At 38.6% G+C, this 1,153,433-nt stretch overlaps 5 protein-coding genes across 6 annotated transcripts; 2 read left to right on the plus strand and 3 right to left on the minus strand.

Annotated features, from left to right (window-relative positions):
- Positions 1 to 22,209: 22,209 nt before the first annotated feature.
- On the minus strand, positions 22,210 to 33,295 carry LOC145987834 (uncharacterized). The gene is made up of 2 exons (XM_083122573.1): positions 32,976 to 33,295; positions 22,210 to 22,828 (listed from the first exon to the last, which is right to left on the minus strand). Exons 1-2 carry the CDS (start codon positions 33,202 to 33,204, stop codon positions 22,590 to 22,592), a joined length of 468 nt encoding a protein of 155 aa, XP_082978699.1. The 5' UTR covers positions 33,205 to 33,295; the 3' UTR covers positions 22,210 to 22,589.
- A 131-nt stretch (positions 33,296 to 33,426) lies between these two features.
- On the plus strand, positions 33,427 to 92,088 carry BckdhA (Branched chain keto acid dehydrogenase E1 subunit alpha). Its single transcript, XM_083123262.1, has 9 exons — positions 33,427 to 33,700; positions 49,273 to 49,464; positions 53,608 to 53,803; positions 58,762 to 58,923; positions 60,991 to 61,135; positions 62,001 to 62,204; positions 82,640 to 82,811; positions 89,125 to 89,219; positions 91,160 to 92,088. Exons 1-9 carry the CDS (start codon positions 33,608 to 33,610, stop codon positions 91,236 to 91,238), a joined length of 1,338 nt encoding a protein of 445 aa, XP_082979388.1. The 5' UTR covers positions 33,427 to 33,607; the 3' UTR covers positions 91,239 to 92,088.
- Positions 92,089 to 97,718: 5,630 nt separating this feature from the next.
- Positions 97,719 to 154,592, minus strand: LOC145988037 (thioredoxin domain-containing protein 16-like). The gene is made up of 18 exons (XM_083122874.1): positions 154,436 to 154,592; positions 143,016 to 143,101; positions 140,200 to 140,273; positions 137,730 to 137,804; positions 131,064 to 131,185; positions 128,434 to 128,705; positions 124,126 to 124,286; positions 122,626 to 122,701; positions 121,486 to 121,618; positions 120,739 to 120,864; positions 119,007 to 119,226; positions 118,539 to 118,663; positions 115,641 to 115,719; positions 114,973 to 115,117; positions 108,707 to 108,885; positions 105,845 to 106,023; positions 100,025 to 100,198; positions 97,719 to 97,812 (listed from the first exon to the last, which is right to left on the minus strand). The coding sequence occupies exons 1-18, from the start codon at positions 154,590 to 154,592 to the stop codon at positions 97,781 to 97,783; spliced, it is 2,415 nt and encodes an 804-aa protein (XP_082979000.1). The 3' UTR covers positions 97,719 to 97,780.
- A 16,783-nt stretch (positions 154,593 to 171,375) lies between these two features.
- Positions 171,376 to 255,553, plus strand: LOC145987835 (transmembrane protein 87A). 2 transcript variants are annotated; one of them, XM_083122574.1, is made up of 18 exons: positions 171,376 to 171,553; positions 175,742 to 175,802; positions 177,002 to 177,093; positions 181,223 to 181,330; positions 192,968 to 193,024; positions 194,045 to 194,128; positions 194,721 to 194,786; positions 200,551 to 200,703; positions 203,225 to 203,359; positions 203,634 to 203,782; positions 227,925 to 228,143; positions 229,414 to 229,534; positions 231,124 to 231,227; positions 239,723 to 239,793; positions 248,010 to 248,071; positions 249,370 to 249,422; positions 251,689 to 251,716; positions 254,299 to 255,553. In XM_083122574.1, the coding sequence occupies exons 1-18, from the start codon at positions 171,443 to 171,445 to the stop codon at positions 254,338 to 254,340; spliced, it is 1,716 nt and encodes a 571-aa protein (XP_082978700.1). In that variant the 5' UTR covers positions 171,376 to 171,442; the 3' UTR covers positions 254,341 to 255,553. The 2 variants fall into 2 exon arrangements, with proteins under 2 accessions (XP_082978700.1, XP_082978701.1); XM_083122575.1 differs by lacking the exon at positions 192,968 to 193,024.
- Positions 255,554 to 275,100: 19,547 nt separating this feature from the next.
- On the minus strand, positions 275,101 to 799,348 carry LOC145987836 (uncharacterized). The gene is made up of 6 exons (XM_083122576.1): positions 799,194 to 799,348; positions 500,483 to 500,688; positions 419,089 to 419,224; positions 384,732 to 384,865; positions 294,921 to 295,218; positions 275,101 to 276,092 (listed from the first exon to the last, which is right to left on the minus strand). The coding sequence occupies exons 1-6, from the start codon at positions 799,234 to 799,236 to the stop codon at positions 276,019 to 276,021; spliced, it is 891 nt and encodes a 296-aa protein (XP_082978702.1). The 5' UTR covers positions 799,237 to 799,348; the 3' UTR covers positions 275,101 to 276,018.
- Positions 799,349 to 1,153,433: the final 354,085 nt, after the last annotated feature.

Genomic DNA, 1,153,433 nt, shown 5'->3' on the forward strand with positions numbered 1-1,153,433 from the left:
AACAACCCACCATGTTGCAAATTTATTAAGATGCTTAACAGCTGACAACAATGAAAAGTTATACCAAATGCTCTATTGTATGAGGAAGAATAAATGCCTCTACTACAAACATTCACAGTTGTTACAATTTAGATTGATTGATTTGTTGTTTTTTTAGTCCACTTTATGCACAGTAAGGCTAATTGGGACTGGACCTACAGTTTAAAGTGGGATCCGAACCACTTGTGCCTCCACCAGGTATCGAACCCGGGACCCCTTGATTACAAGGTGACGATGCTACCACTGCACCATCGGGGAGGCCCTGTTACAATTTAGACATTATTAACAGAAACAATAAGGTACCTTGCTTAATACTCAGCGTTGTAATATTTTTTAAATTGAAAAACAAATCATGTTAATGCATAACATTACAAATGGTGTGCCTCATTCATTAAAACTGTTACTCACCTGCTATAAAATCATCACCTTACATCAGCAAAACATTAAAGCACCTAATCTTACCTAAAATATACGTTGAAAGAATTGAAAATGAAACACATGCATGGACAGTAAATCTGAAATGGACGTTAAATTAATGATATGTTTACCTATTAGTTTTACAAATATTATTTAATGAGTACATCATGTTCCTCGTTAAAATAAATATTCTTGCCTATACGTAACATTTAATATTTTAACATTAACAAAATGAACATTATTTCATAAAAACTATTGAAAACTTTTGCTTTTTGACAATTCTGCTTTTTCTGACAAATATTTGAAATATTCAATATATTTTCAAATTAAGCTACAAAAATAAAAGCACGAGAATAATATTTCTAGTTCAAAGCATGTTATTGTATAGTAAAAAGAAGCAGTGAAACAGAAAACTACATTGAACCAGAAGATATAAAAATTTAAGATTTGATTCATTGCGTTCTTCATAATCTTTATTTCAGGTCAGTTTCTAAATTCTTATTTCTGTACATGAAGACTGGTAATTTGCTCCATTAACAAGTCATTCTTAGTTGCAGGGTTGGAATGGAAGGTTTTTGGAAACCCATTAAATGTAGCGTTGTTTTCTCATAAATTAAGTTCAAAAAATAAGAAATTCTTATAGTTGAAAATCTGATATTGGGCACATCTTAAAATGACAAATGCAATGCATAGGTAATTAAGATTATTATTATTTTTATTGTAACATACAGGATTAATAATTTAAAATGCATGGATATCTTCAAAGACTTGAGGATTGATAAAGTAATCTTAATAAGTTCTTCAGTGAGAACTTGAGCCATGACTTTCAAGTTCTGACATCATCACTGGATTCTACATGATCAAAAAGTGCTGGCCCATAAGTAGAGAAATGGTACAATATTTTTTTTTTTTCCCGTTACTGGTAACAACTATATTGATATGTAACACCTGATATTTAGTGTGTGCAAGTGTTTATGGCATGAAGTTAGTAATGTTAGTAATTTAGAATTATCATGGGTTTAACTGATGAATTTATGGAACTGTGTTACATGTGGCAACCTGCTGAAGGTGATTCACATCGAATAGCTGTGACATTTACTTACAAGATGTTCACATACACTGGGGTATTCTCCCTGGAGTAAGGGGATCAAAATAGATGTTGTTCCTTGGTATGTGGCACAATGGTTTACTAACACCATCATCTTGGTTGCCACATGGATATTAACAAAGCACGTTCCTTAAGCTAGTACTATTCTGCCTTATGATTAGTAATTCCTAGCACCCAGGAGGCCCAGTCAAGTAACCGAACATAGGGAACTAAGTGAGCTTCAACCTAATTTAAGTTTTTGAAGTTCAATACACGCACTACTTCATTTTGATGTCAACATACTATGCAGGATAATTAAATGTGAACATGCTTTTCACAAGCAGATGGATTTGGGAAATTTTTTTTGACTTTCAGATGTCCAAAAATACAAATAGTGAAAACATATTTTTGTTTTTAATTTAATTTATTTAACTCAACAATTCAACTGAACATTATATCTCATGGTCTAGTAAATCATAAATGTTAATGTTTGTATTTTTTTTTTGCATATTAGTGCGATGTTTTCATGTTTATGTTCTTATACTTGAGTGCACTATAAAACCAGCAAAGATGTTGCTCATGATGTGGGTGCAGTGAACAATTTATATATTGCACGATGACAATATAACTTGTGGAAAATCAATACAAGGTTTGTTTTTTACAACCATTATCAACTTATTACAATATGTGTGTGTGTTTATGAATTTCTTCTCTTAGTGTTCAAGTTTGAAACCAATCTTGCCTATATAAGAATCGAAATTATAGGCAATATCCTTGCCACCTTACAAAATAAATTCCCTTCAATTACTTCATAAAAAACAGTGTAATGGTTTGTGTCATCTCATGTGTGCCAACTATGTGACATGTATTATAAGTTGAAGGTTACGTATTGTTCATGATGTTATATATAAAGACAATTTATATTCAGAGAATCGTGTATTATTCAACAGACAGCTTTCAGTAAATTGTTGTGTGTTGTATCACAAAAAAATTAAAAAAATCTACAAAAAAAAAATATTCTGTTGAAAATACTGACCCAAATTTTTCATCTAAAATCTCCCTAGGGACTTTAAATTTTGCCAATATGTAGATGGTCCTTGTTGAACTAAGACAATGCTACTTGTATGTATTTAAGTGTCCTGTGATTGTGGACACTTTGTCCATAGTTAATTGTGATATTGCAACATGATCATTTTCACAATGAACAACCAACCTGTGTGTTCTTTCGCAAAATAGTAGAACAAGTAAATGACAAAATCAGTTATTCATAGTTATATAACAATATAATATGTATTAATTATTCACCAATTGTATGTAAAACTGCCAAGATATTCAAACATCTATTTTATCCTTATAATTAAGCTGCCATTGAAAGCTAGGAATACATGTTTCCAAGGAGAAATGCTGTTTTGTTAATTTTTCTTGTTTATCTGAATAACCGCCAAATGAGTTAAAATCTGTATTCTAGGGCAATGTAAATGTCTTATAATGTAACAATCCACCATTCTCAATTCTACTGTTATTCACTGCTTAATTTTCTTTGTGTCTTACATTTGTGCTTGAGTTAATTAGGTGCAAAGAACGAACTTTTATTTATTAAGGAGAACAGTATAAGTAGTAAACTTTCATGATGAGTTGTAATGGTGCAAGATTGTGTATGTTGCAATTTTTTTTTGGAGTGAATGTAAAAATGCTAAATAAAGTTTTCAAAGAATATGAATTTCTCTTTTCCAATTACTGTGTCTAATTTGTACAATGGTGAGTCATAAATTTGTAGCATATCTGAGTACCATGTTCATCACTCCACCACATACGGACACAGTTGGCTATTCTGCAAAGTGCAGCCCATTGGAGTCTATGGCCCTTCACTAAATTCAGTCAGGAATGCAATAGCAGGCAGTTGGCTTTGACGCAAATCTCCAAGGAACCGAAATGACAGCATCTCAGAATATGCAAAAAAAAGTGAAACAAATGGAAATCGGATGATGATAAGTCTGGGTGTACTAGGATGCACTGTCGCACTGCATGTAGATCTTTCAGCTCACCACTGCTGGGTAACACTGGAGCAGAACATATTGAGCAGGGTATATGCGAATGAAGTAAATCACAGCCACAAACATGCAAACACAAGCTACAATGTTTGGCAGAAGTTGCATGTCAGTCTATGTGTGAAATGTGAGTGAGCAGGAGTAGAAGGCTGTAGCAACGCAATGCTGCCAAAAGTAAACTGTTATCGGGAAAGCTGTAACGGAATTGCAAAACAATGTCAGGACAATGGTATCACTTGGAATGATGCATGTGCATAACATCATGGAGTGTTACACAGAAGAAAGGCAAAGGCCAGCACGGAAACATTCACCCACAAAACGTACACAGCAGATGACTCCAGAAAGTGACAATTTCTGTTCTGTTTTTAAAAAAAACTGATTACATGCTCATAGCTGTCTACTTATATAATGGTGGAGGGCGAGGTTACTGTATTTCTTCATAATAGTACATGTAGCTAAATTTCTGACAAATTTTCTCATCGCATCAGCAGAAGTTCCCCACCTAGTGGTTGCATGACCTTGTAGTTGGTGGTGGGGCTTGCATGCTCTGATGATCCCCTAGGCTATACTGGTGGTAGCATAGCTACAGGCAGGCTAGTGAGTGAAGAGCCAGACTAAGAAGCAACCTACCAGTCAACGGCTTCAAAGGCGGAAGAAGATGGATGGTCATCTCAACGGCTGAGGAGGCGGAAGAAAGAAGAGGAGTAAGACGTCTTAAAAAAACCTTGGTCCATCTGGCTCTGGATGGTAGCACCTTGTATGGGCCCCTCGCCAGGGTTACGGTGAAGACCTCAATGGCATCTACAGCAAAGAGGGGATGGTGGAAGAGGAAACCACGGCCTTGTGGAGAGGGGAAGGATCCCCAAAGGCTAGGAGAAGGAAAACTCTGAAGTAAAACCAGGGGCAAAATGGGCTCTGTAGCTGTAGTGAAAGCAGCCAACCTAAGGGACAGAAATCCCGAAATCAAATAACCTGGTCCTCCAGGTTGGGGGTTGAACAAGGGGCTAACAACCCCTCTGTAAAAATTAGCTCGTAAAGAAACCAAGACAAAGAGAAAGCCAGACGGATATTTTGGATAGACCAAAGCAAGGATAAGAGAATTATGGTTAGCTACATGGAATGTACTCAGCTTTTACAGACAAGGTGCCTTCACCAAGTTAAAAGCAGCTCTTACAGAATATAAGATTAATATAGCAGCAATACAAGAAATTAGATGGAAAAAGCTAATATAATGGAATCTGGGGATTTTATGTTATTGCACAGTGGTAGTAACGAATAAAATATGTTTGGAACAGGATTTGTAGTGAGAAAGGAACTGAATCATTAGCCCCTTTTTCTTTGCTGAACAAACTGTAACTTCAATTGTTACCTGGATATGCTGGACCAATTTTTTTTCCACAACTGGAGCATCTCCAGCCAGATATATTTTTCCAACAGGATGGTGCATCACCTCACTGGGCTCTGGAGGTACGCAGATCCTTAGATGAACATTTTCCACCAAGATCACCCGACATCACCCTTTGAATTTCTTTTTATGGGGTTATGTTAAGGATATTGTGTACCGAATGCCAGTTCCCAATATTCAAGTCCTACGACAAAGGATTACTGCAGCCATCACAACAGTTACTGAGGAGGTACTAGAGTGGACATGGCAGGAAATCGAGTATTGCCTTGGTATCCTACGGGCAACAAGTGGGGCACACACAGAGATGCAGTGAGGTGGTAAAGAAAACTTTGAGAGTTTATCTTTTAAATGAAGGCAACGGAACTGAGATACCTCGTTCCATTATTTAGTTATTTAGATTTGAAGTTGTAAAGATAAATTGTGGACACCCGGTATATTCAATAGAATAAAACAATATCTTGCTTATGCAGATGACGTATGTCTAACAAGCAGAACTGAGATGGGAATCAAGGAAAGCTTTGTACAACTAGAGAAGGAAGCAGAAAGAGTGGGTCTCTCAGTCAACAAGGAAAAAACAATGTACATGATAAATGCTTGGGAGAAGAGCAAATATCAAGAAGTGAAAGGTATACAAATAAACAACAAGAAATTTGAAAGATTTGAGAAGTTCAAATATCTAGGGACAATCTTAACAGATACAAATAATATAAGTGCAGAGATAAACAACACAATAGATGCTATTTTTTCCTCTTGAAGTTATTCAGATCAAAGAGCATATCTAAACATATCAAGATAAGGCTCTACAAGACTGCAATAAGACCCACAGTTACATATGAAGCAGAAGCATGGTGTCTGTAACGGCACAAGATGAGAAACACCTACTTGTATGGGAACGAAAAATCCTAAGGAAAATATATTAGGGACCAGTGAATGAAAGGGGACTCTGGCATATAAGAACAAACAAAGAACTCCAGGACCTATATCAGCAGGCAGATATTGTGAATGAAATCAAGAGGATGCAACTAAGTTGGTTAGGACATGTGGAAAAGATGGAGGGAAGGAGGTGTGTGAGAAAATTAGTGTATGAAAGACCAGAGGGAAGAAGAAGGCAAAGGAAGAGGTGGCTGCAGGAGCCTGAGGAAGATCTAAGGAAGCTGGGAGTGAGAGGATGGAGGAAGAAAGCAAGAGATAGACCCATCTGGCTGTCCATTGTGGAGGAGGCTAAAGACCTACAGGGGCTGTAGAACCACATGGTAAGGTAAGTAAGGTCAGCAGGAGTTTTTCCATATATCAGAGACAGACCATCCTAAGGCCTTCACTATGTCATCGATGGTCTTGAAGCAACATTCTTGTAGAGGATCTTGTAGCTTCTGAAACAAGTCAAAGTTGCAAGAACTCATGTCCAGACTATAGGGTTCCTTTAGCACTCCCCGACCCCACCATGCAAGCAGTTGACCCACTGAATTTGCAACATGGCATCTTGAGTTGTGGTGCAGCACAATCAGATGTCTCGCCAGAGACGTTCGTTGTTTCTAATGGATAGTTGGACGAAGGTTATTCTCCAGAAAGTTACTATAATACTCACTGTTCATAGTAACTACCTTCGGTATTGTGTGACAAAGGAAAACAACTTCGTAGTTGCAAGCAAAAGCAACAAGAAGTATAACTTTAATGTTACTGGGTGCTTGTTGGAACTTTCGCAGCCTTGGCGAATCAGTATGGCGAACCACTTAAACACTGTTGGATATTGAAGTGCCTCATAACTAGTCCTCGGATTTTTAGGTTCTAAAAAGGGTGCTATTAGGTTCCTAAAATAGGCTCTAAAAATCCGAAAATAGGTTCTAAAAACCTTAAATTAGGCTCAAAAAAATCCTGAAAAAGGTTGCAAAAAGACTTAATTTGGAACAAAATTCCTGGAAAATACTGATTAGATACAATCGTTAAAAACAAAATTTCACAAGAACCGTAAGAACCAAATATTAATTTTCTAAACAAATTTTCATTTCTTTATATCATTTTCAAAATTATCTACAAATTATTATAATGCTGCACTTGTGCTGTTAGAAAAAGTTACTTGTTGATATGAAAAATGAATTACGTATGTATAATTTGCTGCACAGTATCAGGGTGGCTACTCAATTGGAATTCCCGGAATTACACGTGAATTATTGGCACCGGAAACTATGCGTGAATTATTGCCTCTGGAATTATTCATGAATTTTGGCAAGACATGAAATAAGGTACAAGCTGATGTTTTCTGCACTCCATTTTTTCTTCGTAGACGTGAAAAATTGCAAATTTTATTAATCCATATCCCATTAAATGTATACATGTTTATAAATGTTGAGGCAAGTTTATCTCAGTTTAGCTTTTATTTAATTCATTTGTTTGAGGATGAAAAAAAAAAGATACACAGAAAATAAAACAAAATTTTCTCAATCCGTTTACTTTGTTAGTGTCTTTTACAGAACAATCTATTTGACAAATGGAAGATTATTAAAAATAATATATCTTGAAGTTGATTAGGTAAATTTTTGGTACATTGGAATCATATAAACCCTTTATATTGTTAATATTTTTGTGTGTGGAAAGGGGGGTGAGAGTCGGTAATACGTAAGGTTGGAATAGCGAAAACATCTGCTTGTATCCTTGAATTTTTGGAAAGTTCACCTTGAAAAACAGGAATTATACTTGAATTTTATCATGGTCCTAGTGACCACCATGAATCTTTTTGCAATATCCACACTCAAACTCCACCTTTTGTCTGTGAGGATCATTTCATGTGCTGAAAAGTATCTTTCAACAGAAACATAGTCAGTAGTGCCAATTTGAATGCTGAAATATTACTTCCAAAGGTGAATGCCAAAAAGGACCAAACTGACGCGAAAGTGAGCAAGGCCACACAGATCAGAAGTTTGCACTTGGGACTGTGCAGGCTGTAGAGATGATTGGGTGCCAAAACTGATGAGGGGGAGGGGGCAAGGACAGCTTACGTTATCTTAAAGCTTTGATAAACATCATATACTTGGAGGGAGGGAAATCGACAGAAACCATGTTTCAAACATGCCAGTAATTGAATTATTTCGCCACCAAACCTAGTAAATACCTCTGAGATATAAATATCCTGTAAAACCTAAAAAATATATAAAAACCTAAAAAAAAAAGGTTTAACTTAGGCACATAATCCTAAAATAGGTTCTAACAAGCAAAATAGGTTATTTTAGGCACTATAAAACTTAGTCAGTTGTTTCGTTTTTTTTATGAAACGCCGAAATAACTTGTTATTTCTTATTTACCTGCAAAAGAAAAAATAGGTTAAAAACCTAAAATCTGAGGTCTACTTACACGAGACCTCTGTGACATGTAACAGTATTTCTTTCATGTGCAACTTGAGTTTTGATAAACACTTTTTTTTTTGTGAGATTCAAAGTGGACTACTCAGTATGCCTAGTCAGTGCAGTGCTGCCACAAGTCAATCTGTGGAACTGCAACATGTCACGTGTAGAGGACATTATCTGATTCCATAATTATTTGTTGCTACCAGTAACAAATAGTGGACATATTGTTAAGTATCCTTTTTTTTAAATGATCCTCATATGCACAGGCGGTGCCAGGGGGGCGCGAGGGGGTGCTTGCTCACCCCCTATCCAAAACCTATATTCTACAGAAACTATTACCTCTTGCAGTGTCATATTATGTCATGTCGTTGTCATATTGAGGGCTGAATGTTAGGTACTGAAGTGAGACTGCTGTTATTATTTACAACAGGCAAGCATTGATCCTACTCTCAGATTCACCATTTATTTTCCTGTACTGTAAGATCAGCGGCCCTTGTCTATATTTATTCAGATTTGTTGTTTGTGTCTGTGTTTTTCGATACATGTATATAGCTCAGTCACGCTCAGTGTCAGTTGTATGTTTACCTTTGCACTGTTGATATATGGTTTTATTGTCCGCTTACTTGTTCTTCCTCTTTTCTTCAAGTCGCATTGGAACAAAAATTTCAGTTGATTTGAAGTATCATCAGGTCATTCTCGGGAAATTATTTAACGCGAGTTTTATCGTGACGGTAGTTTCCTTGTTAATTCGTTCCAGTAAACGTACCATTTCATATTTTTTCAAAGACTGTTACGAAGATGCCAAAAATTCGCAAAGAAATGTTTTAGTTTGTTATTGGGGACAGTGAGGTCCAAGGGATTTTAACTAAGAAGGTGCTTTGCACTTATAGTTTTGTCCTGACACCACAGCATCTGGGCAGACGAAAAGAAGGCTATGTATTATGTAAAAACGAAAAGAGGGGTATAGTTGACACGCTAGCTACATTAATGACCGGCTGGCTTTGAAGTGCGCGAAGCATGCCCACCAGCTGCAACAATCACATTCAATGCAAAATGTTGCCACACATCTACTCGGCACATCTACTCTACGCCACTTTGTTCCTTCGCTCACAAGCACCTTCCCACACTCTCCACATTGAAGTTGCAAAGTACGGCAACAGCGTATGTGACTCAGTCTGAGACTCCACGTGGAGTAGACGAGCAGAATGACAGATGCGCCCATTGGCTGAAGGTTGAGTGTGATTGGACGAAAACAACTCGCCTGCTATTTATCCCCACCCACGTTTGTGGCGGCTGATTTCTTTAGTTCTTCGGCATTAACCAAGTAACCGCGTGGACTATTGTCACCTACACAACGTATGCGACACATGAACTTTGTACCTCAATTGATTGTGCCTTGTAATCTAGGGATCCTGGGTTCGATACCCCGTGCAGGCATATAGTGGTTCGGATCCCACTTTAAACTGTAGGGCCAGTCCCGATTAGCCTATACGTGCATAAAGTGAACTTAAACAATGGATGTCAATCTAAAAGTGTACATTTCATGGTCACTTATGTTAATTATTACAAGAGCGTTTCAGGAACATGGGTACTTCAAACTGAAATATTTTTTTAGAGAGAGTGAGCAACACTATTAGGTGGAAAATATACCTCGACCCCTCTCTGTGGAAAATCCCTTGCCTTGCTTGCCTCTCCACAGAAAAAAATCCTCCAGTCGTCCATTGGTCTCCCTTGAACAAGCTGTTCCTTCCAAACTTCCAAACGTCATTGTTGTGCTAAAATCAGGCAAAAATGAAGCAAGTCGCTAGTATTCTTCAGTTTCAACATATTATTACAGATGCCTACTAAAAGTTGATTTAGGGACTAAAATATGCATGCATATTTCATGTTTTCTTTATTTTCAACATCACACCCCCTAAATTTCATCCCGCACCATCTCAGCACCTCACCCCCAGGTGATTAATCCTGGTGCCGCTGCTGCTCATATGCCATATGGTCATCCAAGAAAACCCACCAACATATATCACCAGAGGGTAAAATTGGCCTAATCGGTTGGTAATATCTGTACACTTTATGAGGGTTACGTGGCAGGGGATAAATGATGTTTTGTCGTGACACTGGATCATTCAGACTGTGGTGAAATTCGAGCCATATCATACTGCAATAATGATGAAAAGGGTCATTGTGACTTTGTCCGCCACTGCAAAAGAAAATTTTCCAAAGGGATTGATGGCTGTTCCTGGATTCTGTTGTGAAGGAAAGTTGGTGATCCATAAGGATGCCCACAATGCAACAGTGAATGTTGCATACTTCCAGGTGAACATTTCAACACCTGTTTTTCATGATGATATACCATATTTATATGTACAGGACACACCATACATTCGAATTCACATGCATAAGGAATCAAGTCATACAGTGAAATTCTCCTTTGTGCTTTACCAAGAAATGGAGCAGAAACATCAATTCATATTATACCATTCAGCGATACCAGTGAAGACCACTAATGGATTTTTGAGCATTTGAACTCAACAAACATGCACGACTTCATCACGATCACTTGTATGTCTGCGAAGGGTATAGCACGAATTGATGTTTCCTGCTCGCTGTCATGCCCAAATTGTGACCAGTCTCTGAAAAGCCTGCAGAGTGGAGTGGAACATATTACCCATAGTCCATCTGCAGCAGAGTGGAAGTTGCGATGTATGGTGATTGTCCACAATGCTGGTAGTCCCATCATACACAACTGATCGTGGCCTACATTAAGGTGTATAATGTTTCATTCTTGTTTGCATGTATCCCAATACACCCCACTCACTGCAGCTTACTAGCTTTCAGGTTCCCATTGGCAGAAGCTCCCAGTGGATAGGATACACACCCAACATGTTCTTCTGAAAATGTCCTCCTTGGACCATGGCTTGAGCATCTTCCCCTGGGAAAAGTTATTGGTTTCCATCATCTTCTCATCGCTTATGTTTCTCTGCCAAAGCCTACTGTCATGTGGTGTTTGCAGCAATTCAATATGGGTAGCATTCTGCAGGGGTCAACTCGTGAGAACCATTCAAAGCTTGTCTGGAGTGAAAACCGAGTTGGTGCAGATGACGAATAACAATAATTAATGTACCTCTTCTGCTAATTATCTTCAACAACTTTGAGAAAGGCCTCTGTACTTCCCAATTCTACAATTTTTATTCAGTATTGTAAAGCAACAGATTTTGGCTGAAATTTATCTTAAATATCTTTCTTATTTGAAAAACTCCATCACCAAATATTTACATAATGTTCAACCTTAAGCAATCTTGCTGTGGTGCAAGTTGCAGAGCTTTTCTCCATCACCCATTTGGTTTACAAACTTCTAACATTTTTCTAAAATGTTCCATTTAAGGGAGATTATGTGCATCTCATAGGTTTAATAATTTTTGGATTTTCCTGGTACCGCACAGTAGATATAAGAAATATGCTTTAGCTGTTTTTATCTTATTATGGTTATTTTGGCTCCAAATGAGAAATTCTCAAATTTTTTTATGTCAATAATAAAAATCACCAGGTTCGGTGCTTAGCACAGTATGCTACGATGCCAGAAATCATGGATTCGAATCCTGGTCTGGGCATGGGTGTTCTTTTGAATTTGCATTGAATTACTTGAATTTTATCATGGTCCTAGAGTGGCCACCCTGTATACATAACAATATTTTTTTATGTTATCCACAGTCAAACCTCACCTTTTGTCTGTGAGGATCATGTTATATAATGAAAATGATCTTTCAACAGAAACATAGTCAGTGGTGCAAGTTCAATGCTGAAACATTACTTCGCAAGGTGTGAATGCCACAAAGCACCAAACTGGCGTGAAAGTGAGCAAAATCAGAAGTTTGCACTTTGGCTGTGAAGGTAACAGTAGCAAGAGACATTTTGCTTTGTTTAGAGCTTTGAAACATCATGGACTTGGAGGACACAGTATGTTTCAAACAAGTTAGTGATTGAACTTGTTGTCACTGAACAGACCAAATACCTGTGAGATATAAAATCCTGTAAAACCTTAAAAATACATACGAGGGCAATTCGAAAAAAAACACAAAAAAAAACACTGTTTGGTTATCAATGACAGATACTCGTAGATACAGAACTTTTATTATACACATTAGAAAAGTACAACATTACATTACTTCTCGACATAATCACCATTGAAATTAAGGCACTTGTCATAACGTTTTACAAAATTTGAAAATTCCTTCTGGGTCATTCCATGGGAAATCACCAGAATTGTCCGGAAACGGGTCGCCTCATAGTAACAGATTGTAACAAGCTTTTGTGCACGTTTAGAGTTAGTAAGGAAATATCATTGTGTGAAATATCTCGTTTCAAAACGTAATACATATTGTACAGGGTGCCTCTAAAGAATGTGATCCTTCAAAAAAAAATACAAGACACCGACATTTTCACATAATTGTTAAGAAACAACAAACTAAGATAGAAAGTTTATTTTTGCTTTATTGTACAAAGTAAAGTATACTTAGTTGTAACACAATGTAGATTTTGCCTTTCCTTTATATGTGTATGCCCAGATAGTGGTTGAAATTCACTGTCGTTAAGATGTGCGGCAGAAAATTAGACAAGTTTATTGATTTCCCCCATACCGAGGAAATCAGCCAAAGTCTTTATATTCGTCACAGTATGACTTCTATGTATGGTTCATCAGCACATAACCTCATATTGCTGTTTAATGTTTCTGGTTATAAATTACAGACACTTTTTACAGTATGTTTGGGGAAGAAAGTGCAAAATGAGGCTATTTCAAGAGTTAAAATCTTGTAATGGGAAAGGTGGCAACACTATGCAGGTGGTATAATTGGAAACACCTGAACTTTGGTATTATTTACTGGAAATATGAAAATTGCACTCTGCCTCATTTGGTATCTATTGCGGACATACGAAATACGTGCAGTGCAGAATGTCCGTAATACGGAAGTTTCCAATAATCATATCCCAAGTCAACTGGAAGTTGTGAGTGGAAAGTAATCTCAAGGGATCAATCAGAGTTGCAATGTGGAACATAATTTTACATTGACAGTGATAATTGTCAATTTAGTTAACTGAAAACACTCATTTGTATGTCGCAAATGCAGTGTGAATACGTTGCACAGTTGCTGAATCCAGAGTGTAGGTTCTCCCAGTAAATGTGCCAGGTGGTGAAATCCTGAGCAAAATGTCAGTATGTGGAAGCCAACATGAATCTTCCTTGCTCGGCCATGTAAAACTCTGTGCAGGTCCATGAGGGTGCATAAATTTGACACGATATTCACTGTTGTCATGAGACACTTCTGTAATGATCCCCAACCACCACTCCGAATTGTACACACAAGCAACGTATGATGAACTGTGTAGCATTAGTTTACCTTGTGCTACCGGCACGTTGGAAACTTCTTTAGATATCACACTAACTTCAGTTCTTGTAGTCATGCTGGATATGTGAGATGTAAGCATGCGTGTTTTGGTTAGTGGTATGAAACAATGAAGACTTCTTGTTCCTTCAATGCGAGTTGCTTGAGCAAATCGTGGCTTTAACTTGTCTGTTTGCTGTTCAATTTCCTTAGAGCTGACATAGAAAACCTGAATGTTCTTGATTGTAGATGCAAATTCACATAGTTGCATAGGAGTTACAATATGATTGTTGTATGGTCTTTGTATGCTTGCCCTAGTTGCCAACCGTTTCACTGTGGCACCTACACCATCAGAAGATCCCTTCCCATGACAACTAGCAAAAAAGTGCCACTCTGCTTTCAAACCGAAATCCTCCTCATGATGACAGAGATTTATAAAATTTTTCCTGTTCTTGTATTGTGCAGAAGATCCATCACTGAAATACACAATTTTCCGTATAGCTGGGAATCTGTTTCTGAGAATTGAGAGAACTTCTTGCTGAAAGGAATAAAAGGATGCTGTGTCATGAATCAGGTGATCACTTACAGCACACAGAGAAACTGCACTAACAGATAATTCATTCCGCACATAGGCAACAAAAGGATGAAGTGTGGCTTGAGAATTTTCCCAGTGAAATCCTTGCACAGCGTCTTGGGCTACAAAAGCATAATTCTCTGAGAAATCTACTAGAAGGATGCACTCATCATCTGCAAGCGATGATTTCCTTGTCGACAGAAAGTGGCTTTGTGCAGAGGATATAAAATGGTGTCTGGTTAAGGCTGGAATTCTTTCAAGGAAAGTAGCAATGAATTCTTCTATTGTTTGTACGACTGATGTGAGTGTGCTCCTGTCTGTAGTGACCCACTGTTTGTATGTTATTTCCTCATGTTCTGCACACACATTTTCTAGGTACTCCTGCAGTTCGTAGCTCCCTTAGCAGTTTGTACATTCACCAAACATACACTCCATATTTGATATATCACAAACACATTTTTCCATTATAGTAAGAAGTTTGACATGGGGTTGAACAGAGTGCAGCATGAGCTTCATATTCTGGTGTATGATGCATACACACACACTATGAGTTCCACCTGCTCCTGGAAGAACACACCATTTTGGACGTAATTCGGCAAATTTTGAGAACCCCACTTGCAAGTTTGGATGTTCATTTTTAAACAATGCATACAACTCTTTTAAATTGCACATTACCAGACGCTTTTGTTTATGCACCCTTCCTCCGTCAACCTTCACAGAAATGATATCTTTCTTTCCTGCACATATTCGGCTGTTTTCATCATTCTCATAAAACTTGCGGCAAGCATCAATCGTATCCCCATTCAGAGCAATGCCAGTCTTTGGTGAAGGCAGTGCCAGTATTCCTTTCTCAGCTTTCAGTTTTTTGGCTGTTCGTACCATGTACTCAGTAGTGTTGAAATATTCTTTAACCTTTGTTGTTTGCCAACTATGAGGGGTAAGTGTGAGTATTTGAAGCTGTTCAGCTCTTGAAGACTTGATGAATTTCTGCTGAAGTTCTGACATGAGAAGGTTTAGGTCATGTTCAGCACGAGTTTTTGTAGCCTCAGCAGATTCTTCTGACTCTTCAGGGATATGTAAAACTGCTGCAACATGCTTTGTGACACAAGATTGTATTTGTTTCATTTTTGCTTTTCCATACCTTTTCCTCTTCTCTTTGTTCACATGAGTCAGTGTCTTCATGGGAGATACTTGTATTTCATGCAGACTTGAATTCAGTCTCTTCAATGGACTAGCACTGCTGTCTGGGACATAATCACTGTCATTTACCTCATCAACATTACCCAAATCTTCAGGCTGGTATGGTGTTTCTTTCACGCGTGTCTCACATTTTCCACACATTTTTTGCCCAGGAATCAGTTTACCACCATATATCCTTGCTGTTTCTACAGTAATTGTCCTTAATGACTTCTTACAAGGACCCTTGTGATAGGAAAGTGGGTCGCAACAATGAGAACCAAATATGTGAGAATATTTTTGCAAGTAAACCTTTGCATGATGGAAACAAATGTTATCTACACTACCTACTCTAAATTTCAACAGTTCTTGATCTAAACCTGGCAGGGTGCTTACCAATACAGTTCCTGTTTTTGGTGTGTAGTGATGTAGGTGACAAGCACTGTCTGTCTTCAAGCCTACACTGCACTGCACTGAGGGTTCATGTGGCACACAGCCCTGAGGCAATGCCATGTCTGTGTTTATTTCACTTTGAGTTATCACACACAGAATGAATGTCTTCCTGTCTCTAAGTACAGTTTGTTAACAAGTCTTACTGTTATTCACACTAAATAATTGAAAAACACCACTGCTCTCACCAAAATATTACGATACACCACCAGAAGCCAGCCTCATATCACACAATAGATTTGGCGGGAAAACAAAAAGAGTCCTGAAATTCACATGAAACAAATGAGTATCAAAATGCACAATTGTTTCACAATTAACTTTTTTGTTTTGGAATATACTCTTTTTACAGGTGTGAGTGCATGGGTCGAGGTACAGCAACCTGAAATATTTGAAAGGAAAACTCAATTACGCATTATATGTGAAAGCAGATATTAGCAGAACGGCAGTACACATAATTCAGTATTCTATGAAAATGGTTCAGAGTGCAATCATGAAATTTCTCCTGAGGAGCATGTTGGAATAGTACAATATTTTACTGCCACTCATTTCTTCTTGATATCTTTCCCTCATATGGAACTTTGCACCCAAAAAGAGTGCTTTTTTTAGCTTTTTCATATTTTTAACATACATGACACACTTTTTAAGCAAGAAGGAAATATATTGCAGTCTTCCTTTTTAGTGTGGAGACCCCACACTTTGGGAACTGTTCTTGTGAGAACTATGAAGATTGCACTTTTTTTCCTTCCACTTTAAAATATGACATAGATTTCCACATATATACCACATATATGTGTGGGAAGTTGCTTTTTCAGTTATGAAAAAGACAACCACAAATTAATATAGTTGTCACCAAATTTAACTTTTTTTCATTGTATATATTTATTTTACATAATACAACAACTAGAAATCATATGTCATTTATTTTCTTTACGCTACAAGCATTTATCTTGTACCTTCGCACTGTACGTTACCACGTCACTACACACTGAGACTGTAACTTTAATCAGTCCTGTAGCCCAAACTAATGACCGTAGACATAAATAATTTTACAGTTTTCCATAATACCCTCAGACATACATTTGTGCAAAATTTTATTAAAATTGGAGATGTAGTGGCGACTACCATTTCGGTGATTTGCCATGGAATGACCCTTCTGCAAAAAAATCTCCCGCCTGGGAATGAAGCATCGTGAAGTGCATTGTCATTGTCGAAGCGGTGTGACGCAAGCCACTGTTTCATGTGCCTGAAGAGGTGGTAGTCGCTTGGTGCCAAATCTGGGCTATAGGGAGAATGATCAAAAACGTCCCAACGGAACTGCTCCAAAAGTTCTTGAGTGTGTCCAGCAGTGTGCGGGCAAGCATTATTTTGAACAAACACCACACCGGAAGTCAGCATCCCCAACGCTTGTTCTGGATGGTTCGTCTGAGTTGTCGTAACATTTCACAGTAGACTTCTGAATTGATGGTCGAACCACGCTCCATGAACTTCACTAGCAGTACTTCTTTGGCATCCCAGAAGACTGTTGCCATAACATTTCTGGCAGACAATGTTTGCCGAGCTTTTTTGGGTTTCTTTGGTGAGTGCGTATGACCCCACTCCATTGATTGCTGTTTGATTTCAGAGTTCACGTATGACACCCAGATCTCATCGTCGGTCACAATTATGTTAAAAAATTGTTCTCCTTCCTCGGCATAATGTGAGAGAAAGTCCAAAGCAGAACCCATTCGGTGTTTTTTGGAACCCAACGAGCACAGAACTTGTGGTATCCCAACTTTTCTGTCACCACCTCGTGCAAAACAATCCAAGAAATTTGGAGAAAGCAAACAGAAAGTTCAGATCGTGAACCTACTGAATTCACGGACCGTTTTGTCAATTTCCTGCATGAGTTCATTGCTAACTACAGATTGGCACCCTCTTGTTGCCGCATCGTGCACGTCAGTTCGTCCATCTTTAAACATGCGACACCATTCACTAATGACACCTTCACTCATTACGTTTTGTCCGTAACCATTACACAGTTTGCGATGAATCACAGCTGCCTAAAGTTTTTTCGCACACAAAAATCATATTACTGCATGCACTTCACATTTGGTGGGATTTTCTACTGGAGCGTTCATTTCAATTGTTATAGAGGAAGAGTCAACTGCAACACAATCTTCTCCTTCCACTGCTCACTGCCTACTGCGCACAGTGCCACAGGACTGACGTCGCTATCCCCGGCTATTTTTCACACATGCGCAAACAGAGGTTCTTTTCCGAATTGCCCTCGTATATAAAGATGTTTGATTTTGGTGCATAAACTGCTATAGGCTTTAGGCATTTTGAAATGAAATGCTGATGTAACTTGTTATTTCTTATTTACCTGCAAAGGAAAAATAGGTTAAAAACCTAAAATCTGAAGTCTAATCATCACTCATCCTCATCTTTGCGATTAACCAATAGTGGCAGAATTGCAAAGCAAAATAAACTAAATCAAATCAAACAAAAGAGCCATGGTAGCTCAGTCGCTAGGGCATATGACTACCATGCAAGAGACCCGGGTTCAAGAACTTCCGGCACCCACCCAGCATCATATAAAGTGGGTAACTCTGGGGGATAAAAGCAGCCAGAGGCATCATGCTGATCGTCACCCCCACCTTTGGTCATGATCAAGAAAGTGTGGGGCCCTAACTCCACACCCCCTACATGGCTTCATGGCATGGTGCAAAGCACAGGGGAGCACTTTACTTTTTTACTTCTACAAATCAAACAAAAATTATAAGCTTTCTGTTTGTTTGAAACTTGAAGTGAAGAAAGCTAATTTGCAGTTAGGAGGTCAATGCACAAAGAAGCAATACACAAAATTTTACAAGGGAGTCTCTGAATCTGAGGAAACCCTTTTAAACCTTAATGAAAAGATCAGTAAGTCAGGCATATTTCCCCGACAAGAAATACTGACACCTTAAACTTCTGCTGTGGCATTGAAGATATGAGCAATAACATGAGGAGTTCAATGTAATAATAATACAAAAAATACTGCAAAATTACTGAGAATCGTTTCCCATTTGCATGAAGCCTATCATGAGGAGACTTCTCCTCAAGATGTTGCTTGAGAAGATAGGAATTAACTGAACAATTTGGAAATCTCCAAGCTGAGTGGTTAATTTTGTAATCATTGATTTGATTTTTGTTATTTAGCACCGCTTTTCTATGTAATCACAACAATAAGGGTGAGTGGTGGGTGGGATGATAAAATTGATGAAGGGCACTCACAAAGAACCCCCACAACCTGGCTAAGCCAGAATTGAAACCTGGGACCCCAGGCATCGTAGTGTACTGTTCTAAGCACTACACCACAGAGGTTGGCTGCCTTCATCAAGGCTGTTATGTCAGAAGATCATGTAGTTGCCCCAACATTGGATGCTAGAATACATTGTGCCCAAACTGGAAGTTATATTGTAGGGTAACAGTCCCACTTACATTGAGGATCTAAGAGTGGGATGGCTACATATTTATCAGTATTCTGAGCATGGATATTACAAAGAGTGTAGCAAATTAACATTGCATGGAGGAACCAGTAACTGAAAATTAATACCTTAAGCTTGTAATGCAGTTAAGCTCCATGACAGGCAAGGTTTAAAGCAACTTTTTGCATATAGAATATAGTTCCGCTGAGACGGGTTATACTCCGACATAACTGTATACTTGCAACAAAACAGCTATTTCATTTGTGACATATAGAGACAAAATAATACATACATTAGCAAGTATGGATTTGGTCAGTTCCAATCACTGAGCAGACACACTTGGAACCAACAACTGGGCAGTCGGTTGAATGGAAGGAACACTGAAGCTCAAGAGCGAGTCAAGGGGAACTGGAACACGTTGCAGAGCACATGAAATCAGTGTTGCATATGCCACTATTATAACCCTGTGTTTATTGGTGATTCATTGCTAAACGTGCTATACAGCGGCGAGAATCACTGGTTCGAAGTCTCTTGTTTAGCGTGCGGTCTTCACTGAGCATCATCCAGTCAAGCAAGTTGTTTTAAAAGTATATTCATCCTCAGCGGAAAAAAAAAAAAGAAAAAAAAATGGTTTGTGGTGACAAAAATAATGCCGGTGCTAACAGGTGTTAGCAAACATTCCATTATTATTTTTTTTCTGTAATGTGAAAACCCCAGGCAAGAAGAGACCCCTTGCCGTTCAAGAATGGTTGTGATAATTGTAAGTTGTTATAAATGTTATTGTAATGTTATGACCCAAGTTCGAATCAATTTTCTAAGGTACTTAGAACAGCAAGGTAATAGTTTAGCTGTGGTAGGCAATACTGCACATTTTCTCATTGTCTGCGATATGAACAGCTTGACAGTTGAGGCAAGACTGACACAGAGATGAATACATAAAACCTGTTGCAAACTTAATCTGTCACAGAGCTTAGAGAAATCCAAACTTTTACCCTTAACCTTTTGGGTCCCAAGCATCTCGATCGAGATACCCAAATGTAACCCTCGCAGTCCCAAGCATCTAGATCGAGATGCTGTGTCAAGGTCGTAGTTTTTACGTTATAACTTTTCTATTTTTGGCTAGAATTTCGATTTTTTTATATATATATTGTTCCTAATACATGTATTTAACAGAAATGATTCTTGCACCTTTTTTTTTCTTCATAAAAATGGAGGGAAAAGGCAGGAAAAGGTGCTTCTGTTTTGCATCTCTTTTCAAGGAAAAATTTTTGCCGACAAAGGAAGACGGGTTTTGTTGTTCTAAAGCAATGCTTTTCACTCCCGCCTGGTAAGTGCATTTGAAGGAAGCTTGTTTATCAGTATCCGATGTCAAAATGAAAGTTTTCCGTGAGGGCGCAACCAGGGGGTGGGGGGAGGGAAGACTGGTTGTTGAATCTGCGTTGTGAGAATGGAATTTCGAAGCATGCTGAAGGAAACCTTTGTTTTTTAGCACAAGTGTCCACAAGTTGCAACACAGGTTACCCTGCATTGTCTAAAAATAGAATTTCTGCAAGAATCGGCGCTCATTTTTCATTGCATTCTAGCTTTTCGTCCGTGAAAGTTGGGCACAAAACAACACACCTACGCACAAGTGCGAGGACATTTTTTGAGTGTAGTGACATAATTTTTAAAAATTATTTTTTGGGGGTTTCCTCCCTTCCCCCTCCATATATACGCCGAATTTGCAAAAATTTTGCATTTTGTGCATTTTGATACTTTTTTCGGGGTGGGGGGAAACGGGGAGGAAACATTTTTTTTTAAAGAAAAGTATTTTTGAGGAGATTTCTCCCCTTTCCCCCTCCATATGTACGCCGAATGTGCATAAATTATATATTATATATGTCTGAATCTGTGATTTATTCTGCGTACAACAATATATCTTTCATATCTCTAGGGCATTAAGTCTCTGAGCTATAGTCACTTCAATGTAACTCTGCATTTCACTCTATTCCGAAGCTTGAGACAGTGGCATACAAGCCTTTCGTTTCAGGGATACAACTTGCGTAATATTGGTCATATGACAATGATGAAAATATTTTTCTGTTTCTTACATGCCAGCGATAATTTCTATGTGCATTTTGAACTTTTCATATCCTTTTTTTCAGGAGGCGGGGGGAGAAACCCCTTATTTTCTTTAAAAATATATATATTTCAGGGGATTTCCCCCCTCCATATGCACGCTGAATGTGCATAAATTATATATCGTCTGAATCTGTGATTCATTCTGCGTACAACGGTATATCGTTCATATCTCCAGGGCAAATAGTCTCTGAGCTAAAGTCATTTCAAGGTACCGCTGCATTTTGAAGCTTGAATCAGTGGCATGCCGACCATTCCTTTTGGGGGTACAACTCACGTTACATTGGTCATATGATAATAATGCAAATATTTATGTGTTCCTTACATGTCAGCGATCTTTTCCATGTGCATGTCGACACTGTCATGTATTTTTCTTGGGGGGGGGGAGGGGGGGGACCCCACTTTTCCCCCGAAATTTTGGAATTTTGAGAGTTAAACCCTTCCCACCGCCACATATATGCCAAATTTGCATAAATTTCATATAGCCTGAATCTCTGGTTCATTCCGCGTACAACGGTATATCACTCATCTCTCTAGGGCAATTAGCCTCCGATCTCCACTCATTTAATTGAAACTCTGCATTTTGCTGAAAATCTGCTCGGGACCAAGGGGGTTACATGTGAAAATGGCCTTGGGACTCAAAAGGTTAACACGTAAAAGGTGAAGTCAAGGAATATAGGTGCTAGAAATAACATGTAATATTTGTTAAAAATATTCTATGTATTATACACATTTTTACATACATTTTGCACATGAATTTGAAAATATTTTTACATGTATTTTCTCAACCGCATTTCCAGTATCCTGTAGCAGTTTGGTATGTAAGTTTAACTCATTCCGTATGCAAACTACCAATGTGTAAAAGTTTAATTTCATCAAGGCAGCAACTGGGCACATAGTGCCAATTATTGGGGTAAAGAATATCAAATGTGGAAATATGTAGTATGGCAAATAACATTTTTTACTTACAGGAGTGTACTGTTAAAGCAGATTCATCAATTAAAGAGAATTTAATCCTCCCCAAATAAATGCAAATTCCTGATCTTTTTAACTGATTAACTTGGGTGGTTGATCTGAAATTGTGAAAAAAAACTAAAAAAAAACAACACTTTATTCCTTCACAATGTTGTCTTCGTGGCCAGTATATTTCACTGCATTGTCTCTTTCTGCTGACAAACTGTTTTGCAACTCCACAAAATTAGTTGATATTTGTATTAACATCTTTGTTTCATTTCTTCTTTTCTGTCTTTCATACCTCTGATTTGATACCTTCTGGGGTGTTTTGTAACCGAGGTTAATACAGGGTGCCCAATCTGGATTTGCTTCATCCATATGATATGCTGGTTTCCCTGTAACAGAGAGAGAATATCTATCAGGATAAAGTTATCACTCTAGTGAGTCATGCCAAAAGTTAGCATATAATACAATGTCCTGTACCAATTTTCAAATCTCTTGCCTTTCTCTGTTTTTCTTCCTATTCCCCATACATAAATCCTTTCTCTTGCAATGTGTTCTGAATCCTCACAATCCTTTTGGTTGTCCTCTCTCCTTCCTGGAGGATTTTCATTGATTGATTTTACTTCGATTTTGTGCCACTTTTGGATAATTTGCAAAGATGGGGAAGAGTGATATGATGAGATTGATGAATGGACGCTCACAAACATCCATGCACAGGCCGGGATTCGAACACAGGACCTCTGGCATCACAGCGCGATGTGCTAACCACTCTGCCACAGGAGCCGGCTCTTCCTAGAGGAGCCCAATCTAATATTATATTTGAAAGTCGTATCTTCTGTCATCCTCTTTACATGTCCAAACCATTTCAATTGTTTCTATTCAACAAAATCCCTTATTGAAAGCAACTCTATCTTTCTAATCACAATATTGCCTTTATGAAAGAAAATTCACTACTGAGGGGAAAATCGTGGTGGAATCTAAAGTCCAGACTGCATTTTATGCATAGATCTAAAGTAGTAGAACAAGAATTTGTGTTCAAAACTCTGCATGCCTACCTTTTATAAAGCTCTTTCTATGCAACTTATGGGATTGTATCATCAGTTAACCTATAATTTGACAATACAAACTTTGAAATAAAGTCACATGGTTTATGTAAAGAACGGAAGGGGGGGGGGGAGAATCATCAATGTTGTGCACCAGAAATTTCTGTAGCCAACCTCTGTGCCAGAGTGGTTAGTGCATCATGCCACAATGCCAGGGGTCCTGGGGTCGAATCCCAGCATGGGTGTGTGTCCCTTCATCAATTTCATCACATCATCATTCATCCTTATCTTAGTGATTAGCCAAAAGTGACACAAAAGCGAAGTAAGAGAAACCAAATCAATAACTGCTATAAATTTAGTATGATTTAGCTGAAATTCACTCTGGAGCTACATATCATAAATGACAGGTGAGCAAATTGAGACACTTTCATGAAATTTTTTTCTTGTTTCATGCACCATTCTGTGCTGTAGAATTCTCTTCTAAAGCCCAGTACTCACTCAAATCCTACTCAAAAGCTCTCCAGGAAAAAGAAATATTACAAACTACTAATGAAATTTAAATAACACAGTCCATCACCATATTTGACCAACATTCCTCTAGGTTCAGAAATGTGTGGATTATCCACTACAGTGTTGAGATCTATTTGGCTTCCTATATATATATATATTTAAAAATATCTAGTATTATCATTTAATGTTTGACTTAAATAAAGGTTTGGTTTGGTTTTATAAGTGTCCAAGAACCTATGAAACAAACAGTTCATATCATCTTAGGAGACAACAGAAAAGGTAGACAGAAAGAAATAGTTGGTTATGATTTCAAAAACTTTCTACTTATCATGGGTTGGTAAGACTGCTTATGCTACAGTTTATAGCTGAGTCCCAGACATATAGGAAAGCCAAACATCATGGAGCAAACAATCCTTTGAAGATCAGGGCATACCAAATGGCTTTCCAATGGGTGACGCATTGCCAGTGCATCAAACATAGAGATTCATTTTAATCACAAGCACTTTGCAAACATTATTGGCAGCTTGGTGGACAAGCATGTTATGTAGTCACCTTTGATCTTGCCACCAAAGTTTTCAGTCGTGAGTCTTCGACTAGGCAGGGCTTATCTATGTTGCCTATCTTCTCTTTCATCTATTCATCACTCATCCTCATCATTGTGATTAGCAAAAAGTGGCAGTAAAAGCAACATAAACCCACAAATACAAATATAAAACCTTAAATTGGATTTGAATCGTTATCAATAGCCAAATATCCCATGTGAAGTTTTGAACAAAGCTGTAGTGGAAACTTTTGAATTTGAATTTAAAATTTTGGGTGCGTCAGCACTAAGGCTATTTCGAGCCCATCACATTATTCAGAGTCCAGCCCCTTATCGTTACAAATAACAACTCTAACGTTGCATAACTAAAATCATAAAATATTAAAATCTTCTGACTTTCGTTAAAAGCTGAGGCTGTAAAGGAGCACTCAGCACAAATAAGGACAAAAAACAAGACAACACAAACAAAATTATACTGGCCATGGGGCCAGTTGCCAGAGCCTCGTTAGTCTGGAGTCCGGGGTGTACTATGTGGAAGTGAGGTTGACTATTGGGTGCACTACATGGAAGGAGCACCCCTTACACCCCTGTAGTGGAAACTATTTCAAAGATAGTGACAAGTTACATAATCATTTCTTTTTTCTCTCATATGTAAGAATAAATGTGGGAAAAAGTTCTGTTATTAAATCATAATATTCAGCCTTGGTGATATTCACGATATATACATGAAAATTACTAAATTAACTAATCTTTTAATACACTACAGTCCCGTTTAACCAAATTTGATGGGACCGATGGTGCCTTGGTTGAACGAAAATTCGGTTAAACCGGAATATAGGTTTTCTTGATACACGTACATTTTATTACGTACAGTATTTTGATAAACAGTACATATGTATTTCAGCGTGAAGGCATAAACAAAAAGCTTACAATAATATGTAGTCATTTAACTCAAGAACATGAATTACAGTAACATTAAGGCTCTGGTACAAAAAGCCGTATGAATAAACCTTTGATAACTAACTGTTAGACCAAAACAGAGACAAAAGTGCTTCATCGGTGCTGCCATGTAAAACATGGGCACGCACGAGTAACGGCTATTTTTAGCGATTCGGTTAACCTGGAAATTTTGTTAATCAGGGGTCGATTAAACGGGACTGTAGTGTAATAGATTGACCTACAGTGTAACCTAATGGGTTTCATTCCCAGTTGTAGCTCTACAGTATACAAGAAACAAAATCCAGCTTTCAATGATACGTAGCAACCATGGGTGAACCCAGGAATTTTCTAGGAAGGGAGGTGTTAACCAAATGAAAATTTGTGGTGTTTCCAGGAACATGCTTCTCGTAGAAAAAAAAATTGGTGTTTATCATATTCTCAAGTGAAACTTTAGTGGAGGATGAATTGAAAGTCTTACAAAAGAATGCAACGATTGATGAATATTGCTGTGCCATTCCAAACAGTGATTCATGTTACTGAATATGACACAAGGATAAGAAATTTTCCCTTATAAAAGTAATTTGCTGTACATACAAGATGACAACACAAAGAAAGGGGGTTCTCACCACCATAACCACCCCTCTTCGATGCGACCATGCTAGCAGAGAAACAAGCTAAATGTCATTAACGAAAGTTGTTCGCCCTACTACCCTATACACAACACCTTGCATACCGTTCTACTTACACCTGTGGCTGACAGTACATGCTATTATTGCCCCTCCCGCAACAACAAAAGGTAAGAATGTACAATACAGAGAATTCCAATTTTGTTAATATTTGGTAAAAAAAAAAAAGGTAAAGTGCTCCCCTGTGCTTAGCACCATGCCATATAGGCGTATAGGGGGTGTGGGGGTAACACCCCACACTTTCTTGATACGGTCGTGAGTGGGGGTGATGTGATCAGCATCACGCCCCTGACCACCTTTAGCCCCCCGGGTTTCCCCCAGGTACCCATGTCATTCGACGCTGGGTGGGCACCGGAGTCACTTCCACAGGAACCATGTTTGATGATATAAACAAGTCTACAGCATTGCCACACTGTTGCTTCGTGAGAATGACGAGGTAGAAGAGCATGTTGAATTCCTCACTTTGATTAAAGGTAAGTTTGGCAATGGTGTTCGAGCGTTCTTCTAGAAAAATGGCATCTTGCGCAGTGAGGAAGCTAGTGCTACAAAACTTGGCTCAAGGTCCTTTTGTGTTATTGCAATTTCATCATGCTACGAATGCAATTTTTACATGGTTCGATTTCGAAATATGTCTGCTAACACATACTGCGGGAGCAAAAGTGGCGATAACTGGGGAGTTTTAGCGATTACTTAAGATTTTGTTCAATATATGCTTTCGTGATTAGGTTAGGCAGGTTAGGTTTGGTTCTCTTAGCATTAAAAGTTCCTAAATGCATTTCTAAAGTACAAGAGGTGAGAAAAAAAACTCTCCCACCGGTGTGCTGGGTCGGAAACGTGGCAAGCGCATGCGCGAACTTCCCTTATTGTGCGCACAGGCAGGGTTGCCGAAAGTCATAAATGTTGTGTGAGCGTGAAGAAACAACGTGATCAACTTCCTTGTCTTCATTTAAAGTGTGTGCTTGTTTTGTGTGCAGTGTACTTGCTAGCTTGGAAGCTTGCAGTTCAGAGAAAGCAAGTAAACTCGGTGGATGGAAAGTAATCCACAGCCAAGGGCGAGAAATTGTATATAATGTATATGTATTTATGAACGACGAGGTGGGAGTTCGTATGTCCGAAAAACAGTTGCAAAGGAGGGTGGCTCTCGCATGTGGTCTTTCATTCAGCAGTGTGAGAAGAATTGTAATAGAAAGTAAAGCATGCACTACGTTGAAGAAACACTTTCATACGCCCCATAAAACACGACCTCGCCGAAAAATCAAGAGGAATATAGACGAGTGTGTTGTTAGGCGTGTTGTGCACAAATTTCACTTTACGGATGGGGAAAGGCCAACGTTAGAAGGTATCTGAAGGGTTTTGAAACAAAGAATAAAGTTCCAAGGCAGTGTCTGGTGTGTGCGCAAGATAATACATGACCTAGAGGTTAAGTGGGAAAAAGCGGAAAATAATAGACAATTGCTTATAGAAAAGGACGAAATAAGAAGTTTACATTCATCGTACCTCAAAGCCATAAAAATCTTTCGTTGACAAGGACGACCCATTGTTTACGTTGACGAAACTTATTTTCACAGCTCGACAACAAAGAAAGAAGCTTGGAAGGATGGAAACGCGGTTGCCATCAAAGCACTGGTGTCTAAAGGGCAACGTGTAATTGTTTTACATGCTGGCGGTGAAGAGGGTTTTGTTCCAGGTGTACTGTTAATGTTCAAATCTGGAAAATCTTTTGGCGATTACCACCATGATATGAATGCCCAAAATTTTGGCTACGAGAGAAGTTGATCCCAAATTTGACACCAAACAGTGTGGTTATTGTTGACAATGCCTCATACCGTAACATACAAATAAATCCTGCACCTTCTTCCTCCTCCCGAAAAGATACCATGATTCAGTGGCTCGTTCAAAACAACATCCCCTTTGACGCATACATGCTAATTGGTGAAAATAAACAAACCCCGTTTGAAGATGTTCAAACTTGATTCCATCTTAGCAGAACACGGTCATTCCGCTGTGCATTTACCCCCATACCACCCAGATCTTCTAGCTTACTTTTCTTGTGTTCTCGTTCTGCGTAGACAGTTTGGCCAGTATGCACTGGAAACCCTGCTTCTGTGCGTCTCTCCCCTACGTATCGCTTGGGCGTGAGGCTGCGAGGAGTTTCTTGTCTTCCCTATTCTACTGTACTAAGGTTCCGATTTACTTCTACATTCATTCCCACGCTTCTATGATATTTACTGTTGCTTGTCGACGAAGAATATCTTGTCCATGGGAAGTGCGCATGCTTGCGTAAGGTAATTTTAAAGTTGTTTTTTTCAACATAAATAACTTTTTTTTCAAGTCTTGTTACTTTAAGGACTTGTTACTTTAAGGAAGGTTCAAATTTTGTGTGACAATTATTTCCAAAATTCTATGATAATTAGTCTTTGTGCTAGGACAAATCATAAAACAATCGGAACCATTACCCAAAACTTATATTTTGTTACAATATGTGCTCATTGGCAAAAAAATTGGAAAAAGTTGTCAATCGAAATAACGGATTTCTTCATTTTTACACAAGAAAGTACTTACTGGAATGAGTTTTTCTAGCATTTGGATACTTCGTCAAGATATTTTCTGTCATTGTAGAATCTGCTGGAGCAGTAAATCATGTGTTTTTCACGAAAAATATCTCACCGATGCACAATTGCCGTTGCTGTTCCTTCCTTGGTCTACGTCAGGCATGTCAAACACGCGGTCCGCGGGCCGCATGCGGCCCTCGATATATTTTTGTGCGGCCCCTTTGCTATTACCTGTTTTTAAATAATAGAGCCTTCAGATGTAGTAGTTGCTAAAATATCTGTGTTATTATACAAGACGATGTAAAATTTCACACGTTTTCCTCTTGGACAGGATATACCCTTCGGTAGGTGAAAAAAGGTGGTCGTGTTGCATTATTGGGGTGGTTGACGAATGTAGTGATTACCAGTTGTTCAGAGCCCAAGGCTAAGTCGTCTGCCTACGCAGTTTTTCCTCCGGAATCTAGAATGAGGGAGGGTTGAAGGGAAAGAGAGACAAGCTGCCTTCACCCGAAAACCTACTAAAGTAGCTCAAGAAAGCGAAGCTGCGGTACGCGCAAGCTACGTATTGTCGGAGTTGATAGCTAAACAGTTAAAACCTTTTGCCGAAGGAGTTTATTAAACGGAAATAGTTAATCCCGCAAGTGTAAAAGCTTTTCAAGGCATTTCAGTATCCCGCAACACGGTTGCTGAAAGAGTAACCGAACTGGCCTGTGATTTGAGTGATCAAAGTAAAACAAAAGTGTTAAATTTCATTGCTTATTCCATCGCTTGTGATGAGAGTACAGACATCGGTGGTGTAGCTCACTTAGCTGTGTTTCTTCGTGCTTGTGATGAGGAGCTCTTGGACACTACTACCGGTGAGGATATATTTATTGCTGTTAGTGAACTTTTGCGGAAGTATGATGTACCTCTGTCAAAGTTATCCTGTGTAGCAACGGATGGTGCCCCTTCAATGATGGGGAAAAAACAATGGTTTTGTGACAAAACTGCAAAACGAATTTCGTGAAACCTGCGATAAACACATGTTCCATCATGTGCATTGCATCATTCACCAAGAGGTCTTGTGTTCAAAAGTAATCAACATGGAAAGTGTAATGAAGCCTGTGAAAAAAGCTATCAACTTCATAAGATCCCGTGGCTTAAACCAGCGACGATTTTCTGCTTTCTTACCAGATTTAGAAAACGAATATTCTGGAGTGCCCTACTACACAGAAGTGCACTTGGCTATTGTGTTCTATGGTTCTTGAAAGATTCTGGAACTTCAAAGATGAAATATGCGAACTTTTGGAAATGAAAGAACAAGACACCAGCCTTTTTTCGCAACCAACGTGGTTGCAAGATCTTTCCTTTCTTATTTTCCTGTAGTTTACGGTTATTACAAGCATAAGAAAACAGTTTTTCTTTGTGACGTTTCAGGAGAACACACGCTCCTTTCATCAGACATTTATTTTCATTTTGACTAAAGATACAGTTATAACAATGGTTAGTATCTTTAGTCAAAATGAAAATAAATGTCTGATGAAAGGAGCGTGTGTTCTCCTGAAACGTCACAAAGAAAAACTGTTTTCTTATGCTTGTAATAACCGTAAACTACAGGAAAATAATTCTATAATGCAAGCAATGCGTACATACAAGAAAAACTTTCCTTTCTTGTTGATATAACGAAACACTTGTGAGATTTAAATTTGAAACTGCAAGGAAAAAGATCAAATAATCACCAACATGAACAAGTCAAAACATTCGAGCGTAAGTTATTGCTTTGGGAAAAACAGTTAAGAAACGAAGACTTGACGCACTTTCCAATTTGTTCTAAATACAGATCAAGTTCAAAGGACCCTGTTTTGTACAAAAAGTATGCCGAAAAAATTCAGGTTTTGAATACTGAATTCGGGAAAAGGTTCCACGATGTTCGTTCTTTCGAAGACCAGATCTCCCTGTTTTCAGCCCTGTTTACGACTGACGTAGAAAAAGTAGCAGCACATTTGCAGATGGAAGTAATTGAAATTCAGTGCGACTCAACTTTGAAAGAAAAGTACAGCGAAGTGGGTATCCCTGACTTTTACAAATACTTGCCTGCACGTTTTCCAGAAACCCGCAAATTTGGGTGTGAAATAATTTCCATGTTCGGTAGCACTTACCAGTGTGAAAGGAAACAAGTCACCAACGAGATCCAGATTTTCAGACGTTCATCTTAGCTGTGTTCCGAAAGTAGCTGCTTTGAATAAGATGTCTCCTGATATTGATAAGTTGGTGGCAGAAAAAAGATGCCAGCTGTCAGGCAAGGAGCAATGATCAAGTTTCAATGAATGTTCAATATACTTTATTAAGTGTTATGTTAGTCATTCTTTAAAATAAAGTATTAAAGATAATTTACTTTTTTTCCTTGCGGCCCGGCCTATCTAACACTACTGACTATTTGGCCCAGTTCATATTTTGAGTTTGACATGCCTGGTCTACGTGAACCGGATGATAATGACATAATCTCCTGTCAATGTTTCCAACGATGCAGTTGTTTTGCAAGAAGATGAATAAACGAAAAGTACATTCTCGATATTACTACGACCCAAAATTTTAATGGTTAAATTGAAGATGACGGGAGTGTTCCCCGATTTGTTTGAAATTTTGTATACTTTCTACATGAGGCCTCCTGAACACGAATCTGACATTACAATTTCCCGGTCAAGTCTGTAACTTGAAAATTTCACCTAAGGTTAGGTTTGGCAAACATACTTCAAATAACACTTAGCTTACCTTCAAAGTGTTTACAATCCAACAGTGGATACAGTGAACGCGATTCAGTGGCTACATTCCACAAAACATGGCTTCCTCACTTCTTTCCGGAGAAATATCGCCATTATGAAAAGCAATATATTACACCTTACACACGTAATATCCAAATTTCAAACAGTGACCGGGACATCAGAACCTCTGATACTACTTCCGGAAAACTTATTTGGTTAGTACATTCTCTAGTCAATAAATCGGAGAACACTCCAGTCACCTTCAATTGCTCCATTTTTAACTGTTTGTCTAACCTAACCTAACCGTGAATGGTTTTTGGGGCTATGCATGAATGGTATACCCACTGATACTACTGAAAACACTGTATACCCACTGATACTACTGAAGCTGTACCCACCATATTGTGTCTTAAGGAAGCGAGAAAAGGACGAACAATAATTACTGTTATGGACATTATTTTCGTCAGAAAAGCAAAATGTCACCGTAAAGAATGTTTCGCAATGCATAATAGGTAAGTACGAATATAAAAAGTGACAACATTATACCGTTGTTTCCATTATGTACCTGCAGACGGCGCGAGCATCGAAAGTCATGCGGTCTCGCCAGTGTTTTTTTTTATTTTTTTTTTAACTATGCTTACCTGACCTTGCCGGAAATGGACCTGTGGGGTTATAGTGAATATTTTTTGGGGCTATCTGTCAATGGTTTGTTGGGCTATCGTGAATGTTTTTTTGGGGCTATCCGTCAATAGTTTGTGATGACATAATGAACACGAAAGTAGGTATTTTTCGGTTAAGAAGGTCGAAACACTGCATACCCACTCCAAATCCTCAAAACACAAGCACGACACGCGATGATCCATGATGAGTGCACACCATATTGTGTTACCCAAGCGGAACAAGGAAGACAAATAATGACTCGTAATATGAAAACTTCGCGCTATTTTATGGAAAAAGGAATAACTTCACCTTAAAGAATCTCCCGCAATGCAGAATAGGTATGCATCAATGCTAAAATTAACGAAATAAACGAGTGAGAGGTGTTCGAGCGATATCGCATAATTACCGATATCCCCACAAACAATTTCCGGTAGGGTTAGGGTAAGAAAGTATCTCCAATTTCGTTAATATTTGGTATATTAACTAATTTTGGCCTTCTAATCAGTACATTATGCACGGGTAGCCCCACGAACCTTGCACGGGTAGCCCCACAAACCATTCACGGATAGCCCCACGAACCATTTCCGTTAAGGTTAGGTTAGGTTAGGCAAGCTTAGTTAAAATTTTCTTCGTGAAACAATACCATACAGCTCTAAAAAAAATCCACTTATATCGGATTTTTTCCTGATTTCCACACGTGAGCCCCGCTTTTTAACAACAGATTCGTGATTAGAAGGCCAATTTTAGTTGGTATACCAAATATTAACGAAATTGGAGACATTCTCTATATTGTAAATTCGCTCCCAACAAAAAGAGGATATAAATAAGCCTAAGGCTAATAAGCACAAGAGATGCATGATACGTTACCTGATAGGAAGTGTTCACTGCAAACCCTGTTGTGTTTACTTGATTCATTTATATCGGCACGGTTTATTCTTGCAAGCCAGAGGGCACGTCTCTTAATGGATAATTCTACAGTCCTTTTGCAGCCACTTTCAATAACAGCTGGTATGGTGAAAAATCTTCTTTTTTCCCTGAGACGTCCCGACACACGTGAGCTTCTACTTGGGCATCCGAAAACGGAACAACCAACCATTGTGTACGAAGAATAGTTTCAGCATAGCCCAATGTTTACATTGTAGACCAATGTTTACATTATAGGTTTGGTCTATGGTCTATGGCTCAGCAAGCAATCCACATTATACATACTGTATGTATATAATCTGTGCCTAAAAGTATTTTCTTCCCATGAGAATAGTCTGATGAATTGATAGCTGAACACCATTTTCAAAATTCAATACAGTGATAAATTAAATATAAAGAAATAGGATTTTGAATTAAAAGAAGAAATACCACATTTTTTAACCTATAAGTATTTTACGGCTTCATTAATAATAAAGAGAATCAAGTTCAAGTAAATTCTAAGTTATCTGTTCATTGCATAATGACTTAGTGATCTTAATCTTTTGAATAAACGGAATTGAAGAGAAATTAGTAAAATGCGTACTTTGCTGAAGAGAACATTACATGAATTATTTCGTACGTGTGGAAAACGTATGCATGGACATCAAAAGATATTGAATGTCAAAAGGGTGAGTATTTTTATCTGTACAAAATAGTACCAAGTTGAAATTAGTATTACTAGAACGGGTACCTATTCACGGACAGTGTACTTTTCTCACGATTAACGTATTCAAACTGTGCGGCGCACCTCCCTGGGGGAGGCGCCGATGTTTCGCAGGCTCGAGAAATTCCGAAAAAATATTTCGTCATTTTTAACATTCGTACTTACCTATTCTGCATTGCGAAAGAATCTTCAAGGTGCTATTTTGCTTTTTTCACGAAAAAGAGTTCAATTTTTAACATATAGAGTAATTATTAAACCATTGACGTTAGCCCCCAAAACCATCCACGGGTAGCCCCACGAACCGTCATGGCGAAGAGGTATGCCTATGAGGTTAGGTTAGGTTACATTAACACTCATTTTGTTCAGTTTAGCATATACGGACAACATCGGTTTTTCTCGAAAGAAAATACCAACAAGAACTTCTAAATGCTACAGAAACTCATTTCGGTAAGTAGTTTCATTAAATGTTAAGTATCCCCGAAACGGCTGGAATTCTTCTATTTTCTTCGGTAACACTTTACTAGGTAAAATTTTCGTATCCCCAAAACGTATTTCTTTAATTTTACAGGAGAAAGTACTTACCGAAATGGGTTTATTTATACTTTAGGAAGGTCTTGGAAGTTTGTTTTCACCTCGTTGAAATTTTTTTGCCGATAAATCATGTAATTTTCGACATTAATGTCACTCCGATGCACGAAAGCTGTTCCCTTGATGTCCGTCTACTACGTGAACCAAATATTTGCGAGCGTTTCATGATGTAACAACTGGTCAGTGTTTCCAAATGCGTGGTTTTGTAACTGTGTAACAGTTGTAGAACGTAAATAAACGTGAGTTACTGTTCATCATTTCTGATTACGAACTTGCGACAACATGACGTGCACAGGATCAGTGGCATGCTCAATGTGAGGTTGATGGGGGTTATAACCCCCCCCCCCCTTTCGCCCAGTATCTCTAAGGCTATTTATGAATGGTTCGTGGGGCTATCCGTCAATGGTTCGTGGGGCTATTTATGAATGGTTTGTGGTGCTATCCGTGAATGGTTCGTGGGGCTTTTTATGAATGGTTCGTGGGGCTATCCGTCAATGGTTCGTGGGGCTATTTATGAATGGTTCGTGGGGCTATTTATGAATGGTTTGTGGGGCTATCCGTCAATGGTTTGTGGGGCTATTTATGAATGGTTCGTGGGGCTATATATGAATGGTTCGTGGGGCTATTAGTGAATGGTTCGTAAAAAATTTCTAATTTTGAAAAACAAATTTAACTATCTTTCCTAACCTAACAGAACCTAACCTAACCTTGCTGTGCATGGTTCGTGGGGCTATTTATGAATGGTTCGTGGGGCTATCCGTGAATGGTTCGTGGGGCTATCCGTGAATGGTTCGTGGGGCTATCCGTGAATGGTTCGTGCGGCTATCCGTGAATGGTTTGTGGGGCTATCCGTGAATGGTTCGTGGGGCTATCCGTGAATGGTTTGTGGGGCTATCCGTGAATGGTTCGTGGGGCTATTTATGAATGGTTCGTGGGGTTTTCGAACCCGAAAAAAATAATAATTTTGAAAAACAAATTTAACTATGTTTCCTAACCTAACAGAACCTAACCTAACCTTGCCATGCATGGTTCGTGGGGCTAATTTTTATGAATGGTTTGTGGGTCTATCCGTGCATGGTTCGTGGAGTTTTCGAACCTGGAATAAAATACAAAATCAGTAACACGAAAGTAGGTATTTTTCTATGAAGAAGGTTGCAACACTGCATAACCACTGATCATGGACTACGCTAGTCAAGAGTTCTCCGCCATATCGCGTGTAACGCAAGCGAAAGCGAACAAAATAAAAATACTCGATATTTCGAAAATTGAGATTATTTGCGTGCAAAAAATGAAACGCGAAATAGAAGAATCCTTACGAATGCAGAATATGTAAGTATCAATGTGAAAAATACGAAAATAAGGGAATTAGAGACGTTTGGTGGTTACCGAAATTTTAATCTTTACTATACCGGAGACGGATTTCTTCAAATTTACAGGAAAAAGTACTTATGCAAATCATTTTCTGTAGCGTTGTTGATGTTCGGGAATGTAGTTTTGATCCATTTTAATGCGAATGCATGTGGTTTTCTACGAAAATCTATTTCCGACGTGCTATTGCTGCTGTTACAAGCCGATGTTGTCCGTATATACTAAATTGAACGAAAGGAGTGCTAATGGAACCTAACCTAACAGGCCTAACCTAACCTAGTAGGCATACCTCGTCCCCGAGATGGTTTGTGGGGCTATCGTGAATTTTTGGGCTAACGTCAATGGTTTTTGGGACTACCCATGGATGGTTTGTGGGAAATAAGGAACAACAGTAAGTACTCGTTAATGGAAAAATATACATTATTTTAGTTATAAATTCATTATTTCACCTAAAGAAATGTTCCGCAATGCAGAATAGTACGTTAGCAATGTAAAAAATTGCAAAATAAATCATTGATAGGTGTCTCCGGTATAGTAAAGTAGTACCTTTTCTTCTTTTTCACATTGGTACTTACGTATTCTGCATTCCTAAGGATTCTTAAAGGTGCAAATTCATTTTTTGGTACTACTTTACTATACCGGAGACACCTATCAATGATTTATTTTGCAATTTTTTACATTGCTAACGTACTATTCTAACTAACTAACTCCCTAGCCTTCTTAAACCCGAAGGTTCATGGCTGCAGCAACACAGGCCTTCCATCTGTCCCTATCTTGGGCAAGTTCTATATACTCTTTTCCATCCCTACCGATTTCCCTTAGGTCCATCTCAATGTTTTCCCTCCATCTTCGTCGTGGCCTTCCTACAGGTCTCTTACCATCAGGTTTCCCAACAAGAATCCTATAAACTTCTCTTTCCTCTCCCATTCGTGCCACATGGCCTGCCCACCTAAGTCTTCTTGATTGAATTATTCTAATAATATCTGGACATGAATACAAATTATGTATTTCTAAATTATGTAACCTTCTCCACTCACCTGTCTCCTCATCCCTTTTAGGTCCAAAGATTTTCCTAAGGATCTTATTTTCAAATACTCTCAATTTATGTTCCTCTTTCAATGTAAGGGACCAAGTTTCACATCCATATAATACTACAGGCAAAATTACTGTTTTGTATATTTTAACTTTTATTTGCTTAGATATTAAACCAGAAGACAAAAGTTTATGAAGAGAGAAGTAACATGCATTTCCTGAATTAAGCCTACTTTTTATTTCCTCTTTAATATAATTTTCATTTGTTAATATTACCCCTAAGTATTTGAATTTGGAAACTGGTTCAAACGAGTTGTTATCAATAATTAGATTTTGATTATTACCTAACACTTGGTTTCGGCCTGTAAGCATATATTTAATTTTCTCTTTGTTAACTTCCAAACCTATCTCTTTAGCAGTTTTGAAAAATATTTTAGCATTATTCTTAATTGTATTCACATCATCCCCCAGTAAGTCTACATCATCTGCATATGCTAACAACTGAGTCACACCATTTAATTTTAGTCCTTCTTTAGTTTCTTTTACCTTCCTAACAGCATATTCTAAGGCAAAATTAAAGAGCAATGGAGATAATGCATCTCCTTGTTTTAACCCATCATGAATTGTAAATTTGTCAGACATATTAATACCCAGACGAATTTTACTTTCTGTTTCACTGGTGCATATTTGTGTCATACTAACAAGCTTCTTAGGTATTCCAAACTCTACTAATATATTATATAATTTATCTCTTTTGACCGAATCATATGCTTTTTTGAAATCAATGAATAGCTGATGGACATTTTGATTATATTCCCACTTTTTTAAATCCACATTGATAATCACCTATAATATCATTAGCATATGGTGTTAATCTTGTTAAAATAATGTAAGACAATATTTTATATCTTGTTGAGAGTAGAGAAATTCCATGGTAATTATTGCAGTTCATTTTATCACCTTTTTTAAACACAGGAACAATTATGGATTCTTTCCACTGTTGAGGGATTTCTTCTTTATTCCATATTAAACAAATTAATTTATGAATTTGAAATATTAATGAATTTCCACCATATTTAATTAACTCAGCTGGTATGAAATCAATGCCAGGTGCTTTGTTATTCTTTAGCCTTTTAATAGCATCTTTAACTTCAGTCAAGTTAGGTTCTATAACTAAAGGTTCTGCTGTGTGTACTTCATTTACTTCTGATTTATCTCCTACATGGACATTTAAAAGGTAATTAAAGTAGTTCTTCCATCTATTTAGAATATCGCTTGGGTCAGCTAGAAAATCACCGTCTTTATCTTTTATCAAGTTTACTTTAGGTTGCCACCCCTTTCTAAATTCATTTACACCTTTATATAAATCTCTGATATTTTTATTTTTGCTGTTTGTTTCAATTTCGTTAATTTTGCTTTTCAAGTAATCTCTTTTTTTACTTCTAAACGTGCGGTTAACTTCTCGTTTTATTCTATTATAATTGCTTAGATTTGTATCATCAGAGTTATTTAACCACCTAAGTCTAGCCTGATTTCTTATTTCTATTAGATTATGACATTCATTATCAAACCATGGGTGGAGGCACAAGTGGTTCGGATTCCACTTTAAACTGTAGGTCCAGTCCCGATTAGCCTTACTGTGCATAAAGTGGACTTAAAACCGCAACTCAAACCAACTCAAAGCAATTATCAAACCATGGCTTACTTTTTCTTGGTTTATGGTATCCTATACTTTCTTTAACTGCTGATTCTATTGCATTACGTGTGTGTTCCCAATTCTTATTTACGTCTGTTTCATTTATATTTTCATCATCATTCAAATCCTGCAAAACATCGAATCTATTTGACAGTTTAATTTGGTAATCTTTCTTAATTCTTTCATCAGCAAATTTTCCTGTATTAAATTTTAGAACTTTTAGATTTTGTTGCTTATGATTTATCACTGCGTGTCTTTCTCTTAATTTAGCAATTACTAAATAATTGTCACTGGCACAGTCAGCAACTCTATGTGTACGAACGTCAATTATACTAGTATGCCTTCTCTTATCAATGAGAATATGATATTTCTGATTATGAGTTTTACCATCTGGAGAAGACCAGGTATATTTATGGATATCTTTATGTTTAAAAGTGGTACTTTTCACAATTAGATTCTTTGAGGTTGCAAAAGTAATCAATCTTATACCATTATCATTACTTAATTCATGAAGACTTTCTTTACCAATCGTGGGTTTAAATGTCTCTTCTTTGCCAATCTGTGCATTACAGTCACCTAACAGAATTTTCATATTATACTGAGAAAATTTATCAAAGACCTGTTCTAACTCTGTATAAAATTCATCTTTAGTATTATCATCTTTTTCTTCCGTTGATGCATGTATGTTTATTAAAATAATTTTACACCACCTACCCTGTAAAACTGCATATGATATCCTATAATTAATAAATTCTACGGTACTACTTTACTATACCTGAGACACCTGGGAATGATTTCTTTCGCACTTTTTTACATTGCTAACGTACTATTCTGCACTCCGGAACACTTATTTAGGTGAAATAATGGAATTTGTAACGAAAATAATGTGTATTTCTTACATTTACGAATAGCACTCCTTTCGTTCAATTTAGCATATACGGACAACATCGGCTTGTAGCAGCAGCAATATCGCGTATAGCGCGTCGGAAATAATTTTTTAAAACTTAAAAACACTTTAGGAATTTTAAATTGACTTTTTTACTTACTTACGGGGACGAGGTATGCCTACTAGGTTAGGTTAGGCCGGTTAGGTTAGGTTCCATTAGCACTCCTTTCGTTCAATTTAGCATATACGGACAACATCGGCTTGTAGCAGCAGCAATATCGCGTATAGCGCGTCGGAAATAATTTTTTAAAAATTAAAAACACTTTAGGAATTTTAAATTGACTTTTTTACTTACTTACGGGGACGAGGTATGCCTACTAGGTTAGGTTAGGCCTGTTAGGTTAGGTTCCACTAGCACTCCTTTCGTTCAATTTAGCATATACGGACAACATCGGCTTGTAGCAGCAGCAATATCGCGTATTGTGCTCTCGTGCAGAAAGCAATTGGCGGCAGCAGCAATAGCGCGTCGGAAATAGATTTTCGTATAAAACCACATGGATTCGCATTAAAATGGACCAAAACTACATTTCGGAACATCAACAACACTCCAGAAAGTGAATTCCGTAAGTACTTTCTCCTGTAAATTTGAAGGAATCTGTCTCAGGTATAGTAAAGTGTTACCAATTCTACTGTTTTAAGAGCCGAGATAATTCTGTTATTTATGAAAAAGCCTGTTCCAAAATTATGATTTTCAGTACCACCATAGAAAAAAGTATAATTTTTAGTTTTACAATTCCCTTCTCCTGGCCACCTAACTTCCTGTACAGCTACTACATCTAATTTATACTTAAGTATCTCATTAACTGTACACTGAAATGCCCCAGGCCAGTAAAGGCTCAGAACATTCCAGGTGCCTAATTTAATATCCTTATTCCTAACGTAGATCTTATCCTTAGTCCAGGGACCTCCCAAAGTAGTCCCCACCCGAGATCCGAACGGGGGACTATTTTACCTCCGGAATATTTTACCTTGGGAACATCCATGGCCTTATATTGCTGTTTCTTGACATATTTTTTTTTACAGTGCAGAGTTATCTGCTCTACGCCTAACCCCCAATATGAATGGAGGAAGACAAACACAAACACATTAGACAGCACAACTACTACACAAGACATACACATGCACATCACAACTATAACACATTATAAACACAAACACACCACAACTACTACACAATATAAACATAAACAGACTACACACCACAACTACTACACAAGACAAACACAAACAAATTAGACATCACAACTACTACAAAAGACAAAACAAACATACTAGACATCACAACTACTACACAAACATACTAGACAGCACAACTACAACACAAGACACATACATACACATCACCGATACTACAAACACACAATATCACAAACTCCGTAACACTTTTGTGCACCTATTATCAAAATTTTGAGAGTTGAAACCAATCATTAAAATGAGAGAAGATCTGTACCCAGTAATAAAAAAGATGAATTGCACATAATTAACATAAATCAACAAAAAGGCTCCCCACACGATTGAGTGGCTATTGCTAATGGCTTCAGCACAAACAGGCTCTGGTTCGATCCTCTGTGGAGAAAGACAATTCATGTTGACACAGCATAGCGAGGACAACTGGGGAGTTACCATACTTGAAGAGAATACTTTCCCTGCTCTGAAAGCTCGCCGAATTTGTATGCCAGTTGTTGCAATGTTATATGCGGCATCTTTGTTCTCCCCCCGGGTACTGAAACATCTTCAGAGCCTGGGAACATCGGTATCTGTTTTTCGTCAGCCTGCCTGCTAACACTGCGAGAGTGGAGTTCAAACAAACAGACCGTGATGGCTGAGTGGTGTTGAAAAATGAGAGAATCCTTGAGCTCAAGATCGAGACAAGAAAATGAAATTCCCCACCCTCTGAGCAGTATGAAAATGCCCTTCCTGAATGCTGCCACTTCTTAGTTCAAAAAAGAACAATTTCGATACATAGGAAGTTGAATACAGCTTAACCCCCACTGATACGCGGAGAAGCACGGCAACAGAACTTCTGTTGTCTGCTTCTATGGACATCAAATGGTGTAACGTTCGGAATTTCCATACCAGAGGTCTGCAAGTTATCTTAAATATTATCGTCCACTGAAACGCGAGAAACTGGTCTGTTGCCGCGTTTCTATGTGTCTCAGTGGGCGTCAAGCTTTAGTAAAACTACCTCAGAAACTATTGGATATACAAACAAACTTTTATGGATGAAAAATACTAAATTATTACGACACTATTTCGATTCTTGTTTCAACATGCATCAATTATAAAGCTTGTCGCCCACTGAGAAGCGGGAACATGCGGCAACAGAACTTCACATGGTGTAAAGCCCACTACAGCGAAATGTGTGAAACCGAAGCGTGGAATTTCGGTGCAAGAGGTCTGCAGGTTTCTAGGGTGTAAAATTTTCCGTTGGCTGAGTCTCCAAATGCCCTCTCGTGCAATTCTGCATATCTTCATTTAGCTCCGTCAAACGTCATGCTTGGCCTCGCATGACTCGTACTATTCTGCATTGCAGAACGTTTCTTTAGCTGAAATAATGAATTTCTAATGAAAATAATGTCTATTTCTTACATTAACGAGTACTTACTGTTGTCCCTTATTTCCCACAAACCATCCACGGGTAGCCCCAAAAACCATTGACGTTAGCCCAAAAATTCACGATAGCCCCACGAACCATCATGGGGACGAGGTATGCCTACTAGGTTAGGTTAGGCCTGTTAGGTTAGGTTCCATTAACACTCCTTTCATTCAATTCAGCATATACGGACAATACGAGAGCGTATTGTGATATCGTGCAGAAAGCAAATGGCGGCAACAGCAGTAGTGCATCGGAACTAGATTTTCGTAGAAAACCACATGCATTCGCATTAAAATGGATCAAAACTACATTCCCGAACATCAACAATGCCACAGAAAATGATTTGCATAAGTACTTTCTCCTGTAAATTTGAAGAAATCCATCTCCGGTATAGTAAAGTGTTACCCATTTTTTTTCACACAAATAATCTCAATTTTCGACATATCGAGTAATTCTTGTTTGTTCGTTTTTACTAGCGTTACACACAATATGGCGGAGAAATCTTTACTAGCATTGTCAATGATCAGTGGTTATGCAGTGTTGCAACATTCTTCATAAAAAAATACCTACTTGCGTGTTACTCATTTCGCATTTTTTCCCAGGTTCGAAAACCCCACAAACCATGCACGGATAGCATCACGAACCATTCACGGATAGCCCCATGAACCATTCATAAATAGCTCCACAAACCATTCATAAATAGCCCCACAGCAACTTGCACGTTCGTTTTCGTTATACTACTGTTACACAGTAGGAAAACCGCGTGTTTGGAAACATTGACCAGTTGTTATGTCATCAAGCGCACGCAAAATTTGGTTCACGTAGTAGAAGGACATCAATGGAACAGGTGCATCGGAGAGACATTAATGTTGAAAAATAGATGGTTTTCCGCGAAAATTCATTCAGCGAGGGGAAAAAACACTTCCGAGACCTTCGTAGAGTATACAGAAACTCTTTTTGGTAAGTACTTTCTCCTATAAAATTGAAAAATACTTTTCGGGGATACTTAAATTTTACCGTAGTTTCTTGTGTAAGAAGGAAGAAATCTGTTGGGACAGCATCGAAGTTTTACCAAAAGCTGATGACTTTTTCGCATTGTTTTACGAACAAAATTTTAACTATGCTTGCCTAACCTTACCTTGCCGGAAATGGTTCGTGGGGCTATCCGTGAATGGGTTTTGGAGCTATCTGTCAGTGGCTTGTGGGGCTACCCGTGCATAGTTCCTGGGGCTAACCGTGAATTTTTACACGTCCGCGGCATTTTAACTACAGATTCGTGATTAGAAGGCCAAATTTAGTAAGTAGTAATGTAATAAGAGACATTCTCTATATTCTTCATTCATACCCGGAAATTACTTTCTATAGCATTGCGGGACATTGTGGAAGTGTGTAATGGTTTATTTTTTCTGTTTAGGGTATGTAGCAACACTGACCATTCACGATAGCCCCACAAACCATTCACATAATGTTAGGTTAGGTTTGATTATGTTAGGCAAACAGTAAAAAAAAATTGTTTCTTCTTTATTATTTAGGGTATGTAGCCACACTGACCATTCACGATAGCCCCACAAACCATTCACATAGTGTTAGGTTAGGTTCAATTATGTTAGGCAAACATAGTAAAAAAATGGTAAAGTTTTAATCTCCGAGAAATGTATTTCTTCAAATTTACAGGAGAAAGTACTTACCGAACTGAGTTTCTGTACACTTTTCAAAGGTCGTGGAAATGTTTTTCCCCATCGTTTAATTTATTTGGCCGGTAAATCGTCTATTTTTCAAGATTAATGTCTCTCCGATGCACGACAGCTGTTGCGTCTATGTCCTTCTACTACGTGAACAAAATGTTGCGTGAGTTTGATGACGTAACATCCGGGCAGTGTCTCTAACCATGCAGTTTTGTAACTGTGTAAGCATTGCAGAATTATCTTGAATTTTTCTGATGTTGAACAATTTTAACTATGTTTGCCTAACCTAACCTAAACTTGCCATGCATGGTGTGTGGGGCTATTTATGAATGGTGTGTGGGGCTATCTGTGCATGTTTCGTGGGTTTTCGAACCTGGAAAAAAATACAAAATCAGTAACACGAAAGTAGGTATTTTTCGATGAAGAAGGTTGCAACACTGCATAACCACTGATCATCGACAACGCTAGTCAAGATATTGCATGTAACGCAAGCGAAAACGAACAAACAAGAATTACTCGAATTATGTTGAAAATTGAGATTATTTGCGTGAAAAAAGCCAAATGCCACCTTCACGAATCCTCAGCAATGCAGAATATGTAAGTACCAATGTGAAAAATAAGAAAATAAATGAATTTGAGACGTTTCTCGGAGATTAAAACTGTAATAAAAAAATTCGTTGTTTCTTCTTTATTTAAGTATACATCTTTCAGTGTTTGTAACATTTAAGATAGCCACAATGACTTCAAGAAGTTGTACAATGCTATAGAAAGTATTTTCTGTAAGTAGTTTCTTCTGTAAAGATGAAGAAATGTGTTTGTGCTGGATCGAACATTTATCAATATTTCTTTTTCTGAAAATTTAAAATGTATTAATAAAAACCTTCTTCTGTATTACTCTACAATTCACGTCGGCTCTCCACAGCAATGTCATCTCCCGTGTTTTTGAACTGCACACGTATTAGGGTGACCACACATCCTTTTTTGGCGGGGTCGTTGCCCTACAGTACTCCAAAAAACCAAATATGTCCTATTTTACAATGCCGTCCTCCGAAATGTCCTGCAAAACATCCAGACGAATTGTTTACCTCTGTGAAACTGTTGGTGCCTTATTAATTAATTTAACAAGTAGGTTCCTTGGCCAAATGATACATTAATTTCAGACATTAGTCTAGCCACCATAAGTGGACAAGACTTTTGAAGGTGTTAATTTGTCAAGAATTAAATTTAGTTTCCAATCATTCTGCCCAGCCACTATAAATGGACTAATCTCTCGAAGCTGTTCATGTGCCAAGTATTACATTTTCTTCTCAATCATTCAGTCTAGCCACCCTGAGTGGACAAAACTTTGGAAGGGTCTTTGTCGTTCTGAAGGTAGTAAAAAACTGTTTTTTTCTAAAGCCATATTGGCCTTTTTTATAGTCTGGGTAAACGTCCGTGAACGTGAACCCCATAGCAGTGGAAAATTCCACTGCAATGGTGTTTTGAAAGACAGCTAGCTCCCCCAAACCGGAAAGCTAAAAAAACAGGGGAATCTAATATCCAGCAAAAATCACAATTCATTAAGCACATACACTTACATGCAAAAATAACATAAAAGTACACACATGAAAAACATATTACTTAACCCTACACCTTGTAGCTGGCCAGCAATTAATTAATACAATATACTAAAACCAGTAATGGCCAATCTGACCATTACAAAGCAGATATTGCGTGCAGTCTGTTCATGATATGATATGCAAGATACCAAGTGATAAAAGTATATGAAAATTGAAAATAGTCCAATCCTGGGTATTTCCATGTTTGATGCGTTGATGAGATGATTACTACAGCTGCAGCAAGGGACAAATATATTCTCAGTACTGATTAATATTTTAATATTATTTCACAATATATTAGTGTTTTATGGTAAGAAAGTAAGGAAACACACACAAAAAAATCAGTAAGAACGAGAGAGATAGGAAGGTTTATCTGTAAATTTAGAAAGATAACCAAGAGGAAGAACGAAAATGAAAAGAGAAATGAGAAGGGATTACCTCAGTGGTGGAGTGGTTGAACTCTAGGACACCAGGGGTCCTGGGGTCGAATCCCGGCCTAAGCATGGATGTTCTTTGTGAATGTCCATTCATGAAATTTAATCATATCATCACTCATATTCATTTATGCAATTACCCAAAAGTGAGAGGAAGGCAACGTTAAAAAACAAAAATCAAATCGAGAAGAAAACAGATTAAAGAAAATTGTGTAATATTTTTGGAAACATTTAAGCAGCAAGACTTTTCCTTTGCCAAAAGGGGAGGGGAGAGTGCACTTTGGCCCGTGTCATTTTAGTTAAAGCTGCAATCCCCTCGTACACATCCATGGATGTCCTGCTTTCCATTTCAGAAAATGTGGTCACCCTAACACCTTGCAGAAGGAAACATGCCAATACCAAAATCTTCATAGATAGTTTCTTTGTACAGAATTTGGCATACCTTTCTATTTTCCGTAAATTGAATATTCTGAATGTATCTCTTCAAAGCAAAAGGGAATTGTGCATCTATCAGAGAAGGTGCCAAACTTTGAAAAGAAGTTGCTGCTTTGTAAGACAAAGATTTAAAACCATTGGTGATTGCTTTCAAACATTGAGCAAGCTGTTTGAAGAAACAGGTCTATAATTAAATGAAGAAATCCAGACATTGTTGTATGCCTGTTTTTAACATCTATTATTCGTCATTTCTTACTGTCTTTATGTACCCTCTTTTTTCTCCTGGATATCAAATCGCTGAAACCAGCTAATGTATATTAAAAAAAATTAAGCCACCTGTATCCATCACACACATTATACTCGTATTTTCATTACTTGTATGTGTATCAACTGTAAAAAAAGCATACAAAGAGATTTTGTGTTGTTTGTTGCATGTATTTATCTATTATTATTAGTGAGTGGAGGAGAGCCACGGCAGCAAAAAGTTTGAAAACCCCTGGCATACAGTGTAATTATGTTGAACGTTGAGTACAGTGGGATGCACAAGTATTGCTCGGCAAATTGCCCATTGCTAGGGGCATGCATATTTCGTTTTTGACGAAAAAACGAAATTTGAAAAAACACATTGTAGTGTTAATTTTTCATGTTTTTGAAAGGTGTGAGGTGCATTTTGTGACCATATTTTGTCACAAAATAATGCGAAATGAACTGCAAAAAGCGAAATGAACTCTTAAATACGAAATTCAGGGTTTATTCACCGACGTGACACCTTCCGAGGTCTGAATTATCCTGAGAGTTATGCAATTCCCGGAAAATCGATTAATTCTGCTGTTAATATTGGAGAAGCAAAAATAAACTCCTTTACACAGAAATAAACTTAATACTCTGATAACTACATAAATGTGCTATTAGAAGTGAAATGTTAATTCTGTGGAATAAGTGTAGTTTTTAAATCAAATTTAGGATTATTTTCACAATTTTAAAACCAATATGTCTTTTTATATACCACTTTTTATCAATTTTTTCACCGCTATAACACCGATATTTTATTTTATTTACCGCTTTTGAACCCGAAATTGACCCAGTTTTTGTACCGAAATTTTGCCTTTTTATTTACCAAAAATATGTGCCTCTACCCATTGCTATTTTCATTAATTTTTCCCTTGCATATTATGAGTTTTTAAGGAATAGATTTTTATGTATGCTGGTGGAGAAGGGGTATGGTTGACCACTTGCCAGCCCCATCGACAGGTTGCACACTACATGAACCCGAGCATTGTCGTGCAAAATGACGGATTCAGCAGAAAGTGTTGCCTCTTTTTTTTTTTGCAACGCAGGACGCAGTCAACGCAGATTCCTTCGGATGCCTCATGAAGACCTTCATGACACTGTCATGCTGTACGGTCGCGGCCTCATTCAATCTTTATCCAACTCCGCTGTTTCTGCTTCGAAAGCATTGTTGCGACTATGCAACTTTATGCTTTGAAAGCATTGCTGCGACTACGAACTTTAGACCACCAACTCCAATGATACTCTATTCCTCTCGTCACCGTGCCCAATGTTGGAAGGAAGAATCCATTTACTGGGAGTTAGGTTAGGTATCAAGCGAGAAGCACCAGATCCATATCATGGCATATATACAGCAGCGTTGCCACTATTATCTCCAACCCACGTTAGGATTTGATTATTACTTAACACTTGGTTTTGCGACCTGTAAATATATATTTGAAAATAAGATATTGAGAGAGACATGTGGACCTCAAAAGATTAAACAGCAGCAGAGTGGAGAAGTTTACTAATATAGAACTACATAATCTATATTCATCCCCTGATATTATTGGTTGCAACAGTTGTAAATCAAATGTATGAAATTTTAGACATGTCATCCACTGAGAATGTTGTGTGTCCAATTTTTCATTTTTTCAGGAGAGTTCTTTAAAGTTTGACATGATATATTTTTTGGATCTTTATCACCATTGCATTGAAAGCAAAGGCTGATATATTGAAGCCTCTGTAAAAAGAATAGTTGTTTGCTTTGGTGTTTATGCTGTAATTAATAATTGAAATTTCAGATAGAACAATTCCACGCAACACTGCATTCTGGACACGAGATGGAGATGAAACAATTTCATTATTGATTTGTCATTCGGTAGCAAAGTAAAATAAATAATTTCTATTTTTGGAAATCAACTTCTTTGGTTGCAGCATTATTCAGTGTTGTTTTTTTGTAAGTAAGAATCGAAGAACACTAGGACCACTACTACTGTTAAGCAGCTCCCACAAGTGACTGAAGTTAGAATGCAAGTGGTTTATCTCATACTCGGATGATGCTTCTGGTTGGTTGAGGAAATTGTCGTAAGGCTTCATTGCCTGTTGGAGTTTGCATTCTTGTGGCTGCTTTTAAATTCTGAACTTGGCCCAAAAGGACTCTCAAAATATCAATATTGGTTGTATGTAGACATCAGACGATATCAGGAATGAAACAATTGCATCCTAAATAGACTACATTTACATTCTCAATGGACGATGTGGTTCTGAAAATGATAAATTTTGTTTTGGGGAGGGAAGGGGACAATTTTAGATTACATACTGCAATAAGTACATAAGCATACATAAAGCCAAAGATCAGTTTCTTTTACTTACAGTATGGAAAAAAATTGTTGCAATTTTATCAGTCTTTTTGGAGTCTATTTATGACAAATGTATTGCCTTCAAAGTTTGATTTTATATATATATCCCTGCACAAAAATTGAGCCAGGTCATAAGTTTCAATACATTATCTGACAATGTTCATGCTTTCTTTCTAACAGCCTCTGTGTGACAGAATAGTGATCATCACTCTAGTGCCTCAACACTTTGCAGAACTACCTATGGATCCTGTAGGTTTGTTCCATAAATATGTCATCAAAATTGGAGATGATCTAACAGAGACTTCCAGGCCAGTTCACATGGAATGCCTCAAGAAAGTACTGACTTTATGTGTACACAGGCAAATCATTGTTTATCGAAGCAGTCAGCACCCAAGAAAATGACCATGAAACACACCTAGAAAAAAATTAGTAAGGTTCCATCTGTGCAAAAAATATGTAGGCTCTATTCTTCAAGATCATCTTGTATTTTTTTGCCATTTATTTACAATTGTTCCTCGTTTATTCCCAGGAACTGAGTGATGCTAGATTTGGAGTTGCTGCTAATAATATTGGGAACAAAGATGAGAAAGCCCTATTTCCTGGAGCAAAATGCAAATTTACACATCAACTTTCATTTGTTCAAGCTGATGAAGAAGGACTTCCTGCCTATCAAGTAATGAATACTCAGGGACAGATTTTAGATGAGTCACAAGATCCAAAGGTGAGATAATATAATTTTTGTACTATTGGCTCCGATATACAGTGAGTCCAAGAGTGAATCGTGTTCTATTATGAATATCATATTATCTGGTTGAGTTGTGAAATTTTGATTTGCCATAATGTTGGTGGCTAGCAATACTGAAATAGCCCTGGTGTCTTAGAGTGATGGGTTCTGGATAGGTTGCTTAACTTTCGTAAAAACAGAATTGGTATGAGTTTCAGTATCATTATCAAAAGATAAAGTAGTATCAGATCTCTGTAATTGAAAGCATAATTTTCATACATATAGTGATAGCAAATAGAACATGTACAGTGACGGACACTTCTGGCTTGTAACAATTACATTGAAAGTAAATGAGGTCATTACCACCCAGAAGTGACACAGTTAGTCTGGATCTTTGGCATATCTCAGCAACAACTTTTTCCAAATATATTTCTAGTTTTTGAGGAATAATTTCTGAAATAATATTTCTGTCATGGCAAATTTCAAGATACTATTTTTGCAATTAGTGATTTTTGGATATTTAAACTGAGAAAATGTTATAAATATCCAGACAGCTGAGATTGCCAGTCACTCTAAATTTTTAAACAGAATTCTAAATGTATAATTTTCCATTTTGAGATATCAGTTTGGGTCTTTAATTAAGCTCTAGACTGTAAAAGGCATGGTCAGAAATTTCTCGGGTGAACTACTTCAATGGAGCCTTAATTTACCAGAATTTTACAAACATACTACAAGTCAAACTACAATTGGCTTATAAATAGGGTGCAGATTTATAAGCACTAATAACCTCTCAAATAGGCAGGTAAAAAGGCACCAAAATGATGAAAATAAGCACTTAAAAAGGCACTACAGTAGGCACTTAAAAAGCAACCAAAAATAGAAAATGAAATTAAAATAGGCATTGAATATGAACTTATTTCAACTTTCATCTTCCAATGCACAGTTATAGTCTAGGCATGCCCAAAGGGAGTGTTGGTGGGGGTCATCATCCCCCCTCCTCCCTTTCAAAGGCAGGAAAAGCTGGTAAAATGAGGGTACTACTCCACTCATTATACTGTATTAGCATTACTGTTTATACATAAATTGCGCTAACCATTCACGTTTTCGGGGAATAGTCAGTTAAAGTGATTCTCGCATAAAGAGCCTGTCCCATTGATTGTGCCAATTTGAACAAATGCCCCAGTTTCATGTCTATTGTTTTTAAATGGTGAAAAAATAATGTGCACCCTTTTAACAAAAAAAAATAAATAATAATAACGGATGTTCTAAAGATCTTTTCTACTGTTACGGCAGCCAATCCTAGTGCTGACAAGGGAAGTGGGGATCGGGGAATTAAATGAATTCTATAATTAAAATTTCTCTGAAGAAATAAACTTGTGTTACCCATTGTGCTGATTGCGTAAAAATGTTTCACAAACAATTGACAATAGTTTGAATCAAATTGTCATTTGCAGGAAGGCTAGAATAACACAACCTGGCTAGTTTAAAGCTATTTTTTTTCCACAAGTATGTGAGCTGTTAATCTGCATATGGCATTAAATTTTAGAATGAGTAGCATCGTTTGACTTAGAGTACTTCTCTGTATGAAACACAAGGCCACTACACTAAGTTTTTCGCATAACTTAGCATTGTTGTATTCAGAACTGAGGTAATGTAAGATGACGTCTCGTCACAGTGTTCATTGTTCACCCTTTATCCTTGTTTCCAAATAACGCGAGAGGTAGAAAAACATTTTCAGAAATCACGTCAGCAGCTGAGTTTTGCTTACTTTTCTATCAGTGGGATCAATCTCTGTGGAAGGGTGGTTAGCACAGCATGGCTACAATGCCACAGGTTCTGGGTTCGAATCCCAGCCTGTGGCTGATATTCTTTGTGAGTGTTCCTTCATAAATTTCCTCATATCATCCTAATCGTCGCGATTAGCCAAGAGTAGAAGAAAATCGACGCTAAATAACAAAAATCAAATTTTCGTCTAGTAAAACAAGCTTCTGCATCAATCCATTTTTTAATTAATACACTTCTGGCCGCCTTGTGCTTTGGCATTTTTAAACACAAGAACACGATATCTCCAAAGATAACTGTCTACTTCCTTTCATACACACACAACAAAGCAAATGAATGCTGATTGACTCCTACAAATTTTCAAATGGAAAAGAAAAAAGGGGTGGGTTGGTGTCGGTTTGTCCAAGTATGAGTCACCAACAGGTTGTCCAGTGTGCTTACCCTGATTAAGTGACATTTTGTATTTCCAAAGATCTGACATCTCTTGAGATCTTCAAATCTGGTGAATATCATATTTCAGTCAGTTCATCATCAACAAAGGCTTACCTTCTTCAATATAAGTTTAGCAAAAGGTGCATAAAATATGCTGAACTAAGCAAAAATTGCAGAATAGGCATGATTAGGCTAAATAGACACTAACTTTCAAAATAGGCATTTATAGGTACTATAAAAATGCATTTTTGGACTAGAAACACCTGAAACGAACTTTAAATATTAAAGCCTATGTTTTACTACAAAGGAATAAAATAGGCAAAAATCCACACCCTATTTATAAAGGTAAAGTGCTCCCCTGTGCATAGCACCATGCCATGAAGGCGTATAGGGTGTGGGGGGGTAACGCCCCACACTTTCTTGATCCGGTTGTGAGTGGGGGTGATGTGATCAGCACCACACCCCTGACTGCCTTTACCCCCTAGGGTTTCCCCCAAGTACCCATGTTATTCGACACTGGGTGGGCACCGGGGCCGCTTTCATCGTTAGAAAAGTTCCCGGATTTGAATCGGCCGGGGATCAAACCCGGGACCTTTAGCATGGTAGTCAAACCCGTTACCGACTGATCCACCGCGGCCACCTATTTATAAAAGAGAAAAATATTATGTACAAAACTACATAACCACATTACTTTTCCACATAGTGACTACTAAAATTCAGTCATTTTTTGCACCAATGCATCAGCTATTGCAGTCTCTCATCAATAGAGGCATGCATATTTAGTTTTTGACGAAAATACAAAATGTGAAATAACACATTGTAATGTTAATTTTTCATGTTTCTGAAAGGTGAGAGGTGCATTTTCCTACCCTGTTTTGTCACGAAATGATGCGAAATGAACTGCAAAATGCGAAATAGACTCTTAAAAACGAAATTTACTGTTTATATACAAACACGACACTTTCTGAAGTCTGAAGTATCCTGTGAGTTATGCAATTCACGGAAAATTGATTAATTCTGCTGTAAATATTTGAGAAGCAAAAGTGGACCTCTTTATACAATAATAGACTTAATATTCTGGTAATGATTTAATGTGCTATTAGAAGGGATATGTTTATTTTGTGTAATAGTGCAGTTTTTAAATCAAATTTGGGATTATATTCACATTTTTAAAACCAAAATGTATTTTTATATACTGCTTTTTCACCACTATAACAGCGTAATTTCATTTTATTTTCTGCTTTTGAACCTGAAATTGACTCTATTTTTATACCGAAATTTTGCTTTTTTATTTACCAAAAATATGTGCCTCATCGAAGAACATTACCAAGATCTTGGTGACTTCACTCATGTGCTCCTTGTTGATTTGAAAGTTCTCTTTAGACAGCAAGACCTTCATCTTGCTGAAGAGATGATGATAACCTGGGTACCAAGTCTGGACTCAAAAGTTACTGGTCTAAAATCTCTTGGTTGAACTGCCCGAAGAAAGCTATTGTTTGTGCTGTAGTGTGGGCCATGTGTTGTGATCTGCATCCCCCTCCCCCTTTCCTCCTTGTCATGAGGATGAATGTGCCTATCTCTGATTTTCCTGCATCAGTTCCTCACAGAACTGTCACTCATGATGTTTTCACCTACGCATGACACAATAGACCAGGTATATAGGCAACACACACACTCTGCTTCTGGAATATACCGTGGACCTCAACTGGCAGAAATGGGTATTCTAATCATGCACAACTAATCAAGTTGCACAGTAGTTTTGTGTTCAACAAGATACAACTTTTGTGATTGCTATAGGTAATGTACCATCTTCCTATGTCAACTGCTTTATTTTTACCAACCAATCAAAGGGTGATTATGAAATAGCCTTTGCCTTTGTTGATTTTTTTTTAACCATGCTAACAATTTTAATACTTTTGATTTTAGCTGGATAAGGACACAGTGATTAATATGTACAAAACAATGACTCTTCTAAATACAATGGATGGAATATTGTATGAATCCCAACGTCAGGGAAGGATTTCATTCTACATGACGAATTACGGCGAGGAAGCAACACAGATTGGAAGTGCAGCGGCCTTAGATTCCAAAGACTTAGTTTTCTCTCAATATAGAGAAACAGGTACATGTAAATATTGGGCTGCATGTTCCAAGGGGTGCACATAGCTCTGCTTACACTGCATGTTGCTTGAGGATATGCCTCACTTAAAAGGGATTGGTGCTTTTTGATAGTAAGTATAATTTGTAGATAGTTCAGTATATTGGTGTTATTGTAATCTTTAGTGATAGAAAACCAAAAATAACTGTTCTCTGAGCAGTGTATTAAGCTACTTTTTCTTTTACAAGCATTGGAAAATGTGGTGACGTGTGTTTGTATTTTATTTTTTCTTATTTATGTCACTTTGGTTAATCACAATCAAAAGGGTGAAATTAGATAAGAATGATTAGATGAAGGTGAAGAAACACCCATGCTCAGGCTTGAACTCAAAACCTTTGATTGTGCAATACTCTCAGCTACCAAGGGGGCTTGTGGTGACATACTAATGCATTCAAACATGTATGTTCTCGAGGGATCAGCCAGTTTAAATTGGTGTTTATTTCCAACATGTAGAGCCGAGTAGCCAATAAAATTGATCTGCATTTACACTGAACTCTGATTTTGTGTTATATAAAAAGGTCAAAGTTAACCTGTAAAGTTTCTTCAATCAACAGACTTTGACTGTAGTTCAGCTGTTGTACCATGTTTATAGTAATGAATATTTGCTTTGAAAATGTGTCGCAAGTGAATGTATGTGGCGAGATTCAAAGATGGGACAAATCAGTTCATAAATCCTGTTTCCATAAAGTATTAATAGTCACCTTGTAATCAAGGGGTCCCGGGTTCAATACCCGGTGGAGGCACATAGTAGTTCGGATCCCACTTTAAACTGTAGGTCCAGTCCCGATTAGCCTTGCTGTGCATAAAGTGGACTTAAAACAGCAAATCAATCAATCAGTCATAAAGTATTAATAAAGATGCACCAAGCAAGCAGATCGAGGTGAAGGATAATAAATATTTCTTCCAGTTTTCTTTCTTTCCATATATCATGTGTCGTCGTTATTTACGGTTTGAAATGTCATGTATTTTTGTCTTGAAATTTTCCTTAAATGACTGTTAGAGCATATTGTTTAATTTCTCTGTCACTGATAGGTAAATTGAGAGCGATGAAGTATTGATACAAACAGAAAACATTACCTGCTTACATTTTATTTTGTTAATATTATTGGTAAACTTGTGTTGGGTGAAGAGGGAGTATAAAAATATTACCATTTTGCTTTACTGCATCCAGCCTAGTGTCATTGCAATTTAATTTTGTCCACAGAATGGAACAGAGCATTTAACTTGGGCTGCAATGTATATTTGTACTCTTTTATGAACTGAGCATGTTGCATTTTAGTTGGTAAAGCTTACTCTCCTCCTGATATGTAAACTACACTTGTCTTCTTTTATTTCAAATAGTTATTTGTTTTATCATAATGAAATAAAATTTTGGGCATAATTTACATCCGAGAAGACAAACACCATAGTTGTTTCAATATTTTTTCCATTCGGGAAACTGCCGACACATTTTACATTTGAAAACTTAAGTTATTCAATTAAGTGGAAGGAAAATTCAGTATGTTACTTACAGAAACAAATGGTCCACCTATTACTCGTTATTGTGTAATCACAAAATAAATGCAATAAAGGACATTGTTATATCTCTTTTTAGCATTAAAAAGAAACATTATTTTTAATACACTATTTATGTTAGCATATTTTCTCCCCTTTGGAACCGATTGTTTCTTTCGTTATTAATGACAAATCATCCACGTGGAACTTGCACCAGCAATAAATGGTCATATAGTATCTAATTTACGTGATTTTACTAAATTTGCAGTATATACTAATATTTACTATTCCAGCACCTCAGATTTATTCTTTATTCAAATATTAAATATATACATTTTCCAAAAACAACTTTAAAACATTTGCTGTTCAGTGTTGGACAATTGGTAACAACACAGGCATACTAGCAATATATCTAGATTTATCAATGGTTTGCCACATTGCCAAACCTATTATTTTGACCTAAGATCAGGATTTGATCTAAGATCGACAAATTGACATTAGCTTTATATAACATGATAGAAGCTTGAACTTAATTCATTACCGGCTCGTAGATCAAATCTGATCTCCAGATATTGATGTTTATACAACCAACTCTTAGAGTGCATGTATTACCCTCAACATCAGGTAATGGTGAGGGGTACCTTCCACGTAGGTACCCCAAAGTCTACCTCACTTCCACGTAGTGCACCCTGGACTAAAGACTAACGAGGCTCTGGTGACTGGCACTGTGGCCAGTATAATTTTGAGTGTGTTGTCCTGTTTTTTGTTCTTGTCCTTGTGTGTGCTGAGTGCCCGTTTACAGCCTCAACTTTTAACAGAAGTCAGAAGATTTTAATATTTTTAGTTATGCAATGTTAGAGTTGTTATTTGTAATGGGTAGGGGATGGCCCCCGTATAATGTGACGGGAGCAAAATAGCCTAAGTGCTGACGCTCCCACAATTTTAAATTCAAATAAAAAATTTAAAAAAAAAGGTAATGGTGAGATTCTTTCAATGCACTTGAATTCTGGAAATAAGCACCAACTTAACCTAACTGATATCCTGAGAACACCTGTTTGAATCACGTCACCATGAATGCTTCAATTCTGTAGAAATATATGTATAACACATCTCTCTAATTCAAATGGTCATTCCCACCATCCACCTTGACACGTATTGCTTTACTGCTTGGCATGCTTCCCATGCACCGAGAGCAGCTGATTGTGCTGCCATAGGTAATCCTCCAGCTGGGCTGTCTGCAATCGTGCTCTTGTTTGTTATTGATACTTAATTCATGGGGAAAGTCTATTCATGCCTGCTACATATTTGGTACACACTCTTTTTTTAATTATGTTGTTGTGTCTAATGTGTTGGCTTCTTCCAAGACACTAAAACAGGAACGTGTGAACGTGGCAAGAGTCGTCCTTACACAGTTCACTTCCAAAGAAAGCAACATGTTCTAACCTGCCCCCTTCACTTCAACTTCCTATGGATACCTGTTTTTAACTTTTTAACTTCACCACCTATGCATTACTACAACCTTTTAACTTCCTGTGGGTATCAGATTTATATTTTTTGAACTCTGTCACCTACACATGTAAGTGCTCCTGTTTTAGGATCCCTAAATAAGCGAAACAACCTTTGTGAAATATCGGAACATAACCATTCGATGTGCCAATGTATGAACATATTTCAATATTATGATGTCAAGCTTTAACCAATATTATACAGATTCAATATCAAATTGCAAATGTTCGATGATGAACCTGAAGATTTCATTCATCTCTGTAATTAATGTAAATAACCAGTAACTACAATATGTTTCACCTTAGAAAAAGAGACTGCGTATTTAAACATATACTTTACAGTTATTTTAAAACACCAAAATAGTTGAATTTTGTAGTAAAGTACAGATTAATTACAGAAATATTGGATCATAATATTGGTAATAGTTTAATGATGCCTCGATGGTAAGTAGGCTTATATTTTGATACAAAATACCAGATAATAGGGCATGCAGTTTTTACAGTCTTCCTTCAAAATGAAAAAAAATTTTCCTTCAAAAGGGGAATTTTTAAAAGAGCATGAAGGTAGAGTGATATGTTAAAACTCTGTTTCTCCTGTTAATTGTTTTACCTCTTCCTATGTGCATTAGTTGGGTTTCATACATTTTCCTGGCTTCTTAATCTTTTTGTGCTCTTGTTCATTTAAATAAATTAACGTATTGTGTATAGTGTGATAACTTGCATGATATTATACACAAAGCTGTCATATTGTTACTTCACACGCACACCCACGTGTATTACCATATTTACTCATGTATAATGTGCACTTTTTCCCAAAATTTTTGCTCCCAAAAACTGTATTGCGTATTATGCACGGAATAATTCAGACAGCCAACATGAAACTGTACAGGGTCATTCCATGATTTTCGAACACTTGCATTGATTTTTCATGTTTACAGAACCCTATCATGTTATATATTGTTGTAAAGCTTAAATCATGCAGTTTCTGAATATGGCAACAGTATTCCATTCAAGATAATGACATCAGTGTGCAATGCGGTTGAAATAAGTTCATCACAAAATGATGGAACGTTCTGATTTCTGTGGTACTTTGGATGAAAGAAAGCATAAGGAAAAATAAAAGAATAATTAAAATGTATTACTGGCCAAATAATAATATATATATGGAGTGTGTAAATTCCTTAATGGAAGAAATCTTGTGCTGCTAACTGCTAGTTTAAAGGTCCTGAATGTGCCTCGTATAAATGTTACATTAGTTACGGAAAAAGTATATATTTTGAAGTTCTTTTAGAAAAATTAAAGAAGGAATGAGCAAAACCACGTATAAAAGTTTGAAGGCCATTTCACATATCTCACTTTGTAATGTAATGTTCTGCGACACCAAGAAAAGCAGTGCAACTCTGGCGGAATTCGAGCATGCACCTTCTGCCACATGGGATGCATATCAGCAGTATTTGTTGGGCAAGAAATAATAGATAATAACCTCCTGAGCACTGCAAATCCATAATGTAATTTTGATCTCACTTTCTACTATTACAGAATAAATAAGGTGGTTAAAGATTGAAAGCTTTAGGATGCTAAACACCGTGGCGGGAGAAGGGGAGGTGGCATGGGTTGGAGACTTATTGTTTACACAAGAGGATATTCTCCTCTTGGTCCACATAGCAACAGGTGACTCTTTGAATAGGTATGATGTTATTCACTCTTGATCAGCATAGCAACAGCTTTACGACCCACAACTAAGGAAGCCATTTCTTGAAACTTAATTGTACTGCACATTATATACGAGATATAATTTTTGTAACTTTTACCCATCAAAAACCTGGGTACGCATTATACATGCACATGCACTATAAACACGTAAATACGGTATAGATATTGATTAAGTGACAGTAACTCTAAATTTAAAAAGTTTCTTTGCAGGTGTTTTGATGTGGAGAGGTTTTACGCTTGTGGAATTTATTAATCAATGTCTTGGCAACTGTGAAGATCTAGGAAAAGGTCGCCAAATGCCTGTGCATTATGGTTCCAAAGATTTGCATTTTGTCACAATTTCATCACCTTTGGGAACACAGATTCCTCAGGGTAAGTCTTATAAATGTATATTAATATTCAACATTTAACTTTTTTTTTAAATGTCATAAGAGTTTTTGAAGGGATTGAGAGGTGTTTTTGCTCCAGCAATAACATTTATTTCTCCTTTTATGAAATGACTAAAGTGCTATAAAACTAATGGGTGAATATGTGATAGTGTTTTTTACTGAAAAAGTAAAATAGTTTAGAATTAATTTTAATAACTTTGGTTCTTCAATAACTGAAATTCTTTAATATTCTGTGTTTTGATGTATTTTACATACATCTTTTTCAAAAGCCAGTAATCTAGAATTTCCATAATATAAAATGTTATTTGTGAAAAAAAAATTATGTGTATGTTCATGTAAAAATATATAACACTAAGTCTGCCTGGAAAATTCACAAACTTTGCAAATAAGAAAAAGATTATCTGCTTTATAAGCTATTTGATTTTTTTCAAGTACTTCCTCTACTGTGTACACACCACTGCTCGCATGGCTTCATTGAAATATCTTATATCGATATCATACAAATGATCTCTATATGAGAGCCATTGGGCAAGAAAAGATTAGCTTTCTTATACTTCAATAAAAGACAATCCATTACATTTTTCTGTATGGCAATTAGAAATTAAACTTTGTTATCTTCTTACATGTGGTTATCTTCTCAATTTTAATGAAAACCCTGAATTCTGTAAAAAAGGTCAAGATATTGAAATATTTTCACCACAGCAAAACATTCAGAAATAATAAAGAAAACTGATAAGATAATACTCATGAGTCCAGAGCTATCTATTGTTCACCACAGCAAACCATAGCTTTATATAGCGATTTTTTAAAAAAATCTATTTTGCTTTCAATAATAAGGTAAATTCATGCAATATTGTCAAAAACTGTTCAATTCTTGTTATTACAAACTTTGTAAAAATTTATGTCCACCTGTGGCTATGTCTGCACTTTGTACCTTTCGGACACAGCCACAGGTTAATGTGTGGAAATGTATGTGTAAGAACATTTCCAAATGCAATGTAATTTCTATGGTGAAAAACAAGTGTTTAAAATGTGGGGAAAACAACAAGTACTCACTTTTATCTACTGATCCTATTTGGCGCTACAGTCGAAGTGCAATTCAAAAGACTTTCACTTCCAGTCCACGACTTGAAGATCGCACTGCAAGACCATACTCGGAGGATGCTCGTTTCGAGTGCGGTCTTGCACTTTCGGGCATGGCCTGTGTTTGATTCTGGGAAGAAATAATATCAATAAAGAAGGAATAGAAAGATGTATCATGATCACTATTAAGAAAACACTGTGGAAAGTAAAAATCGGAAAAATTGTGATGACACAAAAAATCACAAAATGGGAAGTTCTACTCTCTAGCACTGCATAAATACTGTGGAAAATGAAGCTGTGGAGAAACTTAATCAACAGGACCCAGCAGATAAGTGGTGAACTGTAATTTTCTAGTGGCGTTTGTCTGGTCATTGTTTTTTATTTTTTTGTTAAAATTTTCTTGCTTAAAAAATCTCTTTAATCTTGGACATCTCAGTGATTAACAACAAATGAATGAACCGTATGTGCCATTAAAGATATAATTTTCGAATTGCAAAAGTTTGTTTTTGTATTGTCTCCATGTAAAAATTGTTATCATCATTATTGGACATAACTGAAAGTTTAATCATTCCTGATCCCAGAACGGCGCGTGCATGATCCGAGGGCATGACACGTGTGAATTGTAGATTTTTGCATTAAGTTCATGAAAAACGTGTCATAATCTGTATTCTGCCTGTTTAAGTATTGTGCAGTAGTGCTGCGGAATTTTCCTTTATTGAGTCAGTTGACTCAAAAGGACAAACTTTTCAACCTCATCTTTGTTTCAGGGAATAAGAAAAAGTGATCATGGGACTAAATACATTTGTGGAATGACTGTGGTGTTTTGTTTTGTATAGAACAAGGAATTATTACAAATACACTGATACAACAAAATTGCCTCATTTGTCCAGTGCTGATAGAGTACCAATTTATATGTCACAGCCTTCACTCTTCTTAATATGTGTAAATTTGTGCATTTTCTTTTCAGCTGCTGGTGCAGCATATGCATATAAGCTTCAAAGAAATGGACAGTGTGTCATAGTGTACTTCGGTGACGGTTCAGCCAGTGAAGGTGATTGTCACGCTGGATTTAATTTTGCTGCAGTGAGAGAGTGTCCACTTGTGTTTTTCTGGTAGGTAAAGATGTAGTTAAGTTGCTAGCAAATTGTGTAGGGATAATGTAAAAGGCACTTGTGATTAAACACTCACATGAAGAAATATGAGCAACTTTGTGTAAAGAGATTCTGTTGCAATGTAATCCAGAAAATTTCCAGCTGAGGGTAATGTTGTTGAAAGCTCAGAAGCATATCTGGAACTGGCCTGCCTGATATGCAAAGAGAATCTCTTCATCATTCACTGCCAGGAAAGCTTCAAGAATTGTATGTGGAGATTTTTACTAGACATGCAAAAATGTGAAGGTTTTATTGGTACTTATAAGATGAATATGGTTGTAATCAAGGGGTCCCAGGTTTGATACCCGGTGGCATATATTGGTTCGGATCCCACTTTAAACTGTAGGCCCAGTCCCTATTAGCCTTTCTGTGCATAAAGTGGTCTTAAACAACAATTCAATCGATCAATATGAAAATGTAAAAGTGAAATAATATTTTTAATACATTTTCTGTAACAAGACTTATAAAATTAATGTTGATGGCCAATAACATATTGACATGGCATGAGAATATGGCAAACTTTTCCTACAGTGGAACTTTGATTATAAATTTTGAGGCGACTATGGATAAAAACTTATAATCTGGGATTTTTTTAGGTTTTGGTTTATAAGGAAGCATGGAATTGTAAGAATCAGTGTTTAACTGTCAATGGTTGCATGATTCTTTCAGATTTTGCCTAAGGAAAAAGATAAATTGAACAAGCTCCACAAATTATGCCTGCATTCGTGTCAGGTTAAGAAATTGGCAGAATTGTACTCAAGTACAGACCATCGAACTATTCAGTCGATTGATTGATATATGTTTGTAACTATTCTTCCTATTTCAGTCGTAACAATGGATATGCAATTTCAACCTCTACAGTGGACCAGTATCGAGGTGATGGGATTGTTGCAAGAGGACCTGCCTTTGGAATATCTTCCATCCGAGTGGATGGGAATGATGTGTTTGCTGTTTACAATGCCACAAAAGTTGCCAGAGATTTAGCTGTGAAAGAGTCAAGGCCCTTTCTTATAGAAGCTATGACATACAGGTAATGCAGTAATTTCGTTTATCTTTCATTTAATGTTTTCTCATGTAAATGAATAACTTTGTCTGGACAAGTGTAAAATCTGAGGATGTGTGTAACATACAAACAGGAATCTTTATAGTATTTTATCAGTGAAACTGTGTTTTTAAGGGGACCACGATGAAAAAGTCATAAAAATTCAGGAAAATACCATTTAAAGAGAACTGTATAACATTTTGCTTTATTGCGACCATGAATACAGTGTATAATGCAGAAAAATGTAAAATCAGTGATTCACTTTACATGGAATGCTGATTGTTACTGTGTATTCGTTAAATAATCATAGATATCAGAATCAGTTAAAAAATTATCAGTAAGTAAATTGGAATCGGTGAATTCCAATTTCCATCACATTACTTTTTTATTCTATTATTCATTAACTCTTCTAACAAAGGGGTCATTCCATGCCATTTCAACGAGGTCATGTCACCCTAAGTCTCCGATGTTCATGAAATTTGGTGTACACCCTTCCCTTATGGTTGAAAGATGCACCCTGAATTTTTTTCACTGTATGTCAAATGGTTTTCATTAAATGTGTGTTTTTCGTCACTCTTGAGACCCTCGGCACAAGATACCCTTGCTTATATTTTATTTTTTCTCTTTAACCAATGATCAGATTTCTTTGAAATTTTACACAAAGCTCAATGAAATAACAAGGATTTCAGAAAAAAATACATCAGCTCTCAAAATATTTTATAAAAACCTCAAAAAAATTAATAACATGCATGTAGCCTAATTTTTGTGGTGGAAAATCTAGGTTATGAAAACCTGAATTTTCAGCATGTGGGCGTGATGGAACCAAAAGTTTTTGATGAAAATTATTGCAAAGACATGCTCTTTCTCTACAAAGAATATTTTTTTTTCTTTTACTCCTTATAACAAAGAATTTACGTTTTTTGGACATTGTGGAAAAAATTGCTGCTGGGTACCCATTTTGTACAATACTCCTGCAGAAAATATATTTTAGAAATTCTAATTGTTTGCTGTTGTAACCCTTATGCAAGGGTAGATCAAAACAGGCATTATTTTTCTAAAACTTGACGTCGTTTCAAAATGACAACAATTTTTGTTTCAAGACTTTGGCCTTTGCAGACCGTTGCGATAATTATTATAAGTCAGCTATGAAAAACGATAGAAAGCTGGGGTAAAAACATTGTTTTCAGTAAATTTCAATCTAAATTTTATGTTCTTTACCTCTTTTCAAAATCTCTTAATGCAAATTCCTTAAATTTAAGGCCAGAACTGATATTCAATTTTGGAGAAAAATCAATGTTTAGAATTTTTTTTAAAGTAGGGAATTAATGTAATATCAGAGCTATACTTTTTTTTTTAGGGGAGACATATGCAGCCAAAGTGAAGTACCACTAGGGGAAAGCTGAAACTACTCCAGTAGCCCCTTGATTGATCTGAATTGTTCTAAGTGCAGTGAATTTCCAAACTAAAGTTTTTGCCAGGACTAACTTTGTAACTTGTTCTGACAAATCTCTGCCTTACGCAACTCCTCATTCATAATAGCTACTAACGGTCATAATAGCTACTAACGGGCTTACTATGTAGGGTGACCATACGTCCCGTTTTGACCAGGACAGTCCCATTTCAGAAGCATGTCCTGGTCGTCCCGTCGATATTATTAAAAACCACTCTTTGTCCCATTTTATAAAAGTCTTGGAGTTATCTTGGAAGTCAAATCTAAATTTGAGAGACATTTCATGCTAAAAGAAAGTTGTAACTTTTAAACTACTGTAAAGGGAACACCGTAGCAAAATAGCTGGACTGCGTTTCATGCCTTCATGGCTTCAGTGACAAGAAGCATATAAGTATTTTCAATACGGAACTGTAATTCTAATTTAAATCCCTTCATCTTGACACAATCTCAAAAGACAAATCTCTCATTGCATGTCCGATTATGGGGAGTTTTATGAACGTTTGGTGAATGAATAAAGATTTTCTCAAGACGATTGGTTCTTGTGATAAATATATGCTTCTGGTACTCCTCAACTTCAGCGTAGGACTAACATCAAAGGTTCACCAGAGTGGATCAAAAACACTATGTAAGTCATACCGAGATTACAATATTTAATACCTTTTGACAACGATAGATTATATATCATTCATTGTTTGTGATGTATCATTTATGTGACCCATACTTTAATAATAACAATAATTTTATAATTAGCCCCAACCGATTTTTCAGGAGAGTTGGGGTAAACGGACCTCCTTGGGATGTCCCGTTTGTGACATTAGTATGATGTAATTAATAATACAATAACTTAATTGCATGATAGTTAATTAAAAGTAATTATTTATTTGTAACTAATAATGTAAATGTACCTGCTTTTGCACAACTTCTCCCTGTTATAACTTTATTCTCCATGAAATATCAATCTCAAAATATTTTTCATAGGCATCTGCAATAGAGTACACTTTATGCTGTACATATCAAATTTTTATTTGGTCTCTCACCAGAGATATTGGTGTCGAAATTTTGAAAAAAAAAAAAAATGAAGAACGAATAGCTATAACTCAAAGCAGAAACCAAGCTCAAATATTTTCTGCTAAAACTTTGAATTTATGTCTCTCCTCTTAAAAAATATAGCTCTGATATTACATTACTTCCCTACTTTAATACAATCCTAAACATTGATTTTTCTCCAAAATTGAATGTCAGATTTGACCTTAAATTTCAACCATTTTGTTGAATTATTTATTAATGAACTAACGAAAATTTCAAACAAAACAAAATAGTAACAAGAAGAAAGCTTTAAATGCATGAAGAACAAAGAAAAAACAGATTTGGCATTGTATGTATGTCACAGCATCTTGCAGTAGAGAAAAAAAAAACAGACTACTGCCTGGTCACAGTTGCCAGCTAATAGTAAATCTTTACAAATAAAGTTACTAAAACAAATATCTTCTATGATCCCCCTCTCGAAATGATATCTTACAAACATCTAATATCATTTCGCACCATTTCCTTAAACAGCATTATGAATAATACAGGGTGAATTTTTCTCCGTAGACGTGAAAAATTGCAACTGTTTATTATTCCAAGTCCCTTTGAATTTATATATTAATATTTATAATATAAATATTAAATATTTATTAATGCCCTGAAGCAAGTTTTTCACAGTTTAGCCATTATTTTTATCGAAAAAAAAAAGAAAAGCAAACTGTGTTGAAAATAAAACCAAATTCTCTCAATTCCTTTACTTTGTTAGTGTCCATTGCAGAACAATCTATCTAACTGACTGAAAATTATTGAAAACTAAGATATCTTGAAGTTGATTAGGTAAATTTCAGTTTGAAATTCTTATACAATTAACAGTTTTTTTTTGTAAATTAATTTATCCCGTAACGTTTGTGACTTGTGTTTGTAGATGTATTTCAAAACGGGGTATGTGAAATGGCAAATCTAAAGTCTGCACCTTAAATTATATATTCTGAAAATATCTGTTTGTGACCTTGGAAAGTTTGCCTTGAAAACTGGGAATTATACTTGAATTTTATCATGGTCCTAGAGTGGCCACCCTGTAATACTCTTACAATGTTTCCTGCGATGCCAAGTGTCCCGGGTTCAAATCCCGCTCGGGCTTGGTGGTTTGTGAATGTCCATTCATCAATTTAATCATTTCATCACTCATCCCCATCTTCACAAATTAGCCAAGAGGCACAAAACGCGAAGTAAAATAAACTAAATCAATCAATCTTACAATGTTTCTCATGCAGATTATGACATAGTGATTTGGTAAATAAGTTTGGTGGATTATTTTCACTTGATACAAATTGCACTTCCACAACTCCTTCCATTACTTTCTCTCTTATGAAGTGATGTTTTATTGCAATATGCTTGTTTCTAACTTATCTACAAAGTTCTTAGTATGTGCAGTGGCTGCTTCACTGTCACTTTTGATCACTGTTTGTTCCACATCTGCATCTCCTAATTTAAGTGAATTTAGCATTTGCTTCATCCAAGTAATTTCACGTGCACAAGATGCTAATGCTACATATTCAGCTTCCATAGTACTTAATGTAATTGTCGTTTGCTTCATGCTTTTTCAAATAATGGGAGCATTTCCAAGAATGACTAAGTAACCAGTGATGCTCTTGCGATCCTCTTCACAGTTAGCTCAGTCAGCATCGCAGTTTACCATCATTGGTTTTCCTACAGGTTGATATGTAATGTCATAATGTTTGATAGTTTTCACATATCAAAAAATTCTTTTTGCTGCCTTACAATGTTTTCTATTAAATTTGGAACAATATTGTGCCAGTTTACCAATGGCAAATGCTATATCTGGTCTGATCCTTTGAGTTAAATATAATAGCCCACCAATAAGCTCTCGATATGGGACATCAACTTCCTGTCCGTCTTCATCTGAGAATTCAGGTCGAATATCCATTGGTGTTTTGACATCCTTGGCACTTGTAATTCAAATCTTTTCACCAGCTGATCAACATAATCTTCCTGTGATAATGTTATCCCACCAATATCTAGATAATTGAATTTCTCCTCTAGCAAATCTGATGCTAATCCCATATATTTTACTTTGAAACATGATTCCAAACATGTCTTCAACCACTGTCTTGCTGCTTCATTTTGTGATATGGCTATTAGTATCAATCTTTCCTGTTTTGAGTCTAAGCTGTAAACACAAGGTTCAACTTTGTTTCTAATAAACCCTTTCTTTGTTAGTGTCTCATTGAAATATCTATTCCAACATCTTCCACTTTGCTTTAAGCCATATATAGACTTTTTAAGTCTGCAATACAGTTTTTCTTCTCCCCTTTTTACATAACCTTCTGGTTGCTTCATATACAGTCTCCCTCAGTTCACTATGTAGGCAAGCATTCTTCACATCATATTAGTCTAGTATCTATCCTTTTTCGACAGCGATTGCAGTGAGTAATCTAGTTGTTTCGAAACTTGGTACAGGAGCATACATCATATTATAATCTATGCCCTTTTTCTGTGTGAAACCTTTAGCTACTAGTCATGCTTTGAGCCACACTTTATTCTATTTTTTTATTTTTATTGAATGCCCATTTGCAATCAACGGGTATGACTCCATATGGTAATTCTGCTAATTCCCAAACACCATGTTTCTTTAGTGATTCTATATCTTCTTGCATGGCTTCAACCCAATGTCCAGCTTCAATAAATCATTGCCTCTTCGAGCGTTGTACGATCTTCAATGTACTCATTTTGGACTGAGCATGACTGTTCATTTATTGTCTGATTACAGCAATGTTCTTTCCGAGTGTGATTCTTTCTTAGTGTCATATGATGTTTTCGGGTTAAATTTTCTTCAGGAGATTTTTCACCCATTTCCTCTTCTTCTTGGGACATATTTTCCAAGTTATATTCAGATTCTGCTTGGTCAACTTCATTGAAGAATATCACTTCTTCCATTAAATTTCCTTTGTCTTGGGAGTTGTCATGCTCTTCAACTTTGTTATCATCTTCTTTGAATACACAATCTCTCGAGACTATAATTTTATTTTCTCTTGGCATCCAAATTCGGTATCCTCGACCACAAATTGCATACCTGACCAGTATACCCTGTTCGGCTCTTGTACTTAATTTTGAAGTATGCTTTTCTCTAGGTGTGTGCGCAGAAACTTCACATCCAATGGCTTTGAGATGTCTCACACTAGGTGTTTTTCCAGTCCACAGTTCATATGGGGTTTTTGCTTTATTATGACTATTTGTTGTATGGTTTTCTAATGTAAGCTGCTGTGTATGTTAGTTCATCCCAAAGTGTCCTTGGTATGTTACTATCACTGAAATCCCTTCTCGCATGATTCATAAGTGTTCGATTCATACGTTCGGCAACCCCATTTTTTTCTGGTGTATATATCATTGTTCTTTCATGTATTATTCCGTGATCCCTACAAAAGTCATCCTATTTCTTCGAACAGAATTCCAACCCATTATCAGTTCGTATTCTCTTCAAACTTTTTTCCACTTTGTTTTCAACTTCCACTTTCCAATCCTTAAATGTCATAAATACATCATTTTTGGATTTAAAAAAATAGTCATATGTATACCTACTTGCATACATATCGAGCACCACCTAAACTTTTCACATCCAAAGGTCTCATGAGATCGGAATGCGCAAGTTCAAGTATTGATGTTTCCCTTTTTGTGTCATAACTACTCGTAAATGGTTGCCTGGTTGAGTTTCCTGTTAGGCAACTATAACATGGCGTTGGCGTATCTAATTTACAATTAAGACCTAACACAGTCTCTGACATTGCCATTTTAAGAATTTGATGCTTTCCTACATGCATAAAATGCCGATGCCACAAATCTAATGATTCATTATGCACTTTTGTGTTGACCAGTACACTTTACACCCTGACTTAATGTATTTACAACATATAATCTACCTTGCTTTTCAACCTGAATCAATTTGTTCCTGTACTCATCATAAATACAACAACCCTTATTGTTAAATACAATTTCCTTACTGTTCTACTGACAAAATTCCATTTTTCAAACCAGGAACCAAACAAGTATTTTTAGATTCAAATTCACCAAGTATATCCTTATTATTTTTGATATTTGCTTCAAGCATGTCCTTTCCAATTATTGGTGTTGTCGTACCATCAGCTGTGGTAATTTTTTCAGCACACTATTGCTTGTCAATTGTTGAAAAATAATTTTCATTTGTAGTCATATGATGCATTGCACCAGAGTCTATTATCCACACATTTTCATTTGTAATAATAGTAGCACGTGAAACATTCATGCTTTTGATGTTAGGAGTTTTCCTTACACTGTCCTTTTTTGCATTGTATTTTGATGTACAGTCCCAGCAAAATGTCCACTCTCTTTACATTTATAACAAATTTTCATATGCTTTTGTTGGGAAGGTGACACATCCATCTGTTTCTTAGTTTTAAGAAAAGGCGTTACTGTCTTTTTCATCACGAACATAGCAGATTGTCTTTTAACTTTTAACAGCCTGTGTCTTCACTTTTTTCGTACAGTTCGCATCAGGTGCCTGGGCCCATAGTCATTGTTGAATTATTTATTAACAAACTAACGAAAATTTCAAACAGTAGAACAAAATAGTAACCAGAAGAAAGCTTTACATGCATGAAGAACAAATAAACAGATTTGGCATTACTTGCCTGACATATACATATGTACATATGTTGCAGCATCTTGCAGTAGAGAAAAAACGAGTACTGCCTTGTCACAGTTGCCAGCTCATAGCAAATCTTTACAAACAAAGTTACTAAAACAAATATCTTCTACACATTTGCATTAGAGATGTTGAAAAAAAAGTAAAGAACATAAAATTTAGATTGAAATGTATTGAAAACAATGTTTTTACCCCAGCTCTCTATAATTTTTTGTAGCTGAATTATAATAATTATCGCAACTTTCTGCAAAGGCCAAAAAGGGTGCCATTTTGAAACAAAGTCAAGTTTTAGAAAAATAATGCCTGTTTTGAACTACCCTTGCATAGGGGTTACAACAAAAGATGAACATATTTAAAATAATTTTCCTGCAGGAGTATTGTACAGAATGGCTACCCAGCAGCTATTTTTTCCACAATGTCCAAAAAACGTAAAATTTTTGTTATAAGGAGTAAAAGAAAAAAAAATCATTCTTCGTAGAGAAAGAGCAGGTCATTGCAATGATTTTCAACATCAAAAACTTTTGGTTCCATCATGCCCACATGCTGAAAATTCAGGTTTTCATAACCTAGATTTTGCATCACAAAAATTAGTCTATATGCATGTTATTAATTTTTTTGAGGTTTTTATAAAATATTTTTAGTGCTGATGTACTTTTTTTCTGAAATCCTCGATATTTCATTGAGTTTTGTGTAAAATTTCAAAGAAATCCAATCATTGGTTAAGGAGAAAAAAATAAAATGTAAGCAAGGGTATCAGGGTCTCAAGAGTGACAGACAACACAGATTTAATCAAATTTCGATGAGGTGTAAAATTAAAACTGTTTGAGATACAGTGAAAAAATTCCAGGGAGCTTCTTTCAACCATAAGGCCAGGGTGTACACCAAGTTTCATGGAAATATGAGATGGTGGATGCCAAAATCCTTGTTTCTTGCGTTGATTTGATGTTGAATGACCCAAAGGTTAAGAAGAGCATGTCTTTTCCACAGTCTCTGAGTAAGATTTTAGTGTATCCTTTTTAATGTCTCATGTTTGATCTGTGCAGGTCCATGTACACAGGAATTCGAAAGAAACGCCCCCCCTTACGGTTATGCAACCTGGAATTTTATATCGTCTAGTTTCGCCTGGTAGAGTAGTTCCCGAGAGGAGCAGTGTTTCCAAACCTATAACCGTAGTGTTTCAACCCCGTATTGGTTGGTTGGTTGTTGATTTGGTGTTTTAAGTCCACAATGCACAGTATGACTAATCGGGACTGGACCTACAGTTTAAAGTGGGATCCGAACCACTTTGTGCCTCCACCGGGACCCCTTGATTACAAGGCGACGACGCTACCACTACGCCATCCAAGCCTCTATTGCTTCGTAGAAGACGAAACCTTCACGTAACTTCTTCATTCGTGATTTGCATTTGGTTTACAGACTCACATTATAGGACACATTGCATGTTTTCTGGAGCATTTATTTTTCCTTCTGTGGAGAAAATTCTGTTATTATTTTACATCTTATTTTTCGCAGCTTCTCTACCATTTATTGGCTAATCGCAACAATGAGGATGAATGATGACTCGATGAAATTGATAAGAGGACAGTCATAAAGGAACCATGGGGAGCTAGATTCATATTTTTATTATTACTAATGTCTTTCTCTTTTTTTACTTTACTTTTGGCTAGTCGCAACGATGAGGATTAGTGTATGATAAAATTCATGAAGGAACACTCATAAACAATCATACCCAGGTCGGGACTCGAACCCGGGAATTTCGGCAGCGAGATCAAAAGCCGACGGCTTACCACGCTCGGGCACAGCGGCGGCCAATTATTATTAGTGATATTGTCTCAAGTAGTGTATTTTTCCACCATATTCTTTCACACAATCATGAAACGGATGAAAATTAAAATGTTAAAATACCTGTCTACGTTGTTTTTTTTAGCTTGCAATATAAAGCCCTACTGCAAGAAGCCAAATTGTGGGAATACGAAACAGAACCAAGTTAACATATCTTGGCCGTGGAAAGTGTTAATAGAAAATCTAGAAAAGAGCCATTTAACAGTTGCCTGATTGCTTTTCCATTTGTTGTATGCTAAGAATTGTCTGAAATGTGTGTGTAGTGGCAGGCAAAAGAGAACACAAAGATCGAATAGAGAGGCAACACTGTCATTGTTCTGCACTGCACAGACCATGCGTCTCGTCGAGTGGGCGGGGCACTGTGGGTGCGAGCGAGCTGCTGTTGCTTCTGCAAAAAGAACACTCACAAACAACTGAATGACGCTCCGCTTAAAATCTAGTCAATCGAGAAAGGATTTGTTAGGGAAGTGAATTGAAATATAAATGCCAGAATTTGGTCCAAGCCTATAATGGTTACTAGCAATAAGAGCTGATCAATTTTTACATGTGGAATTCCGTAATGAACGAGGCAACAGGTCGCACTCCACACCTTTAGTCTGGTAACACTAATAAATCATCTCATTATATGCTTTCGGTTATGCTGATAGTCATGTTTAATATATTACCTTCAAACATAAACAATATCATGGACTCACTCAGAGGCAGAATTCAATTTTAATCTTTACTTTCCTGAAGATATTGTAGCAATATAATCATTCCGCTCTATTTTCGTATTCTCAATTGAACTCGCACTTTTTTTTCCAGAAGTTGAGCCCCCCCCTCCCTTCTCCCACCTTAAAAATTCTTGGGTGAGAGGCTACAAACTATACTAAAACTGAATTACAGACAATACTTTACGACTCAAAGTGACGTGACCTAGAACGTAGTGAAAAATCACTGGTGCAAAATTCAACGTAATGATGATAAAATGAAGGTAGGAAAATGGATGTGCTAGAAAGTTTTACATACATACACACAGTTAGCTCTGTGTAGAAGATATTTCTTCACATTTTTCTCACCTTGGTTTCCTTGAATTCACGAAACTGTAAAGCCATGAACGCGTTAACCCCCTATAATCACGGAGTCCCAGGTTCGATTCCTGTTGGAGACACAACTGCCTAGTGGTTCGGATCCCACTTTCAACTGTAGGTCCCACTTCGGGTAGCCTCTTTGAGCATGAAATGGAATTAAAACAAAATTGGAACACGGTAACCCATCACAACACATGCGCAGAGAGCGTTGAACTTAATGACTGACAACTACATCGAACTTTCAGCGAAGCTGGAATAAGGTCTATTTGCCATGCCACATAGTGTGAATTTTCAGTCTCGTGGTGCTTTCTATACGAAGTGCAAACAAGTTATATAACAAAAATTCAAATGTGAGGGTGAGTCGAGCTATGTTTCATTCAATAAGACTCTTCACTTCAAACATATTTTGCTCTATAGCTGTCGATTTCGAATGGGCATCTAAGACTGGTTGCTTAGCGGACCGGATTTGGAGCAAAATCACGGACTGTCATAGTTCCAATCACACTACAGACATAGAAAAATTGTTCGCCTGAAGATGAGAGAAGAGGTGATCTCTTGAAATGTCTCGAAATATATAGATAGAATATATAGTCAATCAAAAAGAAAAACAATGGATAATGTCCAATTAAGTATAGAAACGCTGTTAGAACCGGTGTTCATTCACAGAGCAGAAGGGTTATTTTGACAAAATTCTGTTTCCCGGCTGGCTGCTTCGGAGAAGAGGGCTTTGTGAAGTTGCTGCTTCTTGCCCAAGCGGTAGACCTAATTCGTTGTTTGGCCACGAGTTCCTTCTTAGGTAAACGTGGCAACAGAGGATCAATGCCATAAAGGTGGTTCCCGCGCCGGCTGAAAGAGCGACGGGAAATTAAAGAACCATTGTCACTAACTTCAGACAGACATCTAATCATTTCCTTAGGTTTCGAAGCTGATCCGAAGGGACAACAAATACCAAAAAAACGACATGAATTAAATGATCGATTGGTCCGTCCTTCTGTTGATGGATGGCAATCCATATTAACAATAATAATCGTAAGCTCATCATTAAAGAGTCAACAATCAAAGCTAATACGCATCTATTGATCAGAAATTACTAGAGGGTTAAAGTTGTTTTTATACCTCTTGTTATTTTAAGTTGCTCTTCTGCCACTTTCGGCTAATGAGGATGAGTGACGATTAGATTAAATTGACACCATGATACCAATACTGAAGCCGTGACTTGAACCCGGAAATTTCGTGGTATCGGAAGTGGACCACTTAACGCGCTTGGCCACCAAAGAGAACCTTCTCTGCGGCCAAGCGTGGTTAGTGATGGACTAACGATCCAGACACCGAATGTTCCGGGTTCGAGTCCCTTCACAATCTAAGACATAACACTGTATCAAAACTTCATTCCCCTCCCCTCCACCTCAAATTTAATACTCAATCTTCCCAACAAAATTTCCATGCCAATTTTAGACTTCCTGTTGATATTGCTCCCTCCAAAAAAGCAATGTAAGACGTAATAGTAATACACAAGAGTTGGGATTCCCTGCCCCCCAAAATAATTATCAATCCAGCTACCTGAAAATCCCACTAACTTCATTAATCGCCCACCATAATTTCCCTATCAATCTAAGGCCTAATATGTAAGAGTTGGATATCGCCCCCCCCCCCCCCCAACCAATATTACTTATTACCCGTAACAATTCCCCTGACAATCTACAAATTACTATTTGTATAACAGCAATGGCTAATTGATAACGTAATTAAACTTGTTCCCTGTTTACTCAGTCAAATTTCCATCACAGTCTGCGCCATAATGCCCCTCCCCCTGGGCACCACTGATTTAGAACTGTGACAACGTGATAGGTGTAATGTAACTAATAGTTAAGTGTTAGGAATGGGTGCATGTGTGCTGCGCATTTGAATTTCATGTGAATCATATCTGTCAATAATGTGAATATTAATATTATAGAATATAATATAATGGTGCAGGTGTGTGAAAAAGTAACCATGAGCACCAAGGTATCAATAAAAAAGAATTGGAAACATAAGTTGCATATGGAGATGTGTGCAATTAGTTTGTTCTGGGATGTAGCAAAGAACATCGGTTAAACCGTGCGGGGTTTCAATACTGTGTCCACCCGCCGTTGGATTCAAGCACTGCATCTAGTCGACGAGGCAAGGATTTCACGAGCAGATGTTTGGTCTTCTCCTTAAACTCTCCCAAACATCAAACACGTGAAAATGTTTTCGATTGGGAGACTTCGCTGGCCAATCTACTCTTGAAATTCCTGGGGGCTGATTAAACCAGGTGGTGTTCGCTTTCGATGTATGGACGCTGCTGTTGTCTTGATCGAAAGTCACGTGCGAAACCTCATCTTCAAGGTGTCTCTCTCGCACGCTGGGAAGCGTGTGGTTTTCCAGCACTGCGATGTATTCCTGCGAATTCATTCTCGAGGACACTTCCACCAATCCACCTACTCCAGACGAACTGATCCATCCCCACACCGCCACGGATATCCTGCCACTCCTAGCATGGGTAGAAATGTTCTCGGGGCCGTAGCGAGTGTTGTTGCGCCTCTAAACATAAACCTGACCATTTTCGTCAGACGAAAATACTTTCTCGTCGCTCAAAATTACGTTCTGCCAAAATTCTTGAGGAGCTGGTAAATATTGTAAAGAAAACTGATCCGTGCTTCGTGATGGAAATGCATCATTGCTTCTTTCTTTGCCGCTCGACGGTGCCGAACTGTTGAAGCATTGCATTCCAGTTTCAACTCTTGGCGAATCTTCGTTGTAGCCATGAAGGGATTGCACTCGCTCATCTCAATGATGCCTGCATCTTCTTCCCTGGTTGCCTTCCTCGGCCGGCCTTTGTTGGGTCTTCACTTCATTCCTTGGTCCCCTTCTTCCTCGTAACACCGAATCCAACGCCTGACGCAAGAATCGTCCACACCAAGGGTCGTAGCAATCTGTAGTGCAGCAGATCCGCAGCAAGAACATGCGGACTATCTTCTCTCTTGTAAATTCCGAAAGTAAGGCATGATGAAATGATATCGTAAAGGAACATTCGGACCGAAGGGACATGCTGCACGTGGCACATGCCTCTTGAAAACACCTTATCATTGGTGCATGTAGAGTTTCACGCCCATTCCGGTGCAGAAAGTTTCATTTTATTGGTTCCGTTGCAAGTGGCATGCTCAAGGCATAGATACGAGTAAAACTGCTGCAAGATCTCGAACGAAGTACCCACCGGGGCTCGAATTAAAGCCAAAGCGTGGTGGCAAAAGGCAACCGTGAAGTTACTGCATCTGAGATTTACGTCAAGCAGGGCCTGCGTGGTGTGTGCAAAGAAACTCACGCTTGCTTTAGGAAATAAGGATACTATTGAATCAATGCAATATAAAAGAGTATATACCGTAAAATATACATTATTATTGACTCATACATTCCCTGAAAAAAATGCATTGTTTTCTCGCACATTTCTGCCCGCAATGAATATAAATGTATAATCTATTAAGCAGGTGCATGCAGATTTAAAAATATTGATAAGATAATTCAATTGAATTGATTTGAATTGTTGTTTTTTAAGTCCACTTTGTGCACAGAAAGGCTAATTGGGACTGGACCTACAGTTTATAGTGGGTTCCGAACCACTATGTTCCTGTACCGGGTATCGAACCCGGGACCCCTTGATTAAAGGTGACGACTACGATTGCGCCATCGGGGAGGCCCTAGTCCTCTTACGGAGATAATTCGTTCGGAGCAATAGAAATGCCCTATCAAAACAATTGGGGAATATTATTTTCAATGTGGATATTCTTCGGAAAATATGTTTCTAACAACAGTTTACCTAAATAGTGGGGACTTGGGGTGAGAGAGAGAGACGGAGTTGGAAGAGAGAGAGAGAGAGGAAAAGCACACAATTTTCTGTTCAGTGCGAACCTTTGGGATTGCTTTTTCCTAGCGCACCAAAAACACAATACGTATAACCCAAATACAACCCAAACCTTCAATGGCAAAATTGTGAGTCAATCACTCAACTGGAATAAAAAGTACGGATTTAAATCTAGGCCAGAAGATAGTTACCATGTGCCATTACAAAAAAAATCCACTTTGCCCGCGAGAATTGTCATGCCTGAGTGACATGTAGTTTACGTTAGTTGTGAGAGTTGCTTCAATTCCATTGCCTGCCAAGAATAATGATAGCGCTGAAAGCATAAAATACAGAAATGTGCATGTTTGGCGAGCTATGAGAAAAGCAGATCCTTGTGTTTTCTTTTCAAAAGTTACTAATTTTATGTCAACTTTTACATATAGCCAATGGCGACAGAGGATGAATGATGCTTCAGGGAAATTGATGAAGATTGAAGAAACAACGAAAAAGAAAAACTCATTATCAGAGGCTAGGACCCAAGAACCCTGGCTACGCAGCATGTTATGATATTTAAGTATATCACGGATTGCTGCTAAATCCATTCCTAGATATTTGTAATGAATGAACCCCCGCCCCCACTACGAGAAAAAGAAATACTATAGGATGTGAAACATTCACAATGTAATTGCATTACTTTACACCGCTCTTGGCTGTATTCCAAATGTAGTAAGAGATCAGCGATAAGTTGGATTTTTGTTTTTTGTGCCAAGGTATAAGTGTATTTGAGCGCAAGGGCTACCTATTTCATCATTTATAAAGAGTTAACTTCGTCGTTACACTAGCACCAGGCACAAATGCATCAATTTCTATTTCGGTTATTTTACATCACTCTTCTGCCTCTTGAGTTAATCACAATAATACGGATGAATTATCAATTTATAAAATTGTGACGGGACAAACTCAGTGATACATTCATGCCTGACCAGAGTTCGAATCTGGAACATATGACCTCGCTTCGCTAGAAAGGCTGGCAGAAATGTATCGGAAAAGTGGAGGAGCACCAAGAACCGGTTTCACCCAGCACAGACAATGAAATCATTTACAGCGACTCGCTGTGGCAGTGTTGCTCGTCACCCCCTCCCCCTCACTCGCAGATAGCATAGCCTTCTCAGCACCCACATGCTGATGGAATAGTGGAACCACAAGCAAAACAACCTGCGCTGACTCACGACTCCAGTGCACTGTACTCCCGCGAGGAGGGGCGGGGGCAGGCCCGTAGCTAGGCAGGGGCCAGGGGGGCTGAGCCCCCCCTGGCATTGTCGTCAGCCCCCCCTGGCGTTGTCGTCAGCCCCCTGGTATTAGGTAAAACTATTGTATAATTTGTTTGCCGTGACAAGTGAAAATGTAGAGTGTGGATATTATTTGCTCATAACTTGATAGAAGGATAAATTCACAGTACATGAAGAGCAGCTATCACATTTGTTCATCTTCTTTATAAACCGAAGTTTAAGTAACGGGAAGTATTTAGAAGGTTCTCCAAATTTCTTCCACAGGGGATCTATGCACCTTCGCTCCCCCTCTTTCAGCTTTCCCTTGTAGCAGGTCCTTTCCATCTGCATCAAAGGTCATCGGCTCCCAAGTTTTGCGAAGGGAAGTTTTATTGCCCAGTCGGGGGTGGAATATAAGGGCTTGCCCATGGCCTGTCGGGGAAAAACATTGACAAAGACACTTTGTTGAGTTCTTCATTCGTGTAAAGAAGGTTTCGCGTTTGCGCGGGTGTTATTGTGTTTCGTATCTTCGTAAAACTGATTCGTGTGATAGTGAGTGGTTTTAGTGACGAATAATATAACCATGTTTCATCCTTGGTGTGTAGTATTGTGATATTTTAACGATTCCCCAGCACCATGGATAAATTTATAATTCGTAAAAAAAACATCTGAATCTTTGACCACGGTGACCACCGTACCTACTCTTTCCCCATCTACGGCTGCCTCCAATCAAGAAGAGGATTTCTTGCCTACAGAAGTAAAGGACATTTCCAAACCAGGTGAGGAAATTAAACAGCTAAAACTCAAACATTACCCCCGAAATGCTGATGGACGGTGTTTTCAAAGTGACTGGTTTAAAAGGTTCAAATGGTTAGAGTATTCACAATTTTTAGATGCAGCATTCTGCTATGCTTGTAGACAATATCGGCCTTTCGGATGCAAAGAAGTGGCCTTTACATCTAAAGGTTTTAAGAACTGGAAGGCAGCTCTCGATAAAACCAAAGCAGGGCTAGTGAAACATGATGCGACACTTACACACATAGAAGCAATGTCAAGGTGGGCAGAAAAGCAAAACCGTTCGTTGGTGGGAAAATTTATTTCTACACTAGTCAATCAGAATGTTCTTGAAAAGAATCAATATTATATCAAGAGCATTGCTGAAGTTATTCAGTTCCTTGCAATAAACGAATTGCCTCTTAGGGGAACGTACCACTTAGAAGAACATGAGGAACGAAGCCTGTTTCGAAATCTTTTCGAGTTCACGCTTCGAAAAGATGAGAAACTGGCAGACTGTTTTAAGCAGGTGCCTAAAAACGCATCTTACTTGTCCCCTGAAATTCAAAATGACATTATTGAAATAATGGCTGACATCGTACGTGAAAACATTGTTAGTGACATTAATAGTGCAGATGTTCCTTTGTATACTTTGCTTGAAGATGGTACACGAGATAAAAACAACAGAAAACGTAGCCATAGGAATCCGCTATGTAAAGAATGGGACAGTCATGGAATCAATTCTGTGCATAGAAACACTGTCAGCCTTTGATGCAGAGTCTTTTGCAGATCTAACACTAAATATTTTTCAGAAATATGGTTTGGATAGTGCGAAATTGCTCAGCCAGTGTTTTGACGGGGCTTCAGTTATGAGTGGGAAGAAAGGGGGTGTGCAAGCTTTAATCCAGCAACGGCTTGGTCGTCTAATTCCTTACGTTCATTGTTTTAACCATCGGTTACATCTGGTAATTGTTAAATGCGTGGATGAAATTTCTCCAATTAAACACTTTTTCGAACAGAGTTCCATGTTGCACAATTTTCTAAAAAAGGGAAAAGTTGCCATTTTATACGAGGGGAGAAGTCTTTCGCGACTTTTAGAACAACGTTGGTCAGGACATTTAAAAATGACGAGAACAATATTTGAAAACTACAGAGATATAATTCATGTTTTGCAGTTGGTGAAAAATGGAAATTTTAACGGGGATGACGTAGCAGCAAGTGTTGGTTTGCTTGTAGTCATTAGCAAACCTCAGTTTCGGTTTTGCTTAGTGTTCATGAAAAAGATCCTTGAAATATTAAGCCCAGTTGATAAAATGCTTCAAGCACGTAATGTTCATTTGGATGCTGGTAGAAAGATGATTGAAGCTGCCACAGAAACATTAAGGAGCATGCATCAGGAAGATGTGTACGAAGGCATTCTGCAAGAAAGTAATGCACTGCTAGAAGAGGATGGAATTCATGACGAGATTGTTGAGCATCCCACAAGAAAGAGAGCCCTCAGAGACTGTCAATGTGCAGCAAGCGCCTGGCAAATCTTGTTTTTCTGGCATTTGAGAAGAAACGAGCATCGAACATAGATATGTCGAGACTGCTTCACAGGTTCAACAACATGAAGAATCGCCGACTCCAACTTTTTTAAGGCAGAGGTATGTACTGTAGTCACTATTATTGAATATTGTGCATTTTTCATATGCTAACTAACTAAGTAACTAACTAACTCTCTATCCTTCTTAAACCCGAAGGTTCATGGCTGCAGCAACACAGGCATTCCATCTTTCCCTATCTTGAGCAAGATCTATATACTCTTTTCCATCCCTACAGATTTCCCTTAGGTCCATCTCAACGTTGTCCCTCCATCTTCGTCTTGGTCTTCCTACAGGTATCTTACCATCAGGTTTCTCCACAAGAATCCTGTAAACTCCTCTTTCCTCTCCCATTCGTGCCACATGGCCTGCCCACCTAAGTCTTCTTGATTTAATTATTCTAATAATATCTGGACATGAATACAAATTATGTAGTTCTAAATTATGTAACCTTCTCCACTCACCTGTCTCCTCATCCCATTTAGGTCCAAAGATTTTCCTAAGGATCTTATTTTCAAATACTCTCAATTTATGTTCCTCTTTCAATGTAAGGGACCAAGTTTCACATCCATATAATACTACAGGCAAAATTACTGTTTTGTATATTTTAACTTTTAGTTTCTTAGATATTAAACGAGAAGACAAAAGTTTATGAAGAGAGAAGTAACATGCATTTTTCATATGGGATACAAATATTTGTGTAATCAAAAGTGTATGAAGTGTTTAGTAAGGAATGAGGTCAGTAGCATTCAATTAACACTTCGAGAGAATACCGTGTTTTAGAAGATATTGAAAAAGAGGGTATTATTTGTATTATATTTCTATTTCTTTAATGTTTTATATTAACTTAATAACCCCCTTAACACACACAAAATAGGTTACCTTTATTTAATGTGAAACGTTTTTTTAAAAAGTCACCTGATAAACCGTGAGCCCCCTGATAAACCCTGAGCCCCCCCTAGAGATCAATTCTAGCTACGGGCCTGGGCGGGGGAGAGTGGACCATGCTTCCTTATGGCCCGAACTGAAGGGAAGAAGGGAGATCTGCGCGGGTACTTTTCGTCCCAAGGATTTTTTTCGTTGTGGTCGATCTATACTTTTCGTTTTAGGCATATTCCGACTGGAAGGTTTCTGGCACCCCTCCGCCCCCCCCCCCCCTTCCCACCATGGTTAATAAATGAGACCCTTGCACTTTCAAAACCCTTATCGCAAGAAAAAGCTGGCATCAATTTTACACCACCATACAATAAGATTTACACGGGAAACATTTCCTAACATATTTTCTTGATTCGGACTAAGGGCAAATTAAAAATAGTCAAAGAATTAAATTACTGAAAATATGGAAAACCGCGATACCGAAATCTGTAATGAGTGCGAAGGGAAAATCGAGAAAAGGAAAAAAAAATAAGTATAAAAGTATTCGAATAACCAGATTAAGAGAGAAAGTTATCACGGCTCGAACAATGCAAATGAAAAAAAAAACGGGAATACGAATTGAAATATACGACAATCGGAAGTAGGCTGAAGGAAGCAAATTTTAATAAACGTGGAAAGAAAACGTAATGAAAGGAGCGCTGGTTCGATTCGCGACGGAAGCTCATATTTGTTGTTCGAATCCCACTCTACACTGTATGTCCAGATGCATTTACACTTAAAACAAACTTCGTGGAACTTTTTCCAAATCAGATGTCGCCAAAAATTTAAGAACAAAAAGAATAACTCTGAAGGAAAAATGCCGAAAGCGTTATTGCAAAATGAAAAAAAAAAATCTTCACATATTCGTTCGGAAGTGGTAAAAGAATAATAAAAAACTCAAGCATAAATGTTAATAACACTTGTTATTATTACCAGAGACATTCTCAAAATAAACTTCTTGTCCGTTAAAATCAAATCAAGAGGAAAGCAAGATCTCCACCCGGTCGCGTGGCTAGATTCAAGAGTTGGAAACACTACGCTTCTCGCGAGGTGCTATTCCTGGCGAAACTAGATGATATAAAATTCCGGGTTGCATAACCGTAAGGGGGGGGGGGCGTTTCATTCGATTTTGAGTGTACAACCTCAAGGAACATCTTACACCCTTGCTTTAACTTTCATGTAAGGATTTTAGATAAGGGGATATTTTCCCGTATACATCGAAGGATGCAAGATATCCAGCATATGTGCTGATGCACTTAAAAATTTAAAAGAATTTAATTCACGATTCTGATTCATTCCCCCAAAACTATTGGCTGTGCTTGCCAAATGCACAGAAGTAAATTATTGTTGTTACAACCTTTCATCATATACTGCCTCTTGATTTTTACCAATACCTGGCTTGTCTGCAAAATAGAAATAGAAATTAAAGGATTTTATGTTTAATGTTTTAATAATTCCTTAACAACGGCAATTTTCTCCTGATTGTATACTTGCAGAATTTATTTATTTATTTATTTACTTTATTTTACTTTGCTTCTTATGCCACTTTTGGCTAATTTGAGAAGATAGGGATGAGTGATGGCATGATGAAATTGATGAATGGACACTCACAAACATCCATGCCCAGGCCGGGATTTGACTCCGGGACCCCTGGCATCGTAGCATGTGCTAACCGCTCTGCCACGGGAGCCGGTACAGAATTGATTGAATGGAAGCCTCTGTTTGGTTTATTTACGTATGAGATTCTCTTTGGTGTCATAGGTTTGTGTGTACTCAGACCCACATGAATGAGTGGCATGCATTCAAGAGCTTACATGTAAAGTCCATTTTTAAATTTATTTTAAAAGAAATCCCTTGTGCACAGTATTTCAAAGTAAATTCATAATCAGCCACATAGATTGTGTAATGTTTTCATACTTCCTCTCTGCTTGTTCCAGAATTGGTCACCATAGTACATCTGATGATAGCAGTGCATACCGTTCGCTAGAGGAGCCGAAGCGGTGGCAAACTGATGGGCATCCTATTTCACGCCTAAAAAGTTACATCACATCTAAAGGCTGGTGGGACGATTCTACAGATACTGAGTGGAAGAAAGAAGCAAGGAACAAGGTACATTACAAAATATTAGAGATGAGGCAGGTTAATCAATACTCTATTGGTATCAGGTAGGGCTGAACTGATACCACCCTTTGCCGATATCGATACCGATACTTGTATAGTTCCAGTTTAAAATGACAAAAGCTATTTACTGTGTCATAACACTCATCATATCACCTTATATTAATGGCATTAAATAACTCCCCAATGATTCTCATGTAGCATTATAACACCTTAAAATATCTTGTGAAATTTTATGTGAACTTCTTTTTACCCCCAGAGGATGCAAAAAGAAGACGTTTTTTTTAAATGTTGCAAGCTTTTTTAAAGTGTCACAGTTACACTGAATAATCTGTGAATTATTATAAGTATCCCTGCTTCATTTTATGATCCCCAATTTCATGTAAACAACATTTTTGTTGTTTGGATTAACCTGGGGAGGGAGGAAAATGGCATAAAAATATATACAAATGCAGATATATTTATTAATGCTCATTTGATCAGCTCTGTATATACCCTGCTGTCCATTATTCTCTATCATTTGCAATAAAAATAAGTCAAAGTCACTGCAATGTCGGTATCAGCCAGTAGACACACTACAGAAGGGTAGAGCACATGAATCAAATCCACAACCCTCCCTCCCACAGTGACATTCGTCCCCTTTTCCAAGAACTCCAGAATGAGCCTAGCATGATAATAATGCTGGTTTTAATAATGTCCACTTTCTTACCCCAGAAGTTTGCTAGCAATAATTGTCTATGAATGGTTTATTTTATTTCCACATAGCGTTGACCATCAGGCAGTTGCATGCCTTCAATGTCAGGTTTTGGCACAGCGCTTTCACTTTAGTCCTGCCTTCGATCTTGTCATCTGCTTCCCAGGAAGGTGTAGCATTTCTCGGAAATGCACACAATGGAAGGGTGAACGAACCTTTGGAAAGGACAAATCTTCACAAATGAGTTGCTACTCTTGGCCACTCTAGCCACTCAAAATCCTTGGTATCGGCCAGTTTGGGTATCTGCTCAGCCCTAGTATCAGCTGATATACACATATTGGAGTATCAGTTTATTGGTAGAATTAAAATGCAGGAAAATGTAGATTTCAGGAATGTAAAATCATTGTTCCACTGTATAAATGTACAATTCATATGCCTTAGTTTTGTAAAGGTCTAAATATGTAGTTATTTTTTAATGCTAAAACCCATGGCAGGGTTACATTGAGGATATTAATGAACCATTCATATGAGGGTTATATTGACCATGGAGCTTCATATGACAGAGCCTTGTTTGCCTGCAAGATTGCTGTTTCCATGGTATGCTGTATGAAACAAAGGATGACATTTTGGTTCCTTCCCTTACACACCACTCTCTTTGCCTTGAATATAGCTGGTTAATGAAACATATGACAAGTTATTAAAGTACAAAATATTAACTTCAATTTACGTCACCATATATAAACACAGCACAACATGGTTTTCTTCCAGGCAGCTCTTGCCTAACAAATATTTCTGTCTTACTTTCGCATGCTGCCAAACTATTGATAATAACTCCCAACTTGACACTATATATTTGGACATTTCGAAAGCCTTTGACAAAATTAATCACAAATTTCTTCTTCATAAATTATCATCCAGATTTAACATCCATGGCAAATTTCTCTCTTTACTGCACGACTACCTCCATGAGCGTGAACAACGTGTTGTTCTTTCAGGTACCTCTTCTAACTTTCTTCCCGTTTTGTCTGGAGTTCCCCAGGGGAGTGTCTTAGGGCCGCTCCTATTCCTTCTGTACATGGATGACCTCCCTGAAAAACTGTCCTCCGTCCCTATCAATATACTTTTGTTTGCGGATGACTGCAAACTCTTTAAGGAGATCTCATCGCATCATGACATGATGATTCTTCAAAATGCTCTCACAGAACTAGTTAAATGGTGTCGTCAGTGGAATTTAGAACTAAATCCTCAGAAATGCTCTTTCCTTACTTATTCCCTAAAAAGGAACAAAGTGCTGTCTACTTATTCTATTGAAAACAATCCAATCCAAAACGTCTCCACCCAAAAGGACCTAGGTATTATCATGGACGAAAAACTCACTCTTAATTATCATATTATAGCTACCACTAAAAAAGCCATGCGTCTTCTCGGTCTTCTATACAGATTTAGCGAAATTCAAAACCCATCATCTCTTGCTTTATTCTATAAATCTTTCATCTCGCCCATCCTCGAATATTGTTCCCCAATTTGGGCAATGGCCTCAAAAACCAATCTCACCAGAATAGATTCTGTTCTCAGTTTCTTTCTTGCAATTGTTCGCCATAGAATACCTTCCTTTCGACATGTATCCAAATCAGACACCATGGCTGCTCTGAATATTCACACTCCATCCTTCCGTCATGATCTAGCTGACATGAAATTTTTATACAAGATAATAAATGGCAAAATCAGAACAGATCTCCTAATCAGTGAATTCACGCTTAGGGTACCCCAAAAGCAAACGCGAAACCTGCAACTCTTCCACAACCCAACCACTAGGCTATCGCTTCTACAACGATCCTTGTTTTACAGGCTCCCAGAAATCTACAACAAACTACCCCTGAATGTAGATATTTTCCTTCCAGAACGAAATTTTTGTATATTACTGACCAAGAACATGTAAATCTATCCCATCTTGTTATTGTTTTTATATTTTGTTATTTTTTGTTTCTACTTATGTTTCAGTGTAAAATGGCCAAATAAGACTGTATCTGAAACTCTGAGTAAATAAATAAATAAATAAATAAACTTTGCCTTCATTGAACATTTATAAAATGGCACTTTATGTCAGACACTACACCATACAAAGCCCAGAAGTAAAAAAATTTAATTCTCAAAATAAACACCTAATAAAAACCACACTTCAACAGATTGTCACTAGTTGAAGAAGGGCCATAACATTTGGCAACAAAAATATTGAACCCTCACCAAATTACATACAAGTAGGTTCCAAAACAAACAAATAAAGGAGAAAAGTTCTTAATAAATCATGAATATTACAGTGTAGGGGCTAACCTACAGCAGCATGCTACAAAGCCAGGGGTCCTGGATTTGAATCCTGACCTGGTCATGGGTGTTCTTTGTAAGTGTCCCTTCATCAATGTCATCATATCATCACTCACTTCCATCTTTGCAATTAGCCAAAAGTGGCAGAAAAGCAAAGTAAAATAAAGGGATAAGACTAATTAATCGCTACTATATCAGTATCAGCCAATATAGACATATCAGTTTATTGGTAAAATTACTGACAAATTTACCAATCTGATAAATAACCTCTTAATTTAGTCAAAAGTCTGCCATTTTAATATTTTTATGGATACAAACATATAACACATTTATTCTAGTTTAGTAAAGTAAATGTCTAAATATGCACTTTCTTTTTCAAAGGCAGTTACAAAAAAAAATTGAGCCCTCGGTTTGCGTGTGTGTAAAATTGTACTCTGATGGAGGAAAAAGTCAACGATACCTCATTGGAAAGCTACAAGTGTCTGCTTTTAGACAAAAGCAAGACAAAGTGATTTTAACTCTGTCTGATTTCCATTCAGACAAAAATGTTCGTAAAAGTGTAGTTTTTTCGGGTGTTTTTTACATAAGTCAAATTCAGTTGTGTGTAGCTTCGTGTAAAATGTCGTAAAAATATGATTTTTTTTTTGGTGATTGAGCCTTGTTTATGTGGAAATATCTCCGCCAAATATAAAGGTACTGTCATCTATGGAACAGTCACAATTATTGATTAATTATGATGTTGCAAGCTCGGTAATTGTCAGCCCAGTGGTCATGAAATGCATATTAAAATGATGGCCGTGGAATGAAAATAAAATTTTCATATTTCATTCTTGCACACTGTGCGAATTGAAAACAACAGAGAGAATTGTTCTTCTTGGCAACCGGTTCCCACGTTATTCACATCGTTGCTAAGAACGCATGTAGAGTGTTGCCAAGCATCTCCACTTGCCCTATAAACTCCGCGTCCAAGCAGCTTTGACATGGGAAATGAGCCGAAACAATGTGTTGCGCAAAGGAAAGCTTTGTAGAGATGCCGAAATTTTCCTTTCCCACTTCTGTGTTTATATTCCTGCCATGAATTATTGCCTGAACTCCCACATAGCCATAATAATTTTTACGTGCACTCTATCCAGGCAGTCGGTCTCTCACAAATTCGCATGTTTGTTCGTATGCACTGTATTGAGTGATGGCGGTTCTGTGAAGTGATTTTTTTGTTGCATGAAAATGGCAAGACGGTAATATCATAGTGGTGCAAAAGAAATTATAGTCAATGCCAAGAGATATTTCGACCAGGGGAAACGAATAGGCGCATCTCACGACATAAACCAAGGTGTCAAGTGCACGGCGAAGTATTTGGGGGTTATGTCAGCACAGTAAAAAAGGTATGTAAAGAAAAAGGGAACAGCAAAAATTTGCATCGACCAAGTATTTTATTGGGCGAGTTTTTCCAAGGTGTGGTGAGAAGAAAGATGCACGACTTTTATTTTAATTATCCAGTTCAACAGATTCCATTATGAAGAGCATTTTATACTTTTATCTTTCACTCATATTTATTGAAAATTTATTAATGTTTTTAGTCCTTTTGTGTCTCTTAATGAACGCACAACTCCTTGCTTATTACAAGAGTTGCAGCTGTGAAACACACCAAAATATAAAAGCAATATTTCAGATGTGTTAAATGCTGAAACCACCACCGCTACCCGATATGATGATTAAGTGAATTTTGTGAGATAAACACAATTTACATGCGTTTTTGCTCGAAATATATTTTACTAAAATGTTAGTTGGCGTGCAGGTTTCAAATGCGCAATTTTATAAATATAATTTCTATGCGTTGCTATCGCTAGTATGCACCTCGCTCTGTTTCCCTTTCTTATGAAATCACTGTACACAGCAGGTGCGTTATTATTGTATACAGAGAAGACTGGATCTCTCATCGACTTCATTCAAATAGTCCTCATCAAACATCGTTTTACTCAATATATCTGTTTAAATGTGCCACATAAAATAATGCTGGGAAAATTGTTCTCTTTAAGTGCACTTTATGCACAGGTAGGCTAATCGGAACTGGACTTACAGTTTAAAGTGGTATCCAAACCACTATGTACCTTCGCCGGGTACCGAAGGAGACGATATTCATATGAAGATAAAAGCTAGAAAAAATGGGGGGGGGGAAAAACCTGCACTACAGTAGTACTCCATTTGCAATATGATAAATATTTCATTCATTATTTTATGCTGCGACAATACTTTGGATCGGCTCGACGGAATGCACTTGCGCGATTCTCGCAGCAAAGCGGCAATGCTGTAGAAGTCGCCTGCTGCCCGCAGAGTCTTGAGATTGGCTGCACTCCGCCATACGTCATGCATCTGTTTACCATATTAGGAGTGCGAAAGAATAATTAATATCTGGAACCATATTTGATGTACACACGCCAAACTTCTGGAATTTCATCAAATGCATTATATCAACAGTTTTTTCCAATTTCATTGAATTTGTAATTATGCATTTCAAGTTTGCACATTTCCATAAAATGTCAATTTTTGAAGTATCTAGTAAAAATATGCATTTGATTTTTTTAACAGAGGTGCAAAAAATAATCAAACTTAAAGTACACAAAATGTCAAGATTATATGTACAGTCGATTATGAACTGTATGGTGTTAAGTTCCCTGTTCGTGAAAATGGGAAGGAAAAATTACACTTTTCAGTGTTTTTTTCATTATAGCAAGAAAACAAAGTTAAGAAAAATTTTCAGATAACGCTTATTAAAAACTAGATACTTGAAGCTTTCCAATGAGGTATATTTGACTTTTTCCTCGCACGGAGTACAATTTTACAAGCGCGTAAACCGAGGGCTCAATATTTTTGTAACGGATAGTAGTCAGCTAATTACATGCATTAATTAAGGAAGTTAATGAACCATTGGTAGACTTTTGGTTATCAGTAATGGTGAATTTTATATTGGTATTTGACCAGTGCCAGGAAAAGTTTTCATAGTTGTCCATCATTATATTGTAAACCATAGAAATTTTGTAATTAATGATACTGTCTCTCTCTTTGTACTGTCAGGAAATTAATCCCTGAACCCTCCAGACATGATTGTAATTGACTTCATGAAATAATAATTCAAATTCCACTTAATTACAAATATGTGATCAAGCTTATTATCAAATGTTAATAGTTATTGTAGAACTGAGATAAAAGAATTATTGATGATAATCATGTATGTCCACATAAATTGTGACAAACATTACAAAGGAATACAATACTTATTTCCTTTTCCAGGTTATTGACACATTCACAAACCAACAAAAGCTGCTGAAGCCTCACTGGAGAGAGATGTTTGCCGATGTGTATGATGAATTGCCTGAACACCTGATGTAAGTACATTATTCTTTGGTGCAAATTGTGGCTTTAGGAAGACCGCATTCTGGTTTAGTGTTTCAAATCGGTGTGTTACATAAAAGTAATTTGCATTCTACATATTATGTTTGTTATGGCTGAGGAGTCACCATACTTTAATACAGTGGTTGGAAGTAGCTTGTACTACTTCCAACCACTGAAACGAAACGCCAAAGCATGGAATGGCATTCTCCTGCATCACCCCGTCGGAAGAAGGTCAAGGCGTAAAAATCACGCATCAAGACGACGCTTATCACTTTCTTTGACAGTGATGGCATGATCCACAAGGAATTCCTGCCGGAGGGAACAACAATTTTTCCGCCTTGGCCTTCTTCCGACGGGGTGATGCAGGAGAACACCATTCCATGCTTTGGCATTTCGTTTCAGGGTCGTACCTCACACACCAGCTCTCATCCTCTGTAGCAATGCATTGCAAGAAATTTGGATCTGAATCCTCCAGATTTCTTTCTCTTCCCACGCCTCAAAATCGCTTTGAAAGGTCAGAGATTTGAGGATATTCCGGACATCCAACAGAACGTGATGAGGGTCTTGAACACCATCCCGAAAGAAGACTTTTCTAAAAGTTTCCAGGACATGTACAGCCGTTCTCAACGGTGCATAGCCATGGGAGGGGACTACTTCGAAGGACAGTAAGGTAGGTTTCATTAAGAATTCGTCTACTTTCGATATTCAGGATCATTCACCGAACTTTATTGTCAGAGGTTGTATATTAAAAACCTGGGTGCACATTATACATGCTTAAATACAACATTTTTATACCGTCAGGAATTTTTTAACATTCCCCATCCTGAAGTAGGCAAATTGCAAATTTTTCCAGCCCAAAGTTCCGACCTTAATCACGCACCGACCAAAAATGTTCTTCCCACACACCTCACTTGTGCAGGAGATTCATAAAGATCAAGCAACACCAGTCTATTTCCAAGGTGTCACTTTAAGGTTTTTTGTGCAAGATGACTGCAAAGTTAATGTATGTGAAGTGATGAAATGATAGTGTTGCAACATACAGATATTAATGACAATGCTATAATGCTCTCGTGACAACTAAACCAGCATAACAGTACTTACTGACCCACAAATAATCAGAATGTTGTTTTGGAGCAAACACTCAGTCAACCAGGGGTTAATGTTTGAGGTGCAATATCATCACATGGTGTGACTGGGCCATACTTCATTGATGACAGCCTCAATGCAGATGAGTACTTGGATTTACTATGGGATTACGTGGTCCCAGAACTCACGATGCATATGGAAAGCTTGGATGAACTGTACTTCCTCACTATCATCAAGATGTTTGTGTGTATATGGTTAAAAACTTGATCCATTGGCATGCCACCACATTCAACAAATCACTCCCGAATGGACTTCTTCCTGTGAGGGATGGTGTATGAGAAGAAATTGCAAACAGTTAAACAGCTGAAGAATTGCATCGAGGATATTTTATTTGTTTTTTGTCAGTGTGTTCTAGACTGACTCCAGCTATGTGTTTATACAGAAGGAAAACATTTTGAACACACAAAAAGTGAAATAATATAAGTCATAATATAATAATAAAAGTAAGATTTTGTAATTTCGAAAGTGTATAGTGACTTTTGCATCACCCTGTATCAAATTGACTTGGTAACACAGTGGAGCATTGACAATGAATGCAAAAGACCAATATTCAATCCCTTATGTCAGTTTTTATTAGTTATCATTTACCAGCTATAGAAGTATAATGGAATTGTATAATATTTAAAAAAAATAATATTTATATATTTCTAATAAATTAGTACACACAGTTATTGAATTCGACTGAAGGAAAAAAATATATATTGCATGCATGCAAATTTACATCTGTCTTATACATAATTACCATCCTTAGTAAATACATATGCTTTGTTTCTTTTGTTGTTTCTAGAGAACAGCAGCAGTACATGGAAGAACATTTGAAAAAGTACAAGGATAGCTATCCACTCAAGGATTATAAGACAGACTGAATTTCTGTCAGAAGTCATTTGGGTATGTGTGCATTTTCATGTACATGGAATCAATGTGTAATATTTAAAGTAAAATATTTCACTTCTTTGCAAGTGTTACAGGTTAAAACATACAGGGCAGATCAGTGTAACTAGTCCAATTTTAATGTAATTAATTGAATTCCTTTTATGTGCAAAAAATTGAAATTGTTGCTGCCAAGGAAAGTGAATATGTATATAGATTGAATTTTATAGAGTTTTTGTTGGAAGGAGGAGGGGGATGAAAATTTTCAAAAATGCAATCACCTTATTATCTTCCATATCATTTTAGTGCATTGTTACATCATAAACATTGATACCACTATACATTGTTAACACTGTCAAGCCTTGTTTCCATGTTAACAAAACATTAAAATGCTGACCGAGGCAAACTTTTATAGCATAAAAAATATACATAAGAACGTAACGTTTCCACCCTCTAACAAGGTCTTCGTCAGACGAAGGTGGAAACCTTACGTTTTTATGTATATTTTTTATGCTATAAAAGTTGGCCTCGGTCAGCATTTTTAAGTTTCACTGCAGATTGTGAAATACAGATATTTTTCATAAGAGACTGAATATTTGAGGCTGTAATGTGTGTGTATCCTGGGATACTGGAACTCAATAACCATATGCACCAAAGATGAATTATTTCAATTAATATTATATTTACTGTGATAGTAAAAGTTAATACTTATAAATGTTTATGAGACTTTTATATTGGTGCCATAGAAAAGTAGATTGGTGGTATCCTTCTGTTTTAAGGGAAATTACTTTTATTACAACAAATATTTTTATATGATTGTGTTCTTATCTTCTTGCAAATATAAATTTTCATGACATGAAATTTTGCATATTTTTAATTTTCTCCCACATATTTCACAGTGGAATGAATGAGGATTTCTTTTAATTAAAGCTCAGCCAGAAATTTCATTGTCTTTAGGTACACAAAGGAAGTGTATTATGAAGAAATTTAAGTGAAAATTGCCCAGGACTTGAATCTTGGTCTCTGGCTAACTGTGTTATTCCTCTACCAACTAAACTACCGAGCCATACTTTTGAGGTCTCTTTTCCATCATCATTGGAAAGTTCAACCCCTTGTTGAGTTCCCACCCTCAATCCCCAGGCCTCATTTGGGAAGATAGAAGTTTCCATTCCATGATTTGAAAGTAAGCCCTCGAGGAGTAGTACTTCAGTGCAGAGGAAGAAAGATGATCAGTTTATGGCCTGGCAAAATTAGTCGATGCGAAATCTTTGCTTTCAAACTTTCCCCACTCTTTAAGGCAAGAAGAGACTCGTTTCTCTTTCAGAATTGAAGACTGAAAGACATCATCACTCTTGGTGAGGTGTAGTGCCATGTGTTTTCTTATTCCCAAGAATCGAGAAGTGATACAGTCATGTTAAAAGAAAATGTCACGTGGAATTTGTCCAACTTCACTCCAAATTATGTTGGCAGTTCTGCAACAAGAAAGTGCTTCAAAAAATTTGATCCTCCAATCGGATGCTTCAGAGGAGCAGCAGGCGTGACTCACAGGAAGTTCAACCAATGCAGGGTTTTCAAACGTTGAGATAATGTCCCCATTGGTTAAATATGGTCTCAATAACTTGAATCAGCAGAAAGAATGCTCAGCAGTTCACATTGTCGCTATAATTGCATCTTTTTGTTTCAAATTCGTATTAAATTGTCCCAATTATCGTTCACGAACTTAATATATGTATTCATGTATGTGTTTCACAATATATATCAGAAACAGAAGTAATATATAACATAATAATATGTAACAGAAACAGTTTTTCATTAATTAATTTAGAGATGCATTTTTTATTAGTTGAGTTAATGATTAGGCTAATTCATTATTTTTTGGGAAAAGAGAGAACCGCAGCTGAAAGAAAATACACAAATTGCATTATTGAGGTCAACAGTTCGTTTTAAAATCATTTTATGTACACGAAGGCTAATCACGACTCAGGATATCATTTACATTAGAATCTGAAACATTATGCAACCTGACTGGAACTCGGAAAAGGACACACTGATTACAAGACGTCAATATTTTACCATTATGCTCTGGCAAACGCCTATAATAATGAGGCTTGCATGATATTTTCTTTATTTCCATCGCAACATTCTAAAATATTGGGTTCACCACACTCATCATCTTAACTCTAAATTTATGTGTTAAATAAAACTAAAGTACATACTTTTTTTGTGAGGGAGAGGGGTGACGGAAGGTAGGGAATAAATAGTAATTTTGACAGTTAGTAGTGTCTGTGTTCAGCTAACAAAAAAAAAGGAAAAAAAAGAGGAGGAGTGGGATTTGAATCCACGACCTTTCATGTTTGATGAAAAATAAGGATACCAGCACCTAACCAACTGCTCTGCACTAACTTACTGACAGTATGCCCTTAAAATACATTCACGTTTATGAAAACGTACACAATTCTGTGTTCCAAGCATATTTTCTCCAATAGTCAAGAAAAAGATAATATTCTGAGAAATTTTCGATATTATACAGGGTATTGTAAAGAAAATTATGCATAAACTCCTCAGAAATCTGATGGCAATTTCCTCCAGGGGGAGAAAAACCTTATTCAGTGTAATTAACTGTGATACACTTACTATTCATTTTTCCGCGAAAGTTTTTTTCAGTGATTGATTTCACCACTCATCTGGTGGCTTCGTCAGGCGTGATCTGTCTTGCTGCGGCTGGCGTGGTTCCTTCTTCTTCCACTTGTGGCTGTGGTAGTTCACGCAGCACTTTTACTTTTTGCCATTCTCGTGCGGGTGTAGAGCTTCCTTCTGTTGCCATGCCTCGGGGTTTTGGTGCTGTACAAGGCGGTTCCAGATCTTGTCGTCTGCTTTCACAGGGCGGTGTTTGCTCGCGTGCGCAGGCGGGCTTTTTTGCGAATGTTTAGGGTCTGTGCTTGGTTTCTTGTCGCAGGGGAGGAGCAGGTTGGGTGGGTGCTTGTTGCTGGAGAAGAGCAGGTTGGGTGGGTGTGCATATTCCTGATGGTGGAAAACCAGATTTTATTGAAGGCCGGTATTGGTGTTGAGGTCAGCAGGCATGGTCACTATTGCTAGGTTTCTTTTGAAAACCTTTCTAGTGTGGATTTTGCTTGCATGATTATTTTAGAGGAACCTATGCTATGGTTTTTGTCTATGAGGTGGCAAGAAAGGCCTGTTCTTCTCCTCCCAAGCCTGTGGTCAGCATCATGCCTTTCATGAAGCCAGCGCTTTGTCATCCCTACATGCTTGCCTCCACATGTGCAGGTGACCATGTAGATGCCACTTCTTGCATTGGGGTCGGTGTAAACATTTGAAATGGGTTAGCTGGGAGGCTATGGAAGCAGGGGGCTGGTCTGCTATCTTGAAATTGTACCTGGAAAGAACTTTTTGGATTTTTATGGTTAGGTCAGGATGTCGGGGGAGGCATCTTTTCTTGCTGGGAGTGTGGCTGGTTCATTTTTCTTGTTTTGGTAGTGTCCAGGAGTTGTTGGAGTTCCTGTCAGCTGTACCCATTGCTGATGCTAAGGGACATGATATGCTCAAATTCAGTTTGCAGGTCTCTGGGTTCCGAGGAGATGTTGATGGCCCTTTGGAAGAAGTTAATCCAGATGTTGTTTTTTTTTTGCCGTGCAGAGTGACCAGAAAGTTTGTGGATGTATTGTGTTCCGGAATTGGATTTTCTGTATATATTGGTCTTGAATTTGCCATTTTTCCTGCCTCCTGGAGAGATCTATGTAGTTTAGTGTGCTGTCTTTTTCTTCCTCTGGTATGAAGTGGATGCTTGGGTGAGCCGAATTAAATAATCGCACAGCGTCAGCATACCACCTGTAGCCAATTCCGGAGAGGATGGGTGAGGACAAGACATTGGTTTCTATTGCATTCATAACTATGTTGGAGAGGATAGCGGATAGAGGGTTTCCCATGGCTAGGCCTTGCTCTTGATAGAAGAATTGGCCTTCGAACTGAAGGGCAGAGGTTTCAAGGCAAGCTTCCAGGAGGGAAATGATTAGTTCAGTTTCATATGGGCTTTTTGTGTTAGATAATAGTTACTTCCTGGTTTCACTTACGGCAAGGCTTCTTGGTATGGATGGGTACATTTCCTGGACGTCTATGCTGGACATTTTTATGGTGTCAGCTCCCATTAATAAAGCTAGGGTTAGAAGCTGGGCTTGTATATTGAAATTTATTGAATTAATTATAATTTGTGCTGCTGTCAGAATTATTGATGATGCATATCATTATTTAATAATAAATTAACCAACCGAATGCTTTTTAGAAGGACAAGTGTTAGAAACAATATGAACAATTATGTGCCCATTTCCTTTATTTCCTGGCTATTTCGGACACAGTACTTCAAACAGTGGCTGTGTTCACTATTCTTCTGTTGTAGCCACCTCATAGATGAAAACCATATTATAGGCACCTCTAAAATAATCATGCAAGCAAAATCCACACTAGAAAGAAACCTACGCAATTGTGACCATACCTGCCAACCTCAACAGCAATACCGGGGCCCTCAATAAAACCTGACTTCCCGCCATCAGGAATATTCACACCCGCCCAACCTGCTCCTCCCCTGTGACAAGAAACCAAGCACAGACTCCAAACGTTCGCAAAAAAACCCGCCTGCGCATGCGAGCAAACACCGCCCTGCGAAAGCAGACGACAAGATCTGGAACCGCCTTGTACAGCACCAAAACCCCGAGGCATGGCAACAGAAGGAAGCTCTACACCCACACGAAAGTGACAAAAAGTGAAAGTGCTGCATCAACTAGCGCCGCCACAAGTGCAAGCGGAAGAAGAAGGAACCATGCCAGCCGCAGCAAGACAGTTCACACCTGACGAAGCCACCAGACGAGTGGCAAAATCGATCGCTGGAAAAAACTTTCGATGAAAAATGAATAGTAAGTGTATCAGAGTTAATTACCTATCTCCGCGTAACTGCCAAACTGATATCTTTAGATGCAATCTTATTCGGTATTTCAAACCTATCTGATTTCAAGTCGAGCATGCAGAATTGTAAAAGTTCTTCAAGATTCTTAATCCAATTTACTATTTCTATTTGAGGTGTATTGTATTAGCGGTTTGTAGTTTCTAACTTGGAAATCTTTCACCTCAGTGTTTTTCTAGTAGCTGGACCAACTCAAAGTTGGCTACTCTCAGCTGGTGCTGAAGTGCAATGTTGCTAAGTTTGCAAATCCAGAACTTAGAAGTATTTTGGGTCAATTAATAATTTGCGAACAGTACGTGTCTGCACTGTCTTAAAGTTGCTTGAAAACATAAATTTTTTTCACAGAGCTTATTGATGACCTTTTGCCAGGATATTCTCTGCCCCTTCTCTCTACTCAACACATGTTTGTAGCGAGTGTTATTTTTAACCCCCCAAAATCACGGAAAACGCAAGAAACAAATACATCTTTGTAACATGATCTGGATTGTAAGAGAGAGGGTAGATGATCAAAACCTTACATTCCTATGCTTATTGCATGATCATTCTTTTCATTTCAAATACTAACTACTTTCTTTTCTGACAAAAACACTCTTATTTTTTTTTGGGGGGGGGGTAGAAGGGGTGATCCCCAAAGTAAAAACCCATATGGTACCATTGTGAGCTCTAAACCTGGGATCACTTTTAGTAGAAACACGTGACATTTCCCATGAATGAGTTATGCATAGCTGGTGCTGACCTTGGACTACCTGCAGCTAGCAGTACAGACAGCCAATCATGGCATCCCATTTGCTACATTCAATTACCTCAAGTGAAAGAGGGTTTATGACTGAAATTCTTTACCTATCCATATATTGTAGATGTATGATAACTTTTAAAATTAAACAATTCATATCTTACTGTTTTATTTTGCCATGATTTACACTATTCATAGAACTTTAGTTACATAAAAAAAAGAAGGAACAAAATTAATTTTCTGGTCATATTTACATCAGGGGATCTACCAGTCTGAAAAACCTGGAAATGCCAGGAAAATTTACTGTTTTCTGGAAAAATCAATATTTTTGTTGAAGTGCGCTAGAAGTAGGTTTTTGAACAAAGAAGAAGAGGAGAAGCAAGAAATTTTAAATTTTTTGTGGACAAACCCTATTTCAGTTTGATATATTGAATATTATCACTAGTTACAATACGCATTGCATATTGTATGCTCTAGGAAAAAGAGGTCATGATTTGAACTATTTTCAAGTAGAAATGTGATATAATCAGTAGCTATTCGCATTTATCACTATTTGTTCTTCCATTTCAGTAATCCTCTACTCTCTTTATTTGTTCCATTTATTTATTTTATGCTGGATACAGTAGCCATTGTTAATCATTCATAGGTGTACTTCCATATATATTTGTTTTAAAAATGAACATTGTTATGGTGGTAAAACTTCCACGAAGTTGGGTCCTGTATATGATACAATTCAAATCAAAATTGAGATTATAAATAAAACACACAAACTATCATATAAGTCATTTCATTGTTCTCTGAAGACATAAGATGTAGGTAGGTAAATCACAGCACTAAAGTTCTGCATGCATCATGGAGTGTGGTTCTGGAAAGAGAAAATATGATACAGATATATTACTAACAGTTATACTTGTACCATTGTTAGAACACAATACAAAGTAAATTTACAACATCCAGTTGTCAGTTCCCAGACCAATTGCATATAGCTAGTTTCAGTAGGTTATATACAGAGTGATCGAGAAGTAGCATGTATGGGCAGAAAATATGTGTGTTACACTAGCTACAGTTCCCCTTTTATACTTGACAATTGACTGTGTATGAACTAACTATAGGAAAGGAAAATCATGTACCAAGTTTTCATTTGTTAATGTTCAATTTATATATTTGCAACATATCAGAAAGCTCGTTCCTAGGAAACCCCATCCAGAATTCAAATGTGGTAGTCAACAGAAAACCCTCAAATCATAACAGAGCCATAGCTGCTGAAGGGTACACCACAGTAGTCGGGAACTCCTCTGACTTCATTGGTGAAGCTTCTTGCTAGCTCTCCAATGCATAAATTTACAAACCCACTATGATCATTGTATCCCCGTCCACCTTAAACAAGACCAAAGGAATTTGTCCCTTCCAGAGGTTTGCCTAAGAATTGGTGATGTTCCACCATCTCAACTATCTCTCATTCGTGACAACCTTGGCACACTTGCCACTTGGCAGACCCAGATTCAGTCGCCAAGATGGGCTGTCCAAAGATTGAGAATTTTTCCAACCGTGTCCCTGCATAAAGTGGCTATGGGGTTAACCCAGCTTCTAATAAATGGGTATCTGGGATATAAAGGTGGTCAGCATGTGATGCTAATTACATCATCTCCTTTGTAAATAATATCAAATAGTTCCATCTTGTACTTATTCTTGTTAATATTTGTTCATTTTTGTGTTATTTTGTATTTTTTTTAAAAATATTTATATTTTTTATTTTTCATGTTCACAATTTCGGTGTAAAATGACGGTCTGTGCTGTATCTGGAATATTGTCAATAAATAAATGGCTGAGATCGAAATCGTGAATACGTGAGGCAACCACAGCCCCCCCCCCCCCCCTCCAACTTTCGACTGAAGTCAATTCTAGGGGAGGCAAGGGGGGCAAACATTGACGTCTAAGAGCACCTGAAGGGATGGCACAGAGGAGCAATTTCCCCTTTCGATTTAAAATTTTATGTCAATAAAAATACATTTTGTAAAATTTTCGCTTTGCTCGCAATGCCTGCTTTTCTCATTTTTGTAGCCAGGGGTTGGCAGGAGTCAGCCATGGGCGCTGAATGATCTAAATGAAAAGAAGTTGTGAGAGAGAAGCAATTGCCCCCTTCGATTTCAAATTTTATACAAATAAAAATACATTCGGTAAAATTTTGTTGCTCGCTTTGCTCGCAATGACTGCTTTTCTCAGTCTTGTCAAGTTCAGAGCCATAGGTAGGGGGCGGTGGGAGTCGGCCATGGGCGCCAAATGATCTAAATGAAAAAAAAAAGTTGTGAAAGAGAGACTGCCTTGGCGTTCAGTGAAATTACTGGCACCCTATTAAATCAATATTGCTTTCAATTGCAAAAGTTGGATCTAAAAATTTTCTTGCAAACAAATGCTTTGACACAGACTTCTTTGACACATATATATATATATATATATATATATGCCATTAATATTTTTGTTATTATTATTGGTACGTTTATCCTGGTACTTGCCCCCCCCCCCTACAAAAATTCGTGGTTGCGCTTCTGACGTGGGGCCCTACCTCCACATCTCTTCAAGGCATGATTCAATGAGCAATGATAAACTTTAATCTTTTTCCCAAATGCGGAACTGAAAATCTTATATCTGGATCGAGGACCAAAATTCAAGTACCCAGAACTGAAAGTTTGGTACCTGGATTCATTATTACCAGGACCTGGATATTTCAGGATGCAGATCTGGTCATCCCTAGTATACAACAATTGTGCCTCCTTCATGGCGTAGTGATAACATCGTCACCTTGTAATCAAGGGGTGCTGGATTTGATACCTGGTGAAGGAACATGGCAAAGTCGATTCCAATTTAAACTGTAGGTCCAGTCGTGATTAGCCTTTCTGTGCTTAAAGGGGAATAAAAACAACAAATCAATCAAACCTAGCATACAACTCTCATAATATCCAAATCCGGAACCTAATTCAGTAATAATTTTGAGTCAATTCCAATACATCAATATCCCAATTATGCTGATGCATCAGTTGATATTCTTCATGTTAGCCCAAGTGTTAATATATGATTACCTTTTGAGTGGAACAACTGCCCAGAGTCCATGGATGGCATTGGATCCGGAACAAAGATTTGATCTTCAGGTTCAAGGAAGAAATCTTCAGCATCTCTCTCCCTGTCTTCTTCCAGTAATCGCAAGTAGTCAAACCCAGGATGAAGTGGATGCCATTCTACATTAGGCAGCTCAGCTACATTGGAATTAGAATTGAATTAGAATGCATGTAGGGAATGCTAGAAGAGCAATATTATCTTTTAACCTTCCCTCTCCATTCATAGCAGGCTTCTCCCTGGTTAATCCCAAAGCCATTTAGACAGTTTTTGGTAGAATTGTCATTATACAGTAGGTATTGAATTAGACAGTGGTCGGAAGTAGCATGCTACTTGTAACGTCGCTACTGTAGCTAGCTATGTAGCTGTAACTGTAGCAGTGCTACGTTTTGAAAATTGTAGCTGTAGCGAAGCTACAAAATTCGCTACAGCTACATTTCTTCTCAGCATTTGAGGCAAATTTTGAATGTGGTAACAGCATCAAAATAATTTGACAATAATGCTTACATTTGCAGAAGGTTCATAAAAATATGCCCTCATACCTAAACAAAAATAATCTTACCACATTTTATTTGTGTATAGTAACACTCTAATTGCAATACTCATATATCAAATTTGAATTGATATGCCACTTACATGGGACATTATTTTCAAACACTATAGTAAAAATAAGTAACTGAAGTAACACTACTATCAAAATTATTGATTGATGGGAATCATGATAATAAATATCAGAATCTATTTTCCAGTAAGTACAACTATCATACTAGGGGCATCTTTTCAATATACATATGGTTGTTTTAAGTGTTTTATGCAGAAGTAGTGCAAAAGTAGAGCACAGAAGTAGCGTAGCGAGCTACATTTTGGTAAATGTAGCTGTAGCATTCTGATCACTGGAATTGGATACAGATGTTCTTTCTAGAATCAATATGACAGTATAAAACTGATTTATTTGACCATCAAACAGCCATGTGGATATCGTAAAACACTGAGTAATCCTGAATAGAAATCTTGTGAATAATTAATAATGCCTGTAATCAGTGTCTTTGTTAATGTCCAGATGTGCAAGGTGGCGCAAAAGGAATGCATGTTTTTGGAATAAGTGTAACGTTGATTTTCAAGATACAACTAACTAACTAACTAACTCTCTAGCCTTCTTAAACCCGAAGGTTCATGGCTGCAGCAACACAGGCCTTCCATCTTTCTCTATCTTGAGCAAGATCTATATACTCTTTTCCATCCATACCGATTTCCCTTAGGTCCATCACAACATTGTCCCTCCATCTTCGTCTTGGCCTTCCTACAGGTCTCTTACCATCAGGTTTCCCAACAAGAATCCTGTTAACTCCTCTTTCCTCTCCCATTCGTGCCACATGGCCCGCCCACCTAAGTCTTCTTGATTTAATCATTCTAATAATATCTGGACATGAATACAAATTATGTAGTTCTAAATTATGTAACCTTCTCCACTCACCTGTCTCCTCATTCCTTTTAGGTCCAAAGATTTTCCTAAGAATCTTATTTTCAAATACTCTCAATTTATGTTCCTCTTTCAATGTAAGGGACCAAGTTTCACATCCATATAATACTACAGGCAAAATTACTGATTTGTATATTTTAACTTTTAGTTTCTTAGATATACCGATTTCCCTTAGGTCAATCACAACATTGTCCCTCCATCTTCGTCTTGGCCTTCCTACAGGTCTCTTACCATCAGGTTTCCCAACAAGAATCCTGTGAACTCCTCTTTCCTCTCCCATTCGTGCCACATGGCCCGCCCACCTAAGTCTTCTTGATTTAATCATTCTAATAATATCTGGACATGAATACAAATTATGTAGTTCTAAATTATGTAACCTTCTCCACTCACCTGTCTCCTCATCCCTTTTAGGTCCAAAGATTTTCCTAAGAATCTTATTTTCAAATACTCTCAATTTATGTTCCTCTTTCAATGTAAGGGACCAAGTTTCACATCCATATAATACTACAGGCAAAATTACTGATTTGTATATTTTAACTTTTTATTTTCTCTTTAATATAATTTTCATTTGTTAATATTACTCCTAAGTATTTGAATTTGGAAACTGGTTCAAACGAGTTGTTATCAATAATTAGATTTTGATTATTACCTAACACTTGGTTCCGGCCTGTAAGCATATATTTAGTTTTGTCCTTGTTAACTTCCAAACCTATCTCTTTAGCGGTTTTGAAAAATATTTTAGCATTATTCTTAATTGTATTCACATCATCCCCCAGTAAGTCTACATCATCTGCATATGCTAACAACTGAGTCACACCATTTAATTTTAGTCCTTCTTTAGTTTCTTTTACCTTCCTAACAGCATATTCTAAGGCAAAATTAAAGAGCAATGGAGATAATGCATCTCCTTGTTTTAACCCATCATGAATTGTAAATTTGTCAGACATATTAATACCTACACGAATTTTACTTTCTGTTTCACTGGTGCAAATTTTTATCATACTAACAAGCTTCTTAGGTATTCCAAACTCTACTAATATATTATATAATTTATCTCTTTTGACCGAATCATATGCTTTTTTGAAATCAATGAATAGCTGATGGACATTTTGATTATATTCCCACTTTTTTTCAAGTGTCTGTCTGATGTGAAAAATTTGATCTGTAGTTGATCTGTTACGTTTAAATCCACATTGATAATCACCTATGATTTCATTAGCATATGGGGTTAGTCTTGTTAAAAGAATGTTAGATAATATTTTATATGTTGTTGAGAGTAGAGAAATTCCATGGTAATTATTGCAGTTAATTTTATCACCTTTCTTAAACACAGGAACAATTATGGATTCTTTCCACTGTTGAGGGATTTCTTCTTTATTCCATATTAAACAAATTAATTTATGAATTTGACATATTAATGAATTTCCACCATATTTAATTAACTCGGCTGGTATTAAATCAATGCCAGGTGCTTTGTTATTCTTTAGCCTTTTAATAGCATCTTTAACTTCAGTCAAGTTAGGTTCTGGAACTAAAGGTTCTGCTGTGTATACTTCATTCATTTCTAATTTATCTCCTACATGAACATTTAAAAGGTCATTGAAGTAGTTCTTCCATCTATTTAGAATATCGCTTGGATCAGCTAGAAAATCACCATCTTTATCTTTTATCAAGTTTACTTTAGGTTGCCATCCCTTTCTAAACTCATTTACACCTTTATATAAATCTCTCATATTTTTATTTTTGCTGTTTGTTTCGATTTCGTTAATTTTGCTTTTCAAGTAATCTCTTTTTTTATTTCTAAATGTGCGGTTTACTTCTCGCTTTATTCTATTATAATTGTTTAGATTTGTATCATCAGAGTTATTTAACCACCTAAGTCTAGCCTGATTTCTTATTTCTATTAGATTATGACATTCATTATCAAACCATGGCTTACTTTTTCTCGGTTTATGGTATCCTATACTTTCTTTAGCTGCTGATTCGATTGCATTACGTATGTGCTCCCAATTCTTATTTACGTCTGTTTCATTTATATTTTCATCATCATTTAAATCCTGCAAAATATCAAATCTATTTGATAGTTTAATTTGGTAATCTTTCTTAATTCTTTCATCAGTAAACTTTCCTGTATCAAATTTTATAACTTTTAGATTTTGTTGCTTATGATTTATCACTGAGAGTCTTTCTCTTAATTTAGCAATTACTAAATAATGGTCACTGGCACAGTCAGCACCTCTATGTGTACGAACGTCAATTATACTAGTATGCCTTCTCTTATCAATGAGAATATGATCTATCTGATTATGAGTTTTACCATCTGGAGAAGACCAGGTATATTTATGGATATCTTTATGTTTAAAAGTGGTACTTTTCACAATTAGATTCTTTGAGGTTGCAAAAGTAATCAATCTTATACCATTATCATTACTTAATTCATGAAGACTTTCTTTACCAATCGTGGGTTTAAATGTCTCTTCTTTGCCAATCTGTGCATTACAGTCACCTAACAGAATTTTCATATCATACTGAGCAAATTTATCAAAGACCTGTTCTAACTCTGTATAAAAATCATCTTTAGTATTATCATCTTTATCTTCCGTTGGTGCATGTATGTTTATTAAAATAATTTTACACCACCTACCCTGTAAAACTGCATATGATATCCTATCATTAATAAATTCTACTGTTTTAAGAGCCGAGATAATTCTATTATTTATGAAAAAGCCTGTTCCAAAATTATGATTTTCAGTACCACCATATAAAAAAGTATAATTTTTAGTTTTACAATTCCCTTCTCCTGGCCACCCAACTTCCTGGACAGCTACTACATCTAATTTATACTTAACTATCTCATTAACTGTACATTGAAATGCCCCAGGCCGGTAAAGGCTCAGAACATTCCAGGTGCCTAATTTAATATCCTTATTCCTAATGTAGATCTTATCCTTAGTCCAGGGACCTCCCAAAGTAGTCCCCACCCGGAGATCCGAACGGGGGACTATTTTACCTCCGGAATATTTTACCTTGGGAACATCCATGGCCTTATATTGCTGATTCTTGACATGGCTTTTTACAGTGCAGAGTTGTCAGCTCTACACCTAACCTCCAATATGAATGGAGGAACTACTACACAAGACAAACACAAACACATTAGACAGCACAACTACTGCACAAGACATACACAAGCACATCACAACTATAACACAATATAAACACAAACACACCACAACTACTACACAATATAAACAAAAAGAAGACTAGAAAATCTAATCTTCGGATGCGACACCTTTTCAAGATACAAACATTTTATTAACACCAAAACCATCGGTAAGAAATGCACTTTGGATAGGTATAGAGTGATGATTTTAAGTATGAAAGATGATGTCAGCTATAAGATACATGCAAATTAAATCACCAGTACTTTGTATGGCAATAGAGAATGATGTAATTTTGTTGTTAATGTTTCGAGGGGAAAGTTTGTGCACGCAATTTATCACTCTTCACTAAATTGTTAGTGAGTCCATTGAAATGATTGACACTAGGAGAGGTTAGACCTTATTAAACCATTACTCAAATGCATCTAGCAATTTGATAATGCTCGTAAGTAAGGATGTTTATGAACCCATGGACTTGTTACCAATCTCTCCTCAACAGAATAACAACTTATGTTGGCCATTCCGATGCACACACTAACGCTGAAGTGGAAGGTCAAAATTATGCATTCACATCTTTACCCTTGGAACAGTACCAAGGAAATTGTACTTGGACAATTGCATCATGTGCCACGTGAAGAATTTAATTGCATTTCAGTTCTTTAAAACATCATCTGTGGAGATAATGTAGGGGTATAGTACAGACTATAATGTAAATAAAGTAGGGATGGGACCGATTAATTGATACTCTATCAGTATCGGCTGATATAGGCATATCGGTTTATCGGTAAAATTACCGATTATTTTACCGATCCGATATGTCGAGAAATATTTTATAATTTAGTGCAAGATTCTGCCATTTTGTTTTAATTTTTATGGATAATCTCGATGCCCTACTTTCTAAAAAAGTAATTGTCTTAATATTCAACTTCTTTTGCACTGTTGTCACCTCGAAACACTTTTATTAAGGAGATCAATGAACATTTCAAGTTCTTCAAGGACCATTTCTAATTTTATATCTGATTGGTAGAATATCGGTTATTGGTATCTGTAAACTTTATATCGGTATCAGCCAAAATTTCATCAGCCCATCCCTAAAATGTAGTAATCAAAGAAAAACAATCAATTGTGTTAGTTGTGCGAATACATACCAGTTGGAGAAAATTCACCAGAGAAAACTCCTTTTAACCATAGAACAACATTTTCTTTGGACCATGTGATACCAGGGAATCTATAACTGCAACCCATCTGTAGATTGAAAACTATTAGAACTGGAAGATCCTCATTTGGTGCATGAACTTTCACTACATTGTGTAGCCATGAAGCATCCCTAAAACAAAAGCATTTCAATTAAATTACACCACTGAATAAACAACAACAAAAATTCCACAATAAGTGAAGTAATTTAAAATTTAAACTATGATATTTCATGCCATGTGTTGCCACCATTCTTTTATACACAGTTATATTAATGTTTGAACCAGAAATCACTGAAGTTTGCTAAGTGATTTTATGTATCTGTACGTTACATAACCTGGATCGGCTAACCTCTAGAGATCCAGGGGCTTCTAATAGCGAACCGATCCCCAAACCACCAACACACTTTACACTCCTATAGTGTACCTATAACATATCAAGGCTAACGAAATGGTGCTTTGTGGAGATAATTTTATGTACAGTTTATTTACATTCTTCTCCCCTGCTCTGTATATACAAGGTTTCAATACAGATTTGATAAAAGCTTCAAGCTACGAGCGCACTATTTATCATAGTGCTAACCTGCTCCCACTGTGTAGCATGCAGGTTTCCCTAAACAAGCAAAACTAGAGACCTCTCCAACTGTAGGCTGCACTCAAGTTCATCTGCAAAAAAAAACACCTCCATCTGTGTGTGTGTGTGTGTGTGTGTGTGTCCCAAATGAGTCAGAACTGGATATGCATACCTCCAAGAAAACTGGCCCACCCCCATCCACTGGGGCAAAGGCCCTTTTGTTAGTTTTAAACCAGAAATCCGTTGAGGTAAAACTAACCATCGAATTCCTCGGCTACGGAGCAAGAAGCAACCTTTACAAGAGCATTTACAAACATTTAAACTTTTATACGAGGCGCATCCAGAAAGTAAGTTCCGAAAGTGCCCCAAGATGGCACGAGTGGTCAGAATGGGACGCGCTTGCGCAGGAGTGGAGGAGGAACACGTAGCCATAACCTGGAGGAAGCGCAGTTGTGTGGAGTCAGTGGTAAGAGAACTGTAGTACGGGAAACATGGCTCCATGCATACAGTCTCCCGCCGAGTGCGAGGTACGTGCGGTAATCAGGTTTCTCCATGCTAAGAAGTGTATGGACAGAATGACATTAGTGAAGGAATTGTCTGAAGATGGTGTAGAAAATGCACATCAGGCTGCACAAATGTCCACGACGAACCCATCGTTCACATAACATGAGAAACTGTGGTCGCTGAGTGACAATCTCATGCAGCAGGGAACGGGAAATCTGCGGAAACTGACATGAGAGTTCGGACATTGTAAACCGCTGGTTCTGCAGCATGGCTTGCTGCACACTTTTCACCAATTCAGGCGTCACCATGCCTGCCGGGGGATCTCTGACGCCGACAGCTTCTTAGCGTGGAGAAACCTGATTACGTTCGTACCTTGCACTCGACGGGAGACTGTATGCACGCAGCCATATTTCTCGTACCACAGTTCTCTCACCACTGACTCCACACAACTGTGCTCGTGCCAGGTTATGGCTACGTGTTCTTCCTCCACTCCTGCATAAGCGCGTCCCGCTCTGAACAATTGTGCCATCTTGGGGCACTTTCAGAACTTACTTTCTGGATGCGCCTCGTACATAGATTTTCCATTTCACAGCTATGTGCATTAAAAGCCTCGCAACAAAATTGAACCGCTACTAATGTCAACACTCTTACTAATTCCTGCTGATACTTGTACCATGAACATTATAAAAATTTAAAGTTGTTCAGAATATTTATAAATATTAATATAAAGCAGGCTTGATCATCTTACTTGCACTTGCAAAAGCATGCAAGTACTCTTGGGGAGTAAGCTTCCCGCCAGCACACTATGCATCAAGGCTAATAAGTGAGAGTGAGAGAGTGGCTCACATTGAGAGGTAAATATAATGGAAGCACCCAAGTAACCATAACCGTTGCGTCAACTGCAGTTTTTACATGGGAAAGGTTTGTTTTACGTTGGTTGGCAAATTGAAGTTTGTCTTACTTTGGACCAACGATTGTTGCCAACATTTGCCCAACCATGGAAAAGTCAAAATCAGTTTTAAAAACTACTTTCTCTTGTTAAGACAACTTTCAAGAGTATGTTGTATACTCTACCGTGTAAAATAAGTGACATGTAACAGGGTTTCTTTTCAAATATTTCAGTAGCAGCAGATACTGGATATATAATATTTTGTTAATGAAAGTAGAAGCTATTCTTAACTTGTAGTCACCAGTCCTTTGTCAGCCTCCATGGATGAATATTGGTCCAATGTAAAACTATACGTTGCCCAGTGTAAAAACCACATGTTGACCCAACATAAAAACCATGTGTTGGGCCAACAGAACCACGGTCAAAATAACAATTGCTCAATGGTATGTTCTTACATTTGGCCAACCATTTTCAGTATGGTTGGCCCAACGTTATGCCAACCACTTTTGGTTACTTGGGAAAGGTGCCATGAGACTGTGGCTGTGAGAGTAATCATGTGGCCACAACTTCATGGTACGGTCAAGTTTTGTTTGTTTACAATTGACTGGCAAATGAAGGGCAAAATAAGTGAAACAAAAAAAAAAAATGCTTCCGTCTTAGTATACCAACGTTTACCATGCTTCATCAAGAAACAGAATGTAACCAACATCCGTGCCTTGAACTTCAGAGATGGTTCAGCTATAGATGTGTCGGTATGTTACAATATTGATAAAATAAGATCTTAGTACAAATACAAAAAAGGTAGACAGAAAATGTCAAACGACTTGTGGTTATAAGAACTAGAACCTACCTGGGAATCCATGTGAACTTTAATTGAGGAAACAATTTCTCTTGTGCAATTTGTAAAGTTATTGCAGATGGATTGCTAGTAGAAGCGTTGTTCTCTGTTGCTGGTCTGTCCCCCAGGAGTATAAGCATTTGTTGCTCTGTAGTTTTAACATCCTGCAGTACTGATGGTGTCAGCTCGGCCTGCAATTCATTAAGCAGAAAATGTTGGGGAGATCTAACACCAAAGCAAACATGTCACAAGAAGACTGACCAATTGAGTGCAGACTTATGAAGTATATGGCATTGCTACTGTTGTTGCTAGTGATTGGTTCATTCTGAAGTGACGTGTCATGCTTGTCACGGTGTGAAATCTCCCTTAGTGTTAAAATTCTGCTTTTAACACTTTCAATAGGACATGTACAGGGTCCGGCGGAATGAATAGCCTGATTTGAGTCACGTAGTACGGCGTCGCTGTTGCGCCTGCGCAACGACGTGTGTGCACGCTGCATTGAGGAAGGACTGCCATTTATAAGTATGGCCTTGTGGAGTTCGGAACATCGAGCATTCGCCGTTGAGGCGTATTTAAAAAATAACGAGTCTCCAATCACCGTGCAGCGGCTCTTTCGTCGCCATTTCCAGGTGGGCCGACATCAGAACGTCCCGTATCATAGGACGATTGTACGGTGGGCGCAACAATTCAGGACTATTGCATCGTGTGCAAAAAAGAAAAGCCCGGGGCGACCAAAGACACAACGGACCCAGGGGCGAGTGGAGGAGGCACGTCAAGCACTGATCCGAAGTCCTCGGCGTTCTGCTGCCAGACATGCCTTGGTGCTAGGAATGTCAGATCGTTCCCTGCGGCGCATCATCCATGAAGACCTCCACTTCCACCCCTACAAAATGCAGGTCGCACAGAAACTAACCGAACAAGATAAACATGCCCGACGAACCTTTGCGTTGCGTTGCTTGGAACTTTTAGCAGCCAAGCCGCAGATGCGAAACAACATACTGATGTCGGATGAGGCTCATTTTGATCTGCACGGTGGTGTCAATAAACAGAATTACAGATACTGGGCGCTATTTAATCCTCGTTGACTGCATGAGCAACCCCTGCACAGTGAACGTGTGACGGTGTGGTGCGGTGTGGCATCGTTTGGCATCATCGGTCCATATATTTTTTTGAGGATCTTCATGGACGTGCGGTAACGGTTAATAGCGATCGCTATGTCAAAATGTTACATGACTTTCTCCTTCCAAGGGTGAACAGAGACATACGGTTCCAACAGGACGGGGCAACAGCCCACACGGCCCGCCGGTCCATGACTGTCTTGCGGCGTCATTTTCCTCGTCGATTGATTTCCCGATTTGGGGACATTCATTGGCCATCACGGTCGCCCGATTTGCCTGCCACTGACTTCTTCTTGTGGGGCTACCTGAAAAGTCAAGTGTACGCTACACGTCCTCATACCGTGGCTGAACTGAAGGCAAGGATACGTACAGCTGTGGAGGCGATCCCATTGGACATGCTGGAGCGGGTGATGCTAGCTTTCGTTCGCCGCCTGGAAGAATGCGCTGAACGTGATGGCGACCATCTGTCGGGCGTTATCTTCAAAACAAAGTAAAATGGCATATATGGTATGTAATGGCATCTATTATTCTTTGTTTTCAATGTGTGTTTCAATAAATTATTCAATTTGTTTCGACGTTCTATCCTTTTTATAGCCTACTATTCATTCTGCCGGACCCTGTACTAACACATTTATATGCAGCTCCACTGCTACCCTAAATGTCTGCAATTTGTAAGATATTCATATTTTTGGTAGCATTTCCTTTCAGTACTAAGCATTGAATTAACAGTTTATATATTTTTGGAATCATTTTGCAGTATGTGGGTCGTTCAATATATAAGTTTCCGTATGCTGTAAAAATTGTTATTTTTAAGATACATTAGAAAACTATACATACATGTGTAGGAGGATCCTTCCTCACTTCTCCACATAATCTCCATAGAGATTCAGGCATTTGTCCCACCGTTGCACCAATTTGTCCATACCCTTTGCAAGAAAATCAGGGCTCTGGCTATTGAGCACTATTCTCACATTACGCTTCACGTCTTCATCTGTTTCGAAATGGTAACCTTGCAATTCAGACTTTAACACCGGAAAAAGATTGAAATCACTCGGTGCTAAATCAGGCCTGTATGGAGGGTGGGGCAGCCGTTCCCACCCCAATTCTTCAATTTTATGTTGTGTTTGCACTGCTGAGTGGGGGTAAGCGTTATCGTCAAGAAGAATGACACCAGCTGACAGGAGACCTGGTCGCTTATGTCGAATTGCGTTTTTCAGTTTATCCAATGTTTGACAATAACGGTCAGCATTAATTGTTCTTCCTTGTTCCAAAATGTCCATAAGCAGAACGCCCTTAGCATCCATGCTTCTGAACTCCTTATGATGCGAGCCCGCGTTTTCCGAACATGCATTTACTTTTCACCCTTGAGCGCATGCGCCTTCACGTCTGATAACGAATCGATTGTTGTTCCTTGTAGACGAAGGATGGCGCTTGTCAACCATGTGCTTCTTTTTAATGGCATTGCTTTATACAATATTTTATAGCACAGGGAAACTTATATATTGAACGTCCTTAGTAGTAAGAAAAGGATCTACTCTATTTTATTAGTTTTTGAAACCTGCTAATTAACTAACTAACTCTCTAGCCTTCTTAAACCTGAAACAGCAGCACAAGCCTTCCATCTGTCCCTATCCTGGGCAAGATCAATCCAATCTTTTCCATTCTTACCAATTTCCTTTAGGTCCATCTCAATGTTATGCCTCTAAGATTCAATATTCATTTCTATTCCAATTAAGGGTATGAAGAAAAACAAATGTTGAAGGCTGAAAAAATTGAAAGTATATCGAAGTACATTTCTAGCTAAGTCCGGAAAGAAAAAAAAATATTTCAACAAGGCTTAAGTCAGTTGCACAGTGCCAACTGTCTTAAAACTTAGTAGATGCACTGTGTACATATACTTCTCGTATAAAATATCAGCTTGGCTCACTTTCATTTGACTTACCTACATGTTCAACAAATATCCATTCCGATTTGTTTTATGTTCTTTGTTATACTTAGAGCCCGGATTTGTATGTAATTACATATTCTATCTTAGTAGAGCTTAGCCGATATGGGTCCTGATAAATCAATGTTAGCCAAAACTAATGGTATCAGTATCGGAAAGTATTGTTTGGAATTTATTAACCAGTACTCACTGATACTTAAGGCCACTCCAATGGCTCTGCGGTGTGTCATAGCCTTGTAATCAGGGGATCCCGGGTTCGATTCCCGGTGGAGGCATATAGTGGTTCAGATTCCACTTTAAACTGTAGGTCCAGTCCCAATTAGCTTTACTGTGGATAAAGTGGACTTAAAACACCAACTCAATCAATCAATCACTGATACTTTTCTGATATTTTTGTCTTTTGAAGAGTTGAAGGCTCATTTTCTTTCCTTTCGCAAGAAAATGCAGAAACTAATTCTGGTTCTGCAGATGCAAAGAGGCAACAACATATGGCACAAACTAGCATCAATCAGTCTAGAGCTTTGACTGTTTTTATGTTGCTAACCCAACAGATACTACAAAGTATCATGTTACCTAGTCTAGCCATAAATACTGTTACTTACTATTTTGTGAATAAGTTGAAGATGGTTTCAGACTTTTTAAATTTCTTTTAGTATATTACACTTATATATATATTACACATAAATACACAGTAATTCAAAAAGAATATACGTATTACAAACCAGTATGCTCATCGGATTACAGTCCAGCGCTTCTGAACGGAAGTTAGCATCGCGTAGTTTCATTCACTTGCCGCTAGATCGCAAGTGCAGCACTTGTGCTCTCATAATCCCGCTCTTTCAGTTCGAGTCGAAATGGCGACGCAGCAGCAAAGGGCATTCTGTGTTGTCAAGTTCGGTAAGTGTAACTCTGCGATTACAGTGCAAAGACATTTCCACTTGCATTACCAAATGAATCCTCCAAGTGAGTGGAACATTCGCAGGTAGTATAGACAGTTCATAAACACTGGTTGCATATGTAAAGGAAAGAGCACTGGGAGGCCGCGTGTGTCAGAAGAAAATGTCGCAAGAATCCAAGTGTCTTTTCAACAAAGCCCTTCCAAATCAACACGTGCAAGTCAGACAACTGTGTGGAGAGTTTTGCGGTGTTGTTTGGTGATGAAGCTATACAAGTTACAGTTTTTACAGGCACTGAAGCATGAGGACAAGGGAAAAAGAGTGGAATTTGCTGGCAAGATACTTGAAGCTGTTGAACAGGATAACAGTTTCACGGGAAGACTTGTATTTAGTAACGAGGCTATTTTCCACCTTTGTGGTAGGGTTAATAAACAGAATGTAAGAATTTGGGGCCTACAAAATCCACATACGTACATTGAACATGAAAGAGATTCACCAAAAATCAATGTCTTTTGTGCAATATCCCGTTCATCTGTGTACGGTCCATACTTCGTCAATGAACAAACAGTTAATGGTGAGAACTATCTTGCTATGTTACAAAATTGGTTGTTTCCAAGGCTGCATGAAGAAGGTTTTGACAACATAATTTTCTAACAAGACCCCTTCCCCCCCTCCCCCTCACTGGCATTGTCAAGTGCATACTTTTCTCAATGAAACTTGTCCAAGACGTTGGATTGGTCATCAGGCAGTTAACAACTTGGCACTTTTCAGCTGGTTTCCAAGGTCACCGGACTTGTCTCTGTGTGACTTCTTCCTCTGGGGCTACATTAAGGAAACCGTTTATGTACTACCACTACCAAATGACCTTTATGAGCAGAAAAATCGAATCAGTGCTGCGGTTGCTTCAGTCAGGAAAGACGTGCTTGCCCGAGTTTTGGACAAATTTGATTTCCGCTGTGATATTGTTCGTGTCGCTGGTGGAGAACATATTGAACATCTGTAGATAAAACTTGTAGTGTTTGTGAATCTATGTACACAGTTTCACACATTTACTATTTACGGTTTCTAAAATATACCTCTTTAAAATACGTATATTCTTTTTGAATCATCCTGTACATAGTACCAATCAGTTTTCAAAATGTCCTCTTTTTGCCCTCACACAGACTCAAAGTCTCCCTGACCAGGCATCTATTCCAGCATGGATGGTCTCGATGGGGAAGTCTGCCACTGCTGCTATCAAGGAGCACTTTTAACTTTCAATTCTAGGGTACCTCTTCTTGCAGACAGTCCCGTCTTGCACTGACCGCAGTTTGTAGTCCAGGGTATTAAGATCAGAGCTATCAGATGGCCGATCAACAGTGGAAATGAAATCAAGTACACTGGTCTCAAGTCACAGTCTCATGATCCTCGCCTTACGAGCTGGGGCAGAATCTTTCTGCAACCTCCAGGATTCATTGCGAAATATTGTTTGGTTCAACGGCATCATCAGGGGGGGACGAGGACACTTTTGCATGGGTTTTTAAGCCCTTTTCAGAAAAATGAGGCCTGGTGGAACTCTCATAGCTCACCCTTCACCAAACCATGACTTAGGAGGGCTGGTGGCATCTCTGACCTTTGGGAACTCTCTCACGAACTTCTCGAGAGCTTGAAGCACACACCCTTTTATTTTGGCGATTAAAACTTTCTTCAGTGGTGATCACTTTCTTGTCAGTGAAGAGAATCCTGCGATGCCCATTGGCGCCGTACTGCTGCAGGAGCCATCTCGATTACTGTTCCCTTTGCTTATTTAGCTGTGGCATCAGGAAATGTCCAGTACTCCGCCTGTAAGCTCCAAGGTCTTCATTGAGTACCCTGTTGTGAAATGTTCAGCTCCCGTGCCATTATCACTTGCTTCTGGGTGGGATTTCGGTAGATGCGAGCCACCACTGCTTTAACAGCCACCGATGTTCATACGGTGTGAAGTCGACCAACTTTTGGGCAATCTTTCACACTACCACTCTCAGTGAATCTCTGGATTTTGTGATACACAAACGTTTTGCTGATCTTCAGTGTTTTTAGGGTCTGGGATATTTCAGTGGGTTACTTTCCAACCATATGCAGAGCAATCACAGCTACTCTGTTTCGTATTTGCCCCACTCCGTGCTAAGCATAAGAAGATACACGCTTACTCTTTCACAGTTGAACACACAATGGCCAGGAGTGAGCTTCAGCACAAGCATGGTTTATGAGCTTGATAACCGCAAGCCAAAAATTTGTAACAGTATTTGTGTCAAGACTAGGTATATATTGAATTATTGTATTCTTTAAAGAGTTACTTACAAAAATTTCCTGTGAAGCATACGTAACAAATTCTTCCAGTCCAGTTACATTGTCTGTTTGACCTTTATGCACAACCTTTGATTCATGAGGATCATTAAACTTGAGAACAGCTAAGCAAGGGATTTTGCACCCCATCAGGTCCGAACTGGAATAAATAAAATGCTGTAAATATCACAAGTCCAACATTTTCAATATTTTTCATATGGACTCTCATTTCATTGTAATTCTGAAGAGACAGTAAATTAAGTGATTTTTGAATATTCATACAGATTCTTGTTTCTAAAGTACAATACTCACTCACTTCTTTTGCAAATACTGTATATAATAATTCTGTGTATTTTGCAAAAGAATATAATTTATGCACCTATCGATTTTGGTGACTGCCATCATTTACAGGTTTTTTTTATTCATATTCTATCCATTCTGTAACAAATTAAGTATGGTAATGTATATGACCAATTTTGCCAATAGTTTTCACTCTGGTTCACTAGATGTCATTTGTTCTTTTGTGTTAGTTTAAAATTTCCTTTAAAATCAGTTGCCAAATTTGTGTTCAGAGCTGGACTATCGAGTAGGATTTCACAAGTTTCCTAATTTCTCAACACACATATCTTTAGGATGGTTTTTAACTATGGTGTTTTGAATTTATACATTATGTTTAAACTTACATGTAGGTTGCTGCATTTTCTTTTCCCAGTAGAAATAGTGACTTATTTTGTTTTCTATGAGCCAATTCAGTTATCAAATCTGAAAATAAATATCACAATGTAAGTTGACAATGTATATTACCTTCCAGAGATCATATTTTTGTCATTTTGAGGTAGCATCTATACTCTAAACTCTGATAGAGTAATGTTGTGTAAAAATTCCTACCAGAAAGCACTTACTGTAAGTTTTTCTTATTTTTTATATAATTAATGGATAAATGCAATGGACATAACACATTCAGGGTTGTAGAAATTATCATGAACCTTTTTTTTAGTACACGTTATAGAGTGATTGGTTAATCGTGACTGAACATACTGTTTAAAGTAAGGTCCAAACTACTGTGTCCTCCAAAAGGAATCGAGCCTCACACCCCTTGATTACAAGGCTTACAATGTTACTGCTATGCCATCAGGGAGGCACTGTCATGATTCTAGACAGGATTTTGTTTTCCAGAGCAAGGTGTCAAGTAATTTTTTTTTCCGAAAAACACTGCTTCAGTTTAAAATGATTGTGTTCTCTCAAACAGTCATACTTGTAATTATCAGACCTTCATGATAATTAATGCAAATTACTGTGACTGAAACGAAATTACATGTGTAAAACCTATAACTTTATACTGGCATTCCCTTCCCAAGGGGCCCAAGGGGATAGTAACCCCTCTTGTTCTCCCACCAGATGTCCATGAATATAGAGGTTAGCTTGTTTTAATAGTTGGATTGATTAATCAATATGTGGACATTTACTAGTATATTCAGGTATTGTCAGGATGAATTGAAACGAAATATTAACTGATATCAATAAAATATAAGAAAATTGTTGTGACTGATAACCAATATTTGACCGATCTAATATAAAATTGAAAATGTTCCATGAAGACCCTGAATGGTTCAGTGACCTCCTTAATTAATCTGATCACTGGAATGGGTGTTGCCTTAAAAAATAAAATGTGTATGTATTTAGAAAGTAACAAACTACCATTACATGAATCACACCCTTTATATGCATAAAACAATAATAATAAAACACAAATACAAATTAAAGACCACCCCTCCCAACACCCATGTCCACGAATATTATACTAATATTCTCCAAGCATGCCCGTTTGATATTTTTCTCAGGGGGCAGAGTAAGATTTCACATCTTGGCCTTCAGTCATAGAAAGTTATATTTTACCATTTATTATTATTATTATTATTATGCATATAAAATTGAAATTGAATTGTGTGACGTTTTTCTGCGCCATTCGTAATAAAAAGTATTACGTTTAAACTACGCGTAGAAAAGCCTCACATTTCCTCCTTCGTCGGTACGCCTTGCGTCTGTCTTGTGGTTTATTGGTTGTGCGAGTTACCGCTAGAGGTCTCTACTGGTCCTTGTTTGAGTGCTGCGATTATGAGCGTGCAAGCTCAGCAGTCCCGATCCAGCTGGCACCCACGTAACCAGCCAGCGAGCCTTACGTTACAATTGAAAATATAAATACTTTGGCAAATAAATATGTTAAATAGTATTGATTAATTTAACTACTTGTGTAGAATGAGAATTCACTTTGGATTGGTGACCTAAGAGATAAAGGAGGGACGGTTTATAGGAGGGGAGGTAGCTTTTTCCTTCCGGTTGAGGTGGGAGCTGCTCACCAGAGTAGGCCTCACAATCAACCTGGGCTCATAACAGCCACTTGAGATCCTTTTTTTAGTTATTTTAATATAAGTGTGTAGTATTTTTACGAAGTTTTTAACGTGCCGAGATTTTTTAAGTTGGAATATGGCAGAGTTTTTGTAAGTGTTTTTATTCTCAAGCCTTAACCAAATCCTCATTCAAAACTTCTTTTACGCGGCACTATGATCTGTGCCTAGAAACATCCACGAACCTGATGAAGGAGGCAGTCTGACCTCCGAAACATTGTCCTAATAAGACTCCATACTCACTCACGTAAGTAGTTAAATTAATCAATACTATTTAACATATGTATTTCCTTTAATAGTGAGTAACATGCACAAACCTACAATATGTTAATACTTGGGCATTACTGACAACTTCAAACTTGAATCCACTATTTAAATAGAAACTGCATTCGCCTTTCTTCTTTTCCAGAAACATCTATAAATTGTTTATTAATAGTTCTTTGCAAAACGCTTTTTTGCAATTCACAGATATCAAATAGAGATCACTCCTTTATGCACCGAGTGATACTGTAAATGAAAAAGTGATTGAAAATGATGACATGTGAATTGTCATGGTCAGATACCAATTTCGGGAAATAATTTCCCGACTTTTTAGGATCCTGAACAGTCGAGAAATTTCAAACGATTGTATTTCATAGTGGTTAATTCTTGGTATTTTCTGCATTATATTCTGATATTCCTTGACGTTAACAGTTTTTATTCCAGAACTGCAAAAACAATCGCTTGAGGGGGAAATAGAGTGTAGAATTGAGATTTTCACCTAGTTGGGAAATAACACCTTTTACCAGTCTCGAATGTCAGGATTATAAAATTTCACTTTCGAATCCCATCTAGCACGCTCATAGTTACAGCAGACAATATGATTCCAATGTCTCTGGTAAAAACATTCTGTCCTTATTTTGTTGAACATGGTAATTACTTACAGTAACTTACAGCCTGTACATCACAGAAAACAATATTATTCGCAATAACATATAGCTACAATTTTTACCTTTCAAATTACATAAACTCTTTCCAGAAATCTCAGGAGGGAGGGGCAAGTCTCCTCTCTGATAACTCCTTGTAGACACCCTTGACTCTAGCAATGTCATTAACTATATTTGCAATCCACTGCTACTTTGCAATGCACTTATAAACTAACACTCATGCAAAAGAAAATAATGCAATGGGGCATACCTTCTTGATCATCAGGGCCCAATGCAGCCAGAACCAGATGTCCAAGTGTGTGATATTTCTCCTCCTTAAGCATCTCCTTTGCAACATCTTCAGAAGTTACAGTAACAGGTGAAGGAGAAACAAATCTAGCACACCAAGAACCAAAAAGACACATAAATTATCACTGTATATAATACTATTCACATATTCATGCAAGACAATAAAATTGTCTTGTATTGAATGTTTTTTTCATAAATAGTGGCTTGTAGCCTTTGTTGACAAATCTGATTTTATATAAATAACCTGTGACTTACTTTCACAATACTAATTTATTAATAATATCATCATGAATATAAAACTGAATTTGTGTATGCTATTTCTCAGGGGTTTACTATAAGTTCAAAGTTCAAATTTCCCTGTTAGTAGCATTATCAACTTAAGTAAGAGCAAACGCTTCTAAGTTTACAATAAAAGGTTGAAGTGAATTACAGTATCGCCGTTTTTATTAGCTCCTCAGCTGCCTGTGGACCAAGTCGTCTGGTTGAGATGGCATTTGAAAATTCCAAAGTCGGGTAGTTCTTTATGAGAGCAATATTGCATTCTTCTGCTGAATGGAAACAGCTTACTTCGTACACTTGAAGATCCAGCTCTGTCAGATTTTTTCTCAGTGAGTGTAGAATCCTCAGGAGAATTTTTGATGGAGGATCCCCTTTGAGGAAAATAATATATTTTTAATATACTTGGCTGAATGTAAATTTATAAAGCATACATATAACTTTCAGTGAGGTTCTTAATTTATCTGTACTTAACAATCAAAGCACTCTTGAATCTTGAATGTACAGTTATATCTTGATTGTTGTTTAGGAAATGGAGGTGATGTGCTAGCTGTGCCTTCTACCACGTCCCTACGTGTCATCTGTAGTTGAAACAAGTATTACTACTTGAAACAAGCCTGTTGGTAGTAATATTGTTCAAAGTAATGTCTATTGTTACAATCATTCTAATGACACAAGTACGAGGAGAAGTCAATATATAAGTCGCAAAATGAAATATCTTCGAATTGCAATGTGAAATTGGTTTATGAATATCAATCGTTGCACTGATCCTTTCCACAAGTGTCGGTGTAGGTGGCAGCACCACCGTGTATCGTATACAGCACTAATAGTCACGTTCTCATGCGGCGGTGAGTCATTCGAGTGCCAAGTTTGTAAGATGGCACTCGAATGATGGTAAGGTCACCCAGTCAGCACGGAAGGTGATGGTCACCATGTTTTGGGACAGTAAAGGCATCCTACTAGTGGAATGTCTGCCCCAGGGTCACACTGTCACTGCAGCCACGTATTGCAGAACCCTGACAAAGTTAAGGTCAGCCATTCGCAGGAAACATCCAGGTGCTTTGAGAGATGGAGTTCTTCTGTTGGATGACAATGCTCGTCCACACAGTGCCAATACCACAGTGGCTCACATACGGTCCCTAGGTTGGGAATGATTGGAACATACAGACTACAGTCCGGATTTGACACCATCCAACTTTCATCTCTTCGGCCCACTGAAGAATCACCTGGGTTGTCGGTTCCGTATGGAGGAGGTCCATCGGGAGGTTACCAGCTGGCTAACCGCAAACCTTCTTCGCTGCTGGCTTCGAGGGACTTGTGAAATGCTGGGACAAGTGCCTAAATGTTCATGGAGATTACATTGACAAATAAACCACATTTCATCAGGTAACTATTTCAACTTTTCTTTCTATTCCATTTTGCGACTTATATATTGACTTACCCTCGTATTACACATATATCCTTCTGTGTGGGTCTGAGGTCTCGAGCACACATAAAGTTCTTGTAGTTGTTCATCACAGTAAGAGACAGTGATAATTAAGATATAAGAATTATATGTAAATATTCATTATGTCAATGATCCTAAATTTTTAAAAATATATTTTTTAAGAACTATATTTTTGTATTTGCTTTACATCACCACATGTTGTTTAAGGGCCATATTATCATCATATTTATAAACAGTCATGTCTGTATTTCTTTACAAACATAAATGTAATTATCCAGAAGTGCTCTGCATGGTCAATATATCAGGTTCTACAAATATGAACTATTAAACACGAAAATAAAGTTTGTTAAAAAAAATCTCACATGCAAGTTATCATGTGACTAGTACAGATAAGAGTAATCCTACCTTAAATATACAGTACTTAATAATGAGTACTTACAGTCTAAATAATAAATAGTTAGTGACTGAACCAGTGGGCTCTTCTGTAACTCTCGTGGACAGGTTTCAGGTTCCTCATAATCTCCTGATGCTGCCTGTGCAACCTCATCATCTTGTCTCAGTTCAGCTGAAACATATGGTTTGTACTTTGAGTGCAGAACTATTTACATATCCAATATTACATTGATATTATGTGTTTACATATCGAAATATATTTATGTTAAAAGACATACAACAATTAAATCCCTGCTATCAATTATTAGAGATTCAACTTTCTTTAAGTGTGTCTGGAACAATAACAAATACTGGTACCATATTTATCTAGTGTAGAACATTTGCTGTTATAATAAGGTAAACTCCATTGAGGAAACCTTACTTTCTTTTCCTCTTGTCTTATTTATTAATAAATTAAAGCTCAATACCTACACACAAAATGTTAAATGGCTGTCTTGATATTTTCTGTGTAAATGCTTCTTTCAATAATCCATTTTGCCAGTGAATATCTTTTATAATATTTATGTACTAAGAATTTCAAACATCCCATTCCATATATGTATATAACCAACTAAAATCTTCCAGAATAAATTATATACTATGATCTGTGAACAATTTACCACAGATTAATTGATTTTCAAGAGATCAACAAGTGTACTAATTTTACCATCCACATTTAAATCAAAATTTACCTGTACATATCTGTCCCATTTTTCTGCATCTTTTCGCAAATAAGAAAAAAAAATGAATTTACCTATGTCACTTAATCCTCCATCAACTGCAAGTGTAGAAACCTCCTCTGTGATCTGATTAACCTCGGCAAATTTGAGTTCATCCAAGACAAAATCAAATGCATCGTAAAACTCGTTAATGACATCAAACTCTTTCTGTTGACAGAAAATGCATGTTATTAAATGTTATAACTGCACACATAGAAAAAAATGTGTTTTATAGTATTATGTTTAGTATTTGTTAGAGATGATATCAAATGCTAGTAGTGACACATATACAGGGCAACATTGTTTTAAATTTATTATATATATATATATTTTTTTTTTTTTACAGGGAACCAGATTTGTAGATTTCTTTAATTTGTGATTATCTTGTGATAGAAGAGAAGTTTTACAATCCGTTTAGCAGCATTAGCTAATTGCTTTAAATGCTAATTTTCTTCTTTCTTTCTCCTCATTTTCATCTGTTCCTATTTTTACTCTCCCGCCTCCCTCCAAAAATTTCTCTACTAACAATACTCAAAATTTCCAGAAACCTATGAACATGGTTCCTTGCAAAGAATGCAAATTATATCATGAATATAAAATCATCCCGTACTAAAAACACATTAATATGAGGCTTGCCTAAAAGGTATATCTGATCTTATTTTTTGCCACGTAAAGTAATGATTATAGAGTGGCAACACTGCACACAGTGGTGTAGGAAAGTTTCATGCATATGACAGAATGTGTGGAGCAAAGTTCTGCCAAAAAGTCAACAAACTTTCAGCAATGAGGTCATGGACGTTAACCAAAAAAAGAATGGCACAACCAGAGGCAAAGTGGCCAGCATTCTAGGAGGCCTTCAACAAGCCACAATGCAGAAGTCGTCAAGACTATGTGCTAATGCTGATAATAGAAGATCATTATTTGGTCAGTGAAATTGCCGACAAGATTTGGTGTTAGTAAAGGTTCTGTGCCTGCAATTGTAAAGAATGGTTTGGCATGACTCAAGCTGGTACTTTGTAGGTTAGCCTCATATAGTGGCCATACGAGGACTGAAGCAAGCGTGAGAGTAAGCAAGCAATTTATACAAGCTTAAACGAAACTGAAATTAAAATAAATTTCACACATAATGGGTCGTAAAGTATATACACACAACACTTGCAACATCTATTTCTCACCTTTCCGTGAGCTCGAAATGCAATACTTGGTGGAAGAATAGTCTCATTAGCAAGTGGTGAAGTTGGAAGTTCCTCCCTAGTGCAAAAAATGTAATGTTTTATTCACTGTATTATGTGCAAGTATGTACTATTTTGTAATTTCTCTTTAGAATGTACAAATTTATTCCAAAGTTCAAGTCAGTAAGTACTTTAGAAAAGCCATTAAGAAATTACTAAACAGATACATATTCCTATGGAGCTGAGTTGATCCCAATGCCAATATATTGGTTGAAAATTATTTGCTGATCCCAACCAATACTTTTGCTGGCATTTTGGCCTTTCGCTGTGTGCTCAAATATGTGACACTTTTGCATCAGTGTTGTGTGAAAAATTGAATTTTTTGCTAACATCATGTATATTTTAATATTCTGATGTAATTCTTGAATATTTTAAATTAAAACTATTGGTATATTGATGCATATAATTGGATTGGAGTTATTACTCACTAATATTAATTAATGTTTTGAACAACTTTTGTTTATTCCTGTTTTCAAGTATCTGTATCAGTATTGGTTGGAATTAGTAAGAGATGCCAATGGCATTGGGTGTCAGTTCAAGTGGTATTGGCTCAGCCCTACTTTATTTGTAATTGAAATCCCCAGTTGCAGTGACGTGTTTATCCCACTGTTTTATAGCATCTAGATACTTGAAGTATAAAAGCCTCTGGTCTGATGTCACTCTCAGCCAACCTCACACCTAACTGGTACTTCATGATATTTCATTTAACTTAAAAATGTAATCATGAAACACATTGTTACTTACATTGTCCGTGCATCTATGCATTTGGTTCTGATGCCTAGACAAAGAGATTAGCACAACTTATAACCCTTCGTGCAGCAGGCCATGAGGGCTACGGCTTACCTACCGACTGCTGGGAAGATCATCCAACCAGTTTCGGGGTGATGTGTGGTCAGCACGACAAGGCCCCAGTCATTGTTGTAGATTTCTGTGACTGGGTTACGCTACTTATTCATAGCTCCCCGGTTTCCTCACAATGGTGGGTTGCCACAGGCCAAAATCTCAGGAAAGTTGTTACGCTTCCCCCAGGAGACTCAAACCTGTGTGCATCCCATAGCCTGAGTCCAAAGCATGACACCTTAGACTGTACAGCCATGGTGCAGGACAGAGATTAGCAAATTTGATACAAATGTAACTGGAGGAGAAAGATATTGACAATTTCGTTACATGTTTTATTAATTCTGTGGGCTCTGCTACAATTTACATTGAAGCATTTCCACTTTTTTAGAGATCTTCTGGTTTGCAAAGTTTTATGTGTGTCATTTTACAATACATAAAAAAAAAATAATAAAGTCATCTTCTTACGGTATACAACAATATGCGTGAAAAATTTAATATTTTTAATGCAATATTTACATCATGATATCATTGAATTTTAACACAACTGCAAGTAAGCTTTCGTTTTCTTGAAATTATTGCAAGATAATTTCAACTCATACTTACTCAGACAAGACAATGACTCCAATTTTGCCACGAAAAGCTCTTCCAAGTGCTGGAGCCACATGTAATATTCTGTGCTTGCAGCTCTTGTCATAAATAAGGAATACCTCATGTAAATTTCCTTCCTGGAAAGCTTTCCACACTTTTTTGTCCTTAGACTCAATCTGGAAATGAATTATTTATGTATTTATTTATTGATCACCTATAGCAGATAGATATAATATTCCCATAGGTTTTTTTTTAGTATTTATTGTATTGTTATATTAATTTTAAATATAGGGCTGAACAAGTTTAGACAACAATTAATTAGTATTAATGATATTGTTGAACATTTGATTAATTTTAATTGCCAATACTGGTTGATTCTGTTCAGAAGTTCTGTGAGGTCACCAAAATACAAAAAAAAAAAAAAATCTCTTTGAGGCTAAGATCTACCAAACAGTTTTGATAAGTGCAATGAGTCCCATCACTGCTATATTTTGGCTTTCTAGACTGGAGTCCAAAACTTTTGTTATCTTCACAATGCAGGGTCAACATTTCTGACCTTCAAATCATACACCCCCCCTGACACCAAAAGCAAGAGCATTAAATATTTGACTATCCGAAATATCAGCTTATACCATTCTGTAGTTTGGATATGTAAATTGCTGGAACATTTATTCTAAAGAAAGTGCATGTCAAAAATTGTCTTGAGTCATTTAAATACTGCATAATCGCATAAGAGAATCTACAGATAGTTCGGGACAAAACTCGGATAGATTGATATGTAGTCAGCATAACTGTCAGTCTATAGCCTGATCTCTGTTTGAGAAGTAGTAAACCAAAAAATAATAAATATAAAAAATATTAAAAATATATAAAAAATAATAAAAAAAACTTTCTTGGTCTCAGTCACAACTAAACATTGAAGAGGGTCCGTACTGAGGCTAGACCTTTTGAGACTTGGCGAGACAAAACTGAGAATGAGACAGATGTCTGTTGCTGTGTCTATCAGTCTAGAAAACCTGGGAATTTAGTTTTCCTGGGAAATGTCAGGTAAAATGTGCGATCACAGTAGACATATTTTTAAAAAAAGACAAACAAGAAATTTTAAATTTGTTGTAGACAAATTATATTTTTAGTTTGACATGCTGAGTATTACCTTCAGTTATAATAGAAAATATATTAAATACTCTAGGAAAAGGCAGTCATGATTCAAACTCTTTATCATGTAGACATTTCCTACACTAAGTATTTGTTGATATTTACCACTTTCTTATTGCAATTTGGGGGCAAGGTTGTTTGGTAGATAGTTATCTGGAGTAATACACTAGTGTATGCAAACAATTTTCTCGGGGGGGGTGGGGGGGTTGGAATTTTAAAACTCGAATTTACATAGCTGCGATCTTGGGAGGGGGATACATTAGAAAATATTTCATTATTTTCATTTTTAACCTTCGTTTCAAAAGTTGTTCAAAGACAAGAATTGCGATCGAGTTTGTATTTTCCACATTGATTTTACCCAAGTTTTTTATGGCTTTCATTGGAAAATTTTCCTTTTCTCAAAATTTTGTGAGGGGCTTTAGCCTCATCAGTTCCTTCCCTGCATACACCAGTGGAGTAATATGTTACTAAAATTTCTATAATTACATATTATTCTCCCAATAATTGTTATGAAGCAATTCTGTTTCTGTTTAGAAAAACATAATTCTTTTTTAATCATTTATCAATTCATTTCAAATATTACATAGGAACTCCCCTATGATACCTACTTGCTTCCCTCACCCTACCCAATAATCAATTACTGTGAAATTTTTCTTCACATCACTACTTTTACATGTGAATCTTCGTTATGTCAAATTCTAAGTGTGAGTGCTTAACTAAAGTAAAGTGACCTTCCAAACATGTTCATATACACTAATTGCCCCAGTACTTCGGTCCCGAAAATTGTGGTTCTTGGTCTGGAAAATTCATGGAATTTTGTTTTTTGATATGCACACTGCTAACAATAGTAGGTTTGTCCTGGCTGTCCAACTTAATATATCATTGTTAAGACATGAATATTGCACACAAACTCTCATCTCGGTAGTTCTACAGCAGGCACGTATCCAAGGGGGGGGGGGGGGGGAAGCTCGAGCCTCCGCCGAAAGTTATCGGTTTACACTGGATAAAATTAGGTTTTTGGTTTCTTGTGGTGTGAAATAAAATAATGTAACGATAATTTAAGGAGAGAAATAATTATCGTGGCAAGACGGAGAATGTTCTGTAACCCTGTATTGATAATAGCACGAATCCCAGGTGGGGATCAGGTGGCTCGAGCCCCACCTCTCAGAAAATTTTTCAGTTTACACTAGATAAAATTAGGTTTTTGACTTCTTGAATAATGTGACGATAATTTAACGAAATAAATAATTATCGAGACAAGACAGAGAGAGTTCGATAACCCTGTTATTGTTAATAGCACGTATCCAAGGTGGGGATCAAGGGGCTCAAACCCCCCTTTGGTTTACATTAGATGAAATCAGTATTCTTGAATAATGTGATGATAATTTGAGAGAAATAATTATCGAGACAAGATGGAGAATGTTCTGTAACCCTGTTATTGTTAAATCCCGTATCCAAGGTGGGGATCAGGTGGCTCGAGCCCCCCCAGAAATTTTTCAGTTTACATTAGGTAAAATTAGGTTCTTGGCTTCTTGAATAATGTGACTATAATTTAAGGAGATAAATAATTATCGAGGCAAGACGGAGAATGTTCTGTAACCCTGTTATTGTTAATAGTACGTACCCAAGGTGGGGATCAGGGGGCTCGAGCCCTCCTTCAGTTTACGCAAGATGAAATTAGGTTCTTGGCTTTTTGAATAATGTGGTGATAATTTGAGAGAAATAATTATCGAGACAAGATGGAGAATGTTCTGTAACCCAGTTCTTGTTAATAGCCCGTATCCAAGGTGGGATCAGGTGGCTCGAGGCCCCCCTCCCCCCAGGAAATGTTTCAGTTTACACTTTACACTAGGTAGAATTAGGTTTTTGGCTTCTTGAATAATGTAACGATAATTTAAGGACATAAATAATTATCGAGGCAAGACAGAGAATGTTCTGTAACCCTGTTATTGTTAATAGTACATACCCAAGGTGAGGATCAGGAGGCTCGAGCCCCCCTTCAGTTTACATGAGATGAAATTAGCTTTTGGCTTCTTGAATAATGTGATGATAATTTGAGAGAAATAATTATGGAGACAAGATGGAGAATGTTCTGTAACCCTGTTCTTGTTAATAGCACGTATGCAAGGTGTGGATCAGGTGGCTCGAACCCCCCCCCCCATGAAATTTTTCCGTTTACATGAGATAAAATTAGGTTTTTTGCATCTTGGACAATGTGATGATAATTTGAGAGAAATAATTATCGAGACAAGATGGAGAATATTCCTTAACACTGTTATTGTTAATAGCACGTATACAAGCTGTAGGTCAGGGGACTCGACCCCCCCCCCTCCCAGGATATTTTTCAGTCTACGCTAGATAAAATTAGTTTCTTGGCTTCTTGAATAATGTGACGATAATTTAAGGAGATAAATTCGTATCAAGGCAAGATGGAGAATGTTCTATAACCCTATTGTTGATAATATTGCACTTAAACTTTTATTGCGCTTTCGGTGTTGTCCCAGCGAACTTGAGCATTATGTAAAGACTTGTCAGCATTTGAAAGCTGTACAACAAAGGTAGCACCACGAGTAGGAAGATTCATTGTAATTTTTTATTTACGGAAGGGTTTTCACTGTGCATTAATTGTTTTGCAATCCAGCTGTATTCTAGAAGACTTTCTTTGTTTCGTGCCGATATATGACAAGATTGCGGAAACTGTGACAGACAATTTTGAACACTTACGCATGTTTAGGCCTGAATATGAACAATTTGGTGGGTTTCGGCATTTATAAGAGCTGCAAACTTGGGAGGACTAGACACATTAGTGGTGTTCAGGCTCGATTCAGAGAGAAATATTCGAGCTGTCTGCAGCCCACAGTTTAAATCTCGCGTTGTCAAGTGGATTCTCTATCCTGTGCATGTGTGACAGCTTCGTAAAAATACTCAAAGACACCATAGATGTCCCCCCCCCCAAAGGAATTCCTGGATATGTGCCTGTTCTACAGGTAGTCAATGTAGAGTATCTAAGTTATGGTTCTGGGGGGAAGTGTTGTGTGAATTTGATAGCATATCTGTTCATAAGAGTACTGACATGGAATGCGAGGATGCTAAGTTTAAATTCTGATCCACTGACTTATCAATTTCTTAATTTTATACCTTATTTATCTGTTAAGAAATTAAGATTACCCATGTAGGCAACTGGAGTGCTTTGATGAATAGGCTTGTATTTGGTAGCAGAAAGGGACCTCTGTATCCACTGTAAATACATGATTCGGACATGCTTTCAAGATGGCTACACTGCAGCAACCACAAGTCAACATTATGTTCAGTGTCTGATTCTCCATCGTCATGGCCTGCGTTGTAACCACTTTGATGAGGCTCAGCAGATTTAGCAGTTGTCATTGTGAACACTTGATGTTCCAAAAACCTCCAAGCCAGTTCCAAAAATATCCTGTGCTCTGCCAAGAAGATAAATGTGAATCAAGACAGTAAAGATGTAATATCTGATAAATTGAAAAAAAATACAGGGTGATTAAAAAAATGTTAACACTATATGAGAAATAGAAAATTTGCCTAAAGGAGGCAAATGTGTTTAATGTGTATAACACTTGTTATACAGAGTACATGAGACAGGTAAACACGTGGAGAGCATGTGAAAACATTGCCATGTAAATTTATTCAATATAATTCAATCAAAGAAGTAAACGTAGATGGTGAGTAGTACATTTTCTATTTCCCATTTGTTGTTAACATTTTTTTGAATCACCCTGTATATTCAAGCTCTCACCAGACCTGTAATGAATTCTTGTATTTCAGAGCAATTTTAAAGAGCCTAGAATTCAAAGATGGCATACAGGGAGGCAGTGTAGCTTGATCAAGAGCATTAACAAAATTCCATGCAGATATGGTCTGCATATTAACATCAACTTTGAATTGTTTTTGGTTTGATACATGATTTTACTATTTAAAACATGCTGATTTAAAAAATAATAACAGTTTTTTCCTTTCACGTAAGAATTTTTTACAAATCGATTGGTAAAATTTACAAATGTGCACTCACATTATGTAATATATGACCCATTATCGGATTTTTTTAAGAAAAAAATAAGAGCTTATTAAACTAAATATTAATATTTATTTTCATATGCAAACACAAAATAAACCTTTAAAAAGACTAGAAGTGCGTAGTCAAATGCAAGAAAATAAAAAAAAAATATTATTTGTTTCATGTTTCTAGTTCTTTTTCATGCACTTCATTCTGTAAGCTTTGGTAAGTTTCTTGTGCTCTTCATCTAACGTTTCTCTGTTTAATGTCCAACAGTAATCTGCTATCATATTTACACTCCAACGTCCCTGGTATCTTTGTTCCATCTCTTTCATATCTTAGTGGAACCTTTCTCCTTGTTCCTCACTCACTTTTCCTAGGTTTTCTGGAAAGTAATCAAGGTGCGAATGTAAAAAGTGCAATTTCAGGTTCATGTTACAACCGAGGTTATGAAATTTTTCCAATATATTTTCAACAATTTCTTCATAGTCTGTGCTCTTTTTGTTTCCCAGAAAATTTTCTACCACACTCCTAAATGCTATCCAAGCTTCTTTCTCAGCTTGAGTTATTGTTGCTTCGAAGGCTCCATTCTTTATTAGCTTTCTGATTTGGGGTCCTACAAAAACACCTTCCTTTATCTTCCCATATGTTAGCGATGGGAATTTACTGCAAATAAATTTGAAACATTGTCCCTCCTTGTCAAGTGTCTTTACAAACTGTTTCATTATCCCTAATTAATGTGAAGAGGGGGAAGTATAAACTTTTTGTGATTTATTAAAGTTACGTGTGCGATATTTTTTGATCTTGGATTTCACGACAGACGTAGTGGCCACCATCTTCTTATCCAATGTTAATTTCTTGCTCTACTGTCCCACTCACACATAAAACATGGCATTTTTGTATATCCAGATTGTTGTCCAAGTTGTCAGGACCATGCAACACAGGTCTGATGGCTGACGGAATATTTGGATAAAATATTTACTTCTTACTTTCAGCACTGTCCTTTAACTTCACACGAACAGAAGAAGCAATCGTCACTATGATTTTTAGGTTCTCTCCATACCATGAGAACTCCAAAAGGCATAGCTTCCAATTTCTTCTTAGTCCAGTTTCGTAAAGATTCCACACAGGAGCGGCATACTTTATGTGGAGTCCATAATTTATCTTGATCGCCAAGTCTAATATGAAAGTACACGTAATAAGCTTTCTTTACAAAATCTGTAATGTTCTGTCTTTGTCTCTTAGGAACAAATTCACCACAAATGTAGCAAAACACATCTGGACTGTTACAACACCCACGAAATGCCATGTTGTTTGTCATGTGGCACTACTACATTACGGGCTTTTATGAATGAAAACGGGGAATCAAAGTTTTCTAAATTAACTACAATAGCATTGTTCGCTATTATGACAATTAACTTTAAGCATCAAGTAACAGGAAATTTGAAAGATTTAAATGAGTTATATACTACAGCTTTTAGCAGATTCATTTGTGAAAGATTTTTTTAAACTATGTAAGCCGAGACATCTAGCGACGAACGTCTGAACTTCTGAAAAACTTAGCTTAGAGTACCTAAGTTCATAAATATTGAATTGTTAGAAAATCTTATGTGATAGGGGGAAACCACTGTCATTTTCAGAATCAGCAAGTTCAAATACATATAAAACACCCAAAATTTGAAAAACAATTTTACCCATGCAGACCAGTGATTATTCTTTTACTATTGATAATGTTTACTTATCCTCAAACTTTAAAAAAATGAGACCTTACCTACTGTTCCAAGAGCATTGTGATATGCAAATACAATATCACAATGACCTTTACATTTGTTTTCCAGCTCACGTCTTTCAGCTTGGGATTGAAGTATTGGAACCATGTGAATCAGAGCTAAGCTGAAATAAAAAAAAAACACATTATTTTATTTGCACATATTATCATAATTATTAAGAAGCCAGAATAGGTCAGAACATCAGCACAACTTACAGCATCCAATGAATGATTAAATAAAGAGTCTTTCTGGTTTTTCCAGGAAGGCTACTACATCAGTACGAGGGTCACTATTTATATTTTGAGCCTAACAATGAAAAAACAGGAATTTGGCATTGAAAACTGCTTTATTGTTTTTCGAAGTATTCTCCTTTATGGTCAATACACTTTTGCATTCGTTCGAGCCATTTGTCAAAGCAGTTTTTCCAATCTTCTTGAGACACCTCCATAATATGGTTTTTGAACGCATCAACGGCGTCTTCCGCCGACAAAAATCGTTGTCCACGCAATTTATTCTTGACATTCGGGAACAAGAAGAAGTCATTGGGTGCCAAATCAGGACTGTACGGCGGATGACCCATCAATTCGATTTTTTGACTGTTCATAAAGTCGGTTGTTAGACGAGATGTGTGACAGCTGGCATTGTCTTATGAAGAATGATCCGACGGCATTTGTTTGTTTTCCGTATTTGACCGAAGACCTCTGGCAAACAAATTGTTGTGTACCATTCAGAGTTGACAGTTCTACGTTCCTCTAAAGGCACAGTTGCCACATGACCAGTTTTCCCGAAAAAACAGGCGACCATTTGTTACGATGTGCTTCGAGCGCGAACAACTTTTGTTGGATTGGGTTCATCTTGAAACACCCATACAGTCGACTGCTGTTTACATTCCGGCTCATATGCATATATCCATGATTCGTCACCTGTTACAATCTTATATACGTCTTTTGAAGCACCACGATTGTATTTATTGAGCATTTGTTTGCACCAATTGACGCGAGCATCTTTTTGAGTTTTTGTCAAATTGTGTGGGATCCAACGAGAACATACCTTTCTCACAGCTAAATGATCATGTAATATTTTATATATGCTGGTGGAACTAATGCCTATGGTTGCCTCAATCTCACAGTATGTCACATGACGATCTTGCAGTATTAAATTTTGCACAGCATCAATGTTTTCTTGAACAACAACTGATTTTGGACGACCTTTGCGAATCTCGTCGGTGAACTAATGGCGACCACGATTAAATTCGTTATACCAGCGTTTCACAGTGGCAAAGGATGGGGCGTCATCGCCAAATGTGGAAGTAAGTTGATCGATGCACTCTTGTCTTGATAATCCACGTCGAAAATCGTAAAAAATCATCGCACGAAAATGTTCACGAGTTAATTCCATTTTATTGTTGCTCCAAAGCAACATAAACAACACAAATGAAGCTATTGACAAAACATTTGAAGGACGTTATGGTCAATAATGCCAGACGATTCCGTGCAAACGTCAAATCGCGCCTAACTTCAATCAGTGTTGCCAAGGCTCAAAATATAAATAGTGACCCTCGTAAACTAAATAACAGAATCAAATGTGATAAAACAAAATAAAGTAATCTAGTTTTGAAATTAATGATCACGACCACCACAATAGAAGTAAATAATGAATATATTAACTACCCACTTTTCGCTCTGTATTTAAAATAAATAATAATTTATAAAGACTAACCAACACATTATACTTAATACTGTTCTGGTTACCTATAATGGATTTATGCTACAAATCAACAACATTTTAATTACATCATTGTATTGTATATCCTGCTTATTTTTTTTTTTAAATAATGTATATTATAATTAATATGAAATGAGAAGAGATAAAAAGCCAGGTGAACCATATAAATTCAGCAGAACTGACGTCCTAGATTATTTAAAGGTACCAGAACATTAAGTGCATACCTCGAAAGTATGAGGGTGAAGGTAGGCTCACTAATGAGGGTCCCCCACCCCACTATTAAAAGTTGTTGCTTTTGTCACGAGCCGGAAATAAAATGCTGTGTAATCAGAAATGCCAGGAGTCAATGGAGGAGTCTTGATCGAGAGAGCGAAGCGCGAAGTTTGTTGCGAGTGACAGTATTAAGTCGGTCTGTCTAAAAGGTTTGGACGATCCCACTGAGGACACCTTCAATAGACCGATACAGTGCCACATCGTGACTCAGCTGAGGAACCACGAAGGAAACCTGGTACAGTGGTGACACTTTGGCTTTATCATTATCAGTGTTTAGATATCTTGCTGGCTCGTGCGTGATCTTCCCCCTCACTTGTGTGAATTCTATTAAACATTGGTAAAGGGCAATGAGCGTAATTTATTCCATTCCTCATGCTCACATACTCTTGCAGCCAGCAGTTTAAGCCAGCGAACGGCCTAAACGAAACACTTTTGAAAGACTAATTTAACTATAAACTAGTATTAAAGAATGATACTGTTTTCTTAGTGAATTACTCCAAATATCTTGATTTATTTATTTATGTAATACAGAGCTTGCTTCTCTATTTACTGCAGAGAAAATAATATAGTAATATTGAAAGGTGAAGTATTACAGTTAAATGAGGGAGTTTCTTATTATTATCATGATAAAAAATAACCACTCCATGTTGCATTTCCAATGCCATTTCAATTGAGCATTATATGTGCTAGATTCCCTGTACAGTGATAAAAATTATCTACTCTTAATTTCTATTTCTATTTTTATTCTTTTACATCACTTTTTATTTATCTGAGTTAATGACAACAATAATGAGTGATGAACTACTGAAATATCCATGCCTTATCAGGATTCAAACTTAGGACCTCGTCTGCATCACAGCACTGTATGCAACCATATTACAATACCACCAAACCCTTAATTAAAAAATTATAAATTTCATACAGTGGCCATGCTTAGAGGGGTGGAGGATGGGGCAGTTGCCCCCACACTATGGTGTCTTAATGCTAAGCCTTGTCTACCAAGAGAAAGTAAACTGTACTTACCCTCAGTTTTGGTGGCCAATTGTTGATACTGATGCCATACATAGCTTTTACATAAAGTTGCAACTCAATCCAGTGCACGAAATTAGTAGATTCGTTACATTATAAATATTATTAGCATATGGAAATTTGCATATTAGTATCTTTATTTGTTTGATGTACTTGGGGTATCAAATTTCACAAACATTGCTCTTTAGATAAAGAAATGTAAGCAGCATATGAAATTTTCACAGATAGCTTTATACATATCTGATAAGTGTGCATAAGTACCACAAATGAGAAAAAATCTGATTTCTCACCTGGAGATTTCTAAAAATTTCGCCTATGATGTGTCAGTTTTGTGCCTCTATCTAGTTATTCATCATTATCATCCTTTACCACACCCACTCTCTGAGTAGGTCAACATCGAGTTCAGGCTAGGGATGGCCAAACGGATCCGGATCCGTTCGGATCCAGATCCAGATCCAAAAGTTACAGATCTGGATCCGGATCCGAAAGTTCCGGATCTGGATCCAGATCCAAGGGTTCCAGATCTGGATCCAGATCCGGGTCCGAAAGTTTCGGATCTGGATTCGGATCTGAGAGTTTCGTATCTCAATCCCATTATAATATTACCACACCTTAAAAGGTATTATGATCTTCGATTACAAAGAAATTTTTCATTAGTGCTACAAGAATTTTTTTCAAGTGTTGTTCCTAAAATACTTTGCTACGCATCGGCTAACACACTCGTGCACAAAAATAATCTTACTTGTTTAACATAAAATGTCAGAGGTGATTTTGTAAATGCCATTGAAACAAATATGTATTCATTCGAATGTATTGGAAATGAAAACACACATAAATGTGAGACATTCCATTCCAGTATGAAACCTTTAACACATATAACAAGATAGAAATGTTATACAAAAATCATATAATTCTTCTACAGTTACAGTTCTTCAAATTAAAATAAAACATTATAATATATGCAGTGTTATATAATTACAAAGTGTAAGACTAACAAGGGAGGTTATCTAAGTGTCCCCCTCCGATTTCCATGAAACTTGGCAGGTGTAGAAGAAATACGTGTTTTTTTGTTTCAGCTAAAAAACTGTTTTAGGGGGCAAAACCCCCTGAAATGTCAAGATGAGGACAAATTGAAGTGAGGATCTGACCCCTGTGTCCACCTCCGATTTCCGTGATACTTGGCAGGTGTGTATAAACGGGCCCAAATGAAGAAATACGTGTTTTTTTGTTTCGGCTAAAAATCTGTTCTAGGGGGCAACCTCCCCTCAAATGTCAAGATGAGGACAAATTGAAGTAAGGATCTGACCCCTGTGTCCCCCTCCGATTTCCATGATACTTGGCAGGTGTGTGTATAAACGGGCCCAAAGAAAGAAATTCGTGTTTTTTTTTGTTTCAGCTAAAAAACTGTTTTAGGGGCAAAACCCCCTCAAATGTCAAGATGAGGACAAATTGAAGTGAGGATCTGACCCCTGTGTCCCCTTCCGATTTCCATGATACTTGGCAGGTGTGTGTATAAAAGGGGCCCAAATGAAGAAATACGTGTTTTTTTTGTTTCGGCTAAAAATCTGTTCTAGGGGGCAACCTCCCCTCAAATGTCAAGATGAGGACAAATTGAAGTGGGGATCTGACCCCTGTGTTCCAGTCCGATTTCCATGAAACGTGGTAGGTGTATAGAGGGGCCCAAAGGAAGAAATACCTGTTTTTTTTGTTTCAGCTAAAAACTGTTTTAGGGGGCAAAATCCCCTCAAATGTCAATTGATTGATTTATTTTTTTATTTTACTTCACGTTTTGTGGCTCTTGGCAAATTTGCGAAGATGGGGATGAGTGATGATATGATGAAAGTGATGAATGGACATTCACAAACAACCATGCCCGAACGGGATTCGAACCCGGGGCCCCTGACGTTGCAGCGCGATGTGCTAACCACTCAGCCACAGGGTCCGGCCCTCAAATGTCAAGATGAGGACAAATTGAAGTAGGGATCTGACCCCTGTGTTCCCCTCCGATTTCCATGAAACGTGGCAGGTGTATAGAGGGGCCCAAAGGTAGAAATACTTGTTTTGATGAGGACAAATTGAAGTGGGCATTTGACCCCTGTCCTCCACTCTGATTTCCATGAAATTTGGCAGGTGTATAGAGGGGCCCAAATGAAGAAATACGTGTTTTTTTTTTGTTTCGGCTAAAAAAACTGTTTTAGGGGGCAAAACCCGCTTCAAATGTCAAGATGAGGACAAATTGACGTGGGGATCATTTGACCCCTGTGTCCCCCTCCGATTCCCATGGAATTTGACAGGTGTATAGAGAGGCCCTATGCCCCCTGTTTCTTCCTATGCCATATTTACGTGATTTCGGGGTCAGATCCCCACTTCAATTTCTCCTCATCTTGACATTTGAGGGGGGGCCTCTATACACCTGCCAAGTTTCATCGAAATCGGAGGGGGAGACTTAGACCTCCCTTGTAAGTGTATTAATTAATTACAAATCACGCACGCGCGCACACACACCATATATATATATATATGTGTGTATGTATGTATATTATATATATTATATGTATATTAGCAGGTAACAATATGTTATAAGCACATTTTTACTTTCCAAAGAAGCGCATGTGGGATGGCAAAACGGATCCGGATCCAAAAGTTTTGGATCCGGATCTGAAAATTCCGGATCCGTGGATCCGGATCCGAAAAATGTGAATATTCGCCACTACCTGTTGTTTCACATGTATCTTGGTCTTTTCTTTGTTCTTTTACTGACTCATTGTATAGTGTAAGCTCACATTGGCAATATTTCTGGCCCCATCCTGTTCATATGTTCAAACTGCCTCAACCATTCCTGATCAATTTTGTACTGCAGCTTTTCACTACTCCCACTCTCTGTCAAATCTAATTCCCCTACTACACTAAAAATTCAACTCCAATGTCTCTACATGATACCTCTGTCGGTCTCTTATTGTCCAAGCCTCTGCTCTATTCATAATTAAAGGTGTGTGTTAGCGTGTTGTGTATTTATTTCATAGGCAAATACTTACACTGTCTTTACACTCTCCCCTTCCCCCCAATAACTTTTCTCTCCTCAGCCTTATTCTTGGTACCTTCCTGACTTAATTTCATTTTCTGAATAACATTTCACTCTCTTCTGTTCTGTGTTTCATTGTTGCTCTCTGGATTCTGCCATTCTAACTATCAATCTGTTTCTGTACTCCCCATTTACTATTTCACTTTGTTAATGCAAGGAACTAAACTAACTAAACCCCATGTGCAACAACCCTCTGAGAGCCATGATCTTTTCCATTGGGTAGAATTTGGTTGTCAAGTTCCATCACTATTGTTTTCTGGCTTTCAAAACTGCAGCCCACTCCACTTCTTTTCAAGTAGTTCCCCCAATGTCCTCACAATGTTTAATCAACACCGAAATTTTGCGAAGTCCCACTGGGAATTAAATCTGGGACCATTCACACCAAAGGCAAGAGTGTTAACCATTTGGCTGGCTATGCAGGAGAACTAATTTTAAGAAAACAAGTAGAGAAATTATGTTCGGTGCTTAGGCCTCTCTGTCAAATGTGCAACAATATCATCTAGATGATGATAATTTTTTGTATTACTTAAATTCTTATGCTTTTAGCCTGAATACTTACTGCAAGGCACTGGCTATAATAGCAGTTTCATCAACCAATGTACTGAGTGGAAGCACCAATCTTTCTCGACCGCCTCTGTAAAAGTTTTTGTAAAAGGTTCAAAGTTAACATTGTAGTAATTTTAACAGAAATAAAACAATCGTACATCTACTAGCAGGTGCTGGAAACTTTGTGGCCCAACCCAAAAGGAAGTCAGTGGGAATGATGAAATTTCACAGTTACTCAACTTACTCCTCTCGAAGCTCAATGCACTTTCTGGCATGATGCTCGAGCTTATGCAGATCACTTTAGGAAAATCTGAATTTTGTTCCTCACACCAACGTTCCATGCCAGTGATCACCTCCTGAATGAGGTGCAAAATGGTGTCTGTACAGGTGTTTTTTGATTTGGGGTAGGAGAAGGTAGTCTGATGGAGCCAGATCGGGGAAATAGGGAGAGTTATCAACACATTGAAAGCCCAAGTTACACAGTTTCAGCTGTGTTTGGCAGGCTCATTGTTGTGGAAGAACAGGGCTCTCTTTTTTGGGCCTTACACGGCATTGCTGCTACAGAATCTCCTTCAGTTGGGTAAGTTATGATGTGTAGTACTTTGCATTAACTGTCTGGCCTTTGCGTAGGTAAACTATAAGTAACACACAGTCCTTATCCCAGGAAAATGAAGTAAAGACATTCCCTGAAGACTTTTGTCCTTTGACTTAAAAACAGGAATGGCTTCAATGAATGGTATGACATTTGGTATTTGAACAGACAAGGATATGAACTTTCAAGACATAATATGACCTTCCTTCAAACCATTTGGGAACATGTTCGGGCCACAAACTTTTCAGCAGCCTTGTACAAAACTGAAATAAAGAACCATTAAAGCAGGGAGGTATATCTGCTCCTTTTTATAAATCAGAATACTGAGAAACCTCGATTTTATGATTTTCAGTGGACCAAGATGTAAACACAAAATGCACGGAAATGTAAAATCTGGGAAAACTTTGCAAAATTTTACTATATAGGGATGAACGTATAATACAGGAAAACATAAAATCCAGGTTCTACTGTATCAATATTTCCCTTAAAGTCCCTTAACTTCCATATTGAAAGTAGGCCCTCTTTCCCTTGCTGGTTATCTCTATAGTTCATTAAATACCAAAATATTATTGATAGCAGTATTTGATTTACGTGTGCAGACAGACAATCCTCTATAATAATTCATAATTTTTAATCTTTGCATTCAAATTCAAAAATGCTCCTTAAATGTGACATATTTTGATGATTTAATTTTAAAGATTACCTTAATTTAAATTTGGCCACTGTAAAAGAGTATGGAAGTATTCCAGTTTTGTAGACAAGTAAAAGACAATTAGTTTGCTTTCATTTCTTCATTATCTGCTAAAGTTATTCGAAATAAAGTTTTAATTGATGTTTCATAAACAACCCATTCTTCATAAGTGGTTTATGTCATGTACCTACTCTTGCACTCCTGAGTCTATTTTTTTCCAAAAATGATTAAATTATTTCACAACATTTTTCAATGAGGAAATAAAATCATTTCATTTTGTCACATTCTTAATGATTTATTCTTAATGATGTAATACTGTTGTTCACAACATTAGTTGTAGTACATATCTTCCCAATTATAATGCAGTTCCATGTTTATATTTCTCGTGTGTGTGTGCATCAAAATCCAACTGGATACTTGTGATTCTAGTGTACTTATTGTGTGTTATATTGCTATGTGTGCCTTTTGAAACTGTAATATTTGTTCTGGTAGTTCGGGAGTTGTTTACCTCCCAAACGTATATGAAGACTGGTAGAGGGGGGAGTGGGGGTGAGAAAGGGCTTCCATTTTACTATTGTTGTGGGAGAGATGTAGTGGCCATCGGACATGTTGTGTAAAAAGATGTGTGTTAGGTGGGAACTGTGCCTTGTTAACGACAAGCTATTTAGGAAATTAGAGCAAGAATTTAGGGTTTTTTCAAAGATTTATCTAATTCATGTGTGTGCGTACAAAGTAACCTCCTAAGGTCTATTATCCATGAGTTATAGCTCACTGTTCTGTTTGGTGGTGAGGATATTGCACATAATTGTTTGTTTGAGTTTGTTTTTACTCCTCAGTAAAGCTAATAAGACCAGATTACAGATGACATTGGGATCAGAACAGCTATGAGCCTCCACCAGTTTTTACACCAAGGACCTCTTGATTACAATGTGACAATGTTATCATATGCCAATGGGAAGGCATTTATTAGTAAATCATTAGAGAATCTTTCAACTTCACAAAATGGAGGATTCCACCAAATTCATATCCATAACTGGAAACTGGAAAAATGCATAAAGGAAACTAAATAAAATCCAGTAGTTTTTTAAAAATTATCCTAATTGTTGAGAAGGGTAGTTTAATAATCTGTTACAGTAACCTATTTATCCCTAGGTTTCTTTTGTTAAGTAATAGAATGATACTTTCATCTCAAGCACTTACCTGAAGCCATATAAGACTCTATCCGTGCGTTCTCGGTGGCAGTAATCAAAAGTTTCAAATCCATCACAGTTCACCTGGAAAATAAAAATTATTGTAAAATATAATAACATTTAATCTCAATTTTATACTACATATATATTTATATTAATGTTATATTACAAATAATTATTATAGTGTGGTTTAATTTCTTGATCTGAAGAAAAGTTGTCAGATTATAGATATCAAAGAAAATTAGACAAGCAAGGGCCAGCAAATGAGTGATAAGGATGTTAAATTATCATTTGTTGAGGTGATGTGATCAGCACCATGCTCCAGCAGCCTGTATACCCCAAGTATCCATTTATTGGCAGTTGGTTGAACCCCAGAGCCACTTCATGCAGGGACATAGCTGGAAAATTTATCACCTGAAATCTACCTCTGGGAATCCGACCTGTCTCTCTACATGGCAATGAGATGCTCTACCAACTGGACCACTGCATCTTGTTTGTTTCTTTACTTTAATTGAATAATCACTGGTGAATAATTTTATTGAAGTGTCTGAAAGTATTAACTATTGCAGAGTATACTGCGTGAGGCACCCAAAAGTACCACCTGAAATAGCGAAGAAACCAGAAACAGTAGCGATGTGAGGTTTGCGGGAAACAATAATATCAAATGGGGCTCGTAAATCGGAGGTATGGGGTGGGTCGAAAAATATTGACAAATGGGGCATCTGGAGCAAAGTCATATTTTTTTTAATGGAACGATATACAATAACATGAATAATATAAAAGAGCACACGCAGAGAAACACAACGCCGTTGGTCTCATGCATCTACTGCACATAGGAACGAAGATATGGCCATGTGAAAATATGTAAACAAACTAACAAGTTACCCACTTGACCGTCAGTACCACGGCATGTAAGACTTCTCAGGTGCCTGACAGAACTGCCTTTACGCAGAGCAAGTTTTGATAGCAGGTCCACGAGATCGTGTTAGTTCATAGCAAGCAGTCGTAGTGGTAAGAGCGAAGATTATGGTGTTCACAAACATAGAAAAAGCGGACATGATCCTGATTTATGGGGAATGCCGAAAGAATGCCTCAGAAGCCTACCGTGTGTACGCAGAGAGATATCCAGAGAGACGACAGCCATCTCGACGTCTGTTTGGTAAGTTATTTATTAAATCAAGAGACACCGGAAGTGTAACACCACGAGCACGTGTGCGGAACAAGCCAACTACAGGTGAGGCAGGTGCAACAAATGTTCTCGCCACTGTTGCTGTGAATCCGCACGTTAGCTCCCGTGAAATTGCCAGGGATGCTGGGATGAGTCAGCGAAGTGTATTGCGCATTCTGCACACACACAAGTTTCACCCATATCATATCTCCCTCCATCAGGAACTTCACGGGAATAATTTTGTGGACCATGTTCGGTTTTGCACATGGTTGTTACGACACGACACACCCGATTTGTCACGTATCCTCTTCACTGACGAGGCAACTTTTACCAATCATGGAAATGTCAACCTAAGGAACATGCACTATTGGTCGGTGACAAATCCACATTGGCTTCTCCAAGTGGAACGCCAGCGCCCATGGAGTGTGAACGTGTGGTGTGGTATAGTGGGTGAACATCTCATTGGCCCTTTTTTTATACAAGGGACACTGAATGCTGACCGATACATACAGTTTTTACAACATGAACTGCCTGTACTATTGGAGGACATACCACTTCAGACAAGGAGGGACATGTGGTACCAACATGACGGGTGCCCAGCTCACAGTGCAAGATGCACTACAGCATGTGTGGAAAATACATTTCCAAATCGTTGGATTGGACGTGGAGGGCCTGTCAAATGGCCGGCTCGTTCCCCAGATTTGACACCGTTAGACTTTTTCCTGTGGGGAAAGCTGAAGGACATTGTCTACCGGGATGTGCCAACAATTCCAGAGGATATGCAACACCGCATTACTGCGGCCTGTAGGGACATTCCCTACGAGATGCTACATTCTGTGCAACGATCTTTGCGTGGGCGCCTCGTTGCCTGTATCGCAGCTGACGGCCACCACTTTGAACACACACTTTGACAGGTTTTCGCTTCTTACACAGTGGTTCTTTGACATACTGTCATAGTCATTTTCATTATGCTGTAACACTGTCAAATACATGGTGCTGACGATGTCTACTGTATTTTTTTTCCTTTAACACGTTCTGTATTCATTTTGTCCAATGGTTTCCGACATCTCATACTTGTACATGCCGTGGTACTGACGGTCAAGTGGGCCACTTGTTAGTTTGTTTACATATTTTCACATGGCCATATCTTCGTTCCTATGTGCAGTAGATGCATGAGACCAACGGCGTTGTGTTTCTCTGCATGTGCTCTTTTATATTATGCATGTTATTGTATATCGTTCCATTAAAAAAAATATGACTTTGCTCCAGATGCCCCATTTGTCGATATTTTTCGACCCACCCCATACCTCTGATTTACGAGCCCCATTTGATATTATTGTTTCCCGCAAACCTCACATCGCTACTGTTTCTGGTTTCTTCGCTATTTCAGGTGGTACTTTTAGGTGCCTCACGCGGTATATGGATTACAAATAGGTCAAATTAATCAATACTCTCTCAGTATCAGCCAATATAGGTATATTGGTATGAATATTTTTTCTTGCCCAGCATATTTTTTATGCATATATAGGTATAATTTATATATGTAGGTATTCATACAACAACAATTATCAGATCAGTGATTATTAATTGATCAAGGCTTTGGACTACAGACAGTCGAGTCATGTAGACAACAAATAACAGGCTGGTAAATAACTAACCTGCCCGATGCTTATGCCGAAGTTTCCCAAGTGTTGTGCAGCTTCTTGCAGTTCTTGTAAAAATCCTTTTACTTTCTGTGCAGTTTCTGAAACAAGATAATGCATAAATACAAAATAAACTCTCAGGAAGACAGACACAAGTGTCCAATGAGCATCTAATTAATGCCAAACTACTGGATGTCCTACAGATATCCAAGAATATCAAGTAGACATCCTTCCAGGAAACGTCCATGGAATATCCAAGATGCATGTCTCATAGATATTTTATGGATCATTTTTTGATATAAGTATTGTGTTGTTATCATAAATGGGATGTCATCTGTATGTGTTTATTTGATTCATATATGTTGTGGATAAGAAAAATATATATTCTGGTCTACAACTGTACATAATCTGGACATTTATTAGGCATCACTTGGATACTATCTGTATGTTTGTCAAACATTTCGAGGCGTTATCTTTAGTGTATAATGTAAGTCTGCTGTAATGAAGTCTGCTACCAATCACTCAAGTAGTTACTGACCCTGCACATAGAAAAGTTTGGTTCCTCTGACCTTCACACTTTATAGCCAAACAGCCCTTGAAGGTTAAGGCACAACTTTTCTCAGAGTGATGCGTGGTCAGCTCATCCAGTCCCATTCCATTTGCTAACTGCCTTTCTAGACCAGCCTGTATGTCTGCAGCACCCACATAATGCTAAACAGAAGAGTTTATTTCAGAACAGCTGATTTTTAAGGGAGAATATTAAAAAAGGCGCTTTTGCATTACTCCCAACCTCTTAACAAAAGTTTGAACACAGGCTTTGGTCATTTTAAACTGAGACATGACAGACATACAAGGGTGTATCAAAAAAGAATGGGACCAACTAATATTGTTTTACCACTATTGGCTCCCTTTACTGAATTTATATTACAAACTTTTAAAATTATCTCCTTCTGCAGCCAACGTTCAAACAAATGTTCAATCCACTTTTCAAAGCAATAATTCAAGCCTTTCTTGACAATCTGTTTAACACATCTGAAACAGCATTGTTCAACTCACTGTCTGATTTAAATGGCTCTTTTCTTCACATTCGGAAACAGGTGGAAGTTGTACAGTGCATGATCTGGTAAATAGGGTGGGCATGCCATCATTTTAATGCCCAGCTCTTTGATTGTATTTTGTGTCACCGACTTGCGGTGAGCGGGAGCATTAACTAGGTGCAGGATTCATCTGCTGTGAGCAAAGTGTGGTCTCTTATAAATCAATTTTCCTCTTCAGTTGTTCTTTAAGATCATCAGAGTATGAACCACATGATCGTAAACAATTATGTTTGTGTCAGAAAGATAAGCCTCATGATTTTTCCAGTCCTTTCACAAACTTCTGCTTTTTTGCACCTTGGGCTGGACTGATGTTTCCATTGTGCACTCTGGGTCGTAATGATGAAACCAGGTCTCATAGAATGTGATGAATCTGTTTAGAAAATCTGGTTCCCTCTGAAGACTGTTGATCCACTGTTGGCATATCATGATCCGGCCCTCATATAACCCGCGATCGGTCGTAGGTGAGCGTGGCACTCACTTTCAAGTTCTAATTAAGTGCCATTTTAACAGTATTTAAAGTATTGGCCTGTAGTGTTCTCTAGCTTCCTTTTAGATGCTCTCGAGTGGCCTGATTCTATTATTATGAGGTGACTCAAGCAACAATATGAGAGAGACCATTGTTGTTGAAAGAGTGCTGTTAGAGTGAGCAGAGCTTTTTTCCTCCTAAATTTGTCAATTATTTAGTGTGTTAGGCCATGTCAGGCCAGTGCCGAGAAGACTGGGACCAAGGATGAGATGAAGTTCGAAGGCTGAGGCCAAAATTGGGATGGAGTTTGGAGGTTAAGGCCGTGTGAGGCCGAGGTCGAAATAGAGTTTGGAGGTTAAGGCCGTGTGAGGTCGAGGTCGAAATAGAGTTTGGAGGAAAAAGTTATAAAGTCATATAACTTTGAGCACACTACTTCAGTCAGAACATTCGAAGTTAATAATCCACTCTGCCAGTCATGATGACTTGTACTTTTTCTTATATGTGCACGATATGCAGGGGAACGTTGCAAAGGCGCTGCAGAGAGGGTCACGGTGGACACTTGCCCCTTGAGATATCTGGAAATACTGCATATACTCGTAATTTAAATTTTGAAACTGTAGCACGGCTGCCTCCCTGAGAAAAAAATCCTGTGGGCCGTCTTGGAATGTTGGGCAAGAGTAGTACCGATGTTTTCTTTTTCAACCACTTGGCGCTATCCATCATCTTTTTTGACGTTAGAATTTGAAATTAGTCGTTGGTTCGACAGCTGCTGACTTCATTCCGAGGCGTTGTTTCATCAGCTCCATGAGTCATGCCCAGTTCTAGAACTGTTTTTTAATATTGCGACTTCAAATTTGCTGTTTCAACTAGAAACGAATGCCTTTCCCGAGTTGTCGTCGGTGTTTTCTTTTTCAAATCACAAATTTTGCATTCACAAGCTATAAATACTGCTTTGGGGTGAGACGGGTGGGACATGACAGGTACTATCCCATCCAAATCTTAAAACGACGGGGAAATACAGCTGTCTTCATCGCCTTACAAAGCACAACTGTTGGAAGAACCAGGACCGGCGGAAGGCGGGGGTGCGAGCCGTGACACTGCCAAGAGCGGCAAATTTTCAGGGCAGCAAAATTTGAAGAGATGAAAAAAATAAGCCTATTGAAAACTTGGAAGTTAGTATATGCAAACCCACCGTTTTGAAGGAACATATCAGTAGTATCACTTTAAAACCACTGAGTGCCACAAATTGGGAAAACAGATTCCACGTAATGTAACATGCAAATGTCTTCAAAACATTAATCTACGATGTGTTAGATGATTTCTTGCAAACATATTAGCGGTTAGAAGAAAGCAGGAGTGATGAAAAATTTCAAAGTTTCTTAGACGCCACTTGGCAGCCTGGTAGGGCCTTCCTCCCTCCACTCGTGGAAACGTCGGTGGGCGGCGGCGACCTGTGAGTCCTGGTTGAAGAGAAAGAATTGGCATCGAATTTAGATATAGATGATCCAAACATAGGAAACCCTGTACAGGGCTGAAATCGAAAGAAGAAGCAGTTGATTTTTTTACATATCCTAAATGATTATTTTAGCTCTAAGAGGAAGATTTGAGCAGCTTAAACATCATAGTGATTTTTTAAATTTCTTAATGATATTAGTAAGCATAAAGACATGCCATCAGATCTTTTGTCTGAAAGGTGTAAAAAACTTGCCGGAATGTTAACATATGAAGGCTACTGAATTAAAAAATAAACAAAAAGTGCTAATAAAACAATTGTACCAAAGGAAACCTTAAACTGATAAAGGGTCATGATTTTGAACCTAATGTGTAGAGCCCGGAAGTTTGGCAAAATGCCTCTTTTTATCTACTGCATATATTGATAAAATTTTTCCGGATATACGTTTCTTATGTTGTTTCGAATGTTTTGGAAGCCTTTTCATTTTGCCTATTTGGGACCCCACTGCCTATTTTTAATTATAATGCCTTTTTTTGCCTTTTTCAATGAAATTTGACATTTTTTTAAAAAAAAATGTGTATATAAATTATTTTTCACCCAAAAAACGTTGTTTGCATTTATTTTTCTTACGTTTATTATGTGAATAATTTTCGCCTTATTTAAGTAATATTGAATTCACGCATGTTTCAACATTGCTGAAGGAGAAAAGTGTGGGAAAAAAGTATTTCATGCTGAGTCAGGATATTGCCTTTCGGTTAACATTTCTCGTGCATGATTGACTGCTGAAGTGAACAGGTTGATTTCGAACACAAAGAAAATATTTCTGAAATCTCCCTCTCGAACCCGAAAATTTCAGGAAGTTGCGATTGAGCTTAGTTTACCTCAGCAACCAGTCTTGATGAGATAGGGAACCTGGATATCAGCAGCTATATATTATGCTAACAACCTTCAAAAAATCAGTGAGGTTATCGATGCTCTTCCAGAAAATGAAGCAGCTTCAATTCGTGAAGTGAAAAAACTCCTGTGCTATTCAAGTTTACTTTTGCACATTATGGTGCATTGCCAGAGACAATTACAATTAAAGCATCCACGAAAATCTTCGAGGAATCTATGCAGCAGATGATGGAAGTGCCAGGAGAAAAGGGGTCAGCTGTTGAGGAAAAGTGCTAACGGGTAGTGAGTGCAAATGAGGACTTGAAACAATTGAAAAGAATTTGTGATATTCTAAAAGGTGAAAATGCTGTTACCAAAATGAGTCCAGCTACATTAGTTTGTTATATGTATGCTCCAATAACTTCTGTCGAAGTAGGAAGATCATTTTCTATTATGAAAAACATTCTCTCTGACAGACGACTATCAATGAATGTTGAGAACTTAAAAAGCACCTTGTAGTTATGTGCAATCAAGACGGAGAAAATTGAAATGCTCTTCCCAATTTAGATTTTAACATTTTGCCAGAAATTATAGATAAAAGTAAGCGACTTCTAAATGTGCCTTTTTTCGGTTTATTTTGCCTTTTTTTCACTTTTAGTGCCTATTTACCACATTATAAATGCCTTTTTGCCTGCCTATTTTAACGAAAATAAATGCCTGAACTTCCGGGCTCTACTAATGTGAGTGTAGAACTTCGAATTTATTAACTTTGTCGGTAACCGTGGCAAGTGGCGAACAAAGTTTATTTGAAAATTAAGGATAATATACTATCTTCGGTCACTCATGTCTGAAACACGCTTGTTTCAATTTTATGCAAAATAGCATTATACGAAAGAGACTGTATTACATTGAAAGGTAAAAGTAAAGTTCCCTGTGCATTTAGCAGCATGTCATGAAGTCACATTTAGGGCATGTGTGTGTGTGGGGGGGGGGGGGGGGTTGGACCACACACAGTCTCTATCTCGGCCATTTTGGAGGTGATGTGATCAGCACCACTCTCCGGCCGCCTATACTTCCCAGGGTTGCCCACAGGTACCTATTAATTTGAGGCTGGGCAGTGGCAGCTCGTGGTTCAGAATGTTGGTGATTGTAGCAAATATATATATATAATATATTGATATAACTTTAATTTGTATGTAATTATATGTATTTATAATTTTATATGTGAGTGACACGTGACACTTTCGAGGAGTACAATTAATAATCATCATACAAAATTTGAAGTTTCCATTTATTGTGTTTTTGTGATTACATAAGAAGTACTTTAATGTTCGGATCCCACTTTAAACTGTAAGTCCAGTCCTGATTAGTCCTTCTGTGGACTAAAAGTTGATAAAGTTGATTTAAAAAGCAAATCAAATCAAATTGTTACAAGTTTCAAGCATAATTTAAATTAGATTAAGATTCTCCCCAAAATAAAATATTTATCTTTGAACATTTTGTCTATTGCGACACAGGACAGTGAGAACTTGGCTGCTGTTCGAACGCTGCTGCTCTCTAACGGTGTATGAAAGAATTAGCAATCAAGCGTATGTTGTTGGTCCGTCCTCTTCTTCCCTCACCCGCCGGGGGATCCGAAACGGGTCGCCTGACTTTGCTGTATTGTAAACCCATTGCAACGACCAAGCCGACTGAAGCAGGGGATTGGAAGAACAGTGTTGAACGTCGCTCCAATACTCCTCGCTGTAGAGATCAGGCCGTTGCTCCGGCTTTGCAACGCGTACACTGTGAAATCGCACAGGTTGCCTCCTTTTTTTAACAGATCATAATGGAATTTGCTTTATCAAGCAACGAAGGGCAAAATGGTTGGTTTATGTTCAATATATTTAATAGGAAAACAAATGAAAATATACTAACAAAAAGTATGAAATGTTGTAAAATATCAGGTCGTTGTGCAACACTGCAACAATATCAGTAACCGCCCCTGGCTGGCTGAACCCCATAGCCGCTTTATGCGGGGACAACGCAGGAAAGATTTCAGACCTTAGACCACCCACGCAGGAGATCCGGGAATATTACATTTTAAAGATCCAATCGTATATCACAGACCTACAACCATATGAAGTCAAGCCTTCACTTCTTTGCTAATACTTGTTAATACATTTAAGAGAGAGAGAGAGAGAGAGAGAGAGAGAGAGAGAGTTCATAAAATATAATAATAATATAAAATTAGTGTCGCAATTTTTTAAAGTATAACTGTGGTCGAGCGAGATATCCTTTTGTGCTGAATAATATTAAAATAGCGTAACAAGTCTCATTAATTATTTTATACTTTGATGTTTTACTTAGGAATATATTGATTTTTCAATTTCCCGTTGCTGGGTAATGACCGGCGGGGGGCGTTCGAAAGGGAGCGGCATCTCCCGCCACCGCGCAGGGCGGCAAAATGACTAACGCCGGCCCTGGGAAGAACAAACTCAGAAGTAAATGAAAGTAGTATCCAAAAGGCAAGCGTGTCGTCCAGGGGAGTAAAGCCAAACTTAACGTTTAACGAGATCAACAAGAAAGATGATAAGAGCTCTACACTTTCTTCTCGTGCGACTCAGGAAGAATCCAGCGACAGCGAATTGATCAAAACGCTGTTCAAGTCTGCAGTATATGTGAGAAATAAGAACATGTGGACGATTTACGAATGTCTTAACTAGCACTAAACATTCCATTCCTTTATTTTGAACTCTCATTATAAAAATTAAATGTTTCGATCGTATTATTGAAAGTTTAGGGCCAAGACCTGCAAAATAAATTTTTTGAAACATTCCTTTCTAAGCCAGTTTTTCATAGCCTACATGTTTTTAGTTTCAATCATGTTTATACGTAAAAAAGGTTTCAGTAAAAATTGTATGGAAAGTATTTTAGTATCTAGTCATTCCATGTTAAATATTAGGTACCCTCTCTTGTCCCACGTATATGGCAACGTCGCCTTGTAATCGAGGGGTACCGGGTTCGATACCCGGTGCAGGTACTTATTGGTTCGGATCCCACTTTAAACTGTAGCTCCAGTCCCGAGTAGTCTATCTATGAATAAAGTAAACTTAAAATTATTTTTTTAAAAAAATGCGTGTGTCTGTGTTAGTTGACTGATTTAATCACGATGTTTATTTATTATTTATACTATGAGATTAACCGCAACGGGGACAAGAGAATGCCATAGGGCTGGACAGAAGAGGTCGAGGAAGTGGGAGTATGGATTGGAACATAACCAGTGAAAAACACATTAATACGGAATCAAAAAAGAACTAGGAGGAGAGTATAGAGGGCATTGGTCGTGCCCACCTTCCCAGCACAAACAATGAATTATGGGGTAAATAAGAAAAATAGTAATGCTCATTAATTCTTTTAATGATTACAAAAACATGAATAGACCTACAACCGGTGTTCAGGTAATTAGGAACAGCTGTGACGTTATTGCCAAATTGGTTGCACGATTGATAACAGGATATTTTGGGCGCTGACGTCACGACTTCCATTTTCCGAAATGAACTTTTTAATAAACATTTTTTAAAAATCGAGAAAATATTATTATGACCATAAAGAAACGCATTTCCGCAGTTTGAAAGCTTTGAAGGAGAAAGGGAAGGGAGATTCCGTATCAACATATTTGTACTTGGCACCGCCAGATCTAAGTTACATCACTGGGCTATTGTTCCAGCAATGAGTAGAAGATATAGTGGTTTCTCTAGGGACACACACAAAATTCGATACAGAATAATTTGTGTATTTGTATGTGTCATGTTATAGCGTTTACTATGGGTGTGCGGGATCCCGAAAAGTCGGGACCGGGATTGGGGAAAAAATTCCCGTCCCGATCCGGACTTCGGGAAATGACTTTTCGGGATCCCGAGCAGTCGGGAAATACCGAATGGTCATTTTAAAAAGGTGTTAATTCTTGACGTTTTATGCATTGTAAATGTCTGGAACTTATCGGAAATCGTTAGTTTTTGCACCAGAAATTAAAAAACGATTCTTAAGGTGAAAATGACGTGTAGAATTCGAGATTTCCAGAGCTTCGGGAAATTTCGAACATTTCGCGTCCCGAAAATTTCCCGACTTAGTCGGGAATGGCGAATTTTTTTCCGTCTCGAATGTCGGGATTTTAAAAAATTTCCCGTCCCGACCCCAAAAATTCTGTCCCGCACACCCCTAGCGTTTACCACCGGTAAATCAACCCCTTTCACAATGTTCATTATATAGGCCTATTATGCAAACTATTAAAACAAGCTTCTGAACCAGAATTTAAGTAAATTATTTAACAATAGAAACTGGTATATGTACTACGTCACTGAACGTTCTCCATCGCACCCTTCTGACGACCGGCTTTCCTCCCTGATCCCGATCGTAGGCGGGGAGACCGAGGGTGCCGAAGCTAGGGATGGCCAAACGGATCCGGATCCGGGTCCGAAAGTTTCGGATCTAGATTCGGATCCGAAAGTTCCGGATCCGAGAGTTTGGTATCTCAATCCCATTATAATATTACCACACCTTAAAAGGTATTATGATCTTCGATTACAAAGATTTTTCATTAGTTAGTCCTTCAAGTTTTTTTTTCAAGTGTTGTTCCTAAAATACTTTGCTACGCATCGGCTAACACACTCGTGCACAAAAATAACCTTACTTGTTGAACATAAAATGTCAGAGGTGATTTTGTAAATGCCATTGAAATGAATATGTATTCATTCGAAAGTATTGGAAATGGAAACACACATAAATGTGAGACATTCAATTCCAGGATGAAACCTTTAACACAATTAACAAGATAGAAATGTTATACAAAAATTATACAATTGTTATACAGTTACAGTTTTAAAAATTAAAATAAAACATTATAATATATGCAGTGTTATATAATTACAAAGTGTAACACTAACAAGGGAGGTTATCTAAGTGTCCCCCCTCCGATTTCCATGAAACTTGGCAGGTGTATAGACGGGCCCAAAGGAAGAAATACGTGTTTTTTTTTTCAGCTAAAAAAACTGTTTTAGGGGGCAAAACCCCTCAAATATCAAGATGAGGACAAATTGAAGTAAGGGTCTGACCCCTGTGTCCCCCTCCGATTTCCATTAAACTTGGCAGGTGTATAAAGGGACCCAAAGGAAGAAATGCGTGTTTTTTGTTTCGACTAAAAAACTGTTTTAGGGGCAAACCCCCTCAAATGTCAAAATGAGGACAAATTTAAGTGGGCATTTGACCCCTGTGTCCCAGTCCGATTTTCATGATAATTCTCAGGTGCATAGAGGGGCCCAAAAGGAAGAAATACGTGTTTGTTTGTTTCAGCTAAAAGAACTGTTTTAGGGGGCAAAACCCGCCTCAAATGTAAAGATGAGGACAAATTGACGTGGGGATCTAACCCCTGTGTCCCCCTCCGATTTCCATGAAATTTGGCATGTGTATAGAGGGGCCCTATGCACCCTGTTTCTTCATATGCCATATTTACGTGGTTTCGGGGTCAGATCCCCACTTCAATTCTCCTCATCTTGACATTTGAGGGGGGTTGCCCCCCCTAAAACCGTTTTTTAGCTGAAACACAAGAACACGTACTTCTTTGGGAACCTCCATACACCTGCTAAATTTCATGGACATCGGAGTGGCACACAGGGTTCAGATCCCCGCGTCAATTTGTCTTGATCTTGACATTTGAGGTTGTTTTTTTTTGCCCCCTAAAACAGTTTTTTTTAGCTGAAACACAAAAACACGTAATTCTTCATTTGGGCCTCTCTATTCACCTGCCAAGTTTCATGGAAATCGGAGGGGGAGACTTAGACCTCCCTTGTAAGTGTATTAATTACAAATCGCGCACGCACACACACACACACTATATATATAGTATATATATTTATATATATACATATATATTTTGTGTGCTCGCGTGTGCATCCCTACCCCGTAGTTGCTTGGAGCTTTCATTGTGTTGAAAATACTTTCTTTTTCCTTACAATGTATATTATATCTATATTAGCAAGTACCAATATGTTATAAACACATTCTTACTTTCCAAAGAAGCGCTCATGTGGGATGGCAAAACGGATCCGGATCCGATGCCGAAAGTTCTGGATCCGGATAGGATCCGGATCTTGCCATCCCTAGCGAAGCGAGTGACTATTTAAAAGCACACGGCCTGTGGGCGTCAATTACACCGTTGGCAGGATAACACTGTTTGTTCCTTTCTGCTTTCTGTGCGGTAGAAGCAGTGTTGCTACATGAAAGGAAATGTCTCTTGGTGCAGGGAGATCTAGGTCCAATTTTAGGTGAAAAGTAAGATTTTATGAAAAATATAGAAATTCCCGAAAATTTGAACTGGACGGAATTCTGTTTTTGGTTTACTTGCATGCCTGCATTGGTGTTTTATTTTTCTTACATCTAATTAATCTATATGGGGTGTACAATAAATGTATACAATAAATAATAATTGTTGCGGTAAACCAGGTAAATTTCGAGAATACGTCACTGGTATGTGTAACAGGCCCGTAGCCGGGCAGGGGCAGGGCCGCCAGCCCCCCCCCCCCCCCCAGCACTGCCGCCAGCCCTCTTGGCAGTAGGTAAAACTACTTTTTATTCTAATTTCTTTGAGGTGATGAGTGAAAATGTAGACAGCATATATTATTTTGTTCACAAGTTCGCGAGGGATAAATTCACAGAACATGAACAGCAGCTATTAGATTTGTTTATCTTGTTTGTGAGCAGAAATCTAAGCACCTCGAAGTGTTTAGAAGATTCTCTAGACTTTAGAAAGTTCTTTCATAGGGGAGCTTCTTTATCTGTAATTTCCCTGCCCCTGTTGCAGCCTCTCGTTTGACAAATATCTGGGACTTTAACGTCATCATCCACATTCCTTCCACACTGCGTCAAATGCCAACAGATTCATGGTTTTGGGAACGAAGAGAAGTTTTATTGCTTCGGCCGGGGCACGGTAGGCACTATGATTGAAGTGAATATTGTACATTTCTACTTGCATCATTTAAATACATGTATCATCAAAAATAGTGGGCCTCCCCGATGGCGCAGCGATAGCCTCGTCGCCTTGTAATCAAGGGCTCCCAGGTTCGATACCCGGTGGAGGCACATGGCACAGTGGCTCGGATCCCACTTTAAACTGTAGGTCCAGTCCCCATTAGCCTTACTGTGCATAAAGTGGACTTAAAACACCAAATCAATCAATAGTATAGTGTGTGTATTAAGGGATGGTGTGAGTAGCAGTCACTTAACACTTCAATAGATGTTTTAGAAGATATAGAAAAAACTGTAATATTTGCATGATATTTCTAAATTTTATGTTTTATAATAACATAATGCCCCCCTCCCATTTACCTTCATTTAGTACTGTTAAACTTTTGAAAACTGGACTTGGTTTACAAGGCGATCAATTCTGGCTACGGACCTGATGTGTAATGCAATAAAATCCCATGCAAGAAACAATAAACATAATTTGCACAATGCTATTTCGCACACTCGTTACTCAAACATTCATCACTTACTCAAGCAGTGTACTTACCCTGGTAACTGAAATACACCAGTCTCACGCGCGAGTTACTCACGAACTGCTGAAAAGTCTCAGGTGTCAAGGGTTTCACGTAACTCGTTTCGATGTCATAGCTGGTGGCGAAGGCTGCATCGCTGATAAGTAACACGCACAAAGCCGCGAGCGCCATTTTGCCGTTGGAAATCAATATCGGATTGTGAACACGTGGTCTCACAGAAAAATTCAATCCACAGGTCGTTCTCCTTAGCGTCGGGAAGTAAATTCTCGTTTCCATGGTAACCATTCGTCTGATGTGGCGGGATGCCGATGCCTCTAGGCCAGATTTTAAAATTAACGCCCTTACCAAGTTATTTTCTGTGAAGTTGTAATCACACGGTAGGAGTCTTTTGTGACCTATCAAAAGCTTTCGATTCTGTAAATCACGAGATATTGCTGTGGAAACTTCAAAAACTTGGTATTCGTGGACTACCACAAAAGTGGTTTCAATCTTATCTTACCAATAGAAAGCAAATTGTAGAAATCGCTCACACCACAGCAAAAGGATACGTAACACATCAACACTCCACCATGAAAAGTGTAACATGTGGGGTGCCTCAGGGAAGTATTCTTGGCCCTCTTTTGTTTCTTATGTACATAAATGATTTACCAAATGTTATACCTGAGGCAAATGCAATATTATATGCTGATGATACAAATATTATAGTAACAGACACTTCCAAAGATGCTCTACAATCTAAGGCTAATAACGTATTAAACAAATTAGATGACTGGTTTTTAAATAATAATCTACTCCTCAACAGCAAAAAAACAAATTACATTACATTTTCTACAATCCAAACCAGAAACCAAATAAGCCTCAATCTAATATCTGGGAATACACAACTAGAGCCTAACAAAAATTCAAAATTTCTGGGTATCATTCTGGATGAACACCTTAGCTATACAGAACACATAAACACGCTACAATCAAAATTAAGTAGTGTGTGCTATGCCCTTCGAGAAATGGTAGACATCTCAAGCACCCAAACTGTAAAGTGCCTTTATATGGCAAACTTTGATGCTTTACTAAGATACGGTATTATGGTTTGGGGTAACAAGGGTCACTCCAATGTCCTTTTTATGCTTCAAAAAAGAGCTATAAGAATCATAGCTGGAGTAAAGAAAACTTATTCATGTAGAACTCTTTTCCGTAAACTTAATGTGTTAACTCTCCCCTGCATATACATTTATGAATGCTTAATTTATGTTAAGCAAAATATTTCCAACTTTGCCACAAATGAGGAGATACATGGCCTAAACACAAGAAATAAAGACAAACTTCACATAAAACACTGCCGCCTCAACTTATGTAAGAAAGGTCCCTTAAACTCTTCCATAGATCTCTACAATAAACTACCACAAGATGTGAGGAAAGAACCAAACTTGATGATATTCAAGCACAAGATAAAATCAATGCTTCTGAAGCATGTTTTTTATTCTATAGCTGAATACATGGAAGCGGCTTTTACATAAGACAAATGTACATAATGTAGTATAATCACATATTATTCTTGTAAAATTAAATGTCAAATGAAAGTGGGTAATTAGTATATCTTCTCATGTTATATTTTTTTGTGATTTTGATATAATAGCAGAGTAAGACCCAATTTTTTACAATTTTTGGCTATATATTTTGTATTTGTAAAATCTATTAATGTACCTGTATTGTAATGTAAGTATTGACATGTCCTATATTACCATGTACTGTAATTTGTACACACCGGTAGTCCTTGGACGCAAATAAACTAAACTAAACTAAACTAAGGGTTAGTGGCAGCGTTCGAACGTGAATATCTGGAACCTTCCCGTTTTATCTCGTATTTTATATTCTTTGTGCATTCCACTTCATTTCCCTTTTCAGCGTGAACTAAATTGTTAATTCTCTTCAATACTATATACTACGATATAACAATCATATAGCTTCCCCTATGCATGAAGAGGTGTTGTTGCTCCGAGGGGATTTAGCCCAGTATGACGGCGTCTATGCTCCGAATCCCATGGAACTGGAAATCCAGTTAGTTGGCGCTGAACTCGCTACCTGCCCGGATATGATGGCTGCCTGCCTGACTGCTTGACTGGTTTGGAGGAATAGGTGCTTGGGGCAGTGTTGTCAGGTCAGACTTGAAAAAATCGGGAGATTGTTCCTTGGGAAAGCAGAAGATCTGCTACAAAATCTGATGATCTAATAGTAGCGGATGAACGACGTTCTCGGGGGCAGCATAGGCGTGCGCACTGGAGGGCAAGGGGACGCCCGCAGATTTTTTCGAGCGAGGGATGAGGGGAAACAATGTATTTTTTCAGGCGGGTAAAGGAGGCATATTACCCCGTAATATTGTTGCCCTCTAAGAAAACGCCACTTGAGTTTGAAATTATCACGTTCCTACATCCCTATTATAATAATGGATGTAAATTACTGTGACTGAAATCAACTCATACGTCTGAAATAATAGGTACTTTTATGTCAACATTCATTTTCCAGAAGAGGAGGGGGTGGCGACCATCCTTGCACTTCCTTCTGGACGTCCATGCCGCTATAATTTTGATGAAAATAGTATTTAAGTATAGAATAGTATATTAAGGATAGAAAATTAAGTATTTTCAAGCCGATGAAAGTGGTAAGGGGTGCATTATTTCCTTTGTAATTGAACTATGCCGCTTCTCTAGCAAATTTCTTGTTATTAACACTGACATGTTTTATTCGTCAGTTATGCTGCCTCTATGTTGTTGCATTTAATATATACAGGGTGTCGCAAAACTCTTTCAACAACGCTTGGGTGCTGGTAGATATAAAAACAAGTAACGTTTCCCTATAAAGTTTACCTCGAAAGCGCTTAGTTTCTGAGCTATAAGAGCTTAAAATCTATCCTGTACGTATGCAACCCAACACAGCAAACGCTTGCTCTGACATAACTACCAGGGGTGCGTGGCAGGGTTGCCACTAGCGTTCCTCGTTAAGAGAGACGACTTGAAAACAACAACTTGGGAGTCTTGCCTGAGCAAAATTAAAAACATTAATGATACTTGCGATGTTGTAAGAAGCATTGACAGTATTTATAAACTGAGTAAGACAAATAATGGGCAGACTGAAATTCAATATTACTCATTCTAAAATATCTCCATAATTGATTGATTGATTTGCTTTATTTTAATTCGCTTTTCTGCCACTTTTGACTAATCGCGAAGATGAAGATGATATGATGAAATAACAAATGACACCAATGTCTAGGCCAGGATTTAAACGTGAGATACCTGGCGCCGTAGCGATCTGTGCTAACCACATCACCACGGAGTGTTTCGTGTATCATGCAATATCAACAATGGCAAGGGACACTCGTGAGATAGGGGAAATCCATGAACGAACAAATGCATTCGGTGCTAAACGATTTGTGTTAGAACAAACTATTTGCAGTCTTTTTTTTAAAAAAAAGTTCAATTTCACATTAACTAATAATGAAAAACAAGCACACAAACTGTATTTTTGAATGGCAGAAAATACATGATAAATGCATTCAGAATATAATTATTTTTGGACATGTAACGTGTATAACTTTCATGTGGCCTACAACATATGTTTCACACAGATGCAAAATGTTAACACTAAATTGTGTACGTATTCAAAGTTTTTTTAAAAATGCATATGCATGGTTATGACTTTTTTGTAACCCCCATGTTCCTTTGTCATAAATCGATGAACTTTTGTTCAGAGGTAATGAAAAAGAAAATATTTTGATTTAATTTTGGAAAAAGGTCACCCCAAAACAGAAAAATCGATTTTACCATATATGCGTAGGCCTATATGTAGTTTATTGTTATAACATAACATAAAAAATTACAAACTTACAAGTAGGAATAGCATAATTATAGCATAATACATAATTATCACGTCTTGTTAGACAAAATAAATCTGAGCTGAAGTTTTTCCTTCATTTTACAGATGTTATTAAGATCTTGAAGACCCTTGATTGCCCGTTCTCAGGCACGTATCCAGAGGGAGGGATTAGGGGGCTCGAGCCCCCCTCCCCCGAAAGTTTTAGGTTTGCACTAGATAAAATGAGGTTTTTGGTTTCTTGTGGTGTGAAATAAAATAATGTGATAATAATTTAAGGAGATAAATAATTATCGAGGCAAGACGGAGAATGTTCCGTAACCCTGTTATTGATAATAGCACGTATCCAAGATGGGGCACAGGGGCTGGACCCTCTCCCCAGAAAATTTTTCACTTTACGTTAGATACAATTAGGTTTTTGGCTTCTTGAATAATGTGAAAATAATTTAAGGAGAGAAATAATTATCGAGGCAAGACTGAGAATGTTTTATACCCCTATTATTGTTAATAGCACGTATCCAAGGTGGGGATGAGATGGCTCGAGCCCCCCCGCCCCTCAGGAAATTTTTCAATTTACACTAGATAAAATTAGATTTTTGGCGTCTTGAATAATGTGAAGATAATAAATTTATTTATTTATTTACTCAGAGTTTCAGATACAGTCTTATTTGGCCATTTTACACTGAAACAACATAAAGTAGAAACAAAATATAACAAAAGATAAAAACAATAACAAGATGGGCTAGATTTACATATTTTTGGTCAGTAATATACAAAAATTACTTTCTGGAAGGAAAATATCTACATTTAGGGGAAGTTTGTTGTAGATTTCTGGGAGCCTGTAAAACAAGGATCTTTGTAAAACGGATAGAATAGTGGTTGGGTTGTGGAAGAGTTGCAGGTTGCGCGTTTGCTTTTGGGGTACCCTAAGTGTGAATTCACTGATTAGGAGATCTGTTCTGATTTTGCCATTTATTATCTTGTATAAAAATTTCATGTCAGCTAGATCACGACGATAGGATGGAGTGTGAATATTCAGAGCATCCATGGTGTCTGATTTGGATACATGTCGAAAGGAAGGTATTCTATGGCGAACAATTGCAAGAAAGAAACTGAGAGCAGAATCTATTCTGGTGAGATTGGTTTTTGAGGCCATTGCCCAAATTGGGGAACAGTATTCAAGGATGGACGAGATGAAAGATTTAAAGAATAAAGCAAGAGATGATGGGTTTTGAATTTCGCTAAATCTGTATAGAAGACCGAGTAGGCGCATGGCTTTTTAGTGGTAGCTAAAATATGATAATTAAAAGTAAGTTTTTCATCCATGATAATACCTAGGTCCATTTGGGTGGAGACGTTTTGGATTGGATTGTTTTCAATAGAATAAGTAGACAGCACTTTGTTCTTTTTTAGGGAATAAGTAAGGAAAGAAAGGGTTTAGTTCTAAATTCCACTGACGACACCATTTAACAAGTTCTGTGTGAGCATTTTGAAGAATCATCATGTCATGATGCGATGAGAACTCCTTAAAGAGTTTGCAGTCATCCGCAAACAAAAGCATATTGATAGGGAGGGAGGACAGTTTTTCAGGGAGGTCATCCATGTACAGAAGGAATAGGAGCGGCCCTAAAACACTCCCCTGGGGAACTCCAGACAAAACGGGAAGAAAGTTAGAAGAGGTACCTGAAAGAACAACACGTTGTTCACGCTCATGGAGGTAGTCCTGGAGTAAAGAGAGAAATTTTCAATGGATGTTAAATCTGGATGATAATTTATAAAGAAGAAATTTATGATTAATTTTGTCAAAGGCTTTCGAAATGTCCAAATATATAGTGTCAAGTTGGGAGTTATTATCAATAGCTTCGAAAGTATGACATGCGAAAGTAAGACAGAAATATTTGTTAGGCAAGATCTACCTGGAAGAAAACCATGTTGTGCTGTGTTGATATATGGTGACGTAAACTGAAGTAACCTGTTTTTGATGATTTTTTCACAAATAATTGATAGTGGGGATAGAAGTGAGATTGGTCTATAGGATTTTACACATTTTTTATCTCCAGTTTTGTGAATGGGCACAATGTTGGCCCGTTTGAAGTTTTTCGGAAACACACCCTTAGAGAAACATTTGTTGAGTAAGGCAGACAGAGGAAGAGCCAAGGAGTCGGCAGTTTTACGTAGGAATATTGTGGGGATTTCATCTGAACCTAGGGACCGATGGAGGGGCAATGAAGCGAGAAGGTATTTTACTTCCTCGGGGGATGTTTTGATTGAAGATAGTGTGTGAGGACAGACAGCATTTAAGTGGGGGAGAGGGTCGGAAACTGAGAGAGGTGAGAAGTTCTGATGAAAAAAAAAAACATTGAAAAGTTCGGCTCTTTCTTCTCCACTAGCAATATCAGTATTGTGAACAATTTCTTTGGGTATACGTGGGCTTTGTTTTCTTGAATTTGAATCTCTTAGGGTTTGTAGTACATTCGGTTGTTATGTTATTTATGTGTTCACTATATTTTTTTCTGAGTAGGTATTTTGAATGACATCTGATGTCACAATAGGTACCGTGAGTGTGAACATTAGGGTGCTGCTTCCATAGGTACCAAGCCTGTTTTTTTATTTTTTAACACAAAGAGAACTTCTCTGTCGAACCAAACGGGGTATTTCGTAGATCTCGGTCTCGCATTGGACACGAAGTCTTTAATCGTGGCATGCAGAATTTCAACAAAGTTCTCAACGGCTTCGTTCACTTCCTCTTCCATCAACAAAAACCAAGGGTAGGCGTTGAGCGCATGCTGGATGACATTCCATGGAGCTTTTCGCCATAGGTGGTGGGGGGGTTGGTTCTGCTTGACGGATTTCTTGTCTTTCTTCATGGTAGGCAGGTGCATTGTGACGTCGAGTGAGTCATGGTCGGAGGTTAGAAGATTTTTTCCTGCAGTTACCTGCATATTAGGCAGGGTTGCCAGTACATAGTCAAGGTTGCTGTCACCACGTGTTTTATGCAAGTTGAATTGGTTTAACCCTATTCCGTGAATAAACGTATCAATAAACCACTGATCATTTTGGCAGTTTATAGTTCCCGTATTTGGGCTTTCCCAATTGATGGACAGGTTGAAATCACCAAATAGCATAATATCACCACTTGTCATTGCTGCTAATACAGAATCCCTGCAGGTTTCGAGGATGGAAATAGGAGAGTTCTTATGTGGGCGATAATACGATCCAATTAGCAGTTTTTTGTTTTTTTGAAAATTGAGTTCTATCCAAATAATTTCACAGTCCTTGATTAGGTCTCTTCGTCTTTTACAATTCCATTTAACATTAACGCAGATCATCACTCCTCCACCACGACGACTTGCACGGTCATTTCTAAATACATTGAAATGCTTTAAAAATGGAAATTCACTATCCATCACCGTGTCGTTTAGCCAAGTTTCGGTGAAAACTAAGCAGTCATATTGCAGTAGCTCGCTTAAGTGAATGTCACAGTCAGAAAGTTTGTTTTTAATACTTTGCACGTTCTGGTAATATACGGAAAAAACAGCATCATTTCCTTGGGAGGGTCCCGGGTTAACATGGATGTCACCGCACAAGAGCACGAGGCACAAGAGGTGAAAGTAACCGAGAGTGGATGGCTTACCTCGCGGTCGTTGGTCCTCGGACGTCCGTAGTCCCATCATGGCTGCGGTCAGGCTAGAAGAAATAAATCTGAGAGAAATAATTATCGAGACAAGACGGAGAGTGTTCTATAACCCTATTATTGTCAATAGCACGTATCCATGGTGGCAATCAGGAGGCTCGAGGCCCCCTTCAGGAAATGTTTCTGTTTACACTTGATAAAATTAGGATTTTGGCTTCTTGAAAAATGTGATGATAATTTGGGAGAAATAATTATCGAGACAAGACGGAGAATGTTCTATAACCCTGTTCTTGTTAATAGCACGTATCCAAGGTGGGGTTGAGGTGGCTCGAGCCCTCCCCCAGATTTTTTTGGTTTTCACTAGATAAAACTAGGTTTTTGGCTTTTTGAATAATGTGACGATGATTTAAGGAGATAGACAATTATCGAGGCAAGACAGAGAATGTTCTATAACCCTGTTGTTGATAATATTGCAACTTTTCTTGCGCTTTCGGTGTTGTCGCAGCGCACTTGAGCACTATGTAGAAACTTGTCAGCATTTGGAAGATGCACAACAAAGGTAGCGCCACACGTAGGGCGATTCGTTGTAATTTCTAATCTCTGGAAGGCGGGAGAGGATACGTTCTTCAATGAGAGAAGGAGTCAACTACTGGCAATATTAACGAATCGTTTTATCTGCGGAACGTTCTAGAATATAATTAGGATATAAATACGCGGATTCAATTTTTCGGTTCATCTCTACAAAGAATCGATTAATGATAGTGATTTGAAAATTAAGACATTGACGACAGTAGAACTTCCGGGGCCTCAATGTAGTGCTAGTTCGGGTCGAGAGCCGAAGAGATCAAGGCGCCTCTCTCTCTCTCTCTCTCTCTCTCTCTCTCTCTCTCTCTAAAGTGAATATTTCAGCATTACCGGATATTGGAGTAGTTTATTAAAACAGAAATAAGCTGCATAGATCAACTGAAAATCAAAGTTTTGAGTGATGATTTAGTTTTGCCAGAACTAAATTTCGCATATGCAGTCCGAGGATTTCATGGTATAAAAAAATACTTTTGTTTAAGCCTACTGGGTTCAAAATACATTCAAACACTTAACTACCATAAAGAGACAGCCAAAAATTTTATGAATGTCGAGAAGAGAAAGCAAGAAGATGTTCCATATGTAGACATTTTAGGCGGAAATTGCAGCCTCTACCAAGACCCTGTCGAGAAGAGAAAGCAAGAAGATGTTCCATATGTAGACATTTTAGGCGGAAATTGCAGGCTCTACCAGGACCCGAATCATAGCTCTACCAACTGAGCCACCTAGCCATCCTTCACTTCAACCGATTTCTCGTTAAAATGTCTACATAGTACATGTCCTGCGTATATCAAATCGTAAGGTGTTGCCTGTATAGTGAACAAGCACAGAAAATATAGGAGAGAGAAGAAAACTGAGGAGCATTCCCACCGATTGAGGAGACTTTTTTTTCTTCTGTGGTCTGAGGTGACAATGACAGTGGCCTAATAAGGGAGATTTCACACCGTGTCGCCTGAGGATTTCACAATTCGAAATTAGGTTTGTGCGGCCTTTTGTGTCACTACGATGTGAAACGTTGCTGTTGATTGGCCCATTCCAATCGACGTGTATCGCGTGTTCCTTTCGGTCTGAAACCTTCCTAAGTCTTGAAAATCCAAGTCACAAGGATGGAAAATTAGGACCTTGTTAAGGTTAGGTGCGAAGGCAGGTAGACGACAGCACCCTAAAGGATAATATCCAAACCTGTAGGAAGAACGCATCTTACTTCAATCTCCAATACGGAATGATGAAAACTTCTGGTGAGTTGATTTTTAAAAAATGTGTCCGAGATAAAGAGTGGCGTGCCCAGGATTTTCGGAAGGGAGGGGGGTTACGCATACTATTTTTGGTGGCCAGTCCTGATTTTGCCATTTTTATCCTGTCTTTGACGTTCTTCTTTTTTTTTTTAAAAAAAAAGGAATACTGGGTCAAATGGGGTTATGACCTCACCAACCCTGCCTTGGGCACGTCACTGAAGATAAATGAATAAGCATTTGATCATACTGGGAGACGAAACATTAGATGTGTTGGGAACGGAAGGGTTTTCATTGTGCATTAATTGTTTCATGATCCAGCTATATTCGAGAAGACTTCCTTTGTTTCGTGTCGATATATGACAAGACTCCGGAAGCTGTGACAGGCATTTTTGAACACTTGTGAGTGCTAAGGCCTGAATCTGAACAATTTGGTGGGTTTCGGCATTTATAAGAGCTGCTAACATGGGAGGACAAGACACGTTAGTGGTGTTCAGGCTCGAATCAGAGATACATATTCGAGAGCTGTCTGCGTCCAGTTGGCAGCCCACAATTTGAATCTCGCGTTGTCGAGTGTATTGTCCATCCCGTGCATGTGTAACAGCTTCGTAAAAACACTCAAGGACACCATAGATGTTTTTATGCTTGATGAGAAGAAATGGACAAACACACATACTGAGATGGTTCCGGCACATAATGTTAATGCATGGAAACAGAGGAGTCGAGTGGTAAAAAATGTTCCGATTTCACGTTCTGATTAAAATGACAGCCTTACAGTGGCGACGATTTAAGGGATAGTTGCTCCCCATTTTCTTGCCTCAACATTATGGCCTCTTAATGTTAAGCCTTGTTTACCAAGAGAAAGGAAACTTTCCTTGCACCGCCCCCAGTCCCCCCCTTTCCTATTGGAACCCAATTGCCACCACTGGTCTTAAACATACAATTGTGAGGATCTTACTATACCCCTTAAAAAATGGTGTTGAGCCCCCCGCCCCCCGAAAGGAATTCCTGGATATGTGCCTGCCCGTTCTGCACACTGATTTGTTCTGGAAATTCCCAGTCTTGATGGTTCTTGATTCCAAAACTTTTTCACAGTTTAATGGTTTTTCATGAACCTGCAATCTGCTACATAGCGTCTGATAATCATCTGCATTGTAAATTTGGTCAGTAAACCAATGGTCAGCCCATCTGTAAGAGATGAATCTGCAAATTTTGCGTAGTGAGTCTCTTCTCTCTGGTAGAATAATAAATGCCAAAAGTGCTAGTATTGCTCGGGAATTCCATCTTGCATTACATAAATTAGGTATTTTCTGAAACTTCACTTCAGAAAATCCTCCAGTTAAATGAAATAGAAATTTCATATCACGCCATCCTGCTGTTTCAGTAATCTCTTCTTTACCATTCTCGAAATTAATCTTGAGTTGCTCGTAGTCCGGGATAAATGGATATTCGATATTGGGCGATGTGTTGTTTCCTCCAAGTTCGTCATCTATTATTATGTGAAGCACTTGGTCAAGAACATGATGTTGACAACCAATGAATTATAGTTCTTCCAATTTCTTTTGAGCAAACAGTCTTTGTAACTGAATTAAAATCCCATTCTTTCTTCCAGTGTTCACATTCGTAGTGTCCGCAACAACACCATCTTTATAGTCTTCTATAAATTATATTCATCGAGCTGTTATTCCTTTGACAACAGTATCCGCTTTTCCGTCTGGTAAATTTAGGGCTTCTAACTTAACTTCTCTTCGCTCATTCTTCAACACTAGCACTTGATATTCTTGTTCATTATTACGTTCAGCACTTGAATTGATAAGATTGGTATAATGCAACGACAAGTTTTCTAAGTTTAGTGTTTCTTCATTTCGTCGTTACGTTTAACAGCTTCTTCAATTGTGGACTTGTAAATACCAGATTGTGAAGGTGTTTCATGTCGAACACCTACGATGAATGTGTAAAATGAGGAAAATATAATCAATTGAATGAAGTTGGATACATATCTGGGATACGCGACACCACAAGGCAAGAAGAGCAGGTTCTTCTTCGGAAGAATCACATAGGAAACGAAGAATTGTTCTACTAGAAGATCAATCACTGGAAAACTACAGCAGGATACCACTCAAAATCTGCAACCAAATTAGTAACATCTTCAAAGTTATCAAACAGCAAAGAAGCAAGCAGCTATTTGCCGACAGTTATATCAAGATGGGATCGACATTCTACAAGGACAAAGAAGAAGTATAACAGAATCCAAACAGTTGGTCGATCTGTTCCTTGGAGCATCCATGAAAGGAAGGAAAGACCGTGTAAAGAAAATCGCAAAAGAAGTAACAAGTTTATGCTGCGGGGCGTCCCCGCTTTATTCTCAGATGTCCTGCTATTTATTGCCGCGCTCCAACGTACGCGCCAGCACTGCCTATCAGCATATTCCAATACTACATTAAGACGACACTGACTTGTCTGTCAGCAAGAGCGTGTTATTAATCGGAACAGAGATCTTTCAGAAAATAAATTACCGCTGCTCAATCGGGAAGCTTATACAGGTATACTCTAAAACAATGATTGTTCCAGAAAGTTCAAGAAACTTCTACTAAGTTCTAGAAAGTTTCATAAAGTTCTAGAAGACTCGTTCCCTTTCCTCCAAACAATAATTGTTCATGCATTTAAGACAAAATCAATTAAGAGAAGTCTTACTTCTCTCTGTGGTAATTTACAATGCATTACAGAAAATAATTTTAAATATATAATATATATACATTAGGGTGTATCGAAAAAAACTTTTTTTCGAAATGTTAAGATGGCTAGTGCGGAAAAGTGGCCATTTGTGACCAAAAAGACGTCTGGTTTTTTTCAGATTTTTTGGAGGTCGTTTAGGTGGCGCGCATCGACCTTCAAGTTTTGATAGTGATTTGGTTATGCAACACGCACAACAATTTCACAAAAATGTCATTAATTGGCTATTTCATGTCTTTTTCTCTGCATTATGGTCGTTCATTGTTTTGTTTGTGGCAAATATCCTACATTCATGCCTCAGGGGTTGTTTCCTATGCTGTTTACGTATGCTTTTGGTAAAAATTTGTCAATTTGAAGCTAAAAATTCATTTTTTTCTATTGAGGTTTCCAATTGGTTTCGACTTTGTGTTTTATTCGAAAGTTTTCCGATATAAAAGACTAAATAAAATATTTTGGCTTTCTAATTGCTAACAGTTTCTCAATTACTGTACAGCGCTTCGCTTATTTTCATAGCTTATTATGCTTTGAAAATAACCCAGAGCTCACAAATATATTTCTTTTCTAAAATATTAATTCACGCACACATTTATATTAGGTATATAAAAACATGAAAATGCATACATGTAATTTGAATCAATGTAAAAACTGATACGAAAGGTTAAGACAACAGAGAAACTGTAAAAAATTATATATTATAATTATATATGAAAACAGACTGTTATTACAAAAATTACGATATTGACAAATTATCATTAGCAGTCCTCTGCATTTTTTCATGGAAGCAAATTCTTGTTTGCTAGTTTTCGAGCTCGATCACTCTCACTCCTGACATTGTGCTTCTCAAGGAATTTTTGATGAATTTTAGCTGGGGAAATCATTTCGTCGAGGAAGATTTTTTTTTTAACTTCTCTTTTCCGTTTGGTAAAAATTGTAAGTAGGGTGAAAATGTGTTCTCTTGCCTGTCGTAAACCATTCAGCTAATGAAGTTTTGTTTTTCTAATCTGGTAACCCACTTTCTACTTGTGATTAACATTTTCTGTTTGCAGTTAGGGGTATAAAATATAATACGTTCGGTTGAAAATATATTTTAACGCCGAAAGTGAACCTTTTGTGAACTATCGGTCTTTCTTAGTTTATCATTCTTACTGCGCCCGAAGCTCGTGCGCCCCAACCACCTCGGGGGTGTTATTTACGCCACTGCATTTATCACATGTTCAATCTTTCGTTCAATAGTCCTTAATGCACACAGCGATATGCATAACTCCGAAAAGGGGTGAATTTCCAAGAAGCTGGAAGATAAGCTTCTAGGGGAGGGATTTCTTTCGTGTTGCTGTCAGTTTGCCATTGTCAGTTGTGTTGTGTTCCTGTGATAAAATAACGTAATTGTTTCAACGTGATTTTTTTATCTCAATTCCTCATAATCTATAAATGGGAGTAAAATATTTTCGGTTAGAAATCGCTTATTTACGAGTGACGATTATTCAGAATTTCTGGAAATTCAAGAACATAATATATTTTGGAAAGTGACATTCGTTTAAGATGTAAATGCGAATCTAATTTCCTGAAATAACAGGCGTGATACACCTTGAGTTTACACATTTACTTTGGATGCAATAATAATAATTATAATACGGTGGAGGCACATAGTGGTTCGGATTACAATTTAAACTATAGGTCCAGTACCGATTAGCCTTCCTGTGCATAAACTGGACTTAAAACACCAAATCAACCAATCAATAATAATATACCATTGTTATCTTCATATGCATTTATTATTGTTGTTGATATTAGTAGTAGAAGTACTCGTCCCTGTTCATTTGTGTTTGCTGTTTCGGATACTGACTGAAATCACTTTAGACACTCCCCATATTACTACTACTACTATTAAAATATGCCAATGGCTTGGCTACCCCTACAAGAATTTCTTTCGACGTCTATGACTATGTACTACACATATGCATTCTTCCGATCGAGAAAATGCATTGTAGTTTTTGGAATACCCATTAGTGCAAAGGCACGAAATATGCCTAATGTGCACAATGATTGTAATCATACGCATAGCAATAAGACTTATCTGACCACAGGCAAAAAACCATCGACTTACGTTCATTTACCAGTCAACAAGCCTGTGTAGCGGAAACCGAAGAAATCGTAAGTTGCCGGTCACTTTCATGGAAAGTGCCTGCTTTTGTTCTTCCATTTCTTCTTTAACTTGTCACCTGTAAGCAACCTGTATTTTATGTACGTATTCTTCTGAATCTAATCATTACAATGGTGTAAGATACATATTACCATTTTCGTTGAAAAACCCTGTCACTAAGAACAAAAGGTATCCCTTGCGGTCCGTTTCCAATACTAACTGCATGGGGAAAGTACGGACAGCGCGTTGTATATTGCCAGGTATACCGTTGCTATGGCAACGCGCCGGAAGTGACGTTCACTAGACCAGCGTATCGACTTGCTTTCTTTAAAAAATTCCGGCCGCCAGGCGAGTATACACTTGCGCATGCGCCTTCCTCGCAAAATTCGTGGAAAGGAGAGGGAATAATGGAATAATAGTTGCTTGGCGGGCGGAGGAGTCGTGGCACACATACGACTCTTTGAACGTGTCGTTCAATTCTGGTGAACGAGTCGTTCACCGCTCACAAGAGAGAGTCGTTACTTTTGAACGACTCGTTCACGAACGACCCATCACTAGTTACCAGCCTAACTGGAAGTTGCGAGGCAACATGGAAGCCTCGTGCAGCTATCGAAGTTCCACACTCGCAACTTCACTGTCAGATTAAACAAGATATGATTCATAAAATTTTTAAATTGGTATAGAAAAAGACTTGTTTTGTTTGGCAGAGCTTACCAACGTCCATGCAAATATGGAAATTAAACAGCGTAGTTGCTAGAATTCGCTTCGTAAGGTTGTGTTAGAGAATTTGTGGCCAGGATATCCGGTCTACTAGGCGGGACAATCTCCAATCGGTAATTTGGTGTAGTGGTTAGCGGCACCACCTTTCAGCAGTGTTGCCAACAGCAGGAGAGAAAAACGGGCTAAATCGCACCCAAAATGGAGCTAAAATTCACATCCAAGGGGCTAGATTTACAAAGGTGCTGCTGTGTACTAAAAAAAAATCTGGTTCTTAATTTTTGGGAGTTTGGTGCAAAATTTCTGAAACTCAAGCACGCACGAACCTCACTGTTAAGAACGATTCGTCGATTCCGAACCACATTTCTGTGAACTTTCAAGGATCAGATGCAATGCAACTGAACAAAGATTCGCATTTCCTGGAATCGACGCTATCCGTATTCGCCTCGGTCTACACAGCATACCAAAAGCAGAAACAAGGGGATAAAGTGACAATGTGCACTTGCTACCTGCTCCCCAGGAGGGGTCGCAGGACAAGCTTGCAGGTGCAGAGGAGGGTCGGTTAAGTGAATTCTTGTTTGCAGTGTTGCGATGGTTCTTAGTAAGCTGAAAATATGAGTTTACTTTACTGAAAATACCAAAAAACATTTCATTACTAAAAGGGCTAGATTTGTAGCAAGATTTATCTCTGTAGGGCTAAAAAGCCCCTTGGGGCTTTTGCTGAATTTTGGAGCTGAGTACGTACTCAAAAGGGCCAGTTCTGGCCCCAAAAGGGCCAACTTGGCAACACTGCCTTTCAGAGCGTGTTGTGTTTTGTAATACGAGTTCGAGTCCTGGTCAAGGGTAATTTTTTTTCTTGTCAATTATTTATTACGTATGTTGCATTTAATTCACGCTTTATTGTTGAATGATCTCGTCGGATAAATATTAGAGTAAATTTTAAAATTATTTTTACTCGTACCTTCATATTTTTTTAAGTTTAGAAAGCATGCTTACTATTAACATCATGTTTTTTCGCTTAACAACATGCATAGAGATGTACAAAGCATGCAGTCAAATGTACAATATTTACATATTAATAATAATAATAATAGTGTTTGTATCAACAAAGAGGTATTATTAATGATTCGACTTTCGAATTCTTCACGCTTCTTCTACAAGAAAGTATCTGCGCTTGCGCCTCATAACATAATTTCCCCCACGTGTAATTGGCCTTTATTAGAAGAAAACCAAATTTGTAGTGCTGTCTTTCGTTAATTTATTTCGTAGGCATACAAAATGGATGCGCAGCCATTGTTCCTATCGTTTCAAAATGCAATAACGTGCTTTCGAACGCGGCGTGCTTGTAGTTCTATATTTAAACGCCAGGCTGTGTGCCAGTCGACGCGGTTTGGAACTATACTAACAGATGGCGCGCAGATCGATTTCCTGTAATTTCCGTGCGTCAGAATTGCCAACACACTGTTTCGGAGAACGAACCATGGTTTAGTTAATTGGCAGTTACTTTCACATTGAAAAACCCGGTGCTGGTTAAGACTAGCTGTTATCTCCAACTGGCAATTAGTTAACAGAAAGATTAACAGGACATTGAAAAACTGGCCCTAATCCACGTAGTGCAGCCATAGAATATGCAGCGTAGCGTCGAAAATGTTACCGAGGGCACAGATGGTAGGCACATCAGAAGTGGAGACAGGTCATCTTGAACAGGTGAAAAATTCCCGGTTCTCTCCCGCTGGAGTCTCTCGCATGGTCATCAGACAGATTCCCTAACGACTGAGCTACCGCGGCTGTCTGTTATCTCTTTATCACCAAATATGTTTTTTTCGGGATCCAGATACTTTGAATTAAGCTATGGTAATATTGTCTAGAAGCAACTTGCTTGTAGACAGTACTGAATAATGATTTTTAAGGAGATTGTTTTTCAAATCTTGCAGCTCTTCTCTTGTATAACTGGCTAAAGTACAAAACTAATTTTATGGTGAAAAGAAAACGAAGAAGGTGACGACTATGAAAATGTGAGATCACATGACAGTAAGTAGTATAATCTGTGGTATACTTACGTATTTCCTGTGATGTTTCCTTCTCCGACTTTGTGTATTTCTGGAAATGATTACTGATGTTGAATATGTCGATCTTTGTTCCGTTATTAATAACTTCCCTGATTTTCTTTGCTTCGCTTGTTTTTGCTTTTCCCGATCAAGGAAAATGGGATTTTATCATTAATGATGTATGTATATTTTGCTACACGCTTATTTATCAATGTCGTTCCAAAAAATTATCGTGTTTTATAGAATTGTTGATGTTTATAGACGCACATGACAGAAAATGTGCGTCTCAAAGTTCTGTATTTAGTGTGAAATTTAATAAGGTGTGTGTGTGTAATTTACACGTTGCCGTACGGGGGAGGGGCCCATGTATAAGATTTCGACACGTCTGTTGCACAAACCGATAACACACCTTTACATTCTCGAAATATAATGTAAGCTACACTAAATGATCTCAGTATTGTTCCAAGTACAAACATTGTTTAAGAATTACAACATAAATTAGTAACAAATTTATTTTCTCATAAGTAGAAACATAAATGATAGGATGAGATGAGAAGTGTTCAAGCGAAGCTGTTAGTCTTGTTGTCAAGTTAAAAGTGTCTTCTCTCATCTCTACACAGAAATAATTATTTAAAATGTGGTGTATTGTCAATACATATTTACCCAAATTTTGATTAAGGGGTAGCACTTCCGTATAGTGGAGACGAATTTCTTACTTTTTACAGAAGAAAGTACTTATGGAAATCATTTTCTGTTTTCTTCATCTCTCCGACATGGAATTGCTGTTGCTTTCTGCACTTTAACACGATGTTCACATGTTTTAAATGACGTAACCCCCAAGAAGTGTTGCAAACCACACCGTGTTTTCACAAGAAAATGACGTGACTAGGATGCATTGTGAAGTTTTTTTTAACTATGTTTGCCTAACCTAACCTTACCGGAAATTCTTTGTGGGGCTAATGAGGTATTTGCATAATTTCCAATCCAGCCACAAAATTAGGTATTTTTTAGTGAATAAGGTTGAAACTGCATTCACACTCCAAATCGATAAAGCACTGCCACTTCGCGTGAGAAACCAGTACACTATCGCCATATTGCATGTTAGAGAAGCGAGAAAAGGAAGAACAGTAAGTACTCGTAAATGTAAGAAATAGACATTACTTCCGTTAGAAATTCATTAGTATACGTAAAGAAATGTTCCGCAATGCAGAATTGTACGTTAGCAATATAAAAAAGTGCGAAATAAATTATTTCTAGGTGTCTCCACTATACAGAAGTGTTACCGATTAAGGTTTTTGGGTAAAACTTCGATATGGTCCCAACAGATTTCTTCATTTTTACACAAGAAACTGCTTACGGAAATGAGTTTCTGTAGCATTTAGAAGTTCGTGGAGGTATTTTCTTTCATCGTGGAATCTATTTCACTGGGAAATCATGTATTTTTGAACAGAAATATCTCTGACACACAATTTTTGTTCCTTTCATGGATGATGTAACTCCCTGTCAGTGTTTCCAACTACGCCGTTTTTTCCAAGATGATGACAATTTTAACTATGTTTATTTAACGTAACCTAACCTTGCCATGCATGGTTTGTGGGGCTAAGTGTGCATGGTTCGTGGGGATTTTTCGGTTTCTGGGGCTATCTGTGCATGGTTCATGGGGTTGTTCATGAATTGGGGCTATCCGTGAATGGTTTGTGGGGATTTTTTGGTTGACAAGGTTGGAAACACTGCATACCCAATGATGATGTACCACGCTAGTCAAGCTGTCTCGCCATATTGTGTCTTACGGAAGCGAAATAAGGATCAACAATAATTACTCCTCATGTCACAAATTGAAATTATTTTCATGAAAAAAGCAACTTGAAGAATCTTTCGTAATGCAGAATAAATAAGTATGAATGTTAAAAATGACTAAAGAAACGAGTGAGAAGTGTTGGGACCATACTGCTTTACCGGTTTTTGTTAAGGACTGTGTGAATTCAGCATTTGCACAAAACTTCAAGCACAGTAGCTATAGCACCTGACAATATTTCCGATTGTTGAATGATTTTTGCATGTTTTATAAGCACATTAGTAAGTCTTGTACTAATGGAAATTAACGTTGAAGTTAGACCCATTGTACTCCCTCGAGAATTATGTTGAATTATTTTTTAATAGACAGATTTCGATGTTTTACGTAATATAAAATTGTTTATAGTGTCTGGGAAAGAAAAATAACATATTTGTTCCCAAAATATAAACCTGCCATCTCAGAGTACTTTTGCGCATTTTGTTAGTAAAAACCGGTTCTATGCACACTCAAATAGCGAAAGAACCCATGTAAAAGATATCACTATGAAACTTAGCACTCCTAACTTATCCCTCCATAACATGCACAGTGGCACTGGTGCCGCATTTTTTTATATTTTTTTGATTATTTCCCTTACCCGCGCAATAATGGTTGAGGAAAGGAGTAGGTAACCTAATCTACAGTATTCACACAAAAACATAGAGGCGTTTGTTCAGGCACATTTTATTGGCTTTATGTGTGTCCATACAGTGATATTTCATTTGAAAAGCAAAAGAAACGGCCAATAACGTTTGCCAAGGGGAGGTGGGGCAAGTGCTGCTTGCATAGATTTTTTCCGAAGTTTTCATAGAATATTTCATGTATTTGATTTTTTCTGCATGTAAACTGCTCGCCATTAAAAATGCAACACCCAGAAGGAGTAATCGGAATTGGACGAAATGTGCACAGTGTGTAGAGGAGAGGTGCAGAAGGAAATGATTAGGTGTTCAAGGCTGTCATATGTCATGTGTGCCTGCCACGCCATCTGGTAAGTGGCACCTGTAGCAGGTCAGATAGGTGCAGAAGAGCAGTGAAACTGCAGGGTCGTGAGTGTAGTGTGTTAAAATCGGTCAGCAATGCCACGTTGTCGAATACGGCAGTGATTCCAGCAGGTTTCCCAGTTCGATCGCGGCCGAATTGTTGCATACTGTGAATGCGGATTATCCTACCGTGAGATCGGTGCCCGTGTAGGACGGAATGCATCCACTGTGATCCGTGTATGGAACCAGTGGGTCCAGGAAGGCACTGTAGAGCAACGTAGAGGTTCACTGTTGCGGATTCCTCTGACGCTAGAGCATAGGCGTTTGTGTCTGAGATGGTGCCAAGACTGTCGTGCATGGATGGCGGAGTGGAATGCTGTAGTGTTCTCTGATGAATCCCGCTTCTGTATACAACATCATGATGGACGTACACACGTGTGGTGGCACTAGGCTTCATGACGCCTGCATCATGCATCATCACACAGGGCCTTCATTTGGTATCATGGTATGGGGTGCCATCGCCATAGGTGTTTGTTTGCATCTCGTATGCATTCAAGGGACATTGAACAGCCAACGCTACATCACACAGGTTCTCACCCCTGTTGCTGTCCCATTAATCCATGCACTGCATAATGCCACTTTTCAACAGGATAACGTGCGCCCCCATGTTGCAGGGAATGTCCTCGCATTTATGGAAGCTAACCACGTGCCCCTGCTTCCTTGGCCAGCACGTTCGCCGGATATGTCGCCAATTGAACATGTCTGGTCCATGGTGGGTCGCCGGCTGGCCCAACTCAGGTTTCCGACACGTAATGTTGAAGACCTCTGGCACTGTGTGGAAGCCGCTTGGGACGCCATACCGCAAGCAGACATCGATAAGACTCATTCTGTCCAAGCCTCGCCGTGTTGCAGCAGTTATTGCCACCCGTGGAGGCTGTACACGTTACTAGCTCCAAGTTTCGTGTTTCTATCTCATTTCCTTCTTGGTGTTGCAATTTTAATGGCGAGCAGTGTACTATGGAAAAGGTAAATGTTTTCAAAATCTGAAGGCACGATTCTACTTCAGTCAGAATGTTTTCATGTTTCCTTTTAAACTACTACTACTCCACCAAAGAAAGAAAAGCGATTGATTCTCTGACCTAACCCTCATGGACTTATATCGTTTTTTCATGTTTTGCCTGTTAAGTTGAGACAAGGCTCTGGCTAGCCGAAACATAACCAAGGAACCACTTTTGCCTTCCTAAGTAAGTGTTAACCTACAAATATGCTTATATTTAGATCCTACCGGTCCGGATCATCGTATATTTTTGGTCAGGTTCCGCATTCATTTTTGGTCCTCTACGGACCGGATTCATCGTTCACACATCTTGAAATGAATTTTACATTATGTAAAACATTGAGCTACGTCGATTCTTATACTTCACATACACACTTCAATGTCTCAGTTTTGCTTCAACACCCTAGTAAATGAAAATCTCATATAACCCTATATGTATACCTGCTTTTAACAATTCTTGATCAATTCATTGTCTAATGTTTTTCTTTCGTCTTTTAAGGTTGATCCCATTATTGCAGTCCCAAAGAGTTTATTTAAAGATTCAAACATCTGCATAGAAAGTAAGTCCATCAATTTTACATTTAGTATTAATAAACATTTCTCACTTTCATATTGTCTTGCATGGAATTTAATTTGTTATTAGACTATGAACTCACTTGATGCTTGAAGAGTATTAATATTTACGGTATATTAATGAATACTGTTATAGTAATTTACACGTATAACACCCATTAAGCCTTGTTTCCATGATATGAAAAACTAAATATGCTAACCTAGGCAGTAATTTATTTTATTATATAAACTAAACGTAACCTTTCAACCTTCTAGCAAGGTCTTCTTCAGACTCTGTATCAAGTACAAATGTAACAAGATACAAAAACAGGGCATTATATATACACAAACATTACTCCCTCCAGACTATTAGAAAGTTGTTCTGGAACTTTCTAGCAGGTGGCTTTCCCTTGTCAACTGTACTTTCACCTAAAAGGCTAAACATATTTACTTCCATATAGAATGTGGTTGGACTTTTTATCTCACGCTCTTTTTCCTGCATTTTTCTTCCTTCTCCTCTCCTCTTTCTCTCTTGTCCTTTCCACTCTTTCTAACAGAGAACACGTAGTGCAATAATTAATGTGTTTCACATGTAATAAATGTTACTGGCTAAGTATTTTCTTCCGTAATTTGTTGTTACTAGAATTAAAAGAAACATCTGCAAACAAATATACTAGAAAGCTGCAGTCACTACCACTGATGCACACATGTTACAAAATGTGTGGCAGGGACTAGATTACAGGATTGAAATCAAGTGCATCTGCATGGGAGAATATAGCAACATCTGTGATGTTCTACAAAAGCTTGGAGAGTTTCCATTTCTAGTGATATGCTTCAAGAGCATGCATTTACAGTTTATTGTTGTAGCAATACATTTATTTTAAAATATTTGTACATAGTATAGTATACTTTTTATGTTTGCACAAAATATCAGAAAATATAATTAACATGCTGATATATATACTTAGCATATTTAACAGAAAGTGTGTATTCTTTTCTAAATTTAAAGAAAATCAATCTTTTTGTCCATTGAACGCCAGGGAATATAACAATGTTAATTGGTTAAAAAAGGAAATATATACCAGAAGTATATATAAAAAACACACAGTATGTGTTCTTCAGCAATAGAAGTGATTGCATAAGATTATTGCTTTGCATTAATATAGATTTATATTGTACTGCAGTATTTATTTCCATCTCTTTTCAGTAAATTGCAAAAGCCATGGAGAAACAAATATTTCAGTGGAGTGGCAACTGCATGAGTCACCATGCTGGGAAAAATATTTGGGTTTGGAAGGTGTAAGTATTAACACTTGGAAGCACATCTTTAACCAATTATTATCTTATGATGTATAACTGTACTAGACCACGTACCATTATAATCTAATAATTTATATAGCTTGACACTCTATTTTGAGCTGACATAATTCTTCTGTAAAAATGAAACTTACATTTTAAGACTTTCTAAAATAGTATTAACTCGGAGTACACTTCTGTACTTCAAGTGCATTGAAACATTTAAGATTGGGGATGTAATTTTAGTTGAAATTGATCAATGCAGTACTTACGGTAATATCGATACGAGCATAAAAACTTCATTGAGTTTAGATTCTATAGGTTTTTGGTGCTTATGTGGTTACACACTCGTATTGCATGTGCTTTGTGATTATATTCTATCAAAATTAAGTTGTTTTTATCTCAAAATCACATTAAAATTCACAATTCTAGATTAAAAGCACCTACATGGTAATCCCATGAAAGTAAAACTGATCATTGTTGCCAACTCATGCTGAGGGAAAAGTCTATTTCACATGGGAAAAACCCTTTTTTCCGCTAAAGATGAGAAACTTATAAAATACTTTATGGTGCATAATATATTATACAACAAAATTCAAATTAGTAGAAGGTACAATATAATACGAGGGTGGTTTGAAAAGTTCTCAGAATGGAATAGAAAGAAACGACTTACAACAGTGATTTTTTTTATTTTTCAATGTAGTCTCCCTGTACACTAATGAACTTGGTCCAGCGATGTTCCAATGCCTTGATCCCATCTCGAAAATTAGATTCCTCCAGGCCTGTGAAATACGTGTCAACTTCGGCTATTAGTTCTCCCTTTGAAGAGAATCTCCGTCCACCGAGGAAACTTTTGAGTTTGGGGAAAAGATAGAAGTCTGAGGGAGCCAAATCAGGCGAATAAGGTGGATGTGGCAACAATTCGTAACCAAGTTCATGAATTTTTGCCATGGCAACGACACTTGTGTGAGGGCGTGCATTGTCCTGATGCAAGATGATTTTCTTTCTTTCCAAACCTGGCCTCTTTTCCCGTATCTTATGCTTTAGTTGGTCGAGGAGATTAGCGTAGTATTGTCCCGTAATTGTTTGACAAGTGGGAAGATAATCGATCAACTGAATCCCTTTCGCATCCCAAAACACTGACGCCATTACCTTTCCGGCCGACCGTATTGCCTTTGCTTTCTTTGGTGGTGGTGAATCAACATGTTTCCACTGCTTTGTTGTTTTGTCTCTGGGGTATAGTAGTGGACCCATGTTTCATCTGTCATCACAAACCGGCGCAAAAAATCTGTTTGGTTTCTCTTAAAACGAGTCAAACATTGTTCGGAAATGTCCTCTCTGATGTGTTTATGGTCCTGTGTTAAAAGTCGCGGCACCCATCTTGCAGATAATTTTCTCATGTCCAATTCAACTGTTAAAATGTGATATGCCCGTTCGGATGACATTCCTATAGCTTCAGCAATTTCACGCACTTTCAGTCGGTGATCCTCCATGACCAATTTATGCACTTTTTCAATAATTTCTGGGGTAGTAGCACATTTTGGGCGACCACTACGTGGATCATCTTCTAAGCTGTCCCGACCAAAATTTAAACTTGTTTGTCCACTTTGCAACAGTTGAATATGAAGGAGCAGAGTCCCCCAGTGTGTTCAGAAAATCGGCATGAATTTCCTTTGCTTTCATATCTTTCTTTACGAAGTACTTAATCACCGCTGAAATCTCGATTTTTTCCATCTTCACAAAGCACTGCACGGGAACAACTACAAAGTGACGTCTGCACCACAGATCTCTACCCAGAACACTGACGCTCCACGTGTTTATTAATAAAGGATGGCCTATTACTATGCGGGAACCTCGTTGTCCTAGCACTGACATCTGGTGGTGCTTCCGAGAACTTTTCAAACCACCCTCGTATTTCTCACATGAAAAATGTTTACAAGTTTGTATTCTGTGAAAATGGTGATAAGTGTAAAAGTTGAAAACACTGCTATCTTTAAGATGGAAGTGGCTGTATGGTGACGTGGTACAATTTTGTGCAGATTAAATCTGTCTACATCTTGTTATAAACGAGATGAATCTGTTGTTATTATGTCACATTTAATCTGTAATATCCATATTGAATAAATGTTGACGTATGCCCGCGTTAGTAAGTTGGAATTGCAGAATTCTAAAATTGAAAATACGTGACATGAAGAAGATCTAAACTGAATTTTCATTGCATGTGAAAATGGACAGATAAGTATGGTTTGATTGACAAACGTGGTAAATTGAATCCTACAGTAGATTGAAAGGATTTATTTTCAATATTTATTCTGACAAGTGAACTTAGTGAAAACTAATAAGCATATGGATCGTCATATTATTTGATCTAATATTTCTTGAACTTAAGTTGGATGAAAGCATGTTTTTACATCCTACAATGTGATTTAGTGAACGTACTTCTATCGTTCGTGGCATTGCAATTTGCCAAATCCTATTTGACAAACATAATATGTAAATATTATTGATATTGTAAAGCAATTGACAACATCGCATAGCGTGTTATGCAATATATGTAAATGTTCATTTCTTATGTAGCATCGCTAATAATATATTTATGACATGAGTCTGATGTCGATGTAATATAATTTTTAATTATTGTTTTCTTTCAAAGGATGTGTCACCAGTTAACAGGTTCATAATAATAGTTTATCGATTGTCACAAGTATAGACTTAAAAAGTGTAGATTGTTTTTCCTATGAAGTTTTCTATGAACAGCATCTCAATATGAGTAGACATAGTGCTGTAATCTTACCTTACTAACATATAAATAATTAAACAGGTATGATATTGTTTATATATGGGTTTCATAATATTGTTCCCCTCTGCATTATTGAAGGTCTAATTATATGATTGAAGTGACTGAGTTAGTCTCGTCGTAGATGGTACATTAGTTTATGCAAATAGTCAATTCTCAAAATGGTGACTTTATCCTCTTTATTGTAGAATATGAGTATTTTCATTGACTAACTTGGACAAAGACATTCTTTGTTGTTTCTCTTTTAACTAATTCTTAGATCAAATAGATTTGTCATTCTCCATGACAGAGTGATCAGCATAATATGCTTGAAGCCAGAGGTTCAAACCCTGATTTGGACATGGTGTTTGTCCCATTATCTTTTTCATCAGTTTGTCATTCACCTTCATTATTGCAATTGGTAATCACAGGTTTTATCAGAGTATTTAGAAGTCTTGGAGAATACTGGAAAAGATTGTGAAAGTAAGTTTGAAGCTTTAAGTAATAAGTGTAGTTTAGAGTTTCACAAAGTTCATTTATCAGATAATAATTAGTGACTATAGTGTCTTTATACCAAATAATATAATATCTTTAGACTAGATGTGATGTGATCAGCTGTTGGAAGCATTTTGGGGTGTTATTTTTATTCTAACAGCCCTAGACCAGGCTCACCTAACCTAACAACAAAAGCATTTAGCAACATTATTTCAGTGCTAAATTACGAAAATTATGTGGTAATGTAATGGAAGCAACGCAATAGCTCATTATGTAGTAACAGGCCCAAAGCAGAGTACCTCTTCATGCCTCACGTGAAGTGGGTGACAATGGCAAGCTGATAGAAATTGAACCATGGTAAAAATTTGTGTGTTTGTGTACAACGATTATTTCAGAATTAAACAGGGCAATTAACGCAAAGGTAGAAAAATGAAGCAAAGTAACTGAAATAGGAGTAAAGAAAGAAAGAAATATTATCAATTTAAAATATCCAATCTGTAGACATTCTAATACACTACTAATTGTCTTATTTTCAATAATTTTTGTAGTTGTTTTCTTGGTTAAGCACAGACTCAGGCTAGACTCATTATCTCGCCACTGACAAACCCAACTCCTGGCATGCCCCCCCACCCCCCCCCCCCCCCGCACATACACACCTTTCATCAGTTTCTCATCCAAGCATCATTCATCCTCATGATCACAGTTAGTGTAAAGAGGCAGAGAACTGACAATTAGAAAATAATAAGAATGCAGTATAATTATGTGCCAAGCTTAGTTGTGTTAACTTGCATAATCATTGTTTCATTTTTTTTAATGGTGTATCCATAATTTTGTTGAGTGATGGATTTATTTTCATTCCAGAGCTCATCAGATGAGTTGAAGAGGTACTTTTTCACCGACGAGTATGCAAACGAAAGTGTATACAAACATCCTGTGGAGTACTTCCCTTGTAAACAGATGATCTTTCTTGTAAGTACTCAGACCATACCTAGCTTTATCATTTCCTTGTTAGTGGTTGTTGCATTTTATAATTAAACACTGGATGACTAATTACACTATCTAATTTACACTAACACTGGATTACATTGGATTGGAGTGGAGTCGACCACCCTGTAGCAATGTGTCTCGCTGTTCTCTCATTCAGTGCGGGTATTTCGCAATATGTACCTTGCCTTGAACATTCTCCGAAGAAGAGAGTCTGCATAGTCCTACCACCTGGTGGCAACAACCTAAATGAACATTTAAAATATACAAATTCTCACACATTCATAACACAAATGATAATACATACACTAATCTATCCCAAACATAGTCCCCCCTCATCTGGCCCAGATTACCATAAAATGTTGTGTTTTGTAATTAAACACTGGATGACTTTTTACACTATTTAATGTACACTAACACTGGACTACATTGGAGTGGAGTCGACCACCGTAGAGCCGGCCCCCATGGCAGAGTGGTTAGCACATCATGCTACGACGCCAGGGGGATTCGATGGGATTCGAACCCAGCCTGGGCATGGATGTTTGTGAGTGTCATCACTCATCCTCATCCCAATCTTCGCAAATTATTCAAAAGTGGTTGAGAAAGCTAAGTAAAATAAAACAAATCAATTAATCAATCAACCACCATATAGCAATGTCCCTCGCTGTTATCTCATTCAGTGCAGGTATTTCCCGATACTTACCATGCCCTGAACAGTTTCCAAGGAAGAGATTCTGCATTCTCCTACCACCTGGTGGCGACAACTTAACTCTTTCGCTGTGGTCGTCGCATTTATGCACAGTACGCCAGGTGCCTTGCTCCGCGGAAGTCGCATTATTGCGAGTTCATACTTCCACTCACTGCGGGTGTCGCATTTCCGCAGTACGTCGCTTTGAGTAGCCTTCTGACATTTGTTGATAGTATTTGGAACTATTTGAACTTGTATGATGTCGCTAATTACGCCTCCGTTTAGAATTTTCTGACATACGAGCGTTGAGTGCTCTGACATGTCAGTTTCAAATGCATGTTCGAATGTAAACAACATGGCTTCCTCAAGTCGTCAACACTTGTCTGATAATGATGTTACTCAACTGTTATTTGCCGACTCAGAATCAGAAGGTGAATTAAGTTGTGACGATAATAGCAACAGTTTTTATGAGGCTTCAAGTGGTGACAGTGATTGTGTAGTGTCTGATGAAGAAGTTGTACCGCCGTCCGTAACATCATGGAGCAGATGTTTTTTGTTTTGCTTTTTTTCAAAATTTCAATTTTTTTCAAAATATCATACCACCAGGGACTACAGAATGGTTTGCCAGTGCAAGGAATGACTTTTGTAATATGACGGTATCAGAATGAGTACCATCATAATGTGAAAAATAAAATAATTTTATTACTTGAAATTTACGATTTGAGGTCGTATTTGGTGCTTTACATTAGTGGAAAATTAGTTTACCTTATTTTGGCTTTGTTATAACTGAGATACTATGTAAACTTCATACATATAAAACATTTTAATAAATCAGCGATGTAATTTGGGTTAGTGAAGTATCACGAAAATTGCTAAATTATGCATAAACACAAATATGTTTGGTTTCAATGGCTTTTATTTGCTCTTTCATTAGTATATGGGCGCAAACATGTATTTAAAATGTATTATTAGCATGTACTAACCATTTAAAATTAATTTTGGTTGATTTTCGATAAAAACTTACGATTTGCTAAAAAGTAGCGCCATGAAGAGTAATCCTAAACTTGGAAGTAATCCTAAACTTGTGAAATATAGCCAACTCAGAGAAAGGGAAAAATCTAAGTTGCGCATAAATAACCTTTTTCCCACCGAAATTGTAAAACTAAAAATAACTGAAAAAGGTGAAAATAAAATACATAATCATGTAATAGAATATTGTAACGTCTATTGTATTGTATTTAAATTATTTTACAAGCATTTTTATGCATGATATTTGTACAATTCAAAATTTGTAACTTGAAATGTATCCGCGAGTTTGTATTCTGTGAAAAAAGTGGTAACAGTGAGAGTTTGCATACACTGTTTCATCTTTAAGATCATCTTGGACTGACGAGACGTCACAAAATGTTTCGGAAAGTGAAATTTGAAGAATTTGATTAAAAAGGAAGATCCGTCGATATTTTAAAGCATATCAGCGCAGATAAGTATTATGTTTACTTTTAAAAGTTGAACTTCATCGCTAAAGGCGTAAAAGGTCCAAAGGACATATATTTGGTGACCGGCTGGAATCACATAAAATGGCAGCCATCTTCATTTTATAAGGAATCTACGAATAAATATTATACATGCATGTAGATACTTTAAATGAAAGGCCTATATCGTAAATGTACAAAAAGTGCTTAATTGGGATGTGGAAAGTGAATTGAACATATTATTTACATAATTCGTCTTGGTTTTCGCCGATTGATTATCGAACATTTCTTGCCGAATTACGACGTACAAATCTGCGAAAGATCGGAAGCAATTCTTCTTAGAAACAATTTGACTTGAAGTAATAAAAGTTAAGATAAACCTGAAATATGCCAAAAGGTTGATGTAAAGCAATATTTATGCTTTATTGTACAAATATTTACCAAAGAATGTACAGAATTTGTGTGAACTTGTCTAATTGATTGTTCAATTTTGTTTAAATATATTGTGCATTAATACTCGATTTTTGGTAATTTTCCTTGAGTACTAAAGGTGAATACATATTTGTGCCAGTAATTTTGCAACATAGAAAATTTAAAACTTGAATTTCTCGTATTTTGTCATGTAAAATTATGAAACCATTTTCTTTATTTCTTTTAAATGTGAATTTCATCTCGACCGTATAGTTCAAAAAGCCGAGGTAAAAAGGTCGTGGTAGATAGATTATGAGACTCAAGTTTAGTCTCAGTTACTATTAAAATAACTGAAGCTCATATTGTTTCTTGACTAATAAGGAGTCAATTATTTAAGTTGTAGATTTCTGTATTTGTTTTGTTAATTAGTTTAAACACATTAACAATGACTGAAACTGTTGAGAGTAATATCACACTGGCGGACATTGTGGGGTTAATTAATGCACAAAATAAAGTGCAAGCAGAACAAAATAGTAAATTAGACACTGCTTTGCAGTTACAAAATAGTAAACTTGACACCCAAAATAGTGATATTAAGACTGCTTTGCAGGTGCAAGCAGATCAAAACAAAAAGGTGGACGCAGCTTTGCATGCATTAACAGAAGCAAACAAAGCTCATACCAAGGAGTTCAAAGATCTTAAAATTGACATAGGTCAATTTAGAAACGAATGCATGCTTAGGTATGAAAAAGTAGAGAAAGATTTGCATACGCTTGACACAAAAGTAAACGTTGAATTGGTATCGTTAACGGAAGATGTTGATAATAAAATCGAGAGTGTGATAGACGATCTGACAAGACAATTTGACAAGAAGCTAGAGAAATGTTACCAAGCTTGTGAAGAGAATGCAATGTCTTTGTGTAAAGTTAGTAAAAATTTAGGTCAGGTTCATAGTGCAATAGATCAATTACAGTTCAAAAAACCGTTAATGAATATGACAGTTAAGGGTGATCGCTATGACAAGTGTGATGTTGATTACGAATCAGATGTCGTGAAACACGTCAGTCAGTCATCCAAACTTACACCTGACGTAAATAATGATAGTGAAGAAGGTAAAAATGTACAATATGTTAAGTTTGCTCCAAAAAGTGACATGGTAAACGATGGTGCAGTTACTCATTTAAATGTCAACATTAGAAAGGCTATGTCTCTGATTGAGTCAAGTTTAACAACCATGGTCAATGATGTACTGACTCCTGTTACGGTTAGAACAAATTTGACATCGAAGAATGAAAATGTGAATTTAAAGCAAGATGTTTTTCGTGAGCTTAATGATAGGCAGGCATGACTTTGAAACTGGAAAAATGTGAGTTTTGTAGACCGGAAATTAAATTTTTGGGTCACATTATTGCTTCGCAGGGGTATAAGAAAGATCCTAAGTATGTTAATTCCATAATGAATTTGCCTGTGCCCAATTCAGTTAAGCAACTGCAAAAAATCTTAGGTTGTTTTAATTGGTTGAGCAAATACATAAAAAATTATGCCATCATAGCACAACCTATGTATGACTTGTTGAAGGCCGGTAAGAAATGGCAATGGAATGACCAAGCTTCTACAGCTTTTAAAACATTAAAAGATAAAGTTAGTGAACAAGTACTTTTATCTTTTCCTAACTTTTTACACACTTTTTATGTACAAACTGATGCATCAATAATAGGTGTTGCAGGATACTGCTATCAGCTGATTGATGGTAACATCAAACCTCTCGGTTTCGTGAGCAGATTGCTCAGAAGTTATGAAAAATCATACACTTCTACAGAATTAGAGGTTTTAGCCATATTGTTTACTATTGATAAGTTCTGTTCTCTGTTAAAAGGCAGACATTTCATTATTATAACTGACCATAAAGCACTTACCTGGTTAGAAACGGCGCACACCTGGAATGCACGTTTAACTCGTTGGTTTGTACAATTACAACAGTATTCATTCCAAGTACAATACTGTAAAGGGTCAGAAAATATAATTGCTGATGTTCTAAGTAGGACATTTCCGATGCAAGAAGACCTCTTGTATCATGTAAATTCTTTGCAATTTAAGGAAATAGTAGAACCTTTCATTGACATTGATGATTTGATTGTAGCACAAGGAAAAGATGATGAATTGAAAGAAATTAGGCAATATATTTTGCACTCTTCAATTCTCAATGATAATCCAAGATGTAGGACTTGGAGTCAACGTTATCTTCTTAGAGACAATATTTTGTGTGTTAGAGACTTTCATAACGTTCAAAAAGTTAGAATTTGTGTTCCAACTACATTAGTAGGTTCAATTTTGAATAAATTTCATGACTTATCGGGACACTTTGGTGCTAGTCGTACACTTTCTCAGATATATAGATACTTCCAATGGAAAGGTATGAAGAAAGATGTACAACAATATGTAGCAGACTGTGATTTATGCATTCGTACTAAACCGAACAAGCATCCGTCTAAACATTTAGCCAAAGTACACATAACCGACAAGCCTGGGAAAATATTGTTCATTGATTTACAAGGTCCATTCACCATGGGTCCTAAACGTGAACGCTTCTTATTTACCATATTGGATGCAGCATCCAGGTATTTAGTGGCATATCCAGTGACAAACAGTAATGCTGTCACGGTACTGAACAAATTGTGTCATGTATATTTTGTACATCTGGGTATTCCAGAAAAAATAATTTCGGATAATGGACCACAGTTTCGTTCATGTCTTTTTAATACTAAAATGAAAGAATATGGTGTCAAACTTATGTTTACTCCACCTTACCACCCTTCATCCAACATGGTTGAACGGTATCATTCGGAACTTAACCGTTTAATGAGAGTATTGTGCATCGATAACCATGCTAAATGGCCCCAGCAAGTATCCATGGCTTTGCATTGGTTAAACAATGCTATCTCTTCACAAACTGGTTTCGCTCCAATAGAATTAAGGTTAAATAAAGAACCTAACCTACAAGTAGGAAATGTCATGTATGATGATAGTACACCTCAGTCATGGAATGACAAACTGCTTATGGCTCAAATTAAAAGTCATGCAGCTAGATCTAATAAGTTAAACAAGTTGAATTGTAAGCAACTAGATAAAATATCAATTTCTTCTGGAAATCTTGTTTTTATTCGAAATAGACAAAGAGATATGGATGATAATCCAATTAAAAAATATTGTTATCTGTATGAAGGTCCATACTTATGTATAAAAAACTTTGGTGACTCTCGTATATCTGCCCTACGTTGCAGTGATGGGATTCTTCAGGAAAACATTGCTATTGAACATGTAAAATTGTGGAAATGTTCCAAGGACAAGAAAATTTCTTGGTTGAACACTTTGCTAGATGCAGGTAGCACACATAAAGATGTGGTACAACATATACTTGATCAAACAATGCAAGAAAAAAGTGATTTTTCTTCATCTGTCATTACAGATGTGTGCACAGTTTGTTCTTGAAACAAACTTACCATTAATGAGGTTGGCCTAAAATTGGTAGTACACCTCGTATAAAATATTAATGTGTTAAGTAACTCTTATAGTTATTCCATATTTTTTTTTAATGGTTGGCCTATAAATGGTCGTACTTTAAATACATTTTTATTAGAGTAATAATTTTGAATTTGTTGTTAGGGTTTACCTCATGGACAGTGAGATACTTATTAAAATGTAAGACAATTAAGTGCATCAATGTCACATTTTAGTAATAATTGTTGGTTGAACTATCTTGGAATACAGTTTCACATATTTTTGTCCAAAGAACAAGTTAATCAGGTTTTGGTTTATAATACCCAGGGAATGATACCAAAAATCCAAATGCTAATTTTAATGTGAATTATTTTGAGTATTTTAATTCCATAAAATGAATCAAATACTCACTGTGTGTTGCAAAAAGTAAGCCAAGAGATCCATGAGTTGATTCGAGCTCGTTGCACATGCGGTTATGCCATAGAGCATAAAAACTTGGGGTAGGTTCACGTAAAAGGCAATAAGTAAGTCCTATAGTGCCACTCAAGAAACTGAATATGAAAAATGTTATTAATATTTTTTGTCAATATTATTGAGTATTAACCATTTTATTCTAAATGGCGAAGGTTGACAAAAAACTTAATGTGAAAAGTGAGATAATGTGAATTTTATGAATGTGAATATGTTTTATTAGCATAGAATTTTGGATGGTACGTTTTCTTCACAAGATGAAACCTTACTAAAGCAATATCTTTTTGTATGGTTGGGGTAGTTGAGTAACACATTATTGGTACTGGGCAAACGAGTAGTATTGATACGTTAAGATTGAATCCAAGATATTTTTCTGATACTTGATAGTTCCTGGCTCTTTGATGTGTTGATTGCTTAAATTAGTAACATTCACATCTGGCAAATGGTGAAGTTCCTTCACATAGTAGTGCATACAGTTTTAACATTAAGTATACTCTAAAATACTGGTTTAAAATTTCAATTGAAAGTTTTCTCATGTCCACAGCAGTGTGAATTTCCTCTCAACAATGTTTTCATTCATAATAACAAAGATGATAAATGAAACACATATGTTGGTAGTGTTGAGTCAAATATAATTTAAATATTTAGTGTACATGTATGTTACATAGTAAACAAGTAAACTTGTGATATGATAACTTTGCAAGTTGTTTATTTTAATATTGTGTCTTTTGTTTGTTAATATGTAATGAGCAGTAACCATGTTGTAAATGGTGAAGTTTGTGAGTATTGTCACAAATAAACAATAGCTTATAATAATTTTATGTTTTGCATTCATCTAACTAAAGTGTATATGTATAATTTTTGTAGCTCACTCTACTAGCAATCATGTAGCTACAAATGTGATAACGTATTAATCTTTGCTTTTGTTTGTCATTTGACATTTAATATTCGTCATGTTATTAAACTTCACCTTACATTTGAAGTTTGTGCTTCATATTTAAAATGCATTAATATAACATTATAATTATCGCAACACAACAATACACACACTATGAGATAATTTTGTTTCTTACCAAATGTTGAATTGTCTTGTATGGTTACTATGTTCTTTTACCAATTTTTTGTATTTTCTTGGTAATAACAGATCTTACCTTGATCTCGTATGATGTTATAAGTTTAGAAAATTGTAATTTATAGTTTGGCGTGGGTAAGCCCATTGGGCGCCAGTATGACGGTATCAGAATGAGTACCATCATAATGTGAAAAATAAAATAATTTTATTACTTGAAATTTACGATTTGAGGTCGTATTTGGTGCTTTACATTAGTGGAAAATTAGTTTACCTTATTTTGGCTTTGTTATAACTGAGATACTATGTAAACTTCATACATATAAAACATTTTAATAAATCAGCGATGTAATTTGGGTTAGTGAAGTATCACGAAAATTGCTAAATTATGCATAAACACAAATATGTTTGGTTTCAATGGCTTTTATTTGCTCTTTCATTAGTATATGGGCGCAAACATGTATTTAAAATGTATTATTAGCATGTACTAACCATTTAAAATTAATTTTGGTTGATTTTCGATAAAAACTTACGATTTGCTAAAAAGTAGCGCCATGAAGAGTAATCCTAAACTTGGAAGTAATCCTAAACTTGTGAAATATAGCCAACTCAGAGAAAGGGAAAAATCTAAGTTGCGCATAAATAACCTTTTTCCCACCGAAATTGTAAAACTAAAAATAACTGAAAAAGGTGAAAATAAAATACATAATCATGTAATAGAATATTGTAACGTCTATTGTATTGTATTTAAATTATTTTACAAGCATTTTTATGCATGATATTTGTACAATTCAAAATTTGTAACTTGAAATGTATCCGCGAGTTTGTATTCTGTGAAAAAAGTGGTAACAGTGAGAGTTTGCATACACTGTTTCATCTTTAAGATCATCTTGGACTGACGAGACGTCACAAAATGTTTCGGAAAGTGAAATTTGAAGAATTTGATTAAAAAGGAAGATCCGTCGATATTTTAAAGCATATCAGCGCAGATAAGTATTATGTTTACTTTTAAAAGTTGAACTTCATCGCTAAAGGCGTAAAAGGTCCAAAGGACATATATTTGGTGACCGGCTGGAATCACATAAAATGGCAGCCATCTTCATTTTATAAGGAATCTACGAATAAATATTATACATGCATGTAGATACTTTAAATGAAAGGCCTATATCGTAAATGTACAAAAAGTGCTTAATTGGGATGTGGAAAGTGAATTGAACATATTATTTACATAATTCGTCTTGGTTTTCGCCGATTGATTATCGAACATTTCTTGCCGAATTACGACGTACAAATCTGCGAAAGATCGGAAGCAATTCTTCTTAGAAACAATTTGACTTGAAGTAATAAAAGTTAAGATAAACCTGAAATATGCCAAAAGGTTGATGTAAAGCAATATTTATGCTTTATTGTACAAATATTTACCAAAGAATGTACAGAATTTGTGTGAACTTGTCTAATTGATTGTTCAATTTTGTTTAAATATATTGTGCATTAATACTCGATTTTTGGTAATTTTCCTTAAGTACTAAAGGTGAATACATATTTGTGCCAGTAATTTTGCAACATAGAAAATTTAAAACTTGAATTTCTCGTATTTTGTCATGTAAAATTATGAAACCATTTTCTTTATTTCTTTTAAATGTGAATTTCATCTCGACCGTATAGTTCAAAAAGCCGAGGTAAAAAGGTCGTGGTAGTAAGTTCTCTCTCATATATAATGCAATGTAATTGTGTAAAATTATTGTTTCTAAAAAAATGTTTTTTTTTTCAAAATTTCAAACTTTTTCAAAATATCATACCACCAGGGACTACAGAATGGTTTTCAAGTGCAAGGAATGACTTTTGTAAGTTCTCTCTCATATATAATGCAATGTAATTGTGAAAAATATTTGTTTATAAAAAAATATATTTTCAAATTTAATTACACAGCCAAGGGATATTGTGTGCCAGAGAATTCCACAGCGAAAGAGTTAAATGTACACTCAAAATATACCAATTCTCATACATTCATAACACAAATGATAATACATAAGCAAATCTATCCGAAACAGGGGTAAAAATTAGTGATGTACCAATATGAATATTTTGCCAATGCCAATATAAGTCCTGATATATAATTTACTGATACCGATGGCAGATATTTTATCAATTTGATATAAAATTAGAAACGTTGCAAAAAAATAGTAAATTCACTTTGTTAATTAATGTATAACTACAATAGATTTTACCTTACAAAAAGATGCTTGGTGGTTGAACACATTAAGTGGTTGACTTTTGATCTCAGCAATAACTTTTTCATGTTCTTGGGCATGGGTGCTCTTTGTGAGTGTACTTGCATCACTTTTTATCTAATCTCATCCTCATTGTCATAATTAGCTCAAAGTGACAGAGAAGTAATGTAAAATAACATACAAACAAATAACTTAGAAAAAGAAATTGTCCATTGAGACATTTGCTTTACAAAATCACTGTACATGAATATTCATTAAAATTATTAGTAAATGGTAGATTTTGAACTAAATTGCAAGCATTTACAAAAAAAGAAGAAAAAAATATAATAGTTAAAATTGTCAGTAAGTGACTGATAAAAAGATATGCCTATATCAGCCAATACATATAGTAAAGTAAGTGCAGTTATGTTACCCCATGTTCATTGCACCATGCCATGAAGGCACATAGAAGGGATATGAAGGTAAGGTCCCATAACCTCCACGATCTTTGCATCAGCTTTAGTCCCAGGTAAATATTTATTTGAGCCTCTACAAAATCAGGTTATGAGAATTATAACTTCATATACAAAAACAATTACAATGCGGCAAAATTTCTCACTTATGCTCTATTTATAGAAATATTGGACCAGCCAACTTTCTTAAAATTGATATTCTGGTATGGTTTGTCTGCCAGTGTCGATAAAATATCAATCAATGTGTCAAATTTATTTTATATGTGTATAATCACCATTGTTTTGACCACATGTAGCTGGGGCTTCACTGAAGTCATATGACATATTCAGTTTCTGCAAACAAGTTTGGGGGACAGGGTAGAAAGTCTGCGGAAACTGAATATGTACCATATGATTTTGTTAAGTCCTCCAGGAAACAATGCATGCCTTGTTTTGATGCAGTGCTCTTGTATCTTTTCCAAAGCAAAATGATGAAGTTTCAGAGTATAGTATGACAATGCTAATTCGATAATGATGATTCCACATGTAGGAAGGGATTTTTTTAGTTTTGGTACAATGTACACAAGTATTCCCATGTGTAAGTAGTTCAAATCTATACTCTGTCCTGGTTATCTCTGCAGCAAGGCTGCTCATAGCGACAGAGAACAAGGTAAATTCTTTCAGTCACCCTTTCCTTTCCATTTGTGTTTATGGTCGTCATTGCACTTGGGAATTGCAATAAAGACCCTAGTCCTGCCTCTGTAAGTTCGATGTTGATTGTTCAGCTGGTAATATGAGTTTTTGAAGGAAGAAATGTGATGTTTGTAAACAAATAGGTATGTGACAAAACAATAACACAAATTAAGTGTAAGATAAGTTTATCTTTTATTTTTAACTAAATTTTATTGTTTTCTCCATGATTATTTAACTTTAAAACTGTGTTCAATGTATATTATATTAATAGTTATTTTTATATTAGGACATGATAAAAATGTAAAGAACTTGGAGGAGGCATTTATTCATTACTAATTATGGAAACTCAGTGGAGATCTAGATTATTTTATAAATATTTACTATTGCACTTGCAAACAGACATTTTATATTGTTTTTCCAAAGGAAGTAAAACATGTAAAATGAAGACCAAAAGGAAATTGATAATGTTGAGGTGAAAGTTTGAAATAAAAGAATGGGAGCTTTTATATTGGACAAATGAAAATTATAATTTTCTGCAATTTATGAGCAAAAAGATTTTTGCCCTGTATCTGAATTTGTATGTTATAACTAGCAATGATATGGTTAATGGTGACTGTATTGTCTAACATACATTTACACCACATTATTCTTAAACTAGGAAAAAGTGGAGGAACTTCAAACTTCACAGTTTACGAAGTCAATTTCTATTTTGGAGGTGAGTGTAGTTTAACTTGAGGAACTTTCACTTCAAGGCACTGTAGAACCAGTTGTTTTTTAAGCATCTGTAGAACTCTCATACTAAAACACAGCTTATACTTATTTTTATTTTGTATTTTGCATGACTTAATTGTTCATCATGCATGTTTGCTGCATGCAAATGTACATGTGTTAGTTACTTTCTGAAATAAGTTCAACATTGAACTAGAGAAAGTCAAATGATTTGTCAACTACAAAGCGGAACATTTGTTTTATTAGAGCCCCACAACTTGCTTGCCATAAAATATTCTTTGCGAGGTAAACTGGTGAGAATAATAAAATATGAAGAGAAAAGGGTGTGATTGGGAAAGCATGTTGACCAAAAAAAAGAGCTGGATGTAATTTTATTTTTAATTTCTCAAATTATTTGCTTTTAAAGTGAATTTTTCTCTACCCGAGAAGCAAGTCTGCAAATTATGTTAGATTTTCCATTATGCAAACCCAGTGTACCAACAGAGCTCAAATTGTGCTAGGGTTGGCATCGTTTATGCCTCTACTGATACCAATACATTGCTAATTCATGTGCTCTATGCCTGCCTGATATCTATTTCATTCACTTAAAATATCACTAATATTTGTGTTTTTATATATACAATATTGAATAAATAAATAAATACCTATTCAATATTGTATTTATATTTAAAATTATACAATAAAATCATAGTAAAAGTAAAGTAAAGTAAGAAGGCGTATTGGGGGTGTGGAGTTAGATCACTTTCTTGATCATGGCCGAAGGTGGGGCTGATGTGATCAGCACCATGCCCATATCCACCTTTACCTGCCAGTGTGTCCTCCAGGTACCAACTTTATACACTTTATACAATGCTGGGTGGGTGCCAGAGCAGCTTAAACAGGTGGAAAAAATCCTGGTTCTCCCCAGACAGGGATCAAACCCAGGTCTCTCACATGGTAGTCAGATGCCATAACGACTGAGCTACCGCAGCTAATATGATAGTAAAGTTGTTTTTTTTTTTTTCAGAATAATGACATTATTGGCATACCTGGCTTGGCAGATCCAGTTCCAAAAAATGCATCTGTACGAAAGAGAGCAGCTACAGGAGATGTAAGTAGATGCTGTTCAAAATTTCTGTGAATGTATGGTCCCATTTAGTATAGAGAGATTTCTAGGAAAATTAATATATTCCTAGGATTCACACTGTTTCAATACAACTATCTTCATATTTTTGTGATTATCATTATTATTACTTTTATTATTACTATTATTAATATTACTTTTGTGTTATTGTACGGAGTCTTTTTCTTCCTCTCAACCATGTACATAAATTTGTAATGAATACATTATACACTGTGTGTGTGTGTGTGTTTCTCACATGCCAAATAGCAGGTCATTACACAGGTTGTGTGTGCTTAAGGAGGGGAAAGAAAAAACAGTAAAAAACTTTTTATGTGACGTGCTGGCAACCTAAATGTTAAAAGCAACAAAAAACTCACAAACAGCACCATAAAAGACACTTGAGGAGTTTGTCCAAACTTTCAATAAAATAAAATAAACTTTTGCAACCTGTAATTTGTTCAAGACATGCTTATGGACTGGACCTTTGTCACAATTGCTTTCATTGTTGGATGTTCTTTACACGTTTTGAGTTTATTTTCAATGAAAGTACTTAAAAAAATATTTACTTCTTTTATTGCAGGAAGATGCCACAAAGAAGGGTACAGCAAAGGAAACTGCTGTTGCTGCTGGAATTCATAGTAGTCTGGTATGTACCAGTATGAGAAATAGTCAATTATTGGCAAAATTTACGTATAATAATTACAAATAAATACGGAGAAACTAGTACTCACTTTTATCCGCGAAGCTGTTTTTTCTTCTTTTTCGATTAATTTCAGTGGCCACTGCCACCATCCTCGTTGGAACTTGCTGCGCTGTTGCTTGGCGTGCGTCTTTTGTTCGTAGTTCTCTGGCTGCCGTTAGGTGCGCTGTGCGTCTTGGTGCGTCGTCTGCTATTTCCGGGCGATAACTGCTGCAGTAGTGGAATCCAAGTGTGGTGCGCTTGCCCGCTATCGATGTTTAGTTCGTGCGGGAAGTGCATTATGGCGTGCGTTTCCTTGATTTTGGTCTACATCCACCGTCTACAGAAAACCGGATGCAGGCAACCAGTACATACATACTCTCTCTAGCCATCCCCCAAAACAAAAAGCCAATGTGTGGCTAAACTTTTATCGAAGAGCCTTCTCCTACTGTGGCAAAGAAGAGGATCTGCGAGAGGAGATAGCCACCATCACAGAAATAGCCCTGAAACATGGCTACACTGAATCACAACTTTCCACTTGGTGCAGTAAGGCGGAAATACAGGTCAGACACCCTAACCTACCACAATCAACCCATCCCCAAGCAACCCAGCCACAACCAACCCCCAGCGACCAATATAAATGGTTTGCCTTCCCCTACCATCCCACCACTTCCAACCGCATAGCCAAAGCCCTTCTCCCATTTGGCATCAAAGTAGCGCACAAACCCAACTCCAAAATAACTGATAAACTGAACAAGCACAAACGATACTTCCTCTCCCCCCTTGACAACCCAGGTGTATACGATGCAGAGTGTGAATGCAAGGCTCATTACATCGGCAGGTCCATCAGATCTGTAAATGAAAGAATCCAACAGCACCTAGCAGATGCGAAAAAAGCCCAACCCACTACTGGTCTTGCTAGACATATCAAATACAATAGCCATAAAATTCAAAAGGTTCGAGTCAAACACACTGCCCACACGCTCATAGACACCAAAATCAAGGAAACGCACGCCATAATGCACTTCCCGCACGAACTAAACATCGATAGCGGGCAAGCGCACCACTCTTGGATTCCACTACTGCAGCAGTTATCGCCCGGAAATAGCAGACGACGCACCAAGACGCACAGCGCACCTAACGGCAGCCAGAGAACTACGAACAAAAGACGCACGCCAAGCAACAGCGCAGCAAGTTCCAACGAGGATGGTGGCAGTGGCCACTGAAATTAATCGAAAAAGAAGAAAAAACAGCTTCGCGGATAAAAGTGAGTACTAGTTTCTCCGTATTTATATACTACCGCGTCTCTCCTTTCCCAATCATGAATAATAATTACATTACCCTGAAAGTTCTGTACTGCAAGGATATGAATCTGTTCACAGAAACCGAATAGGAACTTTGGACAATATTCAAACTACTAATTACTTACATTATTTACTCTCTTATATATGCACGTAACCAGTAAATATAAAAGAAGTAAAACCCACGAGTGTGGCCACTTTTTTCACAAACCTCTTCCACGTAGCTTTCACTACATCACTTGTCTTCATCAACAGGCTATACAAAATTTGAACTTAAAACCATGTTAAAAGGTTCAAATGATGAAGAGGAAGAGTATGGAGCATGACAGGAAAACGACTTTCTTGTTTTCAACTTTACCAGAAATTACTTTCTTTTTTTTACATTTTAAGATGTTTTAAGTTCAAATCTTGCCCTGCCTTCTGGTGAGGCCACATGATGAGAGAAAATGTAAGAGGTACATGCAAAAAGGGGTTGTGTGAAATGGTTGACATGTGGCAGAAAAATGATTCAAAATAAGAGATATCCAAATACACATTTGTGCAGATATTATAATACAGTCAACTCTCGATTCAACGACCTTTCACAGTTCCCGGGAAAAGGGTCGTTATTTCGAAGGGGTCATTATTGGAATTTGCACCAATTTTCAGCTTAAAGGGAGCTCAAACGGACACAAAGATGCCTAGGAGATGGTAACACCATTTATCCTGGTAGTTATACAACCTGTTATGCACAGGATGCATGTTGTGAGAAGGAAAATAGAACATGAAAAAGTTTTCACAAAAGAGAATTTAAAATAATGTTACTTTGTTTCAATTGTGCACAGTCGTTGCTTTTCCAGGAAATTCTTACGTTTCTAGTTCATGAGAAACCCGTTTCCACTGAGACCTATGGAAAGGAAAACAATCTCTCCCTTATTGCAAGCGAAACTCGAAGAATCTTGACACCAGTCAGACTGGTGCCAGCAAAAGTCGGGAGATAATCGGGCAGAATGAATGTTGGATTTCATATGGGTTTATTGGAGCATTGTCTGTTACAAGATTAACTGGTAAGATTAGATCTCTTGGGAGAAACAACACAACCTCTCTAGGTACCAGACAAAAAAAAATAAAGGCAGGGCTGTAATTTTCGTTCTGGTTCGACTGTGTAAAATACATCGTAAAAAAAAGTCACTTTTCTTTGCTTCAACCAACTTCATTCACCCTCCTTCCCCATTCAAGGGAACAGTCCAAACACCTTCCTTGACTTGCATTGTAATCCAGCGTGAAAAAGGAAATGCGCAACTTGCGATCTATTTTCACCCAATGCGTATTGTAGGACAGGTCATTAAACAACGTGGCAGTTGATAATCATTCGGGTTTGGAATTGAATTTCACTTTAAACTATATTTAGTCCCGATTAGCCCATCAGCATAAAATGAACTGAAAACAAGCTTTATGAAACGGCCCATTTTCACATATCAAAATGGTAGATCGTTATTTACTCGCATTTTATGTTGGATTTAGGAGTATTCTCGATGTCAAACACCCACCCCTCCAAACGCTTTCCCCTTGAATAATGTATTTTTAATCGGTCTCGGCGACCATTCCTACATTGAACACTCTTTTTTTTTCCTCCACATGAATGGTTCTGAAGAAAAGTAAATTAAATTTACGTTTTGCTTATCAGAAGGCGCAGAACATGAAGTTATTTTAACTCTTGTTTTGCTTTCTGGAGATCGAATTTCGTTATCGTCAAATCAAAACAGCTTTGCGAGATTCAAAACAATAACTTTTTTCTTCGCGCTGGATGAGTCATCGCTCTTATCGGCAAGCAAGAGCTTTGCACACGCTAGACAAAACACTGGCGCCAGCTGCATCGTTAAAACAAGGAGACCGGAGACCGGCTGGAAGTTCGAGCAACAGGTGGCCGAAGAGAAAAGTCCCAGCATTTTAAAGAGAACGCAACTGTCGAAGACGGAACTTTTAACAGCAGTGTAAAGAAGAAAGAAATGACCCTTGCTTTACGTTTTACCACGCAACAGACAATAATACGGGCAATATTTCCTATGCAGACAACAGCATTAAAAAAAATATATAATAAATAAATTTTAAAAAACAACTGAATTCTGCAATTATCAACATTGCCGTGCACACCAGTAGCGGAGAATGAGCTGGGGAAAGGGTAGAGGGTCACCTTTTTTTTACTTGTTCTATGGTTCTTGTTCGTTTTCAAGAATATATCCAGAACTGGTTACCCCATTTTAGACGTCAAAGGAAAGGAAGAGGGTGGGTCCTTTTCCACCCTCGCCTGTAATCAGCCCGCATCAGCAAGAAAATCGTGGCTGAAACAATCTGCATCCCCCCCCCCCCCCCCACGTTTGCTGATAGAAAAAGAGGGAGAAGTCAGTCAGCCAACGGAACACTTTTTTGGCAGATATTACGACATCGACACAATTAGGAAAACGTATGAAGTGGGAAACTGGAGTTATGATGATGCACGTAAGAGCGAAGTAAACTTTTGTGGAAACCTGGATGACAACGCATTAAGCGGGTTGACGATCTTTAGTTCACGTATGTGGTTTTGATTATCTCTAACAGTTTCGCTTTTTTATTAAGTGTTGCAGGGAACAAAGAACACGTTTTGAATGAAAGCGGTTACCGGAAGTTGTCGGCTACAAGGCCGAGAGTTGCTCACTCACGGGAACCTGCTGAACTCTAGGTCAGAGCTGGACAGACGGGCCAGACTTCCAGGCGCCACACGTCTGTATTTTCGAACATTCCTGCGATCTTATCTCTCAAGGTGGTGTATTTATCGATGAAAGAGCTTGACCTGCCATACACATTGGCAAAGACTGCAAGTCCAGCAGTCATTTCGGGCTGCTCCCACCCTTCCCCGCGAGTTTTCAGCAGTTCTTAGGACAAGGAAACAAGTCAAGTCGATTTAAAATAACATCCAAGCACATTCGATCTTCTCTTCTGGCGTATCCAAGAGCAAGCGTGACAAAACAAGCCTGGCACGTTGGGTAGCGGCAGTCGGGTGCGGGATAAAATTGGTGCACTTGAGGGAGGGGAGGGCAGAGGTCAAGTGCTATTGGATATCACTCAAGCATGGTGTGGTGGTGTCTATTTTTAGTTCAGACCTAATTGTGAGCGGTAGAGCGCTCGTAAAGGGAATGAGTGGAGGAAAAAACAACGCATTTTTCGGCGACTTCCTTCAATTTTTCAACTTTTTTTTTTCAAATTTTTCTGTCTTTTTCTAAATTTTTCATGGTTCCCAGGAAAAGGGTCGTTACTTCGAGAGGGTCGTTATACCCGGGGTCGTAGAATCGAGAGTTGACTGTATATATATAATATTAACTTACGTTTTGCGAGTATCGAGGTAACTCCTGCGACGTTTCAGGTAGCAACTGCTCCCTTCCTCAGGCTGCTCACGTTTAGGTTATGTGTAAATCATAACCACGTCGAACCATCGGTTCGTATATAACGTGAGCAGCCTGAGGAAGGGAGCAGTTGCTTCCCGAAAAGTTGCAGGAGTTACCTATATACTCACAAAACGTAAGTTAATATTATATATATATTAAACTTGTGATTAATTCGCACAACCTTCATCATGAATTGCAGATATTATATTTTTTAAGAACTGTGTTCTTTTCTGTGCCGTTTTGTCAGATATGGTTAAGACAGTGATACCTCGATTTTACGTTTTTCAGGGGACCGATTTGAAAAAAACTTAAAATTCAGGAAAATGTAGAATCGAGGAAAATTTTGTAGCATTTTGCTATGTTGGGACCATCAGAATTAAATGTATAATGGGGAAAAATGTAAAATCCAGGAACATAAAATTGGGGTTCCACTGTATCTATTGTTGCTCCTTTTTAAAATGAAACACACCCATTGTCATATTTTCTTATATGTAGGGATATTCAGTTTTCATGAAGTGTGAAAATGCAAAATGTGATAAACTGATTTAATTTTTAGGATCATGCAAATAATATAATTGACAGTGCTGAATATGCATAATTTTTTTTTCACAAAGTGTCACAAAATGCTTCTTTTTCACACAAAGTTAACATCTTTTTCCAAATACTACTAAATTAGATCAGAAACTTACAAGACTCCATTTCAGATGTGTAGCTCATTGAATGGGTGAATAGGTGTAAAGTGGCATGTGTAATTAAATTAATCCAAACTATCCACATACACAATTGATGAAGTGTGTATCTATTTACAGCCGTTTTTGTACACCCCAGTTATAATAATAATAAGAATAATAATAATTATTATTATTATTATTATTTTACTGTTGCTATATACTGCTGGTATAGCAACTTTTTACTGCTTTAATGAATGTTTATTTACCATAAATTCATGGCCCTACTTCTAAGCAAGTGTTATTATTAAACAAAGGTATGAGTTTTTTACGTATCTAATGTGCAACTTGCATTTTTCAGCCTGGCAAAGCATGCATAGTTCGTGTTCCTGTTGATGGCATGTATTTATTAATGTTGGTTATAACAGGCAACCAAGGTTTCAATGCTTCTGTTCACATTGAAATGCAAGGAGTATATGGATACCTATCAGCAGCCGATTGGCCACTTTTGCCTGTGAGTATAAACAGAATCCTTACTTTGTATTTTGCCAATAAGTTCATGTGACAATAGACGTAGTAATATATATTTATTTGTGCTTTTGTCAAATATTATTTTTACACAATATTTCAACTTCATCTAACAATTGTTATCAAGTAATTAAACGAGAATTTATCATCACACCTTTTCTAGTAAATTATTTCTGAACAATTATATTTCTTATAGATTTTTTGCAACTTCTTCACTTGGTAGTAATCTTTTTGTTCTATAAACCTTTCTTAACCCTTCGCACATCCGCGTCCTCATTGCAGCACAAATGTCCCACGCACGGCACTCAGTGCTGCCTCATCAAAACCATTGTTATTTACATCAATTGTGGATGCAAATCGAGGTTGAATTACACTAGTACCTACTGGAAATCAGCCGAAATATACATAAACACACACACGCCCATTTCGGACATTTTTATTAAAAGAAAAGTAAAAAAAATATGAAAGTATCTCATAGACTCTTGAAGCAAATGCACCAAAATATTATTCTAAAAGTAATTATAACTTTGCTATATAATGAAGGCACTAAAAAATTAACTCACCATTGACAAAATTATCAAAGTATTTTCCAAAAATGTTAGACATATTTTTCAAAAAGTTTCAAATTAGTTATTCAAACATTTTTAATGTATTTTTTTAATTGAATTGAAATCTTATAACTTTTATGGGCGTAGAAAGGAAGTCTTTGTTCCAAAACTCTCAGTCCAAATCTCAACTACTCGCAGAAAAAGCAATCAAATGTAGAAAACACACCTCGAAGAAACTTACAAAATATTTTTAAGATGTTCAAAACTCAATTTGTTTCCCGTACTCTTATGAGGTATACGTAAGAAAAGACATACTTACTCAAATGAAAGGAATCTAATGTTGTCACTTTTCAATATTGTTATTTTGACAAGTGCGACATTTTGTATGGGTACTGCAATGGTTTCTGCATACAAATAATTTGCATTCCGAACAACGTACCATGGTTTTATTCTTCTTATTTCCCCCAAATTTATGGCCGGCGTACTGTGATTTAAGATATGAAACGTTCCCGCGCGCGGTACTGAGTGCCCCTGTGCCTCCAAAGGGGGACCGTTCACTTCAGAGGCATGTAAGCAACCGAAAGAATGACAGAAAAAAGGTGCCAATGCCTCTATGTTTTCGGAGGAGTAGTGAAGATAAGTTACCTAGAGCATTCCCGACCATTATTTCGCTGGTAAGGAAAATAATTCAAAATTTAAAAAAAGGCAGCACTCTGTGGGTTTTACAGAGGGTTAAAAAGCATTATAGTAATTCTCTGGTGATCTAATCATAGAGCATCTGACTGCCATGCGGTGGGTTTGATTCCTAGGGTTGGTGATCTAAGGTCGGAATTTTTCCGGCCTGTCCCCGCATAAAGTGGCTCTCAGGCTCACTCAACCCCAAATCAATGTGTACCTTGGTGCAACCTTAGGGGTAAAGGTAGCCGGAGCATGATGCTGATCACATCACCTCCAAAATGGCCAAGATCGAGAATATGTGGGCCCCCTTCCCCCCCCACAACCCCCCCCCCCCACAACCCCCAAATGTGTCTTCCAGTGCTATATGCACAGGGAACTTTACCTTACCTCTATTTCTTAAAGTAAGTTTAGTTTTTTTAAATTGATTGATTGATTTTTATGTTTTAAGTTCACTATATACACAGTAAAGCTAATTGAGACTTGACCTACAATTTAAAGTGGTGTCCGAACCACTATATTTTAAATTTATGTTAGATAAGTTGTTTGCATATGTTAGTATAGGATCTAAAATGCATGAAGTCCTGAATTTTATCAACTGATAATGCCTGTTAGGCACAATGAAAATATCATGTGAAATGAAAATATTTGAAGGCATACTTATACAACACCTTTTTTTTTTTTTTGAGAGATTCTGCATTGTTAATGCATGTGCAGAATGATATTCAAGATACATACAGTACCGCATTTACACATTTATAATGTTCACTTTTTTTTTATTTTACCCCCATCCCCTCCCCCCAAAAATAAGTGTCCTGCATACTATACATGGAATAAATTTGACAACTACATGAATCCAAGTGAAATGGTTGTTTCCAACAATTTTCTGTCAGAAAAATCTTGTGGGAAGGGAAAAAAGCTAGAAATAGAAGAAAATTTAAATTTTAATTAAAAAAAAATGCCCCCCTGCAATTAACCAATATAAAAATAATAATAAATGTAGTACTCTTAGTGTGTTCCTACAACTGTGCAAAGTTTTGTTGATAATAGTTCAATGCTCATCTCCAGAAAGAAAGAAGCATGATAGGCCGATAAGTACTACCAGTCTACCAGCAAGCTAGCTAATTATGGTAGGTACCATGCATAATCACATACCTAGGTATATGTCCTACTGTTCTGCACTGTTTACTGCTGTCCCAGATGTCCCTAGTAGGGGAAATTTAATTTTTATGTGGAAAGATGTTTATTAAACTGCCAATACTCCAGAGAATCTTCTCTTTTCAGTTTTATGGTGCCATGTGCCTTGTTTATGTCATATATGGTATGGCATGGCTAATAGTGTCCTTTTGCCAGTGGAGGGATCTTTTACGAATTCAATTTTGGATTGGTGGAGTCATACTTCTGGGTATGTTAGAAAAGGTTTGTATACTTTTTTACATATTTGGTTCATGATTGCTATAAAGTGACTGAACAAGCTTTTAGGAGACATTCTATATAAAAATGTTTTTCTATAGTTTGTGTGTGTTTGTTTTGAACAATTTTAAGTGAAGTTGATTTTTAAAATTCATAACATGCACATGGTTGAATTCACTTCTTACACGTAATCATTTTGTGTGCCTTTGCCTTCCAAGAGTTAAGCATCATCATAGGATAACCTTACTTAGTTATGTGATAATTTTTCTATCTCTTTTAGGCAACATTTTATGCTGAGTACCAGAGTATTAACTCCACAGGCTACTCAGTGAAAGGCGCTGTGCTGCTAGCCGAATTAGTTTCTTGTGGGAAGAGGACATTGGCCAGAATGCTTGTCATCATAGTCAGTTTAGGCTTTGGAATTGTCAAGTAAGAGACACTTTTTTTCCTATTTAGTGGTAAACTAATGCTGCAAAGTTCATAAATACGGACAAAATAAAAACCTTCTTTTGTCCAGTTCTTACTGACTCTATGTAACCACAGCCATTGTGCATGAAAAATAATTATTTATGTACAGTAGAATAGGTAAGACAAGAAACTCCTCGCGGCCTCACGCCCAAGCCATACGTAGGGGAAGGACGCACAGAAGCAGGGTTGGCAGTGCATACGGGTCAAATGTCTACGCAGAACGAGAACACAAGAAAACTAAGCAAGACGATCTGAGTGGTGTGGTGGTAAACATACAACTGAATGACTGCGTTCTGCTAAGATGGAATCAATTTTGAACATCTTCAAACGGGGTTTGTTAATTTTCACCAAGGAATACAATTCTGGTGTGCGTCAAAGGGGGTGTTGTTTTGAACGAGCCACTGAATGAATCATAATGTCTTTTCGGGAGGAGGAAGAAGGCGCAGGATTTATTTGTACGTTATGGCATGAGGCGTTGTCAACAACAACAACACTGTTTCGTGTCAAATTTGTGATAAACTTCTCCCGGACCCTGTGGCTGAGTGGTTAGCACATCGCGCTGCGACGCCAAGGGTCCCGGGTTCGAATTCCGCTCGGTCATGGTTGTTTGTAAATGTCCATTCATCAATTTCATCATTTCATCACTCATCCCCATCTTCGCAAATTAGCCAAGAGGTACAAAACGCGAAGTAAAATAAAATATATCAAATAATAATAATAAAAAAATTGGCATTCATATCATGGTATTAATCGCCAAAAGATTTTCCAGATTTGAACATTAACCGCCAGCATGTACAACAATTACACGTTGCCCTTTAGACACCGGTGCTTTGACGGCAGCCGCGGTTCCATCCACAAAGGGGGTGTTGTTTTGAACGAGCCACTGAATGAATCATAATGTCTTTTCGGGAGGAGGAAGAAGGCGCAGGATTTATTTGTACGTTATGGCATGAGGCGTTGTCAACAACAACAACACTGTTTCGTGTCAAATTTGTGATAAACTTCTCCCGGACCCTGTGGCTGAGTGGTTAGCACATCGCGCTGCGACGCCAAGGGTCCCGGGTTCGAATTCCGCTCGGTCATGGTTGTTTGTAAATGTCCATTCATCAATTTCATCATTTCATCACTCATCCCCATCTTCGCAAATTAGCCAAGAGGTACAACACTGTTTCGTGTCAAATTTGTGATAAACTTCTCCCGGACCCTGTGGCTGAGTGGTTAGCACATCGCGCTGCGACGCCAAGGGTCCCGGGTTCGAATTCCGCTCGGTCATGGTTGTTTGTAAATGTCCATTCATCAATTTCATCATTTCATCACTCATCCCCATCTTCGCAAATTAGCCAAGAGGTACAAAACGCGAAGTAAAATAAAATATATCAAATAATAATAATAAAAAAATTGGCATTCATATCATGGTATTAATCGCCAAAAGATTTTCCAGATTTGAACATTAACCGCCAGCATGTACAACAATTACACGTTGCCCTTTAGACACCGGTGCTTTGACGGCAGCCGCGGTTCCATCCACCCAAGCTTCTTTCTTTGTTGTCGAGCTGTGAAAATAAGTCCGTCAACGTAAACAATGGGTCGTCCTTGTCGACGAAAGATTTTTATGGCTTTGAGGTACGATGAACGTAAACTTCTTATTTCGTCCTTTTCTATAAGCAATTGTCTATTATTTTCTGCTTTTCCCACTTAAACTCTAGGTCACGTATTATCTTGCGCACACACCAGACACTGCCTTGGAACTCTATTCTTTGTTTCAAAACCCTTCGGATACCTTCCCCGTCCGTAAGGTGAAATTCGTGCACAACACGCCTAACAACACACTTATCGAACTCGTCTATATGACTTTTGATTTTGCGGCGAGATCGTGTTCTATGGGGCGTATGAAAGTGTTTCTTCAACGTAGTGCATGCGTTACTTTCTATTAGTACAATTCTTCTCACACTGCTGAATGAAACACCACATGCGCGAGCCACCCTCCTTTGCAACTGGTTTTCGGACATACGAACTCCCACCTGGTCTTTCATAAATGCATTGACATTATATACAATTTCTCGCCCTTGGCTGTGGATTACTTTCCGTCCACCGAGTTTACTTGCTTTCTCTGAAATGCAAGCTTACATGCTACCAAGTACACTGCACACAAAACAAACACACACTTTAAATGAAGACAGGCAAGTCGATCGCATTGTTTCTCGGTGCTCACACAACATTAAGACGTTCGGCAACCCTGCCTGTGTGCACGATAGGGGAAGTTCGCGCATGCGCTTGCCGCGTTTCCCATCCAGCACATCGGTGGGAGAGTTTCTTGTCTCACCTCTTCTACTGTACCTTCTATGGTTTCTGTTTTTGTGACGACATTTCTGTTCTGCAAATGAGTGTCTTCCCAAGGTCTTCAGTTCAGCAGTCCATGTTAGGGTTAATAAAAAGTAAGGTGAAACCGATATGAATGCTGATGTAGTGATATCTGCCAATACTGGAATTGGTATTGCAAAGTATCAGTTGGAATTTCTTTACCGATACCAGATACTTTTCTGTCATTTTTGCCTTTTGCAAGGTCTGGAAAAACGTTGCATGATGCTTCGTGGAGTTTTAATTATCCTGTAAATTATGCAAAATTCACTTGAGAGAATAAGAGTTCCTGTGATTTTGTAACACTTTCAAATCTGTCTTGATAACTTTAGAAGAGATTAAATATCAGCAGTACGGTTGATTCTAAACATTATCAGCAAGATCATTTTAGTTGTACATTTCCTGACAAAAATTTTACATGAAAAATCATCCATAAATTCTGTGATTTCACCATTTCTCATAATAGTTTTGTGCATGTAGTTTTGAACATATAAAACTAAAAGAAGCTAGTTGAAGTAAGGAAGTTGAAAGCCAGACTGCTAAAATCAAAATAGTTAAGTATTGTGCAATATCTTTTCATAAGAAAGAATCCATCAGCATTATTGACTGAATGATCTCTATGACATACTGGTTAATGGACTGTGAATTCCGGTGAAGCCAGGGATCCGAGGTTCAAGTCCTTTCAACTTGCAGTGTACATTTCCACTTATAGAATTCATTATTATTATTTTTTTTTCAATTTTCATCCAAATTAATGTAGTGAGTAGAAAAGTGACAGAAATAATCAAAAAGGCAATAGTATTAATATATAAATTAAGTATTACATTCATGTGCTACACTAAATGTATTATTATTATTTTAGGCTTAATGGATATCACTTTAAAGCAATATTAATTTTGATTCTGTTACTCTTACACTGGTTCCTACTAATACTGGTATTTGAACATCATTGCAATTTATAATTACATATTGGTTTCGTGCGTGTTACTCACTATCTATAAACAAAAATACGTTAGAGTATTCAAATTGGTCTACTTACGCAAGTGAGTATGTATTCTTACGTGGACGACGTTTCGGAAGCTTTACTGCTTCCTTCCTCAGGTTGTCGTTTTCAGCTCGGAATATCAAGCCATGTCAGAGAAGTGTCATGTAAGGATACTATGACGGTATCAGAATGAGTACCATCATAAAGTGAAAAATAAAATAATTTTATTACTTGAAATTTACAATTTGAGGTCGTATTTGGTAGTTTGTATTTGTAGAAAATTAATTTGCATCACTTTGGCTTTGATATAATTGAAGTACGTATGTAAATTGCACGTATTTAAAAATGTTTTATATCTCAACGATGTAATTTGGGTTAGTGAAGTATCACGAAAATTGCCTATTTATGCATAATCACAAATATGTTTGGTTTCAATAGCTTTTATTTGCTCTTTTATTGTTATATGGGCGCAAACATGTATTTAAAATGTATTATTAGCATGTACAAACCATTTAAAATTAATTTTGGTTGATTTTCGACAAAAACTTACGATTTGTTAAAATGAGCGCCTTGAAAAGTAATCCTAAACTTGGAAGTAATCCTAAACTTGTGAAACATAGCCAACTCACATAAAGGGAAAAATCTAAGTTGTGCGTAAATAACCTTTTTCCCACCAAAATTGTAAAACTAAAAATTACTGAAAAAGGTAAAAAGAAAATACATAAACATGTGATAGAATATTGTAATATCTATTTTATTGTATCAAATTTATTTTACATGCATTTTCATGCATAATATCTGTATAATTCAAAAATTGTCATTTGAAAAATATTCGCGAGTTTGTATTCTGTGCTGAAAGTTGTAACAGTGTGGATTCGGAGACACTGCTTCATCTAAAAGATCATCTTGGACTGACGAGAAGTCACAAAAATGTTTCGGAAAGTGAAATTTGAAGAATTTGATTAAAAGGGAAGATCCGTCGATATTTTAAAGCATATCAGCGCAGATAAGTATTATGTTTACTTTTAAAAGTTGAAACTTCATCGCTAAAGGCGTAAAAGGTCCAAAGGACATAAATTTGGTGACCGGCTGGAATCACATAAAATGGCAGCCATCTTCGTTTTATAAGGAATCTACGAATAAATATTATACATGCATGTAGATACTTTAAATGAAAGGCCTATTTCGTAAATGTACAAAAAGTGCTTAATTGGGATGTGGAAAGTGAATTGAACATATTATTTACATATTTCGTCTTGGTTTTCGCCGATTGATTATCGAGCATTTCTTGCCGAATTACGACGTACAAATCTGCGAAAGATCGGAAGTAATTCTTCTTAGAAACAATTTGACTTGAAGTAATAAAAGTAAAGATAAACCTGAAATATGCCAAAAGGTTGATGTAAAGCAATATTTATGCTTCATTGTACAAATTTATACTAAAGAATGTACAGAATTTATGTGTGAACTTGTCTAATTCATTGTTCAATTTTGTTTAAATATATAGTGCATTAATACTCGATTTTGGTAATTTTCCTTAAGTACTCAAATGTGAATACATATTTATGCCAGCAATTTTGCAACATAGAAATTTAAAACTTGAACTTCTCGTATTTTGTCATGTAAAATTATGAAACCATTTTCTTTATTTTTTAATGTGAATTTCATCTCGACCGTATAGTTCACTAAGCCGAGGAAAGAAGGTCGTGATAGATAGATTATGAGACTCATTTTGTCTCTTAGTTGATAAGAGCTAAATTGTCAAAAATTATTTAATGTTGTAAATTTGTGTTTAACTTGCTAGTCTGTTCCAATATTTAAAAATGCCGGAAACAGTTGAGAGTAATATCACACTGGCGGACATAGTAGGATTGATTAATGCACAAAATAAGGTGCAAGCAGAACAAAATAGTAAATTAGTCACTGCTTTGCAAGCACAAAATAGTAAAATTTACTCTGCTTTGCAGGTGCAAGCAGAACAAAATAGAGAAATTAAGACTGCTTTGCAAATACAAGCAGATCAAAATAAAAAGGTAGTCACAACTTTGAATGCATTAACCGAAGCATATAAGACTCATACCAAGGAGTTCAAAGATCTTAAAAGGGAAATAAGTCAATTTAGAAATGAAGGTATAGGTGGAAATGACAAATCGGTAAAAGATTTGCATGCTATTGACTATGAAGTAAATGTGGGTGTCGGAAACTATGAAAGTGAAAGTCAACCTAGAGTTACTCATGTACCACCTAACTACAGTAATAGCACACATGTTTTAGGTGCAAGTACTAATTCAGAAACTGTTGGTGATATCAATTATCATAAGGATGATGCACGCATTGGTGATGTTTGCAAAAGTCATGAGAGTGAATTTTTGAATAATCTACCTAACCTACTTACGCATTGTGCACGTACTGAGTATGTAGAAAATAAGTTAGAATCTAAGATTCCACATGTTAACGTAACTAGGTCACGTGTGAACTTGAGAACTGAAAGTGTTCAGCAAAATGCATGTAACTTTAATTATAGTTATAGTGCAAGGTGCTTAGGTCTCGCATGCATGTTAGTGTACGATGTTACTTGTAACAGTTCAGTTGGTGATCGTTTATGGAATTTTAGTGCAAAACACAATTATGTTCATGATGGTATGGTAAGAATACTCAGATCACATGATGCAGATATGAAACATGGTAGTGATATCTCCATACAGCTTATCAGTAGTATATTTTTAGATTTAGAAGTAAGTAATATGTCTACAGTAAATAAGACCTGTACACCTGATTTGATCTGCACAAGTCTTAGTTTAGTGAACTCTGCTGTTAACTCGCAGAGAGGTCTCTTGTATACATTGAGCTCTCACTCCAATGATGAAAATCTTACGAACAACACTCTTGTAGTTATGAATGAACAAAGTGTAGATTATGGTAATCTCAAACAAAATGTGCTCAGTCACAGCACTAGTTTGAATGCTGACTTTGTACCAAACGACATTAAAACAATGTGCTGTAACAAAAGTACTCATCCTGAAGTGAATAATACTTGTGAATATCTTAAGAATTGTTTGCATGGTAGATTTTGTAAGAGGATGAACAGGGTATTATCTTTTCGTAAATTACCGAAAGTCCTGTTGAGACATAGATTTAAAAGGTGTATTAAGGTAAAACTGAAATTTACAACTAAGTATGTTTTGTCTAACCGCACAGGGGCAAAACGAAAAATAGTAACTCATCCTAAACATGTAAGAAAAAGAAGGTTCAGACCTAAATGTTTGAAATTATGGAGGAGACAAATTTCTCTTGATACATTCTTTGCGTTCTCCTCTCATTCTTGTGCGTTGAGTGTCAAGTCATGCTTGATCATGCATCGTACACATGTACGCAAAAGACGTCGCAATGGTGTCATGAAGTTAAAGTTAACTTCACACTTGTAATGTCGTAGACTTACTTTTAAGCATCGGATAACTTACCTTTAAAGTATCTTAACGAAGGCATTGTTGCAAGGTGCAGTCATGTCTTATTACATTTTACCTGATTGTGACATAAATTTTGGAGGGGTAAACAGAGTAACATGCATAGTGTTTATCGTTTAGGATTAAGTTCAGAATTAAAGAATAATGAACTGAAAATGGTGTACACTCTTAGGGATTGTACATGTTGGTAAAAGGTATGTCATGTAACATACATAATTTTGTTAGTATGTGAATATGAAACATGCAGTTTAGCATAATAGCTTTATTGCGTACATGTAATGTTAGATACTGGTGGTTAACCAGAATACTTTCAATATGACAGTATCGGTACATATCTTAATTTGAGAAATTGTGGATTGTGTAGCTATAAGTTATGTAGCTTGACATGCTAAGTCATGAATACAGTACAGTTTCAATGCTGGAATAAATTAACCACAAAAGCAAACTGTAAAACTGAAAAATATTATCAGTTTGTTCATTCAGTGCTAATGAGGTTGGCCTATAATTGGTAGTATACCTCGTGCACTTCAAAAAATGAATGCATTTCGATAATTCTGTTTATCATACAATGCATTTGAGGTTAGCCCATTGTTGGTAGTATACCTCATACTTCTAAGATGATAATAGGATATATTTGTAATGTTGTTAGTATGACATTGAAGCTTGAAAAATGTGAGTTTTGTAGATCGGAAATTAAATTTTTGGGCCACATTATTACTTCGCAGGGGTATAAAAAAGATCATAAGTATGTAGATTCTATTGTTAATCTGCCTGTGCCCAATTCAGTTAAGCAACTGCAAAAAATCTTAGGTTGTTTTAATTGGTTGAGTAAATACATAAAAAATTATGCCATCATAGCACAACCTATGTATGACTTATTGAAAGCTGGTAAGAAATGGCAATGGAATGACCAAGCTTCTACAGCTTTTAAAACATTAAAAGATAAAGTTAGTGAACAAGTACTTTTATCTTTTCCTAACTTTTTACACACTTTTTATGTACAAACTGATGCATCAATAATAGGTGTTGCAGGATACTGCTATCAGCTGATTGATAGTAACATCAAACCTCTCGGTTTCGTCAGTAGATTGCTCAGAAGTTATGAAAAATCATACACTTCTACAGAATTGGAGGTTTTAGCAATATTATTTACTATTGATAAGTTCTGTTCTCTGTTAAAAGGCAGACATTTTATTATCATAACTGACCATAAGGCACTTACCTGGTTAGAAACGGCGCACACTTGGAATGCACGTTTAACTCGTTGGTTTGTACAATTACAACAGTATTCATTCCAAGTACAATACTGTAAAGGGTCGGAAAATATAATTGCTGATGTTCTAAGTAGGACATTTCCGATGCAAGAAGACCTCTTGTATCATGTAAATTCTTTGCAATTTAAGGAAATAGTAGAACCTTTCATTGATATAGAAGATTTGATATTAGCCCAAGAAAAGGATGATGAATTGAAGGAAATTAGGCAATATATTTTGCACTCTTCAATACTTAATGATAATCCAAGAAGTAGGACTTGGAATGATCGTTATCTACTAAGGGACAATATTTTGTGTGTTAGAGACTTTCATAACGTGCAAAAAATTAGAATTTGTGTTCCAATTACATTAGTAGGTTCAATATTGAATAAATTTCATGACTTATCGGGACACTTTGGTGCTAATCGTACACTTTCTCAGATATATAGATACTTCCAATGGAAAGGTATGAAGAAAGATGTACAACAATATGTAGCAGACTGTGATTTATGCATTCGCACTAAGCCGAATAAGCATCCGTCTAAGCATTTAGCCAAAGTACACATTACCGACAAGCCTGGGAAAATATTGTTCATTGATTTACAAGGTCCATTCACCATGGGTCCTAAACGTGAACGCTTCTTATTTACTATATTGGATGCAGCATCCAGATATTTAGTGGCATATCCAGTGACAAACAGCAACGCTGTTACGGTACTGAACAAATTGTGCCATGTATATTTTGTACATCTAGGTATTCCAGAAAAAATAATTTCGGATAATGGACCACAGTTTCGTTCATGTCTTTTTAATACTAAAATGAAAGAATATGGTGTCAAACTTATGTTTACTCCACCTTACCACCCTTCATCCAACATGGTTGAACGGTATCATTCGGAACTTAACCGTTTAATGAGAGTATTGTGCATCGATAACCATGCTAAATGGCCCCAGCAAGTGTCCATTGCTTTGCATTGGTTAAACAATACTATTTCCTCACAAACTGGTTTCGCTCCGATAGAGTTAAGGTTAAATAAAGAACCTAACCTACAAATAGGAAATGTCATATTTGATGATGGTACACATCAGTTATGGAATGATAAACTGCTTATGGCTCAGATTAAAAGTCATGCAGCTAGATCCAATAAGTTAAACAAATTAAATAGTAAACACCAAAATAAAATATCCATTTCTACTGGAAATCTTGTTTTTATCAGAAATAGACAAAGAGATATGGATGATAATCCAATTAAAAAATATTGTTTTCTGTATGAAGGTCCTTACTTGTGTATAAAAAACTTTGGTGACTCTCGTATATCTGCCTTACGTTGCAGTGATGGGATTCTTCAGGAAAACATTGCTATTGAACATGTAAAACTGTGGAAATGTTCCAAGGACAAGAAAATTTCTTGGTTGAACACTTTGCTAGATGCAGGTAGCACACATAAAAATGTGGTGCAACATATACTTGATCAAACAATGCAAGAAAAAAAATGATATTTCTTCATCTGTCATTACAGATGTGTGCATAGTTTGTTCTTGAAACAAACTTACCATTAATGAGGTTGGCCTAAAGTTGGTAGTATACCTCGTATAAAAATATTAATGTGTTTAGTAACTCTTATAGTTATTCAATATTTTTTTTTGTTGGCCTACAAATGGTCGTACTTTAAATACATTTTTATTAGAAATAATATAAATTTAGTTGTTAGGATTTACCTCATGGACAGTGAGATACTTATTATAATGTAAAACAAATGAGTACACCAATGTCACACTTTATTAGTAGTGTTGGTTGATCTGTCTTAGCATACAGTTTCACTTATATTTGTCCAAGGGACAAGTTACTCAAGTTTTAAACTATGACACCTAGGGAATGGTACCAAAAATCCAAATGCTAATTTTAATGTGAATTATTTTGAGTATTTTGATTTCATAAGCTGAATCAAATACTCACATAATGTAGCAATATGTAAGCATAGTGATCCATGAGTTGATCCGAGCTCGTTGCACATGCGGTTATGCCATAGAGCATAAAAACTTGGGGTAGGTTCACGTAAAAGGCAATAAGTAAGTCCTATAGTGCCACTCAAGAAACTGAATATGAAAAATGTTATTAATATTTTTTGTCAATATTATTGAGTATTAACCATTTTATTCTAAATGGCGAAGGTTGACAAAAAAACTTAATATGAAAAGTGTATAATTTTATTAGCATAGGATATTGAATGGTACATTTTCTTCAAAAGTTGAAACCTTACTCGAGCAGTTTCTTTTTGTATGATTGGATTAAGTGAGTAATAAGACATTATTTGTACTAGGCAGATGGGTAGTATTGGAATATTAGATTGACTCCATGAAAAGTATCAAATACTGAATAGTACCTGGTTTTATGGTGTGTTGATTGCTCAAATTAGTATCATTCGCATCTGATGAATGGTCATGCTACATGAAGATAGCAGTGTATGCAGTGTTGACATTAAGTATACTCCAAAAACACTGACTAAAATTTCAATCAAAAATTTTCTCACGTCCACAGCAGTGTGAATTTCCTCTCAACAATGTTTTCGTTCATAATAATTAATATGATATATGAAACACATATGTTGGTAGTGTTGAGTCAAATGTAATTTAAATATTTTGTGTACATGTATGTTAAATGTTAAACAAGCAAACTGGTAATATGATAACTTTGCAAGTTGTTTATTTCAATATTGTGTCTTTTGTTTGTTAACATATAATGAGTGGTGAAGTTTGTGGGTATTCTCTCATATAAACAATAGGTTATAATAATTTCATGTTTTGCATTCATTTAACCATAGTGTAAATGTATAATTTTTTGTAGCTCACTCTACTAGTAATGATGTAGCTACAAATGTGTCAAGGTATTAATCTTTGCTTTTGTTTGTCATTTGACACTTAATACTTGATATGCTATTGAACTTCACCATAACTTTGAAGTTTGAACTTCATTTTTCATGCAATTTAATATAACATTATACCATGGTCTTTAATAATAGTTCAGCTCAGAAACATATTAAAGTTTCTTAATATATAGGTTATAAGCATGTTGCCATATAATGTTGGCATTGTATTGGTACTTTTTTCACTCTTAGCAATTTTTGTTTTCTTGCAAATAACATATCGTATGTTGATTTCAAAAGTTGTTACAAGTTTAGTAAATTGTAATTTATAGTTTGGCGTGGGTAAGCCCATTGGGCGCCAGTATGACGGTATCAGAATGAGTACCATCATAAAGTGAAAAATAAAATAATTTTATTACTTGAAATTTACAATTTGAGGTCGTATTTGGTAGTTTGTATTTGTAGAAAATTAATTTGCATCACTTTGGCTTTGATATAATTGAAGTACGTATGTAAATTGCACGTATTTAAAAATGTTTTATATCTCAACGATGTAATTTGGGTTAGTGAAGTATCACGAAAATTGCCTATTTATGCATAATCACAAATATATTTGGTTTCAATAGCTTTTATTTGCTCTTTTATTGTTATATGGGCGCAAACATGTATTTAAAATGTATTATTAGCATGTACAAACCATTTAAAATTAATTTTGGTTGATTTTCGACAAAAACTTACGATTTGTTAAAATGAGCGCCTTGAAAAGTAATCCTAAACTTGGAAGTAATCCTAAACTTGTGAAACATAGCCAACTCACATAAAGGGAAAAATCTAAGTTGTGCGTAAATAACCTTTTTCCCACCAAAATTGTAAAACTAAAAATTACTGAAAAAGGTAAAAAGAAAATACATAAACATGTGATAGAATATTGTAATATCTATTTTATTGTATCAAATTTATTTTACATGCATTTTCATGCATAATATCTGTATAATTCAAAAATTGTCATTTGAAAAATATTCGCGAGTTTGTATTCTGTGCTGAAAGTTGTAACAGTGTGGATTCGGAGACACTGCTTCATCTAAAAGATCATCTTGGACTGACGAGAAGTCACAAAAATGTTTCGGAAAGTGAAATTTGAAGAATTTGATTAAAAGGGAAGATCCGTCGATATTTTAAAGCATATCAGCGCAGATAAGTATTATGTTTACTTTTAAAAGTTGAAACTTCATCGCTAAAGGCGTAAAAGGTCCAAAGGACATAAATTTGGTGACCGGCTGGAATCACATAAAATGGCAGCCATCTTCGTTTTATAAGGAATCTACGAATAAATATTATACATGCATGTAGATACTTTAAATGAAAGGCCTATTTCGTAAATGTACAAAAAGTGCTTAATTGGGATGTGGAAAGTGAATTGAACATATTATTTACATATTTCGTCTTGGTTTTCGCCGATTGATTATCGAGCATTTCTTGCCGAATTACGACGTACAAATCTGCGAAAGATCGGAAGTAATTCTTCTTAGAAACAATTTGACTTGAAGTAATAAAAGTAAAGATAAACCTGAAATATGCCAAAAGGTTGATGTAAAGCAATATTTATGCTTCATTGTACAAATTTATACTAAAGAATGTACAGAATTTATGTGTGAACTTGTCTAATTCATTGTTCAATTTTGTTTAAATATATAGTGCATTAATACTCGATTTTGGTAATTTTCCTTAAGTACTCAAATGTGAATACATATTTATGCCAGCAATTTTGCAACATAGAAATTTAAAACTTGAACTTCTCGTATTTTGTCATGTAAAATTATGAAACCATTTTCTTTATTTTTTAATGTGAATTTCATCTCGACCGTATAGTTCACTAAGCCGAGGAAATCCATATATATATATATATACATATATATATATATGGATAAAAGCAAGGAGGGCCAAAAGGGCTAAGTAAAAATCAAATAAGGTAAAAGGAAACACTCACCGGACAGTAGGAAAATTCAAAATTTTCGCTAATTTATAGCATCATCGGTGTGAGAAGAAACAGAAGACGGAACCGGAAGTTGGGGTCCTGCAGAGTTGCCAGGTCCCCATTGAAGAAGAAGCGGTGCGTAGAACGAAAAAAACACTGTTTCGTCACCAGGCTCGTCGTAAACTGTGAGTGTGTAGGATGAGTTGGGAAGGCGGGAGGGTGGGTGAGGGTTGGGCATTACTGGGTGGCCTTGTTCAGGCCAGGTGGAGTGGTTGCACTCATGGCCGATATATAGGCCCTCTCCCATCTTTTGCGAACAGAGGTGTTGGCTGGTTGGGGTAGGAGGTGGATGATCGCTACCCGGAAGCAGTCGTTGAAACTGATGTTGTGGTGGTTGGTGTGGACGGCGACAGTGAAGTCAAGGTTGTGGGTGGAGGAGCGGTGGTTATTGATGCGGAGGTTGAGGGCCGTTGATGTTTCCCCCAGGTAAAAATCACCACAGATGTTGCAGGTGAGGATGTAGATAAGGTTTGAGGCATGGCAGGTCCCTTTGGGATGGAGGGTAAATTTGCCAGTGGCCGTGTGCACCTGGAGGGTGTGAGAAGTGATAAGGATGGGACAGGTCTTGCACCTGGGTCGGTTGCATTTATGGGCAGGGGGGTGTTGGATGTGTGGTGAAGGAGTGTTGTGGACCAGGATGTTTTGGAGGTTAGGGGGGCGTTTGAAAACCACCCTGGGTTTGTCGGGAAATATGTTTTTGGTTTCGGGATCACTGTGGAGGATTGGGAGAAGAGAGTGCAGTGTGTGCCTGATTTTGTTGAGGTGGGGATGATATTGGGTGATGAGTGCAGGTGGGTTGGTGGCAGCAGGTTTCTTGGTGGTAGTGGTATGTGAGGCAGCTCGTGATATTTGCTTGGTGACCAGGATGGAGGGATATCCACGGTTAACCAGGGCCTGGTGTAGGCGGAGGTTATAATTCTGGCGGGAGGTGGGTGAAGTGTTCAGGCGCTGTCCCCTGAGGGCCAGAGAGAATGGAATTGCTTTTTTGGTGTGGAACGGGTGGGAGCTGGAGAAGTGTAGGTATTGCACCCTCCCGCCATTGCCCCCAAATACCATCCTTGCCACCATTGATGTCACTTCCCTCTACACCAACATACCTCACTCCCATGGCCTCCGCTCCATAGAATTCTATCTCAATAGCAGACCCAAACCTCACAACCCCAGCACCAACTTCCTGACCCACCTAGCCCACCTTGTCCTCACTTGTAACAACTTCACCTTCGAAAACCAAAATTTCCTACAGATCCGAGGTACAGCCATGGGTACCAGAATGGCCCCATCCTATGCAAACCTCTTCATGGGCCAACTTGAGCAAGAGTTTTTGGCTACCCAACCCCTCCAACCCCTCCTCTGGCTCCGCTTCATCGACGACATCTTCATGCTCTGGACACATGGAGAACCATCCTTGTCAGCCTTCCTGGACCAACTTAACCACTTCCGTTCCCTAAAATTCACCTGGACACACTCCCCCAACCAGATCACCTTCCTGGATGTGGACGTGCACATCGAGGGAGGACACCTGACTACCTCCATCCACATAAAACCCACCAACCACATGCAATACCTACACTTCTCCAGCTCCCACCCGTTCCACACCAAAAAAGCAATTCCATTCTCTCTGGCCCTCAGGGGACAGCGCCTGAACACTTCACCCACCTCCCGCCAGAATTATAACCTCCGCCTACACCAGGCCCTGGTTAACCGTGGATATCCCTCCATCCTGGTCACCAAGCAAATATCACGAGCTGCCTCACATACCACTACCACCAAGAAACCTGCTGCCACCAACCCACCTGCACTCATCACCCAATATCATCCCCACCTCAACAAAATCAGGCACACACTGCACTCTCTTCTCCCAATCCTCCACAGTGATCCCGAAACCAAAAACATATTTCCCGACAAACCCAGGGTGGTTTTCAAACGCCCCCCTAACCTAAAAAACATCCTGGTCCACAACACTCCTTCACCACACATCCAACACCCCCCTGCCCATAAATGCAACCGACCCAGGTGCAAGACCTGTCCCATCCTTATCACTTCTCACACCCTCCAGGTGCACACGGCCACTGGCAAATTTACCCTCCATCCCAAAGGGACCTGCCATGCCTCAAACCTTATCTACATCCTCACCTGCAACATCTGTGGTGATTTTTACCTGGGGGAAACATCAACGGCCCTCAACCTCCGCATCAATAACCACCGCTCCTCCACCCACAACCTTGACTTCACTGTCGCCGTCCACACCAACCACCACAACATCAGTTTCAACGACTGCTTCCGGGTAGCGATCATCCACCTCCTACCCCAACCAGCCAACACCTCTGTTCGCAAAAGATGGGAGAGGGCCTATATATCGGCCATGAGTGCAACCACTCCACCTGGCCTGAACAAGGCCACCCAGTAATGCCCAACCCTCACCCACCCTCCCGCCCTCCCTCCCAACTCATCCTACACACTCACAGTTTACGACGAGCCTGGTGACGAAACAGTGTTTTTTTCGTTCTACGCACCGCTTCTTCTTCAATGGGGACCTGGCAACTCTGCAGGACCCCAACTTCAGGTTCCGTCTTCTGTTTCTTCTCACACCGATGATGCTATAAATTAGCGAAAATTTTGAATTTTCCTACTGTCCGGTGAGTGTTTCCTTTTACCTTATTTGATTATATATATATATATATATATATATATATATATATATATATATATATATATATATATATATATATATATATATATATATATATATATATATTATTTGGCCAGTAATACATTTTAATTATTATTTTCTTTTTCCTTATCATTTCTTTCATCCGAAGTACCATAAAAATCAGAACGTTCCTTCATTTTGTGATGAAATTATTTCAACCGCATTTCACATTAGTGTCACTATCTTGAATGTAATACTGTTGCCATATTGAGAAACTGCAGGTTATAAGCTTTACAACGATATACACCGTGTTCCAAAATGAATATCGGGGTTTTAATTAAGTGTATATTTTATTACATATACATTACAGAAATGAAACATACCTTAAAAGGAAGGGTAACTCAAACAGTTTTTGTCACAAGTTACAAGTGTTCAATGTGGGATCCCCTTGTGACACGGCACACATCTAGTCTGTAGCAATTTCTTCCCACACTGAAGCTAGCATGTCTGTTGAAACAGACTCCACAGCTGCATCAATCCCGCGTTGCAATTCAGGGAGGTCGGCAGGTAGCGGTGGCACTTATACACTATCCTTTACATACCCCCACAAAAAGAAATCGCAGGGGGTGAGGTCGGGAGATCTGGGGGGCCATTGCAGAAGAGCCACGGCATCCTCACAATAATGACAGATCCATCGTTGGGGAAAAACAGCATTCAACCAATTCCATACTTCACGATGAAAGCGTGGGAGCAGATGCCAGATGATGTTTCTTTTTTGGTAACGATCCAGTTGAGGGTAGAACCATTGCTGGAGCATGTCCAAATACGCAGTACCAGTGATAGTGTTTTCCACAAAGAAGAAAGGTCCATACACTTGTTCTTTGGATAGAGCACAAAAGACGTTCACTTTTGGCGAATCCCTCATGTGCTGCACTGTTTGGTGTGGATTTTCATATTCACTCGTCCACTAAGATGAAATGAGGCTTCATCACTAAAGATCACACTTGTAAGAAAATCATCTTCCATGTCCAGTACATTTTCGCAGAAGTTGGCACGGGTCACATTATCTTCAGGTTTTAGGGCCTGTAACAGATGTAGACGGTACGGCCTCATGTGCAATCTCTTTCGTAACACCCTCCAAACAGTGGTGGACGGCATTGACAGTTCTCGACTCCCCCGCTTTACAGATTTCCTGGGACTCCGACCGAAACTTGCTCTGACCTGTTTCACTTACTCATCTGGTAGACATGGTCTTCCGGAGCTCTTCCCTTTGCACAGGCATCCCGTATTCTTAAATTGGTTGTACCATCTTCGGATGTTGTTATCCGATGGGGGATCACATCCATATTCCCGCCGAAAAGTACGTTGCGCTCCAATTGCTGAGTTACACCTTGCGAATTCCAAGAGACAAAGGCTTTACGCTCAGGAGTCATCTCCATCTTTACTACTAGCGCCGTGCTGCGGCGGAGTTACGAAACATCACCTGCGAAGTAGAAACAAAAACTGTTTGAGTTACCTTTCCTTTTAAGGTATGTTTCATTTCTGTAATGTATATGTAATAGAAGATACACTTCATTGAAACCCCGATATTCATTTCGGAACACCCTGTATAACATGATAGGGTTCCATGAACATGAAAAATCAATGAAAGTGTCACAAAATTATGGAATGATCCTGAATGGTTTCATGTTGGCTGTCCAAATTATTCCATGCATAATACGCACCACAGTTTTTGGGGACAAAAATTTTGGAAAAAAGTGTGCATTGTACATGAGTAAATATGGTAATACTCTATTCACTTTTGTTATACTGGTAATTCAAATTCTGTGTTACTTGCAAATAAGTATATCTACTTTACAGATAAATTTGTTTTCTTGCAAATGCTCTCTTCAAAATCATTTGTTTTAAATAGCTGGGCATGTCTACTATTCAGAATGTCAACACCAATGTTTTCTGTGTAATTTGTAGTTGACAGTTCACAGCATTAAAAGGTATTGAGGTACAGTCTGTGCAAGGTCAACATTGGTATTTCTTGTGGCTTGAATGTCCTTTGTATAAAATACTAGACCTAATAAAACATAATTAAAGACAGCTGTGAATGGGCAGTGAGTCTATAAATTTACATAAGATAATTATGTTTTCATAATTGGAAAAAGAGAGCCGCGGTAGTATATAAATACGGAGAAACTAGTACTCACTTTTATCCGCGAAGCTGTGGCCACTGAAATTAATCGAAAAAGAAGATAAAAGTGAGTACTAGTTTCTCCGTATTTATAATTATGTTTGTTTGCAAGTAACACAGAACTTTTATCATTCTATAGAATGTAGTGAATTTTCAAGCATATTTGTTCCATGAATGTACACTAGTGGCAGAAAGTTTAGACTCACCTGTAAAAATTTGTAATTCACTGAAAGTAAAGTAGACTCACCTGTAAAAATTTGTAATTCACTGAAAGTAAAGTTTAAAATGTGACAACAGGTGACACTATTGTGCTTGAATTTCACTATTGATATTTATAGAATGTTTTTAAAGCTGTTTTGATATGTCTTGGAAATGTTAATCTATTTATTGAATGATGGTCATGTAATATCAGTGTGCAGTCCTCTTCTATAAACTTTTTCCTCTGTTATCGGTATGCTCTTAACAAGTTCTGACTGTCTTTTAATAGATTCTCTCTATGTTAATCTTCAACATTGCAATGATATTACTGATTGTGAGTGGTTGCATCAGCCTACTGACCAGTTATTGTGGGGTCAGTGGTACTTATACCAGAAGTGATTGTGTGTAATTTTAACCTACAGTACCTGCTATTGTCGTGCTATTTGTATTTGAACCTTGTGAAGTATTAGTGCCCAATTGGACATAAAGGTGGGAACAAGTTCGCATTTACCAGCAACTATGGGGAAGAAGGCTAATATAAGCCAAGAAATTAGGGCCAAGGCATGTGCATATAAGGAAATTAAATGGTCAAATCGACAAATAGCAAAACAATTAAACATTTCTGAATGCAGTGTCTGTAGAGCAGTGTCTGTAGAGGAAACTGGTAGTCATGAGGATCGGCCACTCTGTGGGCATCGAAGGAAGACGTCTATCGTCGAGAACAACCACATTGTCATCTTCAGTAAGCGTGACAGAAGGCAATGGACATATGCGCAGAAATAAATAAAACAAGAGAGCAACCAGTGTCTGTTACAACAGTGAAAAATCGTCTGCGTGCGGCTGGATTATTTGGTCGAGTAGCAGTTCGTAAACAATTGTTGAAAGCCGTACACAAGCGTAAAAGGCTGTAGTGTACCAAAGATCATGCTAACTGGACCATCGAACAATGGAAACAAGTACTTTGGACGGATGAATCAAAATATGAAAAATTTGGTTCTAACCGCCACCAATACATTCGTCGCCGCCCTAGAGAAAGAGTTTTGGAAGCTTGTATTATTCCAACAGTAAAGCATGGAGGAGGAAGTGTCATGGTTTGGGGATGTTTTGGTAACAATATGGTTGGTGATTTAGTGAGAGTGCAAGGAACACTGGAACAGAAACAGTATCATCATATTCTTTCATGCAATGCTGTACCATCCGGCACAAGATTAATTGGTCGCGGATTTGTTCTACAACAGGATAATGATCCTAAACACACATCAAAATTGTGTAAGCAATATGTTGCAGGAAAGGAAGCCGAAGGAGCAATGATTTGACCTTCCCAATCACCTGATTTGTCACCAATTGAGCTATTGTGGGAGGAACTTGACAGGAAGGCAAAAGCAAGGACCCCAAGCTCTTTGGAGGAGCTGTGGCAGTGTCTACTGGAAGCCTGGGAAGGTATGAAAATGCAGAGACATTAAAATAACTTGCAGCAAGAATGCCACGTATATGTACAGCTGTCATCAAATCAAGGGGAGGACATATTGATGAACAGGCAGTGTGATGAAAATGCATTTTGATGCCTTTTTTAAAATTTTTAACTTTTTGTGAAAAATTGGTGTCTTCTATACAGTGTTATATGTAAGTTGGTGTGTAACATACCCATACAAGTTCAAATATATGCACTATGATGGTTGGTTTCACTAATAGCATTTTATTTTCATTTAAACAATAAATTTCATAGGTGAGTCTAAACTTTCTGCCGCTAGTGTAAATAATGTTTTATACAGTATAACCTCTATTTAATTTTACGTTTCTTGTTCAGAGGAAGAAAAATGTCATATAATTGTCCTGTGTTGTATATTTTCCTGAAAGACAATTGATATGACAATGTTTATGATTTATGCTTTTATAAGACTTTTATGAATGATTTTCATTAGTTTTATGCATGAAATCTCTGTTACAACATAAGAAGAAACATAGAGAGGCATGATTTTTATAACATTTAAAATTCAAAACTTTCAAAGTTCAATAACATGTGGTGTATGATCTCCACATTTCTACAGAATTCTAATATCAAGCATAAGTGAAAAGTGGAGATAAAAAAATAAAAAAAATATTGGCTTACTCCTGATTTTTATTGGGAAGTAACAATTGAAGAATTTCTAAAATTATTTTACTGTCCTTTTTTGGCTGTGATTCTTTGTTTTAATTATTTATTTAACATAACTTTGAAAAGTGATTCTGAACTTTTCTAAGGTTAATTTTTGGGTCTTGGCTGATGGAATGTTTTACATTTTATAATGGATTTAACTTTTTCTTCACACTGTTAAAAATGTCTTTAAATTCCTCTGTTTAGGAAAAGGAAAAGAAAATGATTTATTATTTTATCAATGTGGAAACTCATGCTTCAAACTGTATATAAAGTGAGAATCATAGAACTTAAGACCTTCTGTAAACAAAAGCACGTGTATCATAACAGTGTTGCCAACTTATGACAATAAAATTATCTACGTAGCCTACAAGATGCAGAGACGTTCTATTTGTCAACGGACGCGTTATAGCAATGTTTCTCTTAAGGAGGCCCTATAACTTGTTGGGAGTTAATTTGATACGTAGCTTAAAAAGAACAATTAAATATACATCTTGGCTGCTCGGTGGCTGAGTGCAAGTAGAGATGATTACCCAAATGTGGAAGATAAAGTCTTAAATGTAAAAAATAAAGAAAAAAATGTATATTTTATCCATGGGCGTCCAGAAGGGGGGCAAGGGGGCTATGGCCCCCCTGGAAAATGAAATTCAACCAAAATTATATATTTTTTACATACAATTTAATTTCAGCCACAATAATGTGTGTTAATTATTGCCCTTGGGGAAAATGTTCCTTGTTTGCCCCCCCTGGAAAAAATACCTTCCTTGCCCCTCCCTGGAAAAAATCCTACTGACGTCCATGATCTTATCCCCTACCGGGTGTGACAGTTCAGTACCAAATGATTCTTCTTCTGTCGTCTTATGCTAAAAATAACCTTTGCTAGGGAATTCGATGACACATTGAGATAAATGACGTTTTTAAAACAGCTGTTTATTGATTAAATTCATTGGGGTTTGAAAGTATGATTTATTATTACTATTGCACATAAGTAAGCTGATAGAGTTAATTTGATTAACTTGAATCGTATTCATCGTCTCGGTAACTAATGACATAAAGTGCGTGTCACAGTGTGGGGGATCTACACCTCAATGTCACACATTACAACATGCTCCAGACTTTTCTTCAACGTCTCTAAAGTTATGCTATCCCAAAACACTCGTATGCCCTTTTCAGCTCTATCTAAAATTCTGGGTTAAGCAGCAAAAATGCCGAGGGAGACTAAAACGGCAAGTCAATGAAGCATTGTCACTGGAAAGAAAAGTGGGGGAAGAGGACGGTAAGAGGCAGTCACATTTTATTGCACCCTACATATAAAATGCATATTTGCAGGTTTTTCTTTTAAAAAAATACCATGTTTTTCTTCTTTCTAGAGCGAAGGTGTTCATTTTCAATCAACCTCCACCCATACCCCTCTCGCGTCTTGCCCTCATCTCAACCTCACGGTCTGCCATTGCCCTCCTCACCCCCACAAGTCTTACAGAGTGTGAGGGTGTTTGTGAGGTCTGCAGTCATGAGGGTCGCAATCGATGGTGCACACCTCTGCTATGGTCAGCCCATCTGTGTTCCTTCACCCCACAGCACCCTCACTGACATCGTGAAATCAAATTATCATGTGCCGACATTTGCCACACCACTTCAGTTTCTTCACCGACTTAGTGCGAAGGTATTGGGGTTGGCAACAACCTAATAGCGGATTTCTTCCGCCGCATATAGTCCGTTTTAAAAAAGCTTGCCAATGCTAGAAAAATATGTAAATTATCCCGGAATATGAATTTTAAAATAGCTTTTCATTAAAGGTTTCTGCTTATAATAATAATACGTGATGATTGAATAAATTACAACTGATCACGTGAGCGGCAAGAAAGTAGCGCCAGTTTCAAATATGGCAGCTTCCATGCGGGCAGGAAGGTCTCCGTGTTCTCCGAGTTTCTTTCAGAAACATCGGCAAGGACAGCCGTTGAGAAGTGGCGAGAAGCAGATTGTTCTGAACGTTTATGCAACATTCTGTCGGTGGCATCCTGAAAGAACAGTGAAGGAGGTGGTGAAGTTGGTGTCCGAGTGCAGTGGTGTGTCAGCGTCTTCTGTTTTCGGTGCTTTGAAAGAACGGAAAACGACCGGTGAAATTGTGACTCCCGGGAAGAAACACAACGTTGTTGCTCGTGTGAACAAGTACACCGATTTTGAAATAAGCACAATACAGCGCAAAGTGCATTCCTATTTTTTTAATCAAGAACTACCCACCGTGCGGAAGGTATTGGCGGATGTTAATAACGATGAGGATCTCCCCGATTTTAGCGCGTCCACGTTAAAGCGCCTCTTGTTGGACGTTGGGTTCGTTTATGGGAAGCGAAGTCGGCAGACAGCACTCATCGACAGGGACGATATTGTTTTTCGGCGCCGAAAATACCTCCGGTCCGTAAGGGAACTGCGAAAGCAAGGTAAGAACATTTATTACTTGGATGAGACGTGGGTAAACGCAGGACACACTGTGAGCAAGGCGTGGCACGATAGCACTGTCACCTCCAGAAAGAAAGCTTTTCTCGAAGGACTATCAACCGTAATGAAGCAACCGTCAGGAAAAGGCAAGAGGCTCATGATTGTTCATGTTGGAAGTGGAAGTGGGTTCGTGGACGGTGCACAGCTAATTTTTGTGTCAAAGACTACAGGTGACTACTACGAAGAAATGAACGGTGATGTTTTTGAGGAGTGCTTTTCATCTGTTCTGCCAAAACTTGAGCCGAACAGTGTTATTGTGCTGGATAATGCTCCCTATCACAGTGTGAAATGTGAAAAGTTGCCAACCACTGCTTGGAAGAAGGCTAACATATTGGCTTGGCTGAGCGAAAAAGGCGTTGTACTTGAAGAGAGCCGGGCACACCGTGTTGCGTCTACCACCTTACCATTGCAACCTGAATCCCATTGAAATGATATGGGCTCAGGTCAAAGGGTACGTTGCGCGCAACAACAAGACCTTCAAGTTGGACGAGGTCAAGAGACTGACTGAGATTGCCATGTCTCAGATTTCGGTGCGTAACTGGGCGGACGCAGTGCGGCATGTCATTGAAACCGAAGAGCGGAAATTGTGGGAAGTGGACAACCTGACAGACAATTTAAATTTGGAAAGATTCATTATCCAAGTTAATGACGGGGAAAGTGAATCGGAAGATAGTTGTGATGAAGATCTGACAGGCATTGAACCTCTCCCATGGAATTAAAGTAAGTAAATATTTTTCCCTTGCATAAATAATGTGAGTTCTTATTGTCGCTTTTTTTCAGTGCTCAAGAAAGAGAAATGAATGGAGATAAACAATCTATTTTTTTATGTTTCGGCTTATGTTTGTCTAGTTTCTGCTAAAACTGGCGGGACATTGTTGGACAAAGGAGAAAAACAATTCTCTGCATGTCAACAATGTTGGGCAATAGCTTGGTGGAAGGGGTAGCAAGGAAAAGAAAATGCTTGAATTTACTGAATCGACTCTCGCTCTCTCAGTTTTACTTTGGCCCCGTCATACTGAGAGAAAAGGGAGGGAGGAGGGACCCGTTAACCCAGTTTAAGATAAATGAATTTTTTGAAGTCGAAAATATGTTCATACCTGTACTTCAAGCTTCAACAAGAACACGTATTTAATCACACTTCGAACATTTATTTTGCTTCAATGTGTAGGGATGTCATAAAACATAGTAATACGTTTTCTTTTCATGTAACGTATTCGGGTGAAATGCGAGTGAACAGCAGCATATGATGACCGCGCCATCCATGAACAGCTGACGCGGAGTGATACGTTACTCGAAGTGAGACGGTTGTTTACAGAGGGTCGGAAGGTTCGTGATTCTTAGTTTAGAAATATTTGATCAGTAAAATAATCAGCAGTGCTACTATTAAACCACCATTGGTTGATTAAATTATTAATCTTTTAAGTCACTAATTTTAATAATAAAGAAAACTGTTTCCTTTAAATCAAGTTGTAATTTTTTTTCAGGCCTCGCCTCGGTCCTATGCTGCACCGTGTAGTCGGAATAGGTGGCCTCTATTTTGTTCTAGCTGCAGTTGAGAGCTACTTAAGAGTCATGCATCATAAAAACGATCCTTCTAATGAAGGTTTAGTAGCTAGCATTCCATTGGCAGTACTTGATTCTGCCATCTGTTGGTGGATATTCACCAGTCTTGTTCAGACTACCAGAACCCTCAGGTTAAGGAGGTAAGTGAACATTTTAATTGTATGGGTTAAGGGAGAGAGTAGTAAGCTTTTCACTTCTCACACAAATATATAATGAGCCAACCTCTGTAGAGGAGGGATTAATACAGAGCGCTAGCATGCCAGGGTCCCAGTTTCGAATTCTGGCCTAGGCATGTGTGTTCTTTGTGAGTGTCCCTTCATCAATTTCATCATATCATCACTCATCCTCATTTTTGCGATTAGCCAAAGGCAGAAGTGCAAAGTAAAATAAATCAAATCAATCAAATCAATCAATCAACAAATATATAATAATTCTCTGTCCCATTGCAAAAAAATTCATTATTCATTCATTTTGGTAAATTTTTAACCAGCACAGGCCCTTTGCACATTCTCTGAAGTAGTATTTTTGTCTCCTTGTGTTGTGTGTGCTCTGTGCAAGTCTCTTTACTACCTTGCAATTTTACATTTCCCCCTATACGCCTTCATGGCGTGGTGCTATGCACAGGGGAACACTTTACTTTTTACTTTTTTAAGGGACTTTTACACCCCTTTTTTAATTTAGATAGGTTTTTTTTTGTAAAATATGAATGTTGGGAAATAGCCATATGTACGAATGCACACATTAAATTCATTAATTCATATTTATTTGTATGTTCTAGTCTATAGATGTCAAGTTCATTTCAAAGAATTAAGTAGATAGTACAGTAGAACTCCTAGTTTACATTCCCAGTTAATATACACATAATATGTGCTTACTTATCTGTGTACCTGTTTATTTTTTGTGAATAATTTTGGTAACCAACAACTGTTATGTGATTAATTTTGGTAACCAACAACTGTCACCATCAACATCGGAACTTGTAGGTCAGATTGAATAAAATAACCAGGTATGCACATACATAAGTATGTTTCATATGTATATTAATATCTTTCTTCGTCTAAAGTCCCATAACATGAATTATTCCCAGATTTTACAGTTGACCATATTTTAAGTGTTTAGCCTCTGAAAAGCCTATAATCAAGGTTCCACCATTGAGGGTGGTTAGCACAGCATGCTACAATGCCAGAGGCTCTGGTCCAAGTCCTGGCCTGGTTCTGTGTGAGTGTCTTTTCATCATATCATCACTCATCCTCATGATTATCCAGAACTGGCTGAAAAGCAAACTAAGATAAGCCGAATCAACCACTGTTGATGTTGCGTGTGGGTCTTTTTTGATTTTTTTAATCTTATAAAAAAAAAAATATTTAAATTTATTAAAAAAAAATTAATAAAAATATTTTTCCTTTTCAGAAATCTAGTCAAACTGTCATTATACAGACACTTCACCAATACCCTTATATTTTCTGTACTGTCTTCCGTAGTCTTCATGCTGTATTCTATAAAAGCACATAGGCTAACGGAGTGTCTGACTGTAAGTATCATGTATTGCATATTAAGTAAAAGAATGCATGTTGAATGATCGTTATAGTGCTAAATGTGACAAATTACTTGTGTTTTGAGCACAATGTTTTAAGTAGAAGAAAATGTGTACTCGGTCAGTATTGACCAATATAATTGCTGTCTCAAAAACTTTAAAAAAAGAATTAGCATGTATTTAGTACAAACTACACTTTTATTTTTTATGAATAAAAAGAATGCATAATTTGCAAGACTTGGTACGGTACAAGTGGTGGCCGCGGTGGCTCAGTCGGTAACGCGTCTGACTACCATGCTATAGGTCCCGGGTTCGATCCCCGGCCGGTTCAAATCCGGGAACTTTTCTAACGGTGAAAGCGGCCCCGGCGCCCACCCAGCGTCGAATAACATGGGTACCTGGGGGAAACCCTGGGGGGTAAAGGTGGTCAGGGGCATGATGCTGATCACATCACCCTCACTCACGACCGGATCAAGAAAGTGTGGGCCGTTACCCCCACACCCCCTATACGCCTTCATGGCGTGGTGCTATGCACAGGGGAACACTTTACTTTTTACTTTTTGGTACGGCAAGTAGTCTCTCCTGCAGTTTCTCACCTGCGAGGCATTCCAGTCATATGTTTTTAATATATTTCTTTTACTGTGCTAAATGCAGAAAAATGTTAAATCGCCAACCCTTTAAATGTAGATAACAATCTCTTCTATGAGCATTATATCTAAGGAAATTAGTTTCGTTGATGTGTTCAGCGATATTATCAATATTTGTAATGGATGATTGATTTCACCACCTTTTACATTGATTTCACCACCTTTTACATTCCATACGAAAAACAAACTATTAGTGGGATTTACCAATGTTTAAGTTCATAGTGTATAAAATTGAGTGGAGATGTTTATTCAATTTTGTCTACTTATCATCAGTAGCTTTTTGTGTGAAAGTGTGCTAATGATATTGCATGCACTCATTGTGGATATTGGCTTGTTTTGAATCCTTGAAGGTAATTATCTCACTACAATGATAATAGTACTGTTAAGTCATTACATTTTGCACGTGACATAGAAATCCAACAGTATTTGGGGAGCTGCAGATGTTATGCACTGTAATTTTCGTACACACCCCCGTAATTTTCCTAGGGCCCAAAAGTTTACATGTGACTAAAGGCAACTGGGACTGGAAGAAACCAGCGGAGATAATTGCCCCGCTCTTCCCTTGACCAAGACTGAGCTATTGTGAATGACGATAATGCGTGAGGTACCACCACTGAAAGCTGGGGACATTCCTTTGTAGAACGCGGGTAGTATGGAACTGTCTGAGCTTGTACTTGGAAGAATTGTGCTCCAAGGGAAGGGTGTATGGATGAAACTGTATGTCGCAGTGTATGTCTCTGCAACCTGGCATAATGTACTTGCATAAATATGCAGTAGATTTATTTCCCGTATTTGCACGTTATTATTTCGGCTGCTTAAGAATGCTCCTGTCTTTTTAATGATTTTATATCCACATCTGCTTTTCCATCCCGATTTATATGGTAATCTTATATGTTTTACAGTTTGTGAATACACTTTTTGTTCTTTTGGTATTTGCAGGATTGGAAGGAATTGTGGGTGGATGAAGCTTATTGGCATCTCCTATTTTCCGTCCTACTTCTAGTTATCATGATCCTTTGGAGGCCTACAAATAATAACCAGAGGTAATATTTTTTCCCCCATTATGTGCTGCATAATCACTCCATATAATAGTAAACACTGATACCATGCCAGAGAAAGATTAGTTTTATCTTATATCTTAATGGACATCAACCATATTGATTTTCAATAAAATAAATCAAATTCCAAATAAGGCCTTGTAAGAAACAAACTTTATTGAGTTATTTTTCTTTTGCTTTGAATAATATACCTCGTTGATTTAGAAAGTAAAATTTCACAACACAGTTTCAATGAAAAGTTGTAACATAGCATCTGCTGATGAGGTAAAACTTCACAATTCCAGTCTTTTAAACATGACAGAAGTTGTAAAAATTCTATGATTTTACTTTAAAGTAAAATCATCTTGAGGCACATATTTTTGGTAAATAAAAAAGCAAAATTTCGGTACAAAAACAGAGGCAATTTCGGGTTCAAAAGCAGCTAATAAAATAAAATAATGGTGTTACAGCAGTGAAAAATCAGATCAAAAGCGGTATGTAAAATAACATTTTGGTTTTAAAATTGTGAATATAATGCTCAATTTGATTTGAAAACTGCACTTATTACATAAAATAAATGTATCCCTTCTAATAGCACATTTAAGTAATTACCAAAGTTTCCACTTTTTTTCTGAAATATTTACAGCAGAATTAATCAATTTTCCTAATTGAGTCTATTTCACATTTTGCAGTTCATTTCGCATTTCGTGACAAAACAGGGTAGGAAATACCTTTCAGAAACATGATAAATAAACAACACAACATGTTATTTTGCATTTTGTGTTTTCATCAAAAACAAAATATGCATGCCTCTATAAATCACATTTGGGTCATTCCATGTCAAATCATCCAGAATTTTGTGAAAATGTCACCCACCATCTCCGATTTTGATGAAATTGAGTATACTTATAGAACTTTTCATGCTGGTTACAAAAATGACAACTTTTTTGAGATTGGTCAAGGGGTTCAGAAATTACGCGTTCTTAAAAATCTCTGTGTACACCACATGCGGCTCTACTTCAAATGACACACATTGGGCTATAAATTATAGTATCTTCTCTCAGGTTTGCCGTAGAAACTTCAAGTTTGATTTCTTTTGCTCAGGATAGTGTACGCTTTCATTTAAATAAGGTTTCTGATCAGTGTATCAATAATCATGTATTTTATGTATAGTTTCATGTATTTTTTTAGAAAATAAATGACTAACTTCAAGAGCGAATTTCGTGCAATGCCCCCCCCCCCCCTTCAATTTCACCCAAATTTTATATACAGGTAGCTGAGAGTGGGTACTAATGCTTGATGGAAAAATTGGGATGGGCGGTTCAGAGACAGGGTGATAAAAAAATAATTTGCATTAAAAGATAATCTTATTAAAAATGCTTATGTATTAGCACAAAGTCTGAAGTACAATATGTTTTGAGGTATAATATTCAAAATTTCTGTTCACTATGTGTGAAGGTAAGCATAGGCGTAACCTGGTGGGGGCAAAGGGAATCATTTTCCCTATCCAAAATTTATAGATTAATTAAAACCTACAAGTTAAATATATTTTGGTAACCTCCTGGCACTTGAGGAACAAACAAAAAAAAGAGTAATTATTGTGATTTTTAAAATGTATTTAGCAAATAATCTTTGACACTATTTTTATGGGACTGAAAACTTTGATTCTCTCAACCAAAGATAGTTCTCAAGTTCCCAAGTTACGCCCATGAAGATAGTACCGAAAAATACTTACTCTATTGTATTCTATGCATTGCCAAAATTTCATGCACTATAAATTGTGCCGTTCACATTTTCTGTTCCCAACTGCAAAAAAAAAATATCTGTACCTTCTCTGGATGCTACGTAAAAAAATTTTCTTGGAATTGCTGGCCTGTCAAGGAAGCTATCCTTTGTTACATGCTAACTTCATCCATGCTTTATGTCAATTCATATCTACTTGTATGTGAAACTTCAGTGTTTTAGGTGGACTGTCGAGCTAGGAAACAGTCATCGTTGAAGAGTGGATCTTTGGATTTTGTTGAACTTGGAATGGAGGAGAAAGAAATAGGTGCAAGTGGAATCAATGACACCATATTCAAAATACCGTGGTCAGCATTCAAATGATTTCTTAATTAAAATCGTTCAAGCAAAGTTGATTCTGTGTTTCATCATTTATTTGCAGTAGTAATGTAGGTATATGAAGACATACGGATTATGTACTAGAAACACAATTTGTAATTTTTACACAAATCAATGATCATTAACTGTAAGTTTCTTTCACAGTAACTGTAAAGTAACTCAGTTACTTTCAAAGTACCAGTAACTGTAAGAGAGTTACTTTTTAAATGAGTAACTGTAACTTGGTTACTTGTAAAAAGTAACTTACTGAACACTGTAAATAACCTAATAACCTATAGCCTAAGTTCAAAACAGTGCATACTTAATCTTCCTGGTGCTGTTGTATAGTACTTTGCAATCGCTGACACATTGTACTGCGGGTTGTTATCATTTCACCTTACGTGATCAATAGGAAATTTATGCCTCTAATACTATTTCTATGGAATTGGTACTTCATTGCTGAACTTGTTACTTGATACTGTTGATGTCTATACAAGTCTTCTAAGTGTTCCAACCACCCAATCACAAGGAGATTTTCTCTGGTATGTGGCAAGAAAAGCTCCATTTGGAAAAACTTCAATCAGCACAAATGTGTATTATTAATTCTTACTTCATATTACGTATCTCCGTGAAGATTATAAAAAAAAAATCCATATTGAGATAAAATGCACAAAAAGAAGAATGTTCTCGAAGAAAATTTGCTAAGCTTGGGAATGCTAATGACTATCATGGTGGTTGCGGTAAACGCGGTTTAAAATTACTTACGTGAAATTTAAAAGATTTCGTAATTCCGCGTTGCACAATTTAATGGTTCAATCCTATTAATTTCGAAGATCCACTGTCTTCATTCACAAAAGGGTAAGGCGTTTGAAGCGGAGATGGTACCGCGTCAGTACATTGTTTGTTCCCGGGCGGCGGTGGTTGCGATTTTTCCCGTTCGGCAGCACTGGCGCGCGCATCTTGGTTTGCGTCGTCTGCTTCCTGTTGTCCGGTGGCGTTGCCAGTTGGGGGTTGGGGGGCTGGGCCGTGTTGCTCGGTAATGTGCCGTTCCTGTTCCCCGCGTGGCTGGAGGGGGGTCGAGTATGTGCATAGCATCTTTTCTTTTTCAGGTCGGGGATCTTTCTGAGGACAGGGTGCCAAGTTGGGTGTGCTTGTCCAATGTCCAGGTTTAGTGTTGGTTTCTGCTGGATGATAGCATGGGTTTCTTTGATGGTGTTTTCTATGACAGAGCCGGTTGGGTGGAGTATGGATATGGAGGAGATGGTGTGGTTAGTGGAGTGGAGGTGTTGGGAGAGGCCTGATTTAGGTGTGTCGTTTTTGGAATCTTTTACATGTTCGTTAATCCGTTCTTGGACGGTGCGGATGGTTCTGCCAATGTAGGTGTTGTGGCATTGGCATGTGGTCTTGTAGACACCGGGGGATGCAAGTTTGGGTAGGTAGTATCTCTTGAAGTTGGGTAGTGCCCTTCCGATTTGGGATATGGGTTTGTGTGCTACTCGGATGTTGAAGGGTTTGAGGGCCTTGGCAAATTTTCCAGATGTGGTGGGGTGGTATGGAAAGGCGATCCATTTGGGTTTAGGATTTTGGTTCGGGTTATCTCTGTTTCTTGGATGTCTGAACTGGGTTTCTGTTTTTGCGCACCACATGGATAGTTGGCGCTCGGTGTAACCGTTGTTTAGGCCTATTTCCGTTACGCACGCTATTTCATCTTGCAGGTCATCTTCTGTGCAGCTGTGTGTGAAGGCTCTTCTGTAAAAGTTCATCCATACTCCAGCTTTCTGTTTTGGTGGGTGGTTGGATTTTGCATGGATATACTGGGTGCCCGAACCTGGTTTCCTGTATACGGATGTGACGAACTTGTCTTGGAGTCGTCGGATGCTGAGGTCGAGAAAGTTGAGGCGGCCATTTTGTTCCCTTTCAACGGTGAAGTTTATGTTGGGATGTATGTTATTGAGGGCAGTTAGGAGAAGGGTTAGGTCCTCTTCCTGTTTGTAAATGACTATGGTGTCATCGGCATATCTTTTGTATCTTATATGAGCAAACTCTGGTTGGGTGAGAATTGACTTCTCGGCCACATGCAGCACTATGTTGGATAGGGGTGCAGAAAGGGGGTTGCCCATCGCTAGGCCCCCTGTCTGGTGGAAGAAACTGTCCTCGAACTGGAAATAGTTGTGGGTGAGGCAGGCTTGTAGAAGGTTGCAGATTTCATCAGTTACAAATGGAGGCGTGTTATTGCTGAGTAGCCAAGTTCTGGTGGAGTCAAGTGCAAGGCTGATCGGGATGGAGGAGTACATGTCCACTACGTCTATGCTGGCTAGTTTGCAGTTGTCGGCTTTGACAAAAGAGGTGACAAATTCTTTTGCCTCGAGGCTGTTTTTTAGGCAGTAGGTGAGTTTGTCATTGTGGGCAGTCAGTTTCTGGAGGAGCCATTTGGTTAGGTGGACACTTGGTTGATTGAAGCCGGCCACTATGATTCTCAAGGGGGTTCCTGGTTTGTGAGTTTTTGGTATGCCATATGCACAGGGAAGGCTGGGGTGGGTGTTCCTTAGTTTCTTCTTTTCACTATCTTGAAGGAGGGCACAGAAGATGACCTGCAAGATGAAATAGCGTGCGTAACGGAAATAGGCCTAAACAACGGTTACACCGAGCGCCAACTATCCATGTGGTGCGCAAAAACAGAAACCCAGTTCAGACATCCAAGATAGATAACTATTTCCAGTTCGAGGACAGTTTCTTCCACCAGACAGGGGGCCTAGCGATGGGCAACCCCCTTTCTGCACCCCTATCCAACATAGTGCTGCATGTGGCCGAGAAGTCAATTCTCACCCAACCAGAGTTTGCTCATATAAGATACAAAAGATATGCCGATGACACCATAGTCATTTACAAACAGGAAGAGGACCTAACCCTTCTCCTAACTGCCCTCAATAACATACATCCCAACATAAACTTCACCGTTGAAAGGGAACAAAATGGCCGCCTCAACTTTCTCGACCTCAGCATCCGACGACTCCAAGACAAGTTCGTCACATCCGTATACAGGAAACCAGGTTCGGGCACCCAGTATATCCATGCAAAATCCAACCACCCACCAAAACAGAAAGCTGGAGTATGGATGAACTTTTACAGAAGAGCCTTCACACACAGCTGCACAGAAGATGACCTGCAAGATGAAATAGCGTGCGTAACGGAAATAGGCCTAAACAACGGTTACACCGAGCGCCAACTATCCATGTGGTGCGCAAAAACAGAAACCCAGTTCAGACATCCAAGAAACAGAGATAACCCGAACCAAAATCCTAAACCCAAATGGATCGCCTTTCCATACCACCCCACCACATCTGGAAAATTTGCCAAGGCCCTCAAACCCTTCAACATCCGAGTAGCACACAAACCCATATCCCAAATCGGAAGGGCACTACCCAACTTCAAGAGATACTACCTACCCAAACTTGCATCCCCCGGTGTCTACAAGACCACATGCCAATGCCACAACACCTACATTGGCAGAACCATCCGCACCGTCCAAGAACGGATTAACGAACATGTAAAAGATTCCAAAAACGACACACCTAAATCAGGCCTCTCCCAACACCTCCACTCCACTAACCACACCATCTCCTCCATATCCATACTCCACCCAACCGGCTCTGTCATAGAAAACACCATCAAAGAAACCCATGCTATCATCCAGCAGAAACCAACACTAAACCTGGACATTGGACAAGCACACCCAACTTGGCACCCTGTCCTCAGAAAGATCCCCGACCTGAAAAAGAAAAGATGCTATGCACATACTCGACCCCCCTCCAGCCACGTGGGGAACAGGAACGGCACATTACCGAGCAACACGGCCCAGCCCCCCAACCCCCAACTGGCAACGCCACCGGACAACAGGAAGCAGACGACGCAAACCAAGATGCGCGCGCCAGTGCTGCCGAACGGGAAAAATCGCAACCACCGCCGCCCGGGAACAAACAATGTACTGACGCGGTACCATCTCCGCTTCAAACGCCTTACCCTTTTGTGAATGAAGACAGTGGATCTTCGAAATTAATAGGATTGAACCATTAAATTGTGCAACGCGGAATTACGAAATCTTTTAAATTTCACGTAAGTAACTAATGACTATGATTATAATTTTTTAAAAAAATTGAAGACAGTTGAAACTAACTTAGATAGAGTGGAACTTCGATTTTACGTTGTTCAGCGGACCAAGCTGAAAGAACTTAGAATGCGAGAAAATGTAAAACCGAGGAAAATTTGCTATGTTGGGACCACCAATATTGAATATAAAATGCAGGGAAATGTAAAATCGAGGAACTTGAAATCGGGGTTCCACTGCAATTATTATTTGTAGGTTTGAATTAATCTATAAATTTTGGATAGGGAAAATTATTCCCTTTGCCCGCACCAAGTTACGCCTATGCTTACCTTCACACATAGTGAACAGAAATTTTGAATATTATACCTCAAAACATATTGTACTTCAGACTTTGTGCTAATACATAAGCATTTTTAATAAGATTATCTTTTAATGCAAATTATTTTTTTATCACCCTGTCTCTGAACCGCCCATCCCAATTTTTCCATCAAGCATTAGTACCCACTCTCAGCTACCTGTATATAAAATTTGGGTGAAATTGAAGGGGGGGGGGCATTGCACGAAATTCGCTCTTGAAGTTAGTCATTTATTTTCTAAAAAAATACATGAAACTATACATAAAATACATGATTATTGATACACTGATCAGAAACCTTATTTAAACGAAAGCGTACACTATCCTGAGCAAAAGAAATCAAACTTGAAGTTTCTACGGCAAACCTGAGAGAAGATACTATAATTTATAGCCTAATGCGTGTCATTCAAAGTGGAGCCGCATGTAGCGTACACAGAGATTTTTAAGAACACGTAATTTCTGAACCCCTTGACCAATCTCAAAAAAGTTGTCATTTTTGTAATTAGCATCAAAAGTTCTATAAGTATACCGAATTTCATCAAAATCGGAGATGGTGGGTGACATGGCCTGGATGATTTGACGTGGAATGACCCATTTATGGTTTTCTTCTTTTTAAGCGTCATCAGTTTTACCTCTTTTTTGTTCATCTTTAGGAACCTAAACTGCAGCTATTTTTTTTTTTTTTTTTTTTTTTAGGAAGGGAAGGGCGGTTGGTTAAACTTAAAATGATTTTCTTTAACATATTCACGCCCAGCTCTGAGAGGGAAATTTAAACAGCCAGCCCAGACATTTTCTGACTCAGTGGGGATAACTGTTCTCTACAACAAGAACATGCATGCAATTTTCAAACTAATTTCCCTATTAGATAGAAGCTTGACCTTCCAAGTAATTCAATTTTGCTAGGAATTCTTCCTCTCTATCTGTTACTCTTCCTTCCTCCACTCCCCCATTTTTTCAAAGCCCGATGAGAATTACATTTCTCGTCTGTGCATTGTTTATATTTTTACTACAGTACTAATACATTAGGCTAATGATTAAGAAGTCATTATTGGGAAGTGTGCATTTCTGTGATTTTGATTAGATTAGAGATTAGGCCTTGTTAATCTTCTGCATAAAGTAGATTTCTATGATGCGAAGGCAGAAAGTGAGGCTCTCGAATTAATATCTAATGCTATGTTTCAAACATTGAACTGCTTCCTGGCTAAGATGAAGTTTAGAATTTGACTAGTAAATGGCAGTGGTTTCTAGTATCAGTTCGTTTGGTTTCTGCTGCACACTTTTCTGCACCCTACAGATTTGTGAACAATGCCCCAGATTGTGCTGTGTGTAAAATGTAACTGTTCTTCCAACTCCTTAAGTGTCACTCTGCAATTAGTCCACATAGTCTTCTCAATTGCAGGAACAAGATCTGATCCAGAAGGATGACCACTTCTTACTTAGTCTCTTACTCATGTGACCACCACTGAATTTCCGTAATCATTGTTGCACATTATGCATGGTCATAACATTTGGTCCATGAACAGTTTGCAGTTCAAAATGAATTTGAATCTGAGCTGTCTCATTTCCGCATAGAAACCAAATATCTAATGCACTCACAATTTTGAATATTTATATTTTTAGGAACTGACACTAAAAAATGCTATCTTCTACCAGTCAAGATCTGAACTTAATCTCATTCAAGAAGCAGCTCAGTATCTGGAATAGAACATTAGATATGAATTAGGGAAGCTTACTTTTTGACTTCTCATCATAAATGAACAAACTTTTTATTTTGTTATAATATAATAATAAAAATGAATGTGTAAACACCCTGCATTTTATTTAGTTGTTACAAGTGTTTTAAGTTTTCATGGGTTTTGTGAACTTCTAGCATGAAGTCGTGGAACCTCTGATCTAAAATAATCAAGTACATGCAATTATATAAATACTTTGTATTTTCAGATACGCATTCACACCCTTGCTGGATAATCCAGAGGATGAGGAAGATGAGGCTTTAATAAATGATGCTTACGGTATGTAGATGAGCATCAAATTATTTGTAGTGCAATAAGTATTTTGAATCTATCTCAGAAGTGACAAAACTTTTGACTGAGTTATTTTGCATCGTCTAGTGCCTCTTTGTGTTAATGGCACAACAACAGGCAGGCAGATGACAAGAGTGCATCTTGGTATTTGACAAACCAAAAAGAACAGGAGAATGCCAAGCAATAGTGCAGCAAGTTTCAATGGTCATTGAAATTTATAGAACAGTAACGAAAACCAGTGTTGCAGAAAAGTGAATACATTAGATCCCTCTATTTTTATGAATGTGAAATTAAAATTTGTTCAAAATATTTATTAGTGGTAGTCCGTGAGGATTTCACTTGAATTATAAGCATCAAGATATTGGTTTAAAATATTCCAGAATTACAACAGAATATCAAAATGCTTTTTATGTAATCACAAAATTTCAATTTATCACACAGTGGAAACTTTGAACTTTGTGTAACATCCAAGATAATTAGACTCCATGAAAAAGTCTCAAAAGACCAAAATGCCAGAAAAGTGTCAGAAGGGTGACCAACTCTCCCGTATTTCCCGTATTAGAGCTATTTTTTTTTATCCTCCCGGCTCCCATATTGACATTCTATTTCTCCCGTATATTTAACTAACAATTCAGATTGCAAAATTTCAATTCATTCCTAGTTTGATAGTTTTTCTTGTATGTACGCATTGCTTGCATTATAGAATTATTTTTCTGTAGTTTACGGTTATTACAAGCATAAGAAAACAGTTTTTCTTTGTGACGTTTCAGGAGAACACATGCTCCTTTCATCAGACATTTATTTTCATTTTGACTAAAGATACAGTTATAAGAATGGTTAGTAATTTTTTAAACAAAAAGATTCTGTTATATAATGGATGTTGTCAATGTTACATTGTTGTAATATAGCAACTTAACTGTGAAAAAAGCAATCTGTTCTATCTTTATTTCAGATTTTTTTTAAAATTATGAATCCCAAATATCATCAGGTAATTCAAATTCATCATTGTTTTCACAAAGTCTCTTGATGTTTTCTGTTATATTAAATTTTAAAGATGGTGGCTTACTCCATTTGTGAAAAAGAAAACTCCATACTGGATCTATGCTACCATTTTCATTATTTAATTTATTCCAGTGTTCTACAGGAAAATAATTCCTAGTTTGGCGAGCCATAAAAATCTTGCACATTTAATCTTTGGTATGCAGAAGTTACGTCATCTCTTGCAGTTGTGGACAAATACATACAGATTTGGACTAAGAAACACACAAATTTGCAAATTTTTATTTTCTATTGTGATCTGTATGTTATATAAAATGTGAATTAATTATTTTGTTTAATAATATAGATTCCATGAACATTTGCTGTAGTGATACCGGGCAACTAGAAATGCACAAAATTTGCTGCTATTAAATCTATCTTAAATTCATTGCCGAAAGTTGGTCACCCTACTCATATGGTACTTTCTAATATTGATCCTACTGATACCAGGTTCAGTATTGGCTCAGCCCTAATTTATACCTATAAAAGTAATAATAAAACAGGATGGCTACTCACCAGAAATTTTTAGAATTCCGGGAATTATGCATGAATTATTGTCTCCTTTGCAGATGAAGTTGATTAGGTAAATTTGAGTTTGAAATTCTTATACAATTGGCAAGTTTTCGTAGATTAGTATTGTAGTGTTAGTCGTGCTAGCCACAGCAAGAGATAAGCGAGGTATACCGGTGTGGGTCGGAGGACGTACTGCCCCAGGCACTGGCATAGTGCAGCTTTGATTGCCTAGGTGGCAGCACCTTACACAACATCCCCCTTCTTTATTGGAGCTATGTTTGTTTGCATATGCTACATAAATCTTACATCTTATTACCAAAACATTTTAAACAAAGTTTCTGACTTAATTCAAATTGAAGATAAGTAATCTTTTAACCAAAACATGAAAATTGTACATTTAACAACTTTATCCATATCCACCATACCCATTAACAAAAACACAAAAAAATTTTTAACCTGCGTAATCCTTCATCCATCCTGGAGGGTTTCTTTCCCTTCGAGGATGCATATACAGCAAACTCTCAGCTTCTAACTTATTTTCTTTATTATTATTATCTCGTCCTGGTGTAGTTGGAGTTACTCTGGGCGGAGCCCTTTCAGGAAATGTAATATCATCCCTGTTCATTACCTGAGGAGCAGGGATGAGGAGCCATCTGTTTCGACGATAAGTACCTGTATTCGTTTGTATTAAGTATGATCTAGGATATTTCAATTTAGTTTTAACTGTACCATATTGTTTTAAATCCTTGACCCACATCCTCTCACCTACCTTTAGGTCTCTTAAATATCTAACTCTGTGCCTTTTGTTGTAATTGTCAGCTTGTTTGTTCTTTAAATTCTTATTCTTGTACAAAATTTGTCTACGATTCAACACTTTAGGTAGTAATTTTACAGGTAACATCGGTAAATCTGATCTTAATTTCTTGTTCAGAAATAATTCTGCAGGACAATAACCACTCGATAATGGAGTATTTCTATAGGCAAGCAAACCTTTATATATGTCATCATTCTTCATTAACAAATTTTTAGCAATTTTTACAGTAGCTTCTACTTGTCCTTGAGACTGATGATATGGCGAACCTGTCTGATGAATAAAGTTATACTCCTTAGCAAAACAGCGAAATTTATACTGAAACTGCGGTCCATTATCAGATCTAATTACATTACAAACACCATATCTAGCAAACATTTGCTTCAATTTTGTGATTATCACATCTTCTGTCATTTGTTTCAATGCAAATATCTCAAAAAACTTTGAGTAGTAATCTGTGGCAATAAGGTACCATACACCTTTACATTTAAACAAATCTACTCCCACCTGTTGCCATGGTCCATCAGGTAAACTTTCCATTAAAAATGGCAACACATTGAGAGCAGTTTTTCACTAAAGCATCAAGTTGTGAACTAAGTCCTATCCACCATACTGACATCTGTGCTCGACGTCTACATTTCGTTATACCCTGATGACCTTGGTGTATGAATTTTAAAACCTCCTCTTGTAGCAAACCTGGTATTACAATACGAGAACCTTTTAACAATACATCATGCATTATTGAGAAATCTAATTTATATTGATAGTAAGGTAACAGTTCAACTGCAATTTTAATTTTCTCAGGCCAACCATTCAAAGTATAGTACTTAAGTTTCTTGCATATGTTATCATTTACTTGACACTGTTTAATTTTGTCTAAGTAATAATCTTTCACAGGACAGTGTTGAATAACAAAATTTACAAAAGCATGAACTTCTTCACCTAATTCCTCTCTCTCCCAGCCATCAATAGGATTTCTGGACAGAAAATCTGCTAATATAAGTTCACGGCGTGGTACATAATTAACTGTATAGTCATACCTCATTAACCTTATTCTAAATCTTTGCAATCTTGGAGTTAACTCATCAATGTTCTTAGAACCCAAAATCTGAATTAATGGTTTATGATCAGTTTCCAAATTCACTTTTAGACCTGAAACATATTCTGAAAATTTTTCCATAGCCCACGTTAAAGCTGAAGCTTCCTTTTCAATCTGTGCATACCTTTGTTCTGTAGGTGTTAATTTTCTAGAAACATAAGCAACAATTTCTCTTTTTGCACCTTTCATTTGAAATAACACAGCACCTACGCCATATGAAGATGAATCTGCACTAACAATGGACTGTTTACTAGGATCAAAATATGTTAAGGTTGGGGTTGTAGTTAGAGCTTGCTGTAGCATTTTGTAACTACATTCTTGTTCCGCACCCCAATTAAATTCTACACCATCTTTAAGCAAACCAGTTAAAGGTGCTAAAATATCTGATTTATTTGGAATAAATTTTCCTGCATAGTTAACCATACCCAAGTATCTTTGAAGCTCTGATTTGCAAGTAGGTCTTTCCATGTTTACAATAGATTTTACCCTCTCCGGGTCTATCGAAATACCTTTCTCAGATAGGATATGACCCAAATACTTAACTTTAGTTACACCAAAAAATACTTTTGCTTTTGTTAATAGTAATACCTTCTGCTTTCAGTTTATTTAAGACTCTTTTAAGAGCTTCATCATGTTTTATAGTACTCCCAAAGCACAATATGTCATCTACATGAAAAATTAAATTTTTTCCACCTTGCAATAACATGGAATTTTGTGTTGTGAAACACTCCGGAGCACAAGAAATCCCAAATTGCATAGGCAAAAATTTAAATCTTCCAAATGGACAAATGAAGGTAGTTAACAGTTGACTGTTTTCATCTAATTTTACTTGATAAAACGAGGCATTTAAATCAATTTTACTGAAATACCTTGCTCCCTTTAATTGTGCAAGAGTTGATTCTACGAGGGTCACTATTTATATTTTGAGCCTAACAATGAAAAAACAGGAATTTGGCATTGAAAACTGCTTTATTGTTTTTCGAAGTATTCTCCTTTATGGTCAATACACTTTTGCATTCGTTCGAACCATTTTTCAAAGCAGTTTTTCCAATCTTCTTGAGACACCTCCATAATATGGTTTTTGAACACATCAACGGCGTCTTCCGCCGACGAAAATCGTTGTCCACGCAATTTATTCTTGACATTCGGGAACAAGAAGAAGTCATTGGGTGCCAAATCAGGACTGTACGGTGGATGACCCATCAATTCGATTTTTTGACTGTTCATAAAGTTGGTTGTTAGACGAGATGTGTGACAGCTGGCATTGTCTTGATGAAGAATGATCCGACGGCGTTTGTTTGTTTTCCGTATTTGACCGAAGACCTCTGGCAAACAAATTGTTGTGTACCATTCAGAGTTGACCGTTCTACGTTCCTCTAAAGGCACAGTTGCCACATGACCAGTTTTCACGAAAAAACAGGCGACCATTTGTTTCGATGTGCTTCGAGCGCGAACAACTTTTGTTGGATTGGGTTCATCTTGAAACACCCATACAGTCGACTGCTGTTTACGTTCCGGCTCATATGCATATATCCATGATTCGTCACCTGTTACAATCTTTGAAGCACCACGATTGTATTTATTGAGCATTTGTTTGCACCAATTGACGCGAGCGTTTTTGTCAAATTGTGTGGGATCCAACGAGAACATACCTTTCTCACAGCTAAATGATCATGTAATATTTTATATATGCTGGTGGAACTAATGCCTATGGTTGCCTCAATCTCACAGTATGTCACATGACGATCTTGCAGTATTAGGTTTTGCACAGCATCAATGTTTTCCTGAACAACAACTGATTTTGGACGATCTTCGCGAATCTCGTCGGTGAGCGAATGGCGGCCACGATTAAATTCGTTATACCAGCGTTTCACAGTGGCAAAGGATGGGGCTTCATCGCCAAATGTGGAAGTAAGTTGATCGATGCACTCTTGTCTTGATAATCCACATCGAAAATCGTAAAAAATCATTGCACGAAAATGTTCACGAGTTAATTCCATTTTATTGTTGTCGCGCAATCTCCAAGGCAACATAAACAACACAAATGAAGCTATTGACAAAACATTTGAAGTACGTTATTGTCAATAATGCTAGACGATTCCGTGCAAACGTCAAATCGTGCCTAACTTCAATCAGTGTTGCCAAGGCTCAAAATATAAATAGTGGCCCTTGTACTTTTGGCATAGGGAAATGTGGCCTTAACACCCACTCATTTAACTTTGTATAATCACAACATAGCCTAACCTCATTACCTTTAGGCACACACACAATAGGAATAACCCAGTCTGTTACATCTTCTACCGGTTCAATTATTTTCATTTTTTTCAAACGGTTAATCTCTACTTCTAGTTTTTTCAACATTGGTATGGGTACTACTCTTGGTACAACCTGTACATATGGTTTTGTATTAGGTTTCATAGTACTAGAAACTGTTTTCTTAAATTCTCCAATGTTTTGAAACAATTTACAATATTCTGGTGAATTAATATCAACTTTTGTGAAAGATTGTAGGTCTTTTTGCAGATTATTTACATTTAGATTTTCAAAGCAGTGACTGCATTTCGACCAAGCAATGGTTTTTGCAACCCTTCTACTACATATACCCTTGTACAAAATTCCTTGCCTTTAAAGCATAATGTAAAATTCGTAGTACCTAACACCTTTAATTGTGTACCATCGGGTCCTTTAAGGCCAGATTGCTTTGCATTTAAATGACTCAACATGTTTGGAAATAACACTTTATCAGGTACACATACACAATCAGCACCTGTATCGATCAAAAAATTAACATTATCGCCAAGTTCCTTAATGAAAATTGAACGATACCAACTGAATTCTGAATTAGAAGTAGATCCTTTAATATTTCCTACAAAATTATCTTCCACACTCGATTTTTCGTTAGTGTTTTGTTCAATCACATTACCAAATTCAAAATGATTGATTGTTTTCGTGTTTCTCTTCCTACAAACTCGAAAAAAAGTCCTACTTTTTTACAGTACCTGCACGCCACTGTTCTAGCTGGGCAATCCTTTAATTTCAGGTGAAATGGTCCTCCACAGAAGGGACAATACTTCGGTTTCTCTAAGTTTGTGTTGTACTTACTCCGAGCTGGTGGTCGAAAATTACCTCCCCTGTACGTTGCACTTCCGGTCTCGGTTCTACTAGCGTAGTCCTTCCTGGTCGTCTGTTCGTGTTCGCGTCGTCTGGTCACTTGTTGTACCTGTCCTTGGTCGGCAATTTCATGTGAATTCTTCTGTTGTTGTTCGTACTGTTTAACCCAATTAACTGCCTCCGCAAGCGTCAATTCTCCCTGCATCTGTAGTTTGTCGGACACCCGTTTATCAGCTACGCTGACGACGATCCTGTCCCGAATCATGTCGTCCTTGAGATTACCAAACTTGCAATGTTCAGCCAGTCTATGCAGATCCGTGATAAACACGTCAGCTGGTTCCCCCACATTTTGCACTCTGGTATTAAACTTATATCGTTCAAAACTTATGCTACGATGTGGCAGAAACACAGAATCTAACTTGTTCATCAAGTCACTCAATGAACGTGGTTCTAGGAAACGCAACAAATATTCATCACTTTGTGAACCCACTGATTTTTTCGCCCTCGGTTTTGTTAACCAAGCCCGAAACACTTAGATAATGTTCGAACCTTTTTCTCCATAATGGCCACAGTTCTGGTCAAACAAAGTCAAATTGTTCAGGAGGATTCACATTCACTAGCGAATGCAAAACGTTGCCGATTACCTATGAATCACTATTGTTAGGCATGTTTAAGACTCACGTACCTTGTTTTCTGTTCTCAAAAAAGTCTAGTAGAGCCACTATATCGGGATCCCATGTTCGCTATTTCACTCTTCTGTTCGACCGAATTTGGATCCCACCGCTGCCACCATGTAGTGTTAGTCGTGCTAGCCGGAGCAAGAGATAAGCGAGGTATACCGGTGTGGGTCGGAGGACGTACTGCCCCAGGCACTGGCATAGTGCAGCTTTGATTGCCTAGGTGGCAGCACCTTACACAACAAGTATATTCCATAATATTTGTGATTTGGGTTTGTAGATGTTTTTCCAGTGAGTATGTGAAATGGCAAATGTAAACTCCGCACTTTAAATTGAATATTTTAAATAGTACATGATATACAGTTTAATTGAATTAGAATTTTTGGAAAGCTTGGAATCACTCGGAACCTTTATATTGTCAATATATTTGTGTGTGTGGTGAGAGGTGCTAATACGTAAGCTTGAAGTAGAGAAAAAATGTGCTTGTAGCTTTGAATTTTTGGAAAGTTCACCTTGAAAACCGGGAATTATACTTTAATTTTATCATGGTCCTAGAGTGGCCACCCTGTAAAAGGAGAATTTTGCACTAGTTTTGGCTATGTATTGATATATGGGATTATTATAATTATCAGTAATTTTATCAATACACCAGTATGGCCATATTAGCTGATACTGATAAGACTATCTGTACCGTTGTTAATATTTTATATCAATTACATTATGACCACACAATATCAATCTGCTATAAGTGTTCTTTAGAAATTTCTTATTCAATAATTATATTTAAAATAACTAATTTTATCATGGAGTAAATTTTTTACGCACAATTGGTGACTAATTATAAACTGACTTTTTCTTTTAATCATATTTTTTGTATCTGAACAGAGTATCACAGTAATATGAAATACTCTCTACAAAAACTCAAATATTCTTAAATTTTTTTCTTCTTCCACAGAGGGTGTTAAAATGAGAGGTTTAAGGAGTAATTCCCCAAAACCTAAGGGCAGTAATAGTGCGGTGAGTATAGTTTTCTTTCTCAGTGAAAATAATCATTATAGAGGGAATATGTAGAATTAATTAAAAAAAGTTATTATTTGTGAAATGGGTTGGATTTATTAAGTTATATGTTCTTTGACAAAATTGACTTCCATCTTCCAAACAAAAGTTTGATATGGGCCGATATGAAATTTTGGCCGATACTGATAAAGTACCGATATAAAATTTACCGATAACCGATATTCTACCGATCCGATATAAAATTAGAAATGGTCCTTGAAGAACCTGAAAGGTTCATTGCCCTCCTTAATAAATGTGTGTTTCAAGGCAACTGCATTGCAAAAGAAGTTGCATATTTACAAATTTACTTTTTTAGAAAGTAGGGCATGGCGATTATCCATAAAAATTACAACAAAATGGCAGAATTTTGCACTAAATTATCAGATATTTATCAATATATCGGATCGGTAAAATAATCTGTAATTATACTGATACACCGATATGCCTATATTGGCCGATACCGATAGAGTACCGATTAATCGGTCCCATCCCTAATATTTTATAATTACATTGTTGAAGATTTTAGTATTATGTTCTGAAGAGTCTTTAAGACACATTTTGTAAGCATTCTTTCCGTTCAGTTCTTTTTTAATACATTTGTATTGAAAAATGTCATTGTGAAGAAGTCGCATATTAGTTGCTTTTTGTATCTGTGTGTTGTATAATGTATAAACTGGGAAGGGCAACTAGTTATCAGCAGATAGTCATTATCAACTTAAAACAGCATTTTATTTCATTTGAAAGTTGCTAGCAATTTTTCAAATCTAACATTTCTATAATGTGAAAATTCCAATTCACCAGCACGTCAGTATGGAAAGGATGAGAGAGGGCCTCCATATTAGCCATGAGTGCAACCAGATCCACTGGCCTGAACAATGTCACTCGGTAACGTTCCCAATCAACCCCATATCCATCTCCCACAATGTTTAAAATCCTGGTGAGAGAACCACATGTTATTGTACAAAGTACATCTTCGATCTGGATGTATCAATTTTGCACACACACACACACACATACAGAGAGATAAAGAGAGAATATATATATATGTGTGTGTTAATGTCACCAATAAATAGTTGGATCTATTTTCAATTGTGGGTAAAATTTATTAAAGACAACAAAATTTCAATATTCCTGACTTTCAGTGTTTTACTATATTAAGTACTTTCCATTATTGATACTCCTGAATATGTATTATCTGTATAAAACTATATATCAAAATGATTGTAAACTTATCTGACACATCTTCATTACTGTTTTAGGAAGAAGACTTGAAGTGGGTTGAAGAGAATATTCTACCTTCTTTGGCAGACACGTAAGTTGATAGTAATAATCAAAACTAGGGCTTAACCAATACCGATGCTTATGTATTGATATTCAATGATCATATCGATTGGTATATGTATATGTATTGTTATTCAGCATAGTATTTGTGCCAGGTTTGGCTTATTGCAACAATGAGTATGAATGTTGATGGGATAAATTCTTGCAAGGATATTCATAAAAAACACCCATGAAACCAGGAACTTTGTTGGCGAGATTGAAAATTGACCCAGTGTTGAGTGCAATAAGCGGAATTTATTCACTGATATCGGCCAATACTTTTGGGTATTTTGCAGACCTACAAAAGTCCCACATAACACTTTTGCAGAGTCTAATTATCTTTTAGGAGCCGCAGTGGTGTCTGAATAAACCAGCTCTGGCTCACCTAGTGTATTAACAAATGGGTATCTGGGAGCATCCCTGAGATGTAAAGGCAGGCGGAGCATGGTACTGATCACATCACATCTTCAAATGTCCGAGATCTTTACCATGTGGGACCCTACCTTCACATCTACTCACAGTTAGATCATTGGTTAACCTTGGTGTACTAATTAAACTAGAAATGTTGCAAAATTCAAAATTTTCATTTATTGTGCACTAGTATTGTGTAAAAAATGGATTTTGTGATTAAATGATTGCTATTTTAATATTCCAATGTAATTTTTGAATATTTTAAAGTAAAACTCTTGTGTGACAATAATAACATGCTCGCAACAGTACTTGAGGGTCAAGGTCTACCTACTGATTGCGTGCCTCAACCAACTGGTAACTACAACCTGCAACTATAGGGTGACATGTGGTCAGCATGATGAACCCCCAGTCATTATTATAGGTTCTCCATGATCAGGTTACATTACTCATTCGTAGCTCCCAGTGGCGAAGCTCCTATGAGGCTTTTGAGGCTTAGCCTACCCAAAAAAATGTTGAAATTAAAATGTTCTTGTACCCTGTAACAATGAAAGTTCGTTAAAACGAATTAAACTATGTAATCCAAACATTTGGTTCTGCCGATCCTTCCAGATGTATTGACAGTCAGGCCAGAAAGAGGAGAGTGCGTTTGGTCCGAACTGTGAGGCTTTTGACGAAAAGGCAGCTACAGCGTGAGCTCTGTGTAGGTGGGAGGGGACTGCCGATTTGCTGGGTGAAAGGGGCTAGCCTCAGAACCAACCTGTTGTGCTTTTAGTCTTCTTGTGCAAAGTGCGCCGTTCACGCGCTGCATTTTTGAATGTTAATTTACTTCAAGTGCATGCGCACGTGTGTTTGTGTGTGTGTGTCACATAGTGTATTTATGTTATAAAAATGGCTGATACTGAGAGAACATTGACGTCATTGTTTGAGGACCAAATGTGCTTACAAAGATAGGCAATGGACACCACATTTAGCTATTAAAGTAGTAGATGGAGGAAGACAAAATAGAAAGTTTCAGTTTTCATGGTATAATAAATATCCTTGGCTAACAGGGTGCTCTAATTATCTCCGTAATTCAATGAAAAATGAAAGATTAAGTTCTCTCAGTACGATAGCCATGGAAAAAAAAACTGGTTTAAGAACTTCCTATTGAGCAAGGCTTCAAGGAAAGAGTAATTGATACTTTTGCAACCAACAAGAATCGACGCATGGACCTGCTGTATAAAAGAATATAAGGTAAGCAGATTTTTCAGCCTACCCAGTATTTACGCCTTAGCTTCGCCACTGGTAGCTCCTCAATGTCCTCATGATGGTGCGTGTGCACCAGTCACATACCCTGGCCGAAATCTCAGGAGAAATCTCAAACCACCGCACATTCCGTATCCCGAGCCCAAAGCCTGATGCATTAGACTGCACTGCCATGGTGCGGGTATAACTCTGGTATAATGATGCATATAATTGGAATGAAATGCATACATATTAATATTAATCAACATATACTTTGAACTTAGAACAACTTTTGATTGTTACAATTTTTGAGCATTGATATTGGTGAGAATTGGAAAGAGTATTGGCATTAGTGTCAGAATCAGTTCAAAGTGGTATCAGGTCAGCCTTAATAAAATCTCACGATAATATGTTATGTTTCTGTACTTCATTGGTTATTTGGTATATAAATTAATGGAAAGTTCATTATGTATCTAGAATGCACCAAATATGATTTCTTTGTCTTTTGCTAAGAGTGCAATGATAATTGATTCTACAATTAGAATAATAAATATGTATTATGTGCTGAACTAAATTAAGTTTTTAAATATTGAAAGCTAATTTTATGTTTTTCTATTTTTTAGTGCTCTTCCCATCTTAGATTCAGATGAGGTAAGAACTTTATAAAATCATAATGTGCATGTGAAATATATCAAAGGTAGTAAAACTACGTAATAGTTAAAGATCAGTAGAACTCATATTTAAGGCATGTGCGACTTACTCACAATAATATAATAAAAGTACTTAAAAAATATTATAAAATGGACTACTTACGATTTGTGAGTATACGTTTTATAAAAACAACATTTCCAGACACCACTGGTCCCTTCTTCAGGTTCACAATCTTGGCGAGTGGAATCACTTCATGGCCACGTCAATGAAAATAAAAGACAAGGAGTAACGTAATGGTAAAAATTATGGATAAAAAGGTATTTTGTAACAACTGGTCCCTGTCCAAATAAAACTTCATATTCCTTTCTTTCCCTTGCAAGAACTTCGAAAATGAACCATAAGAAACTTCCTCACATTAGCATGTTAAAACCCCACATGACCATATGGCGACTGGTTTGGTTTCTCGCTGAATGCCGGAAGTTACCAGACTCCTGCCCCCATCCACTTCCCTCCCGCTCCTATCCCCCACTACTACGTCATTTTAAACTTGAAATACTGGATCTCGCGTGTCGCATTGATTACAGCCGGAGTGACCTGAAAAGCGATACTTTTTCCTTTACTCACGTCCCATCTCTTGAACATCTTGATCCATAATTCATCAACATTTCCATCATCCCTATTCAATTTATTATTCCTGTGTTTGCAAATAAACGCCGCTTCATACACATTTCTACTTATTGGTTTATTTTCAATTCTGACCACCTCCCTGTTCCTAATTTTATACCCTTCCTCAATTACATGTTCAGACAACCCCGTTCTTGGAGCCCCCTCTCTAATATTCTTATCCTTGCGAGATCGCAATAAGGCTATGTAATCACAGAGATGAACCGAGGAAAGAAGGAAAATGGATCATAAAGAGATCGAATTGAGGAGGTTGCGAAGAAAAGCTTGTAAAATTTGCGAGAGGGAAGAAAAGGAAAAGAATAAAGATAGGCTAATAGTGGAAAGTGTTAAGGATGAGGATAGGGAAAGGATAAAGTATAAATACACGGGGATTCCGCATTTCAAAGGAGTTTCGTTCATTTTTAGATTCGAAGTTCTTACAAGGGAAAGAAAGGAATATGAAGTTTTATGTGGACAGGGACCAGTTGTTACGAAATACCTTTTTATCCATAATTTTTTCCATTGACGTGGCCATGAAGTGATTCCACTCGCCAAGATTGTGAACCTGATGAAGGGACCAGTTGTGTCTTGAAACGTTGTTTTTACAAAACGTATACTCACAAATCGTAAGTAGTCAGTCCATTTTATAGTATTTTTTAAGTATGTTTATTAGATCAGTAGAAATCCAGAATTTTGATTTTCCTAATGGTAGGTTGTACTTATATTTTATTAGAAGTGAAATATCCTCTCACTTTTCAAATTTCTAAATGAGTATCATGTCTTTTTTTTAAAAAAGATATTGTATGCATTTATTTCTCTCCAGCATATTGGTAATATGACCAATATGATTTTTTTTTTGCTGATAGTGGCACAACACTAATATAATCTTGCAAATGTTCTTTGGAGAACACAAGAGCAGTTGATTAACATTTTTCATTAATGCATATAACCATTACTCCAATGGTTTTTGCTTTGAAAAAGCACTTTCCTTGTGCTAGTAGTTTACAAAACTTAGAGAATATGAATTGTACAGAGTGGTCACAAAGTGGACACTACGACACTACGATGATTATGTTATTGTTGAATGCTTGATATGGACACCTACCTGGTGCTTTAAGAGTTCAGAACGTAGCACAGCTGAATTCATAACCAACGTAGTATCAAAAATAAAGGGGGTGTACATCCACTTTGTGACCACACTGTATATTTATATCCATAAAAACAATAACAAAATTGTGTATTATTGCACTAGGCAACAGCCATTTATTGATATATTGGATCTGTAATTTTTCCAATATACCAAAATGCTTATTACTTGGGTATGTAAATAGTAAGTAATTGTTAGAGGCATGCATATTTTGTTTTTAACGAAAACACAAAATGTGAAAAAAGCATTGTATTATTAATTTTTCATGTTGCTGAAAGGTGTGAGGTGCATTTTCCTACCCTGTTTTGTCACGAAATGGTGCGAAATTAACTGCAAAATGCAAAATAGACTTAAACACTGAATTTGGAGTTGATTTAGACACGACACTTTCTGAAGTTTGAATTATCCTGTGAGTTAAGCAATTCACAGGAAATTGATTAATCCTGCTGTAAATATTTGAGAAGCAAAAATGTACCCCTTTGTTCAGGAATAAACTTATACTCTGGTAACAACATAAATGTGCTATTGGAAGGGATATCTTTATTTTGTGTAATAAGTGCAGTTTTTGAATCAAATTTAGGATTATTTTCACAATTTTAAAAACAAAGTCATTGTATGTACTGCTTTTGATCCAATTATTCACCGCTATAACACCAAAATTTTATTTTATTTTCCACTTTTGAACCCAAAATTGACTGTTTTTGTACCGAAATTTTGCTTTTTTATTTACCAAAAATATGTGCCTCTAGTAATTTTTTATTGTTGCTTGCAGGAAATTATGACAACGAAGTTTGAAATGTCAAAGATGCAGTGAGAGTTCGTCTCACAACTGTTGATATGAGTAATGAATGTACAGTGTTTGCACCAAGCAAGTGGTCTCGGACTGACATTTTATGTCTTGCAAGGAAGAGATACAGTGATCATTGCCAGTGTAAACAAGAACGAAATGTACGAATCTAATGATTCTTAATCGACTAACGAACTTGATGTAAAAAGCAATCCCTATGCCTTGAATTTGTCTCAAGTAGTAGAAGAAGTTTGTAACAGATACTAGTTGTTTTATACCTTGATAGACATGAATGCCTTACCTATTTCTTTCTTTTTTTTGTAAAGAAAAACTACATTTTTCTTTTCATATTTCCCAATTTTCATTACTGCCTTCAGTATAATTTCAAGTGATTGCTTGTAGTCTCATGAGATACGATAATTTGTTTATATTTTTTTTTTGCCTCTGTGTAGTTGAACTGTAGCTGTACTAATAGCAGTACAAGAGAAACATTTCATATTGTACATATAAATTCTAATTTAATGAAGATATTATCCTTGGAGAATTCAAGGCTATGCATATATGAAGAATAACTATCTGAAGATATATGCATGTCTGAATATGTCTTTAAAACAAAAAAAAAAGTGTTATTTATATAAAATCTTTCTAAATTTCTTTGTCAAGACAGTATTAATAATGTTTGAAGTGCAGCAAACATGATTTTCTACCTTCAATTTATGCAGTTAGCATTTTTAAACGGTTTTTATTATCTTTGCCTTTAAAGTGTGCAAAAATATGTTAAAGTAGGCAAGAATAGGTATAAATTGCAAAAAGATGTAACCTTACATATCTTGCTTTTTTTGTTCCCCTATTTGTGAAGTGCATACTGTAGCTGCATCTTAAATAGAAATAATGTGTAGAAGTGAAATAGAGCACTCAACCGATTTGTGTCTTTCACTTCAGATTACTACTGTGAATGAAATTATCTGTGATTTTCACTATCCCATGTTTTTCATTTTTCTGTTTGTATAAATATTCATGTGTGCATATCATTGTATATATGTGCAAGTTTGTGTATTACTTTAGGCAGTGAGTCAAGTGATAATGTGCTGATTAAGACTAAAGACAATGCTGTGGATATTTTTTTCATATTTACAGCCTTTTTTTTAATATTAAGCTGTTTGTGCACAGAGGAGCAGTTAATTGAATTGAATGTTTCAAATAAAGTAATGTGTCTTATTTAATTTTGAAAAATATTTTATTATGAAGTTCCCAGTTTTATGTTTTTTATATTGTAAAATTTACATTCATAAATATAACACTACATTGTTGTGTAACTATGTTGTCAAAAATTGAATGTGATTTACAACTAACGTAGTAGACAGTATAAAAGTTAAATTCATAAATATAAACTTTAGACTTATTCTTCAGGTGACTGAAATCTTGTCAGATTTTTTTTTTAATATGTGCATTTGCTATATTTGCAGACAAGCATCATAGGTGCACTGAAGAGGGATTATGGGCTGAGTCAGAACCCCCTCCATTTAAACTTAAATTTATTGAAAAAATGTCATTATAATTATTTTCCTTTTCTTAGTAGCATTGAAAATACTTTTTCAGCTGTCTAACTTCCTTTATAAACTTTCTGGTTGCCTTTATGCATACAAGCACATAGGCACAGACACATGAGGAATTTGTTAAGGGAAAAAAACATTCGTTTTCCGTGATGATAAAACATTTGTGGAAAGTGGTTTTGGGTTCTAATTCCAAGTAAGAATGATTTATTTATTAATGGATGTCCCTCATCACTTTCATGAGTTTATTATCAATTTTTATTGTTACAATTACATTTCTGAAAACAGAAAAGTGATGTGAAATTGCAAAAATGCAAATTAGCACAAAGAAAACTGATTGGAGGTTTTGTGTAATTTGTACATTAATGTTTACTTTGCTCCTTTCACTAGAAAATTGTCGCTACAAAGTACAAAATCCTAGCTTCCCTACACTTGTATACATACAGGGAAACCCTGATTTTACATTCCTGGATTTTATTTTTTCACATATTATACATGCAATCTTGATGGTCCCATCATAGCAAAATGTTATAAAGTTTTTCTATATTTTACATTTTCCCGTATTTTAAGATGTAAAATCGAAATTCCACTGTATTTACTATTGTTAATTATCACGATGTATTGATTAGTAGTATTATCTTTTAATATACTAATCTCTTACCTACATTAGCTCTCATACTTGCAGGCAAGAGATTAGTATATTAAAACATAATACTACTAAAATGAAAGAAATAAGTTTTTGTGTGTAGTTTACATAATACGCGTAACTTCCTTACTGGAGAAAAATATTCCAGTAAATTGTCCTCGCAGAATATGCACTTACCATTTAACAAATGATAAATCTTGAAGCTCTAATGTACAGGGTTAGCCTAAAAGAAATAGACACTTTCAAAGTTTTACAGAAAGAAGAGTTTTCATAATTGAGCTGAAATACTTGCATGGTTTGAAGAGTTCGTCCGGAAGTTTACAGTGGTAAGTTTCAAGTGTTCCATGTGTGACCCTTTTGCAAAACTACAGTTACCAATGTGAAGTCCAGTTCTCTCTAAACATGACTTTTCCTCTTGCACAGACAACCAGTTGTTACGTTCCTCGTAAATCTTCTCACTCTTACTCCAGTAGTCGTGGACATCAAGACTCGAATGGTCTTCAATGAAACCCATCTCAAGGTACGTTTAAGGAGTATCCAACCAAGGTTGTATAGTTTATAGATAACTGTTTATTATTTCACTGGGATACTTACAACAGGTAGGTAGGTAACCTGAAAATAGGAACTTTGAGTATGGTTTGTCGTAGATAAAATTAAACTAGCTTGACGATCAACATTAATGTGGCCCACATCTAGGTTTTACAGAAGAGCGGTGTAAACCTGTACACTTCTTCCTAGACATGGAGTTATCACCTGAGATGGCCAATCTAGGTTTTACAGAAGAGCGGCATAAACCTATTTCACTTCTTCCTAGATTGGAACTTTCATCTCATTCGGCCAACTTAGGTTTTACAGAACAGCAGTGTAAACCTATTTTACTTCGTCCTAGACTGGAACTGACCTCTTTTCAAGGCCAAAACAAGGATTATCTACTACAGGATGGGACACTCGTCATTTTCTCCATTGACTTGTGCGAACACTTTTCTAAGGCCTTATAAACCACAGACTATTCATACCCAGTACAAGCAGAGCCATCTGGTGGGGGAAGACACCATGCTCGAACAGTGAGGAACTATCGATTAATATGCATATCGATGTTTGAGCTCGATACTTGGAAAGCAAGTAGACTTTTTTCATTGGAATGGAATAAATTTTAAAAAGTAATAACTAAAATTGTGGATTCTAGTCTTGGATTGTCCAAAGGAAATATCTTGAAAATCTTCTAATTTTTTATACATTTACTAATAAACATATATGATATTGGGTCATTTTCTGTTTTTTGTAAAATTCAAGACAAGAAACAACATTTTAATTCTTACACTAAAAATCTTACTTGGTTCATTATTGTAATTGATTTCAGGATTTTTCTATTATTTACCTTGGAGTTTAATGATTGCAATCCACGTGATATGCAATGAGATGAACAATAATAGAACAGTAATATCTCCCCCTTGCACTAAAATAACAAACTACCAAAGAAGAAATATTATACTGTGGAGTTACAATGAAAATTCATGGTATGCAAATATAGAGGAAGACTTAGCCACATAATGTCAAACTAAGAATTTGTAACGTTGACTATATAAGTTTTTTTTCTTTGATTCGTCAACGTTGACCTTGCACATGTCTTCTTCTTACTGGCATTAATTAAAAATAATTTACTATTCCAAAATGTAAATATGTCTAGTTTCTCCTTTAAAATAATAACTATTCACGTATGCAGACAACACTAATTTGTAAGATACAAGAAATATTTATTACCCAACTAAACTTAAATTTAATTCTACATGAATTTAAATTACACACACATAAAATATGTAGAGTTTCTACCTTTGTTTAGAGCGATCAAACTCAACCTGTGTGCTTCGAGACTTCTTAGAGGATGGTATTTAATCAATACGCATGTAAAAGTTTTGTAATGAGATATCTACGTTAAACACGAATACCCAATTCCTAGCCTATTCTATACTGTAAGTACTACAAGGACAGGCTCATGAAGAAAAGTGTTTAATGTGAATGTGGCTTTTACAACAATAAATTGCTACTTCTCACTGTTGGTGTACTTAATTAAGTTTGTCATAAAAATGTTCTTCACATTCTTTTCCTTGTCCTCTGTAGATGCATGTACACATACTACTGTCATATTGTTGAATTTTCTTTTAACCCTTAATATACAGTCTTTCTTGTATGGCTTCAAAGTTTATTACTAACTGTTTAGATTTCTTATTGACTAAGAAACCTGTACCAAAGGTGTTACTTCCATGCCCACTATAAAGCAGTATAAAGTTATCGGTAATTTCCATTTTCAGTTGCTTTAACTTTTGCTCCCCATGCAAACTTCTCCCATTCCGTGTAGCCAAAACCAAATCTTTTTCCTTTTTCTTGCTGTGTCGTACATCCCTTAAATCAATCACGGTGTTTATCTATTGGCTTCTCAACAATGTCAAATTTTATAGGATGAAGTTGTTAGCCTCGCATCCAACCCCCAACCTGAAGGACCATGCCATTTTATTTTGGAGTTTCCGTCACCTAGATCTGTTACTTCACTACAGCTCCAGAGCCCATCTGGCTTCTGGTTCTACTTCAGGCCTTCTCCTAGCCTTTGAGGATCTCTCTTTTCCTCCACAAGGGAGTGATTTCTTCTTATCCCAAAAGGGTGGGTTGCCCCTTCCACCATCTTTGCCGGTCCAAATGTCTTCCTCTCCACCATTCTCTGCCAAAGCACCCTTTCAAGGTGCTAACATCTGAAGCCAGATGGTCCAAGGTTGTTGTTAGTTTAAGAGGTGTTACTCGTCCTCTGCATTTTCTTTCGCCTTTGGAGCCATTGAACAGTAGGTTGCTTCTTGATCTGAATCGTACTCGCAAGCCTGGCCATCACGGGAGAGCCTACCTGTAGCTATGCTACTGTCAGTATAGCCTAGCAGATAATGAGTACACTAGCCCCACCTCTAACTGCAAGGCCATGCAACCACTAGGTGGAAAGCAATTTTGCTTCATCAAATAGAAGACGACGAACGTTACATAATACTATTTTTTAGGGCTGAGCCAATATGGATGTATCATTATCGATCGATAGTAGTAGAATAGAATAGAATGGTCTTTACTTAAGCAGGCGTGTTTCAGCCTCATGGGCTGTTCTTACAACCAACCCTTGTCAAAGATACAATAAATGAATAAAAACAAAAAGAAATAGAAAAAAACAACACAATGATCATGATAATACAATAAAGATAATATAAAGATTATACAATGATAAAATAATACATTGAATAGATTAGTGTATATATACTGTGGAGTAATAAATCTTCGGTGGTTCAATGTGTGTGTGTGTGGGGGGGGGGGTGTATGTTAGGTATGCATTATATGATTTATAAGTGCAGGTGCATTTGTTAACATATGAAGGTTAATGAAGTTGTTGGGAAATAGTAAGTTCTTCAGATTTTTCTTAAAACTTTGATGGCAAATAATGTTAGTCAATGGTGCAGGCAGTTTGTTCCATTCCCTGATCCCTGTAACAATGAAGGACTTGTTATATGTGGCAGTTTTATGTTTGGGGATTTTTAGATTGTACTTCTTGCGGATATTATGTTCGGCTGATGTTCTACGAGAACAGATCTTATCGGATAAGTATTTTGGGGAGCCATTCTTAAGTATTTTGTGCATCAAGGTGAGTGGTAAGTATTTTCTTCTATTGTTAATGTTTAGCCAAGAAAGTATCTTTAAATAGGGGGATACATGTTCCTTTCTGTTTAGGTTAAATATGAAACGTATACACCAGTTCTGAATTTTTTGAAGTTTATAGTTTAGGCCCTGGGAGATATTACCAGTGGCGTAGCATGGACATTTCGAGTGGGAACGCCAAGTCCGAAGGAAGGGTCGGCCCTTTCTTGCTTAATAATTTACTTATGGTATTAGTCGCCACAGGTATTGTTTATTTGCCTGAAGTCAGCTGGGTTTTCAATAAAACATCATCCATGCATGTTTTAGCTAGAAAATTAAGATGCCTCACTATGCCACAAATGTTTTGAAGTCTGGTGTTTTATACCTTTTATACCTTTCTGCATGACGCAAGTCATTAAGAAACCTACCTGAATCACAAGCGCCTCTGCACAACAGTAGACGTCATTGTTGTGGGCGATCCAACTACTGATTGATTTGGTTTATTTTACTTCGCTTTTCTACCACTTTTGGTTAATTGGAATATGAATAAGAGTGATAATATTGATGAAGGGATACTGACAAAGAACACCCGTGCTCACGCCGGGATTCGAACCAGGGACCTCTTTCATCTTGGCGAACTGTGCAAAGCACTCTGACACGGAGGTGGGTGGATGATCCAAATATTGTACACTCTACTGACGTAACAGTTCCGATTAGTAATTCAGACCACTGTTTATTACATCTTGAGAATGCTGATAAACATTTTAAAATAATTTTGTCCAGAGACAATTCGATGTTAAGAGTTTTCAAATGAATGGTAAACATTTCCATTGACACAATATTAAGCAGTTAGATAATAACGAAAAAATAATAACAATAAAAAAATTATAGTTTTGCGGGTTAAGTGGTAGAGCAGCCACAGGCTGAATTTCTACCACGAGGACTTCACCAACTTATTTGACAAAAACTGTGTTGATCTTTTAGTTTCTAATGCACATCGCTGTTCGTGTGATAAATTATACAATGCAGTGTTCATTAAGAAGCGGTATATTTGAGATTGGTAAAATTACGTCAGTCAATATTGCGTATTGTAGCATAACATAGCACAAGTTGCATGAGCGCGAAGAACCAGGTAGGAATTCTACCGCTGTCGTCTGCTTCAGAAGGCAAGAAGGGTAAAATGAACCAATCACGGTAGACCTTTGCTGCTCCGTACGCTGGCGTTTGAGAGAGCATTTACGCGCGTGCTGTAGACATCGAAGCTTTCCCTCCAGAAAGGCAGCAAGGAATGTAGAGTCTTTTACGCCGAACCTGCTCGGCGTCCGGCCAAGAAAGGCATTGAAAGAAAGATGCTAGAACGAGTGTTGAGAGTGGAGCGTTGCAAGCGGATCGCGAAAAATAGCTATTATAATGCCATGAAGGTCAAACATATATGAAATCAGTCAAGTTTTACTTTATATTCACAGCATTTACGCATTTTTGAAATTTTAAATCTGGGAACGCCGGGCGTACGGGCGTACTATAACACTATGCCACTGGATATTACTGTACACTGGAGCACAATAGTCTAATGTGGATAGGACGAGAGCTTGCATAAGATGATCTTTAACATTAGCGTCCAGAATATGTTTTAAATTATACAAAGATTTAAGTTTCCCCATACAGTTTTTCACAATAAATTTGACTTGTGCGGTGTGCCTCCCAATTTAAGTGTCTATCGAACACAATTCTTAAGTTTTTGCTTGTATCCACTTCGCTAAGCGGTATACTGCCAAAAGTTGGAATAGAAGGTGCGTTTTTGTGAAGTTTCTTAAGGGTACCATGAGTTCCTATGATCATGAAGCAAGATTTTGATGGATTTAATTGAAGGGAGTTTCTCCGTGACCAATTTGTTATAGCATCAAGATCGAATTGAAGTTTGGTCATCGCATTATCGTAGTTTTCTTTATAACACTGAATATAGATTTGTGAATCTTCAGCATACTGATGGTAGTGGCAATATTGGACAGCGCGGTCGAAATCAGCTACGTAAATCATGTATAATAGTGGACCCAATATACTTCCTTGAGGGACGCCTTGGTATTGGTGGTATTGGTAACAGTAAATATCGGTTGAATTTTCTTCACCAATACCAATTATCTTGAGTGGTTAGTAGAGCAGCCAAGAGAAACACGATTTGTCCTTTTCAAAGGTCCATTCACCCTTCCTTGTGACTTGGAGGTCCAACAGAAGAAGGCCCATGTAGATTTCCAAGAAATTCTGAACCCTCCTGGGAAGCAGATGACAAGATCAAAGGCAAGACTAAAGTGCTATATCAAACCAGCTGGTCAAAGCTATGTGTAAATAAGAGTCAATTCATTGCCAATTCTTGCTTGCAAACTGGTGGGGCAAGAAGAAGAACGTGGACGTTAAAAAAAAGAAAAAAAAACGTATGGGCTTCTATATTTTATAAAGAACAATGACATATTTTAGGCCCTTTCATTACTGTTTCTATATTAATGAAATAGTGACATTTTTATAATTATTTGTAAATTGTAATGTATGTACTTTTTAATTACAATGTCACCACTTCAAAATCCAAGAAACTGAACTGAACTGAACATTATGATATGATGAGATAGCCCAGGCTTTGAACCCAGCATAGGCCACTGATGGTCACATTGGAACTTTTACATTGGTGTACAAAGTAGATTTAAATTTATTTTCTGGTTTTATATTTAATAAATACAGAATGTTCAATATACCGGGTGGGGCACGTAAAAGTACAACCGGAAATATTTCGTGAACAACAATAAATATTGAAAAACTGCTTTGCAGATATGTAGGTGTTAGAGGGGCTCATGAAATTAGCGGGCACAATACGTTCAACTACGTAAGGAAATATGGTTTTCAACATAAACTTAGTTTTTTTTAAAAATGGAAACCCCATTTTTTTTAGCTCATTTGAAAGTATGGAAAACTTCATTAAGAATGAAGACTGCGGTTTTGATTTTGAACTGTAAATTAGCTGTTTTACTATTCTCAATTTCTGACGTGTTTCACATTACTTGACATGGTTGTAGAAGACACTTGTAATCCAGCTTTCAATTATTATTTTATAATTAAAGAAAAGTAGCATAGGGGACGAAAGTGGGCTAAAAATTGCAACAATGGCTTCTTTATTTTTTATTTTTTTTCTGTAATTCCGAATTCTTAAAATGTCTATATTTTATGTTATCAAAAGAGCAGAATTTCAACATTATATGTAATCTTTTCTTGAAATTGAAAATTAGTAAGGTGCCAATTGGAGGAAAACTTAACAAAAACACATATAACTACTATGGTACGGTCATCAGACCGCTCATCGAAAATAGAATTCAATAACATTTCGACAGACAAAGGCAAGACCTCATGACCTTGACATCCTGTAGCCAACACCTCAACTGAAAGATATGGAGAAGGGTTCATTTGTAGTTGGAGGGTGTGAGAAATGAAGTAAAAGAGAAATTCAGAGGGGTGTGAGACACTAGGTAATGGTTAACATGTGTCCTGATTAACAATGTTTTATTCCAACTCTGGTGCCCTAGAAATGTTACTTTCCTTTTAACTCATGGTTTCTAGCTGCCAAGAAATTATTCTGATAAAAGAAACAATTTTTAAGACAGAAAATGTTTTAGTTTACAAACATAAGATACAATTAAGCTTATATTATGTTTGAATGTGTATTGCGGGGTCTAGTATCCAAGTATTTTGTTTGAATGAGTGTCCCTTAATCAATTTTATCATTTCATCACTCATCCTCATCTTCACCATTAGCCAAATGTGGATTCCCTGAAAGGATGCACGGTGGTTCAGGTATAACTTTAAATTGAAGGTCCAGTATCATTTGCTCTGTGTGTTAGTGATTTTCATAAGTGATTATTCACTTATGAAAAAGGTGATTACTTCCATCCATTCATAATCTTGTGTAGTAGTAGTTGTGTGTTTTTTTTCTTGTGTAGTGGTTGTTATGTGTTTGTGTGTCTTGTGCAGTAGTTGTGCTGTGTAGTGTTTGTGTTTGTCTTGTGTAGTAGTTCCTCGATTCATATTGGGGGTTAGGCGTAGAGCTGACAACTCTGCACTGTAAAAAAAAAAAAAATGTCAAGAAACAGCAATATAAGGCCATGGATGTTCCCAAGGTAAAATATTCCGGAGGTAAAATAGTCCCCCGTTCGGATCTCCGGGTGGGAACTACTTTGGGAGGTCCCTGGGCTAAGGATAAGATCTACGTTAGGAATAAGGATATTAAATTAGGCACCTGGAATGTTCTGAGCCTTTACCGGCCTGGGGCATTTCAGTGTACAGTTAATGAGATAGTTAAGTATAAATTAGATGTAGTAGCTGTCCAGGAAGTTAGGTGGCCTGGAGAAGGGAATTGTAAAACTAAAAATTATACTTTTTTCTATGGTGGTACTGAAAATCATAATTTTGGAACAGGCTTTTTCATAAATAATAGAATTATCTCGGCTCTTAAAAGAGTAGAATTTATTAATGATAGGATATCATATGCAGTTTTACAGGGTAGGTGGTGTAAAATTATTTTAATAAACATACATGCACCAACGGAAGATAAAGATGATAATACTAAAGATGATTTTTATACAGAGTTAGAACAGGTTTTTGATAAATTTTCTCAGTATGATATGAAAATTCTGTTAGGTGACTGTAATGCACAGATTGGCAAAGAAGAGACATTTAAACCCACGATTGGTAAAGAAAGTCTTCATGAATTAAGTAATGATAATGGTATTAGATTGATTACTTTTGCAACCTCAAAGAATTTAATTGTGAAAAGTACCACTTTTAAACATAAAGATATCCATAAATATACCTGGTCTTTTCCAGATGGTAAAACTCATAATCAGATAGATCATATTCTCATTGATAAGAGAAGGCATACTAGTATAATTGACGTTCGTACACATAGAGGTGCTGACTGTGCCAGTGACCATTATTTAGTAATTGCTAAATTAAGAGAAAGACTCTCAGTGATAAATCATAAGCAACAAAATCTAAAAGTTCTAAAATTTGATACAGGAAAGTTTACTGATGAAAGAATTAAGAAAGATTACCAAATTAAACTGTCAAATAGATTTGATGTTTTGCAGGATTTAAATGATGATGAAAATATAAATGAAACAGACGTAAATAAGAATTGGGAGCACATACATAATGCAATAGAATCAGCAGCTAAAGAAAGTATAGGATACCATAAACCAAGAAAAAGTAAGCCATGGTTTGATAATGAATGTCATAATCTAATAGAAATAAGAAATCAGGCTAGACTTAGGTGGTTAAATAACTCTGATGATACAAATCTAAACAATTATAATAGAATAAAGCGAGAAGTTAACCGCACGTTTAGAAGTAAAAAAAGAGATTACTTGAAAAGCAAAATTAACGAAATTGAAACAAACAGCAAAAATAAAAATATCAGAGATCTATATAAAGGTGTAAATGAGTTTAGAAAGGGGTGGCAACCTAAAGTAAACTTGATAAAAGATAAAGACGGTGATTTTCTAGCTGACCCAAGCGATATTCTAAATAGATGGAAGAACTATTTTAATGACCTTTTAAATGTCCATGTAGGAGATAAATCAGAAGTAAATGAATTCCACACAGCAGAACCTTTAGTTCCAGAACCTAACTTGACTGAAGTTAAAGATGCTATTAAAAGTCTAAAGAATAACAAAGCACCTGGCATTGATTTAATACCAGCTGAGTTAATTAAATATGGTGGAAATTCATTAATATGTCAAATTCATAAATTAATTTGATTAATATGGAATAAAGAAGAAATCCCTCAACAGTGGAAAGAATCCATAATTGTTCCTGTGTTTAAAAAAGGTGATAAAATGAACTGCAATAATTACCGTGGAATTTCTCTACTCTCAACAACATACAAAATATTGTCTAACATTCTTTTAACAAGACTAACCCCATATGCTAATGAAATTATAGGTGATTATCAATGTGGATTTAAACGTAACAGATCAACTACAGATCAAATTTTTCACATCAGACAGACACTTGAAAAAAGTGGGAATATAATCAAAATGTCCATCAGCTATTCATTGATTTCAAAAAAGCATAAGATTCGGTCAAAAGAGATAAATTATATAATATATTAGTAGAGTTTGGAATACCTAAGAAGCTTGTTAGTATGATAAAAATATGCACCAGTGAAACAGAAAGTAAAATTCGTGTGGGTACTAATATGTCTGACAAATTTACAATTCATGATGGGTTAAAACAAGGAGATGCATTATCTCCATTGCTCTTTAATTTTGCCTTAGAATATGCTGTTAGGAAAGTAAAAGAAACTAAAGAAGGACTAAAATTAAATGGTGTGACTCAGTTGTTAGCATATGCAGATGATGTAGACTTACTGGGGGATGAAGTGAATACAATTAAGAATAATGCTAAAATATTTTTCAAAACCGCTAAAGAGATAGGTTTGGAAGTTAACAAAGAGAAAACTAAATATATGCTTACAGGCCGAAACCAAGTGTTAGGTAATAATCAAAATCTAATTATTGATAACAACTCGTTTGACCCAGTTTCCAGATTCAAATACTTAGGAGTAATATTAACAAATGAAAATTATATTAAAGAGGAAATAAAAAGTAGGCTTAATTCAGGAAATGCATGTTACTTTTCTCTTCATAAACTTTTGTCTTCTCGTTTAATATCTAAGAAACTAAAAGTTAAAATATACAAAACAGTAATTTTGCCTGTAGTATTATATGGGTGTAAAACTTGGTCCCTTACATTGAAAGAGGAACATAAATTGAGAGTATTTGAAAATAAGATCCTTAGGAAAATCTTTGGACCTAAAAGGGATGAGGAAACAGGTGAGTGGAGAAGGTTACATAATTTAGAAGTACATAATTTGTATTCATGTCCAGATATTATTAGAATAATTAAATCAAGAAGACTTAGGTGGGCAGGCCATGTGGCACGAATGGGAGAGGAAAGAGGAGTTTACAGGATTCTTGCTGGGAAACCTGATGGTAAGAGACCTGTAGGAAGGCCAAGACAAAGATGGAGGGACAACGTTGAGATGGACCTAAGGGAAATCGGTAGAGATGGAAAAGAGTATATAGAACTTGCATGGGCGTCCGGAAGGGGGGGCAAGGGGGGCCGTGGCCCACCCCTGGAAAATGAAAGTCAACAAAAAATTATGTATTTCACACATATAATTTCATTTTAACCACAATAATATGTGTTAATTATTGCATGAACATCATAAATTCAAATGTAAGCAATGTTTTTTTTAGGGAACAACTCTATTTTTGGAGAAAATGTACCTTGTTTGCCCCCCCTGGAAAAAAATACCTTCCTTGCCCCTCCCTGGAAAAAATCCTGCGGACGTCCATGAGAACTTGCTCAAGATAGGGAAAGATGGAAGGCCTGTGTTGCTGCAGCCATGAACCTTCGGGTTTAAGAAGGCTAGGGAGTTAGTTAGTACACAGCAGGACGAACATCACCATGTAAAAAAATATGAATCGTTACCGGCCATACCCGGAAATCCTCAGCATTTCCCAACTCCCGAAAGCACTATAAATGGGGGTTAACAATCTGCCTCAGAGGGAGAAGCCAACGAGAACGCCAAGGATCAAGATGAGGTCGCGAGAGCGGACGCAGAGAATCGACTACAGGGCTGCCCAGAAGCCATGGGGCCCAAGCCGGGGCCTGTCCAGAGGCGAGACGCCTCAGGCCAGCCAGCGGGACCAGCGTCCAGGCGATCCTGAAATAAGTACCTGCCCTTTTATGGTGCTAATCCTTCCGCCCCTAGCTTCTCCCTTTTAATACTCTACTGGAGTGTTTACTAAATAAAACTCAGTCACTTAACTATTCAATTAGTGTTACGTTAATTACCTGCTCTTCCTCTGACTCGTCGCCCATTGGCCAACGAGTCCTACCCTCAAACACAGAGGGTGAAATCCGGTACGACTAAGGTTTGAACGCCCCCAATTGTGTCTCCAGGAACCAGCCCTGGGACAGAACCTTAGCTCGTAACGAATTTCACCTTAGTTCGTAACGGAATGGTCACATTGAAACCGAGCTACTCTGGCGTGTACTTAAGTATCACTGACAACCGAATAGTGTGACAAGAGTGGACAATGAAAAATTTATTTACTAGGTTTACGAAGGTAAACCATTAGCATGGTTCACATGAATCAAGAACTTTCACAATCGGAACCAGGAAATTGTGGACCAAAATTAGAGGGGAATTGCGCAGCACTAATTACACTTTTTCGTAATGGAAAAAAACTAACAAAAGTTAATTCTGTTTTAGTATGACTTTCGTTCAAGATTTCAGTGCCGACCTGGGCATAGGCGATTTCTCATTCATTTATGTCCTGTAATCGTCGCGATTAACCTAAGTTTTAACCAGTTTTATGAACTGGAAGCGAAGTGTTAAATGTGGATGGTTTTAAAACATTACGAACATTCTGAGGACCACAAAACATAATCTGTAGTACGGGCAAATTATTCTAATAGATCGTTAGTGGCAACGCTAATTAGTGAAAGTAATTCAAAGGTGATTCAAGAAATCCGACATTACATGACACTTGTGGATGCATCGTGGTTTCTTACTATTCAGGGACTTCCTTTTCGAGATGATGATGAGTCTGACGCAAGCCTTAACAGAAGGAATTTCTTGGAAGTCTTGTAGTTCATTTCAAAATGAGGTGATATTAGTCGGAATTGTATTGATCTTGAACCTTAAAATGCAAATTACGCTCACAATTCGACTCAAAACAAATTTATCTGCGTGATGTGCACACTTATTCTCAGCAAAATATGCCAGGAAGTGTAAGAGACGAACCTATTCGCATTGATGGCAGATGAAACGAAATACATTGGGAGGAAGGGACAGGTGTCAATTGTCTGATATTTGTATCGGGGGGCAGGAAAAGAACGCTTTTTATGATTTGCCGCTATTCAATCATTTGATGCAGCTTCGCTCTTTGCACATATCAAAATCAAAGAATGTATGTACAAGAACTCCATAGATGCCTGTAATTGTGTAGCAAAGACATACTTTAAAGTGCACCAGGGTCAGGACATTTCTTGAATTGTGAGAAAACTAACCTTTTTTAGATTTTCGACGTTGCGTTCCTAAAATCGGGAAGTGAATTTCTGAACTGGGCTCGTGACAGGGAATTTTTCCGATCCAGGTACTGAAAGGAATCCTGCGCCCCTCTAATGGGCTAATACGCATGTTTTTTTTGTTTTTTTTTTAAGAATGAAAGAGACAGACTATATTATTTTTAAAAATTACCACTTACTAGAAATTAAGTGATGCTGGTGATACACTTCTTTATGTTATGTTATAGAATTCATAAATTGAAGACTAAAATTGGTAAACGCTGTAAGTGCCACAATAATTCAAACACCGTTTTCCACGTTAAACTGTGAAATGTGCCATGCTTTATATTGTGGTAACCGTGAAATGTGGCTGGTAGCCCTCTAGGTAGTGTAAAGAGGTCACTAGTGTGCACGTTCTTACGGGCTGATGTGCGGAACGATGCGATTTCCCAACACTTTCGCTTTTGGCACTTACAACGTTTACCACTTTTAGTCCTCAATTATTTCATAGTAATTTTAAATAAAACACACTCTCTTTTGAAAAACATATATTATGTATTTATATTTATTGAAATTTAATATTTACACTTAAATATACATTGTCAGCATAGAGATAGTAATATCTTTACTACTTTTCTTTCGTTCAAAAGGAATGTTATGAAAAACATGTAGAACAAATGTACAAAATTGTAAAAAGAATCGGTGGAACACAAAATCCTTCGATGACTGGCACTGAAGTATTACATTTATACAGCATTCCAAAACTCACAGCAGTTGCATTCGCAAGTATAGCATATATTTTTTTAAACACACCATAATAGTAAATAACATAGAAAATGTCACAGTATTTATTGAAGAGAGATTAGTCATTTTTACATGTTGTAATGGGACGGTACATCATTCTTTACAGATCAACATACCCAGACACTCATGGGTTTATTTTACGACATGGCCAATATGGTAGTTACATGTTTACAGCATTAGTAATAAGCAGCATAATTTATTGCAGTTATTTGAAATTTAAGGAATTCTGTGCAGAATAATTGTTATAAAGTAAATCTATAAATTCTGTGCAAAATTATTATATATTTTTACAATTTTTGTCGATATGAAGTTATGATCGTTTAAATTTAAATAAACACCGAAATAAATAAATATATTCAACGTGTCAAGTTAATTAGCTATAATTATTACAATGACGAAATTAAATTTCATGTTGTTCGTGATTAGGTTGTTTTTCCAGCGCATTCCGAATTCTATTCTAACTTACTTGCCTTCTAACACACAAAATAATTTATATACAAACTTTGAAACAGCAATAACTAAATTTGCTTTGTAGTATGAAGCTTTTAAGGCTGGACTCCAACTTTGGCTTCCACCAAAGATATTTTCGAAACTTTCTCTTCTCTCGAAAAATCTCTTCGATATTCTAGATTATGAAAATTTACATCTGTTTAGAATTTTTTTTAGAGTATTCAATTGAATCTTAACGTAGTGTTCTTTCGCTGTATTCTAGACAGTTGTTATACGTGGTGTCTTAATCCTATTTTCTATCACTATATCTATACCAGCAAACCACAGACGATTCATTGGAATACTGTACAATGAATTCAAAACAGATATAATATAGGGTGGTTTCTTTTATAGTTTTGTTTTTCGACGTGGCAACACTGCTGCCCACGACAGCCAAGTGATCAGCTGACAGCGGCATTGTGCTCAGTGTGGATGGCCATTTCACCATGAATAGACTTACGGCAGAACAACGTCTGCAAGTTGTGCAACTGTATTACGAACATCATGGTTCAGTGCGCGCAACGTACCGTGAGCTTCGTCCAATCTACGGAAGACATAAGCGTCCATCCGAGCAAGTTATTCAACGAACCATGGAACGTTTTCGCACCACGCATACTCTAGATACGACGCATCCGCAGAGACGGCTTACAGTGCGCACCGAAGAAGTTGTTGCAGCTGTGGAGCGTAGTGTTCAGGAGGACCCGAATGAGTCTATTCGCCATGGTACACAGCAATCGGAGCTCTGTCCATCTACTGTATGGAATATTTTGCGGAAAGATCTTAGTTTACGAGCGTACATGATCCAGCTCGTGCAAGAATTGAAGTCGCCTGACCACCGTATGAGTGAGTTTCGCCTGGGTCGAAACCGAAATTGTCCGTGATCCTCAGTTTCATCACAAAATTTTATTCAGTGATGAGGCCAATTTTTGGTTGAATGGCTACGTCAACAAGCAAAATTTCCGCATTTGGAGAGGTGAAAATCCACAAGCCATTCTTGAGACGCCTTTACATCCACAAAAAGTGACTGTTTGGTGTGCTTTATGGGCTGGTGGAATCATTGGTCCTTATTTCTTAAAAAATGATGCCGGCCAGAACGTGACAGTCAATGGAGAACGCTATCGATCCATGCTTCAGGACCTTTTCGTTCCCCAATTGACTGGCATCAATGTGGAAGAACTGTGGTTTCAACAGGACGGCGCAACATGCCAGACAGCGCGCACCACAATCACTTTATTGAAGGACACATTCGATGAGCGCATAATTTCGCGTCATGGACCTGTGAATTGGCCTCCAAGATCATGTGACTAAATACCTTTAGATTATTTTCTGTGGGGATATGTGAAGTCGCTCGTCTACGTCGATAAACCTGAGACGATGGACGACTTGGAAGCCAACATTCGCCGCGTGATTGCCGATATACGGTCCCAGCTGCTCGAAAAGGTGGTCGACAATTGGACTTCCAGATTGCGCTTTATTCGCGACAGCCCATATGCCCGAAATCATCTTTAAACAATAATGGCATACAATTCTCTTTCCAATAAAGCCAATACCATGGCCAGTACCACGAGTTTCAGGTGTTTTATTTCATGTTCATGTTCTATCCCTCTAAAAAAAAAAAACACCCCTTATTTTCATACCTTGGAATATAATAGATGTTTTTCGAATGGAGAGAATTTTTTAAAATGATGCAGGCCAAAGATCCAGCATAACATTAACTTGAATAGTGGCTATTGAAAATTGTAAATTAAATTTTCTAAATATTATGCGAAATATCATTAGTCCAAGTATGACAAGATTTCAAGTTTCAAATTATCTACCATATGACTGATTCATATAATAAATTCTGAAATAACAAGCAATATCATCTATGATAGTAGTAGACATAATGTTGACATTTCGTAAACGGGAACAAATTAACCATTTTTATGGTATATACGTACAGCCACAGGCAATAAAAATGAGACACACCTAGATCCTGAAATGCTCGCTTCCCTGGAAAGCGTTACGTGTGTTGCCTAAGGCTACGGTGGTTGTAGAAGTTGTCATCGAAAATTTGCTATTAAAATCAACTTATCGCCCTGGAGTTGGGCAACACACATAACGCTTTGCAAGGAAGTGAGCATTTCAGGTGTCCCATTAACGTAAAAGATTTAGCCACATACTTCTAGTAATCACTCGTTATAGTCCACGCGTTTACTTCGTTAACGTCGAAGAACTGAAGAAAGCCGCCGCCACGAACGTGGGTGGGGATAAATAGCGGGCGAGTTGTTCTCGTCCAATCACACTCAACCTTAAGCCAATGGGCGCAGCTGTCACTCTGCTCGTCTACTCCTCGTGGAGTCTCAGTCACATGACTGCGGATACGCTGTGGCCGTACTTTGCAACTTCAATGTGGAGAGCGTGGGAAGGTGCTTGTGAGCGGAGGGACAAGGTGGCGTAGAGTAGATGTGTGGCAACAATGTGCGTTGAATGTGATTGTTGCAGCTGGTGGGCGCGCTCCGTGGGCATCAAAACCAGCCAGTCGTTAACGTAGCTAGCGCGTCGGATATTCCCTGAATATTGCATAATTAAGAAACATATATAGGGCCACAAAATATCCTTTTTATCCTGGACATGTTTTCAGTGGTATAGTCAGGATTATTTTCCCGCCCAGACCAAACTTTCGATAATTGATTGATTGGTTTGGTTTATTTTACTTCAATTCTTGTGCCACTTTTGGCTAATTTCCGAAGATGGGGATGAGTGACGATATGATGAAATTGATGAATGTACACTCGCAAACATCCAGGCCAGGCGCGATGTGCTAACCACTTCGGCACGGGGGCCGGCGAAAATAAACTTTCGATAAAGACAAAGTTTCAAAATTATTATGGGTAAAATAGTAGAGATCTACAGAAATAAGAACTTGGTTGTACGTACGTGCTACTATGATCACTATGTAAGTATTAATCGATACTACTGTAATCGTAAAACACTACTTTGGACAAAAAATGTTTCTTGAACTGAACAAGTTAGTTGGTCAATCAGGTTGTGATTTTTCCTCATTGCTGCCTAACTGAGGCAGGAAATCCATTATAGAGGGTCGGCACGGCATCGTTGGACCATGGGTACCAAATAGTAATATTGGTACTCTGTAGTTCGATACAACACAGCACAGCACAGACCAGCATCCATCAAAATTAATGGAAGTAACGCGGGTCGAATCAGCATATTTCGGAACGACCGAATGCCTCCCTCCGGCTGTAGGCATTAGTCCCCGTCCCGACCGTCCATTTCAAAAAGTAATTGCAATTGTGTTACATTTCAAGAATTAACTGTAACTGAGTTATATTTTAAATAGTAACTTCAGCTTAGTTGCACTTCAAATAGTAACTGCAAGCGAGTTTCATTTCAAATAGTAACTGCAACTAAGTTACATTTCAAATAGTAACTGCAACTGAGTTACGTTTCAAATAGAAACTGCAACTGAGTTACGTTCCATATAATAACTGCAACTGAGTTACGTTCCAGATAATAACTGCAAGTGAGTTACGTTCCAAATAGTAACGGCAAGTGAGTTACGTTCCAAATAGTAACTGCAAGTGAGTTACGTTCCAAATAGTAACTGCAAGTGAGTTACGTTTCAAATAGTAACTGCAACTGAGTTACGTTTCAGATAATAACTGCAACTGAGTTACGTTTCAAATAGTAACTGCAATTGAGTTACGTTTCAGCTAATAACTGCAACTGAGTTACGTTTCAGATAATAACTGCAACTGAGTTACGTTCTAGATAATAACTGCAACTGAGTTACGTTCCAGTTAATAACTGCAACTGAGTTACGTTTCAAATAGTAACTGCATCTGAGTTACGTTTCATATAGTAACTGCAAGTGAGTTACGTTTCATATAGTAACTGCAACTGACTTACGTTCCAGATAATAACTGCAACTGAGTTACGTTCCAGATAATAACTGCAACTGAGTTACGTTCCAGATAATAACTGCAATTGAGTTACGTTTCAAATAGTAACTGCAACTGAGTTACGTTTCAAATAGTAACTGCAACTGAGTTAGGTTTCAAATAGTAACTGCAACTGAGTTACGTTTCAAGTAGTAACTACAACTTAGTTACAATTCAAATAGTGATTTCATCTGGGTTCGATTTCAAAATAGTAACTGTAACTGAATTCCATTTCAAGAGGTAACTTTAACTGAGTTACATTTCAAATATTAACTGCAATGAATTACATTTCAAAAAATCAACTGCAACTTCGTTACTTTTTGAGCGAAATAACTCAATTGCTTTCCGAAGACTACTTTAAACTAATGAAACCAAGGAGAAACAATTTGTTGTTATTTTTATTAACAGTTGTCCCTTGTGTTGAGCTTTAGATTCATTCCTATCTCACTCTTAGCACTCGAACATCTGCATCAAAATATTAATTTTCGATTGTACGAGATTGAGAGAATCAAATATAAAAAATTGCATGAAACGACAGTCAAGAAGAAGAATGCAGTTAATGACTTTTTATTCTTTACAATTCTCATTTTTATATTTGAGAAAAGAGTGTTGTAGTATTGTCTATGAGGCCGAAACACGCCTGCTGAATAAATAAATTTTAATTCTAACCAACTTTGGAAATTTTGAAACGTGTCATACCTGTACTTTGGAACCATTGAAAAATGATTTTGAATTAATATAATTCCGTGACAAATAGCCTGCAATCTATTTCATAAAGAACGTTTAAGAAAATATTTTTAACTGGTAATCATATGTCTTTCAAATGCAGTATGCTAATAACAACATTTGTAATCATGTTTTGGTATACCCTGGACGAATTATTTTCTCAGATAATTAGATTATGCTTATTTGAGTTCAAACTTTAGAGAATTTCGTTTATACTAACTATGACTTGTTTGTATTCACTGAGATCCTCAGATATCAAACCTGAAATTTATTGATTACCACGCTTAACTGAGTCCATCTCGATATTGAAATCATTATATACAACAGTGGTATATTTTCATGAATGTATTGTCATTCCCAATGGAAGGGAAGATTGAAGAAGGAAAACATGAAGGCAAAATAAGCGCATTGAAAACACATGAGCGAATTGAAGCTTATTAAACATTTTCCACGAGTATAAAGTTTACGAAAGATTTTCATCCCATTGGGAAAAGTAGTAGTAATCCTGGCATAAGTTCATTAATTATACATATTAACAAATACTTGTAAAGATTTCTAATAACACCATTTTCTATAGTTTTTCCACAAAAATATCACCATCTTCTTTTTTAACCACTCAACTTGAATATTAACAACAATGTATTGAATCCATAAACTCTGGTCCCAGTGCAACAGACGTTGGTAACCAATGCATTCGTTCACAGTCACGTTCTTCAGATCTCAACAAGATCACATCACAGGCACCTGCAGTTCCTTGTAGAGTACACACTCATCTCACATTGTACAACAAAACGACTAGGAACATGGATGCCACAGAAGTTGATGAACTTGCCGAAGAATCCACTGAAATGAAAGAACAAGGTACAATTAATAATTGATTGATTGATTGATTTAGTTTATTTTACTTCGCGTTTTGTGCCTCTTGGCTAATTTGCGAAGATGGGGATGAGTGATGAAATGATGAAATTGATGAATGGACATTCACAAACAACCAAGCCCGACCGGGATACGAACCCGGGACCATACAATTAATAAACCAGTGCACGATGAAGGGAAGTGGAGGTTATGACAACATAATTAAATCCATTTCAAGGTACGGCTAATTAACAGAAGCTGGAAAATATACCCTCATGTGAATGTCCTGTCCGTCCATGTCAAATAAAAAAATGAGAGGGGGAAACCTCCGAAAGATTCCCAAAACCTCCATCCGCATACATTCAGCGCCCTGATGTCTTTAAATCAAAACCTGCCTGTATCCTCGGAATTGTGGTTCCTCCGTTTTTCTTGTGTTCTTTTTTTGTTTTATTTCCGGGAGAGATTCAGATATTTGGCTTTGCAACATAAATGTGCTTAGCACATACATAAAAAGAACATATTTATTTAAAAGGATAATATTAGCTACTGCTACTTCACAAATACACAATATATACAGGGTGATTCTAAAGGTATAGTACAAACGAAAACCACAGATACCTCCCATGAAATAGAGACGAAAGTTCCCCTTCCACTTTGCCGAGAGATGCCTCCGTGAGGAGCTAGACAACGCCGAAAACGTGTGAAAATGAACTTCACACCTCTGTACAGCCTGTACCAGTGAAGATAGAAAGGCGGAACAAACGAAGTCAAAAGGAACACCAAAGTCGCCCATCCGAAAAACACTAGGCGGCAGCTGCGCAACGCATGCGCATGGGGTTCCACAAAGGAAATAAGAGTGTCCCGCAAGACAAGTGAAGGGAAAGGGTAGCGATCGACAACGGTAGGGAGAAAAGAAGCTATGAAGCATGAAGTAACAATTGCACAGCGGGAAACAAACACCATGACTGAAGCAGTGCAGTCGAGAAAAGTAGTGCGGGGTTGCAGAACCACGGGAGGACGACGTAGGATGTAAAAACACACCGAGAATGCAAGCAAAGTGGTCCGTGACACTCGACAGGCAACAGACGCGTACATGGTTCGGGGCAGAAATGGCGGCGCTGGCGGTGCAGCGCAAGGGGAGTCCCGAAAACACAGTGGGGAGACACCGCAGCAAGAACAAAGCACGGTGCAACAAAAGAGAAAGAGGACCGGACGGGGAATGGTACCTGTCAAGGAGACAACAAATGCGGGACGAGGGATTCCCCGTAGCAGCACCGAGGGGATGTCACACAGAGGTCGTGCGCCAGCAGGACAAACACAGCAACTACGGGCACAGGAGGTTATTGCTAATGAAAGGTGCGCGTACAGGTAGAACCACGTACCCCGTACTGACGTTGTAACAAACGTCGTGATGGGGCCCAATCAGCCTCTTAGAAATGAAGCCGGAGGCACATCGCTGGGTGGGAGCGGGCGAAAGGCTGCTGGAGTGTCGTACGTACCCCACCACTCCGTACGGTGGACGACACTAATGGACGAGGTCGGAATGTTTCCATCCCGATCACCAGGTCCACCGTTCCCAGACCTGACGCGGCTGCTTGTTTCCGAGCGCAACCCCAGCCGAACAACTCGAGTCCCTCCTCGGCCGCAGCCTTCCGCTTCGAAACCAAGCGTGGCCTCACACCACCGCAGCCGCACACTGCCGCGTTGGTGTGAGACCTGGCCGAGCAAGGCTGGACAGATAAACTGCGTGGGACAATCGTGTAATGAAGCTACGTGGGGGTATGCACGTCTGTTCAACTGCTGGGTTACCCCACATTGGTGTACACAAACACCACACGATCGTTCGTAGTGCTCCCCGTCGGCTCGAGCAAGACGGACGAAGTACGTGTTGTGGGTGAATAGGACAAGAATGAAGGACGCTACATGTGTTCCACGATGACAAGGCCCCAGAGTACATGGCCCCACCTGACGGCAGTGGTCAGGTAGTGAAGAGCTCAGGCACGGGTGGCTCAGGAACGTCAGCTGATTGTACCACAGCGCCGTGCGGACGTGTGGGCTGATTGGAAGTGCAGCGTCAGGGAGCGTGTCAGTGAAAGAGCCGGTGCGGTAGTGGTGTGCTTGACGTACGACAATTGAGTACGTTGTTTCGAAGCCGTTGTGACCAGTGTGTGTGTGTGTGTCACCTGTGCACTGCAGTACAGTATTCCATAATTGGCACTATCCTCACCGTACCATGGAACGCTACACATTTGTAGAACTGAGGGACATGCATTTTGTCTACGGCCTTGCAGATGGCAATGGCCGAGCAGCTGCACGCCTTTATCGCGGACGATATCCGGAGAGGCGACAACCCGACAGCAGGTTGTTTTCGAACGTGCACCGTACCCTTGGTGAATCGGGTGTGTTACGAGCAGGCCATCATGTCGGTCACCCAAGACATGTGCGCACCGCGGCGATCGAGGAGGACGTACTTGCTCGCGTGGACGACACACCGTCCACTAGCACCCGTAGCATTGCACGTGCAGTGGGAGTATCACAGTCGACAGTGTGGCGTGTCCTTCATGATGATCTGCTGTATCCCTATCATCCACAGCGAGTCCACGCGTTGCAGGCTGGGGATTACCCACGACGTGTGGAATTCTGTCAACGACTGTTGCAGTTTTGTACCGACGATCCCCGTTTTTTGCGCCATGTGCTTTTCACGGACGAGGCAACATTCACCCGTGAGGGCATCTTCAATTGCCGAAACAGCCATGTGTGGGATTATGAAAATCCACATGCAGCAGTCGAGGTGCACCATCAGACCCAGTTTGCAGTGAATATCTGGGCAGGTATCATCGATGAACAGATTATCGGTCCATACCTGCTGCCACCACGTTTAAATGGCCGCCTCTATCGCACCTTTCTTGCATCAGTCCTTCCAGAGCTGCTAGAAGATGTAGCCCTCAACGTGCGACATCGTATGTGGTTTCAATTGGATGGAGCGCCTGCACATTTTGATGGCACAGTGCGAACCCTTTTGCACCGTACCTACCCACAGCGCTGGATCGGCAGAGAAGGCCCCGTCCCCTGGCCCGCCCGTTCGCCTGACCTCACACCAATGGATTTCTTCTTGTGGGGCCATGTGAAAACACTCGTCTACGAGACCCCGGTGCCTGACAAGGAAACATTGGTAGCGCGGATACTTGCAGCATCGGCCGAGGTGTACCATGCCAGGGATTTTTGATAGGGTTCGCCAGAATTTCCTGCGACGCTGTAATGCCTGCATTGAATGTGGTGGTCGTCAATTTGAGCAACTTTTGTAACAACGTCAGTCCGGGGTACGACTACGTACTACGTACTATTCCTATCTGTAAGTGCACCCTTGCGTGGCAATAAACCTCCTGTGCCCGTAGTTGCTGTGTTTGTCCTGCTGGCGCACGACCTCTGTGTGACATCCCCTCGGTGCTGCTACGGGGAATCCCTCGTCCCGCATTTGTTGTCTCCTTGACAGGTACCATTCCCCGTCCGGTCCTCTTTCTCTTTTGTTGCACCGTGCTTTGTTCTTGCTGCGGTGTCTCCCCACTGTGTTTGGGGAATCCCCACGCGCTGCATGTGTTTGTTTCCCGCTGTGCAATTGTTACTTCATGCTTCATTGCTTCTTTTGTCCCTACCGTTGTCGATCGCTACCCTTTCCCTTCACTTGTCTTGCGGGACACTCCTATTTCCTTTGTGGAACCCCATGCGCATGCGTTGCGCAGCTGCCGCCTAGTGTTTTTCGGATGGGCGACTTTGGTGTTCCTTTTGACTTCGTTTGTTCCGCCTTTCTATCTTCACTGGTACAGGCTGTACAGAGGTGTGAAGTTCATTTTCACACGTTTTCGGCGTTGTCTAGCTCCTCACGGAGGCATCTCTCGGCAAAGTGGAAGGGGAACTTTCGTCTCTATTTCATGGGAGTTATCTGTGGTCTTCGTTTGTACTATACCTTTAGAATCACCCTGCATATATATATATATATATATATATATATATATTATATATATATATATATATATATATATATATATATATATATATATATATATGAGGTAAAAAGGAAGAAGAATTTTGATATACCTACAAGGATTTGCAGAAAAGTAGGAGTAGGAAATTCAGGAAGTAATAGGTTTCTGGGAACGTCAGGAAAGGAAGATTGTGTAGTTGTAAATGTATTAGAGTTGTATGTATGGAGTGACGTGCGTTTGTTTAATCGGTGTCCGTGTGAACTGTTGATATTTCAGAAACTACAAGGGGTTAAAACCAATATTTAGTGAACTAATAGACCAAGCAAATAGCAGCTCAACACAACAAAAGCCAACTCGATCCGGCCGTGAGAGGCAACAGATTAAACGTGACTTGTCGAATCTCGGAAGCTAGCAAATGTGAAGATCTAAAATTTTCTACAAATAAAGTTCTAGTAAATGCTAGGCCCGTTCGTTTTGTCTATGAGGATCAAGCAATCTAGTCAACAATCGATATATGTATATTTAACCTTTGAAATCTCAGAAGTAAATAAGGTTACAAACATTTACAGTACTTTGCTGCACCAAAATATATGCAAATAAAAACTTAATTCTACAAATTTTAACAGAACGGTCCATCCATCTGTCTGTTCATCTCAAACAATCGAACAAATATGCTGACAGATGCAAACACACAATTTCGTGGACTGAAGAGATACAAGGTGCTTGTGTAAAAGGATATTTAATATATCACTCGAACAGTCTGTCAATGAGAGCCCAAAATCGGAACTATAGCTACCTACCTGTAAAAAAAAAGTACAAGTACAAATATATTTAGTGGGTGTAATGATAATATCATATTTATATAACTAATTAATATGTAAATTATCCTCGTTAGCAGTCTGATAATAGATCTATAACCTCTAAACCGAAGGATATGTCAACTACTGATTAGGTTAGATTATATAGAGCATGTCATTCGTTTGTAGTGGAACCAGAAGCACACCCACGCACAAATCCAGAAATATAAAGTGAGATACAGTGGTGGCCAAAAGTCTGGACAATCATCAAAATTTTCAATTACTCATATTTTTAATTCTCTCACACTTAATACAATTGATGACATTTTACATTTTATTTATAAAATGTATACTATAAGATTACTTGAACAAATATAGATACAAATTATCATAATTTCCATACTCTAGTATCTTGTAGCATATACTTTGTTTTTTAACACTTCCAATATCCGTTTGGGCATAGAGTGCGCCAAGCGTTTACAGTAATCTGGCGTAATTTCAGTGACCCATACTTCCTCAATTTTTGTACCAGGTCATTGTATGACGTTGGGGACTTCTCCGAGACCTTCATCTTCATGATGGACCATGCATTTTATATGATGTTTAGATCTGGTGAACTGCCTGGCCATGGATGGAGCAACTGGTAGTTGCGTGAGGTTAGCCAGGATTTCACTTTCTTAGTTCTGTATCAAGTACACTGATGAATGTCCATAACGGCTGGAAGGTTCTGTTGAAGGATCTGTAGATACACCTCGCCATTTATGGTAGTGTTCCTTGGCATTATTCATAGTGATCCACGTCGTTTCGCGGAAATGCAACCCCATACCATCACTTTTTCTCCTTGCTTCACAGTAGGGACGACATAACGTTGGTCATACCTTTTGTTTTTGAGGCGTCTTGCATGTTTATTATAATGGAAAAACTGAGTAAATTTTGATTCATCGGAAAACATCACTGATTCCCAGTCCTCTGATGTCCAAGCCATGTAACGACGACAAAATTTTATACGATCAGTGATATTTTTTGTACTAGTTTCGGCTTCTTTGCTGGAGTGTAGGATTTCATACCTGCACCAAACAGTCTACGTCTAATGGTTCGGCAACTCGTTTTGTTGATGTCTTCTGGAAGGTTTGCTCTTATTTTAGCAGAAGTAGGTTTGGGAGATTGTTTGCATAATCTAACGATTGCTGTGTCTGTTCGATCAGACGTAACATGTGGCCTGCCATTTCGTGTGCGAGACTTGAATGAACCGATTTCTTGAATTCTATTCAGTGTTTTTGTGACAGTACTTGGAGCTATCTTGAATTGGGCTGCAACTTCGGATTTTGACTTACCCTCTTGATGCAATATGCTGATCTGAGCCCTGGTCTCTGGGCTCAGTTCCGATCCCTTTTTGCTTCTTGCCAACATTATTCCCTGAAACACAGGTGCAGGTGATGAAAATACACACTAGCTCACCCACTAGCACTAGTTTATATTTGTATAATAAACGAGAAGAGTTCAAAAAACAGACACACAAAAAACTAAAAGGAAGTCTCTCCTTCAATTTCAATTTTCAAATCCCACTAACAAGTGTTCAGAATACAGCTGTATTGTACCTTCTCGATTCACATATATCCACTGTTTTGCAACGACAATCACTGGTATTTATCAAGCAACAATGTGCTCACAGTAACAACAAATGAAGCCAAAAATGTTGCAACAGAAACTTCAACAATGCACTCAATAATACCCTTATAATATTGTTCGCTACATCAGAATAAGCTATGAAGTCATTGATAAAATTATACATAGTTCAAATGAGAAACCAACCTTTTCAGAAGAAGAAGAAGAAAAATATAATATTATTTATAGAAACCATTGATATAATATCCTGCCACTTGTATGAATGTATAGGCTAATAGAAAACAAAAGAATAGAAGGACATATAAAATTTATTTGTATGTGAAAGCCAAAAAAGATATTTCTTGAAGCATTCTCCAGACTTTTGGCCACCACTGTAGATGAATGAATGGGCGAGGAGAAAGAAACGAGCAAAAGTTGAAAGCCAGAGAGAATATATAGGAAGAGAGTTGAAGGAGAAGTTCTAGACAGAAAGAGAAAGAGGAAAAGATGGAAAGAGTGAAGACAGAGAAAAAAGTCAACGGCAATGCAAGAGAGAGAGAGAGAGAGAGAGAGGGGGGGAGGGAGAGAGAGAGAGGGAGAAAGAGAGAAAAGAGATTGAAATGTGTAGAGTGCCACACACGTAAATTTGCCGTTGCGTAGAAACGAATTTTCGTTTCGTCTCCCTCTCTCTTAGCATCATGTGTTCTACCCTGCTCGAAAACCTTCGCTATTGTTGCCATATTGTCATTCCATTCCTGGACACACTCGCGCAAACATCATTGAAAACAATTGAATAGCGCTCCAGCTCGCGGTTCCCACCGTTCGGTAGGGACGCTAATGTGGCAATATAGCACGGCGTAGTGCTTGCTTCTTTTATGCAGTGCATGTTCATTGGCTAGCTAGTAACTAGTGTTGCCAACTGTAATAATGAAGCACTATTTCTGTCACGGAAGGGGAAAAGGCAGGTAAAGTGGCGGTGAGTTTTGTTGGATTGGAAGCACCATATTTTTATTTTATACTAAGTATTTGACCGGTTTGACGTTGTGTGCGTGTATTGCGTGTGTGTATGTAAAAGTGTGTGTTTGCTAATGAACGTTAAATTCCATAATGCCTCCAGTTCTGTCGAAGTTGAAATCAAAAACCTTGCATAGCCAAGCTCGGGAAATTCTAAGCAACGTGCACGAGTTCATGAAGGAGGAAGCCAGTCATGGTGTTAGCATCCCAATAAAGCATTTTGGCAAGAGAGCAGCGAACAGCAGCAACAAATTGTTCATATTTCATAATTTTGGAATTATTCAAAATAAATAAATTATGTGGCTCCAACATCATTTCAACTCTGGCTCCGGCACGTGTTCTTGTAGAAATTGCATAGAGGAGGCTGTCATTTTTGCTGCTTAATGCGATACATATTGTTTTCTATGTTAAAATTGCCATGCTTTGATGGGTGACCAAGTTCATAGCAGGGCCGGCGGAAGGGGAGGGCGAACCGTCCCATCGCCCAGAGCGGCAAAATTTGAAGAGAAGAAAAAAAATAAGCCTATTGAAAACTGTGATCGAGCGAGATATTCTTTTGCGCTGAATAGTATTGAAATAGCATAAGAAGTCTCATTATTTATTTTATATTTTGATGTTTTAGTTAGGAATATATTGATTTTCAATTTTCCGTTGCTGCGTAATGACCGGGGGGGGGGGTCGAAATAGAGCGGCATCTGCCGCCACCTCCCAGGGAGGCAAAATGACTAGCGCCGGCCCTGTTTCATAACAAAAGAAAAAGCCGCGCAGCTTATCGTCTAGTGGCAGTATATGTACTTGTTATTGTTGTGGAAGCCGGCATCCTTTGTAAATGTACAACAAAGGCAACCGACTGTCGCCGATCTCAGAGAGGAAATAATAATACTGCTTCAGGAGGAGTGTTATGGTGCAATTGTAGCGGTTTAACACGTTGGCATGTTATTATCTGCCGTTGCAGTTCCATATCAGTGTATACGGGTTTTGGGAGTGAAAAGTTAGAACGCCACCAGTGCATTAATGCAATGAAAAATAATATATATATTTTTTTTATTTTGTTTGAAATCACTCAAATAAGGAATCGTATGAAGAAGTCTTCCTTGCAGCATTTTTGGTAATTTTACTTATGTGTTAGTTCATATTTTGCGAATTTTTAGTCCATATGTATGTAGCTACATACAAAGCCACTTGTTAGTACATATTAATCCTAGTCCTGGTATAATGCATGACGTTTAAAACTCAACGTTAGATAGACCTGAATTCTCTAATTTTATTGTTGTACGTAACAGCTGTGCATCGGCGCACTGCAGCGATTTTTCTATCTGCTCCATTAGCAACACTGCTTCTTTAGTTGTTTCGCGCATCGCACGGCAGAATTATCTGCGCTGGACTCTACAGAGACAGAATGAGATAGGAAGGGGTAAAGAAAGACAAATAGGGGAGGGGAGAAAGACAGAGAAAGGCAAAACATTGGAAGGAAGAGGAGGAAAAGGTAGAGCAAGAATAAGAGAGAAAAAGAGAGAGATAAGGGTATAGAAAGAGAGAGAGAGAGAGAGAGAGAAAAAGTGAAAAACAGAAAGGGAGAGAAATGAGAAAGTAATCTAGAGATAGAGAAATACAGTGGGGGAGTGAGTAAGAGAGAAACAATGTGGAAAAGAAGAGAGAACGAAATAGAATCAGCAATCATGATAGTGTCACCGTTCTTATCTCACTCAAGAAACGCAGCAGAGGCGATGCCAAGAATGGACCAGAGTGGGTTATGGGCCACCCAAAATAAAACTGACCCACCCTGTCAAAATGTAAGAGGCCAATTTCGTGACAAAAATAAAATTAAAGTTTATAGATAAAGCATATGAAGGGAAACTTCCTTGTTTCGATCAGGTAATAACTATGTTAGAATTCTGTAGCGCCCTTTAATCTTTAACAGGCATCCACTGGCTCGCACTAGACTTCACCTGGCGCCGCCACTGAGATGCACGAGTTAGAAAGTTTGTTGCGTGAAAATGTCAGTTATTGGACAGCACAGTTGCGAACTATTGAAGTTCGGGAAATATGTGCAATATAATTGGAAAGAAAGGAAAAAAAACACACATAAAGCAACATGAACGGGAGTGTTTTGTTCTGTAACTTCTTCTTCATTATGAGGTTCGAAGGAGCAGTAACGCCTCCTATTCACTTCACTTCTTTCAAAAGAACAGCTCTCTCATCGTCTAAGTTGTGCAAACTTTACATAAACAAAAGACTGCTACTGACGCTTTCAACGTGAACGTTCTAGAAGTTGCCAGACATGAAGCTCACAAGCGTAGTTAGAGTCGAGCATTGAGTTAAGAGTTTTGGATCGTTACCAGGATTTACAAAGGGGAAAGGGTTAGTACATGATATCTGAGGGGTCTCAATTATCACACTCAATTCAAAAGCATTCTTGGTCAAGTGCCGTATTTTGTCTTCTGACGTCTGGCTAAATACTTTCGTAGTTAGGCTATATGTAGTGTATTAATGCCAAGAGATATAATCCCAACAAGCCTCACCTAACCACGAAAACATCCCACCCTTATGCCAGAAGATGAAATTCAGCACTTGACCAGAATGCTTTTGAGTGCGATGAGTGATACTCAAAATCAATGGGACGCTAATCTTGTAAAACATGGCAATGCAGAGGTTGCACAAATGATGAAAGTGTAAGCCAGGGTTGGTAAAAAGTGTGAAACACCTTTCTAAACTAACAAAACGTTAAAATCCTAAGTCAAAGAAACTTATTTTCTGAGAAGAATTGTTCATAAACAATCTCTGAATCACATCAAATGAAAGACTCTGTTTCTGATTATGTCTTAAACACTTAATTGATTTGTTCAACTGTCTAATATGTGCTACAGACCGCCATTAACGAAGTCCTTGTTAAAATACGATTTTATATTCTCACATTTTACAGCACCAGTAATCCTTGCTTAGCAGTTGTTGAAACCGAATCAAATAAAGACAGTAAGGTTGAAAATTCTAGCAAGTTTTTCCCTCCAAGAACTTCTCACGTACCAGCAGCTCTTTTTCGGACCAGAAATTACACGTCACATTCTGGAATTTCATTAGTGGATGCCTGGACGCCATTTTGTGGTTCAAAAACACGTGAGGCCGTTTTGACGTTCCCTGCAAATGCAGATTATGTCTGTCATACATTCCAGGAGCTATACGCATGATGTGGACAAATGAATGTGTCGTTTGTGACCCAAATGTGAGGGACACAATTCTGAGATGCCCCCGGAATCTTCCTTGAAAAGTTATTTGGTTCTTTGTTATGTGATTCTTTATTGTCAGCGGGTGACATTTGTGAAGTCACGCAACGAGACAAGATGTCAAGGATAACGATCTCAGAAAAATGTTTGAATTAATTTACTTAACAGGTTTGCTAGGAATATGTGTAAATTCGAGAAGGACAAAATGCGATCGAATGTCTGACGATTCATTCCCATTGTTTTCTAAAACTAATCATAACCCTTCAATTGATCTGGGCAATACATACCTATTAAATTCTAAAACTAACCACAAATCTTCAACTACGAAGGGAAAGTAGGGAATTCTTTCCCATTAATATCTAAAACTCACCATAAATCTTAAACCAACAAAGGAATACTAGGCAATCTTTTCGCGTTTATTCTGAAGCTAACAATACATCTTCAATTACCACGAGAATACTTATTCTTATAAGCTCTGGCCTGTTCAAATATATTATTCCATTTATCACTATTCAGTATACTTTCCTCCAACTTTGTGTTTTCGCATGTTTTATGCCATTTATAACATCGTCCATCCATCTGGTCGAATGGCTTTCTTGTGATCTTGAACGTTGGTATAGACTTCTAATATTCTTATATTTTATTCATGAATACCCAACTCTTCATTTGTTTTTATTAGCTATGTACTATTTTTCTTTATGGGGTGTAAGGGGTGAGTGACCCTTCAACTTAGTGCACCCTGAACTGTGTTTTGCAGACTAACGAAGCTCTGACGTTTGAACCTGCAGCCAATATAGTCCTCTGTAGGACATGTGTTGTGTCGTCCGCATATATTTGTGATTGCATCTATCTCATTATCACCAGTATTCCTTTGTTAAATGAAGATTTGTGGTTAGTTTTAGAATATAATTGGAAAGATTTGCGATTTGGCTAATCGCAAGTACTCCTGTTATTGCCATCGTAGCCAAAAGTGGCAGAGAAGCAACGTGAAATAATCCAATTCAATCAATCAAACTGTTTTCCCTTGACATACGTAACTTTCTGAACAACGTAGGATTACTACAATTTTAATCTTCACATCTTTTTTCCCTATGTCTAATATAATTACGTATTTGAGTTTTGTATTTTCCTATAGGGGAAGTCGGTGGAATATTAGCATTGTTAAGGGTTTTCATTAAAAAACTAAAAATCCGTATTTGTTACAGTTTTAAACGCTTCTCCGTTTGATTCCTCAGCTTGTTTTCTACTTTAACCCAAGACAGATAAAATAAGAAGCAGATAGTTTCTTGTAAAGACAATATTTTACAAAATAATGTCAAGTTGCTCATATTACCCCAGACAAGGGATAATATAAGCATAGACCAGGGGTAATATGGGCCACTGCAAATAAAGCTGGATATATCAAAATTTTTACATTTTTCTTACTGTACCTGGTAGTTATTACCATGTATACTCTACAAAAGCACAATCCACCACAAAAGGAATGTCTCCATCATCACCACCCAAAAATCATTTGCAGTTTTCACATACAAAGGTGACTCCATCTTCCTCAATGTTTAGACCGTCCTCATGTAACCACTTGCAGCTATTCTCACACCTTAACCATTTTTCTCCATTGAAGTCATTGTTTCCTCCGAAAACAGGACACATACAAACGTATCAGTTTAAGATTGAATAAATCATTCATTAATGTATTACATTGTTATTTGTTTATTTACTTATTTGTTTATAATATTGTTAATTTACAATCATTCCTTTGATTTAAATGTTCTAAAGACCAGAATAATTCATCTATTAATCTAATTTTGGAATATTGTACAGTCAAAAACAGTTGCTCATATTTCCCCATTTCTGCTCATATTACCCCGAATACCTCTGCTCATATTTCCCCAGACGCAATGATTTGAATTACCATCTCCTGTGCCACAATGCTTACATGGAACGAAACAGTTTCATTCTGAATAGAAAGCCTAATCAGTACGTTTTCAAATGACTATTATGGCATTTTGTCAGACTAACAACTTGTTATTTTAGCCTCTATACAAATATTCCAAAATAAGTATAAGACTACATTTTGACAAAATCTTTTCACAGACTTACATTAAAATGACGCTGACACGACAAAGACTGTCGCTAGGCTCACGACATTTAGTGGGGCACTGGTAGAGGCTTCAACGAAGTGCTGCCAACTGTTGGTCTCCGAAACGCGATTCTCCTCTTGGCGGTATGCGCGATAATGCTTCAACCTGCTCATATTCCCCAACTGCTCATATTCCCCCGACTTCCCCTATTGAAAGAAAATACGTTTCCAATGAACTCAACTGGCACAAACGCTGCACAGTGCTTCTGTTTTCAATTTTTATACACCCGAACAAGGCAGGGGCAGCCAAGGAAGAGCCCTGGTGTTTTTACGATGGAGACTCCCCAAAATCAAAAAAGGAACTTGGAACATTCATCGCAACGAGACTTGAATAAGATTTCAAAAGAGGTCAACATTTGGATGATGGTATGGTTCTCATGACTAATTTCTCTTTGCTACTATTACAACTTCATCTATGCAATCTCCTTTAGTTGCATGAAATATAATAATATAGAGGAGTGGTTTATTCCCTATTTAATCGTCGACGATATAAATGATTGTGAATCCACTTGGTGCAAAGGCGTTGATTCTTTGTACAAGCTTCCCATTTATACATAGCTACATAGCCATTTGCATATTTTCCCTATCGACACCTTTTTTGTAAAAGTAGTGAACTTTGAACTATAACTCTATTGCAGAAGTGAGCGTGTCATCTGTGAAGTGGGTCCTCCGAAGTGCTAGATCAGGTTTGTAGGCTGGATGAGACAGTATCGTAGCGTTCCAACATGAACGCGGGGATCTTAAATAGGGATGTAACTTGCCCCTCTCGATTAGTACTATTGATGGTAGAGACAGCCCCGAACGGGCCAGGTACAAATATCTAACTTAACATTAATATAGACTCATGATTCGGTTTAGACTGAAGTGAGCAATGCGAATGGCAGATAAGGGGTGTAGAATAGCTTACCCTGTTCGGTTTAGAAAATAGACCAATAGCTCCTGCTTCTCCGATGATTCTAAGTAAAAAGACCTCGTGTCGCTCTCATGCGCACCTATTTAAACCATCGCTTGGCCTCTCGTCACCTCTAGCCAAAGGCCAGTGTTCTTACCATTTCCTGTGAAAGGCTTATCCTACACATTTCTGAGCAGGAGCTGACAAGATCTGCCAGGATCAATATTTCTTAACCGAACGGATATGCTACTATACCCCTCTTGCAAGACAATTTCCCAAATTGAAATTGTAATCATTAAAATGTTAAAGTGAACCTTCTGCCATTCACCAAAATTTAAAAGGTATTTTATTACATGAAAAAAGGTTACATAAAATAAAATAATAAAAGTTGGAAACCCTTCACCGAAAAATTAAATTGAACAAAATTATGCTCAAAGTTTGACTAGAAATAACGTCTTTTGTTTTCATTAGCCACACGCTGGAAGAGTCTTTCGTAATGAAAAATGCTGACGTTTGATCAACATACGATAGCAAGTATTGTTCGCAGGCCCGCGGAGTCAGCGGAAAGTTCAACCCACTGGATCGTAACTCGAGACATGCGAATGGCTTCTGCGTTTCGCATAATAACTCGGAGAGATAAGTAATGGCCTCTGAACAAGTTCTAACTAAGCGCCGAACGTAAGCCGTGAGAAACCTTGAAGCCGAATGCTCGCGGTCTTCCGCCTCGTCAGGATGACAGTTCAAGAGGCGAGAGCAAAGAGACCGTGGCAAACACCAATCTCCGCTTGGACTGCTCGTCATTGAAATGGATGCACTGAAGCCAATAAAATAAACAACACACTCAGTATTGGCTACCCACAACCACACGAAGATAATAAAATAGTTGAAGATTATATTTTCACTTGCCATTGACGTTCGTAGCACACTATGTGTGCACACTATGACCTGCGAAATCAGAAGGCAGGGCAATCCAGGCACACGCGAACCCCGGAGGCCGGGAGATGCACGGTCCTTGACCGATCACAATTGCACTGGGGGATCGGGTTCAAATCCCGGTGTGGAGAGTTCAGGAATACAGTTCAGTAGATGAAAACACGTTGGCAGTGGGACGGACGAACACAGGGTAGTCCATGGAGAGCCACTCCAATTAGCGTTTGCAAGCCCCAAACTATGCGTTGTCCGTTTGCGATCGCTGGGGGAGGGGGGGGGGTTATGACAGACCCCCGAAAGTTCAAAGCACATGCCATTCCCTATTTTCAGCACACATCTTATGCCGACACTGGAGAGAGAGAAAATGTTGCTGGTTGCATACGAGAACGGAAGGTGTACCGTGCCGTTGCATACAGTATGCAAGGTGTCCAGGGGTTGTGACGCCTCGGTCATTCCGTTCGGTTAAGAAATACTGACCCTGGCAGATCTTGTCAGCTCCTGCTCAGAAATGTGTAGGATAAGCCTTTCACAGGAAATGGTAAGAACACTGGCCTTTGGCAAGAGGTGACGAGAGGCCAAGCGAGGGTTTAAATAGGTGAGCATGAGAGCGACACGAGGTCTTTTTACTTGGAATCATCGGAGAAGCAGGAGCTATTGGTCTATTTTCTAAACCGAACAGGGTAAGCTATTCTACACCCTTATCTGCCATTCGCATTTCTCACTTCAGTCTAAACCGAATCATGAGTCTATATTAATGTTAAGTTAGATATTTGTACCTGGCCGGTTCAGGGCTGTCTCTACCATCAATAGTACTAATCGGGAGGGGCAAGTTACATCCCTATTTAAGATCCCCGCGTTCATGTTGGAACGCTACGGTATTTCATGGTCACGTGTGCCTGCTTGGCTTTTTGCGTCATACGTGTGAAGCAGGGCTTTCACGTGAGTCTGCTTCACAACTTTGGCCAACATGCCACTCTATCACACGTTCAGTCCTGTGATTGTAAGAGGGCATTTTTGGTCTAAAAGTTCTTCTAACCAACATTTGTATAAACTGTATGTAGTAATACGTGAAAACACGAACCTAGCTAAATTGGGTGATCTAGGGAGTAGGGTGCACTGCGAAATAGGAACTAAATGTTCGAACACATGCTAAATTATGAATGCTTATTATTTTGTTCTATCATTCTCATGTCTTCTCATTGTCGTTCTAAACCAAACAATATACAGGGTGTTTCGTAAGTTCGTTTACAACGCTTGGGAGGTGATTGTACGAGTGAAAATAAGGTGGAAAGTTCATGTAACGAAATTCCGGAAACGGCTTTGTTGCCGAGTTATTGACGTTTGAAAACGTGGGAAAATGATTTTCCGAAGTGAATAATGGCAAAACGGGTGGAGAGAAGTCGTCGGTGTTGGGCGGTCCACTAAGAAATTGGGTACGCTCTTGTCAAAAAATCACGCGGTAATGTTGTGCAATGTCGGCGCAACGGATTCCCCAAAGGACGCGAACGAAGATGTTGACGGGAGTGGGGTGGGTGTGCGTTCTGCGTGAGCTGGTATCGACGAAAATTGGCATGTGTTGAATGGCACCATAAAACAAAGAAAATTTCCTGAGCGAAGGGCACCATGACGTAAAAACGAAAAAAATGAACTGTCATGGGTTGCATACCCTGAAGGGCACACAGTATGCTTAATGGAGATGTGAAGGGAACCTCATCACTGACCGTTTTCAAAGTGTCCACCATGTACTTCCAAGCAGAGGCGACAACGGCGAATCAAGGATTTTCTAGTGCGACCCAACAACCCCGGCGTTTCTGCTATCGATGCTGCAGCTACATTGATACGGGCAACGAGGTCCTCGGCTGACACGACAGGTGTTTCGTAAACGAGGCGTTTCATCTCTCCCCAGAGGAAGAAATCCAGTGGTGTAATATCAGGCGATCGAGGTGGCTATAGCACAGGCCCTCCCCTGTCAATGCACTGGTTGTGGAATACGGTATTGATTAAATGACGCACATTCCGATCGAAATGTGTGGGTGCACCGTCACGTTGAAACCACAGTCTTTGTCTCAGTGCCAAGGGCAAAACCTCACTGAGAAATGCTTGATAAGTGGGTCCACATAGGAGAACAGGGAGAATGTACGGTCCAATCAAATGGTCATGCAGTATCCCGCACCACACATTCACTGCAAATCTGTTCTGATGATGTGCCACTAGCAGTTCATGTGGATTTTCATGTTCCCACACATGACTGTTTTTACTATTGAACACACCAGTTTTCGTGAAGATAGCCTCATCAGTCCACAGTACCGTATTCTGAAAATTGGGGATAGTTTCAATTTGATGAACAAACCATTGGCAAAAGTCCTCACGTGGGCCAAAGTCCCGAGGTAAAAGATCTTGCACTTTCTTCAATTTGTACGGGTGCATTCCCTCTTCTGCCAGGACTCGCCACACATTCACATGGGAGGTGTTTTGTTCGTAGGCTAGTGCGCGCGTACTGATACCTGGATGATCCATCACTGCAGTTAGCACATCTTCCGCAAACCGTCGTGTTCGCACATTTCGCGGTCGTCCAACTTCTCGACGAGGTGGCAACACTGATCCTGTTTCCCGAAGTCAAGTGTCCACAGTTTGAAATAAGGTGTGCGATGGTAACACCCTATTTGGAAAACGTGCCCCATACAGACGCCTTACAGCACGGCTGTTACTTCCAGCCTCCTCATAAATGAGATGCATGTCCGCCAGCTCTTGGGACGTGTATGCAGCTATCCCTTACACCGGGCTATAAGTGTTTATGGCCGTTAACACTAGTACACTTCACAGAACACGATGGGCTGTGGCTAAGAATTAACACGTAACACTGGTAGGTCAAATGTTTGCCCATCACTACTGTCCAAGAACTTCACGTCTTTCCATTCAACCTTGAAACACGAATGGCACAGACACGTGCGCTTCTTCATGAAGAAACCTACAATGTTGGCGCCCCTAGCGGGAAATGTGGTACTTAACGTCAGATCACACGGACAACCATCTGCCCTTCAGGGTATGCAACCCATGACAGTTCATTTTTTTCGTTTTTACGTCATGGTGCCCTTCGCTCAGGAAATTTTCTTTGTTTCTTGGTGCCATTCAACACATACATTTTCGTCGATACCAGCTCACGCAGAACACACGCCCACCCCACTCCCGTCAACATCTTCGTTCGCGTCCTTTGGGGAATCCGTTGCGCCGACATTGCACAACATTGCCGCGTGATTTTTTGACAAGAGCGTACCCAATTTCTTAGTGGACCGCCCAACACCGACGACTTCTCTCCACCCGTTTTGCCATTATTCACTTCGGAAAATCATTTTCCCACGTTTTCAAACGTCAATAACTCGGCAACAAAGCCGTTTCCGGAATTTCGTTACATGAACTTTCCACCTTATTTTTACTCGTACAATCACCTCCCAAGCGTTGTAAACGAACTTACGAAACACCCTGTACATATAATATGACATAACATAGGAATAAATAATAAGCGCTTTTCTGTAGATTCGGGTCGTTTGTGTTAAGTTAATAAATGTTTATAACTATTTTTTACTTATTTATTATTATTTTTATTTGAAATGATGATAATAGCCTCAAGTCTTCAATAGATAATTAGGAACATATACTACTAAAAATAATAATCATAATGGATATTACAAGACTCGCACAATAGATGGATAATGTCTTATTATAATGAAAGCAGGATTTTTTTCAGAGAGGTGCAAGCAAGGTATTTTTTTCCAGGGGGGCAAGGGAGGCATATTTTTCTCCATAATAGTGATAACTCCCATCAAAAACACTGCTTCAGTTTGAAATTAAGTTCCTTCAACACTCTTGTAATAATTAACATAAATTACTGTGACTGAAATGAATTTATGTGTGAAATATACATACTTTTTAGGTGAACCTTTATTTTCCAAGGGGGGAGTCTGCCACCCCCTTGCCTCCTTCCGGACGTCCATGAAGATAACGATATACATAAAATGCTGAGCTACAAATAATGAAATATACATTTAATAAGATGTGTAAGAATTTAGTCTGGGCAGTCAACTCTTGGATCCGCAACTTATTGAACTACCTTCGTATGAAGTAAAATCTGAAATTTCTTCCAGAAAAAAAGAGGATGCTTTACATTCAATGCCTTGAATAAACTAGATACTCCTTTAGGGGTCATCGTACAACTTTTAGAGCTCGCCGTACTCACCAGGTTCAGGCGATTTCTCAGGACGCCCGAATTCCCAACTCGGCAATTCTGTGATCTGCTCCAGAGGCGGAACCGTCGGTCCCCGGGAAGGCTGCGAGTGAGGGTGCTTGGGTCGATCCTCATCTATGCTTTTCTCCGTGCTCTGCAGGTAGATGGGGTCTATCCGTGCCGTGCATCGGATCTTCAGATGGCCGTCGACAAAATGTTCCGGCCGAACTTTGAATTTTAATCCTAGGTAGGAATTCTCTCGGTCACCCTGCTTCACTATCTTGCTGTGGTAGACGAACAGTGGATCCGCCTGGAAGATAATGATAATGCAGTGTAAGTGATATTGTCGAAAGTAGGGATGGCAACACTGAGATGACAATTTAAAAATCGAAGTAAGAACGAGACCAGACCCTTCGAGACGAGTTCGAGAACGAGAGAGGTTTCTGTAAAATCAAAACGAGCGTCCTATTTTCTGACCGCTGTCAGGTGTCGCTACTGACAAATGCTATTGGTTATTTCAATGGCAGCTGTGCAGGAATCTTTCAGGAATATAGTTCATGCCATAAAGTCGACTGAACGAACCTACTATATTGAAGTTGTTAAACTTTATATTATGAGCAGTGGTGGCCATTAAGGGGGGGGAGGGCAGTGGGGGACTTTTTGCAACTTTTACTCCTGCGCAATGGACACTTAATGCTAAGCCTTGTCTACCAAGAAAAAGTAAACAGCCCTTGCCCCCTAGTTTTGACACCCAATAACCAATATTGATTATGACCTCTCGTCGCACAAATGCCGCCCAAAACCATCACAGATGCCGCAAAACGACAGAGGGCAACAACTTTTGCAGCAACGGAATTCTTCTTCAGTAATTGACGGTGGCTTTGACAGTTGTGCACACGTTTCACGATGACAATCTTCTCACAAGTAAAAAATAACTTTTTGAGGACTGTCACATTTGACCAACCGAAGCAAACTACGTGCTTTTTCCAACAGCTTTTGTTTAATTTCATTGGTGAGAAAGTCCACGAGATTACACTTTATAGTCTACAAAAATAACTCAAAACTAGTTCCGAACTTTTTCGCCACTCTGTATACAATATACATATTTATGAGCAAGATAAGACCGAAATTGTTAAATTGGGAAGGAGCTATTTCTGGCACTTTTGGCTAATCGCAAAGATGAGGATGAGTGATGATATGATAAAATTGATGAAGGGGTACTCACAAAGAACACCCGTGCCCAGACTGGAATTCGAACCCAGGGCATCTTCAGTTTTATCTAATTGTTATTCATCTTCATCATCGCCGTTAGCGAAGTAGAAGCGGAGTTCGGTTTTCGCTGGAGGTACATTTCACAGTCGTTCGGTTAAAAATTTAAATTGTACAGTGCGTTCGTTTTGGCTCTGGGGTGAGATACCCCGTGAGATGGCGTGGCATGCTGCAGATGCCGGCATTTTCGTCCCGTAACGTCTCGGTAATTTACGCACATATCTGTAGCATGTAGACAATCATACTTATATTGCATAACGAGTACTAACATGTGTTGTAAGAGTTGTTCAGAGTTGTTCACGCGCTTTCTCGGCCCAGAGCCAAAACGAACGCAGTAGTTCGGATTAGCCTATCTGAGCAGAAAGCGTATTTAAACAAACGTTTTTTGTCTTGCATGCCTTCTGGTGTTAGAGAAGAGTCCAGGTACAAAAAGCCAAGGAATCTAGAATTCGACCTCCGCGGTGGATTGGTCAGCATACGAAGCCAACGGTCTCAGGTTCGAACCCAGATCAGGTAGCATGATTTATCATTGTGTGTGTCCCACGACCAATTCGTCACTTTATCTGCTCAAAGTCTCCAGAGAATGTACGCCTCGAAACAGCAATCAATACAGAAGGAAACATTAGAAGCTCAAGAAGTAATTGAAGGGTAAGTTAAGTCACAAATTATGTAATTTTTGCTATTTCGTAATCAAAGTACGTCGGCATCTCATACAAGATATGGCCAAATTTATTCTTTGTCTGGCAACTTCTATGACTCATGACACAAGAGATGTGTTTGCGCAGTAATCAAGTACGAAATATGGGCTTGAAAATGTGTTTATACTAACACAAAAGTTTTCTGAATTGTACTTGAAATTCATTTTTGCATTTAAAAAAGAGAGCGATTATTTTAACTGGGAGGAGTCCCCAATTGCGTCCATCGACAAAGTTGAATTTTAATTTGACCCGGATCAGCACTTGAGTTGATTTTCCCATCGGCTATATTTGAAGAGGTTTTGAAGGGAACGTTTGGAAATCAATGAATTTCGATTGAGGCTTGATGTTATTATTGCCATTTGCCATACCGTCTGTCCGTGATAAGTAGGGAAAGGATTTTAAGGTGCAAAATTGTGGTCGGGAAAGGTTCTGAAGATGTTTTCAAAAAGGTGAAAAAAAGGTCCTGATAAAATGCATTTATTCAATGCTCTGTTTTTCTGCGCCTTCTGTATATAATGCGCGCGGACCGCGTAGAGAACTGTGGTTCTGCGGAATAGGTTTTGTTGAAGTTTGGGTTTTCTCTCACGTGTTTTGCTACATTATCTTGGGAACTATTTGGGCTGTAATGATTATATTATACCATTTTATAGCTCTCGTTCTGCTCTACAAAATGAGACTATAGGATTTCATGTAGCTGCTCAAGAAGAGTGAAAATAATTTACTTTTCCTTCCAAGTTTTTAACAAAACATGAAAGAAAAGGAAGGAAAAATATGCTGAAGCATCAAAGAGAGGGTAAAAACGGGCCAAATGTGCTAATCTCAAGAAAGGTGCAAGAAAGTGTATTTATTTTACTTGATTTCATGTCCTAAAATACACATCTCAAACGATCGGTATGAAAACAGCTATATTTTTGGAAAGGTGCTGCACCTTAAAATCCCTTCCCTAGTGATAAATTTGTAAAACTGTGTGTTTAACGTACACGTTTTGTTTACATGTAGCTTACGCAAGATCGAGAAAAGTCACAGTGAGGTTTCATTTAATCCTGTACATAGGCAGGAAACCAAAAACACAATCGCGAACAGCCCCATTAGCGTACTTTCAACAAACAAGAGAAACTAGATTAATAAATGTATTTAGCCCAAAATTGTTGATAACAACGAACAAAAATTGTTCTAGCAATCCTCTAGCAGATAGTAAAAGAATAAAACAAGGTTTAACAAAAATACATTAATCGGGACTAGATTTACAAGAGACTTAAATAAGTCGACTCCAGAAATCTAATACAGGGCTTCATGGTTACAATGCAATAATATTAATTGATGTACACAAAGCGAGATAATTCTAAGTCAAATATTCCTCATGTTTGTGACAGGTTCGTCTGAGGAAAATGAGTTCTCAAGGTTATCTCTTTCTTTCTGCTGTGTTAATACGAATAACGTAGAAATATTTCTATTACCTATTAAGGTAATGATATCACCTTATAATCAAAGAGTCCTGGGTTCGTTACCTGGTGGAGTTACAGTGGTTCGGATTCCTCTTTGAAGGTCCAGGCCGAATTAGTTTATCTGACCACAATCCCTGGTAATTACTCTCTCTCTCTCACACACACACGCACACACTCTTTCTCACATGGCCTTTATATATATACCAGGTGGTTATAATTAAAGTGACGGTGTTCAGAGTGGTACAGCACGGGCTGTAATGAGAGTAGCAGTCTGAAACTTCGTAGATATGATAATGAAGCAATGCGCTCGCGAATTATGAAAAAAAAAAAAAAAAAATAGTTCCAATTCTCGCCACCAGGGTAAAAAATGGCGCTGTAAGCAGTCAAAACGTGGAATTTTCCGTAACTCTGACGTCAAAGTCGGTGACATTGCCTAACCATTGTGTGAGCTCCCTGGTTGTTGTTGGCGACGCTTGTTGCTTTTTCCTTTAGTAACGTTCATGTAATTCGAATAGTGAAATTGTAGCGATATTTTATTACAAAGAGTATTGTTTTCTGCGATTTATAGTGTTTTTCCTGTAACTATACCAAGTTTCGACTGCTTACAGCGCCATTTTTTACCCTGGTGGCGAGAATTGGAACTATTTTTTTTTTGCATAATTCGCGAGCGCATTGCTTCATTAGCATATCTACGAAGTTTCAGACTGCTACTCTCATTACAGCCCGTGCTGTACCACTCTGAACACCGTCACTTTAATTATAACCACCTTGTATATTCACCTATGTCTCTGACTACTGGTAATTCCAAGATAATCATGTGTGTTTATTTTGGTATGTTAGTTATATTCAGTTAGATGTAAATAATTATAGTTTACATTTACGCTTAGAAAATTTTAGAATCTGTAAACATAGAAAATGTAGAGTCTGGAAATAAGACGACGTCCAGTGAAGGCTTGCCAGCTTGTATTGTGTAAACCAGCGGCGTCTCGCCATCAACATCAGCAACATCGACTGCGTTAACCATTTAAAAAATAATGAATTTCACAAAAGCCTACATTAGAAGTAGAATATTGTGAAGCATATTTATCTGAGAATAGAGTAACAGACTACAATCAGCTGGTCAAAGGAGTACGATCTCTATCCTCGTCACCAGGCCCTTGGGATGTGTGCAGCTGAGCACTGTACTGGTTGGATGGCAGTCGGGTGAGATCATAGACGGGCCAGAGATGCCCAGGAGACGAGACGGAAGATAACACCTCTTCTGAGACCGTTGGGAAACGACCGAAGAGGAAGGGAACCAAAGACAACTGAGTCTGGAGTTTTTCTTGCCTGTCGATCAACACCGACTCGTAGTGCCAACCCACAGTTTCCACTGTTCAACGGACATCGCTGCGTGCAGTGTTGGCACGTTCAGCTTTACTCCGTCGAATAAAAATCTGTATAAAATCTGTTTCGCAATGTGAATTGACAATGATAATGCCTTTTTAAAAACAGATGCAAAGAGCTTCAAAACAATACCAATATTGTATTTGTAGGTCTACCCAATACTAAGAAAAAGTTATTTCGGAAAATAGAGAAGAACTGTTTTCTTACAAATTTTAAAATTCTGAAAATTTAGAATTGTATTTAAAACCTCTTGCACCATGCTAAAACTTCATCACGATCGGATCACCCGTTTTCTACTTACAGAATTTCAAAGAGAACGATCGTTTGCAAAACTAAAAAAAACGGTTCTTTTTTGTTCTCACGACGATTAAAAATATAACGAATACTAAAAAGAAAATAATGAGCATAGATTAACGCAAAATTGAATAAGCTAAATTTCTATGTAATTCTTTTTTTGTAGGCCTACTGGTTAATTTGCAATTGCAGTCTAAACTCGAGAGTCTATAATTTTCAATCCGAGAGTAGAGACTTTTCTGCAAGTTCTTGTTGAAGAGGTTTTCTAGATCTTCAAAGCCGCAAACAATTTGTTAAAAAATAACAGTGGTCAATGATCCAAAATACATATTCACGTGAATTATACACCACTGCAAGCTTATAAGTAATATTCTCTACATTTTGTTACTAAACCTATTATTGATACCATATTATTAGCAATATGGTAAAATAACATTTTAAAAAAATCAAGTTAACGCACCTAGAAAGAAGAATTTTTGTAGTATACTAAACCACCACTTAACAAGATTAACACCTCTGATAGTAAATCTGTCTCAAGTATTACCACGGATCTGTAAGCACCCAACATCAGTCGCTCACTATCAGAAATGAAATAAGCTGAAGGTCTTGAAGGAATATACGTCTCGATTCGGTGATCAATACAAAGGCAACATCATTATGGAATGGTAATATGAATAGGTAAAGTCACAAATGATGTAATTTTAGGAGTTTCGAGACATAATTTTAAGAGCCACTACAATTCCCCTGCCGGCAACGTTGGTGATTAAGAACTTCAGAAACGTATTTGCACTGTAATCAATGTATTTCTTTCTACCAGTATTGTCCCTCGAGTTTCTCCAGAAAGCTGTTTCGAAACAGTATTTGAAATGACTATCTGAAATCCAAATCAGGCGATTATTTTGAAATTTTGATTTACATAATTGTTGGTCTCCACTTGCCTCTCGGAACAACACATGACCTTGATTTGACTTCGAGAATGATTTGCATTGATTATTGATTTTCCAATCGGAGATGTACTCTAGTTAAACCTCTAATATTGCAAGACAAGGATTTGGAATGGTTTCTTCGCAAATAAGCTTTAATGGGTTTCGATTCGGTCTTCTATTGCCACACTGTAGAGGTTGAGAAATAGCCAATAGTTACCAAGTAGGCTACGCAAAAACGTAAGATGACACATTGTTTTGATTGAGGTTAAAACCCATCCGTGGACCAAATTTCCTCAAGGAAAACTCCAGTCAGGAGGTTTTGTTTGTTTCCTAAGTCCGATTTATTCACAGATAGGCTAATCGGGACTGATTAAAGTAGGATGTGGTTCCACCGAGTATCGAACCCGGGGTTCCTTGATTACAAGCTCTCCCCTATTACGGGCCTCCCAGAGGGCGCAGTGGTAGCGTAGTCGCCTTGTAATCAAGGGGTCCCGAGTTAGATACCCGGTGGAGGCATATAGTGATTCGGATCCCACTTTAAACTGTAGGTCCAGTCCCGGTTAGCCTTACTGTGCATAAAGTGGACTTACGGGTGCGATATATGGTGGAGGCACATCAGGGACGTCGGAACTTAATTTGGAGTGGGAGGGGGGCAGGTATTCAAATCCGTCAACCAGATTTTACAATCTCTTCCCCATTTATAGTGCGTCCATTTCGATCTGCAGCCGAGAGATCGGGAGAAGCGTGGCGGGCGGCACTGACGGAGATGCCGACATTTGCGGCCTGAAATGCCCGCTTAATTTTATGGACATATGCAGACATTTATATAAATATTGCAAAACGAGCACTAACCTGTGTTATAAGAGTATGGTTTTAATTTTAGTAGCTTAGTGACTGTATGTGCCGATGATTTTGACACGCCCACCTCTTGTGAAACACGGCGTAGAGGTTTGTTTGGAGAACGTTCTAACGCTGCACCAATATCATCGAGTTTTGCTTCGGTTAGAATCCGTCGTTTTTGCTTAGGTGTTTTAAAATTTAACGATACAGTTTCTCGTAATTTAAGGACAAGATGTCTAACCGTATCTCTGTGTGGAGTTGAAACGCATGGGAATTTCTGTACAAATTACCTACACACGTCTCGACACGAGTTTGTTTTCACGTAGGTACGTGTCATACATAAAAAAATCTTTGTTCTAACGTGAATCTTGCGGTTGGCATTCCAATCGTCTCACTGACACGTCACACATACACACTACAATAACACAAACAAGTAACTGCAAGTAACCAAGAATAACACTCTTGCGCACAGTACGAAATTAACACGCTCTTGGTTTACATTGCTCGCCACTATATTTACAACTCTGTCTTCATCTAGTCGCGAAGGAACAAAAAACTCGAGCTCGGAGATTTCGGATTGCAAGGAAGCTCACGAACACTATTGACTTTTAACGGTTTCTTCTACAGCGTAATCTCGATACAGTGTTGCACATTCAAAACCTCCAAACGATCCCCATCGGCACAAAACTCTTTCAAGGATATAAACTTAAGCAGGACGTTACTGGTCAAAACTATGATTAAAATGTTTTATTATCTGTGGCTCTTAACATCGTTTCTAAAGCGTATTTTTTTGTGTATATAAGAGCAGAACTTGGATGAATTACAGAAGAACTTTTGCGTGTTATAACACAGGTTAGTGATCCTTTTGCAATATTTATATAAATGTCTGCATATGTCTATAAAAATAAGCGGGCATTACAGGCCGCAAATGTCGGCATCTCCGTCAGCGCCGCCCGCCACGCTTCTCCCGATCTCTCGGCTGCAGATCGAAATGAACGCACTATATGTACATAAGTTATTAAATATGTGAATATCCACAGTGACTCATAACAGATAAGAGGTAGCCTAGAGACCTCTATTACGGATTATCTTATTACTTATAATTCAATTAAACTGTTCTTAATACAACAAAACTGAAATATTATGTCTTACGATACGATAATTACCACAAATTTCCATCCCTGCCTGGTACTCGATCTTCGCATGCAGTTAGGCATGATGGTATTGAGGCATTCCTTTTCTTTTAATGATTACTGACATAACTGAAAACGCGCTACTTTTAAAAGTGGATAAGTGCACGTGCAAACGTATTGAGATCTCATTTACCATTTTATCATTTTATAAATCGTAGAATAATTTTAACAAAATCGTCGCATACTAGAGAAGAATTACATGAATGAAAAAGTTAGAAAGAAATTATAGATTTAGTTTATTTTCTTCACTTTTTTGCCATTCTTAACTAATCACGAAGGCAGTCGATGGTATCTTTTATTTTGTGGGCGCTATATTTTTAAAATTTTAACATATAAAACTTTTCTGCTTCTGAAATGGCGTAAAGAAATGTCGCAAAAAAAACAACAAAAAGAAAACAACAACAATTGTTTCTTCTTTTACTGATTCTCGTATTTACAAATCTCAGACTGCTATTAAGATATTGAGATTAAAAAATGAAACTCTCAGTAATTTTAGAACATTTGCTAGGGTAAAGTGTTCCAACAAAGACTTTCAAATGTAGTGCATGATTAGAGAGGGCTGAGGTATCAAATATGGGTCAAGTCGCCACGCCAAGCCAACAGCTTTAAAATTAGATATTTTGATCTGTAATTATCACAGCATTTGAATGAAATCAGTCTGAACTTTTCAAGACTGGAGGCGTCAGGGGAGATCGTCCCCCTCTCACCCCCCGAGAGGTCTAAAATATCGATCATGTCTCGATCTTGCCACCTAAAATAAACCTACCCCAACGTAAGAATAAATAGGAATAATAAATAAATAATAAGAGGTACCTCTCTATGAGGTCTTAAACTAAGTCATCAGTCCTGAACATGACGTTTAAAACAAATACTAAACTTTTAATAAAAATGTCCAAGGAATGAAAGATCCTCCCTTCCCATGAGAAGAGGTGGTTCATACACTCCAAAGTTCGCAGCGTTAAAACCCGAAAGGGCTGTAACGTCCGCCCTGGATCGTACTTGGTTCGATGGGTCTATTGAGCCTCGGCTTCACACTCAGTATCTCTTCGGGGCTTGAGTCTCCTCGGCTCAAGGTTCGGGTTATTCCGGCTGCTTCAATCCTCGATGTAAGGTCCCTCGTAATTCTAGGTCAAAGGTTCTCAATGTACTTATAGATCTTGACCAAGATTCTATAAGCAATCAACAATCCTTTTTCCCACTAGGTTCTGTCGATATTCAGTTAAGTATCCAACTTCCTTTTCTCTTTTCAGCCTCTGACCAGAGAACTGAAAATTAATCCGTGACCACAATATAAGAAAAGGTGTTCCCTGACCAGGGACACAAACGTTGACTACCAACAGTCTATCGACCGATCCCGAATTCTGGTATATCCTAAGACAATCACAATCCTCTCAATTATATCTCCTGACCAGGAGCATAGACCCGAGAGAACATAAGCCTTCTGACCAGAAGAGCTAAGTAATTGTCCTAAGGTAATCCAGAATAAACTAATTCCTAGTAGCGACGTGGAAGTAAGCGCAGAAATACGGGTGTGAAAAGAAAAGACGGTAATACGAGTTCCGTATCTATCTGGAGTTCGAATACAAAAGGCCACGGGCCACCGAGCTTTGTTGCTTATATAGGATTTCTCGGTGCCGTGAAGGATTTACCAACTTTTATCTTTACCTCAATTTTACATTACAATAAAATACATATTAATAAAATATCAAAGAGGAACATAATTAGCTATATACAGAAATTACTATTTTTACCCTTTTGTGAACATTACATATGCAATATAATTTTAATTGTTACTCTCAGCATTTAATTTGACTAGGGAGTATGGCTTCTTCCAACTCTCTCCCTGCAACGGCCACGCGAAAAGACAACAAAGAAAAGAAATAAAGTTTACAACGTTAAAATGTTAAGCAATTTTTCTTTTAAATACAGGTTTTGTCTTGAGCGGGCATAACTTTCGTTTACCTTAACGTAACTAAATTCTGATTACACCGTCTTGCAGTAAAAGAATCAGGGATTAATATGATATTAATTAAATTATTGTCCGCCAAGGGACACGACAGATATAGCGTGGGGAAGACAGCCTAATCTTTCGTCTTTTCCCCGGTTTCAACGTTTACATAAAGTTGAGTCTGCCTGGCTTCTACACAATAGCGATTGCTGTCTCGCATTGTTGTCACCGATAATGAAATTCCAGCTCAGCTTGCTGGCAGAAAGAAACAAACTCTTTTAACTTATATTTAACATTATGATGTATAGTCTATATACGAGGTGTGTTCCACTTTTCTTGGTAATTAACCATTAACACACAAAAATTTTAAGTACCAAACCAAGAAAAATATTAAGTTTATATGCATATTTGTAACGTGAACACTGCTACACGTTACAGGGCAGATGGTATATCGAAACGATACTTGTCTTTCTCTAGTCTCGTCCATTTCTTGCTGGTAGCTAAAACGTGAGTCCGCGGTCATCTAACATGTGTAAAAATATTTTTCCATTTTCTCAAAACGAAATATAAGTTGGAATAAACAGTGTCTCATAAACACGCGACCGAGGAGCAAAAATACTATCTTGCCCTCGTCGATGATGAGTGGGGGGGGGGCAAGTCGCCCCCTCCCCTGCCCCCCGGTTCCGACGTCCGTGAGGCACATAGTGGTTCAGATCGCACTTTAAACTGTAGGTTCGGTCTCGATTAGCCTATCTGTACATAAAGTGGACTATATATATAAAGAGAGAGAGAGAGCTTATTGCAACTGCCATGGAGGCATATGGGTAGGTAGGGTTCAAGACATTCACAATCACGGCAATTTGCCCCCGGTACCAATGTATTACAGGCTGGGTGAAATCCACAATCGCTCCACGCAGAGACAATTTCCAAGTGAAATCACCCATCTCTGGAATCGAACACATGTGTCCCGTATGACACTCAGACACGATATCGACAAGACACGTGGCGCAATCTTCTCTTATTCCCTCTGCCTGCCGTTCTCCGCGGCGGAGTGGTTAGCACAGCGTGTTAAGACACCAAGCATCTAGTGTTGGAATCAAGGCCTGGCCATGTGTGTTCTTTGTGCGTGACCCTTCATCACCATCACTTATCCTCAGCTTCGCGATTAGCCAAAAGTGGCAGAAAAGCGAAGTAAAAGAGAAACAAATCAATCAATATCCTCCCTCTCTCTACACTCACACACTTTGTATTTATCAAAATTTCACGTATATCGTTGAGTGGAAGTTCTAACTCCGTCAGATAATAATATACATGATTCATAAATGTAAATGAGAGTATGAGGCTAGAGAATACCTCATGGCCCATAGAAGGTAATGAGAATACTCCTCAATCCACATGGAATTTCCTAATACTGTCATCTCTTCCAGTTCTTTCTATAGAACGTTCAATGGAACAAATGTCAACCGGGTTCCTTATCTCATTACTAATGCTCGAATGTTTACTTCTCTCAATATCAGTTTCAATCAGTTGATACAAATTTTACGAATCTTGTTTTTTCTATTTTATAAATCCATGTTTCATTTCAGTTGTACTGTACCTTCCAGGACCATATACTGCATACATACTTTAATTGTATGTACTAGACGGATTTGATATGCAAATCTGAAATGAACACTTGAAGAAAGCATAGAAATATCTATTTGATTGTCACCTCTGAGAATCTGCATTGTTGAAAGGCAAAACTAAAGTGCCAAAAATGCCGGAGTGCTGAAGGATGAGACTGGTTTCTTCCAAGTCTCATTGCTTTACAGGGTCCATCGATTGGTAGACTCGTGGGCAAGGAGTAAAGACTTCTTTCTATTCCCTTCTGGCTGAAGTTTTCTAGTGTGTATCTTTATCATTATACGACTTTCATCATCCATATGCGATCGATCAGTGGCTAGCAGGGAACAGAAGGTCTCTTACGTTCAGGTCCCTCTGGAATACTGGATGCCCATAAAGCCGTTTCATTGGAATTGCCAATATCTTACTTTATCTTGGCGTCCTTTCTCTTTTCATTTCTTCTTCTCCTGGTTGTTTTTTCTCTGTGTGTAATCGTGGATTTCATTCAAATGTTTCTATATTTTTACCATTTCTTCCTTTGACGATGGCAGACTTACTTGTATCCATCCACGGGCGTCGTGAGAAATATTTACAGGGACCAGGCTCTATGTATACAATTGAAATGAAGAAATAATAGGCTAATAATAATAATTATAAGTATATATACTGTATTATGAACTATCATTTAATGCCAACTCATTATTATTATTATTAAGTTGGGATGAACCGTCTACTAGATCCACCAAAGCATGATTATCCAGCATAGCAGCTCTCTTTGCTTTATTTGATTGATTGATTGATTGATTGATTGATTGATATGCTCTATTTTACTTCGCTTTTTGTGCCAATTTTGGCTAATTTGCGAAGATGGGGATGAGTGGTGATATGATGAAATTGATTGATTGATTGATTGATTTAGTTTGTTTTACTTCGCGTTTTGTGCCTCTTGGCTAATTTGCGAAAATGGGGATGAGTGATGAAATGATGAAATTGATGAACGGACATTCACAAACAACCAAGCCCGACCGGGATTCGAACCCGGGACCCTTGGCGTCGCAGCGCTATGTGCTAACCACTCGGCCACAGGGTCGGGCGTGATGAAATTGATGAATGGACACTCGCAAACATCCATGTCTAGGGCAGGATTCGAACCCGGGACCCCTGGCGTCGTAGCGCGATGTGCTAACCACTCCGCCACGGGGGCGGGCTCTCTTTGCTTTATGTTTTACATTTCGTGGTTATTATTCTGAAAAGCATCGCCTTTCCGGAAGAAACATCTTCGAAAGTTTGGGGAAAAATTCAGTCTTAAAGTTTACGCTCTCTGACCTCTCACATAAGGATCTCATTTTTGGAATGTGAAAATTGTGGAATCATTTATTCTTGTTTCGATTAAATTGTACAATATGAAAACATAACCCAGTTACTGCATTTTACAATTGGTTCTTCTATACAATGTATTTTTTACTTTGGTTATTCTGTTTGAATAACTGAACTTTATTTATGTTATTAACTTTAAGCGTAGTTATATTTTTAATTATTTTTTTGTAAAATGAAATGAACGTGGACATTTCCACATGGGTCGTCGGACCGGTTCGATACCTTTCCCCACTGTATCCATCTGGTTTTCGACAGCCCTGCTTTACGATAAAAATTCAACATCAACCTAACACGCTAGAAACAGCAACACTCGATAAGCCACGAGGTTTTATTTTTTTCGGTGGAGTCTAACATTTGTGTATGAAGTGCATTGTTAGGAAGCGGTAAGGGTTAAATAGTACTGCAGTAACAAGTTGTAATATATCTCAGAATTCTTGTCAGACCCAGAGGAAAGACCGTCCATGGACCGTAGCACAAGACCACAGACCGTACTCCGCTCAGTCAAAGATTATCTAGAATTCCGAATACCGGGAGTAGCTATACTGTATTCCCTGTGAATGTGGATCACCATACATTGGACAAACAGGACGGACGATAGAACAGCGACGAAAGGAATAACAAAGCTACACTAGACTGTTCCAACCAGAAAAGCCAGAACTAGCAGAACACAGCATCACCAAGGGCACAGAAGGGTATATCTGTGCCGAGGGTCACAAAATTGTATTTGCTGACACTAAAATCATAGCCAGATATGCCGGTACGGGGAAAAGAGAGTAAAGGAAGCCATAGCTATTGTCCGAGAAGGCATGAACCTCAACAGGGACTGAGACATAACTAATATTAAAGTCTCATCAAGTGATTTATAATTAAGGTTTCTAAAGTCACCGAACTAAGCAATATAAAAGTGAACAAAAGATGGTAGCAATGTCTATCCCAGTAACACAAACTTTTCCACTCCTAACGCAGAATACTAGGATTAATATTCAAATATCTAACTCATCAGAAGATTCGGCACTATAACTAGATCTCGGATTTTAGGTTTTCAACCTACTTTTTCCTTTACAGGTATGTAACAAATGATAACTTATGTCAGCGTTTCGTTAAAAAACGCAACAACTAATGAAGTGCCTAAAAAAAAACATTTTGCTTGTTAGAACCTATTTTAGGTTTAGAGTGCCTAAATCAAGCCTTTTTTTAGGTTTTCATATATTTTTAAAGGTTTTACAGGATTTTTATGTCACACAGAGGCATTTGCTTTTTTTGGTCACGAAAGAATCAATTACCAACATGTTTGAAACGTACTCTCTCTTAATTTCCCTTCCTCCAAGTCCATGGTGATTTTCTAAAGCTCTAAACAACCAAAGTGTTTGGTGCCACTTTTACCTGTACAATACAAAGTGATCTGATTTGTGTGGTCTTGCTCTCTTTCGCGTCACTTCGGTGCTTTGTGGCATTCACGCCTTGCAAACTAACATTTCAGCATTTAAGTTTGCACCACTGACTATGTTTTGGTTGAAACATTATTTTCAGCATATAAAATTGCGGAGTTTGACTGTGGATAACACGAAAAAAGATTGTTACCTAACTATACGGCGAAGAGTGTATTTTAATAGCAAATTTCCAATGGTAAGTTCTGCCATCGGCGTAGGGTTAGGCAACACACATAACGTTATGCGAGATAGTGCGTATTTCAGGATATACGTAGGTGTCCCATTTTCATTGCCTCCTATACCTAATCAGCATTATTCAGGAATTTTGAACTATTTAAAGTTTTTTTTAACTTACTTCAGGATTTTTCGAGCCTAACTTAAGATTTTTAGGACCTATTTTAGGGTTTTTCGAACCTATTTTATGATTTTAGAGTCTATTTTAGGTTCCTAAAAGCACACGTTTCAGAACCTAAAAATCCGAGGTCTACCTATAACCAACACTTAGCTCAGTATTATAATCATCTACTTAAATAAAATAATTCTTCTAGAAACTGCAAAACACTTTTTTAAGGTTCATGATTACACATTAATACAACGTTATACATATAGAACTTTATTTGTTAAATCAACAAGAATTATAAAGAAATAATTTCTTCTTCTTTTTCTGACCCTATCAACTGTTACTATATTTTAGTCATCTTTCTGAATTTTTGGCAAAATATATTTAGTTCACTATGCACTTATTTTCCACAAGAAAGAAAGGGAAAGACGAGAAGATTACTTTCTATATATATATATATATATATATATATATATATATATATATATATATATATATATATAGGTATATGCTTTTTCCTAGATCGTCAAATTACATCTTCTTGCATATAAATATAGAAGCCATATATTGGGAGGAATGGGATCCGTGAGCAGGGCTATTAGAGATGTAGGGAATGGAACTCCATGGCGACGCAAACCATTATATAATTTGTCTCGTTTTCTGTCGAAATTAGGACATTGTAAGAAAAGATGTGTGGCACCATGATTAATTTCTCCACATGTGCAGGCTTGTTTTGTTGTAATATGTAATCGTGATAAATGATCATTAGTGCGAACATGACCTGTACGTAGACGTATTATAAAAATAATAACTGATCTTCGAAGATTAAATGAGTAGCTACCGAGGTTTATTTTGTCAATGTTCTGCAAACCATTTATATGTATTGCCCGCGGATTGAAATTGTTCTATACGCCACTGTTTCCATTTATCTTGAAGTTTATATTTAACTCTTGGGAGTAGGTCCGTGTATGGAAGCCTCGCAAGTGAAATAGATTCCGATGATCGGGCAGCTTTGGCATATTCGTTCACACGTTCATTTCCCGTATTTACATGGTGAGTATATAGAAATAAAAGAAGAAGAAAATGTACATACTGCTCAATTGGCAGTTTCAGCCTATAATTGTGTTTCTTATTACAACACAGTCTTTCAATAGAAAAACAAGATACATATAAACTAAACATAGTAAATTATTTGATAGGATTGGGCTCGTCTCAGAACGTGGGACTCCCACTCAGTCAAGAGAATCATTGGAGAATCGGTTAGTTCATTGGACTATCCAGCCTCCCCGTTGCCTATTTTTGGGGGAGCAGGAAATGGTTTATGTAGTAGAGTGAGATTATTTCCGTAACAGCTCTGGCCGTTCTGCACTTGCACCTTGGGAGCGAGTCATAACTCCCGACACCTCCAATCAAGAAGTGAACCGCTGACGTCATCTCTACTCTGCGCCTATAGCTAACTCTATTGCTCACGCTGTATACTGCTCGTAGGCTCGCTGGCTAGACTCGCGCAGTCAGCTGGAGATGTTAAGAATGCACGCGGATTCTACCCGCCTTGACTCATTTCACCCAGCGGATTGGTAGGTATCAGAGCATGCTTGCTCAGTTGATTCTTTCCCTGTCAAACGGCTTTCTATTGGTCAGCGAATCAATCTCCATCGTTGCTGTTTTGAGGCTTTGGAGACCGAACCGACTCTTTACGTTGGTTACCTATATTTTGTGATTTTGATTACCATCTACACTCACGCTCATAAATTAAGGATAATGCTGAATCTTGTGCAAAGAAATATTTGATGTGCACGTTGCAGCTTGAAATTATGTCCGGGTACTGTATCAAAGAACCTGTGTTGACTATGACCTTGATCCAGTGTATGTTGGCTCTGTAAGCAGAAAATGACTCACAGGAGCGAAACTGCTGACCAGAGTACAGTGCCGATAGGAAGTGTGCAGTTGTGTTCAGTTGTGCTAATGGTGAGTGCGTGTGTGAAATAACTCAACGAGCACATATTGGTGATGTAATGAGGGGAAGGATACCTGGGTGGCTAGAGGCGGGCCAAAGACAGCAGGTCGTGTCACAGGTGCTCTATGTGCACAAAGTGTCATCTCACGATTATGGCAAAGATTACAACAGACTGGAAACGTGTCTCGGCGCTACAGCAGTGGACGTCTACATTGTACAACACCACGAGAAGACAGGTATCTCACCGTAAGTGCCCAGAGACACAGACGGAGTACTGCCGGGGGCCTTGCTCAAGACCTTACAGCTGCCACTGGAACAGTTGTTTCCAGACACACTGTGTACAGACGACTTAACAGGCACGGTTTATTCGCCCGGAGGTCTGCAATTTGCATTCCACTGTCACATGGTCACAGAGTAGCCCGTAACAACTGGTGTAGAGAACACAGGACATGGACAATGGAATAATGCTCTCAGGTACGTCTTCACTGACGAGTCCAGGTATAGTCTCAACAATGATTCTCGTCGTGTAACCATCTGGCGTGAACCAGGAACCAGATACCGACTTGGTAACATCGTCGAAAGGGACCAGTATGGAGGTGGTGGTGTCATGGTGTGGGGTGGCCTTATCCTGGGTTCACGTACACCCTTGCATATCTTCGACAGAGGTACTGTAACAGGTCAGGTGTACCGGGATGTTATTCTGCAAGACTACGTTCGTCTTTTCAGAGGTGCAGTCGGTCCTACGTTTCTCCTGATGGATGACAATGCCAGGCCACACCGAGCTGCTATTGTGGAGGAGTACCTTCAAACAGAAGACAACATACGAATGGAGTGGCCTGCCTATTCCCCCGACCTCAACCCAATAGAACATGCTTGGGATGCTCTAGGCCGACGTATCGCTGCACGTCTTCCACCTCCTCGGACTCTTCAGGAGCTCCGACAGGTACTGATGCAAGAATGGGAGGCCATACCCCAACAGCTGCTCGACAACCTCCTCCAGAGTATGCCAAGCCGTTGTACTGCATGTGTCAATGTACATGGGCATCACATTCCATACTGAAACCTGTGCACATGCTGTATCATATGTGCGCTCTTTGGTTTTTCTCATGTTTTCTGCAATAAACAGGGTTAAACAGGGTATGTGGATGTCTTTCTTGTGTGTTCAACATGTGTCTGTGCTACCAGAACTAGTTTGTTTCAGTGCTGTATCGTGGGGCACCAAAACCTCTATTATCCTTAATTTATGAGCATGAGTGTAGTTTGTAAGTTTCATCAATATACGTATTGTTTGAAATGTTAAATTTCTTTAAAGCTTTCGAAATCGGGTGAAGTTACAGAGGTGGTATCAACTCTGCACATCCCCTTTAAACGCCCAGGCATATCTCTCGGCATATCTCCACAAAATTATCCTCTCAACACTACCACAACCCTCTCCCCCGGGGTAGCAGCTCCCAGGCCTTCTTGAGGGGGTGGAGTCGAGAGTGACATGACCCGTCACCGGATGTGACGTGTACAGCAGAAATCCCCAAGGACCTTGTAGAATGTGGTTAAACTAATAGGGCCATAAAAAGCGACCCAGTCACTCACGTATGAAGGGGGAGTTACCAGAATATAGAGAACACAATACATTAAAGTTGCGATAAAGTAACTTTCAGGAACATTAACAGCCATGAAAGTAATTAAATTGCTTCCATGTTCAACTAGCGAACCTCCAAGATCAAATTGAGAACACACTATGAATATGTAAAGTTGACTTTCACCTATAAATCATTCAATCTATTCTCTATCAACAGTAAGAATAAAGTTAACATAAACACCTGACTTCTGTGAGAAACAGTTAAGTTCCGGTATTACTTTACTATGCTGTTCAAAATATAGCAGCTACTTTGGGTTGTGGGCTACATGTGGGCCTGGGTTTTGATGACCTAATACTCTTTGAAAAATGACCTTTAAAATGACGACAAAAATCCTGTAAAATGACCTAAAATCTTTGAAAAATGACCCAAAAATTTGTACAAAACTCAATCTGCTTATTGAAAATAGTATATAGTATATTCCAAGACAAACCTGCTTCTTCACTTTGGTGTGTTGTACGGACTGTTAATAAGAAACTCGACAATGTTGCATTCGCGATTTTCAGACAGGTTTTGATGCGCTGGTAGTTAAACAGAGGGTAAGTAACGCAAGATAACATTCAGACAAAACCGAAATTGTTGAACTTCTTATGTTTCAGCATGCAATGACATACATTTTTTTTAAAAAAATGACCTAAAAATGACGCAAAATTTTAAAAAAATGACCTAAAAATGAAGCAAAATTTAAAAAATGACCTACAAATGACGCAAAATTTTAAAAAAATGACCGAAAAATAAAAAAAATGGCCAAAATGACCCAAAAAAATTACATTTCTTCAAGCCGAGGAGGGTGTTCAGGATTTCTGTACTAGTTAGCAATGTCTACGTTGCACCAGTTAAAAGATGAAATGTCATCAAAATCCGGGCCCTGCCAGGATGGCCGAACTCGGGACGTTCCAATTCAGGAACTATGCCGAAAGTTCGCAATTCAGGAACTGATATATATTTTGACGTGGATTGTTAGAAGTGGAATGTTCCCAACTCAGGAACCGTTGCCTCGAAAGGGAAATAGAAGAGGTTAGGGCCAGTTTTTTAGAGATAATTATCGTTACTGCACGTTACGTTCCAATACTCCAATATCCAAGTTTCTTCTTTCATCTAATATATTTCGAGCATATTGCAGATCATTTACGTATAGGTTAGATTAGCGGTTACACAGTTGTGCGTAATATCAACTATTTCAAACGCCAATTCATCCTTTCGCGAAGCAATTATATCCTGTCCCGGCTGTCTCTGGAGGAAGAACGAAAAACAAGTCCCTGCGCAAGTAGTGACGCGAGACGGCTCCACCAATGAACACGTGAGATAGAATGGTATTGTGTGTAAGGGGGGAAAGCGACTGCAGATACCAGCCTTCTAGCACTCTATTTCTCCCCTTCTCTTCCGCTATGCGCGGCCTTGCTTCAGAGATAGCCGGGACAGGGTATAGTAGGACGTCCTGAGTTCGGAACACATTTCACTGAAATGTACAACAGTTTTAGACCAGTTTCCATTGGAAATTCCATAGTTCCCGAGTTGGTAAGTTCTGAATCGAGAATATACCCTTATGCACAATATTCCTGCACATCTGACATTGGAAAAACCAATAGGATTTCTCAGAAGCCAAATTTATTTGTCTACAATGACTTGGTTCTTACAGAGGCGGAGAGATAATAGTTCGAAACCAACGAGATGTTTGCATTAAATCAGCCAGTTAATGTTATAAGTTTCCTATGTTTGTTGAAAACTAAATATGATGAAGGACTTCAATTTTGAGGAATAAAAATACCGCAAGATACTTTTTCTGTGTACGTTCTGTGTGCACAAGAAGATGTTGAATTGGATGCTCCTCCCAAATTGACTCTGAATCTTCTTTCTTGGCCACCAAGGTCACCTGATCTCATTCCATGTGATTTCTTCCTGCGGCGTTGCATCACTGGATCGATTGATTGAAGTGCAAGTCTACTTTATGCACAGATAGGCTAATTGGGACTGGAGATACAGTTTGAAGTGTGATCTGAACCATTATGTGCCTCCATCGCACCCGGGACCCTTTGATAGCGATACATCAAGGATCTCCCGTACAGGCTACCTATGCCAAGTGACATCAGTAATCGAACAAAGTATTTTGTGACTGCAGTCGCCACCTCTGACCAACAGAAGTTTCAGCAACTAGATAACCGCATTTGGGTGTGCCTCGCCTGCAAGGGCGAACATATTGAACATCTGTAATGTTCTACAAAAAGTTAGTGATTTCTAATGATATGCTTCTTTCTCCTGTATCTCTTTTAGTCTCTTTTTTCTTAATTCTGTGTGACAGCCGTCTGAATCTCTTCGTCGCTGTGAAAATGTTGACCGGACAGGAACTTTTTCAGGTAGAAGAACAGGTGGTAATCACTGGGAGCGAGACCCTGGCTGTACGATGGATGATCGAACACCTCCCAACCGGACCTGTCCAGAAGGGCTGCAGTAGCCTATCCATATGCGGCTTCGCATCGTCGTGCAGCAAGATCACCCCGGCACTGAGCTTACCGCGTCGCTTACTCTGACTGGCTCGTGGCAATGTCCCCAGTGTTTCACAGTAAGCGGTAGCGTTCACAGTTTCATCTCTGGGCAGAAACTGGTTGAGCAGAATTTCTTGTCCGTCCCAGAACACCGTGTACATCACTTCTCGCGCCGACACAGTGTGTTTCAACTTCGTCCTGCATAGAGATCCACTGTGACGCCAATGAATGGACTGCTGCTTGCTTTCTAGGGTGCTGTATCCAACCCACGATTCATCCCCTGTGATGATCTGGTTGAGAAAATCGTCATCATCATATCAGCGCCATGCCCATGCGTTGTCTTTTGTTTTCGGGCGTCAGTTGTCCCGGCACCCACCGGGCACACAATTTCCGGAACAAGAGGCGTTTGGTAACAATGTCGTGCAACAATGACCGAGAAATCTGTGGGAAATGGCTGCTGAGTTCCATGATCGTGACGCGACGATCCTCCAATATGCGCTGCTGCACCTGCTCCACAAGCTCGTCCACAACGGCCGATGGCCGCTCACTGCGCTCGCCGTCATGCACATTTTGCCGGCCTTCGGTAAATGTCCTGCATCAACGACTCATCATCTGCTTGCTCATGACGTCTGGCCAAAACATCTGGCACAGCGGACGATGAATTTCGATCAGCTGTATATTTTGTGCGTTCAAGAACTTGATCACCGAACGAACCTCGCACGCGGCGGGAGATGGAATAAGAGCCGCCATGTTTCATCGTTGCCGCGACGCTACTGAGGACTTTCGGGAGGCGTCTTCTAGGCAGCGTTGCCAACCCCTCAGCTACGAAAAGTGCTGTTCGAACTGTGAAATTATGCTAGAATGCCACCCAATTGTGCTAGGACAGTATTATTATTATTATTATTAACAATATCTTTTGTTACTTTTTTCAGATGTTATATTTTATCCCACTCTAAGATCTATATATTTGAAGTCCCTTTTTTATTTTTGCCTTAGGGTCCCTGGGAGTAAGTACGACAATGAGGGTGAATGAAGAACTGATGAAATGGTCTATGGACTATGGGATGGAAAAAAACATAATTACATGTCCATACCTTGCCAAGGGTCGAACTAGGGAATGTGGCTCAGTAAATTTGTAAAAATACTTCAAATATTTTTTTCTAGCAAATGGGGAGAGGGAAGATGACATGACACAGTTAAGCGTCGTTACCTTTCAATTACTCGCAGGGTGGGGGGGGGGGGGGTCGGTGTATAATTCACAAATATCTTTCATATACTACAGCATTTTTTTGCGTTATATGGAACCCATTTCCACCTCCAACAACACCTTGCTAGAGACACACACTTTTGTGATAGTTCTTTACAACTTTCAAATGGTCATACAATGCATTTCTATGTAAACTAACAATTTTTTTTTAAAAAAAGTACTCACCAAACGATAAAATAAAAACTGCCTCTTTCCCACTCGTTTCTATATTTCTGTTTTCGGGAGTTTCACAGTTACTTCTTTTGTTATTAGTACCCATTTTTCGAAATTGTTTCAAATGTTTATATTAAAAAAATTAGAAAGCAGGGAAAAAACACTCGCAGATACACTCAAACATACGCTCAAAAATACACTGAAAGACGCACGCACGAAGAATTAAAATCATGGACAGGAACAACACTTTTATCGCCGCGGGAGACGGCTTCCGAAATGGTAAGTTACCCAAGCTGAAGACAAAGATGGTCAAAATTTGCCGACAAGGGAGGGCGCCTCATGAGCTTTATTTGACAATCCAACTTTCTACTAAATATTCCTGGCGAAAATACAGGCACCACAAATGGCTGGCCCCTTGTTCGATGCTGAGAATGGACAAACTTTTGAGGGTGTGCCGTCCCAACCAACTCTCCTTTTCAATTTTATGGCAGGAAGATGCGGAAGAGATAAAAGGCGTTGGTGGGGGACGGGATCACTGGGCCGGTTTACTCTCTTTTGTCGGAAACATGTCCACTCCTGAAATAGAGATGGGCAGTTACTTTTATTTTTACATCTTCAGAGCACTTTCCTTTGAGTTCAAAATCTACCGATCGTTGCACATTATGCTAGATTTGGCTGTTATGCCAAACACAGGGTGCTAGGTGCCAAAGACGGTTCAATTATGCTAGGTTTAGCACCATTATGCTAGGGTTGGCATCGCTGCTTCTAGGGCATTCACTAGCCAGGGCAAGTGCCTCTCACGCATGCGCAAAACCGGTTTCAATACGCACGGCCTGCCATCTGTGGGCGAGTGAGAAACTTACTTTCTGGATGCGCCTAACCTTTTGACAGCTTCCCCCGCCTCTTTTCCTTCAAAGATGAATGCAATTTATCTTTCAATCATCTTCCAATAGTTGAAAATAAGAAAATCCCGTTTCTTTAATTTAAAATTCGCATAGCGTGTTCTTTTATATTAATATCAAAATGCGTGTATTTTGATTTGATTTATTTTACTTCGCTTTTCTGCCACTTTGGGCTAATTGCGAAGATGAGGATGAGTAATAATATGATAGAATTTATCAACGGACAAGACCCCAGGCGTCGACAATGTGTGCGTATGCTCACGATTGGCGAAGGCCCTCACGAAGAGATACGTTCTCATTTTGTGAACACGTTCTAAGCCTTTTAATTCATGAAACGGAGCACGTGTTACAAATAAATAAAAATTAATTTAGAGATACGTTTCTGGCTCTTTCAGGTTCCTTGTTAAAATCGTATTAGCATTATTTTACTTGCAGGAACTTCCTCTCGGTTCTCTTTAGCAGAGCACAAAACTAAGAACGTCGATCTTTCTTTCTTTTCATAAATCTTTTCCTCGTGTGTGAAAAAAAAGGGTAGAAAAAACTGTTGAACTTGGCTGCTGGGAGCACATGTGCCTTATAGAGTTTAGCGTTCCAAATCCATTTTCCTCCCCCAGAATGTCGTTTTCAAGGGAATCAGCAGAGATGCAGTTTTCTTCGGTACATTGAAATGGAAATGGAATATCGAGAAAAAACGTAAGACGTTTTAGATGTGTCACGTTCATTCATTTCTGGAAATGTTTTTCTTCTTAAGTGTTCAACACACTGAAAATGATTTTTCAGGGGTATTTTCTCAGTAAATTTCTCATATTTCATATGCATTCTATTACTTACCGAGACTGATAACGTATTTTTAAGGGAATCTACCAATCTTTAAAATAACTAACTTTAATTCCAGTTGCGTGCTCTGGAAGTTAATGTAATAATCAGCGTTGTAGGCTAGTTACACTAAGTTCGTGAAACCTTAAGTGAAGACCATGTCTCTATTAACTTTGTATTATGTTTCCATTAATTAAATATATGGATGAAGTCAATTAACTTTTGCGGGCCCGGATTTTGATGACATAAAAATCTTTGAAAAATGACCTTTAACATGACAACAAAAATCCTGTAAAATGGCCTAAAATCTTTGAAAAATGACCCAAAAATTCGTACAAAACTCAATCTGCTTATTGAAAATAGTATATATATATATATTCCAAGACATACAATTTAACAATTGCTTCTTCACATTGGTGTGTTGTACGGACTGTGAATAAGAAACTCGACAATGTTGCATTTCGCGATTTTCAGACAGGCTTTGTTGCGCTGGTAGTGAAACACAGAGTAAGTACCGCAAGGTAACATTCAGACAAAACAGATATTGTTGAACTTCTTATGTTTCAGCATGGAATGGCACATTTTTAAAAAAAAAATGACCTAAAAATGACGCAAAATTTTCAAAAATCACCTAAAAATGACGTAAAATTTTAAAAAAAATGACCGAAAATTTTTTAAAAATGGTAAAAAATGGTAAAAAAAAAATGGTAAAAAAAATGGTAAAAAATGACCAAAAAATGACCCAAAAAATTACATTTCTTCAACACGAGGAGGGTGTTCAGTATTTCTGTACTAGTTAGCAATGTCTACGTTGCACCAGTTAAAAGATGAAATGTCATCAAAATCCGAGCCCCAGGACGAATATTGCAATAGAGAAAACATTTTTAAAATAAAGTAAACATTCACGTGTATTTTAATGATTGCATTTAAACATAAAGGCTACAGTAGTATTTTATAGGCTACAGCACAGCATGTTACTGAAGTTTATTTTCTTGTTGATATTCTTTCGTGCATTACACTGGTCTACGTCCATTTTGCTGACTGGAGTCTGATGGTTGTTCTTTAGTAATTCGAGGGTGGTAAATCCAAAACCGAAATCCGTTTTTTTCTATCACGTCAGGTTTCGGAGGAAAAAAGAAAATTATCTAATATTAGGGATGTATATTTAGAGCAATGAAACAACGTAGTCCGTAAAGAGGTCACAAGATGGCAGCACATGGAACATTATAGTGATTATTATTTAAATCAGTTATTCGAACATTGTTAACCTCAAAACAAAGGACAAATATTACTAACTTAGTAAGGAAAGCGTATAGTGCATATTTCGGGATTAAATTGGGTGACCAAGATAAATCCTGGGCACCTCATAAAGTATGCAGGACCTGTGTAGAAAAGAAGGAAAGAAATATGTTAGCGTCTGGAACAACCTTCATGTATCTGGACAGAGATAGGCATGTATTAAGATATTTTCAAAGGGACGAAGAATATGTGTATTGTACAGATGTGAAGGGACTAATTGAAGCTATGGGATGTACGTATAATGCAGAAGAATGGAGGCTTTTTATTGATAGCAAGAGGAGTTTGAAGTGTGTGTTGATACATAATGGCAATAAGTTAGCATCCATTCCTGTTGGCCACTCCGTACATTTGAAGGAAAGCTACGAAACAATGAAAGAACTGCTTCGAAAGAAAAAAAGTATGCAAATGACAGTTGGCTTGTGTGTGAAGATCTCAAGGTCATTTCAATGTTACTTGGTCAACAAGCAGGTTTCACGAAATATCCATGCTTTTTGTATTTATGGGACAGTCGAGCAAGGAACGAACATCGGGTACGAAGACTGTGGCCTGCCAGGAAAAGCTTTGAAGTCGGGGCGAAAAACATCCAGAACAAGCCGCTTGTTGATCCTAAGGAAGTGTTACTTGCTCCACTGCACATTAAGTTGGAATTAATGAAGCAGTATGTAAAAGCTCTGGATAAGAATGGGGCTTGCTTTAAATACATTTGCTCAAAATGTCCTGCATTGACGCATGAGAAAGTAAAAGCAGGTATTTTGATGGTCCTCAGATAAGGATGCTAATGGAAGATGAAGAATTCTTACAAACAATTAACCACACAAAGTAAGATGTATGCTGTGCATTTTCTGATGTCAATACAAACTTTCTTGGAAACTTCAGGGCGCACAACTACGAGGTTCTAGTTGAAAATTTGTTGGTGACGTTTCAAAAGTTAGGAGTAAATATGAGTGTCAGGCTTCACTTCCTGCACAGCCGCTTAGATGTATTTCCGTCCAATCTTGGTGCCGTAAGTGAAGAACAGGGCGAACGCTTCCACCAAGACATAAAAGCCACGGAGCACCGATATCAGAGGAGATGGAATGAAAACATGATGGCCGACTATTGCTGGTGCTTGCAGCGTGACGTTCCTGAGGCCACGTACTCCAGAAAATCAAAGAAACGAATAATTTTGCCTAAGTAGGTATGCATGTTGTGCTATTCTGTGATGTATGTTGAGTTTAGCATAAGAACAGGCATCAGGTGCTGACTGTATGTGCTCGTGAAACAAATTGATCAATTTGCCGGAATTACCTAAACTTTTTGTTCATTAAGAACTCCCTATTGAGAAAATAGAAACGTATGTTTGTTAAACAACGTGACGTGATACTCTGATTGAACATCTGACTACTTCGCATTCTCTTTGCAAGTGCTGTTGGAATGTAGCCGGATATAATTTTCTGAAAATTTTGAAATGTGACTTGTCAAACAATGCAACTTAATACCTGTTATCAGCTCCGCCACCTTATGTATAGTCCTATAATTTCATTATGTGCAGATATCTATATGGAAAATTGTTGGAGTTTAGCCCAGTATTATAATATTGTGAAAATTTTCAAATGTGATTTGTGAAAAATTGTGACGTGATACACTTTTTCTGACTACATATTTGGAATCAGCGACCTCAAATTATATAGAATCAGTTATAATATGTAAGTCAGCAGAAAAAGAAATTTCATTATGTGCAGATGGAAAATTGTTGGAGTTTAGCCCAGTATTATAATATTGTGAAAATTTTCAAATGTGATTTGTGAAAAATTGTGACGTGATACACATTTTCCGACTACATATTTGGAATCAGCGACATCAAATTATATAGAATCAGTTAAAATATCTAAGTCAACAGAAAAAGAAATTTCATTATGTGCAGATATCTATATGAAAAATTGTTGGAGTTTAGCCCAGTATTATAATATTGTGAAAATTTTCAAATGTGATTTGTGAAAAATTGTGACGTGATACACATTTTCTGACTACATATTTGGAATCAGCGACCTCAAATTATATAGAATTAGTTAAAATATCTAAGTCAGCAGAAATCTTTTTTTCATATGTAGACCAGTGTTATCAGTTTTATGCTGTTAACAATTTTAATAATACTGCTAATTACACTAGAAGTGAAAATATTGGGAAAATAGTTGTGCAAAAAAAGTAGGAAAAGCAACAATTCTCTTTTCTTTCCTTCTTTCAGTGTTTCAAACTTAAATATAACTGACCCAAGATGCGTTTGTTTTGGGGAAAAGAAAGAACATTATTTAGAGATATTTCACACCGAAGTGTTATAGAAGTATTTTGTGAAACTATTTAGAGCTGTCTCACAATCATCTTCGAGTAGTTGAAAAAAAGAAAATTCCGTTTCTCTAATTTAAAATTCGCATAGCGTGTTCTTTTATATTACACTAATATTTATATATTTATATTTAATATTTATATTACACTCTCTTGAGGATTATAAGCTCACTGGAGTAATGGCCAAATTACATAAATAAATATTAAGGAGACGAAACTAGAAAGAACAGTAAAACCTCGTTAATCCGAACTAATGGGGGTGGGATAAGTTGACCGGTTTAACGAAAGTCCGGATTAACTGAAATAACCTACCATAACAGTAGAAAGTGCATTAAGACTCAGTCTATAGCATGAAAACACGTTTATTATGGTATATTTAAAGGGCATAGGCCTAAATAGACTATACAGTACAGTACAAAGTCTGCGGGAAACAGAATTTAATCAGTGGTTGACTATCTTTTCATTGGGAAGTTCTCTTGTTGACTTCTAGCCACATTTAAAACCTTGCATTCTGCTGTTTGTGTTTCTTTTACCTGTCCGGATTAAGCGAAGTTCGGGTTCCGGATTAACGAGGTTTTACTGTATATGAATTGTAGCTAACGAGTAAGGTTAAGCAGAGGGTATACTACAGCCCATGTAATAATGATTAGTACAAGGTGATACGAAGAAAGTCTCCGAGAACGAATCCTGGATAAGGTGTGGCCGTGTCACTGTCGTTAGTTAATGTTTATCGCCGCGGTTAGTCTATAGAGACAGAAAATCGACATAACCAAGATAGGACTAACATCATGCACTTCCTTGGCTTTACCAAGAAAAAAAAAACAACAGAAAAACCTTAGTCAAAAACTGTACTGATGTCTTCTGAAATCTCATTTGTAAAAAACGCAAGTCAACTACTCATCCGTATTTTTTATTACAACATTAGTCGTGTAACCAGCGAGAACTAGATCTAGCAATAAATGGCATAGGTTGGCAACCCGTGATGCTCATAAATGGTGGTAAAACACAGGACGGCTTCGTTGCCATGGTTGGTTAATTCCGAAAGTGACGTGCAACGAGGAACGGGAAAAAAAGGCGTCATCCCTCCTCCTGAATAAAGTAAGGCTAAAATCCATGTTGACATAAAAATCCCACACACGGTAAATGCTACAGCACAGATTATAATAACAACAATATATTACATATTTCATGGACCGTAACCTTAACTGCAATAAACACAGAAAATAATTGTGTCAGATTTTTTTTTATTTGGTACAGGTCCAGGTCCATAGCGAGGGATATGTTAGGAGGTCTGAAGCGTAGGGCGTCTTTTTAAAAAAGTCAGAATATGTGAGAGATAAATTTACACTTGGTAGAGGTATATTTTGATAACACCATTGTGGAATGTTCTGTTCCCTAAGGTATTAGTAAGATGTTAGTATGTTTTTAAACATGTTCCTTAGACACTACGACATAATTGAAATATTCTTAAATATGATAAACTTTTCGAAATCAGAAATACAAACTACGAATCTTTAAATGTAACCTTTATTATTTTAAAATGAGGTTTTCTTTGTTTCCTCGTCTCAAAATTTGTAGGATGTAAATATCACAAACCATGGCATAACAAGAAAATATCCTAGGACGCACATAAGATATCATTATTTGGTTGTGCGGGGCGGGGGATGGCGCCAAAATATCTAAATACGGGGCCGATTGAGTAGGTCCTACGTATTTTAAGCCTGAGTGGGACTCATTCTCTGGGAATCCACCACCACTGAGCAAGCCCAGGTACTTGGTGACCCTTTGGGTGAGATGAGATTGCTTAAAATAAGCATATAGCTAGGCTAGGATATATTATTCAATGGGCCTACCGATTATCTGGACTATCCTTGGATTCATTTCTATATTGGTGCAAACATTTCGTTATAGTATATATATGAAATCAATTTTAATATTAAAGAAATAATACATATAGACCCTTCATAGCTTCTGGTGTTAAATGATTTATTTTCCAAGTAAGTAAAAAAAGAGCAGTGTGTTGGTTGTTTTATGCTCATTGTTGTCATATCTTTTGAAACATTGTTTTGTTCTTATTGGATTCTATTGTTGAGTTGGTTTGGTAGTTGAGTTGATAGTTTGCTATCAGTATTTTTAATACTGTGAAAAATGAATGAGTCTTAAGTTTCAGCAATACAAAGTAAAGTTGTCTTTGTTAGTTGAATTGTTCTCTATTATTGACAATACAGGCTTAGATTATCTCTATTGTTTATTACATCATCAATAATATTAAATCAATAAGTCACTATCATAGGCGTAACTAGAACTTTATATTTGGGTGTGTACAAAGAAAAAAATGAGGTCTTGTACCTTTTTAATAGCATATTTTGCAACACAATCACTTGGCTCTTTAACTGCACTGATGTTTGTAAAGGAATATAAATTCACTAAATGACAGTGTTGAAAATTTCTGAATATATGTAGTAGAAAAAAATCAAATTGCATAGATATTACACACACACACAAAATGTTCATAAATGTTACAAACAAATACATCAAAATACACGTCATCTATGACAAGAGACGTCTCTCAAAAGGTACAATGCTCTTAAACTCATCAATAACTTCATTTACATCAATAGACTAAGCTTTTTCCTGTTCCACAAATAGCAAGAGCAGGGCTTCCAATCTATCCTGCTTCTGAGTTTCTCTTAATTTAGTTTTAACTTGGGTAAGCTTGGAGAAAGCTCTCTCACACGTGCAGCTTGTGACAGGTATAGAAGAAAGTCGCTGCAGTACAGAGTAGAATGCAGTAAATATCTTCTTTCTCCAATGACATAAAAAAATCGAAAAACTACAGACACTCGTTTCATCAGTAATGACATTTTCAACTTCGTACAAACTGCCGCTTATTTTCTCTCTTATTGAAATATCTTTATTGAAATGTCTTTAATTCTCTTTGATAAAGCAGCCCATTAGGGTGTGCCTAGGCACACCCGGCACACGCCGTAGCTACGCCTATGGTCACTATACAAAATGATTATTATTGTTTTTTTGTTTTTCTTTCATGGAGTCGAGCTGGACACTCATTGTTAGTTCACCTAGCATTAGGAAAGTTATAGACAGGTTGTGGCAATCATGAGGCCCCACAACGCGCATAGTGAATGATATACACACTTACGCACACAGTAGAACAGACTCTAAAGTTGATAATTACTTAATTTCAAATTTAAGGGGGGCTAAATTTGTTGAAGTTACGTCAGAGCTTCATAGTACGAAATGTTTACATAGTTTCTCACAGCACAATCGTCGGGTACGATTATTACTCTCAATTTTCATCATTATGGTTTCATTTACAAATCGCATTCAATTTCGTTAATTCGACTGATTTTTCTAATAATAATAACAACTGAAATTTACAAAATTACTGCTCGTTCATCATTAACGTTATCTTCAAAGAGAACGTGTTTAACGAGTGGTTACCGGTATGTGTCGCACATTTTGCACTTTCAGCCAGCAAACTTCCGAACAAGAACTTCTTAGTTTTCTCCAAAAATGAGTTTTTGAGTACTTCTTCTTTACTTCGCATGTCTGCAACTTTTAGCTAATTGCGAAGATGAGGGTGAAAGCTGATCAGATGAAATTAGTGAAAGGGCAATCAGAAATATCGTGTTTCATCGCATTATCGTCGCGGATTTAATGCAGCTTTTTTTATTTTTTAAAAAAATGGTGCCGGTATTACCGTACTTACAAATAATTTATTACTAAACTGCATTTGGTGGAAGATAAGGATGTACGAAATACTCGTGAAATACGTTAAAATTGAATAATCCAAATCGATGCACATCATTTCTTCCTGACGGTTTAGCGAACATTTTTTCGGCATGAAGAAAGTTAACATTAGATGTTATTGACTTGTGTATTGTAGTCGAAATATTACATTTGCAAATTGAGAAAATTTACTACAATGTTGCGAATTAAGGATTTACCGAATATAATCCTCTGTGTCTGCAGATTCTGCGCCGATATAATTGGTTTCGTTATCGCCGATTACGCGCCGGCCTCCGTGGCGTAGTGGTTAGCAGAGCGCGTTACGACACCAGAGGTCCCGGGCTCGAAACCCGACGTGGGCATGGGTGTTCCTTGTGAGTGTACTTTCATCAATTTCATCATATCAACACTCATTCTGATTTTGATGGTTTTTTAAGTCCACAGTAAGGAAAATCGGGACTGGACCAACAGTTTAAAGTGGGATCCGAACCACTAGGTGCCTCAACCGGATATCGAAAAACACTCATTGTGATATTCGTGATTAGTTAAAAGTGGATGAAAATCAAAGTAAAATAAACCAAATCACTCAATCAAGCGACGAAAGGTTATAAACTGGACTGAAAAAACAGGATGTGACAATTATGCATGGACAGGGCGCAGCACTAGCCTTACAAAGGATTATACTGTATCTGAGTTCAGGCGCCAGAGCCTCGTTAGTATGCAAAATGTAGTCCAAAGTGTACTATGTGGAAGAAAGGTTGGCATTTGGATGATTTCAGAAAGGTTCACTCCTTACATCCCTGTCAAATAGTGGTATCTCGTAATATCGTAATGCTAACGCAATCGCCTTCTAGTCAAAGGGTTCCGAGCTCGATCACAGGTGGAGGTACATTACTAAGCCCCGGGACAGGTTAAATTTGCAGCAACGTTTCGCATATAATAGACCCAAACGTGCACACAGAATGTAGTCCTGCTGCAATACTGCCGATTGTCTCACTGTCTGTGATATGAACAGCTCGGCAGTTGAGGCAAGACTCGCACGGGAGATGCTGAGCGCCATTCTCGCGTGGTTTAATACATAAAATCTGCTGCAAACTTAACCTGTCCCGGGGCTTAGTGATGGCGTCTGAAAAAAATAAGTGGAGAGACAGTGGTAAAATGAGATTTTTTATGGGGGAGAAGGTATTTGGTAAAGCTTCCCATAAATTCATAGTTTGGCTAAAAAGAACCACTCTGTTTGTTGAGATTTCCTTGTTTGTTGGGTAGCATAGAGGGGGCGCAAAGGTCGACCGTGAGGTCATTGGACCAGCCAGTATTTGCACAGTGTGAAGTTGTTCGGACTTAAAACAAACTTGGTTCAGTTTGTTTTAAGCCCACTTTATGCACAAAAAGGCTAATCGGGAATGGACCTACAGTTTAAATTGGGATACGGACCACCCTTTCATTACAAGGCGACTACTTTACCACTACGAGGAGAAACTTAAAACAAACTTATATAGACACAGGAAGTATTGGCGAAACGCATCATAAACTGTCTCGATCTGACACTCTGTCTGGTAGTGAGATACAATAAACTAAACTTGAACATGTCGCTTGCAATAGTGGACGTCAGCGAGCTATCCGTGCAGTGCGAGCTTCTCGTCTGAACGCTACACATCAAGTTAAGTAAGCAGCAGAGAAAGAGTTGGAAAGCAACTTGCGTTGAGAGATAAATAAAATACCGTTTCGTCTGCAACAATTACAATGCCACACTGCACTGTTAGTCACGAATCAGATGACGAGAGTTTTCCCACTGCACAAACGTGACCGACGAAGCCCCCTGCCTCGCTCATTGCCGCCCTTCCGCCCCTCTTACAACACTAGAGTACAGCTCGTTCTGCAGTCTACACGTGCATACGAGAGCGCTCTTTCGCAAATATGGCGAGTTGGGACGACCAGCAATGATCTATGTTAAGTGACTTTTTAGAAACTCTAGTTACAGTATGAAAATGTAACGAAGTTTTCGATCAAGATAACATTTAATTTAACTCGATTTAAAATATCTTCATTGCTTTTGTGTATACATATTAAATAGAAACAATGAAAAGTCAACAATCGTCGTATTTTTAGCGTTAACACTGACACCATCCGAGATTTAAATATGGAGGCCGTTCAACTGAAATTTGCTTTTACACGTTAGTTCAGCAACTATCGACGATACGGCCAATCAGGTTGGTTTATAGTCACCTACCAGCCAAAGACTGAAGCAAGTCAACACTGGGTTGCGCCAATCTAAATAAGTTTAGTGGAACTCGATCAGCCAGAAAGTTAATGCTCTTCTGGAACTGTAAGCGCTCAATTCCAGAACATTCTGCGCCCAGAGGACCAGCCATCAACAATTCATTCTGTGGTATGCTTTGGAACCACGTGAAACCTGTAATCAAATCACAAATTCCTGGTCCCTCAGATCTGGTGTGTTGTTATACACTTGTATATAACATGATAACTCTTGACTGGACGTGTCTTTCACATCCTGTATATTCAACCGACCTAGCACCGTGTGATTATGCAATTGGATTCCTCAAGGAGACACTCGGTAGCGGTACAAACCATGGAATAAAGGAGTTTGTGCATACGTGGCTGTGCTGACAGAATATTTTTTCCCCTTAGTGGACTCCAAGACTTGCATTGAGAATAAGAACTATTTCCAAAACTGAGAAAGCAATTTCAATCCTATTTGTACAGCCAACGGCAAATCTAATGGTAGGTAAAATGTCCATCACCATGTTCTTATTTCATATTTTGTAATTTTGGTACTTAGCTTCGCTATTCTATCATTTTTGGCTGATCGCGAAGATGATGATTAGGACTCGAATCCGTACACCGAGTTCCGTTTCCGCAACGTGTACCTTAAAAATTGAATGAAGCACGGAGATTCAGAAAACAACTTCTCCTCCAGCACAAGTACAATTCCAGTCGGTAGAAAAGACACAGAATTAAGAAGGAAAAGGACGAAAATAGCGATGGAAAATTTGCCTACTGTCATCTTTGACGTTGTAACTTAATAAAGTAATATTGAATTTACTTTTTGACCATGCCTCGTATATCTGTAAGAACACGTTTATTCTGTTTAGGATATCTACAATACATTCTAACAAGGCTTAAGGTTTTTATGATATGGTACTGAAAGACACATGAATAGAAAATTATATTTACACTTAGAAATCTCAAGTTTGCCTATTGTGTCACCAGATGGTAAAACTCTAAACAAATTATTTTATGTTCCAAGAAGTGTAAAATGTACAATGTAATTGCAGTGTACACACAAATTTATTCGGAGTTATTTGGTTCGAAAAGAATTAAGGAGATATGTATATCTTGTATATATGTATCATACATCTATGCTAATTGTAAATAGAGTTGCGCCGAACTGTAGTTGGTAATCTTGTATCATATCTTGTAGCAAATTAACTAATACACTTGAGAAACGACAAGTCCGATTAAAAACTCTCCAGTCTGATTTTCTCAGTTGATAAATTAGTGTCGAAACATATAGGCTACGTATTTTCAAACCAGAACCATTCAAGAAAGGTCAAAACATTGACATTTTTGCAAGAAATATGAAGTTTAGAGAAGACAGAACATCCTTCCTTAGTGTGGAATTAAAATGGAAGCAAAATTGAGGAAAGAGGATTTACGTTCACTTGGGAGTTAAAGAAATCATTGCAGAGGTCCTGAGGGGCGTATTTAACCCTTCGAATTCAAAATTCAACAGAAACGCCTTAAGTTTCGTGAATTATTAATTAAGAAAAAAGGGGGTATCAGGGTTCCCTTTTCTCTCTAACGCAGCACGAAACGAGGGCGATAAAATTTTAATGAGGAACAAAAGCGAATCGGCACTAAAGGGGGACAAGCTTGCGGATGTATTTCCTAGATGTCGCTGAAACTACAATTAATCAGGTTCTGAAAAGGAACACTTGGAGAAAAACACCTTAAAAAAAACCTTTGAAAAATAAAAGGTTTGAGTGGGGGAGGAAATGAAACGTTTCGCGACTGAGATAACGTGCGAGTCTAGCTCTGCGCAGCGAGCCTATTCCCTTTCCCGCGCTCCAAGCATAAAAGCATTCGCAAGACCTCGGAGGGGAAAGAATTATATGTGGCAGGGACTTCGGAAGGAAATATTCCGGATACAAGAAACCTTTTTCTCGTTTTTCCTCGAAAATCTTCTGAGAAATATCAGGGCTAGGTTCAAATATATTCCCTCAGGTTTTAGCTAGAAAGTCATAAAGTTCAGCTCGGAAATAGTAGTAATAGATAATTGCCTATTAGAGCATTTCTAGAATACGCTAAATGGAGGGAAATAAGTAGTGGTTTAACAGGTGATCCAGGAAGACTGGAGCCCGCCTAAAATGTATGATGAAAATTATGTTTACTCACGTTTTTAATAAAAATAATGTATGATTTTCGTGCACGTACCTTCAGACAATTAGACTAGCGGTTCCCAAACCGTGCTCCGTGAAGATATTTTTAAAAAAAATACCTCAAAGTTGTGTATTTGTGCTATGATGAACTGTGTACAAATAACTATTATATTGGGTATCTGCACAACATCTGGTTTGAATTCTTTTTCCAATATTTTCCTTAGGTCTCTTGTGTTACTGTTTATCACCATGCTCGTTGAATAGCATTGGACTACACCGTTCGCCAACACACCTGGTGTGACCTAGTAGTGGAAGGGAACCATTAGAAAAGATCCCATGTGCCTAGAGTACGTTCATTAATAGACGCTACGAGATTGACTATACAATTTCCAGCTAGCACTAGGCAATCATAAAATTGTTAAATCAATCTTCATATGTATTCCTTGATTAGAATGTTTCATATATGACCAAGTAGTTTTGATTAACCATTTCGGAGAACTATACAGAGTTAGCCTAAAAGAAATAGACAGTTTAAACGCTTTATAAATTGAAATTTGTTTATTACATCAGAAAGCATTTAGTATCTACTGTTGTATGGAGACAGTCTTCAAGTTTACGATCTCCGCTTTTCGTTTGTCCTTGTGACGTCAGCATCACGTGAGCACCCTTGACGTAAGTCGAGCAGTAAGGCCACTAGCCAGGTGGAGAAGGCTTTCTGAGTGATTGAATTTGCAAAAACAAATTCTGTTACTATCGTGCAGCGTCGTTTTAGAACATGGTATAGTAAACAACCACCCACGAGGCAGTCAATCTACGATTGGAGCAAGAAATTTAAGGAAACTTGTTGTCTGTGCACGGGAAAAAGTCCTGGGAGATGTAACATACTCGTTACGAGGTAATATAATGAAAGGATCTGGTACTATCTTGTAAGAGATTGTCTTTTGTTTGATCACGTGACGTTCTCTGCTCGGCGAGAAAAGGCTCCGCCTGTTAGGGAGTTCTTCCTTCCTGAGCAGCCGCAGAGTGCACACTTATATTCTAGGTTGGTTATATGGGTTGTACTTTATTTGTCTGAAAAACTAAATATGCTGACCAAGGCAGTAATTTATTTTATTAAAAACATAAACTAAACGTAACGTTTCAACCTTCTAGCAAGGTCTTCTTCAGACTCTGTATCAAGTACAAAGACTTGATACTTTTGTACTTGATACAGAGTCTGAAGAAGACCTTGCTAGAAGGTTGAAACGTTACGTTTAGTTTATGTTTTTTTAATAAAATAAATTACTGCCTTGGTCAGCATATTTAGTTTTTCATAATCATGGAAACAAGGCTTAATGGTGTTATTTATTTGTCTGTAAGTTAAATGAATACGTTGAGTTGTGTTAAATTATGATGATACATAAGGAATGTAAAACAAATTGTGGCTCAATTATTTAATCATATTTGTAATAAACAGGCAGATATCCAAAATAAAATACATGTTTTAATTAATGACACAACAATACATCTGGTAAAATATTCATGGGTCCACTGCCATACTTTGCTATCTAGTGTAGTTACCATTTGTATCTATCTTTCTTTTGTTTTAAGGTGGTTACAAATAAAGAGAGCATGGTTCTCTCACGTAGATTGTTTCTGATTAAATGCATGTAATAATTTGGTCTGTAACATTGCTAATATGGAACGTTTTAGTAGTACATTGCAGTCCAGGTTTGCTACTCTCGATCAAACTGGTTATTTCGGATTGCCTCTGCCAGTATCACGGGAACAACCTCTTGTTTCCTCGACCGTGTGCAATGCTGAAGGTCGCCAAACTGCTGCTCAGGAATCGACTGATAACAGTTAAGGTGAGAACGAACCAGTTTTTAAACAGTCACGTACACGATTTCCTTGTAAGCCACAATGGGTAGATAAGAAACCAGTAAGAAATCTGATTGATTTTTCTAGTGAATCTAGTGACGACGAAAACCTTGTTCGATCAAATTTGCCAATTTTTAGTGGCCACTGTTTGGATAAATTAAGTAATGTAGTTGCTCAACAAACATTGTCATCATTAATTTCACAAGTCCCTATTGTAAAAGAAGATGATAGTGTATCCATTTTCAATTTTTTGTATGAAGTGGAAAGAATACGAGAAAAGCAACTTTTTCCAATTAAGGAAATTCTATTGTCTGTTTTGCATAAATTGCCTGGTAAGATTTGTACATTTATATTACATCAAATTAGCCGTAACCTTGCTTGGTTAACTATTGTTGAAAATGTCATTAATAACTTTGTTACTACTATTGGCAAGGAAGTTATTGCAAGTAATTGTGTGTTTAGATTGAAATCAGATAAAAAAGATCCGTTACATTTTCTTGAGTCTCGTGAGAGAGCATTTAATTTGTTAAATTTGTTGTGGCCGGAACATGAATTTGTAAAATGTTTAGTTGAAAGAATGTTGCCTCAATATTCTCAACATTTCATGTTAAATGGAATACCAGTCAAAATATCAGATTTTAAGAAAACCTTACAATTAATACAGGCTCATTCACGTATAACAAAAGATTTCCAATTAATGTCTGGTGAAAGAAGTGTAAACGTAGTGCACAAAAGGCCAATTCAGTGTAGATATTGTGGTATTTTTGGTCATGTTCAAAAATTTTGCCCTAAAATGCGTTCAAGAAATTTAATGGCATCGATCAATTATGAAGCTGGTAAAAGTGACAAATTACTTGCAGTGTTTGTGCCCATAACTATTGAAAATATGACAGTTAATGTGTGCATCGATACAGGAAGTACTGTATCTATTATCAGGGAAGACGTATTATCTAAGTTAAATGCTAGAAGAAAATTGAATATAACAGAGTGTAATGAAAAACTTAGTGGGAAAGGGAACCCAGTTGGAACTGAAAAAAAAGGTAGGACTAAATGTGAAGTGTAAGTCGTGCTCGTGGCCTGAGACATTCTTCGTGGCAACAACATTGCCGGTAGATTGTATTCTTGGACTAAAATTTCAAATTAAATCTCGTATGATTATAGACTTCAATAAAAGTGAAGAACCTTTCCTTTTGGTGACGTACGTTTGCCGATAAATTGGAACTGTGACAGTATTGTGATGCACAATGTGTCATTTCAGAAAGAACATATTCATCCAAATACTCAAAAGGTGTTTCCTTCATCACAAGGGAAAGCATGGCAACGAAGAGGACCACAAGCCGATCATCGAGGACGAGGTTGGCCACAACGCACCATCTCAAGGACATTTATTCCTCGGTCATCGCAACAGCAACCAGGAAATGATGAAAACTGGATGCCGTCTTCATCCGAAGGAAGGATTGGAATGGCAGCAACGTGCATTTCATCTGAATATTATCAAAGAAAATTAGGTGAGCTGAAAAATAATTATTCTCATGTTTTAAACAACAATATTGGACAAATTAAGAACTTTGAATACAAAATACCTTTAATAGATAACATTCCTGTCCGTAGTATGCCCTACAACTTGGGACCAACAAAAGAAAAATATTTAGATGTTATTGTTAATGATTTACTATCAAGGGGTATCATTGAACCAACAGAAAGTGCATACGCTTCGCCTAGTTTCATTGTATATGGTAAAAATAATAAAAAGCGAATGGTTATAGATTTTCAGAAAGCCAATGAACATATTTTATGGGACGGATATCCTACTGATAATTTAGAAGATACTTTATGTAGTTTAAGTAAAGGCAAAATATATTCTGTTCTTGATATCAAATCTGCTTATCATCAGATATTATTAAGTGAAGATTCACGTGATGTTACTAGCTTCGTAACAAAACAAGGTCATTTCAGATATCGTTTTTTGCCTTTTGGATTGAAAGTGGGGAGTGCTTGCCTAGCGAAAGCAATGAATATGGTTCTGGGAGACTTAAAAGGAACATTTCTTCATTATTATTGTGACGATGTTCTTATTGTCTCAGAGGATGAAAGCTCTCATTTAGAACACCTAAACATTGTTCTAGAAAGGTTTAGGAATTTTGGAATTACTGTATCTCCTGATAAAATGCAATTAGGAAGGAGGGAAATTAAATTCTTAGGTTTTGTAGTGAAGAATGGTTCATTATTTATGGATCCGTCTAGAATTGAAGCTATTAAGAAGCTATCTAGTCCAAAGAATTTAAAAGGATTAAATAGGTTAATTGGATTAATTAACTACTTCTCGAGATTCGTTCCTGATTTTCAAAAAATAATATCACCTTTGAATGATGCTAAATCAGCAAAGAAGTTTGAATGGAGGGATGCCCAACAAAATGCACTAAATTCAATTAAGCAGGCATTTGAAAAATATGTCATTTTAAAATTACCAGACATGACAAAACCTTTTATTGCTCAAGCCGATGGTTCACTATCAGGTTATGGTGCTATTTTGTTACAAGAAGACGAAAATAAGAACCTTTGTCCTGTTTTCTTCTTTTCTAAAAGAATGAAAGAGAAAGACAAGAATTCGACAATATATCAGGTAGAACTTGATTCACTTATGATGGCATTAGAACGTTTTGATGTATATCTGAAAAGTCAACCATTTTTGTTACAAGTGGACAACATGAGTATTGCATGGCTTATTAGAAGAGCTTCTAAATTTCCTAAGTATGCTAGATATGTGGAGAAACTTTCTGTCTATAATTTCAAAATAGAACACATTCCATCTAAATGTAATGTACTTGCTGATACTTTGTCGAGGATGTTTAACAACAAGGAATATAACACTGAAGAAATTGATGTGGAAGAATTAAAAGGCATTAATTTAGCTATGTGGGCTCATCCTTTGTTATCCGCTTCGATCGGAGATGAACAAAGGAAGGATGATCAATTGAGAGTTATTATTGATAAAATTTCACAAAATGAAAATGTTGCTAATTATAAGCTTATCAAAGGTATCTTGTATTTTAAGACTAAAGCTAATAATGTGCCTTATAGGATAGTTGTGCCAACACATCTTAGAAAGTCTGTTATTGAATATTTTCATAGTAATGTTGTATCTGGTTCACATTGTGGATGGCTTAAAACATTGAAGAAAATTCAAAGGCACTTTACGTGGCTAAAAATGTGTGAAAATATTAAAAATATTGTTCAAAGTTGCATTATTTGTCAGAAGTGTAAGCCTAGTAATGCGCCTATTGTCAATCAGTTGGCGTCAGAAATAGTATCTGTAAGTGGACAACGATATTATATTGACTGTGTTGGTCCTTTAATTAGCTCAAGGGGATATAGATTTGTATTGGTAGTTGTGGATGCCTTTTCACGTTTCGTTGTATACGAACCTTTGAAAAATGTTACGTCAAAAATTGTTACGCAAAAGCTTTTCAATACATTCATGAATTATGGCATTCCTTGTGAGTTGGTTACAGATAACGCTAGCTATTTCTGTTCGCAATATTTCACATCATTTTTGTTTAATCTAGGTATTAAACATATTACTATCAGTCCATATAAGTCAAGCCAATTTGGCCGAGAAATATATTTGTCATCTAAACTTTAGTTTACGTACCTTATTTGCTAAGGATCATACTAAATGGGTTACTGCCTTAAAAGAGATTCAGTATGCACATAATTCTTGTTTTTGTTACTCAACAAAGAATACTCCGGCTCAATTATTTTTGGGTAGAGATCTTAGCGATATTTTGGGAATTAAGTGGGATTTAAATCATGATCCAGATCAATTATCAGATAACCAAAGAAAAGAAGTTCTATCGCAAGCCTTTAAAAACCTGCAAATTGCCTGGAAAAGAAGGGAATCTCTTTACAAAAAGAAGTATTCTGAAATTAACTTTAAGATAGGAGATAAAGTAATGATTCAGAACCAAATCATTTCAAAAAAGGCTGAAAATATAACCAAGAAACTGTGTTATAAGTATTTGGGTCCTTTTGTTATCAAGAAATTTCTCACAGGTTTCTGTCATGGTTCAAGACTGTTCTGATACAAATAAGATAAGACGAACACACCTAACTAAACTTAAGAGGTATTTTGCACCACCCTCCCAACCTGCAGAAACCGGTTCGGTGTACATGGCTCGGGAAGGAAGCCAACAAGCAAGCTAAGTAGCTGCTTGTTGTCATAGGTTAAGTTTGACCTTGATAAAAGGAAGTATGAAAATACAATGTTTACAAAGAAGTTGAATAAATTCAATGGATATTTTTATTATATTATTATTATTTATTATTTTATGATCGATCATAATGTTAATGTTCAAATAGCATAATGCTCAATGATGAGATCTCATGTTTAATATTCAATTACTATAATATGTAATATGCAGAATTGTGTACATAATGTCACGTGCATTTGTTTTCACATTTGTTGTATGTAGAGACTGTTCCAGGTATTTTTATACTTTCAGATCTTGATGGGTTTATGTAAGAAGAGCTCTCAATGTCATCTATATATATATAAACAATGTACCTGTATTTTGGGTTTGTAAGTGGAAATGCTTTGGAAAGTTAACAAAAAAAAGGAGGTGTTTGTAATATTTTGTTTTTGAGATATTGATATTCCCCATAACGAGTATCGTGTATATGTTTTCTCCCTTAGAGGGAGGGGGAATTTTTGTAACATACTCGTTACGAGGTAATATAATGAAAGAATCTGGTACTATCGTGTAAGAGATTGTCTTTTGTTGATCACGTGACGTTCTCTGCTCGGCGAGAAAAGGCTCCGCCTGTTAGGGAGTTCTTCCTTCCTGAGCAGCCGCAGAGTGCACACTTATATTCTAGGTTGGTTATATGGGTTGTACTTTATTTGTCTGTAAGTTAAATGAATACGTTGAGTTGTGTTAAATTATGATGATACATAAGGAATGTAAAACAAATTGTGGCTCAATTATTTAATCATATTTGTAATAAACAGGCAGATATTCCAAAAATTAAATACATGTTTTAATTAATGACACAACAATACATCTGGTAAAATATTCATGGGTCCACTGCCATACTTTGCTATCTAGTGTAGTTACCATTTGTATCTATCTTTCTTTTGTTTTAAGGTGGTTACAGAGAGGAGAACTGGACTGTCACATTAATATCTGTCGTGTTGTTACAAAAGGGTCACACATGGAACTTACCAATGCAAACTTCAGGACGTGCTCTTCAAACCATGTAAGTATTTCAGCCCTATTATTAAAACTCTTCTTTCTGTATTTTTGAAAGTGTCTATTTTTTTAGGCTAACTCTGTATAACATTTTATGAGAACTACGGTAAAATACACAGAGTTATAACAACAATATTATCTTAGTAATATGCAATTATATTAGTATTATCTCATTATACATACTAAGTAACTTCTTACCGACGAAGAAACATAAGTTTTTGTGAGTGAATATGCTAATAACATATGTTTATTTTAATTATGGATACCGAAAGGGATTAAATCACAAAAGTGTGGAAATTTAACCAGACATGTTCCAACTATCCATTGTGTTATTAGTGCGAGTGTAAATGTGCACGGCGTGTTATCCAGAAGCAGAATGGATGAAGGCTTGCCTGCTCATAAATGCTCTGTTCCAATGCTCTAATCACACGGTAGCACTCCATGACGTAACGTGTGTAACTTCAGATTTTATCCACCAGAGTCCGCTGTATATTACATAACAAAATGTAGAGAGAGAGTGGTCTTCACAGTCTTCTCTTCAGGTAGTTTAGAAGACTTTAATTTTCCTTAATTTCATGTAGCAAACAACATTTCAAATGAAGTGAAAAACTTGATTTTTAACATGTCAAATTCTGAATAAAATACATTTTCCATTGTTAATAATACTGCCACATGTATGATGTTCATACTAATTTTATTTAGAAAAACAATATTTAAGTGTGCGTTTCTCAAAAATGTGTGTTTAGATAAAAATGTATGCTCTTTAGAGTTCAAGATACAATTCAGACTTTTGATGCAATAAAATATTGTCAAACAACTTGAAAAATGCAGTTGGCTAGAAACGGTAAATAATGCACATACGAGTTCTTGGCACAAGGGCGACAATACAACTCCAAGAGAAATTTCTCATCTATAAAGTGTTTCGCAACTCAAAAAGTTTGGAAATCAGTCATCTATATACTTTTAGTTGAAGCCGTTCAGTCATTTAATTATTATGATAAATTACTATAAAACGAAATACGTCTAATTTCATTCACTCATTCTTATTTAATGGAAAGGTGTTCCAGACACATTTACACGAAATAAATTACAAAATTAAACAATTGAAGAGCACTCCACAAAAAATTAAATAGTTAGAATTAGAATTAACGGAAGCATAAAACAGTAACAGTACAAAATCTTGCTGAAGAGTTATCCATGGCACAATTAAAAATTGATGATCAACAAAAAATGATGTGAGTGATTTGGTGTGAGGACTCGGTTTTGGGAGACTGTGGGTTCAAATTTGATTGAACAAAATTTTTATCCTTCAAGTTAGTGTTGGTACTTAAATTATAAACTTTGTAATGTAATTCAATACAGTAACATTATTATTATTCTTTATTTGTCTTACTTTCCTTTGACAGGACTCGAACACGGAACCTTTCTCGGATGAAATCATGAGTCGACCTGTCAAGGAGCTCAGCCCCCCAGGTAGCCTTTAAATTTTCTCGTTTCTTATCGGGCAACTTTTGTTTTCTTTTTTCATTTACATGCATGTGGAGGTACGGTATAATTGAATTCCAATGCAATACGAGCATTACAGGTGTATCGATTGCTGTTTTCATAAAGAAATTAATGTCAATTTAAAAGCGCAGAGTATTCATATACAAGGATATATACCAAAAAAAGAAAAAAAGGAAGAAAGAAAGAAATATCGTCAAACGAGAACTGTTTGTCGTAGAGGGTGGATGTTAGATTTATTTCTGGTTAGACCTCAAGTGTTGTCACATGAAGGAAAGTTTTTACTGCCCCCCCCCTCTTCACACAAACACAATTACATTTGTTTGGGCCAATTTGACTGGCCAAAATGAATATATTCGGATAAAATTTCAATTTTCTTCTCTTTCTCGTACCACAAATACAAAGACCGCGCCCAACTCGCGAACTAAAGTGGACAGTCATTTGTTTACTCCCCTTTCAGTCACCAGAAACAAAAATGTTTGTTCCCGAATGCCCCCGTGTTGCCATATTTATAACTTCCTTTCCTTGCTTGGTTTTGGTTTGATTTGGTGTTTTAAGTCCACTTTGTGTACACTAAGGCTAATCGGGACTGGACCTACAGTTTAAAGTGGGATCCGAACCACTATGTGCCTCCATTGCTTGGTTTTCAAAAAATGAAACAACGTTAAATATTACGTCTCTGATTTCGATGTGTACGGTTTTCTCCTTCGTCACTATTCAAACACGTGACACTGAAAAAAAGGTGATGACGATACGTTGAAGAATGCCACACATTTTGGCAACGCAGGGGCAGGATAACATGGCAAGCAGCCGATTTCACCTCCACGTTCCCTCTGCTTGCTTAGGGTTGGAAATTCGACCACAGCGCCAAATACCTTTTCTCTTCTTGGTAGAGTGAGGCATATATCAAAACAGTTAGATAGTAACACTTGCTAACTTACTGAAGCTTTCATGACGCGCTCTTATGCGTCACTGAGCTAAGCCCTGGTGCTAAGTACATTAGCAACACAGCCCTTAGATCCCCGGGTAAGCTAAACTTTCTCAACTTCCTCCAATTGTCCGTAAGGATGCTTACGGGAGACCACCAAAACGTATTGAGTCGAACTTCCTTTATCCCGTGCTGCCGTTTCACACCCTATTGTACATAGCACCTGAGAGCCTATTTCGGTACAAGGCTGGCAACACTTGTTCTCCCTGGGAATGCAGAAATTCACCATCTAACTCAATTTTCTGTCTCTGTGCGCTAGGTTGCCTTGACAAATCCATGAGTTTTTCCGAGGCATTTTATCTTGAAAAAGTCGGCCATCGTTGTCTGCGCACCTCTCTCGGCCCTTCAAATTCATCTGCTTATCTCCAGAGGGTCTATCCTGAACCAGCGGAGAGCTGAAGTAACGGGATGCATTGTGGGAAAGTGGTTAGGTTGCAGCATTAACTAGAGTATCCACTGGGATTATATCCACCGTTTTGCCTTGCCTAATTGACTGTTGAAATCATTAGAGTGTTTCGAAAGGCGGAAAACTATCTCCGGAGCAGGCACGTATCTAGAAATACATTTCGGGGAGGAAGGGGTTCCGACCAAGTGTCTCAATAATAATAATAACACAATTAGAATAATTATATTAAATTAAATAATTAATAATAATTAAATACGTAAATTAATTAATTTGGTATTGCTATTATTTCATGAATAGGTAAAAAGATGGCAAAATAATTATATAAAATTTCTGATTATTTTATCTATCATAAGTAGTAGCGTGCATAAATCTTTGGAACTGTCCTTCAAAGCCGTATTAGCCAAATTCCTTGCCTTCCAATAAGTTCGGCGGCAATAAAAAACCATCGATTTAACAAATGCTAAACAAGTATATTTTGATTATTTAGTTTTAGTACTTGGTAAGTCTTTCGGGGGTAAAAAAGAAAAAAAAAGGTAAAGTGCTCTACTGTGCATAGCACCACGCCATGAAGGCGTATAGGGGGTGTGGGGCTAACGCCCCACACTTTCTTGATCCGGTCGTGAGTGGGGGTGATGTGATCAGCATCACGCCCCTGACCGCCTTTACCCCCTAGGGTTTCCCCCATGTACCCATGTTATTCGACGCCGGGGATCGAACCCGGGATCTTGAGCATGGTAGTCAGACGCGTTACCGACTGAGTCACCGCGGCCAACTTTCGGGGGGTCCCTCTAAATACGTCCTTGCTCCGGAGAGATGATGATACGGTTTGTGTTAATATTAAAAATATTTACATTTACAATTAATCCAGAACGTTTCTTAATATGACTATTCTCCGTCCACTGTAAGAACGAAGTTATTATAAACAAAAACCATGTTTTCTGAGAAATAGTTCCTTTCTTATGCGTTAGTACCGATCTTATTTTGCCCATGAATATATTGGGATGGCTTTATCACAAACACTATATTCCTACGCGAAAGAGTCCTGCACATTTGCCATTCATACAACCAATAGCATTTCACAGAAGTGACTTGTACCTCTTTGTTACATTGACTTCGTTCTTACAGCGGAGGGAAGGAAGTAAAATATTTCCCATTCTATTATAAAAAGAGACATTAAATTATTTCCTTGCTTTTAAAATTCAAAATGCCATTATAATATTAATTTATATTTATGGAAAAATATTAAGTATTTCGTATACAGGCACTTCATGAAAAGCAGGATGCGAAATAACGTGGTGAAACAATGGTAAATCATCCATAATGCGATGATTTTTATTCTCTTAACCATAAAATATTAACATTTGGAACAAACATATTCCCAAAACATATTCATGTTTCTTGTTTTTTCAATATCATTAAGTGTAATCAATGACATTTCATCGATCTGTTGTGAGACTGACTATATGCCCGTCTTATTATTAAAGAAATAATTAACATTATTTCATGTGTTTGCTGATATTTGCTAGAAAGGAGTAAAGTTGTGAATTTAATGGAACGTTTCTCGTTTTGTTATTTAGACATGAACTCTTGCACTAAAGTACGACCGGCATCATTTCCGGCCTCCAATAGTATAATAGGGTGGGAAGATTCCAAGAACATGCTTGTCTAGTTGGCTGTTTCGAGCGCCTGCTGTGACACGTAGAAAGGCAACGCCGCAAGGGACCAATTACATCGCCTACTTCCAACAGTGACGCAACAGCCTAGGCGAAAGGAGAAGGTTCACACCAGAAACTACTTACTATAGTTCTGTCATAGATGGAACTGATGAACTGTGTTCGAAAGTTTTTTTTAAAACAGAACTCGAGTGAATAGTCAAGGAATTTAAATATCAGTTCCATAAAACCATACTGTTCATACTGTTCTTATATAACGACACTTCTAGACTGATAAATTTTCATAATTCAGTACTGGATGAAGTATAGAAGTTCAATAGATTCAATAAAGGAAGTGTGAATGCATGGGGAAAATATCAGTGTGATGAAACAAGTGACTATTATTAAATTTTATCTTAATTGTTAACACTACTACTACACATTTATGTGCCTCTCGAAAAGAGAACAGACTTCCTAGCATCACTCCAAAAGGGGAAATAATTTGCACTCTAATTAAAGTCCAATATATTGGATTAAATTAGCGATTTTATTCTTGGATCCATGGCTATAAATATTTATCAGTATATGTTCTTGAATTATGCAAGGTTACATATTTTTATCTTGAAATCTTTTTCTTTTATTTCTAACTTTTCCACCACAACTAAATGATAGCCAATACCCTCAAGAATGAAACAATTTCTATACCTACAAGGTTAGGTTCTTTAGGTTAGGCTAGGTTACCTTAGGTAATGTGAATTCAGAACTTTATCCGATTGGCTGTTTTCAACGGTTGCTAAACCGGTGGGTGAAAGACAACCTAGTAGCTTAATGAAAAATGTAGTTCTCCAGATTATCTTAATCCACACAATAACATCTCAATATTTGTTTAAAAGATTCTTGTAACAGAACAAGTAACATGCATCATTGTGACAATCATTTCATTAGAGATAACCCAATATTTATTATTTTCAAAAAGTTCTAAATTACAATGGCAGATGGCTGTACATTAACTATGTGCTTGGAGTGTAAAATTTGCCAATCACAACATGGAAATGGTTTTGTGGAATGCACTTTTAGAAAATGTAAATACATAAGTTTAAACCTAGATACTAATAATACCAAAGGATTGTTTGTTGTTATGGCTGTGTCCAACTCCATTTAGAATCAATGAATGCAATTGCAAGAGTTAGAAAAGTATATAGACTGCAATACAATTGATTACGTTTCTGGTATATTACTGTCCATCTCCAATCTTGTACTCAGTGATGAAACTGTCGAATTTACAAATTCTTAAGTAATGTCAGATTTTAAAATGTTGGAGCTGTGTTACCACTAAACAGAACATGGAATAAAATATGCATAGTTCATTCACTTGTAATGAACTTATTATTGAGGATAAGTTCAACGTTATTACGCACTTACTTCTGTTGCTACCATTTGTTTTCTTGTGATTACTACCTCATCTATTATTCCACCTCATTCAATTTTGTTACCCACATATTTGAAAGCTTCCACCACATTCAACTCTTTCCAAAACTTTTATTTTTTTTTGGAGGGGGCTCATAGGCGTAGTTTTGCCTGTCCCCTTGGGGTGGGGGGGGGGGCTAGCTGGGGCTAACTTTATTCATGCTTTTATCCATTACAAAAATCATCACGGGCATCATCATTCTTGGGAGACAGGTGATCCCCATATCATCTTATCCAAAAGAAATGGAATTGTGTTTATGTCGAGTGCCACTTTTGTTAAAGGAAATAAATACGCTATTATAGATGGTTGCAAATTTATAGAATAAAGAATGTATGACTTTAAAATGTAGTTAATAATATTAATATGTAATCCAGTGTTCATGGAAATGCACAAATTATAATGCTGCAAGAAATTTAAAACCACAATCTACATAGGGAAAGGAATAATAAAAAATTAAATTTCCTTAATTTCTGCACAACGAAGCTTTGCATTTTCTTCATTCTCAGTGCACTTCTATTGAAGTTTTAAATAAGGCAAATACGTAATTATTATGTTCAACAGTGCTATGAAAGAAAATTTGTCTTGTCCATGGTAGCCGTGTTTTCATACGTCTCATTGCAGAAAAATACTGTTCAGCTGTAGCCGAAGACACTAGCAGTCTTGTGTAGGTATCTATTAAATTTCTGTCAACTGAAAATGAATACCTACCCAAGGTGCGATTTGTGATTTTATCAGAGGAGCAAGGGGTGGGGGTGAACTAGTGGGATTATTTATTATCTAATAATCTTATAGATGTTTGAAAAGAACTCCCAGAATACCATTTAGTAGGGTCTAATAGATATCCATTCATTTTAATCTTGCATACATATCTGATTTACCTATATAGCTACTATGCATGCCTGTAATTGGACGTTAATTGCTTAATATCTAGTCTAACAGAAATCAACGCCATTCTAAGTTTAGTTGATTCAGATTATAGTCCAGTACCGCCTATTGGCCAATCAGAAACAAAATAAAAACGAACAGCAACATATAAGTTTTGCCAATATCTAATGAGCAGCGACGTATCTTTAAAAAACGCAGAACGAAATAATGTGTATTTTTAAATATATATTTGAGACTGTAACATAAATTACACTAAGCTGGAACTCTATATAAGTATTATGACGCTTTCGGATCTTAAGAAAATGTCTATTGAAGAAGTGAATGGAGGAAACAAATTTTTAGAACATTGCAAGTTATTGAATTATCGCGATAGGTGTACTATCTATGTAGGCTAAAGTTTAAATTAAACCTTTTATTACAAGAATTACTGTTTGCCCTGAGAAGGAGGTCTGAATGAAACAAAATATTAAAAATAACATGCACTAATAAATGATAGCATGAAGGATACAGAAAGTTGCTATTTGTAGGTGTAATATTATTTAATTATACTGAACACTAAACTTTTAAATGATCAAACAATTTTTATATAACACTGGCCAAGTAATTTAAGAACACCAAGTATGACATATGACATATGACACATCCGTGTCTCTTTCCCACGAAGCCAGGCGAACGTTTAATCAACGAACCCACTCTCTGACATGGACACCAGTGTGGTACCACAATGAACTCTAATCTTCAACCAGTTACATTCGCTCCTGTCAGAGTAAAAACTGCATTTGGTCGAAATTGGGAAAGGCAGATGGCCGACAGAAACATGCCGTTACTTCTTCGTTCCGGGACTTTAATTTTAAAATATCTTGACAACTTCAGTGGGATACATCGCTCGCTCTCAGTGTGGACTTGTAAAGACAATGACTCCTTCTGTTCCAGTGATGGGAGCAAACTGGTCCGGCGTAAACAGACCTAAACGGAACAGCAATCTAAGCACGTAGCAAGACCTGGGCCGAAGTCGTAATTTCTGCAGTCGCGCCAGCAAGTCTACATCTCTTGATGCATTGGTGACAGCAGAAAATTGAAAAATTCTGAACCCTGACTTCACTCTAAGATCTGTAGGAAATATGTCTTCGAGTTCAAAAACATTAAGCCACCAGGAAAGTAATTAACTAATCGAAAATTTCAGAAGTGAGATGCTCGCAGCGAAGTTATGAAAAGTTTAAATTGATTCGAACCATACTTTCGCTCTCCTTATCGCCCCCACGAACAGGGGGTTATTGTGTTTTCACCTCCCTGGTGTAAACACGAAGCCACGGGGTGGGGCTATGGCCCATGGACCAATAGGAAGGGAGGACAATTCCCCTGGGGCAGCAAGGATTCTGAAACACGGTGGGTGAAGACAGTGCTCAAACAGTTCTCGTGCAACGATTCAACTCCCTAGTCGGGAAAAGTTCTCTTTCTCGCAAGAGAAACCTTCCGACCGATATGATGAAGACAGTTTATCTTTTTGAACAGTGCTCCGAAGTTAGAATGTAGTATTCTAAAAGTGCTTCGAAGGTAATCAGTACATAGCTGTGAAGACCAGTTCTTCTTGTTTATGTGGCCCTCCACGAGTCGCAACTGGCAGTTGTTTGTAACCAGCGATAACGAATTTCACGCAAGCCGATGCTCGTCTGTCGAGCGAGGGTGAGAGTGTAAAGATGCAGAGTGTTGTAAGTATGTTGGTCTGATAAATTAAATGCCTCCTTTCATAGTACCTTGATTCCTTCATTTGCAACATACAATTTAATCTCCTGGCTTGTGATCGAGGACCAACGAATAAGGAACTTGATTGTCCTTCTCCGTTGGCCGACTTCTGGGTCGTAAACATAACATTGCTTCCCTCCTGTCTTGAATTTGTTGTGGTACATTTATTTTACAGAATTTCCTTTATATCGTTGTAAACATCCATGCCTGGTACGTAATAGATTCGAGAGTCTGTGTCGCTTGCGCCGAGTTATTTGCGCCGAGGTTTCTTATCGGTTCATTTCCACCGCGACTATGTCAAGACCTTCCTTGGTGGGTTTTCCCACAATCGGGAGTGTCATTACCGCCGCGCGCATGTGTGTTTATGACGTTGCCCAGCTCGAGCTGTGTTTATCTTCGATTGAAAAGGAAGGTGATTGGTAAATGAATGTAAGATGAAAGTATATATGAGACATTGGGAAATTAGTATTTATGTAAAACTGAGACTTGAGAGAGACCTACAAGAATTCAAATAACGTTTGTATTGTTGTTGTGCAAGTGTATCGAAATATTGTGTTTATACAGGGTGTCCGGCTTAGACCTGTAACATTAGAAAACAGTATAACTTTAGTTACATTCAACTTCAAATGAAACTTATTGTTTGTATGAGACTGGCAACTGTGGCCATTTGCGAGAATCACCAGTACTTCAAGTTGACGTGACGCGCATGCGCGTGTAACGCATAAATTCCAAGATGGTGGAGTGGACGGTTCAGCAGAAAGTGTTCAGCGTTCTTTCACTGGCAGCAAACAAATCTGTGAACCTTGTTCAACGTGCTCTTCGGCGTGAATTCAATCTTCAGCGTCACGACAATGTTCCTTCCTATTTGAGTATTTCTAAGTGGGATTAACAACTACGAGAAACTGGAAGTGTTGTGTCGGTGCGCGGGAAGAACGCGAAGCGGAAGGTATCAGAGGAAAACATTGAAGTGATTTGCACTGCATTCACAAGAAGACCAAGAAAATCAATAAAACGTGCAAGTTTAGAGCTCAACATTCCTCAGTCTACTATCAATGACGTTGGCCACAAAAGTTACGTCTACGGGCGTACAAGATCCAGTTAGATCAACGAAATTATCCTGATGATAAACCTAAAAGACAGACGTCTTCGGGCAAAATGTTAACCGAAATTGACACCAACAATGCATTTCTGGACAAGGTGTACTTTTCTGATGAAGCTGCATTCCACACGTGTGGCAAAGTTAACAAGCAAAATTGTCGTATTTGGAGAAGTGACAATCCTCATGAGTTTCGTGAAATTATGAGAGACTCGCCAAAAGTTAATGTGTGGTGTGGGTTAATGTAAGAGAAGATAATAGGCCCGTTCTTCTTTGCTGAAGAAACAGTGAGAGGAACGAATTATTTAGACATGCTTCAGCATTACGCTGTGCCTAAAATGCCTCCAGAAACCATTTTCCAACAAGACGGAGCCCCGGCACATTTTGCCATCATTGTACGAGAATTTCTCGATGAGCATTTTCCCAGAAGATGGATAGCAAGAGGATCTAAACCACTTGCTTGGCCTCCGCGCTCGCCGGATCTTTTCCCCCTAGACTTTTTATTTTGGGGGTTCATCAAGGACCAAGTCTACAGTATGCCCGTCGAGAACTTGGAAGATCTGCGTAACAGAATTCGTCAGGCGATTAACAATGTGACCCCTCAAATGCTAGTGAATACCTGGACGGAATTGGAATATCAGTTCGACATCTGCCGTGCCACAGGGAGGGTTCATATCGAGGTTGTGTGAAGTGCTGGTGCTGGGACAAAAAAAAATGTATGAGTTTTTCTACCAAAATGTCAATTTTTGTAATAAAATTGTGTTTCTCTGCAAAATTATGCTCTTTTGTAATGTTAAAGGTCTAAGCCGGACACCCTGTATATACGTAGCTATTACGTATATAATGTTTGCAAAAAATTACACTGTATTTATAATGTTTTTGACGATTTTATGTAGTGTATAATAATTAAGTGTAATAGACTGGCACATTTATGTTGCTTCTGAAGTGTACATTTACGTAGTACTTGTAGAATGCTTTCAATATTTTAACAATACTGTATTTACAATGTTTTTTGACGATTAACGATAAATGATTAATGTATTTTCTGTTGTGAAATAAAATTGATACAAGTAATCCTGTGTAACGTCTTTTGAAATAAGTAAAGAAAAGTCATATTTGCCTCTCTGGATAGTTTAACATTTCGGTGTAAACACAGCTGTGCATCGTCATAAACAAACGTTTGATTTTATGTTTAAAGTCCACTTTATGCACTATGCACCATGTGGTCATAAACACACGTCCGCGCGGCGGTGATGACACTCTGGATTGTGGGAAAACCAGCCGAGGAAGGTCTTGACATATGTCACGGCGGAAATGAACCGATAAGAAGCCTCGGCGCAAACGACACGACACCTAGATTCGACCCCCCCCCCAATTTTATTATAGACATTCAAAACAAGTTTTATATGATCACTTTGCATCTGCTTTCTTCAATTTTCTCTCTCCAATTCAAGTCTAAGCCTGTTTGCTGGACGCCTGATTTTACTATTAATAAACTATGTAATCAAAAGGAATGATCATTCTGTCATCCGTGTGTTAATTTCACAAACAGCAAAGCTTAAAAACTATAATATCCAATCTCTAAAAGATTATTAAGATTTCTTCTTGTTATATATCCAGAGTAAGCACGTACCTTCTAGGATTAAGTGACTGGGGGGGGCGGAGGGGGCGACAAAATATTGTTGGGGGCAGTCACATTAAAACGCACGAAAACACTACAGATATTATATATATATATATATATATATATATATATAATGCTTATATTGATAATAATAATAATTATTATTATTATTAATATTATATTCATGTACGGTGTTTTGTGTTTGTCCTTTATTTAGAGTGGACGTTTACTGCCTAAATTTACTTCTTGATTACGAGTTTATCTCCACATGATTCGCTTTAATAATTTAATTAATTGCTTTTTTATTCGTGGGAACTGCCGCAAGTTGCGTTGTTTCTAGTGGCCTATTTCAGTATTGGAAGACGTTTATAATTTTATAATTCATCGTCTCTCTTGAGATGAAACTACTGATATAAATATTCAAGTTATAAAATAATAATATAAATGACGAAAAAAATGTTTAAAAGTGTTTAATTTTCTTGCAAAATAAACATGACGTTGGAAGAAATTGATCTTCTTAAATATTAGAAACATCGAAGTGCAATTCTACTGTAGGAGAATTCTGATGTATTTATTTATTTATTTTATTTTATTTACGACTTTGTTTACATGGCGAAGTTAAGGCATTAATGCCTTCTCTTCCACTTAACTATTAATTACAGGGATCATTTTTTTCTTTACAGTTAGTTGTATACAATAAAAAAAATTAAAAAAGATAAATGAAAAATAAAGTAATAAAATAAAAATAAAGTAATGAAAGTAAAATAAAAATAAAATGAAAGCAATACAGTTTGAATACGAGCAGTCAAGCCCTGGATTAACCATTAACTACGTACATTGCTCATTATTATTTACTAACATAATGAAATAATATTACTTAGAAGAAATTAAAAAATAAAAGCAATACAATACAGTTTCTACATGGAGACACACACACACACACACACACACACACACACACACACACACACACACACACACACACACACACACACACACACACACACACACACACACACACACACACATATTCACAAACAAATACATATATAGAAATGATATTTCGTGAGCTAAATGTATAACACATTTCTTTCTGGGAATTTAATCTAGGTCCAATTGTTTAGCATGTATAATTTTAATTGTCTTTTGAATGTTACAACTGAGGAAGAGGCTTGGATTTCGGGGGGAAATTTATTCCAGTGTCCTGCAGAGGTAACGATAAACGAATTGGCGTAGAAGTTAGATCTGTGGATAGGGATGGATAACAGAGATTTTTCACGTCTTGCGATGATTACGTAAAAATGTCACGCTTCGCCACTGGCCACACGTCACTTTCTTCATATGAATATGCGATAGCAAATGGTGGGATCATGCTTTCTTTACTACCACACTGTAGTGATAAATTGCAGCCTTTAAATGTTTCTGTGTTCAATCCCCTCAAATCTGCATGCAATGATGCTTGTTATTCATGGATGCGCAAACATCCGTACAAAAAAATTGAATTGAGTGACGTTCCAAAAGTTTCTAAAGTTGCGTTTGAGAAAGTGTGCAGCGTTAAAAATGCCTCATCAGGCTTTGAAAAGCGTATTTTGTCTATGAATCCAGACGTTTTTACAGATGCTGATTTTGCAGACTGAGAAGAATATGGAAGAAGACGTTCATCATGATGCAATGGACTCGACGAAACAAAAATCTAGTGACGTTACTGAATTGGTATTCGCTGGACCATCAAGGGAAGTCACCAACTCCGAAGAATCCTCCGCAATAGTCCCGCTAACAGCAATTTCTCCAATTCCTAGGCAAAAACCATCGTTAAAGAAGAAGAAGGGAAAGCACAAAAGCTCAGAAATCCTAACAGCAACACCTCGTAAGGCTCTTCTGCAAGGAAGAGAGCGCAGAAAGAAGATACGTTTAGTGAATACCTCCACAGGAATGCCTTTAAAGAAGAAAACAAAGTCCGTAGTGGTTCAGAAAAGACTCTTTGACCGCAAACAGAAAACGTTTACATTCTGTGATGACAGTGATAGTGATTTAGACAACTTGGCTGCTTCCTTGCCTGAAACAAATCCTTCCAGTGAAGTTTGCCTGTTTTGTGGAGAATTCGGGAACGATTAGGAACTGTGGTACAGGTGTACGTACGCTATGTTCTGGGTGGGTGCATTCTGAATGCAGTGCAGCTGATACAGCTGCAAATTTCAAATATGATTTCTGTGTTGGTACCTAAAAGCAGTAGTTTCATTTTTAGGTTAGGTTAGCTTTTGTTCGTATCATAAGCAATAATCTTAGCCTATAAGTGATATTTTGGCTATATTTTTATTATTTTGTGAACTTCTGAGAGATGTTAGACCTTCACTCACTTGAAGAAACTTGACTGGATGAATTGGCAATAAACCACATTAATTGTGCTAAGTAGCTTAAGATGAAAAGGGTCATTATAAAATTTTATATTTTTATGTTAAGCGTAGCTACTGAGTTTTTATACAGTTGTAGGCCTATAGCTATATAGGCTTACACATAGGCCAATAAAACTTAATAAGCCTAAATGATTTTTACTTAGTTATATCACTGTGGAAATTTCAGAAACCTAAAATATCGTAATTTGAATTTCTATTCTAGCCTTATGAATGTCTATAAACGTTCATTTATCGTCAGAATTGTTCTTATTTTCAGATGTATGAACAATGTTTTTATCAGGTTCAATCGCATGATTGTTTTTAATGTATATATCAACATATGGAAGATTTTAAAATGAACTAAACTAAGAACTCCACTGTTGCGTGTTATTACCCACAACAGATGGATAATTACACGCATCGCAGTGTTTCAAAAAATGCTTGCCGTCGAGTAATAGTTACGAGTTACACCAAGGTCGAAAAAATCTTATAACAAACATATGTAGGTGTCTTCAGCACTATTCATTAGATTCTTAGCTGCTCTCTTACTCCAGTTATATCCAATTAAAAAAAAAACTGCGTGTCATTACCCCCTTTTCCCCTACAGATGAATTACAAAGGCAACAACCCCCACACGATCCAAATTAGTTAAAATGTGATATTTTTTTAAGAAAAGTATATATATATATATATATATATATATAATAGAGGTTCGTTCGTTGGCCAAGACTATAAGAACTATCTCTATTTAAATATGGTTATCCAATGACCTCTAGCCTCCCAGACTAGCCAAAGCCACTACTAAAAACGCTGTTTCTTTAATATAAAATCAAAACTTGGGTGCAAACGAGATTTTTCGTTGGCCGAGACCATCAGTACTATCTCCATGAAAATGGTTGACCCGTGACCGCTAGCCCTCGAGACTAGCCACAGACACTACCGGGAGATCTTTCCTAGGTCTCTCCTCTTGCCAAAGAAACGAAAAAATGCCAACCCCCGCTACTCAATAGAATCCCTTATATAGGCGATTCGAAAAGAGCCAGCAAACGACTTATTTTTTTCACACCTCCGGGTTTTGAAAGGACAAGTTTATAAACGACCCGCCTTCTGCAAACTGGCTTTCTCACACACGTAGGCCAGCCCTACATCAAGTTATATTGGACAGAATAACAAATATTACCTTCACCAACCCAAAAAAATAATATTAATGAACATATACCAACATCCAATAAAGAAAAGGATCATGTACTGGTTCTACCATTACAACATTCAGGCGACATTCAGGCGTACATCTTTAAATGTCCCCCGCGCACAGATCCGCAGAAACTAACTTCACTTCTTTTCGCTACCAAAATCGCCATTCTGTTCAAGTGCCTACCATGACGGTTTCTCTTTTTCATGTTCAGAAAAACGCAATGAAAGGCTACGTATATGTAAACACGGGATGCAACGCCGCTTTTGTTTCAATGTAACAATGTTGTTTACCTTGCGCTCCAAGTTGAAAGATCAAAAGAATTAACGTTGATATATTTCCTTTGAAATCTTGTTTGGAACATATGGTACCCGTAAAATGCACATGTACTTTAACTTTAATTGTATTCTACATCAAAACATAATTTGATTTGATCTTTTTCCTTGTGTGTGACTGCCACACAAGAGTAATACATGAAAGTTTCATGAACATTTTCTTATTTGTTGCGTGCAATTTAGCTTCCTTAATTATTTTATACATATGTCGCATGCGTTTGGGTGGTGGCTAATGCCTGGTTCTGGGGGAGTCTTAGCCCCCTAGCCTCTACCCAACAACGCGCATGGGGGGGGGGACTACGTTTCTGCTTCCACTCATCGTTCGTAACTAGCACATTTCACATTTGCATGCACAATTTTTCTGTTAGTTTTGTTGTTGGAATTTTCCATAGCAAGAGCATTACTGGCAAGAAACTTAAACTCGACAGCCTACGCCAGTAACGTATAGCACGACCACGCAGGGAAGTCACCTTTATGTTCGTCTGTTCTCTTCTCTCGTTCCTCGTTTTGCTAATTTGTCTTTTGTTGCTTTATTCATATTTTACAGAGCTTCACTTAAGACCTAAGAAGCGAGGAATTATTAACGAGGCTTCTTTTACGTAACGTTGTGTTCCCAGCACTTGGATTCCAGCCAAAGCCATTCTTATACTTTGAGTGGTCTTTACCGAAAACTTAACGTACCTAATTCTTTCGGAAAATGTCTTAAAGTGATCGCAACCATAGTACTTTCCGTTGCGGTGCATCAAATAAACAACACCTGCAGCAGCGTCCGGCGCGCAGAGCCCCCTCTACAATTCGATTACTGAAGTGCTCTCGAAACTCGTCTGTTTCTGCCTGGGCCTACCCTCGTTTCCGACGGAAACTGGAGTTGTAAATTTCTCCGCAATGGCGCTGCATACCGTCCTTAAACTCGTATTAGGTCTGTGTGCTGGTCGTGCTTCCGGGAAGAAGGGAAGTGTTAGGTTACTGCACTTGGACTCCTTTCTTTGTCTTCAGCTTGTACTCTGGTGCCAATTGAGAAAGTTTTCCCTTGAAACGGACACGTGCGTCTTCGTAGGATTATCACGAAAATTGTCTACGCTATGCCAGGCCCGTAGCTAGAATTGATCTCCAGGGGGGGGGGTCCACGGGTGACCAGGGGGGCTTGGTGAACCAAATCCATTTTAAAAAGTTTAACAGTATTAAATGAAGGTAAATTATGTGTGTGTGTGTGGGGGGGGGGGGTGTCGTTAAGTTGTATAAAAATTTAGAAATATTGTACAAATACTATATTTTATCTATATATCTTTTAAATCAAAGCTTGAAGTGTTAATTGACGGCTAATGAAATCATCCCTTACTACACACTCCATACTATTTTTGATGATACAGATATTTACATCACAAAAAATGCACAATATTCAATCATAGTGTCTATAGCAATGAAACTCCCCTTCGTTCCCAAAACTTGAGAGCTGTTGACCTTTGACGCAGATGCGGAGGGACGTCAAAGTCACAGATTTCTGTCTAAACAGGTCACAACTAGGGCAGCGAAGGTACAGATAAAGATGCTTGCCTAGAGAAGATAATTTTCTAAATACTTGCAGCTACTTCTTCTTATACATGTAAATAATATGAATTAATGTATTAGCTGTTGTTCATGTTGTGTGACTTTATCCTTCTCCAAAGTTGTGAGCAAAGTAATATCTGCTGTCTACATTTTTTCACTCTTTCTGCAAACAAATTACAGAAGATAGTTTTACCTAGTGCCAAGGGGGCTGATGGCAGTGCCGGGGGGGGGGGGGCTGACGGCAGTTCCAGGGGGACTCAGTCCCCCGGCCCCATGCCTGGCTACAGGCCTGCGATATGCACTACAATTATAAACTCTATGGTGATTTTCTTTATTATTTCAGAAGTGAAGATATAAGGAATTTCACCTTAAAAGATCCGAATATATTCAAATATTGTTATGATGAATATAACCTGCAAAAAGTAAATTTATCTTCTTGTAGAAAATATTGTGCTATTGAAGTTATAAAACTTTTATAAACACACATAAAAAGTAGCATAATATCAAGTGAAATAATATATACAATTCTCATATATATATATATATATATATATATATATATATATATATATATATATATATATATATATATATATATATGATTGAGTCCGGTCACTGGACCAAAATGAATGTGAATGTTTTGTGTGTGGCCACTGATGAACCAAAATGTGCTTGCCTGTTGGGCCGAGATGGGTCTGTCTAATTTGTACGATGCACGCCAAAGAAAATGATAGTACTTACTGCGTGTCGCTATCACAAACCCATACCTCTGAAGTGGAGGACCATATTGTATTCCATAAGGTGATTCGACTCGGATGATTGCAAATGACACTCACTGATAATAACGAAGATATATTGAATAAAACAAAAGATTACATGTTTGTACAAACTTGGTGCAATGCAACGCGATGGACGGAATGAAACTACCACGCACACTCGGCCATATTGTCTCGCGAACTGACTGAGCGTCACTCTCTCTCTCTGTTCGAGAGTAAACATAAAACAAAACTGAATTTCTCTGACATCTATTGTTAAAAATATCAAACATATCAATTATGACTTGAGACAATATATATATATATATATATTGATTGACTTATTTGGTGTTTTAAGTCCACTTTATGCACAGTAAGGGTAATCGGGACTGGACCTACAGTTTAAAGTGGGATCCAAACCACTATGTGCCTCCTCCAGGTATCGACCCAGGACCCCTTGATTACAAGGCGACGACGCTATCACTGCGCCATCGTGGAGGCCCATACCTGTGTGTATGTATGTATGTATATGTGTATAGTATATATTTATCGGTGCTGCTCTAACTCCTTACGTTATTTTTTTTAAAAAAATCCAAAAATGTACGCACATCGATACGATAATAGACAAGGATTTAAACTGCATTTTCTACCCTGCAAAATAAGCCCTTTGGTTGCAGAAAATCCCTTCAACCCCATTCTTCACCTTCTCTTCCATTACGCAGCTGCAGCAGCGCCTCTGGCGTTCGTCAGAGGAACTTAGGAGAGGAGGAAGTTTCCGAGTCAGCAGCAAAAGACAGCCTAAACGATGTAAGTTGATTAACACGGGCGAAGGACTCCCGAGGCACGCCACAGACTCTTAATGATGCCGTAACGAATTAATGCGGGAATTTGCTTATTCGTTTATCGCTCGCGAATTAGGGGCGTGTTTACGCGGTGAGAAGGGCAGCTATATAGTATTTCGACAGGGGCGGGCTGGAGAATGACTTACAGGACGCTGGGAGTTGCCATTTAGGAAAGGGGGGGGGGGGTCAAAAGATAGGGTTCTACCCAGTAATAAGGGTGCATTTCCTTACTTTTCTCCATGACAGTTGTTTCTAATTTAGAGATCAGCCCACTGGCGTATTGGTAACGACGCTTCCTTGTAACCGACGAGTCCCGGGTTCGATACCCGGTGGAGGCATATAGTAATTCGAATCCTACTTGAAACTTTAGGTCCAGTCCCGATTAGCCTTTTGTGCACAAAGTAAAAACAAAACAAATAAACAAAAAAAAAACTGTTTAACCAAGTTCCAATTGACGCTGAACGAAGCTTAAAAGGCTCTGGCCCCGATGACGTCCCAAGTGAGCTTCTTCGAGCCTTTCGGGTAGCGTAGTGGTAACGTTCGGGTTCGATACCCGGTGGAGGAACATTGCACAGTGGATCGGATCCCACTTTAAACTGTACGTCCAGTCCCGATCATCCTATTCGTGTATAAAGTGGACGTACAAACAAACTCAAAAAAGTTTGTTTTAAGTGCAAATACGCCACCTCTGGCGGGTTTCACATTTAAACGACAAGCGAACAACAGGCCGAGGTAACAGGATACACTGGACTGATAAAACTGCCCAGCGCCAGCAACATGCAAGCGACAAGCAACACGTGCAGTTTGTCCTGTCTCTTCGGTTCGAAAGGTTGCTTTGATTTCAGAGGGTTCACTTGCAAACACATGTCCCTTCGGTCTGAAAGTTCCCTTATTATTTGTAGTACGGGTATGGACTTGCTTTTATTGTATTGTATTGCGCTTTTCTTATTTTTGCGTCGCTTGTATGTTACTTTTGGCTAATCGCGACGACGATGATGCATGATGGTTAGATGAAATTGTTGAAGAGATTACTTTCTACAGTGTAGTGTTGATAGAGCTAAGGAAGTGAATGCAAGTACACGTTTAATGCAACATATTCCAGATTATCAGAAACTTCACTTTTCCAAAAATCGTTGCTATTCCATCAACTGCGGATAAGCGAGTTCGTAGTGTGTATTTTGTGTGTGTGTGTGTGTGTGTGTACAGATTGGACCATTTAAGTTGATAACTGGCAATATCTTACAAACGAAGCTTTTTCGAAAGAAATATTTCAAATAAAGGGGATAGAGAATGCCATTATGAATGTTTTATAAGGCAGCCATTTTGAAGATCATTTGAAGGTCACTCAAACTTGTTGAATAGAAACCTAATTTTAATTTAACATTTCTCTCGAAAACGCTTCGAATTCTGCGATTAAAGTCTTTCAAGTCTTCAAACAATAATAAAATATACATTTGAAGTATAAACCTATCAAAAGATTATTTATGTACACCGTAAGACGTAAAATATATGGAAGAACAGAAATAGGAAAAGAAAGTAATGTAAAGAAACGGATACGAAATTCAGCCATCTGATCCGAACACGAGAATCTAACCCTTTCCTCTCCTCATATCTTTCTGCTAACTCATCCATTCTGATCAATATGGAAGCAGTCCGCTGGGAATGGAGACCGAATTCTAACTTCCCAATGAAGAATATTCCGAGGCCACGGAGCCACCTTAAGAAAGGGTGGGAGTCCCAAAGCATGAAAATCCGGGATGGCAATTCCGGCTGCGAAGTCGTATTCCGGGGACGACATATATAGCTGGATGAGAATCTCCTTATGTCATATCCGCCAAATATTGCAACCTGCTTGCGAAATTGGATTGGATGTAGCAAGCTCCCGAGTTTTTCCCTGTACGGCGACATTGCCATTCTCGGCATTTCGATATTGCAGTCTCTTCTATCCGGGCCATTTACGACCAATTTGCGAAAAAGGCGAAACGTGTCCGCAACTGTTTCATGATTTTTTTTCTAAGGATGTTCAAAATTGCTGTTTCTGAATTTCCCACGTTTCGACTGTGAATAAAGCGAAATATGCAGAAAAAACAGAAGTTTGAAAAAGTATCAACTTTCCTGGAGACAAATGATGAAGATGTAATGTGGAGACGTTGGATTCTGGAGAAGACTCGAAGAGATAACTTCACTCGCATCTTCAGCGACTGAGAATTTCGAGAGCTAACTACTCTCATCTTCATAGAATGAAATTTTCGTGAGACTGTACCACTCTTAAATTCAGAGACTGAGGATTTCATGAGCTGATGTCATTATCAAAACAAGAATTTTGAGACCTAACGCCACTCGCATCTTCAGGGACTTAGTATTTTGGGAGCTAACCATTCTCATCTTCGGAGATTGGGGTTTTCATGTTGTAACTCCAGTGTCATCTTGAGGGACATGATTTGGGGAGCTATCGTTATTCTCCTATCCAAGAAACGAGAATTTCGAGCATTAACGCCACCCGCATCTTTAGTGACTTAGTGTTTCGAGAGTTAACCATTCTCCTCTTTGGAGAATGAGATTTTCATAAACAACCAATCATTTTCCAATCCTATTCCAAGAGTACAACGTAAGCTGCAATATTGCAAAATACTCCACACAAACGATTTCGTGAATTCTTTACAAAGCTACTAGTCAAAATGTCTGTTCAACATCAAATTTTTGGAAATGTCTGCTTCATTGTGACTTTGTATGTTTCTTCTATCAACTGCATTTACACTTCCTAAGGAACGGAAGTGTTTCCCCTGCTCAATCGGGGAATTACCTAACCTCATGTACACTTTTCTGATGCACATTCTCTTCATGTCGTTTTGAGACTTTCAATGTGTGCAAGAGAATATTGAACACAGCCTAAAATAGTGTTATCAGCGGGTGGCACGTGTGAAGTTCAGCAAATATTCAGATGCACAGGACAGAAAGCGCTTTCAATAGCTCTTTTAACAAGTTCGAGTTTTGTGTAAAGAGGCTGAAAGTGAAGGTTTGGTTTTATGCGTCGATTTGTAGCAAGTGCCATTGAACTAAGCATGGAGTCTATTCTACAAGAGACATGTACGGCCACAGAACTTTGCAATTCACTGCCAGTCATGTTGCGTCCGATTGAAACGCAGTGAAAATGTTGAAACTTTAGTAGCTGCTGATCAGCAGAAAACGTATTTATATGTAGCAAAAATGTTCTAAATATGTAGATACATATTTAGTTATTTTCACCAAAATATGGAGTTAAATATGGACTTAAAATTTTAAAAAATTTACTTTTTAATAATATAAGACACTGCACGAGCTACATAAAATACAGTATCGGCATTGCAACTATTACCGCGACTGTCTTGAAGAGAAACCAGAAGTCAATCCCGTACGTGTGCCACAAAATTGTTGCTTCTGGCGCTGCTGTCGGGCTCGCAACTAGTTGCTAGGGTGAAGTTAGTAATGGACTGCTCGACTTGGGAAGTTCTTCCAACGTTGCCAAAATAACGTTTGTAACAAGCAGGAGTCAATTCTTGAGCCCTCATTGTCCACTTGTAAATAATCATGAATTTCAAGTGTTTTAGTGTTTTGCAATAGCAAAAGCAAACAGTTGGGAGAGGTAAGTGTGTGTGTGTGTGTGTGCGTATACAGGGTGATTGGTAATTAGATGTATTCCCTGAAAGGGGTTAAAGTAGAAACAACTTGCAATAAATTTGACCATATGATACCCTGTCCGAAAATTAGTAGTTTTCGAGATAATCGAATTCCTATTGTTTTTTTTTAAAAATGACAATTTTTCACAAAAAAGATGAATTGAGAAAAAAACTACTCATTGTATGGAACTTATTTCAGCGTTTTCTGATAGCTAACAAATAAGTGGTTCGTCGAAAAAAAGTTTTTCCCAAATAACAATCACATGTAAGTAACGGGTGGGTATAAACTTACAGGTGATTATAAAAACATGCACTCTTAGTTTACTTGGCAACGTATTAGTAACAAAAATGGTATGACACGAAGCGTACAAATTACTTTAATTACTTCCTTGTGTCATCTGCTATCCAACAAGGTACAAATGTTGCTAACATTCATATTTGTGTATAAGGGCCTCCCCCATGGCGCAGTGGTAGCGTCATTGCCTTGTAATCAAGGGTTCCCGGGTTCGATACCCGGTGGAGGCACAAGTGGTTCGGATCCCACTTTAAACTGTAGGTCCAGTCCCGATTAGCCTTTCTGTGCATAAAGTGGACTTAAAACACCAACTCATATTTGTGTATAAGAAATAATACTTCATCTTCATGTGAATGGAATCAATGAACAATACAATTAAAGAACATTACACGTCTTGCTCAAAGTGGGCACCTCCGTTACGAATGCAGGCACGCAGGTTTTTACGGACATTTGATCTCGTAACTCGTGATGTGATGGTGTCCTTGATGTGTTGACCAGCTGTTAAGATTCTCTCCCTGAGTTCTTCTGGCGAGTTTACCGGTGTCTTGTAAACTAAGTCTTTCATGTGGCTCCAAATGTAGAAGTCGCAAGGCATCAAATCGGGGCATCGAGCCGGCCAGGCAATCGGGTCGCCTCGTCCAATCAATTTCTTTAGGTAATTTTCATCCAGCCACTGTCGCACGCCCAGGCAGAAGTATGGATGGGCGTCATGAACAATCATTTGATCGAGCCATTTTTCCTGCCCAAAATCTTAAATGGATGAACATTTTTTGAGTAACGGAGGATGTGCCTCTAGCTACAAGACGTGACATGATTTACCAGCATGATGGCTGCCCATCTCGATCCCCCGATCGATTTGACGCCTTGCGACTTTTACATTTGGAGCTACATGAAAGACAGTTTACAAGACACCGGTAAACTCGCAAGAAGAGCTCAGGGAGAGGATCTTAACAGCTGGTCAACACATCAAGGACATCATTACATCACGAGTTACGATACCAAATGTCGGTAAAAACCTGCGTGCCTGCATTCGTAACGGAGGTGCACACTTTGAGCAAGACGTGTAATGTTCTTTAATTGTATTGTTCATTGATTCCATTCACATGAAGATGAATGAAGTATTATTTCTTGTACACAAATATGAATTTTAGCAACCTTTGTACCTTGTTGGATAGCAGATGATACAAGGAAGTAATTAAAGTAATTGTTATTTGGGAAAAACTTTTTTTTTTCAACGAATCACTTATTTGTTAGCTATCAGAAAACGCTGAAATAATTTCCATACAATGAGCAGTTTTTTCTCAATTCATCTTTTATGTGGAAAATTGTCATTTTTTAAAAAAAAACAATAGCAATTCGATTATCTCGAAAACTACTATTTTTCGGACAGGGTATCATATGGTCAAATTTATTGCAAATTGTCTCTACTTTAACCCCTTTCGGGGAATATATCGAATTACGAATCACCCTGCACACACACACATACACACACACACACACACACACACACACACACACACACATACACACACACACACACACACATACACACACACACACACACACACACACACACACACACATACATACATACATACATACAAAAATGGCGTAGGAGACAGCAAACACTTTACCACAATGGCCGCACCCCGTGCCCGACTGGTTAGCCCATCACGCTTCGACGCTAGGGGTCCCGGTTTCGAACCCCGCTCGGGCTTTGTTGTTTGTAGATGTCCATTCATCAAATTTTATCATTTCATCCCTCATCCCCATCTTCGCAAATTAGCCAAGAGGCACAAAACGCGAAGTAAAATAAACTAAATCAATCAACTTATCACAATGGAAGAAAAGTCTTATATTTCGATGTTGAGCCTCATTGTCACGTTAGTAGAAAAGCACGAAGTAAACAAAAGCGTAGAAGCACAGAATACTGACGGTAGCGTGCCGAGGACAATTTCCTGGAACGAGTTGTGGCAGGTGATGAATTTTGGTGCCACCTCTTCCAACCCGAAAGCAAACAATAAAGCCAAAATTAAAGATTTCCGAGCTCTCCACCGCCGAAGTAGTCCAAGATGGTGCAGACTAGTGGCAAAGTGATGCTGACATGTTTTTTTTCGATCATGAAAGACCCCTTCTCCTTGAGTTCCTGGACCATGGTCAAACGATCAACGCTGCTTGTTACTGCACCGTTTGCGCGCAGCAATCAAGGCCAAACGACCCGACCTGTTCTCGTCTGGAGTGGTTTTGCTGCATGATAACGCGCGGCCACATACGTCAGCTGTTACAAAGAACACGTTGGCGAAGTCTGAGTGGACAGTGTTCGAACACCCACCGTATAGCCCTGATCTATGGCAATGCGACTTCCATATCTTTGGTCCGTTGAAAAAAGCATTGAAAGGTCGGCGCATTCACTCGGACAATGACGTCATGGACAATGTTCACAACTGGTTCCGATCTTACCAAAGGAGTTCGACGAGAAGGGTATTCATCGCTTGGTGAAACAGTAGGACAAGTGGTTGTGTAACTTTGGAGATTACATTTGGAATAAACCTTGTTGATTTCATTCTGTGGCCCCTGTTACGTTTTCATTTGATCCATCCTCATCTATCTATCTATCTCACTCGCGTGGTTGTCAGACGCCCAGTGGCGAAGCGTCCTATGAGGCCAGGAGGCCGGGCCTACCCACGCCATTACTCTTTTAAAGTTGTATTTACTTATTTAGTCAAAACACATGTAATGCAATGGAAAAGTTTGGAATTTTCATTTATGATAATTACAAAAAAATTCTAACCCTGTTCAGTATACGAACTTTCCACGGAGTGAGGCACATCTGCTGGGGCCTCTTCTCTTCACATTCTGTCGTACGGTCGTATATGCGGGAAGCCTAATCTTACGAGTACTGTACGTATGCTTATAACGTGCTCCTGAGGCCGGCCTCGCGGTGTTACCCACTAGGACGAACAGAATGTCAGCAACGCTGCATTTCCGCCAGGGTTGGAAATTTGTGGTGTACCAGCATTTTATATAAACATTAGCCTGTGTTCGTGCAGAGAGATTTCTATTTCATTGTACATTTTCCATATTTTGTACGAAACTTAGGTTTTCCTTCCTTTCATCGACGAGAGTAATTGCAATTGAAAATTACGGAGTACTGTAGTTCCGACTTCGTTTTCTGGTCAGAGTGCTGATGGTCTTGTCGATTCACCCAACACCGTAGCGTAAACGGAAAGTCTAAAGAACTTATATTTGTAAAGTAAGTCTTCATACCAAATTATGTAAATTAAAATGCTAGCTACGCCTTATATTTACAAAGTAGTTTTCCTTTCACTGGAAATATAATAATTTATTTTTATCGTGAACGGGGATTTCCCTCGCTTGTTCCCTCTCTGCGAAAACTTGCCTCCTGCTCAGGACGCTACAAGGGAGCGTGACTCGGAGCGCGAGGTTCGTGGCGGTAGAGCTTTGTTTGTGATTCGTGTCGTGTGCAGCGATGAGATTTATGCAAGAAAGTGCTGGACTAAAATGCAAAAGCAACAAGAACAATTGAGTTCTTAATTGAGTGAAGATGTAATCATCGGTAAGGTAGGAGCCACTTTTGGTCTTTCATATTTCCTTCTTCTAAAATGTTTTCAACTCTATTTTCCTTTGCGAGTAGCAGTGGCAAGTGACAGCAAAATTTTAAAAAAATTAAAAGTTGTTGAAACGTTATTTAATGCGTTAACACTGTCGTCGAATAGATATTGCAAGCAGACATTTTTTTATGCAGCCGACACAAGCGAAGAGGTAGGCAGTTTCGTTTACCCTGAAGGGATAACAAGAGAAGAGGGCGGTCAATGAGAGTACAATGTAAGGGAAGACTTTTTTGGGTTTAGGACAAAGAGTGTTATAGGGTTATTGCGGAGGCCATGTCTGTTTCAGGTCTGGCGGAACAGGCCAGTGTTGTCACTTTGGATTGGCAGAAAAGAGCTGAATTGCGCCTAAAAATTGGGATTCTATTCTCCCAAGCAACTACATTTATTATAACCTGTTTATATGTTACATAGTAACCTGTCGTGTTGCCGGGTCCCAAACAAGGATCCTATGTTCTATCATCACGTAAAGATGTCTACTAACACAAGGGGTAGAACAAACTAGGATGCGAAGTATACACACTGAATGAGAGAGGTCACCTTTACTTACGTTTTTTTCTTGAAAGCCCCATAGTGTTCATCCTAACACGTTACGAAGCCAGGTGACCTAATTGTGGTCATGTCAATGTTTCCTGATCATCTTTAATTCATTGTCCATACATTCTCATCGTCACGATTAGCATAGATCAGAACAAATGAGACGAAAATATTCAAAATTTAAATTATGTTTACTTGCACATACAGGTGTCAGAAATTCATTTATCTAGAAAGCCAAGACTGGCATTAACTACAACCATTCCTTTAGGTAGACAACAGATAACAATGGTGTTTTCCTCGGCGCGAGGAAGTCTTGCTAAAAAAAAACTAAGTTGGCAGCAGTAGAACGTACCAAACTAACAGTCGCTGAAAGTGCCGAATTCTGTCGTCTGCTCACGGCACAAACGTCAGACTGACCCGAAAATTATGGGGGTGGGGGGTTCTAGCCCTTTTCACCTCAATTGCAAAATAAATAAATAAATTTAGAAAAAAGCGATGAAGAATTGACAACAGGGCTCGAGCACTATTCGTTGGATTTTCGCGATTTCCCATGATTGGTAGTTCTTTCTGGAGGTGTGTGCATAAATCAGGGGTTGAAAAAATACAAACAAATAAAAAAACGAAATGAACAAAAATCTAGATGGATGACATCTGGTGGGTGGGAGGAGAACGTCTAAGACATAATTATCGTATTGATGGCCGGTAACAACACTTTTGAAAACGTCACGCCACTGGCAAGTAAAGAAGCGGCCTGGAGGGACATTGAACCACTCTCCATTAGTGTTGCCCACGAGACGAGACTTTGGCCTGTCTCGTCTCGTGGAAATGCTGTGAAATGCTGTCTCGTCTCGAAAATATTCGTTTGTCTCGGGACACATGATCAATCTCGTCTCGTCTCGAATTTTTAAAAGCCTGTCCCGTCTCGTCCCGTGGACAACACTACTCTCCATGACATAGCCCCCCTCCTTTTTTTTCTTTTTTACATATTTAAGCAACTAATGGAAATTATCGCACTTTTGTGCCTACCCTGTTAGGAACTCTACGCTTCGCCACTGCAGACGCCCTACCGAATAGACCACCGCGGCTCCTTGCATGAGTTCCAAATTTGATTATTTCAATATACTTTAATATATTTGCTTGCTCCTAGAATTTGCTAAATATCGAATGACTAGAAAGTAATTTCGTTCTATTGCTTCATGAAGATTTCTACTACTTAATAATAGTAGTGGTATTAGTAGTGACATGAGCTGCATTAGTAGTAGTATTAGTATTAATTTAATTAATTAATTAATTATAATTATTATTAATTAAATAAAGTATAATAAAACACTGGAAATGTGAATTTGGCGAAAGTTTTAGAAATTGCTCCTCCCCTTCATGTAATCCTATGTACGCTACTGAGTACCATAGAAGAGTTTTGCCAAATAAATAGATTTATATGCAAACTGTTATTCTTGTTTACTTGTTTGTAGATGCAAATTCGTTTGGTGGGCAAGCATGTTAAGTTGTCGACTTTTGGACTCGTCAGCGAAGTTCCCAGGTTGAGTCCCGGTTTGGACATGGGTGTTCTTTGTGAGAGTCCTTTCATCAATGTCATCATCACTCATTCTTATCATTGCGATTAGTCAAAAGTGGCAGAAGGGCCACGCTAAAATCATCCATGCCCTGAAAACATTGGCGTATTTAAGGGAGGGGCGGGGGTTCGACGGGTCCAAACCCTATCCTTTTGGTTCAGTAAAATTACCAGATTGCCTGTTCTATACGTTTGTTCATAAAAATTTCGTCGGACTTATTTTATTCTCCTAAATTAGAGACGTATAGGACGGGTTACGGATGGGAAGGAAATTACGTAATTCCACAGACCAGATGGAAATGTAGACCAAATGTCTGCAATTTCCTGATAGTTTCGGAATATCTGCGCTAAGAAACTGCATTGCGACCGAAAAATCAGTTATAATTTTGTCCCCTTGAGTCTTCTAAAGTAATTTGGTCTTTTCGAACGCAGTGCAAGAAAACCACGGGAAGTCAGTAACATTCTCAAGTTGTTTGACACAAGATGAACAGATTGATTGATTGATTTACAATGTAGATTTATTTTACTTCGCGTTTTGTGCCTCTTGGCTAATTTGCGAAGACGGAGATGTGTGATGAAATGATGAAATTGATGAATGGACATTCACAAACAACCAAGCCCGAGCAGGATTCGAATCCGGGACCCTTCGCGTCGCAGCGCGATGTGCTAACGTCTTTTTTTATTAATTTTTTATTTCTTTAATTTTTTTTATTGTCTCATTCTGATATAAAAGTTGTGGAATTACATTGTTGTTGACATAAGTGTATTACTGCTATTATAATTTGTATTTCTATCTGGTTGAAACCTTTACATTTTTGTTTGACCTAAATTAAGTATAAAGCACTATTAAGAAATTTGCATACCATTTCTTCCTTGTTTGGAGATGATTTTTTTGTATTGTTCTTCCAAGAAGATACTGAATTGTTTCTGAAAACTGCTCTCGTCATTGTGAAATATATATGATAAGTATTCAGTTATCAACCATTGTACTGCTCGTTGTTTTGTTGGTGAAAAAAAAATGAAATCAGGGAAAACTATATATGTATCCGTGATATACAGTTAGGAGAGTCACTGATTCCATATTGGTATGTCCTATCTCTTGTCACTATAACACGATGGACCACTTTGTACCATATTGATTGGCCAGCTTTTGAAAGGTGTTTGGCGGAGACATTTTCCCATATTTGTGGCCAATTATGTGTATAGAAATCCCTGACTATTCGTGGTACTGTGTTCTTTGAACTATTGATTTCACTATATAACTTTTTAACACATGGTGTAATTGTCTCATGTCGTAATAACTGATAGCATACTTGTATAGCAATGTCCTCATAAAACAAAAACCTTTTTGGGATACTTTGGAAATCGATGGGAGCTTCTAATGGAATGTTCCGTATTATCGTCTGTATACATGCTTGAGTCGTTGACTCGTGCAGTGAGAAAGTTGTTTGAAGGCCAGTCTGTACAAACAATGCTCTTGCCTGTGTGTTCGCGTGTATTAGTGCCAACCCACCTGTCTTATCTGATAACGTGAGCTCATTCATTGCCACGCGGAAAATTGTATCATGCCACATAAAGGAGCCAACAGCTTTGTTGACCTAGCTAAGTGCTGTGGTTTGAAGGGCAAGATTTTTGCTACATACCAAAGTTCAGACAGAGCAAAAACGTTGATAAATCTTACTCGCGCTTTTAAACTCAGAGAACGCAACTTCCTCGCTCTGAGGACGTAGATTGCCCTCTCACACGTGAGTGTACCATTTGCTTCGATCGTTTCATCGATAGTTGCATAGAAGTTTATACCTAAAACTTTTATTTTTTTGTCTACAGGGATCTATGTATAGTTTGTGAAGGGATTCTCCTTGCCAAGGGGTATCAGGAATGACTTTCGACTATTTAGTTTTGCTCCTGATGTGTGCTCAAAAGTATGTATTTGGCTTTGAACACTGGTCAGATCTCTTTCATCCTTGAGAAAAATGGTCACGTCATCCATGAATCTGCCAACTTGTATTGTGGTGGAAGCCATAGAAATGACCTGTAAATTATGCTGGATACTAAACAGAAAGGGGGCTATTGTGAGGACGTACAATGTGCTACTCAAGGGACTACATTGTAGTACACCTCGTCGCATTTTAAAACTTGTTGTCAAGAAATCATTTATTTTGAGTTTTATCAGCGTATGATTATATAAGGTTTTGATCCAATTAAAAAAAGTGTCTCCGAAGCCATATGCTTCTAAGACTTTGTTAAGATATGTAAAACATGATCCAAAATCTAATATATGTGCAAATATGGAAATAAAAACTGATATTTTTTTAGTCTACATGCCATGATGCACAAGGTTTATATAAAATGTAACTGATTTCAGTTTCATACATAAATATGTATTTACATATAAATCCGTTCGTTCCCTGGTGATTTATTAATGGCTACCGCACACTCTGCCCCGTCCTGTTGTCGTGGGCTGAAGAAAAATTCTTCTCTTCAGAAGTTGACATTGCTAAACGACAAACATTTTCGAATATCAATTTTTTAAGATTATACATACATACATACTCTATACATATAATAGAGTTCATGTATTGCACCAACATGGTCGCCAGTATTGTTCCAATTGGTTTTACAGATCAGCCTAATTTCAGATATACTGGAAAAGACTCAATTACTACTTGTTTATTACTGAGGGACGTCGTGAGGGACTAGCAATTACATTGACACATTGCCGCCCAATCGCATTTCGCGCAGATACCCCAACCTGTCTGACAGCGCTTGGTATAATATCCTCTTCAATTACATAGATTTGGTTCCTATTTATGGACAACATGGTTTCAAATTGCTTGATTGTGTGGAGCGACCGAAATACATTAATGCGCCATGTTTGCATAATTTTGTTCGTATGTTGTAATCAATTTCGTGTTCACGGAGGAGGTACTGGTTATATCACTTTATTGGGCCCAAAGCAGAACGCCAGTCTTATTGTAGTTTTACGAAATATATAACTGACCATTGGCGGATTTAACGGGAGGGGTACCTCCCAAAATGGACGAGTTTGAGTTTCTGTTTCCAGTCCACTTTATGCGCAGATAGGCTAATCGTGACTGGATCTGTAGGTTAATGTGGGATCCGAACAACTGTGTGCCTCTACCGGGTATCGAACCAAGCACACGTTGATTACAAGGTGACGACATTACCACTATGCAGTCCGGAATATCCCCAAAATGGACGACTGAACAAAATTGCATTGTATTACAACGAAAAAAATATTCGAATAATGCTTTTACAGATAGTAAAAGAATTGAGGACTAAAAGTGGTAAACGTTGTAAGCGCCAAAAGCAAAAGTGTTGGGAAATCGAATCGTTCCGCACGTCAGCCCGTAAGAACGTTCACACTAGTGACCTCTTTACATGCCCTTTGAACTACTTAGAGGGCTACCAGCCACATTTCGCGTTTACCACATTATAAAGCATGGCACCTTTCACAGTTTAACGTGGAAATTATTGTGGCACTTATAGCGTTTACCAACTTTAGTCTTCAATTTAAAAAAGTCGACCACAAATACATGTAGTATTTGTGGTCGACTTTTTTAAATTGAAGACTAATCGAGACTAGATTTACTACACTTTTTAAGTCGATGCCAGAAATAGAAATCGGGACTTGTTAATTACAAGACAATAACGATTTTCAACTTACAGTCTAAAGTGAGGGTATTGTAGGCAATATATTTCCGATGTTTGCAACAGTTATTCCTGGAAAAATTAATTCTCAAGGTTGTGAATGTCTTTCTCTAATCATTGTTAATAAAAATGACGTGGAGCTACTTCCATTTCGCAAAAGTGTACTAATACCTTCACCTTATAATCAATGGGTCCATGGTTCGTTTTCTGGCGGAGGTACATTGTAGGGTGGTTCGGATTCCACTTTGAAGGTCGAGTCCCGATTATTGTATGTGACTGCGAGTTGGACCTAAAACAGATGCTTGCAATTGCCTTGATATTTGAGGATGTTTTAAATATCTAGAAAAATTCTGCGGATTATATTTCCACTGCTACATCTTATATGCTTATGAGAGACCTGTAAAAGGAGAGCCACTACAATTCTAATAAAATAATTTAGAAAAAGCATTTCCAAGTGGTAGTGGTAATTTTCCTGCTTCAAATTGAAGGGCTACTTTACCATTCCATTTATTAAAAATGATTAAAGCAAGTATATTTTATTTCTATTATAGGTATAGACATCAAACATATAAAGCAACTTTTTCAATTAGTATGTCGCAAAATATTCTAAAACATGTCAAAATAACTTCAGTTCATGGTAACACTCAAGCATACCAAGTGGTCATTTTTTGTTAATAGAACTAGTACAGGCAGTTCCGATTGGTTGAAAGAGTTTCAATCAGTATTCTAGAAAGGTATAACACGGCACGGATAGGTATATCTTGAATATTGAAGCCACATAATTTTTGATTTATAAAAAGTGACAGATTTACATTGATAAGGACATTATATGCGTGCAATAAGAATCAAGATCACCGCAAAATCATAAAAGAATAACACATAAAATAATAAAAGATGTCGCTGTGAATCTATGATAGCAAATTGTGGATGGTAATCTGCTAATAAAAATTGTTATGACTTTCACACCAAGAATGTATGAAAAGAAATTAAGTGAAAAATTACGAACATTTACATAATTCTACAGTTTTAAATTATTATTATTACATTTCATTTAGCTAATGATATTCCACTATAAGTAATGTTTGTTTAACTATGTAAACTACTGCTCCTTCCCCTTCGTGCTGTTAGGCGTCGGTGTCCTTCAGCCATCTGCTAAAACTCTTCCTATCTTGTGCCACTCTCTTAACTTCCATTAGTGCCTTTCCTCTTTTAGTAACCATCTCTGACAGTCCTTCTATATACATAATAGTTAATTACTTGATTATGGAGACCCTTGTGGTGAAAACTCAGCACTACAAACGCATGATATGCACCAACTTGGAAAATGTGAATATTAGTTGCTGAGCAAGATGTCCTTAGTAACGTGCTTGCACCCACACAAACACAGACACTGTGTGTTGCTGTAAAACAACTGAATTTTAAGAGAGAAGAGGACATTCAATAAGGAACCTCAGTAAGGTTTTGTCCGGTAAGGCTTCGAGCCCTCGGAAATGTGACAATTTTTATCCTGCCAGCCGTGCTTCACATTATCGCGGTTGCCACTGTTATTATTATTTACATCGAAAAACAAACTAATAGCGATAGCACGCTCGGAAAGGTAAAGTCCTAGAATTTAACTGCGTTTCTTATCCTGTTTGATGTCATGTAGGCGCCGTGAAAGTTTTTTGGTGTTGTATGGCGACACCCTGTGACACGCCTGCGTGGATTATCAGATCTGTAACGCAGAATTTTCAGCATCGAGCACTCGGGCGAATTGTCCAAAGGTATTACTATGGATTTTGTCGTCGCCTTACAATCAAGAGGTCCCGGGTTCTATACTTGGTGGAGGCACATGGTGGCTTGCTTCGTTCCAACTTTAAAGTCTAGGTTCAGTCTATCTCTTGATGGAGTGAACTTAAAACAGAAATTAAACTCGACTCTAGGCATTGTAGAATTTAATGAGAGTAGGGAGTATTGGGCTAGAATCCATCTTTAAATGTTCTCGAACTATATGCAGGGTGTCCAAAATTATCTTTACATCTTCACATTTTAATAATTCCAATTCTAAGTCACATATTTACATGCTGTTTATTGTACATGATACAGAAATTCATAAATTTTTTTCCCCTTATGTGTGCACCTCAATGTGAGCCTCTTGGTTGCACGGTGTTGTAAAGATAAATCTTGGACACTCTGTATATATATATATATATATATATATATATATATATATATATATATATATATATATATATATAGCATTACTTGTGGACTTAAATATCATTATTTTGTAAACTTTTACCCATAAATTATGGATATCCTAAAGCATAACTCCTATGTAATTACATTTACATTCAAATTTGGACAGCCGAATTGATATTATTATTGATAATAATTATTTAGCCATCAGATATGAAATCGCAAATTTAGCACGGCTTTGGCATTACTTCATTCATAATTTAATACAAATCAATAAAGATATTGGATTGACTTGCTGTTTTAAGTCCACTTTATGCAAAGTAAGGCTAATTGGGACTGGGCTTACAGCTTAAAGTGGGATCCGAAACACCATGTGCCTCCACCGGGAATCGAACCCGGGACCCCTTGATTAGAAGGCGACTACGGTACCACTGTGCCATCGGGGAGGCCACAAATCAATAAAGATATCATTGCTTTTAAGCCTGTATTGAATATTATTATTTGAAGCTTCGAGAAAACGATGCTTGTAAGCACGAAATGTACCGAAAAGCGACTTCCGGATGACCTTTGTCCAAGGAAAAATCCTGCTGTAAGAACACTGGTTAATTTTCTAGAGAGAGGCGAATGGGAAGTTCTAATTCCGACCGAAATGGACACCACCAACTTCATTTACAAAGGAGGACGCTTTTCTTTCTCCAGGTCTCCACCGGGCTTGCGTGGACGGAGATACAAAGATCTGCTTTTATCCTAAAGGGAAGAGACTGTTCCTGGCCTGGACAATGCTCCTTTCATCGTCTTGCTTCGGGAATGCCTTTTTGTGGGACGACGGTCCTGGGGGGAAGCAAACAAGCTCCTTTGTTTGAAGGGAGAAGTGTGTTTATAAACCGGAATAGAGAGGGCAGCACGGTATAGTTATCGCTCTTAAGAAAATTTACAGAACATTCTGTAGTTATGTGGTCTAAAATAGTTTCAATTTGGAACAGTTCATTTCATGAGACAAAGATGTTATCTTACTGTAAATGTAAATAAATTAGGTTCCGAAAGTTATTATCATTGAGAAAAACTTTTACATTTTATGTTTTGAGAACTTCTTTGAAATTATATCAGAAGCAAAGTCCAGCTCAGAAACGGTAAGTTAATATAGAATGTTTCAATGTTTTAGCACAGTAGTTGTAGTTTTTGAGTGGGTTTGCTGCGGAGCACACCCTGCTGATAACAGTCACTAACACTAATTCTTAAGAGGTCTAAACTTGTGGCTCCTAAGCTAACAATTCTTAACCTACAATTCCGCTTAGATGAATTCCTGCGTGTACAATAAACAGCATGTAAATATGTGACTTAGAATTTGAGACATTAAAATTTCAAGTTGTAAAGATAATTCATGGACACCCTGCATATAGTTCGAGAACATTTCAAGATGGATTCTAGCCCAATACTCCCTACTCCCATTAAATTTGCCACTGCTTAGAGTTGAGTATAATTTCTGTTTTAAGTCCACTTTATGAGAGATAGACTGAACCTAGAGTTTAAAGTGGGATCGAAGCCACCATGTGCCTCCATCAAGTATCGAACCCGGGACCTCCTAGGTTTAGAGTTCTTCTTAGCAAATTAGTTTTAGCGACCATGGAAATCGGACAGGGACACAGGGGTCAGATCCCCACTTCAATGTGTCCTCATCTTGACATTTGAGGGGGGGATTTGCCTCCTAGAACAGTTTTTAGCCGAAACAAAAAAACAAAACAAAAAAAAAACACGCATTTCTTCCTTTGGGCCCCTCTATACACCTGCCAAGTTTCATGAAAATCGGAGGGGGACACTTAGATAACCTCCCTTGTAAGTTGTCTGTCGTCCTGGAAGACCTGGCTAACGATCACGTGATTGCTCCATCCACTGACAAGGGCGCTGGAGGCAACGCATGCCTCGGCCAACCCGGGCTCACCGTTTCCTTCGCGAGGGTTTCGTTATCACATTTACAGCGGAGGGGAAGGGAAGGTAAATAAGCACATAGGGAGCAGATATTTCAGATGGTGAAAGAAAATACTCTCTGTAAGGGCGTTGACATCATTTACTTGCTCCACTATGCAACAGCATACTAAGTAGATATAGTTTCAGAAAACGTACGTTTGGCACCAACAGTCTGCAGACAATACACCACTTACAATTGTTAGTGGCAGAACCTTTACCAGGAATATACATTCTGGGCTAATGAAGTGGTGTAATCTCCATGGTGCTGCTGGGTTCGATACACGGTTGAGGCATGCAGTGGTTCGGATCCCACTTTAACCTGTAGGTCTACTCCCGATTATCCTTACTGTGCATAACTCAACCAACCAAATCAATTGTGCTGCGTTTACCGCCGGAAAACCAACTAACACTATTATTTATACATTTAACTATATTATATGAAAAATTGCTCATTATAACGTATGCAAATTATCTTTTTAAAAAAGGCTTTTAAGTCAGAATTTAAGTAAACTATTTAAAGAATTTAAGGACTAGTTTATGTAGGACACTGATCTGTTCTCCAACGCAGGCTGCTGACGACCAGGTTCACTCTCACGGACACTGCCGGCTTGTAACGATTCCATTGAAAGTCAATGTATTCATTACAAGCCGGCAGTGTCCGTGACTGTACACTCACCACAACTCAATTCGACCTCAGGCAGTTTGATTCTTTATACACCATATTTGCAGAAGATATTGTACAATTCAACTTAACAAGTGTATCATTATACGCTGTATAAAACAGACCTTATTACTAAATTCCTTGACCCTGTAGGCGCGGAGGGCGAGAACAGGAAGTCGGCGAGTGACGCTGCAAAATACGTTGGCGGGAGAAAACTGCTTGTTCTTAACTGTTTTCTGTACCGCCCTTGGCAGAGACAGTGTTGTTATAGCCTCTTTTGACTAATCGCGAATCACGAAGATAAGGATGAGCGATGATATGATGAAACTGATGAAGGGACACGAACAAAGAACACTCATGGCTAGGCCGGGGTTCGAACCCGGCCGGCATCTCTGGTGGCGTAGCGCGCTGTGTTAACCACTCCGCGACGGAGGTTGGCTTTTTACTTGCATGCCTGCATTGGTGCTTTATTTATATAATATCTATCATATTTAATCTAAATGGGTGTGCAAAATAAATAAGGGGTGTCCCAGAAATATTTTCGTTTTTAAAACTATTAAATAAATTACTTAATTTTTTTTGTATAAAGTTAAATTTATTACCAAAAGAAAGCTTAAACATAAAATTTCTATTTGTGGAAAAGAGCTTTGGACAAATGGTGACCGTTCATGTTTTCACATTCAATTATTCTTGAACTAAAGTTTTCCATCACTCGCCGAAGCATTGCACGAGGAATAGCATTGATTTCACTAACAGATTCTTGAAGACCTTGGACGTCCCGGCGGTTTACTCTTCATAGTGCTTCCAGTGTTTTCAAACTTTCTCACCCAATATTTAATTAAATTAAATTTGCGCTTGGGACGTCTCTCATTCCTGCCAGGTTATAATGATATCGGTACAAACGACGCACAACAACATAAGTGAATCATTATTTTTATAAATCGCACGAACACAAAAAGCGATCGCTCGACAGTTTCGGTGCCAATGAGAAACGAGGAAAAAATCGTCTGCTGGACAGCGAGGAGCGAATGGAAGGCAGAAGAGAGGCGCTTACGTAGACGCTGTTACCACGTTGCTTATTTTAATTGGCTGCCTGGCTTTGACTTTCCCCAGCACGGAGAAAAGCCAGTGATCAGCTAGCGCGGGAACCGGGACAGGTTGTAACAAACGCGGTATAAATACACGTATTAACAATGTTGCCAAGCGTTTGCGATCTATCTCATTTCTCCGTAATGTGCGAATTGCCCCAGAGGGCGAATTCAAAAACGAAAATATTTCTGAAACACCCTTTACATACGTTAAGCAAGAGTTGCTGTAAACCAGTTCAATATTTCAGAATACACCACTGCACTCCCTCCCTCCTCTCTGTATATACACCCACACTCACCAACACACATACATAGGCCTATTACGGAAGAGGGATTCCGTTCATCAAATTAGAAAAATCATCAGGCTTGTCCCGTCTGGATGCCTTACATCGTCTCTATCAATACGAAGGTCGAGTCTAAATCAACCAGGCAGATGTTACATCTTGCCCGAACCCCTGCCTCGCCCTTTGCCATCCGAACGAAACGAAAACTGACCGCCATATTTTAGCAACAGACAAAGAGCTTCTGGAGCCTCCAGCGATTAATCTTCACTCGGGCGATGCGAAGCTTCCCTCTCCGAAATTGAAAATGTTTTGTTCCAGTCATGAAGATTTTCTCTGGAGTCCCTAATGATGCCGTCGGTTCATGGAGTTACTTGGGTTCAGTGGAGGTAAAAAAAAAAAAAAAGAATGGACCCCAACACGTGGTGGCAACAGGACGATGGTTGATGAATGGTTGGATCCTGGCGACTGATTGTTTTCGTGCTTTCCTGGTTTTCCGGAAAAAGTCAATCCGTTTTGCTGTTCGGCTGTTTTGTTGTAATTTTTTTTTTCTGTAGGTCCTGAGTTTACGTTACAATCATCCATCAAGGTTTTCCTGGGATGGATCCAGCGCTGGGTATTGGATTTTGATGGAGATGTTCTCTTAATCTCTTACCAGGCCGAGTGATGTTTACAAGTATTAATTCGTTCTCGAGCAACAATCGACAATTTCCCATTACTTCTTTTAGGAACCCAAAAGGGACCGACTCGGCGCCGACCTCCGTGGTGTACTGGTTAGAACAGGGCGCTACGGCGCTAGCAAGGACGTATTTAAGGGGGGTCCAGGGGATCCGCTTCGCCCCGAAAGGCTTACCAAGCACCAGTGGCTGCTCATGCTACTTATTTGTAGGAGGGCTGCATTCATAAAGAAAAAAAACTTAGCTACCTTAATTACGTATTTGAAGATGAACTCCAGGCGGCGGGTCTTTCATGGTAGCGAACTCGTCAATCACTCATTTGTACTTGTACGATTTACCATTTAGAACACCAGATTATACAGGGTGTCATTTTAATGGCGCCCACGAACCACAGATTCATGTAGAGGACATCAAAACAAACAACTTTTCTCAGTAACATTTTTCACGTTGGTGCGTCAATTCGACGCTACAGCCGTTCAAAAAAGACCGTTTTGCCGCCTGGATGCTGGCAACCCAACACAACATTTGATCGTATCTGTGACGTCATTTCCTGCGGCGAAACAGCTCACGGTAGGGTTGCAAGGATCACACAAATTTTGTGAAAAATGACAAACTACCAACCACATTATTAGCTGTAAAACGAAGCGAGAAACGCGTCCAGTAAACCGAACATCATAGCCTACCAGCCAGAAGTTCAGCAGTCATCTCAGAAGAAGGGGGAAGTAAACCAACGATATGAGAAATGTTAAAAAACGTATTCAAAATGAAGTGTCATTATCGGATTTTAACTCGGCCTACATGTCAAATATCATCAACAATAAATTGTATTGTACTTGCAACTTACATTTGGCTGTTTACGCCCAGCTACATGTCAATTATATTTGCAAATCTGGTTGCAAGGTTGTTATCTACAGGTTTGTGTCCAGATTCCTTGTGGTACTTTGTGCTGATAACGGAAGTATCTGAGGTTCACGTTGTTACATTACGGCTAAAACACGTACAACCACAGTAACAATCTAATGATGAATCAATAGCGAATATACTGCCCGGTTCAGAGTTGCAAACTATTACATGTGTATTCGGTGCGTAGATAAACACAGTCGTCGGAGAGTTTGTTTTACTACTATTTATATCCCTGTATTCTCAACCATTTTTGTCACTTGCCTCATAATGTCCTGAATATGCATTACATTATGTGTTGCTTACCTTTGGAATTTTGTGTTCTTTCATTTATATTTTGTCATCTGTTCAGTGTGTCACAGACAACTAGTATCAGAAGGACGAAGTGGATAGACTAAATTGTAGATACCAACTTGGTAACTAGATTTGCAAATATTTGATATGTAAGCTAAGACAAAATTCGAAATGACTACTTCCACTTGAAATCTATTTTCTTTCTACCATATTTCGTATCGTTTGTTTACTTCCTGTTAGGTTACAGAACGTGTTTTCTCGTTTTGTTTTACGGTACGTAATGTGGCTGATTGTAGCTATGTCATTTTTCACAGAATATGTGTTTTCCTGGCAACCCTGGAACGCATCGCTTCACGACGGGATATGACGTCACAAATGCAATCAAATGTTGTGTGTGGTTGCCAGCATTCAGGCGGCAAAACGGGCTTTTTCGAACGACTGTAGCGCCGAAATGATGCACCAACGAGAAAAATGTTACTGAGAAAAGTTGTTTGTTTTGATGTCCTCTATACGTTTCCGTGGGCCGTGGGCGCCATTAAAATGACACCCTGTATAACTTACTGCCAGAAAACAAAGAACTCTTTGAATCGATTCGAAAACTCACGCACTTACTTACAAGCGAAACGGACACGTTATATAACCGGACACTGCTTTTCTAGGTAATCGCATGTTTATGCGCGGTGTCGCCGTATCATAGTGTGAGAGCTTTCGATTTCTACCACTTTGCAGCGCCACCGTACATTAGACTGCAGCACTGAACTGAAGTGAATGCAGTCCGCATTTTAGCATTGACAAGGGCCTACTAAATAATGAAAATATACCTACTTGTTTAGCATTAGTTGTTTAACAGATGGTTATTATTACTTTCCTCTGAACTTATTGCAAGGCAAAGATTATATTGGCTTTGAAGGACAGTACTAAAGATTTATGCTTGGATACTACTGTTAATATGCATAAAATATTAATCAGGAACTTTACTTTTCGCCAACTGGATCTAACATCCCTTTTGTTGCGGTATTCAATAAATATTCAATTCTTCACCTATTTGACATTAATTTATTTGTGCCAGGGCACATGTTTTTATGCAAATTATGCCGATCTTAACTACAGGTAAACTAGATAATGAATCCGTGCTCTTATATTCCTATTATTATACAGTATTTTTTACGTATTTGTGTAATAATAACAATAGGCTATATTAGTTTATATATTATAATTAGTATTTATTTGATTTAATATAATTATAATATATTATTATTATTATTGATATTTCCGAGACCCCTCCCGAAATATTTTTCTAGATTCGTGGCTCGCTTGGGGTCCCGGATTCGAACTCCGGCCTGGATGAGTGTTCCTTCATCAATTTCATCACACCATCACACATTTTCATCGTCGAGATTAGCCCAAAGTGACAGAAAAGCGAAGTAAAACCAAATCAACAACAGCCGCAACCTCGATGACCGATCGGTTTGAGTGATGGACTCACGATCACGCTACCAAAAACTTCGGGTTCGAATCCCAGCTTGGGAATGAATCCTCCTTTGTGAGTGAACCTCAACAATTTCATGCAATGATCCTCCTCATTGTCGCATCGCAATTAGTCTCAAGAGCGGTTTCAGTTCGTCTTTCTGTTGAAAGGTGGAACTGATTAATGGGTTACATCCCTGTAACATCATCATTGCAAGTATTCTTGATATTTGTTTTAAGAATTAAGATCATCACATATCGCGATGAAATTTTGAATAATACCTTCATCAAACTGACGAGGTCACGATTATGTCGAAAACCACATAGTCGACACTAATATAAATTAATTAGTGTTCGGTAAGTTGATGTAGTAAATGAAAATATCAAATAATGCTTCTCTAGAAATGTTCTTTCTCAGTGCTCAGGTAAAATTTGAAATTTTTTTGCTCACGGGCTCTCGAGATAATCGTGACCAAATTTACCGTGTAAACTTCCACAGGCTTGATGACGAAATTTTCGTCAGAGTATAAGCACCTTATCCCACGTATTTTATCTTCCGGAAGGCACGAAACCTTGCTAATGCCACTTATGACAAAGGTCGATTCGACTTATTTTTGTAGGGAACTTGTTCTCAGCATATTAATTTAGTTCGTAGACTGTGTTACATAGAGACAAGTTTGGGTTTGGACTCTGGTTAATTGGAGAATTGAATGTGGTATAGTTTTCCTATGAAACTTGATCAGGAACGACTGAATATTCTAAGCTATTAGAAAATGTTGGCTTTAATGTAGCTCACAGAGGTTGGCAGACGGAAGAATTTCGTGTGGATGCGATTCAGTGGAGAAGGGGAAGAAGTTGAGGTCGGAGGGAAAGATTAGAAAGTTGTTGGTGTACTAACCTTTATGTATGAAACTAATGGCGGAACGTTTAAATTTTATACTTGTCAATGTACAAATATTTGTTAACTTAGAAAGATGGATCGGAAACTTTTAGATAATTTGTCAAAACTAAGTTATGCATAAACTACAGATTTTATTGTAATTTGATAAAGTTTTTGTCCTCATAACTAGCTAGACAGGGGTTCGAGATTACAGAAAACGCCGAATTTTCATTTCTGAAGGAAGTTGATTCTTGGCATCTGAGCTTGCGTGTGTCTGTTTACAGACCTAGTGTTGAGTCGCTCACACCCCGCAGGTTTTTATACTGAGTAAAGTTCGTAAGGACGATCTCAGGCGGATATTTAAGAAGTTACCATGTTTATATCTGCAATTACTCGGTTTCTCAGTCTCGCGCTCCTTTCTACCCAGATGTACGACAAACACAAACTGACTTGCCATAACAAAATCAATATAAACCTATATCCGGTGCTACGAATCGTTCTTTCTGCCCACCAGTGGGGACCTTTGAAGTTCCCGTGATTCCGACTACAGGAGCTGAGGGAAATTAACTTCGTTCCTTCATCTGCGTGTGTCTGTTTACAGACACAGTGTCCAGTCGCTCACATCCCGCAGTTGTTGGAACGCAACAACACAGAGCAAGAAGCGTCATATTACATAGGGGAACTAGGGAAAATGGGCACGTGGGGAATATGGGCACAATTAAGGTTATTGCGTCACAGCGTTTGCTGTGTGCGGTGAAAAAAAATCAACTGTAGGTTGACATCATCGGTGGAATCTTGATTGTGACGTCGTACCTGCGTTCCCATCTGAACTGGCGAGAATAAACGTTCTGGGCCTGTTTAAAGGGAAGTACTTCTCGACATGGTTCTTAAAAATACAGCTGATGTTATTTTTGACTACTAGGAGTTAAGATCCGAGCTGAATATTACTTGAGATAACGATAAATGAATATAGTAACAACAAAGCTAGAACAGTGGATCACGTACTATGAATTGCATCATGGTGTTGCAGTTCGTCTAACGCAGTAGTACCAACTCACATAACAAGTTGCAATTCGGGAGAAAATGAGCACAGGAATTAGGTGTAATATGGGCACTTTAGAAAGATAAGCTTCTAAGCCATATACTTTTTTTGAAACCTGAGAAATTGCCAAAACGATGTGTATTACTCATGCCCCTTCACGATTCATATCATATTCACATTGGTATACAGGAAGAATACATTTCATCTTCACTACTTGTAAGGGGGATGAGGAAATTTGAGGACTGCAGGACATGTTTATGATCATCGGCGGGCAAAGATCCTCTGATTAAGGGTGCAAAAGCTTTGATGAAATGTAATCGGAGAATGAGAAACCTTATTCCATGTCATTATTTTATTATAATGATGAGTATGAAACAGGGGCGTATCTAGAGTGTGTCCGGACATACCGAAAATCACTCTATTACAAGAATTTCTGCTTCCAAGGCACAAAAGTTCTCTGTCCTCCCTTCCCCCTTATATTCCTTCTCTGTGCTTTAGACTAATTTACGAGGGTGGATCATTAAGCATCGCACAACATTTTTTTTTTCCGAGATGTTATTGTCGCTGGGACGTTGAAATTTTGCAGACATATAGCTAGTTTGAAGTTCGCGCTAGAGACGTAATTTGTTCGATGAGTTATAACCTCTTGCGGTAGAAGCGTGAACTACTTAGCAAAGATGGCGCGCACGTTATTGTCGTCAACTTGTGAAGAGCAAAGAGCTCTAGTTCGTTTTCGTGAGGGAAAGGACAATACCCTAGTGAAATTCACAGAGAAATGTTGGGCTTGTATCGGGAAGACTGTTTGGACCGTAGCAACATCTCCAGGTGGTGCACATTCTTTCAAGGAGGCCCAATGAAGAAATTCCTAGGTAGCCAACGCTTCAGTTCCGATGAAGAAGTGCAATCGGTTGTGCGCAGATGGCTGTATTCCCAAATGACGGAGTTCTATGAACAGAGTATATTGAACCTAATGCTACGATGGGAAAAATGTGTTGAACGACTTGGCTCTTATGTCGAAAAGTAGCTAAAAGATGTGGTTTCATTGTGTATAATTTATGTTGCCTTACCTATTAAACTTCTTTTTTTAAAAAATGTTGTGAGATACTTATTGTTCCACCCTCGTATATACAAACATGATTTTGTACAGCAGATTCAAAAGGGCCTCCCCGATGGCGCAGTGGTAGCGTCGTCGCCTTGTAGTCAAGGGGTCCCGGGTTCGATACCCGGTGGAGGCACATGGCACATGGTTCGGATCCCACTTTAAACCGTAGGTCCAGTCCCAATTAGCCTTACTGTGCATAAAGTGGACTTAAAACACCAACTCAAACCAAAGCAGATTCAAAACATCTACACATAATTTATTCATTTCCAATGTGTGACCACATAGGTGTAACACAACTAGGCTAACGAATAAAATGAGTGAGTTTTAATAACAAGTAATTTGCTGGAGAACGATGTGAGGTAAGATAGTCCAATTACATATGAAAAAAAAACAGCCGTAGTTGCTTCGAACTCTTGTCGGCTTCAAAATGCTTTATCCTTTAAAGAGAATAATATTGATTAATAATGGTAATAAGATTTCTACACACTAAATTTCTAAGTGAGAGAATTATGAGGGGCAACTGCCCCCTTATCCACGGTGTTTATGATATGCATTCATTCAGTGCTATCCTGTGACTAATTGTTACATGTATATGTCCTTCAATGTATTCATGAAACATAACGTCCCATATTCCCCCACACGGTGCTCATATTACCCCCATTAGTGGGGGTTTTATGGGTTTTGCAGACTTTTGTCTGTGCATTTCTTGTTTCTTAACAGAAAGAGATTTTTACTCATGTGTATTACCAGGTACAGCGCAAAGACTGATCTTCACCTTGCAATATGAAACTTATTTTTATTTCAATAAATCTCTTAATTATTAGCAATTTTGTCTTAGGGTGGTCATATTCCCCCACTTCAAATATGTTTCGCAACAAGAAATGTACACGTTAATATATAATTTGAGGACCTTGACAAGAAGAAACAATTTTCCTTCCAGACAAGAAAGCCTAATTTCATCTTGTTGTCGTTTGGAAACCTCTGTATTATTTTGTGAACGCTTGGAATTATATCGAAATGCTGGCTGGCCTCTTCCATCGGCGCCCATGTGAGCAGCAGCTTGTTCATCTTGTAGTCTTCCTGTTTTCCGAGACTCTTTCTACAATCAACAGCGGGCCGGCCCCCGTGGCGGAGTGGTTAGCACATCGCGCTACGACGCCAGGGGTTCCGGGTTCGAATCCTGGCCTGGGCATGGATGTTTGTGAGTGTCCATTCAGCACATCATCACTCATCCCCATCTTCTGAAATTAGCCAAAAGTGGCCAAAAAGCTTAGTAAATAAACAAAACCAATCAATCAATCAACAGAGTCCTCCGCAAAGGTCTTTTTACTATCTCGTAAACAGTATCATTGGTCAAGCCGTGCGCTGTCTTACATTTGCAGAGTGTTAGAATGGAAGAGAGGAACGTGACACGTAGTAGAGAAATAAAAGAAACGAAGAAGATGACGAGGTGTGAATGAAACTGGAAATTTTGCTGGATAATACTAAGTCTTTACTAAGACCAGATCTGGGCAACTCGCGTTACTTGTGAAAGAACGCTCTCGTAATCACGCACGGTTCGCAGAGCGAGCAGCATTACTGTACCGTTACAAGAGTGGCAAAAAGGAGGAAGTTAGGCAAGAGGTCGTGAGGTGCAGTGTGTAGCTGGGACGCTTGCAGTTGAGGAGGTGATAGTCTTCATCAAGCTGGGCTCCTTCCTTGTACAGACATGTTCCTGACAGAGAGAATACATGATACACCGAATGAACTGTTGCTGACCGTAGGCGTGGATCCATTCACTCAATAGAAAAATCGTGCAAGAGGGAGAGAAGTATTCTATCTAATGTAGTTCCATCATAATTTTTCAGGGCGATGAGGTTTTATCTATTCGGAGAATCCGTACAGGACAAAAAGCACCAGGTGTTAATTTTTACTTCATAATGACTATTCAGTTTAGACTAGGGCTACCATATTTTGAAATGCTAAAAAGAGGACATTTTCTTCGAAAGTCACACACACCATCAATGTATTCACAAACACGAAAACATTACATAAATCACACAATTTATCACCATTAACTAAAATTACTTTATCTTCATGTTCACTGCCAGGTTTCGTGAAAAACTGAGTCAGTTTTGTGGATGAAGCTTCACCTCTGACGGTTCTTTTGTGCTTTTCGCACTCCACGTGTGCTTGCAAGTCTAGCCCTCCTTTGTTTACCACAGACACATATGTACCGGGTTTACAAACCATACACTCGCCTTCAAAATCGTCTCTACCACGTCTAAAACATGAATACTTTTTTTGTAACTCATTAGTAAACTTGCACTTTCATTTAGGCATATTAGTAGCTTACACCGTGTTCGCAAACTCTAACTTCCACTTCGAAACACGAACAAACGAATGACGCGGAAATCACATCGACCGGAACTTGAAACTGTAACAACAAACGACTAACGCTTAGCGCATCGTCCAGTACTGCCAACATCAGACGTTTAATGATTCGAAAAGTTGTAACATCGTGATCTCTGACCTATGATGATTGGATAAAAGTAAAAACCCGCCCGGACGCAAATTTCAGGGTCCGAAAAGAGGACATGTCCGGGGAAACCAGGACGTATGGTAGCCCTACTTCAGACAATAAACATTTTCAAAAGCATGGAGAAAGTGATCTTACCGCATCTCCGTTAATGAACCACGAGAGCTGGGCGGCTGGAGTGGAAGGCGTGGATGAGCAGTTACCTATTAGCCAGTCATTTATCCTATACCGCTGTTTCAAGTTGCTAATGATGGGGTGTTGTGTTGGTAAATCTGAAAGAAAAAAAAATCATACTATAACTTTCGCATTTTGATTCAAATTTAAAATACATTTCTACAATGTTAGGCTTTACGGCACAGTCAACATAAGCTGTAAAACTACTCTGTATGTGTCCGTAGAATAAGTCAGTCCATTCATTGATGCCTCAGGACATGACATATCAATGTGCATCTTCTTTGTACGCACTATAGATTTCCTTCAGATACTTCAGAACTTTTCTTTAATGTTGTAAATGCGGGTCTTTGATTGGTTGGTTGGTTGATTTGGTGTTTTAAGTCCACTTTATGCACAGTAAGGCTAATCAGGACTGGACCTACAGTTTAAAGTGGGATCCGAACCACTATATGCCTCTGCCGGGTATCGAACCCGGAACCCCCTGATTACAAGGCCATGACGCGACCACTGCGCCATGCGGGTTTTTGAGAATCTCAATATAAACATTTGAGGGGAAACGTGAAATGTTATTTTATTTTCAAATCATTATTGCATAAGCTTTTTAATTTAACCAGTTCCAAGTCTGCAGCTGTCAGAGAAGTTAAGAATTCCTATGTGAGAGACATCTAATCACTTTTCCCCATGGGTTGTAAAAAAAATACAATTTCAATTTTATATATGTGTCTCAAACGATCACAGTTTTACATCAAGGTCCAGGCTACTAGTTGATTTGGTTTGCAATGTACCTAAGGAATATGAATGTTTCAAAATTAATCATGAATATATTTTAATTAACAAGGCACAATGCAGGGTGTGATTTGTGATTTTATAAGAGTGTGGATGGATTTAATGGGTTCAGTATCGTAATAATGTTATATATTTTGCCAATAGGCACCAGAAAACTATTAAGGTGTTCATTAATTTAAATACTTGATGTAAGACATCCAAATGTTCACCTCATTTTCATGTAGTACACCCTGCACTGCATTTTGCAGACTAACTAGGCTCTGGCATCTGGACTCACAGCCAATATAATCCTCTGTGACGTTTGCGTTGTTCTCTGCATGTGTGTTTGTGATTGCCCCTTAATTACAAGAAGTATATTTTTATTTTGTATGTTAATGGCTTAAAATCTAATTTTGATATCAAATCAAATACAAATCAATACCAAAGATGCTTAGACTTTATCTATTTTGTTGAAAGTTTTTCTGCATCGATGCAATGCACTGGAGGTTCAGTTATTGTGACAGGGATAGTTAAGCTGAGGGAATGGTACCACCCACTTCTAATGCTAGTATATTCAATGCGTACATTTAAATTGGCCGGTAACAATTTAAAAAGAAAAAAGTAACCTTAAACCGATTATTATGTAACACAACAGCAATAACCACTACACAATCGTAATGGCTCTCACGTCCTTACAAATAAATTGTATTACAGTTTCGAACTTGCGTGTGTATTGTATGATAATGGTAACTGTGAAATGTAATCATATTCAGTCGCTGTCTAACCCCAAATATCACCGCACGCCCCTGACACCAATATACGTAGATATTAACTCATTTTAAAAAAAATCATAGGATACAAGAGAAAAATCAATGACAATAGTCATGGACAACTTGACGAGTAATACTGTGCATCCCACTGTACATCATGGACACTTCTGGATTGTAACAAACCCATTGACTCTGAATGAGATCATTAAAACCCAGAAGTGTCCGTGTCTATAAAGATGACAGAAAGCAAATTATTTTGTGTATTGTTCTTTTCTCTTCTTCATTCTGTATGTGTTTATGGAATGGAATTGTACTTGTCATTGGCGGATTTAGCGATAGGGGCAGGGGGACACGTACCCCTCTCAAAAGGGATGACAAAGTATTGATTGCATTGCATTGCAACGAACAAAAATTATTCGTGCAATCCTTTTCCGAGTGATACAATAATAACAGGGCAAATCAATTTTGACGGGTGTGACATTCAGATAAATGTACATTCATTTTTAAATTATTTTCAAATATGTAACTCTATAAATTCATGTAATTTCATTTTCCTTGATGGAAGTTGTTTAATTTCAGAATGTTTATCCCCTAATTTAATATTCAGCTACAGAAAATACATTTTTTGTAATTCTGACGGGTGTGACAATTCTGACACTTAACTTTAGAACCTTCCTCAGTTTTTCAGAAAACTCTGTGAAACTTATGGGTTTAATGAAACAAGTTCATCTTATTTTCACAAAGTAAACTTTACTCGACATTTCGATACTTTTAGTTTCTTAAAATATTACTAAATACTTTTCTCATAAATATTTTTTGCCTGTGACGGGTGTAACAAATTTTGTGACAGGTGTGATTATGCACATATACGATTATGGAACAATGCAAAGGCTATAAAAATTATCATAAATAGATTCTTCAAAATAAGGTTTGTATAAGAAATAAAGTAGGATTCTTCAGAGCTTAAGATATAGGAATAATATAGAGACAATTGAAACGGAATTAGAAATAATTTAGTTATCTTATGGTATAATACTGTATCATAATGAAGCTAAATTATGTGGAAACATCACAAATAAAATCTCATTTCTACTATGAAACAATATGTTATTTAAAAACCACGAAACTAATGTTTGTATTAATAATTCCAAATTCTGTATAGTTTTTCCTTTAATTTCATTTAAAATAAATGGTACTTTCAATGAAAATAAACTAACCTAACAAAGTTTAGAGCATGTACGTACATTAATCGGGACCAGCTATACTAGACACAAATAATAGATTGACACAGAAAATCAAATCTGGAGTTGCTTGGTTACAAGGCAATAACGTTAAGTGATGGGCACAAAGCGAGAGAATTCTAGATCAAATATTTCCTTTGTGTTTGTGACGGTATCGTCTGAGGAAATTAACCTGATGCTTATCCTTTTCTGTAATAATTGTTAATGGAAATAACGTACAAGTACTACCATTTCACGAAGTCCACTAACGGTTCTGTGTTCGTTTCCTGCTGTAGTTACATTGTACAGTCACAGGCCATACAAATGGGACACCTTCATCCTGAAATACTCGCTTCCCTCCCAGGCGTGATATGTTGCCTAACTCTAGGCGGTGATACAACTTGCCATTGAAAATTTGCTATTAATATCCACCTATCGCCGTACAGTTAGGCAACACACATAACGCCTTGCAAAGAAGCGAGCATTTCAGTTTCTATGTGTCACACTACTTTTATTGCCGGTGAGTGTACAGTGGTTCGGATTCCACTTTGAATGCCCCTTTATCTGAGGACAAAGTGAACAACCCTTGTACTTGAACACGCACACACACACACACCGCACACGTATATATTTAGGCTGTTTTTATTATGTCAAAAAATCTGCACATTATATTAATTCAAGTGTTACATCATATGCTGTGCTTCTCACAGATTAAAATGTACCTTGTTGGGCAAACAACATTTTTGAACATACTGATTGACAATTTGCCTACTACTAAATTTGCCGTTGGCTGTACAAATGCATATATTCATATTGGGTTACGTAACTTCTATTATCCATTGTATAAATTATTCAGGATGTGTGTGCTTCATGAATATGAATGTGCAGTGTCTAAAATTGTATTTGCAGCGATTCGAAATTCACCTGGGGTGTATTCAAATGACCTCAGTACTGATTAGAGACGGTACCAATGAGGGAATGGGGGCAAACACCTAGAGTATTTTCTTAAAAATGAATTTTACACCAAAATATGCGCTTTTACATAAAAAAGCATATGTTGTGGCGAAACTCCGTCTGGTCACGTTTCTTCTCGTCTATGGAGATACCGGAATGAGGCGAGGGAGGCGTAACGGATGAAAGGTTTGTCTTTTATTAATTTTATCTTTATGATCAGATAGGGTAATCAGGACTAGACCTACAGTTTAAAGTTGTAGTCCGGTCCACTGTGCAGTTGTCTTCCATGTTTTTCCACTACCCCCCCCCCCGTAATATGGCCTCTTAATACCAAGCCTCGTTTACCAAATAGAGACCTGCACAAGACCCGGAAAAAAACCCGTCTGCGAGGAGACGCGCCTACAATAATACGCAACACGCACGTCAAGCCCAGACATCACGCAAGGGAGCTTCACGTCACAGTTGTGCACAGGCATCGATGCCTGCCAGGCTTTTCTATTACCCGGGTCTTAAGAAGACCCGTGTGACTCGATGTAGTTCTTGCAAGTAGACGCGAGCACTGCTGTCAGTGTTGCCAACGGCCATTATATTTCACTACGCATGGAAATATTTGAATTTCTGCTAGGAGCAGGTGCTTTGAGGTTGTATAACCATTGGCGTAGCAAGGGGTGGGTGAAGTGGGCGACCACCCTGGGTCTCGCGCATGTAGGGGCCTTGCCTCCCATGAGGTTGATACGAAAAACGTAATAAATGGAAGTGAGAAAGATAGAAAACGCTAATTTTTGTGGGCAATAAAATTAAAACATTTTTTATCTGGCCTTATATTCTAGTTTAACGTTATGATTTGAATAAATACGTCATATCAGAGGCGGGCGGGAACTCTAAGCCTAAGGGGCCCCAAAAAGTCAAAACAATTCTAATTTCTCATGTGAAACATTAACGCAAAAATTGCTTGGACAATTTTATCCAATTATTATTTTCTTGAATAGAAAGCGCTTTGTCTTGGCTTCTCTTCTGTCTCGTGACCTTGCATAGCCTACACGATTTTAATATGTTAATGATAAAGCACCTCAAACTGCCACGGAGCAAAGTATGGGGCATTTAAATGCTTCCGGTGTTTTAAACTGAGGAAGGGTATGGATAATATTAGCAGTTCTTCCTTCGTTCCTACAACTTCAGATGCAGCTATTGTCCTCTGTAACGGGCACGAAGATGATTTATCTTCAGAATATCCTGATAAAGTTTTACGTTTCAGGAATGTGCTTAAATCTGAAATCAAGTGCTTTGCAAAGTTTCTATTCCTTGATAGCTCTAAACTAGTTTCCAGTGTTCTCTGTATCCTGTACCGCCTCCTGTTTGTTTCCTATTCTTCAAGTAACAACCACGAAAAAAGAACTATCTTTCTCAAAATTGAAACTTAGGAAAAACTTCTGGAAGGTAGTGTCGAATGGTATGATTCAGCCCAAATTTACCGGACTCAGTAATCTCACACTTGAACGAGAAAGGGCAAGATCTGATGTAAAAGTGTCATTCGCTGCCCAGAAGTCAGCTTTCTGTTAAGCAAGGTGGTTTGATTTAAATCAAAATTTAAATTGAGGAATTCTATTTTAAAAAATCACTTATTGAAATCACTTTAAAGAAAATTACAGAATAATGTACACAAGAAATTTGTAGATATCAGAATCACTTTTTGTGAAAGTATATTAATCTCGTATTCATTTAATGGTGTTTATTGTGCTCTAAGAAAGGAAATAAAGGAAAAAAATATATGTCCTGATGGGGTGAAGCTCATACGAAAATCAATGTAATATGTCATCTCAAATACATCCAGAATTTATATTTGCACTGTAAGAAACGTTACAGAAATTATAATAGTTTCATTAACACACTTAACAAACATTTTCATATTAGGTTCATTATGTTCAGTTCCAGAAACAGAGAAATGCATATTTACATGTAATTTGTTATTTGCTTTAATCAAACTGTTCAAATATTTTACAGGGCCGTTTATCAGAAAAAAGCCTTTCTATTTAAAAAATATGTCTATGTGTACGATGCCAGAGAAAAGATCGATTTAAATAAAAAAAATAAAAAATAATTTAAAAAGCATTATTTTTATCCAACTAGCTGTTAAGAGGGGCTGGGAAGGGGATAAGTAAGTATTTGTATTTTCTTCTTTTGAATACATAAATGTGAAAGAAAGATATGTTGTAATATGTGAAAATTCAGAGGTAGAGCATCAATTTGTACAATTATTAATGTAAATGTAGCCACAACCAGCCATTCTAAGTAATTACATACATTTCCTGGAAGAATCTGGCTGTACTTGAGGGACCTAAAGTTGTTTCTTGCGGACGCGTACTTTACGATTTTGTTACGGCACTGCGTCAAATATTTAATATTACAAGAACATTAAGACGTAAGAACAAAATGAGATTCACAATTATTATTATCATCTAAGCCCTAAAATTCAAAGTAAACTGGTACAATTAATGTGCAACAAAGGCAAAATTGCTAATTAAAAAAGTCAAATTAGCTGTATCAATTGATTACACCAAAGATTTCACATTTATGGTGCAAATGACTATCGTTTTAAGATTTGTTGATGTTGAAACCGATTGTGTCGAAGACTTTGAAGGTAGATACTTTGGTCACCTAGACAGGATTGTGGTTTAGCGCAGCCCCTTCCCCCCGCTCTATCAAGCACAGACATTTTATGTGCGTACTTCGATATTTTCTACTTAAGCCATGGTTTGTGACATTTACATCCTACAAATTTTGAAACGAGGAAACAAAGATCGACTCATTAAATAATATATAGGTTATATTTAAAGGTTCTTATTTAAGGATATTTCAGTTGTCTTACTGTCTAAAGAACATCTTAAAAAACGTATTAATGAAAATTCCAGCAGCGTGTTAATGTAGCTATGCCAAGTGTAAATGTCTCTGTCGCGTACTATTAAATATAATTTTCGTCAGAAATTAATTATTATTATAGACTATTATATAAATATAATAATTTGCTGACGTTTCCTTGATGACTGTATATCGATTCACATTGATATTTCAAACTTAAAGAACGGATGGAGCCATGCATTCTAATCTCGCCCAGGGCCTCGCGATATGTTGCTACGCCACTGTACCTAAGATTTTTGTAACTTCTCAAATTAGTTTCATTATTATGTCAAACCAACTAAAACACATTTTCCAAATTTGTTTCGAAGGTCTTCAAATTGGTTTGTGTGTCTTGTTCATTTTATGTCAATTTTCTGGTCTTGAAATCGTAAATCTCTTCTCGGTTTCATTTTTACGTTGTTCGTTTGTTGGAATGTGTAAGTAGCATTGCCTGCTATTTGCACCCGTATGAAGATACAAGCTAACAATAATTATATTTTGCATCGTATTACTATCAATGCGGTCTGTAGAACTAGATAACTAGCAACAACATTTTTTTGGTACTTGGTACAGAGTCTAAAGAAAACCTTGCTAGAAGGTTGAAACGTTACGTTTAGTTTATGTTTTAAAATAAAATAAATTTCTGCGTTGGTCAGCATATTGAATTTTTCACATCATAAGAAACAAGGCTAACTGGTGTTATAACAACATGAGCGAACGACGATTTGTTGAAAGAGATGACAATATTCAAAAACCTTTTATAATGCAAATTCTGATTTCATGTTCCATTTTATGGACCATCGTGCCTTAGTGTTCAAGGGGGGGGGGGATCTTGAGCAACTAATTCGGATATTGAATTGGCAAAATTACACCAGAGAGAAAATCTGTTTGATTCATTTATTTGGTCAATTTATGCACAATAAGGCTAATCGGGACTGGACTATAGTTTAAAGTGGGATCCGAATCACCATGTGCCTCCACCTGGTATCGAACCCGGTACCCCTTGATTACAAGGCGACGACTCTACTACTGCGCCCTAGGGGAACACTCCCTCAAAAAAGTATAATGTAGAACAATCACCAGTCACACAAAGTTCTAAAATATTTACGATGGCACTTTTTGCGAAACTAGGTTCGTACTCCTTTACAGGTGTCAGCAGTGGCGGTAATTAAGGGCGGGGCCGAGAAAGTGCAGTTGACCCTCCCCCCGACTTTTTGAAACTTTTGCACCACGCCAACCTCATGTATCAAGGGAAATTAAACTGTCCTTGCACCCCCCCCCCCACTTTTGAACCTTGGCCCCTTAGTTTTGGAACCAAATCGCCGCCACTGGGTGTGAGTGATACAAATGTTTTCTAGCAAGGAATAAATGTCTGCAATTTCAAATTGATAAAAGTGATGAACATTTTAAGTGCGCCTAGAACAGTTTAGAATCTAATAGTTGGCAACGGTGACTGCGTGACTCATGTATCTGGAGACGGTGCAAAACCGGAATGAGCATACGCTGAAGATAAGCGAGCTTCGTCTTGCAAGGCCTTCCAGTTACCCGTGGGCTTTCGATGCTTGACGGGTCAAAACTCAGGTATATAGTTTTACTCGCCCGCCCGACCAGCCAGGCGGGCCTAGTAAGCGATTCTGACCGATATGCAGCCCTCTGAATGTAAACTGTTCTTGCCCCCATCACCCCAGTTTTGACACTCAATCTCCGCTACTGGTTACATGGATGAGTGGTAGCATAGTCCTATCAATGATTTATTCCTATGTAATTGTCACCAACATTTTATACAAATGTTATAATTTTGTTTACAGTTAACTGAATTATGATTCTCACTATATGTATATTTTATTACTCCATACTATGAAACATAGGAGCAGATTTTTGGGGGAGGGCTAGGAGGAGGGCAAGGCACCCTCAAGTTCCTCAAGAAAGGCCTACTGTGAGTGAGTCAATCTGTCTCGCCAAAATTTATTTCAGGTTGACAGTACTGATGAAAATGATTTATTGAAATGACTTGTAAACAATTTGAAGGAACATGTGCTTTACTTTTTATACATCCTTGATTTCGACAGAGTGTATATTACAGCGTTAATTGACAAAATAACATTTATATTTCCAATCAGATTAAAATTGATACATTGAGATCTACATAGACTGCTCTTTCAATTACCGTTGGTTACAAGTTTTTATATCGGATGCAGTGATTATATCACAATATGCTCATACGGCAAGAGCTATTTTCCTGTCCGCCATATTTGTTCGACATAGATATACATTTTTCGTGTTATTCAGGTAGGTCTAAATTTACAAACGTCCAACTTTCCACTATTTTATTTTTCCAAGGTGTAGAGAAACCTAAAGGGACATTCCACGAAAAGTGGTCCTACTCTATGTAAATAACAAAACAAATTAATATGGAAATTATTATTGTTTTAAATTGCATTATGGTTTAGATGTTTGTGAGTGCACATAATTTGCACATTTCGACAATAAAAGTTACCAGCAATGGTGGCGATTGGGTTCCAAAACTAGGGGGGCAAGTGTAAAAAGTGTGTGTGAGGGAGGGGCAAGGAGAGTTCACAAAGTACTTCATAATTCTATAAAATCAGTTCATTGTGAATATCTTAAACCAATCTCATGCCTAGAACCTTAACGTTTATGTGTAAAATGTCAAACGTAACGTTGGACTGACCCTAAAATTCAACTGAACGTTTGGATAATAAACCTTTTCGATTAGGCCTCATCTCCAGGAAAGTATCAACTCGGGGCAAACCCCGGGACATACTAACCTGTTGGGTGAGATGAGTCAAGGCAAATGGATAATAAACCTTTTCCTGCTTCCACAAAAATAGGCAATAGTTAGGCTGGAGAGTTCAATGAACAAACCAATCTCTAACTATGCACTGGTGTTGTTGAACATTATATCTGCACCAAGCATAGAGAATACGAGTAATAGTAAAGGTAAATTACGATCAAACTTTGAAATGGCATTCCACATATTACTAAAAGTCAAGACATACTCGTATATAAAATACATTATTATTACAACTTTCTATCGAATATCAGTAGTACTTTGCAGATACCCATGGTTTTATTTTAGTTGCGAAAATGTTGTTTCTTGTTTCGCGTGCCATCTAGTGAGGTAATTTATGAGAAAACTAAGGCTTGTTTTAAAGATTTAGGTTACATGTAAGAATTTTCATTGTGTGTAAATGCATTCTCAATTAAATTCCTATTAGTTTTCATGTCGCTGTAAAATACTTCATAAATTCATAGTCCGATAGAAGATTCACAACACCATAACAATGAACTGCAATATTTTTCTGCATCAAATTGTCTTAACGGCAAATAACATTCTAAAGCCTGCTTTGTCGCCAACCCAAGCGCTAAAATTGCTTTGAAGAGATAAGTGCTCATAAATATCCAATCCGTACGAGATCCTTTAAGGCTAGTAATTGCTTTGACGCTCGATAGATGGCGCTGAATTGGAGCTATTTGCACATCATATTTCCATCCTTCATCGGATCTTACTAGGACATCGCTACAAAACAGTTATCGACAATCTTCATACGATCTCGTAAAACCGTATGAAAAATGGCCGTTTGTAAGACATAAAAGCAACGAATACCTATTTTGAGCAGGTCCTGTAGATGGTTATGGTTAACGATCACACAATATCATAGAATAATGAAACCAAGGAAGCTGAAATTATGAATTTTGATGAAGACAATATGTTAGCATGGAGTGAAATATTCAACATCGCAAAATCTTAGAACAGTTCATATATTCCGAATGATTCTCTTGTACGATTTGGTTATGTAAAAACAATTCGTTCAGATCATTCGAATTATCGACGATTTTTCGGTCAAATGGAACTTTGCAAGTAGGTTCACCGCAGACACATCGAGACAGATATATTTCTACCGCGCATTTAGTGCACATCGAGGTGAAACTCGATGAACTACAAAAAAAAAACAACTCCAAATGTCAATACTGAAGTCAATTATGAAAGTTATCATGTTTGCAATTTGACCATACACTACGGTATATTTTAAAAGTTTCATTGAAACATTATAGCAAAGCCATAAAATTCCAACATCAATATTTTGTCCGCCATCTTGAAACACGTCTAATTCGGCTTAAATGCAACATCAAACTAGTTCTCAAAGGTTTCTATTCTATTGTATGTCCGCTGTAAGTAAGCAGGCGATGTAAACAAACCATATGGCTTCTAAGAAATATTACCGGTTGTTTCAATGGAACGTGAAACTTGGATGTAGGAATACCTATAGTGCACATGATAAAGCTATATCATTCAACATAATTAGCTGCAACATTAAAGTTGTGGGACCTCATATTTTGAGTTGCACAGGTACAACAAATGTATTCAAGGGCTAAATAACATCAGAACAAACACACAGGAAAGTAATTATTTGTCAGAAGTCAGCAGGTTGATTACGTCGCAAAAGGGTAGACGACAGGCAAGAAAATGCGCTGGCAACTCTGACTTTCACTCCTCCTCACATGTTTCAGTTTTTTTTTTTTGTTTTCCATATCACACCCCCAAAATTTCCGTCCGCACCCCTAGATGATTAATCCTGATGCCGCTGCTGGTGGTGGTGATTTACATGCGTGTGGACAAATACGAGACACTGGTAACAATGGATTGTCTAAAACAGAACTTGTAGATTCTTGCCAAATGCCAAGGAAGTGCAAGTGAACTGTTTGAAGATGACGCCGACTTAAAAACCGAGGCAGACACAACTGCTTGTGAATACCGATATTGGTTTGCACTTACAGAATGAGGTACTATATATACTCTGTAAGGCATAACTTCTTCGGCTTCCCGCGCATCGCTTCCACTAGACTTGAGCGGTGTTGCCAGTGTTAGCGTCGTCTGCTGCGAAAAAAAGCAGAACAGCTAAGCCGCGCGTCAGGCTAAGTTTGCAGCAGGTTTTATGTATCAATCCGCGCGAGAACTGAGCACAGAATCTTCCGTGCCAGTCTTCCCTCAAACGCCAAGCTGCTTTACATCGCAGACACTGAGAAAATCCACAGTATTGTCAACCGCACAACACATCAAAACCCGCATGCATGTCAAGCGGAATATATTTGTGTTTCTTTTTGTCTCCTGAAACATAACATTTTAGAAGTACTTTCGGCGCATAAATTATTTAAAACATGTGTCATTACTTAATATAAATGCGAAATATCTTCGAAACATGAGAGCATGTGCATGGACGTCCGCAGGATTTTTTCCAGGGAGGGGCAAGGAAGGTATTTTTTCCCAGGGGTGCGAACAAGTCACATTTCCCCCCAAAAGAGTGTAGTTCCCTAAAAAACATTGCTTAAATTTGAATTTATGGTGTTAATGCAATAATTAACACATATTATTGTGGCTAAAATGAAATTATATGTGTGAAATATACATAATTTTTGGTTGACTTTCATTTTACAGGGGGGGCACGGCACCCTTGCCCCCCCTTCCGGACGCCCATGAGCATGTGTGTATATTTCGAGCACGCAAAAATAAAAATAAACAAAGATATAAGTAAACAACGACAGGCCCTCTTGAATTTAATGACAAATTATTGTTTTTGGTATATAAAAAAATACATTTATGAAAACCTTTGTTACTGTAAGACACACGCACTTTAAGTTATACCAGCAAAAAAAAAAAAGCGTGATTTGTTATTGGGGATATATACAATCAGGTGCATTGTCTGCTGCTATTACTCTGGTTTCAATTTATGAATCACTTCACTAACCAGGATTCAAATCTTGGTCTGTCCATTTCTTGCTAATCATCCATCCCTTTCTTTGCACGGAACAGTAAATATATGCGCCTTCAACAAAGACGTCATTGCCGCCAGTGGGTGAAACAATAAGCCTCCCCCTTCCCCTCTCCCTTTCTCGTCGGTTTCTTCAGCCCTGGCGGTGGTTTTGCACGGTGGTATATATAAAAAAATCAATATAACGCTCACGCCCCTCCCAGAGTTAAAGCACGTCTGGTCCAAATAATAAACAGGTTTCTTCTCACGGGGCATCTTTTAATACCGGGGACATTCTTTTGTCGTCAAATAACAAACAATCGTTTCCTCTTCCTAAACTCAAACCGCAAATCATTCAACATCCGGGATACAGTTTGTGCTCACATTGACGGCAAATCACCTCACGCCCTGTTTTACTTTGACCTTGTTTCCGTAAGGAGGATTAAGCATTTTAAACAACTTGCTTGATTTGAAGAGTTTTTCCCTTCGGATGAAGCCCACAATAACACTCGCTGAACAGGAGACCTTGATTCAGCCATTCTCGCCGCTGTATAGCACGATTATTAATCACAATAAACATAGGGTTAAAATAGTGGGATGTGCAACACTGATATGACGGATTCCACGCGCTCTGCAACGTATTCAGTCTTGCTCGACTCGCACGTGGGCTTCAGCGATTCTTCAGCGCAATACAAACTCCAGTTGGCGAATCTGCGGATCCAAGTTCGTCTGCACAGTGATTGCATCCGATCAAGTCCACACCTGCTAATGGATGTATTATTTTGTCTGTATTTTACAAATGAAATAACTGTTTTCTTGCAAGTATGCAGTTGTGTCGGAATAGAACCCGTCTCAGTGGAACTATATTCTGCGCGCACGTTTGGATCTACATATGCGAAAACCTGCTGCAAGGTTAACCTGACGCTTGGCTTACACACATGTTTTACAATGAAGTGCAAGTTCCCATCGCTGTTTTTTTAATAATATTATAATATCTAACCGCATGCAAAGTTATTCAATAAATGGGACCAATTTGTACAAGTAAGGAAAGGAAATAAAGAAAATACGTATTACGGAATCTCAAGCGAGCTGGACTCACATAAAGAAATATCAGTTATCCTGATCAACATAAATAACGAAACTGCCTTTGGAACTGAAAGAGGGGGGAGGGGGGTAGTTTGTCACGGAGGTAAGAGGATTTCAACACGTTGTTGGCAAAGATAACGGAAAAGAAGAAATACCTCAACACGCTAGAATTGAAACGTTCGCAAAGGCCAGGACACTTCCTTTACTTAACGATAGAATGGCGGAATTAAGTAACACACATCAGCACCACTGCTAAGAAGAAGGGGCAACAAACAAAACAGAATCATAAATAACTTAACATCATATTTGATTACTTCACATACCTCATGTTTCTTCCAAACGCTGGATTCCTTCCATATCATCTCCACTGCCATCTGATAAAGTTGATACGTCAGGAAACTCCGGTTCGGACTCACAGTCAGACGATAGGGAAATAACAGAGTTTCCGATGACTTCATCCAGCACAATGTCCTTCTCGCGGTAAAAGTTTTCCCTCTCAAGTGTATTAGCACAGGCCTTTCTCCAGTTTTTTTCACTTACATTACCCACTGCTTCTCGGAATAAATTTTTGACGTCAGAAATCCGAACATAACCTTTGACTTGTCCCCAAATAATTTCGATCGGATTGAGGTCGCACATGGACGGAGTAGGGATGGCCAAACGGATCCTGATCCGAAAGTTCCGGTTCCGAAAATCCGGATCCGGATCCTAGAGTTTCGTATCTCAATCCCATTATAATATTACCACACCTTAAAAGGTATTATGATCTTCGATTACAAAGACATTTTTCATTAGTTAAGTCCTACAAGAATTTTTTTCAAGTGTTGTTCCTAAAATACTTTGCTACGCATCGGCTAACACACTCGAGCACAAAAACAATCTTACTTGTTTAACATAAAAAGTCAGAGGTGATTTTGTAAATACCATTGAAACGAATATGTATTCATTCGAATGTATTGGAAATGAAAACACACATAAATGTGAGACATTCCATTCCAGGATGAAACCTTTAACACATATAACAAGATAGAAATGTTATACAAAAATTATACAATTGTTCTACAGTTACAGTTTTACAAATTAAAATAATACATTATAATATATGCAGTGTTATATAATTACAAAGTGTAAGACTAACAAGGGAGGTTATCTAAGTGTCCCCCTCCGATTTCCATGAAACTTGTCATGTGTATAGTGGGGCCCAATGGAAGAAATACGTGTTTTTTTGTTTCAGCTAAAGAACGGTTTTAGGGGGCAAAACTTCCTCAAATGCCAAGATGAGGACAAATTGAAGTGAGGATCTGACCCCTGTGTCGCCCTCCGATTTCCATGATACTTGGCAGGTGTGTGTTAAACGGGACTAAAGGAAGAAATACGTGTTTTTCTTGTTTCGGCTAAAAAACTGTTTTAGGGGGCAACCCCCCTCAAATGTCAATATGAGGACAAATTGAAGTGGGCATTTGACCTATGTGTCCCCCTCCGATTTGCATGAAACTTGGCAGGTGTATAGTGGGGCCCAAAGGAATAAATACGTGTTTTTTTTGTTTCGGCTAAAAAACTGTTTTAGGGGGCAACCCCCCTCAAATGTCAATATGATGACAAATTGAAGTGGGCATTTGACCTATGTGTCCCCCTCCGATTTCCATGAAAATTGGCAGGTGTATAGTGGGGCCCAAAGGAATAAATACGTGTTCTTTTTGTTTCAGCTAAAAAACAGTTTTACGGGGCAAAACCCACTCAAATGTAAAGATGAGGGTAAATTGAAGTGGGGATCTGACTCCTGTGTCCCCCTCCGATTTCCATGAAACTTGGCAGGTGTGTGTATAAACGGGCCCAAATGAAGAAATACGTGTTTTTTTGTTTCGGCTAAAAATCTGTTCTAGGGGGCAACCTCCCCTCAAATGTCAAGATGAGGACAAATTGAAGTGGGGATCTGACCCCTGTGTGATCCCCTCCGATTTCCATGAAACGTGGCAGGTGTATAGAGGGGCCCAAAGGAAGAAATACGTGTTTTTTTGTTTCAGCTGGAAAGGGTTTTAAGGGTCAAAATCCCCTCAAATGTCAAGGTGAGGACAAATTGAAGTAAGGATCTGACCCCTGTGTCCCCCTCCGATTTTCATGAAACTTCGCAGGTGTATAGAGGGGCCCAAAGGAAGAAATACGTGTTTTTTTCGGCTAAAAAAAACTGTTTTAGGGGGCAAAACCCGCCTCAAATGTCAAGATGAGGACAAATTGACGTGGGGATCATCTGACCCCTGTGTCCCCCTCCGATTTCCATGAAATTTGGCAGGTGTATAGAGAGGCCCTATGCCCCCTGTGTCTTCCTATGCCATATTTACGTGGTTTCGGGGTCAGATCCCCACAGCAATTTCTCCTCATCTTGACATTGGGGGGGGGGGGGCTCTATACACCTGCCAAGTTTCATGGAAATCGGAGGGGGAGACTTAGACCTCCCTTGTAAGTATATTAATTAATTATAAATCGCGCACGCGCGCACACACACTATATATATGTGTGTATGTATGTATATTATATATACTGTATATGTATATTAGCAGGTAACAATATGTTATAAACACATTCTTACTTTCCAAAGAAGCGCATGTGGGATGGCAAAACGGATCCGGATCCGGATCCGAAAGTTCTGGATCCGGATCTGAAAATTCCGGATCCGCGGACCCGGATCCAAATCCAGGGTCCGTATCTGGCCATCCCTAGTACGGAGCAAGCCTAACCACACTCTGACCTGCTCTCTCTGCCAACGTATCAATATCGTACTGTTGAAGTCTTTCTTTATGGCCCTTTATAATCTCGTACAACTTTGGCTTCACCATGTCCACTTCGAAATAAATGCGTGCTCTCTTAACCAATTCTGCATTTCCCATTTTTTTGTATTTGATGTTGGTGCTTTGTTCACAAGTCGGGAATGGTATGGAGCATTGTTCATCACTATGGCAGAATTTGGAGGAATGTTCGGCAAGAGCTGAGTTTCAAACCAGAGCTTGAATCTGTCTGCGTCCATTTCCTCGTGATAGTCCTTGGTTGACTTCGATTTAAATATGAGCAGCGCGTTCGGAACGAATCCTTCAGAATTTCCCGCATGAACTATGATTAATCGTTGACCTTTGCCTAACGGCGTCTTTGGAGGTGCACACTTCCCTGTCTCAATCCACATTTTCCCCCTTTGTGTGATTGGCGTTTACCCACGTTTCATCAAGAAAAATGATAGTTAGTCCTTCCCCCCTAATTGTTTTAATTTTACGTAAATAGTCATTGCGCCTATTCGTTCTATTAAGTACTGTCTACCCATATCATTCTTTTTATACACAAATCCAAGCGCCTTAATCACTTTAGCCCAGGTAGAACCTTGGAAAGCAATGACTTCCCTTGCCTTTTTGAACATATCTTGCAGGCTAGGGATACACTGGTCCTTATAAAACCCCAAATGGTTCTTCGTAGAAGATCTCTATCGAAATTGTCCACGTGGGTCTTAGTGGCTGGATTTTTTTCCCGGAAGTTTTCAGCGGAGATCCTCGTGCATCTGCAGCTTCCTTTTGCTTTAGAATTTTTCGAATGGAAACACTTGATAGGCCTGTACCCTTACAAGCTCTGTCCATCACTAAACTCACTGAAATGAATGGTTCATTTCTTCGATACGCGTCAAATTCCTGTCGAAAAAAAATTGTAAACGTTTACAATCATCTCCCTTCCATCTGAATGTAGCGTTCTTCCTTTCCACAAACTACCGAGAATTAGAACATACATCAAAAGCAAAACACATGCAGCGGCACTTAATGCTTCCATATCGCACAAACACATTCAATCCACCGTCTTCCACCCAAGCGAGCGGTTACTGCAATAGCTACTGACCTACTCAAATTCGCGGCAACGTCGCTCACGAATCAGATGGCATGGTTGGCTCTCGCTAACACTCCTACGAATTTCGACCTTATTGACTGGCGCGAAGCCGAAGAAGTTACGCCTTACAGATAATAGCAGATGATGCTAAAGCTTCATTTTTTATCATTCAAAACAAGCAAACCAGAAACATCTTTTCCGAAAGACCAGACGAGTAAAGGCTGGTTTACATTGGTCGAGTGAGCGGGAGAGTTTCTGGAACGAGATACTGGCCTGTCTGCTCGACTCGACCCTTCTATGGCGAGTAGCTGTTTACACACTTTCTACTTGACTCCAGCAAAGTGGGATAGTGGCTGCAGCTGTTTGGTGCTCTTTTCACAGAATGAACCCATCGACGTCGTTGTCGATTTAAAAAAAGAAGTTCTGAAAAGGTTTACACACTTTTTTTTTTACTAGAAATGAATACTATAAACGCACGAGAACATGTTTAGAAAGAAAACTAACTTCCTTGATTTTTCTATTTTCAATCGTTCTTGGTTGTACGTAGAACGTGAATTCTATATTTTCAATTTTACTTCTCCAACGCCAAATACATAAAGTCCCATATCCTGCACTTATGGCCTCACACGCCCGTAGTTTCTTTTCTTTCTTCCTTTAATCCACACAAATTCCGGCACCAGTTCTAAAATATAAAGGAAAAATTAAAAGATACAAGCAAACTCACAACACTACTCAGAATCAGAAAGCGTTTACATCGACCGAGGGGTCTGTCGAGTTTACGCGCGACTGAAAAAATCGATGGAGGAGGAAGCAACTCGGTCGAGTCGCTGTCCTCCTTGGACAGCCACTCGACTGTCCTGACTACTGGAGCGAGTACTGGCTCCAATACTCTCCCCAGTTGTTTACACGAGGAGAGTAGCTCGCTTGACCCTACTTGCTCCAGCTACTCTCCTGTCTACTCGACAAATGTAAACCAGGCATAAGATATCTTTCACCTGCGATTATTATTACGCTAGCACTAGAACCGGACAGAAAATAAGAGATAATTTGGTTAGGTTACTCGTCTACTTTAGACGCTGTTTATTGTGTACCGTGCTGGTTGTTTGCTGAAAGGGCCTATAAAAACTTTAATGATGCGTGGCGTTACAGTTTGTCTGTCGCCTTAACCATTCGTATGAATTTTTACATTGATTCAAATTACATGTATGTAATTTCCAGGACTGAGCCGATACCGATACTCTTACAGATTCCCACCGATACAGATACCGATACTTGAAAATTGCAATAATTAAAATATCTTCAAAATATTGATCAATATTGGTGTGTAAATATTCTTCTCCAATTATATGCATTGATTTACCAAGAAATTTGTTTTAGAATATTTAAGAATTATATCAGGATATTAAAATAGGTATTATGTAATCCCAAAATATAGTTTTTCGTGCAAAATTGCTTCATAATAAACACAAAGTTTGAATTTTGCATAATTTCCAGGATAATTAGGCGCCGCGAAAGTGTCGCGTAACGGGCTCTGTGAAAGCCGTAATAGTAATAGTATCGGCTGGTATCGGTAGATGAATTCCAACCGATATTTTCCGATACCGATACATCGGCTCAGCCCTAGTATTTTCATATTTCTATAGATATACCTAATATAAATGTAGACGTGAATTAATATTTTAGAAAATAAAGCTTTTATTAAACGAGCATGGGTGCGCAACTGAAAGTTAGCGCAGAGGATGTTAGTTTATAGGTGGGTTTCATGTGACGTCAGGATTGGCACCGCCGCCATGTTTGCGGCCAAGTTGTTTGTCGTCTGCAAGGACGCGTTCGTTACACCTGCGCCAACTGTACGTTTGTTAGTACTGTGTAAAATGTCGGTAACATTGCATAAAAATGATCAAATTAATGACAATGTCGTGTCATCAGGAAATAGCGGTAATTTTTCATTTGTTCAAACTCCTTGCGCAGTCGACAGAGAAAGATATGGAGAAAAAGCGAATTGTTTTGCGGTGTAGATCCATATGAACTGGACGATAACGAAATGAAAAGGGGCCTAAACCTTTGACCAACTGTATAGTTCACGTGTGTTTTTATTTTCTTGACCCAGCTACCTGGAATCAATTTGTTTTCGTATTTATTAGTGGTTAGGATTCTGCTTGAAATATTTAAATCCAGTACAGATTAACTGTAAATTCCAAGGATCCGCAATTATCGTCCCCGTTTCCTTTTAAGGTTTGTTCAAGCGCTGTAATTTAAAATGTTGAGGTGCTCGAAAACAGTAATTTCACTCCTTGCTTTAACAATTTGGGATATACCGGCCTCCGTGGCAGGATGGTTAACACAGCGCACTGGGTTCGAATCCCAGCCTGAGCATGGGTGTTTTTTGTGAGTTTCGCTTTATCAGTTTCAACATATCATCACTCAGCCTCGTCTTCACGATTAGCCAAAACTGGTAGAAAATCGAAGTAAAATAAACCAAATCAATCAATCAATTTGGGATACTTTGATAGCAGTATTTTTTGTTCTGACAGTACCCAAAGCCTACTACTGACACCTTTTCTCATGGATCGAATAACAATTAATAACAGTTTGTGTTAGAACGAAATATAATAAATAATCAAGTACAAACGTGCAATTATCAAGATGAATTAAAATTTGAATATTATAATTTTTATCGTCAAATTTATCGGAAGTATCAGAACCTTTCTACCAGAAAGCAAGGAAACACTATTGCAAGTATGATTCAACACCACTTCGAACCATTTGTTCTAAAAGTCATAGAGAAAGGTGACATATGAACTTTCCTAAGAGGAAATGTTCACTGCACACTCTTTAATGTTTTCGCACCTTCTGTTTTTTCTCAGAAAATTAAAGGATAAACGTGAGATTCTGTTAAACAACCGAAAAACTGCACAGTACCATCATAAACAAGGTTGAAATCTCCCGCCCCCCCGCTTGAATTCCGTATATTTACAAGAACCGGCCTCAATCATGGCTGCTCGATCCCACAATGCAACAGTTTGTGACGTAGGTGAAACACACCTTTAGTTACGCTACTGCTGATATCGCACTCGGATAATATTCTCCTATGAGTTCATAATGGATTCATCAACGTTAAGGTTTATGTACAGTTATAGGACAAAACGATATGATTCGAACCATGTCAGCAAATTGGTCACACATTGACAAATCTCTTCGTACTCCTGTTGTAAGGGCCAAGGAATGGCCTGCGGTTGATACGGAATTCTTTCTTTGTCGGGGCTCTGCTACTCAAAATAGATTACATGTGCGACATGGAAGGTTTGTTTGTAGCCGTGTTTGTTGTGCCGTTAGTGCTTGCAGGAGGTTTTCGGCATGCAAGAGCTTTACATTCGGACACGGGGGAGATGTCAAAAGCAAATGGGAAGCAAATAGGAAGAGCACCGTGCGAAGAATTCTTGCAAAGTTGAAAGCGCTTCTGTGGTGAAGCAGGTGGTGTGGTGAGAGTGTATCGGCACGTGACTCAAAGACAACGTGGCGGAAAGACAAGGCAGAGGAAGGCCCGCTTTAGAGGACAGCATTTTCCTTAGCCTTTTCTAAAAACGGTAGTGATGCTGCTACAACTGTTTCAAGCATTGCCATTGGCTGGTAGCTTTTTGGGGTAGTAAATAATCTGTGATGGTTAGGCTAGGCTAGTTCGATTTGGATCAGTTAGAAGAAGAAGAAGACGAAAAAGTGGTTGTAGAAGCAATACCGACCTGTAAAAACATGTATACCATAACCAAAATGCTACCGTGTAAAGTTAAAAATGTTATGGCATTTCTCAAGGATATAATCGACCCTATTTCCATAGCATAACCAATCAGGGACGACCTCCAGGTCACGAGTGCAGATGTAATGGTTGCCGAGTAAGATGTAAAAAAATGCATCACTTGACAGTTTTAAAAACCGTTAACTATTGAACCGAGTGGAATAACGTTTCCTATGAAAAGGTATTAAGTAGAAATCAATGGCGCTGCTTAAATACATAGTTTATAGTGTGTAAAGTACACTTACCTATGGAAGAATAAATTACTTGTTTCAATTGTAAACACCGAACACTGGCTCATCTTGTATGTCTTTTGTGCTGTATATATTATCTAATGTTCTCTGTACGCTTCGCATCAAAATCGCAAATGTTAACAGGAAATCCTTCCATGTAAAGTATTGTCTGCTATAAAATATGCTGCCAGAATTTTGGAAGCATTTATGCTGGCATGTGTTACATACCTAGGTTATACGTATGTTGCCTTATGGGCATTTTACCCTGAACACGGGGTGATTTGCCCAAATTGACGTTCATCTGTTTATTTTTCTATGGTTCTTTTGCTATATGACTTATAGTAATAAAACTTATAGGTAACAATAGCAAAACATGTAGCTTTCATTTGACATCCTTTTTATTGCGACACTCCTTCATTTAGCGAAGCTATAAACCGCCAAAAAAAGTTGGGCGTATTCCCCCGAGTGCTTCTATCCCGGCCGAAGCAAAATATGCCTGAACATATTTCTATCCAACTTGAGCCCACCCGAATGACTTTCTCTGAAGACGTCACTGATGAAACATCACATGAATATGAGAGTAGGAGAAGAAATTACCCTGGGAAGCGAAATCAGATGATGATTCGATAAGGATGTTGCCTATCGCTTACGTCAGTGGCGAGGCCAAAACAATCTAGCTACTGAAAAAGATCTGTGTTCGATTCCCGACCAGTACATTGTTTCTCATCATCTAGAGTAGCCAATAAGTGTACGAAAGAGACTTTTGCTTTCCAAATACAAATAAAACGAAAGGTATTAACAGTGGAAGTAGGTTACAGGATCCTGTCATTCTAAGTTGATCAATATATGTTACAACTAAGAAATCTTTGAATACATGGCAATTTGATCTGGGTGCAAATTGACGGAAAGAGGATCGTGGTGATTTCCCCCACTTCTCCTAAGCGTCCCTGGCAACAACGATAACTAACTATTCATCCCTGCCAGGAATGACCTTGTCCACAATACAATGGTCATATTTAATATTGTAACAAAAATATTTCCATTCCTTTTTTCAATGTTAATTTTGTTACAATATGATTATCGTTTCGTGCTTTCAAGCGTCAATCGATGTCGACATTTATTCTCAAGAAATCCTTAAAGATATTTTAAATATTGTATTTTCGTTCGTGCAAAAAACCAGTAGGCTATATTAATGTCATTAGAAAGTTCATGGATTTGGAAAATGTACACCATTCTCGCATTAAATACTTGCACAAAAAGACGGAGCTAATGAACTATTATTGGAAGTTAATACTCCACCCCCGACATACAACAACACACACACGTGAGCATTGCCGGATCTACAAATCTTGCCCCCCCGCAAAATATTACCAAAGGCCCCCCCGACATACCTATATACACACACAAGTATATATATCAATATGTGTATGTTTGTGTGTTTATGTATATACGTATATATATATACACAGTCTTTGTGTTTAATTCTGGATCTCATGTTGTCAAAGTCACATATAAGGGCCTAGAGCAGTGGTTTATGTGGCAAATTCAATCAATGATATGATTGTTCAAAATATGTTTTTAATTAGTACTATTTACACATAAAACATCTCTAAATTTCAAATATGTGTTAATTTCTTAACTTTAAACAAGCTAAGTAACCACACTAACTGAGCATTGCAAGTGTTAAATAGGCCTGCATTTTGACTTGGGCGCCGAGGAAAAGTCTTGAGACACTAACGGCGCCGTGAAATGAAAACGTTTGGGAATCCCTCACCTAGAGGGTGATTCAAAAGTCCTTTAACACCTCCTATAAAAAGTAAAGGAGTTAGGCTGGGTAGAAACAGGTTAGGCTAAGGGAGAACCACATTGGTATGTTCCACGCGGACGTCCGCCATATTGGTGGCCGTCATATTGAATTCAATTCAAAATTTTTAAATGTGAAAGGGGTTTATGATATATATATATATATGGCACTGTTATCTCACACCTGGGAAAAATATACATTTGTTACAATCATGCAGTCGTAACTTTTTCCTGATTAAAGATAGTTTGAAGAAACATTCACCTCTGCATTTCTCCTGAAATTCTAGCCTGATTTGATTCCAGTCTCACTGCCACGTGGGAAAACCCGGGGTGGGTGATCTGACATCTTTATTTACTCTTATATCCCATATAGAAAGGAAATTTCTATCTTTATCAATATAAAGTCCATTTTTCCGGCTTTGTCCCCGTAAAAAGCGGATGAAGGGCCCATCCAGTCGAAAATCAAATGGTACTACCTCGGGTGTGGGGTTAAAGGAGGCCGAAGCGTGGTGCTGATCACATCACCTCCAAGATGGCCGACATCGAAAATATGTGGGCCCTACCCCCAAAAACTCTAAATATGCCTTCATGGCATATTCATGTATGCACAGGGAACTTGAAGTTTAATTTTACCTGCATATATTGTATTCGTTTCTATACCACTGAGTAAGTACGTTTTTTTTTACATACTCATATACGAACCCTCTACTATGTCAATGCCTGAGGGGCCCCTAAAGGCTTAATTGTCTCCGCCATGAGGGTCTTCTGCCTTATAGATTGGGCACTGACTTTAACTTTACTTGTATGTGTATACATTTCTGTACCCCGGAGTAACTACGTTTATTTTTTTACATATGCATATACGAACCTTCTACTATGCCAATGGCTGAGGGCTCCCCTAAAGGCTTAATTGTGTCAGCCCCCCCCCCCCCCCGCTATGTGGGGTTTTGCGGCTTGTAGATCCGGCACTGCACGTGAGCAATCCGCCCGTGGCTTCCCCAGGTCACGCACAACCACCTGTTGACTTTTGTTTATTAGTAATAGTATTTTCATATTTCTAAATGCATTTCCTCTTTTCCTCTTACATATAACGTACTTTTCCGAACACATGGATTATCTTGGCATCTTGGAGAAAACGCACAAAAATTTTAGTAGAGCCAACAGCGTAACAATCCATTCTCGGGAAAGATGATTCTGTAAAGAAATTAATGTGCAGTTTTTTACATTATTGTAATGTCTTCTACTCATTACAGTCAACAATAATAATGTGCATTTATATCTTTTTACAAAAGAAGTGCAAATGTAGACATTCCATGTATATAAACACCTAGGGCCAGTATTTGATGGTGCTGTCCTCTGTGGTAAAGTTGTCAGCGTAACGTGCTACGAAACGAGACGTTTAGTTCGAACCCTGTGTATGGCATGGATCTATCATTGCTATTTGTCGAAAGGTACGTTTCACAAGTTCATTTTTCATCGCCGAGATTAACGCAAGAGGTAGAAAAGCCACGTAAAATAACCGAAAGAGAAAGAAGTAGTAGACGCTATACGCCACAAATTCATTAGTTTACTTACACCTGTACCACGACGAGCAAAACCCTCTGGCGTTGTCGACGAGTTTTCAAATCTCCGCCAGCGACGGGAGAGTGGGCGGTGCAATCAGATGCTTCCATTGTTTACCAAAGTGTGCGGCGCTGTTGTTGTCGTTGCCTTAGTCTTTCTCTATCCAGTGTAAATACATGTATAAATAAAGCACATGTTTATTACACTTGCATGAAAAATACAGGACAGGCACGAGCTAAGGGGAATGAAGAGGAGAAAACAAATGACTGTCCACTTTAGTTACCGAGTTTGCCGTGGGAGCTTTCTCTTCTTGGTAGAGCCGTAACCTGCACACTGAACGCTAGCAGAAGCCAGTGGCGTAGCGGCCGCCCCCACAACCTCGCAATGCAGGGGGGCCCGAGGTGTAAGGGCCCCGCAATGTTCTCTCTCTGTGTGCTCCTGAAATTGAACATAATCGAAAATATTTAACACACAGTGTCGCTTATTTAAAAAAAAAATATATTTGCGAATCAGAAATCTGGTTCCCATTAACATATCATATGATGACGTCTGCAATAATAAGCAGTGGAGTATTGTCTCAGCCAGAGGGTCCCGGGCAACTTGACATATGGGTGTCATCCGAAATGCAGAATTAACTTACTTCCTCACAGATGGCAATAGATAGGAAAATTCTCTCGTCTCATACCTTTATCGCTACGCAACTTGTCGCTTGAGGATTTCACCAACCGAACGCTGGCCTGTGCTTCCCGTCATGCCGCTACGATGTGAAATGTTGCTCTTGATTTGCTCGTTTCCAAGCAACATGTGTCGCTTCGGTGTGAAAGTTGCCTTGGACCGAAGAACCCGTGTCGCTTTGGTGTGAAATCCTCGTATCGTTTGTTGCGTGTCGCTTTGGTGTAAAATCTCCTTGAGGAAACGGTGCAGTCAGAGCTTCTGTCCCCACGGTTCGAAAGGCTGCATTGATTACGGAAATATCTCTCAGGATACTATTTATATTATAATAACATAGAAAAATAAAACTCTAGTACACAATCTTACACCTGACGTCCGGAATCACTTTGCGATGTTTCTTCTTGTGTTACGCTTGCTATTTATTTATTAATTATATTTTACTTTTCTTTCCAAATTAATGTCATTTCGTGACTGCAAATCACTCCACAAATATAACTGTTTCCATCAATTCACGTACCGCCTTTCAAGACAAACAAATCTACATAATACATATATTCCAAAAACTAACAAAGCCGCATTACTTTCATAACAAAATTAGCACCGACATTGATCGCACTGCCATCTGTGTTTCTCATCCGTCTGGGGAACCAGTTTCTTGGGTCGTTTTCCACACTACGTTATTCAATGCGCTGTAGTTCGAACCCTGTGTAAGGCATGGCTCTATCATTGCTATTTGTCCAAACGTACGTTTCACAAGTTCATTTTTCATCGCCGAGATTAACGCAAGAGGTAGAAAAGCGGCGTAAAATAACCGAAAGAGAAAGAAGTAGTGGACGCTATACGCCACAAACGCATTAGTTTACACCTGTACCACGACGAGCAAAACCCTCTGGCGCTGTCGACGAGTTTTCAAATCTCCGCCAGAGACGGCAGAGTGGGCGGTGCAATCAGATGCTTCCATTGTTTACCTTTGCGTTGCCAAGATGTGCGGCGCTGTTGTTGTCGTTGCCTTAGTCTTTCTCTATCCAGTGTAAATACATGTATAAATAAAGAACATGTTTGTTACACTTGCATGAAAAATACAGGACAGGCACGAGCTTATTGGAAGCAAGAGGAGAAAACAAATGACTGTCCACTTTAGTTACAGAGTTTGCCGTGGGAGCTTTCTCTTCTTGGTAGACCCGTAACCTGCACACTGAACGCTAGCAGAAGCCAGTGGCGTAGCGGACGCCCCTGCAACCCCCGCAATGCAGGGGGCCCGAGTTGTAGGGGCCCCGCAATGTTCTCTCTCTGTGTGCTCCTGAAATTGTACATAATCGAAAATATTCAACACACAGTGTCGCTTATTTAAAAAAAAATATTTGCGAATCAGAAATCTGGTTCCCGTTAACATATCATATGATGACGTCTGCAATAATGAGCAGTGGCGTATTGTCTCAGCCAGAGGGGCCCGGGAACTTGACATAAGGGTGTCATCCGAAATGCAGAATTAACTTACTTCCTCACAGATGGCAATAGATAGGAAAATTTTCTCATCTCATACCTTTTTAGCTACGCAGTTTGTAGTAAACATAGTGCAGTGTAGGACAGTTATGAATCCAGTAGAGAGATTCAGTTGCTCAACCAGTCGATGCCTTATTGCTACACAATACGTAAACAAACTTGATAATCCATGACGTTTTTTTACCAGTAATATTAGTTTTACACATGATATTTAAAATGTAACTTCTCACCAAATATTTTCAGGCCCCAAGCCTCAATATGAAATTGAAATAAGATCTGAGAGAAATTTCCCTCATTGTCCACGCCTGTTACGTTTTACTTCAAAGGGGCCCAAAACCTCAGGAGGTGAAGCCCAGGGACAATTATCCCTTTGCCTTATGTCCAGTTGCCTCTATTTCGCTACGCAGGGTATACAGCGGATACAGTGCACGAAGTGAAAATTCCTAGCGGCGAATTTCCTTGTTCGAGTTAGGGGAAGAGGATACTTATGCAAATTATCCACGTGGGGGGGATGCTTCATGAATTTTTTCTTAGCTGGGGGAATAGCATCCCCCATGTCCCTTATACTCCCCCCGCCACCTCACACACACTCTTCGAGCACTGATGGTCTATTACCAAAATGGTTCTTGTTTCATGAAAAGTCTTTAATAAATATCAGTGGTCTATCGAAAAGAAATGGCATGGTTAAAATTATGAATTGTAATATTGAGGCGCAGTAACACCAATATGAAATAGTGCCCGTGCGACAACAACCTTTTTTCTTTGGGAGGAAAATGGGGGGGGGGTGTCGTCCAGTCTTTCCAATAAGCATTTCAATGGATGACACATTTTCAGTGAATAAAGTCCCATCGCCGCTTTATTATCTATCTCTCAAAACTGGAGTCCGCTGCTATTTCTTCGTAGCAGATTGAAATTTACCTTTGATGATAAGTCACTCTCTATCAACAATCTACAGGTCCAGTTCAACCCCCATGACTGAAATGCTAAGTTTGTTTTAGTATATAACTCACTATAGGTATTATAAGGCTAATGTGAGCGACTCTTACGTTGAATCTTGGCCTGGCGTACCCAGGGGATGGCTTTTGGGGCTGAAGGTGCATCCACCTCAAAGTCCAAAAGAGGAGTGTTTAGTATCCTTTAAACAATTTCCTCGAACAGTATTTTTTAATGTATGTATTATGTAACCTAATTTGTAAAAAATGTTTTGAACAAAGAATGCAAAGGATCACGAACAAAATATTTGGCTGTGTGAAGCCTCCCCACTCCTCCTCCAAAAGAAAAAAAAGAATTCTGGCTGTGCCACTGCGTTGAAGTAAGAGAAAATATTTCTAATTTCTTCTTCCAGTTATTTAACAGAGACTCAGATCATCCATATTTAGTTCTGAGGAACTATAACACTGATATATATCCTGAGTCGATGACACAAAATGGGAATTCAGAGTATTTGCGGTAAAAGTTAATATATTTTACAACTGAGGGGGTTAGCTAACCATTGTGCGTCCGTCCCACTCTGGAATCTTCTCGACATTTTTTTTTCACTAAGGGGCCCCCAATATTTTACTTGCGGGGGGCCCCAGAGAACTGCGCTACGCCACTGGCAGAAGCTTTAGGAACTGCACTTTAAATATGTAACCGTTAAGAACACGAACTGATCAATACGAGAGCTCCTGCCAAGTCATCGCTTTCATCGGGCTGTGCAATTGAGGAGAATTTTACGAGTAGTCCCGCACAGAGCGACACGCCATCATTCAAAGCGAGAAGGGACGTTCGATGGCTGCTCACAAAAGACTGGAAAGGCTATGATCTTTCTCCCCTTCCCCCAACAACCCCCCACTTTCAGCCGTCCGAGTCCATTCGTCGCTGAAGCAGCCCAGAAGGTCATCATAGCCACGGGCTCTCCTCCACTCCTCTCCACTTGTTGTCGTCAGGAGTGATTTATTCGAGTAAGGGAAGTTACTCGAATCGAGACCGAAGTCTTTTCGCTTTTTTGCCTCTTTGTTGTCGTGCTCTCTTTCTTCCCCCTTTTCTCTTTTTCTTCTCCCCCCTTTTTTTTTTACTTCTTTTGGCGATCCTCTTGAAGTGGCCTTAGGATTTCTCGATTTTTCTAATTCCTCCGAAACCTCGCGAGGAACGTTCTGGCGGAATCTGACACTCCCTGCACGAGCTGTTGCAATCATTTTCATGATTTATAGAGAAATTACAGCGCGAAAGTTCAATAGACCTTCAAATAAAACATGAGGCAGAACTTTGGCCTCTCTGTGCCCTTTTCCTAGCCCCGTACGGTTTCCCTTCAAAGAAATTACCAACTTCGGAAAAGCTTCAATGTTTCGTTACCTTCCATTCCCCGTAGCCTGTTTCGTAACAATGGACTGACAGCTAAGAAATTATCCAACTTTCTTTAAAAGTAGCGATTTCTTTTTGAGTGGTAAAGATTTTGTCACGCCTGGCTTAGATTGATTTTTTCCGCACTGTATTTTCCGCTATTGTGGTATCCGATACCCGTACTCTATTTCTTCGTCGATCTCGAGTTACAACAACGGTATCTTCAGCAGTGGCGTCGCGTGAAGTAAATCGTTGGGTGTTCACACCCAGCGTAAATTATGAGAAAAATTTAACCACCCCCCCAGACCGAGATGGGCTACAAACACATAGAAAATCAAGAAAATCAATCGTTGATCACAATCACAGAGAAGAAAACGCTAAATGTGAGAGACGCTGATTAATTGAGCATACAAACAAGATTAACAAATTGTAAAGTACAAGGAAAAAATAATAAAATAAAGTAAAACAAGAAATATGAATATAATAATGCATATTTTATGAAGACTATGAGCCTGGGACCTTTTCATTTATTTCGATTCAGTGGCAGCGATTGAGTTCCAGAACGGGGTGGGGGGAAAAAGTGGGGCAACTGTCCCCTCGCCCTCCAATCGCCACCACTGTTTCAATTTATCGTTTCCGATTAACACCCCCTCTCCCGTCAATACCCTCAAAAACAAGGAAACATTATTTAGGCAAACAATGCATTTTTTCCAGTTTACATTATTGAAATGCCTTCTTCTCTCCTTATTAAGTGTTGGAAATTATTTTACCTATTCCTAAGAATTAACCCTGCCACCATTTCCACTAACCATGATACCGACGAATTATTATAATTTTTTTTTCAATTTAAATAGCTATGTGTAATTTCACAGTAGCTTTCCTATATTTCATTGGTAAGTCTCTGTCAATGCTCAAACTTCATGATGCGAATTGCAATACGCGATACTTAAAATTATTGTTTTAAAGTTTACATGTAGAAGTTTATAATAATTATAATTTCTTTTCAATAGGAATATAATGGATATTTATCCATACTCGATTACATGTGTACCAAGATAAATATTATTTTCTACTAGCAGTGTCTTCGTCTTCTTTCTTTTTGACTCGTCTACATTCTCTAAAGGTTTAAGTAACAAATTTAAAATGTCGATGTACGTGTAAATCTGCCCATTTTGGTGATATAGTGTTTGAAAAAAAAACCTTCGCCATGCAACTGCAAGGCTTTGGGTGCGCGACAACTATTTGCAATGGAGTTGTTGAGGAAGTTTGCGGCCTTAATTTTTGGCGAAATGAATTGGAGAGGAAAGATATTAGGCAAAAGCATCGAAGATCTTAGAAATTACTATAACAATGCAAAGAGTGCTTGCATTATATCTTAAATACTGTTTACTTTTCTCCAATACAAAAGCTAAAGTAATCGAAAAATAAAATACTTATGTATAGCAAAAAAAAAAAAAAAAAATCGTGCCTCCGCAGCTATCCGCACATTCAACAGTTGCTGCCATCTGTTGACAGTTTCTTTCGGAAGGCGCACGTGCTCCGATTTCCAGTTTTCTCCCTTGGTTTCTCTGGGCTTCTTCGGTGGAGTCGCCAGAACACAGGAAGAATACAGCAGAGGTAGTTCATAGCGCCAGATGTACCCCGTGCTCTTGCTGCTTGATCTGGTGAGATTTTCTTGTCAACAGGAAATTGATAAATTTAAAGCATTGTGAAGACTTTATAAACAAAAAAAAGCTGTTATGTAAAATAAGTAGCTTGTTATGTAGTGTTTTATAAAGCAGAGAAGAAAACAAATTGAAGATTTTTCCGTTTTCAGTTGGGGGGTTCTTGTGCTCCGTGAACCTCCTTTAGGCGACGCCTCTGATCTTCAGTAAAGATCATACGCATGCACACAGAACCCAAAACGTGTCCATTGACACATATACTTTGACTCCAATGACACATTAACGTGCATAAACTTCAAATGGTGCCCCTTTTGGTGTATCAAAATACACACAGAAATGCATGAAAGGACACTTTAGTCAGCTGGTGTTCCGTGTGATGCACTAAAAATGCACCAATTGGAAAGATCGGACGAGATAATTTCAACGATAACGAAATTACACATTTAGCTGTGTCAAATGATGCATCAAAAGTCAATTGGTGGAAGAGCGTTGTCATATGAGCGTATGAGCATTAGAGTAGTGGTTATCAACTTTTGTGAGTTTGCGGCTCTGCAACTTCTTGTTCCAGAAGTAGATGCCCCATCCCAATAATTGGTTTTCTATTTTTTATACTTTAAGAAAAATATTTCCTTGAAATTCAGAAATGTATGGAAATATGTAATGGCAAAATTCGTTGTTGATTATGTTGTTGTCTTCGAGTTTGGATTTTAAGTCCAATTCATGCTGATAAATGCTAATCGGGCCTGGACCTACAGTTATAAGTGGGATCCGAACCACTGTGTGCTTCCACCGCGTATCGAACCCGATCCCCTTGATTACAAGGCGACGACGTTACCACTGCACCATCGAGGAGGCCCCAGTAGTTCGATTAAAGCTGGGCTTTAGTTAAGTTATGTTTAAATTAGTTGTCGGCCACTGGATCTAATAGACCTATGTTGTCTCTTCAGGTCAACATCATTAAACTGATTTGGTGAGTGCCGATTTTCATTGGCATATTGCATTCTGAACAATGAAACATTTCAATTAATCAGAATGTTTCCTTAAAAAAAAAAATATTTTCACTGAAAATTATGGGGAAAATACAATGGGAAATTTCAGGAGAACCCCTCAGTGCTCAGTACAATTTACTCCAGTACCCGGTACCTAGCCACGTATAATCAAAGAATGGCAAGCAGGTTCGGATCTTTTGTTTATTTGGCATGGATGTTTGCTTTTTGCTTACATACAACAGACTCGAAAATAAACACACCACCTGACGTGTCGGCCGCGGTGGCTCAGTCGGTAACGCGTCTGACTACTAAAGGTCCCGGGTTCAATCCCCGGCCGGTTCAAATCCGGGAACTTTTCTAACGGTGGAAGCGGCCCCGGCGCCCACCCAGCGTCGAATAACATGGGTACCTGGGGGAAACCCTGGGGGGTAAAGGCGGTCAGGGGCGTGATGCTGATCACATCAACCCACTCACGACCGGATCAAGAAAGTGTGGGGCGTTACCCCCACATCCCCTATACGCCTTCATGGCGTGGTGCTATGCACAGGGAAGGACTTTACCTTTTTACCTGACGTGTACAAGAACTAAATACGTGTGTGTTATGGTTATGTTAACGGCCAGTAATTCGGCCAGCGGAGAAGGCCATTCAAGTCCTTATTCGCTGGTCTTTATTCACAAGCCAAGTTTAGTAACGACAATTATTGTTATCTGTTACAAGAAATTAGGACACTGAGATATATGGAAAGAAATTATTTAATGAGCTGCCCAAATACTTACATCGTCTTATCACACTACATACGTCACCCTGATGGCTGACTGTCGCAAGGAGTCGACAGTCCCATCACGCACTGGGTGGAGACAACAGACGGTCACGAGTCGCGCTAGCGACGTTCTGTACACATAAACACTAATATTGAAGCACTTCCTAATAAACAATAAAGTTTGACTGTAGATCAGAGAGCACACGACTGTTCGCACTGAAGTGAAGAGGAAAGTCCCTTTGGAGTCTTGTGTTGAAGCTTATTATGGGTTCAAGTGATGTACCGAAAACTGTTCTAGCAAAGTTTTTCCCTCCTCGAGGGTTGGAGCGATGTATTGGAACTGTTCTTGATGTAACCTGGTTTCGCCCTTGGTTTTTCGGCTACGCTGCTACCGGGGTGGAAATGCCTTCCTCGCCATTGGTCAGTCTACCATAGCTCCACCCCCACGTGACTTAAAGTTAGTTTGCACTCAAGAACGATAATGGCGTAGCACAGAAACACAATAACACCTTGTTTGAGAGTTAATTTGGAGGACGAGAAGTATCTCGCTCTAATTAATTTTAACTGCTAACAGCTCGGACATTTCGTTAAAGTTACGTGGACAGTTCGTTAAAGTTAGTTAAAGTTATGCGTTCTGTGGCTGTCTAAACTTCACTGAGGCGAAGATATATTTTCGGGCGGGGTTGTAGTTCAAATTTTCATAGCAGTCACATTGACAAGGAAATGTCCAAACTGTAGACTAGCTGGCGCGCTCGCAGAAATTATGTCGTCTGCTAGAGTTTGTTATGTGCTAAACCATTGTTTTGATTCCAGTTGCATACTCCCTTGAGAACAGAGGGTCGTTGTTCAGGACGATGGCGAGAGTCTCGTTGGTTTTTTTAAATTTTAAAATGCCTGAAGTTTCGTGATTAACTGCATCTCACTGTTGGCCTACTGCTTCCCTAAATTCCAACCATCAAGCCGAACATGAATTGATGGTGACGTGAACCGAATGTGGACTGGATGGATATCAGAGTTTATTGTGGGAACGTACTGGCTTCTTTCTCTCGAAGTAGGTGCGGTGATATATGCAGGGCTTTATGGGAAAGAATGCTGGTCCGTTTGAACCGGCTGTCCTTTTCTCAGAGAGCAGAAAAATGAGATCTTGGGGGAGTGCGGAGAACGACCGATGATAATGGTAAATTGTACATTGGTCATACACGGTCCGTCGGTTGAGAACCACTGCTGTAGAGAGAGCATCGGTTCTGGAGTGATGTAAGAGTAGGAGGGGAGAGGGAGGCAGGAGGTTTAGTCGATAGCATTCGTGTGCAGGCATGCAATAAGGCCATCTCCGATGAAATTTTCGAAAAATAAGTTTCGGTATACTATGGATTGTAAATGGCATATTTTAATCCATTGACAGATAGTCTAACTCATTTAACTTTTTGGCATTCAATACCGTATGAAATGTTTCAGTGTGCTCAGCACCACCCTGTATATTGAATGTCGGTACATACCATCAATAATCCAGATCTAAATCGATAATACAATAGTTTTCTTATCGGGAGTCAAACATATCATTTTCAAAATCTTTTGACACTTCCAAAATTCAAGTTAAAATTGCTAACTTGAATTTTCCAAGTACGTTTTTTTAATATACAGAGTAATTCAACTATGCAAAATTAATTTTGAAACAACATATATTATGTAAAAAAAAACAACTTACAGGCCACTTCCATTGATCCAGAAACCAGCTGAGTGTGAAACGAAGGCGCGTCCGCCGACACTTCGCAGCTGTACTGTCCCTTTGCCGAGAGAGTGACATTCTTTAGCGCTACTTGCGTTGCGTTGGATAACAGCGTCTGAAAAGATACAGTAGAACCATAGATTACCAAAATGGTCCACTGAACTCCATACATGGTAACAATTTACAGGTATTTATCATCGTTTTTGAGCGATTATTGTTGAGAACGCCACCTATATTCTTTCATAATTCTTATCAAAATCATCTACATATATACCAGTAACAGAATCGTCCCAAAAAGGGGACAAAGGGAGCGAATGTTCCAGGTCCTGAGATCAGCGGCGCAAGAAAAATAAATGAGATGGTTAATTTATAATGCTGTTTTAATGTTTTATAAAGAAAAAAATAAAAGCGAAGCATGTGATTCTATAAAAATACAAGAGACATGGATTACACACTACAGGGTGGCTCAATAAGTCACTTAACACCCTCAGTACAAGGCCACTGCGGCATGGAATTTGAAATTGGCGATGACCAATCGTTGCCTGGCCAAGGGGGAACCACATTGACGCCACCCACATGGTCGGCGGACATCAAGATGGCCGCCGACCGTGTGGGTGGCGTCAATGTGGTTCCCCCTTGGCCTGATAACGATTGGTCATCACCATTTCCATGTTGCGCGCTGCAGAGGGCCTTGTACTGAGTGTGTTAAGTGACTTATTGAGCCACCCTGTAATAAAAATATTGCAATAAAATGCTCTAAATGCTTCATTATTAATTAAAAATAGTACTTGCGTGCTATTCTGATTTATAAAATGATACAATGATTCCTTTCTTGAGTTGATTTAGTAAGTTCCATTTATGCACAGAAAGGCTAATCGGGGCTGGACCTACAATTTAAAGTGGGATACGTTCACTATGTGCCTACACCGGCTATCGAACCTGACACCCCTTGATTGCAAGGCAACGACGTTATCACTGCGCCATCGAGGAGGTTCTGACCATGATTCGAAAATTCAAGTTTGTAAAACAGAAATGAATATGTAATATAGTTGGTAAAGGTAAATCTATCGCCTACACGTTGTAACATGCCATGAATGCATTTGTGTGTGTGTATGTGTGGGGGGATTGGGGGGAGAAGTTAGGCAAAGCACGAGTATGGACTGAAATATTCCCACCTGAGGTTACCTTTCCCAGGAATCGAAGCCGAAAAAGTGTCACATTTTGTGTATAATTGAAAGAGAAACAACATTTATCAATAACGTTATGTTCGTTCAGATCTCATTTCGACGCTGCTTGATGAAGAGAAAGGCATTTTCCCCCTGTATATATGCAGCCATGTATCACAGATTGAGGGTTGCCACCATCATTTATTTTTTAGGGCTGAGTCGATACCACTTTGAACTGATACCGATACCAATGCCGATATTCTTACCGATTCCCACCGATATCGATACTTGAAAATTTTAATAATTAAAATTCAAAATATTGATCAATATTGGTGTTTAAATATTCTTCTCCAATCATATGGATCAATTTACCAAGAATCTGCTTTAGAATATTCAAGAATTACTTTTTTTTAATTTGAATCAAAATTTTGGGTGCGTCAGCACTTAGGCTATTTTGAACTCGTCACATTATACGGGGGCCCGCCCCTTACCATTACAAATAACAACTCTAACGTTGCATAACTATACTGGCCATACTGCCAGTCGCCAGAGCCTCGTTCGTCTGCAAATTGCAGTCCAGGGTGTACTACGTGGAAGTGAGGTTGACTTTTGGGTGCCTACCTGGAAGGTATTCCTTACACCCCATTCAAGAATTACATCAGAATATCAAAATAGATGTTATGAATCACAAAATACAGTTTCTCGTGCAAAACTGGTGCAAAATAAAAAGAAACTTTGAATTTTGCATTATTAAAGTACAATTAGACTCCGTAAGGACCCCAGGAAAGACCAATATGCCGAGGAAGTATCGGCTGGTATCCAACCGACCTCAATATACAGGGAGAGGGGTGCTTGCATTGACTGTGGAACAATGTGTCCTGGGCATTTTATTATCACACCGGTTTCGGAGGGTCAAATTGAAATAACACGTTTTTTTTCTGACCACATGAATTCACCAGAACAATTATATGCATTAATATGCTCCATGCGCAGCACTCATCTAGTGCCTATCTGCATTGACATCTTGTGTCAACCCCCAGAGAAAATTCTAGATCCGCCCATTATTTCATAAATTTCTTCTTGAGTTGACGAGTTATATCTTTGCGGGTGACCTTGAATGAGAGAAAGTGACAGGTTTCCGTAGTTTCCACCTAGTTGCCGTCTGCGTGGTCGACAGCTCTTAAAAGGCAAGAGGAGAATGACGAGTAGTGGTGAAGGCAGCTTGTAGCTCCTCGCGTTGCTACTGAGCAGGCAGCCTGGTCAGGGTTCACCCGCAAAGACACAGCTCGTTAACTCTAACAGTAGTTGCTATACTTGATTCTTACAGAACTAAATCCTAGTTGGGTTTCATATCTGCAGTTTCCATTACTTAAGGTTTTTACACTTGTTAAAATAACTAACTATAAGAACGACTTCGTTAACATGAACGAGAAATCTAGTAAATGAACTTACATTATTAATAATACATTACTTACACTAAGATTAATACTATACAGGGTGTAATGAAAATACGTGGCAATCAAGTGGTCCCGGATTCGATACCCGTTGGAGGCAAATAGTTGGTCGGATCCGAAATTAAACTGTAGGTCCAGTCCCGATTTGCCTTTCTGTTCATAAAGTGGACATTAAAAATAATGTCAATACGGGGCTATACTTAAGAAATGGATTCCTCATGCTTAGAGAAGAAAAATGTTTATGTCAACATGGGTCCGGAAATGCGTTAATCCGAGTAATAAGACCTGCAAGTTCCAGTAAAGTAAAGTGCTCCCCTGTACTTTGCACCAAGCCATGAAGGTGTATAGGGGGTGTGGAGTTAGGGTCCAACACTTCCTTGATCACAACCCAAGGCGGGGGTGGTGATCACCACCCCCCACCCAGAGTTTCCTCCAGGTACCCACTTTACACTACGCTGGGTGGACGCCGGAGCCGCTTGAACAGGTGGGAAAAACCCGGTTTTCACCCCGCATGGTAGTCAGACGTCCTAACGACTAAGCTACCGCGGCTCCTGCAAGTTCCAAGTAGTTAGAATTAGAGTTCCCGTATTCAGAACCTTCTGGAGTCCATTCGAAGCATATGATTGCGGTGAAACTTTGTATAGAGGATGTGGAGACCATGGGATGAAAAGATAGTTCAATTTCACCACCAGGTGGAAATGTGGCGCTGAATATGATGCACATTGACAAACATTCTGCTGCTGAATCATTGAAAACGCTGTCTTCCAAGGAGCCATTCGCGTTGACGGCGCACACTTCTGTATTGACATGAATTAAAAATAAAGTTTTGCATGTCAGACTTCAGGTTGTTATCTTTCGAAATATCAAGGTAACATAACAGGACTCTACATGAAATGTAGACAGCGGGAGAACAGGGTGGGCGATTTCCTCTGTAGTTTACCCACCCTGAAGTTTACATATGGATACACACGAGTAAATATACTCGACAAAATTGCCCACTGTGTCGCTCACCAACGTCTAGAGTCCTAACTATGGCACATAATGTACCTATTTTGCATTGTATTTATTCTTATAATTGTGTAATTTTTTATTGGTTAAAAACATTTCCTTCACACGGAACAAACAAATAGCAACTCTGATTAATTGACGACTTTTCTCGATTACAGTGTCAACAGTGGTTCATATTAATTTTGATTTTAATTTTCATACAGGGAATTTTACATTTGCACTCTTTACTTCATGGAAATTTTCCTCCCTCCTCATTTGAAAATTTTATATCTTTTAATATTTCAAATTTGACAAAAGGTAAAACAAAGGTTCCTTACCTGTGGCGTCGCAATACAATTTTCAACGGTTTTTCAATTTCTTTCTTTGTCTCTCTTTCTTTCTTCCTTATACTGTTTTTTTATCATTCTCTCTTTCTTTCTTCCTTCAACTGTCTTTCTTTTTCATTATCTCTCTTTTTATACCTTCTACTGTTTTTCTTTGTCTTTTCCATTCTTTATTCAGATGTTTTCTATTTCATTTTCTCTCTCTTTCTTCCTTCCATTGTTTTCTTGTTCATTCATTCTCTCTCCCTATTTCTTCCTTCCATTGTTTACTTTTTCATTCATTCTCTCTCTCTTTCTGTCTTCCATTTTTTTCTTGTTCATTCATTCTCTCTCTCTCTCTTTTCCTTCCATTGTTTTCTTGTTCATTATTTCTCTCTCTCTTTCTTCCTTCCATTGTTTTCTTGTTCATTCATTCTGTTCTTTCTCTCTTTCTTTCTTCCATTACTTTCTTGTTCTATCATTCTCTCTCTCTCTCTTCCTTCCTTCCATTGTTTTCTTGTTCATTCATTCTCTCTCTCTATTTCTTCCTTCCATTGTTTACTTGTTCATTCATTCTCTCTCTCTTTCTTACTTCCATTGTTTTCTTGTTCATTCATTCTCTTCTTTCTCTCTTTCTTTCTTCCATTGTTTTCTTTTTCATTCATTCTCTCTCTCTTCCTTCCTTCCATTGTTTTCTTGTTCATTCATTCTCTCTCTCTATTTCTTCCTTCCATTGTTAACTTTTTCATTCATTCTCTCTCTCTCTTTCTTACTTCCATTGTTTTCTTGTTCATTCATTCTCTCTATATATTTCTTCCTTCCATTGTTTACTTTTCATTCATTCTCTCTCTCTTTTTCTTACTTCCATTGTTTTCTTGTTCATTCATTTTCTCTCTCTCTCTTTCTTCCTTCCATTGTTTTCTTGTTCTATCATTCTCTCTCTCTCTCTTCCTTCCTTCCATTGTTTTCTTGTTCATTCATTTTCTCTCTCTCTGTTTTAATACCTCAATTTTTATGCTATTTCTTTCTCTCTCTCTCGCTTTGTTCTTCTGATTCTCTGTCTTTCCTTCTTCCTCTGCTTTTTTCTTTCTTTCTCTTTCTTTGCTACTCTGTGTGCGAGTCTTGCTGTACTATAAATGATTTTGAAAATTTCAGCCTAAGGACACAGAAGAAAATTGACGTAAAATTAAGACAAAAAATAGCAAGAAACAAAACGAGAACTTAAGGCGACATTTCTCGACGTTTGTATTTTTTTGCTTTGATCTTTCTATGCGATTTCATTTCGACAAATTTCCGACAACGCTTCCTCAGAACAATTGAATTGTTTCAGTTGTTGCTGCTGCAAGCTGGAACAAGGAAATGAAGTTGGTATCATTATTTGGTAAATTTCTGCTTCTATTGCATTCGCCTTCTCAATTTCCGAGTCTTTTCCGAAGTAGATTAGGCAGTTTTTCTTTTGTTTCAACACTCACGCACACACACGCACGGCCGCATGCACATCCTCCCACCACACATACGTACAGGAAGATGCCTGTCTAGAAATTCATAAGCTGGCTAGTTTATCCAGATCCTTAATCGGCACTTACCACAGCGTGGTTTACAAATATTCACATGCTTTGGCGTGGATTACTGTCCTGATTTTGTCCTTATTATCCGTAAACAGAGAATCGAATACTTTTGAAAATTTTATTTATCAGAATTACCTTAGTACGGTGAATGTCGACCATAATTACTATGAGGCAGTGGCGGCCAAAACTGGGGGGGGGGGGTCGAGAACAGTATTTTTCTTGGTATTCAAGGCTTAGCATTAAGAGCTCATAGTGCGGGTGCAGAAAGTTGTGAAAAATGGAGGGGGAGGGTTAACTTCCTTCCTTGCTCCTCTTAATCGTCGCCACTGCTTTGAGGTATGGGATATTTCTTCTCTCTTTTACCGAGACAGGTGGAATGTATCGGCACAGGAAAATTGAATAAGCCCTATGAGTTTGGGCTTACCTCTGGTGAGGTGTATCGAATGGAACTTTTGCCTCCTGAGATTGTTGGTGTAGCGGAATCTGATGATGCTTGTGTTGATAGGGGGTGTATTTTTCTTCTTGTTATTATTGTTGCGAAAAGGGTGATGAAAATGACGAAAGATTTAAAGGAGTAAGTGACAAAATAAAAATACAAATTTTGAAGACACAGTGAAACATTTCTTTAAGCTTTGCTAAAATGGTAGTCTTAAATTTTGGGTAGTTGGTGTAAGAGATTAGTTGGTCTGTTAGTCGGGGCAAGCAATGAACATAGGTCATCTTGACAGATGTTGTGGATGACCACGATAATGTGGATGGCATATCTTGTTGGTAATGCAGATCGTTCCATAAGGTATTCCAGATGTAGCAAGTGTGAATCTCTGTGTAACTGTATAATGCGATCAGTATGATCGTGACATTAATAACCCTTAATTAACCATTCACAATAACCATTTGAATCGTTTTCAAGATTGAACTGTTTATTCGCGAGGTTTGATTGAAGAATTTGTCACTAAAGTTCAAATCACCAACCCTGAGACCTTCTGTAAAGAAAACCACGTGCATGCAGAAAGCATTGCAAACTCATAGAAGTAAAATAATCCTCACGAAAATCCAGCGTTGTTACAGGATTCATTACGTAAGGTAAAACAACGGCCAATTTGTAGTATGGGATACGCTGCCGCAAATGACGTCTCACGTTAAACCCAATGCTCTTTCTTATTGCTTCACCTTTATGGTTAAATCTTTGCACCAGTAATCATTTCCCATAAATTTGGCTTCTTTCTTGCATGCGAATTGAATATATTTTACTTGCATTTTTTTAGACAAAATGATATAACATGGTAATGTATATTTCTAAGGTTTGATATAGATAGGGGTGTAATCTAAATTTGTTTGTAGATTTTATGTAAATTGTATCTTATGTAAATAAAATATCTAATGGGCATAAACAGTCATATGCAATGCTGTAAGTCCAATAAATATATTGATGATGATGATCAAAACAAGACAAAGAAAGCTCGTAAATTTATTGAGGTTGTAAACTTTGACAAGCATCCTAATAACGATTTTTGTTCTGCCAAATATAGTGCACTTCGTAAAATAACTTAGTGACATGGCAATGCAAGATAAGTGTGAACATTTTGTAGGAATATGCATTGTAACTTTCAATGAGCTTAGAGATTTGTGTACATAATGATATTTTATAACATTGGTTATTTTCTAAAAATAATCATGTGAACAGCAAGGAAGTAGTGCCACTTTCGACATGGCGAGTTGTGTGCGTGCGGGAAGGTCTCCTTGTTCAGTGATACATCGAATCGGTGAGACGGTTTGTTTACAGAAGGTCTCGGGGTTGGTGATTTACACTTTACATGCCGCGACACTTACACGTATTATTAGTTATAAGTAGATGACATAATCTGCTATCTGTTGATATATTTGAATAAAAATATTTATGGTTATATTAGTTCCTGTAGAAGCGTGGTGAATACATTTATAATATCCTTTATTTATTCTGTAATTGTTGTAGTTTTGTGCATAATTGTGAAGTGTGTCGTTAGTTTAATGGTGTATTCTGAATGGACGCGAAGTAGTAATTTAATCATGCTGTGCCAGATAATAAATACTCTATCACAGTGATTCTCAAACATTTTTCTCATTGCACCCTTTAGTCTTAACTAAGCGTCTATTGTACCCCCACTAGAGTACTGCATTGGACCACTTTCGCTCGCTCAAACTCGATCAAATCTCCCACACTCGAGCGGAGAGATTTCAATGTGATGATAATCGTACAGTGGGATCCATGAGTATTACCCTGCAAATTGTCCATAACTATGTTCACGCACTTTATTTGACCTAATAAGAGCTTCAAGAATTAAAAGAAAACTCAAAACAAGCTGTTGACAACTTCTGCAACATCATACATAAAAATCCATCGCTTAAAAACATATAGGATGTAAGAGAAATTTTAATGAAAATAGTCATGGACAATTTGCACGATAATACTCATGGATCCCACTGTACAAATATGTGTTAAATTCGTGCTGGCAGTTTCAGCCCATAATCATCTATTCATTTTCATATATTGATATGTATTGGTAAGATAGTCTAAATTACATTTTAACATGGAGATGAAGACTATGTTCAGTTTAGTTTCAATTTCACTGCGCCTTTCTCTTCACGATCCATATTTGAAGGTCCATACCACAGACAAATTACAGTTGTACATGAACTACTGCGCAGTGGCGGTGATTGGGTTCTTAAACCGAGGAAGCAAGGTGCCAAAACTGGGGGGCAAAGACAGTATATTTCCCTTTGTAGATAAGGTTTAGCATAGTGCGGAGGCAAAAAGGGGGGGGGGGTCAACTGCTCCCCCTCGTCACCCCTAATCGCTGCCATTGACTACTGGGCTTCGAGCGTATACCAATCGTTTGAATGTTCGAGCGTTATTCGCTCGAGCGAATCCGTGCGTCAGCGTCATCCGTGAAACCTTCGATGCAGCACTCTAACCCTCACCATTGGTTTTCTCCGATAGTGAGTTTTGGGGAATTTTTTGGCTGACTGATTGGTGAGGCGTTTTTGATGATGGAAGCCCGTATCTGCAATATAGCAAAATTGCATCGGACGGTATGTGGAAAGATGGTAAACAATCATTAACATCGTACGTTTATTATTTTATTGTGTGTTCCTATGTTTACAATCTTTATGATCAGTTATAAAAATAAAAATTTGAAACACACTGTACTAAGAAGTACAGAAAAAAACTAATTTTAATATATTTTTCCAAGAGTTAATGGAAAAAAATTAAACAAAAAATGTTTGTAAACAAAATGTCAAGCACAATTTTGGAGTTTTGTAAATCCTCAGAGTTTCAAGTGAGAAAGATGTGCCTGCGTAGCCTGATACAATTTCTTGATGTCTGTTTGTGCACTTTCAAGCCGAGATTCGGCTCCAAATTATAGATTTCGAACGAGAATGTTATTTCAAAACACATGAAGCAAAGATAAGAATGTCAGTGACAAAATCAGCCATATTTTTTTGTTGAGTGTTAAAGCTATGAAGTCTGAAACAATGAAGTCTGCTGTACACGCCTGCAGCAAATATGTTGTAGTGTGGGTATTCTCGACATTTCTATTCCGAGCTCATCGCGTACTCCTCCTTCAAGTCTTTCATGTTTCCTCAGGGTACAGTCAATGACACTTCTGGGTTGTAATGATCCCATTCAAAGTCAATGGATTTGTTACAACCCAGAAGTGTCCATGACTGTACGTGTACCACAGTTCGAGAACCACTGCTCTCTCAAATACATTTCGGTACCTATTTGTATTTTGCTTATTTTATTTATTTCGTATTTTTTAAATGACGAAGTTAAGGCTGTGGAACCTTCTCTACCACTTAACCATGGTTCTTGTCTACAATGCTTTCATTGAAAGGAGTACGTATAAGAGGGAATAAAAATGTTTTAATTCTTGGTTCATTTGACCACAACAGGCACATGTTTTGTAATTTGAAACGAACAGTTTTTCAATGCAGACTAATGGGATATTTTGTATCTCACAAAAGATGAAACTATTCTTAACAACAATGCTGACGAAAGAAAGCCAACAGCCGATGTTGCCAATAGGAAAGCATGCGGCTTCTCTTTCAGATTGGAATGAATGGCTTGCCTGTTGCAAACATTAATAGCCGCCTCACTTAAATGCCTAACATTCTACGCTCAATGGTGATTAATTTAATTCATTTTAGGTTGCGATTTGTCTATCGCGACTCTACGCTCAACATGACGACATGGTTTTATATAAACCATAATATGGCACTGCAAGAGTTAATACTGATTTAGGTTAAAAATGGGTGTTGACAAAGGGGCGCGGGAGAAGCAAACACTCCTTCGTACTCCCATGGCGCCACCCCGGTGACGGGTTTCACTTCTTTTTTTCTAAACTTGGCATGTATATGCGATTTAAATGGATGGATTGTCACTTGATAAAAAAATATTTACTCGGCTCTGAAAAAATAGATATTGAGGATACTTTGTTTGAGTTCATGTTCTAAGTCCACGTTATACACAGAAGTGAAATCGGGAGTAGACCTAGGGCCTCCCCGATGACGTAGTTGTAAAGTTGTCGCATTGTAATCAAGGGGTTTCAGGTTCCATACACTTTAAGCTGTAGGTCCTACCCGATTAGCCTATCTGTGCATAAATATGACTTAAAACAACAAATCTACAGGACTGGACCTACATTTTAATGTAGGATCCTAACCACTATGTTCCTCCACCAGGTATCGAGCCCGTGACCCCTTGCATACAAAGCGAATATTAAGGATGTGCACCGATTTCGAGAAGTAGTTCGTTCGACAGTCGGGAAGAGAATTAGAACGGAGGAGAAATAAGGAAGAAAGTCACTAAAATAGAATTTGATTTGATTTGAATTTAAAATTTTGGATGCGTCAGCACTTAGGCTATTTTGCACCCGTCACATTATACGGGGTCCAGCCCCTTATCGTTACACATAACTCTAACGTTGCATTAACTAAAATCATAAAATATTAAAATCTTCTGACTTTCGTTAAAAGTTGAAACTGTAAAGGACCACTCAGCACAAATGGGGCCAGTCGCCAGAGCCTCGTTAGTCTGCAGTCCAGGGTGTACTACGTGGAAGTGAGGTTGACTATTGGGTGCATTACGACGTGGAAGGAGCACCCCTTACACCCCCACTAGAATAGAAAACTAATAGATTATAGATAAAGGAGAAAGTGTAAAAAAGAGGATTGGAACTCCACGAGAGTGAGATAGAAGAGGGAGAAAAAGAATGAAGAAAAGAAATACAGAAAAAGGATACAAATAACTGAGATTGTTAGAACATTCCCAGGGGGCAGGTGTGAAAGCCGTTTGATATGTACTCTTTGCCTACGTAGGCATACAGTTAACTACGATATTTCTCTTCGTTCCATTAGAATGTTGTGCGTGCAGAGAGAGAGAAATTGGAGGCAATACACGGAACCTTGACTTTACCTTCCGGGCCTTTTGGACCAACGCCGCTGTTGTCTTCTCTTCGCACGAACAAAGATTAACGATATTAATAATTCAGCATGAGGACAATTAGCAGAAAGTAGCTAATATGGGATGTGGAACGATATGTGAGGGTTCTCAAGCGGCACCCTTTGTGAAGCAGGCACAGTCTAGTCTCCTCGTACAAGGACCGTTTAATTAGTTCGCTAGCATAATTAGATTATGCGAGAGCAGAAGGAAATCGTCTGTGTTCAAATACTCAGCTTTGTAGGTCATCCGCCGTAGAGCAGCAAAGACTTTTTGCTTTACAGTATTTCGTGTGTCCATTGCACGTTATGGTAGAGATTATTTTGTGTGACAATGACTACAGAAGTTTTAGAGCAAGTTATTTCCTTTGTCTCGTTGAGCAACTTTGATGAGAGTCTTCTTCTGACGTAGCAGCGCAGACCCTTTACTCTCGAACTTAAGGCGCATGCGCACAAGAGTACAAGGTCTGCGCACAGATACAACGCATGCGTACAAGTTTAAAACGTATGCGCACAAGGTTGCAACCCATGTGCAAGAGTTTATTGCGCACGTGTACAAGATTACAACGTATGCGCACAAGGTTGCAACCCATGCGCAAGAGTCTATTGCGCATACGATGATCCATTCTTCTCCTCGTAAAGTTCAGGTCTAGGATTGCTGACTAGCACACAGATGTTCCCAACACAACAGAACTTACTTAAACTGTCGGATACATGGATTTCATTAGGGTTGTTTGTGTTAATTTTCATATCTTATTTGTAACCACAGGACGAAGATTAGGCGAAGCGTTGAAAGGGCTACGTAAATTGAGATGAAATCACATGCATCCTGCTGTTTTCGAATGTAATAATTAAGCCTTTTAGTCTAGGAATGTAATACCATATTGGGATTATCCACTAAATGAATTCATGCCTTAGCGAAAGAAAACGTAACGTTTCTGTCTGGCCATTATGAGAGTAGATAATGGGGGGAAGGGGGCAATGGGGTATATGCCAACCTTGCCACCGAAATAAATTAACTGCCCGCATATTCAAAGATGCAGAGTTGTGAAGGCCTTATCACTTGACTGAGGGTTTCTATGCACGAAAAATTAGCAAAATATACTTGTGAATATGCCACAAACTTACAATATTCACTAAATTCTAGGTAAAAGCTACCCTTTGCATATTGCAACATGAAGTGAAGGCATATGGAGATACGTGGCAGTAGGAAGTCAACACATTCACCATCTCGGCCATTTGTGGAGCTGATGTGATCAGCACCATGATCCAGCCTCCTTTACACCGTCTCAGGTAACCATTTCTTAGAGGCTGGGTGAACTCCAGAGCCGCTCGATGCGGAAACATTGCTGGGGAAATTCCCACATGAAATCTCACGCCACGGGAATCGGAACGTGGGTCTCTCATTTGGCAGTCAGACGTCCTGCCGACTGGACAACTTTTCACTAAAAATATTATAAATGAAAATGAACATAAACAGCAAAACTGCAAACAGCAAATAAGAAAACTATTCCACTCCTAAGTACTGAATTCGAAGAGAAAGGGTGCCTCCCCGATGGCGGAGTGGTAACGTAGTCGCCTTATAATCAAGGGGTGAATTGCACATAGTGGTTCGGATCCCACTTTAAACTGTAGGTTCAGTCCCAATTAAACTATCTGTACACAAAAGTGGACTTAAAACAAAAACTCAAGAACTCACAAACTGGAAGAAAAAGTAAACTCTGCTAAAAAAAAAAGAAAACCACAATGTGTTAACCACTTTTACCGAAAATACTGTATCAGAAGTATCTGCAATATTCAATTAATATTTCTCCAAGATTTGTAACAGTCAATCAACTACACTTATTTGTACCAAACGCCCTAGTTTGAGAATGATATTTAGCAAAACATGGGAAAATAGGAGCGAATTTCTATGTTTGGAACGTTAGATATGATTTCCTTATTTCGGCTAGAAGTAAAGTATGTATTCTCATCTGCCTTTAACAAACATGACACATTTTCGTCGATGGCGATGACGCTTTTCCCTAGTGAGGATGTCAGGAGTAAACTGAAGGATTCCACATCCATTATCCCTGTCTGTCAGTCCGTCCTCATTCATGTACCCCTTCCCCCCAGGAGACAAGAAAAACCTTTTAAAATTAACTGTTTCCTCAAATATCACATGCAAAATGCAAACTTAAGTGTAAATTAATGGAATTGACCCCCTCAAAATATTCTCGTCTCCTCTTCCCACTCAACACACCTTCTCTGCCTGCATATAATATACGAGTAATCCACTGTCATATAGTTTAAGACCAAAGATGCTTGCTTGTCTGTCATCATCTTGGAGCTAAAAATAAATATAACAAACAAACAAAAATCTTCTTCCTTCTCTTGCAGGTCTGGGTGAACCGTTTTGCGACTACGAAAATTGAAAATTACATTCGCTATAATATGGTCTTCCTAAATGGATTTTTCCCTTTGGCCTGTAATTAAATAATATTCGAGGCAAACGGCTATTTGGCATCTTCAGAACGTCGATTTCACTTTAACTGATATTTTTGACCATTGCTTCGACCTTCCATTTATTTAGAATTTTTCACTTCTAATTTTGACTCGCAAGGTTACTTTACACAAAGACCGCAACAACAATTTATTCTAGTTTTATCATAGTGACGAGCAGTCCAATATTCGCTACCATATCGAAGAGCCGATTTTGAAATTATGTTATGGTATCTAATTTGAATTTCTTTTCTCATTTGTTTTCCAACATTTCTTTTCAAAATTCCATTTAATCTATTATATTTATTAAATTTTTCTCAACATTTTTTTGGTGTTCGAACTATGAAATATTCCCAAATGTACAAAGTCTTGTTACCTGTTCAATTATTTTTTCGTTTATCACTATTATAACTCGAGGAAGATTTTTTTACCATTAATTTATTCCCATTGAATGTTTCATCATCTGAAATTTTCATGTAATAATTTGTAAGAATTGATTGAAGTTTGAAAACAGACCTTCATAGATCATCTTCACTAGGTGCCATGGTCTCAAATATTACTGTTTGTAGTATTGTATTTCCGTCAATATATATATTCCCATTTCTGAATAATAATAACGGAGAAAGACAACATTCTAGTCTTAGTCCTTGATTTATTTCAAAGACTTCCGTTGTTCTTCCATGATGGGGTGTTAAGGGTTACTCTTTAAGAAGACACCCAAATTTATGACCTAAAATTTTGAAATGTTCTAACAACAATATATATTTTTAATTAATAAATGTAATTTACTCACATAGAGAAGTGTATATCAAATATCAATAACATATGATAATAGCTATTTATCGTGACCAGACCACGGTACTTCTTTTCAAGAAGTTCCCAATCGTACGCATGATGTGAGTCAGTCAACAATGAAATTGTGAAGGTCCCGAGTATCAAATCTGGGACCTCATGTGCTAAGGGCGAGAGGGGCGCTAACCACAACACTAAGCAGGGGTTTTACAATTATTGATTTGGTTTATTTTGGTTAATCGCGAAGATGAAGATATGATGAAATTGATGTAGAGACACTCACAAAGAACATTTAATGCCCGAGCGCTCTGCGATAAACACTTCGCCACCGAGGCCTGTGGTCTTACAGTCACATCCAAGCCATTTAACTGAAGTGCGATCTAGAATTATGATCGTAAATACAGGGTGTCCGAATAGTCTTTCCCTGATTACAAAATTTATTCATATCCGCTATATGCAAGGCAGAGATGTGAAAGTCGTGCCAAAATGTTCGAAAACTAACCATTTTTTTTGTTGCAGGTTTGAGTAACGTGGCTGTGGTGTAGCAGTGTCAGTGCCCAGAAAACCGGAAATGTTCACAAATCAGCAATAAGGTCAGCGTGTCCTCCTGTATCACGAGATCCGGTCACCAATAACAGTGCAGAGGAACTTTGAAATGAACAGAATCCTCTCGTCTAGAATATCTGCCATCAATAAGTTGGTATTTAAAAAATGGAATTTATCTTCATTCCCAAATCCTGTCAAGTCCAAAAACACTGTATGGAAATATGCCACTCGATGTCAAGAGCATTAATTCCGGATTCCTTGCCACTGACACTGCTACACTACAGCCACTTTACTGAAACCTGCAACAAAAAAACTTGGTTAGTTTTCCAACATTTTGGCACCACTTTCACATCTCTACCTTGAATATAGAGGATATGAATAAAGTTTGTAATCAGGGAAAGACTTTTCGGACTCCTATATTTCTCCACAAGTAAAGATGTTTTCGGTCATTATAGCCGACCCGTTATCAACCTCGTTAACCAGATAATTTTAATTATTCTCCTCCACATCGACTCCACCCTCTCGAAGTGAGATTCTTGTCAGAAAACGGAAATTAAAAAGTGTTAATAAGCAGGATCTCATTTCATATTCATTAGTTCTTAATTATTCCCTCAGCTAACAGCTTGCTCGTTATTGCGATCCCTTGCTAAGACGATATTGCTGCCTGCTTAACAGAGGTGAGAGGTTTTCGATGCTGAGAGCAAAGGGTTGTAAGGAGGGAATACTTGTCGCTACGAATTCTGGCTTTATCTTAAACTATACCGTTTTGCAGTTAATGCTTCATCCAAGATACACGCTTTAACAGTGGTGCAAACTGCAAGATTAAAGGGTTAAATCTCTTATTATATTGTGTGAGAGACATCCGAGTAGAACTGTAATACTCACAATCATACTCTGTTCCGGGTTCGAATTCCGAACTGGGTATGGGTGTTCTTTGTCAGTGTCCCTTCATTAATTTCGGGCCGTCCCCGATGGCATAGTGGGTAACGTCGTCGCCTTGTAATGAAGGGATTCCAGGTCCGATACCCGGTGCAGGCACATAGGAGTTCGTATTCCACTTTAAACTGTAGGACCAGTCCCGATTAGACTTCTTGTGCATAAAGTGGACTTATAACAAAACTTCATCACATCATCACTCATATTTATCATTGCGATTAGCCAAAAGTGGCAGAAAAGCTACGTTAAATAAAGCTACCCTGTATGCATTGCAACATGTCATGAAGGCATGTAGGAACAGTAGAGGTGGAGCACCAAATTCACAATTTCGACAATTTGTGAAGGTGATGTGATCAGCACCATGCTCCGGCTGCCTTTACCCCATAGGATTTGCCCACAGATAATTACTCGTATTTATTCGAGGCTGCGTGAATCTCACACACGCTACTTGCAGGGATACACTTTCGGGAAAATTACCACATAACAATACCTAGCGAATGCGCGTCTCTCCCTGGGATTATTACAACCCAGCAGTGTTCGTGACTGTACATGTAAATTTTTATGGGGAACCATATACATCTTAAAAGGTTATCGAGAAATGTTTGGGTTTCCTAGCGAGAGAATCAAGCTGTATAATTCGATTTATTGTGGAAGGACAATTTTGTCTTAGTGAACTTTACCACAGTAAAGAAACAAAGATTTTGTTATTTTTGACACAAAAGTTAAACTATTTTTTTATGGAGGTCTAAGGGGTAGGAGGTTTGATCTTTGCGTACGAATAATAAAAGTGAATATAAAGCAGGAGACGAACAATATTTGCCTAGGTGTTGACGAATTCCGTGCAGGGAGTTCCAAAATCTGTTCTCGACCTGCCCGTTGAAATCTCTAGCTACGATTCTGCTGGTCGTAATTCAATTTTCTATTGAGATTCACACAATGACGATACAAAGCCAATCAAAAGCGCTACAAAAAATTACATCAGCAGTTCAGCATATTAACACATGATCGGAAATTCATGTAGGCTATATTTATTTGTGTACGCATGTAAAATAGTTTTATGCTCTCTAGTGCGCGCGCGCACACACACGCGCACAGACACAAACACAGAGATACAGGTGGAGAGAGAGAATTCGTTTCAACATTGCTCCTTCAAAAAATATTTGAAGTGAACGCCCTTAATCAATCAAAATGTAATATCTCCAAATTAATATGTATTTATATTAATGGGTCGTCCAGTGATAACTAGAGGGCACATACCTGCGTAAATCCATATATTTTGTTTCTCCTCATGAAATGTGCATACTCTAAGTTAGTTTTAGTGTATTTTGATCAATTTAGTAAAATTTCATACCGTGTATGTGTATAGTTTGCAATTTCTTGTTTGTTTCTTTTGATTTTTAAACAATTGGGCGAGTACTATAGACAGACACACAAAACTTTGTTCTATTATAGCCAAAAGCTTCAAAATATCAAAGGTTTCAGTCTGTCATCGACTGTGTTTATACCAACTTCCCATATAAAAAACAATGAAATATTTGCAAATAGCCCACATGCCCCTCTGCCAAATACCGGAGACGACGAATTAATGAGGGCCTACTCAATGGTAACGTAGTTGCCTTGTAATAAAGGGACTCCGAGTTCGATACCCGGTAGAGGCACATATGTGGATACTGTGCATAACTTCAAACGAATTAATGTATCCACGAAAACACACACAATCAAATTTTAAACCAATAGATAGTCACACACGAAAGCATATTTCAAATATTTGCCGTAATGCACTACACAAAGATAAATTATACGTTTCATGAATACGAGAAACTGTGACTCTCTTTGCATTCTCTCGTCTAGTTGGTTACAAAGTGTAACACCGAGCCGTCTACTAGGTCGATTTGGTGTCTCGCAGTGCATTTGGTGTCTGCACCGTTTGCACTACGTTCCGCAGCGGTGTACGGTGTTGTGTATGGTCACATGGTGCGTGCTAACCAATGAATATTTATAAAGCAGCGGAAAGACATTTGTTGAATATAAACCGCTATTCTTGCGTACAGCGCCCAATTGGTTGAACACAATTTCCTTGCACCAGCCTGACACCATGGGGTGCACCTGCACTACACCTAATGTCAAAAAGTGTAGTGATTTAGACGGGGCTAAAGAGCTGCTAGGGACAGCCTTAGCAACTAGGGAAATGCATGGTAGCAGCACCAAACCTGACCTGTTTAACCTATCCACGTAGACAGTGGCACGACTGCAGCCCCCCCAAACAAATTCTATTTTGTTGCCATTAGTGCAAAAATTAAATATTTATACTTCCGCTATCTTACTGCGTCCCGTTGCGCAGTGTGGAGCTTTCAAATTTACTTGGCGCGCAACAAGCGGCAAACTGGTATATGAAGCCGCTTCCCCCTCGGGGACTGCCAGTACATCTCCATGTAAGCACTGCTTCCACTAACGTAAGCGCTGCTTCCACTTCCCTCCCTGCTAGGTCCTTTGTCAATGCTAAAAATCGGACTGCATTAGTCTAATGTGCGGTGGCGCTGCCAAGTGGTATAAATCGAAAGTAGGCGACACCGCGGATAAACCTGCGATTACCGAGAAAAACAGTAGCCGGACGTGTGTAACGAACCTGAGAGTTTAAGGTTTTATATTTGTCAGAAGTTAAGATTTATAAAATGTTTGTTACTTCAAATAATGTGCAAGTTATCACAGACAACTATAGTTAGATTGATACAGTTGTGTTTGGAACTTGTATATATGTTTATATATACGTCATAATCTCTTCGTGTTGACGTCACTTTCTCATCTCAGCAGAGGAAGCGAACCCACCTGAATGTTTTTCACCTGACGACAGACTCAGTTAGAAAACAGGTGAAGGTGAGAGATCAACAGAAACGTGGTAATAAAATGCCCAAATAGTGTAATTGGTACTTACTTTCGTTTCATTCTGGCTATACTCGAAAATAATAATTAAGTACATAAACTTACGTGTATTTACGTTTGCTTTGTCCAACGTTAATTCTATATGCAAGTGTGTTTAGTGATTGTGATGTGATTTAATATGCTATAGAATTGTTCCTCTTCAGGCAGAAACGTAAGCGAATCTGTACCTTGCTTGTAAGTCCACATATTATAGGAAATATAAGTGATTATAAAACTACGTTTAAATTTGAACACTGTGTTGTGCTTCTTTTCTACCCAGCAAGCCCTGATGATTTGCAAAGATTCTCATGTTCCTGACTAAAGGAGTAGCGGACTAACTTTCTGACGACTGGTTTACAACCGGGGGACGTTGCACATGTAACGCGTCCGTTTCGCTTGTCAGTAAGTGCGTGATAGTTTATGTTTTCGAATCGATTCAAAGAATTATTTGTTTTTTGGCATTAAGTTATATAATCTGGTGTTCTGAATGGTAAATCGTACAAGTAAAAATGAATAATTCAGTACAGTATTTAATGTCTGTTGGTTTTAGCCTTTTAACGCTGCAAGAGAAATACGACATAAAAATACGTGGAAGACCACGTATGCAGGTCCCCTAACAATAAGTAGTATGAGCCGCCACTGGCTGTTACCATATACGTATCTCCCAAGTTGCTAAGGCTGTCTCTAGCCGCTGTAGTCGTGCAAGTCAAAATGGCGTCTGCCCAATAGAGCGCACAGGCTGTGTAGTGTCATGCCGAGATGAATTCCGTTGTGCCTGGGTAGCGTAACTTTTCACGTATGTCTAGAAAGGACACGTCATCACGGAGTATGGCATAAGCATAAGGAGAGACGCAAGTAGTTGAGGACTAAAAGTGGTAAACGTTGTAAGTGCCAAAACCGAAAGTGTTGTGAAATCGCAACGTTCCGCACATCAGCCCGTAAGAACGTGCACACTAGTGACCTCTTTGCACGCCCTTTGAACTACTTAGAGGGCTACCAGCCACATTTCACGTTTACCACATTATAAAGCATGGCACATTTCACAGTTTAACGTGGAAAACCGTGTTTGAATTATTGTGGAACTTACAGCGTTTACCAATTTTAGTCTTCAGCTTATGGGCTTAGGTTAGAAATCAAAAGAGGAATTCAGGAAGTAATAACATACAATACAACAATGAGATTTCAGTCTATGGCCAAAATTCATTTCCTCCCTATTTTCTCTCTGTGTATAACTATGTTTCAAAGTATACTCTATAATTGAATCGGACAACAAATACGAAAATCGATATATCGCTTGACGAATTGAACGAAGTCGGGAAAGCAATTAAAAAGCTGAAGACATAAAAGCAGCGAGTGTGGACAATATTTTTCCTATGTGGTCAAAGGGTGCGCTGAACCGCTAATAACGCAAGTGAGCATAATTTTCAATCAAATTTTGGAACGTCACACCTTCCCAACAAAATGGAAAAATCCCTAAAGTTAATCACATCTCGAAAAAAGGCAAATGCAAAAGCCAGTGATTGCTTTAGGGCAGTGGCAATGCTACTAGCTTTCTGCAAAGTAAGCGAACCCACTATATCACCCATGTAAACATGCCTTTATATCACAAAGGTCGATAATTACAAACCTAGCTGGATTTAGGGTACATATTTTGTAGCTTATGAACTAGATTAAAGGAAACAGGTAGATGTTTTCTATGTTGATCTGGCTAAAACGTGTTATTCAGTGAATCTTGACATTTTACTGTCTTAATCTTAATGCTTCCAAAACATAATTTTACTACAAAAATCTTATCTAATGGAACTAAAGCTACCTGCAGGATATCTCGGGATTACCCTATGCCCTTTGGACTTAAGGCTCCAATTGAAGCCAACTTCTTTTTTCTACTTTTTATTAATGCACACCCGAAAAGAATATTAAAAATAAGAAGGAGTGAGAGGGTTGTATGAATACAGAATTAGGGACCTCAAAGTAATTTATGTATGGTAAAGTGTTTGCAATGCACAAACGAGTATGATGTAGTGTTCTTTGGCATAATTTATCTAATAAATAAATAACATGAAGCAATAGAAGAGAAAGTTCCTGTCCGCAGCATGTGTGTTGAAAGCTCATAAAATAAGAGGCAAGCCACGATGGGCAATAACATTAATGGACCATTTTTCTTCGAGTATCCGACGATCACAGGAAATTCGTATCTTCATGTGCTTAGTGCCGCTGTTAATCCATACGCAATCAACTGTTATCTTCCAGTTGAATGGTCCGATCCCTGGGCATTATGCCCTTATTGTTTTCTTCCTCTACAGGTATCAAGAATAGGGTTTATCGTGGTACCAAATCAGAGACCGCAGAGAAAGTGCATACAGATGTCACGCCCCAGATGTTGGGGAACATATGAGATTAATCCGGGTAGGAAAAAGGAACACATGTGGAACGAATTTTACGTACAGCTGTATTGTACGAGCTCGTTTATTAGTAAAACTAGGTGGGTTTATCTTCAAATTGCATACATTAGTTTCCTTGTATTACTTTAATTACTTCATTTATATCCATTCAAAATGAATGCGCAAGTCTCTTTCCGGACACACTGTATGCAGTGGTATATGAGACTTGATTGTTATCGCAGTGGCAAAGTAAGGGAACAATTACCATGTTAATGAAATTAAAAATTGAAAATAACATTTTTTTAGAATTAATAAGTGTTGGAATATAAGTTTATGTAAATATTTTATGAGTTTTACTGTTTTGTGCTTAGTAACCGAGTGAATAAGTGGTCGACTTTCGGGCTCACCACAAAAGTTTTCGGGTTCGAGTCCTGACATGGGCACGAATGCTCACTGTGATTGTTCCAGCATCAATTAATCATCATTTATTGCCATCATCGCGATTAGCCAAAATTGATAGAAAAGTGACATCAAATAACAAAAATTCAAATGAACACCCATGCTATTATTATTCTCTCTTTTTCCTAAAATTTATGTGCACTATTTCGTGTTGTAGATATAAGACACTACAACTGGGTATTTGCCTGTAGTATCAAATGGTGTTTAGTAAATATTTACCCTTTCGGAAATTAAGTGTGTATGTATAAAGTATTAAAAATAAATTCACCTTGTCTTCTGCATTACTTTGCGAAAATAGGTCTGCAGAAAATACAATTTCTTTAGTCTTTTAACCTCTCTATGAATAAAAGGGCCCCACGTTCTATTGTATTTTCAATTTCAAATTTAAGTCATGTTAAACACACCATTCCTTTTTATCCACCACACTATACTCTCTACCCACAGCCACATGCAATAAAAGCTGCTAGAACGAGGAAAACATTCCAATCCAGTTTGAAAGTTGAGTTAGCAATCCTGAACGTTATAGGGACATGTTTATTTATATACATTGAATTGTCCCGCAAAAGTTCGATATCGGCTCCCCTTGGGAGATTTATGGAGAGAAAGTTCCCACAGTCAATGACCCGTGGTGAGACGAGAACCCTTGCATCGCTACCCCTGAAGCTCTGCAAACCCGCGTTACAAATTCCATCATGGTTCCCATTCGAGGACGACTTTGGATTCCAAAACAGACGCCATTCGCGGGTCATGACACCGCAGGCATTATTTCCCCCGGGGGAGGGCTCGAGGGGGGAAGTGGTGTACCGGCAAGCAGGCAGGTTTTGTAATCATCTGCAGCAGATGTTAAAAGGTTTGGAAGTCAAATTTAAATGCTGATCACCCAGCGCCATTAAAAACCATATCAGTCGGTTTCATTTTGCCTGTGCGTGCTTTTAATGTCCCTTCATGGAACTAAATGATTGTTATTGGTTTTTCGGTTCAAAATATCCGGAGTGGATGAGCAAACCTAATTGAAAAATTATCCGCTGTCTATTATCCCTTAAGAGCAGCGGTGATCTGGATCGATACGGTGCCTCGTTTCCACACAGTCAGTTGTCTAGGCTTTGATTTTCGGCGTGGGTGGGAATTGTTCCGACGATGTCATTGCTTAAGCGAGTCTGGGGTTCACGCAGCCTCTCTACAATGTGCACCTTGTAGGGACGGTATCGAGATGAGATGAAATCTCGGGCCTGTCTCCTTGTCGATCTGTAAGTTTGTTTTCAGTTCCCTTTATGCTCACTAAGTCTAGTCGGGACTGGACCTACAATACTATTTTAAGTGGGATCCGACGAGACAATGTGCCTCCACCTCTTACCAAACCCGAGACCTCCTTATTACAAGGCGGCGTCCTTACCACGTTCTCGGTCTCGTCTCGAGCCTCTAAATCCAGGGGTCCCGGGTTCGAATCCCAGCCTGGACATGGACGTTCTTTGTGAGTGTCCCTTCATAAATTTCATCATATCATCACACATCCTCATCTTCGCCAATATCTAAAAGTTGTAGCAAAGTGACGCTAAATAAATCAAATTGAATCTTAAAATATGGAGCAAGATCTACAGCACAATCTTTTACAGCATAAAGTATGACATTTCTTAAGAATGTTTCTCTGTTTGATGTCCCGTTTTGACGCTCACCCTTGAAAGAATGAACATTTATCCTAAATATATACAACCATTTGCCGCCTACCCTGGCCGTGCGGTATAAGGGGTCAGGTTGGGTTCGGGCTATGAGACGCGCGCTTGTTGGAGTCTCCTGAGGGATGCGTAACAACTTTCTCCTGAGATTTCCGTCAGTGTATGAGACCGGTGGCCACCCACCATCATGAGAAAATTGGGGAGCTACGAATGAGTAGCGTAACCCGGCCATGGAAACCTACAACAAAAAACAACACGTCACCCCGTAACTGGATGGATGATCGATCACCAACCTCTGCTGAGGCATGTTGGAGGGAATATGCAGTAGGTAGGTAGTCCTTGGTCCTCACGGGCTGTTGCTCCACGGACTATTATTATTATTACTATTATTATATACAAATATGTAGGGACACAATCACTACTAATAGATTGACTGTGCAACTACTAAACAACATATATGACTTTTCTATCTCTACATAGTCAGGCAAAGCAAAGTAAATAGAGTTTAGGTATTTTTTTCAATATTAAACCAAAGTTTCAAAGGAGACAAACATTTATACCTCCGTTAACGGTAACTGTAGCACGTTATAGTTACCGTTACTTTACTCCAAAAAGTAACGGATTATCGGTATCGTTATCATTTCATACAATTAGGATGTTTAACTATTTCCACAAGATACATCTGTTCTCTTGTATGCATTCTTTCCCAGTATAACTTTACATGCACAAGTTTACATCAATGCAGCGAAGCACCTTTCATCCTATATAATCAAACTTCTTATTCGGAATTTATCAAAATAACACAAGTAAAGTAAGACAATGTAACGAAGTAAGGCATGTAACCAACGTGCTCTGCTGTAAGGCGTGTGACTTGTAAAACGAGTATTATCACAAGACATTGACAGAAATTGTAATGGGTATTTTCACGTTGGATAATAGAAAATGTATATTATCTACTATCCAACGTGAAAATACCCATTCCAATTTCTGTCACTGTCTTGTGATAATACTCGTTTTACAAGTCACACGCCTTACAGCAGAGCACGTTGGTTACATGCCTTAGTTCGTTACATTGTCTTACTTGTGTTATTTTGATAAATTCCGAACAAGAAGTTTGATTATATAGGATGAAAGATGCTTCGCTGCATTGATGTAAACTTGTGTATGTAAAGTTGTACTGGGAAAGGATGCATACGAGAGAACATATGTTCAAGTACAAAGAAAAGTGAGGCCAAATTGTAATGAACGTTTGTGACACTTAGCCCCTTCTTCCATATTTATGGAAGAGCTTAAAGCAGAACATTTTAAACTAAATCCGTTTATATTGTCCCATTTTTTGAGAAAAGATTATCGTATTTGTTGAACTCTGCAGTATAATGAGATATAGAGTTTTGTCTAGTGCGTATGACAGCCATCTATTTAATAAACATAGCAACTAAAAAAAAAGGAGTATAAAATTCTGAGGTAAGACGTCGTTTTGTTAAGTCTAATTGTAGTTCCTTCTTTTCACCAGTAGATTGCTGCTAGGTTAACGGATGTTAATAAAGATGTGGTAGCCTTTTTTAGTATTCGCACTGAATATTGTAACGGAAGGAAAAAACACAGAAATACCGCTGTCAAAATGGAATTTTAATTTTCGACTTTCAGAATAATGTTCATATTTTAGCGAAGTATATGAGCAGCACATTGTATCAACAAAATGTCAGGAATATCATAGGTACGGTTTCACCATCGGGATGAAAACTGCATATCATCTGTGATGTTCTAAACTCAGTCAATTAAAAACGTCCCATGTAGGGAATCATTCCGTAAAAGCTGAATTTTGGTCAGTTATTGGAGCACTACTAATATTGCAAAATCCCAAAAAGTCCCCGCCTTTCCCCTCGGTGTTTTCTCCCCGGCGCCCCCCCCCCCCAATATGAATTTTGCAGACTCTTAGTCATCAACCTATATCTCCGCAACCAATGGTCCAAGACAGTAATAATTTTTAGTCTTAATCCTCATTAGATGCGCTACAAAAAGGATTTTCTTTATTTTTTGCCGTAAAGTTTAGAAAATAATCTCTAAAAAAGTGACATTTTTCGTACCTCATTAAAGTTTTTGCCTTGAAACTTTTGAACAAATTAAATGACAAGAAACTGTTTCCAATAAAAGTTGTAGCCTAATTTATAAGCTTTAAAAATATACAAGAATTAATGTGTTTTAATGAAAGATACGCCATAAAATGTCTCCAAATGGACCATTGGTTAGGGAGACGTCGATAACTGAGAGTCTGCGATATTGATGTCGGGGGGGGGGGGGGGGCAGCGGGAAGGTACCAAAATTCAGCTTTTGCGGAATTATTCCCGACATGAAACCTTTATTGACTGGGCTAATAGGAAAGAAGTTGGCAATGAGGGAAAAGAGAGAGCAATGAATAATATCCAATTAGAATTATATAATAATGTACCATATAGGACGATAAATAACTGGAACAATTTTAGCAGCCTGTAAAAGTGACCGAATGAGATGTTTCAACAACCAAGCTTACGATCATTAAAAAAAAAAAGTGTATACCTCCTGAATGATAAGCACCGACATTTGGGAGAAAGTTTTAGATTCTGTATAAAAATATAATATGAAGAGAACTGATTCTTCTGAAACATGAAGAGTAGAAACCTATCACAACGCAGAGGTGATGGAATAGTGGAAGAGAACGATATGGCAATTAAGACTAGAACACGTGCTCCATCAGCTTCCCTGGAGATATGACTCGATCCCCCATAAAAGCAGAAAAGTTGTAGGATAACCTGCAGAATTTTGGAGATCAGAGGTTAATTCTGGGATGAAAATTAATTAAAGAAAAACAAGAGTGATGAAGTTAATAAAAAAGGTAGATATTAAAGGAGAAAGGATGACAATAGTGAACCTCTATCAATATTTGGACACCACGGTGAGAGACATTTGAAAGTGTTAAAGGGTAATAAAACAAGAAAGGGGCGGTAAAAATGTTAAGAAATTAGAAGGGGAAATATTTAAATAGCAAGCCAGACTTGAAAGCTACCAAATTGCTGACTGTTATTTCTAAGATAGAAATTTATAGTACTAATCAGCAAAATTGAAATTAAGTACCCTTATGTGTGTCTAGGTATACCTCTCCTTTAAGTATACACAGAATCCAAAATGTGTCAATGTTGACACAAATACGTTGATTATACATAGACACTAAAATGAATAAACTGCTAATGAGGCACTTATGATGATTCAAAATACATTCACATAAGTGCATCAAAGGATACTTTTATCGGCTGCTGGGATGCCCTAACAATGCATGAATGAAGAAAATCAGACACGATCGTTTCAAAGAATTTCAATTTATTGTTTTAATTGATGCACCAAGGATTGCATTGATACATTTCAAGTTCTTGGTAAATTTATTAATTAATCAATTGTTAATTAAACAACACAAAATCACAAGTAGACCATAAATGATGTGAATAGTGATTCTGATAATACTTTGAATGACCATTTCTTGGTTACGATTGATAAATGTTCATGACTGAAATTTCATAAAATTCGAAGATACAATATGCCTTCTCCTTAAGGTGACAGTTTCGCATCAGGTGTACATTTATTTCAATATCGTCGGAATGGGCATTGCTACTAAGAAAAACTCCGACTATGTAAGAAAGTATGAATTACTCCCCATGTTGCAAGTGGTAGCGGTTTTCTCAGTTGATTATTAAACAAGACACTATGTTTGAAAAATATGATGAATAAGAATTTACAGAATTCCATGCATTCCTTATGGAGAAAATACGTGACAACTTCAAGTTACGGCCCATGATATGGGAGTTTTCGACATTTTCCTACAACAAATAAAATCTTCAAGGTGTCCTCTTTCCGTTCATGTCTTTTTCTACGCCATCGAAAGTTTGGTATTCCCAAGAGGCTGAGGGATGGGCTGTTAAGAACCTCGCGCCTGTCTTGACATTGAAAATGTTCCTCGTGCCCTTAACATAAACCACCACACCGCAAGAGCTGCCACCTGGCGGCCAAACGTGTAAGCGCATAGAATTAGATATGAAACCAAAACTTGGAAACGTATACCAGAGTGACTTAAATAGTCAAACGCATTACACTGAAGCCCCTTCAGATCGCGAAATCCTGACATCTTTTGCGAAAAAACCTTGTAGATGCATTACGTTCTTGACGAGTATTAAAACATCATCAAGGTTTGACCTAGTGTAAATCCACTTTATGCTCGGATACGCTAACCGAAACTTTACCTACAGTTTTAAGTAAAATCTGGACTAGTGAGCGTGACTCCACATCGCAATCGAACCAGGAACCGCTTAATTACAAAGCGACTTCTCTCAGGGAGGTCTCATGCTTATTTATAGACTATCGTTGTATAAGAATTGTTATGTCGTAGTGCAACTAAAGATGCATACATTTAGAGAACTGAAAGATCTTCCCAGGGTTACAATGCGTCCTCTTTTCCCAAGACATGTCTTCTTTTTAGATAACAACAGGTGCGTCCGGACAGATTTGTGCATCAGAGTAAAAATGGCCGGGCTTTCTATAAATCCTTAACAAAAATAAGTAAACTTAGATAAAACTATATTCAAACATCGTCGATATCGACCAAGTTCTAGATAACTTTACTTACATCATTTGAAGAATATAGAGCTTTTTTCTTAATTTTCCATTTAAAGAAAGACGAAAATAATTTTCTTTATTCGTAGAAGTTGCTTAACGAATTTCCGAGTCGAGAGATGGGTACAGAACTATGATACCTATGACGTAAGCAAGTTTGAAAGCCAATGACCCAAGTTTCGGTTGAAAACATTTGAATTCATATTTGGATAACAACATATTTGGTCCAGATTTCAGTACAGTTATAGTGGATTGTAGGAATGTGTATCGAATCGTCGATATCTATAACTGGTGTTGGAGATTCGTTTCCGATTAGAACTCTTTATTATAGATAAGGCTGTGAAGATTGAAGGTTTGTGATTCAGTTGATTTATTCTCGAATCAGAAACTATGGAAATTACAATGAAAACAGTGCTATTTCAAGAACTGGTCTATACCAGTTGGATATTTCAGTGAAATGTCTTGGAAACTCAGGACGTCCTAATAATAGTCTCCTGGGATGAAGAGTTGGCGTTTGAAATAGTTGAAATTAGGCACACATGTGTGACCGCTAACCTAACCTACAAGCAATAGATCTGCAATATACTCAAATTACATTAGAGGATAGAAGAAACTCCATGTAAAGCACAGTACTTTTTTTCTGCAAATGGATATAGTATTTCAGGGTAACGTGCAGTAACGATAAGAACCTATCAAAGCCGGTGCTTGCCTCTCCCCCTTTCCGTCTCGAGGCTACGGTTCTTGAGTTGGGAATATTCCATGTAAAAATATCAGTTCCTGAATTGAGAACTTTCATCATAGTTCCTGAATTGGGAAATTTCGTCATGGTTCCTGAATTGAGAACTTTCGTCATGGTTCCTGAATTGGAAACTTTCGTCAGAGTTCCTGAATTGGGAACTTTCGTCAGAGTTCCTGAATTGGGAACTTTCGTCAGAGTTCCTGAATTGGAAACTTTCGTCAGAGTTCCTGAATTGGGAACTTTCGTCAGAGTTCCTGAATTGGGAAATTTCGTCATGGTTCCTGAATTGGGAACTTTCGTCAGAGTTCCTGAATTGGGACGTCCTGAGTTGGAACATCACAGATTCGATTTACTGTCCCTATTTTAGTATAAGTATAAGAACTACTCATTTCTAGGCACTGTTATTTTTATGAAACTAGCATACAATGTACACAAGTAAAGCTAGTTATGAAAACAAAGTATTTTAGGGTGATCTCGGTGTCATTATAATCTGAAAGAAGAAAATGAATTCTGGAAAACAACTTTATTAATATTCAGAACTGTCTTCGTTGTAACTAATAGAAAAACTAGTCAATCATATTTCCTAATTAACATTTTACTGTTTCAGCCTTTGTTTTATCTTTTTCGTGTAGAACCAAATGCTAAGGAAGAGAAAACTCTATGACTAATTGGATGGCGAGGAAATTAGAAGATAATCTTTAGAAAAGACAAAAACCTTTGCTTTCTCGCGTTCGTTATTTGAAATAAAAGGTCGGAAGTCAATTGTTTTCCGTAGAAGTCTTTTCAGAGAAACGAGATGCAAATATAAAGTTGCTCTTTTGACTGATGTTTTTAATTGGCAGGAAGTTGCTTTGGAAAGTGAATGAATTGGTTGATTCGTTTTGGCAACAACGAAAACCATATTTACAAGTCACGTGAACAATGAAATCTGTGTTGCCAACTCATGATTTTGTTCTTAGTTTCGTGAACTGTATTTTTATATTCGTGAAACACATCCTGTGGATATTATCATGCATCCGGAAGGAAAATAAAGGTTTACAGATTTTATAAAAGGGAAATTTACACTTTTGGGGGTAACTAGTTTCGATTGTACATTTTTACCCTATGAATGTTAAAAATGAGAGAATACATTTTTGCTGTGAGGCCAGAGGCTCCTGTCTAGAAGAACAATACCTCGGACCAGTCAGAGGACCAGCACCCAGCCGTTCGAGCCGGGAGCCAGAGAGGAACCGACCAGACAAGTAGCGTGCTCTCGTTAGAGTATTCACCCACTCGTTTACATATGTTTCTCTGCCCCCTATATGTACTCACACATACACAAAATATATATACAGGGTGTTGCCGTGACCTTCAATCAAACTGGCAGGATGGAAGGAAACAGACCAACCAATATGAGATAAGGAACCCTTGTCTGAAACGCGTCATTAAACTCGTCCGTTGTGGCTTATTGCTTTTTAAAGACGCGTTTCCTGACCGGAGTTCCTTATCTTGGATCTGTCTCCTTCCACCCTGCCAGTTTGTCTCCTGTATGTATATTACGTCACCTTTTCTACCTTTCTTTGCTGACACCGACGGTGAGGATGAGTGATGATTAAATGAAATTACAGTTAAACGCGCGACTCTAACCCATAAATATATATATATATACACACACTGCTGTTTGTGAAAATTTGAACACCAAGAAGGATACATGTGATTGAAACGAACTTTATACCACAGATTAGGTACATGGCAATACACAAATGATTAGGATTACAGAATTGTACATGATCTCTGACCTTGAGAATTCAGTATGTTGTGAAGCCCCAAGTGCTGCAAACAGAGTCACTACATGTCGTGGCAAGGAATCAAAGAGGGCTTGGATATGTTCCTGAGGAATCTCCCTCCACGCGGTTTGTATGCGAGTCCACAAAGCATCCACAGTGGTTGCTGGAGGACCGTGACGATCAAGTTGCCGACCAATTATATCCCAGACATGTTCAATGGGCGACATGTCAGGCGAACGTGCAGGCCAGGGAAGCAGTTGTACCCGTCGTTCTTCGAAGACGGCATGCACATTCCTCGCCACATGTGGCTGGGCATTGTCCTGCTGAAATATGGCATGTGTAGTTGCCTGAAGGAGGGGCAGTACCTTGGGCTCTAAAAACTCCCTGATGTAGCGGTTGCTGTTCCGATTGTCTTCAATACGTAGGTGGCGAGATCGCATGTCGTATCCAATGGCGCTTCAAACCATCACACTTGGCGTTTGTCCGTTATGCCGCTCAACAATGCAGGCTACCAGACTGCATTCACCAAGGTAGCGTTTAACACGTATGCGGCCATCACTGTAGGACAAGTTGAAGCGGGACTCGTCCGTAAACACTACATTTTACCACTCAGCACGCCAGCGACGGCGTTCACGTGTCCATTGCAGTCTGAGGTTTCTGGACAATGGAAACCGACGCAATGGCATGCGTGCCACCAGTCCAGCCCGCAGCAGCAGGGGTCGAACTGTTGACACAGACAGGTCCACAGCCTTTGCAGTGCTCCAGCGTCGGGCCAACACTGTGGACAAAGTTGTACGGTCCGTTACAGCCATGCGGACAAGATGGCGGTCACCCGGACTGTGGTCACATTGCATGGTCCAGTACCTGCCCTTCGCTGCGCACGACCCTCTTCTATCCACTTGTTCCACACACCCATCACTGTCGTAGCAGCATGCCCTGTACGAGCCGAAGTGTCACGGTATGACAAACCCGCTTCCCGGAGACAGCTTATTCTGCCGCGTTCGAACTCACTCACATGCTGATATTGCACCCAATGACGTCGACGATGCATACCGGCATTTGCTTTCACGTTTCCGCTTCGTTTGATGGCGCTTCACTGACTGAGCTTGGTGTAACACTGACCTTCCCCGTCTCACAAGAGAGCGCGCTGCTGGGCCTACGTGTACGCCATCTCTCTGCAATCCTAACCACTTATTGTTGGTACACTGTTCTACACATCCTCCGAGTTTGGATTCAATCGGGCCATTCTTTCTGGGTGTTGCAATTTTCACAAACAGCAGTGCGTGTGTGTGTGTGTGTGTGTGTGTGTGTGTGTGTATATATATATATATATATATATATATATATATATATATATATATATATATATATATATATATATACGTGCATTCTCCTTGTAGTAAATTCCATAACTAAAATGTAGGGAAAATATTCCTCTTTTAACTTTTCCCCTTCATGATCTCAGTTCTTCTGTAAAGGACTTAACGCTGCCTCTTCCCAATTACATGGAAGCCTTTGAATCCTTTAATCCTAGGATTTGGACAGTAAGAGTCGGTAGAAGTATCTAAGCTGAGCTTAAGCAGGAGTGAGACGTGTTCCAATATATTTTAAGGCCTAGAAAGGATGTTCTGGATAATCATTTATTGCGCCAAGTTGTTCTATAACTAGAATAAGGCTCTTGGTATATTTTGTTTGAAAAATAATGGTTTATTTGTCGATATAAAAGTATTCAAAAGTGTCTACCAGAATTCATGCTCTTTAAGCAATACAGAAAATTTTTAGGTAGCGTCATACACTACAGATATTGTATCAACTTAGACAACAATTGCATTGTTCATGATTCAGTCCGTCAGGAATCTGTATGGATGGGTATGAAAGCCACTTAGAAACTATGAGAAACGTTCACCGACAAATTCTGGAATCTTGCATGGAGACAAAATATTACAAGCCGATTGACCTCAATGGAATCATTTTAGAAACTAAATAGAATGTACGAGGGTTGAGGCATAAGTCATGGCACCTATTTTATTTCACTAGAATCAGGACCAGTACGAAAGTCCGGAATATACAAATGAAAAGGGGCAGTGTATGGTACTGTGGAATGTATGTATGAACAATGCAGATCATATGTACCAGGTATATGATAGGGAAGCGAGGAAACATCCTTAATGTTAGCATCGTGCTTCATGAGTAGTGGGGTTTGTGGTGGGGACAGCGCCGGAAAGTATGAACCCCCCCTCAAGCAGATTTGCTATACTTAAAACAAGCTTAACATGAGCATATGAGCTTTTTGCTCAAGTGTGGAATCTTGTCTAATCCAAGATTTTTGTGAAAATGCCCTCGGGAATTTCTCAGAAAGTATGACCCCCTCAGTTTGATGAGGCTACACTTACAAAAGGCACTTCTGTGAGATTGTTGTCCATAAACCTGTCAAAAATATGCTCTTCTTGTGGCCATACTTAAAACTAAGCCACACACACCTATACACACACACACATACACACACACACACACACACACACACACACACACACACATACATACATATTTATTTCTGGTTTAAGTTCAATTGGATACCAGGCTCAATTTACATATCTAGTATTAAGATAATGTAATTCTTCTAGAATTGCTCCGTGACAACAGGGCCATCTATGTGCAAATGTCTGAACTCGGTGAACACTTGGGAACAAGTCAATTTTTTTTCATTATGTCAATATTTTTAACTCTTTTTGCCAGTAATAGGGATTGGTAGTAAGTGTTAAACAAAGTACTTTGGAGCTGAATATGCCTTTCTTAGACGTCGTATATTACTAAAATATCTTTAATTTACATATTTCTCATACCGCTGTATCTTGTTCTATTAGGCCTCTTCTAGAACATTGCCTATTAGGCCTCTTCAAGAACATTGCCTATTAGTGAAATAATGGGGCAAGCATACAATGATATGGGGATATGTGAATTGTTGGTTTCTTCGATTCAGATAAATGGATTGAATTGAAACTGGGATATTTTGCATTTTCCGTGTAGAGGAGCTGCGCCATGGCCAATTCCTCTACACGGATCAATATTCGGGGGAGTTTCTCAGATTCCCGCGGAGCGGCACTTGAAGCAACAGCACTGCGAGCAGTTCATTTCGAGCCCAGCACCGGCGTGTCGATCAATATTTGGAGCAGCGATCCTTTACAAAATTGATTAGTTCCAGACAATTCCGCTCGCCTCGCTGGGGAGGCGCTGCGGTCTGGATTGCATGTACGCTCAGCAGAAAAAAACGGGATGTGCATTCAGAAGAAAGTACTTCATCAAAATATTAGAGAAGAGCTTATGTTTCTGAATGCACCCCCAACCCATCTCCACACCCACCCACCCACATCCATACATATTTACTTCCCGGTCCACTTCTATTGCATCATGTTGTACAATATTAATTGATTAAATGGTTATGACATAATGTGATTATGTGGCATTTTCTGATTGGTTGCTTATGACATAATGCGATTATATATTACGTTTAAATAAGCAGTGTTTCTATTGGCTCTGTAAATCTATATAAACCAGGGCACAGTGCAGATTCTTCACCATTGCTGGCTCGGCAGTGGAACCCACATCGCGGGGGATAGAACCTGAACAGGCTCCACCAAAGTATAGGAGACTTGAAGCATATAATTTGGCGGAATAACCCAAGTAAGGTCATAGAGACAATATACACTGATACAATAAAAGCCAATTTTTGATTTGAATCCCAAGAAATTGTATATAAATACCAAAGCCAAAAATATTAACACACATACACACCTACACACACATACATACACACAAAGCACAGTGCTGAACCCAACTGATCCAGCATAGAATTTTGATTTGAATCCCAGGAAATTGTATATAAATACCAAAGCCAAAAATATTAAGTGTATACACACATAAATACATACATACCTACACACACACACAAAGCACAGTACCGAACCCAACTGATCCAGCATAGAATTTTGATTTGAATCCCAGGAAATTGTATATAATAAACAACAACAAAAATGCCGAATCAAAAACATTGTAATCAATGCAATAAGAATATATCCAGCCCCAATTGGGCCAAGCATCAAAAGATTTGTAACCCGGACAAATACAGAACTCCCACAAAAATTTGCCCCAAATGCAATAGAAAATACAGCATGCAATACTTCACATATACACATAAAAATACTTGCTCTGTACAGGCATCAACATTGCCCCCTCAACCATCCACATCTGGTCTGAAAAGGAAGCATGAAGTACCTCTTAATGCCAGAGCAGCAAAACAGCCACGCCATGAACCTATCCGTAGCAGTTTTAACGGCCAATTAAGGGATCACAAGTTTGTATCAGAGCCAAGATGTGGCATTGAGAATTTCTTGAACAGTATAAATTCTAATCTGCAGGCAATTCTTAATGCACAAAATGGCTCTTATAAGCTCTCCCTCAAATTGTATACACAATATAAGAAACCAAATGGCACAAAATTTATACATCCCCACTTAACAGAAACTGTACCTGTATATTCAAATTCAAATTCAGACAAAATAATAAGCAGGTTGATGGATCAACTGAACATTAAACACTCTGAATTTGCGGCAAAAGAGTCAGGATGGACCCTATGCGGTTCTCCACACAAGTTATATGTTAATATTTCTGAATTCAGCCCATTACAAGGTTCCACTTATGTGCCATTACCTGCCAATATCAAAAACAAAAGAGCCGTGGTCAATATAAAAAATAATGACCAGAAATGCTTTTTGTGGTGTATATTAGCTGCTTTGTATCCAGTTTCAAGGCATCCTCAGAGAATAACTTATTACAAACAGCATGAACATGATTTTGATGATGTAATGGAGGGTTTAGAATATCCAATATCTGTTCAGAATATTGATAAATTTGAAAAAAAGGCCAGGCACATCAATGGCAAACAATTATCTATTAATGTATTTATTTGTTCCACTGGCAATTGCCCGATAGCACCTCTCAGAATCAGTACAATTGATGATGAATCTGCTATTCCGATTGATCTGCTCTTAATTGAAGGGGATGGCACATATCATTACACTCTGATACATAATCTTGAAGCTTTAGTGAGAACACAACTAGACAAATATAAAAAAATATTTAAGTTGTGCAGAAGATGTTTAACTGTATTTGATGGTCAAAAAATGGTGAAAGGGGTTCGGGAAGAGAGTGCAGAAATTGCTAAAAACAAGTTAATTGAGCATCTGAAATACTGTGGGAACCATAAACCTGTTCATATGGTGATGCCCAATCCAAGTGAAAATTGCAAATTCAAAAAGTTTGAAGCCTTGTTGGAACACCCAGCATATATTGTCTGTGATTTCGAATCGAACCTCAAACCTATTGCATTCTGCAATCCAGATCCTGAAGAATCTGCAATTACACCATACCAGCAACATGAACCTTCTAGCTTTTGTTGTGTGGTTATACAGGATGGTGTTGTTATTAAAGAATATTCATACAAGGGACCAAATGCCATCAAAATATTTGCACATAGAATAGAAAATGTGTGCCGTGACATAGCATCTAACAACTTATTAAAATCAAAACCCATGTTGCCTTTAACAGAGGAACAGATTGAAGATTTCAACAATGCAGAAAAATGCCCGGTATGTGATTGTGAATTTTCAGATACAAATATCAAGGTTCATCACCATTCTCATACAGATGGTAAATTCTTAATGGCCCTGTGTAATAGCTGTAATATTAAGATCAAGAGACCAAGATTTGTCCCCATATTTTGCCATGGAGCATCCAATCATGATTTCCATCATCTGATCAGGTACGAGGGGTTTGAGAAGCAGAATTTAAATATTTTAGCTGAAAATGATGAGAAATATATATCTATTAGCAAGATAATTAAAGTTGATGGTGTTCCTATTCACATAAGATTTCTTGATTCTTACAGATTTTTATCGGCTGGCCTGCCCACACTGGCCACTCAATTATCTGATGATCAATTCAAAATCACACGTGCATTGTTTCCAAATCAGGACCTGAAATTAATTAGGCGGAAGGGTGTATATCCATATGACTATGTTACAGATTTTTCTAAATTTGATGAGTGTTCCCTGCCACCACAACAAGCATTTTATAGCAGAATCAGAGGATCTGGAATCACTGATGAAGATTATCACCATGCTCAGTTGATGTGGAACAATTTAAAATGCAAGACATTTGGTGATTATCACATGGCATATTTAAAACTTGATGTAACCCTCTTAGCTGATATATTGCAAGCATTCAGAAAATCTTCCATGCAAAATTATGGACTGGACCCAGTGTATTTTTTCAGTGCCCCGGGCCTAGCATGGTCTGCAATGTTTTTGAATACTAAAATGCAATTGGATCTAATCCACGATCAAGATATGTATCTGTTTATGGAGAAATGTATAAGAGGGGGGATGGTGCAATGTTCCCAGAGATATGCCAGAGCAAATAACAAGCATATGCCTGATTATGATCCAGCACGGCCATCAAATTATATACTGTATGTAGATGCAAACAGCCTCTATGGTCATGCCATGATGCAAAAACTGCCATATGCAGGGCTTGAATGGGTCGAAGATTTCAATATTGAGAATCTTCAGGACTTTGATGACAGTGAATATGGTCTCTTCTTAGAGGTTGATCTGACAATTCCTGATGATTTGCACAACAAATTTTCTGATCTGCCCCCAATTCCCGAGGTTCAGTGCTCACCTGGCTCTAAACAGAAGAAGCTCATGATGACTCTGGAGCCGAAACAGGGATATGTCACATATTACAAAAACCTCCAGTTCCTGATGAAACATGGTGTTCAAGTGACCAAAGTTGGCAAAGTCTTAAGGTTCAGGCACTCAGAATGGTTGAAACCATACATTGATACAAACACAGAGCTTCGAACATCTGCAAAGAGCCAATTTGATAAGAGCTTGTTTAAATTGATGGTGAATTCAGTGTATGGCAAAACAATTGAAAATGTCAGAAAACATACCGATGTTAAAATAATTACTGACCCCAGCCGGAGCAAAAAATTGGTTGCAAAGCCCAACTTCAATTACAGAAGAATTTATGATGAGCACATGGCACTCTTCAACATGAAAAAAACAAAGATCAAATTTGATAAACCTATTTATGTAGGGGCTGTGATATTGGAATTGTCCAAATTACATATGTTAATATTGTATTATGATGTGTTGAAACCTTTTTATGGTGATCGTGTAAAATTATTGTACATGGACACGGATAGTTTTGTTCTTGATATTAAAACAGAAGATGTTTATCAAGATATGTCACAGCCTGAATTGTTTCAATACTTTGATACCAGTGAACATACAAGAATTCAACACCACCACAACAAAAAGGTGCCTGGCAAGTTAAAAGATGAGACACTTGGTGATGTTATTGTGGAATTTGCTGGGTTAAGTGCCAAGGTGTACAGTTTTAAAACATGTAGTGTTGTTGTCAAAAAGGCCAAGGGCGTTGGCAAAGTAACTGTGGAAAAAGATCTTGAATTTGAAGATTATAAAAATTGCGTCAAATCCCAGAATTCAATCAGAACATCAGAAAATAGAATTCAGAGTGAGAATCACTTGCTGACTAGCAATATTGTAAGAAAAGTGGCTCTGGACCCACATGATGATAAGAGATGCATTTTATCATGTTGCATACATACTTTACCTTGGGGGCATTGTGATTTGAAAAGTGGCAAACAATGCCCAATTACAGAGCATGATTTGAAATAAATAAACATGCCTATGAACTTATTTGGGTTCAAAAAACAGGCTATTATGGACCTGCCGATACCACAAACCTCTTCTGATATGCTGTCTAAACTGAGTGGCTTGTTAATTATTCATCTGAACAGCATATTTACAGATAATGATGATAAAACAGGCAAAACATTGTACATATTTAACAATAATTTAAATCATTACCAATTACCAGTAGGTGGGCAATTGCAATTTATTACAACCCCTGAGGGTGATGTCAAGATTTCAGTAGGGAGAAATATTTATAGAATTAAGCACTCAAACATGATTTCTGGCACTGTATATACTGTTTCTGCTGGTGACTGCTTATATATTGAGGTCCCGGGATCTTATGACAAGCTTATACCCTTTTATATAGAATTAAGAATCAGATACTCTATAATAAATAACCAGTAAAACAAAAATGCCTAATGATATATTTGGCCATACAAGACATGAAGATCACAGTGATGAGATTCTGATGCTTGATGTCAGAGTCAAGAAATTAAGAAGTGATTTACAAGCTTTACAAACCACACTCAATGCCAGTCTTCAATTAGAAATTACAAATTTACAATCACAATGCATGGACCCTCTTCTTAAAATTGATTCTGAACTCAAAGTGCTGCTTCAGAAATATACTGATTTGGCAACATTAGATAATTTTCAAAGTTTAGAAGAAGCTGTAGCAGCTCTTCAAGCCAAATTTAAGACCCAGGCTACCAACTCTGTGCAATTGAAACAGCAATTGGAAGAGCAGATAAATAATGTCCAGGCACAGCTCCAAACAATTGTCAAAAGCATAATATCACAAGAAGATTTTGATCTAGTGATTTCCACTCTAAAGGAACAGATTCAGTCACTCCAAATACCTAATCTGGATCCTCTGCACAATGCCATAGCCGAGGTTAAAGAAAAAATTGAGACACTTGAAAATTTTATGAACAACTTGCCATCTTCTGATGCTTTGAATGCAATAACTCGGAGTGTAGCAAATATTAAGCTGCAACTTGAAACATATGAAGATTTTGGAAAAATTCAAAGTTCCATAACCCATCTTGAAGGTACAATAGCAGCAGTGCAAAGTGATTTGGCAAATGTACAAGAAACTCGCCTGCCCGGGATTGTAGACACACTTGTCAGTGTCCAGCAACAAATCACAAAGCTTGAAAACCTCAACACTGAATCTGAACTATCTCATTTTCATCACTTGATTGATGATATTCAAACAAAACTTGAAATTTTACAACAATCCACACCCTCTCAGGCAGATATAGCCCTGCTCCAAAATGCTATGCAAAATGTGGCTGATGCTTCTGAATTAAACAATGTGAAATTGGCACTTGAATCTTTGCAAAATACAGTATCAAATCTCCCCACATCACAGGAACTTAAAAATATTAAGAGGGCAGTGAATCGCATATTGAAATCAGAAGATATCAAGAATATCCAGACAGAGATCAAACAACTCACTCAGACAGTGGCCACTCTACCAACCAATCAACATATTAATGAACTGCATGCCCTGTTTGAGGATATCAGAAGACAGGTCCATGATCTTACTGCTCAAAATTCAAAATTGGCAGTTGTTGAAAATTTGCAACAAATTGTAGCTAATATCAAGCAACAGCTAGGGACCATGGAATCCAATCAAGCAAATGCTCTGTCTGTTTTTGCCACCCAGCTTCAAGAAATTGTGCAACAATACAAGAAACTTGTTGTGGACATAAAAATCAAGCCAGGCCATGATGATGTTGTTAGGACCATCAATGAGCACCTTGAATCTGTAACAAGCAGATTGCTCACAGCAGAAAAGGAAATAACAGGCATAATCGAGAATCCAAAACATACAGTAATTCTTGAATTGTACAGCGTCCCCAACAAAGAATATGATTCACCATTTACACCAGGTGGCAAAATATATATGCTGTCCCCTGCACAATTTTATTATCAATTTTTTGTTGGGGGCACACTGAGACCAATCAAGATCAAATATTGGCTTCAACCACAGGCACACCACTACCCTACCTTATCAATAACAAATGCTGAGAACAAAGTGAAAATCACCAGTGTAGAGTTAGAGGATTTTACAGATCCCAATACATTGGAAACAGCCTATGCTGAAGATGATGGATCTCTGGAATTTAAAATACAAATAGGGGACAAATTATATTTAGAAAATCCTGCAGTCTCAGCTGCTGAACACCCTATAGTTGCAATATTTTTGTTTACATACTATGTCTAGACAAATTATTGTTGATGAATTACACAGACAGGCCAGACATAATTTTAAGAGACTCCCAGTAGTCACAAAGGGCATAGATGATTTATGGCAGAGCGACTTGATTGAGTTGTCAAGTGGACAGTTGAAAAACTTAGACAAAATCAACAAGGGCTACAAGTATCTACTCACTGTAATAGACACATTTTCAAAATTTGCCTGGGCTCTGCCACTCAAATCCAAGACTGGAAAATGTGTTACAGAAGCCTTCAGGACAATCATCAATCAGAGTGGAAGATCCCCGCGCTATTTGCAAACAGATAATGGCAAAGAATTTTATAATTCAGTGTTTCAACAATTTATTAAAAGCCAGGCAATACAACATTATTCGAGTTACAGTGATCTCAAAGCCTCAATTGTAGAGAGATTCAACAGAACCTTAAAAAATCTTATGTATAAACAATTTACCCTCCAAGGTAATTATAAATGGATTAATATTCTTCCAGAACTTGTACAAAAATATAACAACTCGGTCCATTCCACAATCAACATGAAACCCTCTGAAGTAACTTCATCTGATGAGCAAAAATTGATCAGCACTGTTTATTATCCTAGATACCAGCCAACAACAAGAAGGGCCAAATACAGGGTGGGTGATCAAGTAAGAATCAGCAAATATAAGCACTTATTCAAGAGAGGCTTTACAAGAAACTGGAGTACTGAATTATTTACAGTGGTTCAAGTTAAACCTGGGACCCTTAACACATATATAATAAAAGATCATCGAGGAGAAATTCTCAAAGGCAGATTCTATGAACAAGAGCTCAGCAAAACTAAACAGCCTGACACATATCTCATAGAAAAAATCATCCGCAGAAAAGGCAACAAGTTACTTGTCAAATGGCTGGGTCATCCGGAAAACAGCTGGATCGATGCAAACAAAATAATAATATGAGCACCTGGGATGTTATAAAAAGGCTGCCAGAACCTGAACAACAGAATAGGAGAAATGGCAACTTGCTGCCTGAAAATATTAGGTGTCTTATTGTCGGGCCATCTGCTTGTGGTAAAACTACACTAATGATTGATAATTTTTTATTGGCACCCAACTGGTTAGACTGGAAAAACAGGCACTTGTATGTCTTCTCTAAGAGCTTGGAACAATTAAAATATCAGCAGCTGATGAAGCTATATGATGGATTGGATATTGCCACTTTTGAACCAGATGTTAAGCCACTTGATGAATGTCTCGATAATTCTGTTGTTGTGTTTGATGACATTATACTGGATAATCAAAACAAGGTTAGAAATTTCTTTACACAGGGCCGGCACAAAAACATTGATTGCTTCTACCTGGCACAGACTTTTTCTAAAATACCGAAGCAGCTGATCCGAGACAACAGCAATTTTATATGTGTGTTTCATCAAGATCATACCAACCTCAAACACATACATGATGAATATGTAGGTGGGGACTTGAGCTACAATGATTTTTCTAAATTTTGCAGCAGGTGCTGGAACCAGGACAGTTATGGGTTTGTCACAATTGATATGACAAGAACACCCAATAGTGGCAAATACAGAAATAAAATCAACGATTTTCTAGACGTTGAAACATATATAAATAACCATGAAAAGGCCAATCATTGATGATCTTAAGTTAAGAGATTATCTTGTAAAAAGATTTAAGGGATGGAAATCAGAGAACCGAGGAATTTATGAAAAACACAAACAAACAGAACAGCCTGTAATTGATGCTATTAATAATTTAGGTAAGAATATCAAAACTGTTACAGAGCAAAATCAAGATTTGATCACGGAGCTTGTACCTGTAGCTGCAAGGAACATATTAGATTATCCAATCACCCCACTTTCCAGTATTCATACACCTAGTCCTATTGTTCCTAGAAGAATTGAAGCTACTCAGGATCCTATTGAATTGGGTCTTCTTGCTCAAAAATATTTAAGCACACCTAAAGACAACAAAGATGAGGTCTTTGGCTTATATGCCGACACAGAGCTTGACGGCAGCATCATTCATAGAATTGGCAATTTCAGAGTAACTTTTATGGGGGATGATATAATTGTTTATTCAGAATCTCGTCTCGGAGAAAAAGGTGCTTTTGTTAAGTACACCGGCACACCTGGATTGTGGGAACTGATGACTAGGAAAAGGCCTGGCAGCTATACAGATCAAGATTATGATTATTACAAAGAAATATTAATAAAATCAGATGCTCTGTACCAGAACAATGATCCCACACAAAAAAGAGTCAAGTCTAGCAGTGGAGCAAAATACAACAATTTAATCAAGCCCATATGGTCACAGATCAAGACTGGCAGTGGGATCAAACAATACAACACCCTGCCTAAAGAATTTGTGTGGGTTGATGATGTCAGGAAACTTGTGGATAGGTTATTGGTGATAGCTGGGGAGGAAAATGCAGGGAACCACAATTTTTACAATGAAAAGGTTGGAATTATGGACATGATAAGCACCAAATTGTCTAATTTTATAGTGAATGACACTAAGGGGATTGGATATCTCATAAAAATTATTAATACTCTACCACCTAAATTTTGGAATATTTCTGAGGGTCGGGGGCTTGTTAATGACATCATAAACAAGCTGCCATTTGAACTACACATTCCAGGCTATCAGTATTGTGGTCCAGGTACAAAATTGGACCATAGATTAAACAGAGGGGACCCTGGTGTTAATCCCCTAGATGCTGCTTGTAGAGACCATGACATAGCATACAACACACATACTGATCTTGACAAGAGACATGTTGCAGACAAGAAATTAGAAGAGGCAGCATTTGGTAGATTTGTAAGCAAAGATGCTTCTTTGAGTGAGAGAATATCAGCATTGGGAACCACCATAGCTATGAGCACCAAACAAAAACTGGGGTGGGGGTTGTGAATATGTATATAATAAACCTACAATGAAGGCCAAGGGTGTTATGTATCAAATACCTTATGCAGGTCTTAAATCTCTTAAAACTATTGATAGCCTTTTGACCAAAAAGCAGCGCAAGAAAAAAAGCTCTTGTCTTGCAAAGGGACATGGTATGAAATTGTTGCTTAGTACCCCCCAATTAAAAAAATTACAGCAATCAAGAAAAAAATTGCATACAGGGGGTTTCATATTTACTATCCCTGCCATCTTAGCTGCTCTCGGGGCTGTTGGGAGCTTGGCTGGGGGATCAGCTGCCATAGCAAAAACAGTAATAGATGCCAAGAAAAATAGGGCAGAATTAGATGAGCAGAGGCGCCATAACCTGGCAATGGAGAAAAAAGGCAAAGGTGTTAAGAGATCCATGAATAAGTTTAAAAAAAACAAGAGCCGCTTACAAACCAAGATATTGAAGCTTTGATCAAGCCACTGGGCATCAAAAATTTTAGGGGTGTGTACATGTCTGATTCTTTACCAGAGCAACCACTCAACAAAGAGTGTGGCATTGTTAATTTGGATGAGTACAAAAATCAGGGCACTCACTGGATTTGTTATCTTAAATATTTAAAAAATGAGGCATTTGTGTTTGATTCATTTGGAGGTGTTCCACCTGAAAATTTAGTAAAATATCTAAAATCACCTAATCTTTATTACAATAATGCCCGTGTTCAGAACTTCAAAGATGTTAATTGCGGACATTTGTGTTTATCTGTTCTTAGATATATGTCTCAAATAAATAAACCATCAATTGAAAATTTTCAAAAGGCCTTGTGGTATTTAAAACATCATGGGGGTATTCCATCTCACCAGCCAAAATTCAATATTGAAACTCAAATTGCATGATGACATAGTGTATCCCAAAACAATAGCTCTCAGAGCATTTTACGGCATGTACTTGATCCCTTATATTACACACCACAACAACACAATTGCAGTAGGGGATCAAAAAATTGTCATCACTCCAGGGCAATATAATCTGTCCACTCTAAATGCTCACTTACCCAGAGGTGTGGTGTTAAGTCAAAATTCTGTCACTCACAGAGTAGAGATTGTATCTGCTACAGAAACAGTGCATCTGGGTACTATAGGAGAGCTGTTAGGCTTTGAGAACAACACAAAACTTGAAGCGGCCATCAAACACACTTCTATTAATATACCCAAATTCTTAGCCATAGAGACTCTGAATATTCACTGTAATGTGGCCGAGGGTATGATCACCAAATCAAATGGCATAGGCACTCACAAACAAACCGGCATCATTGCAACATTCAAACCTAATTCCGAATTCATGGAGCCAATCATCTACAATCCATCCCCAACATTATATTTTCCTGTATGCCATAATAGAATAGATTATATTGAATTGATGGTCACTAATGAAAAAGAAGAATTAGTTGATTTTGCTGGAGCCACAACAACTGCTATCATAGAGATTAACATTTAAATAAAAATACATACAATGGAAAATATTGAGAGTTATGAGCTACAATCATTCCCCCCAAACAGGAGGACATTTGCAAATTTAAATCAACCCAACACAGAAATTGAGGTTGATCTTGATGTAGGGGATGGATTTATACACCCCCACAGAGCAGATCTATATATTAAATTTGATGTTGTAAAGCTCGATGGTACAGATTATCCGGCAAATTCAAATATAAGATTGGTGGACAATTTTGTGCCACATCTGTTCTCTGAAATTGAGATCAGAAAGCATGGTGTTGTTATAAACAGAGTGGATTATCCCGGCATTACCTCCACAGCTTTGGCTACATTAAAATTATCCAAAACCGAGGCTTCATACTACAGAATCGGTGGATTTGAAGCTGGTGAGAAAATATTAACCAAGAACCACACAGTGCTGTTCCCCATGAACCTGTTGCCAGGATTCTTCTCAGATTACAAAGATATTATGTGGAAGGGTGGGTTAAGAATTACATTTAGAAGAGCTGCAAATGATAATAATGCTTTGATGAGGTACAGTGCAATAAACCCTACAGGGGAAGCTCTGCCTAATACCCTACCTGATGAAGGCAAGTGCATTATTCAGACTATGGAGTTAAGAATCCCGGTTGTTGAATATGAGGCCAGCTATGCTCTTAAATACAAAGCTGATATAATAAAAAATCCACAGATTCCTCTGCAATTTTATACATATCAATGTGTACAGAAGCCTGCCGCTGGTACATATTATGAATTTGATGCCACAAATTCATTCTCCAGTATTCAATATGACATGCCGGATTTTGGGGTGGTTCTGTTTCAGACTGGAAGACACAATAATCAGGAAAAAAATTCAAGTAAATTTGATAGCTGCAACATCAAGAACATTTATCTTAAAAATGGGAGAAATGAGGTCTTTCCTAGAGAAAATTACAATTTAGACATGTCCAAGGATGATTTTCTTAAATTATATGAAGCATTTTCGGCATTCAAGAGGGTCACCACTGGCAGTACTGACATGTATTACACACCAGATGAATTCAAAACACAGAGACCCATGTTTGTAATCAACACTTCAAAAAGAAAACAAGTTGTGGTGAATGACAGGACAAACATTAAAATTATCTGTGAATTCCATGAGGCATTACCCGATGACACCATATGCAGTGTTATTCTCATAGGAGAAAAATCATATGTTTATGATGTAAGAAATGAGAGAGTCACAGAGCAATTCTAGAAGAATTACATTGTTTTAATATTAGATAAACAAATTGAAGCTGGTATCCAATTGAACTTAAACCAGAAATAAATATGTATGTATGTGTGTGTGTGTGTGTGTGTGTGTGTGTGTATATGTGTGTGTGTGTATAGGTGTGTGTGGCTTAGTTTTAAGTATGGCCACAAGAAGAGCATATTTTTGACAGGTTTATGGACAACAATCTCACAGAAGTGCCTTTTGTAAGTGTAGCCTCATCAAACTGAGGGGGTCATACTTTCTGAGAAATTCCCGAGGGCATTTTCACAAAAATCTTGGATTAGGAAGAGCTCCACACTTGAGCAAAAAGCTCATATGGGCATGTTGAGCTTGTTTTAAGTATAGCAAATCTGCTGGAGGGGGGGTTCATACTTTCCGGCACTGTCCCCACCACAAACCCCACTACTTTCATGTGTTTAAAAGTCGGAAATCATAGAACAATTACAGGAACAAAAGAGACGCATACTACAGTAGCACACTATTCCCCACAGTTTCCACCAGCTTCTATGGCATTCTGACATTTCTCCCCCGAAAGACGGCTGTTTTGTTACACGAACGCTGTTCACACTGTGACACAACAGTTGATTCAACACCAACAATGAATTACCACTGCCATCTGTACGATAATCGTTCATCACACTGCCATCTAGTGACGTGTCACATACTACGGGTGTCAGGGTCTCCGAGATATACGATCATATTGTGATACCACCGTCTAACGTTGTGAAGAAATATAGTATGCCCGAGTCGTCGTATTTGTAAATTAAAATTATTACACTTGTTACAGTTTGTTCTAACTGTACCTCTTTAAAGCATGGAACTTATTTCAGATCCCATCCTATAGTAAAAGCTGTGGTAATATACTCTGGCACCTGAACTTTTATTATTTGGGAGTGTACGAGGTCACATCAAGATGACTCTGAGTCTTATATAATATACTAGCTGATTACCCGGCGTTACCCGGGTATTTGTTTATGCCAATCTTCTATTAGACAGGAAAATAATGAATTCTAACTATAGTGTAAAATGAACTTGGAGTTGAACGGCATTGGGAGTGTCACTATTCATCTTATCGACACCGAAAACTATGGATTCCACACTATTATCGGTCGTTTACGATTATTTTTACAAGTCACCCCTTCCCACCCCCACCCCTAGGGGTGCCAGGGGTGTCTTACCCCCACAGTATTTCTTTCAAGGTTGCAAGTGATACGCGTACCAAGTTTGGTTGAAATCGCTCCAGGCGTTCGAGATTTATGCCGGAACAAACATACATACAGACCCACACACACACACATCCATTTTTATATATTAGATTATATAATATATATATATATATATATATATATATATATATATATATATATACAGGAAGAAAGGAGAGAGAGAGTGGTTAGAAGTAAGGGACCTATAGAAGACAGGGAAAGAAAGAGAGAGAAAAGGAAGAGATATATAAAGCAGGGAGAGGATAAAGGGAAGGAAGAGAGATAGAAGACAGGGAGAGGGATAGAGGGAAGGAAGAGAGATAGTAGACAGGGAGATGTAGAGAGAAAAGGAAGATAGATAGAAGACAGGGAGAAGGATTGTGGGGAGGAAGAGAGATAGAAGACAGGGAGAGAGAGAGAAGGAAGAGAGATGGAAGAGAGGGAAAGGGAGAGAGATAGAAGACAGGGAAAGGGAGAGAGAAAAGGAAGAGACATATAAGACAGGGAGAGGATAGAGGGAAGGAAGAGAGATAGAAAACAGGGAGAGGGATAATGGGACGGAAGAGAGATAGAATACAGGGAGAGGGAGGGAGGGAAGGAAGAGAGATAGAACACAGGGAGATGTAGAGAGACAAGGAAGATAGATAGAAGACAGGGAGAAGGATTGAGGCAAGGAAGAGAGATAGAAGACAGGGAGATGTAGAGAGAGAAAGAAGATAGATAGAAGACAGGGAGAAGGATTGAGGGAAGGAAGAGAGATAGAAGACAGGGAAAGGGAGAGAGAGAGAAGGAAGTGAGATGGAAGACAGGGAAAGGGAGAGAGAAAAGGAAGAGAGATAGAAAACAGGGAGAGGGATAATGGGACGGAAGAGAGATAGAATACAGGGAGAGGGAGGGAGGGAAGGAAGAGAGATAGAAGACAGGGGGATGTAGAGAGAGAAGGAAGATAGATAGAAGACAGGGAGAAGGATTGAGGGAAGGAAGAGAGATAGAAGACAGGGAGGTGTAGAGAGAGAAAGAAGATAGATAGAAGACAGGGAGAAGGATTGAGGGAAGGAAGAGAGATAGAAGACAGGGAGATGGAGAGAGAGAGAAGGAAGTGAGATGGAAGACAGGGAGAGGAATAGAGGCAAGGAAGGGAGATAGAAGACAGGGAGAGGGATTGAGGGAAGGAAGAGAGATAGAAAACAGGGAGAGGGAGAGAGAGAAGGAAAAGAGATAGAAGACAGGGAGAGGGATAGAGGTAAGGAAGAGAGATAGAAGACAGGGAGAGTGATAGAGGGAAGGAAGAGATAGAAGACATGGAGAGGTAGAGAGAGAAGGAAGAGAGATAGAAGAAAGGAAATGAAAGTGAGAAGGAAGGGAGATAGGGAGAGAGACAGAGAAGATAGCGAGAGAGAAGGAAGAGAGAGAAGGAAAATAGGGATAGAAGACAGGTAGTGGGAGAGAGAGGAGGAAGAGAGACGAACGGGAGAATGAAGAGAGATATGAAGAGATAGAGAAGACGGTGGAGAAAGAATTTACAGAAAATATGAAAAAATACATACGCGAGAGAGACAGATGAGAAATGGAGCAAAGTGAAAAAAGAGAACAAGAATGAAGGATTCAAACCACGTATCATACCTAAAATTCACACATGACTCAGAACAAAACTCATTACCTACTTTAAAAACTTAGGCATGTTATTCGTCGATTTTCAAGTATTAGGCGTGCCACTCGCTGAATCTTGACGGGAACGTCTAAGCTGGGCTCTGAGCCACCTCGGCCGAGATTGTCTTGCACAGAATATACGGCCGTCTTTAAACAGTTTGAACCATTCGAATGTTTTACTGGAGCTAAGAGCGCAGTCTGAATTTCACTCGGATTAACGCCCTCATTCACAAGAAATGCCATGACAACCAGCTGTTTCAAGTTTGCCCTCATAGTCTTGGACTCTATCTTATTTCACAAGTGCCTCGCGTTGCCTGCGACGTTAGCGCTCCATGAGGTAATAGTAGACACTTGCCTCTTATAAGTAATGTGCTTATATAGCATGTACGTGTTCGATTCCGGATTATAGTCCAAGCCTCATTGAAAAATGACATTTCACTCCATGTTTGCAATATTTATTAGTATTGTCAATACACTGAACTTTAAAATATATTTAACAATTTATGTTAAAGTAACTTAAGATTCCAAATTGCCATATCCCCTGAACCAATAATTCGATTCGAAAGAAACTTGCTACATTTGAGAAATAAAAACGTCATCCTTATAACGAAAACTTTTTTGCGTTGCCTCCAGTAAAAAGGAACATGATTAATAACAATAACAAATAGAGGAGATATTACGTTAGGAATACAGGTTTAGCAAGGGAACTTTCAAATCCACACCTTCCTACATACTATAGGTCTTTTCTACTCTCACGTTCTCACAGGGGCGGCGCCAGAAAATTTTGACCGGGTGAGCAGGATCCATATACGTATTGATATAGGGTGGGCAGATAGAAAGCATAGATGATTTTCACTAACATGCATTGTCTCTCTTCCTTTCCCTCCCATCTCCCCTAACTTCGTTTGTATTTCATTGCCCATTTTTTTTGCTGGTATACATTTTCTTGTTTATCCTCTGCATGTGTCCCTCCCTTCTCTATCTCTTTAACCCTCGGATGCATGTGTGGGGTCATTTTGACCCCACTGTCTGTTTTTTTCCTGGTATTATAATAAAATCTAAATAAAAATTCTGATTTTCTGTGACATCTTACCATGCTACTTCAGCTATAGGAACATGTATAAATAAATTTCTTACAATTTATTTTTAATTATTTTTTTAACAATACCCTCCTTTCCATGTGTGGAAAACAGCAGCAAAACATTCATAAAGGGAAATTGATCCTAAATATTATGTTCAATTATGCCCAAACTAAACGCAATCATCTCAAGGTCAACTACTCACCCTGCCATGACTCACTGCAAAGTACGCATGCGCAGATGTATTTGGCGCGGATCGAGGAGAAACAAGCCAGCAGTTATTGTGTAACGAAGCGGCGTGTGAGTCGGTCGTTATTTCTACAGTTCGTCGTTTAGATTTCATTGTTGCGTACGAAGAGTTACCGACAGCGTCTGGTAGGTCGTCGCATTGTGTTTGTGACCAGGTACTTTCTTAGTGCTGTTTTGTACCACTCTAAAAGCGTCTGTGTATTATTACATTGAAAGTGACACTGACAGTAATGACCACAAGAGGATTAATTCTGAATAAAATTCACGAGCTGCTAGAAGAAGACGATGATGGTGTTGCCAGTTACACGGACAGCTCTGACGAAGAGGATGGTGTTACAGAAGCGGAAGATGTTCCGATAGAGAGCAGTGATGTTGAAACAGACATAAGCAGTGAAGACCGTGAAGAGGATGATGCAACAGATGACCAAGAACCTTTCGGCATGATCTCAGAGAATGGAATTCAGTGGAAAAGCAAGCCGTCAAGCTCTTATCAGACTGCTGCACACAACATCATACGAGAACCTGCACTTACCAATATCAAGACAAGACAGCCTTGCACATCTCAATTGGCCTTCCATGAAAATGAGATCCGAAGAAAAACAAGAATGTCATTCTACTCAGCACCATGCGTCATGACATACACATTGATGATGATGATTCTAAGAAGAAGCCAGAAATCATAAAGTTTTACAACCAAACAAATAGTGGAGTGGACGCAATGGACAAACTGGTTCAAACATACACCTGCAGAAGACAGACACGTCGATGGCCAATGGACCTGTTCTATAATGTAATCAATGTAGGCGTTCTCAATGCATAGACATGCTACTTGTCACAGCATTCTGATTACCATTCAGGCGTCACTCACAGACGCCATATGTTCCTTATCGAGTTGGCGAATGAGTTGGTTCTTCCTGAAATGCGGGGGAGGTGCCAAAGCGTGAACCTGAAGAAACCAGTAACCGAGGCAATGAAACTTTGCGGCGTAGTAAGGCAGACACAGAGACTGGAGGATAGATCTTCAAAGAAAATAGTAAGATGCCAGGTCTGCACAAGACAAGAGGACAGGAAGACGACGGAACGTTGCAGAAGATGTGGGAAATCTCTGTGCAAGGTCCACAGCAGTGTGATTTTGGTGAGCTCAGAATGCGAGTGAGATGTATTTAATTGCCATGAGAGGCCGGCACATTCTTCTTTTTATTTCTTTTATTATTATTTTTTTATTATTTTTTTTAAATTTATTTTTTCTAGAAAAAAAGAATATTTAGTGCTGTATTGTGTTATCTCTAAAATACTGTTTCTCAGGTCAACTGAAGTTCTGATAATTGCGAGCGAAGTGTAACTACCATTAATATGTAGAACAGTGAATTGTCAATACATTGTTAATTTTTTTTGGGGGGGTAAAATAATAATAATAATAGTGTAATTGTTTTCTATGTTATATTCGGATAAATTATTTATCAATAAACCATATTAGCTGAACTATTTACTCTGTCGTACTTATTTCAATGCATAATTGCATTGGGCTCAAATTGACCCCACATATGTGAAGTTGTAAAAAAAAAAGTGACATCCATCCGAGGGTTAACACACACACGCGCGCGTGCGTATAATATGTGCATAAATTCATCTAATCAAATTTCTCATCTGATTTCTCTCTAATCACTCCACACTAGAGAAAGGTGGCCAAGAAACTCGATGCAGTCACCTATTGAAAAATCACTTGGCAGATCTTGGTCCAGGCCCGTAGCCAGGATTTTATTTAGGGGGGCTCATCCTTAATCAGAAGCCGCCATTTAAAAACGAAGGTGGAAGGTTAGAAGCCCTGAAGAGGAACTATATCACAACTTATTACAGAAAATGTTTAATCCTGCTAAGGAATAAAAATTAATTTCCACTATACACTATTTAAATTAGATATTTCTAGGATTTCAGAAGGGGGCTTCATCCTCCTTAACCCTTCATCTGGCTATGAGCCTGCCTCGACTCCTCAAAGAACTGTTGCTGCTCAGGGTTTTCTCCTATTATTTCTTCTGTCTATCGTGTGTCAGTCTTCCTTGACATATTCTCAGGTCCCCTTTTCTTGCATTGTATCTGACTGACCATGCTTTCAACTGCTCACTGTGTAGTTCGGATATATTGTCTTATTCATTCAGGGTAAAAAAAAAAATTCCACATAACCTACTACTTCATTTGGTGAACGTACAAATTACAGCAGGGTTGTACCACAGATAAGTTAATTTATTAACTTATCTGTGGTCGTACTGTTTAATTCATGCGAAAGTTATGAAACTTTTGGAAGAAATTATTTACAAATGCAAAAGGCAGCGAAAGTTACTAGGTTACAAGAAGTTTATAAATGTGAAACCAGCGCCGTCCCTAGGAGAGGGGGGCCTCCCCTATGGCGCAGTGGTAGCGTGATTGCGTTGTAATCAAGGGGTCCCGGGTTCGATACCCGGTGGAGGCACAAGTGGTTCGGATCCCACTTTAAACTGTAGGTCCAGTCCCGATTAGCCTTACTGTGCATAAAGTGGACTTAAAACACCAACTCAAACCAAACCAAACCTAGGAGAGGGCCAGGGCTTAACGATACACGGAGGGAAGCCTCCTACAGTAGCAAAAATATATGAAACGTAATTTTAGCATAACAGGTGGAGGCACATAGTGGTTCGGATTCCACTTCAGGTCCAGTTCCCAATACTTGAAACAAAAACTCAAATGTAATTTTAGCGTTTTAGATTCGGAAAGCAAGATATACTAAATTCGATTTTTACAGTTAAGCAAGTATCAACTACCCTCTTTTATTTGCCACCACTATTAACGTCCTTTACAAAACGAAATATCTTGTTTCTTCTTTCGATACAAGACCTTATGTGTGCATTGTACACGTATATGAATTTAAGGATGGCGACAGAAGGTATTTAAACAACAGAAAAGATTTGTTTTCTCCAGAATTCAAAACTTTCATCTTGCAGGTCAACGAATCTCTGACGCCTGGAACCACAGCCAAAATAATAATTTGTGGGGGGTTGTATTTTCAGTGTCTGCGTGTATTTGTTTTCGACCTTCGTCACTTTTACCTAATCATCATTGAACCTCATCGTCGCCATTAGCCAAATTAGGAGAAAAGTGATTTCACATAGAACAAATCAGTCGAATCAGCGAAAGTGGAGTTTCATTAGCTCGTACTCCTTTGAAAGTTGACGTGGTAGTTTCAATTTCACATTGTTTCATTCTTGGATCAAGGCAGCTAATCTGTGAACAATAAGGTTGTTTTCCGAAAGTCTCAAATATTTGTCTCTGGCAATACACCCTCTTAAATGTGGTGATAAAATTACACGTTTCCTGTGAGTTCTTTCTGTATATTATTTTCTCCAATGGCATAACGTTGTCGTCTTATAATGAAGAGGTTCTGGCTTCTACTGCCACCTCCCCTGGTGGAAGCACAATGCACACTGGTTCGGACTCCACTTTAAACTGTAGGTTTAGTCCCGATTAGCCTATCTGAGTATATGAAAGTAGATTTAATAACAAACAAACAAAATTTTCGAATGGATACTTCGTGACACCTTTCTTCTTTACTTCATCTTCATGTACAGATGAACCTCTGATGCTTCTAAAGTTTAAACCATTCTCATCGTGATTGATTAGTTCTCTGACGCCCTCAAAACAAAGCGTTCTTACCAACCTACGTAATTTAATCACAAGAAACAACGCATTATTACGTAACTGATAGGCTATTATCAATTCAATAATTCTGTAGCTTTTTCCAAACCCACATAACTGTTACATCAAAACTTATACACCTCGGTATTGTAGTGATTATTGTGATTACTTCTTATTAGTATTTATTAGTAGAACGAATACAAAATTGTTGTTTGTATACCACGTAGATATTTGAAGACGACATGTATGTAAAAATTGTAATGAAATAAAGAAAGAGACACTTCTGGAGTTTCAACGTAGACCTAATTAAAAAGTCGAAAAAGTTTATTGTGTTCCTAGAGGAAGCAACGCTAAGATAGGGTTTTTATTTATTTATTTAGAGATTATTTTAATCATATGCAGGCCGGGATTCCTATATGTGAAGGGCCTGAGCTTACAAAACCAAGACCCCACCCCAATTCCCTCCACAGTTTCAGTTATAACTCTTCTCCAAGTTACATGAGGTTGTTAGTTATACGTATTTCTACATTTTTTCATCACATCCGTAGTACCTTCTTTTTTTCCTTATGCAGTACTTTTCCAAGCAGTTTTCCCCAGTGAAGGCCCAGAGCTGCAGCACTCAAGGTCACCCTAAATTCTGATCTCATCTTGACCATACCCTGCATAATTTTGCACCTCCTAAGCCTACTAGCTGCTTCTAATCATAGAAGTATTCAATTGATGACAGTTTTTTTTTGTTTCAAGTTCTCCAGTAATTCTTTTTGGTTTCTAATGACAAAGTTAAGACAGATTTTTATGGTATGATGATATGTGAACATTTCTAGGATAGATAATATTCATTAGTAGACCTCGGATTTTAGATTTTTATCCTATTTTTTCCTTTGCAGGTAAATAAGAAATAACAAGTTATATCAGCGTTTCATTAAAAAAACGAAACAACTGACGAAGTTTTATAGTGTCTAAAATAACCTATTTTGCTTGTTAGAACCTATTTTAGGTTTATGTGCCTAAATTAAACCTTTTTTTAGTTTTTTTTTAGGTTTTACAGGATTTTTATATCTCACAGAGGTATTTACTAGGTTTGGTAGTGAAATAATTCAATGACTGGCGTGTTTGAAATATGTTTTCTGTCGATTTCCCTCCCTGCAAGTATATGATGTTTATCAAAGCATTAAACAAAACAAAAAAATGTCTGACGTCACTGTTATCTGCAGGTAACTGTGACGTCAGAAAGAGGACAGTTCCCCCATACTTCTTACTCCTGCACTATAGACTCTTAATTCTCAGCCTTGCCTACTAAGATAAAGTAAATTGTCCTTCCCCCCCCCCATTCTCAGTTTTGGCACCGAATCGTCTCTACTGCCTGCACAGTCCCAAGTGCAAACTTCTGACCTGTACGGCCTTGCCCACTCTCGTGTCAGTTTGGTCCTTCTTGGCATTGACGCCCTGCGAAGAAATGTTTCAGCATTTAAATTTGGACTACTGACTATGTTTCTGTTGAAATATAATTTTCAGCACATGGAATGATCCTCACAGAAAAAAGGCGGAGTTTGAGTGTGGATAACGGAAAAAAGTTCATGGTGGTCTATAATTCCTGGTTTTCAAGGCGAACTTTCCAAAACTTCAAGGATACAAGCAGATGTTTTCGCTATTCCAACCTTATGTATTACCGACTCTCACCCTCCCTTCAACACACAAAAATGTGACAATATAAAGGGTTTGTATGATTCCAATGTACCAAAAAGTTTACCTAATCAACCTCAAGATATATTATTTTGTAATAATCTTCCGTCTGTTAGATAGATTATTCTGTAAAAGACACTAACAAAGTAAACGGATTGAGAAAATTTTGATTTTATTTTCCATATAGCTTTCTATAGCTAAACTGAGAGAAACTTGCCTCAGGGCATTTATAAACATGTATACATTTTATGGGATTTGGATTAATAAAAGTTGCAATTTTTCACGTCTACGGAGAAAAAATTGAAATAGAGAAAACATCCGCATGTCCCTTATTTCATGTTTTGCCAAAATTCACGCATAATTTCCGGAGCTAATAATTCACGCATAATTTTCAGAGCCAATAATTCACGTGTAAGTCCCGGAATTCGAGGAATTCCAAGTGAGTACCCACCCTGATATTGTGCAGCAAATTATAGATAGCTACGTAATTCATTTTTCATATCAACAAGTAACATTTTCTAACAGCACAACTGCAGTATTATAATCATGTGTAGATAATTTTGAAAATGATAAAGAAATGAAAATTTGTTTAGAAAATTAATATTTGGTTATTGCGCTCCTTGTGAAATTTTGTTTTTAACGATTGTATCTAATCAGTATTTTTCAGAAATCTTGTACCAAATTAAGTCTTTTTGGAACCTATTTCAGGATTTTTGGAACCTAATTTAAGGTTTTTAGAACCTATTTTAGGATTTTTAGAGCCTATTTTAGAAACCTAAAAGCACACCTTTTAGAACCTAAAAATACGAGGTCTATTTATTAGCAAAATATACGACACATATCCCCAAGTATATGTAATCAGTGAATTTGATTGGGTGGGATATCGGGTGGGCACAGGATTTTTTGGGTGGGTGCTTGCCCACCCGTGCCCACCCCTGTCGCCGTCCCTGCCTCATGCTAACGGGGTAAGTGGGGAGCGGCGATTACGCTGCAGACCAACCAGACAACAACGTACAGTCTGAGAAAAAAATACCTGGGCCACGGGACGTAGAATTTCGTAACGTCTTAAAGCCTGTTGTTTATGCAACCCAAATAACAAAATATTCGCTTAAGTTTGCCTGGTGATTCTGACTTCTCGGGAAGGATTGAGCTTTGATAGCATGAGTCACATGACTCGTGCCCCAGCCACAACAAACAGCTGGGTGCTACGATGCCTCCAGAAGAAAATTTCAGGAACTGGTTTCTTGACAAGAGCTACTCGTAAGGAAATACTATTCTATCAAGTGATATTAGAGTCATTGTCAAGAAGGTTCGCTGAAATGATGGTTCTCATCACAGACCACATGCCACACGTTAATTGTTTAAGTCTAGTTCATGCACTGGACCTACAGATTAAAATGGGATTCGAACCAAAGCCTCTCTACTTGGTATTGAATTCGGAAGCCTTTCATTACATGGCGAAGACGTTACTACTACGACATCAGAGAGGCAATGGAACCCCTTGAGAAAGAGATAAGCGAAAATTGCTACCTGACAAACCATATTTGCCCGTAAATTTTAAATATAAGACAATATTTTGTACTGACAGTTTCGAACCGTGGGAGAGGCATATATTTTTTTGTACCATCGTCCATTTCACGAGTTTATAATTCTTCCTCACCGACACGAGTAACGCGAGTGGTAGAAGAAAAGCGAAGTAAAATAACTGAAACAGAAATAAAAGGAAAAAGCGAAATAAATTTTATTCATAATATTCTGCAGTCACTTGAGTTGTATTCACGGGATGCTATCTTTAAAGAAAGCCGTGGTCTCTTCCTTGTCTCTTTCGCTTTCTTTGTGCTCTTGCTTCCCCCGTCACGATTGGTCTAAAACTAATTAATGCGACGTTAATTAAACTATCCAAACAACGAAACAATGCACAATCAACTGCACAAGACAACATTCCAAATGTTTTCGAATCGGAAAACAATTGAGATGCTGTAAAATGACTTAAGATGCAGTAATAAAGTGGGAATTCGGTACCGTATAGAATTAAATCGGTAGAGATGTTCGATTTGATTGGATGTTTGTTATTTAGATTTGCTATTCTTTCACTTTTGGCAAATAGCGACGATGAAGATGAGTGATGCTATGATGAAATTGATGAAGGGACACTTACCAAGGACACCCACGCCCAAGTCGAGATTCTAACCAGGGACCCATGGCATCGTAGCGCGCTGTGCTAACCACTCCTCCATGGAGTGGACATTATAGCATATTTTGTGTGCTCAATTGGGATCAATCAATGGAATGAATAGGCATATTATATGATTAATAAATTCATATCATAATACCACGTCATATTATTCGGCACGAAGTAACATCAGAGACATTCAATCTTGAATTTTTGCCTTTCAACTAATTCTTTGAATTCAGGTTAATCACAACAATAAGATAAATTATGAAGAAAATGATAGTTAATGTGGGATATTGACAGTTATTACGAATTTCCTGAGAGAAACAACATTAAGCAGGCTCGGTGGTCAAGCTCATTAAGTGATTGACATTCGATATCGTCGCCAAAGTTCCCGGTTTTGAGTACCGTCCTTGTCGGGGGTGTTTGACTATTTCGTCATCAATTTCGTGTAATGGTCACTCGTCCTTATCGTCGCGATCATCGAACAGGGAATAAAAATTATAAAAATAAATACGATGGAAGAGTACTTATTTCATCTCTCACGAAATCTCCTACAAAACCGGAATATATAAAATACATGTATATTCATTCACATACATTTTCGATTTCTATATTTAACTAGTCGAGACCGAGAACGGGAGAGCAATTTTCAATTCGACAAACCGAGAGACGGAGAAACTGTCAAGTCTCGTTTCTTCTTGGCACCTCCGTAATCGAGTTGTTCTGTTTGTCATTGGCTTTGTATTGGCAATTATTGTCATTATTCTTCCCCTGCAGGTAAACCATAACGATGAATTATGATGAAATGAAGCAGATAAAAGGGCAAGAACAAGAAAGTCATGCCTGTTCGGGACTCCAACCCAGAACCTTATGTAACGAGATTTGAAATTCTGGAGAAGGCGTCCGTGTTTCGCTTGGTTTTCTCTTTCCTCTACTTCTCTTATATTATCATACATGTATAATAAAAATGGATCTCATACGATATGTTGCGATTCATAATTGTGCTGGTTAGATGCTACAGATGTGAACTCCAACCTGCAATATATTATTCCCTTTTGTTTCGTATCTGGTTGAACATGAAATTTTCTTACACTGTGACAATTTCTTTCTTAGTTTTGGTTTGGTGCACAGATATGCTAATCTGGACTCGACCTTCAGTTTAAAGTGGGATACTAACCACTATGTGCATCCATCGTGTATTAAACCCGGGATCCACTGATTACAAGGCGACGACGTTATCACTACTCCATCGAGGAGGCCCCATGACAAAATGTTATTCACTCGATCTCTACCATAATTTATTTCAGCATTTACATTTTCGTTTTCTTCTTCTTTTTTCCTTTTGTTAACTACTCTTATACAACTCTTTTTGCGTCTTCGAATTTCTTCTTGTTTCAGGAAAAAATAATACATGCAGGCTCTATAAAAATCCCCCGTTCAAATAGATAAAACGTTCACTCTCGAGAACTAATTTACATGTTTATCACTAACGTAACCATTAGGAAACTATTGAAATGTTAACTGATATAACTGCAGATGAAACAATACTTACAGCCACTAACGAAATATCTATTCTTGTGTAGCCTCACAGACAACAAGTATCTGGTGAGTCATTCACTCTTGCTGACTACGGGCGAAGGTCACTGAACTAAAGGGTGGTGGCAAGCGAGCAGGCTTGTGCTCTACCAAAGACGAGGTCACGTGTTCCAGTTATCAATGGCGTACGAAATAAGGAGGAACACAGCTATCTGACGTATGTTTTGGTCCCGTCATTGCACGTAGACAGTGGCGTATGCTGGTTCTAACGAGTGGGTAATCTCCGACCTTTTGATCCTCAAACTCCAAAAGTTTTCGTGCAATTTATGTCACGCTCCATATTGGATTTAGGAATATTGTGTCGGAATGTTTGTCTTATTGCTACGATCACAATCAATTAATTCTCGTTATTGCAGTTTACTATACGCGTAGAATTTCAAATAATAAAACAAGACAGTATTATAAAGCTATAAAAAAACAGCCTGTGAAATATAAAAATGAAAGACGTGCACTAGTGAAATAAAAACCCGCAATATTAATTTAAGTGCAAAATTCAACTTACTCCAGGACCCGATTACTTGTGCTGTACTACATCCAAAGCACGCTGTTTGTCCAGTTGCACGTCAATACGTGTCTGGGCGAAAGATTGCAGCTTAACAAAGGAAGTTATGTGACTTTTGGATTTTTCATGTTTGGCACAAGTGTTGCAAAGATTACAGTCACGCGTCCATACATTCTTTTCAGCCCCGAAAATTAAGCACGGCGAACAAAAATGCAAAGCTTATTAACACTTATACTTCCTGTCAACCATGGTGTTTTGTCATAATTTGCTTGCGAAAATGCCTCACATATTCCCGATTTTGTCTTTGTGTGTAGAAATAAGTTCAAGCGATGACACTGGCCTACCTGTATTAACAATTTGCAACTTCTCCTGAAAAGATCTTGTTCCAAAAGGTTTCACCAGCAAATCTTGTATCACATCCATTACCCTTTAACACAGCACTATCACGACAAACACTAACACCTAAATAAATAATAAACACGAAGCACAGCACGAAGCCAACGACTACACGCATTCAGTTTCACGCGCCAAAATTCTGTTGTTGTGTTCCTGGCTCAGAATGAAATTCCCTATGAATAATAAAAAAAATCCCTTTCCGAGCTCGAATTGACAGGTTTTTAAAAGTTCGAATCATTGCAGGTCAGAGTCAGAATTTTAATTCGGGATGAGGATCATCCCTTATTATCAGCCGCCACATAAATTTGAAACAGTGGGGTTAGAAGTCCTGAAGATGAATCTCAGATTATTAGAACGTATTAAGCAAAGTGTTTAATCCTGCTAATGAAGTAAAATGAATTACCACTATACACTTTTTAAGTTAGATATTTGTAGGATTTCGGGGAGGGGGGTTTCCCTTTAAAAAAATATTCAGTTCCGTGAGATAAGTATTCTCGCTGCTTTTGAAGATTAGAGAGGAGAAACAATCACTATTTTTGTAAATACAAGGATGGGGGGAGTCAGCAAATAGGTGCTTTAATTGCTTAAGCCTTGAATTTTAATTCAGTTTGCTTCATCTTCAATATTTAAGCTTTTCCCTTTTGATAAATTTATGTTCAAGTAACAGAAATCAGCAAGACAGAAGCAAATGTAAAGTGAAAATTAGCGTAGAATTGGTTTGCCCATGTTATTCAGTTTTCCTGTTCTTCGCACTCTACCGGGTATGTTTTCCCTAGTTGAGCGGAGGGAACGGAAAAAGCTCTCAAGGTTGAGAGTGCGACCGGTGGACTCTTACAAGAAGGAGCTTACCCTGGGCACGGAATCACCGCGCCTGAAAAGCAGTGTTTCCTCCCCCTCTTTCCTTTCTCCTCCCTCCTCGCCAAGGGTTGTAAGGAAAGCGGGAGGAATGACGTCAGGGTGAGATTCCCTGAAGTCATTCCACCGGCTGGAGAAAGGTTCCCGGACATTCGGTGGCAAACGATTGGAAGTATTCGCGCGCTGGAAGCAAGGAAATGTATGCATCGAAATTGGTTTGGAAGAATATTGCGAGGAAATGTATATATATATATATATATATATATATATATATATATATATATATATATATATATTAAAAAAAAGAAATACAGCCGGGTCATCTGCGATTACCTAGATGACCCAGAGTATACGCCGCTGCACGTAGAACACTTTATCGTAGTGGCCTTGAAGTTCCCTCAGGGCACTCCTACGTAAAGGCTTCTGAGCTAGAAGGATATCTTCCCCATTGAGTGGAGGAAAAGTGGGTGCGTATAGAGGTCCCTCAACTTTCGTATTCTGTTTCATTTCAGAACCCGTGCTGTATCGTCGACTTAATCCAATCTATCCGATGTAGGTTTTAGGTTCTGTTTCTGTTCGGTTATTTCATGTTGTCTTCCTGCTTATGTTATTCGCGACGAAGGCTCTGGATTCGATAATCTGGACAATAACGGGATTGTGTTGGTTGCTTGATTTGGTGTCTTAAGTTCACTTTATGTCCTGTTAGGCTAATCGTGAATGGACCTACAGTTTAAAGGGGGATCCGAACCACTATGTTCCTCCACCGAGTATCGAACCCGGGATCCCTTAATTACAAGGCGCCCACGATCCCACTCCGCCATCGGGGATTGTGTTCGCAACGAATGAATCAAATTTGAGTGATATGATATGCAACCATTGGAAGACTATTGAAAGAAAAGCTACGGGAACCTGCCAGTTTTTCTACTGCAGACAGGAAACCATAAACATGCAAGAGAAGCTTATATTCTATGAAACCTGACGCTATGTGCTCGAATACTGGCTATATATAATCCATAGAGGCATAGCAACGTTAAACAACCTCTTATATGATACATATAGGTTTAAAAAGGTCGAAATACAAAGATTGTGTGCGCCTCACTGATCGCGTAGTGGTAAGGCCTTGTAATCAAGGGGTCTCGGGTACGATACCAGGTGATCGCACATAGTGGTTCGGATCCCACTTTAAACTGTATGCATTTCAGATTAGTCTATCTGTGCCGGTGTCTCAGTCGGTAACGCGTCTGACTACCATGCTATAGGCCCCGGGTTCGATCCCCGGCCGGTTCAAGCCCGGGAACTTTTCTAACGTTGGAAGCGGCCCCGGCGCCCACCCAGCGTCGAATGACATGGATACCTGGGGGAAACCCTGGGGGTAAAGGCGGTCAGGGGCGTGATGCTGATCACATCACCCCCCACTCACGAACGAATCAAGAAAGTATGGGGCGGCGTGATGCTGATCACATCACCCCCACTCACGAACGAATCAAGAAAGTGTGGGGCGTTACCCCCACACCCCCTATACGCCTTCATGGCGTAGCGCTAAGCACAGGTGAGAACTTTACCTTTTTTTTTTTGCATAAAGTGGACTTACAACAAAATTTAAAATTGCGATAAAGATTATGATAAAGTATTAAAGAATTGGGTCTAACACATTTTTTTATTGTTTACCAATGACCTTGTTAACGGTGGAAGCGGTCCCGGCGTCTACCCAGCGTCGAATAACATGGGTACCTGGGGGAAACCCTGGGGGGTAAAGGCGGCAGGGGCGTGATGCTGATCACATCACCCCCACTCACGACCGGATCAAGAAAGTGTGGGGCGTTACCCCCACACCCCCTATACGCCTTCATGGCGTGGTGCTATGCACAGGGGAACACTTTACCTTTTTACCTTGTTAACTAATATTCTTAATTTCAGTTTCAAGATGAAATCGGCTACGAAATAAAAGGAGTGGGTTCATATTTCTGTTACGAAATTCCACTTTTGTAGTAGACCTGTGCCACACTAAGATGTGACATAATAAACAAATCTGAGACACTTTCAAAGTATTAAATTGCTATCTACGTATTTGGGAACAATCTTTCAATATAATACTTTTTTTGGACGCGTCAAATCATAGTATTTAATTCCTGTTTTAGCAGCTTTAAGAAACCTGATTTTTTGGGGGGGTTACAAATGCCCTTTCTGCTCCCGTCAAGTTACGCCTATGAAAAAACAGGAATTCAAAGTAAAAGACTGTCCCGACTAAATCGGGAGACACGTCTGATAGATTTACAATTGGGAAAATCATAATTAAGCGTGTAGTTGAAAACAACCTATTTTCATATATTGCATGCAGCTCTACTTTTTCTGCAATGTGGATCAAGAACTGGGGACGTGGAGAAGCACAACACTCCACGTAACCAATAGTCACGTGACCCTCTTTGCTTTCCTGTCATGTTGACCTTCGCGTGGAACACATTTCTCGGTGTTAAGACAGGCAAAATCACCCGATCATCGAAGGGTGCAATATGTGTTGCCTACCCTCCTGCATTACTTGCTCCTATTAAAGCCTTATGGGGAAGAACTTTTTTCCATGACTGTACAGCTACCACCTCGTTCTACAGGCTGCTGTGTTTCTTATCGGGCTGGATTGGTTTCTTCCCCGCTCCGCACTTCCCCTGCAGCATGTAGGACGCCAGCCGTAAGAATAGAAAAGACCTACGCAGGTACTCCTTGTGTACATCCGGCGTTATCGGTGGTAAATCATAGTCTACAAGTTTTAGTATCAACAGTAATGGAACAAATTTTGTACATTCAAAAACGATGCAATATTAATCTTCTTTTATTAAAGAAATGATAAAAAGATTTTTAGTTTTCGGCAAAACAAATTATATCTCTTTCACTTACGCAAATTACAGTAGCAATAAATATAGTGATGTCAATTGGTCTATCTCTTTAGTGATAAAAACCTCATGTTTTGATAAACAAAAGTTTTGAATTTATTAAACTTTCATATGAAAACACAATTCCATTTTAAAGTAATATCTTTATTCCAGCCGCTCGTGATCCTATTCTGGGCAATTTCCCTGATGTGTTTGGCTACACTGGTGAGGTGTGTCGAGTGGAATTCTTGCCTCGTGAGGTTGTTCGATGTCGTGCTGATATAGTGTAGCGATGCTTGTGAAGGTAAGTGATGACACCTTCTTGCTGCTGTCGCGAGAAGTGTAAAATACGTGTACGGTGGATTAGAGGACTGGTAACTATTGCTTACTTGTAAAACAGAAGTACAATGAATGGCGAAAGTCCTTTAGAAGTTGTGATTGTAAGCAGACGAGATCAGCTGATGTGAAGTTTAGATGCTGGTCGAAGTAGGCGATGAACATTGAATCATGAGTCGTCTTGGTGATGTTGTGGACAACTGGATCGGTGTGGGGCCAATTCTTCCATAAGCTCCTCCAGATACGGAAAGTCCAAGCGTTCGTGTATACTCTGTCCCATTTATCTCTGTAGAAAGCAAACGAAAACAAGTGTCTGCCCAATGAAAACGTGAGAGGGAATGGGATTACGTGGAGGGGGAAAAGTGAGTGCCGTTTCCAGCCTTCGCAGCAGCATGTACTGCTTCGCTCTGCCCACTCGACCCCCCTTTCCTGCAGCTATGCGTGGCCTTGCTCCAGAGATAATTGGAACATAGTATAGTTGCATGGTGTGAACTGTGTGTTCGTGTCGACGTATTGTTCTTAGACCCGTTTCTGGATAATCTGTAGTTTGTTTCTTACCACGTGGCGCAGTACCTTCACAATGAACTGGCGTAGGAATGTCTCTTTATTACAGAAATGATATAAAATGTATTAGTTTCTGGGAAGGCATATGGGTGTTATTTGTTTAACTTAGGCCAATTTCAATACAAATAAAATGCGGTGACAAATATAATTTTTTCTAGCATTTCAGTGACAAAGATATTGGTTATTTGCGGATTTATTGCATTTCTGCCATCTATGAATCTTGCATGACAAAATATGAATTCAATTTTTAATTAATGGTAGTTTGAACGTCCTCAACGGCTATTCCCACGACGAACGAGATCGGGGGAAAGACTTAAACTTCAATGGATAAAAAACGTGTACGAAGACCTTACGCGTTAAATGTAAGAAATTGGAAGGAACTAGAAAATGATCAAATAGAGTGGGAAGGAAATGAAAGTAACATTATCGATTTAAAATTCCAAAATTATATCCTAATTTTTAACATTTTGTAGACAGAATAAAACACCAAACAAAAGGTACACGTTGCTCTTCTCCAAAGTAGGATTTTCTTTTTAAAGTTTCATATGTGACAGAAAATAATGTTTAATTTAGTGATTAACGCGAAGGTACATATGCCATTTATATGACATTGAATGCTATATTAAATAATACGATAAATGCTTCCATCTAGCGTTCGGTATTTCTGAAGATGACCCAGTTGTATAGGATGGCTTCCAGGGTGTGCCGTTCCCACGTAAAATGAGTACCAAACGAAAATTACGTTTCTACTAATAATACTCGTATCATGTCAATGGCAATCGTGTAGGGGTCATCACATGAAAAAAGCAAGGGGTAGATTCAGGGCCGGAAATAAAATCAAGGAAACAATTATATTTCGGTGACAAGTTATAGGCAATTGATAAAGATTTAGTGCATGATCTCTGTATATAACATTCATTTAAAGAGATTTTTTCTTGAAAAAAAAATTATGAAAAAAATAAGAAAAAATAAGTTTAATGCCACTTCTGGGAAATACTCTGCCTGCAACAGTGGACAAATTTTAGTGCAAAATAGAAGACCAAATATTTTCTTCGAATCAATAATTTTAACTGTGGCTTACTGATGCAAAAATTTCGAACACTACAATGTGTCCCGGGAATCTGTGGAGAAAGCGAACGAAAACATGCTCGACCAATGAACGCGGTTGAGGGGAAGTGAGTAAATGGAGGGGAAAACGCGGCTGCAGCTACCAACCGTTTGCACTACTTTGCTTCGCCCACTCGCCTTCTCCCCTATATTACCGTCATGCGCGACCTTGCTCCACAACAACACTCTTGTCAACATCAATATAACTGCGGATTGGTTTATCAGACCGACCTCTTTATTTCACCAAAATATCCGGACGATTACATATCTCATTTCTGGCCAAAAGTAGAGTTGCATGCTTCCTGCAGGACTGTCTCCAATTGTTATTCAATTGTTGTTCTTTCATTTTCTCCGTACAGGCTCCCTGGCGTTTGGAGAAAGAAGAAAATGACACGAGTGTCATACTTTCTAACTTTCCAGTTCACAGAAACAAGTTCCACCGCTGAGGAAGAAGCAACTTCGCAATCTCCGCCTCGTTGCCTCAGGTTTCCTCACAAGGGATTCCATTAATCTCCAAGAGCGATGCAATCCAATAAACAAATCCGACCTGTTTTGCGGTAAAGTATTTCCACTTGCTGGGGAAAGGAGGTTGACTTAAGCCGATTTACAGTTTTTTAGGATACTAAACAGCAAACGAAATTGTAACAAAAATATAACATTAATGTTATAGCAATTACATGTACATTAGTTATTAATTATCTTAATAAGAGACTAAGAGGGGACCATAGATGGGCAGGCCATGTGTCACGAATAGGTGAGGAAAGACGAATATACAGGATTCTTGTTAGGAAACCTGATGGTAAGAGACCTGAAGGAAGGTGAAGGCGAGGATGGAAGGATAACGCTGAGATGGACCTAAAGGAAATCGGTCATGGTGGTAAAGATTGGATTGATCTTGCCCAGGACAGGAACAAATGGAAGGCTTGTGTTGCTGCAGCCATAAACCTTCGGGTTTAAGAAGGTAAGATAGTTAGGTCACCATCACACATCAAGGACACCATCACATCACGAGTTAAGAGACCAAATGTCCGTAAAAACCTGCGTGCCTGCATTCGTAACGGAGGTGCCCACTTTGAGCAAGACGTTTAATGTTCTTTAATTGTATATTGTTCATTGATTCCATTCACATGAAGATGAATGAAGTATTATTTCTTGTACACAAATGTGAATGTTAGCAACATTTGTACCTTGTTGGATAGCTGATGACTCAAGGAAGAAATTTAAGTAATTTGTACGCTTCGTGTCATACCATTTTTATTATTAATACGTTGCCTAGTAAACTAAGAGTGTATTTTTTATCCCCACTTGTAAGTTTAGACCCATCCGTTACTTAAATGTGATTGTTATTTGGGATAAACTTCTTTTTAAACGAACCAGTTAATTGTTAACTATCAGAAAACTCTGAAATATGTGCCATACAATGAGCTGATTTTTCTCAATTCATCTTTTCATGTGGAAAATTGTCATTTTTTAAAAAACAAAACAATAGAAATTCGATTATCTCCAAAACTACTAATTTTCGGACGGGGTATCATATGGTCAAATTTATTTCAAATTGTCTCTACTTTAACCCCTTTCAGGGAATACATCTAATTACAAATCACCCTGTATATATATATATATATATATATATATATATATATATATATATATATATATATATATATATATATTGATGAGGGAGACTGAGCAAACGTTAGAATCCATTCTAATACATCTCCTCTCCACACAGTACGTTCACCCAATCGTGCAAGCAATACCTAGCATACCGCTGGCCTAGCACTAACATTCCTCCGTTGCTACTGGGTTTGACTGTTTGGTAGAGGTAATGAACCCGGTAGTAGAGGAATGAAAACCTGCAGGGTCAACGCATTATGCCAAGAGAATAAAACGTCGGTTTTGGGGTGATATTGGGACAGTTATCGCTAATCACGAAACCCGACGGGATAAGCGCCGCGAGCGAGTTGAATCACGGAGGACGCTTCGAGGCGTCGAGACGAGGCAACGACGGCGACGTGGACCCGCAAGTAGCCAGCCGCGATTGTGCAGGTAAGTGTGGAGAGAACTCTGTCTTCTTCATCTTCCCTCTTCACGGCCAAGGCAGGCCGAGTTTCCTTCCAGCTACATCCCTGTGTCTCCAGTGACCCCAATTACTAAGATGGAGGCACACATCAATATATTACATATTAATTAATGGGCATTCTGCTTATTATTATTATGCTATAAACAGCGTAATATTTGCCTCTCCGATGGCGTAGTGGTAACGTCATCGCCTTTTAATCAAGGTGTCCCTGGTTCGATACCCGGTGGGGCACATAGTGGTTCGGATTCCACTTTAAAATGTAGGTCCAGAAAGCGGACTTAAAACACCAACTCAAAACAACGTAATATTTCATATTTCGTATTAAAACTTCCTGGCACCTTTTACTGGATATTTTTTCACACTTTGAAGCCAATTTTGCCATTTTTGATTTGTAGTGTTTTCTACTTTTCCCCTTAAAAGCACAATTATAAGGGAAAATATATGTCAGGATGAGCAAGGTTTGTGTGTGTCTAGTTCTTAGGGATGGATGTGTGATTTATATCATTAGAATAAAGAACATTGCAAAAACATACCAAACTGATGCATTATTATGCAAAAAGGCTGTATAACAGAGAGTTTTAAAAAAGGACTCACCCCTTAAATTATTTCTCTTAACATTGCATAAAAAGCTATATTCTTTAACCACCCTAAGAAAGCCACCGAATGGTAAGGATGAATTCATTTACTCGCTACACTAACTTGTATCAGTGAAGATATTTTTTTTAAAAAATCTTGAGTTATAATTGACGAATTGTATATATGTTTTAAGTTTTTGCTTACATATAATATTAGATAGCGAAAATATTTATAATACATTGAGACAAGTTTTCATTCTGGTTAGATAATTAGATACAAAATAAGATTCATCTACAAATTATAATTTGTTGAAGTATGGATAGAAATTAATTAGTCTAACTGCCAAAAGATGTCAATATGGATCGTGCAATTAAAGATTATATAGACTTGTAAATTTATGTCAGTATTGAAAAATAGTAATTGTCACCATCAGTAAAATTATGAGTTACGTTGAGAGTAATGTGGAATAAATATATAGGCTAGCTAATAATATTTTTAGATATGTAAAATTCACGAAAATATATGTGAAAATTAATTTTATATATAGTATAAAGCGGTGATTGCAATTGTTATATTATATGTTATTTATAAGTTGGTACCCTATCAGATATTGGTAATACAAACCTTGATTATAATCCCCGGAATAACTTTTCGTTTAAAATGTTTTATGCTTACTTATACAGGGTGGCCCAAAAAGGTAATCGAAATATTGAATATATGATTCTTTCGGTTACTATTTTTTTGTCATCCTGCATTTTAAAATAAAAATAGTGCATATAAAGTAATGGAGACATTTCATTCGAAATTGAGTTAGCGTTAAATCCTGTTGCTGCGTAATAGTGAATGAAGCTCATACAATAGCCGGTAATTGACAGAAAAGATAGGTACGACATAAATATGTGGATGCACAAACTTTTCCTTGCGTATATCTCTCTTCCTTGCTTCTTGTGAGCTACCAAACTTTACTCCCCAATCGCTCATTGGAATTATACATGTTACCATAGTTCATTTCGGAAGCTCACCTAGCCACAAAGACATCATGATAAAATATCGTGGCTTTTGCCTTTAAGTACTGCACACGCAGGAACCATGAAAGCATTACATTCGGAAAGTCATATGTCAAGGAGCATTTTGCAAAGGATTTTAGAGCAAACGTAAAACGTGTTCTATTTAATTTCTCCAAATTTCCACCTACATAAATACAAATGCAATTTTCTGGAATTGTCGCCGAAGATAGCGTTGCCTTCAGAGTGGAAAGATTTTAACTACTTTGCATTTCTCGGAAATGTCATCGTCAAGGAAGCCCCTTTTATAGGACCCCCTCCTCGGCGGGAGAGGTTTATGACGCGGCCCTGTCACGGAGACGCTCGTAAAGACAAATGTACGCTAACCGCATTCCTTCGCGCCTCTCGGAATTATGGGACGTCTTAATTATATGCGGGTGGCAGGGGCCTATTTTGTTCTGCTCTGGTTGCGGATGACGACGCACACTTAATTCTGCCGTCTTGATTAACGCAGTGTTTGCAACTAATGCGCCTTCAACTTCTTCACCTTGTGGTTGTTACGTCCTTACCTATCTCTCTCTGTGATTGTTTCTTTCAGCCCCCTCCATTGTTGCTCTTCATTGTTTTGGAGCTTATTGTTTCTGCCTAAATCATTCACTGTCTCTTGTTGTTCATTTGTTTTGTTTATTTTTACGTTTCGCATTGTCTACTCCGCTTCTTTGCGATTATTGTTTCCTTTGTTTCGATTTCTATTTAGGACGAGGTAAGGTTGAAATCGGAGTTAATTGCACAATAATATACTGTATATAAATAATCAAATTTTGCAGAAGACTCAGCACAAAAACAAATAAAAATCCACTAGAATCTGCTAATGCAATGTCCCGGAAAGAACAAAAAACTTAAGAAAGAAAATAAAATTTATATCTCAGTAAGGACCCATTTTACGAAAAAAAAAAAGAGTAGAGAACAATTTACATTATAGACATCCACTTAGATTTTCCTACACTTTACGTAGGTGTATTTTGATGTTTTTTTTTCAAAATGAAAGTATCCCTTTACCAATTGTTTGTTTGATTGATTGATTTGTTGCTTTAAGACCACTTTATGCACAGGAAAAGGGCTAATCTGGACTGGACCTACAGTTTAAAGTGGGATCCGAACCATTGTATGATGTGCCTCCATCGAGTATTGAACCCAGGACCTCTTGATTACAAGGCGACAACGTTATCACTACACCATCGGGGAGGCCCTTTTACCGATTCTTCTGAGTAGTAGGGTTTGTGGTATTATAAACCCGAGAAATGATGAACCCCCCTCAGGCAGATTTGGCTACACTTAAAACAAGCTCAACATGCCCATATGAGCTTTTTGCTCAAGTGTGGAACCCTGTCTAATCCAAGATTTTTGTAAAAATGCCCTCGGGAAGTTCCTGTGAAATGATGAGCCCCCTCAGATTGATTTGTCCACACTTACAAAAGGCACTTCTGTCCGATTGTTGTCCATAAGCTTGTTAAAAATATGCCCCTCTTGATATTTTTTTTTTTGCCCTCACCTAAAACTAAGCTCTTGCATCATAATTTGTTGCATAACATGATGCAAGAGCTTTTGTATTATGCAACAAATTATGATGCAAGAGTTTTTGTATTGTGCAACAAATTATGATGCAAGAGCTTTTGTATTATGCAACAAATTATGATGCAAGAGTTTTTGTATTGTGCAACAAATTATGATGCAAGAGCTTTTGCATTATGTTGTGCAACAAATTATGATGCAAGAGCTTTTTGTATTACATATCAGTTAGTATTGTGAGAGTGGCTGAGGAGTACAGATGTGTTGTTGCAGTGCTCCTCTTATTTTTTTTTAAATATAGCAGATTTGTATAAATTGAATTATAGGTTTGTTTGATTCAATATATAGAATTTTCTAATATATTGAACAAAGGGTTTATATTTGCCTTAGTTTGTTATACAAGATCAATACATGACACATGGTATTAGGTCAATGCCTTTCCATGCACATCACGACATGCCTGTGCAGACATGCAATTGTGAAAGGTCAGTGCTTCAGTGGATCAATACTTATTCTATCTTTGTGCATGTAGGCTATCAGCTTTATACAACCTGTCATAGGTTTATTAAGTATAGAGTTTTGATTTGAACCCCAAGAAATTTTATATAAATACCAAAGCCAAAAATATTAACACACATACACACACACACTAAATATATAAAGCACATTGCTGAACCCAACTGATATTTTTTATTAAGCATAGACTTTTGATTTGAACCCCAGGAAATCTTATATAATAAACAACAACAAAAATGCCAAATCAAAAATATTGTAATCAATGCAATAAGAATATAACCAGCCCCAATTGGGCCAGGCATCAAAGGAATTGTAATCCAGACAAATGCAGAACTCCCACAAAAATATGCCCTAAATGCCATAGAAAATATAGCATGGAATACTTCACATATAAACATAAAGGTACTTGCTCTGCACAGTCATCAACATTGCCCCCTCAACCATCTACATCTGGTCTGAAAAGGAAGCATGAAGCACCTGTTAATGCTGGACCAGCAAAGCAGCCACGCTATGAACCCATCCATAGTAGTTTTAACTTAGGGATTACCGGTTTGTATCACAGCAAAAATGTGACATTAAGAATTTTTTGAACAGTATAAATCCTGATGTGCAGGTAATTCTAAATGCACAAAATGGCTCTTATAAGCTGTCCCTCAAATTGTTTACACAATATAAGAAACCAAATGGCACAAAATTTACACAGCCCCACATAACAGAAACTGTAGCTGTATATTCAAATGCAAATTTAGACAAAATAATAAGCAGTTTGATAGATCAATTGAATATTAAACACTCTGAATTTGCAGCAAAAGAATCAGGATGGAGCCTATGCGGATCTCCACACAAGTTATATGTTAATATTTCTGAATTCAGCCCATTACAAGGATCTACATATCTGCCATTACCTGCCAATATTAAAAACAAAAGAGCCGTGGTTAACATAGAAAATAATGATGAGAAATGCTTTCTGTGGTGTATTTTAGCTGCTTTGTATCCAGTTTCAAGGCATCCTGAGCGAATAAGTTATTATAAACAACATGAAAATGATTTTGATGAAGCAATGGACGGCTTAAAATATCCAATGTCTGTTCAGAATATTGATAAATTTGAAAAAAAAAAGGCCAGGGATATTAATGGTAAACAATTATCTATTAATGTATTTATTTGTTCTACTGGCCGTGGCAATTGCTTGATAGCACCTCTCAGAATCAGTACATTTGATGATGATTCTGCTATTCCGATTGATCTGCTCTTAATTGAAGGGGATGATACACACCATTATACTCTGATACATAATCTTGAAGCTTTAGTCAGAAAACAACTAGACAAATCCAATACAATATTCAAGTTGTGCAGAAGATGTTTAACTGTATTTGATGGTAGAAAAATGGTGAATGGTGTTTGTGAAGAGAATGCAGAAATTGCTAAAAACAAGTTAATTGAGCATCTGAAATACTGTGGCAACCATAAACCTGTTCATATGCTTATGCCTAACCCAAATGAAAATGCCAAATTCAAAAAGTTTGAAGCCTTGTTGGAACACCCAGCATATATAGTGTGTGATTTTGAATCAAACCTCAAACCCCTTGCATTCTGCAGCCCAGATCCTGATGAATCTTCAAGTACATCATACCAGCTACATGAACCTTCTAGTTTTTATTATGTGATTGTACAGGATGGTGTGGTTAGTAAAGAATATTTATACATGGGAGCAGATGCCATCAAAGAATTTGCACAAAGAATAGAAAATGAGTGCCGTTGCATAGCATCTATTGTCTTATTAAAATCAAAACCTATGTTGCCTTTAACAGAGGATCAGATTGAAGATTTCAACAATGCAGAAAAATGCCCGGTATGTGATTCTGAATTTTCAGATACAAATATCAAGGTGAAACACCATTCTCATACAGATGGTAAATTCTTAATGGCCCTGTGTAATAGCTGTAATATTAAGATCCAGAGACCAAAATTTGTCCCTATATTTTGCCATGGTGCATCCAATTATGATTTTCATCATTTGATCAGGTACGAGGGGTTTGACAAGCAGAATTTAAATATTTTAGCTGAAAATAATGAAAAATATATTGCCATTAGCAAAATAATTAAAGTTAATAGTGTTCCTATTCACTTAAGATTTCTTGATTCATACAGAATTCTGTCTGCTAGCCTGGCTACACTGGCCACTCAATTATCTGATGATCAATTCAAAATCACATGTGTTTTGTTTCCAAATCAGGACCTGAAATTAATTAGGCGGAAGGGTGTATATCCATATGATTATGTTACAGATTTTTCTAAATTTGATGAGTGTTCTCTGCCACCACAACAAGAGTTTTACAGCAAAATCAGAGCATCTGGAATCACTGATGATGATTATCACCATGCCCAGTTGATGTGGAACAATTTAAAATGCCAGACATTTGGTGATTATCACAAGGCATATTTAAAACTTGATGTCACTCTCTTAGCTGATATACTTCAGGCATTTAGAAAATCTTCCATGCAAAATTATAAGCTGGATCCAATGTATTTTACAGTGCTCCGGGCCTAGCATGGTCTGCAATGTTTTTAAACACTAAAATGCAATTGGATCTGATCCAGGATCAAGATATGTATCTGTTTATGGAGCAATGCATAAGAGGAGGCATGGTGCAATGTTCTCAGAGATATGCCAGAGCAAATAATAAGTATATTCCTGATTATGATCCAGCACTGCCATCAAATTATATACTGTATGTAGATGCCAACAGCCTCTATGGTTATGCTATGATGGATAAATTGCCATATGCAGGGCTTGAGTGGGTTGAAGATTTCAATATTGAAGATCTTAAGGATTTTGATGACAGTAACTATGGCCTGTTCTTAGAGGTTGATCTGACAATTCCTGATGATTTACACAACACATTTTCTGATCTGCCCCCAATTCCTGAGGTTAAGTGTTCACCTGGCTCTAAACAGAAGAAATTGATGATGACTCTAGAGCCGAAACAGGATTATGTCATATATTACAAAAACCTCCAGTTCCTGATGAATCATGGTGTTCAAGTGACCAAAGTTGGAAAAGTTTTGAGGTTCAGGCATTCAAGATGGTTGAAGCCATATATTGATACAAACACAGAGCTTCGAACATCTGCAATGAGCCAATTTGATAAGACCTTGTTTAAATTGATGGTCAATTCAGTGTATGGCAAAACAATAGAAAATGTCAGAAAACATATTGATGTTAAAATAATTACTGACCCCAGCCGGAGCAAAAAATTGATTGCAAAGCCCAACTTCAATTACAGAAGAATTTATGATGAAAATATGGCACTTTTCAACATGAAAAAAACAAAGATTAAGTTTGATAAACCTATTTATGTAGGGGCTGTGATATTGGAATTGGCCAAATTACACATGTTAAAATTGTATTATGATGTGTTGAAGCCTTTTTATAAGGATCGTGTAAAACTGATGTACATGGACACAGATAGTTTTGTTCTTGATATTCAAACAGAAGATGTTTATCAAGATATAACACAGCCTGAATTGTTTAAATATTTTGATACCACTGAACATTCAAAAATTAAACCCCACAACAAAAAGGTGCCTGACAAGTTAAAAGATGAGACACTTGGTGATGTTATTGTGGCATTTGCTGGGTTAAGGGCCAAGATGTACAGTTTTGAAACATGTAGTGGCGCTATTGCCAAAAAGGCCAAGGGCATTGGCAGAGTGACTGTAGACAAAGAGCTTGAATTTGAAGATTACAAAAATTGCCTCAAATCATGTAGCACAATCAGAACATCAGAATCCAGAATTCAGAGTGTGGATCACTTGTTGACTACAAATGTTGTAAGAAAAGTGGCTCTGGACCCACATGATGATAAGAGATGCATTTTATCATGTGGCATACATACTCTACCATGGGGTCATTGTGATTTGAAAAGTGGTAATCAATGCCCAATTACAGAGCATGATTTGAAATAAATAAACATGCCTATGAACTTATTTGGGTTCAAAAAACAGGCTATTACGGACCTGCCAACACCACAACCCTCTTCTGATATAATATCTAAACTAAGTGCTTTGTTAATTATTCATCTGAACAGCATACTTACAGATGTTGATGATGAAACAGGTAAAACATTGTACATATTTAACAATAATTTATTATTACCAATTACCTGTAGGTGGTCAATTGCAATTTATTACAACCCCTGAGGGTAATGTCAAGATTTCAGTAGGGAGAAATATTTATAGAATTAAGCACTCAAACATGGTTTCTGGCACTGTATATACTGTTTCTGCTGGTGACTGTTTATATATTGAGGTCCCGGGATCCTATGACAAGCTTATACCTTTTTTTATAGAATTAAGAATCAGATATTCAATAATAAATAACCACTAAAACAAAATGCCTAATGATATATTTGGCCATACAAGACATGAAGATCACAGTGATGAGATTCTGATGCTTGATGTCAGAGTCAAGAAATTAAGAAGTGATTTACAAGCTTTACTAACCACACTCAATGCCAGTCTTCAATTAGAAATTACAAATTTACAATCACAATGCATGGACCCTCTTCTTAAAATTGACTCAGAACTTGCCATCTTCTGATGCTTTGAGTGCTATAACTCGGAGTGTTGCCAATATTTTTTTACACAGGGGCGACACAAAAACATTGATTGTTTCTACCTGGCACAGACTTTTTCTAAAATTCCGAAGCAGCTGATCCGAGACAACAGCAATTTTATATGTGTGTTCAGAGGGTCCAGATTAGGTATCTTTGCAAAATACTGTATCAAATCTGCCTACATCACAGGAACTTAAAAATATTAAGAGAGCAGTGAATCGCATATTGAAATCAGAAGATATCAAGAATATCCAGACAGAGATAGGTTATTGGTGATAGCTGGGGAGGAAAATGCTGGCAACCACAATTTTTACAATGAAAAGGTTGGAATTATGGACATGATAAGCACAAAATTGTCTAATTTTATAGTGAATGACACTAAGGGGATTGGATATCTTATAAAAATTATTAATACTCTACCACCTAAATTTTGGAATATCTCTGAGGGTCGGGGGTTGGTTAATGATATTATAAACAAGCTGCCATTTGAACTACACATTCCAGGCTATCAGTATTGTGGTCCAGGCACAAAATTGGAGCATAGATTAAACAGAGGTTATCCTGGTGTTAATCCCCTAGATGCTGCTTGTAGAGACCATGACATAGCATACAACACACATTCTGATCTTGACAAGAGACATGTTGCAGACAAGAAATTAGAAGAGGCTGCATTTGGTAGATTTGTAATCAAAGATGCTTCTTTAAGTGAAAGAATAGCAGCATTGGGAACCACCATAGCTATGAACACCAAACAAAAACTGGGGTGGGGGCTGTGAATATGTATATAATAAACCTACAATGAAGGCCAAGGGTGTTATGTATCAAATACCTTATGCAGGTCTTAAATCTCTTAAAACTATTGATAGTCTTTTAACCAAAAAGCAGCGCAAGAAAAAAAGCTCTTGTCTTGCCAAGGGCCATGGTATGAAATTGTTGCTTAGTACCCCCCAGTTAAAAAAATTACAGCAATCCAGGAAAAAATCACATGTGGGTGGATTTATATTTACTATCCCGGCCATCTTAGCAGCACTTGGGGCTGTTGGGAGCTTGGCTGGGGGATCAGCTGCCATAGCAAAAACAGTAATAGATGCCAAGAAAAATAAGGCAGAATTAGATGAAATAAAGTGCCATAACCTGGCCATGGAGAAACAAGGCAAAGGTGTTAAGAGAGCCATGAATAAGTTTAAAAAAAACAAGAGCCGCTTACAAACCAAGATATTGAAGCTTTAATCAAGCCACTGGGCATCAACAATTTTAGAGGTGTGTACATGTCTGATTCTTTGCCAGAACAACCACTCAACAAAGAGTGTGGCATTGTTAATTTGGATAAGTACAAAAATCAGGGCACTCACTGGATTTGTTATCTTAAATATTTAAAAGATGAGGCATTTGTGTTTGATTCATTTGGAGGTGTTCCACCTGAAAATTTAGTAAAATATCTAAAATCAGCTAATCTTTATTACAATAATGCCCGTGTTCAAAACTTCAAAGATGTTAATTGTGGACATTTGTGTTTATCTGTTCTTAGATATATGTCTCAAATAAATAAACCATCAATTGAAAATTTTCAAAAGGCCCTGTGGTATTTAAAACATCATGGGGGTATTCCATCTCACCAGCCAAAATTCAATATTGAAACTCAAATTACATGATGATATAGTGTATCCCAAAACAATAGCTCTCAGAGCATTTTATGGCATGTACTTGATCCCTGATATTACACACCACAACAACAAAATTGCAGTAGGAGATCAAAAAATTGTCATCACTCCAGGGCAATATAATCTGCCCACTCTAAATGCTCAATTACCCAGAGATATAGTATTAACTCAAAATTCTGTCACTCACAGAGTAGAGATTGTATCTGCTACAGAAACAGTGGATCTGGGTACTATAGGAGAGCTGTTAGGCTTTGAGAACAACACAAAACTTGAACCAGCCATCAAACACACTGCTATTAATATACCTAAATTCTTAGCCATAGAGACTCTGAATATTCACTGTAATGTGGCCGAGGGTATGATCACCAAATCAAATGGCATAGGCACTCACAAACAAACTGGCATCATTGCAACATTCAAACCTAATTCTGAATTTATGGAGCCCATCATCTACACTCCATCCCTAACATTATATTTTCCTGTGTGCCATAATAGAATAGATAACATTGAATTGATGGTCACTAATGAAAAAGAAGAATTAGTTGATTTTGCTGGAGCCACAACAACTGCTATCATAGAGATTAATATTTAAATAAGAATACATACAAAAAAAATGGAAAATATTGAGAGTTATGAGCTACAATCATTCCCCCCAAACAGGAGGTTTTTTTGCAAATTTAAATCAACCCAACACAGAGATTGAGGTTGATCTTGATGTAGGGGATGGCTTTATACACCCCCACAGAGCAGATCTATACATCAAATTTGATGTTGTAAAGCTCGATGGAACAGATTATCCGGCAAATTCAAATATAAGATTGGTAGACAATTTTGTGCCGCATCTGTTCTCTGAAATTGAGATCAGAAAGCATGGTGTTGTTATAAACAGAGTAGATTACCCCGGCATTACCTCCACAGCTTTGGCCACACTAAAATTATCCAAGACCGAGGCTTCTTACTACAAAATAGGTGGATTTGAGGCTGGTGATAAAATTATATCTAAGAGCCACACAGTGCTGTTCCCCATGCGCCTGTTGCCAGGATTCTTCTCAGATTACAAATATATTATGTGGAAGGGTGATTTAAGAATTACATTTAGAAGAGCTGCCAATGATAATAATGCTTTGATGAGGTACAGTACATTAAACTCTACAGGGGAAGCTCTACCTAATACTCTACCTGATGAAGGCAAATGCCTTATTCAGACTATGGAGCTAAGAATCCCAGTTGTTGAATATGAAGCCAGTTATGCTCTTAAATACAAAGCAGATATCCTAAAAAATCCACAGGTGCCTTTACAATTTTATACATATCAATGTGTGCAGAAGCCTGCCACTGGTACCTATTATGAGTTTGATGCTACAAATTCATTCTCCAGTATACAATATGACATGCCAGATTTTGTGGTGGTACTGTTTCAGACTGGAAGAAACAATAATCAGGAAAAAAATTCAAGTAAATTTGATAACTGCAACATCAAGAACATATATCTTAAAAATGGCAGAAATGAGGTATTTCCTAGAGAAAATTATAATTTAGACATGTCCAAGGATGATTTTCTGAAATTATATGAGGCATTTACAGCATACAAAAGGGTCACTACTGGCAATACCGACATGTATTACACACCAGATGAATTCAAAGCACAGAGACCCATGTTTGTCATCAACACTTCAAAAAGGAAACAAGTTGTGGTTAATGACAGGACAAACATTAAAATTATCTGTGAATTCCACGATACACTCCCTGATGACACCATATGTAGTGTTATTCTCATAGGTGAAAAATCATATGTTTATGATGTAAGAAATGAAAGAGTCACAGAGCAATTCTAGAGGGCCTCTGCATATTGCATTGTTTTAATATTAGATAAACAAATTGAACCTGGTGCCCAATTGAACTTAAACCGGAAGTAAATATGGGTGGGTGTGGGTGGGTGTGGGTGAGGGTGGCTTAGTTTTAGGTGTAGCCAAAAAAATATCAAGAGGGGCATATTTTTAACAAGCTTATGGACAACAATCTGACAGAAGTGCCTTTTGTAAGTGTGGACAAATCAATCTGAGGGGGCTCATCATTTCACAGGAACTTCCCGAGGGCATTTTTACAAAAATCTTGGATTAGACAGGGTTCCACACTTGAGCAAAAAGCTCATATGGGCATGTTGAGCTTGTTTTAAGTGTAGCCAAATCTGCCTGAGGGGGGTTCATCATTTCTCGGGTTTATAATACCACAAACCCTACTACTCTTCTGCAAATGTTTAGCTATTTATATATACATCTCCTGTATTGGTATTAATTTCTATTTCGAAATCTTTTCTTTATGTTTCTTTTCGAGTGTCATATTTGCTTTATCTCTTTGTTTCTTTCTGGTTATTCTCCTTCATTTGTGTGTTTAATTTCCTTTTTATTATGATTTATATTTTTACTTTCCTCCTCTCAGAGTAAAATTATACAATAACTTGGCGGCAGTAATGATACACAAGAAAAACTGTCTTGTTTGAATTGAAAAGAAATATTTAAAAAAGCATTTAGCTACATAAACATGATACATGATAACCATAATAGTACAAGTTACAGATTCTCGTATGCACTGAATAAAGAATTGGATTGACTGTTCTGTGACAAAAATGCAAGATTAAACTCTGCTTATTTGAAATTTTCGTTAAACTTCCAAATACGTCAGAGCGACTAAATGTACCAATTCCTACGACATTATGAATGCTTTTAATTCAAACCTCTGACATTTTATAAACCTATTTTTCCAGCACCTGTGTCAACGTATTCCACTCATCGCATCTGGCCTTGCATGGTTGAATACGTTCGTCACTACACGCACGCCCTCTCCCCTTCCTTTCCCGCCCTCCTCTCATTCTGATTTCAATGCTCTGCTCAGAACCGCAAGGGGTGAGAGATATCAAAATTTCCCTTGCTGAGAAAAAAATCCCTCAATTTGCAATGATGCATGGGTTGTTCTCGACTCCGTCACAAGGCAAGGAGTGGAAAGATTGCAACACTACATGACGAAAAGGGAACAGCGCATGTCCGTAGCTACTATGTCACAATTCCTTGTGCGAAGCGAGTCCGAAAGCCCTTGATCCAAGCCATAAGAGCCTTTCTGCTTCCTCTACCCACCGTCGAACATAGCGCCACTTCGGTGTGCAGCTGTGTGCACTTTCCAATTGTGTTCATGATCATTCGACGCGAGTTACTCAGATAGAAAAGCTGACGTAAGGAAGTAAATGGAAGGTGATGTGGCCCGACAACATTTGCTGTTTTGAAGAAATGGCTTTCAATGAATAAATATAATAAAAATTAATTACATTGCACATTTATTTGGGTGTGCACATGCGAGTGTGCGAATAGTGTGTGTGTGCAGCCGCTACTGGTACACACTATAAAGACATGTCTTGAACGCGACAGAATGTAATGACCCTGTACACGAAATAGTTTGTTATTTGTACTTACGTCAACTGATATTCCCTGGAGATGAAAGGTCTTTTTCGACGGAAGCTCTCTCGGTGCGTACCTGTAGAACTCCCGCCTCCCCTTGTACCACTTCACCGCGTACAACATGTCGTTCTCAAGGTCAAACGTACAAAACAAAATGGCGGTTTCCCCGTGTTGTACGGCTGCCGGAATTTTTATCTGCACGTTCCTCAAACCGACACAAACTGCAAACAGAAAAAAAAGTACAAAATATTATGGGAAATTTTTACTATTTGCAACATTAGTATATGCTTCTTTCAATTTCGGTTTACATCACGATGAGGATGAATGATGAACTGATGAAATGGGGACACAATGATACATCTATGCGCTATCTTGGGATCTCGAGGACGAATCCAGACTTTGGAAAAGTGTTCTTCGTGAGTGTCCCTTCATCAATTTCATCATATTATCATTCATCCTCATCTTCGCGATTAGACAAAAGTTGCCAAAAAGAGAACTAAAGTAAACGAAATCAATCAATCAATCAACAATGATTTACCTTGGGTTTGAAGCTGAGACCTCTAGCTTTGAAGATTTCACTGCAACCACTTCGCAACAGAGGCCAATATTAGTGTGCAGGATGATCCAAAAATAAATTGACACTTTCTAAATGTGTTTTCCCTAATCATAATTACTAGGGTTAGGATTTTCATGACTTAGCATATTTTTTTTTTGGTAAGGGTGATGTGTTCCCCAAACATACAGAAATTCATATTATGAAGAAACTAATAAAATTAAGGTGATTTTTAAGGGCATATTTTGACATATTTGGTCATTTCTACGTGATAGACTATATTTTGATGGATTTTCGGTCATATTCAGCATATTGTTTTTTATTTTCAAGAAATATACAGTCATTTTCGAAGTGGATTGGTTCTTACTCTCATATTTACTCGAGAGTTTTTCTTTAACAATTAGAAAGTTACTTCTCTTTTATTCACCCCAATTGCAAACAAAATAGGATAATGTTTATGAAACCAAATATAGAAACATTGTTCCAATTCTCTCTGACCCAAATCTGGGAAGACATTAGCTGTTTTGAGCGATTTGGTGTTTCAGTGCATACATCATCCGCCCTACTTACCAGATCTTGCTTCTTCTGACTATTACCTATATCCTAATCTTAAAAGACACTGATAGAACAGATATTTTGTAAGGATTCAGAGGTGATAGCAAGGAAAGAACAGTTTTTTTTCCAGAGGAGACAAAATAATTATTTTGGAAGGGTTAAAGAAACTTGAGGTACGGTGTGCTCAGTGAATATATGGAATAGCATGAATGTTTGGTGTTTCTATACCTTTTTTGTCTTGGTCGAGCCGAGAGATTTTCAGCTGCCCCTCATAACTAGAGTTGTCTGAAGTATCAGTGCAACCTTTCACCGCACTACTAACTTCCACCAGCATATGACCAGTATAACAGAATGGAAAAATTGTATTTGTGTGTGTTAGGTAAACAATCGGTCACACTTATCTTGGAAACTTCTGCAATTATATAAACTATCATAGGTGGTGTTCTGAAATCTACCAATTGATGTGTAGGGATTAAACAGAAACTATTAAAGTAAAAGAGATAAAATTCGGTGAATATTAAAAACAAAATTTCATCTTAAGAAAAATATTTTATCTGGTTGGCTCATGTCTGTATAAGGGAATACAAAATTCAAAAAAATAAGTAATCATAAGCATATCATAAGCAATCACTAGGGGCTAAAAACTGGAAAATATAAAAAACGTTAGCAATAGCTAATTTGTATTTTAGCGAATACGCATAGACTACTGTAGAAACTAAGTCCACAAAGGAGGGTAGACCGGGGCTGCAACCTGGGTCTCTAGTGATACTACTCCACCAACTAAGGAGCAGGCGTTACTACAGGGAACGTTGAAATGTTATACTCTGTCCCGGCTATCTCTGAAGCAAAGCGGCAGAGAATGGGGAGGGGTCGAGTGGGCAGAGTGAAGCAGTACACGCTGCTGCGATGGCTGGTAACTGCGGTCGCTCCCCCAGGCAATCCTATTCCCTCTCAGGTGTTCATTGGTGGAGCCGTCTCGCGTCACTGCTTGGGGAGAGACTTGTTTTCGTTCGCTTGGTTTAGAGATAGCAGAGACAGTGTATATACGAAATGAAGGCCGCAGATGTTCCTTTCTGTCTCAAATTCACTATCGCATGGAATAGATGCATGTCTCATCCTTTTAGTGTACAACGAGAACGCCTGATTGAACAATATGCGAGGATCGAAACGTAAGGATATCTGAAAATTCAATCCTGATGCGCCTCGTCTCTGCAAGATACAGTAAAGATACATTATCCTTCTCATATCCTGGAAAGCCCAAGGATACTTGAACGCAAGATATGGGGCAGCTTTATTAAACCGTGAAAACGCAAACCACAGTAAACCTAGACGCAAAGAGCATATCCCGGAATCTACCCCTCCTTCCTCCAAGAGCACATTCCGCACATCCCCCAGCACGATGGTCAATTTCACCCAGCTATCCCACAGCGTCATATTGCGTGTGAAATTTTTCACATCCTTCTCGGCTCGTAAACCTCCACCCCCTCACGCACACGCATGCTGTGCATATCCTCCTCCCCCCCAGGTCCCGACGGAGCGACGTCATGCGGCGCTTCTTCTGTCCTGATGCAGAGAGGGTTGCGCTCGTTATTTTGACACGTGACCTCTCGTTTAAGGCCCCCGTCCCTGATAAACAAGGTTATGTTGAAATGCGGCCTTGGTTGGTACGAATGGTATTGGTTGAGAGCGCGGAGAATGACAATCCGATTGGTTAGGAAAAATCGAGACCTCCCGCGAAGAGAAACGAAGATTTATTGCACCCTGTGCGTCTATCAGAGTTGCAGAGACTCGTGATTTATCGAAAGATCTGATCTTCAGCATATTTTGTTGATCTGGTGATAAATTTTGGAAAACCCCCAGGCGCTCTACATCATAAGGAAAGGAGCTGTTTTTGAGGATGAAACGCTTATCCCAAAGTTAAAAGTAAGATTTTCTATTAGCTAGTAGGAAAAGCAAATTTAGCAGATAAAGTAACTCCATTACAATTACTAATTATTTTTAGTTACTTAATAGAAAAGGAGACTCATTTATTGTTAGCAAAGCTCCGTGACAGAGTAGTTAGTACATAGCGCTACGATGCTTGGGGTTCCGGGTTCGAATCCCGGTTTTTTCGTCAATTTCATCATATCATTACTCATCCTTACCTTCGCGATTAGCCAAACAGGGCAGAAATAAGAAGTAAAATAAACAAACTCAATCAATCATTTAACTGTTACTTGGCAGAAAAAATAATCTAACTACCCTTACTGAATAAAAGTAACAGTTACTTGGTTAAAGGTAAATCAGTAATGATTATCTGCTGAAAAGTAACAAAATAACTATTACTTAGTACAAAATTTACATTTATTTGACACATAAATCAGTTACATTTACTTTCACGCTTCCTCTGCGTTGAAATTTAACTATTTAGAAGTGTCAATAAAATATGGAACTCGCATTTGGGGGATCGTGAGTTAAGTTCCATGGACGAACATTCCGATTGATTGTTTTCACTCCTGTGGATGCCAATCCCCTCATGCGAATTACAATTAATCATTTCGAGTAACGTTTACGATGGTGGTGCTTGACGTGTAGATGGGGGAAAATTCCCTTAGGTTTCAGGATCTCCCTCTGGTTGCTAATTTTGAATTTTTTGGAGGGCGGACTACATGTATACTTTATATACTGAAATTTCCTAGTACATACGCTTCTTAAATACCCCACTCTGCACCACGAATATTTTATTCCAAAAACGTAATAGGTGGAATGAATAATATAGCAAATTGCTATACTTTATGAAGCTGGCACTGCAGAGAAAGACCGAGAACTCTCTCAAAGTAGGGTGGTCTACTATCTTACTGAGCAGTACCTGTTCCAATGGTAAGTACGTGCTCACATTTTGATACGAATGAAACGAACACGTTTTCAGAAACTTAACATGAATGTGAACATAACGCTTTATGTATGTTTGTTAGATCATGACAAGTTAATACATCTACGAGAAGTTGCTAGGTCAGAAACTATGCGAAGAAGGACTTTATTTCTGCCAAAATGGACCACTTGCTCATATCTTCACCTCCTACTCGGTTAATTTTATTAATACGACACAAAGCCCTAACCTTCCATTTCCACTTGCTTCATTAGAATACCCTTAAAAACTTGAACTCTATTATAATAATTTAAAAAGGAGCCGCATTGGTCCGATTGCTGTGGCATCTGACTACACATGCTGGGAGGGGCCGAGGTACGATTCTTGTTGTGGATGATTTCGGGCGGGAAATTTTCCGGCAATATTCTTGCATGAACGGGTTGTAGGGTTCACCCAGCTTCAAATACGTGAGTACCTAGCAGGGTGGGGATAAACGCAGCCGGAACGTTGTACTGATCACACCTCCGCGAAGGGACGAGACTGCGAATCCTTCCTTATGCCTTCACGGTATGTTGCAAAGCGAGGTAGGTAACTGTACATGAAATAATAATATCATAGTTCAGCTGACGAGGTTCAGTATATGCGTATATTCTTAATTATTTTATTTTAAACACACACAGAGATGCAAATATATGTAATGTACATTGTGAGTGAAAGTACAAGTAGAACTAAGGCCACACATCAACAATCATTTAAGAAGTAAGAATAGATCAGCAAATGAGTGGTTATAGTACAAAAACTCAATTCAAGGATTGAATAAATAAAATTGAATAAAAGTCTTAACACCAATTCATTGTTGGTTGTAATTTAAATAGTGTGTGCTTTTTTCCTGGTTCTGCTTACATAGGAGAATGCTGTTTGCTTTGGATTTAAAACAGTGTAATGCTGAATGTATAGTTATTGTTGTGTGCAATGTATTCCACGCTGAAACCACGTTCACAATGATCAGTGACAAACCAACAAGCACGTTCTGTATTCGTTTTGTCCAAAAAAGAATAACAGAACGGATTATAACTCAAATGACGTAACGTTAGCTCCAGGAGACGTGTTAAAGCCTGTTTTAAGACAACTGCCGTGCCGTAAGCTTCTTTTTCACAGTTAAATAAATTCCGCATACCGTAGCTACTCAAAGAAGGCAAACAATTTTTTAAAGTCTGGATCCTATCTTCATTTTATTTTATTACACGGAACTAACATTTATGTGCTGATGAAAATATCCTTATAAGTAACCCAATATTACTACAAAATTTAATGACGTTATACTTTCAGTTACTTATAAGTTTGAATTGATGAAAAACGTTATACTGAACTACCTTGCAAGTGACACCTAGTTTTAAGACAATTAAATAAAATTCCAACGAGCAGTAATGCCACAACAATGTAGAGAAAACTGATAGTTGGTAGTATCCCATATGGAAAACGAAATGGAAGGTGATTATTAGTAATGTAGGACAAAAACAACGCAAAGAGAGTCACAGACCACAAATATTTAACTTCATTTCCCCTTACCACAATATTGTTTTTACTAATATTGTAAATACCATACAATTAGACACTACATAAACGTATCTTATTTTCATTATTTCAGGAAATCCTTGAAACACGTATATCATCAAAATTTTAATTTTAACCAGCCTGATATTTTTTGGTTTAAATATGAATTCCTAAAAAAAATTTTCATGATTTTTCTAAACCCGAACTGGCAACACTGCCATGTATTTCGAAATCCCGTTCACAGATGTCGAAAAACTCAATCTTCCCCAATTCAATTCCCTTCGCTCGGTAGAGGATAGGAATATTTCTCTCCTGCAGAAATTTATCGCATGAAACGAAGAAACAATTCTGCACATAACTCAACTGCACTCAAACTTGGATATGAATGCAATAAACCAGTGAATGCAACAGTGCAAGGAAGATTAAAACGGCACATCCCGGCCTTGCGAGGTTTGAATTACACTTACGGGTGTATATATAAATCAACTCATTACTCCACTATGAGATAATAGTTAAAACTTGTACAGTGAGCGTGAAAAGTGACTACAGTTGACCCAAGTTATCAGCAAGGTGTTCTCATGAAATTTTTATTACGTGTATTTGTTATTCCTATTTATAATTTATATTTCTATTGTTGCTAGTTTATGTCACTTTCCCCACTTTTTGGTCAATCACCACGACGAGCATAAGTTTATATAGATTTTTTTTCTGGGAGGGGCACAGAATATGTCGTAAGGATAAAATATGCAACATTGGACATAAGATATACAGATAGATACTTCTAGATATTAAGCACTGCCTCAAGTGCATTCATACATTGCATACACATATCCACATATCATATCCATATCACCCATTTACAAAGGTCAAGTTTGTGGTCATATAAACTAATTAGGAATGGACCTTCAAAGTAGAATCAGAACTACTGTGCAATGTACAGTCACCGGCAATAAAATGGGACATATAGATTCTGAAATACTTCTTCCCTGCAAGGCGTTGTGTTTGTTGCCTAACTCTACGGTTATAAGTGGATTTAAATAGCAAATTTTCAATGGCAACTTCTACCACCGCCGTACAGTTAGGCAACACACATAACGGCTTGTAGGGTAGCGAGTATTTCAGAATCTATATGTCCCATTTTTATTGCTGGTGGCTGTACGTCTACCAGGAAACGAACCCAGGACACTTCGATTACAAGCTGACAGTATTAGTAGATATTTTGTGGAAGACAAGTAGTTGTGAGTATTAACAATGATTACAAAATGAAAGGCATAAATTTGAAAATTCATTTATTCGGAAGCAATTGTCAGAAACATCTGAAATATTGTATCTACAATGCTCCCTTTATGTCACCAATTAACTAGTTAACGTTGTAGTCTTGTCTAATCAACAAATCCAGCATTCAATTTCCAGTGTCGACGGATTTAAGTGTTTAGAAAATACAATTCCCATTAATGTATATATTTGTGCTACAATTTATTTTATTCTTTTACTATCTGGAAAAATATTGATCGTTGTAATATAATGCTATCAATATTTTTTATATCACTCAGTCATCCCTTTTGTGTGTGACACGTGCCCCCACGCCCCTCCCGCTAAATCCGCCAATAACGACGAGTATTGATAAAGTTGAAGATAGACTTACAAGGAACTCGAACCCAGGAATTTCGTTGGCCAGATCGAATGTCGACCACTGGGCCGCCGAACCGACTATTTCAATCTAGAATAATTACTACTGCGAGCAATTGCGATCACTTGACGGAAAATGCCTCTTTAAAAATTACCGGTTGTACAATTGTGACCAAGTTGAGTGACAGTGGGCAGAAAGAAAGTGGAATTTATACCCCGTTCACACAAAAGAGAGAATAATCATCTATATATCTATTGAAAAGGACTTGTGCAAAGCACAAAAACCTCAAGAGACAACAGTAATTATTAAAATACGAGGAACAAGTAAATAGGCGGTAAAAGAGGATAGGACACAAGATGGACAAGAGGATGAAACAATCTTTAACAAATACGAATCTTTAGACTATGTACAGAAACTGGACACAACAATGATTGTCTAAACACTAAAATGCTGACGAGAGATCTTTAATTGCATTTAAAGCTGTTCTTCTAAATTGATATTTCCAACGAAAAAAATTGCTGCAACTTAAGAAATACGACAATGAAATAAATACCGAGTTCTTCCGGTAGAGAACATAACAAATTAATTACCAATCAACAGCAGATACGAAAATGAAGAAATAGCGTTCAAGGAGATTTCGAGAGATGTTCACGTTGCGTACGTAGGGAAGGAATTACCACTTCATGTTCTTGACACTGCGATAGCAATTACGGTGACCTTCCAGACTAAACTGGTTTCTTGGAATATGGTCGCAAATGTGCACCGTCGTAATTGCCCGGATTCTCTTTTATTCTTGCGTCATCTTAATTATAGTCAACTGAAAGGCGTTGAACATTTCGACAGGAGCCGTTAGAGTATAGGGTCTTCCGAAAGTATTGTTACCTTCATGTTTACATAAAGTCGTGCACTTCTGTTTCATAATTAATTTAAAATGGCTAACACAAGCTCCTACATTGTGGAGGAACGGTTAAATTGGTTCATGAAACATATCCGATAGACAGTGACGGCATCTGCTCTTAAACCACCAAAGCGTGGATTTGGAGATTCCAAATACCAAATTCGGATGATCGTACCACCAGTGAATTTTTGAGTGTCCTGAGAAGAAAGGCCGACACTGATGCATATGTTTTTTTTTGTCGTGTGGATGGGTGGACATGTCTTCATTTTGTTATAATTGGTTAAGACTTAAACAACATGGATGTTCCCAAGGTAAAATATTCCAGAGGTAAAATAGTCCCCCGTTCGGATCTCCGGGTGGGGACTACTTTGGGAGGTCCCTGGACTAAAGATAAGATCTACATTAGGAATAAGGATATTAAATTAGGCACCTGGAATGTTCTGAGCCTTTATCGGCCTGGGGCATTTCAGTGTACAGTTAATGAGATAGTTAAGTATAAATTAGATGTAATAGCTGTCCAGGAAGTTAGGTGGCCAGGAGAAGGGAATTGTAAAACTAAAAATTATACTTTTCTCTATGGCGGTACTGAAAATCATAATTTTGGAACAGGCTTTTTCATAAATAATAGAATTATCTCGGCTCTTAAAACAGTAGAATTTATTAATGATAGGATATCATATGCAGTTTTACAGGGTAGGTGGTGTAAAATTATTTTAATAAACATACATGCACCAACGGAAGATAAAGATGATAATACTAAAGATGATTTTTATACAGAGTTAGAACAGGTCTTTGATAAATTTTCTCAGTATGATATGAAATTCTGTTAGGTGACTGTAATGCACAGATTGGCAAAGAAGAGACATTTAAACCCACGATTGGTTAAGAAAGTCTTCATGAATTAAGTAATGATAATGGTATAATATTGATTATTTTTGCAACCTCAAAGAATTTAATTGTGAAAAGTACCACTTTTAAACATAAAGATATCCATAAATATACCTGGTCTTCTCCAGATGGTAAAACTCATAATCAGATAGATCATATTCTCATTGATAAGAGAAGGCATACTAGTATAATTGACGTTAGTACACATAGAGGTGCTGACTGTGCCAGTGACCATTATTTAGTAATTGCTAAATTAAGAGAAAGACTCTCAGTGATAAATCATAAGCAGAAAAATCTAAAAGTTCTAAAATTTAATACAGGAAAATTTGCTGATGAAAGAATTAAGAAAGATTACCAAATTAGATTGTCAAATAGATTTGATGTTTTGCAGGATTTAAATGATGATGAAAATATAAATGAGACAGACGTAAATAAGAATTTGGGAGCACATACGTAATGCAATAGAATCAGCAGCTAAAGAAAGTATAGGATACCATAAACCAAGAAAAAGTAAGCCATGGTTTTATATCGACGGTCATAATCTAATAGAAATAAGAAATCAGACTAGACTTAGGTGGTAAAATAACTCGGATAATACAAATCTAAGCAATTATAATAGATTAAAGCGAGAAGTTAACCGCACGTTTAGAAGTAAAAAAGAGATTACTTGAAAAGCAAAATTAACGAAATTGAAACAAACAGCAAAAACAAAAATATCAGAGATTTATATAAAGATGTAAATGAATTTAGAAAGGGGTGGCAACCTAAAGTAAACTTGATAAAAGATAAAGACGGTGATATTCTAGCTGACCCAAGCGATATTCTAAATAGATGGAAGAACTACTTTAATGACTTTTAAATGTCTATGTAGGAGATAAATCAGAAGTAAATGAAGTACACACAGCAGAACCTTTAGTTCCAGAACCTAACTTGACTGAAGTTAAAGATGCTATTAAAAGGCTAAAGAATAACAAAGCACCTGGCATTGATTTAATACCAGCTGAGTTAATAAAATATGGTGGAAATTCATTAATATGTCAAATTCATAAATTAATTCGTTTAATATGGAATAAAGGAGAAATCTCTCAACAGTGGAAAGAATCCATAATTGTTCCTGTGTTTAAAAAAGGTGATAAAATGAACTGCAATAATTACCGTGGAATTTCTCTACTCTTAACAACATACAAAATATTGTCTAACATTCTTTTAACAAGACTAACACCATATGCTAATGAAATTATAGGTGATTATCAATGTGGATTTAAACGTAACACATCAACTACAGATCAAATTTTTCACATCAGACAGACACTTGAAAAAAAGTGGGAATATAATCAAAATGTCCATCAGCTATTCATTGACTTCAAAAAAGCATATGATTCGGTCAAAAGAGATAAACTATATAATATATTAGTAGAGTTTGGAATATCCAAGAAGCTTGTTAGTATGATAAAAGTATGCACCAGTGAAACACAAAGTAAAATTCGTGTAAGTAAAGTAAAAATGTGTCTGACAAATTTACAATTCATGATGGGTTAAAACAAGGAGATGCATTATCTCCATTGCTCTTTAATTTTGCCTTGGAATATGCTGTTAGGAAGGTAAAATAAACTAAAGAAGGACTAAAATTAAATGGTATGACTCAGTTGTTAGCACATGTAGATGATGTAGACTTATGATGTGAATACAATTAAAAATAATGCTAAAATATTTTTCAAAACTGCTAAAGAGATGGGTTTGGAAGTTAACAAAGAGAAAACTAAATATATGCTTACAGGCCGAAACCAAATAATAACCAAAATCTAATTATCGATAACAACTCGTTTGAACCAGTTTCCAAATTCAAATACTTAGGAGTAATATTAAGAAATAAAAATTATATTAAATAGGAAATAAAAAGTAGGCTTAATTCAGGAAATGCATGTTACTTCTCTCTTCATAAACTTTTGCCTTCTCCTTTAATATCTAAGAAACTAAAAGCTAAAATATACAAAACAGTAATTTTGCCTGTAGTATTATATGGGTGTGAAACTTGGTCTCTTACATTGAAAGAGGAACATAAATTGAGTGTATTTGAAAATAAGATCCTTAGGAAAATCTTTGGACCTAAAAGGGATGAGGAGACAGGTGAGTGGAGAAGGTTACATAATTTAGAACTACATAATTTGTATTCATGTCCAGATATTATTAGAATAATTAAATCAAGAAGACTTAGGTTGGCAGGCCATGTGGCACAAATGGGAGAGGAAAGAGGAGTTTACAGGATTCTTGTTGGGAAACCTGATGGTAAGAGACCTGTAGGAAGGCTAAGACGAAGATGGAGAGACAACGTTGAGATGGACCTAAAGGAAATTGGTAGGGATGGAAAAGAGTATATAGATCTTGCTCAAGATAGGGACAGATGGAAGGCCTGTGTTACTGCAGCCATGAACCTTCAGGTTTAAGAAGGCTAGAGAGTTAGTTAGTTAGCTAGTTAGTTAAACAACTTGTCTTTACACACAAAATATTGTTCGTTTAGGAAGAGCTACTTTGTTACATATTTTTAATGAAATTAATTTGCACATCTTACGAGATCTTTCGACTATTTAGACATTTATGAGCACATGCACACTTGCAATCCCCCATTCTTCTACGCTGTAGCAGCTTGTGTTAGGCATCTTACATGAATGATGAAACAAATAGAAAGCTTCTTATAATTCTATGAGGGGGGACAAGATATTTAAACCACAGATTACCGTAGTAGAAAAGAAGAATCAAGTTAAAAGGCAAGCCACGACATAACAGAAAAGCTTAACCTTCATTCAATTTTTACAAGAATATTCTTACAAAAACACCACGAAGAAAGAAATTCGAAACGTATCTAAGCGTATTTTTAGTTACTTTAATATTAACCTAGTTTTTCTGAGGTTCTTTTTCCGAGAGAAGCAAGCTCGGTGGAACTTAAATTATAATTTTCACCACGAAGCTGAACTCTCCAATTGAAATGATCTGTCTTCTGAATAAGCCTCTTCATCACTTTACCCAGCAATATACATCTCCATGATTCTTGGGAGTTGGTCTGAATCTCAGAACCTCTTGAATAGCTCGCATTCCCCAGGAGGCCGGATAGCAGAGCTACCTTTATCCCAGGAGTCTTAATCCTACGCTTTACACCGCCAGCAATACCGCAGATCAATGCTGGCTGAATAAGAAGCAGGCGTTTCAAACGTAAATGGAGGCGGACCCATTCCCACGTCCTGGTAGCCAAGTTTGCAAATTCATGTAATGCACAGGTATGTAGCTTTTTCTTAAATAAATAAATAAAACAAATAAGAATAAAGACTGTATTTATACAACTTGGAATTGATCCCGGAATATCGTGATTAATAAGTATCATCTCTCCTTCCATCAGGGAGTGTATCGAGAGCTAGGAAGGTGTAGATCATAATTTCAAAGTGAAAACCACTTTTATTAATAGAATCTACATGCTGTAGTAACGGTTACCGACTAGTATGGCCTAGTGGAATAATGTTTCACAGCATAGTTGGTTCATGTGTCAGATGTTCTTGGCTACAACGTTGGATGCTTTTGATAACCATTCCACCAATTCATCTTTGATAGTAACACAAATAAATTAGGTTTGAACGCTAAAAGTTCTCTAGTTGACAAGAAAGCCAATGGGCCTCCCCGGTGGCGCAGTCGAAACATCGTCGTCTTGCAATCAAGGGATGGCGAGTTCGATACCAGGTGGAGGCAAGTGGCACAGGTTCGGATCCCACTTTAAACTGTAGGTTCAGTCCGAATTAGCATTTCTGAGCATAGAGTGTACTTCAAACAACAAATCAATTAATCAAGAAAACCAAGCCGGATCCCGTAATGTAGTGGTTAGCATATTGTTCTAAGAAGCCAGAAATGGAGACTCCAAAACAAACAACGAAAATCAAGTACCTGGATCCGGAGCCAAAAAACTGTACCTGCTTCAGGAACCGATATTCGTGTAATCGGATCCGTCACCGAAGATCTCGTACACGGATCTAGAGCTGAGAATGGTCTGGAACCTAAAATCGGTCATGGGGGCCGGAACCAAGAATCGAGAATCCGTACAAGGAACATAAAATCGGGTAATCGGATTCGAAACTGAAAATACGGTAATGGAACCCAGAACCGAAAATCGGATAATTGAATCTGTAAGAGAGAATGTGGTGGGAACGAAACCAATAACAAAATACCCAGATCTGGTACCAAAAAGCAAGCACCCAGATTCATTTTTAGCAGAGATCCGGATAATTCGAGATCCAGATCTGGCCATGCCTAGAGAAAACAGTTGACAATTGTCATTTAGCTGCCACAATGCAGCCAGAGGATGGAGTAGCCAGGTTCGGAGCCGAGAATCGAAAACACTGATAAGGGATTTGCCAAAAGGGTACTTTTGAAATAAAGATAGTTTTAATAGCATTGGATTCAACCTTTGAAAAAGTTACAACTTAAGTCAAACCATTTTGAAGTGTAACATGGTGTCACATGGATATATATTTCTTCAATCTTTCCTTGCGGCAAATAATGAAGATTCTCTCGGAATATCAGCCAGGTTAGTTTCGGATATGCTTCCGAGTTGTCGATAGCTAACGTCTCTAAACGCTCCTTTTCAGTCGCTAAAGATGGGAGTGAGGTTAGATCTTCAAAAGCTCATAAGCCTATCGCGAACTAACCTGACTGATAACCCGAGAGAATACCTTAATCAAAATTTTAATTTTTGAAAAATTATCCTAAAACCGCAAAAACACTTAGGTGTTTCTGTTCACCAAATTTCATACTGTAGCGTAAAGAGTTTCTAAGATTTCACAACATTAAAATATTTAGACTGTAGACCTTTATATACTTCACTACTGAGTCCAATAAGAAAACAAACGATCGAATCACATTACTTTATTGTCGTATTTTCTAAAGCTTAATACTATATTTGTCAGTACATTGGTCACTTCTGATACACCTAATGGCATGTCAGGTTATATTGTTTGTAGATCGCTGTCAGATTCAGGTAATTAATGTCGAATTTTGCTGTTATTTGCTGTGTCTCTGACTGAACTAAATTTGATCTCTTGTAGGTATGTCCTGTAGTTTTGGAGTGATTTGAAACTACCCAAACATGTGTAAACAATATATAACTTTTCCAATAAATTGTATACGTTCCTAATGCGTGAATACATGCAAAAGTATGTATTGTTTTCCCATTCCTGGCTTCTCAGGGCATTATGATAACCATCACATCACGGAAGGCAAGTGATTTAAGTTATCGACTAATGTTTTCGTAGTTAATTTTAGTTATATTACAACAATGGTCGATATAAAAGCATTTTAAACACAGAACTTCTGCCAACAAAACCTAATGTCATAACCACTATACCATAAAGTGAACTGTAACGTGGTTACTTTATAAATACTTTAAGAGTAACGCACTTACTTTGAAACAGTAACCAACCCCGTGTGAATTGAAATATGATTAATTTAGATACTGAGTTAACGTATTTTAAATTTTTACGATTATAAGGAATGGAATTAAAGGAAAAGACAAACATTTGAAGGTAAACAAGAAATGACTATGAATAGAGAAACAGCCAAGTCATGACATGTCTAGTCTCTCTGTATATATTTTCTCTAGATGTGTAGTCGCAAAATTTCAGCACAAGAGATAAAGAGAGAACGGAAGGGAGGAGGTAAGAAAAGGAGAGTACAGAGAGAAAAACCCACACAAACACACACACACACAGAGAGAGAGAAAGAGAGAGAGAGAGAGAGAGAGAAGGAGGAAGGAAAGAGACCGGAAAAGAGATGACGAAAGCAAGTAGGAAGTAGAGATAGAAGCAAAAAAGAGAAAGAAAAAACGAGAGAGATGGAGAAGACAAGCAGGATAGAAAGAAGGAAGAAGAGAGAGACAGAGAGAGGTAGGGGAGACAGATAGAAAGTGAGGTATATAAAGAAAAAGGATAAACAGAAAAGGAAAGAGAAGTGAAAGTGAGGAAAAGAAGTGCGAGAAATATAGGAAAAAGAAAGAGTGGTAAATATAATAGGAAAGAGAGAAAGAAAGTGGGAGATAGAAGGAAATGTGTGAGAGAGAAATATGGATAACATAACAGAAATAGAAATCATATAGGGAATGAAATATAAATAAATGAGACATTAAGAAGAACGGAGACCGAGAAAAAGGTGGAGAAATGCATAGAAAGTACTACTGTAAAACTGAAAGGGATTAAGGAAGAGGTAGATGCAGACGAACGGTTCGAATGAGTACTAGAGAGGAAGGCAAATAGACACACAGTGAGAGAAACAGTAGAAGAGACAACAAGGAAAAGAGAGAGAGAGAGGGAGAGAATGAAGATGGAAACAATCGCAAGGAGAGACAATCATCAGTTGTTGTCCGCACAATTCGCTCCGTGATCTGGAACATAATACTCACAGTAGGCCTCGGAATGCGGGCAGAAAGGGATCCTCTCCTGAAAACAATACAAGTTTCTCCGCCGCCCGCTTTCCCAAGAGCAGGTGACTTTGTTCCGGAGTGGTGGAGACAGCCTATGAATAAAATATCATGGTCGTTTCTAGACTCGGTCCCGCGTTCCCTGCCTCTGAGGGTAAAACTATTTTCTTCCTCCCCAACTCATGTATGGATGAGAATGGGGGATCTCATAGGGGGAGATGAAACTTCTGACTCGCTACGGTTATGTTTTGCGGAAACCGTCCTCCGAGCCAATTGACATCGTAATCCGCCGCTTCGGCTGCGAGGTCTTTGTTTATCAGAAACCGCCAAAGGTGACATTTGAGGTTCTCTAGCGCTTGATGTGCAGGGAAGCAAGTAAATATACCCATTACACAAAACATCAAGGATTACCATCACACGAGGGCGTGTCGGGAGAGAAGGTTTTAGCGGTGCACCCCGCGAAATATCTAAGATATGGTAATGGTGATGGGATGGAATTGTTATGTGGAGACTTGACACTGTGTTGTGATGAAAGTTTCAAAAACTAAACTACCTCTCTATGCAATACGATTCTGCACTTCAAGTGATGGGAAAAATGCAATTACACATGGTCCCTAAATTTTCCACTAAGATGGAGAACATTTTTACGATTCAGATGATGGTTTTATTAAGTTTATTTTACTTCGCTTTTCTGTCACTTTTGGCTAATCGCAAAGATGATAATGAGTGATGATATTAGAAATTGATGAACACTCACAGACACAAATCCCCCAGGCCGGGATTCAAACGCTGGACTCCTGGCGACATATTACGCTGTACTAATCATTCCGCCACAGAAGTCGGCTTCTATTTTTCAGGTTCATGAACAGTTTGAGAATTTCAAATTTATCTATATTAAGCGCTTAAGTGTCGAATATTACTTGGAAATGTCAATCTTTTATTCCAGAAATGCCACAGCCACCACCTCAAGGAGAACAAAGTACAGGGTGGGTCAAAAGTCGCAATACACCTAAATAAAAGAAGCCACTGTGGGGATAGGTGTCAGTGAGTGTTGGATATGCGTGTTGGGGGTGGGGGAAAACTTTATGATGAGGTTGAGGTCCGCCATCTTGGATTCAACTTCATTTTTTAAATGGGAAGGGGGTAATGTGACACATAATTTTAGGCTAGAATTTTGTCAGGAATTAAATGGTGTTGTCCATCTTGACGTATCTTTATTCGTGTAGGAGTTACAAAGATTTTCTCTTCGTTGCAGGTTGACAGGACAACATGAAACTAAGCGACGCTGAACGGGTTGAGATCATCCTGATATCAGGGGAAAGAAGTTCATAAAGTTTTCCCCCAACCCCAACACGCATATCCAACACTCACTGACACCTATCCCCACAGTGGCTTCTTTTATTTAGTTGTATGGCGACTTTTGACCCACCCTGTACGTACAATTCCAGATTTCTATATAAACGTGCAGTCACGCGCACTTCTGGGTTGTAACGATCCCATTGAAAGTTAATGGTGTCGTTCCAAATCAGAAGCGACCGTGACTGTATATGTGTATGTTAAAAATTGTCAGCACTGAACTAATGATAAAATATAATTTAATGTGGTTTATGGACAAACTATTACCATTTTTTCCCTAGACCTCCCCTTGTTATTACATACGTGGAATTTGCCGCTGTAATATTTCCTATTAGTAATGTGTGGTTGAATTATGTCTGAGTACTTATTTCTATAAATATTTGACAAATAGCTTTGATGAAAAAGTGTGATCAAGACTTTTGTTACTATGGGACTTATGCTTCCTTTTTCATCCTTTCGATGTTATTGTTTTCAGAAAAGCTTTGCAATGGATGGGAATTAGTAGACTTACGCAGTCCCCAGAGAATTGTTTGCACGTTGTATCAAGGATGGATTAAAATTTTCTGCTGTGTCTGTTTACTTCGGTGGTGTTATGCATATTTAAATTCTCTCTGTCTACCTTTCTCTCTGCATCGTTCTCTCTCTTCTTTTTTATATCTGTTTCTATATTGCTTTCGTTTCTAATATTTTGATTCTTCCTCTTTTTCACCTTGTTTCTCTCCTACTTCCCATTCCCTCTTTTGCTCTATTTCGTAATCTGTTCATATATCCCTTTCTCCATTTTTACTCTTTTGCTGCTCTATTTCAGTTCCTGTCCCTTATCCATTCAATCTTCCACTTTATCTTTGTCCTTCCTTATGTGATGCATTCCCTGATTCTGAAAATAGTTTTAAGGGGCACAGTATATTCAAGCATAAAGTTGTATCTTAACTTTTTATACACTACCGACAAAAAGTTTAAGACCACCAGGAAAAAGTGCCAAAAGTCAGTAGAAATATATGTATTTCGTAATTAATGTACAAGAAACAGATGTAAGAATCTGCTTGGCAATGTACAAACATAGGTACATCCACTATACATACTAATGTCACCTCATATTTTGCTTTCATCAATATGTCCGCCATGGGCCTTAATGACAGCAGCGCAAACACGTGGCATGGGCTCCAATAGTTTTTCCAGATAGGATGGTGGTTGAATGTTACGCCAGGCATCGCTGATGAATTCCCATAGCTGTTGAGTGTTGCTGGGTACCTTCTTCCTGATGTTCCTATCGATTTTGTCACGTCATGAGAACTAATGCCCCTTCTGTTGCCTTGCGTTCCAAATACCGCGTGCACAATTTGGATGTATGTTTGGGATCATTATCTTGTTTAAAAATAAACCGATTACCAACACGACGACGACCAGAGGGGATGGCATGGTGCACCAATATCTGATGATACCCTTCTTTTACCAATGTTCCCTGAATTTTATGAAGGTTCCCCGTCTGGTTTCCGGCAAAACATCCCCACACCATTACACTTCCACCCCCATTTTTCACTGTGGGAACAAGACACTCTTCTTTCATTCTCTCGCCGACCTTTCGACGCACAAAGGTTCGCCTCTTGCTGCCAAATAATTCATATTTGGATTCGTCGGTCCAGAGTACCCGTTTCCAGTTATCCACAGTCCAAACTTGGTGCGTTTTAGCCCAGGCCAATCGTTTCGTCTTGTTCACACGTCATAACAATGGCTTTCTAGCAGCTACTCTACCATGCAGCCCTTCTTCACGAAACCTATTCTACACCGTTGACACAAACACAGGCGTCACTCTGCTGTTATTCAGGGAAGCAGCGATGACTGGTGCTGTTAGGCGCCTGTTCCGTTTGCTAGTTACTGTAATATATCTATCGTCAGCTGCAGACGTTACACGAGCTCTTGCACTACGTGCACGGTCAGCATGACTGTTGCTTTTACGGTATCTGTCCAATGCACAATGAACACCAGTCTTGGAAATATTCAGTTTTCTTGCTATTTCGCGTTCCGAATAACCTTAATTTTTCGGTACACATATCACAGCACGCTTTTCAACCAAAATCGCCTGTTCCCCACGATGACGTGCCATTTCACTCAGCTCCACTTACCTTGTACACCTCACACACAATAATGGGCTCGCAATGTCGCCTGCATGAACAGCAACTGACCCTGAGCCACTGATAAGGATGCGCATGAGACTGGCTACCGTACTGACCGGTTTCACGTACACAGCTGCAATGTTGGCAGCTTCAGCAACGTTTTTGTCACTTTTCATTTTGCCAACCACATGCTACATATTCGGGAAAAAAATGGTTTCGCGTCTTGCGAGGTTCAAACTAGACTACATTGTATTTTCCATGTGTATCATCGTCACGTCTTTCTTGGACAGGAACCGTTGGTTCCATACAACACTCCATACTGATTTTTTGGCCGTTTTTCATGGTGGTCTTAAACTTTTTGTCGGTAGTGTACTTTATTGAAAATTAAGTTTAGATATGATTTTAGATTGCCATTCCTTAAAAACAAAAAGAACACTTCGATTGCAGTTCACACATGAAAAAATGATCTTCCAGTTATATATTACGATAATTAAATAACTAAGAGTAACATTCAATTCGTTGAAGGTATGTCTCTACTTAGAGAAACTTATCTAAATGACTAAATTTAAGGGTAGTTATCGTGGTCACAAAATTCATGACTTTTACCTCTTTGTTTCTCTGCCTTCACTAAAGGGTGCACTATATTTCGAAAATTTTATTGTTAAGTTGCTCCAGATATGACGTAAGACTCTGCGAGTTTCGTTCAATAATCAAAAACAAAATATTGTACTAATGGAAGTGTCGAAATACTCCAATGATTTATTTGTACTTGTATTTTTATATTTTACGGTGCTTTTCTTCCACTTTGACTAATCGCGACAATGAGGATGAATGACGAACAAAGAAAAACAAAGCCCAAGTAGGATCGTTGATTTGCTTTATTTTACTTCGCTTTTTGTGCCACTTTTTACTAAATTGCGAAGATGGGGATGAGTGATGACATGATGAAATTGATGAATGGACGCTCACAAACATCCATGCCCAGGCCGGAATTTCGAACCCTAGACCCCTGGCGTCGTAGCGCGAAAACCCGGGTAGGAGTTCGAACTCAGGAACTTCGTTAGCGAGATCGAAAGTCGAGTTTTAGGTCCACTATCTGCACATACAAGCTAAATCGGTACTGGACCTACAGTACAACGTTGAATCCGAATCATTATGTGCTTCCAGTAAGTATCCAACCATGGACTCTTTGATTACATCGCGACATCGTTGTCACTTCTCCGTAGTGGAGGCCATATCTACTTCCACGAATATTCTTTTTCTAAATGACACAACATTTACGGCTGTTATTGTGGTCAGAAAATCCATAAATTTCGTCCTTGTTACCCGTTACCCTGACCATTTTAAAGAACACATATATTCGTGTTCTTCAGGGTGGCCCAAAAGTCACGATCGGATATTGATATTCAATAGTGAATATTACTTGTGTCCACCACTATCTATAATCGGATCATAAAAAGTAGTGCAAATCGGATCACCACAAAATAGCACAATATGTAAACAGAATGTATGATTAGATGTAGGTATGTATGTGTTACATACCCAATAGGACCAAGTAATGTAAATAGTTTGCCAAAGAGGAATAGAGATGGCAGCACCAGGCGGGCAAGATTAAGAATTAACATAATATGTGTGACTAACTTTATAAATAAGATCGAAGCAAATTGGAAAGATGAAAGACAATAGAATCTACTATAAGAAGAGAAAGAATAAATATAAAAGAAATAAATTTTTATATATATATATATTCGATAAATCAAATCAGTGATCATATGTAAGTTAATACGAAAATTAAAGAAGTCAAAGTACTGATACAAGTTTGTGTCTTTGAACAGATATTGCATCTGTCTAATTGATTTACCATTCCCATAGCGGAAATTTTGTTTACATCAGTGGCGGCGCGTTCCAATCGACGCCCCACAGCACTTTTGGTTGCGCGTTTCAGCCATAGCACCTACTTGGATGCGCGTGTCAGTTGTTTGGCACCAAGTATACACTCTGTTGTACCCAGTTAGTGTTGGCCCGTTCCAATCGAAGCCGCAAGGGAGGAGATTAGTATATTTCCCAAAGCTTAAGGGGAAAAAAATATATGAATTCATAAATCGTGAAAAAGCTGAAATAGAAGGAAGTCTAGATCCAGACCATCCATTAAGAAGGAAGTCCAGATCCAGATCTGTCCATTAAGAAGGAAGTCCAGATCCAGACCGTCCATTAAGAAGGAAGCTCACGTAGGAAATCCAAAAGGAAGACCAGACCTGCCCATTAAGAAGGAAGTCCAGATCCAGACAGTCCATTACGAAGGAAGTTCAGATAGAAGAATATACAAATTGAAGAAAATAAATAATAAAAAAACATATTGAGATGAAAATTACCTGTAAATAAGAATTACAGAAGAACGTAGCTTATCATGTAAATATTATTATTCCATGCATCCTGTGTTTAAATAATATATTCGTTTAAACGTCTCCATTGGAAGTCATCCTGTCTGGTTTCGTTGTCTACAATGAACCCTAACCTGTAGATAAGCTAGCTGAGGTTTATGATTAAGATTTATGCTCCTTGCACCAAATAGAGTTAGCAACTGATAGCTCCACCAGTTCTGATGACGAATCGTTAGAGGAAAGTCATGGTAACGACAAGTGTGGATTTTATGAGCGGTTATACTCAGATTTAAATTACAGTTTTACCGGGGATTGGATTTCTTGCATGCGGTGCTCAGCGTGGTACCATGAACAATGTGTTGGAGCACAAGGCAAAAATGCATTCATTTGTGGGAAGTGTGTTGTGTTTTGTGTAGTGAAAGGTGTTGGACAAATATGTTTGTAACTGCAGTTATATTGCAGATACAACCCTATGATCCGCTTTCAAGTACACGTGATCCGGTTTGCAGGGCATTTTTACAAAATGCATATTTTGTAGTTCCTTTAGTTTTCAATATGTAAATTTATTAATATTCAAATGTAAAAAAACAGCGTTTCGGTAACATATGTAGCAATGATGTACCTGTTGGATGCTGTTCAGTTCGTGTCGAAAAGAATGACTACTTTCGATTTTATGTGTGTTTTATTTTAAATTGATCCAATTTTGAGGACTCCACTCTGTAGCATACAGATATTAACGTAATTTATACATGACGTACCTTGGATAGTGTGCCGTTGATTCTTCATTGCAATCAGAGCATGTGTTGAAAGTGTCCGCCGTTTTCAAGAAGGCAAGCCTCCATCCGCGTTTGCATATTCACCTTGACTCGTCGCAGTGTTTCCCCAGTGATGGTCCTGATTTCAGCCGAAATGTTGTCCTTTAAAGCTTGTAAAAAAAAGTTTGTTTGCATACAGCCTGTCCTTCAGTAAACCCCGCAAGAAGAAATCCGGTCTGGTAGGGTCGAGGGATCTTGGAGGCCTGAACCATGGACACTGCAAACACGTTCATATGTGCACCAGAATGTATCTTTAAGCCTTGCAGCAAAAGTGAAGCCACCTGTCAGACCATCTCCATATCAGCACGGCCAACGGTCGTAAATTAATAAAATGTATTCCGGTGTTCCAATTCCAACATGAAGGTATCCACAATAGGATATTTACCAGCGAAAATACACAAAAAACAATGTGAAATCAGTGTTTATCTGTGATAAAATACAGTAAATATGGCAAAACATAGCACGAAGACATTAAGCTTTCCTTAAAACATGATAGATTATTCCAATTATAGAATATTTAATTATTACGCAATGGATTTAAGCTTTGGACCAGCATTGAGTGTGAACCTTTCTCTTCCCTTCAGCAAACAATACAAAGGAAATAATCCTCTTGAGAAGGTTGCGTATTTTAATTGGCCTACTTGAAGAGTAATTTGCACTTCCTTCAACTGGGGTTGATGCCGAGTCTATGAATTCAAACTCCAACGCAAGCCAAAGCGAGAGAGACAAAAGGTGAACACAAAAGCCCTAGATTAGGCATTTAATTAGCAACATTTTCTCAAACGTTAATTAAGGAAAGATGTTGAAATGGAGGGTGTCTTGATTATCCTAACCGTTCCGTAATTGGCGTGTCTTCTTTTGTCTCTTATTGGTTAGAAAGGTTGTCCAATAAGTGCACTTCCTGAAATTATACCAAAGATAATTGGATGGAAGTTTTTGGAATAATATAAAAACAGAATAACAGAGGGAGACTGTTGTTGAAATATACATTCTAGATTACATAGAAGCAGAGTTCTGAAGATATGAATAATTTGTGAAAGATTAAGAAGGAGGTAAACAAATTTGCTATTCTATTTGTAAGGAATAGTTTTGAATGTGCATTTCTGCAATGCTGAACGTGTTACTTTCTTAAGTTTCTAACAGGTAATCCAATTTAATATATCTTTATGTAAAACACTCAATAACTTGCTAGAGAATAAAGTGCTTGCTAATAAGTTCATCTAGTACCTATGTTTTTGGGAGCTTGATATTCGAATATCCAATCCCATATTTCAGATTCGGATAGTCAATTCATGGTTGGATATTGAGAACGTAAATCTATGATTGGATTTTCGGATATCTAGTCCAAGATTTGAGGTTAGCGTAGTGAATGAATGATTGGATATTTGGAGAATGAATCAATGATTTGATATTCGGAAAGTCAATCAGTGATTGAATATTCGAAGAGTGAATCAGTGATTGAATATTCGAAGAGTGAATCAGTGATTGAATATTCGAATAGTGAATCAGTGATTGAATATTCGAAGAGTGAATCAGTGATTGCATATTTGGAGAGTGAATCTGTTATTGGATATTCGTAGCTGAATCAATGATTGGATATTCGGAGAGTGAATCTATGATTGAAAAGTTTGATAGCTAATCGAAGATTACAGATTTTTATAGTGAATTAATGATTGGACGTAAAGATAACGAATTCTGAATTCTAAATTTGGCCAGCAAATCCATAGCCGCAAATGTATATAATTCCACTTGTACGTTGCGAAACCTTCTCCATCTTTTTAAAGTAAATGTCCATCACTGGTAAAAAGATAAAGTGCTCCCCTGTGCATAGCACCACGCCATGAAGGCGTATAGGGGGTGTGGGGGTAACCAGTAATGTCCATCACTGGTCTCTCACAAACACTCGAACACTACGGCAAGGAGCAGTAGCGTAACTAACACGGTCTGCGCCCCTCCCCCCCCCCCACAACTTACAGTTGAGCGCTCATGCTATTTCTTTAAAATATTTTCTAAAATATCAATTCACTCCTGCATTTCTATTAGGTATTTACAAATATAAAAATACATACATGTAATTTGAATCTATATAAAATCTGGTACCAAAGGTTTAAAAAGACAAACGGTAAAAAATATATGATACAATTACAAATGAAAATGAACTGTTATTACAAATACTGAAGACGATATTGTTAAATGCCCATTACCAGTCCTCTGCGTTTTTTGATGAAAGCAAATTCTTGTGCTAGTTTGGTCAAGTCCAGTTTTCGAGCACAATCGCTTTCAATGCTTGACAACATTGTTCTTGTAATTTTTGTTGACACTAAATTCCGAAATGAAACAATTTCTGTAGCTATTGTGCAAAATCTTGTTGTTCATATTTCTCCCAGAAATTTGTAGCAGATTCCACTACAACAAATACAAAAGAAACTTAACAACAGCACAGTTTCACCAAACTTTGTTGAAACGCAGGCTGTAAGTAGGGAAGCGGAGGGATGAAAACGTTTCCAGCACATTGCCTTGCCTGTCATCTACCCTTCGGCGACGTAATCTATGACTTGAACTATTCAGCTAATGAAGGTTTTCTTGTAACCTGGACATTCACTTTCTACTTTTCTAGTGATTAACGCAGTTGTAGGGGCATATAAATATAATATGTTTGATTGAAAATATATTTTATTTAACGCCGAAATGAAAACTTTTGTAAACCATCGGTCTTTCTTATTATTCTTACTTGCCCCCCCCCCCCATATGTCCTGCGCCCCCCGCACCGCGGGAGTTGAGGTTGCGGGGGTGTTATTTACGCCACTGGCAAGGAGTCAGTTTTGGAATCACAAACGTCCTCGTAATCCCCTTGAACAGCCACTATACAAAAGAAAAATACTCAAGGGTTTTAAAACGGATTACATTTAAATGTAGTTTCGCTGACGCTGTTGGAAAGTAGCCACACATAACGACTCACAGAGTAATCCAGACGTGCTTTGTTTTCTTATATTCTCAATGTATTTTATGCCATGTTAGTCATACCATTTGCTTGCTCCCCACATAAAAATTCCGCCGACCACATTTTCCTGTAATAAACGTAAGATCCAACCCTTTAAGTGAAGCGAGAGTAATCTAGTTTCTTTGATACTATAAAAGTGGTTACGATATAATCTGGTTCGTGCGCCTTGTGTGTTCGCAACCTAGATGTACAGAAGAGCCAAGCGCCTTGCGGAATCATCAGTATATGCGGAATGAAATATGAGCATATCACTTGTATATCAGAGATTGCGACAGAAAATATTGAAAAGACGTACCACATATTATGCTGGTCTGATATACCTACTCTCTCTTTCCTTCTCTCATCTCATCCAATTCATTCTTACTCCCTTCTTTCCTCAATGTTCCTTTTTCCTTTTCTTGTCTCTTTTTCTTGCTATTTTTCTGTGTCTGTCACACTCATTATTCGATACGCTGGCATCCCTGACCCACAGGTTCCCTATGTCCAACGGTTCAGTGATGCATCACCTATTTCCTGATTTCCTTCTGGATGTTTTTACTGAATCACCCTGTATAATCATCTGAACAAGAATCTGAGAAAAGCTAGGTTCGAATTCCAAATTAGGATTTTATTAGTTGTGTCTGCAACCCGACGTCGGGATTTTAGAAATGGAATCGCAATACTCGGAATTTCGTTGAAAAAAATCATGGAATCGTGCTTCCAGATTCACAATGTAGGGTTTGTAACAACAAATTTCAAGTCCTGGATTTGAGAATCAAAACTTACAATTACGGTTCTGTTACCAGAGTTTCAATTTCATGAGTAGTTGCTCCAAATATACAATCCAAAATTTATGAATGCGCGGGTGGAGCGTATGGTTATATTTGCGAGTATATATACACGCACAATCATTTTAAATTTTTAGTTTATATTACTGATAATAGATTTCACTATCAATTGATTTTATAATGTGAAGTCTTAAATACGTAATTACCGTATCCAATTCAACATTATGTACCAAATCTAGAATTACTGAATTCTACACCGAATCAAGAATTCAAGATTCAGCAACTTCACCTCCCGTGCCAAAGTGGTTAGCGTCACGGGTCCTCGGTTGGTATCGTGCGTGAAACAGTGCAGAATAATCTTCGTTGCTTCATCTGTTTCATAAATTTACAAATCCACATTGAGAGAGCGTTCCGTACCTTCAAGTCTGTCTATTAATTTAACCTACGCTCCTCATGTCGTGAGCAAAAGACTAACAATAAAGGTTAACGGAATTAACTCTGTGTTTTACCTCAATAAAAGATTTTTCCTTCACAGACAGACTTAACAGCAATTTACAAACTTGAAACCACACATCTGTATTATTCGCGATATTTCCATACTGTAGTTCTCTTGTTATGCTAGTTTTGAGCTTTTTGATATGTCTCTCACTTTGCTAAATTATGTTGCCAAATTGGCATTTTCAGGTTACTCTATATTCCTTCTAACACTAGTTGCCTGTCCTCCCCGATGGCGCAGTGGTAGCGTCGTCGCCTTGTAATCAAGGGGTCTAGGGTTCGATACCCGGTGGAGGCACATAGTGGTTCGGATTCCACTTTAAACTGTAGGCTCAGTCCCGATTAGCCTTACTGTGCACAAAGTGGACTTAAAACCTCAACTCAAACTCAACCCAAACTAGTTGCCTGTGCCATCTTGAACATTTGACAAATTAAAAAGCGAGCAAACACAACATTCCAAATAAATAGAAAAGAACTGAAGTGTAATGTCCAGAACATTACAAGCAATACAGGCCGGCCCAAAAAAGGTAACCGAAATGTAGAACCGTTGTATTATGTGTTCGGTTATCTTTTTTGGGCCACCCTGTATACCATATACTCGTCGCTTTCCACCTCTCTTGTTGTTGTTGAATGGTTGTTTCCCGTGCAAGGTACCACCCCATGACGACACATAGAAAGTCTTGAGGTAGGGCTGCATATATTCTCGATGTCGACCTCAGCAAGGGAAGTGAGAATCAAGGAATACGCAGCAGACCAACCAGTCAACAGCGGTGGCGCCGAGAGTTACGACGTCATGGGGAGGAACTACTACGTGCACCTTGTTCTACATGCTGCTGCGTTTCCTATCGCGCTAGATTGGTCGCTTTTCTGCTCCCCACTTCTCTTGCAAGGATATAGAGCGCCCGCCGTAAGACTGGAGAAGACCTATATTCGCCTTTATCCAACGCGTTGGTGTCGAGGTTACTGATAGGTGGGAGGGTGATTGAACCCTAGAAGCACTTATTCAGGATATCGAGAGAACAATTACCCTCTCACATATGAGTAACCTTTAGTCTCTTCTAGTCTCGAGGTTACTCATAGGTGAGAGGGTGATTGTTCTCTCGATATCTTGAATAAGTGCTTCTAGGGATCAATCACCCTCTCACCTATGAGTAACCTCGAGACTAGAATAACAATGCATTTATGTGAAATGATTTTAGGCACAAATATGCGACAATAACCTAGAATATCTGGCGCCATAGCGGATTTCACAATATTCAAGATTTCATGAAAGGATCTTTAATTCGAAATTTCGTTAACGGCACAAGAAAGCAACATATCGGTAACAGATCTCGAATTCAAGATATTTAGGCATCGAGTCCTAAATCGAAAAAAAATCTTAGAGAACGGATCCTGAATTCGAGATATCGACCACGAAACTTAAACTCGTAATACTGGCAACAATTTTAATATAGAAATACTTGGTTAACGAACACTGAATGTAAGATTTCGTTAATAGACCTTGAATTCGAGATTTCCTTAAAGGATCCTGAACTCAACCTATCGGCAACAGATCTTGAATTCGAGACATTACTGTAAGGAAAATTGATATCGAGATTTCAGTAATGAAACTTGATTTAGAGATACTGGTAACCAATCCTCAACGAGAGGTTGAGGAAATCAATTTAGAATTCAAAATTCAAGTTCAATTTAAAATTCTATACTTGGAATGGGTGTACGGAATAGATAGTCATGGAATTTAAACTCTCGCAATAGAAACTAAATTGCAAATTTTGATTCCTTATACTTGAAATAAATTCGTGTTACAAATTCTTCGTTGTCAATTGGATAGTGATTCCATGATTTCTGACACAAAAGTCTGGTATTGCGTATTCGATTTTAGAAACCCGAAATAGGGTTTCCAACTCAGGTAATAAAACCCTAAATTCGGAATTCCAATCTTTTTTACAGGTTCTTGTTCTGATCAAACCACTCATTTATATTATCAGCGGTGAATATTTACCTTAAAAATGAATGGTGAAGCTATAACCTGCAATTGTATCATAGTTACTTTCTTTGTACAGGATGAGGAAGAAGAAGCGCTTTGAAAGTGCTGATGACACAACAATAAAACTCTTTGAAAGAAAAGTTGCTCTAAAAAAAAGCATGCAACGAGAGGCCTGTCTTTTTATTGGTAATTAGATTCATTTTCGTCTTCTTCTAGAAGATCTTCTGTGTCTCGCGGGAGAACACAGATAAAGGAGCGGAGAGAGAAAGAAAATAAAAAGATCCGAAGTTCTTGGCGAAATTTGCAAAGCTCCGTCCCATGGAAATGCGAGTTTTAGTTCGTGTTGCAAGAGAGCTCTAATTTGATTGCCTTAAATACAAATGGAAATGAGTTGCTAATTTTCACAGGGGGCAGCGGAAACCTCCCCGTTGCCATTTCACTGTTGGGTAGTGGCAAGTTGAATTTTCAGACCCTCCAGGGTCGCGCCACTCTGCATATCGCCCCGGCAATTACGACGTGGAGGAAGAATGGACAAGTGGATGCAAGCAGGAGGTCGTTGGGGATTTTTATTTGTTTACGGATTTCTGCTCGCCTGGCTGCCAGCTCCAGTGCCAGTCACTTTGGAGCATTTGTGTACACTCCCGCGTCGCGCTCTGCACTCGTAAAGAAAAAGTTTGCGAACACCGCTCTAGTTCAGAAGCAGTGCAGTCGCTTAGCAACCAAGTTAGATCAGCAAAAGGAAGTGGTTTCCTTAAAACTAGCTGCAGTTGCTCCGTATTGCTATTAGTGTGCTCTGAAAGAAAGATTTGTGACAGTATTTTTGAAGAATGCAGTCGTGCGTGACCTATTTCCATGAAGAGACAATTGATGTGCAATCGCCTTGTACAGTGACCGGCAATAAAAATGGGTCACCTAGATCCTGAAATACTTGTTTCCCTGCAAGGCTCTACGGCAAAAAGTGGATTTTAATAGCAAATTTTCAATGGGAACTTCTGCCAGCCACCGTACAGTTAGGCAACACACAAAAAACATTGCAGATAAGCTAATATTTCAGGATATAGGTGTCCCATTGTTATTGCCGGTGACTGTACGTCCCGAGGGCCCCCGTTCACCCTTGATCGTGAGAGTCAAAATAGGTACATGCACGAAGTAGGTTCCTTGTCCGATGCCTCACTTTCTCTCTCTCTCTCTCTCTCATGGAATCGCCTATTTTTTCTACAAAGGAGTGACTTTGGAAAGCATCACATTGTGATCTGATTTCTACATTTTTATACTCAGTTTCAGAAGCTAATTCTTAATTAAAATTTTATTAGTTATCTACAATAACAATAAAACCCTTTTGTGCAACAAAATGAATGATGTCAATTTGCAGAGGTGGCCGACATACCCGTTGTCTTAAAATACCAGTCACATCACATCATAAGTCGGTTCTTACTGGAACATTTGGTCCTCCGCAAAACCGGATGAATTACGGTTATCGGTATACGACGGGACTGGTGAAGTGCAGTTTTAGTGAAGTGAAGTGTTACAGGACAGTAATACAGTTACGCTTAATACAGAAAAATGCCGTTTTCCCGCCAATTCAGCCACGCCGTGAGAGGGGAAATTAGAGCGTGGTAGGAGAATCAACGAGCATCACGATCCAGTCACTGAATCATTCGACGCAACGTTGTCAAGAGCAGAGGAATTATCGATGGCTGCAGATTCCGTGTACGTGAGTAAATCCTTTTATTTTCTTTTTCCATACTTGTTTGTTCATATACCTAACCTTGCCTGAGAAAATGCCGGAAGAAAGTAAAATGCTCGCTCGTGAGGCAACGCAGTATAATACAAGGACAATTAACTCGACTTCAGAACTACGTGTCCAATTATGACGAGGCAAATGGTCATGTAAACGAAATTGTAGCCAGGCATAAACAACTCGGCAGTGTGTGGTCAAAACTAGAAGATGTAATGGACAAGATAGCCGAATTATCAGATGAGCAATCTCACGACAAGAAAAGAGCGTCACTTGAGCAAAGTTAGGTCACTTCAGAAGCTAAAATGCTTTCAATAATAGAAAAATGACTCGAGGAGAAAGAATAACAAATGTAAACGTGAAACTAAACCTCCAATCAAGCTCCCAGATGTAACTTTACCAACGTTTGACGGAAACTACACTCAGTTTTCATTGTTTCAAGATATGTTTGTTGCCCTCATAGATAAAAATGAAACATTGTCAGACATACAAAGATTGCAGTATTTACGGCTTTCGTTAAAGGATTGAGAATTTCCATCTCACAGGTGCTAATTACAAGGTCACCTGGGATTTGATTCAGCGCAAGTACAATAATCCCAAGTTAATAGCCGCTACTTACATAAAACACATTTTGAATGTAGCTTCAGTCACTAAGGAAAGTGTAACATAATTAAGAAAGTTCACGACTACGATTAGAAGCTCTATAGAAGCGTTACGAAACATTCAGGGAGACGCGGACTTAATTGATATTTTTCTAGTTCAGTATCTTTCATCCAAATTGGATAAATGTACGAGAAGGGATTTTGAGAAACAATCGAGCAATACAGAATTCAGTACCATAGAAGAATTGCTTATACGAGTATTTTTAGAAACTAAATGCAACTCTCCACAAAAATTCGAAGCAAATGAACCTTCGATATCGACGAAGCAGTTTTCAAGGTCACCAGCTGTTGGTAACGTTAGATCAAGACCGCCACAACATCTAACACTTATTATACTGTATCGAGCCAAAGCTGCATCTACTGCAGAGATGTCTATCCTTTTCATCCTTTATTCAGATGACAGTCATTTTTTAAATTGACGAATAAACAAAAATATAAATTTCTGCACGAGAACCGCATATGCAGTAATTTTCTGCGTTTTGCTAATCACTCAGTGTTAAATTGTAAAGGAGGCTGTTGCAAGTACTGTAAGTTGCGTCATAACACAAGTTTGCACGAAGAGAGGACTAAGGGTACACGCCGTGTACCTCCTCTCCCTCCAGGGATATCAGTTGCGAACGAAGCAAGCAGGGTTTCCAACCCTCAAGTGAGAGAGGGAGACAGTTCATCGTATTCAGTAAAGAATAAAACCCAAAATGTTCTGCTGGCAACTGCTTGTGTTCTGGCAAAGGACAAAGATGGAAAATACTTTCCTTGCCGCATCTTATTGGAACCGGGGTCTCAAGTGAGCCTTATTAGTATGGATACGGTACAACATCTTGGGTTACGAAGGCAGAGACAAAACACGTTGATACAGGGAATAAGTTCCAACACTGTATATTCACCTTATGCTGTAAATGTTGAATTAAAATCAAGGTTCAATGAATTTACTATAGAAGCACAATGTTCTGCTTTAAAAATATTACTGAACGTTTGCCTGCAGAAAAATGGATACTTCATCATGGGAGATACCTACAGATATTAACCAGGCGGATGAAGACTTCAATATTCTTGCTTAGATTGATATTTTAATTTCTGCAAGTATATTTTTTGATATCCTACTGCCAGAATAGATGTCGAAACAAGGATCTTATCCTACGTTACAAAACACACAGTTTGGCTGGATTGTAGTTGGCAACACTCCAGGCACAACGTCACATCCAAACAAATCATTTTTAATACAGGGTGAGCCCTTGGAACGGCAATTACAGCGTTTTTGGACCACTGAGGATTTGTCGGAGAAAATTATTTCGCCTAAAGATAAGAAAATGGAAGCACATTTTCGCCAAACTAGAGAAAGGAATGAAGATGGCACCTACACATTACCTTTGACCGAAGAAAGATCAATATTAGGGGAATCATTGGAACATGTACACTCCAGATTCTTGCAATTAGAACGCCGACTCCAGAGAGAACTGGAATTGAAGGAATAATATGTGGAATTTATGAATGAGTACGAGATATTACACCATATGCAAGCAGTGCAGGAAATAAGAGAGGCGCCAGCAACGGATGAAATCCGATATTTCATCCCTCATCACCCGGTTTGGAACACCGGAAGTTCTACTACGAAACTACAAGTAGTCTTCGATGCTTCAGCTAAAACGACCAGTGGCCGGTCACTCAATTGTCTACAAAGTGCAGGACCGGTTCTACAAGAGGATCTGTTCGGTTTACTGCTTCGCTTTAGGACTCATATAATCGCTCTGAAATCTGATATTGATAAAATGTATAGTATGATTCATATGCACCCTTCTGATAGGAAATTACAGTGCATATTATGAAGAAAATATCAAGACGAACCACTGATGATCTACGAATTGAACACTGTAACCTATGGCTTGACATCTAGCTCATATCTAGCAACTAAATGCTTACAGCAAATAGCAACAGATGAAATGCACAACTTTCCACAAGCTGTTGAAATACTAAAGAGAGATTATTATATGGATGACTTGGTGTCACGGCAAGAAGACGAGAATCAAGCCATTAATCTACGTAAAGAACTGTCAGCATTATTATCGGCAGGAGGATTTAAGCTACGAAAATGGGCATCTAATTGTGCAAGAGTAATGGAAACTATACCTTTAGAGCTACGGGAAGTTAAAGACACAATTCTGTTTAACGACGACAGTACGAAAACTCTAGGTGTCAATTGGAATACTTCCGCCGCCACCTTTTGCATAGTAACGGCCGTAGGTTCAGCGTAAGCGCTAGAACGCAATGCTGAGTTGGCTACACTCACACCGGCGAAGAAACAACATCTTACAACCTCCTCTCTACGCGGGTATCCAGCTGATGTGTGAGAGAGAAGCATTATAACTTCCTTTCAGCGGGATCAAGTACACAAGAAAGAGGATACCAACGCTTGTTATGTAAACAATAATCACACAGTTGTCAACAATCAAAGACACAGTAGGGCTGCTGGCTCTAGCAAACCAACAAAGCACTTCGACAATACGTGTAAAGAAAGAAAACAATTTGGCCTGCTGCGATTTGAGTTTTCACGAAACTGAAACTAAGCTCAGGGTTGCCAGTCAAATCGCGCAACTCTTTGATCCGCTCGGAATTATTGGGCCTGTAATTGCACTGTTTAAACAGTTTCTACAGAAGCTATGGAAACTAAATGTATCCTGGGACGACGAATTAACTTCAGATATATTAAACCAATGGATTGCTTTACAAGCACAAATATGCCACATTTAAGATATTCATGTTCCACGATGTATTTTACCTAAAGGAAATATAATAAATATTCAAATTGACGGGTTTTCTGACGCGTCAGAGAGAATGTACGGCGCGTGCCTTTATGTCAGAACGGTAACCGAAAGCAGTCAAGTTCATTCACGCTTATTGTGCAGCAAGGGTAAAGTTACACCCATTAAGAAAATAACCTTGCCTCGTCCTGAGCTGTGCGCAGCACTTATATTGGCAAAATTAGTTAATGAAGTATTACCTTTATTAAATCTCCGAATAGACAATGTATATTTATATGCAAACTCACAGATTGTTTTGGCATGGATTTCAAAGGACCCAGAGAATTGGTAACCCATTGCGGCAAATAGAGTTGCTCAAATTCAGGAATACACGCAGGTGTGTGATGGGCGGTACGTAAGGTCAAAGGATAATCCTGCTGATATGTTATCGAGAGGTGTCGAACCCCTAAAGCTAAAGGGAAACTCACTTTGGTTACACGGGCCAGTATATTTAAGCCAATCAGATTAAGATACAAATTTGGCCATCAACGAGATCGGCTTTGAAATGAATCCACCTATAGAAGTACCAGAACGTAGAAAGGTGAAGATAACTTCATTGGTAGCTACCCAAAATTCAGATGAAATTCTTACAAGATTCTCTAACATTTTGAGAATGATAAGAGTTATTGCACTTAGTAATATTTTCATTGATAATTGCAAGGGACCCACGAAGAGAAATGTTTGTATTTCGAAACTGAATGCCAAGGAATTGCAACGAGCCACAGATATTTGCATTAAAATATCACTAGTCTTATCCTACGCGAAAGAAATAGAAAACTTGACACACAAGAGAGAAGTTTCTTCGAACAGTGGAATAAAAGATCTGTACCCATTTCTCGACGCCGATTCCATTATTCGCGTGGGCGGACGTTTACAAAACAGCGATCTCGCTTTTGAGGTTAAACATAAGATAATCTTGCCTCCTAAGGCACATCTTACACGGCTGTTAAAAATACGAACATCACAAGTTACTCCATGCTGGAACATAGTTACTACTTTCCTCACTCCGACAAAAATATTGGATCGTCCATGGAAGACAAATAGTTAAGCACATCCATCACTATTGTATTAAATGCCATAGACTCAAATCAGAAGCTAATAAACAACTGATTGGACATCTGCCGGTGCACCGAATCCGAGCAGCTTATCCATTCATGTAGAGTGGTGTAGATTACGAGGGGACCTATAAAGATAAAGACTGGAGCGTCAAGAAGCAAATCGACGAGAAAATGTTTCATTGCACCTTTTGTGTGTTCCTCAGCAAAGGCTGTACACATTGAAATTGTTACAGATTTAACAACCAAAGCATTTTGACCTGCATTGAAAAGATTTATATCCCGGAGAGGAAAATGTGTAACCATTCACAGTGACAACGCCAGTACCTTTCGTGGTGCACACCGAGAACTTCAGGAACTACAAAATATGTTTGAATCTACCCAGTTTCAAGATGTCATTCAAGGCTACGCAGCAAATGAGCACTTTCAATGGAAATTCATACGACCAAGAGCGCCAAATTTCGGTGGACTCTGGGAAGCGGCGATTAAGTCGCTAAAACATCATCTACGTAGAGTGCTGGGGAGCACCATACTAACCTACGAAGAGTTAAGTACTTTACTTTGCCAGATTGAAGACCACTTTGCGTTTTACCCAACGAATCAGATTACTAGATATTAACTCCAGGGAATTTTCTCATTTGCAGACCTATAACAATCTTCCCAGAACCTGACCTCACCCTCATACCTGACAAAAGACTCAGCAGATACCAGCTGATACAGAAGATGAGAAGATCCATTTGGAAGCAGTGGAATAAAGAATATCTACAAGCCCTTCAACAACGCCAGAAGCCTCCACCAGGAACTTAACTCCAGGGACAATTGTACTGCTGAATGAAGACGACGTACCCCCCCTACAGTGGAAACTAGTTAAGTTGGAAGCGGTGCATCCTGGAACGATGGACTAGTGCGTGTAGTAACAGTGAAAACGAAAGATGGAGTGTTTAGAAGAAGTGTTGGTAAAATTGTGCTCCTTCCCATATATAAAGACGGAGATTAGTTGAATTATGTTCATTCAACCGGGGGGAGTATGTTCAGGAAATGAAACAGTGCGCGCTGGCCATCTGCGGCGCATGCGCGCGAGCGAAAAGACTGACTTGCGTGAGTGAGCTCTGCCGTGCAACACACTACGTGCGCGTCTCCTACTATATGGGACAAATAATCTATCTACGATGTATCAGACAGTGTAATTATGGTTCTGTATACCATTATGTATTAGCATTTAGTGTTATAAATATTCGAAATCGATTTACCGTGTTTTTCATCTGGTAGAACCATGCCTAGGTAAAGCAGTTCTCTTAAAATACCAGTCACATCACATCATAAGTCGGTTCTTACCGCAACAGTAACTGAAGACTAAAATTGGTAAACGTTGTAAGTGCCACAATAATTCAAACACCGTTTTCCACGTTAAACTGTGAAATGTGCCATGCTTTGTAAAGCGGTAAACGTGAAATGTGACTGGTAGCCCTCTAAGTTGTTCAAAGGGCGTGTAAAGATGTCACTAGTGTGCACGTTCTTACGGGCTGATGTGCGGAACGATGGGATTTACCAACACTTTCGCTTTTGGAACTTACAACGTTTACCGCTTTTAGTCCTCAACTTACAAAGAACATCCGTACCCAGGCCAGACCCACAGTGCGCTGTGCTAACCCCCCCCCCCCCCCCCGCTACGAAAGTCGGCTCTCATGAGACGAGTAACCAATTGTAACTCTTAGCATAAAAAGGGCTGGCAAATGGGATTCATCTCAATACCTTCTTCCTAGAGTTGTGATTTGCGGATCTTCCGTGCAGACGTATCTTGTAAAGGTTATCGGTTCTAACCTTTCTACGTCGGTACGACTGAGCCCATTATTCTTATAGGGTTAGTTAGAGTTATCCGAAGAACAAAACTTTTCTCAAGAGGATTTGAAGTAGAGAGAAGGTTGGAAAGTGTTTTTTATTGTTATCATCCAATCGATTCTTAAGTTCGACACTGGAGATCTAAGATACTTTGTGATATATTAGAAAGCTGTTTTCAGAAATTCGCTGCTTTTAAGCATGCTAAAACTTTGGATACTTTCAATGGAGCAGTTCCTATAATAAGGTCTCTGCTATAATTTAAATGGATTGAATCTACGTAAATATCGTGGATTTATGCGTAATGTAATCCATCTTAGGAAATAGATAACCTTAGTTGCTATTTGGAAATGTTAACATAATCAAAATATATATGTTCTAATTTAATTCAACCTGGTTTTCTAGGAAGGATGGTACTTTCAAATATTCTCCTTAATCATTAATCAACACTTTCAAGCCTTCTAATTTTGACGAATCTAAGAAGCCAATTTATAATGTTTTGATCCCCCTTTCCTTAACACATTTTCTACGAACATACATTGGTGCAACCTCTCTTGGCCAATTTATTTAACAATCTTTAGTATTAACATTAAAATCTTGGCTTCTAAGTATTCAGTTATTACTTGATTTGTTTAGTTTGTGGTCCACTTTATCTACATATGGGCTAATCGCGTGTTTTTCATCTGTACCCATGGACCATGCCCGCACCCTCGATCTATGACATTTTATGTTAACTTAAAAGAAGGTACGAAAATAACATTGTCGATATTTAAGATTTTCAAAATTTTCGAATTAGTTCTTGCATAAATAAATGGGTTTGTTGTGGAGAGAGAGGCAGGCTTCAGAAGTCTTCAGTCTGCAATATTTAGTAATTTTAGTTTTATAACAATTGATTCAAAAAAGGTAAAGTGCTCCCCTGTGCTTGGCACCACCCCATGAAGGCGTATAGGGGGTGTGGGGGTAACGCCCTACACTTTCTTGATCCGGTCGTGAGTGGGGGTGATGTGAACAGCGTCACGCCTTTGACCGCCTTTACCCCCCAGGATTTCCCCCCGGTACCCATGTCATTCGACGCTGGGTGGGCGCCGGAGCCGCTACCAACGTTAGAAAAGTTCCCGGATTTGAACCGGCCGGGGATCGAACCCGGGATCTTGAGCATGGTAGTCAGACGCGTTACCGACTTTTTTTTCTTTTTTTATTACTATTATTACAAATTACATTTTATTAGAACATGGTTAAAAATAAGATACCTTCTTTATATTCATATACAACCTTTAGGAAATTTGCATAATTCTTTCTGTTATAAACAATAGTGTTTTGCATTAATTCTTGTTGAAAGAAATCTTTAAAATTACATGCGTACTTAATATTTGTGCAGTTTAAAGTATAGTAAATAGAATTGCTAATAAGCCATAGTACTGCATTCCATTTGGTTTTAGGATAATACTTAAAATCTGGTATTATTACAGTCTGTGTCGTATAATTTGCTGTTGATGTACGACATATTCTACTTAACATGTTTCGTAATTGTTGCCACATGGTACTTGCGTGACGACATTTAGATATTCTGTGTTCTATTGTATCTTCCTCATTGCACACATTACATAATGACGTGTCACTGAATTGAAGTCGATGTCTTTTACTTTTGGTATCATATTTATCATCTACTAATATGTACCATAAGGATTGAACCTTGTTAGTTAAATGTTTCACCCAAACATTCGTCCATACTATGTTCCATTCCTTATTGGGAGTCTGTTGCTCTACTTTCGTTGGCTGCGTATTTAGGTCAAGTTCCTGGCGATACAAGTCATTGACTTGTAGGTTCCCTATCGTACTTCCTGCTCCCAGTCTGTACACACATTCTGCAATAGAAGGTAAAAGATAAGCAAAGTTTTTCGGGATAGCTGCTGTGTGCATTGGCAAGGTCAAGGGAATTTTATCGAGGATCGATCGTAGCACCATCGCTGTGTAGCTATCTGGTTGTTGTATGAGCATCTGTAGATTACGCGTGTTGAACAATGCCGCTGCTTTCCATTCCACGTGCATTAGTCCCAATCCACCTGCCGTTCGCTGTTGCACTGCAGTGTTATAAGCCACTCTGAAAAACTGACCTTGCCGCAAGAAATACGTAGCTATCGATCGTAAACGTGTTGCAAAAAATCTTGACAAAGGGAAGAGTGCTGCAACAAACCAAACTTTTGCGAATATGTATCTGTTTAATTAATGCACTCGTGATATAAGCGATAAATTTCTTAACACATTGGTTTTAATCAAACCTTGTATGTTATTTTTCATTGTTTCAAAATTTATATTGATCGTCGATTGTAATGTATTCTGAAAAACTATCCCCAATATTCTTACTTTATCTCTAGTTACAATTTCACGTCCATATGTTAAGTTTGTTTGCTTTCCCAGTGGCAACAAATACGATTTTTTATAATTAATTTTTGCACCTGATATTTGCATGTATTCATTTAGACCGACTATAACTTCCTCATAATCAGTCTTAGAGTTAATGAAGGCTGTTACATCGTCCATATACCCACATACATGTAAGTTACTTTCACAATATCTGAGAGATGACAATTTTGTTTGAATCATGTTCAGAAAAGGTGATAACGATAACATGAACAGATATGAACTTAAGGGGGATCCTTCTAAGACTCCTCTTTTCACCTGTATTGTCGATGTTAGGAACCCATTAACAAGTACCTTAATATATATATTTCTAGTTAATAGTTGTACCCAACTAATAAATTTGTCACCAAATCCAAGTTTTTGTAAAACTAATTTTAAGTATTTATGGCTAACATAATCATATGCAGATGCAAAGTCAAGCGTGAAAATAGCTGCGTCAGTGTCATTCTTCTCTTCATATGTTGCTATTATATCTCTAGTTATCATTAATGCTTGGTGTTTGATGCCAACACTTGGCATTCCATATTATGTGTTACCTATTAACAATGACATATATGGTTTTAACCTATTTGATATTATATTTGTTAGGATTTTATACTCAACATTAATTAGATTAATTGGTCTGAATTCATTAATTGTTATCGGTTTCTGTACCTTAGGTATTAAAACAGTCACTCCAGTACTACAATTCTTTCCTATCTTAATTTTGTGAAATCCCTCTTGAACCCACTTAGTTACTGTGGGTCCTATAGTAGGCCATATCTTTTTATAACCTTCACTTGTAATACCATCGATACCTGGTGATACATTTCCACGTAAACTGAAAACCGCTTTAGTTATTTCATCCTGAGTAAACTCTTTTTTCTAATATATTTCTATCTTCATCCTGAAGTATTGTGGGTATATTATTTATTATTATGTTGCCCTCTATTATGTCGATCGTTTCTGTTTCAAATTTTTGTTGAAAATGTTCCTTTATTACTTGTTGAATTTCAGATTGCATTATAATTTCTTTCTCATGTTTGTTTATAATTTTGTTTATAATTTTTCTCTGACCTCTATTTCGTTCTTGTTTTATATGATATAATGTGGTTGTTTCTCCGTGATCAATGGGCTGTACCTTACTTCATACTTGAATACCTTTTATTTTATTTCTATGGAATCCTAATATTATCGCCTGAACATGCTTAATTTTATCTTGTACTGACTTACCTTGCAAAATACTTGATATTTTAATTCATGCAAAACACTATAGTAAAAATTGTACATACTATTTCTGTCTTGACATTTTTGTTTTTCCATAGTTTTTACAAAGTCTTTGGAATTCTACTTTAAAGCAACTGTCCCACCACTCCACAAGATTTGTCTTATAAGTAGTTTTTGTTGTGCACGTCTTCCATTTTTCTTGAAAACGTACCATGAATTCCTGGTCTATAATCAATGCATTATTTAAATGCCAAAAACCTGGTCCTCTACAAATATTTTCTGAATCTATTTTGATCCTAACGATATATGCAAAATGGTCTGTAAAGCAAATTGGGAAAGTTTGCACATTAGAAACATGGTGCTTAATATTATTAGATACATAAATTCTATCAATGCGCGAGGCATGATTTGGTTTGATGTACGTATAACCTTCTTAATTTCCTTTAGCATATTCCCATGTATCAACTAATTGTAATCCCTCTATTAATGCTTTTAAAGTTGGGGAGTAGTTGTAACCTGGTTTTTGATCAATGGTTCTTAGAACTGAATTAAAATCACCTCCTAAGATGATAGATGTAATATTACCACTTAATTCCGCCACGTCTTCTAGAAAGAAGTGGTTCCGCTGTGTTCTGTTTTGTGAACCAGAAGGTGCGTAAATATTACAAAGTTTTATTCCATTTAATATTGCTGTTATTATTCTTCCTGAATAGTATCATTGTACCTGCTGTATCGGTATTCCTTTACGAATATAGAGAGCTGTACCATGATTTTGTGGAGTAAAATTATTATACACATCATATATGTTACCGTCTTTTAAATATGGAGTTCCAATTTCTTGCAAAAAGGCTATATCCACATATGCTTTTTTAAGGATGTCTAGTAAAGCTTCCTGCTTAATATTAGTACACGACTTATTATAATTAATAGTAGCTACTGTATAGGTCAACATATTATGAATGTAGGCTATAATGAAAAACTAAGGATTACATGTAGATATATATAAATATATATAGAATTATAAGAAAATACTCTTTTCCAGTTCATTTTACCTTAATCTTATTCTGGCTATATATGCAATATTTCACACCAATTATCAAGGCCAAACTATTTGTTAAATTATTGTTTTGATTTACTTAAATCACCTACCCTTCGCCTAGATCTTCTTTTCGCTAAGCTCTTGTCGCGCCGCACTTTTAGTCCGTTTTTTTGTACCAGTTACATTTTCCACTACCATTTTCATATTTACACTACTACTCTCACTATCTTCATCAGTAATCAACTCACTATCCATATCGTCTCCCATTGCGTTTTGCTGTGGCCGCGGTGGCTCAGTCGGTAACACGTCAGACTACCATGCTAAAGGTCCCGGGTTCGATCCCCGGCCGGTTCAAATCCGGGAACTTTTCTAACGGTGAAAGCGGCCCCGGCGCCCACCCAGCGTCGAATAACATGGGTACCTGGGGGAAACCCTGGGAAGTAAAGGCGGTCAGGGGCGTGATGCTGATCACATCACCCCCACTCACGACCGGATCAAGAAAGTGTGGGGCGTTACCCCCACACCACCTATACGCCTTCATGGCGTGGTTCTATGCACAGGGGAACACTTTATCTTTTTTTATTGCGTTTTGTTGTTCTTCCTGTCTTTCTGCTGTCTTCTGATCCTTAATGTCATTGGTGCGTACCACGCCATCCTCTACGACTATTTCTCTCACTGATTCCGGTTTGGAGTTTTCTTCCTTAATTACCAAACATGGTGTACAATCTTCCTCTGGGATCTTCGAAGCCGCCACTGCCACTTCTGCTTCTTTCGTGGTGTCTTCTACGGGGTTGGTAGGTGTTCCGTCCTTCTGGGGGTTAGGGTGTCTTTCTGTGTGTATTTCAGTTGATTCCAGCCGATTCTCAAGGCTAGTAGAAGGTGTTTCACTGGATGGAACTTCTTGGTATGGTCCTTCTCGTTGTTGCGCCACTTGACTGTAGTTTCGTCCTTGCCTGAGCGGAACTCTCAGGATAGTGGGTTGACGAAGGTCGCACATCCTACGTTCGTGACCAGGCAGGTGACAAATCTGGCACGTCCGTTGCTGTCCAAGTCCATCATAGATAACGTGACACTGAAACGAGCGTATTACTAGAAACGAAGGTATTGGTTTTGTGACTTCCATTTTAGCCACTCGCACTCCATTATACACTGGGTATCGAAAGTTCCCCGACCATTGTTCTTTGTCTACACTATCGACAGTTCCAAATTCTCGCAGTTTTTCATTCACGCTATCATCGTCCATTTCCAATGGGAGATTAAAGACACGAACAACTTTCACTTCCCTTCCCGCATCTTCTAATGACACTTTCACACTATTGCCATCAGCGTAACGAAAATCCATGTGAGGCCCATGTTGTTCTAATAGTTTTCTCATTGTCGCTTCTCTCACAAATTTAATATAGACACAACGCAAAATTGTCGGGAGTTGTATTCCCATCAATTCGTCAACATGCAGACGGAATTGTCCGTGAATAAATTCATGTATATCCGTTACCCTCGGTTTAGGAGCATTCCCTGGAAAGCTTATCTTTATCGTGTTTAACCTATTCATTTCGTTATTCTTACTTGGCACTATAGTACTTACTGGTTTATCGATTTGTCTCTTATTTTACAAGTCCAATTTTTCAGACGTAGTTGAATCACTAGCTGCACTCGGGGAAACGCACTACCAGAGAACGATATCAGCACGTCCAACACCCGCGGCGTCCACCAAGGAACTAACACCGACTGAGCCACCGCTTCAAGTACCCCGATTTAGTCCTAACAGTCCATTCTTATAATTCTTGTCACGATTCTTTCGAACTGTAGTCGTGTTGCAAAAATGTTGCTTTTTTGTTATCTCACATTATTAATGTTTTTTTTACATTAATACTCATTACTAATGCATATAATTTAATTTATAAATATATTATTTTCTGAACATAGAATTATCATGACTGTTCAATGGTGCTGGCATAAAAAAAAAATGAAATTTTGAAAACATTGTCAATTTGCGGAACACACATCCTAATACTTCTGAGAATTGAATGTAAACAATAAGCACCAAGCCCTGCGCTGTGTGGCAGCCTTTGTCTGGAAGTGGTCAATGGCGGAGTGGTAAGCACAGGAAGTTTCGACGCAAGGGGTTACGCGTTCGAATCCCCACCTGGGCATGTGTGTTCTTTGTCAGAGCTCCTTCATCAACTTCATCATATCATCACTCATCGTTGTCATCGCGATTAGCCAAAAGTGCCAGAAAATCTACGTTAAATGTCCAACTTAATCAGCAGCATTTGGAGTCTTATCTTTGTTCCACTGTTTAGGTTTAGGCCCGCTCCTAACAAAGAAACCTGGCTACCGGCCTGAATGGAACTATAGCTAAAAGTGGAATCCTAATCACTGTGCGATGTGCCTCCAATGGGTATCGAACCCGTGACACCTTGATTAGAAGGAGGCGAGATTACCACTACGCCAACGAGTAGCCCTACAACCGCCTTTCGGGGCTGAACTCCCATAAGATCTGGGCCCATAGGAGGCCCTTAAAGCTCGGTCTAACCGTAACTCAATTTGCAGTAATCAAAATTCGACAACGCAATTCATGCTAACTACGTATACATATATTCAAATCGATAAGTGGCTAAGTTACATATTTTGGGTTTATCCTTTACTTAAGAATACACATTCAGTAGGAGAGCTTGCATATGAGAGAGAGAGAGAGAGAGAGAGAGAGAGAGAGAGAGAGAGAGAGAGAGAGAGAGAGAGAGAGAGAAGTTCCTTTCTGGAAAATGGTAACATGGACATTCAACTAAATTAACCTTTTCTTGGAATGACCAACTAATCAATTAGTAACTTATCAACAGTTATGCACGCACAAAAAATAAAGATCAAACCAATAATTTCGATATTTAACTGAAAACTACACTGAGAATTGAAGATAAGACGACTGACTATCTCTCTCGCATGGCTGAAGATATACAAGGGCAGCTATTTTCCTGCACGAGCTCCTTAACTCGTCTACCAATCAGCGCCCTTCAATGACGTCACTATTGACGTCCACTCACCGTTGCCAAGTTTATTCTTTACACACACAAAATATATATATATATATATATATATATATATATATATATATATATATATAGATCTGATCGAGGGGTTATAGCCCCCAGTTACTACTTGAAACTCAAATCCTCAACAAAATCTTCACCGTAACATGGACTTGTTCCCTCCTGCTGTATCACCATACTCTCACGCACCGCTTAACTTCAATCCAATTTAATTATAAACTGTAATAAATTCCAAAGTAATAAGCTTACTTCAGGCATATAACAGATTATTTTCATTATGCAGAACTACTTGCGTTCTTAGTGTTTTGTTAGCTAAAGGTTGATATTAAAGTGCTATGCGGAACAGTTTAATGTGATTTAGGCTACATATCTTCCTTTATTGCCTACTTGTATTCAGGAATTCTTACAGAGAATTTCAACGATGGTGCTTAGAGAACCGACACGTACCATTATTGCATTCCTTTGATGCCGCTTGTTTGCCGATTTGTCCTTATAGAAGAAACTAATCGCATTATTTTCCAGGATATTACGTTTTTGCAAGCATTTTCCTGTTTGCGCGGGAAATTCTCTTTGTTTCAGTAAATTCTGGTTCATGATATCTGAATACTACCTAAGGGAGTCTTAGCGTGTCATGAGAAGTAGCTCATAGTGAGTTGAATTCGAAGAATATGGTGTGTTTCAAGGTTTACAGAAAGAGTATCCTCCATGTTATAATGTCTCGCCATCTTCAAGGAATGTTCCCATCTCATTGAGTGAAAAACAAGTTAAAACCAGGGCCGACCTGCGTGGCGGAGTGGTTAGTACATCTCGCTACGACGCCAGGGTTCCTGTGTTGGAATCCAGGCCTAGGCATTGCTGTTCTTTGTGAATGACCCTTCACAACATCTAAGCTGTTTGCCCCCACCGGTGATGGTGGTGAGGGAGGAGGCGTTCTGGTTTTCCCAGAATAGAATGGACCGTCATCGTACCACACAATTAATGAATCGTTCTGTATTTTCCAGAAAGACTAGTACTTCAGTAAACTAAGTAACATAATAAAATACGATGAAACAATATTAAAAATCTAGTTTTGAAATTAATGATCGCGAGGATGGCAAAACAATTTACAATAGAAATAAATAACTAATAAACGACTACCCACTTTTCTCTCTTTTTATAATAACGTAGTGTACCTCACATTCCTGAGCTACCCTGGCCTTCGTAGAAGGCAGGATGTACAAAGAATGCGTATAGGACAGCAGTATACGTTTCAAGTACAATGAATTCAAAAAAGAAAGCAGGGGGGAAGAGCGACAACGAAGGAGGAGATCGGAGATGAGAGAGTCGAGAATCGGTGATTGGCTAGGAAAGTAAGAGGAAAGGAAAAGGACGTACGGGAAGGTATACCCTGTCCCCGCTAATTGTGGAGCAAGGCCGCGTCAGAAAAGCGAGGGAAATCTATTGGTCAGAGCGAAACAATACACGCTGCTTGGAAGGCTGGCAACTGCAGTCGCTTTCCCCCAGTCCACGCAATTCCGTTCCTCTCACGTGTTCATTAATGGAGCCGTGCAGAGACATGCTTTCGTTTGCCTGCTCCACAGTTGGCTGGGACGGAGTATAGAAGGGAGTACAGTGATAGAAGTCAGGAGATAGAAGATAGTCTGTGTGATTGAACATTGGAGGGTCTATTGACCTTCTCTTCAAATACGAGAGAGATCATTCCTTTCACTCAATATTGTCACCATGCCGATTCAGTCTTAACGTTCATTAAACCCAATGCGTGTGTTGCCATTCATTTAAGAGTTGTATAGATTAACATTTATCTAGGCACCTCTCCAGATGAAGTTTAAGCATAGGCGAGTGGCTATGAGCTGACGCTCCCTGAGGTTCGATCGCGACACCGAGTGGTGTTGTACGTGGTGGAGGTGTAAATAAAATCATAAAAACTAAGCAACACCTTATACTTATTATCGTTCTGGTTACCCAGAATGGAGTTTATGCTACATACCAACAACACTTCAACATCATTGTATTGTATATTCTCTTTATTTTATTTTTTGTAATGTAGTATGTATATTATAATTAATTAATAATAATAAAGGAGATAAAAAGGGCTGGGGAACTGTATAAATGCAGCAGAACTGACGTCTTGGTTTATTTAAAGATACCAGGATATTAAGCACCTACCACAGAAAGTATACGGGTGGAGACGGACTTACTTCCGGGAGTTCCCCTCCTTTTCGTCTCTAATTTCATTATATCATCACTCATCCCCATCTTCGCTATTAGCCAAAAGTTGTTTTAAGAGCGAACCAGAGAGAGGACGCGAATAAACTTGGATATTTGGCATACTACATATTGTTATCTACTTCATGATTCAGTCTTTCTGTGTATAATTTCCTCTCACTCTCTCTTTCCTCCCTAATATCTCTCCTTTTCTTTCTAATTTTCTCTATGCGATGATATCATATTTTTAAGACAACGGGAATTTATAAAAAACCCTTAATAGGTGGCAGCACTAAACAAATATAATCAATTCACGGAAATTACTTGTTGCGTAAAATATAAATTAAAGCACTAATCACAAAAATATTTACAATTTCAAAGCATGTAAGTTTATAAAATAATAATTTCTGCCATATTGGTATTATCCAGCGAATACACCAAATATTTGTACTTCATTAAGCAGATTTTAATTATTTTTTCATGTTTTTTGGTTTCGATGGGTTAGAATCATGTGTTAGGATTACTTTGAGTTTTTATATTACGAATAACTAACATTCGGAAACAGTTTGATGAAAAAGGTTCCGGCTCTTTGTTTTTATTTGTTATTATAGTGCTGTTTTTTTTCCTTCTTTCCACATAATCGCCTTATGATTAAGGAATATAATAGGGAATCATCAAATGGCCTGCTATTCAGGTAACGGCTCTGTTCAGACCCGTGGTGAGGGGTAGGTTAGGGGGTTGAAGGTAAGGATGCCATTCAAAGATTCTTCTTCTCTTTTAAAGACATCAAAGTCAGAATATACGACGGAGTTCGGGTTAGTTGTATTTTTGATCACCGTGATTTTTTATATATGTTGAAGTAGGTAATGAGAAATGAATATTGTGCAATTTTGAGACCCTGAAAATATTTTCCCTCCCGTGTACAAAATATTGAAGTTCAAGGTCGTACCCTCTATTTTTCATGGAATGTGAAACATGAGTAAATTTGGAGTATTGTATCTTTGGAAAGCAACAACATCCCCAAACATTTGTATAAGACTGTTTGCTTATACACATTCAATTGTTTTGCTGGGGCAATGTTGCTTTCCATTGTTATGCAGTAACAAAGAGGGTCCAAAATGCAATTTTTTCCTGTTTTCAACCCTAAATATCTTGGTTAAGCAACAGTACATCAAACATTTTTTTTTACTGGGCATTGAAGCTCACCATTAGAACAAGCTACTTGTCCACACGCGGCATATGTGTCAATGACTGCCTGCATCTTGTTGAGGCACTGTCTTGGCCAGCAAGATACCCTCATCTGTCCCCGATAGAACATGTGTGGGATCAGCTCGGACGTCAACTCCGACCCAGTGCCGATCTTCAGGATATCGAGGCCCAGTTACAACAGTTGTTGGCTGAGAGGACACAACTGCTCTAGGACTCCATATCCGAACCGAATCTCCGAATGTATCAATGCTCGAGTGGGGTGCAACATCCTACTGACTTGCTTAACAGTACGCCCGTACTGCACACCCTGATGTTTGTTTGATCTGATTTTGTAATCATTTCAATACAGTCACATAACTTGTGCAGATTCATTTCATTTCCACCCCTCCTTCTAGCTGCTTCATTTTCTTTGTCAATGAGTGTATATTATTTTTAATGGGTCTTCCTTTGTTTCCTCATTTCAAAATTTGTAGGATGTAAATATCACAAACCATGGAATAGGAAGAAAATATGGAAGGGCGCACATAAAAATGTGCCGCCAGACAACAATCCTGTCTTAAGCTTAACGCCCACTGAGACGTGGCAACAGAACGCAATACATTTCCGGCGTCTCAGTGGGCGACAACCTTTAAGACAACCTGCAGACTTCTGGCAAGGAAATTCCGTGTTTCGGTTCCTGTAGTGGACGTTACACCATTTCATTTCAATAGAAGCAGACAACAGAAGCGCTGCTGCCGCGTCTCAGTGGGTGCTAAGCTTAAGGCGTGAAAATATCTAGCTACGGGGTTGGCTCTGTTAAGTGCAAAGGCCGGTTGTCTCAACAAATGCATCTACGTAAAGGTCAGTCACTTCGCAAATTAATTATTCCAAAGCTGGAAGGGGAGCATATCTTTTTAAATTTTAATCTAATGTGGCTCTTTATTCCTTGAATTATATGTTAGATTATAAAAACATTAAGTTCTGTCTTGGTAGACGTATTTTATTCTCCACTGCTGTTATTCTGTTGGAATATAAATTCAATACACTGAAATAAACGATGATTCCTAAAGCTCTCGATGGTCCCATTCCTACATGAATCTGAAGAAAATCTCTTTTTTTTGCACAGAATAAGTATTAATGATAGGATTGTGTTGTTTAAATAAACCTTTATATCTCTTTGTGACCAATAGTTACTGGAGACGTTAAGTTTTGTTATGAACATATCTATTTTTTCCTTAATGCGTCCTGGGAAACTAGAAACAGAGCACAGAAAAGGCAGATTAAAATAGCAACACACCATATTTTCTCGTTTCATTTACAGTAAACGTCACCTTACACGCACACCTAATATCGTACGATTTACCAGGCGACAAGACTCCATACTTTGACTTGTCGACTTTAAGAACAGATGCAGTTTCGCGCCAGCAGGCTCTTTTGGGAGCCAGTCCACCTTCAGCTTTTCAGTTTTACGGCTGAAAATGGCTTGCTGAAAGCCCGACCAGCCCCCCTCCCTTTTCTCTCTCCCGAATACCCCATCTTCTGCATAGGGACCAAATCGCCGTCATCATTTTCGGAACACCGAGCTGAACGGGTACTTTGGCCCTGTTTGTCTTTCCGAGGGGGAAAGATGAGGCTGGATTCTGTTTGTTCGTCTTCTTCCCTAATTGGCTTCTGTTGACGGAGGGAGGCTGAGGAGGGGCGGCAGGAGGAAGGGACAGCCGGTCTCTGTGAGAAGCAGGAATGCAAGAAATATTGGTCCTTTGAAGGCCCAGGGTCAACATCAGTCGATATGGTGGTTCGCCGACAATCTTAAACCGACTCGTTTGCTGTGATAAAATACCACTGGTGTGAGTGGTTTATTGTTAAGCCTTGTCTATTCATTCAATACCCAAGATCCATCGTAGAAGATGTTCCAGGTATCTTGAATTTTAAAAGTACACAGCGAGCCTGAGCTGATATTTGAATTGTGGTAAGATGTGGGGCGTTTAGTTCTAATGTACAAATAGAACACCTAGATCTTGAAATACTCCCTTTCCTGGAAGGTGTTGCCTAACTCTAAGGCGTGGGCACAACTTGTCTTCGAAAATTTGCTATTAGAATCCACTTATCGCCGTTAGGCAACCTGCATAATGCATCGCAGGGGAGCGCGTATTTCAGGATCTAGGTGGCTTATTTTTATTGCCTGTGACTGTACATTTTCACAGTAAAGGCAATGTCTGAGACACCGGTAGGTGGCGTAGGGAGAGACATGACAATCACATAGAGGTACTGTTTTCAGCTTTGGTCATTAGTATCCTAAAAATGAATGTAAAATATTTAAGAAAATGACACAAACACTAAAATAGCGATAATTACATTTTCAGTATTATTAATCGTGTCAGAGACTAAGGAAGCACAAAACTCGTTTCTTCATCCTTTAAATAGTAATTTTAATACCATGTACAAAGTGCATCACCAAAAATCGTGAACGGAATTGTGATCATTACCAGTGCGTAGTTAGAGATCGGTTTGTTCATTGAACTCTCCAGCCTAACTATTGCCTATTTTTGTGGGACCAGGAAAAGGTTTATTATCGATTTTGCCTTGACTCATCTCACCCAACAGGGTAATAGGTGCAGGGGCTTCCCCCGAGTTGATACTTTCCTGGAGATGGGGCCTTGCTCGAAAAGGTTATCCATCACCAAAAATCACATCACTCCAGAATGTTTAAAAGAATACGAGTTCCAAAAGCAAATTAAATTTTTGCATGTTAAAATCGTAATTACACGCCTTTAGTGCGTATTACCGTAAGATCAATACAAAATACAATCTTTAACTTTCCAAATACTGGATCATTGTCTTGGTATTATTATAGCGGGGAAAACACCTGTAATATTATAGCAACACATTTTTTTTAAAATCATTGTTCCGAAAAGTAACGTACATTGCTATTTGCTGCCAGAGTTTATCTGAAAAAAAAAAGCGGAGCCAATACGAAATCTCAGAAGAGCATGAAGTCTAACCAATGCATACAAGGGTTACAAACAAGCTAGGAACATACCGGAATCCGAGAAGCGAGAGAGAATAATCTTATTAAGAACTTTTCACATCCAATAAAAGGACTACCGACACAAGAAGTCATGAAAACTTTCTAAGCTTATGCGCTTTTTCTGCCTCCCGATGTTAGCTGGTTCCCGTAAGTGCCGCTTCTTTTAATAACTTTTTCCTCTGTTGGGAGAGATTGGACCCGGACACAACAAGAGGCTAATGTGGGAAAACAAAGGCCAGAATGCGAGACGAACTAAATTTAGACTTGATTGTGTAATCAGTGCTGGGATATTGGTGGTTACAGCGAAACGAAAATTCTATGTATTGGTCTTATTTTATGTTACCTTTTAGGGAGGGTGCTCGAAGTGATTGGGGATGCGAGGGGATGGTATCCTCCCAGCTGGCGAAATTTTCGCACATCATTCCCTCCTTCCAGCTGTCTCATTGTCATCATGTTAAGCCATGGGTGCATCCCTCCAGCTAACCCGAAGGCTTGTCCAAACATCCCAGGGCTAGGGATTTTTAATTCAATTCTGCTTTTGGGTTAATTGTATGAATTATGATTAGATAAAACTTATGATGATCAGTGAGGTCAACCTTTGAAAAACATTGATTTGTATTATAATTTTATACAAAAATTAGTACTCAGGTACGTGTTAGATACTACTAAGGAATTCTTATTAGTAAATTATAACATCTCCATTGGAGATAATTCTAAATCCTTCTCCTCGAAACTAAATAGGATGGACATATAATATACAATGTATCATAATGATATAATAATACGATTCTCGTTGCACTACAGTCGTGAGAAATTTAGTGTAGTTATTTGCCTAATTAAATTTAGTGGAAGTTATTACACAAAATATATTGCAACAAATGATACACCCATGTGATCCAGTAATGTGACGTTGCCATATTAGGGTGTCAAATTTGTCTTGACGCAATTCTCTAATTCAGTCGAATGGTTATTGACTAACCTGAAAGTTTCTTTCCTGTTACTAGGAGAAGTTGTTTATTAGTGGGATGATGTAAGCTGATTAAAATGTATGATTTTATAGTGTAGTTGAAGAAAAGTAAAAGTTTTCAAGTTGAATACTGAATTTTCCCAAACTTTTGTGAATGTACATTGTGCAAAACAAACATCAATGACAGATAGAGAACAATAATTCATCAAATGTGTTAATATTTATCTAATGTCTGGGTGGCCTCAGAGTAAGCCTGAAACATTCAGTTGTTCCCAGCGAAAGAGCATTTGTAAAGATTTTAGTGTTATAAAAGCCAGGAAACGTAACACAATATACGTAGTTCAGTTTTTGGACAAAGAGTGTAACGGCTATTCTCATTAGTTTGTCTTGAAGTTGTTTTTCAAATAATACAGAAAAGCCTGCCATCTGTCCATGAAGGACACATCTACCTTAACATACTTTACATGGATCAATACGTTAACTTTCAGAATACCAGTATGATCACGCATAATATAAATGATATACTGTCCGACTGTTGAAGACCCATTTATACCCTGTCGCAGCTATCTCTGGAGCAAGCGAACGAAAACAAGTCTCTGCTCAAGTAGTGACGCGAGACGGCTCCACCAATGAGCACGTGAGAGGGAACGTAATTGCGTGAGGCGGCAGCGACTGCAGTTATCCGCCTTCGAAGCTGCTTGTACTGCTTCGCTCTGGCCACTAAAGTGGAACCGCCGTACTAACCGGTGTGCAATCACAGCGCACACCGGTTATTTTGGCAAAATCCTGTTTCCCTAATGGTTGTCCAAGCGGTGGGCGTAATTGGCTGTTTGACCGCACGTTTCTTCGCAGGTAAACGCGGCAACAGAGGGCACTGCCATAAAGGCGGTCCCCGCGCCGGATGTAAGAGCGGTGGTCCTATAATTTCCTCCTGCTTCTTTGATGGAATGCGCGGCCTTGCTCCAGAGATGCGTGCGAGAGGGCATAGCTCTATTGGACGAATCCAAACGCGAAAGCGGAAATAGGTAGAAACAAGAGCGAAACTGTATTGTAAGTTTCAGATCGATATTCGCTCGGTGTGTTTTTTATCGCTTGCATTTTGTACACATCATGGCTACTTCAACTCGTAACAAAATCTTTTCAAACTCGAACAAAGATGATTTTTAAGGAACCTACTCCCCGTCTGTGTTCCACCTGCAGCAATCACCCCTATGTTTCCAATGGGCTCGCCCAGTTAGCTCTAACGCAGACGTACTGTAGAACATCTAAAATATCTAATTTGATTTAACCAAGTTTTATTTACTTATTTTCAGCAGCAGTCATGCTCTAGGAAGCTACCAACATTAGGCAATCCAAGGCAGCAGCAACGCGTTGGGTGGTACTTAATATTATGATTAAGTACATCTCCAATTGTAGGTATGTGTTCCAATCTTCCCAAAATAGATTCGCTGTTTATCCAAATAGAGCTCTATTAATAAAAATCCCTTTGTGCTTGAATATTGAGAAATGTATTGTGTACTTGTAAAAAAGGGGTCCGGTGGAGGCACATAGTGGTTCGAATCCCACTTTAAACTGTAGGTCCAGTCCCAATTAGCCTTACTGTGCATAAAGTGGACTTAAAACACCAAATCAACCAACCATGTATACTGTAGCCTAATTAAGAAGCCAAGTTTGTTAACACAATGTATTGGCCCGCTTTCTGCCAGCCAAAGACCTGCAGAATATGTTTCTTTGCTCCCTTCGTGACACGTGGCAGGAGGTGTTGGGTGAGGTAACGTGAAACAAGCTTCGCGCTATCAAGTAACTCCCATCTCGTCGGGAGGAAGAAATTTTAACTTGGCTTCGTATTGGACACAGTTGTCTCACATTTGCTGCAAGGGTAGGATCTCTCCGCTGTTCCGTGTCTGTAATATTGTTTTAAGTGTACGGCACATGATTTTTTTTTATTTTGCCTACTTCAATATCCTCAAGCAAACTTTACATCTTCCTAGCTCTTTATCATCCATGTTGGGAGATGATGAGTGTTTTAGCTTTCAAAGAAGCATGGGCCGTTTACACTGTCTCAGAGGACGTTTCGTAGTGCCTCTTTACCCTTTTAATATGCTGTTCATGTCTTCTACACGACTCTTTACAACCTTATATTTTTTCAAACGTTCTTACAAACTGTAAGTGTATAAAGTGGGCATATGTGCCGACGCACCCAAAACATTATACGTAACTCGTTCATTCATTGCTTTGAAGTGCAGTGAAAGTTATTATAATAAACAATATTGCAACAAATAAAACTCCATATATCTAAGAAAGAGCGTTACAACCATTCTTATTACCTTCTCTCATAATTGATCTTTCAAATTTAAAAGTGCCATATGTCCACGAGAAACAAAACTAATGTGAGAACCACTGGCGTAGCACTTCGTGGGTGGGCGACCTCCCGGGGCCTCGCCCTTGAAGGGGCTTCGCGTCCGATGGGATTGATACGAGAAATATAATTATAGAAGATAAAAAAGATGGAAAGGGCTAAGTTTGTGGGCAATGAAATTACAACATTGATGTTATCAGGCTTAAAGTTCTAGTGAAACATTATAATTTGACTGAATACGTCAAATCAAGGGCTTAACATACAGGTGGGCGGGCCCTAACTCTAAAGGGCCCGAAGAAAGTAAAAATTATTATCGTATTTCTCATGGAAACATTTACGCAAAAACTCACTTGCATGGAAATTTTTATCCATTTCTTATTTTATTGAATAAAAAGCACTTTGGCTTGTCTTTTCTTCTTTCTCGTGACCTTTAAATCCAGATTTTAAGAAGATAACAACAACACACCTTCAACTGCCACGAAGCAAGTGTGACACATTTAAGAGCTTGCGTTGTTTTCAGCCCAAGGAGGGCATGGACAATATTAGCAATTATTCCTTCCTTCTTACAGCTTCAGATTTCAACTCCCGGAAAACAAGTACATTTTTATTCTGAATGAAATTATTAAATATCATTTTCGTCAGTACTTCATTATTAGTATTATTTGCATATAATTTGTTGACCTATCCCTGAAGATTTTTTATCGATTCACATTGATATTTTAAATTTAAAGAGCGGAGGGAGGGGTCGTATTTTAATATCGCCCAGGACCTCGGGATATGTTGCTACACCACTGGTGAGAACTACAATAATTCCGAAGCTACGGACAATGTTTGCCCTCGTGACGTCTGCTTCCAAAAACAGTGTTTACAATGTTGTTCATGTAGTTGTTTTAATCATTCAAACCTTTGTTCTGCTGCACTTGGGAATTTACCTATCTTGTAAATGAAAGTAGAACCGTGGCTTTGTAAATCTGGCTATACTTCCCAACAAATTCTTCACAAATATACACTAAATGCAACGTTTTCTTCATGATACTTATGTATATTTAAAGTATTACTTTTGGGAGTAATTCTTGAATGCGAAAATGTTTTTGGACTTTATTAGATGAAAATATATATTTGTCTACATAATTCTTGACACCAAAAGCAATAGCATACTAAAACACTGAATTACCAAAACTAGTGGTAACAAGGTTTTATACATATATTGTTTCTTAGGAGAACCAGTTATGAGTAAACCTTCCATCTGGTATTTAGGATAGTTTTTAAGGAAGAGGTGGGGATTGGGATATGTAATACACAGTAACGTCTAAACAACAATTTAGAAACCCGAAACCTACAGGTTAGGTCATAATCATTTTATGAAATTTCACAATTGCGTCACATATTAGAATTGACGTCACACCATTCGAAGAGTATTACATTTTAATTATGGCAATTTAAATGTTCAAGAACTCGATAAACGATTAATCTACGTTGTCCCTCTAAAAAAAAGATCATATTTCGAGTATTGAAATATTAAAATAAAAAAAAATTAATCCAGATTACTACAAAATCTTTGTAATAAATAGCTTTTTAGGGTTATTTTTGTTGAGAAAAGTAAACCAACTTGAACATAAAGCTAATACACTCGTATAAGCTTATTATCGTTCTTTACATAATGATATGTAGAGCTTAGAGATTCTCGTTGTTAATCGGCTTTCGCTTTGAAGCTTCAATTAGGGCATATACACTTCACCTGTTGATACTTCCTGTAATTCTCTATTTGATACTAGGAGGTCTAGAAACAAAGGGTGAAATACTGTATTGCATTGCAATCTTTTTCGGGTCTCATCTATTGCACGTAATCCAAACACCTTCTCGGTCAAACACCGTATTTCGTCTTCTGACGTCCGGTTTAATGCTTTCGTTGCTAAATGTAGTGTGTTTATACTTGAGAGATTTAAACCCAATAAGGCTAACCTAACCACGAAACCACACGCGCTTGAGTCAGAAGATGAAATACGGCGCTTTGACGGAAAAGGTGTTTGACTTATCTGCGATGAGCCATACCCCTTAGAGTGAAAGGTCAAACAAAAGAACAGAGGAAATGGCTACCGAGACTTGAACGTTTGAGTTAATCGCGAACAACCCATGGAAGGACGAGGATAAATTACAGGATCACAAGGAAGCAATATATGAACGCCTCTGTCGCCTTTGAAAGTTCCGGATCTCAGACAAGACATGTTGTTTCGTCCTAACCAGGTAGAACAGCGACATCAAATAGCTACAATACTATCACAACATTATTTGTATTTATTCCAAGTCGTTTTATTTATTTCTGAACAAATAGTGAGGGGATAAAATACAAATAAATAGTCGCCTGGTGATTGAGATTTGACGAGTGATGACACAAGCAAGAGTTATATGTTTTTTCTTTAAATATATTTCGCAAAGAATAAATCCATCTTATGTTTATATTAACCGTCGGCAATGCCTCATTGTAGGCCAATGACGATGAGGCGAGTACAAGGTAGACTACATTCAGTGCATTATGAACGTCATTCTTGTCAAATAAGTAGTGAACATTTTTATTTGTGGGTCTTTATAGTTCAATCAGAGTCTATGCTATACCGTTCACTTTCAATTTTTGGACACACTACGCTTTAAAGTCCATATTTTTCCACAGTAAATGCTAAAAATAGATACTAGTTAACAGTTTTTCTACTAATGTAGACTAATAATAAGTAGTGATACAAATAGGGTAAGAATTAACTGAAGAATGCCAAGAAATGCCCAAATAGATTGTATAATGCACCCTTGTCATTACACTCCACTTTAGTGTTTTATATTATTCGAAAAGTATTAATGGCCGGCACTCGTGGCGGAGTGGCTTGTACATCGCACTACGACGCCAGGGGTCCCGGGTTCGAATCCCGACCTTGGCATGGATCTTTGTGAGTATCCATTCAATTTCATCATATCATCACTCATCCCCATCTTCGCAAATTAGCCAAAAGTGGCACAAAAAGCGAAGTAAAATAAAGCAAATCAATCATTCAAAAGTATTAATATTTGCAAGAATATTCATGCGAAAGAAATGAATAAACTTCATCATGAAGTTGTTGATTATCTTAAAAGTTTTCGTTCAAGGAGAGCGGGTTTTCTACCACAACCCCTCTCGCCAAACGCAAAAATGTCTCATTCTCACACAACTCTTGGGAAAGGTAATAATAATTGCTGAAGATGTTCCTTTAAGTCGCTTTCATTTCAAGACACTAAAAGTTTTCCAGAAAGAACTTCAACATCAACTTCACGTACTCAAGGTGTTTTTTTTTTTTTTTAAGCACTTCCAGAGGAGTTCGCGAGGGTGAGTGGTACCCGACCTGAGTCAACCGGCAACCACACCAAGAGGCTCAGACATCGCTTGAGACACTAATGTACTCTCCAAATACATTACGGCTATAGCCCCATGTTTGGTCTTTTGCCTAGGCGTAGTCTTCCAGTCAAGCCGGATTTCTCCCTTGGGGAAACCTACATTTCATGCAGGCATACTCTAGTAACGAACTACCTACAGGATATCTGGTATCATGCTTCCTGGTTTATTGTCTTGTTAAAGAAGACATTTACCAAATGTCGAATTAGAAAGAGTTGAGAGTTAACCTTCATAATCAGGGATTGGTAGCTTTCTTGAGCTAACCTCTCATCTTCAGGCACTGAAGGTACTCCTGAGTTAACGTCGCTCTCATTTTCGTGGACTGACTTTTCATTCCCTCAAATCTAAACTTAACATTCTCATACTTTGAATTCTACTCTTCAGGTATGGAGGTTTTCTAGAGTTAACATGTCATCGTAAAGAACTAATGTACCTGAAAATGTTAGCGAATTTATTTCGGAAGTTTCAAACTTCTTTCGAAAGTATCTCCTCGATAACCCGATAAAGTTCTTCGTCATTCGCCATCAGTAAAACTACATCTAATACTTGAAAATGATTACATTTTACAACCTATGTAAATTGGTTACCCTTCACAGTGTGGATTACTAACTCACGTTAAAAAGAATCAGTTATTTTAAAATCCCCCCGCCAGATGGAAACCTAGGCCAAACTTAATAATGGCTTACAAATATTTGCAACAAATATTTTCTGTAAATTCAAATTAATGTACTTTTTGTGGGCAAATAAGGAACGAAATATTTCTCATTCCCATATAAATTTATCTGAACGAGGCAACAATGTGAATCAATCTATACTTATCAAATACTCAGTTACAACAAGAAATAGCAATATAACATTTGATGAGCTAAAATTCTACTTAAAAGTACCTAACTATTAAGTGAAGAGTACCTGAATGGTTTTGTGAGGATTTAGTTGGTGTAAACATTAAAATATCAATTTCCTACGATATTAATAATCTCAATTGCAGCTCCCAATAGATTATGTTTGCTATAAAGTGGGATCCTAGCCACTGTTTCACTGGGGACCATTGTCTACAAGAAAGTGCTTGCGCTAAGCAACTGAGGAAGCCCCACTGTTTGATCGAGGCACTACAATATTGAATGCTATATATAGTGATACAATTACCCTCGTTGCTTAGTTCAAGTACTGGTTGGTGCCTATGAAGCATATCGTGATGCGCAATAAACAGAGCTCCAACTCGTTTTAATACACCCCCTCTGAAAGTAGTGTCAGCAATAATATTTCAAATGCTCCCTTTTCCCATTGTCGGTCTGGGTAATCTCAACTTAAAAATGGAAGGGAGAAATCTAAATGCCTTTCTCCCCCCCCCCCCTACTCTCTTTTCTGTATCTTCAAAAGTTTCCTCCAAATCCATTACCATCGCCGCTCCGATCAATGCAATCTCCCTCCCCAAAACCCTCAACCAACAAGGGATGAAATTTCTCCCTCATGTTTATACATACACCCTCACCATAAAAGGGAGCTTTTTGTCTACAGTGCATTTGGCTTATTGGACCCATTAATGTCTTCGTCACCGCAGCCGCAACTGTGATTTACAGCATCTTGAACTGTTCTCCGTTTCTTTTGCTGTCCCCCGGAATGTAATCTTGAGTTCCCCCCAGGCCAACACCTCTTCGGCATTATGAAGAGAAATTTTGTCCCGGGGAGATAGCTAGATGGAAATCTTAAAAGGGCATTCCTGGTGGTATTCCAGGGTAGGGAAAAATAGAGAAAGAAGGTAGCAATGGAGAAATGCAGATTAAGGCTCGTTTGGCTGGCTCAGTCTTGATCTTTAATTAGATTTCAAGCTTGTAAAACGTTCATAAAAGTCCTCACTTTGCATGAAGTGCTCGTAAGATTTATGAAGGTTGGTGTAACAAGGATTCATAAAGGATCAACGTTAAGGTTCGGATATTACTTGGATTATTATAATGTGAAGTGGAAACAATATTGGCTCTTTAAAAGGGTTTCATTTTTCAGTCTTTTTCCACAGGTTTAATCAAACACGTCAATTACTTTCCATCAAATTCAGAACTGGATGAACTTCAAAATAACAATGCCAGATCAAAAGATTCTCTCGGGCTATCGACCAGGTGATTTGTGCAAAGGATTACAAGCTTTGGAGAGCTAACGTCACTCTCAACTTCAGGATAGAAAAGATGAGAGTGACGGTAGCTCTCCAAAGCTTCGAATCCTTTTCACATCTCACCTGGTCGATAGCCAGAGAGAATCTTTTTATCGTCGTTGCCAGGAAAGCTTCAAGACTTAATTCCAGATCAATTTGCATGCAATGGAACGTACATAATAGTTACAGGAAACGTGTCAACGTATTGTATATTACGTGGGTGTGTGGACACTTATCCAGTGTGACGGCTCCTTGGCCGATCTCACCTCCGAAGTTCCCGGGTTTCAGTTTCGGCGTGGGCACGGGTGTTCTTTGTGAGTGTCCTGTCACCTAATCATCACTCATCCTCGCCGTCGCGATTAGCCAAAAAGGATTAGAAATGCGACGTAAAATAACAAAAGATACAAATACAAATATTTCAGTGTGCTGGAAATCTTTGAAACGTCAGGGAATTGACTTCTTCTGGAAAAGCCGTGGATATGTTAGGAAAATTTCTGGAAGAATCAATATTTTTGTGGAAGTGCACTAAAAACAGGTTCTTGAATAAAGAAAAGGACAAGCAAGAAATTTTAAATGTGTTGTGGACAAACTAGCATACAGTTTGATCTACTGAGTATTACCGGTAATTACAGTAGAAATTGCATATTAACTGCTCTATGAAAAGTTGAACTATTTTCAACTAGAAATCTACTGCAGTAAGTGGCTGTGGGCAAATACCACTTTCTTGTTGCAATTATGGGTTTGTGATTGGTACTAATTATTATTAATACATACATAACTACATTTTACTATGATTATGTATTATTTATGCTATAATTATGATTAAAATTTGTTTATCATTAGTCAATAGGCTACATGGAAAATATTACATAAAACTCACCCCTGATGTCCCTATCACAACAGCCAATTTGTGTTCAGATTTTCTTCTTGTTATTACTCTTAACTTCCTTTAGTGGGTTTCTAAGTATGGTAATTAGCTAAAATGTAGTGTCCTTGTACAGTCAACGGCAAAGATAATGGTAGGCAAATTGTCCACCGTTATTTTTACTTTTTACTCTACATCCTGTGTTGTTTTAAGGAATGAAATTATGTTGGTGCGAAACAGGCATTGCCCTCTGCTTATTGACGCCTTTATTTCAATGCATTACCATGACACTGTGTAATACAGACCTAATGAAAATGGTGGTGGACAATTCGCGTACTGTTTCTTTCGCCGTTGGGTGTACAATTGTCTAAATACATGAATCACCCTAATGACTTGGTCTGGAAAATCTGGAGAAGTAAGAGAATATTTTTACAAAATTGTAGACACCCTGAAATTTGTGAGTCAATACGGCACGATCCAATGGCCACAGGAAACTTTACGTTACTTACCAGTGGCGGTGAATAGGTGGAGCGTGGGGGACAGTTGCCTCCCCCACATACTTTCTGCCACGTTTGCCCCCACACTATGCTAAACCTTATCTACCAAGGGAAAGAAAACTGTCCTTGCCCCCCCCCCCCAAAGTTTTGAACTCAATCGCCGCCACTGTTACTTACCTTACTGCAAAACACTATAAGTGCACAATAACGCTATTCGCAAATACCGGGTGTTTCATAAATAATTGAGAGGTGACAAAAATTTATTGCAAGTAATGTATTGAACTCACTTTAATGAAACCAGTCCAAAACGAACGAGAAAGTCAAACAGTTTTTTTTTACACATACAAATATTCAAAGAATGCACCACGGGTGACACGGCACACACAGACACGATAGTCTAGTTCTTGCTACACTTGCATCAACATGGGCCTGTCCATAGTGTCTATCGCTGCGATGATATGCTCCCTTAGGACTGCGATATCACGCTTCATCGGTGAGACGAATACCCTGTTTGATGAAACCTCACAAAAAGAAGTCGCACGGTGTATGGTCCGGTGATCTTGGGGACCAAAACACTGTGAGAGATGTGACTGATTTGAGTGTCACCTAACGACAGGTATATGCAGGGGTGACCATCACCCACAAGGCCAATGGATCATCCCCACCAAAATCATGTCATGCGTCCCCCCCGAAATAATATCATGCGTCCCCCCCAAATCATATCATTCGCACCCTCAAACTATATGGTAATCTCTACAAAGTATTTAATTACGACAGCGTGTCTACCGAAAGTAACTTTTTTCTTAGCCTTACTGAACACTAATCTTGGTCTGCCCCTCCTCCCTAAACAGGGGTGCCTAAATTCGTTCATCATAATCCTCACCAAAATAGTTTGGATAAATATGTAATGATTGATGTCTATTTGAATGAAATACCATGTTAAACTGTCCATTTCTTTTAATTGTTCGATTTTCGAAAAGAACTTAAAGCTTGCACATTGATTCGTTAAATGTAGTAAATTAAATTATGTAAATATGCATATAAATAGTGTTAGTGAATGGGTTTATAAAACTCGCAATATGAGTATTTAACACAAATTGTTACACAACTTAAGATAAAGATTGGCAAACCAAATATCATTCTCCAGCCATATGAACGATTCAATTATTGTTTGAGACATTACAGAACCCTAGCTAGATATTCTTAAGTTCAGGGCGATAATATAATACGGTTCCTCTTCCAAACAACTCACCCTCTTCCCCATTTTCTTGGGCTAAATATAATTATTTTAGTAACCCCATAACAATAATTAAGTGGATCTTGTCTTCAGTGCAAATTTAACTTTTTAAATAAAACTTTTCCTGTGGCATGAAGTTAGAAATTCGGATTCGATGTATTTTTCTTCCAAATGATGCACCTGCTTTCAATTAAGCAGTATACCAACACTAAGCATTATATATTTAAGAAGCGGTTATTAATGAATACCGAGAATATCGCTTATGTCTTGTAATGCAGCTATAGTATAAAACTTCACAATCACCTTAGTAAATCGCCAAACACACAATCTTTGAACACATCACTACGAGCGAACCGAGCAAGAAAATTTTTACATCCATTTCTTTCCAGGCTGTCGGCCTCCCCGATGGCGCAGTGGTAGCGTCGTCGCCTTGTAATCAAGGGGTCCCGGGTTCGATTCCCGGTGGAGGCACATAGTGGTTCGGATCCCACTTTAAACTGTAGGTCCAGTCCCGATTAGCCTTACTGTGCATAAAGTGGACTTAAAACAACTAATCAATCCAATCCAAATCTTTCCAGGCTTTCAAGAAGATTAATTTATTGTGGTGTCAATACTTTCTTAGGTTCCCGAGACATTTAGTCTTTTCCAGCTTCTCTTTTCGGGGTCGAAAACTTGTTGATACCATATTACTAAATACAGTCTCCAAAATATAATGTTCGAATTTTCTTTCCACCACAGAAATCCCTTGAAAATCTAAGATTTAACACTTTATCAAGAGATTCCTATCTCTCCCTTTAAATTTAATATTCAATCCTACCACCAACATTTCCATGCCAATTGATATTGAAGAGTGGATATTGCCTCCTCCAAAAATTAATTCTCAGTCTCCACACTAGAATTTCTGCAACAGTCTCTGACAATAGTAATACACAAGAATTGGATACCCCCTCAATTTAATGCTCAATCCCCCTCTAACTAAAATACCCACCATAATCTGAGTCCTAGAGTTGGATACTTCCCCCCCCCCCCAACGTTTAATTCAGATTCCTCCCAGAACCCACGTGTCAATTAAGGTCTAATATGTAAGAGTTGGATATTTGTCCCACCCCCGCCTTCGATAATATCCTTATATACTTTAACTTCTTCATCTAATAGATTATATGGTGAATTTAAGGTGTAAAATTTTTACACATATTTTGGAAAAATATATAAATGTTGAATTTTATATTAAGGGAAAAAATCCCCCCAAAAAATATCGATGGCGCAGCCTACGCCATAATTTCCCCCCTTACGTACCCCTGGGTATATTAACTCTCAGTTTAACAAAACATACACACACAGACTGTTTGCGTTCCTGGATCGTTCTTGACTTGTTTCATTAACGTAAGTTCAATAGTTTACTTGCAATAATATTTTTTAACTTCTCAATTATTTATAAAACACTCGGTATAGTTGCCATTTTATGCGAATAAAGCACGGACCTACAATCATGAACGAACAAATCATTTTAACTTTCGGAGTTAGACCGCACACACACGCAGGGACAAGGGCGGAATGAGGCGACGCCATTAGGGATTTAGGACTTGTGTCTGCGGTGCATGCTGGGTAAGGAATGGAGGGAAAGAAAAAGAGCCTGGTTGGTTGGAAATAAAAGCCACCTTGATTAAGTTGGAGAGTTTGTGGTTCCCCCTAAGCCAACCTGGACAACGTCGTGTCGGAGTAGATCTGAAAGTTGATAACACAGGATCCTTTCCACACCTAGCCAATCCCTCGCTTTTCGGCTGAATTCTGAGGAAGCATTGTTGCAACTCAGGTTTTCTATCACCCATGGTGAGGTTTTCTCGCGAATGATGGCTGTTCCACGTGTAATAATAAGGATATATTTGACTTGGCGCGTTTCGCCTTCGAAGGCCGTTTTAAAAAGATCCATTTATATGTATTAATGAACAAAATTAAACGAGAAAAAGGAAAAAGTTACAACAATACACAAAATAATACAAAAATCTGGAAAAATAGATAAGTTAACGGATAAGAAATCCTGATATTAGTCGCGTTTATTTTTTATACACTACCCAAACTACTCAGGTAAAACCCTATGCCGCTGTCGTCAAATTTTCAACCCTAAACAACTGAAGGGAGCGTGGGTGATGTAGTCAGCTTTTTGCCATGTAATCCTGCCCCTGCGTTGCCGAAACGTATGACGTTCTTCAGCACAACGCCGCCACCTTCATTCAGTCAGTGGCAAGTGCAAGGAGAAAACAGAACACAGCGAAAATAGATACGTAATATTAACAACTTTGAATTTTTTTTGACCATGTTTTTGGTTTTAACGAAACAAAGCACTACGATGTACCGTCTCCCCAAAATTTCCTCCTAAATCCGTCCATGTTCTGCACAAAAATTTGAATTGTTTCCCAATTAAGAACATGGTCGATTATAAAGCTTTGTATTTAGCACTGAGTTCATTATAACCTCTATTAAATACAATAACCTTCCATATCGTTTAACGAGATGATATTGCATAGCCTCATATTATTGGCTTTGTCGTTTTGCAAAATATTCTGCCGAGAAAACCACAATGTTTCTGTTTATAAATTGAGAAAAATGAAGTTAATGTTGAGATTGTAATTGTAGTGAAAATTCCCACGCACCTCACACTTTCGAAACACAGCGTGACAAAAAACCCGGATAATCGTTAATCGTCTCATTGATGAATTCCGCCCTCTACCTCATTTAATTCAGTGCGGTGACAACAAATTACACGTTTTCAGCGCTCTTCCATTACCTTTTACGTAAAAAGGTGCTTCGTCCACCACAAACCCCGATAATTTCGCTATAAACGGATAGATCCTAATGAATTCCACGTTTCGTTTTATGGCTTTTTCTGAGTCAGATCGCATTACACGCACGCTGTCGGCGTAACGGACGCTACGCAGCTCGCAAACAAATGCCTCTCCGATGTAAGCCCTCACTTCATCACACCGCAAAAATGACGTCGTATCTATTACAGCTTGTTTTGACTCTAAATACCAGTCTCTCAGTTATCTGTAATCGCTAATCCGTCCAATTAGCAACCCTGTCTCTTCATGAACGGAGCAGACAGACCGTGCAAATGTGGTCCGGCGACATTTTGTTTCATTAGCATCAAAATGGCGTCGTTTGTACGGGGAGAGATCGCTGAAATATTGACTGGAAACTTCATTGTATATTTGTCGGTAGGCCACCCCTCTTGGATTACGGGACGAATTCTTTACTCTGACATCTGTGGACGTTGCGAACGAGGGCACAGAGCATGGGCAGCTCAAATATCCTTCCATTGTCGTACGTTTCAGTGGCAGCATTGCTTTGACGTTTCGGATTACTGGGAACGTTGTAATCTCAGCCAGCCGCAACTGTCAAAGCCGTATGAGAAAAATCTGGCGACCCCGTAATCTTTCTGGTAGAGATAAAATGTTTTATTTTTAAGTATGGTTCGGATTGGAAATACACACACAAAAAGAGCCATGAAATGAAAGCGAGGGTTACCAAACATCCTCCTTTCAACGGACATGTCCTGCATTTTAGACTTTCGTCCTGATTGATTTTTTTAAAAAAATACACATCATACATTTCGAGCAACACAAAATTTGTATTAAGAAAATACGTCTTTTGGGTAGAGAAACTGAAAATCGCAGGAAAATTATATAACTTCTGAAGGAATCAATTATACTACAACCTGGCAACAATGACGTCAGCACTGTGAATTGATGAGAGAAATATTCTTTCTTGTAGAGACTTCGTAAAAGCATCTGTTTTGTTTCAGTACAAATTTCGATTATTTGCAGTATTGTATGTGACTGTCAACAGTATTTCTGGCTTTCCAAGGCAAGATGGGTGTAAACTCTAAGCTATTAAAGTTGATAGTTGCAACGTATAAAATTGAGATCAGGAAAGACGCTGGTCACGCGTTACGCAAAATACTAATATATGTGGTTTCTACAAGGAAAAAACGCATACTGGTAGTCAAAAAGTTCAACGATGGAACGACACAAGAAGACAAGCAATTTTTGTTATAATTCTGTAACACTTGATTTCTATACTGTATCATTTCAAATATATATACAACATGTGTATATACTGCATATACAACAACTATACACTGATACAAGCTTATGAAGGACGTGTTCACGGTTGAATTTATAGGCCCAGCTTATCAGTAGAATTCAGCAAGCAATATACAGCTCTTGAAAATGAATATTCACTGCTTTTGGCTCATTATATAAAACAAGTATTATCATCACAGTTGTATGCAACTCGCTTGCCCTTGTGGAGACCAGCGAGCGCTACGTGCGGTGTAAACCTCCCGCCTGAACACTCAAGACCACGTCCTTCTTACAACGTTACAGTAACGCTGGTCGCTCTGCAGTTCACAGGTACACACGAGAGCGATCTTTCATACATATTGCTGGCTGAACTCACCTAGAATACTAATTTTACAGTTAGAATACTAATTTTACGGTTATTCCTTTCGATGTTATGACGCTATCGCTTTTGTTCCTTCACTATCGCATTAGATCTTTTTTGCGATTAACACTACCTTTTCACGCTTAATCCAGTAAGTACTAAATTCAGTTTTACTGTTTTGCTCATATTCCTCCGTTCTTGATTCCATTCGCGAATATTTCGTTTAGCACATCATTTCTTCGCAACATTATTTTGCGTTTATTTTGCTGGAACTTGATCTGTATCATTATCTCGTGTTTTTTTTAATTCGCTCTTAATCCATTTCTCGATTTGTACCCTTAGTTCGTATCGTGCTTAAGATCACGAAACATGCTCGGAACATATGGTCAATACCAAATGTGTGTTGCTGTAGACACGTAACTAGTTAAAAAAAATGGTTTCTACTCTAAACTGTAAGCCCAGTTCCGATTAGCTTATCTGTGCGTTAAGTGGACTTGTATAAAAGCTCAATGTTTCATGGAAACCAAAAAAGAGGAAATTAAACGGACATTAGCCGAACGGCTGTGTAGGAGGACATTGTGGTTACCATTCGATGTTCCATCCTCTTCTGTACAGGGTGGCTCAATAAGTCCCTTAACACCCTCGGTACAAGGCTAATGCAGCGCGCAACGTGGAAATGGTGACGTCCAATCGTTTCCAGGCCAAGTAGGAACCACATTGACGCCACCCTTGCTGTCGGCGGCCATCTTGAAACCAACGTGAAAATTGTAAATGGGAAGGGGGTTGTGCGAAACATCAATGTGGGCTAGAATTTCACCAGGAAACTAACTGTGACATTTGTTTGCACTTAACTTTAATTTTAAGGAAGTTTTCCGCATGGGAGAGTTACTGCAGCACATTTCCTTTTGTTACAGATCTGAGCGAAAACCAGGCCCAGCCCCCGGTAGCAAAATTCTGTTCAGTGATAAGTAAAATATGCGGTACTAGTCACCTGATAATCCACACTGGACAGATCCCAGCAAGGTGACAGGAGGTGGGAAGCTAATTGTGTGGTGTGGTACTTGGGGTTCCCGAGCTGTTGGTCCATTTTTCATTGAGGGCAAGTTAAATGCAGAGGGCTACTTTCTTCTGCTACGGGAGGAGATCTTACCATTCTTGCTGTCCGAGGATGGAAGCTATCCTGAATGGTTCCAGCAAGATGGTGCCCCACCGCACTATGGGATGATGGTCCGTCAGTACCTGGATCAACAATTCCCTCACCACTGGATTGCTCGCCGAGGGGCTGTGGAATGGCCAGCACGCTCACCTGACCTGACAACATTGGACTTTCACCTCTGGGACATCTGAAAGCCATGGTGTATGCTACGAAAATGAGGGATGTGGCCCATTTGCGCATACGCATAATGGATGCCTGTGCTGCAATCTCCCCTGAGGTTCTGTGGTAAGGTTATGGAAGAGACGTCTACACGTGTATGTTACGCAACAGGGACGCCATATTGAGCATGTGTTATAACTTTTGTGCTACCGTTATCTCTGCAACAATTAAAGTTAGGTGCAAACAAATATCACAGTTGGTTTCCTGGTGAAATTCTAGCTCACATTGATGTGTCGCACAACCCCCTTCCCATTTAAAATTTTTACGTTGGTTTCAAGATGGCCACCGACCCCGCGGGTAGCGTCAATGTGGTTGCCCCTTGGCCTGGAAATGATTGGTCGTCACCATTTCCACGTTGCGCGTTGCAATGGTCTTGTGGCAGGGGAGTTACGGGACTTATTGAGCCACCCTGTAGTTTTACTTGAAGAGTAGAAAGAGTGGATAAAGCTGCGACTAGCACAGTATTTTGCACATAGTGATATTATTTTATAGACTGTTTAGTTTTGTTGCATACCTGTATCTGTGGAAATTTTTAACGAATATTTAAGGTATCTTTTTATCTCTCTGAACGGAGTAGCCAGGGTCACCTGCAAAGATACTGCTCGTCAGCTCTAGGAAGAAATATTTGATTGGTCGAATGCGGTAGGACGGAGTTTTAAAGTTGTTGTTGAAAATGTGATGTATGTAAAAGGGTATGCTAAAGAGGATTGGTTAATTACTTTTTCATTTGGAGCACTAGTAACTCATGGAGTTGGAATGGAATATGCTCTCGTAGGATTTGCAGTCAAATCGGGTAAGCGATGGTGGGCTCTCATTCTTTTCCTCACAAAAGTAAGCTACATGAGGAATATTTAGAACTACTTATAGCAGTGTAAGAATCGCACACATACACACAGAAGAATAAGGATAAGAAAAGGGGGGGAGAGAGAGAGAGAGAGAGAAGTGATAGAGAACACGAATAAAATGAGAATATGAAAAAGATAGATAAATAAATAGAGTGAGGGAAAGAGAGAGATAGAGAATAAAAGAAACAAACCAACGGGACAGAGATAGAAGTAAAAAGGTTTAAAGAAAAAGAGATAGATAAAGGGAAAACGTTTAAAGAAAAAAAATATGAAGAGAGAATGAAAAAGGTTGCAAAAAAGAGAGATAGAGAGAAGGTAAAAAGGTTAAAACAAAGAGAGAGAAGGAACGATAGAGAAGGAAATAGGTTGAAAGAGAGAGAAGGGAAAAGGTTGAAACAAAGAGAGACAGAGGAAGGGAAAGGTTGAAAGTAAAGGAGATAGAGAGATGGAGAAAAGTTGAAAGAAAGAGAAAAAGGATAAATAGAAGGAAATGGGTTGAAAGAAAGAGATAGAGAAAAGGAAAATGTTTGAAAGAAAGAGAGATAGAGGGAAGGGAAAAGGTTGAAACAAAGAGAGATAGAGGGAAAGAAAAAGTTTGAAAGGAAGAGAGAAGGGAAAAGGTTGAAGGAAAGAGAGAGAAAGAGAGGATCGTAGATACCAATGACCACAGCAGCAGAGCCCACCTACCTACCATCCTTTAGCCTACCAAAGAGTTATATTCTCTGGCAACGCAATTAATTGTACTATTGGCCGACGAGTCTAGCACGAGAGGGCCAATCTATAGCCGACAGGGAAAGTAGGTAGAAACATGCACGATAAAACGCTGTAGGTTTCAAATCAGTGTTCGCTTTTATTTGTTCAGTTGTTTTGTTTATTATTGCTTGCTTGTGGTGTTTATGGTAGCTTCTTATAACTTCTAACTCCCTTTTCAACATATTTTGCCTTTGACATTTTCATGTTGTTTCAGCAGCTGCAGAAGGTGTTTTCCTTATCCACTCCACCCCTAGTCTTACCACTGGGCTCATTCAGCCAGCGCACGCGCACTTACGTCGATAGTTGCGAGCAAAACGGACGGGCTATACATGCCGAAACTTACAAAGCGTAACTAGAAGTGGACAGTTAAAACACGTCACTTTTCAACTAATAATTTATAAGTTGAGTGGGTACGTTACAAAGATTAGTCAACGTTACAACTCTAAAATCTCCTCCCAGTTCCTGCGTAACTGAAAACATGCATGGAAACAAACTGTACTGACTTTTTGTTTCGCTGTACACCTCAATTAACATTTGTTCTAGCCTCGTCGACCAAATGTTTTACGTTCGATTAGTCGATTTGTTGTTTTCGCATGTTTTACAAGGTGGACAAGCCTCAATTTGCAAAAGCCTTCATGGAACATTCTTTCTGCACTCAGAACAACATGTTTTGTTCAACTTGTGAACAACTGGCCATTTTGTTCGAACAAATTATTTGGGGGAATGCATAAATCAATACTATAAAGGAGAATCAATGGAAAATGTCCCATAGGGCAGCTGAAACTTCTCTCTCTATTATTTTCAGTTACATTCACCACTATAAACGTTCGCGAAAGTTCGTTTTAAGTCTACTTCATGCACAGATAGGCTGATCGAGACTGGAAATACAATTTATGGTGGGATCATCACCAGTGGGTAATGTATCTCCGTCGGGGATCGCATCGACAACCCTTTGATCACAAGGCGACAGGGATACAACCTTCGTAGAGGCATAAGCTCAACTAAATGTGGGCCTCCCCGGTGACGTAGGGGTAACGTCGTCGCATTGTAATCAAGGGTTCTTCCTTTGGCCGTGTGTTCTGTCGTCCACATATGTTTGCGATTGCTCCTTCATCCATTTCCTAGGGCCTCTTCGAAAGCATAGTGGCCACGTCGTTGACTGGTAATCAAGGGATTCCGCATCGAAGAATCAGTGACAATTGTTCACTCTCTCTGTAGTCACATGTCTAGTTGGTTACACTGTGCAACACCGATTCGTCTACTTCGTTGAATTGGTGCCTGCACAGTTTGCACTACGTTCTGAGCGGTGTAGTGTGGTGTATGGTCACGTGGTGCGTGCTCACTAGTCAAATGGACGTTTAAAGCAGCAGGCAGGCATTTATTGAATCTTCTGAACTTGAACACCGCTATCCGTCTACTTGGTTGAACGTCATTTCCTTGCACTAGGTTGACACCAGAATACACCTGCACTACACCTGGCGTCAAAAAGTACTAGACGGGGTCAGTGGTTCGGACCCCACTCTGTGCAGAGGTCAGATTAACCTATGCGAGTATAAAGTAGACTGAAAGAACCAAAATACGAGGCACAACAAAACACAAGATACTGGACGGGTTCCGACGCCAGAGCCTCGGTTGCCTACAGAGGATACAGTTTCCAGCTTGTACTCTGTGCAAGATATTTATCTTTCGAATTCCTTCACAAAAATACAGCATGAGTGCTGAGAGAGTAGGGTATATTTGCTACAAGATTAAAAATTCATAACCTGGGGAATTTTTAACATTTAAAACTGCAGGTTCAAACAAGCGCAAAAACCTCTACTTACGCTCGGAAAAGAGAAAAGTACACACTAAAGTTGAAGACTCAATCGACGAAAACATCCTGGAAGTGCTTGTATGCCTTGGAACCAAGCAGTGTGTTGCTGTTAATTTATATTTATGCTTGGTGGATCCCGAAATTGGCCGATATGCAAAATATATACGTCCTACTATTACCACGGTGCCTGGGAGATTTTAACTTCATGCAAATTCAATGCTCCCCAGCCACCCGTTCTAAGTGCCACCAGCTACTGGGGACAAGTGATGCATTGCACTTTGGTGAACTTCGGAACTGGGTTGGTTGCAACGGCTTCGCTAAATTAACATTAGGCGGGGTAATATCTAAGCAATTGTCGAGTTGGTTCCCATAGAGACTTCCCGTGTAAATCTCAAGAGATGCTAAACATAAGTTTTGGTGTAATATGAAACTTTCAAATCCCTTTACTTCCAACGCTCGTGGGTTTAGTCACACGAGTTAAAAGAAGTGGTCTGTATTATTAGGAATAAAAGCATTAACAAGCTGCTGGTTTCCGTGGCCTACGAATCAAGCTGTTCCGGGTTTTGAATCTACGTATATTCAACATGTATATACAGGGTGCGGTAACGAATCGGACGAGTTTGCAGCACTGGATATAGCTAGTTGTTGCGTCATAGTCACGTGACTACTGTCATCTTGCAAAACCTGCTTTACCATTTAGTTATGATGGAGTCGGGGATTGAATTTAATCGAATTTCGAAATTGTGGGCGCGTCAGCACTTAGCCTATTTTGCACCCGTTACAATATACGGGGCAGTTCAGCCCCTTACCATAACTAGATTGGTTTAGATTGATTTGATTTATTTTACTTCGCTTTTTGTGCCATTTTTGGCTAATTTGCGAAGATGGGGATGAGTGATGATAGGGTATCCCGGGGCTATATCGGTCATTTCACATTAAACAGTATATAAAAAATTGAAAAATAAACTTTTCCTCCCAAAACTGTTAAATTATTCTAACACCATTCTTTTGGCTACAAACGTGCACTTTTTAAAATTATATGTTTATATTTCTGATAGTTGTAAAAATGGAAAAAGTGAAGCACTACACATTGCAAGATTTTCCAAAACTACGGATTAATTCTGATCACTTGCAAAATCACATGCCTAGATACATTTTCCACAAATGAATTGTTTCTTACCAAAAGCCAGACACATATTTCATGAAACCAAGTGTTGCATCGTTGATATCTTATCCAGTCATCTTTAACAGCAGTTTCGTCGGAGTAGTACAACTGACCGCAAAAACCGTAAGGAATATTGTCTTTATCGTTACCGACATTCACTGCCGGATCTACAATCCGCAAAACCCCGCAGTGCGTGGGGGGGGGGGCGGAGATAAGTAAGCCTTTGGGGGGGCCCAAAACCATTGACATACTATACGGTTCGTATATGCGCATATAAAAAAATAAACGTAGTTACTCAGAGGTACAGAAACGAATACAATATCACAGGTAAAGTTAAAGTTACCTGTGCATGTAGCACCGTGCCATGAAGGCATATTTAGGATATGTGTGGGCAGGGCACCAGATATTTTCGAGGCCGGACATCTTGGAAGTGATGTGATCAGCACCACGCTCCGGTCGCATTTAACACCCCCCCCCCCTCGCCTACGGGTATCATTTGATTTGATGCTGGGTGGACCCTGGACTAGCTTTTTCCGGGGACAAAGCAGGAAACATTCCGACCTTAGATGAAATCAGGCTACAATTTCATGAGAAAATAGTGTCATTATGTATATCACATCACCACCGGTGTCGAAACTGGAAGGGAGGGGCAGAGGGGCTCGGGCCCATCCAGTTCTCGTTTGACCCCCTTATAAGGGGCCCAATGCATATTTTCCAACATATTACATAACTCATAACTTTTGCACACATAAACTTCACACAGAAGAGGTGGGAAATTACGCAGGATTCTGCTCTGAAATGGGCAGAATCAATAATGTGTGACTTGTGCTTGTGCATTTACCATTCCAGCATTACCTTTTTCAAACTGGCAATGAATTAAGGAAAACGCATGGTATATTATGAATGAATATGTGCGAGAATAGAGGAATAAGCATTGTAATACTGCAATCTTCATGCTCTTGAATGAGCCAGTCCATTGCAAAATAGGCTCCTTTGTTTCCCTTCGGAAATGTCAAAAATCGCTAGCCCAGATGAACATTTTATCTTGGGCCTTCCTTTTTTATGTAAATATGTGTGAAGATATAAAACTTCTATAAAGGATTGTAAGAATAAGTATTATAAACACAATATGATAAAAAATTCTCAGTCAAAAGTTACATGTAAAGTATTATGTTGTATAATTACATAATCACAGTAGTGCAGTGAATATTTGTCCAGCTAATAAAGTTCGATGTACCCTAATATATATGTATGTTTTGTTGTCAAATACAGTTATTGCAATTACTATTTTTCAAAGATTAATTCAAATGTATTACGTTCCATCTTAAGGAAAAAAATACCCCTCTTCCCGCAAACAGAAATGAATCAGTATTTATGCTTTACTTAGCTTTACCCCCCCCCCCAAATATCTTAACAAATCGGCGCCTATGCACATCACTCCTTTCCCATTTAAAAAAAATGAGTTGAATTCCATATGGCGGCCACTAATATGGTGGACATCCGCTTGGAACACACCAACGTGGTTCCCCCTAAGCCTAGCCTGTTTCTATCAATTGTACCCAGCCTAACTCCTTTACTTTTTGTAGGGGGTGTTAACGGACTTTTGAATCACCCTGTAGGCCCTCGTATGTGAGTTTGTCAACATGAGATCAAGAATTACACACACAGACATTATATATGTGTAATGTTTAAAATGTGTGTATGTGTGTGTGTGTGTGTGTGTGAGGGTAGGTAGAGGGGGTAATATTTTGCGGGGGAGCCCAAGATTTGTAGATCCTGCACTGCCGACATTCTTAGTTTGCTGTCGTTTCTATCATTTTCTTCCCTACAGGCGTATCCTCCTCAGATGTTAAATGGCATGCTCCCACTTATCTTCTACATCGTTTTGTCTTTTCTGGCTGCTTGGTGGGAGATGGGATTATTTCAGAGAATGTTGAAGTGGAAGAGGATCGTAATGATCGTAAAAGCCCCAAAAGCCGATATTTCTTTCATTGGTTGGCTACACTGCGCCATACAACTTTGGCGCCACAAACGTGTAAGACTAACAACTAATATACCTACCCCATTGTTACATATGGTGTTATATGTTACCTATTCATAATAATGTGGCTGGTACAGCTTACGTTCTAAAGCTTATCTGTTTAACTATGCGAGAATGCACATGGGGAGTACACACCTTGTTTCCAAAACCAACAGCAGCAGTGTCGTGCGCATCTCAACCGTGTAGGTTCTCCTTCTCCATTGATGCCATGCAGGTTGCCAACCCGAGCATTACCAATGCGCTAGGATCGAATATTCTTTCGTCTATCGATATAGCCCAGGGCTCCCCTATATGAAATTCATGAATGGACACTCACAAACATCCATGGCCAGGCCGGGATTCGAATTCGCGACCCCTGGCGTTTAAGCGCGATGTGCTAATAACTCCGCCATGGGGTACGGTTTTTGTCATAACTAAAATACGTATATATAACTTAACTGTAATGTTGGAGGACAAGAATAGTCTGGGTTAAAAGCTGAGGCTGTAAAGGGGCACTCAGCACATATAAGGACAAAACACAGAACCACATACATACAGCCCTACAGAAGTTTTACGGCCGTAGGTGCAGACGGCAGAGCCTCGTTAGTCTGCAAAATGCAGTTCAGGGTGTACTACGTGGAAGGGTCACCCCTCACACTCCATGGAGAAGTGGAACGATACACAACGCGCTTTCGCTGGAAAAGCGTATTACAAAAACAACGGATATATTCCTCGGCCAGCCAGATCACCGGATCTGTCCGCGTGTGATTATTTTATTTGGGGGTAATTGAAAGCAAAAGTCTTACAACCAAACCTCGCGCACACTCAAAGAACTTAAAGATCGGATCTGGAGAGAGGTGGCTCAAATTCCTTAGTGTCTGGAACGAAATGGAAGTTATCCTAGTAATGCTAAATAAATCAGAATGTTAGGCCTATATTTGTATTTTATTTGGGTATTTCTTCTACAGTCTATAAATTAGTTCATTTTGTGATAATTCTGTACGTTTTATATGTATTATGCATTATTTTGTCTTAACTGTGGAGTATTTAAAATCGTATCGGAACCCATGGTTCCATGTTCGAATCCTGACCCGGACATAGATATATTTTTGTGGCTACTTAGTAAATTTGAACTAATCACAAATCCTTCTGATACAGCTTGATTGATATATTTTTACGACAGTTTCCTACCACTTTCGGACGTATGGTTTGAATGTTGATAAGACGAAATAGACCAGTTTCTTAAAGTTCACTTTATGAACAGATAGGCTAATCGGAACTACACCTGCAGTTTAAGGTGGGAACAGCATTACTGTGGAATGTGCCTCAACGAGGTATCGAGAACTTTTTCTCTATTGAAACCATGAAAATTGAATACATAATGGGGAAACGTAACATCAGGGTTCCACTGTATACAGATGGTGATAGATGCTTCATTTGAGATAGGAAAGTTAATCTCTAGAACTTCATTGAAAGACATGTCGCTTCTAGTTGTATGTTGTCGGACAGAGAAATATTGTAGTGTGGCAAAATAGAATTTGTGCTATGAAGTTGTATGCTCACAGCATAATATGGTACGCAGGATTAAAACACCCTTTTTAAGTGTGTATGGGTGTGTGTGTGTGTAAGTGTGTACGTGTGTGCGGACTACACCTAGTCAATTTTATTCTAAAAGAAATCGTAAACACACTATTGAAAGATTGATTGATTGAATTGGTGTTTTAAGTCCACTTTATGCACATTAAGGCTAACACTATTGAAAGAGAGATATGATTGTATATGTACTAAAGTGGAATTTACGATTGTACGTAGCCGTATCTTAGCCTTTGAATTTCTATTAAACAAAGATTATGTTCTGGAGTTACTGCTAAGGAGATTATGCCCCGCAGACTGTATATGACTGATTGACAGAACTAGGCTCTTTTACGTTACTTTTCTGCTACAGCTCCGCGCTTCCCTCTTCCTCCCTCACACTCCTATGCATTCCCCGTGCAGCACCCGATGAACGGGCAGAAGACGTGTGTTGGTTGTTTTTGGAGGGGAACAGGCGACTGCGTGGGGAGACGATGCCGTGACCTTGAAGCGCAGTTTGGAAATGAAAGCAGTATAATCGCAAAGACGAAGTTGAGTGATGATATGATGAAATTGATGAAGCGAGGCTCATAGAGAACATCCAGGCGGGGATTCGAACCCGGGACCATGTCTTAAATGCTCGGGAAGGAATGTGGTAAAATTACCAGTACATGGGCAACCATTTTCATGCATATCTTCATTCTGTGTACATGTATGCTCATATTTACAATCCCGGCAACTTGTGGAGATGATGCGATCAGCACCACGCCCCGGTCGCTTCTAACCACCACATAAAGTTTGCCCCCAAGTGTCCATTTATTAGATGTTGGGTGAACCCCAGAGCCGCTGCTTGGGGGATATTGCTGAAAAAAATCATACCTGAAATCACTCATCTCTGAGTCGAATACCGGTCTCTGGATTGGCACTCAGATACCATACCAACTGCACCACAGCGGCTCTATATAATTACAGGCAACTATTGATCTCTAGTTAGTACAATAAAGGCAGAACGAAATTATTAGAAGTAACTTCTTTCATCTTAAACATTACATAGGCCTATTTGAAATAAGCAGATGATGGAGCTCCTTTATATGCATGCTGCTGAACATATGATCGTTTGGGAACAAAATAAACTTTAACTTTCATAAAACTTAGCTTAACAAGTCAGACTTTTGTGGTAAGAAACTCTTCTGAGAGAGATGTTTATTCAGCTGGCTGGTGGTAAGGAATATATATGCCTTGTTAAGATAACCTTTACAATATTATTTTTCTTTTCAAAGCACATTGTTAACTCTGTATGTTGTTAAAGTATTACATTCATAACTACTTGGATTCACAGAATATCAAAATCGAAGTTTCTAATTTTATATTGGGTATATTCACACACCTCACACACCAGGTGTCGCAGCAAAACCTGATAAAATTCCACAAAAAGTATTAAGTCGTTTAAGACCTCATTAGGACGCTATGAATCATCGAAAATTATATTTTCTATCTTGTGTGCATGCAACTATGCCTCACATATTCATGATTGCCACATATAGCTATAATTTCTGATTTAAAATGATATTTTTAGTATAATATAGAGAAACTGTGTGCGCAATCATTACACATGACTATCGAAACCTATTGTCAAAACATATGAATATAAAGTCCATCGTTAATGCAAAAGGTAGGATATCATATGGTGAGGGTTTAAATCGTGGCATGATAATATCATAGCGTCCCGTTTATTTAATATGTATTCCGAAGGGAAATATCTACTCTGATGTGTTTGCATCAGGTTAAATTTCCATACATACACATATTGGACATATTTATTAATTGATTTGTTTTTTTAAGTCAACTTTATGCACAGGAAGGCTAATCGGGACTGGACCTACAGTTTAAAGTGGAATTCGAACCACTGTGCCATGTGCCTCCACCGGGTATCGAACCCGGGACCCCTTGATTAAAAGGCGACGACGTTGCCACTATGCCATCCGGGAGGCCCGTATATTGGACTCATGAGTTGTTCATTGTTTTCTACATATATATAATATTCACGTGTGATTTTTGTGAGATATAAAGTTGTAATCATGTATAGTAGCAGTTTTAGTACAGGGTTATTAAAAAGAAAGAGCAGATTTCAAATGTTTATTTCCCACGAACTATAAAAAAATAGGAACACGTGCATGCCTATTAGTTCCATTCAATACCTGCAATGGCGTTTTTTCTTTATAGGTAAAATGGCGACGCCACAGACAAGAAATGGAATACTGTTTTGATATTTCTTGTCGGGCAACACATGGTGATCATGTTGAGTGCATTCATTAAAACTTTCAACAATAAAATTTCCTTCCTTTATCCATTAATGTATGGCACGTATTTCCATATTTTATAGTTCGTGAGAAATAAACATTTGAATTCTGCTCTTTCTCTTTGAATAACCCTGTATATATATTTCTACCGAATATGCATATAATCAACAAGAAGGTATTTCAATGGTTTGAGCAAAATACAACGTGAAGAGCTAAGTGTGGGGTCACGGGCCAAACTTATGAAATAAGAAATACAGATTCAATATTTTTCGAATATTTGTAAGCGACACGTTATCATGGACGTCCTCAATAGAGTGGAGTCCTCAAAATCGGATCACTTTAAAATGAAACACATAAAATCGAAATTAGTAATTTTTTCGACACGAACTGAACAGCATCCGACAGATACATCATTGCTACATATGAATGCAAACCGGATCATGTGTCCTTGAAAGCGGATCATAGGGTAGTAGCTGAAATATAACTGCAGTGACAAACATATTTGTCCAAAATTTCACTAACACCTTTCACTACACAAAAAACACCTGACACTACTGAATACACTATTCACTACACAAAACACTTTTCCCTACACAACAAAATTCCCACAAATGAATGTATTTTTACCTTGTGCTCCAGCACACATTGTTCATGGTACCACGCTGAGCACCTGATGCAAGAAATCCAGTCACCCATAAAACCGTAATTTAAATCTGAGTATAACCGCTCACAAAATCCACATTTGTCGTTACCTTGACTTTCCTCTAACGATTCGTCATCAGAACTGGTGGAGCTATCAGTTGAAGAAATGCCGTCTCTCTTTTTCTGTAATGTGATGTTCTGTCGCCGCTTAGATTTTATCAGAACTTCTGTACTTTTAGATGCTGCTGCAAGGTCTCGTAATTGTTTCACATAATTGGGCGATGTGACATGGGCGTCTTTCTTCTCTTGTTGTTTTCTCTTTCGTGCTGGTGCCTTTTTGGTGAGGGTAGGATGTTTGTAAATTGTGAAGAGGTGAACCGTTTCTGAGAATAATCTACTCAGTAGAGTTGTTCATAGAAAGTGGAGGTGCTGTACCCGAGGACAGCCCTTGAGGTTTTTTAGTTTCAAAGTATTATGACTCTTCATAAATCCATAGTACCAGTTCTTTCCTGCAACACCTTTTCTCCTGTTGAACGTATGTTTTAAGTTATTGAGTTCCGCATATTCAAATGCAGCTTCTCTCACTTGTTTCCTGGTAAGCCCAATACCCCGTTTAGAAAGATAGATTAACCGATCCGACAACTCCTTTTCTTCTTCTTTGATCAGAGTGGGTGGATGTCCATGATCCGTCACTTCCTCTGAAGAAATTCGTCGTTGAAGTGTTGTATAAGGGACACCGTATAAACCAACAGAGCGACAGGCCTTTCTCCTTGCATGCACGTACTGCCTCAACCATTGCAACTTCAGACCACTGCTTTTTAGGCCTAGGGACTCATGGTTTCCTCTTTCTTCTTGCCATGATTGCCTGCAAATAAAACGAAAACAATACCTTAGTGTGCTCAAAATTGTTACTGTTATTTTCAATATCTAACTATTGTATTTGAATTTCATTAATGCTATTATTTCTATTCCCGACTTTACTAGTTATAGCTCTATCTTTTATTTGTTATTAATAGTGTATATATATATATATGGTGTGTGTGTGTGTGTGTGTGTGTGTGTGTGTGTGTGTGTGTGTGTGTGTGTGTGTGTGTGTGTGTGTGTTACATATCCGTGTTTTCCTGTTTTCTAACATCTAATCATACATTCTGTTTACATATTGTGCTACTTTGTGTTGATCCGATTTGCACTACTTCTTATGATCCGATGTAAAGGATTAGTATACAAACAGCAAAGTACCGCCTACACGAGCAACAGCAACAATGACATCGTATTTGTATAGTATTCCTCCTATTTATAACACACAAACATCAACACATATTACAACAATGCTTACCTTATGAGCTTAACCAAGTACTGAAGAAATACTTCACAGCAGTCAACACACACAATGGCTCACGCCAACGGTATGTTTCGAATCGCTTTGTCACAATGAATACAGATTGAACAATGTACCCGTCCGCTACCGTCTGCACGAGGTATGGGGTCACTCAGTGAGAGTAGTAAAATACATCACCACGCCATACGTTCAGCGCTGGAGACAGTAAACCTCAGGGCGATTCGGTTTGCAGGCCGATCCGATTTTGAGGACTCCACTCTATATTTTCAGGGAGATGCAAGAAAGGTATTTTTTCTTTAGGTGAAAGAGGGTGGCAAACGAAGTATATTTTCTTCATACCGTAATAGCGTTACCCCCTCAAAAATTCTCCTTCAGTTTAAACTTATCAAGTTCCTGTAGTGCTCTTAGAATAATTAATATAAACTACTGCGACTGAAATGAAATTATGTGTGCGAGATTCGTCTTGGAGGCAGACCGTGGCATTCCCCTCCAAACGATCATTGACAATATTAAGTTTATATTAAATTATTATATATCTCAACAAGTACAAAATCTAAAAAGAAAGATTAAAACGATTATGATCCATATAGAATGTTTTCTAAACATATAATTTAGAGGTTTTATATATTCAAGTAAATGGAATTGAGATTGTTTCTTTGGGGGGGAGGGGAGGTGAAATTTTAGGGGAGCCTCCTTAACGTCGTCCCTGACTTTCCGACAAAATATATTTTACAGTGGCAACACTGAATGTGTGTCGCATGGTTGAATACATATAAAGAATAAAAATTGCTGTTTTCCGAGGACTGGTAACATCGAAACGGTGCCTGAACTAGCAAAAATGTTTCTAAAGTAAGTTATTTGCCTTAGCGTCCTCTACAAGTCGCGAACGTTTATGAGTGTTTTATGCAACACTGAGTACACACATATCGACGGGAATTCAGGGTTTGTTGTTACACGGTTCGGCCGAAACCAACAAGACGATTGTGGCTGATCCGTGGATTAGTATATCACAGTTAACGCTCATACGATTTGAGGTCGACCACGAAAAGGTCATGGCTTGAGGCCAACCGCAGCAATTTTCGGAATCGAAATGTCCAGTTTGCCGACCGGAGCTTCGTTATGACCAGTCCACTACCAAACCACGCGACATGAGAGGCCTTAACCTCACGATGCTATTGTCAATTGACATCACCAGTGACGTTATATCTAGTTACAGCAGTAACATTTGTTCATGCTTATTCATACCTTCCGAAAAGACCAATAACAAACATGATGTGTCGTAACATCCTCTAGCGTAACGTGTTACCGACCCAGTGGTAATAGTATCGAATCCCGGGTAAGCAATTCAAAACAATGTATAGTATTCTTACGTACAAACCAACCCTGTTTCTTTAAGACACTATTAAAAATAATACTAGTCCTTTCTCGTAAGTTAGCACCATAAAACAATGTTCTTATTTTGTATTATTGCACTTTCACCCCTTTTTGGCTTGTTGATTCATTTTGCAGTTCTTGTAGTTCCTTTCTTGTGCCCTTATCACTTTGTAGATTTCAGAACTTGTTTTCTTGTTACATTTTAGTCATATTCGATTTTAAATTTCCGCCATTTTCTTTTGACATTCAATAATTGAAAACATGAAGGACAAAAAGGCAAACTCTCACCTTATGATTTGAAAATCATAAAATTTCAACGTCATTAAATTTTACGTCTCAGCTTTCGCTGTGTACTTTTTTTTCATCTTCATGATGATGCAAATATTTGACACTGAAGAAAGGCATTTTGGTAAAGCGCTGACTTCATCACCCACGCTTTATTCGCTCTCTTAAGGTTAAAAATTAGACTAAAACACCAGAAGGTTTTCTTTTCTTGGTAGAGAAGTAATTTGTAATACAAGGTCTTCTCTGTAAGAGAAGCAGATAAGTAATGCACAAAGCCTTCAAGTATTTAACCTTTAAGCAGGGGCCGAATTGGAAATTAATTACTGCCGGTATGCTCGTAAGCACAGACCTGTCTTTCATACAGTCCTTTTTTTTTTTAATGATTTCTTAATTAATACATCGATTCTCATTTCTTATCTTTTATCACCACAAATTATTGTATCATCACAAGGATATTAATTTTGTTCTTTTAGAATACATTAAAAATGTCCAACAATCAAGAAATAGAGTACTGTTAAACTCATCACTATCCTGAGTTTTAAATTTCTTGTGGCAAAAAGCCTGTTCACCGTAACTGGAGTCAGCTATTTTTCAGTACTTACGTTTTTAGCACGTTGAAGTTAAACTTCACTTGTATCGCCTTTTTTTGGAAGGTATTCGTTTTAGCCACAAATCTAATCTAATATTTCACTTGTGACACTCAAATGCAAAATGAATATGTCGCACAAATTGGTCCGCGACACCAACTGGACGAAATACAAACATTTATACAATACAATAACAACTTAACACTAGCACTACCAGGAAATTGATTATACAAGAACTACCAAAGGGGTCATTTTGACCCCTTGTGTTTTAAAGTTTTTTTTAGGTATAATCATATAATTGAGCGATCCTTTGTCAACCAAGACTTGATGTGACTGGATACAAAAATGAATATGGATTAAAAACCACACTAGTTTCAACCAGGTATCAAACTCTGGTCTCCCACACCCAAGGCGGTTGAACAATGTGTATATAAATATACAGTTAAATTATTTTTAAAGATAAGCTCATGAATATTTATTATACCAATAGGTTACACATTTAGTTAAAAATATAAGATATGAGCAAATAAACGAGTACAAGGTTAGGTTAGATTAGGTTAGGTTAGAGTGTCAAGAGTAAATTTAAGTTCTGATAATAGTAATAGTATAATGTTGAGGCATATAGGTATATATTTCAATGCGTATCTGAACAATACAACCATCTTTGTTCCTAAAATAAAGTTTTTCAATCAAAATCAAAATCATAAAGACATTCTTGTACTTTACTCGAAAATCACAAAACGCAGTGCCCCTCTTTATTCAGGGCGTGTGCGGCACACGATGTACTTTCGAACCACATTTGTGCATGATCCGCAGTCAGATTTCTTGCATCGGAAACACTGATCGGGAGTTTTGTTTCCCTTATACTTCCCGATCTGACACTTCTTCCTTTTTCCGGTAGAAGTCGTAGATGCTGCTGGCAAATCTTCTTCCGAAACACGCTATTGTCTCATTTTCTTTAGCCAACTTGATTAGAAAATTCTGTCTACTAATTTTCCTATTGGTAATACCCTTGTACAAGATATAAGAGTTTATGGCGGCCAAATCAAGTAGGTTATAAACGAGCTGTACCGGCCACCTTCTGCTAGCAGCCTTGACAGAATATTTCAAACCTATTTCTGGGCATGACATTCCGAAAAAGCTGCAGCCCAAGTTTTTAGACCAGAGACACTTTACACTTACACCATTCATCCCCATTGCTCCACGGAAATACAACAAGGCAATAAATGCATCAAGCTCATCTAGAGAAATCGACCAGTTAGGATCATCTAAAACTCGACGAGCTTCTGCTTCTGAACACTTGTTTTATATTTCGCAGCGTGGTGTCAGTTACAACCAGTCTGAATGCACTTGCACAAGTATCATCCACATTACGCGTAGCGTGTGACGTGGGTCCTGGTTTGGTACGAACTATATTATGTTTTTGTAATCTTCCGCATGTTTTTTTTTTGTTTACATCCAATACCGTCCACACAGTCTGGTCAGGAGTCACTTCACTACCACTAATTTGAGTAGAATTCCCTTGTTCAGATTCTTCACTTCAATCACAATCAGTATATTCGACATCTACGTCAGAACTACTGGAGACATCTTCTTTGTCAAGGTCTGTAACATCTTGGTTTTCAGTCCAGCTGTCACTGCCTTCATCACCAGAAACACTATCGTCAATATCCTGCAACTGTGCTAGAATCTCTGCCCCTGTAAGTCGTTTACTCCCTGCAGACTCCATAATTTACAAACACTAAAACACCTTGCTTAAAAACAACCACAATGGCTGTTCACAATTGTTTCAGGGACATCTATAATACACCTTCATACAAAGGTATCTACAAGAATCGAAAAAGTCGTGTTTTTTTATTCAGGGTTAAAAAATAGGCAGGTGTCAAAATGACCCCCTTGGTATTTCTAGGTAAAACATCATTTTTAAAGAAAACCAATAATAATTTAAATCTGATATTTAGGGTGTAATCACAATGATTAGAGAGAAGAAAATTAACGCCACTAGTTGAGCATATTTTAATTAATATTCAAATTAAAGAATGATGAATGACGTTGAGGGGTCAAAATGACCCCTTTGGTAGTTCGTGTGTTAAAGCGTTTGTTTTTAAACTTAAATCCACGATCACAAGAATCGATATCAGATAAGTGAACGGATAAACCACGTGACTACATATTTGAGTAAAACATTTTAAATAATTTTAATCAAACCAAATAATTGTTAAAGGTACAAACAGTTAACGCTATAAATTGTAATTATCCGATCTAAAAAGCGAAGTTTACATTATCAGCACTTATTTAAATTACTATTTTAATTGCAGACGCTATTGTTGCGTTTCTCATGACGTATGATCGACAAGGAGCGATCCCACGTGGACGGCGGGATGGGGGAAGACCTACAACTCAAACATGCAAAAAAAAACAACAGAGAAATGAGCGAGTACATTATTGGGCATTGCATAGCTACTTGTGCCATCAGCTCCAATAAATAACAATTTGTGCCAATTTAAAAATCAAAATATTGTCTTTATGATATTTGGCATTTTAATGTACTACCGGTATGCCATATCGGCTCATACTGGTCTAATTCGATCACTGCCTTTAAGTCAAAACGAAAACTTATAGGCTAATATATAACGTTATTTTCAGAATCAAATAAAGGAAATCTTATTCTATCAGGATAGACTATATATTTTTTAAGAATTAAAATAATGTAATTTTGTTTAGAAAGATATATATAAAATACTTGATTCGATTTTGGCATGGAGAGAAATATGATACAAATAATATTTATTAAAACAATTTATTCAGAACTCTAAAAGCATCAAATCAAGGTTTAAGTACTTTTGGTGAATAAATTAACACAGCTAGACGTGTAATTTTGGTTTCTCTGATATGATAATACCTGATATTCTCAATTGGTGCATTCTTAGTGCATCACACACCAGCTGATAAAATTATCCTCCTGTGTAGTTCCGTGTGTATCTAGCGTGTTAGATTTTCCAAAGAGACATTACTTTTGTTTTTATTGGTATATTTTTGAACAAACAGATATAGTTACTATACAGAGCACTTATTGATGATTACAGGTATGACTATAAAGAAGTTCATAGATATATATGGTGGGCCTCCCCCATGGCGCAGTGGTAGCGTCATTGCCTTGTAATCAAGGGGTCCCGGGTTCGATACCCGGTGGAGGCACAAGTGGTTCGGATCCCACTTTAAACTGTAGGTCCAGTCCCGATTAGCCTTACTGTGCATAAAGTGGACTTAAAACAGCAACTCAAACCAAATAGATATATATGAATATGGACGTGCGTGAGTTTTTCTAAAAATAATGTGATGATGTAACATGGAACGTAAACCATATATTGAAAGCAAGACACAATTCGAAAATACCTCTTTAAAAACTGTAGAACGATTAATACAATGAAAATTTCTTTAACGTCCACAGCTCATTGGCCGCTCTGTCACCCCGATGAGCAAGTAAAAGAACATCATGAACTCAGGCCTGCACGGCAGACGTAACACTAGAATTCGCATCGGTAGATAATAGTGGCGGCGATTAGGGGTGCCAGTTCACCTCCCATGTTTTGCCACTTATGCATCTGCACTGTGCTAAACATTATGTATCAAGGGAAAGTCAACTGTTCTTGCCCCCACCCCCACCCAGTTTTGGAACCCAATCGCCGCCAGTGGTAGATAATATGTAATAACGAACACTATTTGGAATAATATTTCACAGCATTATCGTCAACACATAATCGTCACAATCTGTATTTTCAGCCCAAAAATTGGGTTATAACTTTCCATCACATAATCGCCGCATTGGCGCTTCAGATAACGAAACCAATGACAGCGGCGCCGAATCTACGGACACAGAAGATTACATTTTTATCGCCCGTACATCGCAACACTGTAGTAAATTTTCTCAAGTGTAATATTTCGACTATAGTGCACAAATCAATAACAACTATTGTTTTAACCTTTTTTAGTCGCGCGAGATGGCTCAACCAATGAACACGTGAAAGGGAACGGGATTGCGTGGATGGGAGGAAGCGACTGCGGTTACCAGCCTTTGCAGCAGCGTGTACTGATTCGCTCTGCCCACTCGATTTCCTCTCCCCTTCTTATCTGCCGCTATGTGTGGCCTTGCTACAGAGATATTTGTGACAGGGTATAAGTATAACTCTGCAGTCGCTTTCCCCCTCCATGAAGTCCCATTCCTCTCACGTGTTCATCGGTGGAGCCGTCTAGCGTTACTACTTGCGCAGAGACTTGTTCTCGTTCGCCTGCTTCGGAGATAGGTGGGACAGAGTGCAGTAATAAATGATTTTTAAGTACCGGTAGTAAGGAAAGACAAATTAAAAAAAATTAAGAAGTTTCACATAATGGTTGCACCACACTTTTTGCAAAAAAAAACACAAAAAAAAAACTGATATAAAATCGACGATTATGCGATGAAATATGTTACCGCTAGTAAAAGGTTTATTTCAACTAGGAATACACTTTTCGATAATATACTGCAAATAGAGACATGTGTAAGGCATTGCTAGAACAGTCCCGAACAATAATCAATACATTCAGGATTGCCAGTTTTTATCTAATAGCGTGAGCGATCGCGGATTAACATTGATTGTAACCGAAGTTTGCAGTTGGCATGAATTTATGGCAAATTTCCAGCTGGAGTATATTCCAGCAACTCCTTCCAGAGCACAGGAACATTGTGCATAGAATGCTACAAGAGGGTAAAACAATTGCAACCAGAATACTTATACTGTTCCTAGAGGAAGAGCCGGAGTGGTTCAGTGGTCGATATCTATGTCGGAGTGCTTAGTACAAAGTCCTACTGCGCCTGAGGTTCAAGGTTCGAATTCCTGGTAAGACACGTAATTTTGTGATATTGTGAAGTTGTAGAGAAAAATTATGAAAAAGGGATTTCCAGTAGAGGTTTTTCGTGTAATATAGCCAATTGAAAAAAAAACCCACAATACAACAGAATTTAATACAGCAGCTTAAAATTGTCACTGTAGTGACCATCTGCCATGCGGGAGAACCTGGTTCGATTCCCGGCATGGATACCGATAGTGTCAAGGCGGTGGAGCATTTTTCTCATCACATCACTCCCACAAATGGCCAAGACTGTGAATTTGTGTGGAGCCACTACCTCTACATCCCTCCATGTGGTCCATGCATATGTGAATGCCGACGGAGTTTGATCTCTTTTTGTAGTCTTGAGTCGATAAACTTGTAGGTTTGTATTTTTAGTTCTTTAATTTGATCATTGTCTGAAAGGATTATTATGATACAGAATTACTGTTTCCAATAAAAACGTAAAAAAGAAACAAATTGAACATTTCTCAGAAGAAAGATTAAGGATCGATGTCCGACCTTTTCCTGAAACTCTTCTTCTGTCTCGATGTGTACGTTTGGAATGTTAGAATGTAAGATGCATCATTATTCTTTTGGTTTCTGTGTAACTTTCAAGCCGTTGTTTTCGAGGAGTCTCTCCTAACAATGGACGCTAGTGGCCAACTCTGCCATACGCCCTGGAGCTTAGACAAGGGCAATTATTTATTGTGTTTTTGTCGCGTACATGCAGGATATCCTCTAAGCGATTTTGGTACGAGATGCGGAGGTGGTGTTTTCTTAGGAAAATGAACTCCTTCTCAAGGTATATATATACTACATTTCCACGTATGTGTGTGTGTGTGTATCGCGTTGAGAATGGTCCCGGTTTCGATTCCCGGTATGAGCTCCCATAATCATAAGGAAAATTGGGGAGCTTTTTGGAAGTAATTTTCTCCTTGATCCTGTAATTTAATAATTTTCGAGGCAAACGGCTATCTGCAAATCATTAAAATATGTTGAATGCTTTTTATCTGATACTTTTTAAAATTTCTTTCACCATTTCTTCGACCTTCAAGGGTCGTAATATTACTTCATTAACCGCAAAAATCTCATTTGTGAACAATTTATTCTAGTTTTATCATGTTGACGAGGAATTGAACATTAACTACCATATAGAGGAGCAGGTTTAGAAATAATGTTATGGTATCTAATTTGAATTCCTTTTCTCATTTTGATTCCAAAATTTATTCTTAACATTCCATTTAATTTATCATTATTATAATGTGGCGCAACCAGAGGGAGGCAGGGGGGGCAATGCTCCGCAACCTTGGACGGAAATGAGTTCAACGGGGGCAAGGGGGCAAACATTGACGGCCAAGTGTACCTGCAGGGGGCAATTACTGCCAAGAACTTCGAATTTTATACAAATAAAAATACTTTTCGTAAGATATTATTGCTCGCTTCGCTCGCAGTGCCTTTTTTTCTCAGTCTTATCAAGTTCAGAATCGTAGCTAGGGGACGGAGGGAGTCGGTCCTGGGCACCGAACGATCTAAATGAAATTAAGTTGTAAAGTTGACTGATTGATTTACGCACAGAAAGTCTAATTGGGACTGACCGAAAGTTTAAAGTGAGATCCGAACCACTGTGCCATGTGCCTCCACCGGGTATCGAACTCTGGATCGCTTGATCACAAGGCGACGATGTTACCACTACACCATCGAGGAGACCCAAAAGTTGTAAAAGAGAGAATGCATTGGCGTCCCGTGAAATTATTTGCGCCCTATTAAATCAACATTGATTTCAGCCTGCTAAAAAAATTGATCCAAAATTTTCTTGCTCGCTTCGCTTGCAGTCTCTCATTGTTCTCTGTAATGCATTGTAAATTACCAGAGAGAGAAATAAGACTTGTCTTAATTGATTTCCTTTTAAATGCATGAACAATTGTGTTGAGGAAAGAGAGCGTTCACATTTCAGAGACAATTTATGTAATTTTTGTTGTTGGTTTATTGTGAAATGAATGAATTGGTTGAGTAATGTATTTCAATAATATATGTTGTATATAATACGTATGTATTAAGGAAACTTTGAATACGTACACAATTTAGTGTCCGCGTCGCTCCATGTTGCATATGTGTGAAACATATATCGTGCATGAAAGTTATACATGTTAATGTAAAAAAGAGTAATATTTGGAATGCATTTATCAAGCATTTTCTGTCTTTCGAAAATAGTTTGTGTGCTTGTTTTCCAATATTAATGTGATATTGAGCGTGTTGAAAAAGTTATTGAAATAGTTTGTTCGAACACAAATGCTACCGCCCTTCTGCATAATTTACGAGGGTAAGAACGTCTTTGATACTACTATTACTACCACCATTACTACTAATAATAATAATGTTGGTCCCGGGTTCGAATCTCGGCTTGGGCATAGATGTTTGTGAGTGGTGTCCATTCATCAATTTTATCATATCATCACTCATCCCCATCTTCGCAAATTAGCCAAAAGTGGCACAAAAGCGAAGTAAAATATAGCAAATCAATAATTACAATAACAATAATAACGTTATAATAACATTATTATTATTATTAACATTATTATTATTATTATTATTATTATTATTATTATTATTATTGGTACGTTTATCCTGGTACTTGCCCCCTCCAGACAAAAAATCGTGGTTGCACCTCTGCCGGCGATAGAACTTGACATTCTGACCACGCATCACCCAATGATAAAATCTGTTGGCAGGCCTTAGCTCTGAACGATCTGTGTGCGTTACGAGGGGTTTATGCAAAGACAAGGGGCAACTAATTAACAGGCATTCCTCCTGGTGTCATGTATAAATTGGCGAAGTGATATATATCAAACTATAACAATTATGAAGATATAAAGTCTATAAACATGGGCGTACATCAGAAAGCAAAGATAAGACTCAAGACACAGAAAAGACACTGCTAATCTGAGTACACACAAGCTACCATTTATACTCAAAACAGAGATTTCCTTAGTTAAAAGCAAAATGTAGGAAAGAGTACAGAAACGTAAAAAAAGGATACGAAAGCAAAAAATATTTTCATTTTTACCTAAGGGATAGCAGAAATTTAATTCATCGGACGTAATTGACAGTCGCCTAGGGAAAACTCAGTTCCACAAATATCAATAAAGTGAGTGGTTTACATTATGTCCATCTTGCGAGGACTCGCATTGAGTACATATTTACCTTGAATCATTATATGAAATGTAAACATGTTCGTAATATGAATTCTCATCTTTGCTTCACATTATTGCACTGCCAGTTTTGTGAGTGTACACTAACTTGTGTTCAAGTATGCAAGTAAACGACTTCCTTTCAAATATCAAAGATGAATGTTTGTATTTGTTTAAAAACTAGCATTTTGTTTTTCAAGTATAAACAAGGACAAATACAAAATTCTATTATTTTTTCGAAAACAAAATTGAGCATTCAAGTGTATAATTAACGAATGTTATCATTTATATATAATTCAAACTTACAAGTTAAGTAAGTTCCGTAAGTGCAAATCGAAACTAAAATGTATCGATAGTTACATGCCCTTTAAGATGTCTTTGATTCTAATTTTTCATTCCATTTCATTACCATAGACATTATTAATAACATGTTAGGAATGCTTGTATTCTTAACATACTATTATTCGTTTACATTTATATCAACGTGAACATGATTTCTATTTCATATTTCCTCTTGTACATGCTTAACACTAAACAATCTGTGATTTAAAGTTGTGAGAGTTACTCGACCATTATATTGATTCTGTATATTTATTTGTAGAAAACTACATAATATGAAATCGTCTAGGATTGAAAATTATGAGAATATTTTAGCAATACTTTTCATTTCGCATTTTCCCCAACACATCTTACTTTTCTCATGTACAGTTACGGCCACTTCTAGGTTTCTAGCCTCCCAAATGTTGTAATAGTAACACACATTCAATATCAGGCGGAGGAAAAAAGTTGTTCGGATCCCAGTTTAAAACTGTACGCCCAATGCCGATTAGCCTATCTGTGAATATAGTGAACTTAAAACAGACTTTAACTTCTGGGTTGTAACATCTCCATTGAAAATGTTTGAAGTTTCCTTTGACAGTATACGTATAGCGAAGAGAGTATTGCCATTCGTATGAAATTATTAGAACATAACATAAAATTCCTATAATCTATGTGTCTTTTCGCAGACAAACTGGATAATAATACGTACAAATCATTAGATAATACACGATACAGTGTTGCTGTTTATAAATGTATGTGTTTTTTGCAACAAATTCCTAAAAACGACAATTTCTTCCGACTATACATAATGAAAACTATAAATTTAAGTACGTTTGCAAATTTTAACATTTGTACATAATGTCGGACAGTTTGAAATCTGAAATTACAAGATTCTTTTGGCTCGGATTACAGAAATGTTTTATACATATGAACAGGAAAACATATATTCTCTAGGAAAAACTCATATATTTTTTCAAAACATTATGATTACATTTATTTTGAAGTGAGAAGCCATCCTGAGCAACAAGCCATAAACGAATGTAATTAATTCAGCAACGTATTTATTAAGCTAGCTTGATAATTGAGTCAGATGTTATTATTAAGCAAGAGTATGGTATTGACATAATGATTTGAGTTCATTATTTTTCCCTTAAAATCGGCATGGCAACCAACTCGAGAGCATCATTCAACAATTTAGTACAAAATACGATACGGTTATATGAAACAAATAAAGTACAAAACAAACACAATGTTATGTAGGCACAAATCTTTTTCTCAAGAATACTGAGATGTTCTGTCGATCTGATTTTTCGTTATATTATCCTCAGCAATCTCTGAACAATATTAGTTTTCCTTCCGGAATATTTTTGTCAATGGGTAAGTTATTATTTCATCTGTACAGATGGTTCTAACGGTGAAATAGGAGTTGGGTGTGCAGTGTGCAACTCTCAACAGAAAGTGCAATTATTGTTTCGACTTACACAAGATCTCTCATTATTTACTGAAGAAGCTTATGCAACTTATCAAGTTTAGTATATGCCCAAAAATGAAATTCAACAAAGTTTCTAATTCTGACAGTCGCACATCGTGTAGTACAGGCTAAGGCACATGAATGAACTATTCCCTTATGTAATAAAGTGTACATATATATTCCAAGAAATACAAAAGTGGCAAAACTAGTAAATTAAGTTAGGTAAAAGAACATATTCACAATTAGCAATTCACACGTTGATGTACGTGCAAAGGAAACGACATGTCTTCTACATATTACAGAGTTGTCCTTATATTATACGAATCTTCTGCATAGAGTGAATAAAGCCTTGAATGAACGGTTTGGATGGTGCCGACATGAGCTTGTAATAGTTGATGAATCATATAGATCTACAGCTCAATTCAAACCAAGGAGACCATGGTTTCATCATGTTAGTAGTACAAGAAACGTAGACGTGTTAATTTTTTTAAAGAAAATTAACAGACTAAAAGCAGAATATACTAAACATCACTTATGGAAATAGTTATTACCAACGACAACAAGAGATGTGCATGTAGCTGGAAACGTCCAAACGCACAACACATAATATTGGAAAGATTGATTGAATTAGGATATTTTACGTCGCATAATATTGGAAAGTCCAAAGTAAAACAGGGATAGAAATATCGTATAGGCCACCACAGATAGTTAAGTTACAATATCCAATAAATTTGCCAAGTTTGGTGGTAAACTAAGATGTTAGACTAGGATATAGTTTTCTAAGATTGTAAAGAAAGTGTAAAATACGATTTTAAAAGAGACAGTTTATATTTTTGTTGCAACACTATAACTATTGTAAAGTAGAGGAAGAGATTTGTTAAGATATATTTATGTAAACAATTACTGTACAAAAGTGTACAGTATCACACAGACACATAATTATATATAGAGAAGAGAAAAATCCACGAACAAAAACGCTTTAAAGCAGTTAGATCCAAAATAAAAGAATGAATAATATTTATCAATGGACTGGCTTTCTTCAGTAAAACTAGTCACTGATATATAACTATAAAACATGCAAAAATTAAAATACCACTTACTACTGTATTCAGATGCGTAAGTTTGACGAGCGCCATTGGTCATGATAGTATTCAATAGTGCATTTGATATTAAGCTCTGAAGTAACCTTAGAGAGAGAGGGAAGCAGATAGATTAGATAGATAGATTGAGAGAGAGAGAGAGAGAGAGAGAGAAGAAAGAAAAATTTTCCGACACTTTGGAATCCAGAAAATCGGGAAGTCATTTCCCGAAATCTGATTTTAGAAGAAAATGTTGTTTCTGATTTATGTACCGACATTTTAGGCTTTATGCACACCCCTTGTTACAAGCATACTTGTCAAAAATGCATCTGCATTTCTATTCCTCCAACTGTTAAGACCAATTTTCTTCGTGCCAATCACGTGATTCTCAGAAGGCAGAACATTTAGAATTTCATTTAAACCCTCCTGGACCAACATGCATGACATGTCTAGTAGCCCTGTTCTGATATTAAGTTCCAAATACTCAGTTACCGATAAAATGAGCATAAAGAGGTGAAAAAGCTATTTTAATAGGCACTTAACCAGCATGTTTCATAGCTAATTAAAATTATCTTTGTCTGAACGTTACACAAAGCTTAACAACGGTAGAGCCGAAGCGTCATAAAATCCTGTTCCATTCTATTCTTCAATTCGAACTTTCAAGTTTCTTGGAATTTCTGAATCGTAGTGGGATGTGGGATTTCCTACAGGCGGAAAACAGAACAATGGACCAAGCGACAACAATACCTACAGCTCTGAACTAATGCACGTGGGCGAACCTGCATAGTGAATGCATTGCCTGGTGTGTGAAGCTTAAAGCTCTCACTGTAGAGAACTGTATACAATGGCAAATGCAATGGACTGGCACGATGGTAAAATTACCAGGAGCATTGTGTTCTGTCTCTATGTATTTAAGTTATATTTTTGGTCAGTCAAAAAGGTACTGATCAAACGAAGCTGATTTTTTTTTCAGATATGTTCAGAATCATAGGCGTAGCTACGGGGTGTGCCAGGTGTGCCTAGGCACACCCTAATGGGCTGCTTTATCAAAGAGAATTAAAGACAGATATTTCAATAAGAGAGAAAATAAGCGGCAGTTTGTAAGAAGTTGAAAATGTCATTATTTGGTACAAACGTGTGCATTATCGCTGATGAAACGGGTGTCTATAGATTTTCGATTTTTTGATGTCATTAGAGGAAAAATATATTTACTGCATTCTACTCTGTACTGCAGCGCTTTTCTTCTGTAGCTGTCACAAGCTGCACGTGTGAGAGAGAGCTTTCTCCAAGCTTACCCAAGTTAAAACTAAATTAAGAGCAACTCAGAAGCAGGATAGATTGGAAGCCCTGCTCTTGCTATTTGTGGAACAAGAAAAACCTTAGTCTATTGATGTAAATGAAGTTATTGATGAGTTTAAGAACATTGTAGCTTTTGACAGACGTCTCTTGTTATAGATGACGTGTATTTTGATGTATTTGTTTGTAACATTTATGAACATTTTGTATGTGTGTAATTTCAATGCAATTTGATTTTTTTCTAGTACATATATTCAGAAATTTTCAACACTGTTATTTAGTGAATTTATATTCCTTTACAAACATCAGTGCAGTTAAAGAGCCAAGTGAATGTGTTGCAAAACATGCTATTAAAAAGGTACAAGACCTCATTTTTTTCTTTGTGCACACCCAAATATAAAGTTCTAGCTACGCCTATGTTCAGAATGTTACCCAGAATAACATACTAACAGACCCACAAAATCCGAGTTGAAATTTAGCAGCCATATTGCAAAAATGGTGGCGAATTGTATGTTCTTGGTACATATTTTATTACCCGCTGGAGATAATGGGAAACGTTCCAAACAAAAAATATTATGCTAGATGATATGGTTCTCACCTTTTTTACGTTATGATGACATTTGATGGAAGATGAATATTAAATTTCAGTTTCTGTTGCAGCATATAGTTACTAATAAATAATAGTAATACTTAATAACTGAAATCGGTGATTGAAAGTGAAATATTAAAAGAAGGTTACGATCAAGGTGAAGTTTATGTAGAAGTGATCAGTGGCGCATATACAAGTTTCTCGCGTAGGGGCGGATTATTTTTCCTTTTGCGATTTTCACATTTTCATTGCCGATTTCCTGCCGTCTCCGAAGGGGATGCCCGTAAGTTATTGTTAGCTCATTGGTGATTCTATTTATTTATTTACCAAAAGTTTCAGATACAGTACGGAATGACCATTTTATACTGAAACAGTAACAGCAGAAAAACAACAATAAAATGAAAAAATAAATAAAATTACAGATTCATTGTGTGAAATTGTGCTCTGGTAAGAATATGTCAATATTCGGAGGCAGGTTATTATATGAACAGGGAAGCCTGTAGAAAGAGACCGCTGTAGAAGGGAGAGCCTTGTGAGAGAGCTTACTTTGCGGGTTGGCCTTGTGGGGACTCGTAGATGAAATTTTCTGATCAGAAAATCGGATTTAATTTTGCCATTCATGATTTTATCCAAAAATTTCATGTCTGCTAATTTGTGACGAATATGTGGTGGTTGGATATTTAAGGCAGAAGGTACCTCAGAGAAGGTATTCTATGGCTTGCAATGGCAAGGAAAAAGTTGAGGACAGAATCAATCCGGGAGAGATTAGTTTTTGAAGCCATGGTCCAGATAGAGGAGCAATATTCAGGAATAGGGGACATGAGATTTTAAAGACATGCTGATGGATGATTGGTGTTGGATTTCAGTGAATCTGTACAGAAGACCCAGAAGACGCATTGCTCTTTTAGTAGTGTTTGTAATGTGATCGTTAAAGTTTAGTTATTCATCGATGAGAACTCCAATATCGTTTTGTGAGGAAACTTTTTTGATGGGGTTGCTTTCAAGAGAAAAAGTAGAATTGAGATTGCTCCTTTTTATGGAAATGGTGAGACAGGAACATTTCTGGAGTTCAATTCAAGTTTCTACTGGCGACACCACACATGTAGTTCTGTAAGAGCTTGCTGTAAGATTCAAGAATCGTGTTCTGATATGTTTTTGAAGAGTAGACAGTCATCGGCAAACAGGGATTTAGGGAGAGAAGACAAGATATCTGCCAGGGATATCATCCATGTATAGAAGGAACAAAAGTAGGCCTAAGACGCTCCCCTGGGGAACTCCAGACAAAGCAGGAAGAAAGCTGGAAGAATTGCCAGCAAGGATAACACTCTGCTCTAGTGCACCCAGGTAGTCTTGTAGTAAGGATAGAAATTTCCCATGAATGTTAAATCTGGATTGTAATTTATATAGGAGGATATTTTGATTAATTTTATCAAAGGCTTTTTAAATGTCCAAATACATAACGTCAAGCTGGGAATTATTGGAAATTGATTGAGTAGCATGAGAAAGTAATAATGAAAGATTGGTCAAGCAAGAGTTGCTTGGAAGGAAACCAGGCTTTATGAATGTGGATTCAGGCAACTTTCTTCTTTCAAACATCATCTTCTTGAAAATAATGTTAGGAAGTATTCCAGAGACACAATATGTTGCAACATGATAGCTTATTGCAAGAAGAGTTAACAACGAATATTTGATTGATTGATTTGCTTTATTTTGCTTCGCATTTCTACCACTTTTGTCTAATCGTGAAAATGATGGTTTATGATGTATTGAAATTGATGAAGAGACACTCTTTGATTAGAAGGCGAGGACGCTACCACTAACTTCTATTTAATAAATCACATTCAAGGATAGTTAATCAACTAATGAAATAATAACATATTTAGATTTTCTGCAAAACTATGTATATGGATGAAGATGTGAAAGTTATTTTCGAACTCGTGCGGGGAGGGTGCAACACCCCTCGTCCACCCCTTACGTTATCATTTAAGAATACACAGTCCGCAGTTTCAAACATATAAAAATCAAACAAACTTGAATTTTTGCAAAAGTGGGGTGTTGGGGGAGTAGTTTGTTACTACACCGGATTTGAAGTAAAAACATAGGCGTTTCGTAGGTTCGAACTCCACCACCGGCGAAAAAAAAATGTTCGCCTGTAGACGAGTGAGGAGATGCTCTCTCAATACGTAGTGTTAGTCTATAAGTAGTAGGCGTAATGTAGGATAATGCAACTGCATGTTAACAATAATGGTAACTTGCACCAGGCAATATGAAAATAGTAATATATATATATTTAAATTAATGCGTTTATATAAATTATAGGTCTATTCATAATGCGTAAATTAATTAATACTGTATTGTTATTAATACATGAATAGAGATATGGTAGTACGTATTCATTATCTAACTTACGTGTAGTAAAGTCCGCCAAAATCGAAAATGTGGAACAAAAAGAAGATCCGAAATGCTGTGAGGTCGATTGCATTAGGATATTTTATGTCACTTCGCTTCCAAGTCTAATTGTAACGATGAGAATAATTGACGATATGATGAAATTGATACAATAATAATAATAATTGCTAATACATGTCATTTAATTTATATAGAGAACATGTCTAAACGTGAGTTAAAAAACACAAAAAAAGAGACATTTTAGCATGACGGCTGCTTCGAAAAATGTCGGGATAGGGATTAAAATGAACGAAGTGTCCAAATGGTAGTCTTGCAGCAATGGTTATAAAATTAAAACTACTTAATATTGCAGACTGAAGGATTCTGGAGCCTGCCAACAAACCCGTTCATTTATGCAATGAAAAATCGAAATTTTAACAAATTTGAAAAATCGTCGATGTTATTTTCGCAGCTTTTTACAGGTTCACATTTTAATATTTCATTGCTCGATGGGGGGGGGGGTGGCATGGCCCCCATGGCCCCTCCCCTGGGTACGGGCCTGACTTGCACCATGTTGGTCCTTCCAATTCCTAAACAACTTATTACATTTCAAAATGGTTTTTTTTTTTTTTTTTTTTTTTTTAAATTTTAGCCCAAATTATATCCAAAACTTCCAGAGAGTTTACATGCATTGTTTCTATAAACCGTAGTAGTAGTGGGGTTGATGCTATAAAAAGGACCACTTACAAGTGTAGAAAAGGAGAGGCTATTTGATTGAACAGCCCGAATTGTCTACACTTAAAACAATGCCAAGAGGGGCTTATACCCCAATTCTTCAGGTGTGATATGCTCTGAATTTTTAAGAATTTTGAATTCTAGTGTAGAAAGGGAGAAGCCCCTCAGACAGATTTGCCCATACTTAAAACAATGCCAAGAGGGGCTTATACCCCAATTCTTCAGGTGTGATATGCTCTGAATTTTTAAGAATTTTGAATTCTAGTGTAGAAAGGGAGAAGCCCCTCAGACAGATTTGCCTATACTTAAGACTATGCCAAGTTCTCATATCATCTTATTGTTTATAGTGTGTTTTTCTGTCAAAATCCCAGGAATCTTGAATTGATATAAAGCTCATAGCTATTGGGTTCTGAGATCTGAAACCTGGTAAAAAGTGTTATACAACAGCATCAAAAGAGCAAAATTATTTTATATTGTACAAAAACTGAATTTCTTAGTTTCCTTATTTTCTCATGTTTTATAACCCCCCGCTCAATACAATATGAGAAGAGCGGGCAAGCATAATTAATTGCTTGCATGAATTGATATTACTCTATCAAAAAACTAATGTTTTGTTTGCATGCCTTGCCGGCACGCAAGAGATATAATCTACACAGCTAGAAGAGGCCATTAATTTTTCTGTGCGACAGGGGAAAGTGTAACAAAGATTATTGAGATAAAGATACACATTTTCTGTGCGACAGGGGAAAATGTAACAAAGATTATTGAGATAAAGATACATTTTTCTGTGCGACAGGGGAAAGTGTAACAAAGATTATTGAGATAAAGATACACATTTTCTGTGCGACAGGGGAAAATGTAACAAAGATTATTGAGATAAAGATACATTTTTTCTGACACAGTGGCAATAAACTGCCTTTCATGCTGAAAGCAATTCTTATTCTGATAATACGAGCCTAGGCAAGACTTAGAGAATATTATGACAGTTCAAAATCCAATTTTGTCTGTAATAGGGTCTCAGAACCCAGTAAAATATGGATATATTCCATATGGAAAAGTGTTAATATTGCTGCATTGTAATCAGGGGCTCTAGGTTTGAGTTCTGATAAAATATATGAGATTGAAATACATACAACAAAATAATATGCCCACACATAAGATATTCACTGCTAGCTGATATACAGTTGAGGTTTGTGTGTTGTACAACAGGATAATAGAGCAAATATTTTCTAGAATTGCTCTGTGACCCTCTCATTTCTTACATCATAAACATATGATTTTTCACCTATGAGAATAACACTACATATGGTGTCATCAGGTAATGCCTCATGGAATTCACAGATAATTTTAATGTTTGTCCTGTCATTCACCACAACTTGTTTTCTTTTTGAAGTGTTAATTACAAACATGGGTCTCTGTGCTTTGAATTCATCTGGTGTGTAATACATGTCAGTATTGCCAGTAGTGACCCTTTTGAATGCCGAAAATGCCTCATATAATTTGAGGAAATCATCCTTGGACATGTCTAAATTGTAATTTTCTCTAGGAAAAACCTCATTTCTGCCATTTTTAAGATATATGTTCTTGATGTTGCAGTTATCAAATTTACTTGAATTTTTTTCCTGATTGTTGTGTCTTCCAGTCTGAAACAATACCACTACAAAATCAGGCATGTCATATTGTATGCTGGAGAATGAATTTGTAGCATCAAACTCATAATATGTACCAGTTGCGGGCTTCTGTACACATTGATATGTATAAAATTGTAAAGGAACCTGTGGATTTTTTATTATATCAGCTTTGTATTTAAGAGCATAACTGGCCTCATATTCAACAACAGGGATTCTTAGCTCCATAGTCTGAATAATGCATTTGCCTGCATCAGGTAGGGTATTAGGCAGAGCTTCCCCTGTAGAGTTTTTTGTACTGTACCTCATCAAAGCATTATTATCATTTGCAGCTCTTCTAAATGTGATTCTTAAACCACCCTTCCACATAATATCTTTGTAATCCGAGAAGAATCCTGGCAATAGGCGCATGGGGAACAGCACTGTGTGGTTCTTAGATAATATCTTATCACCAGCCTCAAATCCACCTATTTTGTAGTAAGAAGCCTCGGTTTTGGATAATTTTAGTGTGGCCAAAGCTGTGGAGGTAATACCCGGATAATCTACTCTGTTTATAACAACACCATGCTTTCTGATCTCAATTTCAGAGAATAGATGCGGCACAAAATTGTCCACCAATCTTATATTTGAATTTGCCGCATAATCTGTACCATCGAGCTTTACAACATCAAATTTGATGTATAGATCTGCTCTGTGGGGGTGTATAAAGCCATCCCCTACATCAAGATCAACCTCAATCTCTGTGTTGGGTTGATTTAAATTTGCAAATGTCCTCCTGTTTGGGGGGAATGATTGTAGCTCATAACTCTCAATATTTTCCATTTTTTTTCTTGTATGTATTTTTATTTAAATATTAATCTCTATGATTGCAGTTATTGTGGCTCCAGCAAAATCAACTAATTCTTCTTTTTCATTAGTGACCATCAATTCAATATTATCTATTCTATTATGACACACAGGAAAATATAATGTTGGGGATGGATTGTAGATGATGGGCTCCATAAATTCAGAACTAGGTTTGAATGTTGCAATAATCCCAGTTTGTTTGTGAGTGCCTATGCCATTTGATTTGGTGATCATACCCTCAGCCACATTACAATGAATATTTAGAGTCTCTATGGCTAAGAATTTAGGTATATTCATAGCAGTGTGTTTGATGCCTGGTTCAAGTTTTGTGTTGTTCTCAAAGCCTAACAGCTCTCCTATAGTACCCAGATCCACTGTTTCTGTAGCAGATACAATCTCTACTCTGTGAGTGACAGAATTTTGACTTAACACTACACCTCTGGGTAATTGAGCATTTAGAGTGGACAGATTATACTGCCCTGGAGTGATGACAATTTTTTCATCACCAACTGCAATTGTGTTGTGGTGTGTAATATTAGGGATCAAGTACATGCCATAAAATGCTCTGAGAGCTATTGTTTTGGGATACACTATGTCATCATGCAATTTGAGTTTCAATATTGAATTTTGGCTGGTGAGATGGAATACCCCCATGATGTTTTAAATACCACAAGGCTTTTTGAAAATCTTCAATTGATGGTTTATTTATTTGAGACATATATCTAAGAACAGATAAACACAAATGTCCGCAATTAACATCTTTGAAGTTTTGAACACGGGCATTATTGTAATAAAGATTAGCTGAATTTAGATATTTTATTAAATTTTCAGGTGGAACACCTCCAAATGAATCAAACACAAATGCCTCATTTTTTAAATATTTAAGATAACAGATCCAGTGAGTGCACTGATTTTTGTTCTTATCCAAATTAACAATGCCACACTCTTTGTTGAGTGGTTGTTCTGGTAAAGAATCAGACATGTACACACCTCTAAAATGTTTGATGCCCAGTGGCTTGATTAAAGCTTCAATATCTTGGTTTGTAAGCGGCTCTTGTTTTTTTAAACTTATTCATGGCTCTCTTAACACCTTTGCCTTGTTTCTCAATGGCCAGGTTATGGCGCCTCTGCTCATCTAATTCTGCCCTATTCTTCTTGGCATCTATTACTGTTTTTGCTATGGCGGCTGATCCCCCGGCCAAGCTCCCAACTGCCCCGAGAGCAGCTAAGATGGCAGGGATGGTAAATATAAATCCCCCCACATGTGATTTTTTTCTTGATTGCTGTAATTTTTTTTAATTGGGGGGTACTAAGCAACAATTTCATACCATGCCCCTTTGCAATACAAGAATTTTTTTTCTTGCGTTGCTTTTTAGTTAAAAGACTGTCAATAGTTTTAAGAGATTTGAGACCTGCATAAGGTATTTGATACATAACACCCTTGGCCTTCATTGTAGGTTTATTATATACATATTCACAACCCCCACCCCAGTTTTTGTTTGGTGCTCATAGCTATGGTGGTCCCCAATGCTGCTATTTTTTCACTCAAAGAAGCATCTTTGCTTACAAATCTACCAAATGCAGCCTCTTCTAATTTCTTGTCTGCAACATGTCTCTTGTCAAGATCAGAATGTGTGTTGTATGCTATGTCATGGTCTCTACAAGCAGCATCTAGGGGAATAACACCAGGATCCCCTCTGTTTAATCTGTGGTCCAATTTTGTACCGGGACAACAATATTGATAGCCTGGAATATGTAGTTCAAATGGCAGCTTGTTTATAATGTCATTAACCAAGCCCCGACCCTCAGATATATTCCAAAATTTGGGGGGTAGAGTATTAATAATTTTTATAAGATATCCAATCCCCTTAGTGTCATTCACTATAAAATTAGACAATTTTGTGCTTATCATGTCCATAATTCCAACCTTTTCATTGTAAAAATTGTGGTTGCCAGCATTTTCCTCCCCAGCTATCACCAATAACCTATCTACAAGTTTCCTGACATCATCAACCCACACAAATTCTTTGGGCAGGGTGTTGTATTGTTTGATTCCACTGCCAGTCTTGATCTGTGACCATATGGGCTTGATTAAATTATTGTATTTTGCCCCACTGCTAGACTTGACTCTTTTTTGTGTGGGATCATTTTTCTGGTATAGAGCATCTGATTTTATTAATATTTCTTTGTAATATTCATAATCTTGATCTGTATAGCTGCCAGGTCTCTTCCTAGTCATCAGTTCCCACAACCAGTTGGGTGCCAATAAAAAATTATCAACCATTAGTGTAGTTTTACCACAAGCAGATGGCCCAACAATAAGACACCTAATATTATCAGGTAGCAAGTTGCCATTTCTCTTATTCTGCTGTTCAGGTTCTGGCAGCCTTTTTATAACATCCCAGGTGTTCATATTATTATTTTGTTTGCATCGATCCAGCTGTGTTCTGGAAGTCCTAACCATTTGACAAGTAACTTGTTGCCTTTTCTGCGGATGATTTTTTCTATGAGATATGTGTCAGGCTGTTTAGTTTTGCTGAGCTCTTCTTCATAGAACCTGCCTTTGAGAATTTCTCCTCGGTGATCCTTTATTATATATGTGTTAAGGGTCCCAGGTTTAACTTGAACCACTGTAAATAATTCAGTGCTCCAGTTTCTTGTAAAGCCTCTTTTGAATAAGTGCTTATATTTGCTGATTCTTACTTGATCCCCCACCTTGTATTTGGCCTTTCTTGTTGTTGGCTGGTATTTAGGACAATAAACAGTGCTGATCAATTTTTGCTCATCAGATGAAGTTACTTCAGAGGGTTTCATGTTGATTGTGGAATGGACCGAGTTGTTATATTTATGTAGAAGTTCTGGAAGAATATTAATCCATTTATAATTACCTTGAAGTGTAAATTGCTTATACATAAGATTTTTTAGGGTTCTGTTGAATCTCTCTACAATTGAGGCTTTGAGATCACTGTAACTCGAATAATGTTGTATTGCCTGGCTTTTAATAAATTGTTGAAACACTGAATTATAAAATTCTTTGCCATTATCTGTTTGCAAATAGCGCGGTGATCTTCCACTCTGATTGATGATTGTTCTAAAAGCTTCTGTAACACATTTTCCAGTCTTGGATTTGAGTGGCACAGCCCAGGCAAATTTTGAAAATGTATCTATGATAGTGAGTAGATACTTGTAGCCCTTGTTAATTTTGTCTAATTTTTTCAACTGTCCACTTGCCATTTCAATCAAGTCGCTCTGCCATAAATCATCTATGCTTTTTGTGACTACTGGGAGTCTCTTAAAATTATGTCGGGCTTGTCTGTGTAATTCATCAACAATAATTTGTCTAGACATAATATGTAAACAAGAATATTGCAACTATGGGGTGTTCAGCAGCTGAGACTGCAGGATTTTCTAAATATAATTTGTCCCCTATTTGTATATGAAATTCCAGAGAGCCATCATCTTCCGCATAGGCTGTTTCTAATGTATTGGGATCTGTAAAATCCTCCAATTCTACACTGGTTATTTTCACTTTGTTATCAGCATTTGTTATTGATAAGGTAGGGTAGTGGTGTGCCTGTGGTTGAAGCCAATATTTGATCTTGATTGGTCTCAATGTGCCCCCAACAAAAAACTGGTAATAAAATTGTGCAGGGGACAGCATATATATTTTGCCACCTGGTGTAAATGGAGAATCATATTCTTTGTTGGGGATGCTGTACGATTCAAGAATTACTGTATGTTTTGGATTCTCAATTATGCCTGTTATTTCTTTTTCTGCTGTGAGCAATCTGCTTGTTACAGATTCAAGGTGCTCATTGATAGTCCTAACAACATCATCATGGCCTGGCTTAATTTTTATGTCCACAACAAGTTTTTTGTATTGTTGCACAATCTCTTGTAGCTGGGTGGCAAAAACAGACAGAGCATTTGCTTGATTGGATTCCATGGTCCCTAGCTGTTGCTTGATATTAGCTACAATTTGTTGCAAATTTTCAACAATTGCCAATTTTGAATTTTGAGCAGTAAGATCATGGACCTGTCTTCTGATATCCTCAAACAGGGCATGCAGTTCATTAATATGTTGATTAGATGGAAGAGTGGCCACTGTCTGAGTGAGATGTTTGATCTCTGCCTGGATATTCTTGATATCTTCTGATTTCAATATGCGATTCACTGCTCTCTTTATATTTTTAAGTTCCTGTGATGTAGGCAGATTTGATACTGTATTTTGCAAAGATTCAAGTGCCAATTTCACATTGTTTAATTCAGAAGCATCAGCCACATTTTGCATAGCATTTTGGAGCAGAGCTATATCTGCCTGAGTGGGTGTGGATTGTTGTAAAATTTCAAGTTTTGTTTGGATATCATCTATCAAGTGATGAAAATGAGATAGTTCAGATTCAGTGTTGAGGTTTTCAAGCTTTGTGATTTGTTGCTGGACACTAACAAGGGTATCTACAATCCCAGGCAATCGGGATTCTAGTACATTTGAAAAATCACTTTGCACTGCTGCTATTGTACCTTCAAGATGGGTTATGGAACTTTGAATTTTTCCAAAATCTTCATATGTTTCAAGTTGCAGCTTAATATTTGCAACACTCCGAGTTATTGCATTCAAAGCATCAGAAGATGGCAAATTGTTCATAAAATTTTCAAGTGTCCCAATTTTTTCTTTAACCTCGGCTATGGCATTGTTCAGAGGGTCCAGATTAGGTATTTGGAGTGACTGAATCTGTTCCTTTAGAGTGGAAATCACTAGATCAAAATCTTCTTGTGATTTTATGCTTTTGACAATTGTTTGGAGTTGTGTCTGGACATTATTTATCTGCTCTTCCAATTGTTGTTTCAATTGCTCAGAATTGGTGGCCTGGGTCTTAAATTTGGCTTGAAGAGCTGCTACAGCCTCTTCTAAACTTTGAAAATTATCCAATGTGGCCAGGCCAGTATATTTCTGAAGCAATAATTTGAGTTCAGAATCAATTTTAAGAAGAGGGTCCATGCATTGTGATTGCAAATTTGTAATTTCTAATTGAAGACTGGCATTGAGTGTAGTTTGTAAAGCTTGTAAATCACTTCTTAATTTCTTGACTCTGACATCAAGCATAAGAATCTCATCACTGTGATCTTCATGTCTTGTATGGCCAAAAATATCATTAGGCATTTTTGATTTAGTGGTTATTTATTATAGAGTATCTGATTCTTAATTCTATAAAAAAGGGTATAAGCTTGTCATAGGATCCAGGGACCTCAATATATAAGCAGTCACCAGCAGAAACAGTATAAACAGTGCCAGAAATCTTGTTTGAGTGCTTTATTCTATAAATATTTCTCCCTACTGAAATTTTAACATCACCCTCAGGGGTTGTAATAAATTGCAATTGCCCACCTACAGGTAATTGGTAATGATTTAAATTATTGTTAAATATGTACAATGTTTTGCCTGTTTCATCATCAACATCTGTAAGTATGCTGTTCAGATGAATAATTAACAAAGCACTCAGTTTAGATATTATATCAGAAGAGGGTGATGGTGTTGGCAGCTCCATAATAGCCTGTTTTTTGAACCCAAATAAGTTCATAGGCATGTTTATTTATTTCAAATCATGCTCTGTGTTTGGGCATTGATTGCCATTTTTCAAATAACAATGACCCCATGGTAGAGTATGTATTCCACATGACAAAATGCATCTCTTATCATCATGTGGGTCCAGAGCCACTTTTCTTACAATATTGCTAGTCAATAAGTGATCTTCACTCTGAATTCTGGATTCTGATGTTCTGATTGTGCTACATGATTTGAGGCAATTTTTATAATCTTCAAATTCAAGCTCTTTTTCAACAGTCACTCTGCCAATGCCCTTGGCTTTTTTGGCAACAACACCACTACATGTTTCAAAACTATACATCTTGGCCCTTAACCCAGCAAATGCCACAATAACATCACCAAGTGTCTCATCTTTTAACTTGCCAGGCACCTTTTTGTTGTGGGGTTGAATTCTTGTATGTTCACTGGTATCAAAATATTCAAGCAATTCAGGCTGTGACATATCTTTATAAACATCTTCTGTTTTAATATCAAGAACAAAACTATCAGTGTCCATGTACATCAATTTTACACAATCACCATAAAAAGGTTTCAACACATCATAATACAATTTTAACATGTGTAATTTGGCCAATTCCAATATTACAGCCCCTACATAAATAGGTTTATCAAACTTAATTTTTGTTTTTTTCATGTTGAAAAGTGCCATATTTTCATCATAAATTCTTCTATAATTGAAATTAGGCTTTGCAACCAATTTTTTGCTCAGGCTGGGGTCAGTAATTATTTTAACATCGGTATGTTTTCTGACATTTTCAATAGTTTTGCCATACACAGAATTGACCATCAATTTAAACAAGGCCTTATCAAATTGGCTTTTTGCAGATGTTCGAAGCTTTGTATTTGTATCAATATATGGCTTCAACCATTTTAAGTGCCTGAACCTCAAAACTTTGCCAATTTTGGTCACTTGAACACCATGTTTCATCAGGAACTGGAGGTTTTTGTAATATATGACATAACCCTGTTTTGGCTCCAGTGTCATCATGAGCTTCTTCTGTTTAGAGCCAGGTGAGCACTGAACCTCAGGAATTGGGGGCAGATCAGAAAATTTGTTGTGTAAATCATCAGGAATTGTCAGATCAACCTCTAAGAAGAGGCCATAGTCACTGTCATCAAAATCCTTAAGATCTTCAATATTAAAATCTTCAACCCATTCAAGCCCTGCATATGGCAGTTTATCCATCATGGCATAACCATACAGGCTGTTTGCATCTACATACAATATATAATTTGATGGCCGTGCTGGATCATAATCAGAAATATATTTGTTATTTGCTCTGGCATATCTCTGAGAACATTGCACCATGCCTCCTCTTATACATTGCTCCATAAACAGATACATGTCCTGATCCTGGATCAGATCCAAATGCATTTTAGTGTTCAAAAACATTGCAGCCCATGCTAGGCCCGGGGCAATGTAAAAATATATTGGATCCAGTTCATAATTTTTCATGGAAGATTTTCTGAATGCCTGAAATATATCAGCTAAGAGGGTCACATCAAGTTTTAAATATGCCATGTGATAATCACCAAATGTCTGGCATTTTAAATTGTTCCACATCAATTGGGCATGGTGATAATCATCATCAGTGATTCCAGATCCTCTGATTTTGCTGTAAAACTCTTGTTGTGGTGGCAAAAAACACTCATCAAATTTAGAAAAATCTGTAACATAGTCATATGGATATACACCCTTCCGCCTAATTAATTTCAGGTCCTGATTTGGAAACAAAGCACATGTGATTTTGAATTGATCATCAGATAATTGAGTGGCCAGTGTAGCCACTCTAGCCGATAAAATTCTGTATGAATCAAGAAATCTTATGTGAATAGGAACACCATTAACTTTAATTATTTTGCTAATAGCTATATATTTCTCATCATTTTCAGCTAAAATATTTAAATTCTGCTTGTCAAACCCCTCGTATCTGATCAGATGATGAACATCATAATTGGATGCTCCATGGCAAAATATAGGGACAAATTTTGGTCTCTTGATCTTAATATTATGCCTATTACACAGGGCCATTTTGAATTTACCATCTGTATGAGAATGGTGTTTCACCTTGATTTTTGTATCTGAAAATTCAGAATCACATACCGGGCATTTTTCTGCATTGTTGAAATCTTCAATCTGTTTCTCTGTTAAAGGCAACATGGGTTTTGATTTTAATAAAATATTAGATGCTATGTCACGGCACTCATTTTCTATTCTATGTGCAAATTTCTTGATGGCATCTGGTCCCAAGTATGAATCTTTTTTAGTAACAACACCATCCTGTACAATCACATAATAAAAGCTGGAAGGTTCATGTAGCTGGTATGGTGTAATTGAAGATTCTTCAGGATCTGGGCTACAGAATGCAAGAGGTTTGAGGTTTGATTCAAAATCACAGACTATATATGCTGGGTGTTCCGACAAGGCTTCAAACTTTTTGAATTCTGCATTTTCACTTGGCATTGGCATCACCATATGAACAGGTTTATAGTTGCCACAGTATTTTAAATGTTCAATTAACTTGTTTTTAGCAATTTCTGCATTTTTTTTCCCGAACCCCATTCACCATTTTTTGACCATCAAATACAGTTAAACATCTTCGGCACAACTTGATTATTGTATTGGATTTGTCAAGTTGTGTTCTCACTAAAGCTTCAAGATTATGTATCAGAGTGTAATGATATGTGCCATCCCCTTCAATTAAGAGCAGATCAATCGGAACAGTAGAATCATCATCAAGTGTACTGATTCTGAGAGGTTCTATCAAACAATTGCCACGGCCAGTGGAACAAATAAATACATTAATAGATAATTGTTTGCCATTAATATCCCGGGCCTTTTCTTCAAATTTATCAATATTCTGAACAGACATTGGATATTCTAATCCCTCCATTGCCTCATCAAAATCGTGCTCATGTTGTTTGTAATAAGTTATTCTCTCAGGATGCCTTGAAACTGGATACAAAGCAGCTAAAATACACCACAAAAAGCATTTCTCATCATTATTTTTTATATTAACCACGGCTTTTTTGTTTTTAATATTGGCAGGTAATAGCAAATATGTAGATCCTTGTAATGGGCTGAATTCAGAAATATTAACATATAACTTGTGTGGAGATCCGCATAGTCTCCATTCTGACTCTTTTGCCGCAAATTCAGAGTGTTTAATATTCAATTGATCTATCAAACTGCTTATTATTTTGTCTGAATTTGCATTTGAATATACAGGTACAGTTTCTGTTATGTGGGGCTGTGTAAATTTTGTGCCATTTGGCTTCTTATATTGTGTAAACAATTTGAGGGACAGCTTATAAGAGCCATTTTGTGCATTTAGAATTGCCTGCACATCAGGATTTACACTGTTCAAAAAATTCTTAATGTCACATCTTGGCTCTGATACAAACCGATAATCTCTTAATTGGCCATTAAAACTGCTATGGATAGGTGGTGCATAGCGTGGCTGTTTTGCCGGTCCAGCATTAACAGGTGCTTCATGCTTCCTTTTCAGACCAGATGTAGATGGTTGTGAGGGCATTATTGATGACTGTACATAAGAATTACACTTATGCCATTTGTAATATGCCTTGCTTAATATTTTATGGCATCTTGGACACAATTTAGTAGCTTTTCTGCATTTCTTAGGCTCACAAATATGCCGGTGCCTAGACCAATGAGAACTAGATATATTTTTATTACACTGATTGCAATATTTTTGTTTTGGCATTTTTGTTGTTGTTTATTATATAAAATTTCTTGGGGTTCAAATCAAAATTCTATACAAAATATCAGTTGGGTTCAGCAGTTAGTGGCTGAGCTGGTGCTTTTATACCCAAACAACAGCAGTAACTAGGTTTTGGTGATAGTTTTGCTCTATTATGCTGATGTACAACACACTTCACCAGGTTTAAAACCTCATCTCTATATCAACTAAATACAATTCAAAATTGGATTTTGAACTGTGCAATAAATATTCTGTAAGTCTCACTTGTGTTTATATTAACAGAACAAGACAAAAACAGAATTGTATTCAGGATTGCATGTTTTCATACAAAAAAGCCATATTTTTGACAAGTTTATAAACAACAATCACACAGATATAGCTTTTACACACATGGCCGAATCTGTCTGAGGGGGGGGATTCAAGATTCTTGGGATTTTGACAGAAAAATACACTGTGAACAATAAGATGATATGGGAACTTGCTATTGTTTTAAGTATAGGCAAATCTGTCTGAGGGGCTTCTCCTTTTCTACACTTCTTCAGAGCATATCACACCTGAAGAATTGGGGTATAGGCCCCTCTTGCCATTGTTTTAAGTATGGGCAAATCTGTCTGAGGGGCTTCTCCCTTTCTACACTAGAATTCAAAATTCTTAAAAATTCAGAGCATATCACACCTGAAGAATTGGGGTATAGGCCCCTCTTGGCATTGTTTTAAGTATGGGCAAATCTGTCTGAGGGGCTTCTCCCTTTCTACACTAGAATTCAAAATTCTTAAAAATTCAGAGCATATCACACCTGAAGAATTGGGGTATAGGCCCCTCTTGGCATTGTTTTAAGTATGGGCAAATCTGTCTGAGGGGCTTCTCCCTTTCTACACTAGAATTCAAAATTCTTAAAAATTCAGAGCATATCACACCTGAAGAATTGGGGTATAGGCCCCTCTTGGCATTGTTTTAAGTGTAGACAATTCGGGCTGTTCAATCAAATAGCCTCTCCTTTTCTACACTTGTAAGTGGTCCTTGTTATAGCATCAACCCCACTACTCGTAGTCTTGAATCAAAATGTCAAAATTGACAAAAGCTGGAAATGTACCTGTAAGATATGCACTTTTTATTCACATCACTGTTTGCAGGAAACATTTAACCTCTTTTTATCGGCATAAATACGACGCTATCTACGTATAATACCTAGAAATGAAAAACGCAGTAGATAATCGAGGATCATCGAAGCTAACCTAAGCTCCAAAGGTTCTATTTGTCTCCCTACGACAGCTTGTTCGAGTTTATCCCCAGCAGTTCAATCGCTTGGTAACCTTAGAACATGTGATTCGTGAATAATGCAACAAATTGGATCTATCATTGCCTACAATCCTATTTGGACTGCAACCCCTGCACTTGTTCACACAATCGCTGTTTACTCGGAACAATCCGGTTGCATTTCCACCACTGGAAGTTAGCCTCCCGTTACAACAAACTTCCATTCTGGTTTCAGGAATGTGGTTGGATTAGCAGGAGGACGTTAGACAAGAGTTGGTATTATATAAAGCTTTACTGGATCAATATTTGTTAGGGTCAAGCGTGGAAAAGGTAGATCTACTCCCTGCAGATTGCAACATGCAGTGACGGTCTATGGAGGAGTGTGGAGCTACAAGCCCACGCTTTCACAATTTAGATAATTTTGTGGAGGTGATGTGGTCAGCACCACGGTCCGACCGCCTTCATCCCCTCCGAATTCCACAAGAGCCCATTTATTTAAGGCTGATGTGTGTATTTTTATTGTTTAACGACGCATTTGTGCCACTTTTGGCTAATCGCGACGAGGAGGATGAATTGATGAAGGGGCATTTTAAAGGCCCATGCCCGGACTGGGACTCGAACCGTGAACTTCGATTGCGAGATCTATAGTCGGCCAGTTAAATCGCTCGGCCACCGAGCCGGATTACTTGAGAGTGGGTGTACCCTAGGGCCGCATGGATATTGATCGAGTAAAGTGTAAAATTTTTTCTAACAGGAGAGGAAATTCTCACAACGGTAAACAATAAAATTACTGATGCTGCTACTGAACAAAATAAACATTTACAATGATTATTTATAAAAATGCAATTAAGCTCGAATAATTGCAACTTTCTTCTTGCTGATGAAGTGTTGATATAGTGCATTCTAAACATTCTAAAATTATATTTACAAATCCTAGCAAACCACGTGCTCTGTTGGTGAATGTTGTTTGCAAAACCTTTTTGTGGCATAAATCCATTTTCCGGGAAGTACACTTCAGTACATCCAGGAACCGGGAGATCCGTTGGAGGAAAATGAGACGTAACCTTCCATGTTCCCTCCAAAGGAAGCAAATACCTAAGCTAGCCATTTCAATAAACTAGGCCAATCCTCTCTACCTCTTCGCCGGTCATAAGGAAATTTTGGAGTTTGTTCGAATTTATGTATCTATCTTGACAATCATTTCTCTCACATTTAGACTATATTATATCCATATGTCGAACCACTTTTATTTATGATTTTTTGGAAAACTTGTTATTTTGGAAATAAAATGAAGAATAAAACAATTTCATCAGAATATACAATTTTGAATATACTATTATTCCATCATAACAGTTTATTTATATCTTTACTATTTACATTACGGAGAAAATTGTGAATTCCCATGCGCCAAAGTAAGTAAGGTCTAATTAGAATATATGTCTGCTGTTCGCACAAACCAAAGCAAAATCGACAGAAACGAAAGTGTGCAAAGTATGTTCCTTCGATTTCTAAAGTTGAAAAATAAATGCTCTCACCACAAGTAGCTTAAGAATACGAAACAGTGGAAGTACTAGGCAATGGATAATGTTTACTTTACGCTGTGTGCCAATAAAGTATTACCATTGTCACTAACATTCATAAAATTAACATTTTATACTTTTTTACAAAAACATATTTTTTTTGTTTACTATTGAGCCAAAGAAGCTGTGACAGATAGAGAATTTATGTACTAATGTACATAAATGTACTATTTATGACAGAGTTTATGTATGCCAGTTACTTTCTTTTACTTAATCCGTCCTCTTCTACCTTGCGGTGTAGAGGTTTTTCAGAAGGATTGCCATCTGTCCCTGTCTTGCACTAGATCTTGGACTTCTTTCTAGTCGCTGCTCCTTACTTCCACAGCTCTATTTACATCGTCTTCCCACATTTTTCTAGGTCTTGCTCTTGGTCTTGTACCCTGCATTTTCACTTCACCGCTTTGGCTACGTGCATTCCAGCCATTCTCTTCACATGACCAAACCATCTTAGTTGGCTCTGTTCTACTTTCTCTAGTAAGGGAGAAACTCTTAAACAATTTCTTATGGTTTGATTTCTCACTCGATCTCTTCTTGTCTTTCCTTCTATCTTATGCAAGAATCTCATTTTCATTGCCTGCAGTTTACTTTGGTGTTTTGATGTGAATGTCCAGGACTAGCAGCTGTGCAGAATAGTGGGTATGTATATGGTTTTACACACTGTTAGTTTTGTTGAGGAAGTTTCTCTTCAAGGCATTAAATAAGCGTCCTGCTACTTGTACTCTTCTGTTAATTTCGTTGTCTATTTTACCATCTTGCTGTAGTGTTGTTCTCAGATATTTGAAGCTATTAACCTGTTCTAATTCTTGATTTTCAAGGTATATTTATTTTATGCTTTACCTCTTCTCTTGCTATTATCATGATCTTCGTTTCATTATTATTATTTATTCTCATCCCATATGTTAAGAGTTCTTTATTCCAGATTTGCAAGTTGTATTGTAGATTCTTCTCAGAGCTTCCTAAAATTAGGAAATCCTGCATATGCAAAATGTGACAGTTGTACTGGCCTCATGTTTTTATAACCTAGCTGTAACTTTTTGACTTTTTGTTACATTCCTTTATGATTTCATCCATCAATATGATGAAAAGGAGGGGACTGAGCATACATCCTTGTTTCAAGCCTCTTGTTGTTTCAAACTCTTCTGATTTAGCATTTCCAGTTCTAACAAAGTTGCGGCATTTTTATACAGACTCTTTATGCCTTGTAGCAGATCTTATTCTACTCATCTTTGCCATTGTTTATGTACTACTTCTATCTCCTAGGTGCACAAAAGTAAATACACTTGGGGCATTTTAGCGATAAAGGTAGAATATGTTTCTCAGAATGTTAATCAGCAGCAAGTCGCCCATCTTCAGCCGAACACTTGGTCAATATATTGCAAAAGTCTGGCTGAAGAAAGTTTCGTTTCATAAGCAAACGTAAAGAAAAATAAACTTCTAATTTCGTTAGTTCCTGCAAAAAGAACCGAGTTACATTATTATTTTTTTAAAAAAACAACTCGTTATAATTATCGTTACTCAAGCAGTTAATTCCTTCTTGTAACTGTGTCATAAGTAACGGTTTCAAAGTGAGGTTATTTCATCAACCGATAATCCCTCAATGTCTTTAATTGAATTACCCGTATGTACCCGCCTTTCACCAGTAAGAATCTCTTTAAACTGAAATGTTATATAAGAACAAGTTTTATTTGCAACCTATTCAGCCTCTGTGATAAATGTATTACAGTTTACATCATGGTCATGTCATACGGAATGGTATATTGTTAATATAAGAATACTGAAACTGAAATTAATGACATTGGGATATGATATCAACTTTATTTGGACCCCAGGACATTCTTTTATAAAAGGAAATGCTATAGCAGATACTTTTGCAAAATATGCAACAACCAAAAAATCCAACGGCTGTTTTCAATAAAGTTTCCGTCTGTAGTTTTGGAACCACACGTTAAAGAAAAAATTATATTCTGACTGGCAAAGTTTGTGGACGAATACTGGTACTCAAAGCGGTAAGATGTACTATTCTATACAAGAAAGAATTCCAAAGGAATGCTAGTTCAAACATATACGACTCTTCAGGAGTTCCGTCATAACTATAATGCGCTGCAGGTTAAATCACACTATCGCTAGTGTTCACCCCTTTAAGAACTTAGTGCCTTCACCAGTTTGTCTGTGTAATGAATATACTGCAACTCCGAATCATATTATATTTCAGTGTAAACTTCATGCAGCATACAGAGAACATTTTTAAAGGGCTTGTACAAGAGTGAACATCAAGCGCCACTGACACTGCCTTCTATACTGACTTCTCCTTCATCCTCGGTAATCAATATTCTTACAAAATATTTTAACCAGTCGAAAATAATGCTGTAAATGTGTAATGAAATGGTTAAATTATTTATTATGAAAGGAATATTTGTGTGTAAATATTATATGCAATCTTGTATATATGTATTATACATTTACAAATTGTTAACTTGTTAACTGGTGCATGGAGTTTGTCCACAACCAATAATATATTTTATAAATAAAAAAAAACAAGTTATTGAAAATTGTAGTTCAACTTTATGTGTAGAAATGTTCATCAAAAATGTTTCATTATGTACTCAAAATGTATGCTGGTCGTAAACACCAAATGTAAAGCTGTAAGTCCAATAAAATTTGTTGATGATGTTTAAACTGAAATTTGGCTCGTGTGAAGACCTCCATTTGAGAAAATTGTTTTCCAATCGTGGCTCTCGGGTGAATGAAAGCTAATAATTAAAATAGAAACGATGAAATATTGAAACTGCATTTCATTTGTTTCAAATAATCCAATTCGACAGGGAACACGTAATATTGGTTCCTGAAATTCAAGCATAATTTTATTCTTTAGGATCACATTTATTAACACTTTTCTATGTCTTACTTTGAAGAGAGTAAATTTCAGTTTAATTTGATTCTCATTGCAACTGCTCAATTTGTTCTCTCTCGATTAATAGTTTTCCAAAATGCATACCCATTTCCTTTGAATAAATTTCAGTCAAAAGTAAGAGATTAGTTCCTGACAAAATACAATTCATCAATTTCTACTTAGAGCTCTAATAGAGAGATTATTTTGCCTAATTTGCACAATGATATGTTAAATCGATTTCAGAGTAAGTAATTTCCACGATTACATGCTCAATAGTCAGGAAATAATTGGTTGGTTAGGCAAAAATGTAGCGCGAAAGGTTTTTGTTTCCATCTATTTTATATTGAACAGATATAGCTGTACTCTTTATATATTCGACGTTCAAAAAAGGAAAAAGAAAACACTAGCAACTTTTGTCTTTCCTATCTCTTTCTGTGCGGTAACCTTGCGGAGGTTCAACAAATGGGAATGATAAGCCCTTGAGGAAGGAAATATCTTGCTGACTGTGCAAAGTAGAAAAAAAAAACTTTTTTTGTGAGAGAAATGGTAAAGCAGGCTTTGTCTCCCCCTCTCTTCTTAACTTCTCCCCTTCTTTATTTCCGCCGTTTTCTCAAAACTCCCTCTGAATACAAAGTGTTGCAGTCTGATGCACTGAAAAAATGCCTAATTGGCTTTTCTTTCGGAACATCTAGATATTTTCGCATAAAACCGTCCGTACGCGATTCAATTGTTATTGAAACGGTACGTTCAAGACCAAAGAAAATCGACAACTGAAAGGATCTGAATAACGTTTTCACTGAAGTCTTGAAATGTCTGATATTGCACTCGTACAAGATGAAAGGAAACGTTGACAATGATTTCACATTTTAACGAAAGATGTCAGTGCGAACGGGAAGAAATAACAAATATATATTTTTCCCCCAAAGGAATCTGCCCATCAGAAGCTCGAAACAACTATGATGAATTTTGTCTGTATATTAAAAATTCAATTTTAGATACGAGAAGAAAAAATGTGTGATGATAATGGTGCAAGATATTTTCACAATGTATACACTAAATATTATAATATTTAAATAGTTTAAATAGTTTATTTTCTGAATTCAAAAAAATCCTTTACTTCCTCACAATCACATTTTCATACTTTAAGATCGCTTTCTCTTGCCTACATAACAGACAAAATATAATTCTGAGCCTTGATGCTTTTATTGGATAATCGATTTCAGCGCTCTCATTGGTCAACAGTCCGTCATGGCAGGCTTTGTTTAAAATCGTTTCCTAATTAGAATTCTTGAATGGTAACTTTGAATCAAACGAGAAAAATGAGGTGTGTTCTGACGTCACTTCCTTTAAGCGTGGAATTCAATTTGTTGTTCGAGGTTCATTTAATCGTGAACGGACAGCTTAAGGCAGGTAAGGTACGCTAAAAAGGGGCTTTCGATGAAGAAGATCGGTATTTCTCCTTCTTATTCTGTGCGTTGCAGATGGTTTACCATATGAACATTTAGCGCTCGGGTAGGTGTTTACAAAACGAATGTTGAAATGACAACTTACAGCATAGATCAGGTTAACAGTTCGTGATAGTCCAGCAGAATCTATGGAATATCGCGGTATACAGGTTTTCTGTTTGAATGTGTGTTAGTATTCCAATTTCTGTAGCCGGTTAACCTGGAGTAACTTCACTTATGACTTCATTTTCGACACCATCCTCTAACTCCACTGAATATACACAGCGCGTCACTGAAATAAAACCGATTTCAATTACTTTAACCGCATTTAATAGAGAAGAGTAAATGTTTTGACATTGCCTTTGAGAAGACACCGAGTTTGCATAGACGTAATAGAATATGGACATGACTGTACACTCACCTGCAATAAAAATAAAATGCTTGGTTCACTGCAATGCGTTATGCGTGTTGCTCAACTCCACAGCGATGAGCGAACTGTAATACCAAGTTTTCAATAGCTGTTTCTAGACGACCCTTTTCTTATTGATTCTGAGTATGTGAAGCTTATTTCGGATGGCATTGAGCAAATCTGAAAAAACATAACCTCCAAAAAGTGATGAAAAGGGTAGTAATACTAACTATTCATTGATTTCAAAAAAGCATATGATTCGGTCAAAAGAGATAAATTATATAATATATTAGTAGAGTTTGGAATACCTAAGAAGCTTGTTAGTATGATAAAAATATGCACCAGTGAAACAGAAAGTAAAATTCGTGTGGGTATTAATATGTCTGACAAATTTACAATTCATGATGGGTTAAAACAAGGAGATGCATTATCTCCATTGATCTTTAATTTTGCCTTAGAATATGCTGTTAGGAAGGTAAAAGAAACTAACGAAGGACTAAAATTAAATGGTGTGACTCAGTTGTTAGCATATCCAGATGATGTAGACTTACTGGGGGATGATGTGAATACAATTAAGAATAATGCTAAAATATTTTTCAAAACTGCTAAAGAGATAGGTTTGGAAGTTAACAAAGAGAAAACTAAATATATGCTTACAGGCCGAAACCAAGTGTTAGGTAATAATCAAAATCTAATTATCGATAACAACTCGTTTGAACCAGTTTCCAAATTCAAATACTTAGGAGTAATATTAACAAATGAAAATTATATTAAAGAGGAAATAAAAAGTAGGCTGAATTCAGGAGATGCATGTTACTTCTCTCTTCATAAACTTTTGTCTTCTCGTTTAATATCTAAGAAACTAAAAGCTAAAATATACAAAACAGTAATTTTGCCTGTAGTATTATATGGATGTGAAACTTGGTCCCTTACATTGAAAGAGGAACATAAATTGAGAGTATTTGAAAATAAGATCCTTAGAAAAATCTTTGGACCTAAAAGGGATGAGGAGACAGGTGAGTGGAGAAGGTTACATAATTTGGAACTACATAATTTGTATTCATGTCCAGATATGATTAGAATAATTAAATCAAGAAGACTTAGGTGGGCAGGCCATGTGGCAGGAATGGGAGAGGAAAGAGGAGTTTACAGGATTCTTGTTGGGAAACCTGATGGTAAGAGACCTGTAGGAAGGCCAAGACAAAGATGGAGGGACAACGTTGAGATGGACCTAAGGGAAATCGTTAGGGATGGAAAAGAGTATATAGAACTTGCTCAAGATAGGGAAAGATGGAAGGCCTGTGTTGCTGCAGCCATGAACCTTCGGGTTTAAGAAGGCTAGAGAGTTAGTTAGTTAGTTAAGAGTATTAAAGGTAAACATATCATAATATTGTTATAATAATAATTAGTGTTACTTTAGTGTGATATGGTGTGATACAAATAATGACGTTGAACCAAAAATATGTTTTTGAAGTTCTACACATCAATTACATGCATGTGTACTGTCCCTATCCTGGGCAAGATCAATCCCATCTTTTCCATTATGACATTAACGTGTAAGAAATGTAATTAAAATTTTCGTCATTTTGCAAGTTGCACATCAAGTAGATTGGGGGGGATGCTATTAATTTTAATCTTCTGGAAGTTTGCACGTTACGTATGCGGGGCGTGGGGAAGGGGGTATCATACTGTTTATTTCAATAATGCCAATTTTTTACATCTTGAGTAAAGGAAAATTCCCCCTGTCCACGTTTGTGGACATATTAACATTGACCTTACTGCACTCATATTACTCCATGTTATCTGGGAAACTTAATTCAATATATTTGCCACCTGTAAATGTCCATGTTAAGTTGGAAAGGGTGGAGAAAACCCCTTCAGTGATATTGTGTTACATATAGGGTGACCTATAAGTCAGTTGACACTAGCATATAATCATATCATCATTGGTTATGTAGCCGTTAACGAGTGGCAGCTATTGAACGGCACATTACCTGTAGACGACGTTTAGCATATTTAAGTACGATTAGAGAACAAAAGTGACTTGTTGACCTACCTGGATATATATCATGATTGTGACGGAGATGCAGCCACAGAAAAAATTACTAAATTATGAATTTGTGTCACAGGTGAAAATACTGGAAGTAGGTACAACTTGTAAAGGAAAATACCATAGACCACAAATACGGTTCATCTCAAAATCCTAGGATTTCTGTCGCACTGTAATTCACATGTCAGTGATCTTATGACTTCGTTGAGTTGCGTTTTGAGTCCACTTTATGCACAGATAGGATAATCGAAGCTGGACCTACAGTTTAAAGTGGGATCCAAACCACTATGTGCCTCCATCGGGTATCGAACCCGGGAGAAGGCGACGCCACACTTTGTGTTATGGCAGTGTATAACTATATCTCCGGTCTTGGTATTGCCTTTGGTGAAATGCTCAGTGAAGTAGATGTGCGCTCAAAGTGATGCTTTTAAAGTGATTTTAAAGTGCTTTTAATTTAAATTAATTGTTGTTAAACTAATGTGTGGTTCATAAAAATGGTTGTTTAGTTTATTATGTATATTTTACTCACATATATTCTTTCGATATTAAGACCTTTTTATTTGTCTTCTATTCTAAAATATAAAAACAAACATATTTTTTCAATTCGCTTACCTGATATTAAAAGTGATAAATATTAAAACTTTCCATATTATTTGTACAAAATATTACACAATAGACCAATATGAAGACTTCAACATCAACTACTCATCTTATAGTTATGGTTTTAACATGGAAGTAAACAAATTTAGCAAATTTCACAAACATTACAATACAAAATAATTAATTTCCATAGGAACCCATTACCGTCTCATTATGAAATTTTGCACACAAATATTCAATTGGTGTCTTTTCAAAAAATGTATATTTTTAAAAAAAATTAAGGGGATGTTTTTGAGATTTTCAAAACATTTTTCGAGTTTTTTTTTAAAAAAATGCAAAATTGATACATCACAGCCATGTTGCATTTCAAATTAAAGCGCATTAATAGAAGAAGAGAATGACACCAATTTGGGCTCTCTAGGTGAAATAGATTTTGATCTACAGCTGTTTAAACATTTCAAAATGTCTTCTAATTTTGGGATTTTTGCATTTTTGAAAGTCAATAACTCAAAAACCAAGTGTCCAAAAAATCTGAAATTTGGCAGTTTTTGTCCACTTGATAGGTGCAATGAATAAACACAAAATCTTAAAAGTCTGATTCCAAAAGGTTCAAAAATATTTTTTTTCGTTGATTTACGTGGAATGACCCGTGTGCAACAAAATAATGTGCAATTTTCATATACTACCTTATACACGTTACTGTATGTGTCAGGTTTGTAAAGCCTGTAAATTACATGTTAAGGTTATTAATTTCTAAATTACGATACTTCAAAATTAGAATAAAAAAGCAGGCAAAACCGTTTTCGAGACACGGTTTTTTCAACAGAATTTGGAAGTGGCGGAGATTAGAGGGGACGAGAGGAAGCAACTTTCGCTCTCGCACTATGCTAAACGTTATCTAACAAGGAAAAGTAAACTGTCCTCCCCCCCTTCACTAGTGTTGCAACCCAACAGCTTAGAAAGTAAGTGAATTTATTGAATAAGTGAAAAAAAAACACACACACTGCATCACCTTAGATGCAACCCGCATTGCTCAGAAGTATATCAGAATGCATACCTTCCAAGGATACATTTTTAAAAATAAAGTAAACGAAAATTCTAATTTCGGTTGCTAGACGGCAACTAATTTCTGCGCAGAGTGTACTGAGTACATAGAGAGCCCGTACAACTCCAACAAGCTTTGCGTACAGTTTTATTATTCGTTGAAAAGCCACAAAACTTGTGTTGAAACAATGCAGATGAAAGTGTGCAAGGCTTAATCAGTACATAATTACATAACTTACTCCATTTATAGTAAGTTTCAAATCAATTATCCTACTTATGAAATGGGCTATTAATATTTACTTGATGGCAGTTAAGTGTTTAATGAAATCGGGAATGCTCGCTTTTGAGGGAATAATTATTGCAACGAGTTAATATGGGCTAATTACACCTGCAACGTATGGATCATGGCCTAATGTGAAATGTTATATCGTTATGTCGCAAATGAGCTCAAATGGTGCGGGTTGTATCATAACAAAGTTTAAATTAAATTCCACAACGACGTATAAACTGTTCAAGGGACTCGTTTCCTTTACAAAATGTGTTTTCGCTCGGTCTTACAATGGCAGGGTTCTCATGAACAATACGTTTCAGTACTTTAAATACTCTTGCAGTAAAAACAATTTTCATAATTATTTCTTAATGTATTTCACATTATTTTCATTCTCAGTAGGATTTTTCTTGCTTCATGTCGCTTTTGTATTTATCTGTGTCAATCGTTAGGGAGTAAGTATCTATCCTTTACTATATTCATTAAAGGTAAAGCTTCTTCTGAATATTGCAACATGCGGTGAAGGCATATATGGGAGTGATGTGATCAGCACCACGTTCTACCTCCACATGATTACCCCCAGTCATCCGTCCATTAGAGGATGGATGTACCCCAGAGCCGCTGGAAAACTGCTGAAAAAATTTCCACTTGACACCTTACCAACTGGACTGCCACTGCTCTAAGTAGAAGGTACGGAATTAGAATATTTTTTAAAAAAACGTTAATAATTGAAAAGAATTCAGAGCTTTGCAGCAATTTGCGTTAACCACTACACTCTGTCGGTTATTTATTCACTTTTGAATAGCGGTTCTGACCAGACTTCCGCAAAATTCTGTCAAATTTTAACATTGCTGCTCTGAATACCGTATTCACACTCCATCCTTTCGTCGTGATCTAGCTGACATGAAATTTTTATACAAGATAATAAATGGCAAAATCAGAACAGATCTCTTAATCAGTAAATTCACACTTAGGGTACCCCAAAAGCAAACGCGCAACCTGCAACTCTTCCACAACCCAACCACTAGGCTATCCCTTCTACAACGCTCCTTGTTTTACAGGCTCCCAGAAATCTACAACAAACTTCCCCTGAATGTAGATATTTTCCTTCCAGAACGTAATTTTTGTATATTACTGACCAAGAACATGTAAATCTATCCCATCTTGTTATTGTTTTTATCTTTTGTTATTTTTTGTTTCTACTTTATGTAGTTTCAGTGTAAAATTGCCAAATAAGACTGTATCTGAAACTCTGAGTAAATAAATAAATAAATATATAAATAAATAATTCCTACATTAATGATTGATGAATTTGGTTTATTTTACTTTTCACCTTTCTACCATTTTTGCCTAATCGCGGGGATCGTATAACTCCGCACTGATGATATGATGAAATTTATGAAGGGACAGTCACAAAGAACACCTACGCCCATGCCAGGATTCGAACCCTTGACACTTGGAGTTCTAACGCTAATTTGCATTTAAATTTTCAATATTTTTGTGTAAATGTAAACAAGACCGATTTCTTATAATATCATAGTCGTAGCTGTTTAGCTTGATCAATATGAAATTAGATGTAATTTTCATGCTATTGTTGGTAAGTTGTTAATAAATATTGTTCAAATGTTCAGTTAAAGGAAACGTGAATTATAATTCAGCGCCTCTGTTGGTTAACACTATTTTCACGTATTTTCTAAACACTTATAAGCGGTAAACTCTTAGGGTGGAATATGAGGCCCAAAAGTAATTTCCTATGCATCGATCTCAAGAACATGTACACGCTGTTCAGAATATCTTCTCTAGCGATAGGACAACTTGGTATCTTTTGGGACAATGGACATCACCTATTTTTTCGGCATTCAAAAACATATAGGACATTAAGAAGGTACTTTATGATCGTATAACCCCGCACTGAAAATATTAATGATTTAAATTGCTTTCTAGTCGAAGCACACTGACGTTGAATATTCTTGTGTTTTGTCAAACTTTGCTCACAACTCGAAAAAAGAACCAGAAAATTTTGTGAAATGAAGAGAAACTTAGTGTTTCATATGACGCATTATTATGCCTATAACTTTTCATAAAACGAATTTTAGAGAAAGTACATGACTTTGAATGCCTTTTACTTTCAATCAGTGTTTTCCAAATATTCTGCCGCTACGGAGCCCATACCTTGATTCAGTGTAGAACAAAGCAGTATTGTTACAAGTTTCCAACTAATATAAATACGATAAAATTTGTTTACGAGAATACGAAGTGTATCAAGCTTCAGCCTGCACCATCCACAGTTCCGCGTGGATACGTATCAGTAATAGAGGTTCAACGTATCCAATACATTTGACAAGGACACAACTTCGTTGATATTACATAAGAGTTTTATTTTCTCTATTTTTGGAGCAATTCATTGAAGTTTTTTCACACACCATGTGTGTTTTATCTCCCTGCATTGAGTTTCAGCACTAAATTCTCAACTTCCTTACACCTTCTGTTAATATCAGTCTAGTTCCTTTACATACAGGGTTGGCCAAATTTATTTTAAAATATTACACAAATAAATCATTGTTTGTTGTAAACATGTTTCAAACGTTCTAAACAGTATTTTAAACAAGAACAAAATTGTTTTAAACAAAAGTGAGTAATTGGATTATGAGACCGATAAACTGACAAGCATTAGTAGCTATATGCAGATGATATAATACCAATTTTACTATACGGAAGTGAAAGCTGGCCAGTAAGAGGAAAAGAAGTAAGACAAATAACGACAGTAGAGATGAAATGCTTCCATAGAATAGTTGGTAAAACGAGAAGAGATGGAGTACGTAATGAAAGAATCAGAGAAGAATTAAACCAGAAGCCAATAGAAGAGAAACTGACACAAAGACAACTAAAATGGTTCGGACATGTGGTAAGAATGGACGAAAGTAGAAAAGCAAAACAATTTACGGAAGCTAGAACAAAGGGAATGGGCACAAGAGGTAGACCCGCAGGGCAATCAAAAAAGGAATAGAGGAAATATGACAAAAGAAAGGAAAAGGACTAAGAGAAACGAAGAAGATGGCAAAGGAACGGGAGAGATGGAAGGAGTGGATAGAGGCAACCACAACGTTATAAGGCAAAAGGAGAAAGAATAAGAATCTACGATATTCATATGACATTGCATAAAATTAAATATTCAATTAATTATTTCCATGTGATGCGTCGAAAAAAAGTTCGGTGCCTTAAAAGCACAACCAAACACTCCCAATCTTGAAAAATGATAAAGTAAGCATTTGATGTGGAGCCTGAAATTTGGTGTACGTTTACCATAGTTACTGTCATTCATAAGGTAAAGTATGTACACGGACGATGTTTCATGTTAGCACCGACAACCAGGAAGGCGTCTCATTTGTGTTTGCATTCTCTTCGCATGGAAGTAATTGTGTTTTTCTAACACTTGCAAAAAATATACATTTCAAATTCAACATTGTGACACGAAACAATGCTCCTGCTTGGAAATATTCATATTTGTAAGTTTTATATTACCGGCATACGGAGTGCCATACATTTCAATAGGTATACAAAACGTAATTTTTATGTATTAGTCGGGACAGAATTAGTGAAAATAAATGTTACCTTATGCTGGAATCGTACACAGGTCCCCCACATGTTAATCTGACACGATAACCAATACCCGAAACGAGACAATATTAAGTGCCATTCTGAAGTAATCGACTGAATCGAAAGGTTGTGTTAAAGGAATCGAAGGGATTTTGATGTTTGTGTCGTGACGTTGTACTCTTTCTCCCGTGTCGGTTTGTTGTCTGTCTCCCCGTCTAACGATATATACTTAATGTATCCTTAATCTGCAGTTGATATTGGTAAATCCCAGAATAAGAGCTAACATATATAGGCAGCTTTGTCTAGCATTTACTGTACTTTTGTAGTCGCTTTTGTGTTTCAGATTAATCGCGAAGATTGTGCTGAGTGATGTTGAGATGAAGGTGGGTGAAAGGATACATAAAAATAAACATTTGCACAAAAGAGTTAGAACTCGAACGTGGAAGCTTTGGCGCGAGGTATATTTCTTGTTCTGTCAGAGGGATAATGTTCCCCTTTGCGTGTGTTTTCGTTATATTCATGGTATTTCGGGAGTTGGTGTGATCAGACAAAGTAAATAAAACAGGTTGAAAGGAGTGTAGAATCGTAGATACGGAACATCTCGAGAAGATATATTTCTCTCCGCTAGAGAACCTATATGCCCTCTTGTGATCGAGGACCTATTAGGAGAATGAAAGAACAGATTAAACGATCAAATTTGATGTGCCCCCTCTCGTCAAAATACCTTTAAATTAATATTGCACATTTCTTTATAGATGGGAAAGATAAAAAATGTTTTGCTCTTGTTTGGGGTCGAAACTACGGCTTTACAGCTGAGAAATTCGTGCGCTAACCAACCCTCTATCAATATCACTACGTTATCATTCGTCCAGTCAATCCATTTCCTTTCTCAATAACCACTCAGTACTTGAAGAACAAAATGCATCTTCATTTTCTCTCATAATTGTTTCATTGTTGTTTAACTGGAACCACGTATGTCAAAAATTCTTACTGTGAAAAGTTCCATGTTCTACATACGTGGTCTGTTAGCAAAGTAATGAGACTGATTTTCTGTAAACGATGAATTTTATTATTTTTATAAATCAAGGTTATCCCCTTCCAAATAGTTCCCTTGGGCAGCTACACAGCGATGTAGGCGTTGTTTCCATTGTTCTTAGCAGTGTTGGAAGGCTTCTGCTGGAATACCTTTTAGCTCGTCGGTTACGCTCTTATGGATATTATCCAAAGTATCAAAATGGCGCCCTTTCAAGTAGTTTTTGAGCAAGGGGAATAAAAAGAAGTCACAGGGACTGACATGATTTATGATTCATCACCTGTGATCACGCAACTGAAGAATTCTGGCTCCCTGTCAAGGCGGTCCAGAAGATCAAGACACACACATCCGTCCAATGGGTTTTCTGCTCACGCGTGAGGTTCTTTGGAACAATCTTGGGGCACACTTTTCTCATGTCCAAATGGAATTCAAATTTAACTCACTACTGATCATTCTCACCGTTAATCGACGATCTGACCTCACAAGAGACCTCACTCTTTCCGCATTGTCATCCGTTTTTGAGGTTGAAGGTCTTCCCGCAAGATGTTCTTCTTCCACTTGTTCTCGGCCTTCTAAAAAGGACTTGTGCCATCTCAACACTTGTGGCCTAGATAGTGCATGTTCTCCATAAGCCCTTTGTAACTTTTCATAAGTCACAGTAGCGGATTCGCCAAGCTTAACACAAAATTTGATGGCACAACGTTGATCAAACTTTTGCCAGTCCATTTTTGTAACGCACCTCACAAACACAACTTCACGTCAGACGCTCTCAACAATCGTGTAGCAACTGTAGAAAGTTGAAACTTGTACTGAGTCAACGGCAAGCGTTCACCTACCTGCCGTGTGAAGGTGGGGGCAGCAGCGTTGCCGGTTCGTGCACAGTGTTGCCAGTCTCATTACTTTCCTAACAGACCACGTATTGTGTTTTCCATTTAATATTGTTGAGACATTCATTTGGAAATGAAACTTAGTTTTGTGTGTTTGTTTCCATGTTAGTATGTGTGAGAAGAGTAGTGTGGCATCTGTTGGAATTTGTTCTAGGCATAATTTTCCTCCAACACATCAGCAAAATTGTAAACTTCTGAGTTTGCACTAATGTACAGAGTAAAAATATAAAGCAAGTTCGCCAGGTTCCTTACAAGGCAGCATTAAATAAATAAACATACATTGGCCTGTGTGTTACTCCATGTCGAGAACACGAGATACTAGCTCCGACAATGTTGATCTAGTATTTCTCTTTGGCATCACTGCAAAGATCTACCGAGATGTTTACCGTGAATGGTATGCAAACCGCAGAATTGTAATGTTAGTTAGGTTGTCTATACACAAGGAGCTTGGTGTTCAGATATTATTGGCTTACTTCAATAGTGTAGTTACAACCCAGAAGAGTCCGGGACTGTGCACAATAGGTAATGTTTATGCTGTGATGTTGTTTATAGATTTTTAAAACAAAATCAATGAAGCTATCACAACCAAAGCTGAAGTACATTACAATTATTTCAAAAGTAAAGAAAACAATGAGATTCTATTTTGTAAGAGTAAATAATTATATCTTACTGAGAGTGAACTAATAAGCATCATAAAAATCACACACGTGAAAAAGTTTCCAGCACTGAAAGTTCTGACACACGTGTGAATTAGATATGAAAAATACACGGAAGAGAAAAACATGTCCATAATTTCTTTGCCATGGGGAAATGTGAGATTCAGGTTATGAGATTGTCATTTCGTTAATTAAAAACCAGCAACTGTTTCGTATTTATTCGCAATTTATTCGCAGGCAGGTTTAATACGTTTCAGACTTTAGGGGAAATCAATTTCATTTGAAAAGTTCTGTGGCGTTAAAAAAAGGGAAAACAGAAAAACATTCGAGCCAAGGTGCGTTACGTTTTCTTGTTTTTTGGTACTGTTATTAGAAGTAAAGAACTTTTAGAATAGTGTGCAAACAATAAGTTATTACAATTGAGCAAACTCAGGTAGGGACTCATTCATCAACCCAGAGAACCTAGCTGGTGTTTGTATAAAAGTATCGACAAAGTGTAGTTTCCCGCGTATCTTTAATTAATTCATTAGTGTCTATATTCTGTATTAACCCGAAAGGAATATGTCGATTTATAAAATGGATATACACTCTCTTTTCAGGACTATATTTGTACTTATGTTATTTGTGATTTTACTTAGAGTAAAGGTTTCACGAATTCTAAAAGTTATTTTGACTGAGTGGCCTCTTGTCTAGTTCATCACAACAATTTCTTTTCTGGGTTCATCGAATTATTTACTGTTGCTTTGTACATGTTTTAAATGTTGAACTAATTTTACAAATAACATTATTTACCAATTTGCAAATTATTAACTACCAACCGTCAGTTTCAAACAGACCTCAGGAAACTGTTGAGTAAACTGTACCAATGCAGATAAATTTAGCCTCGAAAACATCTTACTTTAAGTACAATTGTTCATAAAATTTTCATTACTACATTATTGACTCTTGCTTCAATTCCAATTACTAGTCTTTCTTCTGGGAGCTAATATTTTTGATAAAATAAATTCCAATTTTGTAAAGATGTCATTTTATGTTTTATTAAAAAAGTCACCAAAAAACGTTCCAACATTCTGAGAGCCATCTACAGTTTGGGAGATAAGTAATGCTTGCTTGTATTTCAATTTAATGTAGGTTTTGTGAAAATGCAACTAAATAATCTTTTCGCGCTTGTATAAATTTACGGAAATTTAGTTCGACATTAATCTCTTTCAAGCGTATATATTTTGATATTACTTCGATAAAAGTACAAGCCAGGTAAAACACGATTTAAATACTCGTAGACCAAACCCATTTCTCATGCTACAGAATCACGAATCAACGATTAAGAATCTCAAGTGTATTATTATTTCTATTGCTGAATGTTTTGTATGGTATTCCGCATCATTAGGTGATCTGATAGTCCTAGCAAACTATTTCCTATGAGGCAAAACAAAGCTTACAGGCATCAATAAACTACAATTTTAAAAATTTCCGAGCTATATCTAATAAAGAAATAGTTCTCTTCAATGGTGAATATAATGGGTTCATGAAGCTTCAGTTCCTTCAAATTGTATATCTTTATCTCATTTACTGAATGTAAATTAATGTAACCTGGATTATTGATTGACTGATTCTTTACCATGATTTTCTTAATGAACGAATAAATATTGCACTAACACTAAAAGTACTAATAATCAAGAGTCACACTATCACGCGCTTTACAATGTCAAGCGTAAGGTAAAATGGTGAAGTCAGCCAATGCATATTGCAACAAGCTGTGAAGTCATATGCGGGGACGTGGTCAATTGTAGAAGTCATGTGATGTGATCAGCAACATGCTTCGGCTGACAGAGGGGGTACCTCACGAATGACCCCAGGCACCTATTTTTTGAAATCTAAATGAACCTCAGAGCCACTTCAGGTGTGGTGATTGTTGGAAAAATTTCCCATCTGAAATCACCATCCCGGAACCGAATCCAGGTCTCCCGCGCAGGAGTAAAATACCCTACCGACTATTTTCAATTATTACACTCCGTCACGGAAGTCAACGGACAATCAGGGATTGTACAGTCAGAGACACATTTGGTTTTAACACTCCCAATAACCTTCAAAGGAATCGTTACAACACATAAGTGTCCGTGACTGTGCAAAAGAGAATTTCTAGAAGTAATTGCAATAAAAATAAATAAATAACAGTGACCTAAATGGAGGATTCTGCTTTCTCAGATGAGAAACTATTCTTGCCCCTATGCAATCAACTTCTGCGGATATCCTGCTGTAGAATCGTTAATGATACTTCTCAATACACACAAAACTAAGAGAAATAAGCTGCATAGCATGACCGTTAAATAGAGTAGCAAATAAACGTCTTTAACATACCCTGAATTAAAATCATAAACACTTCAGTACTGGCCAATAATCTCGAAATGAATGAAGCTTATGTGGGTAGCTACCACTCAATAGAAATCCAAGCGTAATTTTCTTCAAAGTGTATTGTAACATGCGGTATGGATCTCAGCTTCTCGAACTTGTTTCTCCGGCATAAAGGTTCCATTGTAAAGTTTAGAATACCTTCCTCGCTCAATCGTCGTAAATTTGACATAATTGCTGTTTCGAATAACCGGATCTCCAATATTGGAAGCAAACTTGAATAAATTAAATGATTGTACAAAGTCATAGGAATTATCAGAAAGGGTCCCTTGATGCGATGATTTAATATTAGTGTACCCACTTACCTTTCTCGTACTTTGCTGCATGGCTACCTCTTATACAGCACCCTTTGCTGTAAAGCATTTGACTTTCAAGATATTTGAACTGTGTATGAAACATCATTATAAATAAGCCTATGTATGACTATATTTGAATATTCAATCTACAGGGTGATCCAAAATGTATTGAGGCATCCGGATAACAGTTGGATGACATGCTGTTCGGAAATATAAACACTGTAGGTTTTAGATTTGTAATAGGGGTGGAGAGATGAGCATATGACGATGACGGCCGCCATCTTGAATTCAAATTCAAAATTTTAAATGGAAACCATAGCTTGTGAAATTTTCTAATTTGCTCTAGCGCGAACAGTGACGTATTTGTTACATCATCTCTGGCAATTCTTGAACGTACAACATGCTACAACGTCAGGGCAAAATAAACCTTGCAATATTAAACCTCATTATAACTAAGACTATCTATCACTATATAAAACAGACTAAAATAAATCATTTTGTGTCCACTTTTCAAGGAATTGTTTTTGAATGATAGTTAATTAACAGTGATTCCATAGAGACTATTTTTGTCCCGGACCTACAGTTTAAACATGTTTATCCCCAACCTAAAATCGAAATACATAACTCTTTCACAATTTGTACTACATAACGATCTTTTATTATATTATTCAGAAACAAAATAGTGTATGGGGCCAAAACTATACTCTATCCCGGGAATATATGGAGAAAGCGAACGAAAGCACGTTTATGCGCAAGTAGTGACATTTTCTAATTTATCGCAAATAGCTTATCGGCTATCCTCTGGTACCATGTCTACCAAGAACCACTGAGAACATACTAGAACTATTAAAAAATCTATCTATTGGCAAACGAGTGTGTTCCTAAGCTGTAATGTTTCGTCGTCTTCCTTTGCAGGAAGCAATGTGTATCTGCTTTTCTATTTGTATTCAATTTTGCTACTTGATTTACTCAACATGTGTACTTTAGGGAGACAAAATCTTCGCTCTTCTCTCATTATTGTCATTATTATGTGTTTATCTTCAATACATCTAATTTATTCTAGTTCTATATTTATTTGCAGTTCAGTAGACAAAACAGTTCAACACAAGTTTTTGAACCACCACCATGGATGCCCACAGGGGGGGGGGGGGATTATGGCGCAGACTGTGCCATCGAGATTTTTGTGAGGGATTTTTCTTTTACCTTCAAATAATATAAAATTCAACTTTAATATATTTTTCTAAAATATATGCAAAACGTTTACACCTTAAATCCACCATATTGAATCAATTAGATGAAGAAAATAAAGTATATAGGGACAGGGGTGTCCACAGGTGGGTTCCTGGACGTATGTTGGGGCTTCGGGGGGTGGGGGTATTTTTATGATTGAAATTTGACGTGAACAATGTAGCATTGGACACAAGTTGAATTACATTATCAATTAACCTTTGCTGCTATATACGTAGATATCAATTTGTAGACTTCCAAGGGAATTGTAACGTTAATATGTATTATTGAGGGGGGGCAATTCCAAATCTTACATATTAGGCCTTAAATTGACACTTGTATTCTGGGGCGATTGAGAATTAAATGTTGGCGGGGGGCAATACATCCAACTCTTCAATATCAGTGTTAAATCTTCGATTATGGCGGGTATTTTAGTTATACCCTGGAGCAAGCGAACGAGAAAAAGTATCTGCGCAAGTAGAGATGGCTCCACCAATAAACACGTGAGAGGGAACGGGATTGCGTAGAGGAGGGGGGAGCGACTGCAGTTACCAGCCTCTACTGCTTCGCTCTGCCCAGTCGATTTACCCCCCCCCCCCTGACGCTATGGGCGACCTTGCTCCAGAGATTTCCGGGACAGCGTATAGGGGCAATTGAGCATTCAATTGAGGGGGTATCCAATTCTTGTGTATTACTCTTGTCTTAGACTGTTGCGCAAATCTGATGTGGGGACTGAGAATCATTTGTTTTGGAGGAGGCAATATCCACTCTTCAATATAAACAGTAAGTCTAAAATTCTCATAGAAATTTTGGTGGGAGGATTGAGTATTAAACTTAAGGGGGAGATATGAAGCTCTTGATAAAGAGTTAAGTCTTGGATTGTCAAGTGAGGAGAGTTCAAATATTACATCACAGACAAACACACGTTTTCGGCGTAGATCGTTCGAAAAGAGAAACTATCGCGGGATCCTAAGAAAATATTGACACCCCATTAAATTAATATTCTTGAAAACCTGCAAAGAAATGGATGTATAAATTTTCTTGCTCGCTTCGCTCTCAGTGATGTCTTAAGAAAATGTATGTTTGACGTTTTACTCTGGTGAATGTGAAGTTTTATACTATCGTTACATTACAAGACATTGACGATATTCTCGATATTGATTAATAACATCACGTCTTAAAATATAATGCAAGTGTATCATTTAGGTTCTTTAAAGGAGGAACCGTATTATATTCTCGCCCTGAGCTTAGAAATTTCTATCTAGGGTTCTGTAATGTCTCATGAAACAATAAATTGAATCGGTCAGGCGGCTGCAGCATGTTATTTGTTTGCCAGGTTAAATTTTCTATCTTAAGTTGTGTAACAATTTGTGTTAAATGTGTGGATTTTATAAATCTTATTCTCCAATTCACAAATACTGTTTAAATGCATATTTATATAATTTAATTTATTACATTTAACCAATCAATGTGCTAGCTTTCCGTTATTTCGAAAAGTGAACAATTAATAATATATGGACAGTTCAACATGGTATTGCATTCAAATAAACACCAACTACTACGTATTCATCCAAACTATTGTGGGGGATTTTGATGAATGATTTGCTGGAGGGGGTAATGCACCCATGATCTTGCGTGATGGGCATCCCTGTTTAGGGAGGAGGGACAGATAAATCATAGTGTCCAGTAAAGCTAGAAAAGTTACTGACAGTAGACACGCTTTATAGAGATTATAACATGGTCTGAGGCATTATATGATTGGGGGCACATGACATGATTTGGGGGGGGGGACACATGTGAAGATTTGGGGGGATTGCGCCATTGGCCTTAAGGGGAGATGGGCACTCCTGACACCGAAGAGGCTTACTTAAATAATGTATAAGTTGAGTTTCATATATTCTATTCAACAAACAAGGTATAGAGAAGGTTTGAGTAGCACTTGTGGTGTCCAGCGAGCACTCCTTGCGGTGCGAGCATCCCGCCTGCACCTCACACCAGTAAGCAGTAGATATGTGGTGGACCCGTGTGCGTTGAGAGGTAAACAATGCTGTCGGGGAATGCACTATCCTCCTCTTTCTGCTGCCATTTTTAAAATGCCACACTGTACTCTGACTCAAGAATCACGAGAGGTTTTTTCCGACTGCACGAACGTGACCTTTTCGCCCCTCTTATAACGCTACAGTACCGCTGTTCGTTCTGCACCTAATCCTTCATTCGCTATTTGCAAGACATTTCGGCCTTTGATTCCACACACATGATTTAAACCTTGTTTAGGTCAGACTTCACTACATTACCATTACAGATGGCATCTGCTGAACAAGCTATAATTACTTCCCTTTTAATTATTAGTTAATTATTATTATTATTTACATTAACAGCTTGTGCAACACTTAAGTCTATCCATTTTTTCGCTATTGTACTTTTATCTAGAAGTTTCACTTTACAGAACGTTAAGTTGCCGTGTTATTTAATATTTTATTTGCTTTTGATCAGTGAATTTTACTCTTTAAAATTTGATCGTCTACATGTTAATTGTATTTATTTACTTACTGCCATCTTACGTCATTATGCAAAATGTGAAATTTAAATACTTCAAAGAACCAATTTCAACTGTACGTACAGCACAAATGGTTAATAGCTGCCCGTGTCCAAGTGTGTAGATATATTATTATTATTATTATTGCTTTCCTATGGGGTTTCAGGAAATTCGCTGGTTCTTAGTATTATTATAATTGTAGTCAGTGGAGGCGATTTGTGAGGTGAGGGGCAGTTGCCCAACCCCACTTGTAACGAACTCGTCTCGCTACAAATTGTACGAGTTCCACCTCTATATGAATAAGCTTCCTTAGAATCCAATGTATTGAAAATTTAATTTTTGTATATTGTTAATATTCAGGGTTGAATACACTTTTTATAGTTCTTATTTCCTCCACTCGCTTACGCTAGCGTCACCGACCCTTTATAAAGGCAAGAGCTTGGCAAGCAGTTCTTCAGTTGGGGTCTGCCCACGGGCAGGAGAACAGACTCCACCTTCGGGTGAGAGAAGTAACCACTCCGCTTACGAGCGAGAGATATCCCACTCCGCCTTCGGGTGAGAGAGAATATACTCACTCCACTTTAGAGTGAGAGGACCTACTCCGCCTAACCGGTAGAGAAATTTAGATAAGATGCCCCTTTTTAAACCCCGTCTCTTGGACGCTAGGAGATTAAAGTGATACCCGTCGTATCGATGCTGGGAAAAGTCACTTCACATAGTCTCTTATCCAATGTGGTACCCACACGTTGGGAAAAGCCACGTTTCCATGTTACCTGAAACCTTCTCTTTTCGGCGACTTTGTCTTAAAACTTTGTGATTGCCGTCTAACAGGGATAATAAGTATAATATAAGAGGTTGTTCTCAAACTGCTATGGGTATACAAGTATCAGTTTCTTTAAAAGTTAAATAGTGTAGTTCGATGACTGAAAGGTTTAAAAGTTGTAACAGTGGACGATTGCCATACCTATAACTGTATAACCATAGTTTTAATGTATAACCCTACTGTAACGGGTCTAAGCTTCTTTCTTGTCTACAATTGGTGTTGAATAAACTTTATATGTTAAAGTCTTTTCTTGAGTTTTCTCTGTATCGCTCTGGCAAAACCTTCGGTAGCCCTTAGTAAGTGCACCTATCAACCGAACCCTGAGTCTAATGGAATCTCATTCCCCGACCTGAACCAAGGATAGAATTATGGGTAGTTTATGCAACTAGATATCTCCGTGGTGGAGGAAGACGAGCGTCGCCCAGACCAACAAGATGTACCGTTGTTGTGACCACTGCTTCTCTCCCGGGAACGTAGCACACTTTGCCGGGTTTTGCCCAGATACCATATCATCTTAATGCTAAGCCTTGTCTACCAAGAGAAAGTAAACTGTTCTTGCCCCCCTGTTTTGCCACCTAATCGCCGCTACTGATTGTAGTCTAGTAATAACGACGAATGAAGAAATAATTAAGATTATTAATAAATTCATAGATCTCACACCGTTCTATACCCTCCAATGCGGCTTCTACACAATTTTGATCTCGTGCATTACTAATACATTTTGAAAAATCGCTTGTTTATACAGCTCGTTATACAGCGAAATTTACTGTGTTTGTGTGGCTACCTTCCCTCTTTTCTTTGTACATGAATTATTGCTATACACAATAGTTAGATATTGCTAAAAAGCATGTAAAATGTACAAATATGTGACAAAGCTAACAGAAATATGGTTAACAAAAGTGAAACGTATGTACGTTGTGGGGCTCTAAGGAATGATATTCTTTGAATGTACTCAAATACCAACCTTTCTTCCACGTAGTGCGCCTTGGGCTGCATTTTGCAGGTTAACAAGGCTCTGCCCCTGGACCATAGTCAGTAATCCTCTGTTGTAGCTGTTGTTGTTGTTGTTGTTGTTGTGTGTGTGTGTGTGCGTGTATGTGTGTGCCATCCTTATTTGTTTGTGATTGTCCCTTCATACATCTCGTTTTGTGTCTCTTCATCAATTTCATTTTATCATCACTCATCCCCATCTTCGCAATTAGCCAAAAGTTGCAGAAAAGCTAAGCAGAGCCTTATTTGAGAAGATATGGATAGAGGGAGTGATGCCTAAGGACTGGAGGAGTGGCCTGTTGGTGAAGCTACCGAAAAAAGGGGATACATCAAAGTGTGACAACTGGAGAGGTATAGCAGTTCTCTCCATTCCGAGTAAGATCTTCACTAGAGTTATCCTAAACAGAACATGTTAACTTGAGACTCAGAAAAGTAAACAGGCAGGGTTTCGACCAAATCGTTCTTGTATTGATCAAATTAACACCTTGAGGATAATTTTGGAGCAATGTACAGAATGGTCATCTCGTCTCTATACAGTTTTCGTTGACTTCGAGAAAGCATTTGACTCGGTCAACAGAAATGCAATGTGGAAGGACGTGAAACGATATGGAGTGCCCACAAAAATTCTTCATCTTATCCGAGAAACTTATCGTGATTATACATGTAGAGTTATACATGAAGGCCGTGTAGTCTGGAGTGAGGCAAGGTTGTATATTATCACCTAAAATGTTCCTGATCGTGATCGTTGCAGTGATGCGAAATGTAATAGGAGGGAAAAGACGTGGTATCCAATGGGGATTGAATAACAGACTAGAAGACCTTGATTTTGCAGACGATTTGTGCTTTTTATCTGAAGCACATGGTGATATGCAAACACAACTAGCAGATCTGATAGAAAGTGCAAAACAATAGGACTTGTGATTAACTCCAAGAAGACAAAGGCACTGAGGATAAACTCCACAAAAACAGACCCGTTTAATATTGGTGAAGATATTATTGAAAATGTGGATACCTTTACTTACCTGGGTCGTGTGGTGGCAATAGACGGAGGGGCTGCACAGCATGTTTCTCAACGAATCCAAAAAGCAAATGGTACCTTTGTGAGGCTCTATCCAGTATGGAAAAACAAGAAGTTATCTATGAAGATCAAACTTCGTATTTTTTAAAGTAATGTTAAGTCTGTACTGTTATATGGGTCTGAGATATAGAAGATAACAAAAACGATTACCTCTAAATTACAGACCTTCATCAATCGCTGCCTGAGAAAAATTTTGAATATCTTTTGGCCAGAAGTGATTCAAAACCAAGAACTTTGGAGAAAATCTGGAGAAACCGAGGTGTCCATACAAATAAAGCGGCGAAAATGGAATTGGATAGGGCATAAGTTGAGGAAGGAAAATGAGGCTGTCGAGAGAGAGGAACTAGACTGGAACCCGCAGGGAAGAAGAAAAAGAGGGAGGCCTACACAGACGTGGCGAAGATCTGTTCACGCTGAGGCCTTGGAGGAAGGAAAGAGCTGGAATGCAGTGAAGAGAATTGCCGTCAGTAGGACCAGGTGGAGATGCTTTGTTGATGCCCTATGTTCCACAGGGAACAACAGGAATTAAGTCAAGTAAGTCATACACTTATAGGTTGTTAGGGGACAGGCAGGCTCCAGAAGTCTGCAGTCTGCATCATTGAGTAATTTTTGCATTATAACCATTGATGCAAGTCTAAAGACATTCCGATTTGGTCGGGACAGTCCATTCTTTTTAATCTCTGCCCCAACTTTTTTTTTAAGTGAAGTCGTGTTGTCAAAATGTTTCCCTTTTTTGTTAACACACACTTAGACTTGTTCTTAATTTTAGTCATTGCTAATATTCATCATTTAATTGATAAAAATATTATTTTCTAACCATATATTTATCACGGCTGTTCAATGGTGATGGCATGAATTTTTTTTAAAAAATGAAAATAATTAATGTTAATTTACAAAAAACCAGTTCTATTCGAATACTTCTGAGAATTGAATGTAAACAATAAGCACCAAGCACTACGCCATATGACAACCTTTGTCTGTAAGAGACTGTGTTCCTGATTGTTGAGTGATTGATTGATTGATTTGCTTTATTTTACTTCGCTTCTTGTGTCACTTTTGGCTAATTTGTGAAGATGGGGATGAGTGATGATATGATGAAATTGATGAATGGACACTCACAAACATCCATGCCCAGACCGGGATTCGAACCCGGGATCCCTGGCGTCTGTTGATTGTGGGAGGAAATCGGTGAGCTGATTCTTTTTCGTTACTTTGGACATTAACATTGTAACTCTACCGTTGTACAGCCAATATCAAAGATAATAGTAGGAAATTTGTTCATCACTATTTCTACACCTTGTGTTGTTGTAAGGGATAGAATACTGTTCATTCGAAGCTGATTTTGATCTTTTATGTCAACCCATTATCATCACGCTGTGCAAGACAGATTGAACGAAAATTGTAATGGACATCATCGTCGTGATTAGCCAAAAGTATCAGAAAATCTACGTAAAATAACCTAACTCAATCAATCCAAAAGCATTTCGTGTCTTCCATTTTTTTACATTTTTGGATCTGCCCCCACCCCCTAAACAGAAATTCCGGGTCCGGGCCTGCTGTAGGAAGGAAGGAAACAAAGCAAGCATTTAAATGCCTGGCACTTGCTTCGGGCAGTCGGAGCAGCTTTGTTGTTACCTTATTACTATGGGGAGTGCAAGGTCAAGAGAAATAAGAAAATTCAAAACAGAGTGCTTTATATATATATATATAGAGAGAGAGGAAAGGAGAGATATATGGCATAGGGGTACTAATTTGGCATGGTGCATTATCTCTGCTAGTAACTACTACCCTCTGTTGATGTTTCCTGGAACGAACCCTTGGAAGGTCTTTGCATTGTGAGTGTTATCGCGTCGAGCACCGCACGTGTATTGTGAGACAGGAGAACCTTGTTTGTTTTACGAAGATTTCAGAAGTTTTTAGGTAAGTTGTATTTCCATCGGCAGTTTATTTGGTTGCAACAAAGTGGCAATAACCGTGTGTGCACTTAAAAGGCTATTGTTTGAAGCACAAATGAGCATAGTTGTTTTTTATGTGTGCTGCCAGGGTTCAGTAAAATTTCGATCAGGAAATCAAAGATGGCGAGGCTACAAATATGGCATAGTAGTATGCCATATTTGTACCCACACCATGCCATATTTGTATTCTACTATTCAATGTTCATTTGTAGGAATACATTAATTATTTTCATGACAAACACTAAGAAAAGTGACAATAAGTATAAAATAATAATAAATAAATGTATCCATTAGTCTAGGTAATAAATATCAACTACTTGTTTTGTTTAAAAATGAAATAAATGAATAATTTCCTGTAACATACCATACCAGATACAAAGCAAGTTGTACTCGTCCCACTGTAAAGGTTAACGTTGGCATATGAAAGAACCGTTTTTGAACGTTGTTCAATCGCAAGAGAAGGAGAGAGAGTATTGCGCAGTCTTAGGTAGAAAAATGCTACAGTGAAACTAGAGGATGCCTAATTGACGCAGGCAGCCACATTAATAGGGAACCGCCACACACTGCCTAAGAAGGAATATGAAAGATAATCGAACGTTAACCTCTATAATGGAACGATAACAGCTACCTAAACATGCTAGTGGAGGTTCTATAGGGTCTGTATTCTTCTTTCAGACATGCCACCCAAAAGGAAGCAGTGGGACCATGACAACATGAGTCGAGCAATAGCATATTGCAGGAGAAGAGATGGAAAAGAAAAACTATGGACCAGAGAGAACATTTAACGTTGATGAAACTGGGTTAAGCATAGTGCAGTCGAGAGTTCGCCAGGTGTTGGCCCGTAAAGGTAAACGGCAAGTGGCAGGTGTTGCTATTGGCAAGAGAGAATCATGTTTGCATTGTATGCCTTCCTCCACATGCGTCGCATAAACTTCAACCTTTAGATAGGAGTTTTATGAGTCCACTGAAAGCAAGATACAGTGAAGAAATCCGCCTCTGGATGAGAATCAATTCACGCCCCCTAAACAACTTTGATATTGCAGAACTATTTGGGAATGCGTACTTAAAAGTTCAAACAGGAGCAATTGCTGTGAATGGATTTAAGGTAACGGGGATTTATCCTCTCAACCCCAACATTTTTGCCGATGAATTCATAAATGCCGAGATGGAGGCCTCTGCTGAAGATTTGACTACAGACATCAACACTTCATCCCAGAAAGCAACGGATGAGGCAGGACCTTCAACTTCGAGGGTAACACCATGGAACATCTCTCCCATTCGCAAACTTGTGAAAAGTGCTGGAAGTCGTGGAAGGAAGGCTGGTTCCTCAGCTGTTCTTACATCTTCCCCATACATAAACACATTGGAAATTTCACTAAATAAGGAACCTGCTAAGTCAACAAAGAAGAAACTTCAATTGGCGCAAATGATTAGTCCTACGGAAGTAGAGAAATCTGTGCAGACTACTCTTGCGGCAGCAAAAAACAAGAAAAAGAAAATGAAGTACGTCGATCAGCAATCAACAGATTCCGAGGAGGAAGATGACGTTATGAGCATTAGGGATGATTCATCTAGCTCTAATTTTAGCAGTAATGGCGATCACGAACCACAGGACTCTGATGCCATCTGTATGCTCTGTGATGGGAAATTTTCAAATGATGTTCATGGTGAACAGTGGATTATGTGTATGTTGTGTAGTTTGTGGGCCCACGTGGAGTCTGCTGGATCAAAGAAGAATGCTATGTGTGTTACTTTTGTCAATAGACTAGGAATGAGTTCTATTAGGTCTATGGCAGAGACTATCACATCTTGAAAACACTGACATAGACCGTACTGTTTTCTAATATTCTGTAACGCAATGTGGTTATGTTTATCAGGTTCTAAAACTGTTTTGTTCACAGAAGTTACAGGTATGCCATATTAGTAACCCTACTTGCCATGTCTGAAATTGTGCAGTGTTTGTATTTTTTGTATATCATGACTAATTGTGTTGTCCGATGTGACTACTATTATCAATAATTACACAACATTCAATACTATAACTATTTATGTACATTGCACACACTTGGAAATAAATCTGACTGACGTATGAACCAAAATGTAAATGGTATGCCATATTTGGCTCCTTTCCTCTATATAAATCAATAAATGGATGGATGTATTAATGTGTTGTATGTGTGTTTGTTCAGCAACAACTCTCGAACGCCTGGAGCGATTTCAACCAAAACTGGTACACGTATCACTTGCAATCTCGAAAGAAATACTGTGGCGGCAAGACACCCCCGGCAACCCTAGGGGTGGGGCGGGAAGGGGATATAAAATAGCATTTTGTTGCGTGGCATTTTCGTGTTATATCCTGCAAGTTATTCTTCCTGTAACACAGCACGGGGAAGTTGGTTGTCTACACAGAAGGTGCGACATTGCTGTCCTCGAGCAATTTCAACACATAAAGGTAAAACAAAAAGGTAAAGTGCTCCCCTGTCCTTAGCACCACGCCATGAAGGCGTATAGGGGATGTGGGGGTAACGGCCCACACTTTCTTGATCCGGTCTCGTGAGTGGGGGTGATGTGATCAGCATCACGCCCCTGACCGCCTTTACCTCCCAGGGTTTCCCCTAGGTACCCATGTCATTCGACGCTGGGTGGGCGCCGGGGCCGCTTCCAACGTTGGAAAAGTTCCCGGGTTTGAACCGGCCGGGGATCGAACCCTGAACCTTTAGCATGGTAGTGAAGTTGAGCATAAAGGCGCATCCCACTATGCCTGTCGGCAAAGCCGAGCGCAAATGCCGTCCTGCATACAGCCTGCACGCTTGTGCTGCATTTTTACTAGTCGCCATAGATAAGTATAATCTTGGCCTTTTCAGAGTATGAAAAAACGTATGGTTAATCCGTGTACTTTGTTATGCCCTTGCTTCATTTGATAGAATTGATAAATCAATCAGAAAGAAAGAAATAAAAATGTACGAGTATAAGATGCAAAGTTTAAAAGTTGAAAACTTAAAGATTTGTCATGAGTTGATTGTTCCGGTGTACAAAAAGTTATCACATAAATGAATGGACGCCAATTAAAGATTAGAACGATGTTAACGTGCTAATCTTTATGTAACTGATGGTGGAATGTTTAAAAGTTATACTTTTTAATGTACAAATATTTGTTAACTCAGAAAGATGTATCATATCCTTTTAGATAATTTGTCAAAACTTACTTCTGTACAAACTACACATTTTATTGTAACCCGCAGTTGTTGGATCGTAACAACTTTCCTAAGCACAACGCATAGTATGCAGAGAGTGACATATTTGTTACGATACACGATGGGCGTCAAAAGGGGGATGTGCATGTTACGACACACGAATCAACTTGCGAGAATGTTTGTTTCAAGCGTCAACTTCGCGTTGCAATTACTTGAGAACTACTTGACGTATTACAATGCAACAAACACCATTCTTAATGAATCTTCCCGTACTTTCAGATGAGCTAAAATAAAATGAGGTTTCCATTTAAAAAACTAAGTTTGTGTTGAAAATAGTACTTCCTTACGTAGTCGAACGTATTGTCCACTAATTTCATGAGCCTCTCTCATACCTTTGTATCTGCGAAAGCAGTTTTTCAATATTTATTGTTGTTCACGGAATATTTCCGGTGGTAATTTTAGGTGACTCACCCTGTATATAAAATTAAATGAGTAAGAATGTTCAATCATGTTATCGTGAATTTGTGCGTAAATGTTTGACATGAGAAATCGTATCAATCCCTAAGATTATATGTTTATTTTATAAAGTCTCTCTGAATGCTTCACGTTGACCAGGGCATTCACTTGTTTTTCTCAGTTGTCTCAGCCTCTGAGGCATGTTATCAATGCACAGTGTTGTGCCATGCAAACCTCCTGAGCATTCGGGAAACAGGTAATTTCTTCTGGTTATAGAGTCAGCGGTTTGCATGGTGGCAATTAAAAAACACGATTCGGCATAGAGGAAGAGCTCGATGGCCTAGTGATATAGAGGTGAGACAAGCTGAGAGGGGACGGACTTTTGGATTGGAGTTGAGAAGGGAGAAGTGGTCAGGAAAGCAGTGGGTCAGAAGTGAGACGACGCTCTGGTTGTCAAACTGAGAAGCCAACAGAGGACTTCGTATATTCTATTCAGCCTAATTCTTCAGATAGACAGGTAATTATCCTAACATCCAGCCATGATTCAGGTTCAACGGTTCACAAAACCCAACGAGTGACCATTGTCTTTTCTGCAGTTTAGTTCCTTAGTGTAATTTTGTACCTTTCGCATTACCAAGCGTTAACTCGTCATGCCAATGACGAGTGCTCTCATCAGAGGATGAATGATGAGGAATTTACATCACCCATTGATTAATTGGTTAACATTCTAGGTACTCGTAAGATCCCACGAACTTTACGGTTCGTTACGAAATACGACGATAATTTTTACTTTTTTCGGGCCCCCTTAGGCTTATTTGACGTATCTATTCAAATTATATCGTCTAACTAGAATTTAAAGCCAGATAAATACAGAATGTTCTAATTTTATTGCCCACAAAAATTGGCCTTCTCACACATTTTTCTCATTTCTATTTATTATATTTTTTGTATCAACCTCATGGGATGCGAAGCCCCTTTATGGGCGAGGCTCCGGGCGGTCGCCCATTTAGCCCACCCCTTCCTACGTTACTGAAATCAACAACATAAACGTTTGGGAATTTTAGTCAGAAGTTTCTTTTCAGAGGAATATTTTGCCAGTTTGCTACACTGCTTCTTCTGGGAGAAGGTCCATAGATCGTCAAAAGGGGGGAGAAAAGTTTGAATGTCCTTCACCTCTTACGGTTCATCTTGCGCGGAAGGACAACAGAAGTAACAAATCCGATTCTCCACTTCTTTGGATCCATCCCGTTCCCCTTTTCTCCTTTATATCTATCGAATTTGTTGTTTACAATCAGAGGGGACTGGACTGTTACACGTGGGCATTGCCAGCGTGAAAAAAAAAACACTATCGCAGAAGTCGCGGAATTGTTCTTTACAGCGTAAACACATAAAGGGATGAGTGTTGAGAAGGCAGAAACTCCAACTTGGGGTGAAATAAATACGAGCCTGGGAAAATACATCTGCGAATATAAACGCCTGTAATGGTCAGACTCTAGAAAGGCCCTCCCTCGCTACCAACTCGTAAACACACTCCTCGCTGGAGGTGAAGTGTTCGGCCGGACGTAAATGTGTGTGTGCGACGACCGAAAGCATGGAGCTTTCATGGACACTGATCCTATAAGGTAAAAATAAAAAGAAAGCTTCTCTGATTCTAAAGTGTGAAGAGAGAGGGCTCTGCTACTCCGTAGCACCTATGAATCGAAAATCCGAAGGTTACAGATACATTACATATAATTCTTGGTTTTCTATTTTTATACACAATATAATAATGTATTAGATTCTTTATTAACATACCCTTCATTATCTTTCTTTCATTCTTGCTTTATCTCTCTCTCTCTATCTCTCTCTCTTTCTGCCTGTCTGTCTTGCTTATAAATACTACTTCCCTTTTGCAGGAGCAGATCAAGATAAAATTTTCATCTGGTTGACGGCGAGGTGATTTTCACCCTACTTTAGACACCATTAAATTTAAAAAAAAACATTACGCTGTTATGTATTAACGGTTTTAACGAGTAAAATTAATAGTCTTAATTTTTAAAATACCTTAAGTATTACTGTTAAAGAACTAGTTTATTGTAGATATGTAGTTATTGAATACCTACATAATGATATCTAAATAATAGCAGTCCTCTTCCTTTAAATTGCTATATGATTTTTTAATATACTCAATAGGTTATGCAGCAGTAACTTCAATTAATTTTTTCCTGCACTAATCCAACTCTTTATAAAAAAAATAGCCACACTTATACAGAATGTATAATGAGAAATAAGGTTTCGACTCTACTGCAGGGGACGCACCTGTTTGGCGCCCCCGAAAGCGCCGCCTTCGGCAGTCTTCCAAGTAGCCCTATTCTTAAGTCGCTCCCGATTATCTGCCTTGGTTCTAGACATATAGTGGTTCGAAACCCACTTGAAACTGTAGGCCGAGTCACGATTAGCCTATCTGAACATGAAGTTGACAAAAAAGCAAAAAACTTTATGTTTATTTTCCCTTCAATTTCGCTATCCCCTCTTTCCACTTCTCATTTAATTTCTCTCTCCCTTTCTGTGTGTGTTCCGCTTGTCATTTCTCATATTCTCTATCGTTTCATATCTTCCTTTGATTAACCTTTAAAAACATTTCATCCTTCTTGACACATAAGAGTGACGTCAATTTATATCACATAAAAGTACACTTTTTTGATTGAATCCTTCTTCCCTTGGAGGGGTGGATAAGTTGAAAGTGCGAAATAAATACTAAAATTATAAATAAATAAATAAAATTATAATGAGTACCTAATGACTACCTCCGCATACTACTCGAAGTGAACAAATGCTGACTGTTGCTATACTTACTTACCAGGTTACGAATCAGTCGTTTCGTTAATTTTGTATAACAACGGTAGAGACAGAGGAGTGTGGCAGCACCTTATAGAAGTGTTCCTTGTACTTGTAAACATTCTTGTAGTAACTTACTTGTTCCCCTTCCAAATTAAATTGACAAGACACCTGAACAACAGCAAAAGGTATTAAATGCAGAATTGAAAATTAGTACCAATACTGCTTCACTTTTATTCATTTCTCGCTCTCTTTCTTCTCAACTTCTTTTCATGATCTTTCACTCCTGTTCCGAAATGTATTCCATTCCGCTGTATCTTGTAGCTTACTTCTTTCGTACTGCATTATTCATTTGAAGTTATTACTTTCGTACTTTTGATAGAGTTGAAATATAAGAAATAATTGAAAATGATCTACATTAGCGTTTATTCTGTTCGTTCTACGCACTTCACAGTTAATATTTTCGTCGTGATAGCATTTTCTGATCCAAGTTTATTCTAATCCTCTTTTCACTTATCCTTTCGAGGTTGCTGGTATTCCAATTTTATTGTTCAATTTTATCTCGATTATTTCTTATGAGCTTATTCCGATAAGTTAATAGTTGTTAGACTCTCAAGATTATAGCAGTGACGGCGATTAGAGGGGCTAGGGGGGCAGTTGCTCCCCCAAATATGCTAAACCTTGTATATCAAGAGCAAGTAAACTGTTATTGCTCCCCCCAGTCTTGGCACCTTGCCCCTCAGTTTTGGAACACAATCACCGCCACTGGATTATAGTGTATTCTGATGCCCAACTTTGGTCTCGTAATAACGATTGGTTTAGTCTCAAAGTATTTTTTGGCATTTCTACTGAATTTAATTTTATGACAAATGAAGTCGTATTATTGAAATTCGGCGAGAATTAATTCTGTTGTTATGCAGCTATTTTGAAGAGAATGAGTCCAGACGTCATAGCCTCGCTAGTCTGCAAAATGCAGTCCAGGGTGTACTACGTGAAAGGGAGGCTGACATTTGGGTGTATTGGGCAAGAGTCACACCTTACAACCCGACAGAGAGAGAGAATGGATGGATAAATTAACCCCGTCTAATTCGCTGCACTTCTTAACTCTCTACACTCACTCGTCTACTTCGTTGATTTGGTGACTGCACCGTTTGCACTACGTTTTGGGACGGTGTAGTGCGTGGTGTATGGTCACGTGGTGCGTGCAAACTAATCAAATGAACGTTTGAAGCAGCATATAGGCATTTGTTGAATCTTCTGAACTTGAACACCGCTATCCGTCTACTTGGTTGAACGTCATTTCGTTGCATCAGGCAACACCGGGGACACCTGAATGGAACAGATAAAGAAGCAAAGTGGTTTCGAACCAAAAATTCACTGCTTAACAGCACGCTGCACTCCCACGGTCCTATCATTTCTTAGGTAGCATTTATTCACAGAGAGCGTGGCTGATATCAAAGAACTGGGGCCGCCTTGCAGCGACGAAGACCTCCAGTTCCGCGCCAGTAGCCTTTGCATAAGCTTGTCGCAGGAGCCCCCCTCTTGCCCATACATTTCATTTACCGACTCCGTGGTTCATCCGGCAGCTCGTATCGCACGGAGAGGCAAGAGCGTTTAATTGGGACCGAATTCAAACGAGCTGTATTTGCCAACGCTCTGCCATGCTGGAGGAATCAATATTTCATCGCCATTTTTAAGGTTTCGGTCGGAAAGTACAGGCAACGGTTGAAAGAGATGAAAGACGGGCGCTGACAATTCAGGAATGTGTGGTTAATTGCATTCGTTAGCTCGACCGGACTGTTAAATAGCGATTCCCCCGTTCGGTTGAATACTTTTGAAAATTGTATTGAAGGTGAAAATTATTCATATGGTTTCCAACTACGGTCCTCATAGTGTAGGAGGGGTTTGTATAGAAGAGCTGGTGGTATTTGAAAGTAAGGCAATGCATTTACTGACTAAAAACTTGTTCAAAAGTGTCAAATTGCATTCTTAACCTAAAAATAGTAAAAATGACACAATTTTTTTAAAAAAATAACCAATATTTATTTTTAAACCTTTAACTATTATTAGCTTCTCAACAATTTTAGAGTGGATTACAGTGCAAAATGTAACTCTTTCGGGAAAGCAGGGGAGTAATATCCATTGGGACAACCTCTGTAAGAAACACTGATTGTTGTATAACTGGCAAATATATGCAATTGAAATAAATCAGTTTACAAAAAATAATGACCGTATTTGCCGGCATTTAAGACGCACCCCCTTTTTTTAACACATTTTTGAGGAAGATACTTTATCACTGAATTTATAATTGAAGGGATCGGGTGTAAAACATGGTAAGTGACATTTTGGTCATTTTTGAGTTTGAGTTACATCCCTCAATTTTCGAGTGAAATTGCCATGTTGTACAATTTACATTGGACTCAGTGATGAAGCCTTCTTAAATTGGTAAACACAACAGGAAAACGATTTATCTACAGAGTAGCTTCTAATAACCTTCTTTCTTAATGAACTCAGAAATGACCAAAATGTCACTTATTATGTTTTAAACCCGAGCTCTTCAATTAATTTACAGTAATGAAGGTAATCAAAGACTGAGTATCGGCTTACAAGACGCACCTTGCTTTTCAGACCTGTCTTTAAAGATAGAAAGTACGTCTATACACCGGCAAATACGATATATATTCTTTTCTTATTGAAAACAATACATTGACATTAAATCGTAATTGAATTGAATAATAAACACTTGGTGAGGATTCTGAAATAAAAATTATTATCTACTGTCTGCTAATAAAGACTTGTGCTTAGAGAAGCTGAAACAATTGGAGCATACTGAAAGCAAGCAATGTCTCCTGGATATAATTCAGTCAGCAGGGGAAAAATTTTCATCTGACGAGACTTGTAGAATAGGAATAGGAGATATTGCTATAGGTCTACTTTAATGTTGTTTGCTTATGTGTGGACAAGCATTAACAAACTGAAATCTTATATGTATAAAAGCTTCAAATATAACAACAATACAAATGCCTTCCCAAAGAATTATTTAAAATACTCAATATGGCGTTTAAATTGTCAAAAAATAACCTTTCCCTCGAAATGACGAAAAATGAAAGAAAAACTCAAGCAAAGTGCCATTATTTGACAGATTATTTCATGATACATATTTTTATTTATTCAAGCAATCTTTCAAACTTTTTAAAAGAAAGATACAAACTCATCAAATTCGTTGTCCCATACAAGTCTCTAAAACGACACTAATTTGCACTTACAGTCGTGGACCATAGACTTTGAAAATTTAAATAGGGAGGGCTGGGGGAAAGAGACAGACACATTTATTTTAGGGACTATCCACCTGAAAGAAGTAACAATCAGTGGCGGAGATTGGGTTCCAAAATTGTGGGGGCAAGGTGCCAAAACGGGGGGGGGGAGGACAGTTTACTTTCCCTTGGTAGATAAGGTTTAGCACAGAGCGGGGGCAAAATTAGCAAAACGTTGGTGAGGGAATTGCCCCCCAAGCCCCCCCTAATCGCCGTCACTGGTAACAACTATGGCTTGCAATGCAGCTATAGTAGGCTATATATGGCTCAATAAATAAATGGTTTGTGTTGGAAAAAATAGGGATATCTATATTTTGACAGGGTGTTAGACACGTTAATTATTCCGCGGTGGCTCAGTCGGTAATGCGTCTGACTACCATGCTAAGGTCCCCGGTTCGATCCCCGGCCGGTTCAAACCCAGGAATTTTTCTAACTTTGGAAGCGGCCCCGGCGCCCACCCAGCATCGAATGACATCGGTACCGGGGGGGAAACCGTGGGGGGTAAAGGCGGCCGGATCAAGAAAGTGTGAGGCGTGGTGTTAAGCACAGGGGAGCACTTTACATTTTTTGTTAGACAAGGTAAAATATGCTGAAGGCCGACATTTGAAGTCATAAGCTAAAGCCTTGTAGAATGTGTTGCCCAGTGCTCGTGATTAACCATCAGAACCCCCCCCCCCTTCCTCCCAGAATATTCCGGTGGCGGGTTTTCTGGTATTTTGAAAAATGTCAGCCATTTTGTTTTTTGAGCATCAGTTTCGTTTCTTTCCTTGACATGCAAGCCTATTACATTGCCTTCAAGCAGTTACAGTCAATTTTATGGTTTCTTCAAAAAAATTCCCTCGCTCTTCCCAATATCTGTACTTATGTTGTTGACCATGTAGAAGTAGGGCTTCAGATGGGAACTGTAATTCATTCATTTCTTCGTATTAATTAACAACATTGACTGTTTCGTTGTGTTTGAGTTGTGGATATTTTAAGGTTGATCCAGACGTAATGCCAAACGCCTATTCTTGATTGCCTGTGCTGTCCGTTAACAGTTGTACTACTCTCCGGAAGAGAGAAACCTAAAATAGCGAAACGGGCGGGGGTGATACAATTAGCTGCTTCCAATGCAATCCTATTCCTGCCTAGACAAAAACCATTTTGCGACGACACCAATATGACAATAATCATAATGCAACGATGCCGCGAATAGTGGTAATATGAGAATATATTTTATTTCCACATAACAAGTTTTTGACCTGCTGCTTAACTCAGAAAGTACAATTCCACCAGAGACAATCTTTTCTTGGAAACCTGACCTTCTGCCTGTTCGCAGGGGACGTCATTTCATTTTAGACACGTCAAAGGGCTAAGAAAAGATGCTGGTTCCTTTGCCACGAGGAATCCTTGGAATAAATACTCTAAACATTTACTTTTCCCCCCGGTGCAATATTTTCCGCCACCTAAATGACTATTCTGCGATTCTGAAAGCAGCTCTGAGCGCCTCAAGTGGAAACAAATGGGTGAAGAGTCAACAAACGGGAAGGTCGAAACTTAAACACAGTTGCTCTGGGGCCAATTCTCCTCGTCTCTCAGTTTTGTTGTGTAAAGAAAGCACAAGGTTTAGTCTTGAGAAGTTTCTGATCCTCAGGCTACTGTGACCTATATTTAGACAACGCCTCTATATCACAGCTTTAAGCAGTAAGGAGCGGAATGCTTTAATTAAAGTGGATTTGCATCGATTGCGTCATGCACGTGTTGTTCCAATGCTTTCTTACAAGAAGCCTTGTGCATACTTTCAATTAGCAAGATTTTCTTGTCTGTCATCTAAGAAGATAGGCCCTACGTCTCTGTCGCCCCTCTGTTACTTAGTTATTCGTAACATTCAAGGTGGACTGATTTAAATTAGGTTGATTTAAACCGCGATTTATATCAAGATTCAAATCAGGTGATTTTTAATAAAAGTGTTTATTACGCTCTAAGAAAGGAAAATAAAGAAAACAAAATACGAGAGCGATTCAATAATTATTGTCCCCGGCATACTTAAAGTATATGAATTGCAATGAATGATGGGGATACTGTAGCCTAATGTCTTAGATGCCTATATGCAAAATTTCAGAACCGTAGGTGCTATAGTAAATTTGTTTTCCTCGTTTTAGGTGTGAGGGGTGGCACTTAGTTTGAAAAATGGAGAAAACCGAACAACGAGCTGTCATCAATTACCTCTAGAAAAAGGGGCTAAGCCCAAAGGATTCATGAGGACATGGTCAGTGTGTTGGGTGATGGGGCTCCTACCTACCAGGTGGTAAAAAACTGGTTCCGCGATTTCCGTTGCGGCAGGGAAAGCTGTCAACAGGCCCCTGGTGCTGGTCCTCCAACAACAGCATCCACCCCAGAAAACATTGATGCTGTGCATGACATGATTATGGCTGACAGAAGAATCACGGTGCAACAGTTAGCAGACATCATGCACATCTCTGTAGGCTCAGTGGAATCCATTGTGCATGAACACTTGGGATTCAGAAAGGTGTCAGCGCGATGGGTCCCCAAAATGTTATCCCGTGAACAACAGAAAGACAGAGTTCAATGTTCAAGGGCTGGTATGGAGCTGATGGGGGCAGACCTGAAGCAGTTCTGTGATAGATTTGTGACAGTGGATGAGACATGGCTCCACCACTATGATCCCGAGTCCAAACGACAGAGTATGGAGTGGCGGCACAGCAATACACCTCCCCCCCGCAAATTCAGGGTGCAAGCATCAGCACGCAAGGTTATGGCCACAATTTTTTGGAATGCGAAGGGTGTGCTCCTTTTTGACTACCTGGTGGGACACACTGTTACTGGGGACTATTATGCAGCCCAAATCCCTAAGTTACGCGAAGCAATCAAGGAGAAACGGCGTGGGATGTTGCGGCGAAAAGTGCTGTTTCACCACGATAATGCTCCAGCACACAGAAGCCATGTTACTGGTGCCGCAATCCATGCTGCTGGTTTCCATGTGTTGGAACACCCTCCCTACTCACCCGACCTCTCCCGTAGTGACTTTCATTTGTTCCCGAAGTTGAAGGAGCACCTCAAGGGGACGCATTTTCCCTCAAATGCTGCTGTTATGGACGCTGCGGAAGAATGGCTCACGGCTCAGCCACAGACATTCTTTGAAGCTGGCATAGTAGCTTTACAGCATAGGTGGAAGAAGTGCATTACTGTGAAGGGAGACTTTGTGGAAAAATAATACTGCTTATATGTCAGGGACAATAATTATTGATCCACCCTCGTATATGTACTGACGGGATGAAGCTCACATGAAATGAAATGTAACATGTAAATTGTAAACACATTTAAATTTCTCTTGATTTAAAATTCAATAATTTTTATAGGCAAAAATAGCAACCAATTTAAGTATAAATATATACAAAATACCAGGGTGGATAAAAATTATGATATTTATTTTAAAAAAACATTTTTGTTGATTTTATTTACTTAAATCGGATTTTTTAAAAAAATTAAATCCATTTTTTTTAAAAGCACGCTTAAAATTGCTTGTATGGTTTTTGACAATATGTGTTCTTTATAGAAAGACTTTTTCTACTAAACGGTCGTATAAACTATTTGAACAGTTTGATTAAAGAAAGTAAAATATATACCTTAATATAAATTTTTCTGTATCTGACACTGTACCTACTATAGAAATATTGTTTTGAAAGTGTTATTGAAACTAATAATAATTTCAGTAACTTTTCTTGCAGTGAAAATAAAACATTATGGATGTACTCTATAATTGCAACTTAAAATAGTAACTTAAATATTTTTATAGTATTTGTAGATGAATTTTGGAGATTTTTTTAATATTTGAAAAATATCAGCTACCATCTTTATTTACAGTTTAATGATAATGACACTATTTATGGTTCAACATGATTAGTATTTTGTATATTTTTCTACACAAATGTCTGCTACTTTTGCCTACAAAAATTATTGAATTTTAAGTCAAGAGAAATGTGTGTGTAAACATTTCCTTTCATATGAGCTTCATAACATCAGTACATGTATTCTATTTTCTTTATTGTCCTATCTTATAGCCTAATAAACACCATTAAATGATTAGGAGATTAATGTACTTTCACCAAAAGTGACTTTTATATCTGCAAAATCCTTATGTACATTATTCTATAAATTATTTATTTAAAGTGCTTTAAATCAGTGATTTATTTAAAAAAATCAACCTGATCGAAATCAATCCACCTTGCAAAATACTAATCATGTTAAACCGTAAATAGTGTAATTATCATTAAACTGTAAATAAACATGGCATCTTTTATACTGCAAACTATCATTTAAAAATTGCCAAAATTCAGCTACATAGACTATAAAATATATTAAGTTGCAAATATAGAGTACATCCAGAATGTTTTATTTTCACTGGATTAAGAAGTAAATTGAAATTATTATAGTTTCGCTAATAAACTCAACAAACGTTTCCATAGTAGGTTCATATATACAGTATCAGAAACAGAAAAATGTGTATTTTCTGTGCTCTCTCTCTCTGTCTCTCTGTATCTTTCTCTCTCTCTCTCGCTCTCTCTCTCTCTCTCTCTCTCTCTCTCTCTCACACACACACACACACACACACACACACACACACACACATCTTTAGGTGGTTATTTGTAACTACATCAGTTCACCAAAGTTTCACACTTGTCTGAAAACCTTCGGTGATACTGCAACAGTAAAACATATGACGGAAAAATTGAGACAATTTATTCTGAATAAAATTAATATTGCCAAATGTTTCCACAATTTAGTTTAGTACGGGAGCATTATTAGGTTCTAAGTTACCGATAGATCACTTGATATCGGGTATATTGTATCTTCCGATGGTTCAAATTTGATAATTTCAGGTAGACTTGGGTATCATTTTCAGCCTGGCGATTCTTCAAATCTTTTTCTTTGTTTTGCTCAGAAAGTTTCTAGTGTGTGACAAATAACATCATTTCCTGCACTTGCGAAGCAAATTTTCTCAACTCTATATTCTTTCCTATGTGTTTTCAAAGTAAGTAAGCACATATTGTATGGTAAGGCTATCGAGAAGGCTATACTACTATATTATTGTACTCTGTTAAACTGCAGTGTTCAGCAGCGGTATGACCAGAAATTCCAATATGGCGATTGGGGTGAGTCAACAACAGGAAGGAAGGAATGAGAACAATGTTGTAGGCCTATTGAGAAAATTGTTCTTCAATTTATTGCTTCATCAAAATGTCTTAGCATATAGACACATTGTTTGTAATAATATATATTACATTAGGATTATAGGACACTCTATTGCATTTGTATTTGTGTTATAAAAATGAAAGATATAAAACAGGGTAAAAATTCAGTAAATCCTTTTGTAATACTTTTCTATAAAGTTTGGAACATTTATGTTTCATATTAAACTGTTCATTTGAACACATTTTTGACATCTGTAATTTTTAAGGCAGTATATTGTTTGAAATAAAATATTCCAAATCATATGAGGGGTAGAATTACACATATTCTCAACTGACCCCGCACATGTAGTCAACTCTCCAATTGACAATACTGACACGCTTCGAAGAAACAAACAACTTTACAAGTTTTAGGAGCATGATGTAATAAATATTCAATGTGGTCGAGGAAACTACAGGTATTGCTCATAGCATTTCAGCAATAGTCAATAGCTATTTTTAAGAGCTGCAGAAATTTAAACATAAAAACATGCTCAACTCACCCCGGTCTGCCCTATAACACAGAGATGAGCGGATAAAAGGCCTCAGGTAGTCCTGAAACAGCATCCCTGCTCTTTGCAGACTGCACAGGCATACCAGAGCTTGTGTATCAAGTCCTTCACTCGAATTGGGAAATCAATTTTTTTTAAATGTCTACAAGTTTGATACATTTATTTTGTGATTGGTCATGATTAGAAACCGGCTTTTAAAGGTAAGACATTTTTTTTATTTTTCAACACGGATCATGGAATAAATAACAATAGTGTTGATAATTATCTTCCATCAACAAGATTACATGGTTTTGACTTCCCTTTATTACCCCCTTTTCAGCCCATATTCCCTTCCCCCCTTTTTAAAACATTTTCAATTCTGGTCCCTTTATTGACTAGTTTTTCAGCCTTCAGTCCTTTTTAACCCATTTTTTTAAAAAAAAAAACATCTCCCTTGATCCCTTTATTAAAAGATATCAAATATTTTGTACGACTGTCTTTCCCCTGAACAAAACATTCAACAATTGTCTATTTTTGGTGCAGTTTAGAGGAAAGAAAGACCAAGCGCCTTCTACCTTACCTTCTCTCCACGAGTGTTGGGAGTACGTTGCAGCGATTGCTGAAACAATGTGATCTGAGCTTATGTAGCAACAAATGCATTGTAAGTGGTACTTCTCTGCTAGCTTTAGACTTTTATTGTGAAGTTTTTAGAATAGTTTTAACTTTACTGTATGGCAGTGACGACAGTATTGAGTGTCAGTAAAATGGCGAAGCCAGGTACAAGTGGCAGCAAGCTATGGAATGCTATAAGCTGTTGCAAGGAAGATTTAATGGAAACGGATGGTAATATTATTCGCTGTACTTTACCTAAAAAAAAGGGGAAATGAAATAGAAGTATAGTTTATATTTACACTATACTAAAATATTATTTTAAATGAAAGCACAATATATATACCATTCATATATAAAAAGGTATACATTAATACGAGATTTAATGTGATATTACTTCCGTACCATCGCTGACAAGTTCTACGTTTCATCTTTGGTGCGAGTGTCATAACTCCAGAAACAACCAATCAACAAGCGAGGCGCTGACGTCATCTCAACGCAGCACCTATCGCTAAGCTTTGAGTTCTTACACTCTAGACTGTTGGTAGGCTCGCATACCTCAACTCGTGGGCTCATTTGGAGATGTTAGGAAAATAATCAGACTCTACCTACATGTGTGTAGTGACCTTTACATTCTAAATATTGTACGATTTGAAAAAAAAATCGTAATATATATTACACTTCGGGATACACTTTTCACACGTGTAGGTAACATTCGAACAATTTGCAGTAGCTCCAAGTTAAGAATTCCATAGTAACGTGTGAACCTTTTATTTTTTCCAGTAATTTAGTGCTATTTAAAAATGTTCGTTTCCTGTGATCAATTTAACTGGTATTACGCGCTACTGCCATCTTGTGGGAACATTTCGAAGTAATTCCAAGCAGAATGTCTCTTTTCAACACGAGGAGACAAAGGTAGCGAATAAAAAGGCGCGAAAAAGTAATTAAACTGTCGGGATTAGCAATGGCCGCTCGATGGGTACAAGGGGACTCGAAAAGGAGAGTCTTGTTCGGGAACCAAGAAAAAAGATGACGGTAATCACTTTCGAATGTGCTGTCGTAGTCAGGGTTGCCAATAGTGCCCTATTTTTCCTGATATTTTGTAATTTAATATAGTACCCCTGCAGCAGGGTTGGCAAGGTAGTTTACTCCTTACGTTTTTACGTAAATTACGCGTAATGTACTAGTAATTTACTCTGCGTAGAAAACCAGTTTTTTGCGCAGATGTAAGAAACTAATTATCTTTCTTAAATTATTAATATAAAAACTACTTTATTTATATTACATTTTAAACTTTAATTTTCTTGTATATTTTAGCACAAATCATTATTTTCTGAAAATTATTTATACAGACACCACACGCCCTCACCCACAGTAACAGATTTTTAAAAATAGAGCTGTTTTTTCCCATATTTTTTAAAAATTGAGAAACCTTTTGATATATACGTCTTGCACTAGTACATGTATTTATAACAAAAAAAATAATGGTTAACGAAAATTAATTTGTATCGGATTTCAATGTTTTAGTAACAGCTTCAAAATCCTTTTTCATGCGTATTATGCAATTGAATAGGCTAATTATGGTGTTAATGTGAACATGGCAGTTTGTAAAATTCCAATATAAGGGGTGCCTCCCCGATTGTGCAGACACACAAACTCAAACAATCCAATATAAGGGCATATACAAATTCGGAAGGAAATTTTTTATAGCCTTTTTGTTTTCTACCACTGCCAACTGTCATATATAACAATAACCATCGCAAAAAACATGTTTTTTTAACTTATACGTTTGATTCTATTTTATTATGTACTTTTTGTTTTATACGTATTTTACGCGTAATTTACGTGTCATGTAGAAAACCTTTTTTTCTGAGTGCCGCTTACAGCCTCAGATTTTAACTAGGGTATCGATATCTTATCCTCGGATAAAGTATAGTTTTGGTTAATGTTAAGGAATCTAAGGCCATATTAGTTTTAAAAAATGTGTGAGAAAGTTTTAGGAATCATTTTGTTTCTTGTCAGGCGGCTGTCCTCACATTGATTTTAATTAAGTGGCTTATCCCCATATTGCGTGACGGCGTAAAACAGTCTATGTCTAATGTATCTATAATATAGAAATCAATTACCGAAACATTTGCTAATTATTTATGCCACCTTTGAAATTTGCAATGTAGTTGGATCAGTATAAAATAGATTAGTGTTTTTCTTTCAATAATTATGGCAACACTGCTTCTACGTCACTTTAAATCGTACTTACACCGCGAGCAATTTCCTTTCTATCCCAGTCCCTTTGTTCTCTAGCGCTTACATACTCACTTTCATCCTTTACCCGCCATTTGCCAAAATGGCCGCTGTTTGACGATTGGACTTGGATCTTTACGACTGCAGTGAAGTTGACTGGGACTGTGGGAAGTTCTTGCGCTACCGAAGACAAAATGAAGCCGTGCCGGAATGTCTTTTTCGCCGCTGTAAAAGATAAAAATCTGGACGATTCGAGTGGAGCAACAGGGAAATAATAAAGAGAAAATTGGAGAAAAAGAGAAGCGATCTGGTTCAATAACTTTGATGCCGACCAAGTGGAAAATACGATTTACTCCACAGGTTTTTGCCAATCTGTCATTCTTGAACAAGAAACGGTTTTTTTTAGAAATAACTACAACTGAATGATTTAAAACCGTATTTTCTGAAATTGATGTGCTGTTTGTAAAGCAATCTGTGGATAACTTGAATATGAATTCATGGTAAAATGAGTTTACAAGTTTTTCAGTGATTTCAAAAAATAAGGAAAAATTTGTTTTTAGTACAATCACCATTTATAACTGCTATACAAACAATAATTAATGAAATGTTAGTATTTTTTTTTCGTTTATTTAAACAACATATTTAAAGAATCTTTATCATGTCAATCGATTGTTCTCTTACATGTTTACCCTGAAACAAACCAAAATTCTATGGAAATAATCCTTCATTGTTTCATTCATAATGTTTCGTGTAATACTTTTAAATTAAAATTCCTTGTATTATGAAATTGATAACTGTTGAGATTTTATAAATTGTCTATTTGTGCATGTATGTGTGTGTGTGTCACACTTTTGATATGTGAACATACACGTTACTTGGGTAAAATTAAGCACAATGGCGCAATGTCACACTATGCGTTTCTACCACACCTGTTAAATCCGTTCCAGTTTGAGAGCATGGTAACATCACACAATTTTAAATGAGAGCACGGTACCCTGCTGTGCTGGACGAGAAGATCCAAGCAAACACCAGCAGGCATGTGGTCACACTGTGCTGTTGTACTGAAATACTTTACTACTGTACGAATAGTTTTGAACAGTTTTTGATTTTGTGCTTCCCAGCTCAATTTTATTTTGGGAAAAGGGGTCGAAAGAATTTTCGGATGGAAATTATCGTGGAAGGTCATGCATGGAAACGATTGATTTGGTTTAATTCTCCTCGCCTATCTGCCCCTTTTGGCTAATAGGGAAGGTGGAAATGAGTAATGATATGATGAAATTAATGAAGGGACACCTACAAAGAACACTCGTGCAAGACCGGGATTAGAACGCGGGACCTCTGACGTTTTTGCGCGATGTGCTAACCATTCCGCCACGGAGATTGGCAGCATGAATGGAAATGAGCCAGCTCTCACAACTACCGCTCTATTTTCAGCACACACACACACACACACATACATACGCGAGCGCAGAAAATGCATCAAATTCATGCACTTTTAATGTATCAATTAATACAACCATGTAAATCAAACCAAGAAACAGTGCACACCGACCGTCATTTACTCTTACTCACGAATCGGATAACGAAAGGTTCTACAATACAGGAACGCGACCAACGAAGCCTACCTCCCTCCTTTACACCCCTTTTACAGCACTACAGTACCGCTGCTCGCTCTACAGTCCACACGTGTATAAGAGAGAGCTCTGAAACTTCAGTACAGGCTGCTGCGAATGCTGGTAATGCAGTCGCTTTCCCTCCTCCACGCAATCCCATTTCCTCCCTCCTCGTGTTGACTTGTTTTCGTTCGCTTGCTCCAGAATTTACAAGTAAATGAAAGTAAATAACTCCTATTATAAACAGAGAGCAACACGGCAACAATCGTTAGATATACTATGTACTGCAATACTAGAAGAGAAATGGCTACATGTTAGAACATATTTCCCGGGAAGGGTTGTGGCAGGGGATAAAGAATATTAATTACTTACAAGGGTTAATTTGCTAAATGGGAAAAGGGGGAGGGGCGTTATCTCTTGGTAAATTTGCAGGGAGGATAAGACCGAATATGTACAGGGGTATGTAGATGTACTTCCTGGTAGTTTATGGTTGTGAGAAGCGACACACAGTCCACACAACTTGGAAAGTGGAGTGGAGGGTGGGTGGGGGTGAATAATGTACACACATGATTTCATGCTAAAAAAGAAGGTGTACCTGAATGAAAAATGTAGGTGGTACTTTTTAACCAGCGTTTGTTTCTTTGCTTTCTTCTTCCCTAGAGTAATTTCACTAGTTCAGATTCATCAGAACTTTTACTTGTTCACCATTGAGAGCACTAAACGCACGTAACACGTACTCAAAGTGGGCAAATATGTGCGTGTGGAAGTAAACGCACTGGCGTAAATGATGTAAACAATCAACTTTCCCTGTTTACTTTTTGTATGCAGACGTCCAAACAAAGGAACCACTGCTTTAGTGTGGATACAAATTATTGCGTACGTGTCGTAAAAACACGGCCTTGTGTCACGACGACACATGTACTTTTTTGCCTCTGAATAGCTATAAACTCACTTTCTCGCTCTGCGTTATAAAACACAGGTATCACAAGTGTAATATCCTCACTTGTTTTGGTGCAGTTGGAAAAATCCGCGTTTTTTTTATTATGCAAAGCAAGAATGATAGCATTAAGACATGTGTGTTTTGGTGGTGCAACATACATAAAAATATTCGGTTTTGAACAGTTTTGATTGGGTTTCAAAACTTGGGAGGGTGGGGGTAGGTGCCAAAACTTGGGGGCAAGGACAGTTTACTTTCTCTTGGTAGATAAGGTTTAGCATAGTGCGGGAGCAAAAGTGGTTAAAAGTGGAAAGGGGGGGGGGCAACTGGCCCCGCCCCCCTCTCCCCGTATAATCGCAGCCACTGCTTTTGAAACATATTTTGTATGAATGTCCTGCACGAATCTCACACGGATATTTGAGCACATTTATTAGTATTGCAAAAGTACAGTACTTATGTTTCCCACGAACTGCGTGCTTAAAAAATATTTTAATTAATTAAAAAAAATAAGAAGGATGTATGTGGATAAATTCCACTTATGTATGAGTGTCTAAAATATAGGGAGGTATTGAGAGAGGGGGGAGAGGGGGGAGAGGGAGGGAGGGAGAGAGATGAAGAGAGAGAGAGAGAGAGATGAGGATCACAAGTTCGAGAAGGAACTGAGAATAGCAGGATTGGACGCTAAAAAAGCTATAATATGCGCTAGAAAGAGTTTCATGGTAGCAACTAAGGCAGCAGAGTGGAGCAATAGCCCAATTCTTAAACGATACATGTGTCATCATCCATACATGTGTTACTTATCATATTTTATGATGTGTATGGTGTATGTTCAGAATAATTGACACCACAGAAGTCAACCCTTGCCTTCATTAGTTAGCAGATACTAAAATTATTTTCGTTTTCTGAGGGAAAAAATTAGACATCTCCGCTATCTGTGAATCTGTGCTACACGGTTGCATACATGTAGAATAAAATTACATTATATCGAGTGCTCGTAGCTTCGAAACAACGTCTCAAGAAGCAACACGTTATCAAGAAAGTTTGTCTGTCTTCTTGTTCGGTATTGGTGTATATGCAAGGTTAGGGTTCGTTGTGAGAGAATGAGGATTTTATTTCTCTCGCTTAACATTTTCTATATTTTCACAATTTTTCGTCTTAAATGCAATCACACATATTCAACCATTACCATGATTTTTTTTATACATATTTGTTCAAGTTACATCAGAAGAACAATACGCGCATATTTTCATTCCAGGCTTATACTTTTGAAACAGATTGTAACAGAATACAGTTACTCAGTCATTTATTTCATTCAAATACATTTAAATTTAGTAGTTTTATAATTGATTCGAATAACTCTACGTATTTCCAGAAATTTTCTAATCTTCAGTCACATTAGACAAAACCCTTTATACAGAGTGTCCGAAAAGTCACGCAACCCGGTGTTTACGACCGTATAACGAAATGTGTGTTCAGAAGAACGTGTATCAATTGCTATGTTTTCTCTGCCTTAGGTGGTTGCTGTTTGCCGCGAACGGCATTCCAGATTGTGTCTACTTATGTTGACGTCGTGTGTGTGTTTTTAAAATGCCATATTCTACACAGGAAAGAGTGTTTATTGTTGAAGAATATATCCGAACATCGTCATATTCTTGCGTAAGAGAAGCATTTAGGGATACCCACATTTCAGGGTTGCAAGGTGTATGTAATTTATTGCATATGTTCGAGAATAACCAACTTTCTCCTTTGTCGTTAAAAGTGACTTAGTGTGATAGCCTGAGGTGAAACACGTCTGTTAGTGACACGTGACACCAACAGTGTTGCCAGTGTCCCTCGTAATATTGTGAAAACATCGATTTTTGGAACAACCCATTTATTCCCTTCTGCAATGTTTTTGAAACTTCGTCAAAGTTCTTTTTCTATCAAATTCAATAGATGGCCATCCAAATTGTTCGTTGGTGTTGTGAAATGTTGCAATAATTTACCTCAGTGAGTTCTGTGCATCAATACACACGATTTGCAAATATTTTTTTTCCGCCTTTGGCAACACTTTGCTTATTTGTTATTAAAACATGCATGTTCTTACATATGTTTGTCTCTCTAAATTTTCCCAATATACAGGGCATTCTCTTGGCAGAAAGCGTTTCTTCGAATTCCGTTTCGCTATTCCGTTATACGGTCGTAAACACCGGGTTGCGTGACTTTTCGGACACTCTGTATAACAATAGAACATTATATGTTTAGTATTTGATAAAAATAGTCCTTATCAGTGGCGGCGATTGAAGGGGCGCGTGGTGGTGGTGTGTGGGGGGGGGGGGCAATTGCCTTCCACCTTTTTGCTACTTTCCCCGTTCTCTTAATGTTAAACCTTGTCTACCAAGAAAAAGTAAACTGTCCTTGCGCCCCCAGTTTTGGCACCCAATCGCAGCTACTGGTCGTTATATGTTCAATACCTATCTAGTATGTAACAATTATATTAAGATATACGGATCCTCCAAAATCCCTGTAGCTCTTGTCCAATCTTACGGCGGATGAGCTACATGCTGGCAAGGGAAATGGGTAGCGGGGAAGCGACCAATCCAGCGCGATAAGAAATACAGCAACCAGCAGAACGAGGTGCGCGCAGCACCTCCTCACGCTACGTCGTAGCTCCCGGCGCCACCGCTGTTGTCTGGTTGGTATGCTGCGTATTCCCCGCTCCCCACTTCCTTTGTCAGCATGTATGCCGCCCGCCGTGAGATTGGACAAGAGCTACAGTAGAAGGAGATATTAAAGGAACTAATTAACATGCACAGAAACATAGTTGTAGAAGGGAACTTACACTCGAAGCACAAGGAATGGAATTCCAAGAATTCCGGCAATTCAGCGACAAAATGAAAGAAATATGAATCATCACGATTGCCAATAATGGTGTCAGCACTAAAAATACTTTAGCCGAAAATTCGAAGTGAAGTGGATGTGATGAGAATAAGCACCCAACACTATGCCATGAGCTGGATTCAGATCAATTTCCTCTAAACTTTCAAATACTCTCGTCACAAAAGTTTGGAATATTGTTACGTTAGACAATAGGTGATAGACACGGTCTTGGAATGCAGCAACACATGGTATCTGTTGTAATGATGCGATAATTACTGGATCCTTTTTTATGTTATATATGTTTATTAATTAATTTAATTGGACCGGTTGGTTTTTAGTTAAATCTGTTTTGGTGATGTTAGTGTGCAACTTTTATGTGTATTACTGTACGTTTGAATTCTTGGTTGTGATAGGCGGGTGTGTCGCTGGACATCCGACCAGCGGAAAGTTTCCAGTAACTCGTTAGGTCATTAGCGGGGCCTATAAATAGGAAGGAAACGGTCCTTCCTATTTATAGGCCCCGCTAATGACCTAACCCGTTACTGGAAACTTTCCGTTGGTCGGATGTCCAGCGACACACCCTCCTACCCAACGGCCAAGAAGCAGTGGGTTTCAGGCACCAGTGCGTAGTTGGAGACCGGTTTGTTCATTAAACTCTCGAGCCTAACTATTGCCTATTATTGAGGGAGCAGGAAAAGGTTTATGATCCATTTGCCTTGACTCATCTCACCCAACAGGTTAGTAGGTGTCGGGGCGTGCCCCGAGTTGATATTTTCCTGGAGATGAGGCCTTGCTTGAAATGGTTTATTATCCAGTGGGTCTCAGATGTTTGGCGGAGTATTGCGATGTAAGAGGTATCATCTTCTCTAATGGGAGAGGCTGGGAGAGTTTTCTTTCTTTCTTTTACTACGTGAACCGACGGGGATCTTTGATTTGATTTGATTTGGTTTAGTTTATTTTACTTCGCGTTTTGTGCCTCTTGGCTAATTTGCGAAGATGGGGATGAGTGATGAAATGATGAAATTGATGAATGGACATTCACAAACAACCAAGCCCGACCGGGATTCGAACCCGGGACCCTTTGGGGTTGCAGCGCGATGTGCTAACCACTCGGCCACAGGGTCGGGCGACGGGGATCTTTAATTTATTTCATTGTTTGAATACACACACTTGCTGTCTTCACATTATTCCATAGATCATTTCATGTGGGAAACAGGGCACACAACACACATACCTTCGGACACCTTCCTTGGTACTGAAGGTTTATTATTTTTTTTCGCTCGTGAAGCCAGTGGCTACACGAGTCCACACACTCTCTTCGGGACGGGGGGACAGGGTACACCGAGATGGGGATTTTATGAATAACGGCCAAGTTTTAACTTCTTCTGTAAATATAAGCTAATATGAATAAACCTCCATACATCAAAAGTGAATTGGGTGTTATGTTATGATTTGAAGATATACATGTCTATTGCCAATAGTTACTGCTATATTTCCAAAGAACTTCAGATACTGAATATTTGTTGAACCTAGGGACAAGGTTATAAAATGTATGGGAGTGTATGTTGAAGGTGTGAGGAGGTGTGAATCGCATAAATACATAATCTCCATCTATACACGGTCTGGTGGACGTTCTTATCTTTTCGCCGACATATGCCACCGTGCCTATCACATATTGCCTAATATAACAATATTCCAAACTTTTTGTGAGGAGTGTATATGCAAGACTAGAAGACCAAAATAGAGGACTACCAAGAACAGTTCACACTGATTGGGACCAATGCAAAACAAAATATAAAAGCAGAATACATGTAAAGACCAATCCAATTAAGAAGATATATATAAGGGTCAGTCAGTGCAAACACTAGCAACCTCGTATATCTCGATGTGTAGATGCCGCGGATCCACGAAACTCCTGCCACTGGAAGGGGGTTCCGTTGTCGCTCGGCAGATGGCAGTTGCGTCGCAGGATTGTGTGAAGCAGTGCGAGTGTAAGTCGTGTGAAGTGCTGACGTGCAGTGTTAAACGCATTAAGAGCAATGGAAGAATGAAGATTAAATTACTTGCTATGTAACACACGAAGGAAATTTCAACAAAAGATGCAGACTCGAACAGGACTCGAGTTACTATGAGTTAACTACGTACATGAAATGTTAGTAACTAAATATATCTAGGTAAAAACCTGTTCTTGGACGTGTTTTCTGACATTTCTGATTCAATCTGCTTTACAAGCTGATTTCAATATCTTCCCCCTCCCGCGGTCTTACCCTCTTTTACTGTTACGAGTTTGCAATATTTCATAACGTTTCATATTTTATGTTATCTCATTTGTTGGCATAGCTGTTTCATCTCAACCGCCAGTAGTCTTTCTTGCTTTCCTCTTCTCTTTGCTAGGCGGCATCTATCATTTTTATTATTAACTATTTTACTCTTATGCTAGGCCGTAATAACAGAATGTGCAAACTAATGCCAGTTCACGAAAAATGCACGCGACGTGTTGTTATTTCGATGGTATTTCGAAGGTGAATATGTAGTGGCTCTTTAGGGCATGGAGCGGTAAAGGTGATTGAGCGATACAGTCTCTTCATTTCAAACAAGTTTTGTAGGAAAAAGTTTCTTTTTTTCGTGAACACATCAATGCACACAGAGAAAATCGAATAACGGTATTTTTGAATATTCGTGGTGCCCCGATAGCGGGATATTCGTAGGAATAACTCGATAATTTTAAATAGGAATAGGGGGAAGGGGGTGAAGTAAACCCTAGTTGGATAGGTCTATTCGAATAGACAACATGTTGCGTGTTTAAATTCGTACAGATTCGTTATTGGTCGCTCACTCGAATGCAGTACTGGCAGTTGCGTGCCCAAGGTGGGGTTCGTCGGAACATAACCCCTTCTCTGTCTGGCGTAGAATTTCTTTCAACAAAAGATTGTCAAATGCAGGAAAATGTGAGCAGTATAGAACTGACTACTACCAAAGAAAACCTAACAACGCATTAATATCACTCCATAACGAACATCCTGAATATCCGATACCCTTCTAGCGGAGTACCAAAACCATTTATTTCGAGCTATGGGCTTTCGTGAGCTTAGGCAGTTTATTGTCCGTTCGAAAACTATTGGCCTATTACAGAGTTATACATTCACGCTGTTTATCACTAACGCATACATGACTGACCACGGGGACAGTAATATCTCTCTAGTCCAGTTGGAAATTCATGCCGAAACAGCCAATTATTAAATTCGTGTTTTTCTTTCGCTGTCTCTTCGCCCAGCGGTAGCAGCTCCAATATTTACAAAAGGGTCGATTTTCAACATGATGCAACGATAATACACCAACAGGAATCACACACTGGTCCCGTCTCTCCACACGTCGAAACAAAGCTGCATTCCGAGCCAATCAATTGAGAGTAAACACAAATGACTTGAACACACAGACTCATCCGCTGTCGGTAAACTGACATATCGATTCCGTGGTCGATGCATTCTGACCCTCTCACCCCCTCCTCCCCCGAAAACATTCACACGCTTAAAGTCTTTGATGTTAGTGTCGAACGTGTTCCGGCTGGCGAATGAGAAGCCGTAAATCCATCAACCCCCTTCAAACCGATCTACCCTCGCCAGAATCCGCCGAGTTGAGAGTCTCAGTCACATCAAACAGAAGTTTCTAGTCCCCCCTCACCCCTCCTAGCCACTTCGCGGCGCAAGGGGGTTGGATGGGTTCTCCATCAATTATGCAGAGGGTGCAATCTGCAGTCGCATCTAAGCCGTGCCGGGAGACGAAATCTGTTATGTTTGTTTGATGACGCGATTTGAATTCCAGAACTTTCCCGATCCGCTTTTCGCATCCCAAAATGGCCGGACGTGAGGATAATCTTCTTCGATTCGCTGGCTGAGGAACCAATCACCTCTCGGGAGATCCCGTACTGGAAATTCCCAGTCCTTGGTCAATTACCGCAAATTGAAGATATTCTCACTTGAGTGCACACTTAAGAAAAATGTTCACTTCGTCGGTGAGAATCGGAGGAACGTAACTCCAAGAATGGGGTATTCGTTTGCGTTTAACGCATCTCCTCTGAAGAGCTCTTTCAACCTTTGTACTCCTTTGCATGTGTGATGTTTGTGTCAATCTATGTTCTTCAATAAAGGGCTACAGATTCTCCTATGTAAACTACTCCTCATTCACATGTATTACATATGCAGTTTTTATTGCTAATAAAGAACAATTGTTAATGAAATTAAGGTAATTATATATCTACTGTAAGATCAAAGTAAACTGCAAGATTTTTAAGAAAACAAAATTCTTGATATTTTGAGTTACAACACATTTTTATTTTAGTTGTAAATGTAAAATGTACAGTGTAATTCTTATGTTTTAAAGTTTAAATTTGCATGTTTATGTTCAATGTTAAACAACTGTTTATAAATCTATGGTAGGTTATGTAACGTTTATGTGTTTGGATTGGGTTTTCTGAGTTTGAGTCTTTGTTTTAATTTCAATTTATGCATAAACAGGCTAATTGGGACTGGTCCTACATTTTAAAGTGCGATTCGAACCACTATGTACCTCCACTGGGTATCGAACCAGAAACTCCTTGATTACAAGGCAACCACGGTACCACTACGCCATCAGGGAGGCCCATTATGTATTTGGCAACATTCGCGTTGCCATAGTAACAAACAATAACAATATTAGATGTAAATATGTTTGTCAAAAAGTGATTTTCTGCATTTTCTTTCTCAAAGTATCCAGGTAATTACAGCAATACTTTTTTTTTTTTTAAAAAAAAATCAGATTCGCCAATTCTTGAAAAGTTTAATACCAGTACACATACTATGACGTTCACAGCACAATTACCAACTGGTGAAAAATTAAATCCATAGTAATTATTTGTATTATCCATAATTATATTATTATTATTCATTAATGCTCATAGAGACTGTCATTACAAAACTCATTTTCCCACAAGAATCCTTTATTTAAATTCTGCTGATCGGACCCCATGGAACTACAAAATAGGATTCAAGAAATTCGGTTCATCATTTTTTTCAAAGAAGGAAAAAAAGTCACTTCACCGCTCATCACACTTCCTCATGAACAAGTTTCGCTTCTCCCCACAAAACCCTTCCTTCCCCTGCAGAGAAAGCAAACTACATCGTCTCAGGGATATCTTATTTAAGCCGAGGGATTTCCAGAAGGACTTTGCGAGAGCGAGCAGGTAGGAATAACAGATGAGTGGCAGAAGTTGAGGACAAAGTTTGAGACGTCAGCACACTGTAAGATTTTCCGGATTACTAACTCCGACTCAACGGGCCTAGCTCCAAGTGAAATGTATGGGGGAGGTAAATTTGACGCCGTCTGAAGGGGACATTTAGCAGAAAATTTACCTCCTTAACGTTGCACTTCGTCAAAATTACCCTGTCTTTTCTCACGGTTTAATTTTATTGGCGTGTCACGTGTACCGTGAAACGGAGCTCAGTTCGCATGGTTTAAGCTTTTACCCTATATAAACCCGCAGTAAACTCTAGCAGAAGTTGTTGTCGCCCAGTGGAGGATAATTCGCTTCATAAATAGAATTTCAACAGCGCTGGAGTAGCGTGGATTAAATTGGAACTGTACACACGACGAAACTTGGGTTGATTTCTTCACTATTTTAGATAACGGCATGGATTGTGCTCCAATAGAATCCTCATCCAATATACGGTGAGTCACATAATTATTCGGACAGATAAGATTTCTGAATATTTACTGACGTAGTCGTGATATAATACAATGATAAATGTTTAATATTTATTTAACAAACAAAACACAATATGAACACACTGTTAATTATCTTCAATTATGTTTAATATAATATATTAGTAAATTTTTTTCATTAAACAAAAGAAACATTTTTTGTGGGTTAAACAAATTATTCGGACACATGGAAGGAGAAACAGGAAAACACGCTGGAAAAGCAACGAACAGAAATGTCAGTATCTGGTAGGCATCCCTTTCATTTTTAACACCTCGGATAAACGATTTGGCATACTTTCTAGCAATGTTCTGGTGTACACTGGCGATATGTTGGCCCATTCATATTGAAGTCTCTCCTTGAGGTCTGCCTTCGAAGTTATAGGTGTTTTCCTCACTTCTTTTTCCAAATTACACCAGAGGTGCTCAATGACGTTCAAGTCTGGAGACTGCGGTGGAGGATGGAGCACTTTTGGGCAGTTGTACAATAACCATTCTTGTACTACGCGGAAAGTGTGCTTCGGGTCATTATCTTGATAAAACATAAAGTTACAAAGGATGCCCATCATTTCAGCACTAGTCTTTAGATTTGACTTCAGAATGTCAAGGTAACGGTACCTGTCCATTGTCTGTTCGATGAAAGCCAATTTACCAACGCCTTGGGCCGACATACAGCCCGAAACCATTACGTGACCACCCCCGTGCTTCACTGTTGCTTGCAAATTTTTCCCTCGGAGCTCCTCATTTGGTTTACGCTGTTACCACACTGTTACCCTCCCATCTGACTCACAAATATTGAATTTACTCTCGTCAGTGAAAATTACCCGATTCCACCATGTCTGATCCTTTCCTAAGTGTTCCTTTGCGAACACCAGTCTTTTTGTCCTGTTTGGCTTACTTACAAATGGCTTTCTCCTGACTACACGGCCATGATAGTTTGCCCTTCTGAGCACTCTTCGTATAGTTTCAGGATGACTATGCTTTCCACACTCCTCTGCTACCTCAGCACACACCATTGGAGCACTCACCTTTGTTTTTTTTAATTTTTCCTCACGATTACTGTCTCTTCTCTGGGGGAAAAAATTCTTGGTCTCAATGTATGACCATGGGACTCGATCCTGTCTTCATATTTAAATCGCTTAATAATATCTGCAACTGTACTTTTTTAATTTTCAACATTGAGGCAATTGCACGGTAAGTTTTACCCTTAGCGTGGTGCCATATCACTAAATGACGTTGTTCAAATGAACTTTCCTTTCCTCTTCGCCCCATTTCTACATAGAAAATGTTCTTATATTACAACTTCGTTAAACAAAACACGATCGTAATTGCTATAGAAACCTACAGGAATAACCTATGAACAGAGTAGACATACATCAATCAATCCGTAAATCGAAATTGTCACTGTATTGCAAACTTACGTTAACATTTACTATGTGTCCGAATAATTTTGTGGCACTATTTTTGCAACGGTAGGGATTCATCCTTCGTTATGTTGTTGCTGATGTTCGTTTTTTAACTTTTTATCGTCCAATTTTGTGCTAAACATGACATTTTTAAACGAAAATCAACTTCAAGGGTGTACACAGATTTCACTCACTTCCCACTCTTAAACGTTAGAAATTTACATATTGACATCATGGTTGTTTTAATTAAATGTTTAGAGGTATAATAACAAACATATTTAGAGAGTTTGTCGTGCTTGTTGTTCACCATGGAAACGGACGTTGCTAGGGAACTTACAGAAAGTTTATTTTCACCCCAAGAACTACTGTAAGGGAATTATGCTAGACTTTTCGAATTTCAAAATACGAGCGTCAGAATTTATTACAGAGGCAAGGTAGGAATTTGAGGACAATGACAGAAAGATTGCATTTCCAATTTAGTGTCGCTATTGAATTCGTTTATGCAAGACATCCAACTAATTATCTTGAAACTGTTATTACTTACTCAGTTTATTATTAGAGCCCATACAGACATAACGTTACTTTCTAAACTTTTCAAATTAGCGAACTTATACACTTGTTTGGCTTCATCCAATAAAACATGAAGACATTTTACCCCATCTATAACATGATTACGCCCACAACGTGGCCGAAGATCACGCATGCGAGCGTACAAGACGTGGCCAAAGGACACGTCGAAAGTACGCGAGTCCAATCCAATATACGAGATAAAGCCCCAATCCCACCACTGACTGACTCACTGACGTAAATGTTCTCCGTGAAGGAAGCCCCGGAGGCGAAAAATGCCCGATTACGACCCCCCATGAAATCGTTCCAAAAGACCGAGAAAATTCAAAAATCGTTCACTTTGCCCTTTTATAAGGGTGAAAATGCCCTTTTTCACGTCCTTAACAAACATTTCCAAGGGCATTTTTTTCCAGCACACATTGTTTCCATCAATTCTTAATTGTCTAGATACATTGATGCTGTATGCATATGCTCGGAAATGTAGACTCGAAATATAAAGTGATACATATATTTAAAAAAATAAGAAACAGCAAAAGGACAAAAAAGTGAATTATTCATAATAATCGTTTTATGTTTGTGATTTTCATTAATTTGAGAGACTAACTATCAATATTAGAAGAAAACATTAAAAGAAATACAAAAATAACGATGTCCAAAGTCTACAAGATAATGCTGACAGGGACAGTTAAAAAGAAGAAGAAGAAGAATTCTCACAGATCACACACAGATGAATGAACTCTTGGTTTTGAAAAGGTGCCTCAAACAATGATGACATCTACATAAGAATAGATTCAGTCCAGATACAATTACGTATATACATGTATACCCTTTAGTCCGCCGCCGTTGCAGATATGCAACAAAAAAAATATGGCCATTGTCGCCGCCGTTGCGGATGTGCAACAAACAGCTTTAGATACAATTATCGAGGGTTTGACACACTTGTATTTGTATATTGAGGTTGAAACACTGACAGTTCGTTCGGGAACATGTTTTGCAATCGTGTTTACTAAAATTCCAAAATCCCCCCCCCCCTTCTCGGAATATATAACGTGTTTTGGCTCCTCAGTTGACAGACACATTAAATGCTTTGTATTTACGATGCTGTTTTCCTCCAAGCTTCCAACGCTGTGATTTAGCACTGATAAGGCACACTATTCTTCTTTGTGTTTGGACCTCGTGATCCAGCTGAAGTGGAGGCGGGGGGGGGGGTTAAGGAGAGAGGGGATTGGATGATGTTTGGCGGTGTCAGCTTTCTGTCGCCTCTATGTTAGAAATGCAATGAAGCTTGATGATAGCCAGAGGCCAGAAGCGTGAGTCTATCCAGAAGTATAGACAAAACAAACGATTGCAAACGCTGCCTCCCCTCCTCTGTTAGAAAAGGCCTCGCCATAATCGGTTCTTAGCAGTGGCTGTGAAAGACCGTCTCGTCGATCTCCCTAACGCACAATCGTTTCCTTCCGGACATATTTCCACAAAGAACCGAGTCAACAGGGAAGAAATAGATTCACAGTAGCTACACAAGATGCAAGTGCGAACGAAAAAAAAAGCAAAAGTTCGGCTTTTCTCCCCAAAGTAGCTGGAGAAGAGGGGGCAAACTCCACATTTTTATGTTTATTTCATTGAAATTCTGGGGATGCATCCCCCGTCTGTAACCCCACCGCGGTTGGGGCATCCAAATTTTACATGGTTGCATGCACTGATGTTCTACCTGCAAAACAAAAGTTATCCGAAGTAGATTGGTCCCATAGTGCCAGAGTTATTACGATTTTTCTCCATTATGTATACGAATTCAAATTTCGCGCTCAAAGCCTCGGTGACACTGGGCTTACTTTCGTCAGACTGCGCGGCGTACTAAGGGATACTCAATGCGAAAATACGTATCTACATCGTGCTTGTTTTAACTAAATATTTAGATCCATAATAACAAACAATTATTAAAATTGCCGTGCTTCTTGTTGTCTATGGAAACGGACGTTGCTAGGAAACTTAAAGAAAGTTTATTTTCATCCCGAAAACTACTGAAAGTAAATTATGCTAGACTTTTCGAATTTCAAAATATGAGCGTCATAATTTATTACAGAGGAGAAGTAGGAATTTGAGGGTAATGACGGAAAAGAATTATTTTTCAATTACGTTAAAAATGTCAACAGAAGTAAATGTTGCTCTTCCAATGTAGTGTAGCTATTGAATTCGTATGTATAAAAAATCTAATTAACTATTTTGAAACAGATATTACTTACGCAATTTATTATTAAGAAAATAGACATTAATATTTTGAATATTTGTTCAATATTAGAGCCCGTACACACGTAACGTTACGTTCCAAACTTTTGAAATAAGCGAACCACGTCGGCGAGCAACGTCGATAGTGCACTAGTCCAATATATATAAAGCCCCAATCCCCCCACTCACTCACTTACTGACTGACATAAATGTTCTCCATGAAGGAAGCCCCGGAGGCGAAAAATGCCCGATTAAGACCCCCCATTAAATTGTCCCAAAAGACCTAGAAAATTAAGAAATCGCTCACTTTGCCCTTTTTCACGTCCTTAGCAACTCGATGCCACGGGCATTTTTTGCAGCACACATTGTTTCTTTCAATTCTTAATTGTCGAGAAACATTATATTTCTCACAGATCAATAGCACACAGATGAATGAACTCATGGTTTTGAAAAGGTGCCTGAAACAAGGGTGACATCTACATAAGAAGAAGATTCAGTCCAGATGCAATTACGTATATATTGTGATACTCAATGCGAAAATATTTCCATCGAGCTTGCTTTAATTAAATGTTTAGAGGTATAATAACAAACAATTATTTAGAGAGTTGGCGGTGCTTGTTGTTCACCATGGAAACGGACGTTGCTAGGGAACTAAAGAAAGTTTATTTTCACCCCGAAAACTACTGTAAGTGAATTATACTAGACATTTCGTATTTCAAAATACGAGCGTCAGAATTTATTACAGAGGCAAGGTAGGAATTTGAAGGGAATGACGGAAAAGAATTATTATCCAATTACGTTTAAAAATGTGAAAATGACAAAGGACGAAAATATTGCATTTCCAATTTAGTGTCGCAATTGAATTCGTTTATGCAAATCATCCAATTAATTATATTGAAACGGTTATTACTTACTCAGTTTATTATTAAGATATTAGACAATACTATTTGGAATATTTGTACGTTATTAGAGCCCATACACAGATAAAGTTACTTTCTAAACTTTTCAAATTAGCACACTTATATACTTGTTCCCCTTCATCCAATACAACATGCAGACATGAAAAGCTGTTCTCGGCAGTTTAATAACACTTTTAAATAAATAAATAAATCATATGATTACGCCCACAACGTGCCCGAAGGTCACGCATGCGAGCGTACAAGACGTGGCCAAAGGCCACGTCGAATGTACGCAAGTCCATCCAATATATGTATATATATATAGCCCCAATCCCACTACTCACTGACATAAATGTTCTCCATGATGAAAGGGTCAGAGGCAAAAAAGAACAAACGATTACGACCCCACCCCCATGAAATTCTCCCAAAAGACCGAGAAAATTTAAAAATAGCTCACATTGCCTCTTTCTAAGGATGAAAATGCTCTTTCTTCACGTCCTTAGCAACTCGTTTTCACGAGCATTTTTTTGCAGAACACATTGTTTCCTTCAATTCTTAATTATCTAGCTACATTATATTTCTCACAGATCAGTAACACAGATATGAATGAACTCCTGGTTTTGAAGAGGTGCCTCAAACAAGGGTGACATCTACATACGTAAGAAGGAGATTCAGTCCCGATACAATTACGTATATATTGGCATATACTCAATGCGAAAATATCTACATCGTGCTTGTTTCAATATATAATAACAAACAATTCTTTAGAGCTTGCAGTGTTTGTTGTTGTCCATGGAAACGGACATTGCTAGGGAAGTTATAGAAAGTTTATTTTCACCCCGAAAACTACTGTAAGGGTTTTGTCCTAGACTTTTCGAATTTCAAAATATGAGGTTCAGAATTTATTACAGAGGAGAAGTAGAAATTTGATCGGAGTGACGGAAAACAATTATTTTTCAATTACGTTTACAAATGTGAAACTGAAAAATGATTCAAATATTGCTTTTCCAATTTAATGTCGGTATTGAATTACTTTATACAAAACATCTAATTAATTATCTTGAAAAGATTATTGCTTACTCATTTTATTATTAAGAAAATGTACAATTTTGAATATTTTGTATATTTGTACCACATTAGAACCCGTACACACACAATGGTACGTTCAAAACTTTCCAAATAAGCAAACTACGTCGGCAAGCGCACGAAATAACGGAAACAATTATTTTTAAATTACGTGAAAATGAGAAAAGACGTAAATACTGCTTCTCCAATATAGTGTCGCTATTCATTTCGTTTACATGAAATATCTAACTATTTTGAAACGGACAACATTTGCCCAGTTTATTATTATGAAAATAGACAATAATGTGTTGCATATTTGTACAATATTAGAGTACGTACACACAAAGTTACAGTCTAAACTTTTCAAATTAGTGAACTTATACACTTGTTCCCCTTCATCCAATACAACATGCTGACATTTTCAAAGTCATTAAGGTCATTGAGGAACCCCATATTACGTAATTGCATCCCAAACGTGGCCGAACGACAAGCATGCGAGCGCACAAGACGTGGCCAAAGCCACGTCGAAAGTACGCGAGTAGTATTTATAAGGTTAGAGTCTCTTTATGAGTGTTAGCAAATTATGAGCATAATGGAAATATAACAAGAGTTCGAATCAAATTAATGTTAACGTTTCATATTGATTGGTTAAACTGTCGTTGTCACTAGCTTCCCAAAATAGCAAAACAGTCTTCATTTTCTTTACTTTTAGATTAATCGCAAGGATGGTGAATGGTAATTCTATGAAAATAATAAAGGGACATTCAAAAAGAACAGTAATTATTAGGCCTAGTGTAGATCATTCGGTAGGTAGATCAACACGCTTGGTCACCTAGGCGTCTATGACCAAACGAGATACGTAAAACTGTGAAGTTCTTGAGTTCATTCCCCCTCAATACTCGCTTGACTTAAATCTATTACAATGAACTTTAACATCAGTAACAATCATGTTTCTGAGTGTTTTAATGCTATTCTTTCACACTCAAAATACATAACATTGTGAATCATGTTTGTGCTATTCTGAAGTTGGTTACAAAACCGATTTTGCCACTTGTGGAGAAGTATAAAGCTCTACGAAATCAAAGTCGAATAACATTAAACTTGATCCTGTTTTTAACTAGTCATTTTCACCGGTATGTGTCATTGTCGCAATGAAGATAAAAGAGTAGTTTGAAATAAACACAAGAAAAGGATGTTAAATATTATATATTTACAAGAGTACACATTATTTATTATGAGACTCACATCGCCAAAAATGAGAAAGAGGAAGACACCACAAAGGAAATATCTTTGCCTTTATGTCCTCTATACACTGTGAAAGGTTGTCACTGTGTGTTCAGACTTCAAGTGACGTAATTCCCCTCTTCATGAAAATGGAGTTCTACTCTGTCCCGGGAATGTCTGGAGCCAGCGAACGAAAGCGCAAGTAGTGACTCGAGAGGGTTCGACCATATAATTCATGAGAGGGAACGGGATTGCGTGGAGAGGGGAAAGCAACTCCAGTTACCAGTCTTTGCAGCAGCGCTCAGCCCACATGCTTTCTCACCTAATATATTTTTCTCAGTTCGAATGTGCGGTTCACGGACATCCACTCAGCTCCTCGCTTCCCTCTTCCTCCCTCACACTCCTATGCATTCCCCGTGCAGCACCCAATGAACAGGCAGGTGTGTGTTGGTTGCGTTTGGAGGGAAACAGGCGACTGCGTGGGGAGACGATGCCGTGACCTTGAAGCGCAGTTTGGAAATGAAAGCAGTATAGTCAGTATTGATGCGCGGCCTTGCTCCAGAGATTCCCAGGAGAAAGTATAATTGTAATTATGCATGTATTGAATTTAAATTATTAGTGATGAACTCAGGTATTAACTTGACGCTAATAAGACTTTAGAAGACACAAATGGACAAAAGCAGTCAGTTCGCATCATACTGTTGCCGGAATACCTTAACGCCCCGTCTGGAAGACCTTATGGAGTTACATGAAAATGAACAAGAATTCGCCTCCACTCGGTTGTCCATAACATCGGCCAAGAAGACCTACGTACGTTGCAAGGTTCAACGTCTACCCTGACAAACAGCTTGACTTCACGTCAGCCGATCTTGCCACAAGTACCCAATTCTTCACGATGAGATAGCTCGATTCACTTCTGTTCTACATCCACCGTATACGTTTATTTAACTTCTTACATCAGCAGCAAGAAGGAGCCATCACGCATCTATACTCTGTCTCAGCTAACTGTAGAACAGGCAAACGAAAACAAATCTCTGCGCAAGTAGTGACGCGAGACGGTTCCACCAATGAACACGTGAGAGAAACGGAATCGCGTGGAGTGGGGGAATGTGACTGAAGTTACCAGCCTTCCCATCAGCTTCTATTGCTTCGCTCTGGCCAATAGATTTCCCTCGCTTCTCTGACGCTATGCGCGGCGCTGCTCCACAGTTAGCTGGGACAGGGTATACAGAAGTATCATGAGGTTCTACTGCATCGAATCCTTTCGTTGAGACGCAAGAATTCCACTGTACACTCCTCACTAGCGGGGTCACCGCATTAGGGAAACAGAACCAAACTATAACACCATTAAGCCTTGTTTCCATGATTATGAAAAACTAAATATGCTGACCAAGGCAGTAATTTATTTTATTAAAAACATAAACTAAACGTAACGTTTCAACCTTCTAGCAAGGTCTTCTTCAGACTCTGTATCAAGTTACAGAGTCTGAAGAAGACCTTGCTAGAAGGTTGAAACGTTACGTTTAGTTTATGTTTTTAATAAAATAAATTACTGCCTTGGTCAGCATATTTAGTTTTTCAGAACCAAACTACTTGTAATTCCTATTTCCTATACCTTCCTAACAATACAAACTTCAGTTATAGGAATTAATGCATCAATTGACGCAGCTAAATATGTGATTTTGTTATCTTTGAAATGATATTGTCTGATCTTCCCAATTGATGTATTTTTAGTGCATCACACGGAACATCAGCTGATAAAAGTGCCCTTTTATGCATTTCTGCGTGTATTTTGACACACTAAAAAGGGCATCATTTTCAGTTTATGCAAGTGTATGTGTTATTGGAGTCAACATATATGTAAATTGAAACGTTTCGGGGTTCTGTGTGTACAATATTAGAATACCATTCTCTCAATGAAGGAATTACTAGACAGCACAGTCTTCAGAACATGCATTACAATGCTGAATGTAAAATCCATTAAACATAACCAGGACACAGTGGCGGCGATTGGGTTCCAAAACCGGCGTGGGGGCAAAAACAGTATATTTCCCTTTGCAGATAAGGTTTAGCATAGTACGGGGGCAAAAGTGGCGAAAAGTCGGGGGCAACTGCCCCCCCCCCCAATCGCCGCCATTGGGTCACCTCGAGTAAAACACCCACCCTCCTTCCACAAAGAAAAGTGTTTCTCTGGAGATTTCTGTACTCATGAATTCATGGAGAAAATGTTAATTTGGAAGAAATTCATTTAAACTATGAAATATTATTACCAAAAATTCAGACTCACTTTCTTAATTTTCTCTATAATTTAGAACTAGATTACAGTGTTTAAAAATCTTTAGAATAATTATCAATATTTTAACTTCGCGTCAATTTTGTAAACAACAAACTAAATGGGTCTCTCCTGCCCTCTGTGAACGAAAAATACATACTTGGTACTTTTTACAGCGGAGTCAAGAGTGGATTAATGAGATGGATACACTAGTTATAGGCTATATGTAATAGGCTGTTCTTGCGACAAGAGTGTACGAGCTACAATATGGTATCTTTTCGGCGTCCTAACGAAGGCGCCTTGCATCCCAGTTAGATACTGATTCGAAACTTCTTGTATTTTTGTTATTTAGAGTCGCCTTTGTACCACTTTTGGCTAATTGCGACGCGAATTTCGAAATGTGCCAATATTCTAGTTTTAAGATCATAACAAGAGTGTACAACTTTCACATTTTCTCTGTCATTATCTGCATGATTCCGTGCTCGTAGCGAACACGTGCTCTTAGCGAACACCAGAAGGAAAGGATTTGCAGGTGCGTGCTGTTAGCGAACACACAAACTTGCCCTCTCTTGTTTCTCCTTGAAAGTGGTCAACATGCAAGTGTTGCCAGTGATACCTTATAATCATTTTGTGTTTGAAATTAGCTAATTAGCTAGTAGAAATCCTTGTTTTTTCGTCAGTGACCCCTTACACTTAATTTTCTTCTCATTCGTACATAGCCACGTCACCACGCCTTTTGCCTTGCGTACTTTTCGATACTGGTAGCCATCGTACACCAAACACAAATTCCCGTACTCCGTTTTAATGAATTTTATTTCACTCATCTTGCTGGTTTCACAGTCGATTGAAGAATGATCAGGAGTGAGGCAAGAGGTCTCACTTATCGCACAACACTTGAGCAACCTTGTGTTCTGACGTCACGGAAGAAAGTTTTTTAATTTTAGGCTAAATGTCTACGTTGTTAGGTTAAGCTAGCTATTTTTAGTTCTCTTAGCCTAAATAATAATTTTTCATTGAATTTATGCTAATGGAACCTAACCTAACAGGCATAACCTAACCTCGTAGACATTCGTCTGACTTCAGAACACAAGGTAGCAAAACTATTGTGCGACAAGGAAGACCCTAGTCAGGTCAGGTCAAGAGGTACCAGCCAAAGAGGTGATTCTCCACGGAAGTTGGCTTATCACTAGCAACATTTGCATGCTGACCAGTTTCAAGGACAAATAAGACAGGACACGTTTGCGTGTTCGCTAAGAGCACGTGTTCGATATGAGCATGTTCGCTAACAGTACGGCACCATCTGCACGATAAATATTATTCTAATAAACTTTAATAGATATGATTTATTGATTTGTTTTATTTTACTTCGCTTTTCTGCTACTTTTCGATTCTGCTTATCGTGAAGATGAGGATGAATGGTGATAAGGTGAGATAGATGAAAGGACAATCACAAACACACAAGATGGCATCCTATTTCGCCTAATGGCTTATCAGCACCGGCAATGAGATCTGACAGCTGTCCGCCATTTTAGACAAAATGGGATGTGCTGTTTCGCAGAATTCCATTTCGTCTAAACTGGTTGGAAGGAAAATATTGCAAGTGAGGGAAATTTTGACAGTTTCTGATGTAGCTAACGCACAATGATCAATGTAAACATCAAACAATTCGGATCATGTGCCAATGCTAGTTACGAACCCAGGTGTGTCTGACATGAGCCAAAAAGACAGCAATATAACAGCCAATAGCCTTAGTCGTATGCTAAGCACTAATTAAGGCAATGTTCGGTTTGGTTAGCTTATTATATTGTATGATAAACCTAACCTAACCTCAAGCTCTTATTAAGGATCCATTAACAAGACAGAGCACGTAATCTCCCTGTTGAGGGACCGTTAAATTCCCTTCGTTTCAAATATTCCCCTATCAACCAGTTTAGGCGAAATGGGATTTGGCTAAAGAGGATATCCAGTTTCGCCTAAAATGGCGGCCAGGTCATATATCACATTATCGTGTGCTGATTAGCAATTAGGCGAAGCGGGAATACACGATACACAAGGACACTACACAACACGAACCCCAGGTACCCATATGTGGAAGGGAGGTTGAAATTTGAGTGTTCGTAGAAAGGGTCACCCCTGACACTCCCATTAGAAATAAGTTCTTAAATGTATTGGCAGTGCCATTGATTTTTATATCATTGTTCATGTTTGTTCCTTTTTCAGACCTATCCTCCATGGAGTTACGCTATATGCTCTGAACCTTTTGACTGTGTGGCGATGAGGGCGAAGAAGAATATACAGGGTTTTCCAAAAGTCCTTCCCACATTCAAATTCGCTATGACTTTTTAACTAATAGAGATATTTCAGTGAAATAAAGTTCATACTTCACAGCAGTCTTTAACGTTTTACCTAGCAACACTGCTATCGTCCTCATCGGCACATCTCCAACTGGGCACCATTCACATCGATTCATTCCTGAAATCTCGTCCTGAAATGCAGAATGGCTTTCCGCGCTGCTTATCAGAAATGCCCCGCGATGACTGCAGATATCTTTGCTTTGAGCTCGTTCTCTTGGCTTTCCGCGTACACTTCCGTCTTGATATATTCCCCACAGCCAAAAGCCACATGGAGACACATCTGGCGACCTTGCGGGCCATGATGTGGGTCCTCTGCTGCGAATCCACTTGCCTCAGAATTCTAGATCCAGCAAGTTTCTGACTGCAAGAGCGAAATGGTGAAGGGCACAATCTTGCTGGAAGTGCAGGTCATCCTCGGGCACCTCGCAACTCGGCGAGTCTCATCGCTTGTCTTCGGCCGGCCACTTCACGGTAAATCCGCTACACTTCCTGTCTCCAGATACTTCTTGATGATTTTTACTTCTGGGCCTTTTTGTGATACACGCTGTTCAACTGTCGACAAACCAGAATACACGATTTAAGCCCTTCATACCACAGAACGCGCTGCCTTCTCCTGAATCGACGCGATCTTGGAATCACTTGATCGCTCGCAGTCACGTGATCCTCTCAACGTGCAGTGTTGCCAGGTAAAACATTAAAGTCTGCTGTGCAGAACAAACTTTATTTCACCGAATTATCTCTGTTCGTTACAAGGTTAGTGTGAATTTAAATGTGGAAAGGACCTTTGGAAAACCCTGTATTAAATTAACTTTTACCTCAGCAAGTTTACATGCTGTATTTATAGTCTTTGTAAATATGATTGACTCTTACAATTCCCCGTTTCTGATCCACTTTCTTCTGTAGCCGTTGTGCCTCGGCAATCATATCCAAGAAACAATTACATAAAACTTGAAGGCAGCGAGCAGCTACAAAAATTAATGAAAAATGCCTAAGACATCCCTGGAATCGAGACGAGTCTTCTAAGAAATGACGTCACTGGAACTTTGCCCTAGGCAACTTACGTTCTCCGTTCACATCAATATAAACCTCCAGGAATTGAGAAGGAGCTAAACAGCCGTCATCTCGACTCCGAACTTTCCCAGTTTCCTCTTAAGAATATCGTCATTGACGAACGAAGTGAAGAAAAATCGTAAGAACATTTTATGAGTAATAAAGTGAAGCTGGTGGGGTTTCATATTAAAGATCCGATGAAACTTGATGTCCCAGAACATAAGGTTCAGTTTGAAAGTGCTTAATAACCTGGGGCGATGACGTCCTTTTAATGGTATACATGGAATTTTTCATTACTCGTACGTGATGCGAATGAGGCAAAATAGGAAATTTTTGGAATATTTCCCGAGTCTGAGACTAATAAACCTTAAGCATTTTTGCGCCAAACACTTTACTATCAATAGATAATGGTCTTGGTCTTCCTGAAACGGAATTCATTATACGTTATCTTACGTGGTTGTAATTTCCTTTAATTCTATTCTCCACACTCAAGAATGGGTTTCATTGCTATTTTCAACAATTTCAACGGACATAAAGAAACCGACATGACATCACAGGCGTTTTCACCGGGTGGGCGAGGAAAGAGGGCTGTGGCTAATAGTTTTAGCCCATCCTTAAGCCCACGAAAATAGTCTACATGAGAAATTTTCTTAATCGTTTAAGGTAAAGCACGACAAACACAAACAGAGGGATGAAGAGTAAAGTTGTTGAAAGAAGGATATGGAAAGAATGAGACAGAGAGGGATAGAGAAACGGCAAAGAAAGTAAGAGAGGAAAACGAAAAAGTGAAAATAGAGAAACAATGGGTGCAACTAAAATGAAAGAGATGGATAATCAACGAAGGGAGGCCAGGAAGGAGAAATTATAGAAAAATGGAAGAATTAGAGGAAAGGTAAAGAAACAGAAGAAAAATGGAAGATTAAAAGAAAAGGAAATTGAGAAATGAAGAAAAAATAGAGAGAGAATAAGTAGGTAGAGGAAGAGAGGAGATGAGAGAGAGAGAAAGTTATAGGGGAAAGAGAAGAAGGCAAATTCGAAAGATAAAGAAATAAAAGGATATAGACAAACAAAGCAAGAATGTGTGAGAGAGAGGGGGGAAATAAAGAGGTAGGGTAACAGAAGATGAGAAGGAGTGAAAGAGAGAGAGGAGAAGCGAGAAAGTAGCAGGGAAAGAAAAAAAATGAAAAATACTAGGCAGCATGACCACTGAAGAAGAGATCATATATAAATATTCTTACTCCTCTGAGACCACCAGTGAATATTATCTAACATCAGTGCATGACATATCGCATAAATTATAATTATATATTACTATAATGTATATTATTGAACATTATATTTCATACATAAATTATATGTATGTATATATAGGACATGAAAAAACAGAGCAGATTACGAAATTCCAGTGGGACACACAAATTGCACTCTTGTTTCCTACAGATTACAAAACTTCCACGGAGATATTTGTAGACATTCTTCGACATTCTGTCTTGAAACAACGATACCATAATTACCGTAACAAGCTGTAACACGCTAAAAAGCCGAAAGAATATCGAATATCGGTTTAATATTAATGGCCTAAACAGGGACTACAGAAAAATGTTTTTTCCTCTCATCTAGTGCTGCCCTCTTTTGGAAGAAATTAAACAATTCAAACATTTCTACATAAAAACTTGTGATAGCAGTAAAATGTGAATGTTCTCTATCTAACAGCAAGACCAAAGCAAATAATACGATTTCTTTAGATATACCAAGCGGATATCTCCCTGATTATTTGTAGGTAAGTCATATATTTTGTTCGTAGCAAATACAGAGTGGCAAATGCAAACCTGTGTTGCTGTTTCCTGAAGATCTTTTGTCCATGTTATTATTTTCTTCCCCTTTCTTGTCCCATAATTTCTCCTCTCACTTCATATTTTCCTTCATTTCTTTCTTTGTTTGCCGTACCATTCATTTACAGAAGGGTGTACTCTTTTCATTGTCTTGCATTTCTTTTTTTGTTGTGAGTTTTCATTTCTCTGTAGCTTTACCAATTCACATCGTGAGCTTGTTAATTATATTCCATCCTATGCATGCCAATGTGTTTTTCCTTCTATTCTACCCTCAATTACTGTTTTCAGTATTCCTTCCTTCATGGATTATACTGGTCGCATTTCCAGCTGGCGGCTGGGAAAGAGCGAATCAGCGATCAGTTGAATTCTCTTCGACTCTCATTCGGGTGTTTTCGTGTCACAAGCATGTTGCCAAGCGTACTGTAAAACGAGGAGAGAGAGAGAGAGAGTTGATCAGAGCCGTTACTGGATAAAAGTTGTACAATAGTATACAAAGCACGGAAAATTAGTTCACAAGACACTCAAAAACCGTACACACAAGCAAATAAAATCAACTGACGAAAACAGACGTACGCTTGGCAATGTTGTAAAGGGAGAGCGTTGTTACCTCTACAACTTTTACTTCGCAACTGAGGTTATTGACACACATCGAGCTACACACCCCCGAAGACGATTGGCGGACAAATGGTGCTATGTAGCTATGTTGCCTAACGTCCTCCATCATCTTTAGACGATCGATTTTTGACATGCTTCTCTTGGTATGTGCTCGTCTCGGAACATCTTCGTTTTAACTCTGTATAACCATTTGACTTTTAATATTCTCCTGCAGCACCACATTTCGAAAGCATCCAGCAGTTTCCTTCAGCTTCAGCCACTGTTAATTTTTCGCATCCATATAGTGCTGTACCCCGAACAAGTGCCTTTAGGAACCTCCTCCTTATAGACCAATCTATGTTCCTCGAAGTTAATAATTGTTCCTGCTGGTAAAAGCTCTTCTCTGCCTGTGCTATCCTACTTCTGATCTCTTTCCTGCATCTTATATCATTCGTTACTGTACTCCAGGATGGAACTCCGTGTTTTAAGTGTTCGTAGTGTCGAAACGAAGCGTCAAATACCAAAAAAATTGAAGAAATTGTATTTGCCTAATGACCTATACAGGCTGTGAACAACTGCATGGCTGCTTGTATTACAAGGGAGAGTTAAAAGTGAGACAAGAATTGTATGATTCACTGTATCTTAGTTTAAATTTATACAAGGTATGAACTACAATTTACAGAACAACCTCAAGGTTGCAACACTAATAAGTAAACTTCAAAACGCCATTTTTGTCATTTTAAAGATGGCGCCTCCTCCACAAAGTCACAGAAGTTAATAGAAGTGGTTTCTTACCCTCTAGAGCGAATAGAAATTCTACGGCAAATGAAACTCCAATATCTCTATGCATGCTTACCACGCCAGCAAGTTTACGGACGGTGGGAAGAAATTCTACAATGGCCTCAGTTCGCAAGGCAGATGGGTGGAAAGACCTTCGCAGTGGCTCATGTGTGACTGCACGTCCATCTCAAAGGTTCTTCTTCATGAGGTATACGAAAAATAACTCAGACTTGAAAATATATGTAGATGAGCTATTGGTCTGTGTTAAATTGCAGCAAACTTCTGCAACGATTTATGAAGAAATATACTAGATAAAAAATAAATACAAACTAAGGTTTTCGTTGACTCTCTATCGTAAATATTTCGAGACTCGGGACAAGGTGAAGAAGAATTTTATACATCAAAACGAGACCGAAAGCGAGGCAGGAATTTGCAACTCGAAACTAAACTCCATACCAGCTAACTGTAGACCAGGCGAACGAGAACAAGTCTCTGCGCAAGTAGTGATGCGAGACGACTCCACCTATGAACAGTGAGAGAAACGGGATTGTGTAATTGACGACGGGAGTTTTCCACATTTCTTCCTTTGCTATGCAGAGTTGCAAACTTTTGAAAATGATAATATCGAACGCACATGGAAAACAGGCTGTATTTTTGGCTCCAGATGCGTACGATTGGTTTAAGAATTTCTTAGGCAAATATTAGGGATAAAACTGCAAGAGCAAGTTTTGACATGCGTAAGGACTAAGGTCTGGACCGTACGGTTGGCAACGCTGCGCTTTCACCACTCGATTTTCCTCCTCCTCCTCTGCCGATATGCGCGGCCCTGCTCTACAGTTAGCTGGAACAGGGTATAGTTCGAGACTCTGCCAACCATAAAAGTGACCAAAGGAACTTCAATACAAAACAGAGTTCGAGTGTAGTCCCAGAGAAATATTACCCCTTCTGTCGCTTGTCAGAAGTGTCTCCCCTTCGCTCCCCTTTGTGGAGCAACTTTCGCCTTTCACAATTCAGGCCTTCGCTGAAAATTGTGGCCAGCAATACTGAACATGACATGGGAAGGTACCTCATACGTGCCTTTGAAGCCTCGGGGCTGCACACGTCACACCGGGAAGAGAGCCCAGGCCTCGAGGACAGAGTAGGCGAAGTGATGCCGAGACAACCAATTCAATCTGATATTCGATTTTCGACGCCTTCCGCATTCGCCGCACGCGCTGGGGGTTCTTCCGAAGTGCATGGCTCAGCACCCAGCCCCTCCGAGGGATATGCCCCCAGATGGGGGCGGCCAACGGCTCAAGACGCAGCCATCAAATCGGAAGCGAAGTTTCTTAAATTTTACAAGGCGGATGAGGGCGTCGTTCCTGACAGGATGCCTCTACGGCAGCTGCAGGTCGTGATGGTCTTTTCCCGGGCGGCTGCCGAAGGAAATGACATACTTTTGATCATGGCGGCAAAGGATGCCCTACAACATCAGTGGTTTCGTTTTTATATCCCACACGGTACACAAATGCCCGAAGGACGATATCTTGGATGTTGAAGTATAGGATATTCAAAGGATATCCAGTAGACACCAACTGGATGTCCCTTGTATATAATCTGTATACCTGAACATGTTCAGTAGACACCGTGCATTAGATATTCAACTCAGGGATATTCAAAAGATATCCAGTATACGTCCATTGAATGTTCCTTGTCTGTTCTCTGGATATCGGAACTATATCCAGTAGACACCCATTAGATGTCCTTTGGATATTCAAGTTCCGAATATTCAAAATATATCCAGTTGAACCGGCCCCCGTGGTGGAGTGGTTAGCACATCGCGCTACGACGCCAGGGGTCCCGGGTTCGAATCCCGGCCTGGGCATGGATGTTTGTCATCATGTCACCACTCATTCCCATCTTCGCAAATTAGCCAAAAGTGGCATAAAATTCGAAGTAAAATAAAGCAAATCAATCGATCAATCAATATCCAGTAGATATTCATTGAATTTATTTTGCATATACTCTGGATATCGGAAATATATCCAGTACACATCCATTGCATATGTGTTTGATATTTAAGTTCTGGATATTTAAAAGATATCCAGTAGACGTCAATTGAATGTCTCTTGTATATCCTCTGGATATCGGAACTGTATTCAGTAGGCACACATTGGATGTGGGATGGATATTAAAGTTCAGGATATTTAAAATATATCCATTAGACATCCATTAAATGTTCCTTGTATATTCTCTGGATATCCAGTAGATACTCATTGGATGCCGTTTGGATATCCTATATTTAGTATGTCGAAAACATATTATTAGGATATTTATCTAGATTTGCAAGATGCAAATATACGGCACAATGTTTTCGGATGATAATGATATGATATCGAGACTCTACAAAGTCTCATTTCATCCCGTGATGCAAATGCCCGTCTCATTGTCAAACTCGTTCTCGTCTATGTCTCTGAAGGCTTGTGTCGTCGTAAAACGTGTAGAAGTCATGAAGGGAAACGTCTTTCTTGCTAACTACATCTTTCCTCTCGACTTAACACATGCTTGAATATTAAATCTTATTCCTGAATGTAGGAGACCACGCTGCACAGATCCACTTTTGCTACTCGTTCATTAACCTTGTAAGCAAAATATTCGACTTATCTATAAATCGTCAGATAATATTTGTTTTGTATGTCTGAATAAGTCGTATATTAAAGCACTTGAATAGTTGAACGAGATGGAACGGACATAGGTCTCGAGTTCACAGATGCTTGTCTCTTTGTCGGATTTGCCATAATAAGTTTCAAAAAACCTGATCTTATTCTCGTGTCTACTTTCAGATCCCTCTCGGTATTACCCTTAAGCAGTGGCGGCGATTGGGGGGGGGGGTGAGGGGGGGTCAGTGGCCCCTACACTTTTTGCCACTCTTGCCCCGTTACTATGCTAAACCTTATTTACGATGGAAAGTAACCCCCCCCCAGTTTCGGCACCTTGCCGCCCCTGTCCTTAATTTATCTAAATCGAATAATGAAGTTTCTTTCTTTTGAAATTAATTTAATGTTACAGGAAATAATGATAACTGTTTACCTATTAGAATAGGATAACAGTTTTACACCAATAAACGTTGTTATTTTATTTCCGTTTTCTGACACGCGGGTTGCATGAGTTCGAATCCTGGAGAGAGTGAGTTCAGGTGAGATTTTTTTAGCAATTTCCCTGCAAGGAGAGGCTCTTGGATTCACCCGATCCAACTGGGCAACCCTGAGGGTAACGGCAATCGGAGCATAGTGCTGAACACATCACCTCCATTAATGGCCAATGTAGTGATTGGGACTCTGCCTTCATATCCTTCCACATGTTGGTCCTCCCCGATAGCGTCGTGGCCTTGTAATCAAGGGATCCCGGGTTCGATACCCGGTGGAGGTACATAGTGGTTCGGATCCCACTTTCAACTAGGTCCAGTCCAGATTAGCCTTAATATGAATAAAGTGGACTTAAAAAATAGCAACTGAATTAATCAATGAAATCCATATGTCTTCAACATTGATTGATTGGTTTTGTTTATTTTACGTCACTTTTCTGCCCTTTTTGGCTAAATGCGAAGATGAGTAATATTGTGAAAGTAATAAGCCACAGTCATGCCCAGACCGGGATTCGAACCCAGGACCGGTAACGGTGAGGACGTTGCATCTCAACTCTGCCACGGAGGTCGGCCATGTTCCAATATGTTTTGCCTGCATCTTTCTACCCCTCTAGGTTGATGATGAATTACGAAATGAGAACCAGCAGGATACGAACCTACACCCTGTTCCAAATATATCTGGAGCAAGGCCGAGCATAGCGGCAGAAAAGGGGGGGGGATCGAGTGTATAGAGTGAAGCAGTACACGCTACTAGGAAAGCTTCCCCCACGCAATCCCGTTCCTCTCACGTGCTCATTGGTGGAGCTGTCTCGCGTCACTACTTCCGTAGAGACTTGTTTCCTCTTCGCCTGCTCTACAGATATCTGGGACAGAGTGTAGGCACTCTGGCACGTTACGCTAATCAAACCGCCACACAGGCTTGCATAAAATAACACACGAATCTTGACCCTTGGCACTACTTAAGTTAGGAGAACGAGTAAGGAAAACATCAAAGAAAATCAATATTCGATCACCGAAAAGGATCTTCATTTACGGAGCCGCCTGTGAAAGTGACTCTGTACACACAAAATTCCCCTCGCCTCTGAGTGCATTAAGAAAATTGACACTGACTCCTCACAAGGGCAAGATCCTGTTTCAAATTCCAAACAGACTCTCCTAAGAGGATTAAATGCGATGTAAGGCTAGTGCCTACGCAATCCATTTTCACCTCTCTGATGTCTGCTTACAACAATAATAATTAATTTGCAGTTGACGCATTGTTGCCAATATTTCATGAGACTGCTCACATTGACAATCTATTAATATTAACCCTCTGTATGCGCAGAGGAAAGCCAATATTGGAAATTGAAGCTTCCATTTGGCGTTGGCTATGTACCTAATATAATTCATATTACACAGTGAAATGTCAATATTGTTTTTTAAGCAGGAGAAACGTATTACAAATACGGTTGTTACTAAAATTACATTCATGGGTTTTAGTTGGCACGGCGCTGGAAGATGAATGCAGTCTCTGCTGTTTGTGCCAAATGTTGCTAAATACTGGCCGTACTCTTTTCTTATCTATGATCATAGTTAGGAACTGAACTCTGAACTATCTTCAGTTAACAGGCCTAAGCACCAAACTTGAAAGGAATATTAAGAATTAAATTAATATCATCTCAAAGGAAAATAACGTTGTAAGTACACCTCACGGCAATAATGATGTTCAAAATAAACCTAAGAAATACAGATTCTTGACGAAAGGATAGAACAAAAGTAAAAAAAAGGTAAAGTGCTCCCCTGTGCTTAGCACCACGCCATGAAGGCGTATAGGGGGTGTGGTGGTAACGCCCCACACTTTCTTGATCCGGTCGTGAGTGCGGGTGATGTGATCAGCATCACGCCCCTGACCGCCTTAGGAAAGAGGAGAAAGAGAAGAGAGAGAGGGAAAGAAGATACAAGAGAGAAAGAGGAGGAAGAAGAGAGAGATACAGGAAGAGAGAAAAGTGGAGAGATAAAATGAGAGGATGACAGAGAAAAGGGAAAGAAAGAAGGAAGGAAAGAACAAAATAAGGATAGCGGAAAGGAAGGATAGGGAAGAAAGGAAGAACGTATGAGGAAGTAAGGTAATAATAATAAATGATAAAATAAATAAATAAATAAATAATAAATGACTGTTAAAATATATAAAAAAAGAAAAAAACGCTTCATCAATTAGTTTTATTTTACTGTAAACAATCATCTGTTTTGTTCTCGGTCTCGTCTCGGCCTCGGTCTAGGCTTTTACATGGTGGTGTCGGTCTCGTTACTATTAAATACAGGGTGATTCAAAAGTCTCTTGAAATTTTAATAAAACTGCATTTTATTGACAAATTGAGATTATTGCTAAAAAGTATTCTACAGGGTGTCCGAGAAGTCCCCGTACCCCTAGGATTGAGTATCATAGGGAACAATGACAGTGAAATTTTAGTTTTGGTATTGGTAACACTGCTTTCATGGTCACAGACAGCACTGTCTAGTATCGCTGCGTTCAAGGTCGCGTGGAGCATTTCAGTTGTGAAGCCATGGGTGATGTGAGTGGTTGCAGTTACACAGTTGAGGAACGGTTAAGTGGCATGTGTGTGCGTGCACGAACGAGCACACACAGGGCAAACAACGACACAGGTAATGACTGCGTTTAGAGATCGCTTTGGCAAGGACCCACCTCATAAAGCAACGCTGCTTGATTGGGAGAAACATGCGTTTGGTTCAGGATGTGTCAAAGACAGGCCGCGTAGTGGACGTAAGAAGAGGCGTGAGGAAACAAGTGCTGCCGTTGCTCGGTCAATTGCGATGCCTCCAACTAAATCGATTCGCAAAAGAGCAGCTGAACTGAATATACCCCGTTCAACAATGCATGACCACATTAAAAAGATTTACATATGAAAGCATTTAGACCGATGTTTGTGAATGATATCTGACAACGACATGGAGCAGTGTGTTGCAGCCTGCCGTGCTTTGTTGACACAATTTCCAAATGCTGTGTCTCGCTCACGAGTGTTATTTTCAGATGAATGTGCGATATATCGCAGTTCACACAGGAGGAATGTGGTCTTCTGGTGTGAGGAATATCCTCATTATGTGCAAGAGTTGGAACGAAACTCGCCTCATGTTATGATATGGGCCAGGATGACATCACGATACTTGTTCGGACCATATTTGATTGATTGATTGATTTTGTGTTTTAAGTCCACTTTATGCACACTAAGGCTAATTGGGACAGGACCTACAGTATATAGTGGGATCCGAACCACTATGTGCCTCCAGTTCGGACCAATATTTGTTTGACGAATATGTGAATGGACATTCGTATTTACACATGTTGCAAACGTGGTTAATACCTCAGTTGCAAGAGAAGGGAATCATGGATAGTGTGTGGGTACAGCAGGACGGAGATCCAGCCCATTCTGCTCTTCAGGTGCGTGATTTCCTTAATTATCAATTTCCAGGCCGCAGAATTGGGCTTGCTTCTCCAACATCTCCATCCCCATTGAAATGGCCCACACGAAGCCCAGACCATACAACACCAGACAACTCATTCTGGGGAATAATCAAGTCACATGTCTCTCATCGTCGGTACAGGGCAGATGAAGAATTTCGCGAAAGTGTGGAGGAAGCCTTTCGAAAGATAACTCCTCAGATGCTCCGCAACATGTCAAGATGCTCCGCAACATGTCAAGATGCTCCGCAACATGTCAAGGAAAACATGGAGACGCATACATCTGTGTGTACAGCACGATGGAGCACATACAGATCCACTGGATACATAGTTCGTATATGTAAGTACTGAACTATAGTATGCACTAAATAAAAAAAGTAAAATTACACTGACATTGCTCTCTGTGATACTCAAACCTAGGTGTACGGCTAGAATGGAAGACAAACTCAATACATTTCAATGTGATGGCCCTGTAAGTCTAGGCATAGCACCCACCTTTCTTGCGTAGACCGGAACACATGCTGGCGTGATCTCCCCTGTTGCTGCAGCTATTCGCTGTGTCAGTTGCTCTGTGATGTTCATCTTTACTTGGTATCTTTAGAGTTAATGAAACCTCAGACACAAAAGTCTAGGGGACTCAAATCTGGAGAGCTAGTCGCCCAAAGACTACCCACGGCCGATCTACCTATCGGGGAAGGTGTCAGAGAGGGTAGTCCCGAACGATTGTGGTGAAATGGGGTGGTGCACCATCTTGCAGGAAAATAACTGTGTATTTATCCCATCCTAAAAACAATTCATTAACGATACAAGGAAAATGTCAAGATACTTTCGAATCACCCTATATATGTCCAAGGAACTTGGGAAATATTCCGTTTTGATAGGATCATTACTAGCACACATCAAACGCAACTAATTTTAATGTGTGTCCAATTCACTAACAGTAGGAGTCATGTAGATGAATGGTAAACCAAAAATGGTTGTTTCCTATGGAAAACGTCTCACGTGAATTCTTCCACGACTTCAAGGAAGGATTTACCAAAAGAGAAGACAAGAAGAGGCTCAAGCACGAACAGAATGTTGAGGGAAACAAATGAAAATGATATACAGCATTCTGGAGACAAAGAATGGATGTGCAAGCCACGTTGACAAATGACTGCGATGGTGAGTTCGATAATAGGCTTTGTTTAATGAGGATTTTTGCTGCATGCGACTGGAGTGCAAGGAAGATTAAGGATCTGGGAGATAAGATATGCCTGCAAGGGACAAGGCTGCTGTGATGAATGCTTTGATCTGGCACATGATAGAGGAAGGTTTTTTTTGTCCGTTAAGAACATGCAAATTTTGGAAACTTTCCCTTTCTCGATATTGGAAAGACTGATTTTGGACATTAGAAAGAGTAATTGAAGGACCCTGTGGTAAGAAGAATATAAATTCCTTCGAACAGTTTCAGGAACTACGATCGTCTTCTATTACAGATAACTCTTAGAAATATCATGCCGTTACAAGACACAATTGTTTCGATTAATGGTTTATTTTTTGAACTAACGAATAGCAAAATTATGAATGGACCTAATGAACTAAATTTGCTAAAAAAATGAAAATAAAATAACATTTCAATTTTTAGTTTTGTTACAAGCAAACGGTTCACGTGACGTAATGTTTCAAGAATAATTGTACTTTGGATATTAACGCCTAAGTATAATTTGTTCACATCAGTAAAAAAAAAAAAAAGCAAAAAAGCCTCAGTTCTTGCACTGAACTTTGTTTTTAAGTGCACTTTATGCACATACAGGGACTGTACCTACTGTTGCAAGTGCGATCCGAACCGCTATGTGGCTCTGCTGGCAATCGAAACCGGTGGATAATGATTACAAGCCGACAGGGTTGCAAGTACGCAATCCGGGAGGCGTACTCGTCCAAATAGCCTACACGATACATTTTCAGAATAATTTTTGTAATTGGTCAAGAATTCCCCTCCCTACACCCCTCGACACATACAGCCGTACCAAGGAGAGATAAACCGAGGCCAACTCGCGAACTAAAGTGGACGGTCATTTGTTTACTTTTCTTGAAGTCACAGTAGATGATAAGGTTCACTTTCGCTTGTGCCAGAATGTTGCCATATTTGTACCTCCCAGGAATTACTTGCTTGTAAATGAAATTTAACGACGTTCAATATTACGTCTCTGCTTTCGATTTGTATGGCTTTTCCTTCTTTGTGCTACAAAAAATTGGCACTGATTAAAGATGACAACGATGCCTTGAAGAACGCCAGACATTCTGGCAACGCAGGGGCAGGATTTCATGGCAAGCAGCCGTTGCATTGCCCACGCTTCCCTTCCTTCTATTCGACCACAGCGCCAGACGGCTTATCTCTTCTTGATAGAACAGTACATATAGCGATAAAGTTACAGCAAAGCGACAGAAAAATGAGACAAATATGAAGACAGAGATAAAGTGTAAGAGATGAGGCAAGGAAGAGAAAAACAGGAATATTGGAAGATAGAGTAGCATAGTATGATACAAAGAAGGAGTAAAAACAGGAAAACAGAGAAGCAACGTCTGACCATCACAGCTCAAGCTGACGCTGCTGAAGGAGGAATTCTGGGTACCCAGAATCCCTACGACCGGGCCTGACTGTCTGCGGTTCCGTGAATCACTTGGCGCGTGTGGACATCTGCTTTATTTTGATCCGTAGGTACATGCAGATATAAACAAAGATAAAACAACTGTATTAAGGATAGGAAGAAGAGAAAAACCATGCATATGCATTGAAGATTTAGAGCTAAAACAAGTACAAAGTTTCAAGTATCTATGTATTACAATCAATAATAATAGAGAAAGAGATGTAGAATTAAACACAAGATTACAGATTTCAAACAAATTATATTATACCATAAACAAAATATTTTTGGGGAAGAAAGAAATAAGCCTAAAAACAAAATTGATTGTTTACAAATCAACTTATGTACCAACATTGACATATAGAAGTGAATTCTGAATAATTATTGAAAAACAAAAACAGAACTTACAAACAGTAGAAATTAAATATTTGAGAAAAACAGTGGGAAACACAAGAAGGTACCAAATTAGAAATCAAACAATCACAATAACATTAAATACAAAACCAATACATCACGATGTTGAGCAAGCACATATGGTTCGGACACCTCAACATAATGCCTGGATGGGATGCAAGAATGGGAGGATTGGATGTGAAGAGGCCGAATGGAAGCCCACGTAGGACATGGAATGAGGATATGAAGGATATCCTGAACAGGAGGAACATCTCGTGGAGTGCAGGAAGGATCATGCCAGATTGCGAGCCCTCTGTAAAACCTCGACACCAATCGGTAGAAGAGGAACGGAATAAATAAGTAAGTAAGATATATACAGTACATCAAATATACGCATTGAAAATATAACATGTGTCAATTCACATAGAACAGGTTTATGGCAGACTTATACAAGAATGAGATGAAGAAAGAGATGCAAGAGCCATGACTCCTGAAGCTGAGTCCCCATCAACTAAAGTCTCAGATGGCGCCTGCTCATTTACCATGGAATATAATCTATATAATATGCTCAATACTAATGTTTTCTTCACTTAATATTTCTATACTTGTTAATGCCATTGTGTACCATTGCTTCAAAATATTTCAAACAGGAAGCTTGTCGTGGCCAAATGTATTTGCTGGTATTCCGAATACTGCCCGAAAATGAAGACATTACTTAATGGAAGCTTCTAATTAATTAGCTATATTTGTTCTCTGCCTTTTGAAAGCTTAACGGAAAGCTACCTTTGCTCTCAAAGACATTATTTTCCCAAGATCTTTCCTCCCTTAAGATCTTCACCAATCTTCTCTCCATTCAGTGAAAATCCTGGCAAACAATATCTCCAGGCATCCCCAAAGGGAAAAAAATACATAAATGATTTGATTGGTCCGTTCGTAAAGGGGCCTTACATCATTACTTCCCAATTCTTTCCCAGAGAAAGAGGTTACTTACCTCTCTCTACCCTACTAAGCCCATTGGATTGCTCTTCAAATCTCGAAATCTCTGTAAGACAAGAACGAAAAAAGAGGGGCCCAAAGAGGAACAGCAAGTTTGGAGAAGATTTGAAGAAAAAGTTTTTTAGCAAAAGAAGTCGTTTGTCCAATATTCTTCCCAGAATTCCCAGCGCTAACCCCCTCTCCCTTCCTCCAGGCGACAACAGGAAAGTCTTTTATGGCCAACTCCTTTTCTGCAAGGCTTTTGTTCCGTCTGTGAGATCCTGAGATATCTGGTTCATTAGTAGGAACAAGACAGTCAATCCCCTAGTCGCTAGTATAAACTTCTAGAAGAGTATGGAATTAAAAGAGCGGTAGGGGGACAGAAAAGAAAGTTCACAGGAATTTAAGGAGGAAAAAGCTTCTTAAGACGTTGAGATAAACCATTGCCCCAATCGAATTCAACTTCTGGATAGTTTGTATTTTCAATTACAACTTCAAACGAGACTGCGAAGTTTAAAAGAGACGTACCAATACGTACAATCGACGTCAAAATTGTGCTGAGCAACACGAAGGCCCATATCCTAATAGATTGACAACCTGGCTTACGCTACACATCCACTGGTTGCATAAGATGCAAGTGTGTAACGTCAACTAGAATAGCCAGGACTGAGAAAACAGGGATTAGGAAGCAATTTCTGAATGGTACTGTTTTACCCGACCCTGTGTGCAAATACAATTATTTTATTCCCGGATTATAATTAATTTGGCAAAGTATTTAATTAATTATATCCTATAATGCTACTTGATTCACAAACACCTATTGTAGGCTGAGTCTGCACTTTGGCATCTTGCCCAATGTAGCGCTCGGAACATTCTACGTAGTTGCCTTTCAAAGACAGCATCTCATCATATCGCTCCGAACTGCCGCTGTAGCAGAGCATGGTAAATGTTCCGCATGGTGGCGTGCTTCGGAGCGCCTGACGCCGCCTCAGTTATCTAGCGTGTTTAATAATGCTTAATGCCCACTGATACGCGGAGAAACGCGGCAACAGAAAGAAGCAGACCTTCTGTTGCCTGCTTCTATTGAAATCAAATGGTGTAACGCCCACTACGTGGAAACGTGCGGAACCGAAGCAGGAATTTCCATGCCAGAAGTCTGCTCTTAAAGGGTATCGCCCACCAAGACACCGGAAAGCGGTCTGTTGCGTTCTGTTACCGAGTCTCGGTGGGTGTCAAGCTTTATTATCTAGAAACTTCTAGATTTCTGGCATGGGAATTCCACAAGCCGCCGCTGTATTGGATATTGCACCATTCATTTTAGATTGATTGATTTGCTTTATTCTACTTAGCATTTTGTGCCACTTTTGGCTGATTTGCGAAGATGGGGTTGAGTGATGATATGATGAAATTGAGGAATGGACACTCACAAACAACCATGCCCAGGCCGGGATTCGAATACGGAACCCCTGAGGTCGTAGCCACGGGGGCCGGATATTTTGTTATTTCTATTTTATAAGAAGCAGAGAACATGTAGATAATTCTTTCTAGGCTACGGTTCAGGCGACATGAGCGACAAGCTTCATAAATTTTTATTTCCCAGAATTCAGTGCGTCTCGTACACATAGATGGGGTAGTAACAAAATGATTACTTCCCCAGCTTCTTTCATGATCTACAGTTATAATCATAAAACACAATCTGAGAGACTGACAAAACAAATCTCATACAACTAATTTTCTACTGTATTTGATAAATGAGGTCAACTTCCATAGGAACAACATTCGAGTGACGTAGATATTCGCTCATAGGGATTTCTGCCTCAAATTGAAAAACAATCCCTGCTAATGCCTGCCATTTCAGGGAACAGAACTTCCAGCCCACTCTTTTTTACATTTACATTGCTTTCCTCTCGTTCTTTCCTCTCCCCATCAAACAAGGAACAATAAATTCAGGAAATTAGGGTTCACATATTGATGACGGTGCTTCTTTTCCACTACTTCCTTCCTATCTTTTTTCCTTCCCTACTTCTACAACGGTTTGTTGTTCTTCCAAAAGTTCTCTCTTCTTTTTTCTTCTTCGTCCTTCTTTTTGCCTTCAGAGCATTATCGATTTCCCCTTTATTCGCTACCACAGTGAAAGATTTATGACTTGAAGACTTAAAATGGTTACAGTAAAAACAGTTTGTGAGGCTGTAATCATGAATTATTTTGATGACGTGAGGTTAGGAGGTGATTATCACAATTGGGAAACACAACACTTTTGTTTACCAAATATACTGCTTCAGAAATTTGTGGATCTACAGGATGTTGCCTTAGAAAACTGTTTCAGTGAGGCGAACATAGGGCCTCCTCGATGGCGCACTGGTTAGCTTCGTTGCCTTGCAATCAAGAGGTCCCGGGTTCAATAGCCGGTGAAGGCACATAGTGGTTCGGATCCCACTTTAAACTGTAGGTCCAGTCCCGATTAGCCTTACTGTGCGTAAAGTGGACTTAAAACACAATTTTACAGGCGAACATAAGACTACTATAAGACCACTTCAGACGTGAGGTAAATTACATAACCCATGAATCAAATCTGTAAATATATACAACACAGTACAGAGTTACTCTCATTCAGCTCTAAAAACGTCTACGAGTGATATGTGTTACATATACGTCACACTTAAAAAAGCACTAAACGACAAAATAATATTAATATTTGAACAACCGTATTTCAATTTCAGGTTCCAAAATGTCATAAAACAAATAATACAACATAGAATCGGGTCTCCAGACGCTTCAACATGAGAAATATCCGAACCTTAGTAGCCGAGTATCTAATGATTACTAAATAACCAATAATTCTACAGTGCGTACATTTTAAAACCGGCCCCGAGCACAAATATGAGAAATGTTGCAATATAGTGATCTGCGCATTTAGAACCTTACAATAAATATTTGTTTGTGTATATTGTTGTCCCTTGTTGTTCGGAAGGAATTTTTTGTTTGAGGGAATTTTTGGCGAAAGGGTTATTTCACAAGGACTATGGCCCGCCAGATCTCCTCATCTCTCAAGTCCGGACTACTTCCTATGGGGTTCTGTGAAAGAACTGAAGCATCACATCACTGTTGCCATTCAGAAGTACTCCATAAGGTTGCTAGGAATATGGCAAACCGTCTGGACATGTGTATTCTGCAAGAAGGACGTCATTTCCATTTGCTGTAAGGAACTAAATGCGCCGATCACTATATTGTAACATTTCTCATATTTCTGCTCGGGGCTGGTTTTAAAATGTACGCACAGTGTGAATATACTCGAATGTGTCTACATTAGCATGGGATATTATATGGACATTATCCATTGTTTAGTTATGTTTTACTATAATATTCTAATACTACGTATCGAGAGATCACCTCTTCACTCGTCTTCGGTTAACAACTTCGTTTCGGCTGTGGTGGGGATCGAACCTACGATAAACCAGTGATTTTACTACGAATCTGGTCCGCTAACCAATTAACCACGGTCTGGCACACCCTGTTTGCAACAAACACCAAAATTAAATGTTAAGATCTCTATAGCTCTATATATCTCTAACCTATAATGCCGCTTGGGCCTAATAATGCATATGTGGTTAGGATAGGAAGGCCAAGTTTAACTCTTAGCATTTAGTTTGGACGTTTGTTGCAAGCAGGGTGTGTCCCGCACCAGACCCATTATTCCACAGCGTTTGAGGTTCTGAAGATTGTTAATAGATGGCAGGAAAGGTGATATTAATTTTAAGAGTGGGCAAACCCTAGAAAAGTAACATAACAAGAATTATATAATAATTAGACTACTGCAAATTAGTTTGAAATCCATATCTTTTGTAACCTTTAAGTGAAAATTTGTAGTTGATTTTAAAATGTACAAGTACTAAATGAAGAAATTGCTACATTATTATTAACATTATATATCTAAGTGATCAGAAATCTCTGTCCCCACATTAGGTTTTGTTCCAATGGAGTTACGATCATCGTCAGTGGTGTTGAATGCTTGGCAGTGTGCAGCGAATGTTCAAATGCAATGTTTATGAGTTTTTCAACGACAGACTTGGTTGTTGTTACACGGTAGTTGGAAGATAGTAACAAAAGAGAAAAATAAGCAAGAAACCGGAAACTGCTTTGGGTTCATTCAATTAGTGCGAATCGCAAAACAGAAGGCTAGTTTTATCCATTTTCATGTAAACACAATGTAAAGTTAATAGAGATATGGTCTCCACTTATTGTTTAACGAATATTAACGTGTGCACTGTGAAAATTGTGGAGCTACAGCACTGCATTGCCCACAAACACAAAGATTCCGGTATTCTTCAAGTTGTTTCGTCATTGCCTTCATGATAAAAAAAACCCTCAAAAAATTATTATTTATGAATGACGGTGCATTCATGCAGTTACACACACACGCACTATATATATAGACTATACATATACACACAAACACACACACTAGAGACATTCTTGAAAACTCAAGTCTATCCAACAAAATAAGCGCGTGGAAATCTATATACAAATGAAACAAATTATGTATGAGTAATCAACTCACTGTCCCTCTCCCAGCGGACCGCACCGTATTAACCCCCTACCGCTAAAAATCTCTAAACTTCACCTTACATGTGAAGGAGGTGGGGATGAGATGCATGATTCATTCAGTCAGTGCTTGGCATCATCATCCTGCTAAATTAACATTTTTAAAAGTTTTCCCGACTTTTTGTACATTATAATGTTTCTACGAGATTAAAAACAATGCATTTAAGTCACGTTATTAACTAAACATACTAACATACTGCGTCTATTTTTTCAAAAGGTTGCGCAACCTTTATTTATTTGATTTTGGTTTCATACCTGCGAGCAACTGTACTTTTCAGTAGATCGTATGAAACGCTTCATTTTGGAAAATCAAGTTGTAGAAAATTTATGGATTAATAAGTAATGTTGTTTAAATATAAAACTTTTTTTAAAAAACTCGATTAAAGTTAATCAGGATGTTTAATTTGGTTGAGAGGGAGAAAGGAAATCGGAAACGTTTAATATCCCTCTAAGCAAATAAGTACTTTAAATTTAAAATTGTATTCACCAGAAAAGCATATTAATGTGCATATATGTAGGAAAATACTAACCTTATCTACAATAAGTGTTGAAAATTATGTCCTCCATTTACCCACACGTTCCACCATGTTCCTCGCGACCCAATGAAGCATTCTGGTGTCTATACTCTGGACGGCATCGGTGATGTTCATCTTCAGCTCTTCCAAGGTGTGTGGATTGTTCTTGTATTCAGTCTGTTTTGAATATCCCTACAAAAAGTAGTCCGGACTGGTAAGAATGTACACCTGCGTTCAACTCCACTTCCCATCCCTTTCTTTTCCCATTTCTCCAACTTCCTTTCATCCACACCAAGCAACGTGACTATACAGCCATCGTGTTACCATTATAAACAAAGTAAATTCATTCCGTTAGATATTCGTCAACGTGGATAGTGCGGTACAATTTTAAATTGAACTCACTGCATAACTTACAATAACAATACCCTTTACCGTTCGAAAAAAAAGTTAATTATCTTCACAAAAATCGAGCCAACTTTGTTATAATCCGGACAAACTTAAAGAAACTCGGACTTTATCTTCCTCATACTCTTGACGAAGAAGCCAGTAGTCACCATACGTTCCTTCAATGTTGTCAAATATTGTAAGGACACCCATGTGGACATGTGGTGGCCACGTGCCTCTTCGTCAAGGTTGTGAGGAAGATAATATGTTAGTTTCTTTAAGATTGTCCTGTACTATACTCACCATGTGGAATGAATTTATCTCTGTATCTTATTTCCTACACGAACATCGTCAGTATCTCTGCCTATTAACTATTAACAAATTCCAACAATGCTTTCTGTTTGTAACCACGTTTTCCACTCGCCTGTCATCCAGATGTTATGAGAAAATTAAGTGCACGTGTTGCATCTTTGTCTTAGTTAAACGTCCACGTTTTCCAAAGCATCAACATTCAACCACAAACTGGAAGGTAATACCGCAGTTCTACGAGTGGAAGTCAAAAATTATCAGCATTTTCGCCATAACTTTCATTAGGTTGGCCACACTGCCGCGTGCTAAAAAGTGGTTCTCTTGTGGTTACGTGACCTAGGTTTGACCTTAATCGCTTTCTTTTGTTACAGAGTAAACATGGGCGCTCCGCTGGCATTGTGCACCAAGGAAAGACAGATCAGTGATCCGATTTCTCAGGTTTGAAAATGTGTCAGGAGCTAAAATTCATCGCTGGCTTTCAGTACGATACGGGGACAGCGCTCTACCGTGTAGAAGTGCGTATGAGTGGATCCAGAGGTTTAAAGACGGACAAGCACCCATCTTGCAAAGACTGTATGTAAGTGAAGCTTGCCATGCATGATTTCGTATGCATAACCATGACTAATTTGCAGAGAACATGCCACTTCATCGATTGTCACCTATCGGTTCGTCAGAATCATCTCTCGAACTTGCCAATGGGCGTCCTGCTTCCGCTTCGTGCTTCACGCTTGTCCGGCCATTTATAAACCTCTTGATCCTCTCATACACACTTCTACACGGTAGAGTGCTGACCCCGTATTGTACTGAAAGCCTGCGATGAATTTTAGTCCCTGACACACCTTCGGAGCGCATCACTGATCTCTGTCCTTCCTTGGTGCACAATGCCAGCGGAGCGGTCATGTTTACTCTGTAACAAAATAAAGCGATTAAGATCAAACCTCGGCCAGTTAACCACAACAGTGCTGAAGGCAGTGTGGCTAACCTAAAATAAGTTATGGCGAAAATACGTTCAATATTTTACTTCCCCTCGTACATGTATGCATTCATTATGCAAACAATTAACTTCACATTATTTTTCCTGCCGAGAAAATATATAAAGTTTCCCATAACCATATTATTTTACGTTTGAAATGGAAAGAGGAGTGTCAGTAGGAAGAACAAGGATGAACATGGAATGACCAGGTCTCACCAAAATACTTTAGCAGGTATTTATGTTTAAAATTCAAAGGATATGTCAAACCCAGTGCTCGAATTAATCGATCAGAACTTCAATCAATGGAAACTACAATCCATCAATACTTCAATCAACTTCAAACGATCGGAAATGAAATCGGTATCATGTTCAATCAGGCTGAGCTTCAATCGACTTGAACAAGGTTTTGCTGCAAAACAGTTCCATCTAGTGCACTCCAAGCAACAATATATGTGTTTGTGTTCTATGTCGGTCGTATCCTACAAGTTGACCCAGACTAGGGGATTTATAATGAAATTATGAATTATGTTTCATCTATAAAAATAACATAAACAAATATTCGAACCTTACACGGGACTAAAGCTTAATATTCATGGCTTGTTACGCTTAACGTTGGACCACGAAAGTCAGCTTACAACCGTCTACACAGTCCTATTAGTTTTGCTTCACCGATAAGTGTAGTTAAAAGTTGCAAGGAACAAGTGGCAACTCGATTAAGTCTATTTCGCTAACCGTAAAATCAATGTTGCCAGCTGCACAAAAATTTTCAGATAATCTTTGTATTTATGTCTAGTTTGGGAACAGGGCGTAGGTTTCCTACAAGATCACGGCGTTCAATAATATTGTGTTTCCTGGTATGTCGGAGGTAGAGAAATGACGTCATATCAAACAGGAGGTTTGAGATAATTGCACGAGATCCCCAGGGTTGGCAAATTCATCGATCAGCCTTACTCAAACACGCGTTCCCAGTGATTTTTGCAGTCACATGTTGGCAATATTGACTCTTCACCGCAAAGCTTGAAGGGGTTACCATCTGAGAGCAAAGTTTGAGGTTTCACTAGTGCACGAAGCTTTGGAGGTTCAGCGCCACAATTTATCGTGCAGGACCGCTTCCAGTCCCATCGCAAGTGCTGCCCTCTGGAAAGTTTTCGCCTCCCAACTGCCTTGTCTGATGAGATAATAAACTGGCCGAGTTGGGTGCGAGGGTAGCAAGCCTGCTTCGAACCGCAAGTGAAAATTTTAATAGGCCCTATTGCCGGGAGTAGTGGAGAGTTCTACGGCCTTGGAATGCGTCCGCGAGCTTTTTACTACATAGTCTTCAAGTTGAAGTCAAGGTACTACGATTCCTCGCGGAGAGATTTGTTCCTGAGTTCATATCCTTGTACTGCAGTTCACAACGTATACCTCATCTCTTTTTCAGTATTCTGGTTACTTAAGCGTAGAGCGTGTGCTGTATGGAAGTTGCAAGACGCTTGCTGCAGTGTCTATGCACGGCTGTCGGCGCAGGGTGGGCATTGGTGGGATCTAGCCCACTGTGAACTTGTGTTCGCCCAACCAGTGATTTATACACATACTCACAACACCCCCTAATACTCCCCCAAAACCCGAACTTACACCCCCCAAATGAAAAATTCAGGATAAACCCCCGTAGCCCACCCAAATTTCCTACATATGAAATTATCCCTCATTAATGGTAGAGCAAGGAACACACACACAGAGCCAATTAAGAGGGGGATGAGACAAATTCATAGGCGTCTCCAACATTTTTGCAAGGGGGGAGGAATTAAGAATCAGCCCAAAGATAAAACTCAAATAGTAGAAATAGCAACAATAAAAATTATTATTTTGGTTATATGTGATATTACGCAATAATAACTATTATAAACTAATAAAAATATACCTACATATTTTATTCCAAATTTATTGTATTTAATATACAAATGGGAGACTATTCCACTTGATCCAGCAGAGTTGTTTTCTATTATTTCATTTTACATCTAATACATTTGGTGTACTCACATGCATAATTATTCTACTAATTTATTAATCCCTCATTGAAGAAAAAGCTGTAAAATCTATGGGAAAATTTTAGATAGAAAGTTTAGGTTGTGCAATCCATCATATTAAACCTTGGAGCCATTTGTTGCCTGGATTAAATGGTAGAATATGGAAACAAACTGGTTCCTGTACTTCACACTCGATTCGTTTAGATCTAACGCAGTTTTTACTTTGGCTATTCTGTTCAATTAGTTCGAATACTGACTTTGTTATTAACAATATAAATAACATGCTTTCTACTTTTTTGTAACTTAAACGATATCACTACCATTTTTCCAAAGATTCGAAAAATCGATGTGGAGTACAAAGGAATCCTGCTTCAGAATATTTAGGCAACATCATCTGAACACTACGAAGAAAGACAGACAATGTAGTTAACAGTTTATTATTATTTTGCCATGAAGGAAGAGTTTTGCTCACTTAGAACATGAAATTGAACTGTTAATACCTAATAATAAATTAATCTCAGCAATGTTGTTATTTACTCTTTAAGGGCATAACGATGCGAATTTTTTTTTGACAAACAAGTTAGTATAACATTTTTCTGCCATCTATGAACGAAAAATAAAAGCTTGAAATTTTCGTGGGGAAAGTTCATTGCCAGTAATTATAATAATGGTGGAAAGTAATTATGGCACCGAAGAATATTGTGTACGTAGACTCAGGCGTAGACGAAATATTTTTAGACGGGCATGGCTTGGTATCTGTCTTCAAGGCTGCTAATATTCTCGTTCTCTTCTTCTTTCCTTTTCTAACTCTTCTTTCTCCATTTGTTTAGTGGTGGAGTCAGACTTTCTGGTCTAACAGAGCACTGTTGCCTTTCAGAAATTTGGATGTTGCATCTCCAAGTAAATACTCCTATGAAAATTTATAATTGTACTTATAAATTGTTATAACATAAACCAAACAAGGAATTAGTATAAAAATAACAGGAAGTGTAAATATTGAAGTATTGCTAAATTTTAGATTCACATACCAGATTTAATACTCGTAGTGCGCTTCGAAATCAGAAATCCTGGGTTTGAATCGTGTATGGTTTCTCTTCATATTTTCTTGTTGATTCATTGATTGATTTGCTTCATTCTACTTCGCTTTTGGCTAATTTTCGAAGATGGGGATGAGTGATAATATGATGACCGGACACTCACAAACATCCATGTCCAGCCCGGGATTCGAACCCAGAACCCCTGGTGTTGTAGCGCGATGTGCTAACCACTCTGCCACGGGGATCGGCATGTTTTCATATTCACATTATTATTACACTCACTTTATTCACGAAATTTGTCAATTACATTTCGACAGAGTGAGTCAGCAGGTTTATGTTTTCTATCTTTCTTAGTTTCATCCTCATTCCTTTCCTCAATTTCCTCTTCGTTCTATCTATGTATTGCATTATTTCTCTTTGTATATATTTGAATTTAGAAATGGGTGGCAACCTAAAGTAAACTTGATAAACGATAAAAACGGCAATTTTTTTGGCTGACCCAAGCGATATTTTAAATAGGTGGAAGAACTACTTTAACGACCTTTTAAATGTCCATGTAGGAGACAAATCAGAAGTAAATGAAGTACACACAGCAGAACCTTTAGTTCCAGAACCAGACTTGACTAAAGTTAAAGATGCTATTAAAAGGCTAAAGAATAACAAAGCACCTGGCATTGATTTAATACTAGCTGAGTTAATTAAATATGGTGGTAATTCGTTAATATGTCAAATTCATGATTTAAATTTGTTTAATATGGAATAAAGAAGCAATCCATCAACATTGGAAAGAATCCATAATTGTTCCTGTGAGTAAAAAAGGTGATAAAATGAACTGCAATAATTACCTTGGAATTTCTCTACTCTCAGCAAAATATAAAATATTATCTAACATTCTCTTAACAAGACTAACCCCATATGCTAATGAAATTATAGGTGATTATCAATGTGGATTTAAACGTAACAGAACAACTACAGATCAAATTTTTCACATCAGACACACACTTGAGAAAAAGTGGGAATATAATGAAAATGTCCATCAGCTATTCATTGATTTTAAAAAAGCATATGATTCAGTTAAAAGAGATAAATTATATAATATATTAGTAGAGTTTGGAATACCTAAAAAGCTTGTTAATATGATGAAGGTATGCAACAGTGAAACAGAAAGTACAATTCGTGTGGGTATTAATGTGACTGACAAATTTACAATTCATGATGGGTTAAAACAAGGAGATGCATTATCTCCATTGCTCTTTAATTTTGCCTTAGAATATGCTGTTAGGAAGGTAAAAGAAACTAAAGAAGGACTAAAATTAAATGGCGTGACTCAGTTGTTAGCATATGCAGATGATGTAGGCTTATTAGGGGATGATATAAATACAATTAAGAATAATGCTAAAATATTTTTAAAAGCAGCTAAAGAGATAAGTTTGGAAGTTAGCAAAGATAAAACTAAATATATGCTTACAGGCCGAAACCAAGTGTTAGGTAATAATCAAAATCTAATTAATGATAACAACTCGTTTGAATCAGTTTCCAAATTCAAGTACTTAGAAGTAATACTAACAAATGAAAATGATATTAAAGAGGAAATAAAAAACAGGCTTAATTCAGGAAAGGCATGTTACTTTTCTCTTCATAAGCTTTTGTCTTCTCGTTTAATATCTAAGAAACTATAAGTTAAAATATACTAGACAGTAATTTTGCCTGTACCATTATATGGATGCGAAACTTGGTCTCTTACATTGAAAGAGGAACATAAGTTGAGAGTATTTGAAAATAAGATCTTTAGAAAATATTTGGACCTAAAAGGGATGAGGAGACAGGTGAGTGGAGAAGGTTACATAATTTAGAAGTACATAATTTGTATTCATGTCCAGATATCATTAGAACGATTAAATCAAGAAGACTTAGGTGGGCAGGCCACGTGGCACGAATGGGAGAGGAAAGAAGAGTTTACAGGATTCTTGTTGGGAAACCTGATGGTAAGAGACCTGTAGGAAGACCAAGACGAAGATGAAGGGATAATGTTGAGATAGACCTAAAGGAAATCGGTAGGTATGGAAAAGAGTATATACTGTAGATCTTGCTCAAGATAAGGACAGATGGAAGGCCTGTGTTGCTGCAGCCATGAATCTTCGGCTTTAAGAAGGCTAGAGAGTTAGTTGTTAGTTAGCTTTGTATATTTTTACTATGATTATATCTGTCGATTTTGTTTGTTTCCGAAAGATCTCCTGCAGGTTATTTGAAAATGCACGAGGGTAGGTTAAATATTTCTGTGGGTTAGATCTAGAAGTTGTGCAGGAGGTATTGTAGCACTGACACTAAAGAAGCACAATAACCAGCCGTAATGGTTACGCTACTGGCGTTGATAATCCATAACACAGCTTGAGCTTTGTTAGTAGTAAAACGAGTAAAAACGGCTGCATAAAATATTTGAATTCCATTAAATTTCATTAAACAAAGAGTTATGATACAGGCGGATTTGAAACTTTCTAGGAAATGCTGCCATCTAGCTTCAGTTGCAACAACTTCTCGTTAGGTTCTATAAACAGAATGTTAGAAAGACAATGTTGCATCATAGAAGTTAATAAAACTAGAGATTTAAGAGAGACGGAAAGGGAAAGAAGCATTTTCTTTTTCGTACTAAGATTGCGAGCTTTACTTTTAGTTACGCTGTATTTTAATTCAAATTTGATCAGTTTTTACGATGTTTGAAAAAGGAAGAGCCACGAGGCTCTGAATCTCTTTGAAAGGATGGTTGCGAAAGGCAACAGAGGAGGTATACCACTGATATTTCACAAATTGATCGAAAGGCCATGTAGGAGTAATAATGATAATTACCATTGCTCGGAACTTGATGGGAAGTCTTTTTTTTTTCCAGGAACTTGATGATGATTGATCATACACATAGTAGTAGTGTGCAGTACCGGATCTACAAATTTGGGCCCTTCAGCAAGATATTACCAAATGCCCTTTCTATATCTACAAAATGCACGTACTTGTGAAAAGACATGTCAAACCTTTTGCTGTTATTCAGTTTCTTCTTATAACACCATTAAGCCTTGTTTCCATGATTATGATAAACTAAATATGCTGACCAAGGCAGTAATTTATTTTATTAAATATTATTTTTGTGTATCTTGTTACTTTTGTACTTGATACAGAGTCTGATGAAGACCTTGCTAGAAGGTTGAAACGTTACGTTTTAGTTTATGTTTTTAATCAAATAAATTACTGCCTTGGTCAGCATATTTAGTTTTTCAGTTTCTTCATGTGTGTGCGCGCGTATGTGTGTATACACACATACAGTGAGTGTAAAAAGTGTTTGGACACTGCAGTAGTTACGTTAATAATAGATCCTCTTGGCGTTGTGGATGATGGTAGGTGAGCGGGATAAAAGTGCAATGGTTCTACCTCAAATTATTTCTTTCTTGGCACAACAACGAAATAAAAATATCAAAACATAAACAACCCATGAACAATTATAACAAAAATGTCACAAATTATGGGCACAGAAAGTCTTTGGACACAAAAAAAAACATTAAAAAGGACCTCTGTGAAACACGATCAATTAACCTGGACTGCCATACACGTACAGTGGGATCCATGAGTATTACCGTGCAAATTGTCCATGACTATTTTTATTAATTTTTCTCTTACATCCTACGTGTTTTTAAGCGATGGAGTTTTTTGTATGCTTGTGCAGAAGTTGTCAACAGCTTGTTTTTGGTTTTCTTTTAATTCTTGAAGCTCTTATTAGGTCAAATAAAGTACACGAACATGGTGATGGGCAATTTGCAGGGTAATACTCATGGATCCCACTGTACCACGGACCCCTTCAACCTCTGGGCTCGTAGCTGTCAGTTTGCAAGTCTCAGTACCGGCAGTAGCTCCGCCTCGTTGAACACATGGGTCCCGGAAGCAGAGAGTTCACCGTTTCTGAACGTCGGCAAGTTATCCGGCTTCACAATCAGTGCAAATCATTAAGGAAAATATCACGCTAGTCCGGAATTCCTAAATGAACAGTACACGTGATTATAGATCGCTTTGGCGAAAGAAAGACAGTAGAAAATAAGCCGAGTAATGAACGACCAAGAGTGCTTTCTGTGCAAGACGAACGGTTTATTTTGAGAACTATCAAAAAAGACCCCAAAACTAGTGCTCCGACGTTGGCAGCTGCAAGCCTTCAAGACAGAGGTAAGCAAGTTTCCTCCAGTACAGTTCGTAATGTATGCCGACGAAATGCCTACCATGGACGCGTAGCAAGGAAGAAATTTGGGTTAGTGCAATAAACAGAAAGAAGCGCCTTGAATTTGCCCTATATCACCGCAATTACGATGCAGACTTCTGGAACAAGGTCATTTTTTCGGACGAAAGCAAATTCAACTTATTTGGGTCGGATGGTAGTCATATGGTATGGCGGCAAAGACATACGGAGTTGGAGCCGCAAAACTTAATCCCAACTGTCAAACACAGTGGCGGTTCACTCTTACTATGGGGTTGTATGAGTGCTGATGGGGTCGGAAAGGTGCATTTTGTAGAGGGGACGATGGATCAGTACATGTACATTGATATATTGAAAAATAATTTGAGCACTAGTGCGGCTCAAATGAACTTGGGTAATGATTACTTGTTTCAATAGGACAACAATCCTAAGCATACCGCCCTTAATACAAATTTGTGGCTGTTATATAACAGCCCAAAACAACTTCACTCCCCCCTCAATCCCTAGATCTGAACCCCATAGAAAATTTATGGAATGTATTAGAGAAACAGATAAGAAAAATTAACATATCCAGCAAATCCGACCTAAAATTAGTTTTGCCGGAAGAATGGAACGCCATTTCACCTCAGATGACTGCAAATCTGGTTAAATCTGTACCAGACAGGCAGTGATTCGTGCCAAAGGAAATCCAACAAAATATTTAATGCTTTTGTTTTTGCAGAAAATATGGACAAGAATGGCAAGTGTCCAAATAATTTTTATGTTCAAAATATGTGATATTTTTCATTATTGTTGTTTATAGATGGTTTATTTTTTATATTTTATATTTTCCTGTTGTATCAGATAAACAAGTATATGAGGTAGAATAATAATTAGGTTTTTATTCCACTCGCCTACCTGCACCCATAACCCTGAGCGGATCCCTTGTTTACGTACCATCAATGTTGTCCAAACACTTTTTACACTCTCTGTACTTTTGGAAAAAAATACACTGACCAACATTTTTTTTTCATGTACAGAGAACAAACATGGTGGCCTTTGTTTATTTAAACCTGCTGATTACGAAACTGTAAGCAGTTTTTCCCCATCAGCCTCAAATGTTAAGTTATAGTGGTTATACAGGGTGTTACTAAAGACAGCATTTAGCGCAATATATTATACAAATCTAGAGTGAGCTCTTACATATACAGCACACATTTGTAATGAAAACGTGAAGCACAATCTAATATACTAACTTTCGTACATATATAGCCTATACGTAAATTCTATAAAATACAGTTAGAACATAACATTCACATTTAAGAACGAATCAGAGAATATTTCGTTATTGAAGTGGTAGATGATGATGATGTAGGGTGACGTCTCTTTGATAAACATTTTCTGCTGTGGGATATGGACCCTTGACGCTGAAGAAACTAGCAATAATAACTTAACATTGATGGGTTCCATCTACCTTTGTAATGGTTTTCACTTGATTCATGCTGTACTTCCTTTGAGTTGCTTGACATATCGTTGGTGTCACGAATGTCTTCCCATGTAGATGGGACAATGGGTATGGGTAAATCTGCTCCATGAAACACAGGTCTAATTGCCGAATAAATATTTGGGTACTCAATCCTATTCTTATTCTTGGAAGAAAAACCGGTAACATTAGTCAAACAAAAGTAGCAATCGTCCAAGTAATTTTTTGGCTCACGGCAAGTCATTGATATGCCAAATGGTAAGTTTTCCTGTTTACCTTTCAACCACCGCGTTATTTAGCATTACACCTGCATGGAACACATAATGTGAGGTGCCCAACTGTTATCTTGATCTCTCAGTGGACATTGGAAATATAAACTGTATGCCCTCTTCAGCAGTTTAGAAATAGGCCATCTTTGTTTTTTATAGTGAATTCACCACATGCATAACAAAAAGTATCTGGATTGTTCTTACACCCACGTTTTGTTTTCTTCATAGTTAATGTTTCGTGCAGACCAACAAACCCGATCCACTCTCACTGAACCACGTCCATTGTTTTGAACAAAATAAAATTGCGGTTTGCAATGTTGCAGCATGCCGTTCCAACTCTAAACTAAGGGACAGTTGAAAGTTCACTTTAGCATGCGTCATCTGCATCGTGTAACACACAAAGTTTACTTCTGTTTTTTACCTTTGACACGTCAGGGATTGCCCCATACTTAGAATTAAACGTTGAAATAAAAATAGGGGTGAAACAAGTCTTTCAAAAGGGTTTCAGTGAATCAACAACAAATCGTCCAGCTGTACATGTGTAATGCGCATTATGAATAGCTTATTATAATATTTTCGTATATGCCTTTTAATCCTGACGTGATATCCACTTCTTGCTTCCGCATTACCGTTAATATTGTGGTCAGTAGTATTGTTCAGCATACAGCTTGTCTGTACCAAAATTAGTGTTGACCAGTGTTATTTAGCGTCGCATTTCTGACACTTTTGGCTAATTGCGACTATGGGGATGAGGATAGGATAACATTTGGGAAGAAACATTCACATAGAACACTCATGCCCAGGTCCGGATTCGAACCCGGTACCGCACATCGTGATACGACGCCAGGGGTCCCTGGTTCGAATCCTGGCCTAGGCACGGATGTTTGTGAGTGTCCATTCATCAATGTCATCACATCATCACTCATTCCCATCTTCGCATATTAGCCAAAAGTGGCACAAGAAGCGAAGTAAAATAAAGCAAATCAAATCAAAATCAAATCGAACCCGGTACCTCTGTCGTAGCACACCGCCACGAAGGTCAGCATACATCTGGAGAGCTAGTAAAATTGTATTGTACTTTTCACACGGAAGTTTTGTAAAATCGTGTGCAGATAATTTGATTAATCACTTTTGAGAGCTGTTTAAAGAGACAATTCAGCTAGACCATTATCTGTTTCATAATATTTCTGTAATTGCTCTGCTTTTGTTATCAGTTCGCCATGCGTTGGGTTGGGTATGTAGTAGTGTTTAGGTAATCAAATCAAGTTCGAGAGCTCCCAAAATAAATAGTACATACAGTAGAATTTCTATCTACGCCTAGTTCCACACTACAGATCTAACCTCGCCTGTTAGAAACAAATTAATGTTCATTTAGTGATGCGGAGCATTGATCAGAAGTTATTAACCGAACACCACTGCATGTCAGCCAACTTAAAATTAACAAGAAATTCTTTCAACGTACGCTGCTTCTTTCGCGGCTGATTCACGATCACTTTCAAATACCTTGGCCCATGTGGCAACGGTACGATACGGTAAAGCATGGTCCCCACATGCCTCGAGTAAGTCCTTGCGAATTTGCCTTGCATTTCCTCCACGTGCACCCTGAAATTTGATGAATATTCGCTGTTCTTCACGCGTGAACACTGTTCAAGCCGGTATTATGCACACACTTCACTTTAACGTCTTCTGACTACCATACAACAGTACTATTCAGCCAGTAGCGTACGCAGGATTTCATCAAGGGGGGTGTTATTTCGAAAACTTTCTACAAATTCACATTACCATTGTTTTATTATACTTTAATTAATAATAATAATAATAATAATAAATTAATATTTTATAATTAATTAATTAATTACTACTAATAATTAATACTACTGCAGCTGCTATTTATGAAAGAAATAGAACAAAATTACATTTATTTTGTTTCAAAATAATTGTCTAGTCAACGTTATTTGTATATGATAAGTGAGACATTTTAAGTGTGAAGAAAATCCATAAAAACAAGCAAATATATTAAATTTATTGAAATAATCGAAATATGAAACTCATTCAAGGAGCCGCGGTGGTCTAATCTGACAACCTCGTGGGAGATCCGGGTTCGATTCCCGGAATTGGTTGGAATTGATCCAGCCTTGTCTCCGCACCCAGCCTCATAGCAATGGGTACCTGAGAGCAACCTTGGGGGATGAAAGCTGCCGGAGCATGGTGCTGATCACATCACCTGCAAAATAGTTCGAGATCGAGAATCTTTGGGGCCCACCACACCACTATGTGTGCCTTCATGGCACGGTGCTATATGCACGGGGGAATTTACATTACCTTTACCTATGGAACTCACCCAGGATGATGATGAAGTGCGAGAATACATGTTGCTAAATTCCACTGAGTCTATGTTTTCGTTGAAAAGTAAGTTTATAGACATTCCAACACATTTATCACTTCTAGGTGATTCACAAAGCACTTCTTCAACATTATTTAATGATGTGGATGTAGACTCAGCATCACTTGATAGTTCACAAGGGGATGTGAAATCAGTACCGGGAAGAACGTTTGCAATAAGGACGAAGCAAGGAATTTTCACAATTCTCGCGAGAGTCACTGCGCGACTTTTTGCAAAAAAAATTGCAAAATTGAACTTTGCGGCTGCTTAGATTGTGTTTGGAATGTTGTGTTTTTCTTCATGCTGCATGGGAATAATAATTCAAATTACTATTATTATTATTATTACTGTCGCAGCTCTTTGACTGTGATAAATTAGCCATTTTTAATTTTTTTCTACAGCATTTTCCATAATATTTCAAAAGCTCAAGGGGGGGGTTTAAACCCGGTAAACCCCCCCCCCTTGCGTACGCCACTGTATTCAGCACCAAACACCTACACACGACCCGTAGTACAAGACCCGATCGTCTTTTGTCCCAGCGACGACTGACAAGCGTATACCAACAGTGTTGCCACTGCAAGAAAAATGGCCCTCGTACAATATTTCGGTAGTCTTTTCTTTTTTGCTCTGTAGTGCTGAACATGAGTTGAGTATGTAAAGGGAATGGCAAGGTCCCCCTAAAGGCTTGTTCTAGACCGCCCTCACCCCGTCACTTTGGAGTTTCGCGGTTTATAGAGTCGACACTGGTAGTCTGGTTCCTTAGGTTATCAGCAGACTTTTTTCTTTATTTTTGCATTTTTTGGCCATTTTCAGTATTTATTCCAAGTTTTATTATTTCATGGTAACAAACCAAATACTATATTAAAGACGATACTAAGAGTAGGCTTACGTGTAATTCAGGCAATTCATGTTATTTTTAACCATCTTCTATCCTATCGATTAATACCAAAGAATCTAAAGGTTCAAATGTACAAAGCCCAAGGCTATAATTTCTCCGGCGAACTCTTTTACAGTGTAGTTGAGGGTGATAACAAAGATAAATCACTATAAGGTTAAAAGCAAAATGATAACGAAGGGTAGGATTTTGGGTGAAAGAATAACGGCCAACAGGATTTTACAGGAAAACTGTAAATATAATTAATTGTAAAGTAAAGTGCTTTGTACCACGCCATGAAGGCGTATAGGAGTGTAAAGTTAGGGACGCACACATTCTTGATCACGGCCGAAGGTGGGGGTGATGTGATCAGCACAATGCACCTGGCCGCCTTTAATCCCTTGAGTTTCCTCCAGGTAGCCACTTGATACGACGCTGCGTGGGCGTCGGAGCCGCATGAACAGGTGGAAAAGATCCTGGTTCTCCACCGCCGGGGATCAAACCCGGGTCTCTCGCATGGTAATCAGACGCCCTAACGACTTTTGCTTTTACAAAGGAATACCCCTAATCGGTAGTACCCCCGTTTTGCACGTGTTTCTCAATTTTTCGCATATATTAATTTTCTCTATATTCTCTGCATTCTCATTGGGACATACACAAACATCCACGTCCAAGCCGGGATTAGAACCTGGGACCACTGGCATTGTAGCGCGATGTGTTATAACCACTCCGGCACGGAGATAGATATTTTTATGTGCCTCCACCGGGTATCGAACCCGAGATCCCTTGGTTACAAGGTGACGACGTTATCACAACGCCAAGACTTCGCACTTCCTTATATAACACATAGCTCAATAATAAAAATATATATATTGTAATTGCCTAATCATTTAAATTTACAGTAAATTTGATTGAAGCTGTGTTTGTATTATATTATTTTTAACGATACTATGTATTTAAAGTCATGAGTTATTTACTCTCATATGGATGTGATATTTGCACAAATTGTGTAATTAATCTTAATCTGAAAGTATTTAGCAGTACTCTGTTGTCATTGTACTATATTGTGTTTATATTTTGTTCTGTTACTTTGTGTAACATACCTACTGCCATTTTTATCTTTTTTTTTATCTTTTGCTTTGAATTTTGTAATATTGTAATTCTGTAGTTTTGTATTTTTGTAATTTTTAAAATGTATATTTAATCTCTATTATAAATGTTTTTAATATGATCCTTTGTAATTGGAACTATTGGTTCTGTTAAGGATCTTTTGCTAAATAAATAAATAAATAGGAAAAGGCCTATTTTTTGTTGGGGCGAAATCATTAAAGGTCGAAACTATCTTACCCAACGACTGAGCTACCACGGCTTCATTTCGGTACAATTAATTGTGGAAGAAGTAACTGAATTATGAAAGGAATAACTGCTTAAAGAATTAACCTTGCGAATCGAAAAGGAACACGTTTCAAATGTCAACCGATTATTAATAACAAGAAAATATCTGGAATTAATACGTTTATATTTCCGAAAAATAGCATGCAATTTCTTAACACCCCACAAGTGAAAACCCTACCCTCTCCTCTCCCCCTCTGCCCCCCATTTTCCCATTCGCCAGAATTTCTACCTACTTCAGCATCAGAGTAATAGCATCTGGTAGAGTGGCTGTGTGCCTCATAAAAAGCGATGCGGAATTTTCAATAGCGGGGCTCGAGATGGTTGCTGCTCTTTGTAATTGATTTACAGATTAAATTGGCCCGTTAAAACCTGGCCTTTATTTGGATCACGTATGGGAGGCTTTAAATATTTAAATATCTGCGTGTGCGCGTGGGACAAAAGGCAGGAGGGTGGGGGGACGGAGGGGAGGCCAAATGTTTTTTGGAGATTGCTGTTTATGTCCGATGCGTGATGTGTGTTTCGAAATTCTGCGGACGAGGGCGCTTTTCCGAAATGCAATTTTGCTACCCATCCTTTATGCCTACATTGCAAATGCCTCGTCCGGAACAATAAATAATTCCGCGCGCGTGTGCCTATACGGGAACGGTATGAATTTCTGAGATTCGAACCCATTTGAAAATTTCAATAACTTCTGGTTCATTTCAAAACGCGGTTCGATAACAGATACTAAGCGAGAATCAGAAATTAATTGAATGTTTAAAAATTCCCAGAAACAGCCGTTTTGCTCTTTTCAATGCAGTAGTAGTGCCAACTCACGAAATAAAATAACTCCGAAGTTCCTTTAATGTAACATGTACAAAAATTGAGCAATGAAAAGTATAATGGGTGTGCCAACACAGAGACTATTCGGACCGTGTTCCGCGTACATACACATGCGTACTTTGACAATACCAAAAACTGATTTCAGTCTGTTACTATTCAAACTGAAGTGAGGAATGCAGGGAACTTTCCCCTATGCATATTTTCATTCCAAACCTCAACATATTGAATTTAGTTCCAAAGCAAGGAAAGAATGTTCCCCCTTCTATATCTATATTTTTGTTATCATTGAAGAAGAATTGGAGCTAATAATTTGTCTTGATTTTGAGTTAAGTCTACACTAAAAAGTTTCGAAAGGAACGTTTCCTTAAGTCTCGTCGAAAGTGTTCTATTAAATTAATATTATTGTTGCTATACATGAGGCCTGATCAACACGTCGTACTTGTGAAAGAGAGCTTTTGCATGCACGTGTAGACTGCAGAGCGATCGGCGGCACTGTAGCGTTGTAAGGCTGGAGAGAAGGAAGTGAGCGCGGTAGGAGGCTCTGTCGGTCGCGTTCATGGAGTGGGAAGTCTCTCGTCGTCTGATTCGTGAGAAAAGCAGATCGCCCACTGAGAGGCGGAGAAACACGACAACTTCTGTAGTCTGCTTCTATTGAAATTAAATGTTGTAACGCCCAGTACAGGGTCATTCCATGTCAAATCAACCGATAAAATAATATTCTTGAACCTTTAGGATTCAGATTTTTAGATTTTTTGTTTATATATTGTACCTATCAAGAGGACAAACACTGCCCAATTTCAGATGTTTTGGGCTCTTAGCTTTTGAGTTATTGACTTTCATAAATGGAAAAATCCCAAAATTTTACGACATTTTGAAATCTTTAAATAGCTGTAGATTAAAAACTATTTAACCTAAAGATCTCAAATTAATGTCATTTTCTTCTGATTTTAATGAGCCTTAATTTGAAATGCAACATGACTGTGCTGTTTTAATTTTGTAATTTTTCAGAACCCGAAGACATTAATTAACTACTTGGGTGCAGAATTTCATAATGGAACGGCAATGGGTTCCTATGCAAATTATTGTTTTCCTATTGTAATGTGTGTGAAATTTGCTAAATTTGTGAATTTCCATGTTAAAACCATAACTATAAGGTGAGTGCTTGATGTTGAAGTCTTCATATTAATTTAATTAATTTTTCGTTATTGCAAATTTCCACTAATAATAAAAATCTTCCAAAAACTTATTAACTGTCCCGGTACAGCCTATCTAATATATATTTTTTTCAATAAATTGCTTTCCAATTCCAACAGTAAGATTTCTTCGGACGTTTTGATACATCAAACTCTATCACCAAACTTAGGATTTTCCTGATGGGATCTCACTACCACATCGCCAGAAGGTCTGTCAGTAAATTTGCGCAACAGTATGGTAAACTAAAAACATAGAAATATTGTGCTAATCTTATCTATTTTGTAAACAACATAGCAAAGTATTTTCATGTCGATGGTTTTGCAAAATATTCTATGCATTGTAAAATTGTGTTGATTTTATTGATCAGAATGTTCGTATGGCACTCTACAAACAAATAGAATTTCTCTGATTGTTCTAATTCGATGTCAGTGGTATTTGTTATTGACGATTACTCTTTACACAAAGAAAAACAAGTTTTAAGCATGGATTGTTTGAGTTGCTATTTTAAGTCCACTTTATGCACAGTAAGGCTAATTGGGACTGGACCTACAGTTTAAAGTGGGATCCGAACCAGTTGTGACTCCACCGGGTATCGAATCCGGGACCCCTTCATTACAAGGCAATGACGCTACCACTGCGCCATGGGGGAGGCCCTTTAAGCATGGAGTTTTCCGTCGTAATGTACAACTTTATGAATTGATATAATCCATATAATTTACGTACAAAATTGCCAATGGCTAGAACAAAGGTTACATAGTGATTATAGTACGAACGTACGTTTGAAGGGGGCATCGTTTATAGCTCAAGGCCCTCAAGTACTGCGGGGCCTGCGAGAGTCTTATCCCCGCCACTGAATCCGAAGTCTCTCTTGGAAGTAACTAGCAACCCCACTGCAAGTTTAGAAACGACAGTCGTGTTTACAGAACCCGAAGATAGAGTTCTCAACCGAACAGAAGTCGCATAACATCTCCATGCAGATACGGATAAGATATCTAGAAGTGATGCAAGATATCTATTCACAATGCATTTGAAAATGTACGTAACCTGATTACCTGGAACCTTGGAGAAATAACCTTCCAGACTCTGGAAAGTTCTCTTATCGACTCAAGCTTTCCAGAAGTTCGTGCCCTGAGGCCCACTTCCATGTACTGGAGACGTTGAAGCTGCGGATATTGGTTCCTTGGTTTTCAGATATTCCGAGTGGGTTTCTGCTAGCAGGAAATGTGTTTTCAGATCGTCTGCATACATACAACTAATCCGAAGGTAAACATTTCGCCCATCTGAGGTCCGTGTTTACCTATTGGCTCTTCCCTTCTGGTAGGACATCCCCTAAGCTTCCATTGCAAACACAACAGCCTTGATGTTTACCTGGCGGAGCATCTTGTAATGTTACATATATTGTGGATTGTTTACAAAGAATACTTTGAAGCTATTGCACATCAAAAACACGCTTATGCCTACAGAAGTACATCATGCGTGTAATAATGGGTAGAATGGTCTTGTAATACTTGCTTGAAATGTAATACGTAGCTTGTGCACTGCTGGGAAAGTTACGTGGTTTCCAATCTTTAACTTGTGCACACATGTATCATCAATTTCAGATGACGTAGTTGTTATGACGTTGTCTTATAATTAAATAGTGTCAGGTTTGATCCCAGGTGGAGGTATAAAGGCACATTTGTTGGATCCTACTTTAAACTGGTTGCAATGACGATTACTTTAAGTGGGCATCAACTGGACTTAAAATCAACTTTGATGTCTACTGCACTGGAACAAGTAAATATATTTGTTTTGTTTTAAAAATCTGTCATTTATTAGCATGCACACAAATTTATTAAATTTTCCTTTTTCTTTCGTAATTTCTCTGTGTGTAGTGGAACCATAAGCAAAACAACCTGCGCAGACCCGCGACTCCTGTGCACCGTACTCCCGCGAGGAGGGAAGGGGGAGCCTTATGGCCCGAGCTGAACGGAAGACGTTAAAGCTGCGCGGGGACATTCCGTCCAAGGTTTTTTTCCTTGTGGTCGATGTATACCAGATATTTCATGTACGTTTACTTTGCTATTTCATCTATGTACAGTTTTATAATTTTTCTCTACTGTTCAACCTATTTCTTTGATGGAATTGGGTAGTAGACCAGCATTTGTTGAGCCTCATCCAAGAATAATGCCGACTTCACCAGTAAATCTACCATTCATAGACTCTCGGAACTACAGGCGGAGCAAGTTGTTGTTGTTGTTGTTGTGTGGATGTATGTGTGTGTATGTGTATGTGTGTGTGTGTGTGTGTGTGTGTGTGTGTGTGTGTGTGTGTGTGCTTCTATTTGCATATGTATTTTCTAAACCATTTTGTTTAATGCTTTTTCAAATCCTACTTTGTAATACCTGGTCTTGAGTTAGGGCAGCCCTAGGCAGGCCTAGGCTGAACTTCGCTCAGCAGAAAATTTTAAAAAAGTAGTATTCTATTCTAGTCTATTGGCGAGACTCCCTAAGACAAGGAAAGTGACGATAATTCCGAGGTTTAAGAAATCCGCCGTTTCCTTACACACCACCACCCCAATTGACAAGGGGTTCCGGGTTCGATACCCGGTGGAGGCACATAGTGGTTCGGATCCCACTTTAAACTGTAGGTCCAGTCCCGATTAGCCTTACTGTACATAAACATGACTTAAACACCAAACCAATCAATCAAACAATCAAAAACAACCCCAATTGGGAAAGGCGCAAAGAGATGTTTCCACCAGAAGTGTTTGCATTTCTCCAGCAGGAAGTTCTCCCCTCTTCGGCTACACTGGGCGAGCTTGAACTTGACCCCGAGATACAATATTTGACATACATCCTATATACATCATATACAGGGAGGTTATTTCAGTCGTTCACCGCCAGCGTGGCGGCCGTTCAGCGGACTCTTCATGCAACAGGTCCCGGCAAATTGCATTACAGGAAGTCCGTAACAGAAACCGCTTGTTTTGTAATGTTTCCACTTTTCACAATTACAGTTACAATTACAATTGAAATAAGCACGTACCTTGTCGCAAGGATGCTGGAAAAGGTGTCCTCGCAATTACAAATATTTCTGGCACATTATTTCTGACATCTAATCTTAGATTAGTCATCGCTACTTTATCCTCAGTTGTCGCGACAGCGCTGGGAGCTTATCGGAGGTTGGGTGAGTTGTCAGCCGCGAGAGGGCGCTTCATACTGCACGTGTCGGCAGTGATGCCAACCGTAGGGACATGTCCCTACGCATAGGGACTTTTCACTAAATTTCGCCCGCGTAGGAACGTAGGGACAGATTTTGCCAAATGAGGGAAAACGTAGGTACTTTTTTCAATCTTGGTAAATTACATTTTATGAATTTGTTTATCTGGATACTTTAGTGAGGAGGAGGAAAAAGAACTAACTAACAGATCTCCATCAGAATTTTGGAACATGTTATCGGTTACCAAAAACTTTCAAGGCAAGTTCCTTTTTGAAAACATTTCCACTCTCGCGAAAATAGTGCTAACATTGCCGCATTCTAACGCGGAAACGGAAAGAATATTTTCAATGTTAAGTGATACAAAAACAAAAAAGGGAAATAAAATGGGACCAAAATTGTTAAAGAATGCAGGAAATACAGCATCACCAACCAACATCTATCTCTTCACAGCAGCAGCATGTATGACTTCAAATAACATAATCAACAGTAAACGACTCAACGTTATTCATTAGGGGTGTGCTGGATTCTTTACTTTAAAAAGTCGTTAATTCTCGACGTTTTCTGCCTTGTAAGTTTCTGGAACTTATCGAAAGTTGTAAGTTTTTATTCTAGAAATGCAAAAACAATCACTTAAAGTGAAAATGACTTGTAAAATTCGAGATTTCCAGTGCTTCGGGAAATTTCGAACATTTCCCGTCCAGAAAATTTTCCGACTTGGTCGGGAAATTGCAAATTTTTCAGTCCCGAATGTCGGGATTTAAAAAAATTACCGTCCCGATCCCGTCCCGACCCAAAAAATTCTGTCCCGCACAACCCTATTATTCATTAAGGCAAGAATTTACAATACCGGACCCTTCTGTAATTTCTATGCTACGTCTTATACTCACGAAATAATTATTCGTGATGATTTATCTCAAATTAACATGTTGGGGTGAGGGGGAAAAATGTTCATTAACGTGTAGAAGTTGTAAAATAAGCTTTTCAATTCTTGCAATGATTCTCCATATACAAGTATGGTAGCCATATTTGTTGATATGAACAAATTACAATTAGTTACGCTGTCTACAGCGTTGCCACACTGTTGATTTCATACTTGGAGAGCATGGATCGTGTAAGAATGGCGGAAGAGAACAGTAAAAAAGTTGTTAATGTTGTACAGATTGTTAGGTGGAGTGTGCAGGAGGATGGCTGTGGGCTAATTAATAAACTTATGGATTTCAGTATATTGCCCAAAGAACGTGCTTACATGTGACAGCGACAATCACGATGTAGAAGAACTGATTTGATTACAGGTAAATTTGGCAACAGTACGTCAATCATAAAATTGCAGGATACGAAAATAGCGTCTTCGATGATGAACGTTTCGCGTTAAAGTGCTACGAAAATAATATTTTTTATCGGTTCGTAATCACAATTACCGCAAAACCATTCAGGAATAGCCCCACTGACCATTCTCGGTAAGTTTAGGTTAAGTTAGGTTAGGCAAACATAGTTAAAATTTGGGCTCGAAAAAAACATGCACGGGTAGCCCAACAAACCATTGACGGATAGCCCCACGAACCATTCAGGTACGGTTAGGTTAGGTTAGGATAGGCAAACATAGTTAAAATTTGGGGTCGTAGTAATATCAGGAATGTATATTTCGTTTTTTAAGTATTGGAAACACAAAATCTTCCGGTAAATAATAAGCAATCGTGCCGATCGCGGACCACTCAATGTCACTTATTTTGCAATTTCTACACGTGACCCCCCAAATTTTAACTTGAAATTCGTGATTAGGAGGCCTCAATTAGTGAGTATGCAAAATATTACAAAAATCGGGGAGGGGTCATGTATTGTAAATTCGCTCCTTCATTAATTGTGGAAGCACCGAGCAGAAAGATTTGGTAAGTAAATGTGTATATTTTATCTTCTGTTTTGCATGCTAATGAGGTGTTGTTTTTTTAGTTACTTTACTTGGCGTAGGGACATTTGGTCAGTTGTAGGGACATTTTGACTACGTCTGTAGGGACATTGCTGAAAAATGGTTAGCAACACTGTCGGCTACCAGACGTCAGTGTTCGTTCATGTTCAAGTCTGTTTGCGTTCAACAGTACGCGTGTTGCTTATACTGTGTTATTGTAATGTGCTACTCATGGCCAGTGCTTTATTGTGTGTTAATTGTTATTCATTCATTACTTATGTCGTTAAACAAATATAGTCTTGAACAGAGAGTTTTTATGTACGATAATTACGTGAAAACGAATTCTTGCAGAAAAGTGGTCAGGCAATTACGAGACACAGGATCTCTTGAACCTAAGAAACGTGTTGTATTGCTGTTGAAGTAGGTCATTTTCAACATCTCTTATAACACAGGAGGTTAGTGATCATCATTATTATTACTTTTAAATATCATTTTACGCTTTCGGTTTGCTTTATGCGCCGGGATGCTGTCTTCCTTTCTGTCAACTGAGGTTAAGTAGCGATGTCTAATCTAAGATTAGATGTCAGAAATAAGGTGCCAGAAATATTTGTATGTGGGAGGACACCTTTTCCAGCATCCTTGCGACAAGGTACGTGCTTATTTCAATTGTAATTGTAACTGTAATTGTGAAAAGTGGAAACATTACAAAACAAGCGGTTTCTGTTACGGACTTCCTGAACGCAATTTGCCGGGACCTGTTGCATGAAGAGTCCGCCGACCGGCCGCCACGCTGGCGGTGAACGACTGAAATAACCTCCCTGTATATGTATGTATATAAGTATTCGCACACATATATGTATAATCTATAAAGTACCAACAGCTCAGTAACTGACATAAATAAGCAACTGCCTACAAAATAGCCTAATTTACAGAAAACGTCACACGAAACAGCGTTTCTTCCAAATCCGATCTGTATGTTAATGAATCATATCTGATGAACATGTTAAATACACAATTAATACAAACCCCGTTTATTGATATTAGAATCATACATCTACTAACATAAACATCATGTAATAAGCAGCGTTTGTCAGCGAAGGAGCAATGTTTGTAATGGTAACATTTAATTGCTTTTGCATGTGTATTTACGCATGTAGTATCAACAAGGAATGAATGTAAATTTAGTCAGTCATAAGAATATAGGACACATTACCAAAACCATTGTTTTTGTCTGAATTGCGTTTATTCACTGTATCCGTATCATATTCTGAAAGAGTAATATTATTTAAGCAACAAAAAGGATTTCATCCCAACAATTATTGCTTACTTTATCATTCCCTTTCCCCCAATGTTTAGTGCCTTCTGCTTGCCTATTTGGGCAGTCTAAGTACCTATGTATCCTGTTCAAGTACTTACTACGTAATAACGTAGTATGGTAAAAGTCTAGTAGCAAAGAAAAGCATTATCATTGGCTCAGCCTTTTATTTTCTCTCTAAAATTTTATATTTTTTCTCTAACTTTCTATTTTCTTTCTATAAGTTTCTATCATTTCTCCATATTTTTCCTGTAATATTCTATTTCTTCTGTAATTTTCTATTTTCTTTCTGTAGTTTTCTATTTTATTTCTCTAATTTTCTATTTTCTTTCTGTAATGTCCTATTTTCTTTGTATAATTTTCTACTTTCTTTCTATAATCTTCTATTTTATTTCCATAATCTTCTATTTTCATTCTGTAATTTTCTATTTCCATCTATAATTTTCTATTTTCTATCTATAATTTTCTATTTTTCATTCTCTAATTTTCTATTTTTCTTCCTCTAATTTTCTATTTTCTTCATCTAATTTACTATTATCTATCTCTAATTTTCCAGGTGCATTACAGACTTACTTAGTGGAAGTGTCCGTGTCAGAGTATGGTGTCAAGTGTGGCAACATGCAACATTAACAAGGTCAGCTAAGGGAACATTTTGCTAATAAAGTGTTAATTTGACAAAGAGCAGTAGTAATTTAACCCACCAAACCCTGAGTAAATTAAAGGCTCATTCTCCTGACATAGTGAGTTAGGACATTAACTTTGATCAAAGTCCCAGCAAGAAACACGATTGCAGACCTGATCGACCGTGCTGAAGTAAGGTAAGAATCGAGTGGAAGGATGTTGCACTTTACTGTTTACCGATTTATTACTGCAAAGGCCAGTCAAACCCCTAATTTTCACCCTTCAATACCTCCGTTCAGAGAACATTGTTCGAAGTTGCATCCAGACCAGGGTGGATAAGAATCATGATTTTTATGAAATAAATAATTTTTCTTGATTTTTACAATTTAAATCGATTTTTTTTATTATTTTTAAATATCACGTTTGGTTTTCGACACCATACATAAAGATATATATTTTTATAGAAAGGCTGTAAAATATTTGAACAGTTTGCTTGAAGCAAATAAAAAAATATATGCAAATACACGTTTTTCTGTTTTTGATATATGAACCTACTATGGAAATGTTTGTTGTGAGTGTTAATAAAACTATAATAATTTCAATAAATTTTCATCCAGTGAAAATAAAACAATCTGGATGTACTCTATAATTGTAACTTACAATATTTTTATAGTCTTTGTAGGTGAATATTGGATTTTTTTTTAATGCGCAAAATATCAGCTGGTATGTTTATTTACAGTTTAATTATAATGACAGTATTTATGGTTTAACATGATTTGTATTTTGTATATTTTTCTACACAAAATATTTGCTAGTTTTGCAAATAAAAATTATTGAATTTTAATATCAAGAGAAATGTAAGTGTGTTTACAATTTACATATTACATTTACTTTCGTATGAGCTTCACACCATCGATACATATACAGGGTGTATCATAGCGCAAACTGACACTGTTGAAAGTACACGATAATAGAAGCAAAAAATTCTCGGTAAACATGGGTCTGCAAACGAGCCGTTTTCGAGATAATTGCGAATGTGTGGTTACAAGCCGACACTGACTTCATTGTTTGTGAACGTCGTCCTAGTTGGTAAAATGCTAATAATACAGTAAGAAAAGTCATTGGAGATCTCATTGCTTTTATTAAACATTCTACTTACTTTAACAAACGTTAGTATGTTACATGTTACAAGTACTGTACACTCGTACCTGTTAGAGGAGGTGTTCAAAGTGTCGTCCTTGCATCTGGATGCAATACTGTACGCGATTCCGCATTGAGTTTTGAATTCTTTCGAACACCCCGGTTCGTTTCGGAATTGGTCACAAGAATGTACAATTCTCTGTACTGATTGTATCCATCCTGTTTGATTACAACGCCACCTCTCGGAAATGTTCTGTTTTGTCAACGAAGAGCAAACCTAGGAACGCGCAAGGAGTAAAGTTTACACTTGGTGTTTACAAAATGCAATCAGTGACGGCTTCTAACCACACATTCGCACACATTATTAGCATTTTACCAACTAGGACGACGTTTACAAACAATGAAGTCATTGGCAGCTTGTAACCACACAATGGCAATTATCTCGAAAACGGCTCGATTGCGGACCAATGTTTACTGATACATTTTTTTGCTTCTATTATCGTGTACTTTCAACTGTGTCAGTTTGCGCTATTACTTATGATACACCCTGTATTTGTACCGATGGTGTGAAGCTCATACGAAAGGAAATGTAAGCTAATATGTAAATTGTAAACACACTTACACATGATACACCCTGTATTGTGTTTCCTTTCTTCTTCTTTCTTAGAGCCTAATAAACACCAGTCAATGATTACGATATTAATGTACATTCAAGAAAAGTAATTATTATATGTATAAAATCCTTATGTACATTTTAAATCACCTTATTTAAATCTTGATTTAAGTCAATCCACCTTGTTCCATCCGTTACATTCACATTTTTGCAGTTGCTGAACACTAAAATTGTTTCTCTCTATCACATACTTTTTTACTAATCAATACAGAATACTCTATTTAGGCATGTTATGGCTGTTTTCCCCCTCTTAGTCAGGACTCGACTCGAATGCAAACATGCAAGGTTGAAAAGGGGTAACATTCTTTGCAAAGGGAACTGAAGTTTGAGAATTATTGACAAAAATGGCTCATGTACACCGAAAAACAATCACTTCAAATTCAGTCCCGTTCCCTAGGCGAGGAAACAAAATAAACAAATCAGGTAAATGGATTTTCGTCTCTTGTATTAATCTGTCCGAACGGAGAGTGTTTTTTTCAAAAATGAACATGAATCGCCATTGGACTCGGTCCCATGGGTCAAGTCTTATGATTAAAATGTTAGCAAATGCGTCTCCACTGGACCGCAGATACTTATACGCCAACGCTGGCAATTAAAGAACGACGTCATTCAATTATACAATTTTCCGCATGGTTTATAAAATGGTCGTCACAAAAATCAATTTTTGTTCTGTTCAGTGACCTGGTAAATATTGAATTGGTGGATTATTCCTCCATATGCAAATTCCCACTTCCGCGAAAAATGCTTAATATTTTCCTTCAATCTTTTCACTGGAAAAAGGTTGCTGGTTGCGTGTGTGTAGGAGGGAACCTAACCTAAAATTTGTACAATATTTTTCTTGTCTTGTACGTAGGTATAGTTTTAGATTCGTAAAAGCTCTATCCGGATTCACACAGAGCGTCTGGGGTTGGGCTTCACCCATTCTAGATCTCTGCCATTATAGTGAAGGTGATGTGTTCAGCACTATGCTCGGATACAATCTCGCCTCATGGTTACCCACAGTTACATATTAATGAGAGGATGGTGAATCCCAAAGCCGAATTACTATTTCCCGACTTGATACACTGACAATAATTTTGTGGAAGTGGTAGTCATTAAGAAATGTGCCGCAGTAGCTATTGTGCGTCATGTGCAAGCGAGTGCGGTACGCTTTAAAAGAAAAAAATCTCGCGTTTTGGTAGATAAACATACGACACATTTTCTAAATTGAAACTTTTGCGTCAACTTGAAACCAACAATAGAACGGTTACAGCATGCATCTTTTCAAAAGCTCAAAAAGTATTAAAGCTTAAAGGAAGAAAGTAGTGGGGTTTGTACTATTACCAGCTCACGAAAGTATGAACCCCCCTCCAGCAGATTTGCTTACACTTAAAACAAGCTCAACATGCCCATACGAGCTTATTGCTCAAGTGTGGAACCCTGTCTAATCCAAGATTTTTGTAAAAAAGCCCTCATGGACTCCATCAGAAAGTATGACCCCCCTCAGATTGAAGTGCCTATACTTACAAAAGGCACTTCTGTGAGATTGTTGTCCATAAACTTGTCAAAAATTGATATTTTTTTTGGCCACACTTAAAACTAGGCCACAACATACCCACCCACACCCACCCACATCCACCCACACACACCTACATACACACACACTCACATACACACACACACACACACATATTGACCTTGACCTTGATCTTGACCTTGACCTTGACCCTGACCTTGACCTTGACCCTGACCTTGACCTTGACCCTGACCTTGACCTTGACCCTGACCTTGACCTTGACCTTGACCTTGACCTTGACCCTGACCCTGACCTTGACCTTGACCTTGACCCTGACCTTGACCTTGACCTTGACCCCGACCTTGACCTTGACCACACCCACCCACATACACACCTACACCCACCCACACACATATTTACTTCCGGTTTAAGTTCAATTGGATACCAGGTTTAAATTGTATATTAAAACAAAGCAATATGCAGAGACCCTCTAGAATTGCTCTGTGACCCTCTCATTTCTTACATCATAAACATATGATTTTTCTCCTATGAGAATAACACTACATATGGTGTCATCAGGTAAAGCCTCATGAAATTCACAGATAATTTTAATATTTGTTCTGTCATTCACCACAACTTGTTTTCTTTTTGAAGCATTGATTACAAACATGGGTCTCTGTGCTTTGAATTCATCTGGTGTGTAATACATGTCAGTATTGCCTGTAGTGACTCTTTTGAAGGATGTAAATGCTTCATATAATTTAAGGAAGTCATCCTTGGACATGTCTAAATTGTAATTCTCTCTAGGAAAGACCTCATTTCTGCCATTTTTAAGATAAATGTTCTTGATGTTGCAGTTATCAAATTTACTTGAATTTTTTTCCTGATTATTGTGTCTTCCAGTCTGAAACAGTACCACCACAAAATCAGGCATGTCAAATTGTATGCTGGAGAATGAATTTGTAGCATCAAACTCATAATATGTACCAGATGCGGGCTTCTGTACACATTGATATGTATAAAATTGCAGAGGAATTTGTGGATTTTTTATTATATCAGCTTTGTATTTAAGACCATAACTGGCTTCATACTCAACAACAGGGATTCTTAGCTCCATGGTCTGAATAATGCATTTGCCTGCATCTGGTAGGGTATTAGGCAGAGCTTCCCCTGTAGAGTTTATTGTGCTGTACCTCATCAAGGCATTGTTATCATTTGCAGCTCTTCTAAATGTGATTCTTAACCCACCCTTCCACATAATATCTTTGAAATCTGAGAAGAATCCTGGCAACAGGCGCATGGGGAACAGCACTGTGTGGTTTTTAGATAATATCTTATCACCAGCCTCAAATCCGCCTATTTTGTAGTATGAAGCCTCGGTTTTAGATAATTTTAATGTGGCCAAAGCTGTGGAGGTAATGCCGGGATAATCCACTCTGTTTATAACAACGCCATGCTTTCTGATCTCAATTTCAGAGAATAGATGTGGCACAAAATTGTCTACAAGTCTTATATTTGAATTTGCCGGATAAGCTGTTCCATCGAGCTTTACAACATCAAATTTGATGTATAGATCTGCTCTGTGGGGGTGTATAAATCCATCCCCTACATCAAGATCAACCTCGATTTCTGTGTTGGGTTGATTTAAATTTGCAAATGTCCTCCTGTTTGGAGGGAATGATTGTAGCTCATAACTCTCAATATTTTCCATTGTATGTATTTTTATTTAAATATTAATCTCTATGATAGCAGTTGTTGTGGCTCCAGCAAAATCAACTAATTCTTCTCTTTCATTAGTGACCATCAATTCAATATAATCTATTCTATTATGGCACACAGGAAAATATAATGTTGGGGATGGATTGTAGATGATGGGCTCCATGAATTCAGAATTAGGTTTGAATGTTGCAATGATGCCAGTTTGTTTGTGAGTGCCTATGCTATTTGATTTGGTGATCATACCCTCAGCTACATTACAGTGAATATTCAGAGTCTCTATGGCTAAGAATTTAGGTATATTCATAGCAGTGTGTTTAATGCCCGGTTCAAGTTTTGTGTTGTTCTCAAAGCCCAACAGCTCTCCTATAGTACTCAGATCCACTGTTTCTGTAGCAGATACAATCTCTACTCTGTGAGTGACAGAATTTTGACTTAATACTACACCTCTGGGTAATTGAGCATTTAGAGTGGACAGATTATACTGCCCTGGAGTGATGACAATTTTTTCATCCCCAACTGCAATTTTGTTGTTGTGGTGTGTAATATTTGGGATCAGGTACATGCCATAAAATGCTCTGAGAGCTATTGTTTTGGGATAGACAATGTCATCATGCAATTTGAGTTTCAATATTGAATTTTGGCTGGTGAGATGGAATACCCCCATGATATTTCAGATACCACAAGGCCTTTTGAAAATCTTCAATTGATGGTTTATTTATTTGAGACATGTATCTAAGAACAGATAAACACAAATGTCCACAATTAACATCTCTGAAGTTTTGAACACGGGCATTATTGTAATAAAGATTAGCTGAATTTAGATATTTTATTAAATTTTCAGGTGGAACACCTCCAAATGAATCAAACACAAATGCCTCATTTTTTAAATATTTAAGATAGCAGATCCAGTGAGTGCCTTGATTTTTGTACTCATCCAAATTAACAATGCCACACTCTTTGTTGAGTGGTTGTTCTGGCAAAGAATCAGACATGTACACACCTCTAAAATGTTTGATGCCCAATGGCTTGATTAAAGCTTCAATATCTTGGTTTGTAAGCGGCTCTTGTTTTTTTTAAACTTATTCATGGCTCTCTTAACACCTTTCCCTTGTTTCTCCATTGCCAGGTTATGGCGCCTCTGCTCATCTAATTCTGCCCTATTTTTCTTGGCATCTATTACTGTTTTTGCTATGGCGGCTGAACCCCCAGCCAAGCTCCCCACAGCCCCGAGAGCAGCTAAGATGGCAGGGATGGTAAATATGAATCCCCCCACATGTGATTTTTTTCTTGATTGCTGTAATTTTTTTAATTGGGGGGTGCTAAGTAACAATTTCATACCATGCCCCTTAGCAATACAAGAATTTTTTTTCTTGCGCTGTTTTTTGGTTAGAAGACTGTCAATAGGCCCAAGAGATTTGAGACCTGCATAAGGTATTTGATACATAACACCCTTGGCCTTCATTGTAGGTTTATTATATACATATTCACAACCCCCACCCCAGTTTTTGTTTGGTGCTCATAGCTATGGTGGTTCCCAATGCTGCTATTTTTTCACTCAAAGAAGCATCTTTGCTTACAAATCTGCCAAATGCAGCCTCTTCTAATTTCTTGTCTGCAACATGTCTCTTGTCAAGATCAGAATGTGTGTTGTATGCAATATCATGGTCTCTACAAGCAGCATCTAAGGGATTAACACCAGGGTCCCCTCTGTTTAATCTATGGTCCAGTTTTGTGCCTGGACCACAATATTGATAGCCTGGAATGTGTAGTTCAAATGGCAGCTTGTTTATAATGTCATTAACAAGGCCCCGACCCTCAGAAATATTCCAAAATTTAGGTGGTAGAGTATTAATAATTTTTATGAGATATCCAATCCCCTTAGGATCATTCACTATAAAATTAGACAATTTTGTGCTTATCATGTCCATAATTCCAACCTTTTCATTGTAAAAATTGTGGTTCCCAGCATTTTCCTCCCCAGCTATTACCAATAGCCTATCTACAAGTTTCCTGACATCATCAACCCAGACAAATTCTTTGGGCAGGGTGTTGTATTGTTTGATTCCACTGCCAGTCTTGATCTGTGACCATATGGGCTTGATTAAATTATTGTATTTTGCTCCACTGCTAGACTTGACTCTTTTTTGTGTGGGATCATTGTTCTGGTATAGAGCATCTGATTTTATTAATATTTCTTTGTAATCCTCATAATCTTGATCTGTATAGCTGCCAGGCCTTTTCCTAGTCATCAGTTCCCACAATCCAGGTGTTCCGGTGTACTTAACAAAAGCACCTTTTTCTCCGAGACGAGATTCTGAATATACAATTATATCATCTCCCATAAATGTTACTCTGAAATTGCCAATTCTATGAATGATGCTGCCATCAAGCTCTGTGTCAGCATATAAGCCAAACACCTCATCTTTATTGTCTTTAGGTGTTGTTAAATATTTTTGAGCAAGAAGACCCAATTCAATAGGATCCTGACTAGCCTCAATTCTTCTAGGAGCAAGAGGACTAGGTGTATGAATACTGGAAAGTGGGGTGAGTGGATAATCTAATATGTTCCTAGCAGCTACAGGTACAAGCTCTGTGAGCAAATTTTGATTCTGCTCTGTAACAGTTTTGATATTCTTACCTAAATTATTAATAGCATCAATTACAGGCTGTTCTGTTTGTTTGTGTTTTTCATAAATTCCTCGGTTCTCTGATTTCCATCCCTTAAATCTTTTTACAAGATAATCTCTTAATTTAAGATCATCAATTATTGGCCTTTTCATGTTTATTTATATACGTCTCAACGTCTAGAAAATGTTTCAACGTCTAGAAAATTGTTGATTTTATTTCTGTATTTGCCAGTATTAGGTGTTCTTGTCATATCAATTGTAACAAACCCATAACTGTCCTGGTTCCAGCACTTGCTGCAAAATTTGGAAAAATCATTGTAGCTCAAGTCCCCACCTACATATTCATCATGTATGTGTTTGAGGTTGGTATGATCCTGATGAAACACACATATAAAATTGCTGTTGTCTCGGATCAGTTGCTTGGGTATTTTTGAAAAAGTCTGTGCCAGGTAGAAGCAATCAATGTTTTTGTGCCGGCCCTGTGTAAAGAAATTCCTAACCTTGTTTTGATTATCCAATATAATATCATCAAACACAACAACAGAATTATCGAGACATTCATCAAGTGGCTTAACATCTGGTTCAAAAGTGGCAATATCCAATCCATCATATAGCTTCATCAGCTGCTGATATTTTAATTGTTCCAAGCTCTTAGAGAAGATATACAAGTGCCTGTTTTTCCAGTCTAACCAGTTGGGTGCCAATAAAAAATTATCAACCATTAGTGTAGTTTTACCACAAGCAGATGGCCCAACAATAAGACACCTAATATTATCAGGTAACAAGTTGCCATTTCTCTTATTCTGCTGTTCAGGTTCTGGCAGCCTCTTTATAACATCCCAGGTGTTCATATTATTATTTTGTTTGCATCGATCCAGCTGTTTTCCGGATGACCCAGCCATTTGACAAGTAACTTTTTGCCTTTTCTGCGGATAATTTTTTCTATGAGATATGTGTCAGGCTGTTTAGTTTTGCTGAGCTCTTGTTCATAGAACCTGCCTTTGAGAATTTCTCCTCTGTGATCCTTTATTATATATGTGTTAAGGGTCCCGGGTTTAACCTGAACCACTGTAAATAATTCTGTGCTCCAGTTTCTTGTAAAGCCTCTCTTGAATAAGTGCTTATATTTACTAATTCTTACTTGATCCCCTACCCTGTATTTGGCCTTTCTTGTTGTTGGCTGGTATCTAGGATAATAAACAGTGCTGATCAATTTTTGCTCATCAGATGAGCTTATTACTTCAGAGGGTTTCATGTTGATTGTGGAATGGACCGAGTTGTTATATTTATGTAGAAGTTCTGGAAGAATATTAATCCATTTATAATTACCTTGAAGTGTGAATTGTTTATACATAAGATTTTTTAAGGTTCTGTTGAATCTCTCTACAATTGAGGCTTTGAGATCACTGTAACTCGAATAATGTTTTATTGCCTGGCTTTTAATAAATTGTTGAAACACAGAATTATAAAATTCTTTGCCATTATCTGTTTGCAAATAGCGCGGGGATCTTCCACTCTGATTGATGATTGTTCTAAAAGCTTCTGTAACACATGTTCCAGTCTTGGATTTGAGTGGCACAGCCCAGGCAAATTTCGAAAATGTATCTATGACAGTGAGTAGATACTTGTAGCCCTTGTTGATTTTGTCTAAGTTTTTCAACTGCCCACTTGCCATTTCAATCAAGTCGCTTTGCCATAAATCATCTATGCCCTTTGTGACTACTGGCAGTCTCTTAAAATTATGTCTGGCTTGTCTGTGTAATTCATCAACAATAATTTTTCTAGACATAATATGTAAACAAGAATATTGCAACTATGGGGTGTTCAGCAGCTGAGACTGCAGGATTTTCTAAATATAATTTGTCCCCTATCTGTATTTTAAATTCCAAAGTGCCATCATCTTCTACATAAGATGTTTCTAATGTATTGGGGTCTGTAAAATCCTCCAATTCTACACTGCTGATTTTCACTTTGTTGTTAGCATTTGTTATTGATAAGGTGGGGTAGTGGTGTGCCTGTGGCTGAAGCCAATATTTGATCTTGATTGGTCTCAATGTGCCCCCAACAAAAAATTGGTAATAAAATTGTGCAGGGGACAGCATATATATTTTACCACCTGGTGTAAATGGAGAATCATATTCTTTGTTGGGGATGCTGTACAATTCAAGAATTACTGAATGTTTTGGATTCTCGATTATGCCTGTTATTTCTTTTTCTGCTGTGAGCAATCTGCTTGTTACAGATTCAAGGTGCTCATTGATGGTCCTAACAATCTCATCGTGCCCAGGCTTGATTCTTATGTCAACAGCAAGTTTTTTGTATTGTTGCACAATTTCTTGAAGCTGGGTGGCAAAAACAGACAGAGCATTTGCTTGATTGGATTCCATGGTCCCTAGCTGTTGCTTGATATTAGCTACAATTTGTTGCAAATTTTCAACAATTGCCAATTTTGAATTTTGAGCTGTAAGATCATGGACCTGCCTTCTGATATCCTCAAACAGGGCATGCAATTCATTAATATGTTGATTTGTTGGTAGAGTGGCCACTGTCTGAGTGAGATGTTTGATCTCTGCCTGGATATTCTTGATATCTTCTGATTTCAATATCCTATTCACTGCTCTCTTAATATTTTTAAGTTCCTGTGATGTAGGCAAATTTGATACTGTATTTTGCAAAAATTCAAGTGCCAATTTCACATTGTTTAATTCAGAAGCATCAGCCACATTTTGCATAGCATTTTGGAGCAGGGCTATATCTGCCTGAGAGGGTGTGGATTGTTGTAAAATTTCAAGCTTTGTTTGAATATCATCTATCAAGTGATGAAAATGAGATAGTTCAGATTCAGTGTTGAGGTTTTCAAGCTTTGTGATTTGTTGCTGGACACTGGCAAGGGTATCTACAATCCCAGGCAATCTGGATTCTAGTACATTTGCCAAATCACTTTGCACTGCTGCTATTGTACCCTCAAGATGGGTTATGGAACTTTGAATTTTTCCAAAATCTTCATATGTTTCAAGTTGCAGCTTAATATTTGCTACACTCCGAGTTATTGCATTTAAAGCATCAGAAGATGGCAAATTGTTCATAAAATTTTCAAGTGTCTCAATTTTTTCTTTAACCTCGGCTATGGCATTGTTCAGAGGATCCAGATTAGGTATTTGGAGTGACTGAATCTGTTCTTTTAGAGTGGAAATTACTAGATCAAAATCTTCTTGCGATTTTATGCTTTTGACAATTGTTTGGAGTTGTGTCTGGACATTATTTATCTGCTCTTCCAATTGCTGTTTCAATTGCTCAGAATTGGTGGCCTGGGTCTTAAATTTGGTTTCAAGAGCTGCAACTGCTTCTTCTAAACTTTGAAAATTATCTAATGTCGCCAAATCAGTATATTTCTGAAGCAGCAGTTTAAGTTCAGAATCAATTTTAAGAAGAGGGTCCATGCATTGTGATTGCAAATTTGTAATTTCTAATTGAAGACTGGCATTGAGTGTGGTTTGTAAAGCTTGTAAATCACTTCTTAATTTCTTGACTCTGACATCAAGCATCAGAATCTCATCACTGTGATCTTCATGTCTTGTATGGCCAAAAATATCATTAGGCATTTTGTTTAGTAGTTATTTATTATAGAGTATCTGATTCTTAATTCTATAAAAAAGGGTATAAGCTTGTCATAAGATCCAGGGACCTCAATATATAAGCAATCACCAGCAGAAACAGTATAAACAGTGCCAGAAACCATGTTTGAATGCTTAATTCTGTAAATATTTCTCCCTACTGAAATTTTAACATCACCCTCAGGGGTTGTAATAAATTGCAATTGCCCACCTACAGGTAATTGGTAATGATTTAAATTATTGTTAAATATGTACAATATTTTGCCTGTCTCATCATCAACATCTGTAAATATGCTGTTCAGATGAATAATTAACAAGCCACTCAGTTTAGACAGCATATCAGAAGAGGGTTGTGGGGTTGGCAGGTCCATAATATTTTGTTTTTTAAACCCAAATAAGTTCATAGGCATGTTTATTTATTTCAAATCATGCTCTGTAATTGGGCATTGATTACCATTTTTCAAATCACAATACCCCCATGGTAGAGTATGTATGCCACATGATAAAATGCATCTCTTATCGTCGTGTGGGTCCAGAGCCACTTTTCTTACAACATTTGAAGTCAACAAGTGATCCACACTCTGAATTCTGGATTCCGATGTTCTGATTAAACTCTGGGATTTGATGCAATTTTTATAATCTTCAAATTGGAGCTCTTTTTCCACAGCTACTTTGCCAATGCCCTTGGCCTTTTTGACAACAGCACTACATGTTTTAAAACTATACATCTTGGCACTTAACCCAGCAAATTCCACAATAACATCACCAAGTGTCTCATCTTTTAACTTGCCGGGCACTTTTTTGTTGTGGTGGTGTTGAATCTCTTTATGTTCACTAGTATCAAAATATTGAAACAATTCAGGCTGTGACATATCTTGATAAACATCTTCTGTTTTAATATCAAGAATAAAACTATCCGTGTCCATGTACATCAATTTTACATTATCACCATAAAAAGGTTTCAGCACATCATAATACAATGTTAACATATGTAATTTGGACAATTCCAATATCGCAGCCCCTACATAAATAGGTTTATCAAACTTAATTTTTGTTTTCTTCATGTTGAAAAGTGCCATATCTTCATCATAAATTCTTCTGTAATTGAAGTTGGGCTTTGCAACCAATTTTTTGCTCAGGCTGGGGTCAGTAATTATTTTAACATCGGTATGTTTTCTGACATTTTCAATAGTTTTGCCATATACAGAATTAACCATCAATTTAAACAAAGATTTATCAAATTCGCTCTTTGCAGATGTTCGAAGCTCCGTGTTTGTATTAATGTATGGTTTCAACCATCTTGAGTGCCTGAACCTCAAAACTTTTCCAACTTTGGTTACTTGAACACCATGTTTCATCAGGAACTGGAGGTTTTTGTAATATATGACACAACCCTGTTTTGGCTCCAGAGTCATCATGAGCTTCTTCTGTTTAGAGCCAGGTGAGCACTGAACCTCGGGAATTGGGGGCAGATCAGAAAATTTGTTATGTAAATGATCTGGAAATATCAGATCAACCTCTAAGAAGAGGCCACGTTCTCTGTCATCAAAACCCTGAAGATCCTCAATATTAAAATCTTCGACCCATTCAAGCCCTGCATATGGCAATTTTTGCATCATGGCATGACCATAGAGGCTGTTGGCATCCACATACAATATATAATTTGATGGCAGTGCTGGATTATAATCAGGCATATATTTGTTATTTGCTCTGGCATATCTCTGAGAACATTGCACCATGCCTCCTTTTATATTTTCCTCCATAAACAGATACATATCTTGATCTTGGATCAAATCCAATTGCATTTTGGTGTTTAAAAACATTGCAGCCCATGCTAGGCCCGGGGCACTGAAAAAATACGCTGGGTCCAGTCCATAATTTTGCATTGATGATTTTCTGAATGCCTGCAATATATCAGCTAAGAGGGTCACATCAAGTTTCAAATAAGCCATGTGATAATCACGAAATGTCTGGCATTTTAAATTGTTCCACATCAATTGGGCATGGTGATAATCATCATCAGTGATTCCAGATCCTCTGATTTTGCTGTAAAACTCTTCTTGTGGTGGCAGAGAACACTCATCAAATTTAGAAAAATCTGTAACATAATCATATGGATATACACCCTTCCGCCTAATTAATTTCAGGTCCAGATTTGGAAACAATGCACGTGTGATTTTGAATTGATCATCAGATAATTGAGTGGCCAGTGTAGCCAGGCTAGCAGATAAAAATCTGTAAGAATCAAGAAATCTCATGTGAATAGGAACACCATTAACTTTAATTGTTTTGCTAATAGATATATATTTTTCATCATTTTCAGCTAAAATATTTAAATTCTGTTTCTCAAACCCCTCGTACCTGATCAGATGATGAAAATCATAATTGGATGCTCCATGACAAAATATGGGGACAAATCTTGGTCTCTTGATCTGAATATTACAGCTATTACACAGGGCCTGTCTATATCGACCATCTGTATGAGAATGGTGTTTCACCTTGATATTTATATCTGAAAATTCAGAATCACATAGTGGGCATTTTTCTGCATTGTTGAAATCCTCAATCTGTTTCTCTGTTAAAGGCAGCATGGGTTTTGATTTTAATAAGATGTTAGATGCTATGTCACGGCACTCATTTTCTATTCTATGTGCAAATATTTTGATAGCATCTGGCCCCATGTATGAATTTTCTTTGGTAACAACACCATCCTGTACAACCACATAACAAAAACTGGAAGGTTCATGTAGCTGGTATGGTGTAATAGATGATTCTTCAGGATCCGGATTGCAGAATGCAAGAGATTTGAGGATTGATTCAAAATCACAGACAATATATGCTGGGTGTTCCAACAAGGCTTCAAACTTTTTGAATTTGCAATTTTCACTTGGATTAGGCATCACCATATGAACAGGTTTATGCTTCCCACAATATTTCAGATGCTCAATTAACTTGTTTTTGGCAATTTCTGCACTCACTTTACAAACCCCATTCACTGTTTTTCTACCATCAAATACCCTTAAACATCTTCTGCATATTCTGAATATTGTATTGGATTTGTCTAGTTGTGTTCTCACTAAAGCTAGAAGATTATGTATCAGAGTGTAATGATATTTGCCATCCTCTTCAATTAAGAGCAAATCAATCGGAACAGCAAAATCATCATCAATTGTACTGATTCTGAGAGGTTCTATCAAGCAATTGCCAGTGGAACAAATATATACATTAATAGATAATTGTTCACCATTGATATCTCGGGCCTTTTTTTCAAATTTATCAATATTCTGAAGAGACATTGGATATTCCAAACCCTCCATTGCATCGTCAAAATCATGTTCATGTTGTTTGTAATAACTTATTCTCTGAGAATTTCTTGAAACTGGATACAAAGCAGCTAAAATACACCACAAAAAGCATTTCTCATCATTATTTTCAATATTAACCACGGCTTGTTTGTTTTTAATATTGATAGGTAATGGCAGATATGTAGATCCTTGTAATGGGCTGAATTCAGAAATATTAACATATAACTTGTGTGGAGAGCCGCATAGGCTCCATCCAGACTCTTTTGCTGCAAATTCAGAGTGTTTAATGTTTAATTGTTCTATCAAACTGCTTATTATTGTGTCTGAATTTGCATTTGAATATACCGGTACAGTTTCTGTCATGTGGGGCTGTGTAAATTTTGTGCCATTTGGTTTCTTATATTGAGTATACAATTTGAGGGAGAGCTTATAAGAGCCATTTTGTGTATTTAGAATTGCCTGTACATCAGGATTTATACTGTTCAAGAAATTCTCAATACCACATCTTGGCTCTGATACAAACCGATAATCCCTAAGTTGGGCATTAAAACTGCTATGGATAGGTGCAAAGCATGGCTGTTTTGCTGCTCTGGCATTAAGAGGTACTTCATGCTTCCTTTTCAGACCAGATGTGGATGGTTGTAGGGGCAATGGTGATGACTGTGCGGAACAAGTATCTTTATGTGTATATGTGAAGTATTGCATGCTGTATTTTCTATGGCATTTGGGGCATATTTTTGTGGGGGTTCTGTATTTGCCTGGGTCACAAATCTTTTGGTGCTTGGCCCAATTGGGGCTGGATATATTCTTATTACACTGATTGCAATATTTTTGACTTGGCATTTTTGTTGTTGTTTATTATATACAATTTCTTGGGATTCAATTCAAAACTCTATACTGGATCAGTTGGGTTCAACACTGTGCTGTGTATACCTAGTGTGTATACCTAGTGCATGTGTGTGTGTATGGCTATGGAATTTCTGTTGTTGTTTATTATATACAATTTCTTGGGATTCAATTCAAAACTCTATACTGGATCAGTTGGGTTCAACACTGTGCTGTGTATACCTAGTGTGTATACCTAGTGCATGTGTGTGTGTATGGCTATGGAATTTCTGTTGTTGTTTATTATATACAATTTCTTGGGATTCAATTCAAAACTCTATACTGGATCAGTTGGGTTCAACACTGTGCTGTGTATACCTAGTGTGTATACCTAGTGCATGTGTGTGTGTATGGCTATGGAATTTCTGTTGTTGTTTATTATATACAATTTCTTGGGATTCAATTCAAAACTCTATACTGGATCAGTTGGGTTCAACACTGTGCTGTGTATACCTAGTGTGTATACCTAGTGCATGTGTGTGTGTATGGCTATGGAATTTCTGTTGTTGTTTATTATATACAATTTCTTGGGATTCAATTCAAAACTCTATACTGGATCAGTTGGGTTCAACACTGTGCTGTGTATACCTAGTGTGTATACCTAGTGCATGTGTGTGTGTATGGCTATGGAATTTCTGTTGTTGTTTATTATATACAATTTCTTGGGATTCAATTCAAAACTCTATACTGGATCAGTTGGGTTCAACACTGTGCTGTGTATACCTAGTGTGTATACCTAGTGCATGTGTGTGTGTATGGCTATGGAATTTCTGTTGTTGTTTATTATATACAATTTCTTGGGATTCAATTCAAAACTCTATACTGGATCAGTTGGGTTCAACACTGTGCTGTGTGTGTGTGTGTGTGTATGTGTGTGTGTGTATGTGTATGTGTGTGGGTATGTGGGTGGGTATGTGGGTGGGTGTGGGTGTGTATGTGGGTGGGTGTGATCAAGATCAAGGTCAAGATCATCTCAAGGTCAAGATCAAGGTCAAGGTCAAGGTCAAAATAATCGAAAAAATAATCGAAAAAATAATCGAAAAATAATCGAAAAAATAATCGAAAAAATAATCGAAAAAATAATCGAAAAAAATAATCGAAAAAATAATCGAAAAAATAATCGAAAAAAATAATCGAAAAAAATAATCGAAAAAATAATCGAAAAAATAATCGAAAAAATAATCGAAAAAATAATCGAAAAAATAATCGAAAAAATAATCGAAATCAAGATCAAGGTCAAGGTCATGTCAAGATCAAGATCAGTATGTGTGGGGGTGTGGGTGTGTATGTGCGTATTAATACGTTTGGCATAATTTTAGGTGTGGGTAAAAAAATATCAAGAGGAGCATATTTTTGACAAGTTTATGGACAACAATCTCACAGAAGTGCCTTTTGTAAGTATAGGCACTTCAATCTGAGGGGGGTCATACTTTCTGATGGAGTCCATGAGGGCTTTTTTACAAAAATCTTGGATTAGACAGGGTTCCACACTTGAGCAATAAGCTCGTATGGGCATGTTGAGCTTGTTTTAAGTGTAAGCAAATCTGCTGGAGGGGGGTTCATACTTTCGTGAGCTGGTAATAGTACAAACCCCACTACTGAAGAACGGGTATTACTTTTATTGTTCTTTTAGATTTCCACAGATGCAATCGGTTGATAATGTAACAATCTTATTTATTATCGATATTAACGTTAAGAACATCAACACTTGTTTCGTGGAATTGCAATTACATAGCTATATTAGAAAGAACTTTAAAGCAAAGGTGGGCTATAGGAATTCTTTCCTTTTTAATTAATTTCCGTCGCTTTTTAGCTTTCTATTGTAAAACCACGATGTTGACGAATGATGAACGCACGAATAAAACAGGACAAACTAAACGATATATACCATAAACTAGATTTCCTGAGACTTCTGTTACCTTGACAACTTCAGCACAAAGGTCGGCACACATAAAATCTTCAGTCTACAGTTCCATCACTGATCATATTTCTAAGAATGTAATATGAATGATCTTGCTCAGTTTTATACTATATAATATACCTGGCTATATTATAATAATATAAAATAATACTGGATGACATAATAGAATGCAGTGATATTGGTTATTTGATAAATAGTCAGTCATCCATATTAATGTAAAATATCTGTGAAATTTATGTTGTATTGTTAGTCTTTAAAATAGCTCATTTTCCATACCAAACCATATTTGTAAAGTAATTTACAAAAATGATGAGCAATATCTCATATTAACAGGTTACGTTTGTGCATTGATATGAATTTTAGCATTGTTATGGAAGCAAATACTAAAACGCTTAATTAAAGCTATGTAAAATCAGTACAAAACTAGAGTTATGTTTGTGCAAGTTTGTTTTCCAGTAAATATGTAGTATAAATTGTATTAATGTGTTCTATATCTTTACTACCTGAAAGAACAAATTCGTGAATCGAAGATCTAACTTTGCAGTGAAAGATATGCAAGAAAGGTAATTTTGGCTGAACTTTATGTATAAATGTGTTTTAAAATAGTGTAAATACATTTTTGACAGTAAAATATTGTCAATATTTACGAAAGGATTACGGCCCGTTTCGCCTTATCCCGTTTCGCCTTATTGCGTTTTCACCTACAATACAATTTTGCGTGATTTATGTAACACTAACTTTCTAAGGCGGAACGGGACATCCCATTTCGCCTTACACAAAAAAATTCCCACCAGGGAATATTATCGACATGAAGAGTAGGGTAGTGTCCCGGGTTCCACGCCCGAAAATGAGGTATAGTGAGGTACACAGTGTTGCTAACTCCTCATTTGAAAAAATCACCAAGGTTTTTGTTTTTGGGTCTAACCTAACCTCAAGCAAGGAGCTGGCAATACTGCTTGAGGCTTTTCTCGCAGTGTGGCCAACTCACCCCAAGAAAATTTCACCATGTGATATTTCACAGGCGAAGCTAACCTACAAATGGGAGTTGCCAACACTGACTAGTGGAGGTGCACGGGTTCTGCGCTATTATTTGCGATTCAGTGTTGCCAACTCACCCCAAGAATATTTCACCACATGTTATTTTACAGACGAAGCTAACCTACAAATAGAAGTTGACAACACTGGCAACATCAATTGCGGTTTAGTGTTGCCAACTCACCTCAAGAATATTTCACCATGTGATATTTTACAGGCGAAGCTAACCTACAAATAGAAGTTGACAACACTGGTAACATCAATTGCGATTCAATGTTGCCAACTCACCTCAAGAATATTTCACCATGTGATATTTTACAGGCGAAGCTAACCTACAAATAGAAGTTGACAACACTGGTAACATCAATTGCGATTCAATGTTGCCAACTCACCTCAAGAATATTTCACCATGTGATATTTTACAGGCGAAGCTAACCTACGAATGGGCAACACTGACTAATAGAAGTGGCCGGGGTTGCGTCCGAATCAGCAGCAGATGTTACCTGCACTGTTACATCCGGGGACTCAGCCAATCTCTGTTGTCCGAATTTGCGGTAGACGTGGAGTCGGAGGGAAGAGCAGAGAGGCGCGACAGATGCATGCTGGCGCTGTGACGCTGCGCTTGGCAGCCATATTCTAACTTTTATTTTGTACAGGCAACATTTACTGATTAGAGGATGTAAAACTCAGTTATATTTTAATATTTTATCGATAATACTGAATGCAGAAAACGTAAATGATGAAATAGCGTGTTATATTTTTTAATGTGAGTAGTTAGGTGGAAATTATTTGTTTGTTTGCGCCCCAGAGCGCGGTGGGTGAAGTTCGGGCTGACACCTGGCGGGAAAAGTGACAGGCGTACTACAAGGGGACATGCAGATTCGGACGACTTGGACGCGACTTCGAGTGCACGCGAGAGCAACGGGGGAGAACGAGATGGAGCGCTTGCCAATCCGGACACGGCTTTTGTAAACCTCTCTCGGGAACGATGTGCCACACACGCGCGCGCGCCCCTATCGGTAGATTACGTTTCGCGTATTTATTTGTTGTGCTGGCACAGCGTGATGAGTAAATAATGCATTTTCTTATTTTTGAAGTACGAATGCACTTTATCGTAATCTTCCAAGTCCCGGGGACACTAATGTTTGTATATTGTGACTTTTGTAAACCTCTCTCGGGAACGATGTGCCACACACACACACACGTGCACGCGCTGGCGCCTCTTATTATTTGTGCAAGAAAAAAGATGTTAAACATGTTAAAACTGCTCTGTGACCCTCTCGTTCTTCACGTCGTGGACGAAGGACTTCTCGGCGACCAGGATCACACTGCATACGGTGTCCTCGGGCAACGGACTGTTGAACTCGCAGACGATCTTGATGTTGGTTCGATCGTTGACCACCACCTGCTTTCTCTTAGATGTGTTGATGACGAACATCGGCCTGCGGGTTTTGAATTCACTGGGGGTGTAGTACATGTCCATGCTTCCCTCGGTCACGCGTTTGAAAGCCGTGTAAGCTTCGTAAAGTTTGAGATAATCGTCTTTGGTCATGTCGAGGTTGTAATTCTCGCGCGGGAACACTTCGTTGCGTCCATTTTTGAGATAAATGTTTTTGATCTTGCAATCGTCGAATTTGCTGGAATTTTTTTCCTGGTTGTTATCGCGCCCGGTTTGAAAGAACACTACGACGAAATCTGGCATGTCGAACTGTATGTTGTTGAACTGAGTTGTCACGTCGAATTCCATGTGACTTCCCAACGCCATCTTCTGCACGCACTGGTAACCGTGAAAATGAATCGGCACCTGCGGATTCTTCAAGATCTCTGCTTTGTACTTGAGGGCGTAGTTCGTCTCGTATTCCACGATCGGCATTCTCAATTCCATGCTCCGTATGACGCACTTGGCCGCTTCGGGTAATGTGTTGGCTATCGGCGTGCCGTCAGCGTTCAAGTTGGTGTATCGCATCAGTGCGTTGTTGTCGTTGGCTGCTCTTCGAAACGTGACGCGCAATCCCCCCTTCCACATGATCTCCTTGTAGTCCGAGAAGAATCCCGGTAGCAGACGCATGGGAAAGAGTACCGTGTGACTTCTAGTCGATATTTTGGTCCCCGCTTCGAATCCTCCCGCCTGGTAGTATGCTGCGTCAGTTTTGGATAATTTCAATGTTCCCACTGCCGTCGACGTGATGCCTGGATAATCTATTCTGTCTATGACGGTGTTGTGTTTCCTCACCTCCACCTGCGAGAACAGGTGAGGCACGAAGTTGTCCACGAGTATCAAATTTGCTGTTGCGGGAAACGCGTCTCCGCTTTCCTTCTTCACCACGTCGAATTGAAGGTAGAGGTCCGCTCTGTGAGGATGAACGAACCCATCGCCTACGTCCACGTCGTATTCGATCTCCCTGTTCGCTTCGTTGAGATTGGCGAACGTGCGACGGTTGGGAGGGAAAGATTGCAATTCGTAACTTTCGATTTGTTCCATTTTTACTATGTATGGTTATTTATTATACGTTGATCTCCACGATGGCCGTCGTAGTGGCACCTGCGAAATCCACCACCTCTCCTTTCTCGTTCGTCACTACCAACTCTATGTCGTCTATGCGGTTGCGACATACTGGAAAATAGATCGGCGAAGAGGGTGTGTAGATGATCGGTTCCATGAATTCGGAACTTGGTTTGAATGTGGCTATGATTCCCGTCTGCTTGTGACTTCCCAGTAATCCGTCCGAAGATTTAGTGATCATGCCTTCCGCCACGTTGCAGTGAACGTTCAGAGTTTCGATGGCTAGAAATTTAGGAATATTGACTGCCGTGTGCTTGATGCCAGCTTCGAGTTTGGTGTTGTTCTCGAAACCTAAAAGTTCTCCTATGGTACCCAGGTTTATGGTCTCCGTCGCCGATAGGATTTCCACTCTGTGCGTGACCGAATTTTGAGAAAGGTACGTACCTTTGGGTAATTGAGCTTGCAAAGTGGAAAGATTGTATTGGCCTGGCGTGACGACGATGTGTTCGCTTCCGACGCTAATTTTGTTGTTGTGCTGCGTGACGTTAGGTATGAGGTACATGCTGTAGAATGCACGCAGAGCTACGGATTTAGGATAGACGATGTCGTCGTGCAGCGTGAGTTTCAAGATCGAAGATTCGCTCGTGAGATGGAACACGCCCATCGTATTTAAGATTCCACAATGCTTTCTGAAAATGTTCCACCGACGGGTTATTTATTTTAGACATGTATGCGAGAACGGAAAGGCATAGGTGGCCGCAGTTAACATCGGTGAAACCCTGGATGCGTTTGTCATTGTAGTAGAGGTTGGCAACACTGAGATACTTCACCAACCTGGCAGGTGGTGTGCCACCAAACGAATCGAAAACAAATGCTTTGTCATCGTCAATTTTGAGGTAGCATATCCAATGTGTACCAGGATTTTTGTAACTGTCCAGGTTGACCACGCCATACTCCTTTTTCTTCACAGCAGAGGGTAGAGAATCGGACATGAAAACACCCCTGAAGTTCTTTATTCCCAACAGTTCGATCAGAGATTCAATATCGAAGTTGGACAGGGCTTCTTCTTTTTTTTATATTTTTTCAAAGCATCGAGGTTACTTTTTTGTTTTTTGGTTATACCTTTCCCCTTCTTCTCCATAGCCAGGTTGTGACGTTTTTGTTCTTCCAATTCTGCCTTGTTTTTCTTCGAGTCGATGACGGTTTTCGCGATGGCGGCACTTCCGCCGGCCAAACTTCCAACAGCCCCCAATGCTGCCAGGATGGCTGGGATGCTGAATATGAAACCTCCGATTTTTTGCTGTTTCCGCGAACGCTGCAAGCGTCTCAATTGAGGTGTGCTGAGAAGTAATTTCATTCCGTGTCCTTTCGTCAAGCAAGAACGTTTCTTCTCGCGTTGTTTCTTGGTGAGTAACCCATCGAGGGCACCTAGATTTTTCAGATTGGAGTATGGTATCTGGTACACGACACCCTTGGGCTTCATGATGATGCTCTATATGCTATCTTCACGGTATGTTATTTATATATATGTTCTGAGATTTTTTTTGTTTTGTGTAATTTTTTTTCGGTATGTTATTTATATATAAATGTTCTGAGATTTTTTTTGTTCCGTGTAATTTTTTTTCAAGGATATACTCCGCGCAGAGCTGTTACACAAATTCTATTACGTGCTTTGTTTTCTTACCAAGAAGTTCCTTTGTACCCTTGTACACGATTTGAGTTTTGTTCTCGATTAAAATAGCTAGCTTCTCGTCGGATAACATGTTAGCGTATCGATCTGGTAAAAATAGACTGTATTGTGCGTTGAGCAACAGACGCGCCTTGGGGCCATACTGGGTAGAAACAATTGAACCGGAAGTTATCGTGTAAGGTTTGTCCACTTCTAATTCCTGAATTTTTACATATTCGACTGATGAATTTAGCATTTGTTTTAATGCTTGGGCGTCTAGTGATTGTTTACTCATTTTATAAATGGCAAACACAATTGGAGTTTTTTTTTTACGTAGTGTTATTTATATACCGAAGAAATTTTTTTCACGGTTCGAGAAATTCTTTTATTTCTACACACCCCATCCAAGTTTTTGTTTCGTGTTCATGGCGATGGTGGTGCCCAGTGCCGCAACTCTTTCTCCCAGTGATGCGTCTCTGCTGACGAATCTTTCGAAAGCTGCGTGCTCTAATTTTCTGTCTGCTTCGTGACGTGCATCTAGATCGGTGCGAGTGGTGTTGTAAGCGATGTCGTGATCTTTGCATGCGGCGTCCAACAGATTCACACCCTTGTCTCCTCTCTCCAATCTTTTCTCGAGTTTGGTACCTGGTCCGCAGTACTGGTAGCCAGGTAAATGCATCTCGAAAGGTAACTTGTTGATGATGTCGTTCACGAGACCCTTTCCTTCGGCCACGTTCCAGAATCTCGGAGGCAGCGTGTTGATGATTTTAATGAGGTACCCTATGCCCTTGTCGTCGTTTACGATGAAGTTGGAAAGTTTTGTGCTGATCATGTCCACGATGCCAACCTTCTCGTTGTAGAAATTACGATTGCCTGCATTCTCCTCTCCTGCAATAACCAACAACCTGTCTATGAGCTTGCGCACGTCGTCCACCCAAACGAATTCTTTGGGCAGGGTGTTGTAGAGTTTGACGCCGCTGCCTGTTTTCACCTGGTTCCATATCGGCTTGATGAGATTCCTGTATTTTTCGCCGCTGCTCGATTTCACCCTATTCTGCGAGGCGTCGTTGTTTTGGTATAAGGCATCCGTCATGATCAAAATTTCCTTGTAACTCTGGTAATCTTCGTCGGTGTAATCTTTCGGCTGCTTTTTGGCAACGAGTTCCCACAGTCCCACCGTACCCGGATACCTGTTCCAACTATCCTTCTCGCCTAAATTAACTTTAATGTCGTTGCCTTCGAAGGTAACTTTCGATTTTCCAATCTTCCAAACCACACCGCCGCCTTCGTTGCTCTCCATGCTCGGATACAATCCGAAAACTTCATCCTTGTCGAATTTCGCTGTGCTCAGGTAGTCTCGTGCCAAAGGTCCCAACTCGATCTTATCCAAAGACGACGGTGTGTTACCTATGGCTCGATGTCGTGCCGGTACGTCTCTTAGTTCGAACGGCGTCGAAGGAATGCTCGAAATGGGCGTGGGTACGGTGTAACTTTTAGCTGCAAGTGGTACGAGTTCGTTGATCAAATTTTTATTTTGTTCTGTGACGCCTTTAATTTCTTTACCTAGATCGCTGATGGCATCGATCACAGGTTGATCTTGACGTTTCTTCTCTTCGTAGAATCCGCGATTCTCGGATTTCCAACCTTTGAAGCGTTTCGCGAGGTAGTTTCGCAACTTGAGATTTTCGTCTTCGATTTTTCGTTTCGCCATAACGTTATTTATACACGTTGTTGCTCACAACGTTGCAACGTTTAGAAAGTCGTTGATTTTGTTTCTGTATTTTCCGTCGTTGGGTTTTCTTGTCATGTCGATCGTCGCGAATCCGAAATCGTCACTGTTCCAACAGTGGGAGCAGCAGCGTTCCGAAAATTGATTGTAGTTCATGTCTCCGCCTACGTAGTCATCGTACGCGTGCTTGAGGTTGGTGTGATCTTGACGAAACAAACATATGAAATTAGCGTTGTCGCGTACTAACTGTTTTGGAATTTTGGAAAACGTTTGAGCTAGGAAGAAGCAATCTATTCCTTTGTGACGACCTTGCGTGAAAAAGTTGCGAATTTCATTTTGATTTTCCAGGATGACATCGTCGAACACAACGACTGAATTTTCACGACAATCGTCGAGTGGTTTTATTTCCGAAGAGAACGTTGCAATGTCCAGACCATCGTACAGTTTTATCAGTTGCTGGTATTTCGCTTGTTCGAGACTTTTCGAAAATACGTAGAGGTGCCTGTTCTTCCAATCTAACCAATTCGGTGCGAGGAGAAAATTGTCCACGAGCAGTGTTGTTTTTCCACACCCTGAAGGGCCTACGATTAGACAACGGATGCTGTCGGGAAGCAACTCGCCGTTCTTTTTTTTCGTTTGACTTTCCGAATCAGGTAGACGTTTCACGACATTCCACGCACTCATAGAATCACTTTGTTCGCGTCGATCCAACTCTTTTCCGGAAGCCCCAGCCATTTGACAAACAGTTTGTCGCCTTTCCTACGCAATACTTTCTCGATGAGGTACGTGTCGGGATGTTTTGTTTTAGAGAGTTCCTCTTCGTAAAATCTTCCTTTCAAAATCTCGCCGCTACTATCTTTTATTATATACGTGTGTCGGTTTCCGGGTAAAACTCGAACCACCGTAAAAAGTTCCGTGCTCCAATTTTTTGTGAATCCCTTCTCGAAGGTGCGTTTGAATTTGCTGATCCTCACCTGGTCTCCAATTTTGAATTTTGATTTTTTGGTAGTCGTGGGAGTGTACTTTGGACAGTAAACTGTAGAAATTAAACGCTGCTCGTCGGATTTCGTAACGTCAGCTGGCTTCATGCCTATCGTTCTGTGTACCCTATCATTATAGGTGTCGACGAGTTCCGGCAGTATGTCGACCCATTTGTAATTTCCTCGAAGCGTGAATCGTTTCCACATGTGTGTTTTCAAGGTTCGATTAAATCTTTCCACGATGCTGGCTTTGATGTGACTGAAGGTTGAATAATGTCGAATGTCCTGTTTTTGAATAAACTTTTGGAATACGGCATTGTAAAATTCCTTCCCCTTGTCTGTTTGCAAAAACCGTGGCCGTCTGCCGCTTTCGCGAAAAATTGTCTTGAATGCTTCCGTGACGCATGTCCCCGTTTTGGCTTTCAAAGGTAGAGCCCATGCAAATTTCGAAAACGTGTCTATGACGGTGAGGAGGTACTTGTTGCCCTTGTTCAATTTATGCACATTTTTTAGATTGCCGCTACTCATCTCCACGAGGTCACTTTGCCAGAGGTCATCGATTCCCTTGGTTACCACAGCTAAACGTTCGTAGTTGCGACGTGCAGGTTTATGCAATTCTTCGACGATGGCTTGCCTAGACATTTTTTAGAGATTACGTTTGAAGAGAAGCACCAGCGTGATGGGATTCAAAGAGGGTGGCACTTCGCTCGTGTTTTGAATGATCAGCTTATCGCCGGCACTCACGTCGAAAACGGTGAGATCTTCGTCTTCGTGTATTTCATATATGTTGCGCGTTTCGTTCCAACGTGCCAGAGGAATGTTTCCTGCTTTCTGAACACCACGATTCGATATCAGGGTCATGGTGGGAACGCTAGCTTTTCTGCCGTGAGACCAGTACGAAAATTCGTTTATCTGAATCGTGCCATCGAGGAGAAACTTGTAGTACGGATGATAAGGATGTAACATGTACAGTTTGTTACCTTCGACGAACGTGGAGATTCTCTGTTGATTGGGTACGCTGTTGATTTCGATAGCTTGCAGAGAATGCAGTTTGGCGAATTTAGTATCGACGCTAACGAGGTTGCTGTGAAGCTGTCCCAGTGTATTTTGTACGGGCAACAAATGTTCGACGATGGTATCCGTTACTGTAGAAAATGACGGTTTGATTTTCACTTCCACGTTCAACTGCTTGTAGCTTTCGTTGAGTTCTTGCAACTTGGCACCGAAAGAGGCCAGCGTCGATTCCTGCGTGGATTCCAACACTCCAACTTGATCTCTGATGTTGACGACGATACTCTGAAGGTTCTCGACTTGATTCAATTTCGAACTTTTCTCGGTGAGATCGTTCACGATGCTTCGCATCTCGGTAAACTGCGTGTGAAGGTCGGCGACGCTTTGCGAAGTGGGCAGCGTCGACACCAGCGAAGCAAGTTCGTCTCGAATCTGTTCCACGTTCGCCGTTTCCGTTTCTAGTCGTTTCAGCATACGTGATATGCTCCTTTTCAAAGCGTGTAATTCTTTTGAGGTGGGGAGATTGGCCACCCTACTCTCGAGATCGCTCAATGAACTTTTGATGTCGCTCGAATCGGATAGTGCCGTCACCGCCGTTTTCAATTTTTCCAAATCTTCGCTCGAAGGTACGCTCGTCCGTAACGATTCCAAGTCACCCTGTATGTTGTCCAGTACGTGATGAAAATGAGCAAGATTGGATTCGACGTTCAAATTTTCTAAATATTCGATCTTCTGCTGAACCGTGCTTAACGTGTCTTGAATACTCGTCAATGCGCTCGCTTCAGCGTGAATATTTTTAATTTCTTCGTTGATCAACTCCAGAGACGCCTGAAGCGTAGCGATGGTGGTTTGAATGTGTTCGAAATCTTGATAAGCCTCCAATTGAATTTTTATGTTCGCGACGCTTTTGCCGATGACTTGCAGTTCGTCTGACGATGGTAGGTTCGTCATGGTATCTTCCAAAGTCTGTAACTTGGATTTAATTTCTTCCAACGTGCTGGCGAATTCTTCTTGTAATTTGGAAACAACAACATGCAAGCGTTCTACATCAATATCCTTCACGACGGTTTGAAGTTCAGAGAAATTCTTTTCGATTGCCGAAGTTCGTTCTTCGATTTCGAGTTTCAATTTTTCCAAATCTTCATTTTTCGATTGAAATTGCTGCAATTTGGCCAAATCATTTTGAAGCTTATCCACGCTCAACTGTATATTTTGAACGTTGTCGTAAGAAGGTACGTCGACATAATTTTTTATGAGCGTTTTCAGTTCGGAATCGATTTTCAGAATGGGGTCGAGACATTGCGTTTGGAGCGTAGCGATCTCGGACTCTAAACTTTTGTTTAAGGTCTCCTGCAAAGCGATCAAATCGCTCCTCAACTTTTTAATTCTGACGTCCAACATGAGAATCTCTTCTGCGTGGTCTACACGTTTGGTGTGGCCGAAAATATCGTTAGGCATTTTGGTTAACGGTTATTTATAATAGGATAGACGATTCGTAATTCTACGAAGAGAGGAATAAGTTTGTCGTAATCTCCTACGAGTTCAACGTATAAACAATCTCCTGCAGAAACATCGTACGTAATGTTAGAAAGCATCTTGTCGTGCTTGATTCGAAAAATGTTCTTGCCGGTAGATATTTTGATTTCGCCTACGTTTTCCGGATTCACGGTAATTTGAAGTTTTCCATCGATCGGAATTTTGTAAAAATGTAAATTGTTGTTAAAGACATAAAACATCTTGCCTACATCGTCATCCAATTTCGTCCAAATGCTATTAAGGTGAACAATCAGTAGACCGTTGAGTTTAGTTAACATGGAAGGTAGAAATTCATGATCTGTCGTCGCGCGGTGTACAGTCTCCATGTTGGTTTGTTTTCGGAAACCAAAGAGATTCATATTATGCTGGTTATTTAAAATACGGTCAAAGTTTTTTTGTAATGACAGTCAGTGTTTTTTTTTTTTGTTTTTTTTGTTTTTGTTTTATGAATCTTCTGTTGAAGATGGGCATATGTTGCAGGTTTTGCTTTCTGCTAAGCGATAGTGTCCCCACGGCAGTGTGTGGATTCCACATTGGAGAACACACCTCTTGTCGTCGTTGGGATCCAGGGCAATCTTCCTCACTTTGTTGGTGGTCAACACATGGTCGATGCTCTGGATGCGCTGTTCTGCTCTTAGAACCGACGACCTGGTCTTGAGGCAATCCACGAAGTCCTCGAATGTGAGATGCTCCCGAACCACCTGTCTGCCGACACCCTTGGCCTTCTTGGTAACGCTACCCTCGGCTTTGATGGTATAGGCCTTGGCGCGAAGACCTGCAAACTCGAGAATCACATCTCCGTCCTTCTCATCTTTGAGTTTGCCAGGCACCTTCTTGTTGCGGGCCAGGATACCGCTCTGGTTCGGTTGGGGATAGCCTGACGTGTCAAAGAGGTTAACCAAAGATGGAACTGTGGCTATATCCCCGTATGCGTCGGCTGTGTGAACGTGGTACACCAAGCTGTCCGTGTCCGTGTAGAGAAGCGAGATGTTGTGGCCGTAGTGTGGACGTAATATGTCGTAGTATGTCTCGAACATGTGGAGCTTGCTCAGATCCAGAACCGTGGCTCCAACGTAGATGGGCTTGGTGAGTTTCACCACACCTTGCCTCATGTGAATCAGAGCCAGCTGCTCGTTATAGATTGTTCGAGACTTGAACAATGGACTCGCGACAAGCTGACGACATCGCTCTTTCCTCGTCACCAATTTTATGTCCACGCGATTCCGTACATTCTCCATGGTCTTGCCAAACACCGCATTATTCATGAGCTTGAAGAAATCCTTATCAAGCTCGGACGTGGCTGCGGTGCGGTGTTCAGTGTTAACTTCAATATATGGACGCAACCACGGAGAATGCTCGAACTTGAGGATACGGTGAACTGCGTGGACTGTGACCCCTTGCTGCATCAACCACCGGAGATTCTGGTAGTGAAGGACGTAATTCTTTTTGGGTTCGAAATCCATGACGAGCTTCTTCTGGTTGCAATCGGGTGGACACTTGAACTCGGGTGCAGGGGGAAGATCGCAGAACGAATCCTGCTCGTTCTTGGAGAACTCAAGGTCCACCTCGGCGAAGAACCCATGTTCCGAATCGTCAAAACCTTCAACGTCGAAGTTGGAAGGATCAGCCCACTCGAACCCTCTAAAGGGGAGTGGCTGCATCATGGAGTGTCCGTAGAGGTTATTGACGTCCGTGTACATGATGTAGCTTGACGGTTGGGTGGAGTCGTAGCCAGTAGCCATGTGATGGTTGTTGGCGCGCGCGTGCCGTTGCGACACCTGGACCATTCCACCCCGCTTGGCACGTTCCACAAACAGCATCATGTCCACGTCCGAAAGAAGCTCCAGCTTGATTTTCGTCACCAGAAACATGGCTGACCATGCCAGTCCGGGGAGACTATAGAAGTAGGCGGGATCCAGGTGGTAGATGTTCATTGCGGTCGCCCGGAACGTCTGGAACACGTCGGCGAGGAGCGTCACATCAAGTCTGAGGTACGCATCGTGGTAGTCCCCGAGATTTTGGCAATCCAGCTCGCGCCACATGGACTGAGCATGGTTATAGTCATCCTCAGAGATGCCCGAGCCTCGCAGCTTGCTATAGAAGTTTGCTCGAAGAGGAAGCGACGTCTCCGCAAACTTGGTAGAGTCGGTGACGTATTCGTAGGGGTAGACCCCCTTACGCCTGAAGAGACTGGCGTCCAAGTTTGGAAAATTCGCAGAGGTAATGAGCATTTGTTCGTTGCTCAGCTTCCCTGCAAGAGCATCGAGGCTAGCCGAGAGGAACCTCAGGGAGTCGAGGAAGCGAAGCTCGATGCTCCTGCTTTTTGAGTTGGGGATCGGCACCCACTTGCTGACGCTAATATAACGCTCCTCGTTTTGTGCCAGGACATTGATTCTTGCATTGTCGTATCCAAGATGCTTGATCAGGTGGTGAAAGTCGTACCCCGAGCCATTGTGAAAAAACACAGGGATGAAGCGCGGGTCCCGGGCCAAGCGATTGCAGTCGTTGCACCAAGGACCAACGTACCTACCGTTAAAGTGATCGTGGTGATGGACTTTACGGTTGTTGATGCTAAACTCACAGGTGCACACAGGACAGGTAGTAGCCTCCTCGTGTCTATGTTGATCGTCGGGGGACAGTGGGAGCATAGACTTGGGGGTCAACAGCACCTTCCCTATCTCGATGGCCTCGACAACCATCCTCTCAAGAAAATGTTTGGCTGCGTCGGGGCCACGGTACACATAGGGCACGGGGTCGATGTGTTGATCTCGTCGCACCACAACATATGCGAAACTGGATGCCTCGTGGAGTTGGTAAGGGGTGGTGGAAGAAACTTCTGGATCGGGATCGCAAGTGGACAGAGGTTTGAGAAAGGCCTCGAAATCCGCGATGATAATAGCGGGGTGCTCCACCATGGCACCGTGCATGCGGAAACACTCTACGGCGCCAGGTTCGGGCAAGTCTGCCACCCCCGGTTCGTTAGCATTGCAATAAAGTTTGTGGTTAGCGAGCTTCTCGGCAGCGATGTTGGGACCTCTAATGCGCTGGTAATCCTGCCGTTCTCGATTACGAAATATAGACAAGCACCTGGGACAAACTTCTATGTGGGTTTTGTCTTTGCTCAGCTGGCTCGAAACAAGCCGAGAGAGGGAACGGATGAGGGTGTAATGGTGGTGGGCCTCGTCCTTGATGAGCAGAAGATGAATTTCCTGCACACCATCGTCGTCTACGTCGCTCACCCGGATAGGGAAAACCACATTTTCGTCAGTGAGGCCATAAACGTTGATGGCCAACCGAGGGTTGTGTGTACGGGCCTCGAACTTGCGAATATCCGAGACCTCCACCGGATAGTCGATCCCAGCCATCGCATCTTCCAGCTCTGGCTCGTAGGGTAGGTAGTGGTTAACTCGGTGTGGATGGTTTTTCCAGTCGACAGGGTGCAACGCCGCAAGCACACACCATACGAAGCACTTGTTATCTTTATTTTGGATGTTCAGGACGGCCGTCTTTGCCGCAATTGCTTTTGGTAAGCGGACGTAGCTGGAGGCAGAGAGAGGCACAAACTTGGAAAGTTTGACGCGCAGCTCGTGAGGCTCACCACACAGCGAACCCCCCGAGCCCTTAGCTTCATGTTCTTCTTGCTTTGCCAGCAGCTCCTCGACAAACTTGTTGTAGATGTCCTCGAGGTTGTCGACATTCGCCAGATGCAGCGTCTTCGCCTTGGTGTTGTGGCAGAAGCTGTAAATTTCATCAGACGGCCTTTTGTACCAGCAACGAAGCGATGCGTAGAATTTAGTGGAGGAGTGCGTAGCCAGTGCATTACTAAAAATAGAAACTATTTCTGCTTGCTTCTCCTCTAAAAAGCTACGCACGTCGCATGAGCCATCCGACAATTGAATGTAATCTCCTAATATTCCCCCGAAAGCAGACCGGTCTGCTTTTATCGCAAGCTTGACGCGTTTAGCAGGTGGTGCATTGATGGAGGCTGCTTCTGCCTTCCTCTTGGTTGAGCTGGTCGACGGTTGAGCCCCAGATGTATTTTTGCTTAGACAAGTAAGCTTATGCTTCTTGACATACGCAATTGTAATGTATTTATTGCATCCGGAACACAGTTCGGTGGCAGCCAAATGCTTGCTTGGCACGCAGGTGCGACAATGTCTTGCAAAATTTTTGCTTGATATGGCTGTTTTGCACACAGGGCAACTTTTCATGGAGCGCATTTTTTTTTGGGTATGTTTATTTATATGTGATCGGTTGGTGGTAGAGCGTTGTCTTCTTCAAATATGTGCTTTAATCAACCCTATAAAAAAATTGAAAAAATATATAAGAAAAATATGATTGAAGATAGAAAAAAAATAAATATTGTATGCATGTGTAATTCTATTTAGCTTATTTTTGCTAGACACAAATCTTCTTCAGATTTTATTGCCCACTAATATATTTTTTCTACCAATTTAATAGAAGTGTGAAACTATGAAAATGTTCTGAGACAATCTTCTCTAGAATATTCTTCCCCAAAGCTAATGTTAACAACCTGTTGTAATCTAAGCATCGTGTGTATTGCATCCGGCGAAGCCACGCTAACGCCCAAGCAGCTCGCTATTATGTACCTGCACGCTCCGGATATGCTGATGATCTTCCATCCCAGCTCGCTGTTGTGTGCCTGCATGCTCCGGTTATCTCGCTTGCTTTGAAACAAAATATAAATAAAACAAATTGTATACACCCAAGCGACCCGCTATTTATGTATTTGCACGCTCCAGATGTTGCGGGGTAGGTGTATTGACGAGGCTCACCGTTGTGTAATTTTCGTCGTCCCAAGGCTTACGTATTGTTGATAGCACACGCAGAGAGGAGAGGGAGCAAAATTGTAGTTTTTCTAGATGTGTTTGCGCCATAATACAGAAATAATAAGAGGCGCCAGCGCGTGCACGTGGCACATCGTTCCCGAGAGAGGTTTACAAAAGTCACAATATACAAACATTAGTGTCCCCGGGACTTGGAAGATTACGATAAAGTGCATTCGTACTTCAAAAATAAGAAAATGCATTATTTACTCATCACGCTGTGCCAGCACAACAAATAAATACGCGAAACGTAATCTACCGATAGGGGCGCGCGCGCGTGTGTGGCACATCGTTCCCGAGAGAGGTTTACAAAAGCCGTGTCCGGATTGGCAAGCGCTCCATCTCGTTCTCCCCCGTTGCTCTCGCGTGCACTCGAAGTCGCGTCCAAGTCGTACGAATCTGCATGTCCCCTTGTAGTACGCCTGTCACTTTTCCCGCCAGGTGTCAGCCCGAACTTCACCCACCGCGCTCTGGGGCGCAAACAAACAAATAATTTCCACCTAACTACTCACATTAAAAAATATAACACGCTATTTCATCATTTACGTTTTCTGCATTCAGTATTATCGATAAAATATTAAAATATAACTGAGTTTTACATCCTCTAATCAGTAAATGTTGCCTGTACAAAATAAAAGTTAGAATATGGCTGCCAAGCGCAGCGTCACAGCGCCAGCATGCATCTGTCGCGCCTCTCTGCTCTTCCCTCCGACTCCACGTCTACCGCAAATTCGGACAACAGAGATTGGCTGAGTCCCCGGATGTAACAGTGCAGGTAACATCTGCTGCTGATTCGGACGCAACCCCGGCCACTTCTATTAGTCAGTGTTGCCCATTCGTAGGTTAGCTTCGCCTGTAAAATATCACATGGTGAAATATTCTTGAGGTGAGTTGGCAACATTGAATCGCAATTGATGTTACCAGTGTTGTCAACTTCTATTTGTAGGTTAGCTTCGCCTGTAAAATATCACATGGTGAAATATTCTTGAGGTGAGTTGGCAACATTGAATCGCAATTGATGTTACCAGTGTTGTCAACTTCTATTTGTAGGTTAGCTTCGCCTGTAAAATATCACATGGTGAAATATTCTTGAGGTGAGTTGGCAACACTAAACCGCAATTGATGTTGCCAGTGTTGTCAACTTCTATTTGTAGGTTAGCTTCGTCTGTAAAATAACATGTGGTGAAATATTCTTGGGGTGAGTTGGCAACACTGAATCGCAAATAATAGCGCAGAACCCGTGCACCTCCACTAGTCAGTGTTGGCAACTCCCATTTGTAGGTTAGCTTCGCCTGTGAAATATCACATGGTGAAATTTTCTTGGGGTGAGTTGGCCACACTGCGAGAAAAGCCTCAAGCAGTATTGCCAGCTCCTTGCTTGAGGTTAGGTTAGACCCAAAAACAAAAACCTTGGTGATTTTTTCAAATGAGGAGTTAGCAACACTGTGTACCTCACTATACCTCATTTTCGGGCGTGGAACCCGGGACACTACCCTACTCTGTAAGTTAGCTTCGCCTGTAAAATATCACATGGTGAAATATTCTTGAGGTGAGTTGGCAACACTGAACCGCAATTGATGTTGCCAGTGTTGCCAACTCCCATTTGTAGGTTAGCTTCGCCTGTAAAATATCACATGGTGAAATATTTTTGGGGTGAGCTGGCAACACTGCGAGAAAATAAGGCTCATGCCTTACGAGAGCAAACCGTTAACATACACCGTAAAAGGCTACGCCTCGCTCGAGCTGGCAACACTGCAAGAAAATGAGGCTCGGTGAGATTCGCAGTATTGCCAGCTTTTTGCTTTAAATTAGGTTAGACCGAGATAAAAACCTTGGTGATTTTTTCGAGTAAGGGGTTGGCAACACTGCGAGCCTCACCGAGCCTCATTTTCGGGCGTGGAACCCGGGACACTACCCTACTATGAAGGGTCATTATTATTAATGTATTATTATCCTAACCTAACCGACAGAACAATGGGAGCCAAGGTAGGCAAGGTAGCACAGTCTGCTCTCCCATTATGAATTACCCTTCAAGTCGACAATATTCATAGCTGGGAAATTTTTTGTGTGTAAGGCGAAACAGGATAAGACGAAATGGGATGTCCCGTTTCGCCTTAGAAAGTCCGTGTCACATAAATCATTGAAATTCTATTGGGGGAGGAGAAAATGCAATAAGGCGAAATGGGATAAGGCGAAACGGGAGGACACGCAAGAACGGATAACCATTCGATTTCTCCTTTTGCAGGACCAGACAGATTGTAAAGGTAATTCCAGAAAGGTTAGCATGGGCATTTCAAGGAAGATTTCGTTCGTACCGGATTTTGTCGGAAAAACGGAGAGCCAGGTCCTGCCTTATCGTGTTTAAAATTATTACGAAGTCTGCGTTTATGGTTTGCACGTGCCTGTAAACTGAAGCCGCTCACACTTCCAGTCACGACGTTAAGTTAATACGTTTTATATCTTGCACTGTAAACAATATTCCAAGAATTACATTTTATATTTCGTCTGTTTTTCACACTGTGGAAATAAAATATAATATACCGCCAAAGAAGTGACTCAACATGGTTGCCAGTTAGATAGGGTGACCAAATATTCTGGTTTTCGCAGAATAGTCCCTGGTTTTCACCTAGAGGTCACAGTCTTGCGAGAGATATCTTTGGAATGCTTAATTGCCTTGGATTTTAAATCAGAAATACGTAATAATTTCTGAGTAATTTGATTTTTATCATTGTCATTATCTCATAATTTTAACAAATCGTACTGTCAAAGCTATTTCCTTGTCAGATAGGTCTGTAGGATACTTCCATTGTTTTTACATTGTTCAAGAATGCAGCAATTCAATACTTCCAGTTCCGACGTTTATACGTATATACGGGCTATTATACAGGCTGACTAAAAGAGATCTGACACATTTTAACCGCGGACATAACAGCAAATAATGTAGATGCAAAGAAACTAGTAGCATGGGTAGATATCAGGCGCGGCCCGTGCATAATTTTCCTGGGGGTTCACCAAAATGATGTAAAGATACCTACTATCTAAACCTTTTGAGACACACTACACGCTTTGGTTCGTAGAGATAGTACTGGGAAAATTATCAAATTTTGGCCGGTAGATTACTGACAAAGTTAATTTGCTTTATGTTCAGATAACAGTGACAGCACCAAGGAGCGTGTGTAGGGGGCGATCATTTTAATTTAAGATTTTCGTATGGTATTGTATTTAGGGGTATCTCAGAATTCAGAAAATGGAACTGGATCCTGAACCTACAGTTAAACATACAAATCTCTGCCTGCTAAAATGAGTATGTATCAGTAATCGAACCCAAGATCTCTGGATTATAAGATAATTCTTATATAACTATTTGAAAGTATATCGCTAAATCAAAGCGATTCGATTCTATTCTATGCAATATGTTAACTTCTCACACAGCAATAACTACACTCCTTCCAATACACAATCCACCTCGCTCCACTCAACGTATCACCACGCCAAATATATTTCAATCACCAGCCACGCACTTCAAAACAAACTAACAAGTATGGAGACAATGACACGTAACAAAGGCAAATCCGCGCGTCCCCTCGAACACCCTCTCGCGCTAGAGTATAACTGATCGCACGAAACCCAATCAACTTTTTGGTCGTCTTCAATCGTAAGTGCGAAATGCCTTCATTGTTAGGTTAGGCTTGAATAAATAGTAAATACTACATTTTTGGTCAAGCACAGTAAAGTCCCGAAAATTGCAGTGTATAGCTATAATCTAAGACAACTAAACCTGAAAAGCCTAACATGTCAACGAAAGCATTGTCTGACGTAAGAAGACCAAAATGTTGTTTGTCTTGTCTGATAAGCGACCCCTCGCCCTCGCGCTATTTTTGACATTTCGGCTCCTTCCACCTGAAATGTTTCCATCTTAAAGAAGAAAACTCTGAATGTGTAGGCAATTTGTTTTCTATCATATTTATCTTATTTGTCCCATCTTGTTTACTTCTAGCTTTCGTTTGGGGTCACCTCTGCATATATATTACACCCTCTTCATTAATCTAATAAGTCTTGTAAAATACAAATAATACAAAGAGAATGCCAAATGAATTCAAATTGAAACACATAGGGCAACACTGGAAGAGAGAAGAGCGTGGTTCATTCCAGCTCGCTGGTGATCCTACGAACTGCGCATGTCCGTTTTGACGCGACGACCTTCCTGGAGTATCCGACTGCATGTATTTTCGCCATATGTACGCGTCGAGCTTCTGCTAACCGTCCTATGCTTTTAGCATGGTACGGGTTGCCTTGCGGAGGTTCAGCGGAGACTTTGCACGAAACGGAACTAGAGGGGAGCTGAGTGGCTCTGGCCCGCTGTTTCTCCTTCTCATTTGGCACTCTACGCTTATGAACATCTGTTATTGTTTATTTTGTATATTACTGGGGGTTCACTGCACATTTGCGCTATACAGCCAACCGCGCCTGGTAGATATACAAACTCAGAAAGTCTATTTATTTATTTCTAGGTCACGAATGTGTTCATAGGTGGCCTTCAGTTCAGTAGTTGACGAAAATGGTGACTCCGCAAGAGAGAGCTCAAACTGTGTGCTGGTTTACTGAAACGCAATCGGTGACGAAAAATCACAGAAACTTTCACAATGTTAAAGATTCGATACTTACTGATATAGGTGCTTTTGGTTTGGCATTGCAGCTGCCGTATTGAAAGCGTGGTTCAGCGACAAAGCAAACTATAAACTGGAGTCTCCTGTTTTCCTCCCTGAGAATCTGGTCATCTAGACTACATGTTGACGACATTTTGCAGTTAAACAAAATTGTCTCGGCAGCGTAATGCTATGGATGCCGAACCGTGCATGTTGGTGCAAGTTCTGGGAATGTCGGAACTGATACTGTGAACAATAAATAGAAAATGTGTAAAGTCACGACTCCCTGTGGTGACTTTACATTACTCGTGAGGAATTCTATGTTTGAAAAGAAGGGTAGAAAAGTTGGGGAGGGAGAATCGAAAAGGGTCAGTGGGGAAATTTGCATTCTTCATTTCAAAGTAAAAAAGTATACTCTATCCCAGGAATCTCTGTAGGAACGCTGCGCATAAAGGTAGAGAAGGAGATAAAGCACGTGGGCGGAGCAAAGCAGTACACGGTGCTGCAAAGGCTGATAACTGCAGTCGCCTTCTCCCTCTACGCAATCTCGTTCCCTCCACGCGCTCATTGGTCGAGCCCTCTTGAGTCACTACTTGCACAGATACTTGTTTTCGTTCGTTCGCTCCAGGGACAGAGTATAGTTGATACTGTTGACATATTTGTACAGGGAGGTTATTTCAGTCGTTCACCGCCATCGTGTCGGCCGGTCGGCGCCGCCTTCATGCAACAGGTCCCGGCAAATTGCGTTAGAGGAAGTCCGTAACAGAAACAGCTTGTTTTGTAATGTTTCCACTTTTCACAATTACAGTTACAATTACAATTGAATAAGCACGTACCTTGTCGCAAGGATGCTGGAAAAGGTGTCCTCCCAAATACAAATATTTCTGGCACCTTATTTCTGACATCTAATCTTAGATTAGACATCGCTACTTTATCCTCAGTTGTCGCGAGAGCACCGGCAGCTTATCGGGGGAGTTGTCAGCCGCGAGACGGCGCTTCATACTGCACGAATGAGACAGTGTCGGCAGTGATACCAACCTTAGGGACTTTTCACTATATTTCGCCCGCGTAGATTTTGCCAAATGAAGGAAAACGTAGGGACTTTTTTCAATCTTGGAAAATAACTTTTTATTGCGCAAAGGTGCAAAGCTTACTCGCCAGTCAGCTGCACTTTCTTCGTGCTCGGTTTGGAATGAATGGATTAGTTTATCTGGATACTTTAGTGAGGAAGAGAAAAAACAACTAACCAACAAGTCTCCATCAGAATTTTGGAACATGTTATCGGTTACCGAGAACTTTCAAGGCAAGTTATTTTTTGAAAACATTTCCACTCTCGCGAAAATAGTGCTAACATTGCCACATTCTAACGCGGAAACTGAAAGAATATTTTCAATGTTACCTAAGTGATACAAAAACAAATAAGAGAAATAAAATGGGACCAGAATTGTTAAAGACTTCAGGAAATACAGCATCACCAACCAACATCTATCTCTTCACAGCAGCAGCATGTATGACTTCAAATAACAGTAAATGACTCAACGTTATTCAATAGGGGTGTGCGGGATCCCGAAAAGTCGGGACCGGGATCGGGAAAAGAAGATTCCCTTCCCGATCCCGACTTCGGGAAATGACTTCCCGACTTTTCGGGATCCCAAGCAGTCGGGAAATACCGAATGGTCACTTTAAAAAGTCGTTAATTCTCGACGTTTTCTGCATTGTAAGTTTCTGGAACTTATCATAAATTGTAAGTTTTTATTCTAGAAATGCAAAAACAATCACTTAAAGTGAAAATGACGTGTAGAATTCGAGATTTCCTGAGCTTCGGGAAATTTCGAAAAATTCCCGACTTGGTCGGGAAATTGCAAATTTTTCCCGTTGCGAATGTCGGGATTTAAAAAAAATTCCCGTCCCGACCCAAAACATTTTGTCCCGCACACCCCTATTATTCATTAAGGCAAAAATTTACAATACCGGACCCTTCTGTAATTTCTATGCTACGTCTTATACTCACGAAATAATTAGTCGTGATGATTTATCTCAAGTTAACATGTTGGGGTGAGGTGAAAAAATTGTTCATTAACGTGTAGAAGTTGTAAAATAAGCATTTCAATTCTCGCAATGATTCTCCGTATACAAGTATGGTAGCCATATTTGTTGATATGAACAATTGACGTTCGCAATTAGTTACGCTGTCTACAGCGTTGCCACACTGTTGATTTCATACTTGGAGAGCATGGATCGTGTAAGAATGGCGGAAGAGAACAGTAAAAAAGTTGTTAATGTTGTACAGATTTTTAGGTGGAGTGTGCAGGAGGATTTCGTGGGGTAATTAATAAACTTATGGATTTCGGTATATTTCCTAAAGAAGGGGATTACATGTGACAGTGACAATCACGATGTAGAAGAACATGTGGAATGTGGACTGATTTGATTACAGGTAAGTTTGGCAACAGTGCATCGATCGTAAAATTGCAGGATACGAAAATGGTGTCTTCGATGATGAATACGATTTTTTTATCGGTTCGTAATCACAATTAGCGCAAAACCATTCACGGATAGCCCCACTGACCATTCACGGTAAGGTTAGGTTAGGTTAGGATAGGATAGGATAGGCAAACATAGTTCAAATTTGGGGTCGTAGCAATATCAGGAATGTATATTTCATTTTTTAAGTATTGGAAACACAAAATCTTCCGGTAAGTAATGAGCAATCGTGCCGATCACGGACCACTCAAATTCACTTATTTTGCTATTTCTACAGGTGACCCACAAATTTTAACTTCAAATTCGTGATTAGGAGGCCTCAATTAGTGAGTATGCGAAATATTACAAAAATCGGGGAGGGGTCCTGTATTGTAAATTCGCTCCTTCATTAATTGTGGAGCACCGAGCAGAAAGATTTGGTAAGTAAATGTGTATATTTTCTCTTCTGTTTTGCATGCTAATGAGGTGTTGTTTTTTTAGACGCTTTACTTGGCGTAGGGACATTTGGTCAGTTGTAGGGAGATTTTTACTATGTCTGTAGGGACATTGCCGGAAAATGGTTAGCAACACTGTCGGTTACCAGAAGTAGTGAGCCTACGCTCATTCATGTTCACTTCTGTTTGCGTTTATCAATACGCGTGTTGTTTATAATATGTTATTGAGTTGGTGTGCTAGTGCTTTATTGTGTGTTAATTGTTATTCATTCATTAGTTATTCCGCTATTCAAATATAGTCTTGAACATCGAGTTTTTATGTACGATAATTACGTGAAAACGAACTCTTGCAGAAAAGTGGTCAGGCAATTACGAGAGACAGGATCTCTTGAACCTAAGAAACGTGTTGTATTGCTGTTGAAGGAGGTCATTTTCAATATATCTTATAACACACCAGGTTAGTGATCACTATTATTAATTTTAAATATCATTTTACGGTTTCGGTTCGCTTTATGCGCCGGGATGCTGTCTTCCCTTTCTGTCAACTGACGATAAAGTAGCAATGTCTAATCTAAGATTAGATGTCAGAAATAAGGTGCCAGAAATATTTGTATTTGGGAGGACACCTCTTCCAGCATCCTTGCGACAAGGTACGTGCTTATTCATTTGTAATTGTAACTGTAATTGTGAAAAGTGGAAACATTACAAAACAAGCTGTTTCTGTTACGGACTTCCTCTAACGCAATTTGCCGGGACCTGTTGCATGAAGGCGGCGCCGACCGGCCGACACGATGGCGGTGAACGACTGAAATAACCTCCCTGTATATATGATGTTTAATATTATACATAATATTGATTTGAAAAAATATTTTTCTATTTTATGGAAATGCATTGTATAATATGGTATGGACAAGAAAGTGGAAGGTGTAGAGTTTGTATGATGATTTCACAGAACAGGAAGTGGACTGTAGGACGTTTACAAAGAAATCCATACGTTGTCTATTAGCAGATGATCTAATCATTTATACTTTCTCCACTCTCGAACATCCACTTACACATTTCTGTCTTAGTGCAAACCTCTTTATCATATTAAATATTCACCTTATCGTTTCTCTTTTCATGCTATTGAAATAATAATATTTGAAAATGTTACATCCATTATGTTTACTGTATTGTTTCTTATATTAACCTATTACATTACCTAGTACATATCTATCAACAACCACCAGCTGCAGTCTCTCTTCTGAAACATGAAAGTCAACATTACGTAGAGAAAATAAGCTACACAAGAAAAGTAAGCTAGATACGTAAGGCTGACAGGCTAAGAAATCAAGCTATTAAGTCGCCCCTAGGAGGGAGAGCTCTAAACAGAGCCTTGAGAGATATACAACCGAGATGGAGTGGACAGATAAATCGAAAATGGAAGCGGCTGAGGCTTCGTAGGAAAGTATTGGAGCCTCTGGAAGGAGATAGCCAGTCAAGAAGAATCAGTGGACTGATAAGGTAAAACGAGGAGAGACGCCGCACATTTTCATAACTGAATAGAAAAAAAACATCTCTGCTTTTGTGGAAATTTATCGACATGAAAACTTAACTACAGTCCTTGCACTTTAAGAAAAAAAATAATTGGCATCCATTAGGAAGAATTTAAATGGATATTTTTTCAAATAACAAAAGCCTTGAATTTTGAGTGTCATGAAAAACACGAGGAGAGATGCCGCACTGACGCACTTCTGCCTCTTTAAGTTCTTCTCACGAACATTCTTTCTTCCACAGTCCACACACATTGTTCCATACACAGTGCAGGTTTCGTGTAACCATTTCGAACACGTAACACACTGGATCCAGTCAGATTTGGAAGTCGTGAGGAAGTAATTCTCCAAGCATTCCACACAATTGTTGATGTCTTGCTCAGATCCACTCGCTGTAGCATCTAGCGCAGATTGCTTTGTGCCGGTTGTTTTTTCTTTCTGTCCTGTTTTGATCCTGGAAGTTGATTGCGAGTTTTTTGGTTTCATATTTGCAAGTCTGGAAGCGGAATTGAGCACTTCGACTGACTGTTTGAACCTTTTACCTTGGCGAGGAACTTCTGGAATGGGACTCAGCTGGCGGCGGTACTTACTGGGGCTTTCCGTGGGTACAGGTAGATGTCGAAGGGTTTGAATTTATTCCTGGTAATTGATTCTGTGGCACAAAAGGAGGTTGTTGAGTTACTTTTGGTGTCAGTTGTGTTGCTTGAGAGGTTGTTGGTTTAACTGTGACAGGTGAGAGACTTCCTGAGGTACTCGATGAAGGTGACTCTAGATCCTGCGAATCGTTATGGTCAGATATTTTGGTGTGGGTGGATGAAAGTGGACTAGGGCCTGACTGACGAGCATCAGAAATGGAAAAGAAGTATTCGGGAATAGCATTTGAATTCAAAGGGTAAATGTCACAGGCTCGGAAACCTGAAATGGCATTTCCAACAGAAGCAGCTTTATTCAACGCCGCACCAATGAGAGAGCCTGCTTGGTATCTTGTGATATTTCTGTCATTATGGGTTCTCATCCATGGTGTTGCTTCCTCGTTGTAATATGATTTTACTGGACCAAATACAGATCGGTCCAAGGGTTGAAGGGCTTGTGTAGTGTGACTTGGCAAACACAAACGATAACACCAACTTCAGCCGCATACTCCAGAAGCTGTAATGCATGGACATGTGATGAATGGCCATCTAGGAGTAGAAGCGTTTTGCCTTGGATGTTTCCTGGGAACGAAGTGTTCTTTGAACCATTTCATGGATAGATCAGCACCGATGTACGACGATTTAGGGTTCATTCCGACATCGGATCCTGCAGGAAGTCCATCAACGAATTCAGGTTTTTTGTTCACACCTTTCATAATAAGAACAGGAGGAAGAAATGTTCCTTCTGCACTGCAACACCCTATCAGCGTCACATTTTCTCCCCTTTCTTTTGGAGTCAATGTGTGCACACTCTTTGCACCTTTGGAGGTCACAACCTTTCTAGGTCTGTTAATGAGTGGGAATCCTGTTTCATCGACGTTAAAAATGTTACCTGGTTTATTCATTAGATCTTGTTCTTCCATAACCTTTTCTAGCAACGTAAAATAGTTTTTCACATCTTCACGATTCATTCCTTGAGCTCTGTTGATAGAGGCATTGAGCTTGTCGCAAAGAAAGTTCAGGATTTCTCCCCAGGAAGGAATTTAACCATACGTTTCCTGCCATCTGCGATTCGTGAGAGAACGTGTGTTTAATATTTAATTTTTCAGCAAATTTGTACGCCAGCACCCTAACTGCTTATCTGTCTGGAGGGAAACCTGCTGCACCTAGACGTTGAATATGGCAAACTAATTTATTGTCATTCTGTGCACCGAAAACCCCTTCAGATCCAAGACTCTTTTTGGAGAAATCGCTTTTTCAAGCCTTCGACATATGGTTCTCGCTGGAATGCCGTAATATCGTTCAGCTTCTCTTTTCCCTATGTCCCAGGCTTGCACTCTGGTACATGCCTCTTTCAGGGTCTCATCAGACCACGAAGCTCTAGCAGATCTTCTTCTGTATGTGTTGGGCATCTTGAATTCTGAAAAGAATAAGAAACGAGTGCTTAGAAACTTTTAGACAATTTAATATTTAATAAGAAACGAGTGCTTAGAAACTTTTAGACAATTTAATATTTAAGTACACTCTATTTTACATAACTTATATACAAGCATAAATAACATGAGTATATTGTTGTGTTTGTATTGCATTCTTTGTTAAAATACATAGCCTACAGTACATGTAACACTGTGTTCAAAATATTTAATGTGTCAAAAGGTGAAATAAATGACACTGTACACCTTATAATATGAGGGCGAGAAAAGTGCGGCATCTCTCCTAACAGAAAAAATGTGCGGCATCTCTCCTTTGTGTAACTGCGGCGACAATCCTTTTTCGCGAGGAGAGATGCCGCACCAGTTGCTTTTTACTGGTTTTGTAGTTTCGGTGCAAAATCGTGCGAAAGGTAATCGCAATACTCTAACAAGTATTCTATAAAATATTTGTCACGTAGAAACTAGCGTGCGCTCTATTACGATCTATCACACTTACCTTTCATAAAATTTCGACGGTCAATTCACCAGGAAATTTTCATATGAAGGCGCCCCACTCCTTTCCACTTCTCTTGACTGGTCTCTACTGCACTGGCGTGGTGGAATGAACAACAGTTACACATCCTTGCAGAATGTTGATGCCATCTGATGTGTACTAGGCAAACTACAGCATGTGCGGCATCTCTCCGCCTGCGGCGTCTCTCCTCGTTTTACCTTAACATAAGACTATCACAACGCGTTTAGGGCTTTAAGCCACACATTACTTTTAATAAGATTTTGTTTGTTTAGTTCTCGTTTCGACGCTAGCAGGTCAAGACAGGAGTAATCATGGAAGTTTTGCATTTTTGTTGAAGCTTCGGCAACATTTGATGCTGTGCCTTTTAGTTTTGTTATTTGTGGCCTTTTTTTCCTGTCTTGGTTTGTTTGGTTTTGTTTTGATATTCTGCCCTCGTTGACTTAATCCTGACAGAGAGAGAAAGAGAGAAATTATAGTTACAGTTTAGTGCCAAAAGGAACGTGAAAGGTGGATAATGTTGTATGGTGGTTATACAAAACATGAAAAAACAGATGGAGCTATGGTTCCAGATAGATGAACGTAGAGGGTGACCATAATATTTGGACCCAAAAACAGGACATCTCAAAGAGGACAGTTCGTCCGTACAGAAAAATCGGTTAGGCTTAATTACATTTTTTTAATTATTATTAACATGTTACTATTATTTATTAAAGTATGGACTACAAACATGATACATAATATACAATAAATGAAATATGATATCCCGTTGTCAAAAGGTATTACTCGGTATGGCATTGTGTTTCTGCTAACCAATCTTCTTGAGAACACTTTTATTTTTCAACAACCGATCAAAAAACTTCCCAAAGAGCTTATGCCACATCTGATACACAACGTGAGATTTGTCTTTTGAGTTTGTTTCAAGATACAGGAATTTAATTTCTTGTTGCAGATCCGCATTGAAACTACAATCGTAGACGGTTCTTGGTCACGCTTCTTCACTGCTCTACAAATAACGGAACACACACAAAACATTGCATCCCGTGATGCGATCTAACTTATACATTGCAATATAGTCCAGCTGTTTTGCCACACTGTTGCTATAGCATTTTTAATTTTGTGTTTCAAATTTAGACTTGGGTTAGAGCCATGAGAAAGGAATGTGAAAAAGGGAGGAGCTGATGAAATGAGGGAACACCAACGGCCGTAGTTCATTGTATTTTGCAAATTCGGATAATCGCGACGATGAAGATGAGTGAACAGCCGTGCCCACGCAAGGACTCGATCTCGTAAACTTCGGTGACGTGATCGAATGGCAACCAATCAACACACCTGGCCAATGAGCCGGCTAGGCTGGAGACAGAGAGAGTTAAGAAAGTGAAAACTGGAAACCAATGAGATGCATTTGCAAAACCCCAACAGGACAAATTATTTAATACTCTCTGAAAATAACACATACTGTACGTACACTGAATCTCTCACAATCCAAATTAGCAGTGAACTAACTATATACCATTCCATGTAATACTCCTATAGATTCGATGTACCGAGATTATAAGTTAGATTACTGTGTAACAAAAGTTACCGTACTTTCGTCCAATGAACAGCAGGGTGCCAGAGAATGTCTCATATTTCTCTCGTTTTCAAATCTCGATTTAATTCCTCCATGTTCAAAGTAAAATTCTACCTGTTATCGATTAAAAAAGTTTCATTGTCGGAAACCAGTCTGCAATATACTCCTACGCATGAAGGCATTTACAAAGGAAAGTTCATTTTGACTCATAGAAGGCATAAATTATTTCGTTTCAGACAATAGATATTGAGCTTTGTGTAGTTCTAAAGCGACTGTTCTATGATAGTGTGGTTCAAGAGAAACGAGAAAACAAGGTTTGATTAAATATTGACTTCCTCAGTGAACAAATACTCGTTTTCCTTAACCTTCTCCTTAACTTTATTTCCATACTTTCTGCTGCAGACAGACGAGTGTTTCTAAGGTGAAATTATGGCATCTGACCTTCAAACATTAGTTTCCTGTCAGTTGTTTTACCTTCATATATTGTAGTTCAAATCTGCTGTATTCGTCTGTAACACTTAATGACATTAAAGCTGCAATGCTTTGTGTGATTGCCTAGCCAATTTCTATACATCTAGAGAGTTGTCGCGACGATGAAAGGTCCAGAGGCGATACGAAGGGGTGCTTGTGCACCCTTGCATTCGGGTCAGCACCAGTGGCGTAGCGTTATAGTACGCCCATATGCCCGGCGTTCCCTGATTTAAAATTTCAAAAATACGTAAATGCTGTAAATATAAAGTAAATCTTGACTAATTTCATATATGTTTGATCTTCATGGCATTATAATAGCTATTTTTCGCGATCCGCTTACAACGCTCCACTAACAACACTCGTTCCAGCATTTTTTTCAATGCCTTTCCTGCCTGGACGCCGGGCAGGTTCGGCGTAAATAACCCTATCTATATTCCTTGCTGTCTTTCTGGAGGGAAAGCTTGGACAGGCTTGTATCTCTACAGCACGCGCGCAAATGCTCTCTCGTACGCCAGCGTATGGAGCAGAGGGCTACATGATTGGTTCATGTGACCCTTCCTTCCTTCTGAAAAGTACGACAGCGGTAGAATTCCTACCCAGTCCTTCGCGCTCCTGCCACTCGTGCTATGTGATACTACAAAACGCAAAATTGACTGACGTACTTTACAAACTCAAATATACCATTTCTTAATAACCATTGCATTGTACAGGGAGTCCATAAAGTCCTGCAAAAAACTAAAACTCTATAACCTTTTAGCTGTTGCGTTTAACAATACACATTTTTTGGGTGAGAAGGGTGGAAGTTTAAAGTTTTGTTCTGGCCACACTGCTTAGTGACGCTTGCACTGGTAATCACGTGATCATGTGACTTAAGATGGCGTCCATCCAGGAAAAGGCAGAGTGTGTTCTGTGGTTTGCAGAGTTAAAATCTTGTGTTTCACTGCAGAGAAAGTTCCAGACAACATATGGGAAACCACCCCCAGCAAATTCAAGTATCAAGAGATGGTATGAAAAGTTCAAGGCAACGGGAAGTGTGTCAGATTTGCCACGCAGTGGAAGGCCAGGATCGAGTGACGATGTGATTCAGTCAGTGCAGGACAGCGTTCATCGGAATCCAATGAAATCGCTGAAACGAAGATCACTGGAACTGGGAATACCGAAGTCAACATTACACAAGATCATACGCAAGAAGGTGAAGGCCCGGCCCTACAAGTTAAAATTTGTACACGATCTGAAAGACGAAGACTGTGACATGAGAATGTTGTTTTGTGGGTTAATGCTTACACGTTTACAAGGTGATGGTGACATTCTCTCTCGGATTCTGTTCTCAGACGAGGCCACATTTCATGTGTCGGGAAAAGTGAACAGGCACAATTGCCGAATTTGGGGGGTTGAAAATCCACACGAGCTTGAAGTGCAAAGTGAATGTGTGGTGTGCGATTTCAATGGACCACATCATTGGTCCATTTTTCTTCGAGGAAGACACGGTAAATGGCAACAACTATCTGAACATGCTTCAGACATTCCTTGTGCCAGAACTTAATAGGTTAGGCATCATCAATGATGTCCACATGCAACAAGATGGGGCGCCGCCGCATTTTGCCCTTGAAGTTCGGCAGTTTCTTAACGAACAATTTCAAGGTAGATGGATTGGCCGAAGAGGGCCCACACCTTGGCCTGCAAGATCACCAGACTTGTCACCTAGCGATTATTGGTTGTGGGGACATGTAAAGACCGAGGTGTATTCACAGAAACCAGCTAATCTGGATGACCTAAAAGAAAAAATAAGAGATGGGATTCTGGATATCCCAGGAGAGCACCGTCAGCACGCAATTCTCGGTTTCACAAAAAGACTGCAACAGTGTTTGGACGTGAGTGGTGCACAATTGGAGGTTTGGCGATGAATCTAACAAGCAGGAAATGAACTTTGAACCTTGCTGTAAGTACACACAAAATATTTTGTTATTAAACTTAATAGTTTTCAAGTTATAGAGTTTTAGTTTTTTGCAGGACTTTATGGACTCCCTGTATAATCGCACGAACAGCGATGTGTATTCAAAACTAAAAGATCAACACAGTTTTTGTCAAATAAGTTGGTGGGTGAAGTCCTCGTGGTAGAAATTCAGCCTGTGCCTGCTCTACCACTTAACCCGCAAAACTATTCTTTCATTATTATTATTATTTCGTTAGTATGCAACTGCTTAATATTGTGTCAATGGAAATCTTTAGCATTCATTTGAAAACTCTTAACATCGAATGGTCTGTGGACAAAATTATTTTAAAATGTTTATCACCATTCCAAGATGCAATAAACAGTGGTCTGAATTACTAATCGGCACTGTTACGTCAGTAGAGTGTACGATAGTTGGATCATCCACCCACCTCCGTGTCAGAGTGTTTTGCACAGCGCGCCAAGACGACAGAGGTCCCTGGTTCGAATCCCGGCGTTAGCACGGGTGTTCTTTATGAGTGTATCTTCATCAACTTCATAATTATCATCACTCATATTCATATTCGCGATTAACCAAAATTGGTAGAAAAGCGAAGTAAAATAAACCAAATTAATCAGTAGTTGGATCGTCCACAACAATGACGTCTACTGTTGTTCAGAGGTGCTTGTTATTCAGTTTCTAATCACTTGCATCATACCGAAAAGTATAAAACACCAGAGTTCAAAACATTTGTGGCATAGTGAGGCATCTCATTTTCTAGCTATGGATGATGTTTTATTGAAAACCCAGCTGACTTCAGGCAAATAAACTATACCTGTGGCGACTAATACCATAAGTAAATTATTAAGCAAGAAAGGGCCGACCCTTTCTTTGGACTTGGCGTTCCCACCCGAAATACCCATGCTACGCCACTGGTCAGCACTATTTTCAGCACCTCCAATTTTCATCCCAATAGCAAGTAGGTTTACAGCAAGTTAGCAGTAAAGTTCAATTTTATATAGCTAGTTGCCTATAATGAAATTATTTATATTTATTTAATTCCTACCCTTCCCATTATTTTACTAACCTATTCTCTAGCTCTATACACGTAGTTATAAAAAATGCAAAAATCGATAACGTAAGTATAAGGACAAGTTTAGAAATAATAATAACAATGTACTACAGTAAGCTGAGCCAAAGTGTTTAAGGAGACGCAAATACAAAAATGACGGTGCTTTTGTCGATGTAATAATATTTTTTGAAGGAAGCTGTCAGAAAAATGAACAAAATGCTCTATTTCAAAATTTTCTTTTGAAAAAAGTAGGGAGTTGAGATTTATTTCTAATGGGGGCAGTCACATTTATTGCACCCATAAATACAGTACAAAAATTATTTTCTTGTTTCCTGGGAAGGATAGACAGGTAGAACGCGAGCTACCGAACTTTCTTCATGCTACCGGATTGAGTTTCATTTATTGCACACTTAATTCATTTTTCTCACTAGATGGAACTGATTTGCAAGTATATATAATTTACACATTCTATTATTAAAAGTATTAAAAGTATTGAATTTCGCGATGAGACAAAAGTGTCACAAATGCGAAGTCAAATAAAATCAATCAATCAATCAACCACAAAGGTACTGAAATCATTTAAAATTGTATTAATTTTTACAACAATCATAAAGAGGAAGAAGTATTTTTAGGATTATGTACCATGCTGAAGTAGAATGTCATTCAAGTTTTATCAAACTTTAGGATGTGGATTTTTCTGTTAGCTTTGTTCCCAAAGATCTTTATTTAATCAGTCCTGTTATTGATTGTGGTAATTGCATATTTCAATAAGTAACTGGCTGGTTAAAAACTTAGTGTGTTAAGGATAAGATCTCGCAAGCAACGAAAACCTCGTCTTCTCATTGATTCCTAGCGTAATCACATTTTGTCTTCTCATTTGATTCCAGATTTCTTTCATCATCATCGTTCCTATTAATCTACAAAGACAGAATACCGGCCTTGAATAATCTTAATTAGAATGTACAATTAGGAACCACAACATTATTAATCGGTCAGACTTACAGGTTATGATGTGCGGGGTAAGTGCTCTAGCCCTTCGCATAAAAGGCTACAGCCTCTAGGCAGAAAAGTAACGTAAACAGAAAAAAGAAATATTTTCACATAAGTTGAAGTTTGTTTAATAATTGATAGGTTGATATAGATATTTTACGTCGCTTGTAACCACTTTTGGATAATCGCGACAATGAGGATGAGTGATGATATGATAAAATTAATGAAGAAGACCCTTACTCACAGATCGTGATTCGAACTCGGGATTCCTGGCGTAGTAGCGCGCTGTGCTAACCATTCCACCACGGAGCTGGGCCGTGTGTTTATTAACTATTGTGGATAATTATCACATAGTCTCCTTCCTATTTGTGTGAATTTTGATTTTACACTACGATATACCTAGACTAGGTTTGAAAAATATACCCTTTTTGACCAAATGTAAACGAAACATATCGAAATTCTGTTTGCCAGCGCTAAGCGACACTAGCGCCGCCACGGCAAGGCACCTGAACTAACACTGATCGCACTTTCTCTTCTATTACACTAGCGTGACATTTTCGATTTAATATATGCTAAAGACAAGACATTCGAATTGATTCTAAACTAACATGGAATTAGAATATCTAAATCGGTTTCTATCTCGAATACTTTCCTGCCGTACTGACATTGTAGAGAATTGCAATATCGAAAACGAAACATGGATATTATATGCATGGATTTTCTTTCTCTGAAACGAAACCGGTCTGAAAGTTTATATTGTACGAAATGAAACTCCTTACTCAAAAAATCAGCGCCATCCATTACCGACGTCCATTACAGGTGAAAGGAATCTTTCCCTTTTGCAAACTTCGGTTTCGTTTTTTCCTTTGACCTCTTCCCCAGTGTTCATTACAATATCCCTTTCTTCTCTCTTCCGCTACTTTTTTTTTTCACCTTCGTCACATGATCTTCCTTATTATACCGAATCTTAATGTATCCGGGCAGTTTATCTTCATTTGCTAAGAATGGGGCTTCTACGCGTCCTTTTTTTCGTTTCTTCTCCCCTTTGATGCTCTCGGTCAGAAACTTTCGTATCCAGGGAAACGGCGGAAGCAATACTACCCTAGGGATTTCCCCTATTGCGAGTTCCTCTTAATGAAATATATGGTTCCCGAACACGTTAAGAGTAGAAAAAATCCTCAAACTTTGAGTGTTAGGAACTCGAAGGGGTTGTTGTGTAATTCGGTACAGCTCGTTTTCTGCCAATGTAGGGAGCATTTGTTGCATATTTACCTTTATAAGTAAGTTTGTCGGCAATATATTTAACAAGAAAAGGTGAACCGGAGGAAAGGGGTTTTTAGGCCTGGTCAAACCGCTATGTTTGTGAAAGACCGCTCTACACCCTGTCCTAGGAATCTCTAGAGCAAGCGAAAGAAAACAAATCCTCAGCGCCAGTTAAAAGGGCTCGACCAATAAACGCATGAGATGGGGAAGTGAGTGATGGAAGGGAAAACGCGGCTGCAGCTACCAGCCACTTGCAGCAGCGCGCACTGCTTTGTTCCGCCCACTTGCTTTCTCTCCCCATCTCTGCCGTTATGCGTGGAAGAGATGCCAGAGACAGAATGTAGTATGCACGTGTGAACTTTAAAGGGAGCGGCGGTACTGTAGCCCTGTAAGGAAGGGATGAGCTTGGCAGGAGGCTCTGTCGGTCGCGCTCGTGCAGCGTTCAGGCAGGAAGTTTGTCGAGATCAGATATCACGTGATCAGGTCTTGGAAGCATTTTGGGACTTTATTTTAATGCTATGAACCCTTATATGACCCTCCCCCCTAACCTAAGTACGATTCTGTCTCTGGAATGTATGGAGCAAGGCACAACGACAGAGAAGGGGAGAAAGTGAGTTTCCAGTAGTGAGCCCTGCTACAAGGTGATGCTGGGTGCAACTGCGTTTTTCCCACCATCCAATCACTTCTTTCCTGCGCTCATTGATCGAATCCTTATTGGTCGAAGCTACTTGCGCGGAGACTTGTTTTAGTTCTCTTTTACCAGAGATTCGCGGGATAGAGAATACGAAAGCATTTGTAACTGAAGCTGTAACAGAAAGCCCTCTCGCACGTGACGTGACATAGATGACAGCAACAGTTCATATCCAAAACCAGCAAACGAATCTCGCATAGAGATATGTGTATTGGATTACATGGAAGCGATAAATGATTCTCTACTGAACATGCGGTAACTAATAACTATGCAAGTGAAGTATGCATGTGCAGACATGAATATAAATCGAACCATGTTAAAGGTCCACATGAACAGTGATTCGTTCGGAATTAAACAATCTGAATTTGTGCCGTCAACATGATCAAACAGCCCGAAAATTAAATCAACATCAATAGGAAAGATAGCGAGACTTCAGTAAAGTAGGCCGAAAAAAGATTTCGTTCAAAAAACAATTTCGTACAGTCACGGACACTGCCGGCTTATAACGATTCTATTGAAAGTCAATGAATTCATTACAAGCTGGCAGTGTCCGTGACTGTACATGAAAGGAATTCCTGTAGACAAATGAAACGTTTTTTACGTTTATGTAGTATGTAAAATTGAGTTTCTTTGAACCACAGGATCTTGTGTATGTTACAATACAAGGGATTCAATTATGGCAGAATTGGGATCAACTGATTTAGGAGGTGATACCGTTGCCCCTCCCAAGAAATTGCTGGGGTGTAATGAAGATCCTGCCCAGTGTCCTCTCTACATCACGAGATTTCAGCAAGTGGTCCCCACAACACTCAAGATGACAATATGTTGCTTGCCTACAAGCTTCCCTTTTATAAATGTCACTGGGGCTGGTTAGGCAAAGCTATTTGTAGATGGCAGCATGATAAGCGTGTCCTTGAGATTCCGACAGGCAGCCGTTTCCCCATGTATTTAAAACAAAATTGGCAATTTAATGCTGGTTGTGCACTATTCATTTGACTGTAACCTCAGAAAATATGTCGGAACGGAATAAATGAATCAGCGACTTAAAACTACAGGGTGTCCGAGATGTCCCCGTACCCCTAGTACATATTACCCCTAGATATGTATGACATTTATTTACTGTAAGATATGTATAAATTTACTAAACATTATAACACACTTGCGTACTTAACATTACGTTACAGTACATCGTATGTACCTTGCTTTGTCGTTCGTGCACCCACACACACGTCACTAGTAGTTACTCAACACTGCAACTATGGCCAATCACATCAGCCTTGGCCCAACAACTGAAATAAGAATTCGAACGAGCGTTGCATGTGACATTCAGAGCAGTGACGCCAACCACGAAAATGAAATCATTTCCAAGCAACCGTATACCGGCCAAGTTTCAACACGATCGTAACAGGATTCACTTCTCAGACACATTCTAGGATATAACTTTCCATTCTTTCCATGGATTTAAACTGGTTTTACCATCAATAAATGCAGTATAAGTGCGTTGTATCTTTCTGGAACGTCGTGCACTATTCGCGATTAAAATTACCACCTGAGCGCTAGTGTCGCTTCCAATATGGCCGCTCTACGTAGGATAGACCTTTGTTTACATTCAGTAGTAGTCATAGGCAGTGGCGGATTACCAAATAGGCCCACTAGGCACGTGCCTAGGGGCGGCAAATCTTTTTTCCAGAATATCAAGAAATATAAAAAGTGTCTTACGTACACAGTGACAATTTAGACCTATGAAACCAATGTTTCAAATCAACGGGTTGCAATACTTTCGCTTCATACGAAAGAAACCTTGATGTATCGGGTTTATGTGTTATCAAGAAATATTTCTTCTGCTCTGCCTCCTTCAAGCGCCAATCAATTAGATTTTAACTCGTGCCGTGGCTTTTATCGCTTACAATGGCAATGCAAGCTTCCCCCTGCAAACCGCCCCCAGCCTTTGTTGGTTTGTTCTTGTAAATACATACCCCTCGATCTTCCACTAAGCGTTTGTTAATGGTCAGGCAGGAAAGAATACTGATTGTTTGAAACTCGCATCTGTAACAATGCCAGTCTTAAAAAAATAAACACATAAACACTGTAGATAAGTGAGTGAGTGAGTGAGTGAGTGAGTGCAACTTTCGCGTGGACCGCAACTAGTTTTTGTCTTACTGTATTCTCTGGCTGGTGCATTCAGTATGTTGCTAGTGCGTTTGCGTTTTGGTGGTTTTTTTTATGCAGCAGGTACAAACAAAGTTAAGTGGGGCGGCTTATCGTAAACTTGGAAACGAAAAGCGTGAAAGAGAAGCAACCTTACAGAAAAAGCTTGGTACAGTGGACACGATTTTTTAGGCGAAAGGAACAAGTGATTTCCGAAAGCAGTTCAAAAATTGAAGTGGAAGCGGCTACATCGAGTGAACTCTGTGAAACGCAAAATGTCGAAAATATTGTGGGTTTAGTGGAGGAAGAAAGTGCACCTGATTTTATTATTGATTTAGTTTATTTTACTTCGCGTTTTGTGCCTCTTGGCTAATTTGCGAAGATGGGGATGAGTGATGAAATGATGAAATTGATGAATGGACATTCACAAACAACCAAGCCCGACCGGGATTCGAACCCGGGACCCTTGGCGTCGCGAAAGTGCACCTGAGGTAGTGTCCCCTCAGTTAGTTGGAGTTTCTGATTGTGACAGTGAGAGTGCAGATTTCGTTACTGACGATCCTGCCGAGTGGTGTCTGAATATAAAAGATTTTTAAATAATAGCGTTTTTTTTCGTAAACTTGTAAATGGCGAATCAATTTTGCGGAATTATTTGGTATATTCGTGCAGCACTGGTGCCGTTTATTGTGCATCATGCAGGTTGTTCAAGGGCAAGACAAACATCGCAACTCACGGCATTTCAGACTGGAAAAACATTTCAAATATTCTAGCATCACACGAAAATTCTGAAGAACACAAAAACTGCGAGTTGGCACTCCTAACAAGGCAAAAATCTGTTGGGACCTTGGAGAACCATTTTCAATCACATATTCAGACGGAACTTACGTACTGGGCCAGTGTCTTGAGAAGAGTTTTTTCTGTCGTAAAGAAGTTGACAAGTCGCGGGCTTCCCTTACGTGGTCACGAAGAAAAATTCCATTCTCTGCACAACGGGCAATACATGATGTCTCTGGAGCTTATTGCCGAGTTTTATCCATTTCTTGCAGAACACATTGAACGGTATGGAAATCCGGGGAAAGGTCATACAAGCTACTTGTCTTCTACAATTTGACTGGTGAGTGGTGAATTTAATTTATCAATACATTACATAATTTTAGGTATAGCACATACAGAAAATGAATTGTTTGTTATTAATTTTTATCCTTTGTTTTTTATTTCAGTATGTTCACTAATTTTTATATTAGCCTGTAAAAATACTGCATATAAGTTACTACTTTTCTTTTGCGAAGGGCGCACATTAAGTTTGTGCCTAGGGGCGGCGAGGAAGCTTAATCCGCCTATGACTCATAGGCGTAGCTAGAACTTTATATTTGGGTGTGCACAAGGTGAAAAAATGAGGTCTTGTACCTTTTTAATAGCATATTTTGCAACACAATCACTTGGCTCTTTAACTGCACTGATATTTGTAAAGGAATATAAATTCACTAAATGACAGTTTTGAAAATTTCTGAATATATGTAGTAGAAAAAAATCAAATTGCATAGAAACTACACACACACAAAATGTTCATAAATGTTACAAACAAATACATCAAAATACACGTCATCTATAACAAGAGACGTCTGTCAAAAGGTACAATGTTCTTAAACTCATCAATAACTTCATTTACATCAATAGACTAAGCTTTTTCCTGTTCCACAAATAGCAAGAGCAGGGCTTCCAATCTATCCTGCTTCTGAGTTGCTCTTAATTTAGTTTTAACTTGGGTAAGCTTGGAGAAAGCTCTCTCACACGTGCAGCTTGTGACAGGTATAGAAGAAAGGCGCTGCAGTACAGAGTAGAATGCAGTAAATATATTTTTCCTCTAATGACATCAAAAAATCGAAAATCTATAGACACCCGTTTCATCAGCGATAATGCACACGTTTGTACCAAATAATGACATTTTCAACTTCTTACAAACTGCCGCTTATTTTCTCTCTTATTGAAATATCTGTCTTTAATTATCTTTGATAAAGCAGCCCATTAGGGTGTGCCTAGGCACACCCGACACACCCCGTAGCTACGCCTATGGTAGTAGTACGTAATAGCAGCGTGTTGTCATTGCTGGTATGGAAGAAACATTTAAATTACGCCTTATATTTAAGTATTGCGAATGCGATGTGAATTCCAGGAACTATAACGAAGGTGAAGCTGTGCTGAGAGCGAAGCATTTCATTATGATGATAAAAATAACACGGGAAACGCAGACCAAACTAATGTATACCCACTGGTTTATCAAAGCGGTGTTGTTTCATCTTCACTGCACCTCGGTTGTAACTGCGTAACTGGGGCTCTCAGTAATGATTTGAAAATAAAGCAATTCACCTGTATTGCTAAGCTTGTGCAGGAAATAAATGTAAACATGCCGTTGTAGTTTTATCTCCAAAGAGGCAGGCTGGTTTAATAACAACACCGGAAAATGATGATAATAATAAAAAATAACAACAATTTCATTGAGGCTATCTTCAGTTTTCACTAAAAATTGACTTACTGAATGAAACAGCAACATTAGCATGTCAATTATGTTTTTCTGACTTACCTCTATGATTACGGACATTAATTAATTCTCAAACTAGTTTCATCTTCGCACTTAATCGACTTGTACGTACCTGTTCCAAATTACATACATAATACATTGTTTTCGTAAAAAAAATGTTATATTCATAAAGAATAGTTTCAAACTTACTTTCATGCCAATAAAATCATTCCGAAAGATTATTTCGGAAAATAAAGTGAACAGACTCGTACATTCTTCGTAATTTCCTTTCCGCATTTCAGTTATGCCAATCTTGTCAATCAGTTCTGTTTTCCCTGATTTATATAAACATTTCATTTTGTTGATTCCACGGGGTGGAAAACACATGTAAGCTTTTTACTTGTCCTGAACCACAAAACGATTTAGAGCAAAAAACTGAACAGTATACGTTACTTTTTCCGCATGTTCCCCCTGCTTTGAACGGCTTCAACACGGCGAAGCGCAGCGAAGTGTCCTACGTGGAGTGGTTCCTGAAAATCTCTCCAGATGGCATATCGGATAATTTTTAATCGCGAATCGGCTGAAGTGAAACTCATGAATGCAAGACACCTGAGCAAGGAAAGCGATCGTGATTTGTATTATTATTATAAAGTATTGAAGGTGTTCTGAAAATCCTTTCCATATCAATACGTTTGGTACGTCCCACGTATATGCTGCATAAGTTCGCTTCAAACAACGATGCTAAATATGCCGATACAAATATTTGCTTCAATACTTTTTGATTAGCCCTCGTATTTTCCTCTTAATTGTAGAAATAGCCAGAGGGAAACTTTTGCTTGCTCTTGACCCGAAAATAACCTTTAGAATCCGAAAGCTTAACGATACGTGAAACTTCTTCCACGATTTCTTCTCTGGAAGTGGCTTGATGTAAAGATGCCGACGGCTTCTCCGCTCGTCTCCCTCTTCAAACGAAGCTAATAGAGCGTGGATGCTCGGTTTTAACCACATAATTCGCCCTCGCTCGAGGTCAAACCAACGAATCTCTCTAAAGATGTCGGCGAACGGGGAAAGAAGAAAACGAAGCTCGTTTCGCTGATGTGCGCAGAACTTGTGGCAGAAGAGCACCTAAGTGAGTTTCAATGCGATGGTTTCAAACGTGTCAATAAATTCAATCGGTTGATGAAATTTGCTAAGAAATAAAAACAGACTTAATGTTCTGTAATTTGGAGCATTGTGATTTGTCACATGGGGCTTGGTAAGTTGCAAGTGCGAGGTTCCACATAGGAGCTATGGTTCAAAGGCGCTAAGTGGCAAGTAATGCATAGCTCATAGTGGCACGTGGAACGTTGTTCAAAGGAGCTAAGTGGCAAGTAGCAAGTTGTTCAAAGGAGCTAAGTGGCAAGTGACACGTTCTTCAAAGGAGCTAAGTTGAAAGTGGCACGTTGTTCAAAGGAGCTAAGTGGTAAGTGGCACGTTGTTCAAAAGGGCTAAGTGGCAAGTAGCACGTTGTTCAAAGGAGCCAAGTGGCAAGTGGTACGTTGTTCCATGGAGTTAACTGGCAACTGGAACGTTGTTCCATGGAGCTAAGTGGCAAGTGGCACGTTGTTCATAGGAGCTAAGTGGCAAGTAGCAAGTTGTTCAAAGAAGCTAAGTGGCAAGTGGCACGTTGTTCAAAGGAGCTAAGTGGTAAGTGGCAAGTTGTTCAAAAGGGCTAAGTGGCAAGTAGCACGTTGTTCAAAGGAGCCAAGTGGCAAGTGGTACGTTGTTCCATGGAGTTAACTGGCAACTGGAACGTTGTTCCATGGAGCTAAGTGGCAAGTGGCACGTTGTTCATAGGAGCTAAGTGGCAAGTAGCAAGTTGTTCAAAGAAGCTAAGTGGCAAGTGGCACGTTGTTCAAAGGAGCTAAGTGGTAAGTGGCACGTTGTTCAAAAGGGCTAAGTGACAAGTAGCACGTTGTTCAAAGGAGCCAAGTGGCAAGTGGTACGTTGTTCCATGGAGCTAACTGGCAACTGGAACGTTGTTCCATGGAGCTAAGTGGCAAGTGGCACGTTGTTCATAGGAGCTAAGTGGCAAGTAGCAAGTTGTTCAAAGAAGCTAAGTGGCAAGTGGCACGTTGTTCAAAGGAGCTAAGTGGTAAGTGGCACGTTGTTCAAAAGATAAGGTATATACTAGACGTAGCTACAGTTTAAAGTGAGATCCGAACCACTATGTGCCCCCTTCGAACCCAGCACCTCTTGATTCCAAGGTTACCACTAGCCAATCGGGGAGGGCATCCATGTCGTAGCGAGCACCCTAGAGGTAAACAAAAAGCGACGTAAAATATCCGAAATAGGATAAATGTACATTTTTTCATGTTTACAATAGACTGAATTCTAAATTTATTTCAGACTTCGAAAATTCTTTCGGTACTTTCAAGCTATTGTTCGTGATGTCAGAAGAGAAAGCGTACACGAAAGGGGCAAATCTTTACAAGCAAATAACACGTTTGCAAACAATGCCAGGTGATATATCGTGAGGGGAAGGTATAATTTCAATTGTAACGTTAAAGGCGGGGGAAAGTTCCTCTGTAAGGCAATATTTTACCGTTGATTCTAAAGTCACGCTAAGGGAATGATTTAGAGGCTCAGCTTGAAACCTTTTCTTATTCTTTGCGAGAGATCCAAGAAATGATTCACCATGAAGAAAAAAATAAAAGCGAATCAACCTTTGAATTCAAGGTAAACATTAAAGGAATGAAAAATCAATACGTTCTTTTTTACCTCTTTATATAACTATGTGTAATCAATGCACCTCCTTCCTATTCCAAACGAAACTTGCTAGCTACATTAAGTTCACTACGAAACAAACTCTGTCAAATTAGTTTATAGCAGTAGCATAATTCATTCGAACCGATTTACACTCAAGAATATTAAGAGAAATCGAACAATAAATAATGTAAACCGAAAGAAAACTAAAATGTCTCTCTAGCATTGGCTAGAATTTCAAGGAGACCAGTACACATAGTTTTTCTAAAAGAAAAATATTTCATAAATGTAGGTTGCATATTACTCGGAGAGAGAAGGTCAAAAAGACATATTAGTTTTCAAACTTAATAGTGATATTAATGCCCTCTATGATGTTTTAAATACACATTGTTAAGTAATAAAAGATGATTGATTGAGTTGCTTTATTTTACTTGGCTTCTTGTGCCACTTTTATCTAATTTCAGAAGATGGGGAAGAGTGATGATATCATGAAATTGATGAATGGACACTCACAGACATCCATGCCCAGGCCAGGATTCCACCCAGGACCCCTGGCGTCGTTGCGCGATGTGATAACCACTCCGCCACGGGGTACGGTGTTAGAAAATATAAATCTGGTACCAAATGCCTATTATTTATATTACCTAGTCATATCATAAATACTGACACAACATTGAAAGTGAATTATGACGAAAGTGTTAAAGATACTTTAATGTCCTGATTGTATAGGTTACTTACAGGTCTAACGAACACACAACACCAATCATTTTTCAAAATGGCCGCCTTTGGCCTTCACACAGGCCTGAAGTCTCTGCGACCACTCATCTACAGCATTACGCACTGTCTCCGTAGGGAAAGTCGCCACTGCCTTCACCAGAGACCGTTTCAGACTGTCAATATTGGCATGCCTCCTCGTACAGACCATGCCCTCAAGCACTGACCACAATTTGTAGTGTAACGGGTTGAGGTCAGGGCTGCTAGCAGGCCAATCAGCTGGAGCAATGAAGTCCGGGACATTGCTCTTGAGCCACTCCTGGGTAGAGTGTGCCTTATGGGCTGGTGCGGAATCCTGTTGGAAGGTCCAATGTTGGTTCCTGAACAAAGTGTCACTCAAAGGCTTCACAACACAGTATTTTCGTACACTCTGGCTGACGTTTTCACCCCTTTTTCACAAAAATGCAGCTTGGTGGTGCCATCATACGCCACGCCCCACCAAACCATGACTGAGGCCGGATGATGACCCCTCTGGATGTTCGGGGCTTTCTCCCGAGCTTCGTGGGATGTTGACGCATACACCCGGTCATTTTGGCGATTGAAAGTTTCCTCAATGTTGAATATCTTTTCATCTGTGAAAAGAATTTTCCTGTGGCCATTGTTGGCGTAACGCTGCAGGAGGCGTTTTGCTTTTATCACCCTCTGCTTGATGAATCGCTTGATGGTCCGATACACGAAAGATTTGCTGATATTCAACTTTTTAAGTGTTCTGAATATCATGGGGGCTGTTTGACCCACTTTATGAAGCGCTATTACTGCCACACGATTTTCGTAATCGCCCCACTCCATAGCTACACTTTTACAAACACACTTCCTCTATGACAGCTCAACTCACAATGGCCCACTCCAGCCTCTTGCACAGGAAGGTTGGCCGCGACCTTGAAAACCGGTTGTACACACTGCCTCAAACTTTGTGTCAGTATTTATGATACGACTAGGTAATATGCCACCTCGGTAGCTCGATATCAAGGTTACGGTTTGGGCGTGAGTGCCCGTCCGTCAATTTAGCTACGCGGTTGTCTACTTAGCAGGGCGTTTGACTGCCACCCAGGAGACCTGGGTTCCATCTCAAAATTGGCAAGTTATACCACCCACCCCTGCATAAAAAAGCAGCTCTGGAGTCCAACAGCATGTAATAAATGGGTACCTAGGAGACGGTTAATGCGACCGGAGAGTGGTGTTGATCACATGACCTCTAAAAATGACTGAGATTATGAATGTGTGGGGCCCTACCTTCACAATCCCCCATATGCCATCACGGTACGTTGCAATGTTGCAATGCGCAGAGAAGCAGCTTTACTTCACATCAAGATTGCCTTAGGGGTGTGCGACGCGTGTCACAGGACAGGACCTTGTGCTTTGAGGCGTCGCGCTGGGAAACACATCAGTGGCCATACACTCTACGCTGCTCGAAGGCTGGTAACTGCAGGCCCTTTCACACGCAATACCGTTCCCTCTGTGTTCATTGGTGGAACCGTCTCGCGTTACTACTTGCGCAGAGACTGGTTTTCGTTCGCTTGCTCCAGAGAAAACCGGATCAGGGTATAGATATGCTAAGTTTTTGGACGCGGTAACATGGAGTAGGGGAGACCGGGGTCAAAATGTAACATGGGGCAATTGTAACAGTCGCGATTGTGGGTTTGTTTTATTTGACTTGAATGCCGGCAGATGGCTGAAGTAGCTGTAGAGACAAAGTGAACAAAGCCACGAAGGACCGTTAGTGTCAGTTGCAATCGAAGCTGTGTAGGAGCGAAAACATGTTTTTGTGTCACAAACGTAAAAAACAAACTTTTTAGATTCTTCATTGTCTTGAGCTTCATGAAAGTAAGTGTTAGCATTCCAGCATATCCGCACACGTGCATTTGTATCCTGTTTCAGCTCACGTAAAAGTAAGTAGAAGTTATTTATTTGTTTAAAAATAGTTTCGCTTTACTTTCAATATGACGTTGCTGGGTCAATTGTAACACACCGAGTAGGTACGGTTGTAACATGTTACAATTGCCCCCATATACACTCAACGTTGTGTACTAAATTGTTTTCTTTTGTAGTTCCCTTCAACAATTTCATTACATATTATGTATTTCTTTGTTTCAGTGTGCTGCGTAATCGTGAAAGACGAACCGACCGAGGGACACCCCAAGAAGTGATGGAAGCTGCTGCTTCTGCTGTTATAGACAATAACCAATCAGTGAGGAGTGCCGCTAAGGATTTCGGACTTTGTCATATTTCCCTCTACCGGTTTTGTAATAACGAACGCGAAAACAAGAATTCAAAAACTGAACATAATCTTCATGACCGTGTCTTCCAAACGCATGAAGATGAAAAATTGACAGATTATGTGAAGAGAGCTGCTGATTTATATTATGGACTCTCCATCAAGGATCTGACTCGGCTTGCTTATCAGTGCGCCGTTCGCTACAGTTTAAATTTTCCGAAGAACTGGAGTGCCAATGAGATGGCAGGTGTTGACTGGTTGAGTGCATTTTTGAAGAGGAATCCGTCCCTGTCTCTTCGTCGACCGGAAGCAACAAGTCTTTCCAGAGCAATGAACTTCAATCGAACAAATGTAAAAATTTTTTTTGATAATCTGTCAAAAGTCCTAGACGAGCATAAATTCGAGCCACACAATGTCTACAACGTAGACGAGACGGAAGTCCATACAGTGCAAACTCCGACCAAAATCATTGCTTCAAAAGGAAAGAAGCAAGTGGGCTCCATAACATCTGCAGAACGAGGGACTTTTAACAGTTTGGGTGGCAGTTAGTGCGATGGGGAACTGTGTGCCACAAATGTTTATATTCCCCCGTATAAACTTTCGCGAGCATTTTGTTAATGGTGGACCTGTAGGGTGCATTGGGGCTGCAAATACATCTAGCTGGATGCAATCAGAACAATTTCTTGAATTTGTCAAGCATTTTGCTAAGCATGCAAAACCAACGCAATAAAACAAAGTTCTTTTGCTGCTTGACAATCACGACAGCCACCTATTCCTACCAACCATTGAGTTCTGCAGAGAAAACTGAATAATTTTGCTATAATTTCCGCTCCACTGTTCTCATCGCCTCCAACCTCTCGACGTCGGAGTGTACGGTCCATTCAAGAAGTACATGAACTCGGCAATGGACTCTTGGATGAAAAGCCACCCATGATCTAGGATGACCATAGGCTATATGATATTCCGAACATAGTTGCACTTGCACTTCCGCAAGCTGCAACCCCAAACAAAATGTTGTCGGTTTTTTTTCTACAGGCATCTGGCCATATAATAGAAACATCTTTGATGATTCTGACTTTACCCCTTCAGATATCACAGACAGGCTGAATGAAATTCCAGCCAGCCTGACTCCTTCGGCAACCACCAGTGCAGCGACAAGTGGGGATGTCACTACGCCTACGTAATCAGATTTTTCTCCTCAATTGGTTTGCCCTTTTCCCAGGGCACATTTGGAAAAAAATGTCAAAATGAAAAGCAGGAAGAAACAGACGAAGAACTGCAGTGTTAACAGATACACCAGAGAAAGACGCGTTAGAACAAGAAAGTAGAAACCGCTCCATGAAGAGATCTGGTGGCGATGTAAAGAAACAAGTCAATCGGAAACTATTGCTACAGATAAAAGAGAACACAGTTGGATCATCATCATCATCAGAAGAAGAAGAAGATTGTTATTGTCTCGTTTGTCTTGACAGCTACAGCAACAGCCGCCCTAAAGAGGAGTGGCTTCAGTGCATTACTTGCAATGAATGGGCTCATGTTCGATGCACTAAAGGTGAAATTAATTTTGATGTCCAAACTGTTTCTCAGACTAAAATGTAAGTTAGTCTGTTCATACTCTGAGAACCATTTATGAATGTATGTATGTATGTATGTTGTATTTTAAGTATGATAGTACACTATACTCACTAATTCTTTCAATTTATTATGAGTGTTACAATTGACCCGTATGAGTGTTACAATTGTCTCCATTAGAGGGGACAATTGTAACAGTACACCCTTCCGCACTTATTTGCATATTTCACATGGATCATAATTATGTTTTGTGTGTGTGCAATGATTGGCGAAGGATGAATAGATGGTTTCCAATAAAAATCCGTGATTAATTATTGCAAATGTTACAAATATGCCACAACATTCAAATTTTGTTACATTTGACCCCGGTCTCCCCTAAATAACTATTACCAGGCAAATTGTTAGTTATCATTTTCATTCATTCACGTGGTTTTACCCATTGCGAGGCTTAATATTGAAACAATCTCTGCACCAGCATCGCCACAATTTAACTTCTCATAAACATGTAGAAAATTTATGCGAATAGGGAACGTCCCAAGGGCTGCCTCCAGGTACCCATTTATTATAGGCACGTGGATCCACAACGGCTCCAAGAGGGGATATTAGCTGGAAAATTCCCATCTGAAATACCTGCTCCGGGAATCACACTTGGTTCTCCCGCGTGGTATGGTAGTCAGGCGTTCTACCGACTGGATATTACTGAACTATAGATTCGGAAGGAAGTAAAAAGAATAATACGTGAAATCAATTATATAACGAATATTATGAATAATATATGAAACAATATCTAATGTATAATATATACGAGACACACACATATACCAATCCCCCCCAACACTTCATCCTAGTTACAACCCTGGTCATAATCAGCTTTGAAACAGGAGCGAAAATCAACACGTGTCACTTGGAAATGATCCTTCAGATATGAATGCAACTATTCATACCGAAGCAGGTCAAGTTGCACGTGTCGATTGTCGCGTGCGTGCCACTTTAGTGGTCCGTTACGTGGCCTTCGGCCACGTCTTATACGCTGGCATGCCTGACCTTCAGCCACGTTGGGGGCGTTATCATATTATGGATGGGGTAAAATGTCTACATGTTGTATTGGATGAAGGGAATCAAGTGTATAAGTTTGCTAATTTGAAAAGTTTAGAAAGTAACTTTATGTGTGTTTGGGCTCTAATAAGGCACAAATATTCAAAATATTATTGTCTATTTTCTTTTTAATAAACTGAGTAAGTAATAACCGTTTCAAGAATATTAGCTGTATGTCTTGCATAAACGAATTCAATAGCGACACTAAATTGGAAATGCAATATTTACGTCTGTTTTTGTCATTTTCACATTTGTATACGTAATTGGAAAAATATTGTTTTCCTCCATTACCATCAAATTCCTACCTCTCCTCTGTAATAAATTCTGTCGCTCATGTTTTGAAATTCTAAAAGCCAAACATAATAATCTTGCAGTCGTTTTCGGGGTGAAAATAAACTTTCATTAAGTTCCCTAGCTACGTCCGTTTCCATGGACAACAACACGCACGGTAAGCTCTAAAGAATTGCTTCTTATTATACTCCCTAAACAATTGGGTAAAACAAGCACGATGTAGCTATTTTCGCATTGAGTATAACAATGTATACGTAATTGTATCTGGACTGAATTTTCTTCTTATGTAGATGTCACCCTTGTTTGAGGCACCTTTTCAAAACCAGGAGTTCATTCATCTGTGTGATATGTGAAAAATATAATGTAACTCGACAATTAAGAATTGAAGGAAACAATGCGTGCTGCAAAAAAAAAAAAAATGCCCATGGAAACTGTTGCTAAGGACGTGGAAAAAGGTCATTTTCACCCTTAAGGAAGGGCTAATTGAGCGATTTTTAAATTTTCTCGGCCTTTTGGGACGATTTCATGAAGGGTCGTAATCGACCATTTTTCGCCTCCGGTCTTCCTTCATGGAGAAGGTTTATGTCAATGAGTGAGTCAGTCAGTCAGTCAGTCAGTGGTGGGATTGAGGTAATATACGTATATATTGGATATGCATCAAAAGTAATAGCAACTTATAGTCTGTCCCTAGAAACTCTGGAGCAAGCGAACGAAAGCAAGTCTCTGCGCAAGTAGTGACTCCAGAGGGCTCGACCAATGAACAAGTGTGAGAGAACGGGATTTGCATGAAGCGGGGAATACACTGCAGTTACCAGTTTCGCAGCAGCGTGTGCTGCTTCGCTCAACGTTCTCGTTTTCTCCACGTAGAAAGTACGAATATGTAGAGCCCCAATCCGACCACTGACTTACTCACTGACATAAATGTTCTCCATGAAGGAAGACCGGAGGAGAAAAATGCCCGATTAAGACCCTTCATGAAATCGTCCCAAAAGGACGAGAAAATTTTAAAAATCGCTCAATTGGCCCTTTTTTAAGGGTGAAAATGCCCTTTTTTCACGTCCTTAGCAACAATTTCCACGGGCATTTTTTTGCAGCACACATTGTTTCCTTCAATTCTTAATTGTCGAGATACATTATATTTCTCACAGTTCACACACAGATGAATGAACTCCTGGTTTTGAAAAGGTGTCATTCTTTAGAGCTTGCCGTGCTTGTTGTTGTCTTTGGAAACGGACGTTGCTAGGGAACTTAAAAGAAAGTTTATTTTCACCCCGAAAACTACTGTAAGGAAATTATGCTAGACTTTTCGAATTTCAAAACATGAGCATCAGAATTTATTACAGAGAAGAGGTGAGAATTTGAGGGGAATGACGGAAAACAATAATTTTAAATTACGTTTACAAATGTGAAAATGACAAAAGACGTAAATATTGCTTTTCCAATTTAATGTCGCTATTGAATTCGTTTATGCAAAAAATCTAATTAACTATCTTGAAACGGTTATTGCTTAGTCACTATATATTATTAAGAAAATAGACAATTTTGAATATTTTGTATATTTCTTTTGTATTTTTTCATGAACAACAACAAGCACGGCAAGCTCTAAATCATTTTTTGTTATTATGCATCTAAACATTTAGTTAAAGAAGCACGATGTACATAATATTTTTGCATTGAGTATACTAATATATACGTAATTGTATCTGGACTGAAACTCCTTATATGTAGATGTGACTGTTATTTGAAGCATCTATTCTAACCAGGGGTTGATTCATCTGTGTGTTATTGATCTGTGAGAAATATAATGTAGCTTGACAATGAAAACGTGAATCAAACAATGTGTGCAATAAATTCGCCGTGGCAACGGGTTTCTAAGGACGTGAAAAAGGGCATTTTCACCCTTACGAAAGGGTTAATTCAGCTATTTTTTTAAAAATTTTCTCGGCCTTTTGGAACAATTTCATGGGGTGTCGTAATCGGGCATTTTTTGCATCTGGGGCTTCCTTCATGGAGAACATTTATGTCAGTGAGTCAGTCAGTGGTAAAGGAATTATGCTAGAATTTACGAATTTTAAAATATGAGTATAATAATTTATTACAGAGGCGGTAGGAATTGTAGGGGAATGACGGAAAACATTTATTTTTCAATTACGTTTACAAACGTGAAAATGTCAAAAGACGTAAAATAGTGCTTCTCCAATTTAGTGTCGCTATTGAATTCGTTTATATAAAACATCCAACTAACTATTTTGAAACGGATATTACTTACCTAGTTTATTATTAAGAAAACAGGCAAAAATACTTTGTTTATTTGTACCATATTAGAGCCGGTACACACGAACTTTTCAAGTAAGCAAACCACGTCGGCGAGCGTACGAGACGTGGCCAAACGACACGGCGAGAGTGCGCGAGTATATAAAATATATATATATATATATATATATATATATATATATATAGCTAGTAGATACAGAAAGAGATATGCATGAACCTAGTGTATATGATGGATTTTAAGTATATTTATAAGATTTTAGCAATTCTTTGAGCTTAGAATATAACATGGAGGCCTAAGTACCAGGGGTCAATAGCTTGCATTAGCTATGGGCCTGAATCACTATCCCTATTTACTTCTAAAGCTTCTTAGCCCATCTTAGTGTCAAATATGAAATATTGTGCAAAGGGCAACATTTGAAGCTTCGATTTCCTATTTGTCAACTTGCATTACCGTTTACTTGTACTGAGAGATGACGCAGGCAGTGTCAAATGTTTCAGAACTTGATGGATTCTGCAACCTGAAATGTATTGTCGTCTGTCCCTCCTCTTATCGTTAACCATCATTAGCCAGCTGTTGGAGAAATTCACACTGTTACACCAAGGCTCGGTAAGTGCTATTACCATAATTGACATGCAGATGACATATATGAGGCTATATTCATTTATCATATGTGACAAATCTATGTGTACGAATATATTCCTTGGCAGGGCATCAATTATAGCTAATCTATATATTCTAATATTAGATTTGAGTTATTTTTCTTTGCTCTTTTACATAACAAAGCCATCTCTTGCGTATTTCACGATGCCATTAAGACACGTAGAGAGAGTGGAAGTGGGGCTCCATACATTTTCATTCGGCCATAGTGACCTGCGCCCACGCTTCGGTCACTTAATTTCCCGAGTAAAGTGAGAATATTGTTGTAACGCCTCTGGCTATTATGTATTTGAAGCTTGGAGGCGAGTACAACTCCCGAGGCATCCAATCAAAAAGCGAACCAATGATGTCATCTCAACGTAGCACATGTGGCTAATCCTCTTGCTCAAGCTCTACGCTCTTGGTAGGCTCGCTGACTGGACTCGCACAGTTCGCTGGAGATGCCTATGAAATTAAAGTTTTGGCAAGTCGAAGAGGTTACCAACGTCGGGAATCGAATCTGTATTATTACCTGGCAGCCAAACGGCTTACGGACTAGTCTAAGGCGGTTCTTTCTCAGGTATCCAAGTTAATTTTGACAATGGGAGTATATGCTCAAAACGTGAAATGAATAACAGAATGGCAAGTAATGGTCGTACTATATGCCTAATTGGAAACAATAGTAACGAAAAATATATATATACGTGGTACAATCCAAAAGTTCGGAGTTTTATCTGTTGATCGTACTTGGCGCTGCACCTGAAGTACGGTTCGAAATACTTTCGCTACGCTATCCAGTTCCAGGCCATTTTCGAAGGGTGTTCGCTTCAAACCTTTCGGACACGCCCTCTGTTCAATGGCCGATTATTTAATAGAATCCCCCGCACATTGAAACCAGGGATGACCAGATCCGGATCCTGAAATATCCGGTTCTGAGATCTGGTTACAGGTATCTGGTTCATGGATGCGGATCCGTGATGCTAATGCCATGAAAGTATACTCTGTCCCAGCTAACTGTAGAGTAGGCAAAGGAAATAATGTGTCTGCGCAAGTAGTGACGCGAGATGGCTCAACCAATGAACACGTGAGAGGAACGGAATTGCGTGGAGTGGGGAAAGCGACCGCCTTCCCAGCATCGTGTACTGCTTCCCTCTGGCCACTCGATTTCCCTCGCTTCTCTGATGCTATGCGCGGCCTTGCCCCACAGTTAGCTGGGACAGGGTATAGTCCAGTCAAGGTCACGCCTCCCACCTACAGTGTTGCCAAGATGCAATGAATAACCCTTACACAATACACCAGCGTAGACAAAATCAACTGCAAACGTATGTACAACGCACAATGTGCCGACTGTGCAGTTTAGAAGTAGTGTGGCAACCTTGGAAGGCTAGGGGTGTGGAGGAGGCAAGGGGAAGCTCCGACTTTGACTGGACAGTTTCCGTGAAGAGAGCAATAATTACAACATTATGTGCAGGCACGTGAGGAATTTGGAGCTAGGGCTCTACACACTCACAATCTCGCGCTAGGACACCAGGGGTCCTGGGTTCGAATCCTGGCCTGGGCATGGATGTGAGTGAGTGTCCATTCATCAATTTCATCATATCATCACTCATCCTCATCTTCGCAAGTTAGCCAAAAAGTGGCACAAGAAGCGAAGTAAAATAAAGCAATTCAATCAACCAATTGTTTCTATTTTCGTTATTTTTATGTGTGTACACTATATTACGCCACTTCTATAAACTATGATACATTAATTTCTGATTCAAGATTTGAATCTATGCGCATTTGTTTCGTCGGATTAAGGTGATTACTCCGCCACATAAACTTGATTGCAAACATTTAGTAAAGTTCGTTGGAAGTCCACTTTATGCGCAGATAGGTTAATTGAAACTGGCCCTACAGTTAGAGAACGCCTGATAAACCCGCCATATTTGTGAAAGAGTGTTCTTTTATATTCTCGATGCACATAACAATTTCTGATGTTTTGGTTAGGCGTGGCTCCTTTTGTTCACCTGTGCACGCAACTGTATTTCCATTTTTTTAAAAAATGGCGAAACCACTCACTGTCAACGATGAATTGAACGAACGCTGGTGGTTTCCGCATCTTAATTTATTGATTGAATTCCGTTACTTTATGTCTTTTTCGCCACTTATGGCTACTTGCAACGATGATTATGACTGATGATTCTATTAAATAAATGAAGGGACACTCACGAAGAACACTCGTGCCAGCCCGGGATTCGCACTCGGGACCCTTATTGTAGTAGCGCGGGGTGATAACTGCACCACAGATATCAAAACAAAGTGCCCATTAGAATTGATGGTTCATTATAATCCAATGAAATACGTAACATTCACTGTTGTACCAGTTGTTGAATAAAATCAACTTTTATGGAGATTTGCGTTACATTCAGTGGCAATGATGTCGCTTTTCGGCTACTTCAATATCTAACTTATGCTTAAATATTTTCATATACATACTATTTTTAGATCACTTTATTGGCCCTTATGAGTTGAAATGCACAATGAATACTTTCTGTAAATTTTTAATTAAAAATGACAAAGATTTTGCTGCAGTCCAAAAAAACAAAAAACTCGATTGAACGAATCCACTTGGAAAATGACTGTATATTTCTTGAAAAAGCGAAAATATGCTGAATATGACCGAAAATCCATCAAAATATGCTTTATCACGTAGAAATGGCCAAATATGCCAAAATATGCACTTAAAAAGCACCTTCATTCAATTAGTTTCTTCACAATATGAATTTTATAGATATTTACGGAACACATCACCCTTACAAAAAAAACATATGCTAAGTCATAAAAATCCTAGCCCTAGTTATTAGATATGCTTGTTAAATTCTTCATGTCACATAATTCTGTATTTAAAGTTTCAAAGAAACTCTACTTCATCACTGGAAGTTCAATATTTCCTATTAGTTGTTTTTATACTGAATAATTGTGAAGGAAACTGGTAAGTCAATTCATCGAAATTTACTTACAATCGATACAATTGTGACGTCATTTAACGTTGTACCTCAAAATTTACGCTAAAGCTCGTAAACGCGCATACATCCAGAATACAAAATCCGTAAAATGTCCCTTCTGAACGAAATAGTTCGATATGACTAACATATAACAATGGTTTCTCGTCATTTTTTAAGATATGCACCTCTAGATAAGATGCGTTTGTATCGTCATGTACGAACTACCAACTCATGTACCTCATCGTTCTTTCAAAAAGCAACTTCATACCAAAGGAATCAAATTCACAAGGTAGACGGAACGAGTCGCTCAAACGCTGGTTTCTATACATAGGTAGTACAAAAAAAAAAAAAAAACATGTAGAGTGCTTACAAGTCCAAACTATTCATCATGAATTAAATTAGCTACCAAAAAAATGTGCCATTTCCCTTCCTTTCTTTATTCGTAAAATGAAGCAATTATTAAATTTGTGTGAATTACAAAGAATATATGTATAAAATCGATCAATGAGACGAGAATACTTAGATGCCATTTTCATTTTAAAATTCTAACACCGGATATGACATTAAATTTCAACACATTCCTGAAGTTGTACAAAGAATTGGACACTTTTATGCTTACACACGAATTAATAAATTTAAACATTTCTTTCTTTACAATATAAATATATAAAACGGAAACATTTGAGCAGTTTGGATTAGAAGTTCAGAACTTTTGATTTGTTTAACTGAGTGCTTTTTATCTATTTTTGTATCGTTAGTTATTGAAGTAACTAATAGAAATAAATGTAATCCAATCCGTACTTGTATCCTATAATATTACTGTATTTGAGTGTGCGTGTGTTTGCAGTTTAAGTGGTGGAGCAGCCACAGACTGAAATTCGCTCACGAATAAGAATGTCTAATTCGAATTCCACACACACTCACACATACACTCACGGAGCCCCCACCACACATATACATAATATTATGTAGGTAATAATTAGTAGTGTTGGGCGATATAAAAAAAATATCGTCCAGGCGATATCAACTAGACGATATATCATCACAATATTTTGGCGATATACATCGTGTCGGCGATATATAGTCACGATATTTGGCGATATATGTCTTGTTGGCGATATATCGTCACGATTTTTAGCGACATATATCGTGTCAGTGATTTATCGCCACGATATTTGGGGATATATATAGTGTCGGCGATATATCGTCACTATATTGGGCGATATATGTCATGTTGGCGATATATCGTCACGATATTTGGCGATATATGTCGTGCTGGCGATATATCGTCACGACATTTTAGCGATATTTATCGTGTCGGCGATATATGTCCTGCTGGCGATATATCGTCACGACATTTTAGCAATATATATCGTGTTGGCGATATATCGTCACAATTTTTGGCGATATATCGTGAAGACGATATATCGCCGATATCACGATATGGAAAAAAATATCGTATGGTATCGTCTGGGTAACGGTTCCGATTGTTTTATGATTTTTTTTCAAATTCTCTTAGCAGAAAGACTAATTATCGTAGAACTTTGGCAATCATTCTCACACGAAATTTGAACCTTCCTTAACGTAATGAGCACGGTTCGGATTTCGAAAAAAAGTTTTTTACGTTGAAAGAACAACTTTAAAATTACCTTACGCAAACATGCGCTCTTCCCATGGACAATGTAATCTCCGTTGACAAGCGATTGTAAGTATCCTATACTAGTGGGAATTAATGTAGAAGTAAATCGGAAGTTTCATAGAATGCATTTAGGGACTTTATTTTAATGCTAAGAAAACCAAGCCTGCCCCAACTAGCCTAACTAGAGAGAATTATTTGAACAAATCTTATGTAACCGCTAAAACTCGCCAGTATGTGTTAACAGAAGAAAATCGAAATCCAATCATGTAAAAATTGCATTCGTAGCTTGATGAAATCGCAATAGAACAAAAGGAACTTGTGCCAATACGTAGTAAATCAGTTTACGAGAAACAAAAAAGAATGCTAGAGTACTTACACGTGAAGCACGTCAGGTACAGCACCAGCACAGTCACTGACATGTTGGAGTCAAATTACGACACTTTGCAATTTACGCGCACTGCAACCCTAAACGATCACACCACGCTCTCGTGCGTATCGCGACACGACATTCCGTCCACGCTTCAACCACGAGCCAACACAGGCGAACGACTGAGCTGCCCGAGCGAGGGTTGAACTGGGAACCTCTTGCGCGTGCGTCGGTCTCTCCCGCCCCTCCAGCTCGTTCGCAAACCTCCCCCCCTTTCCTTTCCGGACGCAGAGGTCCGTGCATCCCTTCCCCAACTCCCCGCTTCGCAGCCGAGGCATCTTTCATCGCCGAGATAGACCTTGCAGACTACCATCATTCACAATTCCGTGTCTATCGGTTCAGATACAGATGCACTCATCCCCCTTTCGACCCTGGTGACCGTGTTCGCAAAACTCTGCACCTCTGCAACTTGGCCGCGAGAGGTTCCGTCGCAGTGTTGCCAATCTCGAGGGCAAGAAATTGCCTGCTCGGTGAGGGCTCGACTCGCGATCTCGCTACGGAAGCGTATACTTTGTCCACGGAATCTGTGAAGCAAGGCAGCGCGTAAAGGAAGAGAATGGCAGAAAGCGCGAGTTGGTGAAGCTAAGCAGTGCGCGCTGCACTCACTCACGGGTTCAATTGCCCGAGTCCTCTAGAATCACCACTTGCGTGGAGACTTGTTTTGTTCGCTAGCTCCAGCGATTCTTGAGACAGAGTGTATAAACACTCTGGAATATGCGAAAGAAACCAGAGCTCTGCGCAAGTAGTGACTGGAGAGAGATGCATCATTGGCAGCTCCAAATTCTGTTTCTGTCTTAGTTCAATCTTCTACTCCGAGCTATTAGAGCAATGACATTAACTACGGGTATAATCAGATGATTTCATCAACCAAATAAATTATTATTAACTATAGTATTAACGCGAGAGAGGGGGGAGTGAGTGCATGGAGGAGGAAACGCTGCTACTGCTACCAACTGTTTGCAGCAGCGCGGGTTGCTTTGTTCCGCCCACTCACTGTCTCCCCTTCTCTACTGTTATTCTCGACCTAGCTCTACAGATTCAAGAGACATAGTGTAACAGTGGTAATCAACAGGGAATTGTGGCGTACCAAGCCTACACACAAAAAAGCATGAGTTGAAACCAAAAAATGCATAAAGACTGTGGCTCAGACCAAATTTTTTAGTACACTATAGAGAAATAAGCAGGAATGTCAATAAAATAAGCATCCGACGCATTAAAGTACATCTCGCTTGTATCATGTGATGCACTTTGGCGTTATATTTACAACCGATGCACCAAACTCTAAACCTAATTCTTGGCAAGTGTTAAACAACAAACTTTAGATTTGATGCATTTAGTTCTCTGTAAATACCCCTTCCTGTGTTGTTTACACGTAACCTACGTGTATATTATTATTATTATTATTATTATTATTATTATTATTAGGAACAGGGTTGTAATTAACCCACATAATAGCTATTAAATTTAAAACAACATTAATTCGAATAATTACTAGATTCCTGGATCATTTCTTCCTTCCATGTATGCGTTCATTTTATCATCCTCTTTTGCGAACTAATTGAATTAAAGCTATACAGGGTGCCTCATAAGTATTGGCGCAAACTGACACAGTTGAAAGTACACGATAATAGAAGAAAAAAAGTCTCAGTAAACATGGGTCTGCAAACGGGCCGTTTTCGAGGTAATTGCGAATATGTGATTACATTTTGTAAACACCGAGTGTAAACTTTACTCCTTGCGCGTTCCTAGGTTTGCTGTTTGTTTACAAAACAGGACATTTCCGAGAGGTGGCGTTGTAATCAAACAGGATGGATACAATCAGTACAGAGAATTGTACATGCTTGTGACCAATTCCGAAACGAACCGGGGGTGTTCGAAGGAATTCGAAACTCAATGCGGAATCGCGTACAGTATTGCATCCAGATGCAAAGACGACACTTTGAACACCTCCTTTAACAGGTACGAGTGTAGAGTAATTGTAACATGTAACATACTAACCTTTCTTATAGTAAGTAGAATGTTCAATTGAGATCTCCAATGACTTTTCTTACTGTATTATTAGCATTTTACCAACTAGGATGACGTTTACAAACAATAAAGTCAGTGGCGGCTTGTAATCACACATTCGCAATTATCTCAAAAACGGCTCGTTTGCGGACCCATGTTTACTGAGACGTTTTTGCTTCTATTATCGTGTACTTTCAGCTGTGTTGATTTGCGCCATTACTTATGATATAGTGGAAGTTACAAAGTACATCAAATAGATTTAAACACCAAGCAATATTACCGACATGCAGATATGACGGCATTGGCAACACTTTGTAACAACTCAAGAGGACGCAATAACAGATAACACACTAACAACAGAGTAAGCTCGATAACGTGACCTTGAAGCACCCATATGAAAGCAAAGACGTATAGATCCGGTTCCACAATTATGTTGCGGTTGGTAACACTGCTTGTTGTCGTTTTGATGCTCAGTCGTTATCGCTGTACTGCTCACGTGTCCTTTACGTCATTACTCACTTCATTTTAACAAGCACGTCACGTATTTCTCCCGGTAGCTGTTTTTCAAATCAGTTCGCTATCCGATCCCTCCTGTCAGAAAATCTGAAATGATGCAATACGGGCTACAACGGTGTGTTTATGAGTTATGTGAGTATTCATATCTCTGGAGTTGATAAAGCTAGTGAACTGAAGCATCTTCCAAATTTATTTTTGAACTACTAGTTGTATCATTGATATTGATCCGTTTGCTTTCTCTTTCGGAGCGAAAACGGAAATCACGGGACTTACAGATATTTCTGAAGTTATTGCCGTATTTGAATCTTGGCTATTTACTATATAAATCGCTTAAGAACTTCTTAATGTTAATCGCAGCGATGGAGATGAGAAAGGATTACGCGTAATACAGGAAGAAATCAAACACAATGAGAGATTAATGTTGAAGACAACATTCGAACTTAGAGTCGTTGGTGACGAGATCATGATCGGAACCAGATTGATCGCGACGATGAGAAGCAATGTCGAATTGGTGTAAGTTTCTATCCACTCGACACCTCTCACCAGTTGGCTCACCGCGTCAGGGAAACATTTGATTGATTTATTGATTTGCTTTATTTTACTTCGCTTTTGTGCCACTTTTGGCTAATTTGCGAAGATGGAGATGAGATGATGAAATTGATGAATGGACACTCACAAACATCCATGCCCAGATCGGGATTCGAACCCGACACCCCTGGCGTCGTAGCGCGATGTACTAACCATTCCGCCGCGGGGACGGATAGTCAGGGAATCAGGACAGAACAGATATGAAATGCTTATTTTACTTACTAGTAAATAGTAGAGAGAGTCCGAAAAATATTAAAGCAAAAAAATTAAATAAATAGATAAAAATAAAACATGGATAGTACTTAAATTTACGCTTTGAAAGTTGTCGATTTATTATTATCATTATTCTCAAACTAAATAAACAATATTTAAATTTTTAACTGATTGAATGATGTCTACAATAATGCTGCAAACAGCACATTAGCAATGATATCCATGGAAACACTCCTAGAGTAACATAGACATGAAAGTGAGTATCAGGATACCAAAATATTTTGTAGTGCTACCAATCATCATCGAACAGGTAATTATTTTTTTTATATATATAATTTGATTTGATTTATTTTACTTCGCCTTTTGTGCCACTTTTGACTAATTTGCGAAGATGGGGATGAATGATGATATGATGAAATTGATGTATGGACATCCACAAACATCCATGTCTAGGCCAGGATTCGAACCCGGGACCCTTGTCGTCGTAGGGCGATGTGCTAACCACTTTTTTTTTTTTTTTTTTTTTTTTTGTCTCATTCTGATATACAAGATGGAATTACATTGTTTTTGACATAAGTGTATTATTGCTATTACAATTTGTATTTCTATCTTATTAACCTTTACAGTTTTGTTTGACCTAAATTAAGGCTCCTTCATACATTTGACGAAAGTCGAATCTGAGGAAGAAGAAGAAAAAATGAGGGTCATGTGGGTTGGTTTTTGCGTGGCTTACTCTGTAACGTATCTCGGACGTAACCGAGTACGTCACGAGATTGGCAGTCTTCACAGTTTGCTTGGGTCTCAGCTTCTACTTCCTCGTAGAGCTCCGATACAGTAAATAGTCCCTAACGAACCTACACAAGTTATGTTAAAGAAACAGCGAAATGATTTTAAAAAAGTATAAAAGATTACCTACACATGGAAACAGATCTTCATATGAGATCGTTGAATGTAGGCATTCGCTGTTTACTGTTCACGGCTGATGGGAGAGCAGTTGGGGTGGGGTGGGGTACCTGAGGGGAAACAAACACAATCGCTTGCAAGGGAGGAAGGACGAAAATGTGTTTGTTGTGAAGCAGTTGACCATCTGGCGCGCAGGCGAACGAAGAAAACAAACATGAATTATCGTTCTTTTAACACGTAACGAATTTTTCATGGATAGTAAATCCGTAATTTGATGACAAAAGATTCTCAAACATTCATGAAATGGAATAGTAAACACAGCGCGCTTTCATGTCTTGAATCTTGGATATATCATTATGTGGGAGAGGCAGGGAGGGGAAAATGCACTTTCTCTCTCTCTCTCTCTCTCTCTCTCTCTCTCTCTCTCTCTCTCTCTCTCTCTCTCTCTTTCTCTTTTTAATCTTCCATAAAGAGCAATGAAAGAAAAATCGAAAACTGTTCCTATTTTGTATCTACAGTTCCTAAATAGAAATTACAATTTTTGTAACTATAATTGGCGTACGCAGAATTTTGTCGCGAGGTGTTTCAAGTTTGTTTAGATTTTAGTATTTATAGTAATAATAACAATACGTTGTTTTTTGATTGATTGATTGATTGATTTGCTTTATTTTACTTTGCCTTTTGTGCCACTTTTGGCTAATTTGCGAAGATGGCGATGATATGATGAATGAACACTCACATACAGTGGCGCAGGAACGGGGGGGGGAATACAGGGGTACATTGTACCCCCAAATTTTTAAAGGGGGGTACTGTACCCTAGTAAATCGAGTTGTACCCCCTTTTGGTAATTTTACAGCAGACGGAAGGTGCTACTGTTAAAATAACCTATTTTCAATTCACCCAATAAAAAAAGTGTATATTGTTTATAATTTATGAGCATTATCTTTCTTACCACAGAAATTCAATCCATTGCAAACTTATTCTACTACATTGTGCTTGCTACTAGTTAGTTCATTGACCTGTGTTCTTGGTAACCTCCTTAAGGAGATGAAAATTGTTTAAAATGTGTGTGGAACAATGGAACCATATTTGCTCTCAGATAATCATGCTGCAGACGAATGCTAAAGAAGTGGTCTCGTCGATTCGAAGATAAGATACAAATCTTCATCAGAAGAGTATATGACTGACTCCATTTCCTTTTGAATGTTTAAAATGTAATTTTTCGAAACGAAATATTTACACAAACGAGACGAGACACGACAGACCAACTGCGGGGTACAATGTATTCCTGTACCTCACCCATATTTTTCATAACTTTGTAAGAGGGTGTTCGGAAAACTATACTTAAACCTATATTTTAAGATATTTTTTTGGAAATAGAGTCCCGATTAGCCTATTTGAGCATGAAGTGAATCTAGAATAAGTTTTAATAACTTCACAGTGGAAACCGAAACAAAAATAAGCACAAACAAGAACGAGAAGGACCTCACCACACAGAAGATGAGATGAGGCTGTGACAATTGTCGACTCATCGCATAGCGATATCATTCCTAGGTGAAATTAAATTTTTCCTAGACATTTAAACAGGATGCAATTTGCGACTTTATCAGGCGGACTTATTTTTACCTATGTATTAGGGTATACTTATAATTGGATATTAATTGCTTATAATCTAATTGTGATATCGAATGCAACACAAACACAACGCCATTTTAAGTTAAACCCTAAAGTCAAACTGTACATTACTTTAGTCAGATGAATGAACGACATAAATTAGATTCACTGCAGGTTCTATTGGTATATTTTGGATTGGATGGATTCACAAGGTGTTTGATTCATTTATTTTATTTATTTTACTTCGCATTTCTGCCACTTTTGGCTAATCGCGGAGATGAGGATGAGTGATGATATGATGAAATTGATGGACACTCACAAGTAACAAACACCCATGCCCAGGCCGGGATTCAAACCTGGGACCTCTGACGTCATAGCGCGCTATGCTAACCCCTTCGCCACGGAGGCCGGCGAGGTGGGAATGCGTTTTGGATTTTCTCTGTAGATGCGAAAATTTTTAACTGTGACGCGCACATGCTTTTGCTTACATTAAAGTTTACCTTTTCACATAAACGGTAAATTGACATGTCACCCAAAAACACACGCATGCACCTGCATTTAATATCATTACATACGAAAAGAAACCTTGGCCGGCTCTTCATATTGTCCATCAACGAGTGAAAAAAAAAAGTCTTGAGCATATAACTTCCCTTGTTTCCTCTGAGATCTGAAGGATTTCGGTTTTGTATATGTAATGATATGCAGAGTGTCATTAGGTACAGCTAATTGTAATTATATAAGAAATAAATGCTTTGTCAAATGTTTCACAAATATTTCAAACTTAGACTTCTTACGAGTTGATCGGGAACCATCTCAACTCGAGTTTTATTTTCTTTTTTAATACAACGCCCTATAGGTGTCTGAGAAAATACCAAATACATGGCTTCTAAAAGGCATTGGATGTGGTACACATCTGCCATAAATTGTTTAAGATATTTTTATGCGTAGCTATGGCACTTTAAAATTAGAATGAAAAGAACTGAAGTGGAACTCCATAAGTATTATATATTTAATAATGCAATTTCTATATCCATTGGGTGGGAGATGATTATTTCTGGTTGGGGTGGCCCAAGATCCTCCTCATCCCCTTTAATCTCAACCTGCATTAAAATGAATAGATGTATCTTTGTTCGCAATTTTCACATTTAAAACTCCTGATTTTCCGTTCCGTTAAATTAAAACAAACCCCGAACGAGGTCCAGAGCTTTATATGTTTCAGAATTTTTATCTGGTTTTTAAATCTGTTTTTTTTAATTCTAAGAAAAACAAAGAAAAAATATTTATGCAAAAATATGAATTAAATAACAGGACATTCGTGTGTGTTTTTCTAAAATATAATATTTCACATTATACTTAGATATCAAGGACGTATTTAAGGGGGGGTTCCTGATCCCCCTCCCCGAAAGACTTACCAAGTAGTAAAAGTAAATAATCAAAATATTGTTTAGCTTTTGTTCGATGATTATTTCCGCTGAACTTATTGAAAGGCAAGGAATTTGACGCATACAGCTTTGAAGGGTTCCAAACATTTATGGACACTACTAATATCACCCATAAAATATTAATCAGGAACTTTACTTTTCATTAATTGGATCCAACTCATTTTTGTTATTTAATAAATATTCAATTATTTTTCTATTTGACATTAAATTCCTTGCCAGGGCAGTTGTTTTTATGCAAATCTTGTCGATCTTAACTACACGTAAGCTAGATAATGAATACGTGCTCTTATATCTATATTATTTTACTATATTTTACCTATTCATGAAATAATAATTCATTATTAATTAATTTACATATTTAATTAATATTTTAATTTAATTAAATATAATAATAATTATTATTATTGTGACACTTGGTTTGAAGTAGTATGTGTGTGCGCGTATATATATATATATATATATATATATATATATATATGTGTGTGTGTGTGTGTGTGTGTGTGTGTGTGTGTGTGTGTGTGTGTGTGTGTGTGTGTGTGTGTGTGTGTGTGTGTATATATATATATATATATATATATATTGAATTTTGTACCCCACCAAATGCAAAACGTTCCTGCGCCACTGCTCACATACAACGATGCTCAGGCTAGGATTCGAACCCGGGACCCCTGGCGTCGTAGCGCGATGTGCTAACCACTCCGCCACGGGAGCCGGCAATACATTGTTTTTATTATAACATTTATTAACAATAGTAATCTAATAATATGAACTGTTTATATTTTCGTGTGACACTAGTTAGTTTAAAACAGAGCACGAATTAAACATTTCTTCAGTTTGCCCAGTCAGTGATCACAACAGGTTCATTGAATGGACAGTGTTCCATAAGATATACACATATCATTCTGATCATGTACAATTAACTACACGTATGCTAAAATTGTAGTTTTACAACTTTGCTTTTACAACGAGAGCAAAGTTGTGCGTTACTGAATTAGTAGTCTTTCTGTATTATTTTCTGCAGATAAAGTTTATTTCGTGGTGAAGAGTAATGAATGGGATGATGAGAACAGACATTGCCATCTACATCGCAGGGAACGGAGTAGACTGGTTTTTCTCGAGGTACATTTATTTTTCTTGCTTAAGTAACAGTTTCTTATGTAGATATACCGGGTGGGCCAGACTCAATTAGGCAGCTTTTGATTAGATGTTATTTTTATTTTTTTCTTCATTTTACTTTTATTGACAAATGTTAACAATTCCAACGGCTACATAATTGTTACAAAAATGGAATCACACACAAATAAGTCATTGATTTTTAAGATAGTGGTCGACCTGGGCACCATCTAAGTCAACACAGGCTTGTAGACGCAAAGCAACATTTTCACACGCCTTCCTACACATGTTAACCTGAACATTCTTGAACTCCTGAACAATTACCTCACGCATATGTTGCTCACTGTCAATGGGATTAGCGTACACCTTGTGTTTGAGGTAACCCCAATGGAAAAAGTCTGGTGGGTTGATGTCGGGTGATCGGGCTGGCCAGTCCACAGGCCCTCGACGGCCAATCCAGCGATCAACCTCGTTCACAGCATACCGTATGATGCAGCCATCTATCGACAACAAAATGTACTTTCCAATTTTTCCGTATGCTGTTGGATTTATTGGTTACTAATGTTCGAAAACTGCCCAATTGAATCTGGCCCACCCTGTATACTATTCCAATTTTTGCTTATTTGAAGTACAAATAACAAGAAAAGAAAAAATTCTGACAAACAGGTAAAAAATTACTGGGCTACAAAAATAAAAAAAATCATACACGGACACAAACAATGAGCTTCTTAAATATTCATGAACAGCAGTGCACGTAGATACACTATGTAATACAATAAGAACAAATACATGACAACGAAATTCTCACAATAATTGGAAAGCGCCCTGTGTTTCTGTACATTACGTTACATAAGCTAATAATACTTTGCGAACAATTTATATGACAAAATCAGTCTCAAAGGTAAACGTATTCTCTGTTTCTATACAAAACGCCTCCTGTGCACTGCAATGCATAAATAAGTTCAAATTCATGAAGAAATTAGCCTCTAAATACTTACTATAGTAAAATCTGTTGCTGTACGTTATGTGTAGGCCTCCCAGAAATAACTACTTTCAACTATGCCACAAACAGTGCATACGTTACCTACAAAGGTTACCTCGTTTAGAAAGATTCTCCTTCTTGATCAGTTTGCCGGTGTTTTTTTTCCCCCTTCTATTTTGGGCTTGGATTATTCTCGTGGGATTTCGGATCTGCATTGAACACGTGTGCCGTGGATACACAAGTTTTGGTAGTAGACACTCAACATAGAATTGTTGTAGCTGCGTTTCCATATTCTTCTTCCAGAATTGATCATCTCTCTGGATGTATTCTATTTTAACACCTTTCTGTGTCCACAGACCAAAGATACAGTACCTTCTCCGTGTAATTATTACTATTATCCTACACGTGGTAATAGTAATTATGTGTGGTGTTCACGATATTGGCGTTAAGCTCTTCGTCAAATTTCCAGAAAGTTACTTTCTTCGTCTTGATGGCATGTGCAGGTGTTACATGTTTGACAGAAAAGGGACACTTAATTTCGATAATTGCATAACGAAATAAATGTTAGATACAGTGAAGTTTCTGATAGATATTGTATACATATTGTTATGAGTTGTAATATGCATAAACCTTCTTTGTAATATCATTCAAAGCCGTGCTATCCCAATATAATTCTTGCCTTCCAATAAGTTCAGTCTCTTCAGATAAAGCTAACAACCATCATATACAACAAATGCTAAACGAGTATTGTTATTATTTTATTTCTTGGTAATCTTTTCGTTTGGGGGAGAGGGTCCAGACGCCCTAAATAAATCCTTTATGTCTTTCAAAGCCTTATGATCTCAATCCTAATCATTGCCTTCCAAAATATTCAGAGTAAAATTAGTAGTACTTGATAAGTATTTCGGGTGCTATACTTCAAAGCCGTATTATATTTATAGCTATAATCCTTCCCTCCAATACGCGTTCAGAGGAAATTATCCATCGAATATGCAAAAATTGCTAAAGGAGTATATTTACATTATTTAATTTTAGTACTTCATAATCCTTTCGGGGGGGTCCGGACCCCCAGCAAACTTGTTCTACGTATTATAGCGTAATATTTGCCAAGGACACCGGTTTAATTGAATTACTCAAAATAACGTTACTGGTTTACGTACGTACAATGTAAACGTCTAATGGAAACCGATAAATACTTCCCCATTTGATTATGTAGTAAACGGATAGGTATTATTTATATTTCATTCTGAACCCTTATTTTGCCGGCTATTTTGTAGCGCTTGAAACTTCATTGTTGTTTCTGCAGCAGACGATTTTCTCGGAGCCCACATCTTACGCCAAACACACTTGCTGCCGTCACCCATATTTTGCAATTGAACACGTCCAGTTGACGCAAGCACACTTCCCTGTCTCATGCGATCGTGTTTTGTCTTCACGAGCTATTTTGTTGTATCCCTCCGCGTTTTAATGTGGGTGGGGTTTAGAACGCTTCTCACTATCTGCACGAGATGTCGCCACAGTGCAGGGACACTTTTACGTATTGCAAGGGTTTCGTTTTCCTCAAACAGTCTCAAAATAGGAAAACTGACTTCTAGAGTGATGATGTTAATGTCAAGTACAATGAACATTGCATAACCCCAACAAAACAGTTTTCCATAAGCTTGTGTGGTTAACGAGATAATTGCATGTGAAAATTACGGTTTTTCCCATTTTTATGCCCAATTTACTTATTAAGCAGGGTCTTTTTTAAAATTTCTGCTTTGTAGGAATTACGCAGCCATATTTTCTGAAGGATAGAAAACAAACCCCGAGATCCTATCTTTGCTCGTAACTGAAAAATCTGTTTAAAACGGAACGTCTGCACTGCGCGTTTTCGTCAATGTATGAAGGAGCCTTAAGTATGAAGCACTAATAAGAAATTTGCATACCATTTCTTCCTTGCTTGGAAAGGAATTTTTTCATATTGTTCTTGCAAGAAGATACTGAATTGTTTCTGAAAACTGATCCCGTCATTGTGAAATATATATAATAAGTATTCTGTGATCAACCATTGTACTGCTCGTTGTTTTGTTGGTGGAAAAAGATTGAAATCAGGAAAAACTATATCTGTATCCGTAAACTTTGTTAATGAGGTGCGGCATATACGACTGAGCATTGTTCGCAATTTGTTCCACGCCGTGGAGGAGTTGCGACACTTCGTTATCTTGTGGGCTAAAGAGTCAGGTACGTTGCATGATATACAGTTAGGAGAGTCGCTGATTCCATATTGGTATGTCCTATCTCTTGTCACTATAACACGATGAACCACTTTGTACCATATTGATTGGCCAGCTTTTGAAAGGTGTTTGGCGGAGACATTTTCCCATATTTGTGGCCAATTATGTGTATTGAAATCCTTGACTATTCGTGGTACTGTGTGCTTGAAACTATTGATTTCACTATATAACTTTTTAACAGATGGTGTAATTGTCTCATGTCGTAATAACTGGTAGCATACCTGTAAAGCGATGTCCTTATAAAACAAAAACCGTTTGGGGATACTTTGGATATCGATGGGAGCTTCTAATGGAATGTTCCGTATTATCGTCTGTATACATGCTTGGGTCGTTGACTCGTGCAGTGAGAAAGCTGTTTGAAGGCCAGTCTGTACAAACAATGCTCTTGCCTGTGTGTTCACGTGTATTAGTGCCAACCCACCTGTCTTCTCTGATAACGTGACCTCATTTATTGCCACCCGGAAAATTGTATCGTGCCACAAAAAGCAGCCAACAGCTTTGTTGACCTTGGCTAAGTGCTGTGTTTTGAAGGGCAGGATTTTTGCTACATACCAAAGTTTAGAGAGAGCAAAAACCTTGATAAATCTTACTCGTGCTTTTAAACTTAGAGAGCGCATCTTGTTCACTCTGAGGACGTAGATTTCCCTCTCACACGTGAGTTGACTATTGGCTTCGATCGTTTCATCGATATTTGCATAGAAGTTTATACCTAAAACTTTTATTTTTTTGTCTACAGGGATCTCCGTATTGTTTGTGAAAGGATTCTCCTTGCCAAGGGGCATCAGAAATGACTTTCGATTGTTTAGTTTTGCTCCTGATGTGAGCTCAAAAGTATGTATTTGGCTTTTAACACTGTACAGATCTCTTTCATCCTTGAGAAAAATCGTGACGTCGTCCATGAAACTGCCAACTTGTATTGTGGTGGAAGCCATAGAAATGCCCTGTAAATGATGCTGGATACTAAACAAAAAGGGGGGTATTGTGAGAACGTACAATGTGCTACTCAAGGGACTACCTTGTGGTACACCTCGTCGCATTTTAAAACTTGTTGTCAAGAAACCATTTATTTTGAGTTTTAGCAGCATATGATTATATAATGTTTTTATCCCATTAATAAAAGTGTCTCCGAAGCCATATGCTTTTAAGACTTTGTACAGATATTCGTGGCTCACTCTGTCATATGCTTGAGAAAAATCTAAAGATAGAATTGCCTCTGATGCATTCTTATTTTGTTTGGTAATAATTACGTCTCTTATCGTTTGCAGCAAGTGATGTATACTTTGAGACGTATTACAAGCGAACTGTAAATTGCCAATAAGTTTAACCATATATTTTTTTAAACGCTGATTTATGCACCTACTTATAAGTTTAATGTCGCTACTCAATATGAAAAATGGCCTAAAATCTGTGACGAACTTTGGATTTGCCTTTTTGGGAACTAACACTATAACACCCGTGCTACTGGTCTTCCCTATTGTCCCTGTTGTCAACACTTCGTTGACCCATTCCGTTAATTCGTCTCCTATTAGATCCCAGAAACAATGATAGAATTCTGATGGTAATCCATCTTCGGCTGTAGTTTTATTCCTCGGAGCTTTGAAAACTGCATCATGAACCTCCTTTTTACTAAACGGTTGTGTGAGCTCAGTTCTTTCATTTTCTGTCAGTGACGCAGGGAGGTAGTTCAAAAAATTGCATTGCGTTTCTGTTGGATTAAAGGCTTGACCAAGAAGATTTTTATAGTATTGCAAAAACCTGTCGTGTATACTATGAGGGCTGGTGACAACTTCACCGGAATCTAAAGTTAATTTATGAATAACGTGACTCCTGGCGTGTTTATGTTCTTGAAGAATGTGACTTAGCGTGGCTTGCTCGTCTGGGTCTATAGGAAGAATCTTGCTCTTTATTATTGCTGCAGATTTTCGTTTCCTATGTATAGCAAGTAATTGCGCTTTTATTTCATTTGCATAGGGACGATCGAAATTACCTTGCAGTGCTAAACGATGGAGATCATTCAAAACTGCATACAAAAAATTATATTTGTTTCTTTGATCTCTACTGACCTCTGCACTGAAGAATTTACTGACCTGACGAAATTTAGGCTTAACTCGAGTTTCCTACCACTCGATTAGGGTCTTTTGCACTGGCCGAGAGGCCTTGAGTTCGTTCCACGTTTCCCTGATTAGCTGGACGTAACTACCATTGCGTAATAATGTGCTATTTAAAAGCCAGTATCCGCTACCTTGTCGGGGTTTGATCAAATCTAAATTTATTTTGAGAATTGGAACACTATGGTCACTAAAGCATACTCGAAAATTCTGAACACTAATTATATATTCCTGAAATCTGGGTGCGACATAAAACCTATCGATCCTTGACGCACTATTGGAGGTGATATGTGTGTAACCTTGACTTTCGCCATTGGTGTGTATCCAAGCGTCACGCAGTTGTAACCCCTGCGTTAATTCATAGAGCGCACGTGAGAAGTTGTATCCTGGATTTTGATCTTGTAACAAATTACGCAGTTAAAATCTCCCACTAGTATAGTGTCTAGTGTGTGGGATGTCAACTCGGGCCCTACAACTGTTGAAAAAAAATCTTCTCTTTCCCGTCTGTTTTGGCTTCCTGACGGAGCATACACATTACAGAGAAACACTGAGCCTAATTTGGCACTTATTTGTCTGCCCGTGGGATGGGGCACTACATTACGTAAATCCAAGTGTCGTCTACATGCTATGGCAGTCCCTTGTGCAAAGGGAGTAAAATTGTTGTATACTTTAAACATGCTCAGTACCGAAAAATCGTCTATGACTACCTCTTGTAAGAGGGCCACATCAATAGACGATTTAATGAGAAAGTCATTGAGAGCAATTAGTTTGGTCTTACTTCGCATTTGATTCAAATTTATAGATGCCAAGGTAAATGTTTGCATGATTATAACTGTCCACAAAAGAAAACTAAACTTACTGACTTTCTTCAACATTACTAAACTCTAATTTCTGCCTAGAATGCATTAACTATGCTTTCCACTAAATAAATCTGGGGTAAGTTTGTTACTCGTCGAAGGTTTCTCTTTAGTTTCATTTGCTGAATTACTTTAAACTAACCTTTGAAACATCTTGTTTTGGGGTACCAGGTTCTACTCTAAATTCGTTATGAACTATTGTGGAACTTACGCATTCATTATTTTTCTTCTTCTTTCTACGTAGCACCATGGACTCTTCCGCCACTGACCGTAACCTTGATACAGATCTTGACCGTGATTTCCTAGGAGAGGTAACTACGGGGAATTCTGCCTCCGCGAACAAAGCACTTGGGGGTGGGGGCGGGGGTATGTGCTGCATCTCCTCCGAAGTGGTCAATGTTGGCTGCTCCATCTCTTCCCTTCCTGTTGGTGCATTCTTCACACTAACTTCCTGTCTGGTACCTGTCTCCTCGTCGGTGATTCTAGGGCTATCCGTGTTCCCTCCATTGTTATCTCCTGGCGCAGGGACTTCTGCAACTGGTGGAGCTGAATCTCTTGGTTTAGTCCGTACGGGTAGCACAGTTGGTTCATATACCATCGGGACATTGTCAGCGGGTATATTAACCGGCCCCCGGCGGGGCTGGTTTCCAGAGGATCGACGCTTAGGACACTGTGCGACTACGTGACCCTCTTCGGAGCACGCTATGCAGGTACGAACCTGCCCAGGGTATGTTACCCAATAGGAGTCTCCATTCATGTTTACATATGAGGGTATGGATTTACGTAGTACCATTTTGATCAAGACACGTCCAGTTCGAGTGGGGTAAATGTGATCTGCAGAGTATGTCTCGTCTTCGATTTTCAACACTTCCCCATAAGACCTCATGACACGACTTATCACTTCTGCACTTAATTCAGTTGGGACTACATGGATTCTGACAATTACATGTCGCTGGTGGGCCCATTCTACTTCAACCTTATGGTCACCATCTACGTCACTATAAATTACCTCAGCACCAAAATCATTTAGTAACCGTTCTCCTACCACTTTTGACGCAAATTTCACGTACAAACACTTACGAAAGTAATCTATTTCAAAACTGAGCACTTGGTTCGTAGACACTTGGTAGACATCATGAAACCATCGATGAAAATCCAATGACGTAGGTCGCGTTTTGACATCACTGAAAACAAATTTCAAGGTGTTTTCTCTTTGTGTATTCATCGTGAACTATTTCATCGTATCTTCACTGGCTCACGGTAATTATAGCCAAAACCTTGCTTGCACTCCAAGGGGAAAAAAAAAACTAACACAACACTAGCAAACCGTATACGGCCCTAGCTAACTCGGACAGTTCGATCACTAAGCCTTCTTACGCGAAGAGCGGAGCTCGCTACGAACTGCTTCCTGCACGATTTGCAGGCAGACTCCCACTTCGCCACGGAGGCCGGCTTATTTGTTTGTATATTAGACGTAATAATAGTGAGCATGGACATAATCAAGTCTATATATTTATTTATTTACTTAAAGTTTCAAATACAGCACTGAATGGTTAATTTAAACTGAAACTGTAACATCAGGGGAAACGACAACAATCAGAAACAACACAATATGCACAGGGATAATATTAAAAAAAAAATAAAGTTTAGTTAACGACGGAAACTCTGTTGTGGATGGAAATGCTCAAATTTGTGACGCAGGTGGGGAACCCTATAGAAAAGACACCGTTGTAGAAGGGAGCTAGTAGTGAGATTGTGAAAGAGCTTTAGCTTGTGGGTTGGTCGTGTTGGAACTAGTACGTTAAAGTGAATATGAGAAATTCGGTTTTAATTGTACCATTGATGATTTGCATTGATCTGACCTCACATGAAACCCACTTACAACAGTAATCACTTTCCGTTTTCAAAATTAACAAGCAGAGTGTTAAAATTTTAACTGTAGAATATTATAAACACATATGATATATTGTACTTCTAACGCGTAGATGAACACGTTGGTAATAATAGTATCACGAAAAGAATTTCGACTAATTTGATGTAATGGCAATTTTATAACTAACAATAGGGCCAAAACGAATTAATCGCATGAGAAAATAGCAATTGAAGCTGAGATCCTCTTCTTGGTCGTGAAAACACTTAACCCTAGCTTACCCTGGCTGTACGAGAAACTTACCTGAGGGGGATCTCACAGGCTCACACTTTTTCTTTATCACTAAAATTCATACATAATTTTATTATTGAGTCACTGCTTCCTTTGTTGCTTACTCGCTTCGTTCTATATCACATTTCTTGTTATTAACACTCCCATGTTCTATATTCGTTCATTCTGTTCTGCCTCTACGTGGCTACAGAATAAATTGCTCATACAAATTGATATGAATAAATGATGTGTAGTTGTTTTGAAGCCGCTGCAAAAAATATCATATAACTAACTCTCTAACCTTCTTAAACCCGAAGTGGCTACAGCAACACAGGCCTTCCATCTGTCCCTATCTTGAGAGTAGTAGTATTGACTGTATTATAAACTCAGGAAAGGAAGAGCCCCCCTCAAGCAGATTTGCTTATACTTAAAACAAGCTCAACATGAGCATATGAGCTTTTTGCTCAAGTGTGGAACCCTGTCTAATCCAAGATTTTTGTAAAAATGCCCTCGGGAATTTTTTGTGAAAGGAAGAGCCCCTCAGATTGATTTGTCTATACTTACAAAAGTTGCATCAGCCAGATTTTTGTCCATAAACTTGTCAAAAATTGATATTTTTTTGGCTACACCTGAAATTAAGCCAAAAACCCATACATACACACACATATTTACTTCAGGTTTAAGTTTAATTGGATACCAGGTTCAATTGTTTATCTAATATTAAAACAATGCAATATGCAGAGCCCTTCTAGAATTGCTCCGTGACTCTCTTATTTCTTATATTATATGTTTGCATGTTTCAAGTAATTCTTTTTTGTGTTAGTATGTACAATTCCCGAGACGGTAGTATTGATTTTTTGCTTTGCATGTTTCTCCTCAGCGCCAGTACTTACAGAAATTCCCGAGTATTGCATCAGCTAGTATTGTGAGAGTGGCTGAGGAGAATAGATGTGTTGATACAGTGCTTCTCATACTTACAGGCCTGTTTGGTTTAATATGAATATTAAATATATATTGAACAATATTTTGCCTGATATTTGTTACATCTAGCTTGTTTGTTGTAATCCACTCTTATTTAGGGTCAGGCATATATCTGTCCCAGCTTGTTATACAAAAATCAATACATAATACTCAGTGCTGGGTCATTGCCATTCAAGATATGCATGTTCGTGCAGGTATTTGCGGAAGGTCAGTGTGAATGAATATTTATTACTTTTTCCACTTGTGGGCTATTGGTTTTACAACCTGTCATAAGATAAGCATAGATATTAGATTTAAAACCCAGGAAATTTTATATAAATACCAAAGCCAAAAATATTAACACACATACACACATACACACATATACACACACAAAGCACAGTGCTGAACCCAACTGATATTTTTTATTCAGTATAAAGTTTTGATTTGAATCCCAGGAAATTGTATATAATAAACAATAGCAAAAATGCCAAATCAAAAATATTGCAATCAGTGCAATAAAAATATATTTAGCTCTAATTGGGCCAGACACCAAAAGATTTGTAACCCAGACAAATACAGAACTCCCACAAAAATTTGCCCCAAATGCAATAGAAAATACAGCATGCAATACTTCACATATACACATAAAGATACTTGTTCTGCACAGTCATCAACATTGCCCCCACAACCATCCACATCTGGTCTGAAAAGAAAGCATGAAGCACCTCTTAATGCCAGAGCAGCAAAACAGCCATGCTATGAACCTATCCATAGCAGTTTTAATGCCCAACTTAGGGATTATCGGTTTGTATCAGAGCCAAGATGTGGTATTAACAATTTTTTGAACAGTGTAAATCCTGATGTGCAGGCAATTCTAAATGCACAAAATAGCCCTTATAAGCTGTCCCTCAAATTGTATACACAATATAAGAAACCAAACGGCACAAAATTTACACAGCCCCACAAAACAGAAACTGTACCGGTATATTCAAATGCAAATTCAGATACAATAATAAGCAGGTTGATAGATCAATTGAATATTAAACACTCTGAATTTGCGGCAAAAGAGTCTGGATGGAGCCTATGCGGCTCTCCACACAAGTTATATGTTAATATTTCTGAATTCAGCCCATTACAAGGATCTACATATCTGCCATTACCTGACAATATTAAAAACAAAAGAGCCGTGGTTAATATAGAAAATACCGACCAGAAATGTTTTTTGTGGTGTATATTAGCTGCTTTGTATCCAGTTTCAAGAAATCCTCAGAGAATAACTTATTACAAACAACATGAGCACGATTTTGATGAGGCAATGGAGGGTTTAGAATATCCAATGTCTGTTCAGAATATTGATACATTTGAGAAAAAGGCCAGGCATATCAATGGCAAACAATTATCTATTAATGTATTTATTTGTTCCAGTGGCAATTGCCCGATAGAACCTCTCAGAATCAGTATATTTGATGATGATTCTGCTGTTCCGATTGATTTGCTCTTAATTGAAGGGGATGGCACATATCATTACACTCTGATACATAATCTTGAAGCTTTAGTGAGAACACAACTAGACAAATCCAATATAATATTCAAGTTGTGCAGAAGATGCTTAACTATATTTTATGGTCAAAAAATGGTGAAGGGGGTTCGTGAAGAGAGTGCAGAAATTGCCAAAAACAAGTTAATTGAGCATCTGAAATATTGTGGCAACCATAAACCTGTTCATATGGTGATGCCCAATCCAAGTGAAAATTGCAAATTCAAAAAGTTTGAAGCCTTGTTGGAACACCCAGTATATATTGTCTGTGATTTTGAATCAATTCTCAAATCTCTTGCATCCTGCAATCCATATCCTGAAGAATCTTCAATTACACCATACCAGCTACATGAACCTTCCAGCTTTTATTATGTGGTTGTACAGGATGGTGTTGTTAGTATAGAATATTCATACATGGGACCAGATGCCATCAAAATATTTGCACATAAAATAGAAAATGAGTGCCGTGACATAGCATCTAATATTTTGTTGAAATCAAAACCCATGTTGCCTTTAACAGAGAAACAAATTGAAGATTTCAACAATGCAGAAAAATGCCCGGTATGTGATTTTGAATTTTCAGATACAAATATCAAGGTGAAACACCATTCTCATACAGATGGTAAATTCTTAATGGCCCTGTGTAATAGCTGTAATATTAAGATCAAGAGACCAAGATTTGTCCCCATATTTTGCCTTGGAGCATCCAATTATGATTTCCATCATTTGATCAGATATGAGGGGTTTGACAAGCAGAATTTAAATATTTAAGCTGAAAATGATGAGAAATATATTGCTATTAGCAAAATAATTAAAGTTAATGGTGTTCCTATTCACATAAGATTTCTTGATTCTTACAGAATTTTATCTGCTAGCCTGGCTACACTGGCCACTCAATTATCTGATGATCAATTCAAAATCACACGTGCATTGTTTCCAAATCAGGACCTGAAATTAATTAGGCGGAAGGGTGTATATCCATATGACTATGTTACAGATTTTTCTAAATTTGATGAATGTTCTTTGCCTCCACAACATGAGTTTTACAGCAAAATCAGAGGATCTGGAATCACTGATGATGATTATCACCATGCCCAATTGATGTGGAACAATTTAAAATGCCAGACATTTGGTGATTATCACATGGCATATTTAAAACTTGATGTGACCCTCTTAGCTGATATAATGCAGGCATTCAGAAAATCTTCTATGCAAAATTATAAACTGGACCCAGTGTATTTTTACAGTGCCCCGGCCCTAGCATGGGCTGCAATGTTTTTAAACACCAAAAAGCAATTGGATCTGATCCAAGATCAAAATAAGTATCTGTTTATGGAGGAAGATATAAGAGGGGGGATGGTGCAATGTTCTCAGAGATATGCCAGAGCAAATAACAAATATATGCCTGATTATGATCCAGCACGGCCATCAAATTATATACTGTATGTAGATGCAAACAGCCTCTATGGTCATGCCATGATGGATAAATTGCCATATGCAGGGCTTGAATGGGTTGAAGATTTCAATATTGAAGATCTTCAGGACTTTGATGACAGTAATTATGGCCTCTTCTTAGAGGTTGATCTGACAATTCCTGATGATTTACATAACAAATTTTCTGATCTGCCCCCAATTCCCGAGGTTCAGTGCTCACCTGGATCTAAACAGAAGAAGCTCATGATGACACTGGAGCCAAAACAAGGCTATGTCATATATTACAAAAACCTCCAGTTCCTGATAAAACATGGTGTTCAAGTGACCAAACTTGGCAAAGTCTTAAGGTTCAGGCACTCAAGATGGTTGAAACCATATATTGATACAAATACGGAGCTTCGAACATCTGCAAAGAGCCAATTTGATAAGGCCTTGTTTAAATTGATGGTCAATTCTGTATATGGCAAAACAATTGAAAATGTCAGAAAACATACCGATGTTAAAATAATTACTGACCCCAGCCTGAGCAAAAAATTGGTTGCAAAGCCTAATTTCAATTATAGAAGAATTTATGATGAAAATATTGCACTTTTCAACATGAAAAAAACAAAGATTAAGTTTGATAAACCTATTTATGTAGGGGCTGGGATATTGGAATTGGCCAAATTACATATGTTAATATTGTATTATGATGTGTTGAAACCTTTTTATAAGGATCGTGTAAAATTGATGTACATGGACACGGATAGTTTTATTCTTGATATTAAAACAGAAGATGTTTATAAAGATATGACCCAGCCTGAATTGTTTAAATATTTTGATACCAGTGAATTGCCAGGCCATCTGAATATTCAACCCCACAACAAAAAGGTGCCCGGCAAGTTAAAAGATGAGACACTTGGTGATGTTATTGTGGAATTTGCTGGGTTAAGTGCCAAGATGTACAGTTTTAAAACATGTAGTGCTGTTGTCAAAAAGGCCAAGGGTATTGGCAAAGTAACTGTTGAAAAAGAGCTCCAATTTGAAGATTATAAAAATTGCCTCAAATCCCAGAGTTTAATCAAAACATCAGAATCCAGAATTCAGAGTGTGGATCACTTATTGACTAGCAATATTGTAAGAAAAGTGGCTCTGGACCCACATGATGATAAGAGATGCATTTTATCATGTGGCATTCATACTTTACCATGGGGTCATTGTGATTTGAAAAATGGCAATCAATGCCCAATTACAGAGCATGATTTGAAATAAATAAACATGCCTATGAACTTATTTGGGTTTAAAAAACAAGGTATTATGGACCTGCCAACACCACAAGCCTCTTCTGATATGCTGTCTAAACTGAGTGGCTTGTTAATTATTCATCTGAACAGCATACTTACAGATGTTGATGATGAAACAGGCAAAATATTGTACATATTTAACAATAATTTAAATCATTACCAATTACCTGTAGGTGGGCAATTGCAATTTATTACAACCCCTGAGGGTGATGTTAAAATTTCAGTAGGGAGAAATATTTACAGAATTAAGCACTCAAACATGGTTTCTGGCACTGTTTATACTGTTTCTGCTGGTGACTGCTTATATATTGAGGTCCCTGGATCATATGATAAGCTTATACCCTTTTTTATAGAATTAAGAATCAAATATTCTATAATAAATAACTACTAAACAAAATGCCTAATGATATTTTTGGCCATACAAGACATGAAGATCACAGTGATGAGATTTTGATGCTTGATGTCAGAGTCAAGAAATTAAGAAGTGATTTACAAGCTTTACAAACTACACTCAATGCCAGTCTTCAATTAGAAATTACAAATTTGCAATCACAATGCATGGACCCTCTTCTTAAAATTGATTCTGAACTCAAATTGTTGCTTCAGAAATATACTGATTTGGCCACATTAGATAATTTTCAAAGTTTAGAAGAGGCTGTAGCAGCTCTTCAAGCCAAATTTAAGACCCAGGCCACCAATTCTGAGCAATTGAAACAGCAATTAGAAGAGCAGATAAATAATGTCCAGGCACAGCTCCAAACAATTGTCAAAAGCATAAAATCACAAGAAGATTTTGATCTAGTGATTTCCACTCTAAAGGAACAGATTCAGTCACTCCAAATACCTAATCTGGACCCTCTGAACAATGCCATAGCCGAGGTTAAAGAAAAAATTGAGACACTTGAAAATTTTATGAATAATTTACCATCTTCTGATGCTTTAAGTGCAATAACTCGCAGTGTAGCAAATATTAAGATGCAACTTGAAACATATGAAGATTTTGGAAAAATTCAAAGTTCCATAACCCATCTTGAAGGTACAATAGCAGCAGTGCAAAGTGATTTGGCAAATGTACTAGAATCCCGATTGCCTGGGATTGTAGATACCCTTGTCAGTGTCCAGCACCAAATCACAAAGCTTGAAAACCTCAACACTGAATCTGAACTATCTCATTTTCATCACTTGATTGATGATATCCAAACAAAGCTTGAAATTTTACAACAATCAACACCCACTCAGGCAGATATAGCCCTGCTCCAAAATGCTATGCAAAATGTGGCTGATGCTTCTGAATTAAACAATGTAAAATTGGCACTTGAATTTTTGCAAAATACAGTATCAAATCTGCCTACATCACAGGAACTTAAAAATATTAAGAGAGCAGTGAATAGGATATTGAAATCAGAAGATATCAAGAATATCCAGGCAGAGATCAAACATCTCACTCAGGCAGTGGCCACTCTTCCAACCAATCAACATATTAATGAATTGCATGCCCTGTTTGAGGATATCAGAAGACAGGTCCATGATCTTACTGCTCAAAATTCAAAATTGGCAGTTGTTGAAAATTTGCAACAAATTGTAGCTAATATCAAGCAGCAGCTAGGGACCATGGAATCCAATCAAGCAAATGCTCTGTCTGTTTTTGCCACCCAGCTCCAAGAAATTGTGCAACAATACAAGAGACTTGCTGTGGACATAAAAATCAAGCCGGGCCATGATGATGTTGTTAGGACCATCAATGAGCATCTTGAATCTGTAACAAGCAGATTGCTCACAGCAGAAAAGGAAATAACAGGCATAATTGAAAATCCTAAACATACAGTAATTCTTGAATTGTACAGCATCCCCAACAAAGAATATGATTCACCATTTACACCAGGTGGCAAAATATATATGCTGTCCCCTGCACAATTTTATTACCAATTTTTTGTAGGGGGCACATTGAGACCTATCAAGATCAAATATTGGCTTCAACCACAGGCACACCACTACCCTACCTTATCAATAACAAATGCTGATAACAAAGTGAAAATCACCAGTGTAGAATTGGAGGATTTTACAGATCCCAATACATTGGAAACAGCATATGTTGAAGATGATGGCTCTTTGGAATTTAAAATACAAATAGGGGACAAATTATATTTAGAAAATCCTGCAGTCTCAGCTGCTGAACACCCTATAGTTGCAATATTCTTGTTTACATATTATGTCTAGACAAATTATTGTTGATGAATTACACAGACAAGCCCGACATAATTATAAGAGACTCCCAGTAGTCACAAAGGGCATAGATGATTTATGGCAAAGCGAATTGATTGAAATGGCAAGTGGACAGTTGAAAAACTTAGACAAAATCAACAAGGGCTACAAGTATCTACTCACTGTTATAGACACATTTTCAAAATTTGCCTGGGCTGTGCCACTCAAATCCAAGACTGGAAAATGTGTTACAGAAGCCCTCAGGACAATCATCAATCAGAGTGGAAGATCACCGCGCTATTTGCAAACAGATAATGGCAAAGAATTTTATAATTCAGTGTTTCAGCAATTTATTAAAAGCCAGGCAATAAAACATTATTCGAGTTACAGTGATCTCAAAACCTCAATTGTAGAGAGATTCAACAGAACCTTAAAAAATCTTATGTATAAACAATTTACACTGCAGGGTAATTATAAATGGATTAATATTCTTCCAGAACTTCTACATAAATATAACAACTCGGTCCATTCCACAATCAACATGAAACCCTCTGAAGTAACTTCATCTGATGAGCAAAAATTGATCAGTACTGTTTATTATCCTAGATATCAGCCAACAACAAGAAAGGCCAAATACAAGGTGGGGGATCAAGTAAGAATCAGCAAATATAAGCACTTATTCAAAAGAGGCTTTACAAGAAACTGGAGCACTGAATTATTTACAGTGGTTCAAGTTAAACCTGGAACCCTTAACACATATATAATAAAAGACCACCGAGGAGAAATTCTCAAAGGCAGGTTCTATGAACAAGAGCTCTGCAAAACTAAACAGCCTGACACATATCTCATAGAAAAAATTATCCGCAGAAAAGGCAACAAATTATTTGTCAAATGGCTAGGACTCCCAGAACACAGCTGGATCGATGCAAACAAAATAATAATATGAGCACCTGGGATGTTATAAAGAGGCTGCCAGAACCTGAACAGCAGAATAAGAGAAATGGAAAATTGCTGCCTGAAAATATTAGGTGTCTTATTGTTGGGCCATCTGCTTGTGGTAAAACTACACTAACGGTTGATAATTTTTTATTGGCACCCAACTGGTTAGACTGGAAAAACAGGCACTTGTATATCTTCTCTAAGAGCTTGGAACAATTAAAATATCAGCAGCTGATGAAGCTATATGATGGATTGGATATTGCCACTTTTGAACCAGATGTTAAGCCACTTCATGACTGTCTCGATAATTCTGTTGTTGTGTTTGATGACATTATACTGGATAATCAAAACAAGGTTAGAAATTTTTTTACACAGGGCCGGCACAAAAACATTGATTGCTTCTACCTGGCACAGACTTTTTCAAAAATACCGAAGCAGCTGATCCGGGACAACAGCAATTTTATTTGTGTGTTTCATCAAGACCATACCAACCTCAAACACATACATGATGAATATGTAGGTGGGGACTTGAGCTACAATGATTTTTCCAAGTTTTGCAGCAAGTGCTGGAACCAGGACAGTTATGGGTTTGTCACAATTGATATGACAAGAACACCCAATAGTGGCAAATACAGAAATAAAATCAACAATTTTCTAGACATTGAAACATATATAAATAAACATGAAAAGGCCAATAAATGATGATCTTAAGTTAAGAGATTATCTTGTAAAAAGATTTAAGGGATGGAAATCAGAGAACCGAGGAATTTATGAAAAACACAAACAAACAGAACAGCCTGTAATTGATGCTATTAATAATTTAGGTAAGAATATCAAAACTGTTACAGAGCAAAATCAAAATTTGCTCACAGAGCTTGTACCTGTAGCTGCTAGGAACATATTAGATTATCCACTCACCCCACTTCCCAGTATTCATACACCTAGTCCTATTGCTCCTAGAAGAATTGAGGCTAGTCAGGATCCTATTGAATTGGGTCTTCTTGCTCAAAAATATTTAACCACACCTAAAGACAATAAAGATGAGGTGTTTGGCTTATATGCTGACACAGAGCTTGATGGCAGCATCATACATAGAATTGGCAATTTCAGAGTAACATTTATGGGAGATGATATAATTGTATATTCAGAATCTCGTCTCGGAGAAAAGGGTGCTTTTGTTAAGTACCTCGGAACACCTGGATTGTGGGAACTGATGACTAGGAAAAGGCCTGGCAGCTATACAGATCAAGATTATGAGGATTACAAAGAAATATTAATAAAATCAGATGCTCTATACCAGAACAATGATCCCACACAAAAAAGAGTCAAGTCGAGCAGTGGGGCAAAATACAATAATTTAATCAAGCCCATATGGTCACAAATCAAGACTGGCAGTGGAATCAAACAATACAACACCCTGCCCAAAGAATTTGTGTGGGTTGATGATGTCAGGAAACTTGTAGATAGGTTGTTGGTAATAGCTGGGGAGGAAAATGCTGGGAACCACAATTTTTACAATGAAAAGGTTGGAATTATGGACATGATAAGCACAAAATTGTCTAATTTTATAGTGAATGACACTAAGGGGATTGGATATCTTATAAAAATTATTAATACTCTACCACCTAAATTTTGGAATATTTCTGAGGGTCGGGGCCTTGTTAATGATATTATTAACAAGCTGCCATTTGAACTACACATTCCAGGCTATCAGTATTGTGGTCCCGGTACAAAATTGGATCATAGATTAAACAGAGGGGATCCTGGTGTTAATCCCTTAGATGCTGCTTGTAGAGACCATGATATTGCATACAACACACATTCTGATCTTGACAAGAGACATGTTGCAGACAAGAAATTAGAAGAGGCTGCATTTGGCAGATTTGTAAGCAAAGATGCTTCTTTGAGTGAAAAAATAGCAGCATTGGGAACCACCATAGCTATGAGCACCAAACAAAAATTGGGGTGGGGGTTGTGAATATGTATATAATAAACCTACAATGAAGGCCAAGGGTGTTATGTATCAAATACCTTATGCAGGTCTCAAATCTCTTAAAACTATTGACAGTCTTTTGACCAAAAAGCAGCGCAAGAAAAAAAATTCTTGTATTGCAAAGGGTCATGGTATGAAATTGTTGCTTAGTACCCCCCAATTAAAAAAATTACAGCAATCAAGAAAAAAATCACATGTGGGGGGATTCATATTTACCATCCCTGCCATCTTAGCTGTTCTCGGGGCTGTTGGGAGCTTGGCTGGGGGTTCAGCTGCCATAGCAAAAACAGTAATAGATGCCAAGAAAAATAGGGCAGAATTAGATGAGCAGAAGCGCCATAACCTGGCCATTGAGAAACAAGGCAAAGGTGTTAAGAGACCCATGAATAAGTTTAAAAAAAACAAGAGCCGCTTACAAACCAAGATATTGAAGCTTTAATCAAGCCACTGGGCATCAAACATTTTAGAGGTGTGTACATGTCTGATTCTTTACCAGAACAACCACTCAACAAAGAGTGTGGCATTGTTAATTTGGATAAGTACAAAAATCAAGGCACTCACTGGATCTGTTATCTTAAATATTTAAAAGATGAGGCATTTGTGTTTGATTCATTTGGAGGTGTTCCACCTGAAAATTTAATAAAATATCTAAAATTACCTAATCTTTATTACAATAATGCCCGTGTTCAAAACTTCAAAGATGTTATTTGTGGACATTTGTGTTTATCAGTTCTTAGATGTATGTCTCAAATAAATAAACCATCAATTGAAGATTTTCAAAAAGCCTTGTGGTATTTAAAACATCATGGGGGTATTCCATCTCACCAGCCAAAATTCAATATTGAAACTTAAATTGCATGATGACATAGTATATCCCAAAACAATAGCTCTCAGGGCATTTTATGGCATGTACCTAATCCCTAATATTACACACCACAACAACAAAATTGCAGTAGGGGATGAAAAAATTGTCATCACTCCAGGGCAATATAATCTGTCCACTCTAAATGCTCAATTACCCAGAGGTATAGTTTTAAGTCAAAATTCTGTCACTCACAGAGTAGAAATTGTATCTGCCACAGAAACAGTGGATCTGGGTACCATAGGAGAGCTGTTAGGATTTGAGAACAACACAAAACTTGAACCAGGCATCAAACACACTGCTATGAATATACCTAAATTCTTAGCCATAGAGACTCTGAATATTCACTGTAATGTGGCTGAGGGTATGATCACCAAATCAAATGGCATAGGCACTCACAAACAAACAGGCATCATTGCGACATTCAAACCTAACTCTGAATTTATGGAGCCCATCATCTACAATCCATCCCCAACATTATATTTTCCTGTGTGCCATAATAGAATAGATTATATTGAATTGATGGTCACTAATGAAAAAGAAGAATTAGTTGATTTTGCTGGAGCCACAACAACTGCAATCATAGAGATTAACATTTAAATAAAAATACATACAAGAAGAAAATGGAAAATATTGAGAGTTATGAGCTACAATCATTCCCCCCAAACAGGAGGACATTTGCAAATTTAAATCAACCCAACACAGAAATTGAGGTTGATCTTGATGTAGGGGATGGGTTTATACACCCCCACAGAGCAGATCTATACATCAAATTTGATGTTGTAAAGCTCGATGGAACAGATTATCCGGCAAATACAAATATAAGACTTGTAGACAATTTTGTGCCGCATCTGTTCTCTGAAATTGAGATCAGAAAGCATGGTGTTGTTATAAACAGAGTGGATTATCCCGGCATTACCTCCACAGCTTTGGCTACATTAAAATTATCCAAAACAGAGGCTTCATACTACAAAATCGGTGGATTTGAGGCTGGTGATAAGATATTATCTAAGAACCACACAGTGCTGTTCCCTATGCGCCTATTGCCAGGATTCTTCTCGGATTACAAAGAAATTATGTGGAAGGGTGGGTTAAGAATTACATTTAGAAGAGCTGCAAATGATAACAATGCTTTGATGAGGTACAGTGCAATAAACTCTACAGGAGAAGCTCTGCCTAATACCCTACCAGATGCAGGCAAATGCATTATTCAGACTATGGAGTTAAGAATCCCTGTTGTTGAATACGAGGCCAGTTATGCTCTTAAATACAAAGCTGATATAATAAAAAATCCACAGGTTCCTCTACAATTTTATACATATCAATGTGTACAGAAGCCCGCAACTGGTTCTTATTATGAATTTGATGCCACAAATTCATTCTCCAGTATTCAATTTGACATGCCTGATTTTGTGGTGGTACTGTTTCAGACTGGAAGACACAACAATCAGGAAAAAAATTCAAGTAAATTTGATAGCTGCAACATCAAGAACATATATCTTAAAAATGGCAGAAATGAGGTCTTTCCTAGAGAAAATTACAATTTAGACATATCCAAGAATGATTTCCTTAAATTATATGAGGCTTTTTCTTCCTTCAAAAGAGTCACTACTGGCAATACGGATATGTATTACACACCAGATGAATTCAAGGCACAGAGACCCATGTTTGTAATTAACACTTCAAAAAGGAAACAAGTTGTGGTGAATGACAGAACAAATATTAAAATTATCTGTGAATTCCATGAGGCATTACCTGATGACACCATATGTAGTGTTATTCTTATAGGTGAAAAATCATATGTTTATGATGTAAGAAATGAGAGAGTCACGGAGCAATTCTAGAAGATACTTGTTCTATTATCCTGTTGTACAACATACAAACCTCAACTGTATATCAGCTAGCAGTGAATATCTTATGTGTGGGCAGTTGTATATATTTCAATCTTATATATTTTATCAAGACTCAAACCCAAAGCCCCTGATTACAATGCCACAATATTAACACGTCTCCAAATGGAATATGCCCACATTTTACTGGGTTCTGAACCCAGAAGCTAATACAGATAAAATTGGATTTTGTCTGTACAATGAATTATTCTCTAAGTCTTTGCCTAGGCTTATATTATCAGAATAGAATTGCTTTCAGCATGAAGGGGGGCAGTTCATTGCCACTGTGTGAAAATATGTATTTTTATCTCAATAATCTTTGTTACACTTTTACATGTTGCAGACATGTTACACTTTTTCCCCTGTCGCACAGAAAGATTAATGGCCCCTTCAGTGAATCGCACAGAAAAATCATTAATGCTCCCTTCTAGCTTGTAGATTTTATCTCTTGCATGCCGGCAAGGCATGGAGGCAAAACATTAGTCTTTTGATAGATTAATATCAATTCATGCATTTCCGAGCTATAATTGCTTACCCCAAGCAATGGAATTGATCAGAGATTGGAAAAAAACAGGCAACAGCTCAAATTTGTGTATTAAATTAGATCTGTAAGTTATAGAGCATAGAAATATTGCCAAAAACAATATAAAAAAAGCCATATTTTTTACAAGTTTATAAACAACAATCACACAAATATAGCTTTTACACACATGGCCGAATCTGTCTGAGCAGAGGAGGGAGGGGGGTTTCAGATCTGGGAGCTATCAACTAGCAGTAATTATTCTCAAAATCTCACGTATGGAAATATTATTTTGCCACACATATTTCAATCTATCAGGACTTGAACCCAGAACCCCTTGTTTACAAGACAACAATATTAACATTTTGCCATCAGGGGAGGCTTCACATTTTACCAGGATTCAAACCCGGGCCTTTTGATTACAAGACAATAAAAACCATGCACCACACTCTACTGGCTCTCAGAACCCAATAAATATCAATTCAAGATTCCTGGGATTTTAACAAAAAAACATACTATAAACAATAAGATGATAAGAGAACTTGGCATAGTTTTAAGTATGGGCAAATCAATCTGAGGGGCTCTTCCTTTCACAAAAAATTCCCGAGGGCATTTTTACAAAAATCTTGGATTAGGCAGGGTTCCACACTAGAGCAAAAAACTCATATGCTTATGTTGAGCTAGTTTTAAGTATAAGCAAATCTGCTTGAGGGGGGCTCTTCCTTTCCTGAGTTTATAATACAGTCAATACTACTACTCTTGAGCAAGATCTATATACTCTTTTCCATCTCTACCGATTTCCTTTAGGTCCATCTAAACGTTGTCCCTTCATCTTCGTCAACAAGAATCCTGTGAACTCTTCTTTCCTCTCCCATTCGTGCCACATGGCCTGCCCACCAAAGTCTTCTTGATTTAATCATTCTAATAATATCTGGACATGAATACAAATTATGTAGTTCTAAATTATGTAACCTTCTCCACTCACCTGTGTCCTCATCCCTTTTAGGTCCACATATTTTCCTAAGGATCTTATTTTCAAATACTCTCAATTTATGTTCCTCTTTCAATGTAAGGGACCAAGTTTCGCATCCATATAATAATACAGGCAAAATTAGTTTTGTATATTTTAACTTTTAGTTTCTTAGATATTAAAGGAAAAGACAAACGTTTATGAAGAGAAAAGTAACATGCATTTCCTGAATTAAGCCTGCTTTTTATTTCCTCTTTAATATCATTTTCATTTTTATTATTACTCCTAAGTACTTGAATTTGGAAACTGGTTCAAGCGAGTTGTTATCAATAATTAGATTTTGATTATTAGCTAACATTTGGTTCCGACCTGTAAGCATATATTTATTTTTCTCTTTGTTAACTTCCAAACCTATCTCTTTAGCTGCTTTGAAAAATATTTTAGCATTATTATTAATTGTATTTATATCATTCCCTAATAAGTCTACATCATCTGCATAGGGAGTGTGGGGGGGGGGGGAAATGGGCACGTGGGGAATATGGGTACACGTAAGGTTTTTACGTCACAGCACCAGCTGTGTGTGGTGAAAGAAAATCTACTGCAGTTTGGCAACATCAGTGGAGACCAAGTTGTCGTCTGTGTTGGTTGTCACGTCGTAGCTGAAGTCAAGGAAGATTGTTTGCCTGTTGAAAGGTAAGTGTTTTTCCAAATTATAGTCAAAAATGCACGTGATGTTATTTTAGAGTAGTTGGAGTTAAGATCTGAGCAGAGCATATCGTAAAATAGCGGGAAACTGACATAGCAACAACGAAACTACAACAAAGGAGCATGCAATGCAGATGGCATCACGCGGTGCCCCGCGTTCTGAATGCAGTAGTACAAACTTACGTAAAATGTTGCAAGTTGTGGAAATATGAGCACAGCAAGTCGGGGTAAAATGGGCATAGGAATTCTGATAAGGGGAAGATGGGCATTTCATAAACAAATAATTCAGAGACATGGAATATATTTCCAAACCTCAGAAATCTCATTACTCTGTAAAGAAAAACTGCATCCTATGATATGTTGCTGCTTATAGTATAGATTCTGTATGAATCGTTTGAATTGAAAACTTTAAGACATCTACAATCATTGTACTGTGGACTGCTAACGGAAGTGTATAGAAATGTTATCTCGCTCGCGGTGAGCAGGTTGGTATCAAACATACGTACCATAGATAATTGTAGTCCTCCTTTGCTGATTCTTCATCCTAGTGACCTCCTGGGATAGATATTTTCTTGCCCTTTCTAAGAGTTGTGTTACATTCATCCACGTATCGTGTCACTTGGTTTTGTATGTTAGTCATTGTTTCATTCTTGTATTCCAGATGCCACGAACGTACAGACGGATGTCCAATAGGCAAACCTGGCAAGCAGAGCACATGGAGAACACATGATGAAAGATCCATATTTCAAGATGACACAGCCTAGTTCAACCAAGAGGATAGAAGTACACCGGCTCAACCAATTCCAAGAGGAAGCTCTCAAGTGTCAACAGTCCATCCTGCTCAGGATCTCAGAGGTGTGAATCTACATTTCCTGGATCGCTCAATGACGCTGCTTCTCCTACATCTTCACATGCAGTAGGATCAAAGTGTGCAAACACGCTTGCACGCACAAGATATTCACCTCGGAAACTTGTTCGCACATTGTCACCAATTCCAGTTCTTTACAAGCCACGTGTGACCCGAAGAAGGTAACCAAGAGAAGCAAGGGAGCTTACCTATTTCTGCAGTCAAAAAGAAGCGTCTCACTCATGTGTCTGCACGATCCATGGAAAGTTCAGGTACTATTCCATCTACAGTTGCATCTAGCGGCGATGATAGCGAGTGCCGTATATGCAAGGGTTGGTATCATTGAGACAATGAAGGTGAAGAGTGGATACGTTGTGAACACTGTTCCGTGTGGTATCATAATAATTGCGCTGGCATAGAGGAGGAGGATGTACATTTTATCTGCCCTGCTTGTCATGGGTAAAGGGCTATTTGAGACATGCAAGTTAATTTTATGATACTCGTATGTATCGTATTGAAGAATCATTCAGTGTTATATCGTGACTTGCCTTTAGTGTATATTTTGTAATATTTACTTTTAAACTCATCATGCTCATATTCCCCAACAGTGTGCTCATATTACCCCCACTGTTCGGGGCAAAATGGGTTTTGTAGTCGTTTTGTTTTTTTATTGTTTCTCATTTGCATGAAGAGAATTCCGCTCATATGTACTACTATGTATTGCGGAAAGACTGTTCTAAATTTTGCAATATGTATTTTTTATGTATTTCAATACTACATCTCTGAAATATTTTAAATTTTGTCTTAAGGTGGTCATATTCCCCCCACTTACCCTATGTTAACAGTTGAGTCAAACCGTTTCATTTTGGTGCTCCGTTAGTTTCATTTACCTGCATCTCCTTGTTTTAACCCATCATGAATTGTAAAATTGACAGACATATTAATATCCACACGAATTGTACTTTCTGTTTCACTGGTGCATACTTTTATCATACTAACAAGCTTCTTAGGTATTCCAAACTCGATTAATATATTATATAATTTATCTCTTTTGACCGAATCATATGGTTTTTTAAAATCAATGAATAGCTGATGGACATTCTGATTATATTCCCACTTTTTTCAAGTGTCTGTCTGATGTGAAAAATTTGATCTGTTGTTGATCTGTTACGTTTAAATCCACATTGATAATCACCTATAATTTCATTAGCATATGGGGTTAGTCTTATTAAAATAATGTTAGATAATATTTTATAGGCCTATGTTGTTGAGAGTAGAGAAATTCCACGGAAATTATTGCAGTTCATTTTATCAACCTTTTTAAACACAGGAACAATTATGGATTCTTTCCACTGTTGATGGATTTCTTCTTTATTCCATATTAAACAAATTAGTTTATGAATTTAACATATTAACGAATTTCCGCCATATTTAATTAACTCAGCTGGTATTAAATCAATGCCAGGTGCTTTGTTATTCTTTAGCCTTTTAATAGCATCTTTAACTTCTGTCAAGTCTGGTTCTGGAACTAAAGGTTCTGCTGTGTGCACTTCATTTACTTCTGATTTATCTCCTACATGAACATTTAAGAGGTGATTGAAGTATTCTACCATCTATTTAAAATATCACTTGGATCAGCCAAAAAATCATCATCTTCATCTTTTATCAAGTTTGCTTTAGGTTGCCACCCCTTTCTAAATTCATTTACACCTTTACATAAATCTCTGATATTTTTGTTTTTGCTGTTTGTTTCAATTTCACTAATTTTGCTTTTCAAGTAATCTCTTTTTTTACTTCGAAACGTGCGGTTAACTTCTCGCTTTATTCTATCATAATGGCTTAGATTTGTATTTTCAGAGTTATTTAACCACCTAGTTCTAGCCTGATTTCTTATTTCTATTAGATTATGTCATTCGTAATCAAACCATGGCTTACTTTTTCTTGGCTTATGGTATCCTATACTTTCTTCAGCTGCTGATTCTATTGCATTACGTATGTGTTCCCAATTCTTATTTACGTCTGTTTCATTTATATTTTCATCATCATTTAAATCCTGCAAAACGTCAAATCTATTTGTCAGTTTAATTTGGTAAATCATGTGCAGTGATTTATCTGCATTACCCCCAAAAAAGTTTTCTCAACTCTCACTATTTTTATTTTTATTTTTTACAAAATTCCAATTTATGGTTGTTTTGAGTCTAAGTTTACAATTACATCCCCCTAAATACGAATTTACACCCCCATTGGCGTCACTTGAAGCCTAACTTTGGGAGCGCAGTATCAAACTGATGGGTTAACGCTGAGGAGGAGGGGAGGACAACCGAAACCTTTTTCCATCCAATGACAATAGTGTTCAGGACTGTTTTGATAAAAGAACTACGCTTAATTTCTGTTACTTAGGTCCAAAGACGTTAACAAATTGCCCTTAACTTGTTAATTATTTACAAACCTGAAATTTTTAAGGGAGCAAGTGCTTCCCTGGTGGAAAATTCTGGATAAATCCCTGGTGTGTATGCAAATTAATCTCTGGACAACAGAGATAAGAAAGAAATTAAAGTCAAACGAAAAATGTCTCGTCGGCTACAAAGTATGTGGCAAAATGAAATCTATTCCAAATCAAGTGATAAATAATTAATTAAAAGTGCAAACACTTAACCACATTTTTAATCTCTTATCATCTGCATCGATGTACGTCACAGTCACAGGAAACTGTAAATCTGGTGAATGCAGAGGACATGCTTTTTACATTATAACCCAATGAAGAAGATCTCACGCTTCTGTCCGCTCACCTAGGTGTGTCGGAGACTGAACTACATACGGAAATCCAACTTACATTAAGCAGCCCTGCAAGTGAAAATTCTTCTTCCTGGGAAGTGGCTCAGGTGGTTGAATGATTCTAATAAGCCCAGTCATAACGACAGAGAAGGAGAGGATCCGAATTGACGGAGCAAAACAGTGCGCGCTGCTGCAAACAATAGTTGCAGTCGCGTTTCCCCTTCCTGCACTCACATCTCCTCTCACGCGTTCATTGGTCACTCGTGAGTCACTACTAGAGCAGAGACTTGTTACTTATTTCCTCCTAATTTCTCAGTTTACCTCTTATTGCCCTTACATAATTCTTAACGTTTCAATTTATTTTATCTTGATACTCTCTCATTTCCTTAATTTTTTACAAATATCAACGTTAATTTTCTTTATTTTCTCAAAATCTCTTTCCTCTCATGAATATTTTAAATTTTCTGTAATTTTTCCAAATTCCTGTTCCATTTTTCTTGCTTTTTCTTTCCTTGTTTTCCTAATTGCTCTTAATCACTTTTCAGTCGGATATCATTAAGAAAAAAGGTTATTAGAAGCTATACTGTGGATAAATTATTTTCGTGTTATGTTTTCCAATTTCAGAAGGCTTCACAGAGTCCAATGCAAATTGTATGACATGGCAATTTCACTCGAAAATTAAAGGATTGTACATTTTACTTTGTAACTCAAAAATAACCAAAATGTCACTTACCATGTTCTACACCCGAGCCCTTCAATTCATATTTGACACTTCCTTCTACTTTTCTTTATCGTAACAGTTTCTAGAACATTTCAACTAGAGCTAAATTCTGCTTTCTCCTTCGCCAACTCCCTCCCTCGTCTCTCTCTTTATGTGTGTGCGTGCGTGCGTGTGCGTGCGTGTACGTGTGTTTGTTTGTATGTGTATGCGTGTGTGTGTGTGTAAATTTGAAATCCATTGTATTGCATTAATTTTCTTGCTTTGGTTGATTGACTGATTGATTTGCTGTTTGTGACACTTTTGGCTAATTTGCGAAGATGGGGATGAGTGATGATGATATGCTGAAATTGATGAATGGAAACTCTCGAGCATCCATGCCCAAGCCGGGATTCGAACCCGGGATCCCTGGCGTCGTAGCGCGATGTACTAACCACCCCTCCATGGTTCTGGCTCTTGCTTTGGAATCGATTATTTAAACCTGCTTTAATGTTATATGTACGACAATTGGGCCTGGACCTACAGTAAAAAACATATATGAACCACTGATCTGTTGATCGAGGAACCCCTTTCGTGCTTGGCACTGATGTACTGCTAGGTTTATTTGTGATGAAACAAAGTGCTTGAAGAACAAGCATTTCATTATCATTGCCTCTCTTAGGTAATAAAACCATGTTCTTGGATATAATGTCACGCCCTTTAGAACCCTACATTCAAGGCACAATGCAATGTGAGGGATTTATAGGATATCTTCAATGTGTGCACCTTCAACATCAATGTATTTGTGCACGTCCTGCACATTACACAATGCGTTCCTTCACATGCTGGATGTTCTGAATCTTAACTGAGTAAACAAGCGGCTTTAAATGATCCCAAAGGACAAAAGTCCATTTGTCTGGAGAACGCGGTTGTCTCTTAACGGGACCACAGCTACGGATCCATCCACCAGGAAACTGGACACTCAACCATTCATGGACAATTAACGAGACAAGGGAAACGTACTATGTAACCTGACATTTTGGCTCACCATGTATATTAGTTCCCTCCAGTCCACGATGGTGCCTGTGCAATAATTCATACACACGCACACTCGATTACATAGGAGGATGCTTCACATACCACTGTCGATAAGTAAGTTACTAACTCCGCCAAGTGATTGGTTTGAATAAGTCAGTTATTTTACAGTTAAAATTAATGAATTTATATTTAATATTACCAGTTTAGTGATACAGAATATTGGTTGCATTTTGTATGAAGAAACTTCGAAGTGAGATCACTTCCCAAGTGATTGCTCATTTCTTGAAGTCAATGATTGGAACTGTAAAAGTGACACCACACGGTGGAGTTCTTAAAGAGATTTTACACCCAAGCGACAACCGACACTTCTCAAGTGTTACCAATCGAATGTAGGTTTGTCTAAATTGTTGTGTCGTTACGGTGTGAAATGTTGCTGTCCATTTTTTCTTTCCCAAGCGATACGTGTAGTATGTCCCTTGGTACTTCGGCGGGAAATCTACCTTCGAGTTACTGAATGAACACCTTTGAGCAAGTTCCTTCTTGAGGCATTATATATGTACACAAACATATAGGGGAGAGTTGCCGAAATTGTACCATTGCCTAAGTTGACCGCCTTTGTTTTTGCCTATAGACGAGTATTTGAAACAGGTGAGTTGACACTACTGGTTGGCGTCAGTGGCATGCACAAATGACTGAATGGTCAGTCAACTAGAGACGTTCAACGAAGTAGGAGTGCTGTTATCGTGTTTCCATTGTTCGTGTTGCAATTATTGTGCTTCGAATCTTAAGCTCTTGTGTAGACTAGGGGTAAGTAATCAAATGTCCTGCAGAACATTATAAAAGTGCAATTTATTAACCACTAACAACATGTGGTAAAACTATGGTTTAGTTGCGTATGTTCGTGTAGCGTCATATCTTTATTAACGGGGTATAATTGTCTAAGTTGAACCACCACGTGTTTCCCAAATTGGACCGGGGAAAGTATGGGCTGTGGACAGAGATGGAATTGCAAATGGCTATAGCTGCATACAATAATGGGGACTATGGCTTGAACGAGTGTAGTAGAAGGTATGGTTTGTTTGGTTTTACAGCTGACCGAATATTCAACGTGGATGAGTCAGGTTTCACCACAGTCCAGAAACGTCCACAAAAAAATTGTAGCAAAGAAAGGAAAATCACAGGTAGGTGTTAGAAGCTGCGAACGAGGAGTAAATACCACAATGGTGTGTGCAGTGAGTGCTGCAGGTGTCTAGATACCGTAGACATACATACGTACATGCCTTTTGTGAGCGGTCCAACCTAAGCAACCTGTGGTTCAAGTTAGGAAACCAGTTGCCTATAATGGACCGATGTCACTACTTTCGTTTATGTACCCTATTATATTGGTTCCTGCATTTTTGTTGAAATACATATATGAAGTGAAAGCTAATAGTTTGTGCTTCTCATACCTACAATTTCGTTCTTTTTCTGTGTCTTGTTTTAGATGCAGAAGCAAAAAAGTACCAACTGGTCCAATTTCGGCAACTCTCCCCTATATGTATAAGTTATCTCTTAATTACGAACAAGTTTCCTTTGCGGTGCAGCTTATGTGTGCCCATAAAAAGTTTAACATATCACACCCTCCGAAGTACCTTTCTTCCCACTTCGACTCTTCAGGATTTAAGTATATTGAATAGTGGCACGAAGCTATGTATTTAGTATAGCTACGTTTATGAGAAAGCATAATAGTATAATCTGAGAACACTTTTAATGCAATTTGTGACGTTCCTTTCTGGTGTTCGCCACTGGATCACGGATTACTACGTCACGGTAGCTACCCAATCTCCCTGTGCGGCGGTGTTATGAGACTCACCTTAATGTATACTACACTAGATTCTCAGGACGAAACGATTTGAACAAAAAAATAGCTTCTTACTATTTTACAAATTTAATAAATTGTTTACCTTTAAACAATCACAGCAAATTAATAACAATATTCACCAACCCAATCACTTTTGAATTCCTTTAAAACAGCGTTTTTTCACAAAATAGACGTCATCTTCCGCAACTCAACTTATTTTTTTTTCTCTTTTTACGCACTGTTGTCCTCGCAACCGAATCAATAAAAGATTGGACAGTTCTACACATCTTCACAAACCGGAAATGACTTCCGCTTCCGATATTGCGTGTAACAAATGTATAGCAAAAATTACAAATTTAAGCCAATATCAAAATACCAAACAACAGTGTTGAAACTAACAAATAAATCAAATGTGAAATTAACAGAAAACAAATAAAATATTTCATATTATCAAAATAAACAAAGCGTATCAAGTTCTCCTCCCATACAAACAAAGAAAATTGAGGTAATGTTTATGTACGAAATTTTCTTTGCTACGAAAATTAGTCCTTTTTGATCTGGTGATGCCATCTTTGCAATAATTCCTGTGTTCTTTCGGGTGAACAATTAATTTTCTTCAGGTTGGAAAAATTTTCCCTTCCTATTAATTTGTCCTTCCAAGGATCCAGCAATTTAGCTGTATTGTGCTTAACATCCTCAACTACATACGGGCCAACGAAGTATTCAAAGAACTTGGATATTTCTTTATCTTTAGCTGAACTTAACCGGTGGTTCCTTTTTAAAACCAGGTCTCCTTTTAGTGTGAACGAATGGGGATTGATCAGTATGTTCTTTTTGTTCTTCTGTCGGCTGTTTCGACTTTCTGCGATGAATAATTTGGTTTCCCAGGCTAGAGTCTTCCACTCACTATCTTCAGGCCAGTCTAATTCCTGCAGTAAGTTAGCTGCTACAGGTCGATTATAAAATAACTCCACTGGAGCATAACCGGTAGCCTCGGATATAGAATTATTGATGAGCCAACAGACAGTCCTCACTTGTTTCCACCAGGAGTCGTGTTTCCGATTGCAAAACGTCCTTAAAAGTCTTACAATTTCCTGATTGCTTCTCTCAATCGGATTGCTTGTTGGGTGATAAGGAGTGGTCCTGATGGGTCTAACAGAGTGGTTTTCCATAAATTGTAGCCATTGCTTGGACAGAAATTGACTTCCCCTGTCGGACAGCACATACTTAGGTTTCGGATAATGGGTGAAGTATCCCTGCTCTAACTTCCTAATAATTTCACCAGTAGTGGCTGTTCGTAACGGATAGGCTGTTAAGTATCGGGTTCCTACATCAATCAAGGTCAGGATATAGTAGAACGATTAAGACTTAGGTAGTTTGCCAATGATGTCTATTGACAGAACTTCATGTGGTTTCTTTTGGGTCGTGGTCAATCTCTCTCTACATATCCCAAGCTTATCGGGCTTGTTCTTTGAACATATCAAGCACTCTTAAATATATCGTGAAATGTCAGACTTCATATTTTTCCAGAAGTACCTTTTTCTTACTCTCTGATAAGTTTTTGTAAACCCAAAATGGCCAGTGTTATCATGTTCAGCCTCCAACACTTTATCCTTTAAAATTTGCGGAACCACTATACAATGGAATTTCTTTTTACCTCTAGAATTCTTAAATAAAAGGTCTTCCCTCAAGAAATATTTAGCCTCTTCATCTCCATTATTTAACTTGTCTGATATATCTTTACACATTGGATCTTGACTTTGGGACTCCTTCCACAGTTGGATCTCCTGGTTGGGCATGATAATTTTCTTAGCTGACAACACCTGTAGAATGGTAGGAGTGTTGCCTTCTGTCTCCAGAACCCCTTCAGCCACAGGATAACGACTTAGTACGTCAGCGATCTTATTACTCTTTCCTTCCACATGAATGATCTCATATTTATATTGTTGAAGTTTCAGAGCCCATCGCGTTAATCTGCCATTCCAGTTACGACTATTTTCTAACCATATTAGATTTTTATGATCAGTATAGATGAAAAATTTCTGACCATACAGATAAACTTTAAAATGGTCTATCGCAAATAACACAGCTAGACACTCTAGTTCTTGCACTGTATAATGCTTTTCATGGGGCTTTAATTTTCTGCTGGCATACTGAATAATGTGAATCTCAGTCAGATTTATAGGAGTTTCGTGGTTTCCTTGAAATAGAACCGATCCAAGTCCTAACGAAGAAGCATCACACATTATGCAAAACGTCTTAGAAAAATCGGGTTGCGCTAACGCCGACAGTTGCACTAGTTCCTGTTTCAATCTTGTGAAACAGTTTTCTCTTGTGTTGGTCAATTCCCATTTAACGTTCTTTGACAACAATTGTTCTAAAGGGGCAGATTTTTGTGCCAAATTTTCTACAAAACGACGTCTCCAGTTAATCATCCCGAGAAATTGTTGCAAATCCTTCTTGTTCCTGGGACGTGGAAATTTCAAAATGGCTTCATTCTTCTTAGGATCAACCCTGATGTGTGTTCCGGATATAATATGGCCTAGATATTTAATTTCTTCCTTTCCGAATTCACACTTCTTAAGTTTCACTGTAAAACCTTCCTTCTGAAGAGTATCCAAGACGAATGATAAGTGTTGAAAATGTTTGTGAATCGTTTCATCAAATATCAAAAGATCATCTATATAAACTGTCAAGAATTTCTCAGTAGATGGATTAAACAAATTGTGCATGGAATACATAAATACAGCTACAACATTGGTCAAACCGAAAGGCATTCTCGTAAAACACCAAGATCTTCCGTTGTATGTAAAGGCTGTGTATATTTGATGCTTCTTATTAATTGGAATTTGTAAATATCCTGAAGCAAGATCCAAACAGGAGAAATACTTCTTCCCTCTAAATTTCTGTAGAGCCTCCTGAATTTGAGGTACTGTACTCCTGGGAGCTACAATTTGTTTATTTAGTTTTCTAAAATCAATGCAGGGTCTAACCGACCCGTCCGGTTTATCCACTACCAATAAGGGATTTAAATATGGTGAGTTGCAGGGTATAATTACTCCCCACTCTTGCCACTTCAATAATTCTTCTTCCAGCTTTTTTCTCTTGGACAACGGAACAGGATAAGGATTGGAGAAAACAGGTTCTTCACTGGTCAGATTTATTTCACAGATAGAATTCCTAGATAATCCTGGTTTGTCGGCGAATATTCTTCTATATTGCAACAATAAATTAAATAGCTGCTCCTTTTCCTCAACTCTCAAAACATCTGAAGCAAAGGCTTTATCTCTTATGTCTGATTCTGTTGCAGTCTACTCATCAGCGTTAGCTTCTTCCTCCGCTTTTGTACACTGTATTAAGGCTGTCTTCTCCCACGACTCGCCCTTCTCTGAATCTCCAGCGTTAGGAAGTAAATGTTGCTCTACTGTGTGTCCGCCATTGATCAGATACAATTTTTCTGCGCCTGCATCCAGAGTGGCTTTGTATCTTCGAAGGAAAAGATAACCAAATAATAAGTCAGCTTCTAAGCACTTGACCACATATACTAAATCTTCAAATATAAAACCGCCAATTTCAAAATTTATTCGCCTACAACCAGCTATCCGTGATATTTTTTTTCCAGCAAAATCTTTTAATATTACGCCTGGACACTTCTGCAATTTAAGACCTGGTTTTCGCTCTCGTACTTGAAGCCAAATATTATAATTCATAAGGGTACATTCGCTACCCGTGTCCAGAGTGCATTTTATTTGGAATCCTAGTACGTCGACTGAAATTTCAGGTTTCTTCACATTATCCCTATCTTCTTCCATTATCGTCTTTCTAATTTTTAAATAATTTAGAGGAGTGGCTTCGATATTCAAGTACAATACTTCTAACGGATCTTCTGTTAGGAATGGGTCTTCACTTTCGTCGCTTTCTTGTACTTGCATGCCCTTCATTGCAAGCGTAAGAGTAGCGCTTACAACGGGTGCTAGGCTAAACCCAGAACTTCATTGCAGTTAATTTCCCATGGCGACGCTGTAACTCTAAGATTACTGGAAGGTAGCACTTCCGTCTGTATTGCACACTCTTTTCGTTCTGGAGCTCTTTGATCTCTTCTCCAACTATTTGTGTACGGCGTAGTCCTTCTATAAAGTCTGTTACTTGTCCAGTTTCTATTCTTCCACCTTCCACCCGGGAATCGCTGTCCTTCTCTGGTGATTGGTTCCTTCCCATTTCCGCTCTCTGCGCTGCGGGATCCTCCAGGATTATTAGTAGAAGTTGTCATCTGTACTCTGCGAACTCGAGGTTGGTTAGGTCTCCTTTCTTCTGCTTTATTACCGTCGCCTCTCCACCCATCTATCTGTTCTGAGACTTCGTACTTCCCCAAGAAGTTGGTCAACTGGTCAATGTTTCGAGGATCTCTTGTTAATACTAGCTGCCGTATTCTGTATGGGAGCTGATGAATAATTAAACTTAACACTTCTGTTTGGTCCACACGTTCGACCAAGTTACAGTATGACCCGTAGACGTCCCAACAATAATCCTCCACAGAAAGACCTGAGGATTTGGAATATCTTCTGTTTCTTAAAATCTGGATCTCTCTCTGCTTCGCTTCTGCAGAGGCATACTGTTTTTTAAACGCGGCACAAAACTGTTCAAAAGACTTCCACCTTCTCTCGTTGGCAATAAACCAGGCTTTAGCTTTCCCTTTCATTACAGCATTCCCTTCTTCAGCACCTTTAATCTATAGTACATAGGCATTTTCATTATGTCCATGGACGTTTTCAGTTCTTCCAAATAACGCTCCGCTGATATGGAATTTATTTCTCCGGTAAATTTGCTCAGATAGTTAATATCCGACATTCAAAAAAAATGTCCAGTGTGAGATGGGCTATGAGAGACATCAGGAGATTTATCAATATCTTCTCTGGGTATCCCTTTTGTACTTTGGATACGTCTTCTCCTCTTACGGTTCCTTTTAGTCAACAATTCAGCAGAAGATACAGATTCTGTTGAAGATATACCGGAAATCAAAGGGTCATTATCATCTCTCACCCATCGAATATTTTCCACAGATCTGTCAGTATTTCCAGCAGTCTTTCCTGGATTTCCTTGCACAGATTCTAAATGTAATCTCTCCAACTTCCCTAAAAGGAATTCCTCCATAAAATAGAACTTCTGGTTAATTTCTTTATTCATCTTCTCACTGTCCTGCATACTCAAATTCCTTGAAGTACTTTGCTGATCCACGACGGATTTTATCCTTGCCCTTACGGTGTCCAATTCATTCATTACTTTTCGTCTGTCTACTTCCCAGACTTCTTCTATCTTATTTAGAGCATCTCTCCCTTCATCAATTTGTTTTAACAAATCACATCGCACAGCTTCCAATTCTTCTTTGTTTTCTTGTCTTCTGTCTTCTATTACTTTCATCATTTCATTTTTATCATCTTTCCGCTCATCCTCAATCTTCTGCATCAACTCTTCTCGGTCTGCTTTCATTCTCGTCATCATTTCCTCCTTATCATTCCTAAATACCTCCTCTAAGTTCCTGAAAGCTACTTTAGTTTCGTTTCTTCCGTCTTCAATAATCTTCATCAGTTCCTTTTTATCCTCTTTCCGTCCTTCTTCTTTCATCTTCTTCAATTCATTCTTATCTTCTAACCTTCCTTCTTCTATTTTCTCAAACCTCTTTATCATTTCATTCTGATCTTCTTTCCTTCCTTCTTCAATGATCTTCCTCAATTCATCCTTATCTTCTTTCCTTCCTTCTTCAATGATCTTCCTCAATTCATTCTTATCTTCTAGCCTTCCTTCTTCCATTTTCTCAAACCTCTTTATCATTTCATTCTGATCTTCTTTCCTTCCTTCTTCAATTCTCTTTAACCAGCCACAAAGTACCTCCATATTTAAAGTAGCACTTTGCGATTTGCAAGTTTTACAAACTAAGTCACCATCAGGAAGAAATTATCTGGATATTGGCAAATTTGCACACCCTAAATGGAAATACGCTTCGCATTTCCTGCACTGAAATATTTCGTCCAAGGGCTTATCTATATCATCACAACTACTCAATTTATCCATTTTCTTCTTGCTCTGGCTTCCCAAAATTCTCCTACTCATACCTTGATATCTCTGCAAAATCGATCACATGACTTACATCTATGTGTTATCAGACTTTGTAACGCTCGACAATTTCCACATGACTTCACACGATATTACAGTTACAATTTATCCTTTTACATCATCGATGCCTTCACGTTGAGCGCCAAATTTACCTTTGTAATGTTTATCGGTTTGTGAAGATGTGTAGAACTGTCCAATCTTTTATTGATTCGGTTGCGAGGACAACAGTGCGTAAAAAGAGAAAAAAAATAAGTTGAGTTGCGGAAGATGACGTCTATTTTGTGAAAAACGCTGTTTTAAAGGAAAAGCAGAAACTTAATTCAAAAGTGATTGCGTTGGTGAATATTGTTATTAATTTGCTGTGATTGTTTAAAGGTAAACAATTTATTAAATTTGTAAAATAGTAAGAAGCTATTTTTTTGTTCAAATCGTTTCGTCCTGAGAATCTAGTGTAGTATACATTAAGGTGAGTCTCATAACTCCGCCGCACAGGGAGATTGGGTAGCTACCGTGACGTAGTAATCCGTGATCCAGTGGCGAACACCAGAAAGGAAAGTCACAAATTTCATCAAAGATTTAGTGCGGATTAACGTAACGAGACACATTTAGAACGAGAAACACATATATTATACATTATTATAAGTTGAAGAAAAGTTTTCCATCTATCAGCAACTTTAATAATTTTTGCGAATGGAATGATAATTCTGGAGGAAAAAAAATATTGAATTCGCTAAAAGTTTAGTGGCCCTAATTAAAGCCCATTTGTCTTGTGTCAACTTGCTCCATGGCGCCATTTGAATAAATAATCGTCACTGATAGAATCTGCATTTTTACATCTAGTAAACGAAATATCGTTGTTCAAAATTTAATACACGCTGCCTGCATAACTTCTAATCTAACGTACGAAAAGTATAAACACTGAAGTTGCGAAAAGTTACCTACCTCCATTAAGAAAACGTTTTTATTTTCTCACAAACTCCCGCGTGCAGCGATCTTCACGAAAAAACATCCAGCAGGTGGCCTTGATCTCCTCTGATATGTTATTGTGGGTATTGAAGCTTGTGACCCTTTCAAATGTATACCCGGCAACACCGAAGGATATCATTTATTCATTTTCTTAATAATTTTCCACACGCTTGGTTTTTTGGATGTCAATTGTCAGTCCCAGATACGAGTATAAGTCCAAACGTTGCATCGCTCAGGGTATTGGATGTTCTTGCTTTTATTGCTGTCATCGGTATAGTTGAGAAGAAGTAATGACTTAAGCTGTATTCAGAATCTATTGTTATTTTCTCGAGAGCAACATTAAAAAAAGCATACAAGAGAGTGTATCTCATTGTCTCAACCCCTGTTCAGTTTCGAAGGTCTGAGACAATTGGTACATAATTTCAACTTTGTATATCACTTTATTAATGGTTTCTCCTACAAATCTTATTAGTTTTTTGATATGTTAAATTCATACACAGCTTTAATTAACTTCACTCTTTTAATTCTGTCATTAGGAGGCTTAAAATCACACATGGTGAATTGGTGTTAATGCCATACTATTTTCTTATGACACTGATTTATCTCATTACATTCAGTTGGTCACAGGTTGATTTGCCTTTCCTGAATTCACATTGGTAGCTGCTTCCTACTTGTTCAACATGTGAAAATAGTCTCCCGTATATGAAGTTAGGAAGAATTTAATATGCTTCTGTAGTTCGCTGGTTGCCTTTTTGTATACCGGGCATATTATACCTTCTTTCCATTGTTGGGGAATATCCTCTCAGTCTCAAATTTTAATCATTAGACTTACATGACTTAAAGCTATTTTATCCGGCCAGGTGACATATTATTGTTTAGCTTATTTATGATTGATTTGACTTCTCCTTCACTAGGATTTTGTCACCTCGTTCCAAGGTAACCCAGACGAAACCCAGGTGGACGGTAGCACAACTCCGAACCTTGATTAACCTACCCTCCTGTAAATACCGAAACATGTGTTTATTATTGTGAATAGTCAATTGATATCCCTTTTTTTTTGTTCTTCCACATATAACAAGGTGTGCACTGACAACAAGTAACCCATAAGCGCGGCGAATCCTGCAGAGGCGATGGTCAACGGATCCTGCGATTGCGATCTCAGACGTTTCCGAAACCTATCGCTAGATGGCAGGGCGCCGAATGAAGCAGCAAACACGAATTTGGCAAGCACATCTGAGGACTGATACCACAAGAATTAATTTTTAAATACTGAATGATTACGATAGACAAGAAAGAAAAAACAAAAAGTAACCAAAGGGAGATAGAGAAGTAAAAGGAAGGCAGACGGTCGATCTTCCACAGATGAACTTCCGAGAAGAGCTTTCATATATCCGGCCGACGAGTGACGACTGGATAACTAAAATGCAAGTTCAGTATCGTATAACTTTTTCGTAACATCGATTTTGTCCTTAAACTTTGGTTCAAAATTTCACTTATTGGTACCACCTGGAGTGACTGACAAGCTCTAGTAATATCTTTTGTAATATGCGAGGGAAATTTTCTGATGTGATAACCTCAGCAGAGCGGGAGCTTAATTTGAGCTATAACCACTTTTGTCTCTAGATCCAGTAAAAGTTTTTTTTAGGTCTCCCTGATGGCGGAGTGGTAGGGTCGTCGCCTTGTAATCAAGGGGTCCCGGGTTCGATACCCGGTGGAGGCACATAGTGGTTCCGATCCGACTTTAAACAGTAGGTCCAGTCCCAAACTACAGCGCCTTGAATAACGTAGTGTGGAAAACGACCCAAGAAACTGGTTCCCCAGACGGATGAGAAACATAGATGGCAGTGCGATCAATGTCGGTGCTAATTTTCTTATGAAAGTAATGTGGCTTTGTTAGTTTTTGGAATATATTATGTAGATTTGTTTGTCTCGAAAGGCGTTACGTGAATTGATGGAAACAGTTATATTTTTGGAGTGATTTGCAGTCACGAAATGACATTAATTTGGAAAGAAAAGTAAAATAAAATTAATAAATAAATAGCATGCGTAACACATGAAGAAACATCGCAAAGTGATTCCGGACGTCAGGGGTTGGATTGTGTACTAGAGTTTTATTTTTCTATGTTATTAGAATATAAATAGTATCCTGAGAGATATTTCATACCGAGGCGACAAATCACAAGTGTCGCTTGGAAGCGAGCAGTCCGTAATCAATGCAGCCTTTCGAACCGTGGGGACACAAGCTCTGACTGCACCGTATCCTCAAGGAGATTTTACACCAAAGCGACACGTGACAAACGATACGAATTTTCACACCAAAGCGACACGGGTCCTTCGGTCCAAGGCAACTTTCACACCGAAGCGACACATGTTGCTTGGAAACGAGCCAATCAAGAGCAACATTTCACATCGTAGCGGCATGACGGGAAGCACAGGCCAGCGTTCTGTTGGTGAAATCCTCAAGCGACAAGTGTCGCGTGCCCCTTGTCGCTTTGGTGCGTAATCTCCCTATAGCAAGACACTCATTGCATCGCGCATGCGCGAACAACAAACCACGGCAACATGTTGCAAGCTATTGAGGAAATGGCTCAGTTTGAGCGACGCACAAGCGACAAAGCGACACGTGTGACTTATCGTGTCGCCTATCTGTTGTTCGCACAATTAGCAGCGAACGCTTGCTAATAGACTGAAGGGACCATGTCGCTTGTCACTTAGTTGGGAACTCCCCCTGTAGCGCGTCGCTTCGGTCTCAGCACCCTTCCTTTAAGGAGCTTTCCGACCGAAGTAACAAGTAGCACTCGTATACGCCATATGAACGTGTCGTTTGGACCCTCATGTGCAATGAATGCTATTTTACAGTCTGGAAGTGTGTGTCACTAGTGTGACAGTATGAACATCCCGTGTCGCTTGTCCCATTGGTTTGAAAGTTTCCTTACATTCATGTCCATGGCACTAAGAAAGTTTTGTGGGGTTCCCCTTGTCGTTTCATAGAATCATCATCGCCGCGATTAGTTTAAAGCGGAAGAAAAGATACAGTAAATATAAAAAATACAAATGCTTTAGTGTGTATATCTTTAAAAGAAATGATGATGATGATAATAATAATAATGAACGTAATTCATACACAAACATTTAGTTGCCAAGAGTATTTTTTCTCCCGTATTATTAACGAAAGTATGACGATAACAGGACGTGGTCGACTGTCTAGCATGTTCGTTAATATCTTCGCGACCACTGTACCAAATATCATAGTAAATTATCACATTCATAGAAATGCTTCATGTAAAAGAATCAGACGTTGCAGCGAAAACTCCTTTTACTTCCATTATAAGCAGACGAATACCAAGCACCAGGTTTAACACCAGCGCCTCTAGCGGATCATTTTCGAGTGGAACCAGCCAGAGCGCGCAGAACTGTGTCGTTTTCCACACTACGTTATTCAAGGCGCTGTACCCAAACCTAACACCCTTACCTAACCATCACTGCATAACCTACCCAACAATGACAAACTGATAGCATAAGCAGAGCAATTATGAAACACGTATTGGTCCATCATTCCCAGTTGAATTGTCTCTCTTAAACAGCTCTCAAAAGTTTCATCTTTACATGATTTTGCAAAAGTTACGTATGAGAAGCATAATGTAAATTCTACATAGCTTCCTAGCGATATATGGACCTCCGTAGCTGTGGAGCGTTTAGAACAGCGCGCTACGACCCCAGGGGTCGGTAGTTCGAATTCTCGCCTCGGTATGGCTGTTCTTTGTTCCTCATCATATCATTACTAATTCTCGTCGTCGCAATTAGCCAATAGTAGCAGAAAAGCGACGCTGTATAACAAAAATCAAATATTTTTATCGATCTTTCTTTTTATATACACACACTGAAGAAACTGAATATCAGCAAAACTTTTGGCATTTTCTTTCCCAAGTACGTGTAGTTTATTTAGAAGAGGCAATATTTTGCGGGAGGGGTCAAAATTTGTAGATCCGGCACTGGTGCTGCCACCTGCTCTCTGGTGCTGCCAAGCAGGACTTCCACACGTCACGACATGTACTGATCGCAGTTTTGTACAGGTGCATCTTACCTTTTCGATCAGGTCCTATCTCCAAGGAGGGGGGCGACGAAGGCGCAGGGAGGTGTCTTCTAGCTTCCGCTAACCCCTCTCTGAAACGTGATGTTCGCCACTAAAGTACACTCTAGTAAGTTATAGCTAAGGGCGCCCGCAGGTGGGGCCAGGGTGGTAAATGCCCCCCTTTGAGATTTCTGGAAAGGGTTAATGTACGTGGGTGACACTAAAAGTTTTTAGATGCGGCAACACTGATTGCAGCAATACATTGTCTCTAGGATATGTTGAAGTTAGTAGTCTGTGAAGTGTGATAATGCTGCAGAATTTATAGTTGTTAATTGTTGTGTGCCAGAAATTAGTCAATTATTGTCGTGTGTGTACAGTAAAATGGATTTAACACGGGAGCACTTCAGAGCAATAATTTTTTACGATTTTCGAGCAGGTTTAACGCAGCAGCAATGTTATGAAAGGCTCCGAAATGCATTTCAGGAGGAAGCCCCATGCCGTGCGACTGTGTTTAATTGGTTTTTAGAATTTCGACGTGGACGTCAGAAACTCAGTGATGAATTACGTGATGGTCGTCCTGTGACAGCAACTTCTCAAGAAAACGTCGACAGAGTGCGTCGCATGATAGAGGAGGATAACCGGGTGACATATGCAGTTATTAGTGCAACACTGGGTATTGGTATGAGTCAGGTTCAAACGATCCTGCATGACCGCCTTGGTGTCAGGAAGCTCTGTGCCAGATGGATCTCACACCATCTTACTCAGGAGCAAAAGCAGGCACGGGTCACATGGTGCATGAAAATGCTGGACAAATTTAACAAAGGACAATCAAATGCAGTGTATGACATCGTAACAGGTGACGAAACTTGGGTGTACTGTTATGAACCCGAGAGCAAACGACAGTCGACGCAGTGGATCTTCCCGGATGAAGACCCACCAACAAAAGTCAGGAAGGGACGAAGTGTTGGCAAACAAATGGTTGCCACTTTCTTCAGTCGGACTGGCCATATTGCAACAGCGCCGGTACAGGGACGTAGGACCGTTAATGCTGAATGGTACACTACGGTTTGTTTACCGGAGATCGTACGGAAAGTTCGTGAAAAACGCCCACGAAGTCGCATTATTGTGCATCAAGACAATGCGCGCAGCCATACAGCAGTACGAACAATTGAATTCTTCAAAGCCCCAACATCGAAGAAATGACTCATCCTCCTTACAGTCCCGACCTCGCCCCTTGTGATTTCTTCCTGTTCCCTAAAATCAAGGATACATTACGAGGTTCTTCATTTCCTACTCCCGAGGAGGCAGTCGCCGCCTTCGTTCAGTGCATTCAAGAGGTGCCTGCAGATGTGTGGTCCTAGTGCTTTCACACTTGGTTTGAGCGGATGAACAAGTGTATCAACTGTCATGGAGAATACTTTGAAAAATTATAGCATTCATACTTTTGGTCTCCAGTGTTTTACTTGCGCGTGTCTAAAAACTTTTAGTGTGACCTATCGTAATTGGAATGAAGAAATTGTAGGAATACTTTATAACAAAAAATGTTGTTTTCTGTGACTTACAGGCCGTAAGTCACAGCCACTATTATTATTATTTTTATTGTTAATATTATTTTACAGTACCTTTCGGCATGTAAAAACATGGAGCAGCGATACCATGAAGGACAGTATGTTAAGTGGTGTCTGACTCTGTCGATATCTGTGCATTGTGAAAGAGTATAAAGAAAATGAACTGTTCGCTCATCAACGAAGTGATAGGCTAGATGTTTATTGAAAGGAAGCAAGGCGAATCCACTTCCTATCTAAATAGTAGACTTGAGTCTGAACTTGTATACAACGCCAAAGTATTTTCAATCCAATTTGAATTTTATGATTTGTAAAGTAGTAGTAGTAGTAGTAACTAATAATAATAATTATTATTATAACAATAGTAATAATAATAACAACAACAATAATAATAATATATAATAATAATAAACGTTTCTATGACTTGCCCCCCTGAGAAAGAATCCTGCGGGCGCCTTTGATCCTGAGTAAAAACATCGTAAGCCTCACAGTTCTTATCGAAGAACAGGAAGTTGCCTTCTCTCTGGACCTTACTAGTGTGCGTTTGCTTGTGTGTGTGTGTGTGTGTGAGGGAGAGATAGCGAGTGAGAGGGGGTGTATAGGTCAATTTTCCATCCTGAAAAGGAATACGTACGCTTAGCATTAGGAATTAATCACAGTGCGGAGAAAGGCGACTCAAATAACTGCAAATATCAACGTCAGAGTTCGCACGAGCCACTAATCTAATTTCGTCGAATACCTTAACAGCGGTAGGCAGCTCCATTAGAGAAATGAATAGTACTTCCAGCTTCGGAAACTTCCAGAACACGCGTGAGACATACAAGTTTCTGTTTGATCCTGTCCCCTTCGTAGATATCCAGAAGTGCTTTCTGTACCTGATGAAATGAACACAGCATCCTTTCCAACAGAAGGCTGGCGTTGGCTTTAGAAATATAACGAGGATCTCCCAATGGCGCAGTGGTAACGTTTTCGCCTCGTAAGGAGGAGGTCCAGGGCATAGGCGTAACTTGGCGGGGGCAAGGAGGGGCGCTTTCCCCCACCCAAATTTTCAGGCTACTAAATTTAAAAGTTAATGACACTTTTGTTAACCTCTTGGGAACTGAGTAGCATAGTATTGAAGTGTATTTTTTTATGATTGTGCGAATGTAAGCTATTCAGAAAAATAGTTCTGGACGCTATATTTATGGAATGGAAAACTTACTAATTCTACCCCTCTCCAAGTTAAGTGCCAAGTTTGATTACGCCCCCAAAGCTAAGTCCCAAGTTTGATTCTCCCCCCCCCCAAGTAAAGTCCCAAGTTCAATTTTGCCCCCCCCCCCCCCTCATCAAAGTTAGGTCTCAAGATAAGTTACGCCCATGGTCCCGGATTCGATACTCAGTGGAGGAACATGGTGATTGGGATCCTACTTGAAACTGTTGGTCCAGTTCCGATTAGCCCATCTGTGCATAAAGAAAAACTCAAACTTGATGGGCGTTGAGATATGACTACCCATGTTGAGTGAAGTGTACAATGGCTTCGCTTTTGTTTCTTCTAAATCGTGAATATCTACTTCTTTCTTACCAAGCCTTGCAGCAATAAGATGTTTATACATGTGGTAACCGCAAACAACATTTTACAAAAACTGTGAATTCATTCACATTACCGACATCTTTCTAAATCAACAAAACAGAATATATCCTTCTTAACATTATAATATGCAGCTATCAAAACTCAAGTTGAACTGAAGAGGAATGTAACGTGTTTTCCTTTAGGATGAATAAGAGCCTACCTCCGTGGCGGAATGGTTGGATAATTTGCTACAACGCCAGAGGTCCCGAGTTCGAAACCTGGTTTGGGTATGGGTGTTCTTTGCGAGTGTATCTTCATGAATTTCATCCCATCTTCATCAATTCTCATCTTCCTGATTAGTGAAAGTGGAGAAACATAAACCAAATCAATAAACCAATCAAGGACTAACTATAGCTATTAACATTAGCTCTTAAAACAAATGCACGTGATCTCTGATAAATCCTATTGGTCCATTCCGATTTTTTCATGTAAGAACGTTCTGCCTGTATGAAAGCTATATCCCTTAACAAGTTACCATGATGCAGGTGTATTTTCATATTTCATGCTTTATAAGGTGTCTACTGATTTGATTGTTGATTTGTTTTATTATTCTTCGCTTTTATAGCAGTTATGGCTAATTGTGAGGATAAGAATAAATGGTGATAAAATGAAGAACGATCACAAACTCACATGGACAACACACAGCATAAGGGACATACAGTATACTAGTTTTGATTCCAGACGCCAGAGCCTCGTTAGTCTGCAAAGTGAAGTGAGGTTGATATTTGAGTACCTTTACAAAGGGTCACCCCTTATACCCCTATATCTACTGACTACTGACAAATAAATATTCGAATTAAAGAATAGGGTAACTATCCGATATCGCCCGAACAGATTTATTCAAATTTACAGGAGAAACTACTTACAGAAATCAGTTTCTGTAGCATTGTCGAAGTTCTTGGAGGTATTTTCTTTCTCGGAAACTGAAAACGTCACCATAGAATGCTGCAGGACAAGAAATAATAACTTGTTACGTAAGGAACTTGCATCTTCTGTAACATTAGGCCGTTGTTTCCATTGTGTATGTGCAGATGGCGCGAGCGTCGAAAGTCACGCGGTCTCGCCAGTGTTTCCAAACGTGCCTTTTTTTTACGATTTTTTTTTTAACTATGCTTACTTAAACTAACCCAATCTAACCTAACCTTGCCGGAAATGGTCCGTGGGGCTATCGTGGATGGTTTTTGGGGCTATCTGTCAATGGTTTTTGGGGCTAACCGTCAATGGTTCGTGGGGCTATCGTGGATGGTTTTTGGGGCTATAGTGAATGGTTTTTGGGCCTATCCGTCAATGGTTTGTGATGACATTATGAACACGAAAGTAGGTATTTTTCGGTTAAGAAGGTTGAAACACTGCATACCCACTCCAAATCAACAAAACACAAGCACGACGCGCGATGTTCCATGACGAGTGCACGCCATATTGTCTGTTACCCAAGCATAACAAGGAAGACAAATAATGACTCGTAATATAAAAAGTTGACACTATTTTATGGAAAAAGTCATAACTTCACCTTAAAGAATCTTCCGCAATGCAGAATAGGTAAGTATCAATGCTAAAATTAACGATAATAAACGAGTGAGAGGTGTTCGGGCCATATTGGATAAGTACCAAGAATAGAGCCAGTACATGCTTATGCACAATGACTAAATTTTGCTTCACAGCTTGAAGATCAACCATTGTCACTTGAAATCGCATAAAACTGCAAAATATTGCAAGATTTTCTGACATCCTTTTACCGCATCGTGTAATTCAATACCAACAGAAACATCAAACAAATTATTCATTACTTAAAACTATTTTAAAGTAAATGTAATTGAGCTTCATTTCAAGGCTTGCATATTTATGCACTTTTGTTTTTCATTGCATTTGTAGTTTCAAAGCGCGGACTCCGTAGGTAAACACGAGAGTTAAATTCCTTCCCATGAATTTATTCATGATGTGTTTTTCATGAAAGAAAAGAGCATCTTGAATCATCTGCAACCCTTCGAGCTATTACGTATCTTCAGGATGTATACATAGAAGAGTCTCGATGCTAATTGTGATGGCGTGTACGTACATTTGCAACAATATTTTTCTTTTGTAGTGCACTGAAATACAAGCTCAGGACAATTCTGCTCGTGGGTGTTTCGGAATATAAGAGGCCTGCTTGTCACTAGAGGAGAAAAGGTTTCAAGGCATTCGCTCTTCGTATCGATCACTGCCATAATCAGACAAAACGACTGAGAATTCCACAAATACTGAGACATAACTTAAGATCCTTCGTGACTTTCGGGTATGCAAAACATTTGTTGGGGAAACGGGTCATGATAATCGAAAACGACATTTCAAAAGTGTTTCATAATGTTTCGGAACCTATCAACGTTCATCGAACTAAACCAAACGGTATGAGATAGGCGAATCTCGGTTACTTGTGTGCGAGGCGTGACTGTGATTTCGTGTGGGTGTTTTGCCCAAAACTTGTATCTTAAAGGAGGTTGCAAGTTTATTGAATTATGGAATAAAGTTCACGTACAATCTAATTTTATTTTATTAGACCATGTCTTATAGGCAAAGAGTTATGCATAATTTCAGTTCAGAGCAAATTTAGTTGTAAGTCCACGTTAAGAACAATCGGTACTGGACCTACAGTATAAATTGGGATAAGAACCGTGTGCAATGTGTCTCCACCGAGGATCGAACCCGGGAGTTCTTGTTTACAAAGTAAATACCACTACACTGCCCCAACAAGGATAATCAGGACTAATTCTTGTACAGATAAGGCCACAAATAGCAACCATTGATAATTGCAGTCCTGATATCCTGTATGAATAAAATTAAACGTTATCATAATCTTTGCATGACATGTTGTAGCATGCACTCAAGAAAATGTAAAACATCATAGAAAATAAAAATTTTTAACCTTGAATTCGAAAACTTTACAGTGTTCAAATTTTCCCATTCCTCAGTTGTATATCAAACAATATAATCCATTTCAAACGGAGACTCTGAGTGTCTAAACCAGAATGCAAGAAATGCATAAGATATTCCATTGCAGCAATCTTATCTTATATGTAAAAGGTTTCAAAAGGTATCTTTCAAAAGGTATTCTGGCATTCCATTTTCCGTTACCACGTTCCTGTTGATTCCCCTAACTTCTTTTGTTTTCTAACACTGCCCGTCGTTAGTTGAAAATATTCAGGCGGGCTCATACATTTCCTCTGCCGCGATGGAAAAGTGACGTCAACACTAACAGATTATGACGTATTTCGAAACATATGTGCAAGTTCCAAGAACAACTTTACCAGTCTAAATATAAGGTCTGTGATATTCTGAACATTATTTGAAATAACAAACATTAAAAATCTTAAGATTTTACAAATACATATAAAGGGGTTTCCACTAAAAATGATATGATTTTGAAATGAACTGGCAACTATGCTTCAAATGTTATAACTGTCACTAGTAGTAATTTGTGTTTAGTATACTGTGACAATTCATCATGGCTAAATACACGCTTCAAGAATGTTTGGTTATTATCCAAACAATTTATGAAAATAGACGTTCTATTGAACTTGAAACGGATCATAATTTTGGGCAAGAAATTATCTTCTCAGATCAAGCTCATTTCTGGTTAAGTGGATATGTTAACAAACAAAATTGTCGTTTTTGGTGTGAAAACAATCCACACGAGATTCACAAAAAGCCCTTGCATCTGCAAAGGGTCACTGTATGGTGTGGTTTATGCCATGGTGGCATGATCAGACCATTTCTTTCCAAAACGAGGTAGGAGATGCAGTTACAGTGAATGGTGAGCGGTACCGATTGATTTTAACAGATATTTTGTGGCCAATTTTAGATGAAATTGATTTGGAGGACACGTGTTTCCAACAAGACGGTGCCACATGTCACACTGCTAATGCCACTATCGGCGTATTGCAAGAACAGATTGTGGAAAGGATAATTTCAAGAAATGAAACTGTTAGTTGGCCTCAAAGAAGTTGTGATTTAACTCTTTTAGATTGCTTTTTGTGAGGTTATTTGAAATCTACAGTCTATGCAAACAGACCACGAACCCTTGATGCATTAAGATTAAAACATCGCTCGCTGCATTCGTGACATTAGGCCCGAGTTATTGCACAAAGTCATCGAAAACTGGGTTCATCGAATTCACTCGTGTGCACGAAGTCGAGGTGGACACTTAAATGATGTGTTATTTAAAACATAATGTAATAAACTATGCTTCAAAATAATATAAAAAGTTTGGTTGTATCTGAAATAGTTTTTATTTTGTTTCATTGTAAAATCATATCGTTCTTATTGGAAACCAGTATAAAACCTTAAACACTCAGGTTCGTTACACCCTGTTCCGCAAAGATATGATTATTATCAGAAACTTTCCAATGATACTTTGGAAAGAAATTCTATTGCCTCCATGGCATCAGGGGACCAATTTTCAATTTAAATATTTAAGAAGTACAAACGGAAAGATGCTTTCCTGTTAATATTGTAATAATCCACTATCTGCATGTCCGTGATTATTAGTTTTAGACTTAACAATTGTCATTTTTTAAGTACTCCTTGAACTTTATAATGATGTAAAGAACAACAGCAAACAAAAACTGGAATTCGCAAATTTATTTTCGTTGCTGATTTACAACATGAATCTACTAGTAGAACTATAATTAAATTCATATTTGGATTTTAATTTTAATAGTTACAATTCAAATTAAAGAAATACAGTGATCCAAGTGATTAGAAAACCTGGTCAAAATTCCAAAACTTGTGTGAAAATTGATTTGGCACTCTTGTGATTCGAGAATAATTGGTCTGTGCTATTGAAAACTAGCTGCTGTTACACGATAAGTGTCGCCTCCAGTCGTTTAGCAATTCTTGAAGAATGGGGATGCGTCTAAATTTTATACATTATTTTTACAGTGAAAAGGTAAACCTCTTAAAGTAAAGCTGTACATTGCAACACGGTGGAGGAGGGTATAGAGGTAGTGTACTCACGTATTCACAAGCTTGACCATCTGTGCAAGTGATGTGATCAGCACCAGGCTCCAGCCACTTTTACCTCCACCCACCAGGGCTGTCTCAAGTACCCTTTTATTATAGGCTGGGTGAACTCCAGTGTCGCTCCATTCCTCAGACGTACAACCGACTGGACTACCACTTCAAGATATAAGCTAAACTGAGGAGATTGCATTTTCAACTTGGCCGTCGGAATACTGGGTCGTCTTCACTTATGATCCCCTTTACCCTTCATGTTTACCATCTGGTAATATAAGTGATGTCAGTGCGATCCCTTGCTCCCTTAATGCCCCCTTAGGCAGTAGCGCATCCACAGTGGAAGAGGGGCATTTCCCTTCCCAAAATTGGATGGAAATCAATTATACGGGGAAGAGGGCAAGAGGGAGCAAACATTGAAGTAAGAACCAAGGTAGCAGTGCCACATTTTGTATTTGGTTGAACAATCTGAGAGAATTTGAAGTTACGGTCCGCTCTAACCTAAAATAAATATATTAATATTGCTGGATGAACGTTTACTTACAAATCAGAAAAAAATATTTAGGAAATTATTGTTCTCTCTTGTAAAAGAGCCGCGAAAAGTTTGATTTTTACAAAAGTAGAAATATATATTGATATTGAATTGGTAAGTAGCGTGCTGTACTTGTTGCCCCCCCCCCCCCTCCCTCCACACAAAAACTCATGGTTGCACCTCTTCTCTTAAGTATCTCCGCGGCTCAGCTCTGAAATCGCCGTTACAACACTGTAGATACATTTTCCGACTCACTGCAGGCATTACACCAATCCGCTGGCATTGTTCACAGCCGAGTGAATCGCGTACTATGCGTGAAGACCACAAACCGCTTCCGAACACCATGACTTCCTGGGCTAGGTTCCGAAATGGATTGCATTGTTGCTAGCCAATGACGTGTCAGTGGTCAACGTATTTCAATGGAAGCCTAAAGTGGTCCCTGGTGACAAGGTTGCCTTTACTTTATCATCTGGGTGATATATCCACTGATAGAGTATTGTGTAATTAAAAATGCACATATGGAGTGCAACTGTCACCTGTGGAGCTAACTTGTGAAAAACATTCAGTAGACTCAAAGGTTCGTTGTACAGGGTGATCATAAAGCCTGGAACCAATTAGAGAAGTCATAAACAGCACAGTGACTTTGTGCAAAACGCACTCCACATGTCCAGCACCAAAATGGTAGGATTCAGAGCTGTAGTGGGTACTCTTTCTTGGAGATGCATCATCGCGATTATCAGTTTCTAGATTTTCACAGTATGCACCTTATATTGGAAAATTCCACCTTTATACAAAAAATAATGTGCCATAAGTTGAGCCGGGATGATGCTAAGGTATGCTTCCTACACATTACTTAATTTAGTTCCCGCCCGTAAATATATTTCAGAAGTAATAATAATAATAATCATGATTATGATAGGAATAATATGGAAGAAAGTTGAATGTTATATATTGTGGGAAACATTTGTTTGTATATTTGGTAGGAATATGCGAACTTATTGTATGCCCCTCGTATATGTTCAGACCGTAGGTCCAGTCCAAACTAATCCCGATAGAATTGCAGTTACTTTACTGGCAGTAAGAAACAATTTATTTTAAAGCAGACGCAAAGTGATGTAGTATTTCTTTTCAAGCCTTCTAGCCTCCTAAATAAATTAGTAACAAATTTAAATATATTATTATTTTTCTTCACATTATTGTCACGTTTTATAATCTATATTTTGACCATTTTATTCTTTTTAGTTGTAATATAAATCGGCTACGGTACCCCTTTCTACACCCTCGATTTCAGACACATTTCAAATATTTTCGTGAAAATATTTAGTTCCTCATAACAAACAGTGTTTGCAAATAGCGCGGAAGTTAATTTTTTAGATCTACGTGCTACAAAATTTACGTTTTTTATAAAATTAAAATTCCTTGCGTAACGTCAAAAAGGTTTTTTAGAACTTCTATGATGGCGGATGATGGATTCATGTCACAGGCGCAAGTCTGAAGATTTCGTATCATGGATTCATGTCACAGGCGCATGTCTGATTTTTTCTTCTTATGATTGATTTGTGCAATAGGAACATTTGCGATTGCGATATGTTATTTGTGTGATATATTGGCGGATTAGACATTTCAGACATTGGATTTCATGTATGCGACTTCAGAAATTGGAATTAATTATTTCTTTTTGGCAACTGCAGGCCGTAAAGGGGAGAGTTGTTTTTTTCTAAATGACTTGTGGGATGGGATAATTTGCGACTTCTTATTTTTATGATGGGAAGGGAGTGGAGGGTGGTATTCTGTGGAAAAGGACAACAAGGACTTTCAACGTAGGAGTTACTGAATTTTTGGACTTACAAATTTAACTTCGAACCGCAATTCAGCGCCTGGCCTTGGTAAAAAGAGGTAAGTACCTTCTTAGGTTTAATTTTAGCCTTAATTTTTGGTATCTTCATGTGTCAATGCGGAAAAGAGTAAGAAATAGTGTTGGGGGCAGGTGACTCCATCCAATTTCTAACATGCCTTTAAAAGGAACTCTATAGATAAAGGCGGGGCCGCGGTAGCGTAAGGGGACGGTAAGTCAATTACCTCAGGGGCGGAACCCGGAATCGGTGGGAAATTTGGACTCAACAATTTCAAACGACAAAATCTCAATTTTAAACGGCTGTACAGTCGTAAATAGAGTAGAGGCGGCGAATGTGGAATGGTCGGCAAAAGTGGAATACCATGATATTTACAACTACATACGTCTACCATCTATCGGGGTAGTTTAGAACCATCAGACGGTATGTACAGATGGCAGCACTGAAGCAACCCCCGCCATCCACTGTAAATGTTTGCTGAGAGAGCACATAAAGCTATTTTGGAGGGAGCGGACTTTTTTTCGTTACAGTCGTTTTGTACACACAAAGCAAACACAGGGTAAGATTTCTGCAAGTGTTCTATGTGACATTGTTCACCAATGTCGTAGCTAAATAAGCATTGTCAATTAGGTGTACTAGAAGTTTCCGTTATTATCTAATTTAAGATTAAAAAAGAAAAGTAGTTAGCGGGTAATGTGGAATAGGTGAGGGTGGTTAATGTGGAATACTATTCCACATTACCCTCTCTTTTTCAGGCCTTGATACAATTTGTTACAATCACATTTTTATAGTTTTATGACTTCCTGCATGCAGTTATAAGGTACAGCTAAACGGCAGAGAATGTTTATCATGTTGTAGGGGGTTCAAGACACCCTCAAAATTTCTGCAACTTGTTAATTAGAACATTTTTGGCAAATATTCCCTCGACATTGATCTTATTATGCAGCAGCCATTCCTTCTTCAGTCCTTATTACTGTTCTTATTACGAAATTAGATTTTCCTAAACCCTTGCACAAAAAAAAATAATGAAATTGTGCCCATGTTATGCACCTCCAGGTTCCATCGCAGCGTACCATCCCTCAGGCTGGATTCAACTCTCAATATTCACTAACTGGTTTCGTCACTTCATCAGTAAAGTGAAGCCAAGCAAAGATGACCCAGTACCCCTCACACTTGATGACCACTAGAGCCACACCAGGAATATTGAGGTTATTGACCTAGCTCGGGAAGAATCTGTTATAATTTCTTTGCCACCACACTCGACATATAAGCTACAACCTCTTGATAGAACATTCTTGGGCCCTCTGAAGAGATATTACAACGAGGAGTTGAGATTGTTTCTCCGTAACCATGGGAGAAGCGCAACTCATTTTGACGTAGGAGAACTCTTTTCCAGAGCTTACCTACGTGATCAGTCGGGCGAGATTGCTGTTAATGGATTCAAATGCACAGGGATTCATCCCCTGAATCCAAACGTTTTTAGATAGTGATTTCATTGGAACTACCAACACAGCCAGTAATGACGTCTCTCTATCTCCTGATAGTGTTAATCCACAACCATCCACATCTTCGCCAACTGAAAATCCCACACCGCCTGTACAGGAAACAACTTCACCAAGTGAAAAGTCTACAAATGCTGTCTACACTCGCCGATCAACCCAACCCAACCATGCAGTAACACCATGGGATATATCTCCAGTTCCAACTACAAGTAATGCACAATCCAAGAGGGGAAGCAGAACCACTGCGTCAACTGTACTCACAGGAACACCTTATAAACATTCTCTACAACACTGTTCATCAATCAGAAAAGAAGAAGTCGAGGAAAAGCAACTCGTGCAAGAGATGTATCTTCAAAGAATCAAATCAGTGTGTAGGGAAAGGAAAAGATGAAATTGCAAAATCTAGAACGCAGCGTGGCAAGAAGCAGGAAGACATTGCAAGTACAACAAGCGAATCGACCATTGAAAGTGATGGAATCACCTCTGATCATCGTAGTGTGATTGGTGAAGTGTAGGTCCGAGGCACCCAGACACTGAGTGCTTGTTCTGTGGAGAGAATTGGTCGACTGATGTTCCAGGCAGTATGTGGATCCAGTGTTTATTGTGTGAATTGTGGGCCCATGAGCTGTGTAGTGCATCAGAGGGAGATGTGTTTATTTGCGATTTTTGCAAGTAAATTTGTAGTTTTTCATTTAACTGCATAACGAATGTCGAATTAACATAAATGAACAGAACAATAAGGCTAAGTGTCAAAGTTGTGTAATCTCTTAATTATGAGGGTAATGTGGAATACTGTATTCCACATTACCCCCCACTTTCATTTTGTTGACATTTCGCACTTTATTCACTAATGTTTTTTTCTTCAAAAGCGCATTAATTATTTAAAATATTCTGAGTTTTTTTTTTGAAAAAGGAATGTGTATTGTATTTTTTTGTTGAATTTTCATATCATAATGTGCACAAATAAAGTAATTATAGTTCAAAACAAAAACGGTATTCCACATTTGCCGCCTCTACTCTACTTCTTTCCGCGCTCCATTTTTTTTATTCACAATTAGGATCACATAATCTTCATAATGAAAAAAAAATTGAAAATTCGAGGGTGTAGAATAGGGTACCCGACCCTGTAAATCTTATTATCACTCTCAATATATATATAAGGAATAACGCCGATGTGTATAACGGGTGGGAAAAAAAACACAAAGCTTTTAATTCTGAGTTTTGGACTTTTAACCACTGTGTTAAACCTTTAATTACCTACGTTTCGGAGGTTGATTCTGCCTCCGTCTTCAGGGTAGTGTATTAATCTAATAATTTATTGTGCTCCGAAACGTAGGCAATTAAAGGTTTAACACAGTGGTTAGAAGTCCAAAACTAAAAATGAATGAATCACCACTTATCAGCTACAATGAACAATAAAGGCTTTTGTTACTAGGTTCTTAAGTTTGAAAATTATACATAAAGGCCTTCATTAAATTACAGGAATTTAAGCTCAATAACTTACTGATTTTCCCTACACATTACACATTTCCAGAAATTTTTCAAATTTTCTGTAAGTGAAAATACCAAAATACCAATAGAACACAAGAGTAAATAATGCCAAAAATGCACTTCGAATGTTTTTGTTGCAGGATAGTTTTGTCTTAATACAGGTAAGACATAAGAACTTTTTGTAGTAGTGAGTAAGTAGTGCGGAGACTTGAGACCAATTAATAATGATTTTGCAAAGCATTTCTATTGTCATTGGTAAATATTGTCAGCTACCACCCTCACAGTACCAATCCAACCTAGGTGAGAATTTTAATATAAATTTGTAGCATTAAATCCACAGATAGACATAATTTGACTTCAGATGGCACTGTATGTTTAATCCATAAATATAAAAAAAATGTAAATAGACACAAAGACCACAGATAAATTCGTGGATTAGAAAAATGAACAAAAGTTGAATATACTTACTATGTTTATTAAACATGTTATATGTTGAAAAGGGATTATCATACCAGCAAGTTCTACAATTTAACTATGGGAGAAATTTGATGGACATATCTATTTAACTGGTTTTTGATTAGAGTACGATAATACTTGTGGGGTCTGAAATGGTGTGTGTGTCTCATGAAGTTTTTACCGAACTATAATATAATTGCGCCATGATGTACATATTTGTACGGCATACAGACAGGGACAACCAAGTGGTCTCAGCCCCCCTAGATTTTTGTAGCACGGTAGACGTATTTTGACCGAAAACTTGAAAAGTATAGAAGTTAACATTTTCCATTATAAAACTTCGGTAAAACTTCGGTATGGTCCCAACACCTCTCACTCGTTTATTTCGTCATTTTTAACATTTGTACTTACCTATTCTGCATTGCGAGAGATTCTTCAAGGTGTTACTTTGCTTTTTTCACGAAAATAATTTCAGTTTGTGACATGAGGAGTAATTATTGTTCTTCCTTTTGTGCGCTTCCGTAAGACACAATATGTCGACAGCTTGACTAGCGTGGTAGATAATCAGTGGGTATGCAGTGTTTCCAACCTTGTCAACCAAAAAATCCCCACGAACCATTCACGGATAGCCCCAATTCATGAATAGCTCCACGAACCATGCACGGATAGCCCCACAAACCATGCACGGCAAGGTTAGGTTAGTCAAACATAGTTAAAATTGTCATCTTCTTGCAAGAAAACGGCGTGGTTGGAAACACTGACAGGGAGTTACGTCATCAAACGTTCGCAACATTTGGTTCACGTAGTGCATGCAAATGAAAGCAACAGCAATTGTGCGTCGGAGAGATATTTCTGTTGAAAAATAGATGATTTCCCGGTGAAATAGATTCCACGATGAAAGAAAATACCTCGACGAACTTCTAAATGCTACAGAAACTCATTTCCGTAAGTGGTTTCTTCTGTAAAAATGAAGAAATCCGTTGGGACTATACCGAAGTTTTAGCAAAACTTCCATTGGGGCAAGTACAATTTTAGAGTACATTTTCTAGTTCGGTTCGATGGCAAGATTACTTTACTACAGTTGCAGATATGCCTGGATAACAGTGGCCACTGATCATTTGATATTAAGTAATTGCCCAATCATGTAGTAATTGGCCAAACTTGCTGCCTGGCTGGTAGGTGGACGTATTCAGTTCCTATGAGATTGTTCTTTCCTTGTTGGTATATTCAACTAAATGTGTTAGCCTCCATAACTCGTATTACCACATTTCGGAATGGATCTAACAGGTGTGACAAATGAATTTTTATAAGTAGGCCCCCGTGGCGGAGTGGCTAGCATTTCGCGCTACGACGCCAGGGGTCCCGGGTTCGAATCCTGACCTGGGCATGGACGTTTGTGAGTGTGTCCATTCATCAATTTCATCATATCGTCACTCATCCCCATCTTCGCAAATTAGCCAAAAGTGGCACAAAAAACGAAGTAAAATAAAGCAAATCAATCATTTATAAGTAGGACGACGTTCAGAATCGAAAGAAGCGTTGTTTGTTAGTTCGTCATTTGAGTTCCGACAATTGTATGAGAGTTAGCGATGTTCTCATTGCTTTCATCGTTATATCTATCGTCATCTCTGCAAATATTCGAGAGCGAGAAATATGATGTTAAAGAATCAAAAACACTACAAACTATATAATTCTTAAATGCTAAGAATTGGAAAGATTGAAATTGGGCTCTCAGCCCCAATAGTCTAACTGCATTAATATCTAGGGGGTCACGGGTTCGATCCCCAGTGAAGGTAACATTTCATTAAGTGGTTCGGATTACACTAGAAACTGTAGCTCTCGTCCCAATTAGCCTTTGTGCATATAGTGGACCTTAATACAAATCCAATCATTGCATTGGAATACGGTGCAAAAATCAGCACGCCTGGGCAATTTTGTTGTTTGCAGTGCTAGACCTACATGTTAATTAATTATCATTTGTGATGTTAAAACATAATTCTGCTGTACCATCACAGTGGCCAATTTCGATTCCGTGGAGGAGAATCAATCTTTGAACTACTCATCCAATTCTGATTAGACTTTAAGCTTGTATGTTACAGCTTCTCATAACATAGGCATATCTTGTAGTTTCTTGGTGTGGTTTTTTTCTCATTTCATCAAAAAAGTATTCACGCTCTTCACACATAGAAGTAGGTTTTACATGTAGTATTTGTACTTATATTCAGAGAGTTGTTGAGAGTGAGTGTACACATAGTGGCCAAACTCTCTTGACATAGAAATAGTGTTACGTGTAGTATTTATACGTATATGAGTTGATAATGAGTGTATTTTGTACTGTTCATATTAATAGTAAGTCTCTGCTATATTTTTCCACTCAATAATGGCTTAGGAAGAGAAAAAAATATAATTATTGCATTTTATTTGACATAAAAGATTCGTGCCTAAAAGTACTTTTATATATGATGGAACAAAATCACCTCAGTGATTTATCTTTATGTCTAACTGTAAAATATGTCACTGGTAAATTTTTACCGTGATAAAATATTAAGGAAATGCCTTTTAGCTGGTATTAGTTAACCCCCAAGAATTGGACTCAGATATCTGTAGCTACCCCACTTATTTCAGGCTGGTGCCGTCACTGCAAACAGAACCTGAAGAAGGCACTGGGCTCTTGTAAATGTAAGCCGGAGCCAGTGGCACTGATTGGGGAGAGCATTCTTTTCTCTTCTTCAGAAATGAACACCAGCCTATCCTTTTCACATAGGTGAGGATTGCACATAGATCGATGATTTTACTACAAATCCGGAGCGCTAAGTGGTGGACTACACACAGAAAACTAAATGCATCAAATGTAATTGATGCACCAGAAAGTCATCGATCGATGCACTAAAGTGTATTTCTTGGCCTTGGCCGAGAATCAGTTTTACAGCTTGATGCATTTTTATGTATTACGTAAAGGTAACGCCAAAGTGCATCATAATATGCAAGCGAGCATTTCTTTCTATGTCGAGCTGTGCTATGATGCATACTGCTAGAAAATGCATGATTTTTAACCATTTTGAACAATTTGTTATCATATTTACTCTTTAAACATAATGCTTGGAAAAACTTCATGCGTACCTTCACTCGAGAATTAAATTTTTTAACGTGCCATAATTAGATGCTTCAGTTATATCCATATTCAGAACCTAAGAATCATCTTAGAGCAATTAAAGTTGCCAATTTAAGATATTAAAACCCTGCGTTCACACAACACTATCCGTTCTCAGGAGCGGTTACATATTAACTTGTGCCGGCCCCCATGGAGGAGTGGTTAGCACTTTGCGCTACGACGGCAGGTGTCCCAGGTTAGAATCCCGGCCTGGGCATGGATGTTTGTGAGTGTCCATACATCAATTTCATCATATCATCACTCATCCCGATCTTTGCAAATTAGCCAAAAGTGGTATAAAAACGAAGTAAAATAAAACAAATCAATCAATCAATATTGACTTGTATTTGTATTAACTTTATTTTACATATTTCAGTTAAACGTGATGGTGTCGGAGGTTTACGACAATTCGATTAAATAGAAAACACACAAAGGAACTTGGAATCATCCAACCCAAGTGGAGACTGTGAATTAAATTTAATATGCAAACAATAAAATGAAATCAGAATGCAATAGAGTGAAGAAAGCATGAGAGTTGCTCCACAATTAGTACCCCAGCGAAATATCAGTCAACGTCCAGGTGCTCACATTCAAGGTTAGTCGCTATATACCCGAACAACAAATGTGTCATAGATCTTATACCATTAACATATCGTAGGATCATTTTGCTGCAAGCCAAAACACAGTGCAAAAACAAGCGCGAAAGGATAACCGTGAATGGACTTAAGTGCGATAAGAATAACCGCGAAAAGGATCATCTGCCAAGTAAATTGGTAGGAAACAATTATGTACGATTCTTCCAGCTGCCACGTCAAATATTATATTATTGAAATGTGTTCCAAAGCTCCACTGCTTTGATATTTCCTTCAATACGATCCTTTATTGCATGAGCCATTCTGAACTTTCATATATATATATATACACTATGTATTTCAAGGTAAAAGAAAATAGCCAGTCGTACCTTGTTTGATTTGAAGCCAACAAGTAACTTGCCATGGCAAACACACAGGCTACTCCAATTACATTTTCTCTTCTCTGATTCTACGATGAAGGTACATTTTCAATGCACATTTGATTCAACTTTATTAACAAACTTTTACTTAAAATTTCTATTCAGGATCGATTCACGGTGTGCGCCTGAGGCTTCCTTCATTACGAAATAAAAAACAAGAAACGGCTAAACATGCAGCAGCAATACAGGGATACATGAGCGGATGTTAATGAAAGGAGAATGTCTAGGAAATGAAATCAACTTTTAGTTAACGCTGAAGGCTGAGTAGATTCTATGTTTTCTGGACTCTCTTCTCTCTTCATTCATTATTTTATTATAAATCTTTTTTTTTTTTTCAAACTTAAAGGAAGCAAATGTTATATTATAGTTTTTCATTACCATATCCAATGTTTTGAAGTAATGTGTTTCTTGTGTCGACGTTACAACTGTACCCACGTACGTCTTGAAGTTAACTGTAACTCAGTTTGATACGTTATTAAGCGTATTATTATTAAATTTAGTATTATGTCGTTGTATTATACTTATTATTAATAACTCAGTATTACTCAGCGGTGAGCGATGAGACTCGGTGAAGTACACAGACTCCTCTCAGGTACAGGGATAGTGTTAGGCAAAGACAATGCTTCACAGCACAGAGGAATAAAACCACATTATTTCAGTAGACACAACAATTTATTGCGATTATAATGCAAACAGGCTTAGTACGAAGGTGAGGATTTCGCTTTGACGATGACTTGACTCAACTAAAACGCATAAACTCAATGCGTGGCTATCGGCATGCCTATGATCACATAGACCTAGCTTGCGTCCCGAACTACCACACCAAGAGATATGCAATAATAACTGACCCAATGTTTGCTCTTAGCCTTTTATTCCAAATTAGCTTTATTTCTTAACGTAGAATGGTTGCAGTATTGTGCATAGCATCAATGCATGACCATCTGCATACCTATGGTCACATAGGCTTAGCTTGCGCCCCGAACTACCATACCAAGATGCATGCATAACACCGAGGAGTTATTTTTAAGTTAAAAGTCTTCGACGATCTGTGGCGAATGTGTGATATTTCTTATGCGATATCCTCGCTTTTATACTATTTCAAGAACACAGATTCAAGTACAGATGAATCACTTACTATCTACAAAAAGATGATAATACAAAACTGACATCTACACAAATTTAGAAATACAAATTCACATAGTGCACTCTCTCAAATATAATCATACATTGAATTACTCATAATAGAGTATAAAATACAATAAATATTAAACAAAAGATATACATGCATTATAAACAAGGTGAAATTTACGAAATAATAACACAAAATTACGCTATCTACCACAATAGTATACAAGTGACATATTTTCTACTGGTAACGTCACATAAAAATATGGATTATATCAAGTTACTTTTTCAGCTAATGTTGTAATGGACAATATTAAGATTTTCCTAAAATAATAGAAATGAAAAAATAATCTTAATACATATATTTGTTGTGAGCAAATCTTTACATCATGCAATTTTCAAGTATAAGTGTTGATTGAAACTTGCTTACCCCTATAGTGTCATATTTGAATGTATTAGTGTTAATTGTCATCAGTAAAGGAAAGACAGCCCGTTTGCAGTGTATACATTCAATACATTATACGAGTACAACACATCTAGAATAAGTAAGTATGATATTAACTTAGTCTTCGTTTTAAGGTAACGGTAAACTAAGTTACCTTATAACAAAGAGTAACTATAGCTGTAACTCAGTGTCCTCTCTTTCGTTTCATCAAATCAGTCATCCTCATAGTAGCAATTATCCTGAAGAGGCATAAAGGTAAATTCAGTTGCACCATAGCCGTTAAAATATATATCATTATGCGAGTACAGTTTGTACATTATTAGCAAAGGATAACACGGTCGAAAATGAATACAAATTCATCATTATCTATTAAACCATGTGAACAAAAGTGACAGCCATCATTTAATCATTACGGAATAGGGTTTACCAACTAACCAGATGGGAAATCTCGAAATGCATCGAAGCAAGGAATTTTCATTTCTGATCTTCCTAATCGATGCATTTTTAGTGGATTACACGGAACAGCAGCTGATAAAAGTATCCTTAAATGCATTTTTGTGCGTAATTTGTAATTTTAAGAGTTCATGTACATTTATGTGCTACGACATTTATGTGTCGTATCACACATTATAACAATTTACAGCTTTTACCTGTGGATGTAAGTTTCACGAATATATGCAGTATTGTAAATAGAGGAAAATTATGAATCCAGAGTATTTGAAAGGCAAAAAATATTAAAGGCTGAGTAAATACTACGTGAGAATATTAGTTTAGTTATTTTTGACTACTTCTTTGTAACAGTGTGGATGAGTATGAGTTTTTAGAGTAACCACAACACAATATTAAGGTATTTCAGGGAAAATGCAGAAAAGGGGTTTCCGGGTTCACCAGGTTTACCGAAAAAACTGCCGATTCATTTCAAAAGATATGAGAGAGAAAGTGGAGGGCAATAAAACTTGTTTTCTCACAAAATAATGCCTCTCGCCACTACTTAGCTTTTGTCTCTTGGACTGATTGTCCCCACCCCCCTCCACCTAAGTTTATTTCTTAAACAGGGACCTTGACGATAACACATGTTTGGAGTTCCTATATCAAGTTGGTGACTTCCCAGTTCACAGATTCCCAATACGCTGGTAAAGTAAACGTCACTTCCGGCGCTGTCGCCATAGCAACGGAAGACCTGGCTTAATACGACGCGCTCCCCGTACTTTCACCATGCAGGTAGTATGGAAATGGATCGCGAGGGATACATTTTGTTGTAAGTGACAGAACTTATCAAAGTAAATGGTAATATGTATCTTACACCATTGGAAAGATTAGATTCAGAAGAATACGTAGAAAAAATACAGGTTGCTTGCAGACGAGAAGTTAAAGAAAAAATGGAGAAACAAAAGCAGGCATTTTCTAAGAAAGTGACCGACAAACAATTGGCCGGAACTTACGATATCTTCGGTTTAGCTAGCATAGGCTTGCTGGCGAGTAAAGGAAGGAGAAGCCACATGGTTCTTTGTCTGCGGTCAGATATGTATTTCTGCTTTCTGTGCAATTGGAAACATTAGGCACATTTCCTGCCTTCTACACCACTAGGCATTAAAATAAAGTACAATGCATTTTCTCGCTCAGAAGAATATATGTGTAGGGCTATATTAGTCCATAGTCAATGGATATCCCCAGAAATGATTGTAGGGGTGGTCAGGCCATTGACACATTTGAATAGAACTAGTAGTAGCACAGACAAAGAGCATACTTCTTTGTCTGTGGTGGTAGTATTAGAAGTGGCTAAAGTGGTTTCATTCAACAACCTGAACGCGTACCACAATGAATGGACAAGACTACTGCCACTAGACTAATAATAACATCAACAATAAATGCATATTGAAGTAACAACGGTATTATTATTAGCATTAGTGCTCCATCCAATGTAAATATATATATACACAAGCTCTGTGACGTCTTTTGTTTCAGAAAATTTGGTCTCCATTTACATGTTAAAGGAATAACACTTACCAAAATATAATTTTTTTCTAAATTTCCGGAAATACTGAATAATCGTAAATAAGCGAATACTAACCGGAAATATTTACTTCCATTTATAGATTATCAAGGATTGACATAAAATAATATAATTGTTTCTTAGTGATTTTATTTATCACAGTACACAACTGACAGGAATAGGAAATAATTCTTCTCTAGAAGCTTATCTTCTCCCTTCTGGGAAATTCCCCCCTCTTCCAAGGTATGCATATCGCTTTGGGCATTTCAGGACTATCCAGCGAAAGATTAAACATGTGATAAACCTGTCGCCCTGAAATACTGGCACCTGGAACGTACTGACTGCTCACCGACAGGAGGCAAATGTAATACATGAACTGTTTCTGTTCCTTTTCCTCTATTGTTTACAATAGGAATTCCCGTCATAAAGGATTGACTTTTGTACAGTAATTAAAAATATATAATTAATGTCCAATGCCGCAGCAGGAACTGATTTACCGGAATGGAGTTCCGATGCATTCCGGTGCCCTGAGTATTAGTAATAATTGTTGATATACGATGACTATTATAAACTCATGGATATGAACCAATTTTATTCAATAATAATAATTATTATTATTATATCCTTCGGAAGATTCTTCTACTCGATGGACCAGATAAGTGAATAGCACAACTGTTTTTAATTTTTTTCACATTTCATGTAGTTGTTGTACTGAAATGCATAGTTATTGTAGATTGTTACTAAATTTTACACACAAACGTTAGGCGAAATTTTAGTCCTAAAGTTTATGTGACCTCTCATATAAAACTCTAATTCTTGGAAACTGTGAAACCATTTATTCCTTGAATTAAATTGTAGAATGAGAAAACATAAACTGGTTTCTGTATTTTTCCAACTAAATGAAGTTTTTCCTTTGGTTATTCTGCTCTCTATTTATCTTATTAACAATAACCTTTTTGCTTTTTTCTTACTTCAATTTCCATGGGTGTCCAAGAACCGATTCTACTCCCCTTCCCGACGCCCATAATTCATGCTAATATTATTTTTTTTAGTCTAGCAATTTCATGAAAAATCAATTGCAGAGTTACATAAACTCGCCCACTTGTTAGTTAATTCGGATCGACCTGAAGATGTTTTTAGTTTGGCAGACCATTATTAATTACAACAAACTGTTTTCATTAGAATGTATTTTGCATAAAAGAGCATGATAAATTGGAAGAAGAACGACAAAATAGTTACAAATAGAGGAAACCGCACATATTGTGTTCAACCCTTTCGTCCTCGTGATTACCTCGTAACAAAGGAATACAGACCACATTGGTTAAATAATATTTGATTCGGCTCCCGTAAACATCTCTTCGCTCACACACAAAGTTATTAAGAAAACTGCTGTAGACATTTCGAAAAAGTGCTAGTCGGAACATGTGCGACATTATCTGAGTGGCACTTTGCATAATACGTATCATATTCTTTTTCTGTCATGCTTCGTTGCACCCTTCCTTCGGAGACACCTTCTTATCTTACGCTACAGCTCTGCAAAGTGGTTTTCTCTATGTGCTAACTCTCCCTTCTTCATTGTTTTCGGCTAATCTTTCCAAACTATTAGAACGCGGAATAGGGTTTCCCTATGTTGGCATCTTAGAAACCACAATAGCAACCGGTTGTATACAGCCAACATGGTCGCACCCATGCGCGGGACTAGCAGACGACTTTACCAGCGTATTCACAGACCGCCTGAATTCCTTCCCGATTCATCGATCATGACTCCCTGGCGGAGTGTGACACGTGCAGAACCTATTCCCAATTCACAGATTTCACCCCTCCCCTCCCCACTTTAGGTTAGGTTAGAACACCGTCTTTCTACCTATTACAGAGAATTATGCAAATTCTATCATCTGCAAGAAAAATAGCCATTATTGACATATATATATATATATACAGGACATGGAAGTAACGCAGTTTACATATCAATAAAACTTACCTCCATCATTATTTCTTCCAGGATCCATATCGCAAAAACCAAACAACTTTCACTTGGATCACAAAATGCTCACATCGCACGACCACGTCAATTCGTGTGTGTTTATTGAATGATTCCGGAAGGTTCTTGTGGGGGAGTGGTAAGGAGAGAAAGTCTCCGAGGAGGTGGGCGCGTATTGTGGGAGGGGAGAAATCTGTGAATCTGGAAGAGTTTCGACGTGTCACACTCCGTCGGGGGTCATGATCGGTGAATCGGGAAGGAATTCAGGCAGTCTGTGAGTTGGGCATGAATCATGAAGTTAGCCACGTTAAGTTTGTTCTACACGGTGTCCCAAAGGTCTCCGTGCATAGTGAATGTCATTTCAATGTTCAATGTGACGACCTTCGAGATCCAGGTACGTACCATTAACCCCCGTTGATTTCTGGTGCTGACAATATCGTTATCCGAGAACTCTATCGCTTTAAAGTACGTTCGAGAACATGTGGTGTACTATCCAAAGCTCAATTGTTTCGTCCCACTATACTGATGGCAACTACAACTGGTGGTTCACCGGCTATTTCTGGCGCGTCCTGTCCGCCAATCATTTTTGGGAGCGTGTGGTCCGATGGGTGTCAATAAAGTCAGTTGCGAAGTAAAAGTTGAAGGAATCACATAGCTCTCCCGAAGCAACGTTGCCAAGCGTACTTCTGCATAATAAACCTTTTCTTCGAGCAAAGCCTCATCTCCAGGAAGCTATCAACTCGCGGCAAGCCACGGCACCTAGCGACCTGTTGAGGGAGATGAGTCAAGGCAAAATGGATGATAAACCTTTTCCTGCTCCCGCAAAAATAGGCAATAATTAGGCTGTAAAGGAGAGTTCAATGAACTAACCGATCTCTAACTACGCACTGGTAATGATCAGGCTGGAAAGTTCATACGAACTAACCGATCACTGATACAACAATTTCGATAATTACCAACCGTACTTCTGTTTCAGCCAGTTGTCTTTATATGACTGTGTCCGCCTGCATTCTGACCTGTGGGTAGTGATGTGCGTCTACGCGTAAACAACGATAGTCTACATTCTACACGTATACTATTTTATACACGTAGATTACATAATCTACGTAAACAATATGGCGAAAGGTGATGACTTAGCAAAGGGCGCCGTGGAATTAGAAAAAAATATACTGCGTATCAGTTGCAGATGTGTGAGGAGAACTTTTCATACGCTCCCTTCCAAATTCGAACAATTTCTCACCTAGGATGAAACCTAACATAGGAAATATTCTAGTGTTTTATGGGAAAAAGACCACTCTTTCCTCATGACTGCCATCTGTTGTTGTTTTTGCATACTATTTATCTTCTTCCATATTTAAAATTAGAAGACAAGATAAATTTGTTGTAAATAGGATTCTTTTCAGTTCGTTAGGAACCAATATAGTTGAAAATGTCACTTTCTTTTCATGAAACCCTTGAAAATTAATTTTAATGCAATTTAGATTGTCTACGTAGTTTATGTAAACTACAACCGAATGTAATCTACGCGTAGATTACGTGTAGACAACGCATGTAGACGTAAACTTATAGTCTACAGCACATCACTGCCTGTGGGTCATCGTTCAGGACCGCGTGTGCAGTTCTACCATCATCCCCGGACGATTTCTGGTGCTGGCAATATCGTTGCCAACGCTCATTTGTTTCGTCCCGCGAACAACGTTCGGTACCTTGTGACACGAAAATGCCCGATCTCAGCCGAAGATAATTCAACTGATCTCTGATTCGCTGTTTCCCAGCCGCCAGTTAGAGTTGAGTTCAGTATAACAACATTCGTTTCCTTGTGACTCGAAAATGCCCGTTGTCAGTCGAAGAGAATTCAACAGATCGCTGATTCGCCGTTTCCCACCCGCCAGCTAGAAATGCGACCAGTATAGAGTCCCAGGAAAGGTGACGTCCCTATCGTCGTGATTGGTCAAATACAACAGTACATTTTACTTTGCTTTTCTACCTTCCTTGTTAATCGCGACAACGAGGATGAACAATGATTATATGAAATGGCTGAATAGGACAAAACAATGATACATCCATGCTTATTAGGGTTCGAACCTGCGATCACTTGCTTTGCAGCGCGTAACGCTTATTACTCCGCGTTGTAGATAGGCCTCGTATTGTCAACAATGCGTGCAGCAATGTTTTGAGATTGCATTTCTTTAGTTTTTATCAATAGTCAATAAAAACATAACCAATTGTTATAAAATTCCGTTGCTATGTAAGCCCAAGTGAGACATACTCGAATTCATCCGTTGGTAATAGAAAATATAATTTCCTCAGTTTTGGATATTCTGCGATGAAGAACTGTCAACTTTACGGCGTGAGTTAGAAGTTAAATATTTCTTTAAGTGCTAATTTATGTGTGTATGTATTAGTGTGGTAGAATAGAACATATATATATAATGTTAGGCTGTATCTACACATTTCGATATGTGTTACTTCACTACATTCCTTCATTGATATTAACACATAAAGGAGTTTTCTGTGCTTTTCTCCACTCACTTCAGGTGAATGTCAGGGTGGTACTTTTCTTGTTCCTTTCCCTTTGTTCTCGCGATTAACCTAATGATCAAGGTGCTGATTTTTGCCTTCTCATTCCATTGCCTCTATAATTCATCATCGTCGCGATTAACCAAAATCATGGCGGCTCAAGATATTTTTTTTACCCGGGCGATGTGGATTTTTGGCTCCCCCAACTTTCCACTGAGCCACTCCAACTAAAATCTTGGCAATGTTATATATATATTTATTGTTTTACGAGAAAAATAATAGCTAGAATAAATATGTTTAAATAATTTAGGTATTACTGTTAATATGTAGGTATGCACTTATTTAATACCTATCACAATAACACAAATCTCTTAGTCTATATTGCTAAATGATTTTGCAATGTATGTTTTATGTTTTGAGGCAGTAATTTGAAACTTTCTTCTTTGGAAGGATTATACCAATGAAGACAAAGCTACATTGAACTGTTCTTTTGGAGTCCCTATATTTTTATATAAAGTCACTCGGGGGAATTCGCCCAACTTTTTTTTTTGTGGTTTATAGCTTCGCGGAATGAAGGAGTGTCGCAGTGAAGGTGATGTGAAATGAAAGCTACATGTTTTGTTATTGTTATGGTTGATTTGGTGTTTTAAGTCCACTTTATGCACAGTAAGGCTAATCGGGACTGGTCCTACAGTTTAAAGTGGGATCCGAACCACTTGTGCCTCCACCGGGTATCGAACCCGTGACCCCTTGATTACAAGGCGACGACGCTACCACTGCGCCATCGGGAAGGCTATTTTTATTGTTACCTATAAGTTTTATTACTGTAAGTCTTATAGAAAAAAAGAACCGTAGCAAAATATACAGATGAATGTCAATTTGGGCAAATCACCTCTTGTTCAGGGTAAAATGCCTACCCATTAGGGGTAAAATGCCCAATACAAAAAACAATTATTGTAATACTTGACATGACATATTTAAAGGAAAATAATACAAAGCATTAACTGGAAGATTATTAACGTTTGTTTCGTAAACAGAACATCATTTGTACAGACAAACATAGCGCTTCTAACAACATTTATTTTGAATTTACCATAGCCTCTTTTACTGTTTACATTTGTGAGAAATTGCATTGCACTTTGGACACATGGACGTGAATTTGATACATATTTCATGCATACACATACTACAACGAATACACTGGATCCAGTCACATTGTGGTCCTTTCTTATCATAATAATGCCCATGGGCATATTGTACTTACTTTCTGTGGGCATATCACCCCACAGCTACAAGCTGAAAAGTAAATCACTGCGTTGGCAACTCCGAGCACCATGCGGCAGTTTCATCTGCACATATGTTTCCCTGACTCCTGATCTTTACACCAAATATAATTCAGTTTCTTTCTCTCTTGGGAATATTATTGCACACTGTTAATACAGCAACGTCCAAAAAATTATTACCTCAAAAATTGTCTTCTTACCTCATGAAATTAACCCTGGATGGCTTCAGATTCTTCTCACAAGATCCAAACCTGCTGCCTCGTCTCACCACGGAGGGCGCTTTCAAACAAGAGTCGCAGAATTGCCATAACATTAACGTTGCGCGAGATACGAGGGGGTGTCCATGTAACCCCAATGGACATATTCTCCCCAGTGACTCTACTTCGTTGAGTACTTCTGCATGTGTGCCAAACAATTGACTATACGCTTTAGCTTGTTGAATGATGAAAAACACTCCTATTTTCCTTTCATCTATTAACTATTTTTTATTCATCACTGTCATCCTTTCTGCATCTTTTTTTATCACATTTCTATTTTCACAAAATCAATATTTATCCTCCAACAATTTATTTATATTATTTTATTGTATGCTGCCATCTATGATTCTTTTTCGAAACTACTTTCTTTCCATCTCGTGTTATTGAAATATCTGCTTGTAACAACTCTTTTTGAAACAAATAATCACGCTTATGTTCAAGATTAAGGTTTTGGCGCTATTCAAGGAGGACACGCCGGTTTGGCGCCCCAGGTCGCCCGACCTTTATGCTGCCCCTGGCCAAAAGTAACAGAAAAGCTCAATATGCATTTTAAAAGGTTTTTGGTGACTACAAATCCATAAGGAAGCAATCGAACTAACACGAAGGCAGTATGCAGTCCACCAGGTGAAGAATATTAATAGAAATGAATATGACTTTGGAAATTTAAAAGTAAACAATGTAAGAATATATTCTGCAGAACTCGGTAGTTCAAGGAAAATCGTTCAATGGTTCGCTATGAAAGAAACATACTCAGTATTCAGAGGGTCTAGGGGGCGGCTACTGGGAATCATTTCTAATGAAATTTTAAGTAAGAAAATGGAGGGGAATTTATTATATTGTATTCTTTGCTTCAGTAAAATAAATTCCAAATGGGGGCTAGTGAGCCTTTACCATAGCGCTCATGCAAACAAGCAGTGCTAATAGGCAAATGCGCTTACATTTCGAAACTATTCGATTTCGTAAAAAGCAACAACATCGATTTAATTGTTTGAACTTTTGCTTTGATTGATTTGCTTTATTTTACTTTGCTTTTTGTGCCACTTTTGGCTAATTTGCGAAGATGAGTGATGGTATAATGAAATTGATGAAAGAACACTCACAAACATCCACGACCTGGCCAGGATTCGAACCCGGGACCCCTGGCGTTGTAGCGCGATGTGCTAACCACTCCGCCACGGGGCCCAGCAACTTTTGCTTAAATTGTGGAATTAATGCTTAAGGCTAAGTATTACTTTTACCTTTCTTAACGTTGCTACTGAGGATGATGGTGTTCCTAGATATTAAGCAATTAACTTTATAATTAGAAGGCCGAGATCGTGAATGCGTGGAGCACTACCTCCACGTCCCGCTGTGTACGTTCATTCTACAGTCAACGCAAAGGTAATGGTAGGCAAATTAACCACCGCTATTGTCATTACTTTTTATTCTACATCCTGTTTTGTTTTAAGGAATGAAACTATGTTGGTTCGAAGCAGGCATTATCACAATTCATTATCATCACATTGTGTAATACTGACCGAATGAAAATTGTGATGGACAATTCGATTACTGTTTCTTTTGCTGTTGGGTGTACCACCCAAAAGGTCACGTGTGCCTTCTAACCATAAGAATTAAATGAAATAACCCCAGAGGAGGTGGGAGGCTGTGTTCAATTCGTAGTTTATGTTGAAGTGGAGAGGCAAGGTGGTTCGTGGCAAGTATTCATGTGTCTTGGGTTCGAATCCCGCCTTCATCCCTCTGGGGTTTCGCTACAGGTTCCCATCTCTCCCGTTGGAGATGACGGTGATTGGCTGGGAGACATAGGAGTATCTCGTGCAGTGTTGTCACATCTCCGACTGAAGCGATGGAAACCTTGGGGCAGTAGAGAGCGCAAACTTTACTTCCTTCAGAAGAGAAGTCAGAAGACGACGAGTGGAAACTTCCATTAATGGCATTAGGATTACATGTCCTAATACAATAATTCTGGATGACATACACAAAATGAGAAATGGAGAACTTAAGATGGTCTTAGGATGTAAAGACTTCATATTCAGTTCAGAACTCTAACGTCTGACAGATGAAATGCAATATGATGAAGCAGAGCAAGCCCTGCTAACAAGTTTAGCAGATAATATTTTCCAGTTAGCAAAGATAATATTTTAAAAGGGTTATGTTGAAACTTGGCCACCCACCCATTGGAAACGGAGTGAAGAAGGCGTATTTCCCTTACGAGAAACATCACAGCAACGGAAGTTTCCATTCATAACATCTAAGAACGCTGGGCATAATGCGCTCTCTACAAAAATAGCATTTTAGGTACTCAAGAAACAATTAATAATAGATCACCTGTAGTTAATTTGTTTAAATTAAGAATAGAATAAAATACGCCATCTTCCAAATTACTAAATACAAGTAAAGTAAATTTCCAACAATTGTTAATTTGTTATTTACGTACAACGTAACATTACGTAGAATTAATTACTTGAAGAAAAAGTTCAAAATTATTATGAAACGTTTGTATTCTATTAGAATTTCAGACATTACGACAAAGGTGTCATCTCTTATTAAAAAAAATAATCTGTTGAATTACTGTTTAAATACGTGCAGAATGTGAACAAGAATAAGAAAATCATTTAGCACTTACAGATTCGATAATATTAAACTATAAATAATGGAGAATATTTACAATACTTAGAGTCGCTTTTCTGTCACTTTTGGCTAATCGCGACGATAAAAGTCGCTTGTCACTTTGGTGAAATCCCCCGTGCGACTTGTCGCCTGACGCATGTCACTTCAGTTTGAAAGCTACAGAATTCAACCAACCCCGTCGCTTATAAGTTGAAATTAATGGAGGTGTGGTTAATTATAAATAGCGACGCTACACATTAAATGTACTGCCACAATATTCTTATTTATTTTCTGTCATTCATGTTTATAGGAGACTGACTGAAACAGTTGATTTTTAATTATTTATTGTTGCTTTTAAATCTGAGTTAATGACATGGATGAGAACACAGTAATTAGACCTCAGATTCCCTGAAGGGAAGGGGGGGGTTAACTGTGAAACAAAAAGTTTACAAGGAAATCTTGGTCCACGAAGAACTGCAAAAAATGCAGCTTTATTCGACAAGAATTTTTTTAAATAAAATTTATTATATTATGAGATCCGTAGTGAAAATGTACAGTCAAGGACAATAGAAATGGGACACTAAATTTTGAAATACTCTCTTACCTGAAAGGCGGTGTGTGTGTTGCCTAACTCTACGGAGGTGGTAGAAGTTTCAATTGATAATTGGCTATTAAAATCAACTTATCGCGGTAGAGTTAAACAACAAACATAACGCTTTGCAGGGAAGCGAGGATTTCAGGATCTACGTGTCCCATTTTTTATTGCCGGTGACTATACATAATGTTTTGTAATCTTTGATACGATGTTGATTACAAAAGAACACACTACTGATTATGTTTTCTTTCCTGTTTTTCGATCGGGTGAGTTGTTGTCCATTCAATGTATCTTGGAAATCAAGCGCTAACTGGTGGATGATCTTCAGGAATGAATCATGGTTCCAACAGAAAGATGGCTGGCAAGCGAAGGAAAACATTCACCACCGGAAGTCCATCGGATGTGGAGACTGGAAAGATGAACATGGAGCTCAAGAACATATTGTGACAGTTCTTCAGTGGAAATCTGTACTTCACACTTTTGGAAATTATTGTATTACAAATCTAAGTCACTAGTAAGAAGACGAATAAAAAATAAGCATAATGAAACACGACTTACCTCATTCTCAATAACTTATTTGTATCGTAAGGAGCTAATACAGCATGTAATTTAATGAACGTGTAAGGAATATATTGGCAAACTCATTTTACGATTCCTCTGATAGTTTTCCCTAGGAACAATGAAGAAAATAAATAAAATGAATAATCAAATCAAGAAAGGGCGAAAAACTAAGATATTTAACACTCAGAGCCGAAATGTGCTGACTCCTCATTTCGTTTCTCCATACCATGCACAAATTATACCGTACGTCCAGTTCCTTGGGAGCAGGCGCGGATCGTGCATTATTTTCAGGATGGGGGGCTTGAAGTGTTTGTCCATTTTTTTTTTCATCTGGGAATATAAGGTTTCATAGTAGGGGTGTGAGAATAAATTCAATAAATTCAACTACAATAAATTATGTCTTTATGAAAAAAAATGGGGGTTTATTGCAAAATCATGGACGTCCTCAGGTAGGGGCAAGGGCAAGGATAATATTTTTTTTCCAGGGGATGCAAAGAACACTCCTTCAGTCTGAAGTTACTGCAACGCTTTTATAATAATTACCACAAATTACTGTGATTGAAATGAAATTATATGCGTGTAATATATAATTTTTGGTTGACATTCATTTTCCATTGGGCCGCATCCCCCCCCCCCCCGTTTCCACTTCCGGACGTCCATGCCGACTAATCAGAAGGCGAAGGAGGGTATTTGAATGGTTGATGCTCTTCATTGTTGCGAAACGAACATCTTCCACGTACACTGTTCATGCATTCAACTGTTGGCCATCGGTCTTTATCACTTTTTGTGATTCTCCGCAGGGTGGCCAGGTCAAGATAACATGGGTTCCCTTTGAGAGGCCTTTCTGCTGTTTCGACCTTCATTCATCACGTGATACATGACTTCCAGACAAATAACTTGAAGAACCACGTTGTAGGGCGTATTGTGGATTTCTTGGAATGGTCAACGGTTGGATGTACGTAGTAATTCTACGAACAACAGGTGTGTGATTCCATAGGAATTCTCTGGGAGAATTAACAAAAACGTGAACACTTGTAAATGCAGGATGATGAGGAGTGGAGGGAGGGTGCTGAAGTAGCGATTGTATCCGAAAGATTGAGCTTAGAATACGCTGGTAAAGTCGTCTGCTAGTCCCGCGCATGGGTGCGGCCATGTTGGTGTAAACAACTGATGGCTAGGATGGTTGCTAAGGCGCCAAATAGCGAAACGCTATTGTGCGTTCATGCAGTTTGGAAAGATGAGCCAAAAGCAATGAAGAAGGGAGAGTTAGCACATAAGGAAAACTACTTGCAGAGCTTTAGATATGTAAGATAAGAAGGTGTCGTCGAAGGAAGGGTGCAACGAAGCATGAAAGAAATATAATATGATACTAAGGAAAGTGCTACTCAGATGATGTCGCACGTGTTGTGACTAGCACTCTTTCGAAATGTCTACAGTAGTTTTGTTAATAATAACGTTGTGTTTGAGCGAGGAGATTAAATATTACTTAACCAATGTGTGGCCTGTATTCCTTCGTTACGAGGTTATCACGAGGACAAAAGGGTTGAACACAATTACTCTATTCGTAATTATTTTGTCGTTCCTCTTCCAATTTATCACGCTCTTTTGTGCAAAAATATTGGAATGAAAACAATTTGTTGTAATTAATAATGGCCTGCCAAACTAAAAACATCTTCAGGTCGATTCTAATTGACTAATAAGTGGGCGAGTTTATGTAACTCTGCAATTTATTTTTCATGAGATTATAGAGATTATAGGATGAAAGAGAAAATATTGAAATCCTCTAAGCAAAAATATCAGCAGTGTTAATAACTTTCATTTAGTATTCTTTTCTTCACTTTTTATCCAATAGAAGAAGATAAATAGAGCAAAATTACTAGATTAAAAGACATTAGCATGAATTATGGGCGTCGGGAAGGGGAGTCGAATCGATTCCACTGTGTAACAAAGGTTTTCTTTCCTGGATGGTATGTAGTGACCATAATACTCCTTGGTAGAAGTGCCACACACGTAAATTTGCCGTTGCGTAGAAACGAATTTTCGTTTCGTCTCCTTCTCTCTTAGCATCATGTGTTCTACCCTGCTCGAAAACCTTCGCTATTGTTGCCACATTGTCATTCCATTCCTGGACACACTCGCGCAAACATCATTGAAAACAATTGAATAGCGCTCCAGCTCGCGGTTCCCACCGTTCGGTAGGGACGCTAATGTGGCAATATAGCACGGCGTAGTGCTTGCTTCTTTTATGCAGTGCATGTTCATTGGCTAGCTAGTAACTAGTGTTGCCAACTGTAATAATGAAGCACTATTTCTGTCACGGAAGGGGAAAAGGCAGGTAAAGTGGCGGTGAGTTTTGTTGATTTGGAAGCACCATATTTTTATTTTATACTAAGTATTTGACCGGTTTGACGTTGTGTGCGTGTATTGCGTGTGTGTATGTAAAAGTGTGTGTTTGCTAATGAACGTTAAATTCCATAATGCCTCCAGTTCTGTCGAAGTTGAAATCAAAAACCTTGCATAGCCAAGCTCGGGAAATTCTAAGCAACGTGCACGAGTTCATGAAGGAGGAAGCCAGTCATGGTGTTAGCATCCCAATAAAGCATTTTGGCAAGAGAGCAGCGAACAGCAGCAACAAATTGTTCATATTTCATAATTTTGGAATTATTCAAAATAAATAAATTATGTGGCTCCAACATCATTTCAACTCTGGCTCCGGCACGTGTTCTTGTAGAAATTGCATAGAGGAGGCTGTCATTTTTGCTGCTTAATGCGATACATATTGTTTTCTGTGTTAAAATTGCCATGCTTTGATGGGTGACCAAGTTTATAGCAGGGCCGGCGGAAGGGGAGGGCGAACCGTCCCATCGCCCAGAGCGGCAAAATTTGAAGAGAAGAAAAAAATAAGCCTATTGAAAACTGTGATCGAGCGAGATATTCTTTTGCGCTGAATAGTATTGAAATAGCATAAGAAGTCTCATTATTTATTTTATATTTTGATGTTTTAGTTAGGAATATATTGATTTTCAATTTTCCGTTGCTGCGTAATGACCGGGGGGGGGGGGGGTCGAAATAGAGCGGCATCTGCCGCCACCTCCCAGGGAGGCAAAATTACTAGCGCCGGCCCTGGTTCATAACAAAAGAAAAAGCCGCGCAGCTTATCGTCTAGTGGCAGTATATGTACTTGTTATTGTTGTGGAAGCCGGCATCCTTTGTAAATGTACAACAAAGGCAACCGACTGTCGCCGATCTCAGAGAGGAAATAATAATACTGCTTCAGGAGGAGTGTTATGGTGCAATTGTAGCGGTTTAACACGTTGGCATGTTATTATCTGCCGTTGCAGTTCCATACCAGTGTATACGGGTTTTGGGAGTGAAAAGTTAGAACGCCACCAGTGCATTAATGCAATGAAAAATAATATATATATTTTTTATTTTGTTTGAAATCACTCAAATAAGGAATCGTATGAAGAAGTCTTCTTTGCAGCATTTTTGGTAATTTTACTTATGTGTTAGTTCATATTTTGCGAATTTTTAGTCCATATGTATGTAGCTACCTACATACAAAGCCACTTGTTAGTACATATTAATCCTAGTCCTGGTATAATGCATGACGTTTAAAACTCAACGTTAGATAGACCTGAATTCTCTAATTTTATTCTTGTACGTAACAGCTGTGCATCGGCGCACTGCAGCGATTTTTCTATCTGCTCCATTAGCAACACTGCTTCTTTAGTTGTTTCGCGCATCGCACGGCAGAATTATCTGCGCTGGACTCTACCCTGATATAGGAGCACTAATGCATTTGTTTGTATCAGCCTCCATTTTCCCGCAAATGAGAAAAAAGGGATTTTTAAAATACGAAATTTCCCTCTTTCAATGTGGCAACACTTCCCTTGTGGAGTTGCAAGACTGCGTGAAAATCCGTATCAGAAGCCGGTGGTACATTATTGAGAGTGCGTTTGTGTGTTGTTATTCATTGTTGTTCTGGATGTTTGTCTGTTCCGAGAACTCTTGTATGAGTTCACACATTGTTAATGTACTGCTCAGTAGGTACTGAAAGCTAGACTTGCAGCAGAAAGATTTCAGTTTGTTGCTACGTGTGACTGTTAGATATTCCTGTTCGGATGTAACAAGTATCTCCGGTTCTGACATTCAGGAGCGTATATTCTAGGTTAACTAGGCTATCTGCGAAGCCTGAAGTTTAGAGAATAAAATACAGAACAAAAATCGATCAAGAATTGTTCATATCAGTGAGATGATGATGGTGATTCTGGAGTTGGTAATCTGATTTCCTATGAGTTGGCAACCTGATTTCCTATGAGTTGGAAACCTGATTTCTTAGGGGTTGGCAACCTGATTTCTTAGGAATTGGCAACCTGATTTCTTAGGAGTTGGTAACCATATTTCCTATGAGTTGGCAACCTGATTTCTTAGGAATTGGTAAACTTATTTCTATTCATAGCCTAAGACCACGTGACATAGTGAGATAGCGTTGATATTGAACTCAGTATACGCCACTGTTGACATTATATGTGTTTGATGTATATTTACTGTAAATCATGCCAAGAATCATGCCCAAAAATGGGCTCCGCACGTGTGTTGTAAATCCTGTGCTGTGAACCTTCGGGGATGGTTGAACGGAACTCACAAGGCAATGCCATTTGCCGTGCCAATGGTGTGGCGCGAGCCGCAAGACCACACCACAGACTGTTATTTTTGTTTAACAAACATTCTTGGAATAACCGCAAAAACAAACAAGTCAATCAACTATCCATGTGTACCTTCTGTTATTAGGCCTGTTCCACACTGTAATGAGTCACCTCTTCCTGTGCCACCAAATGCTTGGACGTTGAGTGACTGTGATATTGAACGTGAATCCAAAAGTGAAGGAAGTGAAGATCCTGTGTATGTTGGGAACGCAAAGGAACTGCATATAATATGCCAAGCAGAACTAAATGTTCTCGTGAGAGATCTGCAATTGTCCAAATCACAGGCTGAACTATTAGCTTCCAGACTACAAGGTTGGAACCTTTTGGGGAAGGACACGAAAGTAACAATGTTTCGCTGTCGTGGAAATGATCTAGTGATTTTTTCAGCTGTCAGGAAGGTTTGGTGTACTCTACAGATGTGTGTGGACTTATGTCTGCATTAAACATTGAGTATGACATGAATCAATGGCGTTTATTTATTGATTCTTCGAAATTCAGTCTTAAAGCTGTGTTATTACACAATGGCAATAGTCACCCTGCTATTCCAGTCGCCTATGCTGTAGGTATGAAAGAATCATACCAAAATATGAAGCTCTTGCTTGACAGAATGAAGTATGCGGATCATCCTTGGCACATTTGTGCTGATTTTAAGGTTCTTGGTCTGCTTTTGGGAATGCAGTCAGGATATACAAAACACTGTTGTTTTCTGTGTTAATGGGATAGCAGGGCGAAAGAGAAACACTATCGTGTGAAACACTGGCCCACAAGGAAGTCGATGGTTCCTGGACAGAAAAGTGTTAGTTACACACCTCTTGTTGATCCAAAAAAAATGTGTACTTACCACCATTACACATAAAATTAGGATTAATGAAGGTGTTTGTGAAGGCACTAGATAAAGAGGGTGGTGGTTTCCAGTACCTAAAGACAATATTTCCACATATCACAGATGCAAAGTTAAAGGAAGGAATCTTCGTCGGACCACAGATTAGAGAACTCATTAAACATTCAACTTTCGACGAAATTCTGCATGAAAACGAGATAAGAGCGTGGATTGCACTGAAGAATGTGATAACATATTTCCTTGGAAACCGAAAATCTCAACATTATGCCGAACTTGTAGAAGAACTGCTACTGAGCTTTCATGCAATGGGTTGTCACATGTTCCTAAAGCTTCATTACCTACACAGTCACTTAGACTTCTTCCCAGAAAACTTAGGTGCAGTATCAGATGAACATGGTGAACGATTTCATCAGACCATTCGTGTCTTGGAAGGAAGGTAAAGGGAAAGTGTGGGATTATTATGTTAGCTGACTATTATTGGAGCTTGAAACGAGAAAACGAGGGTGCTCAGTACAAACGGAAGCGCCGATAAGACTACCTTGAACATCTTCTTACATGTTACTTTATGTATCATCCTTTCAATCCTTGGATGTATGTACACTACTTAATTTGATCTGTATTGTTACTTCTGATACCTATTGGTGTAATACATAACATATTTTGTTCATAATATATATTTGTAGTTCTTGAATTGATGTTAATTTCATTTAGGCGTTTACGTAGGTATCTTTGGCTCAGGGTGGGATAAGGGAGCAGCTAGGGATGTGGGACAGGGGTCGGGCAGGGTATATATTTCGGTACCGGTACTTCTATTTATGCAGATCGATAGTATTGTCGTCTTGTAATATTTGCTTCTTGTACTGTGTAATTTAAAAAACGAATTACTTTTAGTTTCATTCTTCGTTACATCCCATGTCCTGCAGTGCTCTAAATAGCATAGCATTTACATTACATAATAAAATTTTCAACTATTATTTCTCGAAATCGGAGGCTGATACAGGAATTTCAGTTACACCACTGTAATCAGCGTGACAAGTTCTATCGGAAACAGTTGCATTCATTTCGGAAAGAGAAAAAAGTTGTAAATTTGTTACACAGTGTTCTTAGACACCCGTGGATATTGATATAGTTAATTTCAAGTTACTAATAAGCAGAAAGGTTTTTGTTAATAAGAGAAATAGAGAGCAGAATAACCAAAGTAAAAACTGCATTAGGTTGGAAAAATACAGGAACCCGTTTATGTTTTCACATTCTACCCTTTAATTCAAGAAATACTAATTGGTTTCACAGTTTCCAAAATTCCAAAAATTAGAGTTTTATGTGAGAGGTAACACAACAAACTTTAGGACTAAAATTTCGCCTAACTTCTATGTGTAAAATTTAGTAACAAACTAGAATAACTATGCATTTCAGTATATACAAGAGATGTGAAGAAAAAAAATTATGAGATAGAGTTGTGCTAGAATTCACCCGAAAGATATAATAATAATAATAAATATTATTATTATTGAATTATATTGGTTCATATCCATGAGTTTATAATAATCATTGTATAACAACAATGATAACTGTAATAATAATAATTATTATTATTACTAATACTCAGAGCACCGGAATGGCATCGGAACTTCGTTCCGGCAAGTCAGTTCTTGCTTCGACATTGGACATCTATTTTATTTATTTAATAACTGTACAAAAGTCAATCCTTTGTTACGTTAATTCCTGTTGGAAACAATAGATGAAGAAAAATAGAAACAGTTCTTGTACTAAATTTTTCTCCTGCGGGTGAGCAGTCAGTAGGTTCCTGGCCTCGCATTTCGGCTACAGCCGGATTGCGCACACTTTTCCGGTTCTATCAGTGGTATCTGATAAGCAGTTGACAAGCTGTCACAATGTACAGGATTGCGTACAGAAAAATGAGGCGATGTTTTCAGATGTAAAATGTTCTCAAGCCGTTCTCACATCTGTTGTGTTTGTTTCTGTGTGTGTGTGTGTGTGGACTTACACGTGTTTTTGCAGGAAGGGTAGCATTAGATAGGCATAGAGGATGAACCTGATTGGTGGACTAGAATCATAGGCGTAGCTAGAACTTCATATTTGGGTGTGCAAAAAGAAAAAAAATGAGGTCATGTACCTTTTTAATAGCACATTTTGCAACACAATCACTTGGCTCTTTAACTGCACTGATGTTTGTAAAGGAATATAAATTCACTAAATGACAGTGTTGAAAATTTCTGAATATATGTAGTAGAAAAAATTCAATTGCATAGAAATTACACACACACAAAATGTTCAAAAATGTTACAAACAAATACATCAAAATACACGTCATCTATAACAAGAGATGTCTGTCAAAAGGTGCAATGTTCTTAAACCCATCAATAACTTCATTTACTTCAATATACGAAGCTTTTTCCTATTCCACAAATAGTAAGGCCAGGGCTTTCACTCTATCCTGCTTCTGAGTTGCTCTTAATTTAGTTTTAACTTGGGTAAGCTTGGAGAAAGCTCTCTCACACGTGCAGCTTGTGACAGGTATAGAAGAAAAGCGCTGCAGTACAGAGTAGAATGCAGTAAATATCTTCTTTCTTCAATGACAAAAAATCGAAAATCTATAGACACCCGTTTAATCAGCAATAATGCACACGTTTGTACCAAGTAATGACATTTTCGATAATGCACATGTTTGTACCAAGTAATGACATGTTCAACTTCATACAAACTGCCGCTTATTTTCTCTCTTATTGAAATATCTGTATTTAATTCTCTTTGATAAAGCAGCCCATTAGGGTGTGCCTAGGCACACCCGGCACACCTCGTAGCTACGCCTATGACTAGAATGTAATGGTCGGTGTATCTCCGTATTTATACGGAACGTCACGAGCTTCGATTGAGAGAAGTTTTTGTTGTGCGGTCATTAACCTAACCTAACCTAACCTAACTTTTGAATTTGAGTAAATTGGTATGAAAATTGTATCTTGAAAACATCAATAGTGACTTACTGTATTATGTAAATTGGTATGAAAATTGTATCTTGACTTGCCACATTTACTGGTCAAATTATATTTTTTATTTCATCCTTAAGAGATTTGCTATTTTATTTCTAATTTCTCTCTCTCTTCTTGTCTAAAGAAAAAAAAAACAGTTTTGCGCACAGACTTTAAAGCTATCAAATTGGCAACGTTCGATCAAGATCTGTGCGCAAAATAGGTCAGTGAGATTTGCGCGCAATTCTGGATCTAAAGTGTGCACAATTCGGTTGCGGCGGGCATTTCAAGGTGACAGGTTTTTCACATGTTTCATCTTTCGTTGGATAGTTCTGAAATGCCCAAAGTGATATGCATACCTCAGAAGAGGGGTGAATTTCTCAGAAGCCGCAAGATAAGATTCTAGAGGAGAATTCTTTCCTATTGCTGTCAGTTTACCATTGTCAGTTGCGTACTATGAAAAAATATGTAATTGTTTCTAAGTGATTTTATTTATATCAACTCTTGATAATCTATAAATGAATGTAAATATTTTCGCGTATAATTATCTTATTCACGAGTTACGATTATTCAGTATTTCCGGAAATTTAGAAAAATAATATATTTTGGTAAGTGCTATTCGTTAAGATGTAATGGAAATCTAGTTTCCTGAAATGACAGACGCGACAGACCTTGTGTGTGTAATATATTTACTTTGGATGGAACAATAATATTAATAATAATGCCATTGTTATCTTAATATGCATTTATTATTTTTGTTAGTAGTAGTAGTAGTAGTAGTTTGCGTATCTATTCATTTCTGGTTGGCGTTCCGGCTATTGATTCAAACCACTTTAACCACTATTAATACTACTACCGATCCTACTGAAATTTGTCAATGGCTTGACCACCCGTAAAAAAAATCTGCGGACATCCATGGCTGTGGAGAATATATATATATATATATATATATCTAATCTTCTTATGAGCGAGAAAATGCATTGCAGTTTTTTGAATGCCCAGTAGTGCAAAACGCACGAAATGTGTCTAATGTTTCTTTAAGTCCCAGCAAGTCTGTGTAGCTAAACCGAAGAAATCGTAAGTTCCGGCCAGTTGTTTGCCGGTCATTTCCTTAGAAAAAGTGAAACAAAAGTTTCACCATTTCTTCTTTAACTTGTCGCCTGTACGCAACCTATATTATATCTACGTATTCTTCTGAATCTAAACTTTACAATGGTGTAAGATACATATTGCCATTTTCCTTGATATAATCTGTCACTTACAACAAAATGTATTCCTTGCTATCAGTTTCCAATACTACCTGCATGGTGAAAGTACGGGCAGCGAGTTAAGCCAGGTGTACCGTTGCTATGGCGACAGCGCCGGAAATGACGTTTACTTTACAGGCGTATTTAACTCTGAAGAATGGATGCGGAGTTGTGGGCAGGGACAGTGCTATAAGGGGGGGGGAGGCATGAAGGCCCCCTCCCCAAAAGGTTTTAGCTCCTCAGATTTTTATATGGTGCACACATTTCGACCGAAAATAAGAAAACCTTGAAGTTTTACATAATATTTTAGAAATTAATTTATGTAGTACCGTCATAGTGGCGAATTTCGATTCCGTGTAGGAGAATCAATCTTTGAAACACATCTAAAACTACTGATCCAAATTTTGCTCACCCTTTACGCATAATATTTTTTTAAAAATAAAATAATATTTTTCAGCCGTTATTTTCTCTTCACATGTCAAAATGACCAGTGCAAGAGTTTCAACTGTGTTAATTGTTTTAATGTCAATAAATGTGTCTCCTAGTGGAGGTGAATTTGTAGTGAATATAGACTATGATTGATCTTTGAGGGTGGCACATGCATTCTTCAGAAGTATTGCTGTAAGTGAACAGTATTTCTCGCATCCTCCCTATTTCTAGCCCTCTTCTGTATTCTTTTGCGAGACCTGACAGTACTTTCTGATTATCTGCAGAAAACTGAGTGTGATCTTGTTATTACTTGTACCGTAGTTGACTCTTGACAACAACAACAAAAAAAAAGACACGAACTTCCAATAGATAATATTGAGTTTCAGAGCCTTATTATAGAAGTGAAGATATTTGCAGATGAAAATATTTTAAACACAGTAGTGAATTTACGAAACCGAAAACTTCCCAGACCGTTTGATCATCAAGCGGTTGAAATTCTATTATGTATGAGCAAGAGAGCCAATTGTGAGGAATATATTAAAGTTAGGATTTATTTTCCAGTTCTCGATCGTCTAATTTCTGAACTGAAGGAAACAGTGATGCGTTAATTGCGGTTAGCTATTAAAATCATAAAGTTCCATTTTCTGAAGTACGAAAAGCTACAATCTTCGTCGCTCATCAGTGTTGTGATTTGTACAGTTTAGAGCCTGAGTTAAAGAGCAGATGTCTAAATGACATGCTAATTCGTAGTATGCATTTCTGATTTTTTTTAAAAATAAGTTTAGTATATTTAAAAATATTTCAGTTATGTCTTGGCGTCTGAAGAACATATTTAAAAAACGTACCACTGCTACTTCTTGGGAAAACAGAAAATTCCAGCAGCGCGTTACCAGATTATAAGCCTACAATTAAAAGAAGGAAAAAGATAGCTAGAATTTTATTTTTTGGAAAGGGTTCACAGAGAAGTATATTTTGGGACAAGATAAGAATGTCAGTAGGCGAGCATAATGTAAAATATATTCGTATATCTGTACTATCTGATGAAAAGTATCCGGCCACTTACCTCAATCCGTAGTCTCGCTTTCCCAGTGAGACACTTTCTTGCACTGAAAATTAATGTGGGGTAGGTTCACCCTTTGCCTTGATCACAGTTCATAGTATCCCGGAAATACTTGCCACCAGACATATGGACGTTTCGGAGAAATGGCAGGCTATTCCTGAAGACCCGTAGCCAAAACATATACTGATGTCAGACGTTAGGGTCTAGAGAGACGTTCACGTTCTAAGTCATCGCACAGGTGTTCACTGTAGGCACTAGTGTTCGCAGAGGGGAGGCTGATGGGGCTACAGCCCCTTCCGAAATTTTGAGAAAATCAACTTTTTCAAATAAAAGCAGTGAAGAACTTGGGCAAATGCAGAGTTGCAAACTCCCCTTAAAATGATCCCCGATTTTGCCATTTTTGAGAGTAGAAGTTCTAAAATATATGAAATGTATTAGTGTGTATACCGTCCATCTACTAGAGAGCAGATATGTACAATTCACCTTTACAATCCCATCCCCTCCAGAAAAACAGTCCTACGAACGCCAGTGACTGTAGGAAGTACACAACTGGACAAAACGTCCTTGTATCCTGATGCATTGATAGTGCCATGCAGTGTTTGCATCGAGTCTATAAAACAATAAACATCCCCACACCATAATACCACCTTCACCAAACTCCACTGTAGGCATAAGGGAATATTTGAATATTATAGGTGGATATCATGTGATGTCAGGATTCGCACCGCCGCCATTTTTGCGGCAGAGTTGTTTGTCGTCTGCAAGGAAATACCCACCACGTAACGTTTGTGACACCTGCGCCAACTGTACGTTTGTTGTTACTACTTTAACATTGCATAAAATTAATGATAATGTTGTGTCATCTGGAAATAGCGGTAATTTTCATGTGTTCAAGTCAAGCTCTTTGCGCAGTCGACAGAATACGATATGGAGGGAAAAGCGAGGTTTTGTGGTGTATATCCATATGAACTGGACGATAACGAAATGAAAAGGGGCCTAAACCTTTGGCCAACTCTAGTTCACATGTGTTTATTTACTTGACCCAGCTACCTCGAATCAATTTGTGTTCATATCTTTTTAGTGGTTCTGATTCTGCTTAAAATATTTACATCCAATACAGATTAACTAAGGTTTCCAAGGCTCTGCCATTCTCGTCTGTTTCCCTTTAAGGTTTGTTCAAGCGCTGTAATTTAAAATTTTGAGATGCTCGAAAACAGTAATTTCACTCCTTGCTTTAACAATTTGCGATATACCAGCCTCTATGGCAGAGTGGTTAACACAGCGCGCTACGATTCCAGGGGTCCCGGGTTCGAATCCTGGCCTGGGTATGAGTGTTCTTTGTGAGTGTCCCTTAATAAATTTCATCATATCGTACTCAGCCTGGTTTTCACGATTAGCCAAAACCGGCTGAAAAGCGAAGTAAAATAAACCAAATCAATCAATCAATTTGGGATGCTCGTAATATGTTTTAACCAAGCAGTGCTTTTTTTTCCTGACGGTACGCAAAGCCTACTACCGGCACCTTTTCTCATGGATCGGATAAAACTTAATAATAGTTTGTGTTAACGAACACAATATAAATAATCAAATACAAACGTGCGATTATCAAGATGAATTTAACTTTAAATGTTATAATTTTTATAGTCAAACTTATCGGAAGTATTAGCACCTTTCTACCAAAAAAAGAACAAACAAGGAAATGCTATTGCAAGTATGACTAAACACATCAGTTCGATCCATTTGTACTAAAAGTTACAAAGAAATGTGACACAAGAACTTACCCGAGAGGAAATGTTCACTGCACACACTGTAACGTTTGCTTTGTTCATTAATGTTGGCACGATCTATTCTCGCCAATCTTCTGATCAACAATTATCGAGTCCCATGCTGTGAGTCCCACCTTCTGTTCTTCCTCGGAAAATTCGAGGATAAACGTGAGTTCCTGTTAAACAACCGAACGCTGCACAATGTACCATCGTAAACAATGATCAAATCTCCCGCTCGCCCGCTTGAAGTGCGTATGCTTACAAGAACCGGCCTCAATCATGGCTGCTCGATCCCACAATGCAAGAGTTTGTGTCGTAGGTGAAACACAACTATAGGAAGAGCATTCCGCGACGCTGCGCTCTCCCATCGGTCCCGAGCCGCTACGAGCTCTGACGTCACCCAGGCTGGCTTAGCAATGGAAATTTCTGGGAAATACCTTCTTGTTTAATTCTTCATATCTTGGTTCTACCAGGCATTTTCAGTAGCAAAATAGGCAAAAAGCAAGGAATAAAGTCTAGGCAATCACATGAAGTGGTTTACAGCACTTTATAATAATAAATTGCGTTATACAAGTCAAGCTAAAAGTAAACACGACTATCCGTTTATATCACCGCTACATTGAAATCTAAAGTTGGGTGTGGGTAAAAAATACAACTTTATATTAAATATTTCGCCACCACACCAATACTTATTATCTGTCCTTCTTAGCCTTCAATTTTCAGAAATGTTTCTTAATCATAATGGCGTTTTCATAATAATATATCTATCTAAGTAGGTATATGTAGCAAAAATATGCCCCTTTTCTACTTCTTTAGGGTAATCGCAACAATAACAATGAATGATGAAGTGATAAAATTGATGGTAGCGTTGGCGGGTTATAAGGGTGGCAAATAGGACAACTGCCCCCAAGACATGGGAAATTGCAGAAAAAATTACCTTTCATGCACTTTTAATGAAGGGTGTACGGAAGAAAATACATAATTAAATACATAATTTGCTTTTTTTTAAAAAAAATCAAAATAATGTATGCCATTTAAAAATTTTACGAGTTTAGTGTTCAAACTTCGATCTAGTCACTGATGTTCCCGGGTTCGAGTTACGGGGTGAGCATAAGTGTTCTTTGGGATTGTCTATTCATGAATCTAATCTGATCATCACTCGTCGTCGCGATTAACCAAAAGTGGTAGAAAAATTACGGCAAGTAACAAATATATAAACAACAACACTAACCTATGCCTTTGTTTCGCAATTCGATTTGCTAATCGCTAATCGACGGATGCCGATTGAATTGCTGTTCTTAACGGTGGTCATTTAAGGACCCACACACACATACACATATTGAATGATTGTTTGATTTGGTTTATTTTACTTCGCTTTTCTGCCACTTGGCTAATTGCGAAGATGAGGATGAATGATGAAATTGATGAATGGCACTCACAAACATTCATGCCAAGGCAAGGATTCGAACCCGGGACTCCGGGCATTGTAGCGATATGTGCACTTTATATTTTAATGAGAATGGTCACGTGATACGTGACCATTGAAAGCTGTTAGTTATTTGTTGAATCTTATGGAATTGTTTGCTTGTTTCTTTGAGTTGGTGTGTAAAGTCCATTTGATTCACAGTAAGGCTCATCTGGACTGAACAATTTTTAAGTATCTGTCCCTCCAATATTGTAACTGTCGTCATGTAGTTGAACTGTTACTTTAGTTTTGAATTGCTTACTTGTAGTATGCTTCTTTACTGCCGTAGTCTCGTGCCCAGAACAGTCTTATGAAATGTATTTGCTGTTGCGTAAGGTAACACGAAATAATTACACCGCTTGCGAATTGCCAAATGTGCGAAACGTTATACGTAAACAGGCGGAAAATTGTATTCATAAAATCACGTCACATTTGACAGTGTTAGTCAAGAGGTAGAAGAAGCTGACCAATGTGAAATGTAGATGCAGACCGTTCTGGACACGAGACTGTGTCAGTAAACAAGCATTTCGTCTGTTGCAGTATCGCAGGAAGAGAACATCGTCCTTCAATGTTCACGCCTCTAGATATTTTCCATTAATAATGTCTAATCACAATAATAAACAGTTCAACTACATGTATACCCAACGACAGCTACAATATTGGGGATACAGAATACTTAAAAATTGTTGTTACAACGGAAGGAAAAGGGCGTGGTGTAGTGGTTAGAGTTCTCGATTGGGCTGTTAGTGGTCACAGGTTCGATTCTCCTTACGAAGTGTTCTCTTTTTTTAATTATTTTTCTATTAATGGCAGAAAATTTTCGTAAGTTTTAGACATATGCCATTGTGTTCATTGTTAACGCAGTGTGAAACGGAATGATTCAGTTTGGAATTAACGATGGGGGGAGGGGAAATATTAAATTACAAAATCTCCATTTCAAAGAACCGAGAAGTGGATAAATATTAAAGTTACATTCATGTTTTTAGTGATATATTCGCAGGTAAAATCAAAAATCTTACGTGGAAAATTTTTTCTTGCTCTATACTCTGCCAAAAGGAATTTCGCACCGATCTAATACATTTTAAAATGTTATTGAATGTTTCATGTCGATAATTTGATCAATGCATCTATTCTTGACGCCGAGACGATATTTTCTGCAACTACCTCATCTCTCATCTCGTCTCCAGTCCCTTCTGTTGTTAACTTCTCCTTCCCCTTCTTCTTTCACCTTCTGCTCCTCTGCTTTTATCTCATATCGCCTTCCCTACTTTTCTCGCATCTTGTATCCATCCCACTTTTGTCCACTTCTCTTATCTCCTCTCCTCACTATTCTCCTCTTCTTTTCGTTCTTCTCTCTTTCTCTCTTTTACTCTACTCTCCACTCTTCTTTTCTCATCTCCTCTCGAAACTCCTCTTCTCCTCTTCTCTCATCTCTTTTTCCTCCTCGTATCTTCTCTTGCTCCATTTTCCTCATCTCTTTTTCTTTTTTCTCCTCATTACTTCTCCTATTCACTTCTGTTCTCTATTTTCTTCCCTCCTTTACTTTTCCGCTTCCCCTTTCTCTGTTCTTCTCTCCTTTGTCCCCTTCCGTTTCCTCTCTCCTCTTTTCTTTGTGTAGACTCATCAGCAATGAAGTACTGGAAAATCTATGTTCTTTCTCCCAAAAAGTATATTTCATTTACAACAAATGTAATACTGATATTTTTTTCTAGTTTTATACAATAATCCTCGTACTTACATTTATTTATTTCGCGTATTTTATAAATATCTATTGTGCATGTGGCAACCCTGAAATTGAGCCTAACTCTACACGCAACCCACATACGTTTTGTGGAAATTGGGTTGCCTAGTTTAAAACGTCGTTGTCCTAAAACTTTCGAGAGACACTGTACAAGTCAATACGTTCCCACCATTAAATTTGTACAGGTCGATGAGCTCGACACGAATCAATTGAAGTTTGTGTGTGTGTATTTACATGAAAGAATATTAACTTTAATTTTGGGGAGTTAATATAAATAGCAGCGATAAAATAATTCAATTCGAGAAGAGGCTTATGTAGGCTAAGCCGTGTTCAATCAAAAATACATAATATAAAAATTTAAAACAACGATAAAATTCACAATGCCTTGAGTTAGAATTTGGCAATTTCCTTGCAAGGACGATAGTTTAATACACAATTATGCAAACAGGAATTTAAAATTAACTGAACCAAATAAATCTGAAATTTACTTCGTTCAGACTGCATAGAATTATCCTTCCTTGTAAGAAATTACGAGCAGGAAAAGGCTCCAGAACAAAAGATACCTTCGTGTTTTCTTAAGGAAGAAAGCTGAAGAATACTTTTCCTGAGGCCTCAGAAGATCGATCTTCCTGGTCAGCTCAATTTGGAAATACAGGCAGGAAGCCACAAACACTCTTGGAAGAAGGGCGAAGAAACAACAAAAGAATGAAGAAGAGTGGCAACACTGAATCGTATTTCACTAAAAGTCTTCCAATCTTTCACAGCGTCTTTCTCATTTTGTGGGAAATTACTTGGTGGGAAATTATCGGAGGTCTGAGGAGGAGACAAGGTCGGAGCCAGGTGGAAACAGAGGTAAGTTTAACAGTTGCTAAAACTTCCAGGTTAGTAATTCTCGCTTGACTTGAGAGTTCAGGAACAACGGGATACAGGGAGAGGGACTGTGACTGAGAAAGGGATAGACAAAAGACGAGTGGAAGACGAAACGAGGACAGATGAGAGGGAGTGAGATAAAGGGAGTTATAAATAGCAAGAGGTAGACAAAGAGCGAGAGAAAGAAAGCTGCAGGGAGTAAGAGAGAAGGAGAAGAGGAGAAAAGGAAAAGAGGCAGAAAATGGTGTGAGAAAGAAAAGGAGATATGGAAAAAGTGCGTTAGAAACAAAGGGGACACAGAGAGTGATTGGGAAAGACAGAGGAAGGAAGAAAGAGACGAACAGTGAGAGAGAGGGGGAGAGAATGAACCAGAAAGAGCAAAGTGAAGAGATAGAAAGTGTGTGAGAGAAAAATGCCCAATAATGAAGAAGAGCCAGAAATAGGAACTGAGATAAAGAGAAAGAAGGGAGAGATTGGGTGCTGAAAAGATGAATATCAAGATATAGACATGGAGAAAAAAGGTAGAGAAAGAGCAAGAAACAGGCAAAAGGGAGATAAATAGTGGAAGGAAGCGAAGGATCATATCGATCAACCTCTAAGCGAAGTGAACATGAGCTTTGGAGGGAGGGATGGAGGAGAGAGAGAGAGAGAGAGAGAGAGAGAGAGAGAGAGAGAAAGAGAGAGAGATATTATGCGAAATAAAGTAAAATTAATACTTTAAAGAAAGCATTCCGACTGCATTTCTAGCGGGGTTATTGTTAAGGAAACTTCATAGCAAATACGGAAGGCGAAAATGTCGCTTAGGAACACAAAGGCATGTGAGTGATAAGTTCTCTAGAACCTACACGTTCTCGATAAAGGGAATTGCACCGAAAAATAAGCTTAAAATAAATTTGGATTAAGGAAGTTCCGTCGGGCAATTCAAGTTCCTCGTCCACAGTTTGACCCAAAGCAATCTCGGCGAATGAAATCAGCTGGTAATATTATTAAAAAAATAAATTGTTTACAGATAGTTATTTCGTGATTTTTTTATCGTTCTTTGCCACCTAAATCTAAAAATTACATCGTTTTAAGCATATCATGTAGTTATAATAGAATAAAGCTACTCTGGGGGACACTCAGTATCAAACCAATGGATACATGGTTGATATAAAGTTCGTCGGAGAGGCTGCAGAACTACATAGAATGCTTGGGCTATTTTTCAGTTTCGGTTGGACCTTTTTCTACCTATCTAGACAAAAATATGACAATGAGGTTGAATGATGAACGTATGACATAAATGATGGGACACACTGGCGTACGCAGAGGGGGTCTGATGGGCCAACAGTCCCTTCCTAAATTTAGAGAAAAACAATATTTTCAAATAAAAGCAGTGAAGAATTCCGCAGAAAAACAGAGTAGTAAATGCAAACCTGTTTAAAACTACCACAGATATCTATTTTTGATAGTGGAAAGTTCCAAATATACGGAAATTCTTATTGTGTATGCTACCATCTTAAAAGACAGTTGTGTAGCACCCAGCTTTAAAATACCAGCTCCCCCCGGAAAAAAATCCTACGTACGCCAGTGATAGAACAAAGTGACCCATAACATAACAAGGATATGGCTACGATTACATTTTAAGCACATTTTTATAATATAGCTATTCTGAAATTATAAAAAAACACGTGAAAATCTCATTTTTTAAATCTGAAATGCAAACAATACACTGTAAATTTATTGATCAATGGAAAAATTATGTCTGAGGTATATCGTAAATACATTTCAGCGTGATAAATATATCAATACATATGCAAAAGGCTTTAAGGTTGCGTAATCTATTCAAAAATTATAATAATTTATTTTGGCACAATCTTTCTCTTTTCCCTTTTGAAGTTTAACAAATAATGAAGATGTAGAATTATTCCCTCAGCGGAATCTAGTGGACTCCGCATCAAAGATGAACTGTTCAACAACAGGTTCTCCTTACGTCTTCTCATCACGCATGATATTGCTGCAAAATTAATCAATGCTATGTTGGCCGCTGGCTCTTGGTCTGGTGTGTCCTCTGGAGATCTCCTGCTATTGGATCAAATTTTATTGAAGAGACCCTGGCAGTGGAAATGTACCCAGAGGTGGAAAACTGAATGCGGATGGCAGTTTTACGGTGTTTATAACAGACTAGAACTCTTCAACGTGACCGTATTAAGAATTCAAGGATCGTGTTACATCGTCGACGAGCAGCGGTGGGCCCAGGATTAACCATCTATGGGTGCTGAGGGGGTGCGGTGTTGATAATAAAAGGAAACTTGACACATACATGTATTCTTTAACCACCAGGGCTACATCAAATTCTAATAGGCTTGTATGAAAATATGCCAATGACTTGAGTCATTTTTGCTTGCTTGCGTTGACAAAGAAGTGAATGTGGCTTCCATTTCAGATTAGTATCAACGGTTTGGCTGTAGTATACAATAATAATGGCCTTAACGGTATACGCTCATAACGACATGGTTTTCGTAAGTCATAACGTAAATGACACTGCAACACAGAAAGAACTGTTAAGGTAGATTTAACAAAACATATTTCCTTAAGTTATTTAGTAGCCGCAAACAATAAACATAGTACCATTTACTGAAGTTGGTAATTTCGAACAAATTCTTTGGTAACCATAGCACATGTGCTCGATTACTAGAAAGCATTTAGTACTGGTGAATAATCATTTGTTTGTCGCTTGTTTCAACAAGTGTTTGGTTGCCAGAAACTATTTTTGGTTATTCCAAACTTTTTACACTGTAAAGAGTTAACAGTATTTCCGGTTCAAAATTGGTTTTCAAAAAGTGGTGCGGAAGCACCACTTCGCAGACCATGGCACCGCCCCTGTCGACGAGATTCCTTAACTTTACCACTTGGGTTTCTTTTTCTGTAGACCAGTGAAGTTCACTCTTTATCACCATAAATATAACGACGAGAAGCAACTGGAAGAGAATCATTGAGACCTGTGACTCCATAACATACGACATTCTGTTACTTGTCAAAAATGAGTAAGAAGAACATATCAACCTGTACATAACACGTAACTGCGGGCATATAAAATTATAACTTACATGTATCTCCTGTATGGAAGGGATTTTTTTCTCATACCTTGTATCAGCGGTATTCAACCTTTTTTCTCCGCGTACCCCTAAAGAAACTTTACCACTCAAGCGTGTAACCCCTGCATCCCCGAGTTATCCTTAATTCAGATTATACATAACTACATCTAAAATAAATTATGCAAATCAATCATTACCTATTAAATAATACAGTTTTACTATAAAAAGGAGAATTATAAAATAAATAAAGGAAAATTACGGGTATAGCAAAAATATATTATGAACTCTAATTAATATTTCTTACCTGTTAATGAGATGGCTGAGCTTGTTTTCTGCTCCTCGATTCGTGCCTGAATCTTCGTCAGTACGAGCATCAGTGGTGATTCTGGATTCAGGCGATTTCTGTGTTTCGTTTTGATGGCTGTCAATGCAGAAAAACCCTGCTCACACAAATAAATGGAGGGGAAGGGAAGAAGGCGTGCGATGGCAGTGTCACTAAGTTCAATATACTCTTTGCGAGCGTAACACCATGTAACGAGTCCACTCACGGTCCCCGAAATGACGTGTCATTCATACCCCGGCACGGGTCCAAACGTCGTTATGTGTACAGGAAACCGGTCGTGACTCTTACGGTCCAGGTTTTCAAGTTCGGTACTGAGACTGTCGTTTATTGTCGTACTATTGCGAGGCGGAGATAAATACCTTGAAATGTTACACTGTTTTGTTTACCTTGGATATGTAGATTCGAACAATCATAACTCACTAACAGCATAATATCAGATACCTGAAATACATCAAATAACAACACTGACGAACGGTAAAAAGTAAATATATATTGTAACAACAAAAAAATATTGCAATCAACAACTGTTTACATTGCCTCCTCAGTCGCTCACTCATTCACTCTACCTCTCTTTCATACATCTGAGGTATTTTTACATGTGAAGTATAGATACAAATCATGGATCTCATTAACATATCATTCCTTTTTAGTTTTAAACCTTTATGTGAATTTAGGTTATTTGTCTGCCAGCTCCTGTGCTCTTTTAAATTTATTTATGTGCCAGCCTTCGGAAAGCGGTTATCTAAGACAATTGGGTCGGCGTGGTTAAATCTTACGTTCGAATGAACGTATGCATCCAGTCGTAAGCACGACATTTAACAAGTTTCTCGGATGGGGGTAATACACATAAGCCTCTCTCGCCCAATGAGAACAAATACACCATTACATAGTGATGCAAAACTTAATCGGTTCCAGCGGCTGGAATACACAAATCAATCGTCGGCGCGAGCAAAAATTACATCAAAAACCACTATGCAATAAAAAATACTACTTCACGTGCACGACCTTGCAATATAAATTACGTTTCCACAATTAAAAAGGACTCATCAGTCAACTATTGACAAATTAAATGGCGCGCGGGGCGGTCGGTTACAAAAAAATGGAGCACACTTTGACAATTTACACCTAAAATCAAAGTAATGGAATGGAGCTCCTAACTCTGAATGCAGACAATTAAATTAGAACATCTGATATATATAAAAATACCAAAAATTATCAGACACGGAAGTTAGGTTCGGGGTTCCTGAGTCACTTTGCAAATAAGTGAGACTTCGGCGTTAACAGTACGGTGCTGATACAAACAATGCACGTTTACATGGACATAGACTATCTGAAGAATACTCTACCGGACTCTGATACATTGCGTGGTCATGCATCTCTCCTGGACGCGGGACTTGCACACGCTTCCTTTGCGGCGAAATTGTTCTCCGAGGTCGATCGCGACGAAGGATGATTGCGACGATATGGTGTACTTCACCTCCTTAGCACTTCGGGTGTTCCTCTCGTCACTAGCGTCGGGTGTACGTGGTCACGCGCCGGTCCGGAATCTCTCTAGTGTCGGGCATCAATTGGACGTCGATCTGGAATCATCTCTCTCTGGTAACGGACTTCGATTGGACGTCGATCTGGAGTCGTCCTTCGCTCTCTCTCTCTCTCTCTCTATCTCTCTCTCTGGTAACGGGCTTCGGTTGGAACGTCGAACTGGACACGTCCTTCGGGCTTTGGGCAGTGTTTGGCTTTGGCGTCGTCTTTGGCGCTGGCTGGCTGGCTTCACCGGATGATGGCGATGCATCGTTGCAGGCGTCAGGGAAGTTGACGGACCCTTCTCTATCTCCTTTAGTCGCCCAATATTATGTAGTCCACGCTTGGCAAAAACAAATCACCGCGTAATACTTCACCAAAATAAGGCGCACACTGGTAACTCTCTATCTGCAATTCGTTCACGGTACGTAAGAAAACAAAATCCACGGACACAAAACAATAGTCACGCGAGAGTGTAGCGCGGAGATGCTCTCTCTATGAAATCCGGGTAAAAACTGTGTCTGGACTCGTAGTACTCTTGATTTTATATCATTTTCGAATTTTTCCGTTGAGAAGCACGCTAAAGTGGCTTGGCTTCGGTTTCCGAGGAGATTGAAATGACCTCTGTAAATTGTCTTGAAACGCGGTCACCAGGCGCGTCCTAGATCCTTGCAGGCTTGGGCTCCAGCTGATTTTCCTGGTCATCCGTGAAAAATGGGTTCGCCCACCCGCTGCGACTCCTAGCCCGGTCCCGACGAAAATAATCCTTCCTTTTCTCCGTGACGTCCCGTGTTGGTGCAAATATGTCATGTTCTAAGCCGCAATGACAGTCCGGCTGTCACTCAGGAAAAACCCGTCTCCCAACTCCCGACGTCTGGCTCGGATACAAATTTATCCACAAAATAAATCAAAACTCACACTTTTATATTTGAACATAAAATGAATCAATAAACAAAAATAATTTATATCGAACTGCGTTTGACATGTCACTGGATGCCGTGACAACCAGAATTCGCAAATAGACACGTTTTCGAATTTTATTTCAAGTGATCTATCAGTGGACATTTCCAGCAGACATTCTTTTAATTTTACAGGAAGATCAGAGGAATTGATGGCGGTGGTGGAGAACGGATTTGTAATCCAATCTTGTGTGTTATCGTCTTTCTCAATTTCTGGAAAGTATTTCAAAAACTGTAACCTGAGATTTTCTAGGTGGAATTTGATTATTTCCAGAAGTTCACCAGCAATACTAACATCATTTTTTTCCACAATATTCCAACACAGTTGGGAAAACTGCAATATTTCCTTCATTAACGCAATCAATCCAAAGTAATACTTTCTTATAAAATCCCTTCACTTTCTCACGGGCTTTAAAATATTTTTGTCGAAGCCTTGGAGTTGAAGATTGAGATCGTTAAAATTGTTGAATATATCCGTCAAGTAAGCTAGTTAACAAAGCCACTGTTCATTCTCAAAATACGCCACCAGATCGGATTTTAATTTTGAAAGGAAACATTTTACCTCATTTTTCAGTTCAAAAAGGAGTCAATACGCGTTCTCGCGTTAAACACCGCACCTCGGTGTTCATAGACAGTTGAGTGTGTGCGGATCCCATCTCCTCGCACATTTTTTTGAAAATACGGGAGTTCGGTGCACGCGACTTGATTAAGTTGACTACTTTTACAGCAATGTTCCGCGTTTCGTGTAAATCAGGAGTTATTTCTTTCGCGACCAAATTTTCTCTGCATTATTCCCAAATTATTTGAGGGTTCATTTGGCCAATACGAGCAACAAGACCGGTTTCCTGACCTGTCAGTGAAGCAGCACCATCTGTGGATTCTTTGAAATAGAGGATAATACAAGTTCTGAGCATAATAATAAATCAGAGTTAGAATCCTTTAGTCTGGTGGTCGGTGCGGGGAGTAACATGAAATCCTAAATCGATTCCTTTTTATATTTACTTTGAGGGAAATGTTGACAAAGAAATGTTTACTTTGTTTGCTTCCCTTTATTACATTTTCAAGTTATCTCTGTCAGAAACAGTTTTTATTATTTATAATTATTTTAAATTGTGCATACCCCCTAAAAAGTCTTCGCGTACCCCCAGGGGTACGAGTACCCCACGTTGAATACCACTGCCTTGCATAATGCAACAATATATAAAAAATAGCTGTAGCGCTTAGCATTAGATGGCGCATACTACTTACTAGAAGATAATGTAATAAAATCACGTTCTGTTGAATTCAAATTTATTAATTAAAGTAATACATTATAGACCTTTAAACTTCTAAATATACCATTCAACACTCAGCAACAAATTCTTTGCAGTGACACTATTTCTATTTGATATTTAACGTTCCTTATTGTTATTGATTAAAATATTTACATTTCCAAGCATTACGTAACTGCTTGTTACTTCGAACTTAAATCCCAAAATTGAATCGAGATTCAAGTAAGTTGTACTTATACCAACTTTTGATATGTTCAACATTAAGTGCATTACTTTCATTCTCTGCAAGCGGGCCGAGTACTTATAATAAACGTTGAAGACTGCAGTGTCTGTAACTTTGTGGACGCGGCACTGCAATCGACAAATAGGCCCGGTGTTCGAATCCAGAGCATAGCATCTGCTTCTGTGTGATTAATCTAGCTATGGGGATGAGTGATGAAATGCGAAGATGGTGATGAGTGATGAAATGATGAATTTGATGAATGGACATTCACAAACAACCAAGCCCGACCGGGATTCGAACCCGGGACCCTTGGCGTCGCAGCGCGATGTGCTAACCACTCAGCCACAGGGTCGGGCTGGTGCAAGTGAAGTAGAACAACAGGAGGATACTGATCGAGTCGCTCTCAAACTGTTCGACGAAATACTAGATATAAGGGTGAACCCAAATGAAATCAGCAGACGTCAAACAATAGGTCCCAGACTACTTGGTAAATTATTATTACTTCCAATTATTTTGAAACATACAAATTATTGTACGAGAGTTAATGTCTTCAGTAACAAGAAAAAGCTTAAAGGACTTAAGATTACTATTAAGGAGAATCTTCTTAACTCACGATTACAACTTCTGCAATTGCATGCAAGATTTGAATGTAAGATTGTGTTTAGCCAGGATGGGAACATTGTCGTAATTAAGGATGGAACAGTTCTGGACAATAAATACATTTTGCTTTGATGTGAATAATAATTAAATAAGATAATGTAATGTACATAATGGCAACTTGATAGCCGAAGGCTTGATGTTTTACTGGGTTAGCTACATTATTTCGCAAGCTCTAATTTCATTGTACATGTTTTTAGATCTTAGCACATGTCCCTCAAATTAAAGGGGTGAAAGTGGCGTGTTATGTACGTGTAGGGAACAGTTATGAATAGGAACGGATTTTAAGGTGCAGCACTTTTACATTATTGTAAAATCTGTTTCAGAATACATTTTCCATTCAAGGACTATGCAAAAAGCATTTCACAGAGAATGTTGTGTGTCAGTAAGTAAATATAAACAGGCATACAATTTATCTCTTAATCTCGCAAATCGTTAATAGAGGGCGACAAAGAAACTTACCTTAATTAGTCCGGCCTGGTTTATTTGTGTTTCGAAAAACAACCTGACGTGACTGTCAATATTTGAGCACCTATTGGACTGTTAAAATACCCTTACCAAGTACAGCCATTCAAGCTGAAAGTCATTGTTTTAAGTCAGCCTGACGCTGATTCTAATCAGATAAAATAGGTATATTTATTTTTAACTTTCATTTGTTTAGTGGGTTATATTACGTAGCTCCTGTATCTCAATGTAGACTGGCCAGTGGTTCTCAACCTTCTTCAGTCCGACCCACCTTGAGGATATTGAATTCGTGGGACACATAAGCACGCAGAATTACTTGAAGGGGTGTGCACCCAGTTCATAATCATATTTTTGCTAACATCGAGTACTTTAAGAAACCCTATTGTACGCTTGCTTTAACAAACTACACATACTTCATTCTAGAAAAGTAAATATGTAATTTAAAAAGCTAATTTACTGTAGTCTAACATCTTACTAAACACACATGATGAAATTGAAAAAAAAAAAAATACTCACCGAACTAATGTGACTATGTTGGATTCAATGGTGGTCAACTTGCACGTACATCTGAGTGCGCTTCAAGTCTATTTCTGTACTGGCTCTTTACTTGAATCAGATTACTTTTTAACGCAACTATAAGGTGGAGAAAGGAATGACACAGATAAATAAGAACCGAAACGAAAGCAACAGAATGCCTTGAGTTAAACATCAAAGAAATGCCGGTAAAAAGCAATGGTAGTGCGCGAATAACAGAAATATACTATGTACATACTCACGGACAGTTCTGGATTGTAATGAATGCATTGACTTTCAATGGAATCGTTACAACCCAGCAGTGTCCGTGACGTACACACGGGATAAATTTAAATTATTAAAACAATATATCTTACGAGGGTTGTTCAAGGATAAAGTTTCCCTTTTTTTGGAGAAAGTGGGAGCCCGATAAATGAAATGAAACTAGAAATGTGTTCTTTCGTCTTTCCTCTACATTTAAACACAATGCAATGTTCGTGCTCGCTACCGCGCATGCGCGGCACGTGATTAGCGTGAGTCATGCAGTGAGAAACGTGCCCTGGCCATAAGGAGTAGCGACTCATGGCGGAACAACTGTTTTGGCTGTGTGGAGTATTGCTTACAGAGTTTTTGAAGAAAGGGGGGAACAGTCAATGTTGCACGTTATTGCCAAACACTGGAGAAAGTGAAAAAAGCAATTCGCCTCAAACGTCCTGGAATCCTTTCTGCTGGTGTCATTATTTTGGATGACAATGCTCGTCCCCATTCGGCAGCACTAACACAGGATATAGTACAGGGTGTCCACAAAGTCCTGCTACCGTTACAATGAAACTTAACTCCTAAACTATATGAGATAAAGACATCCGGTTTTTTGCAACGTGTTCTACAGCTCTCTGACTTTTATTTACAATTACAACACTTGCACATGCGCCGCGTTAGTTGCCCTCAGGAGGTCGAGACGATATTCGATCTCCATCCATACACGCTGCAGCATCAACCTGTTCGAGAACTTCTGCAATCCGTGTACGAAATGTGACAAGATCTGGAACAGGGGTTTCGTAGACACGATCCTTGACGTACCACCGGAAGAAAAAATCAAGGGGGTGATATCAGGCGAGCGGAGGCGGCCAGGAGATTGGTCCATCGCGGCCAATCCATCTCCCAGGGGAATGTCTATCCAAAAGGTCCCTCATATCTAGAGACCAGTGAGGAGGCGCTCCATCTTGCTGGAAGATTATGTTTGGCTGCAGTTCCAACACCTGAGGGAGTAGGTATTCATGAATCATGTCGTAGTAATGAATTAGCCCCTGTAACCGTGTCCTCAGCAAAGATAAATGGACCGATTATCATGCATAAGAGCACACCATATTTTCAGTTTTGGGATAGCTCAAACATGTTCACGAATGACGTGAGGATTTTCAGAACCCCATATCCGAACGTTATGGCGGTTAACATGTCCACACACATGGAAAGTGGCTTCATCAGAGAACATCACCCTTTGCTGTCGTCATTGTCGCTCACAACATAATCTGCAAAAAAAAAACAATAAAATTAAAATAATAATAATAAAATACCACTACTTATTAAAACTTTGAGAGCTGTAGAACACGTTGCAAAAAAACGCATGTCTTTATCTCATATAGTATAGGAGCTATGTTTCATTGTAATGGTAGCAGGACTTTGTGGACACCCTGTACTTCGAGAAATGAAATGGGAAAGGTTACGACACCCCCCTACAGCCTTGACGTGGCCCCGAGTGACTTTCACTTGTTTCCTGCAGCAGGTCAACGTTTTCACACTGATTTGGAGGTTCAGACAGCCGTGAAAAGTGTTCTTCGTTCCCTGGACCCCGAATGTTTTGCAGATGGCTTTCAACAACTTGTGCAACGATGGGACAAATGCTTATGCTGCCTTGGAAATTATGTTGAAAAGTGAGAAAGGACCCTGCTACTTGGTGCAACTTGATTTTTGTCTGTAACTTAAGAAATAAATTTTTTGCAACATAGGGAAACTTTTTCCTTGAACGACCCTCGTAGTAATTTAAATGTAATAGGTTTTTAGGACACAGTAAATAAATTTTCGAGCCCGACTTCGCGACTCACCAAACGCCTCCTCGGGACCCTACAGTGGATCGCGCCCCATAGGTTGAGAAACGGTGCTGTAGACACATAGTAACTGGGAGGGTGAATGGTGAATCGAGGATATATGTGAAAGAACTGTCCGTGTCTGATCCAGGATTCGAATTCATAGCGCAATATTATTACCACTATCCATTTACTTACAACTGTAACCAGCAGGGGGGACCTGATGGGTCTACAGACCCTCTCCAAATTTTGATAAAATCAAAATTTTCGAATAAAATCAGTAAAGAACTACGAAAAAAAAGCTAACAGGAAGCTACGAACACTTCTCACCGTAAACCGGGAACATTTCCTTGTGAATATTCCTTGCAGGAAATCATTTTGCCCAAGGTCGCACAACAGCACGCTGCTCTTCTAACGTACACTTCTCGAGCACAGTGTACATTTTTTTAACTGAGCTGCCCTTGCGTGCGTCTTCTACCTATCAACTGCTAACTATATATCATCAAGCTCGATTGTTCTGCCATCTAATGACATCTTCCGAAACTATTTACTACTATTTTCTGCTCTCCCATATCAGTTTCTGACCCATTTACTGACTGACTGCCTCTCGTGCATTGTAGAAAAATGCTACAAATCAAGCAATACGTATATACAAAAAGAGATAGTTTACTGGCCTGTTTTTATTATACATGGTGGCCACGAATTAAGGGGCACATTTTGTCACTTAATTTTGTATTAATTGAGCTAGTATTTTTCCTTTCCTCTTCATCTTTTTTTACACGTATGTAAAATCTAACTAGCATAGCGGAAGAAGTAGGCGTTCTTTAAGATGGCAGCAAGTCGCCTAAGTATTGAGAAGCGTGCAAAATGTGTACGTGCATTTTCCATTATCAATAACGTGTAACAGAAGTTCAGAAAGGAATGCTGCAGGAATGTGGACCTCCGGCATTTAAAAGTGACACTATGTCAAGAATCAATAAGTTATTTCATGAAACCGGAAGTGTTTGAGACCACAAAAATCTGGTAAGCCACAAACAGACAGAAGGAAAGCCAATTACGTCTTCAAGCTGGCATTAATTTAAATGGAGCTCAAATTGATAATTATGTGGACAACAGATAAAATTGTATTTGCGATGTCTAAGTTACTTTCTTCAGAAAATAAAAAGTTGCCAATATTATAAATATGTTCTCATTGTTAAACGTAATTGATGATCAAAAGGTGCCCACTTAATTCGTGGCCATCCTGTATATATAATACTATTACCGGTACATTTCCTTCAGTCTTGTTTTATGTACTCCCTTATGTAATTTTTAGAAACTCTTATCTCGTGTATTCTGAAAGGTCACACGTGTGCACAGAGTTAGTTGATATGACGCTATCGCAGGAAGAGAAGTACGTATGTGACTGCTCGATAAGTGAGCATTCACGCGCGAAACAGAGCGATATATTATCCATCATTACAAGATGCTCGAAGCAGCAGCTCGGTTATCTGAGCCACGGGAACAGCCACCAAATGTTCAGTCCCGAGTTCCATTCCCATCAAATCGTTACGCTACTGTTTCAGTTGACTTGTCAACTCCATCCTCCAAATTGTCGGGCTGAATGGGTAGGTGGCAGGAAGCAGTGTATCCAAACCTGATAAAATTTTCGTTCCTTTGATATTATTTCATTACAGCTTTACGCCGTCCTCTGTCAATTGTGGATAACATAGGCGTGCGCAGACCTTCTGATTAGGGAAAGGAAAACCTAATTTTATCTCACTGTCTAAGTGTTATTGCATCGATGGGTGTGTGTATATATACACCCCATATGTGTAATATATATATATATATATATATATATATATATATATATATATATATATATATATATATATATATATTCACACACACACACACACACACTCACCCCCCCACACACACATACATACACACACACATACATACAGGCCCCATAACAAATCAACAACAAAAATCATATAAATTGTCTCTTAAAGGTGCACGCTCCTTTTTCTCCAAATAATTTGTTCATGCATTTAAGAGAAAACCGTTTAGCAGCAGTACTTCTCTCCCTGCTAATGTACAGTGCATTACAGAAAACAAATTACGAGCGAAGTGAGCAAGAAAATTTTCAGATCCGAATTTTTGCAAAAAGGAAAACAATATTGATTTAATATGGCGCAATATTTTCATCGAGAGCCATGGCATTCTCTTTTCCATTTTTTTTTCATTTAGATCGTTTGGCATCTAGGGCCAACTGCCGCCAACCCCTAGCTACGGCTCTGAACTTGACAACGCTGCAAGAAAAGCAGACATTGCGAGCGAAGCGAAAAAGAAACGTTTACGAAATATATGTATATTTGTATAAAATTTGAAATCGAGGGGGCAATTGCAGCTCTGTACCCCCTGCAGGTGTTCTTGGCCGTCTGGAAGAAATAATGCAAAAAAGACGTGACAACTAATTCCATCTTGAGTATCCTTGTGTCCTGCTACTCTTAGATTCTGCTAGTCTTGCTTTACTTTACTTCCATGTTTGCCCCTTCTAAAATAGGTTCCCGTCCAAGTTTAGGGGGCAATGCCTCTCCTCCTTGTTGTTGCGCCACTGCACCCCATTTCCCAGTAGTTGCTTTGAACTTTCATCGGCTTGAAGTTACTTCATTTTCTTTAGGAATATAATATCGTTTAATAACGACGATAAGATTCCTCTATCCTAAATTTCTAGGTGAAAATATAATAATATAGGGGCATGGACGTCTGGAAGGGGGGGAACAAGGATGGCCACCTCTTTCCCTTAGAAAACGAATGTCAACCTAAAAGTATATTTACACATGTATAATTTTATTTCAGTCATAGTAACTTATATTAATTATTATAATGGGGATGCAAGAAGGCGATAATATCAAATTCAAGAGGTGTTTTTGAGGGGGCAACACTATTTTCTGGGTAATATGCCCCTTGCTTGTGCCTCCGTGGAAAAAATCTGCGGATGTCCATGATTAGGGGCATTTGCCTCCCACCGTGCGCACACCTGGGTATCGAACCCGAGACCTCTCGATTACAAGTCGGCGACGCTACCACTGCGCCATCGGGGAGGCCACACGACGCTTGAGAACGAGACAATCAACAGCAACGTTTCCCACCGTAGCGGCATGACAGTCCGCACAAACCCTCCTTCGGTTGGTGGAATCCTCAAACGTCACTTTTCGCGTGAAGACTGTCACTTTAATGTAACAAACTCAAGCTTTCCAATCGAAGCGACACGGCAAGCTGTACGTGTCACTTGTCGCTCGGATTGGGCCGTTTTCTAAATTTCGTGTATTGACTCTTCTCGATCTATTGATCGCGTATGAGCGGTTACTGCTTGCTTTCGACCGAAGGGGCCACACCACTTGTCGCTTGTCACTCCGGCGTCCCCTCTCCCTGTCAAAGCGTTGTTTGTCACCTCAGTCTGTAATATCCCTAAAAGGGTTGTTTTCATTGATTGATTGATTTGTTTTATTTCACTTCGCTTTTCTGCCACTTTTTGGCTAATCGCGACGATGAGAATGAGAGATGATATGTTGAAACAGATGAGAGACACTCACAAAGAACCGGGATTCGAACCCAGGACACCTGGCGTCGTAGCGCGCTATACTAACCACTCTGCTACCGATTCCGGCCGGCTGAGAGGATCCTTTCAGTAGTACCTACTGGAATATTGAAGGTAGGAAATTGAAGAGATGTAACGTAGCGTTTGAGAGAGAGAGAGAGAGTACTATTATGACATTCATAATATGTCAATGTGATTTTCACTCCATGGTGTAATGGTTATCTTAGCGCGCTATGAATGTCATCTGTCCCGGGTTCGAACCCCGGCCTGGGCATGGGTGTTTTGCGAGTGTCCCCCCCACATCCTTATCGTCGCGATTACCAAAAGTGACACAAAGCGACGAAAAATAACAAAAATCAAGATATCGAATCAGTAAAATTGTTTGCCACTCAAGGTTAATTATGTTTTCTCCCTGAGTGTCACACAACCCACAAATCTCTCTACAGACTCTCAATCTCTAATGTAGAGATTGCTTCAGGGTTTGTTTGAGTTCCTCTACTGTGTGCAATATACGATGTTAGGGAAGTTTGCGTGATCAAAAGGTTGGTGATTTTCAGTTTCACTTTGATGGTCCGATCCATTACGAAACTAACGCTAAGCTAATGATCTAAATTTACTACGAAACACATTTCATAATCTCCGAAGATGTAGACTAGACGAAGATTTCAAAGTTGGAGAACTTGAAAATACCCTAAAAGTGCAATACAACAATTTTCTCGCCCGTCATCTTGAAACATTTTGACAAATTTTACTCAAATACAATGCCAGATCGGCTGTCTGACGTATCTAGTCGCAATGCGATTTTGAAATTTAAACTTTGAATGTTGCTACACTTATCATGGTCACAAAATTGGCGTATAGAACTATAGGGTTCATTTAGACCCTTATACCCCTGAGAAATCACTCATTATATCATTACAAAGTTCTTTTTTAAAAATCTTTAGTGCCCTGAAACTGCTGGGATTTACGTTTCTTATTCCAGGAGAAAGCAGTATAGGCAAATGGGAGCAGAAATTCAGGTTTTTCAGTTCTGAGTCCGCCATCTTTAAAGGCAAGTGAACCAACGTTCCAGATTTGTAGAAATTGCTAAATTGATCTATCTTGTAAATAAAATAAATATAAAACAAGATCTCTTGACTTCACACTAGCTTCGAGCAAGAGTTTATCCTATCTTACAACTCCTCTATTATTTCTGAAGGTTACAGAACAGAAAATGTTAAACTTTATTCCGCTTTGAAAACAGAATATATAATATATAATAAAAGTTCTTTCCTCCTAATGCAAAAATTACTTATTCAAACTTATACTTATGTTATTAATATTAAGGAAGTATTCAATTTACGCTAGATGTTGAATTTTAGGCAATATTTTAAGTTAATGCGTAGTATATACTTTTTATTTTAGTCACACTTATAGGCACACTCCTGTCTAGCCTATTCACTATTGTGTTAAAAATTACTTAACCATCGCATTAGAAGTTCACGAACGTTATATTTGATGTTCTTTGTGTTCGGTTTGCGTTTCGTGGTGCATCAAAAGGTTGGTTTTATATTCCATGTTTGTGTCAAGGTGACTGTTACAATTGACGTACAGCGTTGAAAACATAATTCTCGGAGCTAAACGCATTACCGCATTACCTTAAATCAGCTTTCACAGTTCTTGTACTGTGGTAAATGTGATGTTTAGATTTTATTTTGAACTTTTTCAACCCAGAACAACAACATGCCTCATTGTTAGTCATGAAGTTGAAACTATAAATCTGATTTATTAAGCGTCCGCTCTGAAATTTTAGCCTGACGGAACCTATTTTGGATGCTATACAAGCGCTACTCGACTGCCATCTAGTGATCGTTGAACAAACTAAGTTGAGTTACAACACCCCTTAATGTTTCGGGAAGCTTGTTCCAGTTCCCGCCCTGTGGTTTCGGTGTTTTGGCGTTAATATGCGGTTTACCACATGTCAGACGAAATGAGGAAACAAAACAAAAGTGCGTCCGAACTTCCGTAATGAACGCGCCGGAAGAGAATCTAACACTGGTAGCCAATGAGGGAGGTTAAGGGGCTTGAACTTCGGGAAAGTTCCCGATCCAAATAATACACATGCTTGTCGCTAGAGGGCAGATTCGTACAAAATATGCACTCAATGGGAAAAAATATACATGTTTGTAACACTGCACTTTGAAGATACCCATTTCATTATGATGAAACGAGATAAATTAACAAGTTACTACACCCTGTCTCTTGAATCTGTGTAGCGAAGTCTCACGCAACGTTAGAGAAGGGGAGAAAGAGAGTTGGCGGATCACAGCAGTGTGCGCTGCTGCAAAAGGCTGGTAGCTGCAGCCACGTTTTCTCCTCCGTTCACTCACCCTCTCACGTGTTTATTGGTAGAGCCCTCTCGGGTCACTACTTGCGTAAGAGGTTTCTGATCTTTTGCTTGCCCCAGAGATTCCCGAGGCAGAATGTTTTGACATACATACTTACAGCAAAACGTGTTCTGGCCGTTGGGGGTAATCGTTATGATGAATATGAATCATGACTAGAAAAAAATTATGATATCAGAATGTAAGTACGCCTCTTACACATATTGACGCGTAAACATTGTTCTTATTTCTAAATTTGGTCGAAAAGAATATTCAGGTGTTAGAATAACCAAGATAAGCAATTTTTAAATTGTATGAGAGGGAAGTGGAAATCTGTTGAAAATAATTATTTCAACGGTAGTGGACTCACTATCTCGTTACACAAGAATCATGGTTCTGTTACCAGTCCGGGCTTGAGTATTTCTATTTGTGTCCCTTCATTTATATTATTATATCATCCATCCTTAGCAGTGGCTGCGATTGGGTTCCAAAAAGGGGTGGGGGGTAGGGAATGTGCCAAAACTACCGGAGCAAGGGCAGTTTACTCTACCTTGGTGCAAAAGGTTTAGCATAGAGCAGGGTTAAAAGTGGAAAAACGTGTGGGGGGAGTTAACTACCCCCACAACCCCCTAAACGACGCCACTGACCCTTAGTATTTACGGTGTCTGGAAAATCTCTGCAAATGACACGGTCATCGCCAGGCACTCACTTGTCAACCAATATGAGGAGATGCTCCATCTTGCATGACGACAGGGATCTCTAAACATCATCGTTCGTGTAGGCAGGAACCACATGCTGTGCACTGATTTGAGGTAATGCTCCTCCTAATGGAAAACATTAAGGCTCCTTCATACATTTGACGAAAGTCGAATCTGAGGAAGAAGGGGGAAAAAAGGAGGGTCATGTGGGTTGGTGTTTCCGTGGCTTACTCTGTAACGTATCTCTGACGTAACAGAGTACGTCACGAGATTGGCAGTCTTCACAGTTTTCTTGGGTCTCAGCTTCTACTGCCTCGTAGAGCTCCGACACAGTAAATAGTCCCTAACGAACCTACACAAGTTATGTGAAAGAAACAGCGAAATGATTTTAAAAAAAGTATAAAAGATTACCTACACATGGAAACAGATCTTCATATGAGATCGTTGAAGGTAGGCATTCGCTGTTTACTGTTCACGGCTGACGGGAGAGCAGTTGGGGTGGGGTGGATACCTGAGGGGAAACAAACACAATCGCTTGCAAGGGTGGAAGGACGAAAATGTGTTTGTTGTGAAGCAGTTGACCATCTGGCGCGCAGGCGAGCGAAGAAAGCAAACATGAATTACACTGGTCTACAAAATTCAACTTTGTAAAATTTTCGAGCACCAAAATGGGTTATCCCCATGTATTTCGACCTGCTGAACACGAATCTGGCATTGTTTTTTCCACAGCACCCTCAGTTTTTGTGTAAAGTGTACTATTAGCTATGTAATGCTATTAGCTTTCTATGATGCTCAAACAATATGATTTTGTCTCTAAATACTAATATATCAACACAAAAGTCCATAAAATGCTAGTGAAATATTTTTCATACATACCTAGATTACTTTTGGACGTTTGCTGCGCCTCTTATGGGTGCCACTACTATCCTGCAGTAGTGTCCAACAGTAGTCAGCCATCATATTTGTTGCACATTGCCCCTGATAGCGTTGCTCCAATGTAGATATGGTCGGATGAAATCGTTCCCCATGTTCATCGGAGACTTTTCCAAGAGCACCAGCAGGAAAAGAATTCAAGTGTGAGTGGTGAACGTGCATTTTTAAAGACATGTTACAACCGAGATTACGGTAAGACTGTAGTAGTTCGTTGACAAACACATCACTATTGTCTGCTCTCTTGTTTCCAAAAAAATCAGAACACAGTTTTTTGAAAGAATTCCAGCAGTCCAGTTCAAGAGGGCTCAAAGCTGTGACAAAATCAGGATCGTGAAGAAGCCGTCTAATTTGAGGGCCAACGAACACACCAGCTTTCACTTTGGCTTCACTCAACGCAGGGAATTTCTGACGTAAGTACATAAAACCAGGTCCATCTTTGTCCATTGCAACAACGAATGACTTCATAAGTCCAAGTTTTATGTGAAGTGGTGGTAACAAAATGTCTTTCAAGTTCACCAATGGAACGTTTGCTACGTTCTTGCAACCAGGTTCCATTTGTGTACGGGCAGGCCAAATCCTTGTGTCGTAGTGACTTTTTCGATCACGGCTATCCCACTCACAAAGGAAACAGCAATGCTTTGTATACCCTGATTGTAATCCTTTAAGTATCCCAATTACTTTAAAGTCAGCACAGATTTGCCACTTGTGGATGTTATATTGAACTTTATTCAACAAAAGTTCCATACTGCTGTATGTTTCCTTCATTTTAGTGGCATAAGCTTCGGGAGTAGGAGGATAAACATTGCTATTGTGCAGGAGTACCGCTTTGAGGCTAGTTTTGGAGGCATCAACGAATATTCGCCATTCCACTGGTATATGTTTCAGTCCCATAGCATTAAATAGACCATTCACATCATTGCAGTAACAGAGTGAGTCTTCCATGACAAAGAATGGTGTGAAGGCAGCCTGACGATTTCGAAAGAAACAAACCCTAGCATCTTTCTGTAGTAAATTCCACTGTTTCAGATGCGAACCCAGAAGTTCAGCTTGTGCCTTAGAAAGATTCAGGTCCCTAACAAGATCATTCAAATTGTTTTGTGTCAGGAGATGTGGCGTCATTTCTTCGTAATCGAAATCAGAGCTTTCATTCTCCGTGTCTGTATTAGCATCGACCTGGGTTTCATCGTCCAATGACCATGTCTCTGGAGGAACGGGGACAGGTAAGGAGGAACTGTGCACTACGGGTCGAATAGCTGACTTGATGTTGGGATACTTGATCTTCTTTCTATCCTTGCCCTTCATCACTGCTATTTTAATCATGCAGAAATAGCAATCATCTACGTGATTAGTCGGCTCCCTCCATACCATCGGGATAGCAAAAGGCATTGCAACTTTACCTTTGTTCTTCATCCAATCATTCAGACGAGACGAACAGTTCACACAGACAATATGTGGTACCAGTTGGGGGAACTTAACATGCGGGAACAAACGACACAATCTTCCTGTCAAGCGTAATATGTATGTATAGCATTGCTTATTATAACAATTCTTATATAATGAAATATTTTTAAAACTGTGGGTGCTACACAGAAACTAATAACATTTTCATGCTTAGGGGGTCAAAATACATAAGAAACACCCATTTCTATTCTTGAAAATTTTTCATTGTTGACCAGTGTTATCGTTATTTTAACAGGTAACAAATTTTTCATGGATAGTAAAACCTTAATTTGATGACAAAAGATTCTCAAACATTTATGAAATGGAAGATAGTAAACACAACCGCGCTTTCATGTCTTGAATCTTGGATATATCATTATGTGGGAGAGGCAGGGAGGGGAAAAGGCACTTTCTCTCTCTCTCTCTCTCTCTCTCTGTCTTTTTAATCTTCCATAAAGAGCAATGAAAGGAAAACCGAAAACTGTTCCTATTTTGTATCTACAGTTCCCAAATAGAAATTACAATTTTTGTAACTATAATTGGCTTACGCAGAATTTTGTCGCGAGGTGTTTCAAGTTTGTTTAGATTTAGTATTTATAGTAATAATAACAATACATTGTTTTTTGATTGATTGATTGATTTGCTTTATTTTACTTCGACTTTTGTGCCACTTTTGGCTAATTTGCGAAGATGGTTATGAGTGAGGATATGATGAAATTTATGAATAAACACTCACATACAACCATGCCCAGGCCTTGATTCCAACCCGGAACCCCTGGCGTCGTAGCGCGATGTGCTAACCACTCCGCCACGGGGGCCGGCAATACATTGTTTTTTATTATTACATTTATTAACAATAGTAATCTAATAATATGAACTGTTTATATTTTCGTGTGACACTAATTAGTTTAAAACAGAGCACGAATTAAACATTTCTTCAGTTTGCCCAGTCAGTGATCAAAACAGGTTCATTGAATGGACAGTGTTCCATAAGATATACACATATATCATTCAGATCATGTACAATTAACTACACGTATGCTAAAATTGTAGTTTTACAACTTTGCTTTTACAACGAACAACGCTCACACTGGAAGAGCAAAGTTGTGCGTTACTAAATTAGTAGGCTTTCTGTATTATTTTCTGCAGATAAAGTTTATTTTGTGGTGAAGAGTAATTAATGGGATGATGAGAACAGACATTGCCATCTACACCGCAGGGGACGGAGTAGACTGGTTTTTCTCGAGGTACATTTATTTTTCTTGCTTAAGTAACACTTTCTTATTTATATATACCGGGTGGGCCAGACTCAATTAGGCAGTTTTTGATTAGATGTTATTTTTATTTTTTCTTCATTTTATTTATATTGACAAATGTTAACAATTCCAATGGCTACAAAGTTGTTACAAAAATGGAATCACACACACATAAGTCATTGATTTTCAAGATAGTGGTCGAGCTGGGCACAATCTAAGTCAACACAGGGTTGTAGACGCAAAGCAATATTTTCACACGCCTTACTCCTGAACAATCACCTCACGCATATGTTGCTCACTGTCAATGGGATTAGCGTACACCTTGTGTTTGAGGTAACCCCAAAGGAAAAAGTCTGGTGGGTTGATGTCGGGTGATCGGGCTGGCTACTCCACAGGCCCTCGACGGCCAATCCAGCGATCAACCTCGTTCACAGCATACCGTATGATGCAGCCATCTATCGACAACAAAATGTACTTTCCAATTTTTCCGTGTGCTGTTGGATTTATTGGTTACTAATGTTCGAAAACTGCCCAATTGAGTCTGGCCCACCCTGTATACTATTCCAATTTTTGCTTATTTGAAGTACAAATAACAAGAAAAGAAAAAAAATTCTGACAAACAGGGAAAAAATTACTGGGCTACAAAAAATCATACACGGACACAAACAATGAGCTTCTTAAAAAATCATGAACAGCAGTGCACGTAGATACACTATGTAATACAATAAGAACAAATACATGACAACGAAACTCTCACAATAATTGGAAAGCGCCCTGTGTTTCTGTACATTACGTTACATAAGATAATAATACTTTGCGAACAATTTATATGACAAAATCAGTCTCAAAGGTAAACATATTCTCTGTTGCTATACAAAACGCCTTCTGTGCACTGCAATACATAAATAAGACCAAATTCATGAAGAAATTAGCCTCTTAATACTTGCAAAAGTGAAATCTGTTGCTGTACGTTATGTGTAGGCCTCCCTGAAATAACGACTTCCAACTATGCCACAAACAGTGCATACGTTACATACAAAGGTTACCTCGTTTAGAAAGATTCTCCATCATGATCAGTTTGCCGGTGATTTTTTTTCTTCCCGTCTAACGTCTTCGCCTTCCTTCTGTTTTGGGCTTGGATTATTCTCGTGGGATTTCGGATCTGCATTGAGCGTGTGTGCCGTGGATAGACAAGTTCTGGTAGCAGACACTCAACATAAAATTGTTGCAGCTGCGCTTCCATATTCTTCTTCCAGAATTGATCATCTCTCTGAATGTATTCTATTTTAACACCTTTTTGTGTCCATAGACCAACGATACAGTACCTTCTCCGTGTAATAATTACTATTACCCTACACTTGGTAATAGTAATTATGTGTGGTGTTCACGATATTGGCGTTAAGCTCTTCGTCAAATTTCCGGAAAGTTACTTTCTTCGTCTTGATGGAATGTGCAGGTGTTACATGTTTGACAGAAAAGGGACACTTAATTTCGATAATGCCATCCTCACCTACCAGGCCTACTGGGGACTCTCCTAAATATGGAATGGTTGGGTCAACAAACAGGCCGCACGATGTTACCGTCACGTTAACCTCCTTTTCCACATGTTCAATGGCAGTGAGTTATTTTTCCCTACCGTACCGCATTGCTTCACAGTCCCAGTCACTGTAGAGTAGGGTTTTGACTAGTTTCTCGCAGCCAGTGTAGGGCTTTCTCTTGCACACTACCCCGAAATGGGATGCTGTGAGTAACTTACGCCTCTCTTGCTTCCAAATCCCCAGTTCCTCTGCATTACAGTGCTCCTTTCGAGCTCTTGGCGTTCCTGTTCCGTGCGCGATAACGACTGCAGGAACTCTTGACATCTTTGCTATAGCATATCAGGCGAAAGGTCTGGTTTTTGGGCATTTTGACCGTAATCCTTGTTATGCGTATTACCAATTATCCAGACGTAGGCTGGTTCTGGGGTGCTGTCGGTTCTTGGAGAGGCTTAGTCGACGATTTCGCCTTTACTCTAGCAACTTTGTGAAAAATCCTGGGCTGTTCTCGGCGCACATTTCTTTGTGTAGGCTGTATAATGGAGTGTGTGTGTTATGAGAAACCAGAGCGGCGGAGCATCTAGCCCCGTAAAACCTCTTCAACCCATAGTTCACTCGTTTTCCAGCAAGAAACTTTGCTATTATGGAGTTGAACTGTTCCACAGGGTTGTTGTCTAAGTTCTTGAGGAGACTTCTGCAGTGAATTGTGAGTTGGCCCACTGCTTCCATGATGAGCGGGTACAGACTGGCTGCCTGAAGTTCGGGAACAATATTAATTTCTTCTGCAGATTTTCCAGAGCAGAAGTAGCCACGCTCAAAGCAATGCAAATGTTCACCGAACACATGGCTTGGCCCGTTGATAATATCCTTATACAAATCTGTATGTCGACAAGCAGGTGTCAAACCTTCCTGACTAATACGATGTTTCAAGGCCTTTGTCACTCCTCCTCCTAATCTCAGAATGCTGGATCCGATTCGTTTTCTCAGGTGAACATACTTCAGTTTACTATTAGTGCTTATGAGTCTCAGTTTCTTACAATAGTTCCGCAGTAAGTGATTAGTACACTCAATTTTTTCCACTGTGACATCGGTGTAAGGTCTGGCTTCTAGAATTTTTGCATACACGCTTGATACCCATCAGCCACAAGAGTAGCGAACTTCACACCGTACAACCCCAAACTTTGTTTAAAGCCCTCCACAATTATATTCGGCTTCATGTTGCAAACTCCACTAAAAGATGAAACGCACACGACACTTCAGTAGCAATTACAGTCTGGCCACGGGAGATAAAACCATGTAACGAGTGCACTCACGATCCCCGAAATGACGTGTCAATCATACCCCGGCACGGGGCCAAACGTCGTTATGTGTACGGGAGACCGTTCGTGACTCTCGGTCCAGGTTTTCAAGTTCGGTACTGAGACGGTCGTTTATTGTCATAGTATTGCGAGGCGGAGATTAATACCTTGAAATGTTACACTGTTTTGTTTACCTTTGATATGTAGATTCGAACAATCATAAAACACTAATAGCATAATATCTGGTACCTGAAAAACGTCAAATAACAACACTGACGAACGGTAAAAAAGTGAATATATATTGTAACAACAAAAATATTGCAATCAACAACTGTTTACAAAACCTCCTCACTCTCACAACATTCACGCTATCTCTCTTTCACACACATGAGGTATTTTTACATATGAAGTATAGATACAAATCACGGATCTCATTAACATATCATTCCTTTTAATTTTTAAACCTTTATGTGAATTTAGGGCATTTGTCTGCCAGCTCCTGTGCTCTTTTAAATTAACTTAAGTGCCAGCCCTCGGAAAGCGGTTAACTAAGACAATTGGGTCGGCGTGGTTAAATCTTTCGTTCGAATGAACGTGTGCATCGAGTCGTAAGCACGACATATACAAGTTGCTCGGACGGGGGTATTACACATAAGCCTCTCTCGTCCCATGAGAACAACTACTCAATTACATAGTGATGCAAAAACTTAATTGGCTCCAGCTGCCGGAATACACTAATCAATCGTCGGCGCGAGCAAAAATTACCTTAAAAACCACTATGCAACAAATAATACTATTTCACGCACACGACCTTGCAATAAAAACAACTACGCTTTCCACAATTAAAAAGGACTCATCAGTCAACTATTGACAAATTAAATGGCGCGACGGGGCGGTCGGTTACACAAGAAATGGAGCACACTTTGACAATTTACACTAAATATTAAAGAAATGAAATGGAGCTTCTAACGCTGAATGCAGACAATTAAATTAGCACCTCCTTAGTACTTCGGGCTTTCCTCTTGTCACTAGCGTCGGATGTACGTGGTCACGCGCCGGTCAGGAATCTCTCCAGTGTCGGGCATCAATTGGACGTCGACCTGCAATCATCTCTCTCTGGTGCCGGGCTTCGTTTGGGCGTCGTTCTCGAATCGTCCTTCTCCCTCTCTCTCTGGTAACGAGCTTCGGTTGGAACGTCGATCTGGAAACGTCCTTCGGGCTTTGGTTGGGACGTCGATCTGAAAGCGTCCTTCGGGCTTTGGGCAGTGTTTGGTTTTGGTGTCGTCTTTGGCGTTGGCTGACTGGCTTCGGCGTCGTTGCAGGCGTCAGGGGGAGCGACGGCTCCCTTCTCTATCTTCTCTAGCCCTCCATCATTATGTAGTCCACGCTTGGCAAAAACAAATCACCGCGTAATCTTCACCAAAATAAGGCGCACACTGGTAACGCTCTATCTGCGATTCACTCACGGTACGTAAGGAAACAAAGTCCACGGACACAAAACAATAATCACGCGAGAGTGTAGCGCGGAGATGCTCTCTCTGTGAAATCCGGGTAAAAACTGTGTCTGGGATGGTAGCACCGCGTATTTAAGAGAGATTCGAATTCTTCCGTTGAAAGGGACGCTCTCGTGGCTTGGCTTCTGTTTCAGAGGGATGGAAATGACCTCTCTCCATTGTCTTGAAACGCGGTCAAGTGCGCGTCGTCGATCCTTGCAAGCTTGAGCTCCAGCTGGTTTTTCCTGGTCATCCGTGAACATGGGTTCGAACGCCTGCCGCGACTCAAGCTCGGTAGCGGCGAAAACAATCTTTCCTTATCTCCACGTTGGTGCAAATATGTCATGTCCTAAGCCGAAAAGACAGTTCCGCTGTCACTCAAGAAAAACCTGTCCCCAACTCCCGAGTGTCTGGCTCGGATACAAGTTTATTCACAAAATAAACAACCTCACACTTTCAAGTTGGTGCATAAAATGAATCAATAAACAAAAAATAATTTTTATCGAACTGCGTTTCACATGTCACTAGATACCGTGACATCTCGCCCTCCTTCCGATCAAAAAATTCTGTAGGCGTATAAAATTTTTTACTACTCAGGGGCATGGAATTTCGACTACAAATTTTTTTACACCCTGTACAAGAAAAGCCAACCAGTTCGATAACACAACACACATGATATAAATGATAACTCCAATTTACATAATAAATATACATTTTATACACTCTGGGTATGGCGCAATGTTATTTTATACTTCTAAAATGGCGCGATGTCGCTTAACCATGTTTCGCCATCCCATTCCTCCCTTCGGTGCTGACGGCCTGACGGCCCCGGCTGTGGAGACGTGTTGCTGGGATTCGGCCCGTTCGCGTTTCGCGTCGGGCTCCTTTGAACCCTTGGCGGGCTGCGCCTTGCGTTCTCGTTGTCCGAACGCGGGCTCTCCGGTCTACTGTCGGGGTGACGTTGATAATAACCATTGTTCACTCGCCCGTTGTAAAAGTTCCTGTCGCCGCTGTTGCCATGGTGACCCGGCGACCTACGAGTCTGACCACCTCGACGTCTCTGTCCCCGATACTGGCGTCTCTGTCGTGGCGAAGGCGGATCATCTCGAAACTGGCGAACTTCGGCTCCTGGAGCGCGTTGCTGCCCATCGTACCTCCTCTGGACGAAATGAACGCGTGGGTGCTTGTTTCCCCGGTTTCCTTCATCCTCCGGTCGCCTCCTTTTGGTCCATCTTTCGTTTCGCGTCCTCTCGCGTTCCTCTTCGCACTGGTTCAGGTTCTCTAGCGTGAGCGACATGGCTTCTGCATCGAAAACGCACGCCCCGTTGAGATGCCGTCTTATCTCTTGCGGGTAATGATAAATTAAGGCCGCAATTATCTCCGACGTGGTCATCTGTGGCTGGAGAGCTTGGAACTCATTGAACTTACGCCAGAAATATTGCGAAAAAGTAAGTCCCCCGTTCCTGTCGTACCTCTCGTTTCTCAGTTGGATAAGCATCCTTTCCACTTGCATGGGGCGCTGAAAGTGCGTCAAAAACGCTTCCCTAAACGCCGAGTATGAATGAAAGTGTCTTTCATTCCGATCCAGCCAGTTCTTTGCCCGATCTTGCATTAGGCCTTTCAGCACGAGTAATCGCTCCCCATCCGCAAGTCCTAACTCCCGCGCTGTTGCTTCGAATTCCTCGATGAAGGCAGACGGCAAAATCCTGTCGGCCCCGGAGAACTTCTTGAAATGTTTCTTATATTCCGGCGGGAACAGAGCTCTTCTCGTTGGTGCTGGTTCAGACCGTATATATTCCCGGTTTGAAGTTTGGGCTTCGAACGGTCGCGGCGATGGAAGATGTAGTCCAGGCTCCACTTCGCTTCCCCCGTTGAGAAGCGTAGTCGGTCTTGCGTCACTCGCGCGCCTTGAAGACGAGGGGACCGCATCTGGCTGCGATGACGTCATGGCTGCCGGCTCTCGCGATGATCCGGGAACGTCGGCTACGTTCAGTCGCTGCAGTTTCTCTTCTATTTCCTTTATCTTTTCGGAATTCCCTTCCGCTAGACTCGCTGCTCGGCGTACCTGTCGCTCGAGGGCATCGTTGCTCCGATTACAGGCTGACTCCAGCTGTGCACATTGTTGGCCGATGTGTTGCAAAGCTCCTTCCTGCTCACTTACGCTCTGCGCCAGTGTTGCCACCTTGGCTTCCTGTTCATTGATGCGAGCGTCGGTCCTGGCGATCCTGGATTCGATTCGAGCCTCGGATTCTTGGATCGTCTGAAGGAGTTGTTGCTTTATTTCTTCTCCGGAGGCGCGAACCGTCCCTTGGAGACGTTCTTCCATCCCTCGTACGTCGGTCTGCATCCTGGTCTCCAACCCCTGGATGTTCGTCTGGACCCTGGTTTCCAACCCCTGGATGTTGGTTTGCACTCCTTGCATTTCAGCCTGCAATCCCTGGATGTTGGTTTGCATCCTGGTTTCCATTCCTTGCATCCTGGTTTCCATTCCTTGCATGTTGGTCCGCATCTCGGTCTGCATCCTGGTTTCCATTCCTTGGAGCATCTGGAGGACCAGCTGCAATTGGTTGGCACCACTGCCACTTCCTACGTCATCTTCTTCCTTGCTGTGGTCGCTGTCCGCACGTGACGATGTACCCCCTTGGGCACTTGGTATCTCCCTTTCCATTTCCAACGGGCCCTTGCACTGGGGACAAGCCGGTCTGGCCCCCTCGCTGTCGATTTCGAAATCAGCAAATTCCTTTCCACAAGCCTCGCAAACCATCATGACGTCACTCTTGTTCAAACAGTCTATACGACGATTTCTTAATCTCATGAAGGCCTTTCGTTAATTATCTGCTCAATCTTCTGTCGCACTTTGGAACAGTTGCGCAAACTTACGCGAGCTCACACCAAATGTGAATTACAAATCGATACATAAAAAGAAAAAGGAGGTCCGTCGGGAATCCCTTATCCCGCAACTCAGCCTGATGCCATAAATTACGCCAAAAACCAAAAAATACATAAAAAGTACATAAAAAATGCCCTATGCAGCTGCCCTTGCTGCTTTCACCGAAAAAAAAAATATCTGCCCTATTGTTACCAATTACGCCCAATAACGTGTCCTTACACGTGAACCTACGACAAATACATGAAAATAACCCTCGAAATTACAAAACGAAAAACACACACCATCAGGAACCTAACACAAGAATTTTATGCATGACGTATACAATGAAATTTCTACCGCTCTCGCAACCTGGCTTTCCTGGAAAGACATGACAAAAGTTGCCGTCCCATGTTCGCGGCGCCAAATGTAACGAGTGCACTCACGATCCCCGAAATGACGTGTCAATCATACCCCGGCACGGGGCCAAACGTCGTTATGTGTACGGGAGACCGTTCGTGACTCTCGGTCCAGGTTTTCAAGTTCGGTACTGAGACGGTCGTTTATTGTCATAGTATTGCGAGGCGGAGATTAATACCTTGAAATGTTACACTGTTTTGTTTACCTTTGATATGTAGATTCGAACAATCATAAAACACTAATAGCATAATATCTGGTACCTGAAAAACGTCAAATAACAACACTGACGAACGGTAAAAAAGTGAATATATATTGTAACAACAAAAATATTGCAATCAACAACTGTTTACAAAACCTCCTCACTCTCACAACATTCACGCTATCTCTCTTTCACACACATGAGGTATTTTTACATATGAAGTATAGATACAAATCACGGATCTCATTAACATATCATTCCTTTTAATTTTTAAACCTTTATGTGAATTTAGGGCATTTGTCTGCCAGCTCCTGTGCTCTTTTAAATTAACTTAAGTGCCAGCCCTCGGAAAGCGGTTAACTAAGACAATTGGGTCGGCGTGGTTAAATCTTTCGTTCGAATGAACGTGTGCATCGAGTCGTAAGCACGACATATACAAGTTGCTCGGACGGGGGTATTACACATAAGCCTCTCTCGTCCCATGAGAACAACTACTCAATTACATAGTGATGCAAAAACTTAATTGGCTCCAGCTGCCGGAATACACTAATCAATCGTCGGCGCGAGCAAAAATTACCTTAAAAACCACTATGCAACAAATAATACTATTTCACGCACACGACCTTGCAATAAAAACAACTACGCTTTCCACAATTAAAAAGGACTCATCAGTCAACTATTGACAAATTAAATGGCGCGACGGGGCGGTCGGTTACACAAGAAATGGAGCACACTTTGACAATTTACACTAAATATTAAAGAAATGAAATGGAGCTTCTAACGCTGAATGCAGACAATTAAATTAGCACCTCCTTAGTACTTCGGGCTTTCCTCTTGTCACTAGCGTCGGATGTACGTGGTCACGCGCCGGTCAGGAATCTCTCCAGTGTCGGGCATCAATTGGACGTCGACCTGCAATCATCTCTCTCTGGTGCCGGGCTTCGTTTGGGCGTCGTTCTCGAATCGTCCTTCTCCCTCTCTCTCTGGTAACGAGCTTCGGTTGGAACGTCGATCTGGAAACGTCCTTCGGGCTTTGGTTGGGACGTCGATCTGAAAGCGTCCTTCGGGCTTTGGGCAGTGTTTGGTTTTGGTGTCGTCTTTGGCGTTGGCTGACTGGCTTCGGCGTCGTTGCAGGCGTCAGGGGGAGCGACGGCTCCCTTCTCTATCTTCTCTAGCCCTCCATCATTATGTAGTCCACGCTTGGCAAAAACAAATCACCGCGTAATCTTCACCAAAATAAGGCGCACACTGGTAACGCTCTATCTGCGATTCACTCACGGTACGTAAGGAAACAAAGTCCACGGACACAAAACAATAATCACGCGAGAGTGTAGCGCGGAGATGCTCTCTCTGTGAAATCCGGGTAAAAACTGTGTCTGGGATGGTAGCACCGCGTATTTAAGAGAGATTCGAATTCTTCCGTTGAAAGGGACGCTCTCGTGGCTTGGCTTCTGTTTCAGAGGGATGGAAATGACCTCTCTCCATTGTCTTGAAACGCGGTCAAGTGCGCGTCGTCGATCCTTGCAAGCTTGAGCTCCAGCTGGTTTTTCCTGGTCATCCGTGAACATGGGTTCGAACGCCTGCCGCGACTCAAGCTCGGTAGCGGCGAAAACAATCTTTCCTTATCTCCACGTTGGTGCAAATATGTCATGTCCTAAGCCGAAAAGACAGTTCCGCTGTCACTCAAGAAAAACCTGTCCCCAACTCCCGAGTGTCTGGCTCGGATACAAGTTTATTCACAAAATAAACAACCTCACACTTTCAAGTTGGTGCATAAAATGAATCAATAAACAAAAAATAATTTTTATCGAACTGCGTTTCACATGTCACTAGATACCGTGACATCTCGCCCTCCTTCCGATCAAAAAATTCTGTAGGCGTATAAAATTTTTTACTACTCAGGGGCATGGAATTTCGACTACAAATTTTTTTACACCCTGTACAAGAAAAGCCAACCAGTTCGATAACACAACACACATGATATAAATGATAACTCCAATTTACATAATAAATATACATTTTATACACTCTGGGTATGGCGCAATGTTATTTTATACTTCTAAAATGGCGCGATGTCGCTTAACCATGTTTCGCCATCCCATTCCTCCCTTCGGTGCTGACGGCCTGACGGCCCCGGCTGTGGAGACGTGTTGCTGGGATTCGGCCCGTTCGCGTTTCGCGTCGGGCTCCTTTGAACCCTTGGCGGGCTGCGCCTTGCGTTCTCGTTGTCCGAACGCGGGCTCTCCGGTCTACTGTCGGGGTGACGTTGATAATAACCATTGTTCACTCGCCCGTTGTAAAAGTTCCTGTCGCCGCTGTTGCCATGGTGACCCGGCGACCTACGAGTCTGACCACCTCGACGTCTCTGTCCCCGATACTGGCGTCTCTGTCGTGGCGAAGGCGGATCATCTCGAAACTGGCGAACTTCGGCTCCTGGAGCGCGTTGCTGCCCATCGTACCTCCTCTGGACGAAATGAACGCGTGGGTGCTTGTTTCCCCGGTTTCCTTCATCCTCCGGTCGCCTCCTTTTGGTCCATCTTTCGTTTCGCGTCCTCTCGCGTTCCTCTTCGCACTGGTTCAGGTTCTCTAGCGTGAGCGACATGGCTTCTGCATCGAAAACGCACGCCCCGTTGAGATGCCGTCTTATCTCTTGCGGGTAATGATAAATTAAGGCCGCAATTATCTCCGACGTGGTCATCTGTGGCTGGAGAGCTTGGAACTCATTGAACTTACGCCAGAAATATTGCGAAAAAGTAAGTCCCCCGTTCCTGTCGTACCTCTCGTTTCTCAGTTGGATAAGCATCCTTTCCACTTGCATGGGGCGCTGAAAGTGCGTCAAAAACGCTTCCCTAAACGCCGAGTATGAATGAAAGTGTCTTTCATTCCGATCCAGCCAGTTCTTTGCCCGATCTTGCATTAGGCCTTTCAGCACGAGTAATCGCTCCCCATCCGCAAGTCCTAACTCCCGCGCTGTTGCTTCGAATTCCTCGATGAAGGCAGACGGCAAAATCCTGTCGGCCCCGGAGAACTTCTTGAAATGTTTCTTATATTCCGGCGGGAACAGAGCTCTTCTCGTTGGTGCTGGTTCAGACCGTATATATTCCCGGTTTGAAGTTTGGGCTTCGAACGGTCGCGGCGATGGAAGATGTAGTCCAGGCTCCACTTCGCTTCCCCCGTTGAGAAGCGTAGTCGGTCTTGCGTCACTCGCGCGCCTTGAAGACGAGGGGACCGCATCTGGCTGCGATGACGTCATGGCTGCCGGCTCTCGCGATGATCCGGGAACGTCGGCTACGTTCAGTCGCTGCAGTTTCTCTTCTATTTCCTTTATCTTTTCGGAATTCCCTTCCGCTAGACTCGCTGCTCGGCGTACCTGTCGCTCGAGGGCATCGTTGCTCCGATTACAGGCTGACTCCAGCTGTGCACATTGTTGGCCGATGTGTTGCAAAGCTCCTTCCTGCTCACTTACGCTCTGCGCCAGTGTTGCCACCTTGGCTTCCTGTTCATTGATGCGAGCGTCGGTCCTGGCGATCCTGGATTCGATTCGAGCCTCGGATTCTTGGATCGTCTGAAGGAGTTGTTGCTTTATTTCTTCTCCGGAGGCGCGAACCGTCCCTTGGAGACGTTCTTCCATCCCTCGTACGTCGGTCTGCATCCTGGTCTCCAACCCCTGGATGTTCGTCTGGACCCTGGTTTCCAACCCCTGGATGTTGGTTTGCACTCCTTGCATTTCAGCCTGCAATCCCTGGATGTTGGTTTGCATCCTGGTTTCCATTCCTTGCATCCTGGTTTCCATTCCTTGCATGTTGGTCCGCATCTCGGTCTGCATCCTGGTTTCCATTCCTTGGAGCATCTGGAGGACCAGCTGCAATTGGTTGGCACCACTGCCACTTCCTACGTCATCTTCTTCCTTGCTGTGGTCGCTGTCCGCACGTGACGATGTACCCCCTTGGGCACTTGGTATCTCCCTTTCCATTTCCAACGGGCCCTTGCACTGGGGACAAGCCGGTCTGGCCCCCTCGCTGTCGATTTCGAAATCAGCAAATTCCTTTCCACAAGCCTCGCAAACCATCATGACGTCACTCTTGTTCAAACAGTCTATACGACGATTTCTTAATCTCATGAAGGCCTTTCGTTAATTATCTGCTCAATCTTCTGTCGCACTTTGGAACAGTTGCGCAAACTTACGCGAGCTCACACCAAATGTGAATTACAAATCGATACATAAAAAGAAAAAGGAGGTCCGTCGGGAATCCCTTATCCCGCAACTCAGCCTGATGCCATAAATTACGCCAAAAACCAAAAAATACATAAAAAGTACATAAAAAATGCCCTATGCAGCTGCCCTTGCTGCTTTCACCGAAAAAAAAAATATCTGCCCTATTGTTACCAATTACGCCCAATAACGTGTCCTTACACGTGAACCTACGACAAATACATGAAAATAACCCTCGAAATTACAAAACGAAAAACACACACCATCAGGAACCTAACACAAGAATTTTATGCATGACGTATACAATGAAATTTCTACCGCTCTCGCAACCTGGCTTTCCTGGAAAGACATGACAAAAGTTGCCGTCCCATGTTCGCGGCGCCAAATGTAACGAGTGCACTCACGATCCCCGAAATGACGTGTCAATCATACCCCGGCACGGGGCCAAACGTCGTTATGTGTACGGGAGACCGTTCGTGACTCTCGGTCCAGGTTTTCAAGTTCGGTACTGAGACGGTCGTTTATTGTCATAGTATTGCGAGGCGGAGATTAATACCTTGAAATGTTACACTGTTTTGTTTACCTTTGATATGTAGATTCGAACAATCATAAAACACTAATAGCATAATATCTGGTACCTGAAAAACGTCAAATAACAACACTGACGAACGGTAAAAAAGTGAATATATATTGTAACAACAAAAATATTGCAATCAACAACTGTTTACAAAACCTCCTCACTCTCACAACATTCACGCTATCTCTCTTTCACACACATGAGGTATTTTTACATATGAAGTATAGATACAAATCACGGATCTCATTAACATATCATTCCTTTTAATTTTTAAACCTTTATGTGAATTTAGGGCATTTGTCTGCCAGCTCCTGTGCTCTTTTAAATTAACTTAAGTGCCAGCCCTCGGAAAGCGGTTAACTAAGACAATTGGGTCGGCGTGGTTAAATCTTTCGTTCGAATGAACGTGTGCATCGAGTCGTAAGCACGACATATACAAGTTGCTCGGACGGGGGTATTACACATAAGCCTCTCTCGTCCCATGAGAACAACTACTCAATTACATAGTGATGCAAAAACTTAATTGGCTCCAGCTGCCGGAATACACTAATCAATCGTCGGCGCGAGCAAAAATTACCTTAAAAACCACTATGCAACAAATAATACTATTTCACGCACACGACCTTGCAATAAAAACAACTACGCTTTCCACAATTAAAAAGGACTCATCAGTCAACTATTGACAAATTAAATGGCGCGACGGGGCGGTCGGTTACACAAGAAATGGAGCACACTTTGACAATTTACACTAAATATTAAAGAAATGAAATGGAGCTTCTAACGCTGAATGCAGACAATTAAATTAGCACCTCCTTAGTACTTCGGGCTTTCCTCTTGTCACTAGCGTCGGATGTACGTGGTCACGCGCCGGTCAGGAATCTCTCCAGTGTCGGGCATCAATTGGACGTCGACCTGCAATCATCTCTCTCTGGTGCCGGGCTTCGTTTGGGCGTCGTTCTCGAATCGTCCTTCTCCCTCTCTCTCTGGTAACGAGCTTCGGTTGGAACGTCGATCTGGAAACGTCCTTCGGGCTTTGGTTGGGACGTCGATCTGAAAGCGTCCTTCGGGCTTTGGGCAGTGTTTGGTTTTGGTGTCGTCTTTGGCGTTGGCTGACTGGCTTCGGCGTCGTTGCAGGCGTCAGGGGGAGCGACGGCTCCCTTCTCTATCTTCTCTAGCCCTCCATCATTATGTAGTCCACGCTTGGCAAAAACAAATCACCGCGTAATCTTCACCAAAATAAGGCGCACACTGGTAACGCTCTATCTGCGATTCACTCACGGTACGTAAGGAAACAAAGTCCACGGACACAAAACAATAATCACGCGAGAGTGTAGCGCGGAGATGCTCTCTCTGTGAAATCCGGGTAAAAACTGTGTCTGGGATGGTAGCACCGCGTATTTAAGAGAGATTCGAATTCTTCCGTTGAAAGGGACGCTCTCGTGGCTTGGCTTCTGTTTCAGAGGGATGGAAATGACCTCTCTCCATTGTCTTGAAACGCGGTCAAGTGCGCGTCGTCGATCCTTGCAAGCTTGAGCTCCAGCTGGTTTTTCCTGGTCATCCGTGAACATGGGTTCGAACGCCTGCCGCGACTCAAGCTCGGTAGCGGCGAAAACAATCTTTCCTTATCTCCACGTTGGTGCAAATATGTCATGTCCTAAGCCGAAAAGACAGTTCCGCTGTCACTCAAGAAAAACCTGTCCCCAACTCCCGAGTGTCTGGCTCGGATACAAGTTTATTCACAAAATAAACAACCTCACACTTTCAAGTTGGTGCATAAAATGAATCAATAAACAAAAAATAATTTTTATCGAACTGCGTTTCACATGTCACTAGATACCGTGACAACCATCTGGAAGGACTATTCCAAACGCGAGTAGGGAAGCAGGTAGAAACACGCTGTAAACAATGCTGATATATTTCATTTGTGTGCGTTCGCTTGTGTAGTTTTATTTTCGCTCGCTGAGTTGTGTTCGTGATAGCTCTTACATCTCGTAATAAACAGTTTCGAAATGGAACGAAGAAAATTCTGCACAATCACTGGCGTATCCAGAAATGTTACGGGGGGATATGAACGAAATGTCTTACGAATAATAATAATAATAGTAATAATAATATTTTAATTGAATTAAAGTAATACTAATATCAATATATAAATTAATATATTATTATTACGTGACTAGGTAAAGAGGCAAACAGTGTATATTCATTCTGTAGCTTACCTGTAGTTAAAAGCAGAAACATTTACATAAGAACAAGTGCCTGGCAATTAAATTAATGTCAAATAGAAGAAGAATTGAATACTATTGCATAACGAAATAAATGTTACATACAGTGAAGTTTCTAATTAATATTGTATACATATTGTTATGAGTTGTAGTATGCATAAACCTTCTTTGTAATATCATTCAAAACCGTACGATCCCAATATAATCCTTGCCTTCCAATAAATTCACTAATGCTAAACGAGTATTGTTATTATTTTATTACTTGGTAATCTTTTCGTTTGGTGGAGGGGTTCCAGACGACCTAAATAAATCCTTTGTCTTTCAAAGCCGTATGATGTCAATCCTAATCATTGCCTTCCAATATATTCAGAGTAAAAATAGTAGTACTTGATAAGTATTTCGGGTGCTATACTTCAAAGCCGTATTATAATTTTAGCTATAATCCTTCCCTTCCAATACGCGTTCAGAGGAAATTATCCATCGAATATGCAAAAATTGCTAAAGGAGTATATTTACATTATTTAATCCTTACGGGGGGGGGGGTCCGGACCCCCAGCAAACTTGTTCTACGTATTATAGCGTAATATTTGCCAAGGAGACCGGTTTAATTGAATTACTCAAAATAACGTTACTGGTTTACGTACGTACAATGTAAACGTCTAATGGAAAGCGATAAATACTTCCCCATTTGATGATGTAGTAAACGGATAGGTATTATTTATATTTCATTCTGAACTCTTCCACAATACGTGAACGTCTGTGTAGTTATTTTGCCGGCGATTTTGTAGCGCTTGAAACTTCATTGTTGTTTCTGCAGCAGACGATTTTCTCGGAGCCCACATCTTACGCCAAACACACTTGCTGCCGCCACCCATATTTTGCAATTGAACACGTCCAGTTGACGCATGCACACTTCCCTGTCTCTTGCGATCGTGTTTTGTCTTTACGAGCTATTTTGTTGTATCCCTCCGCGTTCTACTGTGGGTGGGGTTTAGAACGCTTCTAACTATCTGCACGAGGTATCGCCACAGTGCAGGGACACTTTTACGTATTGCAAGGGTTTCGTTTTCCTCAAAGAGTCTCAAAATTGTAAAACTGACTTCTACAGTGATGATGCTAATGTCAAGTACAATGAACATTGCATGACCCCAACAAAACAGTTTTCCATAAGCTTGTGTGGTTAACGAGATAATTGCATGTGAAAATTACGGTTTTCCCCATTGTTATGCCCAATTTACTTATTAAGCAGGGTCTTTTTTTAAATTTTTGCTTTGTAGGAATTACGCAGCCATATTTTCTGAAGGATAGAAAAGAAACCCCGAGGTCCTATCTTTGCTCGTAACTGAAAAATCTGTTCAAAACGGAACGTCTGCACTGCGCGTTTTCGTCGCGGTATGAAGGAGCCTTAAGGGAATTTGCGATGCCAGCTCCTCAAAGCGGCTCGGAATGAAGTCAGCGGTGAATCCAAACCATACAGTAACGTAACCGAAATGCAACGGCTGTTTCAACTCCACATTTTCACATGGTGGGGAAAATTTGAACTATTTTTTTCGTCGCCATTTGCTTCCTTATGGTCTGCATATAAGCTCCATACGAAGTTTCACTGCAATCCGTTGCTTCGAACGGACTCCAGATGGCCCTGAGTAGGGAAGTTTTTATTCTAACCACCCGGTAAAAAATACAAACAGAAGATGTCGTACCTCAGATGTGGAAAATACTAGACATTGTAAATGTTTTTGATATTCATGTAAATGGGTTCACGTTATATGAAATTACATACTCCTTAAGGAAAAATTTGCACTATCTTTTTGAATATGCTTTACAAAGTTGCATTTTATAATCTTTATACTGATGAAATTGGTTATTCTGACGTTGATTTTCAACTCATTTTGGCTAATCGCGACGGTGAGGATGAATGATAAGAAGTAGTAATGAACAAAACACAACAGAAGTCCCCCAGAGGATTATACTGACCTTGAGTCTATCCGCCAGAGCCTCTTTAGACTTCAAGAATATAGTCCAGGGTGTAGCTACTAATGGAAAAGAATTACAAGCCGTTTCGCCTTATCCCGTTTCACCTTATTGCATTTTCACCTCCCCCCTCCGAATACAATTTCGCGTGATTTATGTGACACTAACTTTCTAAGGCGAAACGGGACGTCCCATTTCCCCTTATCCTGTTTCGCCTTACACACAAAACATTTCCCACCAGGGAATATTATCGACATGAAGGGTCATTAGCCCGACCCTGTGGCCGAGTGGTTAGCACATCGCGCTGCGACGCCAAGGGTCCCGGGTTCGAATCCCGGTCGGGCTTGGTTGTTTGTGAATGTCCATTCATCAATTTCATCATTTCATCACTCATCCCCATCTTCGCAAATTAGCCAAGAGGCACAAAACGCGAAGTAAAATAAACTAAATCAATCAATCAATCAATCAATGAAGGGTCATTATTATTAATGTAATAAAACACCATGCTACATTGATATAAGGTGAATTTATCGCGTGTTTCTTGGACTCATACTACAAGTATAATTTATTTACAAGTATTTCCTATTCATCTTGCTGTGCCATCCCTCCTAACCTAACCTAACCTAACGCTGACAAGAACAATAACTTGATATTAACAAAATGTTTTTGCATACTCTCTGGTAAGTAGGCAACATCACAAGCTCTGCGCTCCCATTATGAATTACCCTTCAAGTCGATAATATTCCCAGGTGGGAATTTTTTTGTGTGTAAGACGAAACAGGATAAGGCGAAATGGGATGTCCCGTTTCGCCTTAGAAAGTTCGTGTCACATAAATCATTTGAAATTGTGTTGGAAGAAGTGGAAACGCAATAAAGCGAAATGGGATAAGACGAAACGGGAGGACACGGTGGCAAAGAGGTTGTTGACATTTGGGTGCTACGGGAAAGTCACCCGATATATCTCTATCGGAACATAGTTTATTAAAAAAGAACCGATTGTCCTTCAAGTACTTCAATAGCGATGAGGAAGAGATATGTGAGACGGGGGAACAATTTTAAAGGATAACCGTACACTTCCAAAAAGATGCCAAGCCTACAAGCCCGTCCAATTTCTTTGCTGGTGAAAATGTGAGGTTTACCTGAATAAATATACATTTCTATTTTGTTGTTTTACATCGTTTTCCTACTTTATAGGTAAAATCGCGGAGAAAAGGATGAACGATGAACTGATAAAGTAGATAATGCCATATCTTACCAATGACTTGAAACTACAATTCCTGGTGTAGGTAACAGCGTAGTACCATTAGTATATGCAGTCACGGATTAAGGTGGGTGCTATTGATGCTGCAGCATTAGGCCCATTTCTGAAATAGAACCAGATGAAAACGGACGAGAATTTTCCGAAAGCTGAACAGTTTCCTTTTACTATATTAACCTGAAAATAAATCTTAGAATGAAATTTGGAGCCCAACTTCGGAAGCCTAGACACACTGTTACTTATTGTACAGTTACTATAAACATCGTTGTGTTTATTGTTCACCGAAGATTTCAATCATCAGGCCCAATTTTGCCTATATGCGGCCCTGAGTATATGGATTGTCCTTCTGTTCAACTGTACTACGGTTTCCTGGCTCCAGTCAATATATAAATTACCTTCCCATTACGCTGTCCAACAAAATTGAAGTTTTTGTCTGTTAAAAGATAAGTTGTGGGTGATTCTAATTGAATTTGATGTGCTGATTTCAAATCTAATTACAGAATTTTTCCATGACCCATGAAATTTGAGAAACACGGTACATGCAAAATATCAGGTACATACAAATCTTATATAGCTTTATAGTGATACGATGCAATATTATTTACAATGGCATATCTAGAATGTCTTCGAACTTGATTTTCGGCTGTACTTTGCCTGAGGAACATCACTTTTAGTGTCCAGCAATGAGATTTAAATAGCCTACTATGAGACCACATCACCTTCCACCACAGGGTGGTGCACAATATAGAATTTATGATGGAATAACATAAGAGTCCACTCCACAGTACATAGTTTCGCTACCACATACATTTTACTTCTATGTACTCTCTTCGCACTTTAAATGATATCCTGAAACTCTGACACCACTTTGAATCAGAATACTCGTACGGTATTAATAACCTTTTAACAACCGAATATCTTCAGGGTAGTCCATGGTTCATATACTAGAATTGACGTCATAACATGAGCGTGTTAGAGTATTATATTTTTAATCCAAGCATTTTGATTGTACAACTTCTCAATTACGTGGAAGTGTCACAAATTGTACGAACTTTATGAACACCCCTCGTAGATGCGTAAACGATTCCGTAACCGCTTTCCAATGACCTTTTGCAGCCTAGTCATAAGTCAAACAGCGTCATCCTGTTACATATGACGAAGTAATGCTTTTGGGCAGACGCTTGAGCATTCTCGGTTCCATCTCTGGATAAGGACTTTGGAGGCTCAGAGCCACTCCAGCAATCGAAAGGTTTCCAGGAAAGTGACCTCTGGAGATATTGATTCCCACGTCCTTGCCGAAAGTAACACTAGAACGAGTGAAAATGGAACCCACGTTTCCCCCGATGTTTGGTTGGCAACTCCCTCTTTTCGTCCAGACGAACTTCGCCAGGGCGTGATTTCTGTAACAAATCTCCGACTTGAACCTCCAGGCACGCTCCAGGAATTTGGAATTTTCGTATCCGGTTCCCCGTCGCTTGGTGCGGACCGACCACGAGCCACTTCGCAGGGCGTCAAATTCCCCAACCAGCAGTCGGAGGAAAACGCCGTTTGACCTCGATTGGCAGCTGTCTTGCAATACCCCGCACTTCCATGTACGGAATTCCTTAGGAGTGAATATACAAGAGCAATGAAAAAAGCGTGTGTTTTGAGCTCAAAACACCAGATGGAGCACTTTACTTAAACTTTCCTCTTCTCTTTATTTATATGTAAAAGAGATAACAATTTTTATTTTCCAGGGAGTGTGTGGTATAATCTAAGAAAGTGAATTATTAGCAAAAATCAAGATTACAGTGGCATGAAATTATTATGCATTATTCTTTAACGCACTAACTCAAGAAAACCACAGTACGTAAATCGTAAAAATTGCAACAGGCGTAAACAATTGCAATTTAACGTTCATGATCTTTACTTTATCTGTTATTGACGATCTTATCTTTTGTAAGAAAATTATCCTTAATGCACTGACTATTCATTTGTGGTGTTAATTTATCAGATTAAAATCAAACTAAACGTGCAATTTAATATAAGAACAGCACGTCTAGTATCGAATCTCTAATGCAAGGACACAAATATCGTGATGCCATCTACAATTAGCTTTGCCTGGCCAGCCCCATTACCACGCAAGAAGTACTAACTGGACATATGAAAACAATAATATATTTTAAGTGAGGCACTTTATTTCCATAGCTCCCAAATGACATCAGTACAGTATAATAGTTTGCCGACTGCCGAAAAGGTTACTCTTTTCAAGCTGACGGTCGAGAAGCGAACCCTACTTTCTTCTTTTGACCAAGTCGTCAAGTTGTTGCAACTGCTACCTCTGAGGCAGGGAAGAAGCCAAGATTGGCCTAGAGTGAGCCATGGAAGTCTACAGATAATGGTAAATATGAACATTCGAATCCATGACCTCTACCTTGCGAGGACGCTGTATTACCTCTAGAATCACGGATGTCTACAGTACAAGTTTTCTCCATATTTCCTATTAAGACATCATATTGTTAATTAGTTTATAACTTTAAATCATTACTATATCATGTTATCAAATGTTACCGAACCTACAATTCAACATACCGTATTTCGAATTCAACATTTGAATTTGTATAATTTGATTTTACTCTAAAATTTAAACTCCCTCTTATTGGATAATAATTAGATCACATAAAGCAAGGTAAACATGGAAATATATTTTTCGTTGAAGATGTGACCCACTCAAATCTTAAGTCAGCCATCCAGTTATTCATCATTCAGTTAGCACATCGAGCTACGACGCCAGGGGTCCCGGTTTCGAATCCTGGCCTGGTCATGGATGTTTTCGAGTGTCCCTTCATCAATTTCATCATATCATCACTCATCCCCATCTTCGCAAATTAACCAAAAGTGGCAAAGTGGCACAAAAGGGGAAGTGAAATGAAGCAAATCAGTCAGTCCGTCAGTTAGCCATTCAGAACCACTGTAAGAGCCGCAAAGGTCTAGTCACTAGGGTGTCTGACTGCCACGCTGGAGACCCAGGTTCGATTTCCGGTGCTATATGCACGAGGAACTTTACCCTTACCTGAACCACTGTGCAATGTGCGTCCACTGGGAACCGAACCTGTAGCCTTCCTTTTATTGTCGCAAGGTGACACCGTTATCTCTACACGCTAGAGGTCTCATATAGAGGCCATTTTCTAAAACATGGTCATTTTTTTAAAACCATGTGACAATACAACCTTTTTACAAAACAAATAAGGTTACCAGGCGTTCTCTTTTACCCGAACATGTCCTAAAAAAGGTCCGGGCGGTTTTTAGGAAAATGGGGAAATGTCCTCTTTTTTTAGGATGTAAACAACTGCTTCAACTTGAAGAGTCATAACAAAATTTTAGACTAAATAATTGTTCATTTTCAAAGTAAGGAAATACAACACTCTCTCTCGTGGAAGCGCAAAGATAAGAAATTTTTCTTCCAACAAAGAAAAATTGTTGGATGTTTTCGTCTCTTGTATTGTCGCCACGTCACAGCGTGAGGTTTTCATTTCAATGCATTTGCGACATCTACCGCGGCTCATGGTCAGCTGAAAGTTTCTTACAACTACAGTTAAAGCGTAAGTTTAAGAATTAAAATTGTGAGAATAATGATACACAACACAAAAGTTTAGATCTAGTTTTGTATTTTATTTTAAAAATAGTCATTGAGAAACCGAATGTTTAAATAAAAGGTGACAAATACTACATACCTATATAATACATGTATAATACTACACATATAATGCATATTCTAATTGCAAATTATACAATATATGTTGACCTGAAACGCTGCATTAATATTTTCGTAATCGGTAAGGTAAGAGTTAAGTTGTGTAAATTATATATTCTTGCTGAGCCATTAAGAGAGTTGTCGAGTAGCATAACACTTCTTTGTGAAATCTAAAAGTGTCTTCTTCTTTAAAGTTTGTTATCTGGTAACCCTAAAACCAAATGTAATCATAAACCAGCATTATCTCACCAGTTGAATCTGCAAAAAATTCCATTGCTATGATAGAAGTTTCAAACCATTTCCCTCTACCATTAAATTACTACTGACTGTAACACATGCAATTTCCACCTGTCACGTTGAGTGATACGGGTACTTAAATCTGTATCAGAACATATGAGTAATTACATCTGCATTTGTGGCTACTTTTTTTGTCAGGCAGAATCGCTTTTTTCCTCCCAGAATGACAAAGAGAATTTTCAACTCGAATGGGCATTACGTTAAATTAAATCCTATTAATTCATTAGTCAGGCTCTTTTGTAAAAATCTGTGTAACGTGATTCGCACGCCTACCTTCCGAATCAATTCTAGCACTTGAAGGGCACTGTTGCACTGAACGCTGAAAAGAGAAGGATTTTAAAATGATTTGCTGTGTAACTCCGTGAAGAACCAATCAATGGCATTTTGTAGTTTGTGTAGACATAAAGTTAATTACTTGTGGACATTTTTGTTTCATTATTATACTATAGATTGGTATATTTCCGTTGTGGTATACTGGCATACGTGCTCTGTTTGAAATTTACCTCTACTTAATTTCGATTTTTTTCCATCGTTCATATCCAGTGGCTTCGATAAGGGGGCGTGGGTGGGAATGGTTGCCCCCCTTTTTTGCCATTTTTGCAGCCGCATTATGCTAAACCTTATCTACAAGGCAAGTAGCCTGTCCTGTCAGTGCAGAGAAGCTAATCAAACACTCAATCATTTAGTTTTTCATTGTTACTTAAGGCAACAACACCGAGACTCTCTACATAAAAACTTACAACATGCACAAGTACCATTTCCGATATCCTTATCTACATTAATATCTGAACCTCCTACTGCAGTTATTTGCATACTTTATAGTTTCGCTCGAAAACATCGGATTACAATCTAAAAACTCATGACCCTCACAATTATTTAGACGTCATAAGACCAAAATGGACAAAAACACTCAGTAAGAAGTCAATGATGTTTCGAAGAAAGTGGACGATAGTAATCATTAGAGCTCAGATAGTTATGCACTAAAAAAACGCAAAATATGCATGCAAATATGTACTAAAAAGTATAAAATATGCACTTAAATACGAACTTTAAAAACCCGTTTAATTTATAAATGCTGTTCATTCGCTACACAATCTTTTTTCTATTAATATGGTTCTCCGTTAAATGAAACACAATACATTACAGATCAAAATCATGATTGCATTTGATAACAACATGATGTCTCAAATTTTCGAACTTGAAATTCCTTCTGTTTTCAGCTAGAAAGTCTTATATTCAGAAAAAAACACGTTACACTTCGCAAGATACAAGTGGACTGTATTTTAGGGCAACAAAGGCAGACACATCAAGTTCCAGATCATCCACACGTTGTCCATTTGTATGCAGAATTTTGCAAACTTTCACCATTGTTGCATACCCACTGTTCTTTTTCAATACTGCATCCAAGATCTGTACATACACAGGATCTTCAACCTGGGCGAGGGCCTCTTTAAAGTCTTCTATAATTTTGATGCTTCTTTGAAGTTGTAACTCTTTGTTTTCTAATCGACGAATGGAATCTTTCAGGCAAGACGTACTTGCCACATTTCATACAATCTAGGAAAAAGGAAAGAAGAAAGACAGAGAAACGATAACGAAAAAAGAAGAGAAGCGAGGAGAAGAAAAATAAATACGGTATGTGGTCGGTGTTGGTTGTGGGTACAAAAATATGCACATCAACTTATTTTCATACAAATATGCACCTGCATATGAAATATGCATTTTTAGTTAAAAATCCTTAAATATGCATTTGCATATGCAATATGCAAAATGCATAATTATCCGAGCCCTAGTAATCATTGTGTTGAAACATATATAATTGCTTGTGATAATAGTACCTGAACTCAGCAATTTGGCTAGAAATCGCAAAATTACGCGGTGTGAGCCAAGCAAATGATGTCGACTACGACACATAAACAGCCACATGCAAAGCTGTAAGTCGAATTGTTGAGTTGTTGATTTTGTGGTTGATGAAAGTTGATTTAAAATGTGTGGCTTTGTTAGTGGAATCAAGGAAGATTTTGAAATTAATACAACTTTATCCCGAACTAGAATTTCATTTTGTGAGTGCAGATTGTAGTAAATAACATCAGCCGTAGTGTTATGGAGTCCTGCCTGTATAAGTCTGATAGTTTTATAAAAAGCATTATGCATCCCACTGATGAAGTGGCCTCATTGTAGGATGGAACGTATTGCGTTCTCTGCAAAGGAGTAATAGCAAGTTTAAGTTAATTTATGGTGAGAAGACCGGGAACGTAACAATTCTCCTACGACATAACCTACGACAACTGTTTACGTCAATTTCGCTTGCAAATAACACGTTCTCTCACTATAAACAGTATCCGATTGTGGCTCTTGACCCACGGTGTACGATTAACAACACACGTATTGTTGTGTGTCAATAAAACACTGGGCCAGTGACCGAGCGCGATAATTGGTCGATTTTTTTCACCCGATACAGGTTCGTGGATTCGAATCCCGTCCTGAACAAGGGTGTCCCCTGTGAGTTTCACCAATCTCATCCTCGGAGTTGCGATTATCCAAAAGCGACTAAAATATCACAAACACAAATGTAATTAAGTGCAAGCATGCATTGATTTGAAAGGGACTTCAACCTACTAGGATTTCATCTGGCATGATTCTACTCCAAAGCGTACTACTATTGGTTCCTCCCATAAGCATCACCATCACCATCGAGTAGGCAAGGGTGAGTTAGTTCTAGAACACTATATAGTCGCGGTGGCTCAGTAAGTAACGCGTCTGACTACCATGCTAAAGGTCCCCGGGTTCGATCCCCGGCCGGTTCAAATCAGGGAACTTTTCTCATGTTGGAAGCGGCCCCGGCGCCCACCCAGCGTCGAATAACATGGGTACCGCAGGGAAACCCTGGGGGGTAAAGGCGGTTAGGGGCGTGATCACATCACCCCCAGTCACGACCGGATGAAGGAAGTGTGGGACGTTACCCCAACACCCCCTATACACCTTCATGGCGTGGTGCTAAGCACAGGGGAACACTTTACCTTTAGTTCAGTCCACTCTTCTTCTCATTCAAATAGATAGCATTGTAAAATTTACAGATAATAGTAGAACAAGGAACATACAGAATGGGATAAGAGAGGGAGACATAAAGAAAAGAGTCAGAAATTGTAGCAAATGATTGAAAACTAAAAACATAAGAAGAAAGGAGAAAAAAAGAAATAGAGATCAGAGCAAGGATGAAAGAGAAATTGAAAGATAGAAGATGATAAATATAAATAGAGGGAACAAAGAAATGTGAAAAGAAAGATATAAGAAGAAAACAAGAAAGAGACAGGGAAACAGAGCACATAGGAAAGAGAATAATGAACGAAAGACGGATAATAAAAACAGACGGACAGAGAGAGAGAGAGAGAGAGAGAGAGAGAAATGATTGATACCTGGAAGACGAATGAGAAAAACAGGGAAGTAAGCTAACGAGAGTAGTAGGAAGACAGAAGGAAAGAAATATAACCGTCATAACCACCGAAGCAGAGCCCTCTTGAGTCTGCCCGAATAGAATTGCCTGCTTACGTCACTGGTTCTAACATGTTCAACAGGGGAAATAAAGGGTAAGAGAGGGTGATTCGGGTCGATTGTGTTAGTAGGATGATTCCATTCGCATTCCATTCGAGAGCGCAATGAACGGTTTTGATAGCAGGTTGTGTTGAATGACGGAATGCGAGAATAGCAGTTTAGTGGGCGGCGGACTCTCGTGTCCTCAGCGAATTTCCTCTCATACTAGTCTTTAATTTTCAATGATTTCAAACCCTTTATTTATTTATGACTGTTACTTGGCAAAGCTAAGGCTACAGTGCATTTTCTTTCACATAATTATCCATTGTGATTTTCTACATCTCTTTGCTAATACACGAGTCGTGGTGGTATACCCTGTGTAACATTTTGGTTTCTCTCTCTCTGAATGAAAGAAGGTATGGTTAAGGTAAAAGCCAATAGATGGCACTGATCACAGGTTACGTCATTCATTTTGCCGGTTGGATGTAAGAATCCTGAACCGACACACTCCACTTCCAACTGGCACACGTTCAAAATCACAATCCAACAGGGCACTCGACGTGACGGGAGAGGTCAACAGGGGACTTAGACGAACTTAGTGGTGATGGTTTAATTTCATTTCTTTCGTAGAGAATTAGTTTAATAGTATTTTATTTAATTTTGTAGAGTTGTTCGTAGTATTATATTAATTTGCTTGTTGATCTTTACCGGGTGATCGTCATTACAGACAAGTAGGAAAAGGGGGAAATTTAACAAAGAAATATTCTCTTAGGTAATTAGGTAAACATGGATGAATAATGTGTAATGTACAGCTTTTTTCTGCCATATATAAATATAAATTTTTCGTGTGTGTATATAAATTTGTTTTACATTGGCCTGCCTCGTTGCTCGCTCTCTCTGCCGGTTCAGGAACGCGTTCTTCGGCACCCTTGTTCGACTACAGGAATACTTTTTGTTGCGAAATCCACTTTTCCCAATTTCACGGGTACGGGGGGAATTAATTCTTTCTAAATATCGGCATGCACCGTTATTCCACCCCAATCGTGCGCTAGCCTCTCCCGGTCATCAACCAAATTCTGTTTTTTTGTATTAAAAAAGGAGGCTAAGTCCTTCGTTACTGACGACATGTCGCAACGTAGGACCGACGCCTGATCTCTCCTCGAACCTAAGCGCCGGTGGGCATCGTTTTGCCGCTTCTCCGGTCCAGAAATGAATAGGGAAGCCCTGATTCATTGCTTTCCGCACTTGCCTCCAAGGAGGGGTCTGTTTTTTTTGCCGAAAGGTGCCATGCCAGTGTTGCCAACCACGTTTCGCTTGCCCGCAGCAGCAATCGCAAACCCCCTTAGAAATTCACCATCTACTAGGTACATATCTAAATTATACTTCATATTCCGTATTGAAAACGTTCCTTCAATCACAATCGGCATGAGTTCAGTGTAAGAATATTAATATGGTGTTTAGGGGTAGTTCAGCTTGTAAATGAGAACCATGTATTTGTTATTAAAGGGGGGACCTTGATATTGTATTAAGATGTGTGTATTCTTTTATTGATAAAGGGTGAACGTTTATGTTCAATGAAACAGTACATTTGGGGGTGATATTTCATTAATATAATTGCCAAGACATGCAAATGGAATAGTGGGGATGAAGATTTTGTTCATCGGTGTGTGCGTGTTTGCGTGGAGGAGTCCCTAGACGGCAGCACCGGGCGGTAAGGACATCTTTGGGGCCCCGACGAGCAACAGCCCCAGGGCCGCTTTCAGCAGCACCACGGGTCCAAGTGTGTCTATTGGTTCCCATTTAGATTCGGTGGTCATTCCTAAGGAGGGGATGACGCCAAAATATGTGGCAACCCTGGAATCGAGGGGGACCGGAGGAGGACAATTTTTGGGAGAGAAGAGACAGTTGACTTAGAACCGCGGTGAGATAGAGAAGTGAGTTTCTGGACACTTAATGTACTACCGCGAAGTTGCCTTCAAGTAGTTCCGGGTGATATCACTTGTCTGATGTAACGTATGTCGGTTACGTATGTGATGGAGTGACCGTGGACCGTGACACCGTACGGAAGTGTAACCTCGCGCACTGACCGCAGTCGTAGTGTCGTTGCCCGAGCTTCCTTCCCCATGCTGTCGGGACTCGACACGAGGACCCCACCGTGACCCTGTGACCCTGCACACGGACCAGCGCTGGACGGAGGACGACGTAGATACGTCGGCCGGACCAAGGTAGGATTGTGGCCACCACCCCCACAACAGTGATTTGTGAGTGACAGCGCGCAACACTATAAAAGGGCCCAGGGGGGAATGTGTTGGGATACGTTGGCCAACGTAGATGGTTGCTTTATGTTTGTATAAATATCTTGTGCAATAAGGTCTGTATAGCATTTTAGTGTGTGTATGTAATATATGTATAAAGTCGACGTTTTGCTTTTTTTCCAATGCATCACCCTCTTCTAATGCAGAGCTCGTGGGCATTGGCTGGCGACTTGGTGAGGTAGACGAGCATATCAAAATTTTATTTCGACTCCGGCGACTTTTCGCTTAGATTCCATGCTCTACCGGCGCGTCTACCGAGCTACAGCCGCAGCCGTGCATCACAAATGATACCAATTAAATAGTCAGCAAAAGGAGAGAAAGTCAATTATATGTTAAGGATAACTATTGAAAATTATCTTGATATATATGTATTAATGTTATCGTTGAGGCCATAATTGTTAATGACAGTTTATGTATATATAATTTTATTGTTCTAATACTAAATTGAAGTTTGTTAAATAAACTGTCATCCAATCCTATCCAGTGAACTTTATATTCTAGTAATTAAACTACTTGATGGTGTACCACGTACCTATGGGGGTCCAGTATGTAGGTTCATAGCTATCTTTCATCTGTCAATCGGAAGAGTATGTTTAATCCCAATTAAAACAAATAATCTTAAATCCGAACCAGAGCAAGAAAGAAAGGACTATAAAAAGCAGAGCATGGTTTGATTTGATTTGATTTAGTTTATTTTACTTCGCGTTTTGTGCCTCTTGGCTAATTTGCGAAGATGGGGATGAGTGATGAAATGATGAAATTGATGAATGGACATTCACAAACAAGCAAGCCCGACCGGGATTCGAACCCGGGACCCTTGGCGTCGCAGCGCGATGTGCTAACCACTCGGCCACAGGGTCGGGCCGCATGGTTAGATAGAACTATGACAAGTAATATTTATTCTCATAATTGGTAGCACTGGAAAAGGGATAATGTCAAAATTTCAGAGAAGTAATCCATTTGTTACGGTAAGTCAGATAGGGGCTCCGGATTGGCAACCCGGGATACGACCTCAAATGTCGTCCACATTTCAAAGACCATTTGCAATAGGGGAAGATCCATTAGATTTCACTTGTTTAGATAGTGGTAGAATTGAACAAGTAGAATGTTACAATAAGGAAACTCAAGTAAAAACTGTAACTGATTTAATTGATCTTGGGCAGGATAATGTGAGTAGTACACCTTTGAATGTTAATCGTGAAAGTAATGTATTAGGAAATATGCCATGTCTATTTGAAGGAAATGCATTGCAAATGATTTCAAATAAAATAGCTCATGACACACTGAATAATATGATAATACATGTTCCACTAATGCATAATCTAAACGCCAGATCAATTTTTGAATTTCTTTTTAAATTACAACAAATCATTGACTTGAATCTCTTTAAACTGCGTAATATACTGATTTCGGTAACGCCTAAAGTTAATCAGCAATTGTTAGAAATTTGGTTACAATTCATTAATGAAGGAAAAACGTGGAGTAACATGGTTGAATACATGTTAGATAGATATGAAACATCATTAGGTAGGAATGAATTGCTCCAAGAATTCGTGCTTTGTAAACAAAAGGAAGATGAGGATGTACTTCAATTTTTGAAGGACAGAAAATGTGCTGCCCAACTGTTACGTGTCAATTGGAGTGAACCGGAATTTGTTAGATTATTAGTAGACAGATTGGTTCCTAACGTTAGTGAAAAATTCTTGTTTACTGAAATTCCAGATTCACTGAGTAAACTTAAGTTAACATTAGAAAAGATGCAATGGCATCAGTATGTGAAACGTGATTTTTATGGACAAGAAAAACAGAAGAAAGTACAAAATGTTCAGCTTCCCACTAAAGTGTCATTTCGCACTGCACCAGTTTCGTCAAGATTTAATGAACCAAGGAAAGAAAATGTTTGGCGTAATTACAAGCAAACTTTGAATTCAGCTTTACCAGTAGTGAAAAAAACTGATGGTAATAATCAAGATGTAATTGCAGTATTTGCTGATAGTGAAATCAGTAATAAGCGTGTCAGTGCATGTTTAGATACGGGAAGTACTTACAATTTGATTAACAAACGTTTGTATAATGAACTGCGACAAGGTTGTAATGTAAAAGAGATATTTCAAGAAGTGACAATAACATTGGGTGCAGGGCGTAGCTTAAAATTGAACAAAGTAGTTGACTTGAGTTTGAAACTGTGTAACATGTCATGGCCCATTAGTGCATTTGTGTGTGAAGACTTACCTATTGACTTTATCATAGGAGTTCAGTTCATTAAGGATAGACAATTTCTATTAAATTTTCATGACAAAACTATTACATTTCCGTATTCTCGTGCATTAGAAAAAATGAAAAGTAAGTGGCATAAACGTGAAAGAAATTACAAGAAAAAATACAGTAATGTGACTTATCAAATCAATGATAAAGTAGTTGTAAGAACTCACCCTAAAGCATCATGGCTGGATGGTATTACAAGGTCATTAAGTATGCTGTATGAGGGTCCATATGTAATCAATAAGTTTTTAACCCCAGTTTCTGTATTGTAGAGAAGGTTGAAAATCCATTTATTGAAAAACGTTGTCATATTGATCAGATAAAACTGTATAGAGTATCCAGGAAGTGAGTCAGTTTAAACAATGCTGTGATTTCATGCTCATAATCATCATATATATATATTCTTGAATATGTGTTGTAAAATGTGAGTTGAGATACTGTTGCTTGTTTTGTATTGACAGGTATTCCTCAATGGTACAGAAATGTCGACAATCAACATCTAATGAAAAAAAAAAAATCTAAGGAAATTGAAAGATATTTGTGAGAAACAACTATAGTATCTAACTGTGTTATTTTGTTTATTGTAAGTGATCAATATTGTTGTATATATATATATTAAAGTCCTCCACAGGGAATGTTCAAGTATTGGGGGAGGGCAGTTTATAGCCTGTGTAAGATTTTGGTTTCTCTCTCTCTGAATGAAAGAAGGTATGGTTAAGGTAAAAGCCAATAGATGGCACTGATCACAGGTTACGTCATTCATTTTGCCGGTTGGATGTAAGAATCCTGAACCGACACACTCCACTTCCAACTGGCACACGTTCAAAATCACAATCCAACAGTGCACTCGACGTGACGGGAGAGGTCAACAGGGGACTTGGACGAACGTAGTGGTGATGGTTTAATTTCATTTCTTTAGTAGAGAAATAGTTTAATAGTATTTTATTTAATTTTGTAGAGTTGTTCGTAGTATTATATTAATTTGCTTGTTGAGCTTTACCGAGTGATCGTCATTACAGACAAGTAGGAAAAGGGGGAAATTTAACAAAGAAATATTCTCTTATTTAATCAGGTAAACATGGATGAATAATGATACCAATTAAATAGTCAGCAAAAGGAGAGAAAGTCAATTATTAGTTAAGGATAACTATTGAAAATTATCTTGATATATTAATGTTATCGTTGAGGTTATAATTGTTAATGACAGTTTATGTATATATAATATTATTGTTCTAATACTAAATTGAAGTTTGTTAAATAAACTGTCATCCAATCCTATCCAGTGAACTTTATATTCTAGTAATTAAACTACTTGATGAATGGTGTACCACGTACCTATGGGGGTCCCAGTATGTAGGTTCATAGCTATCTTTCATCGGTCAATCGGAAGGGTATGTTTAATCCCAAATAAAACAAATAATCTTAAATCCGAAGAAGAGCAAGAAAGAAAGGACTATAGTGGCCAAGTCGCTAGGACGTCTGAATGGAACGCACGAAACTCAGGTTTCTATACCCGAGGTTATCTAAGGTCGGAATTTTTCCGAACTTCTTCCGGCATACAAAGTGTTTGGGATTCAACCAGCCTAAAATAAATGGAGGGCGGCCGAAGCCTGCTGATCACATCACTTCCAAAAGTTGTCCTAAATCGAGAATCTGTGGGGCCATACCGCCACATTTTCTGATGTGCCGTCATGCCATGGTGGAAGGAAAAACAATACAGCTTGTGTACGCTTGTATGCTTAGGCCCACTCTTACATACACACACGCATACATGTATTATAAAAGAAAAAATGCATTAACGGTTATTCTAAATCATAGTTCAAACCGAATTTATTAGCAATAATTCTCACTTTCATATTATTAATAAACATACAGGGTGTCTCATTAGTAATAACTGACACAGGTGAAAGTATACGATAATAGAAGCAAAAAAGTCTCACTAAACATGGGTCTACAAACGAGCAGTTTTCGAGATAATTGCGAATGTGCAATTACAAACCGCCACTGACTTCATTGTTTGTAAACGTCGTCCTAGTTGGTAAAATGCTAATAATACAGTAAGAACAGTCATTGGAGATCTCATTGAATGTACAATCCTCTGTACTGATTGTCTTTGTCCTGTTTGATTACAACGCCAACTCTCGGAAATGTCCTGTTTTGTAAACAAAGAGCAAACCTCGGAACACGCAAGGAGTAAAGCAGCCGGTGTTTACAAAATGCAATCAGTGACGGCTTCTAACCACACATTCACACACATTATTAGCATTTTACCAACTAGGATGACGTTTACAAACTATGAAGTCAGTGGCGGCTTGTAATCACACATTCGCGATTATCTCGAAAACGGCTCGTTTGCAGAACCATGTTTACGGAGACTTTTTTCCTTCTATTATCGTGTATTTTCACCTGTGTCAGTTTGCGCTATTACTTATGAGACACACACACCATCACACACACACATACATACAACTGAGGAAGAAGCTTAGTTTTCGGAGGCAGCTTGTTCTAAAGACACACGAAAGCAGCTGCAAGAAAATTTGTGTGTTTTAAGCTTTACTTAAAACCGTAAAGTATGACACAACTGAAAGTAGTGAGAAAACATATTTTCTGAAGTAGCGTAAGCTACAGAGGCTTGTAAAATTGCCCTTCATCAAGGATTGCCAGCAAGACTGAAATATTAAGAACGTTCGGAAGAAATACTTTCGCTCCTTTTTTTCACCTACATACAGACCATTATCGAATGGAATGAAGTTCCTCACGTCAGTGCTACTGGAAGATAAGTTTATTCGGGTGTATCGAGCTTAAAGAAAATATTTTTAATTCGTGTTGTTTCTCTCTTTGTTAAAAAGGTAAAGTGTTCCCCTGTGCATAGCACCACGCCATGAAGGCGTATAGGGGGTGTGGGGGGTAACGCCCGACACTTTCTTGATCCGGTCATGAGTGGGGGTGATGTGATCAGCATCACGCCCCTGACCGCCTTTACCCCCCAGGGTTTCCCCCAGGTACCCATGTTATTCGACGCTGGGTAGGCGCCGGGGCCGCTTCCACCGTTAGAAAAGTTCCCGGATTTGAACCGGCCGGGGATCGAACCCGGGACCTTTAGCATGGTAGTCAGACGCGTTACCGACTGAGCCACCGCGGCCACTTGTTACCCATTGTATATATTTACCTCTTACATTCTTTCTCTTCCTCTATTTTTCTATTTTGTATTTCTCTCTCTTGTCTTCCTTTCTTTCTTCTTCTGTTTCTCTTCTTCCAGTCCTTGTCTTTCTACCTCTGTTTTTGTATTTTTGCTTTTCCTCTGTACATTTCTTTCGTTTACATTATCTTTGTTTTTTCTATGGTTTTCTTTCTACTCTTCTACTTCGATTTCTTTTTCATTCTTTAACCCTCTGTATGGGGACTTTCTTCAGCTCTATAAACTACCCAGAGTGCAAAACTTCCAACGATTAGGATGAGATGAGAGTATCTTTCTTCTTCCTCTTGAATTTTTTTTCTCTCTCCTTCGTTCATATTTAGGCAACAGAAAACAACGTGTGAAATATCGGGAACCGGAAGTTACGTACTCTAAATGGTTAGCTGTTCAACAAGGCGTCCCTCAAGGAAGTATATTAGGTCCACTACTATATATGATTTACGTAGCTGATTTCGACCGCGCTGTCCAAAATTGCCACTACCATCAGTATGCTGACGATTCTCAAATCTATATTCAGTGTAATACAGAAAACTACGATAATGCGATGACCAAACTCCAATTCGGCCTTGATGCTATAACAAATTGGTCACGGAGGAACTCCCTTCAATTTAATCCAACAAAATCTTGCTTCATGATCAAAGGAACTCATGGTACACTTAGAAAACTTCTCCAACTCTCGGCAGTATACCGCTAAGCGAAGTGGATACATGCAAAAACTTGTGGATTGTGTTCGATAGACACTTAAATTGGGAGGCACAAGTAGAATGTATTGTGAAAAGCTGTATGGGGAAACATAAATCTTTGTATCATTTAAAACATACTCTGGACGCTAATGTTAAAGATCGCCTTATGCAAGCACTCGTTTTATCTACACTAGACTATTGCGCTCCAGTGTACAGTAATATCTCCCAGGGCCTAAACTACAAACTTCAAAGAAATCAGAACTGTTGTATACGTTTCATATTTAACCTAAAAAGAAAACATGTATTCCCCTACTTAAAGAAACTTTCTTGGCTAAACATTAACAATAGAAGAAAATACTTAACACTCACCTTGATGCACAAAATACTTAAGAGTGCCCCCTCCCCCCAAAATACTTATTCGATAAGATTTGTTCTCGTAGAACTTTGGTCGAACATAATATCTGCAAGATACACAATCTAAAAATCCCCAAACATAAAACCGCCACCTATAACAAGTCCATCATTGTTGCAGGGATAAGGGAATGGAACAAACTGCCTGCACCATTGACTAACATTATTTGCCATCAAAGTTTTAAGAAACAACTAAAGAATTTACTATTGTCCCAACATTAACCTTCATATGTAAACAATTGCACCTGCACTTACACATCACACAATGCATACCTAACACCCCCCCCCCCGCCACACACAATGAACCACTGAAGACTTATTACTTATCTTTTATACTTATCAATTCAATGTATCATTTTATTATTGTATAATCTTTATATTATCTTTATTGTATTATCATAATCAATGTGTTTTTTTTCTATGTTTTTATTCAATTATTGTATTTTTGACAAGGGTTGGTTGTAAGAACGGCCCACGAGGCCAAAACACGCCTGCTTAAATAAAGACCATTCTATTCTATTCTATTCTATTTCTCCATTCTTTCCTCTTTCTTTGGTATATCTTCTCAGTCTCTTTCTTTGTTGCTCCCCCTAATTGTATTTCATTGATTTTCTCTTTCTTTTATTTCCATCTTACTTTTCTTCAACCTCCTTCCCTCTTACGCCATTTCTCCACATGCACTTAGAGGATGCCCAGAAAGGTCTCGCCCTCTCTACAAAAAAAAGACATGAAATTTTTAAAGGAAAACTATCTCTCAGGAAAAGAATCCGAATGAAACAAGAGTGTGCACAATACAGAGTAGATAACATGACCAGCTTCCGAAAGGCGATCCGTAGGTTAAAGCGAAGAAAAGAATTTCTAGCTCACGGCACTGACTACCGTTGACACCGAAGAAACTTATCAGAGTTCCACGGTTTTGTGTTACGGTCTGCAGTACGACGAGACTGGGTTACCTTGGATGTCAGGCAAAATTGTAAAAAGTGTAAAAATTGGAGAGAAGAGGCTGTATTGTTACAAACGCTTTTGTAAGGTCATTTACCTGATCTACTAAAACTGGTTTTGTTCCTCGAAAATATCAGGTTAAAAAGGTTTTAGCGTATAAATAGTAAGTAGGTTACTTGTTTGTTCATTATATTATTACCATGAATTTAATTATATTTGAGCGATCAGCAGCATCATCCTAAAGATGATATAGTGAAAATAATTGACGATAAATATATTATGTTACCATTAATTATAATTAAACTCTTTAATGGCTGAGTGAGCGTGGTAAGACGTAACATTATTTGTGTGTTATCAGTTTCGGAAATTTCTCGTTTTCATTTTTCATTTCATGCAATCGATCGGAAGTACCCTACATCCCTACGTTGTTTCTTTTAAATCCATTTTATGTTGAGATAAGCTGATCGCGACTGGACCTACAGAGCACCGTCCAATTTGCCTCCAATGGGGATGGAACCTGGAACTCAATTGATTAAAAGACACGGTGTTATCAGTACACCATCGGAGAGGACCCGCCTTACTCTGTGTGCTAGTGATGGTTATGTGTGTTTTCATATATGCAGGATAAATTGACAGTTCTCGTAAACTCGTAATCGGGAAACGATGTGTCCAGAAAGAAAAGCATTTCCATGGAAAGTTTTTTTCTCTACTGACTGTGAAACTTTGTTGGTCGGTAGACTGACAGAGGATGCTAGAGATATGAAAAGAGTTAAAGAAAGGGAGGAAAAAGAGAGAGAGAGAGATAGAGGGAGGAAGAAAAGAGAGCAATAATCAGAATAAAGAGAGAAATTGAATGGGGCAATAAAGAGAGAGAGGGTTAGAGAGAGATCAAGGTAGGAAGAGATAATGGGAGGGCGATGAGAGAGAGAGAGAGAAGGAGAGATACTGGGAGAGAGAAACATAGAGGAAGAGAGAGGGAGGGAGAGATGTAGAGAATGAGAATGAGAAAGAGAGAGAGAGAGGAACAAACATATAAAAGGAGCGATAAAGTGATGAAGAGAGAGATTAAGAGAGGGCGAGAGAAAGATAGAGATAAAAGGGTGGGAAAGAGAGGGCGAAGGAGAAGGATAGAGAAAGAGAGATACAAAAAGAGAGAAAGCAAGAGTGGGAAAAAGGGAGAGAGATATAAATAATGAGAAGAAAAAGAGAGAAAAGAAAAGGAAGAAGAGAGGGAGAAAGAAAGAGAATAAGAGAGAATGCGAGAGAGGGGAAAATAGAGTGAGAGAGAGAGACAGAGAATGATTGGATTGATTTGGTGTTTTAAGTCCAATTTATGCACATTAAGGCTAATCTGGACTGGGCCTACAGTTTAAAGTGTGCCTCCACCGGGTATCGAACCCGGGATCCCTTGATTACAAGGCAACGACGCTACCACTGAGCCATCGGGAAGGCCAGGAGTATGAGAGAGAAAAGGGAGAAAGAGAATGAAGGAAAGCGAGCGAAGTTCCTTCCCACTTCCTCTACCTAACAATTTTATTTTACACGCAGTAACGAGTATATGAATACCTCAGGCACTGACAAATGTTTTCGAGAACCAACTTGGGGATTGATTCCAGCCCGAATGAAGTTGACTTTTCCCCCCTCGCCGCTCCATCCATCTTCCGAGCCTCTCGTCAATCACCTGGAGATCAACGCATCCTCCCCCCTTACAGCACTCCACGCCCTTCTGTTTTCAAACTTCCTTTCGTGCCGAAATTCCACAGCCGGGGGGGATGCTTCTGTTTCTCTCGTCATGGGACTGGAACCTCACTAATCATTTTCCCCCGATATTCGCTCCGGGGCAGATTCTTCAGCAATGGGGAAAGAAAGAAGGGGTTGGTTGGCGAGACGCTCTGATGAGTGTTATTGGCACTTTGCAAATTATTTTCCGGCTTAACTAGTAATCCTCACTTTCTTTGGATCAAGCTAATTTTCTTATAGAGAAATAATTTTCAGATAAGTTACCTTTTCAAGTACTGCCAGACCAGCGTGGCGTAATATTTTTTTATTACTTTTACTCTAGACGTGACTTTTCGGTTTCAAATCCCGGGATGTGTGATTTCATGTGTTTTTTTTTTTCAGCAGTGACGCTTCATGAAGCGGCTCTATTGTTAGCCCAGCCTCGAAGAAACTTGTACCTTGTGGCAACACTGTAAAAGCGACCGGATCGGAGCGTGTTGATGATCACATCACCCCTATAAATGGCCTACACTGGGAATATGTGTAGCCTTACCTCCACTTCTCCCCATATGCCTGTTGCGATGTACTATCACGGACACTTCTGGGCCCGGAGGCCTCCCGGCCTCAGTCTCAGCCTCCGCCTCCAAGGGACTTACGAGGCTGAGGCCGACCTAGAGCTCGGAGGGTGAGGTCGTTGTAGGCCGGAGTCCGATTTGGAGTTCGGAGGCTGAAGCTCTGTAAGGCCACAGGCCGAGATGGAATTTGGAGTCTGAGACCGTTGAAGGCCGGAGTCCGAGATGGAGTTCGGAGGCTGAGACCGCGTGATGCCGGAGTCCAAGATGGAGTTTGGAGTCTGAGGCAGTTGGAGACCGGAGTACCAAATGGAGTTCGGAGGCTGAGGCCGTGTGAGGCCGTCCTTGAGCTAGGAGGCCGGGCCTCGCGAGGCCGAAGTCAAATTGCCATCTTTGCTTCTGGGTTATAACGATTGTAACCACCTTAAAACAAAAGAACGATAGATACAAATGGTAACTACACTAGATAGCAAAGTATGGCAGTGGACCCATGAATATTTTACCAGATGTCTTGTTGTTTCATTAATTAAAACATGTATTTAATTTTGAATTATCTGCTTGTTTACTACAAATATGATTAAATAATTGAGCCACAATTTGATTTACATTCCTTATGTATCATCATAATTTAACACAACTCAACGTATTCATTTACCTACAGACAAATAAAGTACAACCCATATAACCAACCTAGAATATATGTGTGCACTCTGCGGCTGCTCAGGAAGGAAGAACTCCGTAACAGGCGGAGCCTTTTCTCGCCGAGCAGAGAACGTCACTTGATCAAACAAAAGACAATCTATTACACGATAGTACCAGATCCTTTCATCATATTACTTCGTAACGAGTATGTTACACGATTCTATTGAAAATTAGTTGTATCCTGACAACCCAGAAGTGTTTATGACTGTACGAGGGGATAGGGGTGGTAGATTTACTCTAGATGCGATTATTGCAAAAGTGAACTTCTTCGAGGCTAGTAAATACAGTAGTACAAGTTTGCTAATTTTATATTCAGTCCACTCATGTTCAGGTAGGCTAGTCGAGACTGAGCCAATATTACTGTATATAGTGGGAATGGAACTACTAAATTGTTCTACAAGAACGCTGGAACTTATTATTACAAGGCAACAACATTAGCCACATCGGCACCCCAATCCCCATTTATTTGATCCAGATAATATAACCAAATGGTGTGCTAAAATAACACTATTACCACAATTTTGGCATGTATCCAAATTAGCTATAATTATAATTTAACTTTTAATTGTATTCCATAAATTTGGAACTTTAAATACACGTGTTCTGAAATAACTCGTACAATTCATGTAGTAATACGTCCTTTGCCTTTATAAAAATATTGTTTTGATATGGTGCATGTTCACAACGTTATTTAACGCTATTGAAGTTTAAGAGAAACTACCCAAATACTTTTCTCGCCAACATTTCTATTTCCACAATGACAATATAAACATATTCTGATTATTTTGTTATCATTGTTCTATGGACAAGTTTCTTCCGATGTTACTTTCAAGTTTCTACGTTCAGTACAAATGATTTCATCCGCATTGTAGTTCAGCCGGATATACACTTGTATGCAGTTTGCTTCCCGCCATTTTATATCCTCCATATTTGACGCAGAGATGAGACTTTTGGAAGCTCCAAGTTCTAATGGAAGTAAATTTTTTTGTATAAATCTTTAGTCGGTGTTTCTGCATATTATCTTTCAAAGTAATAGCTTTACTTCTAGCACCATGGCAAGTAAAACTGACTTGCTACCAGGAACTTGGAAATCACCATGTACAGTTTTCTTTCAAACTTCTACGTTACTGAAGTCATTCCCAACTGGAAGAAAGTATACCTACTTTTCTTCTGAGAATAATTAATCTTATCTTATTGTTAATCAACAATTAGTAGTAAAATATAGAAAATATGGAAAATCATAGCCTATTAGCAAGTCGACATTTGCTGTAAAAGTTATAATCTTGGAAGTATGATTGTAAGTATGGAAATTTTAAAAGGCTGTTTACTTATACCTTTTGAATCTCTTTTACAAAAAAGTCATTTATTTTGGGAAATATATCATGGAAGAGCCTTATCAGATAGTATATCTAAGAACCAACGTTATTTCGGTTGTGAATAGATGGCATCATTATTTACTTTAAATTAGAAGTACACGCTTAAAACTAGAGACTGAAACAAGAGGGAAACTAACTTTCAAAATTATAAAATTTGATAAGTATGGAACGTAGTGCTCGCGGAGCCATCATTTTGTTATATTTCTGTTTCATTTGTGCCAGATTAACGGAATCATTATTAATTTTGCCACCAGAGGTGAATAAAATCGGTTACGCAATGACGTAATAAGGAAGCCTCGGTGCGACCTCGCAGCCCTTAAGGCAGCGCATTTTGGGTTCTGACCCAGAGAGAGGAAGTTGTTTTCCTCAAGGTAGACACTTTGTGAAGGTGTCCGAGGAACCACGATATGGAGGAGAAGGATAAGTACTTTCCGTAATGCTTTAAGTTCCGAACTTGCACTCACTCACTCAATTATATTTTGTTCATAATCTTTCTCTTTTATACTACGTGAACAAGTGACTTGACAGTCAAAAGACAGATTTATTCATTATTAATTAGTTAAACGAATATCCATCAAACTGGCCCAAGTGAGAAGACATGTTTTTCTTTCAGCGAGTATATCGTCGAACAAACTTTATTTATTTATGTAGTCTAATTGTGCTTGCACATTATGCAAATAAACTCGCATAATCTGGAACAGTGTTATATCTGTACGTTCCAATAGCATAGCTGCCCCATAGGTAATAGACCTTTAAGGCGGAAATCTTCCACCGCGCGCTTACTTCAAGGTTCGTATGCATTAAACAAGCCAGTTTAAAGTGCATATAAGATAATTAATATTAAATAAATACTTTACATGTTATTGAGTTCCATTTGTTATTTTTCAAAGGTTCGGTGCTCTATCTTAAAAATGATCTATCGTTTCTGCAAGTTTCAAGCCTAGTTGTACCGAAAAAAGTATCAATGAAATTTGACACGGAATTAATGTACATATCTCTGAAGAACACACTATAAAAGTTCCATGTCTGCGTTAAATATGGAAAGCAACAAATTTGTAAGCATTAATAAAGTCATGGGTGCTATACATATAAACTTGAAACTAACTGCATCCGAAAGGAAAATCTTCATAGAACGTAATTAAAACAACTTACCTAACTAGTTCTTAATTTCCATTATGAAAATGAATTTGACTCCAATATGGCGGTCATTTTGGTAGCATATGGCCTAGATTGTTTTCCGCTTATCCACAGTGACGGCAATTAGAGAGGGCGAGGGGGCACTTGCTCCCCCTCCCACTTTCTGCCACTTTTGTTCCCGCACTATGCTAAACCTTAGCTATGTATCAAGGGAAAGTAAACTATTACTATTACTATATACGTATATAAGTGTGATCTCTCACTTTTGTTTAATAATGTACATACCAATACTTTGTATTCTTTAGTTCTTTAAATGTCGAAATTGACTAACCTGACAGGAAATTTTCGTAGAATTATTTTAGTACTTTGTTTATTTTACGGTACATCAAATTACAAGTGTGTAGCTTTATCGAAGGTAAAAGTTTTACATAGGCCTATAGAAAATCTATAATATATGTTTTACCGTAACACTTATATAGATTTTCTTTAGGCATATTCGATTATTGGATTTCCATATCAAGCAGACAATTCTTGAATCCTTTATACTATTGTGTAAAGTTAGTAGATGTTTTCTTTCATTGGATTTTATGTCTATGACTTTAATAGTTTCTAAGAAACCAATAGGTGCATATTAGTTGCGATTACTAACTCGAATAGACAAAGGAAGATGCAGAAAAATACAGAATTCTTTCAACCCACGAAATTTCCTATTTTCAGTTCGAGATATCGAACCAGTAAAATATGTCGATTGTTGACTAAATTGACTCTTCAGAGATACATGGACATGGAAAAAATAATTAAGTTCGAACTATTCTAACATTTACATGGATGGACTTCATGACATCATCATATTTGCTAGTTTCCTATATATTAACATTCGACAGGTCACTTTTGATCTATCGTTACCTCTCATGACCGGACGGACATGTTGATCGCTTGATATTTGTAGCGTTGAGCTATGATTCCATAGGCGCATCAATCTTTCAAATTTTTTAGTTTCTTGTGGTTCCTGAGGTATTGATAGGTGATGCCACTGATATAACTTACTGTAAAATTTCCAATATTATACCATTATAAATTAACAGTCTACTTGTTAATTTTAAAAAAAACAGGATGTAACAGTTTTTATTTAAATTTCAATAATTATCAAGCATAAACTTAGATAATGCCTATAAATATAAGCAGTTGACCGTATCTTATATATATTTTTAAAAGTTATGGACTTATGATTAACTATGTAAGGACTTTCAACATGTAAACGGTCATTGTTATACTTGTCTCTATATTTCGACGGAAGCTCAAATTCACGGTTCTAGACCGTAATTTCTCCCGTAAACTTTTTACACTCCGGATGGACGGACGGACAGACAAATGTCTCATAAGGATACTTTTATCAATTTTTTGATGATTGGTATCCAAAAAGAGCAATTTCAAAGCACAAATGTGAACATGACATTTTTCTAAATTGCAATAATCTGTTTAATCCGCACATAACATAGTGTCACTAACTTAGGCAGAATAAAAATAATTTCTGTGAGTGGTGTCACCTAGTTCCCAGACCGAGTGTGCTTGCTCTTTTCTAAGTAGATCTTCAAAATTGTTTGTCGTATTATGAAGTACCCGAATAGTTGATATACCAGAAAAAATATTTGCTTTAACCCTAAATACTCCAATTGAGTAAATATTCTGTTAATTTCTACCCACTTGATCCACTTGATGCACAGATAGGCTAATCGGGATTGGACCTACAGATTAAAGTGGGATCCGAATCACCATGCAATGTTCTATATAAAAGTATAGTAATAATAGCACAATATTTTTTTGTAAAACGTCATTTACACTTTTACACAATTTGGGCTTCACAATATTCTACCGTTAAAATTTAACGGCCTGTTAATTTACAAGAACGTGACAAAAACCATTTTTTAGTGAGCACAGGCACAATCAAGTCGTCATCTATCTGTTCTGTAGCTAGAATAGGAAGTAAAGATGACACCACTAGGAATGTTGAACGCAGACACCTGCGCACGTTGAGAAAAACTTTCAAATTTAAATTCGAACATTTTATCTTGAATACAGATAATAATTATTATTTATAAATTATAGTTGCGTGAAGCATATATGTATTTTTTAAAACCAAGTTATTAAAATTACATGCATTACGATAACTATGTAATATATCGTAATACTTTATAACCGGACAGTGTCATTTTACGGTAATTAGATTTTAGTGGAAATTGACGGTGTTACACCGCCACTCTTTTAACCTGCACTCACTCTATTTATGAATACCTGAAGTTTATAATATTTTATTTGTATTAATACGACCATATGACAGTGTTATGGTTGATTTTTTTAAATTTAAATAGTCCGCAGAGGAATCTTTATTTCAAAACTAGGTGGCAGCACTACCTTTCTCTTCTATGCTGTGCTAATACAACGCTGTCGCCTACTAGATTATTACTAATATAACAATCTTCATTTTAGAGAATTAATAGTTACACCATTATTTAACGAGATATAACACCGAATCTAGAATAATTCACTTTCCGAGTTAACACTCCTACTTACTTACATATATTATAAAATGAAATGTGTTTATTAGCTTATTCTCGCGTTTCATGATTGGTTTGTTGTAATGTTTCTTACCTTATAACGTACTAATGTTTATTATTATCACAGTTTGAAATTATTTACAGTCATTATGAAACAGCAATATTTCGTTGACATAATTGTGATATTATGGAGGGTTTTGTGTATTATTCAAGGACGTTGAGAATATCTTACTGTAAATTTTGAACACTATAGCCAACATTTTTTGTAATATTTTCTATTTTTACCTAAAATAACTATGGTCTATGCTATACATAAAAAGTTGGTCAAAGCTACAAGAACTTTTATTTAGCACATGGCGGAAAGAGATTTTTCCGTTTGCGTAGATAAAATCAATGCAGGGTACTGCAAGGAAGAAATGTAACTGCACATCGTGTGTGTATTTCACGTTTAAAAAAGATGGTAAAATAAAGTAAATGAAGAGTTTTTTTTTATTTCTTGTTGAAAGTAAGTAAAAGAAAGTTGACTTCCGGTATCATATACAAGGGCTGCTTTTTTAGTAGTGACAACTATGCTCTAGCGATGCCGTGCAACGGAGTCAGGAAATGTCGTTTATACCAAAGGTTAGTTACATGCGTACCTCCCTCAGAGCACCACTCCTTGCCCGTGCGCAGTGACAACAAGAACAGAGCCGTTGTGAGCGAGGTAGCTAGAGGTAGCACAGCACGACAGTGTCACAAACAGTGCAAAACAACCTGCGAGCAGCTCTGAGAAGAAAACGGCGATACTTTATGCATAACCCACCCATCGTACCGCATGACAATGCTCGGGCACATTTGTGGCTGGTTTGTTCAATCGCTGGAAATGGGAAGTACTCTATCACCCTCTATACTCTCCGGATTTAAGTCCCTGCTACTTCGACCTTATCCCTAAGATGAAGGAACCACTTCCGAACAATTGCAGCACCCTGCCGTTTAAAGTAAAACGGATAACAGACAGGCTTTTGAGGCTAAAGGTAGACTAGGACGTTTTGGGCTTCAGATATCAAGGCCAGACCGAGAACGAGACAACAATGAGTCCAGTCTCGTCTGATCTCACTGTCACTAAATGCTACATAAAGAACCTCTGTTACACAACACATTCACTGAGATTACGTTGTTCTGTTAACCATTGGCTCCACATACTGCATCCAATATGTAGAATGGATTCGTTTCCTCACTGTTTACTCTGCATCCAGGGGAGGCAACACGCCGCCCAAAGGCAAAACTCGACGACCTCCTGCAAATTCAAATGTTGAAAAGTTAGCGGTCATGCCGAATGCTCGCTACATTCATAAAAGTCATTACTACTCATCTCTTCAGGATGGAAATCCGCGGAGCGACTTTCAGTTGTTATTCTTGTGATTGATGGATATTCGGCCTATCCTGGAAGAGTACGGGAGAGATTAATGGTGGTTCGGGGCCTGTCTGGGATCCATGCATTAGTTGATGGTTCCCCCGTTCTGCGAGTTCCTTTTTCTCCATTATTTACTTTTTTCGCATTTGGATGTTACAAAGGCTCAAAAATCCAGGAAAGCAGGAATGTTTGTGCAGTTCATTCTCCTACCCCCTTTCTTCAGCCGTACAAAAAAAATATGGAAGAGTAATTTAGAGAGATTTGAAAGTTCATGGACCTTATTTTTGCTTTCATTAACAATCAGTAATGAGCGTCATCTTATTTTACACTTAACTCACAATTAAGATCCAGTTTTTTATGTCGCCGAAACAGGCAAAATATGTTCAAAAATATATGGAATAAATCATAGAAATATGTAAAAAAAAATTCTCTTCAGCTTCGATCGTTCACAGATCCTCCCCCCAATTATACCAGTAGTCAATAACAAAGCACACACTGAACCGTGATTTCCACGGCTTTAAAAAAAATTAACTGAAAGTAAGATGCCGAATCAATCTGTCACAATTAGAAAAAACGGTACTAGAGTTTTAAGGAAATCATATTTTGATTTTCTTCCAAAAATTACTCAAAGAAAATTAGCATTTTATGTAAAAATATACACTCTAAATGGAAAATATGTAACACATCTCAACATATGTAAAAATATGTAACATATCTCAAGATATATAGAAATGTGTGAAATGAAATTCATGTACGAGGATTGGTCGTAAGTCATGGCAACTACTTTTTAACGAGAATTCTGGACCATCATTAAAACTTAAAATAGACAAATGGAAGAGGCGTATCAATCCCTAAGATTATATGTTTATTTTATTTAAGTCTCTCTGAACGCTTCACGTTGACCAGGGCATTCACTTGTTTTTCTCAGTTGTCTCAAGCCTCTGAGGCATGTTTACAATGCATTGTGTTGTGCCATGCAGACCTCCTGAGCATTCAGGAAACAGGTAATACTTCTGGTTATAGAGTCAGCGGTTTGCATGGTAGCAATTAAATAACACGATTCGGCATAGAGGAAGAGCTCGATGGCCTAGTGATATAGAGGTGAGACAAGCTGAGAGGGGACTGACTTTGGGGATTGAGTTGAGAGAGAAGAGGTGGTCAGCAAGGCAGTAGGTCAGAAGTGGAACGACGCTTTGGTCGACGAATTGGAGAAGCTTACAGAGGACTTCGCTTATTTGATTCAGCTAAAGACTTCAGATAGACAGGTAATTATCCTACACCCAGCCATGATTCAGGTTCAACGGTTCAGAAAACCCAACGAGTGACCATTGTCTTTTCTGTAGTCTAGTCCCTTAGTGTGATTTTGTACCTTTCGCATTGCCAAGCGATAACTCGTCATGCCAATGACGAGTGGTCTCATCAGAGGATGAATGATGAGTTATTTACATCACCCATTGATTAATTGGTTAACAGTTTAGGTATTCATAAGATCCCACGAACTTTAAGGTGCGTTACGGAGGTTGTCTCCAAGACGAATATTTCTGGTCATGCCAGGGGTTGGTAGAGAAGTGTTCTTATATTGTTCTTAACATTGTAATTTGCCGACATTTGTCATTTTTGTTAAGTTTCTTCTGTAGTTGTTATTGATAATGAAAATGAAGTGAGGAATGTTTAAAAACAAACGTTCAAGTGGTGCTGGATTTCCAGAAAGGAGGAAATAAGATCCCATCCGACCTCGAATTTTGAGATACAAGTATGACGGTATTATGCTGCCACCTATCTTTCATATGCTGAAGTATCAAAAGAATTGGGATATGCCAAAACTCTCATATTCCACCTTTAAAATTCGTCCGCAAGGAAAATATTATCAGTGAAAAAATGACATCCTAACTGCGTGTGCTTTTGTTTATGTTCGCTACTAGTTCGGTGCCGTTGTAGACAATATGGCAGCGTCCGTGACTGAGTGGGTTGTTATGCCAGAATCTCCGAGAAAAGGTAAAAAAACGAGTGAAAAACTCAAGTGAATGGGTAATAAACAAACGGAAGTTATGCAGAAACAGTTAAAACAGTATTAGTTCAAACTTTGTCATCAGAAAAAAAAATATGTTGATGGTGTTCCTCTGCTTTTACGTAAGGTAACTTCCATTGCTGGTCCCCGTGACAGAGTGCTTAGCACATCGCGTTACGACGCCAGGGGTCCTTGGTTGAAATCCTGGCCTGGGCATGGATGTTTGTGAGTGTCCATTCATCAATTTCATCATAACATCACTCATTCCCATCTCATTTCGCAAATTAGCCAAAAGTGGCATAAGAAGCGAAGTAAAATAAAATAAATCAATCAATCAATGAATCAACTTGCATTATTGTGGAACATGATAATCCTGATATTGTAAAATTTACTCTATCGTATTCTGACATTGACAACGTGCATCAAACAGTTCATTTTAGGAAACGAGGTAAAACTGTAGATGTTTCATTGTTTAAGTTACAGCAGAAGTACAGTGAAAAGAGAAAAATTAAGAAAGCTAAATGCAACTATTGAAATATATACTACCCGTCTATCATGAATTGAAGACTAAAATTGGTAAACGCTGTAAGTGCCACAATAATTCAAACACCGTTTTCTACGTTAAACTGTGAAATGTGCCATGCTTGATAATGTGGTAAACGTGAAATGTGGCTGGTAGACCTTTAAGTAGTTCAAAGTGCGTGTAAAGAGGTCACTAGTGTGCACCTTCTTACGGGCTAATGTGCGGAACGAAGCGATTTCCCAACACTTTCGCTCTTGGAACTTACAACGTTTACACTTTTAGTCCTCAAATTTATAAAAATATTGTTCATGATTGTGTTGATGTTGAAGAAGAATGTGAAAATCTGGAAATGGAGCTGGATTAATACATGTTAAATAACCCCATTTTTTCACTTGTGTATACTTTTCCCTAGTAAACAGCACAAAATCTGTGAAACTATTAACCACAATGGTTCAAGAATTTGCAGATCAACTTGAAGAATCATATTTAAAAGAACATAAAAAAATTACGTCATAATGTTAAAAATGTCCTGAGCTTTGAAATTAAACAGAAAATGTAATTTTCCTCAAAATGAACTTTGGTTGGGATCTGCCGTTATTATTCTGAGTGCCTCAAATGTGTTATGCACTATAAATATTTATACGAGAAAAGCAGATACAAATTCGGAAGAAACATTTTTCATAGCCTTTGTTTTGTTTTCTGCCGGTTCCCTGTGCCAACTCCTGTACATAACAGTAACCATCGTAAAAACCATGTTGTCCTTTAATTTTTATGTTTGATTCTATAGTTTTTCACGTACTTTACGTTTTATAGTATTTTAAGCGTTTTTACGCTTAATTTACGTCTTATGTAGAACGTTTTTGCTCATAATTGCGCAACTCTGTTTGTATATACCAAATATAAATGTAGGCGTAGATTAATATCTAAGAAAGGAAAACTTTTATTTCTTAAACAAGTGCAACTGAAAGTGAGTGGGGGCAGAGCATGTTAGTTACGCTACTGTACTTATGCGTATATTTAACAACGAAAACTTAATTCGAGGCCACATTTTCTTGGTTTTCGTTTGTGAAAGTTCTCGATTGATGTGTCTCTAATGGTTTACGTTCATAAACGAAGTCAATAAACTTTTGTCCAAACGCAAGGAGTCAAGCATCAAGAACGCACGGTGCCATACTTCTGGGGAATTCGGTGTTGTTTGGTCTGTCGCTTTTCTGCCGTTTACGTCAGTATTACGTCAGTTTACGTCAGTATTAAACAGCGGCCGAAATCCGACTTATGTACCTTTTCAATCCATATTAATCCATGTTATTTCTCTACCGTATTACAGTATTAAACAATCTCGAATACAATCGAGGAACAAAATTGGCTCTTTTTACCTTTCCAACAAGAGACAAATGCAATGTACACTCTTATTCAGATAAAGTGGCACACTGTATAACCTTGTCGAGTGCACTTTATCTGAACAAGAGTGTACTTAGTTACACATTCGTGAATTTTGTTGCTGGAGTGAAGTAGGTTGACATGTGAGAGTCCATGGAAATGGACCCACCTTGCATTTCATATCGTAAAAATGCGTAAACAAGGCCAAACGTGGCTCTCGTAGTAGAACCTTTCCGCAACACATCTCCACGTGAAAGTATACCAAGTTAACTAATCCTCTCCACACGATACATCTCACGCAAATAAAATTGTCCAAGAGATATACATTTGCTAAGTTCTCTCATGCATATTTTAATACATATCTCTTCCCTCGCACAACTTTTCTTCCCAGCCGAAAATAGTATATCCTGAATAAACTTTTTCGTCTTCCTGCTTCAATATTCCCTCCCTCCCAGATTTCTCAAATCTTCCATTCTTCCCTGAAGAATGCTCCCCTATATCACACCCATAAAACAGGACGAGATAGGATTTCCTTTGAAGATGACTGAGAAGAAAACCTAACGAAGATGAGACGCTGTTTCTTTACAGAGAAAGTTCCAGGTTCTCCCACCAGGGCGCTACATGACTACAGGAAATCTGCTGTGAAGGGAAGCTTGTTTTCAAGAACATCTTTTCAAGCATGTAAACGGAGCCAAAAATCAGCTTTAATGTAGTTTCTTTTTTAAGTATTGTGCTTAAGAATTAATTGATTTACATGCAACTTCAATTTGTATTTATTGGTCTCAAGAGTAGATAGAATAATAAATATATTCCAAAGCAAAATTTCGAAATTAGTAACACTATATTTTGTAGATTAGGCACACTAAGGAAATGTAATATGTAGACATTTTCAGCGAAAAATGCACGCTCGACCAGGACTCGAACCCGGGTCTCTGTCATACCGAGCCATTGCTCTAACCACTTTTTTTATTATTTCCTTTACTATTTACATCTTATTATAACAAACTTTTGATTATTACTATACAGATTATTACAAACTAGGATATATTACATTTAGAAAATTTGCATAGACATTGTTATTTTTGTGTGCCGACATATTTTGAGATGTGTACCTTAAGTAATGCACAAATTGTTCATGAAAGTCAAGTTGCTGATAAGTAGAGGCAAACCAAGCATACTGCCTCAGTAACCACAGTACACTGTTCTGTTTCTTTTTTGGGTAATAACAAAATTGGGAAACAGAAGATGATCAATTGTAATATTCTTCTCATTGGTACGACAGATGACACGAGTTTCGCAACATATTTCCATGGCGTAGCGGTTATTAAGCATTCACTGAGCTTATGATGCCTGGCATGTATATTTTTCCACACCACAGGAAAACGAACATCCGGGTGTCTTGCAACTATTTTAACCGCCTGTTGAGACGCTACACGCATTCCTCTGTACATTTGCGACACCACTGGAACAGGCAGGGTAGGAGTTTGTAACAAGCCATAGCAGATCTCTACTAAGGAATCACGGAGGTACCTACGGTTGGGGGGAGGTTAGTCACGTTTATGGGGGAATCCGACTGTATACGGGCCAAGCAGTCTCGAAGAACATGACTAGTAAGGCTATCAGGACTCTGAAACATCGTCTCTGTGTCCGCTTGAATGCGGAGCGCCTGGCTCTTGTGGTGCACGTGTGCAAGATTCAAGCCTCCCCCAATCACTCGATCATAATTTACTTGTATCATTCCTTGCAAAGAAGGCGTAAAAACTGCACCAAGTATTTTTAAGATGTTTACAACAGGGAAGTGTTGAACTGGTGTGTGTGGTGGGGAATTATTTAAAAACATCAAACAGGATTTCTTTACATTTATGTGAAGGCCTGAATACACCCCAAATTCAGTCGTTAGTTTATGAACCGTGTCCACATCAACAGGTGACTGAACTAAAATGCTGACATCATCCGCATAAGCTAAAACTTTTAGCGACTTTGACAGAATAGTTATGCCTTGTGACCGTGTTTCCAAAGAGGCAAGCAGGGGACTTAGGGAAATACAAAAAGCCAACATGGATAACGGATCTCCCTGTCGGACACCTGTGACAATGCTAAGCGATTTTGTCAGAAACCCATTAATCTGTATTTTCGATTCAGCATTGTTACATAGCCCTTGCAGTGCTGAGAGAAAATTCCCCCGTATGCCCCTTTTGTGGAAAACATGAAACATATAATTATGGTTCAGCGAATCAAATGCACGTTCGAAGTCCAAAGCTAAAATCACTTGATCCTTTAAATTTTTCTTATTATGATTACTGGTAACCACTTCACGCAGCGTTTGCAACACTGCATAAATGTTTTTATTTTCACCATATACATATTGCATGTCCCCCACCAAGTTGCTTGAGTACGGCATTAAACGTGCGAGCATACATCGTGTGAAAATTTTATAGTCGGTGCACAGGAGTGTAATGGGGCGATAATGAGTGATCTCTGTCGGCTTTGCACATTTCGGTACTAATACTATAATACCTGTCTTGGAAGTCTTGCCCATTTTATGTTGCTGAAAGGCCGCGTTGACCCACTCAGTTAAAGTCTGCCCCACTAGCGTCCAAAATGTTTGGAAGAAGCATGTAGGAAGCCCATCCACACCAGGGGCGGAGAAAGGCTTTGCCGCTTTCACCGCTTTACATACTTCTTCGAATGTGAAATCCTCATCAAGCTTAGTTCTATCATCATCGGAAAGTACTTCCGTAACTGCATCCACAACAGAATCATAATTTGAATTGGCAGGTTGGTGCTGCGAAAACATCCTAACAAAATGCTCATATATTGTACGTTGTATGTCCTTAGGTGCTATGATTTTATTACCCGCTCCATCTGCGAGTTCAGTAATGAGTTTCCGTTGTGTATTTTGTCCTTCTTGTATCACGTGACTAATCGACACAGCTTCTTCAGGGTCAGACTCAGGGAGACTACTTCGAATTTTTGCACCCATACGTTTGTGGGCGGTCATGTTTAAGAGTATTGCTTGTATACGTTTAATTTCCGTATGAACCGGTCGTCCTGCCGATGCTTTTTCTATTAATTCACACAACACACGATAATAAAAGTTATATTTATTATTCCAGTCACGAGACCTCTACAGAATGATATATAGAAACGTTTAACTGCCGGTGTTAGAATTTCATCCCACTAACGAAGAATGTCAGTATGTCGAAGGCGATGCGCCTCCCAAAGACTCCATTGCTCATGAACTGCTCGTTTAAATTCATCATCAGACAGGATGAACGTATTCAGCTTCCAATACCCATATCCACTAGGCACTAAGGTAAGATCAATGTTAATTGCCATTGTCACTGCCAGATGGTCCGAAAATCATGTAGGGGTGAGAAAAATCGAAGTTACTTTCTGACGCAGTGCCGGGGTAACATAGAACAGGTTCAGGCGGGACGCACAATTGTCTCTAATATAACTACTCTGTCCACGAAATCAATTTGGGGAAAATTTAGTACTATTAACACTGTTACCTTTAGGTACATTGCCTAAATTTGTTTCTAACTAACCTGTTTATAATCTAGATTAGTGTTGTCAGTATCTACTCCACTCTCTCGAGGAAATATTGTAGAATGTACACCTGCAGTATTTTTCTTCTTTTTTCTATGTCGCACACGACAAATAACTTTGGATCCTACACTAGGTGTGGTCACTCCTTCCTTTCATCTGTTACCGCAGATACCCATGGATGTTGACTCAGGGCTCCCCAGATACCCGTGGATGTTGAGGCAGAGCTCCCCTGGGTTTTTTCTTCTTGCTTATTAGCGGGACGAATCGTGGTCTGGATCGCTTGTGTCTTGAAGAGCGTCGTTGTCCTTTGTCCGTGTTAATTGCCGGAAATTCATCCTCTGTTTTCGATTCATCCCCGGATCCATCTTCGGTCCCGGTTTCTACTTTCTGGAATTCTATCTTCTTGTCTGCTTCATTTCCGAGTTGTGAGGGAATTCGTGAGGTGTGTTGTTCCTTGTCAGGTCTGTCTAGTGTTGTTGAGGGGTTGGAGTTGGAGCTGGAAAGTTGGCTACTCTCTTCATTTCACCTACACTTTCACCTTGTTGTTCGTTGTGTATTTTGTCTTTGTCGGTGCTCTTCTTTTGGCTTGGGTCGTTTGGTGTTAACTGTGTTTGAAGTTCTGGTTTCGTGGCGGGTGTCTCTGTTGTTTCATTCGTGAAATGGGGGTTCGATCTATGGCAATTGACCTCTTCGCTTGATGCTGTATTCGAGTTTTGGGGTCTTGTCAGTACTTGAAGTACTGTAGGTTGGTATACCATAGGGGTCGTTCCAGTGGTCAAATTATCAGGGACTCTTCCAGTTCTATTAACGCGGGGTCGTCGCGAGGGGCATTCTGAGAAGTTGTGTCCCTCCAAATCACACCCGCTGCACGTACGTACTTGACGGTAATGTACGAAGGGATTGCTTTCCGCAGGGCCATTTTAAAGACAATGCGCCCCGTTAGTGTTCATTAAATACAGGGAGGTCATTTCAGTCGTTTACCGTCAGAAAGTCGGCCGCCCAGCGCCCCCTTCATGCAACAGTTCCCGGCAAATTGACTTGCAGGAAGTCCGTAAGAGAATCCGCTTGCTTTGTAATGTTTCCACTTTTCACAATTACAGTTACAATTACAATTGAAATAAGCACGTGCCTTGTCGCAAGGATGCTGGAAAAGGTGTCCTCCCAAATACAAATATTTCTGGCACCTTATTTCTGACATCTAATCCTAGATTAGACATCGCTACTTTATCCTCAGTTGTCGCGACAGCGCTGGCAGCTTATCGGGGGTCGGGTGAGTTGTCAGCCGCGAGAGGGCGCTTCATACTGAACGAACGCGACACCTGTCGCCAGTGATGCCAACCGTAGGGACATCTCCCTACGAATAGGGACTTTTCACTATATTTCGCCCCGCGTAGGGACAGATTTTACCAAATAAGGGAAAACGTAGGGACTATTTTCAATCTTTGAAAACAACATTTTATTGTGCAAAGGTGCAAAGCTTTCTCGCCAGTCAGTTGCACTTTCTTCGTGCTCGGTTTGGAATGAATGGATTAGTTTATCTGTATACTTTAACGAAGAGGAGAAAAAAGAACTAACCAACAAATCTCCATCAGAATTTGAAACATGTTATTGGTTACCAAGAACTTTCAAGGCAAGTTCTTTTTTGAAAACATTTCCACTCTCGCGAAAATAGTGCTAACATTGCCACATTCTAACGCAGAAACGGAAAGAATATTTTCAATGTTAAGTGATACAACAACAAAAAAGAGAAATAAAATGGGACCAGAATTGTTCAATACTGCAGGAAATACAGCATCACCAACCAACATCTATCTCTTCACAGCAGCAGCATGTATGACTTCAAATAAAATAATCAACAGTAAGCGACTCAACGTTATTCATTAGGGGTGTGCGGGATCCAGAAAAGTCAGGACCGAGATCGGGAAAAAAATTTCCTGTCCCGATCCCGACTTTTCTGGATCCCAAGCAGTCGGGAAATACCGAATGGTCACTTTAAAAAGTCGTTAATTCTCGACGTTTACTGCATTGTAAGTTTCTGGAACTTATCGGAAATTGTAAGTTTTTATTCTAGAAATGCAAAAACAATCACTTAAAGTGAGAAGCAAATTTTTTCGTTCCGAATGTCGGGATTTACAAAAATTCCCGTCCCGACCCAAAAAATTCTGTCTCGCACACCCCTATTATTCATTAAGGCAAGAATTTACAACACCGGACCATTCTGTAATTTCTATGCTACGTCTTATACTCACGAAATAATTAGTCGTGATGATTTATCTCAAGTTAACATGTTGGGGTGAGGTGAAAAAATTGTTCATTAACGTGTAGAAGTTATAAAATAAGCTTTTCAATTCTCGCAATGATTCTCAGTATACAAGTATGGTAGCCATATTTGTTGATATGAACAATTGACGACTTTCGCAATTAGTTACGCTGTCTACAGCGTTGCCACACTGTTGATTTCATACTTGGAGAGCATGGATCGTGTAAGAATAGCGGAAGAGAACAGTAAAAATGTTGTTAATCTTGTACAGATTGTTAGGTGGAGTGTGCAGGAGGATGACCGTGGGCTAATTAATAAACTTATATTGCCCAAAGAAGGTGCTTACATGTGACAGTGACAATCACGATGTAGAAGAACATGTGGAGTGTGGACTGATTTGATTACAGGTAAGTTTGGCAATAGTGCATCGATCGTAAAATTTGAAGGATACAAAAATGGCGTCTTCGATGATGAACGTTTGCCGTTAAAGTGCTACGAAAACAATATTTTTTTATCGGTTCGTAATCACAATTAACGAAAAACTATTCACGGATAGCCCCACTGACTATTCTACGTAAGGTTGGGTTAAGTTAGGTTAGGCAAGGCAAACATAGTTAAAATTTGGGGTCGAAAAACCATGCACGGTAGCCCCACAAACTATTGACGAATAGCCCCACGAACCATTCAGGTAAGGTTAGGTTAGGTTAGGGTAGGATAGGCAAACATAGTTAAAATTTGGGGTTGTGGTAATATCAGGAATGTATATTTCGTCTTTTAAGTATTGGAAACACAAAATCTTCCAGTAAATAATGAGCAATCGTGCCGATCGCGGACCACTCAATTTCACTTATTTTGCAATTTCTACACGTGACCCCCAAATTTTAACTTCAAATTCGTGATTAGGAGCCCTCAATTAGTGAGTATGCGAAATATTACAAAAATCGGGGAGGGGTCCTGTATTGTAAATTCGCTTCTTCATTAATTGTGGAAGCACCGAGCAGAAAGATTTGGTAAGTAAATGTGTATATTTTATCTTCTGTTTCGCATGCTCATGAGGTGTTCTTTTTAGTTGCTTTACTTGGCGTAGGGACATTTGGTCAGTTGTAGGGACATTGCCGAAAAATTGTTAGCAACACTGTCGGCTATCAGACGTAGTTAGTGTAGTGTACCCTCATGCACACTTCTGTTTGCGTTTATCAGTACGCGTGTTTTTTATACTGTGTTATTGAGTTAGTGCTATTCAGTGCTAGTGCTTTATTGTGTGTTAATTGTTATTCATTCATTAGTTATGCCGCTAAACAAATATAGTCTTGAACAAAGAGTTTTTATGTACGATAATTACGTGAAAACGAACTCTTGCACAAAAGTGGTCAGGCAATTACGAGAGACAGGATCTCTTGTACCTAAGAAACGTGTTGCATTGCTGTTGAAGGAGGTCATTTTCAACATCTCTTATAACACAGGAGGTTAGTGATCATCATTATTATTACTTTTAAATATCATTTTACGCTTTCGGTTTGCTTTATGCTGTCTTCCCTTTCTGTCAACTGAGGATAAAGTAGCGATGTCTAATCTAAGATTATATGTCAGAAATAAGGTGCCAAAAATATTTGTATTTGGGAGGACACCTTTTCCAGCATCCTTGCGACAAGGTACGTGCTTATTTCAATTGTAATTGTAACTGTAATTGTGAAAAGTGGAAACATTACAAAGCAAGCGGATTCTCTTACGGACTTCCTGCAAGTCAATTTGCCGGGAACTGTTGCATGAAGGGGGCGCTGGGTGGCCGACGATCTGACGGTAAACGACTGAAATAACCTGCCTGTATGTTGTTCTGAATACTTCTCTTCCTTTACGTTTAGCACTTCACCGTATTCACTAATTACATTACGAATCGCATCGTGGCTTAATTCGTCTGGCACTACATGCACAGTTACAAAAACACTCTGCTGGTCTGCCCATTCCACATCTATTTTATGTCGTCCGTCTGCATCATAATAGGGCACTTCAGCTCCATAATCATTTAATAATCGCTCACCAAAAGCTCGTGTTACAAATTTCACAAATACACAGTTTCGATAGTAATCAATTTCAAAGCTTTGAACTTGGTTCGATGTCACACCGTACGTGTTATGAAACCACTTATGTAAATCCAGCAAAGTAGGTCTAGATTTTACACCACGAAAAATAAATTTCAACGTATTTTGTCTCTGTACCGGCATGTTTGTCTTCCTTCTAGTCTTTCTCAATTAGCATGTACGTACTCGAAAACAGTGCTTGCTCAATTCAACTCAAGAGAATTTTGCCTTACCTGCCACACGGAAAACAGCGAACGCGAAAACACGATCTGCACGCGGCCGCGTGTGCAGCTAGACTAACCACTGAGCTACCGAGCCGGCCTCGCCTCGCTTTATTTCTCGCTATGCCAGAGACCCGGGTTCGAGTCCTGGTCGAGCCTGCATTTTTCGCTGAAAATGTCTACGTCATACATCTCCATGTGTGTGCCTAATGTACAATAATTAACATCTCTACGCTGGGAGGAACCAGGCAACGTCGAAGTCTACTGTGTTTCAAAGGCAACAGATCCCGTTGCGGTAGCACTTGCAGAGACCATTCCACGCAGGTAAAACAACGATAACGAAAAATCATGCGAGGCCAGGTCGGCTAGTAGCTCAGTGGTTGTTGGCCACCGTGGCGGAGTGGTTAGCACATCGCGCTATGACGCCAGGGGTCCCGGGTTCGAATCCCGGCTCGGACATGGATGTTTGTGATTGTGATTGCATCAGCACTTAGGTTATTTTCCCCGTCACATTATACGGAGAGTCCAGCCCATTACCGTAGCTAAAATCAGTATCTCTCTCCGAGTACTAAAATCTTCTTATCTAGTTAAAAGCTGAGGCTGTAAAGGAGAACTCAGCACATATATGGACAAAACACAGGACAACACTGCCCTATGGAGGATTATGCAGAGACGTCAGAGCTGGGCCGTACTACGTGGAAACAAGGTTGACATTTGGGTGACTTTCCTGGTCACCCCTTACATCCCGTATAACTGCGGGAATTTTATTCGTAGGGAGTCTAGGGGACACTACACCAACTAAGTGGGACAGGCAATGTTTAGAATGTCAATGTAGGGTGCATTGGAGTAAACTAAGTCCCGTTAGAAATAAATACAACGGAAGATATAAATTGATTGTTTAGGTTAGTTCCTTTGTGCTATTAGAAATGAATTCTGAGCAAGCCCAGGTACTTAGCAATGCTGTTTGGAAAAAAATATGCAGAAAACTTAACAAACTGATTTGCTAATTAGCTTACTACTTTCTTTGTGAATTCGTGGAGATTGTTCATTTTGAAGAGTTCAAGTTCAACTGTGAATTATTATTATCAAATTACAATTACGTTTGTACTACGCCCATATGTTTTTGTTCTCGATTGTTACGTGCAAAAAAGCATATACATTAGTCATCAACCTTCTATCTGTATATACCGTCTGCAAATTGAAAATGTGACTATCTTGTTCTCCCATCTATGAACAAAATATACAAGCTTAATATTATGGCTTAATCGAAGGGGGTAAAAAATGTAGCCAACTTTCTTGTACGAAGTAAACTGTTATGGAACGGAAGTGTAACTGTAAATGTATCTAGCGCCAAAGGGGGGCGGAAGGTTTACTAGAATCTTGTCCTGTAAGTCAGTCCAAGTGATTAGCACCAAGCTCCGGTCTTCGCTGCGTTAGGTTGCCCCTAAGCACCGTGACAGGTTAAGTTTGCAGCAACTTTTCACATATATAGACTCAAATGTACGAGCAGTTCCTATGCAATACTGCCGATTTTCTCACTGTCTGTGATGTGAACAGCTCGGCAGTTGAGGAAAGACAGGTACGGGATATGCTGAGCACCGTTCTTAAGTAGATCATTACATAAAACCTGCTGCAAACCTAACCTGTCACGGGGCTTAGTGACCAGGAAAGTCTTGGTGAATCACTGAGCCACATTAACATTTTCCATTTTCGCAAACCGCAATCAAAAAGAAGAAGAGACGTTTTGTGGGATGTATGCAAGCGTGGATCATACCTCACGAATTCCAGGAAGCAAAACCTTTGTTGCACAGTCAAATCGGTACATACTCACGGACACAAGTGCGAATATAAAACATTTTCCTGATTTGTAGAGTGCATGTGTGTGAGAGAGTTTTAGTCTCTCACTAGGATTAGTTTCGTCTAGGAACGGCTTCTCGTACACAAATGGATATCTACTGGATATTCATGGATATCCAGAACTTTGGTACGAATATCCAAGATATATCTTTTAGATGCTGTCTCTTGGACATTTGCGTGCTCTGTGGGTTATTGACCTTAGTGCAACGATATAGACGTGACATTCGCCATTGTTGTATACAGATCGGATATTATGAATCATCTAAGTTTCAAAGCAATTTTGATACATACCACCTCTGCAAGCTAGTGGAAAATTATAAAGTTAAAAACCTGGTGAAAGCTCTGTTGGACATTTGTGAATTGTGGTACGACGAAGCGTGGGTCTGTGGTGCACCAAGCAATAAGGCAGGAAAAATATTAGTTACAATGACTCTTCACCACCGCCAACTTCATCTGTTAAGTACTTTGTCCTGGCTGTGAACAATATTACAAAGGATCTGTTAGTGTGTACTGGGTGCAATGTAGTGGATGTCAACAATAGGGACATCAAGACTGTTCAAGCCACAGGCGTGTGCACGGTGGGGCAGGGGGACGCCCGCATATTTTTTCCACGGCGGGACAAGTAGGGTATTTTTCCATAGGGCGCATTAACAAGATAATAGTGTTACCCCCCCCCCCCAAAAACATTTAAATTTGAAATGATGACACTAATATAAATTTCTATGAGTGAAATCAAATTAGACGTGCGAAATATATACTTTTAGGTTGACATTTGATTCCTAATTGGGAGGTGTGGCCATCCTTGACCCCCCTTCTTCAGATGTCCATGTCCCTCCTACATTATTGTACTTCACATCAAAATTTAGTTATTGAACTATATTAGATTCTCAAAGAAAATTAAGTATTTTCAAGCCGATTAAAGTACAAAGCAACTGTTGGGGAAGGGGGTGCAGTGGCTCAACCACAGGGGAGCAATGAACATTGCCCCTCCGTAACATTGGACGGAAATCAATTCTAGGAGGGCAAGGGGTGGGCAAACATTGAGGTAAAAGAAAGCAAGACTAATAGAATCCAATAGGGCCTCCTCGGTCGCGAAGTGGTAGTGGTTCGGATCCCAGTTTAAACTGTAGGTACGCCCAGTCCAGATTAGCCTTTCTGTGCATAAAGTGAACTTAAAACAACAAATCAATCAATCAATAGTAGAATCTAAGAGTAGCAGGACAAAAGGATACTCAAGATGGAATTAGTTTTCACGTCTTTCTTGCATTATTTCTCCCAGACGACCAAGAGCACCTGCAGGAGGACACAGAGGGGTAATTGCCCGCTCGATATAAACTTTTATACAAATGAAAATAAATTTCGTAAAATTATCTTGTTCGCTTCGCTCGCAATATCTGATATTGTTACAGTCTTGACAAGTTCAGAGCCATAGGTAGGGGGCGGCGGGAGATGGCCCTGGGCGCCGAACGATCTAAATGAAAATAAATTATAAGGAGAATGGCATGGCTCGCCATGAAATTTTTGTGTCATATTAAATCAATATTGTTTTCAGTTTGCAAAAATTTGGATCTAAAAATTTTCTTGCTCACTTCGCTCGCAATGTTGTTGTTTCCTATAATATTAGGTTAGTCAAAAAGTAAATGCAATGTTTTTCTTTTCTTCCGTAGGTTGGCTGTACAGCTTTCTGCGCTCACAAGCCGATAGATAGTATCGTTGCCTTCGCCTGTGGCAGATTATAGCGTCATCACTTCAGTTCGCTCTGCAGTGTTGCCAAGTAAACATGGCTGCGCCACTGTCCGTGTGCACCACAGAAGAACAGCGTTCTGTAGTCCGCTTTTTGTGGTCTGAAGATGTTTACAAGGAGCTGAAATCCATAGAAGACTTTCAGCACAATACGGTGACAATGTTTTACCGCTGAGAAGTGTTTACCAGTGGATTGAAAAGAAAGTTCAAAAGCGGTCGAACAAGCGTGAAGGACGAGAAAAGAGCAGGTCGTTCAGCCACATCCAGTACTGATGACAACATTGAGCAAGTCCGTGAGCTGGTTCTGAATAACCGACGAGTGACTGTTGATGAAGTGGCAAACCATATGCACGTTAGTCATGGTTCTGCATATGAATTTATCCATAACAGGCTCAACTTTCATAAAGTCTGTGCGAGATGGGTCCCTAAAGAACTCACTAACGAGAACAAGCGAAATCGTGTGAGAATCTGTCAGCAATTATTGGACTGACATGCTAACGAAGGTGAAGCCTTTTTCAAGCGAATCATCACTGGAGATGAAATATGGATCCATCACTTCGAATCTGAGAGCAAACGCCAGAGCATGGAATGGAAACATCCTGAATCTCCAGTGAAAAAAAAGTCAAGCGTCAACACTCTGCAGGAAAAGTGATGCTAAACACTTTTTTGGGACTCAGAAAGGGTAATTATGGAACATTATGTGGAAAAGGGGACAACAATCAACAGTGAAAGATACAGTGATATGCTTTCGAACAAGTTGAAGCCTGCAATTCAAAGCAAACGACAGGTCGATTGTCGGAAGGCATTATTTTGTTGCATGACAACGCGCGTCCCCATACCGCCGCCAACACCGCTCAAACTCTTCAGAATCTGGGCTTCGAGGTGTTAGAGCATCCTGCATACAGTCCCGATCTCGCCCCGTCGGATTACCATCTGTTCGGTCCACTTAAAGATGCTTTAAGAGGCCGTCGACTCGACACAGATCAACAGGTGAAGGAAGCGGTGCATACGTGGCTTGCTGCTCAACCAAAAACCTTTTTTTCTCAGGGTATCGGAAAGCTTGTGGAACGTTGGACCATGTGTATTGAAGTGCAGGGGGACTATGTTGGAAAATGATATCATTGTAAGATTTCTAGTGTTGCTGTGAAAAAAAATGATTGCATTTACTTTTTGACTGACCTAATACATTGTACATTACAAGAGAGAGAAGTTATAAATACCAAGTACTTCAGACTCTTGCTGCTAAACAGTTTTGTCTTAAATGCATGAACACAATTGTTTGGAGGAAAAGTAGCGCGGCACATTTCAGAAACAATTTGTTTATTCGTTATGGTGAGGTTTCTCTTTTCCGACTGAACATTCATCAAGGCTTTGCTCCCCCCTTCTTAATCAGAGGGTCTGCGCACGCCTATGGTTCAAGCCATGAAGATTTCGAACTCTTCAAGTGCAACTTATGTTTTTCTTTAAGGACGGGTTGTGCATTCTTAGAGAACAATGCATGTACGATTATACACTTCCCACTTGTTGAAATGTATTTTTAAAGACCAAGTAATAAGGTTTTTGACATGTGATCTTGTATTTCATTCCATAAGTAGAGTTTCTATATTGGTACCAAATAGGGAAGTAAACACACTAAGTGTGTAATTTTGGGTTCCTTTATCCTATCCTATTTTTGCACACTCGTCAGTTTTATCATTTTGGTTCAACTGAGCACACACTGCATTAGTTATTGCAAAAAAACGTTACTTGAGAATCTTAACAAAGTATTTCAATTTAGAACTGCGGATGTAAAATAAATACAGTAATTGCACATTGTCAATAAAGTCCAACAAGCATGACTTAATGGTGTGAAGATTTTAGGGATGATTATATTATATACTATTTTGATGCAATTAGTAGTGGAATACACTTAACGGGCGGCATGAGTTACGGTAGCTTCTCTTCTCGTTGCCCTCTCCACTCTATTTTTTTTGTAGAAAAAATATATTGACCATTATGTAATAGCACCAATATTTTCACATACAATGTTATGTATTAACTTTTAAATTTCTTACAAGTTTTTAGTATCTCCATCTGTCGCTATTTTAAATGATTGATCGCAACAGGTAATATGAACATCTAGACTGTTATTGTACAAAAAGTGAACACTGTGATTCATGAGAGTATAACACAATTTCATGTTAACAAAGATTAAATATTACAAAATTGCTCACATCAATGATGAGGTTCAAGACAATTGGTCCACACGGTAATTTAAGGACTAACGAAATCGTTGAAGTTTTTGCACACGTTCGTAGTCGTTACATCGGTTCTGCATAGTTGAAGTTTGAATAATTCCATTCCCGGGAGCATTTTTCTTGAGGGGACGTATTAATCCTGCTCTGACAGGGCGTGTGGTTTTTTAAAATTATGTTTAGGAAAACAAGCCCTCTATAATTATTTTTGCTTTTCTACTGGCCAACAAAAGCTTAGAGCTACGTGAGAAATATCACAATGTACTAAAAAATTAATGTGATTTCTCCTGTAATTAGGTAAATATATTTGAATTGCAGCTAGTTATTACTGGCGGTTAGCGAAAGTAAAAAGCAGGGGGCTTAAATGAAATGTTTCATATTTTTTCCGCTTTTGTAATATTGTAGCAAATCCACAAAATCCATCCCGTTTAAGCACCGTACAGCAAAAAGCCCGCCAATCAAACAAAGAACACGAATCAGAATGTTATAGCATGCACGCGTTCGTAGGAACTTGGCAGCAAAAACCAGCAAAATACATGTTGGCTCCGCATTTAAAATATTCACATTTCACCTTTTAGCTCTCTTTTTTTTTATCCCCTGGCGAAAAACTCATTAATGTAAAAGGGCACAGTTTGATATACCGTTCTCCCATCTCCGTTACTTTTCATTTACAACATCCGACGTTTTAAAAACCGTCCCTACGCTGGAGGAGGGGGTATTGCGGTCTAGCAAAGGGGGTCGACAACCACCCGCCCATCCGCCTGTTGAAACTGGTCAATGTTGTACGCGAAAGAAAGTCTAACACGTGACAGGCTAAATGCGCACCTTGCATTACTACTAATGGCGCCACATTTCATGAGCCTTGGTTAACATCATTCCCAATAAATCTGTGCAATTTCAGAAAGCGTAGCTAGTGGACGTCCGCTAGGCTCGTTAGCGAAGTCTTTGATGCTTTTTACCGAATTGGCCTCAGTGGAGAGCCGGAACGTAACCCCTTTTCCTTCCCCCCCCCCCCCCCAACTTCGTTACCGCCTGCTAAAATGGAAGCGTAACAAAATTGTATTGATGCGTCTAAAACAATTCCTGAACCATGAAAATCTCCATAAAGAAAGCAATGAGCATTTGTCGGCCGAGCTGGCAAAAAAAAACCTCTTCAAATTCATGGCGTTGAATGCTGTTGGAATTGAAGTTCAGGTTGGCGTGACGGAGTGCGGGGGATGTCCGTGGCGCCAGCAGTCAGTGATTTTGAAGTGTGGTTTGGAGGGGCATGCTACTCCCTCTCTCTTTCCCTAGAAAGATCAAAGAGGTTATTTTCTCAGTGTCAAGGATATGATCATTACTCTTACCATGCTACAAACCCTTGCTTTGAAATAAAGTTCAATTAAAAGTTGTTGTTTTTTCTTGTTTTTGGCCATGTTTTCAATTGCGATGGGGGAGGTGAAGTAACTTTTTGGGAATGTTAATTCATCCACCAAGTTATAGAAACAAAATACAATTCTCACAGTGCATCACTGATTTTTAATATATATTGAATCGTTTACTACGATTTTTAAAATTATCTAGTGTTTATTTCTAGGGTTTGTTTTTCACGGCAAAGTTAAAGATGTGATATATTTTTTAAAAAAATACAAGGTCTGTCCAGTATGTAACCAGAATTTTGGAATAAAATCTCAGGTACTAATCCCATGAAGACCAAATCTTGCATTTTTGGGCAACTTGAGATCTCTGAACTAAGGTCCGAACCCCACAGCTCAGGAGGAACATTTTCTGTTAACGGCGGAAGGTTATTAGTACAGTAAGTGAAATTCCTGTATTAACGGTAGTAGTGTAATTGGGCCGGTTCAAAATAACACTTTGTAGGTATTTGTAGGTATTTGTAGGTATGCATTTGTAGCCTCTGTTTTTTACCAATCGAATATCAGTTTTTGACATATTTTGACAATTTTTTGTCGATGTTTTTGCGTTTAGCGATATTTCCCTTTTTTCCCACTCACACTTAGTAGGTATGCATTTGTAGCCTCTTTTTTTACCAACTGAATATCAGTTTTTGACATATTTTGACAATTTTTTGTCGATGTTTTAGCGTTCAGCGATGTTTTAGTAAAATTTCCCTTTTTTTCCCACCTCACAGTTGATAGGTATGCATTTGTAGCCTTTTTCTATCAATCGAATATCAGTTTTTGATATATTTTGACAATTTTTTGTCGATGTTTTAGCGTTTAGCGATGTTTTAGTAAAATTTCCCTTTTTTTCCCACCTCACACTTGTAGGTATACCACGATCTTACGTGATATAACTTAACCTATTTATTTTTTTTTCGTGCTAAACTACTCTACGTGCTTTGACCTACTTTAGAGTAGACCCAAATAGACAGTTGACAAACATCAAGTGGCGTTCACCAAAACCTCAAAAACTCACTTTCTCTCCACGTTCCGCGCCTCATTTATTGCGCTGACGATGTTTCGCAGCGAAGAAAACAGCACCAAAACATCAAAAACTCACTTTACTCATTTGGGGTTCACCAAAACCTCAAAAAACTCATCTTTTCTCCACGTTCCGTGCCTTATTTATTGTGCTGACGATGTTTCACAGCGTAGAAAACAGCACCAAAACCTCAAAAACTCACTTTCTCTCCACGTTCCGCGCCTTCATTCGTTGCGCTGACACAGCGTGATGAGTAAATGTACTTTTTCATCCTTGAAGTACGAATGCTCCTTATCGTAATTTTCCAAGTCCGGGACCAATGTTTATATATCGTGACCTTTGTAAACCTCTCTCGGAACGATGTGCCACACACACACACGCGCGCGCGTGCCTGTATTGTGACGCAAGCAAACAAACAAATATTTTTTTTTAATTTTTTTTAAGATTCCTGGCCCCTAACCCCACTTCCGGTCGCTATTTTGGATTTCCGAGCATAGGTTCTATTCATATTTTACTTACATATAGGCGTACCTGATGAATCCGCAAACAGATTTCTCCTAAGTCTTACCGTTTCCAAGATAACCCCACTTCCGGTCGCCATTTTGGATTTCCGAGCATAGGTTCTTTTCATACTTTTTCTCACGTATAGGTGTACATGATGAATCTGCAAACAGATTTTTCCTAAGTCTCACCGTTTCCAAGATAACCTCACTTCCGGTCGCCATTTTGGATTTCCGAACATAGGTTCTATTCATATTTTACTCACATATAGGCGTACATGATGAATCCTTAAACAGATTTTTCCTAAGTCTCAACGTTTCCAAGATAATCTCATTTCCGGTCGCCATTTTGGATTTCCGAACATAGGTTCTATTCATACTTTACTCACATATAGGCGTACGTGATGAATCCGCAAACAAATTTTTCCTAGGTCTTACCGTTTCCAAGATAACCCCACTTCCGGTCGCCATTTTGGATTTCCGAGCATAGGTTCTATTCATACTTTTTCTCACATATAGGCGTACGTGATGAATCCGCAAACAGATTTTTCCTAAGTCTTACCGTTTCCAAGATAACCCCACTTCCGGTCGCCATTTTGGATTTCCGAACATAGGTTCTATTCATACTTTTTCTCACGTATAGGCGTACATGATGAATCCGCAAACAGATTCTTGCTAAGTCTTACCGTTTCCAAGATAACCCCACTTCCGGTCGCTATTTTGGATTTCCGAGCATAAGTAGTACGCAACGGTAGGGGCTGGCACCCTCCTTTTGCCTTAAACTTGGCAACGCTGCAAATGCTAAATTATTGTAAGGCGAAATCACCGTAGCTTTTCTTGTTTTAGTTAAACCTACAGTCTTACTGCTAAATTATTGTATGACAAAATCACCGTAGCTTTTCTTGCTTTAGTTAAACCTAAACAATTTATGAGATGCTACTACTATATCTTAAAGATGAAGATCTTAAAGATTAAGATTTTCTCGGGCTCCTAATTAAGCTTGCTGCAAGAGATCAGCATAGCATGTCTTGGGGGTTAGTTAAACCTGAACAATTTTAGGAGTTTGGGCAATACTGTTGTGCAACTTATACTATATATAAATTTATGAGGCTGGGTTTTTTTATTGGCGACGTTGCCAAGTTTACTGCATTTGTAATCTTCTCTTGCGTGAGAGAAAAAAAATCATGGTGATGCGTCTTGAGCTGTGCAAACCTTATATATTTTTTTAAAATTAATTACAACTGAAAACTAATAATTAATATTGTGCTATTGCATAAGCTCTTATCAGTCTGTAAGTTGTAATTTATCAGCAACAAGCAACCTGCGCTAGAGGTAGATGCTCTTGACATTGTGTGTTCATGAAAATTAAAAGCTTGAGTAAATTTAGCTAGTTTTCGAGTAACTTTTTTTTGTGTGTTTTATGATTAGTTAAAAAATACGTAATGTGATGACTCATATTTTCTGATTGCGCGACAAGTTATTACGTAACATTGTGATGACTCATATCTAATGCCCTTCGTTGTATTAACTATAAGGGAGTAAACTATTACACAACATGTTGCAACAAGTTATGACGTAATGTGATGAGTCATATCTAACGTGGCGTCTTCTGATTGGTTAATTATTACAGGTGTTTTCAATACGGTCCGCGCTTTTATTATAAAATACGGCATACACGGCAGATCAGTCAGTCTCGTGAGAGCAGCCGAAGAGTACGGACGTCCTGTTGCAGCGCTCCTCGTTTTTGTAAAAAAAATAGGTATTTAACTTTCTTTGAAGCTACATACCATCTATTATTTCAAGTTCAAAGGTGTTTCACGTGGTTTTTCATAGTAATTTCGACCAGATTGAATTTTGACGTGATCGTGCATTTTCTATTTCACCTCAAGAAATTCTATATAAATAACATACCTGAAAATTGTATCGCTATATACTAGACTTTTTGATTTCTGTGATTTTCGAAAAAGCAATGGCATCCACCACCAGTTTCAATCGTAAAAATGATAAAACTGAATGTGTTACTTGTGGGAAGCTAATCTCAAGGAACAATTTATCGGTACACAGGGCAAGATGTAGCGAAACAGGTTCGAGAATTAATCGTTCGTTACCTTCTAAGCCTTGTGCTCGATGCGGAAAAATGATCAGCATTGCACATTTAAGTAAACACCTCAACATTTGCAAACCATCGACCGGACAAGCATCGAAAAGGAAAATCGATAATTCAGAAACGGAAGCTTCCACTTCCAAGCAAATTAAATTATCTAATGAACGCAAACCAATTAGATCTGCATTCAACGACCAACTCCAGGATTTTTCAATTAAGTCAGAACCAGGTCGTGACATTCTTAGTTTCTTGGACGAAACAAAAACATCTGTACTAAATATTTTGAAAGATAAACTTGAAAACAACTCTATAAAAGTATACGTTGTTCTGTTTTCTGAATACGAGAAAGTTGATGGGACAACGAGTATTTTTTATCATCGTACAAAAAACCAGACACTTTATTTTGCTGACGTCGAAAATTTGGACAACTTCTATTATAAAGTTTCCAACGAGCTGGTTAAGAAACATGACGATTTCGAGGCTAAAGGGTCGGGATGGTCTCTATGTGGAAGTCCTCACACGTTAACTGTTTACGTGAACCGATTCTCGCCTCTTCGCGCTTCCAGCTACGTTCCTCTTCCACCGAACATTAAACACAAGAGGGCTGTGTTAAATATACAGAACAGCGATAACAAGTGTTTCCTTTGGTGTATATTGGCTGCACTGCATCCTGGTCATTGCAAAAATAATCCACAGTGGGTTGGACATTACAAACAATACGAGTCTGAGTTTGAAAGTGTAATGTCTGGCATCGAATACCCGGTGACATTGTCGGATATAACAAAGTTCGAAAATCGTGCAGGAAAACGCATCGCTATTAATGTATATTCCTTCACGTCAGATAAATATCTCGTGCATCCCGTCAGGATAAGCGATATCGACGATGACGATGCTTGTGTAATAAAAATCTCCTTCTCATTTCCAACGAGGATGTCTATCATTACACGCTAATTCGTTCAATGTCTCGATTACTAGGAAGCCAAACAACCAAGCATGAACATTGCATCGAAGTTTGCCCGAGATGCCTAACCACGTTCGACGATCGTGACCGACGTGATCATCAAAATCTTCATAGTCGTCAAATTGCTATCGAGAAACTTGCCGAACATAAAATTTATTGCGGTGACAACAGACCGGCTAGAATGTTGATGCCCGAAACGAACGAAGTCGAAGAATTCAAAATTCACAAGGCATTGTTGGAACATCCCGCACCACAACGCCGTACCAGCTTCATCAACCTAATAGTTTCGGCTATGTTGTTGTGCGACGTGATAAAATAAATGAAGCATATATATACCGCGGGCCAAATGTAATCGAACACTTCCTGGAAAAAATGGTGGAGGAGGTTGAGGTAATTGGTAGCGTACTGCTTACATCAAAACCGATGGCACCTTTAACTGAAAATGAACTTCAAAATTACAATTCCACTGAGGTGTGTCCGGTATGTGATCAAAGTTTCACTGATGAGAACAAAAAAATATTCCACCACGATCATTTCAGCGGAAACTACATAGGTGGAATTTGCAACACGTGCAATCTTAAAATCCAGAAACCTAAATTCATCCCCATATTCTTTCACAACGGAAGCGGATATGATTTTCACCACCTGGTGAGACATCTTGGCTACGATCCGAAACGTATAGGTGTCTTGGCCGAGAATGAAGAACGCTACATTAGTCTCAGCAAGCAAGTGTCGATTCCGGGAACGAAAAATACCATCGAGATGCGCTTCCTGGATTCGTATAGATTTCTCTCTGCAAGTCTGGATGCTTTAGCGAACAAACTCACCGACGATCAATTTAAAATAACTAGAGCTAGTTTTCCCAACGTAGACATAGAACTCGTTAGACGTAAAGGGGTTTATCCTTACGAATATGTTAGTGATAATTCTAAATTTAACGACGACGCTCTTCCACTTCCAAGAGAATTTTACAGCAGACTCAGAGAGAAAGGAATCACGGACGAAGAATACCAACACGCGCAACTCATGTGGGAGAAATTAGAATGTAGGACACTCGGAGACTACCACGACGCATACTTAAAATTAGACGTGACGATACTCGCGGATGTTTTTCAAGCGTTCAGGAAAACGGCAACGAATATTTATAAATTAGATCCAGCGTATTTCTACAGTCTACCGGGATTAGCGTGGTCGGCAATGTTATTCCAGACAAAGGTCAAGCTGGAACTGATATCGGACGTTGACATGTTGCTATTTATCGAAAGAGGGATACGAGGTGGAATGGTGCAATGCGTACAGAGACATGCAAAAGCTAATAACGTACACATGAAAGAAGATTACGATTCAAATCGAGCATCGAATTACATCTTCTACGCCGACGTTAATAATCTCTACGGACATGCCATGGTTCAGAAACTTCCTTACGGGGGATTCGAATGGTTAGATCCCACCTCGATAGACATTATTCATTTCGACGATAGCGAGTGTGGTTTCTTCGCAGAGGTAGATCTCCAATTCTCCGACCACCTGCACGACACGTTTTCGGATTTGCCTCCGACTCCCGAAATCAAATGTCCACCCGACTCGGTTCAAGACAAGCTTTTGTTAACATTGGACCCTAAACAGAGATACGTCGTCCACTACAAGAATCTCCGGTTTTTGATTGGGAAGGGTGTTCAGATAGTAAATGTTAGAAGAATACTAAAGTTTAAACATTCCACGTGGTTAAGACCTTACATAGAAACTAACACGCAACATAGAACAGCTGCCACTTCCGATTTAGACAAGGACTTCTTTAAATTAATGAACAATGCGGTGTACGGAAAGACCATGGAGAATGTTAGAAAGCACGTAGACGTGAAATTAATTTCCGATAAGAATAAATGTCGGAAGTGGATAGCCGATCCTAGATTCAAGTCGAGAAAAAATTACAACGAGAATTTGGCACTTTTCAATCTACATATAAAATTGATGAAATTCAGAAAACCAATTTACGTTGGCGCAACGGTTCTCGACTTGTCGAAACTTTACATGTTCGAATTTCATTACGACGTGATGAAACCCTTCTACAATGATAAAATATCACTTTTGTACACGGACACCGACAGCTTTATTTACAGCATACAAACACCTAACCTATACGAAGACATAAAAAATCCTTCCATGCTTGAGTATTTCGACACTTCTGCATATCCTCAACCCAACAGATTTGGAATTCCATCTCGTAACAAAAAAGTCCTAGGTAAACTGAAAGATGAATGTAACGGTGATATTATTGTCGAGTTCGCGGGTTTGCGTTCGAAGATGTATGCCATGAGAACAGAGAGTAGCGTCACGAAGAAAGCAAAAGGTGTGGGCAAAAATACGGTGGAGAACAAACTCACCTTCCACGATTACATCGATTGCCTTTACTCACAATCGACGATACTAATTATAGAACAAAGAATCCAAAGTGTAGACCATGTGATTACAACAAACGAAGTTAGGAACGTTTAGAAAGTCGTTGATTTTGTTTCTGTATTTTCCGTCGTTGGGTTTCCTCGTCATGTCGATCGTCGCGAATCCGAAATCGTCACTGTTCCAGCAAGAAGAGCAGCGTTCCGAAAATTGATTGATCAACAGACCGTTGAGTTTAGATAACATGGAAGGTAGAAATTCATGATCTGCCGTGCGGTGTACAGTCTCCATTGTTTGCTTTTGGAAACAAAAGAGATTCATTGTCCTTGCTAGTTATTTATTGTGTATGTGATAATTTGAGACAGTTAAAGTTTTTTTTATTTTAGTTACAGTTATTTAAGTTTATTTTTTTCTTTCATTTGCATTGCCTACAATTTTTACTAATTTCTAAACGATAGTGTCCCCAAGGCAACGTGTGGATTCCACAAGACAAAATACATCTTTTATCGTCATGCGGATCTAATGCTACTTTCCTAACTTCGTTTGTTGTAATCACATGGTCTACACTTTGGATTCTTTGTTCTATACTTAGTATCGTCGATTGTGAGTAAAGGCAATCGATGTAATCGTGGAAGGTGAGTTTGTTCTCCACCGTATTTTTGCCCACACCTTTTGCTTTCTTCGTGACGCTACTCTCTGTTCTCATGGCATACATCTTCGAACGCAAACCCGCGAACTCGACAATAATATCACCGTTACATTCATCTTTCAGTTTACCTAGGACTTTTTTGTTACGAGATGGAATTCCAAATCTGTTGGGTTGAGGATATGCAGAAGTGTCGAAATACTCAAGCATGGAAGGATTTTTTATGTCTTCGTATAGGTTAGGTGTTTGTATGCTGTAAATAAAGCTGTCGGTGTCCGTGTACAAAAGTGATATTTTATCATTGTAGAAGGGTTTCATCACGTCGTAATGAAATTCGAACATGTAAAGTTTCGACAAGTCGAGAACCGTTGCGCCAACGTAAATTGGTTTTCTGAATTTCATCAATTTTATATGTAGATTGAAAAGTGCCAAATTCTCGTTGTAAATTTTTCTCGACTTGAATCTAGGATCGGCTATCCACTTCCGACATTTATTCTTATCGGAAATTAATTTCACGTCTACGTGCTTTCTAACATTCTCCATGGTCTTTCCGTACACCGCATTGTTCATTAATTTAAAGAAGTCCTTGTCTAAATCGGAAGTGGCAGCTGTTCTATGTTGCGTGTTAGTTTCTATGTAAGGTCTTAACCACGTGGAATGTTTAAACTTTAGTATTCTTCTAACATTTACTATCTGAACACCCTTCCCAATCAAAAACCGGAGATTCTTGTAGTGGACGACGTATCTCTGTTTAGGGTCCAATGTTAACAAAAGCTTGTCTTGAACCGAGTCGGGTGGACATTTGATTTCGGGAGTCGGAGGCAAATCCGAAAACGTGTCGTGCAGGTGGTCGGAGAATTGGAGATCTACCTCTGCGAAGAAACCACACTCGCTATCGTCGAAATGAATAATGTCTATCGAGGTGGGATCTAACCATTCGAATCCCCCGTAAGGAAGTTTCTGAACCATGGCATGTCCGTAGAGATTATTAACGTCGGCGTAGAAGATGTAATTCGATGCTCGATTTGAATCGTAATCTTCTTTCATGTGTACGTTATTAGCTTTTGCATGTCTCTGTACGCATTGCACCATTCCACCTCGTATCCCTCTTTCGATAAATAGCAACATGTCAACGTCCGATATCAGTTCCAGCTTGACCTTTGTCTGGAATAACATTGCCGACCACGCTAATCCCGGTAGACTGTAGAAATACGCTGGATCTAATTTATAAATATTCGTTGCCGTTTTCCTGAACGCTTGAAAAACATCCGCGAGTATCGTCACGTCTAATTTTAAGTATGCGTCGTGGTAGTCTCCGAGTGTCCTACATTCTAATTTCTCCCACATGAGTTGCGCGTGTTGGTATTCTTCGTCCGTGATTCCTTTCTCTCTGAGTCTGCTGTAAAATTCTCTTGGAAGTGGAAGAGCGTCGTCGTTAAATTTAGAATTATCACTAACATATTCGTAAGGATAAACCCCTTTACGTCTAACGAGTTCTATGTCTACGTTGGGAAAACTAGCTCTAGTTATTTTAAATTGATCGTCGGTGAGTTTGTTCGCTAAAGCATCCAGACTTGCAGAGAGAAATCTATACGAATCCAGGAAGCGCATCTCGATGGTATTTTTCGTTCCCGGAATCGACACTTGCTTGCTGAGACTAATGTAGCGTTCTTCATTCTCGGCCAAGACACCTATACGTTTCGGATCGTAGCCAAGATGTCTCACCAGGTGGTGAAAATCATATCCGCTTCCGTTGTGAAAGAATATGGGGATGAATTTAGGTTTCTGGATTTTAAGATTGCACGTGTTGCAAATTCCACCTATGTAGTTTCCGCTGAAATGATCGTGGTGGAATATTTTTTTGTTCTCATCAGTGAAACTTTGATCACATACCGGACACACCTCAGTGGAATTGTAATTTTGAAGTTCATTTTCAGTTAAAGGTGCCATCGGTTTTGATGTAAGCAGTACGCTACCAATTACCTCAACCTCCTCCACCATTTTTTCCAGGAAGTGTTCGATTACATTTGGCCCGCGGTATATATATGCTTCATTTATTTTATCACGTCGCACAACAACATAGCCGAAACTATTAGGTTGATGAAGCTGGTACGGCGTTGTGGTGCGGGATGTTCCAACAATGCCTTGTGAATTTTGAATTCTTCGACTTCGTTCGTTTCGGGCATCAACATTCTAGCCGGTCTGTTGTCACCGCAATAAATTTTATGTTCGGCAAGTTTCTCGATAGCAATTTGACGACTATGAAGATTTTGATGATCACGTCGGTCACGATCGTCGAACGTGGTTAGGCATCTCGGGCAAACTTCGATGCAATGTTCATGCTTGGTTGTTTGGCTTCCTAGTAATCGAGACATTGAACGAATTAGCGTGTAATGATAGACATCCTCGTTGGAAATGAGAAGGAGATTTTTATTACACAAGCATCGTCATCGTCGATATCGCTTATCCTGACGGGATGCACGAGATATTTATCTGACGTGAAGGAATATACATTAATAGCGATGCGTTTTCCTGCACGATTTTCGAACTTTGTTATATCCGACAATGTCACCGGGTATTCGATGCCAGACATTACACTTTCAAACTCAGACTCGTATTGTTTGTAATGTCCAACCCACTGTGGATTATTTTTGCAATGACCAGGATGCAGTGCAGCCAATATACACCAAAGGAAACACTTGTTATCGCTGTTCTGTATATTTAACACAGCCCTCTTGTGTTTAATGTTCGGTGGAAGAGGAACGTAGCTGGAAGCGCGAAGAGGCGAGAATCGGTTCACGTAAACAGTTAACGTGTGAGGACTTCCACATAGAGACCATCCCGACCCTTTAGCCTCGAAATCGTCATGTTTCTTAACCAGCTCGTTGGAAACTTTATAATAGAAGTTGTCCAAATTTTCGACGTCAGCAAAATAAAGTGTCTGGTTTTTTGTACGATGATAAAAAATACTCGTTGTCCCATCAACTTTCTCGTATTCAGAAAACAGAACAACGTATACTTTTATAGAGTTGTTTTCAAGTTTATCTTTCAAAATATTTAGTACAGATGTTTTTGTTTCGTCCAAGAAACTAAGAATGTCACGACCTGGTTCTGACTTAATTGAAAAATCCTGGAGTTGGTCGTTGAATGCAGATCTAATTGGTTTGCGTTCATTAGATAATTTAATTTGCTTGGAAGTGGAAGCTTCCGTTTCTGAATTATCGATTTTCCTTTTCGATGCTTGTCCGGTCGATGGTTTGCAAATGTTGAGGTGTTTACTTAAATGTGCAATGCTGATCATTTTTCCGCATCGAGCACAAGGCTTAGAAGGTAACGAACGATTAATTCTCGAACCTGTTTCGCTACATCTTGCCCTGTGTACCGATAAATTGTTCCTTGAGATTAGCTTCCCACAAGTAACACATTCAGTTTTATCATTTTTACGATTGAAACTGGTGGTGGATGCCATTGCTTTTTCGAAAATCACAGAAATCAAAAAGTCTAGTATATAGCGATACAATTTTCAGGTATGTTATTTATATAGAATTTCTTGAGGTGAAATAGAAAATGCACGATCACGTCAAAATTCAATCTGGTCGAAATTACTATGAAAAACCAGGTGAAACACCTTTGAACTTGAAATAATAGATGGTATGTAGCTTCAAAGAAAGTTAAATACCTATTTTTTTTACAAAAACGAGGAGCGCTGCAACAGGACGTCCGTACTCTTCGGCTGCTCTCACGAGACTGACTGATCTGCCGTGTATGCCGTATTTTATAATAAAAGCGCGGACCGTATTGAAAACACCTGTAATAATTAACCAATCAGAAGACGCCACGTTAGATATGACTCATCACATTACGTCATAACTTGTTGCAACATGTTGTGTAATAGTTTACTCCCTTATAGTTAATACAACGAAGGGCATTAGATATGAGTCATCACAATGTTACGTAATAACTTGTCGCGCAATCAGAAGATATGAGTCATCACATTACGTACTTTTTAACTAATCATAAAACACACAAAAAAAAGTTACTCGAAAACTAGCTAAATTTACTCAAGCTTTTAATTTTCATGAACACACAATGTCAAGAGCATCTACCTCTAGCGCAGGTTGCTTGTTGCTGATAAATTACAACTTACAGACTGATAAGAGCTTATGCAAGAGCACAATATTAATTATTAGTTTTCAGTTGTAATTAATTTAAAAAAAATATATAAGGTTTGCACAGCTCAAGACGCATCACCATGATTTTTTTTCTCTCACGCAAGAGAAGATTACAAATGCAGTAAACTTGGCAACGTCGCCAATAAAAAACCCCAGCCTCATAAATTTATATATAGTATAAGTTGCACAACAGTATTGCCCAAACTCCTAAAATTGTTCAGGTTTAACTAACCCCCAAGACATGCTATGCTGATCTCTTGCAGCAAGCTTAATTAGGAGCCCGAGAAAATCTTAATCTTTAAGATCTTCATCTTTAAGATATAGTAGTAGCATCTCATAAATTGTTTAGGTTTAACTAAAGCAAGAAAAGCTACGGTGATTTTGTCATACAATAATTTAGCAGTAAGACTGTAGGTTTAACTAAAACAAGAAAAGCTACGGTGATTTCGCCTTACAATAATTTAGCATTTGCAGCGTTGCCAAGTTTAAGGCAAAAGGAGGGTGCCAGCCCCTACCGTTGCGTACTACTTATGCTCGGAAATCCAAAATAGCGACCGGAAGTGGGGTTATCTTGGAAACGGTAAGACTTAGCAAGAATCTGTTTGCGGATTCATCATGTACGCCTATACGTGAGAAAAAGTATGAATAGAACCTATGTTCGGAAATCCAAAATGGCGACCGGAAGTGGGGATATCTTGGAAACGGTAAGACTTAGGAAAAATCTGTTTGCGGATTCATCACGTACGCCTATATGTGAGAAAAAGTATGAATAGAACCTATGCTCGGAAATCCAAAATGGCGACCGGAAGTGGGGTTATCTTGGAAACGGTAAGACCTAGGAAAAATTTGTTTGCGGATTCATCACGTACGCCTATATGTGAGTAAAGTATGAATAGAACCTATGTTCGGAAATCCAAAATGGCGACCGGAAGTGAGATTATCTTGGAAACGTTGAGACTTAGGAAAAATCTGTTTGAGGATTCATCATGTACGCCTATATGTGAGTAAAATATGAATAGAACCTATGTTCGGAAATCCAAAATGGCGACCGGATGTGAGGTTATCTTGGAAACGGTGAGACTTAGGAAAAATCTGTTTGCAGATTCATCATGTACACCTATACGTGAGAAAAAGTATGAAAAGAACCTATGCTCGGAAATCCAAAATGGCGACCGGAAGTGGGGTTATCTTGGAAACGGTAAGACTTAGGAGAAATCTGTTTGCGGATTCATCAGGTACGCCTATATGTAAGTAAAATATGAATAGAACATATGCTCGGAAATCCAAAATAGCGACCGGAAGTGGGGTTAGGGGCCAGGAATCTTAAAAAAAATTAAAAAAAAATATTTGTTTGTTTGCTTGCGTCACAATACAGGCACGCGCGCGCGTGTGTGTATGTGGCACATCGTTCCGAGAGAGGTTTACAAAGGTCACGATATATAAACATTGGTCCCGGACTTGGAAAATTACGATAAGGTGCATTCGTACTTCAAGGATGAAAAAGTACATTTACTCATCACGCTGTGTCAGCGCAACGAATGAAGGCGCGGAATGTGGAGAGAAAGTGAGTTTTTGAGGTTTTGGTGCTGTTTTCTACGCTGTGAAACATCGTCAGCACAATAAATAAGGCACGGAACGTGGAGAAAAGATGAGTTTTTTTTGGTTTTGGTGAACCCCAAATGAGTAAAGTGAGTTTTTGATGTTTTGGTGCTGTTTTCTTCGCTGTGAAACATCGTCAGCGCAATAAATGAGGCGCGGAACGTGGAGAGAAAGTGAGTTTTTGAGGTTTTGGTGAACGCCACTTGATGTTTGTCAACTGTCTATTTGGGTCTACTCTAAAGTAGGTCAAAGCACGTAGAGTAGTTTAGCACGAAAAAAAAAATAAATAGGTTAAGTTATATCACGTAAGATCGTGGTATACCTACAAGTGTGAGGTGGGAAAAAAAGGGAAATTTTACTAACACATCGCTAAACGCTAAAACATCGACAAAAAATTGTCAAAATATATCAAAAACTGATATTCGATTGATAAAAAAAAGGCTACAAATGCATACCTATCAAGTGTGAGGTGGAAAAAAAGGGAAATTTTACTAAAACATCGCTGAACGAGTAGAGTAGTGTCCCCGGTTCAAGAACCGAAAATGAGGCTCGGTGAGGCTCGCAGTGTTGCCAACTCCTTACTCGAAAAAATCACCAAGGTTTTTATCTTGGTCTAACCTAATTTAAAGCAAGGAGCTGGCAATACTGCGAGTCTCACCGAGCCTCATTTTCTCGCAGTGTTGCCAACTCGGACGAGGCGTAGCCTTTTACGGTGTATGTTAATGGTTTGCTCTCGTAAGGCATGAGCCTTATTTTCTCGCAGTGTTGCCAACTCAGGGGCGAGGCGTAGCCTTTTACGGTGTATGTTAACGGTTTGCTCTCGTAAGGCATGAGCCCTATTTTCTCGCAGTGTTGCCAACACCTTACTCGAAAAAATCACCAAGGTTTTTTTTGGGTCTAACCTAACCTAAAGCAAGGAGCTGGCAACGCTGCTTGAGGCTTGCCTTGCAGCCTTGCCAATATCTTACTCGAAAAGTTACCAAGGTTTTTATTTGGTTTAACCTAACTTAAAGAGTAGAGCAGTGGCACGGGTTCCACGCCCGAAAATGGGGCTCGGTGGGGCTCGCAGTGTTGCCAACTCCTCACTCGAAAAAATCACCAAGGTTGTTTTTGGGTATAACCTAACCTCAAGCAAGAAGCTGGCAACACTGCTTGAGGCTTGTTCTGCAGTGTTGCCAACTCCTCACTCGAAAAATTACCAAGGTTGTTTTTGGGTCTAATGTAACCTAAAGCAAGGAGCTGGCAATGCTGCTTGAGGCTTGTTCTGCAGTGTTGCCAACTCCTCACTCGAAAAATCACCAAGGTTTTTGTTTTTGGGTCTAACCTAACCTCAAGCAAGGAGCTGGCAATACTGCTTGAGGCTTGCCTTAATGGTTTGCTCTTGTAAGGCCACGTCCGAATCGGCAGCAGATGTCACCTAAAACACCGTTCCATCCGGGGACTCAGCCAACCTCCGTTGTCCGAATTCGCGGCAGGCGTGGAGTCGGAGGGGAGAGCAGAAAGGTGCGACAGATGCACGCTTGAACTCGCTGTAACGCTGCGCTTAGCAGCCATATTCTAACTTTCACTTTGTACAGACAACATTTACTGATTAGAGGATGTAAAACTCAGTTATATTTTAACATTTTATCGATAATACTCAATGTAGAAAAATTATAAATGATGAAATAGCGTGTTATATTTTTAATATGAGTAGTAAATAGGTGGAAATTATTGTGATGTTTGTTTGGCGTCTGTCTTCTGCTTCCGTGCGATGTGCCTGCACCCCCAGAGCGCGGTGGGTGAAGTTCGGGCTGACACCTGGCGGGAAAAGTGACAACCGTACTACAAGGGGACATGTAGATTCGGACGACTTGGACGTGACTTCGACGGCACGCGAGAGCAACGGGAGAGAACGGGACGGAGCGCTTGCCAATCCGGACACGGCCTAAGGCATGAGCCTTATTTTCTCGCAGTGTTGCCAACATCTTACTCGAAAAAATTACCAAGGTTTTTGTCTTGGTATAACCTAACCTAAAGCAAGGAGCTAGTAACACTGCTTGAGGCTTGCTTTGCAGCGTTGCCAACATCTTACTCGAAAAATCACCAAGGTTTTTTATTTGGTCTAACCTAATCTAAAACAAGAAACTGGCAACACTGCTTGAGACTTGTTCTGCAGTATTGCCAACATTTTTACTCGAAAAGTCACCAAGGGGTTTTTATTTTGGTCTAACCTAACCTAAAGCATGGAACTGGCAATACTGCTTGAGGCCTTACAGTGCATAAAGCAATTTGCCAACCTACTGACACTTTTACCATAGCTTTTTACAAAAAAGAGAGAGAGAGGGAAGAGTTAAACAACCGACAGTGTTGCCAACACCTACCTACAGCTTTTTTTACTTGGCAAGGGTTTAGTCAATTTATACACTGGCGCAACATACACACACTGGGCAATAGAACCGGCAACAAATATATACTGCCGTAAAAAAGAGAGATGGATGGATGGCAACACAGTATGTGTGTGCGTGTGTGTGTATAATATGTAGCATTATTAACTAGATTGTGTTGGCAACCCACCTGCAACTAAAAAAATAGAGATGCCAACGTTGCTGTAAGATAAAGAGAGGGAGACCTATCGTGACTTTTGTAAACCTCTCTCGTGGAAACGATGTGTTGTACATGTATACGTGCGCCTGCTGGCGCCTCTTATTATTTTCGTATTGTGACGCAAACAAACAAATAAATAATTGTTGTTTTTTAGGATTCCTGGCTCCTATAACTTCGCCAGGGTGCGTGGTGCCCAACCAAAAAAGTAAAAGGTTCTAACGGCTGCGGTTGTAGATAACCGCATCTCTGTAGGGTTTCACGTGTTTTTTTTTTTCTATCTACAATCATATTTTTCTTATATATTTTTTTTATTTTTTATAGGGTTGATTAAAGCATATATTTGAGGAAGACAGCACTACCCATATATAAATAAACCCCTCAAACTAACACCAATTAGAATTAGCTTACAAAATTTTTCTCATAAGGCATTTTTGTTTTGTAAACACTCTACCACCAACAGATTACATATAAATAAACATACCCCGAAAAAAATGCGCACCATGAAAAGTTGCCCTGTGTGCAAAAGAACTATATCGAGCAAAAATTTTGCAAGACATTGTCGCACCTGCGTGCCAGGCAAGCATTTGGCTGCCACCGAACTGTGTTCCGGATGCAATAAACATATTACAATTGCATATGCCAGGAAGCATAAGCTTACTTGTTTAAGCAGAAGTACATCTGGGGCTCAACCGTCGACCAGTTCAACCAAGAGGAAAGCGGAAGCCGACTTGCAACCATCCGCCAAGCGCATCAAGCCTGTGGCGAAAGCAGACCGGTCTGCTTTCCAGCATTTGTTAGAGGACTTTCCTCTTACTTCGGAGGGCTCATGCGATGTGCGTAGCTTTTTGGAGAACGTGCAAGCCCAAATTATTTCCATCCTCGGCGATGCGCTTGCAACGCACTCCACTAAATTCTACGCATCGCTACGTTGCTGGTACAAGAAGCCGTCTGGTGAAATTTACAGGTTCTGCCACAACACCAAGGCGAAAACGTTGCATCTGGCGGATGTCGACAACCTCGAGGTCATCTACAACAAGTTTGTCGAGGAGCTGGTGGCAAAGCAGGAGGAACATGAAGCTAAGGGCTCGGGAGGTTCGCTGTGTGGGGAGCCTCACGAACTGCGCGTCAAACTTTGCAATTTTGTGCCTCTCTCCGCCTCCTGCTACGTCCCCTTACCAGGTACGATTGTGGAAAAAAAGGCCGTCCTGAACATTCAGAACAGTGACGCCAAGTGCTTTCTCTGGTCGGTGCTTGCGGCGTTACACCCAGTTGAGCCAAAAAACCAACCACGCCGAGTTAACCACTACCTACCCTACGAGCCAGAGCTGGAAGATGCAATGGCTGGGATCGACTACCCGGTGAAGGTCCCGGACATTCGCAAGTTTGAGGCCCGTACACACAACCCTCGGTTGGCCATCAATGTTTATGGCCTCACCGACGAAAATGTGGTGTACCCTATCCGGGTGAGCGACGTAGACGACGATGGTGTGCAGGAAATTCATCTTCTGCTCATCAAGGACGAGACTCATCACCACTACACCCTCATCCGTTCCCTCTCTCGACTTGTTTCGAGCCAAGGGAGCAGTGATAGTCACCATATAGAAGTTTGTCGCAGGTGCTTGTCTATATTTCGTAATCGAGAACGGCAGAATTATCACCGCATCAGAGGTTCCAACATCGCTGTCGAGAAGCTCGCTCGCCACAAACTCTATTGCAATGCCAACAAACCGGGGGTGGCAGTCTTGCCCGAACCTGGCACCGTGGAGCGTTTCCGCATGCACGGTGCCATGGTGGAGCACCCCGCTATCATCATCGCAGACTTCGAGGCCTTCCTCAAACCCCTGTCTACTTGCGATCCCGACCCCGAAGTTTCCTCCACCACCCCTTACCAACTCCACGAGGCATCCAGTTTCGCATATGTTGTGGTGCGACGAGACCAGCACATCGCCCCCGAGCCCTACGTGTACCGTGGTCCCGACGCAGCCAAACACTTCCTCGAAAGGATGGTTGTCGAGGCTATCGAGATAGGGAAGGTGCTGTTGGCCCCCAAGCCTATGCTCCCACTGTCCCCCGACGATCAACGTAGACACGACGAGGCCATCGCTTGCCCTGTCTGCGCCGAGGAGTACATCGCCAACAATCGTAAAGTCCGACACCACGATCACTTTAACGGTAGGTATGTTGGTCCTTGGTGCGACGACTGCAACCGCATGGCCCACGACCCGCGCTTCATCCCTGTGTTTTTTCACAATGGCTCGGGGTACGACTTTCATCACCTGATCAAGCATCTTGGGTACGACAACAAGAGAATCAACGTTCTCGCCCAGAACGAGGAGCGTTATATTAGCGTCAGCAAGTGGGTGCCGATCCCCGCCGACTCAAAAAGCAGGAGCATCGAGCTTCGCTTCCTCGACTCTCTGAGGTTCCTCCCGGCAAGCCTCGATGCCCTGACGAAAAAACTCAGCAACGAGCAAATGCTCATCACCTCTGCAAACTTTCCGAACTTGGACGCCGGTCTCTTCAGGCGTAAGGGGGTCTACCCCTACGAATACGTCACAGACCCCGCCAAGTTCGAGGAGACGTCGCTACCTCCCCAGGCGAAGTTCTACAGTCAGCTACGAGGCTCGAACATTACCGAGGAAGAATACCACCATGCCCAGTCCATGTGGCACGAGCTGGGTTGTCGAACTCTCGGGGACTACCACGACGCCTACCTCAGACTTGATGTGACGCTCCTCGCCGACGTGTTCCAGACGTTCCGGGCGACCGCAATGAAAATCTACCACCTGGACCCCGCCTACTTCTTTAGTCTCCCCGGACTGGCGTGGTCAGCCATGCTTCTGGTGACGAAGATCGAACTTGAGCTTTTTTCGGACGTGGACATGATGCTGTTTGTAGAACGTGCCGTGCGGGGTGGAATGGTCCAGGTGTCGCAACGGCACGCGCGCGCCAACAACCATCACATGGCTACTGGCTACGACTCCACCCAACCGTCAAGCTACATCATGCACACGGACGTGAATAACTTGTACGGGCACTCCATGATGCAGCCACTCCCCTTTAGAGGGTTCGAGTGGGCTGATCCTTCCCAATTCGACATCGAAAGCTTCGACGATTCGGAACATGGGTTCTTCGCCGAGGTGGACCTTGAGTTCTCCGAGAAGCTGCAGGATTTGTTCTGCGATCTTCCCCCTGCACCCGAGTTCAAGTGTCCACCCGATTCCAACCAGAAGAAGCTCGTCATGGATTTCGAGCCCAAGAAGAATTACGTCCTGCACTACCAGAATCTCCGGTGGTTGAAGCAGCGAGGGGTCACAGTCCACGCAGTTCACCACATCCTCAAGTTCGAGCATTCTCCATGGTTGCACCCATATATCGAAGTCAACACCATACACCGCACCGCAGCCACGTCCGAGCTTGATAAGGATTTCTTCAAGCTCATGAATAATGCGGTGTTTGGCAAAACCATGGAGAATGTACGGAATCGCGTGGACATAAAATTGGTGACGAGGAAAGAGCGATGTCGTCAGCTTGTCGCGAGTCCATTGTTCAAGTCTCGAACAATCTACAACGAGCAGCTGGCTCTGATTCACATGAAGCAAGGTGAGGTGAGGCTCAACAAACCCATCTACGTCGGAGCCACTGTTCTGGATCTGAGCAAGCTCCACATGTTCGAGACATACTATGACATATTACTTCCACACTACGGCCACAACATCTCGCTTCTCTACACGGACACGGACAGCTTGGTGTACCACGTTCACACAGCCGACGCATACGGGGATATAGCCGCAGTTCCATCTTTGGTTAACCTCTTCGACACCTCGGGCTATCCCCAGCCGAACCAGTACGGCATCCTGCCCCGATACAAAAAAGAGCCTGGCAAACTCAAAGATGAGAAGGACGGAGACGTGATTCTTGAGTTTGCAGGTCTTCGCGCCAAGGCCTATACCATCAAAGCCGAGGGCAGCGTTACCAAGAAGGCCAAGGGTGTCGGCAGACAGGTGGTTCGGGAGCATCTCACATTCGAGGACTTCGTGGATTGCCTCAAGACCAGGTCGTCGGTTCTAAGAGCAGAACAGCGCATCCAGAGCGTCGACCATGTGTTGACCACCAACAAAGTGAGGAAGATTGCCCTGGATCCCAACGACGACAAGAGGTGCGTTCTCCAATGTGGAATCCACACACTGCCGTGGGGGCACTATCGCTTAGCAGAAAGCAAAACCTGCAACATATGCCCATCTTCAACAGAAGATTCATAAAACAAAACAAAAAAAAAAAATCATTTTGTTAGTCATTACAAAAAAAACAACACTGACTGTTATTACAAAAAACTTTGACCGTATTTTAAATAACCAGCATACCTATGAATCTCTTTGGTTTCCGAAAACAAACCAACATGGAGACTGTACACCGCGCGACGACAGATCATGAATTACTACCTTCCATGTTAACTAAACTCAACGGTCTACTGATTGTTCACCTTAACAGCATTTGGACGAAATTGGATGACGATGTGGGCAAGATGTTTTACGTCTTCAACAACAATTTACATTTTTACAAAATTCCGATCGATGGAAAACTTCAAATCACCGTGAATCCGGAAAACGTAGGTGAAATCAAAATATCTACCGGCAAGAACATTTTTCGAATCAAGCACGACAAGATGCTTTCTAATATTACGTACGATGTTTCTGCAGGAGATTGTTTATACGTGGAACTCCTAGGAGATTACGACAAACTTATTCCTCTCTTCGTAGAATTACGAATCGTCTATCCTATTATAAATAACCGTTAACCAAAATGCCTAACGACATTTTCGGCAACACCAAGCGTGTAGACCACGCAGAAGAGATTCTCATGTTGGATGTCCGAATTAAAAAGTTGAGGAGCGATTTGATCGCTTTGCAGGAGACCTTAAACAAAAGTTTAGAGTCGGAGATCGCTACGCTCCAAACGCAATGTCTCGACCCCATTCTGAAAATCGATTCCGAACTGAAAACGCTCATAAAAAATTATGTCGACGTACCTTCTTACGACAACGTTCAAAATATACAGTTGAGCGTGGATAAGCTTCAAAATGATTTGGCCAAATTACAACAATTTCAATCGAAAAATGAAGATTTGGAAAAATTGAAACTCGAAATCGAAGAACGAACTTCCGCAATCGAAAAGAATTTCTCTGAACTTCAAACCGTCGTGAAGGATATTGATGTAGAACGCTTGCATGTTGTTGTTTCCAAATTACAAGAAGAATTCGCCAGCACGTTGGAAGAAATTAAATCCAAGTTACAGACTTTGGAAGATACCATGACGAACCTACCATCGTCAGACGAACTGCAGGTCATCGGCAAAAGCGTCGCGAACATAAAAATTCAATTGGAGGCCTATCAAGATTTCGAACACATTCAAACCACCATCGCTACGCTTCAGGCGTCTCTGGAGTTGATCAACGAAGAAATTAAAAATATTCACGCTGAAGCAAGTGCGTTGACGAGCATACAAGACACGTTGAGCACGGTTCAGCAGAAGATCGAATATTTAGAAAATTTGAACGTCGAATCGAACCTTGCTCATTTTCATCACGTACTAGACAACATACAGGGCGACTTGGAATCGTTACGGACGAGCGTACCTTCGAGCGAAGATTTGGAAAAATTGAAAACGGCGGTGACGGCACTATCCGATTCGAGCGACATCAAAAGTTCGTTGAGCGATCTCGAGAGTAGGGTGGCCAATCTCCCCACCTCAAAAGAATTACACGCTTTGAAAAGGAGCATATCACGTATGCTGAAACGACTGGAAACGGAAACAGCGAACGTGGAACAGATTCGAGACGAACTTGCTTCGCTGGTGTCGACGCTGCCCACTTCGCAGAGCGTCGACGACCTTCACACACAGTTTACCGAGATGCGAAGCATCGTGAACGATCTTACCGAGAAAAGTTCGAAATTGAATCAAGTCGAGAACCTTCAGAGTATCGTCGTCAACATCAGAGATCAAGTTGGAGTATTGGAATCCACGCAGGAATCGACGCTGGCCTCTTTCGGTGCCAAATTACAAGAACTCAACGAAAACTTCAAGCAGTTGAACGTGGAAGTGAAAATCAAACCGTCATTTTCTACAGTAACAGATACCATCGTCGAACATTTGTTGCCCGTACAAAATACACTGGGACAGCTTCACAGCAACCTCGTTAGCGTCGATACTAAATTCGCTAAACTGCATTCTCTGCAAGCCATCGAAATCAACAGCGTACCCAATCAACAGAGAATCTCCACGTTCGTCGAAGGTAACAAACTGTACATGTTACATCCTTATCATCCGTACTACAAGTTTCTCCTCGATGGTACAATTCAGATAAACGAATTTTCGTACTGGTCTCACGGCAGAAAAGCTAGCGTTCCTACCATGACCTTGATATCGAATCGTGGCGTCCAGAAAGCAGGAAACATTCCTCTGGCACGTTGGAACGAAACGCGCAACATATATGAAATACACGAAGACGAAGATCTCACCGTTTTTGACGTGAGTGCCGGCGATAAGCTGATCATTCAAAACACTGGTGAGGTGCCACCCTCTTTGAATCCCATCACGCTTGTGCTTCTCTTCAAACGTAATCTCTAAAAAATGTCTAGGCAAGCCATCGTCGAAGAATTGCATAAACCTGCACGCCGCAACTACGAACGTTTAGCTGTGGTAACCAAGAGCATCGATGACCTTTGGCAAAGTGACCTCGTGGAGATGAGTAGCGGCAATCTAAAAAATGTGCATAAATTGAACAATGGCAACAAGTACCTCCTCACCGTCATAGACACGTTTTCGAAATTCGCATGGGCTCTACCTTTGAAAGCCAAAACGGGGACATGCGTCACGGAAGCATTCAAGACAATTTTTCGCGAAAGCAGCAGACGACCTCGGTTTTTGCAAACAGACAAGGGGAAGGAATTTTACAATGCCGTATTCCAAAAGTTTATTCGGAAACACGACATTCGACATTATTCAACCTTCAGTCACATCAAAGCCAGCATCGTGGAAAGATTTAATCGAACCTTGAAAACACACATGTGGAAACGATTCACGCTTCGAGGAAATTACAAATGGGTCGACATACTGCCGGAACTCGTCGACACCTATAATGATACGGTACACAGAACGATAGGCATGAAGCCAGCTGATGTTACGAAATCTGGCGAGCAGCGTTTAATTTCTACAGTTTACTGTCCAAAGTACACTCCCACGACTACCAAGAAATCAAAATTCAAAATTGGAGACCAGGTGAGGATCAGCAAATTCAAACGCACCTTCGAGAAGGGGTTCACAAAAAATTGGAGCACGGAACTTTTTACGGTGGTTCGAGTTTTACCCGGAAACCGACACACATATATAATAAAAGATAGTAGCGGTGAGATTTTGAAAGGAAGATTTTACGAAGAGGAACTCTCTAAAACAAAACATCCCAACACGTACCTCATCGAAAAAATATTGCGTAGGAAAGGCGACAAACTGTTTGTCAAATGGCTGGGACTTCCGGAAAAGAGTTGGATCGACGCGAACGAAGTGATCTTGTGAGTACGTGGAACGTGGTGAAGCGTCTACCGGATTCGGAAAGTCAAACGAGAAAAAAGAACGGTGAGTTGCTTCCCTACAGCATTCGCTGTCTAATCGTAGGTCCTTCGGGGTGTGGGAAAACAACACTGCTCGTGGACAATTTTCTCCTCGCACCGAATTGGTTAGATTGGAAGAACAGGCACCTGTACATGTTCTCGAAAAGTTTGGAGCAATCCAAATACCAGCAACTGATGAAACTGTACGATGGTCTGGATATTGCAACGTTCTCTTCGGAAATAATGCCACTCGACGATTGTCGTGAAAATTCAGTCGTTGTGTTCGACGATGTCATCCTGGAAAATCAAAATGAAATTCGCAATTTTTTCACGCAAGGTCGTCACAAAGGAATAGATTGCTTCTTCCTAGCTCAAACGTTTTCGAAAATTCCAAAACAGTTAGTACGCGACAACGCTAATTTCATGTTTGTTTCGTCAAGATCACACCAACCTCAAGCACGTGTACGATGACTACGTAGGCGGAGACATGAACTACAATCAATTTTCGGAACGCTGCTGCTCCCACTGTTGGAACAGTGACGATTTCGGATTCGCGACGATCGACATGACGAGGAAACCCAACGGCGGAAAATACAGAAACAAAATCAACGACTTTCTAAACGTTGCAACGTTGTGAGAAACGATGTGTATAAATAACGCTATGACGAAACGAAAAATCGAAGACGAAAATCTCAAGCTTCGCGATTACCTCGCGAAACGCTTCAAAGGTTGGAAATCCGAGAATCGCGGATTCTACGAAGAGAAAAAACGTCAAGATCAACCTGTGATCGACGCCATCAGCGATCTAGGTAAAGAAATTAAAGGCGTCACGGAACAAAATAAAAATTTGATCAACGAACTCGTACCACTTGCAGCTAAAAGTTACATCGTACCCACGCCCATTTCGAGCATTCCTTCGACGCCGTTCGAACTGAAGGACGTACCGCCACGACGTCGAGCCATAGGTAGCACGCCGTCGTCTTTGGATAAGATCGAGTTGGGACCTTTGGCACGAGACTACCTGAGCACGGGGAAATTCGACAAGGATGAAGTGTTCGGATTGTATCCGAGCATGGAGAGCAACGAAGGCGGCGGTGTGGTTTGGAAGATTGGAAAATCGAAGGTGACCTTCGAAGGCAACGACATTAAAGTTTATTTAGGCGAGAAGGATAGTTGGAACAGGTATCCGGGTACGGTGGGACTGTGGGAACTCGTTGCCAAAAAGCAGCCGAAAGATTACACTGACGAAGATTACCAAAGTTACAAGGAAATTTTGATCATGACGGATGCCTTGTACCAGAACAACGACGCCTCGCAGAATAGGGTGAAATCCAGCAGCGGCGAGAAGTACAGAAATCTCATCAAGCCGATATGGAACCAGGTGAAAACAGGCAGCGGCGTCAAACTCTACAACACCCTGCCCAAAGAGTTTGTGTGGGTGGACGACGTGCGCAAGCTCATAGACAGGTTGTTGGTTATTGCAGGAGAGGAGAATGCTGGCAATCGTAATTTCTACAACGAGAAGGTAGGAATTGTGGACATGATCAGCACAAAACTTTCCAACTTCATCGTAAACAACGACAAGGGCATAGGTTACCTCATTAAAATTATCAACACGCTGCCTCCGAGATTCTGGAACGTGGCCGAAGGAAAAGGACTCGTGAACGACATCATCAACAAGTTACCTTTCGAGATGCATTTACCCGGCTACCAGTACTGCGGACCGGGTACCAAACTCGAGAAAAGATTGAAGAGAGGAGACAAGGGTGTGAATCCGTTGGACGCCGCATGCAAAGATCACGACATCGCCTACAACACCACTCGCACCGATCTGGATGCACGTCACGAAGCAGACAGAAAGTTAGAGCACGCAGCTTTCGAAAGATTCGTTAGCAGAGACGCTTCGCTGGGAGAAAGAATTGCAGCACTGGGCACCACCATCGCCATGAACACGAAACAAAAATTTGGATGGGGTGTGTAGAAATAAAAAAATTTCTCGAACCGTGAAAAAAATTTCTTCGGTATATAAATAACACTACGTAAAAAAAACTGCAGTTGTGTTTGTCATTTATAAAAATGAGTAAACAATCACTAGACGCCCAAGCATTAAAACAAATGCTAAATTCATCAGTCGAATATGTAAAAATTCAGGAATTGGAAGTGGACAAACCTTACACGATAACTTCCGGTTCAATTGTTTCTACCCAGTATGGTCCCAAGGCGCGTCTGTTGCTCAACGCACAATACAGTCTATTTTTACCAGATCGATACGCTAACATGTTATCCGACGAGAAGCTAGCTATTTTAATCGAAAACAAAACTCAAATCGTGTACAAGGGTACAAAGGAACTTCTTGGTAAGAAAACAAAGCACGTAATAGAATTTGTGTAACGGCTCTGCGCGGAGTATATCCTTGAAAAAAAATTAAACGAAACAAAAAAATCTCGGAACATACATATATATAAATAACATACCGTAAAAAAAATTACACAAGAAAAATCTCAGAACATTTATATATAAATAACATACCGTGAAAAAAAAACATGAAGCCCAAGGGTGTCGTGTACCAGATACCATACTCCAATCTGAAAAATCTAGGTGCCCTCGATGGGTTACTCACCAAGAAACAACGCGAGAAGAAACGTTCTTGCTTGACGAAAGGACACGGAACGAAATTACTTCTCAGCACACCTCAATTGAGACGCTTGCAGCGTTCGCGAAAACAGCAAAAGATCGGAGGTTTCATATTCAGCATCCCAGCCATCCTGGCAGCATTGGGGGCCGTTGGAAGTTTGGCTGGCGGAAGTGCCGCCATCGCGAAAACCGTCATCGACTCGAAGAAGAACAAGGCAGAATTGGAAGAACAGAAACGTCACAACCTGGCTATGGAGAAAAAGGGGAAAGGTATAACCAAAAAACAAAAAAGCAACCTCGATGTTTTGAAGAAATATATAAAAAAGAAGAAGCCCTGTCCAACTTCGATATTGAATCTCTGATCGAACTGTTGGGAATAAAGAACTTCAGGGGTGTTTTCATGTCCGATTCTCTACCCTCTGCTGTGAAGAAAAAGGAGTATGGCGTGGTCAACCTGGACAGTTACAAAAATCCTGGTACACATTGGATATGCTACCTCAAAATTGACGATAACAATGCATTTGTTTTCGATTCGTTCGGTGGCACACCACCTGCCAGGTTGGTGAAGTATCTCAGTGTTGCCAACCTCTACTACAATGACAAACGCATCCAGGGTTTCACCGATGTTAACTGCGGCCACCTATGCCTTTCCGTTCTCGCATACATGTCTAAAATAAATAACCCGTCGGTGGAACATTTTCAGAAAACATTGTGGAATCTTAAACACGATGGGCGTGTTCCATCTCACGAGCGAATCTTCAATCTTGAAACTCACGCTGCACGACGACATCGTCTATCCTAAATCCGTAGCTCTGCGTGCATTCTACAGCATGTACCTCATACCTAACGTCACGCAGCACAGCAACAAAATTAGTGTCGGAAGCGAACACATCGTCGTCACGCCAGGCCAATACAATCTTTCCACTTTGCAAGCTCAGTTACCCAATGGCACGTATTTTTCTCAAAATTCGGTCACGCACAGAGTGGAAATTGTGTCGGCGACGGAGACCGTGGACCTGGGCACCATGGGAGAACTTTTAGGTTTCGAGAACAACACCAAACTCGAAGCTGGCATCAAACATACGGCAACCAACATTCCTAAATTTCTAGCCATAGAGACTCTAAACGTTCACTGCAACGTGGCGGAAGGCATGATCACAAAATCCTCGGACGGATTGTTAGGAAGTCACAAGCAGACGGGAATCATAGCTACGTTCAAACCCAGTTCCGAATTCATGGAACCGATCATCTACACACCCTCTTCGCCGATCTATTTTCCAGTATGCCGCAACCGCATAGACGACATAGAGTTGGTGGTGAGGAACGAGAAAGGAGAGGTGGTGGATTTCGCAGGTGCCACTACAACGGCCATCGTGGAGATCAACGTATAATAAATAACATGCATAGTGAAAATGGAGCAAATCGAAAGTTACGAATTGCAATCTTTCCCTCCCAACCGTCGCACGTTCGCCAATCTCAACGAGGCGAACAGGGAGATCGAATACGACGTGGACGTAGGTGACGGGTTCGTTCATCCTCACAGAGCGGACCTCTACCTTCAATTCGACGTGGTGAAGAAGGAAAGCGGAGACGCGTTTCCGCCCAATGCAAATTTGATACTCGTGGACAACTTCGTGCCTCACCTGTTCTCGCAGGTGGAGGTGAGGAAACACAACACCGTCATCGACAGAATAGACTATCCAGGCATCACGTCGACGGCAGTGGGAACTTTGAAATTATCCAAAACAGACGCAGCATACTACCAGGCGGGAGGATTCGAAGCGGGGACCAAAATATCGACTAAAAGTCACACGGTGCTTTTTCCCATGCGTCTGCTGCCGGGATTCTTCTCGGACTACAAGGAGATCATGTGGAAGGGAGGATTGCGCGTCACGTTTCGAAGAGCGGCCAACGACAACGACGCACTGATGCGATACACCAACTTGAACGCCGACGGCACGCCGATAGCCAACACATTACCCGAAGCAGCCAAGTGCGTCATCCGGAGCATGGAGTTGAGAATGCCGATCGTGGAATACGAAACAAACTACGCCCTCAAGTACAAAGCGGAGATCTTGAAGAGTCCGCAGGTGCCGATTCACTTTCACGGTTACCAGTGCGTGCAGAAGTTGGCGTCGGGAAGTCACATGGAATTCGACGTGACGACACAGTTCAACAACATACAGTTCGACATGCCAGATTTCGTCGTAGTGCTCTTTCAGACTGGGCGCGATAACAACCAGGAAAAAAATTCCAGCAAATTCGACAACTGCAAGATCAAAAACGTTTATTTGAAGAATGGACGCAACGAAGTGTTCCCGCGCGAGAATTACAACCTCGACATGACCAAAGACGATTACCTAAAACTTTACGAAGCTTACACCTCTTTCAAACGTGTGACCGAGGGAAACATGGACATGTACTACACGCCCAGCGAATTCATAACCCACAGACCCATGTCCGTCATCAATACCACGAAGAGGAAGCAGGTGGTGGTCAACGATCGCACCAACATCAAGGTCGTCTGCGAGTTCAACAGTCCGCTGCCCGAGGACACCGTATGCAGCGTCATCCTGGTCGCTGAGAAGTCCTTCGTCCACGACATGAAGAACGAGAGGGTCACAGAGCAGTTTTAACAAGTTTTTAACATTTTTTCTTGCACAATAAGAAATTTTTGTACTAGCACAATCAGTTTCAATGGCACAATACGAAAATTTCACTAATTCAAGATGAGTTACAATATCAATTTCATCAGTTATCAGTTACAATATCTTTTTTCTCATCAATTTTTGCACTATAGTGCGAGACAATCAGAAATTTTTGCACAAAAATTTTGTTGTTGTTGTTTTTACATGAGAAAATTAACAATAAAATTCTTTTTTATCGTTTCAGATGCTGTCGAACATCAAAAACAACAATTATTTATTTGTTTGTTTGCGTCACAATACGAAAATAATAAGAGGCGCCAGCAGGCGCACGTATACATGTACAACACATCGTTTCCACGAGAGAGGTTTACAAAAGTCACGATAGGTCTCCCTCTCTTTATCTTACAGCAACGTTGGCATCTCTATTTTTTTAGTTGCAGGTGGGTTGCCAACACAATCTAGTTAATAATGCTACATATTATACACACACACGCACACACATACTGTGTTGCCATCCATCCATCTCTCTTTTTTACGGCAGTATATATTTGTTGCCGGCTCTATTGCCCAGTGTGTGTATGTTGCGCCAGTGTATAAATTGACTAAACCCTTGCCAAGTAAAAAAAAGCTGTAGGTAGGTGTTGGCAACACTGTCGGTTGTTTAACTCTTCCCTCTCTCTCTCTTTTTTGTAAAAAGCTATGGTAAAAGTGTCAGTAGGTTGGCAAATTGCTTTATGCACTGTAAGGCCTCAAGCAGTATTGCCAGTTCCATGCTTTAGGTTAGGTTAGACCAAAATAAAAACCCCTTGGTGACTTTTCGAGTAAAAATGTTGGCAATACTGCAGAACAAGTCTCAAGCAGTGTTGCCAGTTTCTTGTTTTAGATTAGGTTAGACCAAATAAAAAACCTTGGTGATTTTTCGAGTAAGATGTTGGCAACGCTGCAAAGCAAGCCTCAAGCAGTGTTACTAGCTCCTTGCTTTAGGTTAGGTTATACCAAGACAAAAACCTTGGTAATTTTTTCGAGTAAGATGTTGGCAACACTGCGAGAAAATAAGGCTCATGCCTTAGGCCGTGTCCGGATTGGCAAGCGCTCCGTCCCGTTCTCTCCCGTTGCTCTCGCGTGCCGTCGAAGTCACGTCCAAGTCGTCCGAATCTACATGTCCCCTTGTAGTACGGTTGTCACTTTTCCCGCCAGGTGTCAGCCCGAACTTCACCCACCGCGCTCTGGGGGCGCAGGCACATCGCACGGAAGCAGAAGACAGACGCCAAACAAACATCACAATAATTTCCACCTATTTACTACTCATATTAAAAATATAACACGCTATTTCATCATTTATAATTTTTCTACATTGAGTATTATCGATAAAATGTTAAAATATAACTGAGTTTTACATCCTCTAATCAGTAAATGTTGTCTGTACAAAGTGAAAGTTAGAATATGGCTGCTAAGCGCAGCGTCACAGCGAGTTCAAGCGTGCATCTGTCGCACCTTTCTGCTCTCCCCTCCGACTCCACGCCTGCCGCGAATTCGGACAACGGAGGTTGGCTGAGTCCCCGGATGGAACGGTGTTTTAGGTGACATCTGCTGCCGATTCGGACGCGGCCTTACAAGAGCAAACCATTAAGGCAAGCCTCAAGCAGTATTGCCAGCTCCTTGCTTGAGGTTAGGTTAGACCCAAAAACAAAAACCTTGGTGATTTTTCGAGTGAGGAGTTGGCAACACTGCAGAACAAGCCTCAAGCAGCATTGCCAGCTCCTTGCTTTAGGTTACATTAGACCCAAAAACAACCTTGGTAATTTTTCGAGTGAGGAGTTGGCAACACTGCAGAACAAGCCTCAAGCAGTGTTGCCAGCTTCTTGCTTGAGGTTAGGTTATACCCAAAAACAACCTTGGTGATTTTTTCGAGTGAGGAGTTGGCAACACTGCGAGCCCCACCGAGCCCCATTTTCGGGCGTGGAACCCGTGCCACTGCTCTACTCTTTAAGTTAGGTTAAACCAAATAAAAACCTTGGTAACTTTTCGAGTAAGATATTGGCAAGGCTGCAAGGCAAGCCTCAAGCAGCGTTGCCAGCTCCTTGCTTTAGGTTAGGTTAGACCCAAAAAAACCTTGGTGATTTTTTCGAGTAAGGTGTTGGCAACACTGCGAGAAAATAGGGCTCATGCCTTACGAGAGCAAACCGTTAACATACACCGTAAAAGGCTACGCCTCGCCCCTGAGTTGGCAACACTGCGAGAAAATAAGGCTCATGCCTTACGAGAGCAAACCATTAACATACACCGTAAAAGGCTACGCCTCGTCCGAGTTGGCAACACTGCGAGAAAATGAGGCTCGGTGAGACTCGCAGTATTGCCAGCTCCTTGCTTTAAATTAGGTTAGACCAAGATAAAAACCTTGGTGATTTTTTCGAGTAAGGAGTTGGCAACACTGCGAGCCTCACCGAGCCTCATTTTCGGTTCTTGAACCGGGGACACTACTCTACTTGAACGCTAAAACATCGACAAAAAATTGTCAAAATATGTCAAAAACTGATATTCAGTTGGTAAACAAAGAGGCTACAAATGCATACCTACTAAGTGTGAGTGGGAAAAAAAGGGAAATATCGCTAAACGCAAAAACATCGACAAAAAATTGTCAAAATATGTCAAAAACTGATATTCGATTGGTAAAAAACAGAGGTTACAAATGCATACCTACAAATACCTACAAATACCTACAAAGTGTTATTTTGAACCGGCCCAATTACACTACTAACGGTGGAAGCCCAGTAACACAGGACTTGAAATTTTTGTATTTACGGTGGAAGGCCAGTAACACAGGAAGTGAAATTTTTGTATTAACGGCGGAAGCCCAGTAACACAGGAAGTGAAATTCCTGTATTAACGGCGGAATCTCTGTAGTATAGAAAAATGACACGAAATTGGAGATTCATTTCCTGACAGGATCTTAAACCGGTTGAAATTCATTGGCAAATGTCACTGGTGGTAAGTCTTGACCCATCATTTTCGCCATGAAAGCAAGAGAGCCAGCCAGCATGCATTATGCCATTCTTCTTCTTCTAGGCCCAAGAATGTAATATCCCAGCCCTCTGCAGGAAAAGTCATATTTACTGTTTTTAGGGACAGGAATGGAGTCCATTCTTGAGGACTACCTGACCAAATAGCAAGACCGTAAAAATTACTGTATATAGTGCTTTGTTGAGGATCGTTTGAACCCAGCGTTTAAAATATCCTGAACTACACATGCATATTTGACTGGCATCTACTTGCAACATGACAATGCTTGTCCACATACAGCCGTTGCGATCATTTAGACCGTTACTGACTTATGAATGGAAGCTACTCCACATCCTCCTTACTCTCCGGACTTAGTCGCTAACGATTATTGGCTCTTCGGATCTTTTAAGGAGGCTCTTTCTGGAAAACACTTCAGATCTGATGAAGTTCAACAGACGACACATTCCAGGAATCAAAATATCTGCTTTCTCATGCTATATATAGCCTTTATACCAAGTTTCACTGCAATCCGTTGCTTCGAAAGGGCTGCAGAAAGCTCTGAGTAGGAAAACTTTAATTCCACTCACCCGGTTTATGGTCTGGAAACAGATATACGAGGGATGAACATGTAGTTAAGGTTTAATTAAGTTATTTCCACATCTTCAGAAGGCTGATAGTAGTCTGGTTAAGTTCTCTTGTTCGAATTTTTCACATATGTTACAGTCGCAATGAATTTCCGAGTTATACAGGAGGCGGTTGCTTCGCCGCTGTTGTTTTCTTTTTTAAAAAAGAAGAGATACCCATTACAGAAATATCCGCTCTGGAAAATTATTTACAAGAAAGTTATTATATCCAACAAAGACATTTGGAGACAAAAGAACTACGCCTAATATCAGATTCCGTCATTCAGTTTCATGTCTCTGAGAGGCAAAGGGGGCGCCTTTTCAGTGCAAGCAGTCTTCATTCTGTCCCAGATAGAGTCATCGGAATGCCAACAGATGTCACTTGAATCGTTGGGAAATTAAATGTAAGAGATGATATTTGTTCTTCGAGCCCTTTTCTTAATTGGTGTCGTTTTCCGCTTCTTCCCATCCCGAGAGGAAGATTTATTTGTAAGCCTGGGATCCGCAACAGTTGAGGATTTGCGGGAAAAAGGAGAAATTAAGACGGGGAAACAAGGAGGAAATAAAAACAACAGAGAAATTAAATTTCCTCTCCAAGATGAAACAGACAATGGCGGTCTCTGGTAGTATGTTGTGGAAGTAAGCTTTTGATCACGAGTCGCTGTTAATTTGTGTCTTGCGGAGAAAGCTCCACTGCGCTATCTGGTGAGCATCGCTGTAACTAGTAATTACGAGCCATTATTTGCAGTGACTCCGTTTTGGAGGGCGGAAGGAAATATTGCCGAGGGAATTCGGCCAACTGCTTGGGCGCAGACACCACAGTGGCGACTTGGAGGCGATCGAAGTCATCTTCTGCAATGGACCGTGACTTAAAATGTTTTTAATCTACTGGTTCCGTCCCGTTTACTTCTTCCATTACTTTCAGATGGGTCTTGAGAAAATAATGTAACTCGATGGTTTTAAATGTGAACTTTTTAAAGTCTATTTAACATTGTTTTAGATGTGACTCAATCAAGATAAACGGGAACAATTTTCCCCAAAGTGAAAGGCCTTTACAACTTACCATTTTTGTTCCTCTTAAATTAATTTCTGACTTCTAGTTTTGAGTTGTCACTCAGTTAAAATCGCATCCATTGTCATCCACTGGCCACGTAGAAAAGTTATTCACTGATCACGTATAAAAGTTATCCACTGTCCACGTAGAAAAATAATCACACTGGCCACGCTGAAAAGTGATCTACTGGCCAGGTAGAAGAAATAACCACACTGGCCATGCAGAAAAGGGATCCAGTAGCCACGTAGAAAACTGAATCACTGGACACGTAGAAAAAGTGAACTTCTGGTCACGTAGAAAAGTCAGCCAGTGGTCACGTAAAAAGAGACGAACTGGTATAGTGGAACCACAGGAAAAAGAGCTTACGCAGACCCGCAACTACTGTGCACCGTATTCCCGCGTAGAGGGAGGGGTAGACCGGAGCAGGCTTCCTCATGACCCTGGTTGAACGGATAAAGGGGAAGGTGCACGAAGAATTTTGGCCGAAGGTTCTTTTGTTTGTGGTCGCTCTATAGTCACACTGTCCGCTGTTCGGGCAGAAATTTGAGTAATCTTCTGCTACAATGTGTACTAGCCACGTGATCAAATGGGCACACTGTCAACTGCTAACATACGAAAAGTGACCAGTTGGTAAATAAACGTGCCACGTAGAAAAGTGACTAACGGTGCTGACCAGTGGCCACGTAGAACAGTGCTCCATTGGTGGACACATTCTCACGTTGTCAGGTAATAAAATAACAACCGGTGGGCACAGTACCAACTGGTTTCCATATTTGTGGGCTCTGGACACGTAAAAAGTAAGGAAAATTGTGGGCACATTCTCAACTGACTAGGTACATAATAACCCATTGGTGAGCACATTCTCCGCTGGAAATGTGAAATAACGCCTACGGCCGTATGGCATGTCTCCCAGATCTACAGATTTAAACCACTCGACGCTTATCCTCATATCCTAACTGAAAATAAAATTAGAACCTACAGTATATTAAAAAAAAATCAAGCGATTTGATTACAGCTACAACATAAGGTATGAAGATAGATTATGAGGACTCTTTTAGTTTATGTATTTACCACAGCATGGCGCTACTATTGTTGAGTGATGGCAAACTCTGATGCTTGCTGAATAAATTTGCAGTCAATTTTCAGTTTCAGTTAGAGTATTTCGTATTATTTTCAGAATAATAATGGAACTACAAGTGAAGAAGCAACGACAGGGGATGTACATTAACCGAAGTAAGAATCAGATAGCTAATTTTTATTGTTCTTTACTGTGGCTCTATGCCAATCACGACAATAGATCAACAATCTATCAATAATCATTAATGGAGTAAGTGAAGTAACAGACACAAAAGTGATGCTACAGATTCCTTTGTTACTTATTGATGTTTATTGTTTTCACTGACGGGTAGACAGATCACCGGAGAGAGATAAAGTTTTTGATGATACGCAATTTAACGTCATTACGCAGTGCACTCTGGGAAGAAATCAGGCAAACGGATTCACGTGTGTTAAGGAAAGCGTACCAGAAACCTTCTTGCAGCGAGAAAATTTATATTTAACCATTTTTACACACTTTTCACGGTTTCTGTAGGGCATAGGAAAAGGTAAAAAGAATACAATCCTCCCATGATTTTGATTTGATTTGATTTTGAAAGTTTGGGTGCGTCTGCACTTAGGCTATTTTGCACCCGTCAACATTATACGGCGTCCAGCTCCTTACCATAACTAAAATAACATAATTGAAATGTCCTGTATATAAAATATTAAAACATTCTGACTACGGCTAAGAGCTGAGTCTGTAAAGAGGCACTCGGCACACATAAGGACAAAAAAAACAAAACAAGACAAAACCCAGAATTATACTGGCCATAGTGCCAGTCGCCAGAGCCTCGTTAGTCTGCAAAATGCAGTCCAGAGTGTACTACGTGGAAGTGAGGTTGACAGTTGGGTGTATTATGAGGAAGCTCAGCCCTTACACCCCATTCCTCCCATGAATTCTTCTCAGTGTGGGATCTGATCTGTTTGCCCGAAATATGGCGCAGTAAATTGTGGGGAGTAGTGTAAGTTGAGCGCTTCAACGCAACACTTGGTACGAGGGCATTTGTAGCCTCTTTTTTTATCAATTGAATATCAGTTTTTGACATATTTTGACAATTTTTTGTCGATGTTTTAGCGTTTAGCGATGTTTTAGCGAAATTTCCCTTTTTTCCCACCTCACACTTGGTACGAATGCATTTGTAGCCTCTTTTTTTATCAATTGAATATCAGTTTTTGACATATTTTGACAATTTTTTGTCGATGTTTTAGCGTTTAGCGATGTTTTAGTAAAATTTCCCTTTTTTTCCCACCTCACACTTGTAGGTATATCAAGCAAGATAGTGTAAATTGATTGTTTCAACGCAGCACTTTGTAGGTATCCTCTTTTTTATCAATTGAATATCAGTTTTTGACATATTTTGACAATTTTTTGTCTGTGTTTTAGCGTTTAGCGATGTTTTAGTAAAATTTCCCTTTTTTCCCACTCATACTTGGTACGAATGCCACGATCTTACGTGATATAACTTAACCTATTTATTTTTTTTGTGCTAAACTACACGAGAGCCTCTACGTGCTTTGACCTACTAGTAGTGTAGGTGCACGGGTTCACGGACATTAAGTGAGGATCAAAAAAACCTCAAAAACTCACTTTCTATCCACGTTCCGCGACTCATTTATTGCGCTGACGATGTTTCGCAGCGAAGAAAACAGCACCAAAACATCAAAAACTCACTTTACTCATTTGAGGATCACCAAAACCTAAAAAAAAACTCACTTTCTCTCATTTATTGCGCTGATGATGTTTCACAGCGTGTTTATATATCGTGACCTTTGTAAACCTCTCTCGGGAACGATGTGTAGTGGACTTTAGAGAGTTCTGCGCCCCTTAAGTGAGGTTCAGTGTTACCAACCCCCCAAAGAAAAGTGGACAGAAAAAGCTCTGGCATCACTTTTTAAGCTATTTTTTACCTCCTGCAAATCTTGCTATCGTCCTTTGACCTACACTTTTGAAATGACTTACGACATTTTCCTATAAGTCTGTCTCCTCTTACTGTAAGGTCCCTCAGTGTAATCTACTACGACCTTGTGCTCTCAGCGTAATCTGCTACGATGTGTTTTTTTTTTTTAAAAAAACTCATGTGCGATCTTCTGCGGTGTGTGTGTGTGTGTGTGTGTGTGTGTGTGTGTGTGTGTGATATTCAAAATTATTTTTGTTAAGGCCCTCAAAATAGAAAAAAATATCCCGCCAGAGAGTGGGTGCGTGGTGCCCAACACCAAGTTCTAATGGTCATGGCTATCAAAGCCATGCCTCTGTAGAGTTTCATGAGTTATTATTTTTTTTTATTTGCGCACCGAACTAACTTACATTGTATTTTATATAACCTTGTTGATTTTTTTTAGTATGTGGCAATTATTTTTTTTTTACGAATTATTTTTTAAAACTGCTCCGTGACCCTCTCGTTCTTCACGTCGTGGACGAAGGACTTCTCTGCGACCAGGATGACGCTACATAGAGTATCCTCGGGCAAGGCATCGTGGAACTCGCAGACGACCTTGATGTTGGTGCGATCGTTGACCACCACCTGCTTCCGTTTCGTGGTATTGATGACGAACATCGGCCTGCGGATTTTGAATTCGCTGGGAGTGTAGTACATGTCCACGCTTCCCTCGGTCACGCGTTTGTAAGAGGTATAAGCTTCGTAAAGTTTTAGATAATCGTCTTTGGTCATGTCGAGGTTGTAATTCTCGCGCGGAAACACTTCGTTCCTACCGTTCTTGAGATAAACGTTCTTGATCTTGCAGTCGTCGAACTTGCTGGAATCTTTTTCCTGATTGTTATCGCGCCCGGTCTGTAAGAGCACTACGACGCAATCTGGCATGTCGAACTGTATGTTGTTGAACTGAGTCGTCACGTCGAATTCCATGTGACTTCCCGACGCCAACTTCTGCACGCACTGGTAACCGTGAAAGGGAATCGGCACCTGCGGACTTTTCAATATCTCGGCTTTGTACTTGAGGGCGTAGTTCGACTCGTATTCCACGATCGGCATTCTCAATTCCATGCTCCGGATGACGCACTTGGCTGCTTCGGGTAAAGTGTTGGGCAGCGGCGTGGTGCCGTCCGGACCCAAAGTAGCGTATCGCATCAGTGCGTCGTTGTCGTTGGCAGCTCTGCGAAAAGTGACGCGCAGTCCTCCCTTCCACATGATCTCCTTGTAGTCCGAGAAGAATCCCGGCAGTAGACGCATGGGAAAGAGCACCGTGTGACTTGTCGTCGATATTTTGGTCCCCGCTTCGAAACCTCCCGCCTGGTAGTACGCCGCGTCCGTTTTGGATAATTTCAATGTTCCCACTGCCGTCGACGTGATGCCTGGATAATCGATTCTGTCGATGACGGTGTTGTGTTTCCTCACCTCCACCTGCGAGAACAGGTGAGGCACGAAGTTGTCCACGAGTATCAAATTTGCTGCTGCGGGGAACGCGTCTCCGCTTTCTTTCTTCACCACGTCGAATTGAAGGTAGAGGTCCGCTCTGTGAGGATGAACGAACCCGTCGCCTACGTCCACGTCGTATTCGATCTCCCTGTTCGCTTCGTTCAAATTGGCGAACGTGCGACGGTTCGGAGGGAAAGATTGCAATTCGTAACTTTCGATTTGTTCCATGATGTATGGTTATTTATTATACGTTGATCTCCACGATGGCCGTGGTCGTTGCACCTGCGAAATCCACCACCTCTCCTTTCTCGTTCGTCACCACCAACTCTATGTCGTCTATGCGGTTGCGACATACTGGAAAATAGATCGGCGAAGAGGGTGTGTAGATGATCGGTTCCATGAATTCGGAACTGGGTTTGAACGTGGCTATGATTCCCGTCTGCTTGTGACTTCCCAGCAACCCCCCGTCCGAAGATTTCGTGATCATTCCTTCCGCCACGTTGCAGTGTACGTTCAGAGTTTCGATGGCCAAGAATTTAGGAATATTGGTTGCTACGTGCTTGATGCCAGCTTCGAGTTTTGTGTCGTTCTCGAAACCTAAAAGTTCTCCCATGGTGCCCAGGTCCACGGTCTCCGTCGCGGACACGATTTCCACTCTGTGCGTGACCGAATTTTGAGAAAGGTACGTGCCTTTGGGTAATTGAGCTTGCAAAGTGGAAAGATTGTATTGGCCTGGCGTGACGACGATATGTTCGCTTCCGACGCTAATTTTGTTGTTGTGCTGCGTGACGTTAGGTATGAGGTACATGCTGTAGAATGCACGCAGAGCTACGGATTTAGGATATACGATGTCGTCGCGCAGCGTGAGTTTCAAGATCGAAGATTCGCTCGTGAGATGGAACACGCCCATTGTCGTGATGCTGTTTCAGGTTCCACAGTGCTTTCTGGAAATCTTCGATCGTAGGGTTATTTATTTTAGAGAGAAACGCGAGCACGGAGAGGCAGAGATGACCGCAGTTCACGTCTCCGAAATTTTGAATGCGTTCGTCGTTGTAGTATATAGAGGTTTTGTTCGTTGTCAGATAATGAACTAAATTTGTAGGTGGAACACCTCCGAAAGAATCGAAAACGAATGCTTTGTTATTGTCGTTTTTGTGGTAACATATCCAATGCGTGCCTGGATTTTCTTGACTGTCCAAGTTGACTACGCCACATTATCTTTTTTTAACGGTTGAAGGTAACGAGTCGGACATGAAAACTCCTCTGAAGTGTTTGATTTGTAACGGTTTGATCAGAGATTCAATGTCTCGGTTGGTGAGTGCTGCTGTTTCTTTTTTTTAAACTTTTTCATGACGCCCTTCCCCCCTTTCTTCTCCATGGCCAGGTTGTGACATTTCTGTTCTTCCAATTCCGCCTTGTTCTTCTTCGAGTCGATGACGGTTTTCGCGATGGCGGCGCTACCCCCAGCCAAACTTCCCACGGCCCCCAATGCTGCCAGGATGGCCGGGATGCTGAATATGAAACCTCCGATCTTTTGTTGTTTCCGCGAACGCTGGAAGCGTCTCAATTGAGGTGTGCTGAGAAGTAATTTCATTCCGTGTCCTTTGGTCAAGCAAGAACGTTTCTTCTCGCGTTGTTTCTTGGTGAGTAACCCATCGAGGGCACCTAGATTTTTCAGATTGGAGTATGGTATCTGGTACACGACACCCTTGGGCTTCATGTTTTTTTTCACGGTATGTTATTTATATATAAATGTTCTGAGATTTTTTTTTGTTTCCCTCTCTCGCGTAATTTTTTTTTTCACGGTATGTTATTTATATATAAATGTTCTGAGATTTTTTTTTGTTACCCTCTCTCGCGTAATTTTTTTTTCACGGTATGTTATTTATATATATGTTCTGAGATTTTTTCGTGTATTTTTTTTTCAAGGGATGTTATTTTATATATACTCCGTGCAGCCCCGTTACACAAATACTATTACGTGCTTCGTTTTCTTACCAAGAAGTTCCTTTGTCCCCTTGTACACGATTCGAGTTTTGTTCTCGATTAAAATTGATAGCTTCTCGTCGGATAACATGTTAGCGTATCGATCAGGTAAAAATAGACTGTATTGTCCGTCGAGCAACAGACGTACCTTGGGACCATACTGGGTAGAAACGATTGAACCGGAAGTTATCGTGTAAGGTTTGCCGACTTCCAATTCCTGAATTTTTACATACTCGACTGACAAATTTAGCATTTGTTTTAATGCTTGGAGGTCACTCATTTTTTTCAGTCATATCGAAGGGGAAAATTTTTTTCAGAGTGTTAGAGAAATTTAATTTTTATTCACGATGTGTGTTATTTATATATATATACTTTTTTTTCACGAGATTTTTTTGTATCGAAGATTTTTTTGTCTGTGTTAGAGAAAGAAAGTCCGTGCTTCGGAAAACGCGATGATGTGCGTGATGATTTTTTCGGTCTCTTGCTTAGATTTGCGCCAATCATCCGTGTATTGTCTTCTTCCCTGCCTCGCCTCGTGAAGTTCATCCAACCTATCGTTTAATTTTTCCCCTGCGGCCGAAAGAAGAGTGTCGAGATCACCGCACCTCATGCCACTGATCTCCCGAAGACGGTCCTTGACAGCCATTTCACAAGGGATGCGAAAATCCGGCGTTGATCTCGCTATGATTGAAAGTTTATTAACATCTCCGTTTACTGCATGTTGGAATATTTTACATAGCAGTTCGTGCGGCAAATCGGTTATACGAGACATGTTGTTTTTTTACTGTATGTTATTTATTTATACACCCCACCCAAATTTTTGTTTCGTGTTCATGGCGATGGTCGTACCTAATGCGGCGACCCGTTCACCCAGCGATGCGTCTCTGCTGACGAACCTTTCGAAAGCTGCGTGCTCCAATTTCTTGTCTGCTTCGTGACGTGCATCCAGATCCGTCTGCGTGTTGTTGTAGGCGATGTGATCTTTGCATGCGGCGTCCAACGGATTCACACCCTTGTCTCCTCTCTCCAATCTTTTCTCGAGTTTGGTACCCGGTCCGCAGTACTGGTAGCCAGGTAAATGCATCTCGAAAGGTAACTTGTTGATGATGTCGTTCACGAGTCCCTTTCCTTCGGCCACGTTCCAGAATCTCGGAGGCAGCGTGTTGATGATTTTAATGAGGTAACCTATGCCCTTGTCGTCGTTCACGATGAAGTTGGAAAGTTTCGTGCTGATCATGTCCACGATGCCAACCTTCTCGTTGTAAAAATTACGATTGCCTGCATTCTCTTCGCCGGCTATCACCAACAATCGGTCCACGAGCTTCCTCACGTCGTCCACCCAAACGAATTCTTTGGGTAACGTGTTGTAGCGTTTGACGCCGCTGCCTGTTTTCACCTGGTTCCAAATCGGTTTGATGAGATTCCTGTACTTCTCACCGCTGCTCGATTTCACCCTATTCTGCGAGGCGTCGTTGTTTTGGTACAAGGCATCCGTCATGATCAGAATTTCCTTGTAACTCTGGTAATCTTCGTCGGTGTAATCTTTCGGCTGCTTTTTGGCAACGAGTTCCCACAGTCCCACCGTACCCGGATACCTGGTCCAACTATCCTTCTCTCCTAAATTAACTTTAATGTCGTTGCCTTCGAAGGTCACCTTCGATTTTCCAATCTTCCAAACCACACCGCCACCCTCGTTGGTTTCCATGCTCGGATACAATCCGAACACTTCATCCTTGTCGAACTTCCCCGTGCTAAGGTAGTCTCGTGACAAAGGTCCCAACTCGATCTTATCCGAAGACGTGCTACCTATGGCTCGACGTCGTCCCGGTACGTCCTTCAGTTCGAACGGCGTTGAAGGAATGCTCGAAATGGGCGTGGGTACAGTGTAACTTTTAGCTGCGAGTGGTACGAGTTCGTTGATCAAATTTTTATTTTGTTCCGTGACGCTTTTAATTTCTTTACCTAGACCTCTGATGGCGTCGATCACAGGTTGATCTTGACGTTTCTTCTCTTCGTAGGATCCGCGATTCTCGGATTTCCAACCTTTGAAGCGCTTCACGAGGTATTCTCGCAACTTGAGATTTTCGTCTTCTTGAAATTGACGTTTTGACATTTTTCTATATACGTTGAAACGTTTTTGAAACGTCGAATTCTCAGCCTATACGTTCGGTTCTCCTAGTTTTCTTGCCGTCACCCGCTTGAGACTATCCACTTTTTCTAACACTCACTTTTTGTTGTAATGGTTATTTTATATATGCTTGTCAAACGTTTGAAAAAAAAGAACTTTTTTCAAATTTTATTTTTTAGATTCTCGATTTTTTATTTTTTTTTTATTTTTTCTTCTTGTTGCAAATCTGAAATTGTCCTCTTGTTAGCCTTTGAGACGTCTAGATAAACGTTTATTTTATTTCTATATTTTCCATGGTTTGCCTTTCGAGTCATGTCGATGGTCACGAATCCGAAATCACCTTGGTTCCAACAGTGGGAGCAGAATTTAGAAAATAGATTGTAATTCATTTCAGCCCCTACGTAATCATCGTGTGCGTGTTTTAAATTGGTGTGGTCTTGTCGAAACAAACATATGAAATTAGCATTGTCGCGTAGCAGTTGTCTCGGAACCTTGGAAAAAGTTTGTGCCAGGTAGAAACAATCCAATCCTTTGTGACGACCTCGGGTGAAAAAATTACGAATCTCGTTTTGATTTTCCAAGATCATGTCGTCGAACACCACAACGGAATTCTCAAGACAATCGTCCAGTGGAATTATTTCAGATACGAAAGTTGCAATGCCCAGTCCCTCGTACAGTTTCATAAGTTGCTGGTATTTTGCTTGTTCGAGACTTTTCGAAAATACGTAGAGGTGTCTGTTTTCCCAGTCTAACCAATTGGGTGCGAGGATAAAATTATCAATGAGCAGTGTCGTCTTTCCGCACCCCGAAGGTCCTACGATCAGACACCGTATGCTGTCGGGGAGCAATTCGCCGTTCCTTTTCTTCGTTTGACTTTCCGAATCAGGTAAACGTTTCACGACATTCCACATACTCATAGAATCACTTCGTTTGAATCGATCCAACTTGTTCCCGGAAGTCCCAGCCATTTCACCAAAAGTTTGTCACCTCTCTTGCGCAAAACTTTTTCGATAAGGTACGTGTCGGGGTATTTAGTTTTAGAGAGTTCCTCCTCGTAGAAGCGCCCCAATAAAATTTCACCGCCACTGTCCTTTATTATATACGTGTGACGGTTCCCGGGTAGAACTCGAACCACGGTAAAAAGTTCCGTGCTCCAGTTTCGTGTGAAACCCCTGTCGAACGTTCGCTTCAATTTACTGACCCTCACCTGGTCTCCAATTTTGTATTTAGCTTTTTTTGTCGTGGGTGTGTACTTTGGACAGTAAACGGTAGAAATTAAACGCTGCTCGTCGGACTTGGTAACGTCAGCTGGCTTCATGCCTATCGTTCCGTGCACCGTGTGATTATAGTCGTTAACGAGTTCCGGAAGAATGGTGACCCACTTGTAGCTTCCCTGAAGCGTGAAGCGTGACCACATGCGCGATTTCAGAGTGCGATTGAATCTTTCCACGATGCTGGCCTTGACGTCACTGAAGGTCGAGTAATGTCGAACGTCGTGTTTCCGAATAAACTTTTGGAATACGGCGTTATAAAATTCCTTCCCCTTGTCCGTGTGCAGAAACCGAGGTCGTCTGCCGCCGCTTTCGCGAAAAATTAATTTGAATGCTTCCGTGACGCATGTTCCCGTTTTCGCCTTCGAAGGCAGAGCCCATGCGAATTTCGAAAACGTGTCTATGACGGTGAGGAGGTACTTGTTGCCCTTGTTCAATTTATGTACGTTTTTTAACTTGCCGCTACTCATCTCCACGAGGTCACTTTCCCAGAGGTCGTCGATGCCCTTGGTTACCACCGCCAAACGTTCGTAGTTGCGGCGTGCAGGTTTATGCAATTCTTGGACGATGGCTTGCCTAGACATTTTTTTTTTTTTTTTTTTTTAGAGATTACGTTTGAAGAGAAGCACCAGCGTGATGGGATTCAAAGAGGGTGGCACCTCGCTCGTGTTTTGAATGATCAGCTTATCGCCGGCACTCACGTCGAAAACGGTAAGATCTTCGTCTTCGTGTATTTCATATATGTTGCGCGTTTCGTTCCAACGTGCCAGAGGAATGTTTCCTGCTTTCTGGACACCACGATTCGATATCAAGGTCATAGTGGGAACGCTAGCTTTTCTGCCGTGAGACCAGTACGAAAATTCGTTTATCTGAATCGTGCCATCGAGGAGAAACTTGTAGTACGGATGATAAGGATGCAACATGTACAGTTTGTTACCTTCGACGAACGTGGAGATTCTCTGTTGATTGGGTACGCTGTTGATTTCGATGGCTTGCAAGGTGAACAAATTGGCGAATTTAGTTTCGACGCCGAGCAGATTACTGTGAACGTGTCCGAGTTTATTTTCGATGGGCAGCAAATGCTCGACTATGGTATCCGTTACGGCAGAAAATGACGGTTTTATTTTAACTTCCACGTTCAACTGCTTGTAGCTTTCGTTCAGTTCTTGCAACTTGGCACCGAAAGAGGCCAGCGTCGATTCCTGCGTGGATTCCAGCACTCCAACTTGATCTCTGATGTTGACGACGATGTTCTGAAGGTTCTCGACTTGATTCAATTTCGAGCTCTTCTCGGTAAGATCGTTCACGATGCTTCGCATCTCGGTAAACTGCGTGTGAAGATCCGCGACGCTTTGCGAAGTGGGCAACGTCGACACCAGCGAAGTAAGTTCGTCTCGAATCTGTTCCACGTTCGCCGTTTCCGTTTCCAGTCGTTTCAGCATTCGTGATATGTTCCTTTTCAAAGCGTGCAATTCTTTGGAGGTGGGGAGATTGGCCACCCTACTCTCGAGATCGCTCAACGAACTTTTGATGTCGCTCGAATTGGATAGTGCCGTCACCACCGTGTACAATTTTTCCAAATCTTCGCTCGAAGGCACGCTCGTCCGTAACGATTCCAAGTCACCCTGTATGTTGTCGAGTACGTGATGAAAATGAGCAAGGTTCGATTCGACGTTCAAATTTTCTAAATATTCGATCTTCTGCTGAACCGTGCTTAACGTGTCTTGAATGCTCGTCAACGCGTTCGCTTGAACTCTAATATTTTTAATTTCTTCGTTGATCAACTCCAGAGACGCCTGAAGCGTAGCGATGGTGGTTTGAATGTGTTCGAAATCTTGATAAGCCTCCAATTGAATTTTTATGTTCGCGACGCTTTTACCGATGACCTGCAGTTCGTCCGACGATGGTAGGTTCGTCATTGTATCTTCCAAAGTCTGCAACTTGGATTTAATTTCTTCCAACGTGCCGGTGAATTCTTCTTGTAATTTGGAAACGACGACGTGCAAGCGTTCTGCATCGATATCATTCTCGACGGTTTGAAGTTCAGAGAAATTCTTTTCGATTGCGGAAGTTCGTTCTTTGATTTCGAGTTTCAATTTTTCCAAATCTTGATTTTTCGATTGAAATTGCTGTAATTTGGCCAAATCATTTTGAAGCGAATCCACGCTCAACTGTATATTTTGAACGTTGTCGTAAGAAGGTACGTCGACATAATTTTTTATGATCGTTTTCAGTTCGGAATCGATTTTCAGAATGGGGTCGAGACATTGCGTTTGGAGCGTAGCGATTTCCGACTCTAAACTTTTGTTTAAGGTCTCCTGCAAAGCGATCAAATCGCTCCTCAACTTTTTAATTCGAACATCCAACATGAGAATCTCTTCTGCGTGGTCTACACGCTTGGTGTCGTTAGGCATTTTGGTTAACGGTTATTTATGATAGGATAGACGATTCGTAATTCTACTAAGAGAGGAACGAGTTTGTCGTAATCTCCGAGAAGTTCCACGTATAGACAATCTCCTGCGGAAACATCGTACGTAATGTTAGAAAGCATCTTGTCGTGCTTCATTCGAAAAATGTTCTTGCCGGTAGATATTTTGATTTCGCCTACGTTTTCCGGATTCACGGTGATTTGAAGTTTCCCGTCGATCGGAATTTCGTAAAAATGTAAATTGTTGTTGAAGATGTAAAACGTTTTGCCCACATCATCATCCAATTTCGTCCAAATACTGTTGAGATGCACAATCAGTAGACCATTGAGTTTAGATAACACGGAAGGTAGATCTGTCGTCGTGCGGTGTACAGTCTCCATTGTTTGCTTTCGGAAACCAAAAAGATTCATTGTCCTTGCTATTTATTTTATTGTGTATGTGAGACAGTTAAAGTTGTTTTTTTTCAATTGCATTGCCTACAATTTTTACTAATTTCTAAACGATAGTGTCCCCAAGGCAACGTGTGGATTCCACAAGACAAAATACATCTTTTATCGTCATGCGGATCTAATGCTACTTTCCTAACTTTGTTTGTTGTAATCACGTGGTCTACACTTTGGATTCTTTGTTCTATACTTAGTATCGACGATTGTGAGTAAAGGCAATCGATGTAATCGTGGAAGGTGAGTTTGTTCTCCACCGTATTCTTGCCCACACCTTTTGCTTTCTTCGTGACGCTACTCTCTGTTCTCATGGCATACATCTTCGAACGCAAACCGCGAACTCGACAATAATATCACCGTTACATTCATCTTTCAGTTTACCTAGGACTTTTTTGTTACGAGATGGAATTCCAAATCTGTTGGGTTGAGGATACGCAGAAGTATCGAAATACTCAAGCATGGAAGGATTTTTTATGTCTTCATAGAGGTTAGGTGTTTGTATGCTGTAAATGAAGCTGTCGGTGTCCGTGTACAAAAGTGATATTTTATCATTGTAGAAGGGTTTCATCACGTCGTAATGAAATTCGAACATGTAAAGTTTCGACAAGTCGAGAACCGTTGCGCCAACGTAAATTGGTTTTCTGAATTTCATCAATTTTATATCAAGGTTGAAAAGTGCCAAATTCTCGTTGTAAATTTTTCTCGACTTGAATCTAGGATCGGCTATCCACTTCCGACATTTATTCTTATCGGAAATTAATTTCACGTCTACGTGCTTTCTAACATTCTCCATGGTCTTTCCGTACACCGCATTGTTCATTAATTTAAAGAAGTCCTTGTCTAAATCGGAAGTGGCAGCTGTTCTATGTTGTGTGTTAGTTTCTATGTAAGGTCTTAACCACGTGGAATGTTTAAACTTTAGTATTCTTCTAACATTTACTATCTGAACACTCTTCCCAATCAAAAACCGGAGATTCTTGTAGTGGACGACGTATCTCTGTTTAGGGTCCAATGTTAACAAAAGCTTGTCTTGAACCGAGTCGGGTGGACATTTAATTTCGGGAGTCGGAGGCAAATCCGAAAACGTGTCGTGCAGGTGGTCGGAGAATTGGAGATCTACCTCTGCGAAGAAACCACACTCGCTATCGTCGAAATGAATAATGTCTATCGAAGTGGGATCTAACCATTCGAATCCCCCGTAAGGAAGTTTCTGAACCATGGCATGTCCGTAGAGATTATTAACGTCGGCGTAGAAGATGTAATTCGATGCTCGATTTGAATCGTAATCTTCTTTCATGTGTACGTTATTAGCTTTTGCATGTCTCTGTACGCATTGCACCATTCCACCTCGTATCCCTCTTTCGATAAATAGCAACATGTCAACGTCCGATATCAGTTCCAGCTTGACCTTTGTCTGGAATAACATTGCCGACCACGCTAATCCCGGTAGACTGTAGAAATACGCTGGATCTAATTTATAAATATTCGTTGCCGTTTTCCTGAACGCTTGAAAAACATCCGCGAGTATCGTCACGTCTAATTTTAAGTATGCGTCGTGGTAGTCTCCGAGTGTCCTACATTCTAATTTCTCCCACATGAGTTGCGCGTGTTGGCATTCTTCGTCCGTGATTCCTTTCTCTCTGAGTCTGCTGTAAAATTCTCTTGGAAGTGGAAGAGCGTCGTCGTTAAATTTAGAATTATCACTAACATATTCGTAAGGATAAACCCCTTTACGTCTAACGAGTTCTATGTCTACGTTGGGAAAACTAGCTCTAGTTATTTTAAATTGATCGTCGGTGAGTTTGTTCGCTAAAGCATCCAGACTTGCAGAGAGAAATCTATACGAATCCAGGAAGCGCATCTCGATGGTATTTTTCGTTCCCGGAATCGACACTTGCTTGCTGAGACTAATGTAGCGTTCTTCATTCTCGGCCAAGACACCTATACGAGTAGTGGGAAAGTACCTATAACCAGGACAAGAAAGGAAGAGCCCCCCTCAAGCAGAATTGTCTACACTTAAACCTAGCTCAACATGCCCATATGAGCTTTTTGCTCAAGTGTGGAAGCCCCTCTAATCCAAGATTTTTGTAAAAAAGCCCTCATGGATTCCATGAGAAAGGAAGAGCCCCTCGGATTGATGAGGCTACACTTATAAAAGGCACTTCTGTGAGATTGTTGTCCATAATCCTGTTAAAAATATGCCTTTCTTGATATTTTTTTGCCCACACTTAAAACTAAGCCAAGATGCTCATAAGAGCCACCTACACACCCACCCACACCCACCCATACACACACACACACACACACACATATTTACTTCTGGTTTAAGTTTAATTGGATACCAGGCTCAACTTGTATATCTAGTATTAAAAATAATATAATTCTTCTAGAATTGCTCCGTGACTCTCTCATTTCTTACATCATAAACATATGATTTTTCACCTATGAGAATAACACTACATATGGTGTCATCAGGTAATGCCTCATGGAATTCACAGATAATTTTAATATTTGTTCTGTCATTCACCACAACTTGTTTTCTTTTTGAAGCATTGATTACAAACATGGGTCTCTGTGCTTTGAATTCATCTGGTGTGTAATACATGTCAGTATTGCCTGTAGTGACCCTCTTGAAAGCCGAAAAGGCCTCATATAATTTGAGGAAATCATCCTTGGACATGTCTAAATTATAATTTTCTCTGGGAAAGACCTCATTTCTGCCATTTTTAAGATATATGTTCTTGATGTTGCAGTTATCAAATTTACTTGAATTTTTTTCCTGATTGTTGTGTCTCCCAGTCTGAAACAGTACCACTACAAAATCAGGCATGTCATATTGAATACTGGAGAATGAATTTGTAGCATCAAACTCATAATATGTACCAGATGCGGGCTTCTGTACACATTGATATGTATAAAATTGCAGAGGAACCTGTGGATTTTTTATTATATCAGCTTTGTATTTAAGAGCATAACTGGCTTCATACTCAACAACAGGGATTCTTAACTCCATAGTCTGAATAATGCATTTGCCTGCATCTGGTAGGGTATTAGGCATAGCTTCTCCTGTAGGGTTTAATGCACTGTACCTCATCAAAGCATTATTATCATTGGCAGCTCTTCTAAATGTGATTCTTAACCCACCCTTCCACATAATATCTTTGTAATCCGAGAAGAATCCTGGCAATAGGCGCATCGGGAACAGCACTGTGTGGTTTTTAGATAATATCTTATCACCAGCCTCAAATCCCCCGATTTTGTAATATGAAGCCTCGGTTTTGGATAATTTTAATGTGGCCAAAGCTGTGGAGGTAATGCCGGGATAATCCACTCTGTTTATAACAACGCCATGCTTTCTGATCTCAATTTCAGAGAACAGATGCGGCACAAAATTATCTACCAATCTTATATTAGAATTTGCCGGATAATCTGTTCCATCGAGCTTTACAACATCAAATTTGATGTATAAATCTGCTCTGTGGGGGTGTATAAATCCATCCCCCACATCAAGATCAACCTCAATTTCTGTGTTGGGTTGATTTAAATTTGCAAATGTCCTCCTGTTTGGGGGGAATGATTGTAGCTCATAACTCTCAATATTTTCCATTTTCTTCTTGTATGTATTTTTATTTAAATGTTAATCTCTATGATTGCAGTTGTTGTGGCTCCAGCAAAATCAACTAATTCTTCTTTTTCATTAGTGACCATCAATTCAATATAATCTATTCTATTATGGCACACAGGAAAATATAATGTTGGGGATGGATTGTAGATGATGGGCTCCATAAATTCAGAATTAGGTTTGAATGTTGCAATGATCCCAGTTTGTTTGTGAGTGCCTATGCCATTTGATTTGGTGATCATACCCTCAGCCACATTACAGTGAATATTTAGAGTCTCTATGGCCAAGAATTTAGGTATATTCATAGCAGTGTGTTTGATGCCTGGTTCAAGTTTTGTGTTGTTCTCAAAGCCCAACAGCTCTCCTATTGTACCCAGATCCACTGTTTCTGTAGCAGATACAATTTCTACTCTGTGAGTGACAGAATTTTGACTTAACACTATACCTCTGGGTAATTGAGCATTTAGAGTGGACAGATTATATTGCCCTGGAGTGATGACAATTTTTTCATCCCCAACTGCAATTGTGTTGGTGTTGTGTGTAATATTAGGGATCAGGTACATGCCATAAAATGCTCTGAGAGCTATTGTTTTGGGATATACAATGTCATCATGCAATTTGAGTTTCAATATTGAATTTTGGCTGGTGAGATGAAATACCCCCATGATGTTTCAGGTACCACAAGGCTTTTTGAAAATCTTCAATTGATGGTTTATTTATTTGAGACATATATCTAAGAACAGATAAACAGAAATGTCCGCAATTAACATCTCTGAAGTTTTGAACACGGGCATTATTGTAATAAAGATTAGCTGATTTTAGATATTTTATTAAATTTTCAGGTGGAACACCTCCAAATGAATCAAACACAAATGCCTCATTTTTTAAATATTTAAGATAACAAATCCAGTGAGTGCCCTGATTTTTGTACTCATCCAAATTAACAATGCCACACTCTTTGTTGAGTGGTTGTTCTGGCAAAGAATCAGACATGTACACACCTCTAAAATGTTTGATGCCCAATGGCTTGATTAAAGCTTCAATATCTTGGTTTGTAAGCGGCTCTTGTTTTTTTTAAACTTATTCATGGCTCTTTTAACACCTTTGCCTTGTTTCTCCATTGCCAGGTTATGGCGCTTCTGCTCATCTAATTCTGCCCTATTCTTCTTGGCATCTATTACTGTTTTTGCTATGGCAGCTGATCCCCCGGCCAAGCTCCCAACAGCCCCGAGAGCAGCTAAGATGGCAGGGATGGTAAATATGAATCCCCCCACATGTGATTTTTTTCTTGATTGCTGTAATTTTTTTAATTGGGGGGTACTAAGCAACAATTTCATACCATGACCCTTGGCAATACAAGAATTTTTTTTCTTGCGCTGCTTTTTGGTCAAAAGACTGTCAATAGTTTTAAGAGATTTGAGACCTGCATAAGGTATTTGATACATAACACCCTTAGCCTTCATTGTAGGTTTATTATATACATATTCACAACCCCCACCCCAGTTTTTGTTTGGTGCTCATAGCTATGGTGGTTCCCAATGCTGCTATTTTTTCACTTAAAGATGCATCTTTGCTTACAAATCTGCCAAATGCAGCCTCTTCTAATTTCTTGTCTGCAACATGTCTCTTGTCAAGATCAGTATGTGTGTTGTATGCAATATCATGGTCTCTACAAGCAGCATCTAGGGGATTAACACCAGGATCACCTCTGTTTAATCTATGGTCCAATTTTGTGCCTGGACCACAATACTGATAGCCTGGAATATGTAGTTCAAATGGCAGCTTGTTTATAATGTCATTAACAAGGCCCCGACCCTCAGAAATATTCCAAAATTTGGGGGGTAGAGTATTAATAATTTTTATGAGATATCCAATCCCTTTAGTGTCATTCACTATAAAATTAGACAATTTGGTGCTTATCATGTCCATAATTCCAACCTTTTCATTGTAAAAATTGTGGTTCCCAGCATTTTCCTCCCCAGCTATCACCAATAACCTATCTACAAGTTTCCTGACATCATCAACCCAGACAAATTCTTTGGGCAGGGTGTTGTATTGTTTGATTCCACTGCCAGCCTTGATCTGAGACCATATGGGCTTGATTAAATTATTGTATTTTGCCCCACTGCTCGACTTGACTCTTTTTTGTGTGGGATCATTGTTCTGGTATAGAGCATCTGATTTTATTAATATTTCTTTGTAATCCTCATAATCTTGATCTGTATAGCTGCCAGGCCTTTTCCTAGTCATCAGTTCCCACAATCCAGGTGTTCCGGAGTACTTAACAAAAGCACCTTTTTCTCCAAGTCGAGATTCTGAATATACAATTATATCATCTCCCATAAATGTTACTCTGAAATTGCCAATTCTATGTATGATGCTACCATCAATCTCTGTGTCGGCATATAAGCCAAATACCTCATCTTTATTGTCTTTAGGTGTGGTTAAATATTTTTGAGCAAGAAGACCCAATTCAATAGGATCCTGACTAGCCTCAATTCTTCTAGGAGCAATAGGACTAGGTGTATGAATACTTGAAAGTGGGGTGAATGGATAATCTAATATGTTCCTAGCAGCTACAGGTACAAGCTCTGTGAGCAAATTTTGATTCTGCTCTGTAACAGTTTTGATATTCTTACCTAAATTATTAATAGCATCAATTACAGGCTGTTCTGTTTGTTTGTGTTTTTCATAAATTCCACGGTTCTCTGATTTCCATCCCTTAAATCTTTTTACAAGATAATCTCTTAATTTAAGATCATCAATTATTGGCCTTTTCATGGTTATTTATTTATGTTTCAATGTCTAGAAAATTGTTGATTTTATTTCTGTATTTGCCACTATTGGGTGTTCTTGTCATATCAATTGTGACAAACCCATAACTGTCCTGGCTCCAGCACCTGCTGCAAAACTTAGAAAAATCATTGTAGCTCAGGTCCCCACCTACATATTCATCATGTATGTGTTTGAGGTTGGTATGATCCTGATGAAACACACATATAAAATTGCTGTTGTCCCGGATCAGTTGCTTGGGTATTTTTGAAAAAGTCTGTGCCAGGTAGAAGCAATCAATGTTTTTGTGCCGGCCCTGTGTAAAGAAATTTCTAACCTTGTTTTGATTATCCAATATAATATCATCAAACACAACAACAGAATTATCGAGACATTCATCAAGTGGCTTAACATCTGGCTCAAAAGTGGCAATATCCAATCCATCATAAAGCTTCATCAGCTGCTGATATTTTAATTGTTCCAAGCTCTTAGAAAAGATATACAAGTGCCTGTTTTTCCAGTCTAACCAGTTGGGTGCCAATAAAAAATTATCAACCATTAGTGTAGTTTTACCACAAGCAGATGGCCCAACAATAAGACACCTAATATTATCAGGTAACAATTTGCCATTTCTCTTATTCTGTTGTTCAGGTTCTGGCAGCCTTTTTATAACATCCCAGGTGCTCATATTATTATTTTGTTTGCATCGATCCAGCTGTATTCTGGAAGTCCTAGCCATTTGACAAATAATTTGTTGCCTTTTCTGCGGATGATTTTTTCTATGAGATATGTGTCAGGCTGTTTAGTTTTGCTGAGCTCTTGTTCATAGAACCTGCCTTTGAGAATTTCTCCTCGGTGATCCTTTATTATATAAGTGTTAAGGGTCCCGGGTTTAACCTGAACCACTGTAAATAATTCTGTGCTCCAGTTTCTTGTAAAGCCTCTTTTGAATAAGTGCTTATATTTGCTGATTCTTACTTGATCCCCCACCCTGTATTTGGCCTTTCTTGTTGTTGGCTGGTATTTAGGATAATAAACAGTGCTGATCAATTTTTGCTCATCAGATGAAGTTACTTCAGAGGGTTTCATGTTGATTGTGGAATGGACAGAATTGTTATATTTATGTAGAAGTTCTGGAAGAATATTAATCCATTTATAATTACCCTGCAGTGTAAATTGTTTATACATAAGATTTTTTAAGGTTCTGTTGAATCTCTCTACAATTGAGGCCTTGAGGTCACTGTAACTCGAATAATGTTGTATTGCCTGGCTTTTAATAAATTGTTGAAACACTGAATTATAAAATTCTTTGCCATTATCTGTTTGCAAATAGCGCGGGGATCTTCCAGTCTGATTGATGATTGTTCTGATGGCTTCTGTAACACATGCCCCAGTCTTGGATTTGAGTGGCATAGCCCAGGCAAATTTTGAAAATGTATCTATTACAGTAAGTAGATACTTGTAGCCCTTGTTGATTTTGTCTAAGTTTTTCAACTGTCCACTTGCCATTTCAATCAAGTCCCCCTGCCATAAATCATCTATGCCCTTTGTGACTACTGGGAGTCTCTTATAATTATGTCGGGCTTGTCTGTGTAATTCATCAACAATAATTTTTCTAGACATAATATGTAAACAAGAATATTGCAACTATGGGGTGTTCAGCAGCTGAGACTGCAGGATTTTCTAAATATAATTTGTCTCCAATTTGTATTTTAAATTCCAGAGTGCCATCATCTTCAGTATAGGCTGTTTCTAATGTATTGGGATCTGTAAAATCCTCCAATTCTACACTGGTGATTTTCACTTTGTTATCAGCATTTGTTATTGATAAAGTAGGGTAGTGGTGTGCCTGTGGCTGAAGCCAATATTTGATCTTGATTGGTCTCAATGTGCCCCCAACAAAAAATTGGTAATAAAATTGTGCAGGGGACAGCATATATATTTTGCCACCCGGTGTAAATGGAGAATCATATTCTTTGTTGGGGATGCTGTACAATTCAAGAATTACTGAATGTTTTGGATTCTCGATTATGCCTGTTATTTCCTTTTCTGCTGTGAGCAATCTGCTTGTTACAGATTCAAGATGCTCATTGATAGTTCTAACAACATCATCATGGCCCGGCTTTATTTTTATGTCCACAGCAAGTCTCTTGTATTGCTGCACAATATCTTGAAGCTGGGTGGCAAAAACAGACAGAGCATTTGCTTGATTGGATTCCATGGTCCCTAGCTGTTGCTTGATATTAGCTACAATTTGTTGAAAATTTGCAACAAATTGTAGCTAATATCAAGCAACAGCTAGGGACCATGGAATCCAATCAAGCAAATGCTCTGTCTGTTTTTGCCACCCAGCTTCAAGATATTGTGCAGCAATACAAGAGACTTGCTGTGGACATAAAAATAAAGCCGGGCCATGATGATGTTGTTAGAACTATCAATGAGCATCTTGAATCTGTAACAAGCAGATTGCTCACAGCAGAAAAGGAAATAACAGGCATAATCGAGAATCCAAAACATTCAGTAATTCTTGAATTGTACAGCATCCCCAACAAAGAATATGATTCTCCATTTACACCGGGTGGCAAAATATATATGCTGTCCCCTGCACAATTTTATTACCAATTTTTTGTTGGGGGCACATTGAGACCAATCAAGATCAAATATTGGCTTCAGCCACAGGCACACCACTACCCTACTTTATCAATAACAAATGCTGATAACAAAGTGAAAATCACCAGTGTAGAATTGGAGGATTTTACAGATCCCAATACATTAGAAACAGCCTATACTGAAGATGATGGCACTCTGGAATTTAAAATACAAATTGGAGACAAATTATATTTAGAAAATCCTGCAGTCTCAGCTGCTGAACACCCCATAGTTGCAATATTCTTGTTTACATATTATGTCTAGAAAAATTATTGTTGATGAATTACACAGACAAGCCCGACATAATTATAAGAGACTCCCAGTAGTCACAAAGGGCATAGATGATTTATGGCAGGGGGACTTGATTGAAATGGCAAGTGGACAGTTGAAAAACTTAGACAAAATCAACAAGGGCTACAAGTATCTACTTACTGTAATAGATACATTTTCAAAATTTGCCTGGGCTATGCCACTCAAATCCAAGACTGGGGCATGTGTTACAGAAGCCATCAGAACAATCATCAATCAGACTGGAAGATCCCCGCGCTATTTGCAAACAGATAATGGCAAAGAATTTTATAATTCAGTGTTTCAACAATTTATTAAAAGCCAGGCAATACAACATTATTCGAGTTACAGTGACCTCAAGGCCTCAATTGTAGAGAGATTCAACAGAACCTTAAAAAATCTTATGTATAAACAATTTACACTGCAGGGTAATTATAAATGGATTAATATTCTTCCAGAACTTCTACATAAATATAACAATTCTGTCCATTCCACAATCAACATGAAACCCTCTGAAGTAACTTCATCTGATGAGCAAAAATTGATCAGCACTGTTTATTATCCTAAATACCAGCCAACAACAAGAAAGGCCAAATACAGGGTGGGGGATCAAGTAAGAATCAGCAAATATAAGCACTTATTCAAAAGAGGCTTTACAAGAAACTGGAGCACAGAATTATTTACAGTGGTTCAGGTTAAACCCGGGACCCTTAACACTTATATAATAAAGGATCACCGAGGAGAAATTCTCAAAGGCAGGTTCTATGAACAAGAGCTCAGCAAAACTAAACAGCCTGACACATATCTCATAGAAAAAATCATCCGCAGAAAAGGCAACAAATTATTTGTCAAATGGCTAGGACTTCCAGAACACAGCTGGATCGATGCAAACAAAATAATAATATGAGCACCTGGGATGTTATAAAAAGGCTGCCAGAACCTGAACAACAGAATAAGAGAAATGGCAAATTGTTACCTGATAATATTAGGTGTCTTATTGTTGGGCCATCTGCTTGTGGTAAAACTACACTAATGGTTGATAATTTTTTATTGGCACCCAACTGGTTAGACTGGAAAAACAGGCACTTGTATATCTTTTCTAAGAGCTTGGAACAATTAAAATATCAGCAGCTGATGAAGCTTTATGATGGATTGGATATTGCCACTTTTGAGCCAGATGTTAAGCCACTTGATGAATGTCTCGATAATTCTGTTGTTGTGTTTGATGATATTATATTGGATAATCAAAACAAGGTTAGAAATTTCTTTACACAGGGCCGGCACAAAAACATTGATTGCTTCTACCTGGCACAGACTTTTTCAAAAATACCCAAGCAACTGATCCGGGACAACAGCAATTTTATATGTGTGTTTCATCAGGATCATACCAACCTCAAACACATACATGATGAATATGTAGGTGGGGACCTGAGCTACAATGATTTTTCTAAGTTTTGCAGCAGGTGCTGGAGCCAGGACAGTTATGGGTTTGTCACAATTGATATGACAAGAACACCCAATAGTGGCAAATACAGAAATAAAATCAACAATTTTCTAGACATTGAAACATAAATAAATAACCATGAAAAGGCCAATAATTGATGATCTTAAATTAAGAGATTATCTTGTAAAAAGATTTAAGGGATGGAAATCAGAGAACCGTGGAATTTATGAAAAACACAAACAAACAGAACAGCCTGTAATTGATGCTATTAATAATTTAGGTAAGAATATCAAAACTGTTACAGAGCAGAATCAAAATTTGCTCACAGAGCTTGTACCTGTAGCTGCTAGGAACATATTAGATTATCCATTCACCCCACTTTCAAGTATTCATACACCTAGTCCTATTGCTCCTAGAAGAATTGAGGCTAGTCAGGATCCTATTGAATTGGGTCTTCTTGCTCAAAAATATTTAACCACACCTAAAGACAATAAAGATGAGGTATTTGGCTTATATGCCGACACAGAGATTGATGGTAGCATCATACATAGAATTGGCAATTTCAGAGTAACATTTATGGGAGATGATATAATTGTATATTCAGAATCTCGACTTGGAGAAAAAGGTGCTTTTGTTAAGTACTCCGGAACACCTGGATTGTGGGAACTGATGACTAGGAAAAGGCCTGGCAGCTATACAGATCAAGATTATGAGGATTACAAAGAAATATTAATAAAATCAGATGCTCTATACCAGAACAATGATCCCACACAAAAAAGAGTCAAGTCGAGCAGTGGGGCAAAATACAATAATTTAATCAAGCCCATATGGTCTCAGATCAAGACTGGCAGTGGAATCAAACAATACAACACCCTGCCCAAAGAATTTGTCTGGGTTGATGATGTCAGGAAACTTGTAGATAGGTTATTGGTGATAGCTGGGGAGGAAAATGCTGGGAACCACAATTTTTACAATGAAAAGGTTGGAATTATGGACATGATAAGCACCAAATTGTCTAATTTTATAGTGAATGACACTAAAGGGATTGGATATCTCATAAAAATTATTAATACTCTACCCCCCAAATTTTGGAATATTTCTGAGGGTCGGGGCCTTGTTAATGACATTATAAACAAGCTGCCATTTGAACTACATATTCCAGGCTATCAGTATTGTGGTCCAGGCACAAAATTGGACCATAGATTAAACAGAGGTGATCCTGGTGTTAATCCCCTAGATGCTGCTTGTAGAGACCATGATATTGCATACAACACACATACTGATCTTGACAAGAGACATGTTGCAGACAAGAAATTAGAAGAGGCTGCATTTGGCAGATTTGTAAGCAAAGATGCATCTTTAAGTGAAAAAATAGCAGCATTGGGAACCACCATAGCTATGAGCACCAAACAAAAACTGGGGTGGGGGTTGTGAATATGTATATAATAAACCTACAATGAAGGCTAAGGGTGTTATGTATCAAATACCTTATGCAGGTCTCAAATCTCTTAAAACTATTGACAGTCTTTTGACCAAAAAGCAGCGCAAGAAAAAAAATTCTTGTATTGCCAAGGGTCATGGTATGAAATTGTTGCTTAGTACCCCCCAATTAAAAAAATTACAGCAATCAAGAAAAAAATCACATGTGGGGGGATTCATATTTACCATCCCTGCCATCTTAGCTGCTCTCGGGGCTGTTGGGAGCTTGGCCGGGGGATCAGCTGCCATAGCAAAAACAGTAATAGATGCCAAGAAGAATAGGGCAGAATTAGATGAGCAGAAGCGCCATAACCTGGCAATGGAGAAACAAGGCAAAGGTGTTAAAAGAGCCATGAATAAGTTTAAAAAAAACAAGAGCCGCTTACAAACCAAGATATTGAAGCTTTAATCAAGCCATTGGGCATCAAACATTTTAGAGGTGTGTACATGTCTGATTCTTTGCCAGAACAACCACTCAACAAAGAGTGTGGCATTGTTAATTTGGATGAGTACAAAAATCAGGGCACTCACTGGATTTGTTATCTTAAATATTTAAAAAATGAGGCATTTGTGTTTGATTCATTTGGAGGTGTTCCACCTGAAAATTTAATAAAATATCTAAAATCAGCTAATCTTTATTACAATAATGCCCGTGTTCAAAACTTCAGAGATGTTAATTGCGGACATTTCTGTTTATCTGTTCTTAGATATATGTCTCAAATAAATAAACCATCAATTGAAGATTTTCAAAAAGCCTTGTGGTACCTGAAACATCATGGGGGTATTTCATCTCACCAGCCAAAATTCAATATTGAAACTCAAATTGCATGATGACATTGTATATCCCAAAACAATAGCTCTCAGAGCATTTTATGGCATGTACCTGATCCCTAATATTACACACAACACCAACACAATTGCAGTTGGGGATGAAAAAATTGTCATCACTCCAGGGCAATATAATCTGTCCACTCTAAATGCTCAATTACCCAGAGGTATAGTGTTAAGTCAAAATTCTGTCACTCACAGAGTAGAAATTGTATCTGCTACAGAAACAGTGGATCTGGGTACAATAGGAGAGCTGTTGGGCTTTGAGAACAACACAAAACTTGAACCAGGCACCAAACACACTGCTATGAATATACCTAAATTCTTGGCCATAGAGACTCTAAATATTCACTGTAATGTGGCTGAGGGTATGATCACCAAATCAAATGGCATAGGCACTCACAAACAAACTGGGATCATTGCAACATTCAAACCTAATTCTGAATTTATGGAGCCCATCATCTACAATCCATCCCCAACATTATATTTTCCTGTGTGCCATAATAGAATAGATTATATTGAATTGATGGTCACTAATGAAAAAGAAGAATTAGTTGATTTTGCTGGAGCCACAACAACTGCAATCATAGAGATTAACATTTAAATAAAAATACATACAAGAAGAAAATGGAAAATATTGAGAGTTATGAGCTACAATCATTCCCCCCAAACAGGAGGACATTTGCAAATTTAAAACAACCCAACACAGAAATTGAGGTTGATCTTGATGTGGGGGGTGGATTTATACACCCCCACAGAGCAGATTTATACATCAAATTTGATGTTGTAAAGCTCGATGGAACAGATTATCCGGCAAATTCTAATATAAGATTGGTAGATAATTTTGTGCCGCATCTGTTCTCTGAAATTGAGATCAGAAAGCATGGCGTTGTTATAAACAGAGTGGATTATCCCGGCATTACCTCCACAGCTTTGGCCACATTAAAATTATCCAAAACCGAGGCTTCATATTACAAAATCGGGGGATTTGAGGCTGGTGATAAGATATTATCTAAAAACCACACAGTGCTGTTCCCGATGCGCCTATTGCCAGGATTCTTCTCGGATTACAAAGATATTATGTGGAAGGGTGGGTTAAGAATCACATTTAGAAGAGCTGCCAATGATAATAATGCTTTGATGAGGTACAGTGCATTAAACCCCACAGGAGAAGCTCTGCCTAATACCCTACCAGATGCAGGCAAATGCATTATTCAGACTATGGAGTTAAGAATCCCTGTTGTTGAGTATGAAGCCAGTTATGCTCTTAAATACAAAGCTGATATAATAAAAAATCCACAGGTTCCTCTGCAATTTTATACATATCAATGTGTACAGAAGCCCGCATCTGGTACATATTATGAGTTTGATGCTACAAATTCATTCTCCAGTATACAATACGACATGCCTGATTTTGTAGTGGTACTGTTTCAGACTGGGAGACACAACAATCAGGAAAAAAATTCAAGTAAATTTGATAACTGCAACATCAAGAACATATATCTTAAAAATGGCAGAAATGAGGTCTTTCCTAGAGAAAATTATAATTTAGACATGTCCAAGGATGATTTCCTCAAATTATATGAGGCCTTTTCGGCTTTCAAGAGGGTCACTACAGGCAATACTGACATGTATTACACACCAGATGAATTCAAAGCACAGAGACCCATGTTTGTAATCAATGCTTCAAAAAGAAAACAAGTTGTGGTGAATGACAGAACAAATATTAAAATTATCTGTGAATTCCATGAGGCATTACCTGATGACACCATATGTAGTGTTATTCTCATAGGTGAAAAATCATATGTTTATGATGTAAGAAATGAGAGAGTCACGGAGCAATTCTAGAAGAATTATATTATTTTTAATACTAGATATACAAGTTGAGCCTGGTATCCAATTAAACTTAAACCAGAAGTAAATATGTGTGTGTGTGTGTGTGTGTGTGTATGGGTGGGTGTGGGTGGGTGTGTAGGTGGCTCTTATGAGCATCTTGGCTTAGTTTTAAGTGTGGGCAAAAAAAATATCAAGAAAGGCATATTTTTAACAGGATTATGGACAACAATCTCACAGAAGTGCCTTTTATAAGTGTAGCCTCATCAATCCGAGGGGCTCTTCCTTTCTCATGGAATCCATGAGGGCTTTTTTACAAAAATCTTGGATTAGAGGGGCTTCCACACTTGAGCAAAAAGCTCATATGGGCATGTTGAGCTAGGTTTAAGTGTAGACAATTCTGCTTGAGGGGGGCTCTTCCTTTCTTGTCCTGGTTATAGGTACTTTCCCACTACTTATACGTTTCGGATCGTAGCCAAGATGTCTCACCAGGTGGTGAAAATCATATCCGCTTCCGTTGTGAAAGAATATGGGGATGAATTTAGGTTTCTGGATTTTAAGATTGCACGTGTTGCAAATTCCACCTATGTAGTTTCCGCTGAAATGATCGTGGTGGAATATTTTTTTGTTCTCATCAGTGAAACTTTGATCACATACCGGACACACCTCAGTGGAATTGTAATTTTGAAGTTCATTTTCAGTTAAAGGTGCCATCGGTTTTGATGTAAGCAGTACGCTACCAATTACCTCAACCTCCTCCACCATTTTTTCCAGGAAGTGTTCGATTACATTTAGCCCGCGGTATATATATGCTTCATTTATTTTATCACGTCGCACAACAACATAGCCGAAACTATTAGGTTGATGAAGCTGGTACGGCGTTGTGGAGGAAATTTCAGGATCCGGTTCGCAGTAGGAGAGTGGTTTGAGGAACGCCTCGAAATCAGCAACGATGATTGCGGGATGTTCCAACAATGCCTTGTGCATTTTGAATTCTTCGACTTCGTTCGTTTCGGGCATCAACATTCTAGCCGGTCTGTTGTCATCGCAATAAATTTTATGTTCGGCAAGTTTCTCGATAGCAATTTGACGTCCGGTGTAATTTTGATAATCGAGTTGTTTTCGATCGTCGAACGTGGTTAGGCATCTCGGGCAAACTTCGATGCAATGTTTATACTTGGTAGTTTGACTTCTGACCAAACGTGATAGAGAACGAATTAGCGTGTAGTGATGAACATCCTCGTTTGAAATTAGAAGAAGATTTATTACACGAGCATCGTCATCGTCGATATCGCTTATCCTGACGGGATGCACGAGATATTTATCTGACGTGAAGGAATATACATTAATAGCGATGCGTTTTCCTGCACGATTTTCAAACTTTGTTATATCCGACAATGTCACCGGGTATTCGATGCCAGACATTACACTTTGAAAGTCGGTCTCGTATTGTTTGTAATTAGAAACCTGTTCTGGATGATTTGACCAATGAACAGGATGCAGTGCAGCCAATATACAACAAAGAAAACATTTTTTTATCGCTGTTCTGTATATTTAACACAGCTCTCTTGTGTTGAATGTTCGGTGGAAGAGGAACGTAGCTGGAAGCGCGAAGAGGCGAGAATCGGTTCACGTAAACAGTTAACGTGTGAGGACTTCCACACAGAGACCATCCCGACCCTTTAGCCTCGAAACCGTCATGTTTCTTAACCAGCTCGTTGGAAACTTTATAATAGAAGTTGTCCAAATTTTCGACGTCAGCAAAATAAAGTGTCTGGTTTTTTGTACGATGATAAAAAATACTCGTTGTGCCATCAACTTTCTCGTATTCAGAAAACAGAACATCATATACTTTTATAGAGTTGTTTTCAAGTTTATGTTTCAAAATATTTAGTACAGATGTTTTCGTTTCATCCAAGAAACTAAGGATGTCACGGCCTGGTTCTGACTTAATTGAAAAATCCTGGAGTTGGTCGTTGAATGCAGATCTAATTGGTTTGCGTTCATTGGATAATTTACTTAGCTTGGAAGTGGAAGCATCCGTTTCTGCATTATCGATTTTCCTTTTCGATGCTTGTCCGGTCGATGGTTTGCAAATTTTGAGGTGTTTACTTAAATGTGCAATGCTGATCATTTTTCCGCATCGAGCACAAGGCTTAGAAGGTAAGGAACGATTAATTCTCGAACCTGTTTCGCTACATCTTGCCCTGTGCTTGCTAATATTAGTTTTAGATATTAATTTTTCGCAAGTAACACATTCGATCAAACTGGTGGATTCCATTATGCTTTCTCAGATCACACAAACCAAAAAAATAATTTCCAGGTATGTTATTTTATATGGAATTTCTCGGGGTGATTACAAAACTCAAAAATTCAATCTATACTGTGAATACAATTTTCAAGTATGTTATTTTATATAGAATTTCTTGGGGTGATTACAAAACTCAAAAAAATTCAATCTATACTGTGAATAGAATTTCAGGTATGTTATTTTATATAGAATTTCTCGGGGGAACAGATCGTCACGAGCATCGTGTGGCCCACGGCGAAGGCTTACTTGGAGTTCGTGGAAAGGCACGCGACTCAATTCGATCTGGGAAGGAAGCTCGATCTGTCAGCCCCGTTGGCCAGTTTCAAGAGCGACTGCATCAACGCTCTGGCTTGGCGTCACGTTTCTTCGAGAAGGTTTTCGGAAAGGATCCGGCCATGTACTTGCGAACGATTTTTCCGAACACCGTCTGCGACAGCCACGTTCTGAACGAATTCACGTGGACGACCCAGCATCGTTTTCCACACGCATTACTTTCTCGGATGGGGTCTGATCTATCGATTCTGCTGCATCATCCCGACGTTCTTCATCATACACTGCAACATCAATTACCTGGTGTTGCATTATACGGTTCTGGAAAACAAGTTGAACGTCCTGAAAGATTTGTACTAGGACGTGACCGAAACTGACGCGTTCAAAACTCAATTTCTGCGTCTCCTGAGGACGGAGAAGAGAATATCGACCCAGTACAAAACCTTCGAACGGACTATCCTACCCGATAATTTTCGTTTCCACCAGATCGTAGAGGGGAGCGGCGAGCAACAGCAGCACCAGCACCAGCACGTGTGGTCCTGGGCCACGTACATCGATTCTCTCAACCTGGACGCCAGCAAAGAACGCTATTTCCCCAAAAAGGATTCCGCGTTCGTTCGGGAGCGCATCGAGCGCGTGAACTGGGTAAAGATCCCCTCGCCGTGGGTCGACGTCGTGCGAACGCTTTTTTCTTACTTTCACATGAAAGATCGCAATTTCGGAACCAGGCAATTTGGAACCGAGGCAAACAACAACACCGTGAAAGCGGTCGTTTCTCCAAAGTTGGGATTCAGCTTGATCCTCGACCAGATCGACCAGCAGGAGAACGAAGCGTGCTGCCTGCTCCATTTCATCCCGGGCATTCGCATCGAATTCTCCTGCTGCGACGTACCGGACTCGTGCTGCGAATTTTGCCACACGATGTGTTTCCTGCAGACGCTGACCAACACAACCCCGACGCTCGTTTCTTCGGATTTGAAAGTTATACTCGTAGGCACCGAACCTTCCTCGTTGCAACCCATCACGAACAATTACAGAGTATGCCAAAAATGCCGCGCCTGGTTTAGGTCGTCGTCCGACGTCAATGCTGCAAATTTACAATTAATTCATCACCCTAGTGGATTAGTTTTGGATTTGCGCCAGCCCGACAGGATCGTTTTGAATCCGTTTTTGATCGAAGCCTTAGTGTCCCGACCAACGACGAATTAAAAAGGACACCATTTGCGATGACGAGCATCGCCAGCACGACGGACACATCTTCGACCACGAGCCCCTCGCACACTTCGAGTACGAAGACGCCCGCAAACCTCGGTGGTGCGAAAAATAAATTTCCACACTGGTCCGAGCACACCCTTCCGCGCATACGAAAGCATTTCGGCAAGCGCGTGTACGATTTGGATTTCACCTCGACGGTGCTGCAGAACGACGACGATCCAGCCGATAAGGCACCTCCGATCAAATTAACGTTGCACACCACGATCGGGATCCAATGTAAGTTAGTTCGGTGCGCAAATAAAAAAAAATAATAACTCATGAAACTCTACAGAGGCATGGCTTTGATAGCCATGACCATTAGAACTTGGTGTTGGGCACCACGCACCCACTCTCTGGCGGGATATTTTTTTCTATTTTGAGGGCCTTAACAAAAATAATTTTGAATATCACACACACACACACACACACACACACACACACACACACACACACACCGCAGAAGATCACACATGAGTTTTTTTTTTAAAAAAAACACATCGTAGCAGATTACGCTGAGAGCACAAGGTCGTAGTAGATTACACTGAGGGACCCTACAGTAAGAGGAGACAGACTTATAGGAAAATGTCGTAAGTCATTTCAAAAGTGTAGGTCAAAGGACGATAGCAAGATTTGCAGGAGGTAAAAAATAGCTTAAAAAGTGATGCCAGAGCTTTTTCTGTCCACTTTTCTTTGGGGGGTTGGTAACACTGAACCTCACTTAAGGGGCGCAGAACTCTCTAAAGTCCACTACACATCGTTCCCGAGAGAGGTTTACAAAGGTCACGATATATAAACACGCTGTGAAACATCATCAGCGCAATAAATGAGAGAAAGTGAGTTTTTTTTTAGGTTTTGGTGATCCTCAAATGAGTAAAGTGAGTTTTTGATGTTTTGGTGCTGTTTTCTTCGCTGCGAAACATCGTCAGCGCAATAAATGAGTCGCGGAACGTGGATAGAAAGTGAGTTTTTGAGGTTTTTTTGATCCTCACTTAATGTCCGTGAACCCGTGCACCTACACTACTAGTAGGTCAAAGCACGTAGAGGCTCTCGTGTAGTTTAGCACAAAAAAAATAAATAGGTTAAGTTATATCACGTAAGATCGTGGCATTCGTACCAAGTATGAGTGGGAAAAAAGGGAAATTTTACTAAAACATCGCTAAACGCTAAAACACAGACAAAAAATTGTCAAAATATGTCAAAAACTGATATTCAATTGATAAAAAAAGAGGATACCTACAAAGTGCTGCGTTGAAACAATCAATTTACACTATCTTGCGTGATATACGTACAAGTGTGAGGTGGGAAAAAAAGGGAAATTTTACTAAAACATCGCTAAACGCTAAAACATCGACAAAAAATTGTCAAAATATGTCAAAAACTGATATTCAATTGATAAAAAAAGAGGCTACAAATGCATTCGTACCAAGTGTGAGGTGGGAAAAAAGGGAAATTTCGCTAAAACATCGCTAAACGCTAAAACCGACAAAAAATTGTCAAAATATGTCAAAAACTGATATTCAATTGATAAAAAAAGAGGCTACAAATGCCCTCGTACCAAGTGTTGCGTTGAAGCGCTCAACTTACACTACTGTGGGGGGAAGTTGTTCGCTGAATATCATGCATTGTTTTGACACGCACCTACCTCGTGATCTGTATTAAGTGGATTTGTGTATTCTTGATTCTTTCCTTATCTTCTTGAATAGGATCTCTCAGCTATTTACAGGCAAGCAGCAGAATATCCTCCCTTTGTTAACTAATGTACCTTTATGAATTAATAAATGAAATTAATATATAAAAATTATGATGACACGTAAAGAGTCACAGTTTTTATGATGTTTAAAAAAATGTCACATTTCCAACTTAAATCTTGTTCCAAGACGTCCCTTAATAATAACATGTAACGGACAATTAATTATTATCCAACATTCAGGTTGGAAAATTAATTCACTTCACTTGGCAATCTTAAACAACATCCAAAACACAAATAATTCAAAGATTATCACTCAGATTGTAACACACCTAACCACCACGAATGCATCATTTTCTTATATTGTGTCAGAATACAAAGCACGCTAGTAAGGTCGATTTGGTTGGCAGATAAAATTTTCTTGATACGAAAACCACTTTATGTAATCTGATTGGAAACACCTAACCTAATTGGGGACAAATACATCGAAAATGTTTTGAAACAGCAATTTTGAAAGACCTATATTTAAATTATTGGGAAATAATTGTAAGATAAATAAAAACACATGAATGATACATATTTAGAAACAACTGAGAAAATTTAAAAAATATTAATTGGGAACAAAAAATGCATATTTTCAGAAACAAACACGATAATTATATTCTAGAATAGACGTATTCTACCATTCGATTGAGCAGTTTACATAAAATCCTCTAGTACATGAAGATATGTAAATACGAGTCTAAATGTTCCCTCTCGAGCACGTAGGAACTAATCCTTGAATTAGGTTCCTAATCAGTAAATGCTTCCCGCAGTGCGCAGAAGATGAAATTAAAGGCAGATTGTAGAAACGTTCTCTCAACTGCGCTACAAGGATGCAGCAGTGGCTGAAGGAATTTAGTATTCAGGGGCAGCGCTCCTTTCAGGGACGTCCAATTGCCGATCCGTTCCTCTCCGTAATTATCAGCAATTGCAGTAAGAGAGTGTCGGTGCTACGTCCGCATACTTAAGACTCATAGGAAATCAGCCAAGAGTTAGATTGGGCAGTTAAGTGAAAATCTCGTTACGTTTATTGGCGCAATGGCTGTTTCAATGTAAATTTCTTCGGAAAAAATTGCGTGCAGTTTGCAAACGCGAAATTGAATTGTGATTCTTGGAGTAGATCGCTAGAGTTCTTGAGAATAGCACTTTTGCACGACGAAGGTTTCTATTGTCTTTACTCATGGACCTAAAATGGATGAGGAGACAGGTGAGTGAGTGGAGAAGGTTACATAATTTAGAACAATTCATGTCCAGATATTATTAGAATGATCAAATCAAGAAGACTTAGGTGGGCAGGCCATGTGGCAGAAATGGGAGAGGAAAGAGAGTTTACAGGATTCTTGATGGTAAGAGACCTGTAGGAAGGCCAAGACGAAAATGAAGGAATAACGTTGAGATGGACCTAAAGGAAATCGGTAAGGATGGAAATGATTGGATTGATCTTGTCTAGGATAGGGACAGATGGAAGGCTATTGTTGCTGCAGCCATAAACCTTCGGGTTTAAGAATGCTAGATAGTGAGTGAGTGAGGAAACATTTAGTCTTAATCATCAAATTAAAGTAAAAATGTCATCGAAATTTGTCTTTCTGTAAAGATAGATCAGCTCATTGCACTGTGCAATTAAGGTACATACAGAGCCCCAGAGCCTCTTTGTAAAGGATATAAATGGTAATAACGTCAGTGTTCTCATAACTCCATGGGGGGTCGCCCCATTGCACCAACCTTGGTTAACAGCCTGCAACAATGCAGGATTTATGTAAGAACAATTCCTTCGTCGCAACAGTGCTCAAGACATTCTTGCCTCGTATGCTCGGTTTCCATACTGAACAAGACAAATGTTGAAATGTTTATTAGTCAAATAAGCGTAGTGGTGCCATAAAAGGGGAGCCAAGGGAAGGAAATGTAAGAAAGGTTAGTTCTTTCGTCGTAGCTGTGATGTAGCGTTATTGTAAAACTCGGAGAGATTATACTTGAAAGAAAAAACATCGAAGTTGTGTATGTTATCAGCAGAGTTCCAATGGGGAAAATCCAAAAAGGTGATGTGTGTGTGGGTGAGGGCGGGGTCTTCAGAACCTACTCTATAACATTTTAAAGTTGTTTTTTTATGAGTGTGACAGATATCTGTGCTAGCACGCATATGTTCATGCATTTCGATGTACATGGTCATTCTAGGATAGCTGCCACACCTAAAAACAGCTGACTGAAATACCTTCATTTTTTTAGTCTATTGGTATGGTTATATTTTTGACCTATCCCTAATTTAGTCTTGTTTCCATGGATCATGTTACAATTTCTGTAAATGAAATAAAACCTGTAATTTGAGCCATTTCTCAAAACGATGCGTTTGGCCGCCTCTCCTAAGAATTAAAGGTGAGATGCCCCACACGATCAATGGTGTTTAAAGTAAACCGAAATATTTTAAAATAGAATTATGTTGAAAGAACATGAACATTATCAAACGCAATCTTTTGTTAAATGCTAAGCAAATTTTAAAATCATTACATGATGTATAAAAATTGAAAATTTGTCAACCAATCAGTCTTTTAACATAGAAAATGTGAAATGTTTCGTTAGTAGACTTATTCATGTTTCTCCCAGGATTATTCTCATTTTCCATTCTCTCACAAATATTACACTTGTCACCATACAACATACATGTTTCGTTCATTTACTTCTAACAGTCTACTCTGGATACTCTGGATGTTCCCTTTGCCAGTCTTCCAAACATTCTAAACATTTGAATTCCTTTCCTAATTCTGTGTCCACGTTTTCTTCGTCAGATGAGGATTCCAGAGCATAGGTTCCTAGGATATCGTCATCATTTATTGGCTCAACTTGTATTTTTCCTCCAATTAATCGATGATTTGCTTTACTCTTCGTCTGTACTTTCTTAGATTTTACTCAAGATTTTACGAAATATCTTCATTTGTTCATTTTTTAAATTTTTTACAATTATTCTATTAAAGTAAATTGGAAATAAAAGAATGTGGAGCATCTCTTCTCACATGAAATTAATAAGGCATCTCTCCTTTCTCTAAAATGGGGTATTTGTCCTTTTGTTTCAGGGATGCCCCGCTCTGTCACACTCGTTGAAAAGACGACATGGTCGTGAAATCGTAGGAACAACTTTATTACAAGTTTCTTGCACCATTTAGAACATAATGGGGCCAAATTAATCATTATTGTAGATGTACAACTGTAAATAAATGCAGTTGAACCTGCACCTATACCAAGGTGAAGAGAAAATAATACGTACAACTGAGAATTACTTACAAATCAGATTTAGATACCATGTCATATCATTATTGAAACACTGTAATTGTGTCTATTTTGAGGAACAAGATGCAATATAATACAGGTTATTTCTGTCATAAACTGGTAAATTAACGAATCTAAAATTTGATTCTTAAATGCATTACATTTGCCACTTTATTTGTGAATACTTTGAAACTGAAATAAGTTCTACAATAGACGCTATAGTTTTAGTGAACAAGAATTTTCCACACTGAACTTAAACAATTTTTCACTTTTAATGTTAACATGGAATCTCACATAATATCATTGTCACTAAGAAAATTCACATATTGTTCAATGTTCAAATATAACTTTAAAAAAACGATTCAGGAGGCCAACATAGATGTAACTTAAGCATTAAAGGGAAAGATTTCGAACTTCACCTTGGTTTAAGGAAATAAGCCAGTTTGGTTTGTTTTCTCGCAACTCGAGGCAAACCGCAGCCATGCCCGCCTATCGTATTTGAAACTCGCCTTGTGTTATTGTTACTGTAAGAAATGTACGTATACTTGTAGCTTGGTGACGTACAATTCAACTGAGTTTAATTAAAATTATTACGTATAACACCGAATTACGTAAAAAAACAGAATTACAAAGAACTGAGTTACGTATAAAGCAGTCTCAACTATAGTTGCTACTTTACTCTTGAGGTAGAAATGTGATAGAACTTACCTTTTGCCTTGATTATATCCAAACATAAAGGACGCTTTACCTCAGATGCCACAGATGATAACATTCGGGCTGCACCTGAGAACAACAAATAACAGATAACGCATTCTCGCAGAAACTCACTGAATTAGAGCACGTGGCGCATCATCTCTCCTTTTGGAGTATCTCACCTGAAATGGCCGTAAAACATGCTTAGTTGTAATGCATACACTAAGGGAAAAATTGCACTGACTTACAATAAAGCACGAGATTGAGATGAATATTACATGAATAGCATACTTTAATTATAACAATAATAACAATAACAACAAAAATAAAAAAGACACTGGCGTACCCAAGATGTTTTTCAGAGGGTGCTGGAATTGTAAAGGTGGATTTTTCAATCGCTGCGTTCTATGGGACCGAATATATTTCAAAATACTGCATAATTTCAATTTTTAACATTCCTCTTCTAGGTTCTTGAAATACGAAAATGTAATCGAGAATCATTTTAAGGCAGGGTTTCAGTTACCACGTAATTTTTTCTCTCCAGAATGCTTCCTTTCATTTGAAAATTTTTAGATTTTTCGAAACTTCGAGAGGGACTCTGACCCCATCAGCTCCCACCCCCCCTCTCTGCCATTGATAGCAAGTAACATAATATTTAAAATTGTTGTAATTACTGTGGCTACGTTCTAATAAAAATCGGACTAGCTTATCATATAGTGGGGCCTCCCCGATGGCGCAGTGGTAGCGTCGGCGCCTTGTAATCAAGGGGTCCCGGGTTCGATACCCGGTGGCGACACATAGTGGTTAGGATCCCACTTTAAACTATAGGTCCAGTCCCGATTAGCCTTAATATGCATAAAGTGGACTTAAACCACCAAATCAATCAATCAACAGGGCTGTTTTTGTTGTTGAAAAATGTATGCATGCAGAAGCGGCGATTGGGTATCAAAACTGGAGCGGAGGGGGGGGGGGGAGGACAGTTTACTATATCCTGTAAGACAAGAGTTAGCATTAAGAGGCTATAATGTGGGGACAAGAAGTGGGGGGACGGCCACCCTTATCGCTATCATTCAATTTATTTAACTAATAGGGGAGAGTTGCCGAAATTGGACCAGTTGGTACTTTTTTGCTTCTGCATCTAAAACAAGACACAGAAAAAGAACGAAATTGTAGGTATGAGAAGCACAAACTATTAGCTTTCACTTCATATATGTATTTAACAAGAAATAAAGGAACCAATATAATAGGGTACATAAACGAAAGTAGTGACATCGGTCCATTATAGGCAACTGGTTTCCTAACTTGAACCACAGGTTGCTTAGGTTGGACCGCTCACAAAAGGCATGTACGTATGTATGTCTACGGTATCTAGACACCTGCAGCACTCACTGCACACACCATTGTGGTATTTACTCCACGTTCGCTGCTTGTAACAGCACCTACCTGTGATTTTCCTTTCGTTGCTACAATTTTTTGTGGACGTTTCTGGACTGTGGTGAAACCTGACTCATCCACGTTGAATATTCGGTCAGCTTTAAAACCAAACAAACCATACCTTCTACTACACTCGTTCTAACCTTAGTCCCCATTATGGTATGCTTCTATAGCCATTTGCAATTCCGTCTCTGTCCACAGCCCATACTTTCCCGGTCCAATTTGGGAAACACCTGGTAGTCCAACTTAGGCAATTATATCCCGTTAATAAAAATATGACGCTACACGAACGCAACCAAACCATAGATTTACCACATGTAGTTAGCGGTTAATGAATGGCACTTTTATAATATACTACAGGACATTTGATTACTTACCCCTAGTCTACACAAGAGATTAAGATTCGAAGTACAATAATTGCAACACGAACAATGGAAACACGATAACAGCACTCCTACTTCGTCGAACGTCTCTGGTTGACTGACCATTCAGTCATTTGTACATGGCACTGACGCCAACCAGTAGTGCAAAGTCACCTGTTTCAAATACTTGTCTATAGGCAAAAACAAAGGCGGTCCAACTTAGGCAACGGTCCAATTTCAGCAACTTTCCCCTATGATATGGTAAAATTATGTTCTAAAACCAGATCAGTTGACAGACCAGCGCAAAACCTGTCACTTAGCTTAATACCGTATACATTCCGTATATACCGTCTATTTCCTTGCGAGGTCGAGAGGTCGGGATAAGTGTGGCGGGCGGCGCTAGCGGAGATGCCGACATTTTCGATCAGTAACGTCCCGCTTATTTTTATGGACATATCTTTAGCATGCATGTATTTATATTAATATTGCAAAAGGAGCACTAACCTGTTTTATAAGAGTTGTTCAAAGTGATGTCCACCTACATTCACACATTCCTGGCATCGTTTGATAAAATTTTGATTCACACGTAAAAGTGAACGTGAACTTAGCGGCAACTGCCACCCCCCTCTTAATCGTCGCCACTGTAAGGCGTCATGCTTTGGGCTCCATCTACGGGATGCGAGCATGTTCGAGTCGCCTGGGGGAACCGTAACAACTTTTCTCCTGATATTTCGGCCTGTGTATAGACCGGTGGCCACCCACCTTCGTAAGGAAATTGTGGAGTTACAAATGAGTTACGTAACCCGGTCTTAAAAAACCTACATAACGGCTGAGGGTTCGCCGTGCTGACCACGCGTCTCTCCGTAACTGGTTGGTTGATCTTCCACCTCGACAGGTGGGAGCGAGGCCTACAGACTGGCTCTGAAGTGCTGTTACGCCACGGGTTATTATTTATAATATCATTAATAAAGCACAGTATAACGTTACATGATTCATTTTAGTGGTGAGCATGGCCGATTAGCAGGCTTATGACTTGCAGGATGTGTTGCAGCACGGCGTCCTTCCCTAAGTCACATTTCAGAAAATATTGTTACGCTAGAATCGCCCACTGTATGGCAATCCACATCAATAAATAACAATACACGTACTGCGGCTACCTAAGCGTATTATAATATTGAGAAGATTTAGACAATGGCGAAAACATAGCAAACCAAGATGCTCTAGAAGGAATTCCAAGTACAGCTCACCGCTCACGAGAAGATCTACAAATTAGGGGTGAGGGTGTGCAGAGGGACAGGGAAAGACCGGTCTATTTGCAGATTTTAGGTGTAGAAGGAAGTCTTCCGCTGCGGTCATTGTCGTTGTGCAAGTTCTTCTGCTTGGGTGTTTAATTGTGATTTCTTTAGGATTTTTCGTTTTTTTCATGGTGTTGTAAGAGTGATGGTAGTTGTACATTATTTAACCGTGTTGTGTCGGAAACGTTCGAATAAAAGAAATGATCAACAGTGTCGATATGAAACAATCATCCCGAGAATTTTCATGTCAAACCTAGACCGACAAAGTAACGTTTACCATTGCTGACATTTGTAGCTTTGCACATTGTAAGTGAAAATAAACGTTCTCCGCTTTCGCAACTCTTTTTATCTTTTTCTCTTTGTCATTTGCTTCGAACGCCAGTACTGTAACAGCCAATTCCGTCGTTGAAAATATCTTAAAGAATGTAGTTAGTACAATCGGCAGGCTCTTTATTTTTTTTAAAAAAAAATAGAAAAATCGGTGTACTCTGTCAAGAAATCAACACCAGATTGACGATGATCATACCTTCACCGCTAATGTGGATACCCCCTGACCGTGCGCGGACAGTGATTTGAGCGTAGATGTGAATCAAGCCTTAAAGCTTACAGCGAGACCACAGCGCTTGTTTCTGACCCAGGGTGCACTCCAACAACCCTAACAGTGGAGTCGCCTGGCGCCAAGTCACTTGACTTCCTTCAGGGATCTTCTCCTGAGCGGTGGGCTGTACGTAGATGTAATTTTTTTTCAGAATTTAGAATATTACTTTTTTTTTCGAAAGGAGTGTAAATCTTGAAAACAGCCTCGCTAGCGCACGCCAAAAGGTCAAGCCTAGCCTTAAGGAGGTACATATTATTATTATAATTATTATTAACTGGAAGCGGCCCCGGCGCCCACCCAGCGTCGAATGACATGGGTACCTGGGGGGAAACCCTGGAGGGTAAAGGCGGTCAGTGGCGTGATGCTGATCACATCACCCCCACTCACGACCAGATCAAGAAAGTGTGGGGCGTTACCCCCACACCCCCCTATACGCTTTCATGACGTGGTTCTTTGCAAAGGGGAGCACTTTACCTTTTTCTTTTTATTATTAACTATAAAACATTAAAATCACACTATTATCTTGCCTGGTCGTTTCTTTCTAGAATAAATTTAACAGTTTGTGTGGGAAAATATTTAAACTAAATAAACATTTATTCGCAGATGCGGATATTTCAACACATTCAGGATACGACATTATTTCCTTAATCTATTAAAAATTTTCATGGCATTTTTCTTATTGGTTTTCTACGTTCTGCAAACTATTCATTCGTTTCTCAGGATAACTCTAAACAGAAGCTTTCGAAAATTTCCATTTTATATAATTTTATAGAAATATTCACATAACAAACACTGTAGGAAGAGAACCAAGACATTAAAACATATTATGTGGTCATAAACATTCCAATTTTTACACCTACATACAACACAAAATTTAGCATTGTAATAAAATGAAATATTTTAAAAGATATACGCTATTTCATGTCAATAACGCAATCTTTCCAGGAATCGCAAGATCCACTCCAGGAATGGAACATGCCGTATATAAAAGAGGAATCGAAAGAACTACGCAAGTAATGGAACATGACGTATATAAAAGAGGAATCGAAAGAACTACGGAAGTAATGGAACATGCCGTATATAAAAGAGGAATCAAAAGAACTACGGAAGTAATGGAACATGCCGTATATAAAAGAGGAATCAAAAGAACTACGGAAGTAATGGAACATGCCGTATATAAAAGAGGAATCAAAAGAACTACGGAAGTAATGGAACATGCCGTATATAAAAGAGGAATCGAAAGATTCCCTCAAGTAATGGAACATGCCGTATATAAAAGAGGAATCGAAAGAACTACGGAAGTAATGGAACATGCCGTATATAAAAGAGGAATCAAAAGAACTACGGAAGTAATGGAAGATGCCGTATATAAAAGAGGAATCAAAAGAACTACTCAAGCAAGGGAACATGCCGTATATAAAAGAGGAATCAAAAGAACTACGGAAGTAATGGAAGATGCCGTATATAAAAGAGGAATCAAAAGAACTACTCAAGCAAGGGAACATGCCGTATATAAAAGAGGAATCGAAAGATTCCCTCAAGTAATAGAACATGCCGTATATAAAAGAGGAATCGAAAGATTCCCTCAAGTAATGGAACATGCCGTATATAAAAGAGGAATCCAAAGAACTACGGAAGTAATGGAACATGTCGTATATAAAAGAGGAATCGAAAGAACTACGCAAGTAATGGAACATGCCGTATATAAAAGAGGAATCGAAAGAACTACGCAAGTAATGGAACATGCCGTATATGAAAGAGGAATCCAAAGAACTATGCAAGTAATGGAACATCCGTATATAAAAGAGGAATCGATAGAACTACGCAAGTAATGGAACATGCCGTATAAAAAAGAGGAATCGAAAGAACTATGCAAGTAATGGAACATGCCGTATATAAAAGAGGAATCGAAAGAACTATGCAAGTAATGGAACATGCCGTATATAAAAGAGGAATCAAAAGAACTACGGAAATAATGGAACATGCCGTATATAAAAGAGGAATCGATAGAACTACGCAAGTAATGGAAGATGCCGTATAAATAACAGGAATCGAAAGAACTATGCAAGTAGTGGAACATGCCGTATATAAAAGCGGAATCGAAAGAACTATGCAAGTAGTGGAACATGCCGTATAAAAAAGAGGAATCGAAAGAACTATGCAAGTAATGGAACATGCCGTATATAAAAGAGGAATCGAAAGAACTACGCAAGTAATGGAACATGCCGTATATAAAAGAGGGATCGAAAGAACTACGCAAGTAATGGAATATGCCGTATATAAAAGAGGAATCGAAAGAACTACGGAAGTAATGGAACATGCCGTACATAAGAGAGGAATCGAAAGAACTATTCAAGTAATGGAACATGCCGTATATAAAAGATGAATCGAAAGAACTACGCAAGTAATGGAACGTGCCATATATAAAAGAGGAATCGAAAGATTCCCTCAAGTAATGGAACATGCCGTATATAAAAGAGGAATCGAAAGAACTATGCAAGTAATGGAACATGCCGTATATATAAAAGAGGAATCGAAAGAACTACGCAAGTAATGGAACGTGCCATATATAAAAGAGGAATCGAAAGATTCCCTCAAGTAATGGAACATGCCGTATATAAAAGAGGAATCGAAAGAACTATGCAAGTAATGGAACATGCCGTATATATAAAAGAGGAATCGAAAGAACTACGCAAGTAATGGAACGTGCCATATATAAAAGAGGAATCGAAAGATTCCCTCAAGTAATGGTACATGCCGTATATAAAAGAGGAATCGAAGGAACTACGCAAGTAATGGAACATGCCGTATATAAAAGAGGAATCGAGAGAATTTCTGAGGTAATGAATCAAGGAAGAATGGAGAGATCGAGACAAATATTGGAGGATACAATAATTGAACAGGTGAATCGTGTGTCATTCCGTAACCACAAGATCATTGGATGATCCGAACCTAATCATGGAACATCCCGTTACCTGCGGAAGAATTTACTAATACGAAGAAATCTTAGAGCATACGTAATAATGTAATCAATCAATAATTTGAGTACTCCATTTGGACGATAGGAAAACACTCATCTTGAGGAGGATGCCACAGGCAATATACAGAGACTTGAAATATAGACTATTTATTAAACATGTCACCAAAATTTTATGAGATAGGATCACATTGTAAAGTGATTAGAATTCCGTAAGTTTTTCATGGAAAAGGTACAACTGTAGAACATTGTATGTTTTTATATCTCACACCTTTGATATATTTATAAATAAATTATTATATTTGACAACTTTTTAATTTATTATAAAAATCAAAATATGTAGGTAATCGACCATGCCCTAAATTTTGGTCTTAGTGGATTTATCTCCTTTTATTTGAGGTAATCCTTTTCTATTCTGCATTTATTGCGGTTGTTGAAGATTTTAAATATATGCATTTTGCATGATTAGGAAGAAATTCATTAGATTTCTTTCATTTTACTTTAAAATGTGTTAATTATATTTTATATTTTAAGTGTACATTGTCATAGCTGTGATAATTGCTTCTATCTTTCATTATATGTTAACGAGTTCTAATTGTGACATCTTTCGGTTGTTCTTTTTGATAACGAATATCTTGAATTCATCGATTGATTGATTAATTGATTAATTTGGTTCATTTTACTTCACTTCCCTGGTACTGTTGGCTAATTGCGAAGATGAGTATGAGTGTTACAAATGTGAGTTTCTGTGGATTAGAAATGAACCATATTTCACCTGTTCAGCACTTTCATCTCTTGTCAAAACCCAAGCATTCAGATAAAGAGCAATATTTGTGGAAGCAGGTGCAAAGTGACACCATCAGATCAATTTGTTGAGAAGAAATAGTTTGATCCTTATTGTTGGACGCATCTTGGATGAAAAATTATTATAACTCTAATAATAATAGATCAGTAACAAACATATTCTGTAATTTTATGTAGAATGAAGAAACAATGATTGTTTCATTAGTATTGTTTACTGATCATCGTTAGCAGGCACTTGGAGTGTGCACAAACTGTAGAGTACCATATATGATACGCTAAGCACTATTGAGAGCATTTCTCTTCACATTTATTTTCACGGAACCGAAATGTTTACTGGGGTTTCGTATTATTACTGCTAATCGTTATTGTAGCAAAGATGATTAGATAGGACTCCACAAGCTAAACGTAATGAGTTTGATTCCCATTGGAGCAGCACATATTTCTGTATGATGTTCGTTATAAGATTAGCTATAGCTCAGGGGACAACATGAAATGTTATGTGGACAAGTACTGTTCTATTATTATTATCGCTATAAAAATATATTTATCATTCTAACATATTGCTATTATTATTTTCTCATAGATATTATAATTATTATTCTTTTATTATTATTATCTGTGCTATTAGCACTATTAGTAAACATTGAAGGTAAGAAAGTCGGTAACGGACAATTCAAATCCGTGGTGCAAAAACCTTTGAGGGCCAGGGTCTATTTACCGACTACCAGCCTCATTTCCACCTGAAGAAGTGGGACATCATCCACCCAGTTACGGGATGGCATGTGGTCAGCACGACGAACCCCCAGTCGGTGTTGTAGGTTTCCATGAGCGGTTTACGTTACTGATTCGTAGATCCCCAATCCCCTCACGATAGTAAGGTGTCCACCGGTCGCATACGCAGGCCAAATTCTCAGGAGAAATGTTGTTAGGTTTCGTCAGGAGACTCGAACTTGCGCGCATCTCGTTGCCGGAGCCCAAAGCATGACACCCTAGACAATTCTAGTAAGGGAAGTCTTTGGCAAGGCTACAGCTCGACATTTACAATAAACATTATGTCCTCTGAAGTGAAACACTTAACATTTCATTTCTACTTTCACAAGCTTCAATTGCTAATTCACTTACGGAATAATGACTGTGGCGTCACCGGAACCATACGAGAAAATCGAATTCAGAAGAACTGCCCACTGTCCAGCAACACTGAAACGTTGGAGGCCGAAAGGGGTAATTTCACTCTGTCATTGATAGGGATGATGGATTATTTCTTTGCAAGAAGAATAATAATTCTGCAGTATGTGCAACGTCACTATCTTTGATATTACAAATATGAACAGGTATTCCCAACAAGTATGTATATGTGTGTGTGTGTGTGTGCGCGCGCGCACGCCTAACCACATTTATTATACAGTATTTGAACCCAGTATTATGTGTATAAAGTGAATTTGGGCAAATTCAATTGATATGATCCTCCCGAACCATATCAAAGATTCGGTCATATTTAATATTATTCTTAATTATTTTGCTTTTTATATTCACTATAAAACGTTATGAAAGATAAGATATTTAATAGTTGACCTAATGACATAATTCTGTCAATCGAGAAGTTTCGTGTTTGTTATTTGCAAGCTTCTTGAAAGCAAAATCTTTCATTGTTGACAATTAGTCAAAAATGTGTGTTCTCAGTTTTAGAATCAAACTATTATGAAAGCCATAAGAGCTAAATTTCAGTTGGAGTTATTAGTAATATAAGCCTTATGGACATTGGAAAGAAGTTTTTAAGAATGTGACAACTTTATAGTAGAGAATATTATAGAAACTTCAAGGATCATAATTGTTGTTTTAGACATAGAAAAATGAACCTTATGGAACATACTGTTTAATCTTTAGAATATTGCCATTATACACAAATTAGTTCTGCATATCACAACTGTAGCTATGTTTATCTTTTGTGTCACGGGAGGCGCTCTGCTTGACATGCGGGGGTATAAATAACAGCTTCGGAACCTAATTCAGGGGCATTTTCATCACCGACTCCGATGGATTATCTTAAATACTCAGCTCCCTTTATGGGAGGATTCAAGAACTCAGTCTTCGTTCTCAAATTAGCTTAGAGACATAATTATTCTGACGCATGGTTAGGTTCAGCCTGTGGACATGCTAATATGTCACCATGCGTGAGAATAAGTTAATTTACGATTTCTTTCAACCTTCAGTTTGATTTCTTCGAAACATATACGTTATATATTTTCAATTTTTGCATAAAGCAACAGGACTTAATGTTATTCTGCCGTATGAGTAGGTTCGCCCTGTGGGCATGCTAACATGCCATCATACGGAAGAATAAGTTCAGATTATTTCGTCTCCATGATTATTATTTGTTTATCAGGTTTATTCATTGTTGATATCTGGTATGGTTAGGTTTCGCCCTGTGAACATGCTAACATGTTGCCCTACCCGATATCAAGTCGATGTCTAATATTTTACGAATTATAGCAGTTTGTATTTCAGCATATAACTTGAAGCCAGACCATAATGTCCAATTTAAAAGGGGGGGATCAACTGAAACCCGTTCAGTGGTCATAATTCGTGAAATAAATTTTATTTCGAGCTGAAACTGGTACACTGTCTAGAGGCGTCTATGGTTAGCGCTCAGTAAAAATATTGTTCAGAAGAAGTCACCATGAGCGTTGAGACACTTGTCCCACTGTGTCACTAACTTACAAATGCCGTCCATGTAAAATTGCGAAGGCTGAATCTCAAACCAATCACGCACAGCGTCCTGAACTTCAGCGTCAGACTGAAATCTCTGACCTTTCAAAGCCTTCTTTAGAGGCCCAAAGATGTGAAAGTCACAAGGTGAAAGGTCAGGGCTGTAGGGTGGGTGTCGCAACATTTCCCACTTCAATCGTTGAAACAAATCCTGCACTTGGTTTGCAACGTGTGGACGCGCGTTGTCATGCAACACAATGACTCCAGCGGTCAATAAACCAGGCCTTTTGTTTTTGATGGCTCTCCGTAACTGTGTCAAGGTCTCACAGTAGCGTGCGGCGTTGATGGAGTGTCCTGGTTCCTTGAAGTTGAGCAATAATGGTCCATGGCAATCAAAGAACACAGACGCCATAACTTTCCCCGCAGACGGTTGCGTCTTGAACTTTTTGGGACGTGGAGATAAGGGGTGTTTCCACTGCATAGTGGAAGACTTTGAACTCGGTTCAAAATGATGGCACCAAGTTTCATCCTCAGCAACAATGCGCAGCAAGAAGTCGTTACCTTCCAAATGGTAACGTGACAAATGTTCAATGGAGCATCCCATACGCTCCAACTTTTGGTCCTCCGTCAATACCCTGGGTATCGTATCCACTGCGCGCACACTTTATGATAACCCAGAGCTTTCACAATGTTGTGAGCAGTACCATAACCCATGTTTAACTCGTTCGCTATGGATCGAATACTCATGCGTCTATCTGCAGATATTGCCGCATTCACCTTTTCACACATGTCTTCTGTGGCAACAACATGGGCTTGACCAGGACGGGGATAATCAGTGGTTTGTTCACGCCCCTTCCGAAACATTCTTGCCCAGTCCACCACTGTTGTTTTGGACACGCATGCATCACCATACACGTCTTTCATACGCCGGTACACTTCAGCTGGGCAGACCTTTCTTCAGAAACAGATGTTATTAATTTATAAAGTCTCTCTTTCCATAACCTGTCAAATGATTTAGTACTAAACAGTTGAAGCTTCATATCCCATGTATTTCTACTACTATACCCGTACCTGAGAGGGGTCAGAGTATCCCATTAGCCCACTGAATTAGCCGAGGTGAAGAAACAGATGAAATAGGATATTGAAAGGTGATTGAAGGAAACAGGAAGGTAAAGATGAGGATGGACGCTTTGTCTTCGTGATTTTTTTCAATGTAATAGCTGCGATTGTATAATTTTTCGAAGGTGATTTATGCTCGAGGACGCTGACGACAGAGGGTGGCCTAAAGGTTCGAGAGAGGAACCGCCACGAAGCCTAGTTCAGTATGAGAGCAGCCTAAAGTGTCGCGATGGATGTTTCCGCTCACTTTTTTCGTCTCCTTCGAAGTTTAGAGCTGGCGATCGAGCGCAGGTCTCTCCCCAGCCATGCAACTAAGCTATGATTATTTTAAAAGGATGGTACTTGTTTTATTTTGATTTTAGCGTTTTCCCTCATCAGTTGTTATGTTTTCCTTCCTAATTTTGCGTAATGGTATGCGTTACTCTTCATAGTCATTCACCTGTTGATATGTGCTGATAGGAATATTGGCAGCCCTGAAAGGACTCCCCTGGAATTGGAGGAAAGAAAATGAAGGGAGAGTGATGGCATCTTACACAATTTCTAACCTTCGTCTTTTGTTCATTATTCCACAATAAACTCTGTGTTTTGGTATCTACAAATATATTACTTCTTTGCTCTCAAGTGCCTAGTGTACCATTTATGGTACGGGGCTTATCCGCTAGTTGGAGTATAATAATTAGTTTTCATTCGTATTTATACATTATTTTATACATAAAGAATAAGGTTCAATAAGAAAAAAACACAAAAATTTTGAAAAAAATAAACTGGACACTAATGGCTTAATGAATGGACACTCGCAATGAACACCTTGCCCAGGCCGGGATTTAAACCCGAATCTCCTGGCATCGTAGCGCACCGTGCTAACCACCCTTTCACGAAGGTCTGCTATCTTTAAATACATACAAAAAGGTAAATAATGGAGTGTATTGTTTTTCTTATGTGTAATGTGGTAACATTCTCTCTTCTAATTTCAAATACTTAGTATTATTTACTTCAAATGTAGTCTTTTCTACCCATTGAGATAAAAGTTAATTGTTATAACAATTATTTATTGATTTGAATTAAGGATTAATGTAATAACTGACTGCGAGGGATGCTTGTTGCAAGGAGTTGGACCATATTGAAAAGCATACTCCTATATCTCCTCCTACAATTATGGGTTCGAGTCGCGTCCGTGGAAATGGTGAAGTGGTTATCATATCGCTCTACGACGCGAGGGGTCTCGGGTTTGAATCAGGGTTTTTAAATGTCCAGGAACCCATAAATTCTAATGGGTTCTATTAGGTTCCTCTGAGGACCGGAACCTTTTCTCTCGCACAATTTAAATTCGGTCCTAGTTGCGTATTGTTTCATTGAAATAAAAGGTTCGTGGATCGTATTAAAATTCATCCGGAACGTATTGAAAGTCATCCGGAAAAAGTGGTTCCTGTACCGCATTTAAATTGATCCGGAAAAAAGTTTCAGGACCGAATTTAAATTCAGCCGGAAAAAAGGTTCTTGGACCTTATTTAAATTCAGCCGTTTAAAAGAAAAGGTTCCTGGATAGAATTGAAATAGTGTACTTTAAACATAGAAATGTTCTTTGCGGTCTTTCGTCTCCCGGACGGGAATTTAATTTAATTTATTTACATTTCCTGAGCCTTTAACAACCCTGGGATTGTTAAAGATCCAGGAAGCCATACATTATAATGGGTTCTATTTTGGGCTTCCATAACAGGACCGATACCTTTCTCGCACAATTTAAATTCGGTCGAAGTTGCGTATTGTTTCATTTCAATACTGAACTTGGACCCTATTTAAACTGATCCGAAAAAAAGGTTCCTGGACCGAATTTAAACTGATCCGGTAAAAACATATTCCTGAACTGAATTGAAATACATTACATAACCCATTTACTATTGCTTATTTACTCCCTGAACCGGAATTGAATTTATTTAAAATTCCTGTTCCTTTAACAAGCCTATTTTGAATCCTGGCCAATGGTGTTTGAGTGTCCATTCATTAATTTCATGATATCGTCACTCATCCTCATCTTCGCATTATTCAAAAGTGGCAGAAAAGCGAAGTATTTCTAAGATGTTTGGGATCTATTACCAATATAAACTCGAATTAATATGGCACCGAATTGCATTGTTAATATCGAGTTATGGCTTGTTCGCTGACAGAATAACACGCGTAGAGACTGAACAGACAAAAACGCAAACATGTTATTTTGCTCAAGTTCATGCAAAATTCTCCAGACACCTTAAGGAAGCACTTTGAGGGATATCAACCAGAAGCAGTAAAAGGAGCGTTCCTTCTTCTAAGAAACAGTTGGGGCCAGATAAGGATCAACACATTAGGGACTTGAAGTTCCTTCAGAAATTGCCATTAACCTCGGCAAAATGATCCCAGGAAATCCAAGGGTCCATTCCGATGTTGGAAGGATCCTCGCAGACACCGTAAATTCCCTGTGTAGTTCGGAACCCCACCAATCTTCATAATCTACCTCTGTTGTCACACTGACGTCGAATTCCGGCAGCCTCTTCCATGAAAGAGGGAGAGAAGTTTTCTCCCGAATCAGGGTTTCCAACTAACGAAACAGGGTTGTTTACTCGACCACAAAATTTTGCAGAAACAAAAAAATCAGACTAAGATTAGAACAGGAATACAGTTTCTTCTATTTCTATTTGTTTAGTTCAGTGTCTTATATAATAATAATCATCGTCTTTAAAATGCAGACTTTTTCGACATCGTTGGATATTTTACAACCAACTTTTCGACAAGGAAGCATGGAAGAAAAAAAGTTGAAACTACATGAGTAATGAAAAGTTTCAGCAGTTATGTTACACACAAGCGCGTCATCGTACAACACCAACAAATTCCACAACATGTAGGGATCACCAAAACGAACAGGGATTAGCAGAGGCATAGCCTTAATACACATGACTAGATTCATCATGCTTACGTCTAAATCGAAACGAAATAAATTAGAATATTTGAATTTTAGAATTTTTATATGTGTGAATGAGTAAAATTGTCTTTATCTTTCTTATAGTGTTAGTTACTGAAATATTTAGTGGGGAAAAATGTAATGGAATACTTCTGTTCGTACTAGTATTGTATTTTTTTTTTGTGTAATTGTATAAGATTTTGCGGATTAAGTGGTAGAGCAGCCACAGGAAGAACTTCGCCCATGAATAAAAAATTCTAATTCTAATTCTAACAAATTTCCTTCCTGGGGTTTTGTTTCGACGCAAGGACCACCTGAAGCTTAACATTTTTTTCCTGTATGTATATGAAGCCACGCGCCACATATCCACATTTTCTACTGTCGTTATTTTTCTCTATCGGAAAATATATTACAAGAACGCTATGCAGCAGTGTGAAATCTTAGATTTAACTATTCCTGCTTATATCGTGCGTGTCTCGATATTCATACATGTACTTAGCATGGTAGCTTATTTGTTGTTTTCCTACAACTGTTACTGGCAACTACTGCCACCAACATCTTAAACAATTATGGTTAATTTGTGATACAGTGTGCATAATTATGATTTATAACCAGTTGCATAATCCCATGTATATTACAATAACTTGCATAATAATCGCACAAAATATGAGCTTTCCTTCAATATTAACTGTTGATTTCTCAGAAACTAGCAATTGCTTATGTAATGTTATCTAAATTCCGATGACTCTATAGGGATCGAACAATCGAAAATCACCAACCCATATAGTGTTACCGTTGTGATATTTCGAACTAAATTGAACTAAAAATATAATATATGATAAGTTCATAACCCTTAGAAATACCAACCTGATGTGATATTTCCACTCTCGATTGTTTTCGTTAACAATCGAAACCAATCGATAAATATGAATTACTCTGTAACTCCTAAAGATTGAAACAGAGGGCTAAAATCTCAACTCAAATCTACAAAATGTTCTTGATTTGTCCGTCATGTTCGCGTCAATAATTCAATCATTCAATACCTATTAATTACTTGGAAGGTAGTACGGTCACAAAAGAACCTATTTCGTGAACTAAAGAAAATGTCATGTTCTCATGTAATGTAACATTTAATATCTATATCTATCGATCGATCTGTCTGATAAAGAGATTAAAACATGGCGACAATCTCAAAGAAATAAAAATAGAAATACGATGATATTTTGTGGGTGAAGTTTCAATAAGTTTAACAAATAACAAAATACAATTAAGAACAGAGATTATATTTCAGATTGCCAGAGAAAGTTAAAACAAACGGGCTACTACTTCCACTTTGGTGTGTGAAACTCACGACATATGTCTTAAGCTTACATTCATGCCAATATATGACAGGGTGTATTAAAACCAACTCTAAAGTCATTTACAGTGAAACACACTAGAAATTTAAATTATCCATACAAACATTTTAACTCTCCATATTGAATTCTAAGAGAAATTGTAAATGTTAAGTTCCGTTTCTCAATTACTAACAGAACATTGTAATGAAAATTGAATCCATTGTGAGTGGAAAGTAATCATAATCATTATTTCCTATCCGATAAATGAGGAGAGACTTGTAGAATAATTTTCCAATGGGAGTTTTAATTTGTGTTAAATTATTACGATACGCTACCAATTTCTTGAACACTCAAAGTAAATTATTAAACTATAAAGTAGTATATACGTTTCATTACTCATTACACGAATGTTCATTTCTTCAAGTTTCATGTCCTATTTTTTTTTTTTTTTTTTGACGGGTTCTAAATCTAAATCAGCTGTAGGGGAGATGGGGGCTAAAACGTTACAGGGCTAAGTTGTGTTGTTAGGTTAGTTTGTTTCAGATTTCACAGAGGGCAGTGTCATCTTCACACTTGTTGACTCTGTCAGTCTTGAGTGAAACTTAGCGATGCTTCTTTAGTTTCTTTGTTAAGTTATCGTAAAAAAATTATGTGATAAATCTCTTGACCTATTTGAAGTGCTACTTGTTTTATTCGCTATGAGGAACGTTTCTTCCCTTAACATGCTTTAGTAGTGCACAACTTAGCTATTTATTAGGAGTAAGAAATTTTCTTGTACCTATAGCAGGCTTGAGCAAATATCGCTTGCACTTGTGGAGCCCAGTAATGTCTTGTTACGGTTCGAACTTCCCGCCTGTACATTGCACCTCAAGGCTGGTAAGTAACAGCGCAGGGTTGTGGATCCGCATGTGTTGAGGTCTAAAAAATACCGTGAGAAGAGGCGCCCTTCTTTTCACGGAACCACCTCTTGTCTGTCTCTTCTCCCATGATTACAATGCCACACTCCACTGTTACGAATAGGATGGCGAAAGATTCCATACTGCACAAACGCGACCGACGAAGCCCCCTGAACCTCTTACAAAGCTAGAGAACCGTTACTCTCTCTGCAATCCACACGTGCGTACGGGAACTTTCTTCCACCAATACAGTTGGTGACAGATTGAACAGGTCTGGCATATAGGCTAGATGTAGTAACGGAAAAATTAATATTTCTCACCCTAGTACATTGTAATTAGGTCATTATCTGTCACATAGCTAGCTATCCGTATTATTTTGTATTTTCCGTTCCCATTGCAGTCCCACTTTGATTTTTCATGTTTTAGAGTATAGCATGGTGTGCCAAATATATTTTTTGGCGATGAGATGTTTTGAGATATTCAAGGTCAAAGGTAAAGGTCACGTGACAAAATTTTCTCTTTATCCAAGGGTAGGCTTGTTACGTATCATTCGAAAGCTTGTTTCATTTCCTGCACAATAAATTTTATTTCAGCTTCCTAGGCCAATTAGGAGCAGAGTTACAGTACATTTAGTAAAGCTAAACGATCTCATAAAGGGAAATTTCTGCGAAATTTGACTTTAAATAATTTGACAATTACAAGACAAACGAGACTTAAAATTTTCATAGTTACTAAGTTCCACGTATACTTTCAACTCCCCAAATTTCATGAAAATCGGAGATGGTCAGGTTGGGTGATGTGTTGATTTCGTATGGAATGACTCATAAGGTATTCCATTTGGATGAAATCCACCAGATAATTAAATACGGCAAACTTATAATTTCGCATGGTTAATACATGGAGGAGATATTTTTGCTTGAAATATCCAGAAAAATAATGGGAACACACAACTGTGAACGAACTGTATTGTAGCAGATTTAAAACATTGTGTTACATAGTATTTTTGGATTATTTAATGGTCTATGGCATATGAAATAAATTAGATAAATAGAAAACGTTTTTGTAGCTGTAGTACGAGGGTCACTATTTATATTTTGAGCCTTGGCAACACTGATTGAAGTTAGGCGCGATTTGACCTTTGCACGGAATCGTCTGGCATTATTGACCATAATGTACTTCAAATGTTTTGTCAATAGCTTCATTTGTGTTGTTTATGTTGCCTTGGAGATTGCGCGACAACAATAAAATGGAATTAACTCGTGAACATTTTCGTGTGATGATTTTTTACGATTTTCGACGTGGATTATCAAGACAAGAGTGCATCGATCAACTTACTTCCACATTTGACGATGAAGCCCCATCCTTTGCCACTGTGAAACGCTGATATAACGAATTTAATCGTGGCCACCATTCGCTCACCGACGAGATTCGCGAAGGTCGTCCAAAATCAGTTGTTGTTCAAGAAAACATTGATGCTGTGCAAAACCTAATACTGCAAGATCGTCATGTGACATACTGTGAGATTGAGGCAACCATAGGCATTAGTTCCACCAGCATATATAAAATATTACATGATCATTTTGCTGTGAGAAAGGTATGTTCTCGTTGGATCCCACACAATTTGACAAAAACTCAAAAAGACGCTCGCGTCAATTGGTGCAAACAAATGCTCAATAAATACAATCGTGGTGCTTCAAAAGACGTATATAAGATTGTAACAGGTGACGAATCATGGATATATGCATATGAGCCGGAACGTAAACAGCAGTCGACTGTATTGGTGTTTCAAGATGAACCCAATCCAACAAAAGTTGTTCGCGCTCGAAGCACATCGAAACAAATGGTCGCCAGTTTTTTCGGGAAAACTGGTCATGTGGCAACTGTGCCTTTAGAGGAACGTAGAACGGTCAACTCTGAATGGTACACAACAATTTGTTTGCCAGAGGTCTTCGGTCAAATACGGAAAACAAACAAACGCCGTCGGATCATTCTTCATCAAGACAATGCCAGCTGTCACACATCTCGTCTAACAACCGACTTTATGAACACTCAAAAAATCGAATTGATGGGTCATCCGCCGTACAGTCCTGATTTGGCACCCAATGACTTCTTCTTGTTCCCGAATGTCAAGAATAAATTGCGTGGACAACGATTTTCGTCGGCGGAAGATGCCGTTGATGCGTTCAAAAACCATATTATGGAGGTGTCTCAAGAAGATTGGAAAAACTGCTTTGACAAATGGTTCGAACGAATGCAAAAGTGTATTGACCATAAAGGAGAATACTTCGAAAAACAATAAAGCAGTTTTCAATGCCAAATTCCTGTTTTTTCATTGTTAGGCTCAAAATATAAATAGTGACCCTCGTATAATTCATTCCAGAATGGGCACAACACTGCATTCACAAAATAATTGGTTTCATAAACTCAAGTTCAGAATGGTTTTGATTGATTTGCTTTATTTTACTTCTCTTTTTGTGCCACTTTTGGGTAATTTGCGAAGATGGGGATGAGTGATGATATGATAAAATTAATTAACGGACACTCACAAACATCCATGTCCTGGCTGGGATTTGAACCCAGGACCCCTAAAATTGCATCGTAGCGTGATGTGCTAACCACTCGGCCACGGGAGCTGGCGAAGTTCAGAATGGAATATTCACTAATCGTATTAACTAAAAATGTGCTTAATCTTGAAAAACATATACTTTAACATGCCTTCTGAGTATCATTATGTAGGAAGAAGGTAGCAAACCTGATTGATAAAATTAAGTCTGTAAAAAGTTACAGTTATTGCTTTTTTTCTGGGAAGAAAGGTTCCGGTACTATTCACTATGAATTTCTCTTGTGTGTTTCACTGATTGATTGATTGATTTGCTTTATTTTACTCCTCTTTTCTGCCACATTTGGCTAATCGCAAAGATGAGAACAAGTGATGATATGATGAAATTGATGAAGGGACCCAAGGAATACCCATGCCCAGGCCGGGATTCGAACCTAGGACTTCTGTGATCGTAGGCATTTCTCTTGTTAGAATAAAATGTTATTAATCCTCACCTATAATAAGATGCCAATTTGGAGTACCATTGTTGACTACCAGAAAAAAATACTGGTCATAACATATTTTGTACCCCCCACCCCTCAGTAGTTTGGTTCTTGGATACACCAAAGTATGTGCCTCCTCAGTGAATGCAACCCTGAAAACTGACCACAAAGCAACATCATTAACGGTTTATTACACCCTCCTGGAAGAATAGAATCAAACTGCTGGACGAATATTTTAGAACACATTATGTTAACAGAATTGTTAAATAGTTTTTGATTAAGTCAACTATTCCCTGTCACAATTATTTCTGGAGCAAGGGCGGGCATAGCATCAGACAAGGGGAGGAAATCGAGTGGGCAGAGGGAAGCAGCACATACTGCTGTGAAGGTTGGTAACTGCAGTCGCTTGCCCCCCTCCATGCAATCCATTTCTCTCTCCGGTGGTGGATCCACGTCACGTTGCTTTATTCGCTTGCTCCAGAGATAGTTGGGACAGGGTGTAAAGCAATACAAATTGAATGTTGCAATGCATTACTACTAGGAGAAAAAAGATATTTAATTTTTAATATATATATTTTTATACACAATCTGAAAAAAAACACAATTAAAACCCAGTGTTGTCCGGGGTTTGTCTAAAAAAAACTAAAAAACCCACCCTGCAAGTAACCCTACTCGATCAGAGAAGTAAAGATTGGTGACCAAAATTATGAAGAGATGGAAACCTTCAAATATCTGGGATCATGAATGACACAACAAAATGATGTAGAACTTGATATCAAAGATAAAATTACAGGAGGCAACAAATGTCTCCATGCCTTTGTGGATATATTTCGGAAGAGACGAAACTTGAGAATCGTTATATTTTTAAAACTGAAATGTCAACGTTATTAATCGCGGCATAAAGACGAACTTTGACAAGATTTGTATTTTCTGCAATCAGCCGGTTCAATTGTCTGTTCCAGTCAACAGTCAAAATCAGTCGATTCACATAAATTTCTCAGAAACTGTAAAAGAAGGAAACATAAAATTCGGTGGGTTTGATGACGTAATTGCAGGTGATGAAAACTTAAAAATTGGGGCTTCTTGCGTTTTACATTCAGAAATGAATGTACGTTCTGCACCTCGAAAGGCATGTTCTCCGCCAGAGGAGGTGAAATATTCTACGACTATTTATTACTTTCCAATCACACTGGACTAGATATAATAGTGTTTTACCGATAATAAAGTATAAGTAAATTTAAACTTAACTCTTAAACAAAAACAAAATACTGTAAACAATATTCAGCACAAAACGAACAGAACTGTATAGCACTTATGATACAGTCACGGACACTTGTAGGTTGTAATGACCCCATTAAAAGTTAATTAGGTTGTTCCAACGCAGAAGTGTCTGTGACTGTACAAAAGAAAGCATTTTCTTGTTGCTCCTTGGCCAGCTCGTCGGTATATTAATAAACCGAATTTTATAACCCTTCTGTGTGATTTATTGATTGATGCATGAGAGCTTACTAAAAAATTCAATGATCAGGAAGATCCTATTAACACGGAGAATAAATTTAATAAGTGAAATAACAGTAATAATAGTATAATGGTTTTCATTCACGGACATTGTGTTAAATACAATAATATGTATTGTAGTTACCTGCGCCATCTTTTTTCTAGCTAGAAAATAGGGCAAACTGCAAAACATTAATCTGCTCTGGTGGGTGTTGTCTATTTTTCAAATTCCCTCACACACACAGAAATTAAGACTGTAAGTAATCGCGCGTGTTTGGAATCGATACTTCTAGTATTCTGCATGTTTATTTGTCTTTGGCGTGCTTAACCGTATTGCACTTCACCTATTCTGACTTGATTACATTTTTAGGCTACATGTTTAAGAATGATAACACTAGGAGAACATGTAGACGTAATAGTCAAAGTTCCTTCTGATATTTAGTGTGACAGAGTAGCTGCCCAGGATTTTCCATCTTAAACAATAACTAGTTACTTGCTTCAAAAAGTAACAGAGTTACAGTTACTCATTTTGAAAAGGTACTCAGTTACATTTACGTTTAGCAGTTAATTTCTGTTGGAAATTTTCTTCAAATAATTTACACGCAATCAATAATCTGGTACATAATATATTGTTTCTTTATTAATTTTCTCCCTCTCTCTGTCTCCCTCGCTTCTGTGTACCTTGCTTTCTTTTCCCCTCCCCCTCTCTCAACTTCTTTTTCACATGCTTTTTCCTGTCTTTTCTTTCTCTGTACCTTAGATTTTTGATGACTATAGAGTAATATTAAACAATTTGACATTATGATTGTAGAGCGTTTCAAGGACTTTACAACGGCATCTGGCTCCTTTTCCTACCATTAACCATAAGGGAGTTATTTGTTTTAATGTATTGGATCTGTGCTAGCTGATAAACAGCCCTACTATTGCGGTTGAAACGTAAGAAGAAGTGTTAGATTATTTCACTTCGGGCAGCGAACATGCCCTTTGGGGAGGGCATAGTACATTCACTCCTGAATGCAAAACGCTCAAGGCCACAAGTTTTTAAGCTCTCGTTCGTTTGTAATGACGTCATCAAAATGGCGGCCATGGTGAATATTCCCATTCGTGAATTCTGTTACTCCATTACATTTATTTAGCATTCATGGTATCTTATTTTCATGCAAGTTGCAGTTTAAAACTCTATTATGACGATAAGAAATTTGAAAGACCCACTTTATCACATAACATTAAATATCATGGTCAATATGGCCGCCAAAATCTAAAAATACCAGGTTTGGAATCATTCACTGTGTTTTGGAGGTTCCAGAATTCAACGGTGGCAAGAAAATTAGTGGTGTTTGTGAGTGTCCATTCATCACTTCCATCATATCATCACGCATCCTCATCTTTGCAATTAGCCAAAAGTGAAACATGAAATAAACCAAATTAATCAAATATTCGGAATGCAGACGGTCACTAAGAACTAAATATTACCTTCCATACTAAGCTTGGTTACTTAAATACAGTATTCCGTATCAAATGACGTCCACCTTTAGTGTGAATGCTTTCTGAAATATTAATTCTTGCCTTCAACAAAATTTAATTATGCACTGCGTAGATGGTTCATTATTTGACCAAGATCTTTTACGACATAGACGGTAGCTGGGTGTCTGGAAAGCGACAGACAAGGACTTATAAAGAAGGGTAGTTGGAATCATCCCCTAACATATCACCCTTCACCCCCCACCCCCTCGTCTCAACCGTGGCGTCGGCGGCTGGATGTCCAATGTTTTATAGCGCAAACGCTCCCCAGCGTCGGCGTCTTCCGTCCCGTAACCATGGAAACAGAAATTTCGGTCAACATGTGATGGTTGGGAAGAACCCTTTCCCCTTTCCAGCCCTGTCTTCTCTCGATGACGCTTTTTCTACGATTGAAAAGCCTTTCTGGAAATAGACGGAGTAAAAAGGGAAACAAAATGTTCGTGCTGAAAAGGTTAGATTTGGAAGCATGTAAGGTAATGACAAAGCTATTGCATGTTTTAACCGACGGAAATGATTTCAGTAAAAATTCGTTGCTTGTTTTTTGCCAATAATTAAAATCATGAAGTTTTTGATGAGAAGCACAATCATCGATGTCCTATTTTGAACATAATGTGTATTTCTACCTTTTTATTCAGTCTAACCAGTTCGTTGATTAGTTTTGTAATGAGGTTGTAACACTGTCCTTTTACGAAAATCAATGCACGAGGTTTCCTCGAAAAATATCTTCATGTAATCTGTTGTGATATCACCAGAAAAGAAAATAAATCTGGTGAATTCAGGTCCCACCATCATAAGAAAGATGTATATCCCACATATGTGGTAGAGAGAGAGAGAGAGAGAGAGAGAGAGAGAGAGAGAGAGAGAGAGAGAGAGAGAGGGAGAGAGATATGTTGAATATTAAGGGCCATTACAGCTGAAGTAACTATGTTTCCCTGGCTTTCTCTTTCGTCTTATACCTAGGTATATTATTTTATCTCTCTAGCTCTCTCTTCTTTCTTCTCACTTTCTCTCTCACTGTGTACGTATGTGTTCCTCTATCCCACATTTTTCTCTTTCTTTCCACATCTTATCTCTCTATTCGTCGTCTCTCTTTCTTTCTTTCTTTCTGTATTTTCTCCATATTTCTATTTTCCTTCTCTCCCTATTTTTCTATTTTCCTTCTCTCCCCATTCTTCTATTTCTCGCTTTCCTTGTATTCCTCATCTCTCTTTCTCTCTCTCTCTTGTTCTCTCACTGTATTTTTCTATCCATTATTTCTCTTCATATCTCTGTTCCCTTCCTCTCTCTGTGTATTGTCTCTACTGCTTTCTTCATCTCTCTCTTTATGTTTCTTATATCTGTGTTTATCTTCCTCTCTCTCTCTCTCTCTCTCTCTCTCTCTCTCTCTTTCCTTAAACCTGTCATCTTGTAATCAAGGGGATCAGGATTCGATCTCTAGTGGAGCACATTGCACAGTGGTTTGGATCACACTTTGAACTCTAAGTTCAGTCCTATCTAAGCATAACTTTCTCATTGTGTGTATGTCCTGTGTTTCTACTTCAACTGCAAACGAATAGTAATTCTCACATAAAATGTTTGTTGGTGATAAAAATGAACGTCTAGACTCCTTTGGGTGGGGAAAATAATAGTACTATAAAACTATTTCATGATGGCCACAGGCCACCCTTGCTCATCAGGAAGCGAAACCACTGCTAAGCTCTATGTTTCGACAACCATTGGTTGTTTCCTTGATCGACTTAACAGGAAGTCATAGTGGAACTTATTGCGCATGCGTCTTCGTTTAGAACTGATCCGCAAACAAAAGAACTTTCGAGCAAAAGCCTTCTCTCATCTTCTCCTCCATCCGTTCAACTCTGCTTCTCTCCTCCTCGAGCAAGTACGATGCACAGGACACTTGGTTCTATGCAGAATCTTTTGCCTGTTATATTACTGTAACTAGTTACTTTTGAAATGAGAGACTGCAACTGAATTCTAGTTCTTTTCTTCTCAATAAGCAGTTACGAAATTGGAGTTACTTTTGCGCCTGAGGAGCCGATGTCAGTCACCTACGCGATAAAATGTAAAGCCCGTAACGTTATCAAGTTCCTCTTCAAACAAGTTTGAAGGATAATATTGCCCGCCATGCTGGTCGTTTAAGGTGATAATAGTACATCAAATGGCATTGTTGTGAGGTCGAAAATAAACTTTCATACAGAACACGTCCTCATATATGAGCCTCAATCACGGATTATCTTGACAGAGAAGACAGTGGAGTCTCTTGTCCTGCAACTGTCCATGTCTAAAGTGTAATCGCGATGGGTTCGATCCTTGCTGACCCCAATTTCAGTAGAAACTTAGCAGTGAATTTTTGCAGCAGACGTTGATTCTGTTGGAGCAGGATGAAGATAATTCCTTTGAAGGTCTCATGACTGGCTCTGTACGATACGGAGACAGGTGTGCGTGCGCAGACTTTTAACATTGTAGTCTCTGAATAATCATTATCGGTTTTACTAACTAACTAACTCCCTAGCCTTCTTAAACCCGAAGGTTCATGGCTGCAGCAACACAGGCTTTCCATCTTTCCCTATCTTGAGCAAGTTCTATATACGCTTTTCCATCCCTACCGATTTCCCTTAGGTCCATCTCAACGTTGTCCCTCCATCTTCGTCTTGGCCTTCCTACAGGTCTCTTACCATCAGGTTTCCCAACAAGAATCCTGTAAACTCCTCTTTCCTCTCCCATTCGTGTCACATGGCCTGCCCACCTAAGTCTTCTTGATTTAATTATTCTAATAATATCTGGACATGAATACAAATTATGTAGTTCTAAATTATGAACCCTTCTCCACTCACCTGTCTCCTCATCCCTTTTAGACCCAAATATTTTCCTAAGGATCTTATTTTCAAATACTCTCAATTTATGTTCCTCTTTCAATGTAAGGGACCAAGTTTCACATCCATATAATACTGCAGGCAAAATTACTGTTTTGTATATTTTAACTTTTAGTTTCTTAGATATTAAACGAGAAGACAAAAGTTTATGAAGAGATAAGTAACATGCATTCCCTGAATTAAGCCTACTTTTTATTTCCTCTTTAATATAATTTTCATTTGTTAATATTACTCCTAAGTATTTGAATTTGGAAACTGGTTCAAACGAGTTGTTATCAATAATTAGATTTTGATTATTACCTAACACTTGGTTTCGGCCTGTAAGTATATTTTTAGTTTTCTCATTGTTAACTTCCAAACCTATCTCTTTAGCAGTTTTGAAAAATATTTTAGCATTATTCTTAATTGTATTCACATCATCCCCCAGTAAGTCTACATCATCTGCATATGCTAACAACTGAGTCATACCATTTAATTTTAGTCCTTCTTTAGTTTCTTTTACCTTCCTAACAGCATATTCTAAGGCAAAATTAAAGAGCAATGGAGATAATACATCTCCTTGTTTTAACCCATCATGAATTGTAAATTTGTCAGACATATTAATACCCACACGAATTTTACTTTCTGTTTCACTGGTGCATATTTTTATCATATTAACAAGCTTCTTAGGTATTCCAAACTCTACTAATATATTATATAATTTATCTCTTTTGACCGAATAATATGCTTTTTTGAAATCAATGAATAGCTGATGGACATTTTGATTATATTCCCACTTTTTTTCAAGTGTCTGTCTGATGTGAAAAATTTGATCTGTAGTTGATCTGTTACGTTTAAATCCACATTGATAATCACCTATAATTTCATTACCATATGGGGTTAGTCTTGTTAAAAGAATGTTAGATAATATTTTATATGTTGTTGAGAGTAGAGAAATTCCACGGTAATTATTGCAGTTCATTTTATCACCTTTTTTAAACACAGGAACAATTATGGATTATTTCCACTGTTGATGGATTTCTTCTTTATTCCATATTAAACAAATCAATTTATGAATTTGACATATTAATTAATTTCCACCATATTTAATTAACTCAGCTGGTATTAAATCAATGCCAGGTGCTTTGTTATTCTTTAGCCTTTTAATAACTTCAGTCAAGTTAGGTTCTGGAACTAAAGGTTCAGGTGTGTGGACTTCAGTTACTTCTGATTTATCTCCTACATGAACATTTAAAAGGTCATTAAAGTAGTTCTTCCATCTATTTAGAATATCGCTTGGGTCAGCTAGAAAATCACCGTCTTTATCTTTTATCAAGTTTACTTTAGGTTGCCACCCCTTTCTAAACTCATTTACACCTTTATATAAATCTCGGATATTTTTATTTTTGCTGTTTGTTTCAATTTCGTTAATTTTGCTTTTCAAGTAATCTCTTTTTTTACTTCTAAACGTGCGGTTAACTTCTCGCTTTATTCTATTATAAATGTTTAGATTTGTATCATCAGAGTTATTTAACCACCTAAGTCTAGCCTGATTTCTTATTTCTATTAGATTATGACATTCATTATCAAACCATGGCTTACTTTTTCTCAGTTTATGGTATCCTATACTTTCTTTAGCTGCTGATTCTATTGCATTACGTATGTGCTCCCAATTCTTATTTACGTCCGTTTCATTTATATTTTCATCATAATTTAAATCCTGCAAAACATCAAATCTATTTGACAGTTTAATTTGGTAATCTTTCTTAATTCTTTCATTAGTAAACTTTCCTGTATCAAATTTTAGAACTTTTAGATTTTGTTGCTTATGATTTATCACTGAGAGTCTTTCTCTTAATTTAGCAATTACTAAATAATGGTCACTGGCACAGTCAGCGCGTCTATGTGTACGAACGTCAATTATACTAGTATGCCTTCTATTGTCAATGAGAATATGATCTATCTGATTAAGAGTTTTACCATCTGGAGAAGACCAGGTACATTTATGGATATCTTTATGTATAAAAGTGGTACTTTTCACAATTAAATTCTTTGAGGTTGCAAAAGTAATCAATCTTATACCATTATCATTACTTAATTCATGAAGACTTTCTTTACCAATCGTGGGTTAAAATGTCTCTTCTTTGCCAATCTGTGCATTACAGTCACCTAACAGAATTTTCATATCATACTGAGAAAATTTATCAAAGACCTGTTCTAACTCTGTATAAAAATCATGTTTAGTATTATCATCTTTATCTTCCGTTGGTGCATGTATGTTTATTAAAATAATTTTACACCACCTACCCTGTAAAACTGCATATGATATCCTATCATTAATAAATTCTACTGTTTTAAGAACCGAGATAATTCTATTATTTATGAAAAAGCCTGTTCCAAAATTATGATTTTCAGTACCACCATAGAAAAAAGTATAATTTTTAGTTTTACAATTCCCTTCTTCTGGCCACCTAACTTCCTGGACAGCTACTACATCTAATTTATACTTAACTATCTCATTAACTGTACACTGAAATGCTCCAGGCCGGTAAAGGCTCAGAACATTCCAGGTGCCTAATTTAATATCCTTATTCCTAACGTAGATCTTATCCTTAGTCCAGGTACCTCCCAAAGTAGTCCCCACCCGGAGATCCGAACGGGGGACTAATTTACCTCCGGAATATTTTACCTTGGGAACATCCATGGCCTTATATTGCTGTTTCTTGACATTTTTTTACAGTGCAGAGTTGTCAGCTCTACGCCTAACCCCCAATATGAATGGAGGAACTACTACTCAAGACAAACACAAACACATTAGACAGCACAATTACTACACAAGACGAACACAAACACAAACACATTAGACAGCACAACTACTACACAAGACACACACAAACACATCACAACTATAACACAATATAACACCCCTAATAAAAGCTCATGAATTCCTCAAAAATATCATTTTTTTAATTCACAGTTCGAATGCAGAATATTAATTGTCCACGGATGGATATGTCACAAGTTTCGTCAACCATAATAGCAAAATATTCCCGACGTTTAATATCTGCTACCACGGAGCGCAAAACAGATATCCCTAATATATCAATGATCTCGTTCTGAATGTCATGTGAGAGCCATTTGTAGCCCGAACGTCCCATTCATTCTCCTATATTACCACAAACAATATTGTGTATTAATTTGCGAACTTCTTAGGTAGGGCCTTGCGTATTCCCCAGCCCACCAGCTGCTATGGTCCTACTTAGCCCCTTCTCTTATCGTCGCTACTTTGAGTCCTGATAAAATTAACTCCACAAAATTTGTTTTACTTGAAATTAAATTAAACCACAGTCTTACAAGTAACCCTTAAGCGTAAATAATTCACAGTTGGTACTAATTTGAAAATATACTTGACTCAATATAATCTCCTAATACAATTTAATATAATATTTTACAGTTCTACTTCAATGTAATACATTTACAACATTAAAAAAGTAAAAGTAAAGTTCTCCCCTGTGCTTTGCACCACGCCATGAAAACGTATAGGGGGTGTGGGTTTAGGGCCACACACTTTCTTGATCTCGGCCGAGTTGGAGGCGATGTGATCAACGGTACAAGAGTTTCCTCCAGGTACCCACATTATACGACGCTGGGTGGACGCCGGAGCCGCTTGAACAGGTTTGAAAAGTCCCGGCTCTCCCCTCCGGGGGTTGAACCCGGGTCTCTCGCATGGTAGTCAGACGACCTAACGACTGAGCTACGTTTTTCTTGTACAGGACTTTCAGGACAGACAATCATAAACATTCACTTCCGAGCCGGGATTCGAACCCGGGACCTCTGGCATTGCAGCACACTGTCCTAACCACTCCGCCACGGAGGCCGACAGCTACTGATTGATTTGTTGTTATAAGTTCACTTTATACACATTAAGGCTAATCGGGACTGTACCTACAGTTCAAAGTGGGATCCGAACCACTATGTGCCTCCACCGGGTATCGAACCCGGGCCCCCTTTATTACAAGGCGACTACGAATATAAGCAATGAATTATTTTTATTATAATATTTTATTTTTGCACATCTATCATGTAATCATGCTGTAGAAAAGAAAAGCATATTTTCAGAAATACGAAATTCCTAGCGCAACTTATTTTCGGAATACATTTTCATTATAGTACATAATGTGCTTGCACTATGAGGTTATATATTTGTTCAATTAGTGTATGTCCACCTTGTTTTATTAATTCCGATTGAATACGGTCTTCCCCTGGCGCTTTATTATTTTTATGGCTATAATGATTTCTTCCACTTCCATTCTATTTCGTTCTGAAACAAGTACTTCTGCGCTATATGTTTTCCATTTCTGCTTGTGGTCTATTCAGCAGTTCACTGAAGTATTCGGTCCATCTTTCCATTATGCCTTCTTCTTCTTCAATTATCTCTCCATTCTTATTCTTACAATACATTGTTCTTGGTTGATATCCGTTTCTCTCATCTTTTGTTTATTTTCCTCCTCTCTCTCTCTCTCTCTCTCTCTCTCTCTCTCTATTTTCTGACATTTCTTCAATTTCTTCCATCTTCTTCTTTTCATATTATCTCTTCTTTTTCTTATTTCTCTTTGTGCCTCTCTTCTCTTATTCTTATACTCAGTTATACTGGCCGTTGTTTTCCTCTGAATCATGATCATTCTTGCTGAATTACGATATATAATCAATCTTTAACATTCATCATCATACCATTCATAGGATTTGACGGGTTGCTTATGTATTCCCTTTCCAAATAATTCAAAATCAAGCATTGCACTAATTTCAAAATATTTCTTGCCTGCAGGAAACGTCCAACATTTACTGTAGAGATATCAATGTGTGTTAATGAATTGGCTAATTTATTGGGCATAGTAGGTGCACAGCGACATTTTCTTCACCATGTATAAAAGGTACGATAAAGTTCCTTGTGCATATAACACCGTACCATGAAGGTACATTTTAGGGGATGCGGGGGTAGGGAATAATAAAAGAAAACATTTTAGCGAAATTGTGCTCTTTGATACAGATTGCTTTTTAAAGAAAATTGAAAATTCAATGACTAGGTTCACATACGTTATGATGAAGTGACATGAGTATTACATGACATGATATATTCTAAAAACAATATGTTTCTCGTGTGCACTGAACTTTAAGAGAACTCAATTAGTTAAAAGGAAATATATTAAGTGCAGTAAGTAATTCACATTACAGAATAGTAAGTAGAAGCCATTACTTACAAATCCCAATTCCTTACCCATTTCTGGAAAGCTAATATACCATAGCATAATAGGAATACTATTTTATAGGCGCCATATTATTTTTCCAGCACGTTACTGCAGATGTGAAATATAGTTTACGATGGCTTTTGTACGTAAATCTATTACCCATCGGATCAAGAGTAATGGGTGTAAATTCGTACTTTCAATTGAATTAGTTCCGAATACACTTTGAAAACGAATGAGCTTTGTGATATATGCGCAACTCTATGACGCAAAAGAGTTTTTATATATATGTAGCATGAAACACAGAGTTGGCACTTGTATTTGCAAGGTGTGACGAACGCACGTGTATTTGGCTCTTGTGCCTCACTACATTAAAAGTGAAACGTGAATCAATAGTCATTTACAAGGGACAGGAGTCTTGTGGACGGAGGAAAGGTAAAACCTACCTATTCGATATTTGAACTGCAATTAGTTCGGTACATGAGTATTCTTTGAGAGTGTCCATTAATATTATATCATCATCGCTCATTCTCATCTTCGCGATTAGCCCAAAGTGGCAGAAAAGGGAAGTAAAATAAACTAAATGAATAGAAGTATTATTTTCTGTAATATGTGAATTCCAGTATAACCTTTGGGCCGACAGTTGCACAATAATATCATACATGTATAGCAAGTGGTGAAGTTTTTTTTTTTTTAATCACTCAGCAATTTCTTAAGGATTCATTCTCAATTTTTAAAAGCATGTTTGTATTCAATCAGAATACACCTTGTATAATGAATGTAGAAATGTATATTTAAAAGGAAAAAAAACAATTTACCTTATTAATCCAACAAAACGTCTCCTTATTACTGATCACTATGTTAAATCAGAAAATACAAATTACTTTATGTCATGTTACTTTCCACGTTTATGCCGCGGCTGATTCTTTACCGGTTCCAAATATGCAAATAACCTGTTAAGTACCACTTTGACGCTACACTTAAGAAAGATAATTAGCATTAACCATCTTAGATAGGAAAGAGTAAACGTACATTAGTCTTCCAAGATATGAATAGTTCTAATGATTATTGCAAGATAATTTACAATTACTTAAATTTCTTTCTCTTTTCTTTCAGCATCGGTTAATCAAATTTCAAGCTGGTTGTGATTTGCAATGAATTTCTTATCGCTGACATCGAATTCCATGCATTTCTTGATTTTGTTCTTATGTAGCCTTCCACCTTCAGTGATAATGCATTTATATCATCCCCTACATTCGATCCCAACGGCTGAGGAGAACTTCAATGCTTTGGATGTAGTGAACAGAGTTTGTTCAACACAACTGAACACCAAGAAGAGTGTAGCAATTATAGTGTGTTCAAGGGATAGAGATATCATCATCGAAATCCTTAAGGAATTCTTTCAACAAGATGTTTTATCTTTTATGGTACAGACTATGAACTCATCAGCATATTGCAAAGTTCACCCCGGGATATCGTACCAGAAAGAATATAGATCTTGTTTTATTCTGCTGGCAGACGACAATAGCTTACTTTACAACTTACTAAGCCAAGCAAAATACCTCCCCTACTGGAACACAAGAGGAAAGTTCATAATATTAATCAGAAATATCTTCCACAACCAAGCAAACATCATCAGCACTTTCAATGCACTATGGCGTGATAAGATCCTTGATATTGAGATAATAGTAAGAGACAGGAGTTGCAATGAAACACACTCAGGAAGTTTATATAACTGTATCAACTTTCTATCGTACAACCCATTTACATACGAAAATTCGGTGGAGAAAAATGGGATATCCTATAAGAAGATTGTAAGGAGAAGAACACATTTCTCGCCTTCATTAAAAGAAAGGACAAGGCATATTAATGGTTATCCTTTATACATCAGGAACGATCCAGGGGTATTCAAGAGAGACGGCACTTTGGAGACGAAACATTTTTACATTATTATACCTACGATAGTGGAGCACCTGAATTTCACCCCCGTCAAATGGCCACTGTCTGAAAGACGAACATTAACTTATAAACTCCGTAGTGGAAGAATTCGTGGTGACGTTAGGAGAATAGTGCCGTCACTCCCAGATTTTGTTTACAGTATTAACGTTTTGAGCTATAAGTATTTAGAAGTTTTTGATTTCTTGTCAATCATCCAGTATAGTAATTTCTGCTTCGTGGTTCCGAAAGCTGCTCCCATTCCACAATGGATGTCTTTGTTCCTTCCCTTTCGTTGTAGCCTGTGGATTGCAATGACTTGCACCCTTGTCTTTATCTGGATTTGTACACATTTTATTAGAAACTTTGATTCTGAAAGAGGAACTGATTTCAGTCTCACTACAACCGTTTTCGAGGTGCTGTATATAGCATGGAATGGTTCATTTTACATAATACCTAGGAGCTCATACCTAAAAACTATATTTCAACTTGTCGTAGTATTTTCCATGATTATGAGTACGTTGTACAAAGGTTCGTTGCTACGCTATATGTTGAACCCACCATACTTTGAAGATCTGGATTCAGTAGATGAAATACTAAATTCTGGTTTGCCAGTAGTGGCACTCAGAGTTTGGCATCATTTCATGAAAATGTTTCAAGATCCCAAGTTAAAGGCTTTGTTTAACAAATCTCAGGTATTAGATAATGAGTTGCAAATATATACCCGGGTAGGGCGTAGAAGAAACGCAGTGTCTTTCATGCATTACGGGATTGCAACACGTCTAATCTCACATTTCAAGTCAAGGAACGGTCCTCCTCTTACGCATATTGCCAGAGAAAATGTAGGTATGTTCATGGTATCTTACCCTGTCTTCAAAAACTTCCCTTACATTGAGAATTTTAATGCTATTCTCGACAGTATGAAACAGTCTGGTCTCATGAGAAAGTGGCTTGATGCATTTTACCCAGGTAAACAGGCAACATCTCTCAAGGATGAACATATACTAATCTCTCTGCAAAACCTAAGTGTGATATTCTTCTTGTTGTTGGTGGGACTTGGTGCGGCTTTTGTTGTTTTCGTCACAGAACAAACTCTTTTCTACAAGAGCTTGATCAAGCGGGCATTTTATTCTTCGATGACGAAAGTCAGAAACGTTGTTAGCCGAGGCATAACTAAAGTTTTTGTTCGGATTCGGATCAGTTTTAAGAAATGAGGAATTTTCCAACATCTGTGCCAAGAAGGTTCGATGATTATGATGCTGGAGTGTCAAATTACCAATTTATTCACCGTATATTCTATACAAATAATGTTATTTCGCGCTTCAATTTTAATATTTTCTAAAATCACTTTCATTTAGGCATACCTTAGCATCCATGATAGTCACTTGAATATATACTCGCCTCTGTAAATCACACCGTGTCATGAATGCATACAAGTTACTTGTTGGTAGGGTAAGCACATTTTAAAATAGATCTAATGGTGGCAATATCATCAGAAATATGCTCCAGGTACTAACTGAAATAGGACTGAATGATTTCTTAATAAAATTACAGAATAGTTTTTGGACATTGAACCAAGATGGATTGACTGATTTAAATCACTTTAATCATTATCGGTTTTGGGTTTCCTTATCACTGTGACGATATTTATATTGCTTTAATCAAGAAGGTAACCAACTGAAAGTTGATATTGGTACAGAATAGCCAACTAGAACAAATCTAATACAAGGCCATGTCTGTACACGTAATATCAGTTGAATCTCTCTCATTTTAAAAATCGGTAAGTTCAGTGTTTTAATGTTTTCTAATGAGCATAACTGTGTAAAATTTAATATTGTACTTGGTCACTTGACAGTTAATACTCTGTGAGATTTATAAAATGAAAAACATCTTTGCTACGTGATTACTGATCACTATGGTAAACAATATCACATTTGGGGAGAGGAAGGAAGGGGTGAGAGAGAGAGGAGGAGGGAGAGAACAGGGTAATTAAATGAAGCGAAATAGTTTATTCTTTTAAAACACCACGGATATTAAGTCCATTATTTAATGGTAGTTTCCACATTTGATATTATTTTATGACACGTTAGGGGTTGTCCAGGCAACCCCCGTGCGCACGTCTATGCGGAGACCAAGGATATAAGCAAGGAGTGGAAGTATTACTTCTCCCCTTCCCAAAAAGGCTAAAGTGCAGAAATATGCAGAAACTTTCATGATCAGCAAAGCTGTCCCCTAGATGGTCATGTACCCGCCCTTTCCACACTATTATCCGATGTGGAAGCCGACATGTGTGGCTACGAAATCTTCTTTCATCCCTCATATTCGCCTGATCTCGCACTCAGCGACTTCTTTCTCTTTCCTGATACGAAGCAGCCACTTTTGGGTCGGCGATTTGGCATCACGAATGCCGCCATTATTCGACTTCCAAAATAATGGATTTACCCCAGTTAGCCTGTTATTAGAGGCTGGGTAAACCCCAGAACAACTGCATAAAGAAACAATGCTGAATAATTACCAACCTGAAATCACCCACCCAGGAATGTTTATACGTAATTACTTTTCATTGCAGTCAAAATTCCCTAAATTACTTTCTCAAATGAGTAATTGTAATAATAAATTAGTTAATTTTGTGCAAGGTAACTGTAACTGTAATTAAGTTACTTCTACGTAAAAAGTGATTTTCAAAAACACTTTCTATCCCATCTTCCTACTACGTCTACCGCAGAGTAGAAAACAACTTTTCTTGAGAATGAAAATCGGGTATCATTTTCGTTTACCTTGATTACATTCTCAGAGGACTCCCATTCGAGGGTGGGTGGGAAAATATGCAAGAAAGATCATTACCTTATCTCATAATTTCACCCACACCCTATCTTCCATCCTCCCCTTTCCAGTTTCCTCGCCGTCCGTCTCCCAGGGTTGGTAAATTAGTGGAGGCACTTAGAGATCCAAGATTTGAATCCACCCACTCGATTTCATCCATTATATCTTATGGTTACATAGTGGAGGCCTCTTTTCAAAATTCTTCGTCGATTTTTTCCCTTCTTCGTTCTTCTGATTTCCTCATTCATCATTTTCTCCTACATTAATTGGTCCCCAAGTTTCCCTGTTTCTCCTTCCCACATTTTCTCCTTTTTTTAAGTGTCTTTCTTTCACTTCTTTTTTTTCCTTTCTCAAAACGCAATGTATAAGGTACGCCCCATTCCACTTTCTGATGATCGATGTTGCCAATCAATGAGAAGAAATGAGAAGAGCTGAACTTCGCTTTCGGGTCGATTATTGGTCGCCCTAGAAGAAAGTCTTTCTGTAATTGTTGCTCTCTTCCCTTCGCTGCTTTCTCCGTTACGACGATACACATAACACTCATTGGCTTTGCGCTCAGTGGCGTATGTGCAAGGTGTGCAAGTCATGCATAGCTTGACTTTAACTTGTAACGGCCTTGTCAATAATCCTCACAGTATGACGTTTTTCTGAACATTTGTGGCTGACGACCAACCCTTATGTTAAGCTCTAAGAAAAATGTCATAATGTAGAGGATTTTGATTATGGAAGAAAAGCAAAATGTGATAATGAAGAGAATGGTTTATTGGAAAATGTATAGTAATATTAAATGTAACAATTTATAAGTTATATAGAAAGTATTTTTCAGTGTTTTCATGTGATTAACGTTGATAAATCTTGATATTTGTGGAAATGTGTAGGTTTCTTAAGATCGAGGAAGATAAAAAATTAAACATATCTGAATTTATTATTTGTGAAAGTGAAACACATACATTTTTCTGCACGCGTAGAGTTTAGTGTAATCTATGTAGTTGTGGTTCCTTGCCGTTTTTAGAAAAACCTGAGAAGTCCAATGATGGGAAATTAGCTAATTCAGACAATCTACACTCAAATGTAAAGGTGCGTGTCAAACTTAACAATTTGTTCAATTGCTAACTGGATTTGCAATGCATTCGTTCATTTACAGAAAATATTAAATTTTTACTGCTATATTCTTCAATTTCCTCATTGTACAATGAGTGCACTAAGGTTGCGACAGAATATCTTCACAGAGAAGGCAGGGGTCAAGTAGTATCAGAGTATTGTAACATTTCCTGACCTTTAACCTTACACATAGACATAACACCGTTTTCCTCTCCTTAATTCAATTTCAAAATAGCAACATCATGTACTTTGGAGCGGAGACTGAAGAAGAAGAACCAATAGACAGTGGAATGGATGAAGTAGTGGCATTATCTTAATACCAGCCAATTGACAATCTATTGTAGAACAAAGTTGGTATTATAAGTCTTTGGTACGTACAACAAATTACATTCTTTAACCTACGTTACATTTGAGGTAGGCTATTGAAAGTTATATATATATATAAATTGTTTACTTTCGATTGTTCTGCTATACATATGTTTTTTGTACACTTATTAGGTGTACGTTTAAATCCCTCTAATTTCATCTTTCCGTCCTTACAGTTCTTGTATAATTGATATACATGGTTATTCCAAATTAATGGTGCAACTTTACACAGTTATTATGACGTAACTATTTATGATAGAACATCAAAGAAGGCCTCAATATAAAAAAAACTCTGGAAGTTTTCTTCTCACCAAGTGGGCTTATGCTGCTTCGCCGCTGTTCCACCAGGATCGCCAGTGTTGCAAAATGGCTAGTGACCAGCAGAAGGTGCATTATGTGTTGGAGCTATCAAGAACGGATTCACTCACAATGGTGCAAAGACATTTCCACATGCGTTTTGGTAGTAATGCACATGTTTCACCTTTCCGAAAGATTTGACAAAGTTACAACTGTGAATTGTTGGCGTCTTCGAAACCATGGACAATGACTTGCTGTCTCGTGCATAGCATGTACTTGATTATCGCTTGGATGTTTACCACATTACGCGTGGTTCCCATGTTGAATCTTTGTAATGTGAGTCATGTGAGTAAAACTTCCACAGTTTTTTCTCATGTTGATGCCTTGTCTGATTTTCAATCATGAAGAGTAATGTCATGTGTAAAGTTGCACAATTTATTTTGAATTACCCTGTATATTGACTGCCTTCGACTGTTGACTAGAACAATCGCATTAAAGGAACAACAAAAAATCTTTAAAAAATGCATTCACCTCACCAAATTTCATGTTTATAGCCTGAATCGTTTCTGTTATATCTTACGGCTGAAAACTAACAGATTCTTAAGTTCCCAAAAGCATATAGAAAGATAAATCAAGATAATTTATTTTTCGTTAAACTATATTTGTTACGTCATACATTTCATCAAATTTTATCTCAATAGCTTACAAGTTTCTGAGATATTATATACCACGTGAAATCGAGTGTTGCATGTGGCTGACAGACACACCGTTAGATGGAGGTCATTTATGTTACATTGAGTTACTATTTGCAAGGTTTAACAGTTCATAATTTTTTCTTCTGTTTAGCACTGTTAGTTTTTAAAGTATAGCTGACACAAGCATGCATGTAGTTGTGGATGGACGTACCTCTCATATTTTTCAGCTTTGCCTATCAACACGCTAAATATTGCAGTTCCTTTCAGTACTTTAACTGTTATTTAATTGCACTGAGAGCACAATTTAAAATAGAGATGGAGACAAGAGTGTATCCGTCGATACTTGTCGACACGAGAGACAAAACGAGACTTATTGTCTCAGAGCCTCGTCTTATTCAAGGCTTCAGTAAATGTAGTATAATGTACAGTCACCGTCAATAAAAATGGGACACCTAGATCCTTAAATACTCGCTTCCCTGCAAGGTGTTATGTGTGTTGCCTAACTCTGCTGCGGTGGTAGAAGTTGTCATTCAAAATTTTGCTATTAAAACCCACTTATCGCCATAAGGTTAGGCAACACACATAACGCCTTGCAAGGAAGCGAGTATTTCAGGATCTACGTGTCCCATTTTTATAGCTGGTGACTGTACATTAATTTCTCATAATTAAACTTACTTTAATATGCAACTTATTCAGAGATTGAATCAGGGTGGTTGAATGTTTAAATAAACATCGATGTTGTTCCATATTTAAAAACTTATTTTAATTTGTATTAATAAGTTTTTTTTTAAATATAATTGATATATAAAAAATTGAGAGAATTGAAACGAGACCGAGACTTTTCGTTTTAGAGAGAAAAGGTCTCAAGTTAAATACCGAGACATCTGACCGAGAACAAACGAGGAATTAGCAAGTAGAGACGAAGTTGGGAACGAGACACATTAATCCATTTGAAGAGACTGTGCCGAGTCTCTCGTATTTTCTTGACAACTTTTATATTTTTTGTATTAATGAATTAATAAGTAACCAGATATCCAGTGGCATTGATATTCACTTATCTTATGAGACATTACAGAGCATCTTTTTAAGTATGTATAACGTGCTTTGGGCTCGGACTAAGGGACGCGCCTTGGTTTGAGTCTCCTTGGGGGAAGCGTAACAAGCGAATGAGTAGCGTAACCCGGTCATTGAAACCTACAACAACGACTGGGCGATTCGTCGTGCTGACCCCACGTCACCTTGTAAGTGGTTGGATGATCATCCACCTATGCTAAGGCATGTGGGAGTGAGGCAGGTGGTCGGTACGTGGACCTTTGCCCTCAAGGGCTGTTGCGTCACGGGTTAAATGTATATCTTAGGCTCCTCTCGGACCGAGCAGGTTCAATGGTCCACTTACGATTTCGCAACCGAATATTCAGGGTTCCAGTTGGTCACTCTGCTTGAGGCAAATTTCTTGACTTATGATGAGGATATGCATGTGTATAATTAATTATTATTAATAATAATAACAACAATAATAATATAGTTATTAGCAGACGAGGTTCAGCCACAATACAAATGTTATGCCAGTTAATTACATGCAAATGGAATAGAATGTTCCACCTGAAATAACATTCTCCTTCGAGTTGTGATATGAATTCCAGGGAATATGCACTTTAGGATTGCTGCATTGACTTGTGACGCACATAGCAAGAGAGAATGCCTAGAAACAGAACTTTGGAGGATATTCGCGTATGATATTGAACCCGACGTTGCAAAATTTATTTGCTGTTACATCTACTTGAAGACAATGGCTTCAGAAATCATTTTTCTTCATTCAATTTAGTATATATATTAGACAAGACATAACAATTATATCAAACTCGAAGTGCATTTGTGGTACTTACTCATTAATAATAATTAGTCTCCCCAGGAATTCTTCTGAATTCTTAGATGAACGGACCAATTCAGCAGCTTTGAGTTTTATCTTTGTGCTGCTCTAAGGATTTCAAATATATTAATATTTTTTCTTCACTGTAATATAAGGGGTGGAAAAAGTATGAAGAATGAATGTTTTCCTGAGCTTTGAACAACAGGCTCTGCCTTTGTAATAAGAAGCATTAAACAAGCACATTTTGCATGAAATATTGCGTTGTGGTATACAGGTGAAACTACAAGAAGCTATTTGGAGCTCTGTGCCTCTTGCAATACATCATCAAGACACATGACAGATTGGAGAGTACTTTTTGCACAATAACCTTACACTATGTTGCAAAGGTTAGTTGTGGTCACTTGTAAAGGTACAGCACAACTATGATGTAAACTATCTTACTTAACATTTATTGTTGGCGTTACTGCACACTAGGGTGGAGTGAAATTTTTTTCTTGAATTTCGAAATGCCTGTAGTCAGAAAAGTTGCATTTTGGTATCAGATAGTCAAATAAAGAAAATCAGCTCTCTAGGTCAATTTCTTCTGGTGCCCCAAGGCCTCCGAAGTTTTCATATTTCCACTTATTTTAGCGTATTGAAAGATACATGGAGAATTCTGTATGTGATGAAATTATATCTTCATATCCGCCTTTAAAAGCAAAATGAGAAAAACTCAGGAACCTCATGTATCAGAAATTAGTGAAAGTGTTTCTCACCAAGTGGGAGGAATTTTGATGAAAGCTTCATTGCCATCAGTATCACATCAGCATGTCGTTGCAAAAGTGAAAAAAACTTCACGAACACTATCGAAACCTCTTAAAGTCCTTTAAGCGTAGACAAAATGAAGAAAACTACAAGAAAAAAATGCATTGTATTGCTCACATGCTAACTCTACATTATTTGATATATCGTGTTGCAAGTGTAAAGACTTTTCAACCTGTGTTTGTTCTAGAGAGAAGAAAGTACCTATTTAAGAAAGAGAATTTCTTTTGGATCAAAGGACAATGAGAAAAATGTTCATTGGAAAAACTGATTTAAAAAAATCCAAAGAATTGCAGAAGAAGCAAGCAAGAAAAGCTATGGAAGTAGCAAGACTTCAGAAACATTTGTCAAGCTGTAGTGTCAATGCTGCTACTAGTAGTCCTCAATCAAGTCCATCAAGTGAACTGGAGGAAGAAGGTTGAGATACTGACAGTGACACGAGTAAAGTACTTAAAACCAAATCGGAAATGCCCTCCACTTCAGCGAATTCCTCATTAACCTCAAACGAAACTCAAATGTGGTTGCCTCTTAAGAATTTGCTAGAGAGTGTGACAGACATCGCATATCTGACAGAAGTGCAGCTAAAATTGCTAGTGCAGTTCATCAAGATGTAGGTGTTATTAGTGATGCAGATGTTTCTAAAGTGATAGATGGGAGCAAGGTTAGAAGGGAAAGAAGTAAAGTCAGGAAAACAGCTGCTGATAGTTTGGATACTCTGACTGGATTGTATTTTGATGGCAGAAAGGACCAGAGAAGAATTAATGAGAAGAGAGGAGTGAAGAATTATGGTCACGTCGTAACAGAAGAGCATGTGACTTTAGTCCAGGAGCCAAATTCAAAGTATATAGGACACGTCACTGTATCCAATGGGTTATCTCTTACTATAAAAAATGAGATCTTGAGCTTCTGTGCTAGGAAGGAAATAAGTATGGATGATCTTTTAGCAGTTGGGTGTGATGGTACAAATGTGAATACAGGAAACAAAGGAGGAGTTATTGTTTTACTCAAAAAAGAACTTGGTAGATCCCCCAGTGGCTTATTTGTTTGCTGTATATAAATGAACTCCCACTGCGCAATCTCTTTCAGATAATTGATGGATTCACAACTGGTCCAACAGCTTTTTCTGGGGAATTAGGAAAAGCTCTACAAACTTGCGAAAAACAACCTCTTGTGCAATTCGATCCAATAAATGTTCCTTCTTCTTGTCAGCTTGTTGGGAATGTTGACTTTGAAGACTTAACTACTGATCAGAGGTATCGCTATGATTGGTGTATTAGTGTAACAAATGGACACTGCAGTGATGAATTAGCGAATCGCAAACCAGGCCCATTAAACCATTCTAGGTGGCTAACAACAGCTTCAAGACTGCTAAGGTTGTATGTATCGACTGATAAACCCTCAAATAATTTGACAACTCTTGTGACCTTTGTGGTGATGGTATATACTAAAGAACAAACATATGGATTTATCTTTTCAACTATCAAGTCAAGAGCATTGATGAAAACTTTTCACAATAAGAAAGAATATAAGTTGTAAAAGTAATTAGTAATACGATATTGGGCTATATGTAAATGTAAAAGTTTAAGATCGTTACATATTTTGGGTACTAATGGGTACTTGGGTAGTTTATTTTATGTATTTCGGTAGCACAACTTTATGGTTGTATTCAAATATCTATTTTTTGCATTTGTTTACTTAGGAAACCGGGTATTCTGTGTTTCAGATTAGGAAAATAAATAAAAAGTTATAAATTTCGGTGAGTAAATGCTGATTTTCAATATGAAATCTTCAGTGACCCTGGGACACCACTAAAAATGTGTTTTTTTTCTAAAATAGTTAGTGTTAATTAACTGTATAATAACACAGCTTTTCCCACTACAGGCATCTTCATTTTTTAAAAAAGAAATTGCCCTATATTTTCACACCACCTTACTGCACACATGCATGTATTTTGTGTAAAAAGAAAATCTACATAAGATCCCAGACGTGACTCACAAGGAAGGTTATCTAAGTGTCCCCCTCCGATTTCCATTAAACTTGGCAGGTGAATAGAGGGGTCCAAAGGAAGAAATACGTATTTTTTGTTTCGGCTAAAAAACTGTTTTAGGGGGAAAAACCTCCCCTGTAATGTCAAAAAGAGGAAACATTAAAGTGGGTATCTGACCCCTGTGTCCCCCTCCGATTTCCATGAAACTTGGAAGGTGTATAGAGGGGCCCAAAGGAAGAAATACGTGTTTTTTTTTGTTTCGGCTAAAAAACTGTTTTAGAGGGCAAAACCTCCCCTCTAATGTCACGATGAGGACAAATTGAAGTGGGGATCTGACCCCTGTGTCCCCCTGCGATTTCCATGAAACTTGGAAGGTATATAGGGGCCCAAAGGAAGAAATACGTGTTTTTTTGGTTTCGGCTAAAAAACTGTTTTAGAGGGCAAAACCTCCCCTCTAATGTCAAGATGAGGACAAATTGAAGTGGGTATCTGACCCCTGTGTCCACCTCCGATTTACATGAAACTTGGAAGGTGTATAGAGGGGCCCAAATGAAGAAATACATATTTTTCCATCGGCTAAAAAAACTGTTTTAGGGGGCAAAACCCTCCCTCAAATATCAAAATGAAGTGGAGATCTGACCCCTGTGTCCCCCTCCGATTTACATGAAACTTGGATGGTGTATAGAGGGGCCAAAAGGAAGAAACACGTGTTTTTTTGTTTCGGCTAAAAAACTGTTTTAGGGGGCAAAACCTACCCTCTAATGTCAAGATGAGGACAAATTGAAGTGGGTATCTGACCCCTGTGTCCCCCTCCGATTTCCATAAAACGTGGAAGGTGTATAGAGGGGCCCAAAGGAAGAAATGCGTGTTTTTTTTGTTTCGGCTAAAAAACTGTTTTAGAGGGCAAAACCTCCCCTCTAATGTCAAGATGAGGACAAATTGAAGTGGGTATCTGACCCCTGTGTCCCCCTCCGATTTACATGAAACTTGGAAGGTGTATAGAGGGGCCCAAATGAAGAAATACGTATTTTTCCTTCGGCTAAAAAAACGGTTTTAGGGGGCAAAACCCTCCCTCAAATGTCAAAATGAAGTGGAGATCTGACCCCTGTGTCCCCCTCCGATTTCCACGAAACTTGGCAGGTGTATAGAGTGGCCCAAAGGAAGAAATACGTGTTTTTTTTTGTTTCGGCTAAAAAACTGTTTTAGGGGGCAAAACCTCCCCTCGAATGTCAAGATGAGGACAAATTGAAGTGGGGATCTGACCTTTGTGTTGCACTCCGATTTCCATGAAACTTGGAAGGTATATAGGGGCCCATAGGAAGAAATACGTGTTTTTGCTTCGGCTAAAAAACTGTTTTAGGGGGCAAAACCCTGCCTTAAATGTCAAAATGAAGTGGAGATCTGACCCCTGTGTCCCCCTCCGATTTCCATGAAACTTGGATGGTGTATAGACGGGCCAAGAGGAAGAAATACGAGTTTTTTTGTTTCGGCTAAAAAAACTGTTTTAGAGGGCAAAACCTCCAGTCTAATGTCAAGATGAAGACAAATTGAAGTGGGGATCTGACCCCTGTGTCCCCCTGCGATTTCCATGAAACTTGGAAGGTATATAGGGGCCCAAAGGAAGAAATACGTGTTTTTTTTGTTTCGGCTAAAAAACTGTTTTAGAGGGCAAAACCCTCCCTCAAATGTCAAAATGAAGTGGAGATCTGACCCCTGTGTCCCCCTCCGATTTCCATGAAACTTGGATGGTGTATAGAGGGGCCAAAAGGAAGAAACACGTGTTTTTTTGTTTCGGCTAAAAAACTGCTTTAGGGGGCAAAACCTACCCTCTAATGTGAAGATGAGGACAAATTAAAGTGGGTGTCTGACCCCTGTGTCCCCCTCCGATTTCCATAAAACTTGGAAGGTGTATAGAGGGGCCCAAAGGAAGAAATACGTGTTTTTTTTGTTTCGGCTAAAAAACTGTTTTAGACGGCAAAACCTCCCCTCTAATGTCAAGATGAGGACAAATTGAAGTGGGTATCTGACCCCTGTGTCCCCCTCCGATTTACATGAAACTTGGAAGGTGTATAGAGGGGCCCAAATGAAGAAATACGTATTTTTCCTTCGGCTAAAAAAACGGTTTTAGGGGGCAAAACCCTCCCTCAAATGTCAAAATGAAGTGGAGATCTCACCCATGTGTTCCCACCGATTTCCACGAAACTTGGCAGGTGTATAGAGGGGCCCAAAAGAAGAAATAGGTATTTTTTTTGTTTTGGCTAAAAAACTGTTTTAGGGGGCAAAACCTCCCCTCTAATGTCAAGATGAGGACAAATTGAAGTGGAGATCTGTCCCCTGTGTCCCCCTCCGATTTCCATGAAACTTGGAAGGTATATAGAGGGGCCCAAAGGAAGAAATACGTATTTTTCCTTCGGCTAAAAAAACGGGTTTAGGGGGCGAAACCCTCCCTCAAATGTCAAAATGAAGTGGAGATCTGACCCCTGTGTCCTCCTCCGATTTCCACGAAACTTGGCAGGTGTATAGAGGGGCCCAAAGGAAGAAACACGTATTTTTTTGTTTCGGCTAAAAAACTGTTTTAGGGGGCAAAACCTCCCCTCTAATGTCAAGATGAGGACAAATTTAAGTGGGGATCTGACCCCTGTTTTCCTTCCGATTTCTATGAAACTTGGATGGTGTATAGAGGGGCCCAAAGGAAGAAATACGTGTTTTTTGTTTCGGCTAAAAAGCTTTTTAGGGGGCAAAACCCCCTTCAAATATCAAGATGAGTACAGATTAAAGTGGGGATCTGACCCCTGTGTTCCCTTCAGGTTTCTTTGCTCTGCTATTGAATTCGTGGAGTGGACATAGTGATATTGTTATGCGAGAGGTGAAAACACCGGACAAAAACATTACTCTGTTGACAATACCTAAAGGATTGACTGACACTCTCCAACCATTAGATGTTGGATTAAGGATTTTGAAAAATTTCGTGCCATGGAAATCTGAGGGGGACACAGGGGTCAGATCCCCACTGCAATTGGTCCTCACCTTGACATTTGAAGGGGGTTTTGCCCCCTCAAACAGTTTTTTAGCTGAAACAAAAAAACAGGTATTTCTTCCTTTGGCCCCCTCTATACATCTGCCACGTTTCATGGAAATCGGAGGGGGGTGCAGGGGTCAGATCCGCACTTCACTTTGTCCTCATCTTGACATTTGAGGGCGGGCTTTGCCCCCCTAAAACTGTTTCTAGCCGAAACAAAAAAACACATATTTCTTCCTCTGGCCCCTCTATACGCCTGCTAAGTTTCATGGAAATCGTAGTTGGACACCGGGGTCAAATCCCCACTTCATTTTGACATTTGAGGGAGGGTTTTGCCCCCTAAAACCGTTTCTTTTTTTGCCGAAACAAAAAAATACGTATACGTATTTCTTCCTTTGCGCCCCTCTATACACCTTCCAAGTTTCATGGAAATCGGAGGGGGAGACAGGTGTCAGATCCCCACTTCAATTTGTCCTCATCTTGACATTAGAGGGAAGGTTTTGCCCCCTAAAACCGTTTTTTAGCCGAAACAAAAAAAACACGTATTTCTTCCTTTGGGCCCCTCTATACACCTGCCAAGTTTCATGGAAATCGGAAGGCGACACTCATATAACCTCCCTTGTCAGTGGTTAGTGTAGTGCGCTACGAAACCAGGGGTTCTAGGTTTGAATTTTGGACAAGGCATGGCAGTTTCGTTTTATTTGCCTCATCATCAATTTCATTTGTCCACGAACAATCCTCATCGTTATAATTAACCCAAGAGCAAGAAATGCGACGACAATAGTTGAGTTGCGTTGTTGTTTTAAGTCCGCTTTATGCACAGATAGGGAAATCGGGACTGGACCAACAGTTTAAAGTGGGATCCGAACTACTGTGTGCCTCCACCGGGTATCGAACTCGAGATCCGTGGATTACAAGGCGACGACGCTACCACTGCGCCATCGGGAAGGACCGACGTCAAGTAGAAACAATACACGTACAACATATCTTGCCACATTCCAAATTGAAGTCTCGCTGTATATTATGACATATCAGTAGCGTGCCCAAGAGAGGGTTTGGTGGTTATCATACCCCAACTTTGCCCCTCCGGCAGAGAGCTAAAAAAAATCTAATGTAGGAAAAGGTGGAAAATATTAGACTAACTACTAAAAAGGGAGACATCACCAGCCCTTATGGTCATGCACCTCTTGTGATAATTCTGGTGTGTTGAGTATTATTACTTTATTAGTTGTAGGTAGGGTACATTTAAATCACTGAGTATTTTGCTTTACATTTCAGCTCGGCCCTCGACAATCCTCTTAAATATATACCAGCAAAGTGAAACAAATTGCTTAGGCTAAACGTTAATAGATAATCACAATAATATTGATTACTCGAGAGACGAAAAATCCTGGGCAGCCACTCTGTCACATTAAAAATCAGAAGGAACTTTCACTATTACATCTACATGTTCTCCTACTGTAGTGTTATTATTCGTGGCCCTTCTTCTGTACAAGAGATTCCGCTGTAGCCGAAAACTGTAATAAAATCAGAATATTGTTAACATATCACAAACCAAGCCAACGACATATAAACATTGATAATAATAAGCACTAGAAATATCGGCTCCAATTTAAACAAAATTACTTTCTCAAGTTGACTATGAGGACTATGTTGATAAAGTTGCCTATATCATTAAAAGAAGCACAGAGGTACAGAGCGGATCCCACTTTAAACTGTAGGTCCAGTCCCGATTAGCTTTACTGTGCAAAAAGTGGACTTAAAACAACAACTCAAACCAAACCAAACCAATAAAGTAGCAAACTAATTCCTTTACCATCTGAATCTTTGGAGGATTGTAGGACAGAATTCTTGGCGAGGGAAAATCCTCCCCTGTCTTCCAGGATGTCACACACTACTTTCTAATATATATGTATATATACATATATATATATATATATATATATATATCATAATAATTCACACACATTCATGTAACCTAAGATCCCTTGATTACAAGGCGAGGACACAATCACTGTGTCATCGGGGAGGCACAAGACTTCGAAACACAAGGACAAAACGAATATAAATAACACCACCAATGTTGGAAATGCTATGAATTTACATACCATATACTATACTATACTATACTATACAGGGTGACCTGTAATTAGATGTATTCCCTGAAGGGGGTTAAAGTAGAGGCAATTTGCAATAAATTTTACCATATGATACCCCCTCCGAAAATTAGTAGTTTTCGAGATAATCGAATTTCTATTGTATTTTTAATGACAATTTTCCACATAAAAATGCAAATTGAGAAAAAATCAGCTCTTTGTATGGCACATATTTCAGCGTTTTCTGATAACTAACAAATATGTGGTTGGTTGGAAAAAAATTGTCCTAAATAACAATCACATGTAAGTAACGGGTGGGTCTAAACTTACAAGTGGTGATAAAAAAATCCAATCTTAGTTTACTTGGCAACATATTAAAAACAAAAATTGTATAAAACGAAGAGTACAAATTACTTAAATTACTTCCTTGTGTCATCTGCTATCCAACAAGGTACAAATGTTGCTAACATTCACATTTGTGTACAAGAAATAATACTTCATTCATCTTCATGTGAATGGAATCAATGAACAATACAATTAAACAACATTACACGTCTTGCTCAAAGTGGGCACCTCCGTTACGAATGCAGGCACGCAGGTGTTTACGGACATTTGATCTCGTAACTCGTGATGTGATGGTGTCCTTGATGTGTTGACCAGCTGTTAAGATCATCTCCCAGAGCTCTTCTTGCGAATTTACCGGTGTCTTGTAAATTTAAGTATTTCATGTGGCTCCAAATGTAAAAGTCGCAAGACGTGAAATCGATCGGGGGATCGAGCTGGGCAGCCACCATGCTGGTAAATCATGTCACGTCTTGTAGCTAGAGGCACATCCTCCAACAACATTGCCATCCCGTTCTTCAAAAAATGTTCATAAGTGACGCCATTTAAGATTTGGGGCAGGAAAAATGGCTTGATCAAATGATTGTTGATTACGCCCATCCATACTTCTACCTGGGCGTGCGTCAGTGGCTGGATGAAAATTACCCAAATAAATGGATTGACCGAGGCAGCCCGATTCCCTGGCCGGCTCGATCCCCCGATTTGCCGCTTTGCGACTTCTACATTTGGAACCACATGAAAGACTTAGTTTACAAGACACCGGTAAACTCGCAAGGAGAGCTCAGGGAGAGAATCATAACAGATGGTCAACACATCTAAGACACCATCACATCACGAGTTAAGAGAACAAATGTTCGTTAAAACCTGCCTGCCTGCATTCGTAACGGAGGTGCCCACTTTGAGCAAGACGTTTAATGTTCTTTAATTGTATTGTTCATTGATTCCATTCACATGAAGATGAATGAAGCATTATTTCTTGTACACAAATATGAATGTTAGCAACATTTGTACCTTGTTGGATAGCAGATGACACAAGAAAGTAATTAAAGTAATTTGTACGCTTCGTGTCATACATTTTTTGTTATTAATATGTTGCCGAGTAAACTAAGATTGGATTTTTTTATCACCATTTTTAAGTTTAGATCCACCCGTTACTTACATATGATTGTTATTTGGGACAAACTTTTTTCAATCACCTCTTCTTTGTTAGTTATCAGAAAGCGCTGAAATATGTGCCATACAATGAGCTGTTTTTTCCTCAATTCGCATTTTTAAGTGGAAAATTGTCATTAAAAAAAACAATAGAAATTCGATTATCTCGAAAACTACTAATTTTCGGAGGGGGTATCATATGGTAAAATTTATTGCAAATTGCCTCTACTTTAACCCCTTTCAGGGAATACATCTATTTACAGGTCACCCTGTATATGGTACATGTATATACTACAATAGCTCTAACCTGTGTGCACATGTTTGTAATGCGGGATTGTGTAAGGTGGAACTGTATTTTTAACATGCAGCGTAATATTCCATGAACGTTGTAGAGAAAGAAAAGTTAATGTAAGAACATTATGAATCTTCCTTCAATGGCATGAAGTTTCCAATGTGGATTTTTACCCTGCATTATACTACTCGAATGCACAAGTACACAAAATTATATATGAAGACAGGGAGGTTTACGTTAATTTTACATAATATGGCTAGAATTGTCAAGAATAATTTAAACTAAATGCTATACACAAGGAATTCTTTCTCCAAACATAACACATACATTAACACTGACAAATTTATTACAAATTTATTGTACAGCTCTTATTAAAAAATGATTACATATAAAAGTTGCTTGTAGGTACAGACACATTATTGATGATAAAGACACTTCAGTCAGAGTACCACTTGATTTAAAGAAGGCATAGATTCTTCTTGGCCCTCAGCCTTTGAATGTTTCCAGAAATCTAAAACGAAAGAAAAACATAATATAAAGTTTGTTGGTTGGTTGGTCAGTTTACAAAATTCTATGTAATAATGTTGCAAATTCTAGTAGACACTTTAAAACGCTTATGACCAACTTCAACTTGCATTGTGAATTGTGGAAGTTCAAAAATATTAATATTTGTCCCCCAACCCCCTAAAAAAATAGAAACTTCACTCTCCCTCCTTGTCAGGCTCAACCACAGTGACTCAGAATATTCCAAGCAAGTGGTGATGTATCTTCACCACCTAGTACAGTGGTTCTCAATCTTTGTAAGACAACAGCCTCCTTTTATAAAAGTTGAAATCCTGCCCAAACAATTAACCCCTTTCTATTTTCTAAACTTTATACATTCATTTGTACCATAGATTTTTAAATATTAATAAATAATGGCATCAATATAAATAATAAAAGCTTGTTCTGTCTAGGCTTGTTGACAAATGTAAAATTGGAATTAAATTAATTTGTAACCACTGGACCTCTTATTACCTGGTATGATTTATGTTAGGGTCTAGTACCCAGCCACAGCCCAGCAATCAAGAGTATTGGCCTCGTGCACAGTGGTCTATAAAACATAAGGTGTGTTCCGAAAGTCTTCACGAAACGAACGCATTCAACGAAAATAACTGGGCTCGTGAATCTTGTGAAACCAGTTATTTTACAGACTTATGGAACACTCTAGGCGAAAGCGAAGGTGCAGCGTTTTGTTTTAGAAAAAGTTTCCATATGGCGTCAGCAGAAGGAATGTCCCAATGGAAAAATAAACTTTACCTTGGACACTGTTACTCATTTTAATCGCATTCCAAAAATAGTTAAGGCATACTCATCTTATGCATGTGGCTTCTTTCATACATTTTCCGAACTAGTGCAGTTTGAATCCATCACAGCATGCATGTTGTCCGCAAGCAGCAGACGATTCTCACCAAACAAACCAGCCTCCTGGCCCATGCGTTTGGAGAATATCGTTCTTGCACGAAATGCGACTTTTTTGACAGCATAATGAAACTTATGGGACAGCCAGTTACCGTAACTCGTTTAACACGTTAATCTCGTGTAACTTTCGAAACGTGTCCATAATTGGCCTTCTCTCAGAAAAAAAAAATGTGCAAGTACACTATATGCCCAGACATGAAGAGTAGGACTGAACCCACACTGTGCCTTTAATGGGGATTAAATCTGGAACACCTTGATTACAAGGATTCAGAAGGCATTACTTTGTCATCAGGGAGGACCATTCCTTCACATAACTTTCATCAATATGCTAGTCTTTTTCCAAAAACAATACTCGCAATTGCAAGTAATTCTGGTATCAACAGGTCGCATTAAAACAGTCTTGAAGTGAGAGGGAGATATGGGGGTATCCCCCAGCTAGCAGAAATTCTTGGAACGGATTCCCCAGCTGACTCCCAGGCCCAACTAAACACTCCCTCCAACCAGCCAGTTAAAATTTTCAACATCATGTGCTGCATTAAATCTTAAATCTTCCTTCATTATTAAATGGAGTGTGCATATGAATTCTAATGTAAAAGGTGTACAATTAAGACTAGTAAAGTTTTTAATTTCCAAAAACCTCTAACCAGTTGATATTAACATTCGTTTCCAATTTTATCACATGAAACTATAAATTTGGCACACTGAATACTGTCACGGAATGGTTGGCACGGTGCGCTACAACCCCAGGTATACAGAGTTTGGAATCCTGGCCTAGCATGGGTGTTCTTTGTAATCAAATTATATTGTACATAATAAGCACAAACACGTGAAAGTTTGTTTTAAGTTCATTTTATGTTCAGAAGGACTCAACATTTTAAAATGGAACGTCAACCACTGTGCAATATGTCTCCATTGAGAGTCAAAGCTTTTACACCTTAATTACAAGACAAGTGTTACCATTATGTCACCTGGTATGCACACACACATACTATGAACGAATGCCAAAAACAAATTAGTAAAAGAAGCAATGGCCAAAATCTGTCTCTTGACTGCTACACCATGTAGAATAATTTAGCTTGTTCCAAATTAAAACATTGTGAACCTCTAAACTCACAACTAATACAGCAAGTAAAATAGGTTATCCTCAACTGGCAAAAATTTAAAATTTTCATTTCTTTTCTAACTTTCTAACTTTCCAGCTTTTTTGAGACTTTAATATTTATAAAAGATAAAAATTAAAGCAGAAGTAATAAACATAACTAACAGCCAAAAGACAGAAAAAAGGGAAGATATATTATTTCTATATAGCTATATCTGTGCTTTCATTCCATGTTGTGATATTAACAATACATCATTAGCATGATTTTTACAACAGGTATATGTAAATATCTTATCGCATCTGAAGTTCTGCAAGATAAATGACTAGGATATTTATAATATTGCCTGTACATCTTATGAAATGCTCTATTAAGGGCACCACGAAAACTGACCTCATGCACCAATCAACCTGAGCATATGGTTGTTTATCTTCAACTTGCAACACAAAAAAGGGTGAGGTGGTAGAAAGAGGCACTTTTACTATTCTGGGCTACACAATTCCTTCCTTGTCTTCTCATAAACTCATGGTATATTTAAACAATTACCAGAGATACAGGCAATTTGTGAGGTATCAGTGAATAAATGTGTTCTGTAGACATAATATATTTCGCCAATATGATAATCGATTGATTTGGTGTTTTTAATCCACTTTATGCAGAGTAAGGCTAATCGGGACTGGACCTACAGATTAGGGTGGGATCCGAACCACTATGTGCCTCCACCAGGTATTGAACCCGGGACCCCTTGCCAATATGATAACATTACTAAACTAATATATCAGTACGGTCACAATACGGTATATCCTTTGGCCAATACTGTTAATACGTATAAATAGCATTGAAAATACTGCATACACCAGTAGAAAATATGCAAATGAAGCTCTTGGGAAAGATATATGTGTGCATCACTCATGTGTGAGCCTACCATGTTGCATTCACCTTGACGCACATGGCCATAGTTTAACTTCGTCTTTAAACTGCAGTTCCAGTTACTCGTACAAATAGCCTATTTGTGCATAAAGTAGAAATACAAAAAACGTTAACAATGATCTGTGATATACCACTTGATCTCAGGAGACTCTTCGAATAAACAACAATGAAAAATATAAAGTGCCTTGTAACGATTGGAAATATTCGCCGTGCATTTGAAAGAGGAAAATATACTATTTAATGCTACAGAAATCTTAACAAACCCACACATGCACAGTTAACCTACTCATATCCAGAGATGATTTTTACCTGGTGAGTTATCAATTCCTACTGTTAAACTTTATTCTCAAAAAATGTTTAATTTGTACAAACTATTGAGCACTTTTAATTGTTTAGAAATTTTGTAATTATTTATTCATAAAGAAATTAGACAAATGCTTACCAATGTATATCTCAGTTTGTGCTGTAGCACTGGCCAATCATTCATGTGTACTTCTGGCACTTTTGATATTTACTTCTTGCTTCATGCTCTAGCAGGTATTGTGAAAATGCTCTAATGTTCATGGTTCACCGCTATTTGGCACTAGTCATCTTTAAGATAAACAAAAAACAAGGAAATATTAAACTATACTTTCCACTCTGATACATTTCTAAACTTTAATAACAATATAAATAATAGTGAAATATGTATAATATCAACCACAGGTACGAGAACAACATTACGAGTGAAAAAAATACATGAATATGTAAAAACACAATGATCTTATTTGAGAATTCATAAACAAATTCTAAATTGTCATTTTTGTCAATGAGAATAAAAGTAAAGGGAAAAAAGGCTATGCTCAAAATTCTATCGATTCCTGCTAAGATTCATTCTTCATTATTTCTTTGAATGAAAGTTTGTAGGTAGGCTAATTAAGACTAGGCCAACCAATGGCTCTCTAAAAATTATGGGAGAGCAATTCACACATGAGTAGGTTAAGCAGTTAGTTTTAGTCTTCCCTGTTTCAATTACATTTAATTCACATATATCTGCATGATTTTATTATGATTTGATATATATGTTTACACATTTCAAGCACAATTGTGAAATGTCATTTCCGTACCATTTCAGAATACATTCTAAATACCATAACTCCGTAAACATATGTTTCATGATTCTGTACTCTAAAAACTTCTGATACCACCATTAAAACACTTTACCTTTGTGTGGTATGTTGGTGGAGTGGGGGCCAACAAAATAAAGGGGCACAACAAATTGTCAGACTAACTACTTCCACCAGCATTTTATTTCATCAAATACTTTCTATATTTCACACATTGCCAATGTTTTGTAGGTAAAATCAATAGCACCAAGCATACGTAAAATTACCGTAATAGTGTTTATGAAGAGAGCCAGCCATTCGATCTAACTGCTTAACATACTAAGCATAGGGATTTTGCACAGATTATATATATAGACACTGAACCTAACAACCAAAGTAAACAAGCACTAAATTGAATGTTCATACAAAACAGGTAACTATATTACATATGAATCAAAACTGAACCTGAAGAAATAAATATTTTTTGAGGAAAATCAAAGGAAATACTGAGGTGGGAGAACATTTCTAATCACCTTACAATTTACTTTGCACCTGGCAACCATTTTTGTGGTAAAAACTTGGAAATATCCGAGTAGGCACAGAGAACATTATAACATACTACCCATGATCCACCATTTTTATGCGCACAAGATTAAAATACTTATTTTGTGGAATGTTGCTGAGTGAAAGAATAAAAATGCAATAAAAATTTCAAAAAAATCATTTCACGCTATTTGACCTCTTCAACATAATAATGTGTTTAACCCTCTCAAGGAATTGAAATATTCTGCATGCTTTATGAGGATTGTGTTGTTGCCTTGCTTACGGCCTGCAGAAATGTGTTATTGTGAAGAATAGTACACCTGTTACTTTAACATGAAGCAGAACAGCCTGACAGTTTTGTGCCAAGTGAATGTAGCACCTAATATGACACATCAGAACAGCAGTTATACATTGTTAGATTAGGAGGTTTAGGTTTGGTGCTGATAGCAATTTTCGATTTGTTCTTTAGCTATTTGAGTGTGCATACAACCGGTTTTTACTAATAACAAGAGGCCAAACTACTTCGTCGTGGCAAGTTCTTACTTATGCTGACCATATTTTGGGATTAGATTTATCCGTTATTTGTGTTTTGCGCATGCTGGAAATAATTTTATATTACGCAAAGCATCCAACTCTGTCGTTTAAAAAAAAAAAACACAAAGCAATTCTCTAGGGAATACAGTGGAACAACGGACCCCATAATGTAACAAGATTCAGTATGTGATAGAAGCTTACACGGTACACGTTGCAATTCTACGCCAGTAGCTTACAATCAAAAGGTAAATTGTTATAAAATTATCTTAACTGTTGGCGAAATGCCTGCTTGGCCCAGATCACCTAACCCGAGGATCGATCCCAGGTGGTCCGTATGGTAGTCAAGATGCTAGCCTATATCAACTGAGCTATCGCGCCTATGTTAACGTAAAACACGCTTGCACCACTTGTGATGTATTGTATTTTATATTCAGCATGATCAGATATTACATATTTGCATAAGAATCACAAATTAAGGTACGAGACAAAACCACCTCAAAATTTGCATACGCCTGTATTTATATATTTCTATAATTTACACTTCCTACTTAACATATTTAACAACATTTAACATCAATACTGTTACAGTTATCAGCAAATGTAGGTATCACGGTTTCAAATCCCCACGACTTTAAAATAAAATCGAAAATATTCTTTCGGGATCCGCCATGTTTCTTTTTGTCACACTTGCCAGTACAAACATCAGGTTTGTTTCCGATAAGCAACAAATATGTTTCAGCGTAACAAGAGAGTGTCACGAGACACAATGCATCTTTCGGTGAAACGAAATAAAGTGAAACAAATAGTTTTCTTAAGGGAACTCAACCAAATGGTTTATGTAAACAGTTGCACTGTAGGAGTAACGAAACTTTTTTAACTGTAAGAAATTCTCTCCAGCAAAATATATTTTGCACCTGCAACTAATCTCTTTTCTCAGTGTACAGCTAAATGTAAATACATGGTTTAATTTATATTATCATAGATGCCTAATAGAAGTTCATTAGTATTACATGTGGTGGCTATGGGTGTTTCATGTTTTCTTTATTTTCAACATCGCACCCCCTAAATTTCATTCCTCAACCCCTCTGTACTTCTGTATGATTTCTCCTGGCGCCGCCGATGCTCGTAATCGTCTCGATTCTGTCTCGTCTCAATATCAGTACTAGTGTGTGCTTACAGCTATTTAAGGTAACAACAAATATATTTGAATTTCTAAGTTTCTTGCATATTTTAATAGTTTTCTACGTATTTACAAGTTTTTACGGATATTTTGCACGTCAAGTAGAAAACTGTTTTTAACGTCTAAATTCTCAGTCCGTCTGTCTGTCTGTGTATGATTAATGGAATGATGAAGGACAGACACCAATACCCACTTTCTGGGATTCGAACCCACTACGCCCTGCATAGTCAGGGAGTCCTGATTCGAATCTTCGACAAGCCATGTATGTTTTTTCTGAGTGCCATCATCAATTCATCACTCATCCCTATTGTCGTGATTAACAGAAGACAGGGAAACGTCATTAATTAAACTACATTGTGACTGCCTTCTACATTCACGAATATCATTATTTACTTTATTTCTGTTGTACACAACTTTATAAAATTAACAGGGAACCAGTGAGATTAAGAACGCTGTATGAATGTCAATATTTGTTTTAAATTGTTGAGTTGGATTCGTTTTAGTTATGTAAGAGGCTTGATTTAAAAATGTCTTGTGTTGAAAGGTGCAAATGAGTTTGTATCGAATGATAAAAAGTGATATATAGGGTCTACCAATTTGAACGTCAGATCTTTAAAATTAGATAGAATGAAAACCACAAGTGATAATTACATATATATATATATATATATTATTTTGAAGAGCAAACATTCATTATATTTTGAACAATATGTCGTTCCTCTGCTTCGGTGGGTAGAATGGATTCTGAGCGTCCAATTTTCCAGCACGTCTGATCACATGTCCAGCGGTATAGCCTCAATGGTTCGTTCGATGTTCCGTTTCGGGTCACGAACTGTGCATGGCTTCGTCTCATAGACCTCAGATTTGACATAACCCCATAGAAAATAATCCAAGGGGGTTAGGTCACATGATCTTGGTGGCCAGTTCACATCACCCTTTCTGGACAGAACTCGTCCGGGGAACTTTCCCTGCAATAAATCCAATGTTTGGTGAGATGTGTGGAAAGTTGCACCGTCCTGTTGGAAAAACACATTGTTGATGTCAAGATTTGCCAGTTTAGGCCAGAAAAACTGCACCACCATATTCCCAATTCGCTCCCAATTGACAATCACGTGATTTCCATGTTTGTCCTCAAAAAAATAAGACCCGATCACGCCATTGGCCCAAAGACCACATTACACAGTCACTTTCTTAGGATGAAGGGGTATTATCTGCCCAAATCCTACAGTTTTGTTTGTTCTGTCGGTCGATTTATGTTGACCATAAATTCAGTGACGTGCGGTGATGTCGACACTTGGGGTAGCAATCAGTTGCATGCTCAAGGGAGGGGAGTTGGTGTGGGCCAAACCCCTCCCCGCATTAGGGCCCAGTATTCCTAAAAAGAGAATGTCAATAACAGGAAAAGATTGCAAAATGATGAATGAGTACCAAAAAAAAGGTACAAGTAACCTCAACACCCATTCAAAAATAAAAGACGATTTGATTTGACTACTAAGCCATAGATCCTGTGTTCGAATCTCGGCTTGGCCATGGGTATTCTTTGAGTGTGTCCCTTCATCAATTTTATCGTATATTCGCGATTAGCCAAAAGTGACGAAAAAGCGAAGTAAAATAAACAAAATCAAGCAATCAATCAATGATTTGATTTCATTTTTGTTACTTAGCGTCGCTTTTTTTTCACATTTGGTTAATTGCGAAGATGTTACGATAAAATTAATGAAGGGACAAACACAAAGAACACCCATGCCTAGGTCGGGATTCGAACCAGGAGCTCCTGGTGTCGTAGCACGCTGTGATAACCACTCCCCAACGGTTGGTTGAATTGGTGTTTTAAGTCCACTTTATGCACAGAAACAAAACAGGTAACAAAACACTTTTTTAAGTTTCTTCAATAATATTCATTTGGCTTCTTGAGTTCTGGGATATACATTTTTCATTGCAAATTATTTCATTATTCACTGCAGAGTATAACACATAGGAACAAGAATGCGCGCTCATCACGGGTTCGAATCCTGGCCTGGAAAGTTCATATGACGTCCCTTCATCAATTTCATCATATCATCACTGATCCTCATTTTCGCGATAACCAAATGTGGCAGAAAAGCGAAGTAAAATAAACCAAACCAACGACAATATAAACATGCGTTCTCTTGCCAAAATAAGTACATCCGTATTTATGACTGTTCGAGGCCAAGAGTAGTATATTTAAATAAAACACTACTAAAAGAGAGTGAGAGAGAAGAGTCTAAGCACATATTTGTAATTTAATTATTATATATTAAATATTTGGCAAAAAGAAGAAAAGAAAGAAAGCATAACATTATTGTCTGCACATAACAAGTTCCCATTTCATAAATAATAAAACTACATCCTATATTATACATACATATTGTACAACATGTAAAAGGTTGTGTAAATACAGAAAACATATACTGCAGAAAATTTTACCCTGAGTTCTTTAGAGGATTTACAAAGGAATCGAATGGAAACCAATCCCCTAACTCTCCTATAGGAGAAAGACTCGGGGCCTGAAAGCACGGGCTTTCAACCATTGCAGCGTGGGGCGAGGGGACAAGGGAGGTAGAGGCAGAAATCTTATCTTTTTCTTCGGGCGGTTGTTTCTACCTGGAACTGGTGAGGCGGAGGAAGAGCGAGCTAGGCCAGCTTTGCCCGCGTATCGCTCCGAGGGACGAGAAGAGCGTGTAAAAGAAAAGTGTTGCATATGAACTGTGTCTTTAACAAGACAATAAATATTGTGATTTGAAAAAAATAGAGAAGTCAGATTGATTGATTTATCTCTGCAAGACTAGCTACTCCTCAGTGCACGTCACTGCATAAATAGCTCTCAATGCACGAAATGTCTGTCGAACTGAACACGAACTTTGAAAATAAATTCGAATAAGTTCTATGCGTTGTTGCATTGTGTATCTCTCCATGATAACTTCCAACAGACTACTGCACACAGATGTCAAAGCTCCATCTGGTCATTCCAGTCAGTGTTGCCACAACACTCTTTCAAAGTTCTGACGTTCAAATTGGTAGACCCTTTATTTATGAAGTTGAGTTGTGTTGTTTAATTCTTGCAACGTAAGTAAAATAACATTATGGAAACCAGTTGAGCGCTGGTTTAAGTTGAGCAAATTTTAAAATTGCGTTATAGTCTGCTTATAGTTACATCATTTCCCTCACTTTTATGGGAAGTTGTAGATAAACTATAAGCAATCTTCTAAATTGTTTATTACCTACAAAATAGATGTGCAATTGTTATTTCCGAATCTGCATACTTCCTCTGCCTCCTCAAGGCTGTACTGGTAACGCTGTGGCATGGGTTCGATTCTCCTTAGAGGACATGCACGACAAAGAGACACTATTCGACTTTATACAGGGAGAAAAAATAAAATGGTCGAAACAGCCTTACCATCCAAACCATATAATCCACAAAATAGGTCAAGTGAAGGCACAAAGACATATCCACAACATGCTGCGTCTTGATCCATAAACGATATGCAACTAAGTGTAGTGTAACTTCACATACTATCAATTAATTAAATTCTCCATCTAAATGTACACATGTGTATATCTGACTCTGCCATGCAATGCGTATATTTGAGATTCTCTTATGTACATATTGCTTAATAAATCTGGCCCCATGCATCCATAGGGGAAGATTCTCTAGTAACACGACAGTTGTGTGAAAGAAGGGTTTCATCAATAATTTCTACGCAGCAAGCAATAAGGATAAAAGGTCAAAATTCACAACTGGAAGTTGCTGAAACTTCTATTTAAACATAACCACCATGATGGTGTTGGTCCTATATTATTATCTGGTACATATTATTGTGTGGGAGTTCATTTCTAAGGTTGATTAAACTGGCACTGAACTATTGGTATTTTATTACTATATTGAAGTTATTATTATTATTATTACTTAAAGGCAACCTTATGTTGACACACATTTGTATTTCTTTCCTCAGTGTTTCTCTACTCATATCCTTTTTACATTTGTATTTTTTTTATTTTTTGTTCTTTAACAAAAACATTTTTTTGTTCTTTGTTCTTCTTGGGACATGTAAGGACAGGAATGCACCCGATACTCAGGTATCTTCTATGTGAATTTTGTTGTTTTCTCTGCTGCATTCTGGGAAGATGTGTACCGTATGGGCAGTGGTCTGTCAGGAAGTGTATTAATCCCAATGCAGTCTGAAGATTTTCATTCCTAAGTGCTCGTTAATATCAGAAAGGAAGCAGTCGAGCCTTTTGACCTCTCTTGTCTCCATCCATTCACGCTGATATTCCTTCATCATATTCAACTTTATCTCTAAAATTATGGGAGTGACCCCACCTGTAATGTCTTGCATTTTACGCTAATCTCCACTTTTGAGAAATAATTTTGCATCCTTTAATTGTACGATTTTATATATTGGCTACCTGTCAGTTATGAGTAACAAGGCCAGATTCGACGTGGTCCTGAATGCCAAACCTGAGTATGGACTTCCTTTGTGAGGTTCTAAGTCTGTCGATTTTTGTTGTCTGTAGATGTCCAACCCCTAGGGAGAAACAATAGCATTATACGCGGGGATAGATTGCTTTTCATATCTGGTCTCAAGCACGAAACCCTTTCGAGCCTCCCGCGCCTACTTTGGATCTCAGACGTCAGTCATCCAAGAACCGCTGCTCGTTGCGAAACACATAAGCTAATATTAAATCATAATTTTTCCAGTAAATAATACGTAGTGAAACTTCTAACTGTGCTAATTACTATCTCCAAGCTTCAATCTTACTTCCACAATCGTGTTACTTACTAGAAGTAAACTGGCACTGAACAAACAACAGTTTTAAGCTGTAACTATTGGTATTTTATTACTATCTTGAAGTTGTTATTATTATTATCACTTCAAGGAAACCTTATATTAAGATTCACATTTGTATTTCTTTCCTCAGTGTTTCTCTACTCATATCATTTTTACATTTATATTTTTTTTCATATTTTTTGTTCTTTAACATTTATATTATTTTATGACTAATATTACTATAATGAGTATATTCGTAGGTATATGTAAAATTGTTTATTTCTCTTTAGTTTAATCATGTTTTCCATCTGTATTCATGTATTACTATATTATATGTACTTATATTTTCTTATCTAGCTCATGACAAGGGTTAAGTTGTAGAGCAGCCTGCGGCTGAATCTGACCCGCTAAATAAATGAATTACAATTATTATTATTAATTTTAGCATTCTAAAATACTTCCTATTACTCGTGCAAAACTTGTAAAAAAAACATTAAACGTTCGGAATAGTTACCGATGATCTGTTTCAATTTGGCTCACCATCGGTAACTGTTCCGAACGTTTAATGCTTAGGAAGTATCAATAATATTAGTTTCCAATAATTTTCATTGCATCCATACAAATTGAAATATTGCCGATAGATGGAAATCCATTCTTCAATTTATAATAATGCATTTTATTTGTTTCTCATTCTAACAATGTCTCATTAAGTACTTCTGCTAAATTATCCTTACAGTGTTATCAGCATTACTATTAATTGTTTCTTATAAACGTATAAAAATACTAAATATAAAGATTAGTGCAACTATTCGATGTAATTAAATCCTGAAGAGACGATGTTAGATGAAACCAGGTACTACGCAGAGATGGCTTGTACCTTATTAAGAAATAATCTATATAATAATAATAATAACCCATGGCTCTACAACCCGTAAGGGCCTTTGCCTATCTCTCGACTGCCAGTCTTCAACCCACAATCCTACCTAGAGATGTGGAGATTTTCAACCAGTAATGGGGTGATGAATTTCAGACAGAATTTAAGAAAATGGAAAGAAAAATCAAGAAAAAATTAGGAAATAATAACATCAGAGAGACTAAGAGAAATTATGTCAACCAAATAGCAACATCAAATAGATGAGAGAAATTGATTACAAGAAGAACAGTTTTAACCATATTAATGGTCTATGGCTGAACAAAGCATGTTTTCAGTCCACTTTACGCTCATCAGGGCTGATGGGATCTGAACCTACTGCTTCAAATTTAGATCGGGACCATTCCAACTTGGCGGCTTACTGCAATGATACGAGGGTGGTTCAGAAAGACACTACGTTACTTTCACTTCGAATTATAAGGAGATAATGAGTTTCAATTTTGAAGACTATCATTCCTTCTCATCTTACGCAGTCGTGTGAAAAATTGCCATATAAATATGACATAAGGCAAGACACAACACACATTAAAATATCATAATCCAACAATTTATCTCCGTTATATAAGTTTGCTCGTATTTCTATATTATAATAGTTTCTTACCTTCAATTGTTCCCCACTGTACTTTAATCTCTGAGGGTGAGAGTGATGTCTGCTCTTGAAAAGTTGATAACATTCCACAACTCAACTGGTGTAGATATGACAAGAAAATACTTTTGAACATTCGTCGCTAAGAAATGTGAGTAAAATATTATTGTTTGAAAAGTGAGGAAAATATTATTGTTTACGCAACAATACAAAGGTTAATTATCCAGATATTTTCTAGAAAATATACTATCGGCCCGTCGATCGCGTTCATACATTAGGAAACACTGAAGGATTTAGACTAGTGGGCCACGGGAGCAACGTGCTCCTCCCAAAGAATTGTATGACTAAATATTATGAAAAGTCATGATACATTTCCAAAGGGACATGAAGTAAGCTAATGTGGAATCCTTCTGAAGTTATCATATGCAATTACATTTACAGACAAAAAGGAAAGCAAAGTTTGCACGAATAGGCTAATCGGGACTATATGTGACACCACCGGAAACCAAATCCAGAATATCTTGATTACAAGACGATAACATTAATTTTACACTATTGAGAATACCTTCAAAGGAAAAAGCAGTGAAAGACATTGTATTGTATTGATGGAGTCAATTTTTTCCTGAGCATTTAAAGCTCAAGTTTATATATTTCCTTAATTTCATTCTGGATAATACAGGCACTGCAACCAAGAGGTCTCAATTTGATTCCCGGTGAGGAAAAAGTGGTTCGATTCCAATTAAAACTGAAGGTCTAGTCCACATTTACTTGCTTGATCATATGATTGACATAAAAAAAAACTTAGCCAAACTTTCCCCCACACAACTAAATGCACGGCCATGAAATTAGGCGGGTGACAGAAGTTCGCGCTGTTGCCACGTCGGAGCACAACCCCGTTGTGAACTTTCAATTCATACGATCACCAGCTCTGTATCGAATGGGACTCGAAAGTGCCCGGGAGAGAGGTTGGTCTGACGCTCGAACTAGACAACTAGGTTGACGTTGCCACACAATGCGCGGGAACCAGAGACTTTTGTTCCGCTCTCGCTGAGCTTTTCCCATATGTGACACCACCGCAAAACTGCCCAACCGCCTTTTTTCTTTGCCGTGCTTTAAATGTAAATATACAAATACTTATTTTCCCTTATAGAAAGAAGAAAAAGAGTCCATCTATGGTGGGAAACGTCTCGTCTTGTGATTGGTGATTGACAATGTAGCGTGGTATTGCAAAAATGGCAGAGGAAACAGAAGGCAGGTGGATCTTAAGATACGAGGGCTCCTTTCCCCGCAAAACATTTTTAAACTCTCAACGTAAGGGACTCCCCCATTCTTGATCTGCTTACTGGCCTTGAGGTGTAATGTGGAGGTGGGATGGAACGCTCGCTGACCCCCCCCCCCCACCTCTCTTCCATGTGGTACAACTTGTACTGAATATTTTTTTCAGGTTGACGAGGCTCTGGAGCCTGGATTCACTGTCAGTACAGCCTACTTGTGGTTTGTGTCGTGTTGTTCATTTGTGTCTGTGATTGTCGTTTCATCCACGTCATCCAATCACAAAGCAGAAAATAGAGGTAAAATAAATCAACGAACTATATAAGTATCTTACTGAAACCTCTAAAACAATGCACTGTAAGTTAACAATAAAAAATAACTTACAGTTAGTTTTGAAAGTGGCCTTAACTGTAACTGAGTTGCTTTTCAAAATGAGTAACTGTAGTTGAGTTACTTTTCAGCAACTGCAACTTGGTTACTTTCTAAAGATTATCTTTCTGAAGACTTGTCGAACATGTATTCAATAAAAGTTATTTACCTTCCCCTTCTTACTTAGTAATATTTTCAATACAGCCGCCTGGAAAACATCGTAATAATACCACAGCTTCTACTCACGATACAGCATCAAGGGTAGACGTTTTCCACGAACATACAATTTTTTGCTATGAGAAATTTCAATTCCTATTACCTCCGCGTTATTGGTTTAGGAAAAGCAGCGCGATTGGCTAGAAACTTTTATCGCTTGTAGGATAACATTTGCTGGGAGGAGGAATGGAACAACAAACGTAGAATTATGGTTCCCGTGGGAGATTTTCCGGAAGGAGGAATCGTGTTCCTGGAGCAGCGTTTGATGCTGGAGCATACATTTATATCCAAGGCAAATTCAAGAAGGCATTTCCATCTTTATGATGGAAAATTTCATTTCTGTTATTAACTATGACAAAGAATATAATCTAAATTGCATTTTACCTACAAAGGATAATGATAGATGGCATTGCGTTCATAGTAAATGTTTGTAACTCGAAACTTGACAGACTCAGCGAAAATTTAAAATTAAATAACATTATGATTACCGAAATTTTATTTACTTCATACAAGAAAAGAACTTGGTATTGTTTACTCACAATAAATATGTTAATTTTATTTTTAAACTCCTATTCTTGGATATTAAGTAATATGATAGAAATATTATTAGTGAGGAGAACTGCATCGAAACTATTGGAGCTGCTTGACAAATGATGGCAAGATGTCGGTTAGTTCATTGCACTCTCTAGCCTGACTATTGCCTATTCTTAGGGAAGCAGGAAAATATTTATAAAGTCCTTGCCCTGACACATTCTCATACAACAGGCCGGTAGGTGTCGGGTCTTGTGCAGACTTGAACTTCAGAGCTATGTAGCCCCTTCTAAAATAGTGTGTGACCCAAACATGTACCTTCGATGTTGTCTTGTAACCCACGTGGACATGGGGTGGCTGCATCACTTGTCGAGATTGTGAGGAAGATAACATTCGACTTTGGCCGGAGCTATATCTTATGGAATCACGTAATTGCAACACAAGCTATTTAATTAGAGGCCATTATTTGTGGAAATAATTAAAGTGACACCATTTTTTTTGATCATGAGGGTATCGTTCTCGTCCATCCGAGGTGATTGGGACGCTACTCTGCTGACTGCTGACAGTATACTGAACTGTGGGTCTTTCTCTTTTCTAAAAAGGCCACTAGAGGATTTTAGTCTTAAATAGGCAGTTGAAGGCCACCACTCCTTCATTACTAGGAACATTTTAAACTGTTAAGAATATTTTAAATATTCTCTTACGTGGCTTAATATTAATGATGCAAATTCGGCTTTATTAATTACGAGATATTTGTTGGATAAATTATTGTTTACATAAAAAAAAGGCTAAATGATTTTTTTTTAAATTCCTTTAAGTCCGCTTTATGCACAGATAGGCGAATCAGAACTGGGATCCGAAACACTTTGCAATGTGGCTCCCTCGCGTATGGAATCCGGAAACTCTTTCTTACAAGGCGATGACGTTAAAAAGGCGAAATGAAGCTGTTAATGCTACCCCTGCACAACTACCACCTGCTCTGAAGGCATATTGAGGGATGTTTGAGTAGGGCTCCACACATTCACAACATTCATCATTTGTGGAGGTGTGATCAGTACCAGGACCGCTACATGCAGGAACATTAATGAAAAAATCAGCACCTAATATCATCCAACAAAGAAATGATAACTAACTCCCTTGTATGGCAGGCAGACGGAACTTATTATTCATCTTCTCTTCAGCTTAAATATGCGAGTTAATGATTAATTATACAGACAGTGAATGGGCCAATAAAATACTTTTACTATACAATAGTCATTCAGAACGCACGTACATTCACCAATTATTATACTTCTAATTATGTAATAGATCATCGTTTACAATGTTGAAAACTGCAATAATTAATAATACACAAATGTAGCGACATCTTTTGGAAATTACATCATTAATCCATTTCCTTTTCATTGTCATTTGCCATGTAATCTCTTCTAGACAGGCTTGGGAATAATTAAATCAAAAATGAATTTTGTACAGGGAGGTGCTTAATAAGAGCACGTTAATTAGACAGGCTTCTAAGAATTAAAAAGATTCCCAATACAGACCAAGATAATGAGCAATTTCTATTATGTATTAAAGAATGACAGGGAAGATAAGTTACGCAGGAAATATTCTCTTTTGTTAAAGAATATAAATCCCCTTTACGAGTCAACGAATGAAGAGCCTATCTGTAAAATGCAGTAGGTAGTAAAATAACAACACAATAGTGTCGAATTATAATTCTAGGAAATTATGATATCTTCTTTGTTCTATTCAAGCCGTTAAAAGGAACGGATGGTGACAGTCATATTTCTCACAGACTCGAATTTTATTTTAAGGAAAGGAAAGATGCATACGCCAAATCTTTTGAAAATGGATTTCTGTTACTCAACTCATTCCCACACCCAGACACTGATTAGTTGATAGAGTTGTTTCAGACACACTTCCACGCTGGTTAGGGATGCACACATTACAATGCCAGAGATCATTGGCTCGATGCCTGGCCGTATTACACTTTAGTCGCGCATTACAATAGCGATCCACTGGTCCATATTCAAATGCTACTTCCGTTTGGCAGCACTGTTGACCTTTGGTCCTATTATACCTTCCTGGAACAGACCAGGAACTCTGTTCATTCAGGCGGCATTTTAAAAAAGATCTACTGTTGACTTGCTACAGAGATCACATTTTTGATGGAGCAAAATAGTGATTTGCGCGACTATTGGCGGGAGTGTTTTCAGACGCGTGGTATTTTCATATACGTGTTTATAAAATCTGTTATAGATACATGACTACCAAAAACTGTTTGTGAATCTTGTAAGGAAATGAAATAATACGTATGTGTGTGGGATGTGTGTGTGTATACACACGTATATATCCTCCTCCGTGGCCGTGCGGAGCTGCGAGACGGCATGGGTTCGAGTCCGCCTGGGTTCAGTCTCTGGGTTCTTTGCCTGTGTATAGGACCACTGTCAACCCACCATATCGTGAGGATATTGGGAGCTACGAGTGATATCTCATATAACGGCTGGGGGTTCGACGTGCTGACCACACGTCATCCCATTACTGGTTGAAGATCTCCACGCCTCTAGGCAGAATTGTGGGAGAGAGAGACTGGCGATCGTGAGATAGGTAAATGCCATTACGGTCTGTAGAATCACGGGTTATTTATCTTTGATATATACACACACACACAGACATGGGCGCCCGCAAGGGGGAAAGATTTAACATAATTCGAATGGTGAAATTGTAGAGACATGTTATAACAAAGAGTATTGTTTTCTGTGACTTACAGGCCGTAAGTTGTAATAATAACAATAATAATTGTTATTATTATTTGAAATAGGGTTACATTTAAGCTTACAGTCTATTTTACACTGATTATCTAACTATAAAGAACAGCTTTTTGTCCTTCATGAATTAATGTTAAGTGTACAGTTACGCAAATTGTACATAGATATACAGAATATGAAAATTACAAATGTGTGTAATTTTTAAAAAACATAAGTAGTAAAAGTAGTAATGTAATAATAATAATAATAAAAACAACACCAACAAAAATAAAAATAGCAGTAATAATAGCAGCAATAATAATAATAATAATAATAATAATAATAATAAAAGTTTCTGTGACTGCCCCCCCTGAGAAGAAATCCTGCGGCCGCCCATGTGTGTGTGTATATATATATATATATGTATGTATCTATGTATCTATGTACGCGTGTGTGTGTGGGGGGGTGTAATTATTTGTTTGTTTCGTTTCATCACATCGAAGTGTAATTCACTAGATTTAGAATTTCCTCCCTCCTGTAATGCGCTGTGAAATAACTTATAGAAAAGCAGAATACTTTAAGAAAAGATATTCTCGCCATATAACTACATAAATTTTGACAAATAATCGGTAAAAACGATAATATTCATTGGATAAGGACAAGGATGCGCGCGACTACCGCAGTGTTAAAGTGTACAGTCATGGACATTTCTGGGTTGTAATGATTCCACTGAAACTTGATGGGAGGGTTACAACTTAGAAGTGTCCGTGACTATACATCCAGATCAAATTAGCCTATCTGAGCGCAAATTGAACTGAAAACAAACTTTAATTCCTTTTCGAAACCTGGGAAATGCATAGACGTTTCACTGTGTTTGTTGCTTGAGTTATTTGAAGGGAGTGGAGGGGGCAAGGTGATCAAAGAAATGGAGCAGCAAAGCCCAGTCTGTTAACGGTTATACTATGACCACAAATTTTCAACAATGTTATGTTTAAAAGAAAAATCTGTAACACTTTTCTTTTCTTAATTATTGTCAATAGACTACAACTAATTTTGAAACGAAAGTCTCCACGACATCGTTGCATTCCCTACGCAACGAAAAGCCGTTTGACATGCCTTTATCCTCAAATGGGCTGTTTTATCGCATGTGATTAACTGACAGTTGTGTCGATAAAATATAACATAACATACTTAATGGAGATTTAGTGAACGCACATCTCAGCTTAAAAAGCAAACACATGATGGAGCTGTTACACACTTTCGATCTTAAAGTGTGTAACAGGAATATGACAGAAAATCCCTTCGAGCTTTCTACCTTCTGTTTATGTCGATATCATTTTGAAATATACATTGGTCAATACTATATATATTTCTGGCTTGGTCGAATGGCGAGGAAGAGGTTAAAAAGCAACGCACATATCGAAATGGCTGCGACCAATAGATTGTGTCAGGTTTTGATTTAGTGACAACTTCTACGCGAACGAGCATGATTCGCCATCAAACAGGAGTCTGGGAAATGCTGTGAAGAATATATTTTCGAATAACATCACTGGATATTAACTTTACAACCAGAGTGCCATAAATCCATACGCATCGAGGGAATGCATATTAATACTTGTTCGAACTGAATGTGAAGTAGGTTATTTCTATGTGAAAGAGTAGACGTCAAATCTAGGGTCACGTGACCCTAATACACGTATAGTATTCAGTTAACGTGATTTTATAAAGCGAGTTGAATTTTGATGCAGAAGTATTTGATTTTTAAAATTTTATAATTTTCAAGATCTTTGAAGTATCTAACGGTATGTTGATCAGCATAATACAATAGGCTATATATTATTTTTAAATTATATGAGAGGGATTGTGTATGTCTTACTTACAAGGGAGGTTATCTAAGTGTCCCCCATCCGATCTCATTGAAACTTGGCAGGTGTATAGAAGGGCCCAAAGGAAGAAATGCGTGTTTTTTTGTTTCGGCTAAAAAACTGTTTTAGGGGGCAAAACCCCTCTCAAATGTCATGATGAGGACAAAGTGAAGTGCGGATCTGACCCCTGTGTCCCCCTCCGATTTCCATGAAACTTGGAAGGTGTATAGAAGGGCCCAAAGGAAGAAATACGTGTTTTTTGTTTCGGCTAAAAAAACGGTTTTAGGGGGGCAAAACCCCCATCAAATGTCAAGATGAGGACAAAGTGAAGTGCGGATCTGACCCCTGTGTCCCCTTCAGATTTCCATGACACTTGGAAGGTGTATAGAGGGGCCCAAAGGAAGAAATACCTGTTTTTTGTTTCGACTAAAAAATTGTTTTAGGGGTTAAAAACCGCCCTCAAATGTCAAGATAAGGACAGATTGAAGTGGGGATCTGACTCCGAAACCACGTAAATCTGGCATAGGAACAACACGCTCATATAATTATAATTGGAACACACACTGCACAGAACTGTATGATTGTCGGTACCAAACGCAGTGCAATTGTAGAGAGATGCCGAATTCATAGACACCGTTGTTCCCGGATAGCCATGGGCATAACAATAGACGGATTAAGGCAGGGTAACGGAGCATCAAAATAGCTGCACACGGGAACCATAACCCAATCAAGCATCACCTAGATATCATATAGGTGATATCCATAGCCAAGGACACAAGAGGATAGTTCCATAGATGAATGCACAGCATGTATAAAACATTTATTACCACCAGGAAGTAACACGAAACAACGTTATGGTAACCGATCTGCCAACACAAAGTAAAGACAAGCACCCATTCATCACATTGAAAACCGCCCCTATTTTGTTGCTTCCACGGTGTCAATGTACATACTCGTCACAGTAACGGTACTCTTCAAAAAATTATTTAAACATAATGTTCGGTTACATCATGCACATCTGATTACTGCCACTGGACCACAAACATCACATATCGGATTACTGTCACCACCAAAACAGAATGCCACCGGACTCTCAAATGGAGGTGATAGCCACTCTTATACCATGCGTATTGGAAGACGTGTCGAAACCTGGGTGAGGACAACTGGTTATGTGTGAGTGATTGTAGTTTGATAATGTTATTGCGTAGGTGGAGATTAATGTCACTGTGTAGTAACAGGACAATATCGGAAAACCGTCGCACGAAATTTTTCCAAATCCTAAATCCATACACATCTAATGGTTGTAGAGTGCCAGTCAATCCTTTAGGTATTGTCAACAGAGTAACGTTTTTGTCCCGTGGTGTCACCTCTCGCATAACAATATCGCTATGTCCACTTCACGAATCCAATAGCAGAGCATGGAAACCTGAGAGGGACACAGGAGTCAGATCCCCACTTCAATCTGTCCTCATCTTGACATTTGAGGGGGGTTTTGCCCCCTAAAACCGTTTTTTTTAGCCGAAACAAAAAAATAAGTATTTCTTCCTTTGGGCCCCTCTATATACCTGCCAAGTTTCATGGAAATCGGAGGGGGACACTTAGATAACCTCCCTTGTTAGTGATTATAGGGTCAGTTATGTGAATGGAGTATTAGATGCATCAGTTAAGTTGATCAAGAAGCAGTGGTGGCGATTGAGAAGTTGGGCGTGGAGGCAGTTGTTCTTGTCTGAACCGGCCAACGTTTCAAGCAGATGGATTACGAACCTTGAAGCTGCCTGATCATGGAAGGTTTCTGCGCACGCGTGTCTGAGCAAGACCATCTTGAGGTTCAGGCCACAGCGCTCAGTCAAGACGTCATCATCTGGAGGCGATCGTCTTAACGCTCTAAACTCCTTGTCGTAATTTTACAGTAGATAATTAAGGTATATTTATTTCTCTTATGAAGTTAAATTTCGACATTTGCCCTCCCGACGAATATAGTTAGAAGAAAAATATATAATATTGAATATTTGCACCAAAATTTTCATTCAGGAAGTCACAATGGCCACCACAAAAATTCCTACCACATATCTTTGAAAAATATTATCGGGAATATTGGTCAGCTACAATAAAACTCGTAACCGCTTTTGTATGAACTTTTGTATGTAAAATCAATTGATTAAATAAAACAAAAAACATGTTAGGTTGACGGTAAACTTTCCAAGTTACCTAATCAATTAAATTGTCTTTAAGTTTACCCAAAATTAATCAACCAGATAATGCAGATATTCTGTGTAGCTATACAATCTCAATACAAAACCTTAATTTCTATATTCTTGCAGCACAAGCGAAAGAAATTGTTACAAGGGCAATGTTACATTTCTGTGATAAAGACTAAACCTAAATCATTTGTCACATTGTAATTTCGATCCTATGGACTTTATTGAACGAAAGATAATAAACAAATTGAATCTTTTCATTGTCGTTAGTAAGATCTGTGACAATAACTTAAGAGTTTCATTGGGAAAAAAAGCAGATTAATATTTCCATTTTAACGTTCACTTGGGAAATAAACATTTGGAATATTTCCTTACACTGTGTTTTATTTACATTCTGTTAAAAAAATCGTGAAGAATGTTAATAAATTATGAAACAATAAACATTATCACTGATTTAATAATCAAAGTTACGAACATTGAAGCTTCACAAAGACAAAATCTTTATTGAACGAAAGATAATAAACAAATTGAATCTTTTCATTGTCGTTAGTAAGATCTGTGACAATAACTTAAGAGTTTCATTGGGAAAAAAAGCAGATTAATATTTCCATTTTAACGTTCACTTGGGAAATAAACATTTGGAATATTTCCTTACACTGTGTTTTATTTACATTCTGTTAAAAAAATCGTGAAGAATGTTAATATATTATGAAACAATAAACATTATCACTGATTTAATAATCAAAGTTACGAACATTGAAGCTTCACAAAGACAAAAAATAAAAAGCAGTTTACATGAAACAGTTTTAAAAATTTAATACATTTGTAGTTCGTATTAACATAGCTAGGTAACAAAATGATTTCTGTGTGAAAACATTTGTATTTGAAACATAAGTAATATATTCTTGGATAGTTTTACACACGAATATTTCATCGAAGTTCTTGTTACACATCGCACCTTTGTATTTGAATGTACAACATATCTTCCATTAGCCTCCGATTAGCATAAAGAAGCATAAAGCGGGATAAAATAAGAATAAAATTACACATGTATCAACTTTGCCCCTTTCTATAGCTTTCTTCCATTAAGCACATTATGAAACTGAAAATTTGTGTAAATAATATGAATAATTTATCGAATGCTTGCATAAAATTTACACTAACAAATTGCTTTGGTAGATTAACCAACGCTCGTAATTCAGGGTAAATTATTTGATATGTAGACATGTTGTCCACATTCACGAGTATATTTGATGCCTATTCCGGACACATGAAATGTTTACACTATGAACTATTACTCTTATTTATTTTTTAGTATAAAACATTTGTTACTTAACTTGTATCTTTTCGTAGTGACTGAATCACATGGAATTGCCCTAAAAATGTCTCATTTTTAACAACATCTTGAAGAAATGTGAACGTTACTCTTACCTTTTTCATTGTAATTGCCTCTGCAATTGAGTACACAAGACTTATACACCATACCTCTTCCACATTTAAGCATATTTACACGTCATGTAAACTCGATTACAGTTCTTAAATTTGCATTACAATTCCATATTCACTAAAAAGGTCCAACATTGATTCCGAAGAAGCAAATCAAACATGGCGGCTATCTCGCCTCCAGTTGATGACGCTTAGTCACGTGACCGGAGCAAGCCATGAGGCTTTCAGATTGAGAAGGTAATGGTCTGAGTCCGGGTAAGATTACTAAAACTGATATTGATAGATACAATATGCGTCACCCTTTAGGGAAGAAGTGAACGAGATCTCTGCTTAAAGATAATGGGTCCGGTTTTTCTTCTAATGCACGCGACAACGCCCTCCAACTAAGGTAATGTACAGTGAAGGTGTCGATAAATGGAGTGGCCTGTATATTCCCTGGATCTAAATCCCATTGCACTCGGTGTACTCCGTACTCGGTACTTTCGGAAGACGCTCTTTACACTCCTGTCACGAAAAATGAGAAATATCCTATCGAAGTTTTTGAACAGCCTCGTGGAGAATATGCCAGACAGTTGCAATGCTGCTCGAGATGGTCACACTACCTTCCGATAACGGCAAATCTGTCAGCATTTTCGGGAAAGATAAGTCTACTGTCATATCACCATAGTTCTCTGAACCTACCCTACAGGCTCTTGTAGTTCTACTTACCATAGTGACCAATCCTATTCATATCCTGTCAAAAAAGTTGTAATGGTGTCTGTATTTACATGTCGCATGTTGGTATCCTTGGATCACTACCAGTAAAGGCGTCAGAGAGGACAAGGATCGACACGTCCTACCGCTACCTTGAAAAAAAGAAAATCTAGATAGTTTAAAAATAACAACAAAATCAAAACCTTCTGGAATATTTTCCCAAATATCCTTGATCGTATCTGGAATATTTCAAAGGTTTCCAAGCCAGGAATATCTACCATGTTGAAAAACACTTCCGTGACACTTCAGAAACATATTCCAGAAGATTTTTTTTTTTTGTCTCACTCAAAAATGTGTCATCATATATCATTTTTGTACATCGTCCCACTGAGATGGGATGAGGCTAAGCAGATAGGAAGGGAGAAGAGAGTACTAGTGAGAAAATGGAAGGAAGCCAAGGAAATGGAGAAGAAGGTGGAAGAAGACACAATGAACTGAAATGGAGGACTGAAGATAAACAAAGAATAGAAGAAGGTGTTAGAAAGAGTGGAAAGGTCAAGAGCGAAGTAGGAGAGAAGAAGGAAGAGGAATGAAGAAAGAAAGATATATATATATCTGTTTTGTACCTTATTTCATTTGTATTTGGTACAGAGTCTGAAGAAGACCTTGGTAGAAGGTTGAAACGTAACGTTTAGTACATGTTTTAAAATAAAATAAATTCTGCCTTGGTCAGCATATTGAGCTTTTGGTTATCATGGAAATAAGGCTCAATGGTGTTATCATCGTTTACTGGTATATGAATGAATCAGTCGCACGAACAAGGTTGTAACAAACAGTCTTGACAATAACAGAGACAATAAGTTGAAAATAGAAGTGTTTTAGGTTTTGTTATTATAGTAGGGACAGTTTTATGAACATATGGAAGTTGTCTGCACCGTGGAACTTCATATTTGAGGAAAAACTAATAAAAGGAAGCAACATGACCGATTGTTTACTGGTATCTGTGGTATTTCCCTTTTGTTCGTGTGACCGGTTCAAATGCATCTGCACACTCCCTCTCTGCATCTCCACTCATTTTGTTTAGCTCCGTTACTAATCTGAATCCACAAACATAAAAATTCGTGAAACAATATACAGGGTGTCCATAAATTATTCACCCCATAACAGATCAAAATATCTTTATTGTACAAAGTTTCTCAGAAAAACAGCTATGGAATAACATTCATCGACTCAAAGAATTTTTAGTAAACTTTCTTCTCATTACACTGGTCAACAAATTTTATTTTCTTATTTTTTTTGCAACATGGATGAAAATTCACTTTTCTTTTTCAATCCATGATGCTGAACACGAAACTGATATTGAAAATGCCACTTGACTTCAGGTTTAAGAATTATACGAGGTATTGTCGAAAAGTCTGGTTTGCCAATGTTGTAACGTAGTGGAATGACGTATGCTTGGTGGGCATGCGACTTTTACGCTTTAACTGTATTATACGAACAGTACAAAACGTGGGTACATTTCCATTTTCCTTTTCCAAGTAAATTCATGAATCAAAGTTTTTACATTAATCACAAAATATATATATTCTACTATACTACTGTATGGTTTGTTCTTTACTACTTACGTGGGATTCAATCCGCTTCCTCTTTGCTTCCCTCTTGTAGTGAAGTTCAGGATCATCCCTGGTTACTGTCCAGCAATAGTCGGCAAGCATTCCTGTACTCAATTTCCCTTGGTATTTTTTTCTCCGTTACAGATATTTGTAGGTGGGAACGTTCACCGTGTTCATCACTTACCTCCCCACAACTTTTCGGGAAGAAATTGAGATGAGAGTAGAAAATGCAATTTAAAAGGCATATTGCAACCCATTTTTTGATGCGATGAAATCAAATGATTTACAAGTTTTTCATTCAGCACGTTTGTTTACCACGAAATTAGTTGAGACTTCTCTGAAAGAACTGCATGCACCTTTCTCAACATCACTTAGCAGGTGTTCGAAGATCTCGTCCTGGTGAAGTTCATGAATTTGAGGGCCCACAAAAATTCCTTCCTTGATCTTCTATTCACTGATTTTTGGAAATTTGTTAAGTAGATATTTGAATGTCGAAGAGTTTCGATCCAACTTTTTGACAAAGTCTAAGCTTTATATGAAGTGCAGAAAGTATAATATTTTCAGATTGAACGGGAGGTTCATTTTGTACATTCATATTTCCAATTTCCATACTGACGTAATGGCCAATCCTTTTTAATGAAATGAGAAGCTCCGTCTCTGCTATTCCATTCGCAGGGGAAACAGCAATATTTGGTATAGCCTTGTTTGAGTCCAGTCAAAATAGCAATGACTTTCTAATCTGCACATATCTTTCATTCGTAGTTGTATTTAATTGATTGAAGGAGGAATTTTAGGCTATCATACGATTCTTTCTTTTGCACAGAATAACCAATAGGGATTGACGTCAATTGATTGCTGTTATGAAGTAGTACAGCTTTTAGACTTTATACCGATGTATCTATGAACAACCGCCACTCCCCAATAAACCATTAATATAACTGCAGTATATCAGATCTCCTTCGGTAGAAAAGTATTCTTCCAACTTTTTCTGACGGGGGTTACGAACCACTATGTGCCTCCACCGGGTATCGAACTCGGGACTCCCTGGTCACAAGGCTCAAATATTATTATCGCTACACCATCGAGGAGGGAAGTACAAAAGTTGTAAATGATATAATTCCATTGCGGTCCGTGAAATTATTTGCACCCTATTAAATTAATATTGATATCAGCGTGGAAAGAAATTGGATTCAAAATTACTTTTGATCGCTTCGATCGCAATTTCTGTTTGTTCGCTGTAATGCAATGTAAATCATCAGACAGAGAAATAAGACTTGTCTTAATTGATTATGTTTTAAATGCATGAACAATTGTTTGTAGGAAAGGGAGAGTGCACATTTCAGAGACAATTTATGTACTTTTTTCTGTTGGTTTATTGTGAGATGGATGATTTAAATAATATATGATGTATATAATATTTATTAAAGAAACTTTGAATACGTACACAGTTTAGTGTCCACGTCACTCCACGTTGCATATGTGTGAAACATATCGTGCATGAAAGTTATGTTAATGTAAACAATAATCATATTTTGACTGCACTTATCAAACATTTTTGGTCTTTCAAAAATAGTATATGTGCTAATTTTCCATTATCAATGTGAAATTGAAGGTGTTGAAAAAATAATCCAAATCGTTTGTTCGAAGACAAATGCTTTCGTACAAACTTCTACCTCCTTTTTGCGTAATTTACGAGGATAAGAACATCTTTGATACTACCACTACTAATAGTAATAATAATAATGTTGGTCCTGGGTTCGAATCCCGGCTTTGGCCGGATGTTTGCGAATATCCATTCACCATTTTCATCATGCCTTCACTCATCCCCATCTTCGCAAATTAGCCAAAAGTGGCACAAGAAACGAAGTAAAGTAAAGCAAATCAATAATAATAATAATAATAATAATAATGTTATAATAACATTATTAGTAACATTATTTTAATTAACATTATTATTAAAATTATTATTATTATTATTAAAATTATTATTATTATTATTATTATTTTCATTATTGGTACGTTTATACTGGTACTTGCACCCCACAAACAAAAATTTGTGGTTGGTCCTCTGGTTACGTTTAAATCCACGGGGTTAGTCTTGCTAAAAGAATGTAAGATAATATTTTATATGTTGTTGAGAGTAGAGAAATTCCACGGTAATTATTGCAGATCATTTTATCACCTTTTTTAAACAAAGGGACAATTATGGATTCTTTCCACTGTTGAGGGATTTCTTCTTTATTCTATATAAAACAAATTAATTTATGAATTTGACATATTAACGAATTCCCACCATATTTAATTAACTCAGCTGGTATTAAATCAATGCCAGGTGCTTTGTTATTATTGTTTAGCCTTTTAACAGCATCTTCAACTTCAGTCAAGTTAGGTTCTGGAACTAAAGGTTCTGCTGTGTGTACTTCATTTACTTCTGATTTATTTAACTACCAAATTCTAGCCTGATTTCTTATTTCTATTAGGTTATGACATCCATTATCAAACCATGGCTTACTTTGTCTTGGTTCATGGTATCCTATACTTTCTTTAGCTGCTGATTCTATTGCATTACGTATGTGCTCCCAATTCTTATTTAGTCTGTTTCATTTATATTTTCATCATCATTTAAATCCTGCAAAATATCGAATCTATTTGACAGTTAAATTTCGTAATCTTTCTTAATTCTTTCATCAGAAAATTTTCCTGTATTAAATTTTAGAGCTTTTAGATTTTGTTGCTTATGGATTATCACTGCGAGTCTTTCTCTTAATTTAGCAATTACTAAATAATGGTCACTGGCACAGTCAGCACCTCTTTGTGTACGAACGTCAATTATACTAGTATGCCTTCTCTTATCAATGAGAATATGATCTATCTGATTATGAGTTTTACCATCTGAAGAAGACCAGGTCTATCTTTATGTTTAAAAGTGGTACTTTTCACAATTAAATTCTTTGAGGTTGCAATCAATCTTATACCATTATCATTACTTAATTCATGAAGACTTTATTTACCAATCGTGGGCTCAAATGCCTCTTCTTTGCATTACAGTCACCTAACAGAATTTTCATATCATACTGAGAAAATTTATCAAAGACCTGTTCCATCCAACTCTGCATAAAAATCATCTTTTGTATTATCATCTTTATCTTCCGTTGGTGCCTGAATGTTCATTAAAATAATTTTGCACCATCTACCTTGTAAAACTGCATATGATATCCTATCATTAATAAATTCTACTGTTTTAAGGGCAGAGATAATTCTATTATTTATGAAGAAGTCTGTTCCAAAATTATGATTTTCAGTACGACTATAGAAAAAAGTATAATGTTTAATTTTACAATTACCTTCTCCTAGCCACCTAACTTCCTGGACAGCTACTATATCTAATTTATACTTAACTATCTCATTAAATATACACTCAAATACCCCAGGCTGGTAAAGACTTAGAACATTTAATGTGCCTAATTTAATATCCTTGCTCTTAATGTAGATCTTATTCTTAGTCCAGGGAACTCCCAAAGTAGTCCCCACCCGGAGATCCGAATGGGGGACTATTTTTCCTCCGGAATATTTTACCTTGGGAACATCCATGGCCTCATATTGCTGATACTTGACATGTCTTTTTTACAGTGCAGAGTTGTCAGCTCTACGCCTAAGCCCCAATATGAATGAAGGACCGCACCTGTCGTTGGTCAGCGGATCCCTCGGATCTAGCTGGGAGGATCACATTGCAGTCCACCAGCCATACCCCACTTCTGCCAATTGTGGGACGCTCATAGAGCCATGACAGGACAGCTCTGTAGAACCCAACACAGCAAAATGTTGACCATTTCACTCTGTTGGTTGACTAAATTCAGTGAACAAGCTACTGGTCGATGGGGTCGTTATCACAGTGGAACTAATTAAATTTGTTTGTTCTCTGCTTTCTGGATGGATGACGCAACAACTGTCGTGTAGAAGAACGGCTAATAACATGTTCATGGGACACCTAAGAACATGCGAACGTTCACAGACCGGTAAAACAATAATGAAAGTGCAACAATTTCACTGTAAAATTAACAAAGACGTTGTTCCATTATTGAGTGAGACGGTAACATGGAAACGAATTGTTTTGCGACTCGAAAATAGTGGAAGTCATACTGGCCTTCTGGACTATAATTTTGTGCGTTATTCTGAAGCAGGAAACACGACAATTGGCCACCTTGTGTAAGACACCAATCTTCCGGTTACACAATACCTTCTCTGGATCGGTGGGGAAAACGTGCCTCCTTTTTCCTTCGCTAACAACTCGCGTGCTTAACCGAAAGGCTGCAGCTGTGTTTTGTGTAAAGAAAAGCCCAAGGTAGTTCTACAAACAATCGATGGATGCCGCTAGTTGTCATCGTACTTGAAACTAAATCTTCTTCGGGTAAGTGCTTTGTTGTTGTTTCATTTAATGTTATAAGTCCACTTTATGCACAGTAAGGCTAATTCGGAACGGACCTACAGTTTAAAGTGTGATCCGAACCACTATGCGCCTCCACCGAGTATCAAACCCGGGACCTTTCCATTACAAGGCGACGACGCTACCACTGCAACATCGGGGAGGCCCTGTTGTTGTTTGTTCTTACATGTTTATCACCAGCTCAATAATATCATCGTGATGATTATCCAAACGTGACAGAAAAGTGACGCTAAATGACAAACATACAAATGCAATTGATTCTCTCGATAGAAAACCCAAAGATTCATCATAAAAAGGAAAAAGAAATGTGTGGTTCCTTATGAAAATGTACATAGATGAAGCAAGCATCTATCGAAGCAGAACCATTACACCCCTTAACGAAATAGACTGTACCCGTGACCTTGAAACAAGGCACAGTGTGCTGCATCTAGCACAAGGATGAGGGAACTCGAAAGTTATTTCGTTCACCTGTTACTTTCGAAAGGACTATTGTTTCCAAGACCACCGGGATTCACTAACGGAATGTCTTCACCGTAATAAGCCACTAACAATTGACGCACTCAAAGCAGGGAGGTTGCAGCCATTACCGATGTCACATTAGCACATGTCTTGGCTAATTAGCAGACCCGTACACAAAAGTACGTGGATTACTGGACTCCTTTTTCATGCAAAACAATGGTCTTGTAAATTACCAATGAATTAATAATTCTAAAAGCATCAAAGGGGCCACTAATTCTCAAAATTAATATTCTGTATCAAAATGCTGAAAAATTCCACACACTCATAAGGTCCCCTACTAACTAAATACTTATACCCTAGAATCATACGTTGGAGTTGGAGCATCTGAGTTCCTGTTTCAAGTAGGATACGAACGACTATGTGCCTCCTTGGGGCTTCGAATCCGAGACCTCTTTATTACAAGACGAGGACGTTACCACTACGCCATCGAGGAGGCAGCTTGCAGTATATGCTCTAGGCAGACCTTGATTGTAATGTACAAGGTAGGCATATACACATTTTCACAGGAAACCTGCCAAACATTAAAATTATTGAGCGAGGTTTGGTTTGACACGGTCGTGCCAGAGTGAACCATATGATATTATTAATAGTCATAAGAATATATTTATCTCAATACAAATTGAGACTGAGTAACATGAGACTGTATATCGGTATACACGTGATACCTCCCAGGGCACGGGAAAACATTGATTTGCAGCAAATAGACAGAAAAACACAGAACTTACGTTTTAACAAATGAATTCAGAATCTATTTATCTTGATTATGCCATTTAAAAAGAACCAAAGTTGTACATCATAACGAACTCACAAATAAAAATCACAGTAACAGTCTTTCTCTTAATTTAGCAATTACTAAATAATCTCGTCACTTCTCTCCAAGATTCATATCTATCAGGCGGGATGATGTACTTCAGCAGACTGTTCATACGTCCGGGAAGGACATGTCAATCGCCCCCTCCATTGAGTAACAAAATCGACGACGACTCGTGGAAGCACTCACAGTCTAGGAGATTTTGGATTCAACCTTCTAAAAGTATATTCCTCATGTCTGGAGAACAATTAAAAATCTTCAGATTGTCGAAATTCACCTTGCACACTTCCTTGCGAGTTTTTGTGTCCAATAACACTGCCGTGTTGAATTTCACTTGGGTAGCTATGAACGGTCCTGTCCACAAATAAAACAACTTGGAAATGGTTCGGTTAACAGCTGAACTTGGACGATGACTTCTTAGCAGCACCAGGTCATCCTCCTTCAACTGCAAAGCATGGCACTTCTGCTTCAGTTTCCGCCTCTGCACAGCATATCGTTCCCTTAACTGCACTTGAACAACCTTACTCTGCCAGTCTTTCTCACCGTCTTCTGACACAGGCCATGGAAAATCTCTTAGCACTTGTGGTGGGACTGAATGGTGGAAAAACAATTCAATGGGTGAATATCCTGTAACTTCAGAAAGAGAATTGTTAATTAACCAGGCAACTTCATAAAGATGCTTGGAACAAATCTGGTGTCCGTGCTGGCAATAAACCCTAAGTAAACGAGTTATCTCTTGGTTTGCTCTCTCTACTAAGTTTCCTTGAGGGTGGTAGGGCGTCGTACACACATGTTTCATTCCCATGGATTCGATGAAACTCTGCCATGACCGGGAAGTGAACTGGGATCCTCTATCCGACAAAATTAGTTTAACAGCTGGATAATGGGCGAAATATCTCTCCTTCATTAAGCGAATTATCTCAACGGTATTAGCCTTCCGCACAGGATAAACTGTGACGAACCTGGAGAAAACATCTATAAGGCTGAGAATATAATAGTACCCTGAAGAAGGCGGTAACTTTCCAATAAGGTCAATGGAAAGCATCTCATGAGGTTCCTTTCCACTAATGTGCAGCTTTTCCTTCATGATACCTAACTTGTCAGGCTTCACTTTTGCACAAATCAGGCAATCACGGATATAGTTAGAAATATCAGGTTTCATTTTTTTCCAATAATATCGGGATTGCAATTGCCTATAACACTTTCCCACACCAAAATGACCGCCGTCATCATGAATGTTTTTCAGCAGCTCGGGACGTCTGGAATTCGGAACACACAACTTGTACTGTGGAGCCTCCCCACTGTAACTTCTAAACAGCAATCCATGATGAAGTTTAAAGGACTTCCGTAACCTGGCCATGCCTGCATCTTCGTTTTCAGTAGGCTGCTGAAGTTTAGCAATCATTTCACTGCAAAAATAATCTTTAGCCTGGGCTTCTTTCCAATCACTCACTTCTTCATCTTCATCTTCTTCCCAGAGAAAATTTATGTGGTAATGCAGACAATCAGACTCCGGCTTGCTCTCAGTATCTGCTTTCACAGGATATCTAGATAACGTATCAGGAATAATGTTTTCCTTTCGACTAACATACACTATTTCGAACTGATATGATTGGATTTTCAAAGACCAACGGGTCAATCGACTATTCCAAATTTTACTATTTTGCAGCCACTGTAGTCCTTTATGATCAGTATAAATTTTAAATTTTCTTCCCTTAAGATAGACTGCAAAGCGTTCTATCCCAAATAATATAGCAAGGCACTCAAGTTATAACACCATTAAGCCTTGTTTCCATGATTATGAAAAACTAAAATATGCTGACCAAGGCAGTAATTTATTTTATAAAAAAAAAACATAAACTAACGTAACGTTTCAACCTTCTAGCAAGGTCTTCTTCAGACTCTGTATCAAGTACAAAAGTAACCAGATACCACAAAAGACCATTATATATACACAAACATTACTCCCTCCAGACTATTTAGAAAGTTCCAAACAACTTTCTAAATAGTCTGGAGGGAGTAATGTTTGTGTATATATAATGGTCTTTTGTGGTATCTGGTTACTTTTGTACTTGATACAGAGTCTGAAGAAGACCTTGCTAGAAGGTTGAAACGTTACGTTAGTTTATGTTTTTTTTTTATAAAATAAATTACTGCCTTGGTCAGCATATTTTAGTTTTTCACTCAAGTTCATGAACAGAAAAATGAAGTTCATTGTTACGTAACTTTCGGCTAGCATATTGGATAACGAAAATATCATGTCCGTCTGTCTGGAACAAAACGCAACCAAGCCCTTTTCCACATGCATCTGACTGTAGACAAAATTCTTTAGTAAAATCTGGTTGCGATAGCGCAGGTGCACTAACCAAATCAAGTTTCGTCAATTCGAAAGCTTCATTTTCTACTTCTGTCCATTGAAACTTCACATTTTTGGACAAAAGATAAGTAAGTGGTTGCACTTTTACTGCAAAATTTTCAATGTACTTTCTCCTCCAACCGGCAAGTCCCAAAAATTTCCTAACGTCTTTTCTATTTCTAGGCCTAGGAAAATTTAAAATGGCGTCGTTCTTCTTAGGATCAGTTCGGATGGAATCCCCAGAAACAATATGGCCTAAATATAATATTTCCGACTTAACTAAGTCACATTTCTTCAACTTCACCGTCATTCCAACTTCTTCTAGTCTGGTCAAAACATAATTAATGTGCCGGAAATGTTCGTGCAAATCACAATCGAACAGTAATAAATCGTCGATATACTGGGTCAGAAATGAATCAGTTTCGGGCCCAAATATAGAATGCATAGCCGAAACAAAACCTGAAACTGCGTTAGCTATTCCGAAAGGCATTTTTGTAAACATCCACTGTCTTCCTTTATAAGAAAATGCAGTGTATGACTGGCATTCTTGCTTTACAGGAATCTGCAGATACCCGGATACCAAATCAAAACAAGTGAAGTACTTGGCACCTTTAAATTTCTGGAGTGCTTCGTCTATTGGTTCAACAGAACTTCTAGGAACAATAACAAACTTGTTCAACAACCGAAAATCTACACACGGACGTACAGACCCATCCGGTTTGTCCACAACAATGAGCGGGTTCAAGTACGGAGAGTTACAAGGCACAATTATTTCCCAATCTTTCCATTTTTGCAGCTCAGCCTCTAGTTTTGCCCTTTTTGCTACTGGAATCGGGTACGGTTTTTGACTCACTGGAACGGTACTGGACAAATGAATATCACAAATTAAGTTCTTGGCAGTGCCAGTCCTTTCTGAAAACACCTTACTATGTGCAATAAATATCTCGAACAATTCGGCTCTTTGTTCCTTAGCCAATAATTCACTGGAGTCAATCTTCTCCCTTATATCCTCTAGCGGTGTAGCCCATTTATCGTAGCTAGCTTCAATCCTCCGGACGTTCATTTGCTTATCAACGGAATCATCATCATCTAGCTTTTGCTCAATTGGCTCTCCATCCACCATTAGATACAGCTTTTTATGCTTGAGATTGATCTCTGCTTCATATTTCTGCAGGAACGAATAACCCAATAATAAGTCTGAAGGCAAATCCTTCACAACAAACATTTCTTAAGGTATGGTGCTCTCAGCAATTTCCAGCACGATTCTGCGCTTTCCTACAACTCGAGTTCGACTTTTTCCAGCGAAATCAATAAGTCGCACCTCTGGAGTAGCTTGTAACATGGCCCCTGGCAAATTTTGCTTTATTTTCCTCCAAATCTCTAGACTCAGAACAGATATTTCAGCTGCAGTGTCCACTATACAAGTTATATCAACATTTGCTACACGTGCCTTGAACTCAGGCGCTCTTCCATGGTTTTTAGACTGACTAGCCTGACACAATTTGTAAAGAAACTCACTCTCTTCATGATTGATAACAAACACCAGCTTCAGATCATTATTTACAGACTGGGAAATATTTTCTGCAGGCCCCAGTTCTATCCGAGACCGCCCGACATCAAAAGGGGACGTTTCTATGCCAGCCGTGGGGTAAAATCCCGCACCTGGTCGAGATTTGCTCCATTCTCCCAGCAAAAATTTCTGGTCAGCTCGACGCTCTGTTGCTGCTCGTTACTAGGGTACGACACTGCAGCATCTGTTTGTAAGCCACTGCTCGCCACTTGCAATCGTGGAGAGCTATGACCTTCCCTCAAAGGTTCACTGTGCTCCGGGGAAGATAAACGGTTCTCAGTTCGTGGTCTCTCACAAGGTTCATATCTGGCAGCAGTATACTCACGTCTCTGCCTATTTTGGCTTTGTTGACGATAACGATTGCCGTTTCTATAGGGATCTGCAGAGCGATTTTCAAGGTAATTATTCTGCCTCTGGACCATACGAACCCTCGGGTTTCTGTTTGCCGAGTTGCCTGGAATATCTCGGTTGTTCTGGTGAGTAGGATTCTCCTTCCTCTACGCAGTTCGCCAAGCATCCTGCTCTTCCGCTTGCTCGTATCTCTTAACAAAATCTGCAAGCAAATCAACAGTTACGGGAGCGTGGGCCATGCACAATTGCTTCACTCTATAAGGCAATTGTCCGATTATGAGGTTTACCACCTCCTGCTCTGTGTAGTGGCTACTCAGGTTTCTGTAAGCAGAGTATACAGACCAAACATATTCTTCCAAACTATTGTCATTGTTTTTGTTGTACCGTTTGGCCGTAACAGATGCCAACTCCCTTTCTTTTGCCTCTGAAGACGCAAAACGCCTCTTAAACGCCCTACGGAAATCTGAATATGTGTGGAAATCATTCTTATGAGAGTAGAACCAATGATAAGCCATGCCCGTTAGCAAACGAGGAATAATCTCCAGCCTGTATCTATGCGGGATCTGAAGGATCTCAAGGTTGGTATCTAATTCTTTGAGATAAATCTCAGCCGAAGTGGCGATAATATTTCCGTCGAATTTCCGCATGGAATTCAGGTCAGCCATCCGGGGAGTCATCCCACCACGTGTAGCATTGGTTCGAGATTTTCTTGCTTTTCTCTTTTCCGATAAAGTCGACTCGCTGCCTGAAGAACTGGAAACGATCTCTCTGTGGCGCCTTTTTTTACATGTGTACGGTTTCGTTGCCTCGAAGAGACCTCAGAACGACTAGGAGACAGTAACCTTCGAAAAGGCGCGCCCAGCTGGTCCACCCGCGGTAACTCTGGTTCACCGGAGAGTGGCAACTTGCTTAAAGTGGTTGAAATTTGAGCCACTTCGTCACAAAGATTACGCATGTCTAAAGAAAGCTTCCCTTGTTTGGATTCCATATCATTTTTCCACTCTTCAGCATTCTCTCTAGGCCCCTCCATGCTGCTTTTAAGGTTTTCTGCCACCGTCTCTACAACTCGCAAATTCAAGTTTTCTCTCAGCTGATATGCCATACTGGTCACCTGGTTGTCCAACTCTCTGGACATTTCTTCCCTGAAACCGCTCTGCGTTTCAGTGATTTCCTTTCGGAAGTCCTCCTTGGTCTGCTCAGCTTCTTCCCTCAACAGAACAACTGTTTCATGGTGTTTAGATTCCAGCTGCTGAGAATTTGACTGACATGCTTGACGTAAGCTCATCATCTCAATTTCAAGGCTTTCCTTCAATTTCTGCTGTCCCTCAGACATTTGCGGAGTCAGTTGTTCGATCCTCCGTCCCATCTCTGAATTGGACGCAGCGAGTTGTGAACAACTATGGGCCAGTTTCTCCTCCATCCTTGCTTCTACTCAAGAGTTCTACTACTTTCTTCTAGTCTTAGTTGTAAACTGTGCTCCAAGATATTCATATTTTCCTGAAGTTTATCCTCTAACCTCCTAGAGTTCTCATGTAACTTAGCCTCCAAGCTATCAGAATGTTCCCCCATTCTAGATTCTAGATTATTAGCATTTTCCGTAATCTTTTCCTGGATTCTAAGTTCTAGATTACTAGAATTTTCAGTAATTCTTTCCTGTATTCTAAGTTCTAGATTACTAGAATTTTCTGCCATTTTAGCTTCCAGATTGCTGGAATTTGCCTCCAGTATTCGCTGCAATGACGCGAGCAAATCAGTAGTAACAGGAACAACAGGAACTGCAAGTTTTTCTTTGCATGCGAGACATGTTAATTCACAAGGAGAATTACTTTCCTTTGGTGACTTTAGCTTTGCACAATTTAAATGAAAAGTATTGTGACACTCAGTGCAAACAAACGTATCATCAAGCCTTGATGTAGTCTCACAGCAAAACACATGAACTGTGCTTTCGTCAACATTTGAAGCTTTGCTTCCACTTCTTAATATTTTCTTTTCCATTGTTGCGCATCAAAAGTTCTGAGTCAACTGCAAATCTAAAACACGTTACCAAAGATTAACGTAACTAATGCACAATGTGTTCGTGGCCCCACGTTCTGTGCGCCAAATTATTGACACGGTCGTGCCAGAGTGAACCATATGATATTATTAATAGTCATAAGAATATATTTATCTCAATACAAATTGAGACTGAGTAACATGAGACTGTATATCGGTATACACGTGATACCTCCCAGGGCACGGGAAAACATTGATTTGCAGCAAATAGACAGAAAAACACAGAACTTACGTTTTAACAAATGAATTCAGAATCTATTTATCTTGATTATGCCATTTAAAAAGAACCAAAGTTGTACATCATAACGAACTCACAAATAAAAATCACAGTAACAGTCTTTCTCTTAATTTAGCAATTACTAAATAATCTCGTCACTTCTCTCCAAGATTCATATCTATCAGGCGGGATGATGTACTTCAGCAGACTGTTCATACGTCCGGGAAGGACATGTCAGGTTTTCTTGTTTTCTTAGAGAATTACCCTGTATATCCTCCAGACTTTTTTTCTTTGTTCCAGCCAGAGTAAAGAAACAATGTACCGTTACGACTATCAGATATCGTTTTGGAGATACACCTTGTGAAAGCTACCATTAGTCTACCTGGTAATGTTCTGTGGCCTTTTTGTCCAAATTACCAAATTCTGTTACCGCTGAAGGCGGGGGGTTGGGGGGAGGGTTGTGAATGAAAATATACGATAAAAAGGGGCCATGCTTGAGGAATGTGTTTGTTGGTTTGAATAAAAGGAAAACAACTGTAAAAAGAGGACAGAAGGAAGCCGTCAGCAGAAATGATAATGGATGCGAAAGTTACAAAAGCGTGTGAAGAGAACTGTAGCAAAAAATAAGACACCGACTAATGGATAAGATAGAAAAACCGACCAAAACTGAGAAATGGAATAGTATCTTACGTCGTCTGAGATATGCCTACTTTTAAAGGCTGAATGAAAGTAAATGAAAAAGGAAGAATTTCCACGGCTTCTAGGAATGTTCTTTCGAGATTTGCTTTCCCTATCCATTGAGTGGCAAGATCAAAAATACTTGTCAAATAAAGCACACGTCCTTTTTTAAATACACATTAATCTCATTTAATTGTACAATGTAATAAACAAAGAATTGCACTCGATTCTCTTCTGGGAACAGTGTATACAGTGAGCACTACCTCAACATTCTGCCAAAATCTATTCTTGTTTGTTCCGTTTAGTTTTCCTACTTCACTTTTCTGCCTGAGATGCATACCAGACCCAAAGCAGGCCACCTCGGAGAAGAGAATCCCGACCCGAAGACCACCTCGGATAGGAGCTCCCCAGACCCGAAGCAGGCCACCTCGGAGAAGATAATCCCGACCCGAAGACCACCTCGGATACTAGCTCCCCAGAGCCGAAGGCCACTTCGGAAAGGAGCTCCCCTGACCCGAAGGCCATTTCGGAGAGGAGCTCCCCAGACCCGAAGGCCACTTCGGATAGGAGCTCCCCAGACCCGAAGGCCATTTCGGAGAGGAACTCCCCTGACCCGAAGGCCACTTCGGAGAGGAGCTCCCCTGCCCCGAAGGCCATTTCGGATAGGAGCTCCCCAGACCCGAAGGCCACTTCGGAGAGGAGCTCCCCAGACTCGAAGGCCATTTCGGAGAGGAGCTCCCCTGACCCGAAGGCCACTTCGGAGCGGAGCTCCCCAGACCCGAAGGACATTTCGGATAGGAGCTCTCCAGACCCGAAGGCCACTTCGGAGAGCAGCTCCCCTGATCCGACGGCCACTTCGGATAGGAGCTCCCCAGACCCGAAGGCCATTTCGGATAGGAGCTCCCCAGAGCCGAAGGCCACTTCGGAGAGGAGCTCCCCAGACCCAAAGGCCATTTCGGAGAGGAGCTCCCCTGACCCGAAGGCCACTTCGGAGAGGAGCTCCCCTGACCCGAAGGCCACTTCGGAGAGGAGCTCCCCATACCCGAAGGCCACTTCGGAGAGGAGCTCCCCTGACCCGAAGGCCACTTCGGAGAGGAGCTCCCCAGACCCGAAGGCCACTTCGGAGAGGAGCTCCCCTGACCCGAAGGCCACTTCGGAGAAGAGCTCTCCAGACCCGAAGGCCACTTCGGATAGGAGCTCCCCAGACCCGAAGGCCACTTCGGAGAGGAGCTCCCCTGACCCGAAGGCCACTTCGGAGAGGAGTTCCCCAGACCCGAAGGCCATTTCGGAAAGGAGCTCCCCAGATCCGAAGGCCACTTAAGGACAGGAGGAACCCAGAGCCGAAGGACATCTTCAATAGGAGCACTCCAGACCCCAAATCCACCTCGGAGAGGAGCTCCCCAGACCCGAAGGCATTTCGCAGAGGAGCACCCCACACCCGAAGGCCATTTCGGAGAGGAGCTCCCCAGATCCGAAGGCCACTTTGGAGAGGAGCAACCCATAGCCGAAGGAAATCTTGAAGAGGAGCACTCAAGACCCCAAGGCCACTGCGGAGAGGAGCAACCCATACCAGAAGAACATCTTGAAGAGATTTACACAGCAAAAAATAACATTGTAAACAATGTTTTGTAAATATTGCCTATTTTACTGAAAGATGAAAATGAAGTTGTTTTTTTAAGTAACGACTTTTACACCGTTTTCTCATTTTTGTTATTTTCAAAGTTCCATGTTCATCACATTTCTTGAGCCTCTAGAACGAAACTTACAAAAATGGTAGTAACTGATCTACCATTCGGTAAAAATACGATTGAAATAAGGTTCGTTACAGCTGTAGCCAGTTTAGAGTTCAACAGATATTTCTACAGGTTGTTATCCAAAGGATAGACATGGTGAGTGTAATTGGAAAGACGTTAGAAGATTGAGGAGGGTAAATTGATTTTGCTCTGTGAAGTATTTGATATCTCTCAAACCTTCGTACTTTTCATGAAAATAAAGGACGAACCTGATGTGCAGTTTAGACTTCACTTGGGCAATAACTCGGTAATAACAAGTTCGATATGTCGATGTTGGTTTAGGAGAAGTGAAAAATAAAGACACGATAAATATTCAATACCTGTAACCACGATGACCGCCTAAATTAACTGATTCTAAGCTGAAATAAATGTACTAAAAACCTTGTAGGACCGGCTTAGTATGAACTAAATAGGTCCAACATGTTTCTAATATATTCCTTAACGCTGAGAAATACTTTTAACTTATTGATAAAGCAAATACCATAATTCGAATAGCCATACTTTAAGCAAACGAACTCGACTAAAATCCCATAGAACTTGTTTCAATCGAATCGTATTTAACATATGACTTAACTTCCTCTTTTTCCTTTGAGTATCCCATTTCTTATTAATTTCTAGCTTGTTACTTTTAATTTATTTCTATATTTTAAATTGTTTAAACTTTCTTGAGGTTCATTCACCGCTATCGTCAAAAAACTTAGAACCTTTGCCTTGTTTTCTTTCTTAGCGTCGTCTGTAATTATCATTTACAAAAATTTTCTTATTGCGGAGACCAGAAGAATGATTGGATAATGTACTAATATACCATAAAATATTGATCTGAATTATCTATAAGATAATCAGATGGCAGTCTGCATCCCATATACAAGTAGAAGGTAGGTAAAATCTGCAGCCAGTCTATTAATTTACAAAAGGAAGATAAAATGGGACCCAGCCGTTTTTTATTAAAATTTCAATATTTTTATAATTCATAAAAGTCAATAATGTCTACCTATAAATGACAGTTGTGTTAACCATACATATAAACGGAATCATTCAAATTGCACTAATTATGGTAGCTTATGTAATGGCCGATAATACCTTGAAAACAGTCCTGTTTTTTTTACTTCAGACGGTTGGTTGATTGATTTGGTGTTTTAAGTCCACTTTATGCACAGTAAAGCTAATCGGGACTGGACCTACAGTTTAAAGTGGGATATGAACCACTATGTGCTTCCACCGGGTTTCGAACCCGGGATCCCTTGATTATAACGGCAGATGGTTAGCAGCGTAAATTGACGCTCTTCGACTATCGTATCTCCAATGCCAACATGTACCTCAAGATAGAAAAATTGTAGTACGTTTCATTTATACTCAATTATCAGGTAAACGCTAAGGCTAGTACATAGATATTGTAGTGCCACCTAAATTTATTATTATTTTTTGATATGTATTGGCGATTTATAAAATTTGGTTGCCGATAGAAGTAACATCAGTAATGTCACGAGCTGAAATGCGGTTTGCTGAAAGGATTGCCTGTGTGGAATATGAGAAAGATGATTTTTGTTTTTTTAAAAAAATGATATATTTACGTCTAAATAAGAAAGTACGGAGTTGACAATGTCGAGATAAATAGATATCTAAGTAGCACCGAAGACTTTTGTAGTTAATGATATAATTACGTACCGCCAAAGGAGCGAAGACAATTAAATATGTTGCGCCAAAGGAGCGCTGAAACTGAATATGTACCGCGAATAAAGCGATGAGAGTAAATGCACCGCCAAAGAAACGATGAAAATTGATTATTTTCCGCCAAAGGGGCGATGATAATATATATACAAGATACACAAGTAATGCTACTAAGCAATAAATTATATTATTTTGATTAAGTGCTACGAGTGGAAAGAAGAATGCACTTGAGATTTGCTTTATGAAAAGATGGACAAGTACTGTCAAGGTTTAATTTCCTTCATGCAAGCACGAGAAATTATAAGAAATTAAGAATATCGGAAAGTCTATTTAATTTGTCCATAATGAAGAAATTTCAACTGAAAGAAAGAGGTAACAATTACTTTTGGGCATCCTGGCGTTTCAAACTCATGTCAACAGCTGAATGACAAGATCCAACGGCATTTTTTTCTTTTTTGGAAGGCATTCGAGGGAACCATTGACAGGGCGACCCACACGGTGGGCAAAGAAGAGCCTCTGGCCTGCAGAAAGGAGGGAAAAAGAAGGTCGAAACTAACACCTCCTCTTCCTCTTGCAGCCTGTCACGCAGGGATCAAATAAATAATGGAAGAAGAAAAAAAGCTGTAAATAATAGGAGTAAAAATATTTTAGGAATATAATTATATAATGTTTTTATGTGTCATTTTTTTCATTAACTCATTCAAATAAGTGTGATTATTGTTATTTCAAATGTTTTTAGTGGATTTGTTTCTTTTTTAAATTTTGGCGTAGCCTGGGGGAAAGAAGGGGCATTATCCCGTTTGAGAATTTATTTTAAGTTTAAGAAAATAGGTCCAAATAATTAAGATACTATTTTCATATTCGTTATCATAATTAACTTAGGGGGGAGATGTTGCCACCCTAAATTTATTATTATTTTTTTATTAACATACTTTTGGGCTATTCGTTTTATTTTATCAGTTAGAAGTTTGTGGGATTTCTTTTTTTTCCCCTCAAAATCGCACCCAGTCCCTTGCTTGGCATGGCCAGAGAGAGAGAGAGAGAGAGAACCGCGGCCCCTCAGGCAAGTCACACTGGGTAGGGTGTTCTTTTTGTTGCTTTTCACTCTTTTGTGAGTGTATTAGTGTGTGTGTGTGTGTGTGTGTGTTAGAGCTACTGGGCAAGGCTACAAAAACCGGCAACATTGCAAGGACACGGGGGAAGTTTTGGCATATTTGGGGACGGATAGGACACAAGGAGATAGAGGTGACAGCAGTGAGGGTGTGTGTGAGAAGGTCTGGAAAAACTCGGTGTATGTGCTCAAAAAGGCTGCTGCCCAGTGCCTTTTATTACGAAATGAAATATTAAGTAATTGAGGATCTCCTCGTCCTGATTCCAACCTCACTTTACTTCAAAGAAAGTTCCGAAAGATCAGTTTATGCCCCATGCCACACGTTAATTGTTTAAGTCCAGTTCATGCACTGGACCTACAGATTAAAATGGGATCCGAACCAAATGCCTCTCTATTTGGTATTGAATTCGGAAGCCTTTCATTACATGGCGAAGACGTTACCACTACGACATCAGAGAGGCAATGGAACCCCTTGAGAAAGAGATAAGCGAAAATTGCTACGTGACAAACCATATTTGCCCGTAAATTTTAAAAATAAGACAATATTTTGTACTGACAGTTTCGAACCGTGGGAGAGGCATATATTTTTTTGTACCATCGTCAATTTCACGAATTTATAATTCTTCCTCACCGATACGAGTAACGCGAGTGGTAGAAGAAAAGCGAAGTAAAATAACTGAAACAGAAATAAAAGGAAAAAGCTAAATAAATTTTATTCATAATATTCTGCAGTCACTTGAGTTGTATTCACGGGATGCTATCTTTAAAGAATTTTTTTTTTCGCTTTCTTTGTGCTCTTGCTTCCCCCGTCACGATTGGTCTAAAACTAATTAATGCGACGTTAATTAAACAATCCAAACAACGAAACAATGCACAATCAACTGCACAAAACAACATTCCAAATGTTTTCTATTCGGAAAACAATTGATATGCTGTAAAATGACTTAAGATGCAGTAATAAAGTGGGAATTCGGTACCGTATAGAATTAAATCGGTAGAGATGTTCGATTTGATTGGATGTTTGTTATTTAGATTTGCTATTCTTTCACTTTTGGCAAATAGCAACGATGAAGATGAGTGATGCTATGATGAAATTGATGAAGGGACACTTACCAAGGACACCCACGCCCAAGTCGAGATTCTAACCAGGGACCCATGGCATCGTAGCGCGCTGTGCTAACCACTCCTCCATGGAGTGGACATTATACCATATTTTGTGTGCTCAATTGGGATCAATCAATGGAATGAATAGGCATATTATATGATTAATAAATTCATATCATAATACCACGTCATGTTATTCGGCACGAAGTAACATCAGAGACATTCAATCTTGCATTTTTGCCTTTCAACTAATTCTTTGAATTCAGGTTAATCACAACAATAAGATAAATTATGAAGCAAATGATAGTGAATGTGGGATATTATTACGAATTGCCTGACAGAAACAACATTAAGCAGGCTCGGTGGTCAAGCTCATTAAGTGATTGACATTCGATATCGTCGCCAAAGTTCCCGGGTTTGAGTACCGTCCTTGTCGGGGGTGTTTGACTATTTCGTCATCAATTTCATGTAATGGTCACTCGTCCTTATCGTCGCGATCATCGAACAGGGAATAAAAAATATAAAAATAAATACGATGGTTGTTGAGTTGGTGTTTTTTAAGTCCACTTTATGCACAGTAAGGCTAATCGGGACTGGACCTACAGTTTCAAGTGGTATCCGAACCACTTGTGCCTCCACCAGGTATCGAACCCGGGACCCCTTGATTACAAGGCGACGACGCTACCACTGCGCCATCGGGGAGGCCCTAATAAATACGATGGAAGAGTACTTATTTCATCTCTCACGAAGTCTCCTACAAAAACGGAATATATAAAATACATGTATATTCATTCACATACATTTTCGATTTCTATATTTAACTAATCGAGACCGAGAACGGGAGAGCAATTTTCAATTCGACAAACCGAGAGACGGAGAAACTGTCAAGTCTCGTTTCTTCTTGGCACCTCCGTAATCGAGTTGTTCTGTTTGTCATTGGCTTTGTATTGGTAATTATTGTCATTATTCTTCCCCTGCAGGTAAACCATAACGATGAATTATGATGAAATGAAGCAGATAAAAGAGCAAGAACAAGAAAGTCATGCCTGTTCGGAACTCCTTATGTAACGAGATTTGAAATTCTGGAGAAGGCGTCCGTGTTTCTCTTGGTTTTCTCTTTCCTCTACTTCTCTTATATTATCATACATGCATAATAAAAATGGATCTGATACGATATGTTGCGATTCATAATTGTGCTGGTTAGATGCTACAGATGTGAACTCCAACCTGCAACATATTATTCCCTTTTGTTTCGTATCTGGTTGAACATGAAATTTTCTTAAACTGTGACAATTTCTTTCTTAGGTTTGGTTTGGTGCACAGATATGCTAATCTGGACTCGACCTTCAGTTTAAAGTGGGATACTAACCACTATGTGCATCCACCGTGTATCAAACCTGGGATCCACTGATTACAAGGCGACGACGTTATCACTACGCCATCGAGGAGGCCCCATGACAAAATGTTATTCACTCGATCTCTACCATAATTTATTTCAGCATTTACATTTTCGTTTTCTTCTTCTTTTTTCCTTTTGTTAACTACTCTTATACAACTTTTTTTGCGTCTTCGAATTTCTTCTTGCTTCAGGAAAAAATATTACATGCAGGCTGTATAAAAATCCCCCGTTCAAATAGATAAAACGTTCACTCTCGAGAACTAATTTACATGTTTATCACTAACGTAACCATTAGGAAGGAAACTATTAAAATGTTAACTGATATAACTGCAGATGAAACAATACTTACAGCCACTAACGAAATATCTATTCTTGTGTAGCCTCACAGACAACAAGTATATGGTGAGTCATTCACTCTTGCTGACTACGGGCGAAGGTCACTGAACTAAAGGGTGGTGGCAAGCAAGCAGGCTTCTGCTCTACCAAAGATGAGGTCACTTGTTCCAGTTATCAATGGCGTACGAAATAAGGAGGAACACAGCTATCTGACGTATGTTTGGTCCCGTCATTGCACATAGAACACTTTATCGTCGTGGCCTTGAAGTTCCCTCAGGGCACTCCTACGTAAAGGCTTCTCAGCTAGAAGGATATCTTCCCCATTGAGTGGAGGAAAAGTGGGTGCGTATAAAGGTCCTTCAACTTTCGTATTCTTTTTCATTTCAGAACCCGTGCTGTATCGTCGACTTAATTCAATCTATCCGATGTAGGTTTTAGGTTCTGTTTCTGTTCGGGTATTTCACATTGTCTTACTGCTTAAGTTATTCGCGACGAAGGTTCTGGATTCGATAATCTGGACAATAACGGGATTGTGTTGGTTGGTTGATTGGTGTCTTAAGTCCACTTTATGTCCTGTTAGGCTAATCGTGAATGGACCTATAGTTTAAAGGGGGATCCGAACCACTATGTTCCTCCACCGAGTATCGAACCCGGGATCCCTTAATTACAAGGCGCCCACGATCCCACTGCGCCATCGGGGATTGTGTTCGAAACGAATGAATCAAATTTGAGTGATATGATATGCAACCATTTGAAGACTATTGAAAGAAAAGCTATGGGAACCTGCCAGTTTTTCTACTGCAGACAGGAAACCATAAAGATGGAAGAGAAGCTTATATCCTATGAAACCTGACGCTGTGTGCTCGAATACTGGCTACATATAATCCATAGAGGCATAGCAACGTTAAACAACCTCTTATATGATACATATAGGTTTAAAAAGGTCGAAATACAAAGATTGTGTGCGCCTCACTGATGGCGTAGTGGTAAGGCTTTGTAATCAAGGGGTCTGGGGTACGATACCAGGTGATCGCACATAGTGGTTCGGATCCCACTTTAAACTGTATGCACTTCAGATTAGTCTATCTGTGCCGGTGACTCAGTCGGTAACGCGTCTGACTACCATGCTATAGGCCCCGGGTTCGATTCCCGGCCGGTTCAAGCCCGGGAACTTTTCTAACGTTGGAAGCGGCCCCAGCACCCACCCAGCGTCGAATGACATGGGTAACTGGGGGAAACCCTGGGGGTAAAGGCGGTCAGGGGCGTGATGATGATCACATCACCCCCACTCACGAACGAATCAAGAAAGTGTGGGGCGTTACCCCCACACCCCCTATACGCCTTCATGGCGTAGCGCCAAGCACAGGTGAGAACTTTACCTTTTTTTGAGCATAAAGTGGACTTACAACAAAATTTAAACTTGCGATAAAGATTATGATAAGGTATTAAAGAATTGGGTCTAACACATTTTTTTATTGTTTACCAATGACATTGTTAACTAATATTCTTAATTTCAGTTTCAAGATGAAATCGGCTACGAAATAAAAGGAGTGGGTTCATATTTCTGTTACGAAATTCCACTTTTGTAGTAGACCTGTGCCACACTAAGTTGTGACAATAAACAAATCTGAGACACTTTCAAAGTATTAAATTGCTATCTAGGTATTTGGAAAAATCTTTCAATATAATACTTTTTTTGGACGCGTCAAATCATAGTATTTAATTCCTGTTTTAGCAGCTTTAAGAAACCTGATTTTGGGGGGGGGTTACAAATGCCCTTTCTGCTCCCGTCAAGTTACGCCTATGACAAACAGGAATTCAAAGTAAAAGACTGTCCCGACTAAATCGGGAGACACGTCTGATAGATTTACAATTGGGAAAATCATAATTAAGCGTGTAGTTGAAAACAACCTATTTTCATATATTGCATGCAGCTCTACTTTTTCTGCAATGTGGATCAAGAACTGGGGACGTGGAGAAGCACAACACTCCACGTAACCAATAGTCACGTGACCCTCTTTGCTTTTCTGTCATGTTGACCTTCGCGTGGAACACATTTCTCGGTGTTCAGACAGGCAAAATCACCCGATCATCGAAGGGTGCAATATGTGTTGCCTACCCTCCTGCATTACTTGCTCCTATTAAAGCCTTATGGGGAAGAACTTTTTTCCATGACTGTACAGTAAGGCTAATCGCGATTGGACCTACAGCTTAAAGTGTAGGTCTCCACCGGGTATAGAACCCTGAATTACAAGTCGACGACGGTACCACTGCGCCATCGGGAAGGCCCTGTACATTTGTTCTGTCAATCGTTTAGGAGATAAATGGAGATACGGGTATGTGGTCTACGCTGAAATTTTGTGAGTAAATTTGAATCCGCCATTTTGGAGCTTCGGCCACATTTTTCTGTGTGGCATAAAAGTTGATACACAATTTTTATCAATTAGAAGAGATTGACACGGCCCTGATATACTTTACAATGATAGTAAGATACATAGAATATTTCTATGGAAATATTCTTCCCACTTAAGTATTTAGATTTGATTAAATTTGCTGCATGGCCTCGGTGGCTCACTCGGTAACGCGTCTGACTACCATGCTAAAGGTCCCGGGCTCGATCCCCAGCCGGTTCAAATCCGGGAACTTTTCTAACGTTGGAAGCTGAACCGGCGCCCACCCAGTGTCGAATAACATGGGTACCTGGGGGAAACCCTGGGGGGTAAAGGCGGTCAGGGGCGTGATGCTGATCACATCACCCCACTCACGACTAGATCAAGAAAGTGTGAGGCGTTACCCTCACACCCCCTATACGCCTTCAGGGCGTAGTGCTAAGCACAGGGGAGCACTTTAACTTTTTTTACCTTTAACTTTAAATTTGATGCAATTTGGAAATTTTCTTTGCGCGGTTGATATAAGGGATATATTTACTTCTCTGTTCAATGATAAAGTTTTTAGTACATATGTATCTTAATGATACTATAAACGTGTAATTTTGAGCTGGTAAGTACCCTGAAATGAAAAGCTAT

Source organism: Lepisma saccharinum, chromosome 5 (genome assembly GCF_977018435.1).
Source record: "Lepisma saccharinum chromosome 5, izLepSacc3.1, whole genome shotgun sequence".
In the NCBI taxonomy this organism is placed as follows: domain Eukaryota; kingdom Metazoa; phylum Arthropoda; class Insecta; order Zygentoma; family Lepismatidae; genus Lepisma; species Lepisma saccharinum.

Excerpts from the sequence above, each read along its gene's own strand:
- LOC145988037 (XM_083122874.1), bottom strand. The coding sequence starts at position 154,592 with ATGGCGCTCGCGGCTTTGTGCGTGTTACTTATCAGCGATGCAGCCTTC. Across the intron at positions 119,227-120,738 it reads AACTATTTATTATTTAGACT|GGGATCCTCCATCAAAAATT; the intron begins GTAAGTACTCAT and ends TTTTCCTCAAAG. Across the intron at positions 108,886-114,972 it reads ATGCTTCACAGGAAATTTTT|GCCGAGCTGACACCATCAGT; the intron begins GTAAGTAACTCT and ends AATGAATTGCAG.
- LOC145987835 (XM_083122574.1), top strand. The coding sequence starts at position 171,443 with ATGTTGAATATGTCGATCTTTGTTCCGTTATTAATAACTTCCCTGATT. Across the intron at positions 229,535-231,123 it reads GGCTAACGGAGTGTCTGACT|GATTGGAAGGAATTGTGGGT; the intron begins GTAAGTATCATG and ends TGGTATTTGCAG. Across the intron at positions 239,794-248,009 it reads TTTAATAAATGATGCTTACG|AGGGTGTTAAAATGAGAGGT; the intron begins GTATGTAGATGA and ends CTTCTTCCACAG.
- LOC145987836 (XM_083122576.1), bottom strand. The coding sequence starts at position 799,236 with ATGTCAGTGACTGTGCTGGTGCTGTACCTGACGTGCTTCACGT. Across the intron at positions 419,225-500,482 it reads TCCAGGGAATATCAGTTGAC|ACGCTGTTATCCAACGCAAC; the intron begins GTAAGTACAAAT and ends GTATCTTTTCAG. Across the intron at positions 276,093-294,920 it reads TGAGAAATCGCCTGAACCTG|TGGATTCTTCGGCAAGTTCA; the intron begins GTGAGTACGGCG and ends CTTTCATTTCAG.
- BckdhA (XM_083123262.1), top strand. The coding sequence starts at position 33,608 with ATGCGTACTTTGCTGAAGAGAACATTACATGAATTATTTCGTACGTGT. Across the intron at positions 61,136-62,000 it reads TGTCCACTTGTGTTTTTCTG|TCGTAACAATGGATATGCAA; the intron begins GTAGGTAAAGAT and ends TTCCTATTTCAG. Across the intron at positions 89,220-91,159 it reads GAATTGCCTGAACACCTGAT|AGAACAGCAGCAGTACATGG; the intron begins GTAAGTACATTA and ends TGTTGTTTCTAG.
- LOC145987834 (XM_083122573.1), bottom strand. The coding sequence starts at position 33,204 with ATGGTTGGTTGTTCCGTTTTCGGATGCCCAAGTAGAAGCTCACGTGTG. Across the intron at positions 22,829-32,975 it reads CAGTGAACACTTCCTATCAG|GGAAACCAGCATATCATATG; the intron begins GTAACGTATCAT and ends TCTCTGTTACAG.